This window comes from Talpa europaea (assembly GCF_964194135.1).
Source record: "Talpa europaea genome assembly, chromosome: 6".
NCBI lineage: Eukaryota > Metazoa > Chordata > Mammalia > Eulipotyphla > Talpidae > Talpa > Talpa europaea.
The window spans coordinates 51,511,725-52,665,157 of NC_140072.1; the positions used below are offsets into that span (position 1 = coordinate 51,511,725).

General features: G+C 35.6%; 2 protein-coding genes across 2 annotated transcripts; both read left to right on the forward strand.

The window, feature by feature from the left end:
• Nucleotides 1-72,547: 72,547 nt before the first annotated feature.
• Nucleotides 72,548-790,422, forward strand: LRRTM4 (leucine rich repeat transmembrane neuronal 4; the record flags this gene model as incomplete). Its single annotated transcript, XM_084234828.1, has 3 exons — nt 72,548-72,551; nt 74,391-75,937; nt 790,201-790,422. 3 exons carry the CDS (start codon nt 72,548-72,550, stop codon nt 790,420-790,422), a joined length of 1,773 nt encoding a protein of 590 aa, XP_084090954.1.
• Nucleotides 790,423-882,266: 91,844 nt separating this feature from the next.
• LOC311171923 (small ribosomal subunit protein eS8) lies at nt 882,267-882,955 on the forward strand. Its single transcript, XM_084234960.1, has one exon. The coding sequence runs from the start codon at nt 882,276-882,278 to the stop codon at nt 882,900-882,902; it is 627 nt and encodes a 208-aa protein (XP_084091086.1). The 5' UTR covers nt 882,267-882,275; the 3' UTR covers nt 882,903-882,955.
• Nucleotides 882,956-1,153,433: the final 270,478 nt, after the last annotated feature.

A 1,153,433-nucleotide genomic window follows, 5' to 3' on the forward strand; every position in this document is an offset into this window, starting at 1 on the left:
TGCTAAACCTTCTAAAATTCTTTCAAATTATTGAAAGATGGAATACTTCTTATCTACTTTTATGATGTAAGCATACGGATACCAAATCCAGGCAAGGACACTACAAAAAAGAAAATACATGCCAACATCTCTGATGAAAATAGATTCAAAATTCTTCAACAAAATATTAGCAAACTGAATTCAACAATACAACCAAGTGGGGTTTATTTCAGGGATGCAAGTATGAGTCAACATATACAAATCTATCATTGTGATTCATCAACTACAGAAAATGAAAAATAAGTAACGATGACCTCAGTAGATGCAGAAGTACTTGATAAAAGCATCCTTTTATGGCAAAAATTATCAATAAACTGGGAATAAAAGGAATATACCTAGAGACAATAAAGACATTTATGACAAAACCACAAGTAACAGCATACTCAATGTGAAAAAGACTTCCCTCTAAGATAAGGAACACATAGATGCCCACTCTCATTGCTGTTATTTATCATAGTATTGGAAGTCCTGACCCAAGCAGTAAGATAAGGAAAAGAAATAAAATGTATCCAGATTGGAGGGAAGAAATAGAATGTATTCTTTAATACAGAGTGGGGTAAAGATTCTTCTCCTCTGCCTTCCTTTGGATGACTTGCAATGCATGCAATGTATTGAATATTTTTTCTTATATGTCAAATAGTACCTTTAATATCCCTTACTAATTTCCTATAGCTAGATGGATGTTTTCTTTTTGTTGATGTTGTTGTGGGAACAACTAAGATATCTCTCGGCAATTTTGAAGTTTTTTTTTTTGTTGTTTTTTTTTTTAAGAGGCATGTATCCTATTCATTCATTTATTTGTTTGTCTGTTTGTACATGCACTGGGTACAGTCAGAAGCGCTGGAGGGTGAGAGAATTCACCAGAGCCAGAGCGGGGAGCAGAGCAGGCAGAAGGACCAAAGTACACTGCTGAGGGGAGCAGCGGGCGGCAGGAGAGGTCTGCGCGCCATGCGGGACCCTCCTCCGGTGGCCGGGGAGCAGCCGGGGATCGAACCGGCGCCGCAGAGGCCGCGGGCAGCCTCGCAACCCAGCGCTCAACCACTGCGCCACCGGGGAGGCCCGAAGTTTTTTATGTAATAAACTGTCTCTACAGATTTCTCTTTGTCTTATGTCAAACCATAAAAGAAACTCTACTTTCATGTTTTTTAATGACAATTAATGTGGAAAAAGCAGTCTTTTTACATAGTGATTATGCTTATATACTTAAAATATTTTAATTTCTTTAAAAATAAGAAAAAAGTGAACTTTTACATTGAACAAAATCTTTTAATATTATTATTTAGTTTGTTTTTAATATTAATATAATTTTTATACTAGTGAAGTCATTAGATGAGGTGATATGTATGCATTTTTATTAATTTCAATTTTTTATGGAGGAAAGGATGTTTTCAACTATATTTGATTTTTTTTGGTTTCAATTATAAAAGGGGTGGTTTTCTTGATTTCTTCTTCCAATTGATTGTGTATTGGAAGGCTACCGACTTTTGTGTGTTGCTTTTGTATCCTGCTACTTTACCAAACTGGTTGATTATTTTGAGTATTTTTTTCTGTGGAGTTTTTAGGGTTCTCTATTATATTATAATATCATCTGCAAATAGTGATAAATTTACTTCCTCTTTCTCTACATTTCATTGTATGGCTTTCTCTTGTCTTATTGCCCTGGGTAGGACCTCCAGTATTATATTAAAGAGCACTGGTGAGAGAGGACATCATTGTCTTGTTCCTGATCTTAAAGGAAAGGCCTTCAGCTTTTTGCATTGAGAATAATGTTGGCAGTGGGTTTGTCATATATGGCTTTTGTCATGTTAAGGTATGTTCCTTCTATCCCAAGAATTTCAAGGGCCTTCATCATAAATGGATGTTGGAGTTTGTTGAATGCTTTCTCAGCATCTGTTGATATGATCATATGGTTTTTACTTTTCTTTTTGTTGATGTGTTGGATTACACTGATCAATTTTCATATGTTGAACCATCCTTGTGCCCCTGGGATGAATCCCACTTGATCGTGGTGTACTATCCCTTTGATGCATTGTTGGATTCTGTTGGCAAGGATTTTGTTGAGGATTTTTGCATCAGTGTTCATTAGGGAGATTGGCCTGTAATTTTCTTTCTTTTTTTTTTTTTTTGTGCTGTCTTTGTTTGGTTTTGGTATTAGTGTAATGTTGGCTTCATAGAACATATTTGGTAGTATTCCTTCTTTTTCAATTTTTTGAAAGAGTTTGTGTAGGATAGACACTAATTCACTGCTGAACGTATGGTAGAATTCATTTGTGAAGCCTTATGGGCCTGGGCTTTTGTTTTTGGGGAGAGCTTTGATTACTGCCTCAATTTTGCTGCTTGTAATTGGTCTGTTTAGTTGTTCTATTTCTTCTTTGTCCAGCTTTGGATGATTATATCGTTCTAGGAATTTGTCCATCTCTTCTAGGTTGTTACATATAAGTTTATATGCAATTTGTTTGCGTATAAGTGTTCACTGATTATTCTTTTGATTTCTACTGAGTCTGTTGTGATTTCTCATCGTTCATTTGTAATCCTATTTTATGTGTTTTTTCTTCCATTTTTTCTTTGTTAGCCTGGCTAGAGGTTTGTCTATTTTGTTTATTTTTTCAAAGAACCAACTTTTGGTTTCATTTATCTTTTGGATTATTTTTTAATTTCCAATTCATTTATTTCTGCTTTGATTTTTATTATTTCCTTTCTTCTACTGGCTTTAGGGTACTTTTGTTGTTCTTTTCTAACTCTTTGAGATGTGAGATTAGGTTGTTTCTTTGAGTTCTTTCTTGTTTGTTGATGTGAGCCTGTATTGCTATATATTTTCCTCTTATTACTGCTTTTGCTGCATCCCATACATTCCGGAAAGTGGTGTCCTCCTTGTCATTCAACTGAAAGTTAAAGGATGTTTTCAATGATAAACAAACTATAAACAACTGTAAACAATACATCATTTCCTTAGGTAATTTTTCTGTTTACACTTTTAGTCTCAGATGTTGGTGGATAAAGTCTTTTACATAGTTTGGTAGAGAGCTGTTAAATGGACTAGGTGAAAAGCAGGTAGTAAAATTTTCAGTGAAATATAGCTAACAGTTAACACATCATCATTAGTGCAGTGAGATTTTAAACAGTGATCCTGTGAAAGATGTAGCTAGATGTCAAGTTTGGGAAACATTTCATATACTTCGTATATTGTAAGCATACATGTATGTATTCCTACATACAGTTTTTCCAAACAAATTTGATCATTTCTAATTTTTATAGGATTTGTTTGATGTGTTGTATTGTATATACTTAAGATATACAGTTACTTTGCTATATTTATGTTACTTTGCTATATTTATGTATTGTAATATGACTGCTGTTGTAGTATTATTTTTCCCAGTACATAATTATGGTAAAGTTTTATCCACATTCACTATATTGTTCATTAGATTTCTATAGTTTATTTACTACTCACTTCAAGTTTGTACTCTTAAATGTCATAAATTTTATCCTCCCACTCCCTATGCTCTGGTAACCAGCTTTAATATCTCATAGGGTACTGTTTGATATGTTACATAGTTTAGAACTGGACATAGGGACCTAGACCATCTAGTTGGGGGAAAAAGCCACCTCAGTCTCTCTTGGAAAATAAAGAATAAGCTTCCTCTCCTTTGTAGCCAAAGTACAAAAACACAATATAGCCCTCATGGTAAAGAAGCACTTCAGCTATGTATATACAGTTTACAATTTGATGGAGACAGGAGGGCATTAATATTTCCAATATTACTGAGCTTATATAAAGAAATGTTTTGATACTTGGTTTTCTTATTATTCAATTTGTTCCAATGAAATAATTTTAAATCATAATCTTATCAGAAATATTCAAGTGATAGCTATATGGATAGTGGCAAATAGAGAGTATTAATTATTAAGAACTACAATACTGGGTTTGAATCTGGTATCTACCAGCAATAAGCGATGTGACATTAGGAAAATTGCTTAAATCTGTGGGCCCCAGTTAACCTGATTTAAATAACCAGGAAATTATATAAATACATTTGTAAGTACTTATATTCCCACCAACAATAAATGAGTGTTTTTATTTTGTGTTGTCAGTATTCTGGATTTTGGCCCTTATAGTGCTGTTTTATGATTTCAAGTGGTTTTCTTGTTTTTGCTAGGAAGTAGGTTCAGTTTAAGTATCTGATTATGCATTTTTTATATCTCACTTGAACTTATATAACTGTGGAACAGAAACAACCTGGAAGATTTCCTTTTGGACATCCTAGAATTATGAAACATAGCTTCATATCTCTATTCTCTCATGTCCACTGTATTTGACACACACAAAAGGGTAGCTTCTGCTTAGTCATTCTATCCCTATGTCTTCTGGGAGGAAGAATGGCTTTATCTAGTTTATTATAATTATTTTAGTATGTAAATGTATGAAGAAACTGTGTATGGTAAGAAACTGCACATGTAAATGTGTGTGTGTGTATGCCTTTGTTGCATGTGCTATCTGCCCATACTACCTTAATTAACACTCCCTGGCTTAGTCTTTTAATGTATGGCTCTCTTTTAGTGCTTCATTTAATATTTTACCCCTGTCTGTATCTATTCCCGAATGTATTTTTCTTGGTGATTCCAATCTGCTAACTCATACAATATAGCCACTTATTTTTTATGTCATTTCTAAGAAATATTTCTTTTCAATTCAGCCACCCATTCTCAGATGACTTTGTACTTTTTCATCAATAAAAATGATGATTTCATTCACAATCATTTGTCTTCAATTCTTATCCTTCCATTTTAAATACTTTTCTGCCACAATTTCTTTACTTATTCATGTAGTAATGAATTATCATAATCTCCACACCCTTTAACCCATTCTTGATTAAAATTGTAGCTGAAATGTGGAGTTTTGTACTTCAGTGACACTTAATGAACTGTGATACAAAACAAGCTGTTTGTTTTTATTTGATTTCCACCTGTATCTGTCTTTTCCACTACTTTGTAAATTCCTGGACATTGGACATCTGGAACCTTATCATATTCTCTGTCATGTACTGTGCACAGTAGGTACTCTGTAAATGTCATTTATGTTGAAATTAAATACAAAGGGTCCTTAAAAACAAAATGCACTAGATTAAACATAATGCAATTTTTAAAATAATCTTTCTTCTTGAAGATGATTCATATATTAGACTGCCTACTCACCATCATCACTCAGAATTCTGAAATTCTAAAATTAGTTTTTCTGAAATTGAACTTGTATTTACTAAACCCTACCTCATTAATTTTATTCTTCCTCATTTTAGCCAATGACTACTTCATCCTTTCAATATCTTAGGTAAAAAGTAATGAATTTACTTTTAATTCCTGACTGCTAGATCCTACATCCAAATCACCAGGAACCCTATGCTTACTACCTTTCAAATACACTCCAAATCAGATTATTCCAAACCATTTATATTACTACCATCCTAGTCAAGGGATCCTCTCCTTTCCCCTGAATTATTGCAGGAACTTTATATTTAGTCTCCAGTTTTTAACCATCTTTCCTGTACAAAATATATTGCACAATCATTTAGCACAACCCATTTAAAACTTAAATTAAGATTTCTCATCATGACTAGGATTTGTAAAGTTGAGAAGAGTATTACTCTTACCTAATAATGATAAATAGTAACATGAATTACATCATGATAATTTTGTTGACCCCAACAGAGAATTGAGATCATCAAGCATCTAGTAGTCTGGTATTTTAGGACAAATGAGTACCTTTAAGGAGGCACAAGAAAAGATGACAGAGGGGACTTCCTGGTGGCACAAGGGGTTGATATGTAGCACTATGAAGCCATCCACAGCCACTGCAGCATGAGTTCGATCTCTGGCCAGGAAGATGACCCACATTGCGCAGCAGACCTTTCCTGACTCACCCACTACTCCCCTCAGCAGTGTATTTCAGCCAGTCCACCTGTTCTGTTCCATACTCTTTCTCTTGTGAATCCTCTCACCCCCCCACACCTCTGATCTGTACTGCAGTTCTTGTATGCATAAATAAATAAATCTTTAAAAAAATGAAAAGATGGGGCCTCCCCGGTGGCGCAGCAGTTGAGCGCTGGGTTGCGAAGCTGCCCACAGCCTCTACAGCACTGGTTCGATCCCCTGCCACCGGCGAGGGTCCCACATGGTGCGCGGACCTCTCCTGCCACCTGCTGCTTCCCTCAGCAGTGTATTTTGTCAGTCTGCCTGTTCTGTTCCCCGCTCTGGTGAATTCTCTCACCCTCCCGCGCTTCTGACTGTAGCAGTGCTAGTATAAATAAATAAATAAATCTTTTAAAAAATGAAAAGATGACAGAAGCAGACATAGAAAGAAAATGTTACTTTCAGAAAAGTGAGAAAGTAGAAATCTACAATAGTTTTAATGAATTACTGAATAACTTCTTCAAATGCAGACAAAAGAGGGATTTTCATTCCATCATAATCATTATTATTATTATTATTTTTTTTTTTTTTGGTGGGTAGAGATTGGGGAGAGAGTAGAGAAGGAATTTGTCAGTAGTGCAAAAAATCTGTAGAAAAAGCAAAAATCCCTGCCTTTTTTTTTTTTTTTCATTCATTTCTTTCAGACAGAGAAAATAGTTTAAGTTACAGAAGGAAGAACCACCAGCATGGCATCAGAATAGATAATTTGTTTCTGAGGAAAGGTTAGAAGTGAAAAAAAAAAAAAAGTTTTATCCCAACAAGAAAATCAGAAACCTGACATGGGCCTAATAACAGAATATTCTACTTCTGGCCAAGAGCATGAAACTCTCTTCCATACAAGGTCTTCCCACATACAAGGCAGAAGTTGTATGCTATTCAAAAGCAGCTTTTCTTGTTAGCTTTCTCTTGTCAAGAAATTGAGCTACTAAAAAAACAAATAAACAAACTTTTTAATATGCCTTTTGTCATGCCCATTCTGTTTCTACCCCCAGAAATAATTCCAGAGTATTTGCAATATAATTTTTCTTAATAGAGTTTAATAATTTTGGGCTATATTATTCCCCTTGGCCATTCTCTGCATTTTGCCACTAGTGCATGTTGAGTTCAAAATCACTTTTTAATTAAAAATATGAGGAGAGTAGACAGAAAAGTATTTTTCTAGTGGCTTCCTTCCTTCCTCTCTTTAAGAAAAGCTTCTTCAGGTGAAGTAGACTTATTGGGGAGTTTTTTTAAATATATATGAGTTTGGGGGCTATGTAAGATTCTCCGGAATCTTAGTTGTCAGAGATACCATTGTTCCTATCATTAAAATCCCCACCCTCTCTGTTAATATCCTATATTTTACATGTATTCATAAAAAAAATGTGTTCAGCTGTTTTTGTTTATCTCTAGTCATGTAAAAATCAGTTGCTGAGTCTATTACTTAATAGAGTTCTTTATACAATTTTAGATACTAAATCTTAGTGCATAAAATCCTGTGTCTTATTCCATATATTGAAAAAAGTTTCAAGTTAGTGCTGTCAATTCTCACTTTAATGTTGCTATGAACAACCTCTGGTAGTGTTAATAGGAAGGATAATGATAAGTTTCCTAACAAAAACCAAAATAGCAGTGATTGAACAAGATAGAATGTTAATGTTCTCTTACAGAATAGTCCAAATATAAGTAACCCAGGGCTACTATGAATGTTTCTCAGTGTAGCTCTGACACTTAAGACTCATAGTGTCCTTATGTGTCCTAAAATTGCTGCCTCCTCTCTTTTCACCAGGACTATTTTCTATCCAGTGGAAAGGTTGAAAGAAGTGAAGAATATTCCTTTTTGTTTTAATGCCATGATCCAGGAATTTCACAATTATTTTTGCTTATGTCTGATTAGCTGGAACTCAGTCACGTGGCTATACCTAGTTGCAAGTAAGCTGTGGTCTTTGACTGATGGCCATATACCAGAAAGATTTTACAATTATCAGCATGAAGCAATAAATGGATATTTATTAGGTAAATGGAGCAAAAAACACTATTTACTACAACTGACATAATTCATCCTCCTTAAATCAACCTGCTAAAGGAGAGGGTTTTTTTGTTTTGTTTTGTATTGTTTTTTCAAGGAGTATCTTTCGGATAGACTTTGAATGCTGGAAAGGATTTGAGCTCAGAGATAGGAAAGAGAACTTCATACTAAGGAATGAATGTAAGGAAAGGCATGGACATAAGGAATTATAGGGAAGCTGCAAATAGTTCATTTTAATATCTAGGATGCATGAAAAGGATGAAAAAGGGAGAGCTGGAGAATCTTATTGGGACCAGACAGGAGGAATCTAGTTCCACGCAAGACCTTTCATTCCATAGGCAACAAGGAGTAGACCAAAATAAAAAGGCACTCTGAAAGTTTTTCACACAAAGAATGATGTGGTCAGACGTGGCTTCAAGAAAAGATGCAGCTCCTATGGATAGAAGAGGAGGAAGAGTCTACAAAAAAGAAATGATAATAGCATAGTCAGGGAGTAATAAAAAAAACAAAACTTATTTTAAAATTATTTAAATATTATAAATAATTTGAGTAAATATAAAATCACATAAGACTATTTCATTTACAACTTAAACAACTACACTGTTTGACATCAGTAGTGATAGTGGCGTTGTAAAAGATTCATGAGACAATATTAATGAAATCTAATAGAGATTCAGTTAGGAGATGTTGACAGTTGATTGCATATAGTATTGAGGAAAAGAAAGAGAAGGGTCAAGAAAATCACAAAGTTTTTTGACTTTGTGTGATGTGAAGGAACGTGATCTCAAAATTACAAATAGAGGACAAATGAAGAGGACAATAATAGGTAGGAAGATTGTCAGTTCAGTTTTGATATATGGCGTGTGAAATGCCAGCTATCACCCTGATTTACTTATTCAACTCACTATCTGAACATTAAAGCTGGTGCTTGGGAGTCGACAGTATACACAGCAGCACATTGCTGATGGCAGAAATCCTGAGCCTGGACAAGAATGCCAAGATTACAAATAGAGGACAAAGGAAGAGGACAAGTATGGGTAGGAGGATTATCAGTTTAGTGCCTGGGCAAGAAACAAGTGCGAGTAAGGAAAAAAAAAATCAGTAGTAGATACATATTGTACATTTTTATTATGGGGAAGACTGAGAGGGACATAACCAGAGATTATGGCTAATAAGGAGGAGTAAGACTAGCACAAAGCAAGTTCAAGGGGAACTGATATAACTGCGCACACACACACACACACTGCACCTCCATCTTTCCTGACATTTCATTTTTATTTGGGTCAAAAATTATGAAATAGGGTCTCCCTGGTGGCACAGCAGTTGAGCGCTGACCTGCAAAGCTGCCCGGCACAGCCTCTGCAGCGCCGGTTAGATCCCTGGCCGCCGGTGAGGGTCCCACATGGTGCGCAGACCTCTCCTGCCGCCTGCTGCTCCCCTCAGCAGTGTACTTCGTCAGTCTGCCTGTTCTGCTTCCCTCTCTGGCTCTGGTGAATTCTCTCACTCTCCCGCGCTTCTGACTGTACCCAGTGCTTGTATAAATAAATAAATAAATCTTTAAAAATAATTATGAAATAACTATTTCATTATATCAAAGGATCCAAAGAAGTTAAGAACAAGAAAATATTCTCTTAGATTTTTGACTAAGAAATAACAATTGATGTACAATTGCAAGCAATATCAGGGAAAATAACAATCACCACCACAGCTTCAAACCTGATCCATATGATAGCAGTATGATCAATATAATAGCAGTATTTTGTGACCCTGGGGGAAAAAGATAGTAAAAACACTACACACACTAATATATATTTGGATTTTTAGCTTTCTGTGGAGTATAGGGTTCAAGACTGCAATTCATTTCAACTAAACCTTGAGGAATCATTAAATTATGGTGTAATTGATGTTCATAATATTAAAATAAGAATCTTTAAGAAACAATTAGTTCATATTAAAAAAAATAGTTTAAAAAATCAGTGACTGGGCCTCCCCTGGTGGCACAGTGGTTGAGTGCTGGGCTGCAAAGCTGTCCACAGCCTCTGCAGTGCTGGTTTGATCCCCGGCTGCCGATGAGGGTCCCACATGGCACAGCAGACCTCTCCTGCTGTGCCCGCTGCTCCCCTCAGCAGTGCATTTCATCAGTCTGCCTGTTCTATTCCCCTCTCTGGCTCTGGTGAATTCTCTCACCCTCCCCCACTTCTGACTGTACCCTGGTTCTTGTATAAATAAAATTAAAAAAAAACTGACATTAAAAAAAAAAATCAGTGATGTCCTGAGTTGGATCTTGTAATAGAAAAATGATACTATTGGAAAAAAAGTGGTGAAATGCAAATACTTTAGTTAATAGTGAGATGGCAATATTAATTCCTTAGTATACTATTATTCCATGTTATATTGAGCATTAGAGACAGGATGAAGGATAATGGAAACACGCTTTACTATTCTTGCAACTTTTTAAAAATGATTCCAAAATAATTTTTCAATGTACCTAAAATATTCAGTGGTACCTATAATGTAAAATGATTTTTGACCCAACAGTAAATGAATAAACTTCCTTACTGCTTATGTAGGTCAATTTAGTTAACGAAATTTTTATTTCCGAAAATTAACTGATTCCACAGGTGTTTTATATAAATGAGGGATTATTGTTGTGGAACTAAATAATAATAGTAAAAGATTCTTCAAGTTACCTACTTTCTGCAGTTGACATTTAGATCGTAGCCAAAACAGCATCAAGTGAGCCTGTTTACACAATGAAATTGACTGCAACTTTGTATTTGGTCTTTCTCCATAAAAAATAGTTCATATCTATGTTTTCCTTTGCTAAGAACTTAAGTGTAAAAAGAGACATGTGTCCATTGTTTATACACAAACAAAACATGTTCTCACTATAACAAGTACTTATTTACTTTTGCTGGGACATATTTCAGCTTAGTGGATGCTGTTTGCATGTATAATTCACGGTAACCGCAACATAGTCATCTCCGGGAAGTCCTGGATAAAGGGACATCCTGCAGCTAAGGCAGGATCACCTCTGGTCTCCTTGAAGCCAGTAAGGTAATATTAATCAAATCTTGGCCCTGAATACTTTCCATTATTCAGCCAATTCTTGTCAAAAGGAAGTAAAAGTTTCAAACTCCTAGTTTTTAATGCAGTGTATTAAAATTTTCCAGAAAATTTCAAGCACCCTTATACACTTTTGTTTAATGACTTGACTGCACACAATGATTCACAAATAAGAACTTTAGATTTGGAGTTCTTGTAGAGTTACCTTCACTGAATTGCATTTTGACCATATAATAAGTCTGCTTAGTGTATTATTGCATAGAAGCCAAAATATAAATGTAAAAATAAATTGATCTATTCCTATATTGACCCAATACCCCTCAACTTCATTTTCGTTGAATGTATTGTTGATTACTTGACTCTGTGGTTCCACAATACAGCCTGTATAATGGTATCCCTCCCAGGATCTATGACAGAGTTGGGGATTTCAGAAGCATGAATTTATGAAAATTGAGAGATTGCCAACAAATGACTCAACTCAGACAATGATCAGATACTGGGCCTTGCCTCTTTTTTCAAATGCAAGTTTAAGAGAATCTAATTTACCTAACTGGGATACAGTTTCACCCCTTTATTCCCAGGGTAGGTCTCAAGGAAGAAAAGGAAGGGCGGGAAAGAGTGGAGTAAACACACAGTTTCCTAAAGGGTGGGATGAGGAGCAGCAAACACAAGTGATATCTTCTTTTTTTTCCTAGGTTGATGCTGGTTATTCTCACTTTTCTATTCATTTGATTATTTTTATAGACCTCTATGAAGGGGGGAGTCACAAATTGTTCATGTCACCTTTTTGTCTCCTGGTCTTTTTCGCTAAGCATTTTATTTTCCTTGATCATTTGTTTCATTTTTGTTTTTCCTTTTTTGACTTAGGTATAAAACTGTTAAGCAAGCACTTACTAAATTTTATCTTCTAAAAAGCTTCACTTATAGCTAGTCATTTATTAAGCATTCCATATGTACTATTTGTTTAATTGATGTTTACATCTAAGTTATTCACTGCAATGGTTATATTAATTATTCAGATTGAAAGGATAAGAAGGAAGAAACTAACTTTTTAAATAACCTTCACAAATCTATAACCCTCCATATGTTAGCTTCTATCGATCAATCAAAGCTGTGAAAAGTTGGACAGTGAAAAGAGTTCTGAATCTTAACTCAATGAAATTCCATGGAAAATATTTCTTTGACTGACTATTGTTGCCATAGGTGAAAGTAAGGTTATATGGGTATATGTGATTACTTGTCAAGAGACCAGACGTCACAAACTGTCATGTGCAATATGAAGCATCAAGGAACTTGATGAAATACAGATTCTATTTTCTAAGGTCTGGGCTAGGATACAAGATTATGCATTTTAACAACCTGTTGAATGATGTGATGCTACTAGTCTACATTGAAGATGAAGGACATAAAAGTTTACTAATCTATTACATCATTTCTCACTGAGTTTTTTGAATTGCATAAATGAAGATAGGTAACACATATTGATTCTTCACTATGTGCCAGGCAATTTTCTAGATACAACAAGAATGACAGAAGTTTAAAAAATACAAAAATAAATACAGGATATCTTTTCCTGGGAATTTTTAACCTTACTCCCATTTTCCGTTTAGCAGCTAACATAGCCAGTTATTCCTCAGCAAATAAAAAAAAGCTTAAGTCATTCAGCAAACATGAAAGATTAGATTGAGTATAAATAATACTAAACAGTCCCAAGATCTTTCTTTCCCACCTAGGTCTATATGTTAGGCTTATAAAATGAATTCCAACCTTAGGTCCCCGAACTTTATGTTCAATGGCTGAATGAGTCATCACACTGAAACCAGTAACAGTTCAAGAACAGCCCCACTGCAGAGATAACTTGGTACATGCAAGTAATAGTCAGTCCTATCCACTATCCCTTTTTATCATTCTAACAAAAACAGTAAGACTCACACAACCATCATTCCAAATAGGAGAATGTCTGGAGAGAACAGCAAGAGGAAAGAACTCAAATCTATAAAAACATCTACATCAAAGTCATCATCAGGGACTATCAAGCCAGTCTTAAAGAGATAGTCTTTGGTTAGAGCTAATGTTTAAGCTGAAATAATACTAATTGAACTAGAATAAATGATAAATTGTTTATTACCAAATCTAAGTCCCAATACTATTGGGCATGAATGATAGAGAAGGGACAAAAATGTTACAGTTTTTTTTTTAGCACATCTGAATGTTATAATAAGAAATTAGTGACCACATTTTATGTGCTATGGAACTAGTTCTTTAAATTCTTCTGGTTTCCTTTTTGGTCAGCATCTGCCATAGAGGGCCTTGATACTATTACCATTCAGCTGGTACTGATGCTGTGGATTGGTGACCAAAAGAAAAACAAAAAACACCATAAACCAAATAAGATCTTAAGATATTACCTAAATCATTCCAGAAAAAAAAAATCTAATACAGAGACTAGATGATCACAATCATTGAGAGTAGTTTCTCTAAGGGGTGATAGCTGTAGTCTACCCTTATCTCCCCTTCCTGAACTGCTTTGAATCCTTGTACCTCACATGTGGAGCAACATAGCACAAACTAAACAATGCTTTTAAACAAGTAGCAGACTTATGGGGCAAATAGATTCTCAGGAAACACAGTACTATATCCAATTATAAAAGTTTATTATTAGAAGTAAAGGTAGCATTTTAACCTAAGTACCTGTCTTGGCTTACCTCACAATTCACTGCTGCAACAAAGATAGGGATGTTTTTGTCATAATTCCTCATAATTTAAAAGGTTCACCCTACATAGTCTGCACCAGATCTAAGTGAAAATGTTTTTCCAAAATGACTTCTAGTCTCCAAACACGCAGTTAGAACTTATAATAATAAGGATGTCAATTTTATACTGAAAATACAGTTAAAATTTTGTCTTTACTGGGTGCAACTTCATCTAGGGCTTAATTTCATCTCCCTCCCTCTTTTCTTTCTTCCTCCCTTTATTCCACTTTCTTCCTCTCTTCCCTGTTTCCCCCATTCTCCCATTTCCCTGAGTTATTCCTCTCTCTTCCCCTGTCCTGTGTAGAACTGTTTGAAAATTAACAATGATTTTAAGGACTGGGTATAAGTAAAATAAATCACTTGTTGGATCTAACACTTTAATTTTTTACAGGGTTCTATATACTAGTCAGTAAGGGAAAATGAAAAACAAGGACTCTCCTTTTCTCTTTCTTCTATACTTCTAAAGAGACTGCATTCTTACATTATTTATTTTGCTGGAAGGAACAGCTTGAAGAGTCACTTTGGCACAAACTGTTTTGAAAAGGTGGTCAAGGCTAAACATAGAATTCTTATGGGGTTCAAAAATCTTAAAGAAAATATATGTTCTGTTATTGATGCACAATGTATTTTTTTTATTTGAAGGAAAAAAAAAATATTTGGCCCTTAGAGCTTACAAGAAGTATTTTATTCACAATAATCAAATGACTGTTTCCTCTGAAGTTCAAATAATATAATTATCAATCGTAAAAACAGCAATTAAATACCCTGCATTTTATATCCTGTTAGACTTTCTAAATGCTTTCCCATATGTTTTGATAAAAATTTGTCCTCATAAATATCTCTTTGAAGGAGGGTGGGGAGTTATTAATTTTCTCTCTTATTCTCAGAGGCAGTCCCAAATCCTCCCTGAGTAGATTAAATATGCATAACTTCATTTTTCATTCCCTGACTGATTCCAGAGTCAATATCTTAATATTGCTAAGAGAAGTTGTCTTCCTTAAACTAAAGCCTTTGTGATACAGAGAGAATATTTATAAGGTAATAAGTGAAGCATAGTTATGAAGGAGAGCCCAGGTATTAGGAAGAAAACATATTTCACATTTATTAAATAATTTTAATTACTGGAGAGAAAACATTTCAACCAGGTACCCAGGATTTTTTTTCCCTATGAAATTGTCCTATATGCTTTTATTAAAGTGTATTTTCTTTGAAAATAAATTATTGCATGTTCTAAGATTTAACGCTTGTCCATGAGTTGAGTTTCTGAGTCTTTACAGATTCAGAAAACTTTGCCTCACAGTTTAGAAATCTGTAAAAGAACGTTAAAGCTAGTATCAGAGGTTAAGGTTTTGTATTGTGCAGTAAGGACCAGGCATCGGGAGAAAGTAGAAAGCTTCACAAATTCAAGCTCTGAGTGAGGAGAGTGGATATAGTTGACTGAAGTTCAGGTTAAAGGATGTTTAAAAAACACATGGCAAAATGAAGATGACAATTTTATAGTTATCAACAACTGTGACATTAGAGATCTCCATGTGCCTCTGTAAGATATTATCTAAGACTGTCGTAATTTTTGTTTTTATCAGTAGGAGATAGTCATTGTGTAGGAGTTTGCAGACATTTTTGTTCCATGTAAATGGACATAAATACATATTTCATATCTATGTGTATTTCACACCTAAACCTATGTTCTTTTTATCTTCTACATATCTGAGACAGAACTATACAACAGAAATATAATATAAATCACAGATGAAGGCATGAATGCAATTGAAATTTCCTAGTTAACCACATTAATTGTTTTTAAAAGCTGAAATATATTTTAGTAATATATTTAGTTGATGTAGTATATCCAAAATACTATTTCAGTGTAATATGTGATTATATATATTACATTATACATATAAGTATAAAAAATAAAGGCAATTTTACCTTAAGTTCTTAGCAATGGAGGATGGGGAAGAATGGGACCCTTTGTGACAGCATGTATTTCTATGTTCAAGAGAAAGGCCTGTGGGCTTCCCCTGGTAGCGCACGCAGGCTGATGAGGGTCCCACATGGTGTGGCAGACCTCTCCTGTTGCCCCTGCTGTCCCCTCAGTGGTGTATTTCATCAGTCTGCCTGTTCTGTTCCCCACTCTGTCTATGGTGAATCCTCTCACTCTCGCACGCATCTGGCCTGTACTCCTGTTCTTGTATAAATAAATAAATAAATCTTAAAAAAAAAAAGAAAAAGGCCTGTGACTTTTGAATCTAGGAAAGAAGACATGTTAATTCCACTAGTCACACATGTGTATTAGAATAATTTTGAAAAACAGTTTCCCTCATTTTTATTCCTCTGTAAATAAGAAGCACCTGAAACATCTATCAGAAAATAAAGATTAGTTTTAACAGCTATACAAAAAACAATTGCAATATTTAACATCTTGGATTACATCAGTTCTTTGATAGTTCTTGCTCCATTTTTGTATTATAAACAATGTTTGATAATCATCTTTGTACACATCTTTGCCTGAATGTACATGAAAGTACATTTAGAAATGCCAAATCATGTAAAAGGAGGGACAAATAGAAACATTAGTGTAGCTTGGACTAAGAAGATATTTGGATATTGTTCTTATACAGCTACCCTTCCCCTTCAGATGTGCACAGGAATCAGTGGAATATATAATCAGGAAACTTTGAATTTTAAGCCTAGTGAAGTTCTGTAGCAAGAAATCCTTAACTGTGTGGATGTATTTCTTTATATATGCTGGAGAAGAGAATAAAAAATGTCAGCCTTCTCCCTAAGGGTTAGACAGCCCTTGGCAGGGCAATATTCACAAACCCACCTTTTTTGTAGCCTGTGGATATATAAACATGTTTGTGTGTCCATGCATAGGTATGATAAACTACCCCCTTAACACACACGTACACACATACACAATCCCCAGTGCTCTGCCAAAGTATTGATCTTGACCTCTTGAGAAAACAAGTCTTTGATTTAGCAGAAGCAGTAGGAAAGATGAAAGTATCTGGATTAAAACATTTCCTTTTCAGAAATAGAAATTTGATGAAATTCATAATACATAATAGAAGCAAATTGTTAACAAAAAACTGATTTTTCACAAATTGCTTCACTTCCATAATAGAAAATGTGACTATAACAGTTACCACTCATATGGACAGAGACAAGTCAAAGTTTAAGTCATTTACCCTCTTTGGCAGTACTTGACCCAGATTTGTTTACCTTGTTCAAATATGAGAAAACATAGACATTGAAAAGTGCTATATTAAAGTAGATATGGGGTATGGGGAGAGTGGAAGAGAGAATCAATAAGAAAGAAATAGTTAAAAATTATTCATGGGTGAATTGGTGGAGGGAATTTTACAGGGAATACATCTGAAAGGAGGAAGCATAAAAGCATGCATTGTACAAAAATGAACAATGATGCAATATATATATATGCTATATATATTTTTACATGGATCCATGTGTGTGTGTGTGTATATATATATATATATATATATGAATCCGTGTGTGTGTATATGTATATATATATATATATATATATACAAAAAAATCATTTTAATTTCCAGAGGAAAACTGTTATAATTGATAGACTTTCTAGGTACAAAGTAAGATCAACTCCATAAAAGTAGTCAGAAAGGCAACAGGTGGAAAGGGTGAAATAAAAGGAAGAAAGATAAAAGGTTGTACCGAGATAAAAGGATGGGTTGCAAATGGAGAATGATGAGGTAGGTGAGGTTTTCTATACACCAAATATTCACAGTGGTTATCCCTGGTTTGTGCAGTTAGTTAATTTTTTATAAAGTTTAATTTTGCTTTTTACATATTTTCTAAGATCTCTGCAGTTTGTGTGCAATACCTTTATAAAATAGAACATAAATAGTATAAAATACATAGAAAAATTTAAATAATAATGGAGGGGATACAAAACAGTTGTGAAAACATAGATTATCAAACTCTAAATTTAGATGGTTTCACTTATTTTTTATGCAGACTTTAAAAAATAGATTATTTCCCAAATGTACAAAGCACAACTATACAAACTTTATATAGTATAACCTAAAGCTAATTTTGAACCAAAGTTGTGCTTGTACCAAAAGATAACTACAATGAAAAGGTATGAAAAACAATCCTCATTTAAGTCAATATGCAAAAAATAAGTACTAGAAAATAGAATTAAACATTTCAGAATATCATTTATGTAAGGCTAAGCAGACTCTAATACATGGAGGATGATTGTTTTCATATTTGAAACACTTGTCTGAATAAACAATTTTGCTTTATTAAAATATTTAAGCAGTTATGACTTTCTTTGCAGATATATATTCTTTGCAGATATAAATCTCACCTGAACATGCTTGTAGGTTGTTTGGCCTATTAATATTAATAATGATGCCATGTCTCCCTTATGGGATTGAAAACACTCTCTGGAAGATTATTAGAAATAATATAAGCATTCTTTGTTGTTTATGTAAATGTTTTGTTAAAGTATCATTGGATCACATCATTGTTAGTATTTTGGAAGCATGGGACCCCACCCCCACCCCTCAGGTGTAGTAACTGCAGTGCATCCACCAGGAAACCAGTACAGTCCATCACCATAGGGTATTGTCCTCCCTACCTACTTTGTTGTCACTCCTTCCCTTCTAGGTCCCTCATTTCTACATGAATTTTCAAGGATTAGTTTTTAAGTTTGACTTTAGCCCTCTGTTTGGTTTCTCTGTCTTCCACATAAAAGTGATACTATCTAGTATTTGTCTTTCTCCTTCCAGATTATTTCACTTAACATAATCCCTTCCAGCTTCTTCTGTGTTACTATAAATGACATGAGTTTATCTTTTTTTTTTAATAGAGGCATGTTTTATTTATTTATTTGTTTGTTTGTTTGTTTTTTGTTTATACACGCACTGGGTATAGTCAGAAGCGCGGGAGGGTGAGAGAATTCACCAGAGCCAGAGCGGGGAGCAGAACAGGCAGAAGGACCGAAGTACACTGCTGAGGGGAGCAGTGGGCGGCAGGAGAGGTCTGCGCGCCATGTGGGACCCTCCTCCGGTGGCCGGGGAGCAGCCGGGGATTGAACCGGTGCCGCAGAGGCTGCGGGCAGCTTCGCAACCCAGCGCTCTACCGCTGCGCCACCGGGGAGGCCCGACATGAGTTTATCTTTTCTGATTGCTGAGTAGTACTCCATTGTGTGTGTGTGTGTGCGTGTGTGCGTGTATCACATTTTGATCCACTCATCTTTTGGCACCTAGATTGTTTTAATAAATTGGCTATTGTAGTGCTGCAATAATTTGCGGGAGTGAGTTTACTTTCAAATCTGTGTTTTGGTATTATTTGGGTCAATACCTAGGAATGGAATTACTGGGTTGCATGGCAGATCCATTTTCATTCTTTTGAGAAAACTCCATACTGTTTTCAAGAGCAGCTAGCCCCATCTATATTCCCACCAGAGTGGAGGAGGGTTCCTTTTTCTCCACACCATCACTTGTTTCTGGTCTTTTTAACATGGGCCATTCTTACATGTGTGAAGTGGTCTCTCACTGTGGCTTTGATTTTAATTTCCCTGATGACATGTGATGATGGACAGTTTTTTTGCATGTGCTTGTATGTCTTAGAAGAAGTGTCTGTTTAACTCTTCTGCCCATTTTTTGATTGGGTTATTTGCTTTCTTTTTGTTGAGTTGTACAACTCTTTGTAGATCTTTGAGACTAGTTTCTTTCTTGTCAGATGTATGGTGTGCAGATACATTATTCTATTTAATAGGGTGACTTTCATTTTAGTTATAGTATCTTTTGCTGTAGTAAAAAGGAAATGCTTATGTTAGTTTCTCACAAAGTACCTTTATTTTTATTGAATCAAATATCTTTTTCACATTTTGTAGTTATATATATATTCTAGTATTTTACATATTAATATGTGAAATTGTGTTTATAGTTTTCTCCACAATAATAGCAACCACAATGATGATAATATAAAGTCATTATTTCTTAGTCCAAACTCTATATATAGTGCATTTTTAAAAATATATTGCTTATTTCTTTTAAAAATATTGTTGGGCTTATTGTAACAACTAGTGTCTTTGTTATACAATCTGTAGCCTTCCCTTTTGTGAATCTTTAGTCAGGTAATTTGTCTTTATATCTCTGCCTTTACCTACAGTGCTCTCTCTTCTGTGCATTTTTGTTTCCATGACTGCTCATCCATCCTTCTATTTTGCATCCAGGAGACTGCAGTTTCTTCCTTACTTGGAACTCAAATCGTTAGTCAGCTTCAGAAGGTAAAACATATGGAGACAGTCCAAGGATGCGTTTATCATTCTTTGTAACGGCTAAAGAATTTCTTTGTAGGCAAATCTTTACAATGCTCTTCTTTTAAGTATGTTCATGAATAGTTTTTAACAAAAACACATTGAAAATACCATAACTATGTAAAATGGGTACTTTCTTTGTATCTTTGTAGGCTGACTTTTATGCTTTTAATTCAGTTTTTACATGTACTACTTTTTATAGTGAAGATGCTTTCCAAATAAATTACATAATTACTACTTTAATGATAAAATCATATTAATACACTAACTATAAAATAGTTATAAAATATATGCCTTAGATAAAGAGAATACAGATTAATGCTAGAGAAATACCGTGACAGTAAGATAAAAAGGGAATGTGGAAAATTGCAAATGGTCTTTCTCTCTTCTTTTACCCATTCTTCCCTTTATAAAAAAATATGCCCACACTCACCTACAGTGTTTCTCTAGTTATAAATAATTTAATCCTCTGCTGCTGAAATGATTGAGCAAAAACTTGCTATGGCTAAACCTAGTTCAAGTGTTTGATTGTGAACCATGAACTAACGCTTAATGCCTCCAGGCAGCTACATTATAAATGGCCTAGTAACATATACTTCATATCTCATCCTTCCCAGCAGGCTGCTCTTTCTCACCCTTTTTCTCTATCTTCCAAGTTCTCTTCCAACTTTGCTCTCTGTTGATGGCCCTTGTTTTCTGTTTCACTTGAACCATAATTGAAAGTGAGGTAAGAAGCGTCCCAGAACAGCACTGGACTCAGTGACTTAACTTTGTTGTTACTACAGGCTGGTAAAGAAGAGGTTAAGTGGGCCTCCCCGGTGGCGCAGCGGTTGAGCGCTGGGTTGCAAAGCTGCCCGCAGCCTCCGCGGCACCGGTTCGATCCCTGGCTGCTTCCCGGCCACAGGAGGAGGGTCCCACATGGCGCGCAGACCTCTCCTGCCACCCGCTGCTCCCCTCAGCAGTGTGCTTCGGTCCTTCTGCCTGCTCTGCTCCCTACTCTGGCTCTGGTGAATTCTCTCACCCTCCCGCGTTTCTGACTGTACCCAGTGCATGTATAAACAAAAACAAACAAATAAAAATAAATAAAAAAACATGCCTCTATTTAAAAAAAAAAAAAGAAGAGGTTAAGCAAATCTTACTCTTGGGCCAGACTTGTGCTGCCATAAATTTCCTTATTCCATAGTTTTTTCCAACTAATTCTTTCCCAGTCTGTACATTTCTGAGCTATTTCATTGCATGGTTTATTTTATTTAAGGATGTCAGCTGGCATTTTAGGGGACTAACCTAGTTTACATCTCAGGACAGACTCAAGTGGAAGGTGTTACTCACACAGAGGTTCAGTTTCATGAGTGAAGGAGGGTAACTACTTCTACCATTGTGACCTCCAGTGGGTCCAAGGAGGATTAAGTAGTCACTACAGAAAGTAGCCAGTGCCTCTAAGGTGAGATGAAAGAAATGTTCGCATGGACTGTTACTTTAAGAAATTTGTCCTTGGGAATCTCATTTGGATCTGTATCTTCTCAGTGAGGTTTTGACAGCTTTTAATCAATGGCCTAGAACTGTAAAAGTTCCAGATGTGTCCGGCCTCCTAATATTTTGACACTTGAGCATGTGCCAAACCTATATCTGTCTTCCCAACCTATTCAGAGTCCATAAATCAAAATCCTAACTTTATACATGCTGATAGAGAAAATGTGTTCCCTGTTTTTATATATACAAATTACCTAGCAGGCTGAAGAACACAAGTCTCCTCCCGAGATAAGGAAATGGGCACGTTGTATAAGAAAATATATTTTATTATAACTAGCTGTACTTAAAAAAAATTTCAGCAATTCCTTAAGGTGGTAGCTCATCCTATTTTTGTTTTTATGTATCTTTCACAAAAGTGTAAAGACATTTAGCCTACCAGTGCCAATTGCTTCGCTTTAAATTAAACCAGCTACTAAACAGACTGCCATGTATTTCCAATATGATTAATATTGCTTTCATAAAATTGTATCAGTGTAATTCACCACATGGTGTATTTAAACTCTTGTGATCCAAATTGCATTTTTATATGAACACCCTGCTATGACATTATCAAGATGATGCAGACTTTGACAAAATAATAACTTAATTCTTTTTAGCTACAGTTTATGACAGAAAAGAAAGGAATAGAAGCATTGATCATGTTTTAATTGGTTGGCACATTTCCTTTGATCACCATTTCTCAAGGTGATGAAAATGCCCTTTCATTTTTGCTGACCTGTCAATATACTATTTGAATATTGTAAATTACTCAAAAGAATTTGACATCTAAGAAGATGATGAAAAATTATCTTTCATCTAGCTGTAATGTCCTTACAATTCTGAAGAATCTGGAGCATTTAAAAACTGTATTTAAATGCTTAAGCCTAGATTCTGCATCACAGCCCTCTCTGAGACAGGCATACTCCATTTTACTTTGAATAAGAGGGCCATGAAATTCTATAGATTTTTTTTCCATCTGTTTTTGTTTTTTTCTACCTTCTTCATGTCTCTCTTCTCGCCCATCCCCCTTCTCTCTCCTTCCATTCTTTTTTTTTTTTTCTTTCACTTATAACTAAAGTTTTAAATTGTATTGGTACCTTGTTTTTTATCCATATGTATTCCACCTGGAAGAACCCTATAAAATGTACCTATAGTGATTTAATGACTTAGAACTTCTCTTGATTGTTCATTCCATCATTCCTCTCTCAACCCTCTTACAAGGGCTGGTCCTTGAGAAGTGTTTGTTCATATTTATGGTTTACTGGCCTGTTCTGTCAAAATTTGGCTTTCCTTTTTAATCCTATTTTGTGGGCTGGTTTTGCTCCACCATGTGAAACCTGTCCTTCCCTAATACCACACTTGGATCTCCTTGTATATACCTTCAAAAAGAAGGGAGTGTGGGGAGAAGTAAAATGGAATCAAATGCCAGGAAGTAAAGTAATAGCTTCTTTCCGGATGGAGTGTCATAGAAGGGGAGATCGAGGCCAGATTGTAGAAGACCTTGATTGCCCAAGTATGTGTAGCCAAAGATTTCATTGAAACTTTATGATCTTTTGAAAATAAGAATTCATTTATTTAATAGTAACATTGCAAATCATCCTGTCAGGAATCACCACTGCAGGGTACCTGCCACTCAATCCCATAGTCCACCACCATAGTCCACGGTGTGAAGCTTTTGTGAGAAGGAGAGTAAATGTTGAAAGTGATATTCCCTAAAGGTCTATAAGAGGAATTAAGGAGAGAGAATGCTGAGAGAACAGCACTCTGGTCTGGGCAGTATGAAGTGTAAGTGTACTCAGAGCACAGTGGTATCAGGAGAATACAATTTCCCTTCCCTTATTGAGGAAACATGCTGAATACCCCAAGCCCAGCACATTTTTAAAAATGTGCTCTTGAGTTACAAGTTATATTGGGTTTCACTCTAGTTCATTTATTTCTCCTTATAGCTATGCATTTGTAAGACAGTGCTGATTTATTGAGGATTGTTCCCAAGGATTCAATTTACACATGGTGTGTCTACAGCATCTTGAATTTTCTAGCTTTTCAGTCTTATGAGAATTAATATGTTTTGAAAAACACAGTACATGCAAATATTTTGTCCCCCTTTGAAATTATTTTATGAAGCTGAAATAATTAGAAAATAATTTTTGTTGAAGACTTATACCTATGTTCCTTCCTTTGCTGTGAATTATATATCTGTCCTACCTTTAGGAAGTTGAAAAACTACAGATCAAAGGGAGCAATAAACTTGGTGGCAGAGTCTGCGTATGAGACATGATCAATTCTGTGTTCTGCATCTTTTCTCAAAGTGATAAAATAGGAAAAAATTGAACCTGAGAAAAGAGCATACATCTTAGTTTTTATATGGCCACTAATTTGTAGCCTGACCAATTAAATGATATTGAATGATAGTGCCTGACCATTTAAAACATATTTAGTTTGTCTACCTATTATCAGAGGATAGAAAATAACAAGGCAAAAACTAGCCATTTTCCTTGATGCATATAATTTAGAATTGCAGTAGCTTAATATGGAGGTGCTATCTGTTTTTACTACATATTAGCCCAAGTTGTAACTAATGGTTTGTTCTTTTGTAGAAATATTTTACAATGAAATTGTAATTTCCAAAAAGGTTTGGAATGAGAAAGAGCTCAGAAGCCATCCATACCAACATCTTATTTTCTAAAAGAAAATAATAAGAATGAATGTAGTAAAGTAATTTACACAGTGTCTATTGAGCTTATCAATAACTGAGCTAGGGTTAGAACTGAGATCTCAGAACTCAGTCTCCTTCAAGGTTTAGTCAAATTAATCCTCCTTTATTCCTAGATACATCCCCTATTTATTTTCTGCAAAAAAAATCAGACATGCCTTTTATTATTTCATCATATTACCAGCATATAAGTTTTGACAGCCCTGTGCACAAATACTATCTTGAAAGCAAAGCACAAGTCCTTTCTATTGGATTGCCAGCTTGTTTTCTTTAGACCTTTGCTACTACGTGTGTGTACGTTCAGTATCTAAAAGGACATGATTATATATTGTTTTTTCCTACACACAAACTCACCAAACATTTTATCCATTTTTCATAGCCCAAGTATGGGAAAATTAAAAAAAATAGATTTAATTTAAAACAAAGTAATGTTTAACAACATAACTATCTTTAAATGGAAATCATGTAAAGAGGTATTAGCTATTTTAAAATGTTAACGATGTGTGTTTTTCACTTAATATCATTCTTATTTTGACTGCTTACATTTTCAGTGCTCAGTAGTTATATGCTGTTAGAGACTATTGTATTGAACAGCAGAAGCCTAATAATTAGAATCATATTGTGTCTAAAATGTAGCTCTTCATTTTTCCCTGTAAATTTGATTCTGTAGGTCTCCCATGACTCCATAAGTATGATATCTCCATTTGGTTAAACCTCAACACTAAAATATACTTTCTTATCCCTTTCATTAATCTAGCCTCGAGTTCTGCTGATTCTGCCTTCAAGTTGAAAACCAGACTCATTGTATCTTTCTACATTTCCCCAGGCTCTATTTCTGACCAAGATTGCCACTCACCCAGCCTGTTAATTCTGTTACCTTGAGTCTTTTCCCATTACCTTACTATTATTTAAATGTACATCACACCATGTCATTTCTGTACTTTAAACTTGAAGTTAGCTCTCATTGCTCTTAAAATCCAATCTCCTTGTCAAGGTATACAAGGTCATATATAATGTTAATTTCTCTGTCTTTCAGTCCATGCCATAAATTAAATAAAAACCTAACAGGATTATTGTGAGGATACATTGATTGAGTGGATATTGATAAACATTTAAAATGTCCATAGTATGTATTAAGTTCTTATTCATCCACAAATGAGGGACTTGTCTTGCTTCTGAGTTTCTCTTGAGGGCAGACTACTATGTACATGCATTTCATTAAACCATCTGAGAGTCAAGTAAGGAAAACCAAAAAGGACATGGAATAATATTTACTGCTCTATATTTTCTGAGAGTGGGAACAATCATAGAAGATTCTGTCAATACATTTTATTGACATAGGCTAAAGAAATTTCTCAGTGCATAAAATTGGTTGATACAGAACTTGTGATTATGGACAGCACTGTTTTGATTCATTTTTTAAAAGGTTCTTTTAAATCTTGATGCTACTTCACTCCCAGAGGCAGTGACTATATTTAGGACCACACTGTATTTTATTCTTCTGAACTTTAGCATTTTTAAAGAGATGGAAGAACTGAGTGAAATTACTTGAAATTATGTTCCATATTATTGGATAACTTTACACAGTTTACAAATAATAATTTGGGGTGCTTATGAAACTAAATTATTTATGAAAATTTAAATCCATTCATATAAACATAGAATATGTATGATGAATTCTATGTTCACTTAACACAACTTTTGTAAAAAAATAGCTTGGCATATTCTATTAGTTTCAGTGTTTTAAACGTTTCTCATATTGGGCTGCCCCGGTGGTGCAGCGGTAGAGCACTGGGCTACGAAGCTGCCCGTTGCCTCTGCAGTGCCGGTTCGATTCCCGGCCACTGGGCAAGGGTCCCACATGGCGGGCAGACCTCTTCTGCAGCCCGCTGCTCCCCTCAGCATTGTATTTCGTAGGTCTGCCTGTTCTGCTCCCCGCTCTGGCTCTGGTGAATTCTCTCACCCTCCCACGCTTCTGAGTGTACCCAGTGCTTGTATAAATAAGTAAATCTTTTAAAAAAAAAAAAGTCGGGTCTCCCCTGGTGGTGCAGCGGTTGAGCGCTGGGCTGCGAGGCTGCCCGCAGCCTCTGCAGTGCCGGTTCGTTCCCCGGCCGCCGGCAAGTGTCCCACCAAAAAAAAAAAAAAATAAGTCTCTCATATTTAGGTAAATGACAGTCTGTTACCTCGTTACTTATCTATGTATGTAGCCTTGTCACCCGCCTGTAAACTTGTTAAATCAAAAGTTTTTTTGAGTCTCAATCACAAAGCTTGAGAAGTCCATTAATAGCAACACGTCTGTTCAGGATCCTTGTTGCACAAATGTAAGACATGAAAGGCAAATAATGCATGGCCTTTGATTAAGCTTTCTCTGAATTTGTGGAAGTTGTTGTACAAAGCCATTTACTGTGATTTAGTTTTACAAAGGCATCAAGATGTATTTCAAGTTTCAATACATATCAAGCCTTTGAAAATGAAAGTGTTTTTGAGATGTTATGCAGAATAAATTATGCTATGTTATAAACTACTCATCTATCTTGGAGAAAAATAAAATCATGATATAATTATCACTGAAATGCTTTAATTGTAATATTGTAAAATATAATTTCAGTAGAATTAGCCTTGCTTTGCAATGACCCTGTCTCATAATAGCATCACTAAGGGATTTCACTATAATATGCACATGCCCTAATTAATAGCCATGCAGTCTCAGGTGTTCTGAAAGGTCAGTTTGTCCTTCTTTTGACTTCAGAAGAGATTCTTCCTTTAACAGTTATTTACATTTTTTAGTTACTGCTCATAATTTTGGCCATAACAAAATATTTATCCTATGCAATTAAAAATGTGATGTCCAGAAAATTATGAAGGTAAATAGGTCACAAAATGATGAGTCAGTGTACATAGAAGAATAATGAAGTGCAAATTTACTAAATATATTGTTTGAAATTCAGCCATGTGATAAGTTACTATTACCTTAGCTGTATGCATCTTCCAATAATAATAAGAAGAAATAATAGGATTTTGTGTGCAATTTATCACCGGGCTCATGATTGGCATGGTTACCAAATGTTTTATTTATTTATTTTTACCAAATATTTTAAAGATAGAGCAAACCCTATGGTGATATTACGTTAGTTCAATGAAGTTAATAATTTTACAAGATGGATATTTGCTGAAATATGTTCTCATCATTAACCTAAATTTTGTCCAACATGTTTACCACATCTTTCACCATTTTTTTTTTTGTGTGTGTGTGTGTGTCTCTTGCAGTATAGATTTTGTCAGCATTTACAGAATAGGAAATGTGCCTTAGAAAAACAGCTTGAACATCACCTTGGTTTTACGAGTAGAAGCTTATAATCTGGTTTTTCTAATTCTAAATGTCCTTTTATTACACAGTATAATTCTGAACAATTATTCCACTTAAGATCTTTGGTAACAGGGTCCTCCCTGGTGGTCTACGGGTTAAATCTCAGGCTGTCACCTTTATGACCTGAGTTCATTCCCCAGCCCAGGAGCTAACCCACATATGGTGCAGTAGACCTCTCCTGTCTCACTGTTCTGCTCCCCACTGTTTCTGGTGAATCCTCTCACCCCCTGCACTTCTGGCCTGTACACCCTAGTTCTCTGCAAAAAAAAAAAAAGTCTTTGGCAACATTTTCTTATAGTGAGGTTTGCTATTTAGTTTTGAGTTTTTCTGTCTTCAGGTAATCTTTTAATAGTGCTAACAGTAATTCCCTTGCAATAGTTTAGTTTATTAACTCTTACTTTGTTTCTTTCTTGTGCTCCTACTAAACCTAGATACAAACATAAACTTTCAAATGGTATACAGATATGGTATGTATTTTTCTTCATCTATTCATTTTTAAATTGCTTAAATATAATATAATTCACATGTCATGCAATTCACCCATTTATTTTTGTCTCTACCCCATAAACTATTTATTCAGAATTATTTTTTATTTTCTATGATAAAAAAGCTGTGCAATAACCAGCAATCTTCAGTAGACAGTCTATCTTCTGTCAGTTCTTTTTTTTTTTTCTACTTAGGTTGACTCCATTTTCTGTTTTTTAAAATTATTTCCATGTTTTTAATATAATCTCTTTTTTAAATATTCAAGTAACATTGACTTACAACACTGTGTTTATTTCACAGGTGTTTGATCACAATATTCAGATGTATGTTACACCACTCCACGGACTTCCAGGCAACCATAGTCCCTTGGGCCTCTCCCCCTTTTGCTCCATCCTCTCTCTCTCCCTGTGGTAGCCTCAGTTTTATAGTCCTATTTCTAGGGTTTGTTTTTGGTTTAGTTTTGTCTGACCCCTTATTTTCTCTATATTCCAATATTAGTGAAACAACCCTAAATATGTCTTTTTCCTTCTGGCTTATTTCACTTAGCATAATCCCATGTTGACACAAAAGGCAAGAGTTCATTTTTTTTTAATAGTTGAGTAGTATTCCACTGTGTAAATATACCATATTTTCTCTATCTACTCATCTGTTCTTGGTCATTTAGGTTGTGAAAAATTGGTATTAATTCTTTAAATGTCTGATAAAATTTAAATTCTTTAAATGTCTTTATAAGTACTGTTTTGATGATTGGCTCAGTGTATCTACTTGCTATAGGTCTATTCAGTTTATGTTAGTTTCGTAGTTTATGTCTTTGTAGAAAATTTTTCATTGCATTGAAATTTTCTAATGTGTTCACTTCAGATTTTAGTAATTTCAGTCTTTTTTTCCATTGTCAATCTAGCTAAAGGTGGTCAACTTTGATTGTTCAAAGAATCAATAGGACAAGTGAAAAGGAGGGTAAAATTAGGAAAGGAGTAGAGGAACTAGAGAAAAGTAAAACAATAGAGAATATCAATGAAAACAAAAATTGATTCTTCATACTCTCAGTTCACACTATGTAATCTTTTAAATAGAGTCCATTAGTTTAGGTATGTAGTATCATCACTTTCCATTTCTCTTAATTTCTTGTATTCCTTTTGATTTCTTTATTAAACAGTAGATTATTCAGAAGCTTGTTGTCTGATATGCACACATTTGTGAATTTCTCACATTAATATAATTTCTGGTTTTATTTAAGTTGTTTCAGAATGCTTTGTAATATTTCTATGCTTTTAGGTTTATTTTTTTTTTTCCTTAGAGCTGAACTTAACAGTCCATTATAGAGAATGTTGTGTGTGCACTTGTGATGGATATATATTCATCTGGTTTTGGTGCAGTGTTCTATAGATAACAAGTCTAGCTGATTTATTGTATTGCTTGAGTTTTCTATTTACTTGGTGATTTGCAGCATTTTTCTATTTATTATCCATTGTTGAAAGTGGGAGTATTGAACTCTCTGCTTTAATAAGCTGAGTTTTCTATTCTGCCATTTTCTGTTTCATGAATTTTGGTGTTCTATTATTAGGGGCATATATCTGTCTATAATTGACATATTTTCCTGATGCATTGGCTCACCCAAAATTTCTTAACGTTATAAAATATATCTTTTCATCTACAGAAAGATAGTTTATCTCATTATCTGGTATGGTGTTAGTATAGTGACTCTAGATTTCTTGTGACTGCTATTTTCATGAAAACATCTTCTATTCTTTCTCTTAAATTTTATTGCATTTGTGTGTGTATATCTAAATTTAAAGACGTGTCATTCCCCCATCATTTTTCTTTTTTTTTGAGTTCTGGCTGACAGTCTCTGGCTTTTTGATTGCTTAATCCATTTACATTTAGTGTTACGATATTGTCTGACTTATGTCTGCAATTCTGCCTTTTGTTTCCTATATCTCACACCTTTTTTGTTCTTATTTTCTATGTTTATTGCTTTCTCCTGCATTAAGTGAAAATTTTACAATAGAGAATTTTAATTTCTTTAATGTTTTTCACTATGCATCATATTTATTTCTAAATGATTGCTTAAGAGTTTATCAATGTACATCATTCCTTATCAGCAACAGGCTTAGATTTATAGTAGGCTAATACTAATTCTAGTAAGACATGCAAATGTTACTCCTGTACAGTTCTATTCTATACAACCTCTTTTTGTTATTGTCACATGTATTATAAATGCTATAAGCCCCAAAATACCTTTTTATAACCAATGCATTATATAACCTTAGGTCTTTGTAGTAGCAGAGTGAAGAAAAGAGAGGAATTATGTATTTATACTTTTAGTTACATTTATTTCAGTTTTCCTTTTTGGTATTCTTTTGTTCTTAAGGAGTCAGGTAGTTATTTTCTTAGCTAGTTTTGCTCTCATCAGCCTCCTTTGTACTGTAACCAGTATATATATTATACATCTACATATATAAGTATAATAATTGTATTGTTTAATATGATTGTCTTTTAAATCAATTTAGAGAAGAAAGGTGGAAAGCATGCATTACACTATCCATTATCATTTTTAAAAGAGTTCCTTTTTTATTCATGTGAATTTAAATTACTGTCTGGGTCAATTGCTTTCAGCTTAAATGAGCTTCCTTTAATATTTTTTATAAAACAGTTCTAATGACAAATTCTGTTTCTGTTTTTCTGGAATTATTTTTTAACAATTTTTGAAGGATAGCACTGCTAAATATAGAATTCATATTAAAAGTTGTTGGTTTTTGGTTTTTGTTTTCTTTCCTTAGAGCAGTTGGAAAAGTTACTCTACTGCTTTCTAGCTTCTGTTTTTGTTAGGTCAGCCATTAACCTTATTGTGGTTTCCTGGTAAATGGTATGTCCTTTTTATTTCTCTGTTTTCAAGATTTTTTTCTTGGTTTTGGTTTTAATATTATCATTAATAATGTATCTACTTGTGGATCTTTTTCATCTATCCTATATAGAATTTGTTGAGCTTCCTGGAAGTGCAGATTTTTATTTTTCAATAAATTTTGCAAATTTTTAGTCATAATTTCTTTGAGTATTTTTTTCTGTTCCCTTTATATCTCCTGCTACTTCTGTTATGCATGCTTTATCTACATTTTTTTCTGATGCTCTGTTCAGTTTTTTAAAATTCTCTTTCTACTCTGAGTGTCGCGTAATCACTGTTAATTTTTCTCCAAGTTCATAATTATTTCTTCTGCCTGCTCAAGTATGACATTCAACCTCTGATATATATTCCATTTTAATTATTATACTTTTCAAATCCAAACTTAATTTTTTTCTTTTTGATTTCTTTTATGATTTCTTTTTTTTTTTTTTTAATAGAGGCATGCTTTATTTATTTGTTTGCTGGTTTGTTTGCTTGTTTTGTTTATACATGCACTGGGTACAGTCAGAAGCGCGGGAGGGTGAGAGAATTCACCAGAGCCAGAGCGGGGAGCAGAGCAGGCAGAAGGACCGAAGTACACTGCTGAGGGGAGCAGCGGGCGGCAGGAGAGGTCTGCGCGCCATGTGGGACCCTCCTCCGGTGGCCGGGGAGCAGCTGGGGATCGAACCGACGCCTCTGAGGCCGCGGGCAGCTTCGCAACCCAGCGCTCAACCACTGTGCCACCGGGGAGGCCCTATGATTTCTTTCTTTTTATTAATATTCTTTATTTGATGTAACATCACACCTTGCTTTTTTTAAGGGAAACTTCTTTTTTTTAATTTTTGCATATAAGAACTGGGTTCTAGGCAAAAGGTATGTGTGTGGAGAAGGAGGGGGGTCTGGTGATGAGAGGATTCATGACAGAGTGGGGAGCAGGACAGGCTGATTTACTGAAATGCATTGCTGAGGGTAGCAGTGGGCATGACAGGAAAGGTCTGCTGTGCCATATGTGGGTTAGCTCCTTGCCTGGGGATTGAACTCATGCTGCAGCACTGATAGTGCTGAGACTTTATCCCTAGGCTACCAGGTAGGCCTTTATTTCTTTAGCCATTTTTTTGTTTTAGGTCTGGCTTCTCTCATGGGAAATGTCTGTTGCCTGCTTATTTTTCCAGTGCATAGATTATTCTTTCTTACTCTTTTCCATGTTTGATAATTTTGACTTATTCTTATGTAAAATGAAACTTTAATATCTTAATTTGTAGCAACTATGCAGTATTCCTGTTTTCCTTCAAAGGCTTGCTATTTTATTTATTTGTGTTTATTTGTTTGGTAACCAACTGGACAATTTTAGTGATATCTCTTCCCCACTTCTCCCACTGTGCTAGACATCTGATGTTGCTCCTTGGGAAACAACCTGTACTTTGAATCCTGGAACGTTCCCATTGCTTTGGGCAATGTTCATGGACACAACTGATATTTAAGCTCTACTCATTGTGTTGATTAATCTATTAGTTTCAACAATGCTCTGGAGTAGACTCTGTCCATAGTTTAAACAAATAGAATCTGAGTTCCTTTAATGTGATAGTTCTGAGACTTGTGTCAGAGTTATTTTGACCACAAGTTGTTTTCACTTAACTCTTTCTTTTCCTGAGTCTTGATAGAAAACAAGCTCACCTACACTTTAGTCTATCTGTCCAATGAATCCATCCATCTTTTCTCAATTTTTCACCACATCCTTCCACTGCTTTTTTAAAAATTTATTTATTTTTAAAATATTTTATTTTATGTAATTCTTACATCTTTTTTCTTCTTTGCACAATTTTGCAATTACGCATTTTCATTTTGGTTATATTCCCCATACAAGTGCACTTCCCCCCTTATTTTGACTCTAGTCCTTCCTTTCCCCACTGCTCCCCCCTCCCCAAAGTATGTCTCTGGTTTATAGTTGCTTGTTGATTTTGATTTTTACTTTGTACTGATTAGTCTTTTTCCTGGTCTCTTATTTAGGTTTTCTAAATTCCTGCTATGAGTGAGATCATCTGGTATTTTTCTTAAACACATGCAGTTTGCAGCAACATGGATGGAGCTAGAAGGGATCATGCTCAGAGAAAGAAGTCAGAAAGAAAAAGAAAAATACCGGATGGTCTTCCTCTGCTTTTGAAAGTAACCTTAGGCTTGAATTTTCACACTCTATTGGAAGTGAAGGTAGATCCTTTGAGAAGAGATTAGGGATATATGTTCAATGGTCTTTTTCTCTCAGAAGGTAACATCTATCAGCAAAGACTGAAACTGGGTATGGAGCCAAATGTGTACATGTCTTTGAATGACATCTTTGCTTTAGACCCCAAAATTTTGATTGAATAGGGGAGTAGGCTCAGGTCTTATTTGCCTTTCCTATGATGGAATTACTAGCTTGAACAAGGGTGATTTGGATCCCATATTCTCAGCAAGTTACACACAGGTAGAATCTTTGTCTCATTTGTGGAGGGTTGGCAGAAGCAGAAGACACTGAATTTTAGTGTCTTCATTCACCTGGAACTTCATTTCACCAACTAATAGTTTGAGTGATGATGACAAATGATGACTTACTACATCTCCTGGCAAGATAGCCTCCATCCAGGATTCCTATGTCCTTGCTTGAGCCAGCCTAGTGGAAATCTATCATATTTGAATTGAAGAGAATAAGGGGAAACTACATATCAGTTTAAATGTCACATTGTCATGGTTCTTAATGAATCTAGTGGGTGTTCTTGGATAAATGTTGGCATCATTTCCAGATTTTAAATAATTGTGCTTAGTTTGTTGGGGATTAGATCCTAACTACCATGCAAGGTAGCAGTTCCTCTTCTGGATGTATTTCCAAAGGAAATGAAAAGAGGATATCAATGAGATATCTGTATCCTCATGTACATGAAACTTTATTTGTAGTTGCCAAGATATGGAAATAATCTAACTGTACATCTGTATTACAAAGGATAAAGAAGATATGGTTTATGTATCTCGAGGGTATTAGAAAATATGAGTTAAAGTTATAATTATAATAAGTATAAAGTAATAGCTCAGTACATTCCCAAAGGTTATGAAACCTTATCTTTGATTTCTGTAATATTCCCTGACAGCAGTCACTATTACTAAAAATTAGATTATCCTAACATAGATTATTTATATGAATTTATCTTTTAGTTAGTAGAGGTGGGGAATAGAAGGAAAATGTAATATTAATATGTTGCTGCATTTTCCAGATAATGACTGAATTTTGAAAAATAACTCATAGAAAATGGTACACAATAGAACAGTATCTGCACTCACTAGGATAGTATTTGCTGACAAAATAAAGAACTTCAACTTAATATGTAACTTTTCTATGAGCTGCTATGTTGTGATATAAACAGAGCTTTAATGTATGCTTTCCTTTTATAGCCTGTAAATTTGCCAAATACAATTCCATATATTCTCTTCTTAGTACCTAATAATCTGTCAGTTAAGAATATGTACATTTCATTCAGATCAACAGTTTCCGTGCAGTTTGCATATATTGTGGACAATTTTGTTTTCCTTGCAGAAGTACTCTTAAACACAATAGCACAGTTTGTAAAAGATATACTATGCCAGCATTTTGTAATAAGTTTAAAACTACATATAACAAGCAATGAATGACTCTTTCTAAGAAACATAATATAGATACATTATTGAAGTAATGAAATTAAAATTTCACAAAATTGCTATCTACACCTTGGAGAAAATACTCAAAGGAATCTTTTTCCTTCTTCTTGAATTTACTGATGACTGTGACAATGAATAGTTCCAACTACCTACCTTAATATTCTCAGAACTACTTGCTAACTAGCATTGTCTGTATTTGTGTTTTACCTTCAGATTCCTATCATAAGCATTCCTTCTTCAATTGACATGTGGTCTTCTTTTCATGTCCTAATGGATTTGAGATCCTTTTAACAAGCACCCACTTTTGTTATACTATGTGATTGTTTTTGCACAATTCACATATGCCTTTTGGAATATATAATTTATCACTATGATAAACTTTATTTTTTTCCTAATTCCAAACTAACCATCCAATTCCTCTATTCTGCTCATAAATTAAATGATCAGAATAAAAGTGTGGCCAGCCATAACTGTAGGAAACATTATTAGTAAAACAATGCTGGGAATCTTATGCTTCATGGGAGCATGTTTGAATGCATCTTATAGTCAGTGTAATTGAATTTTACTGCCTGCAGTTTACTGCCTATCTTTAAATTATGTAGGTCCATTACCCCCAAAAGTATTTCCAACTTTAGCTGTGGCATATTCTTATTAAAACTCATAATTGTATGCTCATTACACTATGTTTTTGAATGCTTATTATTGTAGTCAGTGTATATGTGTGTCTGCACATGTCACATCCTATTTGCTGTTGGCAGGACCACATTAGAACTTAAAGTTATAATTTTGCATTATATATTTCCGACAGTGGTCATTTTTAAATCTTGCATGTGAATGTCTTTAATTACATACTGATTCCTTCTTAAACAAATGTTCTGGGAAAAGTCTTGATTTTGGAATGGTGAAAATCTGTAGAGTAATTTCTCTCTCTGAAAAATTACTCAAATAATAAAACAAAATAAGAAACATACTGTAGGAAAATAAAGGAGGCTTTTAAAAATGTTTTGATTATTTATTTTAGTGAGGTAATGTTGGTTTACACACTTCTATGTGTTTTAGTGGTAAAGGTTCCTACATCTTCAGTGTATGTCACACCACACCCTGCCCCCACTAAAGCAACAAAAATCCTCTACCAAAGTCCATTGTCTCCTCACCCCATTACTCCCCATCTCCTCTGGTACCTCAGTTCTGCAGTCAGATTTCAAGGGTTTGTTTTTATTTACTTTTGTCCCTTTGTTTTTTTTTTTTTAAATCTTTTAATAAGGATGACTCTACAAGAAAAACATGCAAAACAATTATGCTAGAAATTCATGTTTGGAAAACAAGTTGACTTAAAAAAATGCCTAGAGTTACTTATTAAGAAAACGTTTCCATGAGTTTTCTAGCATCTCTATAGTACTTTTAGTTTCATTTAATGCCCTAGGCAGTATTTGAATTCATAAGTAATTGCTACAACAGGGTTCAAAAAAATCTCTGCAAGTATGTTACTCATTTGAAAACCTGAGTCAAATTAATATGGGAAGCTAAGAATTCTGGCCGTATGTCCAGTTTGACAAGAATTGCATCACACTCTCATATTTTTCTACCTGCTTGCCCTTGGATAAATCACATGAGTTTTCTGGACCTCAGTGTCCTAAAATGAAAGAAATACTAGAATTATTTTATCAGATGTCCCTGAAGCCTTGCCTGGATTTCCTACAGAGCATTTATCAGTTTTGTGGGTATGTCTCTACTCCTCATCCAAAACACATGCATGCTTGCTGAACATGATTGGAAACTTTAATAGCTCACATTTTATATTCTAAGGACTATCCTAGGGAAATTGAGTCTACCTAGTATTCAAATGCCTGGGCATTATACGTATCTTCCCCTTCTCTTCTATCTTAAAACCCCTTCCCTGAAGTTATAGGTAATTACTGTTACTGGAACAACAGCTCTGCTCCTTTGATCCAGAGTAGAAGAGGGTATTTGGAGCAATTTATACTCCTAGTTCCCCTTGAGATGAGCTTCAGTCAGACACCCCTAAACTCACCTTCATGCATAAGTGTAACACCTTTCTCTTCCCTATTCTGCTTTTCTCATGCCCTTACAAGATACTCAACTAATGTCTCAATAAATTACATACTTATAAATCTATTTAGCTTCTATTTCTGGGGTCCCCAACCTAAATTACCTATTTTCTTTATTATAAACATTGATTTGTTTAAAACCTCTAAAACCACACTTCAATTGACGTAAATACTTGATAATTTTTAACCATTATATTGATAATTGATACTGTTTTTTTTTTTTAAGATTTATTTATTTATTTATACAAGCACTAGGTACAGTCAGAAGGGCGAGAGGGTGAGAGAATTCACCAGAGCCAGAGTGAGATGCAGAACAGGCAGACTGACGAAGTACACTGCTGAGGGGAGCAGCAGGCTCGGCAGGAGAGGTCTGCGCGCCATGTGGGACCCTCACCAGCAGCTGGGGATTGAACCAGCACTGCTGAGGCTGCGGGCAGCTTCACAACCCAGCGCTCAACTACTGTGCCACAGGGGAGGCCTGATACTGTTGTTGTTGTTGTTGTTTTTCTACAACACCATATATGACTTAGGCTTAAATTGGGTCATACTTCATATATATGTTGATAAACCTCACCCACCAACAAGCCACCTAGAGTCCCCATCATGGTCCATTGGGCCACATCCCTCTTTTACTCTCCAACCTTCCCATTCACCTCTGGCAGCCTCAATCATATTTTGAGTTAGATTTCCTGGCTTTGCATGATCCGTTGTTTTGTTCTCTATATTCCACATATGCCATCCCAAGTTTGTCTTTCTCCTCGCTTGTTTTGCTCAGCATAGACCCCCCCCCAGCCCCCAGTTTCATCTGTGTTGACACAAATGGCAAGAGAGTTCATATTTTTGATAGCTGACTAGTATTCCATTGTGTGTGTATGTCACTCTTCTTAATCCACTGATGTCTTCTTGGGCATTTAGGTTGTTTCCATAGCTTGCATATTGTTAATGGTGCTACAGTGAATATTGGAGTCAAGTTAGTGTTTTTGCTTTCTTCCAGTAGATACCTAGGAGTAGAATTGCTGTAATGTATGATACAGCTATTTTTAATGTTTGAGACACCTCCATCCTGTTTTCGATAGGAGATGGAAAGTCTACATTCCCACCAACAGCATGTGAGAGTTCCTTTTTCTCTGTCCTCACCAAAACTGGTACTTTATGGTCTTTTTGATGTAAACCATTCTCACAGGTTTAAGGTGGTTTTTCATTGGGGTTTTGATTTGCATTGCTCAGATGATAAGTGATGATGAGCATTTTACCATGTGCCATTGGGCCAGCTGTATGTCTTCTATGAAGTAGTGGCTATTTAGCTCTTCTACCCATTTGTTCATTGCATTTTTGTTGTTGTTATTGAGTTGTATGAGTTCTTTGTAGACCTTGGATATTCGCCTTTGGTTAGATGTATGGTGTGCAAATATATTCTTTCATTCAGTTGAAGATCATGAAGATGATAATTATAGACAAAATTTTCAGTCAACTATTTGTCCATGAAGTATTAATCATCACTTTATGAAATGACCAATTACAAAATAGCTTGTTTAAAAGATAAATAGTATTTTTCGTTAAAGTTAGATTACACTGGTCCAAAGAATTCAACCCAAAGTCCAAAATCCTAGTAGTAGATCATTTTCTACACACATTGTTATGATCCCTATGACATAATTCCAAGACTGCATTAATGAGGCACTGTGTCTATTTTTCATATAATTTATAGCTATACTTTATATTCTACCACCATAAAATATATGGACAAAAAAATTAAATATATTTCTTCATATTCATACAATAGATAATGGGAAAAATAATTGGATTTAAAAGCGCTTGTGCTTGTTTATCCTTTTTTGTGTGTTTTTTTTTTACACAATAAACAATCAGAAAATGTAGAAATGACTTTTTAGAAAACTAATAAATGAAATAGGAAGATATGGAAGATAAATTTTCTTGGAACATTAGATTATTAAAAAGTTATCTATAGAAGTTTCAAATGTAATTGATGAAATGTTATTTATCAGAATATTGTCAGTAGTTTATCAGCATATATACATTTTGCACCAACATGTATTCACTGTATTCTATGATTTGTGGATTGCCTCATGAAAGTCTGCTTCAGCACTGCCAAACTTCAATGATAACTCATTTTATTTTGCATCATTTAATGATTAGTCCTACTCTCAGCATGAAAATAATTAAGTATTATCAGATGGCTATTATTCACATAATAAATAAGATTTTGTGCTATTATGCTTTAAAGGAAAAATTTAAAGAATTTGTTTATTTTGGATTTCATAAAAAGTGTAACTGATGAAACATGAATTTTTAACTGTGCATTGATAACTTCATTTCCTAAAAAATTCACTACATAAAAAAATTGGTAATAATTACATAATATTCTATTATTTAAGAAAAATGTATTTTTCGGGCCTCCCCTGATGGCGCAGGTGGTTGAGCACTGCGCTGTGAAGCTGTCTGCAGCCTCTGCAGTGCCAGTTTGATCCCGGCTGGCCGGTGAGGGTCCCACATGGCACGGCAGACCTCTCCTGTGTCACCCACTGCTCCCCTCAGCAGTGTGTTTCATTAGTCTGCCTGTTCTGTTCCCCGCTCTGTCTCTGGTGAATCCTCTCACAACTCCTGCGCATCTGGTCTGTACCCCAGATCTTGTATAAATAAATAAATCTTTAAATTTAAAAAAAAAAGACAAAAGTATTTTTCATAGTATTGTGGTAATTTTATATGCATTTACACACTTCTTAAAGTAATATCATAAAGTGCTGATTATTATGCCAGTACCTTTATATTTATTCATGATTATTTCCTTTGCATAAGTTCCTCTTTTAAGTTTGTAGTAATATGTACTTTACCCCACATGTTTTAGAGTATCCATTTCACTGCAAATTAATACTGATTTTTTTATTCATCAACAAATTCACCTTAAAAATTTTCTTCTTAACACTGAATTTCTTTATCATGTTCACATTTTATACGTACACCTATAGGAATTTTCAAATTTTTTTATTTTCTGGTAAAAGCTCTCAAATTGGTAACATGGTCCTACTTTATTATTAGTACTTTCAATTTTTATGTTATTTTTAGCCATTGTGAAAATATCATATGATATTAATATAATGTATCAAGGCATTATCATATTAAGCAGAATAATTTTATGACACCGTAATTCCTCTCTTTCACCTATTTAACACTTTCTCTACCCCAATTCCTGATTATCACTGATTGGTTTATCATTTCTATACTTTTGCCTTTTCCAAAATGTTGTATAAGTAGAACTTTAAATTACATAACCGTTTAAGACTGTTACCTGCTTTTTGTGGTTTCTTAATTTTTTCTATCATCTGCTGTGATGACCCTTGTAATGTTTCTTTTTCTTCAATTTTGCTAGTAAATTTGGGGGAAATGGACCCATTTAGTTTAGTTTACTTGATAATTAACTTTGGATTTTCCAAAAACTCATTTAAGTCTACAATATGTATAAATAAATTTTGACATAAATCAATTTTTAAAGTAAAACAAAACAGATTTTAAAACCACTCACAGTATAAAATTGTCTTTCTTTTTGAAGTTTTTTTAAAACACATTCAGCCTTTTAGCATTTTTCTTTCTGTTTTACTTCATATAAGTGGTATTTTAGACCATGTTTATATACTTTAAAAATATTTTTACAGGTAATAATATTAGCAATAATATTAACAGTAATGAAGAGCAAATTTCCAAGGAGTAGTATTTGTTCCCCATTCAATATAATGTTACTTATATTTAGGCCCAATTGCTGTGACTTCAGTTATCAAAAATTAGGGGTTCACTTTATCACCAGAAATAGGGGTGATAGGGTGATAGGGGTTCCCTTATCACCAGAAATGAGAATGGGATTATCATTCTCATTCAATCATTCGTTTTGGTCAGACATTCATTCTGTTGCCTTGAAAAAAATTCTAAAAGCTACCGAGCTATGAAGCATATTTTAACTTGTTTTTCAGCATGGGAACATACATTTTCTTGCTAATTTCTATGAAAATTTAGGAGACAGGGTTTCTTCAATCCATGGAATTACCTGTTTCCTGAAAACTCAGATATGTTTTAGTTTTCTTTCGATCATTTTGATGATCATCACTCTTTTAGTAATTTGAAGTGATTCTGAATCACTAGAGAATAGTTTATGATAACCAAATTATATTTTTTTAACATTTTAAAAGGACAGGTTTATTAGAAAAAGAAGAGAGACACCTGCATAGTTACAGGTGGGAAGGGAGGAGAGCTGCTGCCATGTAATTTAATTTTTGTTAAAATATTACTAGAAGCATTAAACAGAAAATTTAAATATCATTTATTTTCACTTCTTGCCAAACCACAAAAAGGAAAGTGGGATCTATCATAAAGCCTCCTATTTGCCTGACATTAATAGTATGATAATTTATAGCATTTTTAGAATTAGTGATACTATTTGTGTAACTTATAGAATCTTTTTTTTTTAAGATTTGTTTATTTATACAAGAACTGGGGTACAGGTCAGAGGTGCAGGAGGGTGAGAGAATTCGCCAGAGAGAGCGGGGAGCAGAATAGGCAAAAGGACTGAAGACACTGCTGAGGGGATCAGCAGGCGCGACAGGAGAGGTCTCTCTCACAACGTGGGACTCTCCCTGGCAGCTGGGAATCGAACCTGCGCTGCAGAGACTGCGGACAGCTTCACAGCACAGTGCTCAACCCGCTGCGCCACTGGGGAAGCCCAGAATCATTATTTTTGTTGTTGATTTTTAAATTAGTACAAGACCAAACCTAGTGCATTTATTATATTTGTTTATGATGGAAATAATGTAGTAAATTATGAAATTCAGAGGGACTTAGGTATAAGAATGTAAATATTAAAAGAACTCCTCTGAGGAAAAATAGGATATGACACAGTTATAATGTTTAATAAGTTGCGTGATCATTTTTAGCATTTCTACTTGAGGCTAAGAGACATTTGCATCACTAATATTTTACAAATATGTTTCTTTAAGGGATATTATTCCCTAGTCCCAAAACGGAAATGAGGAAAAAAATCACTAAGAAGCACTAATTGGACTCTTGAGTATAAAAATTCCATCTGTTTTTAAAGGACATTTGTGTGGTAGCAGCAGAATATTTCTACTATAAAAATATCTTAATTCTAAAGATGAAAGATATATAGAACAAGGTCTTGAATAGCCATTAATTAGTTACACAGAATTCTCTCTGAACTGACATCTCTAAAAAAGTCTACCTTTTAAAGAGTTGATGGTTAAGATGATGGTTCTGAAATGCACATTTTAAAATTCTAAAAAATAAAAAGTTTTAATAAATCATAATTTTATTCAGTATTTGATATATGACTACATTTGACCACAAACACACACACACATTTTATTTTTATAATGTTAATTTTTATAGCCTCTGTTATCTCCCCGTCTTCTGTAATAACTTCATTTCTCTGTGGTAACTTTTAGCCAAAATGCTATCAGAAAAAAGATTTTCATTACATACTTATCATGTATGCCTATATCAGAATAAACATTTACAGTACAATTTTAACATATGTATGTATTTGCTACTTCATATAATACTAAAAATAATTGCCCCCCCATCAACTTTCCTGTAGTAATCAAATTTTTCATAAATTCTAGCTCTGACTTTTCTTTGCAAAGTCTCTCTGTGATCCTTGACTTTATAATGAAAAACTTTGTATAGTTACAAGTTACAAATATCAAAAAAATTTAATAAGAAAAATGTCAACATAACTTTCATCATAACAAAGCTATAATCAGCAGGGCTATCAGAATTGTTTTCAAATATCCTGTTCATTCTACTTCATTTGTAAATGAAGTAGGATTGACAGACTATTCTAATTTCTCAGCCACCTCCACACCCCAATTTTTAAAACTTCACAATGATCAAAAGATTATATAGGTGAAAAGGGATAATTGTCTCAGTACATTGATCAATGCTGAGGGAATTTTAAAATATGACCCTTCACCTCTTTAACACATTTCTTTCACTTTGCCAATCTCATTGAGAGCAATATACAGATTAAATGCAAACCAATAAAGATTTCAATAGTGCCCTGTAAAATAATGAAACAGATATTACTGAAATTTATCTGGAACAACAAAAGACCCTGAATAACCAAAGTAATTCTGACCAAAAAAGGGGAAGAATGGCATCATCACAAGTCTAGATTTAAAACTATGCCAAAAGCTATAATAATTAAAACAATATGACACTGAAACACTGAACAATGGAATAGAATAGGCAGCTCAGAAATAAATCCAGATTTCTATGGGCAGCTAATAAACAAAGGAACCAAGAGTGTATAGTGGAACAAGGAAAGCCTCATCAATAAATAGTGCTGGGAAAAGAGGATAGCTACATGCAAAAGAATGAAATTATACCACCATACACAAAAATCAACTCAAAATGGATAAATGACTTATGGCTAAGACCTGAAACCATAACATTCATAGAAGAAAACATGGGTAAAACATTTTGCAATATAAATCTCAGTGATGTCTTTGAACATTTGTCCCTAACAGCCAGGAAAATAAAAGAGAATATAAACAATTGGGACTACATCAAACTGAAAATCTTCTACACAGTGAAATAAACCATAACTTAAAAAGACAGACTACTTAATGGGAGAAAATGTTTGCACACCACACATGTGACAGGGGGCTCATATCAAAGATCTACAAAAAATTCATATAACTTAACAAAAAGAAGATAAGCCAATCAAAAAATGAGCAGAGGGCCTCCCCTGGTGGTGCAGCGGTTGAGCGCTGGGTTGCGAGGCTGCCCACAGCCTCTGCAGCGCCAGTTCCATCCCTGGCCACTGGCGAGGGTCCCACAAAAAAAAAAAAAAAATGAGCAGAAGAGCTAAATAGACACTTCTCCAAGGAAGACAAACAGATGACCAATAGCACATGAAATAATGTTCATCTTCATTTATCATTAGGGAAATGAAAATCAAAGCCATAATAAGATACCATTTCATGCCTGTGAGAATGGCCTATATTATAGAGACCAGAAACAACATACACTGCCTGTGAAGTGGAGAAAAAGAAGCCTTTATCAATTGTTGGTGGGAAATCCTTATGGAAAACAGTATGGAGTTTCCTCAAAAGATTAGAAATAGACCTCTGGTATATAACCAGCAATCCCTGTCCTAGCTATCTACCCAAAGAACACAAAAACATTAATTAGAAGGAACTTTTGAACTCCATTGTTCATATCAGCATTGTTTACAATAGCCAAAAAAAAAAAAAAAGAAAAGAAAGAAAGAAAACAACCTAAATGCTCAAAAACAGATGAGTGGATCAAGAAGATATGGTATATATACACAATGGGATATTCCTCTGAGATCAGAAAAGACAAATTCATGCTGCTTGTGGTAACATGGATAGAGCTGAAGGGATTATTATAAGCCAGAATGAAAAAGACAAATATAGGATGGTGTCACTTGTAAGTGGAAAATATAGAAACTAAACAAAGAAACAACTAACCTTAAAAACTTACCTTGGAAAGTTGACTCTGGAACTGAGGATTCCAGAGTGGGAGAGAAGGGGTTGAGCAAAGGTGGGGAGGAAGCAGAGTGGACCAAAATGATGGACTATGGGTGCTTTGATCAAGGATGTCCTATGGTAGTAACACTAGAAGGGGTTCCTACACCTCCAAAATACAAACAAAATGTAAACCAACATTCACTCAATTACAAAAAGAAAAAAATGTTTGGGTTCTTGAGTACTTGGACCACCTTGAACTAAAGGATGCTATGTGAATCCCAAAAGTTGATAGTTTCTGCCTTGTTTGGTTGTGACACGTATGATTAGAACCCTGGGCCATTAAGTAAAATCAACTTGAGTCTACCATACTTCAAGCAATCTCAAGACATAGAAGCCACATAAAACTAATCAGCAGCCCTAATATTCCAGACATTGAAGCTCAGTTGCCACATAAAGGAGTGAATGAGCATCCAGGGATATCCCTTCCCATCATTTGAGTCTCCCCAGCAAAAGTTCCAACACCGGAGCAGAGAAAAGCCACCCTTGCTGTGCTTTGTCCAGATTTCTGTCCCTAGAAAATGAGCTTAACAAATTTGGTGTTTTAAGATGCTAAATTTTAATTAATTTGTTACACAGCAGCAGTAACTTTAGCAAATGCCATCTGCCTAAAGAATAGTTTGAGAATTTTTTTCTAAGATATACCACAGATTGAACGAAGAAAAGACAAATTAATCTGAGGATTTGCTTATAAATAAAAGGGTCCCATGAAGACTTATTCTGACACTGTGTACAAGCAGAAGTTATAAGTGAGGGAACAATATGATGAGATACTTGTGCTCAAGTTTGAGAGAAGCAAATTTTAATTTTACTATTCTTGAATGTACATTCGTTGTTGGCTCAGAGAATACTGTTCTCCCACTTATTTTATTTTGGTCTACATTCCCAGTAAGGTAACACACTCCTACTTCAAGTGTCTGGTAAGTTAAGGTATCCTTGTTTGAGAAGTAGACAATGTCCCGACTCACTGCACACTTCCAAACACCTAAGATGTAGAAACCCATACTGGGTACTGGTTAGGTGCCCTCATGCATCTTCCGAGGGTATAGGTTTTGCTGTCCTTTCTAAAAACTGCATCCCTGCGAAGAACATTGAGCAAGGACTGACATAGTTTATTGATATTTTTAAAATATAATCTTAGCTGTTCAGTGTAGGATAGCTCTAAGTAAAGCAATAGTGGGATTGCAGAGGTTTCTTGCAATAACTCAAGTGTGTGATGACATTGCTTTAGACTAGGGAGGTCACAGGGGATAGTCTCACTTCATCTTGAAGGAAAAGTAAATCATTGATGGATTGGGCTTGTGGTTGTGATAGTAGGGGGTTATTCTTTTAAATTTATTTTCATTTTATTATTTATGAAAGTGAGTGTCTATTCCTGTTTTTATCTTTACTTTTCCTATTGTTGAGATGTCTGCTTCTTTTCTTTTCTGATCTCTTTAACTTAATTATGACCTTAAGAAACTTCTCAAGGAAAGTGACTTTTTACTATATTTGCCAGTACTTTCCCAACTTCTCATTCCTCTTTTAATTTTGTTTATAGTGTTATTAGAACACCATTTCAGAGCTTAACATTTTTGTTTGCAAGTATTTGGGTTTACAAAAGGCACCACTCTAAGTAAGCTTTTTTTTTTAAAAGATTTGTTTACTTGTGCATATAAGAACTGGGGTACAGGCCAGAGGTGTGGGGGTGAGAGGATTCACCAGAGACAGAGTGGGGAGCAGAACTGGCAGACTGACTGAAATACACTGATGAGGGGAGCAGTGGGTGAGTCAGGAGAGGTCTGCTGCGCCATGTGATTTGCTCCCGGGCCGGCCGGGTATTGAACTCATGTTGCAGAGGCTGCAGAGAGCTGCGTAGGTTGTGCCTTAACCCCTTGTGCCACCAGGGAGGCCCCTAAATAAGCTTTTAAGTCTCTAACTTGAAGTGCCAGTGTAGACACACTGAACTAAGCATGGTGTCTATTCTCCCTAAATTTTAATATATTTTAAGGAAACAAATAGAAAATAGGGCCTCCCTGGTGATGCAGGGGCTTAAGCACCAAACTATGAAGCAATCCACAGCCTTTGCAGCCCAAGTTTGATCCCTGGCCGGCCAGGGAGATTTCCACATGTTGCAGCAGACCTCTCCTGACTTGCCTGCTGCTCCCCTCAGCAGTGTACTTCAGTCAATCTGCCTGTACTGTTCCCCACTCTGTCTCTGGTGAATCCTCTCACCTCTGCATCTGGCCTGTACCCCAGCTCTTGTATGAACAAATAAATAAATCTTCATATATTATATATATATATATATATGAAATCATAGGATTTACTCAAAGCAAATTAATTTCTGATTTTCCAAGAAATGTGTGTATCAACCAAAGATTGAATTGTTCAGAAGCCTATATTTTGTTTTGTCTTCCCCCCAAAACAAAAAACAAACATCCGTGGGCATCATTTATTGAGCTGTGTCAGATTCCTTCTTTATTCTGTGAATCTTTATTCTGTTTCTCTAAATGAATAAAGGAAAATACAGTAAATCTAAAATCATTTATAATTTAATGATATGGAGAAGGAACAACTCATATCTATCGTAGATGCTTGATCAAATCGAAATGTTGAACCAATGAAGACTTGCACCTGCCAGAGGACGAAAAGTGTTCTCCATAGTTTCTTGCACATACCTGTGTGATTTTATCTTCCTGGAGTGAATTCTGACTCTGACTAGCTCATGGCTCTCTCAGTGAATGTTTCCTGAGGGAGTAAATGAATATCATGCTAATAAATTTTTAAATGACAGTTATATAAATATTTCATTCTTTAGAATTATAGTAATTACTTGTAAATGTCATTTGGTTGTTCCAACTTGATAATTAAGAAATTGTAGGGGCCAAATATATTGGCATCTATTTCTGGGGGGATATATTTATGTCATGGCAGAGACTTCTGTAGTCTATCGTGAACCACATAGGCATTAGAGTTACATAACTTTTAAAACTATTATGCAGTGCGTTTTAAATAACATTCCCTTAAAGTATGGGGAAGAAGTTGGAGAAAGTACAGTCATGTTTGTGTTTAATTGGGAGATAATTGTATTACTACAGATCCAAATCTATATTTGTTTACAAAGGAAGAAAAGAAAGGAAAACTAAAAAGTTGGTGCATACTGGTTAGGGTTAAGGAATAGGGATCAAATTAAAAGGAGATTTACAAAAGGAAAAAGAATATCAGATGGTTTCACTTATAGGAGAAATATAGGGGAATCAAATAAGACATCAGTGTAAAACAAAATAACAGTACAAAGCACAACAAAACAAAAACAGACAATTATAAATCAGAGACATCCTGCAGGGGAGGAGGAGGGAGAGGGGTGAGAGGGAGGGAGGGAGGAGCACAGGGGACTGAGGTGATGGTGCAGGGTTGCATTGGTGAAGGAAACTCTACGGGGACTAAACCTGAAGGGGGGAAGCAAATGTTGTCTAAAAATGAACAATGATATAAACAATAATTTTAAAAATCAAAGTTTCTTTAAAAAAATAAAGTAGAAATTTGATAATGAATAAGCAAAAGGAATCGTAAGCTAAAAAAAAATATAAAAGGAGACTTAGTTTTTTCTTTTACTCTGTAATTGTTGTACTCATGCACTCCTTAATTATTTTTCCCATGTGTACTTCTTTTTCAGGAAAAAAGTTAGCATTCACATAAAAGTGGCATATTGAATTACATATTGTTTACCTCAAATGTCATGAATAATGGCAGTAGTCAGCCATTTTGTTTTAATTTCTTTTTAATGCATTATTATATTATGTAAGGTATAAATTTGAAAGAATTAAAGTGCTTTCTCCAAAAGTCCTACAACTCAGTACTCTTACCTCTTTGCATCTGAGTGTACTCAGTCCACTGTACTTTTCTCAGACTTTCCATTATGGTGCCGAATGTGGGCATATTTTCTCAAGGTAATGAATCATAACAGAGCACAGACTGGTCTCCAGGACAGGGGAACACTTTCAATATTCATTTACATACCCAGAACAACTATAGGAAATCAAGATCACCCTAATTATCTTGAATTCATGTAGATGAATGTTCCTGAAATTTAATAATTCAATAATGTAGAGGAAAGAGAACACAACAGAATTTCATATTTTTAAGTATGCTATCACAAAGAAGTAAAACGAATATAGGTTTTTCAGGCAGAGGGAGGACTAAAGTATCTTTCCAAAGTACAAGGAAACTAAAAAATGTAAATGCAGATTTTTACCATGTTGGATAATCTTCTCAATTTTATTTAAACTTTATTTATTTAAATAAAAAAATTAAACTTTATTTAAAAAAATTACAAGTAACAGAAGTTCATCCAGTACTCCAGAATAATTTGGTTTTTCCCGTTCCACTAAAAAATAGATCTAAGGAAATTATTACAAAATTTGGAAACCTTTTTTGAAAAGCCCACACGTCATACCAAAAGCAGGTGGCTCGCTGCATTTGGCCTTAGGACCAGAGTTTGCCAACTCCTAAGCATCTTTGGTTAAAGTAGGAACAGAAAGCCAGTTGTTACTCTTCAGATAGTTAGGAGGAGAGGACATTCTTTAAATAAGATGTTTATATGACAATGTAAACATAATAAATTAAGACAGGAAACAAAATAGACCTTATCCTACTTAAGTGACTATCTTTTCTCCCATTCACTTTAGGCATAGTTATTACCACGTAGTGTTCTTACACGCTTCATTTGACTTGTTGTTACTTGCCTAAATTAATGTTTTCCTTACTGCTGCAGTGTTCTTAAACCTACTTAAAGGCCATGTAATGTATGGTAAATTGACTGAAGCAACTTAATGTAAACATAGATACAACAATACTTAAGTGATTTTTTTCTATTTTAAAATAGGCAATGCTGCAATGAACATCTTCAACATTTTTTAGTATTCTGCTTTTGGATCAGTTTCATCAAGAAAAGGTACCACAAATTAAAGATGTACATATATATTTGATTATTGATAAATTTTGTAAAATTAATTTCTGAAATTGCTATGTCAAGGTATATATCCTAACAGAAATAATTATTCATTTATTTCTTTTTTTTAAAAAAGTTTATTTATTTATGTATACAAGAGCTGGGGCACAGGCCAGAGATGCAGGGGGTGAGAGGATTCACCAGAAACAGAATGGGGAATAGAACAGGCAGATTGACTGAAATACACTGCTGAGGGCACCAGCGGGCGAGACAGGAGAGGTCTGCTTCACCATGTGGGTTTCTTGCTGGCCGGCTGGGGATCGAACTCATGCTGCAGAGGCTGTGGACTGCTTCATTGTGAGGTGCTTAACCCCATGCGCCACCAGGGAGGCCCTCATTTATTTCTTATAATTGACATTTATTCTGTGTTAGCTTTTATTATTAATTTTTTGTTATATCATTGTAATCCCCATAGTTCTCCCACTACCATATCCCCCCCAACCATTAGCATATTCTCTTGTGTTCAACCCTTCCTTGTTTTGTGCCCCCAACACCCCCCCATTCAGTTCAATGGTATTTATTATTTTTGCTTCTAACTTTATATATTGGCTTAACATAACCCTTTCCAGCTGCACCCATGTTGCTGCAAATGGCATGAGTTTGTCTTTTTGATTGCTGAGTAATATTCCATTGTATAAATATACCACAACTTTTGGATCCATTTGTCTATTTTGGGACATTTGGTTGTTTCTGTATTTTGGCTATTATAACTAGTACTGCAATAAATATAGGGGTGCAGATTTCCTTTTGAATTAGCGTTTTTGTGTCCTTTGGGTAGATTCCTACAAATGGAATTATTGGATCATATGGTAGATCCATTTTTACTGTTCTGAGGAATCTCCACACACCTTTCCATAGTGGCTGGACCAGTTTACATTCTCACTAGCAGTGTAAGAAGGTTCCTTTATTTCCACATCCTCTGCAGCATTTGTTGTTTCCATTTTTTTTTTTTTTTTTAATGTGGGCCATTCTTACTGGAGTGCAGTGGTATTTCAATGTGGTTTTGTTTTTTTTTTTTTTTTTTTTAATAGAGGCATGCTTTATTTATTTGTTTGCTGGTTTGTTTGTTTGTTTTGTTTATACATGCACTGGGTACAGTCAGAAGCGCGGGAGGGTGAGAGAATTCACCAGAGCCAGAGCGGGGAGCAGAGCAGGCAGAAGGACCGAAGTACACTGCTGAGGGGAGCAGCGGGCGGCAGGAGAGGTCTGCACGCCATGTGGGACCCTCCTCTGGTGGCCGGGGAGCAGCCGGGGATCGAACCGGCGCCGCAGAGGCCGCGCGCAGTTTCGCAACCCAGCGCTCAACCGCTGCGCCACCGGGGAGGCCCTCAATGTGGTTTTGATTTCCATTTCCCTGATAACTACTGATATTGAATATTTTTTCATATGCCTGCTGACCCTTTGCATTTCTTTGGAGATGTGTCTTTTTAGTTTTGCCCATTTTTTGACTGGTTTGTTTGCTTTGTTTTTGTTGAATTGTGTAAGTTCTTTGTAGATCTTTCTTTTCAGTCTCTTATCTGTCTTATGGTGTGCAAGCATTTTCTCCCATTCAGTAAGCTTTCTCTTTGTTTTGGTTTTTGTCTCTTTTGCTGTAAGAAGCCTGTTAGTCTGATGTAGTCCCAGCTGTTTATCCTTGTTTTCCATGCTTCTGGAGAAGAATCCTCAAAGATGTTTCTGAGGTTTATGTCATGGGGTATTTTGCCAGTGTTTTCTTCTATATATTTTATGGTGTCACGTTTTGCATTTGGGTATTTCTTAAATGAACTGAAATGCACTACTGTCTCCTTTTGTTTTAATTTCCATTATTATTACAAAACTATTTTCTCATTTTTAGAATTCCTGATTACATTTATTGGATAATACTTACCTTTTATATCTATTACTCTATGTCTACTGAAATATGGTTATGTTTTTGTCAAATGTATAAGCTTTTTTCATAAACCTAGTATTAGCTGGCCTCAGAATTGCTTTAAGTGTTTTCTGGGTCTGATTTCTATTTTAATTATAGTCTTGGTATAATTTTAATTGTATGTAGTCAGTTGGGTCATAATGTATTTTTCCTTTTGCCTCCATATTTAATTTTATGTGTTCTAAAAATCTGATAAACTTTATTATTTGAAACTACTTTTCTCTACTTTGAATGCTTGCTTTTGCTTTTATGTAAACCTGAGATGTATAATATGAAATAATCATTTGTAATGTGAAATATGCATACACAAAATTTTAGAAATTAATCTAATAACTATATGTAATATCAGACTGGGGAACTGTTATAGCTAAGTAGAAAATTGCAAAATCGTCTCTTTAAAATATAACCTGTTACAGCTTATGATCACCCATTTCATCAGTGTTATGATTTAACAACATAACAAATGTTGTTTAATAGTCTTCATCATATTTATTTGAAAAGACCAACAAGAACCTTTGCTTAATTAAGATATTATGTCATATAAAATAGCATAAATGGAAAAATATGATAAAACAATAAATGTACCTGTAAAGGAAAAATTTATAAATATTTTATCAGTAAATATATTTTAGAATTAAGTACATTTCTAAATGTCTAGTATTTAGAAATAATGGAATGTTTCCTATTTCCTAAACCTTTTAAATAAACAAGAATAACATAAATAAAACTAACAAAATGCTAGAGAAAACTACATAGAAAATTTTTAGTAAAAAAAAACCAAAAATTGATTTCATCAAATTATTAAAAGAACAACACAATAGTCAAATATAATGTTCATTCCTGTAGCTTAATATTTTTACCTGTAAACATAATTCACCAGATCAATAGTTCATGTGCAAAATAAGTTTATTTGACTGTCTCTATTGAAGCAAACATAATTTCTTGGAAATGTCTTAGCAATCTATAAGTAGTATACTCACTAAACATTGTAAATTATAGTTATTTAATTCTTAATAATCAGTATCACAATCGGAGACAAGGCATTTTTTGAATGCTCATTCACAATTGTTTGTCTTTGTGCTATAATTTTTGCTTGTTAAAATGAAAAATTATGAGGCATGGATTAGAACTATTGAAAGGCAGAATCTTTCTTGGAAAGTTAAATATGTCATTCAGATATGTCATTCAAAAGACCTATAATTTCGCATTTCTTAATAAATTACATAGGCATCTATATCTCCATGTTTTCCTAGTATGATTTAAAGTTCCTACTAAAGATATTAATAGTAGTTATCTCTAGAGGAGAATATTATATGACACATATATATATATAATGTTATATCTATTGAGTATGTCTTACTTTAGAAAGTTAAATGCTTTGAAAAGAAGAGAAACAATGTTTTTATAGAATACAAAGAGCATGGATAATCAGTGGGAAGAAAGGTGTTTGATTATCATGTAGACAAAACTTGAATGAACAAAATGAACTTTTAAAACTAAGGTTCTATTTTATTTAGTGGGAAATTTACCTCAGCAGCTGTGTTTAATGTGGACAGATGTATCGTACAATGTTTAATTCCATGGTTTCATCTTCATTTGAAATTCTGGAATTGTATGGCAGCATTTGCTTTTCCTAATTTCTCTGAATTTTGGTACCTTCCAGGTCTTCTTTTTCCCTCTACCTTTTTCTCTCTGTTTTTTTCTTATTTTTCCTCATTCTTTTTTTCCCCCTCAAATCAAATTTTCATTCCCGATTATTATTTAAAATTTTCAGTAGTGGGCCCTATGTTCCTTTGATGTTCTGTCAATTAATAATTACATCTTTTTGGCTTCTTGCCACCATTGTAAATTGACCTACATTTTCTAAATCATGTGGATAGGCCTTGTCTTAATTTTTAACGTGGGTAGCAGAAATTAATCTCTATCTGAGACAAAGTATTTTGAGAGCCTGTGAAAAACAAAAGGGGCTCAGACGTGGTTATGATGGTGTAACATCTGTTTGTCTTATTTCATGGAACTACCACCATATAGAGACGAATTCACCTCAACAACTGAGAGTGACTTCTGTCTCTATCACTTGCCTGCGCTCTGAGTCCAGTTACCTACCCTCATAGTCCTTTTCATTCCAGTATCTGTAATAGTTTTTGATTCAGTTGGAATGTTGAAGACCTTAAGCCTGAGACCTTTGGGACAATCTGTCATAACAATCCCTGCTTATCCTACTCCAAGCACTCAACTTACGCTGTAATAATGCTTGTGTGACTTCAGCAACATGATCCAGGTTAGTCTTTGCCTCTCTTAGTATCTTTCCTTCTAGAGTTTTCTACCATTATGACATCAAGATATTGTTCCTCCTCTCCTCTATTATCAAACCCCTGTGGTTGAAAACTTGGACACAGGTCTTTCTAAAACAAAAATTAACTTTCAGAGGTAATGTTTAAATCCAGTATTGGTAGGAAAAAACAAAACCAAAACATTATTGTCTGTCTGTCTGTCTGTCTGTCTGTCTCTCTCTCTCTCTCTCTCTCTCTCTCTTCAGAGCTGTAACTACAGCCCTGCCTTTTCACAGCTAATGTAACCTCTACAGGAACTCCAGTTAGGTGAATGGATGATTCCCATTTTTCTAGAGATAACTAATCTTTAATTTTTACTTTTAAACAAAATGCTAGAACAAAGATTTCAAAACTTAAAAGTCCCTGAGAATAAAAGCTTTAGCAAGCAACATTTTCAGGTAGAACTCTGCCCACATAATATATTTATCATTTCCCCACCTACCACTTTCAACTTGAATATGTCTGTATAGGCAGCCTTAGGGTTACCTTCAAATAGTGAATGATTGGACCACAAGTCACTTGCCAGTGCCCCACAGACAGAAAACCCACTGGCAGTGCATGGGTATTTTGTCTGTGAAATCTCCTGAACTATTTGATGTGGTTGTGATATTCTATTGGTTTCAAGAGTAGCTACTTACAGAAATATAAGACATCACTGCAGGAGGAGAGTATGAAGCTTCTAAGAGGATCTGTGTGACATTCAGACATGTTTAGTAAATCTTCTCTTGATTTAAGCATTGACACATTTTGGCTTGCAGGAATGCCAAAAGTTTAATTGTCTACTCCGAAGTATAAATGAGCACATGTTAATGTAGTAATTGAATATTGCATATCTCATATGTTTCCTTAATAACTTTAAGAATAAGGACAAGTGACTTCTTAGTCTGCTGAATTGTTCTGAGGCTGACACAAATTATAGAGCTTAAATTTATTAAGAATTGCCAAGTTTGAATTATTTTTATGGCACTCTTGCCACAATTAACTAACTCTAGGCTGATCTTTAATATAAATGATAATATAAATGATAATTTCTGCTGTCTAAGGAAAGAGTTGGAGCTAGTGCTAGTAAATGCACATCTTCTTTAATACCATTTTAATTTAAAGATAATGTTAATTAAAAGTTGTATTAATAAAACTGTTTCTAATTTGTCATAATTGTTGTTTTATGAGTTTCAAAAAAAAAATCAGTGAACTGTTTTAACAACTAATTTATTGTCTACCTAGCTTTTAAACTCTATTCACATGTACTTTGTTTTGAGATAACCAAGTAATGTCTCATTTATTATGCATTTTCCATCAGTTATCCTTTAGTTTAAAATAACTGGCAAATGGAAAATGCCAACGTCAGTAAGATGACATAAGAAATATCTCATTTTGAAAATGTTACTCATTTTTAGAAACAAAATTATTCTATTCTTCCATTTTGAAAGCTGTAGCTCATTGACTTATTAGGGCCTAATATTTTAGACCAAAAGGAATTGTCAAGAATAGCAGTGCCTTCAAATATTGTATTTTCTTAATTTGGAAACTTAGATGATCATGGAAAGTAAATTAATTCTGGCTTGAAGCTGATTTTTAAAATACATACATGTATTCTCTAATAATGTTGATATAATGAAACATATTGACCTTAATTATTCAGTTCAATTTATTCTAAATGTTTTCCGTGCCTTAAGGCTTTCCTAGAAAAATTCCTGTGATTACATTCTACCCTTGATTTGTGTCCTTGAATTTCTTTACCCCTCCCTTATTTAGAAGTGGTTCTCAATGGGGAAAGAAGTGTATCTGGGTCTCAGGAAACAATGGGTAATACCTGGACACATTTTAGATTATTACAAGATGGATAGTTATTATTTGTAGCTAGTAGATAGAGATTAGGGTATGCTGCTGAATATTGTACAATGCACAGAATAACCCTCAGGAAAAAATATTTGGTCCAAAATGCTGATAGTGTTGACCTTGAGAAATTGTACTAAAATATTAGTCTCTACCTGCAAAACATGTCCTTAAATACTGAACAGAACTTTTCCTTTCACAGCACTTCCAGCAGCTTTGACATTGGTGAAAGCTATTTCAAGTAAAGGTGTTTAAGTCTAGCATTTAGTCAAGTCATTCATTAAGTTAACAAGTCAATCAACCACAAGTCACAAATCAATGATAAAATAAGCTTCATTAGCTCTACCATTTTCTCCCAGGAACAGTCTGCTAAATCATGCAAGTAGAGATAGTACCATGTATGTGTGGGTATTTTAAAAAAATGCCAATAATGTACAATTTTGTTAAATAATGAAAATTCTGAACACTGTTTCTTTATTATTCTCAAGAATTATATTACTCTGAAATTTATATATGGGTTTTACAGAATGGTTATGTCCATTAAAAAATAGTTAGAGCATTGAGATACCAAATATTGCTTAATTCAACATTCTTCTCATCATTGTAAGTTTTTGAAAATAATATTCAATGCATGATCTGAGTTGTCTAACTAACATCTACCATTCTATATTGTTATACCATACATCTGTCAATATATACTTCCATCATTATGTATCTGTATTGATACGAAAAGCCAGTATGACTCAAGAACTTCATAACTCAAACCAGAAGTTAATATGTGCCATTCTCACTGGTGTAAGATGGTATCTCATAGTTTTGATTTGCATTTCCCTGATTACAAGTGATGTTAACATTTTTTCGTATGCCTGTTGGCCATTTGCATTTCCTCTTTAGAGAAGTTTCTTTGTAGCGCTTCTGCCCATTTTTTGACTGGATTATTTACTTTGTTTTTGTTGCGTCTTATCAGCTCTTCATAGATTTTTGTGATCAGGCCTTTATCATTAGTGTTGTGTACAAAAATTTTCTCCCAGTTAGTGGGGTTTCTCTTTGTTTTGGTTGTTGTCTCTTTTGCTGTACAGGAGCTCTTTAATTTCATGTAGTCCCACCAGTTTATCTTTGCCTTCACTTATTAAAAAAACCAGCAACAACAAATGTTGGCAAAGATGTTTAAAAAAAGGAACTCTCCTACACTGCTGGTGAGAGTGCAAAATGGTCCAACCACTATGGAAAGCTGTGTGGAGTTTCCTCAGCCTATTAAAGAGAGCTTCCATAAGATCCAGCAATTCCACTCCTAGGTATTTACCCAAAGGACACAGAAACATTAATTAAAAAGGGCACCTACACCCGTATGTTTATAGCAACACTATTTACAATAGCTAAGCTATGGAAACAACCTAAATGTCCCAAAATTGATGACTGGATCAAGAAGATGTGGTATATATACACAATGGAATGTTACTCAGCAATCAAAAAAGATAAACTCATGCCATTTGCAGCAACATGGATGGAGCTGGAAGGGATCATGCTCAGCAAAATAAGCCCGAAAGAAAAAGAAAAATACTGGATGGTTTCACTCATAGCAGGAATTTAGAAAACCTAAATAAGGGACCAGGAAAAAGACTAATTATAATAAAGAAAAATCAAAATCAACAAGCAACTATAAACCAGAGACACACTATGGTTGGGGGGTAGGGGAGGAGAGAAGGGATTAGGGTCAAAATAAGTGGGGATGGGAATTGTATGGGGAGTATAACTGAAATGAAAATACATACATTGTACAAAAATGTAAAAATTATGTAAGAATTATATAAAATAAAATAAAATCCAAAATTTAAACTTAAAAAAAAATCCAAAACCAGAATTTAATAATGGTAGTTTAACAATTAAAGCTTAAATGTATCTTCTGTGTTATAACTAAAACCTAAAATAGTAGTATAGGTAAAAATTGAATTGTTTTGAGTCCTAAGACTAGAATTATAAGAATATTGCTTACATTTCTGTTGATATAGAAATGGCTTGCAACTTCACAAATTTGTTATTTGTGAAAGTTGTACAGGGCACAGCATTCAAATTCTATACTTGATGTAGAATGTCAAGCACCTTTGACAGATGTTGCATAAAAAGATAAACGGCATATTTAATATTTTAAATTCCTAAACCAGCTGCAAGCACTCCTTGGACAGATACTCAGACAAGAAGATCATCAGGCAGAGCTAGAATATTATTTTTAGCTATATAACATAAGGCTGCCTTAATTGGGAAAGCTGGGTTAGCTGTGTGTGATTGGTTGGTCTTTATATTCATTGTCTCAGATTCAAGTTACTTTGATACTGCCTTAGGTTTGGGTTTGCTTAATTAGGTTACCAAGTTAGTAAATCCTCCCCAGTCTAGTGACCTCATACTTTCATTATTTCAACACTGTAAGATTTGTTATTTTAAACATTTTTTATTGGATTAATACTTGCTTACATGGTTGTTCCCATAATAGAGATTTATTATCTACCCTTCAGTCATTGTTGCCATAGTGTGTCCACCACCAAAAAACCCATAGTCTACCACCATGACACCTTGTGCTTCCTCCCTTCTTTGTTCTCACCCTCCTCTTTTCCCTCCTCTTCCCTCTCCCCCTCTGGTGGTCCCCATTGTACAGTTAGGTTTCAAGAGTTAGTTTATTTTTATTTTTTTTAAGATTATTTATGCATACAAGAGCTGAGGTACAGGCCGGAGGTGTAGGGGTGAGAGGATTCACCAGAGACAGAGTGGGGAACAGAACAGACAGACTGACTGAAATACACTGCTGAGGGGAGCAGCAGGTGAGTCAGGAGAGATCTGCTGCACCATGTGGGTATCTCCCTGGCCAGGAATCAGACTCTTGCTGCAAAGGCTGTGGACAGCTTCATAGGTTGTGTCTCAACCCTTTGTGCCACCAGAAAGGCCCTATTTTTATTTTTTAAATTTTATTTATTTTAATTGAGGTAATATTTGGATACTTCCATCAGGTATCACCACCATAGTGCACCCACCACCAAATCATCCATATTCCAACACCATAGTCCATTGTGCTTCCTTCTCCCTTTGTTCTTATCCCTCATGAAGTCCTTCTCCCCCTGGTATTTCATTTCTGTAGTCTGCTATTGAGAGGTAGTTTTTAAGCTTGTCTTTATCTGACTTTTAGTTTAGTTACTTTTTATTAAGATCTATACCAGATGGTGCCAAGGGTTAGGTTTTTAGTATGCCTTTATCTGACCTTTTGTTTTGTATATTTAATATTTAAGTGATACCATCCAGGATTTGATAACATCCTTTCTCCTTCTGGCTGATTCTGGTTAGTATTATCCCTTCCAGCTCCATCCATGTTGCTATGAATGGCATGAGTTTATCTTTTTTGATACCTGAATGGTATTTCATTGTGTATCTATACCACATCTTCTTAATCCATTCATCTGTTTTTGGGTATTTAGACTGTTTCCATATCCTGGATATTGTAAACAGATGCAATAAACATGGGAGTACAAGTTTCCTTTTATAGTAGAGTTTTTGTGTTCTTTGAGTATATATCAAGGAGTGGAATTGCTGGGTCATCTGGAAGATCCATTTGTGACTACCCTTCCAGATCTCAAACTACAATAATAATGATGACAACAACTTTTTAATAAATTTAATAAATAATAATTAAAACAGCATGTTACTAGAATAAAAAGAGACACACAGACTAATGGGATAGAATAGGCATCCCAGAGAAAAATATAACTATATAGACAGTTAATCCACAACTATATAGACAGTTAATCTATGAAAAGGAGCCAAGAATATACACTGGAGAAGGAAAGTCTCTTCAACAAGTGGTGGGAAATCTGGACAGTCACATGCAAAAGAATGAAACTGGATCACTGTCTCAAACTATTCATAAAAATCACTTCAAAATGGGTAAAAGATTTGGACATAAGACTTGGAACCATAAAATACATAGAAGAAAACATAGGCAGGCTATGTCATGTCCCAAAAACAACTGGGACTATATCAAACTAAAAAGTTTTTGTGTAGAGAAAGAGACAGTGACCAAAATAAAGAGACACCCTACTGAATGGGCGAAAATATTTGCACGCCATATATCTGACAAGGAGTTAATATCAAAAATTTACAAAGAACTCATACACCTCCTCAAAAAGAAAACCGATAACTGAATTAAATGGGCTTAAGAAGTAGACAGGCACTTCTCCAATGATAACATATAAATGGCCAACAGACCCATGAAAAAGTGTTCATCATCACTTATCATCTGAGAACTGCAATTCAAAACCACAGTGAGATACCATCTCATACCTGTGAGAGTGGCCCATATCAAAAAGACTAGAAATAATAAATGCTGACTGAGCTGCGGAGAAAAGGGAACACTGCTTTGCTGTTGGTGGGAATATGGACCGGTCCAATCCCAAGAAATACTGTATATTTTTAAGTATCATTTTAATACATGTTTTAAAATGTGTACATTTTTCACTTTAGAAAGAAAACACCTTGAAATTTGGGTACATAGCTTATTTATTTTCACTCTCTTTTCTTATACATTGCTAAGAAAACAGTAGACACTCAGTAAATAATTCATCATAGAATAACATAATCTTGTCTTTCCTAATCAATCTTAGAATCAGTGAGCTGCGTTTGCAAAATATGTGCTGTAAAAAGAATTATAGAACTTGAGAATAAAAATAAGAATTTTCCCCAAGTATTCTAATTTTGCCATTAGTTCAGTTGTTTGATTTAAAGAAAAAGCATGATGGAAGGGCTGGTATCCACCAGCATTCCATCAGTGTGCCTGCCTTTATTTAGTTCTGTTTGTGTCTGAATCCTCCCCAGGACCTAGAAATGCAGTCAGTCTTTCTTGGAAGCATTTCAGCATTCTCCATTGTCCCCCTGTAGGAGATCTCAGCCCACACAAACTCCTTGTCAGAGAGGAGATGCCCAGAGGTTACAGCTCCCACACTTCTCTTGACTCAGAGTGAGTTTATTGCCTAATTTAGCACTGCAGATTAGTCATTGTCCATACAACTTTAGTTTAATGGTGTAAAAGTGAAACCTGGTTAGGACTGAATCTATCTCCAGCACTGATACAGACTTAAGAGTTCCTACTTGTGTGCCCATGCACTCTTAGGGGCAGCTTATCTAGGACTGGTTGTAGCATGTCAAAATAGAAGCCAAGAGTGTAGATTCTGAAGTCCATTTTGAAGCCTCGTTATAATACTGGCTTCACCATATATTAGCTGTATAATCTCCACAAATTTATTTAAAAATACACATCTCTCAAGTGAAAATTTTAAGCGTCTATAGCATGTGTTTCAACAAAACAACAAAAAAATAGGTTAGAGGAGTGATGGGCTAAAGTAAGGATTAAATAGATTTTAGTTGTTTATTTTTTATGATAATTCCTATGAATTCTGATGTGTGATTATATACATAGCCTGTTGTACTTTGGCTGTACCCTACTGTAGCATATCTGAATGGAGCAAACAAGGCATTCCCTGGGATTCTAGCTACTGTACTGGGATATAGAGCATATGTCTCCCCAGTCCATGTCCTCTGTTCCCAGTGATGAACTGAAAAACCAGTCTATTCATAATAGGCAGTCAGGTTTTGCTTCCCCTCTGATTGGGGAACGCCACATTCTGAAATAAAGCATCACCTATAAATTTGAAATGTAATTCATGACCCCTAGAAATATATTTTAGTTAGCTTATGAAAGTTTCCAGGTCAACATGCTTTGACCTATTAATTCATATTCATTTTTGCCATTGGTTTTATTAAATATATTGAATTTAATAAGACTATATACAGATGTGAAAATCCAGGGTCCTGAATTTTAAAAAAATTAGGCTAAAGGCATACTCAATTATGGTATCTGAATAGCCCTAGAACTGTAGAAGCCCATCAAACTGTGGCAGACCTTTTTCCTTTCAATTTTTGGTGACCTTGACGTTTCCTTGGGGTTTTCTATTACTGCATTGGCCAATTATAAATAAATTAGTGGTGGGAAATTTTTATTGAAAAATTTCAATTTTGACTATTTTTGTGGGCGGTAATTTATGGGAATAAAAATATGTAAAACAAGTGTCACTATGTTTGCCTATTTAGGGAGTGGTAGATATTTGTGTATGCTTGCAGATATCTATCTGTATATCTATATATCTAAGAAATCTGTTTCTAGTACAGAAACATTTTCTGATGGGGCATATTTTGTTGTAATAGCTAGATAGTTCTTATTTACATTCTAATCACCATTAAATCCATGGAGTGTAGGAATGTGATAAGCATTTAAATTCTTGTTGCCTTTGTTACTTATGTGGCTGCAGAATGGGATGAAATCTACTCTGTGCTGCAAAGGTATTTTGTTGGTTTGCTGTTGTCACTGCTAACTTTATGCTGTCTGCTTTAGAAAAGAGTGACAGGATCATTTGGGGACTTTGTAACATAAACGTGAATATCTCATTTCATGAATAAATGTTATACTAATGCTGAAGTTGCTACAACTGTTAAGTATAAAATCAACTTACAAGTTTTTTTGTTTTTCCCAATTATGCTTTACATAAGTACAAAATAAGGAGGATTTACAGATATGTTTAAGATTTTTTTTTTTCAGTTGAAAACTTTCTTTGTTTAGAAATAAAGGGCTAATTTGTTAAGTCATGAATTCACTTATAAAAGATTGTAATCTGGGTAGAAGAAGTTTAATGTCCTCTTACCTAATTCACTTAAAAGTTACTCTAAATTGTTTCTTTGTTATTTTATATAATACATGAAAGAAGGATGGAGAGATTTTTAGTAGCCAGTAGAATAATATATGATGGATCCAATTTTGTCAGGGTTTGTAAGGAAGCAGGAGTACAAAATATTCCCTTGAATTATTTGATATTTATAACTTTTTTTGGCTATAATGCAGTTGATATGCAATTACTCTAACACTGTTAACACTTAAAACCATCTAATGCTGTCATTTAGACAAGATGAGGAAAATATTTAGCAAAATTATCCTATTAGTAAGATCGTTTTGCTGCTTTGTATTTGAGCCTGGACTATAACACAGGCCCTTTAATGTTACTGCCAATGCAAGAAAACACGTGTGACTGAAAAACCTTGTGCAGGCCTGGGTAATGAACTAAGCAATGACAACCCATAAAACATGAATTATAAGACTTTTCTTGTTCAAGAAAAAGGTTGATAGTAAAAAACACACAATTATTGATATATACTCACAAGTTCACTTGGATATTATTTTATGGAGACATAAGTATTTAATTCTCAAAACCTTAGCAATTATCTGCTATTATCCTATTTCTGTTTTACATTATCAGGATCTTGAGTTCGGGCTGGGTAACTTACTTTTTACATATGCAGGTACACAAAGAAGGAGATTTTTTTGTTTTTGTTTTTTTTTTTTTGCTCATTGATTCAGGGTCTACCCAATAAATATTTAGTATATGGAGAAACAGCTTCTACTGCTACATTAGAGTAGAGACCTATTTTCTTTTTACTCAATATCCATGTTCCTTTAAATATAATGTTTTCATTTGGAAAAAGTATCAATGTGGCAGAAAGAGGAAGAACATTGATTGCTGGTATTATTTAGGGCTTCATGCATTAACTGATAAGTAATATATGGTTGGGCTATTTCTGTCAAAACTGCCCTCTATAGTACTTCAAAGAGGAATGAACAATTGGACACTATCATATGATAATGAATATTACTATCAGGTGAATAACTCTAAAATTTTTTGCTTATGGGATCTATTATAAACTACTCTTTGTAGACAGGGAAAACCCATCAACAATGGCAATATGATGATAACTACCAGCATGTAATTTCTATATCTATCAGGACAATCTGCATAAATAGTAAACACTAGATTTTTAAACAGATATATGAACAATTGTATTGACAGTTTTATAATAGGAAGAAGTATCTTTTAGGTGTGCAATATAATGCTTCTAATTTATCTCTACAATTTTTTTTTTTCATTTCCTTACTTGTAGAAGATAAGCCTGAGATGTTTAATAAGAAGTTTGTCAGCATGGTTCATATACAAAGGGAGGTAAGGGATTAAAATACTTAAATTTATCAGTCAGCCTTCTGTAATTGATATATGATTGGCTATGTTTATGTAACCAGGAAAGTGATTTTTTTTTTTAAAGTCACAGAGTATCTTATATCTTTCTATGTAGTCAGAACTTGTATTTATAATGGTATCTAAAATTAATATGTTGTAATTTATGATGAAATTAATACAATTCTGGTACCATCTTCCATCCTTATGATTTGCATGTATTGCAGAAAGAGAATAACCATAATTAGATTATCAAAAATTTATAAATGAACAAAATACATGTATATAATTAACAATATAATAGTTGACATGCTATAGTCAATATGTGGTTTAACTTTTATTTCTTTTCCTAATAGGAATATATTTTATATTTTTTTCTGATCTGATAGTCTGAATTTCCAATCACTTATTACCCCATCTATAAGTATTTTAAAAGGCACATAGAAACAGAGCCTCGATCTATTATTTTCAGTTTCTTTTAAAAGCTTTCACTAAACCACTGTTGTATATTATACATAATACTTTGTCAGTCCTTTTTGTATGATTTCTTACATCACCTCAAAGTTTATGAAAACAACAGATATTGAAGATAAAGAATTATAAATGATTAAGCCAAGTTATCTCTTGGTAATGGAATTTCCAATGGATATTGCCAGCTTTGACTATGTTAGACAAATTTATTCATATTAAATAAATAAATTGATGTCATTGCACATGAATTGAGTTCTGTTCAGAACTCTAACAATAAATATTTGTGAGGCTTCTGAAAGTTTTTGTTTATATTAACTTTAGTTTCTATATGTGTGTGTTTATACAAGTGCTATTTACATTTTGTGCACTGAAAAGTCAAATACATCAGAATATTATTAAACAAATTTAAAGAAAATATTATCAGTATTGCTTTATGAAAATTATTTTCAGTTTAGTACAATGTATACTTTTCTGTAGGTGAAATATACATATATAAAAACATACTTTAAAGCATCTAAATTATTTTCAATTATTCTGACTTTAGGTTTATAATTTTTTTAAACACTTGGTTTTTTTTTTTTTTTTTAAAGATTTATTTATTTTTATACAAGAACTGGGGTATAGGCAAGAGGCACAGGAGAGTGAGAGGATTCACCAGAGACAAAACAGGGAGCAGAATAAGCAGACAGACCAAAATACACTGCTGAGGGGAGCAGTGCACGCAACATGAGCGGTCTGCCGTGCCATGTGGGTTTCTCCCTGGCTGGCTGGGAATCAAACCCACGCTACAGAGGCTGCAGACAGCTTCACAGCGCTGCGCTCAACCTGCTGCGCCACCAGGGAGGCCCGAGGTTTATAATTTTAATTTGATTCTTGTTTATAAATTATCTTTGCTGCTGAAATTCCTCATCTTGTGATTTTCTTTTTACAAAATAACCACAATTATTTTGAAGTCCGTGTCTGGTAATTCTAATATTGACTCTTTTGTGAGTTATTTTATGTTGTTTGTTTTTGTTTTTTGTATTTTTTTCAAACAAGCTAAGCAGTTACCTTTCCCAAATTATTATCATTTTGTTTTCTCTATTGTATTCTCTTTCATCCTTCATTTTTGCTTAGTTCACTCCTATACATTTCTTTTGGTCTCCCAAACTTAGATAATTTATTCATTCCACACATGTGTAAGAACATTTTAGTTGCAAGACCAATTAACATTATTTTTAAAGATTTCTTTCCCTATTCAACAAAAAAAAGCTCCCATTGTTCTATTTCATAGTATCTCATTTTTATTAACATTTACTACAATATAAATTATGTATTCTTGTTTGTTTAATATTTTATTATTTGTTTTATTTATTTAATATTCAATTTTGCTGATTTCTAACCCACATTGAAATTATAGAATATCACATTGTCACTTTGTAATTATTCATTAGTATCCAATCACAGATTATTATTTAATTCAATAAGGTAGTTCACTAGTTAATAAAATGAGACAAAAAGTTTCCATTTTAAGTGTATAATTTAATACACCTTTTCTGTGACTATATTACTAATTTGAACATTATGTTAATTAATATACACATTGACATTAATGGTTTGAGTGTTGACATCAAGACTCCTAAATTCAGCTAAATGAGCTACTGCTATATCATGATGAATAAATTGAAAATGGAGAAAAGTTCATTTATTTTGAAAAAGATGATTCAAGATCCCTCTTCATGTTGAGTGAATTATAATTAAAATGTGTCTTAAGTAAATTATTTTTCAGCATGTGTGTGTGTGTATGTGTGTAGGAGAGAGCAGGCATAGCTTAATTTTGTTTTGTTTGTACCATTTAAGAGTAAAGTTAGGAGGTTTAGGAATATTTTATAATTTATAGTAGGAAGAATTTTACATATTGAGGACTTAGAAACATATATATGATGTCTTTTTTTTAAAAAAGGTTAACAAAAGGTTTCTTTACAAGGGAAGGGAAAGGAGGAAATGTACAACTCACGGAGAAAAGAGGGAGATAAATTCTTAAACTTGTGTCCTACCCCTTCTGCTGACCTGGAATCCCAAGTGACCCACTGAGACCAAATCTGCCTGGCCAAGAGCAGAGCCCAACCCCACTAACATGACTAGTTTTTATTTACAAACAGAGAAAATGGCTGCTTAACTCCACCCTTTAGGTCCTCACAACTTCCCTTTGGGGATCCTGGGATTTGTAGTTCCTGGTGTCTTGATGGAATGGGGGTGGCAGCCACAAAGCCTGTATGGAATTAGCTCAGAACATCCTTTCCCCCTAACAATTTCCCCCTTTCACTTTTTGCCACCATTTCCATGGTGTTGAAGATCAAATGTATGGATGCTGGGGTACAGTCTCAGATAAAAATTTTTCTCAGGGTTCCCACTGGAAAGCAAACCAGTCTCTCCAGGTATTGTCCATTGTGAAAAGCAAAAGTCCTCTATTCCTGGGAAATAGTTTATCAGTCCAAGCCAAAAAAAAAAAAAAAAAAAGAAAAAGAAAAAGAAAAAAAAACAAACAAAGCCATCTGGAGGCATTAGCCAAAACAAAACAGCAAAGATATCAAATCACAGGAAAAATATTAAAATTGATTCAACTTATACAAAAACAGGTTCTCTCAACCTTGACCCCAAATTGTTTCAACAGCGTAGCAAAAGTTTGCAAACCAAATCTACTTTTAAACCATATTACGTATTTTTGCATAAAATCACAGGGCAGAATAACTAAATAACAATTTTAGCTGGCCTTGCTGGAATACTCCATAAAGGATCAGCGCAAACTCTTGACATCCGGTCCATGTAGGCTTCAGGTACCATGAGGTCTTGATGTCAGGGTTTACTGAGAGTGAAAGAAGGTTTCCAAGACATTACATTTTATTGTTAATTTATCTTAACTTTTTTTTTGTTGTTATACTTTTGAAGAGATACACAAACTTTTTCCTTCTCCTTTGCACTCCATATATTATTTGGAAGTTTTTCCTAACACAATTTCAGGTGTAGAATACATGGCTTATATGTAAATCACCCAGTGAGTCTCAATCCTATGAATACAGAAAATTATTCAAGGGTGGGAAAAAAAGGACTCCACTAAAACCACTGCATACAATGAAACATCTATTGGTTGTTGAGTCTTAATATACACAGGGCTGAAGCTGTCTTGAAACCAGGATTAGAATGGGAATAAAACATTGAGAGTTAGGTTGAGAAACAGATTAAAAGAAACTGGATGCCAATGATAAATTTATTCTCTAGAGTAAGAAAGTTTCATTTTTACGGACCAAATGAATTTTCCATTTTCTTTTATTCAATTTCAGTTGAAATTTTTTTTTTTAAGATTTATTTATTTATACAAGCACTAGGGTATAGTCAGAAGCACGGGAGGGTGAGAGAATTCACCAGAGCCAGAGCAGAGAGCAGAACAGGCAGACTGAAGAAGTACACTGCTGAGGGGAGCAGTGGGTGAGGCAGGAGAGGTCTGCGTGCCATGTGGGTCCCTCCACCGGCGGCCGGGGATTTATCCCGTACTGCAGAGGCTGTGGGCAGCTTTGCAACCCAGCGCTCAACCACTGTGCCACTGGGGAGGCCCTCAGTTGAATTTTTTCCACTTGTAACTTTAAATATCTCAACTGACAAAGCATTTAATTTTTAATTTGAGAAAACAGATACTGTTTTAGAAAGAAAAAAGTGTTGATGATTTTAAGGTAACATTAAATGTGATAATAGTAATTGAATGATTACTTGACTCATTGGTATGGTTATCCAACTGATTGATTAATTTGACTGACTGATTCCTCCATTCATTTTTAACCATTTTATGAAGTATCTCAAATGTGGCAGTATTGTGCTAGGTGCAAAATGTTGGTGTACTGAAAAATTCTCACATTACTACCAAAATCATTATCACTTAAAAAAAAATAAAGTATGTTTTGAAGGTAAGCAGAAATATGCCTCTTTGGCTTAAGGATTTTTTTAAACTGGTTATTTTTAAGAAACAGCAGACATAGGAAATGTTCTGAAAACTGTAGAAGTTATTCTTTTATAAGATACATTTGCATTTTTAAGAGAAATCTCTATTTGTAAGTGTGCCTTGCTCTCTCTACCAGAAAGAGATGAATGTTCAGATTTTTAGAAACTTATCAGTGGAGAAGATAATGACTTAAATCTGAGTATCAATCATACCCCTCATTTATTGTGCTTTGCCTGATATAACTTCTCAAAACTGGCTCCCCAAGGCCCTTATATCTTCTTTTGTCTTTAACTGAAGATGGCATTTAAGGTGATTACTTAGGCAGTTTTTCCTGGTTAGCTTTGCTGGACATGTGGTATGAATCCAGGAGTCACACATACATGTTATTAAACTTCTGTTTGTTTTTTTTTTTAAGATTTATTTATTTATGCACACAAGAGCTGAGGTACAGTTCAGAGATGTGGGGAGTGAGAGGATTTACCAGAGACAGAGTGGGGAACAGAACAGGCAGATTGAAGTACACTGCTGCAGCAGGTGAGACAGGAGAGGTCTGCTGCGCCATGTGGGTTTCTCCCTGGCCAGCTGGGGATCAAATTCTTGCTGCAGAGGCTGAGGATTGCTTCATAGTGCAGTGCTTAACCCCTAGCGTCACCAGAGAGGCCCTAACTTCTGTTTTTTTTCTGTTAATCAATCTTTTTGTTATAGAGGGGTCTAAGCCAAGAACCTAGAAGAGTTGAAGGAAAATTATTTTTCCATCCTAATGTTTAAATGACCTGCATCTTGCAGGAATGTCTTATAAGCTACAAATAACAGGCAAGCATGGAAGGGGCCGAAAAGGAAATGAACCTCATGTTGCTCACATTCATGTTTTACTTCCCTTCCCCTCCCCCTCACTGTTTAGTCGAACTTGACAAGTGACTTTCCAAATATTTTTCCAGGTTGAATATTGTCTGGTATCTTTGTGTACAATGATAAGACAAAGGAGAGTAATATATGTTGGAATTTTGCTTGTCAATGTCATGAGTTTCAGTGTAGGCCCAGTTGCTGATGGGCCTTCAGCTACTAGGAAAAAAAGGGAAGTATAGTCAGCCTTTCTCATTCTACCTGATCTCTTCCCATACTAACTCACTGTGCTTTCTGACTTTGCCTGGAAACCTCTTGGGCCACTAGTCTAAAAATGTTTAAGGTCTCCAAGCCTAGCAGATTTCAAAGGTATTTGCCTTTTTCATGGACACATCAATACATCCTTAATAGCCCAACTAGGAATAATGGCTCAATTTCCTATGACAAGGATATCACATTTTTTCTTCATCTGTTTGGTGCCTACTAAATTTGATTGGTGTCTATTTATTTGTTTGCCTGTTTGGGTAGTGCACTTTCAGAGACCTTTTTTTGTTGGAATTCTCATGGAATTTAAAGTTTCTGCAAGCTGAATTACTCTCCCACATAGCCTTTCTCTCTACCATGGAAAACATTTGCACATACTTCTATCTAGACAAACTCAGAACGTGAACGTGTATCCCAGCACACCTTTAACTCTTCTTTGCTCTGCCAGTTCCATCTCTTATCTTCTGGATTTCTTAGTCATCAGTCAAATAATATCCCATGATGGTAGGCTCTTGCTGAAAAGACACATCAGACTCTTCAAGTACCTACAGAAATTCCTTTTACTACAATTAAGGTAAAGAGCTGATATACTCCTTCCTTTCCTGTTGGTGGAACTGTGTGTGTGTGCGTGCGTGTGTGTGTGTGTGTGGTATGAAAGTAATACCATTTAAGCCCTTTCCAAGGAAATCTTCCACACAACATCCTTTGCTGCTCTTAAGCTCTTGAATTCCATGTCTTCATAGTGGGTTCAAGATACAATTGACTTTTGACAACATTCTTTATAAATTCTGCATATGATCTGGTACTAGTTTGTAATATGTATCTATTAGATTTCAGCCCTTCAAACAAAATCTTTATTTTAACTGGTTACTACATAATAAATGTGAGCAACATCATAGAAAATTTCCAGTCCATATATAGTAAGTATGTATATGTATACAAATACACATATGCATATATACTTACATCCCAAGTGCCATATATTCATATTTGAAAAATCAGAAAATATGAACAAAAAAATCATAAATGATGAAATGAGATATAGCCAGAATCCATTTCCCAGGAAAATTGAGTGTGTATATTTTCTTTTTCTCTCCTATAAATATAAATGGGGGTAAAATATAAATAAAAATGTATGCAGAAGTAAACTCTTTCATCATCTTGTACTTGTGTTATTTGCCCCTACCCTCCTTATTTCCAAACTCAGTCAGTTTCATTTCTTTATATAGTATGGTCATCATGCCCTTTCAACAAATACAAACCATTTTAATTTTATTGGCAGAATGTATTCTGTTTTGTGAATTCAATATTTTTCGTTAACTACTCTATCATTGAATATTTGTGTGGGGTTTTTGTTCCTATATAAATTGCACTATTATGAGTGAATTATATATGTATCATTTATATTTATTGATTTCCTTAGAAAGGTATATCCCTTTCATTAACCAAATACTATTGCCTCTTTTGGTGTGCATTTGCATTTTAATAGGTTTTAAGCCTTAAGTCAAAGACATACATTTTTAAAATAGATATCTGTGTATCAGTTAATGGGAAAATGATATATTTGGGTAACATGTTATTCCTTTCTGTTTCTTGAAAAATCCTAGTAATTAGACAATTGTCTGTGACTGACTACTTGTAAATCCAAGTCAAATTGTGTGTTATTCACATGATAAATCCCCCTTATTAATATTTTGGCAGATAATCTAAAACCAAGGAATAGTTCCAATGATCCACAGCTATTTTAGATGCTTATATAAAATTCATTTAAACCTCTCACACCTGCTAAATTAGGTTAGCAATCTTATCCAGCAGTCTTTCTCTGTAGTGCATTGGTTCATTCTTCTGAATTATTGCAAACTTGTTATCCTCCAGAGAATTATAAAATAAATAAAAATGAGAAACAAAATGGAGGGAATGTATTATATTATTTCTTTCCAAGTTCAGTACAAGTTCAAGGAAAATATGTATGATTTTAAAAATATATATCTCAGGTATTTCATCCCTCATAATTCTGAGAATATCTTGTAAACTTTAGAGAAATGCAATAATGGCATAGAACTCACATGCTTTTTGTTGTTGTTGTTGCAAATGCACATTATAGTAAGTAAGTTGCATAAGTCACTTTATAAAGATGAATTTAAAGGAAAGTGATTGTACTAAAGATGTCAAGCTGGACGTCTACTCTAATCTGACACTTAGTTACCTTCATGCTTGCTATAACTGCTTTAATACTAAAAACACACTTTAAGAAAGAAGTAGCCTAGACTGACAATAAAATGCACAAAATTACAGAATGCCTTTTTATATCAAGGGTTGGAATTTTAATAATAAGACCTCAAATTTTTAAATGTATGTACATTTAAGTAAGATTTCTTTTCTAATGTGGTTTCCTTAAAAATATAAATAAATAAAACCAACAACAGTAAAAATAATACTCAAATTATTCTGTGCTGAAAAAGGTTAATGAATCCCCTGTGATACAGGAAACAAAAAATTCTGGGCAAGGCAACTTTTAAAAACTACTAATTGCATAATATTTAGAGAAAAAGTATTTTACTTACTATTTGATACCACCAAATGGAACTCCTTGTCATAAACCTTTCATTATTTATATTATTGGAGAGGGGAAAAAAAGCGATCCTGTGCCTTTAATTTCCCTTTCTGAGAGAGGGAAGGCTGCACACCACTGACAGGCTCACTTGTTCCCGTCTTTAATGTGCAATCTGTTTTCTCCAGCGGAGGGCACTCAGTGTATCACAAACTCAAGCATTAGCACCAACAAGCTCTGAGCATCATCAGTCTCTGGAAAGCCTTCTGAATTAGACAAGGGCTGCCTCTCAGCACAGCTACAAAACACTTTAAACCTGACCAGCTAAATGGATAAACCTAGCCTGCATAGCTTTTAAACTGGGGTCTCATACAGCACAGGAGGCCTACTTGCTTCAAGAACTGAAAATCCAGAGGATGAATTGCTTTATCTGGGAATGGCAAAAGCCAGCACAATAAGGAATGCCAGGTATTCCGAAGATTTTCTTTTTTTTTCCTCTCATTTTTACAGAGAAGTTGGTTACCTTCGAGATGGGCTGTAGCTCTTTTGCACAGATTGACAATTACTGCTGATGGGTCTCTGGTGAATTACACAATGGTCCTTAGAGCCTAGAGGCCCTCCCCCTCCCCCCAACCGTTTCCTCCTCCCTGCCCCCCATCCCACCCCATGCTGAATTTTTTTCATATGTGTGAATATATATATATTTTTTGCCTGTCCTCTCCGGGGAAGTTTGTGCGGGGCTCCTAGCTCACATGCGGGATCAGAATGGTGTGAATGACAGCCGCACTGTGTCATGAAGGTGGTGGTGGTTTCAGCAAGAGAGACCAAATAAGAAGAAAGCTGAGAGAGCGGGGAAACGTTTTTGGATGACAAAGGATGGGTAAGTGAACTTTTGTTGTTTCCTTCTTAGCAAAGCTGATCCTCTGGGCTTCCTATGCTCATCCGTGGCTAGCGCTGATAAAAGACGGGGAAACAGGCAAAAAGCAGCAGCCTCTGAGTTTGCCAGTTGACTCAATATAGTTGTTATTATATTTTTAGATCATTTTCCTTTTTGCAGTTTATTTATTTATTTTTTAATTCGCAAATGCATAGCGCAGACTTATACAGACTCCGGAGAAATACCTTTAAGACTGTCTCTACCGTATGCGTATCCACAGCTTGGGAATTGAACATGAAATAAATATTGTGTTTGCTTCTGTTTCTTGATAATATTAACCGTGCTTGTATTTCTGGTTGCCCGTCAGGAAGATTGTTAACACTTTACTGCATGTGTATAGGGGTGGGGTTGTTACTTTATCAGAGGTCGCACAAGGGCTTGTTTTATCTTTGAAGCTGTATCCTGAATACAGCTTCCAAATTTCCAGCAGTCATTTGCCAGTCTTATTTTTTCAAGTGTGACTGGTTCCCCACTCCCCCACCCCCCCAACCTTTCTCTTGTCTGGGAGAGCTGGAATGTATTTCAATGAGTCTGTAACTGGCAAGAGGACAGAGAGCAAGATTAGGTTTCAAATTAAAAAAGAAAAAAAAAACTTGTTAAGTAAAAGAAGAATTTTTTTGATTAGGAATTTGGCTGAGTTTGTCTTGGTTAAAAATATGAATATTTAAGAGAAAAAGAAACTTCTGCACATGGTAGTTTCTCTCCGGTCCACCCCCCCCCCCACCTCAGCTAAGAAATAATAAATCTGTTGACAGAGGAAAGAAGTCCCTTATCATGCCATGACTAGGAAATGCAGCATAAGTGGCAATAGGTAGCAACTTTGCACGTTTTCTGAAGTTAATAGAGGTAGGGGAGAAAAATAAGTCTGAGAAATTTGAGCAGGTCTGGAGGAGGGGGTGGGGAATAGTACTTTGCTCTTTCTCTCCTGGTTTCTCACCCAAATTCACAAAAGCAACTATGTTAAAATAAAAGCAAAACAAATAGTACACGCAATAACTTTGCATTTTATGTTAATATTTAATAAGAATCTGAGAATCTTAACTTTGGAATGATCTGTGATATCAGTAGTCAGGGCTCCTAGCCAGTGTATCGCTGCTTAGGGGAATGAGGCTTAGGGGGCAGTTCTTCTTGAATATTGAGAGCATGTATGCCTACTAACACACTGAAAGTCCTTTTTACTCTTACTAGTCCTCATACCATGCTTCACTGGTTGCTCATACTAGCCCAATGTCATTTTTTTCAGAGCTCATATATTGTTATTCCATTATGCAATAATGATACAATTTCTAGCAGTGCAAACTTGGGTTACCTTGACAGCTTACTGAAGCTCCTTTGCCAGATCACAGCCTTGCTCAGCTAGGAAAGGCATACAAGTACAGGGTTTACTAAGTCACATTTTTGCCATTGCCACAAGACTTAGTAGTCTTTCTTTGGGTTCTGGAGTTCAGCACAGTGACTAGCCAAATGTTACTGTTATTAAAATGTCGGCAGTAAGTGATAAGACAGACTGTGCTTTCCAGTGTTGATATACATATGAACTCCTGAAACTCAGGAAGGCTTTTCTTAGTTCTAATGCACTGTGAAAATTTGAACATCAAGGATGAAAGAGTGAACCTAAATAGTAAACATGCAACAGTGGAGAAAATAAGTAAATGTTAAGTACATTGTCTTAATCAAGTGACCCATTGCTTCACTAGATGAAGTGCCCCTGATATCGGTAGGCTGGTGGTGATTTGTATTAATAGCTTTACAATGTACATTTGTCTTTTTTTAATATTGTAGGTTTCCGTTTAATTACGCAGCTGAGAGGCATGCGTGTGGTGCTAGTGCTACTTCCTACATTGCTGCTTGTTATGCTTACGGGGGCTCAGAGAGCTTGCCCAAAGAACTGCAGATGTGATGGCAAAATTGTGTACTGTGAGTCTCATGCTTTCGCAGATATCCCCGAGAACATTTCTGGAGGGTCACAAGGCTTATCATTAAGGTTCAACAGCATTCAGAAACTCAAATCCAATCAGTTTGCCGGCCTTAACCAGCTTATATGGCTTTATCTTGACCATAATTACATTAGCTCAGTGGATGAAGATGCATTTCAAGGGATCCGTAGACTGAAAGAATTAATTCTAAGCTCCAACAAAATTACCTATCTGCACAATAAAACATTTCACCCAGTTCCCAATCTCCGCAACCTGGACCTCTCCTACAATAAGCTCCAGACATTGCAATCAGAACAATTTAAAGGCCTTCGAAAGCTCATCATCTTGCACTTGAGATCTAACTCCCTAAAGACTGTGCCAATAAGAGTGTTTCAAGACTGTCGAAATCTTGACTTTCTGGATTTGGGTTATAATCGTCTTCGAAGTTTGTCCCGAAATGCGTTTGCTGGCCTCCTGAAGTTAAAGGAGCTCCACTTGGAGCACAATCAGTTTTCCAAGATCAACTTCGCTCATTTTCCACGTCTCTTCAACCTCCGCTCAATTTACTTACAGTGGAACCGGATTCGCTCCATTAGTCAAGGTTTGACATGGACTTGGAGTTCCTTACACAACTTGGATTTATCAGGGAATGACATCCAAGGAATTGAGCCGGGCACATTTAAATGTCTGCCCAACTTACAAAAATTGAATTTGGATTCCAACAAGCTTACCAATATCTCACAAGAAACCGTCAATGCGTGGATATCATTAATATCCATCACCTTGTCTGGAAATATGTGGGAATGCAGTCGGAGCATCTGTCCTCTATTTTATTGGCTTAAGAATTTCAAAGGAAATAAGGAAAGCACCATGATATGTGCAGGACCTAAGCATATCCAGGGTGAAAAGGTTAGTGATGCAGTGGAAACATATAATATCTGCTCTGAAGTCCAGGTGGTCAATACAGAAAGATCACACCCAGTACCCCAAACTCCCCAGAAGCCTCTGATTATCCCTAAACCTACTATCTCCAAACCTGACCCCACCAAGCCTACCCTTGAAACACCAAGCCCTTCCCCAGGGTTTCAGATTCCTGGCACAGAGCAAGAATATGAGCATGTTTCATTTCACAAAATCATTGCAGGGAGTGTGGCTCTCTTTCTCTCGGTGGCCATGATCCTCTTGGTAATCTATGTATCTTGGAAACGCTATCCAGCCAGCATGAAACAACTTCAGCAGCACTCTCTTATGAAGAGACGGCGGAAAAAGGCCAGAGAGTCTGAAAGACAAATGAATTCCCCTTTACAGGAGTATTATGTGGACTACAAGCCTACAAACTCTGAGACCATGGATATATCCGTTAATGGATCTGGGCCCTGCACATATACCATCTCTGGCTCCAGGGAATGCGAGGTATGAACCATGATCCTCCTAAAAGCATTTCTACTGCGGGGAAGGAGAGGTAAATGTTTGAAGCTCTAGAGGTGTCTCTAATCACTAGAAAGATTAATGACCCTTTTGCTTTTGGGTTTTGCTCAGTGTGAAAGGTTACTTAATTAAATTACAACCACCAGGAAATTGACTGCTTTTTTTTTTTTTTTAAATGGTTGAAACTTGAAGGAAGTTCGTTCAAGGATGAGATTAAGTTGGAATAAAGCACTATGTTAAAACATCTGGTTTTTAACAGTTTGTATACAGGGGTTGGACTTACAAACACACACAAAACTTTTCATTCTGAAATTTATGTCTGGTACTTGGTGTTTGACTTTTGTAATGGAGTAAGGGGGGGGCAGCTTAATTTAAAAAAAAAAAACTAAGTGATTTTACCAAAATTCCAGGAGGGAATGAAGATTTAAACCAAAGAGCAATTTACCCAAGGGTTGATTTTGTTGTAAATTTTTAGTTTTAATTAAAGCATGCAACAGGGATCTCACAGGGATAACTGTTTCTGTGTTACTTACCATTTAGTTATTATACCAGCATAGAGAATGTCAGAGACCTACTGTGTAATTGTATTAGGCTTTTAAAGATTCCTTCCTTCCTCCCTCTCTCTCTCCCTCCCTCCCTCCCTCCCTCCCTCCCTCCCCCTCCCCCCCCCCTTTTTTTTTTTTAATTACTGGACATAGATTACTTTTCAAGGTTTTCTTAAGTGCTGGCTATTTGTATGTAATCAGAATAAAACTTAAATTCCATGTTTGGACTTTGTCCCTGGTAACTGAAATCAGGTGATGTTGTGGATGATTTAGCAATACCATGATGACAGGCATAACAGGGACTGTTTGTTGTTGTTGCTGTCATCCTCAAAAGAAATAATGTGTACTTTTGTTAAATTTATCCAAAACTAAGTGATGCAAATAATTATAAATAAGAGGTTTGAGTTATGGGTATTTTCCCTTTTTGTAACATTAACCTTAAATGAAGGTAACTTATATTTTCATTTTCATGAGAATAAGTTTGGATCCAGTTTCAATTATTTGATTTAAATAGTACTTATAGGAAAATGCTTATGAATAGAGTTCCAATTTGTCAACAAGTAATACTGGATGCAAATTACTCTTTTCTTGGTAAAGTTTATTAAAAAAAAACTGCAAAGGCCTTTTTCCTGGAATAAACTAATGAAGAGAGTTCTGGCACTATGTTATCATAGTAGCTGATTTTAGATGATTACTTTCAAAAGAAAGTTTTAATGCATATTTAATGACTTTTCCCTTTTTAATATTAGCTGTAACAGTTGGAAAATATAATTTGCTCTTAGATAATATATGCCCAAATCTTTCCATAGTCCTAAATGCAGACGCTAATGAAAATGTTTCAGATAAAGCACTGAATTTGAAATAATATCTAACTCAGTATAATTTGGAATATTGAGCTATTCTTCATGAAGTTCATTCTTTTTCCATTTTGTGTATGATTGAAAATAAGAGTAGTCCCAAATATTCCTAAAAGAAGCCTGTATAAGTAAATGACTTCAAAAATTAAAGAGAATAAAAGATTTTATATAAGTCTAACAAGGCTTGATGTTTTTATTGCAGGCCAACAACACAATATACATGAAGTAAAACTTCATGTAACACAATATACATATTAGTAAAACAAGCTCATTCTTATTTAGTCTAGATTCTTCTTATGTTTTGTGACCCTCTTAAAAAAAGCTAGTAATATTTTAAAAAAGGAAAATTCAGGTCATTCATTTATTTTCTGTTGACTTTATTGGTAGGATGGTGATTTTTATTTATGAGAACCACCAAGGAAAATTCTTAAATAACTAGAATTTGAGAAGTGGTTCTGAAACTTTTCTAGATATCTTAAATTCGAGAGATTATTCCTTCTAAGACCTTAAACCTTACTATGATAGAAACAAAGTAAAAGAAGTCGTGGAAACATTTTATTTCATAAAAAAAAAAAAATGAGTGCTTTGGTACTATATATGGTGTGGAGAATGGAGTTTATGGTTGTGAAATTGCAGTACAGTTTGGTATGATGTTGTGTTATGGCACTAAACATGAAGGATTAAATTAAGTATCGTAATGAAGTTGAGTTGACATATTAGCCTTCCTGAAGTAGATCAAACTCTCCATGCCCTAAAAAGTTGAAAATGATAGGCTCTACATTTAAGACCATTTACTCCCCTTGCATGCCTGAGAGATCCAATAAAGCCACAGTTAAATGAATATTAACTTGCTTTGAAACACAACCATACAGACATGAACATTGCAATCACCCCTTCTCCTTCTTAATAGGAGGTTCATTGTATTACAGTTGTAGGTAGATAAAATAAGTGAGAAAAGGTACATTCTTAGAAATTGTTATGTAAGCCATAATTTCCCCTTATTTCTTGTCACCCTAGAGTAAAATGTCTCCTGTTAGGGAATATTCTCTTAGAGAAACTTTCTCTACAAAATGAAGCTGAGACGGATGATTTTACCGAGTTTATGATTTTTTAGGACAGCAGAGGTGTACTGGATTTTAGTCTAGTTATTTTCATAAACCTCATATCAATAACTTAGAAAAATAGAGAATCATTAATATAGTTACAATATAGTTCTCCAAGGTAGATTGAATAAAGCCATAAATATTTAACTAGAAAACTTAGCACCAAATGCTAATTTTCTAAGGTAGTGCCTTGAAAAATATTGCATTAAATGGAAATTTCAAAATTTCATTTTGTCTATTTCAATTAGGAAGAAGATAAAAAAACATTAAGATTCCTGATTAGAATGATGTCTGAACCACCACACAGATAGGGCATGCTGTTTTCAAATTAGAAAACTTTGGTTCTATTTTTTACAAGTTTTAATTTTGGAAGTTCCATGTGCACATTCTATAAATTGAAGGAAAACATTATAACAATTTAGGCAGTTAACATCTCATATCTGAAAAAGAGGACTAGAGTAATTATGAATGATATGATATATGGCACAATTCTAATATATACATGCTTCTCAGTCATCATACTTTGAGTCAATACATGTGCTCAGTTGTACTGAACTATTTAATTTGTCCTCATTATGCTCAGAAAAGAGAACTTAAAGCCCAAAAGATGCAGATTTGCCTAAAACTTAATAGATGTCATTAAAATAGAAAATTGCAAAGATTTACTTTTGAAAATAGCTTATTAAACTTTGCATAGTTCTATCTCATTAAATATAGGAATTATGAAGTTAATTCATTTTGTATACCCCAATTTTACTTAAATATTACAGAAAACAAAATTTTGCATCAAGCAGTAGAGACCTTGATAAGATTAGTTATTTCTAATGTAGGATGAGAAAATATTTCTAATTTGTCGTTTGAATTAAAAGGAAATTGGCAAAACCTTAAAGAATGCAGGTGTCTCCAAAGAGATTCTACATCCAAAGTGTTTTAAAAGTTAGGTAATCAAAATATAAAGTGAAATGCTCCCTTCATGCTAACAGTGCTGCCACTAGGAAAATGAGAATATAGGTGACATTACAGGTATATATTTTCCAAATATTTGATATTTTGGTTAAGCTCTTTAAAAATATGTTGGTTGTTTGGGATATTATTTCTTTCACTGCTGTGCAGTGGGTAATATTGACCATTTCTAACAGTTTATATTTACATATTTATTAAATGTATTAAGCCATGTCCAAACTATTGATTTAAGGGAGATTAAGTTCTTTCTATGCTTTAGAAATTGACATTTTGAAGTATATTTATATGTTCAAAGAGAATTCAGTTGTTGGAGGCCCAGTATCTGTGAGGTTAATTTACACTTTAACAATATGAAGTTATAGAAAATAACCTGTATTTTGGAGGCTTACTACTGATGTGTCATGTTAAAATGTTATAATTTGAACTATACTTTGTATATGCACAGAAAGTATATTTGTGTGTGTATAGTGTGTGTCTGTATGTATGTGTTCATATTCACAAAGAGAAAATTAACATATACCCATTAAAATGTTTGTCCATGTTTGACTACTTGACATATTAGTGAAAGTATCATGGATAATAATTCCTAGAATTTGTTAGTCAAGAACATACTTTTTAAGATGATGTTCATTAATCTCTGAATTTACGAGTATTGTATATCTAGGTAGCCTAATATTTCTTAAAAAAATTTAAACTACATATTGTTAATTTTGTTATGGTTTTGGGCAAGTCACTTTCATTTCTCTGTGCTCCATCATTAAATGTGTCAACACCAAAATATATCCCAACTCAAAGCATCCCTCATAGTATTAACCTTTGTAAAATGTCTATGGTTATTCCCAGGACTAGAAGAGCGACGTGGGATATAGAGCAAAACCTGAGTTTAACTGTCAGTGAGAAAAGAGATAGCTTTTTGACTTAAAATTGGCATGTATGACTGAACAGCCACACAAATTCCTTATGGTTGAGGGGGAAAAGTCTAGAATGCATGCACACATGCATGCATGCACACACACAAATTTACATCCCTTAAATTTTGCCAGTAACTAGATATTTGGAAAATGTTTAAAATGTGATTGTTTTAAAAGATATATAGTTAATCAAAAATCTCTTGGGAAATGCAGTTTTCATAAGAATCTGCAAATGGTAGTGGTGAAGGATTATAATTGCCAAGGCTAATTTGGGAAAGATTTTAAACTAGTGATCCAAGGTTTAATTCCTATTTTTAGAACTAGTTTGTACTAGCTTTCCATGGGTAAAGTTTTAACAGTGGGTTGTCCTCTAGGATTTTAAGTTGAGAAGTCTATGTTTTCACAAATGTACAGTTTTTGACACTCTTAGTAGTTGTCACATGATTTCAGAATTTTTCTTTTTTGAGACTTTTCTATATTCCATAAAATCTTCAGCCTACTCCTGAAGAATGGCATTTGTTTTATGCTTTGGTAGTTGCTTGGTAATACTAGCATTGGGGACTTAGTGACTCACTATAATTCTCATCTGTAGAATTTGATGATTCACTAAATCAAACTGAGTTGCAACCAGTATATCACCAGATTCGGGGAGATATGAAAAACTAGCATGTCTTTTGATCAGTGAAATGTTGAGGTTGTTTAAAAAATGAAAATTGCTTTTTATACTATCAAAACTATCATTCATTGGGTCAGTTTAATAAAAGCTCATTGTTCTGAATAGGAAAGAAATTATGAAGGTGTTTTTCTCATGCGTTCCATAAACCATTAAAATTTTAACTGTAAATTAAGAAAGGTTGGAAAAAGCACATATTTCCTATGGTATCAAAATCATTGGCTTTTTAATAAACTGCTTTAATATGCTTGAAACTGCTCAATATGTACAAAGGCTATGATTTATACTCCTACAGAGTTTAAAAAATAATGCTTTCAGTGTCAAGGGAAATTAAGGTCTAAGCAAATGTAGCTATGAGGAAATTAGTCCTTTTAAAGTAAGTTGTTTGACTTTAAGTCAAATCTTATATATTCTATACTTGTAAGCATATGGTTTGTGAATAAAATGACAGCAAAGCTGATACATACTAATAAGGTTAAAGATGAGAATATAAAAAGTTCAGAAAACATCTTGTCCAAAAGTTATAAATAGGCTAACCAAAAAGAAAATATTGACCAAAAGCTAATTCCTGCCTATTAAATAAGTTCACAATTTAAATATTATATTAAGCATTATTGCTTGTAAATGGAAATGGAACATATTTATATTTTAATGTTATATAAATGTTTTTAAATATAAATATCAAAGTAACTTTGAAGCATAAATGCATTTAGACACATATATCCCACATAAATATTTCTAGAATATGAAATGTATCAATATACTACACACATAATAAATTAATATATATTATTCTTTCTAATAAATCCTAATTTTTATGTACTTGTCCAGTTCATATGAATGCCCTCAAAAATGAATACTTGGGGGAGACATTTAAAAAAATTTAAGACAGCAAAATAACTTTGTTTCCTCTGTCATTGCCTCAATTTGTCATGATTTTTTTTTAACTTTTAGGTACCCATTCCATTGTGTATTCTATTCTCTTACTTCCAATCCTTTGTGTATTTACTGAATTCTCAGACCTTAGAATTAGAGGTAAAAGTATACACATTAAACCTAACAAGTAGGTTACTTTTTTTAATGTAAATTTTTCAGTGGGAAAAAATTAGAGGTAGTAAACATTTTTATCACTTTGGTTTTAAAAGGGAAGTTGTAAGGTACAGGGTCATCAATATCAAAAGAAAATTTCCTAAGCAAATTTTAATTTACATTTTAATTTAATATTTCAACAGTTGGATTCTCCAGAGCTTACTGAACTTAAGAATTAAAATGTGCATTGATTTAACACTATATCTGAGTATTTGAAACAGACAAGCTAAGATCAATATGGAAAATTTAGCACTTTCTTTGGATTTCAGTAAACAAATGTACACTTCCAAGGAGGACTTCGTAGAGTTGTGAGTTTATTATACTTTGGAGTCATTTTAAGGGTAGGACAAAACTATATACAGCAAAACTATTTAACTAATTTTGGAATAGCAAATGATAATAACCAAAGAGGGAAAATGCTTGAAAATGTTTTATTTGGAAAAGTGAGTGCTACTTAATTCATATTTACTGTATATTTTCATTTTCAAGGTAATGATTGTTTTGCTTTTTTTAAAAAATTTAATGTTATTAGATAAATTGAATTAAACTGATTTTTATAAAATGAACTAGAAACAGTCTTTTGGGTATAAATTCACTGATTACTTTTTTTCAATATGTCGCTCCTCTCTCAAGTCCTGTATACTGGGATATTGGTTCTTTCACTTTCTTCAAGAGATCTAAGTATTTGTAGTGCTGGGAATTATGAAAAGTTCATTTCTTGTTCTTTTACATGACTTCTATTAAAATATTTATGTTCAAATTAAGCCCTAAAATACTGCTTGTTTATTTCAGCATAAATTTTATGTATTTCACTATTATAATAAGTATTTGATACTCACAATTTTAAATCCACACCAGTTATTGTGGGATGTTTCTAATAAGACAAACAAGAAAAAAATAGAAATAGAAACTAATTACATCTGAGACCTTTTCAGTATGGTTTCCATAGATGAAAAATTGTTATTTTCTTTTGTATTTATAGATCTATAAAAGAAGTAGCAGAGAGGTCAGCCCTGAAGTAGTTTAGGTTGATGGTCAAACCACAACTTGCACCAAAATTGCATTGGTCCAGTGCTTAGATTGAGGGGTGAAAAAGAGGTCTCAGAAACTTGGAATGGACTCACTTTACTTCTGTAATATTGGACAAGTAAATATATATATCTGACCTTTCTGTGATATAATTTTTCCGTCTATTGAACTAGGATAATAACTTTTCAACAAACTTGTTGAAATGATTAATGAGGTACTATTCTAAAAGTACACTCAACTCCTCCATTAAAAGCTTCAGTGTAAATACAAGTGTTGATTAGCCAAAAGCCCTACTGTCTACTGAAAAATGCAAAATCCAATGTGGCTGTATTATTTTCATTGTTATTATTAGTTATAATGATGGTTATAATACTCCCTGATGTAGAAACAAGTGTTGTGGTTATAATTTTACTAAAGTGAATAATAAACCTGACCTTTCAGTCCCTTGTCTGAGCTGTAATTTAGTTTGGTAGCAGACACAGTAATATTTAAATAATACCCTAGGATTTATAAAACACTTCCTTGACTGAACATTGTATTCACATTTTAAAGAAAGCAGCATTTACAATTTTTGTTAGTATTAATTCTTAAAGAAAAAATGAATTGTGAAAACAACTTTTAAATTTCCAGTTAATCAAAGGTTGCCCTTTAGTTAGTTTTCTTAACACATTGAAGCAGTTTTAAAACCTCTAAAATTTCAAACGAGATCTTTCAGAAAATATGTAGAGTGTTCCTTCTGAATAAGATGTTAATATGTGATTTCATGAAGACCTGATATATTTCTATTATATATATATACACACACACACACACACTCACATATGCTTTGATGTGTGTAACAAACACATATTCTAGTTGAACATGAGCTTTTATTTGGCATAAAAATATATAATCCCTGCTTTTGTCCCATACCTGAATATATTTTAAGGTGAAATGCATGGAATACCTCCTGTGATACTATTTAGTGCTGTGAAATAGAGGGCACCACTGGTACAGGTGTTTAACAAAAACAAGTACCTTATATACAAAAGAAAAACCTTATCCTAGAGAAGACAATAGTTTTCTTGGTGATTGAAAAGGCAGAGTTATTCCAAATTGGGGATTTTGCCAATTGTTGAATTTGTCTATTACAATCATGAATTTGGGAACTGAGGAAATAACCACCAAATGGGTTCAGGGACTCATTGGGCCACTGTGAGCTGGACCTGAGATAAACTCCCGTTGATCACCTGATCTCTGTATGCCCTTCCTCTGACCCAGGGACCACAGTGATGTTTTGGATCTCAGGAATTAGTGTCACTTCGGAGTCAATGTCCAATAATCCCCCAAAGTCTGATTTCTTCACTTTTCCCAGTGCACAATCACTTTGGTAAATAACTGGAAGAAAGACTAAAAGTTTACATCTACTGTCAGAAAGTTTTTCCTCAAGGAAATCTGACTTGCTTTTCATCCAAAGGGCTTTGAAACTTAAAACTGGCTCAAATATGGGAATTACCTGTAGGAACATGTTTCTCTGTTTTGGTGATTTGTTAGAGTTCTGTTAACTAGCTCTAGCTCTATTCCATGATGTAGATAAGAATTCAGATTTCTTTCTAGGGACAAAAGAGGAATAGACAACCGTCACAGGTCTCTTGAGTCCAACTGTTTACTGCTTTGACTCTACTGTCCCTTATGTAACTATGTCTCTCTTTTCTTTGACAATTAAGTGCTGACACCAGGGCCATGCACCTGGGATCTCATTACCCATTGCATTCAGGGTTGTCAGTTCAGTAGTAGAAGTGTCCATTGTAATTTTGACCAGCGTGAAGAGAGACCACAGAGCCATTAGCCCTGACCTTACTTGTCTTAATCTCTTTCCCCTGCCCAGTTGTCAGGTTATCATCAATTTTATCTTCTTGGCATATGGTCTAGGTATAAAATAATGTACATATAAAGATGTAACATTTTGTAAATAACAGTCCCTTTGACTTTATGTCAATTCATGTGCTTTTTTCCCTCAACCACAAGAGGATAAAAAGTGATTTTAAATCATTGTCCCAACTTTTTGCCACCATAATTTTAGTATAACAACTTCCTTGAGCATGTTGTTCAATTTTCCACTATAATATGAAGATAAGCAGTGATCATTGGCCTAGAAAGAAGATAGTATCCATTTCCTTTTACATTGCATTTATTACTGAGAAATTATCAAAATATGGTTTTTAATTACATAAGCAAATATTTTATTAACGTTGTTAGACTGCTGGTATTGATTTTAAACAATTGGAGAGAAAAATTGTTCTGAAATATTAGCCAGTAAATTTTGTATATTACTCTGACATAGTGTGCTAATTTCCATTTTTTTCTAATTATAATTAAATGCTTATTTAGTAGAAAATGTTGAAAATGAGATTATTTATAAAGTTAAAACAATTATCAGTAATTCCAATAAGTAGAGATAATACTTAAACATTTTGCTACCTTATGTTTTACACAAGTATGTGTATGTGGGCATTTATAAAATTAATTTGAAAACTGTACATGTATATTTATATACCATTTCTTTCAAGTTCACATTTTGTGATTAAAGAATCATTTTTTAAAACTTACTTAGAAATTACATCCTTAAAGGTGTATTTTACTTAAACCTCCTATTTTGTTGAACTTATGATGCTTCATTTCACTGTTATATTTCTTCAGTGACCCCTCACCCTTAGATTCTTAAAAGAGAAAATATATGACCCAAAGAATGAAAATGTTAAACTTACTAATTTGTAAACCAAATTACTGTCTCAGAAATTACCTATCTGTATTACAACATGCATTGTTACAAAGAGTACCACTGTCTGACATAAACACCAACATTATCTTTTTAAAAACAAATTAACATTTTTTATTGTTTAACATTTACATCTTTAGCTTTAGTGAAGTAGAATGTTAATTTGCATATTTGTGTTACTGAATTTTTAATTTTGCAATGTGATACATAAATAGTCCATGAAGTTAACAGTAATAATAGTTTTCATACCCTGCTTTTATTTTTAGGAAGGTCTTTTTTTTTTTTTTCATCCTTTGTATAAGTTAACATTCACTGTTTTGATCATTTTCTCCATAGTTTTATTTTTATGTATAATTTTTAATCTAGCTAGAATATTATTTAGTATAGATTTGAAGTATAGACTTGCTTAAGTGAGAAAAAACAAATTAAGTGATATTTCAAGTGTGTTGTACGTAATAATAAAGTAAAACTTTTATATACCATGACATTATAGTGCATTCTATAATTCTCATGGATACTCTGTTTTTGTATCAGAATCATATTTTTGCACTATTATAATTGTAAATATATTTTAAATGATGTAAAGTATCTTTACTCTCCCACTAAATTCTACATATATTTTTAAAGTTTTCCTTGTTTATTCTTGCTATTTTTACTTGAAATAAAATTTTGGCCCTCTCTTTCCCCCCACCCCATTCAAAAACACACATATTCACACACAGTATATTTACTAGGATTATATGAATCAATTCAGAAATAACTGAAAGCTCTACAGTTATCAAATAAAATTTTTTAAAAAGTTGTGATGAATGGGATAAAAATGGCATAGGACTCCATTTATATTATCTATTTTATCATTCCAGTAAAGAGTTGATTTGCTTTATTTTAAAATTCTAGTATATATGTAAGAATGTGTGTAGATACATATTCACACGCAATTTTTTAAATTGTGTTATTTTTATTGAGGTAACTGATATATAATGCTGTATATGATTTAAGGACACAAGTCCACACCTCTTCTGATGAACATATAATGATCAATATTTTAACCAAACCCATTAATTTTTGAATTTTTAAAAAAAATTTCTTATTCAAAAATAATCTTGTAAGGCATATAATGTGTTACCTTTCTAATGGTTACATTTCTTCTTATTTTTCCATATTGTACTAACTAAATCTGCCAGAAATAGCATTAAATAATTATGTAGATTTGGAGCAAGAGTTGTGTTATTTTCCCCTAATTTTAATGGGACTACCTCCTATATCTTCATCCAGTTTTTCATTCTGTTTATTCATTCACTTATCCAACATAAATGTGTTGGGTACCTACATTAGTAGGTGTTAACGCTGTAATCAGTGCTGTGTTTACAATAATGGATAAGTGCTTTGTTTTAGGTTAAAAATTACCACATTTATCTTCACTCTAGTATCTTATGAAGTACACATTTATTAGGATGGACTTTGCTTTAATAAATGATTTTTTGGCACTTGGTTTTTCTGTGAGGCATGCTTTTCATGCTATCTTTTAGATAATTGATTTTATGATTAATATCTTTATTTCCTAATATTAAATGTTATTTGCATTTTCTGGAATAAATTATAGATTTTTCTTTCGTAATACTCTTTCCCAGATCAGCTCTTCTTGAGTTTATTTTTATGTTGTTTGCAAATTTTAAATCTTCCAATTGGTGTGCTCAATATTACACTCTTTTGTCAGTTAAGTTTCTAGCTCTAAAATTATTAAAATAATTTGCAAATTATCTTTTTCCTTGAAGAATCTAGGATATCACCCGAAAAGCCATTTTAGGCCCCCTTTTTAGATATAACACTGTGAAAATACTGTATAATTTTTCTTTTTTTTTCACCCACAGCAAACCATTGATGTGCACATAACCTACCTGCCTCCTCTCCATGCCCTTCTCCTTCCTTGTAAATTTTAACCATATGCATTTGCCTCTTTTTGTTCTCGCATTAGAAAGTTGAATTATAGTTCCCTAGAAAAATACCATTTGATTGAAAATTTAGTATTTTAATGATTTATTTAATAATGACATTCTTAAGCATTTTTTAATGACATTCTTAAGCATGGACTTATATGGAAATGCTAAGTGAGGCAGGTTTCTTTGATCCATTTTCTTCAAATCCCAAATAAAATCACTTGCTTATTAAATGTAGTTTTTCCATTTAATAGTAAGTTCCTTAGAGTTGTAAAAATCCTTTAGTCTTTTATATCGTATTTTAGTTTTGTTCTTGTTCATAATTGCTAAAACTTTTCAGATTTCTTGTTTTTTAATAGAATAAAGATAATCAGCTTTTTTAATAGAATAATATAATTAGATAATTATATTAATGATATAATTATAAGGAATTATATCAACATTCAGCTTTCCAAGGAATAATATCCCTCTGCCAATATTCTCTGACAATCTCTATAAATTCATGTTACTATCTTTAGATTACCTTTCATTTTCTTACATAGATTATTTTTTTAATACATATCAAATGTCAGCAAAATATTTCTGTATAGGACCAGAGAGTAAATAATTTAGACTGTGGGCTATATGGTCTCTCACAGTGGTTACCTCTGCCATTGTGATGCATGCAAACAGCTGTAGAAAATATATAAAGGCCAGGCACATGTGTGTCCCAATAAGACCTTAAAACAGGCAGCAGGCTGGATGTGCCTTCTCTCCTATAGTTTGCTGGCTCTTAATCTAGATCATTTATATAGGCTTCAAAAAAAAACTTAAGTCTTATCCTTCGAAAATTAATAGCGTAGAATTTTCTCCTAACCTGGTATCTTCCTATACTACTGTTCTATCTTTATCTCTCCCTTTCACAGCAAATCTTCCCAAAAGATTCTACTCCGTCATTAATCACTCAATTCTTCAACCCACTGTGATCTGTCATCAGAATCTAACAAGCCACCAAAACAGCTCTTGCTAAGATTGCCACTGACTTCATTAGCACTACATTCAGTGATCTTTTAAAAAATTTTTGTTTCATTTGATAGCTTAGTAACATTCAACAGTTGGTCTTCATTTTTTTTAAAGATTTATTTATTGATACATACAAGAGCTGGAGTACAGGCCAGAGATGCAGGGGGTAAGAGGATTCACCAGAGACAGAGTAGGCAACAGAACAGGTAGATTGACTGAAGTACACTGCTGAGGGGAGCAGCGGGCAAGTCAGGAGAGGTCTGCTTCACCATGTGGGTTGCTCCCTGGCCAGCTGGGGATGGAAATCATGCTGCAGAGGCTGCAGATTGCTTCATAGTGCTGTGCATAACCCCTTGTGCCACCAGGGAGGCCCTGGTCTTCATTTTTAAAATGTTCTCCTCCTTGGAATTCTATACACTTGAATATTGCTTCTTCGTTCCCTACATCCCTTTTCCACATCTCTCGTAAAACTATTCCACACTTAAATATTGTGTTTGCCTTATGACTCCATACTTGCACTACTTGAACCTCTTTTATAGCAATGCATTCTCTCTTTGTCTTTCTGGATGATTGCGTTTATATATGCAACATGCATTATGATTTACTAACAGTAAATTATTTCTCTGGGTGGACCTCATTTCTGAACTCCTTACATGTATACTCATTTTCTATTTGATTTTGAATTCAAATATCTGAGAGATACCTTAAACTCATTTCTAAACCAAACTATGATCTTTCTTTCCATACCTATTTTTCTCTCAGTGGTTTTTATCTTATAAGAATGAAACAAAACATTCTGAAAGTCAGAGTTAGAGGATCATCCTTGACCCCATTCTCACCCTCATACTCCACAAGCAATCCATCAGGAAGTTGTTGATTTTATGTCTTAGAGCCTTACATATCTTTCAAATACAAATAATTTTCTCTGTTTTTCCCAGTGCCACTTGTCTGTCCTACTTATTCTTCTTAACTCAGCTCTTGCTTCACTGGATTTATTTCCTACATTGCACACAAGGTTCTTCTTTCAAAACAAAAGCTGATCCTGTCCCCCTCCTTCTTTGTTTATAGTGATTTAGTGGGACCTTGATGTTCTTGGAATGAAAACTAACCCTTAACATGACTTCTAAAGCCCAAAGTAATCTATTCTTTCTTTACATATGCTCCTCATATCACAATACCTTTGCTTTCATCTCTTCCAAGGAAACCTCCACAGTTTGTAACTTGGTCTCATTTTCGCTCTCTTATATGTGATGCCCTATCCTTTGTCACCATCACTATATAAACTTAGCCCTAGAGTGCCACTCACTCTTCTTAGTTAATTCCCATTTATTACTTCCTTAGGCAGTCATTGCTAAAATTCTTGTATTGTCAAATCAGTATTTTTTTCTTTTATGCATACATATAAGTATATATATAATGATTTGATTAATAGCTTCCAAATCTATTTGAATCTAAACTACCCAAAGGAAAATAATATATGACTTTTTTTCTCTGACTTTCTCTCTCCACTGTCTCATTCTATGTCTTTTGTGGAGTAGGACGTTCATAAATATTCTTTTTTTTTTTTTTTTTAAAGAGGCACGTATTTTATTCATTTATTTATTTGTTTGTTTGTTTTTGTTTATACATGCACTGGGTACAGTCAGAAGCGCGGGAGGGTGAGAGAATTCACCAGAGCCAGAGCAGGGAGCAGAGCAGGCAGAAGGACCGAGGTACACTGCTGAGGGGAGCAGCGGGCGGCAGGAGAGGTCTGCGTGCCATGTGGGACCCTCCTCCGGTGGCCGGGGAGCAGCCGGGGATGGGGATTGAACCGGCGCCGCAGAGGCCGCGGGCAGCCTCGCAACCCAGCGCTCAACCGCTGCGCCACCGGGGAGGCCCCATAAATATTCTTTAAAAGAAAAAAATACTGCATTACCAAATTCTACTGATCTTTATTTCCTGCCTTTTAAAAATCAGAAAACTCTCTTCTTTGAAAAGCTTCTTAATAATTTTTTGTCTCAAATATTAGTAGTTTATTTCATTATTCAAAGTTTAAAACTATAGATAAACTTCAGAGTATAGATTTTGGTCTAGCCCATTTTTCAACATTTTTCTCTTTTCATAAATATACCCTTTTATTAGACCAGTTTATGTTCAAGTTGACAGACTGTATTGACACAAAAACCCAAGAAAAATAACTTGCCATTTGTGTATGTTATACAAGTAAAAATAATAGAGGCAAATTATTTATATTTTGCCATTTTTACTTACTACACTATGAGCATATTTATACCACACTAAGCACTCATTTTATGACATTTAATTTAGTTAAATATGGAAATATTGTATATTATGTTTTACATACATTCCAGTTTTCTTCTGATGGTTGTTTCAACATTCTTATAATAAACTCAAGTTGATCCCCTTGTACTTATGTCTTTCCAAATGTACTCACTGATAAAAATTTATATTGACATTTTAATCCATCTTTTCCACTTCAATATTTAAAAGAAATTTTGGTAGTGATCTGTTATAATTTAGATCAAATGATTTTTGGTCATTTTTTATATTCACCCCTTTGATAACTATATATTTATAAAATTTCATACATTTTGACCTTTGTATATTTTGCTTCCTGTATTTTACATTTATTTTCTGTGCCAATACATAAGTTCTATGATTTATATTGGTTTAAATTTGTATATTAATCTATTAGCTTCTATAAACACAAATGTTTTTCTTAGAGGTTGTCATTCCTCTTAATTATTTTTTGTGAAATTTTGATTATATAATTAGAAAATTGACATATATGTAAATCATTCTATAGTTTATTTTGCTGTGTCTGCCTTCATTATTTGATAAATAATCACCAGAAATATTAAATACTTTTACTTTCCTTCACTAATTTCATGGCTTTACTTTTATGTATGCAAATCATTAAATCAACTGACTTTCTTTCAAAAATTTTACCTAGTCCCCCAAACTTATTTATTTACTCACAGCTATGAAGTATTATATTTCTTAACTTACAAAGCATTAACTCCTATAGATATGATATTTCATGTGTACATGTTTATGAGCTATGCATATGGATTATTAATCACATATATATGCAAATATATATATGAATACATATACTCAAACTTATTTTCCAAATGCTTTTGCCATACAGCTTAATTAATATGGTGGGGTAAATTATGTTTCATTATTCATATTTCTAAATTATTTTTGACTCATTTTATCCAGATTTTACATTTAACTACAAGTCATTATATATAATATATATTAATTATATGTATTATTCATAAATATATATAAAATAAATTTATATATATAATTAATATATTATATATGGTTATTTCTGTCTTGTTTTCTATTGCCTTCTATCCTGTCCAGAACCATATTCTAGAAATCCTTGTTAACTCTTTGTTCTGTATACTCCTGAATATTTTCTGTATATATATATATATATATATGAGTATGTTCTTTTCAAATGATATTATACCAGTTGTGCTGATACACATTTTGTTTGTATACTTTTGGATGATTTTTTTTTTTATGTAATAGATATTGGACATTTCACCATGACAGAAATAAAGATCTACCTCTTTGTTTTAAATTTATTAAAATGGTTCTTCAGTGGTAGACAAGTGAGATGTTTTTGGACATGGAGATGAACTTTAGAATTATCATGTCAGTACCCTAATAAAATTTATTTGATACATTTATTGGATTGTGTTATTTTTAAAGTATAATATGAAGCAAATAAATCTAAATCTTCCATACGGTGATAGGAAAAAACTCCAATTATGTTAAGTCCTATCTGTGGGTTAAGTTTGTGGTAAAATAATAAAATATCCAACACATATATATGTATTTATATATGTAATTATTATGGATGTAATGAATTTTCCTTTTTCATTTTTTTTCTATTTTTGCTATCTAACCATCTAATATTAATTTGTGTATGTGTGAGGATGTGGGTGTTGGATTTTTTTAATGTGCCTGTTGCAGCCAGGAACAATAATATTCCAGTTGTGTTTACATGTGGGGTTCTTTGGTTTAATAAATAAAATATACTTCATTTAGCCATTATCACTTAACCTTCCATTAATTCTAATTTGCATCCTCTATTTTATTTTATTGGTTAGACTTCTGAAATTATGTTGACCAATTAGGAAACTGGGGGTGCGAGTGGAGAGGCATTGAAGGTGCTTGATAACTTTTCCCTCTCTCACCTCCACAATAATTCTGAGGAGGACATGGGACTGTGTATACGTACAGTCTTCGTAGAAGCTATGAAATCACTCAAATTTTTAATATTTCTGGACAGATAAAATAAATGAGGTCCAAAGTTCTTTTTGGTTATCTAGTTATAATGACGGATGCTGGACTTTGCAGGGTTGAAAACATTATTTTTCTTCACAAGTTATCTACACGTTATACACTCCAGTTCACCACAGCTAGGATAAAGAACTAAAACCATGGCAGAACCTAAGAGCTGTGAAGTTTTGTTTTTTAATTCTTTACTCCCAGAATGTCTTTATGTCTGCATCCTAGAGACACAATTAACATCTGACATTGTTGAGCAGGCTCAGGTAAGTTTGTAGAGAACTAGAACCAGGAAAAATTCCCTCAGGGACTTATAAATGCTAAGAAAGCTCTGCATCTCTTTGACAAATTTCCATGCAAGTCATGCCATTCCTAATTTAGGAAATGATGTAGTACAGTTATTCAACCTCAGCACTGTTGGCATTTGGGGCCATATACTAGTCTACAAACTCTAGTGTTAGAAGAGATGGGAATCTGATCTAAACATTGTAGCAAGCATGACAGGCCACCCTCTGGTTGTTATAACCAACAATGGCTCCATATATAACTTCTTAGGGGATCAAAAGCAAAACCAGCCATGGCTGAGAGCCATTGATACAGTACATAGAATCTGGTCTTGGAGAAATAAGATAAATTTTTGTAGCCTAGGAAGACTCACTAGTGAATTTGAAGCTTTAAATTTCATGTCATATGTAGAGTACACAGGTTGGCAGGTATCTCTAAAATAAACTCAAGTTCACTTCAAAGTTGAGAGCAGTCTGTGGGCAGGTTTTTAACAAAGTAGCACCAGAATTTTGTTGCTGACATGAATAATATCCTTTGCTTTATCATGAGTTTCAGCCAAGGTTAAAGGACTAATTGTTTCTATAGATAAAACAGTAATAGTTCTGTTCCAGGAAAGAATCAGAAAAAGAAACACTTTTTTTTTTTTATCATCATAGTATTGTAGGCCTAGAGAATTTTGCATAAGAAAGGCAATGTTAGGAGAAATACATGCTAGAGAAAATACATCTCCCTACCAGTTTTCTAAGTACTTAGATTTGGCAAACACAAATTGTACCCATCATGCCTAAGAACACTTAATGCTTAGTGAAACATCAGTAAACTTAAGGCTGACTTTTGTTTACCTATTATATGTATAGAGAAGGGAGAAACCCCAATAGAAGTGTTCTACACCCACTTCAGTGTTGGAAGACCTGTACAGCAAGTATCTGGGGGGAAACTGAAAAGCAAATAAAAGATTTTGAACACACCAAGTGAAAATGTGCAGGAGGAAACTAGCCTCAGGAAAACTTGGAGACTGGCAGAGACATTTTTGTAATTTTCTTCAATCTCTAAGAAGATAGTTTTTCAGATGACTTGCTCTATTGGAGGAAGCAATTTTCACGGATGGTAGAATTTCCCCCTATTATATGGGAGAGATATGGTTAAACTCTTGATGAAAGATTTCATCCAATTGAGTTTGGGGCTTGCAAGTAATGAAATCTGAACAAATGCCATAGACTGACTGGTACCATGGAGAGGCTGAAATTAAATAGAAAATAGTGTTTTTTTTCTCTTCTCTCCTTAGAAATACTTTGGAGTCAAAAACATCTGGCCTCAAACAGTAGCCCTACTACCTTTAGCTCTGAAGTCATGGGCAGACTATGTAGCCTATGTCAACCTCTTATCTATAAAATAATGATATTATTTGTACCTTATAGGGTGATTGAAGATATCAAGTAGTAAAGAAAATATCTGGCGCACAACTAGTGGTCTTAACAAATGGTTGTTATGTAATGTTATGCTTGTTGTGTCCTACCTCTTTACATGGATATCACAGATTTTTGGTTATGTTTATGGCTGTTATCAGCAATTTAAGCATAGAGCAGGATATGTGATGTTATTTTGGAATATACCACTATTTAAAATAAATGATTGTAATTCATTATATGTATATAAAATTCCATATATAAATAAGCACACATATACATATATGTACAATTAATACATACATAGTGTAAATATAATGTATATGTGTGAATGTGTATGTCGATTCAGACTTTGTATTTGTCTTGACTTCTTGAAGCTGTAGAACAATGTTACATAAGTAGATATGGAAGAGTGGAAGACTCTCTTGATCAAAGTTCTGAAAAAAATTTTCACAACTGCAGCTGAGACTAAGGAAATTTGTAACACTAAATGTCTATATTAGGAAGAAGAAAGGACTCATCAAAGATATCAGTTTCTATCTCAATAAACTAGAAAAAAGAAAAGCAAATAAAATTCAAAGTAAGCACAAAGATAAAAGATAAAAGTTGAAATCAATCAAAAATCAAAAAAAAAACAAAACTAAAAGGTGATTCTTTGAGGAAAGCCATACAATTGATTAAAGTTTAGTCAGACTGATTTGCGGGGGAAAAAAAGATAAACACAAATACCAACATTAGGCATAAGAGAGTTGCGATCAATCCAAATTCTGAAGATATTAAAACATATTAATGGGATTTATAAACATATTTTCTCAAATTAATCTGACAACTTAGGCTTCATTTACAAATCTCTTGAAAACATGTCAGTGATTACTCAAAAAGAAATACATAACCTGAATATTTCTGTGTTTATATAATAAATTTAAAATGTACTTGAAAACCTTGCAATTGAACCTCCATGTGTGGATGACTTCTCTTGTAAAACTACAGTCAAATATACCCGCTAAGCGTATGTGTAAAAATTCTATACACATTTAGCAAATAATGTCCAATAGTATGTAGTCATGACTATGTGAGCTTTATCCCAGGAATACATGATTGGGATAAACACCTGAATGTCAATGAAATTTGATATAATTAATATATAGTTCTCTCAGTACAAGAAGATAAACATTTGATTAAATCTAACATACATTTTTAAATTAAACCTCAACAAATTAGACATAGAAGGGAATTTCCTCAAACTGAGAAATGATATCTTAGAAAAATGAATTACTAACATGTTATTATATAACATATTTGTGACAAATGAATGCTTTATGCTAAGATCAGGAACAAGATGAAGGTGTCTGTTCTCATCATATATTCAACATGGTGGAATGTTTCATCCACTGCAGTAAGGCTCAAATTAGTAATAAAAATCATCCAGATTAAAGAAAACAGAAAAGCGTTCTTATCTGAAGATAAGTCAGTTCTTATCTGACTCTCTATGTAGACAATCTGGTAGAATCTACTAAAGAAAAGTTCCCAGAATACATCTTTAACAAAATTACATGTAACTGTATTACTACACAAGAAATCAATTACATTTCTACAATAACAAAAATCATAGAAATTTAAATAATGCCATTTATTAACTACTCAGGGATAAAGATGACAGACATCCTTAAGGCCTATACTCTGAAAATTATGAAATATTCCTGAGAGAAATTAAAGGAACATCTTGTTAATGAATTGGAAAACTCTGTATTCCCCGTTTTCCCCTGGTTGATCTATGGATTCAAGAAAATCCCAACAGGTTGTGTATGTGTGTGTGTGTGTGTGTGTACGCACATTGAAAAATTTTGAAATACTAAACTTCATATTGAAATGCAAAAAAGCTAGGCTAAGCAAAACAAAATTGTAAAGGAAGAATATGCTGAAAGGCAAATTGTCTTATTTCAAAATTTACAAAGCTTTAGTATTCTATACAGCATGGAATTGATATGAAGCTAGGCAAATAGTTCAATGAAACAGAGCAGGAAGTCCAGAAATAACCCCATGCATATAGAGACAGCTGAACTATGAGAAGGGAATAAAGGCACTTTAGGGGAGAAAACATAGTCTTTTCAACCAGTGATGCTTGATATTCATATAAAAAATAAAATGATGAAATAATTCATACCTCATAACAATTTAATTCTCTGGATCGTAGACTGAAATGTGAAACTGCAAACTAAAAAGTCTAGAATAAACATAGGAGAAAAATCTTTGTGATTTCTTGGATATATTAATAAAAGCATGACCATGAAAGAGCAGCCATAAATTAAAATTAATCAAAATAAAAAAAAAAACACTTTTAGAAAGGCAGTGTTAAAAGAACAAACATGTAAGTCATAGACTGAAAGAAATAGCTAAAATGGAAATGTCAATTTTACCCAATATTGGCAAAGATGTGGAAGAACCAGAACTTTTCATACAATTCTGGTGGGAGAATGAAATGATAAAACCATTCTGGAAAATCACATGGCAGTTTTTTAAAAAATATTTAGCCATTGTAATTCTAGGTATTTAACCAAAATATATGAACACATATGCTCATACAAAGACTTCTACATGAATGAATACAGTGGCAATATTTGTAATATCCAACAGCTGGAGACAATGTAAATGCCCATCAGCAGATCAATGGATAAACAAAATGTGGCTCATCCATGCAGTGTGCACTGCTCAGAGATAAAAAGGGACACACTATTGGTACTATAAAGAGATGAATCTCATATTTATGTTCTGTGGAAGAGGCAAACAAATGAACATGTTCTATATTATTCCACGGTATGAAACTCTAGAAAATACAAATCCCAATCAGGATTATTTATAGGATAATATCAGTGACCAACTGATTTCCTGGAGGTAGAAGGGGTTGTTGTATGAAGATCAAAAGGGGCCACAAACTTCTGGATGTGAATCTGTTTACAGTTTTGGTTGTGTTGTTAGTTTCATCAGTGTATACACATACAAAAACTTATCAAGTTGTATATTTTAAATATAAATGCAGCATATTTTATGTCAATTTTGCCACCAGGAAACTAAAAAAAAAAAAAAAAAAAATTCAAGCACAGTGTTCAAGTCTGAAACAAGAAAAATTAAGAGGCAGAAGCCAGTCACAGATGTGTGGATTTTTATGTAACAATTTTTTTGAGTAGTAGAAACAATAAGGGGAAAGGTAATCTCACTTTTAATCCTCTGCTGATTTCTTTTCTGAGGGCCTCCCTGGTGATTTCAGCCAGTAGAGTGATCCATTTAGAATATCTAAATGTTGGAGTATGAGGGTTCTAGGGACAATAACTTTGGCTACTTCCATGAATCCTGATGAGTATGGTGCTTATTGCCAGATAGTTTCATTTTCTGTATTGTGTTCTATTTTAGCCTCATAATTATTAAGGAGAACACTGTGTTTTGTTGTGCTTTGTTTTTGTATAATTGATTTATAAGATTTTAAAAATAATTCTAGTTAGTATCTGATTCATTACATTAATTTAGTTTTACTTTGTGAGATAAATTGAGATTATTTTATGTTGTTTAATGCCCAAAAATGTTTATGGCAGACCTTAGGGATACAGATATATTATTTCTTTTCATGTATAACTTCAGTATATTAACCCTTTTACTGATGTTATTTGAGATGTATAATTTCTTGCACTAGTATTTTTTTATATTTATTTATTTATGCATACAAGAGCTGAGGTACAGGCCAGAGATGCAGGGGGTGAGAGGATTCACCAGAGACAAAGTGGGGAACAGAACAGGCAGACTGACTGAAATACACTGTTGAGGGGAGCAGCGGGCGAGACTGGGGAGGTGTACTTTGCTTTGTGGGTTGCTCCCTGGCCGGCTGGGAATGGAATTGGTGCTGCAGAAGCTGCGGATTGCTTCATAGTGTGGTGCTTATTAACCCCTTGCGCCACCAGGGAGGCCCTGCACTAGTATTTCTTTCTCACTACTGAGAGCTGCATATTAAATTCATAAAATTTCCTGCAACTTAATCCTTAATTTCATAATGGATCCTTATATATTGATCCTTTTATTTTTAGTATCAATAGATTCGTTTATATGCAGTGTCACATTATTCCACACAAAGTTGCAGGAAATTTGTGTCTCTTTATAATAGTCCTGATTAGGAGTATATATATAAATAACTTTTGTACAGGAAATTGTTTTTCAGCTAAGTTCTATAAACTTTTTTAAAGATTTATTTATTTATTTATACATACAAGAACCAGGGTGTAGGCTAGAGGTGTGGGGGTGAGAAGATTCACCAGAGACAGAGTGTGCAGCAGACCAGGCAGATCTACTGAAATACACTGCTAAAGGAAGCAGCAGGTGAGACAGGAGAGGTCTGCTGTGCCATGTGGGTTAGCTCCCTGGCCAGTGATCTAACTCAGGCTACAGTGGTGAAGGCATGATAGTGCTGAGACTTAGCCCTATGCCACCAGGGAGGACCCAAAGTTCTATAAACTTTAATATCAATTTTGTGATTTTCTCTGGTCTATTTCTGATAGACTTCTATTTCATATTATTGTTTTATTGCCTCAGAATTTAAAGTTCTTCTTTCCGCTAGGTGATGGAAAATTGTATTGTTTATTATTCTTGTATTTATTGAGGATTTGCCAATGTAAATCATTTGGAACTTTATAAACCATAGGAATCTGTTTTGGAGTTTTTCATGTCAGGGATACTGTTAATTTCCATCTGGTTATTTTTCTGCTTTACTTCATTTATCTGTTTTTTATGCTGTGTTTATCCGTATTTCACATTTCACTTTCCTCTTGTAATATCTCAATTTTTTTTTTTACTTCTGAATTTAGGTGATAATTTTTAATTTTTTCTTCTTTGTAGCTTTAATTTTCAATAAACTATTTTGTTCTTTCAGTCCTTAAATGTAGTTTTCTCTGAATTTTGGGATTTTAAAAAATTTCTCAGCTCCCCCCCTTCATTTCTTCACCTGGTGTTTTTATACAAAACTTTCCTTCTCATTTTGATATTCTGTCCTCTGGATAAATGTCTATTTCATTGTACCACATCCTATTGAAGAAAATGAATCATTTCATTAACAGTTTCTCTGCTCCTTTTTTTTTTTAAATAATAAATTTTATTTTTATATTCCCCATACAGTTGCAGCCCCCCCATTCTGACCCCAATCCCTCCCCTCCCGCCCCCGCCCCCCTAAAAGTGTCTCTGGTTCATAGTTTTTTGTTGATTTTGATTTTCACTTTCTTATAGTTATTCATTTTCCTGGTCCCTTATTTAAGTTTTCTAGATTCCTGCTATGAGTGAGACCATCCGGTATTTTTCTTTTTCTTTTTGGTCTCTGCTCCTTTTCAAAGTCTTACTAAGTCTTACTCTTTTTCTCTCCTTTCCTTTGTTCTGTAAGTTTTCCTCACCAGGTCCAAATTTTGTTCTTCCTGAAACAAAGCAAGATTATTTCAGATGCAGTGTGTTCGTAAAGGGGTACAGGGCTGATAATTGTGTTCAACAGTGAGAGTGTCAAATTACTTTCTCAGATCTGCAACAAGTGTGGAAGTCAATTTGAGATGCTTACAGGCTCAGTTCCAAATTCTTGCAGGTCTTTACCCAGTGGACCTCTACCTAATGAGGTATCATCTTTCCCAATATAGATTGCCTGGTTTTCGTATGCTTTGCAGCAAGATAGAATGAGCAAAGAGCAATTTTTATCACTGAGTGCTACCCAAGTTCATATAATGATAAAAATACCCTCTTCTAAGGATGTTTCTTCTGTGGACTGTTGTGGCCTAGACTGTACTTATGATCTTCTCATACTAGATATGCCCTTATATTAGAAGATTTTAAATCTCTGTAGTGATACTATATTTTTCCATGTTATTATTTTTGCATTTAGGTTTAATTTTATTACAGATTTATGAAAATTATAATTTACTCGTATATAGTGTATTGTTAGTATTCCCTGACATTTCTTTAATAATATGATTTTTCTTTTATTTTGCTTTATATCTTGTCAAATAGTTGCGGTCTTCCAGTAATTGTTTATAGACCAGCACAGGCATAAATGATGTACATTCTGGATATTTCTAAATATTGGTATGTCTCTGTGTTGCCTTTATGTGTGCATCCTAGCAGGGCTAAGTCTAAAGGTATTTTTGCATACAAATTGTCCCTTTCTGACATTTATTTATTTTAAGATTTATTTATTTATTTATTTATACAAGCACTGGGTATAGTCAGAAGTGCGGAAGGGTGAGAGAATTCACCAGAGCCAGAGCGGGGAGCAGAGCAGGCAGACTGATGAAGTCCACTGCTGAGGCGAGCAGCGGGCGGCAGGAGAGGTCTGCGTGCCATGTGGGACCCTTGCCCGGAGGCCAGTGATTGAACCGGCGCTGCAGAGACTGCAGGCAGCTTCACAGCCCAGCGCTCAACCACTGCGCCACTAGGGGAGGCTCAAGATTTATTTATTTGTACATACAAGTACTGGGGTGTAAGCCAGAGGTGTGGGGGAGGGCTATGAAAGAATTCACCAGAGGCAGAGTGGGGAGCAGAACAGGCGGATCTATTGAAAATACAATGCTGAGGGGAGCAACAGGAGAGACAGGAAAGGTCTGCTGCGCCATCTATTTCAGCTCCCTGGCTAGGGTTCGAACTCAGGCCTCAGTGGCTGGTGATAGCTTGATAGCACTGTGTCTTTAACCTCTGCACCACCAGGGAGGCCATTTCTGACATTTTATGTTTAGTGTATTTCCTGGATCTTTGAAAGCCATGGTGAAGAATAAGTGAAGAATTAAGTGGTTTCCTGACAACATACCAGGACTATTTTGTGAACCTACTCATATTTATTCCATATAGGACCATGTCAGTTGGGTTCTATTTGTCTTGCCCAATATCTGTTAAAAGATGATCTCTACCATTTTCAGCCTCATTTTTTTTTTTCATTTTTTATTGAAGTAGCATTGCATTTTGAGTGTATATGTTACAGGGGTGCATTAGTAAAAATTAACATCATGTATACTACACTAAGCTCACCACTAAATTTGAAGCTGATCCTTCACCACACAATTGACCTCTTTACCCAATTTACCCACCTGCTTCCTTTGCTACCTCCATTCTGATAACGGCTAGTTGGTTTTATAGTCAAACCATTTATTTTTGTTTTAATCAGTTTGTTTGATTTTCTCTATATACCACAAATAAGTGAAATGATTAGTGTTTCTCTGTCTTCAACTCACTTATTTCATGAAGTATAATACTCTCTAAGTCCATCCAAGTTGTTGCAAATGGTAGGTTTCCATCTTTTGAAAATAGCTGGTAGCATTCCATTGTATGTATATACAATAGGTTTTCTTTATCTACTCATTTGTGGGTGGACACTTAGTTTATTTCAGTTCTTGGCTATTGTAAATAATATTGCAATAAACATTGAAATACATATGTCCTTTTGAATTGGTGTTTTTGAATTATTCAGATACACGATCAGAAGTCAGATAACTAGATGTGCAACACAGAATTTCTGTTTTTAATTTTTTCAAATTTTTAATGATTTTCCAGTTTATCATTATCTTTCATTTGCATATGATTTAATGATGAGTAGGAAGAGTATATATCAGAGTCCCCTAGCTACTGTGCCATTATATATTAAAAAGTCATGCCTTTGAACTTTATATCTATATATATCACAGTCAACTGTTACTAGTTATCTGAAGTTGAGTAAGCCTGATTTACCCAATTTTAAACTAAGTTGTTTAAAGAGAAAACTGTTTATATATTCCTTTAATAATATGTTATTTATCTTTAGATAGCAATTGAATAATTTCAATCACATTATGCAAATTATGAATACACATAAAAATATAGTATGTTCTCTAGTGAGGGACTGGTTACTTCCATTGTACAAACTTATATCTCCTTTAATACTCTAAATCTTTAAATATCACATAAAATAATAAGGAAGACAAAGAATGCGAAGAGTACGTGGAGATTAAAATCTAAGGTTATAGATTTTGTCATCTTGATCCTATCAGTTACAATTCTTGCATGTTTTAAGAAGAAATTTAAACTTTTTAAACTATGATATTATTCAGCTATGCTTTAAGGCTAACTAATAATTAGATCTCTGGCAGTGAGGTCCACATTTTTTGTAGTAAAGGAAGCTCATAAAGATGTATGTGTTCTAAAGATGAACATGTTTCCTTTAGCAGGATTATTTTAAGTAGATTATCTTTGTGAACAAGCTACTTTTGGTTATTTGACTTGTTAATTTATCATTCACAAATCAGAGTCTGTGTTAGAAATGATTGTTTAAATATTTGGAATATCAGTCCCCAGTTTCTACATAATAGCAAAAGTAGAATTCTAAGACCAATAAATTTTAGGTGAATGACAGTTCTGAGTAAATGAAAACCTGAAGGACCACCTGTGGCTATAACTTATGTGCTATCTGCTACCAAAGGGTAATATTTGTCCAGGTTCAGACAGATTATAGTCTTCTTGACAAGAGGCAATTTGAAGAGATCAGAGGTAAACGTCATAGAGTAGTATTGAAAAATCAAGATATATAGAGACCATTTCACTATCATTGTATGTATTACTAACATAGATACCTGTTAGAATAATAGACTTTTGGTAAGTCCCAAAAGAAGTCCCAAATAGATAAAAATTGTTACAACTCCTTTGTCTTACCAAATAATTCACTGCCCTGTGTAAGATGAATTCTAACACTAGATACAGTCCTGGGAAAGACTATATATGAGTAGGTAATAGAAGATTTAAATCAACACATTAAATTCTGCAATTGATTAGATCATAGTGTTGAAAATTGATGCATATACATCTATTCTTGTATTATAGAGCAATTTATTATTTTGCTTGATCTGTAAATACCTCACTTAAAATTTGATGGATGTTTCAACATGCCACACTTTCCATTTATGTTTTGAATTTTCATTATTGGACTGGTATTTAAGTGAAAGTAAAACATGATCCTTCTGTGTGCTATAAATTATTTGAGCAACTAGATATATTTAGCTATTTAATTTTGCATTCTTTCTGCATGCTATGTTATCTCTGACAGTGTTCCTCTATTCAGATGGGAGAACATTCCTAATATAGATCAGTAATTTTTAGCTGTTTATCACAGGGTTGGAAATGGACATTATCATTTTCATGAAACACCAAATAGCGTATCTCTTTGTGTAAATATCCTTTCCTTTATTTCCATAAACTACATGTAGGCCACTTATCAATCATACCCCATGTGTAAAATTTTAAATAATTGATTTTAATTTGTTTAAGTACATTTCAGTAGAGTCCATCATCCATAATTATGCCATGTCTTTTCTTAAGGTGGTCGCAAAATGAGTACATTATAGTTTCTTACACAAAAATCTGTTTGACATAATGAGTGAGGGAAGGTTTTACTTGTTGCCAAGATAAAGACATGAAAATAAAAGGCAACATTTCCTCCATTTCTTTTTCTTTTCTTGAGGAGGGAGAGAATGTACAACATATTAAATATTTGTATTTGTTTCCAAGATCCTTTAATTAATATGTCATTAGCCTCCATGAGAATGGCTGCCTCCCTTGTTTGTTTCTGATAAAGCTACTTTACTGAGTTGGAAGGAAATGGATATTACCATCAATGTGAAGTAATAGCCAATTAAAATAGTCTTCATGATTTTGTGAATTGGAAAAATGTAATATCTATTAATCACTGAGTATTATTGTGTATCCCTACAATGTATATCAGTCTTTAAATGTATTCATTTTTTTTTTAATGCTGCCCCCTCCTTTGAGCAAGTTTGTGGGAGAAACTAACAATCTTCAGTTTTGTTGAGTCAATTCAAGGCTATCTTAAAGAACAAACCTTATGTTGCGCTCCTCATTTGAAAACCTCTTTGTTTTCCTTTCCCTTCCTGATAATAGCCAAACTCCTGACCTTTTCATAATCTATATACTCTGATTTCAAACCACCTCTCAGACTTAGACTCTGGTAGTCCTTGATACCCACATATTCATTTTTTAAATTTATTTAGCAGCAGGAGCCCATTGGTCCACAACTTTACAGGAACATTCCATCTTCCTTCATTTCCTGTTCATAGTTTCCTCTCTATGTAGATTCCATTTTATGCTATTTTTTCTATCTGGAAAATCACCCTCATTTATGATCCAGTTCAAATTTCATTTTCAATCTACAAGTGACTTAGTGGTGCCCTCTTAAGTATTCTTAAGGCTTGTTTGCTCTCTCTGCTCTCGAGTCATTTATATTACATGACCTACTTTTAAAAATCTTTGTTTACATACTATTCTCCAATTCAAGTCTGAGCTCCTTGGAGTGAAAACCTGTAGTGTATTTATCTTCTATATCTAGGAGTCTAGTAAATTGACATAGGGAAGGTTGTCAGAAATAAATTTTAAAAAAAGTAAACAATCTTGAAGAACATATTAAATATTGCAAATAACCTATTGAAAAGAAATCAGTTCTAGAACTTATTCTACTTGAGATCCTGATTTATTGTGTACTTTTATTTTCAGTCTGAGTTATCTTAGTCTTTCTGCAGATACCTGTCTATACCTAGATATTCCTTGCCATTCTGTATTGATAAACATATTGTTAACTTCTGCTTGTGTTTGGGTAAATTTGTCTTATAGTAATTAAACCCAATGATTATAAGATTGTTCTTTATTAATTGTAAACTAGGAGAAAGGTGAATTTATCAGTATAATGAATAAAGTGAAAATTTATTTTTTAGTTTTCAAGCATTTCTATTTAAATAAAAGTAAATCTTTTACTTAGTTATACTTACTAGTATTGAAATCATTTTAAGTATGTCTAAGATATACTTCTACTTATTATACTAATAATTAAGCAAATTTTGCTATAATTACTAATGTTCTTGCCTTGGGATATTGCCCTTCACCCTGAGAAATAGATTCTAAAATTATAAACTATTTATTTATAAAGGGAACATTCTCATAGTCTAGATATATCATGAATTCATGGATACCTCTTTGCATTTTCATGTCTGTCTTAAAGATAGAAACATTTCTTCAGATATAAACAACACACTTTGCAAAAATATATGAAAGAGTTAATGATCAAATACTATATAAGCCACCACAAAGGGGCAGAACGCCTCACTATGTTAGAAATAGAGTATATTGAAAACACAGGGGAGGGAAGAGCACAAGAGACTGCGGTGATGGTGCACAGGTGAATTGGTGGTGGGGATTTTACAGGCACTACACCTAAGAAGAGAAAGCACACATTGTACAGAAAGAAAGAATGATGTAATATATATATAAATAAAATAAAAAAAAACCAAAAAGTAAAATATTCACAATGGGGCTTCCCTGGTGGTGCAGGGGTTAATGTCTCAGCACTATCCAGCTATTGCCTGTCACTGTTGCTTGCATTTGATCCCTGACCTGGGAGCTCACCCACATGGCTCCTGTCATGCCTGCTGCTCCCCTCAGCTGTGTATTTCAATCTGTCTGCCTGTTCTGTCCCCCATTCTGTCTTTGGTGAATCCTCTTACATCCTGCACCTCTGGCCTGCACCCCAGTTCTTGTATGCATAAATAAATTAAAATAAATCTTTTGTAAAAAACAGAAATAGAGTATATTGAAAACATCAGAAGTATTGGCATTACATTATAAAAACAACTCAGGTTAGCTGCCCAGAAAGTCACCTGTGGCTCAACAATTATTTGGATATCAAGTAGCCAAAACCCATGAACTGATGTCTCAAACATTATCCACTGTCTAACTATAAGTGATACTATTTGTTTCTTTACCTGTAAGCATCTAGAAAATCTTCAGTTAGGTTCAAACTAACCAAATAAATGTAGTCTAACTGCACTTCACTGTGTTATGGTCTAAATATAACACAAAAACATATAGTTTTTATTAGACAAACCTTCTAAGACTGATTTTGCAATGATCTAAAAACAAGACACCTATTATGAATTATTGATATAAAACTTCTAGGTAGCTATTAGATAGATAGTATCTCTGACTTATAAACAATCAATAAATGTAATTTATTATTAAAGATACTTAATCTGCACCTGCAATTATATTTGGATAGCCAGCTTTTTTTTTTTAAGATTTATATTTTATTTACTTATGCATATAAGAGCTGGGGTGTAGGCCAGAGGTGCAGGGAATAAAATGATTCCCCAGAGACAGAATAGGGAGCAGAACAGGCAAATCTACTGAGGTACACTGCTGAGAAGAGCAGTAGGCAAGACAGGAGAGGTCTGCGTATCATATGGGTAAGCTCCCTGGCCAGGGATAGAACCCAGGCCACAGTGGCTGGCGATAGCTTGATAGTGCTGAGACTTTAACCTCTGTGTTAACAGAGAGACCCCAATATAGCCAGCTTTCTATAATAGCCAAAGTAGTGTTAGTAATATTGACTAGGTACATAAACTGTTTCTTTTCACACCAATCCCTCAAAATGTTTTTAGTCCACATTTACTCAGATTTCATTTCACACTCAAGGTCATTTTTGTTCTTTAACTTCTCCCCAAAGGGAAACTCTACTGCAAGTCCTGGGAAGAAGTCCTTTACTCAAAGTCCTTATGTCTAAAAATATACCAATCAGGGGCCTCCCTGGTGGCGCAGGCGGTTGAGCGCAGTGTTGTGAAGCTGTCCACAGCCTCTGCAGCACGAGTTCAATCCCCAGCCAGGGAGGTGACCCACATGGCATGACAGACCTCCTCTCTTGCCGCTGCTCCTCTCAGCAGTGTATTTCAGTCAGTCTGCCTGTTCTGTTGAGGGGAGCAGCGGGCGAGACAGGCGAGGTCTGCCTCATCGTGCAGGTTTCTCACCGGCTGGCCGGGATTGAACCCGTGCTGCAGAGGCTGCGGACAGCTTCACAGTGCGGCGCTTAAATGCCTGTGCCATCGGGGAGGCCCAAGTTTTATTTTCTAATACATTCAGCAGAATGCATAGTAAATCACATCAATGTGCTTTTAAAATATATTTCTTGGGTCTCCCCGGTGGCGCAGCGGTTGAGCGCTGGGTTGCGAAGCTGCCCGCGGCCTCTGCGGCGCCGGCCTGTTCGATCCCCGGCTGCTCCCGGCCACCGGAGGAGGGTCCCACATGGCGCGCAGACCTCTCCTGCCGCCCATTGCTCGCCTCAGCAGTGTACTTCGGTCCTTCTGCCTGCGCTGCTCCCCGCTCTGGCTCTGGTGAATTCTCTCACCCTCCCGCACTTCTGACTGTACCCAGTGCTTGTATAAATAAATAAATAAAAATAAAACTTTAAAAAAAAGTAAATAAAATATATTTCTTTTTTATTATTTTTAAAGATTTATTTATTTATTTATTTATTTATTTATTTATTTATGCAAGCACTGGGCACAGTCAGAAGCGCGGGAGGGTGAGAGAATTCACCAGAGCCAGAGCGGGGAGCAGAGCACCCAGAAGGACCGAAGCACACTGCTGAGGGGAGCAGCGGGCGGCAGGAGAGGTCTGTGCGCCATGCGGGACCCTCCTCCAGTGGTCCAGGAGTAGCCAGGGATCGAACTGGCGCGCAGAGGCTGCGGGGAGATTCACAACCCAGCGCTCAATCGCTGCGCCACAGGGGAGGCCCAGCTTTTAAAATATATTTCTATGGAAGTTTTTATGTTAAAATACATTGGTTTTTTTATGTAATTTATGCTTCATATTTTTTGTTCTTTGCTGTTTCATTTACTTGAAGTCTCAACAATCTCACATAGGGTATTCAATTTTCAAGCCAATGCCTTGTAGGAGATCAGATGAAAAATAAAGCTTTCCTTTATTCTCTCATAGTTGGAATGAAGATTGGCTAAATCATAATGGGAAAAATACACAAGCAACTTCAAATTAGTGAGAATCATCCATGGTCACTAATAACATGCTTCCTCCATCCTTTTTAGCAAAGTCACTAGTTCGAAGTCATCTACTGGCCTGAAACATTCAACATTTGATATGAAATTTTAGAATGTTTTTCATCTCTATGTAGCTGGTTAGACATTAAAGTTGTGCTGTAATTCTGAGTTGTAAAATTTGAAACAGAACTTTTAAGATAATCCAAGACTGCTGAGAGAACTGATACATTTCAGATTAGTTCTAGGTCCCAAAATAGCTAGTAGGAAAAATTAAAAAAAAAATCCACACTCTTACATTAACCTACAATCATGTGAATTCTGGAGTAATTATCCTTGTCCTTTGGCAAGGTATATATATATATATATATATATATATATTTATATATTTTCTTTTTTTGGTGAAGGGACTTCAGCAAGAACTGACAGGATATCTGAGATAAATACCACATAATTCCAGAAAAAATATCTCATGATCTGATAATAAGAAAAAAATGAACAAATAGGGAGGAACAATGGGTGGTTCCTAGTGCATGAGAAGACTGGGATGGTAGAATATCTGTCCTGGACTTTCCCCCCTAGTTTCTTCTAGACTCTGAAGGATAAGCAGGCTCTAGTATCTATAAAATAACTATTCTTGTGCTATTTTAATTTTATCAAGCTTCTATACTTGGGTAATTCTGTGATGTACAAAAAAGGAGTAAGGAACCAATGGATTTTCTTGCTAAAGTCATATATTGTTCATGATCACTCAAGTAAGTTCTGGAACCACATTGCTGCATTTAAACTTCACTCTATCTTACCCTATATCTGTCATCCTGTGCAGGTTAATTTACTTCTCTGCACCTCAATTTTCTTCTTAGTAAAATGGAGATGATAATTGACTCATGCCTCACATAGTTGTGAAGAGAATCAATGTGTTAACATACATATCGATTTAGAATAGGGCTATCCCTGGGAATTTGCTCAATAGTGTTAGTTAATATTTATGTTCCTCTTTTCTGAAAGATGCCACCAAGTAGGAAATGAGTGAGTAATGTAAGTGGAAGAGTTGAAATTCTCTAGAGGTAGTGGATACAGGTGTGCAGAGTGCTGTATTTACAGATAGGTCATATCCTGAAAAACCTTACATCAGTTCAAGGCAACATCAGAGATTTGTGTGTTGTGTTGGGTGATTCAGTGACCCTTGGTTGCATTAAGGTGGAGAATTCAATTGTGAAGAAAGGGAAAAAGAGAGTGGCCTGCCCCAAGAGCTATTGAAATTTGTCTCTCTGTGTGTCTGCCTGTCTCTCTGTCTCTGTCACTCTGTCTCTATCTGTGGTTCTCTCACACATACACAAACATGTGCACCCCGAAAACAGTCACATGCAAGAAGTTTTTAGTGTCAGAGGGTTGGAGAGGGATGCTGAATGACTCACATGGGTTATTCATTTTGTAAATTGTGAGCTTTTATGGCTGCACTTTCTTTTTACCCCCTGCTGCTGCCAGTGCTTAATTTGCTTGCTTTATTAATAGTGGCAGTATGGAGTAGGCAGAGAGAGATCTATCTAGGAATTGAAATGTTACATTAATTGATTTGCTTGAGCCTGTTTGCCTTCTCAATGGTGAATTGAACAAGTGTCCAATGAGCAAGCAGGGTGAGGTGGCTGCTCATTTTCCATGGGCTGCTGTGCTCTCTTTTCTTTGCATTTGCATTTGCTAACATATTAAAATAGAAGGAATACTCTATACTGTTGGGAAAATAGGACAAGAATTAGCACAAAGCATCTCTAAGGAAGAGTGAACACCTTCAGAATTATCTGAAAATAACCTGCTGCCAGGCAGTAGTACTGTAGATATCTTGTGAGAGCTCTGTCTTTGTTCTGTGCTTGGTTCCTTATGCTTGATAATTTCCTCTTTAAAGCAGATATTCACAAACATTAACCTCACTGATTAGGCAGGAATTGCTGAGGTTGATAATCAGAAGCAATGCAGTTTAAAGAAAGAACATCGGCTGAGGCAGACCCGGTCTCTCCCTGTCAGTACAGGTCAAGCACTGGGTTCTGGGAAGTTCACTTTCTTCATCTGCATAAAGGCTACATTTCCATGATATGCACAGTTCAGTGGCAGGCATAGTGAAATGACATCCTAGATGGGAAAACCTGCATCATACCTGAAATATATTTGTCCCTATATATTTGGATTTTTTTCCATTGTCTGTATTCATGAACACTGGGTGGTTTGCATCTGTATGATGAATGTATCTGAAGGGGTATGAGGAGGAGAGAGAGAGAGATAGATAGAGAGAGAGAGAGGAGAAAAAGAAGTGGGAATGAGATGGATGAAAGAATGGCAGTGCTCCCCCTCTAACTCTGAGACCCACTGTGGCTGAGGACAACTTATAGGGCAGTGATGCTCTGTAGACTTCCTACATGTCACATCATTTTCCCAATCAAAGTCACCTGCCTGCTAGTTATCTTTGTTTAGGAGTCTGTAGAGATTAGTGTCCTGCTAAGGTGCATACTTTCCAGTAAACTCTGAAGACTTGCTTTTTGAAACTGCTAGAGCTTTTTACAAAGTGCACTGCCTATTTGATCATTTTTTTTTGTCTGTTACATTGTGTTAACAGAAAAATATTCATTTCTGGATCTCACTTCCTATACATTTTTATGATGGGTGTTATCTCTAATGTATAGGAAGTGAGATCCAGAAATGCCCATTAAAAGATTCTCACATTTACTTTCATATAAGAATAATCAGACAGTGATATTAATGAAAAGGTCAACAACGAAACTAAGTTGCTTAAGAGACAGAAAATAACATATGAAAATAAATACTCAATTACATAAAATCCCTCACTGTAGAGGACTGATTGAGACTAGTCCCTTTCTTTCTTTGTAGAAAAGACAAAAATTGTAAACTCACGAGTGGCAATTTTAAGTGACATTTTCTTCACACTGGAGTCAGCTTACAGGCCTTTAGAAGTAGTGCCTCTGATATGACACGGACAAATAGAAGTTCATTTTTGTAACTAAATATCTTAGAAACCTGGGTTATTTTCCAGGAAGTTAAGTTTGTGTGTTTATGCTATTGTACCTGTAGAGACAAATACCTCTCAATGAAGGAACTTCTGTGGAAAGTGTGAAAGTTGTTTAGCAGTGAACTAAGTTCTTGCAGAAACAAAGTTTCTTTCTTTAAGGAATCTAGAATAATACATGAAATATGTAAAATACTAGATACTCATGTAGGACACTATATATTTATATACATAAAGTTTTCTAAATAACCTTTGAGGACTCTAATAATTTAAAAAGGAGACTAAGGAATAAGAATGCACATTTGTTAGGACATTCATTCTGAAAATGTTGAAGATGATCTGTGTCTAGAGTGATATTTGCATAGATGTAAAGATAAAAGATTACACTAAAATATTAGTTTTATTTTAAATTGCATATTGTAATTTTTTTATTTTTGCATAGAAGAACTGGGGTGTAGGCCAGAGGTGTGGGGGGTAAGAGGATTTACCAGAGAGAGTGGGTAGCACAACAGTTGGATCTCCTGAAATACACTGCTGAGGGGAATGGCGGGCGAGACAGGAGAAGTCTGTTGCACCATGTGGGTTAGATCTCTGGCCAGGATCGAACTCAGGCCTTAGGGTGATAGTGCTGAGACAGCCTCTAGGCCACCAGGGAGGCCCAATTGCATACTGTGGTAACAGTGAAAAACAGGTGATTTTCATGAGTGAAGTTTGAATTAGTGTTTCCACACTTCTATGAGTCCTGCTCAATTTTGATAATATGTGACATGGAAAATAAAATAGAGGAAAAGAAAAATACTTAGGAGGCAGCAAATAATAGGAGGGAGAGCAGTGGATTTCAAGATTGCCAAAACTGGAGTTTAATTAATTAATCTGGCAACTTAGAATCTTGAAGGAGATATTGAACATTTATGTTCCTGATTCCCTCAGTAATAAGATGGAATTAGTAAACCGGCCTAAATGGTTTTTGAAAGAGTAATAAAATGTTAATACTTTCAAGTACTATATCACATAGGTATGCTTCTCAAAATAAAAGCATTTTTTAAAAAAATATATAAAGGGAGCATGATTATTCCCATTTGTACTTATGGAGGCGTCGAAATCAAAGGTTAACTCTACAAAATATGGCCATTGCCTTGACAAGTCCCTTGTAGGACTTCTTGAAGTCAGTATGAGAATGAGCCTTCCCAGAGTTTCACCAGTTTTGCCATGGAAATGTCCATTATATCCCCAGGATGTTTTTTTTTTTTTTTTTAAGATTTATTTTTATTTATTTATGTAAGCACTGGGTACAGTCAGAAACGCTGGAGGGTAAGAGAATTCACCAGAGCCAGAGCAGGGAGCAGAGTGGGCAGAAGGACCGAAGTACATTGCTGAGGGGAGCAGCGGGTGGCAGCAGAGGTCTGCGTGCCATGTGGGACCCTCCTCTGGTGGCCGGGGAGCAGCCGGGGATCGAACCGGTGCTGCAGAGGCTGTGGGCAGCTTCGCAACCCAGTTCTCAACTACTGTGCCACCGGGGAGCCCTCCCCAGGATATTTTTGATGTATCTCAGTAAGTACTGTTCTGTTCTACGGTGGCTCTTTATTTTCTAAAACAAGTGGTTCCCTACTTCTTCAGTAGGTCTTCTCATTGAATTGCATCTTGATGCTAAAGGTCGCCATTGGGTGCTCTATACTAGCAGCCTCCTTTCCCTTCGCACTTTCTTACTCTTGTTCCCTCCACTCTTTCCAGCATGTTTTGGAGAAGGATATTAGAAAACCTAGTAGAGTACTCCTACAGAGGTTAACATTTATCATTCTTTCATCAATTTATCGGTAAAAACCAAGCATACACACAAACGCGTACACACACCTCTTCAGAATCAGTTATTCCACTTCCAACTGTATTTACTTTTACTTCCTTTTAAAGTGGCATTTTTGCAAAAGAACTTGATAACATACTCCTAAGCTGAAAAAAAAAAAAAGAATTATCCATAATCTTCATAATCTTTCCCTTAAAGAAGTCATCATTCACTTAATTTTCTGGTAAAATGTAAAAAGTAAATTTTTCACCTTATTCACTTAGACTTTGATTTGCAAAAAATGAGTATTACTGAAAACAATTACGACTTTAAAAAGGTGTAGCCTTTGTTTGTAGATATGTGGTTCTAAACAACCTGCCAATTACACTATCTCATTTCTGGTCATCTTATTTAATTTTTTTTACAAGTTTGGTATGTCAAAGACTGAGAGAGAGATATTAAAATTTTTGCCCCTGAAAAGTAGGAAAATAAACTTATAAGTAATAAATATGTGATTCTTACACATAATCATTGGTGTTTCTTCTCAGTGAGAAAACAGAATACTAACTCAATGAAACTGGGATAACTGCTTAATTATTTTAGAAAAATAAAGATAATTAATTTATATTATGTAACAATAGCAATGTTATCTGAATAAAGGATCTAGGTAAGTAAATGAAATCATCATAGGGCCAGAGAATATTTAGGTGGCTGTTGATGTAAGCCTGAATGGGATAGGGGAGGATAAGGAAGGAAATGCTTTTTTTTCATAGAGTCCACTGGTGAGTGCATGAAATTCATGAGTGTTCTTGTCACATTGTAAGCAAAGTTTTCTGGGTACTTTCCCCCACTAAAAAAAGTTTCTTTGAACTTTTTTTATCTTGAGGAAAGAGTCCATTACTTTTCTAATGCCTGTTAGGTCAATATTGATCAATAGAAAAACATAAAATTTTATTGCTTGTATGTTATACAATCATAACTTATAAGGAAAAAAAACATAGATACTACACATAGTATATATAATGATACTATGATAGAAAAACTGTTATTTTTATTGAGTATAGAAAGTAAACCCACACAAAAAAGTGAACCCACAAACCAATCAAACTTAAAATGTCCTATTCTTTCATTTTAAAAGATCAAATGATGTGAACAGGCAGTTAAGAAAGAAGACACATAAGTTGGCCAATGTATAAAAAATGTTCCAATTCACATAAATAAAAGGCATGAAAATTACACTAAAATGAATTATATTGTTTTCCTTGTCAGATTAGTAAATATTTTAAAGTTTATTGAACTCTAGTGTTGGTGGAGAATGGGTAAATCTTTCTAGAAGATAGTTTAGAAATAGGTTATCAAAAATCTTAAAATATACATATTATTTACTAAGAAGTATGTGTGTGTATTGAAAGGTTAGGCGTGGTAAAGAAAAGGAGAGCCAGGCTAAATTTCTCAAAGGGAGGGAAAGTTTATTGCGCCCCGGGCGGACCTCACAGACCCAAGGCGGGGGTCAGTGGAGTCGTGCACGTTGTTAGGGGGAAGCAGGGTTTTATAGGGTGAGTAGAGGTCGGGTGGGTAGTTGGGCTCATAAGGCAGGAAAAGTTTGTAGGGCAGGTAGAGGTTCTTTGTTTGAGAAGAGACTCTTGGGGGGAGGGGGGAAGCTCATTGTCTGAGTCCTCCAGGCAGGTATCCTCATTCCTGCCCCCCAGGTGGGCTTCCTGGTTGGCTTCTGCATTGAGGCCTCCTGCATGGACCTTTCATACCAGCCTTTTGTTGATAGGAAAAGGGGCGATGGTTCTTTCTTTGGCTACTTCCTGCTGAAAAGGGGCGAAGATCAAGGGGGTGGCTCAGGCCTGGTTATGAGGGTCTTCTGCAGGGATGCGAGAATATGGGTGGAGAAGGAGTTGGTTAAAGGTGGTAGGAGACATTTCCCGAATGCGAGCCTGTATGAATTTTAGGAGGCAAGGAGCGAAAAGAAAAAAAAATAAGGTTATCATTAGTATTGGCCCCAAGAGTGGGAGGAGCCATGACACTATAGGATTTTGAAACCATGTCAGCGGAGAGTTGGAGTCCCCAGTTTTACTAGTAATAACATTCTTCCCTGAGGAACAGGCAGGTACCCCCTTTATTAGCTGTTAACAAGTCCAGAGCCCGCCGGTTTTGGAGAGTGACCTGTGCCAGGGAGGTGAGCTGTCTTTGTAATGATGCTAAAGACACATAGGTTTTTTCTAAGGAGGTATCAATTTGTTTATAAAATTCCTGGGCAGAAATCAGGCTGTGTCCCAGGGCCCCACTTGCAGCTGCTATCGATGATGCCAGGCTGATTCCAACCATGATTGGAAGAAAGGCTGCCCGCTTAGTCCAATGTGGTGAGAATAACTAACCTAGCTCAGACCGTCTGTACAGAGCTAACTGTGGGACCGCGAGGACTTGGATACGTGGGCCTGGAGTAGCAGAATTAATACACTGAGAGAGAGAGCCATTGCACCAGAAAAAGTTTCCCTTTGCTGTTGTTCGGAGCACAGAAGTAACCGAAATGTTAGAAGTACAGGAATGAAAGCTGACAAGGGCATCAGTTTGATAGCAGGGGTAGTTGTGATTGGAGTCCCATAGGGGGACTGAGAGTTGGGGAGTCTGGCAAGCAGCATCTTGGTGGTAGTGGTATTGAGACTGATTGGAACTGCTGCCAGTAGAGGTCTCTGCAGGGAAGCGCAGAGGAAACAAGAGGAGGTGTTAGCCCCAAAAGAGTCATTTAGGAAGGTTATAGCGTTTTGGATTATATGAATTTAGGTTGAGGGTGTCTAGGTCTTTTCTGATGTTAGCTAATTTTATAGGATTTGTTCTGAATGGAGGATGTCCTGGGAGACTTGGACTTAGTGTCGGGACATATTCCCTTGAGATGGACAGTGTTGCCACTGGGTAGGAATGCCAGCCAGTGTACACTGCGGCTTGGACTCCCTGTACCCAACGTTGGTCCCAAGGATCTGAAATAGCATAGCTAACTTGACTCATATTGAAGCCCGTATTATGACGGACCAGAGAGAACATTTGGCCTTTGTCTGGAAGGTGCACTGTGCATGACTGGTAAGGGCACCCCCCATATTCTCTATGGGTATTTTTGCAGTGATCTAAGGTTTGATGGTAAAGAAACAAAACAAGGTGTTCATAGGGTTAATAATCGATGAAAGAGTTAGGGTGATAGTGATAAGTGCTGTGCATCTGGCCTGTGGGCACTCCACAGTACCCACCTAGTGGGTGGTCTCAGTGGATCCTGAGACAAAGGTCTCCATAACTTTGAATTTACATACACAGGACACTGAGCTAGGGGAGATTTTGACAAGAAATGCACATCCTAGTAGGACCCAGGTTATGACATACATACTGTGTGTCTTCAGGGGCACATTTGACCCGTGATAGATGGTGCCAGGAGGGGTGTCCCAGAAGTGTTACCGCTGTAGGTGTGGGGAGAATAACCGTGTGTGGGCCAGTCCACCGAGGCTGCAGTGGCTTTGGCTGAAGCGATTTGAGCAGGACTTGGTCTCCTGGATGCAGTGGTAGGGAAGGTTGGTTGAGGAGGTCGAGATCCGAGGCAGGACTGGGTAAGTACCGGTCTGCGTGTTCCCGGAGCATTTGGCTGAGTAGGGAGAGGTCAATCCTGTCCGGGAAGGTGTCCACGCAGTTGGTGAGCTGCAAAAGAAGGTAGGCGAACTCCCCTTTGAGGTGACACGTGAGCACAGGTTTGACGACGGGAACATATTTGTCAGACTTTTGCACTTAAGGAGGGGTGGAAGAAGAGCAGGCTCAGGAATTGGCGTTCATTAGGCTCCTAAATCGGAGTGATGGAGGGGACTGATAGAGAATAGGGGAAGGGTCTGCAGCAGTCAGTTGTGAGAGCAAAACCCTTGCATCTGTGGTAACGTAAGAATTGTCAGTTGGTGTCCTTTCAGTGGAGAATGGCAACTTCAGTTGGAAGCTGCAAGGCTATTAAAAGCTTAAGGATAAGTTAGCATTCATGATGGGGGCCCCCTTGGTGGAAAGGAATCCCCTTTCCTGCCAAATCACAGCATGACTGTGAGCAAAAAGGCAGGCATGTTTTGAATTTATATACATGTTGACTTTCTTATGTTTGCTGAGGGTAAGGTCCCTGGTTAAGTGCTATGAGTTTTGTTTTTTGGGAGGTGGTTTATTCCGGGCAGTTTTTCTGTGTCGATTACCTGATCAATGGTAACTTGGCCTAGGCAGCCCTCCGCTGACCTCACGCACCTTTTCAAGAGCTGCCAGTCTACAAACACAGGAGGCATCTGACAAAGGAGAGTCAGTCTGGAGGTTTGCATTTCTTCCAGGATTTTAGGACATGTATGAATGGCAGAAGGTGGCCAGAGACAGGCAGGAGAGTGGCTGGGTTGAGAGAATTAGACTGAGTGAGACTCACCAGGGGATTTTCAATAAAGAGCACATGGAAATCCTGTAAATGGGAAGGAGTGAGAGTGGAGAGCGAGCGGAGAGACAGGAGGGCCTGAAGGCGGTGAGGGGAATGTACTTGGGTGGGTCTTTTTAGAGTAAGTTTGAGGGATTTTCGGGTGAGTAGAGCTGTCGCCGCCAGGGCTCTAAGGCAGGGTTGCCAGCTCCTAAAGGTGGGATCCATCTGCTTGGAGAGATAAGGGATAGGACGCAGGGCTGGTCCGAGAGGCTGAGAAAGGCCGCCTGCCGCAGTGCCCCGACGTTCGTCTGTGAACAGGAGCAAAGGCTTTTCTGGATCAGGAAGGGTAAGGACAGGTGCCTGAAGAAGGATATGTGTGACCCTGCGGACTCTCCGGGGGATTGGAGAGGTCCTTCAGGGAGGCTTTTGCTGCATTGTGCAGTGGCGTGGCTGGGAAAGCAAAATTAAGGATCCAATGACGGAAAAGTCCAACCAAACCTAAGAAAGAAAGGATTTGTTTTGTCGATTCAGGGGAGGGAAGGTCCCGGATGGCCTGTTTGTGGTCCACTGTCAGCTGTTTGGAGGAAGGAGTTAGTTGAAGACCCAGATAGACAACTGTGGGAACTGAGAGTTGCGCTTTGGATGGGGAGACAGTATTCTTTGGAGCACAGGAAGCTGAGGAGTTGTGCAGTGTGTTGCTGAGACAGCGGCAGAGCAGGACGGCAGGGGAGGAGGTCAGCAACACACTGGAGGAGAATGCGGGGTGGAGTATGACATGTCGAGAGATCACTGGCTAATGCCTGACCAAACAGTTGAGAGCTGTCTCGGGAACCCTAAGGCAGGACTGTCCAGGCCAGTTGCTGGGAGGTGTGTGTCCGGGTTTTCCCAAGTAAAAGCGAATAGTAAGTAACATTGAGGATTTAGAGGGATGGTAAAAAAGGCATTTTTGAGGTTAAGCACAGAGAAGTGTGGGGTAGAAGACGGTATATGAGACAGAAGGGTGTAGGGGTTTGGCACTACAGGATGGATAGGCCTCACCACTTCGTTAATGAGGCGAAGGTCTTGAACTAAGGGATAAGAACCATCAGGCTTTTTAATGGAGAGAATGGGAGTATTACAGGGAGAGTGGATAGGAGTAAGGAGTCCCTTTCCCAGGAGTCGTTGGCTGATGGGTTTGAGACCCTGACGGTGAATGAGGGAAATTGGACACTGGGGGTGAGAGGGAAAAGAAGAGGGATCCTTAAGGCGAATGAGGACTGGGGTACGATGGGTGGCAACAATCAGGATAGAGATATTCCAGAACATGGGGTTGACAGTGGAAGGAGACAGCGGGGAGTCCTGAGAAGAATTAGGAGATGTTTGGAGTTGTGGGAGGATGAGAGCAGCGCTAGGGTGTTGGAACCATGAGAGAGTAGCCCTGAATTTGGTCAGAAGATCGTGACCCAGGAGTGGTGTGGGGCAAGAAGGCATGACTAGGAAAGAGCGGACCGGTAGTCCCTGAGCTGAGAAGGAAAGCCGTCAACTCCCGTAACCGAGGCCTGAGAAGGATAAACTTGACCAGAATAGGAGGGGAGGACAGAGAAGGTAGACCCCGTATCAACCAGAAAGGAGATGGACTTACCTGCTACCTTGACCGTTACCCTGGGCTCCTCAAAGGTTATCGGAGTTGATGAGTCTGGGCCTTTTCAGTCCTCAGCCGCCAAACCCAAGACCGCCGGTGACAAGAGTTGCAGGGACTGGAAGGACTGGCCCACCACAGCCAGGCGTGGAGCGACAGTCACTTTTCCAGTGACCCTGGATGTTGCAGATGAGGCACGGTCCTGGCGGAGGGCGGGGGTGGGGCATTGTCTGGACCAGTGGCCTTCTCGGCCACACTTGAAGCAGGCTTTGGCGGCCGTCGGTTGGTTGGGGCCCATGGGGCCCATTGTCGTCCTCTGTCGGGCAGCAGGCACTGCGGTCGTTGGAGGAGCAGGGCCTGGCGGTCTCAAGGCAGCTACTAGGACCTGAGCTTGAAGCTCAGCCTTCTGGCGACTGCGGAGTTCCCTCTCTGCCCTGTCCCGTTCCTCCCGGTTGTTAAATACTGTAAAGGCCATGTTCAGCAGATCCTGGATAGGGGTTTGAGGACTGTCTTCAGCCTTTGGAAGTCAGGAGGGTTTTTTGAGGAAGACAGGGTAATCTTTCTGAGCTTATGAAAGTTTATAGGTTTTGGCGCTGCCGGTTGGAGACCAGCTAGGGGACAGGTCAGAGGTCAGGATGGAAGAGAAGATAACATGTAATTATGACATGTAAGGTCATAGGCTTGGATAAGATAATGAAAATTTAGGTGTAGGTAGTGGGATAGTTTGTGAAAGAGCCAAGACTTTTAAGTTGGGAGAGATCAGACAGTGAAAGGAACATGGACTCTAACTCCTCCTTCAGTCCCCACCCACTTCCCTGAGGGGAGGGAGAAGAGGATAAGCAGGACAGAAGGTGTGGCAGCTGGGAGGTGAAAAGAAAGGGGGGGAGGGGCTGGATTGGGGAGCTGGAGGAGGTGAAGACTGAGAATTTAGAGGATTAGAGAATGCAGAAGAGGGGTCTGGAGAGGGTGAAGAGTGAGAGGAGTCTCGAGACTTAGAAAGTACAGCAGGTTTTCAGGAGGGAGGGAAGGGCCGCCGAGAAGTCAAAAGTGCCATGTTTGGGCCAGTGGGAGCCATTGTCCAATTGATACTGAGGCCATGCAGTGTTGCAGTGAAAGACCAGACGGTTAGGGCGTTAGACGAGACGCTTAGGGCGTTATGTGGCCTTAGTCCCAACGACCGAGGTTTGAGAGAAGGCATCCCAGTGGAGTGGCCAGAATTTGGCTTGGAATTTGCAGACCCCATGACTAAGTCGGCTCCTTTCCCAACTAACGGGGTCACAGAGTCAGGACGCAGCGTCCCACGAACCTGAACTGGCCGTCGGGGGCGCAGGCCCCGAATCGCGGCGTCCCCCGATTCGGATCTGGCCTTCGGAACGGAGGCAGACAAGCGAGGGGGACGTCTCCACCGCTCGGTTGCGCCTAGGATTCGGGCACCTAGTCTGGAAGGGCGTCCCCAGATCCAGGGTCTAGGTGTATGGGAGTTGGCTGACGTGGGCCCACGGTTTACGGAACAGCCAACCACGGTATGGTACGGGAGTCAGGAGAGGAGCCGAATAGCCAGAGGCGAGGGCCTCCCAGGAAGGAGGGTCAGGCAGTGACTTACCCCAAGGATTAAGGCCGGTGGTGGGTGTAAGGTGTCTGCAATGGAGAGGAGAGGTCCCAGGGACGAGAAGGCGGCCCCGGCGCCAGGGGACACGGCCTTCCCGGGTTTCGGCACCAAGATGAAAGGTTAGGCGTGGTAAAGAAAAGGAGAGCCAGGCTAAATTTCTCAAAGGGAGGGAAAGTTTATTGCGCCCCGGGCTGACCTCACAGACCCAAGGCGGGGGTCAGTGGAGTCGCGCACGTTGTTAGGGGGAAGCAGGGTTTTATAGGGTGAGGAGAGGTCGGGTGGGTAGTTGGGCTCATAAGGCAGGAAAAGTTTGTAGGGCAGGTAGAGGTTCTTTGTTTGAGAAGAGACTCTTGGGGGGAGGGGGGAGGCTCATTGTCTGAGTACTCCAGGCAGGTATCCTCATTCCTGCCCCCCAGGTGGGCTTCCTGGTTGGCTTCTGCATTGAGGCCTCCTGCATGGACCTTTCATGTATATATATGTAATTGACCAAAAATAAGCATTCTCTTATTTTCACCTTGTCTGTAGAAAAAACTCTATACATAGGAAAATATTCTATATGAGGTGACTATTCCATAAATAAAAAACTATGGACCCATTAAAAATTGACAAAGTTTGTGACAAGTAGCTAAAGCATTCTTCATTGTGATAACTTCTGTATCCTGTGATACACTCTGGGCTATAAAAATGATGCAGGCTGTCTATACAAATTTGACTTTTTTTTTCCTAAATGGAGAAATACCTTCCCCACATTAAACTAAATTGTTGCTTATGAATGAACTGAGTTGTAAAATCAACACCACCTGTGCTTCTTTGTAGGTGTGAATTGGAGTTATTTCCTCAGCTATGCACACTTGGTATATTAGGGAAAGGATGATTTTTCTTTTCTTTTTCTTTTATTTTTTACATTTAGGAAGAAAATTTTTTGTCATAAAAGCACATCTCTCTTGGTCACAAATTTTTCATGGTCTCTATGTCTCCTTTCCACACAATAAAGTGTTTTGTAGTATGCTGAACTCTCCTATTCCTGAACTTAAACTTGCTCCACAAAAGAGAATTTGGGCTTTTGGAAAGCAGCTGGAGAAGCAGTTTCATGTTATGCGATGTTGCTGCCTGGTATTCAACAACTATATAGTGAGAGCCTTAATAGCAAACATATTATGAAAGTATATGTTGATTATTTGAGATTCTATCAGATCGTGCCTTTATAATTTTATAATGCATGCAGTATGAAAAATTCAGTAGTTGTTAAAGACAGTATAATCTAATCAAAAACAATGCTGCTACCCTTGGGGGGGGGAAGTAACTTTAACTCTTAGTCACAATATAGTGCATTTCAATAGGTCAATATGGGACCATTATAAGGTTAAAAGGAGAAGAGTCCAGGAAATCTATGGGTTTAATTTTTTTTTTTCAGCAGTTTGGCACCAGATTTAACTTTTGAGTATTTTATTTCTTGATTTAATTTTGACTTTTTAAGTTTTAACCAAACCTAACTATCACATCGCTGCTATTCCAACCTTAGTCTTGACTTTGAAGAGCCACCTAGTAAGAGGTTTCTACTGAAATAGGCTTCTGTGACTATATAAATGAGTCATGTAAGAATTGACTATTTGGTTTGTCAGAAAGCCATAATTGTTAAGGCAATAAAGCAAGAGTTGGAATGTGACAACTTATAAAAATATATTCCTATGTAAATAGCAAAAATTCCTATGCAAATAGCTGCAGCCCCAGACAAATATCTCAAAATATACTCAATGCCTTTTTCTTCTTTGATAACTCCCTCCTTTGTTCTGTTTTATCCCTCTCTCACTCCTTATCTCCCTTCCTGTGTTAACCTATCCCTTCACTCCTGTTAATTTTAAAGTAATTTTCTTTAGATTTTTTTCTTTGAAAATTAAAACATAAACACACAGGCATTTAAAGTAGATCCCATGGTTGATATTTTTTTCCTGCATCATTGACCCATATATAACAAAAAATTATATTTGTCCTTCAATGTAATACCAATGAGAGATGATAATAAAAGAAGGACAAAGCAGACACATCCACCTGGCTTGCATTCTGTGGGAGGGAAGTAAGAAAGAACACTTTCTAAATTGCCAGAACTAATTGAGTAAATGGTTATTTGTAAGAATGACATACAAGCAGGCTTGGCTGGTGTTGTAGTGCTTAGAATTCCACCTGCCAAAGAAAGTGGAGAAAATGCACAATAGAAGGAAATCTCTTTTTCATTTCTTTATTAGTGTCACATACACTGGCGCCAATAAAGCTGTCAGGCAGATGTTTCGGCTTAAATACCCCTGGCAGTAACTTTATTGAAAATCAACACAAATCATGGTCAACTATCAGTTCTTACTCCCCAAAGAAACAATTAAGTCAAAGTGACAGCTCAGAAGGCCTCGTGAGGCGAAAAGTAAAGCTCAAGGTCTGTGGTGGAAGGTGTTCAGTGTCACAGTTGTCAAGCAGCAATCAGGTCAATGGTCCTTTCTTTATTTGATTTTACTTGTACATCAGTCCCACTCATTTCTAGAAAGAAAAAAAAAAAAAGGACTAATAGAGCTATCAGGTGAGCACTGTGCATAAAATCAATCCCATTAGCCTGAAGGGAAAGCAAAACTCTTGTGTCTGAGTGGTGTTAATTTGTGTTTATCTTTAGTTTTTACATTTGGTTGTTGTTACAATAAGCATATTTATCTTAAAACTACCTCTTTATGAATTCCTTAATGAATATTTTTTCAAATGCAGAGAATGGTTAATATTGCAAAAAGTTTGATCATTGGTTCAGTAATACTTCTGAGCATTTAGTCCTTTTCAAACTGCTTTTACATTCATTTCCCCCTTTCACTCCTTAACAATGCAGAAGAAAAGCTGCCAAGGAAGATATGCTTTTATTTTACAATGCCTGGACCTAAAAGAATTGGGTCCTTTGCCCTCTGGGGAAAGAATTCACCCAAGAATGCTATGCGTAGTTGAGCCAAGCAAGACTTTATTAGAGAGACTCATGCATGAGGGAGCCAGTGTGGGAAAGAAGAATACAGCTTGGCTCCCCAGAGGGAGTTATAAAGAGATATTTAAAAGGTAGGTCCTCCAGGCAGGGAGGGGGCAGCAGCATCTCAGCCTCATAGCTTCTCTGATTTGGGGTACTCCCAGCCCACATGGGTTACTTTCCAACTGCACATGTGGGCTCTCAGCTTACCCCTCCAGGAATCGTGAGATAATTGTTAGTCAGGATCTGATGCCTTTTATCTAGCGTGGCGCCTCGTGGTCAGTATAGAAGGCCAAACTGTTCGGGCAGAGCTGCCAGTCTGTGACTTAGTCCACCTGTTCAAACAGGACAGGGGGCAACTCATCCTCCTAGCTTATAATTTATTTTACCTAAGCTGTCTCAATATGTATATAACAATGAAAATTTGAGTTTTAAAGTTAGCCACTTGATGATAAGGATACATAGTATGTGTGTGTGTGTAATTGTAAAGTACAGAAAAATGTACTCCGATAGAGGAGTAGAGATGATATTTTCTGAGTCTGTATCCTCAATCTTTTCTTTAGACAGCTCTGTGGTTTAGGTCACTGCCTTTGTCTATTAAGTATTTTAATTTAGGAATAATAGCTAATTTTCATATCCCAGTTAGTTGAATAGCCAGTGGTATGAGCTTGACTATGATCAAAGGTGATAATTTAAGCTTAGAATTAGATATGGCTGAAGTGCAGTTGTTTAATTCATTCCTTCCTTCATTTTATCTACCACCAGAGAGTATCCACCAGCTTCACCTTGAGCACTTGGTTTCATTCTTAATGCTGACAATTACCATTGAGTAACCTTATGCAAGTGATTAAGCTCCTTGTTATAACCTTATTTATATGTAAAAATGGTTGCAATGTCCCATACAACATTCAGTTGTTGGGGGCACTTAAATGGTGTGCTTTTCTACTGAGCAGCTGCTGTCTGCCAGGCAGAGGTTTTAAGACTAAAGATATATTAGTGAGGAAAATAAACCAGGTCCTGCTTTTTCAGGATTCCCTACATTCTAAAGAAATATGACAATAAAATAAAAGAACAAATAAAAGTAGAATCTCATTGTTTGTAGTATTTATGTTTTTGTAAGGTCTCCAGGAACACTGAATTAGCACACACCAAACCGTTGCTCCTGGGGGAAGTACAGGGTAGGTTCCTCTAAGCCTCTGATCAGTCACCAGATTTTTTTCATCAACTGATCAATACATAGCCTTGTTTTATGTGTGCTTATGCTTAAAGATACATTATTTAATATATGTTGTTGATTAACTGACATTGAGCTCACAGCCAACAGCACTGTAACTCCTGCCTCCAACAAAGCTCATCCAACACGCATTTTCTCTGTAAGGCACATCACATCTTTCTTGTGTTTAGGAACACTCGACAGCATTTCAGCACTACTCTTGAGGCCATTTTAAACAAAAAAAATCACCAACAAAGAGCACAAAAATGCGAAAAACATGGCACAAAATAGACTGCAGAAATGACACTTGTTTGTAGTGGGAGAGCTGAAACATGAAGGCAAAGAGTTCAAGCTCAGATGAGAACCTTCCCTCTGGGTGACACATTTTTTGCAACTCTGTACATGCCTGTGAATGACCCTGAAAATGATGGAAGTATTGGTTTTGCTGTTATAATGTTTAATGTAGACACATTTGCAAATATAGAATTTTTAAAAAATGAGGAACGAGTATGTGTGTGTGTGTGTGAATGTGTCAAAAACATACCAACATGCCAGGTAGAAAAGGGTATAACATAGAAAAATAAATCTCGGTAAAGGGGCTAGGGAACACTGCTGCTGCTGCTGCTGCTGCTGGTGTGTGTGTTAATTAACTAAGGTAGTCAGTGGAGACCTCTATGACTCTATGACAATCTGGCATTTGAACAAAGATCTTAAGAAAGTTAGGGAAGATGTCATGTTGCTATCTATGAGAATTGTCTTTCAGGTAAAGACCCACAGTGCAAATGACTTAAGGTAGTATCACCATTGGATTTCTTGAAATTGGCATTCTTGTATCCACATCCATAAAATCTAAATAGAAAGGAAGAGTTGTGCATTTAAAAAAAAATAACTTCTATTTTAAAGACCCTGTAGTACAATTTTGTGTTCTATAATTATAAAGACAAAATCTAGCAAACATATCATAACTGATGAGTTGTTGATTCTGATTAGAATCCACCCCATAAAGCTGAAGTGAATATTTATGGACCACTGACAATCAAGTATTATGATTATGATTATGTTATAAACATTCTCACCTTACTTGATGCAACAGTTCTTGGATCTATTTGTTCAATTAATTCACCTTTCTACTCTTCATAGCTTCACTGGGTATCACATCAAGTGCCTTTCTTGTGGGTTAGTATTTCAGTTATTCTAAAAAGACATTTGTATGTCCTCCTTTGAAAAGAACTTCATGCTTTCAAACACTTACTTTTGTCATTTGGTCTCTGTTTTATCTAATTTTCAACATATTTGGCATCAACGTGGAGTGCCTTCCAAAATTTTTACGTCCATCCATCTGCTTGCCCATATGCCAAAAACCAGGATAAATGGCTCTTAATCCTTCCTTCTTAAGAGACTAGTTGAACTACTTGGAATGAAACATTCTACCTAGCTATATGATGTGTTGGTGAATGATACATACAACTTGCTTGCCAGAGTTATGCTTTTTAAAATGTGTTTGCCTACAGCCTAAACATATGGCCCTGCTTTTCTGAAGTAGTACTATGTTAGTCCTGGGAAACTGCCTAATAAATCAATACAATGTGATTCTGAGTGACTCACTTCTTACCCTATTTGACCCAACCATCCCTTTCAGTATAGGGCACCATCTACATTTCCTGGAATATCCAGGTTATTGTTATTAGCTGTACTTCCATAAATAAGAAACTTTTGTTTTACTCCATTTTGATATTAAACTAATCATCACTTAAAAATGGAAATAATTATATCTACTTTCAAGAATTTTGTAAAAATATCAGAGTATGAAGTACCAATGACAAAGGTTTCTTTGAATATGCATAAACTATAATGCTGAATATATTTATAGCAATTTATGCACTCATATGTATGTTTTAAATGTATACGATGTACATATATAAAAAAAATTAATCATCGCCAAAGTGAGATTGATATCTTTGGTTTGCTGCAATTTAACATCTCATTTTCTTAAAAACTCTTTTTATATATTCATCAAAATTAGGGCTTTTATTCTAGAATCAGATGGAAACGAAATAAAGTCTCTGGCTTTCTCATTTGCATAATTGCAAAATTTTGATTTATGTGTTAACCTGGCACTAATTCCCATCTATTTCTTGGCAGCGTCTTTACTGTTAGCAGCAAGCTTATTTTTTCAGTACATTAGCTCTCTATTACTAAATTTTAGTTTGAATCCTTTGTAGGATTTTTTTCTTGCCCTCTGACACATTCTCTCTTTCTCTATCAAATAGGCTTCTGTTTGAGTAGTTTATTAGTGGCCTTCTGTGAAATAAAGACGCTTCTGTCTGGGCTGTGGTTTCCCCACTGCCCTTGCTTTCAGAGGCAAACCCTGACTGCTTCTTTTGCCCAACATTCTGCATTTTTTAGAGATCAGTACGTAGAGATCACCACAGTCCAACTACTTTCTCCAAATATAAATGCTTACGTGGGAGTCGAACCTCTTTCCTGCTTATGTTTTCCCTCTCACTCCCATTCTCTTCTTCCTTTTAAGAAAGCAGTTGAAGTTGGACCTGAAAGGACAATTTCTGTTCTCTGTAACTGAGGCACCATCTGGATCAATCGGGTGTATTCCAGTTACTCTTAAGCGAAGATTTAGGTTCGTTTTCAATATCTGCATAAATATGGCATAACTTGGCAAAAATACTAGGTGATTCTCGGGCATTAAATCTCAAAGTGTGCCCACTTAGTAGATGTTTTCTATTATGTCCTCATTGACGGAGGTAGAGCTCTTGTGCTGCTCAGTTGAGAGAAGAAATGATGTGACCTGTGTGAGATTAACCTTGAGTTGTGGGAGTCTGAGCATATAAAGACCAATAGGAACACCAGTGGACAGCAGGAAGAATATCAAGAGAGTGTGTGATGATTTCCAGACTCTTCCAGTGAGAATTTAAGTTCCCAAGTCTGGGTAAAGATGACCCCAGAGCACTCTGCTGGTCACTCAGTCGGGTAGTCACCAGCTACATGGTTGTATCTTCCACTGTGTTGTATCTGCCTTGTGTTGTATCTGCCACTCCCATAGGTGCAAAGTTCAATGAGGAGTTGGTGCCCCAGAATATAAGAGGTTCTCAGTATTCGAAGAAGACATGAAGACTGTTCCAAAGATGTTTTAAGCATACTTCAGTTTTAAAGAACATTGTAACAAGTTGCCTGACCTATGAACTTCTTGTGGATAAAGTATGTGTATTATGTGCCCTTGCATTTTCAATAATGATTCTTAGTTCACAGGCTTCCCAAGAGCATCACATATTACTGTATTCATCACAAAAGAAAATACGTATACATGAGGGCATAGATGAAAGAAGAATGCAAAAGAAGTGCTACTAGCCAAACATGTAGCTAATTACTGTAGTTTTGATGAAAGCTTTTTCTTTGCTACTATCCAATTTGTTGACTTTCATTCTCTGGAGAAGAATCAGAGGAAAATAAAACAACAAATAGAGCAGAGACTGATAGTATATCTTATGATAGATATTTATAATACCAGAGATATTTTGGAAACAAAATGGAAAAGCTAGTGAAATAAAACACAATACAAAAATAGGTAGTTGAACAGAAACACAGATGGCATAACTTTTTCCTTTCTTGACTGACACAGAGAACCATTTAAGTGCCTCTGATTACAACTCAAAAGTAAAGAGTACTGGGGGAAAAGACAGATCAAATAACCTCTGACATTTATTCAAAATATTTTTTCAGAGTTGACACTCATTGATTTTATAGCACAAGAAATGTGTTTCTTTTCTAAAGGTCTTACTGTTTTCCCTACTGTCCAGACTGAAGAGCACTTTGTTACTTTTTTTTGTTTCTTAAAAATGTGTGATTTTTCAGAACAAAATGTCATTTTAAATGTGCTTAAAGCCATATATTTATTTGTATACTCTCCCCCTAATTAATAATCAAATTACTGTTTGTGGTCCTAATTTCTTCAAATTGTATCCTTTTAGAATGTGTGTCCTTCTAAAAGCTTTTTTTAAGCTTTCAAACGTTTCCCCTTTATCTTGGTGGTTAAGAATGCAAGATTCTACACATACAAACAGGCAGTCAGAAATGTGAAAATGAGTATGTGTGTATTTCTGGACCTTTTGAAACAGAATTTTATTCAAGCACTCAGAATCCTTTGGGGATAGAGAAAATGACTAGATGAAATTAGCATGGTCCGTGCTGGATAAGAAGCTAGAGCAGCAACAGCATGACTTTTGTCCTTCCTCAATGCCCACAGATATGGAGAGGCCTTGACTTACTGTCCATGAAGGGACTGGAGCCTACTGCTGTATTATTAGCATGGTTGTTCCACACTGAGGATGCTTGAGAAAAGAGAGAACCTTAGAACCACCAGCTCTGCTGAAAAACCCAATTAGAACTCTCAGAACTGATCCTGAGATTCATCTTTCAATCATCCAAACTTCCACTCCCTCCACCCCAAAGCACAGAACAACAAAAACAGCCTTCTTTCTTTCTTCTTTTTTCGTTTTCATCAAAGTAACATTGGTTTACATGGTATGATTTACAGGTATAGGAGCTCCCCCTTCACGTTTTGTTACCATTCCACACCCACCTCCAGAGTACCCCTAATCCTCCACCTTACTCCTTTATGCTCCCTCCCCATTTTGTCCTCTCCCCTCACCTCAGTTCTGCAGTCAAATTTCAGTAGTTTGTTATTGGTCTGACTTCATCTGATGCTTTGTTTTGTTGTTCCATATTCCACATCCAATATTTGATATTTAGTTTTCATAAAAATAATGAATTAACAAACAGTGAAGGTTGTTGTAGTTTCAAAGTTTTTATTATGGCACCAAATATCTTATTCAGAGACAGATTATTCTAGAAACAACGGCTGGGAAAGGAACTTGTGTTGATGTCTTCCAGATCTGATTTTGCTAATTTTTGGTAAAGAAAAGCAATGGTTAAGAAGCATGGTGCTGTTGATAACATGTTAATGATAATATAAAATGAAACGATGCTTTAAAACATGAAATAGTTGACAGATTGGATTGTTTAGTAAGTGACTAGCATCAGCAACTTGTACTTCCTTACATTAAGACATCTCTCCCAGACCATTAACCTCACCTTTGAGGTTATAAAACTCAAAATACTTACACTTAGCTGCCAGATATTCTCATTAGTTTTTTTTCCTTGCTCAGTGGTAACCAAGACCAATTTAATTCTGACTCCTCTGAAGTAATTAATTTGGAGTATTTTAAAAATCAGAATTCTACAGAAACAGGGTTCTTTTCACTTCCATCCAATTAAATTTACAAGCCTTTACTGTCCCCATATGCCCCTTTCTGATAAGCTTTGTTCAGAATTGAAGCTCTGTGGAGAGCTGATCTGAATTTAATTCTATTATTTCTAAGAAATGTATCCCATAGTTAAAGTCTTGTTGTTTTTCTCTAAAACAAAGATCTCCTCCTTACATAAAAAGAGTCATGGCTGCTTAGGGCCTCAGTTAGACAAGTCTTATGTTTTATGAATGGATTATAATCGCTAAACAAAATAGAGGCACAAAGGAAAAATAGTCTATATTACATTTGAGAAGCCTGCTGTTTTTATCATTACCTTAGGTGCCAGCTGCCTGTATATATTGTTCTATAATACCAGTCTAATCAGTGCATACACCAAGAACACAATATCTGTGAAAAACAGAGAAATTTTGCAAACAAAAACAAAAACACAAGAAAACACCAAAGAACAAAATCCAATAAATCCAAACAGAAATCATAACATTGGAATCATTGTATAGTGCAAGCAAATGTTTTCTGTGGCAACATGTAGGCAAAATGTTTGGCAGAAACAAATGTGTTTCACACTTAAGAGATAGTGTTGACTCTTTAAGGTTTAAGAAGATGGGAGATCTTGGAATCTCAGGTGCTTCTCTATATAATAAAATTATAGGGAATTTTTCATGTTCCCACTATGGTCACAAGTCAGAATAACAACTATTAGGGAAAGTCCTTATGAATTAAAGAGGAATATCTTCAGATATTTGCTTTTAAAATGCAAATGTTTTGAGAGAGGAAATACAACAAATTATTAGCAACTGTGATTTTATAAATAACCTTCTCACTCTCACAGGAAGCATATAGACCCATTGGGGAGATGCTAATGTGTTAATGAAGACCCTGTATATGCAATCAATTTTCATTTCATATTTCAAGATCCATTTTTTTTCAGCTTATTTTTGGACAGACTTTTAGCTTAGATAATTTGGTAACTTACCAAAGGAAGAAAAGATTTCTTTCATTTATTAATCAGATGTTTATTGAACACCTGCTATTTTGCCAGGCACTATTTTAATAGTGTTATATCTTACATGCATACTATTCATCTATCCCAATCCTTGTGAAGATTATATGTTAGTCATGGCAGAGAGACAATTAACAATATATATTATAGCGTGGTCTAGTGATAAATGCTCTGATGTAAAATCAAGACTTTGAACTTCCGACACTATGGCAATTACGTATTATTTTTCTTTCCCAACATACTTTCTCTCAAGGTAAAGGGTGATTAGAATCAATTACACTCTAAAATACTAATGGATTCATGTAACATCTCTCCTAGTATCATTTTTTAAACTTGGAAAGGATTTCCAAAAGCTGGTTTTATTCTCCCCAGACATTAATCTGCATAAGAAATACTTGATTAGCTTGTTAAGCATTGGATTAAGCTGAATTCTTATTGTCCAACTTAGAGGTTTTCAATTAATAAACCTTTGTAGACAATTATTTTATTAAGCATCTGAGCTTCTGATGCACATGATCCATTGACAACATTTTTGAAAAGTTACTATCTCAAGGATGGATAGTTTGCATGGTCATCCACAGTAACATCAAGTCCCACCAGTGAGGTTTCTGAAATGTAGAAATGCCCAAGATCAATTCATATCAGAGTTGTCTTGTTCAATGGATGTGATTCTTTTTTTTTCATTTTATTTTATGTAATTCTTACATCATTTTTCATTTTTGCACAATGTATGCATTTTCATTTTGGTTATAGTCCCCATACAATTCCCACCCCCCTTATTTTGACCCTAATCCCATCTCTCCTCCCCACCACCGCTCCCCAGTAGTGTGTCTCTGGTCTACTGTTGCTTGTTGATTTTGACTTTTTCTTTATTATAATTAGTCTTTTTCCTGGCCCCTTATTTAGGTTTTCTAAATTCCTGCTATGAGTGAGACCATCCGGTATTTTTCTTTTTCTTTCGGGCATATTTTGCTGAGCATGATCCCTTCCAGCTCCACAATGGATGTGATTCTTGATCCTTTGAAAAGCAGATAGTCCAAATTGAGATGGACTGAAAGTGCAAAGTACTATTGGATTTTACAGGCTAGTTCAAAAAAGTACCTGGATTTTATAGGCTAGTTAAAAAAAGGTGACATAGCGCATTAATAATTTTTATATTGGTTACATGAATGATAGTATGTTGCATGTGGTTAAATAACATATTTTATTAAACTAATGTCACCTTTTAAATGTTGCCTTAAAAATGTTCCATTTTTAGCCATGCCTACTACAAATTTCATTATTATATATGTGATTCACATAATTCACTAGATATTGCTGTCTCAGTCTAAATAGGAGGCCTTGTTATTTAAAAAATATTTGGGAAATGATTGCATTGCTTTCCTAGACTTGCTTCCCATCACCATGTTACTATGGCACATAAGGGTCTTGCCCCATGCACTAGCCACACTAGACCAAGATACTGTCTTTGCTTATTTTATTTACCAACCTGCATCCAGGTTCTTTGCCATATCTGTCCTTCCAAGCAATAATCCATCTCTCCTATTCTATGATCCTACTATTTCATCAAGTTCAATTCAGATTCCATGTTCTCTAGGGGCCTCCCTGGTGGCACAAGGGGTTAAGCTATCCACAGTCTCTGCAGCATGAGTTCGATCTTCAGCTGGCCAGGGAGCTACCCACATGGTGCAGCAGACCTCTCCTGTCGCTGCTCCCCTCAGCACTGTATTTCAGTAGATCCACCTGTTCTGCTCCCCACTCTGTCTCTGGTGAATCCTCTCACCCCCTGCACCTCTGACCTGTATCCCAGTTCTTGTATGCATAAATAAATCAATCTTTAAAAAAAATGCCATTTACCTGTAACATTTATTGTATAACTCTGTCCTGATCGTTCACTCAAAACTTGATTAAAATGGGATAAACAGCAATGTTTCTTATAATTATGGACTGTAGAGCAGCCAGAGATGTACTGTATAGAGGCAGTGTGCAATCCCTGCCTCACTAATAATCTAAGATACATCACTGGAAATGGTGCTCCAATGCAACTATGCTAAAATATGTACATTTACTTCATTACTTATTATTCCACTTGTAAAATGGAATTGAACTTGCAGGAACATAACCAGGGCTGTGAATGAGAAAAATACAGTCATAGAACTATAAAGATATATAATGACCTTTCATTTATATAAAATACAGTCACTGTTCTCTGGAGAGTTCTTTTGAAGGAAATCATACAAATGCACTTAGAAATCGTAGTATTTTCCAGTACTGTGTTATAATATAGGTATCTGTAAACTGTTGAGAATTTAGCAATTCAGAATTTGTGAAAATTTTATTGATTGATTAAGGAAAATGTTTGTATTCATGCCTACTCTTTGGGATTTGCAATGCAGATGTTACTCTTAAAAATATCATAACATGAAACAGGCTGTTGTTATTTATTTACTAAGATGATATAATCATACCATAATAATTCAATTTAGTATTAACAGTCAAAATAATTCTCTCTGTACCCCTAGTCATTTCTTCTCTGATGAACTTTACCTAGATCCTCTTTGGTTAATTCAAGTTGCCCTTGCTCTCTGACCTTAAGACACACACACACACACACACAAACAGACGCATACGTACACACACACACTCACACAACCTTCTAGAGGCTCTCCTAAAACAAGAAGGATTGCCCTATTCTCAAAACCTTACAAATTATATGTGCATTGATTTCTGCACAGGTAGGCAATTTATGATTTTATTTTTCCTTATGCTGATTGCTAATTAGGGCAGATGCAAGCCCTGCTTTGTTTCCATATGAAAGTGTTTGCTTGTGAGTATTTCATCATCTTTTGAATCCAGCAACAGCATGAATATCAAAGAGAGAGCTGTTGGTAGATTTTCCTGCCACCTGTTTTTATTTTTTTATTTTTTTCCTGGTGAGCCAGTCGTGCATTTCCATATGTTAGAGCATTTCCTTGTAAGGTTTCCTTATGTCAAGACAAAAGATTTATTAACTGATTGGTGGTGGTCAGGAGTGAGGGAAGGGCTGGGTCAGGAAGTGTCAGGGGGAGGCTGGACTCTAAATTATCCCTGTGGCTGTTCCCCACTGAGCTTGTTCAGATCTCTACCAGAAAAGAATGCTGCGCCACAATAATTCCTATGTGAAGGGAGACTTTCTGAATGCTTGGACTGATGGCTCTCCTTTTGCAGCATAATCATTCCTTTGAGAGAATTGGTTTTCTTTTGGTAATGACTTCTCTCTGTCAAATATTTTGCTATATACTTGGGATGCTCATATTATGGTTCTCTGTGGAGAAGACAACAAGCAAACAAATCTTTACAATAAATGCTTTGGTAGAAACATGCATGGGATATTGTGAGAACAGAGTAGGTGGGGCTTTTAATTTACACGTTTCAAATAAAGTGTCGGTGGAGCTGCTGGGTTAAGTGAGTAGATAACAAGGGGGGAAAGAGAAACTCCCGTTTTTTCAGAGAGCAGCAAATTCAAGATGCCATTTTATTTAAATGCTTAGGGTTTGTGACCTGACTGATGTTAATTAAAATGTACAGAAAGACAGAAGCAACCAGGAGGTTTTTGCTAAAAGCAAGCAGACAAATAAAACAAAAAATTAGAGAAAGGAAGTGCAATTCAGTCAGCCATTTGAGGCAATTGACTGAAAAATCATTCTATTGGTTGCTCAGTATAATTTGATACTCCCAGGGTGAGAGACAGAAATCAGCCACAGAGGAAAAGATGCTGAAGTGAAAAGGCTGAAAATGTTCCCAAAGCCTCAGAGTGTATTGGATTAACTGAAGAAGTTGTCTAGGTTCCCAGCCAAAGAGTAATATGCATGAAAAGTTTTTTGAAAATTTTGATATTTGGTATTTCAAGATAACCATAAATATCATCCTCATTAGTAAAATGGTTTTCTTATGGTTGCTTTACAGCTTTATACTATACTTATTTTTCATTGCATAGAGGTAATTAGAGGTAGGGGATGGGGTATTCTGACATTTTAGTCCATATGGCTTCTGAAGTTCTTAATCTCTGCCATGGCAGGACAGTATGTACATTCAGTTACAAATCTGGGAAGATATTTAATCAGCACTCAAATGAGCAGAGCCAAAGAAATCCAAATACCAGTGCTGCTGGCAAGTACTAAGTCTGAATAAATTTCTTTGCATATGAGGATATGTATAATAACCAGAAAATAAAATCCATGGTAACAGTAGATCTCTCTGGGTGATTTATAACATTTTTTATATATTTCCACATTTTATGATATAATTATATACTTTAAGTCAGATAAAGGACTTCAAAATCAGCTCATATGATTCTCATTTTTTTGTATATGTATGTATATACTCACATCTCTATATGTGGGTGTATGTATGTGAAAATACACTAATGTCTAAACAAAATTGAACTACACCAGTAGCTTCATTAAAAATGATTGACAATGGGTTGAGTTGTTTTCTCCCAATTCTCTATAATTTCAAATTCTTAAAATTTAGTCTATATCCCATTTCAGACATTAAATGGGGTAAAGCATTACTTTAAAATGTCACAGTTGGTAGAGTGTTAGAAAGGGGTTGGAATTCCTACTGTCAGGGCTGAGTACTGGGGTGCGACTGCTTTATTAGAAGTTATTATCCCAACTAAGATGAAGTCAAAGGAGCTTTGTTCCTAAAGCTTTTTATAGTTTCCTTTCTGGGTACTCTGTAACTTAAGTGCAGAGAGGCAGTTGCTCTAAAAACTGCAAAATGCATTCTCTAAACATCAAATCAAATACTTAAATTATTTTTTTTATCTTTTCAGCCAGCAAACATCTAAGACAGTGTTTGTATCATTTTACAAAGAAAGTTCTTTTCATGATCACCTGTGAATAATTATTTTGGTCAATGTACTATATAAATCATCAGTTTAAATTCTTTTTTAAAAATGGTTGTCAGGATTTAAACTAAAATGCTTTGAAGAAATAAACCACCTAGGAAAATTTTTCTTGCTTTATGTGGGACAAATGATTTTTTTTAGGGATTTTTTTATTTATGCATAGAAGAACTGGGGTATAGGCCAGAGGTGTGGGGGTGAGAGGATTCACTAGAGACAGAGTGGGGTACAGAACAGGCAGACTGACTGAAATACACTGCTGAGGGAGCAGTGGGCGAGTATGGAGAGGTCTGCTGCACCATGTTGGTCGCTTCCTGGCCGGCAAGGGATTGAACTTTGCTGCAGAGGCTATGGATAGCTTCATAGTGCTGTGCTTAACACCCTGTGCCAACAGGGAGGCCCCCCCAAATGAATATTTAAAAGAGATTTACGATCATCTTCAGACCAGTAGCACTAATGGCTGCTAATTTGCTAAAAACAGTAAACCCAAAATGATGGGCTTCTGATGAGATGTTGGGGTTCAGATGATCGGGATCCTTGAGTTACCTCTGAGAAAAGTTCAGTAGAGTTCCACTATCATTAGCATGCAGCAAGTTTGCCAAGTAAATGAATACTTTGGTTATATTCAAAAAGAGTAGATTTATTAGAAAAAAAGGAAAGGAGAAGGTCATAGCACAGGGCAGAAATAGCTGCCCCTTTGCCAGGGCAGAAATTGTTCTGACATAGCATTCTTCTTTTGTGGAGTTCATTCCTTTGTGGAATTCTCTGTTATTAAATTAATCACTTCTAGGTTGTGATTGCTTAACTTAAAAGACAGGTGATTCTCTGTAATGGTCTTCAATCCCTAGCTCCAACTCTGGTCCACATCTTGGAATGTTTTCTAAAACAGTCTGCCCTAAGGATTTCCTGTGCCAGAGAATTTTTTATTTCTGTAGCTGGTTTAACAGCTATGTTAATCATTTCTACCCCCACCTCCAGTTTCTTGCCTTGGAAAGCCTCCATCCCAATTTTTCTACTCTAAGCCCTCATCAGAAGTGCTTATGTAACATAACTAGTTATACTGCAAACCCAACTTTGTCTCAGTCTGTGGATTCCCTAGCCACCCCTTGTTCTCGGGATATTGTCTTGGCATCTAGAGTTCCTGCTGACCAAGCTAAAATATAGTCAAGCAGGTAGCCTCTCACCAGGACAAATGTCTTGATATGAGGGACATACTGGAAAACCAGTATTTGCTGAAAACAGCCGGCAGACATTATGGCCAGATAAGCATAACCAGCTAGACCACCTTGACAGAAAGTTAAGTGTAAACAGAGATTAGAGATAGGATGTTTTGATTAGCAGCAACAATGGTGCCCCACCCCGGGCACCATCCCCTATTCACTCTCCACTAGCTTGTGTCAGACATTTATACATCCCCAGTAGACTCCCCACCACATGCATTCCTCCATGTACTCGCCCAGCTTCCCTAAGCCTGATACCCAATAAATATGAGACTGGTCCTGGAAATAGATGCTGCATCTACAGAGGTGCAAGCCCCTCTAGGACTCTCTCTCTCCTTGTTCTTTGAGTTGTCTTTCCTCTGTCCCGTGCTGCTCCCAACGCTGCTGCCACCCCGCGAGGCAACATTAGTCCAGCCGTCGTACTGCTTCTACTGCACAGAATTAGATTTGGTGAATTATATACGTTTAAAAAGAAAGAGAAATTGAAATGTGTCTTTGATTATGGGCAGCAGTCTGCATTAGTTTGATTCATGGGAAAGTATTAGGACATCAGTATATAAACTCTATAGAATATATACTTTATTCAGCAGTATACAGACATTTTGGTGTTCAGCCAGTTCTCCATGTGTTTTCTTGTGTCCCTCTGTGTATCTGTGGAGAATGTAGGCATGAAATTATTTCAATTAATTCACTCAAGTGGAAAGAGAAATGCAGTTATTTGAGGATTATCATTTTTCATCATGATCATAGGATAGATTGGGACTTGATGAGACGGTCATTGTAAAAAGAAGAATTATGTGTCTAAGAATAATACATGGAAGAAGCTCATTGCTAAAGGTGAGATTAACTCATGAGCATTCCAGATTCCATCAGCATTAATGATTATTCAAGAGTCATATCACTCAGTGGTAAGGTTTCTTCTCCTTAAAAAAAAAAACAAAACAAAACTAAAACTGACAGATATACTAAGAGTATAAAGCATTTTAAGTATATCACGGAAAAAGAATCCATGTCTTATTTTTCTGAAATATATGTCAGTGGAACCTCAGCCAGGACTGCCATCAAATGTATTTAATGTGAGCTATTTATATAAATATTGTGGATGCCACTACATGATATTTTGTAGGGGACCATTATATTATAGCATTACTTTATAGCGGGGCACATCATCAAGGTCTGATGCTTAATTTAAAAGAACAGAATTGAATTTGAGTTCTGTTGAGAGAGGCATATAAAATGTTTCATGAATGTGTGTGAGTTAGTGGTGGGTACACTATGGACGGTAATACCTGATGGTGGTACCTCAATATTACCTCAGTATGTTTTTATCTATTTCTGTAAACATAGAAAAAAACCTAGCTTTAATATTCTGAGTTTGAAGTACAGCTGAAATTATCACCTTATTTGTGTCACCAAAAAGGATCAAAAATATGCTTCATGTTTGCCCCTTAAATGAACCATATATAACAAAGGTTAAGGCTGTCCCTCAACAAAGCAGATTGTGATACATTGCAAAAATTTTAAAATAGCAATTTTTATATAGTTTGCATTATAAACTTTTGCAAAATCCATATAGGTGATGCAACATCATGGAAAAGAAAGAGACAAGAGCACGGTGTCAATAGCCCACAGATACAGCACTGTTATTCTCACTGGTCAGTTCAATGCATATTTAAGATATACATCACACATATAAATTTCCTGCTTCATTTTCAGTTTCTCACTGAAATGAAAAAAAAAAAAAGCCTGCAAAGTAAAAATCCCTAGTAATATAGAAATCACTCAAATGTAGAAGACATTGAAGAATTTCTACAAAACAAAATATAACAATGAACATCATAATGGGACCATGGACCATCCAGTTGGTCTCTGCAAGGATCAAAAAAGCCCGCCTGGATATAAAAACGGTCAGAACTACACCATCGAATCCCACTGACACTTCTTTTGTTTGCGTGGGCAGAAGCTCTAGCCAAGGGCAGCCTTTAGGCAGTTAATGGGAAGAACAAATTGATCTTATTCTCCCAGATTTCTACCAAAAATGGGGGTCAGCTCCATGGGACACCTCCTCTGGGGCGCTGCCTCCTGGTTGCATTTGGCAAGTACAGCTTTTTAAGTAAAGCAGGGCAGTGCTATAGCTGGCACCAAATGAAGGGAGTAGTGCCAGCACTAAAGAGTGCCGCTGACCCTGCTAATGCCTGCTGCTCTGAAAAATACAAAAAGAAACGATTTGGCAGAAAGGTGAGGCACTATGTCTCTGCTCTTTCTGGCTATAGCTCCCTTGGTACTCCACGCTGGCAAGTGAGAACAGAAAAACCCTGAAACTTCCCTTTTATTCCTTTGTCTGGTCCAGACATATTTGAAGAGAGAGCAACATAATCTCTGAAATCCCATTTCAAATCTCAAATCTGGAAAATAATTATTGACTGTCTGCACTGTGTAGGGGTGGAAAATATAGCAGCCATATGCAGGGACTAATTTAAAAAAAAATAGTCTAAGGATTCAAACCAATGGGACAGATTTAGCATTTGTCTCACCTGGATTAGTTTAGCTTTCATTGAGTTAGGTTCCCTGCTTCTAGCCTGACTTCCTTCCTCCAAATCTATGTCTGCCCTGCAGCCAGAGTGCAGAATCTACAATAACACTGGCAGGAGTGCAGGGTGTTTTGGGAAGGCAAAGGTATATCAGGAAATGACCTTTGAGCTGAGGCATAATGATAAGAAGAAGGTGCAGGGTGATGATATTTGGGAAGGTTCTTCTAGCATAGGAAACAAAAAAGGCCAAAGCATGAATTCAGGGATGAAATGGACTTCATGGATTGGTAAAAACAGGTCAAGTGCCCTCAGTGCACTGATGAAGATGAGAAAGATGAAGGGTGATAGCTTAGAATTAGGAAATGGACAATAGGGAGCTCACACTAGGTCTTATAATACATGATCTGCCTTTAGAGATTTCTTTTAAGGGAAATGAAAAGTGGTTTAAGTGTTTTTAAGAAGTCTGTGTGTACTTTATATTTTGAAAGGCCATTTTGGCTTCTACTTGGAAAATGAACCAAGCCTGAAAAGTTGGTATGGAAGCTCTTGCTATAGCACAGTTGAGAAGTAAAGGTGATTGAATTAGACTTGTAGATAGAAGGACTGATTAGGTACTAAGATATAATAGAACAGAACGTGAAGAGTTTTTAGATTTGTGTGTTAAGAAGATGGGGGTGATGGAAGAAAGAAATTAAGATGAGTTTTAGCCCGACCAATTCTGACTTACAGAGGTATGAAACTCTCAGGAAGAAACAGATTTGTGATGAGAGAGAAGGAATTAAAGTGAACTTACATGGCTTTGTTAAATCTGAGGTAACATTAGGTAGCTGGATAATAAAATATCTAGTTCTGGGAATGATCAGAATTGGGATATAGTTTTTCAATTAATTAGCATTTATATAGTATTTAAAAGCTACTGGCTAGTAGGGAATCATCTAGGTAAGAGAAGCAAAGAAAGCATGCCAAAGTTCTCTGGGAAAAAAAAAAAATTAGTTTTATAGAAAATTAAGAGTCAGCAAACAAGAGTGGGCTGGGGGGTGATATGGGAATGAATGATGATGTTATAGAACATTAGAGGAGAAAGTATTTCAGGAGGAGAATTTAAATAACTGATAAAAATAGGAGTAGCAGAAAAAGATAAGGTGGATATATATATATATATGGCAGATGCATATATATATATTCATATATATATATATATATATGAATGACAGATGGAGGTGATTGACCTTGATAAGGACCCTTTCATGGGTGAAAGAGTATATATTCTACTATAAGAGGCCACAAAAAGGAGACTCTGGCAGCTGTAGGACATGGAGACAAAGGAGGTTTTTACTTGATATGAATTACATTAAAACATGTCTGTGGGTAGGTAGAAATTATTTAACATTAAGAGGAAAATTAAAAATGTTGAGAGAAAGGGGACAATTTCAGGAGTGAAGTGAATGAGTAAGAATGGATTGAAACTAGATTACAAAGGGACAGATTCACCTTACTTTTGAGCATGGACAGTTAACTTACTTTAGTTTGAGAATGTAGAACATTTGTGGAAAGTCATAAGTAGGCCTTTTCCTATTATATTCAGTAAGAGGAAATTAAGATGACTAACAATATTAAGGAACTGAGAGGTGCTCATTCAACAGATCAAGGATGAGAACACCGTGGTGAGCCAAGTCATAAATGAATGAGCATAGCTAAAGCTCTGATATGAGGATGGAGTGGAGTGGGGAGGAAGAAGGGAAGACTAAGGTTTGGGAAATTAAGGAGAAGAAGAGTATGGAAGTGAAATGGGGAGTGAGAGGTAGACATATGCACCTTCAAGCTGGGAGTGTGTGAGCTGTTGCAGGAATGCCTCTTTTTAGAAAAGTCTGCTGTGTGCAGTATAATTCTGGGCTAGTTAGAGGTCAAGTAGAATAACAGGTTAGCCTGAGAAAAGGGGGTGAATATTTAAGAACATTTGCTGATGATTGCCCTTGAGTTCTACCTCCTAATATTTTAAACCTGAAATAGACACTGAGATATTTATAAAAATTAATATAAAAATCACCAGTGAGAGGGCGTCCCTGGTGGCACAAGGGGTTAAGACACAGCCTATGAAGCTATCTGTGGCCGCTGAAGCACGTGTTGGATCCTTGGACAGAGAGCGACCCACATGGCGCAGCAGACCTCTCCTGACTTGCCCACTGCTCCCCTCAGCAGTGTATTTCTGTTATTCTGCCTGTTCTGCTCCCTACTCGGTCTCTGGTGAATCCTCTCACTCCCCACACCTCTGGCCTGTACCCCAGTTCTTGTATACATAAACAAATAAATCTTAAAAAAAATCACAAATGAGAAAAGTATAGCAGTGAGAAAAATATACATAATTACAAGCATTCAAATATTACTAATTCTATTTTGAAAATATTAGATGTACATAAAGTCTATGGTATCTAGGCTCAGGTATGCATAAAAAATTACATGAAAAGAAAAGAAATTCATGTAGCTTTCAGAATAAAGCAGAAAGAAGAAAACTTGTTATTCATTCAACAGATATTTTGGAGTATCTTCTATGTGTCTGAAACTAATCTAAGTGTTGGCAATACATTTTTGACCAAAACAAACATGCTTCCTGAACTTGATTCATTTAGTAGTCTAGCTCTCTTAACCTTCCTTAATTTCAAGAATTACAGGAGTTAAAAACACACACAAAACTTTCCTTCTCTCTGTGACACTAATTATCCAATGTCATAGAATAAATCATGACCAGTTACAGTTAACTATTTTCAATAAACACCAAGAGTTTCAATATTCATCAGCTGAATTTTATGTTGTTTAGTTGTCCCCAAGCCTTTTTCTTTTGTAATGGTACGATTTAATTGATCTTAGAGAAATCTTGAGAGGTATGTATTCTATGAGAACAAATGATTTCAGAAATGTGGTAAGTGCAAATCACTGAAAACAATTGCTATACAAAATTAGGTGTGAGTAAGACAACTATAAATAATTGGGGAAAAGTAAAAAAAAAAAGTTTGTACTTTCAGATTCTCTGGCGGGTGTATATAAATTTTGATCAATACACATAAATTCTTATGGAACAAGAACATGAATCTTCATTGGGAGACAAATGAAACCTTTATGGATTTTTAATTTAAAATTAAACAAAGGTTTGATCGTATCCTTTTATAAATTCCTGTCTTAATAGACTAGTTTTTAGAATAATTGACCATGAATCCCATTTTCCTATTATAATCATGCAAACGTGCAAACTGTAATAAGGCTTTTAATTGAAATTGTTAAGAATTATGAGAGGATATAAAGAAGAGGGTATCTATTATAGGGAGTATCTGAAAAACTTTGGTTGAAATTTGAAAGATAAGCAGATATTAACTTGATAGACCAGTGGAGAAATTCCCTGGAGGATAAAGTGTTGAAAAAATTTGGTGAGTTTGGCCAAAAGTAAGCGGACGGAAACAAGGGGAAAAACAAAATATAAGTAAAATTATAAAAGTGTAAATTAAAGACTATCAAAATAAATGTTAATTGATTAGAGAATATATATGAAGAGAATTCAACAGCATACCTTTTGTAATAGATATACCCCAAACCAAATAACACAAAAAAAATCAAAAATGAAAGAATAAGGAAATTTTACAATTTAAAGAAATGCAAAAGATAGCATTGCTATGTTAATACTAAGAAATCTCAAGATTTAAAGCAATTTTCATATAATATTGCTCATTCTTTTATAAGGTACAAATATGTAATCTGTAGTTAAAATAGAAAAAATGAATCTTTATAAGACAATAACTTAGAATGGACACTTATAGAGAACATAGAACTTTGAGAAAAATCTGATAAAATCAAAATTATGGTGGAATATATTAATATACTTACCTATTTTTGGCATATCAAAAATCAAAAAAAATTATGGATGCTCGATTTAGATAATATTAGCAATAACTTTGGATTAATAGTTCTAGTCAAACTCTCTATCCATTTATCAGAAAATGATTTCCAGAGACGCCTGCAGCATTTATTTGTCTAAAAGATCATATACAATGTCACATAGAAACCTCAGTAGATTTGGTTGCAGCAGTAAGAAGCAGTTAGTTTTGTGAAAAAGTACACTGAATAAAGACTATGAAGGTGAAGATATAAATTTTAGCTCTTCCAGTGACCCATGGTATACTGAATCTAAGTCATAAAATCTTGGCTGAAAAAGCCATCATTTTAGCTACTATTTACTTATCTTCTATATCACTTTGTATTCTTGAGTATGAGACTCTGGCAGGACCAACTACATAATTTCAGGGCTCAGTGCAAAATGAAAACACAGGGCCTGTTGTTAAAAAATGATTAAGAATTTCAGGACAGTGACAGCAGAACATTAAACAAGGTGGTGGACCCTCCTGAAAGTGGGGCCCGTGTCACTATCTGAGTTGCACTCACTGTCTGAGTTGCTCTCCCTTAATGGGCTAGTCCTCCATCTCCTAACATGATCCGTTAATTTTTCTCTATTTTTACTGCTGCAGTTTAGTTCATGCTGTCTTGCATTTCCTCTTACATATACAGAAACTATTTATTAGAAAGGTCATTAAAATGACCTTGAGACATTCTTTTCCAAAACTCTCCAAAGATTCTTATATCCTTAGGACAAAATGAAAAGTTCTTTCTGAGAATCAGACTTTTGCTTCCCTCAATGTCAGTTGTTTTCTTTACTCCCTATATCCAATCTATCAGCAACTCTTTTCAATTCGTCTACCCACCTATATCCTGAATATTTCAACTTCTCCACACTCTACTTCTGCAAATCCTACTCCATGCTAGATGGAACATTATAATCACTTTCCAAATGGTCCCCTTTATCTGTTTATATCTTTAGTAAGCCATTCGCTTCATAACTGTTAAAAGTAACTTTTTATAAGTGGGATGTTGAAAATCCTATTATTAAAACCTGATTGCTTTCCACTGCATGTTAAATGAAATTAAAACTACTTCCAACAGCCTACACAAGGATAGCTCACCTATTATTTTAAGATTTATTTATTTATTTATTTATTTATTTATTTATTTATGCATACAAAAATGGGGTATAGGCCAGAAGTGCTGGGGGTGAAAGGACTCACCAGAGATAGAGTGGGGAGCAGAACAGGCAGACTGATTGAAGTACACTGCTGAGGGGAGCAGCAGGTGAGACAGGAGAGGTCTGCTGTGCCATGTGGGTTACCTCCTTGGCTGTGGATCAAACTCATGCTGCAATAGTTGCAGATAGCTTCATAGTGCTGACACTTAACCCTTTGCACCACCAGGGAGGCCCCAGCTCACATATCTTGCCCTTGTGGAGATCTCCAACTCCCCATTAGCCTCTACCCTCATTCCTTGTCCTTCCTGTAGCCTATATATGGAAAGTTTAGCAGAAACACTGGGGGATTTTATCTTTATTTTATTTAAATTTTATTTTATATATTTTAACATCATTTTTCATTTTTGCACAATGTATATGCATTTTCATCTTGATTATAGTCCCCATACAATTCCCAACCCCTCCTTGTTTTGAGCCTACTCCTTTCTCCCCCATCCAGTAGTGTATCTCTGGTTTATAGTTGCTTGTTGATTTTTATTTTTACTTTATTATAATTAGTCTTTTTCCTGGTCTCTTATTTAGGTTTTCTAAATTCCTATGAGTGGCTTATTCTGGCTTATTTCTCTGAGCATGATGACTTCCAGCTCCATCCATGTTGCTGCAAATTGCATGAGTTTATCTTTTTTGATTGTTGCATAATATTCCACTGTGTATATATGCTGCATCTTCTTGATCCAGTCATCTATTTTGGGGCATTTGCGTTGTTTCCATAGCTTAGCTATTGTAAGTAGTACTGCTATAATCATAGGGGTGCAGATGCCCTTTTGAATTAATGTTTCTGTGTCCTTTGGGTAAATACCTAGGAGTGGAATTGCTGGATCATATGGAAGCTCCATCTTTAGCAGATTGAGGAATCTCCACACAGCTCTCCATAGTGGTTGGACCAGTTTGCACTCCCACCAGCAGTGCAGGAGAGTTCCTTTTTCTCCACATCCTCTTCAACATTTATTGTTGCTAGTTATTTTTTAATATGTGCCGTTCTCACTGGTGTAAGATGGTACCTCATTGTAGTTTTGATTTGCATTTCCCTGATTGCAAGTGATATTGAACATTTTTTCATATGCCTGTTGGCCATTTGCATTTTCTCTTTGGAGAAGTTTCTTTTTAGCTCTTCTGCACATTTTTTGACTGGGTTATTTACTTTGTTTTTGTTAAGTCTCATCTGCTCTTTGTAGATTTTTGTGATCAGTCGTTTATCATTAATGTTGTGTGCAAAAATATTCTCCCAATCGGTGGGGTGTCTCTGTTTAGGTTACTGTCTCCTTGGCTGTACAGAGAACCCCAAAAACTCTACAGAAAAACTAATCAAACTAATCAATCAGTTTAGTGAATTAGAGTACAAAATCAACTCACAAAAATCAGTAGCCTCCCTATACACAAACAATAAATCTGAAGAAGAAGAAATTAAGAAAACCATCCCTTTTATTATTGAAACAAAAAAAAAATCAAATACTTGGGAATAAACCTAATAAAAGAGGTAACGAACCTATACAAAGTAAACTATAAAACACTTTTTTTTAAAGATTTATTTATTTATTTATACAAGCACTGGGTACAGTCAGAAGCACAGGAGGGCGAGAGAATTCACCAGAGCCAGAGTGAGGAGCAGAACAGGCAGAAGGACCAAAGTACACTGTTGAGGGGAGCAGGCGTGGCAGGAGAGGTCTGCGCACCATGTGGGACCCTCACTGGTGGCCGGGGATCAAACCGGCGCTGCAGAGGCTGCAGGCAGCTTCAGAGCCCAGTGCTCAACTGCTGCGCCACCAGAGGAGGCCCTAAACTATAAAACACTGTTAAAAGAAAGAGAAGAAGACACAGAGAAATGGAAAGACACCCCTGCTCATGGATTGGAAGAGTTAACATTATCAAAATGGCCATCCTACCACAAGCAATTTACAAATTCAATGCTATTCCAATAAAAATTTCGAAGACATTCTTCAAAGACATAGAACAAATATTGATGAAATTCAAATGGCGTCACCAAAATCCCCGAATAGCCAAAGCGCTCCTGAAAAAAAAAAAAAAAAAAAAAGGATTTTATCTTTAAACAACACAAACTCTTCTGTGACTAAAGACCTTTGAACTTTTGCAGATCCCTTTGCCTGGTGGGTTTTTCACAATCATGGCCAGCTCTTTCTCACCATCCCTGTATCATTGCAATTATATGCCCAGACTTTCTACCTAAGTTGTCTCTTCCCTCTTTACCACAAGGGTATAGATTGTGTTCTGAGGAATCATCACCATCCAAAGTTGCATTAGTTTAATTAGTCAATTCTGTTTCCACCTGTTGTAAAGCAAGATCTATAAGAGGAGTTTTGTGATAGCACCTAGAATTTAAAAGTTTTACAAGAATGATTACTAGTAGAAGTAGTTCAAGCCTCATTCTCTATCTTCTCTAAGAAAATTAGAGTTAACAATGAAAGAATAAGCAAGCACCCAGAAGTGTTTCCCCTGCATGGAGAAGAGACAAAAGTAGACCACATCTGATTTTGTTTTCTGAGTCTTATCTCTAATCAAGTCCACTGAACTTCCATGTTTAATTTTCTGGTTCATCAGGAAGAATAGTATTGATGCTCAGATTGCCTCTAAAAATCAATCAACATATATTTATTGATTGCCTCTTATAGGCATTGAATAGGATTAGGTGATGTGGTGAATTAAAAAAATATAACATGCAATGTTTATAGTTAATATCACCTGTTAGAGGGGAATAGAGTCTATCTAACAATACAATACCTGGGATAAATTTAAAAAACTAAAACAGGTTTTAGCTTTTAGTTATAAAAACTAGTTTTTAGTCATAAAAACAGGTTTGGATTGGGGTGACTAGGAATGATTTCATCTTCAGATGAAGCTTTCAAAGTTGCTCTGGGAAGGACTGGAATTGGAGAATAAGACTTGCAAAATAGGATATAATCCTCTTCAAAGGGAATTTATGAGAGAGTTTGTGAACTAGTTTGGTTATTACAAAAATTTACATGTAAAAGCACAAGGGTCTATGGTGGTCAACTATGGGTTCTTTGTGGTGGACACTGTGATGACAACACAGTGAAGGGAGAGCCCTACCCTGTGTCCCTACAATGCAAACAACAATGTAAACCAATATTAACTCAATAAAAATATTTTAAAAAGAACATCAGAATTAAATAAATCTGTGGAAATAAATCAGTAAAATCAGATATTTTACACGAAGTGCATTTAAAAATTGAAATGTAAGTGACGAAGATTAATAAAGCCATTTGATAGGAGCGTGATGTTGGGGAAAGCAGTGCCGTGGTAGACTTTAACCTAGGGTAGTTTATAGAATAGATTGGATTAGCAGGAACTTGAATCTGGGAATAAAAGTTAGAATATTATAATTTTCTAGATATGAAGTGATAAATACTTCAACTAGAATGTCTACAGTGAAAATTGAAGTGGGAAGTTAGAAATAGCAAGCCTTTAGCATATGACCAGATGTAGATTCTTTTGGAAGGTGGGGAATCACATTCTTGAGTATCATTTCAACTCTCCACAATATGGAAATAAAAGGTTGTATTTGTAGATGGAGACTCTTATTAAAACTCGATTTCCACTTGTTTAGATAGATGTGTTTCTTTTTTATTGTAGCTTCTAAAAGTCCAATCCAGGCATACTGCTGATGATGGCACAGAATCAAAGATTGTATAAAATATTTTCCTTTATTATTTGTTTAAGGTACAATTGATATTTACATTCTAGACTGACACACTTCCCTTGGGAAGTATATTTCTTGGTTAATGACAATGGATGACAATCATTTTTGCTGTGTGCCCTATAACAATGTACTTGATGAGATGAGCGTGAGTGTGTGCATGTGTGTGCACTTGTGAGCTCACATGCATTTATGAATTAATATTACACAGCTCCCAAACTATTGAATGACATCTTTCTAAAGCCATTATGAAGCTATCAAGTAGTGTCATGTGTCATCAAAATATTGTATTAACATTTTTAATAGTTATTTTAATAGTTTAATGACTAAATTTTACCATGAATAATTTTTTTTAAATTGAGATAATGTTGGTTCACACTGTTGTTTGTATTTTGGGAGCCTAGGACTCCCCGACCCTCTTCAAGTGTTATTACCATAGTTACACCCACCACCACAGCAGCCATGGTCTGCCACCTTAGTTCACAATGTCCCTTCCCTACTTTTACCTCTCTCCTCCCTCCTCTCCCTCTCTGGATTCCTCAGTTCTACGATAAATTTTCCAGGGTTAGTTTCTAAGTTTGGCTTTATTTATTCCTGTGATCACTTTCTCTATATTCTATTTATAAATAGAATTTATAAATTATTATCTGACAATTATTTCTGAGATAATAACATCTTTATTTCAATAAATATTTTAGAGTCCACTGTCTACTAACCCGAGGAAGGTGCTGGAACTGTAACATTGAATGAGACAAACATAATTCCTGACCTCCTGGAGTTTGTACTCATTATTACTATAGACTTGGTACTGTTTGGATATTGACATATTGTATTAGTCAAAGTTTATTGTCAAAAGCTAGAGAAACTGGTTAATTTAAGTAGGAACAGAATTCATTAATAGTGGAGTTGGAAAACAATTTGAGGTGACATAGTTAATGAAAATGATACAGTGAAATGACACTGTAGCCACACAGGGCACCAGAAGCTGTCATTGGCAACCCTGACCCCATCACCCCATCAACACAGCAAGCTGGACATTGGACTACTTCTTCCAGGAACTAGATGTATCTGCTGCTGGTAGCTCACTTTTTTCACAATGTAATTGATGTAGTCCCTGCTGCTTTATATAACTGGTTTCTGACTCAAGACCTATGGAGGGCGAATGTAATTGGCAGAGTTGAGATCACATGATTGCACCCTAGTATTAAGAGAGGCTGGAAAATATAAGCCTGATATTTTAGTTTCTATAGGTGCAGGATTACTTTGCTTCATGAGGTGGCATATTCCTTAAATAGAGAAAGATAGTTCAAATCCTGAAAAGGCAAACAAACAAGAAAGAAAAAGGACCAATGTTCACTGCCTGCTCATTACCTAATTAAAGAGTTGTTACACCCCTAGTATTATTACAATTACTTAAACACAAGATAACTGACATGCAGAGATTGTAGTTAATATATTGATTTTAACATATTAAATGTCTGATCCTAAAACCTATGCCTGTGACCCTATATTGAAGACTATTTCTGGAATTTCATACTATAAAGATGATTGAGTGTGTAAGAAAAAAATAATTTTCTTAAATATTCATGATGATTATAATTCTCTGCTTTTAGTCCCTTATTAATCTAAGATTTATAATCAATGAGAGAGAAGGAATATGTAAACTTAAGCAATAATTTCTGTTTTTAGACTCAATTTGCTCTTCTTTTTGTTAGGACTTATGATATATATCACACATACAGAAGAAAGCATAAAATTATGCAAACATTCTAATGTCAGTTGCAAATACATTAAATCGACTTGAACCTACCACTTTCCATTATCACATGAGTTATATTGCCTATTGATATGGTCAAATTTGAAAAAAAATCTACTAAAAAACCCCACATCCTTCACTTTGTTAGATATACTATGAAATAATACACTACTTTGATGCTTTGCAAAGAGTATCCTCTTAAAAATATAAGATATTGTGCCTCCCCGATGGCGCAGCGGTTGAGCGCTGGGTTGTGAAGCTGCCCGCAGCCTTTGCAGTGCCGGTTCGATCCCCGGCTGCTCCCCAGCTGCTCCCCGGCTGCTCCCCGACTGCTCCCCGACTGCTCCCCGGCCACCGGAGGAGGGTCCAACATGGCACGCAGACCTCTCCTGCCGCCCACTGCTCCCCTCAACAGTGTACTTCGGTCCTTCTGCCTGTTCTGCTCCCCGCTCTGGCTCTTGTGAATTCTCTCACCCTCCTGCCCTTCTGACTGTACCCAGTGCTTGTATAAATAAATAAATAAATAAATAAATAAACAAACAAATAAATAAATAAATCTTTTATATATATATATATAAAAGATATTACAAGAAGTAATAACTATCCAACCTGGTGTTTCTGCTTCTAGAACTACTCCAAGAAACACTTACTCAAGCTCACACAAATATTTATAGTATTATTATTCATAATAACCCAAACTAGAAATAGCACAAATGTCTATTGATAGGGGGATGGAAAATAGACTTTTGCCCTATAAAATAGAAGGCTAAACAGCAGTAAAAACAAATTATAACTACATACATCAACATGAAAGAAACTGTGAAAGAAGTAAGTCTATATAAAGATATGTGTGCAGCATATATATATACACATATACAGTGTAATTCAGTTTATATAAAGTTTAAAACTGAGAAAAGCCTTGTAATCTGCTATTTTGTGATGTATCCATGGCGGTGGGATTATAAAATAAGACAAGATTTTAAAAAAGATTAGGTGCACTTCTACTTCCAGAACTAAAGAGAATAAATGATCATAGATTGGTACATGAGTGTCTCTGAATGCTCAGTATTTTAATGTTCAATATTTTAATCTTAGCAGTTTTTTAATCATAACTTCTATACAAAATGTACAGGTTTTACATACTGTTGATTGCACAATATAACCACATATAAGAAAAAAAAAACAGACAAATGTAACAGATGCCACCTTACTTAAAGCTAAAATCCACAATTGATTTGAGGTGACTGTTTCTGGTTTTGTGGAAAGTCTTCAGAGGACATGAATGCAAATGAGGCTAATTCTTTGCTGAGTAGTTAGGATGGAATTTGAACTCTGCACAACTCTCCACTTTCAACAGCCATTCTCTCTGCCAACTTTTTCCTGATGTGACAGGAAATGCAGTCTCCAAAGGGGTTTTATCTCAGTTTCTGTCTATCAAGCTACAAAAGCTTTTACTTTTTTTCATTGTGCTATATAGGAATCATTCAGCTATCTACAGAATTGCTCATTTCTGACCTTCCTTTCTTTTCTCTCTGCCAGAAGATCTTTTATATATGTCCTGTTCCCTGTTAGATTGTAAGTAGGACTACAGTGATTCAGGTAAAAGACATATTCAAGTATTTATTAGAAATGTTCATTAAAATAGTAATTATTACATTGATAATTAGGTGATTACATGCTTTTTTTTAAAAAAAGATTTATTTATTTATACAAGAACTGGGGTACAGTCCAGAGGCATGGGAGGGTGGCAGGAGTCACCAGAGACAGAGCGGGGAGCAGAGCAGGCAGACAGACGGAAAGCACTGCTGAGGGGAGCAGCAGGCGAGACAGGATAGGTCTGCCTCGCCATGTGGGTATCTCCCTGGCCAGCCGGGAATTTAGCCCGCACTGCAGAGGCTGTGGACAGCTTCATAGTGCTGCGCTCAACCTGCTGTGCCACTGGGGAGTCCCTGAGTACAAGCTTTTTAAGATAGAAGTATATAGCTTATTTTCATGCCAGAATTATATCTAGGAACAAAGTACAACATATTTTTTTGACAAGTTAGGATAATGTGATTTTAATTTGATCCCAAAAATATTTTGTAAGCTTGTCCATAACTAACAATCCTGCCACTATTCTTCATACTCATCATAGGTTTTGGATAAAATAATTCACCTGATTATTCGACTTAGCAAGACTTAAGTTTGATTTTTATAGTTAATTTAGTATTGATCCTGTGGATTACCAGTGAATTGAAAAAAAAAATACAACAACCAATCAAAGGAATTTGGACACAGGATAATTAATTCTATGTTGATGTTATTATGTTAACTAGGAATCCAAAAGTATGATATGGCTGACAAAAAAAAAAAAACACATTTAACTTTGAAATTCACAAAACTTCTCACTGTCCCATAGAATCAGCATTGTCCATGCCCACAGAGATAGTACTATTTCTGTGACATCACCACTACTCATATTGTTCATTCTAAACCAGTAACCCAATAGTGAATATGTATCAGCTTGAAATTTCTATATATATGTATATGAATATTTTCTGATTAAATTGTTTCGACTTATGCTAATTAGCTACTTTTTTAAAACAGTTTGCAGTCATTAAGGTCTAATTTTACTCCATTTGAATCAGAGGGTACATGCTCTCTTATATTAGTTGTTAAATTTAAATATTGGAGTTCTTCACTTCAATATCAGGGTGTCCAGTATCCTGCAGCATCTCTGTGGCTCCTTTTAGCTGGGTTGTATGTTCCTCCACAAGCCTGTAGTCATAACCTCCACCCCCAACCCAGTCACACACACAACTTCAATAGCCAATCATTCACCAACATTGTCAACTTTATCTTCTGAGTACCTTTCTAATCAATTTCTCCTCCCTATCCCACGACACTGTTCATGCCTTTGTCCTCATTTTCACTTCTCTGCTTTATAGCAATAGATTCCTATCAAACATTTTTGCCTATAGTGTTGCTTTGTTCCAATCAAATGTGATAGCATTCTCCCACACAATTTTTTTATATTCTCTTTACTGGGTTTAGGAAAAGTACTAGATCATAGCTCTTAGGGACACACTAAGAGACTGTAGACACTACCTGATTTTTGAACTTCTTCTGCTATCTCATCTTCCTACATGCGACTTCTTAAATGAGCTCTGTGAACTATCTGCTATTCCAGACCTTGACAGGATGTCTTGACTTGGGGTACTTGAATTTGCTGCTTATTTCCACCTTTGTTTCTGTCTTTTTTCTAGTTAATTCTTGCAGGAGTTAATATACTTAGTTCCTCTGCCTCTTACATGAAGCATAAAAGTTAGTTCTTTCTCCTTTCTGGTCCTTGAGTACTGTGTGCTTTTTTCCCTTCATTTGTAAGGATAATTGCTCTGTTTGTTTATTAATCTAAATACCTCAATATCTTCTGCATGTTTCTGAAATACTCAGTTGCAAAAACACTCCAGTTTCTTACCATCCTCTGGTCTTTGGTAAAATTACATACAACTGTCTGTAAAGTCATGTTCCCTCCACCAAATGTTCTGTGGGCCAAATGCCTCAAAAACACAGGATATTTGGCACCATACCAACCGAAATAATCGAAGTATCTGCAGGTGGAGCTATGAATTCTTTAGATTTTTAATAAATATCTTATAAAACTTTTATGCCCATTGAAATTGAAGAACCAATAATCAAAATGAATATTTGGTGAATGAATGTATCTATTGTAGCCTATTTACACATCCACTCCAATGAAATTAATTCTGTGTCATTTATGCATTTTCCACCTGCTTGGAACCACATAGTACTTTGAAAATAACATTTTCATCACTCTAAATATTAAATTTATAGGTCAATAGATTCAAGACCCAATGAAGTGGAGGGCATGAGCTCCACCTGGAGAGGAAGGCTATAATTGCAAAGGTAATGTTGATTGTTTCTTAAGAAACAGATTTCATGCAGAGCACTGAAAAATGAAATTTATCCAGTTAAAGGGCTTCTGGAGTTGGCTTTAAGTTATTAAATGTCAAGAAGTTATCATGTGTGATTAGCTTTTAAACTGTTTTGACTTTAAAATGGTTTAAAATCAAGGATCTCATGTAAACCATTTTGAATTAGCTGCTAATACTTCAGTTATACGAGTATGGTACATCTGTCAATTTCTTCTTTGTGCCATTATGTTAAATATATTTGCTCAGAATCCTTAAGAAAATTAGGACATAAAATGAAGCTATTTTGATTGTCAACTAAAAATAATTTACACATTCCAACTTTTTCCAGTTATTCCAGACTATAATCCCATCACCCCAAAAGTACATCAAATAACATAATATTGTGGTATGTTTTTTGTTAATAAAAATTCAAGTTATGTCATAATTATAAACAATGTAAAATTTACATAATATGGATTAAAACTTTTGCTAATCCTTACAGATTTTTTTCATAATGATACTGTGGTAGATTATGACCAAACATGTAGAAATAAATGATGTCCTACTTCATGCCTCCTTTCTATGGGATCTTAAAGTAGACATGCACGACATGGAAGTCAGTTCTTTCTCCTTTACAAGGCTTGACTATGAATCAGAGTTTTTGGAAAGCACTGAGTTGGAGCAGTCTGTTTAGACTTAGGGCTTATATAGATATCCATAGCACACCATTTATAATTTTAGAATAATTGTGGTTATTTGCATCTGTGGAGATTCAGAGATGGACATGCGATAAATTATGCTTTTAACAACATGGAACTGGAAAGGGAGGTGACTGTTTCTTTGGTGTATGGAATGGTTTTGTTGCTGAGGCTAATTCAAGTTATGTTCTATAGCTGCCCATTCACAACATCCGTCAAAGGAAAGAAAAATTAAAATTCCATGTTAGAGGATAGGAATGGGAGAAATAAAAATAGAAAGAGGGAAGACATGAGTTCTATATTTTAATGTACTCAGTAGTAATAAAAAAATCAGTGTCCAATATTATTAATGATCTGATTTATATCTCCTTATTTAAGCAGACTGTAAAAAGGTGGTAGGTGGATGTGTCAATAAAATGGAAAAGGCACATATAACTTCCTTTAACCCTGTATATCCCATGTCCTCTTCCTCATTTTATTTTTTAAAAAATGTTTATTTATTTTTATTTTTGCATAGAAGAACTGGGATGTAGGCCAGAGGGGTGTATGTGTGTGTGTGTGTGTGTGTGTGTGCGTGCGGTGGGGGTGTGGTAAGAGGATTCACCAGAGATAGAGTAGGGCCAGAACAAATAGATTTACTGAAATACACTGCTGAGTGGAACAGTGGGCAAGACAGAGAAGTCTGCTGTGCCATATGTGGGTTAGCTCCCTGGCCAGGGATCAAACTCAAGCTGTAGCAGTGATAGTACTGAGGCCTAAACCCTTGGCCATCAAGGAAGCCCTCTCTTCCTCATTTTAATTCTCAATTTTTCTTTACCATTTGGACTCAATATTAAAGGCTATAAACAAGAGGTAGCTTTTGAGAAATGAGCATCTCCTCTTCTACAGAGGAGAACAGAAACTGTAGAGGGAGTATAACGTATTGACTTGACTTTCTCCTATAGGGGACTGTTACATAAACATTTAACACATTTTGTTATAGTCATTTGAAACCTCTGAGAAAGAGAGAATTAAGCTCCCAACCCTTCAAGTCAAAATTCACCCTGATTATACAATTAGGATATTTCCCATATCAAATCATGCACAGCACAACCGTCCAATCTGACTCTCAAAAGATTATACATTACTCAAATAATAATGAAGTATGTATTACCGATGAGCACTGTGTATTTCTATAATATTCAATATCCAAAAGGGGATATTAAAATCCAGACACTCTCCTTTTTCATTTTTCTTATATAGTGTCCCCCACAATCAAAGTTCTCAATTGTGAGCATAATCAACTCAGCATTACGCCAAGTTTATATAACTCAGAGTGGCAACATAGGTAATGGTCAGAAGTGTGGTCTTTTGGGTAAATCATTTTTTTTGTTTGCTGTGGAAAAGGACTTAATAGAACTAAGGAGGAGAATGAAAATAAGAATCATGACCTCTTCCTCCAGTTTTTTTCCTCATTACAGCTCATTAGGTAATGGTAACTTCAAAATAGACACTGCAGGGACAACAGAGTTACTTGAAAATATACTTTTATTTCTTGACAATACAATTAGAATGCTCTGATAGAACATGTAAACTGTTTTGTCCTAGGAAGCTAGTGATTATTGTTGCAGGCTAAAGGATAATTTAATGATGAAGCTAAGGCAAATATTATGTGTCTTATGAGTGACAAGTTCATCACTGAAGTATAGGACTGATCTCTACCAGAATCCAGGTGTGCTCAGGCCATGTCACTCATTCTGAGGGTGTCTGTGGTTGAACCACCATGTGAGACAGAAGGTCAGAACATGCTGAGCTCTCTGCATCAGAGCAGCTGATTCTTATGCAAAATTTTACTGACAGTGACAAAAGAGCTAATGCCACCTTCTGTGTAATATGGCACATGTCCTACTTTCTAGCCCCTTGAGAGTAGATAGAAAATTAATTATAGAATGATCAAGGAAAAGGAACAATTTCATAATTTGTTTTCTTTCTTTTGCAACTTTTGCCTGTTTTCCTCTATGGTTCACTCATCTAATCAATTCTTTAAACAATGCCTCCTCTGTTTCTTATATAAAAAGGGGAATATTTAAAATAAAATTGTACTAATTCAATGCTAAAATTCCCTTATTTGACATTAGTTACCAAAATCTTTATGTAGAAATAACTAAATCCAACAACATGGTAGGAATAGTCTTCAATATCATTAAACTACAGTCAAGCCTGCTATAACATGACATATGTATTCCTAAAAACCATTGGGATATGCAAAATTGTGCCATAAAATCCATAGGGCCTGCAGGAAAATGGACTTAGGGATGCAACACTCTAAGGCTTCATCAGTGACCTGTTAAGGGTGAATAAATCTAAAGAGATATGAAACTTTATCCCTAAATCATATACAATGTTGTAGACCAATGTTACCTCAATAAAACAGTAAATTAATTTAAAAAAAAAGCAGTCACAGGAACCTAATAAAAAAGTATAGCACAGTTTTATATGTGTTGAATGGTTAAGAAATATAGAAATACCAGAATAAGTATGGAGCATAACCTTGAAAAATATCTGGTTTGCTTATGGAAATAGACTTTAGAATGATTGAAACATGAATTATTATACACTGGTAAGAGGAGGATTATTGGAATTGAACATGAGATGTGGATGGGTGTGGTTAATAGCATGCAGTAAATTGAGTTAGCTGAAAAATATTTAAACTTCCTACCTGACTCCATTTAGTAAGATTTTCTGTATTAACTTGCTATTCCTACACAAAAACTTAGAATTATATCTACACAAATATATGTATACTCTTACCGACATATTTGCTGATATCATACATAATATATATAGATCTAAACTATGCATATATATATATAAATATATGTGCACATATACCAATTACCTTGCAATAAATTTACATTTTCAAAAAAGTAGTAGTAGTAAAACTAATTATAGCAAAAATAAGTGATGCAGTATAGTATAGTGGAATTAATAAAGTATTACAAAATCCAATGCCATGTGAAAATTCTTCTATAAATATCCACATACACATGTTCTTGCCTATTGTATATATTGATATAATAAGATCCTCAGTCCTTATTATTTCTACCTCTGGTATCACATCTTAAAGTTATTTTGCATCAACAGATTATATATACACTCTTCGCCTTTATTTTGTGTCAGTTTTGATTCATATGTCTAGGAATTGTAAATTCTCAAATGGCAAAGACTTATTTGATTCATGGAGGAAGTTTATTTTTATTTATTTATTTTTCAAGATTTATTTTTTATTTATACAAGTGCTGGGGTACAGGCCAGATGCGCAGGAGGGTGAAAGGATTCACCAGAGACAGAGCGGGGAACAGAACAGGCAGACTGACGAAATACACTGCTGAGGGGAGCAGTGTGTGAGACAGGAGAGGTTTGCTGCGTCACGTGGGATTCTCGCCGGCCAGGATCAAACCCGCGCTGCAGAGGCTGCGGGAAGCTTCACAGTGCAGCGCTCAACCGCCTGCGCCACCGGGGAGGCCCCATGGAGGAAGTTTAAAACTCATTCCCAAATATGTATCCATAATTTTGGATACCTTTGTAAATTTCTAGAGTTTAAGTTATTATTTCCTTTACCTTTCTGTACTGCTATAAGTGAATGGTACCTTGGGCCTCCCCGGTGGCGCAGCGGTTGAGTGCTGTGATGGAGGATCCCGCCGTCCAGGGAGAACCCCACGTGGCGCAGCAGACCTCTCCAGCCTCGCCCGCTGCTCCCCTCAGCAGTGTCTTCAGTCTGTCTGACTGTTCTGCTCCCCACTCTGGCTCTGGTGAATTCTCTCACCCTCCCGCTCTTCTGACCTGTACCCCAGTTCTTGTATAAAATAGATAAATCTTAAAAAAAAAAAAAAAAAAAAAGAATGGTACCTTTCTCCCAATCTAGGTTACAGGGGTTACTAGATTACTTTTACAGAGAAAACTGCATTTATTGGGCAAAGTTAACGTAACAAGGGTATTGTGATTTTAAACTATCCATATTTGAAGTGCTGTCTTATGGCTAAAGTCTAAAATCTGACTTGTTTACATCAATAAAATGTAAAAGGAAAACAGGGTGACTGTTAAATCATAGTGAAACAAACAAATGACTGTATGAACTTATTTTGGAACTAAGTTACATTAGGCCCTCCCCAAAGGACTAATTATTGAAGATCCCTAATATTAATAAACGCAATTTTTTTTCATTTTCTTAATTTCAATAGGAGTTAAATTTTGCTGTTGAGGATGATTAGTTAATACTGTCTTTACTGCAAGACATAATGGAAGTTGCAACCATTGATAAGTTGATTCCTAAAGGGCAATTTGACATTGTCTGGAGAAAGAGGATGCACAAATGATACCTAGAAAGCTAGGGATGCTGAGAATCAGCCTACAGTACACACAACAACTCCTTTCAAAAAAAGAATTATATGCCCCAACCAAGATAGAATTTGAACCTTAGAGTTAACAGATATATTACACACACGCACACATAGGTAAAAGTTGTTATATATTTAGCTTAAATATATGTTGTTTCTGAATTTAAGAACTCCATTTATAGTATCCATTTTTATAAAAAATAGCTATATGGGTACCTCCCTGGTGGTGCAAGGGGTTAAGTAGTGCACTATGAAGCAATCCAAAGCCTCTGCATTAGGAGTTTGATCCCCGGCCCGCCAGGGAGCAACCCACATGGCGAAGCAGACCTTTCTTGTCTTGCCCACTGCTCCCCTCGAGTGTGTTTCAGTCAGTCTGCCTGTTCTGTTCCCACTCTGTCTCTGGTGAGTCCTCTCACCCCCTGGATCTCTGGCCTATGTCTCAGCTCTTGTATGCATAAATATATAAATCTTTAAAAAAATTAAAAAATTAAAAATAGCTCTATGTGAATCTATCCATCTGTATTTTCTTTCCTTTCCTTTTTTTTTTTTTTTAAGATTTATTTATTTATACAAGCACTGGGTACAGTCAGAAGCATGAGAGGGTGAGAGAATTCACCAGAGCCAGAGCGGGGAGCAGAACAGGCAGACCGACGAAACACACTGCTGACAGGAGCAGCGGGTGGCAGGAGAGGTCTGTTGCACCATGTGGGACCCTCGCCGGTGGCCGGGGATCGAACCGGCGCTGCAGAGGCTGCAGGCAGCTTTGCAGCCCAGTGCTCAACTGCTGCACCACTGGGGAGGCCCCATCTGTATTTTTAAAGTATGTAAAAACCCTAAAAAGATTCTTGAGCATCATATAGGTGGTATATCCTCTGTGGCACCATTTTTCCCCCTTGGACAACTACTAAGATGTCTAATTGATGAATTAGCATCATCTCTCTGACTCTTTTCAAATCCCTGTCACCCATTGCTACTAGAATCATCTTGTATAAGCTCAAATATGATTAGTTGTTTTTCACTCTTCTCCTTTTGAAGCCTTTCACAGAATTAAATGAAAAATAGCACAGAACACAAAACTGTGGATGGACCTGACTGTCACCTAACTTCCCAGCCCATTTTACACAATTTCTCATTTTCACTTTCCACTGGGACCACACTACCTTTCTTTGGAAGGTGCCTTTATTAGCTGCAGTCTCATGAGTCAGGACTTTTTTCTTCATATTGTTATTTCTGCTAAGAATAAGAATGATAATGAGAAGAATGAAGAGGAGAAGGAGAAAGAGGAGAAGAATTTAAGTAGCTAAGATGTATTCAGTGAACTCTTACTGTATTCCAGGAGTCAATGAAAGACTATCACTGTACAATATAACTTAATCCTCACTATGGCCTCACAACTTATCTGCAGTGATGACAGTGTTTACTGATCATCCTCAACAACAAAATATAAGCATCCATTGAAATTAAGAGAATGAAAAGATACTTAGGTTTATGAATATTAGAGATCTTCAATTAATATTAATTCATATTAATATGAATATCTAGAATGATCCCTTATACCCTCTCTGTCGTGTTAAAACTTTTTTTTTTTTAACATACAGTTTTTTTTTTTTTTTAAAGATTCATTTTTTAATTTATTTATACAAGCACTGGGCACAGTCAGAAGCGTGGGAGGGTGAGAGAATTCACCAGAGCCAGAGCGGAGAGCAGAGCAGGCAGAAGGACCGAAGTACACTGCTGAGGGGAGCAGCGGGCGGCAGGAGAGGTCTGCGCACCATGTGGGACACTCCTCTGGTGGCCGGGGAGCAGCCGGGGATCGAACCGGCGCTGCAGAGGCCGCGGGCAGCTTTGCAACCCAGCGCTCAACCACTGCGCCAGCGGGGAGGCCCTGTCGTGTTAAAACTTTTTGGTTCAATCAAACCTACAGCCAAGTGCCACTTCATGGATATCTTCCCTGACTTCCTTGACTTGGTCATACCTAACATACATCTCAGAATACAGTGTTCTCCACAAAGCACTGAATACTAAGTGTGATAACGTAACGGGGTGTCTTTGTTGCTCAGCATTTCCCATAGGGCCTAGACCATAGATAATAGTAACACATGTCTGATCTATGAATAATGTATGTTTGATACATGGGGTTTGAAGAACTTTAATACATGCTCAGATGTATTCATGACTTTGGACAGTGTTGGTAACAGAGAACTTGGCAGTCATTCAGCTTTGAGGGAAGTCACGTAAAAGGTACTAATGTCATCACCATGAAACTTTTTTTTTGGTAATAAATTTTTGTTCTGGAAGGAAAAACAGTTTTGAACTGTAATATATAAAATTTCTTCTTGCTTTTATCTGAATACATGAACTGCTTAGTTTTAGGAAATCTGAAATACCGTAAGTTAAGAGACACTTATTTCATATAGTTTTTAGAAATAAAATGAAAATATGGCATGGTTCTTCCTTGATAGTTACAATCTCATTTATTTTACTTATAAAAATAATGCTTTTAGGCTCTAGAAAATGATGTGCACAATGACAAGAGGGAAAATATGTGAATTAAATTGGTTGTGATATTTCTAAAACCTCTTCACATTTAGCACCCAACTCTTCTGTATCAGATGCCTTTCCATAGTACATTGTTCTCTAGGACATTGAGAGTGTTAGTAGTACAGAATTTCTGAAAATAACGCTCCTTTTTTGTCTTTTCTTATATTGTTTTGTTTAGTTTTTTTTTTTAAGCCGATAACTTCTGTTGTTTTCTTGATTTTTTTTTGTTGTTGTGAACAGAAAGAATGCTTCCAGACAATATAGCCATGACTCATATTCCTACCTCAAATGGTTCTAAAATGGCTTATTGACTAAAACAATGAGCAATCACAGTTGTCTAGCTAAATGACCAGAAATAACAAGTCTGTACTTATTCAAGCAAGGAAAACTATGTCCAACTTCTATTTAGTTGATTGTTATTCTAAGATGTGGAAAAGTATGCTTTGGAGGCTCATTGAAATATATTTTTTGCTCATCTACTGTCAACTGTATGCCTAGTACTGTGATAAATATAATTTTTTGAGCATCTTCTTATAGTCAGATGCTCTTAGACACTGGGTATGTTTGACTATACTTAGCTAAAAGAAACTATTTGTTGCGCATAGATTGGAATTTGGAAAATCATATGAAATATCAGATCACATCCATTAGATAGAAATTGTATTTGCATTGACTTTCTAAGAATTAATTCAGTATCAGTTGGTTAATTCTTGAACTCTGAGTTAGTATTGGTTTGCAAGCTTCAAGATAGGCGCTCCTGAGGTTTCATTCTTTTAGCATTACATTCTGAGGGATCAATGTCCAAAATAAAATTATGTTCATAGCAAATATTTAATGCCTTAGTAGACCCTAGAAGAGAAATTTATTCTTAATTTTTGTTGCCAGTAGGCTCTACACTCCCATGTGGTAATACTTTTCACACATAATTTTTAATACATTATCAGGCCTGTTTATAGAATATTCAATTTCAACCCTCTCTTCTTTGCAAGTGCCACATTACTTTAGCTATTGTAATACAGAGTGACTTTTTATTTGGTAGGGGAAATATTACTTTATATATGTACAATATCATTTTTAAGAACATAGTTTTTTGTATTTGCTAGCTTGGTTCATTTTGTACTAGATGTGACATTAAAAATAGTTTTCAAAATTTCCCTATTTTTACTACTTTATCTTTAAAGTGAAGCAGTGATATTACCTTCCACGTGTTTTTGTTCAGAGGATTAAATGAGACAATGTATGTAAAATAGCACAGCACTGTTTTTTAGGTAGCATATAGTATAGTAGTGTCACTATTGCTGTTATTTCTCTTGCTATTTTAAGAAAGTTGATATATTTCTTAGCATACCCTACTATTATCTTCCAAATGTAGTCCTATTTGCATTCTGATTGCTTTTGCATTGAATTTAGATATTTTTGGAAAATACTGATTCTTAGGATAATAAGTTTTTTCTTTCAGTATATTCTTTTTACTAGTTTCTTTTTCAAAGAAGTTTACATTTTTCCTTAGCTCTTAAATACAAATGTTCAGTTTTTCATGTTAGAAAACAGAAACATAAATAAGGCTGTAATTGTGCCTATCTTTGGCTTTATTTGGCTATATTTGATAGTATTCCATAACATGCAAATGTGGTAAAAAGAGGAGGAGGAAGAGAGGGTAAGGAAGGAGAAAGAGAGAAAGAAGAAAAATATGAGCGTAGCATTGCAAATCATTTGCTATAAGAGTTCTAGGTTTTAAGTGGTGAATTAGCTGTTTTTTTCAACACTCCTAATTTGGTTCTGATTTTATTGCCTTTTATAGGTACAGCATGATAGACTTAAAAGGTCAAGTAACTTCTTTAGCTTCCCATCACTTAAGCCTGAGTCTGATGGTTTTGAACTTAACACTATTCCATCTTATATATCACACTCTATAAACAACCTAGAAGTACAGTTTGAATTATTCTGCCTTCAGCAACTTTTGGTACTCTTCCTTAAGTAACTTCTGGTACTCTTCCTTAAGTTCAAATGGGGAGTATAAGTTGACTTCCTTTCTATTTTTTTTAAAGCAATTTCCACTTCTGTTGCATTCTTTCCACATAACAGGGTCTATGCAATTTATGATTTTCAGAAAGTTTTGAGATTGCATCCTTGGTATAAATGCGACCTATTTTTATAAAATGTTTCATGCTTCCTGGAATGAAGTGTTCTATTTAAAGGGTATGTATTTTGTATACTTATGACAATAACAACCTTGAGTTTTATAAAAGAGTTCTTTAATTTATATTTTTCTAATTATCATCATATAGAAAAAGTCATTTTTAGATACCAAAATATACTTTATTTCTCCCCTCCCCTCAAAATTAGTATTTTTTTAAATGCTGAGTTTAAATTCATTACTCCCCTATTAATGTCTAGATTATATAATTTTTGTCAAGATTATTTTTGACATTTTCATTGATGTAACAATATTGTCCACTCTACTGAAATACATCAATGTTGTTCAGTTAATAGTCTGGCAATATAGTTTATATATGTTGTAGATACACTTCCCAAATGACATTTTATAGGCTCTGAAATAAGAATATATTAATTATATTTTTTAAATCTAGCCCTCTTCAATTTTATTTGTTTATTTATTTTTAATATTTATTTATTTATACAAGCACTGGGGTACAGACCAGAGGCACGGGAGTGTGAGAGAATTCACCAGAGACAGAGCAGGGAGCAGAACAGTTAGAAGGACCAAAGTACACTGCTAAGGGGAGCAGCGGGCATGACAGGAGAGGTCTGCCACGCCATGTGGGAATTTCCCTGGCCGGCCAAGGAATTGAACCAGCGCTGCAGAGGCTGTGGACAGCTTCACAGCGCTGCACCACCAGGGAGGCCCTCTCTTCAATTTTAAGAATTTTAGTAAGAGATACCATTTGTGCAATACCTGTGAAATCACTTTGAGAAGTTTAAATCTTCATAAAAAATAATGATGTTGCTCTATGTATTAGAGCACCTATACTTACATTATACTTTTAATTATTTATAATTATTTAACAATCTCAAGTAATTTCTCCTCTGATCCTATTTACACAAAAAAGGGAAAATGGTATAGGTGTTTATTAAATATGTCCTTATATATTTCATAATTATATTGAGGAGAGAAAATACTAAAGAAGGAACTGAGATAATATTAAATGGTCCATAGAAATTTAAAAAAAATCTAAAACAGACATTCATTAAATATCTTGCCTTATGTTTTTCTATCAAAGATGATTCAATTAATTTCCAAAATGTACTTTTTATGTTCCTTTTAATCACTTTGATAACTTTACACAAGTGATGTTAATGTTTTACATTTATCTAGTGAGTTAAATGTCCCTACTACAAGTATACTTTTTCCAATTCAGTGAGTTTTCAATTTTTTATATGAAAGGTTATGCCCCAATTTCCTCAAAGCAACTTGGTTATTTTTCAATATATTTCTTTTCAAATATTGGGTGTAATAGCTCTAACACCATGACTTAAAAAGTCAGTGGGGTTGAGATAATACAATTACCTTGTTTTCTTGCATGAGTCAACAAATAGAGTTCATTAGAGGGTTGAATCTCTGTATAATATGAAACTGTTGTGAAAGGCAAAGCATATTTAAAATTTCTCATGCTTGCCTGCTCAGAAGGGCATATTTAATAAGCTCAACTTTTCCTATTTAAAAATACCTTTGATAGTTCCAATTTCTTTAACCATCCTAAATATCTTGCTTGATCAAAAATTCATAAAAAAATTCATATTTAGCCAACTGGAAATGTAGCAGGCCACTGTTATTGAAAGGTCATGTTAATTAAAATGGGTACTCTACACAAAATTATTATACCCTGGGTTCTTACTAATCAGATCACTGTCAAGACAGATAACCTTAATTTTCATTCTAATTCTATTAACAAGACATGAGTTATTAGTATAGATCAATTATTTATGTTAATATTTAGGTTGCTATACTTCACATGGTGTCTCAGCTGATTAAAAATACTTTATGTTGTAGTTGTACCAAGAACTGATTGCATGTTACATTGTTTTTGTAGTTAGCTCCTTTAAGTTTAGAGTCAACTGAATGATATATTGATAAATAAAATATCGCCCTCACAGATAATATTTATATATAGAAAATAGATGTTACTTATAGGATGAATGGAAGAAAAGTGAAGATTTGATAAGATTGAAGGCATAATGTTTTCACATTTTGTCCTCTTGTTTCTTTCTCTTTTGCTAGATTTCAATATATTAATATTGTGTACTGTGACTTACCAATTTAATTCATATGAAACATTCTATAATATTTTTGTCTCTTTATGTGCAATTATTTCTGGAGGTAACAATTTCAACAATTTATCAATCTCTCTTCTCTGAGTTTCTAATTTACTTCTTCCTAATGTTTATATATGACTTAATTTTAGTTTCACATTTTATGGCATTATATAATCATATAAAATGAACTGTATTAGTTATTTAATACCATATGTGATATTATATATATTGTTCATGGTGTTGGTTTTATACAGTTGTCTAATAACCTGGCATTGATCATCACGGACAGATAATTTTCCTATTTTTGAATTCTAGTTATTAGATTCTAATGATTCTGGCTTAATGACTAGAATCATCATCAGTGTCTAGAAGCCTCAGTATATGTGTGGTCAGTATTGTAACTCTCCCACTTGGCAACATACTTGACTTTATTGAATGATGTGTAGCCTATTAATGATTTTTTTTAGTTCATCCGCCAGACATTCTTATAGTAGTTCATAATATACACATCCTGTTTTTTTTTCTTTTATTATCACATTGAAGAACCTTTCAATAATTTACTATTGCCACTGATTCTTTTTAGTTTGTTGGTAAACAAAATTAGTCAATTATTGATAAACTCAAATAGTTCATTAGTTTCTTAACACAATAAGGTAGTAGTTTTCTTCCTTTATTTCCATAATTGCATGTTATTTTCTGATTCTCATCAAAGCCTGTGAAAGGTCTTGGTCACTAATGACTATTTTGGTATCTTTTGCAACTTCTTTCTTTCCCTTATCCCCATCCAGCTACAGCTTTCTGGCAAGTGGAAGACATTTTTTTTTTCTATCTAGATTCCAATATTGTCCACATATATCACTCTTCTTGTTCAACATCCTGAACTGTATATTACTCTCTGTAGTCGTGTGGGCATTTTGGGTTACTTTTGTATGTGATTTGCCTCTGGGAAGTTCAATATGGTGATCTCACTTTAGACATAATAGGCTATTATTTGTCATTTCAATGCTGCAAAAACATATTTGTGTACTAGGATATATAGATCCCGCTCCTTATAGAAGTGATGAAACCAAGTCAAGTATCCTCTGCTCTAGAACCTCAAAATCACTAGTAATTGTATTTTCCCCTTTCCCATGAAGCTTAGACAAGGGAGAAAATGCTAAGTAGAAGGTTTTTCTCAGTGAGTTTTGTTTTGATTTAATTATTTTGCTATTGTCTTTGATGCTCATCATGTCTCTTCTTGAAGGTAGGTATAGAGAGGTTTCTCCACTCAAACAGTTGCCTCACAATGGCTGGGAAATTTTCCTTTCAGTCCTATTCGTATTAGCATTTCCTGTTTTGAAAATCCTGAAGCCAATCAATTCTCCTTTTTGTTTTTATTGTTTGCTATGGCTTTCCTTAATTGATGGCAAAAGAGCTGAAGGTCTTATAGCAATGAAACATTAAATATGAATAAGTAAACTTATCAAAGTATTAGATATTAAGGAAATAATCTCATTTTACTACACACTCTGTAATGAGAATATAGGCATATTGTTTGATTTTTAGAATTTTTTAATTATTAGATTTGTTAACATTGGTCCATTTCCAATGGAAGGTAATCTTCTTCTTAACTCAGAAACTTGTTTGGATATCAGGATGGCATTGTTTATTCTGTTTGATCTTTTCCAGTTCTGATTTCTTCAAAATATAATGTTATAGCTTTCTAATTCAACATATTTCTTCATATTGTAGTCATAGCTTTCTCTTTAGCAATGCTCTACTATTCTCATTCTTAAAGAAATAAATGAGTTATTCTGTAAGGCAACAGTCTTCAATTAAATGGCTTTCCTGTGGCACAGAAAATAGACTCAGGGGTTTGAAGGACATGGACAGATTTAAGAAATTTAATTTCCAGATCTACCTGTTTTATTTCCCAAAATTCACCTACCTGAGAACTGTATACTGGCTGCTGATTTTCTTTTCCCACTTTTTTCACAATTGCCCATCACCCATTTGACAGAAGTACATCACAATTGTCACTCATAGCCATATTCCCATTGATGAGCTATAAAAAATTCTGGGAACCAAACAAAAAGACAATTGGAGAATATTTTGTTCCTGAAGGAGTGAAACAAAGGAGAAAAGCAAAGAAGGTATTCAAAGCAAAAGAGTATTCAAAATCTTATTTCATCATAGTTACATATACTTGCCCATATATAGAATATCTCAATACTTCATAACAACCTTTTCTTGGTATGTGATATATGACTAGATGTATGTTTATCTCTGAATATTGCTGTCTCTATCTCTATACCTATTGAAGAATTAGAGTTCATAGTGAGAAGGCTGTTACAAAGACATATGCCTTATGTTGATTTTCATTAAAAAATAATATTTTTCTGAGTCTAAGGTAGTCTAATTTGAATGAATGATTTGACAGTGATTGGCTTTTACCATTGTAGACATTTTCCCTAAAATCATTGAGATAAATGTTTACTTTGAAAGATTAATGAAATATATTTTAAGGATGTTATTTACCAAGATATGCATCTCTCACAATGATTAATATAAAGTAATAATAGATATCAGTCTAAAAGATATAAGAGATTAGCTAGTTTTCAGATGCTTACATGGGGCATGTAACTACAATTTTTGAAGGTCAATGCTTTAGAGAAGTGCAAAACACCACATCTAAAGCTGGAAATATGAAATGGACACAGTAGCTTTCTGTTAGCCATACTTTATTGAAAATGAATAACTGTAATCTGAGTCTACCTTATAACAAAAATGTAACAAAAACTTTCCTTTAAATTGATTTATTTTCATGGGAATTTTTAGAAATTTTACACTCAAATTGCAAAGTTTGTATGCACTTGAAATCAGTGAATTTTGGAGAATTGTTTACATGGGATAATATGTGGCTGAATGTTTATTAATAGAAATGAGTATTTTGATTATTAATTCAATCTCAAACTATTTATTATGGCTCCCAACATAATGTTTGTTTGAAATTGCTAGCATAAAAATAAATAAATTGAAAGGTAATAAATTGACGATATAAACTAGGGAAAAGAGAACATTAACCAATGTCTCAAAACATTGAACTGCTTTGCTAGATACAAATTAGTCAGTATACTTGTTTCCTAATAAAGTGTTTCCTTATCTGCATCAAATGCAAATTTAATGATTATTTAATAATGTTTCCTTCACAATTTTAAGGTACTTAAATTTTCCTACAAAGCCTCATTTGTCTTCATTGTCTCATTTTCTGGGGAAGACGGTATAGAAAAATCAAACAGAAACAAACAGATAAACCCACAAGGTTTCTGTACCCAGAGTTTAAGTATTTGATTTTCCATGACTTTTAATTAAAATAAAATATTCAATTGAGGTATTTGGTATAATAATGATAATTATTCATCCATGTTGGAGGAATTTATCCAGTGTCAGTGAGCATTTACTCTATGACATACACTCTGAAAATGAATGAGGTAGAGCCCATGTACAAAAAGGTTAATCTTGTGGTACAGTGCCTTTGGAGAACAGAGTGGTTTTACAGAATATTATAGAGGCCTTGAAGAGGAGCATCTAACAGCAGTCAGTTTCAAAGAAGGAGCCCACATATAATATTCAGTAAGACTGAGTTCTGCTGGGTAGAATGGTGGAAATATTGGGATAAAAACAGAAATTCACAATGCAAATGTTTACTCTACTAGAAAATTTGACTATCTGAAAATCTTCAAACAGTTGACTCAGGGTGCTCACAGAGTAAGGTGCATGAGTATGAGCCATAAGACTTGGACTGAACTAGGGAAGAGTTGAAAATAAAGAACCCAAGTTGTTCAGCAAAACAACTAAAATTTATTTCAAAAGTCTGGAAATCCATTGAAGTATTTCAAGTAAGGAAGTGATAATACAATACTTTTAGTTTATCAAAGTCAAAATAATAATTAGTATGGTGAGGGTTGCATTTACATAATGGAAAGGCCATTTGGTTGAGGTGAGAAATAGTAGCAACTGGAATTAAAGTGGTGACAATGTGAAGAGATTAAAAAGTCACAAATATGAAAACAAAATTGTGCATGGATGTCAGGCTAAATGAGAAGGAAGCTAAAACGACGACTAAGTCATTAGTAATTATGTGTAAGATTATGTAGCTCTTATTCCTAAAGTACAGCATATAAGAAAAATTATGTACTTTGGGAAACAAAACAGTATTCTCAGTTTTGGATGCATAGTTTATGATATTACTAAATAATACCCTCATAAACATAATCAATTGAAAATGTGGTTAGATTTCAGGAGAGTTTACAGTTCAAATAGTTCACCAGTGTAAACCAAATAGTTTACGTTTCAAATATATTTGTCATCATTTATTTCCATTGTAAGGGATATTCAAAAAAATGTAAAAAAATAATTTTTACTCATATGATATATAGAGCAATTTCCTGATCCAAATTTATTTGGGATTCAAAGAAATAATGTCTGTATTTCCTCTGGATTGTTTGCATTTCCAGGGTATATTTAAAGACTGTCATCAGTCTCAGTTTTCTCTTAACAATGACTACTGTCTGGAACCCATATTTTATGTCACTGAAATATAGAAATGCCTTTTCCTCTTGTAAACCCCCCACTAAACTTCTCACATCTCCTTTATTCAGACTGAGTTATTTGCTCTTCTCTGAGCCAGTAGCCAATAGATTGGGTACAGGATTGTCTTAAGCTAATGTTGTCTCTTTGGAGCTTCATATAGCACCAAATTCACCTGAAAACACTGAATGAAGAACAGAGAACATGGTGGTTCTCCCAAGGGAAAAAATTTAACAAAGAAGAATGTAATGTTGGCTAAGCAAAAAAATTGGGAGAAACAATAGAGAAATACCCATTAGATAAGGCAATTAAAATCATAGACTTGGAAGCATATTACCATGGGATGGTATACAAAGAGGAAAAGGTGTATTCTTGGAGTCCTCTAAGGAATTGCCAACATTTAAGGAGTCCATAGTGAGTGAAGTTTTGGCAAAGACTTTTTGAATGAGTGTATTGTAATTCTTAGATAATTTTCTTGAATCATAAATGATAGCTCATACTCTATTATTCCATATCTAGAATTGTTCTTTAAATGCACTATTTCACACTTGCCCACATTGGCACTCAATTGCCATTTGTCTTACCCCACACAGATTCATGAGTTCTCTCTGCTCTTTACTCCCACTGACTCAGCATTCCTTTGCTTAGAAGAGCTGGGATAATTTACTGTGTACTCCCACTTTTAGGTTATTTATAAAAATCTTTAAATAAAATTACTGTCAAACCTGGGGAATGACATTGTTAAACTTCCCTAACCGGTAGAGAATTAATTTATCTCTGTTCTTTTTCTCCTAATTGTGTCTACCCCTTTTCCACTATAATCAATATGTATTTGTTAAACTGCACACTATGTGCTTATAAGTACACTGGAGTCTTGGAGCATACTAATGATTTTGAAGACGTTAAAGGGATCCTACTTAATCACAAGGCAATCAAACTTTATTTGCTTTTTTTTAACAGTCTTAATGATGAAACTTTGCTTAAGAGCATACATTAGTTAGGTCTACCATTTACTATTCTGATTCTTCCATTAATGAAAGGCCTTAGCTATGTCTCCTATTGACAATGTACAGGATGACTTCAACTTTTCTTCTCAGTTTTAAACACTTATTCAGTCAATACTGAAATTATTTGGAACCCATTTCTGAAAAATAGGAATAGGAAATATTTTACTGTGAGTTAAGAAACATTTTCACTTACATTATATGAATGATTTCTAAATTATGTTTCCTGATGGCAATATTAATAAGTAAGGGTAAATGATGAAGAGGACACTTACCACAATTTATCAAATGGATATATTTTATTTCATTGGAAGTCTTATGGTTATGTCCTTTTGATTTTTTTTTTTTTTTTTTTGGTGAAGGAAACAAAGCCTTTCTTTGCTGATGGCATTGTTTTTGAACAAGTATTGTGGGCAGTTTTAATAGCCATAGCTGGTAAGTGTAAAGTTGGCAAATTTACGCTTGCCTTTACTACTTTTGAAAACATTTTATGGCATATAAAATAGTAGAACATTGCTTTATAGCCAACAGGCAAGGCATTTCATGTGCTCAGTTGTGCTTTGGTGTCAGGATCTAGGCAAAAATTACATATCCAAAAATTTTCAAGGTTCTCCCCACTGTCCTCTACCCCTGATAGAATGGCAGTCATATCATATAATTGAAGGTGAAAATGTATATTAAATCAACAGAACATCAACATAACTGTTTTACATTGGTGATTCATCTTCAAAACATAGCTTAATTATCTCATAATGCTCTAAGAATTTTAACTTCAAACGACCAATTAAGGAGAATTTTCTCTATATTGTATGGTGATAGTCAGATCATAGCTGCATGCATTTATTTATGTCTGCTAGAAAATGTGTATTCATTTTAGTGAGAATGTTCCCAAAGTCAAAATGTTTAACTTATTAAATGCATCAGTTTTTAAAAAAACAAAATTAAGGGATATATCACTTGAAAACATTTATTTGTTATTTTTCCAACAATGTCTTTTAGATACTAGCAAGGGCCCAAGCACTTTGATAGATGCTAGCATAAATAAAACCAGACATGATTCCTGTCCTTATGGGACTTAAAGAATAATGACGGCTAGGGTCTCATCTACATTCTTACAAGGAAATACAAATAGATGACTTTGAAAAGAGACAAGATACCTATGAAACAGCTCTGAATAATAAGTAGAAATTAGTAAAGCAAGATCTAGGAGGAAGCAAAGGCCCTGACCTTATGGAAACAGGTTAGTATCAGGTACTTGTTGAAGGCAACTGTGAATGTTTGCTAAGGATTACAGTGTTTTAGGAGAAATTGGAGAGCTATAAATGCTTTACTTGAAAATCATTACCGGATTAGTATGATGAAATAATTGTTCTGTCTGAATGTAGAGACCAAACTGTAGGGAAATTACGGTGTTTTGATGTGGGTAGCTGATGAGGGTCTCTATTGTAGATTAAAGACAGGAGATAATGATAACTTAGGTAAGAAAATGTTATAACTAATAGAGATGTTCAGAAGTCAGTTATCTTGAATAACACTTAACCCCAATATTGCAATTGAATAGAGCAAATAAGATAGATATCATGGTTTACTCTTAATTACCATCTTAACTAACTAGATGTAGAGAGGTTCCAGAAAATGATAAGATTTGAAAGGAGATATAGTCATGCATCACAATGCCTTTGAGATAGCCAAAAGAAATTGTTAAAGAAGCAGTGGATATAGGTTGTATCTATCTAAAATACAAATTTGTTGTGTTTCTGCTTATAGGTATCAATGTGTATATATATATATATATATATATATATATATATGATTACTGTGATAACCTAGAGAAATAGTATACATCAAAAAGTTGAACAAATTCAGACTGAGTCTGAAAAGAATGCCAATCAGTAGAGAAAGTTTCACAAAGTAGGAATAGAATGGGTAGCCCAAGATAAAAGGAGAGACACAGAAAAAGAAGGATCAGGAGGCCAAGGTCAACAAAAGTGAGTGCTGCTTGAAGGACAAGGAATATGATGGTAGGAAAACAAGCACTAAATTAAGAAAAATGGGTTTTATGGGTGACTATCACTAACAATTCTAAAGTAGAAAGATGGACTAAGCTAAAATGACTAAGCAAAGATTTATATAAAAGGTCAGAAAGTAGAGAGAGTGGACAGAGATAGGTCTTACCGTAAATTTGCCTATGAAACTGGAATATATCTAACATCCTTAGTTTTCAGAAACTTATTTTAGTTTCAGAAACTCTAGCATCTTTAGTTTTCAGAACAAATAAAAACAAAAAGAAAAACAAAAGAAATATAAATGAAAATATTTGAAGATTATTAAAGGCTAAATTTCTCATTCTGTGAGTGCAGTTTTATTTAGCACAGGTCTTTTTGTAATTCGCATAGGTTTTTAATAGACACTATGCTTAATCATCCTCAAGAATCTGCCACTGTGATTCAAAGATGTTTCATATTCCATTTAAAATATCAAGAATCTAAAATAAAAAAGAATATATTAGTTCTCCTCCTGGAGCTTTGAGACATTTTAATAAAAACAACTAACACTAATAATGGACTCATTAACACTTGCCTCTGACATCTATAGGCATGCTTGTGTTTATAACCATATATAGTATGACTTCACCAAAAGTGTGTGTGTGATTAAAGTTGAAATTTATTCCCATTTATAGAAAATACCCGAAGTATTTGTTTGTTCTGAAGCGTTTTTAGCTGAGCAGGCCTAAGATATTCAAATTAGGGGGATAACGGATAACTGTATAACAATTTATACAGTCTTCTATAAGTTGTTATTTGATGATTTCTGGAATTCTTTTTTCTAAAATATTTTTCCCAACAGAAACTTGCTAACAGAGACATCACACATTGTGAAATGTACACATTCCGTTGGTATATGGGTCTGGTTTTGGTTAAAATTAAAATATCCGCTAGGAGAATAATAAATTACCTCATGTCTATTATTAATATTTTAGTAATAAAGTGTTTATTGAATCCTATCCAAAGTGGTAGTGAGGGCCTCACTGGTGGCTCAGGGGTTAAAGACACTGCTAGCAAGCTGTCACCATCCATTGCAGCACAAGTTTGATCCCCGGCCAGGGAGAAACCCACATGGTGCAGCAGATCTCTCCTGCCATGCCCGCTGCTCCCCTCAGCAGTGTATTTCAGTAGATTTGCCTGTTCTGCTCCCCACTCTTTCTGGTGAATCCTCTCATCCCCCACACCTCCAGCCTATACCCTAGTTCTTGTGTGCATAAATAAATAAATCTTTAAAAAAATTAAAAAGAATAAAACAAAACAAAGTGGTAGTGAGTTGACATTGGCTCATATTAGACATCTCTTGGAGGATTTTTTAAGGACAAAGAGTAGAACAAAATACCTGGAGCTAAAGCACTATGTATTGAGTATGGGTAAGAAATGCATTTCAAAGATATTGAAACTTGAAACTAGAAAATTAAACACCTATTATCCTGCTCCACATAGTCAGGCATGAGTTTGCAACAATTTTCTCACTGATGAGAATTTGAAAGAAGTCTACCAGGAACAACTTGTCCTTCTCATGTAAAGAAGATCTAACCTTTATCATCCTTTCCCAGTCTGGCTCCTGGATGTGGTGCCACAGCAAAGGAAACTTCACCATGAAGTAGCCTTAAAGACAACAGGACAGAAACAAACAAACAAACAAAAAAATGCATTACCAACATCTTGGTGCCTCTGTACTAGCCTTGAACTTTTGTTTATGTGAGACAAACAAAATATTTCTTGCTTAATTTTTATAGAATGTTTAATTCTTTGGAGCCAAATGCTTTCTTAATCTCTGTAGAAAGTGATCTATCTTTATGTCTCAATAATCTTTAGAATGATGAGACCTTATATTCAGTTATTGAAATTCTGGGAACTATTCCAGAGAGTATTTATACCAGACCTATATGCCCTAAAATGAATGAGTTTGGATAAGAAATTATATTACTTGCAAAAGTGTTCATTTTAGCAGTATATATAATATGAACAAGTAGAAAAAAATTAAATGGTAAGTAGGGGTTGCAAAGTAAATTAAGTAACTAACAACAAACAATAAAATGACTCTCGAAAATGAATGATGTTAAAGGAAATCTTATTATAAATAAAAAGTTTAAAATTGATATTCAAAAATATATACAGTATGATTAAAAATCTATATTAAAGCAATATAATGTTCAGTTTTGTCACAAGTTGATATACATTGCATAATATTGCTGTTATTTTATCCTCTCTTTCCTTAATAATACTATAGTAATACATAAATAGAACAGATAATCTTTAAAACTTTCATGCAAAGTTTAAAATAACACAAAGGTAGAAAGAAGGGTATCATGAATTCATAGCTTTAAGTTGTTTCATCTATATTCTTAGACTTAGCCTCTTTTTCTATTCCAGATTATTTTGAAGCAATGCCAGCATCATATCATTTTTCTGTAACAATTTCAACCTGTAGCTTTAAAAGATAAGAATGCTTTTTTTAGTGAAACAAAACAAAGGCTTAGATAAAGCCAAACTAGGAACAAACCCTAGAAACCTGACTATAGAACTGAGGGAAGAGAATAAAGGGAATAGAGGGAAGAGAATAAAGTGGAGAGCAGGAACAAAGTGGGGAGGGGGCACAGGAGACTTTGCCCTATGGCATAGGATGGACTGTGGGATGCTTTGATAGTGGATGTGGTATAGTAACAATACCTGAAGGTCAAGATCTTATATCTCTAATACACAAGCAATTTGCAACCAATGTTCCCACAATTAAAAAAAAAATGCTTTAGAAAAATATGACCACTATATCATTGTCTCACCTAGGAAGATTTACATAACTTCTTAATATCATAGTCAAACATTTGCTTTCTTTTTAAATTTCTCTGACATATTGTTTTCTACTTATTTGTATTAATTCAAACCCAAATGCATTCCATCTATTGTAATTGGTTGATATGTCTCCTCTGTCTCTTATTGTTTCTGTGCAATTTACTTATCAGCAAAACTGATATCTGTCCTGTAGAATTTCATAAAGTATGGATTTAGCATAGCACATCTACAGACTAAATTTATTGACGATAATACTATGGTGATTTTTTTTTTTATAGAGGCATGTTTTGAATTATTTATTTATTTGTTTGTTTGTTTATACAAGCACTGGGTACAGTCAGAAGCACGGGAGGGTGAGAGAATTCACCAGAGCCAGAGCGGGGAGCAGAGCAGGCAGAAGGACCGAAGTACACTGCTGAGGGGAGCAGCGGGCGGCAGGAGAGGTCTGCGCGCCATGTGGGACCCTCCTCCGGTGGCCGGGGAGCAGCCGGGGATTGAACCGGCGCCGCAGAGGCCGCGGGCAGCTTCGCAACCCAGCGCTCAACCGCTGCGCCACCGGGGAGGCCCTGTGGTGATGTTTTTGATATTTCATGTTTATGGGGTGGTAGCAGCCATTGATGATCAACACCAAAATCCACATTTATAGAGATTGCAAAAAGGTAGTATTTTCCTTTAAATGCCCTTGCTTTGTTTATTAACCAGAAGAAATTTCATCTCTTCAGTGTCGGTTATCCTAACGTTTCTCAGTTTAGGTGCTATTGATCCTTTTACACTGGATTGCTTTTTGTTTTAAAAAGTGGTTCTGTGCACTGTAGGATGTTTACTGTATCGCTGGTCTCTTCCTATTTGATGTCAGTAACAGCCTCCTCCAGTTGTGAGAATCATATATGTCTCTGACGTTGCCAAGTGACTGCGGGGGATAAAATTGCCCACATTTTATTTATTTATTTTTAAGATTTATTTATATTTATTTATGCATACAAGAACTGGGGTGCATGCCAGAAGTGTGGGGGTAGTGGTTTGAGAGGATTCACCAGAGACAGAGTGGGGAGCAAAACAGGCGGACTGACTGAACTACACTGCTAAGGGGAGCAGTGGGTAAGACAGGAGAGGTCTGATGTGCCATGTGGGTCCGCTCCATGGCTGGGGATAAACTGCCACAGTGGCTGGTGATAGCTTGATAGCACAAGACTTAACCCCTGCATCACCAAGGACACCTTGCCCAAATTTTAATGAACAATTTGGAAGGATATGATCCCCGGTGTTTGGGGTAAATGTTGTATTCCAGGGAGTTAATTTCTTGTGGTTATTGGGTTTCTTTCTTTCACTTTTTAAATTATATATTAATATATACATAAGTATATATGTAAATTTTTTGTAAGTTTTGAATCATATTCAAACATTGTGAATCTTTACCAAATAACATTAGCACCTTCCCAATAAAAACAAAACCACAAAATCACCCCAGTTCACTGGGTTAGCCTAATGTTTATACATGAAAGTAGGATATATACTTCATTTCTTTCCTCTGTCAGATTTCAAAGTGATGCCTTAGTTCTCAAGCTTTCTGCAGAACAGATAGATGCATGTTTTTTTTTTTTTAAAGATTCTTAAGAACTGATGATTTTAAATGTAATTTGCATCTTTGAAATCAATGTAGTTACTACTCTTATTTTCTTATGGTTATCTGTTTGAGCTGCTTCAAGATGTTTCCTAAATTTGTATGATACACCTATTGACCTTGCTTGCTGCTATAATGGGTTCATCCAAGTTAATTTTGTAGATTTCCTGCCTTAATAATAAAATCCATATTTTATCCAGGAGCTTTAGTTCTTTTAGTAAGAACTAGAATTTAGGGTCTAGTGGTACTCATTAGTTTCCAATCAGTCCTTTTCAGTGACAAAAATAGAAAATTTGTACAAATACATACTCGTATTTATATGCCTGTGTATTTATTGAATTCATAATTCCATTCAAATTCAAACCACAAGATATTTAATTTTTTTTGAGTGATTTTTTTTTTGATGGACTGAGTCAATGCTTACATTTTTTTTTTCTTAAGTATGGAAACTGAAGTATAGGACCAATGAAAGTTTTCTTTTCTTTTTTTTAATTGAAGCAACATTGGTTTACATCACTGTATTTGATTTATAGTTATAGGATTACACTCTTCAGATGTACTTAACCTTTAACCCTAGACCTGTATCTCTTTTTCCCTTCTGTAAGTCCCAATACTAATGATGTCTACATAATCACTCATTTCTTTATACATTTAGTCGAAAGCCATAATATCCTTAATTTCTACCTCCTACTACTCATGTAGTGTGTGATCCTGTCCTTTTGAATGTGGGCTGAACCTGTGACTCACCTCTAATGAATAAAAGTGATGGAACATCACTTTCCAGATCAGATTACAGAGTGTGACTTCTCTCTTGTACGTTTCTCCAGCTCTCTTGCTAGTTTGCTCTGAAGAAATCTATATTCTCTGTCATGAACTGCTTTATGGTGAGGCTCATGTATCAAGAAACTGAGGAAGGCCTCTGCCAATACACAAAGAGAAACTGAGGCTTTCAGTCCAAAGACTAAGAAAAATTGAAGTCTTCCAAAATCTGTGAGGAAGCTAGGAAACATCGATTCATGGCTGATTCTTGAGTTGACCCTAATGACTGCAGTACAGGTCGACACCTTGATTAGAAGCTTTTTGGGAAACATGCAGTGCAGACATCAAGTTAGGTTGCAGCCAAATTCCTGGATCTCAGAAAATATATGGTAATAAATACTGTTTTAATCTAAATTTTAGGTGCAGCAATAGATAAGTAATACATTACCACAGCCTACACAAATGCACAGCACAGCCTCATAAGAAATTACAACCAACATTATGAATACATAAAATATATTTAAATAGTTAATTTTTGTCATTATTTTATCCTTAATATACAAATTACTAGAGATAGTTAAATTATTTGTTTAAAACTTATGGAAAATCATTCTCATCTGTATGATTATGCCACTAGTTCAATACCAAAATACCACTAGAGTCATTATTTTGTTTTGCTTTTCTTTGTTATAAATTTAGTTTTTATTTTTTTACAATTATGAAAGTGTTTACATAGTTAAATTCACAAGCAACAAATAGTCACAAAATTATATCTTTTAGTCCTGTTCTATCTTCTTGCTTATCAACACCCCAGGGGTAATGTTTTAAAATTGCCAATCTGTTAGGGATAAGGGTAATTCAGTATAATTTTCACTTGCATTCTCTTATTATGATTGAAGCTCAGCAGTTTTTCATCTATTAGTTTTTTTCCCATGAACTATCCAGTTTCCTGATTTCCTATTGGTTCCTTTCTTTTACTTTAAGGACCTCTTTATAGATTAGGTTTATTAACAATTTACAATGTATGGAGGACATGTTTTCCCAGTTATTTGTCTTTTTTACTTTTTCCCAATATAAAAAGATTTCTTTTTGTTCAAAATCTGAATTTTTACTAAAATCTGCTACTGTTAATATTTCTTCAGAGAAAATCATAATTATTTGTCAGTTTGAGCATTTTACTTCTAATCACCAAACCCCTTAAGCAAACAAGCATTTCCCCCTATCTGCATATGTCCCATTCATACTAGATCAATCTTAACCATTACTGGGCATATTATAAGATTCTGTGTCATTCAGCAGGCAGTAAGCAGTTAGGGGAGGTACTTGATTTTTGATAAGAGAAGGGGGTATAAATATTGTTTAGTTGCATAATCGAGAAATAATTCCTCTTTTTACTAGTGCTCATTTAGAGCAGCCAGAACAGCAAGATCAGCAACATTTGCCCATATGCTAGCAAACATGCATGGAGAGGAAATCCATCCCCTTATGTGGGAAGGACACCTGGGGTAGTTGGTGGCCAGCAGGTATGCTCCATTGGTTCCCAAACACAAGGATGCTTCAGTACCAAGAATTTATAAGGCTGCCATCCGTGGGACACTGCTCCAATCAGTGATTGCTGTTCATATTAGTTGTTAGCCTAGCTGGATATAGCAGAGTAGAGACAAATGTTCCCTTTGGTCTGCTTTGCTCTGAAAAAGCCAGAGCAAATTATAAAATTTCTATAATGTGACTACCTCTTTGACTTTATCTTCTCTAATTCTGCTCCAGGGATCAGAGTCTAGCTCAAGCTTTAAAAATGTGTTTTAGCATATTGTGTTCTTGTTTATTCTCTTGGAAACAGAGTTTAACAATTCACTAAATGTTCATTTAACAATCATTTGATTTCTTGTTGCTGTTTATACAATTTTGTATTTGGTGCTTGGAATTTGAGAAATAACAGAATTGAAAGAGACCTGCTGACCTTCATGAGTGTATTATAAAGTTAGAAATTTAGACATGGTTAAATAAACAGAGATGATTAAAGTAAGCCTGTGATTGCTTCTTGCTGACTTTGATATAGTCCTATAGAAATACAATATAGCAGTGGTCAGAATAAATTTTGTGTTTACCAGGATATTTATTGTAGATGTAGAAGCAATTTTAAAGGAAGTCAGGAATGTGAGTGGGTGGAAATCATTACCTAGGCTATGTCAAGACTAAGCAAATGCAATAAAAAATGAAAGTGCAAGGGTGATTAGAAAACTTTCAAGTAAGTCAAGTTCAGGTACAGCTTAGTTGGTTAAATTTACTTCAGTGTATACATTATTTAATTTTATAAGTACTGTTTCATTTAACTCTATTCAATACATTAACCTTATTTTATACATGCCAAACAATTTGGTTTCAATGATAATTATAAAATTTCTGTAATGTACTACCTATATTACAAGAAAATATATCCAAGTGTTTACTGATTTCCCCAATTATCCACAGACAAGTGTTACCATCAGAAATTGATAACTTTCCTCTGACCCTCAGAAAAATGTATACATTGTGAAATAGTTGTGACAATCAAGCTAATTAACATTCATCATGTCACAAAGTTACCACTTTTTGGCTTTGTTTCGTGATGAGAACTTTTGAGATCTACTCTCTTGGCAAATTATCCATCTTGATTTTAATTTTGATGTTTTGGTGTTTGATTTTCTAGCCAAGTAGCTCATGTATTGGGGGGTGAATTATTGGTGGTATGTATGTTTGAAAGGAAAAGCGTATAAAATGTGTGTGGAGGGAGGGCCAAGATTCTTTTATAGATTACATCACTCAATAAGCATACAATTCTCGACTTGAACACTAGTCTGCTGACTTCACTCTTGTTCCTCCTCTAATAATCTTCATCTTCCTGTGAAAGCATGATTGGATCAGAATAGTCCCTAATCACTATGAGAAACTATAGGAAAAAGTACACCCTTTCCTGACAGCAAATTGTGCTTAAGAACTTGTCCTTAAGGAGTTCATGGTCTCTAATTGGTTTTAATGCTGGCTATGGTTGGCAGAGAGATTGAGATAGAAACAATTAAAACACTCTGAGATAAACAGAAGTATGAACAAGGCTCCTTGGGACCTCAGAAGGAGGTCACTAACCAGACAGGAATTGGAGAACAAGCAATGCAAGGCTTCCTTGAGCAGGAACCATTGAAGCTGGAAGATAAGCTCTCCATGTAACATTTGACATTCCTCTTTTCATAGTATTTATTTGAATAAATTATAATTAACTCTCCCTTCTCTTACAGGCAAAGATCTGGCTTTATCTTTATTGTCTCAGCTGTTAAGTGCTTCACACTTAAGGAAACTTTTATACCTTTCTTTATATGGAAAAAATAAGAAAGGGGTAAGCAATAGAGAGAGGAATGAAGAAAGAAAAGAAAGAAATCTGACAAATCAAGTGGAATGAGGAGTATTTTTTATAGTAGGTAGCAATCTAGTATTCTTCCAACACCCAAGCACCTTTTCAGTCAGTAATATCACCAGCATTTCTTCATTTTTCTACTATAATGAAACCAATTTGTGATAAACTCTGCTTGGAAGAAGATGTCATTGACATTTGGTGAACAAGTTGCCTGCTGATTGAGGGTCAATGACCTCAGCTATCCACATAGTCAGGAATATCTTTGAAGGAATTAACATAACCCTGTCTGTAACTTGACAGCAATATTATTGATGTTGGGTAGTGTTCTATTTTTATGAAATATAGATCCATATATAAAGATATAATTTCACTCCAGGTGGTGACAATGGGCATTTTTCCTGGGTAGAGGACTAGATGACATTTGTGGACATTTGTGTTTTGTTTCTCGGCATCAGTTCTCCATCCTGATGGAAACAGCTTCCCAAATTTCCTATGAAGAATCATCCCTTTAAGTCTTAGGTGTGGGAAGAATTTTCTCCTGCACCAGCTGTACTGATCCATTGGACTACCCATTTTACATACCATGATAATTGTTTCAGAGTAGGGCAAGTAGCACATTCAAAGCAAAGTTGATTCAAGGAAGCATTTGCTGGGACTTCTGAGAGTAAAACCTTGCACTGGTCTTTGGAAAATGCAGTGTGAGTTTGGAGACTAAATTGCTGAAGTAGTGACTATCATGGGTGAGGCAGATTGATGATGAAACAGAGTAAAGAGACTTGAGATGTGGATTCCCATGACCTAGTTGGAGCCTTAACTGCAAATAAAATCAGACCTACCCAATATCTTTTCTGGTCTATGAGCCAATTTGTTTCTTTTTTGTTTAGTAGAGTGTGGGTCAGAATTTCTTGCGATTATACACAGAGGAATTCTGAATGATGCAGGATGTAAACTAAGAATTATAAGGCTTATTATTTGAGTCAATAGCCTTGCGACTAACCAACTGCACTTGGGAACAAGTCATCTCTATGGTTGAGAAAACTGACCACAAAAACAAACAAACAAACAAACAAACAAACAAACAAACAAACAAACAGGAAAAATCTCCCTGCCTACCTCAAAATAATGTTTTTAGTTTCAATAGAGAGTATGTGAAAATACTTTTCAAGTAGTATGTTAATAAGCAAACACAAGGGCATAGTATTACTACCTCACAGGATGAACATATATTTCCTTCTTTTTAATGAAACTGAGGTCTAAAAGCTGAAGAGTAGAAAGATAAATTAAGAAATTTCAAATTCTGGGCCTCCCTGGTGGTGCAAGGGGTTAGGATGCAACCTATGAAGCTATCCGCAGCCACTACAGCACAAGTTTGATCCCCGGCCAGGGAGCTACCCACATAGTGCAGCAGACCTCTCCTTTCTCCCCCGCTGCTCCCCTCAGCAGTGTATTTCAGAAGATCTGCCTGTTGTTTTCCCCACTCTGATTCTGATGAATGCTCTAACTACCCACACCTCTGGCCTATACCCCAGCTCTTCTATTCATAAATAAATAAATCTTTAAAAAAATTTCAATTTCTATGCAAACACATGTATTACTGGTAAATTGTAGAATGATTCTCAAAATTTTTTTTCATTAATCATGGCAGTTTCTGATTATTACACACTTCTCCCTTGATACTCTTGCAGCCAAAGTTAACCTTATGCACAGATATGACCTTGTAAGTTTAAACGTTGTCATGTCTTCAGTTACAGAAAGGCATGATTTGAAGCAGTCAAATTTCCTTTTTACAACCAGTAATTCACATTTAGGCATTTTGAAATACTCTTGGGGTTAGCACATCAAGAAGGCATTATCCCAAGATTAAACACTGATAGCTGCTTGCAAAATGCTTGCAAATACAGAATATTTGCTAGGTGGCTGAACAGATGCAATTGTAGTATGCTATAGAGATTTGGAGAAAATCTAGGCTTTGAACATATTAAGAGAGGGTACTTTTTTCCACTGTCTGCTAGTCTTTGTTTAGAGATAAATTAATTTCCTCCAAATGATATTCTGCTAGAAGCTTAGCTGGGTTGCAAACTAAAATACTGCTTCTTGATTCTTTGCCTATGCCTAGTGTCATCATCCATGCCAAAGGTCTGTTTCATTTCTTACCTGAGAAGACATTTATGTGGGGATTGCTTGGAGGTCCCTATAAATAATGCCATGGATAAAACAGAGCTTCAGCTTGTGGAATTCAGGAACAGGGGGGGCAGGTCTTAAGGAAACAATGTAACAACCCAGTCAATCCTATGGGAGGACAAGGATTCAGCGGGTGTCTGGGCTGATAGGAAGGAAGTTCACTCCTGAAATAAAGGGAGAGAAGCAAAGTCACAGCATGACTAAGAGAACATAAAAGCAAGATACAATTATCAGTAGTCCCTGTGTTCTTCAAGGAGAAAGATGAACTTTTTCATTCCTATTTTCAAAGTCAAACATACTGTTTTACATGGCAGTGAAATTTCTGTAAATTGGCTAAGTACATACACTGATGTGAAGATGGAATGAGTGATGTATTAGAAACCCCAGACCGGGGGTTGAATGCCTGGATGGAGTCTCCCAGGGACTTTCTGGAAAGTTATTGAAACCTCCCATCCTACCTCATCCCCATATTTTGCTGATGCTAATTGTGGTCTTAATCTTAACATTGTTTAGGAACTAAAAAGAAGACTAAGGCTGTGGAATAGAATTTGAACAGATTATTTTGTGAGGAATCAGGGGAAGGTAGGAAACAAAGAAGGGGTCAGAAGACAAGTCCTTGAGGAAATCTTCTCTTTGCAGGGTCCCTTCTAAAGTAATCTGCTCCTCTCTATTATGTTGATAACATCTCTATAATGCTTAGCAGAGTTTGTCTTTGACTTCTAATACTGATGGTTTGTATTTCCTGGCAGAATGCAATCTCCTTGAAAATAAGATCCATGTTTAGTTTCTGTTTCATTCACATTGTTTTGGCATTGTTTCCTCTACATAGCAAATTTCTGATGAATGTATATTTAGCAGAATTGAACGAATGTAGTCAACTTGCTAGCTTTCTAGGACAATCGTATATGTAGAAGGATCATCTGGAGAGATTAACATATGCAGATTTAGTCTATCCACCAGAGATTCTAATGCATTGAATGAATCGTGTGGTTTAGGACATGGCTTTAATAATTCTCCTCTCCCTCTGAATGATTCTGATATATATCCTTGGCCAAAAATCACAATTCATGAGTAGAACAAAAAGGGTTGTTGATTTCCAACACATGTATCCCTAGGATAAATTTCAATTTGACTAAATTTTCTTCAGCAGCCTCCTTCACAGTGAGTGTTCCTTTCCTCCTTATGGGCACCCCATTCTCGATGTACTTTCCCATAGGAACTATCTCACTTAATTAGCTGTCTGCCAGATTGGAAAGCAATCCCTGGTCAGGTGTTAGCTGATGGTTCCTATGGTGTTACATCCTGTAAAGCAATTTCAATTTAATAGGGAAATGTGAGGACCAAAATCTTTAGGGCTTAAGATATCTAATGGTGGTTTTGAGTGCCAGTATGGGAGCAATTTCAGGGTAGGGAGGTCTTTAAAGTAGACCTTAAAAGTCACAACAAAACTGGCTTCTTGCACATGTGGCTGTTCCTCTTTTCCCAAATATCAAACCCTTCTTATATTTGGGAAAAAAAAAATTATAGAGGGGCTTCCCCCGAGGCATAGCAGGTTGAGCACCATGCTGTGAAGCTGTCCGCAGCCTCTGCAGCGCTGGTTCGATTCCCGGCTAGCCAGGGAGATTCCCACATGGCGTGGTAGACCTCTGCTGTCTCGCCTGCTGCTCCCCTCAGCAGTGTCTTTGGTCCGTCTACCTGTTCTGCTCCCTGCTCTGTCTCTGGTGAATCCTGTCACCCTCTCGTGCCTCTGGCTGTACCCCAATTCTTGAACAAATAAATCTTTAAATAAAAAAAAGAAAAAAGAATGTGGTGATTATTCTTCTGTTGAACTATAAAGTCCTAATGTTAGTTTATGTTCAGGAGCCAAGTCAAGGTTTCTTCTTGGAGTGCCATTTTCTACTTTCCTCATGAAGTTAAGTGGGACAAGAAGGGCAGGATTGTCATCTGAGGAGGAGAGGTGCTTCTCTTTTTCTACTCTCTGTTTGATTGGCACTGTTTCTTAAACTTATTTTCAGTCAACTCAGTCTTAACTTAGTAGGGCAGATAAAATAAAGCTAACGATAGGACTGAAAATCAGCAGGTTTTTTTTTTTTAATAAGCACAAAAGCTAGGAAAATGTCATTTCTTATTAAAATAACTTCAGTTATTGTCCCATTTTTGTTTTTTAAGGTTCCTTAATGAAGTAAAACTCTTAATGAAACTCCTGCATACATAATACAAACTATACAATCTAAATAACAAATAAAAATATCTCTTATTGGTTAAATGATATTGTATATTAGACAGACATATGTGTATATATATATTATTCAGTGTATATACTAATACTGCAAGTTGAAAATATTATCTTTTTTTCTGTCATTGTTGATCTTGATGAAAATCCAAATATTCACTAAAAAAAAAACACATTTAAGGAAGGATGTTACTTGCATGAATAGAGGAAAACAGCTATATTTTCCAAATAGAAATTAGCTCAGTTATAATATCTTCTCAAAAGTTGCAAATTATTAATAGCAGTAGGCAGTAGAACATGCACATGTGATTTATTATGCATTTTCTTAATTGACTGTTCAATTGACTTTTTTCATGCCAACACATTTATTAAACAGAAACTATAATACCTGTATTAGACACTAGGGATTTATCAGGGACATAATTTCTTATTTTGAACTGAAACATTCTAATGGGAGACACAGAAAAATTTAAAAAATGCAGTTATAATACAGAGCAATAAGGACTACAATGGGGAATCAAAATTTGATAAAGGAGGTTCACCGACTCTGACAAGAAAATTGGAAATCTTCTGGAGAAATGTATTGCTTGCTAGTAATTTGGTTGAACATAGCTGCAATTACTTATTTTTATGAGAAAATACACAATGAGAATTATTAGTGAACAAACTTTCATCAAATTGAATATTGATTTTTATATTACCTTTCTAAGAATTTAAATTCTGAAGTTAACAGAACAAATTCCTAATTAGTAGCAGTGCACTTTAATGACATATTTCAAATTGGGATTTATGACCTGATGCAATTGTGCCTATAAAAAAATTATGTCTGGATAAGTATCTCAAAACTTAATAAATATTGTGCTATTAGCCAAGAACTAGTGAATTGGAGATAAGTTCCAGTAGCAGAGAGTAGAGCAGAAGCCTAATTCCCTAGGATTAGAAAGGATTGTGACAGTGTATCATGCACATGATAGAAACCATAATTCAAAAAAACAAAGATAGACAAAAATAATTTCCTTGAGGGGTGAGGTTAAAGCATAGGACTATAAGGAATGTGCATGGAAAACTGACTTTAAAAATAGAAAGTCTCCTGGGAAAATGTATTTCCCACCAAGGGTTGATAAACATTTTTGTTTATAAAGATAAACATTCTGTAAATGTGTGACTACAGGTTTTAATTTACAAATTGCCTTCTAAAATTTATCAAGAGTAAAAGGACAGATTATGAGATTTTTTTTTTAATTTCTTTTTTTTTTTAACCAAAGGAACAAATTGTTATATATTTGTGACTTTTTTGCCCTGTTGCCAGATAATTTGATGATCAGTAAGTCCTCAAAACCTGCACTCAGATCAAACAGAAATTATTCAAATACAATTTGGTAAATAACTTGCAAATAGGTGTTTAAAGACAATTTTGGAGGCATTAAAATATCCTCAAGAGTGGTAGGTAGAGTTGCTTGTAGTTCTTTAAATGCATGTATATGGTTTTCATCATGCTTTTTGTTGTCAAGTTTTACCAATGACTTTAATTTCCAGAACAAACAAAAATATAAACAATAAACTCAATTTAAAACATCTACTCAAAACTAGATTTGCTTTTGTACAAAACTAAAGCTTCACTTTTGAGATTGTTCGTATAGAATTAATGTATAATAATTAGCATCGGTTCTCAAGATTTTTTATACAGTAATTACATCTTATATATATAAAACAAATTTGGGGCACATTCTGAAAGTAATATAAAGCTAAACTTCAATGTTTGGTTTATATACTCCTCCTAACAAATATTATTCTCCTTGGCCATATCCCATATCTCAAATTATACCCACATGAGACATGGGAGATTGTCATCTATCTATCTATCTATCTATCCATCATTCTATGTCTATATCTATATAAATTCTTCTGTCTTGATGAATAACACAAAGCAAACAAGCAGAGACCAATTCTTTGTAAGATTTTCTTGGTAAGATTTACTTTTAATTACAAGTGAGCTCAATAATCCAGGTCTAAGGAATAAATTCTCCTCTACAATTAGAAATTATCTATTTAAAAGATTGGTTTTATTGACCAATGTTACAGTAGTTAACTTCGTAGGACATGCATCAGCAGCTTGCTGAAGGAGAATTTATTCCTGTCTGGGCAGTGGGTAGTATATTTTCCCAGTTATTTTCCATTAAAATGGAAAGACCTATTTTTTTGTGGTTATATTTTTTTAAGATACAAAATTACTGTATTCCAGTTTCTTTGTTATTTGTGGATTTGGAATAGGAAAGGATTTTTGGGGGGCTATGTTTCTTTTTATGAAATAAAAATAGTCTCATCATGTGAAGGAAGGAATTTGAACTAAATCCATGCACTGTGTAGTTTGATGCCCAGCAGTTTCCATAGTAACAACTGTATTGTTTTAATATGAAAGTTACTTTAGTAATAACATAAACTAATATTAGCAAAATAGTTGATATATATAAAGGTTCCTGTTGCAAACCCAATATATATTAATTATTTTTGTTTAGCGGTGATTAATAAATTGTCTCAATTTTAGTTTTTGTTGAAACTCTGGACAGAATTTCCCATTTATTATATCCCTTTATTTATTGATTACTAATTTGCTCAGTCCCCATTCCCCACTATTGAAGGAAAAATATATTATTTATATTAAATATCAGTTAATTGAAACACAGGTGATGCTGTATTGGTTTACCAATGTTTGCTGTTAATTTATATTTTTGTTTTTGTCCAGTTGCTACTGATTATCTACTGGAAGTTAGGGTTTGCTATAGGTAAAAAGGAAAAGAAGCTGGCCCTGCTCTTTAGAAACTCCTATCCAGTGTGAGAATCAGCCATATATACATGTAAAGATAGAAATAACACCTATGGAAACCAAAAAAGGAGACTTAACTGGAATGAGGGGAGTATAAGGAGACTATTTCTTTCTTCAGTTCTGTAAAACTAGACAAACCAAGGGACGCAGAGAAGATTCTGGGTAGACATGGTGTAGGGTAAGGAAAAATGTCAGGCTTTTCTGCCCTCCTGCCATCGGGATAGATGATGGATCCTTGCAGTCCTGAATGCATGCCTGATGGCGGGCACCTGGAATAGGGTGTGGACATAGGTAGATGGGATTCACCTGGGCTGAGACTGGGCTTTTAAGGGCTGCGTCATGGGGACGCCAGTAGAAGCCAAGAAGCCGAGAACGAACAGAAGCCGGGAGAGAAGTAGAGTACACCGGAGAGCCCAGATAGAGTGAAGACTTGCTGGGGGCTGGGAGGCCTGCCAGCCTCCTGGCCCCCCAGCACCCCTGCCTGCTGTGTACCAGGTAATCCGAATAAAAGACCTGCAAAAAACCACTGAGGACTCTGACTCCTCCTTTACCCGGTCTGCATGGGATCCTAGAAAACCTGCCCTGTGTCCAGTCCTGCTCCCTACACATGGGATGGCGGGACCTTGAAGCCCAGATTCTTGGTTCTCCTTCAAGGCTACCTACCAGTTATAGCTGCCAACACCTCCTTTGTTTCAGCAGCAGCACTGTTGCTAAATTAATTTCAAGTGATTAGAAGAGACTTCCTAGAAGGGCATTTCTTTGAATCATATACCTAACACAAAGAGGTGCAGTGGTTGTCCCTTATGCACAGCATCACTCTCTGTGGTTAGTTACCCTCAGACAACAGTGGTCCAAAAATCTTAAAGGGAAAATTACAGAAATAAACAATGCATAGACTTTGCACGGCATTCTTAGTTTCGTGATAATATTTTGTGCTCTCCTTCTGTGACCCCCATCCCAAGACATGAATCATTCATTTGTCCAAGTAGCCTGCTCTGCCTAGCTGTGCATGCAGCCAGGACCTCTGTAGCAGCCTCACACGACATAAGGTACCTGCACTACTTACCTCACTTCATCTCATCACTTAGGCATTCATTGCATCATTGTCACATCATCACAGGAAGAAGGGTGACTAGAGTACAATAAGATATTTTAAGAGAGAGATCAAGGACAATGTTATAATTGTCCTATTTTATTATTATCATTCTTATTCTCTTAATATGCCTAATTTATAAATTGAACTTATAACAGGTATGAATACATAGGGGAAAAAACATATTAACTATAGTGTTTGGTACTATCCATTGTTTTCCAGCCTCTACTTGGGGTCTTGGAATGTATTCCTTCTGAATAAGGGAGAATTGTATTAGCCATTCGAAGTTTGAAAGGAGAGTAAAGGAAGAGACATTGGTGAAAGAAGAGTGGCATAATGATTTAATGGCATAATATTCATTGCTGAATTGAAAGTGTGTGTCAAGGGCCTCCCCGGTTGAGTGCTGGGTTGTGAAGCTGCCCGCAGCCTCTGCAGCGCCAGTTTAATCCCTGGCTGCTCCCCGGCCACCAGAGGAGGGTTCCACATGGCGCGCAGACCTCTCCTGCCGCCCGCTGCTCCCCTCAGCAGTGTACTTCGGTCCTTCTGCCTGCTCTGCTCCCCACTCTGGCTCTGGTGAATTCTCTCACCCTCCTGCGCTTCTGACTGTACCCAGTGCTTGTATAAACAAACAAACAAATAAATAAATCTTTAAAAAAAAAAAAAAAAAGAAAGTGTGTGTCAAGTCAGAGATGCAGTTGTTCAGTAGGATAGAGACAAGGTCTAAGTGATAGGGTACTAAGAGGAGTCCCACTTCATGGGTATCACCTGTCTACCACATCCAGGTGCTTCCACCACCTCCACCACAGATTTGAATGGTGAAGAAGTAACGTACTGCTGGGATTTATATAATTCCCAAAAGGGCAGCTAAGTCAGAATTAGCATTTTGCTCATAAATCAAAGTAAATTGTATTAATTTGGTTGTAATTAGAGTGAGACTGATAAGTGGAAGCTTTCAACTCAAACATCTGTGGAAGCTGAGTTTTTATATTAGACTTTTAAAATTACATTATAAGAGTAATTTAAATCATGACTTACACCTGCTATTTAGTCACGCTGATTGCAGAGTGTTTAATAAGTTTATAAATTTACCTTAAAAAGTGACATCACATTTACCAATAATGTGAAAGTTCAATGATTTTAAAAGGAGGTGTGGGGGAGGGGGTCATGAAAAACATGGGAAACATTAAATCCAGTATAACCAGCAATTCCTGGTGCTCAACTAAAAGTGCTGTGTTTTACTTCTGTTTCATGTAGCTACCTATTTATAACCTCCCTGTGGCCATTTTTTTTTTTAAGATTTATTTATTTTATTTATACAAGCACTGGGTACAGTCAGAAGCGCGGGAGGGTGAGAGAATTCACCAGAGCCAGAGAGGGGAACAGAACAGGCAGACGGACAAAATACACTGCTGAGGGGAGCAGCGGGCGTGGCAGGAGAGGTCTGCACGCCATGTGGGACCCTCATCAGCAGCTGGGGATGGAACTGGCGCTGCAGAGGCTGCAGGCAGCTTCACAGCCCAGTGCTCAACTGCTGTGCCATCAGGGGAGGCCCTGTGGCCATTTTAATTAGCTTTCCACCACTCCTGTGAGATAGGCAGATATCATAATTTGTTGGATTAGGTGAATCTGGCTATTATTTAACTATATATAGAAATTTGGAGGTTTTGATATCATAAGACAACCCCAAATCTCTTCAGTCCATTTGATAATTCACTCAGCTGAGGCAATCAGAGGTCAAACTATTTTTTTTTTTTAAGATATATTTATTTGTTTATACAAGCACTGGGTACAGTCAGAAGCGCGGGAGGGTGAGAGAATTCACCAGAGCCAGAGCAGGGAGCAGAGCAGGCAGAAGGACCGAAGTACACTGCTGAGGGGAGCAGCGGGCGGCAGGAGAGGTCTGTGCGCCAAGTGGGACCCTCCTCCAGTGGCCGGGGAGCAGCCTGGGATCGAACCAGTGCCGCAGAGGCTGCGGGTAGCTTCACAACCCAGCGCTCAACCTCTGCGCCACCGGGGAGGCCCCAAGAGGTCTAACAATTATGGTGATATATCAATCTATGTTCACATAGCCAGATTTCTTGCCTATTTAAGTTTTCATAAAGACATTTTTTTTCTTGTCTTTAAAGATTTAAATGTGTCATTTTCTTAAATGCTATGTCCAATAAAGTTCTAATGTTAAAAAAATAAATAATTACAATATCACTATTGTAAATGCTGACACATCAAATTGAGTATAACTCTTTGCCTGTATTAAGAAGCAGACATCTGAAAAAAAGATGATGGGAAAATTAGAGATAGTGTCAACTGAAGTGTGCTTTCTCCCCAGCACACAATTACAACAATTCAAATTTGCTTTTCATTTCTATAAATTAGTTATGTGACCATATTATGAAGTAGACTGACTTGCTAAATCAGAAAAGAGAATACTATCATGCAGCATTCTCATAATAAGAGCTGATCCAAGGACTGCTCTCTGACATAAAACAATAAATTAGAATAGAAATGGTATTGTCTAATTTACCCAAGCACGATAACTAATGAGTCCAGCGGACTCAGTTTGAATGCTGAGATGCAGTCTTTAAAATTATAACAATAAATTTCATTGTATTATATTTATCTAAAGACAATTCATAAAGTGATAAAAAAGTATAAGTATTTTTCTTCCCCTTCATGAATAAAAAAGAGAATCCCTCAATGAAATTTCCTTTCCTAAAATGTGTTTTTCATATAAATGGAAAAAAGATACATTGTTCTATTAAAACAATAACAATTAGATATATTTGCTCATTTCTCTTTATTATTATTTTTTTATTGAGGTAACTCTAGTTTCCAACATTATATTTGACTTAAGAGTTACAGGATCTCCCACTTCAGGTGTTGTGACCACATCATACCTTGCAGCAAGTTGCCCATAGTCCACTGTGCCACTGCTCCGCACTTCTACCAGAAGGGAGGGAGAGAGCAATTAGGTATATTTAGTGTTGCCCATTGCCTGATATCACAGAGTTAGGATAGGATTAAGTTTCAAGATGATGAGGCTGGCAAAATATTACACATTAATCTCTGAGCAGAAAGAGAACAAAATTTGAAGGGAGGAATTATCTAAGACTCACCCAAATTATCTAGACCTGCTAATAAACATAGTAGAATTGTCTAGGAGTTACCAAGTCCTAACCACCACTACTGAGCAATTAAAAGTCATTCATCAAATACTTAAGTAGAGGAGGATAAAGAAGAAATGTTTAAAGGAAAGCACAAATGTTTAATGGTAAACTTATTTTTTATATTTTTATGTATTTTATAAATATACATTGTATATTCTTATATATTATATTTCATATTCTGTAAATTATATATGTGTCTGTATAAAGTCTTCCCAATTTCCATTATTATTCATATTGATTCATTTACTCATCCCTTTGTTATTTAAATATTAGCCACATATACTCTATCCTCACTGTACTGTAGTATTAGAAATCCAGCTGAGTCAACACTTACCTCCTTGTCTCAATAAATTTCCAATCACATGACAACCCGAAGCCATTAGGCAGTAGTGATTCCTAGAAGCAAACTAAGGGTACTGTATGTAAAGTGAAGAGAGTAAACCAATTACATTATGGGGCTTGCAACAGACCTTCTACAGCTTTGGAATTATGAGACCTTCAAATAGGGGTTATAGGGATGGGAAAAAAAAAAAGCAAAAGTGGTATGAACAATTTTAGCTAGAGGGAACCACAATACACACACACACACACACACACACATGCATGCAGAATCAGAGATGGTATAAGAACTGAAATTAATTTAGCAGGTTAGATCCCTGAAACCAAGATGGTGTTGGGAGCATTTCATTTTTGTTTTTGAGGTGGTGGCAGGGGAGTATTCATAGGGGAGTAGTATTGAAACGTCAGGATAGAAATCAAATTGATTCTTATTTATTAAGATTTATTTATTATTTATGCATATAAGAGCTGGGGCACAGGCCAGGGATGCAGGGGTGAGAAGATTCACCAGAGACAGAGAGGGGAACAGAACAGGCAGACGGACCAAAACACACTGCTGAGGGGAGCAGTGGGCGAGACAGAGAGGTCTGCCTCGCCATGTGGGTAGCTCCCTGGCCGGGGATAGACCTCATGCTGCAGAGGCTGTGGATTGTTTCATAGTGCAGTGCTTAACCCCTTGTGCCACCAGGGAGGCCCTCAAATTGATTCTTAAGACTTTTTCAGATCAGGGGCCTCCTGCATGGCGCAGTGGTTTAGCACTGGGCTGCAAAGCTGCCCGCAGCCTCTGCAGCGCCGGTTCAATCCCCGGCCGCCGGCGAGGGTCCCACATGGCACGTAGACCCCTCCTGCCATGCCCGCTGCTCCCCTCAGCAGTGTACTTCGTCAGTCTACCTGTTCTGTTCCCCGCTCTGGCTCTGGTAAATTCTCTCACCCTCCCATGCTTCTGACTGTACCCAGTGCTTGTATAAATAAATAAATAAATCTTTGTTAAAAAAAAAAAAACTTTTTCAGATCAGATTGTTGGAATTGTTGGAATCATAATGTGGGGATAAATTAAAGAGAATGGAACATAAAAATGCTCTTATAGGAATCTAAGAAATAATACTTCAGTTAAGATAGTGACTTATAGAAAGACAATATAATACAGGCCTCCCTGGTGGCCTAAGGGTTGAGTCATAGCACTGTTACCTCTATTGCCTGAGTTTGGTCCCCAGCCATGGAGGTGACCCACATGGCACAGCAGGCCTCTTCTGTCTCACCCGCTGCTCCCCTCAGCATTGTATTTCAGTCAGTGTGCCTGTTCTGTTCTCCACTCTGTCTATTGAATCTTCTCACACACACCCCCCAACACCTCTGGCCTATATATACCCCAGTTTTTCTATGCAAAACAAACAAACAAATAATATAATGTTTTTATGAGCAAAAGGTTTGAAGATGGTAGATATTCCATAAGTATGCCTAGGTATCTATGAAAGATGAAATAAACCTTTCAGACTGTATTCTAATGAATTAATAATTTACTGGATTTTCAGCAGAGACATGCATGATATGATATTCTTTTGAAGTCCCTCCCCGGTTTCTCTATATAAACATGAGACAAAATTTGGGAAAATGGAGCAGTAAGAAAAGCAGGGAGACTTACTATGAACCTTCTTCAATTATATAGGTGAATACTTGAGTTTGAACTCAAGCAATAATATAGAGGTGTTTGAAAAAAATTTTAGATATAAGTCACCGACATATGCTTATGGATGAACTGTGCAATGAAAAAGAATAAAGAAGAAAATGGTGGTACTAAGCATTTCAGCTTGGAAGCAGTAACTGATAGGGCCAATTTCTCAGCTGTAGACAATAGAGAAAATTGTAGGGTCAATTTCACTGTTTAGGCAATAGAACAAAAAGAAAAATTGTGAAGAGGGGTAATACTATAATAGGAAAAGAGGAAAATACAGCCTGATGCCAGCAAGTAAGGAAAGACTTTCAAGAATACGATCAGTTTGGTGAGTACAGGGAGGTAAGGTAAAGATGACAACAGAGAATTAGCCACATACATGGTATTAACAGTTTCTGTACAATTGTGATGCCAAATTGTGTAGGCAATTTAAGATACAATGGGAGAAAAGAAGTAGAGAGTGTTTATGGAATTTTATAGAAGAGTTTTGCTGACATAGGAACAGATAATGAAAAAGTAACTGCAAACGTGTAGAGACAAACAGAACCAACACCCCTCTTTGGTAATGATTGAAAATAGTGTAGCATGTATGTATATTTATATGAATTATTCAACAAAAAGAAAGACTTGAAGGGGGAGAGATTAAGAAAATCCCTGACTTCTAGGTCCTTGAGCTTGTTAATAGAGGTGACTTCTTTGTGATGGTTGGAGAGTTGTCATCATAGAAACAAGAGAGAAGAGAGAGTAACACATGCAGGTGCAGATACAGTAAATGTGGGGAGAGTATGTAGATGTAGTTTCTGATTGCTTCTGTTTTTTTTTTTTAATTGTCTGGTCTGGGAATGACAAGGAAAACCTACTACATACCTCCAAACCCTGTATGCATTGAAATAAGAGAAAATAAACAGGCAGCTGCTTGTTGAAAGGATGTCCGAGAATTCCATTTTATTCAAGGGAATCCTGGTTTCATGAAAGAGAGATTCAGAGAAGGGATTGAGGAAGTCTATTAACAAGGACATATTTTGAAATCTACAGGAAGGGCCTGGAAGAGGAACTCAAGTTAGACTGTACATAGCACATAATGGGTGTGTATTTAAGTTCAAAGTATTCCATTTTATTGGGATGGAATAGTGTCATAGGTAATGAAATGGGAATGTTAGGAAAAAGTGGTGATCTGACCAGGGGAAAGTAGATCTTTGTGTTTCTAAAGTTAGTCTTTAGGTCACACTGACTATGTCTGGGATGGGGATGAGGAGCAGTCTGAGCTTTATGGGTTTCTTCTTAAATTCTGGAAGGCAGTGCCTAGAAGTAGAGGGTGACTTGTGCATACACTCTGTGCTGGGTTGCATGACATTATATTATTTAGTCATTTTAATAGCACTTTATTATGGGGTCTGCGAGTCTGCCATTTCTTAAATTAGCATTAGAAAATTTGAAACACATATACTCAGATTTTCTGAGAAGCCTTTCAACAAGTTTCTGGCTTTATGATTAATATTTTAAGTCATATCTCAGTGGACACAATGTGAAGGAACCTAACATATTTAACTTATACATCTTTTCCAGTTGCAATTTTTGAGTTAGTGTAGTGTCATGTTTAAGGGCAAGGGCACTGGTTTTTATAATTTCAGCAATTTACTGTGTGACTTTGGGCATATCACTGAAATATCTTTTTTTTTTTTTTGAGTGGTTTTCTTTATATATCGAAAGGATGGAACCACCTAATTTATAAGATTATAACAAAAATATGATGGGAACTCATTAAATACTTATAGGTTATCATTAAGGCCCACAACCTTTTATTTATAATTCTGAAATCCAAACATTCTGAAAATTGAAAGTTGTTTTGTAATTCATTTGACATAAAAGCTTCACCCATACCTACATGGGAATCCTTTTAACCTCTATTTGTTCTATTTATTGTGATGCCATTAAATTTATCTGAAAAGAATTAATGCATTTGATTATAGGATGTAGCTCAGACCTCTCTGAGGTATAATATACAGTATACACTTAATTACTTTTCTAAAATCTGAAATATTCTGAAATCCAAAATCTTAATGGCTCCATAGGTTTCAGAGTTTTATAATCATCATCCATTATCCTTTATCAAGGTGTATTGTAAATTGATATGATTATGTGAAATGGTCAGTTCATTCACTAGTAAAAGAATTTTAGTCATAGTACAATTAGAAGAATATGATTCATATTGGTAGAAATATTTGGCAGAAATAGAAGAATTGGAAGCTCAAGGTAGGGCAAAATTAAGCCAAAGAGACTTCTCACCGGCTCCCTTGAAGACTGATAGGTAGCATGGCATACTGGAATTTTCTGCATTTCCAAGTCAGACCTTAGCCTTAGAAATATTCCTGCATCTCCACATGAACAGATGTATCATAGGGATCTGATTCACCTAAATGAAGCTCATGAGATAGGGATGTAAGCTAAAATACCAGACTGGTAATTTCTAATGAGAACCATCACCACTGCCAATGGAATCAGATATACTTGATTCAGATACGCCCCATAGACAAGGGATATAGAAAGTCAAATTACACTGAAGGTGTTGTTTTAAAATTTAATAATTGGAATACAAGGACATGTATAACTGTTTATGTGTCACAGAGTCAGGATAAAATAAAGGAAATAATAGTATGAGTTTAAATGTTTAGGGCATATGCATGAGATAAACTGGGCACAGCTTCATACATTCATCTTAATAGAAATAAAGGAAACAAATCAAATCCTTGGCCAGGGGACTTTATAGCTCTATACAGCTCTGAAATGAGCATTGTAGAGGTTCTTCTATGGGAGTCTCCTTTGTGTTTTATGTCCTGAAAACTACCACATCCCCTTAGAGAGATGCAGTACTTTTTGGAGATGATAAATAATTTGATCAGATTATAATCACATCCTGCCTGCCTGTGAGCCATCAAATCTCTTTAAAAATGCTGTTTCTTATCTTTTCCCTGATTCATTGTCTGCTGATGTCTGCATTTCATTAGCAGAAATCTGTCAAAGAGGTCTTCTCTCCTCCCTCCTGTTTCCAAAATACTGAATTAGCACATTGTATAAGGAAAGGGTTGAATATATAAGCAATGGCCATGATATGTAGAATCATAGGACCTGAGTTCTAGTCTTGATTTTGTTGCTTATCCTAATATGGGAGTTATTACTGCCCTGGTACTACACATTAACTATGCAAATGGATCTTTTTCATTATGATATTATGGCCTTGAATGCTTATTTTGATAATCAATGAAACACTGCACATCAAAAGAAACTGGAGAAATACAAAAGTCTGTTTAAATTGCATTTATTTAGTTCCCAGCATATATTATACACTCTTTACACTCAGTAAACATTTATTGAATGAATAAGCAAATCAATGAGTCAATCTCTCTGTCAATCATTATGTCTTGTTATTTTGGAAATCACAGGTCAGAGATTCTTGTTATGCATAAGTTACTCATAGGTAAAGTTGCGAATACCAATAAGAGAAGACTCTGGCAGTGTACTGTCTTCAATGTATAAATAGCCTTTCTTAAGAAACATATATTCAGACATTGATTTCAATTGACCTTGTTGCTCAACACTCTAGCAGCAACAATGCTACTTAATCACTGTTCTGTTCTATGTGTTGTTCAGGAAACAACTGGTGTGCAGATTGCTTGGTCTCACTAGTAGATAATTTACTGTCAACTATGTCCCTGAAACATAAACCTCTGACTCAGATTATGCTTAAACTCTCATTTCTCTGTGTACTTCGTTTTGTCTGTTGATGAAAAAAAAAATGTAATTCTTTGGATGTGGTTCCTCATTACCCAGGCCAAGACCAGACTTGTGTATTTGCCCCATGTGACTTACTTAGAAAAGCTTTCATATGATAAAGATCCTAGCATCCTAGCCAGGGCTGCCATTCAGTAGTTTCTCTTGATTTACATTCACATCATCTCTCTTTTTATCACTTCTTCCCATCCTTCCTCTGACCTAATCCCTCCCTCCCTCTGTATTCCCTCCTTTCTTATTTATTTTCTTTGTATTATTTATACCTAGTGAATGATGGTTGGTAGAACCTAGACAATTAGAAATTCAAACATGATGAGTGGGCAAAGTTGAGACATAGAGTGTGAATTTTTCAGAAATGTTGAGAGTCGTCTTCTAAATAAAGAATCTTGTCTTGGATGCTCTATTGAGTACTTCTTAAACTACCAATTGAAAATGAAAGTCAATGGCAACATCTGTGGTGACATGTGCCCTATGTGTAGCCTGAAGTGAAGAGCCAGGGATGGAAATGGATGTGTGTGCAATGAACCTCCTCATGTAGGACATTTTAAGAAATCACTGTCCCTGATGGCACAGGGGTTAAGTGTCAGCACTATGAAATATCTGCAGCTACTGAAGCATGAATTCGATCCCTAGCCAGCGAGGCGACCCACATGGCGCAGCAGAACTCTCCTGTCTCACCCATGCTCCCCTCAGCAGTGTATTTAAGTCAGTCTGCCTGTTTTGCTCCCCGCTGTGTCTCTGGTGAATCCTCTCACCCCACCCCCACCTCTGGCCTATACCCTAATTCTTGTATGCATAAATAAATAAATCTCTAAAAAAAAAGGGGTCAATGTATATACTTGCTGAAAATCTGTGCATATATTCAGCTGAGTGAATGTTGAATAAATGAAGCTCTGTGAAGTATTAGGTCTCTTTTTTACAGTATCTCTTACATATCAACACTGAGGGAATAAAGTATTAAAGGAAAGAGGAAAGTTCTATTTAAAAAAGACCAAATATAAAACTACCAATTAAAATCATATTTAAAAAAATCAGACAATACCTGTAAAGAGCTCAGTATTAATAGCTGCTCAATAAATGATAGTTTATTCCTGATTAATATTGACTTATAAAATATTTTCATTATTTTATTTCCTTACATAGTTAAATTTTGTTTAGAAAAGAATGACAGGGAATTTTCCCAAGTGTGTCTACATTAATAGTAAAGAAATAGACACATTCAGCATACCATGATAAAAACAATGATAAAGCCAATGATATTTAAAATTTGCATTATTTTATTTATTATTCAAAATAAACCTTTCTGGTAGATACTATAAACACGACCACTTTACAGAAGAGAAAGCTAAGATACTGTTTGAGTACTTCATTCCAGATCATACAAGTCAGTAAAAGAGTCAGGATTCAAATTCTGGTCAGTTGAATGAAACTCAGAAGAAAAATAAAACCACTAACTAGCCCAGAAACTTATGAATGTGAAACTCCAAAGTATTTTCTTGCTATTCAAAACATGTGCTATGGGCAAACTCTTATGAGGACATTCACAACTTTGAGAATACTTAATCAGTGATCAATTTTCTCTGCATTGTCCAATATTGCCCTGTCCTTGCCAGGGAACAGTTTTGTTTTAAGAAAAATAGGGAATTAAATTTTCTACATAGGAATGAATTAATATGATCACATTTTAACTTGATTAAGTGGCTGAAATGAATAGAATTTAGCTACCCCAAGAGATTGTATCCTCAGGGCAGATTTGAGGATGGCAAGTAGTTCTTAATGGAGGAGATTCCAAATTGCTTTTAATTTTCCCTTATATCTGTGTGCTAAAATTGGACTTCAGATGCCTTGGTTTCTGGAAGTGGGAGTAGTTGTTGGGGGTTGATAATCATTTGGTGCTTATCACATTTTTTAGAGGAATAGGAATTTTAAAAAATATTTCATAAAAATAAACAACAAATTCAGTTGCTCTTGAATGTTTCCAAATATTGACTTATCATACATATAGCTCAGAACTTCCTTTGCTGATAATAATTTTAATAATATTCAAAAGGAATCAAAAAATAAGACTTTGAATCAGAGTTGGTGGGGGGAGCTACAGAAAATACTGGTGAACCCTTGCCGTGGGTCACACAGTGAATGTTCTTGGGGAACCTATTGCTAAAACATGCACTGACAACCTGCTTCTGGGTTGGGTTTTGTAGGTATTAGAGCAGCTCCTACCCAGAGACCTATTCAAAGTCTCTTATTCCTCCCCTCTCTTTCTATGTGTCTATCTCTTTTGGGCGCGCTCTCTCTTTCTCTCTTGCTCAAATTCTTTAACATTCTCACTGGCAGGACCTATTTGTTTCATACTTTCCCTTTACTGAAGGAAGTTTTATTTTTTCTAAGATTTATTTTTATTTATTTATGCATACAAGAACTGAAGTGTAGGCCAGAAGTGTAGTGGGGGGAGGACACAGTGAGAGGATTCACCAGAGACAGAGCAGGGAGCAGAACAGGCAGATGATAGAAATACACTGCTGAGGGGAGTAACGGGCGAGACCGGTGAGGTCTGCTGCACCATGTGGGTGCTCCCTGGCCAAGGATGGAATTCATGCCTCAGTGGTGAAATTGTTAGGGGGAAAAGGATGTCCTAAAGCTAATTCCATACAGGCTTTGTGGACTCCACCCCCACTCCAGGCCAAAGCCGAAAGACACTGGGAACTCCAAATCCCATCACCACCAAAGGGAAGGTGGCTGAGACCTGAGGGTGGGGTTAAGCAGCCAGGTTGGTATAAAGCCAGACATGTGGGCTTTGGAGGGGATCCCCCATTTTGGCTCCCCGCCAGCTCACAGTGCCTGGCCAGCTTTGAGAGTCCCTTTGGATTTCCAGGTTGGCGGATTGGGTAGGACGCATTAAAGATTTATTTCCCTATTTTCTCCCTGAGTTGTACATTTCCTTAATTCCCTTTCCCTTGTAAATAAACCTTTTATTAACCTTTTGTGTGTGCCTATAGTGGAGTATTAATAAGTGCCTTTTAAGCGCATGGGTGAGGACCCACAGCCAGGGTGGCCAGGCAACCCGTTTTATATTGGGGTTGCCCTATAACAATAACTTGATAGTGCTGAGACTTAACCTCTATGCCAACAGGGAGGCCCCCACCAGAAGGAAGTTTTACATTTGTATCCATTGACATTTTTTGTTCTTTTTTTATTATGTTTAATTATTTTATATATTTTTTACAACATTCTTCATTTTTGTACAATGTATGCATTTTCATCTTGGTTATAGTCCCCGAAAATTCCCACCACCCATTCACACATGAACTATCACCATGGTCCCTTGTGCTCTTCCCACCCTTGTTTTTTTTTTTTTTTTTAATGTTCCTCAGCTGTTTTTATTTTTTATGAATTATTTTATTTTATATAATTCTTACATATATACAGACACATCACCCAAAGCAGTGAAGGCAAAGACAAACAGCTGGGACTACATTAAATTAAAGAGCTTCTGCACAGCAAAAGAGACAATAACAAAAACAAAGAGAAACCCCACCAACTGGGAGAACATTTTTGCACCCAACACTAATGATAAAGGACTGATCACAAAAATCTGCAAAGAGCTGATGAGACTCAACACAAACAAAGAAAATAATCCAGTCAAAAAATGGGCAGAAGAGCTAAAAAGAAACTTCTCCAAAGAGAAAATGCAAATGGCCAACAGGGATATGAAAAAATATTCAACATCACTTGTAATCAGGGAAATGCAAATCAAAACTACAATGAGATACCATCTTACACTAGTGAGAATGTTACATATTAAAAAAAACTAGCAACAACAAATGTTGGGGAGGATGTGGAGAAAAAGGAACTCTCCTGCATTGTTGGTGGGAGTGCAAACTGGTCCAACACTTTGAGAGCTGTATGGAGATTTCTTGACCTACTAAAGATAGAGCTTCCATATGATCCAGGAACTCCACTCTTAGGTATTTACCCAAAGGACACAGAGACATTAATTCCAAAGGGCACCTGCACCCCTATGTTTATAGCGGCACTATTTACAATAGCCTAGGCATGGAAACAACCCAAATAGATGACTGGATCAAGAAGATGTAGTATATATACACAATGGAATATTACTCAGCAATCAAAAAAGATAAACTCATGCAATTTGCAGCAACATGGATGGAGTTGGAAGGGATCATGCTCAGCGAAATAAGCAGAAAGAAAAAGAAAAATACTGGATGGCCTCACTCATAGCAGGAATTTAGAAAACCTAAATAAGGGACCAGGAAAAAGACTAATTGCAATAAAGTAAAAATCAAAATCAACAAGCAACTATATACCAGAGACACACTACAATGGGGCTGGGGCGGGGAGGAGAAGAGGGATTAGGGTCAGAAAAAGGGGGTGGGAATTATATGGGGAATATCACCAAAATAAAAATGCATACATTGTGCAAAAATGAAAAATGATGTAAGAATTATATAAAATATCCATGGACATTTTTGCCTGGGATGCCAATGTGACTTTCTCCATTGCAGTCAAAACAAACTGTGCTTTGACAATTTTGAACATTCAGGTATTAAAAAATGAAATTTTCATCAAGGTTGATCTCAACCTTCTAGTCCTGTTACCATAATTCCTATGAATTTGTAGAGTATAATCATGTGATAGCCATGTTTGATGACAATCCTGACCCAGGTATATTTTCAACAAAATTGTTAAGAAAAATCTTTTTCCTTTAGTTCAGTGTAGGAAGAAGCCAAATACACTTGTACTTTTGTGTGTCACTGTGTTTTGGAAAAATTCTTCCTTCTAGGCATATAGACCACATTTTCCAATAATTTTAATAAAAATCTAGCCTTTACAAACACATCTGTTTTAGTAGCATATTTTTACATTGTATACTATTATTTTATATCATGAATGTTGTCTTGATTTGCTTTGTTGTTGAAGGAAATACATATTTTTATTTGTTTTACCTGTCATTCAAGGTGGAAAATTGTCTTTATGATTTTTTTCACCCCAAAATACGTTAGTGACATATTTTAATTCTCTTTATTCTTAACATATCTGTTGCTAGAATTTATTTTTGGAGATTCAGATGTGGAAAGTGACTGTTATATGTTTATAGATTAGGATTAGCATGGGTGATCTTATTAGGGGTACTTTTCTGACTTTCTTCTCTGTGTTGTTAATCTGTTCTTCTAGGGACCAGATTATTTGCTTGGGATGCTTGATGAAGGAGGTGGACTGAGGGGCTAAAGGATGAATAAAATGTGAAAATGATAGCTGTAAGGTTGAGGAACAAGTGGCAATAGGGGAAATGCTGTACTCAGAGAAGGCATGGAAACACTACACCCTTCCCTACACTTACTCTTGAACCTACCAGGTCAGCCGATTTGGAAATTCTTTACCCAGAATGGCCAAAGGGGTTCCTAACTGAATAATTCCATTTGTTCCCTCTGCTTCTTACCTTTCTAAAGTAAGGCATGTTCATGGCTTTTTTCCCACTTAGCAGCAGCTTGCACTGCTTTTTCAGGAAATGAATGGCTGTCCTTCAATTAGGTTCCATTTCAATTGAATTAAGCAGAGATCCCTTGAAGCTCTCAAAATGTGGATGTCTTCCTTCCTTATTAACACTATGGACACAGATGCTCCCTATTTTTATAAACTTTTGTCCATTTTGAGCAACTTCTAATGTCAAAGGAAGCATAGTTTTAGTTACATAATCTGAACCTATCACTTTTCTCTGAGGACCCTCCAAAGAAGAAACTTCTGATCTCTGGCATTCTTAGTTTATCCAGTTTAGTTATAATATTAGGAGCTGCTATTGTTGTTTTCACTGAACAATGCAGATGGATTGTATAATCAGAAGACCAGCTAATAAATCTCAAGCATTTTCTATTTTCATCTCAAATTCCTTTTTAACCTCACAAGAGCAGTAGAAGATGGCACTTTACTGATAAAAAAAAAAAAAGTGTAAGGTTTGGGAAATAAAATATCCATAAAAAATAAAAGAAGGGTCTGGCGGGGAAAAAAACACTTTAATAGGGACTAGATTTACTGAACTTTAATAAAACCTTTCTAGAACAAGGGGTTCAAATAAATTCAAGTTACTTTTTCTTCTCTTTCATTTAACAAACATTTAACAAGTACTCACAGTATGCAAAGCTCTGTGTAGGCACTGTGGGAGACATAAAGATGAATTAAACACAGGTCCTACCTGTAAAAATCTTAGGGGAGAAGAGAAATATTCATAAATAGATAGACTACAAGCTCAAAAAGTGATGAATGCCACAAGGGAGCATAAACAAAGTCTATTGAGTTCAGCAGCTGGAGATTACTTTCCTGCAGAAGGAAAATGTGGAATACACAGGCAGAGATGCTGGTGTGTATCAGCACACAGAACACATATGTATCCATGCTATGGGGCTCTTTCATTTGTTAATCAGTTGTTAAAGTGGAGAAATCATTTTGGTAGTTTTAATAAATAAAGCAACAAAATTAAGCATGCATCTGGTGATAGACTCTAAGTGTTTCAAAACAATGTTTTAATAATGTTCAAAGAAATGTTTCAGCACAAATATTAGGAGGACTGGCAAATGTTAGGAGGAACATGGGATCATTTAAGAAAAAAACTATTCTAAAGAAAGCAGCCAGTGTAATATTTAGGTGTATATTAAGTGAATTCTAAAGCATCAAACATTTTTTGAGTACTTTAAATAATTTTAAATAAGTACTTGACCCAATAGACTTAAAGATAGAAGTTAAATTTTGAAAACAGCACTGGCTAGCTAATCTCATTTGCCTCTAAGCATAAAAGAGTGAATTTTTTTTAATTATACACAACTTAAGTTAGATTTTATGAATTTTCAGAGAGAACAATATGAAAATGAAGGCAGCATCAGAAAAACTTACTTAGAATTGTTAACTTAAAAAATTCTATGAGTTAACCAAAGAGGCTGAGAGAAGTTATAGATGATTTGGTCTCTGTGAGTGAGTTGGTAATATGGCACTGCCAACCATGGAAAATCTAGCACTGGCTACTTTTGGTTCTAAGCTATGTGATTACTGGCAAATGTTTAAGCTTTCTGAACCTTATTTAGAGAGTAGATATCTTAAAGCTAGGAAAACATTAATAGCTACCTCATTAACTATTTTAAAAATTAAAATGAGTTTCTACAAATAAAGTTTAGTGTTTTCTGATACTTTCAGTACTAACAACCCACAAAACAAAAACAAAATGGTGATAGCAAGGAAGGGGGTGGGGAAACTGAGGTGGGGGTGTTAATTTCATAATATCATGATAGTTCTTTATTCTCCTGAATAAAAATATGGATGGAAATCAGAAGTATTAGAATAAGGACACATTCCTTGAAGTTTCAATTTGAATCTATTTTGTTTTCACACAATTAGCTTTCCTCCCCAACCATCTTTTCTGGCCTAGACTTACTTTTTTCTGATAAAAATTATAATTTATATTAAATGAAGCATAAGCCTGTATCTGTTAGAAGATAGAGGGAATGTTGCAAAAATGCCTATAGTCAATATTTTGATGCAGTATGGTTGCCAGTTTAGATGTAGGACACCTGGTTAAATTTGAAATTCAGATAAGGAATACTTTTTGGCATAAAATTACATATATTCACATATGGGCCATGTTTATACTAATAAATTATTGTCTGTGAATCTAAAATTTGCTCTTAAGGGACATCCTGTATTTGTATTTGATAAATTTGGCAACTCCATATGTAAGAAGCCCACTAATCCTTGACTTATTTATCCAAAAAAAATCAATCAAGTAATTTTTTCCATTCATCTCAGTCCCTGATATCACCTCCTTCTTTTAGACCATTTTAATTCCGACCCTAATAATTTCAGCTTTCTAATTAACTCTGACCTTATTGTCTCCTTCTTCCAGACTATTCCTTACCTAGTAACAGAGTGAGTGTTCTAAAACACAAATCTGATCACAGCATCTTGCCTACTAAAAACATGTCAGTGCTTCCCCAAAACCCTCTGGATAATCTATAAACTCCTAAGTAAATAATGTAAGGGTAAGTCCTAGATGATCTAGGACCCACTTTCCTTTCCAGTTTATCTATTGTAAATTAAACCCCAGCTGTAGTGAGCCTCAGTCTGATGTAATTCCTCTGCCTGAAAAGATCTTCTAGAACATTCCCTATCCCTCCATTAGAGAGTTTTTGCTTCCAGTTTGAATTACATCTTTTCTTTTGTTATCCCATATGGTTCCAGTTTTAGCACTTTCTAACAATTATCAAATAATACTGTAATTGCCTTTTTCGGTGTTTTGTTCAGTAGACCTTCAGTAGAGGAAGGGACTGTATCTTTTTTAACTTTAATAGACACTATTTGACACATTTTTAGTGTGTTGAATAAAGAAAGATATCTTTAGTTTAATAATTTATCAGAGAAGGAAGATGAAATGGAAGTATATTGGAAAAGTTATAGCAACAAAACTAAAACAAAGTTTTTAACCAGATCTTGTATTTCGCTCGCCTTGGATAATTCATTGGTTGTATATTCTTGACATGCTGGGTAACAAATTCAAACAAATAATTGCTTGAATACCACATAGAATTATAAGTTATAATATTTTGTATGCATTGAAGACAGAGTGACTCGACTAACGTGAGCTTAGAATTTCCTTACTTGTAACCAATGTCTTTAAAAATGTTTGATTTAAAAGCAATTTTACATGTACACACACTATACTCATAAAGTATACAGAGCATCCTGTTGCACCCCTCAAGTCACTTAACTCCCTTCCTAAATATAATTGTCAGAGATCCCCTGTGCCCTTCCAGAGACATTTTATGCATATACAAGCAAATATATGCAAATAGAAGCACACACACTTCCATTGTTTCTATGGGTAATTAAATCTTCAACTAGTAAAGAATATAAAATTATAAAGCTTTCATCTGACCTATTCAAGCAAAGGATTTCATGAGAATAAATTTTTGTGTGCTTGGTCTCACTGTTTCGATCAGTAATTAAGTAATTAAATATTCATTAATAAAGAATTTGAAATGTCCTGATTGCAAATTTTAAGTGGGTCATGCTCCACAAAAATATGCTCCTTTTCACTATCTCAAGTTTTTAAAAATTTAAGCACTAGTCTCTCTGAAGATTATATATTTCCTTTATTTTTCAGTTTTTTTCCTTCTGTGTTGCATTTTTGAATTGCCTACCTCTAACAAACTTTGTACACATTCTTAATGCTCAGAAAGATTAAAATTAAAATATGATTTGTTTAGAGTAACTTGAATTGTATATATGTTAATAAAATGTAAATTATAAATCAAAATATTAACTTCTGAAAAAGAAGCATAATTTTCTATTATTCAAAATTATATTTTATGATTTGTTATGCTTTTTAATTGTAGTAGTGTACATCAAAATTTTAAGTGATATTTATATTGTGATCATTTCATCTGGCATTTTGAAAACTTTAGCCAACTATAGAGGATATTTTTATAGTAATGAAACATGAAGTTTTAGATTTCAAGAATATAAAGAACTTTCTTGTTGCCAATACTAAGAAAAGAGATCATGCTTTATGCCGTTCCATTTTAACCATATATACAGATTTACTGGTGTTAGAAATTATGGCATACTGTAAAATGCTTCTCGACTGCAGTGCACAACTTTATGAAAACTGCAGTAATATGTGTGCACGTCTGGAAGCAGAAAATGGAATAATAACAAAAAAATGAATATTCTGGGAAATGCTATTTCATTATGCAGGAAGCTCTTGCCTTCATGCTAACATAAAAATAAATGCATGTGTATTTTCTCCTACCTAATCCCATCCACTGCTTAGTTCTCTCCAATGTCCAAAATGTTGTCCTCCTTCCAATGTGCATACAACACATGCACTTTTACACCACTGAAATGTCAGCATCTGAACAGTGTCACGAAAGTTAAGGACTTAGGATTTAAAGTTAACCATTTGGCTTCTTAGGATTTAAAGTTAACCATTCAAGATTCTGAAAGACAAGCCCTTTGTTCTTCTGTACATGTCGTGATGTGTTTGTGATATACCAAGCCAGGGATTCAGAGCAAGGGGCCTCCTCCCCGAGCTTTAAGAGTAGCACAAGTGGAGTTACTGGATTGTCTGCGTTGCTCATAATGGTTTCCATAAAGGTGCCCCATTGGATTCACAAATCTAGCCAGGTGCCTGTCACATATTAGGAGAGGAGGGAAGGAAGGAGAGAAGGAAAAAGGGAGACACGGAGGAAGTCTCAAAAATTCTCCTTTGTGTTTTACTCAGGTGGAAGAAAGAAAAACTCCTGTTTGTATTTTTGTTCAGGTAGAGAAGAATTTTTCCACTTATGGGCTGATAGAATAAGTGAGGGTTTGTTAGCTTATTTAGCAGTACTATCTTAAATAAGAGTTTTAAGTTCCTTATGATGATAGTTTGGATATGAGGAAATAGTTTTCTAAAGATGATTAACAGGAAATAAACTTAAATTGCTAACTCATTTTGCTGACAGGAAAGCATTTAAGGATTCACGAATATCAAGACCTTTTTAAAGTCTTTGCCTTTTGGTTTTCTCTCTAAACAAAGTGATGATGAATAAATAATCACCTGTTTGAAATTATCCACCTACTGGCTTTTTTTTTTTTTTTAATCAGAGTTCGATGGGTGTGTCTTCTCACATGTTTTTTACTTTATCTTTGACATCAGCTCTCAGAATGGCTTTAGTACCTTTTCTGCAGGTAGTTTGTGATCTAATTCAGTTCCCCAGATTTTCCAAATTTCTTTTTTGTAATAAAACCAAGAAGTTTGCAACCCTGTTCCTTTTTACTCTGCCTTCTGCAGCTGTAATAAAATATAATAAACATATAATTAGATTTGAATAGCAAGGTGATTAACAGAAACACTAGTTTCTTTAAAGATTATTGTCAAAATTTTTATTTGGTATTTTTTCAGATTTAACAAACTTATTTTTTAATAAATTTAAAAATATGATATACAAATAGTTGGTTGACATTATGGGAAATCCTCCATTGTTCAGTATCTAACTCTAGAAAATCATCTGTGGAATTTCTCATTATGAGCTAATATCTAGCAAAATGGCTATGCTACGCTAATTGGCATTTGTATCACCCATTATTATTTACAGAGACCTTCCATTTATGTATGTAGAACTTTAAACAAAAAAAATATTTGTAGTGATATATGTATATGATAAGTACATAACAATGTGTTATTTTCATACTCATTTATATCTTTGTGTTTTTATTCATTTATGCATATAAATTTATTTTACTCTTTATCTTAGCCAAAAGGCTGATAAATGATATAAATTTATTTTAATTCATTGAATTAATTTAATGACATAATGATATAAAACATACCCACCAACATGTCTTCCTTGGAAAATACTGACAAAAAAATTTAAACAAAACATCTAAAGTAACTTTAAAGTTCAAATATAATTGACAACAAATTGATTCACTATTTCATAAATAGTACTCTTTCATGTTTATTGTAAATTATTTGATATACAAATTATTATAATAGAATAGAAAGCTTACACATTAGTCTAGACAAGAAACTATATAAATCTCAAAATTACAACTCAGACAATTCCATAGAAGAAAATTAATGACCCTACCAAAGTATAGAAAGAGACAATGAAAGGAAAAGAGAAACTGTCTCATATTTATTTTCCCCAAATCAGGGGTTGCAGACTCCTTTTGTATTGCTGTCACAGTTTTGAATGTCTGATGTAGAGAAATAATATGCTAGCCTTGTAGTTATGAGATCTGTGTGTCACCCACTGCCTGGTGTGACCTTCAACAAGTGACCGAATCTCTCTGGACTTGGACTAGATGATATTTATGGTCTGATCCAGCTTTAACATTCTGTATCTAATCTAATCTTTTCTGTGAAGATTCATTTCGTTTACTTCTCCACACACAGAGCCTGGAGGACTGTTCATTTTCAGAAAGCCTTACTTTTTTATTTTTGAAGACTGAAGTTACTAATCTGACTTTTCCATTCTTGAAGATGCTCATGTCCCTTAGTCTTCCATTACACTGTCAGGTAAATCAATTTACCACACAGCTACAGCAAAGGCTTCCATCTAGTCAGTAACAAAATGTCTGCATCAAAAGAGTGATTTGAGCAGAAACAGAACAAAGACTTGATCTTATCCTAGGTCCTGTGAAAATATGAAGTAGAAAAGCAATTTAAATATCTTGGATTATATTTTTGTTTCACTGTCAGTGAAGTGTTATATAATAAAAGATTGAGGACATTTTAATATTATGATCTTTATTCAAAAACATGACATAGTGAAATAATTTTATTAACTATTAGTCTTATGCTTTCCAACTCATTACCATACCCCTCGTTTTTACATAATTTTTCTCATTAGGTGGAATGATTTTCCTTTATAGAAGCTAGTCCTTGTCAAGAACTGTGAAGGACCTGAGATCCTACCCTGCCTGCAAGCTGACAAATTTGTCTATTACATTTTAAAGACGCTGGTTAAAGGCACAGGAGGACTCATGGCACAGCAGACAGCACAGGCTTCACATTCAGATGGTTCTTCTTGCACCCCACTCCTAAGGGCTTGACATGGAGATGTGTCACAGCTGAGTAATCTTGAGTTTAGTTTGTCTAAATATTTAAAAAAAAACTATGAGCAAATCTGCCCATTTTTGTCCAGAATGGAGAAATCTGGACAGCAAAGAAACCTACTCTTGGTTTAGAAGACATGCAGAACTATGTGATTTCCATGGAGAATTGTCCCAATGTTTCTCATAAACGAACATGAACCAAAAAACAAAAACTTAGAAAATTAACCTTCAGATATTAATCAATAAGCTCATAAAAATTTATGTCTTTTTCCTAAGGAAGAAGTATAAAGATGCCACAGTCAACCAAGTCCAGCCCTAATGTCAGTTATGTACCCATCATATTACAGGCATTTCACATATACTTTATTCTAATTTCTAAAGTATCTCCTTGAGGATTTAGTACTGTCCTCAGTCATGCAAGTAAGGCTGAGAAAAGGAATATTGCCTGTCTCTTTTTTCATACTACAGCAGCATGGAATTTAAATCCATTATAACACATCGAGAAATAATTTATGATACCTTAAAAAGGAATGAAAATAATAAACTAATTTTCATCACAAAATTTCCATTTTTTTATTAACTTAGTTGGTTCATGAATTTATGTAATCACCTGTTAAAAGATATCTGAGGTATCAATGTACTAATATAGGATCAAATAGATTTATATTGTAGATTTATGAAATTAGTCATGCTCACTCATGTTAGAAAGTTTATTGATCTAACATTTCCCACACCATATTTTCCTCTCTTTTTGTTCTTTCCATGTTTATTCAGTTAATTTAGAACAATTTAATGAGGAGCTAGGCTTAATAACATATCTTAAAATACATTCTTTTAGAAAGAATCTGTTTATCTTCTGCACTGAAACATCGAAATTTGTACCACGTATATATATAGAATATACCCAGTATATGCTAGATCTTTATTTGAAAAAAAAGAAGAAAGTATACTTATTAACTTAGCATGTCTGGTTTTATAAATGGAGTGAGAAAGTTTGAACTGCATACATTTTCAAAGCATGTTTTAAAGTAATCTTTGTGATCATATTAATAACATATATTAGGGCCTCCTTGGTGGCGCAATGGGTTGAGCGCGCACTTTGAAGCTATCTGCAGGCTCTGCAGCACGGGTTTGACTCCTGGTGGCCAGAGAGATACTCACATGGCATGGCAGACTGCTCCTGTCTTGCCCGCTGCTCCTCTTAGCAGTGTATTTCAGTCAGTCTGCCTGTTCTGTTCCCCACTTTGTCTCTGGTGAATCCTCTCACCCTCCCGCACCTCTGGCCTGTAATCCAGTTCTTGCATAAATAAATAAATCTTTTAAAAATAATATAAATCATACTTATTCAACCTGGAACTTTTTTTTAGAAAACTACTACTATTTTAAAACTCATGATTGCCACTGGACAACTACCCAAGTAGTCAGTGAGTAGGTTAATTTAGGAGCAAAGAATTGCATTACACAAACATTTCAAAGCCAACAATAGCTAAGAGGATTCAGTACATTTATTTCACAAATCTCTTTGGAACCAAAGTAAACACAATTTTATTCTCTTGTCCATTGTTAATGTTGTTGTTAGTTGACTTAATTTTGGCTAAACCTTAAGGATAAAAGATTGAAAATGTTCAGTTAGAATTATTAATGGAATTTATAAAATCAAATGGGTCATTACAGTGCTGCCTACTCTGATCCCTTTTGAAGAATGCTATTTTCTGTTATCTCTTGATGTATTTCCCAGGATCAAATTTTAGCCTACAGAGATCCTACTGTGATTGTTACCTCTGAAAATGAATTGCCCAAAAATGTTATTTTTTATCTTTCTAATAGTGTTTTCAGTCTTCACTTATGTATCTTTCCTATATTAGTTTCACTGGGTATGGCGTTTAGAGGATCAAAAATCCTGAATAACAGTCCAATTATTAGAGTTTAATAAATATGTACAGCTTGACTATTACAATTTTCATAGTTTTGCTGCATCATATTATTTTAACATTTGAAATGTGGTTTTAATAGAGATTAATTTTGCTTTATGGCAGAACAAAGCCCACTTATATTAACTTGAAATCTAAGCTCAATCCATCTTTATGTACTTCTCTTCACAAATCTGTTGTCTCATCAAAACTAGTTTATATGCTTTCCCAGAAATATTCTTTCAAATTCATCTTTTTTTTACCAACTACTTTTCCTTTTCACCAGTGGGAAATAAGGAGAGATATTGCTCAATTTAGGACCCATCCTTTCTTTCTTTTCTTTTTCTTGAGCTTACCAATCCTAGATGATCTTTGGGTTTCATGAACTTTTAATAGTAGCAAGAGAAGTGAGAAAGAGTGTAAGTAATTAACACTGGGAGCTTAATATATCTTAGATATTGTACAAAACACATTTTCTCACTAATTCTCATATTAACATTTTAAATTTCTTTTAAGGAAGATTAAGAAACTGAGTATTTGAACATTCAAATGACTTGAGTAAAAGCACATTGCTAATCAGTGTTAAAAGGACATATTCAGTTTTTCTCATTTAATACTTCACATTCCCAACTTCACCATACACACACATGCAGATTGTATTTCAGTGATATGTGTTTCTTAATCATTCTCATCTCCCTAATTCTATTACATGCTCTTTGAGGGAAATATTTGTTCTTTACTAGTACATTTATTTATACTACTAATAAAATAATAACATAACCTTATTTATCCTGGCATATTTCTGTCATTCATTTACATCCAGGTCTATGTTTTATTAAGCACAGAAGCTATACAACTTGATTTTGTGGTTCTGATATTTGAGCTTGCATTAGAATCCTCTGGAGGACTTATTAAGCAAAGACAGCAGACTCTACCTACAGAGTTTCTGATTCAGTAGATTTGGAGTAGATCTGATCATTTGTACTTCTGACACGTTTCCAGGAGATGCTCTTTGAGAACCACTTGTTAGTGAGTCTAGAATCAGAAGAGTTGAGCCTGCCTCTTATAACCTGTGAAATTGGAAAGATATCACTGGGCCACAGTTTCTTCATTTATCTCTAAAGGGGATATTAGATTTTTTGTGTGTATAAAGGGAGAAAGCATATTTCAATTGTTTAGAATTGTGCCTAGCACAAAAATTTTAAATGTTCAACAAATATCCTTATATTAAGCTTCAAATATCTATATTACCAACAATTTGGAGATGGAATTTTGTGTGGTAGTACAAAAAGCAACACATTGAGAATTAGGCTCTAAGATGTTATTCTAAGAATATCAGAGGAAAAAAAAAATAAAACATGATATATGAGAAAGATATGAGAAAGCCTTAGTAGAAGATCCAAAACATTGTACAAAGAACTCAGGGAGTGTTATAGGGAACAAGTGCTTGGGGGAAGAGGAAGAAAGAAGCTAATTTTAAAAAGAATAGAAAGTCAATAATTTTCAATAAATATGGATCCAATAAGAAATGTACAAGATTCAAGATAAATGTTTGTCAGTATAAAATTATCACTACTTTGTGGGTAGTTAACATGATCCATAGCTTTTTCAACCATTTTACTGTAGTTTAGGAAACATGACTTTGATATAACATGAATTTGGTATAATATTCAAAACAATCTGAGTTACAAAAATATATCTAATATTCCCTGTTTTTTTTTTTGTTGTTGTTGTTGTTGTTTTTGGGTGAACATGCTTACAGTAAAATCTGGAATTTCTTTAAATAGGAGGATATACTGTAGTCGAGTTCCATTCAAATGGGTTTTTAAACAGCAAGGTGAATATATAATGCAATAATATCTGAAGATATAAGGATATGTTTTTTGGCACAACTGGTATTCTATCCACTGGCTCATTTTCAGATTAGATCTCTTGTAGACTTTGATGTCAATTAAAAAAAAATTCATTGTGTTTTTAACAAGAACACTTTATTCTCATCTAAAATGATACAAGGAGAAAATATAGCTACGGCATGATTTCCAACATAAATAGTTGTAGATAGAAGGTTAGTCTGTGGTTACTGCTGTGCGAATATATTCCTGATTATTTTTGCATACCTCAAAGGCAGAAAATGTGGGAATGAAATGGATTAGTATTTCTGTGACTTATATAAAGCAGTACTAACCTCTGTTGGTTTTTCACTTTGTGTTCTGCAGATGCCTGTCCCAGAATCACATAAATATTTTTGAGAAATTTTGGTCTCTTGGCTATTGAATTAGTTGGTTTTTTTTTGTTGTTGTTGTTTTTCCAGATACACAGGCATATTCTCCAGAACCTATTGCTCTCTGATGTTGACAAGTACAGGCTTTATATGAGAAATTATTGTTAAAAATAAATTATATTTTCTTCCCTGTAGGTTAGGGAGTGTGCAAATAAATTAAGCAAGACAATCAGTGTTAAAATATCTCCTGAGAGAACAAAGCACATATTATACGTTTTAATTTTATTTTAGCTTCAAAGATGTTTCCATATTTTCTTGTATGCCACAGATTCCACACAGAAAGATCTTTAGAAAGTACACATAGGGCCTCCCTGGTGGCACAGGTGGTTGAGTGCTGCACTGTGAAGCTGTCCTCAGCCTCTGTAGCGTGGGTTCGATCCCGACTGGTCCGTGAGAATCCCACATGGCACAGCAGACCTCTCCTGTCTCGCCCACTGCTCCCCTCAGCAGTGTATTTCTCAGTCTGCCTGTTCTGTGCCCCACTCTGTCTCTGGTGAATCCTCTTACCCTCCCGCGCATCTGGCCTGTACCCCGGTTCTTGTATAAAATAAATAAATCTTTTAAAAAAATACACATATTTGATCTTGACTGTGACTTATAGGAAAACAGAAAATTTCTAGAAAAATGTTCTCCTCAGGCAAGTATCCTCATCCTGAAATATCTAAATAGATATTCCTCTAACATAACAAAAAAGACAGAAATATATACATATTATAGCCTGTTTATTCATGTTTCATTTGAGAAACTCAAATGCCTTATAAGAAAATATATATTATAAATTATATTGATTATTTCTTCTTTCAAGATTCCATCATCCTGTCATAAGAACATAAGTGTGGTCTCAAATATTCTTTTTCTGTGCAAAAATGTGTATGTATAAAAGTATATAGAAGTATGTTTACTGGATGTTATTTTTCAAAATAACACTAAATAATTTACTGAAAAGGTTATAACTTGTGCTTTCATCAGGACAGTGAAAGAATCAACTGTTTTCCCCAATTCTTGCACACATTAGCTAATGAGCTTTTTCATCTTTTCCTGTCATAAGGCTAGGTAGGCATTGGATATTTTTTATTATAATTAGTGTTTATTTAAATTATGGCTGAGGTTGCACATTTTATATGCTTATTGGCTATTTATATACTTATTGACCAATCTGCTATAGATTTCTTTAACTTACTCTTACTGATTTTTTAAAAATATCAATTCAGCCCATCGCTGTCATATGGTTGCCATTCTTTTCTGGTGTGTTTTTCAAATTTCAGCTTGCTTATTATATTATCTATACAAGAAAGTCAAAATTTTGAGTATCCAATTGATTGATACTTCCTTTTCTACTTCTGGTGTAAGTAAAATGCTTAGAAAATCTTCATATAATTCCCTGATGCTGATATCTGTAGCAAAAATCTCAATATCTATTGTGCATTCATAATTTAAACATTATTACTTATACTCTATTATAAACATCTAGTTTAAATCTACTTTTTATTTTAAAGATTTATTTTATTTATTTATGCATACAAGAGCTGGTATGTGTGAGGGGTTGGTGCGAGAGGATTCACCAGAGACAGAGTGGGGAACAGAATAGGCGGATCACTGAAGTACACTACTGATGGGAGTAAAGGGTTAGACAAGAGAGGTCTGCTGCACCATGTAAGTTAGCTCCCTGGTGCAGGGGATTGAACTCATGCTATAGTGGCTTGATAGCACTAAGACTTGATAGCACTAAGACTTTACCCCTGAGCCACCACAGAGTCCCCTGTATATATTTTTTTATGAACTAACATAGGTGACCTATCTCTTTCACATGAAGCTTCTTGAATACATTACTTAAAGTAGGCATATAAGGAAGTCATTATATAGACATGTCAGATCTCTTAAGCATGCTACTTCCAGCTTCAGTTTGCTCTTGTATTAAAAATTATATCAAATACATTTCTTATACTCCTCTTAAGAAAATTATCATTATGAAAAACTCTTAGAAATTGGATTCCTGGGTCAATTTGCATGACTGTATTTTCAACATTTTCCATGTTTTACCATATTTCCCTAAAGAGATGTTTTATTGACTATCATCTCCTGAGTGATGCATGAGTTTTCCCATGTAACTGAAGCCTTGCCAACATTTGACAGTCTTTTTAATTCAACCTATAACTAGAACAATATTTGAAAATTTTAATTATAAAAAATATTTTTGAGCCTTAGTATATTCTATTTTTTAAAATATATTTTTAAAGATTTATTTATTTATGTATATAAGAGCTGGGGTATAGGCCAGAGTAAGGGGGGTGAGAGGATTCACCAGAGACAGAGTGGAAAGCAGACAGGCGGATTGACTGAAATACACTGCTGAAGGGAGCAGCAAGCAAGACAGGAGAGGTCTGCTGTGCCATGTGTGTAGCTCTCCGGCTGGGATTGAACTCTTGCTGCAGTGACTGCGGGATAGCTGCATAGTGCTGACACTTAACCCCTTGTACCACCAGGGAGGCCTGCCTTAGTATATATTCTCATGGAATATTTGCCCTTGTTTGTCTGAGCATATTATCTAATCAGCCACAAGTTTAAGAGATAATTGCTAAAATTTATAACTCCGTAGCCTACTGACATAAAGAAAATTTTAACAAATGAAATGAGAGTCACATTTGCCCCTTTGTTGCTTGCTATCGGCATTTAAGCATACTGTTATGAAACTGTTGATTATCAACACTAAATGAAAAAGTTAAAGGCAACCAGAAATAAAAGATACATCAAATACAAATTAATAACAATGAGAGCACACTTTACAAATTAAGCATAAAATCAGAAAACAAAAACATCGTATTTTTAACATATTACGATATTAACTACTAGTCAGATTGACTAATGAGATTCACTACAATGAAGAAAAGATGGCAAAATTAAAGGTAAGGCAAGACAGAGTTTATTCATAAAGAACTACTCTAAAAGTATAACTGGAAGAAAAACCAATTAACCCAGTAGAAAACACAGGGAAATAACAATTATGAGCAAAGAAATTTATAGTAGTGTAAGGAAATCTATATATAATTAACTAAAAATATCAATATGAATAGCTGCAACTAGTGGAGGAAATTAAATTTTAGGTGAAGGTAAAAGAAAGGACAACAATAACATGCCATGTATGAAAAGAGTCACTGGAGTTAAGCTAATCAAAATGCTAGTTGTTGCTATAAAAGAGACTGGAATTGTATATATATTTTTTTAGCATTGCTATACCAAGTACTTATGTTAAAAATGTACACATAAACATTAAAATCATATAAATATAAGCTAATACTTCCAAGATGGTGAAAAGAAAAAGAGGAATAAAAGTTAATAAAGAAAATTTTGTCAAAGAATAAATATCCAGAAAACGGGGTTGGAGGGGAATAAATACTGACAATAAAAACACAAAATTGGGCCTCCCTGGTGGTGCAAGGGATTAAAAAAAAGCACGATGAAGCAATCTGCAGCTACTGCAGCACGAGTTCAATCCCAGGCCAAGGAGGTGACACACGTGGTGTAGCAGACCTCTTCTACCCCGTCTGCTTCTCCTCTCAGCAGTGTATTTCAGTCAGTCTGCCTGTTCTGCTACCTATTCTCTCTGGTGAATCCTCTCACCCCTGGACCTCTGGCCTATACCCCAGCTCTTGCATGCATGCATAAATAATTTTTTTTAAAAAATGTAGCAAAAATATTAGTAATAAAAATAGAGCAAATAAAATCTACTCTCAAAGAACTGAAACACATAGTCAATGTCTGTCTTTAAAGCAGACACATTTGAACAATGTAATATTAAAAGCAAAAGCAAGGAAAAATATATTAAGCAATATTTTACAAATGGAGAAACATTAGACAGAGTGAGAATAAATGCTTTACATAGTGATAAAGAACATCATTATGCATAATGACAAATGAAATTTTTTTCCAGAAGATATCTTTCTAAGTCTTTGAAATGCATAACTTCGAACTCTGTGTCATCTAATATGTTCCAAGCAAATTCTCGTTGTTTCACACACATTAAATTCTCTCAACAAGACATAAAGATCTATTGTATATGGAGGACATTGAGGCAGGGAGGAAGATTAAGTGCCTCAGGTGGTCTCACACACCTAGTCATGGTTGAAAGCAGGTATGTACTTTATAATCATGGCTGCAAATATGGCTGGACAGGTGCAGAACATGAGGAGTTACCATAATTATAACAAGACTGCACATTACATGTAAAAAAATATAGACTAAATCCAAGCACATATGGAACCAGGGTAAAAAGAAAATCTCAAAAAGACCCAAGAGTTGGGAATATATAGAATATGTTATCAATGCATTCAGTAAATTTTCCAGAAAAAGATTTGCTAGCTCCCCAAACATATATATGCATGTATGTATGTATGTATGTATATACAAACATTATTAAAAGAATAATATACACATACACTTTTAAAACGATTCTCTACTGAGATTGTATTGAATCTGTATAATGCTTTGAGTAGAATGACCGTTTTGACAATGTTGACTTTCCCATTCATGAGAAGAGAATATTTTTCCATTTGTTTGTGTCTTTTATTTCAACAATGTCTTCTAGTTTTCATTGCATAGATCTTTTACCTTTGTTACGTGTATCCTAGATATTTCTTTCTTTTTTTTTTGGTTTGATTATAAATGAGATCATTTTCTTACTTCCTTTTCTATCTCATTGTATATAGGAAGAGAACTGATTTATGTATATTGGTTTTATACCCTGTCACCTTGCTAAAATGATTGTTTCAATTAGTTCTTCCATGGAATCTTGAAGGTTCTCTATGTGTATTATGTCATCTGCAAATAATGATAACTTTACTTCTTTCTCAATTTACTTTTATACCTTTCTGATATCTAATTGATCTACCTAGAACTTCCAATACTATGTTGAATAGTAATGGTGTGAATGGGCAACATTGTTATTTACTAGATATTAGTGAAAAAGCTTTCTGTTTTGCAACATGTCTCCATGGTGATGTTAGATATGGGTTTGTTGTAAATGGTTTTTATTATATTAAGGTATGTTCTGTTTATACACAGTTTCTGGAGAGTTTTCAGCATGAATGGAGGTTGTACACTATCAAATGTTTTCTTAGCGTCTATTGATACATGTGTATGCTTTTCCAACTTTCTTTGGATTTTTCAAAAAACTGGAGCAAACACTATGGAAATTCATATTAATCACAAAAGGCCCTGGTTAGCAAAAGCAATCCTGAAAAAAAAAAAAAAAAGAGAATGGAAGTATTACACTTCCAGACCTCAAATTATATTATAAAACCATAATAATTAAAACATAAAAAAATTAAAAGCCTGGTACTAGAACAAAAGCAAACACACAGGCCAATGGAATAGAATTAGAAATAAACCCACACCTATGCAAACAGTTGATTAATGACAAAGAAGCCAGGGATATACACTAGAAAGACTAAGGTAATCTCTTCAATAAATTGTGTTAGGTACTGGACAGCTGCAAACAAAATAATGAAACTAGACCACTGCCTCACACTATACACAAAAATAAATTTAAAATTGTTAAAATACTTGGATGTAAAACCTGTAACCATAAAATACAGAAGAAGACATAGGCAAAACATTTCATGAAATAAACTTTAGAGATTCCTTTAAGGATTTGTCCCCAACAGCAAGGGAAAAAGAAGAGAACATAAACAACTGGGACTACATCCAACTAAAAAGCTTCTGCACAGCAAAAGAAACCATAACTAAACAGAAAAGTCACCTTACTGAGTGGGAGAAAATATTTTCACACTGTATATCTGACAAAGGACTAATATCAAAGATACAAAATAACTCATAAAACTCTACAAAAACAAAACAAATAGCCCAATCAAAAAATGTGCAGAAGAACTAAACAGGCACTTCTCCAAAGGAGATATTCAGACTGCGAACAGGCATATGAAAAAGTGTTCACCATCATTTATTATTAGAGATACGCAAATCAAGACTACAATGAGATACCTTCTCACACCAGTGAGAACGGCCCATATTGTAAGCACCAGAAACAGTAAGTGCTGGCAAGGATGTGGAGATAAAATAACTCTCCTACACTGCAAGTGAGAATGCAAATTGGTCCATCCCTTATGGAAAGCAATATGGAGGTGTTTCAAAACATTAAAAATTGAGGTACCATTCAACACAGTCATTCTACTCCTAGGCATCTACCCAAAAAAATCAGTAACACTAATTTGATAGGAAACTTGCACTTCCGTGTTTATTGCAGGGCCGTTTACTATAGCTAAATTATTGAGGCAACCAAAGTGCCACAAAAACAGGTGAATGGATCAAGAAGATGAGGTATATATACACAATGGAATATTACTCAGTGATTAAAAAAAGATAAATTCATGCCATTTGTGGCTACATGAATGGAGCTGGAAGGGAATAATGCTAAATGAAATCAGTCAGGAGGAGAAAGATAAATCCAGATGGTGTCACCAAATATGTGGAATAAGCTTGACACCCAACCCATGATAGCTGATTACAGCACTGAAGCACCAAGGAGGGAGGGGGAAAGGAATAGTAAAAAAGAGGGAAGGACATGCAATGAACCATGGGTGATTTGGTGCTATGGGTACATTCTGTGGTGGTAATACCTGATTGGGTTTCCAAATATTACATCAAATAAAATTAATTAATTAATTAAAAATTAAATGAGGCAGTATGAACCAAACAGAAAAAAATGGTTGTAGAAGGAAGTTACAATAGAAATTATATTCATTTAAGCAATGAATATGCCATATTTCTAAATATAAAATTAATTTAAAGCAGCATTTGAAACAAAACTTATAGCCTTAACTATATTGGAATTATCTTAGAATAAAAATGCAAAACCAATTAAATTTATTTACACAAGGAGACAAAGGGAGAAAGTGGAGAGGTCCCCCAAATCGTTAGAAAATTATAAAAGCAGCTCTAATAAAATGGAAAAAAATAATTTATTTTTTTTAAGATTTATCTTTGCATATAAGAACTGGAGTGTAAGCCAGAGGTATAGGGAGTGAGAGGATTCACCAGAGAGAGTGGGGAGCAGAACAGGCAGATCTACTGAAAAACACTGCTGAGGGGAGTAGCGGGCGAGTCGGGAGATGTCTGCTGCGCCATGTGGGTTGTTCCCTTTCAGGCCAGGGATTGAACTCATGCTGCAGTAGCTGGCAATAGCTTGATAGCATTGTCTTTAACTCATGCACCACCAGGGAGGACCTAAAAAATAATTTAAATTTAGAGAATAATATATCTCCCAGGAAATTGTCATTTGAAAAATAAAATAGACAAATTTATTGTAAGAACACAAAGGGAAGCAGAAAAGATTTAAAGTTAAAAAAATGACATTTAAATGGTGTTAATGATATAATTACAGATATAATTTTTACAATTATATATGGTATTGTGAATAATTATAAACTTGTAAATCTAAAAATTTAGACAAAGTGGATTTTTATTGAAGAACTTCTAACATCAAAATGTTTTCAGAAGATATAAAATTTTGATAGGAATGTAGACATTAAAGAGATTAAATAGTTTTTAAAAGGTTAGAGGGTTGAAGTAAAAGGTTTACTTTAAGAAAATAGGTACATAAATAGGAAACAAAATGGTAGCATGTTCTATCAAACAATGGGAAAAAAATATCCTTACCAGAGAGTTTATCTTAGCCAGTTAAGGAAGTCTCAGTATTAGAAAATATATCCATGTAATTTGTCACATGAACTGATTACAAAGATTACAAAATTATGTGATCTTCTCTAGAGATTTACAAAAACATTCAATACTGTTCAGTGAACTTGTAAGATAAATTATGTTGATAGCATGACAAATCATAGCATGCAGTATCAGCTGCATTAGCTAAGCAGGTTTGTTTTTTTTAACTTTATTTTTTTAAAGATTTATTTATGCATACAAGAACTGGGGTACAGGCCAGAGGTGTGGGAGGTGAGGGGATTCTCTAGGGACAGAGTGGGGAACAGAACAGGCAGCCTGACTGAAGTACACTGCTGAGGGGAGCAGTGGGCAAGACAGGAGAGGTCTGCTGCACCATGTGGGTTGCTCCCTGGCCGGCCCGGGGATTGAACTCATGCTGCAGTGGCGGTGGACAGCTTCACAGGTTGTGTCTTAACCCCTTGTGCCACTAGGGAGGCCCTGCTTTAACTTTATATTAAGGATTGGGAAGAAAAAGTGTAAAGGGAAGTTGGAAGAAGAGAAAGAGGAAGGAAGGGAAGAAGGGAGAGAGGAGAAAGCAAGTAAGGGAAAGAGAGGCAAGAAAGAAATGAGGGAATACAACAAAATGCAGGAGTTTAAAATATTTACTCCTTCATCCTTTACAAACTGTTTGTAGTACTAATGATATTAACAGTACTAACATATATAGAGAGCACTTTCTAAGTGCCAGGCAATTTTCTAAAATATTTACTTATTTCAGATTGTTGTTTCTCTTACAAATTCTATAAAACACTATAAATACTCTGAACTTACAGTATTTATAAATACTATAAAATACTAGCCACATTTTCCCATTTTACAGAGAAAGAAATCAAGGCTTAGAATCAAATAGTTACTTACCCAAATCACAGGATTCATAAAACAGTGCAGCCTAGATTCTGACTCAAGCTGGCTCCCTCTAGTGTTCAGACATTTGCAAGCATTGATTGGAAGCATTACACTCCTGCCAGGGCCGTAGTTACATCTGGGCCTGGAGGCTGGAGGCTTAGTTATAACTATAATGAGTTCTTCATTTTTTTTTTCTTTGTTTAGATTCTGTTCTTAATTTCGTTGTATCCTTTCTTCCAGAGAGATCTAAAGTCAATTGTAGGAAATATGAACAAATTCAGTTTCCTAGTAACATCAACATGTATTTTGAAAATACAATTAAATGATCCCTCTTGAATTTCAAAAGAGAGCAATTTGAAATTTGTGCAGTTTAACTTCTCATTGAGTGTTAAGGCTCAAAGAGAAAACTTGTTGGCAAAGGAAAATGTGAATGGATATATGTTTATAAAGTTTGTTAAAAAATCATTTTGGACTACAATTCAGAGAAAATTATGGAAAGAAGAAACTAGGAAACTTTGGAGATTAGAAGAAATGGAGGAACCTGAGAATATAGTAGGATCATAAAATAATCTATGGAAAACATTCTAGAAACTGAAAGTTCATAATAAAATAACTATAAAATTTTAATACAAAATTTCCTTTCACTAAAGGACACAGAAATTTTTCTCTCCAAAATAAATTTGCAACTCAAAATTTCTAACAACTAGAGCAAATAGTTCTTTAACCTCAAAATGTTTGCTTCTGCATTTATAAACCAGATATAATCTTTGAGATTAGATCTTTGGGTCTCCAGTCAAGAGTTTTGAACCAAAGTAAGAATGACATTAAAATTTCATTAATGAAAATAAACAGACATTAAGAGTAGTCATTATGTTAGGACCATCCTAGTCTAGAGGGTCCCAAAAGAAAGATCCTCCTAAAATCTCCAGATTTATTATGTAGTGAACTTCATTTTCATATTAGGGATGATGGCAAAACTCTGTAAAGATATTTTAATTGTATGTTTGTTTGCTTGAGAAAACCATTTCTGTCTAATATAGAAACCATAGAGAAATGGGTATTAGGTTTTAATACCTGGGTTATCCTTATTCAACATTTCTGTCAATTATGGGGAGAGGAAGTTTGCTGCAAGTCAGTCCTTCTGTCTTCAATATATTTTCATTTGCCTTGACATTCTTTTGTAGCTCCTCTTTCTCACACCTCATCGCAACTTGTTTATGTTAACTTCTTTCTGGCAGTGATTTTCTCCAGTTTCATATCTTCATGTAATTTTCTGAGTGTTGTAGGCTTCCTGATATTTTTACTCAGCAGTTGAAACTTGGGTAGGCAGAATGGGGACATGAACTTTCCTTCTAGCTTTGTCTCTTTCTAAGTGGAGCAGTATATGTCAACAGCTCTCCAGTCTCTCACTTCTAGCAAGTGTCTGTCTACTTTAACTCTGTAGTTGAGCAAGTTCATCTTGAATTTCCACTCTATAGTGTCATGGTAGGTACTGTCAACTAGTGAAAATATTTAAAAAATAAACAATGGGCTACATTGGCAGTGACCTGGGCTGGCACCTCTTCTCTTGGACTTTGCTGACTCTGTGTGTACAGGAAGTCCTCTGCTGGGGCAAATGCACTTCCACCCCCTTTCCACTGTACTTCCTGGCCGTTTACTTTGAGCTGTCTGCCTGACTATAACTTTAAAAATCCAGGGGTGGGCAAGAACAGGGATGGAATCCTAGTAAGGGCTATCGTTTAATAAATACTATGGTCCCAAAGCTCAGTTTCTTTTTTTTTAATATTTATTTATTCATGCATACAATAACTGGGTGTAGGATAGAGGTGTGGGGGGTTAGAGGAGTCACCAGAGACAGAGTGGGGGGCAGAACAGGTGGATCTACTGAAATATTCTGCTGAGGAGAGCAATGGGTGAGACAGGAGAGGTCTGCTGTGCCATGTGGATTAGCTCCCTGTCCAGGGATGAAACTCCTGCTACAGTGGCTGCAGATAGCTACATAGTGCTGAGACTTAATCCTTTGTGCCATCAGGGAGGCCCCCAAAGCTGTTTCTGATTTTGTGTGTTTACCATGTGTAAGCCCAGGTATAGGCTATCTCAAAACTACTATTTTTACTATCTGAATTTCTTCAAAATGTAGTTTTACAAAAGGGAGGAGACATGACATGGTGTACCATTTTCCCTAAAATATATTACCAACCTTCTAGAAGTATAGCTGTTCCAATTTATGTTTTGTAGTATCCTTGGGTTTCAGAATTCAGAAACAGAAAATGAAGACAAGTCCTTTTCTAACATTTTTCTGAAATATGTTTTATTTCAATATGTGAGTTCTGGTTGTATATAATGTAAACATTTCATATATTGTTTACTTCTTCCATTATTTCTTTATTATTCTCACAATGAAATAGCATCACCGATTCCCATTGTGTCAGTCCAAGTTTTAGAAATTTTAATTAACTTCATTTTTTTCTCACTGTTTTCCTTGTCTTTGGTTTTCATTTCTTTTTATCTTTTTTTGTAATTTGTTTGTTTTTAAGGACTGGGAGAAATGCATAAAGGTCTATAAGCAGATGCCATTTTAAGCCAAAAGTTTTCCCAATCTGGTTGATATTCCTTATGACCCTTTTTAGTAAGGTTTTTTTCCCCCCAGAAATCATTAAGTTTATTTCTGTGAGCAAGTAAATTGTGTTTGACCAGCTGTTCTATTGCACTCATTTCCAGAAAGAATTGAATTTGCTTCTGAACTCTGAACTCACAATGGCTAAACTTGGCAAAATGTGTTTTCTCATCCCTACCCCGAAAGACCAAGCACACACAGTTATTTAATATAATGTGATTTTGACTGTTGGCTTAAAATGAAATGGAAGCTTAGAGCAACTACAACAGTATATTTCCCATGAAGTGTCATTTGTGTGTCTTATGGAGTGAAGAAAGCACTATTTATGCTGAAATATTATTTGCAATTTATTTTCCTTTATTGAATCAATACTAATATATATGGAAACTTTTACCAGATCTCAATGCATAGTAACCTTTTAGCAGTTTATAATGAAATGACTGTATTTCATTTATGATTTATAATTAAGGTCTTTTAAAAATCACCAATATACCTGAAATGTGCAGTAAGGATCATTGCATCTGTTAAGATTTCAGTAGGATTGTTTAAATCTGGCACTATGCTCTGTATCTCTATAACTCCCTACCTAGTTAAATGTCTAGCTCATAGAGAACAGTTAGTGCAATTTTTTGGTAATTGTTATTTATAAAAATATAAATAGGTGAAAGATAACATGGTGAAGATTAATTCTCTATGAGATTTCCACATGTCTTGGGACAGGTTCTGTCCCAGATTATCTTTCCAAGGATATTGGTATAACTCAAAGCCTTAGACAAAATATATATATATATATATATATATATATATATATATATATATATATATATATAGTCTCCCTCCAGGACAGAGGGCAGATTTGTTCCTAACCAAAACAATAAAGGTAATGTCTTCCTCCCATACAATATTAGATGAGTTTGCAAAAACCTTTATAATATTTGTTTTTTTTTTCCCCTAAGGAGCCCATGGCTCCTTGATTTTAACATAGATCCACTGTGTGTACAGTCTCCCCCTTCTTTCTTTCCTTCCTTCCTTCCTTCCTTCCTTCCTTCCTTCCTTCCTTCCTTCCTTCCTTCCTTCCTTCCTTCCTCCCTCCCTTCCTCCCTCCCTTCCTCCCTCCCTCCCTTCCTCCCTCCCTTTTATACATGCACTGGGTACAGTCAGAAGCATGGAGGGTGAGAGGATTCACCAGAGCCAGAGCGGGGAACAGAACAGGCAGAAGGACCGAAGTACACTGCTGAGGGGAGCAGCGGGAGGCAGGAGAGGTCTGTTGCACCATGTGGAACCCTCGCCGGTGGCCGGGGATTGAACTGGCGCTGCAGAGGCTGCTGGCAGCTTCGCAGCCCAGTGCTCAACCACTGCGCCATCGGGGAGGCCCCTCACCCTTTCTTTAAACATCTCTTCTGTGGCACTTGCAGCCCTAAGGAACTATGCAAACACAATGCCCATGTTTCTTGCACCATCAGTCACACAAAGTCCTTAGTCACTTACCCATGAATTCTGTGTCTCATGCCATTATGTGCAAAACTGTGCAGACTAACTTGATAGACTTCAAGTGGATTTCAAGTAGAGTAGTGTAGCTGATCTTCAAGTAGAGTCAAAATCTCTCATTCCCTTGAATAATGTTCTTGATGCAGTCATTTAGTACACGCAGTTGCATAGCACATTATCAGTTTGTAAATAGCTACCAAGATCATGAAACCAAGATAAGGTCTTTAGAATTTGACAGATGAAGTTGAGAGGGTGGAGTTAGGAGAAAGGATGTCTGTGATAGTAAAAATTTTAACAGGAGATGAAAAATTGAGGGAAATAAAATCTGGTTGTCACAGTTTTATAGGTATTCAGATTATCTGTTGCAAAGCAGTAGGATGAAATGGAGTCTAGTGAAAGTTGGAGGAAAAGGGGCAGTGCTAGGGCCTCCCCAGTGGCGCAGCGGTTGAGCGCTGGGTTGCGAAGCTGCCCACAGCCTCTGCAGCACCAGTTAGATCCCCGGCTGCTCCCCCCTTACCGGAGGAGGGTCCCACTTGGCACGCAGACCTCTCCTGCCGCCCGCTGCTCCCCTCAGCAGTGTACGTGGGTCCTTCTGCCTGCTCTGCTCCTCACTCTGGCTCTGGTGAGTTCTCTCACCCTCCCGCGCTTCTGACTGTACCTAGTGCTTGTATAAATAAATAAATAAATAAATCTTAAGAAAAAGAAAAGGGGCAGTGCTGAAAGTGTCATCAAGAATGGGAAAAGTTGCTGAATAGACTGAAATTGGGTTGATAGGTGGTGCTGAGTGCCACACTGACTTCAGAATATATAAATCTGAAAAGTTTTAAATTCATGGTATTACATAGTGGTTCTAAAAAATCAAATGGGGTGGAAGACCAAATTTAGAAGTTTTACCTTTCCTGGTATGCATAAAGAATAATATCCATTACTGGGTATCTTGAGATGAAATTTAAAGATGCATGTCTGTCCCAGGTCTTAACTAATTGTACATCCACAGCTATTGGAGAGCATTGAGATGATGGATGAGTAGCATCCCATTAACCGGGTAGTTCACCATTTGGTTCTCTAGAAAAAGTTGAAACCAGCATACATATTCTAACCTCCTTTTACTATATGAAATAATCCTCCCCTATCTAGCTAATCATATTACAGATTAAATCACCTTGTCTTGAAATCATGTATTAATGAGGGGCCTTGGGCAGGAAACTAGAGCTAATTTGCATGGATGCTTTGGTTCTCTTTATTATTGAAGTCTAGCCAGACCATGTCACCAAGGAGCTGTGAGTGATGGGGAACTTCAATGAAGCACTTGGCAAATGCATGTCAGAGAAATTCTTAATAATAATAAATCCTCTGACAAGACAAGAGCACTTAAGTCTGATGGTGACAGTCTAGTTTACAGAAATAAAGCCAATGTTCTCTGCTCCATTTTCAGGGTCTGAATGCTTTTAATCATGCTGTTTGGCAGATAGCTACATCAATCCATCTCATCATATCTAAAGTCTGCCATCTTTGGCTAGTCATCCACAGACATATTTCTAAACTTCAAAAACAAATCAAATCTCTTTTTTCTTTTTCTTTTTTTTCCAGCAGCCATAGAAACATCCTCTCATTTCAATTTGAAAATGAATGATACCCCATGAGAAATAAAAGTGTTTTCTCTTTCCCCCAAATTAGAATCATAAAGGTTACTGTTAAATCATCCTTTGCAATGGTTGCGGTTTCAGGAAGTTGCATTTACAGGGGAAGTAGTTATTATAGTTAGACTAGGTAACTTGATAGTCTAGATAGCTCCAGTCTTACATCAAGATTTGTGCCAGTTTCTACTCCTCTCCTTCCCTTTTCAAACAAAACCCAACATCTTCTCTTGCTACTTTCTAGGCCTGCGTTTAGATTAGACTTACTAGAACAAGGATTGTATGTCAATGGAAAGGCTATGTGCATTGCCTATTCATTCATTACCACTGGGCCTAATTTCTGCTCAACTGTCTTTGTGGGTCCCTCAATTCCAATCTTTTCAACTGCTCCTGGTAATTTGCTTGAACTATCAGACAAATTAGGGGATGGTGCCAGTCACAATTTTGTTCGGGGATTCCCATATATTATGTGTACAGCCCTGCCTCAAAGTCCTTAATATCTGTTTATTTCCTACAGCTAGAACCACAATGGAATAAAACTATAACTAACCGAGAACCATGCCTTATTTCTTTTCTTTACCCTCAGTTGTGAGCATAGAGTTGCACCTTGCAAGTAGAAGTGTGCTTTAGACAGCTGCAAATACTTGTCATTGCCTGGGATACTTATCATTGCCCAATTAAAGTGAGGCCTGCACTGAAAGTCACTGAGTTTCTAAGGTGATGGGAATGTCCAGAAGTTGTATGGATGAGTGTAAAAGAGACAGGGAGAAAATATGTTGCAGCCTTTGTTTACAATTTTATATGAGATATGTCCTGTTCATATATCCTGAAGGCGAGTTATTCAATTACAAACAGATGAATAATTCAAGTAGTAGTTGAAAATGAGATATATACTCCCAAACAATCATTTTCTCATATATATGTATATATATATTCTATATATATACATATATATGTATATTCTCATGTTAGTAGCTAGAATTATAATCATGAATAAAAAAACCCAGGTTCTTGCTTTCATGTAGTTTATTGTTTAATAGGTGATGCACAAAAGATAATCAAAGAGTAACATCAACAGGGGCCTCCTTGGTGGCCTAGGGGTTAATTCTCAGCCCTGAGTTTGATCCCTGGTCAGGGAGCTAACACACATATAGCACAGTAGACCTCTCCTGCCTCCTCGCTTGCAGCTTCCCTTAGCACCATATTTCAGTAAATCGACCTGTTATGCTCCCCATCCTGTCTCTGGTGAATCCTCTTAACTCTTGCACCTCTGGCCTACACCCCAGTTCTTCTAAACACACACACACACACACACACACACAAGAGTAACACCAATAAGTTTGGATGCCATGGATACCTATGTGGAAGTTAGGATGGACAGTAACTTATTGGGAAGTGAAGATGTCCTCTCTTGGAAATATCTCTTTATCTGAGAGATGCAAAAGGATCATATTTTCATATAAGGGCAATGGGAAATTCTGCATTAATGAACAAGAGAAGGGGGAAGAAGGGCCCATAATTGTGTAACTGCATTTGTGAGTTTTGAGTGGTAATTTTTATTATATCAATAGTTTGGAAGATGGAAAGAAGATGGACTAATACACAATCTGAACCAGAAAGTATGATAACTTGATCTAGGGTAATGTTGGAGATATAAACTGGTGCATAAAAATGGTAATAGCGAGTACATATCTTGAGTATTGCAGATGACTGTAAGACATGCAACATTGATCACTTTTTGTGTTTCACTTATACAGTTGCATAAATGGTGTAGTTTGTAGAGATAAGGGACACTGGAAGTGGCTAGGATTATTGAGAGATAAGAGGAATTAAAGATTAATTTTTAATACCCAAGTGGAAATATCGGATAGAAAGTTAATATAATTGCTTTGAACTTTTAGGACTGGTTAGGCCTAACGGTGTAAAATTTGTCAGTCACCTGCTACTAGGGGTAAACAAAGCTTGGAGTAGAAATGAAGCAATCCTGGATAAGAATACCAAGCAAGAAAGGGAAGCATATAGGAGTTAAGTCCTGAAGAATTTCTATGGTTAATGATTGGGTGAAAGGTAATATGACTATAAGGGCAGAGGAATAACTAATGAAATAGAAGTTCAGTGATATGTCTTAGAAGCCAGACAAGAATGTTGCAAGGAAAGGGGAATGATAAACTCAGGAAACACACTAGTAATTTAAGTAAATTGAGTACTACGAAATGACCATTAGATCTGGGGATCTTGTTGAGAAATGTCATGAAGGAGGACTGACTGTGAGCTTGATTATATTGGGTAAATGTGTAAGGGGGAGGTAAAACAATGGAGTTACTAATTATGAATGATGCTTTTAACAAAGTTGACTGTGAGGAGAATATATATTAAGTTTTGTCTTAACTTTCAAAGAGATAATCAATCTGGCATGTTTTATTTCCCATGTAAATACTGGGCCAAATTACTCGTACATAAATAGGGATTTATTGTTTAGATTTTTAAAAATATCATATAGAGAAAATAAAGATGCAAATAAAAATACCCATAATTTCCACACTTTAACACATTTAACGGGTGTATGCTAATAGGTGATGTTTATATTGCTAGCATTAATAAAGCCACTCAAGGGCATCCCCGGTGGCGCAGCGGTTGAGTTCTGGGTTGCGAAGCTGCCCGCAGCCTCTGCAGCACCGGTTCGATCCCCGGCTGCTCCCCCATCACCGGAGGAGGGTCCCACATGGCGTGCAGACCTCTCCTGCCGCCCGCTGCTGCTGCTCCCCTCAGCAGTGTACTTCGTCACTCTGCCTGTTCTGCTCTCCACTTTGGCTCTGGTGAATTCTCTCACCCTCCTGCGCTTCTGACTGTATCCAGTGCTTGTATGTATAAACAAACAAATAAATAATTAAATCTTTAAAAATAAATAAATAAATACATAAAGTCACTCAAGCAAATTCTAATTCTTTACCTTCCCTGTACTTAGGCAGAATTTTTACAACTTCTTTCGGAGACATTTCAAAATTTAAATCACTTACCCTTATGAAAAATCTCTGCCAAGAGTAAAATCAGGAGAACTTTTCTGGCTGCTTGATTACTGAATGACTCCTTCGTTTATTCATAATTTTTCATGTAATTATAAAAAGCTAAATATTTCACAGAGCTGGAACATAGACTTATTTGGATGTAATTAAGCATTGTCTTCTGAAGATGGGCCTGAACTTTGTGGTATTTGGAAATAAATAAGTGACAACAAAGGTTTTCATTGACTCTAGCATATCTCTCAGAACATCAATATTCAATAAACATGTTCTTGGTGAATTTCATTCCAACTAAGCTGTTTTTTATTTGTAACAGTCAAGATATAGATCTGGATTCTATCTGTGAAAAGAGAAAATATTATTCTCTCTTTTATTTGTTTATTTTAATGATTATTAGTTCTTACATCTCATTAGTGTTCAACTTCTGCTCTGAAAGTAGAGGTAGAGGTTTGGGCCCTGAAAGAGTGGTAGAATCCATAAAAGTAAAAATCCTTCTCACTGAAGGATCAATAGTGGCTTAAAAGTTTGATTTAAATAAATGTTGTTTGTTTATCTGCTAAGAGGTAGGATTATGTGATTATTGGGGATTTGTTCTACTCTGGTGAATCTAAAAGCAGTGATTTTCCCACACCGGAATTACTACAAGAATGATAATAACAAAAATAATAGAGGTGATTCTGTTTATGATGGTGATTCTATGATCTCCAAGCTCATTTTATATGCCTGTTTTACTGTTAAAACAGTTATTTATTGGAATGGATTTAGTTAGACTGCTGTCTTCCTTCTAGGGGTATATGCTGCATTAGAGACTATTGACTCACTGAGAGTGAGGCAAACTGCCAGGAGATGGAGGGTATAGCAAAAGGAGGGAGTGAAAGGGCATGATGAAAATTACAGAGGGAACGAACAGGAACTCAGATGGCTGTGTACATTCAGAGAGAGTTGTCTCTGGGTTTACCTATGCGGTTGGACAGTTGTCCCTTTAAAATACATCCAGGTAGAAGTTTTGTCTATAGAATATTTAGTCCTTTGCAGGCAACTCCTCTTTTCTTGTTTGCACTTGAATCCACAATTTGCTGTACTTCCTAAGTTCTTTAAAATGGAATCAATTTTGTAGCTTCCTCAAAACACAGTCCCTAGATATAGTTGTTAGTTTGTGGACTGAGTTTTTAGGCAAATTTTAAACAAATATGTGCTGAGGACTAGCCAGTAAACATTCCTGTGCTCAGAAGCCACCTATCCTGCTCAGATGTGACAGGTGTGCTGATGCTGAATGCTAATGTTCATGCAAACACAGAGAGGTAAACAAGAACTTTTTCTTTTTCTTTTTGTCCATGGCATTATCTGCTTCTAAATGTATGGATTATGGAAGGTCCTTTACCAACTAAAATTTCCCTTTTGAGATTCAAATTTAGGTGTGTTTAGAGAGAACACATGTAGCTCATTTATCTTTAGTAATTTTGTAGCTATGGTAAATGACTCAATCATAGGTAGAATTATATATCACTTGTAATTGAAGCTTTCCATTATACCAAGAAGTGCTCTAGTTCAATTATTTTAAAGCGTTTCTTTTCATTTCTGAATTCAAGGAGTTATATAATATGTTTAGTTGAAATTCCAAAGCATTTCTCTTAATACTTTCTTGTAAAGGAGAATATAAATCTTGGCACACTGTGTTCTGTTTGAGTTGTGGTCTACATATAATAGGTCCAATTATTTATGGTAAATTCTTCCCCTTATGTTGAGGATTTGCTGATAACAAGGCAGTATTTTGAATAGCACATTTATTAGTCATTTATTATTTGTGTCATAATTCTGAGTCAGTATAGAATTTTGGATTGGAGGCAAAGCTCAGTAAACCATATCAGTATGATAAGACAGAACTCAGAAAATTGTACATGGCCCTAATTCCTTATAGGACATAAGGGAAATTACTACCACTACTCCTATTCAGTAGATGACAGTAATAATACCTGGCTTGCTGCTGTCATTAGACACAATCTGGAGTCTATGTCTGTTCAGGATGATATGCTATATTCTTAGGACATTTCTCTTCCCTATTTTTAAAATATAGTTTAGTTTGATTATTTTTCATCCTTACCTCCTACCTTCTTTTTCTTTTCAGTATTCAGCTCCATAGGTTAAAATACGTGGAAAACACATGACAACTACATAATATATAATTTTGGGACAAAGTATAATTTTTTATTATGAATAGTGTAACATTCACTGTGGATTTTAATTATATACATAGTGTAAATTTTATAGTGACAAAACAGCACTGTGGTTAGGAACATGGATTCTAGAAACTAGTTGCCTGGCTTCAAATTCCCTCTTTACTGCTTACTTCTTATTGATTTTGGACAACTTACTTAACCTGTGTTACCTCAGTTTTCTCACATGTGAAATGATGAGCAATAATAGCGCCCATATAGGTTCTTATGATGACCCTGGATAAAATACCTGAAACAATGAAATACATATAATAAAACATAAGTAATATTCTTCTAGATTTCAACCTCAGAGATATATTTGAGGACTCAACACCAATAGCAAGGGAAACAAGCAAAATAACAAATCGGATTACATCAAACTAAATATCTTCTGCACAGTGAAAGAAACTTGCATCAAAAAGACATTGTACTGGGCCTCCCCTGGTGGCACAGTGGTTGAGTGCTGGGCTGCAAAGCTTCCCACAGCCTCTGCAGCATTGGTTCAATCCCCGGCCTCCAGAGAGGGTCCCGCATGTGCAGACCTCTCCTGCCGCACCCGCTGCCCCCCTCAGCAGTGTAATTTGGTTCTTCTGCCTGCTCTGCTCCCTGCTCTGGCTCTGGTGAATTCTCTCACCCTCCCGCCCTTCTGTCTGTACCCAGTGCTTGTATAAATAAATAAACAAATCTTAAAAAAAACCCATGAATTATATGTTTATAAAAATATATAAATAACTTTATATATATGTATATTTAAAAATTTATTTATACAAGCACTGGGTACAGTCAGAAGCGTGGGAGGGGGAGAGAATTCACCAGAGCCAGAGTGGGGAACAGAACAGACAGACTGACAAAACACACCACTGAGGGGAGCAGCGTGCGCTGCAGGAGAGGTCTGTTCCTCCATGTGGGACCCTCGCTGGCGGCCGGGGATCGAACCTGCGCTGCAGAGGCTGCGGGCAGCTTCGCAACCCAGCACTCAACCGCTGCACCACCAGGGGAGGCCCATGACTTTATATATTTATTAAAAAACATGAGCTATATGCATTCCCCCTTCCCATTTATTGCAGTATTATTTACAATAGCCAAGTACTAGAAACACCAAAGCAAGATATGGTATATATATATATACATACAGTACAATGCTATTCAGCTATAAAAAGATGAAATCCTGTCTTATACAACAACATGTACAGACCTAAATGGAATTATAATTAGAGAAAAATGCCATACAGAAAATGTATGATTGTATGCTTTCACTCATATGTGTTACAGAAAGCTAATAAACAGATGAAACTAAATGAAAGAATAAAACCTTTTGGACTCTAAGACCAATTATCGGTTACCAGAAAAGAAGGAGGTTGGGATGTGGGTAAATTGGGAAAAGGGGGACAATGCTATAGTGAAGGATAGATATGGACTCTTAGTGGCAACCTTACCATAGTGTTGATTCTCAAGGATGAACACTTGCAACTTATATAGCATTATAAATGTCATTTATATAAACAATTGAATTGAATTAACAATGCCACTTTTTAAAATAAGAAATGTGCTTATATTGACTTGGGACTAGCTTGAGTTGTTTGCAGAATGCCTGTTCTAGTTCTGCTAACCATACTGTCTTGTTTTGTCACTAGTAATCTAGCTATCAGATACATATGATAGTTAAGACTATAGACTCTGGAGACAGACTGTTTGGAATAAATCTGGAAAATGCCACTTTGAACAATTAGCCTCAGTTTTCTTCTATAAACTGTCAATGACTATAGTGATTGAAATGGAGAAAGGAGGATGAATTAGAAACATTAAAGAGATAAAATAATTGATATTGGGATGCAATAATCTTAAAATGGTACTTAAACTTTTACTTTTGTCACAATCTTAATTTACAAAATTGCTGTCAGTATTGTCAGTATTGTCTTTGACGCATAGTTTAAGACATTGTTCAAATGTGTATTAGGCATAATTAGTTCACTCAAAAGATGAGTATTATGTCCTCTAGATTACACAGAACTATAGTTAGCAGAAGATGTATGTTTGCAAGAACATTTTCTTGTAAAAGGAGGTAAAATTGAGCATTCTAATTTGTTTAAGGAAGCAAGACAAAAAAAAAAAAGAATGACAATGGGGAGAATGAAATGATTAAAATAGCACAGTATCTCAGAAAGTAAATGGAAAGGAGAGCTGGAGAAATGGATACATTTAATTTTACAGAGGAAACTTCAATAAGACTGCATGGTAAGGATGACAGAATGCACAAAGTTTGTCAGTGGCAAAAGAAGGAAGTTTAGAAAGTTCTGTTTTTTTTTTTTTTTTCATTGAAAAAATCAATTGCTAAGAGGAAGAAAGGGAGGCATTTGGGATTTGAAGAAAGAAGTCAATATTTAGAAGAGTTCCTGTAAGAGTTAACAGAGTGCTAACTAGGAACATACATGGAGAATCTGGCATATTTTTAAATTTGGATGAAGTTGTGTATTTTTGGAGATGAACAAGATTGTAAGATTTTTGTCATGCATTCAGCCAGCTGTCTAGGGCCCAAGACAGAGAACCTAAGTATTTGGGTTCATCTCATCAGAGACAAAAGTTGGGTGCTTGAGCAATAGAACTAACTAAACTCAATGGTGAGATAATGAAAATGGTGGCATTGAAGGAGTCTAAAATATTGGGATGGAATAAAATATATATTCAGAAAAAGTAATTAATGGATTAGGGTGAGAGTAATTTAGGTAACAATTATAGGAACTAAAAAAGATAGGCAGTGGATCACAGTAACCTTCAAGCTACTGTCTATTAAAAGTTAACATTCCCAATTTATTCACTGAATTTCATCCAGTTATATTCAATTAAGAGTCCAGAACTCGGGCCTCCCCTGGTGGCGCAGTGGTTGAGCACTAGGCTGCGAAGCTGCCCGCAGCCTCTGCAGTGCCTGTTTGATCCCTGGCAGGCGGCAAGGGTCCCACATGGCGTGCAGACCTCTCCTGCTGTGCCCACTGCTCCCCTCAGCAGTGTATTTCGTTGGCCTCCCTGCTATGTTCCCCGCTCTGGCTCTGGTGAAATCTCTCACCCTCCTGTGCTTCTGATTGTACCCAGTGCTTGTAAAAATAAATAAATAAATGTTTAAAAAAAAAATGTCTAGAACTCAAAGTTTCAGTTCTGCTCTTCCACTCTGGCAAGAGGATGTTAGGGAAGTCTTACATCACTGTTCTAATTTATTTATCATAAATTTTAGCACTTTATTATTGGTAGGCATTCAATTCATATGAATTGAATAAATATTTAATTATTATAGTATATTTATGAAAGATTACATTTCCATTTCTCAGATGTGTAAAGATATTTTCTGTTTTTAAAAAGAAAACAGAATTCATAGAATAGAACAGAGCTTATAAAAACTTCCAATGTAAGTAATTGCTCCTTTAACTAACTTAAATTGACTATATTCCCGTTAGTTTACCCTCTTGAATAGAAATGCAAGAAAACATAAAGTAAGTATTACACACAATATTCTCTCTCTAAATTTGTACAACCATCACTTGAGGGAATTATGACTGTCCCCATTTTACAATTTAAAAAATGAGTGTTAATACAAATGCATATAGTGGCAGATCAAGTATTCTAACTTCAATCTATGAAATATGTGTGACTGAAAATTACAGCCTTCCCCACCACTACATTGCCCTTGGCTTGCAAAGGGTTTGAATAACCTTCTTAATGGTAAGACAATTTATAGCAGTATATTTCATTAGACCTAAGCATACAATGTTGTAAGAACCTTTACATTTTTCTCTAATTAGAAAAATTCTCAGAATAATGAGAGAATGGCCAAGGGCATGTAGGAAAAATGAAATTTTTTAAATAGCTACAATAATTAACATAATTTGGTATTGATGAAAGTGGGATGCAAAACTCAAAAAGAGACCCTAAATTTGCAAGAATTTTATATATTCATTTTATGTGAGAGAGATGATTGATTAGTTTTAAATCTTATTTAAATAATTTGGATTTTGGGGAAAAAAATGGGAAACTATTGCCTCACAACATGCAACAAAAATGAATTTCATTTTGATTAAAAGGTTAAAGTTGGAAACGAGAATATAAAATAATTAGAAACCAGGATACTTATCTGATTTTAGGTTGCAAAAGGTCTATGACCACGCACAATTACAAAATATTAAAGGAAAATTTGAGTCATTAATTATGTAAGATTAAAGTTTTAGTAATCAAAGGCATCATAAATTAAGGTAATTAAATAGTAAAATATTCTAATTAAATGAACAATAAATTAGGAATCAGTATAATTAAATATAAAATATTTTCACCGATCAATAAGAAAATGCTGAACCACCTAAGGAAGTAATAAAATATCAAGAGAGGTAATTCACATACACAAATACTAGTCAAAATATATATTAAATATTTGTATCCCAATGATATTACAAACATTTTAAAATTAAACTGGCAAAAATTGCTGTTATTATTTTTTTTCTTTTTTTTTTTTTTTTTATAGAGGCATGTTTTATTTATTTATTTGTTTGTTTGTTCGTTTGTTTCGTCTATACATGCACTGGGCACAGTCAGAAGCGCGGGAGGGTGAGAGAACTCACCAGAGCCAGAGCGGGGAGCAGAGCAGGCAGAAGGACCGAAGTACACTGCTGAGGGGAGCAGCGGGCGGCAGGAGAGGTCTGCACACCATGTGGGACCCTCCTCCGGTGGCCGGGGAGCAGCCGGGAATCGAACCGGCGCCGCAGAGGCTGCGGGCAGCTTCGCAACCCAGCGCCCAACCGCTGCGCCACCGGGGAGGCCCAAATTGCTGTTATTATTAATAAATATTATCAAAGTTGTAAGCTAATAGGTATGATATTGGAAAAATCTCTCAGGAATAAAATGTCAGTAGATATTGAAGATGATATACTTTAAAACAGTAACTCAACAAATACTATTTGTCTCACTGAAAAATATTGAAGGATGTGAAAAAATTATGTATAGAAATAACTATTAAAAAGTAATAACACCATATAATGTACATTTATCCTGACATAAAATCATGTTTTAAGTGGAAGTTTAAGGAAAGTATTTCAGTATATATTAATGGGGGAATTTCTAATTCCAAGTATTATATAAAGGTGATTATAATTTAGCCTAAAATAGTATATGTTTAAATATATCACTTTTTTATAGTAAAGCCTTTTTTTTAAGGTTTATTTATTTATGCATACAAGAGCTGGAGTACAGGCCAGAGGTGTGGGGGTGAGAGGACTCACCAGAGACAGAGTGGGGAACAGAACAGGCAGATTGACTGAAATACACTGCTGAGGGGAGAAGCGGGCGAGCCAGGAGAAGTCTGCTGTACCATGTGGGTAGCTCCCTGACTGGGATTGAGCTCATGCTGCAGTGGCTGTGGATAACTTCATAGGTTGTGTCTTAACCCCTTGTGCCACCAGGGAGGCCCCAGGAGGATCAGGACTATTGGGGATGATTTCCCCAAACAATGATTAAAATACCAATGTGGAATTGAGTATGTGGTCATGATCTTGATTTTCTATAGAATATCCCAGCTGTGCTAATTTATAATGTGGTATGGGAAATAAAGAAAGGTCAATATCTTTGCTCATTTTGCAACATTATCATGACACATTTTACAAAAGGTTATGCTTACGGCTTTCATTTTGTTTCTTCAAAGACTTCTGAAATTTATCTCCTCTAAAAAAATATTAAAATCAACATAAATATTTTGAGGGTAAGATAAAAAATATGGGAATGTAATGCCTACATATATAATAAAATACCTCAGACAAAGCATGATTTAATTGTACTACAGCTTATAACTATGAAACAAAAGATCATGAAATGGCATATGTAAATATTATAACCCACAAAGGATGCCACTGTAAATTTCTTCAAGGTGATAGAGGAAGATGTGGTAAATTACAATGTTTCATAATTATGACAGTCAAATGGCACATTACACATCCATAAAAAAAGTTTATTATTCATTGTCATTCAGATACTTAGAGAACAGCTCATACCCTTGTTTTGTATATAGGAAAAATGTATCAGAGATGAATGATAAATGCAAAAGCCTTTTATTAGCATTGGTGTTAATACTGAGATTTCAAGTTTTTGATTTTGTAATTATTTCAAGTAGACATCTACATTTAGCCTTGCCCATTAGCTCTTGTGGTGGTTATTCACACTGATGTGACTGCTGAAATGAGAGCACATAGCCAAGGTACAGTGAAATATGGACACGTGTTCTTTTTGATTTATTGATCATTTATTTTAATAGGCATTTCTCAAAAAAAAAATCTTGGTTTTCATTTCTAACCGACTTAACTTTTTGCCTTGTGTTTTTTTGGATAATCTAGTCTATAGAAATGCATTGCTTACATTATTTAAGATTTGGATGTCAGTGATCATTGACTTTCCTCCTCTTGAGTTTTCCATAGTTTTATGTTTACAGTCATTGTTTCCCTTTGAGTTATCCATGCCTTTTGTTGAAATTTCACTGCCAGCACACTAGTAATGAGTTTACAACTGTAGTTTTGGATATTTCAGTTATTCTCATGTCCTTGAGAATATCTTTCAAACCAAATATTTAATAGGCTAGCATTTATTAAATAAACATAAAATATTGTTATGGTCATGTAAATTCTCTGCATACAAACTTTGATGTTTCAATTACTCTATGATCCAAAAATTTATTCTGACAGTCGTAGCCCACCTATAATTAGCTTCCACTATAAACACTCTATCAAGGATTGATGTGAGTTCCATTGCATTGCTGCAGAAGCAGTTGAACAAGTTGTCATTCCTCTACAGGCATTACTTATGTAGGGCCGTGTCTTTGCTCTTTCTGACTATCCCCTTTAAAGGGATTGTGATTTATTTTTTAAATTTCTGAATTTTGGTTGAACATCTTATACTGAGAAAAGCAAACAGAATCCATATTTTCCCTGTTCTTATCTGAATATATCTGTTCTCCAATGCTGCCCTATTTGTGGCCATGCAAGGAATCAGGAAAACTGGTGATTAGTAAGAATGAATCATTTTAACATATCAGGAAAATTTTTCAGTGTTGATACCATACTCTGAGTGATAAGGATTCTCAGAGACCCTCCCAGGGATTCTGGAAACAGAAAGGAAAACATTCAACATTCACCTTCTGTTGCCCACTATAAATTATGATTTTCATTCTTAATTAATAAATTAATTTCATTCTTAATCTTAATTAATTAAGATTTTCATTCTTAATTTCAAAATCACTGTGTCAATTGTGGCTATTTTAATATGAATTGGAATTAGTTGGGAGATTTCTCAAAGATGCTTTACTTACCTATGAATAATATGGTATAATCAATATCACTTTCATTTTATCCTTTCGACTATCACATAGTAAACATTAGAAACAAATTATTAGACTTTTGGGTACTTACAATACAATATGCATCCATAAGATGATCATATTCTTCCTTGCATTCAATGCTACTGTAGTAAGGCATTCTACAGAATTATGAGAGCATGAAGCTATTAAAATTCTTTTCCCTCATTCTGCTTTTATCTCCAAATATACATAGAACTTATTTAAGTCTATTGAGGAAATTTTAGCTAGCAGCCCCTGACCAATGAGGATGACAAAGAAGTGGACATTGCATGTGCCACCCAACAATATGGGTCTTGATTTTTCTCTGAATGCTATCATTTTGCCTGTAGGGGAGAACACTATCATTTTGCCTGCAGGGAAAGAGAGGTAGAAGAGGTCGGAATATATTCAGTCTTGTTTCTGAGAGGATTTTAGCCAATGTGTGGAAGTGAGAGGGCAGGTGCCTTGCCTAGAACTAAGAGAAGCTCTGACATCTCTCAGAGATCATTTATGTCTTGGAGACTCCCTGGCTTCTGACTAAAGTTTGAGAGTCCACCTGAAATCGTACCATTGCCTGTCTGTTTTTTTTTTTTCCTTTTCTGACCCTGTTTTCCCCACTCATTGTCTAGTGTCTCTTTGTAGCAATTTCTTTAATAACATCCATTCCCATGACTCCTGGTTTTAAGTTTTGTTTTTGGAAAACTCAATGAATCATATAACTGATTAATGAGAGACAAGTTCAGAACATGCTAGTCCTCAAAGTATGATTCCCAAACCAACAACAGCAGCAGCACCTGGGAGGTATTAGAAATGCAAATTATGTAGCTTCATCCCAGATCCAGTGACTATAATTTCTAGGCAGCACATATGAGAAATTTGTATTTTAAGTTCTCCAGGTTGCTTTTGTGCATGCTAATGTTTAATAGTTACTTGGCTGGGAATGCATTTCCTAACTCCTACTACAGAGCTTTTTCTCTCCTATACCTTTTTCTTTTCTTCTGCCATGCTCTATTTTTCTTTGATTCCCCCCCCTTTCTTTTACCTCTGCATTTGTTTGACTAGCAAGATAAATAAATAAAGCTGGTATTTATTCGTCTTTTCTTCTGCCTGTGTTATACACTTTCCAATAGTCTCAAAGAGTTTTCTTTGCCCCCAAAACTGAAATGTGATCAGATTTTTCATCCCTGACTCCTAAACAAAGGAGCAGTTTAGATTTTGAATAGCCCTTGCAAACTATTAGTAGTTATTCCTTCCTGTACATTTTCCCTTAAGAATCAAGCAGCTTTTAATGAGATGTAGTAAGATAGGAAATCATCTTCTAAACTTATTTCAAGTAACACTTTTATGAAAAAATGTTGTTCTATCAAGGAATGAATGATTTAAGTTACCAGTGATTAACATTCAACTTTCATCTTTAATTATGTGGCCTACTTGCAGGACGGGCATAGTATCCTAGAACTTAGTGTGTGCTAGGTACTGAATTACGTGGCAGGGATATTGACATTTAATCCTTGCAGCAACTTTATGACCTATGAACTGTGATACACATTTTAAAAAGAGGATACTCAAGTAGGGAATGATTAATTTCCCATATTGTTTACTTTAATGCAAATATTAAAAGAACTCTGTACTTCTAGAAAGAAAATTTCAGACATGGCAAACTTGAATATTCTTTAAAAATTCAATTATAGGCTTAATGCATTTGTAATTAAAACTCCAAGGGGATTTTTTAAACTGAGAAAAGTGATGTTAAGCTACAATTGGCAGAATTAATAGGGAAGATTATCTTAGAATATTTAAAAACTATGAATGAAGAGCGACTTTCTCTGTCTGATACCCAATGTGCTCTTAGGTCTGTAATAAGTTTTAAAATATCAAATTGAACCAGAATAACAAAATATTGAATTAGTCAGTGGCATACATATCTAAAAATATATGTATATGCATATATATGTGCTCCCATATTTATTTTTACATATATGTGTTGCCTAAATATGTGAAAATATATGCATAAATACAGGTGCAGAAGTAAACACCAAATACACAAGTAATACATGATAAATTCACATTCCATATCCATAGGTGTACATTTTTCAATAAATTATATTGAACTATGTAGATAATAATTTGGTTTTAAAAATCAAGTTGTAGTCTTACAGAAAAATAAACTTCAAAGGATAAAAATAAATAATAAAATAACTAAATGAAAAAATATTTATACCCTTTCAGCTTGGTGTAATTATCTCTATATATCCAATCCAGAAAAGATATATGTATAAAACTGTAAAGGATGCACTTTACAGTTTTATATAAAATAAATAAAGCATTGACAGTATATGAGTATCTAATAATAGAGAATGGTCTTAGTATATTGTAATTTAACCATGCAACAGAAAACTATTATGTCTTCAGGCCTGGCACTGTAGAGTTTTTAGCCATATATCTAGGGAGCGACAAAAAATATTTTTTTCAGAGATAAAAGAAAATAATTTCCTCAAAAAAAGGTAAATCAGAATTTGACACCTATTTAGCTGCACCTATTAGATGAGGTGCTAAAATTATACCTTCATCTTTATATACTTCAGTTTTAATTTTTGTATTTTCTAATGTTACTACATCTAACCTATATATTATGATATAAGTAAAAGCATCATTGAGAGAAGACTTTGAATATCATTTTTAATATGGTTTAAGCTATTAGTAAAAAATTATAAAATTGATGTTTTATAATCATATAATTCATAAATGTATGCTTTAAATTCATAAAATAAAATTAGTCATGAATTTTAGTTATTTAAAATATTAATAAAGATGTATAAAATGAATTACATCTATTTATTTTGATTAATCTAATGTTACTAGTTATGCTCCTTACTAAAACTCTTGCAGTGAGACTTTTAGTTTTTATTTTCTTGTTTGTTTCTCTCTCAGTCAACTTTTACTGAAGAGGCATTTATAATAGCTTGCACTAAGGGACAACAAAAAACAACTGTTCATTCTTACACTCTTTAATACCCTGGAGTTTCCAAGCCAGGTTGCAATAAAATCTTAACTTGGTTTGGAAGATGGAATTGTTGTGAGGCTTAAGGGATCCCTGAATTGTCACATTTGGACCAATAAGTTATGTTAAAATATAGCTCTATAAAGCAGAGACAAACCTGGTCTCCCCGCAAAAGCAAACACCTAGAACAATGAAAACTTGGGATTACAAATCAGTTCCAAGCAATTTCCTGGGATAGTGAGTATTTTAAATAAGGTGGGTCATGCATAAAATTAATTGCAATTCCTAGGGTTCGCCAAATGATCCAAGGGTGCTGCATATCACTTAATAATTACCAGAGTAATCTGTCTTCAGTGTGTTAGGTCACTGAGGGAGAGCTTGAATTTACTCTTCCTTGCAATCAAATGTAGGAACTAACACATTTTCCTCTTGCCATCTGGTGTGTCGTACATCAAATCAGTAATATGACTTCACTCCTAAAATCTAATTATTATTCAAACGTTGGTAAGGAGAACTAAACAAATAGCTTTAAACTGTTATTCCATAAAATGGAAGGTCAGGCTCAGCATCAAGAGGAGAGTGAAGACCTTTTTATGAATGCTAAAAAGAGGAAAAGAAAAGTTTTCTGTACTAATAGAATCTTCCCTCATCACCAGTTGATGTTCCTGTGATTGACTACAATTATGACATGCTCATGCAGCTTTATCCTTCATTTCTCAATATAATCTATACTGTCACATATTTTAAACATGTAATGAAGGTGACTTCATTAATAAAATTTATAAAAAATAGTACAGAGGAAACTCAGATAAATACAGACCAGAAACACCATCAACTGTTTCTAAATGTTTTTTACAGTGATTATTAATTTGTTTTAGAAATATTTTATACATATACACACACTCATGAAAAATTCCTCTTGTCCTGTATACTTTGTTCATTTTTTCCCTTCCTGTTTTTTTTTTTTTTTTTTTTTTGGGGGATGATGAGATCTTTTTGTCCTTGTTTTGCTTGGTTCCTGCCTTCTCACTGCAGAACTTAATCACCAGATATTCTTAATAAAATATTTAATATGAATCCTCCTGTATTTTCTCTGTGTTCATATAATCATGTAAGTGTGTGTATGCACATACTCATATACATGAGTGCATATAGAGAGGGGCTGTCATTCTTTTCAGAAGTAGATTATTTTTTGCATCTTGCTTTTATCATTCCCACACACTCAGGGAAATATTTCCAAATCATTGGGTATTTCTATTTATTCTATGATATTCCATAGTACAGAAGTACCTTAGGCCATTATTCATCCTACTACTGATGAAGATTCAATTTATTTTCTCTTTAACTATTATACTATAATAACCACTGCAATAAATAGATTCTACTTCTATCATTAAATATAGTTATTTCTAAGAAATGAAACATTTGGATTGGGAATACATTGTCCAAGAATATATATATTTCTGAATTTTATGGATTTGATCACTTAATTTCACAATGTACTATAACAATTTATATTTTACCAGTAAAGGTTTTGTTTGATTGTTTGCCTGTCAACTTTTTTTCAATGATAGATTTAAAATGATATTTCAGTACAGCAAAATAGTTTTATATGCCTCATAGTCCTGAGTACTGGTGAGTCTGAACAACTTTTTATTTATTCTTGATATTTGAATTTACCCCTCTGTGATTACCAATTCATATACTTTCTTTTTTTTTTTCCTTCAAGTTGTTCCTCATGTTTTCATCCATTTATAAGAGCTGTGTTTAGCAGTTATTAAATCTCAGCTTCCTGGTGGAAATAAGTTTATCCAAATCTATTGTTTCCATTTAACTTGTCTAAGGTGTTTCTATAAGCTATTTTGTATTTATCCATTTCTTTCATAAATTTGAAATTCAAGTGTTGGTTGCAAAAATGTCCCTTAATGATAGATTATATATATTGTTTCAGACAAATCTTAAAGAAAAATTTGAAAACCATTGAAGTAATTTACTTCAAATTTATTCCCTTTTCTCAAGTTCTTCAAAATTCATTCTTTAACTCCTCAGTACTATCAAGTTCTTTCTGTGTTGGAAAAATTTATGAGGGAAAATGTGAAGCTGGAGGGGCGGAGCAACATGGTGGCGAGGAGACGCTGCGAGTAAGATCTCCCATTAAAAAAAGTTAATAGGGAGGAAAAGCAGCAGGTCCCAGTGAGAACTGGGACACGGAAGATAAACGGGTGACTTCAGCAAACTACCCGAAGAAGAAAGTTGCCATAAAAGAGGACCAGAAGGGAGGGAAGCACAGAACCCTGCTCCCCTCCCCCGCCCACAGAGGCGGCACTCTCCGACCAGCAGAGAGGAGGAAAACAACAAACTAAAACAACTAACAAGAACAAACGACGCAGCAAGCGGGACTGTGAGTGGAAAGGAACTATTGCAGCCACCACACCCCGTGAACAGGAGCTGTGGAGAAGCCTGCAGGATTCGCCGTGGCAGTAAGCGAACAGCTCCGGGTGCCATTAGAGAAGAACAAAGACCCCGGGAGATGCGCACACAGCCTGGGCTGCCGGTAAGCTTGCGCGGAAAAGCGGTGCACTTGAAAAGCAAATGCAGACCGGGATCGTGGCTGCCCAGGTCCCAGCGCCTGCGATCTAGGCTTGCAGGGAGACGCGCGGAGGCCCTCCCTGAGGTGAAAGTCCCTCACTGAGTGAGCAGGAACCAGGCGCCCAGGCACGGGAGCGGTGCAAAAGGCACCATACCCGCGCCACTGAACTGGGCTACAGCCCACATCCTGGAACTGAGGGCTTTGAACTGAGACCCGGGGCACGAAATTCGGGGCGTGGGTTCTCCACGACGGTGGGGCACAAGGCAGACACAGCACCCCAAAGCCGTTGAGGTTTACCCTACCATTCCCGCTCTGTTCCCTGTCCCACGGGGTGGGGGGAGGCGAAAAACAGCCCCCCAAGGACAATAGGAGAGATCTCTGGCGCCACCTAGCGACCAGAAAAAAAAGTCACTAACACCCCATAGAACAGGAAATTTTTTAAGACTGCTTGAAAGGGCAGAAGGCTTCTGGAGGACCCAGTGGCCAGCTAGGAAGTTAGCCCACACCAGGCCCCTTCCGATCAGCAGTCTGAGCCCACAGACGGAGCAGGCACCCACATCCGGGGCAGACCGGGTGCGCAGAAGAGTGTGCCTGAAACCGGAGGCGCAGGGAATGCATCCCGCTTCGCCATTTTAGAACAGGGACATTTCTTCAGTAAAGACTGCCTAAAACCAGCAGAAAGCTCCCCCAGAAGCCAGAGATGGCTCCTGGAGGAGCCAGAGGGGAGCGGAGAAGTTCACCCAAGATGCCAGCCAGTCCGAGCAACACAGTGTCCCAATGCATACGACAAATTAGAAAACAGACAGTAGGGAGTAGAAGAACCACACGCAACCTAACAACTCCTCAGGAAAGAAGCACACCACAAAAAGAAAACCACTCCCCAGATTGCAACGACAGCAACTTGGAAGAACTTCTGAGCCTTCCAGAAAGAGAATTTAAAATTGCCATGATTAAAAAAGTGATAGGAGTCATAAAGGAAAACAATGATCAGAAGAAGGAAATTGAGTCCCTAAAGAGGGAAAACAATGGTCAGAAGAATGAAATTGAGTCCCTAAAGAGGGAAGTAAAAGAAATGCAGGAGATCAAAGAATTAATGGAGGAACTAAAGAACTCTGGGAAAAGCAATGAAAGCAGAATAGATGAAATGGAAGAATGAATAAGTACTCTTGAAGACACAGAAATAAAAAGAACCAAAACAGAAAAGGAAAGAGAAGTTCAAAGGAAAAAGAACAAAGAAAGACTTCGGGAACTATCTGACTCCATGAGGAAAGGAAATATAAGAGTTATAGGAATACCAGAAGGAGAGGAGAGAGATGTAGGAACAGAGAAAATATTCCAGGAGATAATTGAAGAGAACTTCCCAAATGTGAAGAAGGAGCTGAAAATTGATATACAAGAAGCAAGAAGAACACCAAACTTCCACGACGAAAGGAAAAATACAGCAAGACACATAATAGTAAAGCTCCCAAGAATCCAGGACAAGGAAAAAATAATGAAGCTGGCAAGAGGGAAGAAACAGATAACATTCAAAGGAAAGCCAATCAGGCTGACATCAGACTTCTCCGAAGAAACACTACGGGCAAGGAGAGAGTGGAGGGACATAGTCAACAGACTTCAAGAAAACAGATGCCAACCAAGAATACTCTATCCCGCAAAGCTCTCCTTCCTCTTTGAAGAAAGAATATGGACCTTCCCAGACAAACAGAAACTCCGGAATTTCATTACAACTAAACCCCCACTCCAAAAAATACTACAAGGAGTCCTAAAGCCAGAACCTCAGAGGGACGAATAACAATGAAAGAAGGCCAAAAAAAAAAAAGTTATTAAAAGAATAAATAAATAAAATCAAAGGAAAGACAACACAATGGCAAATACAGATGCTAACATATCAATATTAACTCTAAATGTAAATGGACTAAACTCTTCAATAAAAAGACACAGAGTTGCAGCCTGGATTAAGAAACAAAACCCAACCTTTTGCTGTCTCCAGGAAACACATTTAGCTACAATAGATAAAAATAGGCTCAAAGTTAAAGGATGGAAAACAATCCTACAAGCAAATGGACCAGAAAAGAAAGCAGGAACAGCTATACTTATATCAGATAAAACAGATTTCAAACTCAAAAAGATAAAAAGAGACCCCAGTGGTCACTACATTATGATCAAGGGGACAATACTTCAAGAAGAAACAACACTCATTAACATATACTCACCAAACGAAGGAGCACCAAAATATATCAGACAACTGTTGTCCTCTCTGAAAACAGACATCAGAGAAAACACATACATAGTGGGAGACTTCAACACACCACTATCAACAATGGATAGATCAACAAGACAAAAAATAAGTAAAGAAACCAAAGCTCTAAATAAGGACCTAGAGCAATTGGGCTTAACAGACATCTATAGAACACTAAACCCCCAAAAAACGGAGTACACATTTTACTCAAGCGCACACGGATCATTCTCCATGATCGATCACATACTGGGGCACAAGACAAACATCAACAGATACACCAAGATTGAAATCATATCAACCATCTTTTCTGACCATGAAGGCATCAAACTAGAAATAAACCATAAAAAGAAGGCAAGGAATTTTCCTACCTCATGGAGATTAAAAACCACACTACTGGAAGACCACTGGACTAATGAGGAGATCAAAGAAGAAATTAAAAAATTCTTTGAATTGAACGAAAAGTAGGATACCAATATACTAAATATATGGGATGCAGCAAAAGCAGTAATAAGAGGAAAATATATAGCAATAGAAGCTCACATCAAGAAACAAGAAAGAACTCAAAGAAACAACCTAATCTCAAAGCTCAAAGATCTAGAAAAAGAACAACAAAAAAAACCCAAAACCAGTAGAAGAAAAGAAATAATAAAAACCAAAGCAGAAATAAATGAAATTGAAACTAAAAAAACAATCCAAAAGATCAATGAAACCAAGAGCTGGTTCTTTGAAAAAATAAATAAAATAGACAAACCCCTAGCCAGGCTCACAAGGAAAAAAGGGAGAAAGCACAAATACACAGGATCATAAATGAAAGAGGAGAAATCACAACGGACACAGCAGAAATCAAAAGAATAATCAGTAACTACTATGAACAGTTATATGGAAACAAGTTCAACAATCTAGAGGAGATGGACAAATTCCTACAACTCTACAATCACCCAAAGCTAGATAAAGAAGAAATAGAACACCTAAACAGACCAATTACAATTAGCGAAATTGACATGGTAATCAAAAACCTCCCCAAAAACAAAAGCCCAGGACCTGATGGATTTACAAATGAATTCTACCAAACATTCAGAGACGAATTAGTGCCTATCCTTCACAAACTCTTCCAAAAAATTGAGAAGGAAGGGACAATACCAAACACGTTCTATGAAGCCAATATTACACTAATACCAAAACCGAATAAGGACAACACAAAAAAGGAAAACTACAGGCCAATCTCCCTAATGAACACTGATGCAAAAATCCTCAATAAAATTTTAGCTATCAGAATCCAACAATGTATCCATAAGATAATTCACCACGACCAAGTTGGATTCATTCCAGGGACACAAGGATGGTTTAACATCCGAAAATCAATCAACGTTATCCAACACATCAATAAAAAGAAATATAAAAACCATATGATAATATCAATAGATGCTGAGAAAGCTTTCGACAAAGTGCAACACCCATTCATGATAAAAGCCCTTGAAATTCTTGGGATACAAGGAACATACCTCAACATCATAAAGGCCATCTATGACAAGCCAACAGCCAGAATCATTCTCAATGGTGAAAAGCTGAAAGCAATTCCATTAAGATCTGGAACAATACAAGGATGTCCACTCTCACCACTGCTTTTCAATATAATACTGGAAGTCCTAGCCAGAGCAATAAGACTAGAGAAAGACATCCAAGGAATCCAAATAGGAAAAGAAGAAGTCAAACTATCACTATTTGCAGATGATATGATAATATACATAGAGAACCCCAAAATCTCCACAGAAAAACTAATTCAACTCATCAATCAATTCAGTAAAGTGGCAGGATACAAAATCAACACGCAAAAGTCAGTAGCCTTCCTATACACAAACAATAAATCTGAAGAAGAAGAACTCAAAAAAACCATCCCTTTTATTATCGAAACAAAAAAAATCAAATATTTGGGAATAAATCTAACAAAAGAGGTAAAGGACCGATACAAAGAAAACTATAAAACACTGTTAAAAGAAATAGAAGAAGACACAAAGAATTGGAAAGACATCCCCTGTTCATGGATTGGAAGAATAAACATTATTAAAATGGCCATCCTACCAAAATACAGATTCAGTGCTATTCCAATCAAAATTTCAATGTCATTCTTCAAAGAAATAGAACAATTATTGATGAAATTCATAAGGAATCACCCAAAACCCCGAATAGCCAAAGCTCTACTGAAAAAAAAAGAAGGAAATGGAGGCATCACACTCCCAGACTTCAAACTATACTACAAAGCCATAATCATCAAAACTGCATGGTATTGGAACAAGAACAGACATACAGACCAATGGAATCGAATAGAAAATCCAGAAATAAACCGACAGATTTATGGTCAACTAATCTTTGACAAAGGAGCAAAGACTATGCATTGGAGCAAAGAAAGTTTGTTCAATAAATGGTGCTGGGAAAACTGGGTCGCTACATGCAAAAGAATGAAGCTTGACCACTACCTCACACTATACACAAAAATCAACTCAAAATGGAGTTAAGAACTAGACATAAGACCTGAAACCATAAAATACATAGAAGGAAATATAGGCGAAATACTACGGGATTTGCACATCAAAGACATCTTACAGACACATCACCCAAAGCAGTGATAGTGAAGGCAAAGATAAACAGCTGGGACTACATCAAATTAAAGAGCTTCTGCACAGCAAAAGAGACAATAACAAAAACAAAGAGAAACCCCACCAACTGGGAGAACATTTTTGCACCCAACACTAATGATAAAGGACTGATCACAAAAATCTGCAAAGAGCTGATGAGACTCAGCAACAACAAAGAAAATAATCCAGTCAAAAAATGGGCAGAAGAGCTAAAAAGAAACTTCTCTGAAGAGGAAATGCAAATGGCCAACAGACATATGAAAAAATGTTCAACATCACTTGTAATCAGGGAAATGCAAATCAAAACTACCATGAGATACCATCTCACACCAGTGAGAATGGCACATATTAAAAAAAACTAGCAACAACAAATGTTGGCGAGGGTATGGAGAAAAAGGAACTCTTCTGCACTGTTGGTGGGAGTGCAAACTGGTCCAACCACTATGGAGAGCTGTGTGGAGATTTCTGGACCTACTAAACATAGAGCTTCCATATGATCCAGCAATTCCACTCCTAGGTATTTACCCAAAGGACACAGAAACATCAATTCCAAAGAACACCTGCACCCCTATGTTTATAGCAGCACTATTTACAATAGCTAAGCTTTGGAAACAGCCCAAATGCCCAAAAATAGATGACTGGATCAAGAAGATGTGGTACATATACACCATGGAATATTACTCAGCATTCAAAAAAGATAAACACATGCAATTTGCAGCAACATGGATGGTGCTGGAAGGGATCATGCTCAGCGAAATAAGCCAAAAAGAAAAAGAAAAATACCGGATGGTCTCACTCATAGCAGGAATCTAGAAAACTTAAATAAGGGACCAGGAAAATCAATATAAGAATGTGAAAATCAAAATCAACAAAAAACTATGAACCAGAGACACTTTTTGGGGGGTGGTGGGCGGGAAGGGAGGGATTGGGGTCAGAATGGGTCATTTGCAATTGTATGGGGGAATATAAAAATAAAATTTATTATTTAAAAAAAATGTTGAAGCTGAAGCTAAGGTCCCTATCATTGAAGATTCTGGTGCTAGAACCAGGAAAAAAAATACAAATTCATTACTCTATATGATATGAAATATGATATACTCTTCTAGATAGCTTTTTTTAAGATTTATTTATTTATGCAAAAAACCGGGGTCAGGCCAGATACACATGAGTGCGAAAGAATTCACCAGACAGAGTGGGGAACAGAACAGGCAGACTGACGAAATACACTGCTAAGGGGAGCAGTGGGCGAGACGTGAGAGCTCTGCTGTGCCATGTGGGATTCTTGCCGGCTAGCAGGGATTGAACCCACACTGCACAGGCTGTGGACAGCTTCACAGTGCAGCACTCAACCGCCTGCGCCACCTGGGAGGCCCTAGATAGCTTTTTTGATGTCATAATTTATAACCCATTATTTACATACTGGTCTGAAATCATACAACTTTCAAAAAATATTCTCAAATATAATGGAATTTTACATTTGTTAATATCCTTTTTGACTCCCTTTTGTACAATTGCTATATAGATTTTATTGTAGTAAGTTTATAGTTTTTCTAATATCTGTTAAACTGTGTCTCCTATTTCCATTTTTCTTCAGCAAAAATGCATTTGGTTTTACGTACATTTATTTTTTCTTACAAACTTTCACATCATCTTATCTCTACTCCCAGCCCCCACCCAGCAACAAAACATCATCAACAACAAAATTATCACAAATGGTTGCTTTCATTATTATTTTAAAGTAAATATTGTGGGGAAAACCTTTAATTAAGAACATATAACTTTCCATTTGCTAAAATATATTTCCTACAAAAAGATTTTAAAGTTCACTATTTCTTTGGAACCATTCTTATAAAGGTCATTCATAAGCATTTTCTAAGTGTTTTTTTTTTTTTAATTGGGAATGGGATATGGGATATTGTTTCCATTGCTTTTTCTAGGTAGCTAGTGCTGCAATGGAGCAGGGCTAGAGCTTTAAATGTATTTACTTTGTATTCATCAGATGCATTTTGATGACTTTTCACTTGTCTCTAATATCATCAACATAAATAGAACTTTTTCATTACTTTTCAGATACTATTTCATTTTATCATTCATCCACTAGGTCCTCAAAAACAAGGCTGATTTAAAAAATGAGGATAGCCAGTATCTTTGTCTACTTTCATATATTACTGGAAATACTTTTGGTGATTTGACATTTATAATCATATTTGTTGTCAGGTTTAATAATCTTCTATTTTGTTTTCTTTAGTGTAATTTATTGTAATTGACTTCTGTACAAATGCCTTTTTACTTAATTTTCTCATTAATTAATGCATGTAAATTATGTTGATAGATTTTTTGGTTTAAAAAATCTTGTAATCTGCATTCTTGTAGTAAGTTCTATTTAGAAATAATCTTTTTTCATCTTCTATTTGAGATTGTTTCTGTACACATTTAGTAACTATGAACATATATATGCTTATTATTTTCCAAATAAAGTTTCAATGATTATATTTTATTATATAAGCAAAAGAAAAAACAAAATAAAATCTGAATCTTACTAACAAGTATAACAACTCTTAAGTTATTGTTGTTATAGCTTTTCAGCTGTATGTGCATGAAAATATAACTTTGCTTTGTATAATTTTAAGTTATATATCACTTGAGTAAAAGTTTGCATCTTTCCATGATATTATATATGCTTGAACAATTTTATTGTAAGGTTCTATTATGTTCCATTGTGATTTTATGAAATCATATTAAACTCTTCCTTTTAGTTGAAACTTTATTTGAATTTTTTATGACTATTACTGTTAAGTTTAATTGTCTTGTGACCAGTACTATTAAGTTTAATTATAAGGCCAAATAGTATGCTCATTTAAGAATTTAAATAGGTTGTGTGTATATGTTCAGTTCCCTAGTCATACATTGTGTGTATGCATGTGTATTTTCTGTCTTTTCTTAACTGTATGAATATTCAAAATTATTGTTCATAGTATAGTTCAGAAATTATTATTAAACATTTAATAATACACTTGACAAAACACTGTTTAGACATTGTTGACTATGCATATGTATAGATGTGTGTGTATGTTTATGTTTATGTAAAGAAAGAAGCCTAAATATGTAGATAAATGAATTATGATTACATATAGATATAACTATAGGTGCAGATATTATCTTATTGATCATTTTTTTCATTTTTTCGACCCATGCTACCCAAGGTGAGATCTGCAACTGATATGAGTTCACAAACAAAGCATAACTGGTGATTAAACATTTAGAAATTTTTTAGCAATTTTAGGGGGTAATTTTGTTTGCTGAATTAAAATATAAAAAGTGAATTTAAATATAAAAAAGACTTATTTTTTTAAATTTAATTTTGTCAATTATCTTTCCAGTTGTCATTTTCTTTTATTACTTGTGGTAACTTATGTTTACAGTTCTGTATAAGATGTAAATTCATTTCTTTTCAGATGCGTAGTACCACACCCACCGCTAAAACACTAAAAATATTACACCATTGTCCATCTGGTGTCCTCCCACCCAAGCTCCCCATTCTAACTTCCCCTCTAGAAGCCCCAATTCTACAATCAGATTTCTAGAATTTGTTTTGATTTAGGTTTTTTTCTTTTCCCTTCTTTTCTTCTCTATATCCCATGGAAAAGTGAAACCATCCAATATTTATTTGTCTTTCTGACGTATTTAATTTCATTTAGCATAAGTCCCTTAAATTTCATCCATGTTGTCACAAATGGAAAGAGTTAATCTTCTTTTATAGTTGAGTATATGCCATTGTGTGTGTGTGTGTATCTATCTATATATCTCCCATATCTTTCTGATCTATTTATCTGCCTTTAGGTATGTAGGTTGTCTCCACAGTAGGCTGTCATAAATAGTGAATGAACATAAGAGTGCATAGATCCCTTTGAGTAAATGTCTTTAATCTTCAGATACATACCTAGGAGTGGGATAGCCAGATCATATAGTGGATCTACTTTTGATATTTTGAGAAACCTCCATATTCTTTTCCATTGGATCAAGACCCATCTGTATTTTTACCAATAGTGTTTGGGAGTTAATTTTTCAAAAAACTCTCACCAACACATATTGTTTCTGATCTTTTTGATTTGGGTAATTCTCATGTGTGTGAGGTGGTATCTCTTGATGCATTTCCTTGATGATAACTGATGATGAGCTTTTTGTCATGTGCCTATAGGCTATGTCTTTGGTGAAATGCCTATTTAGATTTTATGCCCCTTTTTTTGGTTATTTTCTTTCTGTTGAGTTATTTGTAGATTTTTAGATTAGGCTTGTGCAATGTGGGATAATATGTAAATGTATTCTATTTTGTAGGGTATCTTTTGATTTTTTAATAATAGTTTCCTTCTCTTTTCCTTTGCTTATTTTTGCTTTTGTTTCCCTTGCAGTTGAAGACAAATCCCAAAATATATCTCTGAAGCCAGTGTCTCTAGTTTTTTGCCTTTTTCCCCACAGTGCATTTAATGGTCTTAAGTTTACATGCAGTACTTAATCCATTTTGAGTAAATTTTTGTGTGTAGTAAATTTTTGAGATAGTGTTCTACTTTCATTCTTCAACATGTGGGTGTTCAATTTTCCAACACCATTTGTTGAAGACACTTTCCTATATGTATTGTATATTCTTGGTTCCTTTGTTGTAGACTATTCATGTAAGTGTGACTTTATTTATGGAATCTAAACTCTATTCTATAGGTCTGCAGGTTTATTATTATTCCTATGCCATACTGTTTTTGTTACTGAAGCTTCATGCAATAGTTAAAAGTCTGAAAGGTGATACCTACATTTTCTTTTTTGTCAAGATTCATAGTAAAAGTTTGGGAAATAATCCTGCAAGAAAATTGTGCCCTAAAAATGTCAGAGACAGCCATACTACCAGCTAAAATAGAATTCCAGCTAAAATAGAATTCTAGCTAAAAAAGGGTTGGCATTATGTAATAATTAAGGAATCAATATATTAATAGGACATGACAGTCATCAATATATATGCACCAAATGAAGAGACATCAAAAATTATAGCAATTATTAACAAAACTAAAAACAGATATTGAAATATTGATAGCAACATAGTAGATTTGTGGACTTCAGCACCCTACTTACATCAATGGACAGATAAAACAGATTATTAACAAGTAAACTGCAGCCTTAAATGAGGAATCATACCAGATGATCTTCATAGACATTTATGGGAAACTACAACCCCCAAAATTGGAATGTACCTTCTTCTCATGTGCACATGCATGTTCTAAGGATAAACTACATGTTGGATTATGAAACACATGTACTTACTTTTTGAATATTGAAATCATATCGAGTATCTTCTCTGATCACAATGGTATCAAACTAGAAATCCAGCACACAAATAAAGCAGGATAAACTTCCAATATGTGCAAACTAAAGAAGATGCTGCTTGGCTATTGGGTTAATGAGAAAATCAACGGAGAAATTAAAATGTACCTGGAGATGAATGAGAAATAATATCTACCAGAACCTAGGGGACCCAGCAAAAGCAGTAATAAGAGGGTAGACTATAACAGTATGGGCCCAGATCTAGACAAAAGACTATACATAATGAACATAGATGTAAATATATCTATTTAATAAATATATATCTCTATATAATAAATATATGCTATATATATCTTTATGATCTATGCCTCTAATTTGTACTATTTGGGTAGTACATAATTAGGACATACATAATTTTTTCTTTTGTGGAAGAACTGGGGTGTAGGTCAGAGTTGTGGAGGGGTGAGAGGACTCAAAAGAGACAGAGTGGGGAGCAGAACAGGTGGCTTTACTGAAATACACCACTAAGGGGAGCAGCAGGTGAGACAGGAGAGGTCTGCTACACTACATGGGTTAGCTCCCTGGGTGGAACTGAACTCAGGCCATAGAGGTGATAGTGCTGAGAATTAACCCCTAGACCACCAGCAAGGTCCCCTAGACATTTTAAGTATTACTTAGAAAAAATTATCAAGCTGTCCTTATATTCTCTAAATAGTTTTAAAAATCTATAGTGGTGACCATGTCCTTTTAAGTAAATATACTTCTCAGCATCATTTCAGTGGCTGCTTATATCATTATTATTCTGTCAAACCTCTATTGCTGTTTGTGTTTTATTGAATTATTAAATACCATAAGTAACTATGCAGTTCAAAATCCTATAGATACACTTTAGTCTCATCCATAATTATTTCTTAATTTGACTTTGGAAAGTAGAGTCCTCAAAGATTTTGAAAATTTTTAAAGCTTCTTAATTAATCTAATGGAAATTGTACCAATTTAAATTCTTACTGACAGTGTATATGAATGTCATTTCTCACACCTCAGTTGCCCATGTCCACATGTGAATACATACACAGCTAAACACATGTACATCTGCACCTATCTACTTCTCTTTGTACTCTTATTGGGTATGTGTACATTGTTATGCTCCTTAAATTTGCATTTATCTGATAGCAAAATGAAACATTTTCATATTGTATTAGCAATGCATATTTAAGCATCTTGTGAATTGTCTCATTCTTATATATGTAATTTACCCATTTTTTGAGATCATTAATAGAAATCAATCTGCAAGACCTATATATACATAAGTTAGAGCTAATTAGAAACTTTTATAGCTCCTGTGCTTTCCATGACTTTCCTTTTTTAACATTTATTGTAAAATGCTTTAATTTTCTTTAAAATCTGTATTTTCTAACACAATTTCTGCCTTTGTATCACCTCAAAAATTATTTACCCAAAAACATTTTCTTATATTCTTCAAATTTGTTTTTATTTATTTTCAGTAAAATTGGCTTTTTTGTTTATCACTCTATGAATTTTAACCATGGTTAGATTCATGTACCTATAACTATGATTGAAATATCTCATCATTACTCCTATGTAGTCAAACTCTCCCCGATGCCTTACTGCTGACAACCACAGATCTGTTCTCTGTCCCTGTAGTTTTTCATTTCCAAAATGTCATATCAAGGAATCATACATTATGTAACCTTTTGAAAATTATTTTTTATTACTCAGCATAATACCTCTGAGATTCAGACAGTTGTTATGTGTACTTATAGTTTATTCCTTCTTATTTTCATTGTACAACTGTGCTACAGTTTATCCATTTAATCATTGAAGGGCATTTGGATTATTTTCATATTTTATGATTATAAATATAACTGCTATAAACATCAAGTACAAATTTTGTGTGAATGTAGACTTTCATTCCTCTAGGGTAAATATATAGGAATGTGATCACACATTCATTTGGTGAATGTATATTTAACTTTAAATGAAATTGATAAAATTTTTCTAGATTAACTCTATCATTTGGCATTCCACAAAGCAGTTTGAGCTTTCCAATTGCTGCCTATCATTGCCAGCAAATGGTATCGTCCATTTGTTGTTGTTTCATTATAGTAGGTGTATAGTCATATCTGATCACATTTTAGTAAGTATTAATCTTGGTGGTTGAACCTCTTTTGAAAATAGCATAAAAGAATGGTATTTCTGTAAATCAGAGATCAACTGATCTTCAAAAGTTAATGCACATCTTAATATACATAAATCCAATAAGCATATTGGGGTTTGGGAAGCCCTACTCTCCGTACTTGAAGACCAGCTCCAGGTCCCTGTTCAAATATCCTGTGGCTGTCAAGCTCCTTTGTCAGCAATTGCAGGCCAAAACTTAAACCACCCCATCAAGCCTAGCATCTGACTTTGGAACTGAGCCTCTGCTGCTACACAGCCCAAAGATTCCCCCAGTACTGAGCACAGCCCACCCTCCCCAGCCATAGACCAAAGATGAGGCAGCCCCAACCCCAATCCTCTCCTTTCCTGCCACATGAGATTCTTCTATTAAAAATACTCAAAGAAAAAAATAATTCAATAAAATGATTTACATTACTTTCTTGGAAGCATGTTAATGTTTTCCCCTTAGGATAATCTATATATTTATATATGTTTTGATGGGATCAAGATAATTTTCTAGAAGAAAACATGAGGTTCTCCATTTTCTATCAAATAAATAATGTATCTGTGTTTGATAGCACTCCTTTGATTTTGAAAAGTGAATGGAACCCAATGAGCTACCTAAAGAAAATTAGAAGATAAATTGACTTTTGTTACCTCCAAAGACAGGGGGGAATAATTGGCTGCAGAGATGACTGAATATAGGGCTTAAATATTGTCATCCCATCTATATCTCTCATATTTTCTTTCTTCTTTATGCCAACTTCAAATTCTTATACTATATAACTATTTCAGTCATATCCCATATAAGTGTATCTCAGTATCTTGACAAGGGAGCAAGAGTATTATTTTCTATCAAGTTTGGGATCACTGGGAAATGCATGAATAACCCAGTTTGGATCATGTCTCTATTCTCATGATTCTGCTTGTGGCTACTGGCATAGTGTCTTAGGTTTGGACTAGTGTGGGACACATATCACTACTGTGTCCATGTAGTACAGTTTGTTAACGTAAGCAGAGAGAATAAGATTCCTCATTGTAGAAAAACAAAAACAAAGAAATACCATTTAGCTATGACATTTCATTTATGAAATGATTTCTGTGGCAGATATGCCATTAGTCAACACCGCTTTCTTAGAGTAGCTTTCAACCTCCAAATTAAATAATTTTATTTCTGTTTTCCAATTAAGAATATGATACCTAGTGAGATTGAATAGTTTACTTAAGATCCAACAGTTTTCAAGCAGCAAAACAGACACCTCAATTCCGATCTGAATTTATTGCTGTTGCTCTTTCTACTACACTAGGGTCTTTTTGTTGGCACTATTGATGTTTTGGACTGGATTCTTTGTTGTGTGGACTACCTTGAAAATTATGTTCAGCTGCATCTTTGGCTTCTACATACTAGAAATTAGTAGCAATTTCTGATCTTCACATTTGAGATAACACTAAATATATCTAAATGTTGCCAAATATTATCTGAAGTAAAACAAATCAACTCAATTAAGATCCATTGCACTATTACTGATTCCTAACATGTGTTTTATGTATTTTATGTACATAAATCCTTCTTGATTCTCTGTGGAAATGAAGAATGCTTCATAAACATGCATTTTAAAAAGGTTTACACTGTATTACAACTTCATAATAAGTACATTGTGTGATATAAGAGTCCTGGAATAATCTTGTCTCATTTAATGTTGCTTTTTTATAAAGTTGATGAGGAAAAACAATTCTGGATGGATTTGAATATCTACATTAATCAGACATACTTTCCTTATATGCCTTTTTACTTACCTGCAGTTTCCATGAACTTATTGGCAGTGAGGTGTTACTGTATGTAAACACCTTGAGAAATCCTGTAGTAACTTAAGCTGTCCACATTTTATTTAACTTCAATATTATCTTATTTCTGTGATCCTAGGATAATTCTGTGATCCTAGAATAGTTTGTCTGTTTTGATCCCAATTCCTTTGCACATTTTAGAAAAAGATTTATCTATTTATGCATACAGGACCTGGGGTACAAGCCAGAGATGTGGGGGGCGGGGTAAGAGGATTCACCAGAGACACAGTGGGGAACAGAACACATGGATTGAAATACACTGCTGAGGGGAGCATCGGGTAAGTCAACAGAGGGCACCATGTGGTTATCACCCTGACTAGGGATCGAACTCATGCTGCAATGGCTGCAAATAGCTTCATAGGTTGCATCTTAACCCCTTGTGTCAGGGAGGCCCTGCACATATTTTTAAAGCCCTTTACAAAAGATTCTTTACAAGAATACAAAAATCAAAATTGATTTTTTTTTTACTTTATAAATATTTTCTTTGTATCCACAAATGCTCTTCTCCTATACTTAGCCTGGTAAACTCCTATTCATGCCTAAAAGGCCCATATGAAAGTGTCACAACTCAATACAAACTTCCCAAAAATACATTTTTTAAAATTTTAGTGGCATCTTAGCATTTAAACCAGATGTCAGACATCATTCATTTTTTTGTTCTTTCAACAGATATTATTGAGTACATTTTCATGTGCTTAAAGACTGTATCAAGTGGTGCTTGTCCTTATAGGGCATAGAAGCTAGAAAGGGAGAAAAACTGTAACATATAATCAATAAAAATGTGATAAGCAGTGTTCTAGAGGAAGTGTATATTCTTCTATATGAAGATAACAGCTGAAATAGTCTATGAAATGGAAAGGCATACAATAAGCAGCTAAACCTCAGCTGAGACCTCAAAGCTAAATAGGGTTTACCAGAAAAACAAGACCATAACAATAGAGTTAAACAAGAACATCCCCAGCAGAATCAAAGTATGAACAGAGACATAAAAGCAAAAAAGAACATGTTTGATTTACAGAAATGGAACAACAGAAAACCTCTAAGAACATCATAGATTTTCAACCTGAGAAAAATCTAGTACAAATGAGGATGTATTTTGCTCAGTTGGGTGTGTTCAGTTTAATATTAAGGATTATGTCCTAGTCTTCCTGTCTGCCCTTGTGTGTAACAGAATGCCTGACTCATTTTAATTATTCAGGATGTATCTTTGAGTAAATGGGCCCTTTTATTCTAGATAATCTGTGGGATAGTGAAAGGTATGCATTGTATGTCTCTGTGCCCATGGAGGATTTCATTTCACTGTCAGAACATCTGAAATTGGAATTGCAAAATGCTTTATATCAGGGTTTTACACTGCTTGAATGTTCTCTGACTCAGAGGTATTTTATGAGGTTGTGTGATATGCACTGTTAAATTTCCTTTCTATACTCTCACCAAGTAACTTTTTTTTAATCTTCTTTCACTTTGAAATGTAGATCATGCTCCCTGAGCAAGGTCCATATTTTTATTCTATTAAACACCTTGTAGTGTCAAACACCTGAAAAGAATATTGAAATCATGAGTTATGGAGCCCAAATTAAAATCATTTCTAATGCTCAACAAATGATAAATCTGAAGGCTATAAACATGGTGGCACTAAAAATTCTCTTATTTCTACATTAATTTGAATTCCTGGCTCATAATTCTATCCTTACAAATTTCTTCCTCAGGTATAACACTCCTCATTTTCTGCATGTGACAATGAAGTGTTTAAAAGGTTATCAATGTGGGTAGAGATTAATTGTGGTTAATTTAGCATCATTCAGCATTTAAGTATATATTTGATTGTCTGAGCGTGAATACCTAACCTTAGTAAGTACTTGCAGTGATCCAGGTAGTACATTAAACTCTTTAGAGGATGTATAACTTTGCCAGCAAACTCACATGATAGATCTTTTGTTATTCCAATTTTATAATTGAAGATAGCAACTTAAAGGGTGTTTCTTCTAACATCTATGAACTTGCATGTTGTGGACATATACCATTCTGACCCCAAATCCATGTTCTTAACTACTGCTCTATTCCTCTCTAGCAATGCATGGCAGGGGTATATTTCTAAAATATATATTTTAGTGAAGTCTACCAGATGCTTCCAGAGTTACTTAATAGGAATAAAGGTTACTCCATGAAATCTTTCCTCTTGAGGATTCACTGATAATGTATTATCAATTTCTTAAAAATCTCTCCGAATCTGAAATGTGGTATATCACATTTCTTACGGAAAAGGTTTTATATTGGTATTCCTTTAAGTCCCTGTAAATGGATTCAGAATATAGATTTATGGTTTCTACATGGTTTTCTACTTCTTTGGTCACAGTTATCAATTGTATCATTCAAGTTAGGAAAGCAAATTCATCAAAGAGAATAAAATCAAATGTGAGGGTTAAGAATCATAAGCTTCTCTTGACAATATTTCCTCTGCTGAACAGATGAGCCATTTTTTTCTCACTCTCTTATCATACTATTCCCAGTATCCGAGAGAGGAAGCCTGACTCTCTCCTCCTCCTTTCCACCCTGTCTCCATTCATCTGCCTTTGGCCCATCCTACACTGCAGGAGAGATGGTAACATAATGAAGTGGGATTTTTAAAGGTGCAAAGGTTTGGAATCAGGAATTAGCTGTATGGTCTTAACTACCACATTTACCCTCCAAAGGTCTCATTTTTAATTTAGACTACTCATACATGCATTGTCAATAGCTAAGATTGATCTAGCTATTTATTTGATAAATATTTATTGGACATCTGCTACATAGCCATGCTGCTCATAAGGAATTACTAGGGAAGACAGATACTAAACAAATAAATATATAGTAGAATATCAAGTAGTGATAAATGCTATTGATAAAATAAAGCAAAAAAAGAGGTAATGCAAAGTGATGGGGAGGCAGAAGAGGATACTTTAGATAGGGTTGACAGGGAAGATTTTTCCAAGAAGTTGGCATTTGAATGAGACATAAATGAAGTGATGATGGAGCAAGTCACAGTTTTCTGAATTGTGAAATGCTATGTTAATATTTGATGTTGTTAATTTAAGTCTCTTCAAATTTATTCAGAGTGTGGGTTTCAGAGGAAGGAAACAGGCTAATTTCCTGGAATAATGAGGTAGGTAAGGCAGAGAACAATGATAGGTTGAGCAATGCTTGTCAGAAACCTCTGGTTCACCCAGGCATGTGCCAAGAATTCTATGATGCCTTTGAATAGTCATGGGGTTTATAGGATGTCTATTTGGATATGTGAATGATTAGGTACTTCTAAGTTGAATGCACAATTAAATTTTGGCATGCCAAATTATTTCACAAAGTCATTTTAAGGGGTACCTTATTAGTTATATGTTAACTATTCCTTGAGTGGATACACCTTAAAGAAATATGAAATACATGTGTAAAATGCCCATGTAGTCACAGAAGTTTTCTATATCTTTCCCTTAAGAAAATGGGTTACATTAAAAACTTAGACCAGGTTGAAATAATATTAACTTCCATTATGACCACATTGATACATAGCATTCTTCATTGACCTAGATGTAAAAGGGAACTTTTCATAAAATGATTCCTTTAGTACAGTCAAGTGGCTTTAAAACTATTTAAAGCTTTATTTTTATTGGAATAGCATTGAATCTGTATATTGCTTTCAGTAGGATGGACATTTTAATAATGTTAATTCTTCTGATCCATGAGCAGGGGATGTCTTTCCATTTGTTTTGTGTCTTCTTCTATTTCTTTTAACAGTGTTTTATAATTTCTCTGTATAGGTCTTTCACCTCTTTTGTTAGGTTTATTCCCAAGTATTTTATTTTTTTTGTTTCAATTATAAAAGGGATGGTTTTCTTAATTTCTTCTCCTTTGGGTTGATTGTGTATAGGAAGGTCACTGATAGCAGGAATATAGGGGATCCAAATAAGACATCAGTGTAAAAAAATAATAACAGTACAAAACAAAACCAAGCAAAAAATGGACAATTATAAATCAGAGACATACTGCAGTATGCAGAGACATACTATAGGGACTACACCTGAGGGGGAGGGGAGCAAATATTGTTTAAAAATGAACAATGATGTAAAAAAAGAAAAAAAAAGAAAAAAGAAAAAATCTTAAAAAAATAAAGCTTTATTTTATTGTTACTTTTATTGAGTTAACATTGATTTGTAGCACTGTATATGATCTAGAGGTAAGCAGTCACACCCCTTCAGATGCGTGCTACCATACTATATCTACCACCAAGGAGCCCACTGTCATCCTCTATAGTGCATTGGGCACACACCACACCTTACTCTCTGCCCTTACCCTCTCTTCTGGTAATCCCAGTTCTATAGTCAGATTTCTAGGGTTTCTTATTGATTCGATTTCTTTTTTTTTGGTATCCTCTATATCCCACATAAAATGAAATCATCCAGTATTTGTCTTTTTCCTTCTGACATTTCACTTAGTATAATCTCCTCTAGTTCCATTCATGTTGCAAGTGGCAACAGTTCATCTTTTTTAGAGATGAGTGGTATTCCATTGTGTATATATGCCATTTATTTTTTTTAGATTTATTTTATTTATTTATGCATATAAGAACTGGGGTCTAGGTCTGAGGTGTAGGGGGTGAGAGGATTCACCAGAGACAGAATGGAGAGTAGGGAGAAGAACCGGCAGATCTACTGAAATACACTGCTGAGGGGAACAGCGAGCAAGACAGGAGAGGTCTGCTGTGCCATGTGGGTTAGCTCCCTGGCCAGGGATTGAACTCATGGTGCAGTGGCTAGTGTGGAATCTTTAACCCCTGTGCCATCAGGGAGGCCCTATGCCACTTCTTTTTTATCACTTGTTTATCCTTGGTCATTTAGGTTGTTTCCATAACTTGGTTATTGTATTTAATGCTTCAATAAATATAGGCGTGAATAAATCTCTTTGATTTATCATTTTGCATTCTTTGGATAGATTTCTAGGAGTGGAATTGCTGGGTCACATGGAGATATATTTTAGTATTTTGAGAAATCTCCGTACTATATTTCATAGGAACTAGACCAGTTTATATTCCTAGCAACAGCAGACAATTTTCATTTTTCTCCAAATCCAATCCAACACTTGTTATTTCTGGTATTTTTGATATTTTACATTTTAAAGCAAAAAGGAGTAGATGTACTAGTCTTGGCTAGGGATGCAAACAGGAATTGACCTAAGAGATATGTGGTTGCTATACTCTAGAAGAGTAAGTGGCCTTCAGTGACCTCCTGTACACTGATTGTTGAGAAAAAATATATATATATACTAATACTAATTTTAATACAATTGTATAAAAACATTCACCTCTATGGACCAACCTTATTCAGTCCCAGGAATGTATATCTGCATCTCTTGCTCCAAGTTCTCTAAACAAGAGCTGACAGTTTTAAATAGAGTGCTGAAAATGAACCTTTGTGAGCAGGCGTAATTAGAGCAAATGCTTGAAGAAGATGTGACTATGTGGAAAGGTGGAGTGTGAGCACCACAGAGAGAAAGAAAATCCAGTGCAAATGCTCTAAGTTAGGAGCAAGCCTGCAAGGAAGAAGTCAGACTAACTGAAGCAAATTGAGTCTGTTGGAGTCAAATTTTTGGTGCCTTATCCACTATAAGATGATGATTGGGTGTGTGAATGATTGGGCACTTATAAATTGATGCCACAGTTAAATTTTGACATGCCCAATTTCATGCAGTAGGATGTGATCTGGGAGTTTTGCACAGATATGTTAGACAAAATGACGTAGGAAAAATACATTCAAAGCCCCAATCCCATTTTGAGTCAATTGATAGATACTATGACAAATGAGAATATCATACAATATTCAAAGTAATACAAACTATGAACAAAGGGTAACATTTTACAGTATCTATAAGAACATAAAGCTAATAATATGGGAAAGTAAAATAAACTAAAGAAAAAATTACAATCACACTGTGAAAGGGGAAAGGAGAGTGTTAGAAGTAGAAACTATTATTTCCTAAATATCTATTATATTACTGGCTCTGTACAAGCATTTAAGATATAGTATTGATCAAAACACAAGAAAAATTATTTCTATTTAGAAGATGAGGAAACTATTCAATATACCTAAACAAATACACCTTATACTTAAAAACACACACAAAAATCATAGAAAATGTAGTATTTCCTGTTGGCATTATGAAACTAGAGGCGACACTATTATCCTATTCTTGTCTGTATGTGGTTCATCTGTGAATAGAATGCCATACTATAAGAAAGAAGAAAGAAACAAGAGAATAAAGATAAATATGCCAAAGAGGCATATAATTGTACTGTGTTCACCCAAAGGTTAAAGCTTCCAAAAATTAAAGTGCAAATTATAAAACTGTATAGTATAACTATGATATAATGCAGTACAATAACTAGTAATTATTACATTATGTTAATGAGTATAAGTCTATGTAAATGCAAAAGAAGGATAAATTTAGAGATATAGGAAGCATTTTAATATAATTACTAAGGTAAATATATTTGCAAGTTCACTCTGAGCTTTTTGTAGTTTTTCTCTAATTAACAAGATTTCTCTGAAGTCTATTCGAAGATTAAAGCTAGGTAGAATTTCACATGTTGACTGGTTAAGAAAGAAATCCTATGGCCAGTTCTTAGATCATCACTATATATGCATACACTTAATTGGTAGACAAACTTATAAAAAAATTTTACGTTCAGGAAAAATAGAGTTCATAACTATGGCAACTATTCTAAAATGTTTAGTCATAATCAGGACTGTAATTTAAAAATTATGCAGTTCTTATTTCCTCTCTTCCATTGACTCTCACCAGAAGTTCCAAGTATTCAACCCATTGCCCTTTGTTAAATGCTATATTTATTGTTTGGCTTATTCACAATTCCATTTTGCTTCCTATTTGAGGAAAGAGCACAAGTAGTCCAAAAAATGATTTGTTTGCATGTTTATTTTTCTTTGCTTTGTTTTATTTTTATCAGAGTACAATGTCTATGATAGACCTTGCATTTTGAGTAGGTTCATTCTTGGAATTTATCCAATTTACAATATAAAATGTTTTTTTCTTCTACAAAACTAGGAATTCAAGGCCTTTCTAGGAAACATGCTGACATATTTATTATTCATAATAGTATCTGTCCCTTTGCCTTGATATTAAATTGATCTTAATTAATAAAATTATACTTTATGTCCCTTTATATAAGTTTCTTAAAATATATGTATCTGGTATTTAGAGAAATTCCATAAATATAATTTTGATGTGATTTTATGCCTCCCTCTTAATTCTATCTATCTATCTATCTATCTATCTATCTATCTATCTATCTATCTATCTATGGATCTCTCCCAATTTAGTCCCATATGATTTGACAGGGCTTAACACAAAATGTATGAGTGTCATTATACTTAAAAAATTAAGATTTTGTTTATATTTATTTTCTTATAATGCTGTTCATTTTTATACAATATTTGATTACTCAGGTATAGTCCCCATAATTCTCTGACTACCATGGCACCCGTGAACCCTTACTATAGTCCTTTGTGCTTTTCCCTCCCCTATTTTGACCCCTCTCACACCCTCTCCCTTGCTGTATGCCTCTGATCTAAACATGGTCTTGGATGGCATTTTATCAGCTTATTATTATTTTTCCTGATCCTTTGCTTGGTGTCCCTATATCCCCCCCTATAAATGATACCACCCAATAATATCTTTTTCCTTTTGACTTATTTCACTTAGCATTGTGCATTCTAGCTCCATCCATGTTGCCACAAATGGCGTGAGTTTATCTTTTTTGACAATGAGTAGTATTCTGTTGTGTATATATACCATATCTTCTTGATCCATTCATCTATTTTAGGGCAGTTAGGCTGTTTCCATACCTAAGATCTTTTAAAGAGTGCTGAAATAAACATAGTTGTGCAGGTTTCCCTTTGAATTAGTGCATTCATGTCCTTTGGGCATATTCCCAGCAGTGGAATCTCTGGATCATATGGCATATCCATTCTATATCCATATCTTTCCATAGTGTTTGGACAGTTGGCATTCCCATCAACAGTGTAAGAGCTGGACAATGGGGTTTAATACCTAGGCTTTTCCCTACTTCAGTTTTGCCTATGATTACTTAGATTCTCAAACTTTTAATACAGTTGATAACGGTTAACCATGAAATACACTTTTGAAGTAATAGAGGATATATATCGCAACATGAAAATGAAGTAAATTTAAAAGGGGACAAGGGAGAAAGAAAATGAGAGAAAATAATGTAAAAAAAATTTGATCCCTGAGTTATAGTAATGAGTTTTGCATTATTAGTTTCTTCCACCAGTTGCATCTTTTGTCTTTCAATTTACATAAACCATTGTTTAAAAATGAATTACTGCTACTTTCCAAAGAGTCTTAAAGAACAAAAATATAGTGAAAAATCTTAAAATATTTTATAATGTTTTATTTCTATACAGTATCAGTTTGCTATTTTGACAACTTAATCATTTTCTTCTCCCATAACATAAAAAGCATTATGAAGTATTGGGCTTTGAAATTGACTCCATCATTGAAAAGAATGTAATAAATGTAACTTTCTATATTTTATATTTTCAAATAAGTAGTTTTAGTGATAGGAAGATTAGAAAAGATTTTTGTTGACAGCTTTGATGGGTTTAAAAGAAAAAAAGAGAAACCATCCATTAGTCAATTATCTAAAGATAGCTAACATTAAATTTTATATTTTATTAATGTACATATATAATACACATACATATAAAATGGAAGGCAGATTATAAACAAATTTTATTTTCATGTTTTTCACATGTCATAGGAACCTCAATACAAAATTACAATTCTTTATAAACATAGTTTTGGGTGGCATTTTATGAGCTTATTATTCTTCATTTAGTGTGGGATGAAACTCTTTGAAGGATCACTTCTCTTCCCTCTCAACAAAATATAAACAATTAGTAATATCTTAAATATCACTATTTTGATTGCATTCAGCACTAGTGAAGAAAGCATTATTAATTGGATACATGTCAGCGCTTTCTGTGGGTAGTTAAACACCATTTGAACCGTGTGGGCACATCATCATAAGCACCAGAGTTTAAGAAAGCAACCAATTAAATAATAAACAACTCCCATATTTGTACTGATTGCCTAGTCTGGACTGAGCAAGTGGTGTCCCCACCTACAGTCCTGTCTCTCTAGCTCAGCCCCCTCCTGCTGACATTTACCAAGTAGCATTTCTAAAATACAAATTTTAGTCGGTAACTATTACACAAGGGTTCAACCAAAAAAGTGTGATTTCGAGAAGAGGAGCAGGTTTGATATGAACCTTTCTTTCTCCTTTTTAGCCTCTCTACCATAGTCCAGTTTAGTCCAGGTTGGGCTCCATTTCTTTCAGTATTTCTGACAGTAACATCTCTACATAAATTCACAACTTCTATTCAATACATTATAATAATACATATAATAATATCTAACCATAACACCTTTACCCTGACAAATCCGGACATCTGAAAAAATCCTTCCTGTTCTTTAAGATCTCAAATAAATGCCCACTCCTTCTATGAAAATTTTCTCTCCACCTCTTGCACTTTACAGTCAAAGGTAAAGTCACTTCACTTTCCTTCCAGTTGCTTCTGTGCATCCTGTTGTGAGGGCAGCTATGGCCCATGCATCATACTGAATGCTCTACTTCATGACCTTACTAACCTGAACACCTTCAGGCCTGGCACATGGCATGAGCATCTTCAGAGCCTCAATGCAAATGCAGTGCAGGGAGACTTCTTTATTTATGTCTTTTAAATTGCTAGACAATCATTCTAGAATGTAAACTCCATTCCTTGCCTGGAAGAATTCACAGCCTAGCACGTAGTAGGCACTCACTTAAGTATTTATTGAATGAAACCTATGTTTGATTAGAAAGCCAGGAAGTGAAAAAGTAAAGGTATAAGTGTGTGTGAGCAATTTAGTTTTCTGGTAAGTTGGGCTGAATTTGGTAAAGTTATTCATAACCAAATGTATTATAACCAGTCAATGGAGGATCACCACAGCAGCCACTTTTGTGGTAAGTGGGTGCCTACACTAGAGTTAGTCTTATCTCTTTTGATGTTTACATTTGGCAACTATCTCACCTGGGGTTCAGGAACACCATTTGCTTAGTACTTAGTGGTTGACCTGACTATTCTCCAAATTACACAAGTGAGAAAACTCAATTCAGAAACAATGGAGTCACAAGGTCAGGATTCCTAGGTAGCTGTGGAGACATTTGGCCTTTGACTGTCTCACTTAGCAATCAAAGAGATCTCTGCTCCAAGGAAATCTATACTTTGAGCATGTGCAGTACCTTTTGAGATAGTAGGGCTGACATATAGAAGCCATTCATCACCTTATTTCAATTTATGTGCTTATGGTGCAGCATGAAATCCCTAAATGGGAATAAATCACCTGCAGAGTTCTGTGAAGAGTCCTGTGTAACTTCTCCCAATGACAGTACTTGTAAACCATAGATCAGAGCTCACTGAACTCTCCCTGAGGGCTTCCCATTTTGCTCATGAATGTATAATGTATTTGGGAACTTAGAGTTTTAGAAACTGTCATTGTAAAGCTCCAATTCTTATATCCTCCCACTGTGGCCTGAAAATGTTCTAGTAAAATTGTTGTAATTAATGGAAGCAAAAGTATGAGAAAATGAGGGAGAAGGACCAAAAGAAGTGAGGAAAAGAAGTAGGGGAGGAGGTAGGGAGGGGAGAAAGAAAGATGACACCTACCCCCATTCCTGACAGTTTCCCTTTTTGACTACAGGGTTGTAAAAATGTCAACCCAAACAGCAAGTTACGGCATTCTCCATGGAAAAATCAGCGAACTCTCAGCAACAATTACATCCAAAGCAGTCAAGGTTGCTATGACTGCATAGCAGGGTTTTGTGTGGCTGGAATTTTGCAGAGAGCTATTATTCAGTTATACCTAATAGCAAACAAACTTCACCTACACCTTTGAGCTCACTTGGACTTTAAATTTAACTTAATCTCAGGTTATATCAAGCAGGCTATGGAGTTAATGGATAAAACCTATTTGTTGAAATTATAACTTTTATTATCAAAAATAAAAGGTCATCAAAGATTTAGCACAGTATGTAATAGAAATGTAATGCCATGTCTCTCAACCTGTGCATTTTGAAAAAAGCAGATTCTGGGTATAAATCTGTGCAAGACACAAACATCAAGTGGCCTTTTTCCCTCCCCATATGTTCTTTTTACCTCTCTTCCCATTTTCTTTCCTGTGACTATCCTACCAAGTCCCCATTTTGAAGTATCTTCTTTCTCTTATCCTCACTTCCTTCCTTGCCATTCTTACTGATTTCTTATTATACTTCATTCGTTTTTCCTCCTTTTTTTAATTGAATTTAATTTGCACTTGTCCTTACCCTTTTCTTTATACACATCAGCTACTATGATCATTTTTATTGTTTAGATTTATTTATGTATACAAGCATTGTGGTATCGGCCAGAGGTGCAGGAGTGGGGAATGAGAGGATTCACCGGAGACAGAATGGGGAGCAGAACAGGCAGATCTACTGAAATTCACTGCTGAAGGGAGCAGGCAAGACAGGAGAGGTCTGCTGTGCCATGTGGGTCAGCTCCCTGGAGGGGGATCGAGCTCATGCTGCAGTGGCTGGAGATAGTTTGATAGTACTGAGACTTAACCCCCCATGCCACCAGGGAGGCTCCATTATGATTATTTTAAAAGGGAATAATCATGTGCCTATCACTAGTGACTACTTAAAAAAAAAAAAACTCCCTAAAGAAGATAGGCCTGCCTCTAATACACAAAGGAAAAATAGAAGGTAAAGATGAATTACATCAGAATAAAATACTGTAATTACATAGAAGAATAAGGGATAATTTAACTCCTTTATCCTGAAGTCTAATTTATAACCTATTGTTCTTCCTTTCTTTCTGATACCTATGGAGAATTTAAATTACCTTTTCAAACACATACCCTGACTAAGGAACAGTTTTACATAACATTCTTTACTATACATATCAAATATTTATTCATTGTTATTGATAGGTTACTAATCGTTCTGAAAGAAGAGCTTTACACCCACCTTTGTAGTGTGTGATAATGGCTAGCTGCAAGGGCTGAGAGTCTTGAAATGATATATAAACACAATTTATATCACATCCTTGGGTTACTACATCTTTTAAAAAAATCTTTTATGAATTCTAATACTTTGTATAGTGTGATTAGGCCCATAATTTCTTTGATTCATACAGCTTTACCCTTGGTTCTATAGTCTTGTCCTTGTGAAGGGGAAAATCCCCCACACTTATAGATTCTTTTTATGCTGGATGAGTAATTAAAACAGTGTCTTACTAGTTAGCAAAGGAAAAATCAATTTATTTAATAACATGCTTGAGGCAGCTATAATATTATGAAGAACCCCTCATTTGTAAGAACAAAAGGGGTATAACTTTGGTGTTGAGGAATCTGAGGAGCCTAGAATAGGGGAGAGGATGATTTCTTCCTTACACTTAATAGAAGGGTGCTTTGTTCAAGCACAAAAAACAACAACAACAACAACAACAAAAAAAAACATTCCTTCCTCCTCTGTGTTCTCTTTGGCTGGAGTAGTAATTGAAATAGCATTGGTCTGGTGAGTGAAGGAAAACAGATCCATTCCATAACATACATATGGAGAATTTACATGGTTGTAAGTTCTAAAGAATAATGGAGTAGACCAGGAATATCGACCTTGTATTTTGGGACCTGGGGCATCAAGGGCAGAGAGGGGGAGAAGCCTTGCAATAGACCAGAAGTGTGTGACATCATTCTTAACTTTGAAAGTGAAGATGAGATTCTTAGGTAGAAAGAGCAGGTATACTGATAAACTGAGACCTTCAAATTACATTCTTCAAGGCCATGAAAGGGGAAGGAGTGATTGCTTATTTTATTAGGAAAAGGACAGAAATTTAGGACATGATGATTTCTTCTAAGATATGAGAAGGGTGAAGGACTTAGGCAAGGACAGAATGTTCTCTCAGCCTCAAGTGATTTCATTGCTCTAGGCTCAAAATGCTCCCTGCCAGGCAATAGTCTTTCTTGAGGACACTGGTCCTAGGAATCTTGGGGTGGTATGATTAGGGCACCTTTAGTATATATAAAGAGTTTAATGCAAATAATTAGCTTGACTGCTATCCTTGCATCCAGGTGATAAGATGTCCTCTACATTTCATTTAGAAAAAAGTCTTTCCCATACTACTTTACTCTATCTACCTTAGAAGACAGAACCATGGATTAAAAAACAAAATGAACCCAGAAAATCTTCCTTTTGTCTAGGACATGTCTTGCAGCAGAGATAACTCAGGTCCAGGTTTTGGAAACTTTACATTCTGAAATTAAAGCAGGCAGGCGAGGGAAATGGAAATGCATAAGCAAAAATCAGTGAAAAACATATTGTCAAATGTTAGTCCCAAATTTACATAAAGTAAGTGTGACTTTTTTTTTTTGGTGACAAAATGGTAATAAAAGGAAACTACTCTAACAGGATATAATGCAATATATTTCATTCCATTGACTAGAAATAAGGTTAAAGTAAACAGAACCTATTCAAAATGGAGATGGGAGAGGAGTGATCTATTTTGATGATAAAAAGATAAACCTTCAGTGGTTTAAACATGACCCATAATATTTCTACTGCCAACATCAGCCCCAGATAAAGCTGATGCATTGCCTAGGGGAAAAAAGCTTTCACACAGTTCTTGCCAGGACATAATACAAATAGATGAAAGCTGCAAAAAGAGTTGGTATCACTTTAGAAAGGGTAACATCACCAAAACAAACCAAAAGGATAAATTTCCCAAACCTCCACTTGAAAGGGCCCTCACTCAGCGCAAAAGTGGAGAAAATTCCGTTAGCAACTGCCTCATTGGTAATTCCAAATCTTCGAGGAGAGACTTGACATTTCCCCTCTATTCTTCTCTCTCCCATATCTCCCATTCCCATGCTGTCTTTACTTTTTATGAAACACCTACACTATCTAATTTCTTTTCCTTTCCTTTCTGAAGCCCATAGCTAAGCAAGAACATGACATCTCTACTTGGTTGGCTTATGTAGTCCACAAACCCCAAATATCCCAAACTCTGAGCTCAATCTATAACCTCCATGACTAGCTCTTCCTCCGGTGTAGTAATAATTCCTTTGGGCATAAAAATAAGATATTTCCTGGAAATAGTTTGTCCTTTGCTACCTGCCCAGCTAATTTGTTTCAGGTAAGCAGAGATGGATAGAGGAAGTTAGATACATAAGGTATTTGGTGTCAAGAGGAACAGTCCTTTGAAGATTGTTAGTTACTGTTTTGGAATATGAGTATGAGAAATGAGCAGTGATATTTAACTTCCAAGTAGCTCCTGGAATTTTTCTGTAGAAGGGATTAGCTATGAACCTAGCAGCCAAACAGTAGCAGGTCCAGGGAATTGGGATGGGGCCCCCAAAGTATCTGTTCACCAACTTTATCTGATTCTTCACTAAATTTTATTAATTTGAATTCTTAAAGACTTATTGATTCATCTACTTTCTTCTCTCACCTCCATCATCCTTGTTCAGAGCAATATGTTTGTTCTTTAACACCACTAATAATCCTCCTAGTTGTTCTTTAGGGATTCACTTGTATACTTCTGCAATCCACATTCCACAAAACAGTCAATGGCTTTAAAAAAAAAATGAAATCACACCAATGCCTTACTTAAGACTGCTGGGGTGAATCCCCAAATCTTATAAAATAGCCTCCAAAATGCAGTATGATCTGTTTTGTTTTGAATCAACCTCTGTAACGACATATCTACTACATCAATCTATTTTAGCTATAAGGGTATATTAAGAGTTGCGTGAATGCAATAATTTGCTTCCTGTTTCAAGGCTGTTCCACAAACTGTTGTGTCTTTCCTAAATACTTTTCTCCCTATCTAGAAGCTAGGTCTAGGTAAAATCTCATCTCAGGAAACCCTCCTCTTACTTCCTGGACCGTATTTGTGCTTTCATTTTCCTGCTGTCACCCTACACTATCCTTTTTTAGCAATTTTGTCAAAAATATATTTGTCTGTGTGTGAGCTTCCCTATTTAAATGTCACTCTCGTACAGTCCACAAGACCTTTAAGCACCATGAAAGTAAAATGCTTACCTGCTTTATGTTTGCTACTCTGTTTCCCTTTGCCAAAACTCCTTAACACAAACTAAGCTCTTAATAAATATTTGTTGAGGGGAGAAAAAATCAATAAAGTCAAATGCATGTGGGATAAGAGGACAAATCCCAAAATACTGCAGCCATTCTTATTTGAGCTCCACGAAAACCCCATGTTTCCAGCTGAGACTTAATTTAGAGCTCCTTCTAGATAGTGATAATGGGTCTGAAAAATCTGTATCTTTTTGGATAGGAAAGCCCCCAGGGTGCACCTATCCTTTGGGTTCATTTTTTTGGCTAGACTAGTAACCAAAACAACATTGGGCAGGCTAGCAAATAAAAAAATAATTTAATAACATGCGTTGGGGAACTACAACCATTTTGTTGGTCCAGTTCTGATTTGGCCAGAGAGAAAAGGGTGTAAATCCTCAGTTAAGCAGCCTGGGATACCAAGGAGAGAGGAACGGAGACACTTCACATACACGGAGGATATGATATGACTTCATGTAATAAAACCTTGACAATAAATGTTTGTCCTGCCTAAGATAGGTTTTTGCTATAAAATTTATTTCTGGGGATACCCCTAAAAAAGGGAATCTAACAGATTCCCTTGATTACTTTAAATCATTTAAAGTAATGATAATGGTTTTTCCTAAGAAGGGTAGATCCTCATTTAACTTTATTTCCTCATTACATGGTGACACCTAGTAGGGCCACATCTATTTTGGGGGTTCCAATATATGAATTAACTAGCATTATTAATTATAATGAAGAGCTATTTTTAAGTGATTATTCTTATGTAGGTACTTTTCTAAGCACTTCACTTGTATTAATTCTTTTAATCCTTTTAAGTTTGGGGCTAATATTTTTCCAAATTTATATTTGAAGAAATTGAGACCTAATGAAATTAGGTAACTTGCTCACAGTCAATAAGGGTGAAGTAGTATTAAGACCCAGGATGTCTTTTCCTAATAGCCATGCTCACATCCAGGACAACCATAGCATAAGACTTAAGGTTTTGATAATTGAAAAGATGCCATTTGAATTGTAGTTCTGCTAATTTATTAGATGCGTGATATCAAGCAAGTCATGTAATCTCTCCAAATCTGTTTCTTTACCTATGAAATTGAGGTATAAAAGCATCTGCCTCCTAGGGCAGCATTTAATACAATGCCTTTCAATTAGGAAATACTCGTAATAACAGCTACTATTATTGCCATTGTGATTGTGTTTGTTTTCAAGTATCAGGAAACCTAAATTAAAGTGGCATAAGCAATAAAGAGAAATAGTTGGCTGATAAGAAAGAAAAGTCCAATGTAGGGTGGACTTCAGTTGAGAGTTAGCTCTGCAACTGTGTTCCTAGGACTCATGATTTTTCCAATATTTTTTTCTCCTGCAGTGCAGTTTTATACAAACATTAGATTATTTTATGATCACATGACAGTGGCAGACAATGAGCATTCTGGCCTCTTTCTGATTTAGAAGGAAAGTATTTCTCTTCCCACCATCAAAGACATTTTGGGAAAGGAATTTCTGGTATATACTCCATTCAGATAGAATGACTTTGGTCAGAATGCTCTTGTGAGACAGAGTTGTTGGACGGACAACTAAAAATGAATACTATTAGAATTTTTTTCAAAGATTTATTTATTTATACAAGAACCGGGGTACAGGCCAGATGCACGGGAGGGTAAGAGTATTTACCGGAGACAGAGTGGGAAACAGAACAGGCAGACTGACGAAATACATGGCTGAGGAGAGCAGCGGGAGAGACAGGAGAGGTCTGCTTCGCCATGTGGGATGCTCGCCGGCCAGCCGCAATTGAACCCGCGCTGCAGAGGCTGCGGATAGCTTCACAGCGCTGTGCTCAACTGCCTGCACCACCAGGGAGGCCCAGAATGTTTTTTTTTTATTAATATAGCAATGTACAGATATTGGGTATTGACATTTCTATTTTCTATAATTGGTTATGTATACAGAGAAAAGAGAGAGAGAGGGGAATACTGTGGAGTCCCAAACTTCCAGTTATTTTCTAGTACCTTCCCTGACATTTGCATATTAGATTCAAATGGACTTTTTAAAATGGTGTGTGAACTCTAAACATTTTACTTTTTAAAACTAATTTTGACATTTGTTGGATGATCTCTTACTGATATTGGGATAAACAGTTATTTTTATCTTAGAATTAGATTATGTGTTCCTGGCAGAAACTCTTTCTCTGTAAATTCAAATATTTGTAACATCACCTGTGGAGATTTTATCTGTTTTATCCCTGCTCTTTGAATTCAGGAATGCTCTAGTAGAGAAAGTATCTAGTGAATGAAGTGTTACATTTGGCCTGTCATTTAGTGGAAGCAGAATTATTGCTAGCTCAGTTGTGATATGGGATCATATCTTGAAACAGTCAGGATTTACTCTCAAACCAGTGTGTAGTAAATGTTCTTAATATCAGTTTATTTTACTTAAGGAGGTATACATGAATCACATGGAGACATGACAAAGAAGCAGTATAGTGAAGTTTAGGGGAAGTTATTTGTATGTAGGGGAAGTTGTATTCAACCTCAGCAACTCAATCCCTTCCACCTCCCAGAAAAATATTCTGGTATAACTGAGAACTTCCTAATTTTGAAAAACAATGTCTTTGTAGACAAAGGGCCTGAATTCAAATGCCAACCCCACCAACTCAATCCATGTTATTTGACTTTACCTTGATTGCCTTGAAAATCAATTTATCCAGCTGTGATGTTAGGAAATTAGTTTACCAAAACTTCCCTCCCATACCACAGAATTTTGTATCTTAAATTTCAATTTGAAATAGTCTACTTTAGTCACCTCAAGAGAATGTAGAAAATGACTCCTATTTAATTTGCAACAAAGCTATGTAGCAACACATTTTTTTGATCTGTGTTTACACTCCATTAGATCAAATTCTCACGGTAAAAGTCTTTCAAACATCCCAGAATTAACACCATGTTACACTTTTGAAATCTGAAAAAATTCTAATTTTATTCTTTGCATGATGATCTTCTTTTAAAAATAAAAGTATCACTCCTCCCTGCTAATGTTAAATTCACACTTCAGATTTTGGCATGGTTAAAAATATCTATCTAATGAATATAAAATATGAATGTTTTCCCCCAATTTGGTCTTATCTCACATCAACTCAAAGCAACAAATTAATTTTCCCCTTATTCATTCAGGCAACACTTATTTAGAACCTCCTGTGAGTTAGAATCAAACTACAGGTTGGACTAGTTAAAACACTCCACTTTAGATTTTGTAATGTCTCCTGTGGGGGAGGCCTCTAGCACTTAGTGAACGAACAATTGCCTTTTGGTTATATAAGAATGATTTAGGAGAGAAAATACTCTCATTTATATACCTAAGTTTTCCAATAAAAGGCCAGCCGAAAATTGATTTCCATTTCAAGCACACACACATAGACTAAAACATTTTACCAATAAAATCTACCTCCTGTCTCTGTAGGCTTGTAACTTCAATATGCAGAAGGGAATCTGTGCAGGCATGCAAGAGAGACATGCTTTTCTATTCTTTTATGAAAGAATTTGAAGACAAACAGATTGAAATGCATCAGTTTCTAGTAACCAGCAGATGGTGCTTTTAGTAATATTTTATAAGAGGTTACTTGAATATCTTTTCTGTAGAGTTTTTTTTTTTTGCTTTAATAAAACTAACCAGAAATGAGACAAGGTACCATTGTGCCATGACATGAAGCGACATCTGTATTTTTATTGTTATTAATGTGTATGTTAACTAAGCTGAACACAAAATTTTCCAGTATTTCTATTAGGTGTCTGTCAAATAGTGAGGGAGATAAAATATCAAAAAAGTAGAAGTTAGTGTAAGTATTATACCCTAATAATTTATTTAAATGCTGGCTGTTTATGTAATTTAAATAGCTTAACTTCCATCATAATTCCAATTATGGGTAAATTCACATGTATTGTTTAACCTCATGCTAATTTGGTAATATATTTTCTTTGGCCATATATTTTTAAATATTGAAAATTAAATGACTTGTATATATAAAAAATTACCACAAATATAGGGATCATGATCAATAACAACAACTATATAAGCATTTGTTCATAGCATATTTTATATATGATTTTTGGTTCTCATTTCCATTTCTCTTAACAACTTTATTGTATTTTCCTTTTTTTTTTTTTACAGTTTTATTTATTTATGAATACAAGAACTAGGGTACAGACCAGAGGTGTGGGGGTGGTGGTGAGAAGATTCACCAGAGACAGTGGGGAGCAAAACAGGCAGATTGAAATAATAGTGCTGAGGGGAACAATGGGTGAGTCAGGAGAGGTCTACTGCACCATGTGGGTAGCTCCCTGGCCTGAGATCGAACTCGCACTACAGAGGCTGCGGACAGCTTCATAGGTTGCGTCTTAACCCCTTGAGCCACCAAGGAGGTCCTGTATTTTACTTTTCTGGTTCACGAGCTGAAATCCTTTTTAGACACGATTTTAAATAAATAGGTAAATAACACTAGAGTATCATTTAATAGTACAATAGTGATTTCAAATATGTCATTCAAAGTCATCAGAGAAGAAAATTATACTAATTTGATTTCTTGTCAAAGAATTGTGCAGATTTCATTGGAAGTCATCACAATGTGAGTAGTAAAAAGACTTTTATAATAGTATGAAAGTTTCATTCTACTTCGATGAGCAATGTCTACTAGTTGAAAAATGGGAAACTGCAATTAGTTTTATTATTTGTTGTTCCTCTACCTTTTAGTTCCTAGTAAAAGTACCATTAAACCTGTATGTGGTGATAATTTTATCTTTCATTTTTAGTTGAACATGAATGGACTTAGCAAATCTGACTGACATTAATGAAGGAAAAGGGGCCTCCCCGGTGGCACAGCACATTGAGCACAGCACTGTAAAGCTGTCCTCAGCCTCTGCAGCGCGGGTTCAATTCCTGGCCAGTCACATGGCGCGGCAGACCTCTCCTGTCTCACCCGCTGCTCCCCTCAGCAGTATTTTTGGTTCGTCTGCCTGTCTGCTCCCCACTCTGTTTCTGGTGAATTCTCTCACCCTCCCGCGCCTCTGGCCTGTACCCCAGTTCTTGTATAGATAGATAAATCTTAAAAAATATAAGGGAGGGCAGAGATGCTAGGCTACAGTCTGGAGAAGCTCAGAAATTTATCTTAGAGTAGCACTGATAGAGGGTAAATGTGGAATCTGAAAATACTAGAAGACTTTCTGATAAAAGCATCAGCTTATAGGGAATTATATCATTACTTTTTCTTTTAGTGCCTCATTAAGGGGTACCTCTGGACCCCAAACTATTGAGGGGTGAATGTTCTGGAATGGATTCTGCCATCTGCACACACAAAGGGAAAGGAAGCACAATTTTAGTGTGAAAGGCTTTTCCCAATTAAACTCCCCAAATTACCCATCCCCTGATGGGTAAATGTCCAGCCAAACATGGTTAGCCCAAAGTAGAACCACTGAGACTTGAAAGCTTGCCACAAGTCTAGCGAGGATCCACAAGAAAGAGGTTAAGCAGATCTCTGAGATCTAGGACAGAAAGAGAGACTCAAAATTCAAAATGAAGGTACAAATCAAAATAACAGCTACCAGTAACTCTGCCACTGACCAGAAACACCCTTCCCACAATTGTCTCACTCATGTATCTCTTCCAAGTAACTCTTCCAAACCTTCACATGTCTCTCCTCCATGTTTCCTCCAAGTGTCCCTAGGTACAAGTCCAAGCCAGAGAAGCAAGGGAGGCAGGCCCACCTGCCTGCTGTTACATAGTTCCACAATTCCACCCGCCCACTCTGCTCCACGCCTGGCTCTCAGTAGTCCCACACTCAGGAAGTCTGGTTCACAGCATAGTGGGTCTTGTAATCCAAGGTGGCTGCATGTGAGTGGGGGTGATGAAAATGATGCCTCACTTTCATTCAGTTGTATCTGTAATGTTTCCTCCTCATGCTTTATTGGATATGAATGAAAAGGAATTTGCACTGTAATAGGACAATGCAAAAGAATAATCTGTGATGGTTTTCATAAAAGTCAGCAAAGTATATAAACATGGATTTTAAAACAGATTTAAAGGCATACATAAAAGCACCTTCCATGGGCAACAAATCTTGTGTTTAGTGTAACCAAAAATCTGTGTATTACAGTTACATCAAAATGTAAGTGTCCTTAGTTTTAAAGCCAATAAGCTGTTGTACTTATTGTGAATTGTGCTTTACTTGTACATCTTACACTCATATTTGAGGGCTTCTCACTACAAAATCTGACATGTTTAATCTTCTGTAATCTCAAATCCTTTTGGTTTTATTTCTACAAGATATAGGAGAAGAGGACATGAGGATAAATTGAAAGCATTCAAAACCTCGCATTGATTTCTAAACCACTGTTTCAGCCTCCCTAGCAGAAACTACCTCATCCTGGAAGAGCAGAACAAGAGATGGTTGGGTGGAATAAGGTAGAAGGAGGGTGGTTTTTGCTAAGTTATTTGACTATGATTGTAACGCAGTACTGGCCTTCAACAATGCAGCTACAAATTTGGGAGTGAACCAAACTCCACCTTTAAAAAGATTTCTTTTTCAGGGGCTGGTAGCAGGTCAGTCTCAAAAAATATATTTTTTAACTTGAAGAACGTAAGTTTTTTCTGACTAGCTCTTGGCTATGCCACTTTATTTTTTCATTTTTTTTAAAGATTTATTTATTTATGCATACAAGAGCTGGGGTACAGGTCAGAGGTATGGGGGTGATAGGATTCACCAGAGACAGAGTGGGGCACAGAACAAGCAGACTGAGTGAAATACACTGCTAAGGGGGGCAGCAGGCAAAGCAGGAAAGGTCTGCTGCACCATATGGGTTGCTCCCTGGCTGGCTGGGGATTGAACTCATACTCCAGAGGCTGCAGGATTGCTTCATAGTGAGGTGCTTAACCCCTTGCGCCACCAGGGAGGCCCCATTGGCTATAACACTTTATTATTTGTTTTAAAAGATTTTATTCATTTATACATATGAGAGCTGGGGTACAAGCCAGAGATGTGGGGTGGTGAGAGGATTCACCAGAGACAGGGTGGGGAACAGAACAGGCAGACCGACTGAAATACACTGCTGAGGGGAGCAGCGGGTGAGAACAGGAGAGGTCTGCCTCACCATGTGGCTTGCTCCCCGGCCAGCCGGGGATGGCACTCATGCTGCAGAGGCTGCAGATTGCTTTATAGTGCAGTACTTACCCCCTTGCCCCATCAGGGAGGCCCTGGCTATGCCACTTTATAAGAAATAATTTGTACACCATGTATCCACTTCTTGGATTGGTGTGGGGGGGAACTTATAGTACTAAGAGTAATAGTAAAACTTAAAATATTAAAACATTCCAATTTCTGCCAATAGCTGTTTTTTTAAGATTTATTCATTTATGTATATAAGAACTGGGGTACAGGTCAGAAGTGTGGAGAGTGAGAGGATTCACCGGAGACAGAGTGGGGAGCAGAATATGAGGAATGACCAAAATACACTGCTGAGGGGAGCAGCGGGCGAGGCAGGAGAGGTCTGCTGCGCCATGTAGGTATCTCCCTGGCCATCTATGGAACACGTGCTGCAATGGCTGTGGAGAACTTCATAGGTTGCGTCTTAATCCCTTGTGCCACCAGGGAGGCCCCCAACATTTGTTTTTTATATTTCGTTGGAGGTTTAGAGACAAATTTTTGAAAATACGTTATTTTAGTTACTACTCAATCAAATTAGACATGTCTGCAAATTAAATATTATATCTTCTTTAATATATGTAATTGTGAATATCATTCTGGAATTGTTATAAATAAATATAAAGTCACCAGTCACATTAATATTTTTATAGATTTAAATTCACATTGAGGGCCTCCTGAGTGGCACTGCAGGTTGAGTGCAGCGCTGTGGAGCTGTCTGCAGCCTCTGCAGTGCAGGTTCCATTCCCGGCCAGCCAGAGAGATGCCCACGTGGTGCGGCAGACATCTCCTGTCTCGCCTGTTGCTCCCCTCAGCAGTGTATTTCAGTCAGTCTGACAGTTCTGCTCCCCACTCTGTCTCTGGTGAATCCTCTCACCCTCCCGCACTTCTGGCCTCTACTCCAGTTCTTGTATAAAAATAAAAAAAAATAAATCTTTTAAAAAAATAACTTCACATTGAAATGCATATGTGCATATATGCATATACATATATATATATACACATACATATACGTCAATATAAGTTTCCTCCCCTGCTCCAAAGTCCCAAATATACATATAGAGATTTTTTTTTTCCTGAAGGTATGCCATTATGGTTGCTTTTTTATTTATTTGCATCACATGTTAGCCTCACTTTCCCCTTAATAGAAAAAGTATTGATATATGAAAAACAAGGAGTTAACTTCCAAAAACATGACTGATTTTTCTTAATGATAGTATTAGATTAGGCATAATCATAGACATAAATATAAATTATTAATTTTGAATAACATTTTGTGATAGTTACTTGCTATTAGAAAGCTCTGTCACTTTTCAAAGAAATAAACTGCTCTAAAAGCCAGGTTCTAAGGAGTCAGAATAACATGTCCCCTGTGATGAGAAGCTCTGACAACAGCTTAACCTCACATTGGTGCTGTTCTCACTAAAACCCTTAACTTCAAACTAGTTGTGAGAAAATATCAGATAAACCCAGACTGAGGCGCATTCTACAAAGTAATTGATCAAAATCAGCCAAATTGTTAAAAGTCATGATAAAAGAAGAAAATCTGAGGAATTATGACAAATTGAAGGAGCCTAAGGAGATATGACAGCTAAATGCAATTTAGGATGCTGGATTGGATTCTAGAACTGAAATTATATTAGTGCCAGTGAAAAGTGGCAAAATTCAAACAGCATCCATAAGTCAGCTTAAAATATTGTATGAATGTAATTTTCTAGGTTCTATCATTGTTCAACAACTTTATAAACATTTAATATTGGGGAATGATGGGTGAAAGTATAAGGGAACTCTACTTTTTTCCTGTATTCTTCTATAAGTAAAGTTACTTTAAAAAATGAGCAGATAGATATTTAAATAATCCACAACACTTCAGATTTTTACAGGTATCAATCAGATTTACCTTCACTTTCAAGTGTTCATTCTTAGAAATTTTATATTAGTCTAGCTGCAGTGAGAGTGCATTTGTGAAAAACAAAGTTATCATATTTAGGAAATTATTCATTCTAAAATTATAATTATCACAAGGATCAAAAAACAGTATACTTACCACATAAATGAATTGGCACTTCCTCTTCTTTTACCCAAATTCTATAAGCTATCCTATTTCAAGCCAAAGTGGTATTAAATTAGGGGATTATTAGTTTTAGGATCTATCCCTTGAAAAGCATAGCATTATTTTCCAGGTGTCATTTTAATTTTCAGCCAAAAAGTAATGTAATCTGGAGTAGTTTTATGGAAGTTTTGGTTTCTGAATTTGTTTCCCTGTGCTGTGTTTAAGTCCATAAATGTTTAGTTTCAGCTTCCGGTATGTTTCCAAATGAGCCAAAAGTAAAAATTTAATGGCATGACATTTAATGCTGGCTGATTTATCATGTAAAATGCTTTAAGTAAAGTTGAGTGTTAGAAATCTTAAAGGGGCCTCCCTGTGGTGCAAGGGTTTAAGCACGACACTATAAAGCTATCCTCAGCCTCTGCAGCATGAGTTCGATCCCCAGCCAGCCAGGGAGCTACCTGCATGGCACAGCAGACCTCTCATTTCTCGCCTGCTGCTCCTCTCAGCAGTGTATTTCAGTAGATCTGCCTGTTCTGTTCCCTACTCTGTCTCTGGTGAATCCTCTCACCACCCCCATACGTCTGGCCTGTACCCCAGTTCTTGTATGGGTAAATAAATAAATCTTTAAAAAAAAAAGAAATCTAAAGGAAAATGTTTATTTAGAGAGGAAAACAATAATAAAATTGTCCTGTATATTCTGAACAAATAAAATCTTCCATGTGAATCTATACTGACCTCTATACTTTAGTATAGTATACTATCTATAGATACTATACTATACTGAACTATACTATACTATATATAGTATACTATACCTATCTATACTATGGTGAGTCCACATTATTCTTTAATTGTTATATATTGACATGTAGTATTATATTACTTTTAGGTATACAAAATAATGATACAATAATTATATACTTTGTGAAATGATCATCACAAGTCTGGTTTACATCCATCATCATAGGTACGTAGTTACAATGTTTTCTTATGATGAGAACTTTGAAGATCTACTCTATTAACAACTTTCAAATATGCCAAACAATATTGTTGACTATAGTCACCAATTTGGCAGTCTGTTACTTTGACAGTTCTCGATGGGAGACGTTTTTATCCTATTATTAGAAAACTGGTACATATATTTATATATATATAATATAAAAGGCTATGAACTAAGATATTAACAGCCCTTACCTTTATTTGATAGTTTTGTTTCTTTTTCTGATAATTTTGTTTCTTAATCAGTTTTTGAACATGGAATTACATTTGACAATATTACATAATAAATATTTTAAAAAAGTTGTGATTGATGAACCTTTGTTCACTGAGCATTAAAGCACAGCAAAATATAAATCTAACAAAATCTACCCTGAATATGAGAAAGGTTATAATTATACAGAGCCTCTCTTACATCTCTTTTCAATATTTGAACACTGAAGAATACCAAGTTAGTAAAAACTCAGATGCTTTGAGTCTTCTGAATAAACTTAATCTAAAACATGTGAAAATGTTTTTCCTACAATCAGGAAATGAAGACTTCCACCCCAAATTCCTTCTTTCATCAAAAAAGACATTTTAAGTTATATTACCTACAATTTACAGATAGCAAAGCACTTTGGTTCAGAAATGAGGACAGCAATTCCCACTGCAATGTTTTTATTTTTCATTTTACCATAGACAAATAAAAATAAATAGATTGTTTGTTCAAAGGGGAGTATAATAATGCATCAAAATACTTTGATTTGGGATAGAGTATGATTTCCTAAGGAGTTGGGATGATACTAAATAGCATTTGGGGAATCCTTGAAGTTTATGATGTATTTTTATATTCAAAGAGGAGTGATTTGCATTATTACAGTTATATTTCAGGAGGGCACTGTGAACATTACATGGGATAAACCAAAATGGAAGAGGGATTGGGGCAAGGATATCACACAAATCAATATAGTAATGGATAATCAAGAGGATATTATATACTAGGTTTGCAAAGAAAATGAAAAAAAAATACATGGGACAGAAAATTATTAGGAAGGGTGCCTATGGAGATCAAAATGAAGAAAAAAGTTAGAGATATCCCTATTACAATTCCCAGAGGCTATTTTGTTTAATTAGGTGAGTTTTGATTTAAACAGTGTAAAAATCTTCCTTTTTGATATGGGTGAGATTTTCCTTATGATGAAAGAAAATAAAACAATCTAAAGAAATGGTGTCTACATTTTCATGAAGTTATTGACTCTCAGTATGCACCACTGTCTTTCTCTAGAGCTTTCTTCATTTGCAGAACTCTAATTACATAATAGGTATCAATATTAACATTTGACCTTAGTCATGTGGCTTCACCATCTTTTCAATATTCTCCCTTAACATTGTATAATTCTATAAGGGACATATTGAATCTCTATTTCGCACTAGTATATGTTTTATTTGTCCCTATATTCAGAATATGTTAGATGTATTACATGATAGATTTTGGTCATTAGGTAAAGATTTTAGAAAAGACAGGTTTAAGCCACATTGTGGAAGTGTGTGTGTACGTGTATGTGAGTATGTGTGTCTTTGTGTGTAAGAATCAAAAAGGCAGAGCTGAGATAATGAAAGTATAAATTGTATAAATAATAGATAAACAGATAATGATATTTATGTATTTCTATTAAAATATTTAAATTGAGAAATGTTTGTTATCAAACTTTAGATTTTTAAGTTTAGTTTCAGAGTGGATAAATGAAGCTGTGTCTTCTGATCTAACAGAAAATAGCTTTTACATAATTGTGTTGATAACTTGATGTAACTGCATGGACTTGAGAGCAGTATTTTTCACTCATTGACCAATCACAGACAAGAAGAGATTGAAGTATTAATACAATATGAATGGGCAGGTCAGTTATATACATCATTAGGAAAAGGTGGGTGACATCTGATAACACTATGATTGCATACTTTTGTAGAATGAAATGTTACACTGAGAAATAAATGAGAAATTCTTTTTAAAGACAGGGATATGTGGGATTTGAAATGAAATTAAAAGGAAGCATCTAATGGCTTAATATCATGGCTCTCGAAAGTGGGGATGTAGAGTATGTGTAGAGGTATGAATATTCACCAATACTCCAACTCTGAGGGTAACCAAAAGTCAAAATATATTGTGCTTGTTAGTCATTTGTGGAATAACAAAGAGACTAAAGCCAGAGTCCAAACAGCCTCTACAAGTATTGCCTCACCTCCATTTTGAAAGTAAAGACAAACCTTGTATTTCTACGGACAACTCAGTGTTTTGTTAGCCCATTTTCCAATTTTAATTTATCTTCATTTTCTGACAGAGACATAATTCCCAATGGTCTTGTGCCTTTTGCAACTTTTTTTTTTTTAAATCTATGTCTGACCTATCCTTGGACTTACACAAAAACTTGTTATCCTTTCCTAAGTAGTTCCTTATTAGAATTCACTCTGCCTGGTGACTTTACACCATTTTGTCCTTGCAAGTAAGCATCACATTTGCCACCATTTATTTAATTAACACATAATGCATGTGGTCTTTAATAAATGCTGTCTACTGTGATAAACACTTTAAAACAGCCTGATGAGGGACAGTTAGTAGCATAATCACCTGTACTTTACAATGAACAACATGAGAATTTGATACTTGTACAATTTACCATAGCCAGTAAGAGAATTCAATCCCAGTAAGTCTGAATCCATATCTTACCATTTTTTTAAGATTTACGTATTTATGCATATGAGTTGGGGTACAGGCCAGAAGTGTGGGGGTGAGAGGATTCACCAGAGACAGAGTGGGGAACAGAACAGGCAGATTGAAGTACACTGCTGAGGGAGCAACAGGCAAGTCAGGAGAGGTCTGCTGCACATCTGGGTTGCTCCCTGGCAGGCCAGGGGATTGAACTCGTGCTGCAGAGGCTGCGGGCAGCTTCACAGGTTGTGTCTCACCCCTTGCATCACCAGGGAGGCCTCCATGTATTACCACCTTCATCTGGATAATCTGATCCCTTTCACATCAAGATGTACCCCTTCAGTGACCTACATTCAGTAATTCCTTCTGAACCCTATATTTCACATAGATTATTCTCTGAAGCCAGCAGAAAATGGGAGTTTTAATGAATACAAAAATGATATACACAGGACATTTGTTAAAAAGGCCCAGGCATTTAAAGCTCATTATATGTTTGTCTTATAACCTAATTTGTTGACTCAGATCACTCTTTCACTCAATTTTTGCACAAAACAGAAATCTCAACACCTTCAAATAACTTGGGGGTAGTTATGCAGCAATATTTGTAAGCCTCTTCATGAAAATGAAAGCAAACCTTGCAGTCCAAGACTTAAGTTCATACTGAAAATGAAAACTGTGAATTATGAGAGAACTTTAAATTGTTCAAATATATTATCGCATTCTTACTCTAAAATCAAGAGTCTACTTTAGGTAAAATGACAGGTTAAGCACAAACCATGTTAATGTGTGTGTGTGTGTGTATATATATATATGTGTGTGTGTGTGTGTATGTATATATATATATGTGTGTATATATATGTATACATATATACACACACACTACATACACATACTACATATCACATACACACTACATATAATATATATGCCCTAATATATAATGATAACCATGATAATATACTGTATATATATTATATATAGCATCCATATGTGCATATGTGTATATATAGTGTAGTCATATACAGTGTATATTGTATACATATATACATAGAGTAGTTGCCATTATTTTTATTCTCAATACTTATTGTTTTTAAAAATGTAATTTATTGTGGAAGTCTGTTATAGGTATCATTGTATTAGTTGTTGTCTGATCCTCTTTCCTAAAGCAGCTGCTGGGCTCTTAGATCAAGAGAATCCTTTGCAGCCACAGCAGACAATAGTCTTGTGACAGATGTTCCATGTTCGTTTGAAGGAGCACAGATGAAAATAACAGTCTCTCCATGCTTGTGAGATCACAGTCAAAAGTGAGCAGTTGTCCCCCTTCCAGACAACTATCAAACGCATAGAACCTTGAAATAATTTGCAACCTGCCCTGTACTAGAATGAAACTCACACAGTCCTTGCAGCTAGCAAGTTCCACTTTATTGAGACAAAAGAAGATCCATTTTTTTTTCAAACTTAGCTCTTATTACCAGTGATAAAAACATCTTCAATGATCTCACTTATCTTTTATTTTAAAGTAGATTTCCTTGCTATCTAAGTAATACATTTTCTGTATGAATAATTCTGTCAGATTTCTAAGGTTTGTTATCAGTTTGGTTTTATCTAACCCTTTGTTTTGTTTCTCCATTAGAAAGATAATATTGATAAATTAGAAATCATTAGTGATGCTATCTAATACAGTTAGCAATTGTGGTATTTAACTTCCTATACATTCACGATTACACTCACACATACAAACACACACACAAACATTTTTGGGGGTACACAAAAATATGAGCTTAACCTATAGTTTTATAGCTTTCTCTTTCACTTAATGTTATCTCACCAAAATGTTTTCATGTCAATAAATATACCTTTTTTTCTTTTTTTTTTTTTTTTGTGGGACCCTCGCCGTTGGCCGGGGAACGAACCAGTACTGCAGAGGCTGCGGACAGACTTGCAGCCCAGCGCTCAACCGCTGTACCACCAGGGGAGGCCCAATAAATATACATTTTTACCAGTAGTAATAAAACTTTTTCTGTAAAGGGCAAGATGACAAATATTTTATACTTTGCTGGCCAAATGGTCTCTGTCATAACTATTCAGTTCTGCTGTTGTAGCTTAAAAGTAGCCATAGGCCATGCTTAGATAAATGGGTGCATCTGTGTTCCAATAAAACTTTTTTTCCTGTAGGCAGTAATTGTGCCAGAAATGACCCATGGGCCATGATTGCCCTTCGGGACCACCATTGTTATTTTAATATTGGCATAAGCTTCCATGATTGTTATTTTAATATTGGCATAAGCTTCCACTATAAGAATATGATATAGTTTATTTAAACCTTTTGTTACCATAGGCTATTCCATGTGCTTTCAACCTTTTATATTATACTGCCAGGGACTCTACTGCAGGCATTCCTCACAGTGCAGTGTCTAATATCCCTCTGGGCTAGCTGTCCTATCAATTAATAACCCTCTCAGGCTGACTAGGCATCCAGACCTTGTCTTTTGCAGCCAGATAGTCTCTGTGGACTTTATATATACTCTATTATGTTGTCTCAAGTGGATACCATTTTGTCAGGGAGGTTAATTACAAGACAGCTTTTGATGAGGGGGTGCTGTTTCATTATGGCCATACCTACATCTCAATTTGCAGATCTCATGCAGAATTTTCAGCATTTGGATGGTATTTTTGCATAGTTTGGAAGATCAATGATGCTTGTTTCTCATGTTTTCACATTGCCTAAGTCCTCAGGAAAGGACCCAGAGAAAGACCCTTTGCACTTGCTTTCATTTGATTTTGCAGGGCATGTTGCTAAACTAATGCTATTTAGAAGTGCATTACTTCAACACTTCTCCAGTTTGCATATCTGCCTTGGAAATAGTGAATAAAAAATCATCATAAGGTGATTTTTTTTTTAAATTGAGGTAACATTGGTTTACAACATAGAATATGAGTTAAGAAGTTTACACCTCCTCAACCACACTAACCATCAAAACAGCCATAGCCCTTTACGAAGATCATTGGGTATGCTCCTACTTTGTTCTCACCCACCTCCTCCCTCTTCCTCTAGAAGCTTCAGATATGCAGTCATATTTTTTGAGTTTGCTTTGGTTTAGTTTGTCAGTTTCATTGTGTTATTTCTGTATATTCCACATATGAGTGAGATCACCTTTTTTTTTTTTTTTGTCTTGCTCCTTCTGATTGTTTCATATTACCCTCTAGTTCCATTCATATTGTCACATATGGCAAGAGTTCATCTATTTTAATAGCTGAGTAGTATTACATTGTATATATAACTACATGTTCCCAATCCATTCCTCCATTGCTGGACCCTTAGGTTGTTTCTATAACTTAGCTTTATAAATAGTACTGCAATGAAAAGATACATTTTCCATTTCCCAAATTAGTATTTTTTTTTGTATTCTTTGTGTAATACCAAGAAATGCAATTGCCCTTCTATTTCTAACTTGTATTATTTTTTTCTGAAATTTGTTAATGAATAGAGGTGCTTGGGCTTTGTTTTCCTTCCTTTTATGTATATTTGTTGTGTTTATTTGTTTACTTTGCAACTTTTATTATATATGCCTGCTGATTCTGAATTTGAAATTAGATTCAGTGCAGCTACTATCTGTATGGAAACTTCGGGATTTTGAGTTCAGGATTAATGGAGTTTTCTTTAAATAATAGCTGGGCCTCCCCAGTGGCGCAGCAGTTGAGCGCTGGATTGCGAAGCTGCCCGCAGCCTCTGCAGTGCCAGTTTGATCCCCAGCTGCTCTCCGGCCCCGAGGAGGATCCCGCATGGCGCACAGACCTCTCCTGCCGCTCGCTGCTCCCCTCAGCAGTGTACTTCGGTCCTTCTGCCTGTTCTGCTCCCTGCTCTGGCTCTGGTGAATTCTCTCACCCTCCATGCTTCTGACTGTACCCAGTGCTTGCATAAATAAATAAATAAATAAATAAATAAATAAATAAATAAATAAATAAGTATTCTTAAAAATAAATAAATAATAGCTCATGCATTTTACAGAGATCTAGGATATGCTTAATCAACACCCGGAATGCCAGAATATAACATAATTTGTTAGAAACTGCTACAAAAGAATTTTATCTGAGAGTATCAGTGAGTCTGTTATCAAATCTTGTCAGTATATATGCACTACTATGGAGATGTCAAGAAGAGGGGATGATGGAAGGAATGTGGGAAAATGTTATGGTATTCATTTCTTCTCTGATGTAGTATGGCTAAAGAGATAATGTCTCAAGATGACAGAACAATAAAATTTTATGTTTGTTATTTAAAATGATAAAAATATATAAATACTTCTATAAAAATGTCACAAAAGAAAGGGCTTAGTCAGATAATATGAACTAAATTTCTTAAGTTGAATGAAGGTAGTAAGTTGATACTGTTTGAAGCTGAAAATCAGGAAGTTGATAGCATTATATCATTAGTCAGGAGTCCAAGCAGAGTGGAAATGGTTCCCTATGGATTGGAACTGAAAAAAAAAAAAAAGGTAAGTGTTAGTGTCTTTTAGTTTTCTCTAATTTGTTGTTTACCATTCAGAATTTTTTAACTTAAATTTATATTAAATTATGTTTTATTAATAATAAATGAAACCTCCCATTTTGCATCAAATATTTCATTATATTCAATCTATCTTTTTAAATTTTTCTGTATACAGAAGTAATATGCACAAATGTATAACTGTGTGCATATGTGTGTGTAACAGAAGTGACATGTGTGTGTAATGGAGTGACCTGTGTGTTTATCACAATGTATTATTAAATTTTAAAAATAAGCACAAATCATGGCATTATGCTATATACAGAAAAAAAATCTACCTCATATTTGTTAATGAATATATGAACTCACAAAATCTAGAATATTGGATAAGTTTCATAAGAGATAAATAGCTGAGAAGCAAAAAGTAGTAATTCATATTTCAGGGAAAGTCTCAGGTTGGTCTCTAGCCATTTATATTTTATTTCATTATCTGTATCCATTTATATTTTAATCTGTAAATCTGAGTGATTTCACCTCATCAATCACAGTTCACTACTTGGCATTTAATTTTTTTTTTCAATTTCATTCCTCTATAACCTGACTGAGAAAGAGCAATAACAACAAAACATATATTTGAAGTTTGGTGTTCCATGTATTGAAGCCTTCTTCAAATATTGTTGTTTTTCATATTCTCAACTCAGAAAGCTAATGGCATCACAGAAAATTGCATTAAATTTATCCTTAATTGGCCTCAGGTTAACTTCTTTGGGGAGGAAGGATAGAGAAAGATATTAAGAATTTAACAGTTGCAAAAGCTGAATAGTCATTTGAATACTAGTAGTGTCACATTTGCATACCATTTTGGGATATGTCTGCTCCCAACGCCTCAGGTGTGACTTAATGGAAACTATCAAGTTTAAGGTTTGGCACACAGGGCGAATCAGCAGTATCCCTGAGTCATGGCAAATTGCAGTAGAGATATTTGCATACCATCCTGCAACCTGTGATTGTTGAGTGGTTTGTCAAATGCTGCAGGATGCAAAAGGGCACAAAATTTGATATCTGTTGTTAGTTAATATATCACAAAAGCAATGCATATTAAAATTCTTAAAAATAAATTGACCTTTGATCTGGCAACTTCCTTAAAATAATTTATTTCATGCATATATTCAGATAATTACAGAATTGATGAAAATATTGAAAACTGAAACATACACACACACATACAATCTGGTATTGAATAAGAAATTATGCTGCATCCCTGCCATGGGTAATATGTGGTCCTTAAGAAGATGTAGACATGTGGTCATAACATGTGTTTAAGTTTAAAGGAAATATAGATTCCCAAGCACTGTGATCCATTTTTTACACACAAATATATGCACATATTATTATTTTGGCTTCTCTATACCTTCAAAATAATTTATATTGAATCAGAAGTAATGATTTTATAAATTTTAGAAGTTTAGAATGTACACAGGTTTATTATTTTATTATGAGAGCATAAAACAGATAATTCTGGTTTTACTATTTAAGCAAATCACTTTGTACAATTTTCAGAAGACAGAACATCCACTTCTTTTTACTTTAAATTTAAGGTATCATATGAAAAAGTCATCTTGCCAACTTTTAGTAGCATAACAAAGCAATGATTTTAAGAGCTCGGCAGTAACACATGGATATGCAATGAAAATTTTAAAACATGCATTGACTTTTAGGACTACTCCTGTTGAATATTAAACACCTGAAATTGCCAGTGCCTAAAGCAATTCATTCAGCATAATGTATATAAACTTTGGAACTATTTTAAGGCACTAGTTTTAATAAATGAAGAGAAAGGTTGAGGAGGTAATTTATTGCAAAATATTTTGCTTTGCAATCAATTATTGTAGCTATTAATAGAATTGAAACTTTGTCTCTAAGATGCATGAAGTTAGAAAAATGGTTCTAAGTAGGATTCACATTTAAACGTTTGGAGAATTTAAATGAAGTTCCAGAATGCTTTTTAACATGTTCTCAAGAATCTGAAAATGCTTTGCAATTCAATTTTTATATAGTATACAAGATTTGCACTTGTAACAAAGTCAGCACAGAAAACTAGAAAAGGATATATTGATGTTGAAATCACTAATTTTGAATTAAAAAAAACTATAAATAGCAACTTCACATGTATTTTATATGTGTCTTTTCAAACCAGTGGTCCAGTGTTCTCAGAGATTGATGTGCATTATAAACAGTGTCTCCTCTCTCTCTCTCTCTCTCTCTTTCACACACACACACACACACACACAAACACTAATGTCAAATGTGAAGAATTCATCTACAACAAATTAATAAATGAAAAGATTGGTTAGACTTTCCATAATTCTTAGTATATTAAAAAGGGACTTTGAAGCACACTGTTTTAACAAATTTAATATGCCATCTTAAGATTTGGAGACAGAAAGGCCTTTGTTTGGATTCTGATAACTATACATACTAATAGTAATTTGGATAAGGTAATCACTCAGAGCCTCAATTTAAAATATGACACAAAAATTCCTTTTTCCACAAGGATGAGGTAATATTGGGAAAGCACTGAGCATATTTCCTGATTACATACTCATTTCTCACTATATGATAGTTATTTTATTAAAGACACAATTATTAGTTCTTGTGTCATCGGTACATAGGGTCTTGTAGCCCTTGCAATAAACCAGAGGTAAGAGCTATCCCCTTCTGATTTTCTGACAGTAAATTCACACTAACACTCAAATAGTTTTTCAGAAACATGTTGTGACCATTTTTTCATTATTCACTCCCAAGTATTTAACTTAGTAAAGTAGTTCTATTAAAGTAGCCTAGGTGATGGACCACTTGTCACTGAATTCTATACTTCTTTCTGAATTTGACATTACTTCTCATGAGAGCACCTTTCATTCATTCAATAAATTTTTGTTTAGTGTTAACCAAACTGTGGCAATACATGTTGAAGTTAAAGGAGGGTGAACTTAAATATACTAACTTGTATCTGAAAAAATTTGAACCAATGATCAGACTAGTTAGGGTTTCTCCACTCCCATTAGGAATGCTTGTTCTAATTCACCATTTGTCCTATCAAAAAGTATATAGAAACCTTTTTCTTGTTGGAAATATAAATGACAACCATTCTCTATGCTAAAAAATGATCGCTTCTGTCAAAATATATTTTCAAATACATACTAATCAGCCTGTGGCAATGAAACTTTGTTTTGGAGAAGAACGGAAAACAAGGGGTTTTAAAACAGGTCATTGAAACTTTCAGTTTTAAATTTTAGAAATATTTCCTTCGTAACATTATGGAGGGGGCAGTGCACATAAAGCATTGCAATCATCTAGAAAAGCAAACCCTTAGGATCAGGGCAGTGGCTTAGCATCCATACACTAGGCCAGTACATCAGCTTACTTTGGTGAGTTTTCTTCTTATTTTACCCTCCCATTCTTCCCAGTTGCAGTAGCTTTCAATAAAAGATTAGATTATATAAGGACAGACTATATTACCCTAACATTACCTCCACAAAAAGTGGCCCTACCTCCTCTTTCTCCTAATATGTTTCTGGTAGTAATTCCCTCAAACTCATCACAGACACAGGAAGGTATGTTTCTGTGTGTGGATATTTCGCTCAAAACCACGGATATCTCATTAAGTGGGTTGGGGTAACTTATAGCAGCTTGACCATCTATTGTGACCACAGTTCGCTCTGCTATTGAAAGAGTTCCATGGGATATTAAAAACCAGAGTTAAGACTGAGGAAATATTTATTGAAAAAACAACTCCTCCCAATAAAGCAGGGACTCTACTAGACACTGTTATTTACTTGTTTTATTTGATCTTTATCACAACATCAATAGGCATATTCTGATTTCAAACCTCATGATTTTTTTCATTATATCACAGCCACCTTAGAGGAAAATATGAGTCCTATTATTAATGCTTTAGGTTGCCATTTGCAAAGAAACCATCATCTGAATTATCAGCTTTAGTGATTACAAAAAAATATATATCTAATGTAGTAAAAGTAAGTTTTAAAATAAAGAGTAGCTTATCTATTTTTTGAAATTAAAAAGATAGAAATGATATTATGAAAGCTACTTTGAATCAAGGCTGAATAGTATTATGACAATTCTTCATATTTTGTGTTAGATTTCTATGTCATTACTTTAAATTTAGATCTCATTTTTGATTATTTCTGAAGGAAATTTTACTGCCCTGATGTGAGTTTGCAGTGATGACTAGAAAAGTATGTCTTTATTTCTATCTATTCCTCTATTGCCTCTGATGCATGGAAAATGAGCCCATTTCTGCTTAGCTCTCTTTTTCTATCTAGATGACTTAGAAACTGAGAATCTATGTCTAAAATAGTTTTTAAATGACTTCACCTGTTCTCATTTCTGGTGAATCTTCCATAGCCTTCATTTTTTGAGATGTTGCTAGGCAATATCTTAACTTTTCTTTATTTCATGTGATTTCTTCGCTTCTCCATGATACAGATAAATTTTGAGTAGAGGTCATACACCAAATATGCCCTTTCTACCCTGTGTTTGAATCTCTCTCTTGCTGAAGAATAACCAAGTTTAATGTGTAGGGAATAGGATACTATTAATTTTCAGCTCTATTAGCAAAAATTGTGTCTAACAATTGAAACATAGGGAGAAATATAATTACATGAGTGAATTGCCAGCTGCCTTCTGCATTCCTCTTGTGTCTCATGGGGCAGAATAAAAGTGATTGCAATTATAGTTCAAATCTCAAAGGGATATTAATGTGATGGTTTTAGCAATAGCTTTTTTATTTTGTATATGGTAAAATCAAATGGTGTGCATACATAGTGTTAATAAAAAGAATGACTCTGGTAATTTGTGCAATATTACTTTTTGTTACTAGTAATTACCACTTAATGTAGTCTTTGTGACATAATGACATAAAAATATCTTCACAGGTAAACCTCATGAAATGTCATTTTTACTTATTGAATCTTTTCTGTTAATATTTTATGTTGGTAGTGACTACTTAAATTGATTTTAGCAATAATTTATTTCTTTACATTGTTGCTAAATTTTTTCACATAGTTACTTTATTATATAAGCACAAAATTAGAAATTTCAGCATTTCATAGTTATAAAATGTGCAAACACAAAGATTATCAATTTTTTATAAACTTATTTAAATGTTTTATTTTTTAAATTTTTTTTAAGATTTATTTATTTATTTATTTATTTATTTATGCAAGCACTGGGTACAGTCGGAAGCGTGGGAGGGTGAGAGAATTCACCAGAGCGAGAGCAGGGAGCAGAGCAGGCAGAAGGACCAAAGTACACTGCTGAGGGGAGCAGCGGGCGGCAGGAGAGGTCTGCGCTCCATGTGGGACCCTCCTCTGGTGGCCGGGGAGCAGCCGGGGATCGAACCGGCGCTGCAGAGGCTGCGGGCAGCTTCGCAACCCAGCGCTCAACTGCTGTGCCACCGGGGAGGCCCTTATTTAAATGTTTTAATAGTAGTAAATATAGTGTTGAACAGAAAAGCAATCTTAAAAAAATTCATGAAGTGTCTATTTCATGATTTTTTTATACTTTTTTATATAGAGCATATTGTAAATGTGTAAAGTGTGTTTTTCTGTGATAGATTTTTATGTGTACTATTAATCCTAGACAAACTAAGTCACCATGTAGTTCTAAAGAAGACATTGTATTGTTATATCTTGTTTAAAAAGAAAAAAGAAAAAAAGTCCATCTATCTAGATATCTAGCGTTGCTTAAAGTGGTTTTCTACTCACAATGCTAGATTTTTATTATGATTGACAACTTCCCTTTAAGTTAACATGCATCTCTATTTTTCAACTATGAAGGCAAAGAAAGCACAGGATACCAAACAACACAGGTTCATAACATAATCAAATCAGGAAAACTGGTAAGTACAAATATGCATATTACATATAAGCCTCAAATCTTTTTCTAAGAAGTCATAGTTAATCAAACAGTGTGCAACCATAGTGTATATATATGACTTGCATACAACAGCAGTGGCTTTCATTAATTGACAACTTCTTTTATGCTAGACACTGTAATTAATGATATATATATATATTATAGTTTATTCTTCACTACAACTCTGTGCTATTTATTATAATGGTCCTATTACAAATGAAGAATTGATCCAAATATTAAGCAAATTGGCACAAAATTGCCCACCTAATCTTTATTACATCTTCGTGACAGCTCTAAGTTGTAATGATAAATTGTCTTAACTTTTGTTTTGTACCCTGCTTTTGTATAAAAATACCTTAGAATCTGACCAGAGTTTAAATTATTTCTATTTTCACCTATATAATAGCAGTAAATATTAGTACATGTCTTCTAACTATGATAACAGCTCTGATTAAAGAAAATGACTTGTGACTAATCATGTCTGCAAATTAGATATAAAATAAACCCACATTTTCTAGCAGACACTTTTATGTACTCTATTAGACTGCAGGAGCTTCAAATAAACTTTTAAAATATCATCATTATCTCAGATCATGTCCTCACACTAGATGACAATGTGTTGTTATGTTTCCATATATGTGTCAACATGTTTTCTTTGAAAGGTTAAAAGTGTTTCTTTTCAGTAACTTATAATGGATAACTTCTCAAGATTTCATGCCCACCTCTTAGAATCTAAGAGTGTCTTAAGACAGAAATGTCATGGTTTTACTTAGACAGTCTTTTATTTTTCCTGCACTTGATTTTGCAAATAGATGGCTAAATGTGGCAAATATTCTGCTACCACACAAAAAGAAACCATCTCCTTTTCTTTGAGAATTGAGGCTGAATTTTGAAGTCTATTGTTTAGTTCAGGAATCATCTGTGAATAGTTTTAAAGTCAAAATATGTATCTTTTACCAGTCATATTGTGGTAATGAAGAAAAAGTAAATAAGATCAATTGTGATATATACACACACATATACATACACACATTTATAAAAATCTCAATATCATGACAAGTACTAAGAACCATTACACATTTCTCTTTCTTAACAAGATTGTTCTAATGGTTATGAACAACCAGTGCAGTGCCATATAAAAATTTTAATTGTTATCCAAAATTTGTGTTTTTAGTTTATGCTTTAGCCAGACGAGTAGCCTATATTTCATTAAAAGGAATGTATTTAATATATTATATGAACACATTTATGTAGTATTTATGAAAACAATTTAATATATCATCCTATATATATATATATCAGAAACCTTATTAGTTACTTCTCATAGATGTTAGTAAATAACATTTATGCACAGTACAAATAGAGTTAAAATTTTTAGTAAGGCAAGATCACAAGGTGCTAAAAAAACTGCTTTTTGTTAGAAAATGGATAAAAAATGGCATTGCTCCTATTCATTATTTTCCCTCTGTTATAATAGCAGCAGGACACTTTCTGATTAATATAATTTTAAATTTTGTGAGATTTAATTGTAGAGAGGATAGACTAATTGTATTCTAAGTTCATGATTTTGGCTTATCAATTTTCATAGTGGTTTTCAACTCTGACTTTGCATAAAAATCACTAACAGGATTTTCAGAAAATATCTGTTCTTAGATTCTATCAATGAAAATACTGACTTAAAAGTTCCATTAGTGATTCTCATGAAATATATTTTCTTAGTACTATTGTCTATTTTATTAGATTGTCTTCATTTGATAGATCACATAGAACACTAGGGAGTATTACTCCCCTGTCCCCACAAAGACTGATTAATCTACTTGTCTCTTGATCTTAGATTATTGGAAAGCAGAATTTGCTCTTTTTTATTGTTGTTACAAGTCACTTGCCCAACTATCTTGTTTAGCAAGGGTTCTGTATATAACCAGGAAATTAAACTATCAATATACCACTAGCTTTGGGAACTGATGCCATATGTGTGTGTGTGTGTATGTATATGGATGCAGCAGTAACTCATTTTCTTTTTAGATCAGTAAGCCTTTTTCTAAGTGATCTTATATCAATGCTAAAAAGTAGAAGTATAATCACAAGGTGTGCCAGTTGGATAATTTGGAGAGCCTAAAGTTGATTAGTTGAGAGCAGTGAGAACACTGAAGTGGAAGGTTTATCTCATTATATTATTTTAACTTACTTTAAAGTTGTATTCATTTGACTATTGAGGCAAAGGTAGGATAGCTAGATTACTACCCTTGTGGACATTGTCCAGAGGTTTCTGAAAAGAAGGTAGCCCTGTGTATAAATAGACCAAAGAATAAGTGAAGCTTGTTCTGTAGGGGAAAATACGGGATATAGGGAAATACAGGGGATAATGATTTCTAAGAAATAAACTACTTCTGTATCTAGAATACTGTAAGAAGATACTGTAAATATGTTCTTAAAATGTAAAAGAAATCACATTTGCTTTAAATTAAATATTTAAAATAGAATGATCATATATTTGATTCTAGAAATAGTTTATTAAATGTATGAGTTATAGTAATATAAGCACCATGGCTAGAAATGCTAGCATTTCTGTGAATGTACAAGGTTAGCTTTACCCTAGAAATAAGATGATTTTGATCACCTGGCGTCAGTTTATGTTTATAAATTTTAATAATTAAGTAGGTATACTTTATATTACAGCATTTAAACATTTACTTAAATGAAACACATGGGTTAAATATAAAAAATAATCATATATAGTGAGTGTTTGTTTTGATTTTCCCAGTTTTAAAATATAGACGGTGGTAAAATATAAATCCTGTGTACATTACCCATTGCAACTGAGCTCAATTCTTTTCCAGTGTCATTTCAAGTTCCCTGTTGCCATAGTTGCTGCTAAGGAAATGCATTTTTCTAAAAGATTTATAAATAATGATTGCAATGTTTTTAGCTCTTTGTAGTGAAATACAATATCCAATACCTCTGAGAAGAATATAAATCCAAGCACTGGGGAGCCATTCAGGTCACACTTGAGTCTTGTTACAAGTAGGGCAAGAAAAGTGTCTCACTGGTATCCATTAATGCGCACTCCCCTGCCCACTCAAAAGATAAATTCCATGTAGTTAGGTTCTGAACACATATATAAGACTGTCTTTAAGCTTTATATCTGCTTTTGTTACTCCAATATCTTGTCACCAAAAAAAAGTTGCATTTATTAACCCTTCTTTTCTAATATTGCTTACTGTCATCACTCTTCTAAAGGCAAAATTGTTTAGTTTATGTGAATGCACTTTGCCAATCTGCACGCACTCTTAATATCTCTGAAAGTTAGGCAAAACCTAAATTTTATTTTAAGAGGGCATAAATTATATCTATCTATAATTGATAAACTGATTTTAATTATGGCTCTTGTTATAAGTTGAAAATAAATATTCAAGGACCATTTCTTCCTTGATTTTCCTCTGAAAAATCAGTCACTATTTACTAATAGAATATTGATTGTTATTCCATATTTAGTGCATGCCACCTGAAGTACTAATGAAGGAAAAAAATTAAACAGAAAAAAAGAACAATGACAAAAACACTCTATTAATATCTGCCATCTGGGGCCTCTCTGGTGGCTTAAGGGGCTAAGTCTCAGCACTATCAAAGCCATGGCCTGAGTTAAATCGCTAGCCGGGAGCTAACCCACATACGGAGCAGCAGACCTCTCCTATCTCCTCCACTGCCCCCTTAACAGTGTATTTCAGTAAATCCTCCTGTCTGCTCTCCCCACTGTCCTGGACAATACTCTTACCCCCCACACTGCACCCCAGTTCTTCTATGCGTAAATAAATGATCTTTTAAAAAATCTGCCATCCAGAGATTGGGAAAATTTACCATTTCTGATAATACACATTTATGTACAAGTAAATGTGCAGATACATGAACATATCTTTCATGTATGTAGCATACACATGTATATTACTATGTTTAGATTATTACGCAGGAAAAAAAATCAGTGCATGGAAACAGCAGAGTTTTATTTTACTCTCATTCTTATGCTCATATTTATGCTCCATTTAATCATGCAGGGAACTTATCCTGATAGAAGTTCCACTCCTTTATGACATCACCACCTCGTCATGAGTTATCAGGATTTACCGTGGCACGGGAAGAGAGGGATAGTGGTATTAAGGGGTCCCATATAGGCAGTTAAATGCTTTGGCTCTAGCTCATTAGTCATAGTCACATAACCCTGACTAATTGCAACTGATGGAAAAGTGCATCCCTCCCATCTGTGCAAAAAGAGGATAAATGGCTGTGAATAAGCACTAGAAAGATCAATCACAAAGTTCTGCACAAGTATTCTTCCTTCTCTTAATATTTCTTACTATATGTATCTCTCAAAATTCCCCATAATATAGTTACATTACAATTTAGTTTATATTTTGGTCAATGGACATGGTTGATATTCACATTAATATTTTCATGTTAAGAGATACTTATTATTTAATAATTGCATGATTTTCTATTACATGGATTTCAGGAAAAAAATTGTCCATTTTATCCACTTACCCCATACCCAAATTTTATTTTAACTAGTTGAGTCATATATTGGTTCCCGTGCTTGGCATACTGTGTAAGGCAGTTTAAAATTCCTGTGAGGTACACATTTTCATTTGGTACACACTAACTTCTCATTAAATGTTAGTTTTTATTACTTTTGTTAATAATCATCACCTTTCTCATTTTGGACCCATTTTTACTATACCTTATGAAAATTCCTCAATTTCTTATGTTTTCTCCTGATGGTACATTTTGGGTCTATTCCCTCAAGGTGTCATATTTTCCTAGCGATTTCCAGAAGAATCTAAAAAGAATAGGAATCAAGCATATAAGATTAAAAAATGTTTTGATATAAAGCTAAAATTTTGCTTATTGATAATATATGGTATATTTTAAAAGCATTCTATTTCAAAAGTCATGTGATTTGGATTCAAGTTTTCAGTCCTGCTATTAACTAGTGATGTGTTTTAGAGAATTAAAATAATGGAAAGAATTTTCATTTCACCATTAAAAAAAGGATAACTTATTTTTGGAGGGCACCTGGCAATTTTCAGTATCACAAGTTTCACTACAGGTTTCTCCTTCTCCCTGTCAGCCCCCCAAAAGACCACACCAAAAGAGAGAGTACATTTGAAGCCAATAAGCTGGAGGATGCAGACCCAACAGGCCTAACAGAATCCTTACTAAAGAAGGAGGATTAGGCCAGGAAGAAAAATTTTACAATCAGCAAACAGCCAGTCCACTGACTACAGAGAGCTCTCATGGCCACCTGGGGTACACTGGTTGACAAGGGAGCAAAGTTTCAAAATAATATGAAAAGTTTTGTATATAAGTATTCAAGATTTCTCCAACACTAGCAGATAGAAAGTGCAATGAGATGGAGCTTTCAGAAACAGCAGCTCATACCCAGAGAATGGTGATGAGATGTTTCATATGGCTAAGTCAGTGGCAGAAACATAATTTTCTTTTCTTTTTTTCAAGGATTCAGGGAAGCGAATAAGTGGTCACCTCAAGAAAAGGGGCAGATGATCCATTCCATGATTAACTGGGGGAGGGATAGAGAGAAGGGACAAGGATTTGGTTTCATTGGCCTCTCCATTTAATGTGTTTGGTCAGTTCTAAAGGGAAAAAAAAAAATCCCCTCAAGAAAAGGGGCAGATGATCCATTCCATGATTAACTGGGGGAGGGATAGAGAGAAGGGACAAGGATTTGGTTTCATTGGCCTCTCCATTTAATGTGTTTGGTCAGTTCTAAAGGGAAAAAAAAAAATCCCATTGCTACTGTAAACCCAAAGACCTGAACAGCATATTTATTTATTTATTTGTTTGTTTGTTTATTAATTATTGCTAACTCCTCCTGGAATCACCATTCAGTTTGGTGGTTACTTTTAACACAGTACCAAAGACAGTGCCAAGGAGGGGAGGTTACTATGCGTGGGTGTGCGCTGACAATTGCAAGACCAGGGAGGCTCAGGGAACCAAAACACTGGAGGGTTATTTAACACAAGAGATTGGGAAAACAGGAGAGTTTCTAATGCCAGAAGTGACTGCCTGTCTTACTCGGGATGGTGTCCAGTTGTCCCAAATAAACAAAGACTGCTCCTGCAAGATGTTATCATCCCTTCCATGAGGACCTGGAGCCCACAGTGGGTCAGTAAGCCATGTGCCAAGATTCAACTCAAGGCAGCAACCAGAGATGTGGCGCAGCTGAGGTGGCACCACAGCAGCATGCAACACCAATTCACCTGGCGGGGATGACCAGGGCCAGCCTCCTGACTGGACAGTGCCAGAGGCAACAGCACCAGGAGGTGGTGCTGGAGAATCAGAAGCGTAGCCAGCTGTCAGAGAGCCAGACACAGGCCAACACTGCCCGGCTAAAGGTCAGCTGGGCCGAGCGTGCAAAGAACAACAGGAGTGTTACAGTTTCAAGGCGCCAGGCCCAGACCAATGGGCACAGGCTCATGGTGCTGATAGCAGGCAGGTCAGAGGCAGGGCCTAGACAGGGCCAAGGCAGAAACTTGGTTAGGCTGTATTTTCTAGCAGAGATCGCCTATGGTGACCTTGGAGGTCTAGAAGTCTCTGAAATTTTTCCCCCACAGGTCTGGACAAGACTTTCAGAAAGTCTGTCCTCGGTGAAGCTTTTTCAGGAGGCCCTGCCGGGTCTTCCCCAAGCAACTGAAGCACAAGGTTTAGATGAAAGTCTGAAAGCAGCGTGGCCCTCTGGAATGCTGGCTTATATTCCCTGCCTATCAAACCTGATTGGTCCAATCACCATCCTATTTAATCAGCTTGGTCCATTTTCTATTCCGGTCCCACATCAATAGGGAAACCACAGCTGGGCGCATCCGCACCTGGACATAGGGGAGGTCGGGGAAGGTTCATGGCGGTGCACTCAGGGAAGCCGCTGTTTGCAGAAAGCTTGTCCGGGAGATGCCCCTGGATAGGGCCTGGCCACAGGCAGCACATGCCCCAGCCCTTAAACCTGCTCACGCCCCCACATAGCAACAGCCCTTCAGCTCTTACTTCATTAGCAAGGGAAGTTCTAAGGCCTCCAGTGTATTTCTGGGGAGTATAGCAGTTACAAAATGCCTTAGTGAGGGGATACTGTTAAAGGAAATATCCTTACTATTCAAACAGTCAGTAGTAAGTGTAGTAACAGGAATTGGGATGGAGGAATTAGAATTCCCAAGGTTACTCACAGCAACCTTTATTTCTGGTCATTATCAAGCATAATGTTAGTAAACTTCAAACCTTATCTAACAGCACAGCAAAGAACATATTAGGGAGATCAATGATAACATAATGTTTTTCCTAGAAATGAAGAAATTTGGTAGTAATGAGGACAGACTACAAATTTAGTCTGAGTCCTGAGAGGTCAGTTGAAGTTTTTTAAATGTCTGCAGTCAAAGCATCTTTACGTGGAGTGAGGGCAGGCAGCAACAACACGGTATACTTTCCTGGTTTGTAGTGGAATGTCTGATATAGTCAGCTGTTTAGGTAAGCTCTCTGAGTAGAGCAGCAGTCTGGAGCATTGTACAATATATATGTTGGTCATTATGGTGATTTCTTTGGCCTTTTACTTAATTTCTCCATCCCTAGCTTGTATAGCTTTAGAAAAGGGGCAGTTTTAGTTCTCAATAATTTCAAGTTAGAATGGGGAAAAAAAACAAACAACTGGAAACTTTAACTTGAACAGTAATAACCAGATATTAGCGGAAACTAGAAGAATTCAGGATCCAGTCCATTTTCTATGTAGAATTAAAAACTCAAAGACAATTAACAATCCTAGAATTTAATATTCATAAAGGTATTCTATTAAAACATAATTTTTCTCTAAAATTACCCTCATTACTATTAAAGATAATCACAGTAAAATTAATTTGTTAAACTAAGTTTAGTCTCATTAAATTTGGCCTATTATTTACGTAAATGCAATAAGAATAGTTATTAAATAGGTTATTTAAGACTACTTTGCTGGAATTTTTATATGGAACCTCAGATTGTGTTTTTAAAACTCTCAAGCCATGCTAATGTCTCACCATCAGAATTCACTTATAATACCTATAAATTTGAGTTAAATCATCTCTTTTTAAGGTTCCTGAGTCTGCCAGGTTGTAAACTTTCTTATTTACCTAGTAAGGTTGCTGGGAACCCTGTAATAAGCAAGGTATCTCATCAGTTTTCTTAAGGCTTTATTGAGTCTATCCAGTCAGCCTTAGTTCTTTAAGTGTCTTGTCATTTCCAAATTTATGCACATCACTCTCAAATGTGGCTATGTAAATAATATTTACTAAGTGTTTTCATTATATATTTAGGAGGGATTAGATAGGGATAAAAAGTAATTGCTTCATTTTTGTTGTGAAAGTTACATTGTTAAATTGTGACTAATTTAAGAAATGGTTTTCTTAAAATTGGGAAAAAAACAAAATATAGACTATTTTGCAAAGCAATTTAAGAATATGTAATTATTTTCCTCAGTTTATTCAGTCCCATGTAATTTTTTCCCCATTACTTCTGGAATTTTTTACCTAGTTAAATGTTATGGTCTGAAAGTTATTGGAGATCTGTCTTTTTCATGATTTTCTTTAATGATGAAGGACCTTTTCAGATGATTCAAAATAAAACAGTAAATTCTGTAAACTAACAAAGAAACAACTTTAAAATGGTTAGGTTAAATATCTGATTGAGTTTTAACAGGGAAATTTGGTTATAAAATTGTAAGATGATGAATGACCAATAACATAATAGGACATTAGATTTCTAAAAACTTCTAATAATTCCTAGACAGTTTATATCATATACCTATGCAAATACAAGACAATGTGAAGAAGACTTAGCATCATTTCTTAGTTGACAAGGTTCCTCATGTAATTCAACACATCAAGCAGGCCTAATTATTATTTCTCCAGAAGAAAAGAAAACATTTGAATAAGATGTTGATTTATAGGCATACTTCTAGAAATACATCTTACAGTGATTAAGTCAAAAGAGTTCATTTAGACTTTCATTTGAAGCAGTTTTGTATAAGATATAAAAATAAATTTTAAAACACAAACATGATTATAAAGCGATATTTACTCATCACTAACCAAATGACAATTAAAGATTTTATTTTTTATTTTTATTTTAAGATTTATTCACTTATTTATACAAGCACTGGGTACAGTAAGAAGCACAGGAGGGTGAGAGAATTCACCAGAGCCAGAGTGGGGAACAGAACAGGCAGACGGACGAAATACACTGCTGACGGGAGCAGCGGGCGTGGCAGGAGAGGTCTGCGTGCCATGTGGGACCCTCGCCCGGTGGCCGGGGATCGAACTGGCGCTGCAGAGGCTGCAGGTAGCTTCGCAGCCCAGTGCTCAACCGCTGTGCCACCAGGGGAGGCCCAATTAAAAATTTTAAATACATGTTTTTGGAAGCTTATAATAAATGCTTAATCAACAACCTGATAAAGAACATGAAGTGTAAAATCTTCGCTTTTTTTTTTTTAAGGTATATTACATGTAAGGAAAAAATCTTTTTTTTTTTTTTAAAGATTTATATATTTATTTATACAAGCACTGGTTATAATCAGAAGCACAGGAGGGTGAGAGAATTCACCAGAGCCAAAACGGGGAGCAGAGCAGGCAGAAGGACAGAGGTACACAGCTGAGGGGAGCAGCGGGCGGCAGGAGAGGTCTGCGTGCCATGTGGGACCCTCCTCTGGTGGCTGGGGAGCAGCCGGGGATGGAACCGGCGCCCAGAGTCTGCGGGCAGCTTCGCAACCCAGTGCTCAACTACTGCGCCACCGGGGAGGCCCATCAGTCAATTTTCATCAGTTTAATCACCTGTCCCAAGATTTCCTACTCATAAACCTACAACTTTACATTTCTATTTTTAGGTTGTTCATTATTTTCTTCTTTTGATATAGGTAGTTTTACCTTAAGACACATTACTTTTTTATCCCTTAACAAAACTACATCTCCATATTCCATATCCCTATTTTTTAATTGAAATAACATTGCATTATCACTTTATGTAAGTTTCAGGTGTATGCTTTTTCTTTTGAAACACATTTTTTTCTTACAAAGTTATTTTCCTCATTATTTATAGTAGAGTTCATCACATACATTAATTAAAATTCTTCACCCTTGGAAGTCCCATATTACATGAATTTGAAGAACCATTTGGGTGTTTCTATATTCCTGAGTCGTAGGAATTCATCCAATTAAACAGAGCTCTTTCATAAATTAATTTTTGCAATAGTCGCTGGAGATAGAGAAAAACAAACAAGCAGCCTATATCGACAGACATAAACACAAATAGATATTGAGGCCCTATTTTTTCCATTTAAAAATGTTAGTCATGTATCAGATGAAATTCAAAATTCCATTTATTAATTAGTTAGTGGAAATAAATCTTTGGATTATGTTAATTTTGGCAGCAGAAAATGGAATTCTTGCTTATTCACAGTGGTCCTTGATAGTGATGACCAGGCTGGAAAAATGGACACAGTTCCAGGCATGAGATATCCAAATGGGCAGAGACAGAACTCTAGTATGAGTGTCTGTGTCTCTTTAGCCTTTGCCTTCCCTTCCCCTCTCCTCATCATAGTCCTCCCTCACCCTCCTTAGGCAGGTTTTTTACTACTGCCCCATTGAGGGGAAAGTTGAGGGTCTTATGATCTGTCTTGTAGGAAATTTTCATATATTCCAAATGAATCATTTTTGATTTTAGAAAATTATAGACTTCAGATGCTATAGGGATGCCAACTGACAAGTTTTGGCAGCCATATGTAAAAAATTCAGACCCCAATCTAAACCAATAAAACCTGTGTGCCCAATTAATTTCCCTCTCTCCTTCCTGCTCTAGAAAATTTTTAAGAAAAGTTTGAATATCAATGATTATTGCTTGATCTCAATTTCTATTTATTTAATTTTTATTTATGTATTTTTTAATCAAGGCAACATTGGCTTGCACTACATATTATTTAATGGTATAGGATTCCTCTCTTAAGATGTTGTTACCATGCCACAACCACCATCACCCGTAGTCCTCCACCATAGTCCATTTTATTTTATTTTAATTTATTTTATTTTATTTTACTTTTGTTCACTTAATTTCATGTGTTGCTTATCCAGGGTATGAGAAATAAAGGCATCTCAGTGGGGGTTCCAAGGTGAAGGGTCTGGCTCTTATCTAGTCCTGTGGCTGGCCTTATGTTTCAGTTAGTCCTCTTGGAAATTGTTGACCTGTGTGATATGATCTCCACATCATGCTTGGTTCAGGTACTTTCACTGTAAGGAAAGAAATGTCAACTCTGGATGCTTACATGATCCACCCTGTGATGCCCAACTGCCAGGCATCATAATTAATTGTGAGGACTTTAAGTGCCTGGGTAGTTCGTATGTTAAAAGTCAGAGATAGGGAACCCAGAAAGCTACATATTTAAATAGAATTATAGTAGTAAATTCTGCAATAATTATAAGGTCTATAATCTGATGTTCAGTATGTAATCATTGTTCCAAATTTTTAGGGTATAGCCATCAGAATAGGACAATTCAATTAAAGGTTGTGTTTATCTCAGGAGGCTGTGATAAAAGCAGGTTTCTTGTTAGAACTAGATAAGTATAAGCACTTTGGTATTTAATAAGAAGAATTTCTAGGGCCTCCCCGGGGGCGCAGCGGTTGAGCACTGGGTTGTGAAGCTGCCCGCAGCCTCTGCAGCGCGGGTTCAATCCCCGGCTGCACCCCGGCCACCGGAGGAGGGTCCCACATGGCACGCACACCTCTCCTGCCGCCCGCTGCTCCCCTCAGCAGTGTACTTCCTCACTCTGCCTGTTCTACTCTCCGCTCTGGCTCTGGTGAATTCTCTCACCCTCCCGCGCTTCTGACTGTACCCAGTGTTTGTATGAATAAATAAATAAATCTTTTAAGAAAATTAAAAAAAAAGAATTTCTATGTTAAAAAAAAGAGAAAACAAGTTAATGACTGAATCTATGTCAGGTAATGCACCCTGCATGGGAAGGGGTTATTTATTCAATTATAAATCTATTGGCATCATATTTGCTTTTGATACCTACCAGCTAGGCAAATTATATGGTAAAAATGATGCTTTTATAATGTCCTGTATCAATTATTCTTCTATTTTAATAGAAATTTTCTATTGTCTCCCTTTTAAGATGTACTGGGGCAATAAGTTCACCTTATGTGGTTTAGTGGTATTATTGGAATTATATTAAATGATGCTAAAAAGTACTTATATTTGTTTTAGATGGTTTATCTGTTTTAAGTATGGATGAATAGGTAGGAATTAGATTTATCCCTATTGTATTTTCTAAAGAAGGCCCAATTGTGAATGTAAAAGTAATACAGTTTTTGTTGTCATAAAATGTATAATTGCAACTGACATCCCTTTACTGTTGGTCTGCCTAAACTTCCAATATTTATAGGGACTACATTAGTGTAGGGACAGGAAGGACTACTGAGCAGGTTTTCTGATCTCATGCAGACTGGGTAAAGGAGGAGTCAGAGTCCTCAGTGGTTTTTTTGCAGGTTTTTTATTTAGATTCCCAGGTACACGGCAGGCAGGGGTGCCAGCCTCCCAGCAGGTCTTCACTCAGGGCTTTCTTGCCTTCTCTCAGCTTCTGCTTCTCTTGCTTCTCTCTTGGCTTCTCTTTCAGCTTCTCCTCGGCTTCTCCTGGCGTCCCCATGACGCCGCCCTTAAAAACGCAGTCTTAGCCCAGGTGAATCCCATCTACCTAAACCCACACCCTATTCCATGTGTCCACCATCAAGCATGCATTCAGGACCGCAAGGATCCATCATCTATCCTGATGGTGGGGGGGCAGAAAAGCCTGACATTTTTCCTTACCCTGCAATTAGGGTTAAGAAAAGAAACATTATGAGAAAGCTGATGGCCATACATAAATTAATGAAATTGTACCATTCTCTAACTCCATGCACAAAAAGTAATTAAAGGTGAATTAAAGATTTTGATATATGACCTGCAATAAAACAGTGACTGCAAACCAGTCACCTTTGAACAGCTCAGTGGCAGTCACCTTTGAACAGCTTAGTCAGTAATTCAGTGGGTAAATGCTTAAGTATGATCCAAGTAGCATGGACAGATGCCTTGAGTTAGGCCACTTCAAAGCCCCTGAGACACTCCTTCAAGGTGGAGTCCTGAGAACTTGCACTCTTAGCTGGTTGTTGCATACTGTTCAGATCTCAACACGCCAACTTCCATCTGGGTGGAGAGGTTTTTTTGTGACTCAAATCAATCATGTATAATCATACTTTTATTTATTAGGGGATATTCACCATACAATGATATAAGTATATGATTCCATTGACAATTAAAGGGGAGGAGCTTACAAACCACTAAGGTGAGGTTTAGGAGACCAGTGTGTAAGCCAGGCAGCATCCGCTCATAGGAAGAGTAGGACGGATCCTCCAGGCAGAGCTTCTGGAAGTCCTTGTCACTATCTGGAGAAGGATTTGGAGACCTACAAATCCTTCAAGATTGGAGAGCATAGAGTGGAGCTTAAAGTGTCTGGGATCAGCTCTTATATTTATACTGCTTTCAAAGGTGTATCATTATGACCACTTGTTAGACTTATTTGAGGCTTGTCTCCTCAGCAGAGCTAGGCTTTTATCTACCTTTGCTTCTCATACATCTGTTTATCAACATCCTCATAAACAAATGGTTGCTTTCATTTTAAACTCCTAAGTCACTCATTACTATTATACTCATTTCATGATCCATCAGGATCATTGTAATGTCAGTACATATAACATCCACCTGTGAAATAAAATCCCAAGTACTTTTCTTTATGGCATACTAAATACCATCTGCTGGGAACACAATATTGTGATTCTATTTTATTCAATTACTAAAGAATGTGGAGTTATCTATGTAGTGTGAGTATGGAACAAGGGTACAAAATCTAGCAGTAATGAGTTCCTCATAAAGTTTGTTTTAAACTGAAATAGATACCTGAGTTGGTCAATCAACAAGAACTAGAGCATCATAGACATTTAAGGGGATAGAAACAGCATAGAACACAAAAACAACTGTAACAGTATAGTTGAAGCATTTTTAAACTCCTGAAACTGTAGGAAAAGCAAGAAGAAAAGGAAGCTAGAATTATAGATAACACTATATATACTTAGATGCTAATCCTGGAGCTTGGACTTGGAAAACAATGGAACACCATTGGAGCTATCAAGCATGCAAGAAAAATTGTTAATTGCATGTTAACCTCTGGAAAAAATAGAATGATTGGAAAAGCTATTGACTAATAGTTACTGCTGCTCAATATTAGGGTTCACTTTTGCGTAGACTAGGATTTCTATCTGCTCTAGTGTGTCTAATGAATTACACAGCCTAAGATTCTTCTATCTGTGTTGCATATGTTTTCATTAATTTTCTCCTTGTCTTAGTTCACAAGATATCTGATGGCTGGCAAAGCATTAAAAAGTAAAGCAAGCAAAATCAACTGGCAAAGAGAGTGTAACACCCTTCTTAATATTATGATCAGACAATAATTCCTCCTGGATGTTTTCCATGATTTCTTCCAGAGGGATTAAGCAGTAAATTGACTGGGAGTAGCCAAGAGAAAGGATGAAGGAATACTATTTTGAGAAATACAGAAAACGGTGAAAGGGATTACTAGTGTATGGTTCTTCATGTTAAATAAAGATTCACCTCAGAGTTTATAAACATTAAGTTGTTTCTATTTCAAACAAAATTGAATAGACAACAATCTCATATATTCATTGAGTATGAAACTCAAACAACATGCCTACTTTAGAGACAGAAGTAGGTCTGTCTGTGGAAAAACCCCAGGGTTCAAGATTTCAGTATTAACCCATATTGTGCTCCCAGCAGTGTTCCTAAAAACACAAACATACCTTCTTTATCCCGCATGTGTTATAAGCAAGAGATAAACTAACAAGTTTCTTTGTCAACTGCAATATGAAACCTGTGCTTAATATAAATGTTAATCAGGGTTATGATAGTAGCTCTAGGGATTATGGTAATCATGTCACATATAATGTAAGCATGGATGTTTCAATTCAAGTGTAAATATATAGTTAATGAAGTCTGCAATCACTTAACAAACTGATTCCATACAGGTTAGAAATTTTGAAGTTATATTTCACATTTTTCTTTTGAAAATAAAAATACCTATTTTGTATTGGTACCAAATTTAAGACATATTTTATGCCAAGAAAAAATAAATAAATAACTGAATTAAGGAAGGCAGTTAAAACTATGCATAATGCTATCACTCTTGTAGACACCTTCCAAATCTTTGTGATACTGGGTAAGGTCCAATACATGCATATATTATTTTTTTAATCGAAGAATTCACCTATACATATGGAGATATAACTGTTTTTTTTAATTTGATATCATAAAAATAGTTGTATGTTGAAAAGCAACTATTCATTTACAAAATACTTTAAATAATGAACAATTTCCCATTATGCGGGTTAATAGTAAATTAATAGATCAATTGTCTCCCTTTTCTTTCTTTCCTAGTGTTCAATGACAATAAATAATGAATTAATAATACCTTGTAACTTTATTTTTCCTCCTTATCATCCCTTGTATTCCTTTGTCCCTTTCCTTCCCACCTCCAGGCATCCTCAGATCCCTGAGGATATATATTGATGTCCAATAGTTTTTTAAAGTGTTTTGTGTTATCAAATTGTTGGCTATTTTACTGTCTAGTAGGTTCTTTTAACTTTCTAATTTACTTTGCTGTACATAATGAAAATTCCCTCTATTTTGCTGTGAATGTCTGCATTTTATCCTTCAGTATAGCTGTATAATACTCCACGGTGTGTATATATGACATCTTCTTATCCAGTCATCTACTGATGGTCATTTTGGCTGCCTCTATGTCCTTACTATTGTAATAATGCTACTAGAATATCGTGAAACATATGTTTTTTTTTGTTGTTGTTGTTGATAGTTTCAATTCTTTGGCTATATGTCAAAGAATGTGTTTGCTGCATGCTACAATATTTCTATTTTTAGCTATTTAAAGTAAATCCAGATCACTATTCAAAATGGCTGCACCAGCTTACATTCCCAACAGTGTCATAGGATTCCTTTTTCTCAGAGTAATAAAGTCCTCTAGAATTATTGTGTTGCTACCAATATTTTTCTAAAGTTCTGTTATCGTTGTCTAATGTATCTTGGTTCTTATTCATCTCATGCCTATATATTTAGGAGTGTTATTTCTTCTTCTTGTTTTAGATCCATAATCATAACATAGTGTTCTCCATCTCTCATCTTTCTTAATCGGAAGCCTATTTTATCAGATATAAATGTATCTGTTCCTGATTTTTTTTTTTGCCATTTGTTTGTATAACTGTCTTCCATTTTTTAACTCTAATTCTTTACTTATTGATAAGGTGGGTTATTTGGAAACATCAGAAGACTGTACTTTATTTTGAAATCTATTCAACTACTTTGTATCTTTTGACTGGTGAGTTCAGACAATTTATGTTTAAGGGGATTACTGAGACATTAATGCTCATTGCCATTTTCTTTTGTTTTTCTTTTGATTTGTCTTTTTTTATTTTTTTGAGGACTTCCTATTTTTTTTAAGGTGCATCTCTGTTGTCTTATGTTTTACTTCTATTTCTTTTGTTTGAGGTTTCCACTGAGGTTAGTATATGATGGGCTATTTGTGTGACCTGTTGTCATTTGGTCTCCGATTAGTGCTGATGGACCACATTATAACTTTATTTTTATGGATTCACCTTCTTCATTGAACAGAAACATCACACAAAAGTACTCCTAGCATTAAGGGCTCTAAAAAATGAGAAATATGCTTCTCAAGATGAGTTTAAACTAATCACAGCATTTATTTCCTAAAAGTTATATAAATTGTGAAAATGATGAATATTATGTTCTCAAATGACATTGCTTTTATCTATATACCTTTTATTTTTCTTATTTGCGTTGAAAACATCTTTTTGTACATGCTTTTTAAGCCTATCTATGCTACTCACACTATTAAATTTCTGAATTTTAAAAAAAGTTTGTTTTTCATAGAATTTTGCTGTGACATTGTGTTTGTTGTTTCTTCAATTTAGATTTTTTTTATTAAATTACATTGTCTACGTCCTCGTTAGTGTTTTGGGTGTATTAGAGTTCCCCTCTTAGATGATGTTACTGTGGTGCATCCACCACTGAAATACCTGTAGCCCTTCACCATAGTCCACTGTGCTATCTCCCAATCCTATTCTCACTTCTGCCCCTCCCCTTCCTTTGTCCCTTGAGATGTCTCAGTTCTATGGTAAGCATTCAAGGCTTGGTTTTAAAGTTTATCTTTGTTTGACCTTTTCTTTGATTTCTCTATGTTTCACATATAAGTGACTCCAGCCAGTGTTTATCTTGCTCCTGCTGTCTTCTTTGTGCTTAATATAACCCCTTCAGCACCATGCATGTTGCCATAAATGGCATGAGTTTATCTTTTTTGATCATTGGGTAGCATTAAATCTTGTATACTTACCATATCTTCTTGATCCATTCATCTGTTTTAGGGCGTTAAGGGTGGTTCAATAGCTTGACTATTGTAAATAGTGCTGCAGTAAACATGGGAGTGCAAGTTTTCTTTTGAATTAGTGTTTATATTGCTGTTTATAAAATTTTTTATTCTACCCTTTTGTGGTTCTTATTTCTGCATCTATTTCAAACGGGAGAGGAGCAGCAGGCGACACAGGAGAGGTCTGCTGTGCCATGTGGGTTAGCTCTCTGGCCAGGGATTGAACTTATGCCATAGTGGCTAGCAATAGCTTTTTAGCACTGAGACTTTAATCCCTGTGCTAACAGGGAGGCCCAGGTAAAGCAGTTTTTAAAAATGATTTTAGAAAGGAAATCAGATTGAATGATTTTCTGAAATAATGTCATCAAATTACAATTATTTTTCTAAAACACAAATTTAATAATAGCGCTTCAGTGTTCAGTGTCCTTGTCAATAAATATAAATTATAAGTAAGAATGCATATCATTGATGAGCCTCCAAGATCTAGGCCTTGTCTACATTTTCATTTCTTTAATTTTAAGTGAATATTGTCTGTTCTTAACTCTGTATTTATCTTTCAAGGCATTGCTTTATCTAATTTTTGAAATTAGTCTATTCTATTCTGTGCTCTGCCACTGATTCTGACCATGCTCTGACCAATACCCTTCCAACAAATTTTCATGAAGTTTTATTTTCCTCTTTTTTAATCATAGCACCAATGTTGTTGTAACCTTATCTCTCTTTCTCTCTTTTTCTGAGATTTATTTATTTATTCGTACAAGACCCGGGGTACAGGCCAGATGTGTGGGAGGGTGAGAGGATTACCAGAGACAGAGTGAGGAACAGAACAGGCAGACTGACAGAAATACACTGCTGAGGGGGAGCAGCGGGCAAGACAGGAGAGATCTGCCTCACCATGTGGGTATCTCCCTGGCCGGCCAGGATCGAACCTGCACTGCAGAGGCTGCGGACAGCTTCACAGTGCTGCACTCAACAGCCTGCACCAACAGGGAGACCCAATATGATCTCTTTTGATTGTTTTTATTTCATCCTTAAAGAATTTCCAGTGCTCAGATATGAAAACATCACCCTTTTTGTACACTTGTGATTTGGATTATATATACATGAATATCTGTAATTTCAGGGTAAAGGATGACGGGCTATGGAGGGTCCCTGTTTAAAAAAGATATTCACTGTATTCTGTTACAATGTTATTCTTCTCCATAAACACTGTATTCTGTTACAATGTTATTCTTCTCCATAAATTGCATGATTCTCTATATTTGAAACAGTGTGTAAAAAAGACAAGTCAAAAAATGCACTGCAGTTGCCTTCCCAAATTTCCTTAATATCTTTTGTTTCCTTCTCATCTCCTGGGTAACCTACCCAGTGGTCCAGTGGGGTCTTGTTTTGAGATTGCAGCCTAGAACAGAACATTATCCATGATTATCTTTATCTACATCCCCTACCTGTGCAAAGGTAGGGAGTCAATATAGTATTGGCAGGGGGAAAACAAAAACAATGCAATTATTTTTTTTCTTTTATTTTTTTATTTAAATTTAATTTTATATTCCCCATACAATTACAATGCAATTATTTTGAATGTTTTCCTTTGGGTAGCCCATAAGCTTCAGTTAGTGTCTTCCCTCCACCCAACTCCACCCCGCCCCCCGCCACCCTACCATCAAACTCTAATATTTCTGAAATGTTTCTTTGGCTATAATTTTTACCATGTTTTGAATGAATTCTTTTATAAAATCTTGTGTAGGCTAATTCAGGGACTCTTATTGAGATACCAATTTTAAATAGAAGCTCTCTTCTTAGTTTCTACTCTTTGTCTTAAATATCACTGTGTGGTTTCTACAACGTGACTTTCTTTTTTGCTAGATTTTTTTCTACACTTTTTTGTGGGTGATGATTTATAGTGAAGGAAAAACTGCCAATTGAAAGGAAAAAAAGCATTTGCATTTTATAATGCTAAAATAGCAGATGCTTAAAGGCCAAAATGTTAGTTAACATTTTTTTATGTTTTTAAGCAATTAGGTTAGATTTATTATAGTGTTATAATTTTGAATAATGTTTGGAGTTAGATAAAAAAATGTATGATTAATAATTTAGTATTTTAGCATATACCTATTTTTAAAATTAAAATAAAAAATGACTTAGAATCATTAAGTTAATCTTTTACTATCTTGTGTTTTGTGTATTTCAACTTACACTTTCATTTTACTAAATAATTTATACTGAGATGCGTATAAATAAGTCTTAACCTCTTCAAAAATCTAGGCCTCAATGTACATACCCTAGTTGAATTTACAAGCCTGATGCAAGTTTTCAAATTAATCAATCCACAGTATACTTTTCAGCTCTGTAAATAGCATGCAATATACAAATTAATGACAAGATTATAATCTTTCTAAGGTTTATTAGATAATAATCTTCCCAAAAAACACATCAAATACAATTTAACATGTCATGAAATATGATGTTAGATATCAATGACTAAATATAAGATAAGAAAAAGTTATTTATATTTAAGGAAAATGTTTTGTATTATTTTGTATAACTTCTGGATTACTTCTTTTGGCTTAGATTTGCATTCATTTTATAGTGCTGTCACCCAATGACTTGTTTTTATCCTACATTGTGAAGATAATTATCTAATTGGCAATATTTTGAAGACATAGAATACCTAAAAGTTTGTGTTGTTGTCTTCTATTTTAAGCTATCAGGATCTATTTTTGGTGGATTAAATGACATTATTATATGATTTCTGTAATGCTTGTGTAGTCACTCATGCCACTGTGTATTTTGGCAAATAAGTTTTTAAGACTTTTATGTTAGGGCTCTCCCTGGTGGCCTAGAGGTGAAATCTCAGCGAAGACCCACCATGATGGCCTGAGTTCTATCCCTGGCCAAGGAGCGCACCCACATGGCACAGCAAACCTCTCCTGGTTTGGCTACTGCTCCCCCCAGCACTGAATTTCAGTAGATCTGCCTGTTTTGCTCCCCACTCTGCCTCTCACTTCCCATACCTCTGGCCTACCTACACCCAGTTCTTCTATATAAAAATAAATAAAAAAAAATAAAATCTTTGTAAATAAAGACTTTTATGTTAAGGGTAGAAGTAAATTTACATAGACTTAAGTGTTTCAAACAATTATTAATTTACTTCATTAATCTTTTGTTGCATTATTATAGCCCCCATAGTTCTTCTGCCACCATATCACCCATGAACTGTCACCATATTCTTGTGTTCATCCTGCCTGTATTCCCCACCCTCCTCCTCCTTTACTGTATGGCTCAGTTCTAAGGTCAGCTTACTAGTTTCGAGTCAAATAATTAACAATTATTTAAACTTAGCACTAAACCATTTCCTTTTACTGGAAATGAAAATACCCCCATGCTTTTTAAAGAGGATTTGTACTAGAATGCTAATAAATAGCTTTTGGATTTGTTTCTAAGCAAACAAAAGGGAATGAAAAACCCCAAGATCTTAATAGAATAAAGTTTTTCAGCCCAGTTTTGCAGCTATCAGAGGTTTACATCATTTGACCTTTATTTAAATAATCTGAGCCTCCAGGAATAGCTCTATAGTAGCTTTAAGTATTATTGCTCTTATCTTCATCATCTAAATGCAATCTTAAACTACTTAAGATTCACCTCTCACTGTTGGATACTTTTTTTAATACTTCTGTAATTGTAAAGAGGACTTTGATGAGTGTATTAAGGTTCCCCTAGCTTCTGAGTGAATTGCCTGTTTAGTAGTAGATAAGCAGACTTCAAGGACTGTTGAGATTATCAACATTCACTTTACTTTGATTTCTTCATTTTCTAATTTCTTTAAAACTCATCTCTCCTTCACTACTGTTAAATCATGCGAGGAAGCACCATGTTAAGGTGGATGGAAAACAGAACTTAGGAAATATAAAGTTCATTGCTAATTCCATCATTAAATTCTAATAAGATCTTGAGAAAAGATTACTTAATTACTGCACCAGAGACCAACTTATTTGGAATTTTGGGATTGTTTAAGAATGTACTTAATAGCTGTTATGTATTTAATTATCATTTCAGTGATTTGACACACTTATTATGTGTAAATATGTCATCCGTCCAAATGGAATTTTAAATGTAGATCTATTTCTTTTTATTCACTTTTATGTACTAGGGAAGACAATTGAAGAAGGAAAAACATTTTAAATTTAAAATTAAATGTAATTATCCAATAGTTTAGATAAACTTGCTTTGCTAGTATATGCTATTATCTGACTTTAACTGATATTAACAGAATATTTTTCCTGGGACAATGAGATACACAATGAGTGTATACTATGAAACTCATCAATAACAGAACATTGTATGCATCTTTGATATATCCACTATTATAAGTGAACATTATTTCCATGTGAACCACATTCCAAAGAATGATTTGGAACAATAAGTAACTGTAATTAATTCCTAGATGAGAAGTAAGCTTCATTTGTTGGACAAAGAAAGGAATATAGTAACACAATTTCAGAAAACAGCTAAGGAATCTCAAGGTAGTATTTTTAGATATGCGGGAAATAGCTCAGGGACAAGGTGTTTTATTAAAAATAATACAGTGTGTCTGAAATTTGTTGAATACATGTCACCTGCATTTTATTTTTAATTACTCTATGAGCTATGACAGAGACCAGAAAACTGACATAGCCTAATAGTTAAAGTGTCCAAGCTGTCTCTTTGTGAGCTCTTTCTATGCTTGGCAGTTTTGTGACTTTGCATGTCACGTTTATTTAAGTCATATCTCTGTCTCATACCCATGTGCATTTGCTTGTCCACTCTTAAAAGACCAAAGCTTTTTGGATAATATATGTCATTTATGTCATTCTTATTGTTTCCTATTAAAAAAATAGCAGTTGGGAATAGTTGTAATTTGACAGTCCTATTACCCAAAATGACAAATCAGATCTCTCTTCTCTTTTACAATGAAAATGAGGCCACATAAGAATTTGACATATGAAATCTCCTATTTCACTACTCATCTGTTATAAGTTGCTTAAGAAATGACTCGTTATTTCAGTCATGATAGCTCACCACTCTTCAATAAAAGTTTGGAAATAGCAAGGCAATAGTCATACAAATAGCAATAGATGGAAGCTCCAATCATGAAGCAAATATAGAATGTAAAATAGTCTAGCCATAATAGGAAAAAGTATGGTGATTCCTCAAAAAATTAAAAATCGAACTACTCTGTGGTCTAGCAATTTCATTTCTGGATATTTATCTCAAATAATTGAGAGCAACAGTATGAATAGATATTTGTACTCCCATGTTCATTGAAGCCTTGTTCTTAAGAGCCAACAGGTGAAAGCAAGACCACCAATGGATGGATGGAGAAAGAAAATGTGTCACATGTATTCAATAGAATGTCATGCAGTCATAAATAAAAGTAAGAAATCCTGCTATTTGTAACAGCATGAGTGAGCTTTGTTTAAAGATTTTTTTATTTATGCATACAAGAGCTGGGATGCAGGTGAGAGGTGTAGGAGACAGAAGGAGGAGCAGAACAGGTGGATCCACTGAAATACACTGCTGAGGAGAGCAGCTGGTGAGACAGGAGAGGTCTGCTGCACCATGTGGGTAGCTCCCTGGCCAGGGATTGAACTCATGTTGCAGTGGCTGGTGATAGCTTGATAGCACTGTGTCTTTAACCCCTGACCCACCAGGGAGGGCCTACATGAGTGAACTTTGAGGCCATCATGCTAAGTGAAATAGGCAGGAAGGAAAAAAAATCAAATACTGCATGATCTCACCTATATGGAGAACTTGAGTTCAGTTTGAGAGAGTAGAAGAATAAATTTAGGGCTCTAAGGTAAAGCATAGTGACTGTAATTAACAATGCCTTGCTGTATCACTGAAAGTTGCTAAGAGAGTACATTTTAATCTTACAATATCAATAATAAACAAACAATAAAATCATAATTATGTAAGGTGAAGGGTATGTTAACTAACCTTATTGGGTTAATCATTTTACAATACATAAGTGTATCAAATCATCACATTGTATACCTTAAACTTACAAAATGTTAAATGTTAATCATATATCAGAAGCTGAAAAATTAAACTAAAAATTTTAAAGTGGTATATACCTATAAATAGAATATTAGTCAGCATAAAGAGAGAATTCTGCCCTGTGCCACAATATGGATGAACTTTGAGGACATCATAATAAGTAAAATTAGTCAGTCACAGGAGGACAAATACTTCATGATTCTACTTTAATTAGGTATCTAAAATAGTCAAACTCATAGTAACAGAAAGTAGAATGTTGTTTGCCAGGGATTGGAGAGAGTCATTTGGAACTTACAATTTGATTAGTAAAGAACTTTAATCATGCAAGATGAAAAAATTATAGAAATCTGTGGCACACCATTATGTATATAGTTAACAATTACAGTATATAGTTAAAAAAAATTGTCAAGAGGCCAGATTTCCTGTTTCATTTTATGTGGGGTTTATTTTACAATAATAATAAGAAAGGAAGAAAGGGTTGATGTGCATTTCAGAATTTGGTACTAAATCTGATTCAGAGCTTTAGAATGTTAGGAAGATATAAGAGGGCTAGAAGAATAGGGGACCCTAGATAGAGAACAATGGCTGCTTGCTAACTTTCTCACTTAAAATTCTTCTTTTTAAAATAATTAAGCCATAAAAAGTAGAAATTTTAACTCTGGAAACACTGTTACGAGCTCCAGAAATCTTGGGTAATGTGAGTTTCTAGAGCTCTGAGGATGACCTTTGGCAGCCTATTGAGAGGTGTGTAGACTTTCAGAATAACATTTCACAAAAAGCATTAAGAATGGGTTTCTGAAATGTAACATCATAGAAAAGAGTGAGACATCAGGCATACATTAACCAAATGAGATTGACATTAATTCCAAACAAAATTCTTGAACTTATAAAGGAAATTGTTAGCAAGCACCTGAAAGAAGGAACACATACCACTCATCTTCAACGTGGGTTCATACAACTAAGTCATGTCATACTAATTCAATTTCATCTTTAATAGGGTTAGTATCTTAATATATCAGGGGATATTAGAGACACTGAAGACAGGATCTGGATTTTAGCCAGGCATTTGACAAATCTAATGTTTTCTTTGTTGACAAGATAATTGAAATAAGCTTGGGTTGAGTGTAATTTCTGCATGAAGAAAAATTATGATAATATGTAAATAATTTAAAATATTAAGCTAATGATAATTATTTATAATTCTTCATGTGCAGATCACTGCTATGTGCTTTACATGCATGCATTAACACTCTTAATCCTCATATGATCACACACTTCATGTAAGAAAATTGAGGCAGGAAGTTAATTACTTTGTGTAAGGTCGTGTGGATAGTCATTGGCAAACTGAATTCAGTTACAATTTGGTTTTAATATTTTTATTAAGGTAACATTAGTGTGCAACATTATATGTGATTCAGAAACGTAGGATCACCCCTCTGTTGATGTGTATTTCATTACAACCACCACCAAGGCATTCATAATCTTCCAACATAATTCAGTGTGCTTGTTCCCCACTTTGCACTCTCCCTTACCTTCCCTCTCTGATAGCCTCAAATCTTCAGTCAGATTTTTTGTTAAGATTTTTTAAATATTTATTTATGCACATAAGAACTGGGGTATAGGCCAGAGGTGCAGGTGGTGAGAGGATTCACCCTCGACAGGCAGATCTACTGAAATATACTCTGAGGGCAGCAGCAGGTGAGACAGGAGAGGTCTGCTGCACCATGTGGGTAGCTCCCTGGTCAGGGATTGATCTCATGCTGCAATGGCTGGCATTAGCTTGATAGTACTGTGTCCTTAACCCCTGCTCCATGAGGGAGGCCCAACATTCAGATTTTTAAGGTTTGTTAGTTCTGACCCTTTGTTTTGGTTCTCTATGTTTCATATCTGCGTGAAACTTTCTGGTACTTATCACTCTCCTTCTGACTTAGTTTACTTAGCAATATCCCATATAGTTCCATCTATATTGTTGCAAAAGCCAAGAGTTCATCTTGTTTTATAACTTTATAGTATATTACATGGTGTGTGTGCATATGTGTTCGCGTTTGTGTGTGTGTGTGGGGTATGTGTGTCTATCTGTCCTAGGCTACTTAGGTTGTTTACATAGCTTGTCTAATTGTGAATAGTATTGCCATGTCATAGGGTTGCGTATATCCCTTCAAATTAATGTTTTTGTATTCTTTGAGTAGGTACCTAAGAGTAGAATTTTTGGATCAGATGATAGAACTATTTTCATAATTTGAGAAGCCTCTGCACTGTTTTTCACAGGGGTTGGAGCAGTCTACATGCCTGACAGCAGGCTAAGAGGGTTCCTTTTACTCCACACCCTCATCAACACTTGTTTCTAGTCTTTTTGATGTGCGCCAATCTCACCTGTTTGAGATGGTATCTCATTGTGCTTTTGATTTGCATTTCTGTGGAAATAGGTGATGTGCCTGTTTGCCATATTAATGTTGTCTTTGGAGATGTTTATATTTAGCTCCTCTGCACATTTTATGATTGGTCACTGCTGAATGAGTTCTGCATATAACTTGTATATTAGTCCCTTGTCAAATATATGATGTGAAAATAATTTCTCCCATGTAGTAAGGTGTCCAGTTGTTAATGATATGTCCAGTTGTTAATGATAATAATGATAGTTTCTTTTATTGTGGAATTGGATTAATGAAGAAATTAAAGAAGAAATTACAAAATGCCCAGAGAAGAATGAAAATGAAGACACATCTATCAGTTACTTGCCACAGCAAAAGCAGTGCTAAGAGGAAAGTATACAATAACAGGGGCTCACATAAAAAAGTAAGACACTCAAATGAGTATCCTTATCTCTCACCTTAAGAAACAACAAAAAGAAGAACAAATAAAACCAAAAGCCAGAGGAAGGAGGGAAATAACAAAAAAATAGATCAAAAATAAATGAAACAGAAACCAAAAAAACATTTTTCAAAGCTGGTTCTTTCAAAAATTAACAAAATTGACAAACCTTTAACTAGACTCACTAAATAAAAAAAAATGGGAGAAAACTAATAAATCATAAATGAAAGAAAAACTTAAAAGAGATATTTCATAAATACAAAGGATCAAAAGCCTCATAAAAGATAACTACAAACATCTATATGATAGCCAACTGAATAACTTAAATGGGCTAATTATTAGAAATCTACAACCTTCTTAGACTAAATCATGAAGAAATAGAAAATTTGAACAGACTAATTAAAAATAAGAAAATTGAACCAGTAATAACAATTCTTCCAAAAATGAAAGCTTGGACCTAGGCAGTTTCACTGGTGAGTTCTACCAATCCTTCAAAAACAAACTAATACCGATCTTTCTCAAACTCTTCAGAAATTGAGAGAGAAAGATTCCAAATACATTCTATGAGGCTAACATCACCATGATGCTAAAAATAGAAAAAAAATGCTATAAAAGAAAATTACAGACTAATATTCCCAATGAATATAGATGCAAATATCTTCACTGTACAAGGCATTATTTTAATTTGCATGTGATCTAAAAATATAGCATTACTTTTTTTAGGGTTCATGCTAAAAGTAAAAATGTGTTTTTATGATTTGTCATCCTTGCATGACTGATCAAGAAAGTAAATGTTATAATGACATACATAGAACAGATTTAAAAAATCTTAACCAACCAAATTGAACACTACCAAAAGGATTATGCACCATGACCAAGTGGGATTTATTCTAGGGATGCAATGATAGTTCAATATACAAAAATTAATCCACATAATTGCCATATTAACAAAAGGAGAGATAAAAATCACATGAACAAATCAAGAGATGCAGACAAAGCATTTGACAAGATTCATATCTATTTATGATAAAAACCCTCAAAAACTTGGAATAGATGGAATATAACTAACAGAACAAAGACCACGCACATAAACTTATAGCTAACATCATACTCAATATAGAAAGACTAAAGGTGTTTTCCATTTTCATCACTAGTATTCAACATAGCATTGTAAGTTCTAGCTAGAGAAATTAAGCGAAGGAAATATATAAAGGAAATCCAAATTGGGAAAGAAAATTAAAACCATACAGTTATGATTTGAGTTCAGTAAGTCTAACTTCAAAATCATACCCTTGACCACTATGGATACTCCAGTTGACTGTTCTGTACCTTTAGATAATTTAATTATATTAATGACAATATAAAACACACATTCACCAATTTTGCTATAACCTATATCTGAAGTAATAGAAAATATTCTGGATGATATAATTAACATTAGAGTTTGCCTCCATGAATTAATTTCCTATGATGACTAAAAAAAAATCTATAAAATTAATGGTTTAAAGCAGTGCAATCATATTATCTTACAGCTCTATAGGCTTTTAAGTTCAACACAATTTAAAGTGAAATTGTCAGCAAGACTATATTCCTTCTGGAGACTCTAGGGTGAATCAGTTTTCTTGCATTTTCTAGCTTCTATAGATTGCCTGCATGCCTTGGTTTGTAGTGGTGCCATTATATCTCCAAACACAGGAAGGTTGCAATTCTCTGTACCTCTCTGCACCTCTCTGTTATAGTTATGTCTTCCTCTCACACTTCCTCTGTTTCTCTATCCCATATTTGTGATTGTTATATTAGATACACCTAAATGATCTAGAATAATCTCCCTTATTTAATGCCAGCTGACTCAAGTAACCTTAATTCCATCTTAAAACTTCATTGCCTTTGCCATGTAACCTAGTATTGTCATTAATCCTGAGAACTAAGATGTAAAGATCTTTGGGTGGATCATTATTCTGTCTGTCATATTTCTTGTTTTAATAGTATTTTTTTAAAGATTTATTTATTTTTATACAAGAGCTGGGGTATAGGCCAGAGGCGTGGGAGGGTGAGAGGATTCACCAGAGACAGAGCAGGGAGCAGAACAAGCAGAAGGACTGAAACACACTGCTGAGGGGAGCAGCAGGTGTGACAGGGCAGGTCCACCATGCCATGTGGGAATCTCCCTGGTTGTCCAGGAATTGAACCCACGCTGCAGAGGCTGCAGACAGCCTCACAATGCTGCGCTCAACCCTCTGAGCCACCAGGGAGGCCCTGCCATATTTCTTATAATTCATATTCTATGTTATAAGTATGAAATTACTAAGACGCATCCATTTATAAGCATTGTTAATTTTTCCTTGTGTAACCTCTCTCATGAGCTTGATAATGTAATTTTTGGCTTAATATTCCCTGCTTAAAACCTTGTATTCACTTTTTATTACCTTATTTTTAATATTCAGCTTCATAGCTTATAAAACCCATGATGGTTTCAAAGTTGAAAATTTTTGAATCCGTGTGATAGGTATATGGAAGATTTTTTTTTTTTAAAGATTTATTTATTTATTTATACAAGCACTGGGTACAGTCAGAGACGCGGGAGGGCGAGAGATTTCACCAGAGCCAGAGCAGGGAACAGAACAGGCAGACTGACGGAGTACACTGCTGAGGGGAGCAGTGGGCGGCAGGAGAGGTCTGTGCACCATGTGGGACCCTCGCCCGGTGGCCGGGAATTGAACCTGCGCTGAAGAGGCTGCGGGAAGCTTTGCAACCCAGCGCTCAACTGCTGTGCCACCAGGGAGGCCTGGTATATGGAGGATTTATATATTAGTGTAACTTTTATGTATTTAAAATTTTCAATAATAAAAATAGACTCGGATTTTATTAGATTCTATGATAGTGATATCATGAGAACAATCTAAAAGCTAGTGTAATAAATAATAAAATAATATAGTTGTAATATAAATATATGAGAAGTTCTACATTATTGTAATGGTTAAACGATTTATGACATTTTAAACTACAATTTAAAGAAATGTAGACAAACTGGAACATATTCATAGGTAAGTGGCAAAAATGATGAATGAGTAACATTTGACATAAATTCAGCTCAAAGAATAACTTAATTCGACCAAAAAATAAGCTGGTATAATATTATCATGTATTTAAAGAGTCATCATGGTGAAAAAAAAGGAAGTGGCTTATTTTCACTAACCCCTAAGAAGACCAATATTAGTAGGTCTTTGGAACATGTTTTTGGTGTCTATAGTGAGTTTTGCAAATAGAGCTGTCCTGAAAGAGAGAATTGAGCTGGATCCAAGTAACTATTGGGTTTCAAATATTGTAGTTCCTTCTAACCTAGACTTAGTTTTGGTAATGGATGCACACTTTGACCCTTTTTATAGAAATAATCCAGTAAAAGTACACATTATATTCTAATTAATTTGCTTTACAGAGTCATCGTTGTCTTATTTTCACACTGAAGTATTGAGACAAGTGAAATTGCATTGCTTGGAGGCAACTTACAAAGGAAACGTTATGCATGCTATTTGACAGAGGACAGTGAGAGCCATTGCTATAGGTATTGACATGAGTGTGGTCATAAGAGAAACAAACCAATACTTTCCATATTCTGTTGAACTAGAAAGTGAGAATTCATATAACACTTATGGTTTCCTATCTTGACTTCTAAAACTGGTGCAGTAAGTATTTACTGGAGTATTTCTATTCCCCATCATATCTGGGTCCTTCTGCCTCAGCTCTGTTGGGATAATTGCCTTCATAACTCCTTTTAGACACACCCTGAATTAATATTTTTGACTTTTTACTTTTCTTGCTAACTCCAAATACCTTTTTGCTGTTTTGGGAAAATCTTTCATTTAAGTGATGCTTGGTAGTCTACCACTTTGATTTTCCAGGCAATCTCTGTCTCATCTGTTGCTATGAAATGCTTGATGAATGAAAAATACACTTCAGGGGTGACAATCATAGGATAGTATTGCATACAAGGAAGATGATTTTGACTTCATATTTGTTGTTTAAATAATTTACATAGAAATTTAATTTTTCCCTAAATGTTTCACAAATGTAATCTCTTTTGCTCATTACAAAAAATATTGAAAAAGAAAAGTATAAGGCAGAAAATATGCTCCAACTGTCTTTGCCTAAGGTCACATTGCTGGTTAAAAGTTTTCAGAGCTTTGGATGTGCTACTACTTTCCCTAACTCATTCCAGTAGACAGGAGAGGAGCGGGGCTTTGAACCTTGGACTTCTAATTATAAGTTCAGTGCTCTTTTCACTGTGCCATGTGACCTTTTCAAGTAAAATGGCACATCTTTCCAACATGATAATTAGCTTTCAGTGTGACTTTGAGGCAGTGATTCTTCTAGGTGAGAGGGAGGGAAGAAGGGAGGAGGAGTGGGGGAGACAGGAGAGAGAGAGAGAGAGAGAGAGAGAGAGAGAGAGAGAGAGAGAGAGAGAGAGAGAATCCCAAGTGAAAGACTCCAGTTAACCCTAGCAAATGAATTTGATGATTTGATTTATTTTTCTTATGGAACTAATCAGAGTTGGAATTAATCTAAAATGAATAGCTACACTTTTCTCATCTTTAGTTTGCTATATAGAGCTCCTTTAAAAAGTACTCAGTGACATTTTAGAGTAAATATGACAAGCAAATGTAAATGTAATTACACAAGTCATATATGGTGTGAGTCATCTGTAAAGTTCACTACGAATGAGCTATACTGCACAGAATCCATTTGTCACTTAAGAAAATTAGATCATCTGCTTTTACATATGAAGGGAGAAATTTAACAGTGCTCCAAGCCAGAAAATGTCCAAATTGTCATTCTCCAGTGGTTTGGGTTCAAATAACCTAACAAGGTGATATTCTCAACCATTTCTTTTCTTTCCTGATAAAAACTGGTATAGAAAATGCATGGAAAATCAAAAAATTATGTGTAAGCCTTATTTTTTTTGTGTGTGTGTGAAATGGTATGTGTATAAAAAGCACATGGACATCTTTTCCTCTTAAACTTTTCATCATTTTATTTCTCTGTGCTATATATTTTCATAATATATGTTTTAATTTTATGAGAGATAACAGGCAATTAAAATAATGATTTTCTCTGTGATATAATTGGCCAGTTCTGATGAAGGTTAAACTTATACTAATCTACAACAAGTAATCTTTGTTTAATAGAGGTACTAAAAGTTGAATTTTTTTCAGTTGATTTTCTCAGAAAATAAACTTGTGTCATTGTCTTTTATCATCTATTATTCATTTGAATAATATTGTTTCCAAATAAGTAAGAGTATAGAATAATGGGGCATGATTTGTAGAGAATTATTACAAAACGTACATTTTGGATTGCTCCTTCTGCCTTGTTATGCTTTATAGGTGTAAATCACCGGCCTGGCTTATTAAGTCCTAAGGAATGAACATACCGGACACAGAACACTGATAGAGGGTGTGAGCCACAATATCAAGGACAAACTGAAATAAAGAAACTAAGATGCTTACTCACACCCTATTTTGGATTGTGAACTTGATCCTTCTATTAATTATTTTTGTTTGACATTGTTTAGTTCCATCCCACTCCATCCTTTATTGGTGGAAAACTCTTCTGTCTCCTCACAGCTGAGAGACAAGGATTCTTTCATTCCCATTATTTTTTTTTCTTTTAAAAGTTGTGATCATTTTTTTAAAGATTTATTTATTTTTGTACAAGAACTGGGGTACAGGCCAGATGTGCAGTAGGGTGAGAGGATTTACCTGAGACAGAGCGGGGAACAGAACAGGTAGACTGATGAAATACACTGCTGAGGGGAGCAGCGGGTGAGACCAGAGAGGTCTGCTTCACCATGTGGGATTCTCACAGACTGGCCGTGATCAAACCTGTGCTGCAGAGGCTGTGCACAGCTTCACAGTGCGACATTCAACTGCCTGCACCACCAGGGAGGCCCCATTTCCATTCTTTTATTCATTTTTATTTCTATTTTTTCCCTTCATAAATTACTCCTGTAACTAATTTTAGAGATAAACATGTCTCTAGGAAAAAAAAAACTATACATTTACATATTTTAAATCTTGCATGAGTTGTATGTCTATATACAGTTACTATGATGAGATTCCTTTCTTCATCTCTCTCTCCCTCCTTCTACCCCTCCCCCTTTCTATTGATAGTTTTGAGTATGTTATAAATTTTTAAAATGGAAGTTACCTTGAAATTCTTAAGAAGTCATCATGGGGATGTTTTGTCAGTTCCAAATTAAAAAAAAAAAATCAAAAAAATCCTGCATTTCATGTGTACAATTATAATGTAATGATAAGAGTAGAGGATAATAGAGAGCTTTTTAACTTAACATATTTAACTCTAAAAGCAATAATTGATAGATTTATTATTAGTTTTTTTTTTTACTTTATTTGGTTATTTTGCCTGTCTTCCTTGTAGTGAAGTCAGTTAATTCTTCTCTACTCAGTGGCTTATGTATTTCCCATTTAACTCCAGTTTTGAAAATCAGTTCTTTTCTGAAACCTTAATTAGAAGGGGATTTGTCAGGTTAAGTGTGGCAAACTTCCAAGAAATCTCATCCTAAAAGCTGGCCAAAACCAAAATTTTTCCCCAAGACAAAAATATCTAGGGGTCTAAGGAACTTTTTATTTATAAAAAAAAACTTGTTGCCTTACAACTTTTTATTTATAAGACAGTAATCCACATGAATCAAGTTGTATGCTCCTAATTTTCTTTTCTGGGACATTTTTGCACAATAATATAGCATACAGAATAATATCTAATTATCAGTTATAGTTTTAAATTATATTCAGAAACATTTACTGAGCTTGTATTGATCTCATAGGCTATATTTGATTTTATACAGAATTTAACAAATAATTTAGCACCAATTAAGACGATAGCACCAATTAAGAAGAGACTGATCCTTGTGGTGGGGGTGGGGTGGGCTGGGATTAAAGCATTCTAAAGTGGCATACTGTTTTACAGGATTTTATAATCTAGTTTAAAAGTTACAAAGAAATCCCATGCCACCAAATAACAGTGTGAATCATTGTAGGTGGGTACTATGTGAGTGGCACAAAGAAATGCTTAGGAAGTTTTAAGGGTAGTGATTATACCTTACCAGAACTATCTGTGCTTCTGCATGTATCAAGATGGGTTCAAATCATCCATAGCAAACATTTTCTCATTTCTTTCTCCTCCTTCTCTCTTTCTCGATCACGCTCACTCTTCTTTTCATAATTAAACCTTTACTCTAGGATAGTATATGGATTTTCTTTATTGTTAGGGTGCTATTGTTCTTGTACATTAATGCTCATCTTGTGTCCGTAGTGGCCGTTACATAGCTTGATACATTCAGTGAAATCCATGCTAAATTTAATAGAACCCATGCACAGTGAGGAACAACTAAACCTTCATTACATGTTTCCTCTATAGTCACATACTCTATCAAGCTGTCTGGGTTTTGGAATTTGGGGAAAGAAGGAAGGACCTAATGTTGATTATTTTTTGTTGGCCATCTCTTGTTCCATTTATATGCATTTTCACAACTAATTACCCAGGATTTAGTAGATGAGTGAATGAGTCATGATATCAGAGACCCAAAGTCTATTTTATGATAGTGATATAACTAATAAATCCCTAAAATCATGCACTTAATATAATAGCAATGGTTTTGACACATTGTAATTGGGTTTATTAATGTCATTTGGAAATTACTGATTGAATACCTAACTTTTAGTCCTTAGACATACTAGAAAATAAAGCCATAGAGTTAGAAAATATTTCCCAACACCAAATTAGAAATGCCCTTTATTAATTCTTAAAAAAAATTATCCACAAAATATATGGTTAGTTAGGTGAGTACATTTATCATCCAAACACCATGACCTTTAGTGCTCCTGTGGTTTCATCATGCTTCTCTGCAATTTGAGCTATTTTTCCAGGTACAGATACAGCAGGAAGCCAGGCCACATTTAAAAATCACTGAATGAGCATTAAAATCCTTTGGGTTCCAACTCATCTAGATACTCATTAACCTTTTTGTGATAGATTGTTTGGTCTCTTAATATATAGAACAGGCAACAGAAAAATCTCCTCTTGATTGTCAAAAAGCTTAACATGTGTGTGTGTTTTCATATATGAAAGAGAGAAAGAGAAAGCAAGAGAAAGAGAAAGCAAAAGACAACATAAGGTCTTTGGAAATATAAACTGTGGCATTGTTTCCCAAAAGTGAGCACAAATACTGTTAGAATAGTCAGTGCCCCAAATTAATGAATCACAAGCATTGTTAGCTTGTTTATTCTTAGAGAGACTCAAAATATATTTTGTGAGGATCATTTTTTGAGAATGTTCTCATTATTAAAACAAATAAGAAATAATCATCTTACAATGACTAGTAAGGGGAAAAAATTCTAGTTACAGAGCACAAGCATACATAAGTTGACATATGTTTTGTAAAATCAATACATGGTAAATACATAATCAGCAGTTTGAGAATGTCGTAAGTTGTGTCTATTCTCAGTGCCTTTCTTTTGAGTCAAAAGAAAAACAAAGTCACAGAAAAGTTTCAAAAATTCTGCTACATTTATATGTATATTTGTTGGTCTTGTTATTTATTACTAAAAAGAAAATATAAAACTTATATAGAACATTGTATTTTTATCACTGTCAAACATTTTAAAAACCTTAAATACAAATCCCTAAAATTTCTTAATTCAACATTTAACTTATAGGTTTCTTAAATAATGATACCCACCTAAAGTCTGCCCAAAATCCTGGGTTATTTATTTTTTGTGAAGGTACTGTTCATGTGAGATTAAACATTAATGTAATACTCTTTCAGGCCTCCCCTGTAATACTCTTTCGGACCTCCCCTGAGCGCTGGGCTGGGAAGCGGCCTGCAGCCTCTGCAGCGCTGGTTCGATCCCAGGCTACTGGCGAGGGTCCCACATGGTGTGCAGACCTCTCCTGCAGTGCCTGCTGCTCCCCTCAGCAGTATACTTCCGTCCTTCTGCCTGTTCTGCTCCCCGCTCTGGCTCTGGTGAATTCTTTCACCCGCCCGTGCTTCTGACTGTACCCAGTGCTAGTATAAATAAATAAATCTTTTAAAAAAAATGTAATACTCTTTCTTCCACTAAATCCATATCAAAATAAAAATATGGTTTGATGATTAAAATTTTTGTCAAAGTAATTATCAATTTAGGGTAATAGACTATAAAAGGTAGAGGTCTCTTTTTTCAGAGTGCCTGTTCTCTCCATAAGAGAGTCTAAACTGTTGAAAATAAAACAGATGCTCTGAAAATTATCAGGCTTGTATTTAATTTATGCAGTTTTCCCATTAATAGCATTATCTATTTAACACATCCATTACATATTCTCAGTGTTAATTTAGACAGAAAAAAATGTACCAACTTCAAAAGGAAATCTTCCATTAAATTAAGGATATTGACTTTAATGGATGTCCCAAATAGACATGGAAATTAACAGGATGAAAAAACAAGTTGATTAAAAGTGGTCCCATTATAATTTGTTATGCCACATAGAATGAAAATATTAAGAGGGAATTCACTAAAAAAAAAGTGCCATTGAAAGCTCTTTGTGCTGTAAAATACATGACTTTAATAACTGTCAAATCATAGAATCTTATGTAAAATATGACTTTTACAATTCTAAATAAATCTGTATCTGGGGAAAAAACCAAAACTTTCCTATTTATATTTAGAAAACTCACTTTGTTTCAATAGTCAAGTTATTGGAAATGATAATCAACACACTTATTTAATGGGAACTGTAATTCTTCTCAGACTTGGTAAATTGTTCCTGCCCCTTTTCTCTTTCTCCAACCCCCGCACACCATGCATTCTTAAATAGCTGTTGTTAGGTTCACTAGATTTCTTGAAATTCCATCTAATGATTAATTCTTTTAGAACTCAGAATCTTTCTGTTTCCCGAGATGCTCCAATTAAGGTATTCTTGAGTCTTCAACTAACAATCAGCTCAATAAAAGTCACAGGTGGCAAACATTATCCAATTTGGAGCAGCAAAGACAGGCAGGGAAAAGGGACATAATACAGTAGGCTAACTGAGTTAAGATGAGCAGGGGGTCAAAGACAAACTTCTTTCTTTACAATTTATTTATATCTACTTCAGTAATTTAGCTTTTTTAAAATATATACTGTTTCATCTATCGAAACTTTTATTGAACACTTATAATCTGATTGACCTTATGTAGGCGCTGGAAATACAAAGATAAATATGGCAAGGTCCCCATTCAATGTGATGTAGCAATGAAATATAAATATAAATTCTGTATTGCCATAAATTTTAAAGTATTCCTTCAAAATGTACTTATGGAGTATATTTGCTTTGCAGGACGCTGGCTATAAAGTTGTCAGATAACATTACTTACGCTATCTAGTGGATGAAGAAAGAAAATTAATTTTAAAATCCCACAAAATATATATGTCATGTGTTGATAAATGCATGAAGAAAATAAGGGTGCCACCAAGGGAAAGAAAACCTGCTTATTGAAAAAAAGGGGAATAATGTCTGGGAAAGTTTTTGAAGGAGAGTTAAAATCTGAGCCACCTTGCAGGAGGACTAAGAATTAAGTATACACAAAACTCATAAAGGAATTGGACATTCTGGTATGGCTTCGAGGTGTTAAACAACATGATATGCTCAAGGAAATTAATAATATTTTGTATGAATTACCTGTGCCTGTGGATTAAGTGTGCATAGGACTTCGTGATGGAGACATGTTTTTATGAAAGGTCAGAATGAATCTGTCAGTGGTGCACAGAATACTTTTATTCCTATACTAAGAGATTTGACCATTACCAACAGAAAAACAGAAAATTAATGAAGGTTGGACAAATACCATAATTAGATAGATATATAAAAACTTTGCCTGAGTAGTAAGCTGGAAAATGAATTAGAGTGGCAGCAAAAGCCAGGAAAATCTTTTAGGAAAGTATTTCATGGTCTAGACTTTTGATACTGTTGAAGCATGAATTAATAAAAGGAGAGTGAGGTGGTATCACATATAACAATGATCAAATAACAATGAGGAAGAATAACATGGTTTATAAAATGAAGATCATTGAGAGTCAGGCTCCTAAAAAGGAACAGACCTTTTGAGAAAAATGGTCTCTTATATTTTAATTCCACATATTCTATTGCCATATGTTTATTATTATAACAAATTCAAATATTCTTTTTAATATAAAAGGGTGTCTGGAGGAAAACCAAGAAGGAGTGGCCTTATTTTCACATCAGTCATCATGAAGAGACCTGGATTTAAGTAATCTTCTTTTAGTGGGCATAAAGAAAGGGCAAGAGCATGCAATTTTACAACCTTCTTTGGCAAACCAGAGCAAGACCTATTACCTTTTTTATTTTTTCTTCCAATTAAGTGATAACTTCAATTTTCTGGGCCACTTTTCTAAGCTGTCCCTTTCTTTCATAAAACCAGTGACCCAAATACATAACTTATTAAGAGAGATTTTTACTTTTGCCCAAGTCTCTGCAGAAGGATGCAAATGAACAAGTGCTGCTTTGTGGGTCAATCAAGACATTTGCAGCAGTTCAAATCCTCAGTCACCATCTTTTTACTGCAGTGTGCCTGTGGACAGATGACCTCAACTTCGGTGTCTCAGTAATCACAGGTAGGAAAGACACAGCTAAATCAGTGTTAAAAGCATGGTCCTTTCTGAAGCACCTATGTTGCTTAGTAACAAAGCAATATGATTCAGATTTAAGGAAGCAGGGCTCCAGGAATTTAGTTCAAGCTCTTTCCAATAAGTCACTGTTCCCAAAGATAAAACATTTTACTAGTCAGTCTCTTTCATTGTTCGATTTTTATTGAAAATTATAAAATGTTTATGTAAAATTTATGAAGACAAGCACAGAATGAACAAATTCCGTGTGCTCTGATGCTAAAAGAAATGAAGGCAGAAGAAAATTAACAAAGGTCCTTGTTTATAAGTAAACTCTGCATCATTATGCTCTGTATTATAAAATATTTCTTCTAGCATTACATTAATTAGTGATTATCAGCTATTGGTATATTTGAGTGTCACTTATGCTTGAAAATAGTACTGGCTTAGAATATTTAGCAAACAATCTATATCAGTAAGTTTCACATGATGACATATATTTTCTTAATAAATGTGGTCTTATCATCATTTTATCCCTATGTTCAGCATGGTCATAGTAACCTAGTAGTTATTGACACTCTTCTGTGTGCCAGCAGTTTGATAAATCATGAGTCAATCTAACCATATCCAAGGTCTCTTTTTCTGTAAATTCCAGTGAGGGAGGTAAACATTTAATCAACTAATTATAAATATATACTCACATGTTATAACAGTTGAATGAAAAATGCAGGAAGCTCTGAAAGTTTATACAAATAAAAGCTAACAAGACACAGGGAAATATAAAGAAACATCAGGCAAAATATTTCAGAAATAAAACTTGAATTTACATACAGAAAACAAATAGAAAGTAAGAAAAATGGAGGAAGGAAACAATTGCAAATGAAGTATGTGTGAAAAAGTTCAGTGGTTGTCAAGCTTTAGGGTACACAAGACTCATCTAGAGGGCATGCTAAAACACGTGTTCCTGAGCCCCATTCTAAAGCTTATGATGCAGCAGACCTAGAGCTGGGTCCAGGAATCTGCACAAATTGCATTTCTAATAAGTTTTTAGGTGACACTGTTGTTGGGATAACTACTTCAAGAACAGCTAAATTAGGGATTTTGAAGAACGGTCATTATAGTTAGTTCACTGAGATTATGGAAAAAATGATTGCAGACACAGAGATGTAAAGAAAATACAAATGAATCAAGCCCTTGTATATTTTTTCCATTGTTTTAAAAAGCAGTCTGAATGGCATTGGTGGATTTTAAACAAGGAACTGATGTTATCAAATCTGTCTTTATAAAGAGTGGGTATACAATATACAGAATGAATTGGAGGAGAAATAAGAATAATTGGGAGATTATTCCAGAAGTTGAGAGAACAATGACAGGAGTGGCAATGCAATGAATTACAGAGATACAAGGGACATCCAGGAAGGAAAAATCAATAGGACTTGGTAATACATTTGATATAGGAGAATTATAGAAGGAGGAATCAAATAGGACTCCAAGAATTCTACTTTCGGGTACCTGGATAGCAAGTTGTAGTATCATCCAGGGAAGAAAATTTCTGAAAAAAAGGCTAAATTAGAAGTGGGGATGATAAAAGAAGAGAGAATTATAATGTAGACTTATGATATTGACTTTTTTATTCTGTACCCTTTTTTCAAATGGGTATTTGGGTATATTTGGAACTGGAGCTCAGATGAAATGTGCCAAAAATACTAATTTGAGAGATGTTGGTCTATTGCTAGAACTTGAAGTTTTGTGTATGGACCGTATCACTGCACATTAAAATATAGAAAGAACATGTAAAACCCTAGAAGGGAGTTAAGGAAGCAAAAACTATACAGCAAAGACTATGGACTAATAAAGGAAATTGAAAGATAACAACCAGAGATGTTGGAGGAAACAGTAAATAAATTGCTGGTCAGATAACTAGTCATTTTTCATATGAACCATTATTTAACATTATATTCTCCGTTCTGGGGATGTTTAGGATCCTGTATTTAATGCCAGTGCTCTAATGTTTTATCAGTGTCTCTTGAAATTCTTTTCATCTTTTTTTTCAAGATTTATTTTTATGTGAGGGGGTAGAGGGAGGAGAGGATTCACCAGAGACATAGTGGGGACCAGAACAGGTGATCTACTGAATACACTGCTGAAGGGAGCAGTGGATAGACAGGGGAGATCTGCTGCACCAGGTGGGTTAGCTCCCTGGTGGGGGGATCAAACTCATGTTTCAGTGGCTGGTGATAACTTGATAGTGCTGAGACTTTAACCCCTGAGCCATCAGGGAGGCTCTTTTTTCATCTTTTTAATTTTTTTAATTCTCTTTTTGAAATTCTAATTGTCTAATAGAGAGCTCTTATAATTCATAGTTTAAACTAGGACATTTTTAGTTTCTCTTCCCTCACTCTCCCCTGCCTGAGGTCCCCTATGTGCAGATACTTTGGAGCTCTGTTGGCCTGCAGAATTGTCCTTCTACTTCCTGCAGTCAGAAAAACTGTGCTTTTCCATCTCAGTTTTAGTACCAGTCCCCCTCTGTGTACTGCAGCTCCTGCTGGACCCTCTCAGGTGGCCTGTGGGATAAATAGCCCCTTTTTTTTGCTCAGAATATCCTCTGTAGATTCTTGGAATGCCATTTCTCCCACTCTACCAAATCCTTTACAATTCTTAACTTTTTTTTTTGTTTTCTGTTAGTCAGTTGAAATATACTTTGGTCCTGACATCTACCTATATTTTTACATTGTAAATTTTCACATTAAATTTGAAATTTATTTTGAAATTCAACTAGGTAAGAAAATCTTCATTTTTCCCCTACTACAATAATCAGCAGTTGTAGTACAACATAATATACATATATATGCATATATATATATAATTACCTGCTATTTTCTCATCAATTAATGATTCTAACTTCACTATAGTTACTATAGTACTTTACAAAATGACATTTATGTGTTTCTTCAGGTTTCAAAAGCTTTTTATCAGTATTTTTCATGTATTAAATGAAATTGCATGCAGCACACTTCTCTGAATATGTTACTGATACACAGATATGATGACTGTTTCCTTCTCAAAAATGATAATTAAGTAGTTAAAATGGAGTTTTTTAAGTATGTGGAACAATTAGAGAGTAGAGGAAAGCTTTACATTTTATTATTACAATTTTTCTTTCTTATGTTAAGCAGAACTTCTGTGTCCTTTCCTTAGCTTATTATGATGACATGAATTTCCTTTTGATTTTAAAGCTTCCTCAACTTATAAAAGCCATTCACTGTGACTTCTCTTGGTGAATGGCTCATTATATTTTTCAAGACCCTGTTGTTTTACCATCTTTGAAAGCAAATAGATATGACACTTCTAAACACTTCACTAAAACAAATTAGATTTATTCTAAAGAGTTCAGTGAATAGGATTTTGAGTGAGATTCATAATGGGCTTTTTAATTAAATGAATATAGTCATTTCATAAGACATTTCTCATTAGTAGTATAGTATTGAGATGACCATTTCATTCTAATTGTTCTGTGTGTTTATAGAAGGGGCCTCATTTAAAGGTTGGTTTGTATAGATTTATATCTAATTATGTTTTGACACCTAGTACACATTTCAAAAGTAAATATTTCTGCTTTCCCAAAGAAAAATAGACTCAATAAAAACAAAACTTTTTTTTTCTAGTAAATCATTGTGCTTTTATTTCTACTAGGTGAGAAGGAAATTAGATTTTTTATATTATCTTTCATTAATTACTTGGGTTTTTGTTTGGTTTCTTTGTCTTCTTATGGGCTGAATATTTGTGTGTCCTAAAATTCATATGTTGAATTCCTCAAACCGCCATGTGGCTATTTTTGGAGATGGACCTCTAAGGAAATAATTAATGTTAAATGAGGTCTTCAGGTTGGGTATGGAATCAGAATTAGCTCTCTTAAGGGCAGACACCAGAGAGAGCTCATTTGCTCTCTCTCCATATACAGGCATGTAGATAAGAGGCTGTGAATTGGAAAAGGCTATAAAGAGTCCTCACTAGAAACCAACCACCCTGTGCCCTGGTCTCAGTCTTCTGGTCTGCGTAACTGTGAGAAAATAAATATCTGTTGTGTAAGCCACCCAATCAGTGGCATTTGCATGACAGACTGAGCAGATGAAAACACCTTTCTATGTGCAAATCTGAAATGCTAATATTATGAGCTGCTATGAGAGTATGTGTATATACGTTGGGTGAGATTCCATAGGAAAATGTTAAAGAAGGATGTGCTTAACATATTTCTACAAATTACAACCCTCTCTACCTGAATGTCTTTCTTTGCATAGAATCCATTAGGACAAGGGGCCAAGAAATATAGAAACTTTCTACAAATGGCAAAGAGATTTTAAGTATAATTTTCTATGTATAATACTATATACTCAGGTGACTTCCTTCTACAGGAACGGATGAGGGATGAGTTCCTTGACAGTGTGGGAAACCTAACAGACACTGCCTCAGCCGGATTATTATGGATAACATCAGCAGTGACAAGTCATTTTAATCTTCTGTACTCTTGACATGATGTGATATTCCTGCCAAGAGCTCATAATCATAGTATAACTAGAAAAAAAAATAGACAAACCCAAATTGAAAGACAAGCTACAAAATACCTGACCAGTAGTCCTCACAACTCTATAGGACCTCAAAACCATAAATACGTGGGAAATCTCACCACCTAGCAGAATCTAAAGATGCATGGAAGGGAAATGGTATGGTATTCTGGATGAGGTCCTCTAGTAGTAAAAAGGACAGTAGATTAAATCTAAAGAAATATGAGTAAGTATGAACTTTAATTAATAATAGTGTACCAATGATGGTTCATTAGGGGAGATAAGTGTTCCAGACTATTATGAGATGATCACAATGGGGAATCCTGGTAAAGGATTATATTGAAGTTCTCATTACAATATCACAACTTTTCAGTCAGTTTGAAAGTACTTGAAATAAAGTGTTTAATTTAAAACTGTATATGCAAGGGATATAAAAGATTTATTTGTTTTTACCCAAAGTCATCAAGATCCATAGACAAAAATACAAAAATGGAAAACTCTCTTCAAGATCTGTAGTCCTGATGTTGTTAAAGGTCCTGCAGAGACTCACTTATCTATCCATACCAGACCCAGGATCCTGTTTCTAGACACCAGTCATGTTATTTAGGAGAGGCAAAATTTAGCAATTAAAAAATAGTGATTTAAGGTAATCCAGCTTTATATCTTTGTCGTGTTTCATTTCCAGTTTGGGAAATAGGCTTGCTCAGGGCCCAAAGATAACTAGGTTCTTAAAATAGCACCAACTGCAACAAGATTTCCAGGTTTACCAGAACAAGGGAAGATATCCTGGATAATTACATATAGACTTTTTTGCTGCCTTGTTCTGGAAATGACATGTGTTGCTTCTCCTCACAGCACTCTGATCAAGAATTTATTTTCTACCATGACCAGCTGTAAGAGGGTTGGAAAATGTAGCAAACAAGTGGACAATTTGGTGAATAGTGAATTTAACACACATTCTTAACCACTCCTTGTTCTTTGCCACGCCTTTGTTTATGCTTTTCTACTTTTTTTAATTACTACTTTTAAATATTTGACAATTCTGCTTTTATGACCATTGGTTAATATTCTTTACTCACAGCACTCTTAATTTGTTCTCTAAAAGAACTGTGAACCCCAGTAGAGATTTCAATTTTCTACCATCAACTATGGACTAAATACAATTGCCTAAGACTTTCCAATGGGAAGAATATAATGAAATGTGGAATGAGTATAGTACGTGAATATAAGAGATAATTATTTTGAAATTATTGCCTAGTAATAGGGAAAAGTACAAGTGACTCCATGGTTCATCTCCTGAAATCATTACTCTAAGATTGTCTTCAGTTCCGGAATCATAAATTAGTATAAGGTCCCCAATTGCATTTTGATCAGGCTTGGTGAGGCTTTATTTTCATAAGGAAATTGTCCTCCTGCTTTCTAGATTGGATAATTATAATTCTAACACCCCACTCAGAAATGTAAATGCCCAATTGCCTATGAAAATGCTATGTTTTGACATGCATTTATTGCATCTGTGCTTATGAGTACAGTTGAATTAGCTTATGCATCTTGGTGCAAGCTCAGTTTATATTTACCTTTCTTAATAGCATCAAGAACTAAATGATGACAAATTAGAATTTCTTTCAAAATGCTGTGATAGTTAATGGCTATTAGGAAAACACATTGGGAAATTTGGTCAGAGACATTTTGATATTTAAATGCTGCTACTCATTTGTATAGTGTTGTGTTATGAATCACAATTATTGAAACTCACTTTTGAAGGGTATATTCTGGTCCTTGCTATACAGATTACATTGTACTCTATACTGAAAGCAACTATGCAATTTAATACACACACACAAACACACACACCAATTCTTGACAGTTCCAGTCTCTTTAATGACAGTTGAAGTAGAATGGGAAATGCAATTTGGCAGCCTCGACACTTGTGCTCTGTTTGTGTTTTCAGTTTCTTTAGCCTGTTCTACGAAATTTCAGATGAACATATTCTTTGCCTCTATGACCTGTGCTGTGACCCATACCATTATAAAGCTTAATATTGTTTAAATTCTAGAAAAAACCTCTCTGTCAAAAATCTGACAGAATTTTTACAATCTCTTCATACAGATTCCTGCCCCCTCACCCCGTAGTAAGCCTCTGGTCTATTACACTGATCTTTTAATTTAAATCCTAAACCTCCCAACAGTGTCTTTTTTTTTTCACTTCACTACTTTTCAAATAGAACACCCTCTCCTTTTCTTTCTGTATTTCTCCTTCCATTCACAATATTAACTTATAAATTATGACTCTATTTTGAACTAGCAAAGTTTAGGTGTGGACTGTGGTATTGACCCTCTTGTTCCTCAAACATGTAGATATTACACATAGAAGAAATAAAAATCAAGCTGATATATTGACTTGTAATATATTATCTCCTCTCAGTCTTGCAAGTGGATGATTGAACCATGCTTACAATCTTTATCCACTTTTCACTACTCCTAGGTCTTTACTTAGACTACTCTTATTCACTCTTCATATGTAACTTTTCTTCATATAGCTTTTCTTCAGATAGGATGCCCTCACTCCTTAATACTGGTTCTGGTTTCTTACTTGCTCACCCATATATACCCCATACTTCTGAATATAGAAGTACCTCGCTGTAACTTAACCACTCATTTTTCTTTCCTTTAAAAAAATAAGTGTGTTGTGATAATCTTCCTTGCTAATATGGCACATATTCCTTGTAACATAGGTAACTCTCAAAATATTGCTGTTAACTGAATTAAGCATTAAATAAGTATGATGATGACAACCAATAGCATTGAAAAGTTATGTCAAGAGGGCCTCCCCGGTGGCGCAGCGGTTGAGCGCTGGGTTGCGAAGCTGCCCGCGGCCTCTGCAGCGCCGGTTCGATCCCCGGCTGCTCCCCGGCCACCGGAGGAGGGTCCCACATGGCGCGCAGACCTCTCCTGCTGCCCGCTGCTCCCCTCAGCAGTGTACTTCGGTCCTTCTGCCTGCTCTGCTCCCTGCTGTGGCTCTGGTGAATTCTCTCACCCTCCCGCGCTTCTGACTGTACCCAGTGCATGTATAAACAAAACAAACAAACAAATAAATAAAACATGCCTCTATAAAAAAAAAATTAAAAAAAAAAAGAAAAGTTATGTCAAGAACTCAGCACATAATGTTCATAGTCTCAATGCACAAAACTTTGATAGGACAGTAATATCATTCTTTGCAAGTGTTTGAAAAGTTAAATAATTTGCTCAACATCACACAACCAGTTAATGAATGAACTGGGATTCACAGGTGAGCTGATATAATTCCTAAACCTATGTTCTTGACTCTTGGCATGTTTTGTTACTAATATTATTTTAGAGGACACTGATTTCTTTTTTAAACTTATGTTTGCTTTGAAACTCTAATTAGTGCCAGATATGTCCATGCTAATTTCTGGTCTACAATGTACAGATTTTATTATACTAATTTCATTATATATTTTGATGTCTTCTAGTATAAGTCATGTCCCCTACTCTTCCAGGCTGCATTCTCCAAATCTCTCACACATCTTTAGATGTTTTTAATTTCTGCCCAAAATCTTATTCATAAAAATATTACCCTTATTATTCTTCTAGATAAAGATTATGAGAATTTGGTGTCATTTTGATAAATGACCCACTGAGATTCTTTTTGAATTGTGAAACTTGTATGTTATAAAATGAGGATAATGGAGATAATATCACTCATTTGCCTTGTACTCAAGTGTTTGATAATTTTCCTGAACACAATACAATCATTTAATAGTAATGCCTGAAGTTTGCTAGCTTACTATCTCAATGTCTGTGTTTATTTTATTTAAATATTGTTGGTATTTGCCTTTGCTTATTTCTTACTTTGAAATAATTGCAGTCACAGGAAGCTGCAAGGATATCCAGAATGTTCATTTACCAGTTTCCCTCCTATGGTGCATCTCACCATATACACAGGAAACTTATCCTTAAGCCTTGCAAGCATTAATCTGTATGCATTTATTTCCCTTTCTTAGCATACCCTGTTGACTAGAACTTCCAACTATCTTGAATACAAGTGCTGAGACCACTTAGACTTGCCTTATGGTTAATCTCAACGGAAACCCATTCAGGCTTTCACTATTAAGTGTTAACTTTAACTGTAGATATTTTCTAGTTTTTTTTAAATTCAATTTGAGAAGCTCCTCTATTCCTACTTTTCAGACACTTTTTATCATGAATTGATATTGAAATTTGTAAATACTTTTTCTGCATCAGTTATTCAGATTATGTAGTTCTTTTCTCTTAGGCTTTTAATAGGAGGGCTAAATTACTTGATTTTTAAATATTGATTCAGCTTTCACCACTAGAATAAACCCCAGTTAGCCATGTTGTAAAAATCTTTTATATATTTCTGTTTTCCATTTGTTATACTTATGCTCATGATTTTCTTGTCTATATTTATGAAGGATATTGATTTTCAGTTCTCTCACTGGCTTCCTGCTTTACTTTCCTCTCTCCACCCTCCCATTCTTTCATCTTTGTCATGTTCCTATTTTTGTATTAGGGTAATATTAACCTCAAGAAATGAGTTAGGGAATCTTCACTTCTTTAGTATTGTTTTTGGATAAAGTGTTATCTAAAATTTTTAATTTTTCAAGTGTTTGATGTGATTTTCTAATGAAGCCAGTTGAGCCTGAAGATTCCTTTTACAGGATTTAAAAAAATAAATATATTTAATAATTATGGGGCTCTTTATGTTATCTATTTCATATTGGCTGAGTAATGCTAATTTCTGCTTTCAAGAATTGATCTGTTCTATGTTGTCAGATTAATTTTTGTGTTTATTTGTATAATTCCCTTGTTATCCTCTTGATGTCTGCAGATGCTATAGAGCTATCACTTATTTCATTCATAACATGGAAGTTTTTTCTTTATTTCTAGTCTGTTATGCCAGAAGTTTGTCAATTTCAGTAATCTTCTTAAAGAACCAGATTTTGTTCCATTGATTTTCTTTATTATTTCTGTTTTTTCATTTCCTTGATGTCTAGTTATTTTTTTTTTATTCTGCCTAAATACTTTGAGTTTATTTTTACTCTTCATTTTCTACTACCTTAATGTGGGAGCTTTAGATTGTTGATTTAAAAACTGTTAATATATGAATTTATTGACATAAATTATCCTTCAGCACAACTTTAGTTGCATCCTATATATATATTGATGAGTTGTAATTTCATTTTATTCTGTTTATTATTTTTCTGTTTCCATTAGGATTTCCTTTTTGACCCATGTATTACTTAAAAGTACAATATTTAGTTTTAAGTATTTTCATATTGTCTTGTTACAGATTTATTATTTATTTTCACCCTGATGCCATGTGGTCAAAAATATATCACTTATGATTTTAATACTCTTTATTATTTTAAGTTTTTTTCACTGTTCAGGAAATGGCATGTTTTGCTATAAGTTCTGTGTAATTAGCTATTATGAGTTGGTAATACCTATTAAATCTCAATAATTAATTATGAGTAGAGTTCTTTCATATTCTTGCTCATTTACTGCTCAACTGTCTATCATCACTTGAGCTATGAGTATGAAAAGTTTAACTACTTGTGATTTGGTCTACTTCTCCTTTTAATTTGTCCATTTTCCATCAATTATTTTGCAGCTCTGTTGTTTGTTGCATATACATTTAGTATTACTGTCTTATCAGTGGATTGACACTTTTATAATAGTGTAATGTCACACTGTATCCCTGGTAATTTTACTTGGTATGAAGTCTGCTTTGATCTATTAATATGGTCACACCTTACTTCTTTTAGCTATTTGTATAAACACTTTCAACCTAGTTTTATATCATTATATTTTAAGTATCTTGTTCATAGCATATAGTTGCATCATGTTTTTAATCAAGTATTTCAGTATATTTAGATCATTTGCATATAATGTAAGTGTTGATATGTAAAGATATGGCTTATTTTTCTCTATTCTTTCTTTTTCTCATTTCTCTGAATCTTTTTCTTTCTATGTTTAGGATTCAATTTTAATTTTCTATGATATCTTTGTATAGAATTTTAAAATATGTGCCCAAGTATACCATTTTTTAAACATACCTTATAATAGCCTACTGAGGTAAAGCCTACTTTTTACCAGTTTAAGTGGTATAGGAAATTCTTCTCCCTTTATATCGCTCTACCTTCTCTTAATTTTAATATAATTGTTTTAAATATTTCTTCTACATTCATTGAGATCTATGATTGAAAGTATCACTGTCTAAAAAAAAGTATTTTTGATCATTAGATATAATTCAGAAAATTCAGGGAAGGAAAGTCTTTTGTCTTTACCCATAGTTCAGCTTTCTGTTTTTTTTTCCCCTTCCTGATGTTTTAAAATTTGTTGTTTTGTCATTTCTTTCCTGTTTTAATAGTTTTCTTATATCATTCTTTTGGAATAAACTGTCTCACAATAATTCTCATTTGTTTTGTTTCTCTTTTATTTTTCATCATCTGAGAATCTCTTGATTTTTTTTCTATGATCCTGAAAGATACTTTTGTTGGATTTAATTTCAGGAATGACACTTCTTATATTTTAGTGCTTTAAAATATGCCATCTCCTTTTGATCTCTATGAATTCTGATAAGAAACTTACTGTCCTTAGAAAATTTTTTCCCTATTGGTAAGATATTGTTTCTCTCTGTCAGCTATCACAATATTCTTTTGTTTAGTTTTTGGAAGTTTATTAGTATATGTATAATATGAGTTTCTTCAAACAACGAATTTCTTCAGGGATCTTCTATTTGGAATTTGTTTGAATTCCTAAGTTTATGATTTTTGTCAATTGGTGAAATTTTCATAATATATTTATTTGAATACTGTTTTCAACTTTGTCTTTTCCACTACCTTCTGAAATTCTGATAATGAGTGTTAAATAATATGTAATAGCCTCACAGATGACTGAGACATTGTTCTTATATTATTTTTCTAGATAATTTTCTTTTTGCCTTAATTGAATTATTTCCATTATTCTCTTGTCATGGTTTCTATTTCTTCATTGATTTTTTTTTTTAAGATTTATTTAAAAGTATGGGGTGTAGGCCTTAGATGCAGGGGGTGGGTGAGACGATTCTCCAGAAACAGAGGGGGGAGGAGAACAGGCTGATTGACTGAAATACACTGCTGAGGGGAGCAGCGGGCAAGCCAGGAGAGGTCTTGTGCTATGTTATTAGCTCCCAGACTGGCAATCGAACTTGTGCTGCAGTGGCTGTGGATAGCTTCATAGTGCTGAACTTAACCTCTTGTGTCATCAGGGAAGCCCCTCTTCTCTGATATTTTCTTTTTAAAAAATTAAAAGAAATGGGCCTCCTCAGTGGCACAGCGGGTTGAGCGCAGTGCTGTGAAACTGTCAGCAGTGTCTGCAGTGCCTGTTCAATTCCTGGCCGGCCAGGGAGATTACCACATAGCAGTGGCAGACCTCTCCTGTCTTGCCCACTGCTCACCACAACAGTGTATTTCTGTCCTTCTGCCTGTTCTGCTCCCTGCTCTGTCTCTGGTGAATTCTTTCACCCTCCAGCGCCTCAGGCTTGTACCCCAGTGCTTGTATAAATAAATAAATCTTTAAAAAAATTATAAGAAATGTGTTCATAGCTACTCATAAAAGCATTTTTATGAAAGATTATTTAAAATTCTTGTCAGATATTTCTAACATCTGTATCATCTCTGTTGGCATCTGTTGATTATTTTTTCTCATTCAAGTTGAGATATGCCAAGTTCTTGTTCTGTCAAGAGATTTTTTTTTTTAATTAAATCCTGGGTGTTTTGGGTACTATGTATGAGATTCCAGATCTTATAAAAACCTTGGTTTCACTGGCCTTCTCCTACACTGCAGTAACAGATGAGGTGGGAGTGTTGCTTATTACCACCAGTGGAAGACCAGATTTCCTGCTCAACCTCCTTTTACCATGGGGCAGAGGAAAGACTTTTCATAAACTTGGGTGGTTTAAAATCCTGACTCTCAACTAGGCCCACTCTGACAACACATTAGTCAAGAGTGAGGAGGGTAACCGGTAACCTATTACCCTCCTCTGGGGGTGGGACTGCAGATACCCACATGATCTCCACTGTTGCAAAAGGGGAAAGATCACTCAGTCACCATTCCTCTGTGTGGATAGACGTTTTGGCTCACCATGCAGAACCTTTGATTCACCCCCATGAGAGGAGGGTTGGCAAGCTTTTTAGAGTCAGTACATGGTGGAAGTGTGGGTTCTAGTCTAGGCCTCTTTGGGTGGGGGTTGGGGTAGGGCCACGATTTTTTCTGGAGTGTTTGGGTGGAGTGAAGTAGCTATTAACTAAAAGTCTCCTATCTTGCTAGAGAGCCTCTTTTCTGGTTCTTTCCCTGGAAAGGAGCAGAGTTTTGTGTTCGTTGGGTGTTTATATGCTGCTGACTTTTGTAGCACCAAGTCATTAATATATGAAGAAAAATGAAAACCCATAGAATGTGTCATTCCCTGAATGCCAAGATCCCTTGCCTTCTTCTCATCCGTGTTTCTCTTTGTTACAAGAAAGAGTAGAGAATTACTTTTACTCCGTCTTTTAGGTCTTCGTTTGTTTATTTTTAACTTTATTACCAATGTCTTAGTTCATGAATTTCAAGTCATCTGGAGTACATCTTCCATAGGGTTTTATATTTTTAGATTATAATGCATTTTGCAATTCTTCTATTTATGATAATGCATTTTGGAGCTATTTTTATGTATTGTAGATTGAATGATTAAATCTATTTATGTGTGAGCAGAAGAAATGCTACCGCTAATATAGGTTTTTTTTTTTTGTAAAACTGGATATTTGTTTATTTCTCTGAAAATATGTAGACTATTTTGTTTGTTTTCTTTATATTTGACATTTAAGAATTCCTCCAGAGATAAATACAAAGTTGATGATCATATATATTTATGGTGCTTGGTAATTTAAGCCAACTTGGCAATTTAAGCGAACCTGGTTCCCAGACTGGAATGTTTCTCTCTCTTGAAAAATCTATTACTTGATAATTAATTTTCATCTTATTCTGGACTGCAATTTGTACTTTTATATTCCAAGTTATTTTGCTTGTGCCTTTCTTGCTCTTACAATGTATGCTCTCTCTTTCTTATTTTAACGTATTTTGTAAGATAGTTCTTAAAATTAACATCTAAATTACTTAGATTTCTATAAAATCCACCATTCTTTATACTGCTTCCATTATAGTTTTTACATCAGTTATCATGTTTTCATCTGAGGTGAAACATTTGTTTCTCTGAACAGCTGGTATAGCAATTCTTAGAGAAAAAAACTCTACTGGAAAAATATTTTTCTTGTGAATGAGAAGTTAAGGGAATGCTCGGGAAACAGACTGATTGCTGAATTTTAGTTTGTGAGAGGAGGAGGGAGAGAATCAGGGAGATTGTGAAAATCTCACACACTCATCATGACCCCCCCTGTTGGGACTTCAGTACATTTTCAGCATATGTGTTTTTGGTTACTCTGTTTCATTAATTTATGTTTCTTTGTTTGAAAATGGAAGGGCTAAGTGTCATCATAGCATCAATATATTAGGACCAATAAATAATGTAAGACACAGAGAAAACAAGAACAGATAGGTCCCTGGCATTAGCATAGATAATTGGGAAACCATTGGACTTTAGCCGCTATGAAATTAAGGGGCAGGGCAATCAGACACAGAAGTAATTCAAGGGAATTTTACAAAGATTTAGAATCCAGAGATGGAACAACAGAGACAGAAGACATGTGAAAACATAGAGGATGAAGACCATTTAAACTCATAGAGAAAGACCTCAGATGAGATAACCCTGTCAACACCTTTATCTTTGGCTTCTTATATGAGAGAAGAAATTTCTATTAAAGCCAGTCTCCCCAGACCAAGCCCCATAAAAGTCAGGAAGGTTTCTGGCTAAACTGCAGGCAACCTTTGTTTCCTGTTCTGAATTCTGCCCCTCCCTGTGGTCGGCTGCCTGCTTACAGTTTCAGTTATGGCGTTTTCCTTGCTACCCAGGGCATTTGTGTTTCTGTGAAATTTTAGAAGGTCCTTCTTGAGATCAGGTTTGTTTGGTTTGAATCAGTTACATTCAAATGATATAGGAAGCAAGATGTTTATATTTTGCTTTTACAGTTTAGAGACCTTCAAATTTGGAGATAAGGAGGAAGATAAATGACTGTAGAAACAGCAATAAACATAGCGTTATTCTTCTGTCTCCATTTTAGTTGTGCCCCTAGAAATTAGATAGGGCATGGCTCCCATTCCCTCAGAGGTTCATTTGCCTGTTAAAACAAACAAAAACCCAGATCTCTTGTTTTCTTTCTTTCTTATTTTAATATTTATCTATCCATGCATACAAGAACTGGGGTACAGGCCAGAGATGTGGGGGCTGATAGGATTCACCAGAGACAGGGGGGGATGGAACAGGCAGACCGGCTGAAACACACTGCTGAGGGGAGCAGCTGGCGAGTCAGGAGAGGTCTGCTGGGTCATGTGGGTATCTCCCCAGCTGGGGATCGAACACGCACTACAGAGGCTGCGGATAGTTTCACAGTGCTGTGCTCAACTCCCTGCACCACCAGGGAGGCCCATTCTTTCTTTGTCTGACAAGTCCAACTGCCCCAGGTATAACCACATAGCAATATGTGCTAATGCAGGAACCCTACTTTGTGTCATTTTCCAAAGCTGTCAATGCCAACAATCTTCATTCTCCCAACTACTCCAGCAGTTCTTTATTCTGACTCCAGACATTCAAAAGCAAGACTGCAGATCTACTGTACTCAGTTCCAAATAGAAGTCAATTGTGTCTTGAACTTGGTGGACAATGGGTTGGTTGGCTTTTCATCAGTCTTGCTCTTTGCTATATGACATGTTGCCTAAAGCACTCAGAGTTTTTTAAATGCTGTTATTTGTTGGAAGATGTGTGGAGACATTGATGCTTATAAATTTTGTCTTAACTTAACTCCGAGTTCCCCAATCTAGAGGCTGATAGAAAATTGAATCTGACAAATACTTATACTCTAATCACTGCATACCCAAGTATCATTACACTTAAAGAGATGAACTGCCCTGGAACTTTATTTAGTGCCATGACAGTGAAGTATTTGCAACAAGATACTCTCTAGGTGAAACCTAGAGCCCTGTGCAGTCATTAAAGATGTTAGTTGGGAAGATGACAGTGGTTGAGTAAAACGGCAGCAGAGCTAAGTATTTCTGAGTCAGATATTGTTCCCACTATTAGTTCATGGCATCACATGTTATATAACTTTTCCTTTGTCTCCATTTTCTAATCTATAAACTTTAAATTCTATCATGTTATTGCAAAATATTTTTGTAAAGATTAAATGCAAATGCAGTTCTCAGAACAGCTGAGCAAATATATATATATAGATATATAGATATAGATATGTATTTGAAATAATATCTCACACGCACACACACACACACATTTGAAAATGTGTTCCCAAAGTTATCTTCTACCTGTGTGTCCTTTCTTTAAATTTATATATATTTTACATCATTGTTCATTTTTGTACAATGTTTGCTTTCTTTTCTAAGGTGTAGTCCCCATAGAATTTCTACCATCAATTCACCCGTGTACCAACTCCATAGTCCCTTGTGTTCTTCTCCCCCTCATTTTGATGCCTCTTCCTCCCCCTCCCCTGCAGAATGTCTCTGATTTATAGTTGCCTGTTTATTTTTGTTTTGTTTTGTTGTTGTTATTTTTTCCCTGATCCCTTATTTCGTTCCCCTGTATGTTCTTAAGAACACAAATTAATCACCTCAATTTCAGTTCTTTCCATTTCGATGTTTCTTAATTTTCCATTTTTTTCCTCCTTCCCTAGAAATACTAGGAATCTGCTTTGCTAAGCTTAAAACTGCACAATGAGTAAACACTTTATTTTTCTGGTCATCCAAAATATGTGTCAAGAAAACTCCAAAGCCCAACTACTTTCTGGAGATGGGAGGAAAAGAGTATATACACAAAGACAGCATAAAAAATATTATCCTTCTGTACATGATCTGTGCTGTGGACATTTCAGTAGGAATGTTGGAGAAAAAGAAGAATTTAAATCCATGTCTTAAGGCTTTATCTTTCTGAAAAGCTTTCATTGTTGTGTTTTTAAATCTATTTTTTGCCAACTATAAAACTTATGATTTCTTCAGAAATTCAGAGAAATGATCTTTTATTTTGTAAAAGTATTGAGATAAGATTAAAATATATAGTATTGCAAAGTTGAAAAGGTGAGCAAATTCATGTCACTGTCACTTAAGTGGAAATATGCAGTTATACAAACTATTCGTATAAAAAACCCCAAAAATTCCATGCATCAAGATTTTTTATCTTGTTTTACCCATTACTGTTAAATGTATCTATAATTTCCAATTGCTTGTAATGTTCTATTAGTAGTACTTATACAAGTTACATAAGTTTGGTTTCCTAACTTAATTCATGATTTTCAGGCTCAACTGGTCCTTATTGATTTTTTTAAGAAGTATGCTTTTGGTAATATAGAAATAAAACATTTTTATTCCAGTTGTATAGAATTTTGTAATAATTATTCTTATTTGGTTCCAATATTTTATGTCTGGTTTTACTTTGCAACTATCTAAATAAATTTTGTATTCATATTTTAATTTGTAAATGAATGTGTGTAAATATCTACCTCCAATTATACATGTGCACACGGTTATTTCATATCCATGTTTTATTTTACAAATGACTGCATCCTTGGTTTTTTATTTATTTACAAAAGCCTTTAAGGAAGCTCATGTATGTATAAATTATTTTATAACTATATATTAGCATAATGGATAACATCAGCAATTTTCAAAAGTTATATTTGAATGTCTATTGTTTCTGGTGTTCTAGGATAATCAACTTTGAAGGAAAATATTTTTGGTTTTGCTTAAAATTTTCTTTTCAAGTTACTATTTTTTAAGATTTTTAACCATAATTTTAGGTTCAAAGTAAAATTAAGAGTATAATATAGAGATTTTTCATATAAATCCTGCCCCCAGACATGCACAACCTTTCCTACTGTCAACATTCAATACATTTGACACATTTATTTCTACTGATGAATCCACATTGTCCCAAAGCCATATTTAACATTAAGATTTAGTACTGATGTTTTATATATACACCAGTTAGGGAAATGTATAATGACCTGTATCTACTTTTATAGTATCATGCTTTTACTGTCTTCATAGTTTGTCTTTTGCAGAATGCCATATAGTTAGGGTCATACTGTATATAGCATTATCAGATTGGTTTTCTGAAGTTGTTTTTAAAGAACACCCTATTACAGATACAAACAATACCCAAGCTCCTTTTACTTTTCACAGGGGCACATTAAAGGAGAAGCTGTCTCATTTCACCTATTCATGGTCTCCAACCCCAATGTATTATCTGTACTGCTGGGAAATCTTGCAACCCCCTACCCACCAGCTTCATTCCCAGCACCCTTTAAACCTCCCACCTCTGTCTTTATATTTATTGAAGTAACAGTACATATAATAAACATATTATTGTTCAGGTGTGCGTCATTAAATATCAGCATCTGTATATACCATGTTAAGTGCACCACTAAGTTCAATTCTATCCTTCACCATACATTTTACCCCTTTTACCCTATTTTACCTACCTCTTCTCCCTTTCCATCTGGCAACCACTCTTTTGGTCTTATAGTAGTTTCATTTAGTTCATTTGTTTGTTGTGTTCCTTTATGCATCATATATGAGTTAAACGTAACAGTGTTTGTCTTTTTCCATCTGACTTATTTCAGTATGCATAAAACCTTTAGTTCCACCCATTTTGTTGCAAATGGCAAGATTTCATTTTTTTTATAGTTGTAGAGTATTCTGTTGAGTATATAAACTGCATCTTCTTTATCTGATCATCTGTTGAAGGGTACTTAGGTTGTTTCTAGCTCTTACTATTGTAGATAGTGCTGCGATAAGTGTGCATGCAATTCTTCAAAGTGTTTTTTTTTTTTTTTTGTATTCTTCTGGTAAATGCTGGTAAATGCCCAGATGTGGAATAACTGGATGGTATGACATTTCTATTTTCAGTTTTTTGAGGAATTTCTGTAGTGCTTTCCATATGGCTGTCCCAACTTATATTCCCAACAACAGTGTGTACAATTTTCCACACTTTCCATATTCTCTCTAGCACTACTTATTTCTCACCTATTGAAAAGCCATTCTTACAGGTATTCAGTGGTATTTGATTATGGTTTTGATTTACATTTTCCTAATAGTAAGGATAATCAACTTCTTTTCATATGCCTGTTGGCCATATGTTTCATGGCTTCTTGGGAGAAGTGTCTATTCAAATCCACTCTCCAGTTTTTAATCAGATTGGCTTTGTTTTTGAATTTTATGAGATCTGTACACATTTTGGATATTAACTATTTATTTATTTATTTATTTATTAAAGATTTATTTATTTATGCATACAAGAGCTGGGGGTACAGGCCAGAGGTGTAGGGGGGTGAGAAGATTCACCAGAGACAGAGTGGGAAGCAAAACAGGCACACTAACTGAAATACACCACTGAGGGGAGCAGCAGGTGAGTCAGGAGAGGTTTTCTGTGCCATGTAGGTTGCTCCCTGGCTAGCCGGGGATTGAACTCGAGCAGCAGAGGCTGCGGATTGCTTCATAATACTGACCTTAACCCCTTGCGCCATCGGGGAGGCTCTCTTTTTCAAAAAAGATTTATTTATGCATACAAGAACTGGGGTACAGGCCAGAGGTGTGGGGGTTAGAGGATTCACCAGAGGCAGAGTGGGGAACAGAACAGGCAGACTGACTGAAATACAAGGCTGAGGGTAGCAGCAGGCAAGTCAGGAGTGGTCTGCTGAGCCATGTGGGTTGCTCCCTGGAAGGCTGGGGATCGAACACTTGCTCCAGAGGCTGCAGATAGCTTCACAGTGCTGTGTTCAACCCCTTGTGCCACCAGGGAGGCTCTGGATATTAACTCCTGTCAGAAATATGATTTACAAACATACTTCCACATTCAGTAGGATGTCTTTTCAACCTTACTGTTTTCTTTACTGTGCAAAAGCTTTTTATTTAGATATAGTCCCTTTATTTATTTTTGCTTTTGTTTCCTTTGCCAGAACAATTGAGTCCCCAAAGACATGTTTAAAGCTGTTGTCAAGGAAACATTGCCTTATGTTTTGTCCTATGTGTTTTATGGTTTCAGGTCTTATATACAAGTCTTTAATCTATTTCGAATTAATTTTGGTGTATGGAGTTAGATCATGGTCTAGTTTTATTTTTTACATGTGGCTATCAGTTTTCCCAACAGCATTTATTAAGGAGACTTTCCATGCTTCATTGTATGCTCTTGGCTCCTTTGTTGAAAATTAGTTGTCTATATGCATTCTATCCAATTTCTTAACAATCACAAATGTTGGCAAAGTAACAAGAACACTAGGAGATGTGGTGAGCAACTAATTATGATAAATCAGAGCCCACTTAGACTAATTAGGTGTTTTGTAACTTTCAGGCACAGTATCTTTAAAATAATAATGGATTGTGCAAAGTAGTTCTGTTTGAATGCTATCTATGTAGAACAAATAGACCTATTATTTCTAAAATACCCATCTTAAAGACATCGTTCTTAGAAACTAGAAAACAGAGGGAAGGTTTTTTCGATCTCTATATAAAAAGTACAAGGAAATTCTTCAAAAAGTCACATACTGAAATGATTTTATATTCATTTGATTCACACATAAATTTTAAGTGATAGGATTTGCAGGCACACAGTTTTACACCTTGCATATTTCTCTTTCATATTTCTTGTGAAGTCATAGTTTTTATATCATAATTATTATAAATATTTAATTAATTTAAATGAGTTATTAATTTAATATGTATTTTCTAGTTGTCACTATTACACTATCAAAAACAATATGAAAAACTTCTGAACTTTTTTGAAAAAATGTTATGAACACACAAATCAATATAATTAAAATAATCTCATCCTATTAGAAGTTGTTTAGAAAATGAAAAAAAATTCCATGGATTTCAATGGTAAATGTGATTTAAAAATACATAAAAATCGTGATTTATGAATATAAACACACATCCACATTTTGCAAATAGTTTTATAAAAACTGACATGCTTGCCTCTGAAAATAGTCCTATAAATTGATCTGTAGTTGCAATATTTTTAATGAAAAAAATAAATGAAAAGGAATAGAAACAATAATGATGAAATTGATATGCCCTTATATATGTAAAGAGCTTTTATATACATTATCACATTTGATCATCTTATCCTTACTTTGTGGTAGACAGGGATTTTCATCTTCACTTTCAATATAGGAAAATTGAAAAGAATAATGTCTAATAAATTGTATACAAAAAACCTCTCCATGATTATGAAAGTATTCTATAACTGCTGTTTAATTCAGAAGACACTAGACTGATACTGAACACTTAAAATATGGTTAATGTTACTGAGGAATTTAATATTAATTTTAATTTAAATATTAATAGTAACTGAAATAATTTTGGGTAGCAAAAGTACATTATGTTTTTAATTTATGTATGGAATCACTTATTTACCTGTATAGTGTAAGTTTGAAAAATAGGACCAGATTTGGACCTATAACTTCTGAGTTCTTCTATCATTCTGGCAATACTATGGGGCCAATGAAGTGTCTTGTCTAATTCCCGATTTATGGGGAAGCAGAAATTAGAAAGTACATTTGGATGGAGATGTTCTCTAATTGCAAAGCAATTAGATTTAGAATATAAACTATTACTTCCAAATGTTTATATCTAGAATCACACATGTTTCAAACTAAAATAAATTCTTCATACTCAACACTACAGTCGATTGGTCAAGCCAGGATTTGTAAAAAACACAGAGCATAAATAATTCAGCAAAGGATTTACATAGAGGTTAGTGTCATTTAAGATTAATGGAATTGGCTGATCACGTTACATATTTGATGAATGTATATTCCTGGCAATTGGCAAATAACGAATTTTCTACTGTGAAATTCCAGGGATTGAGAAGAAAGTTCAAATGTTCACAGCCCTGGTGTTCACTTAGAAATGGAAACGGATATCTCTACTAATAAATAAGAAAACTGTTTCAATTCTATTTATTCTCAACCCCCCCAAATCTACTTACTATATGTAAATGTAAAAAAGAATCTCTGTTTTCATGAGGTAAATTGTAAGCTAGTTTGCTGTGAACAATAAATAGGCTAAACTGGTCCATGGTAAAATTAGAAGGTATCACAAAAAGGTATTTAAATTAAACGTGGTGTCTTTTTCCCCTCTCCCCAATAAAATTCTGAAGAAATAAATTCTAACTTTAAGACCATACTGAGTTCCATCTTTAGAGAATTATGCTTAACATGATCTCTTTTATAATCCTTTAGCACTTTTTTCTTTCTTTTTTAATTTTTTTTTTTAAGATTCATTTATTTTTATAAAAGAGCTGGGCTATAGGCCAGAGGTGAGGGAGGGTGAGAGGATTCACCAGAGACAGAGCAGGGAGCAGAACAGGCAGATGACAGAAATACACTGCTGAGGGGAGCAGTGGGCATGACAGGAGAGGTCTCCTGCACCTTGTGGGATTCTCACCGGCTGGCTGGGATAGAACCCGCACTGTAGAGGCTGTGGATAGCTTCATAGTTCTGCGCTCAACCCGCTGCGCCACCAGGGAGGCCCTAGCACTTTTTTCTTGTCTTGCTCAATTGCAAATGTCATATTGTAATTACCTATTTTGATATAACAAAATATCCCAAAGTTTAGTGATTTGAAAAACCGTAATCACACTTTTCAAGTGGGTCAGGAATGTTTAAGAGTTCAATCAAGGTATTATCTAAAGCACGAATCATATGAAGAATCTAATGAAAATATATCCACTTCTCAAATTACTCCTGTAGACTTTGGAAATATTGGTTTTAGTTTTGGGCTGAGAGTCTTAATTCTTTACTGGGCACTAGCCAGAGTTTCCTTCAGTTCTTTGCCTGTAGGCTTCTTCACAAAACAGTTAAAAACACTGTAGCTGCTTCATCAGAATGAATAAGTAGTGAAAAAACGGGGCTAGGAAGAGAAGGGGAGGGGAGGGAAGGTTGGAAAGGAGAGAGAGAGAGATAGAGAGAGAGAGACAGGAGACAGAGAGAGAGTCACAGTATTTTGCGACTGATCTAAAAAATGTTATCCTATCATTTTTCGCCATATTCTATAAACTATGAATTTCTTTTCTTTTCTTTTAAAAATTGATTTATTTATGCATACAAGAACTGGGGTATGGGCCAGAGGTGTGGGAGGGTGAGAGGATTCACCAGAGACAGAGTGGGGAACAGAACAGGCAGACTGACTGAAATACACTGCTGAGGGGAGGAGCGGGTGAGTCAGGAGAGGTCTACTGTGCCCTGTGGGTAGCTCCCTGCCCAGGGATCTAACTCGTGGTACAGTGGCTGCGGACAGCTTCATAGTTTGTGTCTTAACCCCTTGTGCTGCTAGGAAAGCCCCTAGACTGTGAATTTCTGAGTCTAGCCATCCCTCAAGAAGAGAGGATGGCGTGAAACATGAAAAAACAAGAAAATCTAAATGGAGGTCATAATTGTTGTAAATTCAGAAACTATCTGCCAGAGCCTCTCTTCTTTAGTTATCTATCAATTTCCACATGTATTTGTTTCCATTCTATAGGGAAAATAGATTTTAAAATATTTAATACTACAAATAACACCAAAAAGTGATATAAATACTTTGTTTTAGAGGATATGATGTCAGTTTGTCATTTGTTTAAAATTTAAAATATTGCATCTGTAGTAAAATATGCACAATACAAATTTACTCTCTAACCATTTTTAAATGAACAGCTTAGTAGTATTCATTACATTCACATGGTTGTGTAATCTCCAAAACTCTTTTCAACTGGCAAAAAATTAAACTCTAAATTATAAAGCACTGAAATCTAAAACCCACTAAACAACAAATCCTACCTCCCTCGATGATAGAATCTGGCAACCTCAATTATACTTTCTGCCTTATGAATTTTACTACATTAGAATTTTTCACATAGGTGGAAAAATACAGCCTATGTCTCTTTGTGACTAGCTTATTTCATTTAGTAAAATGTCATCAATATTCATCCATTTTTAGCATGTATCAGAATTTCCTTCCTTGTTTTTAGACAGAATATTATTGGACAATATACCTCACTTTTTAAAATGTTTTTATCCATTGATACAGCCTTGGGTTGCTTCTGACCTCTGACTATTGTGAATAATGTACTGTGAATATTGCTATACAAATACATTTTTAAGTCCCTATTCACATTTGTTTTTGATAGAAGCCATCTTAATAATTGTGAGATTACTGTGGTTTTGATCTTCATTTTCCTAGTGACTAATGATATTAAGCATCTTTTCATGTGCTTATTAGCCATTTGTCTATCTTCTTTGGAGAAATATCTATTCAGGTAAGTCTTTACCTATTTTTTGATCAGGTTGTTTGTTTTTCTGTTGTTGAGTTATATAAGTTCTTTGTATATTCCTATCAAAGATATGATTTATCAATATGCTATCCCAATCCACAGGTTGACTTTTCACACTGTTGATTGTATCCTTTAATACGAAGAGATATTTAATCTTTACATAGTCCAGTTTATCTGTGTTTGCTTTGAATGCCTATGTTTCTGGCATCATACCCCAAAATTAATTATTCCTTAACATTGATAGTATAACAATAACATCTAAGTTATCTAAAAATTCAATGTCTATCAAAATCTCAATGAGTTTTTCATAGATATAAAACAATTCTTCTAGAAACTATGAAATCTCAAGCAAACCTAAAAAAACAAAAGTCTTGAAAATAAGCAAAAATTTGGAAGACAGACACTTCCAGATTTCCAGATTTATTATAAAGTAACAGAAATCCAAACAATGTGATACTGGCATAGAAATATATGTACAAACCAAGGGACAAGAATAGAATCCAAAAATAATTTTTTGCATATATGGTTGATTGGGAGTCAATGCTGGAAGTCCTGTTCTAAATCTGAAATCCCATGAACCAGGAGTACTTAGGACTAAGGTCATGAGATGAATGTCTATTTCAACCACAGCGAATGAATTCATCTTTCCTATGCCTTTTTAGTTTGGTCTTCAACAGATTGGATAATTCCCACTTGCATTGGTGAGGACATAAGACAATCTTTACGAGTATACTGATTCAAATACTAATATCCACCGGAGAAACCCTCACAGAGACAGCCAGAAATAAGAAATATGATTTACCACTAGTCCTTCCATCTGTGTCTTGTAGTCAAGCATATTGCAAGATGAAATGGCATTTTCCAGGATACGTACCTTATACCTAACCTCCACACATACAACAATGATCATGTGGAAAATAACATGAATTCTGCTGCTATTCAGTGAGTTGTTTTTTCATAAAATGTCTTTTTTTTAAAGATTTTATTAATTTTACTTTTGTGTAGAAGAACTGGGGTGTAGGCTAGAGGTGTGGGGGTTGGGGTGTGCATGAAAGAATTCACCAGAAACGGAGTGGGGAGCAAAATAGGCAGATCTACTAAAATACACTATTAAGGGGAGCAGTGGGTGAGACAGGAGAGGTCTGCTGTACCATATGAGGGTTAGCTCCTTGGCTGGGGATCAAAATCAAGGTGTCGCAGTGGCAGCTGAGACTGCCAGGGAGGCACCAGTTTCATAAATGTCAATTTGATCAAATAAGTTAACTCATGAGGTTGAAGAACATTTTTAATAAGATTGTTTTCCTGTTGCTGAGTTCAGGTATGCTCTATTTGAACAGATTTTTCTATCTACTTAAATTACTGAGCAAGAAGTATTGACGTATCCAACCAATTTGTGATTCAGAGGCAATTTATTGATTTTTAAAATCTGTTTTCAGCTTCTTTCAGTCTTTGCTCCATGAATTCTGAAGTCCTATTAGTAGACACAAAAAATTTAGTATTATGAAATATTTTGATTGGATTGACCTCTTTATTATTTTGGAATTGTCTTAATTATCCCTTATGATTTTCCTACACTAACATACCTATTCAAGCTTCTTTTAGATATATTTGAACAGTATACTTCCCCCCCGCCACCCTTTTACTTTGAATCCATCTGTAACTTAATATTTAAAATGGCTTTTAGGTAGGCAGCATATACTTGGCTTTTTCTTATTTTCTTTATTTTTCATTCAATCTGACAATATCTGTCTTAATTGTTGTTTTTAGGACACTTACATTAAATACTATTGGTTTGGCTCATTTAAAATCCCGCAGATTGCCAGTAATTTTATATTTGTTCCATCTTCTCTTTGTTCTAATTCCCCTCTTTTTTACTGCCTGCTTTTACAATGAATGGGTACATTTTTAATTATTTCATCTAAGTGCAATATTATCTTTTTATTTCTTTCTTTATCACAACCTTTGTTCAGTAGTATTGTGCAATGTAATGAAGTGTATACATAGGTAACAACAACAGTGTACTTGGGCCTCCCTGTTGGCGCAAAGGCTTAAGACATAACCTCTAATGCTATTTGCAGCCACTGCAGCACGAGTTCAATCCCCAGCCAGGGAGCTACCCACATGGCGCAGCAGGCCTCTCCTGACTCGCCTGCTGCTCCCCACAGCAGTGTATTACAGTCAGTCCTCCTGTTCTGCTCCCCACTCTGTCTCTGGTGAATCCTCTTATCCCCCGCACCTCTGGTCTGTAGCCCAGTTCTTGTATGCATAAATAAGTAAATAAATATTTAAAAAAAAACAACAGTGTACTTATATGTACTCCCTCTCTTTGGTGTTGGTGGTGTTTTTGTTTATAATTATATTTAATTACTAAAAATACATAGAAAATATTTCCTCTGTCTTTATTGAGCCCATTTGTGGAGATCAGTTTCAAATTTCTCTCTCATATTTAATATGTGTTTTCTCTGAAGAATTTTCTTTAACATTCTTCATAGTTCATTTTCATAGTTCAGCAACGCTCATCTCATTCCATTTTGTACCCCATCCTCCACTTCCCTAGATGACAATAATGTGTTAGATACTAGTAAAGATGGTCAGATCTAAGTCATTTGGGCAATTATATCTACCACCACACTCATCAGCAGAGTAGATTTGACTACTCTGTCTGCCTGAGTGTTTATTCCTGTTCATATTTTACCATTCACTATTATCACTGCCTAAACTTATATTTTAGATAAAAGAATTATACCTGGAAGATAAAGAGGATCATTCTCTTGTTAATGCACAACTAATAACATTGGCTTGCTAGAATTTCTTTGAAAACTCTGAACAAAGGATTAATCTGAAGAAAAACACAAAGCATATGAAAAGCAAATTTTTGAATTAAGTATTTAAAATGCCAGCTTACTAAACATAAAAAGAAATCAGAAAATAGGTTTCCATTCTAGAACAGGCTAAATTATTAGTTTTCAGTATAAAAAAAATCAAAGCACCTAACTTTAGAAACATTTGTTTGCATAATGTTCTATACTTTTATAAATATGATTTATTTGAGTACTCATGGATTTATTTCAATGCTTATTTGATTTAATGACTTTCTCTCTTTATTTTTCATACTATACTGTAAGCTCCATAAGGGTACCTATCTGGGTTCCTGCAGCATTGTGAGTTCTCAATTATTCACAAAATGAATGAAAAAATACTGAGTTCCTTCCTTTCTTCACAAGTTAATAAACTTTCATAAATGGCCAGATAATAATATTTTTAGCCTGTGGGCACCATAAGTACTTTTATGCATGTTACTCTTTTTTATGAATTAAAATGTTAAATACAAAAATGTAAAAATTCCAAGCTTGAGATCTGTAGGAAAAGAGGATGTAGATGAGATTTATGTCATGGGCTGTTGTTAACACCACTGCTCTATATGTGCAATGAATCTAGATCCCTTCTAGTTTTCTAAGTTTCACTCCAGTAGTATGCAAGAGGTGGCTTTCGTCAGTTGAATAGATGAAATTGACAAACATGGCATATAACATCATGGTGCCTGTGAGTGTGTGTGTTTGTGTGTGTGTGTGTGTGTGTGTGTTAAAACCAAGGATTGCATTTAGGGTAATCAGATTGAATTCAGGTATCCTTGCTAAATTTGAAGTTCATTTAAAAAAAAATCTGATAACTCTACCTGCATTAATTGGAAATCTTGTGAAGAACAGTGAAAAACTAGTAAGCATGATGGTTATATCCAAAGTAAGAACTACACAATAGAAACTTCTGTCTATTTTTTTTATATTAGCTTGTGCCATTTTTTCTTATTGAATTTGTAGCTATTTCTTTTTTGTAAAAAAGTATTAGAGATCTCCCTGGTGGTGCAAAGGGTTAAACATAGCACTGTGGGTAGGTCTGTGGCCTCTGCAGCTATAGTACGATCCCTGGCTGGCCAAGGAGCTACCCATGTGGTGCACCAGACCTCTCCTGTCTTGCCCGCTGCTCCCCTCAGCAGTGTATTTCAGTCAATCTGCGTGTTCCCCACTCTGTCTCTGGTGAACCCCCTCAACCCCCACACCTCTGGTTTGTATCCCAGTTCTTGTATACATAAATAAATAAATCTTTAAAAAGTAAAAGTATTAAAGATAAACCCTGTCATTCTATGGTTATATAAATTATGCTGTTTCTTTAGCTTATATCTAGTTTATATCATCCTCACTGTCCTATGCTGATTATGAACTTTTTATTGAATATGTGTCAGGTAATAGATTACATATTTTACAAACATTTTCCTCACCTAATATGCACAAAACCCCCATTATATAGATGAGGAAACTAAATATGAAATCTTAGGAAAAAATATCAACAAAAGAGTAAGGAAAAAATTTAATCTCTTTGGAAAATTCCAGACAATCTTTATACTTTTCATTTCTGATCATTCTTACCAATTTATACAGTTTTTAAAGAGAATGACAGTATCTTATTTATAGATATAATCCCTATAGTATTTAGCATAACCTCTTTTGTGGGTTTAAAAGTAACTTTGCCAAATAATTGATTAGTATTGAATAATAAATAATTATAGATTAGTAATTAGTGATATGATTTCCTGGTGTACATTTTGAATAAATGCAAATGGTATGGCTCTTTTATATTAAATCTTCTGTTTTGATACTAAATTTACAGAAAGAAAACTCCAAAGGAAATAACTTTTATGAGCCACCAAACAGTGACATAAGCACTGAAAAATTAGAGGAATATCAAGAATAATATAGTCCTGCTTTCCTTTAATGTATATTTTTCTGGGAAAGACAAATAGAAAGAAAAAGTATTTCGAGAGGTGGTCAATACAGTGAAGAAATATAAAGCAAGAGGAGTGAATAAAATGTTATCATGGAGGATATCACATTGTATATGGGAATTTTTTAAAAAAGGCAACACTCATAATGTGAGATGCATGCAGAGATTTGAATAAAATAAGAAAGCAGTCATTTAGCTACTAAAAAAAAAATAGCAGTTCAGACAGAGGGATTTCTAGTGCAAAAGCCCTAGGCAGATGAGCATTTAAGGTATTCAAGGGAGCATCAAGAGACTAATGATACCTGGGCAGCGTTGTGATGCACGTACCATTAGCTTCTGATTTATCCCCATGCTTTCACTCTTGCCCTTCTAGTAGGAATTGATGTTGCGTTGCACTATAAAGGTTGCAGTGTATATGGACAGACGTAGGTTCTGGGTATATTTCAAAAGAATTGTCAGCATAATTACCTGATGGCCTGAATATGAAATAAGAGAAAGAGAAGAACTAAAAAAATCTGTCAAATGAATTAGTCTAATTATCTAGAAAATGTGGTTACCATTCATTAATAGGAAGACTAGGGAATGGGAAGTTTAGACAGATTTGGGCTTACCAAACTTGAAGTACTTAGCAGTAATCTAGGTAAACATTTCCTTACAGACTAAAGAGGGTTGGAATTCATTTACTTAGGAGTCTTTTACAAAGTTGGGAAATCAGTTGGGTAAAGTAATAGATATTTAGAGAAGAGGTGAGGCTAGAAATATAAAGTTGTTGCTCATTGATTGCAGGTGATGTTTAAAGTCATGAAATAGCATGAGGCCATCTGCAGAATGAGTATAGAGCATTATGGTTCAGGATCAAACACTATCACATCTGTTTGATCCTGCTCCATATAACTAACAACTTATGATTTTGAGTATAATCCAGTAAAAGAGAATAAGAGAGAGTCACTAGTAAGACAGAAAACAAAAACAAAACAAAATGAAATGAAAAAAAAATAAGAGTGTGGTATTCTAGAATCTAAGAAAGGACTTCACAGGACAATGGACACATGACCAGCACTGTTAGTTCTGCTGCTAGGATGAGCAATGTAAGGATAAATGAAAGTTTACTTCATTTGGAAGCAAAGAGAGAGGTCTAGTATTTTTTGGATAATTGGGTATTTTCATTTAAAGGGGGAGGGGTCAAATAGTCAAAGCACATTCATAATCCTCCTGGTTCATTGGAAGAAAACTCAGAAAAACAGTGGAACTAGGAGATATGTGAATCCCTTGGTGCACATTCATTCTAAGGTAATCCCTGTGTAGCTAGTAGAAAAGGACAGCAGATTCCAATGGAGGGAGACTATTCTCACCTTTGGAAATTTTATGCTACTTTAAGGAAGCACTAGCTCTTCTCCTGATATGAACAAGTACAGTTGGCAAGCAAGATTCCCTACATGAGGATGCATGACTAGAAAAGCATCAGTCCTTCCTCTGGAATCATCAGGTGAGCTGAATCATAGCTTTGAGAATGTTTAGGATTGAATGGCTTCTTCACTGAATGCTATTCAGTTTCCATGGAGTCTTAGAGAACCTACCACTTTTCTGCATCACCAGTGTGAATGAGGCAATCTGGGATAGATTAACATGGGATAAAAAGAAATGAGAATGAGTTCAAGAGAGAAGTGGAGGACAAGAAGTAGAGTTAAAATGTATACTTAACAATGTAAATATGAACGCACTGTATGGAAAAAATGAAGTTTGGTAGAAAAAAATCATGGATTGGGGCATCATTATTGTTAATAAAATCAAGTTCTACAGTGTTATGGAATGTCAGCAAAATATTTACTCTAATTGTCTTCCTCAGATTTCCTCAGTCCAGGCTTGAATTGTGTTCTAAGGATTTATAATTGTGTGCTATTTCAAAGCCAAGTTAATATTAGGTTTAATAACTACAATATCTCTATGACCCCTGTATTTTATTTTGCTTAAAAAATTCTAAATTACTATTTTAATAGTAAAAATATGAAAGAAAATAGTTCTATAATATCTTTATATATAGGAAAATGATGATGTAGGCACCTTCATAAAGCAAGGACTGCAAAGTATAAGCATATTTTGAAGCAGTAAATTATTTTCCTTTAAGCAATTGTTATTATAATTAATAATTATGTTTTCAAAGGCAAAATAGTTCATGAAGTAAACTTTGAATATTAGTTGCCAAACCACACTTTACGATCTTTATTTAAAGCACTGAAAAACAAAAAGGAAATAGATTTGAAAGGAACAAACAGGTGTAAGCCCTTCTACATTTTGGAGATTCAAGTAACTAGTCTGAGGTGTACTTATAATAAAATTGACCTAGCTGTGTCCTTGTACAGCCCTCTGTCTTTGTGATGTTGAAAAGAAATGAAAATCTTTGATGAATTTTGAATTTAAGAGTCATAATTGCTTTCACCTATTTATTTTTGCTCATGGTTTCCTCATGTTTTTTCTCCTGTTCAATGACTCCTTGGCCTCTTAGAGCCATTTTTATAGAGATTACATGGAATAATGTATTAAATTATGTTTTTAAACTTTCAAATTATGCTCATTAGTGCTAAATTTATTTCACTCAGCAAAACCCATTGGCAGTTATATTAAAATAAAATAAACATTGAGCGTGAGCTATAGCAATTTAGAAATTCATAAAAGTGCAATTTTCTTTCTTTTTGTTTCTCAAAGGCTGTACATTAAATTTTTAAACCAGATTGCTGCTAACACTCATAAAGCTGGAGTTGGGAAAAGTGATGTAGGTATTACTCTAGGAAGGCAGGTATTAGCAACAGCTAGCACTGAGAACTAGAAAACCAGGTACTGGTACTATTTTCCATATCTAACCATCCTTTAGATATTCCTGGGAATAAATGTCTGGAGAGCACATTCTGTTAACTGCCCATCCGGTAGCATACAGAGCAACATAGAGAAAAATATAGCCCAGAAAACAGAGAAAGGGTATTGGATGTTGAGTGGGAGAATTTAGTCCTTGCTAGAGATATAGTACATGTACTCTGCCTAAAATTCTTTATCTTCCTAAAGCCATTCAAGTATCCTCCTTTGTGTTGGTGCAAACAATTCTATTTTCAGAATAATATTCTATCCAACTATGTTCCTATTCCTGGATTCAAAGTATGTCAGAAGACATGTTTATAGAAAGCATGTTTGTCATAAGAATGAAAATCTGCACCTAAAAAAAAAAAAAGAAAAAACTGTTTCACTTCTTAAGGTCAATAAATGAATTTTATTTAATTTTTGAGGAAAAAAATCATTATTTGATAAACTTTTTTTAAAAAAAAACTATTAAACGCATGGAATTTTTATGCACTTGTAAGATGTAGATCATTTTTCTGCAATAAACATAATTGTAGAAAATATTAGATGATAGAAAACAAACACAGTAGTAGAACTGGGTGCTTATTCATTTTAATTGGGGTTATGGAGAACAGATATTGAGCTATTATTGCTATAATTTGAATGAGTTTGTCTGATAATTCCTAATTTAAAGTTTTACTTTTTGATCTCAAATTCTACCTGACCTTATTTTACCTATTTTTAGAGAGAGAGTGGAAGGAAAGAATTCTGTGACAGAAGTTAAAGGCATTGTCTTGTTCAAAACATTGGGATAGAAAAAATGCAATTGTTTGTTAAATTTTGTTCCTTTCGATTTTGAGAAATGTGTGAATTATCTGGAATACAAAGATATGTTATTTTTTCTTAATTCTTCATTTTATGTATTTTAATCAAATTTTATTGATTTGCCCATTGTTTTCAATACTATATAACTTGCAGTCAATATTGTATATACATGATTCTTTTGCCCTCCACCAAAGCTCCAGTGCCACAACATTCACATAACACCTCCCCCTCCATCCCCTCCTCGTTATTCCCTTCTCTGTGCCCCCACCATAATTTTTACAAAGTCTAGAAGTAATTTTTTTGGTGTCTTGTGTGTTTTCTTTAGTTACTGATATTCTGCAAATGAGTGAAACCATCTAGCAATTTCCTTTCATGTTTGGGCTAATTCTACGTAGTATAATCACCTCAAGATCTATCTATCTATCTATCTATCTATCTATCTATCTATCTATCTACCTACCTATCTACCTACCTACCTATCTACCTACCTACCCAAAGCATTATTTCATAAATAAGTGATATTTCATTGAGTATTTTATCACAATTTATCTATCTGTGGACAAATAGGTTGTGATAGTCTTGTGACTAATGCACAAATAGTCTTGTGACTAATGCTGTTATGATATAGGAGTATATAAATCTTCATTAGTGTTTTCATAATTTTCAAATAAATACCTAGAAGTGGTATTTCTGTATCATATTGTATTTCCATCTTTAGCTTCTTAAGGAATGTCCATACCATTTTCCATATGGTTGCACTTATTCACATTCCCACCAACAATGAATGAATGTTCCTTTTTCTCCATTCCCTTGCCAGGGTTCTTGTTTCCAGTCTGTTTGCTGTAGGCCATTCTCACATGAGTGAGAAAATCTTATGCCTGTGAGTGAATAGTTTTTGATTTGCATTTCCCTTATAATGATTTGTATTGCACATTCTTTCATGTGCCTGTGGATAATCTGTGTGTCTTCACTGGAGAAGTGGCTAAGTCTTCTGCCCATTTTTTTATTGGCTTGTTTTTCTGTTGTTGAGTTTGAAGAAAAATAGAAGTATCCTATGCCCTTACTTCAAACTACATTACAAAGTTATAGTAATCAAAACAGTATGGTATTAGAACAAAAACAGAAACACAGACCAATAGAGTAGTATAGAGAGCCCAGAAAGAAACCCACACAAATATGGACAGTTACTCTATGACAAAGGAGTCAAGGACAGTTCATATATTACAATGAAGAAAGGAAAGTCTCTTCCACGAATTGTGTTGGGACGCTTGGACAGCCATATTGAAAAAACAAAACAAAACAAAACAAAAACAGAAAAAACCTAGATTCACAAACAAAAATTAATTCAAGATGGTTTAAAAAATGGGGATGAACCTGAAATCATAAAATACATGGAAGAAAACAGATATTACACTCCAGAACATAAACATCAGAAAGTATTTGGGTACTGTACAAAACCTCAGTGGTAAGGGAAGGAAAAGTAAAATTGGCAAATAGGATTATCTCAAACTGTAATGGCTTTGCATAGTGAAAGAAACCATCCTCAAAACAAAAAGGCAATCTACAGAATGGGATAAGATATTCTCATGCCACATATACAGCAAGATGTTAATTTCAAAAATATATAAATAAGTAAGTTTTTATTAGAAAATAAATATATTTTAAATCATAAATATAAAATTTCCATCTGCACATTTTATTAAATTTAAAAATATTAAATAAAATATGTATACATTTTATATTATTTATTTTTACTGTGATTGCAGTAAGAATGTATTACATACCAGACATAAAAGCTATGAAATTTTATATAACTATATATCTATAGATAAATTGAAATATCTCTTTTTTTTTCTCTGTAGTATATATTTGAATGTGTTAATTTATACCAAATGCGAAGACAGAATGATTAGGCAACTCAAAACAGTTTTCATGTAAATTTAAATTTTTCCTCTAAATAAATTTAAGCTATTCAAAGGCATAGCTGTGTTATTTATTTCATCTCTTTTCACTATATTATATATAGATCCAGGCAACATTAATTTACATACATACAGTGTATAATTACAATGTGTACATGCATTATTAATTAATCACCTCGATGAACATTAAAGGAGAATTGTGAGACTGAGACTGCTCCACAGACAGTAAGCTCCCTACTATTTAGCCAGTAATTTCTCAATAAATATTTGTCCAGGGACAGAAAGAAGGAAAAATGAGTTAGTACACTTATATACTTAGAGAAATGTGAGGCACACCATAGGTAATTGAGGAACATTTGTTCTTGTTATTGTCATTGAAGTGACTTCTCTAAAGTCACACAGCTGCTGAATGGCAATGGTGTGGCTCAATTCTTTACATTCTTCTCTGCCAAACTTCACTTTCTGTTATGTCCAAGCCTGAGGGAAGTAATTACATAATGTTAATGATCTTTCCAATAATTTTATTAGAGCTGTTATAGAGATGAAAAATACTCTCTTCACAGAAATTATCAGTACCATCAACAAGGACATGAAGTCTTTGTTTGCCATTTGTACCCACTTCATAAGTCACCATCATATTTTTCCTGTGGTAGGAGTGTTCAAAGAATTCAGTTTCTAAGGTAAGGGACTTGAGACCTTCTCATATCACTCATTCTAGTGACTCAATAAGCTATGCTTTTGATCAGTAATTCCAGATGGTGAGAGTAAAAGCCCATTGTGTATAAAAATATGTAAAGTAGATAGAGGATTTTATGTTATAAAGCCAGGTTTTCTATGGCTCAATTACTCTTATTATAGAATCTGATCTTCCAAGCCCATACCCATCAAGAAAAATAACAGCTGAAGTTCTTTCCATCCAAAGAATTTAATGAAATGTCAGACTAAAAGTTACAGGATTTTTCTTGCATCTTTTGTGACATTTCAATTAGGAGGGATCAATTTTTACCATGCCTAATTGTTTACCAAGAAAGAATTCTAAGGAAAGAATTTGATTTTAACATTACTCTTATGTATTTGTACATACTGTTATTTTTCAGTTTTCTGACATTGTCTAACACTTACCATAAAGCATTATGTTCTTTTTTGTTTACATTTTCAACTTTACTACTTCATTTTGAGTCACATTGAGGAAGGGGTTCAGTTTTTGCATATTTAATTCTAAATATCAATCATGCTTTGCCTAGAATCTAGAACTACATATTAAATGAAGGCATCACAGATTTTCCACAGATAGTACTGAAAAATCCACTTTATCCCAGCTTGCTAAAATTTTGTTTATGTCAAATGAATGGGTAACATTAAATGGGTAGGTGGTCACAGGTAGGAGAAATGCTTGTTAATGCCATTAAAGAAGGACCACAGACCCAGTGGTTTCAGATATTTGAGCAAAATCCTGCAAGTCTTCTTTCATCCAGGAAACTGCGTGTCCTTCATTAAATATTGGACAGATTTTAAAATCATTTCCAATATCACAGTGTCAAACAAACAAACATCAAGCAAAAACTAAATAAAGCAGACTGACATAAAACAGAGATAAAGATGTTAAGAGAGAGTTTCTGGGATAAGAGATAATCATTTTCCTCCATTCCTTTTTTCCTTCCTTATAGAAAGCTCACATTGAAGATAGAAGATATGAGTACATATTCAAAATAACTTAGCCCTGAGCAATGGTTTTGAGGAAAAATGGAACTCAATTTTATTTAGTTAATATGTTTTATTGCTCTAGTATGTGTTGGGTATTATGCAGTGGGTATACTAGGTAACAGAGGGGACACATTCTCTAATGTAATGATATTTCCACTGTATTGATATGGGAATCTGGGCAAATATGTTCCATGACATCATTAGAAATCAAGAGGAAAGCAGGTTACTGTATTAAAATGGGGTTGATGAAGACTGTAATTTTTAGTTACTGCAGATAGAAAGCCTTATCTTTTATCTGTAATTGGTATTAAAGAACTAGAAAGGAAACTGCCCATATCCATGAGACATGCAATATTAGAGCAGAGCAATAAATGGAGCAGAACCAACATGACCCAAAAAAGATAGTTATGTTTGCTTGATACTTGTAATTTAAATGAAGAGTACTTTGAACTCAATTCTTGGAACACAATTTATATTATTTGCGCATCATCTTCAAAGGCTTCTTAAATACATGTAGTTTATTTTGTAATGTATGCCAAGTCATTATCAACTAATGTAAGTCGAGTGATAATACATAAACCAGATAGGTATTGTTAAATATAAATATTTCTAATAGGTTGACATTAACATTCTGATGCACAGAGTACACAGGAAAGGTAAATAAGACTTGCAACTAAAGGAAAAAATAGTGGGCAATAATGGTTATGCATCAAAATCACCTGAAGCATTAGAACAAAAAGAACACTCAATGCCTGAACTATCTCTAGGAATGCTGATTTATTGATCTCGATGTGCCCTCCCAATTTTTCAAGTTTCTCTAAGTGTCCCTGATGTATATGTAACTGTGAAAATCTCTGAAACAGAACTGTCATGACAAAACTTAGTTCTGTGCTTATGTCACATCTTCCACTTTCAAATAAAAAATACAAATATGAGGCACTCACTTTTACCTGCTCAGGTTAGCCAGTGATCTTTAGGGAGACATTTTAAGTAAATGCTACTTACAAGTGCATCATATATTTCCTAAAATAAGATCATTGCTATTTATTCTCAGGAACACTTTGTTAGCCTTGCCTTGAGTTCCTTTCTGCACAAAAATTTTATAAAACTGCATTTGTTTAAAAATATGTGGTGGGGTCTCACTGGTGGTGCAGTGGTTGAGAACTGGGCTGCGAAGCTGCCCAGCACAGCCTCTGCAGCGCCGGTTCGATCCCCAACCACTGGCGAGGGTCCCACGTGGCACGCAGACCTCTCCTGCTGCACCCGCTGCTCCCCTCAACAGTGTACTTCATCAGTCTGCCTGCTCTTCTCCCCACTCTGGCTCTGGTGAATTTTCTCACCCTCCCGCACTTCTGATTGTACCCAGTGCTTGTATATGAAAATAAATAAATAAATCTTAAAAAAATATGCATGAGCACAAAATTTAAAAAAAAAATAAAAAAGAATAAAAATCTGTCGGGTCCCTTTGCATCCAAGTCCATCTTGATTTTCCATTTCCTATTCTGGCAATAATAATCTCAAACACGTTTCACTTCACTGTCCAGAATGATTTCCATTATCTTTTTGAAATCCCAGAGTGCTTTATAAATTCTGTTTTTTTGTTTATCCAAATCTTAGCTGCATTGCTGTGGGAGGGCTTTTTTTTATTTTATTTCATTTTTTGAAAAGATTTATTTATTTATACAAGCAGTGGGTACAGTCAGAAGTGTGGGAGGGTGAGAGAATTCACCAGAGCCAGAGCGGGGAGCAGAACAGGCAGACTAATGAAGTACACTGCTAAGGGGAGCAGTGGGTGTGGCAGGAGAGGTCTGCATGCCATGTGGGACCCTTGCCCGTGGCCGGGGATCGAATCAGCACTGCAGGCAGCTTCACACCCCAGTGCTCAACCGCTGCGCCACTGGGGAGGCCCAGGGAGGGCTTTTTAAAGCATTACCTTCCTCATCATTTCTGTAAGGAGTAAACCAGCTCCCACAGTTACATGCAGCAGGGCAATGAATAAAATCAGGTATCAACTGATACACTTGGGAAGATGATCTTATAGTTCACCAAGACTTATCTGATTTTCCATTAACAATAATAATTCTAGAAAATAATATAGAGACATCATTTCAAACATCTGACTCATTAGGACTGCCTGAGCACTTAAAATCTATGAGGTTTACTAAAACTGACATTGTTAGTAGTGACAATAAATATCAGTCATTCTGAAGAAACTAGAATGACAACAGTTCAAAGAAAGTTAAAAGAAAGGAAAGTGTGATATTTAGCCACTTCTGTAGCAGTTCTTTACTATGCTGATAAAAATTTGCCTCAGCCGCTTCAAATGAAAATGATAGGAGATAAGTGTCAGAGCATCACCCCAAAAGTAGGACTTCAATTCATTTTTGTTCTAAGTTTGATAGAATAAGCCAATTTGCGTTTAATGAGGAGATACCAAGAATAGTTAAAGAAAAAAAATAGATCATAATTCTATTCTGTTGAAGATACAGTGTTTGACTACCTCCTAATTAGCCTTTGACATGTTCTTAAAGACAAGTGAGACATCTGGGTACAGAAATGTCCAATTGTACCACATCACTTTGAAGTGTATTTTGGGCCATGCTATTTTTCTCATTAATGAAGCATCTAAATCACCTTTCTACTTGTGAAGGCCACGTGTGTTAATAGTGACTGCTTTTCACCTCACCTCATTTCATTTAAAACCTATTTCCAATTACTTGATCTTATTTTCCTCCTTCCTAGCTTATTTTTTTACTCTTAAAATGCGTCTTGTGTTACATAACAAATACCACAGCATCAGTTTAATCCAAGGAAGGACTATTTTCTGATAGGTATATAAATATTTTTGCAGATAACAGTATTAACAGATGGCTGGAGATGATTGCCCATATCGGCAAGTTAGCAAAGGTTAAAAAAATAAGTTTCATATAAAATGAGTTATTTTGTCACTTACCTATTTTTCATATCACACTGAAGAGGAGTTTTAATAATAAAGACATTGCTGAAGCATGAATGACTATGAATAAAATAAGTCAATCTTCTCATAGCTATTTTTCTATTAAAAGTGTTAAAATAATTTATAATTTTCGAGTCAATTTAAGGAAGTCTTGGTTAAGTTCTTCTGTTGTACAGAATAATTGTTAATGCATTGAAGGCAGAAACTAATAAAGAAACAATAGCTTCATTTGTGAACCTACTCTGCATCTGACAAGGAGCTGGGCAATACAGACAGATTATCATTTAATAATATTAATGAGTAAGATAACACAAAACATCATCCTTACTGTAAAAAATAGATACTCTAAATGACAACCAAAGACAGTTAATACATAATTGTCATACTTATGATACAAACATTGGGTATTTTTAGTTTCCAAACTACAACTCTATCCCATGCATCCGTTCCAAGTCTCTGTTGCATATTACTGGCACAATAAACTTATATTGTGATATTGCCTTCCATCAGATTATGGACTCTTAAGTACAGACAAAAAATAATGAAATCTTTATTGCTAGAATAAATTTATGTCTTCACTCACATTTACTCAAAGTTTAAACTTACTGGGAAACTTGGGTCATCCCACAGGGATTTTGTGTGTGTTTGTGTGGGAGGGGGGTTAAGGGTACTTAACATGAGATCTTTCCTGTTTTATTAAGTGTCTAATGCAGTGTTAACTACAGTCATGATGTTTCAACTAGTCCCTCCCTTTCAGTTTCCTCTGGGACTCAGATTTAGCCACTTATTGATGGAACAGAATGGCTGATTGACATTTTGGTTCCACATTCATTCCATATCCCTTCCTTATCTTTCCTACTAATAGGGTACATGAAGTAAAGCACTCTTCTTTCTGCTCCAGCTCCATCAAAAATAGGATTATATCTCCCCAACAACCCTCAAGTATCAGTAGCATTCTGAAATGAACTAGTTGGCAGATAAGAAGAAATGCTCAAATCACTTGGATTCTGGAGTCCCAATGTTGGGTGTGTTGATAAGCATCAGCACCTACTAGGACAGGGCAGATTGCAAATAAGTCATTCTTGTCTTTAGTGGTTGCACAAGAATGTTTGGTCTGGTTTTACATTCCTGTAGAGTATAATGATAACCGCTAACATTAAAAATATTTTAGCATCAGGCGAGCCTCATGACCTATATATACATCTAAACATTTTTTAATGACCACACTATGAGGTGGTGCTATTATCACCATGTCCATTTTACAGATAAGGAAGTTGGGGCCAAGGGAGGTTAAAGGACTTGACCAGGTGACACAGTGAGTTGAGAAGCTAGTTCAAATTCAAACACTGTCCATTTAGTTCCAGAGTTCCTACTTTTGACTGTAACTCTGCCCTACTCAGCTCCTGGATGTCAAACAGGCAGTGTTTCTCAGTGCTTGACAAGAAAGCCTATCCCTGCTTGACAAGCAAAAGCTGAGGGTGACAGTATTTAAAGCAAAGTGAAAATTATATTTAAGAATGTCATTCTTGGCAGAATGACCTACCAATGTCTTTTGTTTCTCTATCATTTGTACGTGTTAACTGGTGTTGGTGAGATTTGCTATCTACTAATTCAGAACAATTAACTCAACTTTGATTAGTAGATCACTTCACCACCTTGAAACAAAATTTTGATGGATAATTCTTCAAGTAGCATATATTCTGTATTTTTAATGAAGTACTGTGAAGTTCATTATGTGATTAGTGGGTTCAAAGAAATAAGATTGCTTGTGTGGAAAATAAAGCTTGTTCCTAAAATGTTTCATTTTCTATTCTCAAAGACTAAAGTGTCCAAAATAAATGCATCATTTTTAACCAAGTAAATGCTTGTATAAATTATTGTACTAGATATATGTTTTACCTGAGACACACACACACACACACACACACACACACACCTGCATACATTAAATTAACTACCTTAGAGTTTTATATCAGAGGCAGCATGGTCTCAACTGTGGAGCACATATTTCAAATCAGTTACAGATTGAAGTTGTTAAACTGTTGTTATAAATTGCCAGCAATTGTATGTAAGGAGTTTTGTTAAATATTTTTTTTAAGATTGATTTATTTATACAAGAACCGGGGTACAAGCCAGATGTGTGGGAGAGTGAGAGGATTCACCAGAGACAGAGTGGGGAACAGAACAGGCAGACTGACGAAATACACAGATGAGGGGAGCAGTGGGCGAGACAGGAGCGGTCTGCCACGCCATGTGGGATTCTCGCCGGCCGGCCGGGATCAAACTGGTGCTACAGAGGCCACGGACAGCTTCATAGTGCGGCGCTCAAATGCCTGCGCCACCAGGGAGGCCCAGTTTAGTTAAATGTCTGTACCTCCATTTTTCTCATCTGTTAAATCGGATAGATGAGTTTTTCAAATGAGTTAATTATTGATATTACATAAGGATAATAGAAACTATTGAGTATTAGTTATGCAGATTGCAAAGTGGACTGACATTTTCACAGAAATTCTTCTGTATAGTTATACTATTATTTACATTTTGTTACGTAGTCAACCTAAAATAACTTTTTCCCTAAACATAGTTATAATTTTATATTTCAGTAATATTCTGTGGGTTTTTGGTACACTTATATCACCTCCCATATATCGCATACATTTTAACATTTATGTTTGATAAGGAAAGAAGATATATTTCCATTGGTATTAACAGTCATTTAATCATTGTTTCTATCAGGAGTTTATTATTAAGTGGAAAGAAAATTTCCATGAAGAATTAAAGAATAGATAGCATGCAATAAAATTTTACTTGCATAGGAAAAATTAGGGAATAAAACTGCATATAAGAATTAAATTTTATTCACATTACATTTAATCTAAGATAAAGATTGGCGAACATTTGAATTATCTAGAGACTATTGCAAGGGAATTTAACAACCTCAGTAGTTTTAAAGTGTCAGGAGACATGACTGTCTGAACAGTCTTTCTGATGGCCCATTGGTATTAAGTTGACCATGATAAGTCAAAGTGAATTCACTTCCTGATACACTTTGCTGAAAAGACTACTGTTAGAGTTAGTGTAATCATAGTAATAATAACGAGGACCATTTGTGTATATTATTGAATAATGGTAATAAGAGGTTGTTTATTCCTAAACACTTTGTCTTCAGAATCAGGTTGTGAGTAGATTGAAGGCTGATTCAGTCACTTGCTCATTGGCTAGCAAATCCGTTTTCTTTTATATCCCTTTGCCCAGTGCTTTCCTATTACTTTCAACTAATGTAGGTGGGAGACTCAGGAGAATGAGAGAAACCTGAGTATTTTCTTTTTCTGCCCAGCTTTGCTACTGATTTGAGCAGTGTCTGCTTCCTTGTTTATGTTTTCAGTACCTAGTGGGGGTGTGTAGTGCCAGGAATGGGCACAGGGCAGATTCTCTATGACCCGAGCAGGTGGGGTGTAAGGGCAGGACTGGGACACAGTGCAGGTTTTCTGATCCCATGCAGACTGGGTAAAGGAGGAGTCAGAGTCCTCAGGGGGTTTTTGCAGGTCTTTTATTGGGGTTCACCAGGCTTATGGCAGGCAGGGGTGCTGGGGGGCCGGGAGGCTAGCAGGCCTCCCAGCCCCCAGCAAATCCTCACTCTATCTGGGCTCTCTGGCGTTCTCTGCTTCTGCTGCTTCTTCTCTGCTTCTCTCTCGGCTTCTCTTTCGGCTTCTGCTGCTGCTGGTGTCCCCGTGACACCGCCCTTAAAAGCAGTCTTAGTCCAGGTGAATCCCATTTGCCTATGCCCACACCCTATTCCAAGTGCCCGCCATCAGGCATGCATTCAGGACCGCAAGGATCCATCATCTATCCTGATGGCAGGAGGGCAGAAAAGCCTGACATTTTTCCTTACCCTACATGGGGCAAAGGAGGAGTCCTGGAGCCCTCAGTGGCTTTTTCAGGCTTTTATCAGGATTTTCCCAGGTACACAATAAGCAGGGATGCCGGTGGGGCTGGGAGGCTGGAAGGCCAGCAGGCCTCCCAGCCCCCAAGTCTTCACTCTTTCTGGGCTCTCTGGCGTTCTCTTGTGGCCTTGTTCTCTCTGCCCCTTTCGCTCTCTTTTTGCACTGCTCTCTTTGGCTCCTTCGCTCTAATGGTGTCCCCACGACACTGCCCTTATAAGCCCAGTCTCAGCCCAAGTATACCCACCTACATATGCCCACAACCTACTTTAGGTGCCCGCCATCAGGCATGCATTCAGGACTACAGATCCATCATCAATCCTAATGGCAGAAGGAAAGAAAAGCCTGATACTTTTCCTTACCCTACAAGGTGCCTGCCTCCTGTATCTTTCCAGCACTTGTTTGGTGGCCCTAGAATTCTGTTTCTTGTACTAAGATCCTTTATTTACCTTTTGAGCTCTAGAATGGACACTTGAAAAAAAATTATTTATTTATACAAGCACTGGTTACAGTCAGAAGTGCGGGAGGGTGAGTGAATTCACCAGAGCCAGAGCTGGGAACAGAACAGGCAGACCAACGAGGTACACTGCTGAGGGGAGCAGCGGGCGGCAGGAGAGGTCTGCGTGCCATGTGGGACCCTCGCCGGCAGCAGGGGATCGAACCAGCACTGCAGAGGCTGCAGTCAGCTTCGCAACGCAGGGCTCAACCTCTGCGCCATGGGGGAGGCCATAGAATAGACACTTTCTATTCTCATTTATTTTGGCGTTTACACACTTCTTATGTCCAACTTTTTCAACAAATCTGCATCTAGTTCCCCTTCCCCTTAGTATAATATTCTATGGGGTTACCTGGGCTCTCTTTTCCTGAATGGACAGTGAGTATGGGAGGGACCTTTTTCTGTTAGAATCATGAGTGTAGGGTGACTACACTTTCACCTCAGTGCACTCCCACAAAATGTGGCCTACCACACTGTATCCCCATTGTTCAGCTGTTTCTAGTACTTTATGTAGATGCAGTACAGTTGGTTCTCTCCAGGCTCCAAATACATCTGTGTTACAACTTCAGATTTGGTGGATAGGATTAACTTGCCTGATAGAAGAAATACTTCTTCAATATAGGAGACGATTAGCTGAATGTCCTCAGATTGAATTTCTAAACAAGCTTTCGGTTTCCTTGTAACTTCTAAGATGTCATCTGAACATACAGGAGTAGGATTAGGGAACAGCAGGCTTGGGGTCAAATCGAATTTGATTTGAGATTTCATCATTAACAAGCTGTGTGACCTAAGGTTCTAGGGAAAGAGACAGATGAAAATTGGGGGGAAAAGGAACTCAACTGAAGGCATATTAAACTATGCATGAATATCAGGCAAAGACAAAAAAAAAACAATGTATGCTTTGTCAAGATGTGAATTTGTACAAAAATTTACCCTTCATTTCCTAAATAACTTTTTATTTTATTTTTTATTTTTACTAAGAATTTTATCTTAAAGGATTCTATCTTTGTAGATGTTGGTTAGCTAATGGAAAACTTCATCAGAGGAGAAGAAAGGAAATACAGGGAAAGACAGACTTCACAAAACACAGTCTTACAGAAAAGGCAAGACGGGGTTTTATTAGCACAAGATAAGAAATAGCTGATATTACTAATAGTGGTTTAAAAAAAAAGAAAGCATGAGCCTCAGGTGATAAGGGACAAACTAAAACTATTTTGCTCTTGATGTCTCTTTCAAATAATTACTTTGAATGCTAGAAATCATCAGCAACAAAATAATTCTATAAATAAGACACTTCTTGATATATTTGTAGTGGATTCATATAGTGTCTACTCATATGGTATTCTGGACTGAGGACAGAAAGTTTGAAACCAGGAGTCAAAGAGTTCTTTGAGGAAGGAAGAATTGTGGAAAGCGAAGTAGATTTAATAGGGTTTTATTTTTGTGATCCTGCTGAGTTACTATTGTCTAAAATACACAAAAGCTGTTTTCACCTTGTTCACAGTTTCTCCTAATGGCTTTTTTCAGTTAAAAGTATTTTCAATGTGTGATTATTGAGGTCAGAGCATTGTTTCAATGTAATTATTTTTGTTGCCTTTTATTCCTCTTAGAAAATGGCATATGAAGATTACAGTTCACTAGAAACCTTGCACGTTTTTTTCTAAGTAAATTGGATGCAGTAAGTGGTCAGATTGACAGCGTTTGAGTGTTCCAACAAATTAACTTTATTAGAATTGTACCATTGTGATAATACCTAACTCTAAATCATCCCGTGTGATACAAAGGACATTGACCCCATGCTTGAATGAGGAATAGCTGTTGTATTTGTGTTTTTGCTATTTGATATTAAATTAGCTCTTTTAGTTCTTATATACAAAAGTTCCTCAAATATTGTATTCTCCTCTGAGTGCCAAGTGGTACTAACACTGTGGTCGATACAGCTGCACATTAACATCACCTGGAGAATTTTCCTAAAATACTAATGCCCAGTCCCAACTGCCAGGGAATTGATTTAATGCTTATGTGTGATGATGAGGCAACATTGTTTTATTGTGCATCTTGGTTGGGAATTTGGTAGAGGAAAAAAGGGGAAAAAATGTACCACAATATTTCTCTGTTACAAAGAATGTATAACCTTGATAAATCATATAACCATTCAAAGTTTTAAGATCTTTAGGAAACTGGAATAGAATGTGTCCTAAGAGGACAAAGAGTGGTGATCAAGCACACTGGGAATCCTAGACGTAGGAGAGGTAGAGGAGGCTGAGTGATGGAAGCATTGTGTTTTTGGTTTTGTTTGTTTTAACAATCTAATCTTTTTAAATTGAGTAACATTTATTTACAATGCCGTGTATGTTTTAGGGGTATAGGTTCATACCTCTTTAAGTATGTTACCACAGCACATGGACTAATAAAGTACCAATAATTCTCCATCACAGTCCTTTGGACCCTTTCCATCTTTTGCTCCCACCCAACTTCCCTCTGATAACCTCAGTTCTGTAGTCCCATTCCAAGTGTTTGTTTTGTTTGGTTTTGTCTGTTCCTTTTCTTTGTTTATTTACATTCCACATATGAGTGAAATCATCCAGTACTTTTCTTTTTCCTTCTGACTTATTTTGCTTAACATACCCTCTCCAGTTTCATCCACGTTATCACAAATGACAAGATTTCATCCTCCGAATGACTGAATAGTTCATTGTGTGTGTGTGTGTGTGTGTGTGTGTCTTTCTCCATCAGTGGGCACTTAAGTTGTTTGCACATCTTAGACACTGTAATTAGCGCTGCAATAAACGTAGGAGTGGATATATCCAATTAAATTAGTGTTTTTATGTTCTTCAGATAGTCAATTAGGAGGATCCCATGTCATCTATTTTTATCATTTTGGAGGGGAAAAATATTTTCATTTGTGTGATACAAATAGCCATCAGCGTTAATTCATTCCAAAATATATTTGCTTTAATATATGAGGTAAGTATAACTACTTTTCATCAAAACTGCCAGTCCCCCTGACATTGGCATTTCTGACAAATTTTTATTTTGTTTATGATGTCATTTCCAATGTAACTTCTGATCTCTTACTTTGGTCATGCAAACAGTCACCTTTCTTCCCAAACTTCCCTCTAACTTAAGTCTCTTTCCTTCCTCAGATAATTTAATCTCACACATTCAGAGTTGATATAGGGCATACCAGATTCTTCTCAAACAATTGACTGATTAACTTTTCCTTCTGACTCAGTGAGTGGTGGTAGTTTTCCTCCTATAATCTTCATATTTGCTCGGGTTTCCCAACCCTGCCTATATTTTCATATATAGAAGAATTATTCATTATAATTATTATGTTTGTCCTACAAATTCTTGTTGAAATTTCTGCTCATGAGAAGAATCTCAAAGGAAAAATATTTTTGAGAGTAACTGTTTATGATGAGAAGCTGAGGAGAATTGTCTGAGAAGAAATGTCTTTGTAGAGAATTGCCCTTGAAGAAAATGTGAGGAGAAATAACTGGGGGAAAAAAAAAAAAAAAAAAAAACTATGAGGAAAAGTGGCTATAGAGAGAAATATCTGAGGGAAATGCAAAGAAGCATCTGATGAGTTTAAATTTACTACTTGTGTTGTAGGGAAAAGAGTGGTGGTTTAAAGTCCCTTATAGTACCTTACCAACCCTTTATTATCACCCCTTTTTTAATCACCCCTTATAAAAAGTGAACATATCTTATTCACCTCTCACTAACCTGTACCTAACAGAGATTGGAGTATACAATAAACTTCCATCTAGAGAGAAACAAGTAGAACATGATTTATTTTAAAATAACTGATGGAACACATATCTCACACTTTATATATGAGTCAAAAATATTAATCATCATTTAGCTAGATGATGGCTAAAATCTCCATATTACCCAGAATTTTAATGATTGTTATTGGTACTTCAAATATAGTAGTATAGTTAGACATCAAAGAGACCTACTTGTGAAAGTTTATATGAATTTTTAACAAAGAGCTAAATGCTCTGAACTCAATTGTGCAGTGGATAATAAGTCACTTCCAGCTTGAAAGTCAGCATGAATTATAACCTCACCATATCAATAAGCTACAAGGAGAATAAAAATTACCATCTAAGGATATCCTAAAAGTTTTCTGGTAAGAAAACAAAATGAAATCAGGGAAAATAATTGTTTTTAAGATCCTTCAATCTTAATTTCAATTGGTTGCAAATAAATTTACAAAATGGAAAGGCACAGGGCCTCCCCGGTGGCGCAGCGGTTGAGCGCTGGGTTATGAAGCTGCCCGCAGCCTTTGCAGCACTGGTTCAATCCCTGGCTGCTCCCCGGCCACCGGAGGAGGGTCCCACATGGCGCGCAGACCTCTCCTGCCGCCCTCTGCTCCCCTCAGCAGTGTACTTCGGTCCTTCTGCCTGCTCTGCTCCCCGCTCTGGCTCTGGTGAATTCTCTCACCATCCTGTGCTTCTGACTGTACCCAGTGCTTGTATAAATAAATAAAAATAAATCTTTAAAATAAAATAAAATAAAATAAAAAATGGAAAGGCACACTTTGTAGGAAATGATTCAGACTTTGAGAGGACCTCATGGGAAATTGTCCATGAATAACTTTGCTGTCTCTGTGTGGTAACTTCAGTGGTGGTGCTACATAAACTGGAGACATAGAAAGATATTTTTCTATAGGCTGATAATTTCTGGTTCCAATTTAAATTAGTTGTCTTTGATGTGAAATGTGACCCACAATGCCTTAATTAAGGCTGTTTTTTTTTTATTGATCTGTCAACAAAATCATTTGGGTGGATGTGGGAGAATAGATAATTGGACTGTAATGTTCAGTCACAAGGGTTTTTAAATTGTTGTGTGACATCAAAAGAGTCAAAATCTCTAGCAACAGCATTACTGTGTGTGAAGTTTATATATAATGTGTTTTTTAAGCATTTATAACAGAATGGGTACATTCTCGTTATAATTGTCAAAAGAACTTTTATAACCTAAATGATGCTGAAAAAACACAGATTTCCATTGAAATCAAAATAACATCCAAATTGCTATGGTGCACAGATACTAAAGAATCTAGACTCTCCATATTCTCTCTCCACTGTTTCTTTTTCTCTTTATGCTCTAGCCTTCTTTTGTCTCCTGGTCCTTTGTCATATAACACACACTCCTCTTTAAGGGCCTTTACTCACATTTCTTTTTCCTTGAATGATGTTCACCAGATCTGTTCAGTGCTAGTAATTTCTCATTTTTCATCTCTGAAATAAAAAGTAATTTCCTCAGAGATGCCATCATGACTATCTAAAATAACCCCATTCATTACCCCAGTCCTCTGCATCATATTAGCTATTTTTTTCCCCATGGTTATCTTTCAATATGTGGTATTACATAATTTTCATAGTTTCTTGATTCTTTGCTTTCTTTATTTCTTGAGTATAATTTTCCATGAAAATAAGGAATCATATTTATCATGTTTACTTTTTAATTCCTTAAATATGGGATAGAACTACTCAAATAATTGTCATGTGAACAGAGTGTTGTAATACAGGTAAATATTGCCTTATTCCAGAATGGGAAAACACTTTCTAGTGGATAAATAATCACCTTTTGGATTTTCAAACATGAAGAGTTATAAATCTTTCAAATTAATTTTGGACTTTTATAATACCAACAGCTTTATATCATCACTTCATAATAATTTGGCATTAAACCGTAGTTGGAAATTATCGTAACAATTTTAGATGATACTGGTCTTATCTATGGCTTTACTTATGGCACTCTTACCTGAGTTGGGTTGAGTGAGTAACTATTAGTTACTAATAGTAAACTATTAGATTAGTTTAGAGATTCTTCATTTGTTAAATAAGCATTTATTGAGCACTTCTTATCTGCTTGGTAACTGTGCTTGGTGGAGATTATAAATGAGAATGGAATTATAAATGATTATAATTCCAACTTTCATGGAATTTGTAGTTGACTGAGAGGGATACCAGACAATTGAGTAGTTTCTCACAATGAATGACAAAAAAGTACTATGATACAGCACTGAAAAAAAGTCATAAGTACATAAAGCTGAAACACCTGCCTCAATATGCCAGAGAAAGTTTTCCAGAAAAGATGACAAATGTGAAGCTAGAGGGGTATGAAGGAGTTAGTTGGGAGAAGCTGATCTAGGATAACTGCCAGAATAGAAACCAATTCCAACATGCTTCATTTTTTATCGAGCACTTTCTTCCAAATGCAGTATACCTGATTGCCACCATTCCAATTAACCATCTTTTCCATCATCACATCATGATCATCAATATTCATTCAGTGAAGATTTACTTCTAGACTCATTATATGGTTTGTTCAAGTAATCTTCATAACAATCTTAGCAATAGGTACCAATTTTTATTATGTTCCCATTATTTTCTCACAGCTCATCTAGTTAGTACCAATGTAATTTTGTTCTCTGCTACTTCCTGTGATGCAGGAAGATACCCACTTTGGTTTACAAAACAATGGTGAAATGTCAGTGTAGTCAAAGCACAATCTAGTTTGCATTGTTTAATTCCTTATGAATTGCAGATGATTTCAGAGAACGGCACCAGATATACCATGTAGCTTCAGTTCAGGTCTAAGTTCTATAGGGACATTTTTTGTGATTTATAAAGAAGGAAATTGTCTTCTACTTCAGGTTGATAGACCAAAGATAAGTGCTGCCTTGAATTGAAGTTTTTCAAGATATCTTGGTGAAACATCATGTTTCTTTACTTTAACACTTTAATGGCCTGGAGAGGAGTTACCTGTGAACTAGCTGTACCAAAGTGTGCATCTCCTCTGAAGAATATCCACTGCATCTGAATCAAACTTCTGTTTTTGACCTCCCTCCTATATCGCCACAGCATAAAATGCTTTGTAATCAGAATAAAGTCATCAGCTGTGTTTGATAAATCAGTACTATGGAGTTTCATTCCAGAAACATATAACTACTGTTTTTATCTGATTTGAGTTCAGACTTGATTCTTTGCATCCATTCTCATATCCATAGCAGTGGTTCCTGAAGCCCTACCTGAAAACAGGGCTCCACTATCAGATTCCAGCACTGTTTTGATCTAAGGTAGTGGGGAGTGATAAACCCTGTCTAATGGGACTCACTTTCAAGTTCTATCTGCTGCCTTTGCAGTGTGAACCAGTTCTTGAAATCCTAATCATTCACTGTTTACTATTTTTTGTGCACCTTGTGGAACCCAAGTTTTAAAACATTATTTGAGGGGGGGTTGGTCATTGTTGCTGTTGAGATACCCGTCTACTTCTCTTCTGATTATGCAAAGCTGAATTTATCTTGCCAACCACTCTCTAGGGACCTCAAAGGCAATTGATCACTAAAAGGTCTCATTTCCAATTTTTTGATTTCTCAAATACTAAGTAATTTTTGAATATTTTGTTATATTAAGTTAGGTATTGCCCATTTTTTTTTCCTACTCACCTATGAGAATCTATTGCTACTTGGATCTCTTCATTGTCTGTTGCAAAATTCACAATCTCAGAGACTTGTAGAGACCAAGTAGATGACCTAATAGTCTAAAGCCAGCCAGGTGAGGGTAATAATGACCTGGGAGTATTTCCAAGGAGCTACAGTTATTCCATTTGTGTTCACTTTTACCATGTTTGAACATGATCAATGATGTTCATATTTCTGCTTTTAATTAGAAGATAAGAATTTATATATTTATGTGAAATCCCTGATGAATTAGAAACATATACAGACAATTTAAAAACAACATTGAGAGGGCCTCCCCGGTGGCGCAGCGGTTGAGCGCTGGGTTACGAAGCTGCCTGCGGCCTCTGCGGCACCGGTTCGATCCCCGGCTGCTCCCCGGCCACCGGAGGAGGATCCCACATGGTGCGCAGACCTCTCCTGCCACCCGCTGCTCCCCTCAGCAGTGTACTTCAGTCCCTCTGCCTGCTCTGCTCCCCACTCTGGCTCTGGTGAATTCTCTCACCCTCCCGCGCTTCTGACTGTACCCAGTGCATGTATAAACAAAACAAACAAATATAATAAATAAATAAAAACATGCCTCTATAAAAAAAAAAGAAAGAAAATTCTAAAAAAAAAAAAAAACAACATTGAGAAAAGAAAACACAAAATGAAACAACTGTACTATCTCTCTGAAATATCCCTAAGATTTTTAGCTCACACCAATTCTGACACAATTCCAGTTCTATTCATTTTGAGTACCATTGTGAACTGTAGGTTTCTGACTTCCCTTACCTCCAAAGTCCTCTGTGGTTTAGAGAAAATAATTATCTAAATTCTGATATAAAATGCTAACCTGTATGGTTGACAACTTCCAGAGAAGTCATTGAAAGTTGTAGACATTTATCGATATTTACTTTTAAAGTATGCTATACAGTTGTAGTAATAATTGTGCTACCATTACTAATAATAGTAACTGGTAGTAATGTCATTTATGAGGAATAGTCAGACTTAGGCATGTCAAGGCTAAAATCTCCCAATTGACATGTCTGGGTTTCTTTCTATTTTCAGCTAATGTGATTAAGTTTTTCTCTTCACTTTCCATGTAACGAAAGTGGATTCATCAGCAGAAGCGTTGATTTTAAGACATACCTGAGGGAAAATGAAACTTCCAGGAATCCCAGAGAGATTTCAAGTGTTTATACAAGTCACTCTTTCCACTATCTGGGACCACTTCTATTTCTAGCACCCTTTTACTGCTACTGACAACATTCCAAGTTGAACTGAATAATTTACCCTCTCACCTGACAGCAGCTGTCATTATAAAAATTGCCAAGCCAATTCAGAGAGCATCTGAACAATGGGGGGACTTAAACTTTTAACAACCTTCAAGAAAATCTAGATTCCTCACCATCTCTTGTCAGCTTGTACATGAGCTCATCTTTTAGTTGCATAAAGTTGGCAGATTAGAAGATTATATATGACAGATCTGAAATAGCATCCCTGACATCCTCCCCTCGTAGTACCTCTAAAAAGAAGCATAAATGAGAAATCATATTTAAAAATTTGGTAAGTACTTTACAAAATAAAGGAGGTTAGATTTATGGCTAACTATTTGTAAGCTATTCCATTTACCTATAATAAAATCCTAGCAAGCTGCGATTTTGAATATTACAAGGAGATTTATCAGAAATGCTATGGAATATTGTTTCTTCTTGGAATATATTAGATTTTTGCTCTTATGCACATTTCATTTATTACAGCAGGAAGATTGGCAGGGCACTGACAATTTCTTTTGAGTATAGTCCCATCTGCTTGAAAAACAGCCTACTCTCTCTCTGAATTTTGTTTCTGGAGTTGAATTATACTATACTGTGTATACCAGTAATCTATAAGAAACACTTGTTAATCATATTTTTCTAGAAAATTTTGGTCAAACTATTTTTTAAAGTTTTGATCATTTGTTATAAAAATTCAATTAAATACATATACACTTCCATAGTCCAGAGATGAGCATTACATAATCAATATTAGCATAGGGGCTTAACCTACAATAATTACAGGCAAAAGCAAGGAAATATAATAGTTTGATTTTCTTGGGAGTTTCTTTAATAGATGACTTCCATTTTGGTTGCTTGAATTCTTAAACTATACTTTCCCAAGCCCTCTTACTGCCTGTGTAACCTCTAAGATTATAGGTTATCAGTTACTGCACTGGCACCCTACTTGAAGGATCTTTAATTTCTCTCTTTCCCTTTGCTATTTGTTGTGCATTCTTTGAATGTTTTCTTTTTCTTCTTCTGATATCCATTGACTCTAAGCCAAGGCAATCTAAAGGGATAACCCTCTTCAAATTAGTGTCTTACTAAAAAAAGTATTGTATATTTACACTATGATGTGCTTATTTAAACTTGTCTTGACTCACCTAGATGGGACTTTGCCACAGGTATTTGATTGTTTGCACACAGATGATTTGGGGTAGTGGGTGGGAGTGGGGAGGCGGATGTGGCAAGTAGAGCTGATCATCCTAAACACATATTTTGTAAGTAGTAAGTCATAAATAATAGGATTCTACCCAGCTCTCTTTACCAGTAATGAGGTAAAGGAGAACAGTCATCATATTAAATTATGTCAGTTTTTCTGGGAACAGGTGACAGAACAAATCATTTCAAACTCCCTCATTGTACATTCTAAAAATCCACTGAGGACTATAACTGCTGACCTTTGTAGCAGTGAGTTGTAGCTTGGGGAAAAAAATATGAGTGAAGATTATATTTCACTGAACATTTTTACCCTGGCTAAAGTGATTCTTACCAACCTCCAACCTATAAAATATTCTTCTTGGATACATCCATGGATACATCCATTAAAGAGAGTTTCCTGTTATAGATATTCATGTTGTCATAAACCTTTTAGAAAATGTATTTCTTTGTCCAGAACTTAATTGACTAAGAATTTTTCATTGAAAAAAAAAATATATATTTTTGGGGGCCTCCCCGGTGGCGCAGCGGTAGAGCGCTGGGTTGCGAAGCTGCCCGCAGCCTCTGCAGCGCCGGTTCGATCCCCGGCTGCTCCCCGGCCACCGGAGGAGGGTCCCACATGGCGCGCAGACCTCTCCTGCCGCCCGCTGCTCCCCTCAGCAGTGTGCTTCGGTCCTTCTGCCTGATCTGCTCCCCGCTCTGGCTCTGGTGAATTCTCTCACCCTCCCGCGCTTCTGACTGTACCCAGTGCATGTATAAACAAAACAAGCAAACAAATAAATAAATAAAAAAAAAACATGCCTCTATAAAAAAAAAAAAGAAAACAAAAGGGGCATCAAAAATATATATATTTTTGGGGGGCTGTATATGTATGTACATACCCCACAACAGCTATTATATGTTTACATATATAGATAAATTTATATACATATAGCTTTAATTATTATACATATCAGAATGTGAGAAATTAAAATTTGTATACATATCAGAATGTGAGAAATTAAAATTTTGATCAGAAGGATACAATGTAAGTGAACTGAAATTTTAAGTTCTTGGGAAATTTAAAATAAACTCACTGTTTTTTATTTCTTGTTACTGATCTCTAAAATCAATACTTCCTGAAGGATGTTTCAGGGCCTTTAATTACATGAGATGTCTTGAGAGATATAGGGATTCCATAGCCAAGTAAGCTGGGAAAGCTGTTATCCTTCTAAAAGAAGTATTGTGATTCTGTCATCATTGCAGAGGTTATAAGAAATTTGCTTAACTGTGCTTAATGTAATATACCCCATGCCTGTTTGACTAGGAAATTAAGATATTCTGATTCTTGCAGACATTGAAATACTCAAAAATAGTAGTGTTGAACTTTTCAGGAAAATGTGTGATGTATTCATGAGTGGTTACTTCAAATGCCTTTGATTCCTAACTTTTTCTTGGTTATAAAATGTGACATGTTCTTATCCTGACATGGCATTTTTGAAAGTGATTTATGTTTACTATTAATTAATTATAATGAGTAACCTTCCTTACTAAACAGCTATAATTGTTCCTTGTCTTTGAAGTACAGCAACATGACAGTATGGTATGTTACAAATAAGATTTGTGTCACTTGTCAAGTATATCTGAATAGAGATTGTGAAGATTCTTGTATCTAAAGGTTTGTAATTTATGTTTTCACTCATATGTGGTACACAGAGAAGAAAACAGGTGAACTAAAAAAGCAAAAGCACAATTGTAGAATGTAAGACCAATGATTGGTTACATTGTAAACATATAAAAATAACCCTGAATGGGATTGATTTATATTAAATAAGATTACAAAGAATATGCAGCAATATTAAAACTCTCTACCTTATGTTAACTGCATTTTTTTTTTTAAATTGAGGAGGCTATGGATGATTTCTTTCCTTTTTTTTTTTAACTATTTTTTTATTTATTTATACAAGCACTGGGTACAGTCAGAAGCACGGGAGGGTGAGAGAATTCACCAGAGCCAGAGCGGGGAGCAGAAAAGCCAGACTGAAGAAATACACTGCTGAGGGGAGCAGCTGGCGGCAGGAGAGGTCTGCGTGCCATGTGGGACCCTCGCCTGGTGGCTGGGGATCAAACCGGCACTGCAGATGTTGTGGGCAGCTTCGCAAACCAGCGCTCTACGGCTACACCACCAGGGAGGCCCTAACTGCATTTTTTAAATGCTGCATATAGTGTTCTCAAAATTACATATAAAGACTTAAAGTTGACTTGCTGAAGCGGTAATATACTAAGATAGTTTAAGATATTGGGCTGTATAATTAAAATCTTATCTAAAAATATAAAAAATAAAGTTATTTACCTAACTTTACTCATAGACTCATGAAATGGAATGTGGAATCTGGAGATCATTTGGACTCAATCTTTTTTTATTATTATTATTAATAAAAGAGAATAAACAAAAAATGTGAAGGTTACTATTCCAAAGTTAGAAACTTTAGTGAAGGTAGACTCCATCATTAAGTGGGTATTGTAGGGCCTCCCCTGGTGGCACAGCGGTTGAGTGCTGGGCTGTGAAGCTGAGCGCAGCCTCTGCAGCACCAGTTCGATCCCAGGCTGCCTGCAAGGGTCCCCACATTGCATGCAGACCTCTCCTGCCACCCGGTGCTTCCCTCAGCAGTGTACTTCGGTCCTTCTGCCTGTTCTGCTCCCAGCTCTGGCTCTGGTGAATTCTCTCACCATCCCGTGCTTCTGACTGTACCCAGTGCTTGTATAAATAAATAAATATTTTTTTTAAAAAAGTGGGCATTGTAGCTTAGTGGGTGAGATCACAGGCTCTGGAGCCATACTGTCTGAAGTCAAATCCTTGCTGTGACACTAATTAACCATACCATGAATTAACACTAATTCAAGCTTACATTAATTGCTTAATCTCTGTGTTTTCAATCCCCACATGTGTAAAAGACCATAATAACACTACCTAACTTCAAGGGAGATTGTCCGGGGTCAAGTAAGCTAAAATAGGTAAAACTTTATTATCTGGTCCATAACAAGTTCTGGATAAGTATTTATTGTCACCGTTGTTAAGACTCAAGTCTCTAAGGTCTAGTTAAGTGTCTTCAGAGGACAATTTATTTAATGTTCCTGTTGGGTACATTTAATAACATTAAATTATTTATTATCCAAAAAGTACTATCAGAGGAACATAGGAAGCTTTGTGATTGAGAGTCCAAGATGCCAACGCAGAGCTATAGACACCAGAGACACAGGAATTCATAAGTTGGAGTGCACAACTACTGCAGAGATACAAGGGCTAAAAAGCAGATGGAGGGGGAGGAGGCCTCCCTGGTGGTACAGGGGTTAAAGGCAGCACTATCAAGCTATCACCAGCCTCTGCAGCACCAAGTTAGATCCCTGGCCAGCCAGGGAGCTAACCCACATGGTGCAGCAGACCTCTCCTGTCTTGCCAACTGCTCCCCTCAGCAGTGTATCTCAGTAGATCCACCTATTCTCCCCACTCTGTCTCTGGTGAATACTCTCACACACACCCCCCCCCCAGCACAGCACCTCTGGCTTACACTCAAGTTCTTATTTTTTTTTAGAGGCATGTTTTATTTAATTATTTTATTTGTTTGTTTGTTTTGTTTATACATGCACTGGGTACAGTCAGAAGTGTGGGAGGGTGAGAGAATCCACCAGAGCCAGAGCGGGGAGCAGAGCAGGCAGGACCGAAGTACACTGCTGAGGGGAGCAGCGGGCGGCAGGAGAGGTTTGCACGCCTAAATAAATCTTTTTTAAAAAGGCATATGGGTAACTGATTATGTAGTATTTAGTTTGGGGAGGATGATGATCATAAATAAGAGAGAAAAACCTACATAGGAAACACAATGAGCACTAAGAAGACAGTAAGCAGAATGTTTAGCAATTGGGTCTATTATTGAGTAGTCAAAGAGAATTAGATTGGTTCTAAAAGAAAGGCTCAACCAAGAGAGTGAATTTAATCTGGAGTGTAAGAGTCATGATCGTCCAGTAACTTGGAAAATGCTAATGACTGAAGGCAAATAAATAAATTCACTATTTATTTTAGCTTACTTGACCCCGGACAATCTCCCTTGAAGTTAGGTAGTGTTATTATGGTCTTTTACACATGTGGGGATTGAAAACACAGAGATTAAGCAATTAATGTAAGCTTGAATTAGTGTTAATTCATGGTATGGTTAATTTTATATGATTCTTAAATATGTGTGGTATATACGTTTTTTGCCAGATATATCTAGCAGCATGTTTTTAAAAATGCTTTCTTGATTTTTACCTCCTGTGCTTCTAAATAATACACTTTTGATTTAGCTGGGTTGGATTATAACTAATCTTAATGTTAACAGTATTTCTTATAGTTATGAAAGAACTAGAATCACTCAACCAGCTTGACCATGCTGGATATCAAACTAATGAAGGTAGATATATTTATGATTTCTGAGCCAATGGCATTGCCTACTGTTAACTTTTAGAGCTACTCCCTGATAATCTAAGTCTTTTCTTTCTGATCACAAGGAAATCTATAGCTTGTAGCCCCTTTGTGGTGGGATGGGATACTCTTCTGGCCTTGTGTGTGTGACTAGCTGACCAAAGTATCAGATTCTGGACCCTCCAGAGGCCCCTTCTCACTGAGGCAGTATATTAGAGACCCTTGGTATGAAGCCTCAGTTTCCTAACTCTTAGAGAATATGCAATGAACAGAGAAATTCCCAATGTACAAGTCACATGAAGAAGAAATAAAAGTTCTGTTGTGGTTGTGGTTTTGAGTTTTACTGTGCAGCAACTCGATATACCGTAACCTGACACTCATATCTATCAACATAAAATCATGTTTACGTGCATGTATATACTTTTTTTTCTTAAGAGTGAAAAAATGTAAATGAAAATAGAATTAAATACTTCCCTGGGTTTATATCATGTGTGCAAGGTAAAAGAACAGGAGCCTTTTCTAAAGCTTTGGAAGGCATGGAATTTTCAATAAGTGAAAGAAAATTAATTAACCTAGTGTCACTTCCTATCATAAAGATATATTATTTAAATTGAAGGGGAGAATGAGGAGGGCACAAGAGATAATATACAGATGGAATAACTGGAGTTCAGCTGAAATGAGTTAATTTCCCAAAGTCTCATAGAAAGAATAGTTGCAGAATAATAAAATATGCCTCATTGGGGCCCCTATCCAATGTGCTTTCTCTCAACTCATTTACATTTTCTTTGTGTGATTAACTATGTAAAGACTTCTAGAGCAGTATTTCAGATATATAATAAATTGACCTCAATTATTTCAAATAATAATGTATTAAAGTTTTACTAATGTGTTTGAATGAAATTTATAAGATGGGTAATTTCCCTTTGTCTAATAATCACTAAAATCAGCAATCTGAAATAATGATGCTGTTCCTCATTTCAAATAATACTGATATGTGGAAATAGTAATGACAATTTTAGTATTGCATTTTACTCCATATATGTGTAGATAATAAAGGGTAAACATTTTGTCAGTTTCACCTTCCCATTTACTTGTATGACCTCAGTGTTCTCAAAACTAATTTCCTTTGAACACATCTATTTTAGTATCTTAATTTATTTCAATTACTTAATGGGAAAACAATACAGGGATTTCCACTAAGGTCAGGAACATGGCAAGAATGATAACTATCTCTACCACTATTCAACATTATACTAGATATACAAATTTACGATACCTTAATTTAACGTAGACCCTTTGATATTAAAAGAGCATAAATTACCAAATATGCAAATCAATTTAATAACTGGAACTCATGAAGTCAAAGAAGAGACCAAGAAAAGATAAAAAAAAAATTGGTATACGTGCCTAACTAGAATAAGGAAACCTGTGGTGCTGAAGTTATTTCTCAAATAATTCTAAAATTTGAACCAATTCTTTTTAAAATGGTTTATTTTTATTAAGAATGTATATATAGTCTTGCTTTATATATATATATATATATATATATATACACACACCTTTAAATTCAATTTCATTGATTTTAGGTTCAACTTAGTTAAAGGTGTTAAATATCAATCTGCCTTGTATCTCCTCCTCTGTCTTATTTTGATGAGCTCTGTATGTTTAGGCTTCTCATGTGGCCCTTTAACTACCTGAGATTTCCACTTAATTCTTACCACTTTTATCCTTTTCTTAAAAATATGAATTTCATTGCTACTAATATTTTGGAGATGACAATAGCTAAACAAATATATCATTATCCTGAAATATTTAAAAATGTTATGTATCATCATTTCCAAGGAAATATATTTGGATTCTAATTGGTGTATGTGAAAGTCATAATGAGAAAGACTGATCTCCTTTTCTGCAAGGTTAGTGACTTGTCTATACTTACAGGAGCTTTAAACTGATTTACTTCTTTTTTTCCCCTGTGATTTTTTTCAAGGGTTTTTAATTTGCATACTGTATGGAGAATATATTTTTCATTTTTGCTTTTGCCTAGTGCAGTAATAAGTCTTAAAAGATTTATAATGTGTTAAGGATAGGAATTTAAAAAAAATAAAGAAAAACAAAGAAACATCTAAGGGACAGACAACACAAATATCTGAGTATGACTTTTATGGCAGGCTGTAAAAAGTGATTCTTGTAGAAATTATTTACTGAAAGAATAATCTTAAGAAAAAAACCTGAGAAAGTTCAGGAGAAATCAGAGAAAGACAAAAGTATGTCTTCAGTAAATGGGATCTGGATGAGCCAACTAAGTTTTTATTATAATGAATAATGGGAAACAAAACCTATACGGAGGAGTCAGAATTGGGCAGAATTAGTATTAAGATCTAGCCCTAGTTCTCAGTTTACTCAGCACAAAAATCCTTGTGTTCTATGTTCATGGTAAAAAAGAAAGTCCGGTTAAAGAGAATCTAAGGTTAACAAGCAATTTTGGTAGAAAGAATATGGAATTTTCCCATATATGGAATTTGGAATATGGAATTTTCAGTAGCTTGCCTAAAGTCACACCATTTTATGACTAAACAGAATTTTAAACTATGCCTGATTAATTTCAATTTCTGTGTTCATAATAATGGCATTATGTTACCAGTCATCTGCCTTATTTAACTCTCAGGATGAATTTTAAGACGGCTATGTAAGTCCATGTCTGAAGGCTTGGTAGAGCTCACTAGTAAAATCATCAATATACAAACTATACAATATATATACAATGATATAAAAGAGAAAGAATCAAGAAAATAATCCCATTTATAATAGCAAAAAATATTAAATACCTAGGAATAAATTTAACAAAGGAAGTGGAACATCTGTTTGATGAAAACTGTAAGATGTTATTTAAAAAAAAATAGGAGGGGCGGAGCAACATGGCGGCGAGGAGACGCTGTGAGTAAGATCTCCCATTAAAAAAAAGTTAATAGGGAGGAAAAGCGGCAGGTCCCAGTGAGAACTGGGACACGGAAGATAAACGGGTGACTCCAGCAAACTGCCCGAAGAAGAAAGTTGCCATAAAAGAGGACCAGAAGGGAGGAAAGCACTGAACCCTGCTCCCCTCCCCTACCCACAGAGTCGGCACTCTCCGACCAGCAGAGAGGAGGGAAAAAAAAAAAAAAAAACTAAAACGACCAACAAGAACAAACTACACAGCAAGTGGGACTGTGAGTGGAAAGGAACTATTTCAGCCACCACACCCCGTGAACGGGAGCTGTGGAGAATCCTGCAGGATTCGCCGCAGCGGTGAGCGAACGGCTTCGGGCGCCATTAAAGAGAGACCCCGCCCCCCAGGAGGAGGCAAGGACCAGCACACAGCCCCGGGCCACCCTGTAAGCTTGCGTGGAAAAGCGGCGTGCCCTGGAAAAGCAAACGCGGATCGGGATCTGGATTGCGCGGAAAAGCGGCGCGGATCGGAATCGGGATCGCGCGGAAAAGCAGTGCGGTTGAAAAACAAACGCGGATCCAGATCGCAGCTGCCCAGGTCCCCGCGCAGAGGCCCTCACTAAGTGAGCAGGAACCAGGCGCCCAGGCACGGGAGCGGGATTCAAAAGGCGCCATTCCCACGCCACTGAACTGGGCTACAGCCCACGTCCTGGAACTGAGGGATTTGGAACTGAGACCCGGGGCACGAAATTAGGGGCGTGGGTTCCCCACGACACTGGGGCACAAGGCAGACACAGCACCCCAAAGCCGTTGAGGTTTACCCTACCATTCCTGCTCTGTTCCCTGTCCCACGGGGTGGAAAATCAGCTCCACAAGGGCCCTAGGAGAGATCTCTGGCGCCACCTAGCGACTTGAAACCAGCAGAGGCTCTTGGAGGAGACAGTGGCCAGCTGGGGAGTTAGCCCATGCCGGGCCCCTTCCGACCAGTAGTCTGAGCCCACAGGGGGAGTGAGCACCCACAGCCGGGGCAGACCAGGCGCGCAGAAGAGTGTGCCTGAGACCGGACACACAGGGAGTGTTTCCCACATCACCATTTTAGAACAGGGACATTTCTTCAGTAAAGACTACCTGCAGAAGGCTTCCTCAGGAGCCAGAGGTGAGCGGGGGAAGTTCGCCCACGCCAGACGCCCTCTGGCCTGCAGTCCAAGCCCAGAGGGGGAGCAGGAACCCACCGCTGGGGCAGACCAGGTGCACAGGGGAGTGTGTCCCCACATCGGCATTTTAGAACAGGGACCTTTCTCCAGTAAAGACTGCTTGAAACTGACATATGGCTCCAGGAGGAACCAGAGGGGAGCAGAGAAGCTCACCCAAGATGCCGGCCAGTCCCAACAACACAGTGTCCCAACGCATATGGCAAATTAGAAAACAGACAGTAGGGAGTAGAAGAACCACACGCAACCTAGCAACTCCCCAGGGAAAATGCACACCACAAAAAGAAAACCAGCCACCAGATTGCAACGACAGTAACTTGGAAGAACGTCTGAGCCTTCCAGAAAGAGAATTTAAAATTGCCGTGATTAAAAAACTGACAGAAGTCATAAAGGAAAACAATGATAAGGGAAAAATAATCAACGATCAGAAGAATGAAATTGAGTCCCTAAAGAGGGAAAACAATGGTCAGAAGAATGAAATTGAGTCCCTAAAGAGGGAAGTAAAGGAAATGCAGGAGATCAAAGAATTAATGGAAGAACTAAAGAATTCTGGGAAAAGCAATGAAAGCAGAATAGATGAAATGGAAGAATGAATAAGTACTCTTGAAGACACAGAAATAAAAAGAACCAAAACAGAAAAGGAAAGAGAAGTTCGAAGGAAAAAGACGAAGAAAGACTTTGGGAACTATCTGACTCCATGAGGAAAGGAAATATAAGAGTTATAGGAATACCAGAAGGAGAGGAGAGAGATGTAGGAACAGAGAAAATATTCCAGGAGATAATTGAAGAGAACTTCCCATCGTGAAGAAGGAGCTGAAAATTGATATACAAGAAGCAAGAAGAACACCAAACTTCCACGACGAAAGGAAAAATACAGCAAGACACATAATAGTAAAGCTCCCAAGAATCCAGGACAAGGAAAAAATAATGAAGCTGGCAAGAGGGAAGAAACAGATAACATTCAAAGGAAAGCCAATCAGGCTGACATCAGACTTCTCCGAAGAAACACTACGGCAAGGAGAGAATGGAGGGACATAGTCAACAGACTTCAAGAAAACAGATGCCAACCAAGAATACTCTATCCCGCAAAGCTCTTCTTCCTCTTTGAAGAAAGAATATGGACCTTCCCAGACAAACAGAAACTCCGGAATTTCATTACAACTAAACCCCCACTCCAAAAAATACTACAAGGAGTCCTAAAGCCAGAACCTCAGAGGGACGAATAACAATGAAAGAAGGCCAAAAAAAAAAAAAGTTATTAAAAGAATAAATAAATAAAATGAAAGGAAAGACAACACAATGGCAAATACAGATGCTAACATATCAATATTAACTCTAAATGTAAATGGACTAAACTCTTCAATAAAAAGACACAGAGTTGCAGCCTGGATTAAGAAACAAAACCCAACCTTTTGCTGTCTCCAGGAAACACATTTAGCTACAAAAGATAAAAATAGACTCAAAGTTAAAGGATGGAAAACAATCCTACAAGCAAATTGACCAGAAAAGAAAGCAGGAACAGCTATACTTATATCAGATAAAACAGATTTCAAACTCAAAAAGATAAAAAGAGACCCCAATGGTCACTACATTATGATCAAGGGGACAATACTTCAAGAAGAAATAACACTCATTTAACATATACTCACCAAACGAAGGAGCACCAAAATATATCAGACAACTGTTGTCCTCTCTGAAAACAGACATCAGAGAAAACACATACGTAGTGGGAGACTTCAACACACCACTATCAACAATGGATAGATCAACAAGACAAAAAATAAGTAAAGAAACCAAAGCTCTAAATAAGGACCTAGAGCAATTGGGCTTAACAGACATCTATAGAACACTAAACCCCAAAAAAACGGAGTACACATTTTTCTCAAGCGCACACGGATCATTCTCCATGATCGATCATATACTGGGGCACAAGACAAACATCAACAGATACACCAAGATTGAAATCATATCAACCATCTTTTCTGACCATGAAGGCATCAAACTAGAAATAAACCATAAAAAGAAGGCAAGGAATTTTCCTATCTCATGGAGATTAAAAACCACACTACTGGAAGACCACTGGACTAATGAGGAGATCAAAGAAGAAATTAAAAAATTCTTTGAATTGAACGACAAGGAGGATACCAATATCCTAAATATATGGGATGCAGCAAAAGCAGTAATAAGAGGAAAATATATAGCAATAGAAGCTCACATCAAGAAACAAGAAAGAACGCAAAGAAACAACCTAATCTCGAAGCTCAAATATCTAGAAAAAGAACAACAAAAAAACCCCAAAACCAGTAGAAGAAAAGAAATAATAAAAACCAAAGCAGAAATAAATGAAATTGAAACTAAAAAAACAATCCAAAAGATCAATGAAACCAAGAGCTGGTTCTTTGAAAAAATAAATAAAATAGACAAACCCCTAGCCAGGCTCACAAAGGAAAAAAGGGAGAAAGCACAAATAAACAGGATCATCAATGAAAGAGGAGAAATCACAACGGACACAGCAGAAATCAACAGAATAATCAGTATCTACTATGAACAGTTATATGGAAACAAGTTTAACAATCTAGAGGAGATGGACAAATTCCTACAACTCTACAATCACCCAAAGCTAGATAAAGAAGAAATAGAACACCTAAACAGAACTGTTACAAGCAGTGAAATTGAAATGGTAATCAAAAACCTCCCCAAAAACAAAAGCCCAGGACCTGATGGATTTCCAAAGGAATTCTACCAAACATTCAGAGACGAATTAGTGCCTATCCTTCACAAACTCTTCCAAAAAATTGAGAAGGAAGGGACAATACCAAACACGTTCTATGAAGCCAACATTACACTAATACCAAAACCGAAAAAGGACAACACAAAAAGGGAAAACTACAGGCCAATCTCCCTAATGAACACTGATGCAAAAATCCTCAATAAAATTTTAGCTATCAGAATCCAACAATGTATCCATAAGATAATTCACCACGACCAAGTAGGATTCATTCCAGGGACACAAGGATGGTTTAACATCCGAAAATCAATCAACGTTATCCAACACATCAACAAAAAGAAATATAAAAACCATATGATAATATCAATAGATGCTGAGAAAGCTTTCGACAAAGTGCAACACCCATTCATGATAAAAGCCCTTGAAATTCTTGGGATACAAGGAACATACCTCAACATCATAAAGGCCATCTATGACAAGCCAACAGCCAGTATCATTCTCAATGGTGAAAAGCTGAAAGCATTTCCATTAAGATCTGGAACAAGACAAGGATGTCCACTCTCACCACTGCTTTTCAATATAATACTGGAAGTCCTAGCCAGAGCTATAAGACAAGAGAAAGACATCCAAGGAATCCAAATAGGAAAAGAAGAAGTCAAACTATCACTATTTGCAGATGATATGATAATATACATAGAGAACCCCAAAAACTCCACAGAAAAACTAATTCAACTCATCAATCAGTTCAGTAAAGTGGCAGGATACAAAATCAACACGCAAAAGTCAGTAGCCTTCCTATACACAAACAATAAGTCTGAAGAAGAAGAAATCAAAAAAATCATCCCTTTTTTATTGAAAAAAAATCAAATATTTGGGAATAAATCTAACAAAAGAGGTAAAGGACCTATACAAAGAAAACTATAAAACACTGTTAAAAGAAATAGAAGAAGACACAAAGAAATGGAAAGACATCCCCTGCTCATGGATTGGAAGAATAAACATTATTAAAATGACCATCCTACCAAAAGCAATATACAGATTCAATGCTATTCCAATCAAAATTTCAATGTCATTCTTCAAAGAAATAGAACAATTATTGATGAAATTCATATGGAGTCACAAAAAACCCCGAATAGCCAAAGCTCTCCTGAAAAAAAAAAGAAGGGAATGGAGGCATCACACTCCCAGACTTCAAACTATACTACAAACCCATAATCATCAAAACTGCATGGTATTGGAACAAGAACAGACATACAGACCAATGGAATCGAATAGAAAATCCAGAAATAAACCCACAGATTTATGGTCAACTAATCTTTGACAAAGGAGCAAAGACTATGCATTGGATCAGAGAAAGTTTGTTCAATAAATAGTGCTGGGAAAACTGGGTCGCTACATGCAAAAGAATGAAGCTGGACCACTACCTCACACCATACACAAAAATCAACTCAAAATGGATTAAAGAACTAGACATAAGACCTGAAACCATAAAATATATAGAAGGAAATATAGGCGAAACACTACGTGATTTGCACATCAAAGACTTCTTTACAGACACATCACCCAAAGCAGTGATAGTGAAGGCAAAGATAAACAGCTGGGACTACATCAAGTTAAAGAGCTTCTGCACAGCAAAAGAGACAATAACAAAAACAAAGAGAAACCCCACCAACTGGGAGAACATTTTTCACCCAACACTAATGATAAAGGACTGATCACAAAAATCTGCAAAGAGCTGATGAGACTCAGCAACAACAAAGAAAATAATCCAGTCAAAAAATGGGCAGAGGAGCTAAAAAGAAACTTCTCTGAAGAGGAAATGCAAATGGCCAACAGGCATATGAAAAAATGTTCAACATCACTTGTCATCAGGGAAATGCAAATCAAAACTACCATGAGATACCATCTTACACCAGTGAGAATGGCACATATTAAAAAAACTAGCAACAACAAATGTTGGCGAGGGTGTGGAGAAAAAGGAACTCTTCTGCACTGTTGGTGGGAGTGCAAACTGGTCCAACCACTATGGAGAGCTGTGTGGAGATTTCTGGACCTACTAAACATAGAGCTTCCATATGATCCAGCAATTCCACTCCTAGGTATTTATTCAAAGGACACAGAAACATCAATTCCAAAGAACACCTGCACCCCTATGTTTATAGCAGCACTGTTTACAATAGCTAAGCTTTGGAAACAACCCAAATGCCCAAAAATAGATGACTGGATCAAGAAGATGTGGTACATTTATACCATGGAATATTACTCAGCATTCAAAAAAGATAAACACATGCAATTTGCAGCAACATGGATGGCGCTGGAAGGGATCATGCTCAGCGAAATAAGCCAAAAAGAAAAAGAAAAATACCGGATGGTCTCACTCATAGCAGGAATCTAGAAAACTTAAATAAGGGACCAGGAAAATGAATAACTATAAGAAAGTGAAAATCAAAATCAACAAAAAACTATGAACCAGAGATACTTTTAGGGGGGCGGCGGCGGGAGGGGAGGGATGGGGGTCAGAATGGGGGGGCTGCAATTGTATGGGGAATATAAAAATAAAATTTATTATTTAAAAAAAATTCCATATGAGAAAGACCTAGGTTTCAGAGGTGTAATTTCCAAAGTCACTTAGACCCACAAGGCTGTGACTGGGTGGGGGCAGGATGAGAAGTTCCCTGCCCCACTCATACCCCCCAAAGCCATCTAATACCTTTTGATTCCTGTTCTTTTGCATGTGACTGTTTTCCTCTTTCCACAAACTTTAAGGATCATTTCTTTATCCACAGAGATAGAAAAAGTTATAATAATAAGCCTAAGTGTCGGTCTTTTTTCATGTTTTAGACTGGATATTCTGTGGACCCTTTCCATTTGGAAATCAGTGCTTTTCATGTTTCCTTTCTGGGAAATGTTCTTATGTTTCCCATTTAATTTTTTTAAAAAGATTTATTTATTTATACAAGAGCTGGGGTACAAGCCAGAGCGCGGGAGAGTGAGAGGATTCACCAGAGACAGATTAGGGAGCAGGACAGAAGGACCGAAATACACTGCTGAGGGGAGCAGCGGGCAAGACAGGAGAGGTCTGCTGTGCCATGTGGGAATCTCCCTGGCTGGTCAGGAATCGAACCAGCACTGCAGAGGCTGCAGACAGCTTCAACCCACAGTGCTCAACCCCCTGCACCACTGGGGAGGCCCTCCCATTTAATTTACTCACCTTTGTTTTCTCAGTTCTATCTTCTGGAACTTCTGTTAATTAGGTGTCAGACCGCCTACGTTGAGCTTTTATTTCTGATTATTTTCCAAACTTTTTTCAATTTATATTTGTATTCTCTCATTCTACTTTGTGGGAGATTTCTTCACCTCTACCTTACACTTCTTCTTTTGCAATTTTTTATAAGTCTGCCATCTTATTTTTAATTTTCAGAAATTCTTCCCTATCCTCTGGGTATCCCTGCTACACCACTCTAACTCTTCATGAATTCAAGATCTTCATAGAACTACCTAAGGATATTCGTTTTCATGATGATAGAGGTTTGTTTTTTCTTCTCTGTCTGAATGTTTTCTCTGCCTCTTGCATAGCTGCTGTTTGCTGTGTTCCTTCCACCTGTTTCTGTGCCTTCTTCTTCATCTCTCATGTCAGAGCCTTATTTCAAATATCTGGTGATCCTAGCCCACCTGTTCATGTTTTACAAGGAGCCTCAGAAAAGTCAACTGGAAGCTGCAAGGTTTGGGGAAAAAATAAAAATAGAAGACACAAAGAAATGGAAAGATTTTGCTTGCTTATGAATTGGAAAAATTAGCATTTTTAAAATGCTAATAGCCATCCTATTCAAAGCAGTGTTCAGATTCACTATCACTACCAAAGTTTCACTGACATTCTTCAATCAAATATAGCAAACATTTGTGTAATTTATATGAAGTTGCAAAAGACCTCAATTAACAAAAATAATTTTGAGTAAAAAGAACACCAGAGGCATCACACTCCTATACTTTACACTGCAAACTAGAGTAACTCAAACAGTATGTTACTGGCAAAAAAATGGACAAACAGAACAATGGAACAGAATTATGAACCAAGAAATATTCGGACACTTATGTGAACAGTTAATTTTTGACAAAAGAGACAAGAGTATTCAATAGAGAAAGGGAAGTTTCCAACAAATGGTGCTGGGAGATCTGGACAGTAACCTGCAAAAGAATGAAGCTAGCAGTCTAGCTCACAGGATACACAAAAATTAACTCAATCAAAATGGATTAAAAATTTGGACATAAAACATAGAAGAAAAAGGCAAAATGCTCCACTACATTGGCTTTAGGGATATCCTAGGGCACTTAACTCTAACAGCAACGAAAACAATAGCAAAAATAAACAAATGGGATGACATCAAACTAAAAAGCTTTGCATCGCAAAAAAAAAAGCTATCAGTAAAATGAAAAGACACTAAGAGAAGACATTTGCATCTGTCAAGAGGCTAACATCCAATATCTACAAAGAAATCATACAGCAGCACAAAAAGAAAAAAAAAATAAACCAGTCGATATATGGGCAGGGGATTTAAAAAGACACTTATCCAAATAAGATATTGAGATGGTCAACAGGCACATGAAAAAATGTTCATCATCACATATCACCAGGGAAATCCAACTCGGAACCACAAAATACTACCTAATACCCATGAGAATTGATCCATATCAAAAAAGCTAAAAATAAGTGCTGGCTAAGATATAGAGAAAAAGAACCCCTCTTACACTATTGGTGGAATGAATGCTCTTATTGTCCCCAAAGAAACGGTATGGAGGAGTCTCAAAATATTAAAAGTGTATCGATCATATGATCTAATAATTCCATTCCTAGATATCTGCTCAAAGAATGCAAAAACCCTAGTAAAAAGGATATATGCATTCCTATGTTGACTGAGGCTCTATTTGTAATAACAAACTACAGAAACAACCTATGTGCCCAAGGACAGACAAGTGGAGTTAGTAGATGTGGGGTATATTCACAATAGAACACCACTCATCTATTAAAAAAAAAAAAAGGTGTAATTTTGCTGTTTGTGACAACATAGATAGAACTAAAGGAGATTAAGTGGAGTAAGTCAAAGAAACATCAATACCAGATAATTTTAGTCATTTGTGGAATATTAAAAATAAAACACAGGATCACAGGAAATAAAATTAAACCAAGACAAACCATAGAAATCCAACTGTAGAATTGAGGCTATCTGAGGGATGTGGTTGGGTGACAAATTGGGGAAGGGACCCAAGGACTGTGGTGGAGGATTATGGGTGCTTTGGTGTTGGCATGGTATGGTAACATCCATCTGAAGAGGTTAGAACTTATATTCCTTAGTCTTATATGCTGTTGTAAGCAGTAAAAAATAATACAATTAGGAAAAATTAAAAATAATCTCAATTTGCCACGAACTAGTGTAGTCCACTTTTTGAAAGATAAACTATGTACCAGAGGACGGCACCAGGCTTGAAATAAACAGAAAACTCAGGGTATTATTATTTCTGTCTGGTACAATTAAAGTTGTAATTTCTGTTGTATGTGAGGACCATAATAATTCTGTAAGATTTCTAACAAAACTCTACTGTGTTCCTATGCTATTTCTTAGGATTCTTAGATGTTAACTTCTTATACTTGATATTTCAGTTTCTTAAAAAATTAAACATTTAATTTCATTATAACCTTATATAATACTTTTACTTACTTCTGATCAACACTTTTTTTGTTGGTGACTTTTTCTTTTGTTTCCCTAAAGACTAAAGAAATTAGTAACTTTAAATAATTAATTTTCTATGTCTATGGCCAAGACAATTTGCACTGTTGACTATGCTGAGAAATGCGTCTTAGATGAAGGTGATTATGCTTATAACAAATAAGTTTTGTCTTAGTAGTAAAATAAGTTGGCTCTACTCTCATTTTATCCCCTTCAGCTGAAGCCCGAATCATCTTTAAGGACAGTTTTATGGTCTAATTTTTTTTAATAGAGTAAAACCTGACATAAATCAATGGAAAATCGAACATTAAACCCCTAAACCTTAAATGACTTACTTTCATCTTAACCACACAGTCTTCTTGAAATACTGATGAATGACAAGTAATTACTTACTCAATGGAATGCTCGTCAATCAACTGAACAAACAATTACTAAATCTCATCTCATATTATTCAGCAAAACCCCAAGCAACCCACAGGGGGAAAAGTTAAATATTTCAAAGATCACTGACTCAGGACATCTGTAGGTACATTCATTCTAGCTTTGTTCAATGACTTTTTTGACTTAACATTAGTTACATTGGCAAATTTCCTAAAATAGACTGAATCATCCTAACTGCTACCCCTATATTTTAGAAATTTTGCTTACTGAAAAGTTAATTCTTTTTTCTAAGATGGAAAGAATCCTAGATTTGACTTTCAAATCCTAAGCTCTGCTATTGTCTGGGCCATCTACCTATAAGATTGCCTGGCACTTCTGTTCCATAGTTGTACATATCCTATCTTCATCACAGAATTATAAAGATATTTTAATTATGCAAAATGAATATTAGAAATTCCAATTATAAGCTAAATATAGTTACTGTTAAAATAGATATAAACTGCATATACTACATAAACTACACACACCTATAGATTGATATAGATATAGAACCTGTGTGCATTTATAAGAATTTGAGAGGATGGGGAAATTTGAGACTACTCATGTGAATGAAAATTGGCCACACAATCTTTGAGAGCACTTTTACTATATGAATCACATTTTAAAATTGTACTCATTGGCCCAAAGATTCTCCTCAAGAATTTAGTTTTAAAGAAATAATTAATACTTTGCTGAAACATTTAGATAAAACCATATCAACCCCGTTTTTTTTTTTCGGAATAAGTAAGCCTTAGGGAAAATTGATGTTGATTATTAAGGAATTTATTAATTATACCATTTTATAGCTACATGATTGAGTGCTGTGCATTTATTCAGTGAATTTAAAATTGTGAAAAAAAGTTTTTAAATTTTATGCATAGAATAATTTCAACTATATTCATATTATCTCTGAACAGAATAACTCCAGATAATTTCTGTATTGCCCTACATACTATTTGTTTTAAAATGTTTAGTATGTTAAGAAAATATCTATTCACCATAATATAAAATTAATATACAACATTTAATAATAGTAGCAGACATTTATTGAGTGCTTTCTATGTGCCAGGCACTCTTCCAAGTGCTTTACATTCATTATCTTATTTAGTATGACTAAGTTGGTTGTAGATAATGTTAAGCATACAAAAGAAACTTTCTCCTTTGTACCTCTCACTATATAAGTCTCCCAAAAGAAATTTGCTAATTACAACTGACTAAATTTCCTCATGACTTTGGAGATATTTAGCTGGAAGAGAATAAAAAAGAAGGTGATGAGGAAAGGACTTTGAGAATAACAGGAGCATCTGGGGAGTCAGCTGCCTTCTTGTGAGAGATAAGGCACGTTCATGAGATTTGCAGTTAAATTTTACATGGAACGAATCTAGACCTTAAGAAGTAATCCCTGGGTCCTGTACCTTCTTATTCTTATTTGATAATGTGGACTCAATTACGAAAATGCTTTCAACACTAGAAATTATATGAAAGCAAATTGAGTTGGCAGGTTTATCTTCAAAACCCAGTTCATGGTAATGGGTAGATTTTAGGAGAAGAATATTTTTGCTCTGCCTTCTGAGAGATGTTAAGATATTGGGCAAAATGTTGAAAATACATGGAAGGTCAATGACCCTTAGGGACAGAACATGTTAGAAAGATGAGATAGTAACTTTTGAAGCATTTCCATGAATTTCTTCTTCATGTTTTGGATAAAGAGAGCTTTCACTTTCTACATATGGTTCTAAGAGACAATTTCAAGAGACATGAATTAAGTAATTGTCATCTCTTTGTGCATCATGAATCTAATGCAGATGACTATTACTTAGGTTGACTGGAGTAGTCAAATGCCTGAAATATCATAAAATCAATAGAAGAAGTGAGTTTCTTAATCGCTTTAACTCATTGCATAGGTTATAAAGGAGCCTTTTTTTTTTTTAAATCTTACTAGCCCTGACAATCTATCTGTTAATGATATCAATTATTTGTTCCCCACACAATCATCCACTTGCTACCTATTGATTTAGTCATTTACATATTTTTTCAGAGAAATTATCAGGAAAATAGAAAAAGATTAAAACCAGATTTTTGCTGAGAAAAGAGAGCTCACCCTGATTTGCTTAGGTCTCACCTCATTTTAGTACCGAAAGTTAAGTATTGTGGGAGTCCCCACAATCTCAGGCAGAGTGAAGCATTTGGTCACACAAATAGTGTGATTTGTATAACTACCTTAACACTGGTAGAGAATTATACCCACAGTAATTGGTGATAAATATGAAGAGTCATTGACAAACTGGTAGAAACATTAACCTGATGACTGACTTAAAACATCAGAGATAATTTTATATCAAAGTGAAAGTCTCTCTTCTCACTACAGCAGAAAACTCAGTGGAAGAACTTTGAGTTAGATTTTTAGCTTAAAATAACACAGACATGCAGACCACTCAATCTGCCTATGACCCAATACTCCCAACCTTCAAGAATTAGGTGGAAACCTTCCTATTATTACAATGAGATTCCTCAGCAGAAACTGAGTATATGTCAGGGTAATTGTGTAGTAGATATAAGAACTAAGAGTCAGATAATATTCTATGATTCCATAAGGAGATCAAAAAGAGGAAAATAATTTGGAAGCATTTTCACTTGTTTCTTAGTGTCACATTTTACACAATTTTTACTCATTCAGTGATACTAATTTGTATTCTTTATAATCTGGCAAAAGAAAATAAAGTCATGACTACAAATTCAATTTCAGTTCCTTTAAGTTCAGTTGAGACTGCTGTTGACTATTTATTTCTGGACTTATTTATGCCTATTTCCATAACACTTTTCATTCCAGCTAATTAGTATCCTTTTTGCCGTACCATCCTTCATTGAACACCCTGCCCATCATTCCCAAATGATCCTTGCTTTACAGAGAGTTTTATTATTACATCAAACAAGAAGTCCCGTATCTAAAAGTACTTAACTCTTTATCTTCTCAAATTTTCTTTCCATTTAAGAAGAGAAAATGATTGCCTTCGTTGATGCTGTTATCTCCTCTTATCTCCTCCCTCCAGTACTAAAAAAAAAAAATGATCAAAATTTGTATTAATTTTCTTCCATTTGAAGGATCTCAGCCTCTAGAACATTTCTCTTTATCATCAGTGTGTCCAATCCTTTGTTATCTAGAATAAAAAGGATTCTACCTGATCATGTTGCTCTGTCTACCTATGATATTGTTTTCTGCTCAATTCATCACAAAGTGCATTGAATGAATAGTCTGTTATAGAAAAATGCAAAGTCAGAAAAGATGAGACTATTGTATATTCTGGTTCTGTTTTTCCTTTCAAATTACAATCTTTGTACTTATAGTTATGTTAGTGACATGTGAGAGTTGTGTTAGTGTTAGTGATAGTTATAACATTCTTTCATTCTTTATATCCAAATAAGTGAACAAATGAAGATATTCTCTTTTCTTTTTTAGATAGTTGGAGATATGCCTTTTGTGACATATTGTGATGAAGGGGAGGATGAAGGGGAAGGAGGTCAAAGAAGTTGAAATAATAGAAAACATGAGCATTAACTGAAGGAAGGGTTTTAGATGACACCCCCATTTTCTATAGAATATTGCTTATATTGCTTAAAAACAAACACTATGACAGCATAGTTTTTCTTCAAGAATATTTTCATGGTTTTTCAAACCCTTAAATGTTGCACACATACAAAAAAAAAAAAGAATGATTTTTAGAATACGTTTCTGACCACACATTGACTATGCCCATACCTAACTCCTTTTAATTCTAGACAACTGTCTAACCCTCTTTTATTGTTATTTAGCTCTATGTGACTTAAGTGGTTAAACATTACTTAAATGTTCAAATGTATCTTAAACTTGTACAATGCTTTTGCCAAGTTATTTCACAGAAGTCAACATTTGTTAAATTATTGATCTCAGCTAAATTCCTAATGCCAACATGAAATTGAATAAATGCACAATTGATTTTATTTCTTTTTTTATCTTATTTCTCAATTTTTTTCTTTAAGTGGAAAATATCTTATAGCATAACTTTAATTCCACAATAGTTTAATGTCAAAGCTAGATTGGTAATACTTCCATTCCATTCTACAAATGAAAAAAAAAAAAAACTCAAATGTTGAAGAGGGAGAAGGAGAAAAAAATAACCATGTTATAACATTCTTTCATGGCAAAATGTCTATATTTAAGAAGATAAATAGTAATTCAAAATATGTTACAATGCTTATAAAAATGGAAACAGTGTATAGTGAAGTTTTGGGGATGGTATCTGATATTTTTTGCTTTATCTTTGATTATTTTACTTGAAAAAAATCCTAATTTCTATCACAGTTACTGTACCAAATGTTGCTGCCACTTACTGGTATCCAGTTCACTTAAGAATACAGGAAGATCTGTTTTATAATAGTGTAGATAGTAAGATCATGCCTCTCTTAAAATTAGGCATGGCTATGGGACTTGATTTTGTTCCAGGGAATAAAGATAGAAGTGACTTGTTGAATTGATCATTTATGAGTAAGTGGTACTCAGTTTTCCATTTTTGCTTCTATTTGTGATCTTGGCTATCAACATTGTAGATGAGATAGCCCCTATTAGCCTGAGTTTCGAATTGAAGAAGGCATGAAACAGACATTGATATAACTGGAAATATTCCATGACTTAGAATAAATCTTATTTTAAGCTACTGATATTTGGGGTTAATTTTTTACTGAACCGAAATCCTATCTATCATCACTGATGCATCACAGGATAATCGCTACTGAGCTTGTGTAGGAATAAATATCACACAGATCTTTACTGCACAGAAATCACTTCGGAGAATGTCTATTTGTACACTTTGAGAGAGGGAGTAAGTACGTTTTTTGTTGTGAGATGGGTAGTTACTTCACTTTAGGTGAAACAATGCTGTTGTTTGCATATTGTAGTTTAGACATTTAAATAAAAATAGAAGCATGTCTGTGAATGCTGAGTAAACAAAGGAGCAAGAGAGCTGAATAATCTATTGTAAACATTGCATCAATGCTTCCCCAACATGCAATATTTTCTGGAAACCTCGGACTTCATTTTCCAGGATTTCCTTTATATTTATGTGTCTAAATGAGAGTTTGTAAGTGAACAGTATCCTTGTAAAATTTGAAGCTTTGATGATGGACATGGTGTGATAACACATTCAAAGAGGTGTTAACCTAAATCCCTAAAATATGCACAAAGTTGTAAAAAAGGTTACCCCAATAAAAATAATTTTAAAAATAATAAAATTTAGACAAAACAAGAGAAGGGAAAGCAGTTATTTTCCAGTAACAGTTATAGCAGATACTTTGGAAGGCATCATATTTTTCAAAATTCCCAGTTGATGGTGGTAGCAGAGGAATTGTATGAGAACCACTGTGTCTACTGCATGAGCATCTACTAATCACCCATTTGTAGTGGTGAGTTCCTCTACATTTATACTCCAGCCTTTAAAAAACATGAGCAAACCTACAATTTGTTATATTAAATTATTTCTGTTTGGAATATCCATAACCGTCTTTGTTTTCCTTACTTAATCTAATTATATAAAGAGCAGTGGATTTTATGCTTTTGTCTGTCTTTTTAAAAATGTTAAGAACTATTTTAAAAATACAGAGAAGTGAAAATTTTGCTAATTCCCTTTATATGTATCTAACAAACATTAGCATTTCTATATATTTCTCTATATAAAATTAAATAAAAACATAGTGCATAGTAATAGTTACATTGAACAATGCTGGAGGTGATTTATCACTCTAGAAATTCCCATTACAAAATGTCTAAATATAATATATAAAGTTACATATATAATATATAAGTATGTGAAATAGTTTTATATATTATATATATCATATATTATATGCACATTTGAACTTTAAGAACATAAAAGTGATTGCTCAAATTCCTAAGTATGATTCTAAAGAGGTAAGGTGGTTCGCTAAATCTAGTTGCTTCCCATGTGAAAGAGGCCTTGACTTGACAAGATTAAAAAAAATAATCTTCCGACTTCCTCATTACTCTGGGACTTCAAATGATGGCATCATCAGTGGATAAAATGCGTGTGTGTATGTGTCTGTGTGTGTATTCTAAATATGTGTGATAGAAAAAACAAAAAAAGTTTCCATGATCATTTATGAATACAGATAAATAAGATATTATTTTGGAAACTGAATTCACTATACCTTCTTCACTCATGAAAACTCATGCCAAGACTTAGGTTTCAAAGAGGTTTTTATACCAGGTGGCTACAAGAAATAACTTCAAACCGTCTTTAGAAGAATACTCTTATTTTAGCTTTCTGTCACTGAAAAATAATTTACCAACAACCTTAGTGACTTAAAACAACTCAGATTTATTATCTGAGATTTCTCTAGGAAAGAAGTCTGATAGAGGTCTCGCTGCTCTAAAATCGCAGTGTCAGCAATGCTATGTTATTTTCCAGAGATTTTTATGGGGAACCTATTTCCAGCACATTAAAGTTATTGACAAAATCCAATTCCTGTGGATTTGGATTTGAGTCTAGACCTGTGTCTGCATTGTCTTGCTCACTATAAGATGAAGCTTGTTCCCAGCTTTTACAGGCTGTCACAGTCCTAGGTTTATAGCCCTCTTTCTTCTATCTTGGAAGTTAACAATGGCAGATGGCTTGTTCATTTTCATCTTTCTGATCCATTGTTTTTATTACAGGTAGAAGCTACCCTGTTACAATTTGTCTTTTAATCTTTTAAGGACTCGTGTAATTAGATTGGACTCACTCTGAAAACCTGGACAATCTCTAGTTTCTTGGTCTTTAATCTTTTTTTTAAGATTTATTTTTATTTATTTATGCATACAGGAACTGGGCTATACACCAGAGGTGCAGGGGGTGAGAGGATTCGCCGGAGACAGAGTGGGGAGCAGAACAGGCAGATCTACTGAAATACACTGCTGAGGGGAGCAGCAGGGACAAAGCAGGAAAGGTCTGCTGTACCATGTGGGTTAGCCCCTTGGGGAGATCAAATTCATACCACAGTGGCTGGAGATAGCTTTAACCCCTTTGCCACCAGACAGGCCCCTCGATCCTTAATCTTAACCACATCTGGGATGTGATTTTTGTCATGTGAGATACAATATTCTGTTTAGGTGTTAGGGATTAGGGGGTGAGAATATGAACATTTTTGAGGGACCAGACTAACTGTAGCAACACTGCAGACTAAACAAAACTCAAAAAAATTTCTATAGATGAATGAAAGAAATCTTATTCCACAAGAAAATATATGAGTTGCAAATTAATATTTCAGAAGAAAAATAGTAAAATGTTATTTAATGTAAATATTAAAAATAATAAAGTCTAATTTAAAAATATAAAAATAATAAAGTCTAATTTAGTAACTAAAGTAAAGCTATATTATGGCAAAAGAGAAATAAGATAGACATATCAAGAATGATTGCAGAATCAAAGCATTTTGAGATATCTGTATTTGCAGAAAACAGGTGATCATTTTCAATATTTAAATTTTAAAGTTAAATTTTCATGTCAAATATTTTGTTGAACCTCTTATAAGTATATGGCATGTGCAATTTTCCTTTTAATAATGAGGAAAAATGAGAATGAAGCACTTCTTCAAGAGGTTAAGAGGAAAGAATGAAAAGTAGAAAAAATAGAAAGCACAAAGTAAGATGTATGAGTATGAATATATCCAAGATGGTAATATTGTAATATAATTAGACTAAATGTCTTGAAAGCAAAATTATAAGACTATATGAAAAACATAGTCCAACTATATTTGATTAGCCATCGATACCTAAAATATAAGGAATCCGAAAGTTGCAGAAATGAAGCTATGCTGCCAAATATAGACCAAAGACAATTGCTGTCATTACTTGGCACAGTAACATAAAGCATTTAAAACCTAAGTAGAGCTAGAGTTGTTCAAAATATAATGATAAAATGTTGGACCAAAAAGATAAAATAATTTCAAACTACTATGTACCCTAATAACAGTTTTAAAATGCATAACATTAGATTTGATAACTCTACGAGGAGAAAGTGAAAAATCCACTGTCCCAGTGGGAGAGTAAAACATCAATCTCTTAATAATGGACAGAGGCAGTACATAAAACTTCAATTAATATGACAGGAATTTTGCATCATAGGCTTATCTCTAGTCAGGTATAGAATGCTACTGCATTCTGTGATTACAAATATATCGAGTTGAATATCAGTATCAAAAATATGACTATATTCATACATTTGGTCAAAGGTATCTTTTAAAAATGCATCAAATGCAGCATGCAATAGAAACATTAATTTTAATATGTGCCATTCTCACTGGTGTAAGATGGTTTCTCATTGTAGTTTTGATTTGCATTTCCTTGATTATAAGTGAAGCTGAACATTTTTTCATCTGCCTTTTGGCCATTCCCATTTCCTCTTTGGAGAAGTTCCTTTTTAGCTCTTCTGCCCATTTTTTTGACTGGATTATTTACTTTGTTTTTGTTAAGACTCATCAGGTCTTTGTAGATTTTTGTGATCAGTCCTTTATCATTAGTGTTGTGTGCAAAAATTTTCTCCCAGTCAGTGGGGTTTCTCTTTGTTTTTGTTATTGTCTCTTTTACTGTACAGAAGCTCTTTAATTTGATGTAGTTCCAGCTGTTTATCTTTGCCTTTGCTATCACTGCTTTATGTAATGAGTCTTTAAAGATGTTACAGAGGTGTATGTCACTAAAACTAGCAACAACAAATGTTGGCAAGGATGCGGAGAAAAAGGAACTCTCCTGCACTGCTGGTGGGAGTGCAACTGGTCCAACCACTATGGAAAGCTGTGTGGAGATTCCTCAACCTGCTAAAGATGGAGCTTCCATGTGATCCAGCAATTTCACTCCTAGGCATTTACCCAAAGGACACAGAAACATTAACTCAAAAGGGCACTTGCACTCCTATGTTTATAACAGCACTATTTACAATAGATAAGCTATGGAACCAACCCAAATGCCCAAAAATAGATGACTGGATCAAGAAGATGTGGTGCATATACACAATGGAATATTACTCAGCATTCAAAAAAAGACAAACTCATGCCATTTGCAGCAACATGGGTGGAGCTCAAAGGGATCATGCTCAGCGAAATAAGCCAGAAAGAAAAAGAAAAGTACTGTATGGTCTCACTCATAGCAGGGATTTAAAAAACCTAAATAAGGGACCAGGAAAAAGACTAATTAAAGTAAAAATCAAAATCAGCAAGCAACTATAAACCAGAGACACACTACAGGGTTGGGGGGATAGGATGGATTAGGGTCAAAAAATAAGGGGGGTGGGAATTGTATGGGGACTATAACCAAGATAAAAATGCATACATTATGCAAAAATGAAAAATGATGTAAAATTATACAAAGTAAAAATTAAAAAAAGAAACATTATTTTTTTTTTAAATCTGGGACAAAACTAAACTGTTATGATTTTTGTGACATCAAATTTGGATGTTTTCTTTTAGATCTAAAACTTTATCTTATTGTTCTTCTGGTGATACCTGTACCTATGAGTTTATAATATTCTTACCCTTCACACAATTCTTGGCTTCTTATTGACAGACCCTACCTGTCATCATTAGCTTTTTCCTTTTCTTTCTCCTTTCCACTAATATGTATGTGGACCATACTAGTTCAATTTGTAATGCAGCAGTAAATAATTCATTATTTAGATATTCTTTCAGATATATATTTTGGCTCATAAATTATCATTTTAAAGTGTTTAATTTTTTACTGAACCTAATAAAACTTAACAGAAGTTATTGTGAAATATTTGAGAAATGCAAAATATATAAAGAACAGTATGCTCACGAAACAAAAGCATTAGGGAACTTGCTGGTCCCATTGTGTCTCTCAAATTCCTTCTTCAGTCTCACCTTGAATTTCATGCTGCAATTCATTTGTTTACACTGATACTACCATGTATTTCTAAATAATATATGGCATTTTAGGATGTTTTGATCTTATATTATTGATTCCATTGTAGATATATTCTCTGTATAATTTCTTCAATTTTTAACTCAAAGTGTCTATTAATATATAAAACTTGGATTGATTGACATTTACTTCTATTCAAATTTCCACTGCTTGAATAAATTATAATTTATTTAACTATTCTCCTGTGGGTGGGTATTAATTTCAAACACTTCATTTTATTTTATTTCTGGAAATTCTTTGTCAAATCTATCTGTTGCTTTTTTTGGTAGTGCCATCTTTCAGTTATCATCTATATTCCCTCAGTGATTGAAATGTTCTTATAATATTTTGTTCACTATGTCCTACTTGTGTTTTGTGTTTCCTCTTTGTTAAAGCTGCTTCCTCACAGACCTCAGTTTTACACACACACACACACACACACACACACACGCCCCACTTGGAAGTGCTTGTGTACTAGAATGAGAGCCTGGATGCTATCCCTTTAAAAAGTTAAGCTTCCTCTGGTTAATGAAAACACTTATTTTTCTGGCCTTCCTTTCAAAGCTGTATCCATTCATCAAAATTGTATGTATTACACTAGAGGCTCAACTCTAGCTCCATCATATGGCAGATCTGAGACACCTTCCCTGTGGAAGAGATCAACCACAGCCTTATGGCCTGCTGGCAAACACATCTCAGTTTCAGATCTTTGTGCTCTTTCTTCCTTCCTAGCATATTTCACTTCGCCCTCCTACCACATATGTATTAAGAGATATATTTAATACTGTTTTAAATTTTTATGTGTTTATAACCAGATTTAGAATTACCTTTATCATGTGTCTAAAAACTTTTGGAGTATTTAGTTATTTGCTTCTATTATGTTGATTTCTCAAACTATAAAAATACAACCAGATTAGGAAATATGTGTTTTATCTTTTAGTCATCACAGTATAATTAACTATAATTTAAAATTGATTTTTCTTGAAAATCCAATGATTATTAGTATTTTACTCCACATTTCACTTATATACAACTTAGCAAAGAGGAAAGTTCTTTTCTTTTATAAAATTTAACAGTAATGTGTGAATATTATAGAAAAGCTAGAATAATTTATATGCAAATATTTTATTTCTCTTCCCATTTACACTTACATAGGATTTTACTTTAAAACTATCCTGCTAACATATTTTTATTAAAGTAGTACTACATTATAACAATATGAATGTTTCAGGCATGCATCATCGAAAATCAGCACATGTATATGCTGCAATAATTCTTCATCAAAAGTCTAATTCTGTTCTTCACGATACAGTTGTCCCCTTTTTACCTGATTTACCTACCTTTCTTCTTCTTTCCCTTCTGGTGATCACTAATTGGTCTTACAATCTAAAACTTTTGTTTTTATTTAATTCATCCATCTGTTTATTATTGCTGTGTACCATATTAGTGATTTCACTCATGGGGAGTAACTTGATATTTTTAAAGTCAGCAAGTATTTAAGAATTACCTCCCATGTCAGTTAACTTGAAAACATCATTGCTAATGGTTGCCTAGGAATGTCATCACATAGATTTATACTAACATTGAGTTAATACTATAAAACCCATTACAAATTGTTTCTCATTTATTTCTCACAGCAACCCTCTCATGAAGATGCCGTTATTATTCTCATTTTAAAGGCACCGAAACCAAAATTTATAGGAGTGAGGGAAATTTCATAGAAAATAATTTCTACAAAGTTCTTGAGTCCTGGAATAAAACTGACTTGCTGGCTCTAAAACCCATGTCCCTAACTGTTATTACCCTGTATTCTGTATTAGGAGCCCCATCAACATCCTTGTAACTAATTTTCTATTCTTTAATATTTAAAGAATAGATTTTCATCTTGTATTTCATTCTTTCCTTTACATGTTCAATATACTTAAGTATAAATGTAAACTACCTTTGTTAATGTACCTATTATCTTAATACTGAATTAAAAGACTTAAAATTATTTTTAATGCATTTTGGGCAAATTACCATCCATAAGGATTTTACTAAAATATACAAACATACTTTAGGGACCTCCCTGTGGCACAGGGGTTAAAGTCTCAGTGTCATCAAGCTATTGCCAAACAGTGGCATGAGTTCCATCCCCAGCTAGGGAGCTGACCCACAGGTGTAGCTGACCTCTCCCATCTCACCAACTGCTCCCCTTAAGAGTGTATTTCAGGGCCTCCCCGGTGGTGCAGCGGTTGAGCGCTGGGTTGCGAAGCTGCCCACAGCCTCTGCAGCACCGGTTTGATCCCTGGCTGCTCCAGAGGAGGACCCCACATGGCGCGCAGACCCCTCCTGCCGCCCGCTGCTCCCCTCAGCAGTGTACTTCGGTCCTTCTGCCTGCTCTGCTCCCCACTTTGGCTCTGGTGAATTCTCTCACCCTCCCGCTTCTGACTGTACCCAGTGCTTGTATAAGTAAATAAATCTTTAAAAAAAAAAAAAAAGAGTGTATTTCAGTCAATCTGCCTGTTCTGCTCCCCACTCTGGTGAATTCTCTCACCTCCCTCCACCTTGCCCCCCACCAGAGCATCTCTGGCCTCCACCCCCCAGTTCTTCTATGCATAAATAAATAAAAATAAATCTTTAAAAATAAAATATATGCACATGGCTCAATAGCTTTAAAATTTTTTCCTGTTTTTCTATGTCTATGCCAATACTAGTTATGAGCAGTAATTTATTTATTTATTTATTTACTTACTTACTTATTTATTTATTTTTACCAAATGCCAATTACATAATTACAATGTCAAAATCAATAAATTATAAAATGCATGTTTATTTAAAATTATTTGGTTATTATTGAGGTTGACCATGACTTCAGTTGTTTACTTGCAGTTTGCAAACCTATTTATTAATGGGTCAAGTGTACAGAAGGTGTTTTAGAGAAAGAAGGAACACAAATAGTTTGCCTCTCGCAAGTACTGTAAAGTCAAAATCTGTAGTTGTTTGACATGGGAACTTAAAAGAGAAGCTTAAAAGGTTTGCCAATGTCACAACCTTCATAGAATTAACAGGATTGGAACCCAAGTTGTCACAAATGCAATTTAGAACAGTTTTTAACTATCTTACAACTCTTCTGCATTTGGTTGATTGATATTGATCAGATTTTCAGTAATTGTAAAATTTGTAATTATGAACAATAATTTATTCTAACCTCCTGTGAAACAATTCTGAAAGTTCTAAGATGTAGCTAAAATATAGTGTTCAACAACATATTTGGAGTGATGAAATAAATTAGAAGTCAACTATGGACTACTATAAGCTTTCAATAATTAAATGTTCCATTGTCATTAGGGGGAAAAAAGTTGCTCTTTAAATCAAGAGGATAATTATTTTGCCCGACAAGACTTCACTGTGCTTGATTGAGATTTTGGGATGCACATATATGAATTGACAGTTTGCATTTACTATGTTTTCCCATAGGTGAAATCTAAAAGAGTTCATCATTTTTAATATTAATGAGAACAGAGTCTATTAACTCTAAAAATGCCCTCTTTGCTCGGAGAAATGTCCTACCTGAAAACCTGATATTAAACTGTCTCATCATGACAAGTGAAAATTCAGATTTCAAATAAGTCATGTTTCTCTTTAAGACATGAAGTAAATGAATTCTGCATCTTTTTTATGTTAAAAACTGTATTTGTCTAAGCTTTTAAAGAAAGAAACCGATTCACTTTACTTTTTCATTAAATTTATGTTAGTACTTCTTAGATTTTTAAACTTGAGCACTATGCAAAATAGTAAGAAAACTTACTTCATTGAAGACTACAGATTTACAAAAACAAGGGAACCATTCTTTTACGTGTGTGCTCTCTGATGGAGTCAAGTGGCAGTCCCACAAGGTGTGCAGGAGAATATCAGTTTCACTTCTTTATAAGGCCCAATTAGACAACCATTATGAATTCCTCTAAGAATTCCAAGAAGGAGTTGATGAACTAGGTGGCATGGAGCCAGAGCATAAGTTAAGGAACCTAAGCAGAAAAACACTAGTTACTTCTCATTTCAAATTTCTTCTTTGCATTTCCCAAATGTCAATTATTAAATTTTTCCTCTCTCCTGTATAATGTTTCTCCTATTAAGTTTCCCCATTAGCTATAATTCCATAAAAAGTACTACTACAATTAATGTCTTTGTGCTTTAAAAAAAATAAGATGCATATGTACTAACAAACTAGGCATGAGAAAGTAATTAGTGTGAAAAAAAGCTTTTATAAAAATTATTTCAACTGGATTATAGGCAATAAAGAAAATAAAACCTTTCTGTTCCTGACTTTACACACAAAAACTAAATGAAATCCACGCTACTTTTCTTAATATTATCTTTTAAAAAGCATATAAATATATCACCTTGTTGAATAAATGGATGTGAATTTTAAAACAATGATGGAGAAGTACTGCAAGAAAGCAGAAAACCAGCTAGTTCAATAAAAAAGACAACTTTAAATGAGTGGGGACTTCTTGATCATTCTTATAAATTCAGTCAGTCAGTCCATCCATTTGTCTATTTGTGATTAAGCTCCCACTATGTGACAGTCTTACTCAATTGCAAATGCAGTATTTAGAAGATTTTCAAATCTTCATTTTGTTATGAGACAATTCTTATTTTTAAAAAGGAAAGAAAAGCAAAAAAGAAAAAAATATAAAAGTGGAGTGATATGCAAGTTTTTATGGTGACATTATGATAGGCTGGGCCTTTTGTATTTTTAATGGTAGACATAAATGACAAGAGAGAATTCTATATTACCTAACCTACTAAAATATTAGGGGAATTTTCACTCAAATTTCACCCCAACTTACCTACCAACTGAGCTCACCTCCATTATTTAAAGTTCAACTTCTGCGTCAAAGTAGTTGCTCATTTTCTAGCTACTAAATAGGTAATATCTAAGAAGCAGGTATGGAAAGTATTAATGTGCAAAATGATCAGGAATTAATACAAGTTTTCAGCCTTGCTTTGAAGAAAAAATACCCCCAAATGACAATGGTTTGTCTTCATCAATCAAGAATTCAACCAGGTAGTCAAAAGTTTCTGGTGTGGGACTCTGGTGGGTACTCAGTGCTCACAGTGAGGCCTATGGCCCCTCGTGGACATGCATCCCTACCAAGTCACCTTCAGAGCTCCTCACAGGATCTTCCTTTACTCAGAAAATGTTCCCTGAGTATTTCAGAATCTCTGAGCAAAGCCTGAAATGTCAGACACCGAATCTCCTTAATGAAAACTCAATAAGGTTTTTATGCCCCCTGACAAAGTGGTTTCCACATTTTTCACAGATCAGATACATTTAACAAGTATTTATTCAGGATCTAAGATAGGACACTCACGGTGATGAACTCCTTCATTACATGAACAGACCCTGTGAACCTCGGGCTCTCCATTACTAGACCAAGGAATCTGTAAATGAATGAGAGTGCCAGCTGCATCTGTCCCACGGACATGCAGTGGGGGACAACAATGTGAGCCACACACAGAATTTAAAATTTTCTAGTAGTCACACTGAAAACATTTAAAAAAATTGAATATTAAAAATATATTTTACCTAACCCAATAAATCTAAAATAATTGTATTTTGGCAGGTACGTGGTAAGAAGGATTATTGAGAAAACTTACTCTTTTATATGAAGTTTTTGAGCTGCTTTGTGTGCATTTTCACTTATTGCACATCTCAGTTAATTCTGACCATATATTTGAGTGATAAGCACCATGTGTGTTTAGGGGCTACAGTACTTACTGATATAAATCTAGATTCTAGTCTCAGTAAAACGTGGTGTGAACATTTGCAAACAGTTTTGGATAAAATTTCAAGCGGGCCTTTGACTTCACATTAAGATTCCTGTTTAGATTGTTCAGTGATCTTTAAAAGAAAGTTAATATGTTATTTCTTATATTTTTATTTATTATAAAATGATCTTTTTAAAATATATTTTCCTCTGAAATGGAAGCAATATCTTCAAGGAGGCATAGAGTAAAATTCTTCGCAAGCATAGTGTGAAGTTTTCTCATAAAAACTAAAGGCAGGAAGTGTCAGGCACCCCTGCATAATAAGACTGCTTGCCAGCTTTGCTTCCTACCTTGAATTTTTCACTGGATTATGAATACAAAATTCTTCATTGGAGTTAACCAACAGCTTGTGAATTGCTGTACTATCTACCCAAATGAAACTTTCCTGAACCATTGATTGCAGGTGTTTTCGATTCACTGGTTTTTAATTCTAAATCAGTCCTTCCCGGGGCCTCCCTGGTGGCACAAGGGGTTAAGTCTCAGCACTATCAAGCTATCTGCAGCCACTGCAGCAGGAGTTAGATCGCCTGACCAGGGAGCTAATCCACATGGTGCAGCAGACCTCTCCTGTCTCACCCACTGCTCCCCCCAGCAGTATATTTCAGTAGATCCGTCTGTTCTCCTCCCGACTCTGTCTCTGGTGAATCCTCTCACCCCTTACACCTCTGGCCTGCACCCCAGTTCTTATAAGCATAAATCCATAAAAATAAATCTTTTTTTAAAAAAATCAGTCCTTCCCCCTTTTTCTGTCATGTTTCTGTGTTTCTATGTCAGCCTGATTCCTGTTATATTGGGTGTACCAAGTTGAGATTTGACATCATTTTCATCATTCAGATACAACAGAATTATTTACAAAGTAAATTGAGTAATGAGGGGGAGGGGAATGTTTGGGTAATACCAACTAATTGTATATCTAGTTCTTAGGAAAATGATGACGTATGGGAGGTTAATTTTTTTGTGCTCTTAATATGTCAGTTTAAATAAAAGCCCCCATCAGCTTAGTTTTCACACTTTTTATATTTATCTCCCTATTCATTTTTAGCCATCATTTCAAGGTATGCCAAGTAATTATCATTTTGCCAGACTTCCAAGCCTTTCTCAGAATCCATTTGTCAGGATGAAATCAATAACAACCCAAGGAATAGCAAATTACATGTAAAAATGTGTTACAAATTAGAGAGGAAGGTGAGCATTGTAAAACAACTGGTTGTATGCAAGAGATGGAGCTCTAGAATTGGGAGCCAAACATGTCAGTCATTTTGTACAAAATGATTAATAAAAATCACTTCTGTTGAGTGCAGAGGACTCAGATTATATAAATTAGAGGGAAATCTTCCATCACAAAAATATTTAACCAATTTTACAAAACTAAAAAGCTGCATGAAATAAGCTCTACTTGAATGCATATTTAGAAGTTGTCAACGTTTTACAAAATAATAAAGGTCCAGAATCTATTCTGGCCAGAAATAGATGAGTCTTTCTATTTTATTTGCATATTGGCACAATCTAGTTAAAGCTTCCTTATAAATCATCCCAATTCACATCAATGCTTATTTTTAAAATTTTTTTAGATACTTTTTTCACTTTTTTTTTAGTTAAGTCTAAGAGTGCGTTTTAACTGAAGCTATCATGCTTGCAAATAATATTTCTTCCAAGTAATATTTGCAAGCAGAACAACAAAATCACTAGGTGGAATTTGGGGGAAAAAAAAAAGTTGGTGTTAGGTGGGAAAGTTTTGACACCAGAGAAAAAGTCTTGTGTGAATGAAAATGCAAATCCAAATTAAGAGTCCTGATAGCATGACAGAAAGGTGATGGCAAAATGGACATGAAAACCTTCTAATCACATGAAAACCAGTTCCTCAGAGCCACGAAGAAACACTGTGCCATTAATTCTGCTCTGCTCTCTTGCACACTAACAGTTCCCGTCCTAATTAAATGTGCTCCGGGAACATATGTTTTATTGTCTGAGCTATGCCATTAGGTTTGATATACTTGTAACTCTTCACATTTGGGGTTGGGAAATCCCTCTTGGGGCTTTTATCTATATCAGAATCTTTCCTGAGCAGAGGGTAGTTAAGTATCATATTATATTGACAGTAAATAAGCAGTTGTTAAATATAAGAATCAGCAATGTTGAATCCATTCTGCTGAACTTTGTAGGCTTATAGATTTAGTGCAAAAGAAATATATGTGTGGATGAAATTAGCTTAAGTCTATTTTTGTAGTTTTCTTTTTTGTTCTCTGGAAAAGGTATAGATTTTGTAAAATTGAAGATTCTATTATTATGAAATCAGATATTGTCAGTTGAATGACTACGGCTTTATTTGTCAAATTAATTTGAATTGGTTCATCAGATAACTTGGTTTCCTAAATTATTTTCTCTGTATTGAAAAAAAAGAAATTGTTGGATTAATTTTTGATAAGAAAAGTGGAGAATGAGGGAAAAAGGAAAGATTTGTCAAATAAGTTACTTAACTGGGTAAAGGAAACTAAGTTTGATTTAGATGCTTGGAGATTTTTGTTGTTTCCAATGGTATAAAATAGAATGTGTCCATTAATGTGCAATAATAAAATATCAGTGAAATGCATACTTATTTTCTGGCATGTCTGGATTCTATCTAATAGAAGTTCCTAGCCTTCAAAAGAACTAAAAGAGATGGGGCAATAATGTAAAAAGGAAGTTTCTATTTTAGTTACCGCTAACCTAAAACTTTAGATGCTTCCTTCCATTCCTTGCTTATTTTCAAAGATCCTCAGTTGAAACATTGCTTTCCATTTCATGGGTTTCCTTCAATCAATGTTTCAGTTTAATTCGATTTTCCAGTCCTGAAGGTTAAAGCAGAATGAACCTAGCCTCTATGTTCTGTTGCCCACATAGCCAAAAGTAAGCAACATAATTGATCTTAAAAAAGTTACAAGCTTGAGTTGAAATGAAATATGTTGAAAATATAAAGTATTAGAAAAGAGGAACGTTTTTATAAATGTCCTTATTAAAATTAGATATGAGACCCTTCACTATTGTAATCCTGTTCTCAGTTTAGATTCACAATTGCTACAGAACAATGTGGAGAACAGGAATTTTATATCTGTGGGGGCAAAAGTGTTCAGTGATAATAGAATTTGGAGGTTAATTATAAAGGAAGGGTTTAAGAGGGAAAAAAGAATAAATATAAATGAAACTAAAGGTTAAATATGAACTCTCAACATAGAAGGTCTGAATATAATTTTAAAAGGCCACAATTTCAATATTGCTGCATAACTTCAAGCAGATGGATGACTGTAGACTAAAGGTGACACACTGAATGGTCTACAGTAGTGATGGGATTTAGAAAACTTGCTTTTAATTTTTCCAGCAAGAGGCTAATCTCTGAAACATGATACTAAGAATTCATAAAGAATGCTCTCAGGCTATTACTTTTATTATCCAAGAATACATGGACATTTTATGAGGAAAACTGATGAATAAGGTTTCAATTCCTTGAGATATTTTTATTGTCATATCGTTTGTTACCTTTGTCATGAAATTAACCCATAGGCACAGTTTCAAAATTACAAAATGTAGATGAAGAAAAACGAAGAGATGGCAAGGTTATATTTTTATGTTTAAGGACTTTTTTCTATTTCCTTTGAAGTATAAAGTGGAAAAGCATTATTCTATACTTTTTTTAATGGAATTCAGTCTTTTTCTTTTCTTTTTTTTTTTTTAAAGATTTATTTATTTATTTGTACAAGCATTGGGTACAGTCAGAAGCGTGGGAGGGTGAGAGAATTCACCAGAGCCAGAGTGGGGAGTGAAGGACCAGGCAGAAGGACCGAAGTACACTGCTGAGGGGAGCAGCAGGCGGCAGGAGAGGTCTGTGCGCCATGTGAGACCCTCCTCCGGTGGCCGGGGAGCAGCTGGGGATCGAACGGGCCCTGCAAATGCTGTGGGCAGCTTCGCAACCCAGCGCTCAACCACTGCACCACCGGGGAGGCCCTGTTCTATACTTTTTAATTTACCATTACCATGAAAGTTCCATAAGGTTCCAAGTGTTCATTGTTGATAGCAAGTGATGCGTTGATGCTTTCCTTTACTCTTTGTTTATGAAGTTTCTATTGCATGAGTATCTTATCTTTCCTAGATTTTTACTCTGTGCCTATTATCTTAATTTCTTTCTATTTATTTTACTATTTTTATGCTGAAATGAGTATGTTTGGATTTTCAAGTTCATAGCTTAGTTTTTAATATGTATATTTTCTTTGCTGAATATTATTTTTTTGTTTTAAAAACTTTCTCACTTTTGTATTAAAGATACATTTCCAGTCTCTTTTCCAAGTTCATAAATGCAATGTCCCTTCAAATCTCTAGAGAAAGAATTTTCTAGTGTTCTTTCCAGTAACTATGTTAAATCACAATATATTTGTTCTTGTCCATAGAGTTCTTTCTTTCTTCCTTAGATTTCCTGAATCTCTTTATGTGACTTGTGCTATATTTTTCTATGATAATTTGTAGGCTATCAAACTGCTTGGGAACTCAGAGGAATTCTATCATATTTGTGTCATATAGAAGGAATTCTATCATATTTTAGTGTCACATCAAAAGAGAAAGAAAAGTTTAGCTCTTCTTTTTTTTTTTTTTTTTTACACTGAAGTCCTTTTGCTTATATTAGGAAAGTTTAGTAGAAATCCAGACAGAGGCATGTTCTGAAGATAACCTTATCTTTGGGCCAGTGAGTTTTTCTTTCGTGTTATTTACAGCTGGTTTTGCATTCCCTTCTCTAACCACCATAACTATTGTCATCATAAAATGGTGTGTTTTTTTTTTTGTTTTCAGTTAACAAAGTTTTCTTGTCATGCCCCTGAGGAAGTGTTGTAAAGTGCTGCCCAGGTTCCCCTACAAAGAAGGACCTCTAACCCAATTATTGGGAGTGCAATCAGCAGGCAGTATTCAGTTATAGTCATCCTCAGAAATTGCCTTAATTATAGAAAGTCACTTTGTCCAAGACCACAGTCCTTTCCAGGAAGATCCATATTCAATAACTGAATGATGTAGGGTCAGAAAGGTCTCATCATCTTGACTCACTCTGGGACACTCAGAAGGTGTGTCCTTGCTCCAGGGCTTCTGCTAGGTTGATTGAATCTAAAACAGAACTTTCATCATAGTTCAAATTCTTTCTCTGCTTCAATTATTGCCCTTCCACTCCCTTCTCTAGGTGTTTTCACCAAATGCTTTCCCTAAGAGTATTTTTTTTAAAGATTTATTCATTTAGGCATACAAGAACTGGGGTATAGGCCAGAGGTGCAGGAGTTGAGAGGATTCACCAGACACAGAGTGGGGAACAGAACAGGCAGACTGCCTGAAATACACTGCTGAGGGGAGCAGCAGGTGAGTCAGGAGAGGTCTGCTGTGCCATGTGGGTAGCTCCCTGGCCGGCCAGGGGATTAAACTCATGCTGCAGAAGCTGGGGATAGCTTCATAGTGATGTGCTTAACCCCTTGCTCCACCAGGGAGGCCCTCTTAACAGTATTTTAAATATTAAAGACTGTCACTGAATCTGAATCAGAAGAACATACCTTGGGACTGAAAGTTACGTGGCATGACCTCTGGGTATTTTAGTTGTGAGTTTGCAGAAGACACTCACAGGATCCTATCTAGCACCAGCTTTTTGTCCTTAAGTCTCCCTTTCAACTCTACCCCTTGCCTCTAAGCTAGCAATTGGCACTAAAAAATCCTCTAGTTGTTTTTTTCCTTTATTTTCTCTCTGGGCTCTTAGTTTGCATATTCTGAACAAAGAACTGATTGGCCCTTTCCTCAATCCAGTCTCTCTTTAGCTCTTAGAGAAATTCTGAAAAGCTTCTGGCTTGTGGATGATACAATTGTCCTTAATTCTCCTACTTTCATTGTTTTCTTTCTCTGCCTTTGTATGTCATTGACTATTTTCACTGATAATTTAGAGGGATGAGAAAATCTATAAACATGAGTTCAGATCACCATTTGAAGCAGATGTCTCAGATATATATATTGTTTTTATTGAGGTAACATTGGTTTGCAGCATTGTATATGATTTAGAGGTATAGGGTCACACCCTTCAGGTGTGTGTGTTACCGCACCACAGCCACTACCATGGCACTGAATATCCTCCACCACAGTCCATTGTTCCCCTCTCCACTTTGCTCTCTCCATTCTCCCTTCCTCTCTAGTAGCATCAATTTTGCAGTATGATTTCTAGTGTTTGTTATTGGTTTGGTCCTATCTGACCCATTGTTTTGTTTGTCTGTATCCCACAAATTAGTGGCACCATCCATTATTTGTCTTTCTCCTTCTAACTTATTTAGCTTAACATAATCTGGTTCCATCCATGTTGCAAATGGAAAGAGTTTCTCTTTTTTTTATTATAACTGAGTAGTAATCCATTGTGTATATGTACTGAATACTTCATAGCTTTATGTCAGCTCAATTGTTTATATTTTTTTTTTGTTTTTCTTGCTGTTGGAAAAAATCCATGAAGACATCACTGAAGCCTATGTCATGGAGTATTTTGCCTGTGTTTTCTACTTCTATGCATTTTGTGGTTTCAGGTATTATTTCCAAGTATTTTGTCTATTTTGTGTTAATTTCTGTGTATGGGATGAGATAGTGGTCTTGTTAATTCTTTTGCATGTGGCCATCCAGTTTTCTCAGCACCATGTATTGAAGATACTTTCTGTTCTCCCGTGTATATTCTTGGCTCCTTTGTCATAGATGAAGTGCTCTGACATATTCTTGGTATCATAATTAATATATCTTTCATCATTAGAGAAAAAAAGTAAAATAGAACACTGAAATTAAAACAAAAATGACAAATATCACTGTTTTTTCCTACATGTACAAATGAATCTTGAAGGTCAAATTAAGATATAATTATTATCTTAAAATATCTTTATTATAGATTTAGCATCACCGTATTAAAATATCTTGATTAGATCATTACAATCTACAGGTTTAAATAAGAGAAAAACTGCCAATTTTTTTTAAGTCGTTTGCTCAATTATAATTAAGAGCATGTGTTTAAATGTCATCTGCCCTGGATTTTAATCCTGGATCTTCAGATGCTTGCCTTACTATTGTGTTATTGCTGGTGTTATTTTGTTGGCATGTAGGAACAGAGAACCTAGATATAATGAAAATGTCATTACATGTTGCAACATAGTTTACTGATCTGAAAATTAGATTCATACTATGGCTTTGTTACAAAAGGAGTGGGATCCTACAGGGATTTTATTTATTTATTTATTTATTTTTATTATAAATTTTATTTTTATATTCCCCATACAATTGCGACCCCCTTATTTTGACCCCAATTCCTCCCCCCCGCCCCCCACCCCCCATAGAGTGTCTCTGGTTCATAGTTGTTTGTTGATTTTGATTTTTACTTTCTTATAGTTATTCTTTTTCCTGGTCCCTTATTTAAGTTTTCTAGATTCCTGCTATGAGTGAGACCATGCAGTATTTTTCTTTTTCTTTCTGGCTTATTTCGCTGACTGTCTCAGTTTTCTCATCTATAAATACAAAGCAAGTGAAAAAGTGGTATATTACAATGTTCAGATATTGTGTTTTATGAGAATCAGACTAGAAGCTATATATAAAACAGTCTTTAAAATATTTTGGTGCTATTAACATCCAAAATATCATCACCGTTATTCTCTTTTCAATATAGACTTCTAAATATATGTTTTCACTAGAGGATTTGGTGTCAAGAACTGTTTTATTATACTAAAACTGATTTACCTGACATGTGTTGGGAACAAACATCTTGATTGTGATAGCGAATAACCTCTGAATTAAAAAGTAATCATTAATTCACTCGGGGCATCAAATTAAAAATTGACATCACTTAATATACTTATCAATGGGACTATCTTTTTTATTTAATTAATGAAGTTTTTAGAGAGACAGTGCATGTGTGTGTGTGTGTACTTATGTGTAGAGATGGTAACAAGCAGCAAAGTGGAGAATGACTTATTAGGTTTTCAATCTACTCTAGTCCTTGAACTAAACATCCCAGGAAACCATGGAAACAAGAATAAGAACTCAGTCACAGGCTACAACAGAGAGAGGATTTTCAGTCAGCTAAAAAATCTTCTCAAGAATTTGTGGTGAACAAAATGTAAAACAACTTGATGTTGTAAATGTCTTTGTACATTTTCATTGGTCTTCTAAGTTATCAGATTACTGAGAAAGACTTCTAGATACCCTTTTTTAAAATTATCGGACCCGTGGTTAAATTATAAAATCTTCACTCTTTAGTGTGATGTATACTTATTATTTGTGCTATGCCTGTAATTCAGTTTATTTGTAATTTCAGATTTTTTAGTCTATTTTAGCACTGACTCGAGCACAGGTCTAAACATGAATTCTGGACATGAATGTTATACGTCAAGAACAGAATTGTGATTAAGATAAGAGGTTTTGGAGTTCAAATTCTGGGTTGGTGTCCTCTCCCATTATTTATTTGCAGTGTAATTTCTCTGGGTTTCTCTTTTCTCGGTTGGTGATTAGTGGTACTTATATCATTAGGGCTGTTGTGCTATAATATAATATAAACCATTAAGTGGTTATATAACATTTAAAAATAAAAGCATTTATAACAATAATAGCAACACTAGTGGCCACTAACAAATGTATAAGTTTGGCAACTCCCTTCAAAAGTAAAATTTTATTTATTTAACTTGTTTTACAACTTTAATTCTTCTTTTATTCCATTGTTTTATATATTTTCCCATAGTTCTCTTATTTGTGGTGGTTGCTTTCAAAGGAATAACTTCTAACATACGTATATTTATAAAGACTTCTAAGATAATACTGCAAAAAATCAAAAAATATTCATAATTGTCGATGTTCCCATAATCAGTTGTTTACTTAGATTTTTTAGAATCTATAGTCACTTTCTCCTTCATGGCTGATTTGTGAGAGGATTGTGGGATGAAATGATATAAAGTTAGAACATATTATTATAATAAGGAAATATAGCATTTTCTAGTTCCATTCCCCCATAAAACAAGTTATAAATGTTTATATATGTATGTGTGTATGTGTGTGTGTGTGTATATATATATATATATATATAGAGAGAGAGAGAGAGAGAGAGAGAGAAAGAGAGAGAGAGAGAGATATGTCTAGCAAATAGATATGTCTAACCAATTGCGGAAGTTTTATAATCCCAGAGGACCCAAAATAGCTGTGTAAAGAGTTTGTTCTCACTAAAGTGGAGAACTCTTCATTGATAATTTTAGTTGGTTTTACTTCTAATGGGTATATTATTTATTTTATAGACATAGTAAATAAAAATGTTAATTATATCTATTTAATTCACTTTGTGATTTACTAATTACATGATTAAATAAATGTTGTCGAGTTTTAGTCTCCCAAAAAAACCTTACCTCAACTGACACATTATCAGGACTCTGTTACACTAAGTTTTCAGTGCTCTTTTTTTTGGGGGGGTGGTCTTTAGAAATGATATATTCAAGGGGTAACACTTAAGAATGTAAGAATTAAATATGTCAGAAGAAAAAAGCATTTGGAAGTGAAAGGAAATAATTGCTATGTTTGTAAGTTATAAGAAATATATTTAGTCAGGAAAACTGAAACAATAAGTCAAATATTTGATGTCTATTAAGAGAACAAAATTCATAAATAATACAAATGTATTTAATGTATTTTTATAAAACCATCCCCTGAGCATTGAACTTATTGTAATTATCATAAAGCCAGTGAAACTGTTTTCATAATGGGAAATATGTGTATGAAAATATCAGAGAGGAAGTCATCAATCTCAAAACACTCACCTCAAACTGGGCAGTGCATCCTTGTCAGAAGGCCTCCCTACTAGGGAGGCCTGCATGTCTTTATAAAAAACAAACCATGACACTATGAGATATAAATTTCAAATAAGTTTTACTTGGTCAGTTTTAAAATGCTGGTATCTTATTTTAGAGCAAAAATGTATTAATTTTTATTTCTAGTCTCTGTTGATTCTAGACATTTATGGATTTTTACCCAAAAGATTATATAAATAAAGATTTTGAGTATATACAATATATAATGATATATATGGAGGATATATAGATAGATGTGCATATATTTAATATTTATATTTAATGGATATTTTAGCACTTTTTAATCTTTGCTATTTGCAAAGATTCACTTTTTATGTCTTCTTATTGTTTCAAATAATGAGTAGTTTATTCCTCGAATATACTCATGGAAGACAAAACAAAACAAAGTGTAACCATGGGCTTTTATCCCAATTGACCTTGGTAACCCATACCTCAAGAGTCGAGGTGACATTTAATGACATCTTGGTAATATAATGAGGAGGTAATTAACATTGTGTTAGTTTTTTCATGGTTGTCAAAGGACCAGATTGCATGCACATCCATGCAGAGAAATAGTTCCTGTCACCCAACATCCAAATATTAATTAGTATGTCTCTACATGGCAGACTGAAGTCTATGACATTAAAAACAAAAAATCCTTGGGTCATTAGCCTACTAGATGATATAGTTTGAATGGCATCTTCCCCAATGATTTCTTAGAAAAAATGAATTCACCTTGATACATAAATGACCCTTAAAGTAACTTGTTTCAATTTTCTTAATTTTTTTGGACAAATTTTTGTCTTGTATTCTTTTGGCAAGTATAAACCACAAACTGTGAATATACCTAGCAGATTCAGGCATAGCACCAAAGTCATTAATTTTTTTTTCAGGAGAAAAAGGGAGAAAGAAAATAGGGTAACTGAGAAAAATAGTGAAGAAAGAGATGCATATGCTGTGTGATGTCACCCTAAGTGTCATCAATATTTATCTCAGTTACTGCTGAGCTGGCCTGTCTCTGTCTTAGATATTTGCAAAGCTGCCAATACTAGTTTAGCTTCACTTCTAAACAAATAAAGTCTAAAAAAGACATAATTTATACTCAAAATGCTTATTATGGCCATTTGCTATGCACAGTAGCTTGAAGTAGATTCCCTGTGAAGCTGCTAGATTTGCTCGAGGTAAGTAGGTGTCAAGCAGTAGTGGCTTAATGTCTATACTCAGCTGCAGTTTACCCCTACTGTTCCTCCTTCTCTGCTTCCTCTCCACTTTCTTAGCCTTCTCTTTCTTCCACTTTCCTGCCACTTCTTCTTTTCTTAAAATTCTGCTTCTTAGTCTTTCAGGAATGTTTCCTCCTAGGTCCTAAATATTTAAGAATAAGTTATATTCATGGAAAATTCATTGAGAAAGGGGTAGAGACTTTTATTTCCATTGTTGAAAACTGTTTTCTGAATTCCTCCCTGGTGTCCTCATCATTGATATTTGCTCCATGGTGAACAGTCTAAATTAGGCAGATCTTTGACAAAATAAAGTAATGGGGAAATTTCTCTTGGATCTTTCTTACCTTACCAGATAGCACACAATATGTGATGAGCAACAATTTAGGTTGGTTAAGATCCCAATCTCGGTTATTTATATTATTGAGCAAAATACAAGCTCACTCCCTCCTGTATTTTTGAGTATTTAACATACTGGTGCTGAGAGAGTTGGGAATTCAAAAATAACTGACCATCCATTTCCATCCCTGCTTTGACATTAATAAGGGGCATGTCTTGTTTAGTTTACCTTCTCTGCATTTCAATCTCAATGTTGGTAAAATGGGATTACCATTAGTACTTACCCTATAGGTTGTTGTGATGATTAAATTCCTATGAAGTATTTAGACACAGTTTATATATGTATAATGATTAAATAATTATATATTATGTTGAGGTGTCTGGCACCCAAAATAATTACTGTTACAATTACTTTTGAAATCCCTCAACTTTCCATATTTAACAAATAATGATCGGAAAGAAAACAAATCCCTCAGTCAGTCACAGTCCTAAATAATCCAAATAATGACTTGGAAGATTAATAATTTTTTAACAGACTTGAGGAAGGATATTGACCTCTTGAAAACCTGAACAGTTGAATAATATCCACTTGTTAATAAAGTTGGATTTACACCAGATGAATAATAAATTCAATTATACCTAAGTTTTTGTGAAATTCAATAAATTTTTCCTTCTGACTCATATCCCTAGTAATAAATCTATTACAAAGCATTGATACACATTAGAAACAGTATGAAAAATAGCTCATGTTCTTGGCCCTAAGTCACATTTTTGACTTCTCTGTTCTTTTTTGGTAGTCTTTGGGCAATAAACATGGATTAATTCTAGTATGCGACAAACTGAAAAGTACATTGACCAATATTTTTAGGCATAGGGCATAGAATATAAGTTATAGAAAAAGAAAAATGCTTATTTTTATTGGTAGTTTTAATTCTCTCTCTCTCTCTCTCTCTCTCTCTCTCTCTCTCTCTCACACACACACACACACACACACACATACACACACATACACCCAAAATATTAAGAAGCATAAATCCTCCTTTCTTAAAATGCAGTTATTTTATCTGCTCCCAAAGTTTTGCCTTTCGTGGTAGATCGTCAGATTAAAGAATAATGAAATAGACAAATATAGGGAAATCAAAGAGTATTTTAAGGAAAATTCAATTTTCCTTAAAGCCTATGATTCTGAAATGTAAGGTAACGAAGACAAGTGGATAGTTTCCAAAACAAGCCCAATATGAAGACTTCTGGATCAAATCATCTGAGCCTTGTTTCTTAGTCTTTTTCACTTTCATTTGTTAGAGGCAAATGTCTTAATTAAACTATAAAATATGTATTTTCTCACATATGTATCATGTGACACAAAGTTGCAGGTGAGGATAAAATGAGGCACATTATAGAGAGTTGGGTATCTGCCTTTTCTGAAGACCAAATGATTATAAGATTCAAAAAACAGGGCCTCCCTGGTGATGCCAGGGTTAAAGACACAGTGCAATAAAGCTATTGGCAGCCATTGCAGCACAAGTTCAATCCCCAGCCAGGATGCTGACCCACACGGTGCAGCAGACCTCTCCTGGCTCACCCACTGCTCCCCTCAGCAGTGTATTTCAGTAGATCTGCCTGTTCTGCTCCCCACTCAGGTGAATCCTCTCACCTCCCACACCTCCAGCCTACACCCCAGTTCTTGTATGCATAAATAAATAAATATTTAAAAAAATAAAAAATCTTATAGAAAGGGTGTACAGCAAGATCGAACCTAATAAAATAAGAACCTCCAAAATGTGATATTAAAATCTTCTTGGAGAAAGACTATAATGTGATAGGTATGTCTCTGTGAGTACAGATATTGCAGTTGTAATTATTAATAGTTCAGGAAGTTGGAAATCATGAATGACCATTCTGGTGTGCTAAACAACTGCTTTCCTTTAGCAATGCCTTATCCCAAAAGGGAAACTACTGTGTCTGGCGTACTAGCAGAGAGTGACAATTCCAAGGAAGGCCTGAGAGTAATGGAGATCACAGCATGCAGGCAGTTGCTTTCTTGACACATATGAGGTTCCATAGTGCTGCAAGTTATGTTTATATAGAAGTTCCCTGGCAGTTTTGGTAACTATAAGAGGTTCTTTATGCTCACTTAAGCCTTCCCTATACTTGATGTCACATTTGGCAAAACTTGAGTCTGAACACAAAGGAATATTTCAACACAGCAGTGACGCATATCAGTGAACGAATAGTCCAAGTTAGATCACACTAGGTTTGGGGACAGATAACTTTTATCTAACACTAAAAATTAGAGAAAACCAGCTTGAAACAAGAAGAAAATTTATTGTAAGTAAGCAACAGAGGACTTGCGTCCATTCATTCAGAGGGTCCCAATGATTGGTTTCTTCTTCCTCAGAGGAGTTGTCCTGTCATTTAAAGCACCCATCTCTGCATTACAAGCATTTGTTTGTGCAGAGGCTGTGGAAGTGTCCTTCCCTCACCCTTGTTCCTTAGAGTGTTTGGTAACAGCATTCAGTCAAAGTCTTGTTTACTTATTATATGAGACCACTGGAGAATCAAGAGCTCAGTCAGTCCTATGGACTGTGAAAGGGAGTGAACTTCTCTTTTTTTCACTACTTGCTTTATCCCATAGATTAAATCATTGCAACAGGCCATGGTTGTAGAGTTGGATGGTTAAAAACATGACTGGGGAATCAGAAGCCCAAGAAAACAAAGATGATTCAAGTACAGAAATATGTTTTCTTTATTGGAAACACCTATTTGACAAAGTAGAAAATCAAACCTGGCATGAATAAAAATGTTTAAAAAAACTTAGATTGCAGTATAAGAATTTTCATGTAATTCTTCTTTCTCATAATGCACAGTGATTCATTCTTTTGCTTAGGAAAGTACACAGTTGAAAAGGTTGAAAGTACATAGTTAAAAGTACACAGTTGAAAAGGTATTACCAGAGATACTTCTTGAAGTGATTAATCTACTGAGGTAGACTTCCTTATTGTGTTAATGTAACTGTCACAAATACACAGGCTCAAGTGCAACCTTCGGAAGAGATTCAACCTTAAATCTGTAGACATATTTCTTAACATAGGCTTGTATCTTATAGAATTTCATATTTTGTGTTCTTTCATGACTGCTTTATACCTCTAAATCCAGATGCCGAACTTCAGGCGACCAAAACATCTAAACCTTAACAATTGCTTAAATATGACATGTATTATTATACATGATTTTTAGGCTTTTCCCCTAAAATAATGAATTTGTATTAGCCTAATATTTTGTATATTAAATCAAACATTTATATCTCATATATCTCATATAATATTTCATATGTTTACATCTCATTTATATTTCATGTAATTTCTGAGCTGTAGGAATATGGGGATGTTTTGCCCTGTGATTCTGGTCAGGCTATCTCCTGCGGTTGTAGTCAAATGCTCCACTAGGGCTACTGATTATATTTAAGAACTTAATATATTGGAGCATTGGCTCCAAGATCAGTCACTGGTTTTTGCAAGAGACTACCATTCTTGCCACATGGGTCTTTTTATAGTGCTGCCTGTAACATTACTTCTTCCAGAAGAAGTAATGAGAGAAAAAGAACAAAAGAGTGGGAGGTCCTATCAAGATGGAAACCAAGGGCATTTATAACTTAATCTCATGGCAAGATACCTTAATATTTGCAATATCCCTTTGGTCACATTGACCATTTCTGGTATAATGTGGACAGAAAATAAATATACAGTGACAATTGAAAGGCGAGGATCATTGAGGTCATCTTGGAGGTTAGCTACAATATTATTAGTTTATTGAATCATATGATTTAAGAGAGTAATTTTTATTAGTTTGCTCATTGAATATTTGCTGAGTGGATACCTTGAGCCATCAGGAATTTATAAGACAGTTATGTAATAGAAACTTTAAAAGGAAGTGAGAAAAACTTGAAACGAGTTGGGTTCAGGATTCTATGTGAGCTCTAGTGCTTAGGTCAACAGGGAAGATAGACATCAGTATAAGTGGCATCTAAAGGGAGGCACTGAGACATCAAATAAAAATTTCAGGAATGAAAGAAATCATTACATGTTATTTAAGTTATTTCAATCATATTTAGAGTATAAAAATTAAGTGTGGGAAGTAGAAAAAGCATATAAATGAACAACCTTCAAAAAACCAGTGGCAGAATCAAAAATAATCCCAGGATCCCTCATTAGTCCTTGTTCTTGAATATTATAATTCTCAGCTGCCCTCAGAGAAATAGAAAAAAAAAAGGTGGGTAAATATCCTTGAACTCAAAGGAATGCAGTTCTTTCTTGGAAAAATCCAGCTATGCAAATGGCTTATAAGGATTGAAAAACTAATTTCACTTTTATCATTCTGATAGCCTTCATCTACTTCGTTCTTACATTTTTAGGTGTTACTACTAAATCTACCCTCAGAGGAGTCCATTAACAGCTGCAAACCTTTCTAGGAATGACCTACAAGACCCCTATGCCATTTCACATTTCTTTCTACATCCCACATTTTACTTGTAGGATGAGAGAAATCCATATAAAGTGAGTTTATAGAATTGATTTCCCATGAAGAGAATCTATCTTTCTTACTTAAACAGTCTCTCTTGTAATGGAATCATCATTTTACTTACCTTTGGGATCCTGGATGCTGACCCTTCTTCTTTCATTGAACAGGGAGAGATTCACCACATTCGAGGCAGGGAGGAGATCAAATAAATGATACAGAAACCTAGAACAAATAATCTGCTTATCTCCATCTCACAAACCTTTTCTCTGCTTCTTTTCATTGTATACTCAATAGTCCAAATATGTAATTCCTGTATTTATTCCCTCATTAACTTGTCATAGTTAATGATGCTAGGATACTATCTTTTCTCTCTCCATTTTTTAGTTTCCCTCTAAGAATGCTACTTCTTATTATATTCCTTTATTAGATTATATCACTTTGAAATAAACAGCAATCAAAACAAGATAGCTTTAAACATAAAAGCATAATGTTTTCAATATTGTGCGCAATGATTTTTCAAAGCATATAAATTAGGAATAATGATCTCTTAAATATTTTAGTATAGAGATTTAAAGTGTCCATTTGTTTATATCCTTTTTGAAATCTCACTCACATACATACATACACACACACGCACACACACAGAATATGTAAGAATGTATAAAGGCAACAAATACCATTAAATTTCAAAGAAAGAATATTCAGAAAATCATCCGATGTATGGTAAGCTCATTAGTCCAGGATAGTCCTGGCTTTCTTCTATTTCCTTGATGTACTTAGCAATAATTATAACATTAATGATAAAGGGTATTTTGACTTTAGTATGACCGTTAGGATGGAAAAGAGTAGAAGAGTAATAGCAAAGTCCAGTCTATCAAATATATTGCAGTCTTCACATGCTCTTATGAGAGTGGAGAGAAAGCTGACCCTGGTGGCCACTATGTTCACATGCTTCTCTGTTGCTGTTGGAAGTCTTTCTAGAGTATCTTTTTGTCCTCATATCAAATGTCATGAAAAACATTGAGTGCAGAATCTTTAAATATAATCTTAAAATTAAGGATGACTACTTCCAATGTAGGGTTTCTTTTGTGGATGCTAAAACATATAATACACTAAGTCAGAGCTCCAGCAGATTTTGTGCACATGTGGCTAAAAATTTTAGAATAAAATCCTATTAAAATCTATTCATGATGGGCCTCCCTGGTGGCACAAACGGTTAAGCACCGCACTATGAAGCAACCCACAGCCTCTGTAGCAGGAGTTCGATACCCAGCTGGCCAGGGAGAAACCCAGATGGTGAGGCAGACCTCTCCTGCCTTGCCTGCTGCTTCCCTCAGCTGTGCGTTTCGGTCAGTCTGCTTGTTCTGTTCCCCACTCTGTCTCTGGTGGATCTCTCACTCCCCGCATCTCTGGCCTCTACCCCAGCTCTCGTATGCATAAATAAATAAATCTAAAAAAAAAATCTATTTATGATGACATTGACATTCATTCAATTTCCTAAATTCCAATCAGAGTCCCATTTCAGTTCAAATAGCCATTTGTTTTTATGGATTTAGAAGAACTCTGATGAGGAAAACAAAAAGTAAACAACTGGCATGCTCTAGCTACTTATTCAAAGTATGGCCTGCTCAACCAGCCCAGAAAGCTAGAAAACCTACACATTTCTGTTTGCTGCTTCCTGTGTCTCCGTAGACACATACGCAAGACATGCTAAACAACAGAAATGTTTTTGAAAATTCAGCAAAATGATATTATTGACCTGAAGAAGATGGATGACATGAACCATATCATAGCAAAATACAATGTAGTCAGCAGAATATTTGCTTCCATGTCCCATTGTTTGGAAAACATGCTACATAAATCTGTGCTGATGGCTAGAGGAGTACAAAACTGGATGAAAGTATTAGCATTCCCTTCAGGGAACTGGAAACAGGAGAGTGACTTCCCTGTTGCCAACATAATCAGAGATTGACAAGGAGCTACAGAGTAGCATTGATCATCTGGTGAGGTCTGGGGCTTAGAAAAAAGAACACATTCCTTTGTTCTAGCATCAAAATAGGCTCATTGACACTCACTTTTTATTTTAATGTTCTGAACTAGTGCTACTCTAAGCCAGATTTTGTGACCAATGTTGTCTTAAAGTAAGGGTATTTGAAGCATCAATTGTACTATATCTTTTTTTTTTTTTTATAGAGGCATCTTTCTTTCTTTCTTTCTTTCTTTCTTTCTTTCTTTCTTTCTTTCTTTCTTTCTTTCTTTCTTTCTTTCTTTCTTTCTTTCTTTCTTTCTTTCTTTCTTTCTTTCTTTCTTTCTTTCTTTCTTTCTCTCTCTCTCTCTCTCTCTCTCTCTCTCTCTCTCTCTCTCTCTCTCTCTCTCTCTCTCTTTTTCTCTCTTTCTTTCTTTCATACATGCACTGGGTACAGTCAGAAGTGCGGGAGGGTGAGAGAATTCACCAGAGCCAGAGCGGGGAGCAGAACAGGTCGAGGCCGCGGGCAGCTTCGCAACCCAGCGCTCAACCGCTGCGCCACCGGGGAGGCCCATGTACTATATCTTTAATGTCACAACATAGCCATGTCATTCTGATTCTACCTTGACATTGTCCTAAAAATCTTTAACTTTTTTCCTGTGCTCTTGTTGATCTGTACAAGACCCAGACAACTTCCATACTCTACCACTCTTTGTCCCGTTCTACAGCCTAGTCTGATGTTTTGGTTCTCTTTGATTTTCTGTCCAGTTGCTCCAGATAGAAGACTCTGCTTTAATTTCTCTTTCCTATTTTGGTTATGATTAAAACTCTGTTCCTGAGCTCTAAACTCCTGTAACTTCATTTTCCTTGATGTAACACATCCCTGAGACTATGTAGACAACTTAGTATAAACTACTTTACCTGTCGATAACTAGTCCTTATTCTGGCCTCCAATGCCCCCTCTATTAATTAGTCAATGGTGGAAACTTCCTTCTCACCAATTAGTAGATCTTACTTATCTCCACTGCTTGCAAAGCCACCTAAAAAAGAGGTATTTTTTCATTGCCTCGCAATAGTCCAGGAAAATGCATTTATACTACTATTACTTACTATCATTTAGGAAATTGAGGGCAAAGGTGAATTCTCAAGTTATATTTTAATTAGAATACTATTATGTATGCCATGAAAATCACTTGTGGTGCTATCCAATATGCATTAGTATGCCACGTATTAACATCTGACATGAAAACAAGATTTAAAGGCCCTTCATTTCACGTTAACCAGGAAATGTTCCCATTATTACCTTAAAAGGCAAAGAAATGAAATACAATAAAATTAGGAATTTCTTAAATTAAAAAACATCTAATCAAATTTAAGTTCTCATATTTTTTTTTCATTTCTCTCTCTATTGAATGTGATATCTAAGGTAAAGGATACGATATTGATTCATGACCTTATTTCATTATGAATACTTTCCATACATGTGTTTCTTAATATCACTATTCTTTGCAAAGATGCAGTCTCATACAAAATGCAGAGAAATTAATAGACATAGGAGAAATACTGGGCAATGCCATTTAGGTTTGTACATGGTTCAGTTGGATTGCCTTCTCTTTTTATTTACTGGAGGCTATAAGTCTGGAAAAAACATTATTTAATTAAATGGAGTTCAACAGGAAACTTAATTTACTTTAGTTTGAGAAATTGAGAAGTATGCCAAAACAGCAAAGAACAAGACTGAATTATGAATTACATTGCTACCTCCATGCTCCCCTTCTGCCCTCCCTCCTCCTGCTCCTCCTTGTCCTCCACTTCTTGTTCTTCCCCTTTCTCTTCCCTTTGTGCCCTCCTCTCTCCACATGTGATTGAGCTTGTATATAAGTCTATTTTCTTATGTTGTTTATGTCCTCAACTGATCTATGTGCTTCCATAACTAATTCCCATGGTGCAGATTAATTTGGATATTCAATGACAGAAAACAAAGCATTTTCACATATTTGATTTGATTCCAAGTAATCGTGTTTGTGATTCTCTCTATATATAGCCATGCCACTCATTTTTATTATAGGTTCTCATCATTTTCTGACCCTTAGAGTAGACAGATATAAAAGTTGGCATGTTCTAAGCACATAAAAGCCTTGAGGAAATCTAAGGGACTACTGGGTCACTCGGAGTGAGAAAATCACATGAAAATATATTTTCAAAGTTTATTATTCTAGCTCATTACAGATTGCTGGATTTTATGAATTTTGCTTCTCTTTGATCTTATTGTCCATTATTACTTGCGAGATGTTTTTTACTTGGATGATTTTCTGTAATTTATTCAGCTAAGTGAGTGAACAGTCTCCTATGGGAAAAAGTCCATTTAGGAGGTGAATGGCAGAAATTTAGAATAGAATAATAACATCAAATTGCCCCATATAAGACTTACCGAGCTACAAATATGCAAATTGTAAGAATGGTGAATGCATGTCAAAAACATCCTTTATTAAAATCTGTTCTTTCTTTTTTTCTCTCTCTCCTCCACCACCCCTCTCAACTATAAAGTACAGTCTATATCATGAAAGCTCCCTGTGAAATAAGATATTTAAACAGGAAACTAAGAACACAAGTATATAATTAGAACTAATTACACTGATTTTTATACATTGAAAATATTTTTAATGTACTTGACATTGAAACAAGATTCATAATTTGATTCATGTATACTATCTATGTAGAGTTCCCACTGAACTCATTTTGTTCAGAGAATGTTTGTGCAGATGTCTTTTATGAAGCAGTTCTTGAAAATATCTAACTTTAGAACTTATTACAAGCACAAATATTGTTTATTAAATAATATGTGCGATATCTAAGTATGCAAAGCTATAAAATTTGAACATGTAAAATTACTCAATAATCTTCAGTCTTCTGTGGTATTCCAAAATATGAATTTAAATCATATTTATGCTAAGTTCTTAAATATGAAGTCTCCCCATTATAATGGAGCTCGCCATAGGGTGGTCTAGATCATCGCTACCATCTCATTTTTCCCCAAAACACAGTAACTTTAAATATCATTTCACTTATAGAAAATTGTAGAAATGTAGTACACTAATATCTACTAAGGGAAAATGGACTAATGTCAACCTTCAAATTAAAAGAGAAATGTATAGAGTCATTATTAATCCTTAGTTATTAATACTTCTGCAATTTTGGTGGAAATTTATAATAGAACCTCCTATCATCTTGTGAGATATTACAATTCTTTTTTTTCCCTAAGGCATAAAAATCTTCTTTATTTTTAAATAATTCTTATCCACTTTGTAAATTCAAACTTTGACAATTTTTCCAAAGCAATCAGCTTGGTTTTAAAATTGTAGATATGTGTTTTCTTAAATGAGAAGCATCAATTTAAGTGTACATTTTCTTAACACTTTGCTTTTGCCTTAAGTTGAGAAGACATAAAACCATTTATCCTCTGTCTGGGAGAGATAATTTATTTTGCTGTGTTCTTATCTAAGTGCAGTTCAGTTTCATTTAAGATGTTTATGTTGATATTAGCATGAGGAACTGATGATAAAATCATTGCATGTAGTTTTTCCTTAAAATTTAGAATGATACAATATAGATGTCAAAAACATTAAGTGAAATGAATTCCTAATTTGTCTTTTCACATTCTTTTCCCTACCATTTCCAAAAATTTTAATCTTTCACCTAGGCATGACGATTTGACACTAAAACTGTCTCTTGTCTTGTTTATCTCTCGTCATTGTCTTCCAAACAGAGCACCCCCCCCACACATTCAACCCCAACACAGACACATGCATATCTTGTGTTTCTTTTTTCGAAATTTGCTTCAAAATCATTCCGAACACTTGCAGTTCTGCACTGAAGAGCTGTAGACTGCTGTTAGAACGCCAAATTAAATTATATGTTCTCAGATTGTCAGAGAACAAGAAGTGCTAATAGAAAAAAGTTCTTTACCATTGATACAAATACCAGGCATCAGTGCAATGAATGCAATGTTTTGCTCTATCAGTGGTGCCAAAGACATTTTTTGAATGTGCATATTTTGTTTTCCTACCAAGATAAATATTGTCCTTTATACAAAATATATATTTTGTGCATATATATTTCCTGGCACTGTCAGACATTTCTCAGTGGACTTGAATCTAAGAAAGTGAGCATACAAAATAGAAATGCTTCAATATAGTTTTAAAAATGAAGCATCAGAAGTATGTAATTACCTTATTGACCTAGAAAATTAGTGAAGTGTTTGAAAACTATATGCATCTCAAGTTCTGAATCCTTTAAGATGACCCATTTTCATATTTTCTTTTATATTATTGAACTAATATTGGGGATGAGCTCTGCTTTAAGTAGTTTTGACAACTTTATTTCTAAAATGTATTTCTTCACTCTTTATAAAGCATATTTTCTGCAATTCTCAACACCACCATTCACCACAATTTCTGTTCAACTACTAGGCTGAATTTCTATGTCTATTGCATGTCTTCTGCTAGCCTACACTCCACAAGATAATTTCTTAAATCCCCTACAAAGTCATTTTAGAGACTTGTAGAATCATGTGGATGATACATTTGCTGTTGAATTTCTATTTTTTTTTTGAAGATTTATTTATTTATGCATACAAGGGCTGGGGTACAAGCCAGAGGTGTATGGGTGGGGTGGTGAGAGGATTCACCCAAGACAGAGTGCGGGAACATAACAGGCAGATTGACTAATTTACACTGCTGAGGGGACCAGCAGCTGAGTCAGGAGAGGTCTTCTGCGCAGTGTGGATTGCCCTCTGGCCGGCTGGGGTATCAAACTTGTGCTGCAGAGGGCTGCAGACTGCTTCATACGTTGTGTTTTAGCCCCTTGTGCCACCAGGGAGGCCCTGCTGTTGAATTTCTTTCCTTTTTTTTTTTTTAAAGATTTATTTATTTATTTATACAAGCACTGGGTACAGTCAGAAGCGCAGGAGGGTGAGAGAATTCACCAGAGCAGGGAGCAGAGCAGGCAGAAGGACCGAAGTACACTGCTGAGGGGAGCAGCGGCAGCAGGAGAGGTCTGAGCGCCATGTGGGACCCTCGCCTGGCAGCCGGGGATGGAACAGGTGCTGCAGAGGCTGCGAGCAGCTTCGCAGCCCAGTGCTCAAATGCTGTGCCACCAGGGAGGCCCCCTGCTGTTGAATTTCTATAAGCACCTCCCCCATACATGCACATACACATTCTAGTCCTCTTGCAAGTATCCAGGGCCAAAGGGATATGACCACAAGTGATATGAAACTGATCTGTTTAAAACCATTTTTAACCTTCTAGTACTTCTCATTCATTTTGGTAATTACTGTAGAGGCCATTATGGAGTTAGAAATATCTTGAGTCACCATTTGCAAGGTGTTCCAGAGATATGCCCAATCAGTTGCAGAATTACCATGAATGAAAAACAGGAATTATTTGTTAAGGCTTTGAGGTTTGAGAATGTATGCTTAAAAGTACTTACCCTTCAGACACAATAGCTTCAAGACCAATTACTATAGAATAGATTCATATTTCACTTACAGCATTGAGCTAAAGAGTAGAAGAGAGGCATAGAGCAGAGGAGTACATTATCAGAGCAGTAATGTTTAAAATTCTGGAGATGTGAGTCAAATTTCATTTGGAAATAAACTACAAAAACAGGCTTACATAATAGCCAACCTCTTTTTTAAGCTTCTCTAAGCGATTTTGTCTTCCCTTGAATTTTTTTTAAGAAATGAACTCCAGAGGACAGGGACTGTTTTTTGTTGCTCTAGCTCCAGTATCTGCCTCAATACTTGGAGTTGAGTAAGTAAAGGGAACATAAGTTGATGAATGAATGGTTTTGCTTATGAGCAAAGTACCTAAGAAAATGGTTGGGTTAAGTTTGGGTGTTGCTATTAAATCAAAATATTTTTTGATTTAAAAAGAAATTAAATATTCAAAATTCAGCTGAATAGAAAGCATTAAGGTTTGCTTGCATTAATTGAAAATTTCCTAGGTGCCAAGCTCTGTGCCAAATGTGCTTTACCTAGAATAATCATATGTGCAGCTTGTCAGGAAATCTTATTTTATGTGTGCTGTCCCAGCATTATTATTAATACTTTCCTATACAAAATGACCTCATTAAAACAAAAACGTGTATGGTTCACTTAGCCTTATGAAATTTTCTCATTTGTTCGACAAAGAATCTCTATCCATTGTTATTCTCACTTGAGAGTTGAGAAAAATGAGGCTTCAAAATCTGAGTAAACCTATCCTGGCTCTGATGTGATTAATGAATGACAAGTTAGATAGTATGGCTCTATAATACACATTCTCAACCACTGAGCCTTACCGCCTTCCACTTTCCAGGAACACATCTACTGCATTCAGGGATGAACATTGACCTTGATTGATTCAGTTTTATTAGATTCCAAAATTATACTTTATCAAAAGCTGAAGAGTCTCAGAAATAAATGTGTGCAATGATGCATCAGCAATGCTGCATGCTCTATCCATCACCAAAAGATTTTGATAGTTAATAATGAGCAAGCTGGACTGAAAGAAACTATGTCTTCCTGCCAACCCATAAACCACAGCAAATAATAAAAGCAGAGTTAGTCACTTATCAGCTGCTAATGTCACTAACAAGTATGTAATTTTCCTTCATGAGGATAGTAGATGCTCATTGCTATTTGAAGCTGTAGATTTTTTTCTAGATCTTACATCAACATTAGTCTTCAGGGCCTCCCTGGTGGTGCAGCGGTTTGAGAGCCATGCTGTGAAGCTGTCCGCATCCTTTGCAGTGCGTGTCGATTCCACACCGGCCAGGGAGAAACCCACATGGCGCAGCAGACCTCTCTTGCTTCACCTGCTGTTCCCCTCAGCAGTGTCTTCGGTCTGTCTGCCTGTTCTGCTCTGTCTCTGGTGAATTCTCTCACCCTCCCGTGCCTCTGACCTGTACCCCAGTTCTTGTATAAATAAATAAATTTTTGAAAAAAAAATAGTCTGCAGTGTTCCTAAGCCATGCTATAATTTAATTATGTTTGGAGGTAAGGCTATTATTTTATTTTTAAAAGGATATTTTATGTCATTTTTTTCCCTAACTGAGATAACATGGAAAGGGGCTCACTCCTAATGGGAGTGTCGATAAAATTAAACACTTTTATTATCAGTGACAGAATTTAATTAAAATTTTGACCTTATATAAATAAATGAGATTAGTGTAATGATGAAGAGGAATATTTTCTTAAAATAAAAGATCTATTTTTTGTTATTGATTTCTAAATTCAGTGAACATGGACAATGGTAATTTGGTGGTGAAATCAACTCTAGATTTTGACACTATCATATTCTCTGCGTACAATGTAGAAGTTTTCACCTTCTCCACAATACTGGAGTTTTACAGCTGGAGAATAAGTGTTACAGTTTTGCAATCACAACTTTTCATATAGCACACTGACAGTTTGACCCAATTAACTCTTAATTTCCTAATATAGAAATAATCTGCAACACCTGAAGCAGGTTCCATAAATGGCTTTAGAGTGTTTGAATAAGACACTAATGAAATCTTTAAAATACATAACAAATATATATGTGTTCTTATTTGGGTGTATATCATTTTGCATCTTTCCCATATAACTAAAACTTTATTTCTTATTAATTATACTTTTTTGGTTGAAGCAACATTACTTTTTTAAATAATTGGATGAGCTGATTTTGTTTTTTTACATCAATTTAATTGTATAAATAAGTTTGATTTGGCAATGTGATTTATATATTTGATCATTGCTGATATAAAGTAAACAGTTACTCCCTTATGTCTGTCATTCCTATATGGAGCAACTGACTTATGATAAAAAATAATGGGGGGAGGAATGTTATGACATTTGATGGAAAAAATGACATGAGAATTTGTAACTGGGTATTAAGTATAGTTTAACATTTATCTTCAATTATTATGAAGAAAAATGAATGGCATATTGTTAAAACATAAGATAATATTTAAAAAGATTTTACAAGTTTTATAATAAAAAATACATCTTTTGTTCATGGTCGATTCACTCTAAAAATTAAATTTTCCAATATTTTATCTTAGTTTTGATTCCTTATAATTATACAGATATAAAACATATGTCCATATAAAGACTTGCACATATGTTTTCATAACAGAAAAATATGATGAACCGATGAATGGATGACTTGACCAAGCTACTCAGTTTTTAGTAGGAATGGATTATGTATGGATATTTGCGATAACATAGATGCACCATAAAATAATACACTCTGAAAAAAAACATAAATAGAAGACTACATAGTGTTGATTACATTTATATGATGTCTCTAGAAAATGTAAATCTGTGGAGAAAGTGATTGCCTGTGTGTGTCTGTGTGTGTATGTATTAACAGTGTATGTGAGAAAAGGATCTTATTGAGGTGATAAAAATATGTTAAAAGTCATTTATCGTGATGGTTGCATAACTTGCTATATTTACTAAAATATTGCTGAGTTTTACACTTTTTACTTGAAATAGGTGAATTACATAATATATAAAATTCTATATAATTTTATAATAAATGTTTTTTTAAAAAAAGGAAAGGGAGGTTTAATATACAGAACTGCAGAAAGGCACTCCATATTTTGGATAAAATGAAAAAGAAGGAACAGCTTCACTATATAAAAAATGAAGTATTAAATACTGTTACTGAATCATTAAATTCTCCTGGAATGCCAAAAAATGTTAGGATGTTATGCTCTATCACATATAGGTGAAAGAAAATAAAACATAGTTGACTCTTTTCCTCATGCTTAAAAAGTGAGTGGCAATAACTCTGATTTTAAAATGTTAATTTACTAAAACTGAACTTTATGATTAGCCCTCCCTGAACTGTAATATTTACATTATTGCAATAATTGTATATTCAATAAATGTTTAGTTTCTTTTACATTTCCCTACTTGGGCTATTTTAATATGAAATTGGAGTTGATTCTTACATTACTGTTACTGGAGATAGTAGAGGATCACGTTAGCATTCTATATTGACCATGTTACAATAGAATTAAAAAAATTAAGTGATATCTTCCAATCTTGCCGCGGACCAGCGCAGCGGTAGACTTGCAGGACTGTCTCAGGATTGAGAAACTGTGAGGATGCTCAAGGAATCGGCGCATAAATGACAGACAGACACACAAATGACAAACAGACACACTTCAAGAGTGAAGATCTGAATGTAATTTGCTCAAAATCATCATACACTTTTATACCTTTTTTTAACAATAGATGATTTCATACAATTTAATTCTTTCTCAGCATAAAATACTTTGTAAGGCATAAGACATCTACTTCATTATTCATGTGCATGTGATCGCTGATCCATGACATGGCACAGTAAACGATCTCCAAGTACTGAATCTACACAATCATTTTTGCTTATACAGAACAGCACTCTTTAAGCTAGCTTTTCTTGATTCGTATCCCAAAACCACAATGATCAAAAACATTGATATTTACCTACTGGCACCTTCTACTTTTAGTGATCACGAGCAATATATTCTCTACGTAAGCATTTTGATTTTTATGGTGTTGTCTCATGTGAGAAGTATTATGATTATTATAAAACTACTATTGCCACACACTATTTTCTTTATCATGCATTTCCTGAAACTGATTGTACACATATAAAGAAAAAGCAAAGTAAGTGAAAAAGTAGTATGATTATAGACAGGTTGCTAGGTTGCTACTTATTCTGAAACAATGGCTATCTGATTAATGGTAAAACTGCTTTGTAGGTAATTCCATCAGGCTTGTTTGCAGGTGACGTTCTTAGCAGCCTTGTTTCCATCAAAGGAGGGGTTATTTACTGTGGGCTTGTTGCCTAAATTAGGCTTATAGGCATGTAGACCTTGTTTGATCTGAACGCCAAAGTTTATCATGATGAAGCCCCTCGGGGACTGTGCCTGTCTTAGGTCGTCAGGAGTCACAGACATGAGGCTGGCCAGTGCCTTCTTTAGTCTGCCCCCGATCTTACCCGTCATTGACTGTCCAGTCCAGCGCACAGGGGAAGGGGGTCTTACTCACTCTGATGTGTCTGAGTGAAAGCCTCCCTCTTTCCAGTAAGTTCACTGGTGTTCAGCGGCAGAGGCTGCCGCACAATCTGAATAATATTGTTGCTGAATCTCATTGTGTTATACTTCAGGAACTGTGTGTTGCTTTTTTTTTTTTTTTTTTTTTTTTTTGGCTAGGTGCTTTAGTAGGATTGTTGAGATAATCTCAGAGTCCTTGAATTCATGCCCACTTTGTCTCCACTCGGTAGACTTTAGTCTACCATTTACATACCATTCCTATATGAATTCTTATTTGTTTAAACCATCAGTGATTCCTGAGCCTTGAACTTAAAAATCAATAAGATATTTTGTGTAAAATTGAAAAACTATTGCATATTTATTCATTGCCAAAGTCAATTTTCATTTTAATTCATTGCCAGAGTCATTTTCATTTTCATAATAGTTTCTTTTGCTGTGTAGAAGCTTTTAGTTTGATGTAGTCCCCCTTATTAATTTTGATTTTTTGTTTTCTTCCTGTTAGAGTTGTGTTCCCAATGATATCTGTGAAGCCAATATTGTGAAGTGGTTTGCCTATGCTCTCTTCTAGATATTTTATAGCCTCAGATCTACATCCAAGTCCTTAATCCATTTTCAGTTGATTTTTGTATATTGACTGATATCATGGCCTATTGACATTCTTTTGCATGTGGTTCTGTTCTCCCAGCACCATTTGTTGGTGTTTGATAGACACTTTCCTTTCTCCATTGTACACTCTTGTTATAGATTAACTTTCCATGTAAATGTTAGTTTCTGTAGGCCAATGAAAAAGAATCACGATTCCAGAGATAAAACCTTAGATATTCAAGTGGAATTGTCTTATAAGCAGTTGGATGTTTGAGTCTGAAATTTCATGGATAGTTAAGGATAGACATCCATCTGATTATCCTCCCTCCTCTTCTTTCAATCCTTTGTGGCTGAAATCTAGAATTTCTTTAATTAACTTATAATTGAGCTTTCTGCAATTTGTGATCTGCTGTTTAGTGCCTCTACTATATTTTTAAATAGGCCAGCATTTCCCTTTGAGTGAATTTTTCCTCACTCAGTTTTCTTAACTGCCTATTCTATTGTAATACATATATAATGCCTTCTGGAATTACTGTGAGAGTACCAATTAAAAACACCATATAATTTTATCTTTTACTACAAATCTGTTTCTAAGGGGATATCAGTACAGAGTTCAAAGATTAACCCCCTTTTTCAAATGCTAACTATGTGTATATGCCTGGTAAACAAATGTGTTCTTATTCTTACAGATGGAAGGCTATTTTTTACACTATTGGGAATTCTCTTGGAAAGGAATTGAGTTGTCTAAATCTCTCATGACAAGAGAGATAGAGAAAGTTTAGATTTGATTTGTCAATTTAAATCTTCAATTGTCTTTGCATTCCCTTATCTGTGGTATCTCTCGAGGCCTAATGCTTCTTTTATTTCCTGTGGTAACCCAATTTTTTCAGTGATCTCCGTCTTCTACAAATATCATTACTTCCCTGATTAGCAGAAACTTGCAGTAGTGGCTTCTACCTTTGGTGTTCATTTGCCCTGCTGTCCCTTGACCTCAAACTTGGAGTAAATGAAATGATTCAATGTTTTAGCTGTGTGAATATTTGGAATTAATGTCAAGGTTAAAGTTTGTTCAGTACAAATGGCATATTTATCCTTGGATCTGTTGTCTAAGATACTGACTAGCTTTTACTATAAAGGACTAATTAGTGAAATTTTAGGCTTTTGGTGCTATGCGGTCTCTGTAATAATTTTTTACCTCTGCTTTTAAAGCACTAAAGCAGCCATAGACTATAATACGAAAGTGAATACATAATACAGAAGGTGTTCATTTGTTGTATTGGATATATTCCAATACAACTTTATTTACAAAAGCAGGAAGTAATCTGATTTGTCAAATCGACCAGAGTTTGTTCACCTGTATTATTACATATCACAGACATTCTACAGGAAAGCATTTCTTTGCCTTCAGATTTCCTGAGTCAGACTGCAAACTCTGGATTTCATGTTTTTTTGTTTTTCCTTCAATCTCTTTCCTGAACACAGAATCTTAGAGAAATTTCTTGATGTAGAGCTAACATTTTTACCACCTACTCTATGTTATTATTGCGTTCTTTTGATCACTTGAAAATTGATTTGATAGGGGCTACCCTAGTGGCTGCAAGGGGTTAAGTCTAAGCTCTATCAAGTTCTCACCAACTACTGCAGCACAAGTTCAATCCCCGGCCAGGGAGCTAACCCACACGGCACAGCAGACCTCCCCTGTCTTGCCCGCTACACTCCTTAGTGGTATATTTCCGTTATTCCGCCTGTTCTGCTCCCCACTCTGTCTTTGTTGAATTCTCTCACCTCCTCTTGCTCCTCTGGCCTGTACCCCAGTTCTTGTATGCATAACTAAATAAAATAAATCTTTAAAAAAATAAAATTGATTTGATAAATCAAAAATGGGCTAAATAAAAAGAAAAGATAAATATAGATGATGAATAGAAGAAAAAAAAATGAATTAAGCTCCGCAGGTTAGAACATACTTCATTTGGGTCTAGTCAGCAAAACATGTTTTTTTTATATATTTTTTTACATCTTTGTTCATTTTTAAACAATATTTGCTTCCCCCACCCCCTCAGGTATAGTCCCCATAGAGTTTCCTTCACTGATGCACCTGTGCACCAACACCTCAGTCCCCTAGGCTCCTCCCTCCCTCCCTCTGATCCCTCTCCTGCCTGCTCCCCTGCAGGATGTCTCTGATTTATAATTGTCTGTTTTTGCTTTGTTGTGTTTTGTACTGTTGTTATTTTTTTACACTGATGTCTTATTTGGTTCCCCTATATTCCTGCTATAAGTGAAACCAAAAACATATTAAATGGGACTGGGCTCACAGGGAGTGCGTCCTACATCACCATTTTAGAACAGGGACATTTCTTCAGTAAAGACTGCTTGAAACTGGCAGAAGGCTCCCGGAGGATCCAGAGGTGAGCTGGGAAGTTTGCCCATGCCAGGCCCCTTCTGGCCTGCAGTCCGAGCCCAGAGGGGGAGCAGGAACCCTCCACCAGGGCAGACTGGGCACACAGGGAGTGCGTCCTGCATCACCATTTTAGAACAGGGACATTTCTTCAGTAAAGACTGCTTGAAACTGGCAGAAGGCTCCCCAAGGAGCCAGAGGTGAGCTGGGAAGTTTGCCCACGCCAAGTCCCTTCTGGCCTGCAGTCCGAGCCCAGAGGGGGAGCGGGAACCCACCGCCTGGGCTGACTGGGCGTGCAGGGAGTGCGTCCCACATCACCATTTTAGAACAGGGGCCTTTCTTCAGTAAAGCCTGCTTGAAACCAGAAGATGGCTCCTGGAAGAGCCAGAGGTGAGCTGGGAAGTTCGCCCAAGATGCCGGCCAGTACCAGGAACACAGTGTCCCAATGCATACGGCAAATTAGAAAACAGACAGTAGGGAGTAGAAAAACGACATGCAACCCAGCAACTCCTCAGGAAAAAAGCACACCACAAGAAGAAAACCACCCCCCAGATTGCAATGACAGTAACTTGGAAGAACTTCTGAGCCTTCCAGAAAGAGAATTTAAAATTGCCGTGATTAAAAAAAACTGACAGAAGTCATAAAGGAAAACAATGATAAGGGAAAAATAATCAACTATCAGAAGAATGAAATTAAGTTCCTAAATAGGGAAGTAAAAGAAATGCAGAAGAACAAAGAATTAATGGAGGCGCTAAAGAACTCTGGCAAAAGCAATGAAAGCAGAATAGATGAAATGGAAGAACGAATAAGTACTCTTGAAGACACAGAAATAAAAAGAACCAAAACAGAAAAAAGAAAGAGAAGTATGAAGGAAAAAGACCGAAGAAAGATTTTGAGAACTATCTGACTCCATGAGGAAAGGAAATATAAGAGTTATAGGAATCCCAGAAGGAGAGGAGAGAGATGTAGGAACAGAGAAAATATTCAAGGAGATAATTGAAGAGAACTTCCCAAACGTGAAGAAGGAGCTGAAAATTGATATACAAGAAGCAAGAAGAACACCAAGCTTCCATGACGAAAGGAAAAATACAGCAAGACACTTAATAGTAAAGCTCCCAGGAATCCAGGACAAGGAAAACATAATGAATCTGACATGAGGGAAGAAACAGGTAATATTCAAAGGAAAACCAATCAGACTGACATCAGACCCCTCCGAAAAAAACACTACGGGCAAGGAGAGAGTGGAGGGACATAGTCAACAGACTACAAGAAAACAGATGCCAACCAAGAATACTCTATCCCGCAAAACTCTCCTTCCTCTATGAAGAAAGAATAAAGACCTTCCCAGACAAACAGAAACTCTGGAATTTCATTACGACTAAACCCCCACTCCAAAAAATACTACAAGGAGTCCTAAAGCCAGAACCTCAGAGGGATGAATAACAATGAAAGAAGGCCAAAAAAAAGTTATTAAAAGAATAAAGAAATAGAATCAAAGGAAAGACAAAAACAATGGCAAATACAGATGTTAACATATCAATATTAACTCTAAATGTAAATGGACTAAACTCTTCAATAAAAAGACACAGAGTCGTAGGCTGGATTAAGAAAGAAAATCCAACCTTTTGCTGTCTCCAGGACACATATTTAGCTATAAAAGATAAAAATATACTCAAAGTTAAAGGATGGAAAACAATTTTACAAGCAAATGGACCAAAAAAGAAAGCAGAAACAGCTATACTTACATCAGATAAAACAGATTTCAAACTCAAAAATATAAAAAGAGACCCCAACAGTCACTACATTATGATCAAGGGGACAATACTTCAAGAAGAAATAACACTCATTAACATATATTCACCAAACGAAGGAGCACCAAAATATATCAGACAACTATTGTCATCTCTGAAAACAGACATCAGAGAAAACACATATGTAGTGGGAGACTTCAACACACCACTATCAGCAATGGATAGATCAATGAGACAAAAAATAAGTAAAGACACTAAAGTTCTAAATAAGGATCTAGAGTGCTTGGGCTTAACAGACATCTATAGAACACTAAACCCCCCAAAAATCTGAGTACACATTTTTCTCAAGCACACACGGATCATTCTCCAGGATCGAACACATACTGGGGCACAAGACAAACATCAACAGATACACCAAGTTTGAAATCATACCAACCATCTTTTCTGAACATGAAGGCATCAAACTAGAAATAAACCATAAAAAGAAGGCAAGGAACTCTCCTACCTCATGGAGATTGAAAACCACACTTCTGGAAGACCACTGGACTAACGAGGAAATCCAAAAAGAAATTAAAAAATTCTTTGAACTGAATGACAAGGAGGACTCCAATTTCCTAAATGTATGAGATGCAGCAAAAGCTGTAATAAGAGGAAAATATATAGCAATAGAGGCTCACATCAAGAAACAAGAAAGAACTCAAAGAAACAACCTAATCTTGAAGCTCAAAGAACTAGAAAAAGAACAACAAAAAAACCCAAACCAGTACAAGAAAAGAAATAATAAAAACCAAAGCAGAAATAAATGAAATTGAAACTAAAAAAACAATCCAAAAGATCAATGAAACCAAGAGCTGGTTCTTCAAAAAAATAAATAAAATAGACAAACCCCTAGCCAGGCTCACAAAGGAAAAAAAGGGAGAAAGCACAAATAAACAGGACCATAAATGAAAGAGGAGAAATCACAACAGACACAGCAGAAATCAAAAGAATAATCAGTAACTACTATGAACAGTTATATGGAGACAAGTTCAACAATCTAGAGGAGATGGACAAATTCCTACCACTCTACAATCACCCAAAGCTAGATAAAGAAGAAATAGAACACCTAAACAGACCAATTACAATTAACGAAATTGAAATGGTAATCAAAAACCTCCCCAAAAACAAAAGCCCAGGACCTGATGGATTTACAAATGAATTCTACCAAACATTCAGAGACGAATTAGTGCCTATCCTTCACAAACTCTTCCAAAAAATTGAGAAGGAAGGGATAATACCAAACACGTTCTATGAAGCCAACATTACACTAATACCAAAACCGAACAAGGACAACACAAAAAAAGAAAACTACAGGCCAATCTCGCTAATGAACACTGATGCAAAAATCCTCAATAAAATTTTAGCTATCAGAATCCAACAATGTACCCATAAGATAATTCACCATGACCAAGTAGGATTCATTCCAGGGACACAAGGATGGTTCAATATCCGAAACTCAATCAACGTTATCCAACACATCAACAAAAAGAAATATAAAAACCATATGATAATATCAATAAATGCTCAGAGAGCTTTCAACAAAGTGCAACACCCATTCATGATAAAAAAAAAAAACCCTTGAAATTCTTGGGATTCAAGGAACATACCTCAACATCATAAAGGCCATCTATGACAAGCCAACAGCCAGTATCATTCTCAATGGTGAAAAGCTGAAAGCATTTCCATTAAGATCTGGAACAAGACAAGGATGTCCACTCTCACCACTGCTTTTCAATATAACACCGGAAGTCCTAGCCAGAGCAATAAGACAAGAGAAAGACATACAAGGAATCCAAATAGGAAAAGAAGAATTCAAACTATCACTATTTGCAGATGATATGATAATATACAGAGAACCCCAAAAACTCCACAGAAAAACTAATTCAACTCATCAATCAGTTCAGTAAAGTGGCAGGATACAAAATCAACACGCAAAATTCAGTAGCCTTCCTATAAACAAACAATAAACATGAAGAAGAAGAAATTAAAAAAAAACACATCCCTTTTATTATCGAAACAAAAAAAATCAAATATTTGGGAATAAATCTAACAAAAGAGGTAAAGGACCTATACAAAAAAAACTATAAAACACTATTAAAAGAAATAGCAGAAGACATAAAGAAATGGAAAGACATCCCCTGCTCATATATTGGAAGAATAAACATTATTAAAATGGCTATCCTCCAACAGGCATATGAAAAAATGTTCAACATCACTTGTAATCAGGGAAATGCAAATCAAAACTACCATGAGATACCATCTTACACCAGTGAGAATGGCACATATTAAAAAACTAGCAACAACAAATGTTGGTGAGGGTGTGGAGAAAAAGGAACTCTCCTGCACTGTTGGTGGGAGTGCAAACTGGTCCAACCACTATGGAGAGCTGTGTGGAGATTTCTGGACCTACTAAACATAGAGCTTCCATATGATCCAGCAATTCCACTCCTAGGTATTTACCCAAAGGACACAGAAACATCAATTCCAAAGAGCACCTGCACCCCTATGTTTATAGCAGCACAATTTACAATAGCTAAGCTTTGGAAACAGCCCAAATGCCCAAAAATAGATGACTGGATCAAGAAGATGTGGTACATTAACACCATGGAATATTACTCAGCATTCAAAAAAGATAAACACATGCAATTTGCAGCAACATGGATGGAGCTGGAAGGGATCATGCTCAGCAAAATAAGCCAGAAAGAAAAAGAAAAATACCAGATGGTCTCACTCATAGCAGGAATCTAGAAAACTTAAATAAGGGACCAGGAAAAAGAATAATTATAAGAAAGTAAAAATCAATATCAACAAACAACTATGAACCAGAGACACTCTAAGGGGGGTGGGGGCGGGGAGGGGAGTGATTGGGGTCAAAATAAGGGGGTCACAATTGTATGGGGAATATAAAAATAAAAATACATATATATATATATTATAAAAAATATATTAAATGTAGCAAACTAAGGGGGCATGTTTATGCTGATAATTTTTTGAGAGTAGAAAGATGCTGCAGGCCAGAGTGAATTCTCATATGCTGCTGGCACAATATAGAAAGTCAATAGACTGCAAGAAGAAGGTTCTTTTGCTTTTGCCAAAATCTCTATTTGGTCTCTGCCATTAGCATTATCTAACAGAATGTCACCTGACTAGGGAATGTGGAAAATGTAGCTAGAAAAGTCACCTAAAAAAGGGAGTCTAAAATTAAGATGGACTTTGGACTATAAGACAATAGTAAATAAATGTCACAAACTAGACTTAGATATCTATTTTATGAATTTATTATGATAACTATGGGATCCGGTGTGGCATTAGGGGCAGATTATGTTAAGATATACTGTTCATCGGAATAAATACAAGGATGTAGAAACTTTTCTGTTACATTAGTAAGTTTTGGGATAAATCTATGTCATGTAAGGAGGACTTCTCACATGGAGAATGTCATGAAGTTATATTTACAGACTTAATATGCCCATTACAAACAAACTCTCCTGCACACCTTTAAGCCACAAGCATGGTTTGATGACAAATTCCAGATGAATAGATAAATACATAGATAGGTAATTATAAAGCCATGCCCATTATTCATTGAATAAATAAACAAGAATATCTCAGTATCATCAAAGATAGCCAGTCCTTTTTATCCATTTCCTAATTACTTCAAATGTTTTTTCCCTGGCATTTTATATATTTTATATCAACACAAGCATGATCACCCATTGCTTTTGAATATTACGTCTGTACAGTATTTTTAAGAAACTCTGCCTTTTATTTGTCATGACATTTATTGGTGAAGAAGTGAGGCTGTGTGCTGTGTAGAATGCCCCACATTCTGAATTTGATTGATTGCTTGCTTTTAGTGAGGTATAACTTGATATTCTCTCTGTGCTACTTTCTATTAGCTAGAGTTAGACCTAAAGGTGTGATTCAACTCAGCAACAATGCTTTTCTAGCAATAACACAGCGTGGGTGTACCATCTAGTACATTATAAATGAAAAGTTGCAATATTAGTGATTGAAAATTAAGAATGCCCAGGGTGATTTTGCTTTGGGAGAGCATATCAAGGTATTAAGAGTGTCACCTGATGAAAAGCTTAATGGTATGAAATAAATTCTTAACCCAAGTTAGCATAAATTCTTGAAAAATGATGGATACTCCCTCTTCTGTCATAGTCAACATTATTAATGCAAATGTGTCAAAAGAGTGGGATGAGGCTGACAAGGAGGTTAATGTGTAAATGATGCAGAAATGACAAAAATTCATTGCGTGTTAATCAAAGTACCAAAAGGACAATGGAGGATGAGAAACAGTCAATGAGCAGTTTAGGAAAAGAGTAATTTATGGAAAAGGACAATTCAAATATTCATAAAACAATTATGTTACTTATAAAATACCCATGTTATGGTTTCTAGGATGTTATATATCTGTACATTGGCAACCTATGTTTTCAAACAAGTATGTGGCAGTGAATAATATATTATTTTACAATTATGTTGAGATGGATATTACATTTAAATGAATTTAAGTCTATTTAAGCACCTTGAATATTAGTTGTGAGAAGCCATAGCTTTTAGTTAATGACAATAATAATAATCCAAATTAATATATCTCCAGTTTCTTGACCTAAGCAGACATATCTGCATGTTTACTTAATATCCTATATAAATTTTTTCTGACACACAAAAAAGGATCATGAACAATATTCATATGCCCATGTTATACATTTATACATAATCAGATAAGGCATTATAAGTTTTGGTGTCTCCCAGTGACCCCTCCAATTACATTCCAATGTCTTCTACCTGAAAGTAACTATATATACATATCTTTGGACAATATTGATACACTTTTAATATGTGTATAAATAAAATCATAATACATGCACTATTCTCCAATGTTTTTGGCATAATAACATATTTGTGAAATTCATTCATTTTGACAGGCATAAACCTAATTCATTCATTTTCATTGCTATGCAATAACCAATCATGTAAACATAACTATTCTCCTAGAGGGACAATATGTATTGTATACCTTGCATATATTATATATACATTGTATTTTATATACATTTATATACAATATATTGTGTATATTATATGTATATTGTGTATATTGTATATAATGTATATAACATTCTTCTGTGGAAAAGAATGCTATCATTATGAACATTCATGTGTATTTTTTTGCAAAAGTTTCCCAAAATTATAGAAGGAGCTTATATATTTACTAGATAATTCCATATTTTCCCTACAATAATCTTAATTCTAATTACCAAAAGAATGTATAAAAATACCATTATGCCATCTATTCACCATCATTTTACATTGTTAAACTTTTATATTATTGTAACCTAATCTATGTGAAATAGTATCTCATTATTTTTATGTTAATTTTGTTATTATTTGAGTTTGATAATTTCTCCTTTTTTATTGGCTTTTTCAGTTTATTGTTTGTGAATTACCTCTGTATATATTTTGTTCATTTTTATATTTACTTGCATTTAGTTTACTGATTTTCAAGTAATCTTTGCATATTCTAGAAACTAAACTTTTGTGGGTTAATACATCATAAAGACTGTATTTCCTAGCCAATGAATTGTGTTTTCATTTTTTTTTCAGAGTCATTGCATCACAGCAGTTTGTAACTTAAACATGATCAATTATATCAATCATCTTATTTGTGATTTGTATTTTTTGTATCTTGTTTAAGTGATGTTTCCTTACCAAGACATCTTAAAAACACATTTTATAAAGCATACATATTATACTTACTACTATCATTTTAACATTTCATTTTTTACATCTAGATATTAAACTGTAACTATATAGTTATAGGAAAGGAGGTACATATCTACTTTTCTTTTTACCATGGAGGTAGTCTTTTTTCTGGCAATTTTCTTGAGTAGTCTGTTGGCCAGGTGATTCTCCATGTTATCTGCATTACATATGTTAAGTTCCCAAACATATATATTGTTGTTATTTTCTGAATTCATAGTCTCCTTTGGTCTAATTCTATGCCACATGTATGGTTGCCATTCATTGCCATATTGACATTTGATAGGGAATGTTCTCTCAAGTTGTTTTTCTTCAAATTTAACTTGATTCATTGTGGCAATTTTTTTCACATACATTTTAAAATCAAGTTCTAAGTCTAGAACCAAGTATTCTTTCAGGGTTTTTTTTTTTTTTTTTTTTTTTTTTAGTGAGAGGGTAATCTTTCTTTTTTATATAAAAGTTTATCATGTCTGAATCTTCAAATTTATTGTTACAGCAAGTTCACAATATTCCCCAGTAAAGTTTTAATTTTTTATTATGTCTGCAATTTTGTCACTTTTTTACTCTACATTTTTCTTTCTCCTTTTCAATCATGAATACTCTCTACAGAATGTGAAGATTTAATATTTTAATCTTTTCAAAAAATAACGTTGATCCTCTGTGCTATGTCATTGTTTCATGTTTCATTTATTTCTTTTTCTATCTTTACTATTTTCTTTTTGAAAATAATTTTCAAACTCAATTTTCAAACTTAATCTGTTTTCTCCCAAATGAATAAGATCACTTAGAACTTTCAGTGCAGTATAACATTAGATTTATTTGAAGCTATATACTTATATTATTATTTTGGTATTATTTTCTAATTACAAATATGATTTCTCATTTAATTTATGAGTAATGTAGAAACAATTTTATTTTGCTGATAGTTTTAATTATCTTTATTTTTATCGTGCCATGGTTTGTGAATACTTTCTAGATGACGTAAAATTTGGAAGTTTATTGAGCATTCCTTTATGGTTTTTCATAAGCTTAATTCCAAATGAAGAGGAATGTGTATTTTTGAATTAATGGATAAAAAGTTATATAAATAACTACAGATAAGCTGTGATAACTTGCTTATTACAAAAATTATTATCGAAATTACTATTCCCAACATCAAAATTCCCTTATAATGGTGGATTGGACAGTAACTTATTCAGACAATTTTGCTCTGTAAATGGTCTGCCATGAGAACTTTATCATCTTCCACATGAGTTGTTCCTTTTATCATTATATAAAAGTTATTTTCATGTGTTAACTTAAAGCATTTTCCTTGATGTTACTATAGCCCTGCCAGCTTGTTATTGATTAGTATCCACCAGACATATTTTCTCCTCTGTTTTCAAGTGTTTTGTAATTTTACACTATTTTGTGTTCTTTATAAATGCTATCACTGTGTATATGTAAATATCTTAGCATATGAACTTTGTATTTTGAATTAAGTCTGAAAAATCACAATTTTATTTGAAGATTTTAGTCTAATTACCTTGTATAAATAACTGATATATTTGTGATTACTTCTGTCACTTAATATTGGATTCTTAGTAACTGATTTTTGTAGCTTTAGTTTTATATTTTTAAATTCTTCTTTCTTTTGCTTGAAAAATAATTTATAAAGTTTTTTTTTCCCTTAGGAATAGAACCTGTATAGCCTTTATTTAGTTTGTAGTTATTCTTAACATGCTAACATTCATAGTTGATTTGACAATATCTATACTTATTATCTCTACCCTACTTTAAAAGCAATTCAGAAAATGTACAATATTTTAGCTTTTAACAGTCTTGGCTATTTTATATGATGCAATTAGTCTACATTTAGCTTTCACTTTGTCTTTGATGCCCTACTTTTATTATGACATTTTTATTATTATTTTATAACTCTATTTTTTCTTATTATATGTCAATCAATTTCTTTGCTCACTGTTTTTTTTTTTTTGAGGCATTATTAGTTTACAACACTGTATATGATTTAGAAGTAGATGAGCAAATCTTTTCAGATGTATGTTACCACACTACACCAACCACCAGGTGTTCACAATTCTTTTCTTACAATATATTTGCAATATATTTTCTTATACATTTTTTTCTTATTTCTAGAGAACATTCTTGCAGAGCACCTTTACTGAAAATCTCTAAGTAATAAACTTTCTTTTCTTGAATATTTCATTTTTTCCTTAGAGCTATGTTATACATGAACATACTTAAATATTTTGAAAGCATTATTTCTGAACTTCCCATTCTATTATCATTATTGAACAATTTTTTGATACTCCAATTTTATTTATTTTTTGATTCTCTAATTTTATATCATCCCTCAACTCTAACAGTTTTACTCATTATCTGTATGCCATTAGCTGTCTTCCATTCTCTGTATTATAACCACCTGAGACCTCAATTAGATGAATGCTGGACTTTCCTTCTTCTCTAAAATAGGCCATCTTTCTGGATATTAATAAGCAAGAAGCTTTTTGTAGAAAGCTGAATTTTATGTGTGCTATGCTGAACTATATAGTGCAAACGCTTTAAGGATAGTTTGTGCTGTTTTTCTATTTGAAGTCAAGTTAGCATGACCACCGAGTTAGCATGACCACCATCAAGTTGAGAAATTTTCTGAGAGCACTGTTTCTAGCTTCTCTTACCCACAAATAATTTAACTCACTGAACTAAGAAATGATACTAACTTCATGCCTATACCCAGTGACTCTTGTCTCCCCTCAGGGCTTCCAGTGACTTCTGAGGCATGTGACACTGTAGGATCTATTTGATATCCACATATGTGAAACCTCAAAGTCTTTGGAGTTAACTCCCTAGGTGATAAACTTTGACAAATAGGAGAAATCCAGTAGTCAAGATCAATTCTCTTCTCTTTCTTCTCCTGGTTCAGGCAAGACCAATCATTTAATTTGTCAGGAAGTTGTTGCTACTCCAGTAATACATGGTGGTATTTATTATTCTGTTTTCATGTTTGTCTTTTCTCTTTCATTCACTTTCACATCCATGGAACAGCACTCCCCAATGAAGTGTTAGCATATGATATTTTGCCTCAGGATAAAGGAAACTTGGGAAAAGACATATATTTACATATTGATATTTTCATATTTCTATTGCTTTGTTTTCTATACACATATCTGTCAGTTCATTAATATTTTCTGCTTGGTTATTTAATTTAGCACATCTTTAAGATTTTTTAATTAAATGATTGTATTTCCTTTTTAGATTTTTACATATTGTCTAGTGTCCTTTGATAATACTATGAGTCTTTCTATTGTTTTCAATTATATCTTTAATCACACTCATTTTATATCGTTTATTATTGCAATTATTGTTTACCCTCTAGTATTTTAGTTCTGTTTGTTATTTTTCCCAGCAGTTCTTACTGCCATTTGTGTCTTCATGCATTTGATCATTTTAAATCATGAGCTCAGTTTTTCCAAGATTTAATTTTTTTAATTTATTTATTTATTTATGCATACAAGAACTGGGGTACAGGCCAGAGGTGCGGGGGTGAGCAGATTCACCAGAGGAAGAGTGGGGAGCAGAACAGGCAGATCTACTGAAATATACTGCTGAGGGGAGCAGTGGGCAAGACAGGTGAGGTCTGTTGTGCCATGTGGGTACCTCCCTCGCTGGGGATCAAACTTGTGCTGAGGTGGCTGCAGATAGTTCATAGGTTGCGTCTTAATCCCTTGCACCACCAGGGAGGCCCGCCAAGATTTAGTTTTTGAGACATCTGTGAAGATTGGTTGAGGTTCTATACATCAGAAGCGTATCTGGGCTTAATTTTAATCAGAAGGTCTAATTTACTATAAGCCTGGAAAAAAGTGTAAGTGAATTTATTGACTGGCATTTTTTTTCCTGGACCATTCAGAAATTGCAAAAATCAGATCTCTAGGCACAACAGACCTCTCCTGTCTTGCCCGCTGCTCCCCTTAGCAGTGTATTTTCAGTCAATCTTCCTGTTCTCCCCACTCTGTCTGATCAATCCTCTCACACTCTGCACCTCTGTCTGACACCCCTGCTCCTCTATGATAAAATAAAAATTAAAAAAAATCATATTCTGAAATGTTGTGAGCAAGTAACTGAATTTATGGTAGAGTTTTTTTTGTTTTTTTTTCCTATGTAATCCTAGACCAAGATAGGCAATCTGGCTTGTAGTTTTGCCTTTGCAAGCAGTAACATTTGTTTTAGTCCTTTAATTCACTTAGAATGTAAGCCTTAAGAGTTCAACTTGATTGCATGTGCTTGAATGTGTGTGTGTGTGTGTGTCTACCTCTTTAATGCTATATAGCTCAAGGCCTTGATTGCTGTTATAGAGTCATTATTAAAACCCAAAGGTACCAGCAAACAAGCCTCTTAATAAGATCAACAACTAGCACTGGTTGCTTTAGTTTTGGTATTAACAGTTTTATTTCCAATTCCTTCTTTGGACTTATGGTATAATTTATATTACTATACTGTGAGCTCAGTTAACAATGTTTAAAAGGTTCTATCTTTATATTTAAGCCAAAATGTCTGAGGATGCTTTGTCAGTTGTTTTTTCAGGTTATTTAGATAATATTGCTGCTAGAAGCAGAAATATCTTCTCTGACATTGAATTGTGGTGTTTATTCATTGTGCCAGCACTCAACGGTCTTAAACCAAGCTCTTTATTTCTGTGTCTCTCTCCCTTTTTTTTTTTTTAATTTTCATGTATGGCCTCTAATCTTAATATATTAAAAAAATGTAAAAGTGCTTTGAAAATCATACGAAATCAGTATTTAAGAGAACTATATGTTGGTGGAAAACATAATCTTTGGAGACAAGCAGCCTGAACTTGACTTTGGGCTCTGTCTATTCCACAGTGTTGGACTTTGAAACAGCCACCATTCTTCTTGACTCACATTTCATATTCACAAAATGGGCATACAAATGATGGTGTTTACTCCTTTGAATAATTGTGTTGCTTAAATGCATGAGTACAAGATAAGTATGTGGAACAGTATCTGGCACGTAAAATGGTCCATGAATATTTTCTGTTATTATTGATTTTCACTACCTTCAATATAATTCTGAACTACATAATCAATACAATCAAGACAATGTTTCACAAGATATTTTTTTAACCTGATTTTAACCCAACTGCTTTCTACCTATTTATTTATTATTATTATTATTATTATTATTATTATTATTATTTTTGTGGGGCCCTCGCCATTGACCAGGGAACATATCGGCGCTGCAGAGACTGCGTGCAACCTCGCAGCCCAGCGCTCAACTACTGTGCCACCAGGGGAGGCACTGCTTTGTACCAATTGAAAAAAAAAAAAAATTGAATTCCTTTTGCTACTCTTTATCCACTTATATTTTGTGAGGATGGGATTATTTATGCAGACTGGAAATAAATCTGGAAAACTGAGAACACTTAGAAATAATTTTAACTTAACATATTTTACATTGGCTAATTAGTTTTCAGTGAGTAACCACATGTAAGCAAGGAGAAAATCATTATATTGTACACAAAATGCTTAGAATAGGTGAAGAATATATGATATCAATTTGAAGTATAAAATAATTTGATTGTTCTCTTTGGTTGAGTACATTTTTTTCTGTGTAAAATAAAATTACAGGAATTGTGTTAGGCAGAAAATTGTGTTTCATAGAGTATTTGTTGAAAATGAATGGATGGCACATTGGCAATTAGTTGTTCCCTAGAATACAAAGCCAGACTATACATGATTCTGCATTTTAGGGAGGATAGAAAATTGTATAAATCTGTAATGATTTTTAGTTTAAGTTAATAATCTTGTACTCATGGAATCAGTGTCAGATAAAAACACCTCCAAAAATTTACAAACATTTCCCTTAAGAAAGAAAAAAAAGTATGTCAGCAAGAGAATTTGAGTTGTTTTTCTTTCATCTCTTCCGCATATGGTTCTTAAGCTTTTCTTAATATTTCACATTCATGGTAAAGAAAAGATCACAAATACAAAGCTGATTATGAAAATTACTACTGAAATAATGCTTAGTGATTTATTGACTACCTATATATAGTATACACATGCATCACACATACTTTTTTACCAGCAATAAAGTTTTTGAAATTATTCAAATTAAAGCTGAGTTGATTTTAGTAGATTGACTTCAAAATCAAACCAACTGTACAATTGGTAAAACAGCCAAAAGCTAAAAAAAAAATTGTGATTCACCATAAATAACATCATGAATTTGGAAATGGTGAATATAATAGAATTAGGTGTAGCTATGAGAGAGTTAAATCAAAAATTAAACAGGATTAGGGCCTCCCCGGTGGCACAGTGATTAAGCGCTGGGTTGCGAAGCTGCCCTCGGCCTCTACAGTGCCGGTTCGATCCCAGGCTGCTCCCCGGCCACTGCAGGAGAGTCCTGCATGTCGCGGACCTCTCCTGCCGCCCGCTGCTCCCCTCAGCAGTGTGCTTCTGTCCTTCTGCCTGCTCTGCTCCCCGCTCTGGCTCTGGTGAATTCTCTCACCCTCCCGCACTTCTGACTGTACCCAGTGCTTGTATAAGCAAAACAAACAAATAAATAAAACATGCCTCTATTTAAAAAAAAAAAAATTAAAAAAAAATAAACAGGATTAAATAATAGGAGCCTGTATTTCTCAGGCTGCTATGGAAATTCTGTTCAAAATGTCCTCAGGACCTGGGCTCATTTGACTTGACATCCTTTAATTTTAGGATATGCTCTTCATCATCAAGGTTCAATATGGTTGTTAGTAGTCCAGTGATTACATACTATAAGAAAGGCATTGGAGATTATAAGAGGAGACAGAGGAGCAACATGGCGGCGAGGAGACGCTGCGAGTAAGATCTCCCATTAAAAAAAGTTAATAGGGAGGAAAAGCGGCAGGTCCCAGTGAGAACTGGGACACGGAAGATAAACGGACGACTCCAGCAAACTGCCCAAAGAAGAAAGTTGCCATAAAAGAGGACGAGAAGGGAGGGAAGCGCAGAACCCTGCTCCCCTCCCCCGCCCACAGAGGCAGCACTCTCCTACCAGCAGAGAGGAGGAAAACAACAAACCAAAACGGCCAACAAGAAAAACGGACGCAGCAAGTGGGACTGTGAGTGGAAAGGAACTATTTCAGCCACCACACCCCGTGAACGGGAGCTGAGGCGAACCCTGCAGGATCCGCCACGGAGGTGAGCTCCAGGCGCCATTAAAGAGAGCCCCACCCCCCAGGAGGAGACCAGCACCAGCACACAGCCCCGGCCGCCCGGTAAGCTTGCGCGAAAGCGGTGCTCGGATTGCAGCTGCCCAGGTCCCCGCGCCTGCGACCTAGGCTTGCAGGGAGACGGCGGAGGCCCTCCCTGAGTGAGCAGGAACAAGGTGCCCAGGCAGGGGAGCGGGATTCAAAAGGCGCCATTCCCGCGCCACTGATCTGGGCTACAGACCGCGTCCTGGAACTGAGGGCTTTGGAACTGAGACCCGGGCAGAGGCCCTCCCTGAGTGAGCAGGAACAAGGCGCCCAGGCAGGGGAGCGGGATTCAAAAGGCGCCATTCCCGCGCCACTGATCTGGGCTACAGCCCGCGTCCTGGAACTGAGGGCTTTGGAACTGAGACCCGGGGCACGAAATTAGGGGCGTGGGTTCCCCACGACGGTGGGGCACAAGGCAGACACAGCACCCCAAAGCCGTTGAGGTGTACCCTACCATCCCCGCTCTGCTCCCTGTCCCACGGGGTGGAAAATCAGCTCCCCAAGGGCTCTAGGAGAGATCTCTGGCGCCACCTAGCGACTTGACCCCAGCACAGGCTACTGAAGGAGCTAGTGGCCAGCTGGGGAGTTAGCCCACACCAGGCCCCTTCCGAACAAGTAGTCTGAGCCCACGGGGAGAGCGAGCACCCACAGCCGGGGCAGAACAGGCGCGCAGAAGAGTGTGCCTGAGACCAGAAGCGCAGGGAGTGTGTCCCACATCACCATTTTAGAACAGGGACATTTCTTCAGTAAAGACTACCTGCAGAAGGCTTCCTCAGGAGCCAGAGGTGAGCGGGGGAAGTTCGCCCACGCCAGACCCCCTCTGGCCTGCAGTCCAAGCCCAGAGGGGAGCAGGAACCCACCGCCGGGGCAGACCAGGCGCACAGGGGAGTGTGTCCCCACATCGGCATTTTAGAACAGGGACCTTTCTCCAGTAAAGGCTGCTTGAAACTGACAGATGACTCCTGGAAGAACCAGAGGGGAACAGAGAAGCCCACCCAAGATGCCGGCCAGTCCCAACAACACAGTGTCCCAACGCATACGGCAAATTAGAAAACAGACAGTAGGGAGGAGAAGAACCACACGCAACCTAGCAACTCTCCAGAGAAAAAGCACACCACAAAAAGAAAGCCAGCCCCCAGATTGCAACGACAATAACTTGGAAGAATTTCTGAGCCTTCCAGAAAGAGAATTTAAAATTGCCGTGATTAAAAAACTGACAGAAGTCATAAAGGAAAACAATGATAAGGGAAAAATAATCAACGATCAGAAGAATGCAATTGAGTCCCTAGAGAGGGAAAACAATGGTCAGAAGAAAGAAATTGAGTCCCTAAAGAGGGAAGTAAAAGAAATGCAGGAGATCAAAGAATTAATGGAAGAACTAAAGAATTCTGGGAAAAGCAATGAAAGCAGAATAGATGAAATGGAAGAACGAATAAGTAATCTTGAAGACACAGAAATAAAAAGAACCAAAACAGAAAAGGAAAGAGAAGTTCGAAGGAAAAAGAACGAAGAAAGACTTCGGGAACTATCTGACTCCATGAGGAAAGGAAATATAAGAGTTATAGGAATACCAGAAGGAGAGGAGAGAGATGTAGGAACAGAGAAAATATTCAAAGAGATAATTGAAGAGAACTTCCCAAATGTGAAGAAGGAGCTGAAAATTGATATACAAGAAGCAAGAAGAACACCAAACTTCCACGACGAAAGAAAAAATACAGCAAGACACATAATAGTAAAGCTCCCAAGAATCCAGGACAAGGAAAAAATAATGAAGCTGGCAAGAGGGAAGAAACAGATAACATTCAAAGGAAAACCAATCAGGCTGACATCAGACTTCTCCGAAGAAACACTACGGGCAAGGAGAGAGTGGAGGGACATAGTCAACAGACTCCAAGAAAACAGATGCCAACCAAGAATACTCTATCCCGCAAAGCTCTCCTTCCTCTTTGAAGAAAGAATATGGACCTTCCCAGACAAACAGAAACTCCGGAATTTCATTGCAACTAAACCCCCACTCCAAAAAATACTACAAGGAGTCCTAAAGCCAGAACCTCAGAGCGACGAATAACAATGAAAGAAGGCCAAAAAAAAAAAAAAAGTTATTAAAAGAATAAATAAATAAAATCAAAGGAAAGACAAACACAATGGCAAATACAGATGTTAACATATCAATATTAACTCTAAATGTAAATGGACTAAACTCTTCAATAAAAAGACACAGAGTTGCAGCCTGGATTAAGAAACAAAACCCAACCTTTTGCTGTCTCCAGGAAACACATTTAGCTACAAAAGATAAAAATAGGCTCAAAGTTAAAGGATGGAAAACAATCCTACAAGCAAATGGACCAAAAAAGAAAGCAGGAACAGCTATACTTATATCAGATAAAACAGATTTCAAACTCAAAAAGATAAAAAGAGACCCCAATGGTCACTACATTATGATCAAGGGGACAATACTTCAAGAAGAAATAACACTCATTAACATATACTCACCAAACGAAGGAGCACCAAAATATATCAGACAACTGTTGTCCTCTCTGAAAACAGACATCAGAGAAAACACATACATAGTGGGAGACTTCAACACACCACTATCAACAATGGATAGATCAACAAGACAAAAAATAAGTAAAGAAACCAAAGCTCTAAATAAAGACCTAGAGCAATTGGGCTTAACAGACATCTATAGAACACTAAACCCCAAAAAAACGGAGTACACATTTTTCTCAAGCGCACACGGATCATTCTCCAGGATCGATCACATACTGGGGCACAAGACAAACATCAACAGATACACCAAGATTGAAATCATATCAACCATCTTTTCTGACCATGAAGGCATCAAACTAGAAATAAACCATAAAAAGAAGGCAAGGAACTTTCCTACCTCATGGAGATTAAAAACCACACTACTGGAAGACCATTGGACTAATGAGGAGATCAAAGAAGAAATTAAAAAATTTTTTGAATTGAACGACAAGGAGGACACCAATATCCTAAATGTATGGGATGCAGCAAAAGCAGTAATAAGAGGAAAATATATAGCAATAGAAGCTCACATGAAGAAACAAGAAAGAACGCAAAGAAACAACCTAATCTCGAAGCTCAAAGATCTAGAAAAAGAACAACAAAAAAACCCCAAAACCAGTAGAAGAAAAGAAATAATAAAAACCAAAGCAGAAATAAATGAAATTGAAACTAAAAAAACAATCCAAAAGATCAATGAAACCAAGAGCTGGTTCTTTGAAAAAATAAATAAAATAGACAAACCCCTAGCCAGGCTCACAAAGGAAAAAAGGGAGAAAGCACAAATAAACAGGATCATCAATGAAAGAGGAGAAATCACAACGGACACAGCAGAAATCAAAAGAATAATCAGTAACTACTATGAACAGTTATATAGAAACAAGTTTAACAATCTAGAGGAGATGGACAAATTCCTACAACTCTACAATCACCCAAAGCTAGATAAAGAAGAAATAGAACACCTAAACAGACCAATTACAATTAGCGAAATTGAAATGGTAATCAAAAACCTCCCCAAAAACAAAAGCCCAGGACCTGATGAATTTCCAAAGGAATTCTACCAAACATTCAGAGACGAATTAGTGCCTATCCTTCACAAACTCTTCCAAAAAATTGAGAAGGAAGGGACAATACCAAACACGTTTTATGAAGCCAACATTACACTAATACCAAAACCAAACAAGGACAACACAAAAAAGGAAAACTACAGGCCAATCTCCCTAATGAACACTGATGCAAAAATCCTCAATAAAATTTTAGCTATCAGAATCCAACAATGTATCCATAAGATAATTCACCACGACCAAGTTGGATTCATTCCAGGGGCACAAGGATGGTTTAACATCCGAAAATCAATCAACGTTATCCAACACATCAACAAAAAGAAATATAAAAACCATATGATAATATCAATAGATGCTGAGAAAGCTTTCGACAAAGTGCAACACCCATTCATGATAAAAGCCCTTGAAATTCTTGGGATACAAGGAACATACCTCAACATCATAAAGGCCATCTATGACAAGCCAACAGCCAGTATCATTCTCAATGGTGAAAAGCTGAAAGCAATTCCATTAAGATCTGGAACAAGACAAGGATGTCCACTCTCACCATTGCTTTTCAATATAATACTGGAAGTCCTAGCCAGGGCAATAAGACAAGAGAAAGACATCCAAGGAATCCAAATAGGAAAAGAAGAAGTCAAACTATCACTATTTGCAGACGATATGATATTATACATAGAGAACCCCAAAAACTCCACAGAAAAGCTAATTCAACTCATCAATCAGTTCAGTAAAGTGGCAGGATACAAAATCAACACGCAAAAGTCAGTAGCCTTCCTATACACAAACAATAAATCTGAAGAAGAAGAAATCAAAAAGACCATCCCTTTTGTTATTGAAACAAAAAAAATCAAATATTTGGGAATAAATCTAACAAAAGAGGTAAAGGACCTATACAAAGAAAACTATAAAACACTGTTAAAAGAAATAGAAGAAGACACAAAGAAATGGAGAGACATCCCCTGCTCATGGATTGGAAGAATAAACATTATTAAAATGGCCATCCTTCCAAAAGCAATATACAGATTCAATGCTATTCCAATCAAAATTTCAATGTCATTCTTCAAAGAAATAGAACAATTATTGATGAAATTCATATGGAATCACCAAAAACCCCGAATAGCCAAAGCTCTCCTGAAAAAAAAAGAAGGGAATGGAGGCATCAGACTCCCAGACTTCAAACTATACTACAAAGCCATAATCATCAAAACTGCATGGTATTGGAACAAGAACAGACATACAGACCAATGGAATCGAATAGAAAATCCAGAAATAAACCCACAGATTTATGGTCAACTAATCTTTGACAAAGGAGCAAAGAATATGCATTGGAGCAAAGAAAGTTTGTTCAATAAATGGTGCTGGGAAAACTGGGTCGCTACATGCAAAAGAATGAAGCTTGACCACCACCTCACACCATACACAAAAATCAACTCAAAATGGATTAAAGAACTAGACATAAGACCTGAAACCATAAAATATATAGAAGGAAATATAGGCGAAACACTACGTGATTTGCACATCAAAGACATCTTTACAGACACATCACCCAAAGCAGTGATAGTGAAGGCAAAGATAAACAGCTGGGACTACATCAAATTAAAGAGCTTTTGCACAGCAAAAGAGACAATAACAAAAACAAAGAGAAACCCCACCAACTGGGAGAACATTTTTGCACCCAACACTAATGATAAAGGACTGATCACAAAAATCTGCAAAGAGCTGATGAGACTCAACAACAACAAAGAAAATAATCCAGTCAAAAAATGGGCAGAAGAGCTCAAAAGAAACTTCTCTGAAGAGGAAATGCAAATGGCCAACAGGCATATGAAAAAATGTTCAACATCACTTGTAATCAGGGAAATGCAAATCAAAACTACCATGAGATACCATCTTACACCAGTGAGAATGGCACATATTAAAAAAACTAGCAACAACAAATGTTGGCGAGGGTGTGGAGAAAAAGGAACTCTTCTGCACTGTTGGTGGGAGTGCAAACTGGTCCAACCACTGTGGAAAGCTGTGTGGAGATTTCTGGACCTACTAAACATAGAGCTTCCATATGATCCAGCAATTCCACTCCTAGGTATTTACCCAAAGGACACAGAAACATCAATTCCAAAGAACACCTGCACCCCTATGTTTATAGCAGCACTGTTTACAATAGCTAAGCTTTGGAAACAACCCAAATGCCCAAAAATAGATGACTGGATCAAGAAGATGTGGTACATATATACCATGGAATATTACTCAGCATTCAAAAAAGATAAACACATGCAATTTGCTGCAACATGGATGGCGCTGGAAGGGATCATGCTCAGCGAAATAAGCCAAAAAGAAAAAGAAAAATACCGGATGGTCTCACTCATAGCAGGAATCTAGAAAACTTAAATAAGGGACCAGGAAAATGAATAACTATAAGAAAGTGAAAATCAAAATCAACAAAAAACTATGAACCAGAGACACTTTTAGGGGGGCGGGGGCGGGAGGGGAGGGATTGGGGTCAGAATGGGGGGCTGCAATTGTATGGGGAATATAACAATAAAATTTATAAAAAAAAAATAATAAGAGGAGACAGAGATTTAAATAAAGAAAAAAAAAAAAAGAAAGGCATTGGAATGAAAGCTTACTGAAGATGGAGAAGAAATAAAACCTATTTTCTTTTAAATAATGTCCCCTGGAACTTCTACCATGTGCTCTTTTGTTTATATTTTGTTGAGAAGTTACATTCCTTATTAAAAAGAAATCCTGTGTATAGTTAAAAATTGGGATGTTATATTAATGTGAGTGAAGAAAGAGAGACTAAACCTTTGGTTTAAAATCAACACTCCTTACCAGAGTAAGTAAAAGGAGTATTAATTTAGTTATTGTTCTTTACTCAATAGTCATTAAGAAATAAAAAGAGAATAGAAATATATAGATGCTAATCTAATATTTTTCAATTCTACCTTCCCATGTTACATAGCTAATTTCTTCTTATTTTTGACTGTCTTACTCACTTTCACTGTTTAAATAAGTGATGGATGAAATGAGTGGTAGAGTTTCTACTGCTAAAGTTTTTTGACTCTATTCCCTGACACATTAGGTATTGGAACCAATATGAGCAAGTTTTCAGAGTCTCTTAGGATTTGGAATCTCAAGGAAGACACACTTTTCCATATACCATAACATGGAATGCACGCCATGGCTCTGCCTGATGAGCAGTTATATGGAAATTAGAGACCTGAAACATAAATATCCTAACTATATTTTGTGTCCTTTTGCTGAACCATGAAATTCTCAGCATGCTGACTTAACTTTTATGAGAAATTAAAAGTTTAGAAGTTTCCAATGAGCTCATAGAGAAAATAATGAAAAATATGGATATAATTACCAAAAAATATATACAAATATAGCATTTTTATATCAATGGAATGGGTATACTGACATAATTTTACACTTATAAGTGAATAAACAATAACTCTCAAATTATCAGTACATTGCTGAGTTATTTTTTGCTTTTTAAATATGTGTATTTGGAGTTATTCCAAATATAAGATCTATAAGTTGGTCTCCTGAAACAATAAAATATCAAAGTTAATACAAGTTGTGACATACAGCTTGCACTATATAATATTATTTGCAACAGTGAATTTCTGTTCCTTCTTTAAGAGCATACATGCAACATATTATAAGAAATGATGAGGTTCTTATAAGAAAATGACAAGCATGTTCAGAATAAAAAGATTGTATTTTCTCTGATATTAATAGCAGAACCAAAGAGTTAAGTACAATTTTATATTTCTATACTTTATATTGACTTTTTAAAAAAATAGAGAACACAAATATGTGCCTGTATATAAGTTCATACCTGGTTTATCTTTACTAGTCCTCTAAGCCAACAGACATTTTCTGCACTGAAAATTAATAAGCAAAGCTATGTTTCAGTAAAACTGTATTTACGAAAACAGGTGTTGAGTTCTACTAGACTTTCTAGTTTGCCAGTACCCTAAAACCATCATGGCATTTGAGATCCCAGTCCTTCACTTTAACTCTGTATACAAAAAAACCCTGAAATATTTGACATTTGCATAGTTAAAATCCGTTAATGACAGAAAAGACTGTTTCCGTATATCATGTGTTTCTTGCTATTTATAATATATTTAAAAACATTTGCAACAAGTACTGGAAAAGATGTAGAGAAAAGGGAACACTTGTACGCTATGGATAAGAATGAAAATTGATGTGGCCATTATGAAAAACAATATGGAGTTTCCTGAAAAAAAAAAAATACAAATACCATTTGATTCAGGTATCTTTCTTCAGGGTGTGGATTGAAAGCTTTTAAAATCTGGCTCTCAAAGAGATTATCTTCACTTCTATATTCACTGCAGCATTAATGGCAATAACCAAGATATGGAAACAACCTAACTCCATTAATGGACAATTGGATTAGGAAGTGTGCTATATCCATATATTAGAATTTATTCAAATTTTAAAAAGAAAGAAATCCTTTTATTTATGACATCACAGATGGACATTGTACTGTGTGAAATAAGTCATACACAGAAAGAATAATGCTGTATGATCTCATTTATATGTGGAAACAAAAAAAAAAAACAAATCAAATACATAGCGGCAGGCTATGTGGTTACAGGGGCTTGGGTAGGGGGATGGGTAATGACAGAAGGTACTGGTCAAAATACAATGTTTCAGTTAAACAAAATACATTCTAAATATCTGTAGGACATAGGACCTATGATTAATAACACCATATAGTTTAATTAAAGATTTGCTAAGAGTGTAAATCTTAAATTAAGTATTCTTGCTATAAAAGAAAATGAAAGAGGGAGGAGAGGAAACTTTTGGAGGTAATAAGTTTATGGCATGGTTTTACAGGTATATACTTATCTCTAAACATATCAAGTTATATAAATTTAATATAATTTTTGTATGTAAATCATACATAAAGCAGTAAAAAATATTTCTCTAATTAGAGGCAATTTTAGCACCACAACTTGTGCACGTTTTCCACAACCTTGCTTGTTATATAAGGTCTGCTACTACACTGTAATGTATATCAGATAACTCGATTTTTACTAAAGTCCCCAAAGATAACTCTGTCTAAATTGATGACAATTGTTCTATTACATATCATGACAGCTCATTCAAACAAAAGACTTTCTGACTCACTTAAGTTAATAAAATATTGATTAGAAAAAACATAGTTTATAATAAATGCAGAACAGGGTCAGCTCAGGCAACATTGTGATGTTATGTTGTCCTGCTTTGTTACTAATTCATGTGTCATTTGCTAATTGGAACACCACACTGACTAGAGTGACTATAGGTCTATAAATATAGCTATAACTATATTCTTCAGTAAGAAAAATCTCTTTTTATAAATGTCTAAATAATGGTATTATTGGTTCTTTTAGTGTGTGCATAATTTATAGTGAGTGTTCTTTTTTTGAACATTTTTATTTTTTTTAATTTTTTTAAAGTTAACAAAGGTTTATTTAAGAATTTATCTCCCTCTTTTCTCTCTGAGTTGTACATTTCCTCATTCCCCTTTCCCTTGTAAAAGAAAAATCTCTTGACCTTGTTCTTGTTGTTTTAGAAGAAACTGGGTAGAAAAGTAAAAACAAACAAACAAACAAACAAACAAACATAAATACCACCAAAATAAGGTAACACTCTGAGCCAATTCACCATTGACAGTCCCTATTGGATTAGTTGCAGATTATATATATATATATTTAGTAGACAGCATTCTTGATGAAATCTCAGATGGCCCATTGGCGCCTATAACAAAAAATACCTCAATGTTGTTTATTATTTTATAGCAAAGGTAAAAACATAAAATCACACAGAAAACCTTGCTTTCAGAGATTCAAAAGAGTTGCTCAATGACTTCAGAAAAGAAGTGAAATCTGGAGTTCACAGACAGGTAATATTGGCCAAAGGTTTAGGAAAGCCACTTGATGAAAACCTTAAGGAAGCCCATCATTTTATTTCTTTTTGTCTCTCTGTCTTCACTTAAAAATGCAGTGGTCCCTTTGTTACAGGAGACTGTGAAGATTAATTATTTGACATATACTGAATACTATGAATGTGTTCCAGATAACTTTCTCATTAATCAAACTGCAAGCTAATTCAATCTTGGTCAGTGTGTTGTTTTTCAGAGTCTACTGAGTACATTTTACACATATAAAGACAGACCAAGAAACTAACTTTTTATTCCCCCAAAATACACTCTGAATTTTTATTAGGCTGATTATTCCCAGCCCTGATAATCTCACAGGAACCATGTTTAAGATACTAGTGGTCCTCTGTACCTTGTGCACTGCGGTGGCTTCTGTAAGTTCTAAGAACATGGGTGGGCTGTCATTGGAGACTAGAGAAGAAAGCATCCTCTATACTCACAGCCAGTGGTTTTTCCACTCCCGTCCACAGGCAGTTCTGGAGAGTTAGAAATGTCTAATATCTGTGCTTAATGTCATATAAAAATTTCCCAGAGTTTCTGACCTAATTCCAAACAGTTCCTGGAAGAACTGGAAAATATCTGACATGACTCATTGGTGTTATCTCTCAGGATGTAGTACAATTTACCATTTTCCTAGACTGGCAATAAGCTAAGACTGGCCAACTTTCCTCATCTCACATTTTTACTTGATTATAAGTCATTCAAGAAGTGAATGAATCTGTCATCAGTGAAATCTGTGTCAGAATTAATTGGTGTTTCTAGTGATAAGGTGACCTGTTACACGTTTGAAAAGTACATAGTTATCCTCTTTCCTATTTCTATATAAGTTGTCATTATATAGAAATACATACTCTATATAAAATAGTAATGCACAGGAAAATGTGCTGTGCTTTTCAGACCATCAGTGAAGAATCTGTTGGAGAAGAGAATTTATTAGAGTAGTCACAGTGCCAGTCTTACTCTACTCCCCACTTCGGTGATAAATCAACCTCATTATTGTTAGTGTAAATAGGAAGAGAGGAAAAAATATTTCTTGATATAAGGGTAAACTGATGTAAATGTTGGTCCTTACAAACCTGACATAGAGTTAATAATAAGAAAGCACAGTCTGTTTTCTCAGACTGCTTTTGCAAATAAAATGGTCATTCATGCATAATTGGAACAGTGAAAGAGTTATCTCAGAATCTTGAAACTAGCAAATATGGATGACATAAACATTATGTTCATTTGCATGACTTTTATCCCATCATTTCTAGTAATATAACATTTTAGGGTCATTTAGACACACATTTATTGATATAACCCATGCTTCATTTCAATATAGCAAAAAGAATTAATATTATTCCCCCAAGAAACACAAGAAGATATTCATGTTCATTTGTTATAAATAAGCAAAAACATTACAGTGTATCCTTCTCATTATCTTGACAGTTGTTACTATAGTATCTATTTTTTATGCACTGCTTGTTTTATTCTCCAGCTATACTTCAAGCACTAGAAGAGTGACGGGGGCTGAAACTGTTATCCCATTTTTCAACTTGTGAATTAAATTACATTCCATTAGGGATTCATTTGGTGAAATATTCCTTAAAGTATTTAAAATATGCAAATACATCGCAGCCTGCACATAATATGTATTGCTACAAATTAGAGTAGTTAACTTCTCTAGTTAAACCCAAGCACTGAAGGAATGTTTCTATCTTCCAAGGACAGTGCAAGTTCTGCTAAGTATGGTAACTCAGTGACAAGCCATTTGTGTCAGATGTGCTTCTAATTAGTGTTTTCCCTAACTGCAGCAAATTTCTTTTCCAAGAATGGCTCTAAGAGAATGGAAATGCCATTTTGTTTTATGTAAATGTCAGAAGCCTCACTGGTCAATATAGTGATAGCATTCTGCATCAGACTTTACAATGATCCTGTAAGATACCAATAAGTATCCTATGATGCTGTAAGGGGCCAGGACTGGCCACAGTGCAGGTTTTCTGATCCCATGCAGACCGGGTAAAGGAGGAGTCAGAGTCCTCAGTAGTTTTGCAGGTTTTTTATTTGGGGTTCACCAGGCATATGGCAGGCAGGGGTGCTGGCTGGGGGGCTGGGAGGCTGGCAGACCTCCCAGCCCCCAGCAAGTCTTCACTCTATCTGGGCTCTCTGGCGTTCTCTGCTTCTGCTTCGGCTTCTCCTTCAGATTCTGCTTCTGCTGCTGCTGCTGCTGCTGTTGCTGGCGTCCCCCCGTGACGCCGCCCTTAAAAAGCACAGTCTTAGCTCAGCTGAATCCCATCTACCTATGCCCACACCCTATTCCAGGTGCCCGCCATCAGGCATGCATTCAGGACAAGGATCCATATCATCTATCCTGATGGCGGAAGGGCAGAAAAGCCTGACATTTTCTTTACCCTACAGATGCCTATAAGAAATTCTTCATTCCACTCTATATTTTTAAGTTAAAAATTGCTTAAAATTTGATTATTACTATATTTGAATCCTATTTACATACATGAGAGAGCAATAAGCAACATATTGTACTACAAGTTATAAAGAGATCTTGTGTCGTATTTAATGTTATTGTCACCATAGCCACATCCTTAATTTCTATGAAGCATGCCACAAATTTTTGTGAACTAAAGACAATAAAAGCCTTTAATTCTGCCTAAAGAAATTTAGAATAATTTAACTGCTGATTTCCTTACCGAGACAAATAAACTAACAGAGTATCCAGTTAATTTGTGACTAAGTCTAACTTTTATAAATAGAAGTAAGAGTAATAAATCATCTTTTCTTAAAACGTTATTCCTTCAGAACTCAATCTCTGGATGAGTTTTGCAAGAATACACTCTCCACACTTTTGTGAGTTTTCTGTCTCAGCTTTAGGTTTACCCTTTATTAGCAGGAGCACCTGCCTTCTATCTACAAAGCAGCAGTGATACAGGTGTGCACTGTTAAATTAGTCCTTGAACCACCACAGGTTCTTGTCTCATGAAACCATAGAAAAGAATTTGCAGACATTTTAGATAAGCAGAGAGAAACAAACTTTGTTTAAGAAAGTAAAGTTTATTTAAAGGAAGAAAGCAAGGACTCCCAAGTATGCTGTACTTGGGAGGGCCAAAGAAACCATTGTGTCCCTGTATCTAGGGGTATTTAAACCTTTTTTTCTCTATTCTAAAATCTCACCATCGTACTTTGTGATTGGCTCTTTCTCTTAGTGGCTATACTCCTCTGGGCAGATGTGCCTATTTTCTCAGCTCTGACCTGAAGAGTTACTCTTTTTTACCGCCTTTGTTGTATATAGAGTAAGGAAAAAAATATCAGGCTTTTCTGCCCTCCCACCATTAGGATGGATGATGCAACCCTGTGGTCCCAAACGCATGCCTGATGGCGGGCACCTGGAGTAGGGTGTGGGCATATGTAGATGGGATTCACCTGGGCTAAGACTGGGCCTTTAAGGGCGGCGTCATGGGGACGCCAGGAGAAGCAGGAGAGCAGAGAAGCAGAGAGAACGTGAGAGAACTCCGGAGAGCCCAGAGAGTGAAGACTTGCTGGGTGCTGGGAAGCCTGGTAGCCTGCAACCCCCCAACCCCCGCCTCCCGGCACCCCTACCTGCCATGTACCCGGTTGTAGCGGCAGGAAGACCACAGTGCAGGTTTTCTGATATCCAGCAGACTGACTGGGCAAAGGAGGAGTCAGAATCCTCAGTGGCTTTGCAGGTTTTTTTGGGATTACCAGGTACACAGCAGGTAGGGGTGCTGTGGGGCCTGTAGGCTGGCAGGCCTCCCAGCTCCCAGCAGGTCTTCACTCTGGGCTCCCTGGCCTTCTCTCAGCTTCTGCTTCTCTTGCTTCTCTCCGCTTCTCTTTTAGCTTCTCTTTCGGCTTCTGCTGGAGCCCCGTGACGCCGCCCTGAAAAGCCAAGTCTTAGCCCAGGTGAATCCCATCTACCTATGCCCACACCCTACTCCAGGTGCCCGCTATCAGGCATGCATTCAGGACCTCAAAGATCCATCATCTATCCTGATGGCGGGAGGGCAGAAAAGCCTGACATTTTTCCTTACCCTACACCGGTAAATCCCAATAAAAGCCTGCAAAAGCCACTGAGGGTTCCAGGACTCTCTCCTCCTTTACCTGGTCTGCTGGATCAGAAAACCTGCTCCGTGTCCATTCCTGCCCTCTATACCTGTCCAAGGTCCCTTAAAATTTACTACCCTTATCTGAGAAGCCTTTTAACTCTCCCAAAGTCCCTGCCTGCACTGTCCCTGAAGCTACCTAATTAACCCTAACTTGCCCTGGGACTCAGCAGCATGGATAATTATAGAATACAATAAAGTATATCTTTCATTTTGATAAAAGAATGCTGATTTGTTTTCCATGACCCAGAAATATTTTCCAGTATTAAATTGACACTAACAGTTTGGCTATATTGTCACCCACAATTTTGCTGAAAATGTTACTAAAACATAGAAAATAGGGAAATCTCATTAGGATCTGAAACATAGAAAATAGGGAAATCTCATTAGGATCTGAAAAAAGTCAAACTTAAGTCAAACTTCTGCCAGTGTGTCTGGTTTTCTGTAACTTGATGGAATTATTTTATTAACTCAAATACTGGTACATCTTTGCAATTCCAATTAGGACTCATAGCTACATCTATTCTCAGATTTTCCACCTCATAGTTAAGAAAGTCCGAATTTGTAGCAATTGACCTGCTGCCTTTCTAATATTTGCAGCTAATTTCTAAGACAGCCTTCTTTCCTTCTGTTCCAAATCAGGACCATTCTTTCCACTTCCAATTGATAATGGAGTCACAGTTGTATAATCCAACTAGCTAGTCAGCTAGATGATAGAAAGATAGATAACAATAGCATAGGACAAATTCAGGAAAATGCAATCTTGAAAATTCACTCACCAGAAATAGAGTACTTAGGCTTAATCACAGAAATAAAGAATCCAAGAATGATGGCTATTTAGCTGTGAGTTTCTATAATTCCAAGCAGTAGGGGAAAAAGAACATGCTGTTTTATTGCTGTTAATTCCCAAATGATAAAGTCTATTTCAACAGTGGGAAGTGTTCAAAGGACCATGGACAAAAAATGCACTTTCCAACTGCAAATTTAAAAATGCTGATCAATGCGGCCCATGAACACAGGTTGTATAAACAAACACAATAGACACACCCACAGTATTAGCCAAAGTTGGTTAGAAATGTATTATCTATGTTTGAGGAGAATACAAAGTCTGAGATGGTAAGACAAAAGAATAGAATTAAAGGAGAAATAAAGATGAGTTTGGTGACAATAAAAATATCCATTAAAGCATTTAAAAATACATTGAAGATAATGAGACATAAAATAGACACTACTATTGAATCACTGATTGGAAGAGGAAAATTGTAAAATTTCAGAATGTGCAAAGAGAATACAAATGTATAGAATGACAAGAAGTTCATAAGAAAAAATAATGTAGAGCTAATTTAGAATGTATTTCTCCTAAAAACAATATATTGCATTTCTTGATTATTGTACAATATATTGTATATTGTATTTCTCCTAAAAATATATATTCATATATATCAAATATAATGTCTTTAACTGAAAATGCACAAATGAAAACAGATTAGCACATTCCTATTAAAAAAAAAAAACTTTACAAATGTCACATATTAAGCCCTGACTGCTTTTCAGGTTATATAAAAAGAAAAAAAAAATGTGTAACTACCCAGACAGGAAAAGACCAATTATATGTGAAGAGAAAAGAAAATATGTTTTTTTCTGTAACACAAAACTAGAAATACTTTATATTCTACAATATACATTTACTCCTTTACATGCTTATTTGAAGATCAGTGAGAAAAGAAAATCAAAATCCCAAAACTACAGTGGGTTATTTTGGTATAAAAAGGACAGATACTAATATATGAGGGTTCGTTTTAAGGAAAAAATAAAAACTGTCAATGATTTGTGAAGTATAATATTAGAAACATGTTCCTAGGAGAAACTATAACAAGGAAATGAAATTATAATGACAAGGAAATACCATTAAAGTAAGTATGTTATAAGACTTTGACATACTAGAGTTTCTTTTTCTGTGTATAATATAAAATAATATAAAGCTATATATCTGGAACTATATGCACCAGAGTTTTACGCTAAATGATAAGAATTAGATAGTTTTCATTTTCTGTTTGATCTTGTTAAATTTTATTATAATAAGCTATGTCATATTCAATAATGAAATTAGAAGATAATATTAATAAAATTTTCATTGCATAAGGAAGCATATGGTATCATAATATATAAACTATAATATATTGGTAGAAAACCGTTGAGATACCCACCAAAATTTCAACAAAGTTTCCCTCTATGTCAGTGTTTTGTAAATCATAATGGCTACATGGATGACTTGATCTGTATAAAAACAGAACTGGATGTTGAACTGGATGTAAACTGATATTCTGCATTTCTAATAATCTTCCAAGTGATGTTGATGCTGCTTATTGGCATACCATATTTCAGGAAGCAAGGATCCATATGGTCTGCTAATGGATAATATTGTTTCTTAATATTTATCTGCATTATCAAATTTTCAGCAATAATTTTTTATTTTATATGTTGTTATATATATATATTGTGAAATTACTGTATTTTTTAATGAGGAACTTTTTTTTAAAGATTTATTCATTCATTCATTCATTTATCTATCTATCTATCTATTTACTTATTTATTTATTTACTTACTCATTCATTCATTCATTCATTCATTCGTTCATTCATTCATTCATTCATTCATTTATTTATTTATTCAAGCACTGGGTACAGTCAGAAGCGCGGGAGGGTGAGAGAATTCACCAGGGCCAGAGCAGGGAGCAGAGCAGGCAGAAGGACCAAAGTACACTGCTGAGGGGAGCAGCGGGCAGCAGGAGAGGTCTGCGCGCCCTGTGGGACCCTCCTTCGGTGGCCGGGGAGCAGCCGGGAATAGAACCAGTGCTGCAGAGCGGGCAGCTTCGTAACCCAGCGCTCAACCGCTGCGCCACCGGGGAGACCCAAATTACTGTATATTTTTAAAAATGGTTATACAATGAAATTTAAGCCAGAACATTTGTCCTAAAAAGCCATTACTTCCAAAGTCTTCTATTGTGATCTGACAGCAAAAAGTGATTGGATATATAAGAAAGTCATATTAACTTTGGAAATTGTGAAAAGGGTTGGCAAAGTTGTCTTTGGTGAGACATTGAGATTTTTGAATCTTAAAATCATACCTCAAATTTTTGGAATTATCTCTTTTTAAATCAAACATTTATGTTTAGTTCATCTTTCCCTCCCCCCAAGGAAATAATGTCCAAATTAGGATGAAAAACTTGTTGAATAATTAGTTTGTAACTATGGCAACATGAGTCCTTTGGGTATTCAGTTCAAGGTCACCCATTTAGAAGAGATAAGTTTAAAATTTTAAATATACTCAGCATTATAATTAGTTGATTTAATTTTCACCTGTTACTATGTTGTTGACAGGCACCATTATTTCCAAATCTGATCCTTTTAAATTTATGGAATAGGGTAAATCAAAGATTTGGATCTGTCATAACATTTTTACTAGTCTGAGTTCATCCAAAAGATGAATAGCTATATATTTGTAACAACTCTGCACATATGATAGATAGATAGACAGATAGATAGATAGATAGATAGATAGATAGATAGATAGATAGATAGATAAAGGGAGGTGAAGGAATTTAAAGAGGGAAGGAAAACACATATACTTAGTGATATAAAGTAAAATGAGAAAGTCCTAGTGAGTCAAAATTTCAAATGCCTCTCAGTTCTCATGCTCTTTATATCAACTAGCCTAATTCTGCCTAGACTATAGGTAATTGATACATACACAAAGTTTGGGCCCTAATCTCCTTAATGTGCCTTTATAAATGTAAGAGTTTAGATCCTGTTTCAATATTTTTATTCATCAATAATGACTATGAATACTGTCTTTGAATTTTATTATTTGTTATAGTCTGAAGCATACTTTTTCATGAATGGGAACACGTTATGTGGGAAATGGTTAGTAAATGCAATGTATCCATACATTTATGTTAATTAAAATTTATATTAAAATTTATATTAATTTTACCCATTCAGAATTTCTATATAGTTAGAATTTGAGAATTCTAACAAATTCCTTTTCAAAGCTATAGGAATAATTTTCTGCTTCTCTTTTCTTGCCACTACAAGTCATAGTTGTAACTTACTGCATATATATCATTTTCCTTGTCAGAGGAAAATCAAGAAAATATTCTAGTATAATAAACTCTGTTATACTTAAAACATTTTGGGTTATAACAGTTAAATCAATATATGAACTAATAGAGAGCTATCTGTATCACCTTAAATTTTTAATTTTCATTGAAAGATATTTATATAAGTTAGAAATTTAACAAACATTTGATCATCTTTAGAAGCCATTGCAATGTATAAATATATCAATAAGAGTTTAAGTTGGGGAAATTTTTGTTTTTTAAACATTCTAATCCACAAAAAAAGTCTAAGCTCAAATTATGCAATTATTATGTAGCTTTTAAAGTCCACTGTGGAATTTTATGTCATGATTATCATCTATGAAGATTTTTATGGTTTCTTTTGGTCTGAAAGATATATAGGCCTCAAAATTTTTTTGTGAAATATTATTTATTCTCCTGTAGTTGTACATGTGAATAACCCCCAAAATATATGTGATCTCTAGAGTGAAAAAGAGAATAAATTATCAGGCATACACAGAAATTAATGTGGCGGTGTAATATTGGGGTGATGCTGAAGCAGGGGGTAGGGGGGCTGAGATTAAGGAATTCACCAGAGACAGTAGAGAACAGGAAAGGCAGATTTATTGACACACCCTACAAGAGAGCAGGGGCCTAGACTGGACATGTCTGCTTGGGAAGGACTTGGGACTCCCTTTTATAACCTGTTTTAGTGTATTTTTTTTCATGGCTAGGGGAGTCAGTCTCTGCTGGGACATCAGGTCTCGGTGGGCCTTCTGCACAGGAGGGGTCCTGCCTGGTTCTATTTGTCCTGTTTTTGCCATCCTGGGAATTCTCCATAGCCCACTTCTGGTGGACCCAAGCCAGGTCCCATGGGAACTCTATCATTTTTCCTTTCTTACCTATTTTGTGTTTCTCATCATTGTTCAGCTGAGCAAAGTGCAGAGGCTTAAGTTTTAACTCTATTAAATGATACCCTGGCAATTAATCCCATCTCTAGTTAGAATTAAAGCTGCAAGATTGTAAAGGAATGTAATCACTGTATTTTAAATCTGTTCTTTCAAAAATGTATTTTTTAATGCACAAAATGTAGTCTTCAGTGAGATAGAGAAATCATGTGGTGAACAAGGATAGGAAGTGACCAGAAAAGGTATTGAGTGTGGTAGATATATTCATTATATTTAATGTTTTGTTAGATTCATGGGTATATACACTAGTCAAAACTTGTCAGATTATTTATGTTGCATGTTATACAGTTTATTAAATCAATTATACCACAAGAAGTCTTAAAAATATTCATAAAAATGTACTTTTTACTATTTGTTTTAAAAACAAATTATATAATTTTGTCAAAAATTTAGTGAAAAAGGAAAACAAGTAAATAAAAACTTCTTGTCAACTTTCTAGTAATAAATTTAGCATTATTATTTTAGTTTGCTTTTCTGTGTAATAGAAAGATTAAATACATTTAACATGTATTTAGTTATGTACATTTTATCTTTAGACTATTCTATATCAAGTGGCATCAGTGAAAATAGCACAATAATATCCGGAAGTTTGTCCCTCCATAAAATCAACTCCCAAACTGGCAGAAATTGTTTCAAGTATTGTTTTCAAGACTCTTGAAATTAACCAAAAGCTTTATAGAACTCCATGGAATGTTTATTCAAAAAAAAAAGACTGAGAAATAACAGTCACTTTTTGGCATATTAGCTTGTTTTATCCAATCCCCCATTTTTACCTTGGCTGTAGTTTTGATAAAAATAAAACAGCATGCATTCAAGAGACTGGAGGGAGCAGAAAAGAGCAGGAGCTCTTTCAAAGCTTTCATTCCCAAAGAATTGTCATTATCTGATCTGTATGGTGGTTACCTTGAAGTCTCTTTTCAAAAAGATAATCTTTATTTTACTTCATTTTGACTTGCCAAGGTTAAAAGCTGCTTTCAAAGGGTGTGTCCAAAACGATTTATAATTGTTTTAAACTTTGCAACTGACTGTGGCACTGCTAGATAAATAAAAAAAAGGGGTAAAGAACAGGTTAGCCAAAATGTTTAAAAATAAAAGTCAAGGAATGCGATGCAATTACTACACACACTCCTAGAAACCACCCATAGGTATACAGTTATGAACATGTTTATGAAAAATTGAAGGTCCTAAATTCTCACTGCTGTTTGACAAGTTTTTGCACAACTAGCTTGTGAAACCTGAGTCAGTGTTGTGAATTAGGTGGTTGAGCACTGAAAACAAGTCCCAACAGTCATTCAGAGACCATTCAAAGACCAAGAAATTGATTTATTACAGGCATTTTGGAAAATCTCTATCCATTTATCCTCAACCAATACAATAAGGAGAAATAATAGTAACATGAAACAAAAAATAGACTTTGCAGAATTAGTGCAGAAAAAAGTCTCTAAACAAAGTATAGCTATTACAAGCAGCAATGACAATAAATGCTGACATGTCAAATGGTATAGTTATAAACATGTTCCTCTAGACCCAGAGCTCTCAAAATATTAGCCGAAGACTTAATTATCCCCCTTTCAACAATGTAGAGAATATCTAAATAGAAGACCAAAAAAAAAAATTAGAAAACTGGGGGCCTCCCCCAAGTTGGCTCAGCAGTTAAAGTCTCAGCCTACCAAGCTATCACCAGCCACTGCAGCATGAATGAATTCAATTCCTGGCCAGGGAGCTAACTCACATGGCACAGCAGACCATTCCTGTCTCACCTGCTGCTCCCCTTAGCATGTGTCTCAGTAGACCCACCTGTTCTGCTCCCGCCCTGTCTCTGATGAGTCCTCTATGCCCACCCCCCACACATATGGCCTGCACCCCATTTCTTGTTTGCATAAATAGATAAAAAAGTCTTTTTTAAAAATAAGAAAACTTCGCTATTTCTATAAACCAGCTAAATATATAGAACACTCCATTCAACAGTAGCAGAATTCTTCTTGAGTGAACATGGAATTGACTGTGTAGCATAAGCCAAAAGCCTCTTTCAACAATGTAAGGGATTGAAATCATAAAATGTATATTCTGATCACAAGAGATAGTAGAAATCAAGATATTTAGGAAATTCACAAATATGTGAAAAATTAAATACAAGCTACTAATTAACAAATGATCAAAGAATTATTCACAGGATAATTAGAAAAACATCTTTGAAGTAAATGAAAAATTAAAAAAAAATAATGGAATGCAGCAAAGGCATATTCAAAAGAAATGGATAGTTCAAATAGCCACTTAAAAAAAGGTAGAGCTCAAGTCAATATCCGAATCTTTCACCTTACAAATTTGAAAAAGAGTAGCCAACAAATGTACTTCTGATGATAGTATGTTTGTATTTCTTGCTGTATATCTCTTTCCATTAATTTTGACTGCACTCACTAAGGGATTTTTTACTCTAGAGTGAGGCTATCTTTGGACTCATAGATAATATTTTATTATATATTGCAGTACTACTCCCAAAATTTGTTTTCATTTTGCTTGAAATTCCTATTTCATGTATATGTGACTTTGAAAATCAACTATCCTAATTATTTTCTTTATGACTTCCTCACAGTATTTATTTTCATTTTCTTTCCCTGAGTTTTGAAGAAAACTTTGTTCTTTTCTTCCAATTTGTTGGCTTTTTTTCCTATAGTATTTCTTCTGATCTTTAATATATGCTTTTAAACATAGTTATATCAAGACTTGATCCTAGTTCATTTTACCCCACTTCCCCATTAACTATACCAGACCCTTCTTTTTTTTTAAATATTTATTTATTTATACAAGAACCAGGGTACAGACAAGATGCGTGGGAGGGTGAGAGGATTCACCAGAGACAGAGTGGGGAACAGAACAGGCAGACTGATGAAATACACTGCTGAGGGGAGCAGTGGGCAAAAAAGGAGAGGTCTGCTTTGCCATGTGGGACCCTCGCTGGCTGGCCGGGATAGAACCAGTGCTGCAGAAGCTGCAGACAGCTTCACAGCGCAGCGCTCAACCACCTGCGCCACCAGGGGAGGCCCCCAGACCCTTCTTTTTTTATTGGTCCTAATGATCCTAGTAAAAAGTACTTTGGCTTATCTTAGCACTGACTTTTATGATCTAGGGTACTTTTTTTTTCTAATTTGCAATGAACAGTTAAAACTTTAGATCTTTTCACTATCCTGTCTCACCTTCATTTTGTCTTTTAGAATTTGCTCTGGTTTTCAGGACTTTTTAATAAGTTTTGTGAGTGAATCGTATGTTCTCTATTGTTTTCTTCAGTCATTTCAATGGTAACAAAGAAAGGGTCGTGAATTTAAATGTTTCATAATAGACATTCTCTGTTTGTTTTGCAGCATTGTGTTGCATTCCAAAAATAAGACGTATTTCCATTTCTACTAAATTCTGTTTAATTTATAATGGGGTATCCAAATGCTGCCCCCCACATATCCTACTTTAAAATATTTGGAATTTGGTGTTCTCCCAAAATGGAAGGCTCCTCAATTTGTAATGGTCTCATAGGTTTGTGATCAGATACAATATGGGCTGAATTCAGCCTCACCTGCTCTGTCACCTGGACACTTGTGTTGCCTAGAGTACACACATGACCAGTCCTCATTAAGTAAACCGCCAGTAATTCTTTAGGACTCAACCTAAATCTCAAACTGTAGCATTATCCTCTTTAATTTCTTTTTTTATACCTGTCTTTAGTAGTCTTGAAGTCGTTTTTGGAGAGAGGGTGGGGTCCTTGGGTTAACACTGGGGCAAGTTTCACGAGAGCTCCCCTTTCAGTGGCACCAGTGTGTTTCCCAGGTTAATTTCTTTCCTAGACAGAGACATTTGTTGTATCAAAAAGGGCAAGTTTACTGTGAAAAGGGAGGGAAGGAAAAGGACGCTTGCATAGACACAAGAGGACTGAGAGAACTGTCTCCAAAATGGACAGGTTTCCTAAAAGAGAAGCCTGCATAGTCACAGGCTGGCAGCCATGGGAGGAGAGCTGCCTCTGCTGAGAGAGGTCAGTGAAGAGAAGCACAGGCATAGTCACAGGTCACAGGCAGGCAGGAGGGCTGCCTCCTTGCAAAGGATGAGTTGACGACTCTAAAAAAGGAAAAAAATTGGTGAAAAGAAGTGCCTGCATAGTTAAAGGTGAGCAGAGAGCTGCTGCCCCTTGCTAGTGCAGGAATTGCACTGATATGGTCTTCTTTTCCTTGGGAGGGACTCATTCCTATGTGGAGTGGTTTGTTGTTGTTGTTGTTGTCGTTTTTTTTTTTTTTTTTGAATAACTATGTAGAATTTGAAAAGGACCAAAGATTCAGTGGCCTCAACCTTCATATCTTTACCTCCAGGTCTGTGCCTCATGACACTCTACAGCAGTCTGATACTTGATTGGGTCTGCGGTCTTGGCACCGAAGTGTTTTTACTTTCTATAGCTGGTTTAATGACCATGTTAATCACTTCTGTCCCCCGCTTCAGCTCCAGCCATTGCATGAGCCAGATTTCTGGTCTTGTGGTGCCTCCTTTCCAACTTCTCTACTCTTATCTTCATTCAATCTCACATTAGTTGAATAATTTAATCTATCTGCCTGTCTATCTCTCCATCAATCATCTCTTTATCTTAATATCTGTTATCTTTATATCTATCACATTTGTGTAGTAATGTACATATAAAACTCTATAACAAAAACAATCGTTCATCTTTTTCATGTTGTCATTTAATCACAGTGGATTTTACAATGACAAGAAACTGTGTGTTCACTATTATTAAACTCCGAAAATCCTGTCATTTTTGCCTTAGTGGTTGTTTTACCACACCTTGAACTTTAAAACGAATCAAGTTAGAGAAAGTGAACTTCACAGCATGAATCTATGATGGCAATATGTTACTGTGCCTTTCACTATGGCAAGTTGTTAGTATTGTGGAATGCAAGAGGGAAAGCTACAATACAGCATTTCTCTTTCATTTTCAAATCTGAAACTTCTTGTATACCACCTTGTCTTCACTTTGTAGAAATTATCACACTCTATGGAAAGGATCTATTAGATCCCATGTCACATAAAAAAAAAATATTTAGCCCTAATTGTGTCCCTGGAGCTGTAGTGTCTCACACATACGATTACATTTCTATAAAGTACACAAGACTGGCATCATTTGTATACTTACAAATATAAAAATGGAGGCTCAGTTTATATCAACTATGTGAATAGTTGATAGCTAAATTGGTAATAAAGTCCTCCCATCAAAGGGTAGGAGAATCAAATGATAAGATTAGCAGAGGTTCTTGGTTTTGGTCCAGAAATTTCCTGATTTAGCCAAATGTTTTGTTCCTCTGCTGCATTCCCCTTCTTGACATTGAGTATTTTTTTCCTGAATCGCAGTCACAGGTTTTTCACAGCATTATTTACAGCTTCATTTCATAGATCCAGAATGTTATTTTTACAGATTCTTTGCTACAAAGTGTGATTTAGTAGTTTACAGTACTGCTTATTCACTCTTTCAAGGAACACCTGTTTAGTGTCCTGTATAGGAAAGTTGTGATGCTGAAGGTAAGAATTATAAAGGTCAACAAAGAGCAAAGTAGGCATTAATTTTACATTGTATATTAATTTTTTCCCACAATCTCCATTACTGTAATGTGAATTCTCTACAGGCAAGAAACATATTTTTCATTGTTGTAACTTTTGGGCCCATCATTGGGAAGCAATCAGTGGATGGCAAAAAATTATGGCTCGTGAATTTGGAAGATCTGTGCTGAAAAGCAAATTTATCACCTAGTTAGCAAAAGACAAAAGAAATATTCCTTTTATGTCAAATGGGAGTAGTAATACTTGCAAGGATTTTGATGAGAGTTAGATGAAATAATGCTAACAAATTGCCCACTGTAACACTTGACACTTGATAAGTTTTCAAAAATAGTTATATTATTAACTATTGCTATAGGTGTTAAAATCAAAAATATTGAATAAACCATCATAAAATGCATTAGGTGCCATAATCAACATTAAATGTAAAGTTCTACAGATCATAGACTATCTAGGGACTTGCTCTTGTAATCAAGCTTCAGAATTATGGTGACAGCTTAGTTCCTCCAACAGTGTGTTCAATCTGCAAATCAGAAAAGGCAGGGGAAGGAAATACCAAAAAGCACTCTCCAGATAGAAGATGTAAAAGGCTTCTCTAAGACAATAAGCTTTCCCTAAGGTGCTGGATAATTTCATGGGCATATATTCCTTATAGATATGAAGAAAAGTCATCGAACAATCTAAGATGCCATTCGTCTTGAGGGAGAAAAGTGCTGAACGATAACTTCTGGTCTGAGTGACCAAGCATAACCTCACTTCAAGATAAGATGGGGCTCTCTAAGGTATGCACATACTCCACTGTCCTGAACAATGTAGCTGATACCTTCTCTTAAAATTATATTTGGCAGGTGCCTTTCGAAGGATTGATCCCTGCATCTTCTGTCACAATTTGTCTGAAACTCTCAGTGAGGGAGGAATTGTCAACTTTGAAATCTACTTTTAAATTAAGCTATGAAGATACTCATTTTTAGCTTTCTTTGTGCTTATTTCTACTATATGTGCTGTAATAAATGGGGGCAATTATGGTTGCCCACTGAAGGCTTATTTTAATAATATATAATCATACTGTTGCAACACATTATTTTGCAGCTATCACTTTCTTCAGATTATGCAATATTATCTAAGGTGGGAGTAACTATTGGATAAAATTAGAGTTCTCCAAACCTTAAAGAAAGAAACTAAGATGGAATCATTTTTGAGATGAAAATGTTAAATTTCCTCCCAATATAGTCCATTTAAATTATATTTTCATATTTTATGAGTAAACTAATCCATGTTCAGAACAATTTATAATATTGCATAAAAATCATACTGTAAGTATGCACACACACACAAAAGACTTAATGTTTCCTCCCACTCATAGTTTTACTTTTGAATCTGTTTTTTCAAATAGGCTTTGTTTTATCAGTAATCTTTATTTTTGGTGACATGTATTAGACTTCTAGTAACCGTAGAATGGAGTTGATTACAATGGGGAGAACACAAAGAGGAAAGATTAAACAAGATATTGCAAATTCATGATTTTAGGTTTATTATAATATGCATTTGACATTATGGACAGTATTTGAAAGGGCATGTTTCCAAACTCTTCTCAATTTAAGGTTGACCAGAAATAATGGACAATTTTAATGTTATTGAGATTTGGGATATTATAAAATGTGTTGTTTGGTTGTGAATTTGAATGATGTTTGCCCTATATGTTCACTAGTGTATTTTAAAGACTTCTTGGAAATGAGTGTGCAATTTGGAAAAAATATACCCAGAACTTCTGTTGACAGGACAATTATCACCCAAAAGAGAAGGCTTTATTTTCCTGTTTTATAAGTTTTCTTCCCAGGACAGTAATTGTGCATAGAATTTAGTATAAATATAGAGGCCCATATATAATGGCACCATCGTTAGCAAATACACAAGACTAAGGAGGCAGTATTACATCTTTCTAAGTAGAACGAACTTAGCAGATATAAAGCAAGTCTTTGGAGCTCTTACTGTGATTTAAAATGTGAAAACAAAGATGACCATAAGGTTATACTACTATAAAAAATGGATAAGGGATTCTAAACACAGAAGAAAAATTATCAAGCGATAGTCTTCATGTTAAAATTTGCACTGACAGCAATTAAGGCCCACTTTTCCCTTCCTGCATCAGTGCTATAAAACGTATCCCATGCGAACCTCACAGAATGCTGAAGAGTGATTAAACTTTGGAGATCCATAAACCACTTGCCCCAACAGCACTTTATTACTTTATTGGAGGCAAGGATAAGATATCAAAAAAAAAAAGTCTAAAACTATGTTATATAGTGGGGAGGCGAGGAGAGAGGGAGAGAGAAGAGATGGAGATAAGAGAGAGAGAATGAAAGAAGGACAGGGAGGAAAGTGCAAGGGAGGAAAGGAGACAGAAGCAAGGGAGGGGAAGATGAGAGGCACAGAAAAGGGAATGCCTGAGTTACAATCTAAGTTCTGTCTCTATCCTGCATTTTAAAGTATTAGAATAATCATTATGCATATTAAGTCGGCAGAAGTACCAGGTCCTTTTCCAGACAGGGCTTGTCAGGTTGGATAACTTGCGATAGCTATCAGATCAGATTACTCATCCACTTAAACATGGATTTAAATTACTATTAGCTTTGAATTGATTGCAAGAAGTTGCAGGTACTATTACGTAGAATGTTAGCATTTTAAATGGAGGCATTTTTATCTGGTTACCTCCTTACCATATGTTTTTTGACTAATCTTGTTTAAAGGCTAAAATAAATGGCAAGCATTCATGTTCTCATTTTGTTTAGCCTAATGCTAGCAGAACATGTCACATTGGAGTTATGTTCATCTGTGTAAATATGTAGAAAGTTAGGCAGGAAAAGAAAAAGTGAGTCCTATCTAAATGTTAATTCAAACCTGAATTGACCAATGAGACAAGTGTGTTGAATCCCTTTTCACCTCTCAGTTCCCTCGAACATCTCTCCAAGGCATATCCCAGAACACTATTTTCATTGTACTATGCTTTATAAGGTCACTTGTGCTTTTTACATTCTCAAGGAGCCTGCATAACATATTTTGTTTAATTGGCTCATTAACAGCTATCAACTATTAAGTACTGTGTAGATGACTTTGAAAGTCAACTCGGGTTAAATTTATTCATCAGGCAATGATAATAATACATAGTGACTTGTTTGGATACATAAAAAGAGAGAGAAAGATAGTTTAATTAACTCATGATTGTTCATGCTAATAAATCATGCATAGAATTTAATGTTTAAGTGTTGTGTAGTAGATCATTCAAAATGGTGGATAATGGAATCATATTTGGGAGTTGGTTGTATATAAGAATATGATATATTAGACTAATCTGAGAATTATCAGTGGCTCAAGCACAGCAATTTTAATCAAGCCCATATGGTCGCTGTGCTGGATGAAGCCTCTACCTTGAAGGGTTAGAATGTTTGTCATAAACCCTCAGGCTTTCACAGGACACCAGCCTACAGCAGAAAGGATCATATTTTGAAAGCTTATGCGAGAAGCAATAAATGTGTTGACTCAGAATCTCTACAGCTTTATTATTTTGATTTTGAAGTCCAGTTTTGTCAGATTCTGGTGAACTAGAGTAAATTAAGAAGCCATTGAGGGTGGCCTTAAAACCCTGAACTTTGCATTTGAATTCTGACATTAGCAATATGAACTTACTTTTAAAATTTGCCAAATATAATCATTATAATTAAAATTGTTACTATTTAGATATTGCATTATATAATTTGCTTCTCACTGTGACATTGTGATATATATGGGAGAATTAAAATGCACCCTTTTATAGATTTAAGAAAGCAAATGTTAAAAGAAATCGAATGACTTGTAAGATGTAAATTAAAATGGTGCCAAACTAGGACTTTTAATTTTTAATGACCTGTTTCTTATAATTTTCTATAAACAATCATGTGCCACTTAATAATATAACTCATACCTCTATGTCTATTTCATACTTATATTGAAAAACAAGGAGAATAATATAAATTGTGTTGATAAATAATCAAATATTGGTGTGTCAGGCATTGTGCTAAAATCTTTATATGAATTCTCCTATTTAGACCTCAAAATGCCTGTGAAAGGAAATACTATATATTCCCAGAGCTTGGGACATAAAGGAACTAAATTTCATCTTAGACAAATTGTGGTCAATGAAAATAAGAGCTGTTAGATGGTAGAATATTTTTAATTGTTTTACCATAAATTCAAAATAATTGTTAAATTATCTACTACAAAACTATGTTTTTATGTTTGGTTTTCTCAAAAAGCTCAATTTTTTTTATGCAAGTAAGGAAATATACAACTAAATTTCCTAAAGTTAATATTTTAAAATATCTATAAATACATTTACCTAAATCCCTTTTCCTAAAGATCCTAATCTATTTTCTACAAGGACATTTAATTTGAACTCTTCCCATTTACTGTTTAATAATTTCAATAGCATCTTTATATCACCAAATAGTATTTGTTACCACAGAAACTTTGAAAGTTCCCTATACCTCTCCCCAACCAACAAAAAAACAAACAAAACACACTGGTGTGGGGGGCAGTGGGCATCGGTAATTTTCCCACCAAAAACTATGATAAACATTTTGGTGTGTGGATGTATAGTTTTTCTTTTCTAAGTATACATGTTGTGAGAAAGTTAAAGTATAGGGAGACTGAATAACAGACTCAAGGTCATAGAGCCAAACCATGATGCAATCCAGACAGACTAACAAATAGTTCCCTACTATCCAACATCATTTTATAATCTCTTGATTGTTATTTTACCTGCCTTCAAAGACAAAACAAATAAACAAGCAAGTGATCTTTGTTTTGACTATTGCTCCTTGCACTGCCTGTTTGGCAACCAGTTGGAGATAAGAAGTCCAGGGTTCTTGGGAGAATTGGAGGTATGACTTGGAATGTAGTAGATGGCATTAGGCAGAAAAAAGATATATTCAATATAAAAATAATTTTAATGTACGGGCATAAGTTTTTTGCTTTACCCTTTACTCCTGGCAAAAAGGTATTGTCTTTTATAATTTCTTACCATATTATCATTGTATGCGGGTTAATCACTTGGCATAGAACATTTTCATAAAAGAAGAGTATTGTTTAGGTTTAAGAAGTCCCACATAACTGATTGGAGAAGGAAACAAAATTATTGAGTCTCTTGACTGTGACTTTATTCTAAACAAATTATGCTGGTCAGGCATATGGAATGTTTTCCAAATGATGATTGAGGAGAAACTGGCACCTTACTTGCAGAGTTTGTGTTGATGCTAGGCCAAAACACAAGCCTTTATGTTTAGTTTCTTGCTATTTCATTTTAATATCTATAAGTGCTAAAGCTACCCAACTGGGAAAAAAAAAAAAAAAAAAGAGACAGACTTGGGAACATTTAGTGAACTCAATTGAAGGAATTATCTACTGTGACAAGATAATGGTTTATTACTGAAAGACAAAGGGCCTTCCAAATCCCAAGACATTTGTCAGGAAATAAAAAATTGAGACAAACAATATATTTATTTTGAAGTACATTGTTTTAGGATGATAGTCTAGTTCCCTTGATTCAAGTATGCTAAATAACCATGTACAAAAGAATAAATTTAGCTACAGATTCAGAAACCATTGCCAAGTTTAGCAGATAAAAAAAAAACTGTCTGACAAAGTTTATTGGGGAAAAAAAAGACTTTGTTTCTAACATGACAATTTTTGACTGGTCTAAGTAATGAAAAAAATCATGAAAGTTGCTTAGAAAATGATCTTTTACTCAGAATTCTCAGAATGAGAATCAGAAAATTTCTCATCCCTAAATATATTTATAGGTGTTCAAGAGGTGGGGGTGGGGGTGGGGGGGGGATGAAGTAGTGAAAACCAGGACATACAGTCTAAAGATTCAAGGTAATTGTTTGCTATTATCTATGTTGTAGAATCTTGTTTAAAATAATTATCTAAAGAAGATTTTTTGGGTCATAGGTCTAACGTGAAAAACAAAATAACCTAACCTTTGTTAGATATTTCATATTATCTTCATTAATGGCTAATATATTTAATTATTTTAAATTTCTTATATTAATATATGTTTTGATAAAGAAAACTTTGCTAATTAGAAATTAGGGATGGTTATGGAGTAGTCTTGAGAACAAGAGAATATGGAAGGAAAGATAAAAGTAGGGAAAAGAAAATACTGAGTGAGTGGGAAAAAAAGCAGGAAAGAAATAATGAAAAATGAATGAAAGAAGAAAAAGGATGAGAGAATTATCATTACCTAGGGTACCAGCGCTTCATGTCCTACTCACTATGTAGTGAACCTGCCTGTTGGGTAAGGAAAAATGTCAGGCTTTTCTGCCCTCCCGCCATCAGGATAGATGATGGATCCTTGCGGTCCTGAATGCATGCCTGATGGTGGGCACCTGGAGTAGGGTGTGGGCATAGGTAGATGCGATTCACCTGGGTTGAGACTGGGTTTTTAAGGGTGGTGTCATGGGGACGCCAGTAGAAGCCGAAAGAGAAGCCGAGAAAGAAGCAGCAGAAGCCGAGAGAGAGAGAGAACACCAGAGAGCCCAGATAGGGTGATGACTTGCTAGCGGCTGGGAGGCCTCCCAGCTCCTCAGCGTCCCTGCCTGCCGTGTACCTGGTAATCTAAATAAAAAACCTGCAAAAGCCACTGAGGACTCTGACTCCTCCTTTACCCGGTCTGCTGGATCATAGAAAACCTGCATTGTGTCTTGTTCCTGCCTCTACACTGCCATTCCTCATCTTCCCTGGAGAAAAGCTGACACCACATGCCTGGTCTTAGAGGACACTAGCTATAGCTGACATTAATAAGCCTCACTCCAGCTCTGCCACTTTACAATTTATTCCCCTTCAGCCAGAAATACATGTTACATGATCAAAATTAGACAATTAAAAAGAATGCCCAGTAAATAATGCCCTCTTGTCTGTGAGCTGCAATCTGCCCCCAAATATGAATGACTCACTGTAGGGTAAGGAAAAATGTCAGGCTTTTCTGCCCTCCTGCCATCAGGATAGATGATGGATCCTTGCGGTCCTGAATGCATGCCTGATGGCGGGCACCTGGAGTAGGGTGTGGGCATAGGTAGATGGGATTCACCTGGGCTGAGACTGGGCTTTTAAGGGCAGCATCACGGGGACGCCAGCAGAAGCCGAAAGAGAAGCCAAGAGAGAAGCAAAGAAGCAGAAGCAGAGATCACCAGAGAGCCCAGATAAAGTGAGGATTTGCTGGGGGCTGGGAGGACTGCCAGCCTCCGGGCCCCCCAGCACCCTTGCCTGCTGTATACCAGGTAAATCCCAATAAAAGACCTGCAAAAAACCACTGAGGACTCTGACTCCTCCTTTACCTGGTCTGCTGGATCATAGAAAACCTGCACTGTGGCCAGTCCTGCCCTTTACACTCACCCAGACTATCTTTCCTTTAGGTTTTTTGTTGGTGAGTTTGGTTTAGAAAACTAACTGAAGGAAACAGGGATGGGAAAATAAAAATGTTACTGTGAAATGTTGCCATACGGTAGATGTTGACACTAGAGGCCCATGAAAAATCCAAACTATTGACCAAAAATTTATTGAGTAGCAGAAAACTGCAAGAGTCAGTTGGTAGCAGTCGATGGAAAATCCTACACAACAAATGGGACTGTCACATTTATATGCTTATGTAGTGTGTGGGAACCTTCTCAGCTCCAGATTTCATGAATCCCTGGGCTAGTATGAATCCTATTCTTAGATTTTCATGAAATTCACCTCCTCATTCCATATCTGCCCATGATATAGATTCAATTTATGGACATATGTATTCATGCATATATGTATGAATGCATGTATGTGTGTATTTTACTAGCTCATACTTCCTGACCCTGGGTGAACACTAGAGACATGTGGGGAGCCTTTAAAAATTACCCAAAGGCCCTGATTAAATGGTTCTGGAGTAGGGGAGGGCACTGGTATTTATTTGATAGTTCCCCAGGTGACTCTACATACAGCCGGAGTGGGAACCATTGGGCTACCTTGGTTGGTTCTCAATTCCTTAAAATCAAACAGCCAAACTAAAATCATGTTATTAATAGTAAAGAAAGGTAAAATTAAATACTGCTGCACTATGATTTAACAACTAAATTGTATGTTACTACACTGTGAACTAGTTATTCCTCTAATTGAAGGTCTTCTTGTGGCTAATGATAATCCAATTAATTTGTTTAGCTTATTCCAGGTTTCAGAGCATTTCACACACATCCCAATTGCCTTCAATGATAAGTATATATTATACTGTTATCCTACTCATTCCCCCAAATGTGTACATATACAAATGATTCATAATAACATTACAATTTTTTGTGTTTTATATGATTAACTTTCTATAGTAGCTTTATATCATATAATGAAGTTAATTAGATATGTTATTTTAAATTTATAATATTTTTATTGGAAGCATAAATGTATAGTAATCTCTCCTAATTATTATAGCCTTTTGATCAGGGGTCAACAAAGTTTTTCTGTAAAAATGCCATATGGTAGATATTTAAGACTTGGAAGATGATGTAGTCTCAGTTGTAGTTGCTCTGTCATTGTAGTCTGAAAGCAGCCATATACAACAGGTCAATGAAAGGACATAACTATGGTACAGTCAACTTGATTTATTAAATAAAAGATGTAGTAAACCAGATTGGGCACTATAGTCACCAAACCCTCTGTTGTACAAACCATAGTTTTCCTGAATAAGCAGTTCTTATGCTGCAATCGCTTTCTGTCAAAAGTTTTGTGATATTTAGTATGTAAATGGAAGTTAGATAGCAAACAGAATTTTCCACTAAAATAGGCAACCATTTTTGAGGATGAAGAGAATCTTATTTTTCCTTATATCAGTAGCATTCAAAATCCTGGCCAACAACCCTCCCTGGTGATGCAAGGGGTTAAGTCCCAGCACTGTGAAGCTATCCACAGCTTCTGCAGCATGAGTTAGATCCCAGGACAGCCAGGGAGCTATCCACATGGTGCAGCAGACCTCTACAGGGCCCCTCAGCAGTGTATTTCAGTCATTCTGCCTGTTCTGTTCCCCACTCTATCTCTGCTGAATCCTCTCACCCCCTGTACCTCTGGCCTGTACTCTAGTTCTTTATTTATGCATAAATAAATAAATCTTAAAAAAAATCTTGGCCAAGAATTTGCCCAAATATATTGTTTCATCTGGCAGTAATTTAAAAGCTTAAGTATTTCTTTAGTGAATGGCTTTATTTTTTTTTTTAATTTTTAAAATTCAGGTAATATTGATTTACAACCCTGTAGATGACTCAGAAATATGAGGTTCCACCTCTTCAGGTTCATGTCACCACACTACACCCACCACTAGCCACCATAGCCCTCTACCATTAGTCCATTGTGACCTCATCCCCTGAATCACGTTTTAAAAAATCTTTTTCTGTATTCTTACATTTTGTGTAATTGTCAGTGTTCATTATTTTACATTTTTTAGCCATTCTTCAGTCTTTTTATACTCCCACTGAGTTTGAGTCCTTAAGTCATTTTTTCTGTTTTCTGGTATAGCCAATCTGCTCTCTATTGCTGTGTTTGTATTTTAAATTTATTTCCGTCTTGTTCTTGGAGTAGTTCTTGTTGTCAGATTATGATCATTTCATTGCTGCAAGTTCTTGATGTATATTGGTGCTACACTTTTGAATCTAGTGGAAAATATAGATTTAACACATTTTTTCAACAAAAACTCATTTTTTTAAGAAAGTGGATTTCACAGGAGGATATATTCTCAAAAGTTTTGACTAGTTTTCCTCCGTTTAGACTGCCTTATCTTTTCCTAAACTATATGATTCCATTCAAGTTGGTTTTACAAATAGCAAGACGTGTTCCCAGAAAAAAAGAGCAGGGCTGATTCCCATCAACAGTTGGTTTGTGTGTTTTTTCTTGAGTGTTGCGGGCCCAGTCACAGAGAAAAGTGGCAATTTAGATGTAGTTGTCCTTTTATTTTGCTTCTTCAAATATCTAACAGCCCCAGGAGATAGTGGAGGGAAGCAGAGCAGGGAGATCACTTCTGCTTTGGAAAGTTCCTCTGTGTTTGTTGTGAAAAGTCAGCTAGCAGAGTCAGTATCCTCCCTCTCTGCCCACACAGGGCCTTCATTGGGAGCCAGTTAGCATTGGACCTCTGCTCTTGGCCCAGCCACACCATGAGATCATGAATTTATGTTGCTGTTCAATCCCTGCTCCATGGGAAGCAGACTATCTGGTTACAAATAAATTGTTTGGGGAAAAAGGTTGCAAGTGAGTAAGTCAAAAACAAACTTGTTGAAATGATAAATTGGTCAAAAATGAATTTTTCCAGTCACTGATTTTGCAATTTTTTCAATCACTGATGCCTGCTTTACTTTTAAAAACAGCAATTACTCAAAGTAAAGAATAGCAGCCTGATTGTTTTCTACTTTTAAAAACAGTGATAGGCCAGTAATAACCTCTCTACTTTTGCAATAATATGTAAAATTATTGAGAACGAAAAATTGAGAAATATCTAGTTTGGGAATTTTCCCTAAGTAGTATTTACTTTATTTAGCCATATTTACTCCTTTTATCCTACATAGTTTTATTTTTCCTAGTTTTGTTGAGAAATAGTAGACGTACATTACTAAGTTTAAGGCTACAGGATGTTGTTTTTTTTTAAGGATTTATTTATTTATGCACACAAGTGCTGGGGTACAGGCCAGAGATGGGAGGACGAGAGGATTCACCACAGACAGAGTGAGGAATAGAACAGGCTGACTGACTGAAATACACTGCTGAGGGTAGCAGCAGGTGAGACAGGTCAGGTCTGGTGGAACTTGTGCTGCAAAAGCTGTGGATTACTTCATAGTGCAGTGCTTAACCCTTTGTGCCACCAGGGAGATCCAGGATGTTGGTTTGATTTGCATGTATTGTGAAATGATTATCACAGTAGGTTTAGCTTAGATCGTTTTTAGTTCTTTTATTCTTAAATTGTTTTGACAAAGTCTTTCTTATAATGAACCAACATGTCAAATGAAGCAAATAAATACATACATCTTTTTGTGAGAAATATTTGTTTAGTATCACCCTCAATGATTATCCTCTCAGGTTACTATAAAGCCCCTGGTTTGCCTAATTATCATCAAACCAAAAGCAGATGCCTCTAGAAACATGTCTTTAAGTCAGTGATTGAACATATTTATAGTCTATTCATTTGTAATTTTGAACAGTATGCAATATTTTTCAATCAATTATTTTAAAGAGTTCACTTGGAACCATTCTTTGTCACTTCTGGCCATGTTTCTGTAGGATGGGAACTTGGAGAATCAATGTAGCCTGCTTCCCCCAAGACTCACCTTTCTCCTGACCTGCTTGCTGATTGGCACTTAAGAACAAAACCTGATATAGGCAAACCCTACCCTCATTCAACAGACACCATAACTGAGGGCTTTAAAATTTCATAACTAGGCAATGTCATTGTAGGGGGCAGGAAGACACAGTGCAGGTTTTTTTTTTTTGGTGAGACCCTCGCCGGTGGTCAGGGAATGAGCCTGTGCTGCAGAGGCCGTGGGCAGCCTCATAGCCCAGTGCTCAACCGCTGCGCCACTAGGGGAGGCCCCACAGTGCAGGTTTTCTAATCTAACAGAACGGGTCAAAAAGGAGTCCTAGAGAGTCCTTGGTGGCTTTTGCAGGCTTTTATTGGGATTTACCGGGTACATGGCAGGTAGGAGTACCGGGGGGGCCGGAGGCTTGCAGGCCTCTCAGGCCCCAGCAAGCCTTCACTTTCTGAGCTCTCCGGTGTTCTCTCCTGTTCTCTCTGCTCTCGTTTCTCCTTCTCTCTAGGCTTCTGCTGGCATCCTTGCAAGGCTGCCCCTAACAGCCCAGTCTCAACCCAGGTGAATCCCATCCACATACGCCCACACCCTACTCCAGGTGCCCGCCATCAGGCGTGCATTCAGGACCACAAGGTTCCGTCATCTATCCTGATGGCGGGAGGGCGGAAAAGCCTGATATTTTTACCTTACCCTACAGTCATATTCCATTTCATGTATGCTGACTCAGAGTCTGAATACTGAATGTAGCATACAAAAACCTGCCACTGAAGAATTATTTTCAAAAGTCACTAAGTACTATTTGAACTCAAAACTATTTAAATTTGAACTGTCTTATCACTTATATAAGCACAACTTAGTTTGAAGGTAATCTAGTCAATTTATCAGATTTGGGCTGCTGTTTTAATGCCATGCCTATATTTAACAAACAAACAGAAAAAAATATATATATATATGTGTGTGTATTTTAGCTCAAAATTTCCATTTAGTTCTCTTTTATGTTTTTTGTTTTCCAGTTTTATATTGTAAGCTAATTGTATACCCAATGTTCTTGCTATGTTTGGCAGAGAGACTCATTAATTCCATTACCTCTAGCAGGATAAAAGGGGAATTTTGAAATGGCTAGCAGCTACAGATCAATACCCTAACTCAATAGAGATAATTATTGAAATCACTAGGAGACTAGCAAGCTGTCAGCTGTAAGCAATCATTTTAGGCCTGGGATAAATCTGCAGAAAACACAAAGAAAACTTTAAGTGTATTAATTTAAAATTGAGGGTCATATGCCTATGTATGTCTGTTATCTATTTCCATAGACCTGTTATCATTGGTTCCTGTTCACACAAATTGATTTTTAAGTATTTCTGCCCAAAAAGCTTCTTATAGAACCTGATTTCTCTGTCTTTTTTTCCTTCGTTCCCATCCCTGTTATGCTGTCTTGAATGATTAATATTTTTAATTTAATTTATATTTTTAAGTATGAAAACATGTAAATATTTTAAATTTATTATTTAAATATAAGCATTTGTAGTGATTGGTCATAGAAATTAGGAGAAAGTCTTCTTTATCTGCAAATAAAAGTACATAGCATTGTGGTCATAGCATTCCTACAGTAGCTAAATTCTGTCATGGTGATAAATTTGCATTTTGTCTTCGAGTGTGGTTCTTTTGAACCCATGAGGTTGTGGTTATTATCAAGAACATGCGCCTTTATTTCTCTGAAATTTCACAGAGCTTTCTGTTTCTTCTAAATGATGTTAGTAAAACATCCCTTTATCTTCATTTGACTTTTCTTTTTTCTTTTTTCTTTTTTCTTTTTTTTACTTTGTATCCTGGGATTCCCAGCTCCTTTTCAAAAAATACTGAATGGGACCTGAAACCTTATTATATTGGTGAATTCAAATGGAAAGCTATTCTATTGTATATGCCCTGAAGAAAATCAATGAGGCTAAGCTTTACATCAAGCACATTTTTCACTTTTGTTTTGAATCTCTGTGTCAGCATCCCTGGTATTATAAGAAAATAATTGAGATAGAAAATTAATAGTACCTTTCATGAGGATATTTACACAGAGGCATATGTGTGTGCACCACCCCCCCACACACACACACTTTTCTATTATAGAAAAATAAGTGCAATGCTTATAAAAATGTCAGAACACAATCTATTGTGTGAATTCTGGTCATAGTAGCATTATTAAACAAGGGAGTACATGGTTTCTTCCAAACAGTTCTATGAACAACATGAGTTAAAAAACAGAAAAATAATTGTAACTTATTAGATGAGTAATATAGCCATAAATGATTATTTTCAAAAGCATGAGACTCTGTGAAAAGGTAGGTGTAAACTTATTTCCTTTTGTTGTCCTTTTCTCAGGTTGTGAATGCTTTGTTTCACTTTTATTGTCAAAAGTTTTATATATATATATATATATATATATATATATATATATACGCCCACATAAATCATTACAGGTTCTTGAGGAAAAATGAAAACAAAAGCACTTAAGATTGAAAAAAACTATTACATTTCCTAAAAACAGTAACAATGTAGGGAAATGGATGGTTGGTTTCCATAGATGCATCCATCGTCTTGAAAATCGTTCACTGCTTTTAGTTTCCTATCTTGACAAGGTGAGTTAAAGAGTGAAAAAAAAAAAAGAAGTAAAGTCTTTTTCCAGGTGCTCAGATTGCAAATATGATAATCAATTTAGTCTTTATGTAAATAGTTGATGCTAACAGATGACAACCTTACACAAAAACTGTTTTTATAGATGTCTAGGGACCTTTAAAAGTTTGGGATATTATCTATCCCAGAGAAAAAGTATGGAAAGTAGTTCTAAGCCATGACATTACATGTATTAATTTTAAGAGTAGGCTTGCACACATGGCTAGTGATCCACTGGGGGAATTCATTTAGTTTGGTTTCAACAGCTTAGTCCTAGGCATTAAGATGATAGATTTATCCTGATCCTAAAAGCTTTCTTTTGAAAGTCAAAATAAAAGCACAGAGAAAAGCACTTAATTCATTTGACAAAGAAAACTTTGATGAGTACAGGGAACTAATGGAAAGAGTTCCCTGATTTTCGTTTAACCTTTCTCTAAATGCATCCTTGTCTGCTTATGTTTTTTTCATAACAGTGATTTTTTTTTTTTATGTTTGTGAATATGTCCAGTTCAGGGTTTCTCAAATCCCACACAACTTAATTTTTGAGCTGCACAATTCTTTGTTATAGGGGACCATCCTGTGCACTGAAAGGTGTTTGACAATACCTTGCATGATAATAACACATTGATGATAATAACACTTCCATCACGTGACAGTCAGAAACAAATAGGGGCAAATCACCCAGGGTTGAGAACCATTCCTATGACATTTAATGTTGTCAGTTGTCTATTGGAGTGGTATGGTTAATTTGGAGACATGCAGGTAAAATTAATTGCCCACTTAGTTGAGTCATTGAGAATATAAGATACTGTTATGATGATTATTTAGAAAATGGGTTATTTTGTTATCAAAATAACTGTAATAAGGATAATCATAGAAAATAATGAATGCTTGGTCAGCCAGAAATAATTTTAAGTAGCTAACATATATTAACATTTTAAATGTTCACTTAAAGTTATAAATATTTTCTCCATTTTAAAAAAGTGAAAACTGAGACTTGGACAGATTAAGTAATGCCAGGGTCACATAGCTAGCAAAGCAAAAAAGTGAGAGATATACTTTGCAATATTCAAGGTAGAAGTTGAGAACAGAGGCTTACTTTATCTCTAATAGTGGCAAGTATTTAGTGTCGATAACTTGTATGGATATCTGAATACATAAACCCTTATAGGTGTAGGTTCTTGGTCTTCGTATGATGCTTTATGTTTATTGCTATATCCCATACATAAATTTTTGCCACCAGTTTCTTAAACTTACTTGACTTTCATAGATTCAAGTTTGAGATAGTAAACACATATGATAATTACAGGGATATAAAATTGATGGATTCAGACTCAGTTAAAACAAGGAAATATATACATTAATAGAATCTGGCATAAAGAGTTCAGTGGAGAAAACCAGCAGTGAGGGGGCCACAGGCCTGTCCTCTGAGGAGCACTGCCTCACCAAAGGGCTGTAGCTTTTAAGTTCCATCTGATTGTTGCATGCAGGAATGTAGGTTCCTGGAACCCAGAAATGCTGATTTAATAAGAAAAGCAGATAATTTCTGATTTAGTGTTTATAATGAATTTAAATCAAAGGAAAAAGAAAGGAAAGATGTGCTCCAACAAAACACAGCTGCACAAGTATAGTCCATTGGGTGCCGTTTTTGACATCTGTTCCATGGTATGTCTTTAAGTTAGAGCAAATTGTGGTATCCATTCTTTTTCACCAAAAAAGAGGTGTATTATTCTTAACACCTTTACAATTACTGAACTTTTTCTCTTAAGTGTTTTCTCTATCATTTCTAGAAGAAACACAAGCTTATCATGCACATTATAAAATGTTCATTAACATTTTCAATATTAATTTTGCCATCTTACATAATATTTTGCCTATTTATAGAAAGAAATAAAAGACTTAAAAAATTCTATGTAACTATACTGAATTTGTCAGTTTTCTTGTCAGAGAGATATTTGGATAGCTATTTGTCCAAACAATGTCTGCATTTCTTTTTTTCCTTTCATTTTTTCAAGGCAAGCAAGGAATATTATCATCATATCATCAATATTTACAAAGCAGTTCCCTGGAAAAGGCTTCAAACGCAAATATATAAAGAACAGGGGTATTTTGTTTCCTCCAAATCAATGAACATAGTTTGTAGGAATCTTTTGAAGCATAAGTTTAATCAAATATATGTATCATGTAATGTATATCTATACATATATATACACATACACACACACAAAAGCAAAAACTCTCCAGTTGAATTTTCAGTTGTTAGAGTGCTCTATAAAGAAGCTTTAACACAACTTAAAATTGATTTGTGATGTACTTAAAAAAGCATAATTCATGTACTTATAAAACATAATTCATGTAGAAACATGTTCACAACAAAGACATGCCTGGTATCACCTCTCCTGACTCACTTGATCATAAAAACAAATTTTCATGTCAATAATTTGGAAGATCTATTTCAATGTTATTTCCATACACACATAAGAGAAAATTAAACACACACATATATACACACTTTATCTACTTTAAATGATGATTATTTTGTACATAAGTATAAGTAAATGCTGCTATTATCCCGTTAACGCAGCACCTCCCATTGTTTACACCTGACTTGTGCTGCTTTTTCCCCTGTTAACGCAGCACCTTCCATTGTCTACACCTGACTTATTTTCAGTTAATTTTATGAGATATTAAAATTAAAATGCAGAGAGATACATAATACGACAATGTATAGAAGTGCTTCATATGAAAATGTAATTATGATTGGGTATAAAAAAATTACCTTACTGAAAAACACACATATGTGCCACCTTGGACAAAAAGTTAATTGTTACTTGCTGAGAGGAATATTGCTGAGAGGAATAACACGAGTTAACTTGTTTCTGTTATTACAATCTTCAGGTTTCTGTGACTATACAGAAATAACTTGAAAACAATCTAATTATTTAGTTGTTGTCAATTGAGGATATTTTGCACCCTCCCACATCCCCACCACAGAAGCAATGGTTACTGTCAAGAGATATTTTTTGATTGTTACAACTTCGGGTGGAAGTACTACTTACATCTACTTGGAAGAGAAAGGACATGCTGCTAAAGACATCCTATAATTCATAGTATAGCCCAGACCCCCACCTCAACAAAGAATTAGCAAGCATAAATTGCCAATAGTGTTAAGGTTGAGAAACCCAAAGAGGTTATCATCTGAGTATGTCTGTTCTAGCTCCATTGAATAGGAGAAAATATTTGCAACATATCTGACAAAAGACTAATAGCTAAGATCTACAAAAAACTCATACAACTCAACAAAAAAGAAAACAAATAACCCAATCAAAAATGGGTGGAAGAAGTAAATAGATACTTCTCCAAAGAAGACACACAGCTGACCAACAGATACATGAAATAAATGTTCATCATCACTTAAAACTTAAATTCAAATCAAGATCACAATGAGGTACTGCCTCACAACAGTGAGAATGGCCCATATGGAAAAGAAACAACAAATGCTGGTGAGGATGTGGAGAAAAGGGAGCCTTCCTATGCTGTTGGTAGGAATGTAGATTGGCCCTTGTGGTGGTACAAGGGGTTAAGCACCACACTATGAAGCAATCTGCAGCCTCCGCAGCATGAGTTTGATCCCTGGCGGGCCAGGGAGCAAACCACATGGCACAGCAGCCCTCTCCTGTCTTGCTCACTGCTCCCCTCAGCAGTGTATTTCAGTCAGTCTGCCTGTTCTGTTCCCCACTCCCCACTCTGTCTCTGGTGGATCCTGTCACCCTCCTGCACCTCTGGCCTGTACCCCAGTTCTTGTATGCATAAATAAATTTTTTAAAAAATAAAAAGTTTAAAACTGGATCTGCCAGGTAGCCCAATAATTCTACTCTTAGGCATCTACCCAAAAATATTCAAAAATACTAATTTGAAAAGAGACTTGCATCCCCATGTTCATTACAGTGTAATTGTATGAGGAATATAAAAATAAAATTTATTTAATAAATAAATAAAAATAAAATTAAAAAATAAAATAAAACAAAATACCCAAATTATAGAAACATCCTAAGTGTCCCAAAAGAGATGGGTGGATAAGACATAGTGCATATACACAAAAGGAATACTACTCAGCGATCAAAAAGATAAACTCACACTATTGGTGGTAACATGAATGGAGCTGGAAAGGATAATGCTAAGTGAAAGAAGTCAAAAGTAGAAAAATAAATACTGGATGGTGTTAATAATATGTACTCTATAGAAAAACCACACTAAGGTTAAGATAAATATAAGTTAAAAGCTAACCCTTGAAAGTTGACTATAGAACTGATCATCCAAAGATGGGTGGAATAGGGGGAGGAGTAAGAACAAAGAGGGGAGGAAGCACAGTGGGCTTTTGTGCTACATGATGTGGGAGGGATTCTAATGTTATCTTAATTGAAAAAATTGATATATATAATGAAAAAATACTATGTGTGGCCTATAGGTAGTTATGTGTTGATATGTGCCATGTCCCCATCTAATTTAGAAAATTAATCCCTAGAATGTGACCTTATTTAGAAACAGGGTAATTGCAGATGTAATTAGTTACGGGGAAGTGACACGTGAGTAGGGCTAGTCACTAATCCATCAGGCCTTTGTCTTAAAAACAAAGGAGACTTGGATATGGGCACACACATTGGAGAATATCATGTAAAGATAGTGGCAGGGATTAGGGTGATGTTTCTATCACCCAAAGAATGCCAAATTGCCAGCAAACCACAGAAACCAAGGGACATTTCATCAGAGTCTACCTGACAGCCTTTGGAAGGAACTGATCCTGCTGACAAGCTGATCTCAGACTTTTAGTTTCCATGACTCTTGGACAATATCTGTTGATGAAGACACTCAGTCTGTAGCTGTTTTGTTACCATTGGGAACTGTGTCACCAGAGTGTGCACAGAACACCAGAATAAAGCCAGCAATAAAATATACTAGGAAGTTAAAGTACACTGCACAAGAAGACAGAGGGTAGCCTCTGAAAAGCTAGGGAGAGGTTCAGAGCATAAAGAATAGGGTCTTTATGAGTTTTTCCCTTCTGGGTGGGGAGGGTCCTTAATTATGTGTACCTTGTTCCTATCATCCTTCTCAAGTCTCTGAATTTGAACTTTCCTCCCTTTCTCTTATTAAGTCAGAAGAAACTGTAGTGAAAAGACTCTCCCAGGTCTCCAAAACCTACCAGGTTTTATCTAGTCTTTAAAACAAGGCTTAGCCCTGCTGGGATGTAAGGCAGAAATGCATCTGTGCTCCTCTGGGGCTGGGAGAGGGGGTGTGTGAGAGCCCTTTTCTGTCCCTAATATTATGGCTGTGCAGGCAAACTAATGCACTGTGCTATTAACTTCTCTCTTGTAGCTCAGTGTACTTAAAGATTTTGCTCAGGAATAGCTGTGAGAAGATAGTAATAACAACAATAATCTGTGCCTACAATGACTGACTGCAGCTCAGTTCATTTAGTAAAGCAGTCACCTAATAAATCAATGTTATGTATGAAACCAAAACAGAGACAAGAAATAACTTTGCTAAAGATGCCTAAGACACCTTAGGGGTGCTAAGAACAAGGATTTCTTCTTGTAAAGATTTCTCCCAGGCTGAGATGTAACATATTTCTGAATCACTAAACACATTTTAACTCCCAAATTGTAACAAAATATGACTTGATTCTCAAACATTTATTCTGGATATCCTTATGCAGAAAAAGTTTGCAAACAAAATAATCACCTGCAGGATGGACTTTAAGGCCTTTCCTCTGCCTACAAAACTCTCATTTTTTTTATGAATGCATTTCTAAATATCACACTTCTGTGTCCCTTTCATTAATCCAACTGGACTTGCCTCATTTGGTTTAATAATAACTCCTGTGTATGTAATTCAGGTTCTTAAAAGTCATCCTGCCTTTCCTAGATGAATAAATTTGTGTGTGCATGTGTGTGTGTATACACAAATATACATGTGTGTAACACTATACTATGAAGCAAATGCTTTTCCTTTAGTGCTTCATTTTTCTTCTTTTTTTTTTAAATTACTCCTTCCGCCATTTTTCAGTGTGAGAGGCATCTGTTTCCTAGGAGGAAAATGGATAATTGTTTACTGCAGCCTCAAGAGTGCAGGTGTCCATCACATCCATGTCTCCCTGCTGAGCAGTATCTACCTCTAGCCAGTCGGCTGAAGCTTCTTCTAGGGACTTCATCATTGAAATTTTCTGACAGGGCTCTGTAGTAATTAAATATCAGATTATTTTTGAGTGTCTATTTGGTGGAGTGATAGAATACTTAGGATGGCACTAAGTTTTCATTTAACAAAGATTTGTAAAATCCTTTCATCTTGGACTTTGGTTGCCCCAGTAGGTTAACAATTGTCTCCAGAGATAAAGTTCATAGGCCATTGTAAAGACAAGTAATGTGATATGTTGGAAAAGCATATATTTTGGATTGAGATAACCATTTTTCTCGACTTTTATAGCTGACTGTAATGCAATAAACAGCACAAAGGGCATTTATGAAGTGTTTCTTTCTAAATAGTTGAACCACGACCAGATGAAAACTTTAAATATAGCTAGATTTATAGGTAATATGAGAGACTAGAGGAACAATTTAAAATATACTAAAAGGAATCAAACATATAAATCCAGGTTGCAAGACATCTTATTGATAATTAATCTGGCTTCTCTAATAAGTCAGTGACATGAAAGAAAAAGGGAGGGGACCATTCTGTATTAAATATACTTAAGAGACATAACAACTAAATTAATGTGTGGGTTAGATCTTGAAACAAAATTAAAAATAACTCGGAAGTTGTCAGGGAAATTTGATTATGTAGTGGATCTTTGATGATGCAAAAATTTGTTGCCAGTTTGATTTTAGTATAAAAATGGACTTATGCAAAACATCCATATTTTTGAAAAAGATTATTACAAATGTAATCTGTGGGTGAAATAAAATGATGCCTAGAATTAACTTTATAATGCTTAGTAACAAGAGAAATAAAAAATAACATTAAGTTATTAGTGAAACAAATGGGGCAAACATTTAGATAGTTGTTAAAACTGAGTGATATGTATATGGGAGTTCATTTTTGAGATTTTCTTCACTTTTTGGTAAGCTCTGAGTATTTTTGTTACAAAGATACGTAAACTTTGGAGTCCCACGCCTCTGGGTTCAAGTTTTGCCTTTCCCTCTTGATTTACTGATGCGCTAACATTAACTTTCCTAACCTCATTCCATATTCTATTCAGAAATACCATGTTGACTTTTCATGTAAAAATCATTTATGTTAATATATTTAAAAGGTGGGAAATAACATATTCAATTCTTGGTCATTATATTCACATTATTTCTGCAACTGAAATATTCTTGTAGGTATACACCTCATCTATATCAGACAGTTCCTAGGGTATGTGTGTAAAATGCCAAAAAATTATGAACTGTTAATCATGCAAGGGTCATCAGATAAATCAATTTTCACTCCCAAATCCTTCTCTCTCTTTCTGTCACTCACACATACACCCTTAATTAATATCTGCATTTATTTTTAAAAATGCATTTCATAAGAAACATTTTTAATGTCAACTTTAAGACTAAAAAATTTCTTTCCTTTTTTTTTTCTTTTTCAAAAGAAAGAAGGATCAAGGCTAGCATTTTTGAGCTTTCCATGCAAAGGGATATTTGGATGACTTCATGTAATTGGCACAGTTTTGAGTAAATATTCTAAGCACCATATAATTCAAATAATCTTTAATTGAACTATTTTAAGTAAATTATGTTTAATTCCATTAACATCGTATTGCCTTTACAAATTTTATACCCTTTTTATTCAAACAGGTTAAGGTACTCAAGTGTAAAGGACAATATGTCCTTTAGAATGTATTCCCATATATGAGGACTGAGCAAGTATATTTTAATTTCTGTAGTAGTCATTAAAATACCTACAGGAAGTTCCCTAGAAAGTTTAATGCATTTTTGATTTCTGTTTTCATTTTTTTTTTATTATCTGGTAAGAAGATGTAGGAAAAAAACAAACATAAATGAAGGAGGAAATGAGGAAATTCTCCCAATGGAGCACTGTAAATCCTAGAATAAGTGGGCAACTATTGCCTTAGCTGGGATGCTCACTAATAGCCTGCCCAGGATGTGGGCTGAAAATTGTTTGTGCCTGTTTGTGGGCTGAAGAATTGACTATATTGCCACTTTAATTGCAAATAAATTATAATTGATTTCTTTTTTTACCTGACATACAGAGCTTAACATCCATTAGTTATTATTCCAGTAGAAATCCTTCATCACTTTAAGATGAAGAATGTTTGCAAGAGGAATTCTGCCAGATTATAGGATCATTAGACTGATCCTGATTCATCATCCTTCATAAAGTTTGGCTGTAATCTGCACATTTATATGATAATATTCTAGTTATGATTAAATGTTCCCATATTATACCTTTCGAGTAAGACAGCACTAGCTTAACTCTTTCTCTCTCTTCTCTCACACAATGTCACTGTTGATTATAGTTTGAATTTGATTTCAGCAGACTACATAAATTGAACATAGTGGCATTCATTTAGGCATCTTAAAAACCCTGTGCAAGCATTACAGAAAAACCCTTCAGGGAATTAGTAATTTCTCAGAAGTACTTGTTGCACTATTGTAGGTTGTGCTAAAATTGGATGATAATGCTTGTGGACAAGCCAGGATGCCTGAATCTCCATTTACTATGTCCTATAGGCAGCAATGTAACAGTGAGAAAATTTAAGCAGAAGAAGGTCAGCTGTCAGATAGAACATCAACCCCAAATCTGAATGCCTAAATTAGGTGTAGCTCTGACCTGCAACCAAATTAGATGAAGCAGCATCTTTTCCTTTCAGAATCACATTCACTTCACACCAGTATCACCACTATTAATGGTGAGTACAAGAGTCAAAGCAATGAGGAATGGGAAAGCAAGACTTAACTTCCTAAACTGAAGGACAGAGGTGGCCTAAAGCCATACATAAGCTTTCTTAAGCTTCAATATATCTGAAAAGAAACACAGCATCTTTTTTCTTTTTTTAAGATTTATTTATTTATACAAGCACTGGGTACAGTTAGAAGAGCAGGAGTGTGAGAGAATTCACGAGAGCCAGAGTGGGGAACAGAACAGGCAGACTGACGAAACACACTGCTGAGGGGAGCAGCGGGCATGGCAGGAGAGGTCTGTTGCGGCCTGTGGGACCCTCGCCAGTGGCCAGGAATCAAACCTGCACTGCAGAGTCTGCGGGCAGCTTCACAGCCCAGCGCTCAACCGCAGCGCCACCATGGAGGCCCAGAAACAGAGCATCTTAATAAAAGAGAGGCAGAGCCCAAAGAAGACCCCCCCACCACATGCCACCCACAATGTAAAATATAGTTTTAATTCCTTTGCTTGGCACGGAGAAAGCCCTATCCTCCGTCACTATGGCCCATTCTAAGACTGCTCAGTGAGAAGGAGATAGATAAGCTGAAGGAAGGAGAGGAAGGGAAAAGAAGGCGTCTAATGTCTCTGATGCTACAAGTGTTAATATTACCCCTTTACTCTCCCATCATTGGAAATGCTCTAGATGAATAGGTTTATAAACAATCCACTAGTCCTACTAAATTATATCATTTTACATAAATTAATTATATACATGATCATAAGTTTCCATAAAATCATATTTTATTTAAAATACTATATAATAAAAAGCCTTGTATTTTATTCCTACATAATAAAAAGACTCCATTTTTTATTCTAGACCCTATTATACATATAAATTATTGTCTTGCAATAATTCCAATTTAGGTGAGTACCTATAATAATAGATATTAAATAACTACTCTGTTTCATATATCAAATTTTATAATATTGAGAGATATTCTTATTCATAACTGTTTTATCAGGTTTGGAATCTCTAGACTACTAACATCTGTAAAGCCAGAAAGGACTTAGGACTCAAGTCAAGTGCACATGACCACTATATGAATTTATTGAGAGGAATCCATATTGAAATAATATAAGCATGCAATTCAATTGACAGCAAAGCAAAAAGGAAAAGGGAAGATCCCTGTGGCAAAGTTCAGGAAACTGGCATGCAGAGTGGATTGAGGCCAGCTCCAGAGTTCCTGGTATTTGTCCACTTGCAGGGAGGGGAGCACTATTTCTTTAGAGAAAACTTTAGGACTACGGAGTCCATAAGTCTATCAAATTGCCTCTTACTCAATGCTTACCTTGTGCCACTTTCCAGAGGCATGTTATCAGGACGACCTGATAATTTTGATTTAGGAAGGGTTTCTCTGCAGAGCAAGGATGTAATCTGTCTCGAACATGTCTATCAGTGCCTTCATGAACAAGGGGTTGCTTTTTAATTGATAACTTAAGTGGCTTTATCTCAATTGCTCCTACTTTTCCATAAATCATGGCCAATACAGATTATATCTCTCAGTCAGGATCATTATAATATCTGTGTATCGTGTAGATATGTCTCCATCTTTATCTCTCTATATAAAACAATAACCTTTTAAAAATTTAGCTTTTATATAACTTGCTGTATAACTTTTTTATTTTTATATAACTTGATATTTTATATAACTTGATTTTATACAACTTGATATAATCTGTATATTTACAGATTTGCAGAAAAGTACATTAAACAAATAATGCCATATATGCTTCACCCTTACTCACCAAAGTTAACATTTTGTCATATTAACTGACATTTTCCTTCTTTCTCCCTGTTTTTTTCTAAACTATTTGGGAGTAACTTATCTACTGCTTTCTTCCAAATATGTCAGTACCTATTTCACACAAAGCAAAAACCTCTTGTATAGCCAACATACGATGTCACCTATCCTACCTTGTTTATGATTCTGTATTTCAATAATTACCATCAAGTAATTTCTGTATGTCAAATTTCCAGAGTATTTCCATCTACTAAAAAACCCACTTAATAGTGCTTCTAAGGATGGCTCCAAATCTGGAGCTTGATGACCTTTTTTTTCTTTACTGTTTGTTGAACATATTGAGACTTAGTAAAAATTTATCAATTTGACAATCTCTTTCAACTTCATATTATGTAACCTTATTTAAGCTTTATTTAAAGTTTTAGTAGATTGAACAAGACCTTTTTTACTTTTAGTTATTACATATATAGGTAGTATTTATCAAAATCATTGAAAGTATTTAGCAAATGAGGAAGTTTATATATATAATGATTTTCTAGAACATTAGAAAAATTCAAGATGTCTTAAGAGGGCAATTATAATTTTAACTAGTATTATACTAAATTGGGAAAATAAAGCAGGAAAAAAAATCTCTGTATTTTACAAGTTTTTATGAATTTTGGCCACAATGAAATCTATGATGGCGTCAGTCAGAACATTCTGTTTTTATATATTCTGCTGCTCTATTCCTCAGCCCAGTAATGCCAACTTAATCGTCAAGGTTATGAGTTAGCCAATGAAACACAATAGCTATCCACATATTCATGCTTAAAAACTGAGTTTATTTTAATTTCAAATTACAAGGAGCTAGGAAATTAATTATTTAAAAAATTCATTAATATTATCTGATGAGAACATTACAATATTTAATTTTGTCACTTAATGTAAAATTCTATTAAAATAATTTGAAGGTAGTCTTCCTTTTTTGGAATTCAATATTGTTCTAATGATTTTTTCAATAGTTTGACTTTATATAAAAACAAATATCGAAATGATCAAACAAAGTTTGCTGGGAATGAATAACATGAAAAAGAGAAAGAACATTCTAATCTAAGTATTAATCTGTGTGTAAGTAAATACAAGATATAATTAAATTAATAATATTTGATATGGTATAAAAAAATCAGACTTCTTTTTATCATCTTAAAATAGTGTAAGTTCCAAAAAATGACATTTTTTTGTCTGAGATGTTTGTTTTACAGACATCTATATGTTTTATTCTTAAAATTGTCTCTTGACTGCTATTTCTAAATCCTTTCAACTTCAATGAAAATATTAGTGATGACAGAATATAAATATATACATCATTGACATGGAAGGAACTGACACTCATAATGAAAAAAAATAGTTGATTATAGCAAATATACTTGCACCCAAGTTCATATTTATACTGTGACTTTGCATCATAAAATGGTAATATTTAGAAATTGATTAAAAAATGGTTTGAACTAATCTCACTATATGACCCCTGGCCATTATCTGTACTTTCAGATGCTGTCTTGTGATATTCTTGTTAAATTATATGTCATATGTTTATTTTCTTAAATATTTAAAACAAATACTTCCTTGTTTTGAGTAAAAAAAAATGATTTTTTTTCATTAATTCCATTTGTTGTTGTACTGCAAATACATAGTCTAATTCAAATTATTGGTGAACTGAATGGGGTTTTAGAAATCTACTGACCTCTACTAGATCTCTATTATTATAAATGCTATTTGTTAATTTTCAAGATTTTGAAAATACTCACTATATAATAGAAGCAATGCCATATGTAATATAGTCCCTCACAGTTATTTTTTTTTACCTGATATGGGACTCAAATATACAAGGAAATAAAATAAAATATGAAATGATTATAGCTATGAACACAAGGGTAAGGGGAAGAGAAAAATCTCCCACAAACTCTCCTATTAACATTGTGTTGCATCGTAACTTGAGTCAACAAGCAAACCCTTACGTGCATTTCTAGAATGATTTCATGAGGTCTGGCTTTGCAAATATGAAAGGATACTAAGACTGGGGGCAGAAAATTGCTTTGTTAGCATCTCAGTTTTATCAGTAGCTATCAACTTCATATAGGTGCTATTGTAGGTAATGACAGAAATGAAATTAAAGGATGTCCAAATTTTGCAACACACTATATTTGGTTTGTGAAATAGATAATGTGGAAACATAACTTTATAAAGTTTGAACAGTACCTTATAATTTTTCTATAATAAATGTGTTGCCATCATAATATAAATGGCAATTTATGAAAACCAAACCAAACCAAAACATAACAGATGCTATTTTAGGATTGTAGTTAACATGCCTAAGGTCAAGTGAATTCTAATAGCAAAGCTGTGCCTGACTGTGCATGGCAAATAACACTTTATTAGGCAAATTTCAAATGATGAATTTTTAATGCAATATAGTGATTAAACCATGGTCTTCATTTGCCTCTTTTAAAAGGATTTGTAAAGAATAATTGAAAACCATAGTAACAATATTGAATTAGTCCTTGCAATTTTTCTGCTCAAAATTCCATTGAGATTTTCCTTTGAAACATCATGTATATTCATCAATACAATTCTGGAAGAAATTGTAAGTGGTCTATAAAAGAAATGGGTGGGTACTTCATTGGGGAGAAAACCTGCTTACCACAATTATATGAATATTTTAAAGACCTCTAGGCTCAGTGAGACTTTAGCAAAGAATATGAGCCTGTGGATTCAGAGTTTCACTGCCACTGACATCCTCCAGGCATAATTCATTCCTAAAGTCCTTGAAAGAGTAGACTAGATTAGTGTGTACTTCCCACCAAGTGCATTAATGTGAACCCAACTTAAACTGTGAAATTACAATTAAGAGAGAAGAATGATTTAATTGTGTGCAGAAATTAACTCTAGTTGCAGATGTTTCATACTGATAACAAACAAATAAATAAAATGTGTCCATTGTGAACTATGCAGTTTCCAATATGCACATGTATTGTATGCATAAAATGTGATTATAGTAATCCCTCCCTTGGTTTGAGTCCTTCCATTTTTTAATGGAAATTCACATTTCCTGTTTGCATAAGACACAACATTTTAAATGAATGTGAACTTTTTCTTGGGTAGTTTGAGGAATAAAGGAAACAGCTATGAAAGAGGTTGTTGACAAGGTAATATTTGCAAGCACTGCTTCAAGCATTGAGAGACAAGTTGTTGGAAAGGAAGGTTAAATAATAGTAAAAGAGGGGGATTTTTAAAAAAGAATTATTTATTTATGCATAGAAGAAATGGGGTGTAAGTCAGAGGTGCAGGGGGTGAGAGGATTCACCAGAGACAGAGTGGGGAGCAGAACAGGCAGATGTACTGAAATACACTGCTGAAGGGAGCAGCAGGAGAATCAGAGGAGGTCTGCTGTGCCATGTGGGTAGCTTCCTGGCTGGCCTGGGATCATATTCATGCTGCAGTGGATGGTGATAGCTTGTTACCTCTGTCTTTAACCCCTGTACCACCAAGGAGGCCCAAGGAGGGGGATATTATGGTCTATAGAGAATCAGTGACTGAGTTCTTTATATATTCAAGATATAAAAAAAAAAAAATAACAGGAGAGCATATTGATTGATGACAAATATGGAGCTTATTTCTAATATAATTTGTGTAAGTTATTTTAATACTATTTGAATTGGATGATGACTTCCAATCATCCTATAATGGCTTCTCATCCTATAATGAAGAAACTATAAGTAAATGTATATTCCTGATCTCTTTGGTGATTACAGTTTAACAGGGGAAATTCATCCCATTGCTTCAGTGGCCTAATTTGAATACAAGGAAAATGGTGAAATTCAGTGTCATATTTCTATCCCATTGAGGGGCCACCTATGGAAATGTAAAACAATTAAAGGAGAATTCTAGAATTCTAAGTATGTGAGTAATTACCACTTTTTCAGGTTTGCAGTTGGCTCAGATCACTTCTAGACATGTTTTTAGATCATTCCCCAAAACGTTAGGTTAGCAAAAAAAATTCTATACCTTGGATAGACCAAAGATTTATTTAAGAAATCTCTAGTTGAGATGGGAGGGACATGGATAAAACACTTGTCACCATTTGTCTGCTTTAGTCTTTAGTATTGTGTTAATTGGAAAACATTCCTTTCTTCTATAGATTCATCAACATCTAGGCTTATTAGCCAAAAGTCAAACTGATCAGGTCAAGTATATCCACTATTTAAAAGGTCTCTATCTGAGCACTTGAGGATTTAGGAAAAAATAACATCAATGTTCCATGATATCCATATTAAGAGATAAATTCATGTGAAAAATGAAACATTTAGAGAATGACAAAAGGTAAATGGATGGTAATAACTGTGGTAACTGAAGTATTGGCAGAGTTCTAACTTAGCTGCAGTAGTCAGCATTGATAATTGAGAATGAGATTTCTTAACAGAGTCCTCAAGTAGAACTTTTAAGAAACAGATTTTTGTTTGTTGGAAAAATTGATATACTTCCAGGAGTTAAAAATCTGTCTGATCAATGGAATGAATGCAAGGATAACAGCAGTTTAGTGCATGAAATTATGAAATCTCTATATACCTTCTTCTGATGTTTCAGTATTATGGTCTTCATTATTTCTTTAAGCAGGTGATCCACTTTTGCTCGTCTATATGAATAAGCTATCAGTTGTATCTTTTAGCTTTTATGTGTCAATATCTACATTGCTTTGGGAATAATATGTCTTAATTAATTAAAGGTCCATGCTAATTTTTTGAGAATAAGACACTTTAACACTCTAGGGAGGTATAGTGAAAGTCTCAAAACCATTACACTGTTCCTCAGAGTTTAATCAGATCAAACCGCAAAGGGAAAGATTTCTGAAAAAGTCCCTGATTAATAGTTAGCAGCTGACATTGTTGATTAAATCCATTTAATGGCTAACTGTAGTCCAAATTCTTGTAAAGTATTAAATGTCTATGTCATCGTATTGTTAAGGTGTATTGCTGCAAGTTGTATTTTGTTGTAAAAAGAACTCTAGATGTTGAATCAGAAAATCTACTTTTATTTGGTACTTACAATAAAAAGTTGTCCTTCTTATCAGAAAAAAAGAATATAACCAGGACATTCAATTCAAAAGGGTGTGTTGAGGATTAGTTTATATATATGAGGCAATTTGAATAGTATAAAATTAAAAATATGTTATTTAAAAAATCATATTTCCAATATCTCAATCATTCTTTATCCCAAATCTGTTTTCCAAAAATATTAGGTCACCGTATCTGAAGACTACAGTGACCTTTCCTACTGATAAAATAGATTTAAAGTAATCCCTCATTCACCTCAGAGTATTTGCGCTTTCCAAGGTCATCAATAATCTCCATGTGGCTAAGTCCAATTGACATTTTTCTGCCCTGATTTTATCCTAATTCTCAGTTGTCTTCCAGGGAACTGACATCGCCCTCCTTGAAACATCTTTTTCTTGTTGAATCCCAGGATACCACAATCTTCTGCATTTCCTCTATGTCCTGGAAACCAATTCCCAGTTTCTTTTGCTGTTGCTTTTGCTCTTAATCATTCTCTAATTTTATGGGAGGTGAGAGGAATTCTCAATGGTTTTGTTCTGCTTTTCTCTTTCTTATCTATAACTTCTTATTCAATTTAGTTTTGAAATTTCAGAAAATGTATTATCAGTTATTCCTTGATTATATGCTTAAGCACTTTATAGCTAGAAACCTTTTATTAATTTTTTAATCAAATATGTATTTATTGAAAGTTTACTATGGTTCAAGCATAAGACAGGTTATCAGGAGATAAAATAATGAGTAAAACACACTAGATTTTGGCCTGAAAGTGACATGCAATGTAGATTTATTCAAAGAATGTCTTCTTCATGACATAGTGAATCTCTATTGACTAGGACAGTGTAGATATAAGCCAGAGAAATATTTATCATCTAGTTGGATATTGAATAAGGTAGCTAATAAGTCTAATATCTTATGAAAAACCTTCAAAAACATTTTTTTAAGATTTATTTGTTTGTTTATTTATTTATTTATTTATTTGTTTGTTTGTTTATTTATTTATTTATTTATACAAGCACTGGATACACTCAGAAGCACAGGAGGGTGAGAGAATTCACCAGAGCCAGAGGTGGGAGCAGAACAGGCAGAAGGACCGAAGTACACTGCTGATGGGGAGCAGCAGGTGGCAGGCGAGGTCTATGCACCATGTGGGACCCTCGCAGGTGACTGGGGATAGAACAGATGCTGCAGAGGCTGCGGATAGCTTCGTGGCCCAGAGCTCAACCGCTGCGCCACCAGGGGAGGCCCCCTTTTTTTTTGAAGATTTATTTGTGCAAGAATCGGTGTACATGCCATATGCACGGGAGGGTGAGAGGATTCATCAGAACCAGAGCGGGGAGCAGAACAGACAGACTGATGAAATACACTGCTGAAGGGAGCAGCGGGAACGACAGGAGAGGTCTGTCGCGCCATGTAGGACCCTCGAGAGCCGCTGGGGATTGAACTGGCGCTGCAGAGGCTGCAGGCAGCTTCACAGTGAGGCGCTCAAGCACCTGCACCACCAGGGGAGGCCCTTCAAAAACATTTTGTTTGCTATAATCACACCTTTTCATTAGCTGCCATTGATTGTTTTCTTATTGTCATTATTTGTGGGCATTCCTGAAATGTGATTATAATTTATATAGACTGTATTCAGAAACTCATTACATATACATATAAAATTGTGTATATGTACACCCAGTGCAATAAGGCACAAGAGTAAATTAAAAAGTTAGAACATTTTTCTAAAAGCTTTATAATATGTAATCTAAATATTTCTTCAATATGTTCATAATTATTTTTCTTTCTTAAACATGTAGATTTTGCATTTATATTTAGCAGTATATATATAGATATATACTTATATATATATCTAATTACCTACTTAGATAATCTGCTTTTGTTATCTAAAAATGAATCAAGAACATTTACTCGGGTCAGCAGAATGTTTTATTAAAATGATTTTTTAATTTATATCTTGTATTTAATCCTGAGAATATACCATTTATGTGTCCTTTCCTAATATACTCAACTCTCAATTAAAAGAGGTGCTGCAGATACATTTTTAAGTGATAAATAACCTCAAAATTAATTTGGGAAGTGCTCTTGAACATATGTTTGTATATGAAAAATACTGACATCCCTCCATTTTAAAACACTGGTAAAAGGAGTAGAATCCCTACTTCCTTCTCTGCTATTCCTTAATGGGAAGAGACACTTACAAACACAAGCATTCAAATGTGTGTGTGTGTATGTGGACATCTTTGTAGAAGTTCTTGAAATTTTTATAGCTCCTTAGTTCTTCTACTCTCCAGTGCTTAATAGTTATCTCATCGCTTATGAAAGTTAAATGGTTAATATAGTTGGCATATATCATGTTTTCTTTTTAGCAAATCAGAGCACCTGGGTACTCTTAAGTGCGCAAACATAATTATCCAGAAACCCTAGGGTAATTTTAAAATTTGACAGAATCAAATACCAAGCAAACAATTCAAAATGAAAGTTTCAGTTAACAGAACAATAAAATATATTATTTCTCTTCATGATAACTTATAGAATATGACACAAAAACTTGGGGTGATCAGTCATTTTCCTAAGCAGAATGTAGAATGTGTTGGCTTTAAAAATAGGACAGATTGGTTAAAATCAGACCAAATTGAAGATGCTAAAGCACTTCAAAGAAAGAACAAAATGAAGATGTAACAAATAAGAAGATATTTAGTAGTCATCGAATGCCATGTATAACAATCCAGAAGGGTCACCTCTCAAAGACTTGCATTGTCTTAAATTGACGATCAGTGCTCATGAAATCATACTACTAATTTAGTAACAGACCTTACTTATAACTGTGGAAGAAAAAAGTTCATACTATGCTAAATCACTAATAGTAATAGGTTCTGGGACTAGGCCATTTTACTTTTGACTAGTTCTGGTTTAAGAAGCAGAATGGCATAGCAATTTGGAAATATAATTTCTTAAGCCAGACAACCTGGGTTTACATCTCATTTCTACAGTTTACCCCAAGTAACCATGAGCAAACCACCTGACATCAATGGTATTAGGAAGTCTACAGCAAACCACCTGACATCAATGGTATTAGCAAGTCTATCTCTAAAGCATTTGTAACATTGTAACAGCTACAGGAAAGGTTAAATATTATTAATATTCCCATGTTTTAGAATTATTTAGCTGAACTTTTCTCTATATACCCTCTTTAAAAATTAATAGACAACATTGATTTAACTGACAATTGATGACATCCTATTTGTTTGTTTATGACTTTTAAGAGTTAAGACTCATAAAATGCAAAGTCAATAATCCTCAACATCCCTGCCATGAAACTTTCCCCCTGAGTGCAAGAAATAAATGAAGAGAGCAAATAAAAACCAACAATCATGAATCATTATGGTTTTGATAAAATCCATCAACTAATTCTGACTCCACCTAAATCCATCATTATCCTAGTTTGACCTCCTTGATGAAGAGACATCACTTGTTTAGCTTAAACATTACTATAACAGAAAAACAGACATTCCTTTTGTAGTTTTCCATTCAATCTTCAATTTTACCAATTAAAACATATATGATTTTTATAAAATTATCTAATTGACTAAAACACATAGTTCTATTTCAAAGATGCTAAAAACCTGGAAAGAAAAGTATCTTAGAATTAATGAAATTATGTGCATGCTTTTTAATACCTTCCATTTCTCCTTAATAAGATTGTGCTTGATTATATAATTATTTTGTTAATAACGTATATCCCCCATGAGATGTAAGCAGCATGAAAGAAGAACCTCTGCCTTACTCATTCATCATTTATTGACAGGATAAATATTCATGGAGCACCTGCCATATGCAAAATTATCTGCTACCAAAAAGAGAAGCAAAAAGACTCTTTCTCCCACAGAGACCTCAAACGTATCACAGCATCTATCACCATTTTGACACCTAGTAGGTATCTAGTATGTGTGTATTTTAAAATAAATGAATACATTTCCACATATAAGAATAGTCTTCAAACACATATTTGAATATGGCAAACAAATGTCCTATTAGACTTTTTCCTAACCAGATAGTCAACAAGTGAATATCCATCAAGAGCCAAGTAGTATATGATTTAGATTTGGTGGAGATGTGAGAGGGATATGGTGCCTGTAATAACTACTGAACTCTACCATTGTAGGATAATCACAGTCATGGACAATTTATTAACAAAGAAGAGTTACTATATTCCAAGTGAACTTTATTTACAAAAATAGGTAGTAAATTGAATTGGATCCACATGTATTTGCCAACCTCTGTTCTAGACCATTGCACATTCCAGCTGCTTACACAAAAGTGAAAATATATATTTAGCTTAAAAGCACCAATCTACTCCTGTTAAGAGGAGTGAAATACACTCCTCTTTGCTGATGTATAGTCCATTACTGTGATTGTACTACAATGGTAGAGTTCCCTAGTTGTGCCATTTTGAACTTTAATGTTCATAAATTGATTTTCATTTTCCTGTTTATGGAAGAACACTTTAGTATGATGATATTTTTAAATGCTAATTTTCCTAGATATCCAATTAGTTTATCTTTTATCATCTGAAAATCTAGTAAGATTTACTTTCATAATTTCCTTAAAATCTTTAATAAAGAGACATCTGAAATCACCCTCTAAGTGGTACAATATTATTAATCAACTCCGTTCACATATAATTATTGAATCAGTTGTGACTCCACAATATCCTACTGCCAGATATACACCTATTTCTAAAAAAATAGACATGCCAGATATTGTGATACTTAGATAAAATCAAGATGCAATGAATGTGACATTTTTGATCCAGTAATCTCATTGGAAAAGCAAATTATTTAGATTAACATATCTTCTTAATCACATGTGTACCCAATTACACTGCTTTGTTAAAATGAAAGATGCCGGTTTGTAATTTGAGTGAACTTTTGCTGGGATAAATATTCTGTTTGATTCTAGATTTCATATTTTTCATTATTTAAAAAGTATTTCCTTACCACCAGTTTTCTGAAGTTTAACCTACTTTTAAAATCTTTGAAAAGGAATGTGAAAGGGATCATTAAATTCCTTTAAAATTATGAAAGATTGAATAGGTATCCCTAAGTAACTTATGAATGAATTTTGCATTCCCTTTTAGTTTGCTGCCTTTGTTGTTTTAAAATTACAAGCAGTTTGCCATTCTGGAAAATACATAGACAAAATGGGAGTTGATTTTTTTATACCAGTCTCTGCCTTCTGTTAATGTCAATTCATATTCACCAGGACGCATCTCCCATTCCTTTTCTGTCTTACTCCTAGATAAAAGTCCCTCTCCTTTGCTTTAATTTATAAACCTTAATTTATATATGTTATGTTTTTCACTTCCACTATGAAATACCAAAGAAATAGAAGTTTTTTTTTCCCCATAGTTACTCTGCAAGATAGTGCAAACATTCATATTCTCCCTTTCTGACTCATACTTCAATGTGATTTTTGCTTCCTACATCCTTTAATTTTAAAGTTAACATATATTTAAATTACTTAGGCAAATATTTTTAATGTATCGATTTATTTCTATGAATGTATAACATACTAATTATGCTAAATTTTCATATTTTGGTACAAAAAAGCATCACCATCATATCCATCCACACTCACTGAAATCCTGCCCTAGTCTCCCCATCCTACAGGTGAGTTATCTCTCAAGAAAAGACCTGCCAAGATGGGAATGAGAGAAAAAAACATTGAAGCAGAAATCAATAAAGTTGAACACATAAAAGCAATGGAAAATTGAATGAAGCAAGGAGTTGTTTCTTTGAAAGGAACTCTAGACACAGAATTCTTAGATGGCACACAAAAAATTGATCCATAAAAAGAAGAAAAAAAGATAAATTGCACTTATTAAAATTAAAAACCTTGACCTTTGAAGGCCTCATTAAGGGAATAAAAGGATAAGCTACAGAGTAGGAGAAAATGTTCTTAAACCATATATCTGACAAAGGACAAGTATCCAGAATTTAGAAAGGACTCTCAAAAGCCAGCAACCCAATAGCTAAAAACTGAAATCAACTCAGATGGTTTTTATTTGGTGAATTCTTAAACCCTAATACATCTATAGCAAGCAACAACTCAGATGACTGGAGAATTATGTTGAATGAAAAAAAAAGTCTATTTGAAATGTTACTAATCAAATAATTATGTATTTTTAAAATCATTGAGATGATAAAATTATAGAAATAGGGGCAGATTATTGTCAGATGTTACAGAGAACCTGGGAGTGTGCAATAAGTGGCTGCGATTTTAAAAATGTAACAAAAAGGATCTTTGGAGAGATGAAATATTCTGAATTTTTATCTCAGATATCTGTAGTCTGATCACAATATTGCAATATAGTTTTACAAGATGTTACCATTGGGGAAACTGGGTAAATAGTACATGGGATATATCTACATGTGGGTCTGTAATTAACTTAAAATTATAAAAAAGCTCACTTTTAAAAAGAGGGATAAATTGCTAGTTATTCACGGGACTAAGATTCCATGGCAAATTTTTGAGATCACAGGACACTAATTCATTTCCTTGAAAAGTAATAAATAATAATAAAAGTCACCATTTTCTGTCTTCCTATAAGAATGACCATACCTAGTACAGAAATAGTAGATGAATGAACATTTCTCATAGAATAATTCCAAACAATAAATGAAGAAGAAAGCTACAATTAGAATATCACTATCATGCAACCCTCAAAAAATTAGTGATTCTCGACAGTGACTATAATGGTTATTGAACATCCTCAAACAAGCAGGCATAATATGCTTCCTGAAGAAAGGAAACATGGACTGCAGCCTTGACAAAGTGATTAAAACTGAGTCTAATCAAGCCTCTATATTCAACTCCTCATTTTTGGAAATACAAAAGACAAAGGATTGTTGAACTGCTCTATCATAAGAAAAGTGGCAAAATCCAGATTGTGGGAGACTCAAATGTTCCAGAATGTTCTATACATAAAACGTAAAAGAAAAGTGAAAGCCCACAGTGAACTTAGTGTAGTCTGTACACATGTTGATTTTCGACACACACTGGAAACATACAATATCATAATGCATTGTTACTTCTATAATAATATTGAAAATAAATATTAAGTGAGAACTTGCACATTGAAAGGGAACTGAGAAGACATACCAGGAATGATTCAATGTCTAAGAACATACGCCTTAATATTAAAACTAGAAAACCTCTCAAGAAAGCAATTACTCTGAGTGTTCAGAGAGTATTTCATTTTGTAGGGAGGAGGGTGATGTGATTGGGGATAATGTACAAAACAAAACTTCTAGAGGCTGACAAAGTTCTGTTTCTTGGCTGGGTTATGATTATAATAAGGATGTTCATTTTATAAACTTTCATTAAGTTCTGCATGTATTCTGTTTTATTTTTTATTTTTATTTTTTACATTTTTTTAAAGATTTTATTTATTTGTTTATACAAGAACTGGATACAGGCCAGATGTGTGGGAGGGTGAGAGGATTCACCAGAGACAGAGCGGGGAACAGAACAGGCAAACTGATGAAATACACTGCTGAGGGGAGCAGCCGGTGCAACAGGAGAGGTCTGCAGCGCCATGTGGGACCCTCTTGCTGGCCGGCCGGGATGGAACCAGCACTGTAGAGGCTGCGGACAGCTTTGCAATGAGGCGCTTAACCGCCTGTGCCACCAGGGGAGGCCCTGTTTTATTTTTTAGCTAAATGTTTAAGAAAGTATGTTATAGCGAAAATTTTTCCAAATTTTAAATAGTTTGAAATCCACATTTAAAAAAAATTTAGTATATACATTACATATAATATTTAGATAATATACACTGTTTAGATAGCAATTTGCCACAATAGGACATTTGCATTCTTTCTAGTTCTTAATTATCACAGTGAAGGTACAATAAATGTATTTTCATAAAAAAAAAATCTTTCTGTATTGATTGTGTAATAATTTCAGTCTCAGGCAAGCTGATCTTTTTCTAACTGCCACCAAAATGAGGAAAACATTATAACTATGATGACATCAACATTTGCAGTGTCTTTATTTCATATTTAAGTAATACATCTACTTCCTTCTAAATTGGTTATTTTTTTGGCATTAATCCACTTAATGGGCCATTATTGCATTTTGAGAGACAAACAAGAAACCTGTTATATAGTACACAACTCAAGAACCCTATTAATATTAGAAATGCACTGAAGAGCAAATGAAAAGGATGAGTCCTAATGTTGACTTTTTCATTGCCTAGATAATTATCCTCCTTCCCTTCTACCTCTTCAAATATGGAAAATTATAATCTATTTTCATATCCATAAGGACAAGATTTCTGCGTGGATTTGTTGGTAGAATATGTTTCTTCAATTATATTGACATTCAGTACACAGGGAAATGGTGATTTAATTTGTCAATATTATTTACAGCTCCATGGACAATATTGTATACAATATTAATATATTAAGAATAAAGAAAACTAATTATGCATTTATTGCTTACATAATTATGAGCTAATTATACTCCTAATAGAAAATGTCTTTCACTATTGTTAGACTTCAATAAAGATATTTTAATAATCTTTATTTGACATTTATTGTGTAATAAATGTCTTCATAAATATAAATTCAAAGCTTTCTTGAGAGAGCTCATTTAAAATAATGAATGTATGTGACAGTGATCTTGTTTAGAATATATGTGTTTTAAATACTGAATAGATTTCAACCTCTGTTGATTCATTGGAATTATGGTTCTTTCATTGTAGCTGAAATTAAATCCCATCTTCCCAAGAGACATTATTTAAGTTGCAGTTTTTCAGTTACTTTTCTACTTAAAAACACTAGGTAATCATTGTGATTGTCTCATTTTTTTTTCCTTTTTGTCTATGTCTGTCATCTTGGGAGTTTGGTAAGTGAAGACTGTGTTATGGGTGTGTCACTCTTAGTACAATTAGTGGAAACATGTTCTATGGTATAACAAGTAGTTGGAATGCAATAAAAAAGAAACCCTATATATTATAAATTCCCAGAAAATCAATGTGATAATACTGATATCAAAATAAATGAACATTTCCAGACATATCATTATTAAAATACAACTAACTACAAGTAAATACTATGTATCAATTAGATAATTTAAAAATAATTGGAATAACACATTTGAATACATATGACTATAAAACATGTAGTAATGATCTATTTCCCCCAAACTGAAGTCCTCTTAAAAAAAAAAATGGGGGAAAATGGGATCAAATACACCTTGGTCAGATTTTCTTTCATTAGTTCTATCATTTATTCATTGAACTTCTACTTGTACCAGTCTCTACTGTTGCATGTGGCAATGCGAACAAAACTGAGTACATCTTTTCATGGACCTTAATGCTAGTGGGAGGAGAAAGAAATGATATGTCCTAACCAATTGCCAAGTGCTCTGATGGAAAATAAAATTAACAGAAGAATTGCATAGGACTGCGGGGGTAATTTTTTATATGGGATAATTAGTCCAACTTCTTTGGTATGGTGAAATTTGAGCAGGGATTTGACATAAATGAGGCATTAGCTATATGGCGACTTGAGGAAAAACTTCAGATAGAGAAATGGTAACTAAACCCCTGCTGTATTTGAGGGTTAGTAGGACATGAAAATTGAACTTCTTTCATTAAGATGTGAAATTGCTAGAAACTTTGCAGAGAAAATATAATATCAATTTGACTTGTTTGTTTTTTTTTTTAGAAATACGCATTTTTAATGTTAGCAAACTACAAGCTTATGCCTGTTATTTTAAAAATTATGTTTACTGAGATAACATTGGTTTACAACACTATATGTATTTCAGGGGTATAGGTTCACAGCTCTGTAACTACATGTTAGTACACCACACCCACCACCAAAGCCCCAGTAACCCTCCACCATAATTCAGTGGACTGTCTCCTGCTTATGCTCTCATCCCTGGTCATCTCAGTACTGAAGTCAGATTTCCATGTTTTCTTTCTTTATATTCCACATATGAGTGAATACATTTGACATTTGTCTTTCTCCTTCTGACTTATTTATTTAGCATAATCTCCTACAGTTCAATCCACATTGTTGCAAATGACAAGATTTCAATTTTTTAGTAGCTAAGTAGTATTACATTGTGTAAATATACCACATCTTCTTTGCCCACTCACCTAACATTGGGCACTAAGATTGTTTCTGTTGCTTGGCTATTGAGAATAGTACTGTCATGAATATTGGAGTGTATAGATTCCTTCAAATAAATATCTTATTATTTTTTATTATTTTTTAATTTTTTTCGGTGGGACCCTCGCCTGTGGCCGGGAATTGAACTGGCACTGCAGAGGCTGCGGGCAGCCTCGCAACCCAGCGCTCAACCGCTGCGCCACCAGGGGAGGCCCAATATCTTATATTCTTCAGGTAGATACTAGGAAAAGGATTCCTGCATCATATGTTTAATGCTATTAATATTTTGAGAAATCTCTGTATTGTTTTCCATATAGACTGAATTAGTCCACATTCTTACCAAGGGTGTATGAGTTTTCCTTTCTCCACATACTCACCAATATTGGCTGTTTTCTGGTCTTTTTAATATGGACCATCCTCACAGGTGTTGAGAGAAGTGTTATTTAAGAAGTTTCGCATCTGTGTTCATCAGATATATTGATTTTCAATTTTCTTTTTTTTGTGATAACCAACATCTTTTATATCAGGTTAATATTGACCTCAGAAAATGTATTTGAAAGCATTCCCTCTTCTAAATTTTTTTTGCAAGTGTTTGAGAAACATATGTATTATGTTTGTGTTTGAAAGTTTGGTAGAACTCACTTATGAAACCATCTGGTCCTGGACTTTTAATTACTGTTTCTGTTTTAATTTGCTTGTAATTTGTCTTTTCAAGTTTTCTATTTCTTCCTGATTCCATTTTGGGAGGTTGTATGAATCTAAGAATTTTCCCCTTTCTTTCATGGTATCCAATTTTTTGGCATAAAGATGTTCATAGTGGTCTCTTATGATCCTCCATATTTCTGAGATGTCTTGTAAATCTGCCTCTCACTTCTGGTTCTAAATATTATTGTGTTCTTCCCCTTTTCTGTGAGCTTATATAGATATTTGTCTATCTTTTCAAAGAAACAGCTCATTATTTCATTAACTTTTGTTCTTTAGATTTTGTTTTCATTTTTCTCTGCTCAATTTTCAATATTCCATTTTATTGGCTTCTGGTTTCATTTATTTTTTTTTCTAGTTTCTTAAGGTTTTAGGTTAGATTGTTTGTGATCTCTCTTGTTTTTTGTTTTGTTTTGTTTTGTTTTGTTTTGTTTGTTTTTTGATGTGGGCCTGAATTGCTATAGCTTTCTTCATACTGCTTTTGCTGCATTCCAGAGGTTCAAATACATCCTGTCTTCGTTTTATTTTATCTCTAGTGGTATTTAATTTAAAAATTTTTTTTAAAGATTTATTTATTTTATACAAGAGCTGGGGTACAGGCCAGAGGTGCAGGAGTTTGAGAGGATTCCACAGAGACAGAGCGGGAGCAGAACAAGTGGATTGACTGATATCCACTGCTGAGGGCAGCAGCAAGCCCAACAGGAGAGTCTGCCGCACCATGTGGGAATCTCTCTGGCTGGCCGGGAATCGAATATGCACTGCAGAGGCTGCGGAGCTGCACAGCGCTGCACTCAACCCGCTGCGCCTCTGGGGAGGCCTGGTTTTTATTTCTCCTTTGATTTCCTCATTAATCCAATATTCAGTAGTATGTTGTTTAATCTCCATGCATTTTAGTTTTATTTTTTCCACTTTCTTTTCATTGTAGGCTTGATAAGATTTCAGGTTTTTTTTTAAAGATTTATTTTTCATTTATACAATTGCTGGGGTACAGGTCAGAAGTGCAGGAGGGTGAGAGGATTCACCAGAGACAGAGTAGGGAGCAGAACAGGCAGACTAATGAAGTACACTGCTGAGGGGAGCAGCGGGCACGGCAGGAGAGGTCTGCCCGTGCCTTGTGGGAATCTCCCTGGCCAGCCGGAAATCGAACCTGTGCTGCAGAGGCTGTGGACACCTTCATAGCACTGCGCTCAACCTGCTGTGCCACAAGGGAGGCCCAGATTTCAGTTTTTAAGAATTTATTAACACGTCTGTGGTCTGTCCTTTACAAGGTTGTATATGCACTTGCCAAGCACTCAGCTTTTCTGGTGCAGAGTGGCCTATCAATGTCTACTAAGACAGTCTGGTGCAATCTGTTTAAACCTGGTGTTTCCTTGATTTAAGTCTGGTTATTTATCCATTATTATAAGTAGGGTGTTGAAGTTACTACTATTGTGTTGTTGTTGATGTCTGTTTTTAGGTTTGTTAAAGTTGCTTTAATGTTTTGATACTCCTCTTTTGGTGCCCATATATTAATTGGTGGTATGTCTTCATGTACTGCTTTTTTTTTTTTAAAGATTTATTTATTTATTTATACAAGCACTGGGTACAGTCAGAAGCGCGGGAGGGTGAGAGAATTCACCAGAGACAGAGCGGGGAGCAGAACATGCAGAAGGACCAAAGTACACTGCTGAGGGGAGCAGCGGGCGGCAGGAGAGGTCTGCGCGCCATGCGGGACCCTCCTCCGGTGGCTGGGGAGCAGCCAGGGATCAAACCAGTGCTGCAGAGGCTGCAGGCAGCTTCGCAACCCAGGGCTCAACCGCTGTGCCACCTGGGAGGCCCTTCATGTATTGCTTCTTAATCATTTTCTATAATGTGTCTCATGTTACAATTTTTAGCTAGAAGTCTATTTTGTCTGATTTAAGAGTACCTGTCCCTGCACAGTTCATGGTACCATTTTCTTGCAGCTTCATTTCCCATCCTTTTATTTTGAACCTATGTTTGTCATTGCAACTCAGATGGGTCCTTGGAGACAATTAAAAAATGGGTTGTTTTTCTGATCCAAGTAGACAAAACATGCATTTTGATTGGTGAGATCAGGCCATTCACATGTAGGAACACTATTGATATTTAGGTATTTATTGCCATTTGTTACTCGTTCTGGGAGTAATTGCAGTTTTTCTCCATTCTGCTCTTTTTCATTTGTTCTTTTTCTTGAATTTTGTGCTGCTTTGTGTGTAGTGTTTGGATTCTATGTTTATCTGTTTTGTTCCTTCTACGAATTTTTGTTCAGAGGTTACCATGTGGCTTATATGTTGGATTTTATTACAACATAGCTTAAATTGAAAGCAAGCAAAGTCTTGAGATCCTTACTTTTTCAGTGTCCTCTTATATGTTTTGTTTTCAGAGTTGTGTGTTTCTAAGTGATGTTTCTTTTTGCTTTATAGACTTACTTTAGACTTACTTTAATATTCTTGCAAGGTCAGTTTAGAGGATATAATTTTATGAACATTAAAATTTTTCATATTAAATCCTTTAATTATTGCACAACTCACTCCTTGATATTTCATACTACAATATTTTAAGTCTTGAGCTGTTCATTCTGCTTAATGTATTTTTCCCCCTCTGAGTCTTCACATTTTCTTGGTTACCACTGAAATCTGTCCTATATTATGGATTTTGCTTCATTACCCTTAGTCTTTTCTTTTCTGATTTCTCAAGATGGAGGATAATTCCTTTTATTTAGAAACGAATCTTCTGTTCAAGAATCCTTTATGTTCTTATGAATTTGACTATTGCTTATTTACACTGTATTCTCTTTTTCTGAAATTGTAAACAACATTTGATTTATAGTTTCTGCTTTTGTAATCCAATAATCTCTTTTAGAATGTTCACCTCAGATTTTCAGTTTTGAATCCTGTGTTTATCAAATTAGCACACTAAAACCCAGATTCTAATTTCTGTATGGATGACTCTGATTTTATTGCTTATAAATATTTTATTATTCTGTGGTTTCATACTTATCTTTTAATCTTTACTTATATGACCATCCACTTTTTATTGGATTTAGTTTTCAGTTTACTTTCTTTTAATCAATATGGTACGCATTTTGTTCCATCTTTGATATTTTCCCCTTGTTTTTAGAAATTTATATCTTACTCATTCTCACTGATTACAAAGAGGATGACTTGAGAACAGTTCCTGGTATCTTCTTTCAAGATACAAGGTTCCTTGTATCTTATCAATCTCATCTCATAGAATCTAACATCCAATCAAAGCTTTTGAAGATTCAGTCTTGTGGATGATTCCTTTTCATCTTATATTCCTTTGGATTTATTCCAGAAGTGTGTTAATGAAGTGGGTGAAGGTGAGAAAGTTGATCTCAATCAGCATTTTTCCTGGAAATCCTCTGATTAATGTTTTTAAGTGGTTTCTGACACTTGATTTCCATTCATGCATTTGGCTTCTGACAGTCTACTTCTATATCACTGAATGCTCGCCAGCCTTCTTAATCTATACCTTTCATTTCTCAGTGAGTCATATGTTACCTCCTGATATCACTTCCTTCTCCAAATCTTACTTTGGACTTTTGGCTTTAAATCCTTTTCTTGCCCTAGATGAAGTCTGAAGTATTTGCGCTCCCACTCATTTTATTCATGCTGAGCCTGGTAAAAGTAGCACTATAAATAATTGCTTATTTATCTCAAGTTGAATAAAACTTTATCAAAGCTGCTATGAGTGTGAAGTGAAATATCATGAGCCCATTTATATGTATTTTTACAACTGATGCAATAGTTTTTAAAATTTGGAGACAATTAGTAAAACAGAGGATCATCTACAAGAGCAGTTAAAATGATTTATCATTAATTCCACTGAAATTTTTATTCTTCTTTTGAGCAATGTTGTTCATTCTTAGATAGGATTTTAGTGCATATGTCCTTTGGATATTGCCAGAAAAATATAATAAATACATAAATTAAGCTAACATTAATGCAATGCAATGTAATTCAAATTTCTTGATATATGTATCATTTTCCTTATATGTTATTTGAAAAGACAAGCAATAAATAAAAGATTAAACAAGATGAAGTGATCTTTTAGACAATTCATTTCTAACTATAATCATTTAGAAGACTCTTAGTCATTCAGAAAGCACATTATGCACTCCAGTGCTGATATTCCAATGGTGGGATTTGTATTATCGTGTCATTTGTTAAAATATCAAACTGCCTTGATGCTGATTGGTAAATAACTTGAACCATGAGTTTCCTAAGTGGCTATCCACACATTTTGCTCCAGCCACCTGGCTATTGAGATTAGGAGCACCTAAGTGATCCTTTAATCATTGGGGCAGGCATGAATGACAAATTAATTTTGACCTGCTGTGACTATTGAGTCTATTACATAAACTATTTTTCAAAGCATAGTATTTCCTTTTTGACATTCAGCTCATCTTTTCCAATATTATAACCTTAAAAAAATACTCAGATTAAAGTATGCATTTCCACATTAAAAATTAGGCTTTGTGCTTACAAAGTACTTCCTTTAATATGAGAGGGCATGGGAATACAAAGAAGTCACTTTACATTGTCTATGTCAGAAAAAGGATTTTATATCCACTGATGGAAACAGTTCCTAAATAATGCAAGAAAGAAGTGACATGGCAGATAACCCAAAGGGGTTATCACAATTTAAATGGTCCTGGTTATATGGGCAGTATCAGAAAAGACCAAGATGGTAAATGTGGCAGCACAAATTTTGTTCTAGAATTCTAATTACTGGGACAGAGCCTTTTCTTATTTATCTTTCATTAAATTATACTACATATTTTTCTTCAAAATAACAATTCCTGATACATTTTGTTAAATATTCACAGTTGCAGCTAATACTTATCTGCATTGTATTTATAGATACTGGATTTTTCTTTTGAATACTTATTTATTTCTATAATCCAACATTGTATTGCCAATTTCCTCAAAAATGTAATTTTAGTCTAAACAAAAAATAATATAATACTCATTAATGTGTGCATGTACTATATGAACAAAACAGCAAATGCAAGTTTTTTTTTCATATAGAATTTTAATTTTTATATGACAATAGACTGCTTTTCAGTTTTTGTGGAAGAATATAAATATATATGACATATCAATTAAAACAAACTTTAGTTGCAATATAATTTAAAATATATATATTTTGCAAATGTACATGTTGGACATCTATTCCCCTAATCATTATACTGGTTAAAAAACAGACATTTCGAATCTTACATACATGTCATTGATTTTTACCTCTACATTCCAAGTAGTACACTATTTCAAAATTTTCTGAGCCTCATTTCCCTTATCTGTAAAATCAGGAAAATATAATAACTACCCCCTAGGGTATTAGTGAGGAGTGGATGGGATGATGCATATAAATTACTTCAAACAGCCCCTGGAACATACATGTTAGCTATTATTATTCTTGTTGTAATAAATCAAAAGATTCTTTCTCTCATAGTGCTAATTGATAAAGAGCATCCCACAGAGTAAGCTCTAGTGTCTTTTAATTCTTAGTAAAATTGCTTACCCAAGGCAAAGAAAATAAAATTTTGTTTTAGTCAATGTTTATAATGCGCGGCTTAATTTTAAGAGCTTTGCATTTGTTGTTTCCACATATGTATGCTATATTTTGTTAAATCGAGTTAAGTGGGAGGCATGTGTAGTCATAGCTTGTTAGTTAGCCAGATAATGTATCAATATTTGTGAGAAAAAAATGGTAATTGACTTCAGTCTCTGAAATACTGATCTAACTCTGATTTGCTGAGTATATGTAGACAGTATATGTTGTTGCTGAAATAACATCTAAAATGAGAAATAAAGGAAAACTCATGTACATTGGGCATGTAGTGGAATTGGTCAGGGTTTCACCATATCATGTTACTCTCTAGACCAACCCTGTTCAGTGATTCTGTGATTATGGTGCCTACATTTTGCCATAATCCTCTCCACCTTCACTCTTTCCCTTTTGTCTCTCCCAGTTAGAATACAATAGAGAGGAGATTACAGATTTTGGTCTTTCTGGAACCCAATACTGCTCAACATTTGAAAGGTATGTCTGTTGAAATATTGATGCAATTTATTTGCATTGTGGTTGTTCAAAAAATAAAGGAAAATGGGGCAGGAGAAAATGGAGGGAGAAAGAGAGGAACAGGAAGAAACAGCATATAGGAGGAAAAGAGGGGTGAGAAGAAGGAAGGAGACAGGGAACTTTGTCACTTATAAGAACTGTATTGGGCCTCCCCTGGTACCGCAGCGGTTGAGCAGTGCCAGTTCCATCTCCGGCCGCCTGCGAGGGCCCCACATGGCGCGCAGACCTCTCCTGCAGCCTGCTACTCCCCTCAGCAGTGTATTTCGTCACTCTGCCTGTTCTGCTCCCCGCTCTGGCTCTGGTGAATTCTCTCACCCTCCTGTGCTTCTGACTGTACCCAGTGCTTGTATAAATAAAATAAATAAATCTTAAAAAAAAAAAAGAACTGTATTGTATGAAAAAAGGTGGTTAATGCTCATCCAGCTGAGAGTGAGGACTAGGTTTTTCTTATACCTGCTCCAAGATTTTTCCTGAAACTAGTGACATTCAAACAGTAAAAAAAATGGATATTGTGATAAACAGCAGAAGAGGAGAACTGCATCCTGTAGTATAAATATACCTACTTCAAGAGATCATTTGAAATAATAACAGATATCATGAATTTGAAAGAACTCAGTGTTTTTCTAAGAAAGTAATAGTGATCTATTAAGAAGTGATGGGTTAAGCCAGGAAAATGAAGCATATCTCCTTGTTATTTGAGATTTTAAAAATTTTATAATGTGACATAAATTTTTACTATGTTTGAAAGGACTGATTTCCTTACAGCAATTCAAAATGTGAAAATATATGTGAAATATATATGACTTGAGTTGTTGAAAACCTTGTAATTTCATGTATATGAAGAGAGTCCCATTCTGTTTGAAACAGACATATATTTCAAATTGATAACTATTGGAGAATTTTTTTTTTATATTTTCTATGCATAATCACTTAAAGAAAAAAAATGTATGTTCTTTCAAACAAAACCTAATCTTAACTGACTTTCCAAACATTATTAGGGAATAATGTGCTAGTCTTTCAAGAATGGTATTCCTACTATCTACCTTTACAAACATCTTAAATCTTGTTACTTTTCAGATATTTGCATAGATTTACTTATTTAAACCTCAAATGATAAAAATGTTAAATGAGTGTTTTATTACCTACCAGATAAGAAAAATCTAAAAAAACGGAAAAGGTTACACAGCTTATTTGCTGTTATCCCACTAATTAGTAACAATTAAATTTGTTTACCCCCTTTTCTTTCCTTCTGAATGTTTTCTTTTTCTTTTTTCTTTTATGGACTTGGATTATCTTATTTTTTTTATTCTGGACTTTGCAATCAATGACATCCATTTGTGGGATAGGTCACTAGTGTTAAAATTTATTAGTAATTGCACTTGTTATCTAGACTGCATAAATACTGTCAAAATTTAGAAGATTATCCCTGCCAAATTATATTTATCATAATTTTGTGGGGTAGTAACAAAGTTTCTTTTGCTGATTTTACCTGGTGAGATTACCAGTGGATTCAGCTGGCAAGTTGGGTTAAAGGCTGGTTTATTTGGGGTAACTGGGATGATCTCTCTCCATGTGATCTTTTACACATAGAGTGAGAAGTGTGATATTTTCTTCACAAGAAGATAGCTGGCAAGCCCAGGTCCAATTTGTAATCATTTATCATGTTTTTACTGTATTATGTGTATTGATGTCCCTTTGGCCACAATATGTCAGATGGGCAAACCCAGAGACAATGTAAAAAGGCATTACATTAATGCATGTATGCCAGATGGAGTGATTCATTGGGGGCTACTAATGTAACACTTTATCCATTTCTGCTCTCATAACCAATGATTAATGTCCACTCCTGTAAAATATATGCATACCCTCCCCAAACTCTGTATCTTACCTAATTAAAGCATTTGGTTTGAAGTCTATGATTTCTTATTTGTATAAGTTTTAGATAAATTTGATGCTTATTTTGTCCTTTAGTGTGTTCCTGTTATTCTAGGGATCCCTAAAATTAAAAAGATGTTATACATCCTCATATTGCCAACATACAATGATGAGACAAGTACATGGTAACAGTAATAGACATTCCTGCTTAAAAAGTCAAGATAAGGGACCCAGCCATTTATCCACAACAAATTTGAAAATACCAAAGCCTATATTCTCAAGATTCCTTAATTTAAAGATAAGAGATGTCTCTTGATTAGATTTTGCTTCTGTTCCTTAGGTGTGATTTTCAAATCCTTTGTTTTGGGTGACTTTGAGCTCTACCCCATGAGATATACTTTCTTTTCTATTAAAAACAAGTAGCATTTGAAACTGTGTATTTTTTTTAATTTTATATTTTATTTATATATTTTTACATCATTGTTCATTTTTATTTTTTTGTTTAAATTTTATTTTTATATTCCCCATACAATTACAACCCCCTTATTTTGACCCCAATCCCTCCTTTCCCCGCCCTCCTCCCCCCACAGAGTGTCTCTGGTTCATAGTTTTTTGTTGATTTTGATATTTTCTTTCTTATGGTTATTCTTTTTCCTGGTCCCTTATTTAAGTTTTCTAGATTCCTGCTATGAGTGAAACCATCCGGTATTTTTCTTTTTCTTTCTGGCTTATTTTGCTGAGCATGATCCCTTCCAGCTCCATCCATGTTGCTGCAAATTGCATGTGTTTATCTTTTTTGAATGCTGAGTAATATTCCATGGTGTATAAGTACCACATCTTCTTGATCCAGTCATCTATTTTTGGGCATTTGGGTTGTTTCCAAAGCTTAGCTATTGTAAACAGTGCTGCTATAAACATAGGGGTGCAGGTGCTCTTTGGAATTGATGTTTCTGTGTCCTTTGGGTAAATACCTAGGAGTGGAATTGCTGGATCATATGAAAGCTCTATGTTTAGTAGGTCAAGAAATCTCCACCCAGCTCTCCATAGTGTTTGGACCAGTTTGCACTCCCACCAACAGTGCAGGAGAGTTCTTTTTTCTCCACAACCTCGCAAATATTTGTTGTTGCTAGTTTTTTAATATGTGCCATTCTCACTGGTGTAAGATGGTATCTCATTGTAGTTTTGATTTGCATTTCCCTGATTGCAAGTGATGGGGAACATTTTTTCATATGCCTGTTGGCCATTTGCATTTCCTCTTCAGAGAAGTTTTTTTTCAGCTCTTATGCCCATTTTTTGACTGGATTATTTTCTTTGTTGTTGTTGAGTCTCATCAGCTCTTTGTAGATTTTTGTGATCAGTCCTTTATCACTAGTGTTGTGTGCAAAAATGTTCACCCAGTCAGTGGGGTTTCTCTTTGTTTTCGTTATTGTCTCTTTTGCTGTGCAGAAGCTCTTTAATTTGATGTAGTCCCAGCTGTTGATCTTTGCCTTCACTATCACTGCTTTGGGTGATGTGTCTGTAAAGATGTCTTTGATGTTCATATCACGTACTGTTTCGCCTATATTTCCTTCTATGTATTTTATGGTTTCAGGTCTTATGTCTAGTTCTTTAATCCATTTTGAGTCGATTTTTATGTATGGTGTGAGGTAGCAGTCAAGCTTCATTCTTTTGCATGTAGCGACCCAATTTTCCCAGCACCATTTATTGAACAAACTTTCTCTGATCCAATGCATAGTCTTTGCTCCTTTGTCAAAGATTAGTTGACCATAAATCTGTAGGTTTATTTCTGGATTTTCTATTTGATTCCATTGGTCTGTATGTCTGTTCTTGTTCCAAAACCATGCATTTTTGATGATTATGGCTTTGTAGTATAGTTTGAAGTCTGAGAGCGTGATGCCTCCATTCCCTTCTTTTTTTTTTCAGGAGAGCTTTGGCTATTCGGGGTTTTTTGTGATTCCATATGAATTTCATCAATACTTGTTCTATTTCTTTGAAGAATGACATTGAAATTTTGATTGGAATAGCATTGAATGTGTAAATTGCTTTTGGTAGGATGGCCATTTTAATATGTTTATTCTTCCAATCCATTATCAGGGGATGTCTTTCCATTTCTTTGTGTCTTCTTCTATTTCTTTTAATAGTGTTTTATAGTTTTTTTTGTATAGGTCCTTTACCTCTTTTTTTAGATTTATTCCCAAGTATTTGATTTTTTTTTTGTTTTGATAATAAAAGATTTTTTTTATTTCTTCTCCTGCAGATTTATTGTTTGTGTATAGGAAGGCTACTGACTTTTGTGTGTTGATTTTGTATCCTGCCACTTTATTGAACTGATTGATGAGTTGAATTAGTTTTTCTGTGGAGTTTTCGGGGTTCTCTATGTATATTATCGTATCATCTGCAAATAGTGATAGTTTGACTTCTTCTTTTCCTGTTTGGATTCCTTGTATGTCTTTCTCTTGTCTCATTGCTCTGGCTAGGACTTCCAGTATTATATTGAAAAGCAGTGGTGAGAGTGGACATCCTTGTCTTATTCCAGATCTTAATGGAAATGCTTTCAGCTTTTCACCATTGAGAATGATACTGGCTGTTGGCTTGTCATATATGGCCTTTATGATGTTGAGGCATGTTCCTTGTATCCCAAGAATTTCAAGGGCTTTTATCATGAATGGGTGTTGCACTTTGTCGAAAGCTTTCTTGGCATCTATTGATATTATCATATGGTTTTTATATTTCTTTTTGTTGATGTGTTGGATAACGATTGATTTTCAGATGTTGAACCATCCTTATGTCCCTGGAATGAATCCTACTTGGTCGTGGTGAATTATCTTATGGATACATTGTTGGATTCTGATAGCTAAAATTTTATTGAGGATTTTTGCATCAGTGTTCAATTAGCAAGATTGGCTTGTAGTTTTCTTTTTTTGTGTTGTCCTTGTTCAGTTTTGGTATTAGTATAATGTTGGCTTCATGGAATGTGAAACTCTGTATGTTTTTAAGCTCCTTTATAGTCACAGAAAACTGGAGATACATATATCTTTTCATTTTGGATCACTTTTGCTTCTTTTTAGTTCAATCAAATATTATTCCTTTAAAATGTTTGCATTTCATATCCATATAACTGATTTTTACACTATTGCTCAAAAGCTGCATTTACAATTACTTCTGAAACAGACCTCTCTCTTTTGGGGTTAGGGTGTTAGAATGACAAAGTTGTTAATATTCTTAGAAACTGTTTTGTATAACTCATGGATTCTACTTGGTACTACTTCCACAAATGTCTCCATAAAGACTTAAGACTCAGACTGAAGAAAATGCAGTTTTATTTTCAAACCAAAAGAGTCCTGTGCCCTCTATATTTCCTATTAATACTACTTGTAAATTGAAGTTTCAACCTTGGTTCAGCTTTCTCTTCCTGTGCCTTAATGCATTCAGCTAAAGAGAGAAAGAAAAAATAAGTAAATGTGCAATATGTATCCTGGAAATCTCAGCTTCACAAGTTCATGAAGCATATTTTATGTTTTCCAAATAAACACAGGATATGAATGTCAATTGTTTCTTTAGTAAAAACAAAGGTCACCATTTTTTTCAGCCTCTATTGATAATTTCTTCATTTATTTTCATGGTTTCACTAACACTTCATCTGTGATTCTCCAAATCTTCACTGAAACCTCCTTGCCACTTGCCTAGTCTGCCCCTCTCTACCTAGGACCAAAGCCAGTACTCATTCTTTTAAAATTTCTATTATATTTATGCCCAGCTTCTGAAAACTTTCTGTCCAATTTATCTATTGCTGCATAATGAGTACCATTAATGTAATAAGCTATAATTGTAACCAAATTTGCTTATCTTAAAATTGATTAGTGTGTATTAGAAATAAGAAGTAGGCTTTATCTGTAACTGATTTCATTTTTATCACACAACAGTGATGAACATGTTACCTCTTTTAAACAATTACCGTGTGCCAGACTTTGTGCTAAAGATTTAAATTCGGTTATCCACTGTATCTTTTTTTTTTTAAATGAGATTCATAGTATCATTTAACTGGTATGGTGAGGTTTTGGTTTGTAACCATCTGACAGTCAAATGGAAAGTAATAAATTTAGGATTCAATCCTTATTATCTTGACTGTAAATAGTGCTCTTAAACACTAAATAATATTGTCTAATATGTTGTATATCTGAAATTAAGGTTTTGGGGGACTTAATAATTACAAGGGATATTAGGGTTAGTAAACTATGTCTTCTTTATTTGTGAAACAAGGACAAGCTTAATATCCAGTAGTGTGTTCTTGAATAAATTCCATTTTTTAAAACTCAATGATATCACTTTGTTATTGGAGCTGTGCTCTGATTCTCTATAACAAGTCTAAAAATTGAGTTTCCATATTTCATTCAAAAGTTTTTTTCACATTGCACTGTGAAATGAACAGCAGATTGGGGTCCTCCAATGTGTGAGATTCAAGATTGGAACTGCAAATTCACTGCATTTCTATGACAAAGTATTTTTCTTTTTCCTTTGAAAGGTGTGTGTGTGTGTGTGTGCCTCAGAGGTGGTATATGAAGGTGGGCTAAATGAAAAAGATCAGAATTAAAAATATTTAAAGAAATTATGCTTCACCACATTCAACAAATCAATCTTAAAATTAGACTACAATATTGCTACCCCTTAAAAGCTTCATGAAAGGAAAATAATTGTAATTCTCATACCAATTGTTTATATGCAAATTATACTTTTCACAGTGCATCAGAAGACAAACCTTTTAAAGGGCTTTAAACCATGTCCTTACAATTGCATCTTACTATTTAAAGTTTCCTGAGATAAATGTTCAACCTAATTTCTTCTGAACTATTAACAATAAAAAATTTAACTCCAGGAAAAAAAAAATGTTCCTATTTCTTATCATAATCAAAATGTAATGGTTCTAGAAATTGACCTGGATGATGATGTTATGATAAGGAGTGAAAGGGTTGCTTTCTGCCTTCTGCTCAGAGAAATGCTGTAAGATCTGAGTCAATAATCATCATGAGTTAATCCATACACAGCAGTCTAGCACAAAGGGTTATCCAGACACAGATATGATATGGCAGCTACAAGGTTTGTTCTGAGAAAGGATGTAAATGAGAAAATTTTAGCCATCAACAAATAAACGAACCCTTAGGATATCAAAGAGAGCAGCTTTACATCCCTCCTGTTATCTTTTTATCTGCTCACAGTCAGAAAAAAAGCAAAAACAAAAAAAACAAGACACAAAGGCAATTGAGAGCTCAGAACTCTATGGCTAAGTGAAATGCATTTGTGAACAAAGAAAACAAAAGCATTTTTCTTTAGGGGAGCTATTTTTCATCACATAATAGAAATTAAATATTTGAAATGGTAATAGATTTCAAAAACATCAAAATGCAAAATTTTCTTTCAATTGTGTCTTATACAAAGCAATTTGTATATCATAACTATAAATAAGTCAAGTCCATATTGATTTAAACATACATGTAGACAAACCAGATATTTAGATTTGTATTAATTACATAAAACTTATTTATATATCAACATTTAATAAGGATTATTTACATCTGATCTCAATTGAGCTAGCACTTCCTCTTTTAAATACATTTCCCAATATGTACTCCTGATTGTTATGCAAACTTGTTAAATATGAATAGGATTCTCATGTCCTACAAGCTCATAAAAAGCTACATTAATCAAATAATGAGATTAGAAGATTTTCACATAGTCATTCTTACAGTTATCTTTTATACCCGCCATTTATTTTTCTTTTTTGATCTCTTATTCTGGATTGTGAGGGATATAGTAAGAAGAGAGAACTTATTTAGTTATTGTATTATTTTTAAGTAGTCCACCACCATGTCATAGATTTGGTCAAGCTATCTTTACTGACAGGAAATCTCTTCCTTATAGATAATACAAAAGCACATCATAGTTGTGGACATTTTCGCTTATTTTTAGCAAATGATTTCTCTACCTGTACTTACCATATCCTAGGAGATAGAGCTAATGGAGGGGATGTGTTAGGAGGAAAATATTCTTTCATCTCGCTCTCAAAGTGAATGCATATAAATGGAAGGGGTTTAGGTGAGGCTAATAAATATACATGTTATTTCTTCTACAAAAAGAGTTTCCAGAACATAATTCTTTTAATAGATAATTCAGAAATGTAACTACTAAAATAGGACTTAATAGATATATTGTTAAAGTAGCAGCATGACAGAGCAAAAAGAAAGCAAGCTTTAGTTGAAATCCCATTTCTACCTTGGATATGAATTTTGCAGGCTCAGTGTACTCATCTATAGTGATACCTGACCTGGAGAATTCTTTTTGGGATCTCATTATAAAGCATTCACTTAAAGCATACCCAACAAAGTACAAAATGCCTATGGCCAAGTATTGCTTCCTTTCCCTCTGCCCTTTAAAATGAGTAACACTGAATATATTTTTTCTCAGTATAATTCAGAAGTAAGCATGACATATCCGTGGTTTGCTACTGTGAAATACAGAAAACAAGATATGACCCTAACTACAAGCAAAAAAGAATATTGCTACACATTTCTCTGCTGGCTTTGTCTCCCTTATTAAAAAAAAAAAAAAAAAAAAAAAGTCAATACAGTATCATTTCAAATCTCCAATTGGCCTTGCTTCCTAATCAGTTTCTGCAGCCAGAGGCAGCAAATGTTGAACAAGGCAATAGGTGAGAATGCGAAGTTTCCAGAAATAGAAAGTGTAATTCTAGTATGTAATTCACTAGAGGAAACACTTCAAGGCCTCCATTTATCATGTGTGAGTAGGCGCCTCTGTGGGGGTAAGTTTATTTGCATTTTAAGGGGCAAAATGTTCTGCCTTTCATCAGTATAGGAACCTAGCATGAGAGGACAGAGGCAATCCATGTGGTCCAGTGGCAAATAGATGTGGAAACCTTTCCAGCTGACTTAGCACATCAACATGACCACAGTGCTTTGCAGGCTTTCCTGAGCCAAGATGAAAATTCCATCATTCTAGATCTGAAGATTTTGTTTATAGTTTCCAATAAATGTTTCCTTTGCCCCTTCTTCCTCACTCTTCCCTCATCACCCACAAAATAAGGCTGTGTTAGTAAGTTAGTAACCACTTTGAAATTTTTGTTTCTTTCACATTTCACTTCTAGAACTTAGACATTTCTGAGAGATTTCAAATTTCTAGAATTTTGTGGTTGTGATTTTCCCTACACAGTTCATATTTTCACTAAGTTGATGAGCTTTTCATTGTCTTTTATTTCCTATGTCAAAATATATTCTGCAGGAATATTGTTCCTAAAATGCAAAAATCCCCTCCCTGTGTCAATCAGGTTTCCAACCAGAAAACTAGATATAGTAGGAAATATATAACAGGAGGTATTGGAAGGCCTTGACTTGCATGCTTGTGGGCACTGGCTAAGCAAGTCTGAAATCTGTAGGGCAGCCTGTCAGGAACACTGCACACGGGAAAAGCAGCTGCCCACGGGCAGAAGCCTCACCAACTTTTGAAAACCTTTCAACTGATTAACTAAGGCCCACCTGATATGAAGGATATTCTTCCCAACTGTCTACTGATTATGGACTTTAATTAGATCAAAATGCCTTCAAAGCAGTTAGTGTGTAGTGAATGACTAGACAGATCAAAGATGAAGAAAATCTCTAAATAATGACATTCATGAGATTAAAAGTCAATTATAGGACAGCTATCTTATCAGAAATCATATAATCATTATTGTATAGTTATTAAAAGTAGTGATTACCAAAAGTTTTCTCAGATGTTATAAATACTTTTGCAATGTTGTTTAAAAAAAGGGGTAGTCTATTATATACAGTATTTATTGACTTCATAAAAGTTCTTAGGTGAAAGGGGGATATGAAATGACTTAAGTTATAGGATGGGATTGTCTTGCTTGTGTTCTATAAATTTGAAATGCTTAGGGGCAGGTATTTTTATAAAAAATAATATGTCATTTACAAAATTTGAAATGCTTAGGGGCAGGTATTTTTATAAAAAATAATATGTCATTTACAAATAGAATCTATATTCATATTGCCTTGTATTCTAAACATGTTTGTGCTCACACTTGGCCAATTGTTTGACCACATGTGTTTGCTCAGTTGCTTGATTCTCTTTGTTTCTTCAACTTGGTTTTCTGAATCTCATTTGGGCTCACACATCTCTCACTATCCATTTTCTCCATCAAGCTCTACTAAACTATAACCTGTTGGGGGAACAAATCAACAACAACAATAAAAATTGTGATCATACTCACTATGCAAACTAAATTATATTCATCCTACTCCATCACACTCACAACAGAGGGTCAGGAATGCACTCATTTTGCTTCACATATGGAAGAAAGAAAAAAAAAGTTTATTGTCCATAGTTGATGTAATCTTACCATCGAAATTCCTTCAAAATGGGTATTATGATCCTCATTCTCATAGTACCATGGAACCTGTAAGAAACAGAAGTACTGAGAAATTAAGTGGCCTACTGCATTGAAAGCAACATACCCTCCAGTTTTTTAAAAAATAACTCTTTATAGTTAACATGATATCATTGGGGTGAATATATTACTGTTTCAAAAGTTAACTTTCTTACCTGTGTTGCTTCATCCAATACACAGGGTTTCCTGCCCCTTCTTCTGTCACTGTTGGCTTTGAGTGTTCATGTTGATTTCTGCCCCTGTTGTTGCTGCTGATGAGAAGATGGAGGCTATTGTAGCTTGTATTCTGTTCTCTCAGCTCAGAAACTCAAAGCAGTTGTTTTGAAGATCTAGTCTATGTCATTATTGCTATTGATATTTTTACTTAAATTTTCAAAAAGTGCTTCAAATCGTCTTGGATTTGACCATGACTTCCATTTGACATCCAGTTTTCCAGCAATATTCATTATAAGATCACTTTTCCCACATAATGAACATGTCACAGGCAACCTTCCTGTGCAGAAGAAAGATTTCTTCTGTACTGCCTGAGAACCAGCAGCGAATGGCAGCCACTTTTCTTAGGTTCTGCCTTTATCAAAACATGTCACAAGACCATGTCAGCTCTATGCATCCAATTCATAGGAAAAGAAAAAAAAAAAAACAAGCTATAATCAAGTCATACACATTTTCCTGCTCTTTACTTCTATTTCAAGTGCTCTGAATAGTTCCAGTTCTTCTCCTTGATATTCAGCCCAGTTGGATAAATGATGTCCTTTGTATAATCATGTCTCTCAATAGGGAAGTAGAAGAAAAAAGTAGGTAGAAAGAAGGAAAAATGAGAAAGATAAAAAGTGGGGAGAAGGTTATCCACCCTTAATCATTCATCTTATAGTCTATTTAAGTTGGCTGAAATTTATATTTCAATCACTTAAAATGGCATGCACCCATTATATGAATGTTATTAATAGTATTGCAGATAGTAATTACAAATAGGCATTATATATATGGAGTTAAAATTAACAAAGAAAGCAATATTTGCTTGATTGAACAAATTTACTTGATTTTCTCATTTTACATTGTAGTTACATTATAGTTGATCTCTGGAAAAGAATCCCAGTTTTGGTAAAATTTTGCATACTCAGATGATTTAAAGTTACTCAATTAGTGTTGGTGGGCCTGAATTCCTTATTTGAAAATTCAATCTGATAATTTAAAAAGCCATTTCTATTTCTAGAAGCCTATGATATTTTTACTAAAAAAAAAATTAGTTTGGAACTTTGACTTCAAGAGCAATTAGCACTCATCAATCCTGCCTGGGCTCTGTAGGTGATTCTTTATGCTCTTCAGGATCTGCAGTTAAATGATTTTGTGTCAGTGTATAGTTTTGATTAACAAAAGAAAAATACAAAGTAGAAGAAGCAGCAGAGAAAGGGAGAAGTGTAACAACACAAACTCTACAGGCACTAATTTCTTAGTGTAAAAGCCATTTCTGCCCTACAGGAGGTTTCATTAGAACATCTGTTTCAAACCCCTGTTAGTAATATTATTGAGATTATATTTCCAAAGAATAATTTCAATTTTGATAGGACTTGGAACCACTGAGTAAGCTTCTCTACCTGCCTGTGGTGTATTTAAACTGTACCAATTTAGTTAAACAGGGCCTACATTTCACAGAATTCATTCCCTGCATAGCTTGAGGTTTGCAATGGCCACAAAAGACATTTATCATGAGAGTTAGAAAGCAGAAGTAAGGTAATAGCTCTATTTTTATGGTTTAATGTTTGATGCAGGGCTTCAAACACAGTGGCAGCTAGCACATGTCACTTATCTGTTAGCTCTCCATGTCGGCGCATCTGAACCAGTAGTTCCTCACTCCCACCAGTTCTGTTCCTCCAGCAACTCTAGTTTTGAGTAAGTAGATCATGGTGAGCCTGCACTGCAAGTCACTGATGACATTTAGGCTGGAGGGAGTAAGAAACACGTGTGTTGCACTTTGTCTCCAATTGTGCCACTTTTCACTCTTGTCCCCCCACACACACACACACATTTCTTCTCCAGTTGAGCTAACCTTTAGAGACATTAGGCTGAATGTTAAACATAAAGGCTAAATCTTGCATAAACTCCTCTGTCAGTTCCCATAATTATGAAAGATCTAAACCCAATAATAAATCCTTTATTTTAGAGCTAGTCTATTCCTCATGATAGTCATTAACACTTAAATGTCACCTGTCTGAATTAAGATTTGGTGAGTATAAAAATACACACCAACTTTGCAGACTTAGCGTAAAACAAGAATGTAAATAATTTTATTGACAGTATGTTATATATGTTGAATAATGTTTTTTAAAACATTATGTTAGATTAGATATACTATAATTCCATCGTTACTACATTACTTAATTTGGACTGCTATAACAGAACACAAAAGACTGGATAGCTTAAACAACATTCATTTCTCTATAATTCTGGAGTCTAAGAAGCCCAATATCAATGTGCTGGCAAATTTGGTTTCTGGTGAGAGCCTACTTTCTGATTTGCAGAGGAACCATCTTCTTACTGTGGCCTCATTAGAGCTGTAAACTTTAGTTTTTTCCTCTTCTTATAAGGAAGGACTTTAATCTCATCAGCCTCTACCCTAATGATCTTATCTAAACTTAAGAACCTCCCAAACTGCCCCATCAGCAAATACCATCCAGAGGAGGTTTGGACTACAACATAAAAATTTGATAGTGGTGAGGGGAAACAATCATTCATTTTATAACATAGCGCTTTTATATGTAGTCACTGGAAAACTTGAAATTGCATATATATCTCACATCGTGTTCCTGTTAAGTAGTGATACTCTAGATTTCTCATGGCACTTCTGATGCTCTGATAAAAAAAATGACTGATTCATTCATTTTAATATTCTTTATCCCCTAGGAGGATGAGAAATACTATAAAAAGTGTCCCAAATGATATATGCTGTCCAGCCAATCAGTTCTTTTTGAATGTTGCTGTTACATGGTATAATGAAGTAACATTGTCTTCCACAGCCCCAAGACAAAATCAGTCTCAATTGAGAAAATTACCTGTGGATAAGACTTTAGTAGACTGACCTCACTCTGAAAGGCAGATTTGTTGATTTATTCGTTCTTTTGATTTATTCATTCATTCATTTTATTCTTTAAATTCCACCTAATTGTCAGTTATGTAGATCCTAAGGTGTGGGAGTAGAGCATCTAGCATGTTATAAAAGGATCCTGCCCTGAGGGAACTTGGAGGGGAAGCAGATGAAAAACTAATAAAAAGTATCATTAGAGAGTATGAAATATGCCCTGAGCAAAATAAAATAATAAAATGGTAGTGACCAGAAGTGGTTTTCTTTAGATGGTTTGGACATCAGTCATTTCTTTCTTAAATAATGAAGAGATGGATGCTTAAATTGTGTTAAAGGGATAAATTTATTAATAAAAGAAGATACAAAATAGAAAATAAAATTGAATTTTATTTGCAGCAACAAGAGGGGAAATCATTAACACAACTAAGAATATGGAAGTAAAGTTAATTGCAATTGCTGCCCAATATTTGATTATTGGGATGTTAAACTGCTGTGTTCAAGTTGTGTTTTTAACATAAAACACAAGGAGTATCACCTTCTTAGGTCTAGTTTGACTTGTAGACAAAGTAGAGGATCAGTTGTGGTTTTATCAGTGCGCACAAAGGAGTCGTGCCTCTCGGCACTTTACAATGTGTTTATTAATATTTAATGTGTTTGTGGGATGTTTTGAAGGAAGTAGTTTATACAATTAGAACATTTAAAGGGATGAGTCATACATGGTACATGAATCATGTTTGTTATCACTTTAAATCCCAAATCACTAGCAGTTTTCCTAAATGCATATATAAGTTCTAGTGAAAATGGGTGAGGACACAGATCTCTCATGATAAAGAAAATGCTGCCATAGAACACACTACAGAAAAAATAATACATTTTTCTAAAAGACTTCCAAGTTGAACACATACAGTGATTGCAAGGAGAGAAATCACTGGATCTGACATCATTCCTTTGGGCGGGCCCATGAGTTGTCAGCTTTCCATTTGTGCCGAAAACATTCAGTGGTTCAGTGCCAAAGCTGTTTTGACAAACTTTTTCATTGGTGCCAATTCTCATGATGGTGTGCTCTCAGCATTTGCCTTTGAATTTCAAATGGTTGTAAAATTCCAGGGGTTCACACTCAGTGAATGAAATGAGACAAGAAGATGTCAGCAAAACTGTTTAGCTGCATTTCATCATTCTTTTTTTTTTTTTTTTCTTTTTGGCTTCCACACGGCTTAAGACCTAGCATACTGTATAACACAGTAAAGTGTTAGACAGAAAGTGCTAACCCAGTCAGAAACAGTGAATCCTACAAGGAGAAAGCAATAAGCTACCAGAAAGGCATTGCCTATGCCTTGCCATGCCTTCAGGCCTAGAAAACAATTATAAAAATGGTACATTTGGAAATCACTGTGTCGCAGGCAGAAGCAATAAATTGACTGAGTTAATGTGCATGATTTGACTACTGATATAAACATGTACTCTATGGCAAACACACCTCAACAAGAAAGACAAGAGTTTAGTCTGGCACCCAGATGTTATTCAAATATACAGCTGTTAGGCACTGCACTGCTAACATTTTGTGAATATTACTTGTTTTAGGGTGACAACAGCAGCAACTTTATTCAAAAAGCCCAACCAATATCACACCCACGGTGAAGTCAGACTCCCCAAAATTATATTAACATTTTAGTAAAACTACATTATTTTTGAACATGATAAAAAATCTGGTTCATATATTCTCTAATATCTCTGTGATTCTGCTGTTAGGAAGACTGAGTTTAAGAAAAAGATAATGTAGATTAGATTAGATTAGAAAGTAAACAAAGATTAGTGCTTTTACATAACAGTTTTTACTTAGAGTGCTGGGATAAACATAATTGTGTGCACCACCAATTCAAGTAGCTTTTCCTTTAGTCTTATTGATTTAAATGAAAGAATAGCATTCAGGATGACATTGATTTGCATTAACACCATACCACATTTGAGGTTTTCAATTATTTTCTTTTATCATTGTCTCCTCAATCAATGCATCTGGCCAAACATAATAGGTAGTTGGCTAAACAACAGGATTCCACAATAGTTCACATTGGTGTGGTTTATGTTTTCCTTCCATATTTCAATTGGGTGCTGTGGAGATTAATACCTTAGATAATATATCTGGGACACAGTTAAAATGTGCATTTTCAGTGAATGACTCAATTCATTGAAGGAACAATGAAACTATATGAAAGCTGTCTTGGATGTAGGACAAAATCGCTTAACCTCTGCCTTGTCTTTTGTAAGATGGTGTAGGTTATGGAGTTGCACTCAGCAGCTGATTCCAGGAGAATAATTAGGAAAAAAGCCAATTTTCTATTCATGGAACTCTCTCTGTAACAGAATAAAAAATGTGCAAACTTTCTTTTTCAATGACCCTTGCAAGTATGCAGTAAATACCTTACTCTTCTTTTACCTTAGAAGAGACTTAGATGGTGATATTTAGTTGTAAAAATATTCACTAGCATGCCAGCCAAATGTTCAACTTGTGAATGCATTCGTGTTGCCCTTTTATTCGATGGGGAAAGGATGATTGAGATCAATGCTTTCTTGAACCTTGGAATCAAATTTTCCTTGGCCTTCCTCTGGATGGAAATGTCTATTTCTATTTATAGGCATTCATTGCTTTCCAAATACATTCTTTCACATGGGGATGATATTTGATCATATTGCCAATATATTTCGGCAGATTTTACATGCGTGACTGCTATCTTCATATTGATCTTTTGAAATTGCTGTAATATTTCGCACTGTGTCTAAAGGCACTCAATGTTTTCTTAATATGATACACAAGGGAACTGGATGCTCATCTCCTGTTTTCATTCACATCTCTGTAAATTCCTACTCTAACTTCTCTTAGAAAACAAAATTGCAAATATCCGTAAGTTACCTCTTGTGTGTTCAAAAAAATCAACATTTTACTTTACTTCTTTTAAGAAAAACTCTAATTCTCTTGAGATTGTACTTTTTTCTCAAGGTCTCCCTTGAGAGTAAAGTTGTGTCTTTTAGATTAATTCAAATTCTTCCTAGTCATAGGTCATTCCAAGGTAAAATGTTTAAATAATACTGAGATTTTCTTCTTCCTATGAAGCTTACCCTTGAATCGAAACACAAGAGCAAGTTTGTATGGAGACACATTTTGGTCTGGCGCTTGTCCTTTGGAGACACTTATTTTTTTAAGATTTATTTTATTTATACAAGAGCTGGGGTTCAGGCCAGAGTCACAGGAGGGTGAGAGGATTCACCAGAGCCAGAATGGGGAACAGAACAGGCAGGAGGACTGAACGCACTGTTGAGCAGAGCAGCGGGAGAGACAGGAGAGGTCTGCCTCGCCATGTGGGATTCTCCCTGGCCGGTCAAGAATCAAATTGGCACTGTAGAGGCTGTGGACAGCTTCACAGCGCTGCGTTCAACCCGCTGCACCACCGGGGAGGCTGATGCTTGTATTTTAGATCTCTACTGGTTTTAGGGTCCAGATGTCCTCTGCCTCCTCTTTGTGTCAAGGTCAGGTGTCTATTGAGATTGGCTGATCCTGCCTGTTTCTTCGCTGGACTATGGCTACATGCTAGAGAGTCCTATCAAGAGGTTCATCTGTGCAGCTGCTGTGTTCTGCTCTTACCTCTTTTCTAATTCACCATTTCTTTTCATATATCCTTTGTTCTCTCCTTCCCCAAGTATGAAACATCCACTCATTTTTTTCCCTATCATGTTGCACGCACCAAGGTATCTGCAGACTCTGAGGGAGTGCTGTCAAGTCTGGAACTGACACACCTTCCATCACTTTCCTTCTCTAGACCTGACAATGCCACGTTCAATATAGGAGTTTGCTAAGAAGAGTAGCTCTTGATCCTAAGGTTAAGGGATTTTTCATTTCGTCTCTCTACCCACTCTCCCATAACATAAACTTTTCTGAAGGCTTTTAATTTTGGAATGGACAGCTCTTAGGTGATAATCCTCTGCCATTTTTTAACACTGCTCAGTGGTGATCTCTTATATATCTGATCTAAGTGAAAATTAACTTCAGGAATTTAGAAAAAAAAATTCATTAGGCTCTAGAGTTAAAGTTATAATTATTGGAATTTCCAAAATGTTGGGTTCAAGTTTCAGAAAGGATCAGTAACCTTTTTATTCTAGGCTATATGTTTGCACCTGAAGGAGGGGATTCCCTCTGTTTAAGTGCTAGCAATTCTCAGAAGAGCATGATAGAAAAGGAATGGGCATATATGAGAAAAATGTTTAAATATGTGTCTTTTAGTTTTGCTGTATTTATTCATTTGAGAACTTGGACTCTAGAGACAGACTACTTGGATTTGCGGGTAAAGCCTTGTCCTTTTATTGCCTACCTGTGTGGTAAAGAGGAATGCTCATCTTCTGTGGGCTTCCCTTGCTCTGCATGGAATATAAAGATAATACTAGTGTCCATGTAATCACACAAGGATGTTAGTAAATGAACTAATGTTTCTAAAGTTCTTAGAATAATTCTTGGCATAGTATAAGTTCTGTATAAGTAGTTAATGATAATGATAATATCCATTATAATAATAATAAAAAATGAAGATAAGATGGATCTGCAGCTGTCATAAAATGGGAAGTTTATTAAAAAATCATTGAGAATTCTTCTAATGACATAAGAAAACATTGAATCAGATCATAAAAGGCTGAAGTCACAGTCTAGGGAACTCTGAGAGAAGAGAAATTGGATATATTATTTATGCAAAAGTAAAGATTAGATATAAAACAATAAATTTAAAAAATAACAATTCCATTGAGAACCCATATATGTGGAAACTGTTTAATTTTTATTATTTTTTAAAGATTTATTTATTTATTTATACAAGCACTGTGTACAGTCAGAAGCGCGGGAGGGTGAGAGAATTAACCAGAGCAAGAGCAGGGAGCAGAACAGACAGACTGATGAAATACACTGCTGCGGGGAGCAGCAGGCGACAGGAGAGGTCTGTGCGCCATGTGGGACCCTCATCCAGTGGCCAGGGATCGAACCGGCACCGCAGAGGCTGCAGGCAGCTTCGCAATCCAGTGCTCAACTTCTGTGCCACGGGGGAGGCCCTGTAGAAACTGTTTCAGATTCTGGGGTTATCACTGACAACAAAATATGTTTTTGTCTTTATGCAGTATAATTTCTTAGAGTGAGATAGTCATTAAGCAGATAAAAATCAAATAAATTAAAATATACATATATACTCAAAAATAAACTAAACATGTAGCGTAAATTAATGTGATGATGAGTGATGGAAATGAGAGGTAGAATTTAAAACCAGTGTCACAGGGAACTTCTGTGAGGAGGGGCTTCTTCAGCAAGACCTGAATCAAGGGAATCAAGTCTGGGGAGGATGTGAGAGTTCACATCAAGGGCACAGAAAAAATGGATCATTGTTTCCATAATGGGCACTGTAGTATCAAGTCTTGGAGGGATACCAGTCTGTTGTATATTTTTTAAAAGAATAATCTGGTTGCTATGAAACAGATTGCAGGAATGCCACATAGGAGGCAATAGTTATAGGTAAATGATGGTTTCAGCTAGACAAAGTCAGCAGTGGTGGTTTGGTGGAAAAGACGTAAGTACTAAGAAATTTGAAAGATGGGCCTCCCCGGTGGCACAGCGGGTTGAGCGCAGTGGGTTGAGTGCAGCACTGTGAAGCTGTCCACAGCCTCTGCAGCGCTAATTTAATTCCCTGCCACCCAGGGAGCAAGCCGCATGGTGCGGCAGACCTCTCCTTACTCGTCCACTGCTCCCCTCAGAAGTGTTTACGGTTCCTTTGCCTGTTCTGCTCCCAGCTCTGTCTCTGGCAAATTCTCTCACCCTCCTACGCCTCTGGCCTGTACCCCAGCTCTTGTATAAATAAATAAATCTTAAAAAAAAAAAAAAAAGGAAATGTGAAAAATGGCTTTGACATTTGATGGGGAACTTCATGCAGGAAAAAAAAAAATTAGTCTCTTCAGTCAGGATTGGATAGCTACCACTCATCTCACTCATTAACACATCATTTGTACAATTTTGGCTTTGTGAATGGATAAAACCCTAACTTCAGCTCTTTCCCAGAGTTGCTTTTGGATTTCCCAACAAATAGACTTTAAAAGGCTATTTGAAAAGTAGACTAACATATACATTTGAAAAGAGGTGAAATATACATTTGCAAATTAGGAAACTAAAAATATCACCTCAGAAGCACATGATGTATTACACTGAAGACCTACAAAGGCATGGTGATTTGATTCTAGAGAAGTGAAATATTAATCATGTATTTTGTACATTGTGTAGAAGAAAATCAACCAAGCAACATTAGCAGACAACTTTTTGAAAAACCCATACATGAGAAAGTTCCAGAAGAATGTTCTAACCCAGGGCAAGAGAGCAGAGTGTTTTAAGGTAGATTTGCATTCAAAGGAAGTTGCATTTTAGTTAATTTCAGAAAAAGCTGGGCAAAGGTGGTTCTTGGAAAGGAAGGAATTATTCATGCAGATTATCAACTATTGTCTATATATTGTTTAAGTTTTGTCAAGAGCAGCTGAGGTCATGGGAAGCGGTGTAAGAGAAACAGTTGCCAGGACAAAGGCTCATGAAGCAATGTAGAAAATTCTTAATTCTTTGACATCTTTCACATTGAGTTTGGATTTTTAAATCAGGAGATCAGGTGTCTATTAATATGAACAGACTATTTTTGTATTTAGTGGAGATGGAGAGAAGTGGATATGATAGCAAAGGAAAGAGAAGGCTCAAGATGATACTTTGATTTTGGCTATTCTTTGATTCTATTCTTACGACTTGTGTCCAAGGAATTGTTGAGAAAGTATTTCATACAGAGGAAGAGAATGCTTGATCCACAGTGATACTCTCCACCATTAAATCCCTATCACATATACACACTAGGGTTAGGGATGCTGTGTCATATTCTGACAAGGTTGTCTGACTGAGGCAGCAGAATAGATCACATTCCTGAGCATAGAAACCCAGGCTCTCCATCGACTATATTAATTATTCCAGATCTTTGCCAATTGTTTGAGGAAAAGTATGAGAATTAGCAGGAAACTATGAACTCACAAGGTTAACCTAAGGCAGAATGGTAAAGAACTCTCTTCTCCATATGCCTCACTCTTTATTGTGATTTTTTAAAAGATTTATTTATTTATACAAGAACTGGGGTACTGGCCAGAGGCGTGGGAGAGTGACATGATTCACCAGAGACAGAGCGGGGAGCAGAACAGGCAGACGGACCAAAAATAATGCTGAGGGGAGCAGCAGGTGAGACAGGAGAGGTCTGCTGTGCCATGTGGGTATCTCCCTGGCCTGCTGGGGATCAAACCTGCGCTGCAGAGACTGTGAACAGCTTCACAGCGCTGTGCCACTGGGGAGGTCCTCTTTATTGTGAATTTTAAGGAGGTGCCTATTAAGATGATACCTGTTAGCACTTTGATAGGGCTGAGCCTACAGTTTCAGAGGGCAAGTTGGGGTAACATTTATTATTAGTTAGTTTAATGTACGGTGCATACATTCTTTTTGCCATACCTTCAACTTACTAAGATTATTTTGCCATTGTGGTTTAATTTTTGCTTTTGTTATTTAAAGGTCTCAAACTGTTCTGTGTGGTATAAGGCATTAGGTGACATCTGTTAGAACAAAGTGTTAAAGGAGAATGGAGACTTCTCAAGGGAATAAGAATCAGAATCATGTAAAACGTCCCTCCATTGCGACCACAAAGAAGCATGGATTGATTTAGGAATGAAAAATGGATGTTTCCTAGGACAGAGAGCAGAGCCCAAATAATGACTGTGGAGAAACCCAAAAAGAACATGAAGGAATGGTCTCTGAAATCTTAGCTATTTTATTACTCTTAAGATCTAGGGCCTCCCCTGGTGGTGTGGCGGTTGAGCACTGGGTTGCGAGGCTGCCCCCAGCCTCTGCAGCGCTGGTTTGTTCCCCAGCCGCCAGCGAGGGTCCCACACACACACAAAAAAAATGATCTACATGTTTTCAGGACAGGCAAGATATGCATCTCTCTTGCTCTGTGTCCCATGTACTGCACAATGATGGGCTCATCCCATGATGCCCCCACCTCTTCTCACTGAGGACATACGCTTGTACAAATGGGCAATGTTGCACCTTTGCAGCCAGCTTTCCCTAAGGACTCTTGACAATATTAGATTGCAGGTTGCTCCAGTGGTCCTTCCACCCTCACATGTTGTAGATATGCCCACCATGTCAGAGAGCAAAACCATGTTCGACGCTTCTATTAGCAAGTCTGTAAATTAAACCTGTCATATTCTCTCCCAAGTCATCACTTATTATAGGCCTTGGAATTTGAAATGTCAGCATGTTTTATGGAAAAGACCGTACAATTACTAACACTTTATTTCTCCTAGAAATCTTTTAAATCTCAGAAGAAGATGGACTGTGTGCTCAGTCCTGAAGAGGAAATTGCTCCTTAATGAGGGCAAAGGATCCTTCGATGCATCCACTGTCCCCCAGGCTCATTCACAGTTTGATTCAGGGTCATGCTTTTCCACCTATGGATGCACTTTCTCAGACTCTCTCCATCTCAGCCACTGTCTGAAGCTTTTGTCAATTCATCAAGTTAAATGAGGCTCAGAAACCAAAAAGAAATCACGTAGGTTATATTTTTCAGTCTACCTTCAGTAATGTGTAAAGAAGAACGATCTATTGTACAGTTTCTTGGCCGAAAGAAGCTATTATCATTGTCCATTTAGTTCTTTCCATAGTAGATAGAACTGTCATAGTGCCCTTGTACACTTTTAAGCTGTAACAACTTAGTCTTAAGGTACAATAGAAACCATCTGAAAATGGCATTTGGGAACAGTTTTTATAAAAGTTTGGAATCTATATTATATAATTGTTCACAGCACTTTTTTATTTAATATACAGAGACAAGTGAAAATGGATACAGTTGTGGAAACTCTAATTGGTGTGCTGTGGAAGACAAAAAGGATTAGCTGGTGAAGAATATTCCATGCACCAGACATGCAGGATGTTTGGACTATGTTAACAGCTTAAGTAATTCAGGTTTTAAAGTCTGAAAGTTGAGCAAAGTTAAACTTCAAATGCCCGCTGTTTCTCTCCTAACTCAAAACAAGGAAGTTCTGTTTTAACCACCCCTCCCCTCGGCTAAATATATGTTGATTTTAAAAACTTGAGAGAAACTCTTTATGTACCTCACATTATTATTTGCAGACTCTTCACCAGTCCTTTTTCATTTCCTTTTGTGTTTTCTTTCTTGGATTTAAGCATTTTTTTATAGTCTTATGATTGGCCTCCAGAGAGCTGTAAGTTACAGGCATCATTACTGTGTACCGGTTGCTCAAGTACATCTTGAGATTCTATCAAGATATTTTCTGAAACTGTTCACTTGAGAATTGTATCTACTCCCAGGATAGGAAACAGTAAGAAACACATGTTAGGGCAAGTAGTTACAGTTCTTACACTGTTGAGTAATATTCTTTATGATTGTGATTTAATTACATTGATTTATTGATTTTTGCTGCAGTTCAGTTTGAGAGTGTATGGGATGAGTCATAACCACAAAGGGACTATAAGTCAGGTCCAACTAAAAGAAACTTTAACTTATGTCTGATAGTAGAAAAAAGGGGGGGGGGGAAATGAGGCAAAAACTGAGTAAAGGATAACTAGGGATAATAGAAATGACTCCTTTATTACACGGGTTCTTCCCCAAAGGGCTAGCCTATTTTACAGGGGATGTCAGACTTCAGTGTGGACAAAATCACTTGGATTGTATGTTACTGATGCAGATTCCAGATACTCAGCCTAGAGATTCTGACTTTATGGTTGGTTGTTGTCATGTGTAAGGGGCCGAGGGAGATGTCATGGATCTGTTTACTGAACACTCATATTGATTCTGGTATGGATAGTGGAGGAACCACATATTAATACTAACCATGTTCATGGGCTCCCTGGGAAGATACTAGGCCAGGTGTGTGTATGCAGGTCCCTCTGTTGTCTAATGGGAACAGTAACATAACCTCTAAATCTGTGGAGGAAATAGGAAAGATTAAGCAGAATAATCTGCATATAATATCAGGTACAGCATATGGTTTGTAATAGATAATCCATAAAGCATTAGCTCCATTTTCTCTTGTTCTGTTGACAACCACAAATCCTGACATGTGACTTCATGGTTTGTTTTTTTTTTTTCCTTTGTAAAACAGGAATTATAGAAACTAGTAGAGTGAGTCAGGAGTAACAGTGTGTTCTCAACAGGGGTTTTGCTGTATCTTATGAGAACACTTCAATGTGGTCCTCTCCGTTTAGGATCCCAGATATTTATTTTATCGGAGTTTATGGGTGATAAGGCCTGACCCAGAAGACTGAGTCATGCTCCATAAACTATTCAGAAAACTAATGTTAACACAAGATTGCTAAATCACTAGACTTACAGTAAGAAGTAAAACATTTACATCGACAGGTATGCTGGCAAATTTACAGTCAATAGCTATGTCAGTATATTCAAACTGCATGAAAAAAAAAAAAAACAGAACTTAGTCCTGACTTCTCTTAATAATTTGCTTCTAGAAATCACTGTCAGAGAGATCATAAATATTTGAAGTTCATTTGATTGAGTGCTGTAAGTTGATGGTTGTTTGGGGAGTATGGAATCAGAATGAGAGAAATTAGGTTAATTAAAATTTTACTGGCTTTGGAATAAGACATTCTGAGAAATGCATCTCAGAGAAGTCTGGTTTTGCATAAATACTCAAAATAACCTGACAATACTCTGGCCTGCGGCTTTGGCTTCTTCTCCCTTGACCAGAACCTACATTTTCTTCTTGAACTGTGCATAACATGCTTAATTTGTGCTCTTGATTGCTTTCTGGATGTATTAGAACATTGACAAATGCCTGCAAAGCATCTGCTAGAGTGGATTTCTAAGATTGTATTAGATATGAATCTTAGGGAAAAAACTCAGTTATGGAGAAAACAATTTTATTTTCTGTAACTACATTTAATTTTATTTTTACATTTCATCTGAGCAGATAATCAGGAAATTTTTTTATATCATTAGCATTACTGTGTTTTTTCTCCTAAAGAATATTGCCAGAGTTTTATTCTCTCCAAGTCTTTAATCATCTGTACTTAGGAGGTTTTTCACATTTTTTAGGCAAGAGATAATTTGTTTTAGTTAGATATTAGTATAGATTTCTAGTCATCTTTGTTTTTTCCTGTTAATTTTTAGTGATACATGTTATTTAACAAAAGTTTACCTTTTACAATCATTAAGAGTTGTTTCTTCCTTCACTTCTTCAAAGAAGTAATTCGACTTCATTTCTTTCCTCTAAACTATTATTTTTGCTAAGCTGCAAAAAGAAGAGTTTACAGACTTCTAAGCAAAAATGACATACATTGGCATAACTTTTTATTTTTTTTTTATTTATTTATTTATTTTTAAAATAGAGGCATGTTTTATTTATTTATTTATTTGTTTGTTTGTTCGTTTGTTTTGTTTATACATGCACTGGGTACAGTCAGAAGCGCGGGAGGGTGAGAGAATTCACCAGAGCCAGAGCAGGGAGCAGAGCAGGCAGAAGGACCGAAGTACACTGCTGAGGGGAGCAGCGGGCGGCAGGAGAGGTCTGCGCGCCATGTGGGACCCTCCTCTGGTGGCCGGGAGCAGCCGGGAATCGAACAGGCGCTGCAGAGGCGGCGGGCAGCTTCGCAACCCAGCGCTCAACCACTGCGCCACCAGGGAGGCCCAGCATAACTTTTTATTAGTAAAAAATGGGAATCTTGTGACAAGTGATACTTATTTTTGTTAATTTATTTCAGCTTTATTGAGGTATAGTTATATAAATACATGTGTAAAACATTTGAAATATATATAACCTTTGGCCTATACCCTAGTTCTTCTATGCAAAAATAAATAAAATCTTTAAAAAAAGTATCTGTCATGGTGATATGATATGTGTATACTCATAAAAGAATGCCCCCTTCTAGTTAATGAAAACAGCCCCTCACATATTTATCTTTCCTTTTTTGTGTGTATGAGAACTCTATATCCTACTCCTAGCAAATTTCAATTATATATTATAGTGTTACCAATATAGTCACCAGGTTTTACATTAGATCCTCAGATCTTACTCATTTCATAACTACTTGGTCCCATCCCGTAGTCCCAGGGCAATCACTTTTCTACTCTTGAGTCTATGTGTTTGATTCTCCACCCCTCCTCTCTACCCTCTTTCTGTTGTAAGTTAATGGTTGCTTGCTTTTCTCCCTCCCTCCCATCTGCCCTATATATAATTGAGATCATGCAATATTTGTCTTTGGTATTTTCCTACTTAGTTTAATGTGCTCAAGCTTCATCTATGTTGTCATAAATGGCAGGATTTCTTTCTTTCTCATGATTGAACAATATTTCATTCATTCATATGTTTAAGTTGTTTCCGTGTCTTGGATATTTGTAAATAATGGTGCAATCAATATGGGGTACAGATATCTCTTTGACATACTGGGTTGATTTCCTTTGGATATATACCCAGAGTGGAAATGCTGGATCATGTGGTAGCTCTATTTCTTAATTTATTTGAGCACATTTCATAATGTTCTCAATAGTGATCACATCAATTTAAGAGCACAAGGAATTCCTTTTTTTACACATCCTCGCCAGTATTTACTCTTGTTTTGTTGATGATAGCCATTCTCAAAGATGTGAAGTAATATCTTATTGTGGTTTTTATTTGTATTTATTTCCCTGATATATTTTTGTGATTGCTCAACACAAGTTTTGGCAATGTTTAGTTTATTTAATTTCTTAACCTTTCTAGAAAATGTTCATCCAAGCCAACAAATAGTGATCTCAATTACCAATTTATTCATGGGTTGTTTATATAGGAAGTAGTATATATTTCATGTACTGAGGAAAATCTCAGTTTCTAGATCCACTTCTGTCAGGAGCAATGAGGAATAAATAGGGCTTATAATACACAGTGGACCAGAGACATTGCGATAACCTTTGTGTAGCAGTAATATTCACATGGAATCACTTTCACAAGTCCTCACTAAATTGTGAATCCCCTTGCCCAAGAGTATCACCTCTCCTACCTCACATCTCCCTGTGACTATTGATGATCAACTGAATATAAACAGAAGTTGGCAGCATGTTGGTAGCCTTACAATTCCTCATTCAGCTCAATTTTTTATGAGAACACTTGTATATATTTATACAAAGCAATCTATAAAATATTGTGTTAATGGGGCTCTTCTTAGAAATGAAGATAAAGCAATCATAATCTTGTAACCTAGTGTGACCACATTGTAAAAAATGAGTATTTGTGGTTTCTAATTGCCTTCCTGCCAGCTAATAGTGTTTTTCACTCATGTGGAGCTAAGGAACCCCTGGATCTGCCAAGAAATACCCCATCTTCTTCCTAGGTAGGCTGTAATGTAGTTCTCCAAGTACTTTCACTCTGAGTTTTTAAAAAATATCTACAGAAATTTCTGTAGTACAACTCATTACCAGTCTCTATGTTTAGTACAACCCAAGCTTCAGAAGTTCATATCAAGCACTTGCCCCCACTTTTTTCATTAGTGCTCAGAATTCTCTAACAATAGCCCTCAAAATTCCCTATGTAGCAGATCTCATTGTTGGATATATTCTGCAGCTCTGTGATCTTTAGTGGGTTGCTGCACCTCCCCCTGCAGTGACCTTTAGGGCTAACCGTCCCTAGGTCCGGCTGGGCAACCAGCGCGCAGGGGGAGAACAGCAAAACCCTACCTGCTGCACCTCCCCCCGCAGTGATCTTTAGGAATGGCTTTCGCCATGGTCCCTAGATCTGGCTGGGCAACCAGCGCGTGGCGGGGGGAACAGCCTGAAGCAGAGGAAGTTCAGCGGAAGTTCCCTGAAAAGGCAGAAGCTTATCAAAAGATAACGACCGACCACCAAGAACCACTACAAGAATGCCTAAAATCTTATCCCATCTTTCTAGAACTACAAACTTTAATCCCTTATCTGTCTTTCTAAACTTCCTTCTTTCTTCTATAATGGTCATTGTTTGTTATGTAGATCACCTCCCTGATGGTGATAGACTGAGCCCATGAGCAAGCTGATTTCATTGATATTCATTCCTGTGCTTTTGGAAAACATATATATACTGGTCACAAACTTAAAGAAAATTACACTCAGATTTTCACTCTTGAAGTGTGTCTGTTTGTCATTTCTTTCGCCGACGCCCTGACCATCCTGCACGCTTCTCTCAACCCTGAGGTGGCCTCATCGTCTACTGCTGTGCTGGTCCGCGGCAGTGGGTAAAGGATATAGTCTAGTTCTTCTGGAAAATATGCCAAATCTTCAAAAATCCTTCTTCAAAACACCTTTCACTTTTCATATTGATAGGACAGGTGGAGGTTGGGAAGAAGGACAAAGCAGGGTCTCAATTCTTGAAGGCTGATACTGTCCCTCCACTGTGATGAGTATCTTAAGGGTACTTAACACTTCACACTTTTTTACTCAGTAAAGAGCATGGGCCAAAATTCCTGTGCACATAAGACACTTTCTGGGTCTTATTAAGTACTCTCTCTCTCTCTCTCTCTCTCTCTCTCTATATATATATATATATATATATATATATATATATAGTGCTATATATATATTAAGTAATATATATATTCAGTAAATTAATAATCTCAGTGTTTTTGTGCATGATTAACTTTATACTATTCTATCAAAATTTCTAAGGTTATTTAAAATACCTGTCTATCTCCTGTCTTTCACATTTTATTTGTGGCATCTCCATCCCCAACCCCATCCCCATTCTATATTATTATTAAAATTTGACCATCTTCTAAAAAATAAGTGTTATTTTTAAAATATTTTAAGGCATTTTGCATATACCATTACTGTCCTTTCTGGGTTCACATTTTGCTGTATGTATTAGTAGTTAATTTTGTGATTATTTGAAATTTGACATTCTGTTTTAAAGCACTCTTGGAAATGGGAGTTTAGTTAAATGTAAAATTCAGATGGGCTGTGGTTTCCTTTTAGGCCTTTGAAAATAATACTCCATGATTGTTTGCATTTTCTTTTTACTATTGAAAAAAATTATATTAGTAATTTTGATTCTTATGTAGACATTCTCCTAGGTAGTATGACCCCCACCCTAGCTACCTTTTTATTAATTTTACTTTGTCCAATACTTTGATATGCCCTTTCATCTTGAATAGCATTTGTGTATATGTGTGTGTACATTTATTTTTAATTCCCATAATCACCCATCTGTTCTTGGATGTTTCCACCCTTCAAACTGGCATATTATATAATATTTAGAATCAGTTCTTAACATTGGAATTCCAGGGCTCTCATCTTTTGTAGATGTCAATTTTTCTAACTTCTGAATCTAGAGGAATTAGCCCTGGTACTATTTTGCATGGATATCTCTGCTTCCCTAGCTTTCCTAGTCAGCAGTCCCAACAGTGGGATGATAGCTTTTTACAACTATTTTTATGAGTGTTTTTAGATTTCAGATAACCAAGATTTCAGTATGGCTCTTGCTGCCATATGTGGGATAGTTTGTTACCTCTTATTCTAATGGTGCCGATCTCCCAACTATGTTCACCAGCTTTAGATTTAAGAACGTCATAGAACTTTGACATAGGCTTCATTAATTGTTGTAAGTTTTATTTCTGGTTTTGTTTCATTAGGAAATCTGTATGTTGCAAAATATTATTTAACTGTAATTTCTATGTGTTTAGAATAAAGGTGTAAAGCATTCCAGATGAATTCAGAACATTCTTGACCAGAATTGCTAAGGATAAATATTCTGCATTCACAGCCTCTTTTGAACATAAATTCAATGGCAAAAAAATAAAAGTAAATTCAATACATTCCTTTTATATGAACTACCTTTAAAATATATGTAAACTTAACTCACAAGAAACAGTAAAACAAGGAATTATCTAGGTAACTTTTTTTCATAATTATTCCTGATCATTCTTTTTGTATCTTTTATGCATTCCTGAACTTTACTTCTATAACCAAAGTCCAAAATTGAAAAGTTCAGTTTCTCAAGCCATATTTCTCCTTAGAATCGTGCTTATAACAAGGCAGACTTGTCAGTTATCAGATTCTACTCTGAGCTCTACCCTTGGAACTTTCCTCTTGATTTAGATCAAAATGTCAAGTAGGGGTTTGAGCAAAAATTTCATTTTCCTACTTAGGCAAGGTAATCATTTAACTTGGATGGAATGGATGAAATGGCATAAAATAGTGTTTCCTAACTTTTTCTGAAAAGAAATTTTTGTGCTTTGCTGTTGCTAAAACTGGGAAATCAATTTCACATTTTCGTCAACTAAAAGCTGATAATACAGTATTACACAATATTTTAAGACTATTTTCCTTTATTCTGTTTTCTGTGTTAATATATTAATGAATTCTATTTTCAGATTTACTGTTAAAATTTTCTTAAATAATTATTATTTTGATATTTCTCAGGAGAGTAATATTTTACAGTTTTTTTTTTAATTTAACCTATGTCAAGAACAGTACAGCAATTGAGATTTTACTTTACTTACAAACTAATCTCAGCCTGCCATAATTTCAAGAATGTTGGCAAAAGTGAGGAGACTTCTATGTCAGAGACAAAGGATTTTATGGCCACATTAGCCAGAACATCACTTTGGATTGCATCAATTCTCTGTGTCACTTAAAAGCTGCCAGGGAAATGCAAAGGGTCTCTCATGGATTTTACCCATGAAACTGGTTATGATACAGAATAAAAGCATTGCGTTTGGGGAATTCACTTTTTTATAGAAAACAGAAACATCCCTACTCTATGCCTGAGAGGGAGAAAATTTGGATTATCTTAAATAAGATGATTTATATTTACATATAAATATAATCACTTAAAATAAACATATTTTATATAATGAGGAATATATATTTTAAAATAAAATGTAAAGATAATATAAACTCATATTTTCTCTCTATGCTTTAAAATTCGTCTGATGTTACTAAAAGAATAGGTAAACATGCAATGTCCATTATGAAGTTTCTTTCAACTTTTATTTGACAAAAAGTGAATATAAGCCCCATTACTCAATATCTTAGTTTTCCCTTTGTCAATGGTGAAGTTATGCACCTGCCATACATTTTATAAGTCCACTCTGACTACAACCAAATGTTACACAACCCCTGGATATAAAAAAATAGCCATCACTTTTTTAAAAAGATTTATTTATTTATTTATTTATTTATTTATTTATTTATTTATTTATTTATTTATACAAGCACTGGGTACAGTCAGAAATGCGGGAGGGTGAGAAATTCACCAGAGCCAGAGCAGAACAGAGAGCAGAACAGACAGAAGGATCGAAGCACACCGCAGAGGGGAGCAGCGGGAGCGGTAGGAGAGGTCTGCGCGCCATGCGGGACCCTCGCCCAGCGGCCAGGGATTAAACTGGCACTGCAGAGGCTGCAGGCAGCTTCGCAGCCCAGCGCTCAACCGCTGCGCCACTGGGGAGGCCCTAGCCATCACTTTTTCATAGCAGGAAAATATTATAACTAATAATGAATGTCATGTTTATTTTTTAAAGTTTTATTTATACATGCAAGAGCTGGAGGGTGAAGGCCAGAGATGCAGGGGGTGACAGGTTTCACCAGAGACAAAGTGAGGAGCAGAACAGTCAGATCTACTGAAATACACTGCTGATGGGAGTAGCAGGCAAGACAAGAGAGGTCTGCTGCTCCATGTGGGTCACCTCCCCCGCCAGGGATCAAACTCATGCTGCAGTGGCTGCAGACAGCTTCATACTGCTGCATCTTAACCGCTTGTGCCACCAGGGAGTTCCATGAATGTTATGTTTAAATAGATTTTTTATGTAAAATTTACCAAAAAGTGATGGCCATAAGTAAAAATGAATTCATTGTAACTAACCAATATCACTTTTCCAATTAATATAAATCTGATCTTTATCTACTGTATTGCACAGAACGAGTAAAAGAATAATTTATTGGTGCTGGTTTCTTTTCACTATTGGTTATTAAATTTTAGATAAATACAGCATGAAAGTAGTTCACACTATCTAGTTTTTTGAAAGTTTATTTTGGTTGCATATGCTAGAAAGCAAAATCAATTCAACTAAAACAAAAAAAAAGTAATCTGTTGACTCATATAACTGCAAAGTCCAAGTAGTAAAATTTGCTGCAGGCATGGCTAGATCCAGGAGAGCAAATAGTATCATTAGAGTTCTATCTTTTCTCCTCCATCTCTTGACCTAGTTTTTTTCTCTGTTAACCTCAAACTTACTCTGTCAGAATAGCAGTGGCAGGTCATTCTGGCTTCCGTTGTCTTCAACTCCTGAGATTTTAGTAGGAAGATCTTTCATACTACGACATATCAAAATTCTAACTAGATTAATCAATCATTTCTCTGGATGGTGAAGCAGATGATAAAATTCAAAGTTACAATGTGACTAGACATTCAAGGACTCTGCCCTTACTAGACCCAGTCAAGTAAATGAGTATACACTGAGAGCTAGGAGCTTCAGAGGGTGAATTTTTGTTTTCAGCTTTTTATAACTAGAGAAGTATGCAAGTGGGGTGAAGTGGGGCAAATTTGTTCTTCCTGAGCATCATTAATGATTCATATTATCTTTTAGTATTCTCTTTCATCATTAAAAATGTTGAGTATATGGTACATTAATAAAGCTACCACAATATATTAAGATAGGTCATTAAAAGAAGCAGTGTTTAGCTAAAAAAAAAAATGCAGTAGATTTCATCTTCTTTTATAATCCTTTCACATGTTACTTAGAAGCCTCTAACTTCTTGGACTCCTTAATAAAAACTTCAAATCAGGCCTCCCCAGTGGCGCAGCGGTTGAGCGCTGGGTTGCGAAGCTTCCCGCAGCCTCTGCAGCTCCGGTTTGATCCCAGGCCACCGGGCGAGGGTCCCACATGGTGCGCAGACCTCTCCTGCCACCTGCTGCTCCCCTCAGCAGTGTACTCCATCAGTCTGCCTGTTCTGCTCCCTGCTCTGGCTCTGGTGAATTCTCTCACCCTCCTGTGCTTCTGACTGTACCCAGCACTTGTATAAATAAGTAAATAAATCTTAAAAAAAAATAAAAACTTCAAATCATGCGGCAAGACTTTTGACATAACAGAATTTCCACTAATGTCCTTTCAGCAGCTGGCAACTTTTGTCTCAGGAGGGAATCTCTCACCCTGCTTTGGGTTATTAAACCTAATTAAAGTGATGACCCTTGTTTTCCTTACTGCCACTCAAGGTCTGTGGAAGAACATCCTATTCCTTCTTATTTCTCTGTTCCTTTTCCGTGCTTTGGCAGAAGAAAGGAAGGAAATGGAATCCCACTAAGGCTCTATGCAAAGGCAAATTATCTTTAGGGATCATTCTTTCTAACAGAAATAAGGCAATTTTCCAGTTTAATCTTAAGATATCATTATTCCCCACGCCCCAATTAATTCACTTATTTGAATATATACAACTGTCACATGTTTCTGATATAAACATCACCAAATTTTCTTTTATATTGATTTTTTTATCAAATATTTTTAAATACAAGATTTTAAACAGTTTATTGAGTGAGTACATTCTTTTAAAGGTAAAGAATTCTCTTTTGGAGAAAAAAGATAAGAGAAACTTCTTGGAATTATGAGACTTTGACAGTCCCAGACACACAAAGAAAATTCATTTGCAATTGAAAATATTTTACTTTGAATACATACAGTGTATAGTGCTGAAATTGTGTCTCCTCTTACTTCAAAATCCAGAAAGAAATCCTTATTTTTATAAATATAAATTTTATTTTGCCACAGCTGCCCTTCACTAACTTCTTAAGCAAATATAAATAGGGTATGTGCATTTCTTGCTTTACTCTTGCTAACTTGAGAAAGCAATAATATAGCCACGAGTGCTTTGGGCAGCAAGTGACAGAAAATTCAATGAACACAAGCTTGAACAAGTCATAGCTTAGCCTCCTGTATAAAGTATCCCATCAGCAAATGGTTGCTAATTCACTGACTCCATGAGGTCCATAATGTCTCAGTTTCTGCTGATTTTTTGATCAACCAACCTTCACATATTGGTCCTAGGTCTTGACTTGGCAAGAAACCGTCTCCAACTCCACTGTCAGATACTGGTATAGGGCAGAAAGTAGGTACTAAAGGCCTGATAATTTAGTGTGTCCCAACTTGGGGAATTCCTCTTAAGTCTCCTCGGCCAAAATGATGTCAGGTGGGTGCCAAACATGTATGTCATCTCAGTAAAAAGGGCTTGTGGTTGTAGAATGACTAAAAGTATTTTAAATTGTCTGCTACAAGTCTCTATTGCTTATTTGCTTTATATTGAAATGCTCCTAAATCTTAGAAACAACTTTCAGTCATGTACACTAATATTGAGAGTATTTTATACTCAAAGAGCAGCTGTTATGGGCCTCCCTGGTGGCGCAGAGGGTTGAGCGCCATGCTGTGAAACTGTCTGCAGCCTGTGCAGTGCCGGTTCGATCCCTGTTGCCTGGCAAGAATCCTACATGGTGTGGCAGACCTCTCCTGTCATGCCCGCTGTTCCCCTCAGCAGTGTATTTCTGTCACCTACCTGTTCTGCTCCCTGCTCTGTCTCTGGTGAATCCTCTCACCCTCCTACGCCTCTGGTCTGTATCCTAGCTCTTGTATAAAAGTAAAAAAATCTTTTAAAAAAAAAAAAAAAGAACAGCTGTATTAAGTTGATAACGTATCTTCAATCTGAGGAAATATGTGTATGTGAATCACAGTATGTTAATTCTTTGATGATTCTTTTATGTTTATGTATTTTTCTAAAATGAAATTACTAACATTTTAACAAGATACATTTCATTAAAACTATAAATAATTCTAATTGTTTAGGTAACCATGTGGTGAATCTTAATTCAAAAAATGATCACAAACAGCAGGTGCCAGATAATCGCACTGGGAATTGTCCTGCTCGTTTTTTAAATGGTGTTTGTTCAATTTTTTAAATACTCCCCATCTTAAAAAGTGTACAAAGAAATCAGTGCATGCCATCTGAGAGCATAAATTCCTTGTGACTCCAATATCACTGATTTGATTATATCTTGTCTATAAACTAGGCCATTTGTGAAAGCAGATGAATTTAAAAATGTTTCATGGCCTGATCTTTTTTTTTAATCTCACTGAAATAATTTGCAGAATTTGATGATTGAAAATGATCTCCAAATCATTTCCTTTCAATCTTGTATATGATTTTAAAGAACAAAATATAAATACAAGAGCCAAACAAGAAATGCCATTATTTAATGTCTGACTTAGAGCCTAGGAGAAAGGGTTGGGAACTTAATGTGAATTTAAGTCCTTCTGCACCATCATAACTATATCCTTATCTTACATATTTATTAAAACATATTAACTGTATAACTTCTATACTGGCAGAAATGAGTAGACCTTACTTTAATTTTGTATTGGTGTTAAATAGCCTATTTGTGTGTATATATAATTCTACTTTAGTGTCAAGAACAGAATATTTGTAGTCAGAGGACCTAAGTCAGCCTTTTTTTTTTGTTTTGATGTGTGACCTTGAGTAAATAATTTAACTGCCAGAACTTCAATTTACTTATCTGTATTTTTGGCATAAGAAAAACTGTTTAAGAAATATTTTTCTGCTTGTGGCAAAGAGTGATAGCTATAGGAACAAGATTAAGAAAATAATAAAACCTATAATTTTCCACCTCTTTACAATCAATTTGCAAGTGTATCCTATTTTTTGCAAGTCTATTTACACAATAGATTTCACTTCTTTATACTGATGTTTGATTTACACCTAACTTACTTTCATCTCAGACTTTCATATTTTCCTTGTACAACTCTGCATTTAACACAGGCCCTTGCCTGTCTCTCTGAATCTTTTCTTGATCCCCACATGCCATGGCATCAGGGGTAGGTCAGTTCCCATCACTCAGCCTGGTTTCCCCCAGTTGGTGACAGATTCCTCCAGCACCTCATTCTCACATTTATGGGCATGTTTGGAAAATTGTAAAGAATTATGCATATTTACCTTTTCTGTCATTCTTAAATGAAGGTAATGAGATTCAAATTCTTTTCTCCTTTCCATTTAATCCAATACCAAAGAAAGAGCTTGATTGCTAGAAATAAAATCTTTGCATGATTAAAAAATATATTCAATTTTGCATCATTTGGAGTTTTGGTATTTCTTTTTTAAAAAAAGAAATATTTATTTATGCATACAAGAGCTGGGGTACAGGCCAGAGATGAGGAGGGTGAGAGGATTCACCAGAGACAGAGTGGAGGGCAGAACAGGCAGACTGACCGAAGTACACTGCTGAGGTGAGCAGCAGGCGAGACAGGAGAGGTCTGCTACGCCATGTGGGTTTCTCCCTGGCCAGCTTGGGATCAAACTCATCCTGCAGAGGCTATGGATTGCTTCAGAGTGTGGTGCTTAACTCCTTGCGACACCAGGGAGGCCTAGTTTTGATATTTCTTAAAAACTTTCTGGGAATCCACATTATATAGATGATTTTCCTGCTCAGTAGGCTTATTTATATTTTTTGTATGCAAATACAACAAAGTTTGAGTGAATCAGTGGAAGTTAATAGCCAACTTTCTTTTCCAGGGCAAGTAACTAGAAAAGTAGAGAAAAATATGGCAAATGGCAAATGGTAGATCACAACAATACTCATAAAGAAGGATCTAGGACTGGTGATGTAAGATGACAGTGACTCACTGAACAAAATCCCTTTGTTAGTAAATATGCTTCTTACTTTTATAGAACTCTTTGATCAGAAAGTAGAAAGTATCCTATAAGCAATTGTAATTTTCAGTTTCCCCAATATTGATAAAAGAAACTAAGACTCCTCAAATTACTCAATTTTTAAAATTTCCCTTTGCCTAATAATGATAACAAAATACACACTAAATGTCCCATTATTGTACTTAGACACCTGGAGTCTTTCCAGATATTTTCTTATTTATATATATTTTGTTGAGGTACCATTGACCTAAACATGATATGTGATTTCAAGATATACATGAGTTAAAAAAAAAAGCTTGAAGTATATTTCCAAATGGTGTCAATATTGCATTTCTATATTTTTAAATATTTTTGGATTTACAAAACCCAGATGGCACTGCCTTAACAGAATATATGCAATCAAAGTAGATGCCCTGAGGTCAATGGAAATTTCTATTGATGTTGTCTAGTTGCTATTCCCAGCTGTGAATTTTTGAGAAAGAGATAGTTGAGATAACATTTTCTTTCTATGTTTTACACCGACTAAGTTTCTCTTTTAGGGCAGAGACTATGGTTTTCGTAACAGTCATCTCTATATTCCCTGCATATATCCAATATTATTGCCCAAAAGAAGGTCAATGAATGTTGAATAGAGAATGAATGAACACTATCACTTCTTAAATGTAACGAGATAAATAATAATTATATTTACTCATGGAATATGAATATTTTTATAGCATTTACCATGGTGGCAAGCACTTGTAATTGAGCGAAACAGAATCTGATAACTACATTAATCATCTTATTATAAGTTTGCCCCAAAGAAATTGAAGGCTATAGTTAAAGAACAAGCCTACTATGTTAATTTAATGGATAAGAACATTTAAATATCAGTGTGCAGCCATCAGAGACTTAATGAAATCTAGATTTGACTTTATGAAAATGTGAAACTTGTAAGACTTAAAATGTAACACAAAATTATAAAGTTATAGGTCTTCCTTCCCCTTAATCCTTTAACAGTTTATCCAGTCAATATTTCTGGCAATTGTTAATCTGTAGGTTTGAAGGTTTGAATACTTGGAATCTTTTCACACAACTCACCAATGTTTTTGCTTCAAGAGGCTTTTAATAAAAAAAAAAAAAAAGATTTTATTTGTTTATTTTTACATAGAATAACAGGGTTGCAGGCCACCGTTGTGCGGTGTGAGGATTCACCAGAGACAGTGGGGAGCAGAACAGGAGGATCTACAGAAATACACTACTGAGGGGAGCAGCAGATGAGATAGGAGGGGTCTGTTATGCCACATGGGTTAGCTCCCTGGCCTGGGATGGAACTTGAGCTGTCTGGGTGGTAGTGCTGAGACTTAACCCCTAGGCCATCAGGAGGCCCTGCTTCAGGAGGCTTTATTCCAGAATTTGAATCTCTAGGGTAAAAGCCTCCACCACAGTCTTATTAATTACTGGCTTAAAAAGGGCTGCCTGTTTGGGGCCTCCCTGGTGGCGCAAGGGGCTAAGACTCAACCTGTGAAGCTATTTGCAGCCACTGCAGCATGAGTTCGAACCCCGGCCAGGGAGCAACCCACATGGCGCAGCGGACCTCTCATGACTCGCCTGCTGCTCCCCTTAGCAGTGTATTTCATTCAATATTCCTGTTCTATTCCCTACTCTGTCTCTGGTGAATCCTCTCACCCCCCACACCTCTGGCCTAAACCCCAGTTCTTGTATGCATAAATATTTTTTTTTCATTAGCTTGCTGACATACCAAGCTAGATTCAACTGTTTTAATAATATGGTGCTAAGAACATTGACTTCTAGTAGAGTTGATTTTTTCCATATCTTTCTTCTATTTTCTTTAATCTTTCTGCAAGGGACATATAGAGTAGTAAAGATTTCATTTATTTTTCCTGCTACTTTTAATTTTCTTTGAAAAATTAAATTTCTTTTCAAAAATTAACATATTGGAAAGTTTTATACAATCTAGATTTATTATTCAGAGCCATCTGGCAAATATATGAGGCTAAAACCAAGCTTGCTTAAATACACATATAATGTGGTATCTTAGTCTGTTCAGGCTGCTGCAACAAAATACCATAGGCTGGATAGAAGCTGGAATTCAAGATTGGGTGCCAGCAAGGTCAGGGGAACAAGGGAAAAAGGACCTCTTCTCAACTACAGAGTTCTCACTTTACTCCCACCTGGCAGAAGAGGCTAGGGAGTTCTGGGACATCTCTTTCAAAAAAAAAAAAAAATCCCATCCATTATGGCTGCACTTCATGACCTAATTGCCTTGCGACCTCCTAAAATGGTAACATCTGGCATTAAGATTACAGCAAGTGAATTTGAGTCTTGAGGGCACCAAACATTCAGGCCATAGCACATGTAAGTTTTCAGACATTCCCATGGAATCTGAGGTTAGGGTTGTCCAGCCTTCAAAAGCAGCTCCAGTCAAAGACTCAGCAGTTACCAGGATATTTTTTTCATTTCTCATTGTTGCTTCTTTCTTGGAATTTGTGATGTTCTTTTGCTATATTGAAGTCTGACTTTCTCTGCTTCTCAATCTATACTGCAGCACATATTACCTATAATATGTGACTTTACATGTTATAGAGTTAGGTGAAAAATAATCTCATGCTTCATCACCTAAATTCCAGATAAGGAAATGATTGGCCGAACTGGGATCAAGGTCCCCCAACCACCATGGACCTATTACCTGGTCTAGGATTACTAAGTATAAACATTTGGATACTTGTGGGGTGAGTAGAATGAGAGGAGTTTTACTCAGAAGAATTCAGAGGGAAAGAAAGTTGTTATAACAAATGGAATAATGAGCAAGTGGTCAGATAGGAATCTAGATTCTGAATCAGTGAAACCACTATTTTCATATATTGCTATGTTGGTGGGAGCTTAAATATCTCCAGAGTCACATCTTCAGGAACTTTTAACCTTTTTCCAAGTCTAAAATACATTTTGAACATACAAATACAGTTTCATTTTAGTGCCTTAAAGTGTGGCTTAGTTAATAGAGCAATTGGTGGGGTGGGAAATGGAAGATTTTAGATACATCTAATTAACTGTGAGGAGTGGTAAAATAATATTCTTTATACCAGCTTTGTCCAGAGGTATTTTCTCAAGAGTGCATTCTATTAATTTATATGATCTTTATAACTATTATGATCACTTGATCTTAGTCAACAGGCCAAGAAGTGATTTATAACTATTATTATTCCCATCTTATGGAAGATGATACTGAGGTCAGAGAATTTTAACTTTTTAAGGATCACATGTTTAGTAAATAGTAGAACTTTGATTTAAATCCAGGGTGCTTGTTTCTATAAGCTATTCCTTTAACCCTTGTGCTAGTCATAAACTTGCTAGAAATAAAATGCTGGTAGGGATATATTCTAGATATTTGTTACATAGTTCCCTAAGGTTGAATGAGAACTGGTTCATGTTCTCTGTAGTTCACTCTGGTTCACCACAGTTCACACTGTAGTATCTCTTCCTATTTTATCTTTGCTTACATTTTTCTGCTTACTTATATTTTCTTCTCTTTTATATGTTAGGTTTATATTTGGCCTATCATGAAATGAGCAATACTTTATAGCTTTTCTTGAGGATTCTTTTGAGCATCAGTTTCCAAACCTAATTTATCCTTTCTATCAATAGTCTCTGGTTGCAAGTGGTGAGCTTTCAAATATGAGTGTCTCTGCTCATAATTTGAGGTTAGGTAATAAGTCAAGCATTGCTGAGGACCTTTGGGATGGCCACTCCCGGTGTCCTGTGTATCATCTAGTCAACTGAGGATAGTATCATATGGTATGAAATATTATCACATTGATTCAAATGCATAGTAGGGACAATAAGACATGTTTCAGTGTCGCATGAGATCATCATCATTAGTTTTATACACCTACAGTACTTTTAATAAAAGGAATAAGGGGCCTCCCTGGTGGCTTAGTTTCAGCACTATCTCCCAGCCAGGGAGCTACCCACATATGGCACAGCAGGCCTCTCCTGTCTCTCCTGCTGCTCCTCTTAGCAGTGTATTTCAGTAAATCTGCCTTTCTGCTCCCCACTCTCTCTCTATTGAATCCTCTCACATCCTTACACCTCTGACCTACACCCCAGTTCTTCAAAAACAAAGAGGAGAAAATTCTCCTGAGTAGAACTAAAATTCTCCTGTTAGACCTAAAAGGGACATAAACATCATTTACTATACTATTATTCCTTTACAAGGAATCAGAAACTAAGATGGGTATATGTTCAGTTTAGGTAAAATTACTACCCCTTTTATTCAAAGAGCTTGAAGTCAGTTGGGGAAGATATAATTTATACTCTTGTTTTCTTTATATTACTAGAACTTCCATTCTCTCAATTAAAAATTTGTCCTGCTTCTTATATATGGCCCCTATACAATGATCTACTTCCTCTTCATTTATTCCTTTATGAATAAAATTGGTAAGAGACAATTAATACATCCAGATGATTGCCAACACAGATCTATTTGCAATTTAGTCAACACATTCAGTGCCTTCTCCTCATCCATAAACCTGATTGTGATCAGGCTATTCTTCAATTTTTTTGTGTATGTGCTTCTTCTGCACGTCTGAGGAGCAGTGCAGCATCTTCTACACAGAGAAGATAGAGGACATCGGAAGGGGTTTTCTCCTCCTCCTTTTCTTCTCTCCACTTATATGATCAATGTCCCTGTTGATCTTTCCCTTCTTCCTTTCTCTCTCAATGGAGGCAGTATCTTGCTATCTGTCCATGACAAATATTCCTACCTATTATTTAGGCGCTATTTCTTCATTCTTCTTAAAGCAACTATTTCAGCAGTGATCTCCTCTCTGGAATTGTCATCTTCTCTCTCTATTGGCTTGCTCTCTCCAGAGTATACATATGCCTAACTCTTTATCTCCTTAAAAAGAAAATATTAAAAGCCAAACTGGTCTTCCTTTATTCACAATTCAATATATTTTCCTTGCTTCACAAGACTTCTCTGGCTACAAATGTCCAGTGACTTCCACTGGGTAAAAGACAAATGTAGACTACCTTGCTACCTGCTCAAAAAAGAGTTACTCATTGAGTTTCTGCTTGTACTATTGTGCTGCCCTAGCAGCACTACAGAAAATAGAACAGATAAGGGAAGGACACAATGTATTTCATGACATGGACCCTACCTGTTTTCCAAACTCTTTTCTGTCTATCTCTAACTCTCTATGTCACTATCTCTATCATTTATCTATATCCACCTAACACATCAGTCTAGCATCTATTCCTTATACATAATTGAAACTTGTGCTTCAAACACAACCAAGCAGCATCTCACACTCAGTTGTACTTGTCATTTCTTTATTTGTCCATCTCCCTCCAGCATATGAACACCTTGGCCTCAGGTCATGAGGCTACCTTCTTTCTGTGCTCAGTCCCTAACATTTAAATTATTCCTGGAGAGTGAGACTTGTCTTTTTTAGACTACAGCAAACTTCTGTTAGAGGTGAAGTTAAATGAATAGTAGGAGCAATAACTCCACTTGATCTTGTTTGTACTTGCTCATGCAACTTCTCAATTGCCTCAATGTACACTTCAAGCTTATCTGGGAGGCCCCAAGGATATCTGATATGGAGTCAGATGTATGTCTCATAATACTGGAAGTTGCCAGTACTTGGATGAGCATCAGCTAAGTAGTAGGTAGGAGCCAGGTATCCTCACTGACCATTAAGCATCTTGGTGTCTGTGATTTTTTTTCTGATCATCCAGTATCACCATGAAAGCCCACATGATACAGCAGACTTAACACTGTATTGTGTGTGGAAGAGAGAACAAAACCTGTCTCCCTCATTTTCTGTCATGTTCTTATTGTATGGAGGTATATGAATTTTCAGTTCTCTTTCAATGCCAAATAGCAGGCTAGATGAAAGTAGCACATGCAACCTCCCTTTGATTTCTGTCTCCTTAGACCTGAGACCAAATTCTTGCTACAGGATAAGGGAGAAACTACATTGTTCCGCCTCTCACTCTCTCCGGTCTCAGTCTCTAGGTGACAGCATCCAAAAATCACTGCTTTCACCTCTGCCAAAATAAGTAAATTTTTGTGCAAACCAATTACTTGAGAATCTGTTTACTGTTCCATCAGGCATACCCAGGCAAGTTTAAGCTTCAATTTCTTTTGGAAGTAGTATCTGTTGTAGATCTACCCTCTGTAAATATGTGTTGATTGAATAAATGACAGAGTTAATGAAGGAATGATTAAATGCACTGTGGTGTCCTACCAGTTTTATTTTCACTCTGCATCTGTCTATCTTATCCATTGCTTAGAATGCAAATGTCTTAAGCTAGAGGCTATATGAGTGAGTGAGCATTTCAATTGCAGAAAATAAATGTGAAAGCAGAACATTGAAAAATATATATTTTCATGTTATGTAAGAAAAAATGACTACAGCCATTACCATTTATCATCTCCAACATAACTAAGCAATAAAATCTCCTAATGTAAACCAAGCATGTGCCTCAACTCCATTTTCCCATATCTAAATCTCAAACGACTAAATGATTTTGAAGAAAATACCTCGGCAAAGCATTACTTTTCTATTGTGGAAAAGAAAGGAACTTGTCTTCAGACTCAATCGTGATGAGCCACCCTGGAGGAGGATGAAATCTGTCTGTAGGCCAAGGGAGAGAAGAGTTTGGGAAGGCTCATAAAAGAAAGAAAACTATGAGAGGGCTAATGGTCGCCATCAAAATATAATTTGTGTGAGGAGAGCCAGATAACATATTAACCTTCCCCATAGACTCGTAAGCTATGGTTTGACCATATGGAAGCTCACATTCACACTGAGTGAATGTAAATAAAGGTTTTCAACTTCAGTGCTATCAAAGCCATTTATGTTTCTGGCTCAGCAAGCCTTTCAATTCTTTCCTAGACGTAGTTAGCATAAAAGGGCATCCCACTGCTTTCGCTATATTTGGATGAAAAAAAAAGTTTATATCCTAATCCTTATTTGTTTTCTCCTAATAGGTTTTTCAAAAAGAAAACACATTTCCCCTGCTTTAGATTACTCTTTTATGACTGGAATATAATAAAGAACCACCAATTGACAACCATTACACTAAGAAGACGGAAATGTCACATTTTCTTGGTCTCAACACTATCAATATTCCAAAAGAAATAAACCTTTACAGTGAGTTATATCTATGAGGACCTAGGAATCCAATAACAGTTTGTGATGGTTATTACATTTATGCCTTGGGCATGGAAAGGCCGCCTCAGATATTTGGAAATCAACAGGCTGCTGGTTCAAGTGTGAATGACTGCAGTGGGTTAATGCTCTACCTGCCTTCTGAAATTTTAGTTCCATATTGAGAATAGGCCAATACTTGCAGTTTTTCAGAGTTAGCTTGCAATAAAATGTCTTCATGCTGTGTGAATTCTATGCAGGAAATTGTGATTTCCACCAGGCGGGTAAGTTTATGGGTGTTTGTATTTAAGTTGATCAAAAATTAAAGATCACATATTTTTTCCCAAGAGAGGACCTTAGCAAAGTATTTCAAATATGAAAAAAAAAAAAAACAAAACACAATTGGGGGAAGAGCTGAGCATATGAAATCAGTGTAATATCCAAATGTTTTGCTAAAAACAAAAACAAAACAATGATATTGGCTGATGTCATTAAGAATGCCAAGGCATGTGGAAACAAGAATTCCATTTTGGGGCCTCCCCAGTGGCGCAGCAGTTGAGCGCTGGGTTGTGAAGCTGCCTGCAGCCTCTGCAGCGCCAGTTTGATCCCCGGACACCGGGCAAGGGTCCCACATAGCGCGACAGACCTTTCCTGCCACCCGCTGCTCCCCTCAGCAGTGTATCATCAGTCTGCCTGTTCTGTTTCCCACTCTGGCTCTGGTGAATTCTCTCACCCTCCCGCGCTTCTGACTGTACCCAGTGCTTGTATAAATAAATAAATAAATCTTTTAAAAAAAAAAGAATTCCATTTTCGACTTATTAATATTGATAGAGGATTACTCCAAGGGTAAGGGCCAAGTTACTAGCTCAATGGAAAGGGAGAGGTTCTGACTGGAAGTAAGAACTTTCCACACATGCACATATGTTCACACATGTATACACACACAAGCACACATAACACAGTAAGCATGTTGATGCCTTTTAATGCCACAGAAATGGCACTGGCATTTTGAAATTTTCTAAAGTTCTCAAGATAAATGTTAGTAGCTCAAGAACTTTTTGTTGTAAATTTCAGAAATCACAATCTCAAAATATGGTTCAAAAACTTTTAGGTCATTGACAATGCTTGGTATGTCAATATGTATAATAAAAATTGCATATATTAGAACAGCACTATTAATAATCATATGATTCAGTATTAGACACTGCATTTTTCAGAACAGATAGCAAAATCTTTTTCTTAGAAACTTGAAATTATCTACTTATGTGCTGTGTTCTTAACAAGACTGCTTTTTGTACAAAAAGCAAAGGAGAGTATATTTTTCTCCATCTTGAAAATGTGAAAATGACAAGCAATAGCATTTTTTCTGAATGTATGTTTCATTGATCCTTTATTTTAGAAAGCCTGAGAAATAACTTTCCATCACATTTATCCCATGACATATAATTTCAACTGTAAGAATTAGTAACAGAATGAATGACAAATGATGGGGAAGGATTGACAGATGTGGGTAATTGTATGTGCTACCCTGGCTGTTCTGTTCTGTCCAGACTTCTATATTTCATTTTGTCATCTTTTATGCATTTAGCTTACTCATCCATCTTGTCGAAAGATGGAAAATTGCAAAAATGGGTTATTCGGTTGTATTAGGACTGATAGAATAGAAATGAGCATTACCGTCAAAAGTATATATTAGAGCTCATCAGAAGGGATATGGTCTGCAGTACCCCTTGTCTCACAGGAAAGACAGTCTTTTCTTGGGCAGAGATTTCTAAATACCAATGAAGAGTTCTTTCCATCTGAAAACCTTCAACAATGGGAAAAGCAAACAGCATATCTACATAAGAGTATGAATGTCAAATTGTATTCGTATTTTCTGTGCCATGTACTACAGAGATAAATTTCTAATACTTCTTCCATTGATGAATATTGAAAGAAAATCTCAGCAATTAATGTAATTGGAAGCATGGCCAACTACTACTGTGCTATTATATAAACATAATAAAATAGTAAAAATTGTCTATAGGGTAATATGGGACACTTTGTAATTACTGGTTCGAGATCTTTAGTCTATGATTTTAAATCATAGATATCACAATCTAATTCAATGACAGTGATATCCCAACCCCTTCTTTGCCAGTTTTGTGTCTCCTTTTAACTGCCATCAAATATCCTACTTTTTAATACAATAAAAATAGTCTATAACTCAATCAATTATGTTTCCCATCCACCTTGGGGTGGATTAGCCAAAACCTAATTTTATAGCTTTGCTGTCATAGAAAACAATTCCATTTTGATCTACTTAAAATAGCATAGATTTGTTGAACATTTCTTGAAAAACATCTTTAAACAATATTCTAGCCTGCATATTAAAGGGCATGCAGGAAAAGAAAACAGAATTAACCCTAATAAACCTTTTTATGATATCCCATGATTTCATATTACAAATATTTTTCATGAGAGGTGAAATGATAAATCAGACACAAAGCATGCCCTCAGGGATTCTAAATGCCATGAAGTCAGGGACATCAACATTCTTATCTATGGATGTGCCAAGACTACCATATGGCACTCTGAGGGAGGTTTTAATAGGTGTTCACTGAATGAATGGATTGCTCTTGATATATACAAGACTGAGACCGACAGGTGACTTCAGAGTACTAACAATTAAGAGTGAGCATATATTTAGGAAGGAGAGGAGATTTTTCATTCTGCTGAGGAATCCACAGTGGGTATTAGCCCCACTGATGTACCGCATTACTTCTCTCACCTCTTCATCCTCCTCAGCCCTTGCTCATCTAATTGGATAATGAGTAGATTTGACAGGATTTCTAAGGGAAATGCTCCTGGGCCCCTCTATTTTACTAAGACAAACTCTTCTAGGGAAACATTCATTGAGAATTGTTGAATTTTTTTTAATTATTATTTTTATTTATACAAGAACCGGGGTATAGGCCAAATGCGTGGGAGGGTGAGAGGATTCCCCAGAGACAGAGCAGGGGAACAGAACAGGCAGACTGAAGAAATACACTGCTGAGGGCAGCAGCGGGGGAGACTGGAGAGGTCTGCTCGCTATGTGGGTTGCTCTGAGGCCAGCAGGGATCGAACCCGCACTGCAGAGGCTATAGACAGCTTCACAGCACTGCATTCAACTGCCTGCACCACCAGGGAGGCCCTGAATTTTTTTTTAAAGATTTATTTATTCATGCATACAAGAATAGGGGTACAGGCCAAAGGTGCAAGGGGTGAGAGGATTCACCAGAGACAGAGGGGAACAGAACAAGAAGATCTACTGAAATACACTGCAGAAGGGAGCAGCGGGCAAGTCAGAAGAGGTCTGCTGCACCATGGGGGTTGCTCCCTGGCCGGGGATCGAAACTTACCACAGCTACTGCAGCATGAGTTCAATCCCCGGCCAGGGAAAATGGTTGAATTTTTATTAGATTTACGGAACTCTGGGAAAGTGTTAGAATGACAACCAGGTTCTGTGCTACATTTTAAATGGAAACCTTAAAGAGAGAAAGATGGTGGCCCCCACAGTAAAGATGCCCATTCCCCTGCAGGTCAATTAAATAACATGACCCATAAGATAAAATATGGCATTTGCCCCATGATCATCAGTCCTCATTTTATAGAAAAGTAAATGATTATTTAAAAGTTTCCATTTCAACTTGAATCAAATTTATTTATTTATTTATTTATTTATTTATTTATTTATTTATTTATTGGTCTCTGTTTTATTCACCTATTTCTGTAGGGTGTTTTATTTTCTATTCTTATATGTCAATGGAACCTTAAAAAAATCCACAAATGAATGGTTGAATGTGTTTTTAAATACAATGAATCCAGTTAACTCTGGCCATAAGTTCTCAATTAGAAGCTAACTCCTTATCTCCTTATGCCCTCTTTACTATCCAAGTTTACACCAGTATTTCTCAAACAATGGGGTGCACTGATAACTATTTCTTCCTTGAGGTCATAATACTACCCAAATTGGAACTACTTCTCTTTGACAGATAGTAGTAATACCTATCTGGCTCCTCCCAGTTCCCCCTGATGGTGTTATTGGCCTTCCCATGGAATCTCAGTTGATACTTCTTATGGGATTTAGCACCTGTTAATTTGCTTGCCTTTTACCAATTGACTCACCAGACTTGAGGGATCAATGATCACCAAACTACATTGTGCATTAAAAAATCACCTGGGGACTTTATCCGGGGTGCCTATTCTTAGCCTCTAACTCAACTGACTTGGGTAGATTGGGCCAAAAAATGTGCATTTTAAACAAACTCAGAGACTGATGTAGATACAGATGAATGTGACAACAGACTTGGAGAACACCTGTTTTACCTGCCTGGAAGACTGCTCTTCATGGGCCGTTATTTTCCAGTGTCAGTCCTGCCACACTCAACATCACTCTTGTCCTTATCGCAGGATCTTAGACTGTGTGGACCATAAGAATTACTTACCTGGCCTCACATGCCTCTCTGTATTGTCATCATGTTTTTTTTTTTTTTTCTGTAAGCCCTAGAGGTACTTTGAGTAGAGGTGTTGATTCTGAAGAGCAAATAAATCACTGATCCTGAGACTTAAGTGGGTCTCATTTACATCTCGATTGGAACTCTATACTGTACTTATCTCAAAGTCATTCCCTGAAACTGTGAAATTAATTGTAACTCAACTTTGCAACCTCTAACCATGACATTTTGGCATAATAAGCAAAATATATCATTAAACACCTTCCAATGAAATCAGCATATTCTGTTGTAAAATAGCAATCTAATTACATTGCTGCAGCTCTCGGCTGTGAGGTTTGGCTTTATATAACTTTTGGCAGAACATATGTGAAGATGGTGTGAAATTGCTTTAGGGTATTTTCCCTTTGTGAGAAATTACAGGTTTCATAATGCAAACCAATTATTTTTCAGGAGTTACTAAGCTAAGGATAATAGTTACTCTCTAATATTTATAATATTCATATAATATACTATGGATATTGCTGTATTTATCTAACTTCTCATGTATCAATAGAGTAAGGACCCACGCCAATGTGCTTGTCATTTTAATAAAAAGGAAATCAACAATGGGTATTTGAGAATTTGCAGTAGAATGAAAATGTTTTTCTCATTATCTCTAATACTATTAGTTGTCATGAGTACCAGCAGAGAAAAAGACTTTCAGAGCTGGACAATGTGAAATATATCACTTTTGTCTTTGACCTAATAGCATGATGAGTGCATACATGAACATGTCAGGGGTTTTAAATACTGTTACTTTGCCATGTATATTTTTTTACAATTATCAAGTTATGGATCCAAATGGCCCTACCATTTTAGATGTTATGAAAGAAAGGCTGTGTTTTTTCAGGGTGTAAGGTAAATGGAAGTTATCAAGAAGTATTCAGGTTTTTATACCTGAAGTTATCAGGTACAAGATCACAGACCTGTCTTATACGTGTGCCTGTGGCGGCACCTGGAGTGTGGTGTGGGTGTGTGTAAGTGGGCACTCATAAGCTGAGACTGAGCATGTAAGGGCAGCAGCAGCAGAGGAGGAGGCAGCAGAGTGCAGTAGAGACCAGTGAAGAGACCACAAGAGAATGCCAGAGAGCCCAGTAAGAAATGATGGGGGGCTAGGAAACCTGCCAGCCTCCTGGCTCCCAGGCCCTCCTACCTGCCCTGCACCTGGTTGCCTCACTACAAATGGTATAGAAAGATCATTAAAAATCCTGAAAAAGAGCCTCCCCTGGTGGCACAGTGGTTAAGCTCTGGGCTGCAAAGCTGCCCACAGCCTCTGCAGCGCTGGTTCAATCCCCGGCCACCACCAGCGAGGCTCCCCCAAGGTGCACAGACCTCTCCTGCCACACCTGCTGCTCCCCTCAGCAGTGTATTTCGTCAGTCTGCCTGTTCTGTTTTCCCCACTCTGGCTCTGGTGAATTCTCTCACCCTCCCACACTTCTGACTGTACCCTATGCTTGTATAAACAAATAAACAAACAAATAAATAAATATTCTGAAAAAGCCACTGAGGGCTCCAGGACTCTCCTTTACCCATCCACCCAGATCCATAAGGAACTTGCTCCATTCCTTCTTGCCCCTACACAGGGGATTAAATTTTTAGGCTTTCTTTGAAACTCCTTTGTTGGATGACCATGAACACATCATTTAACTCTAGGGGGTTTATTTCCTCTTCCTAAAATGAATGAGTGATTGCTAAAACTGTTTCTGATTCCAAATTACCAGAAATCCCAGCAGAATAGAGGTATTTTTAAGAAGACACAGATTAGGAAACATAGATTTGAGAATTTGAGTCAATCAAAAATTGCCGCTAATCCTCAATTTCTTACTTTAGTAAAGTAGAGATAGTTGTTCCAACTCTTGTGGCTGTTGTGAAGTTTAACTAAACAGTATAGCTAAAAACAAGTGCCAAATAGTCCATAATATAGTTTGAAAGTGCAAGAAGTGTCCAAACACTACCAATATTTTCGTAATTTCCTATCATTACTATTACTTATATTATTTTTACTTTTTTTGTCGTTATGGCATTTTTTTACTATTAGAAAATAGTGTTATTGTTGGAATAACAAAACTCAGTTTAGTATGTATCAGATTTTCGTTATCTAAGCATCTAGCTGAATGGCTTCAAATATCTGTAAAACTGCACTTGTAACTTTTCTAGAACTGTGTGTATCCTAGAAGAATTCCTGGGCATCTGCTTCTGGGTTGAGGCAAATATTAAAGCTGGAGTTCACTTTGCATTTTTGTATCACTATATTGCCATCAGCTGGAAACAGAAAGGGCAGAAAACAAAATAATAAGATCTGTAAAAAAGTTAGTTCCTCAAGATAGAGTAAGTTTTAATTTGCAGGATCACAGGATTGCCAAGAAAGAAGCAGGGCCTGGTACTCCTCCTGCACCTGGATTCATCCTCACAAGAGACTAATTAGATGTTTAGTGGTCGGCCAACACGAATGAGGTTATCTTTAAAGGAGACCATAAGTGTTCCTTCAACATGTTTTTAAGTTCTAAAATATCAGATTCCTTCAACTTTAAAAAGTGAAATAGATAATAGCAAATCCTTGGATATACTATGTAGTTGTGGAAAAGCCCTCTGGGAGGGCAGTGAGGGCAGCTGTCTCTTTATTTTGCAATTAGCAAAGGCTAAATGACTGCAAAGTAATTGACAACTCTCTAGTCACTGAGGACAGGAGTTAGGTTTTGATTTAATATATTGACAACAAAGCTCTGGGATTGTGAGATCTTTAAAAAGAAGCCACAAATCAATGAGTAGGGAGATCTGCTGTAAGTGCTTTGCTGAGTATAAGACTTTGAACCCTGAAAGACTGGACAAAGAGAGTTCGATTAACCAAGTGAGGATTCTTACCAGGTAGGGTGGATTTACCAGGCATTATTATCTTTTTCTGCACCTTTTTTTTTCTCCACCACATATACGTATCCCTCTCTTCCTCTGCCCAACCCAAGAGAGAAAAGATAACCAAAGGCAAAATGAACTAAGGATTAAATGAAAGCTACTAAGGAAAACTAGGCTGGCTCTAACAAAGTAATTTCATCTGAAAGCTTTTATCTATGTAACTATTTGGATTTAAATATATCAAATGAGAAGATATATGATGATAGATATATGTATATACATATATGTATATGTTGGCAGGGAGGTAGATATGGAAGTAGAGAGATCATGCAAAAAGAAATGATGATTATTTTGATTTTATGTACTTTCATATTTATATTTTGCTTCCTGTATGTATCAGTAGATTTTAGCTTCATTGACAGATTAGACTTTCCTTTAAGAAGGGATTGTTTTAATTTACACTTATTTGATTACAGTTAGTGAATTTAAGTAGTTTTGATATGTACCTTGTGAGATACATTTTTTTCTCATGCAAAGTTTGCATAAATGAATGCATAAATATCTGCCAAATGCTAATGACATATAAATGAGTGGTGTAACTGATGTTTGAATTTCTGCATTTTGGTTATTTACATTTGTAATTTTTTAATCATCCTTTATTACCTTTTTAATAAAATAAATAGATGACAATGATATTCCAACCCACAGCCAACATTCATCTGTCTTCAGGGTTGTTAAAAAATTATAGTACATCAGGAACTGAGTTAGTTGCAGAACCTAGAGATACAAATAAGAAATAGTCTCTGTTCACATAAATCCAGCATTTGAGGAAGAATGTAATGAATGTTATAATATCAGAATGTACAAAATGTAATTAGGACAATCAATGGGGACAATCTGCTTCTCAAAGTAAATGCAATGTAATGTGAGCCTTGAAGAATTAATAGGAATTTGACAAATATATCTATCTGAGGAAGAATATATATATATATATATATATATATGTGTGTGTGTGTGTGTGTGTGTGTTATATATATATAACTGATAAGAAAAAGTAGCTAAAGAAAGGAATAGTCATGGATAGATGCACACATATAAATAACTGTGGCCATTTGATGAATTGTGAATTTATTATATGGTATAATATAGCCTAAATGATAAGTTATTTCAGAAGATATAAAACTGAGGTACGTAGCAGGTCAAAAATGACCCATGTCCATATTCCAACAATATTGAGGAATTAAAATTTGCACAAAAGGCATTGAGGAGTCTTTGAATGGTCTTGGGTTGGAAGCGATATGATCAAAATTATCCATAAAAAGATCAAAACAAGTGAGTTATGTAGAGTGAATTGGTAGACAGAACTCTGTGATGTTATGAAAATCTGAATTGATAGAGACTATGCAATGAAAAAGGACTATCAGAGACACATGTAGGAAATAAAAATCTGGAAAATTCTCTGACCAATGGAATTTGGAGCATGATAGGGAGTGAGGTGTTTGAAATATATCCTTTATGATTAATTTGTTTGAATTGATGAATGATTGTGCCACTCCTAAGAATGATAAAATGTAAGGAGAGGCACTCATTCTGAGAAGAGAGATATAGTCTATAGAGTAAAATAATTGGAGAGGTTTAGAAGACAGTAAAACATGTGGGCTAGCAGATTCACAAATAATATGTGCTGGAAATAGAGTCTTCAGTGCCAGCTAATTCATTTACAAATTCATTTATTTGATAATTAATTAGGTGGGTTGAAGCTAAAGTAAAAAATATGGATCTTATTATGCAAGGAAATATATGAGAGCAAAAATTGTGAAGGCAGCGGAGGTGTTTTGAAGGAATATTTAAGGACCCAGATGAAAAAAAATGAAGCCAGTGAGGGCAACCTGAGAAATAGAGATAAAATAAAAACAAACATAACATTAAAGATCTTCCAAAGGCTTAATCAACAGTGTCAAACACTATAAAATTTTGAGTAAGAATTTAACAAATTACACTGAAATTGGTAATTTATAATTTAAAGTATGAGGCCACTATTTTTTGTAAAATAAGTTTGAAGGAACAAGATTCTGTAATACCTGGCCTTTGAATTATGACCTGTTATGGAACACCTTGCCAATCTTAATATAGTTTTCAGCTTTCCTCAAACTTTTGTCTTGTGCATAGCCATGACAACTTGGAATAGACTGTTGCCCATGGGTAGCTGCAATGAAGCCTCTTTGCAGTTTGATTTTGAAGTTGGTCTGTGGGTATATGACTCCAACTCTTTCTTAGCACACCATGTGATGGACCTGTACAAGAGCAATTATAGATAGTCTGTTTCTACTTTATTGATGTACATTTAGGGATGATAAATAGTACTTTTATTTTCATAGGATATTATTGCCCCAAATAAGTAAGAATACTTGGCATAATTATAACATCTTGTCAAATATTTTTGCTTCTACAAATTTGTTTTTGAGCACTATGTATTTCACAGTTATACAACAGTAATTATTTGAAATGCTGAATAAAAAATTTAAGCAGAGGTGTCAACCATTACTCAAATGTGAATTCAAATACAAGTGAGCCAAGTCAATTTTGAATAATGGCTTTTGATTTGTAAACTATGATAATTCTAAGAGTTAAGTATGCAAATATGCATTTATTTCTAGTCCTAAAGCACAAAAAACAGTTTCACTACATATCCCCAAGGTAAATGCTTAGAAATGAAAGATATTTCCATTCAGGCCATATATCCATTGATATGGGCCTATGATTTTTCTTATTTATCCTGTTGATGTGGTGGATTATGTTAATTGATTTTGAATGTTCAACCAGCCTTGTATAGTTGAAATTAATTCCACATGGACATGGGATAAAATTCTTTAAATACTCTGTTGAACTTTATTTGCTCAAATATATTGTTCAACAATATTTTGTGAGGATTTTTACATCTATATTCATGGGAGATACTGGTCTGTATTTTCCTTTTTCCTTTTTGTGATACCTTAATTTGATTTAAGTGTTAAGGATAAAACTTTACCACAGAAAACACATAAATAAGTATTTCCTCTGATTTTATGTTCTGGAATAGACTGTGGGGAATAAGCACCATTGCCTTCTTCAATGTTTGGTAGTATTCACCAATAAAACCTTCTAGGTCTAAAAGGTTATTATTTAATCTTTTTTTAATGGATATGGTCTTATTCAGATTACCTATTGCTCTCTGAATTTTGGTATTTCATCTCTCTGAAAGAATTGATTCATTTCATTTATAAAGTTAAATGTAGGTATAGAGTTGTTCATAGAATTTCTTTAATATCCTTTGTCCATGAGATAATGAGGACTGCTTTTTCATTTTTTGGCACCGGTAATTTGTATCTTCTCTTTTTTTCTTGGTTAGCCAGGCTATAGTTTTATCAATTCAATGGATATCCTCAAAGACCTAGATTTTATTGTTGTTGATTTTCTATTACTTTTCAGTATTCAATTTAATGAATTTCTCTTCTATTTTTTATTATTTATTTCTTCTTCTTGATTTAAATTTAAATTGCTCTTTTTTCTGGTTTCCTAAGGCAGACACTTAGATTGTCAGTTTTGTCTCCTTCTTTCCTAACATATGCATTACTGAGACCATTTAGCAGCATAATTTTATTTGTTTTCAGGATCTCAAACAATTAAATATTGACAGGTTGCACAGATACCTATAACATTATTGAGTTTGACTTAGGCACCAGAGAAAATAATATAAAGTTTGAATGATCTTGCTGGCATAATGATATACAAGAATCAAGGGAAATTTGGAATGCTCTGACTTTGGATATTATATTAATAGATGGTATAACAGAGTTATAATTCATCATAAAATTATTTCAGCTAAATATCATGTATGGTCAAAGAAACAGACACTAGACTGTAACTAATAAATCCTGATTTTCTGACTAGTTGGATTGTTATTACTTAAAATGTTACTATCACTTTTCCACCTCCAAATAATATGAATTGCTGTTCTGGGCAAAGCTATATGCTGTTTATGTTGTTTAACTTATAGGGATTTATTTTATAATTCCACATCAATTTCAGATCCACATCCATGAAATTTTATCACTATCCATTGACTAAAATTATTTTTCTCATAAAAATGCTATAGCATTTATATTTGTAATACAATTTTTGTAATATTACAAAATATAATTTTAAGAAAAATATAATTTGTACTATAACATGTAATAAAATAGATTGATTATTCAAATAAATTGTGGCATCCTTTCAGAAATTTTAAATACTAATAGAACAATGACTTAAAAAATCGAGTATTTTATTTTATTTTTTTATTTATTTAAATTTTATTTTTATATTCCCCATACAATTACAACCCCCTTATTTTGACCCCAATCCCTCCTTTCCCTGCCCCTCCACCCCCCATAGAGTGTCTCTGATTCATAGTTGTTTGTTGATTTTGATATTTTCTTTCTTATAGTTATTCTTTTTCCTGGTCCCTTATATAAGTTTTCTAGATTCCTGCTATGAGTGAGACCATCCGGTATTAAAAAATCGAGTATTTTAGTAGTGTGCTCTGACTGAAAGTGCTTTATTAAATATTCATTTTCTATTAACCTGTCACAAACTTCTGATTTTTAAATTGTAAATAATTTACACTGTTTACATTCTTCTCTATCAGATGAACTTTACCAAAATTCATGAACATTTCCTTGTAATATGTCTGAAATACAGAAAAGCTCTATCATTCAAGAGACAAAAATCCTGAACTTTCCCATTTCCTCACAAAAAACATGAGACTCACTAAAAATAAATGTTTTTATTTTATAACTTAATAATAAAATGTGACTTCTAATTTAATAGGAAAATGAATTGCATTGTTAATTTGAATTCCTTGGATTAATTTTGAATCAAACATTTTTCAAAGTTTTCCTGGACATTTGTGTTTATTTTATGTATCATTTGACCCCATTTTTCTAAAGAGTAATGTATTATAAACACTGTATCAAAAAGTTTTTCAGAGTTTTCCTTCATTTTCTCTGGTATTGGTTGGTATACATACTTTTTACTCTCTTGCAAAAGTTATATATTCTGTTTTTGTCATGGTGTTTGTATTGGCCATGACTTTCAAAGCAACAATTTCTAACAGTAAAGATCACTAGAGCTAAGAAGAAAGTATCTAGGGGTTTACCGCTTAACAATTCTCCTCAGTCTGTGTGCATCTGTGTCTGTGTCTGTGTATGTGTACAGTGCTTTTTAAAATTGTATTTTTTTGAGGCAACACTAGCTAACAACACTGTATAATTTAGGGACATGTATTTAAACCTTTTAGGTTGTATTGATTTTGGGTTTTAGAATCACGGTGGCATTTAAAAATGTATCTGAAAGTTTGATATGTTTTTTAATGTTTTCAAAATATTCAAAGAACTGTACAATTAGCTGTGCCTTGATGAATTAAATAAGCTAACCTACAAAGACTTCTAAGATTTCTCCTGTTATAATTGTCTTTTTATTATCTTTCTCCCTATCCTAGCATAATATTTTATTTCATATTATACTAGAAAATCATTTCACCAAAACTTTATATTAATGAGTTTATTCATAGATTGATTTCATTTACTTTGATTAAAAAAGTTAATACATGCATGGGTTAAAAAATATGAAAAGTGAAAATCATTTCAGCTTGCATGTTTAACATTTCATATCCTGTTTCTCTCCCTAGAGGGACAAATATGCTTTTGTTGGTATTAGCATAATTCTTAATGCTTTAGTTTAATTCTCCCTCTCTTTTTCTTTCTTTCATTAATCTAGACATTATGTATATCACCAGTAGAAACTGAGAGAGAGGGTAAAGAAGGAGGGAGATAAGCAGCACATTTGTAAGTTAGGTTATTTTTCAACAAATATAAAGTCAATTTATTAGGAATAACTTCATAAATTAAAAAAGAATATTTTTAGTATCCAAAGTTAAAAAATGTCAAGATTTTATAGTAGTAATTCCAATTTGGATTTAAAAAACTGGAGCACTTCCTGGAGTACCAAACTATTTAAAGCAAATCTTTGTTTCTCAACCACCTTGCTGAAGATATGTAGCAGTAAAATGATAATTAAAGACAATTATTTTAATACATATACAGAATATGTTATACTGTATTTTCCTGGGCATTGTTTCTTTTATTTCAGTAGAATATAACTTTAGTTGAATAACTCACCTGTTAAATGACACTAAAATTTGCTACTTTATTATCAATTTTGGAAGTGATTCTTTCCATGGGAATAGAATGTCAATTTCATATGATTCAACATTTCCTACTATGGTTCATTGTTTCTAGCTATTATGGAATGCAGAATACTGTTGTTGTTAATTAAAATTCTATACCACAAAATATTAATATGCATTTTGATCTACATTCCTTTATTTAGTTGTGGTTTTAAACTCATGTTGGCATAATGTATTTACTTTTCTGCAATTGGAAGCTGTTAATTCACACATAAAGATTTCCAAACCAAAACAATTTCCTTATTGAGATGTGATAGAGTATTGAAGAGCCAGTCTTAAGAGTGATTACTTTGCCAAGATTTAAAAAAAAAATAATTGCAATTGACACAAACAACTCTGCAAATTCGGGTATTCTCACAGATTTTAGAATAATGATAGATATTGAAAATATTTCCTTCGGTAAGACTCTAAAATGCTATTTAAAGAGAGAAGAGAGCAGATAAAGCCATGCCAATAACAAGTCCTAATGGATCTCTGGCTGTAGAATTGAGGCTACCTAAAGAAAAGGCGGGGAGGGGGAAGGGAGAGTAGAGTGTGGAGGGGACAAAATGGACTGTGGTGGACACTGTGGGGTTCTTGGAGGTGGATGTGGTGTGGTTACATACAACTAATGAGTGTAATCCTGTATCTCTAAATCATATACAATATTATAAACCATTCACCTCAATAAATAAAGGAACATCTATAGGATATCACAAAAGCGCTGGTAAAGGAGAGCTTTATTTATATGATCTTAATCTTTCAAATAAGAATACAAAATTACTGAAACAACCATATTAAGCTTTAATCATCTCTGAATTGCCCCTAAAGTCTTATAAAACACATATGGATATATATGAAATAGTTTGAAAATGTTATATGTTGTTATCAGTTCACCAGAGAGATGCATCAACAAAGAACATAATTACACAGGTATGTATACTTAGATTCTGAAAGGTAACTTAATATAGCTATTTCCTGAAAAATATTTCTCACAATGGCAGAGATTTAAAAGTCTGGGATGACAATAATAGGGTTTTCTTGATGTAAAACATCTTGGCAAACAAACATATTTGTAAATTTTCACTCTAATATTACAGCCAAGCCTTATAATGGCTCTTGGTAAATTCAAGACTCAGAAGCTCATGTGCACAGATCTTTCATATTTGGGTAGTATCTCCTCGCACTGCTCAGAGATTTCCATTTATATAAAATAATACTTATTTACATGTGCTGCCTGGAAGGATTCACCAAGGTCTATAATGCTAGATTATCAGAAAAGTCATTATATTATACCATTCAATAAGGGAAATATTTTAACCTGCAGTTGTAATATATAGCATGAACATCCATAATTATTTTGTATCTGCACTATGGAGGCCCATAAGAAAACTGAAAAAAATAAGATTGTGCATTATCTCTAATCTCTTATAACTATTGATTACAGAATCACATTAGAAAAATAAATCACCTTTTGTTATTACTTTTATTTCCCCAGATAATCCTGGAAAAGTATATCATCCACAGGCATTACTGTAAAAATGGTTAATGTTTATTGAATGCTTACAACCTGTCAGATGTTCTACTAAATACATTAAATTTTTCAATGTAAGCATTGTAAGAATCTTCTAAGTTCAGATACTATGTTTATAAAGATTTTATTGTAAAAGAAAAAAATGCTTCCATAGGATCATACAAACAGGAAATGCTATTAGATATAAAACTTAAATCATGTGATTCTAGACTCCTCTTAATCTGTATACCACCTTGACCCTCAAAAAACTATTGTTATAATGCTGAACTACTGTGATCCTTAAAAGGATAGCTAATATACTTGTGTGTATGCAGGCTAATGTCAGTTTCAGTTGCTGTAATTTATTGTTTAGTTTTTGGGACTATACAAATCATCAGTAAAAAGATCAAGTTCATATTGCTGAGCCAAACTATCATAATGTTCCTTCAGATAAATTATACTTTTAAAATTTCAATATTTTGAAAACGTGAAATTTTAAAAGTGTAATGTTTACTTTTGTAAAGCTCTAAAGTAGAAAATTATGAAAGATAAAAATAAAGACCTCCTATATTTCTCTCTGGCATATCTTCGATATAAACCTATTTATTGGATATTATTTTACTGTATTTATTGTATATCATTTTACTACATATATACATATGTAATAAATATACTGTATAGAGACACATATATAAATAAAACATAGAATTTACAGTCTTTCATTTCTTAAAAACATTTTTTAAAAATTTAGGCCTCCCTGGTGGCTCAGGGGTTAAGTCTTAGCGCTATCAAGCTATCATCAGCCAGTGCAGAATGAGTTCAATCCCCAGCCAGGGAGGTGACCCACATGGCACAGCAGACCTCTCCTGTCTCATCCACTGCTCCCCTCAGCATTGTATTTAAGTCATTCTGCTGTTCTCTTCCCCACTCTGTCTCTGGTGGATCCTCTCATGTCCCACACGTCTGGCCTACAGCCGGTTCTTGTATGCATAAATAAATAAAATACTTAAAATAAATCTAAAAAATTGATGACCAGACTTTAAGTACATATTAATATTTTACCAAGCCAATGTTTTAGTACATTTTTCATAATATAGTCTATAAAATCATTTTTTTTCATTATGATAGGTGTATTAATTCCTCTTTAAATATTTTAGAATTTGATTAGTTTTCTATTGTGAGGGTGGGGAGGAAGAGGCTGGGGTGGCAGACCTAGTAAAATAATATGATTTTTGTAATCTTGCTTCTTGTAGTCTGGGTATGTCACTGTATCAGTTTCCAATAGTTTTCTGTTTGACCGTGTTTTCATTTCTTTGTTTTTTTTTTTTTTTTAAGATTTATTTATTATTTATACAAGCACTGGGTACAGTCAGAAGCGCGGGAGGGTGAGAGAATTCACCAGAGCCAGAGCAGGGAGCAGAACAGGCAGAAGGACCGAAGTACACTGCTGAGGGGAGCAGCGGGCAGCAGGAGAGGTCTGCGCGCCATGTGGGATCCTCACCCAGCAACCTGGGATCGAACCAGGCTGCAGAGGCTGCGGGCAGCTTCGCAGCCCAGTGCGCAACTGCTGCGCCACTGGTGAGGCCCAACCATGTTTTCATTTCTAATGTGTGTCCTCCCCGGTGGCGCAGCGGTTGAGCGCTGGGTTGCGAAGCTGCCTCTGCCTCTGCGGCGCCTGTTCGATACCCGGCTGCTCCCCGGCCACCAGAGGAGGGTCCCACATGGTGCGCAGACCTCTCCTGCCGCCCGCTGCTCCCCTCAGCAGTGTACTTTGGTCCTTCTGCCTGCTCTGCTCCCCGCTCTGGCTCTGGTGAATTCTCTCACCCTCCCGCACTTCTGACTGTACCCAGTGCATGTATGAAACAAAAAAAACAAAGAAACAAACAAATAAATAAATAAATAAAAACACGCCTCTATTTAAAATAATAATAATAATAATATTCTAATGTGTAACAAACCAGTGACTATTAAGTTGGTAATGATGGAAGTGATCTGCCTCAAGTTCAAGCAATAATGAAATGCAGTGGCTGAAAGTAATTTTTGAACAAAAAGTAAGAGTTGACTTTCTTAAAATCATGGTGAGCTTGCACTTGAAATAATTTAAGTGATACAATACTCCCCCCTGCCGAAAAGCTTTATGTATTCCTGATACTACCTCTCCTCTATTCCTTCCCTATTCAAGTTAAAGGATATATGTAGATTTATTCTTTCTAACTTTGCTATATGCATCTCTAATCAAAGCGCACTTATTTTTAAGAAGTGAATAATTTTTATATCTTATTATTTCATCTTTTTCCTTTCCAGAAATGTTTTGATACTTGTGATATTAGGTATTAAATATTAAATGACCACCCTACCTCCAGTACTGATAAGGGTTTCTTTTCCTGTAATCGTGATGCATTTTTTCATTTCACTTTTTTTATAGGAAGGGGTTCCTTAGTCTCTCAACCCTGACATTTATGTTTAATTCCATATTTTGATCAACACATCATACACTTTTAAAATTTAAGACCCCTCATAGTATTCTGAAGACTATTTTAATACAAATATTTGGAATGAATATTAGGGGAGATTAGAAATTTAAAATTTTATCAACAAAGCACCAGAAATCATAATTAGTGGTTGGGACACTCTAGTCTTACAGGCCTGATTATACTCATGGTGTTGGATATAGTCAAAAAACAGTCCAATAATCCAGAGAAATGGCACTTGTTCAGGAAATACTATCAGTATAAACACTACTCAAGTTCCCCTTTTAGTTCCTAGAACAGATCCTATTGGGCTTTTCACCTTCTGTGTATTTTCCAAGCAAAAACCTAAAAAACTAGCCCCTACATACTCGCTGGGGCTGTAAGTACATGAAGGGATTTCAAACTCAAAAGGGCTGAGGAATATTGCATGTTATACCTTTCCACCTGCTCATGCAATTCTTTCATTTGGTTCCTATTAACCTGTTAAAAAAACTACTGTTTCTTGGAATACCATTTCACAATTTCTGCTCAGCAACTGGTAGGCATGTGTTCAGCACTGGATCAGGCTGCTGACAGGTTCACCAGAATCTAACATACTCCTTTCAGTTAAAGAGAGGAGACAGGAAGAGATAGAGTGCATCTCCCAGATCACTTGCCATCTTTTATTTTCTAAGATGGCAGTCTGTGGGAGACTGACTTCTCTTACTATATTGTGGCTAACTCTTTATTAATACTTAGAAATGGACACAAGATAATCCTTAAGATCTTGGAATCTTTGTATGGTCTCAAAGTATATGACCATTTCTGACAGAGTTTTTAAGTTTTCTGTCAGTTTTGGTGACGAGGGGGCAGTGCCCAAGGTGTAATCTGTGGACAATTCATAGGTAAATTGCCTGGATGACTTGATGAGGCTTCAGATTCCTTTATGTATTAAACTGCATTAGCATACCAAGAGTGGGAGCATGTGATACAATTTTAGCATCATCTCAGGTAATTCTTACACTTGTTAAAGTTTCAGAATCAGTGACTTCAATTACCAAATAGTAATTATTTTATAACAAAAATAAATGCCTTGAGATTCTCTACTCAAGGGGAATCTTCTGACACAGCCATCCCCTTCTGTTTCACTGATATGAATGATCTGATTTGGAAGCTTAAATTGAAAAACTAGCAGGTACAGAAAATTGATAGGGAAGAGATTCCGAAACCCTTTAGACTTAGGTTTTAAGCTCTGCATCTGGAAGTGGAAAAGCAGAATGGGACTGTAACAGCTGTTTGGGTGGTAAGATTTCCTCGTATCCCATTAACTGATCAAGAAAATAACACCAGGTCATTGAAATTTCCACTTAGTTCTCAGAAAACTATGTCCTGCAGGCCAAATTCAACCCACAGTCTGTTTTTTGTAAATGATTTTTTACTGGAACATTTCCATGCCCTTTCATTTACTTATTGTTTATGGCTGCCTCTGCTACCATGGCAGAGTTAAGTAGTTTGCACAGAGACCATCTGGCCAGCAAAACCTAAAATATTTACTATCTGTATCTACCTTCACAGAAAAGTTTTGCCAATCCGTAGGTTATGGTAATTTTGTTCTAGATGTGATATCAGTTTAGAGGGATAGTTTTCTCTCATAATCACTGGCATATGGAAGTTATCCAAAGTCTTTTCACTTGCTTCAAATAAAACAAAGAACATGGGTGAGAGTCAGGGTTTCCAGAAGGTGAGCATGGGGTCCAAAGTGAGACTTCAGGGTTTCATTGTAAACCAAAAGTATTTTACTTGGAAATAAATACTAAGTTGTTGTTGTTGTTTTTCCCACTCCCAGAATATCTGAAACTTAATCAGCTGTGAAATTGGCTGAAGATTGAGTTTAAAAGGGTTCTAGTTGGAACAATCAATTATTATTTCCCTATAGGTTTCTCTTCTCTGGGTAGAAGTGAGTATGTTAAGGGTTTGCCCTTTCAGATGAGTGTGAGATTCAGTCCTCACCTTTGAGGTGGATGTACATGAACATACAATGTCAGAGAGCCACAGAGTCAGTCTTTAAACTTTTATCAGTCAAGAGATTCTGTCAAAATGTTTCCTGATTTGCATTCTTAATCCCTGGGAAGAGATTGTCACAAGAAATTTGGCATTATGATTATGCCAACCCATTTTTTGCAAGTGGTTAGTTTCTCTATACATATTTGATGTCATATTATGGGAAAGGGTGAACAAATGTTTCATCCCATGGAATTTTGCAGTTATTAGCTTTCTCTTTGCTACTTGTAAAAAATATCAAGTGTTTAAGCTGATCTTATTATCTCAAATACACCCAAGGTTTACAGCTGCAATGAGTATTTCTCGAGAGCAAACTATTCTATTGGGCAGAGTTAGGAAAGTCACATCAAAAACTTCTGTGTTTTGACAAGTGGTCATTCCAAAACCAAATGGCAGTGTGCCATTGTGAGAAAGCATGGATTATTACTACACTCATATTCAAACATTTTGCTTTGCATCCTATTCATAGAGAGTGGGTTGAATTTATTTAATTTTGATTTTTTTAAGAATTATTCCTTTATCATAAAATTTTTATTTATTGTATTTATTTATTTTACTTGGAAGACTGGGGTATAGGCCGAAGTGCAGGATAGAAGTGAGAGGATTCACCAGAGACAGAGTGGAGAGCAGAACAGGCAGATTTACTAAGGGGAGCAGTAGCGAAACAGAAGTCTGCTGCGCCTTGTGGGTTATCTCCCTACTGAGATTTAACCCCTAGGCCACCAGGGAGACCCCAGAATTTATAGTAATTTTTTTCCTAAGAGTTCACTTTCCAATAGTGGATCCTAAAATATTATTAAGTCTATTTAAAACTATCAGGAAAGGCCAGTATAATACGATAATCCAAGTTTGAGATTACAGGGTGAATTATGGTGTTGAAAGTAATGATTCCTCTTGAAATTGTTAGATTTAAAATTTGGATGGATTATGGGAGTGGGTGTTTTGGTGGTCAGTGGGGTGTAGTAATAACACCTGAGGGAGAGCCTATACCTCCAAAATATAAAAGATGTTGTAATATTACCTGAAAAAGTTAAAATATATTCTTACTTTAGAATGTAAAACAATGTTTCTCACCTTGAAATTCCTAAGTGATTTTTCTCCACTCTGAATAAGAAAGACTCCAGAAAATATTATTTGAAATAGAAAGATGTTTTCCAGAGTCCTATTTTCCTATAATTAGTAAAATAAATATTTTCTCATTATAAAGGGTAGAGTTGGAAAGTATTTGTCTTTGCAGATAAAATCAGAAATCTTAAAATAGTGAGTGTGAAGGAGAGTACCCTTAAGACTAGAAAAAGACTCAAATCAGTGTCACCCTTCTAAATGCAATACTTCTTACACATTTACTATCCTAACTTGTCTGCACAATGATCAGCAGAATCACAGAACAGACTCATCTAGTCTGTTCATTCCTCCATTTTTTTTATTATTTGATGCTTGTAGGATGAACTTTATAATATGGAACACATAAAAATAATTCATTTATGTGTATTTCACCTAGTAATATTTTTTCAGCTGTTCAATAGTATTCAAAAAATAGATGATCTCTCATTTGACTTTTGTATAAATTTTCTAGAGCTAAAATTGTCATTAAATCGCATATGACATTTGTTATTTTATTTCTTTCTTAATATAGAAAAATGCTAATATGCAGATCTACTCTGAAATCACATTGATGTATTCCTCCTCCAAAGTGTTGAAATAAAATAGAACAGGGTACACATGAAGCATCTGTCTGGTCTATTTGGAGACACATTGTCAGAAAACAATGAGGTTTTCCTGACATCTGGGAAACTCAAGTTCATTTAACTTCATTAATGATGCACATTTAGATGCTGGGCAAAACAGCCCCTGAATAACTCAATTATATTATGTATTAATGGTGAGAACAAAACTCTTTCCAGGAAGGCAAAATAATATGACACTAAGTATGCTAACCCTAGTAATTGCTTTAGTCTGAATAACTTCCATTCAAATAGACTGATGTACTTCCAGATTGCATTTCATTAATTTCTAATCAATAAACCATTAACAATGCAGAGGACATTATTATTAAATAATCCAAATCTTTTATTTTCTGGAGACTTTTATCGCTTGTCCTTGTGATAAGCTTTATAATTATCTAGAAATAGAAGAGCTACATTATGTTCTGAATATATCAGTGAGGACACAAATATATGACTCAACCAGTTAGGGAGTATTTGTCATCTTTCATTCAAATATAAACATAAACTGTAGAAGCAATAAATTAATGTTCTATGGCTTTCAGTGGTGTGGAAAAATCACACTGTTTTATCACCAAAGCTTTATTTTATGGAGACTGCAGCATTGGCACATTTAAAATTCTCAGCTAGTCTTATACTTGCTTCAATACAAGGACAACTACGACTCATTTTCAGGCATCAGTTATGGTCAAAATTAGAAATATTGAAGTAGAGAGAGTTTAATTAACATTTTGAAAGCAAAGAATAGTGTTCAGATATTTGTTTGAAGTAGCTGCACACTTAAAGTTACTTTTCCATATATGATTTTTCCCATAATGTGTTATCGACACTTCTATTTATTTAGCCAACACATATTTATTGTAATAAGCAAAAAAAAGTAACAAAATGAAATTCCTCACCTCATGTGGCTAACAATCTAAATATGGCAGAGTCCTATCTTGAAAGCACATTCAACTGCTCTCAAGAATTTTTAGTTTTTTAGAATAATTTGGTCTGATTTCAATATTTCCTATTTTCACATTAAAATACTTTTACAGGGGCACAAACTTAATTATAATTAAGATACAGTATCTTAAAAATTATTTGTAAAATCTATTATCTAAAGGTTTGGACAATAATCTGTTCTGAGCAAACAGATTTTACATCAAGAAAATGAGTCTCTATTGCATTGATCCATCAAAGGGTTCAGAATTTTTTCCTAACCTTTTCAGTTCATATACAGCATTCATGTTCGTGGGTTTGAAGGTTAATAGAATTTTCTTAAATAACTCCCTTTACTTTGCGAGATGGAGTTTGGAAGCTATAAGCAGGGATATTTTCTGCCAAATGCTTGGTTAAATCAAACTGCTTAAATGTGAGGTTATATTGTATTTATGACCAATTCCACTCCAATACCTGAAGTACCTGGTGGATATGCCTTCAGGTATAGATGAACTAAAATGTAGATATACCACAGTCACCTTTCTGGTCACCTTTTTATGATATGCTTCTAGAGTACACCTCAAAGCCAGTGGTTGCTCTTACTCTTCCTTGGCAAATCTGTTTAAGGGTTACTGAACAGTATGTCTCAGAAACCTGAATGGGAGGAGTACTACTTCTCCCATGGATTTTCATTATTACTAGTCTTTTTCTCATTTAGGAATTTGTCTCTCTTTGCTTGCATAATGGTCTCTACTCTCATTCATTCTTGTCATGCTTATAGTACCAAGGTTGACTTTTTGATATCCACTGATTTTACATTATTGTTTTCTTGTATCATCTCTTTTTTTTTCTACTATGTACTTCTTTTCTCTTACCTCTAAACGTTGGTTGTCGCAAGACTTAGTCGCAGTTTTGACTAAATGCAATGCTGCTTAACCATTTTCTGTTGAAACCATTCATTTTCTACATTTTTCTAATATTACCATCCCAAGTATTTTATATCAAAATAAACGAGGTGTTTATATCACAAGGCAATTTCAACCATTTCAGTATGTTCAGTGATGATGATTCTGTTAGATATGAGCAAATTATCACTATAGGAAACTGATGTGTCTTACAGATAAGTCAGCTGAAACACAAGGAGGCCGCAGATCTGTAGATAAAGGAAGAGCCTGAGATGGTCACAGCATCACCAATTCTCAGCTAATATTTTGGCCATGTTTTCTAAGATACCCTCAATAGCTGAAATTTGTCTCATCCATCAAATATGACTGAAAATGTCATTTCTTCTGTGTTCTGTGAACTATTCAAGCAGAAAAATTGTGCTCTCCTTGGGGTACTTTGTTCCAGCTCCTAGTGGAGCTGGTTTTACATGCTATTATATTTAGTTATATATGGCTCTACATCTGCTGTTTGGGAATTCCAAGATCATGAGCAGCCTGGCTTGTTTATACTTGTATTCAAGTATTAACATAGAGTCAGGAACTTAATAACTATTAATTTAGTTGCACTTATTTTAAAAATTGCACCCGGATTCAGTGTTGCCTCTAATAGCTGAGTAAGCTTAAGAGGCATGGAAATGAGTGTTAATGTATTTTTATTTGAAGATGTACTGTTTATTTTTCCTCAAAAGCACTCTATTTCTCTTAATGGTATGAAATGGTTGGATTTTGGTATAAATATGGAATATTCACCAGAGAGAATTAAAACCATCAATCACTTAAAACAAACATGGCTTTTGTAGAGACATAATCACTGTAGGCTTCAAATCCCACATAGGCAGCTTAACTTAAAATATGTAAAATATTTTAAATCAAATCTATAAAATATCATGTATTCTTTACCATAAAATATAAAAAAATAGTTATGATTAATGGTATTATTATGAGTCCCAAATCTCATCACTAAGTATTGCTGAATTTACTTGCAGTTCAATGTTTAAATATAGTAAGATTAAAACTACTCAATGAGTCCTTATAACTTGTGGCAAATCATTATTACTTCCTCCAATTGCTATTGTAATGTTATTAATCATAATGAATTTCTTTGAAATTCAGTGGAGCAGCAATATATTATTCCATATGCAATTCCACTATAAATTAGCTCTTGTGACTTAACTGCCTAAAAACTATTATTAAGTTACTATATAACACCTGCGGAATCATAATCAGAACAAGGAATTGATTCCAAATGAAATTACCTTGGTCGGTTCTACTGGAAATGGAAATCAGATAAATTAAAAAAGATGAGACATTCTAAAATAAAGCATTTCTAAATAGTGTAAGATTATTAAATTTCCTTTGCAAATAGTTTCAATAGACTTCAATGAGAAAAGATTAAAATGCAAAGACATTTGTCACCTGACAAAACCCAAGAGAGTTCAGTCATGTGGGTTACATACATCTCTGGTCTAATTAAATGGTGAAAAGGATTTATGGATACAATAGGGCCAGAGCCCCAAGGTATATTTGTCATCACTTCTATCTATAAAGTTTCCTTCTCACTATCACAGCAAGTAATAAGAGGGTTGAAAGAAACAAAAGACAGTCATTGCTCTTTTTTCACTGGAAGGATTTTCCACTTTCTGAGGTGAGTTACTTGCTGTTGGAGTATAGATTTCAGATCTCACAGTATTTGGGGATCTCTGTTCTAAGCCAAAGCTTCTTTCCTCTTCTGTTGCGACTAGAATAGATGCAGGATATGAGGAGAGAAAATGGCAAATGCCAACTCATACTATAGATTGAAAAAGATGTTCCATTTAGGATGTAAGGGAAGAACACTGGGATGATTGTGTAGCGCATATATATACATATACATATTTATATATATGATGTTTATAAATATATTTTAACATGAATACATTATGCATTTTTTTCTTTTTCATTTGAGGAGTCACCTTGATATGACTTTCTTTAGGTTGGTTTTGTTAGAAATCTAGTGTGAATATGCCTAATTTCTTAATCTTAAGAATAAAACACACATTTTTCAAAGTCAAATATAAATGATATTGTGACAAGTGAATGTATTATAGTTACCATATTTCTACTGCTTTCTGATAGGCAGCTGTCTTGTAAAATAATTTGTCAAAATTAGAGTGCTATTTATATGTGTGCCTATGTATCTACATACTTGCATGCACAGGTGTGTGATGATCTCTTTCAATTTGCCTATATGTCTGTGTAGGGAAATTTCATTTCTCATTATTTTTGTAATTTGATTACATATATATTGCAGGCACTAAGTGAGGCTTGAATATTTTTATATCATATTGATAAAGTAGAACTTTACCCCCAAGATAGGCATTAGTCCCACATTATCATATTTGCTTTATAATAACAGTTCTTAGAAGAATCTGGATTGAAGTCTGATTGTGTTCACAGTTTTGGATTTGTTATTCTGGGCAAGTTAGCTATCCTTTGTAATCCAGTTTTTAATTTTCTTATTTCTAAATGTGAAGGCTGTTAATGGCTTTTTTTTTTAAGATTTATTTATTTATTTATACAAGCACTGGGTATAGTCAGAAGCACGGGAGGGTGAGAGAATTCACCAGGGCCAGAGTGGGAAACAGAACAGGCAGACTGACGATACACTGCTGAGGGGGGCAGCGGGCGGCAGGAGAGGTCCATCGCGCCATGTGGGACACTTGCCTGGCGACCCGGGATCGAACTGGCGCTGCAGAGGCTGCGGGCAGCTTCGCAAGCCAGCATTCAACCGCTGCGCCACTGGGGAGGCCCTGTTAATGGCTATTGTGAGACGTATGTATGAGAACCAAGAAATATCTCATAGTAGCCATGGATCACTGAATACATTCTGCTGCTACTTATTATCAACTTATCACTCATTTCCTTCTGATTGACTTTCAGTTGACAAGAACATTTAGATTTTACGAATTTCATTTATTTTTCTATCTCAAAGCCCAGTGTTTGTTCGAAATTTCCAAATGAGATACTGAGACCTTAAAATTCCTCTTTCCTTCATCCCCAAACTAGTTTTTCCATCACAACTATGAATTAAGTTTTATTTATCATTCTAACCATTTTATGTGTCTTGATATACTAGTCTATAATTGTTCTGTTCTTTCAAGTTTTCATGGTTATATGTAAACTTTTTCTCTTTGCCACCTGTATAGGACAGGTGTCCCTTATTTGGCAGAAAAGACCTATTTTTAATAATGGGTAATGATGCTTCAAGTGATAATTTTAATAAAAGTAAGAAATAGTTATTTTTTAATGCTGAGAATATTTTTGGAAGGGTCCATAGAAAACTGATAATAGGAGTTGCATATGCAAGGGGACCAGTGGAGGGCAAAAGAGGTGAGGAGGAAGAACTGTATTACACTATATCTTCCTTAACACCTTCTCAATTTTGTGGATGTGTTAAAAAAAAATTTTAAAAAGGCAAACTGTCTTTACAAAACAAGGAATAGTCACATTTAGTTCAGACTGGGGAGAATTCAGCAAATCATCATACTCATAAGAGAGTATAGCACGTTTTCAAAAATGCCAAGATACCATCCTTTTTCTATAGCTGAGTAGTAATCCATTGTGTATATATACCACATCTTAGCAACTCATCTATCATTGGACACTTAGGTCATTTCTATAACGTGAATCATATACAGTGTTATAAACCAGAGTTACCTCAATAAAAACATGACACACACATACCAGAAAAATAAACTTTGTATGTTATATAATTTTAAAGATTATAAACCAAATTCTTACTGTAAATTTGAGTGAGCAAAGCATTTAACATTTCTTGCATGCATACCACGCTGCTAAAACTGGTTAGACATTATGTATCTTGTATAATTTCCTTTAGTGAAGACAGCAATGCAGAAATTAAAATCTCAATTGTATACATGAGAAAATTAAGGCTCAAAAATAATTACTTGCTAAATTCATCCAATATTAGGAATTGACAAAGGTACCCCATGTGTATATCCTGTAGCATATGTTTTTATTTTTTATATATTTTTTAAATGTTTATTTATTTTTGAATACAAGAACTGGGGTACAGCCCAGAGGTGTAGATGGTGAGAGAATTCACCGGAGACAGAGTGGAAAACAGAACAGGCAGAATGACTGAAATACACTGCTGAGGGGAGCAGCAGGCAAGTCAGTCGAGGTCTGCTGTGCCATGTGGGTAGCTCCCTGACCGGCTGGGGGATCGAACTCATGCTGCAGTGACTGTGAATTGCTTCATAGGTTGCGTCTTAACCCCTTGAACCACCAGGGAGGCCCCCGTAGCATATGTTTTTAATACTTCCCAAAGTTTTTTTCAAATACGAAAGGCTTGCCTTTGATTTTATGTCCAATATATTGACTCATTTCCAAATGCATAGGAACAGTGAATGTCTTCTGTCCAAGAAGCCAGAATAGTCTTGTATTTCTCATATATCTGCTTGATTGGAATTTTTCTTTATAGTATGGCTTAGTCAGTTCAGGATGCTTTAACAAAAATCTCATCGAGTAGGTAGCTTATAAACAACAGACTTTTATTTCTCACAGTACTGGAAGTTGAGAAATCCAAGACCAAGGTGATGACAAATCTGGTGTCTGATGAATATCCACTTTCTAGTTCATTGTCCATCCTCTTTTCACTACATTCTCACATGCAGAAAAGGGTAAAGTAGATGTTTGGACTTAAGGGCATTAATCCCATTTAAGAGAGATCTACCCTTATGACCTAATTACTTACTGAAGTTTTCACCTCCAATTAGCATAAAAAAGAAAAAAATACTTTGGGGATTAGATTTCACCATATGAATTTGGGGTGACCCAAAAATCTTCACTCTATAGCAAGTTATAAAGAAAATATGAATTCTTTTAAAAAGTGTGTTAACTTATAAACACACGTTTATAGCAATATCATTTTGGATTATCAGGAGTGTGATTTCTTTGAACTATTTACTCCCCAGAAGATTTTCTGCCATCTTTTAGGGAAGTATTTAAGTCTATAGGAAATTCGTTATCTAAAGTATTCATTATCCATGGAGATAGCAAGATATGGTCAACCTACATTTTATAAGTTGGTAAATATGCTATATTTTAATAACTGCTGTGAAATTTGAAGAAAAAAAATTTAACATCAATTTTATCAGGAATACTTTTTTCTATTTCAAAGAGAAACTGAGTGGACAGCAAGCATAAGAAGGAATGTATGGATTTTTTTTTTTTTAACCACAACTTGTCAACTCTGGATACAATTATTGTTGCATACTTGAATAAGTACAAAGTAAAAAACCAGTTTTGCTGTTGTGATTTTAAAAATACATTATTCTGTAATGCTTTCTTGAAAAAAAAAATATGCACACTACTTCATCACTCAAAATCTGACTGCTCAGCATATTACAATTTTAACCCTGAATTGTTTTCCACTTATACTAATCAATACTTGATTTTTCCTATTCTCTTTGTTCTGGTGGTGCATTATAAGACTCTAAAAAGAGGCTTGCATTATGAATATGTAGGTTTTTTCAGTACCTCCTAGATTTTTAGGTTATAAAGACTTTGTAATCAAAATGCTCCTTCATATTCAATATAAAGCTATTCATTATACTGTATTACACCATGACTCCTCTTTCTGCCACCAACTGCACTGCACATTCTCCACGGAAGTTTACTCTCCATTTTTTCCAACATTGCCTGTGCCTTATAGGGCCATTTTCAATCTGCTAAAATAAAACATGATACATTTTATGATGGTGGCATTTTCACAACAATTGTTTCTACACTGAAAAAGTTGTTACTCTGAGACCAATAAATATACATTAAAGTGAATCTTGCTCTCCACAGGAAAATATAAAAAGTGTCATTTAGGTAGACTAGTTGCTCTGTCTTGTGAACAATTCCCTTGGAGTTGAAGTTCTTATTCTATCTTCTTTTTACAAAGATAAAAGGAAAATTACCGAGTGATTACATTGGATAAGATTTTCCTTAATTGTATTTTGTTTGCAATAATGTATACATATAATATTAGCTTGCTATTTATTCTACCCATGTCCTTAAACAAAACAAACCTGTTCTAATCCTAAATTAAGGTTTTCAAATCCCCAAATTTGGGTCCTGACTCCAAGGGTAATTTTTACATTCTATAAATTGTTGGCCTGTTCTAACAATTCTGGTTTCCTGCAAGCTTCCCAGGTAAGCTCTGTAGAAACCCCATAGTTTTTCATCTCTTTTCTTATATCTGAGCTCTAGAACACTCATAAATGTCCCCCAGTAATACAGACTTACACCTTTACAAATAACACGTTTTTGAATATATCTTCATTCACTGTGAAGATCTCTATTTGCTTTGGTAAATATCCTGCCATTCTACTAAAATAACCTCTGGGAACACCTGGACAGTTACTTGTTAGTCTACTCACTGAATACCCTATAATCATAATAATATTTTCAGCAATTAATATGGCTATGCTTTCAGGACAAAATTGAAGACAATTGTATCAAGCTCCTTTTATCTTCATTTGCCTCCCACTAATTCTGTGAGTGAACCTACCCATCCTTGCTCCATGATAAGTTGTTTTCTCTCATTCTCATAAACAATGTATTAGCTTCTACTCCTTCATTCATCAAATATTTATTGGGTGATTACTACTTCTTCAGCACTGGGGAAATTGCTGAGACACAGCTGGGAACAATCAGTTATATCCCATTAGAGAGCTTTCAGCAGTTTTGAACAAATAAACAAGTAGATAGAACATTAAAAACAACAGTGTTACAACTGTGACAAAGGAATTATAGTATTGTAGAACCATTAAGAAAAAATTTCACTCATATTTGAGTGTCAGGGAAGGCTGCTTGGAGGAGGTGGAATGAAACTGAGTCAGGAGTAGAAGATAGAGGAATTGGGGACATAAGCAAAGTCTGTCAACAGCAAGTTTGAACAGGTAAGAACGTGCACGGAATGGTATGGTTAATGTGATTAGAATGTACTGGGAAAATTAGACCTGAAAGGCAAACAAGGAACAACCATATAGGACCTCTAAGGCAATATTAACATTTGAGACCAATAAATATACATTAAAGTGAATATGACCACATATTCTTTTGATCGATAGTATTAACTTTGATTTACATAAACTTTGAATTGTTGGGCAAGGCTGAAATCAGAGAAGTTTTAGAAATAATCCAGACAAGACTGGTTGGTGGCATTATGTTAATGACCCTGAGTATGGAAGATATGGATAGACTTGTAAGATATATAAATATATATATATATTTGATAAACTATCAGACTTTTGATATGTGGAATTGCATGTGAAGGAAGAATACAAGCAGACACTCAAGATACATATACATTTGGCAATGAGTGGATTATAGTGTCATTATTTGAATACACAATAGAAAATGAATAGATTTGAGATAAAAGTAATAAATTCATGCTGGCACACTTTGAGGATTAGATTCCTGCAAGATAAAAAATTAAAGCCATTCAGACAGTCATGTGTTATAGAAGTCTAGAGTTCACAAGAGAGATACAGCTGGGCCGCCTTGATGGTGCAAGGGGTTAGGCCAAGGGTGCGGGGTGCAGGGGGTGATGAGAGGAGTCACCAGACAGAGTAGGGAGTAGAACAGGCCTACAACCCCCTTTTGTATGCATAAATAATTAAAAATAAATCTTTTAAAAAAGAGTGGTACAGCTGAATCCAATTGTTATTGATGAAGAAATAAACTGTAACAAGAAAGTAGAGACCGGGGCCTCCCCCGTGGCGCAGCGGTTGAGCGCTGGGTTGCGAAGCTACCCGCGGCCTCTGAGGCGCTGGTTCCATCCCCGGCTGCTCCCCGGCCACCAGAGGAGGGTCCCACATGGTGCGCAGACCTCTCCTGCCTTCCGCTGCTCCCCTCAGCAGTGTACTTCGGTCCTTCTGCCTGTTCTGCTCCCCGCTCTGGCTCTGGTGAATTCTCTCACCCTCCCGCGCTTCTGACTGTACCCAGTGCATGTATAAATGAAACAAATAAATAAATAAATAACATGCCTCTATTAAAAAAAAAAAAAGAAAGTAGAGACCGTAAATATAAACACTTATTTATGGCATTATTATTGTTTTTGGTGAATCTTTTGATAAAGTGATACTCAAATCAGTCGACATAGTAATCATCAAGGGAGCTTTTAAAAATATTGATATTCTGACCTCATCACAGAAAAATTAAATAAGAATATGGATATTTGAGAATTTCAGGATGCAGGAATTGGTGGCTAACAAATTTCCAGGAATTCTAATGTGATGATAAAGCTATAAACTACTGAATATAATGTTGATTCACCAATTACCATTTCATAATTCTCAACATTTTATTGCCTACTTTCTTCTGAAAAGAAAGGGAAAGGACCAGTAAACATCTATTTTATGGCCAAATAATATGTAATTTGAAACTACTTATTACAACATATGATCTTAATTATTGGCAATACTATCTACCTACCTTTACAAAATATATTATTTTATGGATACATTCATCTTGGAACTAGAATTCATTAGACAGAAATTAATATATATTTAGTACATCGTATTCTCTATCCTCTAATTAAGAATTTTATCTGAATTTATTCATATAGTAAAAAACATTAAAAGCCTGTATATGCTTGGAAGTGATGAAATAAAAATCTCTGAACCCTGGAGTTTACTTATTTGCTCAAGGTTCCATTGTAAATATCCTAACAGGTAGACTCAATGTTCATAAAAGTTGTAATAGAACCTCATAGTCATTTAATTTTTGTAATATAAATTTATTCATTTCCTTTATCAGGCTGAAGTGATCCATTTGAAAATGTTTTATTGCAAAGAAAAGTTAACATAGTGGTTTACTGACTGTTACTTGAATGCATTTAAAATATGTTTAATATAAGCAGTTTTTGTTTTGCCTGGAAATTAATGGAATGTGATTCAATGTATATAAAACATTACAATTTGCATGTATCTTGCTAGTGAATGTGTCCCGTGATACAGCTGTTTCTTCCCTTTTTTATTTCTGAAATAATATGTTCTATATATTTTATCTTACCTTCTCCTTTATCATTCTCACTCTCTCCCATTCCTTTCTTAAATTCCATTGAAAGACAAACCAAATAACCATTACAAAATCAAGAGAATGAAAATAAACATTTGAGCTGCTGAAAGTAGTGATGGGAATCACACTCAATTCTGTGGAAAACAAAAGTAGTTTGAAATCAGTCGGTTCAGAAATCCCATGTGAAGTTTGATTTCCTATCCTTGCAGGAGAAGAAAGAAAGAATAAAGGATTCTAACTGACAAAACTAGGGTATTAGTTCTGAGTTCTGGGTTTTAGAAGGTTATCCATGTAAACAAGTGTAATGAGGGTTAGTAGAAACCCAATCTGCATTCCTGAGTTCCACTTCAGGAACTCTCTGCCTCAGGTCTAGATAACAAGTATAATCTGGGATCTGAACATAAAAAAAAAAAAAAAAATTGAAGAATCAACCCCATTCTGGTTTAGAAATAATAAATCATTTTCAGTAGTGTTTTCACATTAATTATCAATGCTGTCCATCATGTACATCTCAACAAATTCCCCCAAGATATTTTTCTTCTAAATTTGTTGAGAAATGTGGAGATTATGGATGATCTTGGTCATTCAGAGGCCACTTAATTTATTAGATTTTATGGAAAAGATACCACTTAAAAGTCAGACCATATGAAACTGTCTGAAATTCCTGTAATAATATTGGATAAATTTGTTCCCTTAATTTGAGGTTGGAAGAGGATTTATTATTTAGTTTAATCAAGAAAGCGGGGATGAGATCTTTCAGAATAGTGGTGAAATATTAGCTCAGCCTTTGATGACCATGACTGGGTCAGTAGATAACCCCCAAAAATGTGTATTCTTTTCCATAGTAGAAATGTGTCACTGGAAAGGAGTCGTCTAACGAGGAACAACATCCCGGGCTTCCCTTTTATTCCGGAGGAACCAGGATATGTTCCACAATTAGAATGTGAGCAGAAGATATGAATGGAGTTTTCCTATTTTTTTTATAATAAATTTTATTTTTATATTCCCCATACAATTGCAACCCCCTTATTTTGACCCCAATCCCTCCCTTCCCGCCCTCTACCCCCCATAGAGTGTCTCTGGTTCATAGTTGTTTGTTGATTTTGATTTTCACTTTCTTATAGTTATTCATTTTCCTGGCCCCTTATTTAAGTTTTCTAGATTCCTGCTATGAGTGAGACCATCCGGTATTTTTCTTTTTCTTTCTCGCTTATTTCGCTGAGCATGATCCCTTCCAGCTCCATCCATGTTGCTGCAAATTGCATGTGTTTATCTTTATTGAATGCTGAGTAATATTCCATGGTATATATGTACCACATCTTCTTGATCCAGTCATCTATTTTTGGGCATTTGGGTTGTTTCCAAAGCTTAGCTATTGTAAATAGTGCTGCTATAAACATAGGGATGCAGGTGCTCTTTGGAATTGATGTTTCTGTGTCATTTGGGTAAATACCTAGTAGTGGAATTGCTGGATCATATGGAAACTCTATGTTTAGTAGGTCAAGAAATCTCCACACAGCTCTCCATAGTGGTTGGACCAGTTTGCACTCCCACCAACAGTGCAGAAGAGTTCCTTTTTCTCCACAACCTCCCCAACATTTGTTGTTGCTAGTTTTTTTAATATGTGCCATTCTTACTGGTGTAAGATGGTATCTCATGGTAGTTTTGATTTGCATTTCCCTGATTGCAAGTGATGGGGAACATTTTTTCATATGCCTGTTGGCCATTTGCATTTCCTCTTCAGAGAAGTTTCTTTTTAGCTCTTCTGCCCATTTTTTGACTGGATTATTTTCTTTGTTTTTGTTGAGTCTCATCAGTTCTTTGTAGATTTTTGTGATCAGTCCTTTATCATTAGTGTTGTGTGCAAAAATGTTCTCCCAGTTGATGGGGTTTCTCTTTGTTTTTGTTATTGTCTCTTTTGTTGTGCAGAAGCTCTTTAATTTGCTGTAGTCCCAGCTGTTTATCTTTGCCTTCACTATCACTGCTTTGGGTGATGTGTCTGTAAAGATGTCTTTGATGTGCATATCACGTAGTGTTTCGCCTATATTTCCTTCTATGTATTTTATGGTTTCAGGTCTTATGTCTAGTTCTTTAATCCATTTTGAGTTGATTTTTGTGTATGGTGTGAGGTAGTGGTCAAGCTTCATTCTTTTGCATGTAGTGACCCAGTTTTCCCAGCACCATTTATTGAACAAACTTTCTTTGCTCCAATGCATACTCTTTGCTCCTTTGTCAAAGATTAGTTGACCATGAATCTGTGGATTTATTTCTGGATTTCTATTTGATTCCATTGGTCTGTATGACTGTTCTTGTTCCAATACCATGCAGTTTTAATGATTATGGCTTTGTAGTATAGTTTGAAGTCTGGGAGTGTGATGCCTCCATTCCCTTCTTTTTTTTTCCAGGAGAGCATGTTTTATTTATTTATTTATTTTATTTGTTTGTTTGTTTTTTTGTTTATACAAGCACTGGGTACAGTCAGAAGCGCGGGAGGGTGAGAGAATTCACCAAGCCAGAGCGGGGAGCAGAGCAGGCAGAAGGACCGAAGTACACTGCTGAGGGGAGCAGCGGGCAGCAGGAGAGGTCTGCGCGCCATGTGGAACACTCCTCTGGTGGCCAGGGAGCAGCCGGGGATAGAACTGGCACCGCAGAGGCCGCGGGCAGCTTCGCAACCCAGCGCTCAATCGCTGCGCCACGGGGGAAGCCCGAGTTTTCCTATTTTTAAGGTTCAGGTCTGTCTTCATGATTCCTTCCCTCATTTGATGTTAAGCACAGTGGATTCCCAGGCCTTAGGGGAAAACTGGAGCTACATGGTAATGCAATCTGAGTTCATGAAACTACACAGTATAAAGTCTCCAGGAAAACCTAAACAGAAATGTTAGATCACGCCTTCCTTGTCAGTTAACCATGTCTGATGTTTGTGTTTGTTGCTTTATTTTAAAGATTTATTTTTATTTTATTTATTTATGCATACAAGAATGGGAATCTAGGCCAGAGTTATGGGTGGTGAGAGGATTCACCAGAGACAGAGTGGGGAGAAGAACAGGCAGATCTACTGAAATACACTGTTAAGGGGAGCAGCAGGAGAGATAGGAGAGGTCTGTTGCGCCACATGGGTTAGAAACCTGGCTGGGGATCGAACTCATGTCACAGTGGCTGGCAATAGCTTGATAACGCTGAGATTTTAACCCCTGCCCTGTGTTTGTTTTTGTTGTTGATTTTTCTGAATATCCTTTTGATTAGGCCACCAAATAGCATCCTCATTCACAGATTGAAATAAGTAAAGGGGTATCTGTTATTTTGCTATTTTATAACCCATAGGTCTTGTGGAACGGTTGTAAGAGAAGTCCACGTGCCCATCATCCCTGAAATCAGTTCTAATTTAAACTGCTGTAACACATACCCCTTCAAGGATCTTTAGATGCAGATCACCAAGGAAGGAGCGTTTTATTCCTGTTTCCATGTAGGCCTAAATCTCAGACCCTGGCAAACCAAGTTGCACCTCACAGATATGTGGAAAACCTCCCTTGTGTTGAGATGCAGTCTACACTCCAGGTCTATTGTATTCAGTAGATAGTTCTCTTTTCCTCTACATTTTATTTGTAAAACTTACTATTTGGACAAAAAATAAAAGAAAAAACTAAGGGTAAAAGGAGAGGAAAATCAGGGGCCTCCCTGGTGGCACAAGGGTTAAGATGCAACCTATGAAGCTATTCGCAGTCGCTGGAGCACAAGTTCCATCCCCAGCTAGGGAGCTACCCACAAGGCACAGCAGACCTTTCCTGACTCACCCACTGTTCCCCTCAGCAGTGTATTTTAGTTGATCTGCCCGTTGTGTTCCCCACTCTGATTCTAGTGAAACCTCTCACCACCACCGCCCAACCTCTGGCCTGTACCCCAGTCTTGTATGCATAAATAAATTAATCTTAAAAAAAAAGAGAGGAAAATCAATATTTTCTCTATAAGTTCTAAATATACTTCTTTAGTACAGAGTCAGTCTATATGTCATATTTCTTTTATTTATTTATTTTTGAATATCTTTGTTTATTTTTTCACTATGTCATATTTCTTAAGAAAGAGGCATATCTCAGAAGCAGACAGTGCCAGGCCCTTTAATTATTCCATATGGGGCCTCCCCGGTGGTGCAGCGGTTGAATGCTGGGCTGCAAAGTTGCCCACAGCCTCTGCAGCGCAGGTTTAATCCCCAGCCACCTGCGAGGGTCCCACATGGCACACCTCTCCTGTCATGCCCACTGCTCCCCTCAGCAGTGTATTTTGTCAGTTGGCCTGTTCTGCTCCCTAATCTGGCTCTGGTGGATTCTCTCACCCTCCCACACTTCTGAATGTACCCAGTGTTTGTATAAATAAATAAATAAATCTTTAAAAAAATAATAATAATTATCCCATATGCCAACTAGAAGAGAGAAAATGACCATGAAAGGAAAAACTTAAATATGATAGATCTGTACTAGATATTGAAATTAAAAGCTTTCCAATAAGAATTGAAATATAATCAACATCCTTGATAAATATCCAAAGGTATCAATATTTTACCTTTAACGTGGAGGGAAATCAAGGAATGAAATGTCCAGCACTAAAGACCCTTAAGCTCTTCATAAAAATCAACAGATATCAGAAAAAATAATTACCGTGGTGTAACAGTGATGCAGATCAGTATTATACATACATTGTGCCCTCTTTTTATGCACTACACACTGTGCTTAAAGTTAACAGTAAACTATTTCCAGTAAATCACATGTGTAAAATGAGGACAGATGTGTTCTATGCCTATTGCCAAATTAGATGAGTTCATGCATGTTTTAAAATCATTTATTTATGCATTTTTAAATATCATTTCTTAATTGAGTTAATGTTGGTTTACATGGTTGTTTGTATTTTAGAAGTATAGGATCCCTCCAAATCAGGTATTATTGCTGAGCACAACCAACACCAAAAAACCTATAGTCCTTGGTATACTCCCTCCCCCTTTGTTCTTGTTCTTTTCCCTCTGGTTGCTGCTTTTCTATAATCAGCTTTCAAGGGTTAGTTTTTGAGTTTGACTTTATCTGATTCTTTGTTTGATTTCTCCATATTCCACAAACAAGCGACACTATCCAATATTTGTCTTTCTCCTTGTGACATATTTTTATGAGTATAACCCCTTCCAGTTCCATCTACTTCAAATGGTGTGGATTTAGCTTTTTATGATTGCTGAATAGTACTTCATAACACTTCTTGATCCACTCATCTGTTTTTAGGCAAATTTTGGCAGTTGTAAATAGTGCAATAAACATAGGAGTGCAAACCTCCCTTCAAATTAGTGTTTTTGTATTCTTTTGGTACATACCTAATAGAGGAAGGGCTGGGTATCATGGCAGATCTATTTGTAACTTTTTGAGAAACATCCATACTGTTTTCCATAGTGGTTGGGCCAGTCTACATTCCTACCAACAGTATAAGAGGGTTCTGTTTTCTCCATATCATTCCTAGCACTGTTTTATACTCTATTGTCGAAAGGTTTTCTCATACTTTATTTTCTCTGGGTCCTTGCTTAAATTAGTAGGATGCCAAAGGTTTTACACAAAATTTGTAAGAATATTAAATTTTTATAAGTACTTATTTATCTGTGTGTGAATACATTTGCATGGCACACTTACATGAATAAGTAAGATTTAAACACATTTGTTTTCATAATTGATTTTATAGAAATCTAAACAAAATATATGAAATACAAATTATGATTGAATAATGATTTAATCTGAAATCAGTATCAGCATCAAGTGAAATAAATTTATACATAGATTGACTTCTAGAGAATCCAACAAGGCATGTAATTCATATCTTGAAATGTTGCATAGTTCATTATTTGTAGATAAATAAACTGAGAACATGAAGTTAAGTGTATTTACAATGTCATAAATACATAAAAAGGTAATAACATTCTCAGTCAGACGTTCCTTTGATCATACATGAATGCAAAATAGCCACGTCATGTAAGTCAACTGTTAATAATAATTGTTTGAGTAGTATATTGCAGTTAATTTCATAATTCCAAGAGTATAGTTATAAGCATATTTGGTTTGTGAAAGTAAATATGGTGCTTCTTCTGTAATATATTTAATTAAGCATATTTGATTTGTGATTTTTTTTAAATGTTTTTTTTTTTTTTTAATAGAGGCATGTTTTATTTATTTATTTATTTGTTTGTTTGTTTTGTTTATACATGCACTGGGTACAGTCAGAAGCGCGGGAGGGTGAGAGAATTTACCAGAGCCAGAGCAGGGAGCAGAGCAGGCAGAAGGACCGAAGTACACTGCTGAGGGGAGCAGCGGGCGGCAGGAGAGGTCTGCGCACCATGTGGGACCCTCCTCGGGTGGCCGGGGAGCAGCCGAGGATCGAACCGGCGCCGCAGAGGCTGCAGGCAGCTTCGCAACCCAGCACTCAACCGCTGCGCCACCGGGGAGGCCCCTGATTTGTGATTTTTTAAAAAAGTGTTTTATATGAAAAGTCTAGGAAATTCTTTGACCTCAGACTTATATGTCAGTTCTATATACTGACAAAGGCAGCTACTGTATGGAAATTCCTGAAAATCCTGGAACAGACCAGATTTCAGACTTTATCAGAAAGAAATTTGTGATAATCTCAGATTGTTAATAATATACTTATAATCCAAGGGGTAAGAGATTTCCAAGAAATCCAAGAGTTTTCTTCATTGTTCCTCTTTAGTCGCTTATTAATTATAGTTGATTTAGTTTAATACAAGCCATTCTATTTCCCTCACTCTTGTCAACATGTCCAGAACTTGTCCAATATGTCCAATACTTCTTTTTATGCCACTGTCAATTTCATTTTATTTCTTACTATCACTCTCTTAGTCTCAAATTGTCTCAAAACCTTGACTCTTCAAAACTACATAATCCATTTCATCCAGACTCTAGAATGTTTAGTCTAAGCATATATCTAGTGCAAAGAGATTTTGCTCTTCTTAACAAATTTCATATGACTTATTGTCATGCATTTCTTTGTGCAAAGAATCCATTTCTACAAGGAGTGAGCATGGAAAAGGGACAACAGCAATTAAGGAATACAGAAGTGTTAGTCATTCATTCCCTATTTAAAGGATGTATCAGTTTATTCCAAGTTTTAGATATAATTTCTTTGATGGCAACTGTTCTATTAGCAAAATATAAGTCTACTCATAGTGTCTGTGGCATAAATAATTTTGGCATAAATGCAATTACAAAGGTGTGCTTAAACTCCATTTAAAACCAACAGAGCTGGGCCTCCCCAGTGGTGCAGCGGTTGAGCGTTGGGTTGCGAAGCTGCCCGCGGCATCTGTGGCGCCGGTTCGATTCCCGGCTGCTCCCCGGCCACCGGAGGAGGGTCCCACTTGGCGCGCAGACCTCTCCTGCCGCCCGCTGCTCCCCTCAGCAGTGTACTTCGGTCCTTCTGCCTGTTCTGCTCCCCGCTCTGACTCTGGTGAATTCTCTCACCCTCCCGCCCTTCTGACTGTACCCAGTGCTTGTATAAACAAAACAAACAAACAAACAAACAAAAAAAAAACATGCCTCTATATAAAAAAAAAAAAAAACAAAAAACTAAAACCAACAGAGCTTCTAAACTTACATAGACACAGAAGATTCTACAGAGAAAACTACAAAGTATAATAAACTATTGAATGTTAAATCCACTTTGCTCTATCTCCTTCACCAGGTATTTCATTGCTGGTATTCTTTGTTATATAGGCTGTATTCATAATATTTTAAGACTATTTTAAAATTATATATACAGACTTTAAAAATAAAAAGGTGAAAAGACTTTTTATAATATCTATAGATAAAATGGTAATCATTTAAAACATTTTTTTCAGAAATAATATGAAGAGACTAACATCTTTCAAAACCACAAAAAGCAGTTATGAAGACTTTCTTAATAATGAAATTATGTGACCCATAGTCAATAAAATTTCTCTAAAGGAATCAGTATCATTAAGATTAAATTTTTACAGTAATTTTTATTCTTTTGTCTTTGAAATTATGAATTATCATAGTAGTTTCATTACACCTTCTGAAAGTTGACCAGGATAATACTCTGCCAAAAGCTTAAATTACCAAACAGTTAGGGCCAAATTAAATATTTCTGATTAGTCTAAAGCAACAAGTCTAATTTCTGTATTTTCTCTGTACCAGTAAGATGGACTTTCAACTGTGGAATATTAGAGGAACAAAATTAAAACTGTTGAAACAAACTGATGACATGCAGCAGCAGTCAACAAAAATATTCTTTACTAGAAATTATAATTATTATTATTTTAAAGATTTATTTTATTTATTTATGCATGCAATAACTGGGTTGTAGGCTAGGGATGCAGGAGGTGAGAGTATTCACCAGAGACAAAGTGGGGAGCAAAACAGGCAGATCTACTGAAATACACTGCTGAGGGAGCAGCAGGAGAGTCAGGAGAGGTCTGCTGTGCCATGTGAGTTAGCTCCCTGGCCAGGCATTGAACTCGCGCTGCAGTAGCTGCCAATAGCTTCATTGTGCTGTGACTTAACCCCTGCATGACCAGGGGCCCACAAAATTATTTTATATAATAATATAAGTTGGGAGAAAATGGTCATCTTTGAATATATTTTAAATAATGGGAAGTAAAAGTATTCTGGAGACTAATAATAAAGTATAAAATCAATTAAAAACTCTTCAAATGTTAAGGAAAGCATGTTTTCCTTACTCCTTTATGCTTACAATTGAGATTTTGATTCAATGATTTTTTACACAAGTGGTATTAGAGTTTATATGTCTGTAAAAATAGGCAGTGATTTGATAAAATCACATAGATCAATCTATTACCTTTACTGATGTCTAAATTAAAATAAAAGATTTATTTGATGCCTAAGCAATACAAGTTTATAAAAAAGAGAGTTCCATCCAAAGATTGGGAATGAATGGCCATCACACTGATTCTGGTACCACTTATTCTATCATATAAAAATAGAGAAATGTTACCAAAATACTTTGCTGGATCTTCCACTAGAAACTCCATTCCTCCTCACATCCTGTCTTGTAGATCGATGACTGAGGTTTTGATTTACCCAGTTGATCATTTTCGTGGTATGGCTATTATTGATATTATTGCCACTGATTTGAAGATGTTCTTTCTCAGTATAGCAACAGCCTTAGCTTCTGTAGATTGAAAATACATATTATGTAGTTAGAACAGTGATTCTTGCTTTTGTACTGAATATGTACAGACTTTTTATGCCTGATGTTATTCTCCAAACAATACAGTATAACAACTATGTACATAGCATTTATATTGTCTTTTGTGTTGTAAATACTCTGGAGGTGATTTAAAGTATATGGGAGGATTTCTTAGGATATATGCAAATACTATATACTATTTTATATCCAGGACATGACTTGAGCATATACCAGTATCCAGAAAGGTCCTGAAGACTATCCCCCTTGAATAACTGAGGGGTGATCACAATTGAGTAAGGCAGATTTTTAACAATATATTTTAATTTTCAAGCTTTGATATTCAAGTGGAGAAGGGAAGGTAAATGTGCATTTGGAGTGAAGAGTTAAATTTTTCTTCAACTTTCTCAGAAATGTCATGGTAGACTCTAAAACTAGTATTTCTAGGTGCGCTAATAAATACCCAGCAATGGTAATTCATTGATTCTGACACTAGTGCTATGCTCAGAAATTTCTTCCTCTTTATTTATTTAAATCATCAGTCTCTGATCCAGTCAACACCTTGTAACTGAAGAGAGTTTTATCTGGCAGCTTTCAATCAATTTAATAGACACTGCTAGGAAAACCCACAGATCAAACCCTGTGTATTATTATTTAAAAGCATAGTATCCTAGAAGGGGTGTAATTATTAATACCAGAAACTAATTTTAGTAAAATATTTTAAAATATTAATAAGCACTCCCTTCCTTTTACATACCTCAATTCTATTTATCTTCCTTTAATTATTCCAGGTAGTTAAATATGCAAAATCTGTTTCTTACTGTAGTAGTAGAAAAATGATCATTCTCTTAAAGTGCATAGCTATTTGTGTGACAGTGTGAGGATTATAAAGAATGTCTATTTTGGGGCACAGATAAATAGTTTAATATGTAGTAATAGGAAGGTTATATAGTAGCAGAATGGGAAAACATGTAACTATTTTTTAAGGAAGCATATCTATCTCATTGATTACTCACTGATTAATCTGATAGGAAAATGAACTTAGGTTTCAAAACATAATATTTAGATACATTTATTGTCATTTATCACAAGATGATTTATTATTACATTCGATGTTATTTATCTTATTGGCCAAAATTTATAATCCTAAATTAAGATTTGAGAAGATGAAATTTATGCAGATATTTTAGTTTGTTTTTCTATATTGACTTCAGCTGAGTGTATAAATGTCCATTATTTGAAAATAATTTACTATACATTTTCCTTTCGTTATGTCTGTGTGTGTTTACATGCAGGTATTTATATAGAAAGAACACCTATGTGTGTGTATAGTGCATGTATGAATTTCTTTCTCAAATGACAAATACCCCAGGGGATTAATATAGCTAGTCACTGACACATTGGTATGAATTAGCTTGCTTTCTTCACTGACACCACTCTCAGAAATACCTTATACCACTCCACTTTGATAGGGGAGGTGATGATGCACCTATAGTGTAGAGTCAGAAGGCGGCAACTATTAGACTGAAAACAAGTGTCTTTTCTATTTCACTATTTGTTAATTGCAAGTTCTGGTTACATCTATCTGAAGTAGATTTTAGAGAGTTATCAAAAAGTGATGTTCTTTTCAGAACTCCTGAACTTTGATAATAAACCAGAAAATGTCTTTCTGTTTATAAAAGAAACAACTGAAGTCCAGATTACAGGCAGAATACAAAAGAAGACATGTCTCTTCTCACTTGCAAATTAATTCTACTCACATTTATTTACCACAATTTAGTATAGTAACAAAATTTAGTTGTGAAGAATACAGGGGATATACTCATTATAGGGTGACTCTGTGCCCAGGTACAAGTAGAAGTTTCTGTGACTAAGGAAAAGAAAGTCATAGGTGTCATAGTGAAGGGCAATGCCTATCTCTCCACAGTTGGTGTTCTGACCCCTCAAAAGATGGTAGGAAGCCTTCTTACACATGAACATATTTGCCCCTCCCTAAAGAAAACAAACTCAAAGTTATAATTCATGTTTTTTTACTCCAAATATGGCCACTCTGGAAGTGACCACAGAAGTGATCTGGATGTGATGCCCCATGGCTCAAGATACCTGTTTTTGCCTCAGACAGTATACAGTATGAAAGGGGAACAAAGTAAACATAATAAAATTTATTTTGAACAAAGGGAAAATGGTAATAAAATAGTAATCACTGTGATTATTGTGGTCCATCCTCAGGTTAAAGTGACTGGAACCAAATATCTTGTTGAGACATACTTCTGAATCTTCTTTTTAGTTTCCTACTCCCTATCCATATCTGCCTTTCTTTCAGCCTAACAGAAAGTCTCTTGATATTTCAATTATTTATTGGAATTTGAGCATACTAATTAATCATAACTCCTTCACTTGAATCAGTTGAAAATTAAAATAAGAATAAGATATGCATTAAAATATGACCTTTATGACTGGCAAATATAGACTAAAGAAAAGGATATAGGATCAAGATCCACATGGGGTTTTTATTCTTTGTTCCTTTATTTTTTTTAGATATTTATTTATTTATGCATACAAGAGCTGGGGTATAGGCCAGAGGTTTGGGGAGGTGAGAGGATTCACCAGAGACAGTGGGAAACAGAACAGGCAGATTGACTGAAATATACTGCTGGGGGGAGCAGCAAGCGAGTCAGGAGAGGTCTGCTGTACCATGTGGGTATCTCCCCAGCCAGGGATCAAACTTGTGCTGCAGTGGCTGTGGATAGCTTCATAGGCTTCATCCTAACACCTTGCGCCACCAGGGAGGCCCCATATTCTTTGTTCCCCTAAATCATTATTTTTTTTAAGATTTATTTATTTATTTATTCATTCATTCATTCATTCATTCATTTGTTCATTCATTTATTTGTTTGTTTGTTTATACAAGCACTGGGTACAGTCAGAAGCACAGGAGAGTGAGAGAATTCATCAGAGCCAGAGTGGGGAACAGAACAGGCAGACTGACGAAACACACTGCTGAGGGGAGCAGCAGGCGAGGCAGGAGAGGTCTGTTGCGTCATGTGGGACCCTCGCTGGTGGCCAAGGTTGGAACCGGCACTGCAGAGGCTGCAGGCAGCTTCCCAGCCTAGCGCTCAACCGCTGCATCACCAGGGGAGGCCCCCCTAAATCATTATGACCCATCGGTGGAGATAGTTGCATCTTTAGAGAAATGTAAACCTAGCCTGCCAACTGGACTTTGTCCATCCATTTCTGAATCAGGGAACAATCGTCCTGATCAATAGAAAGACAGTTGAGAGGCACTAGGTGATAGGGATAGGAAAGACAGAAAGAAAGAATGAGAGAGAGAAAGAGAGGGAGGTCAAGAGAAGATATTATGGGGAGAGTTTTCGCCTAATCTAGTTTTCTTCAATTTATTACAGTAGATTATTTTAACATAATCTTGATAGCTATGAATTTATTGCTATCATTTTTTATGTATACTTTTCTCCTTAAAATGTACAGAATATAGATAATTACTTGTGTTTAATAGCTTCCTATTTAGACGGTGGAGATTGGCATTACCACAATAACATGGATTTTCACCTTTAAAAAGTTCAATATTTTTTTTCACTTAATAATTATTTTCCCCCCAAAGGACCTTTTTATTCTTGCAATTCTCTCTCATCTCCCTCATTGATTTTGTTCTGTAATACTATAGGTTTTTGCTTACATGAATAAGACACTATCATAAAACAAATTTGTACAGATTCTTCAAGCAAAAATCTAATATCTCAAATATCATACAGGGTCTGTGAGCCTTAGGCAATGCAGACTAGGGGAGAAAGAGTAGGATACTAGAAATGATTTCACTGCTATTAAAAATTATAAGAAAAATAAGTTATTAAATAGTTTTACATAGCACTGTACAACTTATCAAATATTTTGATGTTTTCTTATTTATTCATCACAGCACTTTTTTGTTAACCAGCTTGTATAGCATTGCACATTATTTTATAGACCTGCAGATGAGGCACAGAGAGGACACATGATTTCATGCACTGAGGAAACCAATCCAGACTTCAAAATCTGGCTCTTTGCTTCCACATCCTTTACTCTTTTCTCTACAGCATGCTGAAGTCACTAGTGGAAAAGCACTCCATATGTCACACAACATGCCTTAAGATTATCCAACTATTTTGAAGAAAATCTCCCAGAGAAATCAATGACCAAGAGAGAATTGCAGATAGCAGATGGTGTCATCAACACACTTCTGGTGTGGCATCTGTGGGTACTTCTGTGCCTCTAGATTGGATTGTACTTACATCAAAAAAGCCAGTATGTGCAAAATGAAAAAAAATAATAATAGAATAAGAACAAAATTTTCAGCACGGACACACTTACTAATTATGGAACTGCTGATGGATATTAACCACACTGTGGTGTGTGTGTGTATTTGTGTGTGTGTCTGGTGTATATGTGTTTGTGTCCATGCTTCAGCATCAGCAGAGGTTTACCTAATGCTCAGCAAATGCTATAAAGCTTAGAAGCCCAGAGGCCAAAGGGCCCTCAAGAGACTCACCTAGAAATCACAGTAATGGAGTTGCAGTGGTAACCCCCTACCTAATTACAGATGGTGCTCAAGGCAAAATCCCATTAAGACAAGTTTTATGAGTTTGTTGCGGATTGGCTGTTAGAAATTACACCATTAGTACACAGAGCCTGAAGTCGAAACATTGCTGATCTCTGGTCTCTCTGCAGAGAGATAATAAATAGAAAGAAAGAAGAAAAAAAAGAAAAAGAAAAAGAAACACCCCACAGTAGTTCTCCTACTTAACCTGGGTTACATTCTAAGAAAATGTACTTTACATTAAATACAAATGATTAAAAACAATTCTACTTGCAATCAACATATTTTTAGAGCTCTGCTACAAATATCATTCACCACATTTTTTTTTTCCATTCTTAAAAAAAAGCTTCTCTGGTGGCACAAGGGGTTAAGCACCACACTGTGAAGCAATCTGCAGCCTCTGCAACATGAGTTCTATACCCGGCCGGCCAGAGAGAAACCCACATGGTGAAGCAGACCTCTCCTGTATTGCCCGCTGCTCCCCTCAGCAGTGTATTTCAGTCTGCCTGTTCTGTTCCCGCTCTGTCTCTGGTGAATCCTCTCACCCTCCTGCATCTCTTGTATGCATAAATAAATAATTCTTAAAAAAAAAAAAACAAGCTTAAAAGGCAGGATATGTGAGATCCCTTTGATTTTCACTTTGAATCAGTGTGTTAGTCAAATCACTGATGTTTGAGTACATGGCTAGACTCTGAGGCCTGCTCAACACTAGATCTTTGAAGGATTTACATGAAGAGAATGTCTGCCCAATGTTAACTTTATTATTCAGTAAGAAATAGTCTGTCTTCATCCTGAATGGCCAGTACCCTAGTGAATTATGCTGGACCATATGGGTAACCTAATACCTTACATGGCTGTTTAACTTAGAAGGTCGAGACTGGAAGCATGACTACTCTCCCACTTTTCCATAAGTCCGTGTTAGGACATTTTTGGACTGCCTCACCTTAATGGCAAAGGAAGTCTCAAAGGAAAAACCACAGTAAAAAGCCAAGAACTAGAGCAGAGCAGGCCTAAAATTCTGTTTGTACATCTTCCTCCTACACCTGACTCTTGTGAATCAACACATATTTTCTGTGAAGGTCCAGACAGTAAATACAATCCAGCTTTGCTGTAATATCTGTATTGCCATGACTCAGCTTTGCTATCGCAGCATGGAAACACTCAGAGACAATGAGACAGAGACATCATCAGATTGATTGAAGAACAGGCTGGATGTGGCTTGAGGGCCATAGTGTGCTGACCATCTAACATACTATTACTATGTGAGCTTCCCCTCTTAGCATGAGGAGTTTTCATACCGTCTCTTTATGAAGGAATTGCAAGAAAAGCAAGGGATACTATTGACAAGAGCATTCCAAAGAAAAACAAAACATTAACAACACAGCCTCTTTCTTCTTTTCATTAATATCTCTGACCCTTCACTCCATGGCCTAATTTGTTTAATTTCCTAGAGACATTCCGAGCTACTCCTAAGAAGTATATCTTAGATGCCTCATTTTAGGTTAAAATATGCAGCAGCAGTATCATAAGGAGGTTTTTCCTTGATGGCAACCTAAATTTATAATTTGATAACAATTCACCTTTGCAATGAAAATCCTCACAAAACCAAAATCAACTCACTCTAAAACTCTAAAAGTAACAGCACACTATATAAAATAAAGCTGTGAGTGCAGTAACATAGAATCAATCATAGGGATATATTTGGTATGATTTTATCTTAAAGATGACAATGCCCATTTTTGCTTTTTTGATGGTCCTTGTTTTATTTTTTCAGGCTTTTAGTCAAGAAGTGAAAGAAAATTGTCAGGAGTTAATTCTGAAACTTGACAAGCATTTTTATTCCTTAAAGTGATTCAAAGACACTCAGTTCACTTGAAAAAAATTTTACCCTAGGCTGTAGTTTTAGTTCCTGTTATTCTAAAAAGAAGGTAAGTTGCCTTCCTTGAATGACTATCTCACCAGCACCAGCAGCTTCATTCTGTGCCTGAAAATTATTTAAGACCTGGCTGCCTTTAAAATGCATGAACCCACATTTGCCCTCAATGTTCCAGTCTTTGATCTTTCACCACTGATTGTTCTGTAGCATCAAAAATCCTCAAAGCTTCTTCGAAACAGTGGTCAGGCCCACAGGCATACGACAGAATTTGATCTTGAAATGACAAAATTGAACGTCTTTACATTGCAGCCTCTAGTCCTGCACTTGTTTAAACATATTCATAACACTTTGGAATGGCTTTTGCTGTTATTCGGTAAATTATACAAGATACCACTTTTAATGTTTTAAATGAGAGAACTGACAGTCAAAATAGAGAATTCCAATTAACACTGAATTTTTATTTTATCAATATTTTAAAGGATTTTAAGCATCAGATATGAGGTGTGATTCTAAAGTGTGACTTCTGTCACAAACCCAAATTTCCACATCCACATGGCTCCTATCCTTCTATTCGATTCAACAAACATTTATTATGTGACTCTTATATGTCTGATATAAAACCATATAAAACTTGGAAAGGCACATTTTGTGCCTTCCAGGAGCAGGAAATATAGAAAAGCAATTAGGGTATGTTTTACAAAATTAGTCAGTTTATGTGAATCATTTCAGTGCAATTGGTTTTTAGGAGCAAGACCACAAAACTAAAAAATCATGTGAGAAAATAAATCTCATTACTGATATTAGAGGAGAGTTATCCCTTTAACACCGTAACTACACTTTCTCCTGTCCCAAATGTTGAAAATCATACATAGAAATATATATGATTTTGAAATGGAAAAAATCTTGACAAGGTGACTAAAACATTACATTGAATTTGTAAACTAAGAATGTATAAAACACAAAGTAGGAAGCTAAATGATATGTTCATTTGCTAACAGCTAAATGATATGTTCATTCTCTAACAGCGTGTTAATTAGGAGTCCATTGGTTGAAATGATGGAAACCCAAGTAAATTAACGGAGGAGAAAAAAGAAATGTATTGGCTCTTGAAAATACCTGTCCATTGGAAAACCAAACAATGGGAAATGTAGCTCAGAGACCGCCACTGTGCCATCAAGTCTTCCATTTCATTGTTTGATTCTGTTTCCCTCTGGCATTTCTTTCATTATAGTTTGTGTCTTGTATGTAAAACTTACTACTATCAAGAACAGTTTTACATCTTTGATTTTTACTATTGGAAAGAATTTTTGTAGATTTCACAATCATCTCAAGTTCTAAAATCCTGGCAAAGAAATTAGATTTCTTCAATTTGGGACAGGGTCACATCTCTAAGCAAATCAACTTTGTACATAGACATGGTAGTGCCTCTATGTCATGTAGGTATAACCAAGGGAGCGTTCCAAGAAGAAGTTGTAAGATAACTACTGATAAAGATATCAGTGGAGATCCATCACAAACCTGAAAGGTAAGTATTGCAAATGGCTAATAACCATAAATGCAAATATCATAAATAAAATCACCATAAATAATTATTTACAATTTGAATTTGAATTTGCAATTTGAATAAATTAAGAAATAAGCAGATGGAATATAGTATATCTCCATGTACAGTCCTGGGACATTTTCATATGCCTTTGTTTTGATCTTGGTGATACTGGGGAAATTTTCCTACTTACACGAACTTTTCTGATGTAAGGTTTGAGGAATTATAGGATATGGGACAGCGTATAGATAAAATGGAGCAATAATCTCTTTTTTTCTTGTTGAAGACACAATTATAATTGCAGTTAATTTATAAAAGGTCAGCTCTAATTCAGTTCCCCTATACATCATCAGTCTACTCTTTAGTAATAAACAATGATGAGCTTTCATTCAGAGGATAAAACCAGAGAATGCATGTGTTATGTATAAACTTTATTGGATCAAATATAGAATGAATTAGTACTATTTTTTAAACATTTATTTATTTATGCATACAAGAACTAGGTGTAGGCCAGAGGTACAGGAAGCAGGGGGTCAGTGAGAGGATTCACCAGAGACAGAACAGACCAGGCAGATCGACTGAAATACACTGCTGAAGGGAGCAGTGGGCGAGACAGGAGAAGTCTACTGAGCCATATGGATCACTTCACTGGCTGGCACGGGATGGAATTCATGTTGCAGTGGCTGGCAATAGCTTGATAGTGCTGTCTTGAACCCCTGCACCACCAGGGAGGACCACTATTGTTGATTGGCAAACACAGTCTATTTAAAGAGCTTTCTTTTGTAAAACTATTTATTGTAGTTTATTTATATTCTAATAATGAATGTTTCTAAGATCTTTGTTAATCTGTCATAAAAGTACTCTTAATTACAAGCCATATTTCACTAAATCCTCTAAATATTCACTGAATGGAGAACATTACTAATCCAAAGAAGGAAACAATTAGGTTATTCCTCAATTTGTAAAATATAGAACTTAGAATAGATTCACTTAGAACAATAATTTCTAAAAAATTCTCATACTAATTTCTTGATTTTAAGGATAAAGATTGGCAAGAATGACTTTAATAACTTGGTTTAATCTCTAAAGACTTCACAATTTATTGCTTTAAAAAGATAATTTGAGGGTAAATATGACAACTGTGTTGAATACTATCTGAAAAGAGTTTACTCTTTATTAAGTGCTTGCATTATGAATAATTATAAAAGGATTTCTCCCCAAATATACTGTGAGTACAGCTAGTTCTAATATAACATATATGTATTCCTGTAAATCGCTGTGCTATGTAAAACTGCTCAGAGAAACTACAAATACTCTGGGTTTGCATTACAATACTCAAGAACACATTCATGACACTTTTATGAAAAACAGGAACCTATTCAAAACAGCACCACACTTTCACACATAGTTATGTTTAAGAAATACACTAATATTATCCCCCCAATTAGCCCTTTATCTTGAAATGGCCTTTGATTATGAATTTGGGCATCAGAATTTATATTACTATTGCTTGCATAACAAATCACCATAAACTTGGTAGTTTGGAATAGAACCCATCTCTTATTTTGCAGTTCTATAAGACAAAAATCCAGCACAGCTTAGCTGGATCCTCTGCTCAAGGCCTCACAGATAAAATCAAGATGTCCGCCAAGTCTGATATCTCTTTTAAATCTCTAGTCCTCTTCCCAGCTTTTCCATTGTGCTAGAAGAATAGATTTGGGGTGGTAGGACTGACATCTCAGCTCCTATTGGTCACCCTTTCCCTAAGCAGATTTCATCATGGTTGGTTGTTTCTTCAGACTCAATAAGAAAATATCTCTGACTTCCTTCAATCTCTGTTTAAGGGCTCTTACAGTTAGGAAAGACTTTACCAGAATAATCTACATTAAATCAGTTAAAGTTCAAGTTGATTAAGGAACTTTATTGCACCCATAAATTTCCTTTATTTTTACTATATAATGTATCACAATCATAGCAGAGATAACCCATTTCTACTGCCAGGTTTAATTGTTCAGAAGCAAGGTACAAATCTTTCCTATCCAAAAGCAAGGGTTAACAGTAGGTCAAAACCTATTGGAGATCATCTTTAAATGCTCAGTATAGAACAATTGCACCTTGTGAGTTATGAAATGGTGGAAAGAAGGCTATATTAAATTGGATGGAAGGTTTTAAGATAAGATGTGTATCAATGGGATACATAAATAGATGTGAATTAATTGTGTGAGCTATTAGTGAGGGGGTTGGTTGATGTTTGAGGGGTGTGTTCGTGCCTATTTTATGAATTCCTACTTGCTGCTCAGTTCTTCTAGACGTATACAACTATTGTTTCTCTCAGGTGAAATCATGCATAAGCAAGTGAGAAATCTGTATTATGTTCAAATTGTTCCTTAATTTATCAATCATGTTGGGACTAATGTGCATTTTTAAAACAGGATTGTAGTAGAATGAGCTATATACATCTTTATCTTTCTATCACCCATAATTTTTAAAAGAATGTTGGTATATTGTGGAAGGTCTTGTAATACCTTCTTAAACTGAATACAATTAGACTATGGAATTTGGGAAAGATATGTGAGTGGACATTAGTTCAAACCATCAAGTTGTTATAAAGTTGTTTTCATGACTCCAGTGAGCTAAAGAGGAAAAAAAAAGTGTGTTGAATTGATGATTTAGCTACATTATCATGTGTAGAACAAATGAAGGGAGTTCAGAGAAATATATTGTAAAGGCAGCATAGTGCAGTTTGGATACCTGAGTTCTAGTTTAAAGATTAACATTATGATCTCTGTTATATGTATTTTTTCTTGGCTATAAAATTGAATATGTGTTTGGGGTAAATGAATTTCTGAAAGCAAATGAGTTTCTCTAACAGATTTTTCATAAAGACATAAACAGGTTTGTCTTTGTATATCATGTACTATTTGAGAAATGCTGCCTACATAATCAAGTCTCTACTATGGTTAAAAATTTCCAACACATCTGTCCAATAGGCTTTTCCCACCAAAAGATGATCAGGAACCGAAATAAACATGTTAAGTGTCAAAACAGGCTGCATGGAATATATTTTACACTTGTGCAACAGCAACATTAAGGATGTATATCATCCGATGTGATTATTTCAGAAATCTGAAAAGGATGAAAAGTCATTCCCATTTGATGCTAATGATGTGACCATATACTTAATTCAAGTTAACTCCTGCATCACCACTGAAATAAGTAAAGATCAGAGAATTTTTATTAACTTTTGTGAAGTACAGTAAAGAAATAGCATCAAAACAACTCTGAGAATTTAAGCAACATACTAATGCAGTGATTTTGATTAAAGGAAGTGTCAAATGAACTATAATAAATGCAAAGGAGAAGCTTTCCTAGAATATATGGGGTATGTGTGGGAGAGAGAACAAAAAGTTTATGCTAAATAAAATATATGTGGGACATGAAATTCAGTAGCTAAAAAATAAATATGAGAAAATATGAAAATAAGATCATGTTTATTAATAATTATAATAAAGAGAAATTCTCTTAAATTTGTTAATGAAAATCAGAATCTGAAACTTGTTCAAAACAAATCACTACTGAATAATCATTGAGAGAAATATTGCTTAAAGAAGATGCTACTAAAAGAAAATGATAGAGATGAAAAACGGGCAGTAGGCAAATAAAAACAGAAAAAGATGTCAGTGATAGTATTAGGAAATGTTAGACAAAGCACAATTCTGGTGGAAAACACTTATGATTAATTTAACAAATATTTTCATAGTGCCTACTCCAGACAGGAGAAGTGCTGAGGGCTTCATATATCAGATCCAGACAAAAAAAATTGTGGTTCTCATAAAATACATAGAAGGAAATATAGACAAAACTACATGATATGCACATCAAAGACATCTTTACAGACACATCACCCAAAGCAGTGATAGTGAAGGCAAAGATAAACAGCTGGGACTACATCAAATTCAAGAGCTTCTGCACAGCAAAAGAGACAATAACAAAAATAAAGAGAAACCCCACCGACTGGGAGAACATTTTTGCACACAACACTAATGATAAAGGACTGATCACAAAAATCTACAAAGAACTGATGAGACTCAACAAAAACAAAGAAAATAATCCAGTCAAAAATGGGCAGAAGAGCTGAAAAAAAATTTCTCTGAAGAGGAAATGCAAATGGCCAACAGGTATATGAAAAAATGTTCAACATCACTTGTCATCAGGGAAATGCAAATCAAAACTACCATGAGATACCATCTTACACCAGTGAGAATGGCACATATTAAAAAAACTAGCAACAACAAATGTTGGCGAGGGTGTGGAGAAAAAGGAACTCTCCTGCACTGCTGGTGGGAGTGCAAACTGGTCCAACCACTATGGAAAGCTGTGTGGAGATTCCTCAACCTACTAAAGATAGAGCTTCCATATGATCCAGCAATTCCACTCCTAGGCATTTACCCAAAGGACACAGAAACATCAATTCCAAAGAGCACCTGCATCCCTATGTTTACAGCAGCACTATTTACAATAGCTAAGATTTGGAAACAACCCAAATGCCCCAAAATAGATGACTGGATCAAGAAGATGTGGTACATATACACCATGGAATATTACTCAGCATTCAAAAAAGATAAACACATGCGATTTGCAGCAACATGGATGGAGCTGGAAGGGATCATGCTCAGCGAAATAAGCCAGAAAGAAAAAGAAAAATACCGGATGGTCTCACTCATAGCAGGAATCTAGAAAACTTAAATAAGGAACGAGGAAAAAGAATAACTGTAAGAAAGAAAATATCAAAATCAACAAACAACTATGAACCAGAGACACTCTATGGGGGTATGGGTCAGGGAAAGGAGGATTTGGGGTCAAAATAAGGGGGTTGTAATTGTAAGGGGAATATAAAAATAAAATTTAAATAAAAAAAAAACTTAAAAAAAATTTGTGGTTCTAACTTGCCCTCTGTCATGTCCTACCCAGCATTCTCGTGACCAGATGTTATTTATCCTTTCCTAAATAATACTAAGCTTCAAATGTTTCTCCCCACACTGGCTATAAGTTATACCATAAGAACTTTCTGGCTTTCCAAAAGAAGAAACTATAATTAGGAATACACATGCTCTCTGATAATACCTTGAACTAAATATTACAAGTTTTAACAGTCACTGAAGAGGTGAATTTGAGGTTAGCTAGCTTATGCAACAAACTGACAATATAATACTCTAGCTAGTCATGTCTACAGTTACAAAACTCCTGGATTTTAAAACATTTTAAATAAGCTTAGGAAGAACACAAATCAACTTAAATAATATGAGATGGACCTCCCCTGGTGGTGCAGGCGGTTGAGCACGCACTGTGAAGCTGTCAGCAGCCTCTGCAGCGCCAGTTCAATCCCGGCCAGCTGGCGAGGGTCCCACATGGCACAGCAGACCTCTCCTGTCATGCCCGCTGCTCCCCTCAGCAGTGTATTTCATCAGTCTGCCAGTTCTATTCCCCTCTCTGTCTCTGGTGAATCCTCTCACCCTCCTGTGCATCTGGCCTGTACCCCGGTTCTTGTATAAATAAATAGATAAATCTTAAAAAAAATCAATCAATCAATCAATAATATGAGACAGTCAATGAACTGAATGCTAACTAGAGTTTGTATTATAGCATGACTTTTCTTGAAGTTCGATGATGGCTTTGTGTTCTATTTTCAAATCGTTTTTATCTTTAGACATTCTAGATGCAGTCACAATGAAGTTTGGGGAGCATGTGGAAGAAACAAGACTTGCCTGTGTTTATAATTGAGTAAAACCTCTGAGGGATTCAATAATTTTTTAAATTTTCCAGGAAAAAATGAAAGTGAGCTTGTAACAACAAACATACCGGCACCCAGGTCTTAGTTTCTAATGTCATTGTGGAAAGTAAGGAGGTTAGAAACAAACAAAAAAAAAAAAACAAACAAAAAAAAAAAGTGGGCATCTCCAAGGGCCAACATGAAAGAAACACAGTTGCCAAAGCTGGAATAATTTGAGTAAAAAATAAAAAAGTGCTACAGCCTATAGTATAAAATCAATGAGTCCATACTAATCTGAAGTTTAGATGGATACATAAACAGTAGAGACAGAATTCTCTACCAATTTTTTTTTAAAGATTTATTTATTTATTTATTTATTTATTTATTTATTTATACAAGAACCAGGGTACAGGCCAGATGCACAGGAGGGTGAGAGGATTCACCAGAGACAGAGAGGGGAATAGAACTGGCAGACTGATGAAATACACTGCTGAGGGGAGCAGCGGGCATGACAGGAGAGGTCTGCTGTGCCATGTGGGACCCTCGCCGGCTGGCCAGGATTGAACCGACACTGCAGAGGCTGTGGACAGATTCACAGTGCAGTGCTCAACTGCCTGTGCCACCAGGGGAGGCCCTCTCTACCAATTTTTGCCTACTCCAAAAAATAGAGCTTAACTCCTCAACCCTTGAGTGAATGATGTGCTTAATGACTTTGCTTCCAAAGAAAAGAACACAAAAAAGGAGAAAATCACCACAGTAGAGCAATCCTAATAGTACTACTCTGCTAGGTGATCAAGAGTGACATCACTGATGATAAGGTCATAAAAAAACACATCACAGGGCTTCCCCGGTGGTGCAGCAGGTTGAGTGCAGCATTGTGAAGCTTCCCTCAGCCTCTGCAAGCACAGGTTTGATTCCCAGCCAGCCAGGGAGATACCCACATGGTGCAGCAGACCTTTCCTGTCTCACCCACTGCTCCCCTCAGCAGTGCTTTCAGTCCGTCTGCCTGTTCTGCTCCCTACTCTGTCTCTGGTGAATTCTCTCACCCTTCTGCTCCTCTAGCCTGTACCCCAGTTCTTGTATAAATAAATAAGTCTTTAAAAAAAAAGATGAAAAAAAAAACACATCACAAACATTCAAATTGAACAACATTCTACAAAATACCTGACCCATTCTCAAAACTGTCAAGTCATCATAAATATGCAAGTCTGAGAATTTTTTTTTTAATAGAGGCATGTTTTATTTATTTATTTATTTATTTGTTTGTTTTGTTTATACAAGCACTGGGTACAGTCAGAAGCGCGGGAGGGTGAGAGAATTCACCAGAGCCAGAGCGGGGAGCAGAGCAGGCAGAAGGACCGAAGTACACTGCTGAGGGGAGCAGCGGGCAGCAGGAGAGGTCTGCGCGCCATGTGGGACCCTCCTCGGGTGGCCGGGGAGCAGCAGGGGATCGAACCGGCGCCGCAGAGGCCGCGGGCAGCTTTGCAACCCAGCGCTCAACCGCTGCGCCACCAGGGAGGCCCTGAGAAATTTTTATAGCCAGAAGAAGCCAAGGAAACATAATGACCAAATTTTATTTAATGTTTTGAATGAGATCCTAGAATAGTTAAAAATGACTTTAGGTGAAAATTGGTGGATGATGAATAAAATATAGAGTGTAGTTAGTAATAATTGGCCAAGGGTGACTTAGTTTTGATAAACGTACTAAACTAATGTGATATGGTAAAAGTTGGGGAAATAGGAAGTTGAGCATATTGGAAATGTACTATTTAAGCAACTTTTATATAACCCTGTTTATAGTCTTGAGAAAAAGTTGATTTGTAATCATTCCACATTTTTCTCCTTTTACTAATACCATTATAGTGTAAAAGAACTTGTTTAAACAAAGTCAGAGAGATACACTATGACATGTTTCAAATATATAAATTATTCAAAATGTGATAAAGAGAGAATCTAGAATAATGGGGGCGGGGTGGGCAAATGAAGGCAAAGACCATTTAGTGAGAATCTACCATAGGCTGTGCTTGATGCTTCATTTTACTGACTGTATTTTATTTGTTGATTTTGCTTTATTTTACATTTAGACACACAAGAAAATGCCTCTAAACAAGCCAGCTCCAAATAGTTACCAGTCGAGCTCCCAAATTACAAATAAATCAAATTGACAACTTTTGAATGTCATTAGGGCCAACATATCACCTCGTGTGACAGGTATGAAAATGAAATCTTCTCCAGGTTCTAAAATAAATTACTAAAACCTCAATGTCATTCTCTCATACAAGTGGAAACCATTCAGAATTCTATAAGAAATTAAACCTTTATTTTGAAGTCAAACATTCAAGCCTGGAGATTATCAAAAGGGTATTTAAACCTATGCTAAATGACTCTAAGTATTTGGAAGGAACTTCCAAAAAGTTAGGATTTAAGGCAGCTTTTCTGAAACTAGCAGAGGGCTTTGTCCTTTTTTGAGAAAAATATATTTATTTATATAGAACAGAAAGAGTAAAAGTGGGGAAAATGTGGAATGATTACAAATCAACTTTTTCTCAAGACTATATTGTCATAAATGTATTGCAAAGTGCTTTTTAATTTCTGTAGCATCCACAATTGTTCTTTTGAAAAAGTTATGGAGAGAAATCTCATTTGGAATTGTGTTTAATTGAATTCAAATTTAGCATTCAATGTATCTGTTTAGAGTTCAGTATACCAAATACTGGGCTAGATTAATGGAAATAAAAAGCATTTCAAGAAAATATATACCTGTAGAGAGCATGAGATAACATGCTCTCTTGGAGATAATATAACTATTACATCTACTTAAACTGGACAGATGGCCAGAGAAGACAGGACAAGAAGACAGACTTTCTGTCATATTGACATTCATCCTAAGATCCAATTCTGTCAGTATATATAATTTTTAACCTTCAAACTTCACTCGTACGCCTGATGTGCATTGGGGTGGGAATTAGTTAAGATCCGTTTAGCTAAAACAAAGAGAATAACCAAATAACATAACTTTCAAACAGAGTTTAATAATATGTTTCATTTAACAAGTCACTCACAGGAAGGTGATTCAGAGGTGGTAAATCAAAAGTTCAAAGACTTCAAGACTATTTATCAGCTCCTACAATTCTTGGAACTTCACTCTTAGTCATAGTATGCAGACTACAGCTTTAAAAATCATATCCTAACACAGTCATGCTGAAGGAAAGTAAGAATAATTAACGCTGAAGGCCGGCTCGCTCAAACCAGGAGCATTCCCAAGAAAGGTGTGCTTTCCTTACCTTGGCTGACTCCTGGGAGAGTACAACTTTGAAAAACATTTGAATTTAAGAATATTCCCTCTGAAAGGTAGTTTCATGAATGAACAAAAAGATTTACTTTGTGAAATATTGTTGATGAACTAAAAAATAGAGGTTTCATATTTTACCATGAAGTTATATCAAAATCTTCATTTAAAAATATTGAAAAGACAGCATACAATAGAAACTAGAAACTATCTACTATCTCTCAGTTGGGGATATAGATAACTAATAAAACATGTTTCAACAGTTTCAACTGTGCAATAGAGAGTAAAAACTATGATTAAGTCTGTCTTACTCTGAGAATGAAGATTCATATAAATGATTAAATGCTATTAAGATAATAATATGTATATAAGATATATATAAGATCAAAGAAAAAAACCACATCATTTTTCTGATATATGCAGTAATTACATTTTATTTATTTCAACATTAATCTTTCATGAAAGCCTTTAAATGACTTGAGTAAAAGAACACTTTTTAAATATTAGAAATGTATTTATAACCGGTATTCAAACATAAAGGCAAAAGTCTAGAACAAAAGAGAAATGAGTCTGTCTGCCATAACTGCAGGTTCTATTACTACATATATATAATTGAAATAGGAACTATGGATATAAAAAGGTAGATGACAAAATTAATATTTATTTGCAGATGTTAAAATTGCTTATTTGAAAAACAACTCTTCAACAGCCTATCTATTGTTTAGTCCATACACTAGAGAATGCTTGAGAATAGTCGAAAAACACATATAGTGTCTAATGAAAAATAAAAATATACTCCTATGATAGGGAAAAAAAAGTCTTCTGGAAACAAAAAAGAATTTGAGAGCAAGTAACATTTCACACAACAGTTGTTTTCCTATACCAGAGAGTTTCTGTGAATTGAGCAACCCTCCAGCATTTTTATTTTAAAGGCCTCTTCAAAACCACAGAGCTATTATTTAGAGTGGAGAGCAAAGAATTTGACACAAGCTCTAACCTTGGGTGCTCACATGCCCTTTATCTGGGGGTTGTTCCCATGAAAATGTGAATATGGAGGAACAGAAAAGTTATGCTTAATAACAGCACTTTAATAATGAAGTGTCTTCAAAGCACCTTTCAAAAGGTGTGTGACTCATGTTATTTTTTACCATAACACTTCATAGTAAGTAGCTTTATATATTATACTATTTTATATATGTGACATTTGATGTTGCCCTGAGTCACAAAGCTTGCTAATGGTGTACAGAATTCGAGTATGATTTTTCTCCCTTCCTTCCTTCCTTCCTTACTCCTTCCCTCCGTACCTCCCTACCTCCCTTCCTGTGGTAACACTGATTTACACAATGAATATGATTTTTGTTAACTTTCAGCCCAGTATTCTTTCCACTGAGCCAAATGTCTGTTTGAGACATTTATGTAGAATCCTTCTTCCCAGGCATACAAAAATGATTCCTTTCAAGGCACTTTGAATCTTTTAAATTCTCACAAAGATTTACATTAATATTGCTAAGAGACACATAATGTTCAGTCAATCATTTATCAAATTTGAGTGGAAGGAACATAGATTATTTTCTGTTGTGAAAATATTATTGTAATGACACAACCGTAAAACATAAACTGACATTAAGTGTATGCCTAAGTCTCATCTGATTGGGAGAGTTCCATGTCCACAGTCTGTGATTATCTTCATTGAACAACAGTCTCTGAATCAAGTCTGGATGATCAGCAAGGTTGTGTGTTTTATCTTTTTAAAAATCTACTGCTCCTCAAGGAGTCAGGTCCTATTATTCTTAGGTAATAATATAATAGACTTCCTGACTTCTTTTCCAAACTAGTCTACACAAAAGAATACTAATACAGAAAACATTTGGCAAACAAGACACTGATGATATCATTTGTGTAACTTTTAAGTAAATAAGTATTTCAACACTGATATTCCCTGTAGTGAATTAAAATTAAAATGATCAGGGTCAGAAGAGACTTAGAAGCACTGGAATGATTTTTCATTGCCTGCTTCAATCCTATGTACAACATTCCAAACGAGTGCCTACCTAGCCCCGCCATGAAAACCTCCAGCAACAACTACCTGTTGGACTTCACTAGGTATAGGACTTCATTTTTGTATAACTTTTATTGCTGGCAACTCTTACTTTACTACTTAACTGAAGGGAAAAAAAAAAAAAAACCTTCCTTATAAATTCAACCCAGAGGCTTAAGACTTAACGCCATGCAATAGAATGTTAAATCTTTGAAGATACTTTTTTACATATTTTTCAAATCTCCAACTTTATTTTATTGTTATTACTTGAGTTAGATCGGTTAAAGGTAATTCACTATTATCTTAGCATTCTTTTTATCTTATAAGAGTTATTTTTCATAAATTCTTAAGTGCATGTTTCATTAAACTTGTATAAAGAGATATTAAATGTAATGTACCAATTAGTTTCATCATGAAATGTTTCCAGTAGATGCATTATTATCATTAATACTTTGTACCTTAAGTATATATTTTTATTATCATTCCATAAAATTGTAAATAATTTATTTACTGCTTCCATTATGGCAACATCATCAATATGCTTTTGAGAAAGGACAGTATTTTATTTTCATATGATAATCCATACTAGCATACTACTTGACATCATTCTAAGCAGTTGACAGTGTATAATCTTGAGCACAGTCCTGTGTCCATCTCAATTTTATTTGTTTCTATTTAATGAATTATCTGGAGCATATTAAACTGTGAACCTTAAGTTTTTGCATATGTAAGATGAGGATTATTTAAAAAAAACTTTGTATAATTATGAAGCTAAGAATGATTGGCATTTTGTTGGTGTAAGATATAAATTAATTTCTTCTTTTGCTTTGGTCTCCTTTAATAAATGCAGCATGCCAGATTATACCAAATCAACCCATCTCACCACTGTTCTGTTTTTCCTTTTCTAATATTATTTTTTTAAACCATTCATTCCATCTTTCTTACAAACAATTTTTTTTTCCTTCCCCTTTTGCGTTTCCCCCAGATGGTGTCTCTGAGACTATTTTGTTCTCAATAAGTTAATAAAATTCCTCTAAGCAAATAGCTGATAGAGCTCTATTGCAAGCTAGGAAGTTCTACCTCGCATACTCCAATCACACAAAAGATAAGCCAGGAGGTTGAATCACATACTGCTCTGTCCCAAGGATAATTGTAGTAGTGTGAGATGAGCACTGAATTTGGGGTGCTGTATCTGAATGAGGATTCTACCATGCTGTGCAAGCCTAAGAAGTACCTATACTGCTTTGGATTCCAGTTCTTTAAAAGTAGTTGGGAATAAGATCTATCACCTAGTATTTTTACAAAGATAAGATATTGAATATGAGAACTCCTGACTTTCATCATATTCATTAAAATATTTCTGCACTTGAAGAATGGGCCACTGTCTTGATGCTGAGACATTTGAGAGATTTCCTTTAAAACTTAAAGCATTTGAGTCATTAGAACAAACTAGAATAATCTATTCACTAAGGACTTTCATTTTAATCAAAAAAGAAATAGCATAATTAAGAAAAGCAGCATATCATTTTTCTTGGAAGCAACCTTTCTATGATAAGTTTATTAGTAATTGGATCTATAAATATTTGAAACCCAGGAAAAGTACCAAATATATCATTTATGTTTAATGGTAATGATTTAAGAATGTTTCTTCTTTTGATTTATTTCAGTTACAAGAATACTGTGTTATTGATTACTAGCCAAAAATCTTAATTTCTGTAGGCAACAATGTCATAAACAAACACTATCAAACTTAGATAAAATAAGCTTTTGTAGTTTTAATGAAATGTGGCTGGAGAGATAAATGAAACAGTTCAGCATATATTAATGAGTTGAGAGGCTGAGGAATTTGATTGACAGTTTAAAATTGCATTAACTTTGGCCCACCCAATTTATTAGTTTATTATAGAAAAATAATTCAAAGTCCCTGAATATAGAGCTAATTAAGAGACACCAAGAAATGGTAAGAACACAAATGAACATAACATGTTCAAACACTCCTTTCAAATGCAGTAGGGAAACTGCCAGTTTGGCTCTAGTTGATGTATAATTTCATAGAATATTTTAAAAGCAGGTCAGGTTGATTCTAGATAAATGTACAATGAAAGATATTAAGATAGTGTGTAAGCAATACGGACTGCAAGCCTACATAAATTTTAAAACGAAGTTTATTAACTGACCCAAATGTCATTCAAAAGTTATCTCATAGTGTTTTTCCTGGGGTCCCCATTATAAACCCTAGTCATATAAGCTGCTATGTTCATGATTATAATTGTCCATATCCACCCCCAAGTTCCAAACTTCCCAGACTCTCTCTAGTAATTAAAATCTCATGTTTTGCCTTTTTTTTCCTCTCCAAGAGTCTCTGCAGTGTATTTCTGTCAATCCACCTGTTCTGTCCCCGACTCTGTCTCTGGTGAATCCTCTCACCCCCCTATGCCTCAGGCCTGTACCCCAACTCTTGTATGCATAAATAAAAATAAATATTTAAAAAAAATTTAGAAAAATAATTTGTTGCCAAAGCAGTGATATGAATAATTGTCAACAATACATGATAATATTTTAAATCTGATTGGTTAAAGATAAGTTAATTATTTTTTTTAAACATGGTTATTTAATTTTAACATAGTTTTGCTAAAACGAAGGAAACAAATGATTGCTGTCCTGATTATAGTGTAGGTGTAAGGATATGGACTACCTGGGCATAGCCATAGCTGTCAGGGTGCTTAGGAGATTGTGTATTTTTAAAAATACTTTAAAAAAGACAGAGATTGGTCATTAACTAAATATATTTATATTACAAAGAGCACAATTAAGTGGGTTCCCATCACACTACTTTCTCTTAGATAGAATTCACAATTTCACAGCTTTTCCAAGTAACTTGGCCAAAGGCTTTGGAAGTCCAAAAATTCCTTGCATTGTAGAATATACTCTGTGTGTGTGTGTGTGTGTGTGTGTGTGTATGCGAGCGCGCGCTCACACACGTGCGCACATTCACATTCATGTATGCATGTTGGGTATAAAAATGGAATACAGACATTTTGGGAAATTTTTCTATAACTGTTCTTGGTCATAGAAGGAGTAATGGTCCTCCAAAGAGGAGACTGCCTGATCTTGTGAATATGTGAATATTAAGGCAATAGGGAATTAAGGTTGCATATGGAATTCAGATTGCAAATCACCCGATCTTAAAATGGCAAGATTATTCTGTATTGTCTGGATGGATAGGCCCAATGTAATAAAATGATTCTTTAAACGTGAAAGAGGGAAGAGCAAAAAAGAGAAACCGTGGAAGAATAATCAGAGTATTAATGTAACTGACTTTAAAGGGGCTGACTAGGAAGGGGCTCATGAGCCAAGGAATGCAAAGAAGGTAGTCAACCTCTAAAAACTGGAAAAGGTAGGAAAATGAAATGTAGTCCAGAGACTCCAGAAAAAAACTCAGACCTGCTATATCTTGATTTTAGCTCATTAAGACCCGTGTCAGACTTTTGACATAGAGAACAAGTAGATGATGGAATTGTGTTGTTTGTTTTGTCTTACACTGCTAAATTTGTGGTGGTTTCTTCATGCAACAATAAAAAAAAAAAAAAGCACTCTTTAACACCACAGAGGCTACTCCTGTATGTATGGCTATCACTCCCATTAGCCAAATTACAGCCAGAAAAATTTGTGCTCAGGGGGTGAGTGAATTTTGGTGACTGCAGAATCCTCTTTCAGCAGGGAAGAGAGATACTGAAAGAGTATTCAAATAGATTCCAAAGATGTATTTTCTGTTTCCAGATATCTTCTATCTGAACACATTTCTACAGCTAGTGACTTGGCATTCTGGGTTTCAATATCTTCTCTGTATCAATTAATGTGGAACTATTATTTTTTTTCACTATTAGCAGTATTTTAAGATCCTAAAGGGTTGTCTCTGAGAGTTTCATAGGCAGCAAAAGGGGAGCACAGAATACAGTTTTAGGGTTTGTACTGCATTGTTTTTATTTAACATGTTCTGAGCACCTGTGATATTAAATGATTTTTATAGAGAAGATTAATTCCTATATGATATTCTATAAAATGGATATGTCAAAAAATTTAATCATTACCTTGATTTTGTAAAAACCAAGGTGTTACAACATTTATTATTTAAAATTGTGCTGAAATGAACATCCTTGTACATTAATCTTTGATGGCATTCCTTGTTTCAAATTGGATTATTTGTAGAAGTGCAATAATTCATTCAGTTATTCAAGAAGTATTTATGGAACATTGCAATGTGCCAGGAAATATTCCATGATTTGACTCATAGGAAAGAACAAAACAAAACTGTTTCCCTATGATACACATTATAACAAATAAATATAAAATGTTAGAATTGACTATTGCATTGAAATAATTTAAAAAGATAAGGTGAGAGTGACAATGACTGAATTTAGTAACATGAAGTTTTGAGACATTTGATATATATTTCTAGCTACCCAATATTTAAGGAAATATATAATCTTCATCTATAAAAATCTGTTAATACCACACTATATTTCTGCTGGCATATATTAAGTTTTTTAACTACATTCAAGATTTATTGAGTGTGGATCATACAAAGGATATTGTACACTCTGGGGGTTCTGAACAAAGAAATATTCTAGTGGTCATAGATCTTACTATATAGTGAACTACCTTTTGTCATATTTTGCCTAATATTTCACCCCCGTTTGCCTTTGCCTCTTGATATATTCAGAATTGCCTTTGCTCCTAAATCTATCAATATTTGTCTTAACTTCATCTATAGTTTTAATAAATTCTTATTGTCTCTCTGTTTTTTTTTTTTCCTTCCACCTATACCAAATTCCTTGTTCCTTCAACATACTAAAAAAGAACTCATCTCAGGTACTCTGCATTGACTATTACCTTCATGTGGAACTTCTTTCTCTGGGAATCTTCAAGAGTTATCGCCTCCTTCAAGTTTTTGTTCAAATATCACCTTCATAAATGTACCATGCCTAGTTTTTTACAATTCTCAAAACATCTACCCACTACATTTTTTACCCTTCCTCTCCATAGTAGTTATCATCTACTATTATAAATACAGTATATATGTGATATATGTGTGTGTGTGTGCATGCACACATGTGTTTGTCTTTTTCACCTCTACTAGAATATATGTTTTATGAAGGCAGGCATTTGTGCAGTTTAGTTTGCCTCTGTACTCCCAGTATCTTTCTTTATACCAATTTGTTAATAAAGTATTGAAGTTATTTCATATCTTGAAGTTTGTAAACATTTAACCTATATTTCATTTTAATTATTAGATCTCTCTATTAATCAATTGCTCATTTTGGTATAATAAGTTAGATAAGAGTCTCATATTTTTTGAACTGTGTAGTAAATCAATTTTTCAACACTATTTTCTTACAAGCATTTCACTACTAATTTGTGATTACAGCTTAATCAAATAGTATATTGTTATATAAAAAAGCCTTGTTTCTGGGACACATCATTCTTTTGAAATCTTTATTTAAAGATTTATTTATTTATGCATACAAGAACTGGGGTACAGGCCGGAGATGTGGGGGGTAAGAAGATTCATCAGAGATAGAGTGGGAAACAGAACAGAACACTGCTGTGGGGAGCAGCGGGCAAGATAGGAGAGGTCTGTTGCGCCATGTGGGTAGCTCCTTGGCTGGCTGGAAATCAAACTTGTGCGACAGAGGCTGTGGATAGGTTCACAACACTGTGCTTAACCCCTTGCACCACCAGGGAGGCTATTTAAATTAATAAAGAAGTAGAATGAATAGTAGAAATCAATGCCAATCTCTCTTAACGTACAATGTGGTTACATCCTGATAAATACCTTAGTAGGTTGAAAATACAATAAATCAAAAAAGCTAGAAACACAATACCTTATAAACTAGCAGTTATTAAATTTCGTGACCATGTGACTGACTATAGTTGCAGCCTGCTGGGCTGCCCAGCACCTCAAGCACTATCATACTGCATAGTGCTAGCATGGGATAAGATCAAAATTCAGAGTAAAATTTCTAGGGAATGCATATTGCTTTCCACCCATAATAAAATAAAACAATCATAAGTCAAAATCTCAAAAGTCATGACTGCCTATAATTGGTCTATGATATAAGTAAAAATTACTAATAAAATTATATATATCTGATACCTATTATAACACATATGAGTTCTTTTTAGGCCTGGTATAAACCTTCCATAAAATTCCATATCTTCAGAGTTTTTACTGAGGAAACTGTACATTAATATGAAAAAAGTATTAATACAGATTTAAACAGGGATCATGAATAAAATTATTTTGTAGCATCACTCATTACTGTGCTGACTTTTGTAAACATTTGAAATTATCCTTTTCTATAAATGAAATTTTGACTTGCAGCATGCAGGGGTAAGCTGTTTCAGTAGATGCTTGTCATATTATGTGATAGATAGCCATGTGATGTAATGATTGCCCCATTTGTTAGTAAATATTTCTTTAAAGTTCATTTTTATTGTATTTTTCATTACAGGTAACACTGGTTTATAACACTCAGAAGTATAGGTTCACCTCTTTAGATGTATGTTATTACACCATACTCATTACCAACGCACCCATAGATAACAAGACAAGAGAGTTATTATGCTGAAGCATTCTTGTGTTCTTAAAAGCAAATACATAGTCACTGTATAATGAGTTTGCATTTCATTTTTATACAGAGTTAAGGAATAGAAACAACTAAGAATATTACAAGATGTGTGTGTTAGGAGACAGCCTTCAAAATAAATAAGGAAATTTTTAATAAGGAAAGAAAGATCATATGAATTGGTCCCATTTCTTTTGGCTAACTTTTCTCACAGAAGAGAGAGTTTAATCATTCACTTGGCTCCTTTTCATTCCATTTCTACAGAGATGCTTTAAAAGGGGATTTGGATAAAGCAGCAAATCTGGGCCATCTTATTAGGAGTTGAAATGCACAATTGCAAAAATGAAGAACTTAAGATTTTTTTACTATATAAAGTCTTCCCTATTTAAATTTTCTTCCCCTTTGATGGCTTAATTCTACTGATATGAAAATGTGATCTTGTTCTTTCTCCTTCTATGGAATGAATTGCATGCTATGATTAATTGGTCAGGCAGGATTAGAGATGGAACTCAAGTGCAAGAGCCAATAAGCAAGTGACTAGCCTGGATGAATGCACTGGGAATGAAAATATGGTCAAGCCCACATCACTAACAAAAATGACCTAAGGAGTCATAACTTAGCCAGTGATGAAAAAAGATCTGTCTGAAGTATATTATTTCCCAGGTGTGTTAATTGGAGCTGCAAATTGATATCAATACAACAACAACTATCCTTATCTTTAACAGACTGAGATCGAATAACCAGAGACTCCATCTTATTCTGTCTCTCTTTTCATCACATTGCCTATTTACCAGATATTAATCCTATACAATTTAATTATAATGCTATATACTCTGTAGAGAAGACTATAATATGAAATATTCATGAGAAAATTTTAAAGATTCAAATTGCTCATTTTTGTGTCATTTATGCCTGGTAGAACTTAGTGATGAAATTATTATTTTATAAGCTCTTACTTTTATTTTAGATATGGTAAAGAAATTTTAGATGTCACAGGTGTTGTATGACTGTAATTCTTTCCTCCATCTATTTATTATTGAAAATTTAGAGAGCTAAAATTTCTCTAAATGCAGCAGAGAAGGTGATTATATTATGTGGAGCACTACAGTGCCCTGGATAAACAATTCAAATTTAACTCGAATCTTGCTTCCTCATCTCAAGCTCAAAGAAGGTAGACTGTTCTCAGACTCATTGGAGTAGTGATAGAATTTCTTTCTGAAATTTAAATATGTCCATGTTAGTGAATTGCACTGGACACCCTCATCAGAAAGTTCTCTTTTCCAAATTCACAATAATTAAAACTCCAGATTTCTTCTCATTTCCCTATTTCACAAAATATAACCTGTGTTTTTAGTAATTTCAATTAGTTGGGTAGAAATAAGTTTACATAGTTATTTAATTCTAACCTTTATAGATACCTAGTATTGCCAAAAAATAAGCTTCTGGTGCAAGGAACATGTCATGTAAGCCATGTACAATCATCACCGTCCCTAAGAGAGTGCTATCAGAATGAATCCAACATCCACTTGGTAACTTGAAAGAAAAGCATTTGAAAATCAGACTGACTCTTAGAGATGTGATGAGATGACACTTTCATTAACTAAGTGAAAATATAAAGATCATAGCTGTAAATAAAGTGATTCCTTTCTGGAAAGGCTCTCTAAGACTCTCTAACTAATATGAACTTGCACATTTTGAACCACATAAACATTTCCCAGTTATGGCATATTTGATTTTTTTGACTCCTTGCCATCTCATGAAATGTTCCATCTGAGATCAGCCACTTGTATTGTTCAAGCTTGATGATTTTTTTCACGGAACATCATTTTTATAGCATTATAGAATATAATTTGTAATACTTCAGCTGGAGTCAGATGGAAATTAAAATATGTCCATGTCTAATAAAAATTATCATTTTTTTTAACCCATGGCAATGCACTTTTAAGCTCTTTAATTTTTATTGACCCTGATTGCATAGGTTATGGTATTTATATCTAAATTATTGTCCAAGGGATTTTTTGGGGCCATATAGTGAGATAAACATAATCAAGAGTCTAAAACTGTGAGAGCTGCTCACAACTTATATAGAAGCTCTATCTAAGTTGGACTAAGTATTTTAGATACTTACATCTCCCTTTTTTTGAAAATTTCCCTTACAGAATATTTTGTGTGGTTCATCGATGTGATAGATAATGATCTTAAACATCTTAGGGACAAGGCAAAGTGTTTTTCCAAGGACACAGACTTGGCACTAATTCACCCCTGTATTCACACTCACGGTAGCACACAAACCTGCTGAGTGCTTTTATTCACCCTGTAAACCTAACAGATGTGATCCCAGTGAGGTTCCACCATATTCCACAGCTGAGTGGAGCCCATATGTTATTGAAAAGTGAAAAAGAAAAGAAAAAGATTAATTCAGTTGTCAATGGAAGTAATTGGGGTTATGTAGCCATCCTTCCCTGTCTGTGTGGAAGTTAGCCATTTTCTTAATTATTTATAAAAACCAGAATTGGACTCAATATCACCAATATGTTTTTTGCAGTGTGTTTACCCCTGTGGCTCTTCACATTCCATTCAGTTGGAGTGATGAAGGCACAGATTGTTGCCTTAATTGTACAACCTGAAGAGTTTGTTGGATTTATGGACAGACCCTGGTTCAAGGTAAAAGTAAAGAAATATTCAAATCTCGAATAGTCTGTTTGCCAGAAATCATGACTGGAAAGGAACAGCAGTTCTAAGGGAATATTTTCAAATCTGTGTCCATTGGCTCTTAGAATGAGCTATTTTAACTTGTTATGTCACCCAAGTCTGCTTTGTTTTGAGAAAATATATCAAAATGGGTTAATACTTTTGACCTTCATTTGTAATTTGGAAAGGTTACAGAAATACTGCAAAAGGTATTGTTTTTATTAAGATCTCTCCTTCTCTTTGGTGGATAAATGCTACCAAAATTTGGGAATAGATTCTCTAGTAAAAAAATTTATAGTTAATCTATTTTATAAAGGTTATTTGAACATGGGGTATTTTTATCCATAGTAGATCAGTCTACCATCTTCCACAAACTTTATAAAAATTGAGTTAGAAATGAACACAGTATGCGATAAAAAAAAGATTAAGTTACAAATAGAAATGCAAATGAAGTTCCAAAATCTTGTAATAGAAAACTATCTACCTGGGATTGTTCATAAATTGGGTCTTATTTTTTAAATATTTGCATTCCTTGCGAAAGTATTTTTTCTTGTTTCACTTCCAAATTAATTGTCATTCTCTAATATTTGGTAAGTGAATTTCTAACAAGTTAAATCTGAAAGATTTTAATTTACTGTTAAGAGTTAATATTACAGGGCTTCTTGGTGGCCTAGGGCTTAAGTCTCAGTGCTATCATGTTATCACTGTTATGTGGCCTACATTCAATCCCTGGCCAGGGAGCTAACCCACATATGACTCAGCAGACCTTTTCTGTCTCACCTGCTGCTCCCCTTAGCAGTGTATTTCAGTAAATCTGCCTGTTCTGCTCCCCACTCTGTCTCTGGTGAATCCTCTCACTCCCTGCATTTTTGTCATACACCCCAGTTCTTCTATGCAAGAATAAATTTAAAAATAATAAAATAGTGTTAATATTATAAATGCACTAATCAATTTGTTATCCTATTATTTTTTTACTCTAGTATAGTTATGTGTATTATGTACATATATTGAGAATGAACAATGTATATGTGTGTATCTCAACCTACATATGGATATAAACCTATGTATATACAGACACACATATGTAAACATAGATCCATCCACAGTATATGTGATAAGAAACATCAAAGGCCTGGGTCCTCCAGGAGTGTTTTAGTTTCTCTGAAGTTCAAATTAAGTAAAAGTTATCTAATTATGATTTTCAACATCTTTTCACACTTTGGGGAAAAGTTTGAATACATGAGTAGGGAAGATTCTTAATAATCCCCCAAACATGCCACTGAAGTACCATTTTGATGTTTCTTATCACATTTCCTTCTAAGTCAATATTCCCACAGACATTTTTGAGGAGCACTAGTCCTTTAAGATGCTCCTTGGAAAAACTGACTTGGGGAATAAATTTATTTGGGAAATGCAACATACTTCATTTCCCTTTAGAGGGCCATAATGAATATTTAAAATGCTGTGACTTTTTGAGTTTAAAATATGCAAAATCACCCAGCTTTTCCTAAATGTATTTTACTTTTCATCTCTACTTTTCCCACTGACTTTTTTTTTTTTTTTTTTACTTAAAACTAACGTTCTGTGGTTTCTTAGAAAATGTTTTGGGAATTCCTAATATACATCACTGTTTTTTAGCTTTGCCAAAAAAATCACAATTTAAACTTACATCAGAATTCAAAAGGCCATGAATGGTAAATATTATGCCTCATGGGCCAATTAACTCTCCCTAACTTCCTAAAATCTACACTAGAAGCAATAAAAACACGGTATGAGCATTATAACATTTACATCATGTACCTGGCAGCAACTTTAGTAGCAGAATGAAACAGCTAGGGCTTTTGGCGTGAATTATCTATGCTACCATCAGTTACTAGTAAACTAGGAACTATTGTTAAAGGTCTGAAAATGGAAGAGAAAGTAGTCAGAATATATTTGGCAAATTATAAAACCGACTCATAATTTTATATCAGGAAGGACAAATGAGACTGAGAAAGGTTACAGGTGAATAGTTTCCAGGATGAATGGATTGGTTAGCCAGCAGAGAAGGGGTGGGGTGGGTGGCTAGAAGACGAACTTTATTGTCTGATGGGACCACAATCTTTGTTCTCATTCTCTATTGAGGGTGTTAAGACATACATCAGAAGCTGCAAATATTCTGGTTGAAGCCAGCTTCTCTGTTGGTCTGGACCTCAAGGACAATGCTGTAGCCAGGAGAAGTCCTGATAGTCCTACCATCAGGGGTACAAGGTGGCAAAGTGACTCAACAACTCTGCTTCTATTTCTTCATGTAGACAATGGGGCCACTTCTTGAGCTCTTATTACCTTAGATGAGGTAATACACAGAAAACACAGAAAACAGTGTTAGGCACATATTAAACTTTCAAAAATAAAAGCAATTATTAGTGTTGTTTTTATTATTATCATGTAAGGATGTAAAGATATTTAAGTTCTTTTCTAAATAGCCGAGTAGCCAAATATCTTGCAAAAATGTTCCTATTCTGTTGGACATAGCTTCTTACTATTGGAAATTGACCACTGAGAGGTATCAGTTGCAATTTAGCTGTCCTAGAAAATTTTTAAAGAATTTCCATTTTAGGTCCTCCCCTGGTGGCGCAGGTGGTTGAGCGTAGCGCTGTGAAGCTGTCTGCAGCCTCTGCAGCATTGGTTCGATCCCAGGCCAGCCAGCGAGGGTCCCACATGGCGCAACAGACCTCTCCTGCCATGCCTGCTGCTCCCCTCAGCAGTGTATTTCATCAGTCTGCCTGATCTGTTCCCTGCTCTGTCTCTGGAAGATCCTCTCACCCTTCCTCGCATCTGGCCTGTTCCTCAGTTCTTGTATAAATGAATAAATAAATCTTAAAAAAAAAGAATTTCTATTTTAAAGGACTATTACTAAATTCTCTATATAATAACAGACTGAACTTACATTTCTTTTAATTTTTGTAGACATTTTAATAATATCTAAGGGAAATTTCAATAATGCAATAATATGACTTTTTCTTTCCTATACTGCATACCGCATAGAGGCTATTCTTTATGTATTTTTTTTCTCTTATTTTAGTTCTTTATGTGTTAAGTTGATGAGTTCTCATCTGTGATATATGTTGCAAATATTTTATTTTTGAGTTTCTATTGTCTTTTTTCCTTTAGTGTATTTTTTAATAATTTTTAAATCAGATTAATTCTTTCCTTTGTTCATCTGCTTCTGAGTCATAATTAGACTCCTTACTATTCATTTGTAAATTAATTCATCTGTTTCCTTCTAGAACTTCTGTGGCTTCATTTGTTATATTTAAAGTTCTCATTCATTTCTTGCTTATTATGATGAAGTATGAATCCAACTTCATCTTTATCCACATATCTTTCTAATTGCCTAGTACTTTTTTATGTAAAAAGTTCATATTTTCCCCAGTGACTGTGTATGCCACCTTTATCAGATTTGCCATTTATATTAAATTTCCATTTGTATTTGTATTTGTTTTTTCTCATGTCAATCTAAATTTTTATTGAGGCAACATTTGCTTGCAGTGCTGTTTATGATTTAGTGGTATAGGATCATGCTCTTCAGGTATATGTTAGCATAACACACCCATATATATTTAAAACTTACTAAGAATTTTATTTTTGTGTTGCTATTGCAATTTGAGTTTACTCTTACAATCTTTTAGCCAGATCCTATTCATATATTAATTATATTGAATTTGAACTGTTCATTTCATATTCTGCCACCTTAATGAGATGTTATTGTCAATTTTTTTCACAAATTCTCTAGAGCAAGGATCAACAAACTTTTTCATGAAAAGCCAGATATTATTTTAAGACTATTTGGCAATATATTTCCTGTCCCAACTACTCAATTATATTGTAGTGTTAAGACAGCCTTAAGTAATACATATGTGAATAAATATATTGTGTTCCAATAAAATTATACCTTCCAAACCAGATGGCCAGTACACAAACCTTAGTTTGCTAACCCCTACTCTAAGGTTGCCAATAATTGTATGAGGCCATAGAGGAAATGATGATCTTATTTTTTTTTTATCATTTAGTGTAATTCTAATCCTTCTGATTTTACTTTGTTGTGTTTCAAACACAACAAATATGCTTTATCATTTGTCTAAATATGCTTATTAATACTTTCAATGCAATATTAAATATTACTGAGATACTAGATATCTTATTATTTTGTATATCCTTACTGAGAATACATCTAGTGCTCCCAATAAGTAAAATGCTGCCTTATGATGAAGTGTTAAACTTTTTAATATGTAAAGCAAGTATTCACTAATTCCTACTTTAGAAGTGCTTTTGTTATAGAGCAGTACTGAATTTTATAAAAGACCTTTCAACATCTATAAAGGTAATCATGATTTTTCTAATTAAATTATTAATGTAGTTAATTATATAAAATAATTTACAAATGCTAGACTCATCTGACTTTCACAGGAAATATCCTACTTGCTCATGATGCATTATTTTTTATGTGTTTTATGCCTTTTTTGCAATACTTTTGAGGAATTTTTCATCAATATTTAAGAGTGAAGTTGATTGGTAATTCTGGGTAAATATGCATGTTTGTGTATGTTTAAATATTAATGTTAACTTTGTTTCATATAGAGATCTAGATGCTATTGTGTGTGTGTGTATGCACACATATATAAAGTGTGTGTGTGTATACATATAATATATATATAATGTGTGTATACATATATATCTGTATAAAGATAATGTTGGTTTACATCATTCTTTATATTTTAGAAGTGTAGCTTGCCCCTGTTCAGGTGTTGTATTTTTTTTTTAAACTCTGAGAAAATGTACAATGGCATTGTGATTATGCTTTTTTTGAAAATTTGATAGTTCCCTTGTAAAGCTCTCTGAGACTAGAAATTACATGAACATGAATTAGTTCTATGAAAATTTTCTCTATGCCAAATGCTGAAATACTTGATTTTTTTCTTGAGGTAATTTCATAAGGATGTTGACTACTTATTTGTTAACTTTGAAATTCCTTATAATTTTCTCAACCTATAATAACAGGTGATTCTTTTTAGTCAGGAGTGAATGGTTGACATACTGCCTTTATTTTTAGAGCCTCTACATTATTATGTTTAAATGCTTGTGTTATGTTTTGCTTTATTCAGCAAACTTCCTGGCAGAGGTGGTTTGTTGGGCAGATTTGTCTTCTATTTTATGATTCTTTTTGTACTTGTAGAATCTTTAATTTCCTTCTTTTTTGTTTAACAAGAAACCTTCAAATGATACCTCCCTCGTTCACTTCACCCTTTCCCTTCCCTTAAAACTACTACTTTCATTCTCTTCAAATTGTCAGGCTTCTGGTAACCCTCTCAATAATCGTTTGTCTGAGTCTTCCCCACCAAGACATCTGGTTCTCTCTTTCTGGGAGTAAATCAGTTTCAGGACAGGGAGAGAGGGGCACCTGAGAACCCCCAGACCTGCCTGCTCTAAATAGGTTCTGCCGTCTGCCACATCAAGACAAAACATGTAAGACCTTTAATGGAAAGGAACTTCAATACAATTTGGATGCAATACAGAAAAGACAAAGAATATAGATTCCAAATCAAGCACCCAAAGTTACTCATCACCTCATGGGTAAAAGTCCAGCCAAACAGACAGGATTGGCCCAAAGCAAGTCCTGAAAGCCTGCCACAAATCTAAATCACCTTCTGACAGATACCCATAGAAAAGGGTCAGAAACAGTCAGACAAGTCTGGGAGGAAAAGAGCAAAATCAAAATCCAGATCAAAGCTACCATTGTTACCTCCCCACTGTCTCTCACCCACATTGGTTTCAACCAGTCCAGGACCAAGAAGCAAGTGCAGTTTCTTCACATATTTCTCTGCTCCATATGCCTCCTTCAGGTCTCTTTCTGTCTCTCTATTCTGCTTCCTTCCTTCTTCAGTTTGTTCTCCAGTTTCTTCTCTTCCCTGATATGCTCCACTCTTCCTTGGGTGGGGCAGTGAACCTGGAACTTCCCCTTTCCTGGAGACCACCCTGTTACAAAGTCACCTGTGAACTGTCACTCCTGGGCGCTTTCAGCCTTCTTTTCCAAGCAATCTGCCTGACCTTCCTTTCTGGTATATAAGTCAGAGTTGGCTCTGCTTAAGGTATTTACTACCATAATTTATATAAATGCAATGTTTTGCTTTATCTTCCTGCCAGTTACATTTTGAGGTATGGCTTATGGTTAATTGGATTTGCTATTTTTGTTGATAAGTATGTCTTTTGAAAGTTGTGAATGTCCTGTAGAAACATGGATGTTCTCTATTATTATCTACACAGAGAGGATGAAATCCAAATCCAGGAGTCTAAGGCTCTAAGTTGCTCTGGGTAACCTGCATGCTACAATTATTTCTTTACATTGATCCAGGATAGGACATTCACCTGAATATAAGGTTACATCTTTTTTCTCTTGACAGAATGATAGCACTTTTTGAATATCTTTGCAGTCATCCATTTAAGAATAGGTTACTGAACAGAATGCCCTGAGGTGAACAGTTGTTCAATACCTGGGGCCATAGTTTGCAAATTCCTGATTGTTCTATTTTGCAATCATCTCAATCTCTTCCCATTTTTTTCTGTCTTACCACTCCTCCCAACCCAACCCTTTTGGTATCTTTTCCTCCTCTACTGGAAAGAAGAAAAACACTTAAGGGAGAAAAAGCAAGAATAGCTTTTTTTTTTTTTTTCCCCTGCTTTACTTCTAACCATCCACTGAGAATGTGGTGAGGGCCACTGCTTGGGTTAAAGTACAATCTTTTTGCCTGCCTGCCACCTTGCTAATTGGATCATCAGTTAACTTGACCTTCTATTTGCTTCAGCCAGTACCCTTGACTCTTTGGAGTCAAATTATTTTTATGTAGCTATTGTCAGTTTTCTGGCCTATCTTCATCACCTTCATTTCTTAAATTCACAAAAATCAAATGGTAAACACTAATAATAGTTCAGAATCATGAAACTATTGAAGGAACTCATAGTTGGTTTTTCACTTTAATCACATTGAAAATGAAAGGCCTATTCCAAGCAAGGTCTTTTCTCATTTCTATAAGGCATTCTACTTATTTTCTACTAGACTATACATGCAAAAAGAAATATTGTTAAAGTCTATATAAAAATATTTATTCTTCACAATCAATATCTGGATTCTCAATCTAAACAGCCTGTAGCTAAGAGGTTTGTGATGAGGCATTTTCAAGCCTTAAATCAACACATTAGTTTATCTACAGTTGTGTCAAATGGTGATTAAAATAACATTACCTATTTTACATAATTGTAAAGTTAATGTAACTAAAGCAATATCCAAATGTTTTTGCCACTCCTCTATGAAAAAATAGATATATAAGTATTTCAAACCCAATTTTTGATAAAAAAGATCTTTGCATGTATGATATAAATACTCTAGTTCAAGGTTAAAATGGAAATATGGGAGACTTAAGTACATAGTTATCCTTAAGAAAAAAAATATTGTTGAAATAGAACCTTCCTGACATGTCTTAATTAAGGAATTGAGTCTCACATTGTTTCTCTTATATAAGACAAAGCAGTATGTTTCAAATAAGGAAACACAAAATAAATACTATATTAGAAAAATGCAAATGGTAAGAAAACCTGTAGTCCAAACTAAAATTTAGAAAATATTTATTGGATAATTAAAACAAGCTAAAATTTGAATAGAATATGAAACTGAGTTGATAATTCTGATTGATAAGGACAATAACATTGTTGTCCTTATCTGATTAAATGCCTGACTGAAAAGGCATTCACCATCTCAACTAACTTGAATTTGTTTCTTAATTGACTTTCTTAAAGTGGAGATAATTTTTAGCCATATATATATATATATTTTTTTTTTTTTACTGAAAGATGTGAATGCACATTAATGAGGCTTGCCATCATGAAAGAATTATTGTCAAAAATATTCTTCTTTAACATAATTTGAATTATTAGTATACCACTATGCAAATAATCATACAAATAAAATAAAGCAGTGGGTGATAATGAACTTCAGGGCTATTTCTTGCATTTCATTTCATTATTCCAAAAATATACTTGCAAGCTAAAATAATTCTTCTTTAAAATTATATTCTTGGGATTATATATTCTTGGGGCTTCTCTGGTGGTGCAGGGATTTTAGTCAGCGCCATCAAGCTATCGGTAGCTACTGTAGCATGAGTTAAATCCCCAGCCAGGGAGTTAATTAACCCACATATGGCGCAGCAGACCTCTCCTATCTGGCCTGCTGCTCCCCTTAGCAGTGTACTTCAGTAGATCTGCCTGTTCTGCTCTCTACTCTGTCTCTGGTGAATCCTCTCATCACCCATACCTCTGGTCTACACCCCAGTTCTTGTATGCATAAATAAAAATAAATCTTTTAAAAAATTATATATTCTTATATATACTTTATATTTAGTCCTAATATTGATACCGGAATTGTCAGGCCTAGTCTCCCAGCCAGGAACGGATCCCAGGCTGCAGGGCAGCCCTGAGCCCCAGCCGCTAGACCCCCACGGGTTGGTGTCTCACGAAGCCGCAGCAGGAACTTCGCAGACGCTCAGGCAAGCAAGCGAGAAGAGGCAGTTTGTTTAGAGAAAGAAAAGTTTATTGAGGAGAAAAAGAACAGAAATAAAGTGGGACTCCCAGGCCAGGGAACCAGGCCTGGGAGGGGCAAGGAAGCCAAAATGGAGTCGTGTCTCAGGGAATATATACTTTCTTTCCCTGATTATTCTAAAGCTCCACCAGTCTCTTTGTGATTGGTCAGTTCTCGGCTGTCTCACTTAATTTGCTACTGAGTGGGGGATCTTCACATTCCTTATCTAACAGGTCTGTCTTTCCCCATTTGTTACATCTTTATCTTTATGGCCTAGTCTTCCGGGAGAGCATCTCCACACTTTATCTTTATCACCTGGAAAAAAACAGGACCATCCTGGATATTGTCCCTGGTCCTGGAATGTTTGTTTTTCCCAGTGGAATTGGTTACTTTCCCTTGGTTGTCCTTATCTCTGAAGCCTCCCTAAATTCTTCAGAGGTCCCCTCCTGCACTATCCCTAAAACTGCCTAATAACCCTAGCTTGCTCTGTGTCTCAATATCGGTATATATTATATATGTATAACACATTTATAATACACAATTTATAACATGGGCATTAGGGCTATAATACATCTATATAAGGATTTATGTGTGTACTCACATGTAAATATAATAGTATATAGTATATGGGTAAAAAAGCAACAAGTTCAGTTCCATGATTGTGTCATTCCATGAATTTATAAGAATATTAGACTGTCCACTTGACAATTTAGGCATTGTATTTTTTCTTTTATGGTCTTGACAATTTGACAGCCAAAAGTAATATGTTGCTATTTTAAGTCACATTCTGTTGGCTACTAAGTGATTTAAATATTTTATTTTATGTTCCCTATTTCCTCAAATAGTGTATATATTTAATAGTGTATATATTTCTTAACTTTATCTCACATTGTATTTCATTTTAACTAATGTCGGTTTGGAGGAGAGGTGTTGCACTCAGAGAGCAGGATCCTTGGGTTACCTCTGAGAAGTTTCATCAGAGCACAGCACCCATGCATTGAGTTTCCCCAAGAGAAGGAGACATTTAGTTACATTTGAAAGGGCAGGTTTATTATAAATGAGGATGAGAAGCAAAGGATGATTGTGCAAACACCAGCGGGCAGAAAGAGCTGCCCCTCAAAGGGACAGGTTTGTTAAAAGAGATACTTGCATAGTCACTGGTGGGCAAGGGAGCTGCTGCCCCTTGCCAGTGCACAAATTGTAATTATAGTCTGCTCTTGGGTAGGGGTTCATTCCTTTGTGGGATTGTTAATTGCTGTTCAACTATTTTTAGGGTTGGCACCCAATGGTGTGTGTGTGTGTATATATATATATATATATATATATATATATATATATACACACACATACATACATACACACACACATATATATTTGTGTATATATATGTGTGTATATATATTTGTGTATATATATATTTGTGTGTATATATATTTGTGTGTATATACATTTATATATATATGTATTTGGTTTGACTAGGTCAATTTGGAAGGACTGGTGGTTCTTTTACAATAGCCCTTTATCTCCATATCCCCACCTGGTCTGCACCTCAGTCTCTCACCTCCAGATACTTTACTTTTCTATAGTTTGATTGACAACTACATCAATCATTTTTACCCCTAGCTCCTGTTCTGGCCTTGTGTGATTTTGATCCCTCCTGATCTGATTTTTGAAAGGTTCGGCGTGGGAAAGAAAAGGAGAGCCAGGCTCAATTTCTCAAAGGGAAGGAAAGTTTATTGCGCCCCGGGCCGACCTCATACACCCAAGGTGGGGGTCAGTGAAGCCGCACACATTGTCAGGGGGAAGCAGGGTTTTCTAGGGTGAGCAGAGGTCAGGTGGGAAACTGGGCTCCTACTGCGGGGGAAAAAGTTTGTTGGGCGGGTGAGTTTCCTGGGGCAGGTAGAGGTTCTTTGTCTGAGAAGAGACTCGTAGGGAGAGGGGGGGGCATTGTCTGAGTCCTCCAGGCAGATATCCACATTCCTGCCCCCCAAGTGGGCTTCTGGGTAGGCTTTTGCATTCTGGCCTGCTGCATGGACCTTTCAATTTTGTGATGCCTCCTTCCTAGATTTTCTACTCTTAGCCTCCACCACTAACTTGTATACACGGAAATATTATACATGTATATATAAACATTATATATACATATATAATTTTATACAATTTTATATCTACTTCTTGGCCTAACAAAAGCATTTATTTGCGTATTATAATACACCATAACTTCAATGGGAACACAATAATCTTTTATATAATTATAGTTTGCTTAGGTTTTTGTCTATTTATGGTAGTTAGTCCTTTTTCAATTTTCAGCATTACACATAATGCAATTTTAATGTATTAAAGCCATCTTTTTAGTAGTTATGTAACAATGTGATATCCATAGAAAAATGTGGTTACAGGTTCTGTGCCCCCCACAACCCCCAAGGAACCGTGGACAGTTATAACCTGAGTTTTGAAAGCTGACTTTGAATTTCGTGCTCACTTTCAATTAGCTCCATTACCTGTGCAATTTAATTTATTTCTTTAAGTCTCCTTCTTCTTCCTTATAAATATAGTTTTGGAAATATCTGTTTCATAAGGTTGTTGTGATAATTCACTAATAAACTAACAGGGAGTCTATTTTAGTGGTGTTCTGTTAATGGAAAATTAATTTGATTATCACTCCAGTCATGGGTTTGTTTCCAAGGTTCCAGTGCTCAAGGAACTGGTCATTTTGAACCCACTTGCCTTCCTATAGCCTGAATAGTTTTCTTTTAATACTTTTTGGGTTATTTTCTGGTTTGTTTTCTTTTTTGGTTCCCAATCTGCAGTGAAGCTAGGTAGGCAGGTAGTCACTGGGTTTGCTTCACTAATTCTCCATGTCTTTTAATTTTTCCCTTGACTTTTTCATCCTGAACTTTTGCTCTGTGGTATTGATGCTTGGCTTCAACTATTAAATCTCAACTGGTTTTATATTTTTGAAATAATATAGACATAAATAAATTCTAATTTAATAGAGAGCACAAAACACAGAGTAAGACATTTTACATTTTACTTTGTTTTAAAATTTAAATAATCAAAGCTGGGCCTCCCTGGTGGTGCAAGGGGTTAAGCACCGCAATAAGAGGCAAGCCGCAGCCTCTGCATCAAGAGTTTGATCCCCAGCCAGCCAGGGAGCAACCCACATGGCACAGCAGACCTCTCCTGTCTCACCCTCTGCTCCCCTCAGCAGTGTATTTCAGTCAGTTTGCCTGTTCTGTTCCCCACTCTGTCTTTGGTGAAGCCTCTCATCCTCTGCATCTCTGGGCTGTACCCCAGCTCTTGCATGCATAAATAAATAAATTTAAAAAATAATCAAAGCTATTATTTTACACTACACCATGAGTACATTAAGTAACATACAATTATGAAATATTGATCCTTTAGCTGATTAACCATTTTTCTTAAAGGTAAAATAGTCACTGAATCCTGAAAAAAATAAGAAATTTAAGAAGCAAAATAATTTATAAGTAGACTAATTATTTTAAAAAATGTATAAGCTCTTCCTTTGTAATTCATCCTAAACTGCATAAAATTTATGGAGTTGTTCACTAATAAAAAATCATGTTTTAACTAAGTTTTCCTCAGAAACTTCACTTAAAATTGAAGGAAATATATTGAATTATAAAATAACCTGATTAAAAAGCGGGACAGAAACTGTCCAAAATAAAATGAAATGTATTTGTAACTATTAAAAATATATTAAAATGTTCATTATAAGGACCTTCTGTATTTATTAAAACTTTAATAAATTTTGAATGAATGATCCCTAAGTTCATGAACTCATTTCAGTTTTAAGTATACTTTACACAATACAAACAATGACATACTGATATTTTAAATATTGGAAATAGTAGAGGTTGAAAACCTTTATTTTAACCAATATATCAGTGTGAACTTCATTGAATTATCATCTCCATTCTACTGCCTGGCTTACCAATAATATGCTTTATAGTTTCACAAGTTCCAGAATAATGTTTATATTTAAAAACCAAAAAAAAGAAGTTAACCAGAGTTAAGTTCAAAGTAGATAGATAAAAATATTATTTATTTTCTGTACAGGCACAATAGATATTCAATATATTAAAATATGGATAAGATATGTAAAAAAATTCATAACATAATGGCTGCCTCTTATGAAGGAATAAGGATCAGAGGAAGAGAGAAAGAAAAGCATAATGATATTCAAATTTGTATGTAAGAACTTTTTAACAAAAAGTATCTGAGACATATATGTTAAACCATACACATTGCATGTTAATTTTATCATGTATCTAGTTATTCATAAGATTATCCTTTGTATATTTCTACATTTTAATCTATGGAGAGCAAAAATTAAAATGTTCTTATAGTGTAATGTCTGATAAAGATAGTTCAGTAGAATTATTCATTCCAATATATTTCCCAGGCCTTAAACTAGTAATTATATAACAATATTCTAATCTCATTGGAAGGTTTTTTTTTTTTTTTTTATAAATTTTATTGTTATATTCCCCATACAATTGCAGCCCCCCATTCTGACCCCAATCCCTCCCCTCCCGCCCCCGCCCCCCTAAAAGTGTCTCTGGTTCATAGTTTTTTGTTGATTTTGATTTTCACTTTCTTATAGTTATTCATTTTCCTGGTCCCTTATTTAAGTTTTCTAGATTCCTGCTATGAGTGAGACCATCCGGTATTTTTCTTTTTCTTTTTGGCTTATTTCGCTGAGCATGATCCCTTCCAGCGCCATCCATGTTGCAGCAAATTGGAAGGTTTTAAGCAGCTTTGTGCTCTAGATCTCAGCTTACATCTGGTACTTCATTAGTTTTAATAAGTGGCTTTTGAGTGGAGATATTGTAAATGACCATTTAAACGTGAGTTATAATATGTCTATATTAAAAGGTTTAAAAGAAATCAATCCAAATTTTAGTCATTTCTTTAAAAAAAAAAAAACAAGCTTCCTTTTCCCTCTAAAATCTTTAGGCTACTATGTTCTTTACTGTGTGTATAATTCTTACCTCAAGGGAAAGCTACCAATTAGACTTGATTAGAGAGTAGATTCCTTGGGGACAGCTGGAGAAAAGCTCATTAAATTTAATTATTGTAAAGATAGCAACAAGTTGAAAGACATTTTTTTTTCTCCCCTGTAATAGGTATGCCAAGTTAGTAAATGCTCTCACTGAGGATGTTTTCCCATGTCAGAATCCCTCATATGAAGCACAAGTTTTTAACCACATGATATGATAAAATTCAGCTGAAGTAAATATTTGCCTGTTTCAATTGTGTATAGTCCTACATCACACTACTTCAAAATGGTTTTGATGCCTTTGGAAGAATAGTTGAGGTATAAACTGACCAGTAAGATCTGGCAGATCCTTGGGGGGGGGGGGAATATACACACACACACACACACACACACGTGTATATATATATATATATATATATATATATATATATATATATATATATATATATTAAGAACACATCAAGTTTTTATATCGTGCATGATTTCTTTATAGCAACGGATAATTCTAAAAAATATAGTAAGCATGGGCATCCTTGGTGGCGTAGCAGTTGAGCGCTGGGTTACAAAGCTGCCCGCAGCCTCTGCAGCACTGGTTCAATCCCCGGCCGCCGGCGAGGGTCCCACATGGTGCGCGGACCTTTCCTGCCACCCACTGCTCCCCTCAGCATTGTATTCCGTCAGTCTGTTCTGCTCCCTGCTCTGGCTCTGGTGAATTCTCTCACCCTCCCACTCTTCTGACTGTACCCAGTGCTTATATAAAATATATATATATATATATATATATATATATAGTAAGCAAGCAAAGATCAGAGTCCATTTTTTCCCCAACAACTGCTAGTTCTCAAAATTCAACTTACTTATCCCCTTATAGCACCACCATCAACAATGTAAAATTAATGGAAATGCATCTTAATTATTTACTTGATTCATTCATTCACTCATAACTCACTCATTTTTCAACAAAGTTTTCCAACAGATGTGGTCTAGATGTGAAACTACATCAGTGATCTCTTAGCAGTATAGAGGATTAAGAATAAACTACTGTGTACTGTGTAGTCTAAAAGCAATATGAGAAACTTATGTAAATCATGGAGAAGTAATAAAGAAGAAAAAATCAATGAGAAAAATTAAAGAAATAGTGCTGTTTTGTTTTTTTTTTAAGGTCCTTGAGGAAGTAGAATAGGGTAAGTATTTGCAGATGACTTTAGCAGGCACATATTTTCCCATCTCTAAAGTTTTACCATTGGAATAGCTATCTGTTTCATTCACATGCCCTTCAGATGTGGACCATTTTTTTGAAAAAACAACCTTAAAAATGTTCACTTCAGTGAACATGCGGCTATTTTTACCTGTTTGGATGGTGCCTAATTTGTAAAAATTTCCAGTTTCTACCATTGTGCCACAAAATGCAAGGAAGTAGAAACAACTACACAAATCAAACCAGTCCAGTAGAAAAATGAGCAACTATTCAAAATCTTATTCTCAATTTTAATCATCATAAAATATACTTAAAATTTAATTTATATATTAAATTAAGCCAGCCATTCATTCACTCATTCGTCTTTTTTTTTTTGCTATTTTACCAAATGACTAGCTCTGTGTTTATTTTAGGAGTACAATGATGTGGAAGTACAATGTGATGCCTTCACCCTCATGAGGAATATAATCCAGTCATAGATTAAACAAAGAATCATGGAACTTAATTGTTATATTATGTATATGTGATTGAGAGAGAAATGCAAGGTGCTAGGAGAACACATCAAAAAATTTGAGGAAGCTAAGCTCTAGTCCAAGTTAACTGACTCAAATGCCATCTAGATTAAAACAAAAAGGATGAGCAAGATTTAGACAAAGAGAATGCCATCCAATAGAGGAAAAATTACATGCCAATGTTCCAAGGAAATAAAAAACATTTTCTGTACAGTATAATCTGAATTTTCTAAAAAGTCCTCCAAAATACCACGAATGAATCTCTGTGTGTGGTAAATTTTCATTATCATTTTTCCTAGGATTTAAGCTTTCTGTTAAATCTTGTTTACAATAAACATGGTGTGCTATTAAATTAGAAAAAAATAGATTAACCTTTTACATTTTCAAGAGATTTAAATGATAAGAGGAGACTGACCTTCAAAAGAAATAATCAATACTTAAATATATTCTACACCTTGTTCATGAATTCTCCTGTGTTTAAATACATCAGCATCAGGATCAGGATCTCTATCAAACTGTTTCACATGCTTCACCTATTAAAATTTGTGACTTTAAGAAACATTCATGATTAACAGTAAGGTCATATGGTAAAGTGTTAGCCATGAGCAAATGTTTCTCTTACACATACTAGGGTCACAAGGTTATCACATAATTTAAAAATGAGAAAAGCATAAGTCTAATTACCTATCTGAATACAACAAGAATAATCAATAATTGCTTATAGAATTTGGCTTTCCCCCGCTCCCAGAACTGGTTTTATCACTAGATCTATATCTATCCATCTATCCATCTACACACGTATATGTATATATGTATATATGGACATGTATATATGTGTGTACAAATATATATATAAATTACACAAACAGAAAGTTCTTAGGGAGGGCAAATGAAGCCAAAACCAGATATGGGCCCTGGATGTCACACGCCCTAGAGATGTCACCTGAATACTTTAAAGGGATATACAGATAGGTCAAGAATGATATTGAGACAACTGTTTCATTATAACCAAACACTTAGTGAAAAGTGATTGTAATTTTCTTCCTTACAAATTCCATTTCCATTATTGCTCTTATTGGTGCATGGTTGTACAATTGTTTTATTATAATTTAATAGAGGATTCATAATTCTGACTTCATCTGAAGATCAAGAAAAATTAATGTTCCTATTAGACAATTACATTCCCTTGTTTATTGTTTATAGTCTGAGCTTTATTTCCTTTAAACAGTATACCTTGCTATTTTATTCAGAAGCAAATTGTTCTAATTATCTTTTGTTATATAACAAATTACCTCAACTTGCAGGTTAAAACAATACATATTTACTGCTTCACAGTTTCTGTGAACCCTGAGTCCAGGCATGACTTCGTTAAATCCTTTGCTTCAGGGCTTGTGATAAGGCTCGAATTCAGATGGTGGCCTGCGTTGTGGTCTCATTTGAGGATCTGATTGGGGAAGAATCTTCTTGCAAGTTTGCATACATAGTTGATTGTAGAATTAAATTCATTGTGGGTGAATTGCCTGAAAGGCTGAATTCCTTGCTGACTGCCAGCAGTAACCCTCACTTCTTATCATCCGGGCCTCTCCACAGGTACCTGTTTTCATCAAAGCCAGGAGATGTGATAGTCTGTTAGTAAAGCAAAAGTTACAGTGATGTATAATGTAATCACAAAAGTGACAGCTATCCACTGCTATATTCTATTAGTTAGAAACATGTCAGAGTTCTTGCCACTCAATGGGAGAGGGCATGCATGTCAGGTGGCAGAGATCATTGGTGTCATCTCACAATCTGACCACCCCACAAATTTGCATATTTATATGCATAAATGGGATACTTATGTTATGGCAGACATATAAGAAATTTAAGTCAACACATGTGATTACTTAAAATAGCCTATCAAGAAGATATGTAAGACTATTTCGATTGCTATACTAGATTCTGTTTGAAAGCACACAATATTTTAAACTCCAGTGCTCTACTAACAGCTATACAATGCTGGTCAAATCCTCAGTTTCACATACTCCAGTTCCATAGTCTGTAATATGGAGAGGTTGAACTAGAAATCATTTTACTGTTAATATTTTATTATTGTACACCACAAGATAAAAGTTCAAGCTTTAAAGTGAGTTTACCCAAAGGGCATTTTTATATTTAAGGGGAATTTCATTTTTTTCCTGCCTTGACAACTCTACATTATATGAAATTTTGGACACTGTTTGTTCTTTCCATAGTACAGAACATGCCATCTTAAAATTTGGGTGACCATGCTAATGCTTTTGATTTTTTTTCAAAGATCTTATAATCTATATTAATCATGTTGAAGCCTTATTTTGTAGTTTGTAAGGTGTAAAATTCTGAGAGTGTAATCAAGAACAGTGTCCCTGTATTCATTCAGAGGAACAAAGTTTAGTAATAAGGAAGGATAATTATATTGTATAATGATGGTGATTAACTGGGTTAAAGCCTTTCTATGTGTGGTCTCCTGACCTCTTACCATTTATCTGCTTTCTAGTGACCCTGGTATATGGTGGTTACATTTATATGATAAACAGAGTCTTGCAGCAAGCATGTGATTTTCATGATGTTACAGACAAGTTGACTTACTCTGTTCCAAATAATTTTTCTTCGTTTTTACCATTGAAGAAAATCACATAGGCAGAGGTGAGGTTTAACTTTTATAAATTTGACAAGTGACAAATAGAAAAAAAAAAAACACAAAAAACTATATAGGGATAGGAATGGAACAGTCCTGTTACTACATTAACAGTAGGATCAGAAATACTGAAAAAAATGAGTTAATTCACCTGTAATATATATATTCATTTGCTATACAACTTTGCTCAAGAGATTTCTTTTTTCTTTTTCATAAGAAAAGATTTGATCCCCAAAACTTCATTTTTTTTTTCTTTTTGGGGAAGCCCTGAGGATGGGTTGGGGGAGAGTGTTAAGATTATGCTCATGCAATCATTATTCAATAATACAGGACTTGGTAAGAGATGCCAAGGAGAGTTATGTTATCTCTTACTGAGTCATAGCACACAACCCTTTCAAAAGACCTTGTCAAACTACTCATCAACTCCACAGATCCAAATGCCAACTATATATTCTTCCTGGAGAAGGCAGTAAAAGGCATTGGTATGCAAACTTGCTGAGCAAGCAGGAAACCCTGCATGACTCTAATAGGATGAAAGATCATATGTCTTCCTGGTGAGAAATAAAAGAAGGATCCTGGCTACTAGTGAGCATTAGAGATCCCAGGATACTTCTCACAGGATGGGACTGTTAATCTATGTGATCTGGCAATATTCCAATTTGGCTGATTGTTTTCTGCCTCCCTAAATCTCTTTTTCCTTTCCATTTATATTGAAAATGTCTCACTTTGTATCCTAAATGGATCACACTATCACTTGCTTAAAAGGGCATATAGTGAGAAAGCAAATGTAAATTTTTTTGTAAAATGTCAAATAAGGTTCAAGTTCATAATACCATTATCATTATCACTAGGATTACTAATTTATATTTAGTTATCTCCTAAAGAACTTCATTGTCCTTGAGTATCATTTTAGTTTGTGGCTTTCTTTCAAGTTCTTTTATAATTTTCTAATATATGCTCTCAATTCTACTTCCTAGGTTAAATAAATTCATTTTGCCTCTGGTTATATTGTATTTCTATTTTAATAGCATAAGTTTACTGATACCACACATAATTACAACCATGTTTTTAGGTATATATTTGCAGTTAGCAAACATTTTTTAAAGTTCCCCCAAATGATCTGACCTTTTTTAAAAAATCAATCATCTATCCTTTCCCACCTCCCATTCATTTTTCAAATCAGTCTCAGAATAAGCCAGACAGAACCCCATGAGATTTCTTAGCTTTGCCAGTCTGCATGTATAAGTTTAAATTAAACCTAATATAATAAATATATGAAAATGTTGATCATCTGAAAGTAGTCTTTTCAATCTGCTACCTGAAACTGTCTTTTTTACCTTAAGGTTCTTTAGCCCTTAAAATGCATTACCCCACATGAATCAAATAAAACTTAATATTAAACATATTATAGAGTTAAGGTACATAAGGATTAGGTAAACATTCTATTCTTTCCTGAAAGTAGTTTTAATAGGGTGACCAGGTAAAGTATATTGAGAAATAAGTACTTGAATTAGAGGAAAATGATGATTTAATAGGGTAGAATAGCAGAAAAATCCCCCAGAATGATCAGATATCTAGTTCATTTTCTTTCACATGACTCTGACTCAGTTTAAGTTTTTATGATTCTCTTTATTTAAGTGACCAAATTACATCCTACATATCACCTTTTGCAAATCTACTGGATATATTTTACTATGTTCTTAGCAAAATCTCCAAATAGAACTAGATTATATAAAAATAGCTTGAACTTCCTTAAGTTTAGTGAAGGCTACAATAGAATTTTTTATTCTACCGAGCCTTTCTCTAACATAATCCTAAAATAGTCCCATGAAATTGTTGATAGATCCGTGGGAGTTTAATGCATTTATTTGAGGGGAAAAATTAACCATGTACAGTGTACAAAGAACATTCTGATTGAAAGGTGCTATAAAATGAGAGATATTTTTTCTTATTCTGTTCACACTTGAAAAAAAAATTGTTTAAAACTGACCATGGCATGTGGCTATAGATAGAAGATACTGAAATTTTAATAAATGTGATTCAGACTGGTGTAGGAGTATAAACTGGGTCTGAAATCTGATATCTTCATGAGCTATTAATTTAATTTACCACACAAAAAAATAGAGTCAAAAAATCTAGTCTGTTTTCAGGTTTTTGGATGAGAATTTACCTCTATAATAGTGAATTCAGTAAGATTGGATTATGTTGACTGAATTCAGTTGAAAAAAGTCTTAATTTCATCAGATGACTTTATATATTTCCCCAGTTCGGCCCATCGTACTCATATTAGTCAGGATCCTAATATCCTGTGTAGGACAGAATATCTGAATCAACAGGAAATCTCTCTTCAGCCCAATTAATTCAGAAGGGTTTCTTTGGTCAACTTGGCAGTAAGAATCAATAAGTTCTCATGAGGTTGATATCTCTAGAAAATCCCAAAGGCTATTTAAACCAATAAAATCTCAATCCTATGTATCCTGAGACTTAGGTGGAATTTCTATTCCAAATTGGAAAGAGAAGGAATCTATCAGTATTTGTGAACTTGGAGGAAGGGGATATTTCTTATAGAAAATACATCCTCTTCCAGGCAACATATGCTTCATAGTGCTAAAAACTGTAAATTAACAAGTGAAACCCATTTCATAATGTTAAGCCTGTGCTTACATATTAAAATGGCATCATCAAATAGGGAAACCTATGAACAGTGATGGAAATATGTTGTTTGTGGTTTATGGATCACTGTAGCATCACTTATACATTAAGCTAAATGGCAAATATCTCTTCAAGTGAAAAATCCCTGAAGGGTTTATTATAGCAGCTAGTTTCTAAATTCATAAAAGAAAACAAGCAAAAAATTAAAACAAACACACTTAGCATCCACATCAAATGCACCCAGAGGAAATCAACAGCAAAGGTGTTCCCCGGCTTTTGGCCACATATCAGGTAGTCTGTCTTTAAATCTTTTTGCTTGGACTTACTTGTGTCCAATTTGGTATGCAAACATGAGCTAAAGTCTTTCACATGTGCATTCACTAGCAGAATTTGTTATAAAGCCTCCAAGAAACTATCCAATAAGCATCACACAGCATCCTATTGTCTCTTGTTCAGTTTAGTCCATCATTCTCACTTGCTTGTTGACTGGTACAATGCAAGGAGACAAGAATTACCTAAAGTGATGTGACACAACATGACACATCAATCAAGGATTGTCGGAAAAAGGATACAGTTCAGAGTTTTAAAAGTTTTGCCTTTTGGAAGTGAAAGGCTTTAAATTTGTCTTAGAGAAAAAAAAAAATGAAGGACCAATCCAAAACTGAAATAGGAAAAAATACAGTATCGATCCAAGTGCTGCTTGCTGAGTCATAAGGAAATTGAAATTGCTTGAAGGAAAGAAAGGTAACCAGCAGAGCTGATGAAAACCCTGAGGAAAGTGTTCAAAATGAGATCACTGCATCATAATCATTTCATGTTGGTGAACTCGTCAAGACTTCAGAGAGAAGGATGGTGGGAACTGAGATTGTTTCTCAATGAAAGTGCATATGCTATGTTTAAATTAATTTCTGAAATGTTCAGTGGCACTCAAAGGTATTTTAATTCCTTAACTCAAGATAGATCTTTCAGGGAGGTAGGTAACTGGGGTTCTTCTTTGCCCAGAGTATTATCCAGCTGTGGAAAGGTAGGTACCAAGTCACTCTTTGTATCCATTCACAGATGCTCCTTTCACTCTGTCGGTTCAGTGAATCTCATGTGGAGGTTTTATCAATCACTCTAATGGTAACCTTGACTTCTTCAAAGTAATTTAAAGGATTTCAACATTGAAATTCTGATGTACAAAACATTTAAACATTTTCATAATAAGAGTAGTATTCTGGACTCTCTTCATAATCTTCAGAGATTGAGGAATCATTTGTCTTAATTTCTTACTTGTTCCCCAGAAATAAGCAATGTGGCAGCCTTAATAATCTTACTGTTAAGTATTAAACACGGTTCCCAGTTGATAATATTACTTTCCCCGTTCCCAGTTGATCATTCTGCCTCTTGGTCTGAATTCTACCTCTTTGCTTATGTATTATAGTCTAAGTCAGTATGTTCTGAACATGCATATTTCTGCCTGATTAATTCCTTTGAAATAGTGAAAAATTTTAGAGAAACTCTAGATTCTAAATATCATTTAAATCTTGACCTTGAGCAATCATAGAAGGAACTCAAAATTCTGATTCTAGAGGTTCAGTGAGAAGTTAGGCAAAAAACTAGGAACATAGACAATTTTAATTAGGAATAAGAATTTGATAAAAGGATAATATCTTCTCTATTAATGGGATGAGAATGGAAAAAACTGGGTAGGATATGTAAAATTTTGCTTTGGAAAACATTTCCTTGAATTTTATAAACTGTATTCAAAATAATCCTCGAGCTAATTGGGCCACCAATATCCCCAGGAATCCAACATATTGTTGGCATCAATGCAGTATTGGCCTTTGATTCTTTTTCATTTCCTGAGAATTCCAAAGTGGTTCATGAAAAGGGGATCCTAGTTTGTGGGTAATCAGTCAATAAATATATATATAGATTGATTCCATGAAGGTGATTTCTGTGATTATCAAAATAGATATGACCCCTGTCCCTGGAATCTTGCCACTCAAAGAGAAAGAAAGGAATTGAACACACAAGGCTAAATAACTTCTTTTAAATGCAAGTCTGCCAAATTCTACATAATTACTTGGGTTATGGGATAATATATGGCGCAAACTAATATAGCAAGGAATGAGGGAGTTTGTTTTCAGGGTTCCAATAACAGTTTTCTCATATAAAAATATGAAGAACTTAAGTAGATAAGAATCAAAATTTAGGTGGAATTCTAAGCACCAAATGATACTGAAATAATTTGAAAATCCCCAACAAATGGTTGCTAAATCTCTAGTCAAACCATTCTGAAGGTGAGGCAATTTTTACTCCCTGGATATTTCATTCTGTCTTTGACAAACTTCGTTATGCTGTGAGAGAAATTGTTCTACTACATAATCTGCCTCTTGGTCTGAATTCTACCTCTTTAAAAACAAATGGAATGAATCCATTTAAAGTCTGTGCCACATCACTATTAAAATATTGGAAGGAGACTGTGATAGTTCCCATTTTATTCTCGTAGCAAGATTCTTGATAGAATAGTCCCTGTTTACTTAGGAGCCCTGGTTATACCTGTAAGTGGAATATAATTTGTTTGGTTACCCATACTAAAATGTGGCCTAGGTGTTGTTAGTCACGTGGATTTGTATCTCTCTTTTTAATCTATTTTTTTAAGATTTTATTTATTTATACAAGAGCTGGGGTACAAGCCAGAGGCATGGGAGGGTGAGAGGATTCGCCAGTGACAGAGTCAGGAACAGAACAGACAGAACTGACTGAAATACACTGCTGAGGGGAGCAGTGGGCGCAACAGGAGAGGTTTCTGCCGTGCCATGTGGGTTTCTCCCTGGCCGGCCGGGAATTGAACCTGCGCTGCAGAGGCTGCAGACAGCTTCACAGTACTGTACTCAATCCACTGTGCTACCGGGGAGCCCCTATCTCTCTCTTTTTTAATGAAAGAACAATATATAACATTTATCATGTATTCTAACTAAAGTCATCGTATTAAGTGCAGCCTGATATTCCAATTAGGTGAAAATTTTTGGATCTCATTCAATCATTCAGGTCCCTGAGTGTTAATGACATAAAATATGATTACCTTACCTTCCATATTATCAGAAGAACTGATAAAAATCAAGTTGGAGCTACCTATAGAAGGAAAATAACTTTCTCTTCCTCTTTCTTTATTAATCTTCAGAGGTCGTTTTAGTTATTTGTGAAAGGATAACGTCTATTGAACATTATGTCTGTAGACTTAACTTTAGGAAAAGAAAGGGGAGAATCAAAGATAAAAAGTATAAAACTATTTTACAAGTTATAGTGAAAAAATGTTAAATTTAGCATTAGATAGTTCTGGATTTGTGTTCCATTATCTGCTACATTAGTAGTAGGAGCTTGAGGACATCACTAATCTATGCATCTTGATTTTCTGACATTGAAACAAACATACACATACACTCAATTATATTTATTTATATTTTAATTATGTCATACCAAGGCACTGTCAGGATTAAATTATTATATGCCAGTACCTGACTATTGACAACTAGATGTTTTCTCTTCCTAGAAGTTTAAAATAGCCCAGGAGAAATGAACAAGTCCACAAATAATAGAAGGGTTTGAATGAAAACGGTGAGTGGGATATGTTTAAATCACCAGTCAAATGCTTCCAATTTTGAACACTTGTATGATAGTATGTGATTTTAAATTCTTTGCTGGCAAAGGTAGGTAATTGGGAGGGGGGCAGAAAAACAGTCTGGAAGTAGGATCTGTTTTGGATTTCACAAATGAACATGCAGATGGTGCTATCCTTAACAAAGAGATTTATTCTAACATAAGAATTCATCTCAGCAACTAGGTGTCTTCATGTATTAAAATTATATCTCTCTCTTTTAGCTCTAATTGTCCTTCAAGTCACAACATATATGTGAGTAAGATCCTCCTTTTCATTTCTTCGATTGTTCTAACATGAGTAAGGAATCCAGCTTAACAGAGAAAATTGCATTTATAGAGCATTTTCTGATACTATTATTGCTGCGTTTATATATCTTAGATATGTTATGTATTATATGTTTATATAGGTTATGTATATATTATATATTATATATCTATGTAATGGACATATGTGATATTGTATTTTCCCTCCCTTTCTCCGAAATCCAAGCTTTCCTTCCTTTTGGTCAGGAAGGTCATGCTGCTACTGTCTATTGTTATTGTGTTTGGTCCAAAGCAATGACCTTCAGGATGATCTTTCCAGAACAATAGCATTTCTCAGTATTTGTTTCTCACCTGAAAGTGGCAGCTGGCTTTATCACCCTTTCCATGCACTTCCCTGAATAAAAAACAAAGTTCACAGCAATTTTAGGTAGAAGTAACAAATAACAAGTGATTGCTAGATCCCGAAGAAATCATTTTCTGAGCACTGCTGTGAATTGCCATTTAATCCAAGCTTCCTCACCTCCCAAGGACACATTCTTATAGGCGATGACTGTGTTTCAGGAGGACAAACACCCATTAACACAAGCCTTATCAACCACATAAGTAAATGATATTAAACATGCAGGGATTAAGAGGTAACATCCCACTTAAAAAAAAAAGCCTTAATTAAATTGAAATAATTGGATAAGCACTTATAATTTACAGCAATGTGAATGTAAAAAGCCATGCTTTTTAAAAAATTGCCTAAATGAAGAAATAGCTGTACTTTGGCTCAATATGAATATACTTGTATTAAGCATAAAAACAGCCTAAGAATCTCACAAAGACTATACCAGATTAAAAAAAAAATGACTCTTTTGACACACATTTCTTCAGCTGCTTTGGGTTCTGGATCAATCATAGAAAGACCACAGGATTAGTTTATGTACCTCAATGTGTCTATATTAGTTCAGATAAATGTTAAGTCATGAGAAATTCAAAGCCAGCATAAAAGTTCTTTCAGTTTCCATCCCATGTTCTAATTTGAAGTTGTAAATATTGAATGCCTTTATTATTATTGATCATTGTATTATATTATGATTCCTAAAAACGAAGAAAAAATCAAAAGTGAGGAACTACTCTTCTCAAATAAGCAAGAGAATACTCTATCACTCTGGAAGATTTCAATGCCTATCTCAAGATTAAGGATCAGCAAAAATTAACACAAATTTTCCAGGAAAGAAAAGAAATTGTGGCTATTAAAAAGATTGTGCTGATATTTAAGCTAAGAAAGCAAATTATTGTACACTACAGACCATTAGGAAGTAATTGATAATGTGAATGAACTAAATCACTTGGATAGAGAAGTAGAATATGACTCCATGACTTTTGGAGTTAAGGGACATGTAGTACACATATGGGGAAGGGGAGTATATTAAATATGTTGAGAAAGATTTCTGGTGACTAAAATATAAAGAATCCTGAGACTGTGATAACACCATTCTTTTTTATTAGATTGCTTTGGCTATTTAGGGTTTTTTTCCAGGGTGGGGGGCGGGGGGCGGCAGGGGGGCATGTGAATTTCTTTAATGCTCAGTGTTTGAAGTATAACATAGTAACCCTGATAGGGATTGCACCGAATCTATTAATATTTCTTTGGGTACAATGGCTATGTTAATTAACAATGTTAATTCTTCCAATCCATGAGCAGGAACTGTCTTCACATTTATTTGTGTTTTATATTTCTTTTAATATTGTCTTATAGTTTTCATTGTACAGGTTCTTTACCTCCTTTACCTCCTTTACCTCCTCTAAAGTTAGTCCTTGGTACGCAATTCTTTTTTGGTGGGATTGTTACAAATGGGATTGTTTCCTTGATTTCTTTCTCTTCTAAGTCATTGCTTGCATATAGGAGTACAAACTGATTTTTGTAAATTGATTTTGTAAACTGCTACTTTATTATATTGATTATTTCAGTTTGTTTTTAGTGGTGTTTTAGAGATTTGTATGTATAGTATGGTATCTGCAAGTAGTGATAATTACTTCTTCCCTAATTTGGATTCCTTTTGTATCTTTCTCTTGCCTAACTGTTCTAGATAGGACTTAACAATACTATGTCAATTATAAGTGGTGAAAGTGGACATCTTTATCTTGCACAAGAACTTAAAGGAAAAGCTTTCAATCTTTCATTGGGTATGATGTTAGCTGTGGATTTGTGCTAATAGTCTTTATTATGTTGAGGTGTGTTCCTACTATTCCCAGCGTTTTAAGGTTTTTATAATTAATGGATGTTGAATCTTACCAAATGCTCTCTCTGAATTGACATTATAATTTATCATATTGATATGATATTATTTTTATCTTTCCTTTTGCTGATATCATAAATAACATTGATTGATTTTCCGATGTTGAACCATCCTGTGGCCCTGGGATAAATCCTGTTTTGTTATGATAGATGATACTTTTAATTCATTGTTGAATTTGGTTTACTAAGATTTTGTTGAGAATTTCTGCATCTATATTTATCAGGGATATTGATCAGTAATTTTCTCTGCTTTTGCAATGTTCTTGTCACTTTTGCTATCACAACAGTGTTGGTCTCATAAAATGTATTTGGAAACATCCTCTCTGTATCAATATTGGGGAGCAGTTTGAGTTGGATAGGTATTAGTTTGTCTTTCAAGGTTTGGTAGAACTCACTGGTGAAACTATTTGGTCCTGGACTTTTAAATTTGGGGAGACTTTTGATAACTGTTTCAATTTCTTTCCTTGCTTATAATTGGTCTGTTCAGGTTTTCTTTTTCTTCTTGATTAAGTCCCAAAAGGTATTCTACCTTTCAAAATTTGTCCAATTCTTCTAGGTTATTCAATTTATTGGCATAGTAGTCTCTACTACCTTCTTTATTTCTGAGATCTTTGTTGTCATTTTTCTTTCATTTCTGATTCTATTTATTGGCATTTTCTCCCTCTTTTCTTTGTGAACATAGCTTGAGGTTTTGCTATTATATTTTTTTCAAAAGAAAAGTTTTTGATTTCATAGATATTTCAGATTGTCTTTTTTGTTTCTATATTATATACATGTGCTCTAATTTTTATTTTCTTCCTTCTACACTCCAAGACTTCAAACTATACCAAAAAGTTATAGTACTCAAAACAACATGTACTGGAATAAAAGAAAGACAAACAGACTAACAGTGGCATAGAATTGAGTTCCCAGATATAAACCCACACTTATATTTGAACAGTTAAACTATGACAAAGAAGTAAGAATATTCATTGGAGAAATGATAGTCTCTTCAACAAATGGCATTGGTAATACTGAACCCTCAATGCAAAAGAATGTAACTAGATCATCATCTCACTCCTTATACAAAAATTAAATCAGAATTGATTAACAATTTGGATACAAGACCTAAAACCATATAATACCTTGAAGAAAACAAGACAAAATACTCCAAAACATTGACTTCAGTGATGTCTTTGTGGATTTGTCTCCACAGCAAGATAAACAAAAGAGAATATATAAAAAAGAATTTACATCAAACAAAAAGCTTCTTCACAGAAAATATATATATATAATTAATTAAAACCAAAAAAACCCTACTGAAGGAGAGAAAATATTTAATGTCATTCATATGAATAGAGGCTAATATCCTAGCTCTATAAAAAAACTCATATAACTAATCACAACAAAGCAAATAACCCAATCTGGAAATGGAAAAAATAATTAAATATGCACTTTGTTAAAGAAGACATGCAAATTACCAATAGCACATGGAAAAAAATTCATGATCACTTATTATCAAAGAATTGCAAATCAAAACCACAATGATGTACAATTACTCACCTGTGAGAATGGCCCACATTAAAAAGTCCAGAAAGAACAAATGTTGGTAAGGATGTGGAAAAAAAGGAACATTCATAAACTTTTGATGAGAGTGCAAACTATTAAAGACCTTGTAAAAAACAGTGTGGAGGTTTCTCAAAATATTTAAAATAGGTCTACCATATGATCTAGCAATTTTAATCTTAACTATATTTACCTGAAGAATTTGCAAAAAACACTAATTTGAAGGCACATATGCACTCCTATGTTCATTGCAGTACTATTCACAATAACCTAGTTGTGAAAACAACCTAAGTGCCCAATGACAGATGAGTGGATTACGATATGTTACACATAAACAATGGAATACTACTCAGCTATAAAAATTTATGTGGGGCCTCCCCTGGAGGCGCAGCGGTTGAGCGCTGGGCTGCGAGGCTGCCCCGCAACCTCTGCAGCACCTTTCGCTCCCCAGCTGCCGGCGAAGGTCCCACACACACACACACACACACACACACACACACACACACAAATATTATGTGGGCCTTCTTTGGGGGCGCAGGTGTTTGAACGCAGTGCTGTGAGGCTGTCTGCAGCCTCTGCAGTGCCGGTTCGATCCGAGCCAGCCGGTGAGGGTCCCACATGGCATGGTAGACCTCTCCTGTCTCGCCCTCTGCTCCTCTCAGCAGTGTATTTCGTTGGTCTGCGTGTTCTGTTCCCCACTGTCTCTAGGGAATCCTCTCACCCTCTCGCCCATCTGGTCTGTGCCCTGGTACTTGTATGGATAAATAGATGAATCTTTAAAAAATAAAATAAAAATAAAAAAATTATGAACTCATGCAATATACTCAGGCAGTGTTGTGCTAGATATTCACTGATTGGTAGTTTTAATGTGGCCATTGTGGGAATAGTTACACCATTACAATTGGCAAACAATACATACCAGCACTTTTTTACTTAATTTTTGTTCTCAGAAAGTGAATTTTCAGCCTACCTCTGGGACCAGGTCTTTAATCTATTTTCCATGCTCACTGATGTAGATTTTGGTTATTGTATTTGTTACTTCATTATTGATAGATGATTGCCATTCCAGTCATATCATGACTCAATTTAAAGATTTTGTTTGTGTTGAGGAAAAGTGAAAACGAACACTGAGTATGCGTATTTCTTCTAGTAGACACCCTAAGTCTTCCAGAAGCTTTCTAAAAGATTAATATTCACCTCTTTTTGCCCTATATTTGTCACAAGACCATCTGTTAATTAAACAGGAGACTGAGAAAGTAAATGTCAACAAAGGGGATATTTGACCACAATTACCTTAGACTAATTATACCCATCTTCTGGGAATATAATTGTATCCCTGAACAGAATCAAGAGTTAGCTGCTAAGAATGAAATAAAGTATGAAAACTATACAATTGCTAACTCAGAGTGGTTTCTACTAAAGGCAGACCATGTTTAAAGATTTTCTTAAGTATTGGACTCCTTAAGAGACATATGGAATTTCAAACAGAGGCAAGTGTATATAAATTTTTGACAATATCCACAATTGGGAGTCAATAGCAACTGAATTTGTTGGTATTGAAAAAATATATTCCCTTAGATACCACATCTGTTAAGTTAGTATCATGGAGAATTAGCTGTACTACTACAGTTATATCTATTCTAGCAGAAAACTAACACAATTCTGTATTTTATTATTTTCTTTGCCTCTGGAAAATTACTTAGCCTGGGATTTATCTAAATACATTTTTATGTATTATATTACTGATATTCAATATATAAAAGTAATTCAAGTACTACTTTTGAGGAATTTTTTCTTTCAGATTAGCAAAAATTTTTTTCTGCACACAGGCATTTACCATTTAGCCTATTTTAAATTACTGTAGAGAGGCCACTTTTAAGTACATGTTATGGGTAACATTTCTTAGACAAATCACCCACAACTGAATAGTATTCCCATTCAAAGATAGCTTTAACATCCAAAGGGTGAGGACCAGTGTTTGCTTGTCTTAGAAAAAAACAGCAAGAAAGCAATTGAGGTCTATTTAGATGGTGACAGGTGCTCTCAACAATTTGGATGCTGAAATAAAGGCAGGCTTGGATAAAAAAAAAAAAAAATCCAGGGGGACTGAGAGCCTATCTCAATTCAATCAGTTCTGTTGATTATATTTCTTGAACATCTCTTGAATCAATTTTTTACCTCTCCTTCTCTACCACAGCTATATTAGTAACAATGGCCCCTCCCCAATGCCTCCTCCACACTGTACTCAGCCTTATCTTTGCAACACCAAATCTTATCACATCAAAGCCCTGCTAAACACAAAACAAAACTGAAAAATCTTTAGTGTCTCCCATGATAAAACCTAGAATTTTCAGCACAGCACAAAGCTTTCAACAGAGAGGCACCAAGTTATGCATTGGTGTCATCTCTCACTATTTAATGAGTCTGGTACAGAGAAGCCATCCTTAATGATAATAATAGATACCAGTGCTTACTTTTGCATATATTATTTTTTCCAATATCAAAATCTTTGTCTGTCTAAAAATAAAACTTCAGTTTTTCAGTAATTTCCAGCCTCCTCTTGATACATTACCAAACCTACCATCCCCTACACAAAACTATTTTATACATCTGTTTTTTCTACATCTATTTTTATAATAATAATAATATTTAAGGTAATTTTAGTCATCAATTGGATTATATAGTTTTTAAACTTACTGGTTTGGTTGTCCATATCTCCTACCTCACTCTTTTAGTTCCAAAGAGCTAAGGGTACCTTATCATATTTGTATATTTCAGGGTAAAGAAAGTTGAAATTCTTATTGAGTGAATGGATTTGTCAATGACTCTATAAATCTACTCTGTGGCCAGAAATATATATATATATATATATATATATATATATTTTTTTTTTTTTGCTTAGAAAGAAGCTTATAAGCAAACACTAATTTAACAAGTAATAGCAGCACAAGAGTGCATCCTAAAATAACATAGATAAAATTTGTTAGAAATACTCAGAAAATAGGATAGATGAAATCAGATGTAATTATTATTAAGAGTTTGTGATGAGGATTAAGATATCATTTGGATTTTGACATAGGATTCAACTTTGCATAATCTAGGTGGGAAGGACAGCAAACAATGACAGAAAGCAGATATGACTTTAACTATAATTATGTTAGAAACCTAGTTTGAATAGTGCCAGCAGTTTTTGCTGGACAGTTGTAAGAGGAATGATTGAGTAGATAGGTATTGTGAAAAACTAAGTTTAGAGTTAAAATGTTGGGAGGGTGGTCCATGTCAGCTTACTCATGTGTGACCTACAGTAAGTTTGTTGTGTTGACAACATTCAGTTACACAGATGAAATTGTTAGTGTGATATACAGTGGATAGTAAGTGTTAAAATTAACAGTTAAATATTATTAGAATTAGAGGGCTTGTTTCCTTGAGCTTTAATGCACATGTAATATGATTCAATCTTCAGTTATATCTTCAGTTATATTAGAACTCCACAATCTTAAGAGTAATGATTTTCTTTTGGCTTTCATATTAGAGATTGTTTTCTATGTCATTATCAAGCAGGATTTGCAGGATCAGAAACTTATGTTTCATTTACCCCACTCCAGGAAATAGCATCACTTTGGGGAAAGACTCTTAGGGAAACATGGAGTGTCAAGCAATTAAATAAAGTGTGACTGTTTCCTTGGAAGGAACACTTTTAGACTTTGAGGGAACCTGAAGGTCATGTACTACAACTATGTCAAATTGTTGATAAGAAACTGTGGAGATGACTTCAGGAGCAACATGGCGGCGAGGAGACGCTGCGAGTAAGATCTCCCATTAAAAAAAAGTTAATAGGGAGGAAAAGCGGCAGGTCCCAGTGAGAACTGGGACACGGAAGATAAACGGACGACTCCAGCAAACTGCATACCAAACACGTTCTATGAAGCCAACATTACACTAATACCAAAACCGAACAAGGACAACACAAAAAAGGAAAACTACAGGCCAATCTCCCTAATGAACACTGATGCAAAAATCCTCAATAAAATTTTAGCTATCAGAATCCAACAATGTATCCATAAGATAATTCACCACGACCAAGTTGGATTCATTCCAGGGGCACAAGGATGGTTTAACATCCGAAAATCAATCAACGTTATCCAACACATCAACAAAAAGAAATATAAAAACCATATGATAATATCAATAGATGCTGAGAAAGCTTTCGACAAAGTGCAACACCCATTCATGATAAAAGCCCTTGAAATTCTTGGGATACAAGGAACATACCTCAACATCATAAAGGCCATCTATGACAAGCCAACAGCCAGTATCATTCTCAATGGTGAAAAGCTGAAAGCAATTCCATTAAGATCTGGAACAAGACAAGGATGTCCACTCTCACCATTGCTTTTCAATATAATACTGGAAGTCCTAGCCAGGGCAATAAGACAAGAGAAAGACATCCAAGGAATCCAAATAGGAAAAGAAGAAGTCAAACTATCACTATTTGCAGACGATATGATATTATACATAGAGAACCCCAAAAACTCCACAGAAAAGCTAATTCAACTCATCAATCAGTTCAGTAAAGTGGCAGGATACAAAGTCAACACGCAAAAGTCAGTAGACTTCCTATACACAAACAATAAATCTGAAGAAGAAGAAATCAAAAAGACCATCCCTTTTGTTATTGAAACAAAAAAAATCAAATATTTGGGAATAAATCTAACAAAAGAGGTAAAGGACCTATACAAAGAAAACTATAAAACACTGTTAAAAGAAATAGAAGAAGATACAAAGAAATGGAGAGACATCCCCTGCTCATGGATTGGAAGAATAAACATTATTAAAATGGCCATCCTTCCAAAAGCAATATACAGATTCAATGCTATTCCAATCAAAATTTCAATGTCATTCTTCAAAGAAATAGAACAATTATTGATGAAATTCATATGGAATCACAAAAAACCCCGAATAGCCAAAGCTCTCCTGAAAAAAAAAGAAGGGAATGGAGGCATCAGACTCCCAGACTTCAAACTATACTACAAAGCCATAATCATCAAAACTGCATGGTATTGGAACAAGAACAGACATACAGACCAATGGAATCGAATAGAAAATCCAGAAATAAACCCACAGATTTATGGTCAACTAATCTTTGACAAAGGAGCAAAGAATATGCATTGGAGCAAAGAAAGTTTGTTCAATAAATGGTGCTGGGAAAACTGGGTTGCTACATGCAAAAGAATGAAGCTTGACCACCACCTCACACCATACACAAAAATCAACTCAAAATGGATTAAAGAACTAGACATAAGACCTGAAACCATAAAATATATAGAAGGAAATATAGGCGAAACACTACGTGATTTGCACATCAAAGACATCTTTACAGACACATCACCCAAAGCAGTGATAGTGAAGGCAAAGATAAACAGCTGGGACTATATCAAATTAAAGAGCTTTTGCACAGCAAAAGAGACAATAACAAAAACAAAGAGAAACCCCACCAACTGGGAGAACATTTTTGCACCCAACACTAATGATAAAGGACTGATCACAAAAATCTGCAAAGAGCTGATGAGACTCAACAACAACAAAGAAAATAATCCAGTCAAAAAATGGGCAGAAGAGCTTAAAAGAAACTTCTCTGAAGAGGAAATGCAAATGGCCAACAGGCATATGAAAAAATGTTCAACATCACTTGTCATCAGGGAAATGCAAATCAAAACTACCATGAGATACCATCTTACACCAGTGAGAATGGCACATATTAAAAAAACTAGCAACAACAAATGTTGGCGAGGGTGTGGAGAAAAAGGAACTCTCCTGCACTGTTGGTGGGAGTGCAAACTGGTCCAACCACTGTGGAAAGCTGTGTGGAGATTTCTGGACCTACTAAACATAGAGCTTCCATATGACCCAGCAATTCCACTCCTAGGTATTTACCCAAAGGACACAGAAACATCAATTCCAAAGAACACCTGCACCCCTATGTTTATAGCAGCACTGTTTACAATAGCTAAGCTTTGGAAACAACCCAAATGCCCAAAAATAGATGACTGGATCAAGAAGATGTGGTACATATATACCATGGAATATTACTCAGCATTCAAAAAAGATAAACACATGCAATTTGCTGCAACATGGATGGCGCTGGAAGGGATCATGCTCAGCGAAATAAGCCAAAAAGAAAAAGAAAAATACCGGATGGTCTCACTCATAGCAGGAATCTAGAAAACTTAAATAAGGGACCAGGAAAATGAATAACTATAAGAAAGTGAAAATCAAAATCAACAAAAAACTATGAACCAGAGACACTTTTAGGGGGGCGGGGGCGGGAGGGGAGGGATTGGGGTCAGAATGGGGGGCTGCAATTGTATGGGGAATATAACAATAAAATTTATAAAAAAAAAAAAAAAAAGAAACTGTGGAGATAAAGCACCTACATAAAACTGCAGTTAGACTAGTAAGATGGCTTCTAGAAGATGACTCCGCAGTTTCCATGAGCTCTAAACCTGTCTGTCCTTCTTTTTAGGGCTAGGTGGACATCTGTCAGCAGCATTAAGAGCAGACCCTGAGTCTTCATCAATCTTTAGATCTTTTAGATAACTCACTTGTGCTCAATGCAAACCCATTTTTAAGGCATGAAGAGATGCCCAGACAAAAACCCAAATTACATTTGCTGCAAAACCCCTGCTATTTCAGTACATTAGCTACAGATTCAATAAAGGTAAAGTGGTTGTTAAGCTTTTCAGCTTGAATGGCATCATTTTTTTTATTGCACTTGGAAGAAAAATGTGGTGGCACCTACCCAAAATCATAAAACCAGAGCATCTAACAAAAGATACTGTGAGCCTTGAGCTCCATTATAATTTCAGATTTGGTGTGCTTCCCACTCTGTAAATCACCTGAAATTTACAGCTGCACCTGCAAACCCAAGCATGAGGCTGAACTCTTAGATAAATAGAATTGCTCACAGTGTTCCCTGAATGTGCACTGTTAGCAAAACTGGGCCCTTAGCCCAAATGGGTTCCAAATTTACCCAAACTAGCTGTTTCTACTTAGTCAAAATCAATTGGTGCTCTGGGGATTGAACATATTTAGAAATAGTGTTAATATTTTAGATGTCCTAAAGTAGTCTACAATAAGACATGTGATTGTAAATTGATGTGCAATGTGTCTTAGAGATTGTATTTGAGCCCTTTACATAACATTCTCTGATTTTTTTCATTTTCCCTTTCATTATGAAGGATGGACAAACTTAATTTTTTCAATTAGTCAAACATTAACAGAATGTTTATGGAGAAAATTCTATATATAATATTGCAATGGGCAATGTAAAGTATGTGTGTGCACACACACACATCTGATGACAGGTTGACATGGTCCCTGCCCTTCAGGTGAGCAGAAGTGTGGGAAAAATAAGTGACACCTGGTAAGTAACTACTGTGTACAGAATACTTAGCATGTGTGGTTCTTGCTTAAACATGACATTTAATCATTGTAGTAATTTTGGATCCTCATTATTTACATACTTAGCTACCAGATGGCAGAATCGAGGGTTAAACCTATTCATTTGTTTGCTTAACATCATTGAATTATTAATGCAATCAACAGTTTTCTTCCTCCTAATCTATGCTCTTTCCATAGGTAATTCTTGAAAGACAGGTAATATATTAATGACTGAAAAGGAGGAAAAACACCTGGCTTACACATGAAGATAACAGAAAAGGGTTTAGTAGCAAACAAAATCAGTGGTTTGGCTAGAATAGTGTGTTAAACTTGAAGACATGTGAGACAGAATGTTTGGAAATTGAAATTAGATTGAGAACAATCTAAAGTGATCGTTCAAAATTCAAGGACTAATAATTATCCTTCAGTACCAAGTGATTGCTACTGTGGGCATTTGGACATGTTTCTCTCCATCATCATTCACTCCTGTGCCCCTCGAGTCAACTCCTTTCACAACCCTCTACCAGTTAACTGTCAGTCACTTTCCTTTTCATGTGACTAAGAAGGGAAAATAGTTATAAATCAGTTCTTCATAAAAGAAACATATCAGCATTTACTTTGTGTTCTCTTTTTGAAAATTGTTTTGAACATTATTTTAAATGCCATGAAAAAGCTAAATTGATAATGGAGACTCAAATAAATAAGAGGATTATAATCTAGTTATAAGCATTTGTTAATAAGATAATTTGCCTTTATATACAAATTAGCAAAGTATTTTTTGTTTGTTTTTAAGAACTGGGTTACAGGTCAGAGGTGTTGGGGGGTGAGAGGATTCATCAGAGACAGAGTGGGGAGAAGAACAGGCAGACTGACTGAAATACACTGCTGAGGGGAGCAGCGAATAAGACAGGAAAGGTCTGCTGTGCCTTGTGGTAGCTCCCTGGCCAGCTGGGGATCGAACTCAGGATGCAGAGGTTCCAGATAGCTTGGTAGTACTTGAGCCACCAGGGAGGCCCAACAAATGATTTATTTTTAAAAGTCACCTTCAATAGAAGTGTAACTAACAACATATTCATTTTATGAAGGCTTTCCCAAGTCATTATTTTTAGAAGTGTAAGGCTTTATTTTGGATATATTGTTCTATGATAAAGTTGTATGTATACACATATAAACGTGTGTTCAAATATATATATGTCTAATATATGTGTGTTTTTATAAATATAAAAACATATACTTCCCCCTGTTGTTTACAATAGAGCTGAGAAATATTCCAGCTTCACATTTTCAGCCTTCTTGTATATTCAGATTACAGTAAGCAGCGACATTTTTATTTTTCCAAGAAAAAAAAAAAAGCGGAAGAGGATCACATTGATAAGGCATAATTTGAGCACAAATGCAAGAAGCTTCTTAGAAGAGAAATGGCCCCAACATGAGCGCCTTCCTTCATTTGACCTACTCTGTATACTTTACACTACCATCCCAACACCATCCTCAAAGCACAGACACTGCAAACCTTTGTTATGACTCTGTACTTATTTACATTAAAAAAAAAACTTATTTACATTGTGTATCAAAGGACACTTTATTTTTAATTTTTTTAAAGATTTATTTATTTATACAAGCACTGGGTTCAGTCAGAAGCACAGGAGAGTGAGAGAATTCACCAGAGCCAGAGAGGGGAGCAGAACAGGCAGACTGATGAAGTGCACTGCTGAGGGGAGCAGTGGATGCAGCAGGAGAGGTCTGTACCGCCATGTGGGACTCCCGCCTGGAAGCCAGGGATCCAACCAGTGCTGCAGAGGCTGCGGGCAGCTTTGCAGCCCAGTGCTCAACCACTGCGCCACTGGGGAGGCCCTCAAAGGACACTTTAATAAGTACCTAGGGAAAAAACAGCATGGGCTGCTGTAACAGAGAGTAAAGACCAGGTTTGTGAGATTTATTATCAGATTCCTTAAAATGTTTGACATGAAGCATAGCCATCAATGAGTGCAGTAATAGATATGGAAATTCCCTATCGCTCTTAATTTTCTAGAGGAAAAAAATACATTTATACTTGGAAAGCCACTTATTCCACAAACATTTGTTGATATGGCAAAGGTGTTCTTCCATTTCTCTGTAATTGCTTATTAACATTCATATGTTAAAACACAGTTTAGAAATCCTCAGGATAAAGTTTATAGATAATTCATGTGTTATAAGTAGAGTAAAATGTTAATGAATATCAATTTTATAATAACAGTGAACTGGAGATCTAGCTAAGAAAATTCATATCTAAAATTAAATCAAGAGCTGATTAGACTCAACAAAAACAAAAGAAAATAATCCAGTCAAAAAATGGGCAGAAGAGCGAAAAAGAAACTTCTCCAAAGAGGAAATGCAAATGGCGAACAGGCATATGAAAAAATGTTCAACATCACTTGTAATCAGGGAAATGCAAATCAAAACTACCATGAGATACCATCTTACACCAGTGAGAATGGCACATATTAAAAAAACTAGCAACAACAAATGTTGGTGAGGATGTGGAGAAAAAGGAACTCTCCTGCACTGCTAGTGGGAGTGCAAACTGGTCCAACCACTATGGAAAGCTATGTGGAGATTCCTCAACCTACTAAAGATAGAGCTTCCATATGATCCAGCAATTCCACTCCTCGGCATTTACCCAAAGGACACAGAAACATTAATTCCAAAGGGCACCTGCACCCCTATGTTTATAGTGGCACTATTTACAATAGCTAAGCTTTGGAAACAACCCAAATGCCCAAAAATAGATGACTGGATCAAGAAGATGTGGTACATATACACAATGGAATATTACTCAGTAATCAAAAAATATAAACTCATGCAATTTGCAGCAACATGGATGGAGCTGGAAGGAATCATGCTCAGCGAAATAAGCCAGAAAGAAAAAGAAAAATACCGGATGGTCTCACTCATAGCAGGAATCTAGAAAACCCAAATAAGGGACCAGGAAAAAGAATAACTATAAAAAATAAAAAATCAAAATCAACAAATAACTATAAACCAGAGAAACACTATGGGGAGGGCCAGGAAAGGAGGGATTGGGGCCAAAATAAGGGGGGTGCAATAGTATGGGGAATATAAAAATAAAAATAAATAAAATAAAATAAAATTGAATCAAGATGAAATTTAAAATCTAAACATAAAATAAACCAATGGAGAATCTAAAAATTAATTGTGAGAATAGTCCCTAACATGATACCCAGGATAATATTCTCATTTTTAAATTCACTGATGTCTTATTGCTTCATACCCAGTATTATTTCTTCAGGCTAGTTGAGGAGTAAAAATGCAACTATTTTACTAGGTGATATTTGTAATATGGTCAAAATATTTATCACAATAAATATGTAACAACCCAACTGTTTTTTTTATTTTATCATAAATGTCAAATATATTATACTAAGAACCACCACAGGTTATTATAAATGACATTTTAAAATAGGCAATTGGCTTATAAAGGTCTGAGTTTGGGGGAATATATAATTCTGTGGTCTTTAGCCAATGTGGAAGGAAGGAAGGAAGGAAGGAAGGAAGGAAGGAAGGAAGGAAGGAAGGAAGGAAGGAAGGAAGGAAGGAAGGAAGGAAGGAAGGAAGGAAGGAAGGAAGGAAGGAAGGAAGGAAGGATCAAAAGGATAAAGCTTTGGAAAAAATATGAACTTTGGAAATCTGTCAAATGTATCTTTTTTAAGATTCATTAAGATTAAGTCCTTTATTCTTGTTACCTTTACACTGATCACCAGATACCCTATATCTATTAGTGTGATCTTTGCATTTCTCCAAAATTACATAAAATAGCCTCCATAGTTTCTTATTTCTTTTCCCTTTTCAATTTCATCATCTATAGTGGCATATATTTACAATAATCTCTAACCAAATCCCTGAATGTTATATATTAGTTCATATCTAGAATTTTGCAAAGAAGATCCCTTTATATGCTTTATCATCATCCACTGGGTTCACTTTGATCCCAGCCCCCCACCCCCACCATAAGCTCACAAGCTCAATTATATTCTACTACATAAAATATTTCCAACTGAATCAAGTAGTGTCTGATCCAAGACTGCCAATATAGCACAGAGCTACATATCCTTATTATACTGAGAAGGCACTGTTTATTATTACTGGTTTTCATGTCTTTCTCTCTTTGAGCTGTTTGAGTTTGATGGACCAACTCATTAATTGTTGGATTCCCATGGCCTGGTTTTGAGTGCTTCACAGGAGCATCAAAAAAAAAGTGTGGGGAGGGGGAAGATGGGGGAAAATGTTTATTGAATGGATGGGAAGCAAAAATAGGTGAATATCTTTACAAGGATTTTAATGGAAGATTTATGCTGACATGAAAATTTACGATAATTTAAAAAAATGAAGTCAAACTTTTCTGTAAAATTCCTTTAAAAATCTAAAGGATTTCTATCCTGAAACTTGACAAAAGATTAATAATGCATAATTGATATTTTAACAAAGTGGCTAATAAAAGCAAATGAAAATTAGGCAAATATAGAATATTTACAAATAAGTAACAATATCAAAACACTTGTGGCCATTTAGTCTCCCTTGTAATAAAGGAAATGGTATTTTTCTATCATTTTTTTTTCAGATAGAATTTTTCTTTTGTAAAAATAACTTAGAAGCTAAGTAAAATTAAGATAAGTGTTTAACCCACAATATCCTGCTGACCAGATATATTTCATAAACACTGAAACTTATTCTGATAAATAATGGAATAATTTTTTTCTTAAAAATTTGGGCTGAAAGTATAGAGAAGAGATGATCTAAAACAGGAAAGTTTCTGAATATGTGAAAATTATAAAATCTAATCAGTATCCATTTTGGAATTTTAAGAACTTTTCAAAACCTTCCTAATATTTTGTGGCCATGGTTACAAAGAGTATCTTTTGGAGATTTTATTATATGGAAAGACTGTTGCATTCAGTAAAAATTTCAGCACAGCCTGTTTGTATTTAAAAGGGAGTGCTAGTATGTCAGGAGAGAAGAGACAGAGATATGGGTGACCGAAATATACTATTTTTACAAAATTTAGTCTTTCCCTGAAACATCTGACATGAAAATATCCACTTCATATCTTTTGAAAGACTTCGCCTAAATGTACCTACATGGTTTTCATATTTGGTTAATATGGAGAGCATTGATTTGACAATTACTTCCCACAGGTCTTTCAAAATGTATTTTAAATTTCACCTTCTTTATAAAATGTTGCCTAAACCCCTCAGTTGTAAGAACTTTTATTTTTTCAGATTGTGTTGGCCTGAAAAAGGCTTCATTTTGCCTTCTTCCTATTTATGTATGTATTTATTTATCTTTTATTTAGGTAACATTGATTTACAACATTGTATATGATTTAGAGCCATGGGATCACACCTTTATAAAATGTTGCCTAAACCCCTCAGTTGTAAGAACTTTTATTTTTTCAGATTGTGTTGGCCTGAAAAAGGCTACATTTTGCCTTCTTCCTATTTATGTATGTATTTATTTATCTTTTATTTAGGTAACATTGATTTACAACATTGTATATGATTTAGAGCCATGGGATCACACCTAAAGGTGTGGTTACCATACCACACCCTCCAGCAAGTTACCCATATTTGCCACCATAGTCCCCTGGACCTCATTCTCACATTGCTCATCCCATTTCAATCTGGTAGCCTCAGTTCCTACAGTCAGTTTTCTAGGATTTGTTATTGGTTTGGCACTATCTTACCCTTTGGTAAAAAAATCATCTCAATTCTAATTTCTTTCTATTTGTATTACCATTTGAAACTTTCTAAGTTTCATGTACAGTTAATTAAGCACATTTTTATCTTTTTCCTTGTAGATGATGGATTACATTCAAGTTCTATATAGACCCAGTTTTTATTTCCAAAACACAAAGATGTTGGTAGGACACAGTTGGGGGAAATGTAACTATTTATTGACATCAGTATCTAGTGTTATAGAGAGGCAAGCAATTGAATATTCTAATTATCCAGGAATATTTGTAATTAAGAGTCTATCTCTTATTTTTTGTGAATTATGTTGGAGTAGGGGAGAGAGAGAGAGAGAATCAATCTGATAAAATCTGAACATCTGCAATGATCCAGAAAACAGTACATTTGTTTTGAGCATATTGTTGCTCTAGTTGAGGTTTTTGTGTTTTTAGTTGTTGTTGTTGTTTTGTATATGTGTGTGTGTTTTGTGGTATTTGGTCCAGGACAACAAGAAGGGATCACGGGTCCTTGTGCATCTGTTTTAAGGAGGTCCTCATAAAGTGTAGGGTCAGCCCTTGAGAGTATGTGCCTGTTTCTTTACAGTTTGCTCCCTCAGGACCTCACTCATAGCACCCCTGTCTCTGCATTTGCCCATTTTGGAATTACCTCCTGCTTAACTAAATTTCTTCCAGACTTGCAGTACCTCTCATGATACATAGCTTCTGAAGTGCCTCCTCTCAATAGAGTTTGAAACCCAAACATGCTTAGGAATCTCTCCTACTTTTGAATCAAAGCTCCAGTTGTTTCTATACCATTCAGGGATGAACACTATCATGTAGACACTTTTATAAATAGTCATTTCATTTTTGAGATAAAAAAGAATGGAAAATATTTGATGTTTGCTCCCCAGGTACCACTTCCATTTTATAGAAAAATGCCTGAATACTAAAGAATGTATTTTTAGTATCTTGAATTCTCCCCTCCACCTTGGTGTATCTATTTGTGTGACCCCATCCTACTGTCCCAATATAGCCTCCAGTTGAGGTCGGCCTCCTAGGAGGATTCATCCTTCAGAAGTCGATGGGGAGCTGCCACTCATGTTGCACTAAGATCTAGATCCTGCCTGGTTTCTAGTTTGTCCCATAAAATTCACTTCCAAATATATAGTTATTTTTCAGTTGTTATATGCACTGGTTATGTTACCTTAGTAGTATTTTAGTTGTTTTATAGTCAGGTTTTTCTGTATTCCAACTTTTTTATATATAAATCATAAAACATTAATTTTCTAACCAAAGTAGACTGAAATAGAGAAAAGGAAGCTGTGGATTTGGGCGTGAGTTACATGTCTGGAGGTGGTTAACATTCCTCCAAGTTCACATAGCATTTTCTGGGTTCCCAAAATCACTGTCTTCTGGAGACAGGAGAAGAGGAATAGTTTTATAACTACAATCAAAAAAAAAAAAATGTGGAAGATAGCTTCTGAGAGAATAACTTTGATCAAATGATTATTTTTCAATTTCCTTCAGAATATGCTCGTATATAATCATGAACACAAAAAATAATAATAATAAATAATAATAATAATAACTTAATCATTACACCTTTACAAAAATTAATTTAAAATGACAAATGGCAGATAATCTACCTTGTCCTTACCATACAATCTTACATGGGAATTAATTTTCAATAGCCAAACAATGCTTTGTTACTGTCCTATTGATGATATTCAAAAGAATACTGTGATCAGAACCCCAAAAGCAAAATTAATGGAGAGTTCTTCTGTAGTAGAATAATATTTGAACAAGTAGGTTTCCATATCATTATATCCTAAGGGGCTAGCTCCGAATCTGTTATATAGTCTACACTTAGTAATTCTTATTGAGTAAACGAAGGAGAATCCAGAATTTCAGAATCATTCAATAAAGCAAGACTGCCCTAATGTGACATTGACAGGGAGGCTATGCCTCATAAGCAAGGAACAAATGCCTCATTAATGCAGGTTTACAAGATGTAGAATTAAAAAAAAAAAATATTTAGAACCTACCTAGATTATTAAAAACTGTTTATGGGCCTCCCCGGTGGCGCAGCGGTTGAGCGCTGGGTTGCGAAGCTGCTCGCGTCCTCTGCGGCGCTGGTTCGATCCCCGGCTGCTCCCCAGCCACCAGAGGAGGGTCCCGCATGGCGCGCAGACCTCTCCTGCCGCCCGCTGCTCCCTCAGCAGTGTACTTCGGTCCTTCTGCCTGCTCTGCTCCCCGCTCTGGCTCTGGTGAATTCTCTCACCCTCCTGCGCTTCTGACTGTACCCAGTGCATGTATAAACAAAACAAACAAACAAACAAATAAATAAATAAAACATGCCTCTATTAAAAAAAAAAACTATAAAAAAATAAAAAATAAAAACTGTTTATAAGCACAGATAAATTATTGTTTAATAAAGAAAACAGCTGTATGTGAAAATATGTTTTCAAATAAGGTCTTCTATTCCACTATGTAGGAAATGTTGTGTTAAAAGAATATATTGTCATGACAACTTTTCACATAACTATCTCTAGCAAAGAGGCCTGATTAATTTGAAATGACAGGATCAAAATGACTTGGCAGGATGACTTGATATGTAGTTGAGACTTAATAGATTAGCAAGTATAATCAATAATTTAATTATGAGAAAAATGGATATTATTTGTAAATAGTCAAGTTATTGTATGGTAACAATAGTCTCCTGACTTCTTGTTAATCTAAGATTACTATTTGGGTATTTAGGGGGCAATAAGAATGATTGTTATAAAAAGGTTAATTGAGCATTTTTCCTTCCTTCTGTGCATCTTGGCTTTTGACACCTGACTAAAACCGTTAATGCCATCTTGTTTTTGTGCTTTGAGAACTTCACTCTCAGAAATTGTTGTCATTCGAGGATAAAATGTCTGTATCTCTCTACCTCATTGACTCCCCATCTGTTGTCAACAGTCATTTGAGAGCATATCTTATTTTGCTCATTCTGTCTCTTAATTTCTTTTCTCTATTTAACAGTTACATAATTAACACTATATTGTGTTAAATATCCTTGGGAAAAATGCTAAAAAAAATTTCAGTGCAGAATATTTACAGTACAGAGGACTGAAGGTGTTCTGGTTCCTATCCTGGAACCCACATTCCCTGAGAAATGAGCTTATGCATTTCATTGCTAGCATTGTTGTTAGTAAATATAAAATAATTATGTAAACTGAAACAAATTAGATAGGTAGGATTATTTCTGGAGCAAAAAAAAAAATAGGTCTCCTGAAACAGTTGATGATTAAATTATTTATATTGTTTACTTCTTCCCAAATTAACTTCAAAATTGATGCTTAGTTTATCTAGCCCTTTATTATTTTTTTCAAAATCTTAGGATTTTATTTTTAATAATATTTAATATTTTATTAATTTAATATTTAATATTTAGTTAAGGCAGCATGGTTTACAACACTGTGTATGATTCTGAAATGTAAGAGCCCATCTCTCTTTTTTTTTTTTGGCACAAGAACTGTGGTGTAGGCCAGAGATTTGGGGGTAAGAGGATTCACCAGAATAGAGTGGGGAGAAGAACATGTGGGTTTATTGCAATACACTGATGAGGGCAGCAGTGGGAAAGACAGGAGAGGTCTGCTGTGCCTTATGTGGGTTAGTTCCCTGGCTGGGGATCTAACTCAGGCCTTAGTGGTAATAGTGCTGAGGCTTAACCCATAGGGGACTAGCTAGGTCCAAGATCCCATCTCTTCTGAAGTATGTTACAACACCATACCCACCTACCACCAAGCCACATAAAGTATTCCTAAATATGTAAAAATGTATTTTGAAGTAGCCAATGATAATAGAGGACTCTCTAGCCCTTTAAGTCCATCTGTGCACTCTTACTAACACCTTCCAGTTCATTGTCAAATTCAAGAATATCATTTTATTCAAATAGCATCAGTTACTTTAAAATGCACTTTCATGTATTTCTGGATGTTATTCCAGGTGTGATTCAGAGCAGAATCTAACTGTAACATTTCAGAACTCAGTACGTGTTAAGAACAATTTCAAATAGAGAGTGGCATTTTGGCTTCTCTCAGGGATGGAAGGGAGGTTGAGAGAGGGAATGGGAAATGGATTCAAAGCTAATTTACAAGACACTTGAGGTAACATAATTAGAATTAGTTCTCACAAGCTGAAATTCTTTTACACTGTCATGAAAAATAGTAGGCTAGGGCCTGAAATTTTTGCATTATTTGTTTCTACTGAATAAATCATCCTTCTTGATTTAGGGGTATACATTAAACTTAATGCAGAAATCCTTCTTATATAAACTAATTATAACCTAAGAAGTAGAAAACAATCACTCTGAAAGTAGGAAAACTTTTACTTTGTACAAAGTAAATAAGCTAAAAACATGCTTTGGGATAGTTCGATCAAAATAATTTCTTACAGTGACATAAATTGAATGATAATTAAGTTTAGACATCTCATACATTAGTTAGTTGACTTTATGATACTTTTGAGACACTAAATTTAAATAGTACTAAAATGGTTTGAACCACCCCAAATTGTTGCTTCTGCCTCCATTCTTATAAATGCTTAGGTTCTGGAAGTGACAGAATGACACCATCTCAGCATTTCACCTGTTTCACACAGCATAGTGAAAATATTCTGATTTCATGATATTTGTATATTATTTTTATTAACTGTAGTGATAGAACTTGCATAAAAATGTTCTCAGAAAAGAGAAAATAATTTATTGTGGATCAACTTTAACAATTAATTGCTAAACATAAACACTAGCCCTAGCTCCCATTTTCTCTCTGTCTCCTTAGACTTTAGAAATAAATTCCATACAGAGTTAGTGAGATTTTTAATTCTAAACATGTAAGTATGAATTTCAACTGTGCTACTGCTACCAATGTGACATTAGAGAAAGTACTTAACATCTCTGACCTTTATTTCTCCATATATTAGCTTAAATGACAGTAGATCTTAGCAGATAAGAATGTTATCGGAATTTAAAAAGCATGTATTTGTCAAGTTTTTAGCACAGGTTCTTGTGCATATTTATTGTACTTTAGCTATTTTTTAAAAAAGATTTATTTTTATTTATTTATGCATATAAGAACTGGGGTATAGGCCAGAGGTACAGAGGTAGGGGTGAGAGGATTCATTTGAGACAGTGGGGAACAGAACAGGAGAATCTGCTGAAATACCCTGCTGAGGGGAGCAGCAGGTGAGACAGGAAAGGTCTGCTGCACCATGTGGGTAGCTCCCTGACTAGGGATCAAACTCCTGCCACAGTGGCTGGTGATAGCTTGATAGCTCAAAGACTTCAACACCTGTGTCACCAGGGAGGCCCCCTGTATATTAACTGTTAATTATCAATATTATTATCATCATTGTCTTTACAATAAAGATGGAAAAAAGAGACAAGAAGAAAGAAAGATGTTAGAAAGATGGATGGAACAAAATGAAAAAAGAAAACAGGAAGGTGCAGAGAATGTCTCTAAGTTGGTGCTCACATATGATGGTCATATGCATGATAAAGGTATTGATCAAAGAAGAAGGAAGATTATATTTATTTTTAAAGCGTTATTTAGTTATGCATACAAGAGCTGGGGTACAGGCCAGAGATGAGGGGGGCTGAGAGGATTCACCAGAGACAGAGTGGGGAATAGAACAGGCAGACTGACTGAGACACACTGCTGAGGGGAGCAGCAGGTGAGACAAGAGAGGTCTGCTGCACCATGTGGGTTGCTCCCTGGATGACCAGGGATTGAACTCGTACTGCAGAGGCTGCAGATTGCTTCATAGTGTGGTGCTTAACCCCTTGTGCCACCAGGGAGGCCCAGATTATATATATTGAGTAATTATAATATACTAAGTGTCTTGGAAACATACTTAACTCATTCAAAACTGACATCGTAGGTATTGCTATGTCTTTGAGTTTAGGATAAAATTGATGCTCTGAAAAGATTGTGATTATACCAAAGTCACATATTCAATGTATTACTGAGGGGGATCAACTATTTTTCAAATATTTGACACCATTTTGTGGGGTTTTAAAAAAATTTACTATGTCATTCATTATTTCTCAAGACTAGGAAAAAAAACATCCAAACATGCCACCTAACCACTTTATTCTTCTAATTATCTTTCTATTTCCTATTCAAAACTCCTAGAAAACTTCATTAGAACAGAGGATCATTATGACATTCTGATACTTTTGATTTAACCTTTAGCTTCTTCACAACTTTATGTCATCTAGACTTTCCTCCAGTACCAAGAATGGAAAATAAAGATCCTCTGAGATTTAAAAGGTTCTATGGTACTCCAGAAATTTAAAAAAAAAAAAAATGGACTCTAATACTAACTAAATTTTGGTGCTGTAGATTTTAAGTCATAAATTCATCCACTTAGAATATTCTCACCTATTTTCTCTCCCATAATCGTTATTCATTTCCCGATGTCTCCTACTGAAACTTATTTTTAAAATTAAGACTGAAGTTATAGTTATAAAAAGAAAATTGATCTCCCGGGGAAACTCTCCTCAATGATCTTGTCATAGATAGTTGGATTTCTAAGCAAGTACATACTAAATAAATGTGAAAATTGTCAAGTGACAGAGAAGTTTGCTATTACTTCTCTTGTTTTTTTCCCAGAAAAATATTTCCATAATTTAAGGTCAATCCTGATGTTTTCATGTAATATTAGAGCATTTCTTGCCTCAAGTGATTGAAACTTTACAAAATTTCTGTAAGTCAAAACAGAAAAATAGGGCCTCCCCAGTGGCACAGCGGTTGAGTGCTGGGTTGTGAAGCTGCCCGAGGCCTCTGCAGCGCCAGTTCTATCCCCAGCTGCTCCCTGGCCACCGGAGGAGGGTCCCACATGGCGCGCAAACCTCTCCTGCCGCCCGCTGCTCCCCTCAGCAGTGTACTTCGGTCCTTCTGCCTGCTCTGCTCCCCGCTCTGGCTCTGGTGAATTCTCTCACCCTCCTGCGCTTCTGACTGCACCCAGTGCTTGTATAAATAAAATAAATAAATCTTAAAAAAAAAAAAGAAAAAGAAAAAGAAATCGCAGTTTTCATTCAGAAAGTTCTCTTCCTTTTTATGTGTTCAAAGAGGATTTAGAGATCCTCACAATTTATGTCATATTCTGTATGTATAACTCTCACTATTTACTATTGACATTATGAAAGGTAATCTAAAGGTAATCTAAAGGTAATCTAAAGTGGCATCTTTTTTAAAGAGAAGTTTTCACTTTATAAATCTGTGCAAATGTTAGGGGATATTTAGTCGCCCACTTTTGTTTTCATTAAATGTTTTTCTTCTCAAGGCTATTTTTTTCACCACTTTATAGAGGTATAATTGATGTGCATGCATTTAACATGTGCGAGTTGATCAGTTTTCTCATTATAAAGAATGAAATCAGTCTATAAAGTTAGATGACTTTCCCAATATACATAAAGTTCTGGGTTCGAAGATGTATTACCATGGACAAAGGATAAATGAGAAAGTAAAGAACTATTCCTTTAGGTAAATTAGAAGTGAGACTGAGGATCCTGATGCTGTTAGCTCCCCAAGCCATCTTTGATATAACTTTGAAATAGCTTTGTCATTAAACTGAAGTGTCTTCTTCCTAATATTAACTTTTCCAAATAGGAAGGGAACACTGGGTCTTTATTGTCTTGCACCAAAAGTTCTTATTGTTTATGACCTACTGGCATGGTGGCCTTGATCTTTGAAATCACTCATTTTACATTTATTCAAGTCCTGCTGTGTATCATTGTGTTCAGTTTCTTCTAATTTTATTTAATGAATTTTATGAATGAATCATCTTTCCAATGACATCTGTGCATTTTACACATATAACATCTTTACAAGTAGAATAGAATCTAGTAAATAATTTGATAATTCCACAAATCTTAGCTCAGAGTTGAAAAGAGTCTTAAGTACACCTGTAAACCTTAATTCACTATTTCTAGGAACATATGCCAAGAGACGATTAACCAAATTTCATGCACAAAGATTCTCATTGGAATTGTTTAGTCACAGACATTTGGAAATTGCCTTTAAGTTCCAAACTAAGAGCCTGTTTGACAAATCATAGTTATCTATTCAATAGAATATCACAATCCTTTAAAATTACTTATGTAAAGGATATATGATTACATGGGAAAAAAGAGAAAAAAGAAATACAGACAAATGTAAAAATTCTTTCTTTTTAATAAGACATTTACTCAAGATACAGCAATATCAAAATATTATCTTTATTTTCTCTAAAAAGGAAAATATTTTAATATCTTATAATTTAAAATTGTCTCTATTTTCAAAATGTTTTCGATAAGCATGTAAAACATTTTGTAATCACAAGCTTTACTTTAGTAATCATTACAATGAAGTAAAGATTAACTCATTTAAAACCTTTACTTACATGGTTTAACTGAGAAAATCAAAATCAGCTTTATTCTATTAGCTTTTATTATAACTAGAATATCATATTTTTGACAGTTACATTGTACCTGAGTTTTTTATTTATTTATTTTTTTAAGGATATGTTTTTTGTATGTTTGTTTGTTTTATTTTTACTTATACAAGCACTGGGTAAGTCAGAAGCATGGGAGGTTGAGAGAATTTACTAGAGACAGAGCGGGGAACAGAACAGGCAGACTGACGAAATACATTGCTGAGAGGAGCAGTGGGTGTGGCAGGAGAGGTCTGTCACTCCATGTGGGACCCTCGCCTGTGGCTGTGGATTGACCCGGCGCTGCAGAGGCTGCGGGCAGCTTCGCAGCCCAGCGCTCAACCGCTGCGCCACCCGGGAAACCCAGGTTTTTGTTTTTTTTGTTTTTGTTTTAATGTATTTTATCTGGCATTGATATGAAATATGTTGAGTACAGGAAATTTATGGATTCAACTATTCTGAGCCACTTAGAACATGCAAACAAAGTTGAAAAAAAACTGTTAGAGGTTAGAGTTTGCTGCAATCAAAGTTTGCTACATGAGATGGGTAAGTCACAGAGGATTCTCTTAAAAAAGAAAAAAAGAAGCTTTAAAATAAAACTTACCCTTTATGATCACTCCCTTGCAGAGTTCATTTACTTTTATGGTTTCTACCATTATTTCTATGTCAAACAACTCCCAATTCTGTATTCCCAGCCACTATCATTCACCCAAGTTCCAGATTTATATTTCATATATAGTTCCACTTAGATATCTAACTGTCACTGTAAACTCAAAATAACCCGCCATAATTCTTCCCACCCAATAAACATGTTCTGTTTTTAAAATTTTCAATTGTTAATAATATCAAAATGTATCTAGTGTAACATCCTCCCCAATCTCTCAGCATTGACAAGTCACTAGTGAGGGAATTCCTCCCCATCCTTCAGAGGCTGAGTTAGATCATCAGCATGTTCTGTTGACTTTATTTTGCCAATCCTGCATTGCTTTCTATTGCAATTGAGGCAGAGCCATGGCATAGTGGAATAGCTTGATTGCAACCACTTGCACTCTAATCTAGTCTCTGTCACATCCTTTCTGGAGTCCCGCAGTTGTCTTTGTCTTGAATATCTTTACGAACACTAGGAATGTTGCAGCTGACTTATCATCACTCTTATCCTCTCAGCCATGACCTGTAGTTGACTCAAATGGAAACACTTGGGAATTTTTAAAATGTTGTTATTTAAATTCAGTCTGAATGTATTGAGATTAACTCATTCCAGTACATCTTTGTTAGTATAAACTGGATACATGTTGAAAAAATTCAAGCTTTAATAGAAAAGGTAAAAATATTCATTCACCCTTCAACAAATATTTTGCCAGGAGCTAAGATTCTTAAGTCTTCTCTGACCTATAAAGTATGCTAAGATGCACTAAAACAATGTGTTTTAAAATGGACTGCAGGAAGTTTAGGATATAGATTGGGAAACTGTGTGTGTATGTGCAGGGGTGTGTGTGTGGGGGGGGGGTGAATCAACCAGATTACATGAGTAAATCAACTACTTCACACTCAGTATATTCTATTTTTTTTAAGAATGCAAAGAAACTGAAGGCCCACTTCCAAAAGGCAGCACCTACATTTATATTGCCTACCGGTGCTTGGATAGATGCAACAACGGAGACCATGAAGGATTAATTTTTTTGGAAGGATGACAAAGAGGTTAGGGACAACAGTAGGATCTAGTGAGAGGGGCTGAACTAAGGTTTTAGCAGTCTAATATCTTTTCTTCTAGGCATCAATATTTTCAATGACATATAAGCATAGATGTTAAAGCAGAATTTCAGTTTGGATTGTAGGTTTGAGATAAAAAAATTTTGCAAGTCATTATGCAAATATTGAGATATTGAATATCAGATGTTGAGGGGTCGCCTTTTTATTATTACTGAATTGTGTGTGGCTTAATGTACTATAGAAGAATTAAAAAGATGTGAATCAACAAGAAACCTGTTGTAACCAGGAAACATATTAAGGAGGGCTATTAATATGGGTTCTGAGGGATGGTAAAAGTATTCCTAGGTATATGTAGAGCAGAGAGACAGAAATGCAGGGACCATGGACAGAGGTTATTTTTAAAGAACACACGCACACTGATGTACAGACAAAAATAATAAGTTATCAAATAGCATTCATGTTGCAACCTACCCCTAATTTTAAAAACATATTTACTGTACATATATGTTTGTGTCTATGTGTTTATTACAGTGTTTATTATGTAGTTTCTATGTGTATATAGAGTCACACAAAATTTATTATATCTTTAACCATAACTAAGTGTTTTGCAATTACAAAGTAGAATTAAGGAGAAAGAATATTCACCAATATCACCACCTTTAAACATACAGGAGGTAGGATGTTGCTAACTTTATAAAAGCAAAGGAAACTTCTTAAAAGTAAGTAATTATCTAGTATTTCAAATATAAATTATAGCCACATAAAACTATTTTTTAAATGACCATAAATTAAAAAACTGATATTGTTGATATATTTATAGTTTATTTATAAGATAAGATATAAGCAATAGCAGTTATATTTGTGATCTAAGAATCAAACAAAATATAACATTGGGTACATTTCACTAATGTATCCCATGTTCTAAATAGAAGCTGTTTAATATAAAAATTTTTCTTTACCTAAATAAGCACATCTCTCTATTTCTTGTTTTTCAATGTTAGTTCATAACAATATTGTTTTGAGACATTTTCATAATGCCAAGATTAGTTTTAAATTTTGAGACAATCATTCTAAGGTTACTTACTATGAGTACAGCATTTTAAAACAAGTTTCAGAATCCAAAATATATGAAATATATTCTTCATTCCATTTCAGTGTTATGTATCCTGGGCACTTGAATGCAAACACATATGTACAGTCTCTCTCTTTGTTTCTGTCTCATTCACACACACGCACACACACACACACACACACACACTCTTTCTAAAGCACACACAGCAACATACAGATACCTTAAAACATGGAAACATAGACAACCAAAAAGGCAAGGGGGACTGAAATGTCTTTCAAGTCGTATTCCTTCTTCATTTCTTCTCAGGAATAACAATAATAAGTTAGAAAGTAGAAATGAAAGGTTAGAAAGTGTTCTGTTGATGCCAACAATGGTAATAAAAAGGTATAAATGTTTTTTTTAAAAAATAGAAAGCATGTAGATATTAAGGATATAAGTAGAGTAGACATAGCTGACTTAATGAAGATGACAGTTTTCTAGAAAGGTGAATATCAAATTACTGTTACTTTAAATATGAAAATTATGAGATTTGTTTTTGCTCTGAGAAGTTTTTATTATTCATTGGTCAAGTTTTAGAGTCCTGTGATATATGTTTTGGATAGTCTCAGATTAATTGGATGGACAGCTAGTCTTTGGTCATCTGACAAGGATGCTATGAATTCCTGCTAAAGAATGTGCATTAAACTGACCATTCATGTTTCTTTGTTTTCTATGATTTTGTTATTCTAAAAATAAATTTAGTCAAATGTACAAATAAAAGTTATGAAGTCTACAGTCTTGATGAATTCAAATGTAAGACAGAGGTCAAATATTCTAGTGAAGGCAAAAGCAGGAAGCTGCTAAAACACCAGGCTACATTGCTTTTTTACCTTTTGAGGGCATATTAATAAAATCAATGAACCAGAGAAAACTAGATTATATGAAATATGTTTGTTTTCTACTTACATGATATAACAAAAATTAATTGTTTCATGCACAACCATAAAAAAAGTTCATGCACAACCATAAAAAACAATTTAAGTATTATTACAGGACATTGGAAGACATCCTGTCCAATCAAAAAGAAATTACATGACAGTCTATCATCAGGGACCTGCTTGTGGTATATATTCTGTGAGTTCTGGGGTCATTGCTAAACAGTTCCCCTATGAAATGAAATAATCAATAAACCTAGTAATGTTATAGGACAGGGAGAGGGGCAGCCCAAACCCCGCAAACCCGCCTATTCTAAATGGGTTCTGCCATCCGCCGCATCAACACAAAACATATGAGACTTTAATGGGAAGGAACTTTAATAAAACTAGGAAACAATACAGGTAAGGCAAAGAGTCTAGTTTCTAAGTGAAGCACCCAAAGTTACCCGTCCCCTCGTGGGTAAAACTCCATCCATATGGGATCGGCCCAGAGCAAGGCCCCAAAGTCTGCCACAAGTCTAAAACATCTTTCAGTGGGGACCCACAGAAAAGAGTCAGAAACAACCAGACAAGCCCGGAAGGAAAAGAGCAAAATCAACATCAAAATAAAAACTGCCACGGTCACCTCTCCACGGGTCTCACCCACATCTGTGTCACCCAGTCCACGACCAAAAGACAAGCGCAGTTTCTTCACGTGTCTCTAGGCTCCATGCGCCTCCTCCAGGTCTCCTGGCTCCATCCTGCTTCCTTCCTCAGTCTCTTCTGCAGCTTCTCCTCTTCCTGCTGAGCTCCACCCTCCCTTGGGTGGGGCAGGGAACCTCCCCCTTTCCTGGGGACCACCCTGTTACAGTAATAGTAGGATTAAACTGAATAGTTCGGGCAAAAATAACTCCAATGCTTGTAGGATTGGAAAAAGAGTACAAATAGATGCCTCTCTTCTTTTTTTACTTTTAGCTCTTCCTGCACTCATAGACCTTCATAAACATGTGTATGGACATATGGACAACTTCAACCACAATTAAAGTTTGTCGGTCCGTCCCGCAGGCCAACAGGGTTCAGGAACACGGCAGAGGGGCTGGGGATGAAAGATGCGTACACTCACTTGGCTGGAAGCAGGAACTCTCATTATTACCAAGGGGCAGGGATATATATAGGAAAGTCTGCACATGCGCTTTACATGGCCTGCACATGCGCTTTACATGTCCTGCACATGCGCTTTATGTGGATCTTATAACATCGGTTATTATTGCATCAGCTTTTGCCGAATCATGCTTGAGCGGAAGCAACCACTACCCCAGGTCCCTCTGCTGGTGAGCCATGTACTAACAAAAGTTCTATATTATTACTATTATAACTATCTATTACCCAGCCAACAGTTGCTCCTAGGCTGCACCTTACATTTGTGCACCCAGTCTCCAGTGGGAGTGGTCTTTGGAGTTATTTAGGCAGGCATTTACGGTTGGGATCCTTGGACTCAAAGGATATCACAGACTTTGAGTGGACCCATTCCCTTGGTTTCATGGGAGGATCACATCTGGAATAAAGACAGAGCTAGGCTCTTCAAAGCAGAAGGTATAGGGCAGAATATGGTTAAGTATATGTTGTGGAAAGAAATTACAAAGTAGAATCCCAGGGATTAAAGAGAAATTTACAGAAAATTGGAGGTTATAAGCCAGAAGGAAGAAGGGGTGGGAATAAGGAGAACTACAAAGGTCAGTAGGGGTAATTGATTGGTTTATGAGCTAGAGCAAGGGGTATTAAATTTGTTACACAGCTATGAAACATAAGAGAACTGGGAACTGGAAGATGAATTTGCTTTCAGCTGCTATAAGGAGGCAGTAGGGCATTGTACTCATATGATCTTAAATTAGTTAAAATGTTTTTTTGCTAGTAGAAAAACAAAGGTCTGTTTTTGAAAAGGAAAAGGAAAAGTCAGTCGTACCTAGCATTCATGTCTCCCACAACTGAAGAGCTGTAGTAAGAAGCTGTTAACACCCTAATAAATCTGTATATTCTTGCCTTTCTCAAAGGACAGCATTACAGTTAACACTTGAGAAGAAATTTTTTCAGATTCTTCATAAGTGTCATTATTTCTTTTTCTGCATACTTCAAAGCATTCAAAGTCAAGAGAACTAGCACCCATGTCTCTTTGAAATGTGCATTACAATTATATCACATCTGCTTATATTATTGCTCTAGTTTTAGACACTACACATATAGAATGTGGGCCCAAATAAGATGCAATTAGGGAACAATTGAAATGGAGAAGGTCTTTGCCTCTTTAAATTTTAAGAGCTTTCTTACTTTAGTGCAATTTTGGAGAGAACAGTAACTCTTTAGAGAACTTGATAGTGCACTAAATGACATATTCAGGCAACCACTTACTATCTGATCATTCGAGGTTAAAGAGAAACTCATAGGAAATAATTTTTTTCCAAAAATCTGTAATAATAAGAAATTAGTCTTCTTTCCATTAAACCCCAAACCAGTGGTAAATATTTAAGCCTACACAAAACTTTTCTAATGTAGGCAACAATTATTTTATTCTCTCACTATTTCCCAAGAGTAAAAGCAAATGACATTTTCCTGTGTATTCTGAAAATAACATTTCATTTGCTCTATTGTGTTCCAAAACTAAACCGTTGTTATATTTAGAATCAGTAGCTGTGGAGATGGAAATTCTGATTCCAGAGAAAAAGCAACAATAACAGTAATGTTATAACTATCTAGTTCCATCAGAGAATTTTAATATCAGACATGAGGTGAGAGAAAAAAATGATCATAGGCACCAGGTGTGACAATAAATATTGGTGTTGCTTCAAACGAAGTGGTGTATCTGTAATTCTATCAGTACTCAATATATTGATCTTGAATATATAACCTAAGAAATAAAATAAGTTGGCTGATTTCATCTAACATATGCATAAATCTGAAAGTTAGTCAATACAAATCATGCATTTGCAGAATCAAATGAGTGAAATATGTGTCAAACTATTGAGACAGTCATCACACTATATGGCTACTAGTATTGCTATTTCTACAGATTAATTTTAAGTGGCAAACAGAGGCAATGGTGTAACAGTACATGTTTTGTTTTAATAGAGACTGATATTCAATAACTCTTAGACCAGGTGAATTTTAAGGGCAGATTCCTGGAATTTGACACTTGCCTTTTAAGAGTCAAAAAGTTTCTCTTCAAGCAATGGGGAATGATTAGGTCCTGAGACACTAATAGTTTCTATCTAGAACACCTGCAGAGTTGAAACACAACATCAAATTTCTGGTTTATTATATTACTATGGACAAATAACCGATAGACTCTTTTATGACCTAACATTGGTGGGACAAGCACATTCTCTCTTTTGCTGTCCAACACTATGGGAAGCCAAATCATAATCAGAAATCATTGAGTTACCACAAGAACTAATGGTCTCAGACGAAAAAATCACTTAGAAGTCCATCACTTCAAAACCATCTCCTCATGAGATGGATGCACACAGGAGTCTGAGAGTGATTCATAAACATGGAAACCAAACAATGGCCTGGTTGAATCCAAGCTTAATGTGTCTGCCTGAGAAAGCCAGAAGCCACTCAGGATTGTGATGAGTTTCCCTCCAAGATTGGAAATATATATTCCCTTGGCTACAGAACTTTGCAGTTATGTGTATTCTACAGATGAACTTTCCGTGGAAGACAGAGATATTTTGAGATGATAGATAATGTACACTCATCACTGTGCAGTATTTGCATCTGTGCTATGAACAACTTCTCTTGTGACTTCCCTTTTTTTATTTTTAAAATTTATTTATTGATTGATTTATACAAGCAGTGGGTACAGTCAGAAGCACGGGAGGGTAAGAGAATTCACCAGAGCCAGAACAGGGAACAGAACAGTCAGACTGACGAAGTACAATGCTAAGGGGAGCAGCGGGCGGCAGGAGAGGTCTGCGCACCATGTGGGACCCTCGCCCACAGCCGGGGATGGAACCAGCGCTGCAGATGCTGTGAGCAGCTTTGCAGCCCAGCACTCAACCACTGAGCCACCGGGGAGGCCCAACTTCCCATTTTCTTCTGCTTTCATAGTAGCCAAGCCTTTCTAAACAACACATGATTTTTAAGTAATTTAACACAGTTAATTTAAAGTGTTACTAAATCCTCTGGCTTTATAGTTATTCTTTCCTAAAGGTGAATTTCAGCATCCTTCAAATGTATTATATATTAAATATATGTATAATTATTCAATTATATATCACATAAAAATAAATATGTTTACTTCTAAGTAGCAATTTATGCTTCAAAAATAATTTGTTTTCCTACTTTTCAAATTATTTTTCTTTATTTATATATATATATTTTTTTTTATTGAGGTAAAGTTGGTGTACAATACCAAACATGATTCTGACATATGTTTCACACCTCTTCAGATATGTTACCCCTCATCACTCAGATCTCTGGTGAAATATTCTGTCTCTGAACTTTTCTTAACCATCTAAAACTTCCTGAACATTTAAGTAGTCTCTACGCATTCCCCACATTTTCCTTTATTTTCTTTACTATGTAAAATTACCTTTCTAAATGTAGCTAATGGATTATTTTTAAAGTTTAGCCTTTATCTACCTTACTAGAACTTAAACTACTAAAGCTGGGACATGCCTCTCTAAATCATATCCCTATATCCCCAGCACCTGGAGAAGCTGTCTAGAACAAAGTGCTTATTAAATGTATGTGAATAAACAATACAAATGGAGGAATTGAGGGCTTTTTACATATGATTTTATGTTTACTAGACGCAGTCTATGAAATCAGCCCCGACTTCTTTGTTCTCATCATTTCCCTAAGTTCCCCTGTAGAACACTCCAACACCCTCATCTCTATCCTAGGTGGTATCACAATTCCAATTCCAAGCATTTTCCCTACCGATAGAAACTTTCTGCAGTCAGTCACTTACATCTGCCCCAAAATGCCATGATAAAAAGGGTAATTTGGGCCAGAGAATTCAATTGAAGGGCCTAAGTGTTGAAGCAAAATGGACAGTTAGGACACTATTGCAACAGTTGAGGCTAGCATCTCCTTTGGTACTTTTTGAATCATTAATAATTGGTCATTTATTCAGCAAATATTGACAAACTGCCTAATAAATACAGATAAAAATGAATAACTAGTATCCCATTAGTTCTAATTTACCCTAGGGCAAGGATTATGTCTTATTTTTGTCTGTTTACTTTTATATTTGTGTTACAAACATAAGCACTACTCAAAATGAAGCATCCAGATAATTAATCTAATGTTCTGCTTGTATTGGTATCACTCAGAATAAGAATTTTTCAAATGGTTTTTAATTTTTGATTGAACATGAAAACCCCCAAGGAGAACCTGAAAACATATTTATATGTAATTTATGAGTATTAATCATGTGAAAAAAACTTTTTCTGGAGAAAAAAATGCCTTTTTTTTTTTTAAGATTTATTCATCCATGCATACAAGAACTGGGGTACAGGCCAGAGTTATGGGGGGGTGAGAGGATTCACCAGAGACAGAGTGGGTAACAGAACAGGCACACTGACTGAAATACACTGCTGAGGGGAGCAGCGGGTGAGACAGGAGAGGTCTGCTGTGCCATGTGGGTTGCTCCCTGGCCGGGGATCAAACTTGTGCTGCAGTGGCTGCGGATAGCTTCACAGTGATATGTCTTAACATCCATCGCCACCAGGGAGGCCCCACTTTTTTTTTTTAAAGAGACAATTATGACAAAAATACATGTGTACAAGAAATACATTCTCAAATGTTATTTACTTATTACCTTGTGAGGAAACCAAGCAGTTATTAAAACTGGTCAATAAAGACTACAAAGCACAGGCACATTTATAAATCAGGAATATTTAAAGATTGTGGAAATGGAGACAAAACTAGAGGGTGTGTTTGGAAAGTTTAAAGGAACCTCTACCAGACAGGACAGAATTTACTTGCATTAGAGATAAGAATTATTGCATTACTATACATTGCCTCCTACTGACAGAGTTATAAAACAGCTCAAGGACAAGGAGGAAAAATGAAATCAGATAACCCGGAGGGATATCCTACAGATAATGAAGTTTTCCATTGATTCTTCACAGCCATTGAACTCAGGCTTTTATGTGGAAGTAATTGAGTAAAAAGAAATGGCTTATGAGATATTAACTAAAGCAATAAGAAATGTACCATGTGTTTCTTTATAATTAGGAAATAACACATATGTTTATATGCTTTTATTTCTTACAGGACTGTATTATATAAATTTAATATGTTTCTGGACCTATATTCTAAATGTTCTCTTTTTTGTATTCTAAATGTTCTTCAATATTCTTTTGGCTCTTTAATTTTGTGTATTTTTAATATCTACAAGTTTTAATTTTATATAATTAAATCAATTGATATCCCTCATTATACTTTTATTATACTTATGTTTCTGAAGTACTAGACTTTCATTACACATGAACAGAAGAATATGTACATTTTCTTTTAGTTTGTCATTTTTTTTTATTTTACTACATACACTGCTTTAGTTTACCTGATACTTACTTTGATAAGGAATTACATATTTTCTAGTTAACTAGTTATATATTCTACAACATATTAATTAGCTTATATTTACCACATTAATATAAATGCAACATAGTTTGCATACTCCCAGAAATAGCTCTCTGTTTTTGTGCATTTGTGTATCTGTCTATTTGTGTGTATATTAAGTGTAAATAATGAGAATCAAACTTGTCATATATTTTTATGATGTCTATTTGATTATGTATTCATAGTTGTTTATTTTCTATACAAATTCATTTTTAGGAATTATTTAAAATGACACTAGGATGGAAGGTAAACATTTATTCTTTCTTTTATTTTTTGCAATAGTGAGAAAGTATCATTGTGTTTTATACAAAATATAAGTTGAATTTTAACACATGCTCAACTGATTTTAGTATGTCTTATGACTATGTTTAGGCTTTTGCATAAGTTCTATTATAAAATTTTACTCTGACCCTTTGTATTAGGATTTATTACTGAAAATAGAATATAATTATTTGGGAATATATGTATGCTTTGCTATATTAGATATTTTTGCAGAACAAATTATTCCAAGATTTAGTGACTTAAAACAATAATCATTTATTATTTCACAGATTTTCTGGGTCAGAAATTCAGGACCAACTAATCTGGGGAGTTCTGGCTCAAGATTTCTTCAGGTTGCAATCAGATTGTCATCAGGCAGTTATCTGAAGGCTTGATAGGTGCTGAAGGACCTGTTTTCAAGATGGCTCATTCACATGACAATTGAGAGGAGACCTGAATTCTTTGCTGTGTGAGCCACTCCATAAACTACTCGAGTATACTAGCTTATGGCAAGGCAGTCAATTTCTCCTGGAGCTAGAGACCCAAGAGAATGTGAATAATAAGGAACTAACCATGTCTTTTAAGACCCATTGTCATTCTTGCCTTATTCTATTAGAAGTGAATTATTAAAATCAGTCAACTCATAGAAACAGAAATTAGGCTTTGTCAACTAAAGACAGGTATATCAGATAATTTATGAATATATTTTAAAGATACCACATTTATTGCATATGAAAATCTTCTATTTTAATTGAAGTTTTTAGTCAATTTAAAGATATTTTATTTGGTCTTTTTAATCTTAATCCTTTCTCTTTTTTTCTTTTATCTGGATGTATTTTTCCTAGTCTTTTGCTATAAAGACAAAGTATGCTTCTTTAATTTCCTGTTGGGGTATTTATGGTGCAACACAATATTTTTAATTCTATTATAGTAAGGCTTACTTTTCACCTGATGGTTTATTTTGTAATTATTACATTCAGATTGATAACATTTTTTCATTCTGTTCAAAGTAAATTAATGAAATTAATCATTTGTATTTTGCCCCATTTTTATTTTTCTCATTTTCCAATTATTGCTGATTTTGCCTATAGCAATTTAACATAGCTTATTATTTTTTTAATTTTATTTTCCTTTTCCAAATTTAAATGATAGGATACAGGTATAAGGAGTAGCTAGATAATAGAATAGATATTATAGGACCAAGCTGTGGTTTAGAAGAGGGGGAGGCAGAATAAAGTTATGAAAAATAAATGTTAGTTGAACATAAATGTCTTAGCTCTATGTTTGTTTGTTTGTTTTTACTTTTAATTATGTTTATTGAGATAACATTGTTTTACAATGCTGATACATTTTAGGGGTGTATGTTATATGAATGGTGTAACTTGGAAACCACGCTGGGCACCAAACTGTTATAGGGCAGTCTCCATACAAAACGGGGTGTTTGACTGTGGGTTCTCACCCGCGCGCTTAAAAGGACTCATTAATGTTTTACTGTAGGCACATGTGAAAGGTTGATAAAAGGTTTATTTATAAGGGAAGGGAAATGAGGAAATGTACAGCTCAGGGAGAAAAGTGGGAGACAAAGTTTTAAATGCGTCCTACCCGATCCGCCGATCTGGAATTCCAAATGGCACTCTGAGAGCTGGCTGTAAGCCAGGAGCTATGAAGCCAGGAGGCGATCAATAGCAAACCAGCTTAAGGCCCACGTGTTTGGTTTTTATATCCAACCTGGCTGCTTAACTCCACCCTCAGGTCTCAGCCACCTTCCCTTTGGTGGTGACGGGATTTGTCTTTCCCAATGTCTTGATGGCTTTAGTCTGGAGCGGGGGTGTAGTCCACAAAGCCCGTATGGGATTTCCCCCTAACAATATCACACCATGTCCACCATCAAGCCACAATAATCCTCCACTGTAGTTTATCAGACCCCTACCCTCTTTGCTCCTACACTACCATCCTGCCTTCTGGTAACCTCAGTTCTGCAGTTAGATTTCAAGGGTTTGTTTCACTTTGTTTCCATGCATTCCTTTGCTTTTGTTCCGGACTTATTGTGCTTTCTTTCATTGCATTTATTAGTTGAAATCTCACAACCAGTAAGGATAACTGGAGCTCCAGAGCCCATGCAGAATGGTGATCCAAAGACCCAGTTTACAAAGTTAGAGTCAGGTATACAGTGAGTCTGTAGGTTGCTTTACTAGTTTGTCAAGACATAAGCCTCCCTTAGCCACTCAAGTTGAGGGAGAAATGGATAATCACCATCTGGTCAAAACAAGCCTCCCAGAAGCCCCAAACTGCAACTAACCCTGCATTTCTGTTGGCAGTGTCTTACCCCTGGATCTCATGCATCAACAAAGTGTCCAGGAGACTGCATGTGCCATAGACAAGTGCCATAGGAAATTGCAGAATACATAATAGTTAGGTCATCCTGGTATCTATCAAATTCAGATGGGGGAGGGGCTGGTGCTTCTGGAGACTGCAAAGCTAGATACCAGCAGCCCCGAGGGCAGTAGGCTCCCCACCCACTCAGCAGCAATTATTATTTTGGAGAGGTACAATGTTTTGTTTTGGAGAGATATATTTTATTTTGAACTATTATTTTGGAGAGGTACAATGTTTTGAGCCAAGAGGTAACCCTGGTAGTCCAAGAAAGAAGGAAAAATACCTTCCTTAGTGTCCTGGTCTTTCCTGGCAGGGCCATTTCTCAGGCTCCCCTACACTTTCACTCTTTCAGGTGGTTTCTGTCTTACCTCCTTATATACTGCTTGTTCTCAGTTCTTTTCCAAGTGCAGTTGCTCCCTTAATGATACTTGTTCTCTGGGTTAGTGGAGGAAGAAATGACTCAGGGCATGTTCCAGTCTACCATTTTCAGCCTATTCACGGCTATTTTTCAGTGCCATTTTTCAGTATACTATCTTTCTAACACTTTAGAGAGGTTTGTGGATATTGTTTTTCATTGTTTTGTGGATAACTGAAAGAATCTCATTATTTTCACTAATGGACTCTTGGCTGGATAAAGAGTCAGTGATATTGAACATTTTATTTCTGATCACCATAGACCAATTGACAGGTGTGTGTTGATTAAAACTTTGCTTTATGAAATTTACAAGATGTAGGAGTTCATCCTCTATCCCATAATAGCTGTTATTCATTTCTCTTTTCAGAGGGACTTGTTCACATATTCAGCAAAATCTTGACCAGTTTTCCCTTATTCTTGATTTTCTACATTTGGCTAAGTCAGCTATTTTATGTTTTATGCCCTCAGGTGACAGTTGTTTCTTTACATGTTGGCTGTAACTTATTTGGAATATAAGGAGCTGTTTAGCTCTGAAGTTTCAAAATTTCCCTCATCTAAGTAAAATTTGTTTAGCTCTTGTTTTCTATTATTTCTTTTATTATGATTCATTACAAAATTACTGATTTTTTATATTTTATATGTATTTTATATCATTTTTTATTTTTGCATAGTGTATGCATTTTCATCTTGGTTATAGTCCCCATACAATTCCCAACCCCCTTGTTTTGATCCTACTCCCTCCTCCCCCTCCCCTGTAGTGTGTCTCTGGTTTATAGTTGCTTGTTGATTTTGATTTTTACTTTATTATAATTAGTCTTTTTCCTGACCCTCATTTAGGTTTTCTAAATTCCTGCTATGAGTGAGACCATCCGGTATTTTTCTTTTTCTTTCTGGCTTATTTCACTGAACATGATCCCTTCCAGCTCCGTCCATGTTGCTGCAAATTGCATGAGTCTATCTTTTTTGGTTGCTGAGTAATATTCTATCCATTTTAATACCTTTTTTCTCTTTTTAGTAGCGAATAAATTCCTACTTAGATTTTTTTACCATGTTAACTTCTATTTTCATTATCCAATTGTCATTTTTAATACTACTATAACTTTTTTTTTAATATTTATTTATTTATTTATTTGTACAAGCACTTCTGTACAGTCAGAAGTGCGGGAGGGTGGGAGAATTCACGAGAGCCAGAGCGGGGAGCAGAACAGGCAGAGTGACAAAGTACACTGCCGAGGGAAGCAGCGGGCGTGGCAGGAGAGGTCCATGCGCCGTGTGGGACCCTCGCCGGCGGCCGGGGATCGAATTGGTGCTGCAGAGGTTGTGGGCAGCTTTGCAGCCCAGCGCTCAACTGCTGCGCCACCAGGGAGGCCCTACTATAACTTTTTAGTTTACTTTCATGTCTTTATTATAATATCTAATTCTATTTCTACAACTTTCCTAGTTAACTTGTTTTCCATATAATTTCCAAAGTCTTGGAAATTTTTGTGTTCAGCCAAAATTTTATAAAGACCACATATTGTTACAACTGGTTTTGAGAACACAAAGCAATGCTATTTAATATATGAATATTAATATAGCTAGAACATTCACTTGCTGATCTTTGCTGGAATTTGGAAAATTATATTTTCTTTCTACCAAAATTTTTCTAAATATTTTCATGGGTAACTTTTTTTTTCCTCAGTTCATTGTAAGGGTTTGTTCAGTTCTGCCATTTTTCCCAAAAGCAATAATGGACTAATTTGCTTGGAATTCCCTCTAAAAGAGTTGCATTCTGTTTCAATATACCCAGGGCAGCATATAATGAGGAGAGAATTCACTGATATATATATATATATGTGTGTGTGTGTGTGTGTGTGTGTTTGTATAAATATATATATATATTATATATATATATATATATATATATATATATATATATACACATTTTTGGCTCCATATTTGGTAAAACTTTTTTACTTATACTCCACTCTAATAAGAACAGTGCTATTTGAAGGAAAAATTCTACCTCTTCATTACCCCTAGTAGGATGTGCATTTACTGGATGGACCCACACATTATCTCCTAGCATTCCTCTTTTCAAAGCAGTTAATACCAACTGGTCAGAGAAATCAAAGGAAATGATCCATGCCAGACACTGCAAAGTGATGTCAATATCCACTTTATTGAAAGTTTCACTTGATTTCTGATGGCCGTTGAAATGGATTTGGTCTCTTGGGTTGCTTTCAACCCAGTTCTGTAAATTTTATTTCTAGAAAAAAATCTTTAAATTTTCTGATGTGTCAAAAACAATGAAAAATTTTACTTTACAAAATATGATAACTATATTAGAAATCATGGAAGAATGCAGATAGACATGTATCTTAAATCCTAAATAAAACTCAGGAATGCACTCAATATTTCTTCTATTTTAATTTAGGTCTACTTGGAGTAGAGTTGAATTATTTTCTCACATTTTATGATTTTTCTCAAGTTGTAGAACATCAGTTTGGGATACCTTTAAACAAAACATAATCATCCCTTCTTAAATGTGTGCTTCAATAAAAGTTTTGCCTTGTTTTGCTATACAATTATATACCACATTATATTTGTCTTAGCCTGGCTACCGACTGTTCAGAATATCGCTCTCATTTCTTTTTTTTTTTTTTTTTTATTTTTTTTTTTTATTTTTTTTTTTATAAATTTTATTGTTATATTCCCCATACAATTCAGCCCCCCATTCTGACCCCAATCCCTCCCCTCCCGTCCCCGCCCCCCTAAAAGTGTCTCTGGTTCATAGTTTTTTGTTGATTTTGATTTTCACTTTCTTATAGTTATTCATTTTCCTGGTCCCTTATTTAACTTTTCTAGATTCCTGCTATGAGTGAGACCATCCGGTATTTTTCTTTTTCTTTTTGGCTTATTTCGCTGAGCATGATCCCTTCCAGCGCCATCCATGTTGCAGCAAATTGCATGTGTTTATCTTTTTTGAATGCTGAGTAATATTCCATGGTATATATGTACCACATCTTCTTGATCCAGTCATCTATTTTTGGGCATTTGGGTTGTTTCCAAAGCTTAGCTATTGTAAACAGTGCTGCTATAAACATAGGGGTGCAGGTGTTGTTTGGAATTGATGTTTCTGTGTCCTTTGGGTAAATACCTAGGAGTGGAATTGCTGGGTCATATGGAAGCTCTATGTTTAGTAGGTCCAGAAATCTCCACACAGCTTTCCACAGTGGTTGGACCAGTTTGCACTCCGACCAACAGTGCAGAAGAGTTCCTTTTTCTCCACACCCTCGCCAACATTTGTTGTTGCTAGTTTTTTTAATATGTGCCATTCTCACTGGTGTAAGATGGTATCTCATGGTAGTTTTGATTTGCATTTCCCTGATGACAAGTGATGTTGAACATTTTTTCATATGCCTGTTGGCCATTTGCATTTCCTCTTCAGAGAAGTTTCTTTTAAGCTCTTCTGCCCATTTTTTGACTGGATTATTTTCTTTGTTGTTGTTGAGTCTCATCAGCTCTTTGCAGATTTTTGTGATCAGTCCTTTATCATTAGTGTTGGGTGCAAAAATGTTCTCCCAGTTGGTGGGGTTTCTCTTTGTTTTTGTTATTGTCTCTTTTGCTGTGCAAAAGCTCTTTAATTTGATATAGTCCCAGCTGTTTATCTTTGCCTTCACTATCACTGCTTTGGGTGATGTGTCTGTAAAGATGTCTTTGATGTGCAAATCACGTAGTGTTTCGCCTATATTTCCTTCTATATATTTTATGGTTTCAGGTCTTATGTCTAGTTCTTTAATCCATTTTGAGTTGATTTTTGTGTATGGTGTGAGGTGGTGGTCAAGCTTCATTCTTTTGCATGTAGCGACCCAGTTTTCCCAGCACCATTTATTGAACAAACTTTCTTTGCTCCAATGCATATTCTTTGCTCCTTTGTCAAAGATTAGTTGACCATAAATCTGTGGGTTTATTTCTGGATTTTCTATTCGATTCCATTGGTCTGTATGTCTGTTCTTGTTCCAATACCATGCAGTTTTGATGATTATGGCTTTGTAGTATAGTTTGAAGTCTGGGAGTCTGATGCCTCCATTCCCTTCTTTTTTTTTCAGGAGAGCTTTGGCTATTCGGGGTTTTTTGTGATTCCATATGAATTTCATCAATAATTGTTCTATTTCTTTGAAGAATGACATTGAAATTTTGATTGGAATAGCATTGAATCTGTATATTGCTTTTGGAAGGATGGCCATTTTAATAATGTTTATTCTTCCAATCCATGAGCAGGGGATGTCTCTCCATTTCTTTGTATCTTCTTCTATTTCTTTTAACAGTGTTTTATAGTTTTCTTTGTATAGGTCCTTTACCTCTTTTGTTAGATTTATTCCCAAATATTTGATTTTTTTTGTTTCAATAACAAAAGGGATGGTCTTTTTGATTTCTTCTTCTTCAGATTTATTGTTTGTGTATAGGAAGGCTACTGACTTTTGCGTGTTGATTTTGTATCCTGCCACTTTACTGAACTGATTGATGAGTTGAATTAGCTTTTCTGTGGAGTTTTTGGGGTTCTCTATGTATAATATCATATCGTCTGCAAATAGTGATAGTTTGACTTCTTCTTTTCCTATTTGGATTCCTTGGATGTCTTTCTCTTGTCTTATTGCCCTGGCTAGGACTTCCAGTATTATATTGAAAAGCAATGGTGAGAGTGGACATCCTTGTCTTGTTCCAGATCTTAATGGAATTGCTTTCAGCTTTTCACCATTGAGAATGATACTGGCTGTTGGCTTGTCATAGATGGCCTTTATGATGTTGAGGTATGTTCCTTGTATCCCAAGAATTTCAAGGGCTTTTATCATGAATGGGTGTTGCACTTTGTCGAAAGCTTTCTCAGCATCTATTGATATTATCATATGGTTTTTATATTTCTTTTTGTTGATGTGTTGGATAACGTTGATTGATTTTCGGATGTTAAACCATCCTTGTGCCCCTGGAATGAATCCAACTTGGTCGTGGTGAATTATCTTATGGATACATTGTTGGATTCTGATAGCTAAAATTTTATTGAGGATTTTTGCATCAGTGTTCATTAGGGAGATTGGCCTGTAGTTTTCCTTTTTTGTGTTGTCCTTGTTCGGTTTTGGTATTAGTGTAATGTTGGCTTCATAGAACGTGTTTGGTATTGTCCCTTCCTTCTCAATTTTTTGGAAGAGTTTGTGAAGGATAGGCACTAATTCGTCTCTGAATGTTTGGTAGAATTCATTTGTAAATCCATCAGGTCCTGGGCTTTTGTTTTTGGGGAGGTTTTTGATTACCATTTCAATTTCGCTGCTTGTAATTGGTCTGTTTAGGTGTTCTATTTCTTCTTTATCTAGCTTTGGGTGATTGTAGAGTTGTAGGAATTTGTCCATCTCCTCTAGATTGTTAAACTTGTTTCCATATAACTGTTCATAGTAGTTACTGATTATTCTTTTGATTTCTGCTGTGTCCGTTGTGATTTCTCCTCTTTCATTGATGATCCTGTTTATTTGTGCTTTCTCCCTTTTTTCCTTTGTGAGCCTGGCTAGGGGTTTGTCTATTTTATTGATTTTTTCAAAGAACCAGCTCTTGGTTTCATTGATCTTTTGGATTGTTTTTTTAGTTTCAATTTCATTTATTTCTGCTTTGGTTTTTATTATTTCTTTTCTTCTACTGGTTTTGGGGTTTTTTTGTTGTTCTTTTTCTAGATCTTTGAGCTTCGAGATTAGGTTGTTTCTTTGCGTTCTTTCTTGTTTCTTGATGTGAGCTTCTATTGCTATATATTTTCCTCTTATTACTGCTTTTGCTGCATCCCATACATTTAGGATATTGGTGTCCTCCTTGTCGTTCAATTCAAAAAATTTTTTAATTTCTTCTTTGATCTCCTCATTAGTCCAATGGTCTTCCAGTAGTGTGGTTTTTAATCTCCATGAGGTAGGAAAGTTCCTTGCCTTCTTTTTATGGTTTATTTCTAGTTTGATGCCTTCATGGTCAGAAAAGATGGTTGATATGATTTCAATCTTGGTGTATCTGTTGATGTTTGTCTTGTGCCCCAGTATGTGATCGATCCTGGAGAATGATCCGTGTGCGCTTGAGAAAAATGTGTACTCCGTTTTTTTGGGGTTTAGTGTTCTATAGATGTCTGTTAAGCCCAATTGCTCTAGGTCTTTATTTAGAGCTTTGGTTTCTTTACTTATTTTTTGTCTTGTTGATCTATCCATTGTTGATAGTGGTGTGTTGAAGTCTCCCACTACGTATGTGTTTTCTCTGATGTCTGTTTTCAGAGAGGACAACAGTTGTCTGATATATTTTGGTGCTCCTTCGTTTGGTGAGTATATGTTAATGAGTGTTATTTCTTCTTGAAGTATTGTCCCCTTGATCATAATGTAGTGACCATTGGGGTCTCTTTTTATCTTTTTGAGTTTGAAATCTGTTTTATCTGATATAAGTATAGCTGTTCCTGCTTTCTTTTTTGGTCCATTTGCTTGTAGGATTGTTTTCCATCCTTTAACTTTGAGCCTATTTTTATCTTTTGTAGCTAAATGTGTTTCCTGGAGACAGCAAAAGGTTGGGTTTTGTTTCTTAATCCAGGCTGCAACTCTGTGTCTTTTTATTGAAGAGTTTAGTCCATTTACATTTAGAGTTAATATTGATATGTTAACATCTGTATTTGCCATTGTGTTTGTCTTTCCTTTGATTTTATTTATTTATTCTTTTAATAACTTTTTTTTTTTTTTTGGCCTTCTTTCATTGTTATTCGTCGCTCTGAGGTTCTGGCTTTAGGACTCCTTGTAGTATTTTTTGGAGTGGGGGTTTAGTTGCAATGAAATTCCGGAGTTTCTGTTTGTCTGGGAAGGTCCATATTCTTTCTTCAAAGAGGAAGGAGAGCTTTGCGGGATAGAGTATTCTTGGTTGGCATCTGTTTTCTTGGAGTCTGTTGACTATGTCCCTCCACTCTCTCCTTGCCCGTAGTGTTTCTTCGAAGAAGTCTGATGTCAGCCTGATTGGTTTTCCTTTGAATGTTATCTGTTTCTTCCCTCTTGCCAGCTTCATTATTTTTTCCTTGTCCTGGATTCTTGGGAGCTTTACTATTATGTGTCTTGCTGTATTTTTCCTTTCGTCGTGGAAGTTTGGTGTTCTTCTTGCTTCTTGTATATCAATTTTCAGCTCCTTCTTCACATTTGGGAAGTTCTCTTCAATTATCTCTTTGAATATTTTCTCTGTTCCTACATCTCTCTCCTCTCCTTCTGGTATTCCTATAACTCTTATATTTCCTTTCCTCATGGAGTCAGATAGTTCCCGAAGTCTTTCTTCGTTCTTTTTCCTTCGTACTTCTCTTTCCTTTTCTGTTTTGGTTCTTTTTATTTCTGTGTCTTCAAGATTACTTATTCGTTCTTCCATTTCATCTATTCTGCTTTCATTGCTTTTCCCAGAATTCTTTAGTTCTTCCATTAATTCTTTGATCTCCTGCATTTCTTTTACTTCCCTCTTTAGGGACTCAATTTCTTTCTTCTGACCATTGTTTTCCCTCTCTAGGGACTCAATTGCATTCTTCTGATTGTTGATTATTTTTCCCTTATCATTGTTTTCCTTTATGACTTCTGTCAGTTTTTTAATCACGGCAATTTTAAATTCTCTTTCTGGAAGGCTCAGAAATTCTTCCAAGTTATTGTCGTTGCAATCTGGGGGCTGGCTTTCTTTTTGTGGTGTGCTTTTTCTCTGGAGAGTTGCTAGGTTGCGTGTGGTTCTTCTCCTCCCTACTGTCTGTTTTCTAATTTGCCGTATGCGTTGGGACACTGTGTTGTTGGGACTGGCCGGCATCTTGGGTGGGCTTCTCTGTTCCCCTCTGGTTCTTCCAGGAGTCATCTGTCAGTTTCAAGCAGCCTTTACTGGAGAAAGGTCCCTGTTCTAAAATGCCGATGTGGGGACACACTCCCCTGTGCGCCTGGTCTGCCCCGGCGGTGGGTTCCTGCTCCCCTCTGGGCTTGGACTGCAGGCCAGAGGGGGTCTGGCGTGGGCGAACTTCCCCCGCTCACCTCTGGCTCCTGAGGAAGCCTTCTGCAGGTAGTCTTTACTGAAGAAATGTCCCTGTTCTAAAATGGTGATGTGGGACACACTCCCTGCGCTTCTGGTCTCAGGCACACTCTTCTGCGCGCCTGGTCTGCCCCGGCTGTGGGTGCTCGCTCTCCCTGTGGGCTCAGACTACTTGTTCAGAAGGGGCCCGGTGTGGGCTAACTCCCCAGCTGGCCACTAGCTCCTTCAGTAGCCTGTGCTGGGGTCAAGTCGCTAGGTGGCACCAGAGATCTCTCCTAGAGCCCTTGGGGAGCTGATTTTCCACCCCGTGGGACAGGGAGCAGAGCGGGGATGGTAGGGTACACCTCAACGGCTTTGGGGTGCTGTGTCTGCCTTGTGCCCCACCGTCGTGGGGAACCCACGCCCCTAATTTCGTGCCCCGGGTCTCAGTTCCAAAGCCCTCAGTTCCAAAGCCCTCAGTTCCAGGACGCGGGCTGTAGCCCAGATCAGTGGCGCGGGAATGGCGCCTTTTGAATCCCGCTCCCCTGCCTGGGCACCTTGTTCCTGCTCACTCAGGGAGGGCCTCCGCCCGGGTCTCAGTTCCAAAGCCCTCAGTTCCAGGACGCGGGCTGTAGCCCAGATCAGTGGCGCGGGAATGGCGCCTTTTGAATCCCGCTCCCCTGCCTGGGCGCCTTGTTCCTGCTCACTCAGGGAGGGCCTCCGCCCGGGTCTCAGTTCCAAAGCCCTCAGTTCCAGGATGTGGGCTGTAGCCCAGATCAGTGGCGCGGGAATGGCGCCTTTTGAATCCCGCTCCCCTGCCTGGGCACCTTGTTCCTGCTCACTCAGGGAGGGCCTCCGCCATCTCCCCGCAAGCCTAGGTCGCAGGCGCGGGGACCTGGGCAGCTGCAATCCGAGCGCCGCTTTCGCGCAAGCTTACCGGGCGGCCGGGGCTGTGTGCTGGTGCTGGTCTCCTCCTTGTGGGCGGGGCTCTCTTTAATGGCGCGTGGAGCTCACCTCCGCGGTGGATCCTGCAGGGTTCGCCTCAGCTCCCGTTCACGGGGTGTGGTGGCTGAAATAGTTCCTTTCCACTCACAGTCCCGCTTGCTGCATCCGTTTTTCTTGTTGGGCGTTTTGGTTTGTTGTTTCCCTTGTCTCTGCCGGTGGGAGAGTGCCGCCTCTGTGGGCGGGGGAGGGGAGCAGGGTTCTGCGCTTCCCTCCCTTCTAGTCCTCTTTTATGGCAACTTTCTTCTTCGGGCAGTTTGCTGGAGTCGTCCGTTTATCTTCCGTGTCCCAGTTCTCACTGGGACCTGCCGCTTTTCCTCCCTATTAACTTTTTTTAATGGGAGATCTTACTCGCAGCGTCTCCTCGCCGCCATGTTGCTCCGCCCCCCTCTCGCTCTCATTTCTTACTCTCATTTATTTTTATTTTTATAGTGTCAGTGGGATATAGTGCCCCACTCAGTATGCTGTCATAAGCCATGGTTTAACATTAAAACATATATCTAATCACTTTATTTTTAGTTTGAAAAATGTATGTTGAAACATTAAGTGATGTCCTGCCAGTTTGCCCTAAATTTCACTGACTCCAGAGAACGGAAGTGCTGGAGAATTCATATGCTGCAACTGTTTCCAAATCTTTTTTTTTGTTTCAATGATCTTTTTATTTTGTTAGTATAACAGCAGTATATTTTTATAATAGTATTAAATTAAATTACTATTAATATTAGTAACTTGATACTTAAGCTTACTTTTCCTATTTTTTAATAGTTTCAGTCTCTTTAATTTTTATGCTAATTTATAATACATGTAATTATCTTTAGACAAAAAAAGTAAAAATAATCATTGATACTTGACTACTGGTATTTATCTAATTTCTTCAAGATTAACATACCTAAAATGGAGTCTGTTATTTCTGTGACAAATTTCTCCTATTGATTTACCTCCTAGGGATCAAGATTTAAAAAAGGCCATGATTTATCCTAGATATTCTTGTTTTGCACAGAAAAACCTCATGAAGGCCTGAAGCAATTCATAACTCTGTTCTTTTCCAATCCCTTTGACATTGCAATAACCCAGACCCTAATTTAGCCCTCAATCTTGTATTGTCTAAAATTGATGCAGTGGGAAGTTAAAGAACCTAGATAAGAACAGAGTGTTAAATGAGAATAAATTTAGTTCAAAGATGGAGACCTATAGGAATGTCACATTAAGAGGCCAGATAAGAAAGTGAACTGGGGAGAGAAGAACGCAAGGGACTATGGTGATGGTGCACAGGTGAATTGGTGGTGAGAATTTTATGGGGACTACACCTGAGAAGAGAAAGTATGCATTGTACAAAAATGAACAATGATGTAATATGTGTATATATATATATATAATATTAAAATGAAAAAAAGAAAGTGAATTATTCAACAGAGATTTAGAGAGAGGCCTAGAAAGATGACAGATTAAAATGCATCAATTTGATTTAGTAACACTAAAATTACTTTCATTGTTTTAGTCAGAGCAAAATTCTCTGCTAAATAGAATGAACATTGAAGAACTAAAGTGTATTTACCTTTTTTTTCAGAAATTTTACTAAAGTGTCAGGTAGGTACCTGGAAGGGCTTGAGGGATCCGAAAATTTTCTCGTAGTTGTCATTGTTGCTAAAATGGGCACTATTAGGACAGCACATTCTAGCTGAGAATTTTGAGAGACTGTTTTGGTTCAGACATCATGTTCTATAATGTGATGAGTCATAGCTGTAAGGAAAGCTTAATTTTCATGTATTTGATCACTTTGGCTAAGTTTTTTAAAGTAAAAAATTGATATTATGGAAGACTGTGTTAGTAAGTAAATTCTGTCATATTATTCACCCACTAAAGGAACACAACCCATCAATAAAACACTGCATTTTTTTTTAAAAGATTTATTTATTTATACAAGCACTGGGTACAGTCAGAAGCTCAGGAGGGTGAGAGAATTCACCAGAGCCAGAGCGGGGAGCAGAACAGGCAGACTTGACGAAATACACTGCTGAGGGGAGCAGCGGGCGGCAGGAGAGGTCTGCGTGCCATGTGGGACCCTCGTTGGTGGCCGGGGATCGAACAGGCACTGCAGAGGCCGCGGGCAGCTTCACAGACCAGCACTCAATTGCTGTGCCACCAGGGGAGGCCCAAAACACTACATTTTTAAAACAAGTTTAAAAAAAAAAAATTCAGTTAAAAATGTTGATTTTCTCTTTGTCTTATTATTTTTTTTTGAATAAAAGTTTTCTTTGACTAGAAGAATATATATTACAAAGAAATAATGCACGATAGGCTTTTTTCCGTTCCTGACCAAGGCTATGAAACCACAACTTCCTTGCTTCTGTTGCCATCTGTACCCTAATTAACTTTTTAAAGAACTTGCTCTGTATGTTCTTTCATTCAGAGTTTAGGAGAGCATGAAATCCCTTAGTGTTATGTCCAACATGATTATATTTTATGAATGATGATATGCTTTATGCTAAATACCACAACTCGTCTTCCCTGGAGAGGAAAGGTGATCTTTCACATGAAAGGCATAAACCTGACATATCTGAAGCAAGATGATGTTCCTCTGCTGCCCAGACACATTAATACAAATGTGATCATTAAAAATATCTCCTGTTCAAAGATCATTTAAGCATATTTTAAACACTTTTCATTTTCAAATGATACTAAAGGAGGTTTTCTAAGATAGTTGCTGAGGATTTGAATAGATATGTTATAGGCATAGCCTTACTCTATGGCAGCAATTCTAACTGCTCCCCAGAATTATTTCTGGAATAACAGACAATGATCATAACAACTTCCTAGCTGTGTCAATGTGATAAGTTACTTAATCTTTGGGCGGCCATTATTTGTCATATGAAAGTAACTACTATTGCAATGAGGATTAAACAACCAGTATTGCTGCTTGTTCCATTCCCAGCATCGTGATTTGATAAATGTTAGTCACATCTTCCATCTCTCACATCCCAGCCCCAATGCCAAACTACACAACCTCAGTCCTAATGTATTATTTTTCCATAATAATTATGTGAATGCTAGCACACCATGAAAACTCTACTTAGCAACTATCTACACCAAAGTTCTAATCTGATCCCATATCAGCTATGAAAGATCCTTTTCCACTGCACATCAGAATGAATTGTTAAGCTGTTGAGACTGACTGCTCATTGATGCTGCAAACAGCTGTCTCCACTTTTGCATATATTGGTGCTTTCAGGCTGTTCCCACCTTTTGGAATTCTCTTCCTTTCACATTCCTCTTGGTTTGTTTCTAAGCATTCTTCAGAGAGTAAGGCTCATATTATTCTTCAGATTTTCTCTGACCCCTGCAAATTCATCTATTGTTGATATCAGTTTCAGTTTTTTTTTAATTAATTAATTTATTTATACAAGCACTGGGTATAGTCAGAAGCGCAGGAGGGTGAGAGAATTCACCAGAGTCAGAGCGGGGAGCAGAGCAGGCAGAGTGACGAAGTACACTGCTGAGGGGAGCAGCGGGCATGGCAGGAGAGGTCTGCGTGCCATGTGGGACCCTCGCCCGGCGGCCGGGGATCGAACCAGCGGTGCAGAGGCTGCGGGCAGCTTCACAGCCCAGCGCTCAACTGCTGCGCCACCGGGGAGGCCCAGTTTCAGGGTTTGATAGAATGATCTGACTTGACCTGACCACACAGGTCAATTTACGTATCTCTGGGCATGCTTCTGTGAATTGCAATTTACAGTGGGTGCACTTCCCCCAGACACGACAAGTACTTTATGCTTCTTACTTGGTTTTTATAAGAAAGAACATTGATGTCCTCAAGCATCAGCCGATTGTATCTCCAGTAAAAGGAGATACAATTGGCTTGATTGTACGTATTGAGGTACGTATTGAGAACAGAGAGGAAAAAGAGAGAAAGAAGATGGATTAAGGGGTCTTTCTGACCAGTGTCACTAGCTAACTCAGTGGGGATGAGCTCGTTTAAGAACTATGGAGTTGGGGACCTCCCATGGTGGCGCAGCGGTTGAGCGCTGGGCTGCGAAGCTGCCCGCAGCCTCTGCAGCGCCGGTTCGATCCCAGGTCGCTGGCGAGGGTCCCGCATTGCGCGTAGACCTCTCCTGCCACGCCTGCTCCCTTGAGCAGTGTATTTGGTCAGTATGCCTGTTCTGTTCCCTGCTCTGGCTCTGGTGAATTCTCTCACCCTCCCGCGCTTCTGACTGTACCCAGTGCTTGTATAAATAAATAAATCAATCTTTAAAAAAAAAAAAAAGAATTATGGAGTTGGGCACGAACTGATTATTAAGGAAGAATACAATGGTGCCTCATCATTAAATTTATACTGAAGGCTTTTTAAAAATAAAGATTCCTGGGACCTCCCCGGGGGCACAGCAGGTTGAGCGCCGCGCTGTGAAGCTGTCCACAGCCTCTGCAGCACGGGTTCGATTTCCAGCAGGCCAGGGAGAAACCCACATGGCCCTGCAGACCTCTCCTGCCTTGTCCACTGCTCCCCTCAGCAGTGTCCTTGGTCCATCTGCCTGTTCTGCAACCTGATCTGTCTCTGGTGAATTCTCTCACCTCCCACACCTCTGACTGTACCCCAGTTCTTGTATAAATAAATAAATCTTTACCAAAAAAAATACAGATTCCTGGTTTCCATGCCAACAGATTAGGAATCATCATAAAATGCAATACTCGGATACTCTTATTGAGCAGCCAACTTGAGAATTTTGTGTTCTGGATAGAGTTTAGTCATTACATTGGATATCTTTGTGGGGTCCATTGTCAAAGCAGCCAATAGGTACTTGGTGATAGTAGTTCTGGACTTTGTCTGCATCTGGTAGATATACTACTAACCTATGACAGAATAGCTCTGATCACCCAATCTCTGTATCCAAACCCTTTGCAATACAAACAGTCTTTTCTGTATCAGATTCTGTCTGATGCCAGCAAGGTCATCTTTTCCAGGTAGACAGTGGAAAGCAGGGAGGAAATTGCAGATATGTGACCTTGCTCTTCTCCATGAAGATTCCATTATTCTGCAAGGATTAATCAGAAGCAGGACAAATAATTCAAACCCTTATCTGAAAATTTACAATAATAGTGACTACAGTAATAAATGAGAGATAAAAAAAAACTTGAAAAGTAAATTATTAACCAAAGGAGAGGGGAATGTCAATAGAAGAAATGTAATAATTTTCAGAAGCGCTCCGAACAGAAATTCATTGCACTGTGGTGGAAGACTCTGTGTAACATGGAGGTGGGTGTGGTGTGGTACACACATCTGTAGAGGTGTGATCCTCTGCCTCTGAGTTATATAGAGTATTGTAAACTAATGTGACCTCAATAAAAAAAAAATGCAAAAATAAAGAAATGCATTCCTCTGCAATAATATTCTGTTGTATCCCTTTCCGTAGTGTTCCATTTATCTCTGATACATATTATTTTATATGTACACTTGAAAATAAGTTTTCCCAGCCATCTCTAATTTAACCGAATCTCAGCTTGCATTTCCAAGGTCCTCAAAAGATTTTGTGGTCCACAAACTAATCCTCATACAATTTCATTAATATAATATTTCTCCCTCTTCCTCTTCTGTTACTAATAATAACTTTAGATAGTACTGTTGTCAGGCCCTATTTTGTCATTAAAAATATTAAACCATTTAAATGGATAGGTATTCATTAATTTAATCATACATTTCAGTTGGCATCAGCAATGTGGACCTATGAAGACCAGAACAGTTGGGAAGCAGAGGGAGGGCAGCCTACCCCAACCAGAATCTCTTCTCTGACAGGTCCACGCCTCCTCTGTAAATCAATAATATAGTGACCTGTTTATCCAAGCTCTTTGAGTTAATTTCCTGTCATTTGTAAGCAAGACATAATTACCTAATCCGTAAAATTAGTCCAATTTTGTTTTCAACCGGACTTATCAGCTAAAATCTTTTTTTTAAAGATTTATTTATTTATACAAGAACTGGGGTACAGGCCAGAAGTGTGGGAGGGTAAGAGAATTCACCAGAGACAGAACAGGGAGCAGAACAGGCAGACAACAGAAAACACTGCTGAGGGAAGCAGTAGGCAAGACAGGAGAGGTCTGCCCTGCCATGTGGGTATTCCCTGCTGGCCAGGAATCCAACCTTTGCTGCAGAGGCTGCAGACAGCTTCACAGCACTGTGCTCAACCCACTGCGTCACCAGGGAGCCCCTAAAATCTTTTTGTATGATGTCTTGACTCAACAAAATATTTTTATTTCACTTTATCATTTTATTTATATAATTTAATTTATTTTTAATGAGTTAACATTGATTTACAATACTGTATATATTTTAGGAGGGTAAGTACGCATCTTCAAATGTGTGTTTTCACACAGTATGTTTCAAAAACACAAGCAGAAAGTAGAACAGGAACCACTTAATGAAGTTCTTGTCCACTCATATCCTCTTCTCCTATTCTTATATTCCAATTCCTCCCGCACCAGGGGCCTACTATCATTAATTTATTATAGAAATGCTTGTACTCTTATTTTTTTATTTTTCTTATACAGATGGGAACATCGAACATATAACTTTACACCTTGTTTTAATTTTTTCACATAACATATCTTGAATATTTCTCTATATTAGCTTATAGAAAGTCTCCTAATTTTATTTATTTTTTTTTGTTTTTTTTTATAAATTTTATTGTTATATTCCCCATACAATTGCAGCCCCCCCATTCTGACCCCAATCCCTCCCCTCCCGCCCCCGCCCCCCTAAAAGTGTCTCTGGTTCATAGTTTTTTGTTGATTTTGATTTTCACTTTCTTATAGTTATTCATTTTCCTGGTCCCTTATTTAACTTTTCTAGATTCCTGCTATGAGTGAGACCATCCGGTATTTTTCTTTTTCTTTTTGGCTTATTTCGCTGAGCATGATCCCTTCCAGCGCCATCCATGTTGCTGCAAATTGCATGTGTTTATCTTTTTTGAATGCTGAGTAATATTCCATGGTATATATGTACCACATCTTCTTGATCCAGTCATCTATTTTTGGGCATTTGGGTTGTTTCCAAAGCTTAGCTATTGTAAACAGTGCTGCTATAAACATAGGGGTGCAGGTGTTGTTTGGAATTGATGTTTCTGTGTCCTTTGGGTAAATACCTAGGAGTGGAATTGCTGGATCATATGGAAGCTCTATGTTTAGTAGGTCCAGAAATCTCCACACAGCTTTCCACAGTGGTTGGACCAGTTTGCACTCCCACCAACAGTGCAGAAGAGTTCCTTTTTCTCCACACCCTCGCCAACATTTGTTGTTACTAGTTTTTTTAATATGTGCCATTCTCACTGGTGTAAGATGGTATCTCATGGTAGTTTTGATTTGCATTTCCCTGATGACAAGTGATGTTGAACATTTTTTCATATGCCTGTTGGCCATTTGTATTTCCTCTTCAGAGAAGTTTCTTTTTAGCTCTTCTGCCCATTTTTTGACTGGATTATTTTCTTTGTTGTTGTTGAGTCTCATCAGCTTTTTGCAGATTTTTGTGATCAGTCCTTTATCATTTGTGTTGGGTGCAAAATTGTTCTCCCAGTTGGTGGGGTTTCTCTTTGTTTTTGTTATTGTCTCTTTTGCTGTGCAAAAGCTCTTTAATTTGATGTAGTCCCAGCTGTTTATCTTTGCCTTCACTATCACTGCTTTGGGTGATGTGTCTGTAAAGATGTCTTTGATGTGCAAATCACGTAGTGTTTCGCCTATATTTCCTTCTATATATTTTATGGTTTCAGGTCTTATGTCTAGTTCTTTAATCCATTTTGAGTTGATTTTTGTGTATGGTGTGAGGTAGTGGTCAAGCTTCATTCTTTTGCATGTAGCGACCCAGTTTTCCCAGCACCATTTATTGAACAAACTTTCTTTGCTCCAATGCATATTCTTTGCTCCTTTGTCAAAGATTAGTTGACCATAAATCTGTGGGTTTATTTCTGGATTTTCTATTCGATTCCATTGGTCTGTATGTCTGTTCTTGTTCCAATACCATGCAGTTTTGATGATTATGGCTTTGTAGTATAGTTTGAAGTCTGGGAGTCTAATGCCTCCATTCCCTTCTTTTTTTTTCAGGAGAGCTTTGGCTATTCGGGGTTTTTTGTGATTCCATATGAATTTCATCAATAATTGTTCTATTTCTTTGAAGAATGACATTGAAATTTTGATTGGAATAGCATTGAATCTGTATATTGCTTTTGGAAGGATGGCCATTTTAATAATGTTTATTCTTCCAATCCATGAGCAGGGGATGTCTCTCCATTTCTTTGTGTCTTCTTCTATTTCTTTTAACAGTGTTTTATAGTTTTCTTTGTATAGGTCCTTTGCCTCTTTTGTTAGATTTATTCCCAAATATTTGATTTTTTTTTGTTTCAATAACAAAAGGGATGGTTTTTTTGATTTCTTCTTCTTCAGATTTATTGTTTGTGTATAGGAAGGCTACTGACTTTTGCGTGTTGATTTTGTATCCTGCCACTTTACTGAACTGATTGATGAGTTGAATTAGCTTTTCTGTGGAGTTTTTGGGGTTCTCTATGTATAATATCATATCGTCTGCAAATAGTGATAGTTTGACTTCTTCTTTTCCTATTTGGATTCCTTGGATGTCTTTCTCTTGTCTTATTGCCCTGGCTAGGACTTCCAGTATTATATTGAAAAGCAGTGGTGAGAGTGGACATCCTTGTCTTGTTCCAGATCTTAATGGAATTGGAAAGCCTCCTAATTTTAAAATTTCTAAATTTTAACCCAAACAGAAACAAAAAAAGTCCTAAGTTTAAAGCAATAATCAGTATATACAAAATTTGAGCATAACTTTCATGTTTTTTGTTTTTCCCAAACTATTATTTTTTTAAAAAATTTCAATTGAGTTAACATTGATTTACAAAACTATGTATGATTCAGAGGTATATGTTCACACCACTCCAGATGTATGTTTATACACCATACCCACCCCTAAAGTATCCATAATTCTCTACCATTGTCCATTGCACCCCTTTTCCTTGGTTCCCCATCCTGTACCTCCCCCCTTGATAGTTTCAATTCTGCAGTTAGATTTCTAGGGTTTGTTTTGTTTTAGATTTGTCAGTTCCTTTGTTTTGTTTCTCAATATTCCACACATGAATGAAATCATCCCATATTTGTCTTTCTCCTTCTTGTTTATTTTGCTTAACATAATCCCTTCCAGTTCCATCCATTCTATCATAAATGACAAGATTTTATCTTATTTATAGTTGAGTAGTAATCCGTTGTTTATATATGCCACATCTTCTTAATCTGCTCATCTATCACTGGGCCAATAGTTATTTTCATTACTTGGCTATTTAAATTTTAAAATAATATAGAACAAAAGTCACAAGCACAATACTATCAGGTTCTGTGCTGAGTTTAAGGAGTACAATAATGATTATGTATGTGTGTGGGGAAATGTGAAGTGGTAGTTAGGAGATTAATACCATGGAACTAGAACAATATCTATTTTAAGTTTTCTAGGTTTCATTTGTGGGATAAAGAGAAAGACTTTTAAAACTTCATATCTCACACCTTCTAACCAATACCTAAAATTATAAAGTAAATTAATGGTTTACAAGAAATGAATCATTGCAAGTAATATAATCAATGATATATTTGAGCCTTTGAAAAAAACACAAACATTATTGGTAAAATTGAGACCCTAAAGAGGTATATATATATATTTATATATATATAAAACACTGCTTTAATCACACTAAGTGATAATTTTGTATATATCTGCCTCACCTTCTAGGTTGTGGTTGCTTCCAGAATGCCCATGTTTAGCATAGAATTCCCACTCTATAAACGTCTGCCAGATGGAATTGCCACTAGTAACAAGTCAAAGATTAGGTGATTTACTGTGTGCTCTATAATTTTATTTATCAGATGTTTTTCCCTATGACAGGTGGGGTCAAATTGGCAGCCAGAAATCACTGTGTGCCCTGGAGTGAGGAGATTTCTGCTGAAAAGGGAGGAAAAAAAGAAAGAAACAGGAATGAAAGAAAAAAGGAGGCAGTGCTTTCAAAGACTCACTTGACCCACTTTATAATTCTATTTGCTACTTACCCATACCATGAAAACCACCTGATGATGTCAAGGCCAGAGGTGCCCTACTTCTGACGCAAAGACAGTGTACATTATTGAGATTGCTTATTCATTGTTTTTAAATTTACATAGTTAATATGTTACTTTTTTCAACCTAAGAGCTATAGATAGGTACTAACATTTATTAATATTATGACTGTTGGCAAATTATTTGCTTGTAGTTCACGTTCTCATTTTGTTGTTGAGAAACATATATGAAATAATTAGTTGCTGGGTGGAGGTGTTAGTTCTTTGATTATCATTTGCAGATCATTTAATATCAGCAGGAGTGTTAATATAAAGAGTGAATGGGATTTGAGACACATCCTCTTCAACAGACTCTGCTTAACCTTTGACAAAAGGACTGATAAAAGTTACATTTCTTTGGATCATGAAGTCTTTTGAAGTATTTCTATGACTATTAAATTATCACAAAGTAGATACTCATGTCAAAATGACACAAAAAGCCACGGAAAGATTTCCAATGACCAAAACTCAAACAATTTCAACAATTTAAACAAAATACAGATTGTAACCCAGAGTTTAAAATAAATATCTGTAAGTCATAGTTATACTAATCCCACTTTAGGGCATACCACAAAATATCTGACCAATACTGTGCAAAATTGTTAAGGTCATCAAAAATAAGGAAAGTCTTTGACACTGCAAAGACTTAGCCTCCTGAAACATGAATACTAAATGTAATTCAGGATCCTGGCACAGAGAAGGAGCACTAGGGAGGGAATGGGCTTTACATAATAGCAGTGTGCCAATGCAGTTCATTAATGTGGCAATGTAATACCAATGCTTCACTAATATAAAATAGTGAAGAATAGAGGGCTTCCCTGGCAGCACAAGGGGTTAAGCACAACACAATGAAGCTGTCCGCAGCCTCTGCAGCACAAGTTTGATCCCCAGCCAGCCAGGGAGCTACCCACATGGTGCAGCAGACCTCTCCTGTCTCTCTCGCTGCTCCCCTCAGCAGTGTATTTTAGTCAGTTTGCCTGTTGTGCTCCCCACTCTGTCTCTGGTGAATCCTCTCACCTGCCTGTACCTCTGGCCTGTACCCCAGTTCTTGTATGCATAAATAAATAAATCTTTAAAAAAAGAAAGAATAGAGGGATCTGAGTGTGTAGTATATGGAAGCCCTCTGTGCCAACTTGTAATAATAAACATAAACATCTTTCAAAATTCTTACTTTCAATCTAAAACTATTCTGGAAAAAGTTTATTAGGAAAAAGCACTCCCACCACCCTCCACATCTACTCCCTCCCACCCTTGTAGAGGCAATGAAACCTAAAGCTCATCTATCAGCTCTGATCTGAAATTCAAAAGGGAAAAATGCATTAAAAGTTAACTCAGATTATTTAATCATTTTTTTGTTACCTGGGAATATTTATTTTGCTGCTCACATAAATTAGTAGTTTACATCTAAAATGCATGAATTCATTTTTAAATAGAAAAAATGAGGAATTATAAAGAATACAGAAGTAATAAATATTTTCATACCCTGTATCATGGAGTTTTCCTATCTTGAGATTTTCCTCAGTTCTGGGAACTTCATAATTCTCTGACAGGAAAGTCAAGCAAACCCGGGTTTGATGAGAGACATTTGATGAAATATCTGATGAGAGATGGTCCTTGTCTGACAGAAGCAAGATTATACCACTCATGATGATTTAAGTAAAGAAAAATAGTTCCTATAAACAATTCTCCAGAGGGGTGATTTCCTATGCACACCTTTCCAGATGAAATATGTGTACATATCCCACCTACAGTACATCTGAGGAATATTTTAGCAAAAAATTACGCAAGCTTTCTCTAAATACAACCTTGGAAAATTCCTATCTTCATGCTGAAATTCAGTGAAGTCACCAGTCCAGGTTAACTATCTCATCTTCAGCCTAGGCACAAAAAGGTTATCTTACTACAAAACAGCTTCTTGAGGCGACCCATTATGACCAAAAGCCAATAATTATCCTGAATTAAGTGTCTCTTAGTGATACAGACTCATCAAACTCGTGCTGAGCCTATTAAATCTCTTTTCAACCCTAACAAGTATTCTCAGTCAGTTTAAACCACTGTTTAGCAAGCTGCCACTCTTAGTGCTTCCCAATTGTCTCTTAAGACTGCAGAATTTACTGCCAGGCCAGGAATGTGTTAACGACTATCCTTTCACAGAGAGCATTTCATTGGTTAGCAGCCAGGAAAACACTCAATGAAGTTTTCATTCTGTTGGTCCTTCTATAGTACTAAGCATATACATAATATAATTAAATGTCAAAGAAGTTTATGTGGTGTTTAAGTGAGTAGATGGATCCTAGATCTGAAAATTGGATTAGATATACGAGCTGGGAGGAAGCTTACATTGTTTCATTCCTCCTTCTAGACTTCAAAGACTTTCACTAGCTGTGTTTATTATTCAGTTACACTATAAATTTTTTCTTAGTGTTTTATGAAGTTCAAATAACTCCATTTATCAAAAGGAGTATAAGTTATTTTAATGTTTTATTGCTACAGGAAAAGGAAAGCTCGGTGTTTGAAATATAATTCTTATGCTACATATTTAGTATAATGGGAGTAAGGAAAATGGGGGATTAACATAAGAAAAGTAAATGTATAAACATCATATAATAAAAATCAATGAATGAGACCAAGGAAGAAAGACATGCAGTTTCATGTCCTTCCCAGTTTGCATCCCTCAGCTTCTATCTTCCAAATCAAATGAAGACCTACTTTCAACCACTGAGAATTTAGATTCTAATTCTCTGCCTCCTTGGTGTTCAGAACTGGCAAAATAAAAATGTGAAAGCTTTGTTCAATATTTATGTGGAAGAGCAAGCATGGCGCCCTTCTAAGTGTGAGAGGCACACGTCAGGCACCCATGAAGTCTGTCCTGTGGTGTCAACAGCTTTCTTATGTTGATCTTGCGTGTATATAAACATATTCATCTTCCAGAGACATTGCAAAAACAAAGGCGGACAACCCTAATTAAAATGACAGCCAAAGAAGAACAGGTTTTCCCTTCAGATGGAGGCCAGGTAAACTCACAGTATAGGGGAAAGTTAATAGGATGGCCTCTCCCACCACCTCTCAGGCAGAAGCCCTCCATCCAGGAGTCAGCATGTACTTGTTGCCTTGAACCTAAGAACTCAGAACCACATCTTTTGTCCTCTCCTGGCTTTCACTCTTCAAATGGCTATTCATCTGTCATCAGTCCTTGAAGCCTCTGTAGCACTTTGTGGCAATTACAAAGGAATAAAATACTTAGGCTAATGGACTATAGACTACTAATGTTTATTTTCCCTTGGTTAAAATGAATTCATGAGTATTCAAGAAAATTTACAAAGTGTCACGAACTCTGAATTTAAGAATGTTCATGGTGGTCTGCCTGGTGGCGCAAGGGGTTGAGATGCAAACTATGAAGCTATCCGCAGCCACTGCAGCACGAGTTCAAACCCCAGCCTGGGAGCTACCCATATGGTGCAGCAGCAGACCTCTCCTGACTCGCCCGCTGCTCCCCTCAACAGTGCTTTCGGTTCATCTGCCTGTTCTGCTTCCCACTCTGTCTCTGGTGAATCTTCTCACCCCTCACACCTCTGGCCTATACCCCAGTTCTTGTATACATAAAAAAAAAAAAAAAAAGAATGTTCATGGTAGCCTTTCGAAGCAAAGCCTTAAAATTGAAAAGCCTCTAACTGTAGACTTTCAAGGTCTGTGACTGGCACATCAAAGTAAGGATGGGGCTAAGGTGGGGAATGGAGTGATTGAGAGACTTTGTCCAAATAGGAAAGACTTTCTGTTTCCATGTTTGTTTCAAGAGTGTCACTTCCAAACATCTCCTGATTTGTTTTCAGTGGGTTTTTGACCAATGATTACAGTATTATGTAAAATAATTGAAAGTTGTGTAAACGGTTAGATGGAGTTTGCAGTATTGAACAATAGTTCAAGCTAAGCATCCTGAATTTCATTTCCTTGTGAAAAGCCCTAGTCTGCATGCTTTTGTGATTTGGTTTAGCTATTGATCTCAAAGCACCATTTTCATTAAGAGGCCAATAATCCTACTGAAGCAGGAACAATCCTGTTTCAGTTTTAGGGGGAAGCATTTTTAGTGGGGGAAAAAATGAAAAATCCAGTAAGCAGTTAAGATTCAGTAAGCTAAGAATCTCTTTTATATTTGGAATACAATTTCTATGGATTTTAAATCTTAAAAAAATAATGCATTAAAGAAATGTTTTTAAATCACTAACCTGTATTGATAGGTCATTACGAAGCAGGTTGTTTACATAAAGTATGTCAAAGCATTTTTATTAGTAAACCTAAAATGTGAAAACAAATACCTTACCTCATAGTAAACAGAAGATTTAAGATTAAAAAATGCAAAAAAAAAAAGTCAGGGTTAAGATTATGGAAAATAGGTATTCTCAGTCCCTTTTATGGGAGCATAACACCTGTTATTAGAGATTATTTTGCAGAATATTAATATCTCCTAAATGTTATAATTAACTTTTTAGAATTTGCTCTTATGTTATAATCAAGGATGACCATTGTTACATTTCAGAGAAAATAAAAACTGTATAGTTAAAGGAAAATGGTTAAATCAATTAAAGAGTGACTATTATGTGTCGCTCACTTTAAAGATTCTGGGAATGTAGTGATCAGCAAACTGACAGTGTCCCTATCTGCATTCAGCTTTCATTCTCATTGGGAAGACAGAAAATTAGTAAAGTGAATACATTAATATATAATTTAATGTCAACTGGTGATAAATGTTATGAAGAAATACAAAGCAAAATATAAAATAACAACTCACAAGTGATGATTAGTTTTATATGTTGGTCACAGCGGAGTCTCTGAAATGATGACATTTAGATAGAAAATGCAGGAAGTGAAAGAAGGAGCCATGGCGGTGTCTGGGGAACGATCTTACAGCCAGAACAAACAAAAAGTGCAAAGATCCTCAGAAACAAGCTTGGGGTGTCCAAGGATCATTAAGGAAGCAACAGTGGCTGCAGCCAAGTGGGGGAGAGAAGAAGACTAAAGAAGAGGTGAAAGACAATGTTGTAAACCAATATTACCTCAATATAAAGTAAAATAAAATAAGAGACCGGGATGGGGAGGAAGGACAGGTCAGAGTGATAGTTATAGGCCAGTGGCTTTGGTTCTTGTAGGCCAGGACATATATTTTGGTTTTTATTTTCAGTATGATGGGAGGGCAATGGCGAGTTCTAGCAGAGGAGTACAAGGTATGACTCAGAGTTAATCAGTGGTAGGGGCAGGAAAGTGAAAGGGACGCTTCAGCTATAGACTAAAAAGGAAATAATTACTGACAAGCAAGAGGTTAGCAGAGGAAGGGTGAGAAGTCCCTATAGCTTATGGATTTTTTTAAGTAAAATAACTAGGATTTTCTGATGATTGAATGTGTTTGAAAGAGAAGATATGGATGAATCTATAGTTTAGGCCTCAATAAATGAAGTATAAAATTGGCATATCTGATAGGCAATACCAGGGAGAGGTAGGTGGTGGTGTGGTAGCAGCAATTCATTGCAAATATGAAATTTCATACTTTAGAAAAATGAAATCCACTAAATAAAAGTGGATACTATGAAAGCTATATTGTGGCTTAGAAATAGCACAAAATAATATGTATGATAGAATTATATTTCTGTGTGTGTAAAGAAAAATAACTAGTGATAAAGAGATGTTAACATTATCACTGGCTGCTCTGATTATCGCTGACTCTGATGTTCTTCATCATTTCATTCTCTATTTTCCAATTTTTTTTACTATAAACATGTGTATTGAATCAGGGGGAAAATCATTTGAAATAGCTTTGAAGATCATGGAGAAAGATAATTGGGGTAAAGTATGGTTGAGAAAGCCCAGCTGTTTGAAAATCACTTGAAGCATCTGAGAAACACAAAACACAGCTGGCATGGAGGACAGAGTTATATAATTTGAATTCTTTACCGTCTCTGCTAAAATCGGTACGATATGGAGGAAAACATCCTTTTAAGATAAAAAGATTGCCATCTATTTTCTGAATTGGGGGAAAAAAAAATCCAGCAGGAAACTCTCAGCAATCCAGGGTTCTAACTAAATGTGTTACAGGAAAGTGCAGTGGCCAGGCGACTTAGCACATTACTGGGGTAAATGCGGGCTTAGATATGGGCTTGGATGCGGGCTTAGATATGGCCTTCAGAATACTAGCTTTAACTTTTCAAGATGATAAAAATGTGTGCTGAAATAATGTCAACATTAATTTTACAAGTTAAGAATAATAAAGTATATGCATGTATCAAGAGGAAAAGGCAATGACTACGCCCCCAAATTGTGATAGTAGTCAATTCGGGGTGATAGGATGGCAAGTTATCATTTGGGATGAGTTTTTGTTATCATTTTTATAGAAAATAATGTGCATGTTACATAAAAAATATTTTTATTGTGAAAAAGCAATAAATGAGTTTATAGATTATATAGAAATATGGAAAAATAGAAAATATAATAAGTAAATATGAAAATAAAAATAAATGGAAAACCATGAATATGACATACAGAAGAAATCGCCATATTCAAGATTTTATTTTATAGTTTTGCATACATATAGGCCTATATGAGAGTCATAAAACATATTTTAGAACATATTTACTGACTATTGTCTATATGTTAATTCTAAAGTTTCAGTATTTTCACTGTGTTAAACATTTCATCTAACTTGTTCTTACAGTTGAAAATTTGTTGATCATTACAAAATTTCAGTGTGCATTGTCAGAGCCAAGCAGTGCTGATTATTTCCTCTGGGTCAATTCCTTGAAGTAGAGCTGCTAAATGACTAAACAGAAAAGGCTTTAGTTCCATGACAGAAAGGTCTGTGCAATTTTACACATTCTCAAAGTGTACAAGCCATCTCTATACCTTCACCTAGAGTGCATGTGTTAAATGTTTTTAAAATTTCTTCATTGATAATTTTTGAAGTCATATCTTAAAATTAATTTTTCTATGTTTACCAGTCATTTTTGGCTTTAAATATTTTCATTTTCTTTCTCACTTCTTTCTTTAAAGTCTCTTTGGAAAATTCTTCTTTACTCCAAGTTTATAAAAATATTCAAATACGTTATCTTTTAAAATGGTTTTATTTCTCACATAGGCATGTAGAAAAAGATTGTTCAAATGAGACATTTTTCTTTTAAAGTTTAAGGTAATTTCTGCTCTTCTTTTTTCAAATGCTCAACCGGCAGTTGAGCAGTGCCTTTTCCACTCATTTGAAATACCAACCTTATTGGATATTAGAGATTTATTTATCCATAAGCTCATTTCTAGACTTTGTATTCTGCTTTCAATAACCTTTTATCCTATATCAGCATCTCAGCTTTGTTTACTGTAGCTATAGTAGGCTAAATAATGACACACAATAATAGTAGAATCCAATACTTGGAGCCTGCAAAGTATTATCTCACATGGATAAACAACCTTTACATATGCAAAGTTAAATTCTTGAGATAGAGAGATTAGCCTGGATTATCTGGGTGGCCTTAAATGCCACACAGACACACACAAAGAAGATATCCAGGTGAAGCCAAAACACAGAGTGTAAAGCAACCAACCCATTCTGAGCAGGTTTATGAACGGTTCTAGCAGCCACATGCTCTTCGCCGTGGTTTGTAGTCGCTCCAGCACTCCTCCATACACTCCACTCCTCCACCCTTAACACCGCACTACCACCACACCGCACTCTGCTGCACCACCCTTATATTATCAGTCTTTTAGCGCAGGTGTACCCACTTCAGGTGCCCGCCATCAGGCATGCACCCAGGATCACAGGGCTCTCTCATCTATCCTGATGGCGGAAGGGCAGAAAAGCCTGATACCTTTTACCTTACCCTACAGTCCACCCCCTCAGGGTTTTCTGCCATATAGTCTACGTATGTACAATTTTTTTAAGCAAACATAAACAGTGCAGCCCTGGACCACAAAAGCAAATACATCACAAAATGACTAAACTTAATTTTCCTAGGGGCGGAAGGACAGAGAAGTTACCGGTACCAGCAATGGGAGATCCCTCCCATCGGGCAATATACATGCCAATTTGGCATCCGAAGACAATATTGTTGCTGGCATCAGTGGCCTTCCAGGGCGTGAATACCACACTCGCTTTGCCAGTGAAGAGGCATCAGTGGGTTCTACATGCAGCAGGAGTGGAGAGCTCATAATGGGCCACAGAGTTATTACAAATGTCCCCTTGAGGATTGCCCGCTGATCTGTCACTCCAGGGTGGGTAACACGCACCCGTGGCGGCCACTGTGCACTCACCCATGGTTTTATCTATAAATTGGCCTCCAGGCCACGACCCCAAGGGGCTATCAGAGCCACCCACCGCATGTGGGGAGCCTTCACTGTCCAGGGCCATTCCCAGTCCACAGTCTGCCCTGGGTCCACTCCAGTTGGGGCTGGCAATAGGATGTTGCCCTGCTGTCCAAGTCCCGGTTTTAATAAGATGTCTGACGTCTTTATTTGTAATTGGATGGGAGCAGCGGCACGATGTAGCAATGCCTCCACTGGAGCCAGGCCGCCTCTCCTGCTCCTCTCATTCAATGTCTGCAACACCTCCCAGAGACGTCGGCTCCACCCGGCCAGCGTCTGAGTGGGGGCAGTGGCTCTTAGTCCTTGCTTCAGTAGGCCATTATACCTCTCTATAATCCCTGCAGCTTTGGGATTATAGGGAGTGTGAAACTTCCATTCAACACCCATGTTCTTGGCCCACTGCTGCACCCGGGCTCCTGTAAAATGAGTCCCTTGATCGCTCTCCACTACCAGCGGACGTCCATATGCAGCACATAGGCATGCCAGTGCTGCCAAAACTGCCTTTTGGTCCGCATGTGGAGCAGGGTAAGCTGCCAATAACCCGGTAGCAGTGTCCACACAGGTGACAGCATATTGTTGTCCATCGGAGCGAGGTAGTGGTCCAATGATGTCAATCTGCCAGCGTGTCAGGGGTACCTGCCCCCGCAACACCTGGCCTGTAGATGCAAAAGGTCTCCGGGGGTAAGTCCTAGAACATACTACACATGTTTCACATGCAGTCTGGATTTCTTTTAAAGTTACAGGTAGACCCCAGGCACGTACAGTGGCCCACATTGTCTTCTGCCCTGCGTGGAGCAAGCGTCTGTGTAGCCACTGCGCAACATCCCGCCCTGGAGCAGTTTCAAGCCATCGAACCCGGGCTAGGGTATCTGCCTCATCGTTGCCTGGTGAGGCTAATGGGGCATGTCCTGTGACATGATAAACAGTCACCTGCTTCTGATGCCCCAGATCCCATAGATCTTTCCATAGGGCCTGGCCCCACAATGGCCGATGCATAACTGTCCAGTCATTTAAATTCCATGTGGAAATCCACAGTGTCAGACCCCTGTACACAGCCCAACTGTCAGTACAGATTACTAGAGGGGAAGGCTCATGGGCCACCACCATCCATACTGCTCGCAGTTCAGCCCATTGGCTGCTCTGTCCCGTCCCGGTTTCGAACCAGATAGTGTCTGTTTCTGGGTGTACAGCCACCGCTGTCCAAGAGGCTGGCTGGCCCCGGCTGGAGCCATCTGTATACCAGGCCTCTGCTGGAATCGGTGCTCGACCCTCCTTGTAGGGACTAGCTTCAGGTTCGGCTTCTATACAGGCTTCTGAATTTGGTTCCATACTAGTATATGTCACAGGACCAAGAACCTCCTGCAACTCCACCGTTAAGGGGCTAGTTGACAGGGTGCAGCGCTGTTCTAAGTATGCCCCCCACTTCACCAAAGTGGGCGTTTGAGCAGTGCCACTATGGTGCTTTGTTGTCCAGTCCCGTACCCATCCAGCTATTGGGTAAGTGGTTCTCACTGAGACAGGGGCTGTGGCAGTTATATTTTCTGTGGCTAGTAAGGCTGCATATACCGCAGCTAACTGTTTCTCAATTAAAGAATACCTAACCTCAGCCCCCTTCCAGAGTTGGGACCAGAACCCAATAGGCTGTCGTAGCCTCTCTGATTTCTGCCAGAGTCCCCACCCGAACCCTTCCTGATTAACATGTACATCGAGCTCACAGGGTCGGGCTGGGTCAAAAACCTGCAAGGCCTGAGCAGTCTTTATAGTTCGTTTGGCCGTGGCAAATGCTGTGTCTGCCTCAGCTGACCAATCCCACCTGGCTCCCTTACATATTAACATATACAAGGGTCGTAAGAGCTGGGCCATGTGAGGTATAAATGCCCTCCAGTAACCCAGCAGACCCAGAAAGGCTTGCAGCTGCTTCACTGTGGTTGGAGTGGGGTAAGCTTGAACTTTATCTATCACAGCTTCAGGGATAACCTTTGTCTTACCCGACCAAACAACTCCCAGGAACTTAACTGACAGTCCAGGCCCCTGCAGTTTGCTTTCGTTGATTGCCCAGCCGCATGTTTTCAGGTGTGTTAATAAGAGAGGTACTGCCTTTTCCAGATCTGTAAGAGAGTCACTTGTCAATAAAATATCATCAATATAATGGTATAAACGCACTGAAGATGGCCTTTCCCACCGGGCCAAATCTGCTGCCACCAGCCCGTGACACAGAGTCGGGCTGTGCAGGTAACCCTGTGGCAGCACAGTGAATGTCCACTGCCAGCCTTCCCAGGTGAAGGCGAATTGGTCTTGACTTCCTGGGGCTATATCTATGGAAAAAAAAGCATTTGCCAGATCGGCTACAAAATGGTACATTCCCAGCTCGTGGCTCAGACAATCCATCAAATCTGCCACTGAAGGCACTGCAGCATGCAAGGGGGGAACTACCTTATTCAATTCACGATAATCTACTGTCATGCGCCAAGAGCCATCGGGCTTCTTCACCGGCCACACTGGCGAATTGTAGGGGCTGCGGGCAGTACGCACAATGCCCACTTTCTCCAGCTCTGATATTGTGCCTGTAATTTCTTTGTAGCCTCCGGGCAACTGATATTGCTTGGTATTAGTCACTCGCCTAGGGACTGGCAGTTGTAGGGGCGGATGCTTAGCGTGTCCTCTCACCACTGCCTTTACCACTCGCACTCTAAGGCGAAACTCTCCGACTGTGGTTTCTAGCCATAAGCCACGTAGTACATCCACCCCCAGGATGTACTCCGGGATGGGCGATACATACACTTTATACTCTTTAGGGGGTAATCACCCAATCCCCAGAGATAGTTTTACTGCTGTCATCTTGACACTCTGGCCTCCATAGCCATCAATATAACAAGTAGACCCATGAAATCTTTCCGGATTTCCATAGAGCAGAGTACATTCTGCTCCTGTGTCTACTAGCGCTAAAACCCTTTGTACGTTAGTCGGGGGCCAGTGGATGGCAAGCTCCACATGTGGCCTCCGGTCCCCACCCGTCTCCTGTGGACAGGTTCCTTGGCCCTCACCCTATTCAAAGGATATCAGGCCATCACCCGAGGACGGGGCTGGCAGCAAGTGGTCTTCCAGCCGCAGGGCGCGCGCCTGAGGCCTGGGGCTTCCAGGCTCATCTTGAGCAGCAGTCCTTCACATGGGTGTGAACCTCTGGTCTTCTCGCAGCTGCTGCCATAATTCCAACAAATATGCATTGGGCTGTGCGTCTATTTTAGTGCCATCTACCCCTGCTCTTATTAAATCCATCCACATTTGTTTACGGGTGACTTTTATAGGTTCTGTGATGCCATGAGGCCTCCTTGCCCTCCTTGGCATTCCTTTTGACCTTTCTGAAACTACCCGTATTCCTTTCTGAGAGCGCCGGCTCTCAACTTCTCCCAAGCTGGCTATCATGGTGGTGACGTCATGTATCTGACGTCCCACATAGGGTGCTAGTACTGCCATGAGGGATCCAAATGTAGAGGAGGGGACATCCTTTAATACCAAGTCTGTCATTCCTGCTGTGAAATGCTCGTCATCAGGACCACGCGTATTCACATTAAACATGGCCTGCCGCATCCCCAATTCCCGAAGTACCTGCACCAGCTCGGCGTACGTCTGCCATCCGCTTACTGTCTCCGGCACGTCTCCCGCATCAGCCCATACTGTCCGTATGGCAGCCATTATCCACTCCAGGAAGGGTGTGGTCGCCCTGGCCATACTGCCGGCTGTTCTGCAGCCTCTGTTGCAGGGATGGGTGTGAAGTCACGGAGGCCAGTCTCTCCATCTCTTGAGCCGTGCAAATAATCCCATCCACCCCCAGGTCCCATAAACGTAGCAGCCAGGCTGCCAAGGGTTCCCCTGGTTTCTGGCGGAACTGTTTGCCCAAGTCCACCAGTTCCGCCTGGGTGTAAGGTCGGTAGGTAGTAAATTCCGTCATCTGTGGTGGTCCCGCAGCCAGACCCCCTGGGGCCATGGGTCGCTGCCGCTTCATTTTCCGAGTCACCACCGGGCGGGCCCAGAGCATGGGCCCAGCCTCCTCTCCTCCTCTCCAGAGGAGTCCGGCATCTCCGGGGTGGCGGGTTGGTTTACCACGGCCGGTTGGGGCTCAGGCAAAGGTTCAGCCTCCCTCTCCTCCTCTCCTGAGCAGGGGTCTGGCATCTCTGGAGTCGTAGGCTGTTTTGCCACCACCGGCTGTGATTCGCGCAAAGGGCCAGCCTCCCTCTCCTTCCTTCCTGAGACAGAGTCTGGCATCTCTGGAGGGGTGGGTCGGTTTCTCCGAACTTCTTCCTCCAGATTCCTCAAATGTTGTTGCTGTATCCGCATCTCTTCTCGTATCTCTTCTCGCATCTCATCCAGTACTTGCTGGATCCTAGATTGCTCTTTCCGCCTGGACTCTCGCAGAGCCGTGAGAAACACCCATCCCACGGCTCCTGCCGCCTCGCGGGCACTGCATCCACTCAGGGTTTCTTCTATTTCATACAGGGCCTGTTCCAACTGCCCCGGGGATCCATCTACCTCTGGCCATTCCTGGGGAGGTGCCCACTGGGCAAGGAGGTCGGCCACCGGGTACCATCTGCTCGTGGCCGGCCATCCAGGGATTCCTCTCCAGATTTCAAAGGGTTTCGTCTGCGTAGAGCTGTCCTGCCTCGAACCGTCCTGCCGTCTACGCCAGTTGTAAAGCAACCAACCCATTCTGAGCAGGTTTATGAACGGTTCTAGCAGCCACATGCTCTTCGCCGTGGTTTGTAGTCGCTCCAACACTCCTCCATACACTCCACTCCTCCACCCTTAACACCGCACTACCACCACACTGCACTCTGCTGCACCACCCTTATATTATCAGTCTTTTAGTGCAGGTGTACCCACTTCAGGTGCCCGCCATCAGGCATGCACCCAGGCTCACAGGGCTCTCTCATCTATCCTGATGGCGGAAGGGCAGAAAAGCCTGATACCTTTTACCTTACCCTACACAGAGCTTTATGTTTGGGGTGATATGGCCATAAATCAAGAAATGCTGGCAGTCACCAAAAACTGGAAGTAAAGAACATTCTCTCTTTGAATGTCCAGAAAAGCCAAGTCCTAAACACACCTGTTTATAACCCAGTGTAGGAACAGGATGAGCACAGAGAAGGTTTTCTATGATCCGGCAGACAGGGTAAAGGAAAGTCCTGGAGTCCTCGGTGGCGTTTTCAGGCTTTTATTGAGCTTTTACATGTAATGCAGCAACAAGGTACATGGCAGGCAGGGGTACAGGGGGTGGGAACAGTAGGCCGGCAGGCCGCCAGGGCCCTGGCAAGTCTTCACTCTGGGCTTCTCTGGGGGGCGTTGTTTCTTCTCTTTTCTCTCTTCTGCCTCTCCTCTGCCTCTGCTTCTCTTGGTGAACATCTCAGTACTGCTGCCATGCCCAGAGAAGTAAACAGCATAACTGATAACAATGTAACAAAATTCAGGTGCCCCATCAGGCAGGGGAATCCTAATGGCAGGAGGGCAGAAAAGCCTGAAAATCATTTATCCTACACCCAATGATACTGATTTTTAATTTCTGTCCTCTAGAACAGTGAGAAAATATCTCTCTGCTATGTGTGCTAATGTTTTACACTAGGACAGGAAACAAACATGAAGAATTATTACATCATTTATTTTCTCATAATTCAAGACTCATTTTGGACTTATTTTGCTAGACTTTCAGAGCCATTCTTATTCATTCCATAAATATTTATTTAGAGTTTACTCTATAGCATTGACTTACGTATTTTTCTAAAACTATATTAGAACTACATTTTCTAGAGGACATTTCTACATGGACTGTTGTAGGGTAAGGTAAAAAATGTCAGGCTTTTCTGCCCTCCCATTAGGATAGATGACGGAACCCTGCGGTCCTGCATGCATGCCTGATGGCGGGCACCTGGAGTAGGGTGTGGGCATGTGAAGATGGGATTCACCTGGGCTTATAAGGGCGGTCTCAGCAGAAGCTGAGAGAGAAGCAGACAAGCAAAAGCAGAACCATGAGAGACAGATCAGCAGAGACCACCAGAGAATGCCGGAGAGCCCAGAGTGAAGACTTGCTGGGGCCTAGGAGGTCTGCCAGCCTCCCGGCCCCCCAGTATCCCTGCCTGCTGTGTACCTGGTAAATCCCAATAAAAACCTACAAAGCCACTGAGGTCTCCAGGACTCTCTCCTCCTTTACCCCATCTGCTCAGGTCATAGAAAACCTACTCCAGTGGCCCATTCCTGCCTTTACTACTGTATTAGCAGTCTATTCATTAACAGGGGTCATGGAAATATTGAAATAATATTTAAATTAAGGGATTTCCATATTATATGATCAATTGAAATTAGATTTTTCCTTCTCTTACATTTCTGGATGAAATTTCATATTGCATTTATTCTAATATTTTCAAATAGTTTTATTGATATTATACATAGAAACAAACCAAAGTGTTGCTTTTGATTTAGGCAGGTTTCTTCTCAACTTAAGAACTAGCAAAAAGAAAGAATACAATAGCAACAAAAAAAGCTAGTATCAATTTGAGAATTTTTGAAAACATTTTTTTTATTTCCCTGCAATTAATTTATTTGGAAGCAAAAAAATGATGCTATGGAAATGCAATTCAATATTGTAAATAGTGACTACGAGAACGAGCACGAAAGCAAGGACAGATATACAGCAGAGAACTGGAAATAGATTGATCATCAACATAACTGGATTAGGAACCATGATATAGAAACAGGAGCAGAATTTAAAAGATAATACTGTAGTAGAGGGTTATGGGTGCTTTGGTGGTGGATCTGGTGTAGTAACATATATCTGAAGGGCTGTGAGCTTACGCTTCTAAGTCATAGAGTCTTGTAAACTAATGTTCCTTCAACATAAAAAAATAAAATAAAATAAAATAGAAAGTATTTCCAAACTGGAAAATACCTACATATTAACACTGAAAATGTTTATTATGCTTTTTATAAAGTTGATAGATAGCCTTTCTTTTATGAATAGTGGAATTAATTCTTGAATTGCAAATAGAGTGAAAAATAGAGAGGAACAAGGGAAAGGTAAATTTACTTGCAATGGAATCAAAATTATATACACTTTAATTTCTCTGCCACAACCAGTAAGATGCAAGATAATGAAACGGCTTTTCAAGGAAAGTGGTTTACCCAAATTAACTGTTTCCCTATCTAAAAGTGACGAACAGTGTTCCAAAATATGCAGGGACTCAGAGTGTATGTAAATAAACCTATTGAACATTTACTTTAAGTGATAAAATGATTTAGTAAAATCCCAAATTTAAGACATAGATTATGCAAATCAAATTTACTGAAAATACATAAAACTCCCCTCTACCAATGAAAACCAAAAGCATATATCTAATTGGGTGGTCATTTTATAATTTGTCTTAATAGGACTCTTTGCTATCAGTGGAACTTAATCAAAGTAATCTCTATCCATCAAGACAGAAGAACAATAAACCTTTAAAGGAAGGGGTGGACTTTAATTCATTTCTGCCCATGAGACATTTAATCTTTTTCGAAATGTTATATAGCTTTTTTGTGAGCTTTTAAGAACACTCTTTGTCAGGATAAAAAAAGTCATGGTAAGAACGTTTCCTGTGATAATAGTTGCCTAGTCACTTGTTAGCATAAATGACAGGTCATCCAAATACCTAGGAAATTGTCAAAGTTCTATTCCTTGGTGATGTGATTTTCTATTTGCCTCCATTATCTACTGGCAGCTTAAACAACTGTTCTAACTCACCACACTATAAGTAGTTTGGAAAGTGATTATCTGGCCAAAGTATTTTCATAGCATTAAAATACAGTGCTTATAGTAGAACACAGAGCCATGTATAGATAGATGTATCTGGTGAGAATGATCAAATATTTTAAGAAGACATCAAGGAGGACATTGACCAGTCAGAATAGATTCCTTATAAATGAGAACACATCCTAACTGATACCTGTGTCATATTTATTGTGTCACAACTTATTTAGCTAGTCATATATTAAATAATAGTTTCTAGTTTGTCAAATTTATGAATAATTTTGAAAAGTTATATGATTGTGTTTGTGTGAATGCCCTCATGTTCATTTCCTGAGGTAAAATTCCAAGCAGTAAACTTACTAAATGTATATATACAAACATTTTGATACATATTCCAAATGATTAGATGTAATGAATCACAATTCTCACAATAGTATGGGTCTGCATATCATCAACAGAAGCAAGGTATTATCACCCTGTATTGGGCTGCCCTAGACCACCTCCAGAATCACTGGGAGGCCTTGTAGCATGTAGTTGTCCTTCCAACTATAATTTATTACAGCAAAGGAAACAAAAAAAGGGGAAAGATACCTGGAGCGAAGTCCAAGCAAACCAAGAGCAAACTTGTAAGAAGCTTCTCTCAGTGCAATGATACAGAACATGCTTAATTCTCAAGCAGTGAGTGGTGACAACACATGTGAAATGTGCAGACTAATGCGGGCTGGTCATGTAGGCACCGTCTACTCAGCACACTCCAGACTTCTAGAGGTTCAGCATAAAGCACAGTGTTTCTATCTAATCACTCCATTGGTGGGAAAGGCCAAGGAAAGATGAACAAACATGAACCAAGGAGAGAGTGATTTCGCTGAAACATAGGATAAAGGATATAAGTGATTCACCTCATTTCAGACCACTCTGAGCTCTACTTGCCTAAAGACTTGATTGTGAATACTAGCTCACACTTCCATGTTTTATGCGAAATTCAGGAAGCTACTTTGTACTGCTAACACCTGTTTCTTTCCTTGTAAAGTAAATTTTCTCAGAGTAGCAAAGAATCAGTGAACACTAACACCTTCCCTCAAGATGGAGTAACAGATGTAGGATTTTCCTTCTCACCCATAACAAGCAAAAACCCAAATACATGAAACAAAGATTTTTGAGACAATAGATATCAAGCAATGCAGAACAATGATCTCTGGGAGATAGGAAACAAATCAGGTTAATCTGATTGCTCAATTTATTGCCTTGAATGAGTTTCCAGACCACAGTGCAAGGAGAGGGAAGACCTCATTTGCCTCCCTGGGTTGAGAAGATAGAGCTAAAACTCCTTAGCAATTGGCATTTACCCAAAAAACAAAAACAAAAAAAAGTACCAGTGAGTTGCACAAAGAGAAAATTCTGGAGATCTAAAAGGGTCTTTATCAAGAATTTAGCAGAAGACTGGTCATTAGCAGCAACATTACTATTTAAACAGCAAGTTCTCTTACCTTAATACTGTGTTTTTTGATATCTACTAGAAGGCGTAGCAGAGGTGGATTCAATTGATTGAATCTCTTTCTTTCTCTCTCTCTCTTTCTCTTTCACACACACACACACAAATACACACACACACATCTTTCCTAGTGTATTATAAGCTCTTTAAGGATATATATTATATCACATATATAATTATATATATATATAGTATGCCCCATAGTTCCTAGCAGTAATTTGCTCAGAGTATGTGTCACATTGATATTTCCTAAAATTGAGCATTAGCATTTCATAGCCACTCGACCTAATTTCTATATATTCCTGATCTCTGGAGGTTAGTATTTAATTGAATGTGTAAAGTGAAGTCTGTTATTTCCTTCTTATACAGTGAGAGGCTGTTGCTATTATAGTTATTTTTCTCTAAGTTGATTTAATATATAATTTTTTGTTGTGGAAGCATAATAATGCTGCAGGTAGAGTATTATACCAAGTGCCATGCATTTGATCTTCCTTACTCTGCAAGCTCTCTTTTTTAACTAGGAAAGATCTATTTCTCTAATATGGTTATTTATGTTTTAAATATCTGTTTGTTTCCAGGTTTGTGTGCTTAGATAAACAAGAGCTGACTTTCTTTCTGAACTAGAACAATGTAATAGAGAAAACTGGAATGTAATGAAATTTATGACCCAGATCTGATACAGAAATATGAGCGGGTGATAGGCTAAGCTAGTTAAAGATTTTTTTGTTTGGCTTTTTTATTTTGCTTTTCCCCAAGAATTCTCTGGGGTTTGAAAATCTATTTCATATAGGAAACTAGCTTATTACAATGTTTTGACTTGATTTCCTATGGCAAATATTCTTGGCAAAATAAACAAGTATAGCATTGAAATTTGTACTACCTATCTGCTATGTATCTATGAGATGTGTAGCTCTCCTAGCTGATTCTATTACCAATTTGCATTATGACATTTCTCCACATGAGAACATAATAGACACTGAAATTTTGCCTTTAGAGGGTCTTCACAGCTTAAGGAAGTTTGTATAAAATTCAGAAGCATCCGCTGTGCTACTCTCTTGTCTTACTGTGTTTTCCTGTATATTTGGGAGAATTGGATTTGTTTCTCTTCAAATATTTGTGCTAAAGTAAAGGTCCCACATTCTTGAGCCCTTTATCTTCCCTGTGGTATCTTCATGTCCAAATGTTATTCTCCTATTCCCACTTGCTGTTTTTTTATCTATAATTTCTGATAAATCATTTAATAGCTATGCGATTTACATTTTAATTTTATCAAATACTTTCTGTGGTTTCAAAACTTCTAATAAACAGGGGTAGATAAGCAAGGAATGTAGATTATTCCAAGGGGATGATGCATCCTAACACTGGCTCCAGGATTACTGAAACCATTCCATAGTGGTTGGAAATATGTGCTGTGAAGTCTAAATGTCTTTTAGTTGTGTTGGAGTTCTAGCAATATATATGCCTGGATCATTACAGCTCTAATGGAAGATAGGTCTATCTTTCTCTTATTTCAATTTTGACTTGAGATAAACAGCCCTGAATTACATCAGGGAACTTAGAAGATGTAAGGGAATATTGATTCTCCATGCTCTGAGGTCATCATAGTAGCAGCCAATAAGTTTTGTACCCAATAAATTATCTGTCATTGTAACATTAGATTGGTTTACCAAGTAGCTAGGAAAATACTATTGCAGTGTGTTTTTCCATATTTTCAGTGAAAATGCTATTTCCTGCTATTGTTGAATCTCAATATTCATTGATTAACACAACCATCTCTGGGATCCAGTCATACAGCATCATTGTCCCAATCAGGTTTTCACATCAAGAGGAAAACTGAATCTGACATTAGACTGAATCTATGGCAAATACTATAGAATTGTATCTGTGAAGAGGTTTATACCATCAAGCAAATACTGACACTTGCCCAGATTTCCCTGGGGAGAGAGAGATGCCAATTAATCAATAGTTCAATATAATGCCCCCCAAATTCAAAAGAACTAATCCTATTCATGAGAAGTGGTAGTGGGAATTTTTTTATTGATAATTAATGCTTATAAATTGATACTGGCAAAATAAGTTTTGTCACACTCTGTGTTAGAACTTTACATGTATTTTCTTATTTAAACTCCATAATACAACTACATGAAATTGTTTCCATTTTCAAGAGGAACAAATGGTGGCTGGTTCAAGATCATATAGCAACTAAACTGCATATCTGAGGTTTGAACTCAGAAGTGCAAGATCAGAAAATTGTCTCTTACTCAAGATCCTCCTGTTGAATGCATGATTCTTTCTTTTCTCAAAGCCGAAATAAATAGAACCTCATAAATAAAGGCAATCCAGGAAGCTTTTGCATCCTTGTATCCCTGTAAAGTAGGGTGAAAGCAAGGTCAACTATAGCCTTATTACTAGTTTGATTCATTTTTCCCAGTTTTATTAAACTATAATCAACATATACCATCATATCCATTGAAGGTATACAACATTATTTGATAAATGTATTCATTGTGAAATGATTATCACAATAAAGTTAGTTAATATCCATCACCTCATATAGTTGCAAGTTTTTCATGTGACAGTGCTTTTAAGATATACTCTCTTAGCAACTTTCAAATACCCAATACATATAATCACTATGCTATACATTATATTCCCATAACATATTTATCTTATAAATGGAAGTTGTGAATTTTGACTACATTCACCCAATTCCTCTACCCTACACCCTTGCCTCTGGCAACCAGCAATCTGATCTCTGTTTCTAAGAGCTTGATTTTTTTCAGATTCTACATGTAAATGAGATTATACAATATATTTTTGCCTGACTTAGCATCAAAAATGTGATTGTTTCATTTTTTTTATTTATATAGTTTTGTTTGTTTTTTTTTATAGAGGCATGTTTCTATTTATTTATTTATTTGTTTGTTTGTTTTATTTATACAAACACTGGGTACAGTCAGAAGCACGGTTGGGTGAGAGACTTCACCAGAGCCAGAGCGGGGAGCAGAGCAGGCAGAAGGACCGAAGTACACTGCTGAGGGGAGCAGCGGGCAGCAGGAGAGGTCTGCGCGCCATGTGGGACCCACCTCTGGTGGCCGGGGAGCAGTCGGGGATCAAACCAGCGCCTCAGAGGCCGTGGGCAGCTTCACAACCCAGCACTCAACCACTGTGCCACCGGGGAGGCCCCATTTTTTTGATTTATAAACAATACTTCAATTAGCAGAATAATGATGATTTTCTAAATACTACCCCTAAGAAAAAGCAACAAAATAAAAATTAAGCAAGTGGGTCTACAACAAATTAAAAGCTTCTACAAAGCAAATAAAAAAATTTAAGGCAACGCATGAAATAGAAAATATTTGTAAATCACACATCTAATAAGGGACTAATATTTGAAGTATATAAGGAACTTCTATAACTTCATAGCAAAATAAATAATTAATTTAATTCAAAATGAGCATAAAACATGAACAAATATTTTTCCACGGAAAATATTTGTATCAACAAAAGGTATATGAAAGGAGCTCAACATCTCAAATCACAGAGAAATTCAAATAAAAACCACAGTGAAATATCACTTCATACCTATTTATCATCAAAAATACAAAAGATAATAGATAATATTGGGGATGTGGTGAAAAGGGAAGCCTTGTGCAGTGTTGGTAAAGATGTAAATTGGAGTAGCCACTATGGAAAACATATGGAGATTCCTTAAAAACTAAAAAAACAGAACTGTCATGTGATCCATCAATTTCATTTCTGAATATGTCTCTGAAGGAAATGAAAAAAGCCGTTTGGTTGGACTTTAACCCTAACCACTGAGCAAAATGCTAATGAAGTATGTCCAACCATGTGGGATTGCCTTCATTAAGTCTGGAATATGTGCTTTGTTACTTCTAAGAGTAAACCACAGTCTCTGATGCAAGGAGACATCTCATGGAGGAGTGAGAAGATGAAGGATGCCTAGGAGAATAAACCATCAAGAGTGAGCATTTTTGCAACTCCCATTCAGAGCTCTCCTAGGTTACCTACTGGTTGTGTCATTTGAGCAAGTAGCCCTTGGTGGCTGTGTTGGAGAACCAAACCACCAGTAAGTGAAAAAAATGGAATTGCTGGAGATTAAAAAAAAAAAAAAAAAAAGACAACTTGGTTTTGCCCTAAAATGAAAGAACCCCAATTATATACCAAACAAGAAATATGTAAAAATGAATAAGAATGAAAAGAGACAATACCCTTTGCTCCAGGACTTTCATCTATTTGAAACTTTTAGCTGTAAGTCTGAGAACCTAGAGTTTGGCTAGACTAGAATAACTCTCATCCATCAAGAAAAGGAATCTTCTCATTATTGTGACTCATGCTCCTAAGTGAGTGGGAAACTGGGGCCATGAAGGACATTTCATAAATGCCTCATAAAATTTCATGTTCTCACTAAACTAAATTGAAAAACAGACAAAAATCTTATAAATTTTCACTGGAATTTGAAAACAAAATAACATTTTCTGGAATTTCCTTGCTTAGCAATCAATTAACAAGATAGATGCCCTCCCCAGGGAGGCCTAGTATATCACTCAAGCTACTCACAAGTTACTCTTTAAAAATGAGTGTTCTTGGGAAAGGGAGAAAGCACTAGAATGGAGGTAGGTGATCAGGGTAAGAGGCTGCTGAGTAACAAGAAGAGATAAAGAAAATGAAAGTGGGGTTTCTGAAGGCAAACCTGACCTATTTGATCACCTTTTCCATTGTCACCCCTGCTGTTTGTATATTTTTCATCATAACATATCTCTGCTGGCACATACAGTGCTTGATGTGACTTTAAGAAGAGTGAGAATCCCTTCCAAATGATTGCCACCCAACACCAGGTGCTTCCCTTGAGGAAAGGAGTGTGCAAGGAACATGGGCAGGAATTGTGTTCTCTCATTCATTTGGCTAGGCAACTTTTGAGGGATATAACCTAACAAAATTTGTGTAGTGGTTCTGCAACTTACTGATAAATTAGTCAACACCCTGGGCATGCAGCATATAACAACCATGGTCCAAGAACAAAGTGGAATTTTGAGTCCTATGCAATGAAGATAAGCAAAGATTTATGTTTATATCACACCTTTGAAATTAGTATGGTTATGCGGTATTGTTTAGAATTCTTGGATTTCTGTGTGTTTTCTGTAAACCAGATCAAAACCCTATGTTTTTTCTTAAAAGTTGAAATACATTTCTTTCAGAGAGCAAAAATTAAAATAAATATGACAGTGCTGGTATAAATTATCATAACATGTGATTCTTTTTACCACCACATTTCATAGTGAAGTGGAGTAGACAGGAAGAATGGGCTAGTGTCCTTCCTTGGTCTAATTGGCAACTCCACCAGCTCCCTCCAACCATTTTTTCTTTCATTTAAAGCATTTGGGGGAAAATCTCCATCACCTGATTCTAATCTCTAGTGCCAGCCTCAGTGGTCCCCTAAAATCCATGAACTCTCACATCTCATGAGGTTTAATTTTTTACTGAGAAACAACTTATAGTAGAAAAAGCCCAGAATGGAAACAGAAAAGCAGAGTACCACCTATCGGTTGTTTGACTTGGCATATGAAAATATATTTTTCTAAGACTCAGCTTTCACATCTGTAAAATGTGAAAAATAAAACCTTTCAATAGCAGCTAGTTAATTAAATGAAAATGCTGCATATAAAAATACTTTTAAGACTATTACCTCTATAGACAAAAAAATATTTATCATTATTTGTGAACTTTATCAGTTCACAAATCTGACTATAAAAACCTACCTATGTCTACACAGGTTAAGTAGAGAATATCACACTTTGTATCTTTGCTGACTTCCTTCTATTAGTAAATGTGACCTTGTGTTCAAGCTCATTTTAGTTCTGATTGAGTTAAAGAGAACTTATTCACTCATTGTCTTTGTCCTCATTCTATGTTTAATATTACAATGTCTGGTTATAGTTATTCATCAGGGATAGCTAGGGACATAATGTGATTAACTAATTCCTTATCTAATCTAAGTCTTAAATGTTTCTACACCACCACAACCCATATATCTCTTGACCCTAAGCAGAGTCAATTACTGTACTACTTACATTTTCTATAGGACATTATATTTTCCTCAATTACATTCATTTTAAACATTGTGCTGGAACTATTTATTTGCTGAATTCTCCACTATACTTTGACCATCTTCAGTTTTAACCATGACTTCAAATCAAGAATGCTGGTTCCTAACAATTGCGACAACTCAGCATTTATTCATTTCTCCTGATACCAAACAAAATTCTAATTGACTTTACAAGTATTTTCTCTGTTAAGAATATTTTTAAGTGGCAAAATCATTGAACTTCCATAGACATAAATGAGCATGTGTTAAAATTTTTACTTAACTCATAAGGAAGATACCAAATAGGTGTTGTAACTCATTTAAAGTCAAAGAAGCACAAACTTATATAAAGGACTGATGAATGTGCAAACAGACAGAAACTGACTTTTTCCCATAGAGAGTAAGAGAATCAGTGAAACCTCCACTTGAGAGAATATATTTGCTGTCTGTAGATAATAATTATGGTTGTAAAAAACTTCCATGGCATCAGAGTCAGACAACCTGGAATATTTACATTAGAAAATACATAGTTTTCCACTGAAGCAGTTTTCCTTATAATTGTTTAATCCTCACTAAGTAGGTAGTATTTGTTAAATTTAACCAAAGAACTAAATTATCCATTAACTCCATAGATGATTCCTATTATTTCATTTTCTCCATTTTATTCCCCATTCTGTTTTCAGCTCAACACCTAATCATTGACTATTTGATACTGACCTCAATAAACAATGGGCTTCCTACCTGTTAATCTTGAACTCTGGAAATGGATGAAATGATGGAACATGTTGTGTCAGCTTATGCAAATCAGACTGAGTATATCAATATAGAAGGAAATTAAAGAGACAGATATCACTATGGGCTAAAGTTGCCAACAATGACAAGCTACTTATTACTGGTACTAATTCAATTCTCTTTATGCCTTCTGTAGATTCTTTATGACTGGAGTGATCTTTTCCCACCCAACCATCATGTTCTCCAAATAATACTTATTTTATAAAATTCATCTCTGTTCTTTTGGAGATATCTCTTGCTGTCTTGACAGATCACTACTACCTTGATAGCATTTATTCTATCCTTCTCTTTCCCTTGCCACATATTATTTTTCTCAAGCTGTGTATAACAGATGGGAATTTTCCCCAGGGCACTCCTATGTACTTCCCTTGTCTTCAGGTTACCGGAAATCTTTTGGCCATGAAAGGAAATAGAAAATAGGTGGCAGCTAAATTTGATCCCCAACAGGTTTCATTGTGTTTAGCCAATCAGGGTGTCAGGAACTTGCTGACTGGAATCACTTTGACATTGATGCTATCAGCATGAAGAAAAGAAACAGCAAGGGAAGCAATATGAAAATCCTCTTTCCTCTGCATTCTTTAAGCAAACTATTTTTAGTTTGTCAACCAAGAAAATGATGTATTCCTCTGCAGAAATCTTATAGCCTGTTGACATGAGATAAAGAAATTGAAAGGGGGCCACTTAGCCAGAATCAGAGAGGTGAGAGAAATAGTCTTTTTTCATCTGCATCTCCCCCAGATATTTTAAAAACCAAAGTACCTCTCTGCCCTTAACTCTCTTTTTATTCTTCCTCTTTGGGTTAAATTGGAAAAAAGGTAAGAGAAAATTGAGTCAACAATTTCTTTAAGAATTAAATGAGAGCCTCCCCTGGTGGCACAGCGGGTGAGCGCTGGGCTGCAAAACTGCCCGCAGACTCTGCAGCACCAGTTCAATCCCCGACCACTGGCAAGGGTCCCACATGGCACACAGACCACTCCTGACGCGCCTGCTGCTCCCTTCAGCAGTGTAATTCATCAGTCTGCCTGTTCTGTTCCCCATTCTGGCTCTGGTGAATTCACTCACCCTCCTGCGCTTTTGACTGTACCCAGTGCTTGTATAAATAAATAAATAAATTTAAAAGAAAGAAACAGAAGTTTCTCTTTAAAAAAAAAAGAATAAAATGAGCTATATGATGAATATTCAAAGTTTCCATTAAATTTAATAGAACTACTTTTATTTTAGATTAGCACAAAGAAATCCATAATATAATTGAAAATATTATACACATACTGCTAAACATGGGTTAGAAATGTTTGGTGAGTCAATTTACCTATCATTTGTGTTTTTTTGACCCTTTTCCATATGTTATAAATACTCTCAATCGATACCATCTCTGCCATTTTCAAATTTATAATCCAAAGAAAATGGAAACATTCTTGGAAAAGACTGTTTTAAGTGTTGCTTATTTTTAATGGTTCATGCTTCATTTGAAAAGATAAGCTAGAAACTTTATTGCTCTAGGAATAGAAATGGAATTTTACTTCTTTTCTAATCAATTATGGCAGGTTTCCCAGAAAAAGTTGAATTTGAGGTGAGGGTTGAAGATATACCTCGCCAAGATATTCATATCACCTTTTTTTTTTGACTCACAAACTATTAAAAAGTAGGAGCAGGTAGGTATAATTCAGCTAAAGTGCATATTGTTCAGAAATCAGTCAAGTGCACTGTCATTGATTAACTTTTGTTGCAGATATTTCTACTTATGGCTCATTTTGTTTCTAGTTGACCCATAGGCAAAGCTTTTTCTTCCTCAGGTGATCTCTAGATTCTGTTCAATCTTTGTCTTTTAATACCCTCATTATAAATAAACTCAAGAACCTGATGGATTCACAAAATTCTCACAGTTTGAATTTGTTAAGCTTCTTGTACTTCAAAATCAATTTTTCCCCCATAGGTATTTGTTCCATCTCAATTATGTGAAGTGAGAAGAGTAAAATATCATTCTTACTGTAGTATATTAATATATACCATCTCCTAATTCACATATGACCTTTTATAAAGAATGCTATTATTTATATATGTTCAAATGTTATTACTGATAGAAAATATAAGCACTAAGATACTTTATTTTTTAAGATTTAATTATTTGTGCATATAAGAACTGGGATGTAAGCCAGAGGTGCGGAGGATATGAGAGGGTTCACCAGAGACAGAGTGGGGAGCAAAACAGGCAGATCTACTGAAACCCACTGCTGAGGGGAGCAGTAGTGAGACAGGAGAGGTCTGCTGCGGCCATGTGGATTTGCTCCCTGACAAGAGATCTAACTCCTGCTGCAATGGCCAGTGATAGTTGATAGTGCTGTCTTTAAAACCTGTACCACCAGGGAGGCCCCTAAGAAGACACTTTAAATTATATAGAAGATTCCTTTTGTATTACCATACAAAAGATGATTAATGATGATTAGCTTCTACAATCTGATGCAAACTATGGATTCCCAAATAAAATTCACTCTCATGTAATTTACCTTTATTGGAAGTTCTCCTGAATCCTGCTAATAAATAGACTAGTCATATTATAAAGCACTTCCTAACATATTGGTGCTCTATTTTGCTTAATCCTCTAATTATTAACTTTATCAGTCCACATGTTCCATATACTTCACTTCAAAAGGAAAATGTAGTCTCACATTTGAGAAAAAATTTCTCTCGTTACATATACTGTGATCAATTATGAAAGAAGTCCTCATTCCTAAAATTCATGCAACTATTTGAAATCATAGATATCATATAAACACAACATTAAAATTTTAGATTAGTGTTCATATTTCCTTTTTTCAAGAATATATGTAGTGAGATATCTTTGGAAGACTGAAACCTAAATAGTTTATTTCCTACTGCTGAATAAATTGAATGTTGACATAATTATAACAATTACAACTAGAGAATGTGGCCTACAAGAATGAGGATAGGATAAAATAAAATGGATGTCTTACATTGTTACATACATCCTAGAGTGTTATCTGCTCCCTAGTTATTGTGAACCTCTATTTGAATGAATTACATTTGTGCAAAATAATTGATTTCACAATTAATGCATTTCACTACATGCTGTGCTAAGCTATCAGTTTTCTTTAAGGTGTATTTACTAAACTGTTTTAGTATTTTATCTTTGTGAAAATAAGTGAATAAAAGATCACACAAAAACAAATTCATTCTTGCCCAAATTGCTGGCCAACACAGTTACTGGTATTTTTAAAAAGCTGTTTAGATGTGGAATAATGCTATTAATAAGCACATAGGAAGCTATTCATGCATGAAATGAATAGAATGTTACGTTAATCATTTCAAAATCAGTGGTGCCCAATATACAACCATATGTATGAGAGATTTTTCATTACATTAAATGTTTTTCATAATAACTTTCAGTAATCTACCGGACTATAATGTGTGAATTAGAGGAGTATGAACAATGAATTTAACTGAAGAAATGGGATCCTTGTTCAAAACCATTAGTCTAGTGTTACCTATGTGTTTTTTTATGATGCATCTATATAACTAAGACTGAACTTTAAGCAAGATAAATATGAATAGATCATGGGATATTTTAGCTCAAAATAAAAGTTTATTTAGAATTTAACTTCCAAAGCTTGTTATTTATATTTCCTCACTTTCAAAATAAAATAAAGAAAATGCAAGTAGTGATACTGTTTATAATTCAAACCTTTAACTCTGTTATGTAGCATTTTTCCTAACCAGGAACCTAGATATTAATAGGAACTGTTGTTACAAGCCTGTGCACATTCTTCTACCATTGCATTCTGAAATGCTTATTATTGAACACTGCAGTTAAAATACACACACATACACACACAAACACACACATGTACCATCACCTTAGATTACTTTAAAAAACACTATTGAGGTTTTTTTTTTTTTAAAAAAGATTTATTTTTATTTATGCATGCAAGAACTGGGATTTAGGCCAGAGGTGCAGGGGGTGAGAGGATTCAACAGAGATAGAATGGGGAGCAGAAAAGGTGGATCTACTGAAATACACTGCTGAGGGGAGCAGCGGGCGATACTGGAGAGGTCTGCTGCACCATGTGGGTCAGCTCCCAGGCCAGGGATCGAACTCATGCCACACTGGTTGGTGATACCTTGATAATGCTGAGACTTTAACCCCTACACCACCAAGCAGGCCCCTATTGTGTTTTCTTGCCACATGCCTTTGTATCTGTTTTTCCTCTTCTCTGATGTGTGTCAGAGAGAGCTCTTCTTTGTACTAGTTTGCACTTACCTCTGTATTTGTCATGAGGTACATTTAAGACCAGCTTAAGCTGACCTATTTTTCAGTTCACCCGGCAATGATTTGAAGGGCAGTGTACAAAACCTACTTGATGCTTCCGGGAAGTGTACTAGCCAAAGCTGTTTGAAGTGACAGTTCTGGGCTTCAAATCTCCAAGACAGTCATTTAAGAATAATGTGGAAGCACAGTGGTTAAACAGAGTCCACTCTGAGCTATGGCTGCCATCCCTCCTCATCTCCTCATCTCCATTCTTCATTCTCACAAATAAGATCATTTTAATGGGATTTTACCTGAATCTCAACTAAATCAGATTGAGTTGTTCTGAGTCAGTCATTGTTTTCTTTCCTCTGTCTGACTTCTGCTGCATTAAATTGTACATACACACCCTCTAAGGTCATGGAAAATGGATAATATTTTATAATGTTTCCAAATAGCTGGTATAGCAATTCCAATACCTGCACATACAGACACATCCCCCCATCATTTTTGTCCTTTGATCATTTTTCCTTTGAGTTGAAATTAAGATGAGATGCGAGCTAGTAATCTGTGATAACATCATTGTGTTTTCAACAAATCTTTGTCATTTGTTTCTGCTGTTATAGGTAGTGATTTTATTTAGTTTTCAGATTAAATTTGATTTCAAGATGACCTGAGAGGAGGGGAAATGTTAAGGGACTAGGAAAAAGATTGTTAACCACAAATCTAACTATAAAGGCTTACATTTGACAGTTAATCACTTTCCCCCCTATGAATCTTTTCTAACTATAGTGTAAACAAGAGAACTTGCCAACCATTCTATATTTTGAGTATTACAGAAATAAGACTAACATGGACTTTTGGAAAATGTAGAACAGTGTGAGTACTTAGTTAACCTAGAAAAGCTCTCCAAGGAACCAAGAAACAATTAGAAATTTAAATGCATGGAAATGGAGACATATTTTATGTTATGTCAAATGTTTCAATTGTACAACCGGGGGGTAAAAGACCTTCTGTGACTTTGTTGGTGGATTTTTAAATGCTTAATATAAGAATCTCATTGTATTTTACAGATAGTTATTCATCTTTTAAATATGGAATTAGGATGACCTCTAAACCAAAAAATAAATAGGTCTTTTTAATCTCCAAACAAAAACATTACTAAACAGAGAACATTTTAGATATTGTTTCCCAGAGATGCCTGGAGGCTATATAGACAAAAATCCCTACAATCTGGAAACTTTATATAATATATGTATGTATGTATATATGTGTATGTATATATTACCCCTGTGTTACCTCCCTAGTGACAATTTAGTAAAGTGACAACCACCACAAGATTGAGACAGATAACAGAATGTTCAGAACAGGGAATGGGCTTCCTAAAGGAACTGTATTTTAAATCTTTTCAAGGACAAGGATTGTGGAGTTAGAGAAAATATAACTATAGTCCATTCTACATGTAATATATTACTAACCCTTTAAAATAGGACATTGTTTATGAAAATGTCCATTCTCCCTCTAAGCCCCTTTTTGGAACTTTAATTTCTTACTTGATAGTAAATTACCCTTCTGCCTGATTTAGCTGCATCTGATGATTCTTTGGCTCCCACTCTAAGCATCACATTGTGCATCAGAATCAGCTTCTGGCCTTCTTCAAAAACAGTCTCCTGGTCACCAAACTCAGAGGTTTATTTCAACAGGTTCGGGGGATGGTAGGATGATTTATGGTAGTTTTCATTTTTGAATTTTTTTTTGTTTTTTAGATTTGCAGATTTTAACTTTTTGAAAAACCTCTATACTGTTTTCCATGGCCACTAACAATGTACAAGAGTTCCTTTTCCTCCACATTCTTACTAACATTTATTGTTTCTGGTCTTTTTTTATATGGACCATCTCAGAGGTGTGTGATGAGCATTTTTTTCATGTGCCTATTAACTATCAGTATGTCTTCTTTAGTTTTTCTGCCTATTTTTGATTGCATTTTTGTTGTTGATGTCATTGAGCTGTATAAGTTCTTTGTAGATATTGGATATTAGTCCCTTATCATATGTGTGATGTACAAATATTTTCTCCCATTCAGTGGGATGACTTTTACTTTAATAAAGGGTTCTTTCACTGTGGAGAAGCTTTTAATTTTTGATGTAATCCTTTTGTTTATTTATGCTTTTGTTTCCCTTGCTGATGGAGTCTAATCCCAAAGACACATCGAATGCCAATGCCATTGTTTTGCCTTTGTTTTCTTCTATGTATTTTATGGTTTATGCCATTACATTCTATCTTTAATTATTTTGAGTTAAATTTCTTATATTGTGTGGGATAGTGGTCCAGTTTCATTTTTTTGCATGTGCTGTCCACTTTTCCCAGCATCATTTGTTAAAGAGGCTTTCTTTTTTTCAATATATACTCCTGTGCTAGATTATCTGTTCATATAAATGTAGGTTTATTTCTGGGGGAATGTGTCTTTTTTTATTCCAGCACCATACAGTTTTGATTGACATAACTTTATAACATCATTTGAAATCTGGGTGTGTGAAAGAGGAAGCTCTTTTTCATCGAGATTACTTTGGCTCTTTAGGGTCTTTTGTGGATCTACATGAATTTCAGTATTTTTTGATCTATATGTATCTTTGAAGTATGCCATTGAAATCTTGATCAGCGTTGCTTTGAATTTGTATATTGCTTTGGATAAGATGCCCATGCTGAGAACATTAAAATTCATAAGCAGGAAATATTTCCATTTCTTTGTGTTTCTTTTAAAAACATCCATAGTTGTCGTTGTACAGGTTCTAAATCCCTCTGTTAAGTTTACTTCTAGATGTTTAATTATTTTTGAGGCAACCATGAATGGGATTGTGATCTTGATTTCTTTCTCTTCTAGTTCATTGTTTGCATATAGAAACATGACTGGTTTTTATAAATTGATTTTGTAACCTACCACTTTACTATAATGATTTATTTTTTCTAGTAGCTATTTAGTGAACTCTTTAGGGTTCTCCATGTATATTATCATGTCATCTGCTAATAGTAATAAATGTGTATTCTTTTTATAGCTTTATCTTTACTAATTGCCCTAACTAGGACTTCCAATTCTATGTTGAATAGTAATGGTAAAAAAGTAGACATTCTTGTCTTGTACTGATCTTAGAGGTACAAGTACTAAGATACTTTAGTCTTCAGTTTTCACCTTTGAGAAGATGTTGTTTTGCATTTATCAGAACTTGTTTTATTTCTAAGGCTTATTTGAACTATGAGAAAAGTTGTCCCTGATTGCTTCAAAACATAAAATTCTTAAAGAAAATTACTTGTTAACACATATGCTTATGTTAAGCTGACATCATTACTATATTTATCAATTGCTTTTGAGGTGATTCATGTGAAAGAAGAAGGGAGAGAGCACCACAGTTTGTTTCCAAGCAGATGCCTGGAAATGGGTGAGGAAAGGAACCCAGATCAATTTTAATCATTTATATTATTAATTTAATTGTTTGCATTTCTAACGAATTAACAGATGCTATTATGGAAGACTACTTCTCTGGGTTCTAATGTATTTTTGTTCTAGCATGTTGGAACTATAGGGTCACTCCAGTATAAATACCATTGACATTCTGCATAGTTATTATGAAGCAGCTGATCTATTTCACAGGTGTTTCACAAACTTTAATATGCATATGAATCATCTAGAGACCTTGTTAAAATGCTAGTCTGAATTCAATAATCTAGCAAGACCTGAGATTTTGCATTTCTGAAAAGTTTTAGGCGATGTGGACTTTCAGTCTTCACTCTTTCCATGTGCAAGTTTAGGTCAGGTATTTTGTGCTTTGCTCTCAATTAGTCATACAAAGGATTCATACCAGGGGCAAAATGCTAAAGGACATTGGGCATACTATCTTAACAATCATTGTTAGTGTTTCTCAGCTGCAGATTAGGTTCCTTTGAGGAACATCACAAATCCCAAATTCAACAATTAATTTCATAGTTTCAGTTACATTATCACTGTGACCTACTCCCAATGGAAATGACCTTTTTTTTTGTATTCACAAAACAATACAGAATAGGCAAAGCAGACTTACACAGCTTCCAAATTAATTCCTTTGTAATACTTATTAGGACATTGGTCTAGTCCTACATCTATTTGATTGGGAATAAGAAGAACAAAGATAATCATTTGCAATCTCTCGTGTTTTTCAGGATAGGAATTTTTAAAGACGCTATGGTATGAAAACTAGGTAGCAGAATGATCCTCCCAGTCCTATGGCAATATAATACCCTTTGCCTGCATCATTTTATGGCTGTGAAATGAAATACATAGTTTATAGCCCCACTGTTCCTGAAACTAGTTGGTGATTATGAACAGGCCCTCAAAGACACATGAGTCATTTCTTAAATTGTGCCACAAGATACTTCATTTGATATTCTTGTTCAAACCTCTTTATAACACTAATTAGAGTGATGTACACATTAAAAGATATTTCTGTATGTCAGTTTCATGAGGATTTCAATATAGTGTGTCCCCAGCACATTCTATTCCCTTCCAAGAATGAACAAGACAATTAATCTCTCTCAGGCTTTCAGTTATCCTCAACAGTTTCAGGCCAGAGCAATCGCATTCTGATTTCAGTAAAATTTCTGAAGTGTCAAGAAAATGCCTTTGTTCCTGCCTCATGAGAGAGATATACAGAGAAAATTGCCATGAGAAATAGAGTTTTTGTTTCCCTTATTTTTTGAGGATGATTTTTGTCTAAAAGAGGACAAAGTAGAAGAACATTTTGAATTACAAACATATAATTCCAGTCTTAACATTTTCTGTATGCAAGTTCAGGACAATTATGTTGTGCTTTGCTCTCAGTTAGTCATACAAATGGGAAATATTTTCCCCTAGAAAAAGATAACTTTTATATCTTTAGAGAGAGTATTTAAGCCTCTTTAAAGAAACTTTCAATTCCTAGGTAGTTCTTCTGTGTGCTATAAATTCTCAGCTGACCTAATGAAAAGGTAATATTTCCTCTAAGACAAAATCTTATTTCACTCATCCACCAATGGATCCATTCATCATAATGTCAGGGAGACTCATGTTTTGATGTTAAGTACATTTTTATTGTGAAAAATGGATGGAATAAGTTACCATCCTTAGAACTGTTGCAAGGAAAGCAACAACTCTTCTTTTCCCTTTAGTGTTATAATTCCTTGGAGAATGAATCAATTGCCCACTTTTGAAAAGTATTTTCAGAGAAACTATGACTTTCATATTTTTCAAACCAAAGTCCTTACATTAAAAAAAAAAAAGAAAAACTTTGTCAAATGGACTATAGGGAAGGACTGTAGGTGCCTTGTGGTGACCTACAGTAACATACACCTGAGGAGGTGTGATCCTACACCTCTGAATTATTACATGACACTTGAAAATCTTTGTGATTCACATTTGAATAACTCACAGAGTCAGCTATGGTTTCTGTGTCACAGATACCATAAAGTGGTTTCCTTCTGAAAGCAGAGTGCCTGTATGAGGTAGCAGTTAAGCACACAGGCCCAAGAGCCATTTAAAGTGTGTGATCATGCACAAGTCATTATATCCAGTGCCTCAGTTTTACCTTCTTTTAAATGAGAATCATATTAGCACCCAAACTCTTGTGAACAATAAGTCAATTCACATCAAGTATTTCATTTTTTTCCAAAGATTTATTTATCCCTGAATACAAGAATTGGGGTACAGGCCAGGCCAGAGGTACGGGGGATGAAAGGATTCACCAGAGACAAAGTGGGAAACAGAACAGGCAGATTGACCGAAGTACTCTGCTGAGGGGAGCAGTGGGAGAGTCAGGAGAGGTCTGCTGCATCATGTGGGTAGCTCCCTGGCCTGCCAGGGATCAAACTTGTGCTGCAGAGGCTGGTGATAGCTTGATAGCTCTGTGTCTTTAACCCCTGCACCACCAGGGGAGTGTGTCATGTAACCTGCTAACTCCTCAACTTTGCTTCATTCTGAAAATGGACCCAATGGAGGTCTCTGTAATTCTGAGTGGCTACAAGCATGTGAACATGGTGGCCCATGGTGGAGCATGATTGTGAGAAGCAAGTACATAAGCCCTGTGACCTTTTGGGTGGGTGGCATCTGGAGTTGACAGTGAGGGGTGGAGGGTAGGGAGGTAGATCCTTCATCTGTTCTTTGTAATCTTCTGCATACGGATTATTCCCTCTTACACTGTGCTACCATAGATGGCTAACTCCATCAATTATCTATCAATTCATTGTTTCCAGTGGCAGCCCTCTACATGTATATGACTATCAGGTTGCAAAGATGAATTTAATGATCCTTCCCTAAGCTTCTGCTAGTCATTATCCCTTGCTTGCTAACACTTTTGGGTTTTAATTCTTTTTCTTTTATTTTAAATTTATCGCTTGATGGAAATAATTGGAAGGTTTGAATATTTTTCAACAGTGGGAGTCTTTATTAGCTTTTAAGTAGATAAAAATATCCTTTCTTCCCCATAGTGCAAAGTGGAATGGGCTATTACTACCATCCTAGTAAATTAAATTACTTAAAAAAAAATAAAAGGAATAGATTGTGAAAATGTTTAGCCAAAGGAGTGCTCCAGCTGACTGAACATTTATGTGCATTTTACCATCAAGGCAAGGTAAATTTACCTACAAGTAGCTATTTAAAAAACATGTGTATAATGATAGTTGTTAAACTTATCGAACTGAATTATACCTAACTTTATATAAAAGGGTAGAGTATATACATAACCAAATTGATAACTAAAAGGATAACAGAATAATCACTGTCAAGAATATGAATAGGGCAAGGTGAGGGAGCTCGAATTGGTGAGAGAGAATAATTGGTAGTAATGAATTGAACTTAAGAAAAATTTAATTGGAAAGTAAAAAAAAAAAAAAAAACACACAGATGTATACCAACCGCACTTCTGATTGGGAAGTAATCCGTTTTGTTTTAAGCCAGGTGGTTTCCAGGCAGGTGTGGGAAATTAGGTAAATCATACTGTGTGCCCCCTGCTGGGCCTACATCTTTAAAGGAAAGCAATCTAAATTTAACAAGAAGCAATGTTCTCAGCCTTGGTTGCACATTTGAATCCCCTGGGGTTACTTTTGAAAATAGTGTGATCTGGGCCATACCCCCAGAAATTCTGATTTAATTGATCTGGGATGGGGAACAGACATAGTATTTTCAAAATACCATAGATGTGTCAGAGTTGTAGACAGGTCTGAGAACCACATCCACTCTGAGGGCAGTTTGTGTGGTGGATGAAATCCCATATGACAAATGAAAAGAAAGGCGAGGCGCTCTTCTCTTGGCTTCTATTAAAGGTGGCATGGGTTGATTGTTTTATTTTTCAGCAGCAACTGAGAAAGCAGTTGTAGTAATGTCCTGCCCCTGCATATCCCAGAGCTCTCCTGGAGCTACTGCTCATCATAGCGTAAGGATGATTTATTTGCTAGAGAACAAGGCAGAATTAGGTGTGGATAACAGCTGAAGAGATCGAATGTGGAAGCCTTTATGTACAAGGTCAAGTGATGGGTGAGTTAGATAGACTGTTAAGATTTTTAAGAGTAGCGTTATGATATACACCAGCTGGGCAGTAGGTTTCCAATGGCTCATAGGAAGTCATGTGCCAAAGCAATCATAGCAGATGTGCTGACCAGACACTGCATCCTGAAGCTGCTCATCGCCCCAGGCTTTCTCTTGGTACCTTCCAATGCAACCATTCCTGGGGTGAGGAGTCATCTGATAATCACCTTTCTCCCTCTTCCTTCCTTGTCATTTCTCATAAGCCTCTAGTGTCTCATTTTTCTCAGCAGAATGCCATTTATGCAAATATTTGTAGATAGAAGTTTTTTGTGTGCCATCCTGGATCCCAAGTTCAAGTTCAAATCTCAGATTAGACAGGAGACACTCTCAAAAGAGGATATCACAGGTTTTGAGGCAAACCATTGCTGATTAAATCCAATTGCTGATTAAAATCCAATTATCTAACTTTCATAAATCCATACATTCTTTTAGCACATATTCATTGAAAAAAATTTTAGCCAGACAATAGCAAACCAGTCAGAAAAGTTCTGACAGCATGCAGCTTAACTGGGAGAAAATGGACAGTAAAGGGACAAATGAATACATAATCACAGGTATTTAACATTTTGATAAATACAGTGAAGAACATAAATAAGGAATTGAAAGAGGGAATGGCTTCAACATATGAATAAGGGTGGGTGGCATTTTAGACATGGTGATTAGGGAAGGCCCTCTTGAAACTTGACATTTAAACTGTGACTCAAAAGATTAACATAATCCCACTGCAAAGTATTGATGGAATAATATCCCAGGCAAAGGAATGAGTAATACAAAGACCCAGATATGGGAAAAGGCTTGGTGAGATTGAGGAAAAAAAAAAAAAGACTTTTTAACTTCTACACAAAACAAAACCTATTTGTGATTAGATGACCCATGAATCTAGCCTCTTTTACAAAATCACCAAAGTTCTCTTCCAGGCTTTGCGTTTTAAACCATCATAAACCCAGGGGCAGTTTCACTGGTTTAAGAGTGTTGCTTAAGATCTTCACTCAAAGGTCATTGGGTGTTTATTCTGCAAGAGCAGTTTTGATCTAAGTGACCTGAATGGTGACTTCAGAACTCCCACCTGGAGATTCAAGTCTGACTTCTAAGTACTAAGGTTGGTGAGTCCAGCTCTTTGTGTGGGATCCACTGAGAGCTTTATTCTAGAGTAGAAGACCTGAATCTTCACAAAAAAAGGTGCAATGCCCACCACCTGGAAGTGCTTTCTCTCTGCTCCATTGATTTGAATTATGCTGTCTCAAACACAAGAGGCTGGAGTCAGGTTTGTCTCATTCTGTCAGTACTGAATAAGCTTCTTGAGTAACAAAAGTTTATTTCATTTTTCTTCATATAGCCAGCACCTACCACAATGCCCAGCTCACAATAAATTGAGTACCAGCTGAGTAATTGATTTATTTTGAATGGTTGAAAAAAAAATCAAAAGAATATATCTACTTACTGACACCTGAAAATGATATGACACTCAAATTTCAGTGTTCATGAAAAAATTGTTTATTTTATACCCTTGCTAATAATTTTATTAGTGAACTTATTTATTTTTTTAACTGAGGTAATTTTGGGGGTACCTCTATCAGGTATTAACACCATAGTGTACCCACCACCAACTCACCCATATTCCATCACCATAGACTATTGTGCTTCCTTCTCTCTCTTTTTTTTTCCCACCCCCAGCCCCTCCCTCTCTTGGTGATTCAGTTCTGTAGTCAGTTATCAAGGGTTAGTTTTTCAGCTTGTCTTTCTCCATTAATTTATTTACTATATATTCCACATAATATTGACACCATCTTTCTCCTTCTGATTTACTTGACTTTGCATTATTTTAAGCTCCATCCATGTTGCTGCAAATGACATGAATGTATCTTTTTGATCACTGAGTAGTATTCCATTGTGTACATATACCATAACTTCTTGATCCACTCATCTGTTCTGAGACAGTTAGTTGTTTTCATACTTTAGCTATGGCAAATAGTGCCACAATAAACATGAGAGTGCAAGTTTCCTTGTGAATTACTGTTTTTGAATTTTTTGGATGGATGCCTATGAGTGGAATTACTGGGTTGAACAGAAATCAGTTTTTCATGTTTTGAGAACTCTCCAGACTGCTTTCCATAAGGTTTGGACCAGTTTGCCTTTCCACTAGCAGTGCAGTAGGGTTCCCTTTTCTCCACATCCTCTCTGGCACTTTTTTATTTCCTGTCTCTTCAAGATGGGCCATTCTAGCAGGCATGAGATGGTATCATTGTGGTCTTGATTTGCATTTCTCTAATAATAAGTGATTATGAACATTTTTCATATGCCTCCTATAGGGTAAGGAAAAAATGTCAGGCTTTTCTGCCCTGCCATCAGGATAGATGATGGATCCTTGCGGTCCTGAATGCATGCCTGATGGCGGGCACCTGGAATAGGGTGTGGGCCTAGGTAGATGGGATTCACCTGGGCTGAGACTGTGCTTTATAAGGGTGGCGTCACGGGGATGCCAGCAGCAGCAGAAGCCGAAAGAGAAGCCGAGAGAGAAGCAGAAGCTGAGAGAAGGCCGGAGAGCCCAGACAGAGTGAAGACTTGCTGGGGGCTGGGAGGACTGACTGCCAGCCTCCCAATCCCAATAAATTCCAATAAAAAGACCCGCAAAAAGCCATTAAGGACTCTGATTCCTCCTTTACCCAGTCTGCATGGGATCAGAAAACCTGTTCAGTGGCCATTCCTGCCCTCTACACCTCTTCATTTGAATATCTTCTTTTGAGAGGTGTCTGCTAATTCTTTCGCCCATTTTTTGATTGGGTTATTCCTCTAGTTTTTATAGAGTTTTATGAGTGCTTTGTATATCTTTGAAATCAATCCTTTGTCAGATGTGTGGTACAGACATATTTTGACAGTGTAGAATTTCTCCCCTCAGGTGTGGTTACTGTGACTCTTCCATCACCACGACAGTCATAATCCACCTGCCCTGGTCATAATGTTCTCTCCTACCCCTGTTCTCACATTTTCTTTTTTCCCCCTCCCCTCCCTGATACCTCAGATCTGTGGTCAGCTTTCAGGGGTTGGTTTTAAAGTTAGTCTTTGTTTTTTATAGAAGCAGAGCCACACTTGTTTACATTTTGTCTAAGCCAACTTTCATGCTATAATGGCAGAGCTGTGATAGAGCTCAGGAGTTGTAATAGAGACTGTATGGTTCACAAGTCTAAAAGGTTTACTACTGGTCCTTCACACAAAAATTTGCCCATCTCTGTGATAAGTATTTGCCATGTGAAGGAGTGACTACATAAATAAATGAACTATGATAGCAAATTCCCTTTCATATAATTACTCCTTAATAGTATGCACCTGATGGCAGAGATCCATGCATTAAATTAGGCCTTAACACGTTATTAAAAATATGATAGGTAGTATTTATGCAACATTCTACCATGCTGTTCTACAATATATTCAATCAGCATAAAAACTTTAATTGCATTTTCTATATGGACTTCTCTTTTTTGTGTAGTTAAATATATGTCTTTGTTTCTTTTTATTATGATCAGCCAGTCCCCAAGAAGTTCTGTTAGAATCAGTTTACTGAGAGAGTGGGGAGAAGAATAGGCAGATCTGCTGAAATACATTGCTGAGGGAAGCAGCAGAGGTCTGTTGCACCTTGTGAGTTTTTCCCTGGCTGGCTGGATCAAATTTGTGCTGCAGTGGCTGGTGATAGCTTGATAGCTCTATGTCTTTAACCCCCGCACCACCAGGGAGGCCCCATTTCACATTATTTTATTTTATTTTTTTTATTTATTTATTTTATTTATACAAGCACTGGGTACAGTCAGAAGCGCAGGAGGGTGAGAGAATTCACCAGAGCCAGAGCGGGGAGCAGAGCAGGTAGAAGGACCGAAGTACACTGCTGAGGGGAGCAGCGGGCGGCAGGAGAGGTCTGTGCGCCAAGTGGGCCCCTCCTCCGGTGGCCAGGGAGCAGCCATGGATCGAACTGGCACTGCAGAGGCTGCGGGCAGCTTTGCAACCCAGCGCTCAACCGCTGAGCCACCAGGGAGGCCCCATTTCACATTATTTTTATATCAAAAACATATCTAGCTTTTACTGAATATCCACTGCACTATTGAATTAAATATTTGGGAAGGACCATAAAGTGAGTATATCTCTTCAAAAGCCAAACATATCAGTCACATTTGGATAATTCAAGTTGTGTGTTCTTGTATAAAACAAGGACACTATTAACTATTTAATGCAAAACTCTATAGAATACCACACAAATTCACATGGAAACCTGAAATAAGCTACCCTAAACATTGTGGAGAAACTGAACATGAAAGGGAAGTGTTTCTAATGCCTGTTGCTTATACTTTGGCATTACTGGTGCTTTTATTTCCTTTTTCCAGGTTCCTGAGAATGGATGACAAAATACATCTTAAATTGAATCTGTTAGATGTACTAATACATTTTGGTTTTGTTTATTTTCTACAGTTTTGATTTTAAGTTGGCAGGGGATTTGGGATCAAGTAATGAGCACCATAATTTTTTTTTTTAGGAAAAACACATTTTCTCTTTATCATTGTATGCTATTGAAACTTTCACAATTTCCCTTTTCCATAGAGGAGAAAGATGTAGGTTTTGAAATTTCATCCTACCTATTTTTTAAGTGTTTTGGAGGCAAATTTATGCAGATTTCACTTAAATAGAATGTTTGCTTGCAATGCACTGTTGGGGAGACCTTACTCTTTCTAATTCTGGGGGCAGTTCTAGAGAAGGAAAGCCTTTAGAAGTTAATACTATCTAATTAATCCAGCTCATTAGCTCAAAACCTCACTGAACACTGAGAGTCCTACTAATGTAATAAGCTTCCAAGTTAATAGAGTCAAAGCTAACTTCAAAGAATGTCTAGTACCTCATTTATTAACTTAATCAACTCTCTGGACACCTCATAGACAACATATCCTGATAGGAGAGCAATAAAGATGTAAGTGGATGTTCTGTTCTGTTATCCCACAGTTGACTAAAATGTGAAAATGTGGACAAACATGAGTGCACAAATAGTCCACATTTCCACCTTTAAATAAGAACAGACAAGAAAAACCAGAGCTACTGGGCATGTTCTGTCAGAAATGGAGTTTCAAATGATCCTAATAGTCCAGTTACTCTAAAGTCAACATTTGGTAAGCCAGTTGACAGTAGTGTAGCTGCTGGTAAAGAGATGTGAACAACAAAAAATTAAACAACAGAGAAGTTTTCTTTTATTTTTGTCACTTGAAGAACTCACCATTTACTTAAATAGAACACTAGTTTTCTGGCTCAGTCAAAGCAGGCTTCATTTAGCATTCCACAATGTGATTCCTGGGAATGAAGCTTATTCTCCTCCAACACCTCCACCCTCTCCCTAATTTTACTCAGGCCCAGGGAATTTCTCAAAGCTGGTCTTTTCTTCCTCCCACACTGGTCTTGGACACTCTCAGCAGGTGTTTCATAGTTTAGCAAAAGAACTATTCCTTGCCTAAGCCAGAGTTTCCTCCTACTGCATAGAATTATATGCTAAATATTTATTTTAATCCATTGTCCATCTTGCAGGACTTTCTAAGAGTTTTTGATATGATGATGGCAAAACAAAACAAAACAAAACAAAAAACCACCTCTATTTAAAAACAATCACTTTGTTTCATTGAATAGCAAATTGGAACATTAGCAGGCAAGGCTTAGGTTTCCATTTTGGTACAGAAGAATAGCTATTAACTTTTAAGCTCACAGTACTTTATCAAAATTGTGTTTTAAAATAGGTTTTAAAACATGAAAATAATTCCATGTAATATTAAATATTTTACTTGTTAATAAGAACTAATACTGAATTAACTGGCGTTTCCTAATTAAGAAATTAGTTTACAAAAGAAAATAAGAATATTCCTTTGTAAAATGGGATCAAATAACAATTTGATAAATTGATTTAGATTCATTACTTCCCTTGTGTCTCCTTTTTATATTTACAAATTCCTTCAAAAAATCAAAACCCAAGAAAGCAAATTTTATATAAAGGCCATTGTTAATTTAAGTCTCCCCATTGAGAAGTGGATTACAGGATTGTAAATTTTAATGCTCAGTCCAGCACCCAACATGCTTTTTGGTATGAGGTGACGTGCCATAAAATTATTCAATAAAAATAATAACAATATTTTAGAATGGGTGTATATTATCTTGTGCCTATACGGAATAGCAGGGTCTTTTGTTTCTATGGAGTTTTGTGGTTTTCTTTTGCTTTTTTGGTCACCAGAACAACCATTGATTATCTGACCATGATCTTATCCTTCCAAAACTTTATCCCTATGATCTGAGTTGATTGACCCAAAGTTGTCTCAATTTATCATGTATAACAGTGTCTGAATCCAATTAGTATAGAAAATATTGTTCAGTATATGAATTATGAACTATATGATATGAACTAGATGAGTGAACTGTGATGTAATAATTAAGGTCTTTCCTATGCTTTTGAAAGTGGCAACCATATAAGACTGTCTTTTTGGGGTACTAAAAGCTTCTATGTTGGTTTAACTGTATAATGAACCTCACCAAAACTTGTGGGCGTAAGACAGCAACCGCGCCCTTGAATCTGTTTTTGGTTAGCAATAGGATTGGGCTTAGTTGAGCAATTCGGATCCTCTGGGGCCAGTTGGGGTTTTGTTCCTGAGTTCATGTGCTCCTGATGAACTCCCATAACACAGAGTGGGGTTCACTGATCTAAGCTGCCATGGTCACTCCACAAGAACTTCATCCTCCAGTGATCCTGTCTGGGCTTCTTCACATGGTGGTGGCTCACCTGAACAGGATCTTAAGAACCTTGGAACCCTAACAATGTCACTGATGTCATGTTCAGTTGGCCAAAAAAAGTCACAAGACCAGCTAGTATTTAAGGCAAGGAGAAATATTTCTTGATAAATGGTGCTAGAAACAACTGATAATTTGCAGAATCTATCATTAGAACATGTAAAACTTGGGAGCTGTTACAGGCATGAGGCACCTCCAATTAGGTGGAGGGCATATTTAGAAATCTATCAGGATAACTTACAGAAATTTTCAGGCATGATTGACTGAGAGGACCTTGAAGACTTTTGGGTTCCTGGTTTCTGTTGTTCCTGAGAATGTCTGGTACCCTTGAACTTTCCTCAGTTGAGTTATTAAATCCTTTCTTGTGGCTATGAGTCAATTAAGCTTCCCTTTTACCTGATAAATTAAACAAAGTTTTTTCAGGTTAGTCAAAATTCCAGGGGGAAAAAAAAACAACTCTGCACAAACTTATTTACATTTTCTTATTCCCTGTCCATTCTTGTCACTTACTGATATAGTGAGTAGAGAAAAGGATAAGTTATATATTTATTTAGCTATCCCTCTTCATTTTTTAATCAATTTTATTTCCAGTAAACCAAGTGTCCAGCTTTATTAAGCAATTCAACTGTATTAAATTCCACTTTCAGATTTGTATGATGGGATTTTTAAATAGTGTGAGTAGTCAGGTACTATCTTTTAATTCTGAAAATTAAAGACCAAATGTCATTTAGGAAATTGAAAATCAACTTTTTATGACTTCAATTGAAAGAACACATACTGAAATGTGAACAATGTTCATGAAAAGTTAATATATAAGACTAATGATAGTCCATGGTAATTTTAGAATTATCAAGCTATTAAAGTATTTATAACTAATGCTAATACCGTTGAGAAAAGAGGTAACAATATTGGAATTTCATACTCATAATAATATTGAACCTCAAAAGTCATCAGGAGCACATATATTGAGTCCATTTCACATTACTGTCACATTTACTATTCAGATAATTCATTTCTCATTTTAAATATAATTATTGTGCATATAAACTTAGTAGATCAGAATCAATTTGGAAACTTCTGAAACTCCACATACCCCTCTACCATTCTGCCCTTCCTCCCAAGAATTACAAACATTGTTTTTCCATGACTTTCCTCTTTGAATCACAAACATAGTGAGCCACTGTAATTGAGAGGACAGTGTCCTTTTATACTTCCTCTAGCATGTTGGAAGAAAAACATATCCTGGGCAAAGGATAAATGATGTTTTTGGTAAAACCAGAACATGCACTAAGGTTTCTAAGTTTCTGAGTGCAAAATGTTGGACAAAAAGCCGTGGTTAATGAGCCACCTTATGACCCTTCATGTCCTTGCTTCTCTCTGAATGGAAACTAGAAGACAAAAGACAGAGCATGTTTCCAGGAAAGACACTGTCAGCACTGAGTAAAATTAGAGTGGGAAAATGTCTTTTCTGTACATGCCTTCTTTCTTGAGAACCAGGGAGCATTTCCAAGGTTATCTGAAATTTATGGAGATAAATGAGGTATCATTATTATCGCCATTTTCTGGGGATTGACAGGAATCTCTGGAGGATTAAAGTGACTTATAATTAGCGATAATAATGGTTCCTCCCCTTTGTAGCCTACTTCAGGTTTAGTTATGAAAAGTGCCTTGATAGAATATGCCTCCATAAAAGTTTAAATTCAATTTGAGTTAAAGTTTTCATATTCTTGAGAAAAACAAATGGCAGAATTTCAGTATAGCATAATATATTTCCACAAGGAGAGTCCTTCATTCCACACATCACACTCATTATCTGTAAATAAAGTGCAGCTTCCAATGCAGTCAACCAGCAGTCAAGCATGTGAACAAGGCCATCTTTAAGTAGTGTGGTTGTGCTGTGCTGCAGACTGAAGTCCATCAGAGAGCACATAGAACACAGGGACCATTTTGAAAAGCTCTAAGAACACATTTACAAAAATACCAAATCCACATTAAGGGGAACTTAAGGATACTTTGTTTTGACTGCTGAAAGGAAACAATGATACACACAGGGACCCAGGTGGTTAATGTACTGTACATTATTACTGTAAAGTACAGGACCTGTCTCTTAGCTCCTCAGAAAACACCAAGTCAGTTGATTACATAGTGCCCTACAGAATAGACTTTAAAAGTAAATGAGCAAACATCTCAGATACCCTTTCAGAGCTTGCCAATTCACTTGGTTTTTGAATTCTTGCTATTGGGCTGTTGTGCAGGGAGAAACTTTACAATGATTTTTACTCTGCTAGAGGTTCTAAGCTTGTCTGGAGAAAATGGCAGAAGCCATTTATTGAAGTAAAAAATAAACTGGCCCTACTGTAATAGCAAAACACATGTTCTGAATTTAGACATGATGCAATATATAAACCTACAATTCTATTGTTAGTGCAGGTTCCTTAACATTTGAATCAACTTAATTTGAAGACCAGTGCCATGGTGTCATGAAATGGTTCTTTCTTGTGAAAAAAATTCAACTTTAAGGACTTTATTTTATATTGAAAATTCAGCATCATTCATATAGGAGCTATTGGTTTTCTTCTGTAGGTTAACCTGGTTTTCATTTGGAACATACGTGTTCGTAGATTCAAGTATCTACTTGTTGCAATGAGTGGAGAAGATGAACAATGGTATTACCAGAAATTGGACAAAACTACACCCCATGCTTAATGTTTATTATTATTTTAGATTTGACAGTTTGGATGGAATGAGAAATTCTTTTAAATGAACATATGCAAAAAATGTTCTATACCCAGGGAATGTTGTCACTATGAAATAATTTTATTAATTTTTTTATGTTTTCAAGTTCTACTATTATTAACAACAAAAAAAGTTAACTGGGAACTATGTTACTCTTAGAAAGATCTCTTCATAAATTTTTTCCTGCCGAAATGTCAGAACAAAACAGTTTCTTTCCTATGCTATTTCAGAGTTTCAGTGACCCATGATACCAATCACAGATATCTCTACCTATCTGACATGCTGCAGAATCCTCTGAGGTTTCCTAAAATAGAACTTGCTGACAAACATTTCATGTCTAGACCTGTACTAAATTACAGGGAGAGGCTTATGTGAGTAACAAAACAAAACAACAACAAAAAAGGACAATAGATTTGGGATAGATCTTACTTTATATTTAATTCTACTAATTCACTAATGCTATCTATCATTTATTCTTGTTCTCACTGAAAGCTTAGAAACTAATGTCTTAAACTTAAAACATTCCTGTATTAATCACAACTTTGACAAAATATGTATATTTTGGTTTATTTTTATTTAAATTTTTAAAGATTTATATTATTTATTTATGCGTACAAGAGCTGGGGTGTAGACCAGATGTTCAGGGGAGTGAGAGGATTTACCAGAGACAGAGTGGGTTGGTGGATTGACGAAATACTCTGCTGAGGGGGCATTGGGTGAGACAGGAGAGATCTGCTGTGCCATATGGGTTAGATCCCTGACCGGGGATCAAACTCATGCTGCAGTAGCTGCAAATAGCTTCAAAATTCTGAGATTTTACCCTGTGTGCCACCAGAGAGGTCCTGTTTTTTTTTTTTTTATTTTTAGAACAAAATTACACATTCAAGGTTATAGCAACATTTTGTTTGATGAGACATTATCTCTCCCTGACCATTTATTAGAAGACTTGTTGAAAGTGTTCGATTTCCATTAGAGATCAATATACCACATCCCAAAACAGCAACGTATATTGAGTTAATTTTCTCATTTATTGAGAAAATAGTGAATTATATGAGTTAAGATAAAAGAGAATAGTAAAAAAGCAGGATGGGACATTATCCACGATCCCATTAAAACTATAATATAATAATGTGCTTTGTATGAATATTTTTAAAACTATCTTTTACTGTGATTGCCAGTTTAAAAAATTGCATTGTGACTCAGTAGACATACACACCTATACATGCACATAAATCTGAAACAAAACATTTATGAAACAAATTAGCTCTAATCATATGATACAGTCTGATATTTTCTATTCTCATTAATTCAGTATTAAAATAGTTTATCTGGATTCACTAAATTTATATTAGTGAGTACTACTATGGCCACAGAAAACATGCTTTAATCTATGACTAAAGAAATCTGAGTTGACTTTTATCTAAATAAAGAGGTTTTAAAAACATACTTGCCTTACAGATGCTGTATTTATGTCAAAATTTGATTTTACACATTACTGAGGAAACCAGGAAGAATGCACAAGAACTGATTTGAAGAGCATTTGAAGAATTTATATAGTAATAGGAGAAATGAATTGTGAAAAGAAGGTTGTTAACTTTGAAGACTGCTGAACTTCTTACATAAGACTATTTGGGGGTTAATTTCTCTATCAAATTATAATATTTTATTAACTTATCAATTTCATCATATTAATCTACAGAGACATAGTCCAGACAGAATACAGATACCTATTAGTTAATTCAACCAAGATTTTACATAAGAAGTGCTAGTTAAGAGTAGAATTATTAGTTAGTTCATACAAAGGTTAAAAAGTTAATGTCATAGTATGATGTAGACAGCAACTTCAGGAAAGAACTATTACCCCTATCGCTTATAGGATTAAGAGAACCAAAGAAAGATGATAGAATCATTAAAAGTAAATAAAAATTTCAATGTCATTCTTCAAGGAAATAGAAAAATATTGATGAAATTCATATGGAATCACAAAAAACCCCGAATAGCCAAAACCCTCCTGAAAAAAAAAGAAAAGAAGAGAATGGAGGCATAACAGTCCCAGACTTCAAACTAAAGCTATAATAATCAAAACTGCATGGTATTGGAACAAGAACAGACACACAGACCAATGGAACTGAATAGAAAACCCAGAAATAAACCCACAGATTTATGGTCAACTAATCTTTGACAAAGGAGCAAAGAATATGCATTTCTTGGAGCAAAGAAAGTTTGTTCAATAAATGGTGCTGGGAAAACTGGGTCGCTACATGCAAGAATGAAACTTGACTACTACCTCACACCATGCACAAAAACCAACTCAAAATGGATTAATGAACTAGACATAAGACCTGAAACCATAAAATATATAGAAAGAAATATAGGCGAAACACTATATGACATGCACCTCAAAGTCATCTTTACAGACACATCACCCAAAGCAGTGATAGTGAAGGCAAAGATAAACAGTTGGGACTACATCAAATTAAAGAACTTCTGTTTAGCAAAAGAGACAGTAACCAAAACAAAGAGAAACCGCACTGACTGGGAGAAAATTTTTGCACACAACACTAATGATAAAGGACTGATCACAAAAATCTACAAAGAGCTGAAACTCAACAAAAACAAAGTAAATAATCCAGTCAAAAAATGGTCAGAAGAGCTAAAAAGAAACTTCTCCAAAGAGGAAATGCAAATGGCCAACAGGCATATGAAAAAATGTTCAACATCACTTGTAATCAGGGAAATGCAAATCAAAACTACAATGAGATACCATCTTACACCAGTGAGAATGGCACATATTAAAAAACCTAGCAACAACAAATGTTGGAGAGGATGTGGAGAAAAAGGAACTCTCCTGCACTGTTGGTGGGAGTGCAAACTGGTCCAACCTCTATGGAAAGCTGTGTGGAGATTCCTCAACCTACTAAAGATAGAGCTTCCATATGATCCAGCAATTCCACTCCTAGGCATTTAACCAAATGACACAGAAACATTAATTCAAAAGGGCACCTGCACCCCTATAATTATAGCAGCACTATTTATAATAGCTAAGCTACGGAAATGACCCAAATGCCCAAAAATAGATGACTGGATCAAGAAGATGTTATATATACACAATGGAATATTACTCAGCAATCAAAAAAAGGTAAACTCATGCAATTTGCAGTGACATGGATGGAGCTGGAAGGGATCATGCTCAGTGAAATAAGTCAGAAAGAAAAAGAAAAATACCGGATGGTCTCACTCATAACAGGAATCTAGAAAACCTAAATAAGGGACCAGGAAAAAGAATAATAATAATAAAGAAAAAATCAAAATCAACAAGCAACTGAAAACCAAAGACACACTATGCGGGGGGTGGGGAGAGGAGGGATTGGGGTTAAAATAAGGGGGGTGCAATTGTATGGGGAATATAAAAAAATCTTAAAAAAAAAAGTAAACCTTTATAGGAGGAGCTTATAATGATATACCTCAGACTCCCTGGTTCTGGTATCTTTGAGGGATTTATTATGAGATCAAATGTTGGCTTGCAGCTAATGTTGGAAAAACCATAACTGGAACCAACCACTCTTGTGGGAAGGGACACCTATAACCAAAATGGAAAGTGTCATTGGGGCAACTTCTGGAGTGAGAAGAAACAAGGAACCATCTACTATGGGAACAATCTCCTCTGACCTTGCTGATTTGTCCCAGTGGTCCCCATTTGCAAAGTGTAACATGGAGCACAGGACAAACAAATGCAAAGTCCTTCCCTGCATCACAAAGCCAACTACAAAGGTGTGGCTGAATCTGAGAAACAGTAGTTTAAACTGCTACAACTTCTCACCTCTCACCAGGACAGGACAGTAGAATGTTTGCAATTTTATCATCAGTGAACTGTTTATCAGAACTGTCAGATTGGATCCAGGTGCTTATGAGAAATACTGTAGCATAACAAGAATTAAGAAATTGTCATTTTCCTTTTTCTAAGTTTGAGACTCATTTTTCTTTGTCAGAAATTTGTGGTTTAATAAAAAGCTGTACACAGAATCAAAACCAGTATAATTTAAATATGTTCGTTTTTTCTTATTACAGGAATTTCTGTAGATCATTATACAAGTCTATTATTCTAGCATTACATATATGCTAGACTTTTTAGCTTGAAATCAGTAATATATTATGAAGAGAAAGTTGTGCCCACTTTCATTATTCTAAAGTTCACTTGTTCAAAAGTTACAGGGAGTAAGGAATAACCTATTGGAATTTGTGATTATTTTTTCAATTTTTATTTTTATTTTAAGCTTTTTAAATTTTTAAATAAAAGTTTTGTATACTCATAGTAAAGAATTCAATATACATAAAGCTATTTTTAAAAGTAAAAACTATTTTATGACAATATCACCTTGATCTCTATATGCATACATATGTGTACACACATGTGGTTGTTACACTTGTATTTATACAGAATGGACCATATTCTTTTCACTTTATTTATCTGTCCATATTAAAACAGATTGATATTACCAATCTTTGTATTATCTGCATTAAAATGTATGAGTGTGCATAATTTATTTTGAAATTCCCAGCTGATGAGAATTCAGGTTTTTTCTTTCTGTTATGATGATAGATGATTGATAGGCAGAGAGGGCAAGCGTTGAAATATGTATGATTTTACATACAAAGTGTGTGTGTGTGTGCATGTGTGTGTGTAATGTATATGTACAAAACAGTATCAAGTTAAATAATAGCATTTGTTATTTTTAATGTTTATGAATAGTTGCATCAGCAGTTGATTTCTTAAAACAACCTAAATGAGAATAACGTTCAGTTCCTATGATTGTTCTGTTACCTTGGTTTTATAATGTCTTTCTCTTTCTCACATTCAGATCTCACACCACGTGAAGCCCTTGCCATATTACAGCTATGACCAGCCAGTGATGGGCTACTGCCAGGCTCACCAGCCACTCCATGTCAACAAGGGCTACGAAGCAGTGTCTCTGGAGCAGGAAGAAACTCCCAACCTGGAGCTGGGGCATGACCACAGCTTCATCGCCACCATCGCCAGGTCGGCAGCACCAGCCATTTACCTTGAGAGAATAACAAACTAACCTGCCAAGCCAAGTCCTCATGGGGGAACTCCATAGGGGAGGGGGGAGGGCGGGCCTTCATCTTAAAGGAGAATGCGTGTCCGAAAGAGCGCAATCGAGCCGACTCATCTTCCTGTTAAAACATTTATGACATTGAGGAAAGGAAAAGCAAAACTGCTTAACGAGGACAGTGGATGCACCTGCAGCATTACCAGGAGAACTACAGAACTTTCTTTGCTTTAAGACATCAAACAAAAAAATAAACCCTAAAACTCTCCTGGATGTATATAGTAAAAGTGTCAAGTTCTTATAAAAAAAGAATAGATTTCGCCCTAGCTAAATATAGGTTTGTTTGTATATTTGCTTTTTCTACAATGCATGGTTCCTGGGCTGGAGAACCACGGCGGGGGGGGGGGGGGGGGGGGGGAGGGAAGGTCACGGGTGGGTGGGAAGTTGGGGAAACAATGGTTTTCCTTGTTAGACGTGTGTAACTCTCACAGACTTTATTTCAATTGCTTCCCTTCATTTTTCCTTTAAAAATACTGTTCTTGTTTGGTTTATTTTTATTTTTTCCTGGTTGAGTAATTATGTTTTCATATCTAAACATGGGCATTAATGTTTATGTTGTACCAAAAGAAAATCGGCTTTATCACAGACCACAAAGAAACAAAGTTGACAACAAAGTTTGACAAAATTACTTACTGTAAATTACAATAAAATCTGGGACAAGGATCCTTTAAGACGTGTGGTATATACAATATATACAATATGAGAAATTTCGTTTTGTTTTCCTAATGGCAGTCTTTCACTGTGATCTTTCAATGTGAATGAAATCTGAAGAGTGTCCTATGAAGACCTCCAGTTGAAAAGACCAGCAGAAATACTGTCAAGTGCACCAGGTGTATGTTAAGAATGGCCATGTGATCGTTGAATGAAACTGCCAAGCCAATAAATTTCTAAACATAAGATAGTATGTTACATTGCTTTTTAAATTAATCATCAATCAGCTTTTGTGTAGTTTTTATCAATAAAAGAGAAAATATTGGAAAAATAAATATATTATTTTGTGGTTGGTACACCACAGTCCATGTAATGTTGAATGCTTTATCTCTATATTGTGATATTCTTCTAGCCTACATCAGGGCAATTCAGTAAGAATCCATTGGCATCTCCCAAGTGCCTTCTGTGTGTTCTACCCTCAGTTAGGAGGCCCTACAAATGGAGAAAACAAGTACAAGGTAGGACTTATGCATTAAATTGATTCACAAATATTTTCACCCAACTTAAAGTTATATAACAATGGAAGAATAGAATAAGTATTTATAGAAGGGTTAGAGGTGTACAGTCTTTTAGGAGTGAAAGAACTGTGTGGAAATTAGTTATTATGTGAAAGAAGCAATCTGATCACCCATCTTTTGGCAAAGGAGATACCTATGTACACATCAATTGAACTGTTTTCACTCGACTCCCTTGGTGTTATGGTGCAACATCTCAGCATTTCTGATTCACTATGTATATTATCTTCAATCTAGTCACTGGTCTGTTTGCCTATTTCTATTTTAAAAACAAAATGAAATTATAAAATTTATGACATCCTTTATTATGTCAGGTTTTGCATTCTGGAAAGTGCCAATATATTGTGACACTGGTGAGTTTTCTGAAAAAATTAAGTTTATAGCTTCTGTTCACTTTAATTCAATATTCTATTAAAATAATAAGAGTCTTGTGAATACTTTCTAATCAAAGTAAACTATCATACAGTACTGTGAATGTTCGTTATTCCCTCAGTCATTGTTTTACTACCATTTTAAATTAAACTTGAAGTTAAATTCTATCTTAGCTGATAATAATATTATGTCATATTAAAGAAAATTGAAAGTTTTTTTTGCATTAGAATGCAGAGCTACTGTTATATTCTGTAGCTTCCTGTTAACATTTATAATCTGGATTATGTTCTCTTTCCTAATCATTCAAGTAGAATGAATTGACAGTGAGTTTAAAAGTTAAACATAATTCTTTGGCATTTGGATTTTTCTTTTAAGAATTATTTAATGGAGCTGTAGCAGAACATTTTGGCATGTCTTCCCAAATTAAAAATTTTCTTAACCTTTCCCACCCCCTCCACCTATAAGACAATATCAATATCACCCTGCATATCCTGCCTATCACCCTGACCCTGCTCAAAGTGGTTTAATGATTTATTACTGATCATACTTAGTGATCAAATTTGACTTAAGTCTATGGCTTATTCTGTATATTGTTTTTCTTATAGGCAAAAACTTCTGAAATCGATATTCTTCATTTTACTTAAAACTACTATATTTTCCCAGGATTTATCTCAATTCTAACATGAAATAAGTTAACTACTAAGAGTGGTAACATAATAAAAATGCTATGCCCTCTATACATAAATTTTTTCAAAGAATTTAAAAAAATAATATCATTTACATATGCAGACAAGTGGACTCTGAGCTTTGGAAATCTATTGACAGTTAAACAAACCAAAAAAAAAAAAAAAAAAAGGCAAACAAAACCCCCCAAACCAACTTTAGATGAGTTGACTTGGAAAAGTCTTTGATTGGAAAATTAGGGATTGTTATTTGTAAAGTATCAAGTTAGATTTCTAGAGAAAATAGCATCTAAAAACAATAGTGATAGTTCAACATAGGACTTAACCAAATATTGCATTATTGATCTTCTAAACCCAAAGTCAATCATACCTATGCTGAATGTCTGGTTTAACAAAGGAGAATGTGAGCTTTCTGTTAGTCACATATCAGGCTAATTATTGTCTGGGAGCCCTATTGACATGGAGTGAGCTTGTCTATAAGTAAAGGTCATTCTCATCACCAGTTTTGCTTTATTCAAGCATTTTGTTATGCAAACTGATTACCCCAATCTCCCTTCTTTCTCAACATGAAGGTGTTTGTAATTTTGAATTGTGACCTTCTTGAAAGCTACTATCCCATGAGTCTGATGGCCTACATGGTTCCTCCTAGTGTTCAGGAGAAGAAATAAATCACACCTGTAAGGCATGTTGAACTTATGTTTATTGTGGGTCTAATATAAATATTTTTTCCTGCCTTCTAAAATTCAGAAATTATTTTTAATGTCTTTATTTTTATGTTGAAATATTAAAGAGCCCTCTCAAACAATGTAGTACTTTACTTCAAAATGATCTTAATTAGCAATTTTAATTTATACTATAGTTTTTGTTAAACCGAAAGATAAGTAGTTTGAGGAGTATTGGAGTATTTATTGAGCAAGAACAGTAAAACCACACCTAAAAGGAATTGTGAGTATGACACAGATTGAAACGGTTATTCAAACATTCTAATGAACATTTTTAATAGATTTTCATAGTAATGCTGAGTTTGCTTTTACTTATTATATCATGCAATAAGGTAATATCTAAAGGCTGAAGCCTGATTGATGTATGTATAAATGTAATTGTGGTTTAAATTTTCTACCTACTATGGCACCACTCACAATATTTCACATATAACCTTCTGAAACTGAGATATAAATAATAAGTCATCACTTATATATGTCAAAGCCCAAGTACTTTTTAAAATCCAAAGTAGACAAAATTTAATATTGCATACAATTCACTCAATATGAAGCAGTCGACGAGAAGGACTGTAGGAGGATGCACCTGTCATCTGTCACTGGTCTTCATGTCACACTTTTATCAATAGTTTGAGAGCAAATATGGCAGACTTCTACTATAAATAAATCCATATCATGAATCTGAGAGAAAAGAGCTAAACTTTTGGATTTTATAAGCAAACAATACATGTGAATTCAATTTGAGAATTTGGGTTAACATCACTCAATACTATAACAAAACCATGAAAAGAAAAAAAACTCATAGAAATGTCCAAAATAAGAAATGGTCAAATCTAAGCTTTACTGGTCAAATCACACCTGGAATTTAATATTGGTGTCATACTTTCAAAGGGACATCTATAAGCATAGTAGTTGGGATATTGTAAGTTATGCAATTAATAGCTTATGTTCCTGTTTAATATAGAATTGAAAGGAGAGTCATTTACTGGGTGAAGTGATTAAAGCATTACAGATAACTAGGACATGTAAAGAAGCAAAAAGGAGTAAATTCACTATACTCTACAGACTCAGGACAGCCATGCAGTGTATTTGATTATTTAACTGAGAAATCCAAGGCTCTTGTGGCAATAACTTGCCTAGGTACTTGACAAGCTCCCCTTCTGAGTTTCAGAATTACCATGGCCTCTCATGAAGCATATTGACATAACAGATTTTATATAAGCTCTAATTGCTTTTAATTCAGAAAATCATAACCAGTCCAAGTTCAGAAATGGAGGTTATCTATAATTTAAGCTAAGTTTTCATTCTTTTCAAGAGCACACCATAGTGACATGGTCTCTGAAATTATTAATTACTATAACAAAATTCTGTAACTGTTCCTGTTTTGTTCCCTAAAGTTCTGAGTTTCTCCTACTTAGATCCATCTCCAGGATTTTGGTTTCTTTAAGGTTGTCTTCCTCTTTCCCATATTACCAGGCACCTAATTTCTGTCTATGAATCAGTTATTTGTTGCCAAATCATCTCTGTTGATCTCAAAATGACCTCTATTACTCAAACACCCGCCTTGTACTTCTAAGTCAGACTTTCTTTCTCTGGCAGCACCTCTTGGGCAAGTACTTCATTCTCTGGATAGGTTACAAGCTGTTCACCTGCTAGCTAGCCACTCAAATTCTTGTCCATTCTATGAGGTTGAGATTTGAGTGTCCGTTATGATTCTAGTATGCAAGATCAGTGGTCTCTAGGTTCTCAATTTTAGCATATATGATATTTACCTGAAGGGCTTTTAATAACAGATATGTGGCCCTGCCCCCAAGAAATCTGATGCAGCTGATTTGAATTAGGCTCTGAGAATGTTTATCTAATTAGTCCACAGATGATGCCAATGCTGTTAGTATGTATAACTTATTTTGAGAACTATTGCCATAAAGCACAGATATTTATATGCAGATTGATGATTTTTCATGGCAACTCAAAGTTTGTAACTGATATTTACTTAGTATTTAATGCTAAATGAATCTTTAACACAAGAATTGATTAAAAATAAACAGAAACATTATGCAACAATGAAATATGAGAGGCTGGTGCCTTGATGTAAAGAGTTACAAAGTGCCATGTGACCCCTAGAGAAGGTACTTTCTGTGAAAGCAAAGAAACAAAAAATAAACATCAGCAATAACTACAAGAAGAAAAGAGATTTCTATTTTCAAATTAAATTCAGAAAATGTTACATATGGCACGCTCTTTTTGGAAATTCACAAGACACTTTTAACATTTAAAGGATATGTGAAATATTACTTAACTCTACTTAACTTTGTTTAACCTGAGTTTTCTAAAAGTGTGTGCAATAACACAATACCTTTCCTTAATTTAATACCTAACAAAATCCCACAGAACTGATGTTCTATAGAATTCACCTGGGAAATACTGATTTAAAGAATGCTATTCCTTTGGCCATCAAGATAAAGAGACCATGTAGCTCTGCAAAAGGCTATTTCCATATTTATAAATGACATAATGTACTCTTCTTAGGTGCACGCAAGTTTTTTTAAACTCAATAATTCAATATATTTTAATCTCTCTAAAAATGAAACAAATGTCAAATCCATCTGGATTAAATAAGAGTAAATAATTAAAATGATAAGAATGTGGTATCATGAATGGAAAATTGAATCTCCATGTATGACATGCCTCTTCCCTTGGAGAAGATTAGAATCATTCTTTCTACTGTGTAAGCATTAAAAAAAAAAATCACTAAATCACCAAAGAGCTCACAGAAATGCAGGCTCTCTTTATTATCTTAGTTGACAAGTTCCTGATCAGTCACAGGTCTCAGGCATCGCCATTTATTTATCTGTGTTTTCTAGAACAGAGATTCCTCTCAGACAGGAAATAAATCCTGGTGGGGAGGAAAGAGGACCAAACATGAACTTTGGCTCATCCGAAGTCATTGCCCTAAGCTCCAGGCTATTGATTAGAATGTTAGAATGGATTTTAGACTTTCTGCACTCATTACTGGTTGTTTTTCAAAATGACATAATAAAAATGTACGCAAATGAGGTCAGACATGAGCTCAGATTTTGTGTGAGTTAAGAAAGCTACCCTACTGGACATGCTGGAAAAACTACATGAATACTATTCTTTGATATCACAAATATTCATATTATCTAAATTCTTGAGCTTGATTATGACTTTTAGGGAGATGTTCATTTGATTTTCAGATAATGGAGGAAATATGATGAAAGACGACTGAAGTGGGACTTAATCAGGCAATGTATTAGTTGTTTCAGTCTGCCAAAAACAAAATATCATAGATCGACTGGTTTAAACAACAGAAATTTATTTTCTCACAGTTTTGTAAGCTAGTGTAAGGGGGCAGGACTGGACACTGTGCAGGTTTTCTGATCCCATGCAGACCGGGTAAAGGAGGAGTCAGAGTCCTTAGTGGATTTTTTGCAGGTCTTTTATTGGGGTTCAGCGGGTACGTGGCAGGCAGGGGTACTGGGGGCTGGGAGGCTGGCAGTCCTCCCAGCCCCCAGCAAACCTTCACACTATCTGGGCTCTCTGGCCTTCTCTGCTTCTGCTTGGGGCTTCTTCTCTTTCAGCTTCTTTCTCAGCTTCTGCTGGCATCCCTGTGACGCCGCCCTTAAAAAGCAGTTTTAGCTCAGCTGAATCCCATCTACCTATGTCCACACCCTACTCCAGGTGCCCGCCATCAGGCATGCATTCAGGACTGCAGGGATCCATCATCTATCCTGATGGTGGGAGGGCAGAAAGCCTGACATTTTCTTTACCCTACAGCTAGTAAGGCCAAGATCAAAGTTAGGTCAGGGTTTGCTGTCTTCCTGGCTTGTAAATGGTCACTTTCTCACTGTGTACTCACACAGTAGGAGAGAGACAGAATGAGCTCCTTCATTTCGTCTTTTACAGATGTAAGGGAAGGAACGGGCACAGTGCAGGTTTTCTGATCCCATGCAGACCGGGTAAAGGAGGAGTCAGAGTCCTCAGTAGTTTTGCAGGTTTTTTATTTGGGGTTCACCAGGCATATGGCAGGCAGGGGTGCTGGCTGGGGGGCTGGGAGGCTGGCAGGCCTCCCAGCCCCCAGCAAGTCTTCACTCTATCTGGGTTCTCTAGCGTTCGTTCTGCTGCTTCTTGGCTTCTGCTTCGGCTTCTACTGCTGCTGCTACTGCTGCTGCTACTGCTACTGCTGCTGCTGCTGCTGCTGCTACTGCTGCTGCTGCTGCTGCTACTACTGCTGCTGCTGGCGTCCCCGTGACGCCACCCTTAAAAGCACAGTCTTAGCTCAGCTGAATCCCATCTACCTGTGCCCACACCCTATTACAGGTGCCCGCCATCAGGCATGCATTCAGGACAAGGATCCATCATCTATCCTGATGGCGGAAGGGCAGAAAAGCCTGATATTTTCTTTACCCTACAGTGATCCAACTGATTTTATGGAGAAAAAATACATACAAAGGGCCTCCCCGGTGGCGTAGCCTTTGAGCGCTGGGTGGCGAAGCTGCACGCAGCCTCTGTAGCGCCGGTTCGATCCCCGGCTGCTCCCCGGCCACCGGAGGAGGGTCCCACATGGCGCGCAGACCCCTCCTGCTGCCCGCTGCTACCCTCAGCAGTGTACTTCGGTCCTTCTGCCTGCTCTGCTCCCCGCTCTGGCTCTGGTGAATTCTCTCACCCTCCCGCGCTTCTGACTGTACCCAGTGCTTGTATAAATAAATAAATAAATCTAAAAAAAATACATACAAAAAAGAGCCAGTTTATTCTAGCAGAATGCTTGAGGGAAAAACAGGCATTTTGTGGTTCTGAATTCTAAATGTATTTCTAAGAAGAAACTACATGGTTTACCTTTCTATTTTAGTCATATAGAGTATTAAAATATTTCTTAAGATCATCAAGGGAGTTAATTCATTTTTATGCATCATTTCTTTTCTTTTCTTTTCTTTTCTTTTTTTTTTTTTTTTTTTTGGTGGGACCCTCGCTGGCGGCCGGGGAATGAATCGGCGCTGCAGAGGCTGCAGGCAGCCTCACAGCCCAGCGCTCAACCGCTGCGCCACCAGGGGAGGTCCTCATTTCATATTTTTAAGGAGATTTATTATTTAGGGAAAAAATAAACATTTCCAAACATGTTTTTGCATTATTCCTATTGTGTTTTGTACAGAAGGGTTCCAGTCAAGTACAAGGGTTCCCAGTCAAGGGAAGGCTGTATATTTTATCCACCCTTTCAGATATTTTCAGTGGTCATTAATATGTTAAAAGTTTTGATTATTCTTATAGAAAAGAAGCTGTTTTAAATCAGCATTTCCTAATGATATTGAATTATAGAATGTCCTTCATTGAAACGACAGAGAATGAGAAATTGTAGATTTAGTTTCCTAAAGAGTACATTTCAAAACAAATTGTATGTTTAATGAAAGGCTATCTAGTGAGTTACTCACTGATGTAAGGGAAATAGGAACTTGTGTGTGGAGTTCTAGTAACTTCAAACAGCAGTCTGGAAAATATTCCTTTGTAAGAAGTATTTAAGTTTTCATCAAAAGTAAATTTTATAGCTTTTGCTCAGGGTATATCATGCAAACAATGGATAGAGTGTATTTGTTTTTAATATTCTTATTATGGTTTGAATAAAAATAGTATAATATATCTACTTATACTTTTTTTTTAAAGATTTATTTATACAAGCCCTGGGTACAGTCAGAAGCACGGGAGGGTGAGAGACTTCACCAGGGCCAGAGCAGGGAGCAGCCGGGGATCGAACCAGTGCTGCGGAGGACTAGCGGGCAGCTTCGCAACCCAGAGCTCAACCACTGCGCCACCAGGGAGGCCCCGTCTACTTATCGAGGTTTGAACTCATAACCCCAGAGTAGATACTACAATGTAAGCTTGCTTTACTTCAATATGGGGAAAATAAATAAAAATATTTAAGAATGAAAAAGAAAATAATATTCACCTAAAGTATGATGAATAGAATAAGTGTGAAATAGTAACAGATTTTTGAAATAAATAGGATAAATCTAGAATAAATAAGTTCAATAAGGACAAATATACCTGACTTATTGGCAAACTATTATGTGAAATCCTTTCTTCTATATACACACCAATTCTATGAAATATCTTGACTAAAAAGATTATCCAGAAGGGCATCAGGGTAACAAGAATTATAGATTTTTTATAGAAGGCAAGGGAAAAGAGAATTTTCCAACTTAGGCAAACCACAGAAGAGCCTGTCTTAGCAAGTAGTGAAAACAAGAATAATGTACAAAATGGTTTGTCTTTGTTAGAATTTGGAATCAGATGACATCTTGGTTTCTTCTAACTGTAAGCCCTTATGATTCTGGACACTTTCCCATTATAGGTGAAATCATATACAGTCCCAGAGCCCCAAACGGTGTGCTGACTTTCAGCACTCAAGATGAAAAACACATATTGGAGTTCATTTTCTCCATTTCAGTTTCTACTAGTTTTTGATTTGGTGTGCAGTTCTAGTAGGAAGGATAGATACCATAAATACATAATATTTGTCAAACTTTCCAATCTTTAAGTTAAACATTGACTGACTGGAGAACTTCCACAGTACTTATTTCAAATTACCTATGAAACTGTCAAGTGTTTTTAAACTTGTCAAGAAACTGGAGTCTGACATGTAGTAGTTATCCAATAAACACTTGCTAGAAAATGAATGAATAAAACAAATCTATGGTATGATTTTATGTTTGAAATTTATGGAGATACTATTTCTGAATATAGATCTTTATCATTTTCTAGCTGTTGAATACATTCTAATAATTATTTCATGTATTTTTTTTTTATTCTAAAGACAATCAAGGATTTTGACTGACAAAAGCAGAATGACTTTTTTTTTAAAGATTATTTATGCATACAAGAACTGGGGTAAAGGGCAGAGGTGTGAGAGGTGAGAGGATTCACCAGAGACAGAGTGGGGAGCAGAACAGGTGGATTGACTGAAATACACTGCTTAGGGGAGCTGCAGGCGAGTCAGGAGAGGTCTGCTACACCATGTGGGTCACCTCCCTGGCTGGGGATCAAACTTGCGCTGCAGTGGCTGTGGATAGCCTCACAGTGCTGTGTCTTAACTGCTTGAGCCACCAGGGAGACCCGCAGAATGACTTTTTAAGTAGCCTAATGATACTTATTTTTTAACATTAAACATCTGTGTGTGTAACAAATTCTAAAACTAGTTACTAAGGTAATAGACAATAGGAATCAGGTCATGAAATCATATTTTTCCAATTTCTTATTAGTATTCATAATTTTGTACACAAACACACACATATTTTAAAATGTTGAGACAGAGCAGGATTAGATGTGTTTATATAATGAGACTAAAATAAACTAGAACAGGTTCAGCAAAACTCATAAAATCTAACTCCATCTTGATATCTCACTCTTGAAAGTCTGGAAGTCCCTCCTCTCTCAATATCTTTGATGGCTAGATTTTGACCACAATCTGGGTATAATTGTGTTCTTGGTGTAAAACTGAGCAGATGTGACCTGTTATTTGTGACCTGAGATAGATAAGAACGAAGGGATTTTCCTCCCTCTCCACAGCTGATGGAAAGAACCTGACTTCCTAAGCACATCCCACAATGCCAGTTTTTGAAATCTTATGTGAATCCACTGAGCATTCGTAGACAAAGTTATTACTGTTGCCAACCTTTGTCTACTATGACTAATAGCAAAACCAAACTATACATAAACAGTCATTAGTTTATCAATTAAATACGAAGAGCTCTCTACAATATTGACATCTTTATTCAGTGACTTTAGTGTCAAGTGAGATAAATCCTAAATATTCATTTTCACTGATGAAGGATGTTTTAATGTTCTTTTTAATAATAATCCTTTTTTGATTTTCTACCCTCAACATCTCTTCATTGCTCTCATCCATCCCAAGGCACACATATTTTTCCCAATATCCCAGCTCTTTTCAAACTCTTTTTTTTTAAAAGCTGCCTTTTATGTTACCTTTTCAAAGACTACCCTGGCTTTTAGAATCTGCCTTCTTATTGTGAGCACAGTAAAAAGGACAGGACACAGGAATCCTTGACATGGTATTAGAAATTGTCCCCAGAGCAATCACACAACTTGTTTCATAATGTCTCCTCAAAAGTAAGCTAAATTACTTTGCCTGGAGTATGTCTTTAATTTGTATATGTCTATTCTCAAGATCTTATTACTTATTTCAAAGAGCTAGGTAAATTGCCTGCATGCACGCTAATGAACTAGCTATTTGAAATCATTACTTCTGTACAATCAGTGCCTGGATCCCCCAGGATTTGAAGCACTCTTACTGGCTAAAAGTGGCGTTATCCTATTCTCTGTGTAGAAATCTGGGTATTATTGACTAGCAGCTGCACGGTTGAAGTCATTTTCCTTTACAAGTATATTTTCTTTGTGAAATATATTGTTAGACTTTTATAACTCTTAAATTTCAATCTCTTTTTTTAAAGGGAAGAGTATAAATACATTAAAAAACATTGAAACATCAACCCAAATATTAATGTAATTCCTCAAGGCTTGGACAAGCAAATAATGAAATATAATGGTCTGTTAAGATACATATAGCGCTGTTAAATCATGTTAACTTTGGTTGTAAATAGTTACGTTTGAGGCTAGACATATGGATGGTTTGTAAATTGTGGTATGTGTTGATGAGAGATACATTTGGATATTGCAAATATGGAAATAGTTTTTAAAGATATGACTTCTCCACTTCTTTAGATTGAATCACAAATCAGTGATAGTCTTTCTGTTATACTTTATTTAAATTGAAAATCTGGGTGCTAAAATAGATTCACATGAATGCTTTTCTCTTTTTCTAAGATCCTGTAACATTTGTACTGTTCATTTGGTACTTAATCAGATACCAGTGCATAGGTCTCTTTTATTATTGTAGTAGAGTTTTATTAACTCTATATTGCTATTTAGTATTATTTATAATTATGCCCTATCTAAAGTTTAGAGTTAACTCTTAGAAAATCAGCTCTCTATATGACATGGAGCATATGACGCAGTGAAATGTCCCTAAAAATTATATCATGAAATATATTGCTAGTAACCCTCCCAATTATACATAGTTCTATAAATCTGTACCAATGCTTACACTGTGAAAGGATGGAGCATCCAGAATGCAAATATCCACATGCTCAAGTCCATATTGATTACAGTTAAATTGTGGTGCTAAGGAATATTATCTAAAAGCTTAGAATTTATTGGAACAAAGCAGGCCATGATGCAGCATTTAAAACTATTCCTAGTTTTAAAGAATCAAATAATAATTAAGTATTTAAAGATCAATTCATTGAATGGATTTTAAAACATTCCAGAATGAAATCAGAACTATTCCAGGAGGATCTAGCCATGGTGGGGAATAAGTTGTCTCATCCTACATTGTTTGGTTCACAGAGTCTAAAAACATGGGATTCAATAATCTGCAATGATCTATCACCTAGCTGAAGTCAGCTAATGTCAGCTAGCTAATGAAATTATAAATGTCTTAATGAAAGAAAGATGATTTTCCATGGTACAAAGGATAAAATTGTGCTTTCTGTGCTACAAAGCTCATGGGAATTGATGGACTGCTTAGTATTGAGGAAGGGTAGCTTTACAATTTTTATATTTGAGACTGAAATAAATGTTATTGATTGTCTTCAATGTAACAGGGAAGTCTTTGAAAATCTGTTTTTGCTTACTAAGATTTTTCTTGCTTTCTCTGCTGAAATTAGTAAAATTTATCTTTCACCAGATTCTTAACAGATTTTAACTGTGACTAGGCTATATTAAAACTATCTATGATCCTTGCCCCCCAGTTCAAAAACCATGCCATAGAATAACTGCCCATGAAAGTTCCTACTTTAAAGAGTCCAAAAATTTTGAAACTTTTAATTAAAGGGAAAAACAGGATCACTTCTTTAGTCAGAACTTAAGGAAACATCATCAGCTGAGAAAGCACAGAGCAGCGAAAACTGGCTCTGCAGGTGTGGTGATGAAGAATGGACAGAGAGGTACACACTTCAGTGGAATGAATGGGTGACTCTGAAGTTGGCTGAGCCCTGTAAGCAGCTGATGCCCGCTGAACAGCTTGGAATTAAATTTTCCATCAATAATCATTCCTGGTGGGGCACACACCAACCTCCAAAAATGATGACTTACAGATCGCCATTCTGATCAAGATCATTGCTACCACCAACGTGCACTTGTTCATATTCCAACAATTTCAAACAAACAAGAGGTCTGCCAACACATGGGGCATTCACAAAAAGAACCATATTTCAGCCCCAGCTAATTCTTGAGAAGTAGTCACCAGGTCACAGATTGGTGGCTGCTGGTAGGGAAAAGGCACACTACTCTCCTCATTTCCCCTCCACAAGTTCCGCCTGAGACTAGGAATGAGAAAGTTGTAGAAGAGAAAGGGACACATTTTTAATTATTTGTACAAATGAATTTTTTAAGGAACTGGACTTTCTGTTAATAACTTTAAGTGTAATAATGAGATTAAACCAGAGTATGATTAAAAGGGTCATTGTTCAAGAGGAAACATACTGTAAGTTGTTAGCAGCTTAGAATATTAAAATAAGTTTGTGTTTAAACCACAATAGTGAAACAGATATTACTGTCTGGACTTGGACTGATCAATTTCTTTAAATGATATTTTTGGGCCTCCCTGGTGGTGCAAGGGTTTAAGCACAGCACTATGAAGCTATCTGCAGCCTCTGCAGCACCAGTTTGATCCCCAGCAAGCCAGGGAGCTACCCGCATGGCACAGCAGACCTCTCCTGCCTCTCCTGCTCCTCCCCTCTGCAGTGGATTTCAGTCAGTCTGCCTGTTCTGTTCCCTACTCTGTCTCTGGTGAATCCTCTCACTGCCCCTTCCCCCACCATCTCTGGTACCCTAGTTCTTGTATTCATAAATAAATAAATCTTTAAAAAGATTATATTTTCATTGTAGTAGAGAACCTCCCTACTTGGATCATTGTAACTTTATTGTATGATAAAATATGTGCTTTCTCACCATCACTAATATTCTTCTGATGTGTCTTCAGACCAGAGGTCCTTAAGGTATGGTTCCCATGTCAGAAACATCTACATTATCTGGGTTGGAAATACAGATCCCCAGTTCCTAAATCTGTGGTCAGAAATTCTGGGGGTGGGGTATAGAAATTTGTGTGTAAATATGTTCTCAGGGTGATTCTGATATGAGAATCACTGTTCTGCTGTCTTCTGCTTGTTTTGACTATTTTTGGCATGGTTATCTATTTACCTTTATGTTAACAATAAAAACATTTTGTTTTAGGAAAGTCTAGGTTACATGCCTCAAATCTCAGTGCCTTAAAATATAGCACAGGTTTAGTTCTTGTTCATGCTACATGAACCTTGAGGGTAGAAGGGAACTCTGCTATTGCCAGAGACCAAGAATGATTGAGCATTTGCCATCTCTTGCATTGTCGGTGGTCTTGTCAGGCTAAAAATCACAAACTTCAATAACTCTCTAGAATGGAGGGAGATCAAGAGAGTCATCAATGTGAAGCAGCAGCTCCACAAGTGGATAGAGCACTCAGAGAAAATAGTGTGCTGACTTTCTACATGGAGTACAACTCAAAGTAACCTTCTGTTCAACATGGATGACTGTCTACAGAAACCCAATGTAGAATAATGCTTCCAAGTTTTGTTTATCACAGATTAATCACTGTGGCATCATGGATCTTAAAAAGATGTGCTATGGCAGATTTACTGCTTTGGGCCTAGAAATTCACACTTAACCATATTTCCAATTTCGCAGCATGCACATTTATAGAAACGTTACTACAGAAGAATTAGTTACTAGTAGGCATCAAACATCCCTGTCAATATAGACAAAATATCCAAGACCTGATCATCCATTAAATCTTTAGCAGCCTCAGATTCATTTGACAACAGCTTCTAATATGACATAAAGCTCTCTGACCCAGGATATATGAATGTGGTGAAGATTATATACAATTTAAATCTTATCTGATACTTCCCTCTAGTGATTAAGTAGTCAAAAATACACATCACACACACATACATTCAGAAATACTGCAAGTATTCAATTGTCATTTTCTAGTTTAAGTTCATCAAATGTGAACAATTCCATTGTCACAATTTGAGTCTTTTATATGGAAAAAAAATCCTAATTTAAAATGTCATATCAGAGTTTGGGTTGAAATAGGAAGAACAATGAGGTCAAAGCATACGTTTATGAAAAGATACCTACTTTATGGAGAGATGCTTAAAATGTTGTGAAAGCAAATTAGAAGGCAGGTGTGGAAGGATTTATAAACACATCCTTGATTGTATCTTGGACCTGAATCATGAATTGTTCATACCTCATTTCTGCAAGTTTGGAATTCAATTGAAAATTTCATGATACCTGTCTCAATATTATCTAAGATTTGGAAGTAAGGCAGAAAAGGTGGGTGAAACAATCTCTTGATATTATATGGAAGAAAAGACCACCCAAGAGTTGACAGGAGGAATGTACATAGTTCATCTCATTGTTCATTATTAACTAAAGTTCCTAGATGTATTGGACTTGTAGGTTTTGTCTGATTAAAGGGCAAGTACTTTGTGTCAGTTGCAACAGGTGATCCCAAAAGTTTATGGCATTGATACCATTATTTCAGGTTTACAGGTCCAGTCTCCCAGACAGGAATGGATCCCAGGCTGCAGGGGCAGCGCTGAGCCCCAGCCCCTAGACCACCATGGGTTGGTGTCTTATAAAGCCACAGCAGGAGCTATGCTGACAGTCAAGCAAGTGAAAAAAGGCAGATTTGTATAAAGGAAGAAAAATTTTATTGAGGAGAAAAGAAAAGAGATAAAGTGGAACTCTCAGGCTGGTGTAACCAGGCCAGGGAGGGCCAAGGAAGCAGAAGTGGAATCATGCCTCGGGGAATATATACTTTCTTTCCCTGATTATTCTAAAGCCCCATCAGTCTCTGTGATGGGTTAGTTCTCAGTCATCTCACTCACTCTGTCTTACTGTCTCTGTGCCCAGAACCAAGTCTCTGTGTCCCAGCCCTTACCTTAGCATACTTTTCTTTATCATCCTTGTTCTGGAATGTCCTGTTGCCCCTAGTCCTGGAGTGTTTGATTAGTTCCCTTTGAAATTTGTAGCCCTTATCTATGGAGCCCTCCTTATTCCTTCAAGGCTTTTCTATGCGATTCTGACTGTAAGGGCTCTTGCCTTGCCCTAGGCCTCAGCATGAGGATAACAAAAGGTTTTCTGTATAACTCAGCAATCTTATCCTAATGATGGGGTTTCTGGAGTCAGTGGATTTGGAGTGTGGGGTCCTTGGGTTCACTCTAGGAAAGGTTTCACCAGAGCTCCCGTTTCAGCGACACACGGTGTTTCCCAGGCAAGTTTCTCCAAAAGACAGACACGGTAGTTATATTTAAAGGGCAGGTTTATTAGAGAAAGGACAGAAGAATAAAGGACACTTGCATAGACACAAGTGGGCAGGAAGAGCTGCCCCAAAAGGGACAGGTTTGCTGAGAGAGGCCTGCATAGTTGCAGGCGGGTGGCCTAGAGGAGAGCTGTCTGAGGAGGGAGGTCAGTGAAGAGAAACCCTGCCATCATACAGGTCACAGGCAGGCAGGAAGGCTGCTGCCCTGAAGAGGGAGAGAGTTGGTGAAAAGAAGCACCTGCATAGTCAGAGGTGGGAAGACAGACCATTATGTTTTATCATCTTCAGGGAAGGGCTCATCTTTGTGGGTCAATGGTTTGTGTCCCTGACACACCCTATAGAGTCTGATAGTTTCTGGATATTGGCCTCCTGATCTGCACATTGATGCCTAAGGGTCTTGGTTTCTATAGGTGGGTTAATGAATTATGCTAATCCCTTCTACCCCTACCTCCTTGTGTGAGTTAGGTTCTTGACCTTATATGTCCTTCACAGTTTTTCTGTTCTTATCCTCCATCACTAACACTTTTTTGTGTCCAATTGTCCTTTAAATAACCTCCTCCTGGGCCTCCCCAGTGGTGCAGCAGTTGAGCACTGGGTTGCCCGCAGCCTCTCCAGCGCTGGTTCTATCCCCGGCTGCCAGGCGAGGGTCCCACATGGCGCGCAGACCTCTCCTGCCGCCCGCTGCTCCCCTCAGCAGTGTACTTCGGTCCTTCTGCCTGCTCTGCTCCCCACTCTGGCTCTGGTGAATTCTCTCACCCTCCCGTGCTTCTGACTGTACCCAGTACTTGTATAAATAAATAAATAAATAAATAAATAAATAAATAAATAAATAAATAAATCTTTAAAAGAAAAAAAGAAAAAAAAAGATAATTAATTTAAAAAAAAATAATAACCTCCTCCTTAAAAACTTTTGAACTGACCATAACATCTTACTGACTGTAAAACACTTTCTTGTATTCACTTGCTATTTCCTTTAGAGTAATGATTTATCATTTTGAAAAATACAGCAATATATTTGAATGCAAAACAAATGAAATTCTCAGTGTTTGCAAGTGGTACTGTTTTTGGAAACCTCATAAAAAGGAGGCTCTAAAATAGAGTTGTGGGGCCTCCCTGGTGACCTAGGGGTTAAGTCTCAGTAATAACACTGCTATGGCTTGAGTTTGATCCCCATAGAGGGAGCTAACCCACATATGGCACAGCAGATCTCTCCTTCTTCCTGCTGCACCCCTTAGCAGTATACTTCCATAAATCCATCTGTTCTGCTCCCCTCTCTGTCTCTAGTAATTCCTCTCACCTCTCCTAGCCCCAGCCTCTGGCCTACAATCCAGTTCTACACAAAAATAAATTAATTAATTAAAAAAATAAATAAAATCATGTTGTATACTCATCACATTCCCAAGGAAAAAAAGTCCATCTAGTAGGCAAGAGATATAACTATGGGGGTAAAGGCAGTTGAACACAACTTTGGATGAAGGATAGATACTCAAAACAGTTTCTTGTCTTCTAGAAAACTATGGCTATATTTTTCTCTAAGACTAGAAAAATAAACTTAAATCTAAGAGAGTGGATCTTAGTTCAGAAGGAAATAAGAAAAATATAGAGTCTGGGGATAAAAGGATGAAAATATGAGTTGAATATGACAATCAATTTTCTAATCAAATTGCATTATTTCTATATCACTGCCTCACTCTGAGGCTCTGGAAGAGAGTCATCACAGTTCATTTGAAACCTCTTTATACCATCTTCTCCCCTGCCCCAGGCTTAATTGATAAAATGAAATACTACAAAGCAAGACACAGGAGTGCTCTTCTGCAGAGATTGATACAGATGTCTGGAAACCAGTTTGTTAAAAATCAAATTACAGGTGCTGAAGTCTTCAGAACCATTATGACAGGGTGGTTAAATATGAAAAGTCTGTAGCCATACCACCCGTGTTCAGATCTGCCGGTGTTTGTCTTCTTAATAGACCTCTCTGGGCTTAAAACACAAGACATTTAAATGTGCTCTGCCTTTCCAAGTCATCATGGGGTTATTGTTTAAGACACTTTGAACAGTACCTGATACTATAGCTGATAGCTGTACATTGTTAATGTTATTATTATCTTCCATGAAGTTGTATGGTAAAAATATTGGCTCTGGTGAGCCAAGCCAAAAATGATAGATATGGAGTGGGGTGACAGTATAGGGGATGACAGGATGATCTACTATGGGTCTTGCTTTGAAATTTATTTTTCTCTCTCCCTAATTTTTTCTTGTTAAAATTTCCAAACACATAAAGCCATGGTTCTCATCTTGCAATGATTTTGTACCCTCCTGCCCCACCAAGGACATTTGATGATGTCTTTGAACCTTTTGGATTGGTGTATGTGGAGAGTTATTACTGGCATTTAATGGATAGATGTTAGTAAACATTCTGTAGTGTACAAGACAGTCGTCCACAATGAAGAATTATACAGCCCAAAATGTCAGTAGTGTTACTGTTGACAAAATTTGATATATAGTGTTTCGATGTGATCAAACACCTAAGGATTACTGAATTGGCTACAAAGTATGATTAAAACTGAAATAGATACTAGAAATCTCTGCTGTTGGACAGAGATTGAATCACTGGTAATTCACCCACGGTGACTACAAAGGTCTCGAGACTTCTATTGCAAACAAATGGAAGGAAACCGTGAACTCCCAGAGATAACTGAATTAGTTCTTAAGGGTCTGTCATCAGATCTGGCAAAAAATGTACCTCATAGATTGTTGTTTTTAAAACTACAGTTCCTGACCCTTTGCCCTATGACATACTAATAAAACAACTTGTCACATTAAAAAAATGAAATAGTGGCCTCCCCTGCTGGCACAGTGGTTGAGTGCTGGGCTGCGAAACTGCCCGCAGCCTATGCAGCATCGGTTCAATCCCCGGCCTCTGGCGAGGGTCCCACATGGCACACAGACCTCTCTTGCCATGCCCTCTGCTCCCCTCAGCAGTGTATTTCATCAATCTGCTTGTTCTGTTCCCCACTCTGGTTCTGATGAATTCTCTCACCCTCCCACGCTTCTGACTGTACCCAGTGCTTGTATAAATAAATAAATAAATCTTAAAAAAAAAAGAAATAGATGAGAAATGAGAGTAGAAAATCTCAAAAGTGATGTCATTACTATGGGAATTGTTTTATGATATTTTTAAAATATGTCTGTATAATTGATCACAATGAAAAATGTACTTCTCAGTATGGATCACAACTAACAGTGTTCAAAAAACAAGTGTTTAAGATTTGTTAGCTTGTTCAGCATTTCCAGTTTATGAATCAATATTTATATTCAGCCAAACATCTATTCTTCACAGCGTGAAAGTACAAGCAAAATTTGGAATTATCTGCAAGTTGTGTGAGAATAAATATTTCTACTTAGAAAAAGCAGAATGACTTTCTTTACAAAAATGTAGGACATCCAACCAAATAATAATCACATATATTTCTGATGATGTATATATATATTTCTGATGAGATATTTATACACATATATAAATTTCATGATATATATGTGTATGCTGATAACAATATTAGCTTATTTTTATTTTCCTGCACTGATAAAAAGTTCTATAGTGAACAAATGTTACTTTTTACATCAGAAAATATAAACTTACAAATAAATGGGGAATCTTTCTATAATTTAAGAAGCTTTTTCTGATGGAAGACTGATGTAGAACATAGAGTTTAGTGGGTTCAAGGGTAAATGATAAGCTGTGAATGCTAAGGAAGTAAGCTGTTTGAAAATGAAGAAGAGAGCATATGGAGGGGACACTAGAGAAAAACTGTTATGAAGTTTACTGAGAGAACATTAGACTATAACATTATATAATATCCCATTCATTCAACTTTAAACATTGTACCACAGATAGCTCTCCAACTAGAATTTTCTCCTCGTATACATATCCACATCCATATCTCAGAGATTTTGAAACCATGAAAATCTGGGGGAATGTCAGAGATGGTGGGTTCTCAACCATGCTCTTACAATTGCAGGACATGACTCAACCAGAGAGAGTAGCAACAATAACAAGATTTATTTACAGAGAGAAAACTGGGAGCGATAAGAGAGTTCCTAAGGAGGTAGTGTCCATGTTGCAGGGCCCAAACCAAAAGCTGCTCATGAAATATGGTACTTACTGTTCCTCTGATGAAAGCCTGGAGCCAGAGGCACACCAACCTGAAGAGGAGAAACCAGGACTCCAAGTTCTGGGGCAGCAGTAGGTGATCACAGGTGGCGCTGCTAATGCAGCTTCAGAGGCTGTGATAATCTGCAGCCCTGCGATGCTGATCAGAGATGGAGCTACCAGTGGTCGGCAGCAACCAGGATCAGAAGCGACAAGTCTGAGATCAGAAGGCGAGAACTGAAGGTCGTCCACAGTGAGTGCCCAAAAGAGCCTGCTGCCCCAACTTTTAAAGTTTCCCGGGTCCCTCCGCTTCTCCCCTTGTTCCCAATAGGCCCCAATCAGGAAGGGGGTTAAGCACCATCTTCAATAAGCACCTAGCAGAGCCTTACTGGGGTGGAGGGAGGTAACAGAGTTAAGGACAGTGTCACTTAGCTAGGCCCTGGCCAGGAACAGTGGAATCAGAAGTGGTCAAGCATCAGGGTCAAGCACCCAAATCAAGTTCCTGACAGCAGCACCCTCTAACAAGGAGCCACAGCACGTCTCCTGTGCTGCTTGCTTCACTTATAATTTCTCCTCAATCATTTAACTTCAGATATTTCTTTCAGACATTTTCCTCAGTAAAACTCCTGAGACAATTCTCTCTCTCTCTCTCTCTCTCTCTCTCTCTCTCTCTCTCTCTCTGTGTGTGTGTATATATAAAATCATATATAAGATACATACATAATCATACATAAGATTTCTCTAGTAGACATTTCTATGCTGACCCTTTTCTACTGAACCCTTTTCACCTATGACAATTTTCTCCTTAGACACTATTCTCAAAACTTTTCTCCTTTTGTACTTTTCTCATCAGAATATCTCTCCTCAGAGAATTTTCTACTCAGATATATTTCTCCTGAGAATATCATTCTTCAGACACTGTTCCTCTCAGAATTTCTCACTTTCTTTTATCAGACAGATCCTTTTCTCCATAGAACTTTTCAGAGATTTTTCTCTTCAGACAAACATTTTTCTCCTCAGAACTTCTCTCAACAAACACTTTTTCCTCAGTCAAATGCTTTTCTTCTCAGAACATCCCTCCTCAGACATTTCTCTCTTAGACACTTTTTTCCACAGAAATTTTTTCCTGAGACACTTCTCCCCTCAGAACTTCTCTTTTCACAAATTTCTCTTTTCAGAATATCTCTTTTGGGTACATTTTTCCTCAGATAGACACAGTTCTCCTCAGACAGACACTTTCATGATCAGAAATTCTCTTTTGAGACACTTCTCAGACAGATACTGTCTTTCCTTAGAACTTCTCTCCTCAGACACTTTTCTCTTCAGACACATCTTCTCAGAACTTCTCTCCTTAGGTACTATTCATCTCAGAATTTCATTTTTCAGGCATTTCTCTTCAGATTTCTTCTTAGAACATTTTTCTTATATTTTTCTCCTCATATAGACATATTTCTCCTCAGAATATCACTCTTAAGATACTGCTCTCCTCTGAACTTCTCTCCTTGTCACTTCTCACCTGTGACAAACACTTTTCTCCTCAAAATATATCCTCAGACACTTTTATTCCAAGATATAGTTTACTCACCAGAACTTCATTCTTCAGACTGAAACTTTTCTCCTCAGTAACATTTTACCTCAAAGATTTTCCTCAGTCATTTTTCACCTAAGACACTTTTTTCCGTCAGAACTTCCCTTTACATACACTTTTCTCATTAGAACTTCTTTTTGGATACTTTTCCTTCTCACTGACACTTTTCTCTTTTGTCTTTTCCTCCCAAACACCTTTCTTTATGGATATTCTATTTATAGGCACTTTTCTTCTCTAGACTTTTCTCTCCATAGTACGTGTCTCCTCAAGATGTTCTCCTCGGTTACTTTCTTCTCAAATACTATTTCTTCAGGGTACTTTTCTCCTTATAGATACTTTTCTTTTAAAGACACTTTTCTCTTCTTAAATACATTTTTCATCAGACCCTTTTCTTCTCAGATGTTCATCCTCTGACATTTCACTTCAGATAATTTTCCTCGTAGAAATACCTCCTCAAAGACATTTCTTTTTATAGAAAAATTTCATCTCATGAATTTTTTTCCTCCAGTTTTCTCTTCAGAGTTTTCTCCTGAGATATTCCTTCTCATAGACTTCTTTGTTAGATATTTTTCTTCAAAGACTTTACTACTCATAAATATATCCACATATATATCTCAGATATTTCTCCTTCACACATTTCTCTTGATTTTTTGTCCAATATGCCACCATGATTTCCTTTTAAACATTTCTCCTTAGTAATTTTCCTCATAAACTTTAAATTTTTGGCTTATGTATTTTATTATTTTTTAATTTTTTTAAAGATTTATTTATTTAGGCATATAACAGCTGGGGTATAGGCCAGAGATGCAGGGGTAGGGAGGGTGAGAGGATCCACCAGAGACAGAGTGGGGAACAGAACAGGCAGACTGACTGAAATACACTGCTGAGGGGAGCAGTGGACGAGACAGGAGAGGTCTGCTGCACCATGTGGGTTGCTCCCTGGCTGGCCAGGGATCGAACTCATGCTGCAGAGGATGCGGATTGCTTCATACTGCGGTGCTTAATCCCTTGTGCCACCAGGAAGGTAATTTAATCAACTCTGTACATTTAGGAACTAAATGTTTAAAACATTCATATATGAAGAAGAAAACTCTAAAAGAAGTTTTAGAAGTGACTTTTGAAAGAAGAATGTTTCTTGATAAAACACATAGATCTCTAAACTCATTTTAAAATTTGATGTTCATTTTACTTTATAAATTATTCTATGCTGTCAAAATTAGCTATCTCACCTTTAATAATCACATCATCTAAATACTTAGCATCATAAATACATATGTAATTGTCAAAATAAAGCAAACAAAGCCTCATAAAGATATTGTTATTCTTCCCAGTTCCTGAAAATTACAATAGATTGTTTTGGAGCTTAGCAGCTTAAATGAATTTCCAGGATTTCAAATATTTATGGTAAATGGCAGATCATAAGTATGTAGAATGTATAAATCACAAATTATTTATAGGCCATTATATGAGATAAATTGTTTGCAAATATTTATAAACTATTTACAAAGCATACTAGCCTTTTGAAATGATTTATCATGTAACAGAATATATAAAATTATGATGGGTAACACATAAATCCCTTGTAAAGTATTCATATTGTATCAATTGTACTATTATTAATTAGTTCACTCATGTTTACACATTATTTACTCATTATTTGAAGTGATTGGTTAGTGATTTACAAGCTAGCTGTCAATCTGGCATGTGAGTTGTATGACTTGACACAAATATATCTTGAGAATTTTGGGGGTCTAATTTGTAAATTTTTCATTTTCCTGTTGAAAACTAAGTGAAACTATTCTAAACTTGAACTTTATAAAGATAATTAATATGGAAAGTTAGTTAGATGTTGACAATTTTGTCAGCAGATCAAGATTAAAATGTTATAAGATTTCCAGTAAAGGTAGTGAGTAGTCCAAATTACAGTGGCTTACATCACACATATATTTCTATTTCAAGCTGCAGGTTCATTTAGCTTTGCTAGGGTTCTACTCCTTTTGGGAGATAATTCTTCATAATTCGCTCACATTTATGAGTCTTACGAGCAGAGATAACTGCTAGACTTTCTCTGGACTACTTTTCCAGAGAAGTTTCTAAAGTAAAATAACTTTGGAAGAAAGACATAGTGTCTCCCTCTGATACAAAGGGAGGGCTTAGTTTACTGTCTAATAATGAAGTTAATTTCTCCATCTAGAGCAAGGGTTATGCAGTCTCTCTTCAAGGCCTTGTAAAGATTTTAGTTCCCTAACTCAAGATTTCTATACATATGTTCTTCAACCTGACTTCTTCATGTTACTCCTATAGGATTTGAGGGGCAAGGTAAACAGACATGGAACATAATATTCATGCTGCTTGCCAGTGGGGCAAGTAATATTTTTTTCCTCTGAACCAAAAGTCTCATGTCTTTCATCTAAAGCAGTCTAAAGCTAACAATTACTAGCTTGCAAGTAGGATCAAATCTTAAATCCTTCACAACATCCATAATTTCATGGTATTTTTACTCTGAGAAGCAGAAGCAGATGTTGATCTAATATAATCCTTCTTCCCTTTCTAGAGTCATTGTAGTCATCGTGGATAATTTGGACCTGTTGTGTAATCTTAATATATAGATTAATGAATAGAAGTCAGGATGTATGTGTGAACTTGGGTGAAAAAAATACAAAAAAAAATATGGTTACAGAATCGTTACAGATGTTAGCCAAACATATTTGCGGTGATCATTTTGATATGCATACAGATGTTGAATCAGTATGTTGCATACTTGAAACTAATATAATGCTAGATATCAATTGTAACTCAATTAAAGCAGTTTTTAAAAGTACATCTTTATGTTTAATGACAGCATTCCTTTTAAATATGAAAGGAAGTATTAAACCACAGTAAATTAACAATATCTGTGATTATTTTTTCCTAATTGATACTATATATATTTTATATCATCATAGAGTGATAATCATAGTTATAAACATAGTTTATATTATCATAGAGTGATAATCATAGGATTTTATTATTTTGAAATCACAATTGTTAGATCTTTTTGTTCAATGTAATAAAAATGAACATAAATTAACATATTTTTATTTTTTCATAATTGTGTTTCAATACAATTGCTTTATTTTATAATATTATCCTATTATTTTAAGAACTTATTACTCCGAGAAGTCCATACACTTCCCACTGCCAGAGCTTCAGACTTCCAAAGTAAAAAACATGTCAGAAAAAAATTATGAATTCTTAGGCAAAGAGGAATTGGTAGCAAATACACATGATTTGGATTTAAAGGGATTCTTTTATGTATCTCACAGTAATTTTTGTGTATAATCAAGTTAAGTTCCCTGCACTGGAGTAGGAATGACTTCCAGGAATACTCTGACAACCACTCATTTCATTCATCCCCAGCTGAACGTGTAGGGCCAACAGTTAAAGTGAAAAGTGTACATGTCTTATAGCATATAAACTTAGAAGGTGTAGCTAGTGCAAAAGAAATAAATTTTGAAATATATGGACCCAGATGCTAAACCATGCATAATTCTCCTAATGATCAGGTTTGTATAACTATATGCCCAAGATTCAGTCTCATGGAAACTGAAACAGAAGTTTCCTACTCTCTGGATATACTTTTAAATGTAGTATCTATAAATTATAGAATGTTTTATTAATTTATTTTGCATGGAATTTAACCAAAATAATATTGATCATTATTTTATGTATGAAACACCATTCTGTAGCAGTAAATCAAGTAGTGAATGTGTCTGAGTGTGGAGATGTGTGTATGTGTATGCAAATGGTGTTAGATTACATCTCTTATGCATCTGACCTGATGAATGCTGGGTCTCCAGTTATGTAGCAAAAAAAGTCTGAAGAAACCAGTGCTGCTATGATAAATCTCTACACATATTCATCAATAAGTCAGAACAGTCAATGTGTGTAATATAAGTATAATTTGATTGCACAGTTTTGTAGCTCTATATAATAGAGTGCCAATTTTAAAAGACATTTGGATTATTCCTATGCATGTGCTAGTTTAAAATGAATTTTAATTTATTATCCTCTAATTTATGAATCATACTGAAATTCATAGACCACAAAGACAGAAGAATCTTTAGCGGAGCTAGATGTGTGAACTAAAAGAAAGAAGACTGTCAGTAATTATGACATAGAAACTGATGGAATATTCTGTAGCCACTGAAGAGAGTGGCATAGTTGTATATGAGGTGTATGAGCAGATAGGAGTATGTATGGTCATATAGCTAAGTAAAATATTTTTCAGACAAGGGCCTCCCCGGTGGTGTGGTGGTTGAGCGCTGGGTTGCGAAGCTGCCTGCAGCCTCTGCAGTGCCAGTTCGATCCCCGGCCACCGGGTGAGGGTTCCCACATGGCGCACAGACCTCTCCTGCCATCCACTGTTCCCCTCAGCAGTGTACTTCGTCAGTCTGTCTGTTCTGCTCCCTGCTCTGGCTCTGGTGAATTCTCTCACCCTCCCGTGCTTCTGACTGTACAAAGTGCTTGTATAAATAAATAAATGAATCTTAAAAAAAAAAAAAATTCAGACAGGGCCTCCCCTGGTGGCATAGTGGTTGAGCACTGGGCTATGAAGCTCCCCGCAGCCTCTGCAGCGCCAGTTCAATCCCTGGCCACCAGGCGAGGGTCCCACATGGCGCGCAGACCTCTCCTGCCTCTTCTGCTGTTCCCCTCAGCAATGTATTTCGTTGGTCTGCCTGTTCTGTTCCCCGCTCTGGCTCTGGTGAATTCTCTCACCCTCTCGCTCTTCTGACTGTACCCAGTGCTTGTATAAATAAATAAATAAGTAAACAAACAAATAAATAAATAAATCTTTTAAAAAAATGAGTACTATGGTTTAAAAAAAAAATCAGACAAAAACTGTGAAAAATATGGTGTGATCTGTTTGACCAAAATCACAAGCACAAATATATGTAAATGTGTGAACCACCTTAGATTTGATACATGAATATGAGGTAATAGTGTCACCTCTGAGAGCAGTGCTGGATGACAGATTTATTGATCACCTATGGCATTATAAATATTTTGAATTTTGCAACATTCCAAATAGGTTAATTATTTAATAAATAAATTTATAAGTAAATTTGTATTAAAACATATTTCTGAAAAAGGTTGAAAACAAAAAATGCATTTAGATGGCAGTTATGAGATAATCCTTGAAAAAATAATCATAGAGAGATTAGTAAACCATATCAGAAAAACCATATTAGCAAATCAATATTAATGGGTAAGTTAGTAGTCCAGGTGAAGAAAATTAGATAAAGAGCATATTATTTTGATTAAAATTTCACTGTAGAGTGAAGATTTTTTGTCATAAGCAATTATACAATTAGAGACATAGCATTCTAATATAAGAAGATACTATCTAAAACCCAATTTTAGTAAAAATCTTTGATTTAGCCCTGTTAAACTTGAAAAATTAAAAAGAGAAAAAGTAAATACAAAATATCAGAAATGGAATCATATCTTTAATAATAATGTTGCTCAAATGTGGGATCCTGGAGAGAATCTATGCTGTTTTTAAATGTCCTTGAATGTTTGTTAAAGTGGTAACAATGAATATCTAATAGAGATCACATTTTCTGACTTCCAGTAGATGATTTCAGAAAGTAATAATGAAATAAACCAAAATAATCAAAGTACTTGGAAACCCAAAACATTATACCTAATAACTTTTGGATCAAAGTGAATTCAAAACTGTAATTACATACTTAAAAGAAAAAATGAAGATGACTGTATATCAAAGCATATGAGATGCAACTAAAGGGATAAGCAGATGAAAAATAGTAGCAACAAATTCCCTCATTTTGAAAAAGGAAGGAATAAGTAATGAAGCCCACATTAAACTAAATAAATGAAAAGAAAGAACAAGGTAAATATATCTAAACACCAAACTAATATATAGGGGAAATGATATAAAAATAGGGGGAAGAATTAAAAGCAAAATGAATAAAAGGGAAAATTTTAGTAATGATGAAGAAATGCTGTCACTGGTTATCAGAATAGATCAATATAGTAGACAATCTTTTGACAAGGGTAGTAAGAAAACACTTAGATACTGTATGAATAATTAGAAATGTTATATACCCACAGAGAACTGCAACTTGAGATGACATGTGAAAATGGGATTTTTTTTTTTAAGATGGGAAAAGCTTGAAAATTCATTTGAGGGGAAGAGGCAGTAGATAGAAATTTATTAACAAATACAGAAGGGGAAATCAATAATAGGGCAGATCTCCCAAGAAAGCAGGAGCACACATTAAGAAATTACCTATAAAATGGAGGGACAATTACTTTGTAATAACAGAAGGAAAAAGTAGATGAGTGCAGATTCAGGTCAATTGGTAGACAACATGGAAGGAAGTTAACAGTGTTAAAAATAGGAGAACTTTTCTTTTCTCTGTGGGATAGATAGCTCATCTGCAGAGATGAGAGCAAGTGGCAGGACCTAAGGTTTGAGAATGGAGGTGTAGTTTATGAATAACTGTTGAGAAGAGTTTGGATGTGGGCTCCTAAGGGAAACATCATCTAAGTACTGGGCAGTGATTGAAGCAGGAGACATAGCCTTGTGTTGTGTAAGAGTCAGATACCGGGCCGTTGCCTTTGTCAGGATTTTCCTGATTTAGCCCCCTGAGACAGGAATCTGGAAGGCAGGAGGCAAGTGGATCTTGCTGAGTCCCTCTGATACCTGCTGCCCGTGGAAGGCTGTCCAATTCCCGTTAGGGAAAAAGAGAAACACTTGCTTTCATTAGACTTGATTTGGTGCAAAGCGATTAGTGGATCTTTTAATGAAAGTAACTAGCAAGATACTATTTGGGTGATGAGGTAAGAAAATGCAACTTAAAAAATACTTACGATATTATTTAACACAAAAAAGTCTTGTTTGAACACTGGTTCACACATTTTTCAGGACAAAATATTTGCATAAAATGAAAAGTTTTAGAAGTTAGTAGCTGAGAGGACATAATACTGTATTGGTATCAATTTCCCTAAACAGCCTCCCTGGTAGTGCAGAGGTTAAAGTCAGCGCCATCAAGCTATCACCAGTCACTGTGGCATGAGTTCAATCCCTGGCCAGGGAGCTGACCCATGTGACATATATGATAAACATAATTCCAGTCATGTCAATTTCCTGTATTTTTTATAATTTCACAGTTGTGTACAATGTAAATATTGGGGAAACAAGGTGAAGTTCACATAAGGACTCTGAATTATTTTTGCAACTTCCCATAGCTCCATAATTATCTCAAAATAAAAATTTTAAAGAGCAAATTACATAGACAAAATTGTGAGGAAAGGGTCAGGAAATGAAAATTTCCAATGATCATGTTTAATCAGTAGTCAAGTCTAATTAAAACATGAAAGGTAATGGTGTATCTTGTTATTTCTTAATTTAGCACATTGTCAAGGAAAAAATACCTTTTAGCATGAGTAAGAAGGAGTTTTTTACACTTGTCTACCTAAAAGTTTAAATTCTGAAAAATTAAACATCGGATTAAAATATCTAAAATTGCTTATCCTTTGTCCCAGCAATACCTTGTAATTTAGAATAAAGAAGTAACAAAGGAGGTCTCCGTACATGTAATCTTAACCTTATATGTTAAAATGTTATTCATACATACTAAAAAATTTTAAAAACTCATGTAAAAATATAGATAATTGGTAAAATGAATAGCAAACTTTACTAAAATTATAATATATAACAATAGTATACATACATGTTTATAAATCTAAAATACATATATCAAAAGTAATTTTGTGATAGAACTATTAGTAATTTATATTTTATTCATTATGTCAATTCTTATCTTGTTTCTAGACTTCCTTACATGACATGTATTATTTTCATAAACAGAAAATCATTTAGTTTGAAATGGATTAAAAGTCAAAGAGTATATTCACATCAAGTGATTACTCCCAGCTCCTACTTTCAAAATGTGTTCATGGTTCTCTGTTCCAGAGGCTAAAATAATTTCACTTTATGTGCATCAAATTATATATTTTTATATAATTAACATATGTTAATAGCAATTTTTACAATGATCAAGGCATGTGACATTGAACATTGTTATTTATTTTCATTTTAATATGTGTTTCAAAGATTCATTAGCTTTTTCCTTACGTAGTTTAGCTGAACTGTTTTGTCTTTCTAGAAAGTAAGCAAACCTTTCCTTCTGTCTCCTTGTCTGAAACAACATCGTCAATCTAGTTAATGGTGAATAAGAATATTAGAGACATGTGTGACAATTGATGTGGAAAAATTAGGTTCCTGCTGGCAATTACCCATCAAGAGTAGGTTGACTGATTGTCTGAGTTAAAACACATGCTAACTGTCAACCATCATAATAGGGCAAATATCCCAGAACCTTGGTGCAGTGTCAGGTAGAAATGCAGTTTTCACTGCTGGGAACCTGCCCTCGAATCCACACATTCATAATCTCCTATCAAGCTAGGTCTACACTTTTAGAGACGTCCATCATTCCAGCAGTCAAATATATGTCCTGTCAGATGCATTCAATGGTTCTCATGATAAGTTGGACGAGAAGTGACATGTTACACATGATTGAGTAGAAGGGCATATCATATACAATTCCTGCTGTCATACTTTATCATTCTATTTCTTTATCTAGGTGAGGGACTTAACCTTGACATTTCCTAAGTTCAAATATTATGACCAATTAATAGATAAGACAAATGTAAAAATATTTTAATATGTTACATAAAAAACAAGTGTTAACGGTAAAGCAAGTAAGCCAAATAATCAATAAAATTAGTTTGATTTTGAAAACAAATGTTACAAGATTCAATAAGGAATCAAGTTATAAAGTACAACGACATTCAACTTTAAATTTCACCTAGCTTATCAAAGGCATCATAAGGATTGAGTACTGGGCTGATGTGTTTATAGATATTATCTCCTTTACTATATGTTTCACATTACACAAATGAAATATCTATAAATCATCATAATAGTCATTGAAATCTGAATTTCACCTAAATTATGGGTTAGAGAAAACAATTTAACTCCTCTGTGGCAACAGAATCAATCTAAAATAAACCAAGCATTGGCCATGAGGAGCATCTGGATAGACTTTCTCTTCACCACAGACTTTTCCTGAAGTTTCTGTAAATAGAATTCTGTTGGTGTGGTCTAACTTATGTCTCCAGCTGAAACATCTTTTCTCCTCTAGCTCAGGGCCATGAGAAAGGAGAATATAAACTCTAGGCCTCTCTCTGCAGCGTCTCTGAAATTGTTTTATAATATTTTATTTTAAAAAAAGAGAAAATAACTTCTCCCCTCTAGATTCCATTAGGTTATTTTCCTGGGTGCTTTTATTTGCAATATTCTATATTTGAGGTCACATCTGTGACTTAAGTGTGTATGTTTGTGACCCATCTAACACACTGGCCTCAGAAACTTCTAACCTCTCTTCACTATAACACATCTGTAGCAACAACATACATTTTGTCATCATTCAGTCTTCTCTCCTTTTTACAAGTATTTTAACATATAATTTTGGCTATTACTATCTCTCTTACCAGATTTCTAAACCCCTTCTTCTCACCAGTCCTTTGCTTTGAAACTCACTGAGAACATCATTCTTTGTTGGTCCTTTCCTTTTATTTCATTGTTTTTATAAACTTGGATCATTCCATTTCACATTCAAATTCTCCCCATTTCTTCTTACTACCTTTGCCATTTTGTTTACCTTCAACTGAGTCATTCTTTTTCTTTAAAAAAAAATTTTGATAGAGAAATTAATGTAGAGGGAGAAAACATGCCTAAATGTAAAAAAGACAATTGTCTTTGATGACATTGGTCTCAGCATGTGGTTCTTAGTCTCACTAACTGGTTTTATAACAGGGAGTCCCTACTTCAGTGTTCAAAATCTGATTTCAAATGCATTTATGGTTCACTGTATACTTACTCTTACCAGATCAAATGTTACCTCTATGTACTGCCTAAATTGCCTGATATCCTAAAAAATGTCATAAAGTAAAACTTGTAATACTAGAAATGAATTGCTGAAGCAGATGCCTTTGTTTCTATCCAGTAAATATTCTATCCAAGGAATATTTCTTATTCCTTGTTGACTAAATATTTTTGGTGTTATAGTGCTGTCTACTCCTGCTCCCAACTCTACTGTAGTCATGTTCTACCCATTGTTTTCTGGAATTTGCTATTCTTACTGGTATGTGTATAGGTAAGGGAATATAAGATTACAGCCTTCCTTATATGCAGATATAAAATTCTGAGCCCTTCATCACAAAACATGTAGGCAAAAGAATTTTAAATATATTTTTTATTTGTTTTTATTTTGTGAAAATATTTTTTTAATCAATTTAATATTGGTTTTCACCATTGTTTGCATTATGGAATTGTAGGATCCAATTTCAGGCATTTTTGAGTTTTTGTTTGTTTGGATGACTGAAACCCTGTCTTTGAGACTGACAGCAAAAGTAGAGAAGATGACAAATGTTTCTACATTGTTTTATGAAAAGTTTCAATATATGTCATTCTGGCAAATACAGTCCCAATACAAATTCATCAGTTTCACAGTTGTTTTCTTCTCAAGAATCGAAAGTGGGATGCCTGCTAGTCTTAGTTCTGTTGTTATAGCCCCTTCTCCCATCTCCATGGGTAATGGAAGAAGTTAGGGTGCAGGCAGTAGGAATTGAGGTTAGATACCATGAACTAGGAAGGCTAATTCTAAGTCTTGCCTTTTATAGCAAAAGACAATTTTATTTATGTATTTACTGATTGATTGATTGATTGGTTATTTTTAACTGGGATTGATTGATTTGATTGGGATATCCCCATCAAGTGTTAACTACCATAGTGTATCCTCCACCAACTGGCCCATACTCCACCACCACAGACCATGATTACTTCCTCCCTCTTCTTTGCCATCCCTCTCTGCCACCCCACACCCCTTGGTGTCTCAGTTCTGTAGTCAGCTATCAAAGGTTAGTTTTTAACTTGTCTTTCTCTGACTACTAATTTAGTTCTTTATATTCCATATATTAGTGGCACCACCCGGTATTTGTTACAAAAGACACTTTTATTCCAACTTTCTAAACAATTATTAGAACAGCCAAACATGACAAACATTTGCTCATCTGAATAATATTTTAATGATTCGATTAATTAACTTATTTATTCAAATGCTGAATCCCTTATAGACAGTTTATTTTCATTGTGATCCTTTGATTTATTTAACCTTAAAAATTCTTGTTAATCTCTTTTCAAACAGTTTTTAAACACAGAAAAGTAAATTCTTTCCAGTACAAAAAGATTTACAATTTAAAACACAGAGATTATATCTGTTTTTCTGTTTCACCAATTGAGATATTACTATAATAATTTTTCATACCAGACTAGTTAATAAGCAGCCTCCATGTTTATTGTTAATCATAAAATGCTTAATAGAGTCATTCAGACAAAACAGCATTTAATTAATATAATGTTTCTCTTAAATTTGGCATTTCCTTATCTTTACCAAGAAATGCAAAATTAAGGAAAAGAGGGATAACGTTTTATAGGATAAGCATTTTGGCCTAAATCTAGCAAATTACTCTTTTTTAAGACTTTTCTAATAAATGAACCATGACCTCATGAAGGATAACAGGAATAAAATTACTGGAAATCTTGTTAGAAATAAGTGTAATTGACTTTCTTTTATTTTTTAATATAATTTTTTTAATAATATGTGCACTCCTTTACTGTTACTCATTTATTCCAACAGAATTTCTCATCAACTGTTCTAGAATTTTTTCATAGAACCAGGCCACAAAGTTCTAACAAATTCAAAGGAATTTTTTGAGAATTGGAAGCAGTTTTAACTCATTTTATTTTATTTTTCAAAAAGATTTATTTATTTTTATACAAGAACCGGGGTACAGGCCAGATGTGCAGGAGGGTGAGAGGATTCACGGGAGACAAAGTGGGGAGCAGAACAGGCAGACTGACAAAATACGCTGCTGAGGGGAGCAGTAGGCGAGACAGGAGAGGTCTGCAGTGCCATGTGGGATTCTCACCACTGGCTGGGATTGAACCCACGCTGCAGAGGCTGTGGACAGTTTCACAGTGTGGCGTTCAACTGCCTGCGCCACCAGGGAGGTTCCAGTTTTAAATCATTTTATAGTTAGATTTTTTTTCCCTTTCGCTTTCAGAGTAAAGATGAATTACCAGAAGAGGTAGTAGAGCCATCAGCAAATCACTACAAGACATTAGGTTGGCATTGAGGTCTATTTCTGTTTAAAAGGTAGGATTGGCTCCTAATAACATTAATATTTACTCCCTAAAAGACATTTTCTATTTAATCCTTCTTAAGTTTTATTTTTAAGTTTACCTCTCCTAAACTACAGATATGAGCTTTGTTTTTGACCTAGTATGAGTTTTCGTTTAGCATATACGAATTACAGCCCAATAACTAGAGTGAAAAATGCCATCCCCTTAAGATAGAACAAAGCCAAGATGTCCTTTTTTGTATTCATATTCAACCTGATACTGAAAGTCCTACAGAGCACTGTAAGAACAGGAGAGACATTGAAAGGTATACATATTGGGAAGGAAGAACTATAACTGTCTTTATCTATAAATGATATGATTGCTATGTAGAAAAGCTCAAGGAATTGACAAAGAAACTTCTAGAATTAATAAGTGAGTACACTGCAGGATATAAAGTTAATGTACCAATAGTCATTCACTTAATATGTTATCAATGAATAATTAAAATCTGATGTTAATAAAAATACATTAGCATACCCCCCCACTACAAATGATATAAATATGTATATTTAGCAATGTGTACAGCATATACATGCGGGAAATGTAAAGTACTAGTCAAAGAAATCAAAGGAAATTTTGATTTCATCAAAATTAAAAACTTTTGATCTGTTAAAAACATTAACAGAATTAAAAGAAAAGCCACATAATAAGATACAATATTTGCAAAACAGATATCTGATAAACAACTTGGATTCAAAATATCCAAAGAATTCTTGAAATTCAATCATAAGTAAACCAATAATCCAACAAAAGAAATGGGCAAAAGATCTCCACAGATGTCTCATCAAAGAACAAATACAGATGGCAGATAAGCATATGAAAAAGCACTTGATATAAAATGTATCAGTTAATTGAAAATTAAAATAATAATGAGATATCATTGCACACTTATAAGATGAATAACATCCAAAAAACTGCCAATACCAATTTGTCAAGGATAAAGACAGACTCTTATTAACTGTTGGTGGGTATACAAAATGGTGTGGGCACTTTGGAAGATAGACAATTTCTTTCAAAATTAACATAGTCTTACACAATCTAGCAGACAAGCTTTGAGGTACTTACCCTACTAATTTGAAAACTTAAATCTTCATAAAGGCTTTACATGAATGTTTGTAGCAATTTTACTCATAATCAATCACCAAAAAAACCCCAAATCAGTCAAGATGTCCTTTAGCAGGTGAATGAGTAAACAAACGGTGGCACATCCATACAATTAAATATTATTCATCAATTTAAAAAGTGAGTGATCCAGCTATGAAAAAATCATGGTGAATCTGAAATGCATTTTGCAAAGTGAAATATTTCATTCAGAGAGATTACATACATATTCTGAAGTGACCACATAACATTCATTCATACATGGTGCATGAATTCTGTAAAAGAAAACAATATTGTGTTAGTAAGTTATGTGTTTGCAAGTGGGTGAATGCTTGAATATAGGGAGCATAGAGGAACTTTTAGGTCAGTGAAACTATTGTATGCAATTCTGTAGTGGTTGACAAAGGACACTACACATTTTTCAAAATCCATTGAACTTTACAGCATAAAGAATGAATCTTAGATTGCCAAGACATACCAGAATATAATGAAGAATGTACAATTTTAATGCATTACAAACATACCAAACAAACAAACTCTCAGAAGGGGATGGAGATGGGAGAATAGATGCTAACTTAAGTAATCTTAGAAATGAATGCAGTCAATAAGACTAAAGGCAAAAAAAAATGGACATAAGCACTGTACTCAGTTGGTAAAGTTGTTTCCCACAGGGTATTATGAGTTAATGCTACTTCTGTTCCTCATGTGTTCTGAATTAAGCAATTAAGCACATTAGTAGTGACTGTAATAACCAATTTTCTCACTGTTGAAGTAACAGTTTACAGATAGAGACATACATATGAACTCACGCTTATCTTAATACAGATAGATATTTATACATAGAAATATTGATAGTTGCATATACATGAGTGAGTATATGTGCATATGTGTCAAGAACCTTAGAAAGTGACTATTTTGCAGATTCCTTGTAGAAATTTGTAGAAAGCAAATCAATACAGTAGCAGTGGCATAGACCAGATATGAGAGCTGGATGTAGTCTTGTTTTTTTTTTTTTAATTAATAAATTTTATTTTTATATTCCCCATACAATTGCAATCCCCCCATTCTGAACCCAATCCCTCCCCTCCCGCCCCCCACCCCCCAAAAAGTATCTCTGGTTCATAGTTTTTGTTGATTTTGATTTTCACTTTCTTATAGTTATTCATTTTCCTGGTCCCTTATTTAAGTTTTCTAGATCCCTGCTATGAGTGAGACCATCTGGTATTTTTCTTTTTCTTTCTGGCTTATTTCACTGAGCATGATCCCTTCCAGCGTCATCCATGTTGCTGCAAATTGCATGTGTTTATCTTTTTTGAATGCTGAGTAATATTCCATGGTATATATGTACCACATCTTCTTGATCCAGTCATCTATTTTTGGGCATTTGGGCTGTTTCCAAAGCTTAGCTATTGTAAACAGTGCTGCTATAAACATAGGGGTGCAGGTGTTCTTTGGAATTGATGTTTCTGTGTCCTTTGGGTAAATACCTAGGAGTGGAATTGCTGGATCCTGTGGAAGCTCTATGTTTAGTAGGTCCAGAAATCTCCACACAGCTCTCCATAGTGGTTGGACCAGCTTGCACTCCCACCAACAGTGCAGAAGAGTTCCTTTTTCTCCAAAACCTCGCCAACATTTGTTGTTGCTAGTTTTTTTAATATGTGCCATTCTCACTGGTGTAAGATGGTATCTCATATGTAGTCTTGTTATTTAAACTACCGATAGAGAAATATCTTGCATGCTGATTCAAGGAACAGAGAAAATAGTGCATTTCAAATATCTCTGAAAGTGCTTTTCTCCAAATGTAATTTTGTTCATACAAATACTATTCTTTGGGCCAAATTTTAATTTCAGGTTGGCTATTTCCTCCTTCTATCTACTTCTGGGAAGAATTAGTGAAGAAAGGAGGGATAAAGTTTTTATTTGTTGTGTATGTTGTGTGTGTATGTGTGTGTGTGCATGTGTATTTATTGTCACTAGTTAAATGTGTCTCTTTCAAAGCTTAAAGTCAGAGAAGTAAAATTAAAATCAGCACTCAAACTCAAAACAGGCAGAACTGAAAATGGGGAACAAACAGTAAATTCAGAAGATTGGTAAGAAAAGAAATGAGGAGAGAAAGAAAGGATATGAAGGGAAAATTGAGGAGTGAAAAGTGGGGTGAGTAGGAAAAGTAGGGGCAGAGAATGCCCCTACTTTGAATTGAAAATAAAAATTAAACTGAATTAAAAATATTGAATTAAAAATGTGTATGGAGCACATGGTTAAAATCACAGAGGGTAGAATATGTCAGCAAAAGGAAATGGAGACAACATGTTGCATCTGCCCAACTTAAAAATTTGAGATGAGACAGTGGGGAAGCACTAAAGAAAAACTACATAAAAGGGAGGGATCTTCAAGACTTTCTGGCACAAGAAAATCCCAAAGACAGATGTGGTCAGTAATTTAAGATCGCATTTCAGTGTAAGATAATGAGTATGTCTTCCCCAAGGTGGCTTGTAATATTCATCATCAAACTGGTTCCAAAGATTGTTGGGTGTTTTGTTGACAACACCACACCGACAAACGGGAGTCATGGAGCAAGCTGTAGGACGCAGGATGTTGCTAAGAGTGAGATCCTGGTCTTTTTATTAATAGAATAATTATAAAGCATCAGTTATGAGGGGAAGGAAGACAAAAAGAAAAGGGAGGGGGTGAAGCTAGAAAATGTCTCTGTCATCTACTGTATCAGGGGTTGTGAGTCTGCCCTCCAAGCACTTTTCATCTGCTTGATGACTCAGTATTATAATTGATCAAGTTCTAGATCCCCAGCCATGGTTTCAATCTTATTAATAAGGCTTTCCACTGAGCAGTTTCTCTTTCGGGTCCCTTGTCATACATCTGTCCTCAGCCCCCTGGGCTTTCCTGGTCCTACCTCATGATGCATAGGCTTCCCAGAGTGATCAAGCTTTAAGCTCTCCATTGATTTGAAAGCATCTTTTAAGGCTTGGCTCCTATGACTCACTGACCAGGCAGTTCTGACATTGTCCAGGAATGCAGAACTACAGGGAACAAAAAATTGTGGCCGAACAGGCTGCTTAGGAATAGCAGACCCACAGTTGGGTACTGAAATGGATTTGCTAAAGCAGTGCATTCATATATTGCTATAATAAACAACCACAAAGAACTTAAAATCAGAAACTAGAAGAGATATTTTAAACTTCAATGATTTATGCCAAACGTCTTAGAACATACTCAAAGATGGGACATTCAGATTATACTTAATGATCCTTAAGGATTTTATTTTCACCTCTCAGTTTTATTTTTTATTTTTGTGACTGTTGAAAGATTGCTTCTTGTTATTTTAAATATAACTTTGTAGGGCCAAATAAGTAATTAAATGGACTTTAAACAGCTAAATAAAAATACTGTGATATTCATTTTGTCTGACTTTGCTCAAGCAGTCATCCCAAAAGAAACTGAAAAAAAAAGTAATAATAATAAGGCTGGCAGTGTGAATCCATGCTGCCTAACTGCTGTATTAAAATAATGCTGAAAACAGTATTATTTTAATTAAAAGGTAAGTACTGGCCTATAATACACTCCACTCTCCACTATAACGGTGTTAGCAAATAATGTTTAACTGTCGTTGTCTCAGCCCATTAGCTTCTCCATCTGGTTATTATAGTGGCTCAGTAAATTAGTCAATGTTCTTATAACCTCCAGGAAACCCAGAACAGGTCATGTCTTTTGCTAGATTGACTGGAAATTGCTATCATTAGGTGGCATGTCTGTATTCTTTCCAAGAGTTAATGGGCACAACTGTAGAATGTGTCTGGGACTGTGGCATGGTTGTTGTTCTATCTCTGTGTAAACCCCAGAGCAATGTGAAGATATATGACCTACACTTTTGCAGGTTTATTGTTAAAGCTACTCCATTAGCCTCAACATTTCTAACTTTATCTTAACATGAAATTTCACATGTCCGTTAATATTAAACCTTGACTACCTTGGTTCTGGGATGTTGCATGTCATGTAAATGCCTAGCAGAGAGCTTTTGAAAGGGTCTGAATTAGTTGGTGCGTCATGTGATTATGGAAAATATCATTCGGGACTAGATTTGTAATTGTCTTTAAATTACTCTGTAACTTTTCATCTTCCTATATGAGCATCTACTATGTTAAACTTTTACCAATAACTGCAATAACTGTGACTTCTTATAATAATTATATATTACTCAGGTATAAAAATAAAAAAATCTTGCCATTTGCAACAAATGGAGCTAAAAGGGATTATGCTAAGTGAAATAAGTGAAATTAAGGAAGACAAACACATGCTGTTTTACCCTTAAGTGGAATATAAAGAAACAAAACAAAGGAACAGATAAAACTAAAGTAAAACAAACTCTCAAAATCTAAATAAATAATTGAGGTTACCAGAAGGACTAGTGGGGATGAGGGCCAAGGGTCAAGGAGGCCTGACGGAGTATGATGGATAATGCATGCTTAGATGTCAGGTGTCACATGTTAACATATGTCTTAAGAGATATGAACCTATACCCCTAAATTATACAGTGTTATAAACCAATGTTATGACAAAATGAAAATAGAATATAATTAAAAGACAGAGACTTGTCAAATGGCTAAGGAGTGGCTAAGGTATTTGAAATTATTTAATGTGGGGAAACAAATGTGCCTTGGGAAGAATGAACTGGCAATCTGGAAGGAATAAAGTTGATTGTTTTTACTTTGAAATTCAGGAGTAGTGTGTTATATTTGTTACATAGAGCAGTGTGAAAATGGAACTATGTAAGGGAAAAATGTAATTCACCTTGAAAATAAATTCCAAAAGCCTGTATGTGATATGCTTACTTGAGTATCAATCATATTTTATTTTTTAAAGATTTATTTATTTATTTATTTATTTATTTATTTATTTATTTATGCATACAAGAGCTGAAGTGCAGGCCAGAGGTGCAAGGGGTGAGAGGATTCACCAAAGACAGAATGGGGAGCAGAACGGGTGGATCTACTGAAATACACTGCTGAGGAGAGCAGTGGGTGAGACAGGAAAGGTCTGCTGAGCCATGTGGGTAGCTCCCTGGCCGGGGAGTGAACTCTGCTGCAGTGGTTGCCTATAGCTTCCTAGTGCTGAAACTTAACCCCTTATGCCACCAGGGAGGCCCTCAATCACATTTTAGATAATATTATGCTTTTTGTCTCTCAAAATTGGGGCTTACAGAGCAAGGCACCCAGACTAGTAGAGAATGTACTGTTTATATTCTCTACTAATATATCATTTTCTTCCATAATATTTGTCATTATCTTTATGATGAAAGCTTATCATTTAACAAAACAGCAATGTTAGCATGGGCATTTTTATTTGGGTGAATATATAAAAAAAATCTCTTGTTTAAGTTTGAAATGTTAAACATCTCCCCATTAATTATATTTCTTCCTTTGCAACAGAACTTGCACCTACTTTAACTGTATTCTCCGATAGGGATGATTTCATATAATTGAATGGATACAGATGCATATTCTTATTGATGTGAATATATTCATGCAAATGTCTGAGGGACCTACCCATTGATCTTTTCTAATATGGACAGAAAGAGAAGAAAACAGGACATGATAGAACAAACTAACCTGTTTAAAAGCTGCTTGGTTTCACATCCTGAATCACTGAAAAATGGAATAGTTTGCTTTGTTTTATCAAATTGTGTCAAGTAGTTTTACTTCTCAAAGGCTGCTACCTCTGGTGTGTAGGAGACAGTAGCAGCAGGCTAATGCACCAAAACAGCATGCAATAAGCGCAGGTCAGCCAAACCTGATAACAATGCCAGCAGGGAAAAAAATCACCTCAACTCAAGGAGAATTCATTTGGCAGTAGCTATAACTGTGCTTTCAGTAGTAATTTCTGAATCTGCTGCATTGGAACATTTCCTTTGAGCTTTATTTTTTGTCCTGTTTTGTTTTTATCTCAATACTGATAGGATCTGTTTTGCTTCTTGCACATCATTTCATTTCGTTTACCTGCAACTGTGGTGCAGAACACCCAGGGAAGGTCAGGTGGAATAGAAGACTCCAGTGAGGAGCTGAATATCTTGGGAACACACACTTCCATAATCTGCTGTGCTTTGAAGATGAGTATTGGGTGAAAGCACGGTGAATAAGGACACGCTGGGATGAGTTCTCTATCTGTTCTTTAGACTTTATACATAGATTTCTTATGTTCTCCAGTCTTTCCTGCTCTAAAGATTTATAAATTCAGTTTAACACCCCACATTGAGCAATGGAAAAGTGGCATTGAACAGGACCTCTCCTGGTCTAAGGTTAAAATTTGAGGAGTGTTTATAATGTCTCATTTGTGGTTAGAAATACACATTTATGTATGGACAGCGTGCATTTTTATACTAGCAATGTCATTGTAAGTTGATTAATGTTAATTTTGCTTTACATAACAAATGTAATAATAGTAGCAGTGATAATGATAGCTACCAATACTGCATATTTCATCTGTGACAAAGGTCATACTTAGACCTTTATATTCATTTTTCATTTAACCCACAAAACAGCGATAAGAGATTTTCCATATAAATTAATGTAATTGCCTCTTTGCCTTACATTTCAGCTTACCAAAGGTAAGCTGCAATTATGTCCTCAACCAATTATGGCGTTGCATGGCTCTGCAGACTAAGAATACATGCAGTGTACTGGGAACTAGGGGTCCACGCCTTCCCTGAACAACTGAACATCTCAATCTGCAGACAAAGTATTTCCCTTGGGGAATATCAAATATGTTTATGAAAGGATCTTGCTATTTTGATAATACTGAGATTTTTTTTTAATCTGGGAAGGTCTTTATCAGAATTCAGACTGCTATCACAACTAACTATTTCTTGCAGTCACAATCTCATATGAAGTGGGAAAACTTAGAAGGTAGAATCTGGTTTGACTGGAAAGATTTAATTTCAAGATTTGAGGTGGACTTAAATAGGGTCTCAAATTGCAAGAAAGCTGAACCCAGGTAGTCCTGTATGGAGAGGAAGCTTTGATGGAGCTAGGACTTTATTTCCAGGAGCAGAGAAGCATTCTCTGAAGCACTTCAGTAGAAAGTGTTGAGTCAGTAATGTGCAAGGACATGCTGAGGGATTAGTCATGGAGCAGGTTTGCAAGGCAAGACTCTGCTGCTCAGTGAGCAGCCCTCTTGCTAGTTATTAGCAGTAACAGACAAGCATGATTGATAACATGACAAAAGCAGGAAGAACAGGGTCCAGGGGAGACAGAGGGTAATCAATTTTTGTGGGGAATTGGAAGGGATATGTTGGCCACATATACAGGAAGGAGTTCCTGTGCAGGTACTTGATGCAATTTCTGAGCTACTCCCAGACCACCTTAGACCATGGCCACAATCAGTCATTGGCTACCTAGATGTCCCAGCCTGCCTTGTGATGTGGGCCATTGTCTTAGGGCAATCATGCAGGAGTGCTTCTTCCAAACCCTATGCTTGGGTCCATATAGTGGCCATACATGCATAGCTTTATAAAGAGTCCACATGGGGTGCATAGAAAAGCCACTAGAAATATCTGACTTTGGAGATCCAAGCACCAGAAGGGGAATATATTTAGAATTCAAAATTCTCATTCCCTCTTGAGGTGAGTGACTACTGTGTTTAAACAGGGAAAAAAATCAGAATTTTGCTAAGGTAGCAAAGTGAGATTGGACCGTTATATTTGGAATAGCAAATTACCAATACCATGGAGAGGCATGACTTTGTAATAGTTACAGTTTCAGGAAGAACCATCATAAATAACCCTAGAATAGGAAAGCCTTCAAGAATTTTCCAAGCAAGAATCTTAGTACAAGGAAGTTACTCATTCAAATTATGGGCACCTCTGACAATTAAGACACCTTTATGTAGAGTTGATGTCTATCCAACACTGAAATGCTGAAAACACAGAAGTCAAAGGGGAAATAAGTCTTTTAAATAAGAGAAATGAACAGAATAATTAATGAGATGTCCTCAAGAGAGTTGTCAGGGAAGTAGTATGAGGTTTGATATTATTTTAGAACACCTACGTGCATGGTTTGTGACATGTACTCGTTGATTTGCTGGGGCTTCAGCAATGTGGGAGACAGGACTAAGTTAGAATGATCATTTATTACTGAAGGAGCAACAATTCCATTAGAGGCAGCCCAAGCAAGACTGAGGATTGGTCCCCTGCATGGTAATTGACAATGTCAGAAAAAATGAGGGCTGAAGACTAATTTGGGCATACATTGCAACTTTACCTGTGGAAATAAAAAATGTTCTTGATACAGACCAATTTGGAGCATTTTCTAGTGCCTGTAGTTTGATTTTTGAGCTATCTTGTCATCTGGTTCAAATTGACTGATGAACTTAGTTAATTTAGCCAAGTATCTTCTGAAATAGTGAAAAAGAGATGTGATTTCTTGTCTTTAAATATAATGTTGGGGATTGTATTTTAAGTTACATTAGCTGAAGGCAGTATAGCACGGTGTTTATGAGTCCATTCTCAATCATTTAAATATTCAGCTTGAATCCCAACTCTAGGGAAACCAAGTGACTTAAAATATCTCTGCCTCAGTTTTCTCACCTATGAAGTGAGAATAACAATTATATTATCATATAAGGCTTTTGTGAAGGTTAATAGAGATAATACACTTTGAAATGTTAACTTAATCACATAAGAGGATCCCAAAACTTATGTATACAACAAACAACTCTGGAACTTTCTTTTTAAAACTTGCAGATTTATCCAATAATTTTTCACAATGCATTTTTAAGGTCACACTGATTCAGGATCTTGTTTTTTGCTAGTGAGCATAGTTAGAAATGGATTTCACTAATTCTTAATGTTTAGTGGTAAGTAGCAAATGACTTGAGAATCCCTGTCATCTAAGGTTGCCAGATTTATCAAAACAAACAAACAAAAACAAACAAAAAATTGGATATCCAGTTAAATTTAAATTTCAGATAAACAAATATAAATAAGTACTATGCAATATTTAAGAAAAAAAATGAGACTACTAGAACACTATTCATTATTTAGGTAAAAATCAAATTTACCTGGGAGTTGCGTATTTTATTGGACAAATACATTTTCAGTGGAAAGAGTAGAAAAGAGATTTGAGGAAGAGGATATGATATGTCCAGTTGAATAAATGAGTAGCCACTAGCATTAGAGTAAAAGTAGGTACTGATTTTTCCTACTTAATACCTATGAGTCAAAAGCAGTTTAATTAAAGTTTGACTAAAACCCAGCATCCTCCTTGACTCTGACCCTGAACACAGCTACCCAGCTGCAGTTACAGAGGTTTGCGTACAGCAATCTCAGCCAAGGCCAGGTTGCCCTGCCCAGGAAAATGGCCATACAAGCAAAAGGTTTTGTTGGTTGGTTGCTTTACTTTGTCATCTTACCTAACATATTTCTGCCTAACTTTCACATGAATCATGCTTGGCATGAACATTGCATCTTTAGCTCTTTTCACTCTTTCAGTTTGAGAACGTCACCCACTCTTTATAAAGAAAGATCATTTTCTGAAATTTTTGAGGGTGATTTTCTGACTTCTCCTATTGGGAAGGTTATGTGTTCCTTCTCTGTGCTACAGCAAACTCCCTCTTCTGTCCCTTAGCACTGTAACCCCGTGCCTGCCATAGGTGTAATAACAAAACTAACAGCTTGAGAACTAAAGAAAAGCACTATCAGGAAGATTTTACAGATGTTGCCTCATTTGATCTTAAAAAATCTAACATATGAGAAGACTGAGGCTTAGAAATATTGAATATCCTCCCTCATGGGCCACTGAGTGTCAGAGTCTGCATGTGATCCAGTTTTGTCTGAATATGGAAGTCATGATGGGCACTGACTGCTCAAGCATGTATTGCTTTTCAATGATAACAAGAAGAGACTATTTTATTAAGCTGCTGTTCTTAACCTCTAAGGATATTCCACACATATTTAATGGATGTCATTTGCATACTGAGCAGAATTTTAGACTCCATGTAAACAAGACGTATAAGACTTGGAGGTGTGTACCCTTCATGCTTTGCATATGGCTGGCATATATTAGCTGCACACGAAATATTGGTTTAATTCATAAGTAAATGCATTTCAATAATTTAAGATTTAATATATTTGATATTATTAAAATAGTGCATTAGGTTTATAAAATGCATGCAGATAATCATTTAATTATTGCAGATATTACTAGAGTGGATTTAACAGAGATATTTACTAAATGAAATGAGGTTTTCTTTTTCAGTACTATCTGATCTTATCCTATTTTCAGAAGCTGGGTAATAAACTTTCAGAAGTAAAGATAGTATTAGGACAAAAGGACAGGTATGAAAACTGTGCTATTAACAATGCTATTGAGTGGGAAGAAGCAGGCAAATCTGAAATAAAAAATAAAAAAACAAAACCGAAAACAAACAATACCTCTGCAGCAATGAGGCTATAGAGAAAGGCACCTGGAAAAAGAGAAAGAAGCCAGTGGGAAAAGCAGGATGGGACGCACTCTTCTAATAAGTTACATCTGTGCCCACAGAGGAACGGTAGTTTACTGTGAGATGGGAAGGGGGCTGTGAAGTTTCCTCTTTGTAAATCTGAAGGACAATAGAATGTGTACAGTTTCTATTTTGTAGCCGAATTATAAAGAGATGAAGGAGAAAACACTTATTGGAACATCTGTTGTGCAAACCAGTTCAAGAAAAATAAGCAGGCAGCAGAATGAGCACATCTGCCTGACTGGGCACGTGCAGGGAGGTTGTAGGCAGAGGCAGCAAAGACAAGGCATACTAAGGAAGAGTGTGAAGGACACGTGCGACCTTCAGATTTCCGCAGAACTGTGGAGGGAGGAATTGAAAGAGGGGTTAATCCCCCAGAGGGTGCTTTAAGCGAGGGAGACATTCCCTCATTCTGGCTACCAAGTGGAAAGGTGTCTGTGTAGAAATCCAATCACAGTAGTTGAAACATGAAGTAGGCTACAGGCAGTTGATTAGCACTGCGTGTGGAGAGCTTCATAGCCAACAGGGGGGCTGGTCAATTCTGAGAAATTCTTTTGCCTAAGAGAGGAGCCTGTCTGGACAACCAGGGGACCCTTGTCAAGGAGCAAGATTACTGACAAAAACGTCTCTGGGCTTCTCCAGAAAGATGTTATCTGTGGCCTAAGGCCCAATCTTTTCTTCCTAGGTGTAAAGGCAGGAAGACCACAGTGCAGGTTTTCTGATCCCATGCAGACCAGGTGAAGAAGGAGTCAGAGTCCTCAGTGGTTTTTGCAGGCTTTTTATTTTTATTGGGATTTACCCGGTACACAGCAGGCAGGGGTGCTGGGGGGCCGGGAGGCTGGCAGGCCTCCCAGCCCCCAGCAAGTCTTCACTCTATCTGGGCTCTCCGGTGATCTCTGCTTCTGCTTCTTGGCTTCTCTCTCGGCTTCTCTTTCGGCTTCTACTGGCGTCCCTGTGACGCCACCCTTAAAAAGCACAGTCTTAGCCCAGGTGAATCCCATCTACCTATGCCCACACCCTACTCCAGGTGCCCGCCACCAGGCATGCACTCAGGATCGCAAGGATGCATCATCTATCCTGATGGTGGGAGGGCAGAAAAGCCTGACATTTTTCCTTACCCTACATTTTTCCTTTACTTAGGAAAACTGTAACATCCCATAAACTGCAAATTAAAAGGTTCTCTCAGGAAATAATCTAAACTCCTTTTATTTATTTTTTTAAACTGTTTTTCTTTTTGAAGTTTTTTTTTTTTTTTAAGATTTATTTATTTATTTATACAAGCATTGTGTACAGTCAGAAGCATGAGAGGGTGAGAAAATTCACCAGATCCAGAGCAGGGAGAACAGGCAGACTGACTAAGTACACTGCTGAGGGGAGCAGGGGGCACGGCAGGAGAGGTCTGCACGCCATGTGGGACCCTCGCCTGCGGCCGGGGATCCAACTGTCACTGCAGAGGCTGCGGGCAGCTTCGCAGCCCAGCACTCAACCACTGCAACACCAGGGAGGCCCTCAACTCCTTTTATACTAAGATCTAAATGATAGTCAAAAGATTTGTCGGTTTTTTCCTTGACAGTTGTTTGTGGGACTCCATGCTTGTCAGCACCCTAATCCCTGGAATTTGTGAATCCTGTGTACCTTACATGACAAAAGGGACTTTGGAGACATGTTTAAATTAAGGACCTTGAGATTGGGAGATTATCCTGGATTTTGTAGGGAGGACCAATCTAATCACAAGGACCCTTAAAATTGAATAATCTTTTCTAGTTGTGTTCAGAGAGAGATGTAGTGCTAAAAGCAGGGTTGGAGACATGCTAAATTGCTGGTCTCAAACCTGGAGGAAGAGGTCAAGCGCCAGGGAATACAGGCAGCCTCTACACACCAGAAAAGGCAAAGAAACAGATTCTTGCCTAGAGTCGCCAGAAAGGAAATCACCTGGATTTTAACCCAGTAAGACTCAAGTTATACCTCTGATCTATGGAATCCTCATATTAAATTTGTGTTGTGTAAGTCATTATGTCTGAGATAACTTCTTATAGCAGTAGTAGACAACTAATACAATGTTCTAATCATTTACTTAGGCAAAATATTTCAGGTTCATGATGAAGCTATTTAAGTGTCCTTATCAGTACCTTATAAATGCATCTATTCTTGGCACATTGAATTTTTACCCTTATATTCAGTAAAATTCCACAGGATGGTTATAAAATAGCTTAATAATTACTCAATGAAAAAGATGGCATATCTAACCAACTAGTGAAATCTTATAAATTTCCTTCTAACTTTTCACATGGCAAAATAAATTTTCCTACAGAATATTAAATGTAGATCTAAACTATTTCTTGTGGATTTATGGAAAGATTTTATTCTATTAATTTTTACATAAATTTTGATAAAACAGAGGGTAAAATCCCTGCCTTCATGTTAGAATTAGCTTTATCTACATGCCAAATACTAAAAATTTGTGCCAAATTCTCACTCTAAAAATTAAAAATAAAATTAATCCTATTTTTTCGATCTATTTCTAAATTTCTATCTAATATGTTTTAATGCTATAATTTCTCAACAGACACCTTTTTTCACAGTCCATCTCTAGACTTCCCACCATGCAAAATGAGGGTATGTTTTCCAGCTACCTCCTTTTTTGTCCCTCCTTTCTGGTTTGCTCATGGTATATGAGTATGTTGTTTTTTTTTTAACATTTATTTATTATTCATACAAGAAATGGGGTACAGGCCAGAGGTGTGGTGGGGGGTGAGAGGATTCACAGGAGACAGAGTGGGGAGCAGAAAAGGCAGATCGACTGAAATACACTGCTGAGGGGAGCAGTAGGCGAATCAGGAGAGGTCTGCCACGCCATGTGGGTAGCTCCCTGGTCAGGGATTGAACTCGTGCTGCAGTGGCTGTGGACAGCTTCATAGGTTACGTCTTAAACCCATGCACCAGCAGGGAGGCCAAGTATGGTTGTTTTTTGTTAGACATCTCAGATTATATTAAAAAGAAATCCTCACTATATGACATTATTTTATATAAAGGAACTGAGGAAGGTTATAAAAATCAAAGAAGGCTGTACAAAAATACAAAACTTTTGGAGGTGATAGATATATGTGTAGCATATATTCAGTGATGACTCTATGTACGTATACTTACTACAAACTCAAGTTGCATATTAAGTATGGACAATTTCTTGTATGTCAGTCATACCTCAATAAATGATTTAAAAAAGAAAATTTCAAAAATTATAAAAAATATATGCAAGTAAAATCCAAGTAATGGGTACAATATTCAAATAAATAGAATTTAAATTTAAAATCAGTATTTGAAACAAAAATACTGAGATTTACAATCTGCATGTCACAGTTGGAACTGTCATTAAGTTTATTTTTTAAAAAACCTGAAACATAAAAACAAAACTTTCAAGAATCACATGTAAAAATGGACAGAAGGGAGAAGACCTAAAATAAATATGTTCTCTAGATCGTTGATAAAATACAAAGCTTGAAAAAGACATGTCTAAAAACTGAATGTTATTCTCTATTCCCAGAATATCCATTTACTAAAATAAAGAGAGAAATAAATATTCCATTCTAACGCCTGACAAACGTAATCCATTCAGGTTAAATTTACAATAAAAATGTTTTGTCACCTATAAGCAGGAAACCTCAAATGCTAACCACTGTACCAAAAAAATAAATAAATAAAAAATTAAAAGAGTAAAGAAATATCCAGTTATCTTGAATAACAAGAGTCAATATCATAAAGTGTATTACTTCAACTTAATTTATAAATTTAATGCAATTGCACTTAAAATGCCCAAATGATTTGTTCTAAGACTTGACAAAGTAATTCCTGAGTTCATCTTGTGGCATAATGTAGTAAACTTTGAAAACAAGTAACTCAGGTTGCTTTATACTGCTGGCTATTCTGATGCATTTTGCAGCAACAACAGTTTAAACTCAGGAATTCTGGTGCCAGGGAGGCAAGCAATGAAGCTGAGTACCATCTTTTTTTTTTTTTTTTTTTTAAGATTTATTTATTTATACAAGCCGGGGAGAGTGAGAGAATTCACCAGAGCCAAAGCAGGGAGCAGAACAGGCAGAAGGACCAATGTACATTGCTGAGGGGAGCAGCGGGCATGGCAGGAGAGGTCTGCGTGCCATGTGGCTCCGTCACCCAGCGGCTGGAGATCCAACTGGTGCTGCAAGCTGAGTACCATCTTAAAACATCGAAAGAGGATTACATTCAAGTTAGGCTTTAAATAATTATTCAAAAATTGGTGCTCAAATTTGTAGCTGCTTACATTGGAAAAAAATTAAATATGATCTTTACCTTACTGCATATGCCAATGTAACTTCAAATAGTTAATATAGATAATAAAATCATGAAAGGACTAGGATATAATATAGGACATGATTTTGTTTATAACCTTCATAGGGAAAGCCATTTTTAGGTTAATATCCAAGAGAAACCATAAGGAAAAGGTAATTTTTTTTAATGTACTCTTAATGTCTAAAATCATCATAAGAAATATTGAGTCACAAAATGGTAAGCTGAGAATAACATTCAATGGGAGGAGATGGGGGAAAAGAATCCATCACAGAACATGAGCAAAGGTCTCTGTGGTAAATATGAAACATTGCTCACTTAAATCCCTCCAAGCCCCGCAGTCTTTAAGCTTGACAGGGATTGTAAAGTCAGAGATCTCCTTTCTCAGACTCCTTTAGTGCATGTGGGCTAAGGCTCCATGAAGAAGATGAAATAGTACAAAAATGTAAGAGACCAGCGAGGCAGAGACCATGATTATGCAGCTCTTTTTTTTTTTAAGATTTATTTATTGATGCATACCAGAACTGGGGTGTAAGCCAGAGGTGTAGGGGGTGAGAGGATTCACCAGAGACAGAGTGGGGAGCAGTACAGGTGGATTGACTGAAATACACTGCTGAGGGGAGCAGTGGGTGAGACAGGAGATGTCTGCTGTGCCATGGGTCACCCCCCTGACAGGGGATTGAACTCATGCTGCAGTAGCTGTGGATTTCTTTATAGTGCTGATGCTTAACCCTTCACACCACCAGGGAGGCCCCATGCTTATGCAGCTCTTGCTGTTTCTGCAGGTAAGTTCAGTTGTGGAGGTGAATGGTTTTATGGCTGCAATGGGAGTGATTATTGTAGTGGACACTCCATAGCTTTACAGGCATTAATATGCAGCATTCATGCTGTCTGCTATTGGAATTTGAGCAGCACCAGAGAAGCAGCCTTGCTGACTCCCAAGCATTTGACTTTGTCCACCAGCCTCCATGGTGGGCCAGTTTTACGGTACTGTTCTCACATTCAGTTGTGTTCAGTCATGGTCCCTGAAATAGAGACCATAGGGGGACTTCTGTATATGATTTATTGACACAATACTCTCAGGAAAAGGGGAGTTAGGGAAACAGGTTGCTGTGTGGAAAGACAGATGGAGCCTGGGCCTGTGAGGAGCTTTAGCTTTGGGGGAAACTGTGGGCCATCAATTGTCCTATCTTGAAGCAAGGGATCTGCCCTCTTGTCCTCATGTCACTTGTTGGCTGCTACCTTCTTCTGGGGATGAGGGTGCCTTTCTTTTAGGCAAAGAAAATTCTGGGGAGAAGTGGGCAGCTTGAGCCTATTCACACAGCAACTGGAGCAGAGTGACTCGATAGGTGAATCTGGTGGGTGATCAGCATTTGTGCCTGTTCAGCCTCCAGTCTGTTTTTCCAAGTCTTCTGATAATTCGTTATAAGCTCACAATGCCCTGTATTATATTCTGACTGCTGGTAAAAGCTGTAATGGTTTCTATTTTGTACAACTAAATCCTCACTAAGAAAGTCATGAACAAGGATTAATGAAATAAATAGAAATTCAAAGCAACGTTATTTGCATTTGTTTGGCCTCAGTGGTAACCAAATAGTATAAATTAGAGGAAAATTGATGAATGATATTTCCCCCATGTGTTTAAGAAAGATTAGAAAAGATAAAGTTCAGGTTTGACAAGATGTAGAGAACTGAGCATTCTAATAAGTGATAGTGGTGGCTTAAGTTGCCATCGACTTTCTAGAAGAAAACTGGGTAATATATATCAAAATCTTTTAAAATGTGCAGCTATATCCTTTTTGATGCAACAATTCTACTTCTGAGAATGTTAAGGGGGCAATTTCAATTATTCAGAAAATTTATTTTAAAATTCTATATACCAGAAAATTTATGACAACAGAAAATAATGCCAAAACATTAGAAATAACCCAAGTAAAATATCAAATACTGTCTGGAAAGTAGTAGGAATATACATTGTGTGTGTTTGTGTGTGCGTGTGTTTGTGGGTATGGAATTTCTCTTTTTTTCCCAAATTATGTTTATTTAAGTGAAGTAAGTTTACATCATTGTATGTCTGCCAGGGTTTATAGGTTTAAATCTCCACAAATGTAGACTTTCACACCCTGCCCAACACCAGTGCCCAAATAATTCTCCACCATGTTCCATTGGGCCCCTCACCCCCCTTATATTTTTATCTGTATCTATATACCTATATGTTATATTACTTCATTATATATAAACATAAGCAATGTAGAGCCATTAAAATTATATAACTCTAATAACACTGAGTGTTGTCAAATAATGTCCATGGAAAAGCAGACTGTGAAAGAATAAGTAAAAAAATGATCTTATTTTTGCAAATAGAGTTTTGTGTTTATAGATAAATTCCAGGAAGAGTAACAGAAACATTTGTAGTCTTCACTTCTATGTAGTAGAATTATGGATGATTTAATTTACTTTTCTATTCTGTTTTATCTTTGTTCTACCATATTACTTTGTTCTACCACATTTTACCATATTAATATGTTCTGATATTACCTGTATAATTAAAAAAATGTCTTGAGCCTCCCCAGTGGTACAGCGGGTTGAGCGCTGCACTGTGAAGCTGTCTGCAGCCTCTGCAGTGCAGGTTTGATCCCGGCTAGCCGGCGAGAATCCCACATGGTGCAGCAGACCTCTCCTGTCTCACCCGCTGCTAGCCTCAGCAGTGTATTTCGTCAGTCTGCCTGTTCTGTTCCCTACTCTGTCACTGGTGAATCCTCTCACCCTCCCTTGCCTCTGGCCTGTACCCCAGCTCTTGTATAAAAATAAATAAATCTTTAAAAAAAATGTCTTATATTCAAAAACTGAAGGGCACCTTCTTGTTAGAATAGTCCTGGTAGTTACAGGAATCAGGTGCTGTGTTTCTAAATCAACCGAAATTTGATGTGGACTTTGAAATCTTTTTTTTTCTACTTTCTTGGTTTTCTAAATCTTACACAAAAGTCAGAAGGAAGAAATGACTTGTCAATATTCTTTTTCATGCTTCTGCAGATAGACTGTTCACACCTAAAGCTGCAGTGTTTTTCTACCTAGAGGACCCAAAGAAACACTGTCAGGAAAACAGTGTCCTGAAAGGGTGCGATGATTCAGGGAATGGAAATCTTTGTCTTCTATCAATAGACTGGCACTTCAGAGAGTCAGGTAGCCTTCAGGTTGTGATAGAAACTTGAGCCATGAATTTACTCTCTGTGTTATTTGTACTTGCTCTTTTATTTTTTTTTTTTTGAAGTTTTTTTTTTATATATACAAGAACTGGGGTACAGGTCAGAGGTGTGGGAGGGTGAGAGAATTCACCAAAGAGAGTGGGGAGTAGAACAGGCAGATGGACCAAAGACACTGCCTATGGGAGCAGCCAGTGAGGCAGGAGAGGCCTGCCACACCATGTGGGTTTCTCCCTGGGGACTGAACTCATGCTGCAGAAGCTGCAGACAGCTTCACAGTGCAGCGCTATACCCGCTGCACCACCAGGGAGGCCTACTTGCTCTTTTTTAAATGAATGAAACAAAAGCAAGTAATAACCAGACCTGCCCCTAGTTCCACTTCATATTGTAGTTTTAACCTTGTTCATTGCCTCAGATATCTCCTGTGGTTGATTCAAAGCAGGAACAAACTGTGGATTCATACTACATAAATTTATCGGCTCCAAACTTATGTAGCTATTCTGAAACATTCTGCAGGGTTGTCTTTTGTTATGACCTGCTGTAAAACCTGATGGTGTGTGTACTGTAAACATAGAAAGGTCTAGCTAACAAATGGGTCTCTAGTCATTTTTTAAAACCCATTCCTACTTTAAGATATTTTACTTGTGTGTTGGAGAGTGCACTTTATTTAGAAGTTCCTTTATTATTATTTTTAGGATTTTAAAATTATTTTCTTCTCAAATGTCATAGAATGTCTTACCGCCCATCTGCTCAAGAGGCATAATTATGAAACTGACAGTCTTTTTTGACACCTCCTTGAAGTGGGAGGAATGAACACATTTTCATTCAGTTTGGGAACTCAAATTTTTGGCTTTCCTTTTTTCCCTGTAGAAATGAGCCTTTTGAACAGGGTCCACATTACATAAGTATTTGCAAGATGTGTAAGAAAACAAGGACTCTTTTAAGGACTGTATCCCTTTGACATGTTCAACTACAGAAGTTAACAAGCGAGAATTGGAAAGTTATCATTTCAACCAGCAACTGGCTCATTATAGTCAAACATTTAAGCAACTTCTACAGAATTGCCTACATGTGATCCGTTCAGAACAATGTAGTCAATATATATGACTCTGCAATGTTTTATCAGACTATCAAAGTAATTAATAATATTTATGGATAACATTCTAAGACTGAGCATTGTGAGAAATTTTATTTGCTTAAAAATATTGAACCGATCTACTTTTAGCACTAATTAATAGAACTAATATATTTTTTTAAGAATAAAATATTCTCTGCAGTGTGCATTATGCTTTAAGGATCCTTATTTATTTTAAAAAAATCTTTATTAAGGCATTGAGATATGTCAACCACTTAAAAGATCACTTGGGACAGTCTGATGTATGCTAATGATAAGCTAATTCCATCAGTATGACCTTTGGTTACCTCTCTAACAAGGTGATAATTCTAAGAGTGGCTTTTTAGCATCAGTAAATCAGAATTGTTAAGACTGAACATGATTTCAGAAACAGCTATCTTTGTAAGACTGGAAGGATTTTAATTCTGGTAGCAAAAGGTTTATTTAACAAATGGTATATCTGTGTAAAAGGAGTATTTTGAGTGCACAAAAATTTAAATAATAAAAAGACAAAGAGACAGAGATATGAGCATGAGGAATTATTTTGGAACTTAAAATAATATAGTGATTCAAGAGTATGGTTTATTCTAAAATTCTAGATGTCATCTTAAATCAATCAAAACCTTTTCTTGGTGCCTGTAGTGTGATATGCAGCAGGGAATGGAGTGTAAGTCCTGAGGCACTAGCTTAAGCCATAGGCCCAATTTATAATTTACTTGGAAAACAAATATGTGAAAAATGTAAGAATTACATAAAAGCTAGAGATTATAACCAATTGAAAGGGGAAGGCATAGCCAATTATTTGTCTTATCAGTAAAGGCTAAAAACTGTTTTGATGGCATATTAGATGGAGTTTGTGGAGAAAACCTAAGATTACATGTGTTCCTATAAGTTTCCTTTAGTCTTCCCACTTGAAGGTTTCTGATATAAGGTCTTGTATAAATATCTCCTGCTATAGTCAGAAACATTCAGAGGACTTTACAATGTAGGGGCATGAAATGACAATAACTAGAGTGACAAGATGCTAACAAACACAAAACAACAATTTATTTAGTATCTACTATATGCCCGTTATCACTGATAAATGAATGTCCCCGTTCAGTTGTCTCACTGCATTATAGAGTACACATTACTGTGCCCATTATTCAGATGAGAAAACCAAGCACAGTGAGAGGACATGAGTCACAGAGAGCTAAGCAGAGTAGAACCTGTTTAAACCCACTACATGATTCCCTTAATGAAGTAAGGCTGTGACAAAGGCATAAAAAGAGATGGAATCTGGGCTTCCCGTGGTGGCGCAGCTGGTTGGCGCAGTTGGTTGAGCAGCCTCTGCAGCACTGGTTTGATCCCTGGCCGCCGGGTGAGGGTCCCACATGGCATGCAGACCTCTCCTGCCGCCCGCTACTCCCCTCAGCAGTGTACTTCGGTCCTTCTGCCTGTTCTGCTCCCCTCTCTGGCTCTGGTGAATTCTCTCACCCTCCCATGCTTCTGACCGTACCTAGTGCTTGTATAATAAATAAATAAATCTTTAAAAAAAAAAAAAGATGTGGAATCTGTTTCTATGTAAGAATAACATATGGCTGCAAATAGAGAAATGATAATACTAGTATCATTGTCAGTTGTTTTTGTTTTTAACAAGATTTTGATTTAGATAGGAGGGAGAAGAGTGGCTTCCACTGAAGCATTCAAACAGATGTATAGATTGGGCAGTTAAAAATGCAGGTGTGTGTATATGGAATATGTGTTGCATGTTCTTAATGTAGTCTTTGATACTGACGGGGATCTAAAAATAGTTTTAGATTGATCTGTTCTGATGCCAAGAGTTTTAGAAATAAGCTATCTTCTTGCACTACTGTCATTTTTTATTCCAAAATGATTCTTCATATTCTTAGTTCTGTGTGTTCAGGAAGGAGAAAGAAAATGTGTGGAGTTGCTTAAATTGTTTCCTAAATGTAGTTGATATAAGGACATGGTAATTTCATTGTAGCACAATATGGAGGTATGCATTAGAATTCAATACAGATGAAAGCTAGTTCTTTAAGATGTGAATGTATTTAATTGCGGGAATTAGGGTTTCACACAAATCACTAGAAGGGCTGACACTAGAAGGGTTTGGGCTGAGATTCCAAAAGGAGCCCAGGGTAGAAAATCCATACAAAAGGCCAACCAAAAGAAGTGCCAAATTCTGCCACAATCCAAAATCCTGAAAAATGGGATAGCTGCTGACTCAAATGCTCGGACCTGATCTACCATGGGAGATACAAGCAGGACTATTGGCCCCACAGCACTGTTATGGCTGCTTGATATGCAACAGTGAAAGGGATGTTTCAAGGGCTGTTGCCTTTCTCCCTACTTAAGGTAATTACAGATTCAACACTCAGGCAAGTCATCTAAACAATGGGTCCTAAATTGCACCTGGAACTCCAGGTGCAAGGGAGTCTGGGAAATGTAATATTTTGTTGTCCAGTCTTTTCAGTAAAGGAAAATACCCTTACAGGCGTTTGGAACAGATGGTGAGCAAGGCAATATAGCATATACACCATAACAGACAAGCAAAATACACCTCGAATTTCTCTAATGTGTGTTCCTGAAGTAGAAGGAAAAAACTGGTGTGTGCAACTGGCAACCATTTTCGGTTATATAACATTGAGGACAGTAAGGATTATTGAACTCTGAGCAAGGCTGGAATCCATTAGCATGATGAGAAAGACAAAAGAATTGGGGAATTTGTTTAAACCTGTAGTGTAAACTTAGAGAATTTCTCTCTATCCTTTCCAAGATTGCCTTACTGAGTTGATAAAATGCCAGAAATAAGACTGCCTGGCACCAAGGCAAGGGCTGCTCTCGGCCACACTTTTTCTCTTTTGTATTAGTAAAGAAAGTGAGGAACTCCATCGCAGAGACTGAGTAAATTGATGCTAGAATCACAATGATGAAGTTTATTTCAACGGATCTTTCTAAATCCAATTGTGCTGTATGTTCTCAATGCACTTGGAAAATGATCATTCCATATGATAAATTCATACTGCAAACCCTTATAATGTGCCAAATGAGCTTTTATGTGACACAGTAACTTTTAAAGCTTGCCAAAACTTTGAAATGTTGGGAAAGGTGTTGCTAGCTTTCAACATGTGCTAATTGGGTTTGCCTACCCAGATGGCAGAGAAGGGGAAAAAAAGGTTCCAGTTTCTAAACTGTTCTAATCAAGAAAAAGAATAGGGATAACCCATTCAAAAACAGATCATTTAACCTCCTTATTTACATTGGTGGATATAATAGGGTATTTTAATTTTATTTATCGTGTTTGGAGGAATTTGTGTGTGCAATTACTATTTAGGGGAAAAAATAGAATCACAACAGCATAAAATAAATAATCAAGCTCTTAAAAGATTCTGAACACAGTTTTCAGAATCTCAAACTTAAAGTGAACCATCCAAATTTTATGATTATATAAATGAAGCTGCTTAAACAGAGTTATTTCTGTGTGAGAAAATTGGTAGGAATTTCTTGTTTCCCTATATGATTTCTGTGTACTAAATTTTATACCAATAATCATATCTTCCCTTTTTTGTTGAGGGGGGTGGGCTGGAATTGATATGGTACTTGAAATCTACCAAACTGAGATACAGATATTTGGCATATTTAAGCAACTAAGAATCAGCTTAGCTGAAGAGAATAGTCTTTTTCTGTTTTAGAGGTTTATATTTATATTTATGTTCTAATGGACCCAATATTATATATTCCACTTTGTGTGCACAATTTAGATATTGTTAGATATTTAGAAATAATTTAAATCAACCAGATTTTTAATGATTTTCTGACAAATCAGTCACCACACATTAAGCTACTTCAATTTCATTGGTTCCTTTTCTGGTATTATCTGATAGTTGATTCAGTTAGAATGCTAGTAATCTCACCAGAAAGTAACAACTAGGGTATTTAACATTCTTGAAAATGTAGCAAATGGCTGATTTGAAAAACAAATCACTTTATTGAAGTCAATGTAATCTGTGATAAAAGTTTAACTGTGAGAATTATGTGAAATTGTCATCTTGAGATATCAGCAGGCCATTGGAAACTCTTTATATGTCAAAAAATTAAATATTTAAAATTTTTAACTTCTAATAAAATTACACGAGGACACAACTTCCCCCATCCTTCCTTTGAAACATGTTGAAATAACTAGCAAGACAATATTCTCTACATGTGTAAGGTTTAATAACATACATAGAATGTGTTCAATATTGCCTATCATATAATAACCATTCAGTAATACTTATTTTAAAGGATTATTTTATACCCTGATTGATTATAAAAATCACCTTACTGTGTTCTAGAAAGTCCTATACAATCCAGCCCCTGCTATCCCCTGGCACTCAACCCATTGGGGTATAAACTGTTTATTCCTGCTTGGAGATCTCTGTATGACTGGTTCTTACTCAGCATTCAAAAGCAAATGTCTGAGAACAGTCTTCCCTAAGCATTGCTTCTAAATAGGCCTCACAATTCAACTCTTCTTTGTTTTCATCCTAGTGTTTGTCACAGTGTTGTGAGTCAAATCATGCCCTCCTAAAAGATTTATTCAAGTTTTAAGACCCAGTATCTGTGAATGAAAACTAGTTTGGGAATAAAGTTTTTATGATATAATCAAGTCAACACGAAACCTTGCTGATTTAGTGTGAACAGACTAATTCTAGTGAAAAATGTCTTCATAAGAGAAAAGAGAGGCTATTTGCACACAAAGACACAGAAGATACTCACAAAGAGAAGAAGATGGAGGGACAGAATGGAATAAAGAGGCTGCAAGTTAAGGAATGTCTGAGGCCACAGGGAGTTGGGAGAGGCTAGGAAGGCCTTCCCCCTGGTCTTAAAGAGAGCCTGGCCCTGCTGATTTCAAACTTGCTTTCAGAACTGTGACAGAATATATTTCTGTTGTTGAGACATCCCATTTGTGGTGACTTGTTAAAGTAGCACTGAGAAACGAATACACATAATATGAAATTAACTTGTTTATATTTGATGTTCTGCTTATTGTCTGTCTCCCTTCAGGAGCTCGTGCACAGCAGTTTATCTTCAGCGCTGTATTTCCAGTAACTGGAATGATGCTACCTCCACACAGTAGATTGATAAATGAATGAATACACTGAATATAATCAAAAAGTAAAATATAAAATTCGTAAAATGACCAACTCTACTGAAAACTTTCCCACTTAATAGTCAAAGACCATCAGTTACATAAAAATGAGATAATATTTTTGATCTATTAAATTGTTGAGTGTTTAAAAGTCTTGATTATAGCTGCTTTTTACAATGATAGAGTCATAAACAATTATATCTCGTCCCTGGTGAATATTAAATTGGCATAACTCTTTAGTAAACAGAATTTAATAATACATATTCTTTGATTCTTTCCATTGATTTATGTTAGAGAAACCATCACAGAGGTTGATATACTTTTTAAATAAATATTGCCTCTTGGGATTTTATATAATAGTTTAAAAATTTGAAACAAAATAAATGATAATAGCATACTGAATAAATGCCGGAGCACCATGAGTTTTCTATCTGTAAATATAACTTTACACAAAATATTTTAATAACATAGATATCAGTCTGGTTTATTATCAAGTGGAAAGATATTAGGCTATAAACCAGTAACCTTGGATATGGCTGGATATGTTAATAGTAGTTATCTCTGAGTTGTGGGATTAGAGGAATTTTTATTTTCTTCATTATTTTTTTAGACCTTCCTATGTCTTCCACAATTAAGTCATTGCATGTGTGGTTAGAATGAGAAGAATTGAAGGAGTACGTTTTTTATGGCTCAACTATGTCATGTTCCTGAGTAATGATATTGTGTCTTTTACAAATAAATATGCTTGACTCTTACTTTCAAAAACACATTTAAGTCTAAAGATTTTCTATAGTTAATGATGTAGTACAAAATATTATTAGCCATTTGACAAGGCAGAGTTCATTTACATTTCTCTTAGAAGGCCTAATACTGCATTACCTTAAGCTGGTTTGATAAGGCGTGAAGTGGGAAACAAGCCAGTTATAAGCACAGCAGTGGGAAGCTCAATTTTCTCTTCAATATAATGGTTATGGTGGCTTGAATGAAAGTTGACCAGTCATTCTAAAATTATTTTCCTTGGAAGAAAAAAATGCACTAACTAATAAATTTATTAATATTTTTTCCTGTGGCCATTTTTCATTTTCAATTAAGGAAAAGGAGAAAGTATCATTGTTGAAAGTACCATGTTGAAATCTGATATTGTTCACCCCATATAGAGGTATTTGTGGGGATGAAAATGAAAAATGTGGGGCCTCCCCAGTTTCAGCTCTATTAAGCTATTGCCAGTCACTGCAGCATGAGTTCAAGCCCGGCCAGAAAGCTAACCCACATAGTGCAGCAGACCTTTCCTGTCTCGCCCGCTGCTCTCCTCAGCAGTGTATTTCAGTAGATCCACCTGTTCTGCTCCCCACTCTGTCTCTGATGAATCCTCTCACCCCCACCCTGCACCTCTGGCCTTCACCCCAGATCTTGTATGCATAAATAAATAAAATAAATCTTAAAAAAAAAAAAGAAAAAGAATGAGCAATGTATTTGCAAAACATGTGCTCTAAAATGCCTTGGGAAATAGTACCTTTGTGATTCACCCCCTGTTATAAAAAGGAACCACAGGTTAGAGAGTCTTATGGGAGGATGACTTGCAGGGAGACCAGCCGGCATGCCAATCTAGCTCTGCATTCCTGGATTATTTATTTAACTTCTAAGGATTCTGTCATCATTCTTAAAATAGCATAATAATATTGTAATTTCTTTAGTGTCTGATTAGAGCTTAGAAAACTGTAATGACTATCTTTTCTTAGGAGGAAAGGGAACATATTTCTATTTAATTTTACAGAAGCTTTTTCACTGTTCCTGTTTATAGAAGTATATCCATCGTGCTCAGAGTGGTCCTCTTAATTCTGACCAATTTACCTGGTGATCCTTCCTATAGCACTGCCAAAGTTGGGATAGAACCTGACTTATCTATTAATACATCTGCCTCCAAGGGGTGAGCCTGTATCTTGTTAACCTACTTCTACTATAATTATCAAACAAGAAATGCAGGCCTCCTAATTCATAATATACAAAGTCAAAGAGGGACCAGACACCAGAGTTTTTTCCCTTGATCTCTGAACTAGTAGTGTCAGTCTCACTGATTCTACCAAGCCAGATCTTTTCTCCCTATATTTTTTTCTGTGTCCTGGGCTTGAACCATTGACTGTGTGAAATAGATCAATGATTCTCAAGTTTGTTTGATTGAAACATTAGCATTTAGTGAGTTGTGTGACGTGGTCCTGCAATAACACAAAATTGAAAAACAAAACGTGGATTAGTTATAAGTTACTGATATTTTCAGGTGCTATATTCATATACAACATTTGCACTAAATTGCATGTATTTAGCAGAGTAGTATGGCATGTGGATTTTCAAATTAAACCACGGTTCACTTGAAAATTTTGAGATCACTCAACTTCATTGAATGCTTTTTTTTTTTAAGTCTTCATGTGTCTTTTTTTTTTTTAAAGATTTATTTATTTATGCATACAAGAGCTGGGGTACAGACCTGAAGTGCAGAGGGTGAGAGAATTTCACTAGAGACAGAGCGGGGAACAGATCAGGCAGACTGAATGAAGTACACTGCTAAGGGGAGCAGCAGGTGAACCAGAAGAGGTCTGCTGCACCGTGTGGGTATCTCCCCGGCTGGCCAGGGGTAGAACTCACGCTGCAGAGGCTGCGGACAACTTCATAGGCTGTGTCTTAAACCCTTGTGCCACCAGGGAGGCCCGTAAGTTTTATTTTTTCACACACTTTCCTTGGCCATTTTTCTTTGGCAAGACAAAAATTAATTATACCTGACAAGGATCCCCTTATCATAGTTCAAGAATGAGATGTAGGGATTTTTTTTAACTCTGTAAGGACACTCCACACACCACACTACATTTAAGTACCGGGCATATGTTTGCTATTTAATTAGTATTTATTGATTGAATAAATGAACAAATGAAGTATAGAGAGTATGTAACAATCATGCCTTAACTCTTTATCAGATATAGTAAGAAAAGATAGAATGATTATGGAAGAACCACCATAATTTCACTAGTTCAGGATGGCGTCATGACTATTAAAAAGAAGTACAGAAATCAGCTCCAGGGTCCTTTTCAGACTTTGGAGAAGGGGCTCTAGTGAGGTAAAAGCTAGTTAGAATTACAACTATAGTATATCCATCAATACAGTGTTCTAGTCCCAAAGGGCACTCAGAAAATGTTCTTACTGTTCTAATCTTTACTTTCTATCTCTTAGGCATACCAAAACGAACAACAAAGACACAAATCTCACACATATAGTCTTCACTTCCCAGTAAGTGTGGTAATTTTACTTTTCACCTAGATATCCTCCCCACAAATAATTATACACATTAGAGTTAATCTGGTTAATCTGCATAAATATCAAGGGTTACTCAAGTTTGAATACCCTTCAGTTTAGGGACAGTGTACATCTAAGGATGATATTAAACAAATTTAAATAGCTACCCTAAATTAATTGTTATAGTGAGACCAAAATTTCCATAAAATATACAGGAATGGCCTAGAATAAATTTGTGTTTGTTTTTTTGAGTAATAACCACTTTTAAAAAAACTAAAGAATACTTGACTTTCTCTTGTTGTTTTAATATTTTATAAAAATCAAATAAAAGGTAGAAATTCTGTGATCTTTAATTTGAGAAACTCTCTTATATGAATCAGTACTTATTGAGGTAATCCTGAGCAGGGTGACCCCAGTAGTGATGGAAACATTAGGAAAATGTGATGTGACATTGCCAATTTCAGTCAACTGAGAACAGTTATAAAACAGTGTTTAAATATATGCACTGTGCATATTACTGTTTTAGGAAAATACAGTGATACATCATCTCAGTGAAGGATATATTGCTACTTCCTGTCTTATATGTTGAACTTTAATTACCTTTCAAAGGCCAGGACTTCTTGCCTTCAGATATTTGCAGTCACTTAAGTCACTGAATTAGTTAGTCTCTGGGCAGAATAAAAAGATGAAGGAATTAAATTGCACTTTGAAGCATGAGCCATTTTGTTCTCTCTATCCTCACTGTAAACAGAAACATGTCTTGGCTCTTTTACAAATTAGAGTGAAATTTTGAAATAATCTCAATTCATTGTATTAGATGGACAAGTGGGAGGTGCTAAAGAATGCTCATTATGCACATGTACAAAACACATTACATGACTGCAATAATCTTTCATGTAGAAAATATTTCATTTACATTCAATGTACATGGAGACACTTAAGAATATGGAAAAGTGAAGTGTGAGTATGAAGGCTATTAAAAGATCAGTTCGATATCTTCTTGCTGAAAACTCACTACTGTATTGGCCTTGACATGACCTATAGAATTTTATGTTGGCAGGAAACCAACTTTGAAATTTGTTCTGTAGCAAATCATTGTGGCGATATACTTCCAGGAATTAAATCCTTTACATCTCACGGCAGTGTTGCCAGAGAGCATGTAGGGTCTCTTCTGATAGGAGTCATGTAGGAAACTTTGGCCAGAAATTCAAAGCCATATGTTAGTCCTGTCAAAAATGATATGGATCTGCTTACAAAAACCTTGCTTAGTGGCTTTGCCAGGAACCCTGTGGCAGTGTCCTGCCGGAAAGCCATTGCATGCGTTATCACTGCCAGAAATTGCTGCTGTCCTGGGATAATCTAACAACACTAAAACCTCAACCTCTAGGTTTCTACTGCCAGACTTTAACTATTAACTGAGCCTGTGAGTGTATGACGGGGAAATAAGGCCTATTTGCCCTCTCTAGGGTGAGGGTGGACAATCATGTTGGCTTCGAATATTTGGAGTTAATTAGCTCTTTGGAAAAGACCACTGGCTGGTCTTTTACAAATATTAGTTATTTGTTTCCCAATGTACATGAACTACAGCTGAAATTTTCCCAAGAGTGGACTTGAATGATAGTATTTTATATTGAGGGGCAATAGTCATTTAAAGTGAAATTAAGATATTTTGTTTACTGAACAGTAGTTAGTACATTATAAAGTACACTATCAACTTAGTGTTTGTTATACATAACCTAGAGTAACAGTAATTTTCCCAGTTTTGATATTGGCGGCATAAAACCAGCACATGACAAATATTTCCCATCTTCAGCAGGGTAGTGAGTAATACACATCAGTATTTTAATTTGAGAACATAACAAAGTGGAAAACATTCCAAGTAAGTCCATGTGTATATTTGGAATATTTAGCATTTGAAAGTTTTAAAAAGATATTTCAATGTTTAATTAATGATCATGTTTACCAAAGTTATGTAAAACTGTGCTACACAAAGCATGGGACATGGGCTGTTGCCAGTTTTTTAACTGTTTGTAATAGGTCCACAAACAGATAAGCCCCCAAATCAAGGGAAGTGCATAGAAAATATTTAGGGGGGCCTCCCTGGTGGCACCAGGGGTTAAACATCAGCTCTATGAAGCAATATGCACCTACTGCAGCACAAGTTCAATCCCCGGCCAGGGAGCTGACCCACATGGCACAGCAGACCTCTCCTGACTCGCCCTGCTGCTCCCCTCAGTAGTGTGTTTCACCAGTCTGCCTGTTCTGCTCCCCACTCTGTCTCTGGTGAATTTTCTCACTCCCCACCCACACCTCTGGCCTTCATCCCAATGCTTGTATACATAAGGAAATAAATCTTCTTAAAAAAAGAGAAAATATATAACAATCTGATATTGTTGGAATTTTTTAAATTATATTTTATAAAATATCAATTTGACATAGATTGGAAATTGAAAATAACCTCAACCCCACAGATAGTTTGAGGAACTATTTGCTCTACAGATCGCAAAGCTGTCACTATTTCATCTTCTCATGATTAAACATTACTAATCAATTACACATTTGATTTAACCATTCCCTTTCCACCATTTATCTAGGTCCTATTTGTAATTTTCCTATGATTAACTCTATTCTTAAATCTTTGTATATTAATGTCTGGGTGCCTCAAAATTTCTCTAGAGAAATAGCTATGCATTACCTAGTGTTGCATGGTTTAAACGCCTGGTCACATGGCTTAATGAGAATCAGTTCTGATCATTTCTATATTATGCATCATCTGTACCACTCAAAATCTAAAGAAATCTTGGTTAAATTATGCTGCTGGCCCACTCACAATGTAAATATTCTCCATTTTATTTTCAAAATTAGGTGTCCTTAAATATCTAGTTCACCTCTATCTTTTACCCAAGAGCTACTTTTAGAGAACCTGGCATAGAAAATTGGTATCACATTCTGGTTTTTGGACATCAATTAGCTAAGATAGGTCTGGTCAAAAAAGACCTCGGTGGCAAGTCAGATGTCCCATCACCTCACTGGAGGCAAGGTAGTTGTTCAGGTCAGGTTGGAAACACAAGGGTTTCTTTCTTTTTCTACCAAAAACTCGCACTAGTGGTACCTAGTGGAATCATTGGGAATCGTTGCTGCCTTTATCCCATGTCTCTCAGCTTTACCGAGGGCTATTCAGGTGGTGATATTCTCTTAGGACAAAGAACTCTGCAGAGGGAGATCTGGGGGGTTCTGGCCGGACAGAGCTGAGAGTGACCTCAGGTCTCTGGGCATCACAAAAACATTACACCCTTGTGTTGTTTCAGACTAGATATACCAGGCCCCTAGTACTTAATCTCTGTTTAAATAAGGAACTTCAAGACTAGACAGCATGACTTTTGAATTTATTGCATGGAGTTACATCAATCTATGTTAAAAGAAGACCCTAGCATTCATATTACACAAGCTGAGGTTTTTAAACTCCTGACAAGTGATAGAAGGGTAATTCTATGCATTGCAATGAAATCCTCACTTAAACTTCAGCAAGTACAGAGCGCTTAAAACCCATGATCTTTCAGCTGGTCCTCCTTAGCCAGTCTAATCTCTATGAGGAACAGATATATGTTCTTGTGCTGGTGACCACATAGCTGCATTACATCTCCACATTCCGGATGCTCAGTTATAGTGTCATTGCAGGCAAAATTCTTAACTGTTTTCACTAGTTTCTTTTTATCATAAGCATCAGCAAGTGATCCCTTGGATCTTCCTGCCATTTCTCTGTTGCCTCTTAAATGGATATAATCTTCAATGTAGCAGGAAGTAGATCATCACCTTACACATCAGCAAAGGGGTAAGAAGAGGGGAGCTTCTGGGAAGCAGATATACAACACAATTCCATTTCCTAGGTGGAAACAGCCTGCTGGTGGCAGTGGCTGGAGAAGGCAGGGAGGGCAGATACAACATCTGAAAGCAAGAATTCTCCAGGGAGAGGCTGCTGAGGCCCAGCAATGGCCAGGTGACTAGAGCCTCTCAGTTATGTATTAAGTTAAATATCTGTAGTTATTGTATGTGCATTTTTTTTTTAGCTTTTTGAAAACTTTTTATTTAATTTTATTTTTATATATTTTTTAAAGATTTATTTATTTATATATACAAGAGCTGGGGTACAGGCCAGAGATGGGGAGGGGGATGAGAGGATTCACCAGAGACAGAGTGGGCAACAGGCAGAATGAGTGAAATACACTGCTGAGGGGAGCAGCGGGCAAGACAGGAGAGGTCTGCTGTGCCATGTGGGCTGCTCTCTGGCTGTTAGGGGATTGAACTCGTGCTGCAGTCTTCAGATTGCTTCATAGTGTGGTGCTTTAACCCCTTGTGCCACCAGGGAGGCCCTTTATATGTTTCAATGATACGACATTGGTTTAGAACACTGCATATGAACTCTCCAGTGCTTCAGGGGAAGCGCTAGAGAGAAACACTAGGAGGAGGCAACTGTTCTTTCTGCCTCTCCACACTGGCCACAAGCAACTATGCTCACTGGGGAAACTGCAGTTTTTGGACAGCACAAACTGGGAGTCCAACAGGCAGTCACACAGGGTAGAGAACTGGGTGACACTCCGCCTCCTCTGCTAGTTCAGAAACCCCTTCCTCAGTAGGCTGAGCTATGCCTGGGAGGCCTGCACTTTGAGCTGTAGCAGGAAGCACTAGAGATGATGGTGGGCCTTGGCAGGCACCTCTGCTGATTCCCCAAGTCACGCACAGAGGACCCAGGATTCTCCTAGTCCACAGACTGTGTGCACTGGGGAAATTTTCAGTTTCTGGCAGTCATCACTGGAAGCTGGCCTGAAGGTCATGCAGGAGGGATGGGGGAGGACCTCCTCTAGCCTCTTCAGCTAATCCAGGAACCCCTTTTTCAGCAGGCTGCTGGAGAGATGCCTAAGGGTCTTGCACTTTTATGTAAGGAAAGCACTGAGGGTGCAAAAGGATCCCTCCCAACTCCTCAGACCAGGCACAGACAACCATGGGAGTCCAGAATTATAGGGGAATAGGTGACTTGTTCTTCCCTCTACTAAAACTAGTCACAGGCCACTAAGGGTACTTTTCACTGAGCAGTCTATGCCTACCCCAAGATGAGTGCACTTTCTGCCTGGCCTGGCTGCGGGAAAGCCGGGGGACCCAGCAGAGGAAGGACAGTATCTCTTCCAGTGCACTGCCACATTTCTGACTTACTGTGTCCCAGTCTGTCCTATGCCTTTAAATAACCTCTGCCAGTTCCCTCTGTAGAGACACCAGTTCTCCCTTCCCCAACCCCATTCTCAATGTTCCTGCTACCTCTAGACACAGATCCACCCTGTTCCTGAAGGAAGAGATAAATCAAGGATCCTGTCCATTTGTCATCTTCCCAAAAGTCTGCAGGAATTTTAAAATTAAATGAGCAGTAAGATGTCAGTGATGTATTAGTTAAATATTTAAATGGGTAGATTTTTAATATTTTTATAAACTTTTAAGAAGAAGTTTGTACGGTATAACCCGGACTCCTTTTTTTCTTTTATCTTTCTCCAATACAAACATCTCTCCCTTAAAAGTTGATATCTACCTCCTTTTCTGCTCTTTTCTGCTAACTTTAGATGTGTGGTTTCACATTTGATCTATTGTTCTTTTATCCCTAGAGCCATTTTATCTCTCCACAAGGAGCCAGAGAAAAAATTTTTGTTTTTCCTTTGAACATTGGATTTAAAAATTAGATAAACCATTATTAGCACAACCTCACAGCATGGGATGGGATGGAGTGTTGCCAGCTTTCATAGAGGAGTACAAATTAGTTCAAGGCCTTAGGAACAGGTCTCTAAAATACATATAAAAAAATAAATACACATTATTAAGGTTTAAATTTCACTATTTTAATAGAAACCCCATCTACTACTGACATTTAGTAGTGTGGCCTCATGTACTGCTGTCACATGAAATAACTTAGATACCATTCCTTAGGATGGCTTCATGTTTATTTTTAGTACATGGTGTATGTAATGGCAGTTAGCCTTTTTCAAATGTCATGTAAAATTCTAGTAATTCCCAAACTTATATAGTTGGAAACAAATGATTCAGTTTTGCTTAGTGTTTCTGCTTTTTTGAAAAATCACATTTTAAATTGATTTTGCTTTATTCAAGAACTGTCCATATTTGTACAGAAATCATGACCACATTAAAATCTCAACCTAGTCGAGTTTAGATTTAACCATAAGTATATAAACACATAAATATTTTGGATAATGCTAAGTGTCTCTGAAAAAAAAGAAAACAAATTAAAAAAGGCAATGTGGTTAGAGAGTGATGGGTGGGATGTTATCATTACTTTAGCTAGAATTGTCCTAAGGTCTCTGTGAGAAGGTGACATTTAAGGTAAATGTTCTAAAGAAAACTTGTGCCAAGAATGTTCCAGAGACAGGACAGAATAAATGCAAAATACTTAAGGCAGCTCTGAGCTTGATCTTCTCCAGGGACTGGAAAAGAAACCTGTCTTTCTAGAGGATTTTAAACTGGGAGAAATTGGCAGGAACTCAGAGAGCCTATCGGCTTAAACATTGGGTTCCTTCACAAATGTCATGCCTTATCATTCAAAGCATCCAGTTGTCTACCTAGGAGAAGATTCTCAGTAAATGTGACTTCAAATAAATACAGTCTCCTAAAGGAGAATACATCTTTAATTATAGCTATTATTTTAAATTAAGAACATACAAAGTCTAAAACTGAAAGTCAATTATGAGTATTATTTTCTTCTGTGTAGCAAAACATATGGCTCAGAGACTGACTTTTTTCCTCTTTTCTTTTCTCACAAATTCTAGAAAAGGAAATATAATTAACTCTCAATAAGAGTTTTCCATTTGGCTGGAAGAAAACACTGACAAACAAAATTAAATTTCCCTTAAAAATTAATTGTTTCATAAAGAAAACCCCAAACATTATGGAGTGTTCCTATTTCCAAGAATAATGAGTCACATTTTTATTCTGTTAAAAGCTATTGAACAAATGTAGTGCTTTGAAATTTTAAGAACATCATTTGCATTCAATTTATGATTTTCTTTTTTTTTTTTTTTTACCCTCCTCCCATTATGGATGGGGTAATTTTTTTCTTAACTTCTCGTATTGTTAAGTCTTTTCATGTGTTGGATGATTTATCTCTTTCTGTTTATCCTTACTCAGGGACTGTTTTATCACAACTTCCATCACTACCCTCAGCACCTCTATTACTACTACTTTCTTTTATGATGGACTAGTATTCAGTTATTATACCTAACCTGTGCCTGTTGATATATACCACTGGAATGTTATTATATTGTTCAATGAAACACAGTTGGCTTTGAGCTCCTAACCTGGTGCCAGATGCCCCAGTCACTTTTCTGAATCTCCTCAATACCTGCCAGCCTACAGGTGGATACCAGGTTCCCAAGTCCCTGTTGTAGCATGGAAGCCTTAATCTGCCCTGACTGATCAGTGACTATAATAAACTGGTTGCAAAATATTTTAAATATTACCCCTGTTCTGTGAATCAAATATTCCCAATGGCAGACAACAAAATCAGATTTCCAGATGCAACAGTATACATGTGGCATCTTGTATCAGATTCATCCCATCAGTGCAGCAGGTTGGGACATTCAGGTTCAATGACAGCTGTAGAGGATCAATCTCCAAGAGTATAGCTGCCCTTGATTCCAACTATTTCCCAGTATCTCAAGGCTGCCTGGCGAGACTGTCTGTGACTTAATATCCTTTCAATAAATTCCAGATTTTTCTATTGCTTGTGATTTATAACTCTTAGTGATATTTTGAATTTTCCTTATGTAATTGATCATGTCATAGCAGATGTGGCAAGATAATGTCATATTAGACACATAGATTCTGATTTTTCTTCATGAATTGGGAGTTCCCATTATTTTTTCACTTTAAATTTTTACTTGGAAATCCAAATGCATTGTTAATGAATCTGAGAGCTATATAACAGCTACCTATTAAAATTGAAAAGTCAATTCTGATAAAATGAAACCAGTTCAAACTGTTGCTTTATTCTGTTTTCCCAGTGACCTTAAATGCTAGAGGGTCCTTTCTCCTTAATTCAAATATCCTAGTTTGCTATCAAATACTATTTTGGTGAAAATTATTTTTATTCCTACATAGTTGAGGCTTCCAGTTTAAAGGAAACTAATTTTTAGTGTATGTAGTAAAAGTTTCCAATTAATGAGATTTAAAAATCTGAGCTTTCACCTCTTTTTCTTAACTGGATCTCACAATGAGTTTTAAAGGTTAACTCATCACTGCTTCAGGGATCCTTGTTTCAGGCCTATTGTCATCTCATTATTGAAGTAGATTTTATTATATCCAGACTCATTATGAGTTCCAAAATACTGTGCTATCTTCAATTCTTTCTCTAAAATCTGTGGTGCTATAATTGTTCATTAAATAGCCACCTCTGAAAGACTTGTACTTTATAGAACAGTCTATTAGTCTGCCTGTTTGGAGCTCTAAAAAATGTATGTTAGTTTTTATTGACCTTGTTTTTCCTCTTGTATATTTTCAATGATTTGTACCCACAATGATGGCATGGTCATCCAATTTTTTATGTTATTATTTTTACATCAGGAATCTCTTTACTAGAAAATGTTTGCTATTCATCACAACATTCTTTTCATTATTTAAAAAAAATGCTTCATTTTTATTAGTATCCTAAGAAAATTATTTTCAATGACTTCCCCGAAGAAAAGATGACCAGCTAGTTTTTGCTTTGTTTTTGTTTGTTTGTTAATTAAAGATCTTATTTATTTATTTATTATTACTTAGAAGAACTGGAGTGCAGGTCAAAGGTGCAGGGTTGGGGGAGCAGTAAAAGGATTCATCAGAGAAAGAGTGGGGAACAAAACAGTTGAATCTACTGAAATACACTGCTGAGGAGAGCAGCTGGCAAGACAGCAGAGGTCTCTTGTGCCATATGTGGGTTAGCTTCCTGGCCGGGGATCAAACTCAGGCCAGAGCAGTGATAGTGCAGAGACTTAATCCTTAGGCTACCAGGGAGGCCCTGATGTGCGTTGATAATTTTACACGGGATCTACCTGGTTTTTTGACTGGTATCAAAAGGGAGTCAGTTCTGTACATTCCATAATTTCAAAAAAAAAAAAAACCTTATTACATTTAAAATACTTTAGTTGTTATTAAATAGACTTCATTTTAAAAAATACACTTTTATTTAAAAGAACTTTAATTTCAGAAGTGTGTATATAAGCTAATACAAGAGCAAAAATCATCCACAGTTCCCTGAGTAAGAACAATAGATATATTGGTGTTTAATAATACATATTCTTTTATTACCAATAGATACAGTCATTCAGTTGTCAAGTGTTCTTTGAGTGGATACTAATGTCAGGTTCAAGTCCTGACAATACAGAACATTCCAGCATTTTTTATGTCATAAAAGTGTTGAAATATGTTTTTAATATGGAAGTAAAATACAAACAACATAAAATCAGCTATTTGAGGGTGGTCATTTCACATTGCTGTGCAACCACCACCTCCATCTAGCTCCAAAATGTTCAATTGATAAGAAAAATTTATCAATTAAATAGTACTTCCAAATCCTCCACCATTTTGCACCTGAAAAACAAATCATTTTTCTGTCTCTGAATACTTCTAATTTTTCATAAGAAGAATCATATATGATGTGTCCCATTTCTTTTCCTTTCAGTTTGCATATGCTTTTGAGATACAACTATGTAATAACATCACTAATTTCTTTTGTGGCTGAAAATATCCATTTTATGGAACCACATTTTATTTAATCAAAAGTTGAACATTTCAGTTGCTCACACCTTTTAGCTATTATAAATAATACTAGGAATATTCATGAGCAAATAATTGTTTGAATACGTGTTTTAAAATGTTAGTAGTATAATCTGGGAGTAGAATGCTGGGTAATATAGCAACTTTAAATTTTGAGGAACTAGCAAACTGTTTTGTTAGTGGCTGAGCTATTTTATATATATACCAGCAATATACAAAGGTATGCAAAGGTTTTATTTATTTGATCTTACAAATTTCACTTTATTCATTTTTAAGAATTTTCTTAAGATATCATTGTTGGGTTTCCCTGCTGGTGCAAGGGGTTAAGCACAGTACTGTGAAGCTATCCACAGCCTCTGCAGCATGAGTTCCATCCCCCACTGGCCAGGGAGCTACCCATGGCACAGCAGACCTCTCCTGTATTTCCTGCTGCTCCCCTCCACAGTGTATTTCAGTCAGTCTGCCTGTTCTGCTCCCCACTCTGTCTTTGGTGAATCCTCTCACCCCCCCACACCTCTGGCCTGTACCCCAGCTCTTGTATGCATAAATAAATAAATCTTAAAAAAAAACAAGATAACATTGCTTTATAACATGGTATATGATTTAGAGGTATAGATTTATACCTCTTCAGATGCATGCTCCCCATCACGAGTTGCCCAAAGTCTTCCACCCCAATCTGTTGAGTAACTGCTCCTCTTTGCTCTCCATCTTTCCCTTAACCCTCTCCTATTCTCAATTTACAGTCAGATTCCTATGTTTTTGGTTTGGTTTTGCCTGACCCTTTGTTTTGTTTCTCTTTATTCCACCTGTGAATGAAATCACCCAGTATTTGTCTTTCTTCTTCTGGCTTATTTTGCTTAGCATAATCTTCTCCAGTTCCATTCATGTTGAAGCAAATGTCCAAAGCTCATCTTTTGTATAGCTGAGTAGTGGTCCCTTGTGTAAGTAAACCACATCTTCTTAATACATTCATCTGCCTTTAGGGACTAAGGTTGTTTCCATAAAGTGGCTATTTTCAATAATGCTGCAATGAATGTAAGAGTCCATACACCCCTTCGAATAAGTGTTTTTCTATTCTTTGGGTATCTATTTACTCATGAGCCATAAGTATTTTCAATTAAAAATATTATTGTTATCCTAGTGGTTGTGAAGTGGTATCTTCTTTATGAAATATCTATTTAAAATACTTATCCACTTTTTAACTGAATTGTTTGTCTCCTTTGTTGTTGAGTTATAAGAGCTCTTTATATATTCCAGATATAAGAACCACCAAATATCTTCTCCCATTCTGTATGTTGTACCATTCCTTTCTTGTGCATGTGTTTTGATGCACAGAGAGGATTTAATTTTGATAAAGTTCAGTTTATCTCTTTTCTTTTGTTGCTCAGGTTTTTAATGCCATACAAAAGAATCCATTTTTATTTATTTATTTTTTAAATAGGCATGTGTTATTTATTTATTTGTTTGTTTGTTTATACATGAACTGGGTACAGTCAGAAGCGCGGGAGGGTGAGAGAATTCACCAGAGCCAGAGCAGGGAGCAGAGCAGGCAGAAGGACTGAAGTACACTGCTGAGGGGAGCAGCGGGCGGAGGGAGAGGTCTGCGTGCCATGTGGGACCCTCCTCCGGTGCCAGGGGAGCAGCTGGGGATCAGCCGGGGATCCAAACGGCGCCCCAGAGGCCGCGGGCAGCCTTGCAACCCAGCACTCAACTGCTGCGCCACTGGGGAGGCCCAAGAACCCATTTTTAAATCCAATTTTGTAAAGATTTTCCCCTAATTCTCTCTTTTTTTTTTTTAGTTTTGAGCTTTACATACAGGCATTTGATCCACTTGAATATTTTTTTATATGGTATATGATGTAAAATTGGAATCCAACCTTATTCTTGGCTTTTGGAAAATCTTAGAATCTTCTTGTTTTGTGAAGATAATTTTTCCAGGAATAAATATCTTGTTTGAGAGTTTTTCCTTACAGCAATTTAAAAAAAATCATACCACTTTCTTCTGACCTCTGTGGTTTATGATGATAAATTGACTATTAATTATATTGAGGACCTCCTGTATATGACAAGTCTTTTCTCTCTTGCTGCTTTCAAGAGTCTTGGTTTTTAATTTTTAGCAGTTTTTAATGTGTAACAGTGTGTATTTTTTGAGTTGATCCTTCTTGGAGTTTTGTTGACTGCTTTGATGTGTAAACATATGTCTTTTATCAAATTTGGGAGTTTCTCACCATTTGTTCTAATATTTTTATGCCTGTTTCTTCCCCTGTCTTTTTTCTTTCTATTTCAATTATGTATCCCATTTTAATTGTCCATATGTGTGTAACTAAATATAAAATTCCCTGCTTATTAATGACCTATAGTACTAAACTGGGTACATATCCTATAGACCCACTTCTACCTGGTTTTATAACCTATAATGGAAAAAATTGAACAAGAATATATTGATTTCCCTGAATCCACAATAAATACTTTCCAGTGATTCCATTCTTACCAGGGATTTTAATTCAGTCAGAAGCCAGGATAGGAGTTCAGAAGGAAACTGTCTTTCTGGATTTCCTAAATGTGAGACATTAGAGAAAAATCTCTGAGAATTAAATTGTGCACGTAAATAATGTGTGGGATAAATTATATAGAATATCTCTGTAATATATTTCTTAAGTTGGGGAAGCAAAAGAATAGGAAATTTCTCTCAAAATAAAATTCTCAGCTGCCTATCTTGTATAAAACACTATTCTGGGATAAAATTTATCCAGAATTCATTTCAAGAGACATATGTTTGTAACCTGTATCTCCTCTTTATAATGTCTCATGTATGATTTCCTGCATAAAGTAAGCCTACAACAGTTGGGTTGTATATTTTAAGACCTGGATAAAGGATGAGTTCCACAAACAAAATCAATACAAACTGATTTCAGTGACTTCTGCAAGGTCTTTATTAAATCTTAAATTAGCCCATACACAAGCTATTGGATGATGACTATACATAGTCCAATGAAAATGTTGATGAAATTTTATGGGAAGAACAATTCATAAAGACTGGAAATGAGATAATCTAAGTTCTAATGCTGAATCCATCCTACTTAACCTTTTTGGATTTTAGTTATCTTCTTAGTAAAATGAAGTCATTTGACTGCATTTCTCATATGCTGGTCTGTATAGTAAATTCCATGTAGGGTTCTGGACACATAAAAATCCAATTTTTGTTTTAAGTTCTAAATTAATGTTATTTTTGAATTGGAAAAGACTTAATGAGTCATCTTATCTAATGTCTTAACTTAATAAAATAAATGAGGTCTTGCCTTGGCCCAAGGGAATGCAAATTTGATAGCAGCAGAAGTTGCATAACTCACAGTCCTGGGCTAGAAAATGCTTTCTTCCACCACCACTACACCTCCATCCTTATTAGTTTATTTCCAATAAAGCTAGAACATTGTACTTTCTCCTTCTTGTTCCGGGATGCCAGATCAAGGTTCTTTCATGAAATATAATGTCTTTCTGGAAAAAGAATGAGCACAAAGAAGACTTGTGAATCAGCAACAGACACTGGCAGTAGCAACTCTGCTGGCAACTGAGGGGAAGGAGGGGGCTGAGGAGCTTGTCAGTGTTCACAGCTCTAGTGAATGGTACTGAACATATGCAAGCCTTACACTGTTCCTTATCACTTAGAGGAGAGCTGGTGGATTCATGTAAACTCAAGCTGTCACTTTCAGGTACAGGGGGAGGATATTTATATAACAAAGAAAAGTGCTGGATGCATTTCTCAAGGTTTGGAGTATGAAGTAGGGATCACTCCAAATATATCCCTTTGGGCTAAACTTCTGGAAATTTGCAGTAGATGTTTTAAGGCCAAGCTTGTCTGTGGTTTTAGTTCTTAGAGATCTTATCTGTATCCCTTTAATACGGTAATGTAGGAGGATACAGAGAGAGAGAGAAAGCTATTAAACACAAAGTTTTTCTTGAATTTGATTTGGTGTTTTAAAATCTACAAGACCTGCTTTGAAAGACAGTCCTATTACTGACAACAAATCAGGTCTTATCTACGCACTTCTGTTAGTAATGATTTGTCAGACAAGTAGCTCAGAATTCTTTTGAAGTGAGCAATCCAGAGCCAAATCTCTCCTTTTTATCAGCATTCTTTTATTGGAAATCTAAAGATTCATATATCTTGGAGACCATCAGATGTGGTATATCCCTGAAAATATGTAATGATCAATTTTTGGCTTTGATTTTAAAGAGGAAATATTTCTAGCAGTACCCAGTAAGGATTGCAAAGATTTCTTATGATATAGAAAATTTAATATTTTTAGAAATAGTTAAGTAATTTCACAGGAAAAAATTATATCATTAATTCAATGCCATTTGCTGAGACTCATCTTTGTGCCAAACATTCTGCCAACTTCATGTTTTTTTATGCAAAATGTTCTAGACTAAAAGAGGCAAAAATAAGTAATAAAAAATAGCTGACAATTATTGAGAGGTTACTTTGGACCAGACATCTTTCTGTTCATTTATATAGTTTGCATGGATCAACTTATTTGTTTATCTCAATAAACATAGTGTCTACTATGTTTATGACACTATGATGAACACTGTGGTGAACCCCCCATTTTACTCATGAGGAAACTTAAGTATAAATAATGTAATTTAAGTACTTTTCTCAAGATTATTCAATAAATAGATGGCAGATCAGGATTTAAATCAACAACCACAGTAAAAAAAAAAAACAAACTTGTAATATATGCCATGATTTATTTCAATAGCAATATCAGTTTTTTCCTAGAATACTGGATTATATTTAGCCATCAGACCCAGAAGGGGAGGGAGTGACTGAGCCTCAGCAGACTAAATATGCCTGCTCACTATCAACAGGGTTGCCTACTAGTCCTTGGAATTTTTCCATGGTGAAAGGCAAGGCTCACCCAATTATTTATTTGACCCTCACTGCTTAGCCCCTTTCTCATCTTGGATAAAATATTTCCCTTAACTAACCAAATAAATAACCATTTTAAAATGTATCTTTCTACATGACTCTTTTGGTGCACAGAAATAAGACTCAGAGAAATTTAAACTCTAGAGTTTTTAAGCCTGTAAGTAGATGCAAAACATAAGGTTGAAAATTTTTCTTAAATACTAAAATATCAGTATTATTAAATGTAAAGTCTATCATTCATGTATTCATTATTAAAGGCAGAATGAATTACTTCTGAGGACCAATTCTAGAACTTAAATCCTAATGATGTAAGGAATTCAATTTGAATTGTTAAAAATATTTCAATAGAAAAAAAATTAAAAATACATGAAACTTATGAAAATGTAAACAAAGAGCATAATTAACACATCTTTTAATATGTCATTCAAAATAATTAAAAACCCTAGGAGGAATTGTAATGAGGTTCTTCACAGTGTGAGTTCTGCCATAGAGATGGTGTTGTTTTAAATTCAGGTTTTCCTTTCTGTTTAACCAAAGGTAAACTACTTCTTGTTACCAGAGTTCACTTTCTATTTACAGGAAAATGGGGCTAGTTCAGTGTGTTTCTCTTATTATTGCTGAAAAGATTTAACTAAACTATTGTGGGTTAATCACTGAGTCTAGTACCTGGTAGTGAACAAGAGAAAAATAAAGAGAATGACAGGTGAAATCACTATAATGAATGAGCATGGGCATATTGTAGCCAAGGGTGGTGAAACTCCACAAGATATTTCTAGAATCACACTTGCCTGTTTTTTTTTTTCTGGGTGTTTTCTATCCTAATTGGATCTTAGCCCTATGACTCTCCTCAGAAAATGCCAATATATGATCCAAAAAATCTGCCAATTTCTGACTTCCTGTGGTTTTTCATATAGGGCATGATATCAAATAATGCAAGTGACACATTTTAAACTTCAGTTTTGTAATGGTTCTACCTGAAATGAATAGTTGATTCTTTTTAAATGACACCTGTATAATGTTTTACATTGTCAAGATATTTTTACGATTTTATTCAATAACATATTTGCTCCTTGTTATCCCGGCATCCTATAAGGAATGCCCATTTTATCCACATTTTAAATATGACATTTTAGAAAAATGCAGTCAAACTGAACACAGGATCATATGATTTTAAATCCTTTACTTTATAAACTTCAATTGTAAACATTTTTTTAAAAAATCAATATATTTTCAAATAGATGGTTATGTAATTTAAAAAAATACTCAGAGAATACTGGCAAAGCCCACGGTCTTTGTGTTCATCCCAGAATGAATTTGCAACCTCGACTGTATTCAACATGGTCCTATTGGATTTGCCTAATATGTAAACTTGACTCATTTATTTAGTTTGGGTTTTATCCTCCTCCCCTTCATAAGTAGCCCGTAGAGGGCAATTTGGGTGTAGCAGTGGTTTTGTCCTGCCAACAAAGTGGAGAAATACTGAGATATCATGCACAATCAATCATGCAAATATAACATATGTCCATATGTCCAGGGACTAGAAGAAGTCACACCACACCTTGAGCATGCTGCACATTCTCACTAAATATTTATTCTTGATTGATGAATTGCTTAAACTATGACCAGGTCACTGAGAAATCAGGCAGGGAGCCAGCTAGAATTTTAATGAGGTTGGCTTTTTGCCCACTCCTCTCATAGGCATGCCCTTCTTTCCTCGCTAACATTTAAGGTTGAGAAACACAAACTGTCATGTCATTTTCCTTTTGGCTTTTTTTTTTTTTACTTAAACTAAATTTGTAAATTCTGTTATATTGACTCTCAGCAAATACTTTTTAAACTACAGCACACATAAGTGTCACCTTGAGGAATTTGTTTAAAATACAAATTTCCTATTAGATCTCACCTTAGAGAGCTGGGTGGTACAAGGAAATGTATACGTTAGCACAAATGCATACCAGGGTCAAACAATAAAAGTTATAGATAAATATGTTTACTTTGAGAAAGAGACAGAGTATCGTAATTAACAACACATTGTTTCTAATGTCTGTTCTAATAAAGTATACTATCATTTAAAACAGCAATTTTAACACAAATTTTATCATTATGCCAAATAGATCTTTGATGATTACTAACGCCACCCAACACTATCAGTTGATTTCATTCACCAACCCTCTCTGATAGTTTGACCTCCAAAATTATTTGTTGGGGTCATGCAAAGATAATAATCAGCCTTGATCATAATTAACATAGAATGCTATTCATCCCTTTATCAGAAAGGGATGAATAGCATTGTTTTCTCACTTTTAAAATATAGTTAAATGTAGCTTTCCCATAAATCTCAAATACAGTCAGTAAAAAATTAAGTATAGGGTTTGGGAGAAGTAGGAAAAAATTATAATTTTTAATAAATATATCAAAAGTTGGTTTTAAATAAAAGCTAATGAGAATTTAATGATCTGGTGATAATATTGATGCATTAGTTAGCTATCAAATTTGAATATAGCAATCATTAGAGTCTCAGTATTATCACCAGATCAAATTTGAATTTGGCTATCAAATTTGAGTATAACAAAGCATCTTCAACCCAGATTTTGTTTTACCTGTGTAAATGTTAGTAATAAATGATTAGATTGTTTTGTTTTCAGTACAATTTTTCTTGCACTCTTGATTTATTTTAAATCAAGGGTTAATATGCATGTCAGTACTCTGCTTATAGTCCTTTAATAGATATATCTCTCTACCATGTCGAAATTAGCTGTATCATGTTTCTGTTGACACAGAAATATATTTAGCTCTCACCTATAAAACACTCTTAATTTTTTATTATGGTGACCTACAGGGTAGTCTATTACACACTTGTCCAGAAACTACTCATCACCCCTGCAGGCTAAATGCTATTTCTGCCTCACAATTCGATTCCCTGGTGGTAGCTGATTGGTTACAGTGTAGATTCCAGACCAATGATGGGCTAACAGGTTTTCCATTCACTAAATTGGAATTGAGACCAAATAATTTTATTCTGTCTTGGCTGCCCTTTAAGTAGAAAAGGTGCATAGTTCCACTTGTGAATTGAAGAGCAGAGGAAATTCTGCAGAGAGAAAAGAATAAAGCTGATGTCATGTTTAAATTTGTATTTTCACTTGGTCCTCTCCTCTGAACTCCAGGTTTACATAGACAACCATCAACTTAACATCCTGATTTAAATGTGTAAAATTATTTTTACTGTATTATGCCTGAACTAAAATTCTAATCCTATTTCCAAAATTTCTCTACCAGAATTAGTCCCCATTTCACTCAATACAACTACATATTTTGAGCATCTAACATACAAAAAGCTGTTAACTTTTACTACTCTTATATCATATCTTAGGCTAATCAGCAAATTCTATTGACGTTCAAAATACATTCACAGCCAGATCACTTCTTAAAGTCTTCACTGCTTTCTTCCCTTATCTGAACACCCATCATCTCTCATGTGTATTATCTCAATGATTGCCTAATAGGTTCTCTTACTTCCATCCTTCACCTTTTACAGTCTATTCTCATAAAAGTAGCCAGAATGATCCTTTAAAAATGTAAAATCCTGTAACTCCTTTGATCAATGCTCTGTGATGCTTCACAGTTTGTTCATATTAAATGCCCAAGACATGTTAACTGCCTACAAAACCTCTTTAGAACATGAAACCTAAAATTTCTAACTAATACCCCAACATACTCTAATGCCCTAACCTCAGCTTGCAACTTTTGGTTTTCACAGGTTTTTACTATTTATAGTGATTTTAGGCAAATCTTCAAACTCATCTAAATCTTAGTTTATCTTTAAAATGGGATTAACATTGGTTCTATTTTCAGAGCAACCAATGGAAGTAACAAAATTGGGGTTATATGCAGGAGAGCTACATGTATATAATTGTCATTGGAAAGTAGCACAGATCTTTTGCTTTGGTATTCAAATAAGAGAAGAAGAATACAGCATCTTACCAAACAGTGCTTAGAAAAAAAAATGTTCATACAGCTTTTATATTTAAAAAAATCTTAAATTTTGTTAAAACTATTTGAAATATAAGTAAATTTGAAGGGAAATCCAAAAGATGGTTAAAGTAGAGGTTGGATTATAACCATATTAAATGTAGAAAATAATGTGTACACCTGAGTAACAATATTTTGCTTTCATGTGAAAAAATTATTGAATAAAAATACATTGTAGTGTCTCCCAGTCAGTGTATTGTTTCCAGAGATAGGATAAAGGTGACATAATTAGAAAGGAATTGTTGTTTTTTTCTGTTCAGAATATAAATTGGTGTTCAAATCTGATAGATGGTGTAAGTTTTCCTTAGGTGTTTGAATTTGGGGCACTAATAAGCTACACCTCTATGTCCACTTCTGAGCTTTGATTTAATAAAACTATTCAATTTTATCAGTTCACTGGTAATGCAAACAGCATAGAATAATACAATTGGAGGGAAGATGACTGACGTACATAGGAGAAAGGTGATATAAAAGTGTCTAAAGTTCTATTTGCCTAATAAGACCACTAGGAGAAAGAACACTAGTGCACCATTTTATAAAACAAAGAGGCACTGATATCAAAATTTTTATTGACTATTTTCCTATATCTTACCATTTTATAACTTCATGTCTCTGTAACTAAAGATCATCATTTTGCATCGAGGCTGTGTGCCTCCTTGCAGGGCTCCAACATCACTGCAAGGGAGCAGAAGTCTTTTGTATCAGTATAGAAACGCACCTCATCTCCTTCAGTAACTCAGAGAATTCTTCCTTTCCTATTGGTTCAATACATATAAATCAACAATTTATGAAGTGTGGAAAAAGAGTTTTCAAGGGAAACTTCAAGGGAAAAGTTGCGGGTAAGTTCTCAATGCAAAAGAGGCACATCCCTATTAGATTCGTGGCATTCAATGATACCTGTCTTCCTTCCTTCAAAGAAACAGGCTAAGTCAGCAGTGCTGCAACTGATCTTTTTTTTTTTTTTAAGATTTACTTTATTTATGCACACAAGCACTGGGGCACAGATCAGAGGTGTAGGGGTGAGAGGACTCACCAGAGACAGAGTAGGGAACAGAACAGGTAGACTGACCGAAACACACTGCAGAGGGGAACAGCAGGTAAGATAGGAGAGGTCTGCTGCACCATGTGGGTAGCTCCCTGGCTGGCCAGGATCAAACTCGGTGCTTCAGTGACTGCAGATAGCTTCATCGGTTGCATCTGAACCCCTTGTGCCACCAGGGAGGTCCTGCAACTGATCATTAAAACACAATCAAACAAGGGCCTGAAGGACAATCTATCCTGTGGCCCCAGGGGGTCAGAGATGCCAGGGGGAGGGACTTCTGCTGTGATACAAGGGAGGGGCTCTCTCAGTTACTAAGGGGCATTCTTATTCTTAATCCCTACAAGTCTCAATTTCCTCATTTCAATGCAGGGTATTAATTTTTTCAGCCTCCATTTGCCACTTTCAATGTCAACATAGATTATTAAGAAGAAATGTCGCCCCCCCCCCTGGTGGCGCAGCGGTTGAGCGCAGGGTTGCGAAGCTGCCCACAGCCTCTGCAGCGCCGGTTTGATCCCAGGCCGCCGGGTGTGGGTCCCACATGGTACGCAGACCTCTCCTGCTGCTCCCCTCAGCGATGTACTTCGGTCCTTCTGACTGTTCTGCTCCCTGCTCTGGCTCTGGTGAATTCTCTCACCCTCCCACGCTTCTGACTGTACCCAGTGCTTAAATAAATAAATAAACAAACAAACAAATAAATAAATAAATAAATCTTAACTAAAACATGTTTTATATATATATATATTTTTTTTTTTCCCTAGTTCAATTCCAGAGTTGTATACTTGCCATTGGCTTCCCTTATTCTACATTGACATTTGTTAATTACCTGGACAGCATCAAACCCTGAGAACTCCTTTTCTTAATACTCCAAAAGACACAAAAGTCGTAATTCTTCACATCAGAACCACCCTTGGATGTTTAAGATGTCTGAAATGTTCCATACTCCTTTTCAACTTAACTTTCCATTGTTGCTCTTCATTATCATCTTTGGTTTTTCCTAGAGTTAGCCTTATTCTCTTGTGGTGTAAGACAGGATTAGGATTCTGGTATTACTAAACCTTGTTGGGCACTAATCCATTGCGAACCTATGGGATGTGTTCTCATCACTTGCAGAATTTTTGAAAAGGCAAAGAGAAGAAAGAAAATGACATAATCTGAATATGCATTTATTAATTCCTAGATGGATATGCTGTTGCAGTTGGTCTGGAAGGGATTTAAGTACCCCTAGTTCTAGCAGAAGATTGCCAGTATTTTTCATGAGCTGTTAAGATTGAAGAATTTTAAAACAAGTTTGACTTCTCAATTTCAAAAGGGATTATGAGACTGAACTAATCAGAGTCTTATAGAGGTAGGACTATAGAATTTATTTCTCAGACAAATATGTCTTTGTTTTCCATAAATTATTTGTCTTAGTTACTTGATTTGAATAATTAGTAAGACTTTATCTTCTTTATAATGTAACCCATAAATTATTTCATTCTAAGGGATCAGTAAGCATTGAAACCATATACTACTACCTAATGTTCATCCAGACCAACTGGTTATAACATTTAACGAAGACTTATAATCATCAAATCTGGCGATAGCCTGAACAGTAGCAATTATTTATGTAATCAACCAAATATGTACAGCCAAAATCTTCAGTTCAATAAAATCATAACATGGACTCCAGTGCTCAACTGACAGTCTCGCCCATAATTCTCTCCTTTTTTTTTTTTTTAGTGTTTAAGAGCTTGAACTGCTAACAAATGTCTGTTAAGCATTACTTCAACCTGTTTGAAAACATGTTACACCATTTATGCTTATGGGCCTGTGTTCACACCAGATGACAAGAATCTGTTTGCAACCTGTTATGCTAGTTTTGAGCCTTTGGGGAGATAATGGTAATAAAAGTGAATACAGGCTTGCCTCCAGAGTCTGTGTCATTCTTCCTTTATTCTTGGGTTTGAGTGTACTGGCTACCATCACATACCAAGTGAACTTTTTTCTCTTCTTTTGTAAGCAAGATTATTATTTCAACCCACATGGACTGTGCAATCCTTCCCAGCAGTAAAAAAGCACAAATCATCTGGAAAAAAAAAAACAAACAAACAAAACTCTTTCCATGTAGTATTTGCCATATTTCCAAGTAGGCACACCACATTATGTTATGGGTGAGTGTGCTTAAATATCTCAGTGAGTAAATCTGTTTGGCATTGCCTTTTGTTCTGTACCCTGGCAGAGGCATTATGCCTCAACATATACATCATTCTATGGTTTTCCCTAAGGCCTGGCCCAGTGGGGCTACGTTGTCCTATCGAGTCCCTATTCTGTATCACTAATTTTCTCAAGGTATTCTGGGGAGTTTTCCTACTTAATCTTGTGTGAAAGAGTTGAGGACATCTAGAAAAAATTGCTGACTAGACATCAGTATTTGCTCTTCCATACATCCCTCTCCCTTTCCATTGTAAAAATGAAATTTATGGACATATATGTGTCTGTGTGTGTACATATACAGGTATAAAGACATAGATGTAGATATACAGATTATATAATCTGTATTGTTAGGGTGGGTTTCTATAGCAATGAAAACTAAAAATGATCATTAAAAAGGACAAAACGGAATAGCTTTGATGATATCTTATGCGGAGATAATGAGAAAATATGAAGGTTGACTTACAGTTTCTTAAACAAGAAAGTAGTACAATTATAGAAAATAATTAGAGGAAATCCTTGCAGACTACTACCCATATGTTATAATTTGGAGTGTTCCCAAGGGGACCTGAAGGAAGTACCCAATTTACCATCAAATTTAGATTAAATTTTGTTCATAAATAGATGAACTAAAATGCTAAACCACATGCAAAATAATACCAAAAAACAAAATGGTTCAAGTGGGATGGTTGTCCTTGATGGGGTTTTTCATTGAAATCACAGGGTAGGGCCTCCCCAGTGGCGCAGCGGTTGAGCGCTGGGATGCGAAGCTGCCCGCAGCCTCTGCAGGGCCGGTTCGATCCCTGGCTGCTCCCCGGCCACCAGAGGAGGGTCCCACATGGCGCACAGACCTCTCCTGCCACCCGCTGCTCCCCTCAGCAGTGTGCTTCGGTCCTTCTGCCTGCTCTGCTCCCCACTCTGGCTCTGGTGAATTCTCTCACCCTCCTGCGCTTCTGACTGTACCCAGTGCTTGTATAAACAAACAAACAAAAAATAAATAAAAAAATAAATTAAAAAAAAAAAAGAAATCACAGGGTAAACTGTTGCTTCAAAGCTAGAGACAAACAGGCAGATACAGAGAATCATAACTAACAAAAGTAGGTACTTCCACTGGAACTAATAACAGGGTAGTAAAACCAAATGGTACTTGGAAAATTGGTGCAGACTACATGTGGGCAAGTCTAAGAGTTTAAAACTGTTGAGGGGTGTCTAGTTTGGGGTGAATCCCTACACCTTTATGAGTTTTATCTCCAGCAGTCCTACCAGGTTCTTGCATTGACCATAATAGAAAAATTAATTCCTCTTTGGCATGGGAAAGGAAATGTTACTAATTTTAGATACTCCTAGAGAATTCTGTTACTTTTTTTTTTTTTTAACAAGTCCTGCCCCCAAGAGAAACTATTTCACGAGTATGTAAATGACTGGGTGTTTTACACAAGCCTTACCAACCTCGAAGTAGGGAAATATCTACCTGCAATCTCCTCTAGCTTTGTTTATGGGGTGAGAGAAAAACACCTATCTCAGCTTACTAGTTTTCCACATGGGGGAAAGCAAATACCCAACTCCAGCCTCACTCTTGCCTTCCTGCCACAAAGAAGGAGGCAGGGGACAGACAAGCATTTGTGAAGACCATAGCCTAAGAGCACAGATTCACCGAAAGGATGAAATTAACCATAAAGCTACATAATGCTTTTCTTCCCTCCCCCTTACCTCTTATTAATAACAGTGGAATAAATGACAGAAGATTTAAGATTATTTAAGGGCCTCCCCGGTGGCGCAAGGGGTTAAGCACCACACTATGAAGCAATCTTCAGCCTCTGCAGCACGAGTTCTATCCCTGGCCAGGGAGCAACCCTCATGGCACAGCAGACCTCTCCTGACTTGCCCGCTACTCCCTTCAGCAGTGTATTTCAGTCAGTCTGCCTGTTCTGTTCCCCACTCTGTCTCTGGTGAATCCTCTCACCTCCCACATCTCTGGACTGTACCTCAGCTCTTGTATGCATAAATAAATACAACTTTTAAAAAATGATGTTATTTAAGAACAAGTCTCTAGGGAACCCCAAAGACAACAAGGAAGACAAAAACAAGGTCACTGGAGGAAATTTTAGCCTCTGATACCTATAGCCACAGCAACTGTAAAAACACAGTCCAACCCCTACTCAGATAAAGTTAACACTTCACACTAAAGACTTATTTTCCTTGGATCATTTTACCCTATGTATCATGCCCCCAGCTTTCACTAAAATATTACAAAGCACACAGTTTGAAGAGACAGGTAAAACATCAGAACCTGACACAAATATGATAAAGTTGTTGAAATTATGAGACCAGAAACTTGTAACTATGCTAAGCTCTTTAATGAAAAAAAGTGGACAACAGCATGCAAGAACACATGTGTAATGTAAACAGACAGATGGAAACTCTTGGAAAGAATAAAAAGGAAATACTAAAAATCAAAACACTGTAAAAGAAACAAAGAATGCCTTTGATGAAATTATTAATAGACCAAACACAGCTCAAAATAAATATCAGTGAGTTTGGAGTTACGTTGATAGAAATTTCAAAGACCAATAAACAAAGATAAAAATTAGTAGAAGAAAATCTGAGAATATCTAAGAACTATGGGAAAACTACAAAACACAAAATATTTGCATAATGGGAATGCCATAAGGATAATAAAGGAGCAGAAATAATATTTGCACCAAATATAACTGAAGATTCCCCAAAACTAATGATAGAAACCACACCATAATATCAAGAAGCTAAGAAAACACTAAATAGGATAATGCTTAAAAAAAAAAAAAACTTGCAGGTGTAGGCATATCAAAATGCTGAATATAAAAGACAAGAGAAATTTTGAATGAAACCCATGACAAAAGAATTACTTACCAAAAAAGCATAGATAAGGAGTATATTAGGCTTCTCTTCAAAATCTATGCAAGCAAGAAGAAAGCAGACTGAAATATTTAAAGTATTGATATTAAAAAGAAACCCAACAACCTAAGAATTTGCATTCAGCAAAATTATCATTAAAGAGGAGAAGAGTAAAAACTTTCCCAGAGGTGCAAAAATTAAGGGAATTTGTCATCATGAGAACTGCTTTGCAAGAAATGTAAAAATAACATCTTTAAAAACAGGAAAAATTGATATAGGTCAGAAACTCAGATCTACATAAAGAGATGAACTTAGAAAAGGAATAAGTGAAAATTCAATAGAATTTTTTTTTCTAATTGAATCTATCAATCATCTTTTGGTTTAGTAGATATAAAGAGAGTTCTATTATCATCTGAAGAAGTCCAGGAGACTGTACTTATGACACCAATCTATACATATATATGTACACACACACACATATGTGCAAACATATATATGTATACACACATGTTCACATAACTCATATGCATGTATCAGGAAGGACTTTAGAGGATGGAGGGACTGCTTTAAAATAATAGGATTTAGTAGGGGCTTCACTAAGTGAAGAGAGGCAATTCTATGTGAAGAGTTTAAATTCAATTTTTGAAATCACTAATGGTCAAAGAAAACACCTCTGTAACCAGATTATTTCTGGTTACAACAGCTAGAGACAAATAACTTAAGACAACAACAAAAGAAATTAAATAGTACATGAGAGAAAGCAAAGAGAAAAGTGCACATATTTTTTAAAACTAAAGGTTGTGTGTAAAAGAGAGAGAAACTCATAAAAACAAATACAAGTGTCTTTACCTACATTATTTTTTTAATTTTATTTTTATATTCCCTGTACAATTGCAACCCCCTTATTTTGACCCCAATCCCTCCTTTCCCCGCCCCCCATCCCCCATAGAGTGTCTCTGATTCATAGTTAGTAAAACTCTTTTAAAGACACATGTTCATAGGAAGCAATAATGAGAGTTCAATTCTCTTACAACATAGAATATCTAGCACAGTGCATTGAACTGACATGACAATGACATAACAAAGCCTTGAGAGGTTCCAGAAGACCACTTGACAGCACCCATTCACAGAAATAACTCAACTTGCTTCCTTTGAATGAACTTGCTGTTTCCTTTGGTCTTCATGGCTCTTACTAATTTCTAACCCTTGCAAGAAACCTTCACTTGTTATAATAATTCTCTCTCTAATCTCCTATATTTCCAAAGTTTTTGCTTACCAACATCTCTCGCACCTAATTTAGTACTTAGCTTCCACTACTAATTTTCAACACAGTATTCATGTCTCTTTAAATTTAGGCTCACTGAAGACAAGGGCTGACTTAACCTTTCTCTTGATATCACCAGTTTTGAGCAATAGTTTAATAATTCCAAATTAATCAATTTGTTGATTGATTATTATGCTTACATGGGACGAAGTTTCCATTTGGATGTGAATGGAAAGGTGAGTATATAAAAACACCCTTTTCTGCATTGTCTGCTTTAATAACACTTTGGAAGGCAATATACATTGAACTTGAATGCCATTGTGACCTTTTGATAGGATAATGGTTTTGTGTCCCATAAAATATAGCAATGTAAAAATCCAAAATATTCATGGCTTATGTACGAGTCAAAATGTGAGTTGAATTTTGAAAATCTTTAGTAAATCTAAAATGTACTTTTGGTATATTGCTGGAATAATGGTATGTGCTAGTAAAATCAAACCATTTGTATGTTACTGATGTTTCAAAAGTTATCAAATAGTTATTTTTAAATTAATGCAACTATCCAACATTGAATGTGTCATGGAAATCTTTTAAACTGGCAAATTTCTCCCACATCTTACCAAGCACAGCTTGATAAATGGAGAGAGCCTGGGAAGTTGGCTAATAAAATCCCTGTACTTTAAAATGAGTAGCTGACAAGAGAGCCAAGTAGCAAAGGCAATAACTATGTGAAATATTTTTTCTGGCTCTGCTTTAGATGCTGTAGTTCACTATTAAAGTAAAAATCTCTTTCTGGAGACTAGTTCAAGAAAAAGAGAAACCTGTGCTATAGGGAATATTTAGTATTAGGACAAATGGTTTGCCTTTTGCTGGCAATTTATATCTACAGGTCTTCTAAAAGAAAGAAAACAGTTCAAACCATGCTGTTCTAAAAGCTAGACTCATGTGTTCAGTGGTATTTCAACTTTCCCCAAGGTCACTGAAGATATTCCAGGATGTGAAGGTCAACTTGATGGTTTAGAAAGGAAGTGATATGTGGATAGTGATAGATGACAGGTTAAGAGATTTCTCTGCATGTAAAAGTTCATTCTCCATATATATTTTGCATCTAGTGATAATTTTCATGAACTGAAAACAAAAAATAATTGCATATGGTAATATGACTATATGGTAAAAAAACTACCAGAATGCAGTAAAAGTATTTTCTAAGATATACTTAGATTTAAAGTGTTCTTAATTACATGAGACATATATTTTTATTTTATTTTATTAAAGATTTATTTATTTATGCATAGAAGAGCTGGAGTGTAGGCCAGAGATGTGGGAGTTGGGTAAGAGGATCTACTAGAAACAGAGAGGGGAGCAGAACAGGCAGATTGACTGAAATACAATGCTGAGGGAACAGCAGGTGAGACAGGAAAGGTCTGCTGCACCATGTGGGTATCTCCCTGGCCGGGGATGAAACTCATGCTATAGTGGCTGCAGATAGCTTCATAGTGCTGTGTCTTAACCCCTTGCACCACCAGGGAGGCCCCCACCTATATAATTCTAAATGAAATGAATGTATATATTGATGAATTCAGCAAAAATACTAAAAATTAATAAACTAAAAAATAAAAAGTTAATTTGTATATGTTGTTTTTCTCCCATAGATTTTTATAACATAACTAGGCAGTTTCAAAAAAAAAAACAAATGTTGAAGAAAAGTTTTGGTTATAGTGAGTTAATATTGGCAGATCAACTATAAGCTATCTATTCTTTTACAGTAGCAAATTATATCTGCCACTAATAAAATAATCTATTTAGAATTTCTTTGCAGTACTCTCTTGTCTCCAACATTATTGTAATTTGCAACATAGACAGAAGGCTGAGAGTGAAGAATGAGGAAAGGTTATTAGCAGTCAGTATTAATCAGTAGCAAGAAGATGATGAGCTCGGTTTGTAATGCTAGAAGTAGCGGTTAAATTGTCCCCAAATTTTGAATATCCAGAAGTTAATGGGAAATACCATGAATTTGGTATTGAAGAAAGCTGAGAATAAGAAACAGGAAGGATAAGAACCTGGAGAATCTGCCAAATTGGCCATAGATGAGAAATTAAAAGTGAGGCTAATCTTAATGATGTGGCTATAGCACTGCTCACTCCAAATAGATTGATATACCCATAATCTATCTTTTCACAAATACTCATCCGGCTTATTCTTCTATCTTAAAAAGCTTCCATCAGGAAATGGAGACCTGCAATTTGTGGGCTCATAGTTGGTGTGTAATGTTTATTTAATGAACATAGACATACATATTTTTGTGGATATGCTGTGGATATACTGTGTCCATATTTTAACAAACCAAAGGAGTTCTTGAGAGCAATGAATGAATCTGACATTCATGCTAGGAAACCTAAATCTCCATCTGCTTAGAGAGTTTATTTTTAAGATCTCCTGAATGTGTTTTTATGGTAGCCACTTGAATAAAGATTAACTTAGACTCTTTCCGGCCAGCGCCGAGCGATGGGCATCTCTCGGGACAACTGGCACAAACGCCGCAAGACCGGGGGCAAGAGAAAGCCCTACCACAAGAAGCGAAAGTATGAGTTGGGACGCCCAGCTGCCAACACTAAGATTGGCGTTCGGCGCATACACACAGTTCGAGTTCGGGGAGGCAACAAGAAGTACCGAGCCTTGAGGCTGGATGTGGGGAACTTCTCTTGGGGCTCTGAGTGTTGTACTCGCAAAACAAGGATTATTGATGTTGTCTACAATGCGTCCAACAACGAGCTGGTCCGCACCAAGACCCTGGTAAAGAACTGCATCGTGCTTATTGACAGCACACCATACCGGCAGTGGTATGAGTCCCACTATGCACTGCTCCTGGGTCGCAAGAAGGGAGCCAAGCTGGCTCCTGAAGAGGAAGAGATCCTGAACAAAAAGCGATCCAAGAAAATTCAGAAGAAATATGATGAAAGGAAAAAGAATGCCAAAATCAGCAGTCTTTTGGAGGAACAGTTCCAGCAGGGCAAGCTTCTTGCGTGCATCGCTTCAAGACCAGGCCAGTGTGGCCGAGCAGATGGCTATGTGCTGGAGGGCAAGGAGCTAGAGTTCTATCTGAGGAAAATCAAAGCCCGGAAAGGCAAATAAGTCCTCCTCCCTCCTCTCTTAGCTCCTGTAATAAAGGTCTTTGTTGTTCTTTGTTCTTTGTCAAAAAAAAAAAAAAAAAAAAAAAAAAAGATTAACTTAGAAACTGAGGTGGTACTAAGCTGGAATGGAAAATATCAGTGGACCCAGCTGTGTAAAGGTAGAAGGAGGAGATGCCAATAGTTTTTCCTCTGCTGTCAACCTCAATAAATGACAGAGGTCACAGAAGTTTGTTATTTTCCAGGGTATTTTAGCTGGATGACCTCATTAGTCAAGGCAAATATGAGGACAACCAGGTTAATAAAAGGTCAGCAATAGGATGGAGTTCTTAGAAAAGAAATTGAGAATAAAAAAATGTAGTAGTTATTCTTATTACTATGATCTTGGTTAAAATACTGAGCTGGGGCCTTCCTGGTGGCACAAAGTGTTAAGCACTGCACTATGAAGCAATCCACAGCCTCTGCAGAAAGAGTTCGATCCCCAGCCTGGCAGGGAGCAACCCACCTGGCAAAGTATACCTCTCCTGTCTCACCCGCTGCTCCCCTCAGCTGTGTATTTCAGTCAGTCTGCCTGTTCTGTTCCCCGCTCTGTCTCTGGTGAATCCTCTCACCCCCCTGCATCTCTGGCCTATACCCCAGCTCTTGTATGCATAAATAAATAAATCTTAATTAAAAAATAAAAATAAACATTGAGCTGGTGGTGAAAAATTAAGCAGGGCTGGAGCCTCCCTGGTGCCTCAAGTGGTTAAGACACAGCACAATGAAGCTATCCTCAGCCACTGCAGCACGAGTTCAATCGCCGACCAGGAAGTTACCCACATGGCGCAGCAGACCTCTCCTGATTTGCCCACTGCTCCCCTTAGCAGTGTATTTCAGTCAATCCGCCTGTTCTGTTCCCCACTCTGTCTCATTCCCACACCTCTGGCCTGTACCCCAGTTCTTGTATGCATAAATAAAAATAAATCTTTCAAAAAAATTAAGCAGGACTTACACAAACATATATTTTGTTCTGAAGGATCATACAAAGAGTAAGAAATATGAGGCTTGATTCAGAAAAATAGAAGGGATTGTCCATAACAAAAATACTAAAGGTAACATTTTAAGTGCTGAAGAGTTGATAAGTGGGAAGAGATTTCATAGTGAAAAGAAAAGAATGTAGACATAAGAAAGGATCATTCATAAAATGGGGAAATCCAATGTAGGTGAGAAAGCACGGAGTGGGCCTCCCCTGGTGGTGCAGTGGTTGAGCGCTGGGCTGCGAAGCTTCCCCCAGCCACTGGCGAGGGTCCCATATGGCACAACAGACCTCTCCTGCCCCACCCGCTGCTCCCCTAAGCAGTGTATTTCATCGGTCTGCCTGTTCTGTCCCCCACTCTGGATCTGGTGAATTCTCTCACCCTCCTGCACCTCTGACTGTACCCAGTTCTTGTATAAATAAATAAATCTAAAAAAAAAAAAAAAAGAAAGCATGGGGTGATGTTTTTGGAAGGAAAATGTAATGGGAAATGTTGAGGATGGGAGGAGCTATGGAACACTGCATGTCACGCTGTCATATAGAACTAATTTTACAAGTAAGGGCTCTGGGTAGGACTGTTTTCATAGGTAAATTAGATTCACATTGGAAACAAGGTAGGACTACATATGGAGTTGAATTAGGCAGTAATCACAGAAATGCAGATAGAAAATGATCAGCATTTGAGCTAATATCTTAATCGGTAGGATTCATCTTAGTGTCCCATACATTAAGTAAATAGAAAATAAATGATGAGGATTTAAATAATGGCAATGAATATAGCACTAAAGAGGAAGAAATGCAATTGAGTAGACAAGGTATCCTACTGAGGAAAGAACCTAATACTCTTCCATTTCTACAAGTTGACTAACTGTTGATGCAAATAAACTAGTTCTGGAGTTACAAAAGGAAAAAAATGTTTGAATTTGGTTTTGTTCATATATGAGCTTAATTGTGAAAAATAGGTCTTATTTGGAAGTGTATATCTGAGGTAAAATAACATATAGCTGATTATGCTTTAAGCGAGCATTTCCTATGATATCCTAAAATGGTTTAAAAGAAATTTATGATTTTTTCTCTTTTCTAATTCAATGTCTAATTGGAAATTTCATTATGTATTTTTTTAATAATATCACTTATTGAGGTTCTAATCTTATTGGGTGTTGAGAGAAGAATCAGGACAAAAAAGAAAGTTTTATTAATCAGGTTTCATATCAGAGCAGGAGTGAAAGACTAATGGTACAAGAGTATCTTCTATTTCTACAAATCTTTGATATTACCAGGAATAATGGTAATTGTGAAATCTCCAAGGAAGATACGAGATTCTGAGAATCAAACATATCCCAGTCAATTTGCATTATTCCCATAAGGAGACCTCTACAAGTCTTTAAAAGGGTGTGGTACTGAGGAGAATGGTTGGAACTTGCAACTGCCTTTAGGGGCCTCCCAGGTAGGAGGTCTTCCACATCTGCTTATAAGCAATGCCCTGTTATGCTTTACATCTCTACCACCTCCTAAATAAAGCCTTCCCAAGTGCCAGCAAAGTTGGATGCTTTCTATCTCATTACAGCGTTCCTGATTTACTCTTGTTAGTAATATTCTCAGTGGGTTGCTATTGTTTGAGTGTATGTCTGGCTTCTGTCCTCTGGGTCATGAATCTTTTTGGGGTGTCCCCTTGCCTTCAAAATTTTGAGTTAGGGCCTCCCTGATTGCACAGGGGTTCAGCACAGCACTGTGACGCTATTCGCAACCTCTGCTACAAGAGTTCGATCCCTGGCTGGCCAGGGAGCTACCCACATGGCAGCAGACCTCTCTTGTCTTGCCCACTGCTCCCCTCAGCAGTGTACTTGAGTCAGTCTGCCTGTTCTGTTGCCCACTCTGTCTCTGGTGAATCCTCTCACCCCCTGCATCTCTGGCCTATTCCATAGCTCTTGTATGCATAAATAAATATTAAAAAACAAAAAAAAAAAATTTTGAGTTACCAGCAGAATTCTTAGCAAATATATTATTCTTAATATTGTATCCAATCATTGAATGAGGGGTAACCCTGAATCAAATGAACAGCCAGCCCCCCCTCTAATGTTGAGGAGAACATAGTGCTCGTGGGGCCAGCTAGCCTGGATTCCTGACTGATTTTTCCAAAAGAATCAACTCCACCCTCTGAGCCTCAGTTTTCTTGTCTATCAAAAGTGAAAAAAACATATTTTTATCAAAAAAATTGTTTGATGAAAATATGCATTCAGAACACTTGACAGATATAAGTAATGCATTCAAAATATAACTCCCTTTCATTTTCCTATTCTTTCTCTTGCAAATTCTCAAACTCGTAATTCTAAACATAATCTCATACTCTTAAAAATATGTATGTTTCTAGGTGCAGTGATAGTATGGTTCCTGGGAATTTGTTTTCACCTTGTAATGTATTTCTATTTGTCTATATTGACATATACAAATTCTCTAGCCAAAATAAAGTAATAATAAAAATCAGTTGTAATGACCTCTAAAATGATGCTTTCCCTTGATGGCTCTTGTGAGAACAATCTTAACTTTATAGATGAATGGATAAATTATGGGAAATAAAATATGACAGAGGAAACTGCTTTAAAAGCAATATTCATGGATTGACTATAGAGTCAATATATATGTATGGGGTGCCCTAAAATGTTTCAAGGTCTGTGTATGAAAAATCATAAGAAAAGTCAAAATCAGAGTGCCATTATGTTGTTATCAAGTGTCTTTTGGAAAACCATGTTATCATTTTAATCAGTATAATTCTTGTTTGCCTTCATTTCTTAAGCAATAACTAATCATAATATTACATATTAAAAGAGTGACAAGGACATGCAGCTTCAGATTATCTCCTTGTGCCTCACTGCAGCTACTGTAAGTTAATTGCTTGGTTCTTATATCAGCCTCCACTTCCTGAGTGTGAATTCTCAGATTTGTTGAAAAGATTCAGTTTTGCATGTATTGAATAGGTACTATAATATTCTTTAAAGGTTTTGTTACAATAAATGAGATAAAGCATGGGAAGGGTACCTAACATAAATAGCACTATTAATAATTAACAGCTACTTGTAATATTTTTAAATTAGTGTATATGCATGCATACATGTGTGTATTTTCTTGATATAACATAGGTAAATATCTATAAGATATGCAGGTATATTTCATTGTGTTCTCTTTGGAGCATCATGCACAATGAAGTGACTTTAGGTGTGTGTAGGTGATTTACCTACTATGTCTGAATTTCAAATCCTTTCTTCTAAACTTGATCCTAGGAAGCTCATAGAGATCTGCAAACTACAACTCCAGATCCTTTTATCACTGATGACTTCTTAACTCTTTTGGAGGAATAAGCTCTATTAGGGGAAGATAGAAAGACAGGATGAGGGGGAAAACAGACATACCATTCTGTTCACAGTTCATGCCAATATCATTTCAGCTTCAGATATAGTTACAGTTTATCCCCCTTTGCTTTTTGGTGCTTCCAGCCCCAGAGGTCCCAGCCCCAGCTGGCCACATTCCCTCAGTCATTCTTCTACCAAACATGCAATGATCCTGCTGCAGAGGCCTCAGAAGCAGAGGTCCTGACCTCTCCTGTGATCCCCCAGGTTAAAATAACACTACTCTTTCTCTGAGATCCTTCAACTGCCTCAGATATTATTACTTGAATTAACAGTCATGTGAATGACATCTGCTTCTTGCAATAACTAATTGTGGTTCCCTTTGATTCCTTTAAACTTTTAACCTCTATGTACAATTTTCTGTATGAGAAAAAAAGGAATCACCAAAAATGACCAAAAGTTATTGGATATAAATCTAATCTGTAGTGAAAGAAAATCCTGGAGCTGGGGAGAGGGAAAAAATTCACTAGAAAAGACACAAGAAATCTTATAGGATGAGGGACATTTGAATTCCTCTGTTGTCAAAACCTATTAAACAGTTTGTTCAAAATGGGGAACAGTTTGTTCAAAATGAATTATACCTGGGAAAAACAAATGCAAATATTAAGTAGACATTCCACATGTATCAGGAAGGTAAAGCAATTTTGGAAGGGATAACAGAACCATAATAACTTGCTGGCAGAATAGTAAATTCATATAACAATATTGGCAATGTCTAGTTATATTGGACCTGCACATATTATCAAACTCAAAGTGACAACTATAGAGAAATTTTAATTTTATGTGCACAGGGGGAGCAATATATTGATGTTTATTGTCCATGTCTGTTTATAAAAGAATGGTAAACATTTTGTGGTGGTAAATATAGCTTCAATATTTAAAAAGAATAAATCATATCCTTAAATATTAAAAAATATATTGCTGTGAGAAAAACTTTACATAAGAAAAAATATATTTACTAAATTATAAAAAATATGTGTTGTTGATAATATGCACATTTTCATAGGAAGATTTTGATAGTATATATGAGAAATGCTCATACCACTTTTAGTATGATAATAATAACTTGAAAATGGGGCAGGTGCCAATATAAAGTATACATCAGGATTGTATTTTTAGTTTTATTTATAATATCATTCCATTGTTTTAATAGAAAAGAGATCAGATTAATATCTGCTAAATTTTTATATTCGTATCATTTTGGCAGTGGGTATGATAGTGTCATGTATTATCTATATATTTTGACTATTATGTAGTAACAATATTATACTAAAAATCATAACAAATAACCTGAAAATAGTGACATTATTGACAACCTTGTAGTATTTGAGTTGATTGCTGATGTGTAAAAACCACAATGTAGCCCTACATAATGTTTCAGTATTGCTGTTTAATTTCTTAATTTTATTTTTCAAGTCTACTTTTATTAAATTATATATATTTTTATTGATGAAAACTTGGTTTACAATACTGTGGATCATTTAAGAGTTCATTCCTCTTCACATATATGTTACCATACCATGCCTACCACCAAAGCACCCACAATCCTTCACCATAGTCCACAGGGCCTTCTTTCCTTTTGCTTTCCCATGTCCACCCTAACCCTAGATAGCTTCATTCTGCAGTCAGATTTCTAGGGTTTGTTTTGGTTTAGTTTCACTTGTTCCTTTGTTTTGTTTCCTCTGTTCCTAGTAGGAGAGAGGTAATTGTATTTCTAGTAATTGTATTTCTCCTGAACTATGTTACATAGTATCATCCCTTTGAGTTCCATCCATTTTGTCACAGATAACACTTCACATTTTTAATAGCTGAGTAGTATTCCATTGCATATATATACTACCTCTTCTTTATATATCCATCTGTCATTCAGTACTTACATAAGGTAACCATTGTAAATAGTGCTACAATGAACAAGGGAGTGCCTATATCCCTGAAACTTCTAGTGTTTTCACATTTCTCCAGTAGGAGTGGAATTGCTCGATCATATGGAGCTTTTGAGAAAGCTCCATGCTGTTTTCCATAGGTTCTGCACCAGTCTACATTCCTATCAGCAATGTATGGCGGTCCTTTCCTCCACATCTTCACCAATATTTTTTCTGGTCTTTTTGATATGGGCCAGGCTCAATGGTGTGAGTGGTATTTCATTGTGATTTTGACTTGCATTTACCTGGTGATAAGAGATGATGAACATTTTTTCATGTGTCTATAGCTACATGTCTTCCCTGAAGAAGTATCTATTTAGATTTTTGATTGGAATGATTTTCTTTTTGCTGAATTGCTATTGATCTTGGATATCAGCCCTTTGTTGGACATAGATGTGTAAATATTTTCTTCTATTTGGTAGGGTGACTTTTCATTTTAATGATAGTTTATTTTGATGCACAAATTTTTTTTTTTTTTTTGTGTCATTCCACTGGTTTATTTTGCTTTTGCTAGTCCAGTCCCCAAGACATCACTGAAGCCAGTGTCACTGAGGTTTTTGCTCAAGTTGCCTTCTATTTATTTGATGGTTTCAAGACTTCTAAGTCTACAATCCACTTTGAGTTAACTTTTCCGTACAGTGTGAGAAGTGGTCTAGTTTTATTCTTTTGCATGTAACTGATCATTTTCCTCAAAACTGAGACTTTCCTTCATTGTATTTTCCTAGTCCTTAGTCATATAGATTAATGCACCATGTAAATGTGGATTTATTTCTGGTTTCTCATTTCTGTCCCTTTGGTCTGAATGTCTATATCTATTCCAATGAGATATATATATATATATATATATATATATATATATATAATAGCTTTGTAGTGCAGCTTGAAGTATGGGAGTGACACCTCAGTTCTTTTTTTGGTTGGGATTGCATTGGTCATTTAGTGTCTATTGGGTTTCCATATAAGTTTTAATAATATTTACTCTATATCCTTGGAGAATGCCTCTAAAACTTTGATGGGGAATGCAATGAATATGTATATTAATTTGGCTAAGATGGTCATTGTGACAATGTTAATTCTTCTGATGGATAAGCAAGGAATAGCTTTCCATTTATTTGTGTTTTTATTTCTTTTAATAAGTCATCTCAGACATCAAGCTTTATCTATACACTCCAAGCCACAGAAATCACTTATTATCACTTACTGGAACCATAAGGTGTAAGAATATATTATAGTGGCTTAACATAGATCAGCTAATTTCATTTTCATTGATCATTTAAAAAAAAATTCTGCTGGTTTTAATTTTGTGAAAAATGATGTCTTAAAAAATCCACTTCTAGTAAAGTAAATCTTTAAAAAATATCTATTAACAATTTGTATATCTTCTTTGTGAGTCAATATTACAACCTTGTCTTACTTTTCTATTGGAATGTTCATTTTTTACCTGTATTCTTTTTACATAGCAGAATGTCAATTCACTATCATTCATAAATAATGTTAATCATATTTCCTAATTTTTTCTCTCTTAAATCACTCATATTTAAACACATGTACTATTGAAATAAAAGTCACAGATTATTTAAATTTGAGAATAGTAATAATATAACACAAATATATTTTATATCCTTTTTATAAAAGAATAGTCCATAGATTTTCCAGAAATGGGTCTTTTGCTGAATATTATATTTATAACAGTGTTAATATCCTCTGGGTTGCTTCCATGCTGGGGTCTGGACCATGATCACAGTTGAAATCATTTATACTTTTACTGTATCTGGAACTTATACAAGTACAGTTCAGACATCAAGCTTTATCTACACACCCTGAGCCATAGAAACCACTTATTAACGCTTACTGGAACCATCAGGTATATGTTAAAGTATCTAAACTTAGCTCAGCTAATTTAAGCTCCATTAAGATATAGCTTGCATGTGAAGTCTTTCTCTTTAGCTATAGTTATCAATGTCAAAAGATTATTCAGAGATAGGGCACGGACTTTTTCTCTGTCACAGATGGTGGGGACAGTGAAATGCTTCTGATGCGTCGAACTTTTTGACTCTATGTTCAAAAAAGGCTGTTTCTCAAAGGGACCTTGCTCTCGCAGGAAGGGTAACTGCTAAAAGCTTCAAGGTAGACAATACCTTTCTTTGACATTCTACCTGAATTACTGCCCCAAAGTGGGGCAGGTCATTTACTTGTATATGTGAACACTTAAGGCTAGGAAATAAAAACAGTGCTCATATTTCAGAGATACTTATTAATCATTATGAATTTTGTTTTCTCTAAATTTCTGAAGACAGTACATTCTAGTGCATAAAAAAGTAAACTTACGGCACAAGAGAACACTCAGAAGAGATTTAATCTTCATGTCAAAAGTTAATTATTAAGGATCAAAAACTAAATGATCAGTCATATTTGGAAAAACAATCCAGTTCTGGGTGCAAAAAAATAATCAGTGGACTCTCAGGCATTCCCTTGAGATTTCTTTGAATATTTTATTCTTTTTTTTTAAATTCTATGTTAGTTTTAAAGAGAGGAAAGACTAGTCATTTTTCTGCACCATTTTAATCTAAGAATAACTCTGTATTAATTCTCTGCCTAGCAAATGTTACAGATGAGTTTTGTATTGTACCTTATAAAGTATTTTGTAAAATGTAATTTTAATATTTATTCAGCTATGTGATTTTAGTGCTTATTATGTACAAAGCGCTCACTTAAATACTATATTAGTAAGTTATAGTAAAAATAGATGCATATGATAAATACATATGTATGTAGTTGAGAATTGCTTTCTTTTGACTTGCAATTCCATTCTTCATCCTAGTAAGTGTCTATATCAGTAAGTAGGTCTGTTTCAGGTTAACTCCCAACTAAAAACTCAAATAAACATATAAAAAGTTACCTGTAATTCCTCCATTCACCAGAAGTTTTGGTAAACCACCACACCATCACTACAACTTTGCTTTTTAACTTTTCATGATTTAAAAAAAAATTATTGAAGTACATTATATTGGTTTACATTATATTGGTTTCAAATGCACAGCATTATAACTTGACATTTATACATAATACATCCTGATTGCCACCAGAAGACTAGCTTCAATCCTTCACCATAACTTTACCCCTTTTACTCAATTTACCCAATCTCCCTACTCTTTCCTTGCTGGCAACCATCAGTTTGTTCTTATTTTTAAGAGTTACATTTTTGTTACTCATATGTTTTATTTATTTTTCACATACAAATGAAATCATTCATATTTGTCTTCCTTTTTTTTTACTCTATTTTATTTTTTTTTAAGATTTATTATTATTTATACAAGAGCTGGGGTACAGGCCAGAGTCTCTGGAGGGTGAGAGGATTCACCAGAGACAGAGTGGAGAGAAGAACAAGCAGACAGACCAAAAGCACTGCCGAGAGGAGCAGCGGGCGAGACAGGAGCGGTCTACCTCGCCATGTGGGATTCTCGCTGGCCGGCCGGAATCGAACTGGCGCTGCAGAGGCTGCGAACAGCTTCACAGTGCTGTGCTCAACCCACTGCACCACCGGGGAGGCCCTACATATTTGTCTTTCTTAGTCTAATTTATTTCACTTAGCATGATACTCTCAAGGACCACTCATGCTGTCTCAAGATTGTTTTCATTTTTTATAGCTGAGTAATATCCCATTGTGTACACATACTACATCTTCTTTATCCTTTTATTCATCATTGGGCATTTGGGTTGTTTGTACATCTTGGCTATTACAAAATAATGTTGTAGTGAACACAGCAGTGCATATATTTTTTCAAATTAGTGCTATCAAAATTTTCAGATAAATACCCAGAAGTGAAATAGCTGGATTATATGGTATTTCTACTCTTAATTTTTTTAGAAATATTTATAGTACCTTCTATAGTACTGAATCAGTTTATATTCTCAACAATAATATATCAAATTTCCCTTTTCTCTATATCCACAAAAATATGAGTTGTTCTTTGGCTTTTTGATAGTCTTTTTATGGATATGAGGTGATATCTCACCATGGTTTTGATTTGTATTTTTCTAATAATAAGAGATGATGGACATCTTTTCATGTGCTTATTTATCATCTGTATGTTTTCTCTGGGGCACATCAATTCAGATCCTCTGTCTGTTTTTGTTTTTTTTTTAATTGAGTTGTTTTTTAGTTGTTGAGAAGAGTTCTTTATTTATTTTGGATATTAACTCCCTGTCAAATATGTAATTTGTGAATGTCTCCCTCCCATTCAATAAGTTGCTTTTTCATTTTGATGATGGTTTCCTTCACTGTGCAGAAGCTTTTTAATTTGATGTAGTCCCATTTATTTATTTTGCTGTTGTTTCTCTTTACCATTGGAATCAATTTCACAAAAACATTATCAAGGCCAGTGTCAAAAATATTACAGCCTATGTTTTTTCTATACATTTTATGATTTCAGGTCTTACATTCAAGTCTTTAATTCATTTTGAATTAATTTTTGTGTTTGCAAATAATGATTTAAACTAATGTTACCTCAATAATAAAAAATAAATGTGTGTGTGGTGTAAGATAATAGTCTAGTTTTATCCCTTTGCTCATACTTGTCCAGTTTTCTTAGCATGATTTGTTAAAGAGAATTTCTTTTCTCTATTGTACATTTTGACTCCTTTTTGCATAATTAGTTGTCTGCATGTATAACTTTATTTCTGGGAGCTCAGTGTTGTTTCATTTATTTATTTGTCTGTTTTTATTTCAATATCATGCTGTGTTATTACAGTTTTCTAATAAAGTTTGCCGTTCAGAAGCATCATACTTCCATTTAATTCTTTTTTTTTTTTTTTAGGATTGTTGGTTATTCTCTATCTTTTGTAGATCTGGATAAATTTTAGATTTTTTAAAATTTCTGTGAATAGTGCTAGTGGGATTGCGGGGGTGGGAAGGGTGGCAGTTTTAGATACTTTCATTATTTGGGAGGTTTTAGGAAGGGTACATAATTTTTTTAATGGAGCTTAATTTTTACTAATGATAATTGGAAGTAGTAGAAATGTCTAGTTATAAGAAACAGATTAAGTGCATTATAGGGTTTTAGTAAAGCAAACCATGATGCAACTTTAAATCTCAGATTGCAGTCAGATGCTTACTGCTGTGAAAATATCATCAAACATAGTAAGTGGAGAAATCAGATTACAAAATAGTTACTGTGTGATTTCAGTTCAGTGATGGTACATGAGGCAGATATTTAAGTATCTAGTACACATTTCAAACTTAATGTAGCTGAGGCAGTAGAAAGCATTCTGCTTTCTTTAAGCATTGGGCCCCTGAATTTTAGCTGGCCATAGGTAAAAAGTGCTTGATCCAGTCTCCTTGTAATTACTTGTGTCCTTGTGAATAACTTCTTTAGTCATAGTGCAGGTATGCCTGTGGAAATGATGTATGAGAATTTCAAGTCATTGCTTAGCAGGAAGGGGTATGCTTCTCATTCTTCCTTTGTTTTGTTCCATATTTGAATGTGATATTAAAACATCTCCAACAGGATGAATGCTGGTTCCCCAATGGTGGGACTTGCAGATAAGCCCCCAAATTCTCATGTTTGGAATTTTACAATAGAAACTGTGCTAATTATCAATTTATTGCTTCTTAACTTCAAATCTACCTTTTTGTGATAAAACATTTGGACTCTGTGATACTTTTATTCTTTTTAAATCAGCACAATGTTAATTTAGTTTAGACTGTAGAAGGACATTTGAAGAAGATACATGAAGTTCCTTATTTGCTTCTCTAACCAAACTCTTGCAATGTATTGTTTTTAGCAGTGCTCAGTGGTAAACAGCTTTGCAAATCCACCTCTGAGTATGATTTCCAGCAGATCAGTTATATCTGCATTCTCACCATTGGGGTGGGCTCCCTAACTTGAAGGGGATGATAAAATCTGAGAGTAGAAGAAGCCCCTTGGGAGCACTTAGCTAATAATGACAGACAGAGAATATCTGCTTAAAAAAAAAAAAAAGGCAGCAGGGCATACCAGTAATCAGAAAGCCTTGACCTGCAGAGATATTTGGCAGCAGTTATTTGATAATGAAGTCTCTAACAATGAAATAGTTGGGTATCCTACTGGGGATTGCTTGATCAACATGACTCTTAAGTTTGGTAGCCAAAAATCTAACTTGAATAATCACAGTGAAGAGTCCCAGTCTCTCAACTAGATTCTTACCAACTCATAGACCCTTTATTAAAGGCTGGGCCCCTTTGAGCAAGGAAACTGCACCGTTGCCAAAAGTACCTACCATTAAAAATTTTCCTCCAAGCTTTATCCAAAAAATATTTAGTTACTAGAATGACTGTACAAGACGGAATAGGAAAACCTATATTTTTCAGGAATCACTGGCTTTGAATTGATGTGCATACCCATAGACACCAAATGCCACTGTGTCACATGGGCTTGGACAATGAAGATATTTATGTCCCATGTAAATGCTCATCAAAGAGCATCTACTGCATGGATGACTCTTACTAGTCAGTTGGACAAAATGGCATATATTCTGCATATCAATCAATTTCTTCCTCTAGCCACCCCACAATTCATGCAATGATCTCATGAAAAGAGTGACCATATCGGGCTTCCCCGGTGGCGCAATGGTTGAGCGCTGGGTTGCGAAGCTGCCCGCGCCCTCTGCCGCGCCGGTTCGATCCTCGGCTGCTCCCCGGCCACCGGAGGAGGGTCCCGCATGGCGCGCAGACCTCTCCTGCCGCCCGCTGCTCCCCTCAGTAGTGTACTTCGGTCCTTCTGCCTGCTCTGCTCCCCGCTCTGGCTCTGGTGAATTCTCTCACCCTCCCTTAGCTTCTGACTGTACCCAGTGCATGTATAAACAAACAAACAAACAAACAAATAAATAAAACATGCCTCTATTAAAAAAAAAAAGAATAATAAAAAAAAAGAGTGACCATATTGAAAAGGTTAGAATATGCATTCCCCAAAAACATGGTCTTCTCATAACAAAGGATGACCTGACCAATACTACTATTAAATGTCATGCTGTCAAGGACAGAAATCAGGTGTTCATGGTACAGTATCATTTCTTGGGAAAAACTAACTGGCTATCTGGTAGTTAGTTGACTATAATGGAATAGAGATTAACCATCACTGGAATAGATGTGCATTCTGAAAATGGATTTGCCTTCATTGCCTCTAATACTTCGGCCAAGACCACCATCTGTGAATTTACAGAACATTCTCCATCACATTACTTCTAACCAACGAACTTATTTTATAACAAAGGAAGGGAAGCAGTGGGCTCATATGCATAAAAACAATGGATTATCACATTTCCCATTACCAGGAAGGAGCTAGATTAAAGAAAGGTGAAGTGGCTCAGCAAAGACTTAATGATTGCTCCAGGGCCTCACTGGTAGCCTAGGGGTTAAGTCTCAGTGCTATCACCAGAATGGCCTGAGTTCGATCCCCAGCCAGGGAGCTAACCCACATGGCACAGGAGACCTCTCCTTTCTCTCCTGCTGCTCCCCTCAGCAGTGTATTTCAGTAGATTTGCCTGTTCTGCTCCCCACTCTGTCTCTCATAAATCCTCTCACTTCTCACAACTCTGGCATACACCCTAGTTCTTCTAAATAACAACAACAATAAAAAGATTGCTCCAGCTGGGAGATGACACCATGAAAAGACGGGCTTACATAATGGTATATTTGTGTTTTGAGCCAATTATATGATACTTACCTTTTCATAGCTCGAATCCAGGAATCAATGGGCCATAGAACCGAAGTGACGCCTTTCACTAATATACTCAGTAACCTACTCAAGAAATTTACTTCCCGTCCTGCGAACCATGAGCTTTGCTCTGTTGGACTTCTTAGTCCCCAAGGACAGAAATCCTTTGTACTACTTTCAAAAGAAGGTTTTGTAATATCGAGAATACAGGAAACTTTTATTATCTCCATTATTATTACTGTGACCCAAACCAATAGTTTCTTTCTTTCTTTTTTTTTTTTATAGAGGCATGCTTTATTTATTTATTTGTTTGTTTGTTTGTTTGTTTGTTTGTTTTGTTTATACAAGCACTGGGTACAGTCAGAAGCGCGGGAGGGTGAGAGAATTCACCAGAGCCAGAGCGGGGAGCAGAGCAGACAGAAGGACCAAAGTACACTGCTGAGGGGAGCAGCGGGCGACAGGAGAGGTCTGTGTGCCATGTGGGACCCTCCTCCGGTGGCTGGGGAGCAGCCAGGGATCGAACCGGCGCCACAGAGGCCACGGGCAGCTTCACAACCCAGCGCTCAACCGCTGCGCCACCGGGGAGGCCCCTCAATAGTTTCTTAATCTCAATAATCTTTCTTCTATGTTAGTCACACAACAAACAATGATTTTTAAGAGTGAAAATTAGACCATGTCTTTTCTTTACTAAATACCTGCCACAGACATTCCCTCTCATTCAGAGTCTCATTAAAGTCCCTCTCATGCAAATCTTTGGCATGTTTAACCAGACACTGCTTGTTTCCACCAACCACCTCCTCTCTATGTGCTAGCCACACTCACCCTGCTTGTTCTTCTACTAGACACTTTTCCTTCTCAGGATATGCATGCTTACTTACCCTCTGTCCAGTTAACTCTTTTACAATATGCTCATGTTACTAGCTCTTGCCTCATATATGTCTACTCAGAATATGACCTATTTTAGTGAACCTTCCATGACTAACCTATAGAAAAAATGGCACCTCTTACCATTATTCTCAAATACCCTTTATGAGTTATTTTGTCTGTATCTTAAGTATATTCATACATGTGTTACTTAAACAAAGAGGAAATGTCCATGAAAGCAGAGGTACTGTTTTATAAACAACTGAATCCCCAATACCTAGAATAAGGTTTTTCAACCTAAGCAGGACTGATACATGGGGAAGGATAGCACTTAGCTAGGAAGGTCTTCTGCGCATGGTAGGATGTTCAGCAATGTCGCTGGCTTCTACTCATTAGATGCCAGTAGCACATCTACTCCAAATTATGGCAACCAAAAATATTTCCAGATATTGTCAAATATCTTCTGTGGTACAGAATTTCCCCTAGTTGAGAGTGGCAGATCTAGATGATTATACTGCACACATTAAATCATAATAATTAATGAATGTCTTAAATATCTGCATATATACACCTAAAAAGATTAGGATGGTATGCACTGAAATGCTAATAGTATCAAGTTTACTTGTGCAGGTGTAGTTTTTGTATTTTTGAACATTTATTTCAGGAATTTATTACTATTACAAAACAAAACCTTGCCAGTTAAGTCTTCAAATAATCTTTTTGAGTTCCATTTACCAGTTCCTACAGTTTATGATTAACTTCTTTCCATTATTAAGGATACTTTAGCCAAAAAGTTTGTCTACAAAGTAATATAGATAATTTGACCTCCTTCTTTTGTGCACCAGAAACTCTTCTAATCACATATGCTAGCTTTCCCACAGTTCATTTTATTCTTATTCCCCAGGAGAAGGTCACAAAGAACTCCATTTATCTGCAAAGTGCATGGCTATTGTTTTTACTGTTTATAGTTATTAAAAGCCAAAGGTAATGTGAAAAATAATTTGATAAGCCAAGCCAGCCATTAATATTCACATAATTAGAGTCCTTTGGCTTCTTAAGGATAAATCATCTCAATCAAGCGAAATGTAGAACACAGCCGTGAGATGATTAATCTAAAAGTGATCAGGTGTTGAAATAGATAATGAATGAAACTGGAAGTTATATCAATTAGTATTCACCTTCTTTTAAAGTATGACTTGAGCATTGTTATATTGCTTTAATCCTTAGAAATATGTGTTAAAATGAATTTTTATGTTACAATATCAAAGAAACTATTTAATATTTACAGTGTTTGTTTCACATTTAAACTTTCTTCTAAGCATATTTTTCTTGTATGTCCTTTCCTCAAGCTAAGAATATTTCTTTCCTTCTAAATATACAGAACAATCAGTGCTATCATTCTCTGGTCACACCCACAATGATCACATTTTGCTGAATGTCCTCCCACATCATAACCTATCACTTTTTATATGCATTCTGCAGCAGGTATCCACCGCCATAATGACTTCAATAACCTACTACTGGTTCTTCCCAATTTCATAGTCTTCTTTCCTCTATTTACACTCTATTGTTGCTATATCTCCCTACAGCAGGTTGCCCTGTCCCACTTTTGAAAACATCAGCAACGGTTGTCAGTTAGGCATTAAGAAGAGTTTTTGACTCATTAGTCCAACACCCCATTTCTTGTATAAATAAAAATAAATCTTTAAAAAAAACCCAAAAAGTCCAAACCATCTATGTAAATGTATTGTATAGTAAGCAGTGAATAAAAATATATCCCTCTAAAAGTAGAAATTCTGTCTTCTGCACTGAAAGGGCAACTTGGCAACACAGGCTTGATAAAAAAGAGACTCCTTTGTCAGCATCTAAACCTTTTATTGATAGGAATTGAGCATGTTAGGCAAAGGAAAAAATTGACACATTGGGTTCCTACTAAGGCCAAAAGTTATGCCAATAACAGAAAAACTGCATTTCTTCTATAAAGCATCCAACAATCACAACTATTGTTAAAAAAAAAAAAAAAAACTCACAGACCCTAAAAATCTTATGCTGTGAATCAAAGACAGGCAACTCTTCACTAAACTGCATGTTCCCTAACTAATAAATAGAATTATTGTTGGCAAGGGGCTGCCCAGTCAAGAATTATGTTGCCTACATTTGCTGTATCTATGTGGGGTTGTGTGACTGGTATTTTTCAGTGGAATGTTAAAAAAAATGTAATGTAGCTCTATTCTGGATCTATGCATTTAAAAATGGTATGTTCATTTTTTACCCTTTCATCTTTCAAAGACTCTTAGGTGGCCCAACCAAAAATGAATGTATCCCAAGTTCTTAAATTATCATGTTCATTCCAGACTCTTATAGTCACTCTTGTGACTATAAAATAGTCACTTATCTAGGCCCTAAACAGATATTCACATAATTTGTGTTAAGATATGGAAATTTACAACCCTTTATTTACCTTATCATCTAGTTGTTGCTACCACCCCTAGTTATTTCTAGGTGGCTAGGAAACTTCAGACATCGCTAAGTAAAACTATAATAATTCTACATGTAGTAGAAATCTTATAGTGACTTCTTGGTATTTCTGCTTCATTTTCTGGGGAGTAATCCTCAGCATATTTTGGGGAAAAAATAGACAAATATAAGAAATGCAATGCTTGAAGTATGTTAAGCAATGTAAATCTGTACTAAATATTCTCAGGGAGATGTAAAGAGGATGTTTTAATTTATATCGGATGCTTTGCCATATATTTAAAGTACTTGACAATTGCCTATAAATGCCATTACCATTACCATATTTACTTCTCTATGGCAGTGATCTTATCTCTGTTCTCTTACTGATCTATTTTGCTACCTGTCTTTCCTCAACCATGAGATCCTTTGCATTTCTATAGCCAGAATTTCTCAATCTCAATGCTATTGACAGTTAAAATGGAAAACTTTTTGCTGTAGAGAACTGTTTTGTAGACTGTAAGTGATTTAGCTGCATCTTTCATCTCTATCCACTGACTGCAGGTAGCTCCCCCTGGCTGCTGCAACCAAAATGTTTCTAGATATTAGTACAGTTTCCCAGAGGTACAAAATAGCACCTCTTTATATATGCAGTGTACTTCAAATCTTTTACCTTCTCACTTCTCCCTCTCACCATTTTCTAATTCATATTTGCAGTCATCAACAAAGGATCTTAATTCTTCAGATCATGTGTGTGATCTGGACATATAAAAACCAAAATCTCACACTACTTAGTAGATGAGTGAGTTTAGTCTTCATAATCACAAATGCAAACACAATACATAAACGATATAAAATGAAAACAATAAAATAGAGGAAATACAGAAAACAAATAATGTTAGAAAAATGATTCCGTTAGAAGATTCACTTAAAGGAATAAATAAAAATTTACAAGTCTCTCTAACAGAAGATAGAACCATGACCTAGAACCAGAACCTAAGAAAGAACAGTGGATTACTTGGAAGTTACAGACAGAAATTAAAAATACCATGGAGAAATTGGGCAACAATTTGGAAATATAGGTATTATATGATCAGCACACTTTTTCCCTCAAATTAAAAATAATTCAATAAGGATAATAAAATTATTTTCTTAATATGAGAAACTTGGACTAATATAAGAAATGTAATACTCATGTAATAAAAATCCCAGAATATAACAGAGCAAATAAAAGAGAAATGTAATTTAAGAAATGACAAACAAAATTTTATTCTCCTGAAAGAGGTTATTATATAAAATATTCTATTATTATATTATTTTTAAGAGCTGAAGTAACATATGACTTTGTGAAAGTTTGAAATCTTAGGTTTTGCTTTTCAGTGGTGTTCCTTACCCTTCCTTTTGTCGTGAATGTTCACCTTGCAGGAAAAGGATCCTACAATAGAAATCTTTCTTTGAGTACACTAAATATCTCCTGCCAATTCTTTCTTTCCTAAAAGGTTTTAATGAAAAGTCAGTGGAAAATTTAATTGGTGTTCCCTCATAGGTTGCTTTTTCTTCTATTTTTTTATCATTTGATCCTTATAATTGAGTTTCAACATTATTATAATGTGTCTTAGAGTGTGTCTATCTGGTATTTGTTGGTCTGTTTGTTTGTTTGTAGCTTTTTGGGTGTCTTGGATCTGAATATCTGATTCATTTCCCAGGTGGAGATGGTTCTCAATAATTATTTCTTTAAGTAATTTTCTATGCATTTCTCTTTTCTTTTGAAATTCCTGTGATATGGTTATTATTTTTCTTTAGGTTATCCCAGAGAGTTCTTACACTACTTTCATTTCTTTAAATCTATTGTTTCTTTGTTCTAATTGTGTATTCTCAGGCATATGCTTTCAAGCTCATTAATTTTCTCCATTACTTGTGTTTGTGTTGAGGCCCTCAGAAATATTTTTAAATTTGATTATTATATATTTTCAATCCATTATTTCTAATTGCAATGGTCTCATTTTCTTTGTCTTCATTTTGTTCCTGTTTTACATCATTTGTTTTGTTTTCTTTTTAATTCAGCAAACGTTATTACAACTGTTTCCTCAAATGCCTCTTCTAACATGTTTTATAGTTGTGCTGGATTGAGACTTCTCTTGGTTTTGTTTTGCTTTGTTTCCTCTAGCATTTCTCATATGTATTTCTGTCACTTCTTTTTTTAGCTTTTAAGGGTTGCAATGGGGATAAACTTTCAGGTTGCTGTCTTTGCACCTGCTTGGGCAGCCAGAGAACTGGTACAGACAGGTGCCCCAGTCAGGACAACCAACGAAGTTTTCTGCCATTAATGAAAAATGAATTTGCAGCAGGGGGAGGCTGGGGAGAGTGCCATCGAGAGCAGCTCTGCTTTCACTCTCCTACAGTACTCCAATAGCAAAGCCTCTGTCTGGATGTCAACTGTGTTCATGCAGTGTCAACTGTGTTCATGCAGTGCTGGGTCACCAAACCTGCTATGTGGATATTTGCACCTGAGTCAACAATGTAGGTGACTCTATACTTAACTGCTTTTCCCGCTGGTGAGTTCTGCTGCCTCAGGATTGCTGCAAAGACAGTTCAATTAACATTTTTCCTACCTTTTTCCATTGGACCATTGCTCCTGATGTATGTTGTACTCATCCATTTACCTTTCAGGGATTGTTGGCTTTGCTCTGCTGCAATTTAGTTGTGATTGTGTTGGGGAGACGAGTCTGGCGGCTTCACTCTCCTGCCATCTTGACGGACCTCAAATATTTGACATTTTAATGTGATAGTATTAGCCACAGGCAGGATAAGTGAACTTCACAATTAAGTTAATAAATGTTGCCACATAGCAATGAGCATGTCTCTGGAGTTTATTTATGTGGGTTTGGGTCCAAGGCAGCTCCTTTGCTTACTAGCTGAAAGCAATTTTGTCCATTCATTCTTTCTATCAGGTATCTCCTTCGAAAAATTGGAGTGTTAATAGGAACAATAATACTATCAACCTAGGAGAGTTACATAGTACTGCCTGCTTCTGGAGCATCAGCTACAAGCTTGAGGGATTCTTGACAGCAGAGGAGAAAGCAGATCACAAAGCCCATGTGTGGGGAGCAGGAACAAGTCTTTATTATGAGTTGGAAGGACATATGCCAGTAGCAACAGCATCAGTCATCCTGGGCTCTGTGGCAGCAGTGGACCTGTGCCCCATGAGAGTCCAGGAGAGGTCAGCAGGTGCCCCCTCCCCTCCCGGAGCCCTATTAACTTTTATACAATTTATAGACAAAGCCAGCACATGACCAAGTTTAGGCCTACTGTCCTAAAAATGAGAACATACTTTGAGAAATCAAGGTTACATTATTATTTACTTTTTTCCTCACATGCAGATTACATTATATTTAGGAAACTAAATATATGTCAGAAGTTCATTAAAGGTTTAATTTATCAAGATACATGTCTTTCTGGGCCTAACAAAATATTGTTGAAATACATTCATTTTTTTTTTGATACTTATAAAAATTAACTGACAATCCATTATTATAATGAGATCTTTTTAAGTCACCTCCCTTTGAAACAGAGAGAAAATTCATTTTAAAAGAAATTATAGGAGGGCTTTTAATAAAACAAGTTAATCACTTCATGGTCATAGATAAATATAATTGTGTAAGCAAAAATCTATGAATTTTTATTTGAAAAATCTGGATCAGTCAATAAATCAGATCATATATTGGACATTAAAGAAACTCAACAAAGCAGAAAATATATAGGCCATATTTCCAAATATTATGAGGAAAATTAGAAATTTGCAGTAGAAGGTCATACCTTCCTCTCCATGATTTATGTGTATGAAATCAAGAGACATGCAACTAAATTTCTCTTGGGTTAAAGGAGAAATGAAATGAAAATTAGAAAGAAATTTAAAATGAGTGATAATCAGATCATGATATGGTTGCACTGGCAGAGTACAAAATGGCTCTCAGTTGAAATATATGACCTTAAATATAAGAATAGAAAACAAGAAAGATTTCAATAAAAAAAGTTAGAATAAGCAAAATAAGTTAAAACATATAAAGAAAATAATAATTATAAAAATTGTAAGCAATATAACAGGATAAAAATTCAGACTTAGTTAACATAAACAAACTCATTTTATAAGCTCAATAAAAAAGAAAAACCTTGGGCCTCCCCGGTGGCGCAGTAGTTGAGCGCTGGGTTGTGAAGCTGCCTGCAGCCTCTGCAGCACCAGTTCAATCCCCGGCCGCCGGATGAGGGTCCCATATGGCGCGCAGACCTCTCCTGCCGCCTGCTGCTCCCCTCAGCAGTGTACTTCGTCAGTCTGCCTGTTCTGCTACTCGCTCTGGCCCTAGTGAATTCTCTCACCCTCCCGTGCTTCTGACTGTATCCAGTGCATGTATAAATAAAAATAAATATTAAAAAAAAAAGAAAAGAAAAACCTTCAGGGAATCTAATCAAGAAAATAGCTGAAGACTAAAATAAAGAACAACAAAATTGGAAATTAAAAAAAAAAGCATAAATGTGAATACAGAAGCTATATAAATATAGCTATAAAAAAGAACAGAATCCTGTAGGCAAATTTATGTTCCTTAATTTCAATAAAATTAATATTTTGGAGGGCGTCCCTGGTGGTACAAAGGGTGAAGACACAACATGTGAAGCTGTTCACAGCCACTACATCACGAGTTTGTGTCCTGGCCAGGGAGCTATCCACATGGCGCAGCAGACCTCTCTTGTCTCGCCTGCTGCTCCCCTTAGCAATATGTTTCAGTCAATCCGCCTGTTCTGTTCCCCATTCTGTCTCTGGTGAATCCTCTCACCACCTGCACCTTTGGCCTGTACCCCAGTTCTTATATACATAAATAAATCTTTTAACAAATTAATACTTGGGAAATATCATACATTTGCAAGTATATATTAAAATGCAAGGATAATTAAAATATCTAAGTAAACTAATAGCCATAGAAGGGAAAATCGAGAAATGCAAGGCCTCCCCTGGTGGCTCAGCAGTTAAGCACTGGGCTGAGAAGCTGCCCGCAGCCTCTGCAGCACCAGTTCAATCCCCGGCCTCCAGAGAGGGTCCCACATGGCACAACAGACCTCTCCTGCCATGCCCACTGCTCCCCTCAGCAATGTGTTTCATCACTCTGCCTGTTCTGTTCCCCACTCTGGCTCTGGTGAATTCTCTCACCCTCCCACGCCTCTGACTGTACCCAGTGCTTGTATAAATAAATAAATAAATCTTCAAAAAAAAAAAAAAAAAAAGGAAAGAAATACACTTACCTCTAAAATGAATGCCAGTTCTTGACAGTTTGCAGATGAGTTTAACACAAATTTCAAAGAAGAGATAGTGTCAATATTAGAAACAAAGTTAAGGAATTTTAAAAAAATTGAAAATTAAAAATGAAAACAAACCTGAAACATGTCTGAACATGTAATGCACAAAAAGGAAAATTGTAGATTAATCTAAATTATGAACATATATTCTAAACTTTTAAATATGATATTTATAAATAGTACCAGGTAGGATTTTTCTCAAGAATGAAATAATTGCTTATTATGAGTTACTACATTCACAATTAAATTATTTTAAAAGGTGATTATTTTAATAGGTGACAGATGTTTTTTTAATCTTTTTTATCATTTTTCATTTTATCATTTTTTTATTATTTTAAAAATACCTGTTTCTGACTTAAAAGAATATACAATTCAAAAGGATCGAAGGACAATTTCTAAATCTAAAACACGGAACAACCAATGTATACTATTTTTGTTAAGATCAGGGATAAGGTAATAAAGCCCAAGTTTTGTCACTTTCCTCCAGAGTCTCTCAGGTAATAAAATAATATATAGAAAGAAATGTTTAAAATATCTAAATACTAGAGAGAAAAACACAAAAAAGTAAAATTAAATCAGTAGTCAAATACTGTGATGCTTCCTTTCTTTTAGGCATAAATGTCATCGAGTTGGTTTATGAGTTGGTGATCCTCAATATCAACTGCCTAATAACTCTGATGCAGAAGCTGGATTAAGGAGAAACAGTAGAGAATGAGAGCGCAAGAGAGAGGCAAATAGGAGAGGCATCTCTACAAGAGAAAACACAGGAATCCTGAAGTGGGAGGTAAAAGGGAAGAAGTGCAAAGGAAGGGACAGTTAGGAAAAGAGAAACAGAAGTCAGGCTAGTGTGGAGAAAAGAAAATTGCCATTCATTTGGCAAAATTTAAAAAATTAATTAAATTTGTTTCTTACATAGTTGTAGTCCTGTAGTTGTTCTGCCACCATGTCACCTTGAACCATCACCATATTCCTGTATGTTCAACACTCTCCTGTCTTTCCCTCTTTCTCCCCTCTTTTGCTTTATGCTTCAGTTCTATGGTCAACTTGCCAGCTTTGCCTTTTTCTTGACCTATTGTTTGGTTTCTCTATATTCTACATATAAGTGAAACCATTGGTGTTTATCTTTTTCCTTCTGACTTATTTTGGCTAGCACAATTCCTTCCTGCTCCATCCATGTTGCTGCATGAGTTTCTTTTTGTTGATTGCTGAGTAATATTCCATTGTATAAATATGCCACAACTTTTTGAACCATTGATCTATTTGAGGGCATTTGGGTTGTTTTCATATCTTGGCTATTGTAAATAGTACTGCAATAAACATAGGAGTGCAGGTTTCCTTTGGAAGTAGTTTTTTGTGTTCTTTGGATAGATTCCTAAAAGTGGAATCTCTGGATAATATGGCAGACTCATTTTTAGTGTTCTGAGGAACCTCCGCACAACTTTTAATAGTGGCTGGACCAGTTTATATTCCCACCAGAAGTGTAAGAAGGTTCTTTTATCTCCACATCCTCTTCAGCATTTCTTGTTTCCATCTTTTTCAGTGTGGTCCATTCTGACTTGAGTGAGGTGGTATCTCATTTTGCTTTTGATTAGCATATTTTGACATACTTTTTATTTTATTTTTATATGCTTTTTTTTTTAGATTTATTTATTTATTTATTTATACAAGCACTGGGTAGTCAGAAGCGCGGGAGGGTGAGAGAATTCACCAGAGCCAGAGCAGGGAGCAGAACAGGCAGATTGATGAAATACACTGCTAAGGGGAGAAGCGGGCAGCAGGAGAGATCTGTGCACCATGTGGGACCCTCCTCCAGTGGCTGGGGAGCAGCCGGGAATTGAACCAGTGCTGAGGAGGCGGCGGGCACCTTCGCAACCCAGCGCTCAATCGCTGTGCCACCGGGGAGGCCCATTGACATACTTTTTAATTAAATGGATTAACCAAAACTATTTCCTCTCTGGAAAGTTGTGGGGGAAACATTGGCGTTGACCTATCCTCTCCATCCCTGCTTCCTCATGGCTAATAATGCTTGAAATGATTTGTTCTTTGTCTTAAATATTCTACCTCTTTTTCTTATATTTAACAGAGGTATAACTGGCAGCCATACCAACCTTTCTGGTTTTCCTCCCTTAAGTAGGTACCTATTACTGGCATTTGCTCTCTTCTGTTGATGTGACTTATTGCTAGTGTACTTTGTGTTGTGTCTGCGTATTCCTGCATTTGGGGCATCCCAGGTTCTGTGATTTTCTTTATGCTATTTACCTGACTTTCATTCTTGGCTGAATGGTTTTGAAAAAGTCAAGGAGCTTTTCTTAACCCTAGTTTCCTCATCCATAAAATTAGAATTATAATAAAGCTTGTTTTACAGTTTTGTTTTAGCAGTCATTAAGATAATGCTTTGCAAAATGCTAAACAAATATTAGTTATTTTTAGAATGTCAGAGTAACTTAGTGTACTCTGTTCTGCTACCAGGCACAGTCACTGAGCTATTATCAATAAATTACCAAAAAAAAAAAAAATCAACATTGCTCTGAAGTTTCACCTGAATAGCTTCCAAATTATAAAACACTCTGAATGTTAAAAAAAAAAAAAAGAGAGCGAGAGAGAGAGAGAGAGAGGGGGGGGGGGGAGAGAGAGAGGGGAAACACTTAATGAAACCACAGAATAGCTCAACTTCAGATATAAATCTAAGCCTCATATAAAAAAAAAATCTGTTACCTCAGTTTCAGGTCTCCAGTCTTCATTAATATAGACCATAAATATGGTATATTACCAAGTATTATCAATACATGCCAGAGTTACAATTTCTGCCTTTTTAAATAAAATAAGAAGTAACAGCATGGCTTCATTTAAGCTGCTGATGAATCTAACCTTGAATATACTACAGAAGTTAGGAGGTTGATAAATCAAGAATACAGAACAAAGCTGTGAAAGACCTTGGAGACCTGGAGGTTAGTCGGGTCCCTGTGTGGGAAGAGAATGGGGACCCAAGGTAAAGAACGTTTGAAAGCCAATTGAAAGACTAGGCTGTGGGCCTCCCTGGTGGTTCAAGGAGTTAAGATGCAACCTATGAACCTGTCTGCAGCCACTGTAGCATGAGTTTGATCCCGGCCAGCAGGGAACAACCCACATGGCTCAGCAGACCTCTCCTGACTCGCCCACTGCTCCCCTCAGCAGTGTACTTTGGTCAACCTGCCTGTTCTGTTCCCCACTCTGTCTCTGGTGAATCCTCTCACCCCCCCACACCTCTGGCCTGTACCCCAGCTCTTGTATGCATAAATCAATCTTAAAAAAAAAGACTAGGCTGCATGTGTTTGTCTCTTTTCTCTGTGCAGGCTGGGTGATCCTTGTGTTTCTGTGATTTCTGCATTTCTGTGATCTCAGTGGTAGTAAAACATCAACATCATCTCAATGCTAGGAGGGGGTAGCATAAAGTAATGAAATCCAACTGGTAGGAGAACAAGGCTGATTGCTCTGAATGGCCCTTCTTTCCCCATAGTCCACACTCAGAAGACAAATAATGTCAAGAAAAAGAAGGGATACTTGGAAAACAGGAGTACAGATACCACAGTCCTCTGATGGACAAGGTCACTTGACTGAAATGAAGTGGAAACCAGTGGAAACACCAGTAGTTCTTGGTCCTCAAATCTTAACCTAAAGACTCTTTTAAACTCACCTGGACAGGCATATTATAGGAATGTGACTTTCATCCCATTTCCAGGTTTACAACAAAGCAAAGATAGCTGATACCCAAGAGAATAAGAAGTCAAAGGGAAAAATGTACAGACATTTGTGAGTACAAGATCTAAGAAAGAAAATACGAGAATGAACAACATGTAAGGAAAAAAATAACTGACCACAAAAATTTTGAACTTAATCCAAGCACAGAATGTATATTCATACAAATAAGGGAGAGAATGGTAAGAGATACTTAAGCTATACGAAGAACCAAATAAAGATAGTGTGAATGATATAAAATTTGAAATAAATTAAAATTAGGATGAAGAAAAAATTAGTAATGAGGATGACATCAAATGAAATTTTACAAACAACATACAAAATGATTGAAAGGATGACAAAATAAGGGCTAAATCTAGTGATAGGAAGTACAAATGTGTCACTGCCCAGCACATACATACCAGAAAGAGAAAATCATTATTAGGAATGAAAGAAGGAATATTTTAGTCAAAAAGGAAAAGTCTTCCATTTAAAAGGTGAAAAATTTATATAAAATATTAAAGAGAAAAGGCCTACACTTATATATATTATTATATTTGTGATCATCCAATACAGACAACATTCTAAAAATTTCCAGAGAGAAAGATGCAGTTAGCCTACAAAAGTGTAAGTATCAGATTAAAATCATATTTCTCAACAGCTAGACATCATGCCAGAAGGTAATGGAATAATATTTATGTTTTGATGGAAGAGAAATTTAAACATATCTTTTTATCCAGTAAACTTATAATTTACATGTGAGGGAAAAATATTATTCTCAGGCATCTGAGACTTCACAAAATTTACTATGCAAAGTTTTCTTTGAAAACACTCTTGGAGGAAATACTCAAACAGAATTATAAATAGATTCAGGAATATACAAGGAGATAACAAGGGACAACATTGGAAATAACACTAAAAAATAAAGTCAGCAATGTTTTACAGTGATCTAAATAAAATAATATGTCCAAAAATTAAGAACAGAGAATATAGTCTTGGTGGAGTTTAGTTTAGCAGATAGAGCACAAAAATATGCTTTTTATATATGTACATATATACACATATATACACACATATTTGCTCACATATGCATTGTAGGGTAAGGAAAAAATGTCAGGCTTTTCTGCCCTCCCGCCATCAGGATAGATGATGGATCCTTGCGGTCCTGAATGCATGCCTGATGGCGGGCACCTGGAGCAGGGTGTGGGCAGATGTAGATGGGATTCACCTGGGCTAAGACTGGGCTTTTAAAGGCGGCATCATGAGGACGCCAGTAGAAACCAAAAGAGAAGCTGAGAAAGAAGCAGAGAAGCTGAGAGAGAGAGAGAACACGAGAGAAGGCCGGAGAGCCCAGATAGAGTGAAGACTTGCTGGGGGCTGGGAGGACTGCCAGCCTTCTGGGCCCCCAGCACCATTGCCTGCCATATGCCTGGTAATCTAAATAAAAAGCCTGCAAAACCCACCGAGGACTCTCTAGGACTCCTTCTTTACCCAGTCGGCTGGATCAGAAAACCTGCACTGTCTCCATCCCTGCCCCTACATGCATATATACATACATACATATGTGCATGTATATAGCTATGTGTATGAATCATCGAGAGTGAAAGTCAAAGGAACATACTTTCATAACAGAGGAAAAAGAAAATTTGACTTGTTAATACAGCTAGGAACGAAGAACATAAAACAGTCTGAAATAAACATATGTGTGTTTATGTGTGGATATATATATACACATACATAAACTGATACACAAAATCAGAAGGTCTAGTGTAACAATAATTATAAGTGTAAAAGAGTTAGTCTATGAGGTAAAAAGATAAAATACTCTGTATAAACCATATACAACATGGGTGGAGCTGGAAGGGATTATGCTAAGAGAAATAAGTCAGAAGGAGAAAAATAAATATGGGATGGCTTCACTTACATGCGGAATATAGAGAAACTGAATAAATGGTTAGGAAAAGACAAAACTTGCAAGCTGTCCATAAATTAGTGTAATGGCAGGAAGCGACAGGGCAGGATCTCTATGACTCAGCAGACTGGTGAAAGAGAAGAGTCCTAGAGCCCTCAGTGGCTTTTTTCAGGGTTTTATTGGGATTACCAGGTACCCGGCAGGCAGGGGTGCAGAGGAATGGGGAGGCTGGCTGGTCCACCGACCCCCAACAAGTCTTCACTCTTTCTGGGCTCTCTGGCGGTCTCTCGTGGGCTCTGCTACTCTGCCAGTCTTCTCTTTTGCTTGCTCTGCTCTTCCTTTCGCTCTTTCATTCTCGTCTATTCTGCTGGCGTCCCTGTGACACCACCCTTATAAGTCCAGTCTCTCAGCCCAGATGTATCCACTTACATTTGCCCACACCCTGCTCCAGGTGCCCACCATCAGGCATGCATTCAGGACCGCAGATCCATCATCAATCCTAATGGCGGGAGGGCAGAAAAGCCTGATACTTTTTTACCTTATCCTACAATTATTTTAAATTTGCTCTGTGGAAGATCAGAGAATAAATAACCATGTATTTTGATAATTCCATAGTATGTTCATGTTCCTACATCATTTCTATTGGCCATAGACTAGATCCAAATTGAGTATAAAATAGCAGTGTTTTAAATGAGACAATTAGGTTGATATTTTGAAATTATTAATCATTTCTCTAAGTAAGGAAATGGTCAGAACCCAGAAGATTCAATCAGCTAAAAGAAGAAAAGGAATTATTTAAAAAAAAAACAAAACTCATCTACCCAGCACCTGGGGTCAGGCCCCATTTTGCATGTGTTGACTCATTTAACCTTCTCAACAACCCTATTAGGGAAGCACCAAATAGTTGCCTTATTTTACAGATGAGAAAACTGATGACAAGAATGACTAAAAATTTGCTCACATCACACTTCTCTGGAGTGGCAAGGCCAGTATTTTTTTTTCACAGTTTTGTTATATATGTATTATATTTTGCATAATGATACAGATCATGATGTATCAAATGAAGGGATATATAGAGTGAGGTCTGAGAGGGAACCCAGAGCTTCTGTGATTCCTCCTTGTGGAATATTGGCATGTCATTCTACTGGCACGTTAGTGTGTTCAGCAATCACAAAGTTTCACAAAGCCTTAGATACTCCTGAGTAAGCCATTGACCATGTGATTGACCTCTGTCTTCAACCCCCCTCCCCTTCATGGATGTTGGGCTGGCTCTGACACTCTTGGTCTTTCTGGAAACCATTCCTGTATTCAAGCTGCCTGGTGGCTCACCATGAGTCACCCCATTAACATAAGAAATATACCCCTATCACAAGGAAGTTCCAAAGGTTTGTGAAACTCTGTGCCAAGAGCTGGTGTCAAAAAGCAGACATATTCTTCATTGTGCCACCATTCAGTAGTAGTGAATACCATGATTTAAATGCTTATATTATCCACTGTTGTTATCCAAATAGTCGGTTGCAAACCATGATACTATTTGTTAGATATTAAAATATTGTCAAAATCCATCAATTCATTCAAAAATTAACACTGAGAATTAAAATATAGTAAGTGTAGGGCCTCCCCAGTGGCGTAGCGGTTGAGAGCTGGGTTGCGAAGCTGCCCACAGCCTCTGAAGCGCTGGTTCGATCCCCAGCTGCCGGGTGAGGGTCCCACTTGGCGTGCAGAACTCTCCTGCTGCCCGCTGCTCCCCTCAGCAGTGTATTTCGTCAGTCTGTCTGTTCTGCTCCCTGCTCTGGCTTTGGTGAATTCTCTCACACTCCTGCACCTCTGACTGTACCCAGTGCTTGTATAAATAAATAAATAAATCTTAAAAAAAAATACATATATATATAGTAAGTGTAGTAATACCTCTCCATTTTATTATATTGATAATATTTATCCTTTAAAGAGAGAAAGTGGGGCCTCCCCAGTGGCGCAGCAGTTGAGCGCTGGGTTGCGAAGCTGCCCGCAGCCTCTGGAGCACCAGTTCGATCCCTGGCCACCAGGCGAGAGTTCCACATGGCGCGCAGACCTCTCCTGCCGCCCGCTGCTCCACTCAGCAGTGTATTTCGTCAGTCTGTCTGTTCTGCTCCCTGCTCTGGCTCTGGTGAATCCTCTCACCCTCCCGCACTTCTGACTGTACCCTGTGCTTGTATAAATAAATAAATAAATAAATCCAAAAAAATTTTAAAAAAATAATAGATTCCTATGATTAAAAAAAAAAAAGAGAGAGAAAATGAACCATATCATGGTTAGATGAATCCTTAAAAAAGGCCAGTATTTGAACTTACTCATTCCTCATTCTCTAGCTAGTTAGGGAGATTGATCAACTGAAAGGTGGCATTTACCCTCTAAATTCTATCTCATCTTCTATGTAAACTAGTTTGATTACATACCAGAGGGTCTAAAAAGTACTCTTCCCACTTGATTTAGAGAGGAGTCAAACAGAAAGACAGATTCCTTTCTCCATCAGCCTCCACCCTGGCTCCAGTGTGACTTTCCAAAGGCAGGGAGGCTCCAACTACAATAGAAGGTTGTTTCAAATGGGTCCTACTGCAATCTCCAGGAGATAATGGGATTAAAGATAAATCAAAAAGAGAAACCCAAGGACACAGGCTGCTTACTACATGTCTGTGTATAAAGCCTTCATTCTTTTCACTGAAAACATTACACTCCACTTTTCTTTATAGTCTGGGGCTCCCTTTTATCTTTATATCTTTGAGATGGCCTGTTCTTTTAAGATATCTAGGATGTAGGCACCAATTTCTCCTCTTGTCAGCATGAAATCTGGTATGTAATCAAGAGTATTAAAATATAAAAGTTCCATTATTATGTGCCATCTGAATGAGAAAACAATGGCTAGTAAAGCTTAAAAAAAAGGGGGGGGGAATAAAATGCCCAACCTTCTGGCCTTCATCAATGTGTACATGTTGTCTATATTCATTACACTGAGAATTTGTTAAAAATTCATATCCATATTGATATAAATGTGTTCTCTTGATTTGCCTGCTCAGTTATTATGGACTGAGATTTCCAGTAAATGTGAAATTTACTCACTTCTGCTTTGGATTATTTTGAACAGGAAGTAAACAGCCCTATACACAAAGAATCATTCTGAGAAGAAACACAAAAAAATTAGTGGCAATAATTCTCCAACCGTTTTTCAAGAAAATTCTGCATGGTCATCCTCTGTTATTTCAGGATCTGCTCCTCTTGAGTTTCTAAATGGAAGAAATTCATCCTTTGAATTTCTGAGAAAAATAAAGTTTGAATGTCAGAATCAAGATCAGTGATTAGGAAGAGGGGAGGGTAAGGGAAGAGTCCTTAATCCTCTACAACAATCCCTATTAAATCAAAAGGTAACTGAGAATTCGAAAAGGATTGTACTGTTTGGGGAGGTTTTAAGTTGTCAAGATGATATAAAATAGAAAAAGTGTGCCAATGTTCTCCAGTCCTCTTGCTTGTCAACAGCCTGTATCGCAAGTGAATTGGCAGAGGTGACATTTGCAGAAAGATAGTGTGAGAGAGTCTCCCAGCGCTCGCCCAGAGAAACATGCGGTGACTCAGAGAGCCACACCAGGCAAAGAATAAAGACAGCAGAGGGCCTAGGAGTGAGAGAATAAAGAAGGAAGTGGTTCATCATCAATGGTCATAATCCCACATTTTATCCCCAAAAATATTTTTTCTTTCCAGATTCTTACAAAATCACTATTCATTTTATATCAATTAATTAACATTAAGTTTACTGAGGTATTTTTACACTAAAAAAAGGGCAAGCTAGAGGCCCAACAAAGAAGCAAACTTAGATTTCATAAGGAGGCAGCTTCCAATGAATTTTCCTTTCTACTTCTGTGACCTCTCTTTCTTTCATTGTCTGCTGGGTGTAGTAACATGTGCCTTAGCAGGCTGCTCCCAGCTCCTTTTCCCTTTGCTCAGTCACAAACCACATTTTTAAAACTTTATTACTTGCCTATATAATGATATGTTTATGCAAATTGGGGGTATTTGTTTATGCAAATTTTACATTATCATTATTTGGAATTTGTCAAATCTCATAAAGTTAAAAAGTTTTTATTTTAAAATAAAGGTTTTTTCATAAACCAATTGTCTAGAAATAGCTACTTTGTAACACCAGATATGTTTCCTCAAGGTTACACACACACACACACACACACACTCCTATAAATTAAATTGGTGTAATTTGCTCTATGTCAAATGTAGTGCTCCATATTCTTTACGTCATGTAATACTAAAAATATTTTCTAAAACAAATGTTTCTTTAAAACACCATTTATGGGGGCCTCCCCGGTGGCGCAGCAGTTGAGCGCTGGGTTGCGAAGCTGCCTGCAGCCTCCGCGGCGCCGGTTCGATCCCCGCCTGCTCCCCGGCCACTGGAGGAGGGTCCCACATGGCGTGCAGACCTCTCCTGCTGCGCCCGCTGCTCCCCTCAGCAGTGTACTTCGGTCCTTCTGCCTGCTCTGCTCCCCGCTCTGGCTCTGGTGAATTCTCTCACCCTCCCGCGCTTCTGACTGTACCCAGTGCATGTATAAGCAAAACAAACAAACAAATAAATAAATAAATAAATAAACATGCCTCTATAAAAAAAAAAAAAAAAAAACACCATTTATGGGGCCTCCATGGTGGTGCAAGGGGTTAAGACCCAGCACTATGAAGCTATCCACAGTCACTGTATCATGAGTTAAATCCCCAGTCAGGGAGTTAACCCACATAGCCCAGCAGACCTCTCCTGTCTTGCCCTCTGCTCCCCTCAGTAATGTATTTCAGTCAGTCTGCCTGTTCTGCTCCCCACTCTGTCTCTGGTGAATCCTCTCACTCCCTGCACCTCTGGCCTGTACCCCAGTTCTTGCATGAATAAATAAATAAATCTTAAAAATAAAAAAATAATTATAGCTGCTACTTAATATATCACCATGCAGATGTAGCTATTGTCCCAATACTAATGTGTTCATTTTTGCCTGAGTTATTTATGACTACTTTGTAACAGAATTGCAAGGTTCTTTTCTCTAGTATATACTTTTCTAACATGGGTAGTTGTTTTCCACTTTTGCATTCACAGGTGTAATTGAGGAATAGAGCTCCAGGCAAAAAATCCTATGTGTGATTTTTTAGGCCTGACTATAGGTAATTATAAAGTTTTGCCTGGCAGGTCTCATGGAAGTAAGCCTGCCTTCCCCACAGAAGATGTGGTACATAGTTAGTGCATAAAAGTTAGTGCATATGGAGAGAGTTGCAATGAAGGACTCATGCCACCACCACCCCCAAACATGCCCCATCCAGTCTGTCATTTTCAAATACAGATCTGCTTTCCTAGTTCAGTTCACAGAGGTCTCTTCATCAGAGGACCTTGGATGAGGCATTTTTCTCCACTGTGATGCGGTCATTTTCTACTCCTACACTTCCCCTGTCTCTCCTCCCCACCCCTGGCCTCCTAGGTCCATGAAAGGACAGAAGTCTTTTGTTGAATACATATGGACAGTGGGACAATTTCCTGCACTGCACAGCCTGTCATATGACCAATGCTGTTCCATGAAGAAGTCATACCCTAAATAAGCTGGTGCTTGATTTTGTCTCATTATTACACTATCACAGTAAGTGAAGAAGTTTGATGGTGAGTTTGGCTCATTGTCCTAACTGACCACCTCGGGAGCAGGCAGTTCAATACTAATAAGTGTTTTCTCCACCTTTCAGATTTGTAGTTAAGCACCATCTCTCATTTTTTTTTTTAATTTCTAAAGGAGAGGAAAACCAAAAAATTAAAATTCAAATAAAAAAATTAAAAATGAGAAAGGATGGAATCATGAGACTAATATTTATGGGGCAACATCTCCTTTTGAAATGTTGGCCTGAAAAATGAAAGTTGATTATTTTTACCAGAATAAAATACATTTATTTGGGAATAGCAAAGGAACTGCAATTTGAAACAAACTATAGCAAATGCTATAAGTGAGTCCAGCAAATAGAGGAGAGGAACATTTTTTTATGAAGGAAAGAGAGGAAATGGAGAGGGATTGTCGTGGATAAAAGTTCACAAGTAGAAAGTGAGGATTCAGGACGGTGATATTCTCTCAGGAACTGAGTTGCTATGAAAGGCAGAAATCCAGTATCAATTTTTCTTCTTGTTAGGGCCTGTAATTAAGAACCTGTCTTTGAGAAATGTTATTCATGGCCCTTCCTGTTAGTGTCTTTCATGGACATCCAGAGGGCATATGAGAACATTCTCTCATAGTCTGAGCACTCCATTTACGTAAGGTTGCCCTCATTCATCTACACAGAACATTTCTACTTACTTTTATTCTTTTAATGATATCACATTCGATTGATATGTATTGTATAATCTTACAATTGTGAGGTAGGTATTATTTACCCATTTTACAGCTAGGAAAACTTAGATGCCAAAACAAAGTAACAACTATTTAAAATGGATAACTTTCTTTCTGCAGCAATAACTGAGTAAATTTCCTCTTGGCAGGCAGTGAAATATTTTAGAATAGAATCTATATTTCTTATTATATTTAAAGACAGTATGTACAAACAGAGGCTGGAGAGTAACATATTATCTCCTTTGGGTTTATGGCACAAAGTAAAACATCACTTTCCTTGATGTTTCCTCAGAAATGTGTTTTTGCTCATGGGGAGAGGCGATTTCCAGGGAAAGTAAAAGTAAAATTCTGACTTTCATTTGTATACTACGTTTACTCCTCTGGTTGGAGGTGATTGTCAGGAGAACTTCATTCCTCACAGGAAACAAAGCATATTTAATTTCTGTCAAGTTGAACTCAAAAAGTCGGACACATTGAAAAAAATTACCGCAGAACATTGTAAAAAATGCACCTGCTTCCTGGTTTCTCGCTCTTTTTTTAAATACTTATTTTTATTTTTGCATACAAGAACTGGGTGAAGGAGGTGAGAGCATTCACCAGAGACAGAATGGGGAGCAGAACAGGTGGCTCTACTGATACACAATGCTGAGGGGAGCAGCGGGCAAGACAGGAGAGGTCTGCTGCACCATGTGGGTCAGCTCCCTGGCTAGGGATTGAATTCATGCTGCAGTGGCTGTTCATAGAGCTGAGATTTACCCCCTGTTTACCAGGAGGCCCTGCTCCTGGTCTCTTATGCTTTTACCATTGACAATTACTCATTCTGAAGAAAATGATATGGCAAAAATAAGATGCAACTTCATTACACAAGAGAAAAAGGTGCAAAAAAAAAATACAGTTCCTCCCTTTAGAAGACACTCTTAAGCGGCAAAACAAAAATTTGGAACACTGGTTTTGGAGAGGCCCATGCAATAAAATATAAAATGAACGCAATCATTATGAGTAGGCATGTTTACTAGTCTGTACCTCTAACAAATGTTCATCTACAAACTGCATCTTTATGCTTTTTCTTCTGTGATAGAGATTGATATTTCATTGACTCTTGGAAAAATTATATAGAAAATTATATCTATAACTGTAGTTGGTGGTGCATAAATGAACCCCATTCCCATACCTGAATAATTAAGTTCTTCCCTTGTCAGTGATGACTTAAACATGCCTCATTTAAGTATGAGTTAGATACTTCAGAATCTTGCTAGACTAATTTATCTGTTCTTCAAATATGTTTGAGAGCTAATATTAGCTATGTATTAATGGAACTTCTAGCATTTCTGACAATGAATAAGAAAACAAACAAAACAAACAAACTCAGGCCTCTAGGAACTGCACCAATGGTATAAAATGAAGCCAGAGAACAGAGAGGTATGAAATATGAGAGCCACAGTGATTTTATAAAGTGCTGTGGGAATATAGGGGAAGGAGACTGAAACGTTATGAGCAAAGCCCTGTTTTTCTACCTGACAGAGTAGGCTCTTTTGGGTCAAAATGCAGCAATGTCAGGTGGCTCCCTGGTGGTGCAAGGGGTTAAGACACAACCTATGAAGCTGTCCGCAGCCACTGCAGCATGAGTTTGATCCCGGCTGGCCAGGGAGCTACCCACATGGCGTAGCAGACCTCTCCTGTCTCACCTGCTGCTTCCCTCAGCAGTACTTCAGTCAGTCTGCCTATTCTGTTCCCTGCTCTGTCTCTAGTGAATCCTCTCACCCACCCCCTCACACCTCTGGCTTGCACCCCAGTTCTTGTACGCATAAATAAATCTTTTTAAAAATGCAGCAATGTCAGAAATGTGTGGATAAGTTAAGTGGTATGAAATAAGAAAAGCTGTCTTTAATATTTCCTCAACATGTAAACACTTACAGGGCATTCATCATAGTCTATATTTGATAGCTAAAGATAAAATGTTAGTCTACGTTTGCAGCAAGTAATACCAAACACCTTGTAACCGTAATATCAAAGCTAATTTTGTGGTGTTGGCGACTACACTGTGTTGGTTAATATACATGCATTTGACAAGGCATGAGTGCATTTTGCTTTTCACACACTTTGTATTTCAGAGGGAAAACTATTGCTCTGTCAAAATGATACATGTTGATATTTGTAAATGATTACTGCTGAATGTGATCTTGATAACAGAATGGTTACTAGGAGAGTTTAATTTACAAATGCTCACATGTTAGTTAGTTGGATCTAGTTATTTTTAAATGTCAGACAATTTCTGGGAAGTGTAAGTGGCAACTGAACAATAGAGATGGCACTTATTATTACTTCTTATAACACACATAAAATCCCAAAGTAAAAAAGTCTCATAACTGGATGTCTTTTCTCAGCCACAAATAGTGGTGTCATCTCTCTGGGCTTTACCTATGCTAACTTACATTGTTAGTTTCTGACATATTTTTATGGAAAAAATGGCAAGGATTCAGCTCACAGAATTCCTGATGACTCTTAAGCCACCTTTGTCAGAAGGAGATATGCTTTCCAGTATCACTGTTCTATGATAAGTCTAAATCTCCCACACTCTAAATTCAGTGGAGAAGTGCCCTTCGAAGCCATGTGACTGACAAAAAGTCATCAAATTAAAAATATTTAGTTTTAAAAACTTTAAAAAATTTTATAATTTAAACTTTAAAATATTTTATATTTTTTCTGATATGGATCAATATATTAACTACATTAAAATATATATCTTTTCTTTATGAATGCACGAAATGTTAAGCACTTCATGAATAGTAATTGCCATTGTTCAACTAGGTAAAAAAAATAATTTTTCACCAAAGAAAGCTTCAGAAGGCAACTTTCCAGCCACCTGTGACTATGCAGGTGCCTCTCTTTCTTTTTCCTTTTCCTAATAAGCCTGTCCTTTTAAAATGTAAAAAAAGAGTTTCAGAAAAGGACATTTCTTGGGCTAAGAGTATAAATGCAGAAATCCAAAAAATTTTACAGACATGAAAAATACTAAAATTTTCTAAGAATACTATTAGTAATAATAGTCTTTAGATGCTGACCCCTTGATAATTTAAGTACATAAAATGCATTGTGACTTATTTGATTTATTTGAGATATCTCATTTAAAATATGTTTAACTCAGAAATATTGTATAAAAGATATGACATTGTTTAAATTTAAGTTAATACCTAAAAATGTCCTTGAATATGTGTATGTGTATGTGCATATGATGGTGTTTTATCTTCCTTTTTCTAAGGATTTTGTTTCTCCTTTGTCTCTACTCTAGGCTTATGCATCTTTAACTAACATAGTCTTAGATTATGTCATAAATTATTCTGGGACATCTTATTTGGCCTTTAAAAAATAAACTGTGATTATTATGATTCTAATTTCTACTACTTATTTGCTTTGTGTGGTTATTGGAAAGACGAACAACACTTGGTAAAATTATAATCATTAAAAGTCTGTGTGCTCTTAGAAGATAAAAGCAATAGAAAAATATGTTACTAGTTTCTCTTATTATTGATGTTACTAAAATGGGAATTGAGAGACATAATAATTATCAAAATAGGTGCCACTTGTGGTGGATGAAATTCTTCTTGCAAAAATATTGCTCTAGAATAAAATTATTCTAAACTATGCAAAAATATGTCATCTGTAGACTCTCCTATATTTCATTATTTTATTACTTTTATTCATTTCTAAAATGGAGATCAGCTTTGTGTTTTATTTTTATGACGCTTTAGTTTATCAAGCACAATGTAAATTCCAAATGTTTACTAATCATATTAATATGGACCTTGCAAAGATGAAAATAGTTTAGATTATATATTCCTGTAAAGCCATCAGTCATTTTTATGCTACAGTGAAATAATCTTCCTGGTTTGTTGCCTGGGATGTGAACTCTCTTTTAAATCATCTCAATTTAGATTTCATTCCCCCTCCCTTTGGAATGCATTTATATGAATAACAAATAAATAGTAATGATTTGTGGTTTTGTTGTGCATACAAATCTTTCCAGTGACACAGAAGAAAGAATTCTAAGGATTCATCACAATGTATTCCTAGAAATGCAAATGTCCACAAGCAGTCTTATTAATCTATAGCATTGATTCACAGAGAAATCACTGGAAGAGTAAAGGTTAGCTAAATAACAACAAGGAAAGAAAACTGATCTGTAATGGACCAAATCACTTTGTGTTACTGGTAGGAAGGAAAAGGAAAAAGTTCTTATTGAACGTTTTTTTTCTGTGACAGATTCACTAACATCAAATTATAAAGATTGCAATGGAGGAAAGGAAAATAAATAACCTAAATAACAAAGTCCTATAACTGTGGAAGTTAAACTTAAAGAACCTTCAAAGTATAAAAAAAATAATAAACATAACATCATAGGGTTGGAGAAAGGGCAGTAAAAGTATAACACACTGATTTTCTGTTCTTCTTTGATAGAAGTTAATATTGAAAATAGTGAGGTGAGAACACAGAAAATGTTGGAATTATTTCATTAAAAGACAAACTTCAATGATTCAGTCTTTGGGGTTTTCAGGACTCTCCTGTCCCTATTGTTTTCAGAGGCCTTATTTTTAAGGAATTATTATCTCACTAAGAATTAGTGGTGTTAAGTTATACAATATTTTCCCTTTAATTTCAGGTTCATTTTCTCTTCATATACTCATGTAAAGGTTAACACATTGAACTAAAAAATCATAAAATTCTAAAAAAAAGATTTATCAATGCACCCATGTGTGTATTATCCTAGTATCTATTGATAGAAATATCTGCAATAGTATTGAACAAATGTCAATAATTTCTATTTATGATTCATAGCCCCCTTCACATTTTTTACTAATTTTATTCCTATCAAAAGTAAAGTCATTTTCCTATTATCTTGTATTTTTATTATTTGCCACCTTTAAATATTATTGAATACCATACTAAAAATCACTAGTTACAAAAAGATGTGATTAAATTGAATGTTATTTACTTAAATCTCATTGGGCTCAAAATCTGAATTTTTAAAGCAAATTCAATTCCTTGTTTATCACTAAGGAATTCAGAAAAATAAAATATAAAATTGCAGTCACTCAAATAAAAAAGGAATATATATAAAGTAATAAACTAATGAAAATTGATATAGGAAACAAATCTGAGAAGTAAATAATATATTTGTAAGATCTAGAAAAAATTAACAGTATAAATATTGCCATTTGTCTCTCAAAATATGCATACAAGTAGCATTTTTTTTTGAAGTGTCCCTTTTTTGATGTCAGAAAATAATCTAAGCTATTTTCACAGTGACAATGAAAAGATAATATTCAGGAAACATGAATATTTTCATTTATCTTACCTCTTTAACAACCAAGATTTCGTTGCCTTTTATAGAGTTTGATATATGTTATTTTTCCCATGTTTAATATCATTGGTCACAAAATGTAACATGTAATAATAAAACCACTTTTGTGTGTGTTTTCAATGTGCCCGGCTACTTTTGCTAGATTTAATGAGACTACCTCTGAGCATTCTTCAGAAGCTGCTTCCAACACCTTGATAGAAGAAAGGATCTCTATGAATAGTCAGCTGAATGCATAAAAGGGCTTTGAACTCTTAGAGCAGGATTTTTTGTTGTTGAGCTCTCTTTCTGCTGCTTCAACTTGATGCCATTCTGTGCACTTTTCAGACTATTAGAAATTTTCAATATAGTGTGTTAAAAAGTGAATTTCAGAGGCTTTAATGGAGATCACAGGAGATGATCCATGGAAATGTAGTTTAAGTATCAAAAGACTCTAAGACAAGCCTTAAAAACCACTGATAACTGGATAAGAAATGTCCCAGCCCTTACACCCATCTAGGAAAGAAGGGTAGGAAAATATATGTGACTAAATAGATAACAGATTTTCCTTAAAAAGATTAGAGTAAAAAATATATTAGTAGAAATCCGAAAACATAAACAGGGTGTGAGACAGAAGTTTTAGAAATATAGTAAATAAAATTATATATTCAACAAATATTATACTTTCAGCATATATATTTGTAGGGTAAATGCTTTTCAGGCTATTCTGCCCTCCCACCATTAGGATTGCCCTGCCTGATGAGGCACCTGTAGTTGTTACATTGTTGCAACCTGTCTTGCTTACTTCTGTGGGCCATGGGAGGAGTATAGAGATAGTCACCAAGAGAAGCAGAAGCAGGAGAAGAGGCAGGAGAGAGAAGGGGAGAAAAAATCCAGAGAAGCCCACAGGGAAGACTTGCTGGGGGCTTGGAGGCCTGGTGGGCCCCTGGCCACCCTGCCTGCCGTGTACCTGGTTGCCACACTACATGTAAAGCCCACTAAAAGCCTGAGAAACCCACTGAAGGCTCCAGGACTCTCCTTTACTGGGTCTGCTCGGATCATAGAAAACCTGCTCTGTGACCATCCTGCCCCTACAATATTATTTCATTAAATTTACTACTTATAAACACTGGTGAAAATTTAACTGAGAGACTGACAGGATGAAACTGATACTGTAATTTCAGGTTTTCAGGTCCAGTCTCCCAGCCAGGAATGGATCCCAGGCTGCCTGGGGCAGCGCTGAGCTCCAGCCACTACACTCACCATGGGTTGGTATCTCAGGAAGCCGCAGCACACACTTCACTGACACTCAGGCAAGCAAGGGAAAAGAGGAAAATGTGTTTAGAAAAACAGGTATAAAGAAAAGCTTATTAAGGAGAAAAGGAACAGAAATCAAGTGGGACTCCCAGGCTGGTGGAACCAGGCGAGGGAGGGGCAAGGGAGTCAAGTGGAGCCCTGCCTCAAGGAATATACACCTTCTTTCCCTAATTATTATAAAGACCCAACAGTCTCTTTGTCATTGGTTAGTTCTCTGGTCTCACTCACTCTGTCTTAATGTCTCTGTGCCCAGAATTACATTTTGCATCTCAGCCTTAGGTCCTTCTTCCTATCATCATTGTCTGGAAATGTCCTGTTGCCACTAGTCGAGGGTGTTTGGTTAATCCCTTTGGCATTTGTTGCCCTTATCTCTGGAGCCTTCCTTGTTTCCAAGGCTTTTTCCTATTCTATTCTGACCCTAGAAGCTATCCACTTGCCCTATGCTTCAAAATCTCCAGGGCAAATTAATAAGGGGTTGTTTAGAAACAATTTGGAAATAAGATCCTGCATGCGTGTTACCAGAGAGGGCAAGAATGATGGCAAAAATTTTGGGTTCCTCTCTGTTCGTCCTCATAATTTTGTCTCCACACGTTTACTCTTTCTAAGTCTGATTTCTTGTTTTTTAATATTCAAATATTTTATGATTATCTTAGAAAATATTTTTCTTCTTCCAAGAATGTTTCACCTTAGAACTTTTGGCTTTCACATGGCTGAAAGACTTTTGGCTTTTAGACATACAAGAAATATGTGATATCCAGAAAGTGGTGCATGAAAAGATTGGTGTACCTTGTAGACCAAGTGGTTAAAAATGTTGAAATCTAATGAACAATAGGACCAGAGTACCACGAGGAGGGCCATAAATATCAGGGCCCTATTCTAAGCAATAGTGTCCTTTGTTCTACTCAGTTTTTATGAATGAGCAAAATTTAAAACTACTGCAATAATTAAACATCTTCTCTGCCTCTCCTTAGAATAGTGGGTGTCCTTTTTCTTAGCTGTCAGATAAAAAAACATGGAGTGTGGGGCATCAGAGTGATTACATTTTATATCCAAGTTTTTAGACATTTGTGCATAATGATGTTTCATTATATATTAACATATTCTTTAATCATTTGGCTTACTTTGATGAAGAATATAAGGTCTTCACAGATAAAGATAATGCATTATACATCCTGTTTCCATCACAATGCCTACAAAACAATATGGTGGCTTCTCAAATCTACTTCTTAAGTTATTGGCTAAATTGAAGGATCTATATTGCTGACTGAAAATACAGTCTCATTCACAGTTAGAAAAGAGTTTAGCAGATAATGAAAGTGAGCATTTAAACCCAGGAACCAGGGGCCTCCCCGGTGGGGCAGAGGTTAAAGACACAGTGCTATCTCCAGGCACTGCAGCATGTTTGCCAGGGAGCAACCCACATGGCGCAGCAGGCCTCTCCAACCTCGCCAGCTGCTCCATTCAGCAGTGTATTTCAGTCAATTTGCCTGTTCTGCTCCCCACTCTGTCTCTGGTGAATCTTCTCATCCTCCCACCCCCCACCGCCTATGTACCTCTAGCTTAAACCCCAGTTCTTGTATGCATAAATAAATAAATCTTTTTTAAAAATAAATAAACAAACCCAGGAAGCACTCAGCACTTTGTAAGAGCTGTTCCAATAAATTCAAGTTTCATTTTAGTTAATATAGGTAGGAACATGAATCATCGACATTAAAATTGTAGTTATTCCAGGCAGCTCTCCTGCCCACCTGTGTCTATGCAGGTATCTCTTTTCACAAACCTGTCCCTATCTGGATAGCTCTTTCTGCCCACTTGTGTATGTGCAAGTCTCCTTTACTTTCCTCCTTTTTACAAATAACAAACTTGCCCTTTTGGACATAACTAAACTTTTCTGCCCTGTGCGGAAACTTGCCAAATGCTGCTGAAAGGGGAGCTGTGATGGAACTTTTCTCAGAGCCCCTCCTCATGACTGACTGTTAACTGACTCCACCTGCATTCCCGGGACTTTGGAAAATTGATTGAGTCACATCCCTAATAAAATTCTGTGAGTCCCTCTGGGAGAAAAAAAAAAAGTTGAGGGTATCCCTGACAGGGGTATCTTCTAGTTCTAAGTAGCCCTAACCTAAAAATATGCTGATGCTACCTATGTACAGAAAAATACAATGCAAGATTGAATGTCTTACTTTCCAAAGAATGCATTGTAGAAGACAAAGGCTGGATGGTCTCATTTATGTGGAATATAGCAAAATAGAACAAAGGGTCAGTGAAAACCAAACCAGTAATAAACTCTTAATATCTGACTACAATACTGGGGCAATCAGTACAGGAGGGTGACAGGGTGGGAGGGCAAGGCCCAGTGGAACATAGTGGGGGATTTTGGGGGGCACTGGTATTAGGCAGGGTGTGAAAGTCTACATTTGTGGAGGTTTGAATCTATAACTCCTAGAGTCAATACAAAGATGTAAACCTGCTTTACCTCAGTGAATATAATTTGGGAGTAGGGGGAATGCATTGTTGAAATGCAAAAGTTGGATATCCTTGTTAAATATTCTTTATCTGTCACCTTGATCATCAGTGGTAATGAAAAGACTGTCTTTACCCTCAGATATTACATTTTACTCAGCTATTTCAGACTTCAAGTCTATGCAAATGGTTTTGCTCTCCTGTTTGCTAGAGCAGGGAGGAATTATTTTCCAGAACATTTTGCATTATGTTCACACAACATAGTGAGAATATTCAAAAAGCAAAACTTTCAATAAGTGAGTTTTACCTTCATTTTTTATTTTAAAAGTTTCACTATCACAATATTAAAAAAAAGAAAGAGAAGCAATGTACATTGGAACCAGAAAGTAAGTAAATTTAAATTATTTAAAAATTGGCACTGAATTCACATATTTTGTTCCTAGTGGCCAGCAGCCTCTGATATGAATAATGAAGACATTCATTTATTAATTGAATCTGATATATATTATTTTTAAATTTCAAAATTTAGAACATCTGGAAATTAATTTTGAAAAGTTTTTAACAAAAATAAACAACACAATTACATATGTATGTATATACACACACACACACATATATACACACATAGGACACACATATACTTTCCCTTCCCCAATAGGAATCACAAAGTACTGATTCACTTTAGTTAAATTTCAATGGTAAAAAGTAAAAAGAAGATAGAATTTATCATCAAAAATCAATTGGCAACAGCTAGATGAACACAAGCTACCTCGTTCTGGGGAGTAATAAACAAGGCTGTATAAAGAATGAATCATGTCAGATTAATCTAATTTCCTTATATGTCAGAGTGACTTAGAAGATCAAAGAGAAGCAATAGATTAAATATATCTTGATGTTAACAAGATTTTCAATGCTGTTCCATTTAACACCATCAATCATTAGCAAACAAGGAAAAATGTAACTGAGTTTGCACTTATTAGATGGGTTGGCAGATATTTGGAGCATCTTTGACATAATGTTGGAGATGAGGGTACACCAATCTCTATACCATTCCATAGTGGTCTAACTTGGGCCAACAATTATTTATGTCAATCAGTGGTTTTACAATAAATCATATTTTTCATATGTTGATAGAAGACACCAGAACATTTTAACTTTAAATTTGCTTTAATTTCTGCAGCTAAAAACATGAAAATATGGGTAGGGCCTACTCAAACTGTTGTTAAAATAATTAAATTAAATATATATACACTTCTATGTTCATTTCAGCACTATTCATCAGTAATGGAAACAACCTAAGTGACCAATGACAGATGAATTGACAAAGATAGGGTATATATACACAATGGAATACTACTCAGCTATGAAAAAGATGATAAAATCTTTATTTGCAACACAGTTGGAATTGGAAGGGATTATGCTAAATGAAATAAGGCAGAAGGAAAAAGACAAATACTGAATAATTTCACTCATACATAAAACATAGAGAAACACTAAAGACAGACAAAATTAAACCAAATAAACCCTTGAATCCTGACTATAGAATTGAGTCAACCAGAGGAGGTGGGTGTGGGATGGAAATTAAGGTGGAGGGAGCCCAATAGACTATATTGGAGAATTATGGGTGCTTTGGTGGTGGGTATAGAGTAGTGACATACATCTGAAGAGATGTGAACCTATACTTCTAAATAAAATACAATGCTGTAAGCCAATGTTACTTCAATAAAAATAATATAATCAAAAATAAATATCCTATATATAAATTGTTCATCACAGTGCTTTTCAAATAGTAACACTTCAATAAATAGTGTTTTTCACAGTTAATATTGTTTCCATCAGTATATAACTTGGAGATTTTGAAACATGCAATTTGTTTCTAGCTATTGTGTGGAATGTTCTTTACAATTCATTCACTGGCCACCTGATGTGAAATGGCTTGATTTTATTTGATTTGGCACACTCAAAGAGTGGAAAAACCTCAGTGCGAATATATTACACATAGTAACTCAGATAAATATTGTAAATTTAAAATAAAGTATCCTTGTACACCTAAGCATAATTAAAATGTATAAAAATCAATAAAAATTACTGAGTGACTAAGAAAATTATAACTATTCTATTTCAATTTTGAAAGAGTTTAACAGATATAACTCTCCTTCCTTCTATCAGAATTTTCCCCAAGGTTTCCAGAAATACACAGAATCTGTCAATGTCTTTAATTTTCCTAAGGTAACCTAATTACTTACTTCAACTAAAAATTCTAGCAATTAAATTAAATCTGTACATAATTTGTCAGAAATTACCCACTCAAATATTTCTTTTTTTAATATTTTATTTTATAAAATTCTTACATCATTTTTCATCTTTGTACAATGTATGCATTTTCATTTTGGTTATATTCCCCATACAATTGCACCTCCTCCCTTATTTTGACTCTAGTTCTTCCTCTTCCTGCCCCTTCCTCCTCCCCCTCTAGTTTATAGTTACTTGTTGATTATGATTATTACTTTGTATTGATTAGTCTTTTTCCTGGTCTCTTATTTAGGTTTTCTAAATTCCTGCTATGCGTGAGACCATTTGGTATTTTTCTTTTTCTTTCTTACTTATTTCACTGAGCATGATCCCTTCTAGCTCCATCCATGTTGCTGCAAACTGCATGTGTTTATCTTTTTTGAATGCTGAGTAATATTCCATGGTATATATGTACCACATCTTCTTGATCCAGTCATCTATTTTTGGGCATTCCCACTCAAATATTTCTTTTGTTCAAGCTTAACTTCAACTCTTATATCTCTTTGAGGATCCCTGCAACAAAAATGTAATTATTTATTAAGGTAGATTTATGTACTGTGGACTTATTTTTTTAATTAAGATTCTTTAAAAATATTTATTTATTTATTTATTTATACAAACACTGGGTACAGTCAGAAGTGCGGGAGGGTGAGAGAATCACCAGAGCCAGAGCCGGAAGCAGAACAGGCAGAAGGACCAAAGTACACTGCTGAGGGGAGCAGTGGGCACAGCAGGAGAGGTCTGAGGTCTGTGTGCCATGTGGGACCCTCGCCGGCGGCCGGGGATTGAACCAGCGCTGCAGAGGCTGCGGGCAGCTTCGAAGCCCAGCACTCAACCACTGTGGCACCGGGGAGGCCCTGGACTTATTTTTATAGTTAAAATTGTAGGAAGATACAGTGTTAATGTCGTTTTGCCGGGAACATTGGAGGACGAGCGACCAGCTTTTGGCCCCCGGCTCCGGGAGCCTGCCCAGCGCCCGGACCGGGAGCCAAAAGATAGGGCTGGTTTCGTAAACTGTTCGCGATGTCCGGGACCACCAAGAAATAGGTTGGTTATGCAATTCCGGGGCATCGTGCACAGGAACGTGACCAGCCCACCATGAATCCCGGGGTTTGGATACTGGCCATATCCGACGTTGGGAGATAAAAACACAGTGGTCGCCTAGCTGCTGCTGCTCGCAGCTGCTGGACTTGGATACGTCTCCCGTCTCCCGTGCTGTTCCCCGGAGTGCTGCCTCTTTGCCTCCGTGATGCTAATTTCTGAGGAAACTGTACAGTATGTATGCATGATTATCAGTTTGGTCGGGTTTGGGGCACTGTTTATAATTTTGCTTGTGTATCGCCTATGTTGCGCACAATAAATCCTTTTTCCTTTTTAATACGGTGTGGTCACTGAATCCCACGGAATCGAGCCTCCCTCAAACACCTGTGCACAGGGCTAGCAATTACATTTTATTGCTAGTTACAAAAATGTGTATTTTATTTGCTTTTTTATAATTCTCATCAAACTAACTATAAACTTAAATGTGTTCATAGACTGAGTAAAAGAATATACGAAATTACTTTCTTTTTTCTATAAATACGTATTATTTCACTATTAAAGAAAAAGGAAAAAAAAATCTGTAAAAGTGAGAAGGCTCTACTAAAACCATAGTTTACTATCATTGTTCAATACAATAGTGCTGTGTAACAAATACCCCCAAATTCAGTGTTTTACAGAAATAAACATTTTCTTACTATGGGTTTGCGTGCTAACTGAAATGCTGCTCATCTGGTCTGGGTTCAGTTGAGCAGCTGTATGGCATTGCTTTAAGCTATGGGTAGGCTGGGTTTGACTGTGCGCTGTGCCTTAGGTCCATGCCTCTCTAATCCTTCTTGGGTCCGTGGTTTTTGTAGTTCAGTGACTACAAAAACTATCAAGTGTAAAAGGCAAGTCAAATGAGTAATCATAATTGAACCTCTGTTAGACTACATGCATTAACATCCCATTGATCAAATCAAGTCACATAACCAAGCCCAAAGTAAAAATGTGTGACATTTTGCCATGATTATAATAGCAAGAATATAGATGCCTAATTTTCAAGCAGGAGAATAAAGAATTAGCACTGATAATTCAGTTTCCCACATAAGTTTTGATGAGGCAAAAATCACTAAAGGCAATAATGAAAAGTATACAAGAAGGATATTGACAGTTATTCTATCTTTCTGTGCTCCTTTCTTCTCTAGATGTCAATCCTAGGTTTCTGGAATACTTTCTCACCAGCAACACCTTGTCATCCATGCCTGCTCCTCCTACATGAGAACTCTAATTGTAAACCTTTTACTATATAGTTCACCACACTCTCACATGTTTATGTCCCATTTCTTTACAGTTACATTAGCCATGGAAATTAATTCTCACTGAGTTGTTAATGGCCAGCTAAAACTTTTAATACTTTGCATTGTGATGTTTACATTTTAACCTACATAGCTGAAATCTTAGCTATTGTCCAAAGCATCAATTAGTATGAATTATTTCATGATTATCGTAGATCTAAGGAAATGTGATACTTGAAAATATCCATATTCCAGTTGTTAATGCAAAAACTGAAAGGAACTAAAAACAATTTTGGACTATTTACATATCTTTGAAATGTAATTAGTGTAGTAGTATTTCCCCAGTCGCCATCCACCGTGGATAAATTTGATAGACTTCATTAACATGCACAATGAGTTATGTATTTTCTCACAGTTCCTTGTTAACTACCTATATCTGCATCTCATTCTCTCCTATTATTATGAATTTGTTGTAGAAACTCAGTGACAGTTACCCTCAAGGACTTTGTTAGCTCACACATAATCATGGTGCAAAACTGTGTTCACTAAAACATGGGTTTAAGTGTTAGGTAGGCTCAGACTTTTTTCTTGAAGCTAATGAAGGTAAAAAGTATAAAAAGTATATAAGTGTTGAATTTTAGCATTGTATGAATATGAAGGATATAAAATTATTGACTTCTAACTCCAGAAAGGAGCTTAGAAATAAGTTGCTCAAAATTTCTAATTTTTTAGATGAACAAAAATAAGTAAAATTACTTGAATGGCAAAGCTAGGGTTGACTCCAAATCTTGTCCTCTCTCCATTATACTGTGCTTATTATTCATGGTCATGGTGAATAACCAGTAAAACTTACCCTTTTATAGATAATTGATATTTTTAAATTCTTATAATTATTTTGAAAAGAGAGTTTCCTGAAATAGCCTTGAGATTTCACTGGTTTAAAGGAATAAAATGAACATGGAGCAGTAAGTGTTTTGTCAGAGAGTTTAGATATTGCACTGACTATGGATCTAGTAAGAATATACATATCAAGCAAACTCCTATTATGAATGATCACCCTAGGTAATTTTCAGACAGATATCCATACCTAAATCCCCAGGGTAGCATTGAATATATATTAACCCACCTTGAAATTCTCACAGGGCTGTTGTCAGGAATAGCTAATGATTATGGAGCATTTTAGAAAAAAATATGCCATCTAAATATTTTATAACCAATCTTGTATTCCCAATAGATCTGTAATATTTAGACCTAATAAGCATAATACTTCAACCAGTTACAACATGGTGCTTTTGGGCTTGGATTCAGTACCTTTTCTAGTCTATAAGCAAAGACAAGTATTGGGGTATATTGATGTTATTCCTTTTTTCCTTGTCAAAATTCTAAGAGAAGTTGATCTTTAGGTTGAATAGTTGTTATTTAGTTTGAATAATAAATACCCATTACTACAGTGTGAAAATGGGCAGCATGAATATCCACAAAAATGTCTATTTATTTCACTACCCACGGAGTCATTTATAGCAATGGGAAATAAAAAGCTAAGCTTTATATTCTAAGTAGCATTCAGCCAACAAAGGTTTATTGGAATGAAATATTTCACAAAAAATAAAAATCTGGTAGGAGAAATGAACTATAAATGACTGGTGTCATTCTCAAACCACTATCCATAGTGGCCTGACTCTGTTAGTTTGCAAGGCCAAAAGAAGCAGCTTAGAATTATATATATTTTTGTCCACCTTTAACCCCTTTTAGTGGGAGCTGTGCCATGTCTGCCGGCTGAAACATTAGCCAAATGAACCCGCTGGCAGTTTGTCTATTTCTTCTCATTACACTAATATGGAAAATTAACTAGGAAGCATGCTTTCTCTCCCGTTAGGCCGCTAGCACATTTATAAGGGCATCATCGAGAATGTTCCTTTCATTCCATCCTCAGATTCTCTCCAGGCACTTGCTGCTCTCTACCCACTTGTAATTTCTCTTCATTATACTGCAATATGAGGCTATGGAGAGTCTTTTGTTGCAAGTGGCTATAGACATGGCTGTCATTTTGTCCATTATTAGGTCATTGGTGTGAGTGTGGAGAACAAAGGCAATAGACATAATAGTAGTTGGTATTAGATATTAAAGTCACTAAATTATCCCAAAGGATCCACAGAGAGAGGAGATCATTGCCCTTGTTTTCACAGATATATGAACAGATACTGAATGACTTTTGCAAGGTCAAGAACACCAGCGTATGTAGAGAGAAGATTAAAACAACTAAAGTCCTTACAGCAGCATATTTTGTGAGGTTGGAAGTTGCAAGTCTTGTTCTTTTCCTTTTCACCTCTACAGATTCCTCCCTACCCCCACCCCAGGTAGACTGTGGGCTGATTTTTCTTCTTCTTCAACATCAAGTTACATTTTTACTATTGCCTGCTTTATTTCCTCTTTATGTGCAGATGCGCTTCAAAAAACAACAACCAGAAAACATGCTTTCTTTTAGACAGTAACCAAAACAAAGAGACACCCCACCGACTGTGAGAAAATTTTTTGCACACAACACTAATGATAAATGACTGATCGCAAAAACCTACAAAGAGCTGAAGAGACTCAACGAAAACAAAGTAAATAATCCAGTCAAAAAATGGGCAGAAGAGCTAAAAAGGAACTTCTCCAAAGAGGAAATGCAAATGGCCAACAGGTGTATGAAAAAATGTTCAGCATCACTTGTAATCAGGGAAATGCAAAACAAAACTACAATGAGATACCATCTCACACCAGTGAGAATGGCACATATTAAAAAAAAACTAGCAACAACAAATGTTGGCGAGGATGTATGTAGAGAAAAAGGAACACTCCTGCACTGCCTGGGGGAGTGCAAACTGGTCCAACCACTATGGAAAGCTGTGTGGAGATTCCTCAACCTGCTAAAGATGGAGCTGCCATATGATCCAGCAATTCCACTCCTAGGTATTTACCCAAAGGACACAAAATCATTAATTCAAAAGGGCACCTGCATCCTTATATTTATAGCAGCACTATTTACAATAGCTAAGCTATGGAAACAACCCAAATGCCCAAAAATAGATGACTGGATCAAGGAGATGTGGTACATATATACAACAGAATATTACTCAGTAATCAAAAGAGATAAATTCATGCAATTTGCAGCAACATGAATAGAGCTGGACGGGATCATGCTCAGCAAAATAAGCCAGAAAGAAAAAGAAAAATACCAGATGGTCTCACTCATAGCAGGAATTTAGAAAACCTAAACAAGGGACCAGGAAAAAGACTAATTATAATAAAGTGAAAATCAAAATCAAGGAGCAACTATAAACCAGAGACACACTATGTGGGGAGAGGAGAGGAGGGATTAGGGTCAAATAAGGGGGGTAGGAATTGTATGGGGAATATAATCAAAATGAAAATGCATACATTGTGCAGAAAATGAAAAATATATAAAATTAAATTAAATTAAAAAAAATGCTTTCTTTTGAGCAACACTTTTTGAGAAAGTGGGTTTTAGAAAAGTCTCCCACCATTGTTTTTAAAGCCTATTAGGGGGAAAAATTAATCTAAGTTGTGGATACACACACACACACATTTTCTTACTGTGGTGTATTTATATTCAAACTTTGGAAAAAGTGAATTGCATGAGTTTGGACCACGTCCAAATTGTGAGTGATAGGAAAGATGGAAAAGACTTCCAGACTCTACACACCATCCTTGCTCGTGTCTTTCATGATATTTCTGATTTGACAGTGTGATCTTAATTTGTACCCACTTTAAGACCACATAAAACCGATATATAAAGATTACATTACAACCTAGTTGATACATCTAAAAGGAAAAATATGGTTTCTATTCACAAATTTGTGTTCAACCATCCATGCCAGGGTGAGAAAAAACAAAATACTCAGACAGGGTGAGCGGTGGAACTAGTGATGACAGTAATGGATCTTCATTACAATCAGCAGACTTGCCTTTGCCAGTCGGGCTGCTGTGCCTGCTCCTGAGGGCTGGCTTTTTCTGCCTGGAATACTCTACATGTATTTGTTCTTGGCTTTCTCACTCATCTCCTTCAAGCCTCTTCTAAGCCCTCATCCTCTTAATGCGGCCTGCCTGACCGCTGTGGTTCCACACTAGCCTGAATCTGCCCTCACAACCCCCCTCACTGTTCTTCCACTTCATCATATTTGTTGGCCTTTATCACATTCAACATAATATATTATTTATTTTTTTATCTATCAATTTTTTAAATTCTCATCATCTTACATCTAGAATTTGGTTCTATGAGGACAGAGTTACTCATTTTGTTCTCAAATATACACAAAATGCAGGGCACATGCCTAATGCTGAATAGATGTTTGTGAATGAAATAATGATTTGGAGCCTGGTTCTGTCCCTATTTTTGACTCTGTGAATATCTGGTTCTAAATCTCCTCAGATGTATAGTGCATTGAACTACTTCGTAAGATTGATAATAGGATTAAATAAAACGATCTGTGAAACTTGGCAATTAGTTTTCATTTTTTGTTTATTTATAATGGATTATCTATTTTTATGCCTCAGACATAAGGGGGGCAGTGGAAATTCTCCCTTCCACTCCCATTCATTTACTGCTCAGTCTCTGGAGACAAAGGTTCATGTTTTGCTTATTACTTCTAGAACTGATGCATTTTAATATATGAGACATTAGCCTATATAGTACTTTACACAATTCATAAAAATGGTAGCACTTTATAAACTCAGGTCTGAACTAGCTTTTGTTTTTGTCTTATGAGTTACTTCATTTATTATGAAATATTTAGTACATAAAAAGAAAAATAATATGACATATGTAAACTACAAAGATTAATACAATGAACATCTGAGACCTGCCACACAGCTAAAGAAATTGAATATTATTCATAAAATAAAAATCCTCTGAGTGTCTCATGATATATCTCCCCTCTCCTACAGAAGGGGAACCAAAGACTTTCCTGAATTTTGTTGTAATTTCCCACTTTTTGGAGATATATATATATATATCTCACCCTTAAAATCACTTTGATGGTTTTCAACTTTATATGCGATTATAACACACATTCTTCTTTGACTTCCTTTTTGTTAACACATCATCATATTTCTGAAGTTCATTAAAGTTACAAGTGTGGGGGCCTCCCTGGTGGCGCAAGGGGTTAAGAGGCAGCACTATGAAGTTACCCGCAGCCACTGCAGCATGAGTTCGATCCCTGGCCAGGGAGCTGAACAACATGGCCTAGCAGACCTCTCCTGACTTCTGCTCCCCTCAGCAGTGTATTTCAGTAGATCTGCCTGTTCTGTTCCCCACTCTGTCTCTGGTGAATCCTCTCACTCCCCACACCTCTGGCCTGTATCCCAGTTCTTGTATGCATAAAATAAATAAATCTTTAAAACAAAATAAAGTTATAAGTGTGGATTATTTCATTCATTGCTCTGATGCCTAGTATTTCAGTGAGAAGTATAATCTGTTTATTCTCCTGGATGATGGATATTTGCATTGCTTTCAGTTAATCAAGCACTGCTACGATTTTCATTCATGTGTCTGTTGGGTAAGGCACATGTAATAGACTCCCATAGAATGGGAGGTGCTGGATTTGAGAATAGAAACAAGTTTGACTTCAGTAGATAAAACTTGTTTTTCAAAGATGTTATAAAACCTTCCATGTCTTTCAACAGTAGATAGGAATTCTCATCACTAGTCTATGCCCTCTCCAAAACTTGATGAACCGTTAAGTTTTGCCGGTCTGGTTTCCATTAAATGGGATTTCAGTGTGGTGTACTGTGGATTTCCTAAAGACAAGTGTTTCATATATTTTCATCTTTATTTGCCATTTCAATGTCCTCTTCTGTAAAAAGTCTATTGATGTCTTTGTCATTTTCTAATAAACTTTGAAAATATTTTTAAAATACTGTTTAAACGTATAAATATGTACATATAAGAATGTGCATATATATTTCTTTATATACCTTTGTAGTAGGTATTAAGTCTTTTTTCAGTTATATGGATTTCATATATCTTATCCCAGCTGTAGCTTATATTTTAACATTTTCATGTATCTGTTGACATTTAGAAAAACTTTGTTTTTGAAATTAGCCCATTTTCTTTTAGGGTTTTGCTTTTTATGTCTTATTTAAAATTTTATAGGAACATTTGCTGATTTAAAAAAATGGCTTGGTTCTACCTGGAAATATTTTATGTGAGGTAACATTCTAATTTTTTCCAGTGACATTTATCACTCCCTCTATTACAGAGCATGTTTTTAAATATGCATAGGTAACTTACTGGACTCTTGACTCTGTTTCTCTAGTTTATAGGTTTCCATATTTCCTCCATAAAAATCCATATAAGTTTTATTTATTATATCAATTGAGGAGTAGCTTGTCCAGTTCCATGGATTATTTTTTGTTTTAATTTTTACAGGAATTGCATTGATTCGATATATCAACTTGGAGGGAAATTAATACAACTATAGTATAGGTGAAATTTCCTTGTTCTTTATTATGACTTTAAAATTTTTTTTTAAAAATCATGATATTAATTACTACATCTGCAACATAATGCTTAGTAAGAACAATGATTATAACATTTTTGTCTCTTTATTGATTTGAAAGAGAATGCTTCTGTTTTTATAAAATATGTGTTTGCTATAGATTTGATTCATTTTTTTCCAGAAAATGGAAGTTCTGTTATATTTTTAGTTGCTTATATTTTTATCAAGAATCAGTGCTTTGTTTTATCAGAGCATTTTTTTTCTACGTCACTGAGATGATCAATTTGATTTTTCTTCTTTGATATTCACATTTTCCCTTGCATTCACTCATTGTAGTCATGATGTAGTGTCAATCCATTGGTATATATTTGACAATATTCTGGTTTAAAAATCGGAGATATTTGCAAGTTACTTTAATTAAGTTAAATCAAAATGCATTTTTACAGATCAACCATGTAATATTATTGATTATGGTTTTGAGAAAAAACTGCCAATATTTTCTTAAATTCTTGTTAATTTTGTACACATATTTACATAAATATGCACATATGATTGTATAGAAACCTGGATCATGATATTATAATCAGGTACTGTACATAAGAAACTTATTATTGTTAAGTTGTATTAATTTGAACAATTATTATTTGATTATATTGTAAGAATTTTCAGTGATTTTTTTTTAAAAATTCCTATTTTTTTATTCATAGTTCTATATACCTGGATTTAATTAAATTATCAACTAATATTTTGGGGGAATTTACTCAACCCCTTGATATAAAATGACTTCTTATGTTAAATGGAATTAGTTAAATGGAATTACCTTTATGATAAGGGTATTTAGAATATAAAAATGGTGTATTTGTGTTTAGTAAATGGCAGCAACTACCCCACCCCTTAACTTCATCTGAGGATAAATAACTGACATAAATAATTTTAAAATCTTGGCAGCAAATATGAATTGCTTATGTGAATACTCAATTAATACAGACCAGTCCTACCGAGACATGTCTCAATTTAAAGTAGATTGACTTAAATTAGTGTGAAATTAAAGAGCTTCTAAATTAGAAATTTAAAAAGCAAACCCTTCACTCATCTCTTATATCAGAATTAATCCTTTTGAAAGTTCACTCAGGTCAAGTTTAATCAGTTGCCATCTGGGATGTTTATAACAGAAAGCAATCTTGTGATTTTAATGTTAATGGAGTTGGACCAATACGTATCCCATCTCCACTGTTAGTATTCCAGTGGTGACTTCCTCCTCTGTGCTCCCCTGGTGAAGTGTGTGTAACTCCAGTGATGGCACTCAGGCTATATTGTGATTATTTGATTACTTCCTTCTTTCCCTTTCTTAAACAAGAACTTCTTTGGTAGGAACTATGTAATATTAGTCTTTATTTCTTTGGTCTCAAATCATGCTGAATAGCTCATACTACTGATAACAATAATAATAATAAATGACTAGGACTTTCATAGCATTTCCTCTGTATTAAACACTCTGTCAGAAATTTTCATTGAAAATTTCATTGAAAGATCACACTAACACTATGAGGTGTCCTACTTCACAGAAGAATGAGAAGTGATTAAGTGCTCAGTGCTCTTATTATATATTGTGCCTTCCATAGACACTAATAAAGCTTCCAGCTTCTTAGAGGAGAGTGATAATAGCTATCTATATGGCTCTCTTTGCCTTAATGTTTAATAATTGTCTATTGAAAATAATTGTAGCAAAACTTTATTTTCAACATGTGGTATGCCCCCAAACATGGCTCTTGTGTTTGTCTTTTAAAATGACCTTTCTCTTTATATGCAAAGGAAATCTATGGGTTCTTAAAGACTTAATGGAAGTCCTAGATAGTTTCTCCAAAATTTCTTTCTGTTATTTACGTGGATTATTGTGGTTCTCTGGCACCCTGACTCCCAAAACTACTACCTACCACAATATCACAATTACCTTTTTTCATACTAACTCTCAAACTACCTCCTATCACAATATCACAATTACCTTTTTTTCATACTAATCAGTGTCATTCAGTTGTGTCAGATTCTATTTAATCATTGGCTTCTTGGAAATTCTATTAAGGGACACTCCTACCATTATACTCTATCACAGTCCTCCAGATTCTTCTCAGAAGAGACTCATATCCAGGATTACACCACATGCAAGGAGGTGAAGATAATACTTGTGAAAATACTCAGCACCAGGGCTCCACCCTTCACTACCTACTGATGGGAGATTTGGTAGCAGCAACTGCCAGGGCAGTTCCACCCAGGCCCTGGAGTCTGTATCTTGTTTTCTCTACATGCACAAGGACTTAGAAAATCTTTGACTTCTTGCTGTGCATTCCTAAATAATTAACTCTTTGACTTTACCTCATTATACCGCCACTGTAGCCATTCTTACCTCTAAAGAAATTTTCTTTATAGCTCTGAAGACTGCCCAATTGTCTGCTTAAAATTTTTCTGCAAAACTGAATATGCAAATATACACTGACCAGACCAGAACTCTGACCCACAGCTTCCGGAGTTATCAACCCAGAATATTCAAAACTTGGTCAATGATAACTGTCATTTTCCTCATATTTTTCCATGATTCTCAATGGACCAAACAAAGAAAGACAGGTTCTCCAAATTAATTATATAAAAGAAAACTTCTGGTTAGCCTGCCTCCAACTTCCCTTCAATCAGAAAATACTTGATGACATCTTCCCTTTTTTAATCATAAATCTTCCGTACTTTCCAACACACCTTTAAGTTTCTGCCAAATGCAAGTGGTGGTGTCTCACATCCTTGTTATAGCAAGCTCAGGATAAAAAACCTGCTTGTCTCTTTTAAAAGGATTTCATTTATTTCCACATTTGTGTACACAATCACTGTGTTTCATGTTTATAGACAAATTGGCATGTTATCATGGCTGTTTCTAGCCTAGAGAAAGTCATGGAAAATTCAAATTCTCATTACATGAAGACTTGCTTGTGGTCCTGAGATAGCTAATTGTCCTAGAGTCCATCAGCATTATTCATAGACTTTTGAAATGCCATGGTTGAAATAGCATTATTCCCCTAAATTTTGCCTCCCCATCCAAAGGCAAGAATTAAATAACAACATAGGAGGAAATCAATTCTTTTCCTCAAGTAGTGAATATCTTGTAGTGTTCTAACCTAATCCTTTCTGGTCTAACAAATTCTTCTGACTCTGGCATATTTCAACTCTACCGCCCCTTATTCCTGACTTTAGATCTTTAGGAAATCTTTATAGTGAAGTGAGAGGTAGTGTAGTAAGGAAAATTTCAGTGTTTAAAGCACAGACTGTGTAAACGTGCCACCCAAGTAGAAAACCCACCTTCGGTATTTTCTAGCTATTTGATATTAATTCAATGTACCCTCATCTTCAGAAATGGTGACTATAATCTCATTTGAACCATAGGGTTGTTGTGGGAATTAAATTAGTAATTTCACGTAATGTTTGGAGAAAACTACTTATCATAATTAATTGTTCAGTTAGTGCTTATGATGATAATGATAATGTTATTTTTCTTAACCAGAGTCAATTAAACCATATGGAATGGAAGTTAGCAAACACCAAGTTGTCCTGTAGGTACTATTTTGATGTAGCTGGTATTCAAACTAAAATTGCCTGGCCACTATAATTGAAAACATTTGAGACAAAAATAGAAGTATATTAACTTTGCCTGTTTGATCTACTCTTTATTATATATTACCCCCAGTATTTGTGCCATATGAGTATTATTGTCCTGTAAAATATTTAGGAAAGATGTCAGTAGCCTACTGTATATATTAGTAAGAAAAAAAAAAAAGCCTGTGGTTTATATAACATCATCATTGCTGAGTGTATTGTTCTGTTATGCAGAATTTTTTAAGAATCATCAGAATTTCTGATGGTGAATACAAACCTTCTGATTTTGGTATATTTGAGATTGATGCCGGCAGACAGATCTAACTGACTTTTTTTCCCATGGCAGATGAAGGACCAATAAGATCGTTTGATCTAAAAACACAGTATTTATCTTTCTGTTTGCTTTAGCAGAAACATTTGCATTTAATTGACCTAATTGTTTTTAAACAATGTGAAATAATGAGGAGACAGAGAAAGAACAGCCTTTTCAGTGCCATGTAGAATAGAGACTGCACCTGTCATCCCAACCTGCCTAATTTCTTCTTGGGTCATGTTTTGACAGGGGTTATAATTTTAAGACTTGTATTAAATTAACTTTAACGTGTATTGAAATTGCATTTGGGGAAATTCTACAGAATACTGAATTTTAAAAGCTATAATATTTTCAGGGATGATTAACAGGTCAATTTGCCTATTTTTGCATGATTCCTTATCTTTGTACTGTTCTTTTTCTCAATCATGGTTTATGTGAACCACAACTACAAAATTAGTCCTTCCTTTAGGTTTTAAAACAAAATCTCTTTGGGTGAATCTTTTGTCTGCCTGCATTTCTTCTTTGCTCCATCTATTCTCTTGATCAGATTCACTCACTGTCATGGTTAAAAACTCACAGAGGTGAAATGACATAACTGTGTGTGTGTGTGCGCGCGCATGTGCGTGTGTGCGTGTGTGTTTCTTTAATCTTGGCCTTACGACCTGAATATCCAACTAACTGATGGATTTGTTGGATATGTCTAGGTAAGTGTCCATGGTAGACAATAAACTCAGTATGTCTAAAATTGAGTGTATCTTTTCATCCCAATCTGTAACTACTCCTGTCATCATAAACCCTATTAATGTTCTTCCAAGCAACGATTAAACCAAAAACTTATGATTCACTCTAAATCCCCATGTATTTGCCCAGTATCAAAATTTCAGGTCCATGTGACTCCTATACCTCAAAACCTTTGTCCATTGCTCTCTTGAAAAAGTGTTGAAAGTGTGGAAAAAGTGCTCTTGGTCTAGTCCTACTTATTCCTACATGTAATACCAATTAAGGCAAAATTATTCATGACACTTGTTAAAAAACAGTGCAAGACTGACCTCATTGAAGTGTGTGTGCCGGGGGGAGGGTTAATGGAGTTTCGCATTGGGGAAAGAGATTGGGCTTGACTCCAATTACAAGAAAAAAGTGGGAATTTATAGCCCAGGAGCACAGTATGTGGGAGGGGGGAGTGTGGTGAATAGATGGAAAATTACTAAGAGGAAACACTGGAGATGGTTAGAGTCATTCTGGCTAAACTGACCTAATACCATTCTTACTGAAGAGAGGTCAAGGTGACAAACCGTCACGCTCAGCATGATATAGAGCAAGAAGCTTGATCAGTGTGATCAGATATAAAGGGTAAGAGATACAGACTAAACCAACCAAGCAGAAATCATGCTAAAATTAAACAAAGCTAAGGCCTAATTGGGAAGAGGATTCAGAGGAGATTGACTAAAGTTTGGTCAAGGATAATATCTTTGTTCTATTCTACTGAATGTATGTGCATAAAATGCCACAATACTTGTAACCCCACTCTGTATGTGTTAAAAATGCCACATTACATGTGATTCTTATATTTTGTCTGTCTTCTTATTGTACCTGTAGACACAGCTGAAGTATTCTCTTTTCAAAGACCTCTCTCCCCAAAATGGACATAATGTTTTTTAATGGAATAACCACAACATTATAGAGAATTATATTAAATCATAAGTTAATAATTTTATAGTGATAACAATGTTTTATTAAATAAAATGATAAAGTAGTAAGATGTTTTAATAAAATAAATTAATAGTAATCGTATAATAATTATGCAAAAACAGAACTATTCAACTGTAACTGTAACAGGGTGGTCCCCAGGAAAGGGGGAGGTTCCAGGTTCCCTGCCCCACCCAAGGAAGGGTGGAGCTGAGCAGGAAGAGGAGAAGCTGAAGAAGAGACTGAAGAAGGAAGCAGGATGGAGCCAGGAGACCTGGAGGAGGCGCATGGAGCCTAGAGACATGTAAAGAAACTGTGCTTGTCTTTTGGTCGTGGACTGGGTGACACAGATGTGGGTGAGACCCGTGGAGAGGTGACCATGGCAGCTTTTATCTTGATGTTGATTTTGCTCTTTTCCTTCCGGGCTTGTCTGGTTGTTTCTGACTCTTTTCTGTGGGTCCCCACTGGAAGATGCTTTAGACTTGTGGCAGGCTTTGGGGCCTTGCTCTGGGCCGATCCCATATGGATGGAGTTTTACCCACGAGGGGACGGGTAACTTTGGGTGCTTCATTTAAAAACTAGACTCTTTGCCTTACCTGTATTGTTTCCTAGTTTTATTAAAGTTCCTTCCCATTAAAGTCTCCTATGTTTTGTGTTGATGCGGCGGATGGCAGAACCCACTTAGAATAGACAGGTTTGCGGGGTTTGGGCTGCCCCTCTTCCTGTCCTATAACATAACCACCATAATGACTCCAGCTATCACCATTTGTTGAATAAATGCCATATTTTAAATGTTTTGCAAGCATTCTCTTATTTAATATTTAATACAGCTTTGTAAATGAGGTTATTTCCCCCATCTTAAAATACAGGAAATGGAGGTAAAATAAGGAATAGTAACTTTTCCTCAATAAGAGACTGGCAAACTACATCCTATAGGTCTAACATATTTCACAACTGATTTTTATATGGTCATAAAATTTAAAGGATTGTAAACACAAACTATACATACACACATACATATATACACATACCTGCACACGCATGTATATGCATTTCTGAGGGCATATGGATCTACAAAACTTAAAATATTTATTATTTGGCTCTTCATTGTAAAATTTTGCTAACCCTACTTTAGACCACAAAGCTTGTAAGAAATTGCACTGGACTCTGAAAGCAGGTCTTCAGGTAGAAGTCCACAAATTGGAGGCCAGTGACCATTACCCAAAACTTTCTTATCTTTACTATTATTGCATTAGCACCTGTGCATAATCCACATTATCACTATCTATGGAGTAAGTTCTTAATGTTCAGAAGCCAAGAATATTTGCAACTAACATTTTGTCTCACAACTCTGGTTGAACGTTCAGTGATTTAATATTGCAATATCTTTTTTGCTAGTCTTGTGACCTTTCATTCTACTTCTGAAATCTAGATTATCATTATTCCCTGTGACTAGTATACCATGTTTTGACAGCAACATGTCTTCTACAAAGTCTGAGCAATTTGCAATTCTTTTAATTTCAATATTGAAAGGAAAGACTCCTTATTATCCCTCTACTCTCAATACTTCATTTTTGATATCAGCGCTATGGAGGATTTTTCCTCATACCAATTCTCTGATTCCAGCTGTATATCCTACAATGTAACTCAATTATGATTGAGTTATTATCTCATGTATCTCTAATTATGATTATAGAGAGCATCAGATCCCACAGGTCAAGAGCTCAGTCCTCCAAGGCTGTCCCATTTCAGATACCGATCACAAGTTTAGATTGTCGCTGGGCTTCAAACTGATTGGCTATAAGTCAGGATTCCCACACTCAACTCCTTAGGTTTTATCTTTCTCTAGACTAGTTCACAAAATTTAGTACCAGCTCATACTAGATTACTGATTTATTATAAATAATAACATAGGGACATGCAGGTGAAATCATGCATTTAAGGAGGCACAGAGCCTCCAAGCCCTTTCTGGGCATGCCATCCTTTTAGCACTTCCACATGTTGATTAATCAGGAATCTCTCTGAACATTGTGCATTTGGGATTTTAATGGAACTTTATTATTTGTCATGATAAGTCATTGGCCATTGTGAATAACTCAACCTCCAGTCCCTGAAAGTTGGGTTTGAAAGTTGAAACCTTAATCACAAGGTTGGTCCCCTTACCAAACACCCCCCCCCAATTTTATGGTTAATATAGGAACTTTCCAGAATCATCCTGTTAACATAAATTTAAGGGTGGTTGAATAAGACTAGTTAAGAACAGTCTAAGATATGTTCTCGCCACTTAGGAAATTCCACTGGTTTTAGGAATTTTGTGCCATGAAAGAGACAAATATTACATATATTTCTTATAAATCACAATATCTCATGCACAATTAGACATTATTTTGATGGAGAAGAGTCTTCCTTACATTTTGAAATAAATTTACTACTCATCTAGTTGCCTATATAAAAGGCTGTCTCTGTGATTTTACATTTCTGCTGGGATTCGTTTTACTTGATTGTTTAATGTAAATGTAATTAGGGTTCCTCGAATTTGTCCCACTGCACATTGATATCTACCTCTCTCCATGCCTGATTGCCTATTAGTCTTATGTATAAATACCTTCTATGTGAAATATGTTGCCATTTGTAATGAGTTACCAGCTACATGGGAGACCTAGTGCTACTTACATGGGAAGACAATCGTTTGCATTCTAGAACATGAATGTCCATTTGTCTTGAGACTAGCCCTTTTTCACCTTCTTTATTGTGAGTATTTAAAGTAATTAAATCCTGTGAAGTTATTATTCTAAGCTAATGAGTTGCATATAGTATTCCTTATGGGCTTGCAAAGGAGCACAAGGTAACAGGATATGCTAACACCAGTCATTAAGGAATGATGCCCACTGAGAACCTTAGATCTTATCTGTATAAAGCAGAGTGCTCCCATCTACTAGGTCTTGCTATCATTAAACACTTGCTCCTGTCATTAAACTATGACGTCCTACTGAGTTTGCCACAAAGTTATTATCTCAGACTCTTCTTATCTGTTCGGAATTCTCCATTGAAAAAGAATTGTGATAACAGAAGTGAGGTGGAGGTAAAGCATAGAACATTGAAGAGCGTTACCTCATATCATTTCCTTCCAAAATAATTGATTGCAGTGGTTGTCTGCTTCCTGCTGTGTAACCCCTTTAGCCTGAGAATCCTGCCTCTAGGCAGTTTGTCACCTTATTCTCCCAGTTATTCCTGTTAGTGAGAATTTCTTTCAGTAGATAACTACATTTCTGTCCCTCTGTTTGCCAAGTTTTAGATTGGTGGTAAAAACATAGGTTGCGCCTAAGTCGAGGCTCAACACCTGCTTTGCCTGCACCTTGTTCCTCAGCAGGGGATCATCTTTAGCCATGAGTCACTTGTGAGGTCACCAGAGGGGAGCAAATAACGCTGAATTCCCTTTATGTTTAGAAAAGGAAAAGAAAGGGGGCCTCCGCGGTGGCGCAGCAGTTGAGCTCTGGGTTGCGAAGCTGCCCGCAGCCTCTGCTGCACCGGTTCGATCCCCGGCCACCGGGCGAGGGTCCCACAGGGCGCGCGCAGACCCCTCCTGCCGCCCGCTGCTCCCCTCAACAGTGTCCTCTGTCTGTCTGCCTGTTCTGTTCCCCCCTCCCCCCGACTCTGGTGAATTCTCTCACCCTCCCGCGCTTCTGACTGTACCCAGTGCTTGTATAAATAAATAAATAAATATTTAAAAAAAAAGAAAAAAGAAAAGAAAAACAGAAAAGGGGTGAGAAAAGGGGCCAGGGCAGGTTGAGGTCAGTGCACTGCAGGAGTGGGGGTGGTGGCTGGGTGGGGTGTGGTGCAGTTTAAGAGGTGTAGGCACAGATACAGACAGTGAGGCCATGACAGAGGCATCCCCCAAATATTTTACTGTATTTTATTTTTCAACTGCAATTGATCATGGGTAACCGCAGCTGCAAAAGGTGAAACAAATCATGGGGGACAGGGAAATTAACTCTTAATTTCCAAATTTATGACTTTTGTGAATATCTAGTCCCTTGTCCACCTTTCAGTCTTAAGTACAATCCAGAGTAATCAGAAAAAAAGAATTAGGTCAAGGGCCAATACCCTCAATGCACTGGTGCCCTGCCTGCCCTGGCTGGCTTCCTCCCATAGTGATAACCCAGGAAAGAGCTACACCCTCAGCCTCCATGCTGGCCCATGAAAATCTGCTGTTCCACCAGCAATTTGTGGTTTCCCACAAAGTGTCCCAAGCCCCAGAAATGAAATCCTATCTTTTCAATTATTCGTTAACAATTTTCTTTTTGTAAGTTCAGTAGGTCCAAAGTTTAAGAAGAAAGTACCAGAGTCCACTTCCAATCCACAAGGGCTTGACTCTCTGATCTCGGAAACCTGTTGTTCAGATTTCCTGTTGCTGGTGAAAGATACTTATTGATGGAGTTTTAATCTTTTGCCTTATGATTTGACTCTACAACTCTCAATGTCTTTTTAGATAAGCGGAAATACTCTAAGATGTTAGTTCATTTTTTATGGTAGGTCCAATACAAAATAATAGCAGACTTAACAGCACCCTGCCTCTTTTCTCCTATTGGTGGTATCTTAATATCAGGCCATTAGGTTAGACATATATTATAGAAATATAATGCCAACTTCACACACGATTTAAAATTCTCTTGTAGTCATACTATTTAATATAATATTTAATGCAACTCAATATATCAAATATGTTTCATAAAAAAGTGTTAAGAAGATATCTGTATTCTATTATTGATACTTTTGCACTGAATCTTTGGAATCTAGTGTGCATTTTATACTTAAATATCTTATCAATTTGGAATAGCTACACTAAAATAACTTAGTGGCTATTGGTTAACTGTATTGCACAGCATTGTGCTGGATGTCTCTATTAGTAATAAAAAATGGCAAAGCTTAAAGCAACAAGAGGAAAGAAAATCCATCACAGAGCTCAGAGCACAGGTGGACTGAAGCACCCTCTTGGGGCATTCCTATGGTGAAGAAGTGCCCAAGCAGATGGGAGCCCTTCATCCATCTTTACCATATCACGTTTGTAGGTGAACAATGAGAAGGAAATCACAAGAAAAAACCCTTTTGTTAAAAAATGATTCTATCCCAGTCTTGAAACCCTTTTGCTAAAAACTGATTCTATCCCAGTCTTGTGAGCTTCTAGAAGAGAGGACTCCCCCTAGAAGCAAAAGTTAGTGCAGCAGAAAGTGTGCATGTAGAGTTAACTTATCCTGGTTGAATTTGTTGGCAGTGTTTTAACTGTGGACTCAGAATAAGTTTCCTTAGCCTTAGATACCTTGTGTATCAAACTGAGCTCATAATATATAAATGATGAGTGAAAGGGATACAGAGACTAGTAAAGAGCAAGTGCTCACTAGATGGTATGTAAATATGAGTCAATAACCTTTGTTTTTATTTTAAATGTAGTAAACAATGACAGTAGTGATGTATTTATTGGAGTCATAAGATTATGAATTGTATACTGTAACCTTGGGTGGCACTTCATACTTTACCCTTATTTCAAAGATAAGAAAATTGTGTAAATATGGGCCACTAATCCACTGAATTATTGTATTTCCTCTTCAGTAATTCCATAGGCATCCTCTGGGTTTTTCAGAGAATGAATGATTTTTGAATATTTCTTAAACAGTTAATTATTTAATTTCCAAATCAGTTGAAAGAGATTTGTTTAATAACAGCATTATTGCAATGTTTTTATATAATCATGTTTTATTAAATCCACTATATGTGTCTTATATACTATAGAGAAATCTAAAAAAAAAAAAAAAAAAACAAAGAAGCCGTTAGAGAACTAAGATAGTGGAATGTTCTTTTAGAACAATAAAGGAAAATCAGTGGCATACTGGAGATGGACAATATGGCTTCTAGATTCCTACACCAGAGAAGACACCCATACCTTCTCTTCTCGTGATTTTTTTTTGGGGGGTGGGGGAAGCTATGCGTAATGTTTTCTGCCAAACTTACCAGAAAAAAAAAAAAATCACAACCTGACCAATGTAGTAAAGGAGGGTCAGTGTTTCTCTATAGGGGAGACTTGGGGCTGACTCAAGTAGACCTAAAAGAAAACTTCCAGATGCTTCCAAATATCCATGCTGGATTGCTTATTTTCAAGTCAGTATCACTTTCTTCCTGCTTACATTCTCTTCTTCATTGCATGGGAGGGTCTCCCCTGGTGGTGCAGGCAGTTGAGGGCTGCGCTGTGAAGCTGTCCACAGCTTCTGCAACGCTGGTTCGATCCTGGCCGGCTGGTGAGGGTCCCACATGACGCAGCTGACCTCTCCTGTCTTGTCTGCTGCTCCCCTCAGCAGTGCATTTCGTCAGTCTGCCTGTTCTGTTCCCCGTTCTGTCTCTGGTGAATCCTCTCACTTTCCCATGCATCTGGCCTGTACCCCAGTTGTTGTATAAAATAAATAAATAAATATTTAAAAATAAAATAAAATAAATTGCATGGGAGAAGTCTAGCACTACATTTTCCAGAAGTCCATTAACCTTATGATTCCAAACTAGAACAACCCTTGTAAGGAGAGAATTCCCAAGGGATTTGAAAGGCAAAAGAGAAGCATAAGCTATTATTCTCCATAAGCAGGTGTGGTAGGGGAAGGCAGAAGAGATCATTGGTGTCTATATTGTCCTTCTGGCAGTGCAGTAGTCAGGACGCATCTCCAAGCTTCAACATGATACCTTATTTGAACTTTTGTATAAAGAAATGGAGTAAACTTTTACATCTATTTTTGTCACCACCCTCAAACTTCAGAAATGACCTGATATGCAAAGAAATTATAAGCCTCGGTGAAGATATATCACCCAAGTCAATCCAAGAAATGTCCTGAAGTTTTGTAAATAAAATTTATCCAGTGAAGGTATGATGCTGGCAAGATGCCAGCAGTCCCATTAATCAATAAAATCTATACCTAGTAAAGGATTTTTCAGAACATGTACCATGTATTTTTCTCATCTAACACAGCTCCAAAAAAAAAATGTTCTCTTTCTGAAGTATGGAAATTGGAAGTATTAGTTTTTATGGTTGTGAAGGTAATACTCACCTCTCCCTATATCCAAATTTGGGATCTAACTAGGTAGAGTTGGGGTTTTATCATCAATCCACTGGGATGAAATGTGTAATAAGAAGCTAGAACTTGGTCCTGCACCTACTGTCTATGGCAGAGATGGCATAAGAGACAGGTAAATGTACTTAGAGAAACTTCATGTAGTACAGCAACTTGATCTAGTGCAGTCATTCGACTTAACAGTCAGAGATAAATAAATAACCTAATTTGAAGTGGTGGTCATGGTCCAAGTTGACACAGTGAAAGGGAATCCAGAACTAGATGTCTATACTTAAAGGCAGTCTCCAGCAGAACTATAGTCAAAAGGCTGGAGTTTAACCTAAGGAAACATTATTTAAAATGGGTCAAAACAGGGTGGCCTCTCTGGTGGTTTAAGGGATCAAAATCAGGCTTTCCTGGTGGGCCTTTGCAGTGGTAGCACTGAGACTTAACCTCTAAGCCACCAGGGAGGCCCCCAAGGCACATTTTAGAAGTACAAAAGCATGATCCCTTCTGGAACTTTTGAGAAAACATCAGGGAACTTCTCAGAACTGTGTTCCCAAGAAGAGACTGGGAAAAGTATTGTCTACCTTGACTTCATCTCCTTTTGTTTTAGGATTACTTCCCTTATTACAGTGATCAATGTCAAGATCGCCACCTTCCAATTTTGTATGTTTGCTTGACAGTAACTGCCAGTCAGTTTTTTTTACACTGGAGAAACCCAGAGCAGAAAATGAATCCAGACGATGTCAGTGGAAGTGATCAAAGAGTTGAAGCCCATGTGGAAGCATTTACTCAGCTGTAGCAAGACAGACTGACTAAATATGAACCTGGCATGAGAAGAGTCCTTTACCTACATGATTACGAAATTTGTCTTAAATTAAGATACAAAATTCTACAGTGTTGACTTAGGGCCGACATAGAGATAAAGATCTTCTCCGAGGAGAGAGGAAGGAGGCAGCCCTCATTAAATTATATTTTAGGACCTATTGAGATATCTGAAGTCACACAACTGCCCTCATTTTACAGAGTGCTCCTTTATTCATCACTGCTCCATTTCCCTAGCTGGTCATATCACTTTTCCCAATGGCATCAGGGAATGCTTCAGCTTGAGAACCATTGGTTTGGTGTATAAACTACTTTATTTTCTTACTTTTTAAAAAAATATTTATTTATGTATGCATGCAAGAGTTGGGGTACAGGCCATAGATTCAGTGGGTGAGAGGATGCACCAGAGACAGAGTGGGGAACAGAACAGGCAGACTGACTGAAATACACTGCTGAGGGGTGCAGCAGGCAAGATAGGAGAGGTCTGCTTTGCCATGTGGGTTGCTCCCTGGCTGGCCAGGGATCAAACTTGTACTGCAGAGGCTGCGGATTGCTTCATAGTGGGATGCTTAACCCCTTGCACTACCAGGGAGGCCCACACAAACTACTTTAGAGCTGCAAGAAATACTCATATCCATGTAATCTGTCCCACTTATGCAGTAGGTTACTAGAAGCAAACAAAAAGGTAAACAAATTAGTTCAAGGGGTCTCATTCCTTTGGTACCAGATTAGTGTTTAGGGAATCATGATGACAATTTCTTTAAGGATTGAGGAATCTTGGAATGTCTTTTAATATCACATCTCTCACTGATTTAAAAAAAATTGTTGGAAAATCACGTAGTACTTTACAGTTGTGTAGTGGATGCAGACTTTTGGCATCATCATATCTGAACTTAAATCTCTGCTCTAACATTCCTGAGTTATGTAACCTCCTGAGAGTTAGTGTTTAAGCTCTTTGATTCTTATTTTACTTTGCTATATATATAGGGATAATTAGGCTATCATTTCCACTCATTTTGCAAAGTCAAATCCTATAATGCATGTAAAAGTGTTTTATAGGGGCCTCCCTGGTGGCACAAGTGGTTAAGTCTCAGCGCTATGAAGCTATCCGCAACCACTGCAGCATGAGTTTGAGCCCCAGCCAGGGAGATAATCTACATGGCGCAGCAGACCTCTCCTGTCTTGCCTGCTGCTCCCCTTAGCAGGAATTTCAGTAAATACACATGTTCTGTGCCACTCTGTCTCTAGTGAATCCTCTCACCTCCCGCAACTCTGGTCTACACCCCAGCTCTTGTATGCATAAATAAATAAAATAAATCTTTAAAAAACAGTGTTTTGTAAACTTGTCATGGAAATGATGTTGAGGGTAATTTTTGTGTGTTATCGTGTGATGGTGTGAATAGTGACTCATGTTTGTCATGAATAAATTGAGGATGCATGTTGTATGATTATGTCTCATTTTAAGTTTCATTTTATAATATATATTTAACATAAAATATGATTTGGGAAGCAGAACACAATGGAAGAGAAAGGCAGCAAGACAGTTGTCTGAGCAGCATTCCTATAAGACATCTTGAAATGTGTCCAAAGAACTAAATCATCATTGGAAATATGAAAAGTAGGAAAAAACGAAACAGTCACCTTTGGGGCTGACAGTGGGCATGTTTGGAAGGGAAACTGATGAGCGTGGAGGTGGGGAAGACCTCAACAATATAAACATATCCTTTTGTACACTTCATTTTAACTCTTCTTTTTGGAGTATCATTAGGGCTTTGCAGAGATTTAAATTGCTCGCTCACATTTTCAATAATAATATGTTGCTAAAACTGTCAGAACATGGTTGTGAATCTGTTCCCAAACTAACCCTTTGTTCTTTGGCACTGCCGCCACCCCCCCTCCAAATCTTGCAGTGATTTTTGCTTCTGACATCATCAGGGTGTTTCAAGTTCATTTTGATGTTCTCGTGTAGAAAGCGGTGGAGTTAGATGTGCTCTGTGGAGAGAAGAGGATCAGACACTAGCCAGGACACCAGAAAGCCACTGGAGCTCCTGGTGGTCACACGGCATGTGCCATACTGTTACTGCTGGGCTGATTGGTGATAGAAAAGGATATTTCATTTTAGGAGTGTACTGTTACTTTCTATATTCTTAAAGTTTTGATCTTTCTAACTTAAATAACCAAGTTACTGTAGTCCACTGTTCTTATAATAGGAGATTCTTATAATAGGTGACCAAGATGTCCTACAACTCTGACAAATAAGGCCAGAAGAAAATATTAATTTTTGCCAATCAAGCACATAAAATCAGTCCTTGGTAATGGTTTATTCATTGATCTTCACAACTATAACTTGCACCTTTTGTGATCTAACTAAGGTTTCTTTTCAATTATAGTGACAATTATTCCACTGCACTAACATAATTATGTGAGATGGTAGTATAAAGGTTGGGAAAGAATGCAATTTTTGACTTAGGTAACTTGAAGATATATACAACTTAAAACCAGTGAAGACAGGAAATGAGATGTAAATGAGTGAGCTAATTGCCAACATCCTAATTAAAAATCAAATTTGTTTGCAATTTTAATATATTTCTTTCACTTCAAATATGAAATAAGACCCAAAAGGGAGAGCAGCTGAAGGTAACAGCACCCACATATATTCAGAAAATTCCTTTTTTGAACCATTAAGAACAAATGCAAAAGAAATTTCAGAGTTGATGAGAATTGTTTAAAAGCTATTTAATTTGGAAGCAACTCCTTACAGATATTTTCCTTAATTTCTCTTTGCTCATCTTTTATTACTAGGAAGATTTGCATGAAAATAGAATCTTTGCTGCTTGAGGCTTTTGTTTTATTCTAATGACCTGATAAAAATAAAAGCTATAATAGGCACAACATTATCTGATTCACCACATAAAGCAATGCTATTTAAAAATAAGACAAGAGGAGACAAAATTATCTTTTTTCACTTGAAGCAAGGCACCTTATTTTACCTTGCCTGGAACCTAATCTGATAAATTCCTTTTGTGCTCGATATATTGTTTTGTTTGTTCTGGATAATGCTGCATCTGTTTCCCCAGCAGTGGGATACCTACAGCTGATTATTTCAATTAAATTATTGACATTCAGGTTGTGCACTGAGAAGGAAAGATAAGATCAACAGAAATAATGATAAATAAATAAAAGTATGATTCATTTTAGTTTAGAAAATACAAATACAATATACAAATAAAATTACTCATATTGCTCTTATATTACATTGTCTTTTGATAAGGTAAAGCTTTGAAATACAAATGTTCCGTGTGCATTTTTTTTATCTTAACATATTTTTGTTGCTATTATTTCATTTTTTTCTGAATTTGATTTGGGCCTATGGTAGGTGTAGGAATGAATTCAAATATTTTGTGTCCTGAACTCATTCAATTTTTATTTATATGGGCGTACGGAAGGTTCCTATAAGCCAAAAAAAAAAGAAGGACAAATAAAAATAATGCATACAGACTAGATGCCTAAGTGGTTATTTATTTGGGAGAGGAAAATATAGATAAAAATGTGACAAATATCACCAAACTCAGCAGAAAAAAACAGTTCCCTTTCTATGTTTTCCCTACATTTTTTGACTGTATATCTATGATCACCTACTTGTTCACATTGACAATAATTTTATAGTTTTATGAATCAAAAAAGATAAATTAGTCTGTCCTGTAATATGATTGATCAAAATCATTTAAATGCAGTCTTTTCTATAAATGAGCAAACACTCAAAAATATAAAGAACTAAGATTTTCAGACTATTTAGTTTTATAAAACCTCTGACACTGCAGCACTGGACAGTAGTCCCAAAGTATCTCTGTAAGCTGAGCAGAAAAATATCCCTATGCCAGACCTCTATTGTGTGTGTATGTGTATCTACCTACACACTTGACTTACTCTTGACTCAGTCCATGCTGATTTTAACAAGATGATGTCCTGGGAGAATAAATATGATCAGTTCCAAGAAGGGGAAAACCCTAGTAGCAACAGCACATACTAAAAGTATATTTTATGGAGGGGGGCGGAGCAACATGGCGGCGAGGAGACGCAGCGAGTAAGATCTCCCATTAAAAAAAGTTAATAGGGAGGAAAAGCGGCAGGTCCCAGTGAGAACTGGGACACGGAAGATAAACGGACGACTCCAGCAAACTGCCCGAAGAAGAAAGTTGCCATAAAAGAGGACGAGAAGGGAGGGAAGTGCAGAACCCTGCTCCCCTCCCCCGCCCACAGAGGCGGCACTCTCCGACCGGCAGAGACAAGGGAAACAACAAACCAAAACGCCCAACAAGAAAAACGGATGCAGCAAGCGGGACTGTGAGTGGAAAGGAACTATTTCTGCCACCACACCCCGTGAACGGGAGCTGAGGCGAACCCTGCAGGATCCACCGCGGAGGTGAGCTCCACGCGCCATTAAAGAGCGCCCCGCCCCCCAGGAGGAGACCAGCACCAGCACACAGCCCCGGCCGCCCGGTAAGCTTGCGCGAAAGCGGGGCTCGGATTGCAGCTGCCCAGGTCCCCTAGCCTGCGACCTAGGCTTGCGGGGAGACGGCGGAGGCCCTCCCCGAGTGAGCAGGAACAAGGCGCCCAGGCAGGGGAGCGGGATTCAAAAGCGCCATTCCCGCGCCACTGATCTGGGCTACAGCCCGCGTCCTGGAACTGAGGGCTTTGGAACTGAGACCCGGGCGGAGGCCCTCCCTGAGTGAGCAGGAACAAGGCGCCCAGGCAGGGGAGCGGGATTCAAAAGGCGCCATTCCCGCGCCACTGATCTAGGCTACAGCCCGCGTCCTGGAACTGAGGGCTTTGGAACTGAGACCCGGGCGGAGGCCCTCCCTGAGTGAGCAGGAACAAGGCGCCCAGGCAGGGGAGCGGGATTCAAAAGGCGCCATTCCCGCGCCACTGATCTAGGCTACAGCCCGCGTCCTGGAACTGAGGGCTTTGGAACTGAGACCCGGGCGGAGGCCCTCCCTGAGTGAGCAGGAACAAGGCGCCCAGGCAGGGGAGCGGGATTCAAAAGGCGTCATTCCCGCGCCACTGATCTGGGCTACAGCCCGCGTCCTGGAACTGAGGGCTTTGGAACTGAGACCCGGGGCACGAAATTAGGGGCGTGGGTTCCCCACGACGGTGGGGCACAAGGCAGACACAGCACCCCAAAGCCGTTGAGGTGTACCCTACCATCCCCGCTCTGCTCCCTGTCCCACGGGGTGGAAAATCAGCTCCCCAAGGGCTCTAGGAGAGATCTCTGGTGCCACCTAGCGACTTGACCCCAGCACAGGCTACTGAAGGAGCTAGTGGCCAGCTGGGGAGTTAGCCCACACCGGGCCCCTTCTGAACAAGTAGTCTGAGCCCACAGGGAGAGCGAGCACCCACAGCCGGGGCAGACCAGGCGCGCAGAAGAGTGTGCCTGAGACCAGAAGCGCAGGGAGTGTGTCCCACATCACCATTTTAGAACAGGGACATTTCTTCAGTAAAGACTACCTGCAGAAGGCTTCCTCAGGACCCAGAGGTGAGCGGGGGAAGTTCGCCCACGCCAGACCCCCTCTGGCCTGCAGTCCAAGCCCAGAGGGGAGCAGGAACCCACCGCCGGGGCAGACCAGGCGCACAGGGGAGTGTGTCCCCACATCGGCATTTTAGAACAGGGACCTTTCTCCAGTAAAGGCTGCTTGAAACTGACAGATGACTCCTGGAAGAACCAGAGGGGAACAGAGAAGCCCACCCAAGATGCCGGCAAGTCCCAACAACACAGTGTCCCAACGCATACGGCAAATTAGAAAACAGACAGTAGGGAGGAGAAGAACCACACGCAACCTAGCAACTCTCCAGAGAAAAAGCACACCACAAAAAGAAAGCCAGCCCCCAGATTGCAACGACAATAACTTGGAAGAATTTCTGAGCCTTCCAGAAAGAGAATTTAAAATTGCCGTGATTAAAAAACTGACAGAAGTCATAAAGGAAAACAATGATAAGGGAAAAATAATCAACGATCAGAAGAATGCAATTGAGTCCCTAGAGAGGGAAAACAATGGTCAGAAGAAAGAAATTGAGTCCCTAAAGAGGGAAGTAAAAGAAATGCAGGAGATCAAAGAATTAATGGAAGAACTAAAGAATTCTGGGAAAAGCAATGAAAGCAGAATAGATGAAATGGAAGAACGAATAAGTAATCTTGAAGACACAGAAATAAAAAGAACCAAAACAGAAAAGGAAAGAGAAGTACGAAGGAAAAAGAACGAAGAAAGACTTCGGGAACTATCTGACTCCATGAGGAAAGGAAATATAAGAGTTATAGGAATACCAGAAGGAGAGGAGAGAGATGTAGGAACAGAGAAAATATTCAAAGAGATAATTGAAGAGAACTTCCCAAATGTGAAGAAGGAGCTGAAAATTGATATACAAGAAGCAAGAAGAACACCAAACTTCCACGACGAAAGGAAAAATACAGCAAGACACATAATAGTAAAGCTCCCAAGAATCCAGGACAAGGAAAAAATAATGAAGCTGGCAAGAGGGAAGAAACAGATAACATTCAAAGGAAAACCAATCAGGCTGACATCAGACTTCTCCGAAGAAACACTACGGGCAAGGAGAGAGTGGAGGGACATAGTCAACAGACTCCAAGAAAACAGATGCCAACCAAGAATACTCTATCCCGCAAAGCTCTCCTTCCTCTTTGAAGAAAGAATATGGACCTTCCCAGACAAACAGAAACTCCGGAATTTCATTGCAACTAAACCCCCACTCCAAAAAATACTACAAGGAGTCCTAAAGCCAGAACCTCAGAGCGACGAATAACAATGAAAGAAGGCCAAAAAAAAAAAAATTATTAAAAGAATAAATAAATAAAATCAAAGGAAAGACAAACACAATGGCAAATACAGATGTTAACATATCAATATTAACTCTAAATGTAAATGGACTAAACTCTTCAATAAAAAGACACAGAGTTGCAGCCTGGATTAAGAAACAAAACCCAACCTTTTGCTGTCTCCAGGAAACACATTTAGCTACAAAAGATAAAAATAGGCTCAAAGTTAAAGGATGGAAAACAATCCTACAAGCAAATGGACCAAAAAAGAAAGCAGGAACAGCTATACTTATATCAGATAAAACAGATTTCAAACTCAAAAAGATAAAAAGAGACCCCAATGGTCACTACATTATGATCAAGGGGACAATACTTCAAGAAGAAATAACACTCATTAACATATACTCACCAAACGAAGGAACACCAAAATATATCAGACAACTGTTGTCCTCTCTGAAAACAGACATCAGAGAAAACACATACGTAGTGGGAGACTTCAACACACCACTATCAACAATGGATAGATCAACAAGACAAAAAATAAGTAAAGAAACCAAAGCTCTAAATAAAGACCTAGAGCAATTGGGCTTAACAGACATCTATAGAACACTAAACCCCAAAAAAACGGAGTACACATTTTTCTCAAGCGCACACGGATCATTCTCCAGGATCGATCACATACTGGGGCACAAGACAAACATCAACAGATACACCAAGATTGAAATCATATCAACCATCTTTTCTGACCATGAAGGCATCAAACTAGAAATAAACCATAAAAAGAAGGCAAGGAACTTTCCTACCTCATGGAGATTAAAAACCACACTACTGGAAGACCATTGGACTAATGAGGAGATCAAAGAAGAAATTAAAAAATTTTTTGAATTGAACGACAAGGAGGACACCAATATCCTAAATGTATGGGATGCAGCAAAAGCAGTAATAAGAGGAAAATATATAGCAATAGAAGCTCACATCAAGAAACAAGAAAGAACGCAAAGAAACAACCTAATCTCGAAGCTCAAAGATCTAGAAAAAGAACAACAAAAAAACCCCAAAACCAGTAGAAGAAAAGAAATAATAAAAACCAAAGCAGAAATAAATGAAATTGAAACTAAAAAAACAATCCAAAAGATCAATGAAACCAAGAGCTGGTTCTTTGAAAAAATCAATAAAATAGACAAACCCCTAGCCAGGCTCACAAAGGAAAAAAGGGAGAAAGCACAAATAAACAGGATCATCAATGAAAGAGGAGAAATCACAACGGACACAGCAGAAATCAAAAGAATAATCAGTAACTACTATGAACAGTTATATGGAAACAAGTTTAACAATCTAGAGGAGATGGACAAATTCCTACAACTCTACAATCACCCAAAGCTAGATAAAGAAGAAATAGAACACCTAAACAGACCAATTACAATTAGCGAAATTGAAATGGTAATCAAAAACCTCCCCAAAAACAAAAGCCCAGGACCTGATGGATTTACAAATGAATTCTACCAAACATTCAGAGACGAATTAGTGCCTATCCTTCACAAACTCTTCCAAAAAATTGAGAAGGAAGGGACAATACCAAACACGTTCTATGAAGCCAACATTACACTAATACCAAAACCGAACAAGGACAACACAAAAAAGGAAAACTACAGGCCAATCTCCCTAATGAACACTGATGCAAAAATCCTCAATAATATTTTAGCTATCAGAATCCAACAATGTATCCATAAGATAATTCACCACGACCAAGTTGGATTCATTCCAGGGGCACAAGGATGGTTTAACATCCGAAAATCAATCAACGTTATCCAACACATCAACAAAAAGAAATATAAAAACCATATGATAATATCAATAGATGCTGAGAAAGCTTTCGACAAAGTGCAACACCCATTCATGATAAAAGCCCTTGAAATTCTTGGGATACAAGGAACATACCTCAACATCATAAAGGCCATCTATGACAAGCCAACAGCCAGTATCATTCTCAATGGTGAAAAGCTGAAAGCAATTCCATTAAGATCTGGAACAAGACAAGGATGTCCACTCTCACCATTGCTTTTCAATATAATACTGGAAGTCCTAGCCAGGGCAATAAGACAAGAGAAAGACATCCAAGGAATCCAAATAGGAAAAGAAGAAGTCAAACTATCACTATTTGCAGACGATATGATATTATACATAGAGAAACCCAAAAGCTCCACAGAAAAGCTAATTCAACTCATCAATCAGTTCAGTAAAGTGGCAGGATACAAAATCAACACGCAAAAGTCAGTAGCCTTCCTATACACAAACAATAAATCTGAAGAAGAAGAAATCAAAAAGACCATCCCTTTTGTTATTGAAACAAAAAAAATCAAATATTTGGGAATAAATCTAACAAAAGAGGTAAAGGACCTATACAAAGAAAACTATAAAACACTGTTAAAAGAAATAGAAGAAGACACAAAGAAATGGAGAGACATCCCCTGCTCATGGATTGGAAGAATAAACATTATTAAAATGGCCATCCTTCCAAAAGCAATATACAGATTCAATGCTATTCCAATCAAAATTTCAATGTCATTCTTCAAAGAAATAGAACAATTATTGATGAAATTCATATGGAATCACAAAAAACCCCGAATAGCCAAAGCTCTCCTGAAAAAAAAAGAAGGGAATGGAGGCATCAGACTCCCAGACTTCAAACTATACTACAAAGCCATAATCATCAAAACCGCATGGTATTGGAACAAGAATAGACATACAGACCAATGGAATCGAATAGAAAATCCAGAAATAAACCCACAGGTTTATGGTCAACTAATCTTTGACAAAGGAGCAAAGACTATGCATTGGAGCAAAGAAAGTTTGTTCAATAAATGGTGCTGGGAAAACTGGGTCGCTACATGCAAAAGAATGAAGCTTGACCACCACCTCACACCATACACAAAAATCAACTCAAAATGGATTAAAGAACTAGACATAAGACCTGAAACCATAAAATATATAGAAGGAAATATAGGCGAAACACTACGTGATTTGCACATCAAAGACATCTTTACAGACACATCACCCAAAGCAGTGATAGTGAAGGCAAAGATAAACAGCTGGGACTATATCAAATTAAAGAGCTTTTGCACAGCAAAAGAGACAATAACAAAAACAAAGAGAAACCCCACCAACTGGGAGAACATTTTTGCACCCAACACTAATGATAAAGGACTGATCACAAAAATCTGCAAAGAGCTGATGAGTCTCAACAACAACAAAGAAAATAATCCAGTCAAAAAATGGGCAGAAGAGCTTAAAAGAAACTTCTCTGAAGAGGAAATGCAAATGGCCAACAGGCATATGAAAAAATGTTCAACATCACTTGTCATCAGGGAAATGCAAATCAAAACTACCATGAGATACCATCTTACACCAGTGAGAATGGCACATATTAAAAAAACTAGCAACAACAAATGTTGGCGAGGGTGTGGAGAAAAAGGAACTCTTCTGCACTGCTGGTGGGAGTGCAAACTGGTCCAACCACTGTGGAAAGCTGTGTGGAGATTTCTGGACCTACTAAACATAGAGCTTCCATATGACCCAGCAATTCCACTCCTAGGTATTTACCCAAAGGACACAGAAACATCAATTCCAAAGAACACCTGCATCCCTATGTTTATAGCAGCACTGTTTACAATAGCTAAGCTTTGGAAACAACCCAAATGCCCAAAAATAGATGACTGGATCAAGAAGATGTGGTACATATATACCATGGAATATTACTCAGCATTCAAAAAAGATAAACACATGCAATTTGCTGCAACATGGATGGCGCTGGAAGGGATCATGCTCAGCGAAATAAGCCAAAAAGAAAAAGAAAAATACCGGATGGTCTCACTCATAGCAGGAATCTAGAAAACTTAAATAAGGGACCAGGAAAATGAATAACTATAAGAAAGTGAAAATCAAAATCAACAAAAAACTATGAACCAGAGACACTTTTAGGGGGGCGGGGGCGGGAGGGGAGGGATTGGGGTCAGAATGGGGGGCTGCAATTGTATGGGGAATATAACAATAAAATTTATTAAAAAAAAAAAAAATAAAAGTATATTTTATGTTCCATATTTTTTCTTGGTTCCAGATAAGTGCTAGGCAATAATTAGATGGGTCAACTTTACCTACGTAGACAGAATTTCAATTAACAAATATAGTAGGAACCTGAAATTACAGTGGTAATTATGTACACAGACATGCTTCCAGTTATAGATAGAAATTGGAGGTCCTTATATTGAACAAATAAGAAAAAAATGCAATTGAAAGCAATCTAGTTACACTGTTTTTTGCAGTATCAATATATCTTGTTTTAGAATTAGTTAAAAGTATAAAAACAATAGGGTTGCCATAGAGACGTCTTTGGAATAAGAAAAAGGGAAAATATTGTAAAAAAAAAAAAAAAGCCAGGGCATCCCCTGGTGGCGCAGGCGGTTGAGTGCCACACTGTGGAGCTGTTTGCACCCTCTGCAACACAGGTTTGATCCCCGCCGGCCCGTGAGGGTTCTACATGGCACAGCAGCCTCTCCTGTCACGCCCGCTACTCCCCTCAGCAGTGTATTTCACCAGTCTGCCTGTTCTGTTCCCTGCTCTGTCTCTGGTGAGTCCTCTCACCCTCCCGCACATCTGGCCTGTGCCCCAATTCTTGTAAAAATAAATCTTTAAAAAAAGAAAAAGCCAAAGAAATAATCTATATTATAGAAGAAAATATCAAGAAATTGTATGAAATTCTAAATAAAAAAATATGGCTTCAATAAAATAGGAGGGATACAGGAACCTACACATTTGGGGGTATACTGAAAGAAAAAATTTGAAACTGGCAAAAATCAGGAAAGAATGTAGGGGGTCAAGAGCATCTAGGGTGGGTGAATAACCCCCTTAGATATCATTGCCATCATGGTTGACAAGGTGGAATTCCATCCTTAGCAGTATTTCCAGTTAACTATGTGGCAGGAAAAGTGACAGCATCCATGGTGGGAAATGCAGATCTGCCTTCATAGAAGCTATACAAAGTGGGGATTATCCAGAATCAGAAATTGTAAGGTAGACATGGGAATCCCTCAAAATGAAAAATGTCCATTAGAGTCACTTTACTGGATAAGGAACATCAGCCAATAAGCTACCCTAGAATGAGCACCAGGGGTAGAGATGGAGTTATCAGTGCTCTTGGGGTTTGGATCAGTCAGTGATCTTGAGTCAACTTTCTAAACTATTTTGAAATCATTTTTCTCTTGCAAAACACAGTAATAGAAAATCTAGTTTATCTTCATTTCAAAGTCAAAGATTTTTTCACAATAGTCCTTATTGAGCTTGATTTTACTATTAAATGCAGATTGTTGAACTGTATTTGATTGAAAATTATTGAATTTTCACCTGGGTGATCTAAAGTCAAGCAGTGTGTCTTCTACAAAATGTCCCCCAAATTCTGTTTAATCCTATGGCTGTAGTTTGCCTCATGTTCTTCCAATACCAGGTTAGAGTTACCTGGAAGAAACAACTTTTACATTGTATAGGTTAGAGCCAGCAGGTTCTGGGAATGGACTGACTGGATTCAAAAACTTCGTTATTTGTTAATAACTTTGGAAAACCTTTCTCTAACTTCGTTACATAATTGGTGCATTAAAGATAATGATGGTGCCCATCTGAAGAGTTGATGTGAGATATTATTGAGTTGAGCCACATGAAGACCTTCAAATTTAGTTCAGCACAGTGTAAACTCAATCGTAACCATGTTTGCTATAAAGTCTGTGTCACAGCTTGTGCTACTCCAGTTTGACTATTTACTTCATTATGTTTTATTGTGATTTAATTACAATTAGTAAAGCCTATCAAAGTTTCATCTCCCTGGAGATATGCAATTCAGCTGTGGGATTCAATTCACTTTTGGGGACCCTTAGTTAATTTATCTTTGCAAAACAAAGTCTTTTCTGCTGCATTGACACTGCCGATGATTTCCTCCTGCTTTTGATACTGTTTTATTTTCCAAATTTATTTGACTTACTCAAATTTCCCTTTACCCTTCCTCTGTTATTAACACCCACAAGAAATATATATATGAAATGTATAGACATAATGTATACTGAGGAGAAGTTATTTAAAATTTTTAAATATCAAAGAAATGCATGTCTAAACTTCATATATCATATTTAACAGAGGAAGGAGAACATTATATAGGCCATCACATGTTAGTGGATTTCCTGGTACTGACGGCAAGAGTATGCATAACCTACTGTGACTGTTCAAGGTTTCCAATCATCAGCTTGCAAAAGATTAACCAAATTGTAAAAAAGGACCTTGAGCAAAGGAAAACTCAGTCAACAAGATATGCTGCTTAAAAGATATACGACTTTTGTCAACAGATACCAAACCAATCTGACTCGAAGAATCCTGGGCACATCCTGTCTTTGAGAAGAATACATATTGGGTGTGCAACTATAAGAACACTACCCATCTTAGGTTTTCCGAAATAACACTAATAATTTGATTTTTTGTAAAATTTGATTTGCACCTATGAGTAGAAAAGTCTTGGGATGAACCATTGATCATAAAAACTCTTCAATAATCTCACCTTCCAAGATGTAATAAAACTAAACTATTATAAACAATTTAAGTATCTTGCAGCCTTTTTCAATAAGACAAACTAGTGCAAATGAATTCATTCAAATCCTTTTGAAATATTTTATTTTTTAACTTGCTAATTAAACCCTTAGAACTTAAAAAGAATCCAGAGAATGTAACACATGTTATTTATGTCACTCAGTTAAATAATATTCTGTGCAATTTTGCCTTTGTTTCTTTTACTGAATTGATGAGATGGAAAGAAATTACTTTACCCAAAATGAATGTGTAAAATATAGGATTAAGTCCTTCGTTTAGGGTTTGAACTTACTGTTGGGATGGAAGGATTTGAAATCCAATGCCTTATTAATGTGGTAAAACACTCGGGTTCTTGGGAAAAATTATTTTAAAAAACTTCTTAATACCAAAATAATTCAATGTCTGCCTTTTGAGTGGCTCTAACACTCTTTGGTTCAGGCAGGAACCCCCTTCCTACTTGGTTGAAATCCAAGCTTGTCTCTTCAGTACTGTTAAAAGCATAGACTCATTTGTGAAGCATAGGAATTATAAAAGAGAACTGAAATTCTGATTTACAAGTGTATACGTGCACACACATACACACACACACACCCCAAATCCATGTTCACTGCACTTCTCATTATCCACTTCACCAGGCTAGAACTATTTGGTAATTACACTCCCCCTACAACTCCTTCGATAACACTAACTGACAAATAGAAGTGGCTGTTACAATAGAACTCCTCTATGAACAGTTCAATAAAGAAAATGATACTGGTATAATAAAAAGAGGGAGGAAAACTGCCTTCAAAGCACATATAACCACTCCCTCTTTGGAGATGGCTTAAAAATATATTGACTATAAAACGTGGCATGCTCTGTTTGCAACTGATAAAGGGATTGATGGGACAGTTCAAAGAAAGTAAAATATTTCAAAAAAAGGCCAATGTATTGGAAGCAATGACAATCAGGACTGGTTTAAAATAGCATGTGATTAGCAACCCTTAATGAAATTTTTAATTAAAACAGTTTCCTAACTCAGAAATGCAGGAATTTTTGTTCTACTTTGTTTGCTGGTTTATTTAAAAGTTAACCTAATTTCAAGCATACATTCATGAGGGTTGGCAGAAACTTCATTTTAGTCCTTTTCATTCTTGACTCCCCCTTTTCCCAATATTATGCCAAATTCCCAAGGGGTTTTATATGTCAGTTTTCATTTTGACATCTGTTGATATAAATAATGACTCCCATTCCCCTTCCCCTGATATTTTATTTGGATCCACACAGGTCAATCACCAAATTTCTGTTACACACATAAAATCCATTCTGTTGCTCATAAACCATGTAATATGTCTTTTTTAATCTTTTTATTGAGGTTAACATTAGTTTATAATGTATCAGTTTACAGGTGTACAGTTCTCATCTCAGCCACCGTGTACACATCACCCCAAATCCACCACTAAATGTCTAGTTATTCTCCACCACAAACCAATAGGCCCCCTCTACCTTCTCCAGCACCACCGCTTTCCCTTCCGGAATCACCATTTTGTAGCCAGAATCTAAGGGTTTCATTTTGTTTTTCTAAACCACACAATGTTAAAGAATCTCTCTTAAAACAGTCTCGTCGATAAATAGTTGATGTAATTGTTTATTTTCTGGGGAATTTATTCTACACAGGAATAAATTGTCCCACAACCCTCCCCCAAATCATATGTAGAAATCTGAATCCCCAATGTTGTTCCGTATGGAGATGGGAGCTTTGGTAGGAAATTGGGTTTAGATGAAGTTATAAGGGGAGGGTAGGCGCCTCATGGTAAAAGCAGTCATCTGGTAAGAAGAGATACCAGAGAGCTTACTCTTTCTTTTTACCACCAAGCAAGAACATTGTGAGAAGATAGCTATTTGCATGCCAGAAAGAAAGCTCTTACCAGATACCATGTTGGTACCGTGATCTTGTACTTCCAGTGTCCAAACTTGGAGAAAATAAATGTCTGCTGTGTAAGTCACTCAGACTGTGGTATTTAGTTAGGCAGCCTGAGCAACGACGTATCTTGTAAGCCCAAGAGAGAACCCAAAATTTCAGGCCTCCCTAGTGGTGCAAGGGATTAATCTCAGCATTATGAAGCTGTTGGCAGCCACTGCAGCATGAGTTCGATCCCAGGCCAGGGAGCTAACCCACATGGCACAGCAGGCCTCTCCTGTCTCGCCCGCTGCTCCCCTCAGCAGTGTATTTCAATCTGCCTGTTCTGCTCCCCACTCTGTCTCTGGTGAATCCTCTCAATCCCCACCCCCCGCACCTCTGGTTACACCCCACCTGTTGTAAGCATAAATAAATAAGCTTTTTTAAAAGAAAAATTCCCTTTGGCAATTCCCACAGAGCTTGGCCAAGGAGGCAGCATTTAGGGACCACTTTGAAGGACCCACACCTCTGATGGTGCCTTCCTCCAATCTTAAAAATTGTTTTCTATTTTGAGGGTAGTCAAAGATGTCAGAGGCATTTTTGCTCTCCCTCTTCCCAAATGTAGGCTATCATAAGTTCAACTCTACTCTATGTTTATACCTCTAAAACTCCAAAAGTTTTAAAAGACTCCTTTTTTCCCTGCTTTCTATAGTCATATTCCTTCCTGAGATATAATCCTTATCCTGTGTGACAGGATGGAAGTGATGGAAATAGCTATAACAGAGAGTTGGCAAAGACATGTATCTAAAAGATAAATATTTATGTATGTGTATATGTGTGACTAAATACACAGTAACCTATAAATTTGTATTATTATCTTTATTTTATTGATAAGGAATGTGATACTGATTGAGACAGAATCTGAATAAATTGAAATATGATTGAAGATGAATTGCTAGGTTTCAAAAATCACTCACATCTATCTACTGTGTTCCCAAATTTTAACTACATATTTCCGTAGGCATTTTGATAGAAGGGTGTGTGTGTAAGATAATCATCTGTATTAACCTGTATGTTAGAAAATGTTTTTATTAATGTTTTCATGCAATGAATTTAAAATATTATATATGATATCTATCATCTACATAGGCTTGATTTGGAGTCTAATGGAGTCTGATAAAACTCCAAATGATTCTGCAATTTAACTCTAAGAGAAATAGCAACAACTTTTCTGATAGGACCCCATGAATCTTTCCTGCTGCATTGGATGGTAAGAAATATAGCTGCACATATTGAAAATCTGAGTTTTAAAGACTTTCAGGATTGTCCCTGGAAATTACTGGTTAGTTTTTTAATATATCCTCATTCAATTAAATTAGCCTTCTTATTGCAATGAAAAAAATCATTTGTTCCATCTTTCAAATAACAAAACACAATTATCAACCACTTACACATGCTGTCTCTAGATCACAGCCATGGACACAGCCACATCATCTGAATAGTAATTCTTTAATCATAGATCATTTAAGTTGAAAATAAACATTTTTTCCTAAAGGTTGATTAAAAAATATTTATAACCCCTTCAATATAACTTCTTTTTAACAAGACAGATTACATACGCTTACATATTTTTTTCTTCTTATAACAAACACTTAAAGTTAACTAATTAATTAGTGCTTTTTAAAGAATGATAATCTAATAGATGTTGTGTTTAAATTTTATTAAAACAATTTAAATCTTAGCCTGAAGTTAACCATTCCCACTAGGAATATCTCATCCTCAAAGTGGCCAGTTAGACGTGGTCTATCATTCTTGGTTATATGACAGTGTAATCCCCACAGAAAGGGGAGGATCCAGGTTGCCTGCCACATTTAAGGAAGGTTGGAGCTGAGCTCTAAAGGGAAGCTAAAAAGGACTTGGGAGAGAAGGAGGAAGTGCACTGGGAGGAGGCACGTGGAACACAGACATGTGAAGTGGCCCCGGCATCCTGGCCTTGTTCTTATACAAGGGACCTGGGGGATATGGAAGGAGACACTTGGAAGAGACGTGGGTGAGAGGAATCTGTGAGGAGCCTGAAAATGGCAGCCTTTATCTTGACTTGTGTTTTTATTTTGCTCTGTTCCTTACAGACTTGCCTGGCCCCTTTTGCCCCTTTCCTATGGCTCCCAACCAGAATGTGCCTTAAAGTGGTGGCAAGTTTTCAAGCCTCAGTGGCTCTGCTTTGAGCCAATCCTTTTTGGCTGGGCATTTACCCATGAGGAGATGAGTAACTTTGGGTGTTTAATTGGAAACTATTATAATTTCTTCACTTCTCTCTACTGCACACTAATTCTATTAAAGCTCTTTTCTACTGACAGTCATACACACTAATAGCATGTTTTGTCTATGTGGCAGGTGGCAGAACCCATTTAGAGTAGGAAGGCTTGGAGACCTCAGGGTGCCCCTCATCTGCCTACTAACAATCCTATTACTAAGTAATAGGATATTTTAATTAAGCAATATAACTTTAAAATAAAAAGTAGAAATATGACTCTTTTCTATTTAAAATACTCCCTGGATTCTGTGCTTATTTGCTAATAATTATCCTTATACCAAAAATGTGACCTGGCATACGTAATTACTAAGGAAAACCAGAAAGTTAAATTATCACACTTATCTTTACTCAGCACACAGTCCTCAGCAAAGGAAGATGGTATCATCAAGCACAGAAAAATAACCATACAGAGAATATGATAGCAAAATTGACTTAAGGTATCCTAGACATTTCATATATGAATTTCCTTTAGACATCTAGGTCATTAAGCCCTCCTCAAGTACATAGCTTAGGATTGCATGATGGTAGTAACATCAAAGTGAAAAGTGGAATCACCTAAAGACTGTAATAACTAATTTTGAAGACAAAGAGTGTAGAAAAAAGTGATGGTTCAAAGATGGGGAAAATGAATGTAAGCAAGATCTATGAAAAAAGGTAAATATTACTCTCAAGAGGCAGACCATAATTTTGGAAACAAATTTGTCAATTCTATTTGCTTTACACAGAAGTTAAAAATAAGCCCTAAAAGGATCAAAAATATCCTGATGATAAAATCGGTACCTTGGGTCCACTCTAAGACTTTGGTACCTATCTTATACTGATTGATAAATATTTAAATTTTCATCCCCATTATCACAATAAGTGAAATGTATTAAATTTCCTAAAACAAAAAAATAAACACAAACCAATAAAAATCTAAACAGGCAATAATTCAGTTTTCCAGTTATATACAAGGGAGAAAACAATATGATAAAAGAAAAGAATTTCACAAATCAGTGACTCTTTCATAAAGAAGTACAAAAGATACATTGTTACATTTTTACATTTTATATATATATATGTTTCATTGAAGTCCCATTATTTTATAACCTTGTTAATTTTTTCACAATATAGGATTTCTCCTCTCGGGGGCTGTCACCATAGTTCCACCACCAAAGCACCCACAGGCCTCCACCACTGTCCTCCCAAAATGTTTTCTCCCCTTCCCTTCTCCCTTTCCTCTCCTTCCCCTCCTGAATACTTCAGTTCTATGATTAGCTTTCCAGGGTCCATTTTAAAGCTTGAAAAAGACAAAATTTTAATGGCAATGCTCAATGATTGAAGTCAAATGGCAATGCTCAATGATCAATATTTGATTAATAGTTGTTCCAAAAGGATAGAACAAAAAATAAGGGCAGAAATTATCAAAAAATAAACTCAAAAATGTGTACATGTGTTTCTACTTTGAAGGGTTCACCTGTGACCCTATGCATTTAATGAAAATGACCCTACCTAAAAAACAGAGTAGTGAAATTTTCAAAACACCAAAAATAGAATTAACTAAAAGTTCCTAAAGTGGGGCAGTACAATAGCAGCAATACAATAGCAAGAAGTCAATGGAATAAAATAAACCCTTCAGAATTTAGAAGGAAAGTGATTTCCAATCTGGATGTCTGTACAAACTACACTGAAAATTATGTTTAAACATAGAATCACAACATTATCAGATATGCAGGATCTCAAAATATTTACTCTAAATCACCCTATCTCTGGAAACTACTGAAATAAGAGAATAAATTAGAAAACAAAAACATGGCATCCACTAAAGAAGAAATGCACAAAGAAAAAAAGGAAGAAAATTCTGAGAATATCTCTAAGAGAAAGAATTAGTGCCATAGACTGGGCAACAGATTTAGAAATTACCCAGTTAAGGTTTGGCAAAAAAATGTGGCCAAAATGCAAACTCTGGGGGACAAAAAACACAAGACTGTTTTCATTTCCCAAAACCAGCTACAAATTAGGGGAGCCGAGAGCTAACTTTTGACCATCTGGTTATAAATTTGGGAGTTTCCATGGTCCTTCTTAAGTTTTATAATTTGAGCATCTATTTGGGCTCACAAAGGGGAAAAAAGGAGAAAAGTCAAATAAATAGAAAAAGAAGTTACAGTAAACATTTCTGAAATTCAAAGGACCATAAGAGAGAACTATGAGTACTAGAAGAGATGGAAAATCTTATAAATATAAGGACATTCATTGTACATCTTGGATCAGCCCCCAGTTTCAGATCTTAGATCCAAGTATTTTCTCCATTTTGAGTTAATGTTTGTTTATGGTGTGAGACAGTAGTCTAGTTTCATTCTTTTTGATGTGACTGGCCAATTATTCAGCATCATTTATTGTAGAGATTTTCCTTTCTCCAAGGGGCTGATATCCAAGATCTACTGAGAATTAATAAAATTAATCAACTACTACAAACAATCCAATCAAACAATGGTCAGAAGAGCTACATAGGCATTTAAAGACAATATACAGATGATCAACGAGCACATGTAAAAAAAATACATATTAAGCACTTTTATTTCATTGTAACACTATTTACAATAGCCAAGCTATGGAAACAAAGTGCCCAAAGACAGATGATAGAATTAGAAAGAAGCTAGCTAGCTAGCTAGCTAGCTAGATTGATAGATGTATAAAGGAATACTACCTAGCTATAAAAAATAACAAACACTCAACATTTGCAACAACAGAGGTGGAACCAGAGGGAACTACACTAAGCAAGTCTGAAGAAGAAATATAAATATTGGATAGTGTCATTTATATGCAGATTATAGGAAAAACAAAACAAAATTTCAAATAAAACAAAAACAAACCCTAGAAATCTGACAGTAGAATTGAGGCTACTGAAGGGAGAGGAAGAGAAGAAAAAGAAATATGGGGAAGCAGCACAAGGGATTATCATGGCAGAGGACGGGTACCTTAGTAGTTGGTATCCTGTGATAACATGCACTTGAAAGGTATGATCTTACAACTAAATCATATACAGTGTTATAAAGCAATGTTGCCTCAATAAAAAAATAAATTAATAAAGTAAATGCAACTGTGCCAAAAAATGAGAAAATTTTATACACACCCCAGGACATTATTCAGTCATAAAAAAGAATCAAATCTTGCCATTTATGGGGCTTCCCTGGTGGCGCAAGGGCTCAAGTCTCAGCACTATGAAGCCATTGGCAGCCACTGCAACACAAGTTCAATCCCTGGCCAGGGACCTAACCTGCATGGTACAACAGGCCTCTCCTATTTTGCCCGCTGCTCCCCTCAGCAATATATTTCAGTAGATCCACCTGTTCTGCTCTCCATTCTCTCTGGTGAATCCCCCCTCACCCCCCACACCTCTGGCATGCACCCCAGCTCTTCTATGCATAAATAAATCTTTTTTAAAAAAATCTTGCCATTTGTGATAATCATGAGGAAAAAGGAAATTTTTGTACTATCTACTTCCATATTTGACACCCAAAACTAACCTAAAAAATAACTATTAACTTAGAAAAGTGTATCAGAATAGCAAATTATTACTTTGGTGTCAAAAAAGAAGCAAACTTATAATTACTAAATATTTTATTAGAATGTAATGTTTATTCATTAAATGGCAAACTCATAAACCTTACTTTTATTAAAAATGCATGATTATATAAGCATTCAATTTTTAAAAATGTATACATAATAAAAAATAATAAATGATTTATGTTAACATAGATAAAAGCAAAATTTAGCAAGCTAAAAATGAAAAAAAATTAATTAATAAAAGCCAACTACTTTGTCTTTGAAAAATTGATTAAAAAATAGAACCACTAGACTGTCTAATCAAGTATAAAGGATGAAAATGATAACACGTAGTAGAAATGATAAAATGTGATTAAACCACAGATACAGAGATTAGAGAATTATAAGAGGTATGTTATTATGTACAACATGTAAAAATTTAAAATCAGTCATTTTAGATGCTTGCCAAAATTAAAGTCAAAATCTCTTAAACGAAGAGTAATCTGTTATTATTTTAGAATAAAGTGATGAAGTAAAGTTTCAAGGTGTCAAGAAGCATAGAACATATTCATAATTTATTTTCTATCTTCTGTATTCCTTATCAAAAACAATTGGTCCAATTATTCTTGCTGTATAACAAATTATGCCAGAATGTAGTCCTTTGAAACAACCATTTTATTTTAATTACAATATTGAAGTTACATTAAAATTTGAAGAGGGTTTGGTTGGGCAGTCCTGTTTTGTGTGATTACTGTCAGATGCTCACTGACACTATAAATTCTGGAAGTTCCATGAGATGGGCACCAAAGATAATGCCCTCATGTGGCTGGCAGACTGATAGCTCAATTGTCAATTTCATCATAGTATCAAACATGGAGGCCAAGGCTAGTTATTTCCAAGGCAGTTTGATTATGCCGGAGCCAGCATTCCCAGGGAACCAAACGGAAGCTCCTCGACATTTTCTGAACCAACTTTTGAAGTAATGCACTATCATTCTGCTGAATGTTATTCTTTATGAGACAGTCATTAGGGCCTGGCCACATTGGAGGCGATGGGGCACAGACACCTGAATATTGACCAGTATGCAGATGCTTACTCAGAAGTTTGAACCTCAGCTTTTAAGACTAATTCTTTTTTTTTCTTTTTAATTCTGAGCAGATGAAAATTTATAACATATATTTCTTTTGAGGTAATAGAATTTGGACCCTCAGAATTTTACCTGGAAGAAGATCTTTCTCAAAATTGGGAAGGCGTTTTGGACCATTTATATGCTCTCCTGTGGAATAAAACAGACCATGTTGACATCAGTCACACTGCCATTACTTCTTTTCAGGTAGATTTGATGGGCAGGTCATCAAATTTCATGGTAATAACAGCAGAAAACTGGCACAATTTTTGTATAAAAGAAATCTATAGAAATTCTGCTTGCATCATGAATTCTGTTTTTTGCAATAATGTGGAATGAATCTTTATGAAAAATATGCACAGATGACTTAGTGAGATTCATTTGAAAAGCAAGTTAACATTGCAACATTGCAATATGTCAAATATATATTATATATATATATGTATATATAGCTTTTGCTCAAGAAAAACAAAAGAAATGAGATATTGCATGTTTTAAAGAACTTTGGGACATATACAACCCAAAAACTTTGAACAAAGATCAGATTATGGGTCCTCCCTGGTGATGCCAGGGGTTAAGTCTCAGCACTATGAAGCTATCTGCTGCCACTTCAGCATGAGTTCAAGCCCCAGTCAGGGAGCTAACCCACATGGCACAACAGACCTCTCCTGCCTTACCTGCTGCTCCCCTCAGCAGTGTATTTCAGTCAATCAGCCTGTTCTGTTCTCCACTCTGTCTCTGGTGAAGCCCCTCAACCCCCATAACTCTGGCCTGTACCCCAGTTTTTCTACACACACAAAAAATAATTACAAATATAGTTTAAAATGCTTAAATAAAACCACATAAAGGTATGGTAGAATCTGAAACCCCATGGCCTATGTTTGATTCCCAGCTCCAAGACTTACTCTTTGTGTGAACATGAGCAATTAAAACACCTCAGCTCTCTGTACTTCAGTTTGTTCATCTGTAAATGGGAGTAATTAGAGTACTTATCTCACATATTAACTGATAAATACACATAAAATACTTTTCATATTTTGCCATTCAGTCATATAAGAAAGCATCATGAATAATGTTTCTCACTAAAATATCTTTCTAACATCAGTTGAATAACTAACTTTCCCCATTTTTGAATGTATAATAATTAATTTAACCTATTCTTTAATATAATATATTTACCTATAATTTTTAAATCCTCAAAGACAGGGGAACAATGTCTTCATCTTGCACATCAGCGATTACTACTCCTTTATATATTTCAAAAAAATGAATTACTTAGTGAAAGGGAATGTAAGCTTTTAATAGATATTCTTCAATTGCTAATTTGTATGTTTTAGATTAATGTATCTCAGGTTCCTATCCAACAAATTGATGTTTTCCTTATATGCTTTGTTTCAAATATCTGCTGATTTAATATAAGAAGATATATTATTATAACATCAATTTTCATTTTTATTTTTTTTATTTATTTAAAAGATTTATTTATTTATACAAGCACTGGGTACAGTCAGAAGTGCGGGAGGGTGAGAGAATTTACCAGAGCCAGAGCAGGGAACAGAACAGGCAGATGGACTGAAATACACTGCTAAGGGGAGCAGCGGGCGAGGCAGGAGAGGTCTGCGCACCATGTGGGACCCTCGCCCGGCGGAGGCCAGGGATTGAACCAGTGCTGCAGAGGCTGCAGGCAGCTTTGCAACCCAGCGCTCAACCGCTGCGCCACCAGGGAAGGCCCTCTCAATTTTCATTTTTAGTAGGAAGATTGAATAATTTTAATTGGCCTTAAATATTTTATCTTTTGTCATATATTTAGACATGTGCAGTTTCATTTTTCTAATGAAACATGTTTGAATTTTTCTTTTATGTATGTGAGGGCTCAACAAACATTAATAAAAGACAGTCTTCAATTCAATGTCATGTATATTCCAAATAATATTTTTCCCTATTTTTTTTAACATTTTAGTGTTTAAGATTTATCTTTAATATGGATATTTTTGATACTGCTTTTTATATCAGTTTGAATTTAAGCTCATGTTTGGAAAGAACACTAAATTAGATTATATACAAAAATGAGCTGCATTTTAAAATAAACTTTGTTTTTATATCAGTATATTTCATTTTTTAATCTAATTTTGGTATATAGTATAAGGTAAGGTCTGCATTTTGTTATTTTGACAATGACAATAACATTTGTTTTTCATACTGATTTGAAGTACTGTCTTTATTAAGTGCTTATTTATCTATTTGGGTCTGTTCTGCATTCATCACTGGTCTATTACTCAACGGTTTGTTCTGAAAATCAATAGCATGCATTATATTACCTAATAGGATAAAAGCCTCATTTTTGCCTTCTTCATAATGTCCCAGACTGATTTTTATTTTACATAATGATCATTAGCATCATTTTCTTTGATAGAATTTTTATAGAAATTGTGCTAGAATTTTAAATTTGCAAAGCATTAAGTGAAATTTTCACTGTATTATATTTTCTGCTAATAAACATAATCTCTCTTCTTTATTCTAGTCCTTGTTTATGTCACTCAGAGAAATATGTAGGTGCTTAGTCATTTGTTATTTCATGTTCCTAGATGATTTGTAGTTTTGTTCATTTTATGAGCAAGATCGTTGTCTTGTACCTTATTTTTCTCTTGCCTCTTAGTAAATAGTAATTGAAATATCTATATTTTCCTTGAGATTAGTAACCTTCTTAGATTGCCTATTTAAGTACAAAAGAATTTTCCACTTAATCTTATAAGAGAAACAGTATGTCACCAGGGTTCAATCAGAAACATTAGGAATATACACATATAGGGATTTGACATTGTACAATTGTGGGAACTGGTTAAACAGACTCTGTAAGGCTGTTGTCTTTGGGTCTGATGCTGAAATTTGAAGACCACAGGAGTGGGAAATGGATATAAAAGTGACGAATAACAAAAACAAGCAGAATACCACAAATGAATTAGGACCTGTGAAACAATAGTATGTTTTATATTATCTAATAGGATAATCCTTGTCAGTTTTTATTATCCCTGACCCTGACTTTTTGGCTGTGTTGCAGGAGCCAGGACTCCACATCATCACTTCTGGTCCAGGGATCAGGCAAAATATAAGGTGTTCAGGGAAAGGTAGACCAGTTGTAGTCCCCCCAAGGTTGGAATGTTTGTGTCTCTCCAAAATTTCTATGTTGAAATCCTAATGCCCAACTATGAGGTGTGTATTTGGAAGATGATTAAGTCAGGACAGCAGCATCCTCATGAAAGGGATTAATGCTTTATGAAAGAGACCACAGAGGACTCCCTTGTTTCTTCTACTTTGTGAAGCTACAAGAAGTCCAAGACTGGAAAGGGACATCATCCCAATAATGACAGCACTGCATCTCCACTTCCAACCTCCAGACTGTCTCTGGTGTTTTATTATAGCAATCCAAACAGATTAAGGTCCAACAAGGTGAGTTAGCAAACAGCAACATTTGTGAGCTACAAAATGACTGTTGTTTTATTTCTGCCCTCTAAGTGTATCATAAAAATCTCTCTTGTTGGTTTCTCAGACTAGAAACGTACAGGTGACTGTATTTCGGAAAAAATGAATCAACGTAGTTGAGGTAACACATTAAAATGTCATGATAAACAGTCATGGTAATTTTATACAATGTCAATTTACTGTCTTTATTTCTGTTATTTATATTTCCTTTCTTTTTTTACCTATTTCTTTGTCTAGAAAGTACTGATTATAATGAATATTTTCTCCCTTAAGTTGAATGTCTACATTTCTTCTGATACTAGTGGCTATTAGTTTCATATATGTTTAAACTATAATATTCTCTATATTTTCCTCTCCTATCAAAAAGGATATAAAATTAAAAATTTTCCACCACTTATGAATATTTTTTTCTTAATATCTTTATGTGATAGCTTGTATTGATTTATAACATTGATGAAATTTCATATATTTAACAATCCTTTCATTCCATAATAACTAAGTATTTTTACATTGCTGTTTATTCTTTTTCACTATTATTTCTCATATAGTGAGAATAAAATATATACATTTTTGTCTTCTTTTTCAGAGTTTGGAGTAGTTATTCTAGATTTATCAAATGAATTGGGAAGCTTAGTATTGAAAAGTTTAAAAGCACAAGATCTTACTTTATAATTAACATTTACTAAATCTGTTATAAAAATGAGTGCAATTTTTAGTTGTAGTTTTCCTTAAACCTCGTTCTTATTTATTTTTGACATAGAGATCTCCAGTAGTTTTAAAAATATCTTTAAAAATTACAAATACATCCTTTGGATATTTCACATTCTCAAGATTTTCCAACCTTTTGTGAAACAGAGTATTCACATATTTATTAGAACTAAATGAATTTGTAAAAGATCATAAAGGACACCATAGTGCTTCCTGGAGAGACAAGTAAATTTTCCCACATTTTTCACATGAAATTATCAACAATTAAACGATGAAATATTTTTTTGCCAAAGGTTATAGAGATAATATGAACAGATTGAGAATTATAACCTCACTGTCCTGTTTCCTTGAGCAATCCCTTTTCTACCGGACCATGGGGAAAATCCTGACTAGAAGGTTTGGCAGACAGTTCATCACTGAAACTAGGAGCTTGGCCTCTGGGACCAGACAGCCTGGTCTGAACACTCACTAGGAAGGTAATACTGGGTAACATATCTCATCTGTCTGTACCCCACTTTCCTCAAATAAGTCACACTTCTTTGGAACTGTGAGAATTAAATGAAATTTTTACACATAACTTACTTAGAAAAGCACCTGATATACCACAAGTACTAAATACATCTCAGTTATTATTAGATTGGTTGAAAGCAAAGAAAACTGGATTGACTCTTCATTCCTTTAAAATTTTTCTCTAAAAAAGTTAATGAAGTTTCTATCTGTTATGCGACTTTTCTAGGTCAGTCTTTTTCTAGTTTAGAATGGCTTTGGAGGTCATAAGATCATTGATTATCTCAATCAAAAATTAAGACCTTATTGCCAATCTAAAGCTCACTAGCTCTCAAATGACACCAGACATAGGAAAATGGGCAATAGGATAGCCTTTAAATAGTTGTTCATAAATTAATCCCCCCTAGAAGATCTTGGAGAAATTATAAAATGGCTATTAAACTAGATAATGGTCCATGCAGTTTCCACATTACATTAAAAAGAATTCCAATGAATTTTAATTGTGGATATTTTCTAAAGACTAAAGGATTTTATACACAGTTAAGAAAATATGACATGTTCTATTTTTGATTGTTCATGACTTTCTTATGTCAATATTCTTAATAGCACTGCTCTTCTTATCTAATTTTAAATTAATCATTGATTTCTATAGAAAACTTAGAAATTTGAGAAAAGTATATAGGAAAAGATAAAATCATTCACAATCCTACATTCAATGATAAATATTTTTAAGCTATTTTTGTGGGTTTGTGTGTACACATATATAAACACATACAGGTATAAGCACATACACACATACATATGCATAATATACAGGAACAAGTTACATATATCATTGATAATTTTTGTTTCAGATTATGTTCTAGGCCCAGAGGATACATACTTCAACAAGCAAACAGACACATAGCCTCTGTATCATGGATATTTTATCTTAGTATTCACAGAAATATAGCCACATTATTTAAACAAATTGGCATCATAATCTTAGGACTTTCTTTTTCACTCATGTGTGAATGTCTAACTCAGTTTTTATAGTGATACTTTAACTACCACCCAATTTTAAACTGAGTTTCTTACAACTGTAAAACCATGCATATCTTTTTGGAGTAATCCATGCATATGAACACAATTAGCATTTTATAGCTACAACTATTTAACTAAAAACATGTTTCTGTCCAGTAAATCTAAGAATGTTTGCTTTATCTAAGTCGCAAAGAAAAAATGGACACTATTCTACTGAAAACATGTTATATAGTTTAAAGTTGAAATATATTGGACTATTTTCAGTTATTGTAAAACTAAATGCATTTATAGATTATTTAATAACTGAGATATTTGCAAATATGTGCAGAGTTCTGCAATTTTCTATATTTCTAATGGGGTTTTGCAGAGCAAAGTTACTTAAGTTGGCACAAAGTCCAGATGCTTAATTACAAAGTTTTAAATCCCAAATCAATATATTGTGAGCCCTTTGTTCCTTAAAATACCATTTATCTAAATCCAATATTAGATGAGAAAGAACATTTTAATGTATATTCCCTTCCAATATCTCTGTAGAATAACCAATTTCAGTGACATGATTATATACTGTATTGGAGAGTTATGTGCTCTGAACTGAAAGGCAAGGGGGAGCTGGTGTTATCAGTGTCCTCTTCTGGCTGCCTGTCAAAATCTTGAGAATTCACCTTTATTCTATTTTGTATTTGAAAAAATTTGCAGACAAAAAACAAAAACAAAAAAAAATACCCTCTCTTGCTCCCTCTGCCTCCTATCCCTTAAACAATGGTTTCAAGTCCAAGTGATTCTCCTGTGTTATTGTCTCTTGAGTTTACCTTTTCTGAAATTATCACCACAAATGAACACTATCAGTCTATCCCAAGATTTCCAAATGGTTCCCAGTTCTTCCCTTTTCATTTTTTTAATATTTTTTAAAGATTTATTTATTTATTTATATAAGCACTGGGTACAGTCAGAAGCATGGGAGGGTGAGAGAATTCACCAGAGACAGTGCGGGGAACAGAACAGGCAGACTGACGAAGTACATTGCTGAGGGGAGCAGTGGGCATGGCAGTAGAGATCTGCATGCCCTGTGGGACCCTCACCTGGTGGCCGGGGATCGAACCGGTGCTGCAGAAGCTGTGGGCAGCTTCACAACTCAGTGCTCAAATGCTGCGCCACTGGGGAGACCCCTCTCCCCTTTTCAATCCAACTTTTATTGAATCTCCTAAAAGAGAACTTTCAGCATATGTGTAAAGCGAATATCCATTTTGGCTTTTCTTCAGTAACTTAAACTCTAGGCTTTAATATTTCTTCTTTCTTATGAATATGAAAGGAATAATTAATGTTTATTCTCAACTGGCATCAGAAAGAAAACCCGGAGTTTTGTTGGTTGGTTTGAGGAAATAAAGTCGCAGGCTTCTATATGGCTGAACATTAAGCCACTGATTTTCTACCCAAAGCTTAGATTCATCTGAGCTGTCTCAAGGCTGATAAAGCTGAGAACTGGGGTAAGAAGAAATCTGGAACATGAATGAATTATGTTGCACCCAGTTTCCAGAGGGTCATGAACAAATGCCATGAGAGATTTACCTGACAGGATCAAGGCAGGGTTGCCTGGCTCTTGTCAGGAGGGTCAGTAGCAAACTTTCCCCAAAGGATCTGACTTTTCTCTAACTACACCACAGTGTGTACCAGAGGCTATGGGTCTAAGAAACAGGAGAATGGAGACATTAACTTAAAGTATATTATGAACACAGTCCAAGTATTTAATGATTTCCAATGAGAATTTAAAATCTTTTAGAAGTTGAAATTTAGGATCAAAGGACTTAGTAACATTCTATGAAAGCTGAGTACCTTAAAAGTCACTTCATTTAGACATCACACTTAAAGGAAAGATGTTATGACACAAAATATGATTTGCAGTTTTGATAAAAGAAAATGTTTTCCTGTGTTTATTATTTTTTTTAATAAAACAGTTCAAAGACTTTTAGTATTTAGGGCATAGTACTAGAATTAAAAACATTAAAAGTAAGAGATAAAAATGGGTTTGAAGCTCAAATTAAAATAGAGAAACAAGCACGACAGAATTATTAGCAAATGTAATATGTTATATTTTACCTCTGGAAGCTTTCTTCTCTGTGATCCAACCTGCACATTCAGCATTATTTTCACTATTCTTTGGCTGCTTACACATAATAGCTGTCCAACAATAAAAATGTTGAATAAATAAAATACAAGCTCATTAATCTGGTCACTGTTCTTTCTGCACAAACCATGACCTTTCCCACTTGCATGCCTTTGTGTAGGTCATACTGTCCATTATTTTAAAGGCCTAAATTACATTCCATCCGTTTTATCAGTCTTTAGTGACCACTCTGTCTCTCAGATCACCTAACCATTCTTGAACTATTGTGCCTTACATCACTCATTTATATTACTCTAACTCAATTGTCTGCTAACCCAATAGCCCTTAGCCTCTTCTCCCCATTGTAACACAAGTAGTTTAATTTACAAAATTCAAGTCTGGGCCTACTTCTTTAACCTTGTCCAGCCTGATTTTCCTACCTGGAAGGTAAGGGGAATGATAAAGACTTCATAGAAAATAATTAAAATACTATATTTAAATTGATTAGAACAGGGTTGAGTACAAAGCAGGAGTTCAGTCAATTTTAGCTATTACATGTCTGCCACATACATGCAAACACACACTCACAAACTCACACACACGACATGAAGCATCTTTCTTTTTTCTGTTAGCTTCCATCTTCTGTTCTGGCTGCCACTGTGAAGTTGCATGAGGTTACCCCTTGAATGATCTTTATTGGAAGAGTGACATTCACTTCAAAGTGGCTATCTACAGAGGCCTCCGTGGGTTCTGGTCAGTGGGTTGCCAGGACAGAGCTGGGTTTTGTGCAGCTGGAGAACGCCCTCCTCCCCTGCTCAGTTCTTTTGTCACTTCCCTTCTGAAGCTTCACTGACAGGCCAGAGCGCCACCGCAGTTCAAGGCACATGGGACTTAGCTTCTCACCCCATCATCTGTCTCGTTTCTCCTCTTCCTTTTTCTGAGTTCCGCATAACATTTCTATCTCCTTCCAAACTTAGAAAACTAAACCTCTATGTATGCTGTTAAAAAATTACTTAAATATATTTAAAGATCTGATCACTTTATTAAGTGAAGCATGAATCAGGCAACAACTCATCCACCAAGTACAATAGAAAGGTACTGTAAGAGGTAGCACAAAATAACAGGTTTTATAGCCAGAAAGAGGATGTGACAAGCTTTTATTTGCAAAAGAAGAGTGTTTCAAGCAAGGCTATCTTTCCATAGGGGAAGGCAGAGGGTTTTTATCATGCAGATTACCAGCTTTTTCTTTTTTTTTTTTTTTCCCCAGTGGCATGTTTTATTTATTTATTTATTTATTTGTGTGTTTGTTTTGTTTATACATGCACTGGGCACAGTCAGAAGTGCGGGAGGGTGAGAGAATTCACCAGAGCCAGAGCAGGGAGCAGAGCAGGCAGAAGGACCAAAGTACACTGCTGAGGGGAGCAGCGGGCAGCAGGAGAGGTCTGCGCACCATGTGGGACCCTCCTCAGGTGGCCAGGGAGCAGCCGGGGATCGAACCAGCGCCGCAGAGGCCACGGCAGCTTCGCAACCCAGCGCTCAACCTCTGTGCCACCGGGGAGGCCCTTACCAGCTATTTTTGACCTACATAGGTAAAGATTATATTCCTGGGAAGAGGTGAAACTACAGTTAATTTAGATATTAAATCTTGGTTGGAGATGTAGGCTTTGCATGATTTTGGCCCATTGCCTCTTGTTTAATGGTACTTATGAATCCATTGTAAACAAGTATTGATGTAGATGTATGTATATGTGTTCTGTGCAGAAGGAATAGGGTATGTTATATAAATAAGCAGCTTACAAACTATAGTCATTCAACCAAAAGAGCTGATTTCTTATCCCCTCTTTTAAGTTATGACTTTATACATATACCTTCTGTTAATTTATAACAGTATATGTTCTCTTTATACCCTCATTTATGTATATCCCAGAGTTCAAAGAGCAAAAGTTCAATACAAAAAATACTTTCATAAGTAATTTGTAATGGGTTCTTCCTATTTCTGCACACTCGGTATTCCTTTTTTGTACCAGAATATCTTTACAAGAATGTTTACATAGCAAATAACCTTGAAAGATAGAGATAGTATCTCCCTCCAGGTAGAAAGCAGATTTGTTTATTTATCAGGATAGTAAAGATGATGTCTCCCTTCAGGGCAGTGTTCTGGCAGGTCTTCTTGCAGCCCATTAATAAAGATTAGGGTTGCCTAAATTGAAATTCCCCATTTTGATACAACCCAGTGATTAATTTTACTCAGGCAACTCTACCTTGCCACAGAGCTGGGAAAGCGGACACAAACTTGAAGCTCCTGCTGCTTGTTTGTGCCATGAGTAGTCAATTTCTTCATCTTCGACCTCGGAGTCCTGAAACTTCTATCAGCATCCCAGAAATTACAACAGACTAATGTTTAGTTTGCAAATAAGGTAAAAGCTCTGACCCTTTGTAGTTTTGGAAAAAGACTCAAAAATGCTTACCCATGTTATACACAGAATAAAAAACATTAGTTTTAAAAAATATTGAGTGCTTAAATTGGCATTGTAATGTCTATTGTTTTACTTTGCACATAAAGGTATGCAAGTTTCCTTGTTTTTGCAAGCCAGGAGTTTAGTATCTGCTGGGCAGATACATTTAGCTATAGTATTTGACTTCATTCTAAAGCACATTTTGTACTCAAGTTCTATCTGTTGACAATTTAGGAAAATGAGATTATATGTAATTACCTCTCTAGCTCAGCCTTCCTTCTCCCACTTATGAGTAAATATAGTATATTTTCAACAACTATTGCAAAATTTAATTATGTGATGAGGTACAAAGGGACTTACTTATTAGAAATTATCATGCTAATAAAAGGTGAATCATGTGTGATACGCATGCTTGGGCAAATGAAAAGTGGTGGCCTGTGGATTATTCCCAAAGAAGTGAAAGCCCCCATGAATATTTCAAAAACACCAGTTTTATCCTATCATGTTGCACAAGCAATGTCCACTCTTTGATAGATGGGTGAGGCAATGGCAAGAAATCTGCACTCTCTAAAGGGGATAATTTTCTTTTTAAACTTTAACAAGAAAGCAAACCTTCAATTAATTGAACCATTCACTAGAACCGAGATGTGTGTATTCTTAAAACAGGAGCATTTGTCATGATGTGGTCCCAAACCAATATTAAGCTTGTATTTCCTTTCAAAGGGATTTTTGGAATGCAAAATGCCACTAACTAAAAAAATTATATAATCTGTATGTATTGGTGGCTGATTTTGTGTGTTTGTCTTCCCCACTGACCTACTGTTGTTTACATTATTAGAAATTTTTTCCAGTGAATATTAATTACATGCAAAAATATCATTGCCTATACATATTATCTATAGATACATATAACGATGATATGATGGCATTTTTACATTGCCAACAATATACGATCTCGTATGACTATGCTTTGTATAATTTCTTCCACAGAAAAATATAAATCTACTGATCAATAAGCATTAGTCCTTGCATTCTGAGCATAACTGACCTAATGAGGTGTGTACTTTCTGATTCATCCCTGACACTTTGCTTCTGTGACTTATGACATTGGTCTTTGTGAATCACCTCCACTTGAGCTATCTTGATAGCATGACCATGGTGGTCTATTAGGCTGAATTTAAAGTACATGCTGTTTCTAAAAAGGACAAAACCAGACCACATTGTTTCTTTTTTTGGACATTTTTGGGCTTTAAAAAAGAAAATACTCCTCTTCTTAGCATGATCCAAAGAGGACAGGACACAAGTGTTTCTCCGAGAAATGTTGTTTTGTTAGTTTCATGTGTGTGGCTTGTGTTTATGGTCTCAATAGTCAACCTTCCCTTTGGATAGATACCTGCTTCCCTACCTAGAGTGAAGGTGCAATCAGATGTGATCTCTCTTCATCATCTCAGCCAAATATGCACTGGGCTGCCACCAGCTGAGAGTCAAAGCAAATCTTTGCCCAAAGGTACCTGCTATTAAGATGCTAATTGGGATTTTTTTCAGGTCTTTATGCTTCAAATCAAAGAGTTAAATTTAAGTTAAAAGAGAAATTGCAAGCAGTACATCACAGAAAATCTCTGGAAGTGAAATCCAATGATGGAGATATAAGAATACAATGAAGTAAATAATATTTAAAAGTTTTAAAGGGCCTCCCCTGGTGGCGCAGCATTTGAGCACTGGGTTGAGAAGCTGCCCACAGCCTCTGCAGCGGGTTTCAATCCCCGGGCACTGGCGAGGGTCCCACATGGCACGCAGACCTCTCCTGCTGCGCCTGCTGCTCCCCTCAGCAGTGTATTTCATCAGTCTACCTATTCTGTTCCCCGCTCTGGCTCTGGTGAATTCTCTCACCCTCTCACTTCTGACTGTACCCAGTGCTTGTATAAATAAATAAATAAATCTAAAAAAAAAAAAGTTTTAAAATCTTGATAGTGAGGGGGAAACTGGTGACTCAAATCATCTTCTTTCCAATCTTCCATCTCAGAAGTCACTGTGAACATTGAAGAGTTGCTCTTCTGTGGAATACCTGGTGAATGTCTAGCTCTTCCATCCCAGTCTGGAGTCAAGGGATTTCTGGGCCCTTAGGTTATAAAGGGACACAGAGTAGAAGTAAATAAAAATCTCTTGTCCCAAATTCCATAATTGCTCTATAAACTTTATCCTCATTGTTCAGATGCCTGAGTTAATTCTGCTTCCTCTTGCCCAAACCTGTTTTGTCATCTTTCTAGTTCTACCCTTAGTGCCCAGCTCTGCACTCCAGTGAGAATGAGTGCTGCTTTTGCAATACTGACCACTGCCTTGACCCTGACCTGCCACCACAGGACACTGGAAGCTGACAGGACCCAGTCGGTCAGCCTGAACCCATGCAATGTGTATAGCTTAACTGTTTTAGCATTTTTGCTCTCTTCTGAGTAAACATATAGGCCTTGCCCATGGATTCCTGCTTTTGTCTGCCTGACACATGGCCTCTGCCTCCCACCTCATGACCAATTTCTATAGACTCCTTGTTTAGTAATTGAAGGCTGCCACTACAGTTCTAGTATTCAATAAACAGAAAGCATACTCCCACCATTGTATAAATGTGATTATTAAAACTCACTGAGTAATCACATCTGGCCAGAGATATGTTTCATGTTATGCCACGGAATTTTTTGTTTAGTTACCATAGCAATTATTTCAGAAATGTTCACAAAAAAACACACACACACACACACACACACACCACAAACAAACAAACACAATGATTTGATGAATATTTCATTACATATTTGACTCCTAGTTTATCTTTTAAGAAATTTTCTTTTCAAATCAAGTTAATTTTACCTTTTATGCTGGTACCTGATGCTTATTTCTTAGTAAGTCGATTGGGTATGTAATTACTATATGTAAGGGATGGATAATCCATTAATTCAACAACAGTATTCAAAATGAAACCAATGTGCCTGGTACTATGCTAGGAACTAGGAAAGTATATGCATGATTTTTGCTATCTCAGAGCTTATATTGTAATAAATTGCTGTATTTAACAAGAAAATTGTTCTCTTCTAGAGATTAATGTATTCATCATTTGTTTTCATATCTTCCTCCTCTTTTACTACCTTAAACACCATGCTTACATGAAGTAGACTCATTATATATTTTTATTTATCCTTAGTTTGAGGACAGGAAACAGACTGATTTTACACTTAAAAACCATAAAAATAACAAGAAAGGCCTAACTCTTGTGTTCTAATAACAGGGTTATCGCCTCAACCACACAGTAAACAAAGTAATAATTTACTGAGAAAATAGTAAATGTTTCCAAGATTAAATAAAAGAAAAATACTTAAGGGCCTCCCTGGTGGTGCAGGGGGTTGAGCGCAGTGCTGTGGAGCTGTCTGCCACCTTGCAGCTCAAATTCGCTCCTTGGCCGGGCGCTGCCCACGTGGAGCAGCAGACCTCCCCACTGGCTCGTCCGCTGTTCCCCTCAGCAGTGTACTTTGGTCTGTCTGTCTGTTCTGTTCCCCATTCTGTCTCTAACAGATCCTCTCACCTCCTGCACCTCCGGACTATACCCCGGTTCTTGTAATCATAAATAAATAAATCTTTAAAAAAAAAAAAGATACTTAATTCACTCTCAAGAAGCTAATCAATATTGTTGGAGCAAAGTTAAGACTCATAATTATTAAATCTATAGAAATGTTAAAAAGGGTCCTAATAAGGATAGTATCAATTTGGTCAAGAAAAATCAAATAATGCAAAATGAGGTAACTTGTAGTTGAAATTTGTAAGAGGCACAATTGGGACTTTATGCACATCTTTGAAAGGGTGGACAAATAATAAACTAGTCACAATAATGGGTCAATACTATGGTATCTGATAACTGACCTGAAATTCTAGTTTGGGACTCTAGGGTTTAGTGAATGAAAGGATTTGCTCAGGGATTCTGTAGTATCTTCCACTTCACTAAGAAGAGGTTTTGCTAAATCTCTTTTGATATTCAACTGGTATCCAACAAAGGAAAATAAGTTAAAGGAGAAATAGTTGAGGAGGAGACTAAATGGAGAAGTTGAATTACAGACTTAGTTATTCTGATAAAGAGTCTAATCATTGCAACCTAAAAGGAGGTGACAATGGAAGAGGGGTGGACTCAAGCAATATATGGGCAAACAATCCACAGGATTAAGTAATTGACTATATCAAGGTCATGCAGATGAAGTTCTTTCTTTTCTCTTCTCTTAAAAATGCTCCCCCCTCCCATGGCAAAATTACCGTAGCCTTCTTTGATAATTATGATAATTATAAAATCTGGGGAATACTATGTGAAACCAAAGCCTTTTTCATCTAGCTTCTCCATCTTTGAGAATTCCACCACCTCTAGAGGTAATAGAAAAATTTGGAAGGTATTTTTATCTTCTTATTACTTGAAATAGAATCAAATTATCTTACTCTTTTGCATTTAAGATTGTGGATAAACAAGGAAACCACTCACATATTTGTGATTAAGTAAATGACTTAAATAAGGTGTGAGAACCAATATGTCATAACCTTATGGTGAGAATATTAAGCTACATATTTGGAATATAAACACATTAGTCTTACATTCTAAGGTAAGTATCATGCATATCTTTTACAAATCAATTCATGGAAGAATGGGGGTAATTTATCCCATTAAATTAAAAATTTTCTTAGAATCCAGCAGTCCTAATACTATTTTGTGCTTTTTGAGTTGAGTGAGCAACAGAGTTGCAGTAGTTAATTCCTATATTTAGTAGGGAATTGTCACCATTGGGATTGTCTATGCTCTCATTACACTGTCCATATGGAAGATAATGCTTCAATAATAGGCAGAGCTTTGCTTCTCCAGTTATGCTGATCAACAGCATGTTTCCTGGAGAACAGCACCTGTCAATTGACACTATAGTTTCCAAGTGGACATATAATCAAGGGGATCCCATTACCTTTCCATACTCCAACAATAGGTATTCCGTTACTTTACAAAATATTTGCCCAGAAATATCCAAAGGACAAAGTGGTATATTGCTCACATTAAGAAAAAATCCTAAAAGAAAATGAAAAATGAAAGAGTAATTAAATGATACTTTCCATTTGCATTTCCAAAAACCCATTAAACACCAGAAAACTATCCATGAAAATCTGTTCAATCAAATGTTACTTGACTTAAGTGTCACTAAGCTCACTATAGGTGACACATTATATGTGTCAGTTTTAATCTCATTTCTAGTTTTATCATGTAAACCAAAATGTTTATGAAAGTGGCTATAAATGGAGGAGAAAGAAGACTCATTTTTGGAGGGTTCACGTGAGGATCTCACATGTTTTATGTAGACCCGTAGATTACAATGCCTGCGCAAACATTCTGTTGCCTTTTCCTAGATCTTCAGAGAATGTTACAACTCAGAAAGCTTTTATAAAATTATCTGTCATGGTAAAGGGGAACGAAATTCATTTTAAGGGTGGATGTTAAGTTTCAGCTTATTTTTTTTTTGTCCTGTTTTCCTGCATCAAACATTTTACTCTTTTCAATCTGAAATCCTTACTATTACAGATAAATTACAATGGAAACCTCTTTATTTATTTATTTATTTTTTGGGGGTGGGACCCTCGCCGGTGGCCAGGGATCAAACCGGCGTTGCAGAGGCTGCACACTCAACCGCTGCGCCACCAGGGGAGGCCCACTTCTTTATGTTCTTGCCAGATATGTGTATATTATAGATAGCCAACAACAACCCCAAAATGAAAACATGCTTCCATCTTTTCTTGAGGCTTGCTATTTATAAATGTGTTATTAGTCATTCAAACACTTGTATGTTACTTGTCTATTTTCCTAAGTGAACTGTAAAATCTTTGCAGGCAAGGAGTGTATTTTATTCTTGTCTATATCCCTAATATGTAGAACAATGCCTGGCAAATGAATAATAGGTGCTCAATACACATAAAACAAATGGATAAATCTGTCTTCATTTCTTACAGAAAACAGCAGGGCCTCACTAGCTACAATATCGCATGGCTGTGAAGCTCTCTAAAAATGGCATATTGGATTTTCCCTTCAACCCTCCAGATATAGCAATTAGCAAGTGATAAAAATGAACCTAATCTTAGCAGTTATTTGATGATGACCTTGTTTGTTCTGATGTACACTCTCAGTTCATATTTTAATGCTGCAGCTTACAGCTGCATCTTTGTAACATGCAAGGCATAATTTGGAATTCAAAACTGTTTATCAACTTTATAAAGAAATGTACTGCAATGAATATGAAGTATGGGAGTGTGTAATCTATAGACAGTGAGAACATCTTCATTTAAAAATAATTGGAATAATGAAATAGTCCTCAAAGATTCAATAAATATCAGGGGGTTTTAGTTGATGTGACAAATAAGCCAGTTTAAGATCACAAAAGTCAGTAGAAATGATAAAGACCTCTGAGGATTTTAATCTTGTTTGTCAAAAAAAGTATCACAGCTGTTACTCTAAATCTAGAGAAGATAATGTGGCTGTAGTAAATAGAAAATGGATTAAATATGAAAGTGTTGTTCTCTGAGATACCATAACATGCTACGCCTTAACTTTTTGACTTTTGCGAGGTCACACACACAGTGACTTGATGAGATTTAATACAAATAATGTTTCAAATGAGCACATTTCTCCATCTCATACTCACTAATCACTTGAGCACAGAGCCCTTAAGAACAATTCAATCCAAACAATGCTCTACTATACATTATTTCCAGATACCCTATAGGTCTGTTACAACGTCTACTCATGTTCTTGCCATGGTTTCCACATCATTGAAGAGGTAATATTCTTTGTGACTTTTGAAAATGCAACCACCTGTGTTACCTGGTTCATAGGCTGTTTCTTTGGTTTGCTACTTTCTTTCTGTGGGGGATTATATGTTTTCCAAGAATGATCTGAAGTTCTTAGAGGTGTCTAATTCAATGTTGAAAAGGATGGAAGGCAATTACCACAAACTTCCCAGGGTATAATCCTTGTGTACATATCTTATTAAATAGTTCTTTATCATGAAAAAAGCTATCAAAATGCTTCCAATTTTCTCCTGAAACCTTCTCAAAAGTTCAGAAAGCAGGGGATACATTTTATTTCATCACAAATTTTCTAAGTATTTTATACCCATCACTTTTTTTATTTAAGCTTTAGCAATGCTGAGGTGTATAGTGTGTGTGTGTGTGTGTGTGTTCTGTTTGTCTGTACTTCTATCTTCCTGTATGTTAAGAGTGATTCATTTTCTTCTAAGATAATTATAGTTCTGCAATAAATTCTTTAAGAAGGTAATATACTTTAATTATCATAAGAATGTCAAATAGCTAATTAAAAGTTTTCCATCCTGGGGGCCTTCCTGGTAGCATAAGTGGTTAAATGCCAGCACTATGAAGCTATCCGCAGCCACTGCAGCACGAGTTCAATCCCTAGTCAGGTAGGTGACCCACACGTCGAAGACCTCTCCTGACTCATCTGCTGCTCCCCTCAGCAGTGTATTTCAATCTGTCTGTTCTGTTCCCCAACTCTGTCTGTGGTGAATCTTCTCACCCCTGTCCCCACACCTCTAGCCTGTACCCCAGTTCTTGTATTCATAAATAAATCTTTTTAAAAAATGCTTTGCATCCTGCTGCTGAAATAAAAGAAATATTAAGTGAAAGGATGTCAAAGTCACAAGGAAGATTGCCAGTATCATCCAGACCTGAAGTTGTTCCAAATTTATCATAAACTACATGAAAAAGTACAATGGGAATTCTCTAACAAACACTGTAATATGCAAAAGAAGAGAGCAATGTTATTGCAAATCCTTGCATTTTTGTATTCATGTCGTTATTATTATCTAATTAAACAATTATAATTATTTTATTATAATTATAATTATTATAAAAATATAATTAATTATAAAAATGTATTTCATGGGTCTCCCCGGTGACGCAGCGGTTGAGCGCTGGGTTGCGAAGCTGCCTGCAGCCTCTGCAGCGCCGGTTAGATGATGCCCGGCCGCCGGCGAGGGTCCCACATGGCACGCAGACCTCTTCTGCCGCCCGCTGCACCCGTCAGCAGTGTAATTCGTCAGTCTGCCTGTTCTGTTCTCCACTCTGTCCCCGGTGAATTCTCTCCCCTTCCCGGGCTTCTGACTGTACCCAGTGCTTGTATAAATAAATAAATAAATCTTTAAAAAAATGTATTTCATAAATATTCCATGTTTCAAAAAGATGACTTTTATAATAAAGACAGAATGAATGGAATTTTTTGTGATTGTATATCAACCTTGACTTAAGGCACTAGAAAGTCTGATTTGAGTGAGTAACAAACAATAACGATACAAGGAGATGGATGGAAGCATCCTGAAGCTCAGAGAAACCTGGACGGCAATTGAGATGCAAGGACAGATAAACTTTTCTTACCCTTTCTTGTCCTAACGATGTTTGTGTGGAGAAATAGATAATTAACATCTGGACTACATTATAATTAGACCCATATGTTATTTCTAGTCTTTTGCAAACTTTTCCAAGGTTTCATTGTTTTTCTAAACAGTATGCATTTTATTATAGTGCTACTTTACTTTTATCATTTTCTGATTTTTATAAAACCTTTAAATGAATGAGTCATTTTAGGTATTATTAAACTGAGGCAACTGGAATCAAACCAACATATACAGTCCAAGTCTGATTCTACATTTTGAGCATTGCTGTTGTGGCAGAAAGCACCAGCTGTTCCCTAATAACTATCCCTCTTCTTTTGGAAAAGGCATCCCCAGTTTTAGCTCAGTACATGACCTCCCAGACATAGACAATATTTTTCACCCTCAATTGTAGCTAGGTACAGTGTTGTGACTAAGTTTGGGTCAAAAGATCGAAATGATTTGTACAACTTCTAGGTCACATTCTTAAAAATAGAAGCAGCAGCTTCCCTTTCAGTTTCACTTTCTTTCCCCTTGTGCACTAGGCAGTCAGATTCTTCCACTTGGAGAACACCTTCAGAGACAGGAGAACAAGAAGAGAAAAGCAATCTATGTGTCTAGATGTCCTAATTGAGAGGAATACAGCCTGAAAAATCGGACTTTGATTTTACCTTTTTATTAAAAGTATGTCAAGCCTAAACACATGTTTTATCTCATTTAAGCTACTAGCACCAAAGTAACCTATCAAATCATACCAAATAGAAGGACTCTACTTTTAAATAGCAGGGGAAAGCTCTATGATCTCTGTTAAAACAGTCAAATCAATATCTTATACTAACTTGTGGGACTCAAGTACAAAAACCAAAACCACATCAAAGGTAAAAAGATAGTCTTTACGAAGTAAATTTTACTGTCTCGTGGACAGTTGCTTTATGACATCTACACACACAAACAGTGCATGTTTTATGATGGGAAGAGATGCATAAATTCATGTCAAGCTTTTCGTGAAGGATTATTGATTACAGCTGGCAGTCTCTTCTTAGGAAACACAAAAAAGGCTGTGGAGATAGGACCATTTTAAAATAAAATTTAGAGTAATAAAAACTATGATCTTTAATGCTAATATCCTATGAAGGCTGATGTCTTAGGTTAAAAAAATCTTAATATAATGAAGAAAATGGCACAATTAGAATGATTTTTAGAAAAATTATCATTGAAACATAGTCTCAATATAGTCAGGAAAATATTTTCTTCAGAGAAGCATAAATTGGAGGCTGTTCTGCTTTCTTAGGGTAAAATAATATTGTTTAGACGCAAAATCAGAGTTCATAGATCTGTTTTGAATCTTCCAAACTTCTTCATAGGCTGGATGGCATGGATTTTTGATGCAGCAGCAATAAATTTTCTATTAGTAAAATCTGCAAAGGAGCAACATCCTTACCTTAATTAGACAAAATGCATTAATCCTGTCATTGACTATACAAATATATAGTCAATCACAGCATAGAAGTTGAAGATAGTTTGTCTCATTCTGTTACATAATTAAGAAGTTTTCTTTGGCATATATAAAACTGAGGACCATTAGTGAATTAGCTAAGAGTTTTAAGCTTATTTGATATGTGCAAATTAGATGAAAATGCCCTGTTATATTGAATGGGATTTAATATAAAGTTAGAGCATTTGAGGATCATGAAGAGATCGTTATTAAAATCAATTCTGGCATTTTCCTTATCATAGACATATATTTTGGCTCTGGGAATGCTGTTACCATCATTTTATGTGGAATAATTTTCAGATGTTCTCAGTACCAAAATAACCTATCAAATCATACCAAATAGAGGTACTCTATTTTTGAATAGTGGGGGAAACCCTCTACATGGGGAAGAAGCAAATATCTGTGAACAAATGACATCAACTTATGGTTATCCACTTCTGGACTTCATATTAAAATTGAAGAACAAACCTCTTGCTGGTTTAAGGTACTAGAATGGGCTTATCTTGCTTAGAGCTGAAGATGTAGGTCTTTTTAATCTTAGGGAAATTATATTCTAATATTTTTTCATTGTTTTCTCCTTTTACAGATAGACATTCACTAAAACTTTAAACTAGATTTTAAAAATCTGTTATATATTAGGAATTTTTCTATAATGGGAGTGTGAACAAGTCTCAGCATTATACAGTTTACTTTCTAATAGAAGTGACTGACCATAAGTGAGTACAAATGACCATTTAAATGTAATTTAAATAATGTTAAGGACTGTAAAAATAGTACACAGGGAAAAGAGGCCAAGAATAATAGGTGATGGTAGATAAGACCGTTTTATTCATTTAGAAGGACATGTTTGAAGAGGGACATGTGAGTCTAGTGGCCAATAGAGGTAAATAAACCTGAAAACAGAATGAAGCATGATGAATTCCAAGTGTGCTGGCCTTGAAGAATGAGTAAGCTTGTTAAGTCTGAAGAATAACAAAAATCACTGTTAGATATTAGTAAGACAGATCATGGCAAGCAATGGGAATGAAAAATGTGCTCTTAGGCTATGCTTTACATCCTATTGGATGGGTAGAAAAATAAAGAAGGGATAAAAGTGAGTTCCAAAGAAGGTCAATTTTGAGCAAGTAGTCAGAAAAGTGTTCATGGAGATGACACCAGGGCAGAGACCTCAATGAGGTAAAAATACAAACCACCAGAATACCTGGGAGGAGTAAAATCCCAGGAAGAAGAAACAACAAAGGCAAATAGCCTGAGGCAAAAGATTTCTTGATGAATTAAAGGAATCACAAGGCGTTCTGTACCATTGGGTGGAAATAGTAGATGGAGAAGCGGTCACAGAGGCATTATGGAGCCAGATGGAAGGAATTAAGCTTTTACAGAGATGGAAATCTACTGGGTAGTATTAAAAACATAAAAACTTAAGTTTTAAAGAGAACCATTCTGGATGCTGTTTGAGAATAGGCAGCAACAGGAAATTGGTTAGAAAACTATTGCCAATAAAGTATGACATAATATACCGTGGATCAATTTACTAAGTCTATCATCTTTACATTTAAAAACTTTTTTATTATTACTCTGTCTTATGGAATATCTTTACTTTGACTTCAAATGAATCAATTCAATATATTTTGAAATACCCAACATGCCAGATATTATTTCTATTAAAAATAAAACTCAAATTTCTATAAAATGTATTTCTTAAATTCTTCTTTCTTTGTTTTTTTTTTTTTTTTTTTGTACTCATTGCTCTGAAAGTAGAAATGATTTGACTAGAAACAACTTGGTAGAAATAAATATAGTCAACAATATCACTTAGTTTTTTTTAAAGATTTATTTATTTATGCATACAAGAGCTGGGGTACAGGCTACAGGTGTGGGGGGTGAGAGGATTCACCAGAGACAGAGTGGGGAACAGAACAGGCAGATTGACCAAAGTACACTACTGAGGGGAGCAGCAGGTGAGTCAGGAGAGGTCTGCTGTGCCATGTGGGTTGCACCCTGGCTGGCTGGGAATCGAACTCGTGCTGCAGTGGCTGTAGGCAGCTTCATAGGTTGTGTCTTAACCCTTGTGCCACCAGGGAGGCCCCAATATCACTTAGTTAATTGATGATTGGTAATTGGGTAAGATACAGAATAAATTTACCTGTCTTTTGAATGTTTTAAAAGATCTCTGTTTATTTTCTAGCATACTCAGTTTTCAATACTATTTTGCAGGTGCTTTTTCACAGACAAATTTTCCCAAGTAATCAGAGTTGAAAGCATGCTATTAATAAAAAACCTTTGAAGAAAAATAATATTGCTATTTTATAACAAAAGCAACAAATATTTGAAAACTTTCCTAATTATTAGGGTTTTCTAAAAACCACTTTCTGTAAGTGACAAGAGAATCTTGTAGACAACAATTTTTATTTTGCATTTTACTAGCATCACTTTTATTGCAATATAGAGGGACTTTTGCTGTGCTGTTTTCAGTCTAAGGGGTATAAGTTTGTGGTGTATTGGGTTAGGCATTGTGGAATTACATCACTGAGTTGCAGGTAGATAAACACAAAGAGTTAAATCCCATCTTTTTTTGGTTCTCTCTTAGATTCAATAGCAAATGTCATATAGAAGAAAACAAAGTGAAAAAAAGATCCCTGGGGGAGTCAAAAGATAATACACAGCCAACAAGGTGAGTTTGCTCTCTACTGAAGCCATGGCCACAATAAGTTCCACTGCTCTTAACAAGGTGTGGATGAAAGTCTGCTTAACACTTCACCACAAAGCTGTTATTTTTCCCCCTTAGCAGGCTCATTTCTTTGAGGCACACAGAAAATTGACTTTTTACTTTCAAGTTTCAAGTTTTTTTACTTCAAGCTTGCCCTAGACTACTTGTGTACAATAGGGATATAGAAGTTTATAAGTGTGATGATAAATAATGTATAAAAACTTTTGAAGCAATCTAAGGAAGAAAATAGGAATATAGGAATTTGTTTAATCCACAATTTTTAATTATGATGAATTCAAATATTTATTGGCGAAGAATCATAATATTTCTGGGAAAATTCTTAATATCTGTAATATTCATTAAATGTCCTCATTGATTTGTATAATGATGTGGCAGAAGTTAAGGTGGGTATTTCTCAATTTTATATAATTTTATAAAATGAAACTGTCTTTGAAATTTGTCAATTCTTATGCCCTCTCAAAAAATATGCCATTGGGCACTACTATACCTGTCTTTGCCACATTATACTATCAAAGAAATAACCTATAATTTGATGGTCCTGTTTGGAATATTGCAAATACTTAATAGCAAATATATTTTAAGGCATGGCAGACCTCTCCTGGCTTGCCCGCTGCTCCCCTCAGCAGTGTTTTTGGTCAATCTGCCTGTTCTGCTCCCCATCTGTCTCTGGTGAATCCTCTGACCCACCTGCACCTCTGGCCTGTACCCCAGCTCTTGTATGCATAAACAAATAAATCTTAAAAAAAATTTTAAGTAATAAGTAGTTAATAGTTTCGAAGAGAAAACATCAAAAAATGAAAATGTCTCGTACTTTCCTTGTTTTTCATGATGTTCATTATTTTGAAAAGTATGTTAGTATTTTGTTGAATGCACATGAATATTAGGAAATTTGAATATTAGAAAAAAACTTAACACAGAATTTAACTCAATTCTGACATTACCTACCTAGAGATACTGTCAGATCCACAGTTTCAGGACTCAGTTCCTTAAGACTGCTCCTCACGATACTTCGGATGCCAATCACAAATAATAGGTCACCAAGTTAACCAAAATTTCTTTTCAGTCTGGCAACAGAGCAGAGGTTCCTATGACCCCTTCTTTGGTATGATTAATTTACCAGATCAGATAACAGAAATAGGGAAACAATTTATATTTATCAGTTTTAAAAAGCATATTATAAAGGACACAGATGAACACCCAGTTGAAGAGATACATAGGATGAGATTTGGGAAGGTCTTGAATACAGGAGCTTCTAATCCTATTTAGTTGACTTATGTTGCCAGTGTGGATATGTTCACCCATTTGGATGCTCTCCAAACCCCATACTCTTGGGAAGTTTAATCACAAAGCAAGTATCTATCATTAACTTCATTTTCACCCTATCTCCCTTCTCCAGAGAAGAGGGATTGGGTTGAAAATTTCTAGCTATTAACCAGTTTGGTTTGTGGTAACTAATCCTCAACCAGGAGTCATGCAAGAGGCCAACTAGAGTCACCTCACCCTATTAGAAAGAAAAAAGAACAATTCTATTACCCAGGAAATTACAAGGTTTTTTTTTTTTTTTCCCAAGAAATCATATGTTAGGAATCCAAATCAATGTGGAAATATTAGAACAAAGATACTGTAAGTGTTTTTATCACTTAGGAAATGTAAAGGGTTTTTTCTTTTTGTAAAGATTTATTTATTTATTTATACAAGAACCGGGGTACAGGCCAGATGCACGGGAGGGTGAGGATTCACCAGAGACAGAGCGGGGAACAGAACAGGCAGACTGACGAAATACACTGCTGAGGGGAGCAGCAGGCGCAACGACCGGCCGGGATGGAACCGGCGCTGCAGAGGCTGCAGACAGCTTCATAGCGCTGTGCTCAACCACCTGCGCCACCAGGGGAAGCCCGGAAATTTTAACGGTTTTAAGGAGCTCTGTGCCAGCAATAGGAGAAAGAGATTAGTGTTTTTGTTTGTTTGTTTGTTTGTTTGTTTGTTTAATTATTTCATAGTCCCTCAATTTGAGTTTGTCTGAGTTTTTTGATCATGATGAGTTTGGGGTTTTAAGCTTCTAGGAAGAATACAATAGACAAAAAGTGGCTTTTCTCATCACTTATATAGGGAATACATTAAATTTACATGACTTACCCTGATTGAGCAGTTGGTTAAGGAAGGGATTTACAGTTTTCTCCACTACACATTACTGCTTTGTTTTTTTCTAGTTCTATAGTCTGTTTTCTGGAAGTAGGTCATTAAATGTAATTCACACTACTTAAGGAAGTTATTGGTGGTGGTTGTGGTGGTATCCACATATGTTTTTTGGAGTCTATAAGGAAGATTTGTATCTTCTCCCATAGAGTAAGCAGTTTTAACTGAAAACTTAATTTGTTTCTTGCTATACATGAAAATAGGATCAGTTTTCAGTCATCCCCCCTGCAGTTTATAAAGTTATCCTTGGCACAGTATTCCTGAGGCTGTCTTGAGTCAGGTCTAGGAAATCTTCCTTCCCAACCCTTGGTACTTCTTTGGTTTTATACCTTTTGTTAAGTTATTTGGCATTTTCCAGAGATGGGGTCTGATTAAATTAGATTTAGGTTTGACTAATTGAGACCTGATTTCCCCTCTTTCTGAACTTAGTACTTTTGTGTATATTATATAACTACTCATTTAACTAACATTGCTTTCAAGGAATTAGGATTGTTACCTTTTTGTTAAGTAATTAGTAGGAAATGGCATATAGTTAGTGAGGAAGATGATTAAATAGCAAATTAATAAAAGTAAAATGGAAATAAAATTCACAGAACTTATCCTTTGGGCCATGAGCTAAAAAGAATAGTAACATGCACAGTATTTTGCATGTTGTAAATTGTCAATAAATGTTTAAATGTTGAGTGATAAACAGATTATTTGAGAAACATAAGCACAAGCAAACAAAAGATTTTAATAACAAAAGACAACAACATTAAAATTTTCCTGCAATGATAATGCATAATTAATAAGTAGATAGCCAACTACAAGAACATTCATATTTGTATTTAAAACAAGCATAATTGAACATAATTTACCAGCTAAATTGCTACATGTATAATTTGCCAATGTCCTTGAATTGCTTCATCATTCTGAGTTAGACTTATTTCCACAAAATATCTTGATATGAGAATAGACCACCAGTGCCAGAAATGGGGCAACTATGAATTCACAGCAAAATTGAAACTATCTCCAGGGAGATGAGAACAAGTTCAGAGTCAGGAAGGTGGGATGAAGGAAAAATCAATCAAGGCACTGTTGCTAAGAATACGTACAAGGAAGAATGACAAACCTAGATTTAATCCACACTAATGTGCAACAGCGAGACAAGAGAATCAGATCTGATATGAAAAGATAGGATATCAAAACAGAGGTAAAATGTTAAAGGATATCTACCTGTCAATAGGGGACTGATAAAACAGGAAGGAGAAAAAATTCTAAAACTTGAGATCATTCTCCCAATCTAATGACTGGTTTTCAAATACATTTCAACAAAGCCTGAAAATATGACTGAAGAATGGAGGTTTCTAGAGAGGGTAGGTGAATATGGGAACAACAGGGAGACGGGCCCAATGGTATTTGGTAAATGTATATGGGTGCTCTGGTAGTGGGTGTGGTATGGTACATACATCTGAGGAGGTGAGAACCTATTCTCCTGATTACAGTGCTGTAAAAAAATGTTACCTCAATAAAAAGAAATTTTATACACACACACACACACACACACACATATATGGCAGAACTTGAAAGGGAAAGATGATTAAATCTGAAGAGTTCTTAGAGTGGAGGATCTCAGGGGGTTCTGCTGCCTGTGTACTCTTGGATGCGACCCACAGTTACCAGACATGCCAGCAACCCTGAGGCACAAAGAACATGAGAGGTGAGAGTAAGCAAGTATGTACCTCCATGTTGTTGTATTAGCTTGTTTAAAGTTTAATTTGAAGAAGTTCATCACCATGAGCAACTTGGCGAGGCACAGACTGACAAAACAGTAGTAATCACCTTTCTGTATTTCCATTAATTTAAACATACATAAAGATTTCATTATTCATTTTTTAATTTATTCATGCTTATGTCTGTTCAACAAATATCTGTGAACATATTATGTAAATCAATTTATGCTATCTGTACAATTCTGTTAATAGAATACTTTAGCATACTGTATTCTGCTTTTTGTGGTTCAATAGTTATTCACATTTTGGCAAAATGCCCAAGCCAGGTGTATGTCTATGTAGATTAACTCTATTATGGACATAAGCCCAGGGCCAGCCTGAGGCAAAATAATCACAACAACAACAACAAAAAAAAAGAAATTGTGAGGGAAATTTTAGCAAGTTTTTTTAAAATAAACTGGAAGTGAGTTGAATGGCTATTGTATGTGCATATATCCTTGAAGTACAAATTCTAGTGGTGTCTGAAACAGCCCATATTGGCACAGACAGTTTGTTGACAGAATCAACCCATTCTTATGACCAACAAAGAAGGCTAAAGCCAAATCTTTATTGGACAAGGTACTCTGTTAGATGGTTCAATACCACATCTTTAATTTTCACAGCCACCTTATGATACAGAGTTTTATCATTAGCTAATCTATCAGTACCAGATTTAACCATCTGTTAGAAAACCTATGTGAGTGACAAATATGCTTAATTTTGTGGTGATATTTCCTGATATGAGAATGCTCTGAGGTCAGTATTCATAATAAAATGATTTCTTCAGTTGATGACCCTCTATTGACACATAATATGTGCCATCTTTCTCTCCTTTATATGTGAGCACATATCAAGGAGTAACAATTCCAGGTCAAAGGAAACAAAACAGAAACATTATTTCTGTTTAAAAATGACTTTGGAAAAAATAATAGGATATTTTTCATTTATGTGTAGAAACATTAAGGTAAGAAGATGGTATTTATGTAATTTCTTATATATCTTATACCATTTTATCTTGAAGAATATAGAGTCTAGTGGTCTATAGATTGTTAAATTTCAAGAAAGCTTTATCATTGTTAGGGTCAGGCTCTATTATTATTTCCATTTTCCAGATGAGGAAACAGAAGTTGAGGAAAGCATGTTGGTCACAAGCGTAACAAATAGATGTGACTGTAATTAATGTTCTTTTTGCATTGCTGTTATGACCTTTTTTAGGTGAGTTGCAGATAGTCTAGAAACAATCTTTCTTCCTAAGGGCTTCTTCTATAATGTCTTTTTCTTTAACCAGAGAAGAGATTTACTTTACTTTGTGACAAAATTGTCAGAAGGAGCAGAAAGACAATCCCAATGTGGAAATGGATTAATGGAGACCTAAAGGAAAATTCAGAATGAAAAGAAATGCCATAGAAACTTTAAACATATAAGCACTTCTTTGTCTTGAGGACATTAAAGGTCTCATCTATAAATGCCATGTACAATAAATTGAACCACACTCAGATCATTCACCTTGGGAGAATGAGTCAAGCAATGTACGAACTTCAAGCTGTCACTTTCAGAAATTGTGAGATCAACCTAAGACTTCACCTCTAGCTATCCCAATTGAGAAGTTAAAAAATTAAATGTAATAGCCGGATATTGCTTTTAGTGGACTTGATGTCTTTATTTCAATCAGTTCTGGTAGGAGAATATACCAAAAAAAAAAAAAAGGGGCTTTTTTTAAATTCATTTGAATTAGATCTCAAATGCAGTGCTTAACAGGTTACAACTCCACTACAAGAATAAATGCAAACAGTAAGGAATCTGGCCTGTATTCTATAAGTTAAAGTTTTAAGGTTGGTGTAAGGCTATCGTTAGAATTTAACAGTGGTCAGCTCTCTCAAGGATAGACCTCATTACATGCCTATCTGTTTCTGGGTCATCCAACACGTGCATTTGCATTATTAACTTTTGTGCTGTAATGATATATGCCTCTATTAGCTTTTTGATAATAAGAACTAGATCTTGTTCACTTTTAGATAAGCATGTAACCAGGGTACATTCTACATTGTGAAGTTTGAAATGTTAGATTGAGTAATTGGAGTAATTGGGCCTTTATTTTTGAAAATTACCATGTCTTAGAACCTGATGAAGTGGGAAGAAAGTGGAAGAACATTTGGAATTACTATTTGAGGAGGAAAGAGGTAAGATGGGCCTGATTTAAGCAAGTGGCAGGAAATTTATTAAGAAGTCACTGTATTTGACAATTTTGGTAAGAAGAATAAAAATTGTTTGGTAACTAGTAAAAAAAGACAAGAGAGAGAAATTGAGGTTTATGCCTGTGTTTCTTTCCAGTTAACTATGTGAGTGGGGATGTAATTAATCAGAATCAGGGGTGCAAAGGAAGAAGCAAATTTGAAGAACAGATATAATGACTTTCAAAAGTTAATGGCTTTATGTATTATTTCTAGAACTATGCTAGTATTCATGGCCGCAGTAATGTTTTTTTTTTTTTTTTTTGCTCCACCACACACTGCAGCATATCACCACAAGACTTAAGCGGTTTTTCCATTTACTTCCTATTCTTACCTCTTTTCAAAGCCATTGTTTCATAATTAACTAGGTGGTAAGTTATTCTTTTAGGATGAGTTATTTGTCTTGCCAAATATATTTTCGTAGATCAAGTCCTTCTGAGTTATTTATAAAAATGCTTAGCTTTGTTGCCATGACTGAAAATAACTTTTGTTCTGAACTGTCTTAGCAGTTTCAGAAAATGTATAACCAATTATCTTTGGGGGGGTCTTGATTTAGTGACTGAGGTGCTGTATATAGTTATCACTGTTTTCTCAGTGTCCTATTTCTAATGTGTTATAAACAAAGGGAAAAGATATGGGAAGGAGACACTTTTGTGTCTAAATCCCAGTCTTGCCACATTCATTTAATCTCCATGAGCTTCAGTTTCTCCCTCTATAATAACACTTTCCTCATCATGTTCCTGCAAAGAAATGAAATAATGTTAGAGGAAGTTTCAAGTACAAATGTCTAATTATGTGCTTACATGTCAGTTCAATGGCTATTTATGCTTGCATTCAAATAATTTTTATATAAGTGAGATATAAAATTCATGATCAACTGTAAAGAGCAAAAGAAAGCAGCTAAAATGAAGAGGTGAAAATCTTATGACTTTTTTTTAACATGAAGGTAACCCTAAGCTTGTAAATTATTGAATATATTTTACAAAATATCAGAATTCAAGATGTTTCTAAAAGTTCAAACAGTGATGTCAAACTCATAAGACATTTAATAGAGCAAAGAGTAGAGTTGGCAAGTTTTGTAAGAGACCTCTGGATTTTTAGTTAACTAAAAAATAATTTGAATGCTCCCCCCAGAAAATTCAGTCGTAACTGCATTAGTAGAGGTTGAGAGTGTGAAAAAAAAAAGAGGTGACAACTCACCCTTGTATTTGCCACTCACCAGATGTCATTTATGCAAATAAAAAGGGAGGATCAGCACAAATGGTGGTATGGTAATAAAATATCATATGAAAGCTATTCAAGGAATTACAGAATTTAAAGCCAAATATTATCTTCTATAAAATGTGAGAGGAAGACAAGACCTACTCTACTCTCTGGTTCCAGTTACCTACTGCAACATAACAAGTCACCCTGAAAGTTAGTTATGTAAAATAACAAACATGTTATTATGCTCATGGATTCTGTGAGTCAGGACTCAGAAAAAAAAACATCAGGAATGGCCCTTCTCTTCCTTATATTGTCTTCTGGAATGATATTTCAGTCAATTTGTACAACTCTAGAAAATGCCAAAAACTAGAGTGGTTTATCCACAATAAAAACCTAGTTTTCATAGTTCTGGACATCGGGGTGCCAGCATGGTTAGGTTCTGGTGAGAGGCCCCTTTCATGCTACAGACAGCTGATTTCTTGCTATGTGCTCATATGGTGGAAGACAGCAACCAGCTTTCTGGCCTCTCCCTAAAAGGGCACTATTTGTGAGGTTCTACCATCATGATTTAATTACTTCCCAAAGAGCCCCCCCCTTTCAAGTGCTATCATATTGGAGTTATATTTCAATATATGAACTTTAGGTGTGTGCAAAAATTCAATCTGTAACAGATGACCAGATTAGCTCAGGGTGCCTCAAATGAGTGGATGAATGAACACTAGTGGGCTAGAGTATTAAATTCTGAGCAAGTTTATTTACTAATAAGTCTGGTGCCTGACCTGGAATGGCAGAAAGACAGACTCAGCTGTACTTTCAACCATGCCAGTTGTGTGGCTTCTCCAGCACAGTGCCCTCAGTGCAGCCAAACTTCTAATATGGCAGTTCTGGACTCCAAGAGTGAGTGCTCCACTGAACAGAAAAAAAGCTGTATGCCTTTTATGACCTCCTCTGGAAGTCACAGAGTATTACTTCGACATGATCTAGTGTTTGAAGCTGTCAGATAGACTACCCAAATCCAAGGGATAGAAATTTAGTTTTCATCATGTTTTAAAATCATCACATGCCCTTTCAGACTCCAAACACTATCATTTCCTATGTTATATTTAATCAAAGTGAGGCAGATGTTGGATAAAAACAAAAAATGAGCTTACTTTATGGGATATCCATTTAAAAGTGGGGTGGTATGCTTTATGAGAAAATTGTTCAGAATGTCAAAGATCTCATTATTTTGTGAATCTCAAGAGAGTGAAAAAGCTTGGAATTTGAATTACTAACACTACTTGGTGGCAATATTTTAGCTAGAAAAATTATGAGATTATCATTAAAGTAATTTTCAAAGCATGAATGAGAGACCAAGTGAAAATGGATCAGTCTACACACATGGGTCATCATCAGATAGAGGTGTGGGAAATGACAAAACAAGGTCCAGAAAATATCCAAGAGGGGTTTCATGGCCAGAAACCACATATAATTATGTATGAAAATTTCTCAGCAATCACCATTTATGATATCAAATGATGACTCAGTTCATTAATAAAGAAGAGCAAATTGAAATTAGGAGATCATCCTGCTCTCTCCCAAGGAAGGGAGGTGATGCAGGTTGGTTTACTGATAAAAGGTAGTAGGAACATACTTTATTTGCAACTGTGAATTAATGGATCCACTCAATTGGAATAACATCATATAGAAAAGAGAAAAAAGACAGTGCTAAGGGTTAAAATAAAGGAGTGCTAAGGAGTTAAAATAAAAAAATCTGTTCTAAATGAGTTGTCAATTCAAAGAAGGCCTGAGCCAGAGCTGATATTTAAGATCAGGGATCAGAAAATCTATAACCAATGAAATGAAACTACTGGGAGAAGAAGGAATAGACTTTGAGTAAACAAACATCCAAAGAATGACTTTTAGATAGATATGCTGTGCATGTATTCAGGACTGATCCATGAATTTACTCAACAGAGAGAACCATGGAAATAGACGCTAACAGGAACAAGGTAAGGATAACTCAAATTTTTCATCTACCTTTTATCCACCTTTATCCATCTTTTATGGACCTGTTAGATATGGCTAAATATACCTCCTAGTCATGTGTGGAAGAAGTGTAGGTAGGAGCAAGACAACACTGTCACCAAATCCGCATGGTATTCTAACTAAATGTGTCAAAAATTGATCAAAGGCAATTATGAGTAAGATAATACCACACTAAATCATTATGAGAAAAGCAGCTGCTAATATTTCAATCTGACTTTGTATGTAGATCTGGAACAGGGCAGTTAGAAGAAGTCAGATTGTCTGTGGGCATCAGGGACATGTGGGGCTGAGGTGGAGCAGGTAAAGACTTAGAGAAGTGACGAGATATTTAACACTAATGAACATTTTTTTTTCCTGCCTCATAATGTATTAGGGATTTTTGTTAGAATGTTTACATTTTCAAAGTAGATAGAAAATGTGTATTACAAAAGCCCTAAATACATATTAGTCAGAAAAAAATCTAATGGTGTTTCCTGTTCACTTCCTGAGCACTTCTTTTATTTTTCAGTTATTTGTCCTTTCTTACATGGACTACTTGCATTTGGCTTTTACATGCTGGTTGCTATATTTAGATGTTTTAATTGACTCTTCTCACGAGGCAAGGTGTGTGACTCAATCATTACTCCCCATTAGCACATTGTTCATTGTAATTTGCTCTTCAGGGTTTAGTGACTTCGCTTGGTTGGTTAAGTTTGCCTAACAGACAAGTCTGCACTTCCCAAATATGAACAGCGGAAGAAGAAAAGCAAATTAACAGTGTCTGTTTATAAGAGTCTAGAGATTAATGAACAAATAAAATCTAAATGTAATTCAAGTAATACTAGTAATTTGCATTTAAGTCCAATAAAATTGACAGTATTTTTACTGTGGCTTTGTAAAATATTTTTTCACCCTTGGCTCTGAGGTTTTTTTTTTCAAATTAGCTTTTGTATTACTCATGAAAATACCTTCATTTAAAAAGACTTAATTTTCCAAAAAAAGGTTAATCAATGTATTACTTTAGGCTAATTAATTTAATTTAAATTGGTTTTCATTTTATCCTTTACCACTAGATTTTTTGAATGAGAAGCAAATTTATGGATATTGATACTTCAAAAAAAAACTTTCTTAATTACAACAGACAGGCTAATAAAGTTTAAATTACTTTAAAAATGTTTTCCAGTTCACATAAATACAAATTAATTGAAAACATCTTGGAAGATGGAGACAAACATACAAAAGATAATCACCTGTAATTGTTTTTTATATGTTATAAATTGTCTATACTTTCCTTCAGATTATACATATATGAGACAAACATACATATATTACATACATAAAATATTTATATAATAATATGTATTTTTAAAATAATTTTAAGTGATAGACTGTGAATACATGTATAAATAACTCTATAATTGAACTCTTAGAATTTTCAGTTTGTATAAATTACATCTCTATCCATACTTCAGCTACATTTCCAAAAGTAAACCTGTGATGAAAATATATTGATATTTTCAATACTCTCCTATATTGTTCTATTAAAATTATCAAATGAAGGTGAAAATGGAGAAAAACCTATATTATCATTGAAATCTGATGATAGGTTCCATCTTTATTCCAGAAAAAATAAGTCATTCTATAAAATATTTTAAACAAGACCAAGAGATAGAATTAACCATGAACAAAAATCTATAGCAAGAGATACAAAAAAATGTTCAACCAGTGACTTACAGTCCAGTGGTCAGACACAGTTCTATTACTATGGAAGAATGGAGAGTAGATCTTAGCAATCAATCAACAGTGCTGCCACACTATATAATTATCATTCACTGCAGAAAAAGTCATTTTTATGACTACATTTTTGTTCCCTATAATTTGACCCCCCCTTCCTCTATATCAAATCAAGTGTCTCTAAAAGGTAATTTTTTAGAAGACGTTATAACTGTTGTAGGGCAAAAAAAAAAAATGTACAGAGCACAAGGAATGTGGATTAATCTGCCGACTTGATTATATTGGACATGAAGGTAAAATGTTAAGTTCAAGGTTCCAAAGTTTGAGCTCTAGTCAGAGAGAATCTAGGACTTCTCTTTTAGCGGGAAAGAATACCTTATGGCCATACAAATATTTTAATTTTATGTAATTAAATAATATACTAAAATAAATAGTAAAGTATCTTTTTCTCAATTGCCCCTTTTTTTATTCAACTTGATATTGTTGTGTGAAATCTCTGTGATTTTTTTTAATAAAAATACTAGTTTTAAAGGTTTGTCACCTGAATTATCTTACACATTCAAATGCATCTTTGTTTTTTATTTCTTCATCTTGTTTTATCTTCTTCATACTACATACTTTTCTCAAGTATCTAATTTTTCATATTTTTCTTATTGTAGTTGGAGATAATTGTATTTAAGAATGAGAGGACAGAAAAAAATGAAAAAGGCGGTACTTTAGAGAGACATGATGCCTGAAGTTCTTCACTTTAGGCTGAACTGTGACCAGATCATCATGCTTGTGTTCCTGAAGATCAGTAGGAGTGGTGGTTTTACTCTTGGGTGCCAAAACAAGCCCTAGACCATTTACTTGATTTTTAGAGCAGAAAATTCTGAGTTTTGCTTTGGAAAAAAATGCCAGGTTATGTGCCATTGAGTATGGAGTGGGAGAAAAGTGGGGGATAGCTTATACTATATGTAGACCTTTCATTACCTGCCTGGTGAGTCCTAGATTTTATTCCAAATCTCTTTTCTACCCACCCTTCCAGTTATGGGCTTCTTATTCTAAGCTCTTCAATCTCTCTTTTAGGACAGCTCAGTCTCAGTATTTGACATGCCTCATATGTTTACAAGGTGTTTCAATCTGTTTTCCTTCTTTCACTGTTGTATTTAATATTGTCAATTGTTAATTTAGCCTTTGTATTTCTTTATCCCTATTTTAAGGGACTTTGGGAAGGTAAAGTGATTAATTCATGAATTTTCTGTCATCTTTGAAGCAACAGCATATTTCCATGCAAATAGAGTAATATAGTATATATTGTGTTGAAGTTTTCCTTTTCAGTTAAATACATATCAGAAATATGTCTCTGTTGATTATTCTTCTATAGCAATATTTTAGTTACATGAAATGACATTTCACGTATTCACACTAATTAATATAATTATTTGTAATGAATTATTTTCTCATCACCCCATTTTAAATAGTGATGGAGACATTTCCTTGTAGCTAAATCTTTGTCCCTGATAATAATTAAACTGTTAGGATTAATGGCTTAAAAAGTTAAACTACTGAATTTCTAGATATGCAGACTCAAAAATTGATGTGCTACTAAGTAGCATATAAAAACCTGTAACAATTTATATTTCTATCACAAGTAGAAAAGAATGCCCATTGTCTTTGAATACAGACTAATAGACAATAATTAGGTTATCGTTGTTTGTTATTTATTTGATGAGTATACAGATTGATGACTTTTTTAAATGTTTGTTAATCATTTATCACTTTTGTTGGTAAACTCAAATCATTGGCCCACATTCTCTGCCCATATTTCCGGTGGATTTTTGGTCATATTTCTAATGACCATAGGCATCTTTAATTTTTTGCTAATATTTTCCCAAATTTATTTTTGATACTTTTACTGATTTTGATTTAATGATCTAAAAGTTATGTTCTAGAGGAAAATTATATAAAATTATTCCTGTATTTTGTCTCCATTAGTATATTGCTTCAAAGTTTGTCTATTCCTTACTTATGTAATCATTTTTATTTTCTTACAGTATTTTTATTTAGCAATATCCAAATATCTAAACAATATATAATCTAAGTTGGTATAATTTTATATATTAGATTATATAATATATAATTTAAGCATATACCCAAGTAAGGTTATATGCTAATTCCCTCCAACATTTAGTCTAATGATCCCCATATTATTTGTTTAATAATTTGTTGCCTAGAATGAGACAAAATTTGGACATGCTCAACTTCATTTATTTTTTTTTTTACAGATATGGAAGTAAAATGTGCTTGGTATAAGTTACCATATGCCTATTTGGTGATTGTATTCTTTTCTCAGATATACAACAGGTGAATATTCACACTACCATTCAAATTCAGGATCTAAAAGGCTTCATTTAGGCATCTTTCATTCTAACTCCCTGATCTTCTGATACTATGAACATGTACATATTAAGAAAACTGAAACAGGGCCTTCCTGGTGGTGCAGGAGATTAAGCACCACACTATGAAGCTGTCCGCAGCATCTGCAACACGAGTTTGATCCCCGGTCAGCCAGGGAGCAACCCACATGGCGAAGCAGACCTCTCCTGTCTCGCCTCTGCAGTGTATTTCAGTCAGTCTGCCTGTTCTGCTCCCCGCTCTGTCTCTGGTGAATCCTCTCACCCTCCTCTTCCTTCCCCCCACCTGCATCTCTGGTATGTACCCCAGTTCTTGTATGCATAAATAAATCTTTAAAAAAAAAAGACAACTAAAACATCTAGGATATCTTTCATCTTCAAGATTCTTTCAGAAGTTTCAATGAAAAATACTGTTTCCTTCACAAAATGGTACCAATATACTGGATATTGGTCACTGTCAGTTTTCAAGTTCATTTTCCTCTATGTCTGTGAGTCAGGGGAAAGAATGTGAGGGAATTATAGTGGAAATTGCTACATTCTTTTTTCTCAATCTTCTATTTCTTAAAATCGTTGGAAATAGGATATGATGGAGCCCAATTATGTCATTTATTACTTTTCATCCAGCTCTATCTTCTGATTCATGTCACTTTCACCCATATAGATTATTGAGTAGTCAATTAGACTTAGTTTATTAGACCTAATTATACTCTTAGTAGTTTTCTTCACTTCTTTTTCCCTCCATGACCACATTGGGTATTATAGCAAGAATTTGAGAGAAATCACATTAAAGTGCTTTTAGTGTATATGATTTTGAGGCTTGCTACATAATTTTATAGTGTTTCATCAGTTTTACATATATGATATTATATCTATAGATGATGTCAATGCTTATAAATCCAATTTCAGAGAAGAAAATTATCTGTGTTAACAAACTAATATAGAAGAGTGAACAATAATTATTATAGGTTTTTTCTTAATTTCCAAGGATTTGGATTCAGACAGACTTGGTTTAAATTCACTTTGAGAAAGCCTTTTAATCCTTTTTGATATCAGCTTCCTCATCTGTGAAGTTTAAGTAAGATCCAAGTTAGATGCGGAGTAAATGTCCAACAAGCAGGAGTTACCACTTTGGTTTATTACTAACTTTCCTTCAAATGCCCCTTTATTTACAATTCTGCTGGACCAGAAGCAGAGGCATCAAATGGGAGTTTGTTAAGAATGTAACCTGGACCTCTTATATCAGAAATTGTGGAGGTGGAGCCCCTGGAGTCCATCATTTAATAAACTTTCCATTTAATTCTGATGCATATTCAAGTGTGCCATCCACTGATTTACATCATATCATATAATTGTCAGCATGAAATTTCAGTGTATTAAAATTTATTGAAACACATATATTTAAACACATATATAACAGTCATTTTTAATTTCCTTATGAACTACAGGGCTAAATACATATATTAGCAACTTTTAACTGGATAAATTAATGATTGACAAGCATGATTTTAAGCACTGATATGCTAATTGTCAACACTGGAATCATAGACTGAGCAACACTTCCTTGTTTAATAATATAAATAAATTCAACTCTGTTACATTTTTCCCCGTTTTTATTTCAAATATAGGCCAATGGTGTGGGTTTTTTTTCCCATATCACTCTTACTTCAGTCTTTTTCTTTTGAAAGAGATACATTTTTCATTAAATTGTTTTGACCATGAGTCAGAAAATATCTACTGGCCTATATCACAAGTAGTTATCAGCACATGGAGAGACTTGAAATGGCTCTGACCTCTAAGACTTTGCTTAGGAAACTGCCTTCCCAGAAATTTAATGTGTGAATTCTATGGTTTCAATTTTCCTACATTATAGATATCAGCTCAAGCTGGCAACTACAGTCTTTGAGGTTAGCAGACAGTATTAATAGACACAGCGTTAATATAGCAGCGTGTTAATGTGAAGTTTGAACCCACTGGTTTGACAAAAAAAAAAGGAAAAATGCATGCAAAACTTTCTGTAACTCCTCACAGTGTGAACTTTTACTCAGGTTTTCGAAACTGACTTCCTCCTCTACCCCACTCCTGTTCCCACTGGGTTTATCTTTTCATGTTTTAAAACTTGCAGGAATCTATTGTTATACCTTTATAAAAATTTCTCTTACTTTTTCAAGTAGTGGTGCCTTTTGAAGTATCTTCAGATACACAGTTCCCTTTGGGGGGCCATTAAGTTAAAAAATTTACTTTCCTTTCCCTAAGGTAATACAGAGGTTTACCATTCACTTTTTAAATTCCTTAATTTGGTTTCCAAGAAGCACCCACTTTATGTGTATTGTCAAATGCCTCACAAGAATCTACTAATTCTGAATATTCATAAAGGATTTAAGTTTTAAAAGCTTTCTTTCAGTGACTTTCTCAAAATGTATCTTTCCCTTTGGAGTGCAGGGGTAGCAACTGTCAGTAGAATGTGCTTGAGTTCTTATGACTATAGATTAGTTTTAAACATCCAAACCATCTCCACTTAGTTTTTTAAAAATACTTTTTATTAAGGTAACATAGGTTTAGAACACTGTATATGAGTCAGAAATATAGGGCTCCACCTCTTCAGGTGTGTATTGCCATATGTAGGGTAAGTGAAAACTATCGGGATTTTCCACCCTCCTGCCATTAGCATTAATGATAAACCCCGGCGGTCCTACATGCTTGCCTGATGGTGGGCACCTGGAGTAGGGTGTGGGCATGCATAGGAGGGGACACCTGGGATGAGACTGGGCTTATAAGGGTGGCATCAGGGGGATGCCAGTAGAGTAGCAGAAAGAAGAACAAGAGCAGAACCAGCAAAGCAGCAAAGGAGAAGCAGAGAACAGAGCCTGTGAGAGAATGCTAGAGAGCCCAGAAAGAGTGAAGACTCGCTGGGGGATGGGAGGCCTGCCAGCCTCTTGGCCCCAGACCTCTCCTTTACCCGTAGGCCTAGATCATAGAAAAACTGCCCTGTGCCTTTCTGCCACTACACCATACCACCAAGACACTCACAGTCCTCCATTTAGCTCTTAAAGGTACTTGATAATATGAAAGGTAAAACAACCATAAATTATGCATATATATCAAGAACAATTAATTTGACCTTTTTAAATTATATGCCCCTTACATAATTCAGATAATCACTTTAAAGTCAAGGGAGAGAATGCAAAAAGAATGAGTTTGAGAGCTGAGAGGAACGACTGCTTTACCATATACTAACTCTGCTTCCTCCAGAATGTCACCTGATTTCTATCAACTTAGTGCCTAAGCACAGAATATAGAAATAGCATCTATTTAATATAGTTAATTTAAAATTAAGATTAAATAATATATACAAAACTTCTAGTGCCGTGTTTAGTGCATAAGTTGATCACAAATCTATTTATGTTGCCTTTTCCAGAACACAAAAGTTCTCAATCATGGATGCATATTAAAATGGCCTTGGGCCTCCCCTGGTGGCACAGCGGTTGAGCGCTGGGCTGTGAAGCTGCCCACAGCCTCTGCAGTGCCAGTTCGATCCCCGGCCATTGGCGAGGTCCCACATGGCACACAGTCCTCTCCTGCTGCCCGCTGCTCCCCTCAGTAGTGTACTTCAGTCCTTCTGCCTGCTCTGCTCCCCGCTCTGGCTCTGGTGAATTCTCTCACCCTCCCGCGCTTCTGACTGTACCCAGTGCTTGTATAAATAAATAATCTTTTTAAAATAAATAAATAAATAAATAAAATGATCTAATGAATTTTTATAACTGCTGGGCCCCTCAGCCTTACTGCCAAAGTTTCTGATTAAATTGTTCTAGGCTAGGTACAAGGCATCCAAAGTTTGCAAAGCTTTCCAGGTGATTCCAATGAGCAGCCAGGGGTCACAATCACTGCACAAAAAGCATCAGTTGTGCCACTTTCATGGGCTTCAGAAATACCTTTGGAGATTTTTCAAGTTTTATATACTGGGCCTTTAACCTTGGAAGATGCTGATGCAATAGAATGGAGAAACTGCCCTGTCCCAAACCCCAAAGAGGAATTTTATCAGCAGTGCCAAAAACACAAGCCAGTCCCACCCCAACTCATCCACACCAATGTCCGGGTCCCTCCAAGTCCCTCCCCACCTCATGTATTCAACAACTACAAAACAGATTTGAGTACCTACAGTAGCCAGCAAAGGCCCAAGTAGGTAAGTAAATTACCTTTCTTTAGGAGTTTCAGGAAAATATTTCAGTGTCATTGACTATTTTTTAGAATATTTAAAATCTTAAAAGTTGACCATGTCACCTTAACGTGGCCTCATTTTCCTAATGGCTGGGAAAATGACTAAGTGACTCATGGATTTTCCCATGTGACTCATGGATTTTCTCATTTCATGACAACAATTCTGTGAAGAAGATGCGGCAAAAAATTTCATTCTTACTTAAAAGATCAAAATACTTAGGTTGAGATGCTAGGAAAGATGGCAGCAGAGCACAGATGCTGGGCTTAACTCTTCTGTACTCTCACAGCTAGGTTGCAACAGAACAAAATAAGTAACTCCCGAAGGATAAACAAACAATTACAGCACACACTAGGAGTAACCTCCAGAGGATGAGGAGGACTACAGCAAGCAGTGGAATGGGCCGAGCAGATAGTCAACCCAGATGGGTGAAATTAGCCCCAGCAGCCCAGTGGGCCCCACAAGCAGTGGAGTGGAGCTGGCAAGATCCTCACACAGTAATCCTCAGCAGACCTCAGGAGCCCTGGAAACAGGATCTGAAAGCAGACCTATCACACCAGGCTCCTTAGACCTTGGCAAGCTCCAGGGAGGGAAGCGGAAGCAGGCCAGCCACAGGTGGCCCCCACAGACATCAGTGAGCCCCAGGGAGGGTCCTAGAAGTAACCCAAACCCAGTAAATCCTGGCAAGCAATAGAGCAGGCCCTGCCAAGAAGAGTGAATGTTAGAGGCTCCAGCAGAGGCAACTCAGAGCCTAGTCCCCATGGACTAACCAATGGGAAGAATAAGCTAGAAGGACAGTGCTCCAACAATCTCTCAGATAAGAGTCGGACTGATTATCCCTCAGTCAGTAGACACCAGCGCTGATTTCAACAGAGTTGACCCTGAGGAGATTCAGGAAACGTTGAACAGGAGGTGGATGAAGAGAAGAATCTGGAGATTGTGGTTTAGACGAGGGGACACCGATAGCAAAGTGGTCAGCTCAGCCAGAGTTCCCTTAGGGAAAGAAGAGTGGAGGTTGGGTGGAGATGTATTCCTTTGAAAATCCTGTGCAGGAGCTGGGTTCTCCACACACAGTGGGTGTCCAGTAAAGATAACAGCAGAACAGGCATTCTGATTTGCACTTCCCCTTCCCAGCCCTGGCACTAGTACTCAGTGTACTGAGTACAGGGACTGCTGTTCCTCTCGTCCCAAACCCCAGAGAGGAATTTTATCAGCAGTGCCAAAAACACAAACCAGTCCCACCCCAACTCATCCACACCAATGTCTGGGTCCCTCCAAGTCCCTCCCCACCTCATGTACTCAACAACTACAAAACAGATCTGAGTACCTACAGTAGCCAGCAAAGGCCCAAGTAAGTAAATGCTAAAATATTAAAAAACAATAATAAAATAGGGAGACCTCAAGTACCAAATGGCAAACCAAAAAAAAATCACACATGGAAATACAGGTTTTCAACAGAGTGTGACATCACAATATGAGAACAATTTTCCAAAACTCAAGCACAAAAAGATGGAAGATTACAGCTCCCTATCAAATAAAGAGCTCACAACTACCATAATAAAGAAACTCAAAGAGATAGATGAAAACTCAGAAAGGCAAATCAGGGCCTCCATGGTGGTGCAAGGGGTTAAGCACAGCACTGTGAAGCTATCCACAGCCTCTGCAGCACAAGTTCGATCCCCAGCTGGCTAGGGAGCTATCCACATGGAGCAACAGACCTCTCCTGTCTTGCTGCTCCCCTCAGCAGTGTATTTCAGTCAGTCTGCCTGTTCTGTTCCCCACTCTGTCTCTGGTGAATCCTGTCACACCCCACCCTGCACCTCTGGCCTATACCCCAGTTCTTGTATGCATAAATAAATAAATCTTTTTTATTTATTTTTTTTAAAGAGCGGGAGATATTTTATTTTATTTATTTATGAAGATTTATTTATTTATACAAGCACTGGGGTACAGGCCAGAGGCGCGGGAGGGTGAGAGAATTCACCAGAGACAGAGCGGGGAACAGAACAGGCAGAGTGACGGAATACACTGCTGAGGGGAGCAGCGGGCGAGACAGGAGAGGTCTGCCTGGCCATGTGGGGATCTCCCTGGCTGGCCGGGAATTGAACCGGCACTGCAGAAGCTGCGGACAGCTTCACAGTGCTGCGCTCAACCCGCCATGCCACCGGGGAGGCCCCAATAAATCTTTTTTAAAAAGGCAAATCAAAGTAATACAAGAGAACTCAGAAACAAGCCAAAGAAATAGAACTCAAAAAAACAATTCAAAAAGTTACAATGAGATTCAGAGAAACAAAGAATGAGCTCAGAAATTAAATCAATGAACAGAAGGTAGAGATTGATGCTTTGAAGAAGAAAATAACAGAAATTCAGGAGGTAAAGAGTTCAATAAGTGACATAAGGAACTTTAGAGAAAGCTGTAGAAATACATGAGTATCATTCAGTCACTAGTGTTGAGACAATGTGAAACACTGGTGAGTCACACTATTCAGAAGAACAGGAATGTTAGGAACTAAGAACAGAAAAGAAATACATTTCTGCAACCAAAATCAAACTGTTGATGAAGACTGGGGTTTCCCTACATATTCTAAACTGTCATTTATTATATTTATAAATATAATCATATTATAGCTATCAATATTTCATATTTACATAAACCTTTATATTTCACAAATGGTACTTGTATACATTAACTCAATTCTGCTATTCTTAACTTTATTCTTTATAAAATTCACAATAATACATTTCCTTTGAGGATTGTTTTTTGCCAATATATGTCAATATTCAGAATTCAGTGAAGTGGTCAAAGATTTAAGGTTTGGTTGGACAAAGTCCACTGGCGATCAAAGGAATTATAGGTATGGTTGTTTGGCAGGGAAATTATGTTCAACTGGACTTTCCTTTGCTCTACTTAATAGCTGATTTTATCATAACTACCTAAGTATATGTACCACATCTAGAAAACACACAAGCTGTCCTGTAGTGATTATTAATTTAGCCTGCAATTTTTGACACTATCAACAACACAGTGGTAAACTCCAGAGATCAGAAACTTTTGATTTAATGTGATGACAAGCTTTTATGAAAAGCTGAAAATATGCTGTGAAATTTCTATTTTTTTTTTTTTTATTGATTGGAAGGGAATAACTCTTACTAGTAACCCTTGCAGAGAAGAAGAGGAGGCTTTGAAAGAGTGAGTCAGGAACACTTTTGTTAATCTCTGAAAAGTAGTCATTTCAGGTGGATCATCCAACACGCCCTGCCTTCTTAGTCATGATAGAAAAGTGCTGTTTTGATAGAACTGTGACTAAAATTGTGATATTATCTTAATTTTTAAAACTCTCAGGAAACATGTATAAAAGTTATTTTACAACTCATTAATTGATATTATTTTAGGAAAATAAAAAAGATATTTGTTGAATCTCAAAATCCATTGCTTTCAAAATTATGTTTCTATATATGGGGTTTGCCTGCATAAAACTTCAAAAATACATTGTTATAGGGGCCTCCCTGGTGGCCTAGGGGTTAAGTCTCCATGCTATCACCATGGTGGCCTGAGTTCGATTCCTGGCCAGGGAGCTAACCCACATATGACACAGCAGACCGCTCCTGTCTCACCCACTGTTCCCCTTAGCAATGTATTTCAGTAGATCCACTGTTCTGCTCCCCACTCTATCTCTAGTGAACCCCCTCACCTTCTGCAATTCTGGTGTATACCCAAGTTCTTCTACACAAAAATAAATATTTTTTTTTTAAAAAGGCATTGTTATAGACTAAAGAGAAGTGTGCAGAAAATAGTATTAAACAGAAAATTATTTCTACACTAATATACTATGTTTTCTTAAGATGAAGGAAGGCTAGCTTTTCTTCAACATGGCACTTTGAAATATTCAAAGCATTTTAGACTAATGCCATACTTAATGAAAATACAATCTATTTTCTTTCTGGTCACATTAAGCCTTAAATAATCTTTTGTTGTATGTATAAACCTCTTTCGTGAAACAGACTGAAAACTATACTTTTTCAGTATTCCTCAGGGAGTATTTCCTATTTTAGCCCAGTCAGAATTTTCCATTTTACCCCTTTGCTTGCCTTTATCTAAGTTTCTGCTTAGACTGAAATAGTATGAAGTTAAAATTAGCCCTCAACTGAGGGGAGAAGGGAGATTTTAAAAATGATTTTTACGACATTTCTCTAAATTCACAAGTTCAATACATTTTTGGCAGATTTTTAATTTTATTTTGTTTAGGAAAAAATATACGACTATTATTTTACCTAATTTCTCTTTTACAGATGCTGTGTTATTTGACATGAAGACAACTTCTACCTAGCTTGACTTCCATAGACACACTAGACCTGTTTATCTCATTTTGATGTTTTTACTATACAACTATATTGTCAGCATCATGAGTCAATTTTTTAAAGTTTCTGTCTTACAGAAGAAAGAATTCTAATAATTGTTTGCTTTCCCTATTGCATCTGGTAATGAAATAACTGCTGCCTGACTGTGGAATATATATTCAAGAGAAAAAATGTTGATGAAACTATAAAATTGTTCATGTTAAAAGACATTAAATGCCATTATACCAACCCCTTTATTTCAAAATTGGATCAATTGGGGTGACGTAACTTGTTCAACTATAGGAAGCGAGGTCATGCCTCAAAGGTGGCGTAAACTAAGGATATTATTCTCTTCTGATGAATCAATTCATCAGAAGAGAATATTATCAGATAATTTCTCCAGCAATTATCATCTCTCCCTTTACATATGTATAAAGCCCTTGAACAGTGAAGGTAAATAAGGTTACTGTTTTAATCATGTGAGATGAAACATTGTGTGACAAGTATATACAATACTCTGTGTATTTCTGTGGAAGTATAAGAAACAAAACACTAAGAAAAAAGTAGGAAAAGACAGCTTCTAACTGATGGGTCAAGAAAAAAACATCAAGGAAGAGGATGCTAGATCTGCATTTTTTTTAAATAAAGACTTATTTATTTATTTATACAAGCACTGGGTACAGTCAGAAGCATGTGAGGGTGAGAGAATTCATCAAAGCCAGAGCGGAGAGCAGAACAGGCAGACTGACGAAGTACACTGCTGAGGGGAGCAGAGGCAGCAGGAGAGGTCTGCGCGCCATGTGGGACCCTCCTTCGGTGGCGGGGGGGTTGACCCAGTGCTGCAGAGGCTGCGCGACAGCTTCGCAGCCCAGCACTCAACCGATGTGCCAATGGGGAGGCCCTAGATCTGCATTTTGAGAGAAGAGATTCCCAGTGTAAATAAAAAAAACATATGCAAAACTATGACTCTTTAGGCAAGTAAGCAGCAAAATTCTGACTAGAATGTAAAGTGTTATAACCACACGGAGAGCAACAAGAGTTTAGGATTGATTAAAACAAGTTGATATGCTAGATGCTACATATCATGCAAAGGGCTTTGAACACTGACCTTTATATTATATACAATGTGGAGTACAGATGATCAGATTGAAACTTTTAATCAAAAGTTTAAATTCTTTTAATTCCACCTTAAATTCTCAGATACCTTCATGACTATTTGAAGATGCCTACAAATATTTATGTCTAGTCAGTCTTTTTTCTGAATTTATGATCATTTCTATGGTGATGTGCTCAGGTTAAATATTAATAATATTGCATGTGTTACTTTTGTCTCCCCAACTTTATTTTCATGGTCCTTCCTTCAACATGTTAATGAAAATAATAGTCACCTGGGAAAACAACTGGTTTCTTCCATCTCTCTCCCCTTAGCCAAAGGTATTTGCAATGCAATAAAAGCAACTAAATTCTTCTGAAATGTTTGCTTTTGATCAATCTAAAAATGTGAGGCTGGTTCTCTTCACGTATGTACATTTCTAAATAAGTACTCTGTTAAGCTGTCTTTTAGAAAACATACATGTTATGTTTTGTATAGTAAGACTAATACAATTATTTTTCAGTGAGAATTTAAAAATTTTTGTTTAGTTTTATTGAGAAACAATTGATATATATCACGATATTAATATAAGGCATATGGTATAATTGTTGGATTTACATATATCATGAAATGACTATTACAGTAAGCCTCAACATTTACCATTTTATATATCGAAGAAGAAAAGAAAGATGAAAGAAAAAAATAAAATAAAATCCTCATTGTAAAGAACTCTTTGGATTTGCTCTCAACAACTTTCCTGTGATGTTGTTTTGTCTAAATTCCTAGGGTAATGAGAACTCTTCAGTGCAATGATCAAAAATTAGAAAAGATTTATGCATGCTCCTAATCTCTGAGATCCCAAGCAATTTTATTTGTTAAATGAGTTAGAAACCTGTTTCACTTGCTTGTTCAATTTTGTGGACACATGGCCCAATTTCCACAGTGTGAGGACAATGTCAACAGATGCATGTGAAATCAATCCAATGTCCTTACAAATATTCTTTGGAGAAAGTAAGTCTTGTAAAGGAGCAATCTCCATAAAGTATACACTTTCTTATAAGCACAGAGAGAATTCTGGTGTCATTGTGCACAGGTCCAGGAGAGCTGCCATTGCTCAACATATGAAGGTAACAGAGTGGGAGAAGATAAAAGGAACTTTAAATAAAGGGGTTGAGTGGGTTCGGCAAATGCCACTTTGATTAGAATGGAGTTTACCTGCACTGAACTTCAGCTGCAGTAACAATAGTTATTTAGATTTTCCCCAATCTAGTAGATAATAATGAATAAATTACTTCAATTTTTTGGAGAATGAATTTTGGAGATGAATTTTCATATTTAAAATATTCAACACATTTCATTGCATATGTTCAAGAAAGCTTGATTCCCCTTTCCCTTCTATATATTTTTTTGGAAGTTCCTCAAACAATACGTTAAGTATAATTCAGTTGCAGAAATTGAAAATATCTTGAACTATATTAGTAGACACATAGGGAATATTTTTAAAGACTTATTTTTATTTATTTATGCATACAAGACCTGGGGTATAAGCCAGAGGTGCAGGGGGTGAGAGGATTCACCAGAGACAGAGTGGGGAGCAGAACAGGTGGATAAACTGAAATACACTGCTGAGGAGAGCAGCGGGCAAGACAGGAGAGGTCTGCTGTGCCATGTGGGTCAGCTCCCTGGCCGGGGATCAAACTCATGCTACAGTGGCTGCCCATAACTTGATAGTGTTGAGACTTAACCCCTTGTACCACCAGGGAGGCCATAAGGAATAATTTAAAGGAACTTTAATGACACTTATCCATGCTGTAGTAATATAAAGGTGATACAAATAAAGAATTGTTATTTTAAACTGCTATTTTCTGAATATTTTGTAAATGATAGCTTTGTATGTGCATGTAGTTTTATTTAGGAAAAAAAGAATGGCAATAATTATTTTTCTTTTTTCTGTAATAAAATATATTGGCCTACACTGATGTTTTTGCAGACAAAATAAGCCTATTGATCTCCCTGTGATATGAATTTAAAATAGTGAAATTCCAAATGGTATAAAAATCAATTATTTTATAAATGAACATCATTTAAAAACACATCAAATTCACTGAGTTAGGTCAAAGTTTTAGAAAATAAAAAATGTGAGACAAATAATAGAAAGTAATGCATTTTGTTTACTAAAAAAGTACACACTAGGCAGGCAATGTCAGAGTAATATACATATGATATATACATGTACACACATATGATGTAAAGCATTTCATTTGCAAATGGTAACCATCTGTTTCCACAAGTTCCCAAACCCATAACAATGTGTATACTTAAAAAACTTCAATTTCTGCCAACATTAGATACTATAACAAAGAACAGTAAGCAAAACAAAAACCCTGAAGTACAAATACTTGTAAGAAGTCAGGATACTGTGCAAGAGATTAAAAATATTCAAGAAACAAATTTCATACAGTTATTTATCAAGAGCAGTCTGTATAACAGATTTACGATTTATTCTGAGACAAAGATACATCCTGAATATATATATATATATATATATATACACACACTACCTGTGTAATGTTAAATAAATATATTAGCACAAATTATAAGACATCTTTCAAATAATATTTCTATCTGAACGTAAAGCATCCCCCACCATTTTGCTCCTATGCTTATTGATTTCCTGTTATTTCCCATGAATGTGCTGGAAGTGACAGAGATGGGCTGTGATACACTCATCTATGTGCTGTAGCTGTGCCTTCTGCCAAGTGGAAAAGCAATCTACTTATGTTATGATACAGACCAGATTTTCTCTTTGAAGTCAATTCAGAATTCCCCTTACTATTTTCTAGATGTGAAGAGAGGATATTTAGGAACAAATATCCCCAAAGAAAATAAAAATAAACCACACTTTCAGGCCAAATGGATTCCTTCATGACTCATGACACAGGAATACATTTTGTTGGCGCTAATGGAGATACATTAACAATGACACTTTATACTATTTCCAATAGACTATTTACAAATAGATTTTGTATAATTTATGTAAATTGCTATATATTCAGATGAACCATTAAATTGCTTCATTTCAAATCATCTATGCGACTGAAGTAATGAAGTTGTAGAACACAGTCAAATAATAAAAGGCCACGGAGACAGCTGTCAGTAGCCTTCCACTCTAATTCATTTCCTACTTACCAGCATTCTTACTGGTATTTAGGTGACTGGAAACAATGGAAGAGTAATCTTGCATAAGCTCTGGATTCAAAAAATCAGTGTGGAGAAGTGATAGCTAATTTTGAATAAAATCTCTCTGAAAGTATGACATGTAGTAATTTCATTTTCTAATTCATTCCTTTCTTCTTTTTTCCTTTTCCATTCTGAACAAATCTAACTTCTTTCTGATTTCTATAATCTCTTAAGAATCTGCCACTTTTCTGTCTTAAAGCCTAGTGATATTACTGATCCTCTTTCTTCTTCATGGCTCATAACAAAGATATCATTAAATTTGTCTTTTTCATTCTCCCACATTTTTTCTCTCTACCCCTCGTAACCAACAAATTTCAAATTCAAACTCTCATTGGTATCTTTCTAGACTATCAGAACATTGCCAATGACTTCCCTATCACCTCTTTCATTGCAACCCTGGAACCTCAAGCATTATTTTGATTGTGACCATCCTCTGCTAAAAACCTTTTTGCTTTTAGATCAGGTGGATAAGTTCCTGATCATTTCATACTCAAGATGAATAAATTTCAGGTCTTATATCTCACTATTTCTTAAACCTTATCCCATCCCTGAAGCTATCATATCTTTGTTCTTGCCATAATTTCTATAAATAATATTCTCTATTTTTGAAAACCTGCTTATATAACCCAGTTTCTAGACAATCCTTCAATTTAACTCTAAGAATTTTATTAAACTCCACCATTTATCATAGCTGCTTTGTATTCCATTCAATTATCTAAATTGTCTTTTATTACTCTGAGGACAGAACCAAAGTGTGAATTTTTGCCAGTTTGTATTTTTATAGCCATTATATAGTAGACTTTCATATAAATAAATAAATGTCCGTATGTGTATATATATATACATACATGCACACACGGTCCCTAATCACTACTTGCACTTCCTATCCAGGCTTATGAGAACCTTGGACTTAGGGTAAAAATCCTATAATGTTCATCTTGTTAGAATATGAGATCCCTCATTAACTCAGAGTATTAAATGAAACAGTTGAGTTAGTAACCAATTCAACAAAAAAACAGTTGAATATATGTACGATTAGGGACTTTTATCATTTTGTTCTTAGATTAATTATATGGTTCATTTATACTGGAATGTGTGCTTAATTTCAAAACTAGTTTTTTCCTCAGATTTTGATTCTTGCCATCTAATATGCTTTCCCTTTAAAAATAAAAACTCTATATTACATGTCTGAATTGTATCAAAATAAGAAGAAATAATAGAAATAATAGCATGAAGAATTTTCCCCCCAAAAGGGAAGTTTTGAAAACAAAAATGACCTGTATAGTATGTCAATGACTTCGCTGAATGAAAACAGGCTGAGAGCATTTTTCAGTACCACAGTGCAAATTTACCAGTTAACAGATTCTATCCAAAGTACTGAGGTCACTAAAAAGATAAATGAACACTTTTTCTGTAATCTATATATTGTTATAAGAAGACAACTACCCTATGATTAAAAGAGCTTTAAAAAATAAACAAACAGGGAATACACAATGATGCAAAAGATATAAATAAAAATAAATTAATAATAAATACATTAATGATGTCACTTGATCTGTTCCTTTCATCTCCATTTCAATTTTTCACTATGGAAATGGGGTAAGGGAATGTCTATAACTACATCAGAAATGAGGAAAGCCTGGTATCACCAAGTTGAGGATTTTCTGTAAAAAACTATGAGACCTGGGCCTCCCCAGTGACGCAGTGGTTGAGCGCTGGGTTGCGAAGATGCCCGCAACCTCTGCAGCGCCAGTTCGATTCCTGGCCGCGGGGCGAGGGTCCCACATGGCGCGCAGACCTCTCCTGCCACCCGCTGTTCCCTTCAGCAGTGTATTTTGTCAGTCTGCCTGCTCTGCTCTCCCCTCTGGCTCTGGTGAATTCTTTCACCCTCCCGCGCGCTTCTGACTGTACCCAGTGCTTGTATAAATAAATAAATAAATAAATGAATGAATGAATGAATAGATGAATAAATAAATAAATAAATAAATAAATAAGTAAATCTTAGAAAAAAAGAAAAGAAAAAACTATGAGACCTGATTGAGAGAAATAAAGGCTATCAGAATAAAGAAATTAAAGAATTTTTAGAAAACTAGTGGGCAGGCTCCCCAGCAGTTCTCTGGAGAAAGGCAGAAGAGGAGGCAACGAGGTGATTAGGCATGCCATAAGACCAGAGTCTCGATCATATATACAACATGGAGCAATAAAAGCAACCAAAGAGACATACTCATGCTCCTTCCTGCATGTCTCATGTTGTGGAACATGATGTGACCGTACCAGACCTCCCTGCTTGAGTTCCAACCTGACAAGGTTTAAAGACAAAAAGCTTCCATAACCTGAACTGAGTGTTCTCTACCAGACAGTGCTGCTATCATCCTTCATTGCTCTCCAGGGAAGGCACAGTATTCCTTGAATCCTATCTACCTTTATCACTTTTCTTCTTTGCTTTAATAGAAGACAGACTTAAGAAACATCTTAAAAAATACTTACGAGGTAGTTTGCCTCAGTTTTTGCTTACCTAAACATCACAATTTTTTGGCCATGTATGGAATAGTATGTAGAAAAAACCTTCTCTGAACACTTGAGTGTTTGATTCTAATTCTTGTAGCATACATTGTGCTGATGGTAAGAAAATAATTCCTGTCTAATTTTAGTCTTCTGTGGAAACTATTTTCCCTACTTCTTGCAATATTTTTTCTCCCTTTTAGGTTTTTTTTTTCTCTCTTTGTTTTCTTTATCTCTAGTGCTCACAAAAAGTCCAGCTGTTTGTCTTTTTCTGTGTTAGGCTAAACACTCTTTGATCTTTAAGACTATGTCCTCTAGCTCTAGAAAATTTCCTTTATTTTCAATTTTATGATTTCCCTCCCTACTAATTTACTCCTTTGGATTTGCCCTCAGTCTTTCATTTCCTTCCCTTTATTGTATTTTATTCAGTTTTTACTGTTCTATACCAAAAATTCACTTTTTATTATAGATTATCTGAATTTAGACAAATGCATATAGTCAGGGAGCTACCACAACAACATAGAGAAGAGTCTCTTCATTCTCCCACATCTTCTCATTCTGTTTCTACATTATCAATCCCTCTACTCCCTCATTATCTTACTATCTATCAACCACTGGTCCCTTATTGATATATGTAGTTGTGGATTTCTGGAATATTATGTAAATGAAATCATAGACTTTTATTTCTGACTCTTTCACTCAATATAAAGCATGAATACCTACCGATGGATATGTCAGTATGTTCCTTATTGCTGAGTCATATTCTATTATATGGTTATACTATGATTAGTTCATCCATTCCTAAATTGAATACTATTTGGAAATTTATATGCTTTTTGACATTATGAATGAAGCTATTTAATGACAATTTAATATTTTAACTATAGTAACAAATGCATAAAGGTTTTATATAACTAGAACATCTCATTTTCTATGTAAATATCTAGATGAGAAGTGACTGAATCATAGGGTGAGGGTATATTTAACTTCATGAAAAAATAATGGCAAATAGTTTATCAAAAGTGGCTGTACCATTTGCATCCCCCCCTCACAATATGCCTTATATTCTTATCAGCACTTGATATTGTCAGTTTTTTTTTATTTTAGCCACTCTAATAGGTATGTAGTGATATCTCATTACAATTTTTTATTTGTATTCTATTAACTAATTTTTGAACTATTTCATGTGTTAATTTCCTATTGTAATATCATGTTTGGTGAATTGACTTTTCTATTTTATTAAATTTATTCATTTATTTTTAGTTCAGGTAATATTTGTTTACCCCCATCCGGTATTACCGGTCCATTTTTATAATTGGTTGATTTTTGTAATTGATTTTGATGCAGTTTGCATATTTGTTTTTCCTTTTCTTAACAGTTCTTTTTTTTTAAAGATTTATTTATCTATCTATCTATCTATCTATCTATCTATCTATCTATCTATCTATCTATCTATTTATTTATTTATACAAGCACTGGGTACTGTCAGAAGTGCAGGAGGGTGAGAGGATTCACCAGAGCCAGAGGGGGGAGCAGAACAGGCAGACTGATGAAGTACACTGCTGAGGGGAGCAGCGCGCACAGCAGGAGCGGTCTGCGCACCATGTGGGAGCCCCGCTGGCAGCCAGGGATCGAACCGGCGCTACAGAGGCTGCAGGTAGCTTCGCAGCCCAGTGCTCAACCACTGAGCCACTGGGGAGGCCCTTAACAGCTTTTTTTTAAGAGTTTTCTTGATTTTGAAACTAAATAATTTTTCAAAATTTTATTTTACGTTCCATAGTCAAGGGTTTTTTTTTTATATGTACCAGTTTTGCTATCATCTCTATGAAATCTTTGCCTAACCCAGTATTATAGATAAACTATGTATTAATACAATAGTTTTATAATTTTGTGTTTTACATTTAGGCTTATGACCCAATTTAAGTCAGTTTTTCTTTAATGTTTGAAGTATGGTTCAAGATTCAACATTTTGCTAATGAATGTCAATTGTTCCAGCAGTATTTGTTCAAAAACTATTCTTTTTCTTAGCAATACTTTCAATGCCTGGCTGATGCAGGATATGTGGGCCTAACTGTGCTTGTCCATTTATCTGAATTTATTCTTTCAGCAATCCAACTGTCCTAATGACTACAGTTTAATAATAAGTCTTAAATGTATATACAGTTAATCTTCTGATCTTATTTAAAATTATTTTGGTTATTTTAGCTCTTTATCTTTTCATATAAACTAAAACCTGCTTGATACTAACAAAATATTTTTTTAAATTTTATTTTATATTCCCCATACAATTGCAACCCCCTTATTTTGACCCCAATCCCTCCTTTCCCCACCCCACCCCCATAGTGTGTCTCTGGTTCATAGTTGTTTGTTGATTTTGATTTTCTCTTTCTTATAGCTATTCTTTTTCCTGGTCCCTTATTTAGGTTTTCTAGATCCCTGCTATGAGTGAGACCATCCAGCATTTTTCTTTTTCTTTCTGGCTTATTTCGTTGAGCATGATCCCTTCCAGTTCCATCCATGTTGCTGCAAATTGCATGTGTTTATCTTTTTTGAATGCTGAGTAATATTCTATGGTGTATATGTACCACATCTTCTTGATCAGTCATCTATTTTTGGGCATTTGGGTTGTTTCCAAAGCTTAGCTATTGTAAATAGTGCTGCTATAAACATAGGGGTGCAGGTGCTCTTTGGAATTGGTGTTTCTCTGTCCTTTGGGTAAATACCTAGGAGTGGAATTGCTGGATCATATGGAACTAACAAAATATTTTTGAGGAATTTGACTGGAAGTTTTGCTGAATGTATATATTAATGAGGGTAGGATTAATAATTTAACATTATTTTCTTTCAATTCATGAAGACAGTGTTCTCTTCATTTATGAAAATCTTATTTTGTTTTTCACAATATTTCATTTGTAATTTTGAGCATACAGATATAGTTCATGTTTTGATAGATCACATACTATTCTATTAATACAATTTTTCCACTTCACTTTCCAAATAATCACTGCTTTTGCATAGTCACTTGATTTTTGGTAGACCTTAGATATTATGACACAGCTAAATACACTTTTTGGTTCTAGGAGCTTTTTAATAGATATCTCCAGATTTTCTATGTAAACAATCATATTGTATGTGAACAGAGGGAATTTTATCCACTCCTTTACAATCAGTATCCACTTAACTTCTTTTTCTTGCCTTCTTGCACAAGTTAAGAGTTCCATTAAGGTATTGAATAGAAGAATAAAAGGAGAAATCATTTCTCTTTTCCATTCATAATGTAAAACTATTTGGTCTTTTGACATTAAGTATAATGGTAGCTGTAGGTTTTCCATACATGTCCTTTATAAGGTTGACAAAGTATCCTCCTATCACTAGTTTATTGGAAATTTTTATCATGCAGAAATACTGAATTTTGTTGAAGACTCTGCAACTATTCAGATGATCATATAGTTCTCCGTTTTTTGTTCTGTTGATGTGATGAATTACATTGACTGATTTTTTTTTTAATGTTATACCTGCATTGAATTTTGGGACAAATCCCACTTTGCAGTGATGTATTGTCCTTTTGTTATATGTGTATTGTATTTGTTAATATTTTGTTGAGGGTTTTTTTAATTTAGATTTAAAAAAAGCTCTCACTATAATTTGGGTTTCTAGTAGTATATTTGTTTGGTTTTGGTATTGCAGTAATTATTTTGACTTTCTACTTTCTGGAAAAAAAACACCTGAATTGTAATTATTTCTTACTTAAATACTTGATTAATTTAACAATGAAGCTATCTATAGCTGGGATGTTATTTTTATGGGGAGGGGTTTTAAACAAAAATTCAATTTAGATAAATACATACATACTTAGATATGGATATATTGGTAGGTTAGACTGGGAAGATTAGACAGAAGATAAAGATATATTTATTCTCCTTTATTTTTAAGAATATATTGTTTTTATAAAGAAAAGGATATTTTTAATTTTAGGGGGTTTAATTAATTTATTCATTTCAATTGTTCACTTGGAACAACAAAGGATTGAGTATGAGAAAAGTCAAGAAATTCTTGAAAAAAAATGAGAAAACTTAAGAACTATACAACAATAATAATTAAAACAATATAGGGATTCTACAAGAATCAAAAGATCAATTAGATACAAGAAAGAAGAAACAAATATGTGAGAGCATGGACATTTATTTAGTGTTGTGGATAACTTTTGTAATATTGAAGAAATCTGGTTGTTCAGTTATATGGAATGGGAAGAGAGAAAAATTAACTGGTGAATAAAACACATCACAGAAAAGAATTCTCAGGTGGATTAAAAATGCAAATATAAGACATTGACACCATACCATCAATAATATTCATTTCCACAAAGTATTTAAATGCCTATTTCTTAATCCAACTATTTTATTTATTTTTTTTTTTTTTTATTTTCTAGAGGCATGTCTTATTTATTTATTTATTATTTGTTTGTTTGTTTGGTTTATACATGCACTGGGTACAGTCAGAAGCGCGGGAGGGTGAGAGAATTCACCAGAGCCAGAGTGGGGAGCAGAGCAGGCAGAAGGACCGAAGTACACTGCTGAGGGGAGCAGCGGGCGGCAGGAGAGGTCTGCTCGCCATGCGGGACCCTCCTCCGGTGGCCGGGGAGCAGCCAGGGATCGAACCGGCTGCAGAGGCTGCAGGCAGCTTCGCAACCCAGCGCTCAACCGCTGCGCCACCGGGGAGGCCCAATCCAACTATTTTAAACATGATTTTTTATGCACTATGTATAAAAAGATTGCAACATTACACTTCCCCCCATTTCTTTTTCTGTTCTCTCTCTGCCTCCCCCTCTCATTCTCTCTCAGAATCTATTTTCAAAAATCATACTCTCAAATAGGTCTGCTTTTTTCCACTTTCATATCAGGTTTTATATTTGCTTTTGTGTGTGCAACTATGAATTTTTTCATGTTTTCCTTGATTTTAAAATTGAAAACCACTATGTGACATTTGCAATCTTATAATGAAAATATTTCCATAAAACCAGGAAGTGTGAGTGAATTCACAGATAAGATGTTATCATCATAAGTCACCAACTTTCTGGCACCGAAAGGGACTATTCCAAACATCAAGATCAAAATGATCCATCAAATTTTTAGAAACAAGACACAGAAACAAACATAACAGAAAGCTCACAGAAACAAGAAGGCTTGTTTCTGTGAGTTTTCTGTTATTTGTTTCTTTGCCAGAGAAGTATATTTTTCCTTTCTCATCAACACGTTTAATTATGCTATTTGCTAAACAACTTAATATGTGCAGACATCTTCACAAGCTGCCTACCTAGAGCTGTGACTCTTGCATTTCTTTCCATTGTTACCCTGGATTAGCTCTACTTGTTCTTAGACGTCCTGACCTCTTTTGCTATCAGTCAAAATCATATAGTTACTTCTATTTTCATTTTTTCGGTAAGACCACAGGGAGATAAAATTTCTATAATTCTGAGTGTCTGAAATGTATTTATTTTGTACCTGCAATTTGAGTAGATATAGGATTTCAGATGCAACAATTTCAAAAATTGCAGGCTTTCCCCTTTTGAATTTGTAATTCTCAGTATTCCTATCCATAATCAATCTGACTTTATTTTTTTTTTTGTAGATAATTTATTTTTTTCCTCTTTGGAATTATTTTTGCTCTTTGTATTTGGCATTATTTTCTTAATTTTTTTTTTCATGATATGTCTGGATATGTGATTCCAAATTTATTTATTTATTTATTTGTAAAGATTTATTTATTTGTTTGTTTATTTATACAAGCACTGGGTAAAGTCAGAAGCGGGGGAGGGTGAGAGAATTCACCAGAGCCAGAGCGAGGAGCAGAACAGGCAGGCTGACAAAGTACACTGCTGAGGGGAGCAGCGGGTAGCAGGAGAGGTCTGCGCGCCATGTTGGACCTTCACCCAGTGACTGGGAATTGAACTGGCACTGCAGAGGCTGCGGGCAGCTTCGCAACCCAGCATTCAACCACTGAGCCACCGAGAGGAGGTCCCCTAATTTATTATTATTGTTGTTGAGGTCTTTCCTCAGTTTGAGGACATTTTGTATTATTTTTTTAATTATTTTCCATATTTCATATAATTTTTTCTAGTTTATTTTTGAAAAATATTGATATGTGGCTAATTCTTTGTGTCTTACCTTTATTTCTTCTTGTAAATTCTATCACAGATTTCTTACTTTTTAAAAATTGTGGCTATATACTATATATCATAAAGTTAATCATTCTAACCATTTCTAAGTATATATTTTTAAGTTCTGTGATGTTAAATACATTCACATTGTTGTGCAACCATCACTACTATCCATCTCCAGAACTTTTTGATCTTCCCCTATTGAAACCCCATACCTACAAAATAACTCCCTGTTGCCCCTTTCCCACAATCCTGTAGCTCCACCATTCTATTTCTATAAATCTGACTATTCCAGGTGCCTCATATAAGTGGAATCATATAATATTTGTCCTTTATGATGACTTCTTTCACCTAAAACACTGCCTTCAACTATACACCCTGTCATAACATATGTCAGAGTTTCCTTCAAGACTGAATCTGAATGTGTCCAATATACCACATCATGTTTTTCCATTCACACATTGATGGATACTTGGAATGCTTCCATCGCTAGCTATTTTGTGAATAATGCAGCAGTGAACATGGGTGTACAAATATCTGTTCCAGTTCCCAATTTCAATTCTTTTGGGGACATACCCGGAAGCAGAATTGATGAATCCTTATTACAGGTTCTAAAAGACTTCTTCAATAATTATTCAGAGTTCAACTGATATTTTTTCAGCAACTACATCTTTAATCTCCATGACTTTTTAAAATGTTTGATTACTATAAAAATCTGTCATTTATGTATTAAAGTCTTAAATTACTCTGAACATGTTAATTTTAGGGTTTTTCAACAATTTATATGTTCTGATTTATAAAGTCCTCCAGGGTAACATATTGTTTTACTTTTTATTCTCTTGTCTTGCTTTTGTATTTCTAGTTTTTATTAAAATCTACAGATTCTTGATCAAACATTCCTATTAATGAATGAGATACGAGATTACTAATTAAATGCCTAGCATGAATTCCCTCTGTCTTCAGCAGTCTCTTAAGTAAGAGAAATAATCTTAAGTGCTGTATATCTAAGGAGTATATGGGAAGGAAGAAGAAACAGGGAAAATGGTGAGTCACCAGATAAGCTTTATGTTAAGTTCCATGAGCCTGGATCAAAAGAGATTCCTCTCTCACTAAATGACTCCCACAAAAGAATGGAAGGTCTTTATACAATTGATTTATGTCTAAACAAATTTGTGTGGGTGTAGGAAAGGGAAATCAGCTACATTGATTGGCAAACTTAATGTTACGGTAGTAAGTTTGTGAGTGGGAACACACAGGCAGATTCCACACCAGATGTCAAAATAAGTAAAATTCTGCTCCAGAATGACTTCAAATTTTATCAAATCTTTTTTTCTGAAATTTTTTTTTTCTCTTTTAACATCTAAGTGCGGTAAGTGATATTAACTGGCTTACCACTGTGAAACTAGTTTTAGTTTCCTAGGGTAAAATAAACTTGTTATTACTGGCTTAATACTAATATTTAATTTATAATGTGTATATTTCTTTTCAACTGTAAATTGTGGAAAGTGGGAAAACATCAAGGCAAAGAATACTACTATTACTTTTGTACCTGATTTTTTCCATTATTTTAAAATATATATAACAAAAATTTGCCAAGTTAACAATTCTGAAGAGTTCAATTCAGTGCTACTGATGATCATTACAACGCTGTATGACTACCACTATTGTTTCCAAACCTCTTCTTCACCTCAGACAGAAACTCTGTCACCATTAAGCCAATACCTGCTTAATAATAAGAATCTGTATTTAGAAAATTCCTCAAACAGAAAATTCAATGCCTATATGGCTTCACTGAATTCCTACTTTAAGATGGATATAACACCAAATTAATCCCTGCTATACCTCCCAGTAAATAGAAAAATAGTAAATTATTGTTTTTTTTTTAATGAATTCACTATGATATTGACACCAAACCTGACACTAGTATAACAAAAAAGGAAAACTATGTACTAATTTCTCTGCTAGGCATAGGTACAAAAATTCAATACAAATCAAATCTAATAGTAAACAAAGAATTATCTCTGATATCAGTGTTTATTTAACAAATAATAGCAATCAAAATACTTTTCCACTTTTACAGAATAAAGGAGAGCAACATAAAAATTATCTAGGTAAAAAATATGATAAAAGTAAACATAAATTTTACAAAATTGATAAAAATAATTCATCCATTATGAAACTCTTAACAACGGATAGAAAAGAAAGTTCTTGATATAATGAAAATTATCTACCAGTAAAATAAGCAATATTAAATATTCCATAGGAAGTCAACAAAGAGAGAAGGAGCCCTATTGTCAATACTTTTATTCAATATTACACTGGAATTTTCAACTTATGTGAAAAGGCAAGAAAATAAATTAAAAATATAAGAATAGGAAAAGAAGAAATAAAACTCTCATTTGAAGATAATCATGTACATACATATACAAAATAAAGAAAAATGTAGAGGAAAGTATTAGACTAAATTTTGCAATATACTGTAATCAAATAATAATGTGATAGTTAAATCTTAATACCATTTAGAGTAGCATCATAAATTCAAATATCCATAGCTAAATCTAACAAATGTTGAAAATTTCTACACAGAAAATTATAAAACATTACTGAAATAAATTAAAGAATACCTAAAGAAATACAAGGATACAGAAATTAATGAATTAGAAAGTTTAATATTGTAAAAATCTATTATCTCCAAATTGCTTGTTACTTGATGTAATCGTAATCAAAGTTCCAGGAAGATTGTGTTGTTCCTATCTGATTGATTGTTCCTTACTATTGTATAAAACAATAAATTAATATAATATTTAGATGTAAAATTACAAGATTTTTACAAAATTTTGATTAAAAATGCATGGAGGAAACATTTGTGAAAATATAAGAGTGAGGGGGCGGAGCAACATGGCGGCGAGGAGACGCTGCGAGTAAGATCTCCCATTAAAAAAAGTTAATAGGGAGGAAAAGCGGCAGGTCCCAGTGAGAAGTGGGACACGGAAGATAAACGGGTGACTCCAGCAAACTACCCGAAGAAGAAAGTGGCCATAAAAGAGGACTAGAAGGGAGGGAAGCGCAGAACCCTGCTCCCCTCCCCCGCCCACAGAGGCGGCGCTCTCCGACCCGCAGAGAGGAGGAAAACAACAGACCAAAACGGCCAACAAGAACAAACGATGCAGCAAGCGGGACTGTGAGTGTGCAGCCACCACACCCCGTGAACTGGAGCTGAGGCGAACCCTGCAGGATTCGCCGCGGCGGTGAGCGAACGGCTCCGGGCGCCATTAGAGAAGAACAAAGACCCCGGGAGACGCGCACACAGCCCGGGCTGCCGGTAAGCTTGCGCGGAAAAGCAGCGCGATGGGCGCGCTTGAAAAGCAAGTGCAGACCGGGATCGCGGCTGCCCAGGTCCCCACGCCTGCGACCTAGGCTTGCGGGGAGACGCACGGAGGTCCTCACTGAGGTGAAAGTCCCTCCCTGAGTAAGCAGGAACCAGGCGCCCAGGCACGGGAGCGGTGCAAAAGGCGCCATTCCCGCGCCACTGAACTGGGCTACAGCCCGCGTCCGTCCTGGAACTGAGGGCTTTGAACCAAGACCCAGGGCACGAAAATTCGGGGCGTGGGTTCTCCACGATGGCAGACACAGCACCCCAAAGCTGTTGAGGTGTACCCTACCATTCCCGCTCTGTTCCCTGTCCCACGGGGTGGGGGGAGGCGAAAAACAGCCCCCCAAAGACAATGGGAGAGATCTCTGGCGCCACCTAGCGACCCGGAAAAAAAAGTCACTAACACCCCATAGAACAGGAAATTTCTTAAGACTGCTTGAAAAGGGCAGAAGGCTTCTGGAGGACCCAGTGGCCAGCCGGGAAGTTAGCCCACGCCAGGCCCCTTCCGACCAGCAGCCTGAGCCCACAGAGGGAGCAGGCACCCAAGTCCGGGGCAGACCGGGTGCGCAGAAGAGTGTGCCTGAAATCGGAGGCACAGGGACTGCATCCCGCTTCGCCATTTTAGAACAGGGACATTTCTTCAGTAAAAACTGCCTAAAACCAGCAGAAAGCTCCCCCAGAAGACTGAGATGGCTCCTGGAAGAGCCAGAGGGGAGCGGAGAAGTTCACCCAAGATCCCAGTCAGTCCGAGCAACACAGTGTCCCAACGCATACAACAAATTAGAAAACAGACAGTAGGGAGTAGAAGAACCACACGCAACCTAACAACTCCTCAGGAAAGAAGCACACCACAAAAAGAAAAACCACTCCCCAGATTGCAATGACAGCAACTTGGAAGAACTTCTGAGCCTTCCAGAAAGAGAATTTAAAATTGCCATGATTAAAAAAGTGATAGATCAGAAGAAGGAAATTGAGTCCCTAAAGAGGGAAGTAAAAGAAATGCAGGAGATCAAAGAATTAATGGAGGAACTAAAGAACTCTGGGAAAAGCAATGAAAGCAGAATAGGTGAAATGGAAGAGCGAATAAGTACTCTTGAAGACACAGAAATAAAAAGAACGAAAACAGAAAAGGAAAGAGAAGTATGAAGGAAAAAGAATGAAGAAAGACTTCGGGAACTATCTGACTCCATGAGGAAAGGAAATATAAGAGTTATAGGAATTCCAGAAGGAGAGGAGAGACATGTAGGAACAGAGAAAATATTCATGGATATAAATGAAGAGAACTTCGCAAATGCGAAGAAGGAGCTGAAAACTGATATACAAGAACCAAGAAGAACACCAAACTTACACGACAAAAGGAAAAACACAGCAAGACACATAATAGTAAAGCTCCCAAGAATCCAGGACAAGGAAAAAATAATGAAGCTGACAAGAGGGAAGAAAAAGATAACATTCAAAGGAAAACCAATCAGGCTGACATCAGACTTCTCTGAAGAAACACTACGGGCAAGGAGAGAGTGGAGGGACATAGTCAACAGACTCCAAGAAAACAGATGCCAACCAAGAATACTCTATCCCACAAAGCTCTCTTTCCTCCATGAAGAAAGAATATGGACCTTCCCAGACAAAGAGAAACTCCGGAATTTCATTACGACTAAACCCCCACTCCAAAAAATACTACAAGGAGTCCTAAAGCCAGAACCTCAGAGGGACGAATAACAACGAAAGAAGACCAAAAAAAAAAAAAGTTATTAAAAGAATAAATAAATAAAATCAAAGGAAAGACAAACATAATGGCAAATACAGATGCTAACATATCAATATTAACTCTAAATGTAAATGGACTAAACTCTTCAATAAAAAGACACAGAGTTGCAGCCTGGATTAAGAAACAAAACCCAACCTTTTGCTGTCTCCAGGAAACACATTTAGCTACAAAAGATAAAAATAGGCTCAAAGTCAAAGGATGGAAAACAATCCTACAAGCAAATGGACCAAAAAAGAAAGCAGGAACAGCTATACTTATATCAGATAAAACAGACTTCAAACTCAAAAAAATAAAAAGAGACCCCAATGGTCACTACATTATGATTAAGGGGACAATACTTCAAGAAGAAATAACACTCATTAACATATACTCACCAAACGAAAGAGCACCAAAATATATCAGACAACTGTTGTCCTCTCTGAAAACAGACATCAGAGAAAACACATACGTAGTGGGAGACTTCAACACACCACTATCAACAAGGATAGATCAACAAGACAAAAAATAAGTAAAGAAACTAAAGCTCTAAATAAGGACCTAGAGCATTTGGGCTTAACAGATATCTATAGAACACTAAACCCAAAAAAAACGGAGTACACATTTTTCTCAAGCACACACGGATCATTCTCCAGGATCAATCACATACTGGGGCACAAGACAAACATCAACAGATACACCAAGATTGAAATCATACCAACCATCTTTTCTGACCACGAAGGCATCAAACTAGAAATAAATCATAAAAAGAAGGCAAGGAACTATCCTCCCTCATGGAGATTAAAAGCCACACTACTGGAAGACCACTGGACTAACGAGGAGATCAAAGAAGAAATTAAAAAATTCTTTGAATTGAATGACAAGGAGGACACCAATATCCTAAATGTATGGGATGCAGCACAAGCAGTAATAAGAGGAAAATATATAGCAATAGAAGCTCACATCAAAAAACAAGAAAGAACTCAAAGAAACAACCTAATCTCGAAGCTCAAAGATCTAGAAAAAGAACAACAAAAAAAACCCCAAAACCAGTAGAAGAAAAGAAATAATAAAAACCAAAGCAGAAATAAATGAAATTGAAACTAAAAAAACAATCCAAAAGATCAATGAAACAAGAGCTGGTTCTTTGAAAAAATAAATAAAATAGACAAACCCCTAGCCAGGCTCACAAAGGAAAAAAGGGAGAAAGCACAAATACACAGGATCATAAATGAAAGAGGAGAAATCACAACGGACACAGCAGAAATCAAAAGAATAATCAGTAACTACTATGAACAGTTATATGGAAACAAGTTCAACAATCTAGAGGAGATGGACAAATTCTTACAACTCTACAATCACCCAAAGCTAGATAAAGAAGAAATAGAACACCTAAACAGACCAATTACAAGCAGCGAAATTGAAATGGTAATCAAAAACCTCCCCAAAAACAAAAGCCCAGGACCTGATGGATTTACAAATGAATTCTACCAAACATTCAGAGATGAATTAGTGCCTATCCTTCACAAAATCTTCCAAAAAATTGAGAAGGAAGAGACAATACCAAACACGTTCTATGAAGCCAATATTACACTAATACCAAAACCGAATAAGGACAACACAAAAAAGGAAAACTATAGGCCAATCTCCCTAATGAACACTGATGCAAAAATCCTCAATAAAATTTTAGCTATCAGAATCCAACAATGTATCCATAAGATAATTCACCACGACCAAGTTGGATTCATTCCAGGGGCACAAGGATGGTTTAACATCTGAAAATCAATCAACGTTATCCAACACATCAACAAAAAGAAATATAAAAACCATATGATAATATCAATAGATGCTGAGAAAGCTTTCGACAAAGTGCAACACCCATTCATGATAAAAGCCCTTGAAATTCTTGGGATACAAGGAACATACCTCAACATCATAAAGGCCATCTATGACAAGCCAACAGCCAGTATCATTCTCAATGGTGAAAAGCTGAAAGCAATTCCATTAAGATCTGGAACAAGACAAGGATGTCCACTCTCACCATTGCTTTTCAATATAATACTGGAAGTCCTAGCCAGGGCAATAAGACAAGAGAAAGACATCCAAGGAATCCAAATAGGAAAAGAAGAAGTCAAACTATCACTATTTGCAGACGATATGATATTATACATAGAGAACCCCAAAATCTCCACAGAAAAACTAATTCAACTCATCAATCAATTCAGTAAAGTGGCAGGATACAAAATCAACACACAAAAGTCAGTAGCCTTCCTATACACAAACAATAAATCTGAAGAAGAAGAAATCAAAAAAACCATCCCTTTTATTATCGAAACAAAAAAAATCAAATATTTGGGAATAAATCTAACAAAAGAGGTAAAGGACCTATACAAACAAAACTATAAAACACTGTTAAAAGAAATAGAAGAAGACACAAAGAAATGGAAAGACATCCCCGCTCATGGATTGGAAGAATAAACATTATTAAAATGGCCATCCTACCAAAAGCAATATACAGATTCAATGCTATTCCAATCAAAATCTCAATGGCATTCTTCAAAGAAATAGAACAATTATTGATGAAATTCATATGGAATCACCAAAATCCCCGAATAGCCAAAGCTCTACTGAAAAAAAAAGAAGGAAATGGAGGCATCACACTCCCAGACTTCAAACTATACTACAAAGCCATAATCATCAAAACTGCATGGTATTGGAACAAGAACAGACATACAGACCAATGGAATCGAATAGAAAATCCAGAAATAAACCCACAGATTTATGGTCAACTAATCTTTGACAAAGGAGCAAAGACTATGCATTGGAGCAAAGAAAGTTTGTTCAATAAATGGTGCTGGGAAAACTGGGTCGCTACATGCAAAAGAATGAAGCTTGACCACTACCTCACACCATACACAAAAATCAACTCAAAATGGATTAAAGAACTAGGCATAAGACCTGAAACCATAAAATTCATAGAAGGAAATATAGGCGAAACACTACGGGATTTGCACATCAAAGACATCTTTACAGACACATCACCCAAAGCAGTGATAGTGAAGACAAAGATAAACAGCTGGGACTACATCAAATTAAAGAGCTTCTGCACAGCAAAAGAGACAATAACAAAAACAAAGAGAAACCCCACCAACTGGGAGAACATTTTTGCACACAACACTAATGATAAAGGACTGATCACAAAAATCTGCAAAGAGCTGATGAGACTCAGCAACAACAAAGAAAATAATCCAGTCAAAAAATGGGCAGAAGAGCTAAAAAGAAACTTCTCTGAAGAGGAAATGCAAATGGCCAACAGGCATATGAAAAAATGTTCAACATCACTTGTAATCAGGGAAATGCAAATCAAAATTACCATGAGATACCATCTCACACCAGTGAGAATGGCACATATTAAAAAAACTAGCAACAACAAATGTTGGCGAGGGTGTGGAGAAAAAGGAACTCTTCTGCACTGTTGGTGGGAGTGCAAACTGGTCCAACCACTATGGAGAGCTGTGTGGAGATTTCTGGACCTACTAAACATAGAGCTTCCATATGATCCAGCAATTCCACTCCTAGGTATTTACCCAAAGGACACAGAAACATCAAATCCAAAGAGCACCTGCACCCCTATGTTTATAGCAGCACTGTTTACAATAGCTAAGCTTTGGAAACAACCCAAATGCCCAAAAATAGATGACTGGATCAAGAAGATGTGGTACATATATACCATGGAATATTACTCAGCATTCAAAAAAGATAAACACATGCAATTTGCAGCAACATGGATGGCGCTGGAAGGGATCATGCTCAGCGAAATAAGCCAAAAAGAAAAAGAAAAATACCGGATGGTCTCACTCATAGCAGGAATCTAGAAAACTTAAATAAGGGACCAGGAAAATGAATATAAGAAAGTGAAAATCAAAATCAACAAAAAATTATGAACCAGAGACACTTTTTGGGGGGTGGGGGGCGGGAGGGGAAGGATTGGGGTTAGAATGGGGCGTTTGCAATTGTATGGGGGAATATAAAAATAAAATTTATTATTTAAAAAAAAAAGAAGAAAATATAAGAGTGAAAACTTACAAATCTGTGAAAATAAAAGCCAAAGAAATATGGACAAATATTTGAACAGGAATCTCACATAAGAATATATCCAAATGGACAATAGCCAAATGAAAGGGATCAATTTCACAAATTATCAAAGAAATGTAAATTAAAACTATACTAACATACTACTAGAAAACTAAACTGAGAGCATTTTACGATGGCTAAAATGACAATAATATAAACTAATGTTAATATGGATTAATCAGAATCTCAAATCTTCCTGAACTGAACATAATTGATAAAAGTACTATAGAAAAAAAAAACAGTTTTGTAATTTATTTGACATCATAACCCAGCAATCCTAGCCCAATGACCAAATGATATGCATATTAAATTTATTATTAATGACAGCATTGCTTATAATAGATGATTACTAAAAATAATTAAAATCTATTAGTAGAAACAATTGAAATGCCCATCAATAATATAGATAAGTATATATCTATATATACAATAAATAGAATATTATATAGCAATGAAGATCATTCAAGATAGTATTATCTAGATAAACCCATCTGTCTACATCTCCAATTCATGACTGAAGATTCAGAAGGAAATGTGTAATATTCAGGAGGATATTTTTTAAATCTATAATTTTAATGTATTATACATTAGAGTAAGACTATAGGATTACAACTTCTACATTTAATATCCTGCTATCATCTCATACTACTCTCCTATTAGCACTGCTTTTATGAATGTGTTTTAATTTTTCCTTATTTTCCTTCATTTCAAAAGATGAAAGGTAAATATATACACAATACAGGCATATAAATATGTATAATTATTTACCTCCATCTATCTTAAAACCAGTATTTTCTTCTAATTCTCCATATCATGTATATTGAGAATGCATTGATTTGAAATGCTTTCTTTTACTTAAAGAATGTGGTTTTGACCACCTAAGCTATATTTATATCTGTGTCTAAATTAGCAACATTGCCTTTTTTTCCCTCTTATGAAAATATGGTAGGTTCCTTTCTGTTCTGAACTTTCATGCTTAAGCAGGTGCTGCCATCTACCTGGAATGCTCTCCACTCCCTTGCTTCCCAGTCAAAGACTTTTCATCTTGTAGATTTCAATTTATATGTCATATCTTTCTGTAATAGGCTCTCCTTTTGTCCTTAATGACAATTTTCCTTAGTGACAATTTTCATATTAACATGTACCCTCTTAAAGACTCTAAATTGAGAACTAAACTCTGTTAATAATCATCACAAATGCAGGAGTAAGCAAAATGCCTTGCTCCCGGTAGATACTCAAATATTTATTGAATAAATGAATGTTAAGGAAGGTCATCAATTAGGACAGCGTTTAGATATAAGTAATAAAAACTGATGAACTGTGGCTTAAACAAATAGGAGTTAACTGTTCTAGCATAAACAGTCAGGGGGTAGGCACTGCTGGTGATGGTTCAGTGCCTCAGCAAAGCTTTCACAATTTTGATTCTCACTTTCTTCCCTTTTTACCATCATAAGCTTTGTGGATTTATTCCTCGTGTATGCCCCTTCACGTGAGGTTGCAAGGTTGCTGCCACAGAAATAGACATCATGCTATTTCCAAACCTGTATGAGGGTATATGTAACCAGCAAGAAAAATATTTTTCAAAAACTCCGAGAAAAAGTCATTGTTCCGAATTGGGTCATTTCATCACCCTTGACTACGAAAGAGGAAAAAAAAAATCAATCTATCATCCTTTCATATTATATAATGAAAAATGGATGAAAGAGTTTAAGGATTGGAGATATCCTTTGAGTTAAACAACAAACCTTGACTTATACAAAGTTCAAATGTAGATTTCTACATATTAATTAGACATAAAATGGAATTTAGTAAGAACTAGTTGGTGAATTGATGGATTTTCAGCTCTTCTGCTAATAAATACTCAAAACAGCATCAAGTCTGCCGATTTTCTCCCCAACACAAGATCATCCCTAGGCAATAATCCAACCTTTCATGTTCAGTCACACGATTATGTCTGAAATGATAAATCATGCAGAAGAGATAACAAGCTTTCTATGAAAATAAGGTAAAAAACAAAAGAAATAAAGCAGAGTATAGCAAATATATCACATGATTTCTGCCTGGCTTTCATTAAACTAGATAATTCCTTTTTGCTCTGGCACATATATCATTCATTTTCCTTCAGGACAGACAAATTGAGCTACCGGACATAGATAACGGCTATAATTTAAAATCATCTCACAGTTCACAACCTTAAAGGGTAATGTTATGACAGAATCCAATTAATCACTCATGTTTTAAAAAAGTAATAAAACAATTCGCTCTTACTTTTGTGTATTGCTGGACACGTACTAATCTTTTATTCTGATCATCTACAGATACCAAAATATAGTCTTACATGGAGTTATGTCTATCATTGTGGAATTCAAGGTTAGACAAATAATTAAATAATTTGAGATATTTCTGCATATTATGCCAGAGAATTCAATATAATTTTTTGACATTGGGAGACCTACTTCACTTAGAGTCATCGTAACTAATGCATTAGTTTAATAATTCAGAATTACACTATTGTATGACTCATTAATTTTAGCCTTGTCACCATCCTTTTTCCATTAAAATGGAGTATCAGAGAAGTATCAAAGTTTTGTAGAGAATAAATTCATTGACTATATAGTGCTAGCTTTCCAGTGAGTGACCTCACCTAATTGAAGGTAACGCTTATCTTTCAAAACAGGAAGTGGAGAAAAGGTGAAGAGAATGTATTTTTTCATTTTTTCTCATTTATTACATGATACTTATTGAATATACTATATGGTCAATAAACAAACAAACAAACAAAAAAAAAAACAGAACCCACCGGTGACAGGCAATCACAGACCATACTTTACCAAAATCATAATGCAGTGAATTCTTTCAGAACTATTTTCTGGTTCTGACTGCCTAACTGTTTGTGCATGTGTGTACATGAATATATGCATGCCAGAACATGCTCATCTATCTTTGTAAACTACTTTTTCTCTCTATATTAATAAATATTGTGTATTTCTAAAATTTTTAATGGATTATTGTACAGTTGTTATATATTTCTTTTATGTTTATTAATTCCTAGGATACATTTTCAAAATCAGACTTTCCACTATTTTGAATAATATTACCCAATTGCAGAGCAGAAAGATTTTACCACAATAGCCTTTCACTTAGTGGCCAATTTTGTACATTTTGGCTTATTACTTTATTTTCCCAAATATCATAGAAATAACAGCCCATAAATAATACTATAATTTGGATTTAATGGAATTTAAGTAGGGCAACCTTAACCTTTACCTGTTAACCTTTACCTGAGGTTAACAACTTCAAGAGATAAGAGAGATAAGAGAACCTGAATATATACCTCTATCTACTTCAAGATCCACATTTAATGTAGTGAACACCTGATACATATTTAGTGGATAAATGATTAATTTGTGATGAATAAATGATGAATGAATTTGCTCTTTTGCTAATTTATATACTAGGTCCACTTTTTTCTACTGGCATATTTATTATTTTATTTTATTTTTGAAAGTAGATATATTTTGCAACATATCCCCTTTTCGCATATGTTGTAAATATTTTTCACATACTACCTGAGTCCCTTTGTTTACTAAATTTAATTCAAACTAGCATAAAATTTTCCAAATGCAAAAATAACAGAACCACAAAAATAAGGCCTTCCTGGTGGTGCAAGGGGTTAAGCACCACACTTTGAAGCAATCCACAGCCTCTGCAATACGAATTTGATCCCCGGCTGGTCAGGGAGCAACACACATGGCACAGCAGACCTCTCCTGACTCACCTACTGCTCCCCTCAGCAGTGCATTTCAGTCAGTCTGCCTGTTCTGTTCCCCACTCTGTCTCTGGTGAGTCCTCTCACCCCCTGCATCTCTGGCCTGTACCCCAGCTCTTATATGCATAAATAAATAAATCTTTAAAAATACCTACAAAAATAAAAAATGAGTAAATATTTGTAAAATTTTAGTTTAGTAATGGACTGATCAAAGGTAAAAAACAATAAAAGCATATATTAATTGATGTGACTATATACAAACAATGACTAAAAGTCCACCAAAATATGAGTTAAGATACAATGATAAACACAAAATATATTTTGAATACCTATGAAGAAGATAGTGATAAGTATTAAATATGCCTGTATTTCTTCATTTGAAAAAGAAAAACACCCATTTCCTTAAAAACCCAAAGCATAGAGACTTCACAAAAGACATAATTGCCAATGAATTGTTAGCATTACTGATAATTGAATAACTATGAGTGCAAATAAAATGAGTGCAAACAAGCCCACCCCAACAATCTTTCTCATTGCCAAAACAAAAAGAAACACAATATTCAAAATTACTAGGGTGTGAAGAAATGAAATAAACACTCATTCTTTTTTGATGGGAGTGAAAGTCAGTCTGACCAAATGTGATGACAGCCTCAAATATGGATCATGAAGGTGTCAGTAGTTGTAGATGGAGAGTCGCGTTATTTGCTTCCACAACCCCACACAATAAAAGAAAGATGCAACTGTTTTTCATAAAAGGTGAGGTGAAGCTAAGGGGAACACATGATCCATCTAATTCACAGGTGAGAACATGTTAGGAAACATTCAAATTCTTCCTGCCTGTATGAATAGGAGATATTGTTAGGGGGAAAAGGATGTCCATCGGGGTTGCTCTATAACAATATAACTCCTTTTGTCCACTAAGGGTATGCTCATTAATTATTGAATCAGGCATATTGTTTCTGAGGACAAAGAATAATTCTCTGAAAATGCACAATGAGGCCACAAAGTCCACATTTTTCCTAATTATGCAGTGGTTTGCAGGATCACCACTCTCTGAGTAAGAAGCAGGGTTCCTCTTAATAACTACTCCCTTATCTACCCCAGTCTGTACAAGCTTTGCAATTATACTTTCAAGGGCTAACAACACTTTAAATACACCATAATCTTTCTCGACAACAGCGGATCTCAAACTTGGCAGCACATTAGAATCACTTGGGCAGTTTTTCAAAACTAGAATGTGACCTCATCTCTGCAGACAATTATTTCATAATATCTGAAGGCTGCAGGGGGCAAGCACCCAAGTTTTGAGGAATTTTTTTTGCTTGTTTATTTTAATTACATTTATTGCAATAATGTTGATTTACAACCTGTAAATGTTTAAGGGTTATAGGTAAAACCCTTACAAATATATATTATCATACCACACCCAACACCAAAGCCCCCAATAATCCTCCACCATAATGGAATGGACCACCTCATTCTTTAATGTAAGGTAAATGTAAAGAAAATTGCTCTATAAGCTATAATGTTCTTCAAGATTAACTATCAATTGCCAATTTTCTTTTCATCATCTGTTAACAATTATAATATATACTTATCAAAATTTTAATGGGACTAAAGTTTCCTCTCCCTTTTCCCAATTCTCTTTATTTCAACCAATTTCTTTCTTTAACAGGATTTTGTTGATGACATCTAGCCAAAGTCTGCCTATATCTGAACAATGTTGATTTTACAGATTCACTGGAATAGGAAAGAAAATGTTACATGGTGAAACAGGGGAAACTCAATGAGAAGGTGTTAGAGAGAATGTACTGTAGAATATGCTCTTGTATCTAGATTTTAAAGAATGTTTAAGGAAACATGGCTTTGCTCTAGACCAAATGCTATCTGCAAGCCAGGGTAGATTCTATGATTGGGTAACTAAGTGAATCTTTTTTTTTTAATATATATATCCCCAAGGACAGGTTTATTAAAAAAAAAAAAAAAAAGGAAAGGATGCTTGCACAAAAACAACCGGGCAGGATGTAAAAAACATATAAAATAATAATAAAAAAAAAAGCTGTCTCTGAAAGGGACAGATTTGTGAAAGAGACACCTGCATAGACACAGGCAGGCAGACTTAGAATGAGAGCTGCTGAATGAATCTTTAAAAAAAAAAATGTTATTGGGCCTCCCTGGCGGTGCAAGGGGTTGAGCACAGCTCTGTGAAGCTATCCACAGCCTCTGTAGCATGAGTTCACTCCCTGGCCAAGGAGCTACCCACGTGGATAATATTTTTAATTTTCTAGAGGGGATTTGCCTTATTTTGCTTTTATTTAAGGCAAGTGTGGTGTGGTAACAACACCCGAAGGGGGAGATCCTATACTGCTAAATTATATCAGAGTTGTAAACCAATGTTACCTCAAAAAAAAATTTTAAGAAAGTGTATAAAGCTAGTAATCTGAACAAAGACTAAAAGAATAAGTTCTGTAAAAAAAAATTCCTTTCTTATTATCACCCAACCTAGAGATAAATGGTTTTTACATCACTGACAACAAGATTAATATAGAGCTGGCACTATGGTTGACTGGTTACCTGGTGTGCATAAATATTTTTACACCCTCAGTGAGAAAAAGTCACTGAAAATTTAAGAACTTTCTATTCCTTTTGCAAACTCACACTTTCCTATTAACATACCAGTATAGACCATTTATATTTTTCATTTGGTAACCATTTCCCCTTTCCTCTTCTCCTTCATGTTTTAAAGTGTCCTTGAATATAAACAAAACCATACAATTGTTCTCCTGGTAGTAGCATTCAAGACTGTACAAATGAATATTGATAAATGAGTATTTTTTAGTCAGGACAAAAGTATAGATAGTGAAGAAAGGCAACAAAACTAAAAATCAAAATTAAAAAAAAAGTTTCTTGGGCCTCCCCGGTGGCGCAGCAGTTGAGCGCTGGGTTGCGAAGCTGCCCGCGGCCTCTGCGGCGCCGGTTCGATCCCCGGCTGCTTCCGGGCCACCGGAGGAGGGTCCCACATGGCGCGCAGACCTCTCCTGCCGCCCGCTGCTCCCCTCAGCAGTGTACTTTGGTCCTTCTGCCTGCTCTGCTCCCCGCTCTGGCTCTGGTGAATTCTCTCACCCTCCCGCGCGCTTCTGACTGTACCCAGTGCATGTATAAACAAACAAAGAAAGAAAGAAAGAAAGAAAACATGCCTCTATAAAAAAAAAAAAATTAAAAAAAAAAGTTTCTTGTCAAATAGTCAAATATCTCCTCTCAATCTTCTTCAAACTATACTCTCTAGCTCTCCCTCCCTTTTCCTCTCCCTTCCCCCTTTTAGTATATGATGCCATTTCTGTGTTTTGACAAGAAAAAACACACACTTACACTACTTACAATTCTACTTGATGTTTTCTCAGTAGACAATAAATCCTGGGCACAGAAAACTTGACCTGATTCACATCTAACATTTATTTTATGTTTATGTCTAACATCTATCTTCTCTACACATCCAAATATTTCAAACACATTTTTCCCCCTAAGTACTGATATTCATCATGCATAATCAAATATAAGAATCTCCCTCTTTGGGCCTCCCCTGGTGGTGCAGAGGTTGAGGGCTGAACTGCGAAGCTGCCCGCAGCCTCTGCAGCGCTGGTTCGATCCCCGGCCGCCGGGTGAGGGTCCCACGTGGCATGACAGACCTCTCCTGCCGCCTGCTGCTCCCCTCAGCAGTGTGTTTCGCCAGTCTGCCTGTTCTGCTCTCCGCTCTTGCTCTGGTGAATTCTCTCACCCTCCTGCACTTCTGACTAAATTTGAATTCTCTCACCCTCCCACACTTCTGACTAAATTTGACAAACAAACAAACAAACAAATAAATAAATAAATAATTTTTTTTAAGAAAAAAAAGAATCTCTGTCTTATCTCTCTCTTTCTATACATACACACATATATCTCATATATACACACACATATACACATCATGAGAAAGAAGAAAAGCTAATCACCCATAATCCATATTATTCTTATTTTAACTGAAATGTCTGAATGAGGAGATACCTATAACAGATAGAGCAGTTAAATCCATTCATACTTAAGTTATAGCTTTGTAGGTGATGATTAAAATCCCAGTCTCTGCCAGTGTTTAAGTCCAGTTTCCACCATTAACAAACTCTGTTCCCTAATCTGTAAAATATCAATGAAAATATTACCTAATTCATAGATTTGTAGTATGGATTAAATGAATTTATACATATAAAAACAATTTGAATTTGTACCCAATATATCTTAGCACATTATCACCAACTGTTTATCTATCATTGTATCAGGACTCTGTGGGAGGAAGCTTCATATATTTGTTTGTCAAATTTTATATATATTATATATATATATATTTAATTCTGGGATCTGGATCCATTTGACATGAGACATTAATTTGAATTTGCCTTATGATGGCAGTTAACTACCAAATACTTAGCTCTCAGGGGAGGAGTAGGGAGAGGGATCAGAGGGAGAGAGGGAGGAGCACAGGGGACTGAGGTGATGGTGCACAGGTGCACTGGTGAAGGAAACTCTATGGGGACTACACCTGAGTGGGGTGAGAGGAAGCAAATAATGTTTAAAACTGAACAATGATGTAAAAAAATTAAAAATTAAAAATAAAAAAAATTCAGATTCAAATAAGGACAGAAAGATTTTGTTTCTGTCTTGTAACGTAATCACATTTTAGATAAATAGGTCAATACCCCATTTCTACTGATGTAGATTACAGTGTATACATTAAGTGTAGATACTAATGATGATATTGGACAGTAGAAAATGTACTGAGCCCAGGCCAATGGCCTTCATCTTGAAGAGAAGTTCTGGAAACATCTCACATAACATGAGTCAAAGCATGACTGCATAATTTATTTAGGCAATGTGAACTGATAGCACCCCATTTATCCCAGTGTTCCCCCAAGGGTATTTTTTTTAGACAAAAGAAAGAGAGGTCACATGATGTTCATAATCTCAGCACTAGAAAAAGAAAGAACCAGAAAAAAAGAATGCAGTGTGGAACTTGAGCTGGAAAAAGAATGCGAATTGTTACTTCTTAATCAAGGTCATAGAGTGAGAAAATCTACTATAGTGAAACTCTGAGTCCTCTTAGGAAATGCTACAGAATAGACATACCTAAGAATGAAATGGGATGAGTCACATTTCAAAAAAAAAAAAAAAAAGCAAGGTAAGCAATTAGCTATTTACAAGAAAGATTTATTCATAACAACCCCACACAGTAACTAACACTTATGACCATCAACTGATGAAAAGATAAACAAATTGTCATATAGATGCACAGTAATAATCACCAGGAATAAAAAGTAATGAACTACTGATACACAAAACATTCAAAGGTATCTCTCTCAAGGCCAACAAAACTCTGGCATCTCCAGATTTTACAACATCAGACTTCTACACAGTCCCAGGCTTTATTTTCCCTTGAAATGTAAGCACATATCTCTAGAGTTAAGGAAATCTCTCTGGTGCTCTCTATCTATATACTTGAAAATTAATTCCTGAAGACTTGCTTTTAGACCAGGATAACTTTTTTCAGTAAAATTTATTCTGAAAGGCCCAATTCTGCATAAACACATATATATGTACTTTATATCCCCACTAAACTATAGAGCATTATTCTTCAGAACAGAGACACAAAAATCTTAAGGAAAATATTTGAAATTCAAATCTAGGAATATAGAAAGAGAATAATAAAACGAGATTTATCTGAGTAATGGAAAGCTGGTTGAATATATGAAAATTAATCAATGCAATCTATCGTGCTAACTTTTAAAAATGAAAAAAAAGACAGTATCTTATCAATTGAACAAAAAAACCAATATTTAACAAAATTCAAGATCCAATCATGATTAAAACTCTGAGAAAATTAGGAATAGATAGTAATGTTCTCAACCTGATAAGAATATCTTTAAAAATTTTAACAAGAATCACATTTAATTGTAAGACTGAATGCTTTCCTCACAATCTGAGAACAAAGCAACGACTGTCACTCTCACTTCTGCCATTCAACATTATTTTGTAAACCAACTCAATCGACAATTTAAAAGTAAAACATGAAAGGCATACAGAATGAAGAGATGAAACTGTCCCTAAAATAGACAACATGATGAAGAGCACAGAAAATCATAGAAACTCTGTTTTTAAACCATTAATTAATTAATTAATAAATTTTACAAGGTCACAGAATTTAAAAATTCTCAAAATTTTATATGCTAGAAGTGAACAATTGGAAAATGAATTTTAAAATTAAGCAATATTATTTAAAATAGGTCTTCCTTCAAATGTAGGTACAAGCCACAGGTACAAGGATAGAAGGACCTCCAAAATGTTTGGGTTGAGTAATACTGAATAGAATAGAAGAAATGTAAAGTTTTGTGCTGTGCAGGTTTCATCTGAGTTCTGAGAGCAAAGTAAAAATGATGGATATTTGGATCTCTTTAGTTTAACTGTAGAAGCCCCTTTGAAGAATCTGACAGTTTTACATTTGGCAAGTGGTTTCTACACAACTGATCTTTAACCTCTTCCTCTAAGGTTTAACATACATGTGATAGCACCTCTTATTTCAATATTCTTTCACTGAGCTGTAGTCAACATAGTTAGCAAATGCTTCGCCTTGCATTTTAAACATAAAGTAATTCATTTTTAATTGACTGAGGAACCTCCAGACAGCTTTCCACAGCAGTTGGACCAGTTTGCACTCCCACCAGCAATGTAAGAGAGTTCCTTTTTCTCTGCATCCTCACCAACATTTGTTGTTCCTTGTTTTTTTTTTTATATGTGCCATTCTTACTGGTGTAAGGTGGTGTCTCAGTGTGGTTTTGATTTGCATTTCCCTAATTATAAGGGACGCTGAGCATTTTTTCATATGCCTGTTGGACACAAAAAGTGATTCAAAAGAGCACCTGTACACCTATATTTATTGCAGCACTATTTACAATAGGTAAAACCTATAAACAACCCAAATGCCCCAAAATAGATGACTGGATCAAGAAGATGTGGTGTATATACATAATGGAATATTATTCAGCAATCAAAAAAGATAAACTCATGCCATGAGCAGCAATGTGGTTGGAACTAGAAGGAATTATGCTCAGTGAAATAAACCAGAAGGAAAAAGGAAAATATTGGATGGTTTCACTTATAGCAGGAATATAGGGGAGCCAAATAAGACATCAGTGTAAAAAAAAAATAATAACAGTACAAAACACAACAAAGCAAAAACAGACAACTATAAACCAGACACATACTGCAGGGGAGGAGGGAGAGGGGTGAGAGGGAGGAAGGGAGGAGCACAGGGGACTGTGGTGATGGTGCACTGGTGACTTGGGAGAAAATTCTATGGGAATTCAATCTGAAAGGGGTGGGGGGGAGCAAGTATTGTCTAAAAAAATGTAAAAAATGATAAATGTTAAAATAAAAAATAATAAAAAACAAAAAATAAATACAATAAAATATATTACAGATAAAAAATAAACACAAAGCAATTCATATTAAAGTAATAAAACAAGGGGGCGGAGCAACATGGCGGCGAGGAGACGCTGCGAGTAAGATCTCCCATTAAAAAAAGTTAATAGGGAGGAAAAGCGGCAGGTCCCAGTGAGAACTGGGACACGGAAGATAAACGGACGACTCCAGCAAACTGCCCGAAGAAGAAAGTTGCCATAAAAGAGGACGAGAAGGGAGGGAAGCGCAGAACCCTGCTCCCCTCCCCCGCCCACAGAGGCGGCACTCTCCGACCGGCAGAGAGGAGGAAAACAACAAACCAAAACGCCCAACAAGAAAAACGGACGCAGCAAGTGGGACTGTGAGTGGAAAGGAACTATTTCAGCCACCACACCCCGTGAACGGGAGCTGAGGCGAACCCTGCAGGATCCGCCGCGGAGGTGAGCTCCAGGCGCCATTAAAGAGCCCCGCCCCCCAGGAGGAGACCTGCACCAGCACACAGCCCCGGCCGCCCGGTAAGCTTGCGCGAAAGCGGCGCTCGGATTGCAGCTGCCCAGGGCCCTGCGCCTGCGACCTAGGCTTGCGGGGAGACGGCGGAGGCCCTCCCTGAGTGAGCAGGAACAAGGCGCCCAGGCAGGGGAGCGGGATTCAAAAGGCGCCATTCCCGCGCCACTGATCTGGGCTACAGCCTGCGTCCTGGAACTGAGGTCTTTGGAACTGAGACCCTGGGCACGAAATTAGGGGGAGACGGCGGAGGCCCTCCCTGAGTGAGCAGGAACAAGGCGCCCAGGCAGGGGAGCGGGATTCAAAAGGCGCCATTCCCGCGCCACTGATCTGGGCTACAGCCCGCGTCCTGGAACTGAGGGCTTTGGAACTGAGACCCGGGGCACGAAATTAGGGGCGTGGGTTCCCCACGACGGTGGGGCACAAGGCAGACACAGCACCCCAAAGCCGTTGAGGTGTACCCTACCATCCCCGCTCTGCTCCCTGTCCCACGGGGTGGAAAATCAGCTCCCCAAGGGCTCTAGGAGAGATCTCTGGTGCCACCTAGCGACTTGACCCCAGCACAGGCTACTGAAGGAGCTAGTGGCCAGCTGGGGAGTTAGCCCACACCGGGCCCCTTCTGAACAAGTAGTCTGAGCCCACAGGGAGAGCGAGCACCCACAGCCGGGGCAGACCAGGCGCGCAGAAGAGTGTGCCTGAGACCAGAAGCGCAGGGAGTGTGTCCCACATCACCATTTTAGAACAGGGACATTTCTTCAGTAAAGACTACCTGCAGAAGGCTTCCTCAGGAGCCAGAGGTGAGCGGGGGAAGTTCGCCCACGCCAGACCCCCTCTGGCCTGCAGTCCAAGCCCAGAGGGGAGCAGGAACCCACCGCCGGGGCAGACCAGGCGCACAGGGGAGTGTGTCCCCACATCGGCATTTTAGAACAGGGACCTTTCTCCAGTAAAGGCTGCTTGAAACTGACAGATGACTCCTGGAAGAACCAGAGGGGAACAGAGAAGCCCACCCAAGATGCCGGCAAGCCCCAACAACACAGTGTCCCAACGCATACGGCAAATTAGAAAACAGACAGTAGGGAGGAGAAGAACCACACGCAACCTAGCAACTCTCCAGAGAAAAAGCACACCACAAAAAGAAATCCAGCCCCCAGATTGCAACGACAATAACTTGGAAGAATTTCTGAGCCTTCCAGAAAGAGAATTTAAAATTGCCGTGATTAAAAAACTGACAGAAGTCATAAAGGAAAACAATGATAAGGGAAAAATAATCAACGATCAGAAGAATGCAATTGAGTCCCTAGAGAGGGAAAACAATGGTCAGAAGAAAGAAATTGAGTCCCTAAAGAGGGAAGTAAAAGAAATGCAGGAGATCAAAGAATTAATGGAAGAACTAAAGAATTCTGGGAAAAGCAATGAAAGCAGAATAGATGAAATGGAAGAACGAATAAGTAATCTTGAAGACACAGAAATAAAAAGAACCAAAACAGAGAAGGAAAGAGAAGTACGAAGGAAAAAGAACGAAGAAAGACTTCGGGAACTATCTGACTCCATGAGGAAAGGAAATATAAGAGTTATAGGAATACCAGAAGGAGAGGAGAGAGATGTAGGAACAGAGAAAATATTCAAAGAGATAATTGAAGAGAACTTCCCAAATGTGAAGAAGGAGCTGAAAATTGATATACAAGAAGCAAGAAGAACACCAAACTTCCACGACGAAAGGAAAAATACAGCAAGACACATAATAGTAAAGCTCCCAAGAATCCAGGACAAGGAAAAAATAATGAAGCTGGCAAGAGGGAAGAAACAGATAACATTCAAAGGAAAACCAATCAGGCTGACATCAGACTTCTCCGAAGAAACACTACGGGCAAGGAGAGAGTGGAGGGACATAGTCAACAGACTCCAAGAAAACAGATGCCAACCAAGAATACTCTATCCCGCAAAGCTCTCCTTCCTCTTTGAAGAAAGAATATGGACCTTCCCAGACAAACAGAAACTCCGGAATTTCATTGCAACTAAACCCCCACTCCAAAAAATACTACAAGGAGTCCTAAAGCCAGAACCTCAGAGCGATGAATAACAATGAAAGAAGGCCAAAAAAAAAAAAAGTTATTAAAAGAATAAATAAATAAAATCAAAGGAAAGACAAACACAATGGCAAATACAGATGTTAACATATCAATATTAACTCTAAATGTAAATGGACTAAACTCTTCAATAAAAAGACACAGAGTTGCAGCCTGGATTAAGAAACAAAACCCAACCTTTTGCTGTCTCCAGGAAACACATTTAGCTACAAAAGATAAAAATAGGCTCAAAGTTAAAGGATGGAAAACAATCCTACAAGCAAATGGACCAAAAAAGAAAGCAGGAACAGCTATACTTATATCAGATAAAACAGATTTCAAACTCAAAAAGATAAAAAGAGACCCCAATGGTCACTACATTATGATCAAGGGGACAATACTTCAAGAAGAAATAACACTCATTAACATATACTCACCAAACGAAGGAGCACCAAAATATATCAGACAACTGTTGTCCTCTCTGAAAACAGACATCAGAGAAAACACATACGTAGTGGGAGACTTCAACACACCACTATCAACAATGGATAGATCAACAAGACAAAAAATAAGTAAAGAAACCAAAGCTCTAAATAAAGACCTAGAGCAATTGGGCTTAACAGACATCTATAGAACACTAAACCCCAAAAAAACGGAGTACACATTTTTCTCAAGCGCACACGGATCATTCTCCAGGATCGATCACATACTGGGGCACAAGACAAACATCAACAGATACACCAAGATTGAAATCATATCAACCATCTTTTCTGACCATGAAGGCATCAAACTAGAAATAAACCATAAAAAGAAGGCAAGGAACATTCCTACCTCATGGAGATTAAAAACCACACTACTGGAAGACCATTGGACTAATGAGGAGATCAAAGAAGAAATTAAAAAATTTTTTGAATTGAACGACAAGGAGGACACCAATATCCTAAATGTATGGGATGCAGCAAAAGCAGTAATAAGAGGAAAATATATAGCAATAGAAGCTCACATCAAGAAACAAGAAAGAACGCAAAGAAACAACCTAATCTCGAAGCTCAAAGATCTAGAAAAAGAACAACAAGAAAACCCCAAAACCAGTAGAAGAAAAGAAATAATAAAAACCAAAGCAGAAATAAATGAAATTGAAACTAAAAAAACAATCCAAAAGATCAATGAAACCAAGAGCTGGTTCTTTGAAAAAATCAATAAAATAGACAAACCCCTAGCCAGGCTCACAAAGGAAAAAAGGGAGAAAGCACAAATAAACAGGATCATCAATGAAAGAGGAGAAATCACAACGGACACAGCAGAAATCAAAAGAATAATCAGTAACTACTATGAACAGTTATATGGAAACAAGTTTAACAATCTAGAGGAGATGGACAAATTCCTACAACTCTACAATCACCCAAAGCTAGATAAAGAAGAAATAGAACACCTAAACAGACCAATTACAATTAGCGAAATTGAAATGGTAATCAAAAACCTCCCCAAAAACAAAAGCCCAGGACCTGATGGATTTACAAATGAATTCTACCAAACATTCAGAGACGAATTAGTGCCTATCCTTCACAAACTCTTCCAAAAAATTGAGAAGGAAGGGACAATACCAAACACGTTCTATGAAGCCAACATTACACTAATACCAAAACCGAACAAGGACAACACAAAAAAGGAAAACTACAGGCCAATCTCCCTAATGAACACTGATGCAAAAATCCTCAATAAAATTTTAGCTATCAGAATCCAACAATGTATCCATAAGATAATTCACCACGACCAAGTTGGATTCATTCCAGGGGCACAAGGATGGTTTAACATCCGAAAATCAATCAACGTTATCCAACACATCAACAAAAAGAAATATAAAAACCATATGATAATATCAATAGATGCTGAGAAAGCTTTCGACAAAGTGCAACACCCATTCATGATAAAAGCCCTTGAAGTTCTTGGGATACAAGGACCATACCTCAACATCATAAAGGCCATCTATGACAAGCCAACAGCCAGTATCATTCTCAATGGTGAAAAGCTGAAAGCAATTCCATTAAGATCTGGAACAAGACAAGGATGTCCACTCTCACCATTGCTTTTCAATATAATACTGGAAGTCCTAGCCAGGGCAATAAGACAAGAGAAAGACATCCAAGGAATCCAAATAGGAAAAGAAGAAGTCAAACTATCACTATTTGCAGACGATATGATATTATACATAGAGAACCCCAAAAACTCCACAGAAAAGCTAATTCAACTCATCAATCAGTTCAGTAAAGTGGCAGGATACAAAATCAACACGCAAAAGTCAGTAGCCTTCCTATACACAAACAATAAATCTGAAGAAGAAGAAATCAAAAAGGCCATCCCTTTTGTTATTGAAACAAAAAAAATCAAATATTTGGGAATAAATCTAACAAAAGAGGTAAAGGACCTATACAAAGAAAACTATAAAACACTGTTAAAAGAAATAGAAGAAGACACAAAGAAATGGAGAGACATCCCCTGCTCATGGATTGGAAGAATAAACATTATTAAAATGGCCATCCTTCCAAAAGCAATATACAGATTCAATGCTATTCCAATCAAAATTTCAATGTCATTCTTCAAAGAAATAGAACAATTATTGATGAAATTCATATGGAATCACAAAAAACCCCGAATAGCCAAAGCTCTCCTGAAAAAAAAAGAAGGGAATGGAGGCATCAGACTCCCAGACTTCAAACTATACTACAAAGCCATAATCATCAAAACTGCATGGTATTGGAACAAGAACAGACATACAGACCAATGGAATCGAATAGAAAATCCAGAAATAAACCCACAGATTTATGGTCAACTAATCTTTGACAAAGGAGCAAAGACTATGCATTGGAGCAAAGAAAGTTTGTTCAATAAATGGTGCTGGGAAAACTGGGTCGCTACATGCAAAAGAATGAAGCTTGACCACCACCTCACACCATACACAAAAATCAACTCAAAATGGATTAAAGAACTAGACATAAGACCTGAAACCATAAAATATATAGAAGGAAATATAGGCGAAACACTACGTGATTTGCATATCAAAGACATCTTTACAGACACATCACCCAAAGCAGTGATAGTGAAGGCAAAGATAAACAGCTGGGACTATATCAAATTAAAGAGCTTTTGCACAGCAAAAGAGACAATAACAAAAACAAAGAGAAACCCCACCAACTGGGAGAACATTTTTGCACCCAACACTAATGATAAAGGACTGATCACAAAAATCTGCAAAGAGCTGATGAGACTCAACAACAACAAAGAAAATAATCCAGTCAAAAAATGGGCAGAAGAGCTTAAAAGAAACTTCTCTGAAGAGGAAATGCAAATGGCCAACAGGCATATGAAAAAATGTTCAACATCACTTGTCATCAGGGAAATGCAAATCAAAACTACCATGAGATACCATCTTACACCAGTGAGAATGGCACATATTAAAAAAACTAGCAACAACAAATGTTGGCGAGGGTGTGGAGAAAAAGGAACTCTTCTGCACTGTTGGTGGGAGTGCAAACTGGTCCAACCACTGTGGAAAGCTGTGTGGAGATTTCTGGACCTACTAAACATAGAGCTTCCATATGACCCAGCAATTCCACTCCTAGGTATTTACCCAAAGGACACAGAAACATCAATTCCAAAGAACACCTGCACCCCTATGTTTATAGCAGCACTGTTTACAATAGCTAAGCTTTGGAAACAACCCAAATGCCCAAAAATAGATGACTGGATCAAGAAGATGTGGTACATATATACCATGGAATATTACTCAGCATTCAAAAAAGATAAACACATGCAATTTGCTGCAACATGGATGGCGCTGGAAGGGATCATGCTCAGCGAAATAAGCCAAAAAGAAAAAGAAAAATACCGGATGGTCTCACTCATAGCAGGAATCTAAAAAACTTAAATAATGGACCAGGAAAATGAATAACTATAAGAAAGTGAAAATCAAAATCAACAAAAAACTATGAACCAGAGACACTTTTAGGGGGGGGGCGGGAGGGGAGGGATTGGGGTCAGAATGGGGGGCTGCAATTGTATGGGGAATATAACAATAAAATTTATAAAAAAAAAAAAAAAAAAAAAAAAAATAAAGTAATAAAACAAAAACAAGGTCGCTTCTGCTGTTTTCATGTTTAGCTTCATGTTTCTAAGTAAAGGCTATTATTGTATCTGCAGAAGTCTTTTTGGCATAATTCCTTCTAATAAAGTCAGTAGCTTCCTAATTCATTCAATAAGTATTTATTAGACAGTTATTTTGTGGCAGTGTCTGTTTTTTGTTTCTGTAAACAGATGAGACTGTTTCCTCTTAGAGCTTATATGCTGGTTGCCTCCCACCTCTCAGCGTTTTCGGAGTGTTTATGTACTAATGCTCTGTTTAGGATCCATTTTCCCTTCTCTACATCTACTATTTCTGTAGATAACGCTATTCATTTGTATAATTTAAATTTATCAAAATGAAACTTAAAGATTGAGGATTCAGGAGATATTCAGGAGAAACACATAGTATACAAGTTAAGATTCAGGAGAAACATAGTATACAAGTTAACAATTAAGATAACTGCAGATTTGTACAAGGGGCTTATAGTGAAAAAAACGATATTTTAGAATAAATTGTGTGGGGGGATGGGGGGTAAGAGGATATCCATTTTAAGAAAGAGCATTCAGAAATGTCCTCTCCATCAAGAGTATGACTTTATCTCCACAACCTCGCCAACATTTGCTGTTGCTAGTTTTTTTAATATGTGCCATTCTCACTGGTGTAAGATGGTATCTCATGGTAGTTTTGAGTTGCATTTCCCTGATTATAAGAGATGTTGAACATTTTTTCATATGCCTGTTGGCCATTTGCATTTCCTCTTCAGAGAAGTTTCTTTTTAGCTCTTCTGCCCATTTTTTGACTGGATTATTTTCTTTGTTGTTGCTGAGTCTCATCAGCTCTTTGCAGATTTTTGTGATCAGTCCTTTATCATTAGTGTTGTGTGCAAAAATGTTCTCCCAGTTGGTGGGGTTTCTCTTTGTTTTTGTTATTGTCTCTTTTGCTGTGCAGAAGCTCTTTAATTTGATGTAGTCCCAGCTGTTGATCTTTGCCTTCACTATCACTGCTTTGGGTGATGTGTCTGTAAAGATGTCTTTGATATGCAAATACCGGATGGTCTCACTCATAGCAGGAATCTAGAAAACTTAAATAAGGGATCAGGAAAATGAATAACTATAAGAAAGTGAAAATCAAAATCAACAAAAAACTATGAACCAGAGACACTTTTTAGGGGGTGGGGGTGGGAGGGGAAGGATTGGGGTCAGAATGCGGGGGTTGCAATTGTATGGGGGAATATAAAAATAAAATTTATTATTTAAAAAAAAAACACAGAAATAAGCGATGACATCACGAACATGGTGGCAAAGGGATGCTAGGGTTAAATTTACCCGTAAAAATAACTTATAAGGGAGAAATTGCAGTAAGATCCTAGCAGAACCCAGGCATTTTAGACAAAGGTAGTGACCCACGATAAGCAGGGGGAAGGTGAGAGAGATGGGGGAGGAAGGAAAGGGAGATATCAACTTGGAAAAACAAAAAAAAAAGAAAAAAAAAAGAAAATAGCAAATGAGTTTGAAATTAAGCAGAGCTATTAAAATTAGCAGTGAATGTATAGGAAGTTTAAGAACATTTGCAGTATACATTAAAATTTATATGGTGATGTCCAGCAATTACAAAAGCTGTGAATTACAAGAAAACTTAGTTGGGAGGGACAACTGGAGATAGAAAAGACAAACAAAAAATGGAGAATAGAAATGGATGAAGGGAAAAAGGCAGTATGGGAAAGAAGAAAGTAGTAATAAATGGAGGAGATAAATTTAATTTGGTTATATGTCTTAATTAAACTATGAATTTGTTTTAACATTTGACATCATGAGGCTTCACTAAATAGTCATTTTTAAATATTTTGTTGGTAGAACATAGGAATATATGTACTTGACATAAATCATATAAAGACTAAGTAAAAGTTTTGTATTAATATTAATAAAGGGCTTCCAAAAAGTTAAAAAAAAAAAAGAGTATGACTTTATAACTGAGACCTGTAGTATGAGAAATCAGTCATGGAAGCAGAAGACAAGCACCCTAAGTAGAGGAAGCAGCATGTTCCAAAGTCCCACACAATAAAGAACTGAACTCTGCAAAGATCATGAAGAGGAGGCCTGTGCGGATGGAGCTTGATGAGAACAGAGAATAGACGCAGTAGGACAGATAGATTTTTCCTTTTAAACCAGGATAATGAGTCTGAATTTTATCTCTAGTGCAATGAAAGCTGCTGAAGGGTTTTAAATAGGACTGTGCAGTAACAATTAGCATTATGTAAAAGCATTTTGACAGAATTGTGAAGAGTGTGTTGTAGAGGGGCCCTGATGGAAGCAGTAAGAACAGGTAGAGGCTAATGAAGCACAAAAGAAATCTTACAGGAACTTGGGTTGCAGAACATGGAAAGGCATGGACCAATGGAAGGTATATTTTAGAGATAGGGCTTCTGATTTATTGAATTAAGAACACAAGAACTGGGCCTCCCCTGGTGGCGCAGCGGTTGAGCGCTGCACTGCGAAGCTGCCCGCAGCCTCTGCAGCACCGGTTCGATCCCCGGCTGCTCCCCGGCCACCGGAGGAGGGTCCTACATGGCGCGCAGACCTCTCCTGCCGCCCGCTGCTCCCCTCAGCAGTGTACTTCGGTCCTTCTGCCTGCTCTGCTCCCCGCTCTGGCTCTGGTGAATTCTCTCACCCTCCAGCGCTTCCGACTGTACCCAGTGCTTGTATAAATAAATAAATAAATCTTTAAAAAAAATCTTTAAGAACACAAGAACTAAGAGCTGGAAGAAATCAAAGGTAATTTTTTTGTCTTCTCATTATAATGAAAGGCATTGTTACTAAAAGGACAAGAGCACAGCAAGTTTTTTAAAATTCATAAGAATTCAAAAATTACAACATCGATGTAGATTTATAGATGAATATTTTAATGGAGCACTTGTATATATAATTAACTTATATTAAAACAAATCCAGGTGAAGCTATAAAATGATGAATATTTAGCATACAATCTTTAAGTTTCATTTTGATAAATTTAAATTATACAAATGAATAGAGTTATCTATAGAAATAGTAGATGTAGAGAAGGGAAAATGGATCCTAAACAGAGCATTAGTACATAAACACTCCGAAAACGCTGAGAGGTGGGAGGCAACCAGCAAAGTGATATATATTGTAGAAATCTGAAGGAAAGAGATTTGGGTATATGTGTGCTGGATCAACAATGTTTCTATTTATCACCTATGACTTATAGCCTACACAGGGGAAATGGAGTTTTATCTCTCCTTCTGTTAAATTCATTCAATGGTCTCAATTGCCCCAACATACAATCCAAGTTTTGGGCTTCTATGTTAATTGCATGCTAGTGGGATTCCCTTCAAGTTGAAGCTAACTTCGTGGACTTCTTTTACACCATTTAATGTTACCTCCCTTGTTTTTTTTTTTTCCTTATGTTTGTCCTCTACTTGAAATTTTACCTCTACAATTTGCAAAGTTTGGTTATATTCCAATCATTCATCAATAAATATTGGTTGATAAAGTGGAATGATTGACATAAAAAATGAGACTGAATGTGATTTTTAAAAAGAATTGGTATAACCAGTGAGCTTGTACCTGATTCTCCTCTGCCTGTCAGAAAGACACCACTACTCTAGATAGTTACTGTGGCTAACAGCACATAAAAATCAGCACCCCAAATTCACTGCTGCTCACCAATATACAAGGGCATTACTGGTTAATCAATTCTACTATTCTCTCCAGCATAAGGCTAACCTTGATTACTTTTCAAAACACCGTATAGATAGGTCCCTTTCTCTTGCACCTAGATCTTCAGCATTATGCATAATGTCTGTGTCACATCCAAATGTTGTCCTGACCCACTCTTTAAGATCATATCCTTTCACTTTCCCTAAATTGTACCCTGTGCTCACATTAGATTCAATGATTTGTAAGGTCCCTTCGAGCTCTGACACACTGTGTGTAATTAGAGCGCTGCACTATGATATGTCAGAGAAGGTTAGAGTAATAGAAGAAAGTTTCCTAGAGGAAATGTGAAGATTGAGTAATGGGAAGAATTTAAATTGGCAGAAAAGATTTTCCCAAGTTGGAGGAACTGTGTGACTCAAAGCAGAGAGGTGGATAGAAAAGATGTGTGCACAGTAACTGATGACAGATAAACTTGACTGTGCAGATTGCTGGATAATGAAAAATAAGTCTGAGTCAAAAGCAAATATTAACAAATAGGAAATAAACTAGCACCCTAAGGTGACTGAAATGAAATCTGAGTTTAGTAATGGCAAAGATATTCTGCCCTAGACTTTAAAAAAGTGTTTGAAAGCCAAATGAAAGTTCAAATGGAGGAATTTAGGATGGATTCATAACTCTACTATAAACTCATTTTATGGCAGTGAAGAATCATTTTGGTAGGTTTCAATACACCTATCCATGCAGCATGGATAAAATAATCTCTATGATCTCATTTAGGGCAGTGAAGAATCATTTTGGTAGGCTTCAATACACCTATCTATGCAGCATGTATAAAATAATCTCTGTGATCTCATTTAGGGTTTGACCCTTATCTACAGGGAGGACCTTACCTGGCTTGTGTTAGTCCAGACAAAAGTAGAAATGTGGCACTATCATTCAATTGTTATGGTATTAAGCTAAATTTATTTGAAAACAAGAGTTAGAGGACAGTTAAAATATTTATTTAGACCAGTTTATAGACCAGAAGGAAGAGAAGGGAGAGAAAAATGAATAAGGAAGTAAATATTCTCTTCCAATCTATTTTCTCAAACAGCACAAAGAGAATTGGTATTTTTATATTCCTTAGCTGTTTTGTAGAATTCATTATTGAAGATATCTGGGTCTGTGGAAAGACTTTTAACTATGAATTAATTTTTTAATTGATAGAGGGTTATTCAGCTTTTCTATTTCTTCTTGAGTTTTTTTTTTAATTTTTATTTTTTAAAAAGATTTGCTTCCTCCCACCCTTGAGTTGTTTTGTTAACATATTTCTTTCAATAAATCAGATCATTCCACTGAATTTATATCCATATTTTTCATAGTATTTCCTTATTATCCCTTAATATTTAAAAATTCCTTGGTTTTGCCCTCACCCTACAATTGCAATATTACTCCATGAATTTGGTAAAGACCAGTAGAAAAGTTTTGTAAAGTAGGTGAAGGTTTTTGTGGCTGAGGTTTCCTCGGGTCTTATAAACCATCATACCAGCCGACAGGACTCTACCTAAAGTATATTAAATTTGGTAGATTTCTCTGTACCTCCATGTATGGTAGATTTTTCTGCCTCCTCCTGATTTTTCAGGGATGAAAGAAGCTATGAGCCTCGTTTCTCCTATTAAATGCTTATAATTTTCTGCATTTTAGGTTTTTATGAGTTCTCAGCTGTCTAATGGGTTTTAAATAATACATTATTTTAAGTCTATCTGTTTTGTTACTTCTGTTCCTAGAAGTTATTTTTAAATAGAGTCTATGTGATTGGGTTGGAACAGCTATCCCTGGAAAACCATGTAAGGAAAATCAGGCAGGACCCTTCCCAAAATATTTAGTTCTGTGTCTAATTGTCCAAACGCAATCTTCATTCGTTGCTGTACATTAGGCAAATTGTAACACAATCTCTACATTTTCATTACCATTAGACTCATGATCCTTATTATCCTTATATTTATTTCACATGAAATAACACCTGAAATTCAATGGCTTTTTTTTTTCATTCACATGAATTTCAATGGCTTTTGGCAGTTATCAGCCATTCCATACTTATAAATAAAGAATTCTTCAATGTTTCTTTGTCTCTGTGATTAGTTCCCGCCTAGAAATTTCTAAGCAGATTACAGTTTATCTTGATTTTCAGGCTTAAATTGATTTTCTTTAGTTTTGGTTTCATAAAACTAAAGCATGTCATGTAGTTCGACAAAGTTGTTGCTCATTTAACTTGTTAGTATGTGAAATTTTATATACTGTACCCTGTATGAAATGTATTTCTATTTCTAGCCAGGGTAGCAATTCGGTAAATTTGCTGCCTTAACTAAAATCACGTGACTGGTTTTGAATATACCAATAACTATTTAACAGAAAACCCTTATTTCTAACTCCTTTATTTCTTCTTCTCAACATGTTATTGAGGTTAAATATTGTTAGTCAGTACAGCAAGTTTGATCAATGTGGACTCTAGTCGATGTGCTCTAAAATTACTTAACTATTCATTGCATATGGGGGGGGGGGAAGTTGCCTTCCTCAGAAACACACCTACCTCTCCACAAGTACTTGTAGCTCTAGATGAGAGCCCCTATAGTAGCTTTATTTTACCCATTGATGGATATGGGGACACACTTGAATTTCTAATCCCCTATTACATTTAATTGAGCTGACACCTTAAAACCATTATCCATTTACTAGAAATGGAAGATACCTCATTCCTTAGGGTTACTTTGTATGTGTTTCCTTTACCTTTTGAAGAAATAGATTGCTTTAAAAGGAGATAATAAAGAGGGGTGGGAATTATAATGGGACTATAACCAAGATTAAAATGCATATATTGTGCAAAAATGAAAAATTATGTAAAAAATATATAAAATAAAATAAAAATATATACTTCTCTCCTTCAAAAAAAGTAAATAAAAGGAGATAGCTGTAAGGATAGGCTTCGCCATGCTTCAATAATCAACATTATATATATGTGTGTGTATTAACATTATATATATAACATTATATATAAATATATATATATAAACACATATATTAACAGGACTGTATTTATTGTTCCCTCTCAGGGAATCAAATTAATGAATCTACCATGACCTCTGAAACAGGGAGAAGTAGGAAGTGGGCCTGGTGAATTATATCGAACTCTTAAAAGAATAATTTCTGATCTCTAGTCATATTTCATTGGCAAAATTAAGTCATATGGACTTTAAAAAAATACCTTTAGAAGGATGAGAAAAGTGTGACCCTATTATATACTTAGAAGAAAAGGAAACACAACACTTTTTATCAATCTTTTTTATTAACACAAGTCACAAAATTCAGAGAAAAAAAGAAATATTTATTTATCTCAATCTCCTAGACTCAGTTAACATCCCAATTAGAAAAAATTCTAATTTCACATTGATCTATAAACTAAGTATACTAATCACACATTTAATGCTATCTATTATTTAAATTCTTCCTGAATAGCATCCTTAACTCTCTGATACTTATTTCCTTACTTACAAACATAATTGTTGCAGTAGTGAAAATGTATTTATTGTTTTCTGCTTACGTCTTTGCCTCAAATATTTAACTATTTAACCAAATCATAAATTTCTTTGAGGCTTATTTTTATTTTTATTTTTTTTTAAATCTTTTTTTTTTTTTTAAAGATTTATTTATTTATTTATACAAGCACTGGGTACAGTCAGAAGCGCGGGAGGGTGAGAGAATTCACCAGAGCCAGAGCAGGGAGCAGAGCAGGCAGAAGAACCGAAGTACACTGCTGAGGGGAGCAGCGGGCGGCAGGAGAGGTCTGCGCGCCATGTGGGACCCTCCTCTGGTGGCCGGGGAGCAGCCAGGGATCGAACCGGCACCGCAGAGGCTTCGGGCAGCTTCGCAACCCAGCGCTCAACTGCTGCGCCACCGGGGAGGCCCTGAGGCTTATTTTTAATGCTTACAATTTTCTTGACATAATAACTATCTTCAATGAAATTGGTGTACTTAGCAAAAATCATTGTATCACTGTAGGGTAAAGAAAATGTCAGGCTTTTCTGCCCTCCCGCCATCAGGATAGATGATGGATCCTTGTGGTCCTGAACGCCTGCCTGATGGCGGGCACCTGGAGTAGGGTGTGGGCATAGGTAGATGGGATTCACCTGGGCTAAGACTGTGCTTTTAAGGGTGGCATCAAGGAGACGCCAGCAGAAGCCAAAAGAGGAGCTGAGAGAGAAGCAAGAGAAGCAGAAGCCGAGAGAAGGCCAGAGAGCCCAGATAGAGTGAGGATTTGCTGGGGGCTGGGAGGCCTGCCAGCCTCCTGGCCCCCCAGCACCCTTACCTGCTGTGTACCGGGTAAATCCCAATAAAAAGACCTACAAAAAGCCACTAAGGACTCTGATTCCTCCTTTACCTGGTCTGCTGGATCATAGGAAACCTGCACTGTGTCTATTCCTGCCCCTACAATCACCTTTCCTACTGATCTAACACTGTTTACTTCATCTAGTCTTGATCTCCCTGGGTAAAAGTATTGAAAATTATATCTTCTCTCTAAATTTACCAAAGGGCCTGGATAATTTCAATAGAAAAGAAATTCATTTGTCTGGGCAGAATTTTAATAGTATATCAAAGTTTACTTAAAAGCATTTAGGCTAGCATATTCTCTCTAATGAAAGAGGTTTAGTTTAGTAGATAGACACTCCATCTACTACTAAGGGTAACTACCAATAAATGAATAATTTCACAGTTAGTGATCTAATTATTGGCAAAGACCAAATTATGTCCATGACAAAATTAGCAAAGTCTGTTTGTTCATGCACTTGTGGAAGGAACTCCATCTGCCATCACTTTCATTTTAGCCTGGGCTCAAAGGTGTCAGAAAGGAGAATATATTAATAGAGTGAAAAGGTAACATACTTAGATAGGCTCTGATTGGCAAATAGTCTATTAAGATGTGATTTTTTTAAGTAGAAAAAACATTATAATTGGTCTTCAGGCACATTTGGCAATCCTTTTTTGGTTGTAAGGATCAGTGAAGTAGTTTGTGATATCTCAAAAGAGAAAGAATTACTCAACATTAGCAGAAAAGGGTTTTCTAAGGGTTGGTCATTCCGTAGAACAAGTAGGGTAAAAGGGAGTTTTTTTTATAGTCAAATGATCATAATGGTCCTTAATAGGGGCAGTAGCTGCCATCACAGGCTGTTTCTCATTAAATTTGCAGTGAACACTATGAAAAGGAAGTATAGAGTAGTCAGGAGTCATATAATAGATTTTGTGTCCTAACCTATGGGTTCAAAAAAAGAGAGTTCCCTTGAGTAAGTCAGACATCATAAAAATCAGGGTCCCTGTATATCTTTTCATTTAGGCTTTACAGGGACATAATATTAAATAAAGGCATTAAGACATAATTTTTACATTTATATGTTAAAAATACAAAATATTCTTATGGAAAAAGTTAATGTGTCATTTTCTTCTAGACTTTTTACCACAGATTGTCAACATTAATATCACACCTTGGGATAGATAATTCTTTATTGTGTAGTCTATCTTATGGTTTAAGATATTAAACAGCAGCATTTGCCTCTAACCACCAGATAGGTAACTCCACTTCCAATTGTAACCACTAAAAATAATCCCCAGCCGAGAACCACTACCTTAAACTAAGTTAACTGTGGCTAGGAAGAAAAACAGCCTCATTACGAGAATTAGGACACTCAGAGCAACTATATTTTTCAACATTTGACATTATTGGCTGCTTTATAGTATGTAGTGAAATATGTATACTTTTTCTCTTTATTTCCTTTCTTTAATTTCTTTTTTTCTAAATTCTTTTATTTTTTATTTAAATTTTATTTTTATATTCCCCATACAATTGCAACCCCCTTATTTTGACCCCAATTTCTCCATTCCCTGCCCCCCACCCCCCATAGAGTGTCTCTGGTTCATAGTTGTTTGTTGATTTTGATATTTTATTTCTTATAGGTATTCTTTTTCCTGGTCCCTTATTTAAGTTTTCTACATTCCTGCTATGAGTGAGACCATCCAGTATTTTTCTTTCTTTCTGGCTTATTTCACTGAGCACAATCCCTTCCAGCACCATCCATGTTGCTGCAAATTGCATGTGTTTATCTTTTTTGAATGCTGAGTAATATTCCATGGTGTATATGTACCACATCTTCTTGATCCAGTCATCTATTTTTGGGCATTTGGGTTGTTTCCCAAGCTTAGCTATTGTAAATAGTGCTGCTATAAACATAGGGGTGCAGGTGTTCTTTGGAATTGATGTTTCTGTGTCCTTTGGGAAAATACCTAGGAGTGGAATTGCTGGATCATATGGAAGCTCTATGTTTAGTAGGTCAAGACATCTCCACACAGCTTTCTATAGTGGTTGGACTAGTTTGCACTCTCACCAACAGTGCAGGAGAGTTCCTTTTTCTCCACAACCTCGCCAACATTTGTTGTTGCTAGTTTTTTTAATATGTGCCATTCTTACTGGTGTAACATGGTATCTCATGGTAGTTTTGATTTGCATTTCCCTGATTACAAGTGATGTTAAACATTTTTACATATGCCTGGTGGCCATTTGCATTTCCTCTTCAGAGAAGTTTCTTTTTAGCTCTTCTGCCCATTTTTTGACTGGATTATTTTCTTTGTTTTTGTTGAGTCTCATCAGCTCTTTGTAGATTTTTGTGATCAGTCCTTTATCATTAGTGTTGGGTGCAAAAATGTTCTCCCAGTTGATGGGGTTTCTCTTTGTTTTTGTTATTGTCTCTTTTGTTGTGCAGAAGCTCTTTAATTTGATGTAGTCCCAGCTGTTTATCTTTGCCTTCACTATCACTGCTTTGGGTGATATGTCTGTAAAGATCTTTGATGTGCATATCATGTAGTTTTTCGCCTATATTTCCTTCTATGTATTTTACGGTTTCAGGTCTTATGTCTAGTTCTTTAATCCATTTTGAGTTGGTTTTTGTGCATGGTGTTAGGTAGTAGTCAAGCTTCATTCTTTTGCATGTAGTGACCCAGTTTTCCCAGCACCATTTATTAAACAAACTTTCTTTGCTCCAATGCATAGTCTTTGCTCCTTTGTCAAAGATTAGTTGACCATAAATCTGTGGGTTTATTTCTGGATTTTCTATTTGATTCCATTGGTCTGTATGTCTGTTCTTGTTCCAATACCATGCAGTTTTGATGATTATGGCTTTGTAGTAAAGTTTGAAGTCTGGGAGTGTGATGCCTCCACTCCCTTCTTTTTTTTTCAGGAGAGCTTTGGCTATTCAGGGTTTTTGATGATTCCCTATGAATTTCATCAATAATTGTTCTATTTCTTTGAAGAATGACATTGAAATTTTGATTGGAATAGCACTGAATCTGTATATTGCTTTTGGTAGGATGGCCATTTTAATAATGTTTATTCTTCCAATCCATGACCAGGGGATGTCTTTCCATTTCTTTGTGTCTTCTATTTCTTTTAACAGTGTTTTATAATTTTCTTTGTATAAGTCCTTTACCTCTTTTGTTAGATTTATTCCAAAGTATTTGATTTTTTTTTGTTTCGATAATAAAAGGGATGGGTTTTTTGATTTCTTCTTCTTCAGATTTACTGTTTGTTTATAGGAAGGCTACTGACTTTTGCATGTTGATTTTGTAACCTGACACTCTACTGAACTGATTGATAAGTTGAATTAGTTTTTCTGTGGAGTTTTTGGAGTTCTCTATGTATATTATCATATCATCTGCAAATAGTGATAGTTGACTTCTTCTTTTCCTGTTTGGATTGCTTGTATGTCTTTCTCTTGTCTTATTTATCTGGCTAGGACTTCCAGTATTATATTGAAATACAATGGTGAGAGTGGACATCTTTGTCTTGTTCCAGATCTTAATGGAAATGCTTTCAGCTTTTCACCATTGAGAATGATACTGGCTGTTGGCTTGTCATATATGGCCTTTATGATGTTGAGGTATGTTCCTTGTATCCCAAGAATTTCAAGGGCTTTTATCATGAATGGGTGTTACACTTTGTCAAAAGCTTTCTCGGCATCTATTGATATTATCATATGGTTTTTATATTTCTTTTTTTTGATGTGTTGGATAACGTTGATTGATTTTCGGATGTTGAACCATACTTGTGTCCCTGGAATGAATCCTACTTGGTCGTGGTGAATTATCTTATGGATTCATTGTTGGATTCTGATAGCTAAAAATTTATTGAAGATTTTTGCATCAGTGTTCATTAGCGAGATTGGCCTGTAGTTTTCTTTTTTTGTGTTATCCTTGTTCAGTTTTGGTCGTAGTGTAATGTTGGCTTCATAGAACGTGTTTGGTATTATCCCTTCCTTCTCAATTTTTTGGAAGAGTTTGTGAAGGATAGGCATTAATTCGTTTTTGAACATTTGATAGAAATCATTTGTAATTCCATCAGGTCTTAGGCTTTTGTTTTTGGGAAGGTTTTTTATTACCATTTCAATTTCACTGCTTGTAATTGGTCTGTTTAGGTGTTCTATTTCTTCTTTATCTAGCTTTGGGTGATTGTAGAGTTGTAGGAATTTGTCCATCTCCTCTAGATTATTGAACGTGTTACCATATAACTGTTCATAGTAGTTTCTGATTATTCTTTTGATTTCTGCTGTGTCCGTTGTGATTTCTCCTCTTTCATTTGTGATCCTATTTATTTGTGCTTTCTCCCTTTTTTCCTTTGTGAGCCTGGCTAGGGGGTTGTCTATTTTATTTATTTTTTCGAAGAACCAGCTCTTGGTTTCATTGATCTTTTGATTGTTTTTTTAGTTTCTATTTCATTTATTTCTGCTTTGGTTTTTATTGAAATATCTATAATTTTTCAATAAATATTGTTTTTAATGTTCATTTATGAGTTTACAGCAATTAATTTAACATGTCATCATTTTGCCTTATAAATAGGGACTCAGATAAAAATGGATGCTGTTAAGCAAATAATTCTATAATCTTCCCCTTTCTCATACATGATAGTGCTGTATATCTTGGTCCTCATTGTGCTTGAGTAGGGTCAGGTAACTTGCTCTAGCCATAGAATAATGAGCAGTGACACTGGCAATTCTGGCATGAAGCAATTAAGTATCAATTGATAGTAGCTAATTGAGCACTCTTTTCCTCTGTGTTGGGATTTTAATACTCACCTTTATAATTTTATCATGAAAGTACACTAAAATATTCTAGATTAAAGGTAAATTATTGTTTTTCAATTAAAAAGCAAATAACTACATAGCTTCCCATATATCAGTCCTTACCCTTGAAGCAACGTGAAAGTCAGATGAAATTTACTATGCATACAAAGTCTGAATGAAGGATTTTCTTTGCTTATGTACAGGAAAAGGCAGTTGCTTCTCTCTCCTTCGAAAGGAAAGGAGAAAAACTTCTATTTTCTGAAAAATAAAATAACGGATCCTGAGTTCGCAATCTAACCTTTTGGAATATGAATGCATCTTCCCAAGGGTCAGTTAACCTCCTTGTTTACCCACTATCATCATATCTTTGGTTTTATGACCTTGTAGGGTAAGTGATTTTCAGGCTTTTCTGCCCTCCCGCCATTAGGATTAATGATGGATCCTTGCGGTCCTGAATGCATGCCTGATGGCGGACACCTGGAGTAGGGTGTGGGCATGTTTAAGTAGGTACACCTGGGTTAAGAGACTGGGCTTATAATGGCAGCATCATGGGAACGCAAGTAGAGTAGAGCAGAGAGCAGAAAAGAATGAAAGAGCGAAAGGAACAAAGAAGGAGAGAACAACGGAAAGCCCAGAAAGTGTGAAGACTTGCTAGGACCTGGGAGGCCTGCCAGCCTCCTGGCACCCCTTGCCAGCCATGTACCTGGTAAATGCCAATAGAAGCCTGCAAAAGCGACTGAGGGCTCCAGGACTCTTCTTTGCTCTGTCTGCTTAGGTCATAAAGATCCTGCCCTGTGTCCTCCTGCCGTTACGGACCTAGAAAATAACTTCACAGTCCTGAGCTTCATTTTCCCTTGAAATCTAAACATAGACCTCAAGAATTATGTAAATCTCTTAAGTCATCTCACTATCTACGTATTTGTAGGTTAATTAAACCAAGGAACCAAGGTGAGTGAGCAAGTTACACTCCCCAAGTACAAAAGCCAAGGATCATCATAAAATTTAGACAGACAACATTTCAATGAACAATATATTTGAAATACTTAATGCATTATATTAATGCAATTAAAAATCAGGAAGAACAAGCTATCTAAATTCCAAATAAAAATAAAAATAATTTATTTTTGTTTTCATTTTTCCAGAAAGTTTGTAATACCACTCAGCTTTTACCAATTATTGAATATCATGGTAATCTTACATTTTTTCTTTAATTTGAAATATGACTGTTAAATAATGACTTTTCTATTAGAATACAAGAATTCTGTGTCATAGGGCTAAAAAATTATGTTAATTTGTATGTGTATTTCCTAATAGTTCTTTTTTTAATTGTGGCAATATTGGGTTTTCAACATCATTTATGATTCAGGGGAGTAGGATCACCCCCCCTTAGGTGTTGTTACCACACATACTTAGCACCAAGACACCCATAGTCCTCTACCATAGTCCATCATGCTCTCTCTCAACTTTGTTCTCCCTCCACTTTCCCCACTGGCAGCTTCAGTTCTATAGTCATATGTCTAGAATTTATTATTGGTTTGGTTTTATCTGACTCTTCATTATCTCCAAATTCCAGATATAAGTAACCCCATCTTGCATTTGTCTTTCTCCTTCTGATTCATTTGGCTTAGCATAATCACTTCTAATTCCATCCAAGTTTTCACAAATGGCAAAACTTTATCTTTTTTTTATACCTGAGTAGTATTCCATTGTGCATACAACCCACCTCTTCCTAGTCCACTCATCTGTCTTTGGGCATTTGGAGTTTTGGGGGTTATTTTGTTTTGTTTTTTGACTAATTTTAATATGACTTCACATAGTACTGTTCGTTGATTTTCAAATTGTTTTAAATCTTTGATATTTTGTTCATTATGAACCTCTTAGAATTAGTTTTAAAATTTTAAAAGCAATGCCTCTTAATGCTATTTATTTTAATTCCTTAACATTTTGACATTCTCCTAAGTTCTAAGCTCAAAGCAAATGGCTCAACCATGCTACCCAAGCATATAAATCAAGGTGAAAAATAAAATAAATTGAAAAAAATTCTGAGAAAAAATATACAAATCAAAGAGATCTTCCTGAGAAATAAAGACTATAGAAAGGTGGCGTGCAGGACCATTTAGAAGTAGAATTAAGATTGGGTCATTATATTGGCATGTACATCTATCTGACTTCATTAACCCTACTTGTAGACATTTGAGTCATCTACTCAGAACTTGCAGCTTATGTATGAGAATTTTTAACAGTGCCTCCTTTCCCTGGGAAAAGGCTCACTTAATTTGATTTGGAAATAGGATCTTTACAAAGATTATTAAAATTAGGGCCTCCCCGGTGGCACAGCGGTTGAGCGCTGGGTTGCAAAGCTGCCCGCAGCCTCTGCAGCGTCGGTTCGATCCCCGGCTGCTCCCCGGCCACTGGAGGAGGGTCCCGCATGGCCCGCAGACCTCTCCTGCCACCCCCTGCTCCCTCAGCAGTGTACTTCGGTCCTTCTGCCTGCTCTGCTCCCCGCTCTGGCTCTGGTGAATTCTCTCATCCTCCCGCGCTTCTGACTGCACCCAGTGCTTGTATAAATGAATGAATGAATGAATGAATGAATGAATAAATAAATAAATAAATAAATAAATCTTTTAAAAATTACTAAAATTAAAATAAGGTCATATGGGTAGATTCTAATTCACTGTCACTTGTCCATAAGAAGATATTTGGATACAAACATAGACAGAAGGAAAAGACTGTGAAGACACTGAGAAGACAGCCAGCCATAAGCCAAAGAGAGGAAAAATGGACCTTCAGAAAAAATAAATCCTAAGGATATTTTGCACCTAGCCTCCAAAACTGTGAGAAAAGAAATTTCTGTTGTTTATGTAGTCTGTGGTATTCTGCTATGGCAACCCAAACAAACTAATACAGTGGTATAAACTTCAGTTTTAAAATACCTAAGAAAGTGCTTTAAATATTAAAAGTACTCAATGGATATGTGTTGCTCTATTGAGATTTTACTTATTTAGATAAGCTGAGGTAGGCAGATGACTAATCAATTTAAATATTAAGAAGGTTTTTGTCAATGTAATTTTCTTATCTCAAGCTAAGAACTAGTTCTGTAAAATGAGAACTCAATAACAGACCATTTGAAGGAGATCACGTCCTACCAGAATAAGCAAAGCCACACAAATTTAAGAACAAGAACATCTGTAGGCACAGATTCACAACACTGAGATGGGCCATGGGGATGGGAAAGGGTCATAATTTCTTTTCTGGCATTTAAACTCTTTAAGGTAAACATCTATGTGCACATTACAATACATAGGTTTTTCTTTTTTGCAAAGTTTCAACATATTATAGCATTTCTTTAGCATTTTTTAAATAGTTTAAGATCAACTGTATTTGTGATTTGAAATTTAACTATCTTCCATAAAACTAAATGTTTCTTCTAGTAACACTTTGGTATGGTTGTTTATTCCTTAAAAATATGACTAGGGGATACAAGGACATGGGATTGTAGATTTAAGAATAAATTTTTGAATAAGTGGGCTTGTTCCAAAGACTAACTTAAGCTCAAAGGGAATGTTGCCTACAAATTATGAAGATTAGATATGGTTCCTTGCTCTAACATGATGGCCAGAAGCAAACTTTAAAAACTCTGTATCTTTTTAATTTTACTCCCAGTGATAATTAACTATTATGCAAAGAGACAATAAAAATGAAGGCAAGGAACCTCTGTAAAATACAGAAATTTGAGCATAATCATTCCTATCATTCTCATAGAAAAGAAACAGAAGCAAAGAGAAAAAAAAATGCCTAACAAATGAACAAATAGGATATAGTGCCATTGATGTCAAAGAATTATTATTGGATATAGCACATATAAAAGCATATATGAAGTCATTCTCAAAAGAGAAGAAAACTTAGCTAATGAAGGAGGACTTCACAATCTGGAAGTCCAAGGAATGTAAGAAGAAAATAATCAAGAAATAAATGAAAAGCATACAACATGGAATTTTTTACTTGCCTAGGATCAAGTGAAAATGAAACCAGTTGCCCCAAAATGGCCATAGGCAAGTGAGGTCACAACAATAGGATAGCAGGTACACAACAGTGCTCCTTCCTGCTGTAGAAAGGTTCTCAGAGACAATGCACAGAGGTAGATACCTTTGTGGGAAACAGAGGCAAAAGCGATAACTTTTCAAACAAAAATATGGTTGGGGGAAATAGAAATGAAGTTCATAGACTATTTTGTAATACTAACATTGAAAAATATGACTAAGAAAACGTGGACAAATATGTAACAAACTATATAAGAGAAATTGGTTACTATGTACTTACCAAGAATGTAAAGAAACAATTCAATAGTTTAAAAATATTACAGGGCCTCCCTGGTGGTGTAAGGGGTTAAGCACAGCACTATGAAGCTATCCACAGCCTCTGCAGCATGAGTTCGATCCCTGGCTGGCCAGGTTCCTATCCACATGGCGTAGCAGACCTCCCGTGTCTCGCCCGCTGCTCCCCTCAGCAATTTATTTCAGTTAGTCTGCCTGTTCTGTTCCCCACTCTGTCTCTGGTGAATCCTCGCACCCTCCCGCACCTCTGGCCTGTACCCCAGTACTTGTATGCATAAATAAATAAATCTTTTAAAAAATATTACAGTTAAAATTCATGAAATCATAATTAGAACATAGTAAGCAGTTAAATAATCTTACTAAAAAAATGTCCAGGATAGATGAAACAATTTTTTTTAAAAATCATGAAGCCAATCATTGTGAACTGAAGAATGATCTAAAATGAGCAAGAGAAAAATATGAACTAGACAAAAAGGAAAGTCATTTAACCTTTTAGCAAATTTGATTTTAAAAAATGTGACAAAGAATCATCTACAGACCCCAAAGTAAGAGTCTGAACTAGTTAAAATTGCCCATCCTTAGGTAAATCATTATTTTATCTATTGATTCCTGGTTGTCCTTAATTTTGATGATCCACCAAATGTGAAGGATACTTTGTCAGAGAAGATACTTCTGTGGGAAACAGAGCTGCCCCTTCTAAACTTGCCTGTTTAGAAGGGGCATCTAATTTTAGTTTGCTGCCAAAAGACACAGAATAAATCACTCAATAAGCCCCATCATGACCCAACAACTACTTCTCTAAATATCTTATTCCCATTAATCTCTTTCCTTTTCTCACTGAGAATATCAACTCCTAAATATAGGTAATACTATGAACAATTCAATATAGGGAGGAAAGCCATATGCAGGTGAACAGCTGATGATAAGTAATTCCAAGAACATAGGGAACCACACCAGAACCCTTCAATTAGAGCAGGAACCTCTGGCTTCATCCCAAGTTTGAACTTGGCAGAAATATGACAGAGGCAGTACTAATCTTAGAGTCTGGCCATTTTTTACCTTCCTTGAAGAGAACACTTTAATGATATCTGTTCCTGATCTTTGAACGCCAAAGGGAAGTTTGCCTACTGAAAAAGAAAAACTGCTTTAATCCCATGGGGGAGGCTTTTCCATGTACCCCCATAGTTATCGTCCTTATAATAAAGGAGGGAAGGAAATTTCTTGCAGAAATAAGATGTCCTGGAAATTTGTTTTATAGTATGCACAACTAGCAATTTAGAAGAATTTTGATGACTAGATGGTTCTGCAGCTGAGTTCACTGAATGGCATATCAGAAAATAAAAACATACACATACTTCCACTGTTGATGGGTTGCAGCAGTGCCTGAGATTTGGGACTATATACTTTTGATTTCATGAACTCCTCTAATGACATTGCATAAATGGCCCCATGTTTGTGGGTTCTAGTCAAACCAATCTTGAAGAAAGGATGTCTGTCCAGGCACATTAATGATTAGATTAGATACTAGTCAATTATATTATCACATGTGTTCTCTGTAACTCTAAGGACAAAGAGTTTGCAATTGCAAATATTTTCCTAAGATATTTGTTATTTGGATTAACAGTTCTCTGAAATTCCCAAGAAACATACATAATCTACTCTTTCTTTCTCTTGTTTTGCATCTCAAGTGCTAGCTGATTTTTAATTTGAATTTCACTGTTGAAGAACAATGAAACATAAAAATCAGAAGTTTGGGGCCTCCCCCGGTGGCACAGGTGATTGAGCGCCGCACTGTAAAGCTGTCCACAGCCTCTGCAGTGCCAGTTTGATACCCGCCGGCCGCCCTGTGAGGGTCCCACATGGCGCAGTGGACCTCTCCTGTTGTGCCTGCTCCTCCCCTCAGCAGTGTATTTAGTCAGTCTGCCTGTTCTATTCCCCACTCTGTCTCTGGTGAATTCTCTCACCCTCCCACACATCTGGCTTGTGCCCCGGTTCTTGTATAAATAAATCAATATATCTTAAAAATAAAAAAATAATAAAATAAAAATCAGAAGTTTGTTCATATTCCAAGCAGTAATAGTAGATAACATATGAGTAAGAGATAGAGATAGATAATATCACATCTAAAAATGATTATTTCAAGATTAAGAAAACTCAGAGACTATGTGGGACAAAGGCGAAGAAACCATTTATTCAGTACAACTATTGGGTTAAAACTGTAGAAATTAAGTTCTCTACTGTGCTTATATGAACATTAGGGCATTAATAAGGAAAGAGTCAAATGCTTAACAATAAATAAAAATGGCAATAACAGAGATGTGGCTAGAAATTTTGAACACTCACATTCCTCCAAGAGCAGGTCTAAAATACATTCCCCAAATTTCTGAGTTCCCAAATTAACCCAAGTGGAGAGATTACATAGAATGGCTTTGTGTAGATGTTCTAGTCCACTAACCTTCGGATAGTTGAATGAAGATGCATCCAGACCCCACCAGCTTCCAGATGCTAGACCACTTCCAGCCTTTGAAGTCTGCCCTGCTGAGACTTCAGAGATCATAATACAGAAATATGGTGACAGTTATCTGCCTTTTACAAACTTCTAACACATGGGTTGTTTTATGCTACAAAGTTTTGCAGTAGTTTGAAGCAGCAAAAATTACTGAAATACACTTACAAAAATTTTTCTATGACATCCTCTTGCAATCAAATTGAACTTTCTTGCCATAAGTAAATAATAACCCACATGAAATATTTGGTTTGCTGGTATGTTATGAAAACTCTGAGTCTAGATTCTATGCTGGATTGACTACATAAACTGGAATAAGTCATAGTCAAGGCTAGGTGGCACTAAAAGGTTAACAGAGAAAATAATTTGTATATGCTAGAAGGCATGCTTTTAATGAAGTCTACACTTAAACATGATATTGTGTCTAAAGTCTTATTCTTTTACACTGTTGACATCTAGTTGACTTTTTTCCCTTCTTAAGAGATATTCTGGAATCCCCAAAAAAATTCTTTTTCTTTTTTCCTTTCTTCATCAGCAATGATTTTCCAATTTGAGCTGAAGAGAAGACAGGTGGGTTTAAGATAATGACTTTTATTATGATTAGCTGAAGCAGGGGGTGACTCTGGCTGTAACTTATTGCTTCACATAAGGCCCATGGCGCTTGATACAATTATTAACCTAACTAGCACATTTTTCTCCTTTCCAGTACATAGAGTCCACCAAAAGTCAAGCAATCTCACCTACTGTGGGAACACTATATCAATAAGTCCATGCCCACTTTACTACTGCCACCATCTACAGATGATCCCCTACTTATGATTATTTTTTACTTTACAACAGTGTGCAAGCCATTAGCATATGGTAAAACCATGGAAGAATACTGTCTCCCGATGCTGGGAAGTAACAGCAAGCTGCAGCTCCCATCATCATTTTCATCTTAAGATATTTCCAACTTTTAATAATCAGTCAATGAAAATATATAAATGGTAGACATTTCTGATCCCTTGGAATCTACCAAGACATCAGATGGGTCTGTAACTTTAATGATGAAATTCTGAGAGGACCAAGTAAGCACATGTTGTAAGTTCCTGGAAGGGATCATGCTCAGTGAAATAAGCCAGAAAGAAAAAGAAAAATACCGGATGGTCTCACTCATAGCAGGAATCTAGAAAACTTAAATAAGGGACCAGGAAAATAAATAACTATAAGAAAGTAAAAATCAAAATCAACAAAAAACTATGAACCAGAGACACTTTTTAGGGGGTGGGGGGGGCGGGAGGGGAAGGATTGGGGTCAGAATGGGGGGGGGGGGTTGCAATTGTATGGGGAATATAAAAATAAAATTTATTATTTTTTAAAAAAAGACTTTTCAAAAGTACAGAGGTGATCATCTACAGAAGATGTATCTCAGAAAAATACAGAACACTGTCACTATAATGAAGTTCCTGAGAATATATTAATCTAAAATGGTTTAAGATATGCACTTCAAAGTAAAGAGAATCTATATGTTCTTTGACTAAAAATGAGAGATAGTATTTGGTTTGTTTAGTTGGATTTTGTAGGTAATTTGAGTACCATTCTCCTATTAATCAGATGAACTTTTTTTTCAAATAGCGATAATCTGTGTAATGTAGATAACTGCTAAGGTAATTCCTAATGATCCCTGCTTCCTGGAATTTAAGTTCTTTTTAATCCCACCCTTTGAGCACACGCTAAATCTAGCAATTTGCTTCTAACACACAGAGTTTGGCAAAATTCTATGTTTAAATATGAAAAAAGAAGATTCTGGCTTTCTTCTTCCTTTTTTCACTGCTCATTAAAATGAAGTCACTCTCAATGTTGGTAATTGCAGTTTGAAGAGATCAGTGGGCCACAGAACTAAGGAAACTCTGGCCAACATTTAGAGAGGAAAAAAGACTCCAATTCCAATATCCTTCAAGAAACTGAATCTTACAAACACCCATAGGAATGAGCTTGGAAGTTCTTTCTTCCCTCATTCAAGTCTTCATATGAGGCTATAACCTTGAGCGACATCTTGGTTTGCCTAGTGAAAGACATTGAAACAGAAGACTCACTAAACTGTTTCTAGATTCCTGATCTACTGAAACAGCTAAGTATCTGTGTTTTAATCTACTATATCTTAGGATAATATTTTAAATGTAGAAAATGTTGATTAAGAGACCAACAATGATGGACTAGTGACCTGGAGCTTTTGTCCCAAACATCTTATTACCATTTGATATTAAATATACCTGCAGCAGACTCGGGCACTTGGGCCACCTGATGAAAACATACAGCAGATTAGTGGGACATTGCACCCTGGGGTCAACATTCACTTACAAAGAACTGAAATTTTCTAAAGAAAAAAGTCCTGCTCATAAATGAGTATATGACTATTGAACTTGAATGGTAGCATGAGTCATTTTTTTCTGAACTTTCTAGCTAAATACCTCCAATAATATCCCATCAAAAATTAGCTCCAAACAGACCTGGATGGTGCAAATTGTTATACAAACAAATCCAGCCACCTCTCATTCATTATATTATGACTTCATGATGAGTATGAAAATTTAAGCATGATTTAAAGATGGCATCACACAGAATGGTAACATCAGTCATATGTGTTTTGAATCCATATTAAAATCCTTCTCATAGATTATCAGATAATGGAGAAAAAAATCTTCCATTTGTAGATCTTCAAAAACTACACCTCATGTCAAAATATATGTTGATTCCTAGAGACCAATAGTCTAGTCAGATATTTAATAAAGGACATTGCATAGCAATATTAGAAGATTTTGTGACAAGAAATTTTGGTGAAAGAACATGTGGCTGAAGATCTAAGAATGGCTTTAAAGACGTATGACAAAGTTTCTGGTTTGAGACAGATTAGATTTTTAAAAAAGATTTATTTATTATGCATATAAGAACTGGGGTAGAGGCCAGAGGTGTGGGGGGTAAGAGGATTCACCAGACTCAGAGTGGGGAACAGAACAGGCAGACTGACTGAAATACACTGCTGAGGGGAGCAGCAGGTGAGACAGGAGAGGTCTGCTGCACCATGTGGGTCACCTCCCTGGCCGGGTATCGAACTCGTGTTGCAGTGGCTGGCAATAGCATGATAGTGCTGTCTTTAACCTCTGAGCCACCAGTGAGACCCCTGAGGCAGATTGGATTTTAATTAAAACTTGTGTTTCACTGCAGATGTCTTGAAAAATACTGACTTAGAGTCTGAAAATATCTTTCACTAAAAGACAGCCATTGCAAAATAGCATTCCCAAATTCAAAAGGATAAGATGAGCTCCTGTGGATGTCCATTATCCTTTTTCCCATTCAGGCCAATGTTTATACAATAAGTGCAAGAAACAAAGTGGGTAAAGGGGAATGGGATAAATCCCTCAGTTTAACCATATGAAATTTCTTCTTACCAGGCTTGACTTGGTTATTCCACATACCGAGGCCAGCTCTGAATCAATAATATGACACTACGCATTAGGAACCTGACTGGCTGTCTAGTAGTATGTTGATTACAGGTGACCTTTTCTATCAAGAAGGGAGCAAAGATTTGTCCTCACCAAATAGACACCTAATCTAGATCTGAAGTTACTTTCCCTGCCACTGTCAATATCATTCATCCATGAAATTACTCAATGCTTTATACTCTGCATCCAACCAAGAAACCAATTCAACAAAAAAATAAGTAAACAAGAGGCTGTTGTTTGCAAGATTCACTGGTCTTATTTTCTATCCATCAGCTGGAAGCTACTGGTTCTCTAAAAGATAGAAAAACTTATTGGAATCTGGGGGACAATATATTTCAATGATAGGATATTGTTCCTCTCATAGAGATAGTCTATTTCTATCTCACAGAGATAAACCCAATGTCACAAAGGAGTGGGAGCTAAGGGGATAAAAGTATCTATCAGGTTTATAGCTAATAGCCTAATTTGAAAATTTTTAACATCTTGGGGTTATAGAGGCTGTATTATGCAACATAATGGTCACTCAATAATATTTTTTCTAAACAAGAGCTAAAAGTGCGATTTAGTGTTATAGAATACATAATTATGAAAAAAGTGTATTTGTTGGGGATATTGATCATGGCCAGCCAGAACAAATATGGGTATTACACAATAATGTCCAGAGAAAGAATGGTTCTTGTTGACTGGCCCCTATTTTGTCATCTCAATAGTCAAGATTTCATTTTCTTCATATTGAAAACTCCTCCTGCTCCTCCACGCAAGGTAAGTTGCCAAATGAATTCATGTGGAAGATAGGGTAATAGAGTACTAGGTTAAGACCATATTTCAAATTTAAGGACACTGGACTCTCCCTGTAATTTTGCAGCTGCCATAAAAACAAATTACATATTTTAACATGTATATATCTTTTCTACCACATATAGGGTATATTTGCAAAGAGAAAAAATTATTACTCTCATAGAATCAGAAAACTAACATACGATCAAGACTGATGTAGAGAGAAGAATAAACATAACCGAAATACTTTGGAGTCAGAGATTAGAGTACAAATTAGAACGCTTCTGATTTACGCTAACATCAAACTAAAGTAAAACAGGTTTTGAGTAAGTTATATCCCCGAGAGTTTGAAGTAAAGCAGTCTTTGTGTCATTTTTTTCTAGTTCTCTCAACATCAGCTTTCTATGCAGAGAAAGAGCCTCAGCAGACCAGACCTCATATGCAAGCACAAAATAAAAGATATAATATTTGCTCCCTATATCTAAAAGTCAATTTTTTCCTAAAGAATCTGTACAATTTTTTTCTCATAGCTCAGTAGCCAGAATTAAGTGTTAGGCCTCATCCTAAGCAACCTCTGACAAATATGATACTGCACTAGTTCAGTGGAGCTGGGGATATGGTCATCCTTAAAGCATATGTATGTACAGAAAGATAAAATAGATGAATTAAAACTGGAGTGAGGTTTAAAAGGAAGATATTTACTCGAGAGCTCTGAATATTACATACTATAACAGAGACAACATAACAAAATTTGAATGCAGGAATTGGGAGTAAAGATTGCTTGCCTCCTATTAGAAAGGATATGTGAGTGCATGTAAGATTATACATGGTGATAGATGGAACACACTAGAATCATGTTAGTTGGGGAGTCTTTAAGTATAAGGAGGAATTGTTTATCTGGGCTCACAAAAGGGTGTCTACCTCCATGGTTATGCCCATTCCATATGATCCTGTAATAGCAAAATCATTTAATGGTAGAATCTTATCCCACAAGGTTGTTTAAACTCCTTTTCTCTAAAATTTGAAGTCTCAAATGGAGTAAACCAAAGACTGAAGTTGCCTGAGGCTGTCTCCTATTTGCAGTGACTTAGAGAAAAAGGATTCATAACCTCTATTTAGCCAAAATCTCACAGTTGGCCTTACCCATGCCCCTGAAGATTTGCTTGGCTGTCTAGTCTGTCAATGCTGTGGTTAATGCTAATACTCATCCAGCAAATCCTGTTTTTTTTACTAATTTTTTTCTGTTGTCTGCAACTTGATAATGTTAACACAAGTATGCTGTCAGATTGGAAACCTGTTTGATATAGTTCAAACTAAAATTTGATAGTAAAGCTAATTCTACAAAATGTATATTTATATAAGGGCACTCAGCTTCTTAGAAATAAACTTTAATTAGAACCCACATTTCCCCTTACTATGCCCAAAGATTTAGAGACAGATATAAAATGCCCAAGTACTTGACAATGCAGTCAATCCCCTAGTTTAGAAGTTTTCTTTTGAAAGTTGCTACCAGTGTTTCGTAGTCATCCTGGGAGATCACCAACCCCGCTGAAAGTGCTATGACCCACTTCTTGATATTTTCTAGGATTTAGTAACCTTTTCTTCCTCTACTAGACATATTTTATTTGGAGACCTCCACCTTTCCACATTGTAAGCTTTCCTATTTTAACTTGAAGACATTTGAAGAATTAAAAGAGTTCTGAATCATAAACCATACGGGTGCCCCCCCCCCAATACAGCCCTAAAATGCTGTTCCAATAACTATGTATTTTTCTCAGATGTAATGATGAGGGGAGAAGTGTGAACATCCCCTTAAAGGTGAGTAAAATAAAATAGAGCAAATGACAACAAACCATTGGGATAAAAAAATTTTAATTTGTTAGGTAAAATAATTAGATCAACATTTCCTAAAGTATGGGTTCAGCCCGAATTTATTTAGGTTCTGACAATGAGTTGACCTTCAATCAATTTCCTTTAAATAACATCCTCTGATCTTTGTCAGGTCTCATTCAATTCTGTTCACCTTGGATTTGAAGTATGTCAGAGTTCTAGGAAATGTAGTAAAGATGTTTATACCTATTATTTTTCTAGATTGTAGGATACAAAGAAAAGTGGTGCTTTGATCTATAAATCCTTCCTTTTCAGGAAAAATGAGCACAGACCAACTAAATCTTTGAGGGACCACAAACCCATGTTTAGATTCTAAGATTGCAGAAACAGGATAAGCGTGTCTGCCTTGTATCCTTTAGGAAAGAACCAATTGTAATTTCTGAAAAAAATAAGCCTTAAGAATTTGGTAGAAAAAAAGTGGTGTTTTAGCAACAAGGTTGGATACAAACTGAATGTGTAACCGTGCTTGGGCTGCTATATAGAACAACCTGCTTTCTAGGTTCTAGTCAAGGACAATGATGGAAACTCCGAGTCTTTTAGTCCTGAGTATAGCCTCTGGATCATTTTTTCAGTGAAGGGAATTTATAGCATTGGACTCAATAACTCGGACAAACCACAACAAAGGTAATTTCTTAAATTACTTTGATTTATACCAGTTAATTAGGAACATGGTTCCTTTAACCAAGCCCTGTTTTAAATTCTAGCTCTAGTGACGAGTTTTTTGTCAGGTTTTCCATGTTACTGTCTCACTTCCTTGAATTATCTTTGCACCACCTCATAGACTAGGGGTTGATAAACTACTGGAGGGGTTTAATTTGATAGTGTGAATGGTACTAGAACTTTGGTTGTGGTAATGCATATAAACTTGTTGAGGTATGAAATTGTACTGGAATTTATATAGTATTATAAACCAATGGCAAATAAATAAAATTTTATTTTGACCAGAGAAAGCTGTATGTAATACTGGTTATTTGTTTAATAGACTACACTTTAATTTGGATTTGTCTGATGTTTTTCTCATTGTTAAATAGGGATTAAGAGTTTTGAGGAAAAAGACCCCAAATGACATACTGGTGATACTTAAAATCAACTTACCACTGTTGGTGTTGACCTTGACATCACTGACTGTGATAGTGTTTTTCAGGTTTCTCCATGATCAAATCACTATCCCCTATCTCTCATACTGCATTCTCAGGAGAAAGTCTCTATGCACTCTTGTTTGTATTTTTCATCAGTCTCTCTATCGTCAAGTACTATCTTTATTTTTGGTACCTACGTATGATTCCTCAGCTAGGTTTTGCTGATGCCTGCATGGATTCACGCTTATTTTCTGCCATCAGACACCATATACAACAAGCACTACCATCTCAAAGACTTTCCTCTAACCCCTAATTATTTTTATTCAGATGCCTGTTCTTTACTGGTGGGTGCATCTATTTTCCATATGGTTTTTCTCTGCCTTGAATTGTGCTCTTACCAATCAAGGTCACACATTAAAAAATAGACAGTATTTGGCATTAGTCAAGACATAGAGATTGAAAGACATAAAAAACTAAATATTGTCGCTAACATTTAACAACATGAAGAAATCTGACAATGATTCCAAATATGGTGAGTTAGCGATGACAGAAGGATATTAAGGTGACTTTATATAGCAGGCACTTGGAAGCATGTGAGCAAAGGCTGTTTAGAGAATTCTAGAATTAGAATTTTGGTTTTATAGAATTCTTGAAGATAGATAGGCTCTTGGATGAGATAATGGATATTAATAGCATATAATTATATATGAAAAATAGCACATTGATGTAATTATTTATTTTCAGAAAAGACCAAAATTAAAGTTATAGTATATTGGTACAAGAGATGTCACAAGGACTTATAAAGCAGAGCTTTGGGGAATAGCTCAGAAAACCATAGGCTTTAACAAATTCAAAATTACAGGAGGTTTGTATAAAAAATTTAAAATGAGGGTGAGGTGGAAAATCTATTCAAATAAGAAAACTACTACTCCTGGCCAAATTATTATGTACAATAAGCTTTGCAGAAATCCTGTTGAGGGTCAAGTGAATACTTTTAAGCATTGGACATCATTGCAATGCAGGGAAGCATTTAAGCTGCTACTTAGCTGAAGGTTGAAACTAAAATGTACAGCCTGCCCTTGGATCTATTCACAGAAGTGCAATGTTTATTAGCTTGTGAGAGACAGCCATTAAGGTGTTACTGCCTTAATTTGTATCAGGATGCATAAGAAATAATTTAATTAGGTATTAAACAGTTTTTCCATTTAAAAAAAATAAATTAAATTTTATCTCAGACCAATTTGAGATACACTAACAATTTTGGGGGGATAACTCAAGTCAATTAACTCAATCTGCTAGCATACAAATCATCTAAGTTTTGTCTACCACATATTTTCTTTTTCCTTAGAGGGTGTCTGTTAGTTTTGAGTGAATTTCTATTAAGAAAAACAACAAATTACATTGATAAACACTGCAGTTAACTGTGCCCCATTTCTGTGGTAAGGACTCCAGCTGTGTGTTTTCTCATCTAAGAAGAGGTTTAGGAGGGGAAGTTAACCTTGTTCTCCCTGCTCTTTGTAAAGTGAAGCTCTCCCCTTTGAAATAGGTGATAATTAGAACAAGGAGTGAGGCATTTAACCAAAACATTTGACTACATAATTAGATAGCTTTAGTTTTATTCAGATCACACAAAGAAGCTGCAGGCTTCTTTGCTGCAGGCTTCCTGAAGGCAATGGGCAAACTCCCCAAACCACCTTTGGAGGCATTTCTCTGCAGAAGTCTTGTCTGAGATGGGCCTCCAAAGTGGGTTCCATTGATGCCGGCCACACTGGTGGTCCGACAGTTCTTGTGAAGGCAGGATTTGGCTCCCTGTATTGTCAGATCTTGTTTTCATATTCTTGCTTTGTCTCTGAATACATCCAGATTTTTTTTTTTCCTTTATGAAATACACTGTTCCCAATGGGAGTTCTGAGTGAAAAGCTAAGGCTACAATTTGCTTTAGTGGTATACAGACAAAGTGGAAAGCATTAAGTATATCTCTAGAATCATGTCTGAATTCCACTGACTCAAATATTAGGAAAAATGATTGGTATGTGTTACTTTCTCATTTGATTAAATTTTATTCAAAAGGTCACAATGACACATATATTTCAGTATTTTCTATTGGCCCATTATTTACACCTTTGTTTGCTATCATCATCATCATCTTTTAGTTTTCACTGGTCTTTTAATTCTGTACCTCCTCTGCCTTTAGCTACTGAATTATTAGCAATGTCATAACTTGGACTTTTAGGTCATGACGTTAGGTGTCTCAATTATCTGTGTCATCAATTGTTTATTGATTCTGAGAGAAAGTATTGAACTACTGGTCAACCTTATAGACAGCATGATTGAAGATGATTTGTATCTGATCTTTCTTCAGATTTATAAAAATTTTACTAAGGTGAAGTAAAGGTAACAACTCTCAGGTCAAATCATCCATCCATCATATTTTTATGGACATGGGATACACAGACAGATCGAATCTTAAAAGATCAGCAATGTTTTCATTTGTATATGTCTTATTCCATCATTCTCTCCTGTTTCCCCACATTTCTTCCTCACCGATAGATGAATTATTCCATGATATATTTTTACCCAGAATAGTACTGCAATAGATGCATTCCTCATATTTTTACTAGAAGAAATTACTGAGAGATTTGTCAGTTCCTTCAAGGTCTACCTTACTATAGAAAGACAACTTGCCTGATGGTAGTCCACATTCAGTGATGATTGAGGACAGCTATAAAGGCTGGCTATTTGGTCCAATGTGAGATAATACTGATAAATCATTTTTGCTCAGGCACTCCGTGTGGAGTAAGCTAACATATTGTTTGCCCTGTATCAGAATTCAATCTTTTATTCTGCCTAATCCTTCTTCCTTCTTTAACCCATCACTAAACTCCATAACCATCTATTGATAGAACCTACTTTCAGAAGAATCTACAAGAGTCTTGCTTGTATCCCACCTTATTTGAATTGTAATTTGGGTGATAAGACTTAAAAAATATAATTCAGTACCAGCTACTTGTTGTTCTATATATGGATCATTTAGTTCCAACTTAAGAAATGACAATTTTTAAGAAATGACAATCCAGGCATTCCCTGGATTTATGGCACTTAAAGGATAACAAAAAAGACAAAAGATGTGGAATGTTGTATGGTGACCAAAGAAATAAGTAATAATACTTACACTACAAAAAGAAAGTCAAAACTAGAATTCATAAACATAACGTAGCAAATATTTGGCATAAAGAAAAAAGTCCTCAGTACTTTAGAGTATGGAGAAGGTAGGTGTGATGATCAAATGCCTCTCTGTATAGACAGATTTAACAGGCTTAACTAAAAATAATGTAGCATTACCAACTTATAGAAGACACCAACTTTCTTATGCTAGAGATGATCTTATAAAGATCTGAGGAAGGGGCCGTGTATCAAATTCTAGGATCACCTGAAACCAACATTCAAAGTATTCATTGGATTGAAATAACCCAAGAAAGCTCTCTAGAATAAAGATAAAATGAAGAATCTTTCTAGGTATAGAAAGATTGAATTTCCTTCTGATGAGAAGACTAAAGTGAAATTTACTACTAGGTTCAGATAATAAAGTGATATGTGGCCTGATATATCTGACCATTCCAGAAATAGTCTTCTCTGATGCTTAGTTGACCCACAAACATAAGGTAGTTATCTCATTACAGGAAGTAGAATAAAGATAGTCAAGATTTTGAAGTTTCACTAGAAAACAATTTTGTAAAAAAAAAATTTTTTTTGTAATGCATTTAATTCATATCAATGGGGAACATTTTGCAGAGATGCAAATTACAGAGATACACGCATTATAATAATGAGTCATCTAATCTGAAGCTGCTAATGATAGTTTATATGAAAGTACTTTGGAAATTTAAAGAGACACAAAATGTTACTTATCACTGACATAGTGCCTAGAATAGCAGGCATTCAATAAATATGTTAATTGCATGGTGATTAAAACTACTGGAAGCATTATTATTTTTATTAGTAGTAATATGAAAAGATCTCTTTGTCTTTGGTATATACAGCTTTTACATGCAATTAAATATCAATAAATATACCTTACACATGCATGCATTGATTTTTGAGCCAACATTCCATAGATTATGTAGTCATAATCTTACTTTTAGATAATACTAAAAAAGCAATGGTGTTTTTTGATCTTCATCGTAAGAAATTTAACCAAGAGTTCGGGTTTTATTTTATTATCTAATATTTTATGTAAGACTATGGCTTATCATCTGATCTTCCAGTTGCTAAAACATATAGGATCTATCACTTATGAATTCAAGATGGCACACTCCACCTTCTCTTCAGAGAAGATGATCTCAGGTCTGCTATCAGACTTATATCCGAAGTACACAGGAAAGGAAGAATATTCCTATAAATTTGACAGATCCATAAGTGAAATTTAGCTCCTTAGAGAAAAATATGCATGGATTCTACTATTTTATTTTCATGGCTAAATGTAATGGTCTTTCAAAACAAGAATAATATTTAAAAAGCAATTATAGAAATTATCCTATTACATCTTATATTTTTCACTTAAATACTTTGGGCTTTGGATCTGTTAAAAATCTGATCAGAACTATAAATTTGCTCTCTAAAACCTACAGAAAATGTATGTGTAAATGTAAATGTAAAAGCAAAATCTTGCATAAATTAAAAGAATGTATATTTCTATGTAGATTCCAAATTACTCTCTAATGAGTTTAGTTATTACTATATAACTAGGACTGTTTTGTAACTCGATGATTTTTTAAAATTTTTTAAAGATTTATTTTATTTATACAAAAGCTGGGGTATAGGCCAGAGGCACAGGAGGGTGAGAGAATTCACTAGTGACAGATCCAGGAGCAGAAAAGACAGATGGACTGAAAACCCTGCTGAGGGGAGCAGCGGGCGAGACAGGAAAGGTCTGCCATGCCATGTGGGTAGCTCCCTGATCAGCCAGGAATCCAACCCACACTGCAGAGGCTGCAGACAGCTGCGTTCAACCTGCTCCACCACCAGGAAGGCCTGATGAAGTGATTTTAATTTTATCATAGGAAAATTATGAAAAAGGAGTAGTGAAATAGCATTTGTCCTATTATATATTAAAATGTTTCAGGAAATTAGAACAGGAAATTAGTCACATAATGCTTTTGCAGAATAATAAATAATTATACAGAATAAAAAGTCCATAAATAGATCTAAATATGAACATTTTTATTGGTAAAATAACATTTCAAGTGTTGAATGATGTGAAAAATATAAATTTTGATCCTTATATTATATATTATCCCCAGATGATTTTCATGTAAGTAAAGGTTCAAATAAAATAATTAAAAACCAAAACATTGGAAAGTAATTAATTTTTGTGTTCTTCTTTTGGGTTGGTAAGGTCTTTATAACAAAGACCTCTTTTGTTATAAATGGTTAATAGCATTAATATATAAATAATTATTTAAAATCAATTTAAAAACAAAATGACCCTGATAAAACAAATAATTTAGTTATGAGAGATAATTTAGATTATCAAAAACAGAAATAGTGTTCCAAATGTTGCAAATATTTATTCTCAATTGCACTGATTGAATTTTACATTTTAAAAGTAAGATGAGGGGCCTCGCTGGTGATGCAAAGGGTTAAGATGCAGCACTATGAAGCTATCTGCAGCCTCTGCAGCAGGAGTTCGATCCCTGGCCAGGGAGGTGACTCACATAGCACAGCAGACCTCTCCTGACTTGCCCACTGCTTCCTGAACAGTGTATTTCAGTAGATCTGCCTGTTCTGCTCCCCACTCTGTCTCTGGTGAATCCTCTCACCTCCCACATTCTGGCCTGTACCCCAGTTCTTGTATATATAAATAAATATATCTTTAAAAAATAAGTACATAAAAGTAAGATGAATTTTCTATTTTTATGACTATAAAATAATAGAAGAATGCTAAAATACAGCATCATGGAAATTATGGTGTACTAAGCACTGTGCAACACTCTGAAGACAATAATTTCCTCAGATATTGAGTTATATTTAAATCTACATCAATATCTGTGTACGAAAATGCCCTTAGTTAGCTTGTAGGATAATGTTCTATTAGTAAAATCTCAGTGACTTTTACTCAAGTTCAAAATTTGGAACTTAATTTCACTTTTAATTGCTTCTGTAATAAATATTTTAGTTATTGTGTAACAAAAATAAAAGGTGCACCCTCTCACCAAAATTTCAAATTGAAGTCAAGTTTAAATATGCCCTTACATTTTGAGTTTATGAATTAAACCCCAAACCAATGATCAAAATCCTCTGAACTTGTTTCCAAGCTTTGAAATCACAACACTGTCAGTAAAGCTTCCTCAAATCACAGTGATAGCTGGTCAGGTTATACTTCAGAACTGTGCCATGATTCCCAGTGAAGAGAGCAATGAGAGATGGTAAGGGGTTTTGTTTGCAAACACCTGGACCAAAAACACAGCCTTGCTTCTAAGAATCTGGAATGAAACTAAACACCCTGCTGAGCACTAAATAATAAATTCATTAGCTCTTTTAGCATGAAAGCAAATGAACCACTGTCTGACTAAAGACTTAACTAGTTGGACAAGACCAAATGGTTTGGGGAACTATGAAGAAAGATAATACAGTTAATAAACCAGCAGGGAGAGATTATATAGCTGTATAGAACATTCAGAGCAGGTAAGGCCTCCTGTGGGTGGATCTGCTCATTCATAGATCTACTAAAAACAAAGAAATTGTAGTATTCTCCTTTAGGATACATGATGGAAGGGTACTGAAATTATTTTATATTTGTTCATTTTATATGCATGAATACCAAACACTGATCCAGTCACTATAAAACATCAAAAACATTAAAAATTACTTCTGGAAACCAAAAGTACTATTCAGTGTTATTGTATTGAATTTTATTCCTGATGGTTATAGTAAAGCTTCCTTTCCCTGACAGGTTCAATTCACACATAGGATTCATTTTATGATGCTCTGAAACAAGACGGTGCATTAAATTCAGTCTCAAGTCAAATGGTGAAGAGGAGGGAGAGGGATAAGAGGGAGGGAGGGAGGAGCTCAGGGGACTGAGGTGATGGTGCACCGGTGCATTGGTGAAGGAAACTCTATGGGGACTAAACCTGAAGGGGTGGGGGAATGCAAATACTGTTTAAAAATGAATGATGTAAAAAATAAAAAATATATAAAATAAATTGCTTAAAAAAAAAAAAGAAAGTCACATTTTATTCAAAAAGCCCTGTGACTGTTGCCAAGTTTGCCTCCATTATCTTATGATAAGAATTCCTGACATTTGTCTCTGTTTCCAGGTTATGGCTTTGAGTCTCCCACCCTTGATTTCTCAAGCAAACAAAGTCCATCTTCCTGAACAACTTGCTGAACTAATGCTAATTCTGCCTTGGAAGGATTGATGCAGTCTAGTTCAACAAACTCCTCTATAAAAAGTAACTCTAGTCGGAAAACATAATAAGCCCGATTTTTTTAAGTCATCAAGTGAACACATTCCAAAAATTGAGTAGATTCAATCAATTATGTCACTTAGGCTGACAAAAATTGCAGAATCAACTGATTCAGTCACTCACATATTAATAACATCAGACTGAACTGTCATTCCTTGCTTATGACTTTTCCATTGACAAGCCACTTAATTGTTATGTATTGCAACTGAAAAATACGCCACATTGAAAAAAGTATTTTTCTGAACTGAACCAGCACCCAAGGGAGAACAGAATTTCTGAAATCTGATACACTCACTTAGAGCATTTATTCTTACTTCTTACTTTCATGTATTCATTTCCCATACACCTTTTTTTAAAGTTTACCAATTAAAATCTATTTGCCTGATAGTTTTCTTTATTAAATTGTCTTCATTTTATTGAGGTATAATTGGCATAAAACATTATTATATTAGTTTAAGTTTACAACATAATGATTCAATATTTGTGTATATTGTTTAATGACCACCATATGTCTAGTTAACCTCCTAAACCATGCCTAGTTACAAAACTCTTTTCTACTGTGGTGAGAATTTTTAAGATGTTTGTTCTTAGCAACTTCTAAATATACAATACATATTATTAACTATAACTGCCATGCTATACATTACAGTCCCATGACTTATTATTTCATAGCTGAATGTTTTTTTTAATTTTCTCTTAAAAATGATTTTAATAGGAAAGTGTGTGTGTATTGTAGCAAATGTGTATTATCAAATAAATATATATCAAGGTCTCAAGTAATGTTCTAAATTTAAAATTATTATACTATAAAGTATATAGGTAGATTATTGGCTATGAGGGTGTAGGGTAAAATAGTTTTCAGGTTTTTCTGCCCTCCTACCATTAGGATAGTGCTGCCTGATGGGGCACCTGCAGTTGTTACATTGTTGCAACCTGTCTTATTTACTTCTGTGGGCCATGGGAGGAGTATTGAGATAGTCACCAAGAGAAGCAGTGGCAGGAAAGAGGCAGTAGAGAGAGAAGCCAGAGAATCCTAGAGTGAAGACTTGCTGGGGGCTAGGAGGCCTACAGGCCTCTGGCCCCCTGGCATCCCTGCCTGCGGTGTACCTGTTTGCCACACCACGTGTAAGGCTCAATAAAAGCCACCAAGGGCTCCAGGACTCTTCCTTTACCCCTCTGCTCAGATCATAGAAAACCTGCTCTGTGCCCTTCCTGCCCCTTCAGAGGGCCAACACTTTCTATTCGGATTTTCTAGCAGAAGCTAAGATAACCACTTTCTCTTCACATTTCTTATTCCTGCTTACAGAAAACAAGTTACATGGTAAAGGAATGATATCTTTAACTTATATTTCTCAGTTTGCTGAAGCCAACATTAAAAATGTATGTATTTGCACTTCAATCTCTTTTCTTTTCATTTAGGTTCTATGTCAATGTGTCTTTTCTGACAACCAAAATTTTCCTCAAATGTGAGTGTGAGGTTCGAAGTTCTAGACTGAGAATAAAGAGGGGTGGGGTGAAGAAAGTCAGCAAGCATACCTAAGACATGTCTGCCAACCTAGATTAAATCAATCATAAAGCCAACCACTTACTTTTCCATTAGTTTAACTTTATCTCTCTGCAAATTGTTTCCAAACTTGGGCAGAAAACAGGGGCAATATCTAATGACTGCCTATAACAACAGTGTCAGTATACTATTCTTTTGATTAGTCATTTCTTTAGCAATTGATGTTAAAAAGCAAATGATTTTTGATTATTTGTAGCCCAGCTCTATATAACTTTGGAACCCCCTGAAAAAAAATTCATCCAGATGGGATGCAAATATTATCTACAAATAGGCTTTTACATAACCACTTTATTTATTCAGGGGGACAAACCTAGTTATGCAGTTTTCCTTATCCCACTTATTATTAATTATTTTAGATTAATGACTTCCCTATCATTATTAATTCTCAGCATATTGTGCAATTGTTTAAATTTTCCAGGAATTCAAGGAACAACAAAATAGCTTGGACTTGTATTTTGTTTGCATTTTAGACTTTTTAACAGATAATGTTAACAGGCAGCTGTTTAATAAGCCCAAGTATATTGCAATCTTTTTATTTGATTTTTTTCTTCGGTTTGGACAGTCACCTGTTTTTGCCCATGTTGTAAATATATAAAATAAAGTATACAAAAACACCCAGCATTTTTACTCAATATCAATTTCAATGAGTGACCCTATACAAAACTCTAAGATTGCTTAGCACAGAAAAGATAGAGCATTTCATAATGGCTGAAGTGAGTTTTCACTCTAGAATGATTGTCTTGCTATTTAGAGTGCATTCTAAGATAAGCATTTTTCCCTGTCATTATGTTTCTGTTTGCCACTTCTTATTTTAAGTTAGAACCAGATCTTTCATGAATATGAAACTGGTTCAAGTATAAAACTATTGAGCTCAAGAAGTTCTGTCAATTACCTTCCTCAAACTTATTTTACTGACAAAAAAAACCAATTTATATCAAAAGAAATATCTATTCTCTCTCAAAAATAAACTATACAAGGTTGCCCTGATGAATAAAGATAAAAGAAGGCAGACAAAATTTAGAAGTGTTAGCAGCAGTATAACATACTTAGCAAATAGGAAAGAGTGTTAAACAGCTTTTTGAGGGAAGACAGGTAATAGAATAAATCTTTTGTTTTATAAAATTGCTTATTTTAAAGAATTCTCATACAATACATAAGGCATATTGTTAAATTAGATGAAAAATTTTCCTAGTATTTTCTGTGATGGATAGTTAAAAATTCTGTCACAACTAGAAGGATATATAAATAAATAGTCACAAGAGATAGATAAATGAGCAGGAATTTATGTTGTATATCACTCTCTACATGCTGTTTTTAAAAAGTGTTACTTATTAAAATTTTAATTAAATTTAACAAAAGAAAAAACTGCAGTAAATCTGAGGTAAACTGAATTATTTGATGATTAATTTTTAAAATATGTCTATCTCAAGGCATAGTATTTCTATAAAACTTAAGGGAAGATAAATTTTAAAACATTAAGAAGATAAAGTCTTATTATTCATAATCACATGTTTGACATTTACACAGTAAATTTCCCACAGAAACCTTCCTTGATTATCTAGCCAATTTGACTTTCTCACCCCTTGTTTATTGTTCTTTATCTCATTATTTCAATTTGTTTGGAGACATTCATTACAATGGAAGTACAAATTGAAACGAGATATAACCCAAACCTAGGAGAATGTCTTTTACCAAAGGACAAGAAACAATAAGTGTTGGAGGAGATGTGGAGAGAAGGGGACCCTTGTACATTTTTTGGGAAATATAAATTGGTATTGCCACTGTGGAAGGTAATATGGAGATGACTTAAAAGAAAAAAACAGAAATTTCATATGAACCAGTTAACTACTTTTGGGTATTTACCAGAATAGTAATTATAGAACAATCAATCAAAGATCTATATCCATCCACCCCTAAGTTCACTACAACATTATATACAATATTCAAGAGTTGGCAACAATTTAAGTACCACCCATATATGATTAGATAAAGAAGATGTTGTATATTTACACTATGGGAGACAGAAGGGGACAAGAGATAAAAGGAGACCCTGTCTTTGGATTACAGATGGTTACACAACTTTCTGTGTTCTCCCATGATCAGAGAGAGAGAATGTACTGTGGTCTTTTCTTACAAGGACACTAATACCATCATGTTCATGACTTTTGATAATTCTAACTAATATGTAAAGATCCCATCCTCAATACCATCACATTGGGGGTTAGGGTAGGGATTAACATATAAGTTTGGGAGAGGGAGGACACAAAAATTCAGTTCATAATAGAAGAAAATGTAAACATTCAGGACCTACCCAATGTGGAAATATGATAAAACGCCATACTTAAATAGGGTCTATGAAGCACTAACCAGAATGTAAATAAGAAGAAAACTAATGTAAATCAGAAGAAATGTAAATCAGAAGAAAACTAAACTGAGTTTACATCACAGTGGCCCTGAGAAACACGAATCTTAAATTTGGAATAAAATGGACATAGAATGGTTGGCCCTACATGCCTACAGAGCAAATATAAATCCTCTCCAGAAATGTATGCCATTATTCTTGCTCAAATTATTTTACAAATTATAAAAAAGATATATAAGAATGTAACATATCGTATATAAATACATCAGAAAAAATAAACTTCAAATATCAGAATTATCTAAAATTAACAACTAAAATTAAGAAGGGGTAATTGGGTATTACTTATGATAAAAGAATTTTTGAAATAAGAAAATATTATACAGTTGAAAATATTATCCAGTAGAACATGGCTACAAAAATATTGTATATTAAAAATACAAAGAAAACATAGAAATAACAGAGATGTGTTTAGCATGTTCTTATATTAGAAGTAATCAAAGAGCAGTGATAGAAAGACAAAGAGGCAATATTTGAAGGCATAATGGGTATAAATTATCCAAAATTGTTAAAACCATAGATTCAAGCTTCTCAACAACCTATAAGCAAAAAAGAAAAGAATCCACATGTAGAGTCATCACATAAACACTGTAGAAAACCAAAGTAAAAATCTTGAAAGTAGTTACATATTTAAGGCAGCTTCCTTTCAAAAACTACATTTAAACTACCCTTTGATTTATCCAGAGCCATTCAAAGTTTATCTTGACTGTGGTGATAGAAGTACATCAAAATTGATTAAATGAAAATGAGAAATATGTGTAACTTATATTTGTCTTATACCTCTTTACATGAAAAAAAAAGTCAAAGAATGCCCTTCTTACCTCATTTATATTGCAAATGCTACCATCTCTATGAAGCCTCATCTCTAAAAGGTCCTGAATGTCTTTTTTTCACACTCTCCTCTCCAACTGCATGTTGCATTCACCTGCATTGTATAAATAATCACATAATAATATAGTTTTAGAGGTAAAATTGCTTAAAGTGACATCGAAAATTCTTGCATGGAAATTGTCAAATTAAAATTATCACCTATTCCCGAGTCAACCACTAGGTGGTGAAATACTTGAGGAATATCATCTCTGATTAGTCTTATGTTAGTCACATAATAGGTATGCAATCAACAATTTCAGGATGCTTGTACAATAAGTAATGCATATGATTTGCTCTGCTGTTTGGAGGTTTTCTGATGTTTCTAGGCTCTTGAATTTGTCCTCTACTTCTGAGATTGCTTTATAATTGAGGTGCTGGTTTTGAAAATTTTTATGACCTATAAAATTTACAATTCCCTGGGAACATGCAAAAGAAATGATATGGGGGAATTACCTCATCCAGTACCTTTAGAAGTTTACATGATAGTTGTATTCTATGACACCCATCTTCCATGTAAATAAAATGATGCTTCTGTTTGTTTACAAAAATCATCTTACTTCTGCTGTGCTCAATTGCAGTTATTTCTGATTCTACCTTATGAACTACAGTATTTACACACATAATCTCTATTCAAAAGAATATAGCACACTTTTTAAGCCATTATCTATGACTGGAGGTGTGTTTGTTATTACTTTCTGTGCCTCTATTGTCTTCTCAACTAAGAATCCATAACACGAAATACTGTGAAGCTTTTGTCAAAAATGTCATAAAGGAATATGTTACTGTAAGAGATGTGAAAATTCCATTTGGGCTTATTTACCAATTGAGAAAGATATTCAAGGCAGGGGCAATATTATCAGCAAAGACTACACTGTAAATAGTAATAGGGATTTTTTATTAGTTCTTTCTTCAAGAAGAGAAATCTAATAGAAAACATTTTTGCAAGATAAGTGCATAAATAACCAGTTTTGTGCTGGGTTTCTCCTGCTATTACAATGTTGCCCATTAGGTGTATTTATGGAGTGCTTAGTGACAAGAAAATTGTTTGATGGACATATCCCACATAATGAGATTTTTCTGAAATTGTAGTTTTACTTTAAGTAAAAGTCTGGAAATGTCCACAACAATATTTCTAGATGAAAGGAGTAGATGTAAGGGAATTAATGGAGACTCATTTAACCTTTAGCATCCCAAAATGTTACAACATTTTTGAAAGATAAAAGAAAAAATCAGTACCAAGTGAATAAGCATTTTTGTACTTAGAAAAAATATATATGCAGACTAGAAAAATACCTATAAAGATTATTGACAAAGTTTTCCAAAGGTTATTATGCTATACTAAGTCAATTAAAATTTCTTGTTTCATGGTAAATTTCAGAGAAGACTTAAATACAAATATCTATATATCTCCTAAATCTTAACTGAAATCACCAGAAGATCTAGGAAAATCTGCATCACACATTCAATCAACTCCAAACTAAATCTGCTTCTTTGTTTCAAATGAAATGGATATTTTTAAGGTCACAAAGGACATGATTTTCTTGATTCTAGACTAAAGAACCACTTTCATTTCTAACTATTCTACAGCTTTAGATATAATTGACTCCTCCCTCTTTACTCAGATGTTCCATTACGTTCTCTCCTTTTCAGTTTTCTTTGAAACTAATCCTTTTCTTTAAAACTTCAATGTTGGAGTCTCAATGCATTCAGTTCCTGATGCAGACTGACTGTTCTCTCCCCCAAATTCATCTGTTGAAACCAAATTTCCTATGTGATGGTAGCTGGAGAAGGAGCCTATGGGAGGTGATGAGATAATAATGGTGGAACCCTCATTTTGGGAATTACAATCTTTATAAGGAGATATTATTGAACACTCTCATTTCTTCAACACAGTGGAAAAACAACCTTCTATGAACTAGAAAGCAAACTTTTTTTTTAAAGATTTATTTATTTATTCATACAACAGCTGGGGTATAGGCCAGAGATGTGGGGGGTGAGAGGACTCACCAGAGACAGAGTGGGGAACAGAACAGGTAGACTGACTGAAATACACTGCTGAGGGGAGCAGCGGGCAAGACAGGAGAGGTTTACCTTGCCATGTGGGTTTCTCCCTGGCTGGCAGGAGACTGAACTTGTGCTTCAGAGGCTGCAGATTGCTTCATAGTATGGATTGCTTCATAACCCCCTGCACCACCAGGGAGGCCCAAAAAGCAGACTCTTACCAGACAGAAAATCTGCAGTGTCCTATTCTTGAACCTCTCAAACTTCAAAACTGTGAGAAATAAGTTTCCAAGCTACCCAGTATGCAACTCAAAATGATTAAAAACTGTTCCGCACCCATTCATTTCCCTCTTACATACATATGTGAGCTGATTCTTCCAATTCCTTGACTTTACATAAAATTTATTTGTTGGTGAATTTTTAAATGCTTATCTTCAAACCCGTTCTCTTCCTAAGACACAGACTTGTATTTCTAAGCTCTTTTACTAGGATACTATATTAGCTGACTTAGGTTAGGCTCTATTATAGTAACAAACAATCCACAAATCTCAGCACATTACCACAAAGATTTATTTATACTTTCATTAAATATTGCCTCTTTGACAGATGAAAAGTTCTGATCTATGTGTCTTTTTGATGTTTGAATGAAGACAGAAGGTACAATCTCTACCTATTGACATGTTGATTTATAAGACAGAAAAGAATGATGGGAAAAACCACACAATAATTCTTAGTCTTTTGTTAAGAGTGACATCTGTACTTCTATTCACCTTTCATTACCAAAAGAAAATCATATAACAAAGCCTGATATCAATAGAGCAGAACATAGGCTTCCAATGAAAAGAAACAGCAAATAATTGAGAATAATTAATACAATCTGGCACAAATGTCTTTTAAGAATATCAAAGTGAATGTGCCTAAAATTTCAATATTTATTCCTCTTTCTTCAGAAGACCTGGTCTCCCATCCTTTTTCTCTTACCAAGTGATATTTCCATCTATCTACTTGATCCAATAAGAAACAGTAGTTCCTTCTTTTCCCTCTGTTCATTATCCAATCTAACATCAAATCTCATCAATTCTACAGGCATGTCAAAATCCACTTCTTCCCTTCACAACTCTTATCATAGAAGCCTAAAATACCATCTGTCCTTAACCAGACTAAGACCATTCACCAAATAATGGCAAGCATGATCTTTTTGAAATAAAAAATTGATAATATGACATTAATATTTAAAATCCTTTGGTGACATCCTATCATGCATTAAAAACATCCAACTCCTCATAGTTGACTCCAGAGTACATTGTGACCTGACTCATTAACCTTGCCAACCTCCAGTGGAGCTATTCTCCTGTTTGCTAGTTATCCCCACTCATACCAACTGTGGATACTACAAAACACCAAACTCTCCCATTTCTGGCAGTATGAAAATAGTGGACACCTGCTCTTATAATCTAAACCATTCTCCTACTCCACAGATGAAATGGCACCTCTTAAATGAGACTTTTTCTGTGTTACCCCAATAGAGAAACCAAAGCCCTTGTATTTGTATCAATAGATCTGCTATCATCGCAAAATATTATATTACTCATAATCGTTCATTCTTTTCCAGTTTACATGAGTTAACTAATTCATCACTTGTCTCTAATACTACTTTGTTCTCCAAAAATAGCCATATAAAGTATACTCCATAAATTTTGTTAAATGACACAATTTTCTAAAATTCTTTCAGGAATTTCTGATACAATCAAAGTGAAGGAATAATCAAAGGCTAACTTAAAACTCTCACTATGAGGAAAAAGAGTTTTCTTAGAAAGTGAAGAAGTCTGACAGAAACCCATTTATATACTGAGTTACAGATCAGAGGTAAGAGTTAGAAATAAAAGAGGAAAAACTACTTGTTTCATCTTCACATAACAGTCATTTAGAAAGTAATGTAAGCCAGGAATCTGGAGAGAAAGTAAAGCCACTGAGAGTACTCTGTGTCTTATAATTTTAATTTAAAAATCATAACAAGGCATTAGTTAACATTGTAGGAGAACTTACTGTTCTAAGCGCTTAACTATAATAACTCACTTGATCCTAAAAACTATATATTACTCATATTTTAGATTAAAAATAAGTAATAGAAAAGATAAGTAATGACTTCAAGATTGCACATATTTAGTGGTAGTGCTGTGATTTCAAATAATATCTACGTACACCTGCATCTTAACCATATTCTCTTCTCTATCATCCATGTTCCTTCAATACTGCCTATCTTATGCTCTCAAGTTGTGTCTTTAGTAACCTGGAAAAAACAGATGTTGGACGAGAGTGAGGAGAGATTTCTCTTCTGCATCACCACCACCAACTTGTGAGCATCTTAAGCCACTGAGACTGTGGTTGTCCACAAGACACAGATCTATGTCAATTCTGTTGGACAGTAGGCTAGTTGCTGCTGATGGGAGGTGCTCATTTACTATCAGATGGGCAGGTGACTAACATTGTTTCACCTCCTTAATGATAATAGATTTCTCTTTCATATAAAGATTGAAAGATGTGCAGCAGGTGCAGGCTTGAGTCCTTGGGTAAAATACCATCTAATAATGTATTTGTGTGTGCATATACACATGTGCTCATATAGACTTGCAAGAGTGGTACATAAAGATAGGGGAGAGAGAGAGACTATTAGAGAAAGCAAAGACAGAGACTAATTTTCCCTTTACTGTTCAATCCATTTTGCACAGAAGACATAGCAGTTTTAATATTTGGAGCATATTTGCTCAAAAGAGGTCCTGGAAAAATAATAGTACAGCTTTGAATCATTCTTTTCATTTCCATTTCCTTTCAATATTAAAAATACAAGATTTTATTTGGAAAGGCTGCCTTTATGTACCACAGTAAGGTTCATAACCAGCCTTACATGTTTATGCAAATATTTTTCAGAATTTGGTATCCAGATTATTCACTTCCATGAAATGAGTTAGAAAGTCCCCCCCTCTTTTACAATTCTGTGACCATATATAAAGCATGGAAAATGTATTTTCTAAAAGTTTGAAAGAAGGAAGACTTTAAGATTGTCTCGATCCAATTTCTGTTACTGAAATTATTTTTTTAATAAATTCTTGCCATTATTTTGCTTTTGTGTTTTTACTTATTTTGATGATTTATATTTCCCTTGAACATTAGCTTTGCATCTAGATTTTAATAGTTATGAGCAAAGCACTGATGCCCTTGTTCTCTTGTGCATTTAATACCTGATCTATAATTATCCAACAAAGATGTATGGAAGTCAGTTATGTGCCATGACCGACTTGAGGTCTAGATCTACAATAATAATTGAAAGACAAAAATCCTTACACTCACAAAACACAAACTTCAGTGTGATGTAGTGCCTCTTTTCTAATATTTATGATTTAGTAATTTTTAAGAAAATGTGTCAATTTTCATGAATATATTGATGTTATGATCCTTTGAATGCATATTATTTTTAGACTCTCCATGTTCCCTATATGTAAAAGCAAATATTAACACATTTGCTTGCATTCTGGGACTGTTTCATTGTTCTTTGTTTCGTGAGCTGAGATGAAAATCCAGTCCTTCCTTCTGTTCTTCTTTCTTTCTTTACTTCCTGCCTTACTTCTTTCCTTCTCTTTATTCATCCTTTTTATGTATGTGTATATATGCATAAATATATGTATATATATGTGTGTGTATATACATATACATGGCCATTGATATGCTTTAAAGGGCAAATATAGCTACATTGTTAACATTTTGACTATAGCTGTATGTTTTACACAGTTTGTAAATCACAATGTATTGTCTTCATTTAACCAAAAATTTTTCTTTTTTTTCTTATTTTTGTGGTGGAAGTATTAATAAATAAGTGATTGAATTTTTAAGTTATTGATAGTGGTGTCAGCTTTATATTTTATTTGCATTTTTTACAAGATGCAGTCTGTACTATTTTTTATTTTTAGAACTTGCTACTAAAAGTATAGTATTTATGATAACTAGACTAGATAGCTAGATAACTAGATTGTAAAAACACTATTTTATAGATCAACAGTATTAATTGTTGCTATTTTAAATAGATACTTATTTAATTTTTGTCATTTGGATAATTTTAACATTAAGAACTTTCTGCAAAATTTATAAATTTTGTTTCTACCTACCCGTTTTCTTTCCATTTTATATGTATTTTGTTTTAGAAAAAGCAACACACATGTAAAATAGGTTAGATCTCATTAATTCTGTTTCTGCCATTATTCTGAATAAATTGTTGTTCATCTTTGGCATAACTGCTGTAAATCTTTTTAAAACGTATAAAACATTTCAGAAAAAGCTAAATTTCTCTTTAGCCACCCACCTTTACTTCCACCCTCTCACCACCTGCACAGTGGGCTCCTTCTTTTGCTGCCCTGCTCTACCCACAGCCATCATTTTGATATGTATTCTGCAAGAGGTTTTTTTTTTTATTATACTTTGGCATATATATGTGGAATTATTATACACATATATCTTCCTATAAACACAGATGGACGGATGAATGTTTTAAATATTGCATTAAAAATATTCTCTGTATCATTCACCTTACATCATTTGCCCAATTTTATATTTCTGAGCTCTACTTATACTTTAAAATATAGATGTCTTAGTCATCATTTAAACTTTCTATGATGTTCCAACTTAGGGCACTTTCCCACTGTTTAGTTCAATTACCGTGTATTACTTCTTCTTCAAACACCTAACACTTTTTCTCTTGTTTATTGAAAATTGAAAAAGGAAAACAGAAAAATAAAATACCTTCCATAAGATTCCACCACAACTTCCTACCTATGGTACCTGTGATTCTGCGCTCAGTCTTCCTCCATGTGCTGTCCACAATTTTATTGAAGACCATTATCTCCACATATAATTGTATTCCCTTTTGCCCTGTCAGGAACATTTATCTGTTATTTCCCTCCTTTTCTCTTGCACCATTGCTTCCCATCCCCTGCCACCCTTCATGGATCATCTACATAAGCCCTCTTTTAAACCCACTTAACCTTCCTGCCACCACTTATCCCTCAAATTCCATTATTGGCATGATTCTTAAAAATAGCTATGGACATTTTTACATATAATCCAAGACATTCTTTGTGTAGCATATCAATAGCTAGAAGCCCCTGAATTCACTCTTGTCTTTCCTGTAATTTATCTTGCATATATTTTCCTAAGAATTCCTGGCACACTAACAGCATAATTCTTTACCTACTACTCAGGATGTAAGTTTTTGCATTTTTCTTTTCCTTTGGGTCATTTTCAGTGCTCAACCTATAATTAACAGGAAGTTAAGTGTTATTTTTAAAAATGCAAGGTATATAAATTGAAGCTTAAACAAGCTAATAACTTTGAAGAATTGATATGGAAATGTTTTGCACTGTGTGATGTTAATGCTTAGGATTTACTGGCAAAATCCAAAGTATCAGTAGCAATTAATATAATGTGTTCGATGAAAGAGATATTTGGTTAAGGGAAATGGATATTATTTACCATGACTGCCCACTCATTGTAAGTCTGAAGGAAACAAATGTTTTATCCAGTGTCCTTTTATCTCAGCTATTTGCTACAATGTCCAGATCGCTAGAATAATCTGTCCAAGGCATAGTTTTTAGTAAGCACTGTGTTAACCAGAAAGAGTACTTCTAGTTAGACAAAAATTACTTATGAAAGCAAATTAGGGCCTCCCTGGTGGCACAGTGGTTGAGCGCTGGGTTGCAAAGCTGCCTGAGGCCTCTGAGGTACCGGTTCGCTTCCCGGCTGCTCCCCGGCCACCAGAGGAGGGTCCCACATGGCGCGTGGACCTCTCCTGCCGCCCGCTGCTCCCCTCAGCAGTGTACTTTGGTCCTTCTGCCTGCTCTGCAACCCGCTCTGGCTCTGGTGAATTACCTCACTCTCCTGCGCTTCTGACTATATCCAATGCTTGTATGAATAAATAAATAAATAAATAAATAAATAAATAAATAAATAAATCTTAAAAAAAAAAAAGAAAGTAAATTAGATTCACAGAACTTTAAATAGTATGACAATTCTTTATGTTCTTCTCCTTTTCCTGTCAGGCCTTCTAAATAACCAGTTTATACAAGAGTCCTAGGACTCAGGGTAATTGTTTCAGAAGACCCAGAATGTTAATTTAAGAAAAAAAAAACTATTGGTGGAAATAAAGGAAGATGAAACAAACCTAGCAGTTAAATAAGAAACAATCAAAAATAAAAAGATTTCACTCAGAGCAGAACTGTTCATCAGCCTAACAGATCCTTACCCCTACTTCTGCTAACACTATTCCGTATTTGCTTACTTTTGCAAGTACCACCACACTGTCCTTTCATTTTAATCTTCATTGGATTACTTCTAAATTTTGCCAGAAACTGTAAAGACTACATTTGCAAACATGAAACTTGTTCTTATTCTAGTTTTCTCTCTTTCAATTCTTTCTTTCAATACTTCACTGATTCATCCAACTCCATTTAACAGTGTTTGCCGGATGGTGGTTGTATACCAAGCAATGGGATCTGGAATGCACATAAACTTTCTCCTTACACAATTATGTTCTAGAAAAATAATTAAAAATTTCATGAATATTATTAAAGTTCATATAACATGGAAGCATATGTTAGAGAGGCTGAGAAACATTTAAGCCAAAATGTGAAGAATATATAGAAATTAGTCAAGCAAAGAAGGGTTGCGACATCTACAACAGAAATTGACGAGGGCCTCCCCCGTGGGGCAGCGGTTGAGTGCTGGGTTGCAAGGCTGCCCACAGCCTCTGCAGTGCTGGTTCGATCCCCAACCACCGGGCGAGGGTCCCACAGACCTCTCCTGCCACCTGCTGCTCCCCTCAGCAGTGTACTTCGTCAGTCTGCCTGTCCTGCTCTCCTCTCTGGCTCTGGTGAATTCTCTCACCCTGTCATGCTTCTGACTGTTCCCAGTGCTTGTATAAATAAATAAATCTTTAAAAAAAAATGACAAGGAGTGTAACAAATACAGGAAAGAGATATTTTATATAAATCTAAAGCAAGAGAGTTAAGGAAATATTTAAAGTTGTCGTTTCAACAATATGTGAAGAGGTGAATAACATCCTACTGATTGATACCATTATAGGGCAACCCCAATGTGAAATGGGTTGGCCTGACTGTGGGTCCTCACCCACACACTTAAAAGAGACTTAGAATGACACTCAACTGCAGGTACACACAAAAAGGTTAAGAGAGGGTTTATTTACAAAAAGGGAGAAATGAAGAAAGGAATAGCTCAGGCAGTAGGGAAAGAGAGAGAAATTGGTGAATGTGTCCAACCAGTTCTACTGAGCTGGAACCCCAATAGCACACTGAAAGCTGGTTAATATCTAAGGGGCTCCCAAGGCCCACATGTCTGGTTATATACCAAACCTGGCTGCTTAACTCCACCTTCAGTTCCCAGCAATCCTCCCTTCAGTGATGATGACATTATGGAATTCGTAGTCCTTGGTGTAGTAAAGATTCTGGTTATAAAATCAATATACAAATATTGGTTGCATTTCTATACATAAACAATGAACATCAAAAAGAGAAATTAAGAAACAATCCCATTTATAATCACAACAAAAAGGATGAAATACCCAGGAACAAATTTAATCAAGGAGGTACCTGTGCAATGAAAACTCTAAGATGCTACTGAAAGTTTTGGAAAAGAATTATTTTAAAATGTAAAGATGGCTTGATGTTCAAGGATTGGAAGAATTAAATTGTTAAAATGGCCGTTTTGCTAAGACAATATACAGAATGAATTCAATCCCTATCAAAATCCCAAGAGTATTCTTCAAAGAAATAGGAAAAAAAAACATAACATTTATTTGGAACTGCAAAGGATTTTGAATAGTCAAAATAACCCTGAGAAAATAGAGCAAAAATGGAGGTATCACACGTCCTGACCTCATACTCTACTACAAAGTTATAGTAATCAAAAAAGAATGGCACTAAAACAAGCAACAACAATAAAACCATACAAATCAATGAAACAAAATCAAGAACCCAGAAATAAATTCAAACATATATGAGAAATTAACAAGGGAGCCAAAACATACAATAGAATAAGGAAAATCTCTTCAATAAATGTGTTGGGAAAAATGGATAGCCACATGTGAAAGAATGAAACTAGGCCACTATCTCACATCACATAAAAAATTAACTCAAAATTGGGCCTCCACTGGTGGCACAGGTGGTTGAGCGCCACCCTGCAAAGTTGTCCACAGTCTCCGCAGCCCAGGTTCAATCCTGGCTGGCCGGCTAGAGTCCCACTTGGTGCTGCAGAACTCTCCTGTCACGCCCACTGCTCCCCTCAGCAGTGTATTTCCTCAGTCTGCCTGTTCTGTTTTCCGCTCTGTCTCTGGTGAATCCTCTCACCCTCCCGTGCTTCTGGCCTGTACCCCGGTTCTTGTATAAATAAATAAATAAATCTTAAAATAAATAAATAAATAAATATCAACTCAAAATGGATTAGAGACTTGAATTTAAGGCCTGAAAATATATTATATATAAAAGAAAATGTAAGCAATAAACTCCTTGACATTGGCCTTATATGATCTTTGGGAAGCTGACTACAATGGCAAGGGTAACAAAATCAAAAATTAACAAATAGGACTAAGACAAACTAAAAATCTTCTATACAACAAAAGAAACTATCATCAAAACAAAAAAGGCATCCTACTGATGGGAGGAGATATTTGCAAGCCACATATCTGGTTATATTAACACCCAGAATGTATAAATAATTCATAAACTCAACAACAAAAAAGCAAACAACACAATTAAAATGGGCAGATAATATGGACAGAAAATTTACTAAAGAGGACATACAGATAGCTAACAGACACAAGGAAAGGTGTTCATCATGGATCATCAGGTAAATGCATTTGAAAACACAATGTGATATCATATCATACTAGTTAGAAATGACAAGGAATAATAGGTGTTAGCAAAGATGCAGACAAAAGGGGACTATCATCCACTATAAGTGGGAATGTAAACTGGAGCAGTCACGAAAGAAAACAATGTAGAGAATCCTCAAAAAATCAAGAATGAAATTACTGTATTAACCAGCTATTCCACTTTATATTCTAAAGACTATGAAAACATTAATTCAATGAAATACATGATCCCTCACATTCCACCTCATGAGAAATATGCACCCTCATGTTTCCAACACAATTGTCAAAGTTGGAAACAACCTAAGTGTCAGTGAACAGACGAATGGATACAGAAGATGTGGTCTTACACAAAATGGAATACTACTCAGTTAAAAAAAAAAATGACATTCTGCCATTTGCAATATGAATGAACCTGGAGGACTTAATGTGAAGTGAAATGTCAGACAAAAAATAAATAAATACTGCATGATTTCACTCATATGTGGAAGATAAAAAAAAACAAAGCAATCAAAGCAACTAATCAATCAAAAAAAAAATGCTTAGATTTAGACAACAAAATGATGGTTACCGGGGGGAAGGGGATTGGAGGTAGAAAAAGCAGTGTCGTCAATTATATAATGGTGGATAGAATCCAGATTTTTGTAATGACATGATGGTGGATAGCTGAAACGCACATAATGTTATCAACCAAAGTTAATTCAATTAAAAAAATAATTAAAACTCATGTCATTTAATCCTATTTGAGGTAAGGTAAAAGACAGATGCAGGGAGTGGGGAAGGTGGGGAGACAAAGAAGAAAAGGAGGGGAGAGGAGAGAAGGGAAGGAGTAAAGGGAGAAAAGAGAAAAGGGAAAAGACCTAGATATAAATATTTAAGGACAGGGAGAGTAGGATGAAGAGCTGTTAAAGAAGACTAAGGCAAACTCAGTTATGTTGGAGGAAAATAGAATGTGCTGACAAGACCTCCAGAGAAAAGGGTGTCTTTTGAAGGAGATTCCTAACTGTGCAGAATGTTCAAAAACAATAAAGATTGAAAGATGTCCGTTTATTCTAACAACCTGGAGGCTGATGGTGCTTTGCTGGAGTGCTTTTAATAAGCTCAAATATGATAAAGACTAATACATGTGTTGATACATTCACTTTCAGCCTTGCAGGCAGGGCCATGGAGATAAGGGGAAGTGGAAAATGTAAAACATTGAGGGGCAGCAAATGGCTCAAGGAATTTGACTTAAGGGTTTACTTCTCACAATAAAACAATAGAAATTGGAATTATTATCACCATTTTAGGAATAGAAAAACTGAGATTTATAGAGGTGAAGTAACTTCTCCAAAAACAGATAATATATAACTGAGCTAGGATTCAAAATCTTTAGAGTTACAGAAACACATTATGCCACATATTCATGCAGCCCTTCAGCTTAATGTGTAATAAAGATGGAAACATTTTATCTTATATAAATGACACTTCGTTTAAAAAAATTTTTACTTTAACCATAAGATCTAGAAGCAAACATGCAAAAATATGTGTCACTACTAAGTGTTAAAGAAAAGTGAAAGGAAAAATTAAGATTTTTTTTTTAACTTACTACTTTGACAAAGAGTTTTAAAAGAATGTGCACTTGCACCTAGGCAAAGTCCCAGCATTATTCAAAGATGCTATGCAGGGGTCCTCTTCTCTGAGGTCTATGTCCCTGTGCTAGCTAATCACTCTGTGTGCTGATTGGTACTTGCTTATCTTTCTAAATTGACAGTGAATAAATAATAGGAACACTGAAAAAATGGAAAGACTGGGCTAAGGAGGGTGTTATGATGTTCACAACTCAAAATGGGCTTCTGGGAATGCAACTGCAATGATCTCATGAGACTGTAAGCTCCTTAAGGGCAGTTTTCATGTGTTAATTATCTCTTTCCCCCAATGTATTTTACAGTTTCTGAAACATAATATGTTCTTATGAAATATTTATTGCAGTTTATTGAATTGCAATGAATCAAGTGAATTAAAATAAGAATGTGAATTCCAGTTCTAAGATACGATTAATTATAAAGTTATTTAAATACAGGTGATATCATTATGATTATATGTGATTTACTTCTGAATTACTCTACTTCTGAAAAATGTATTTCTTTTACTAAAAAATTTATGTGTAATGTATGTCTGTGAGAGACTTTATGATTGTGTGTGTGTATACATATTTATTTATTATTAGTCCAGTAAGTTGAAAGGCAATCAATATTCCCCAGTCTTCTATAAATCACAGTGATTAACTATTAATATCTATTCACATAAAATTTTACTTGCTATTTTCCATTAAAGTTGGTTCATTATAAATTGAGAAGTCAAAAAGTACTCTGCAGCTTTAAATTGAATGTCTGCTAAGCTGCTGCAACAAAGGGTCACAAAAATTCAATGGTTCAAAACAAAATAGAAACCTGTTTCTCTCCCAGGTAAGAGTAGGCCTCTATGAAGGGCAGGTGTTTCTTCTCTATGAAGTCATCCAGAGACTCAGGGTTCTTTTACCCTGGTGCTCTGTTTCCCCCAAAGAAAGCAGTTCTCAAACTGCACGTGCACCAGAATTTACTAGAGGACTTGTTAGAACAGATTGCCTAACCCACCCCTAGAGTGCCTGATTTAGTAGGTCTAGGATGACACTTGGGAATTTGCATTTCTAACTAGTTCCCACATGTTAGAGAGAATAGGCTGATGCTGCTATTCCGGGGATCATATTTTATAAGCCACTGTGCCAGAGTGTTGACCTATTCTGACTTCCAAGCTACTGATCAGTATGGTTCATTGTGGCAGTTCATAGAAAAGGACAAAAAGAAAGAGAAAAGCAACTTCTCAGTTGTTTTAATGCAAAGAAATGAAATACATACAACATTGTGTGTGTGTGCTTATAAGTTTTGACTCACATCTCTTATGAACATAATCATATAACCATATTCAATTGCAGAGATAGGGTAAATGTACTTTCTAACTGGAAAGACAGGTGTCTAACTAAAACTCAATAGGTTATTTTAACAAAAGGAAAAAGGGAAATATCAGTACTAAGGGTATTGTAGTAGGTTCTGTCACAACATACATTACATGTGGAAAAATTAAGATTAAGGAGAATAGGACATCATACCAATAAGATTCAAGGTTTTCACTTATTATATTTGAAGACCTATGTTAAACATTTTGCATGAGGTATATACTTTAATTCACCAAGTATTCCTTGAAATAGGTCAAATAAACTCTCCATCCTGCCAACTCACAGGGATGGACACTAATTTATAATTGTAAGTATATTAGTTATCTAATTTTGAAATTAGTTTGATAATATCAAAATGTACATAAAATGAACTTCTCAATCTCTAAAGTACAATATTTAAAATTATCCCAGTTATATTTCAAATCTTTTAGAATATAATCTACCTGTTATTCATTTACCAATCTATTATGTAAAGTATCACCACATTTAAAAATTATAAATATTAACTTGCACATACTTAACATATATTACATGACAGGCACTTTTCTATGCTTTTTTTTTTTTTTTAAAAAAAGTATAACCCTGTATTATCCTTTGACCCCTGAAGCCACACTGTGAGGTATACATACTATAATTATTTTCATTTGCTAATGAGAAAACTCACAAACCTGCTCCAGGTCACAGAGGTAGTAAATGTTGAACTGGAATATGAACCCCAGAGTCTACACTCTTAGTCACTTTGAATCTATGATGCCTTTCAAGATAAATTATATTATATGGAAAAATAATAAATACAAAATTTACTATAATGAAATAGTGAAGAAAGGTTACAAGACATTTCCCTCAAAAAAAAGTATAAAACACATTTTTCACTTTGGTAAGAACGTCATGAAATGGATATTTTGAGAAACAGTACTAGGGAGTCACAATAAGCTCAATGGAAGAAAAATGGATCTCCAAATGGGTAGACAGTATCCATCTAGTCTATTTCCATTATGAAAATAACTGAGCTTTTATTGTACATTAGCATAAGTCCACTAAAATCATTCTCATTATCACCATTGAAATTTTAATGGAAGGACACATGGAGCACACATGCTGCCTAAATTTTCTACTTCAATTTCTTGCCTCCCATTCTCTCTTGAACTCAGTCCAGTCAAGTTTTCACCTCACTGCATTGAAACTGCTCTTGTCAAGGTTACTCATGAATCCTTTGGGCAAGCCCCATGTTATTGAAGCCAGCCATCAGCATTTGACATGGATTATCACTCCCTCCATTTTGAAATAATTTCTCGGTTGCCTGGTTTGCCACTTTCTCAGCTGTCCTCCTGCCTCACTGACTCTAATTCCACATGTCGTTTACTGGCCCTTCTTCCTCGACCCTTACTTCTTTCTATTGACTCAACCCTTGACCTCTATTCCTTATGGGCACAATGCAAGACTAACACATATTCCACTGCCATTTTATTGTTTAGTCTAATCCCTGAAAATTCAAGTTAATTGAAAGCAGAAGCTGTATTTTTTCATATAAAGATCCCTAGTATCTACTGCAGTGCTTCACACATAACAGACACACAACATATATTTGTGGAATAAATTTAACATGATTACAATGAAAATAGATTTGAAGTGAAGGATAAGCAATGGTAAAAACATAGCTACATTAATGATCTACAAAATTCCATCTTATAAGGTTAATATTTGAATAATAGGATATTCAGTAATGCAATAGAAACGATATCTTTATTTATTTCCAATATCTATTGTATTACTGCTCAAACAATGAAATATTATGTTTCCACCACAATATTCAACACTTCTCATGTAATGTATTCAAGTGGTAACTCAGGTTGTGAGCTATTGGGTATAAACAAGTCACATGTCACAACTCAACGTCCTCACCTATGAATTTATACCAGTTAATATATATATATATATATATATAATACACACACGCACAGACACACACACACATACATACATACTATTGTTTTCCAAGAGCTTATAGAAATTTCTGTGACTCTATAAAAAAATTCAGGAGAGGAATGCTTTGAGTTTAGTAGCTTTTGTGGTTAAGAATAATGTTACCCTTCTGATTTGACTCATTTTCCATAAAACAAGTATCTCATATTACATATTTGAACATTCAGTGAAACAATACTTGTAAAGCATCAAACTTGCTGACTAGTGCATTGTAACTGCTAATTTTTTATAATATTGCTAAGAATTTGCTGTTTGTAGACAATGAAAAATGGGAAAGATTAAAGTTTGTATGTTCTTCAATCCCTTACCATCCTGACTGAAATCTACCTTAGCAGAGTGTTTTAAGCAAGACAAAATTGAAAGGTGAAGTAGGAGCAAATCTCTACAAATCACAGCAGCTTCTTTATGATGATCTTTCTAAGTTATAAAATAATTTTTCAAAATACACAAGTGTCAGCCTTTTCCATACATCCCAGTTGATTTTGATTCAGCTTTGATTCTCTTTATTCCAAATACTGACAATAAAACATATCTTGTTTAGAGTCCCGATGAAGTGATAATAGGTGAGGTATTTTGAAAAAGCCTCAGGGTGTTTCTGGTTATACAATCTCAAACCTGGGTCTTACCCCTATGACTAGCTTTCACTTTTAATCTTTATCAGAAAGACTGCTTTGACAACCATTCTATTTATTGCTAATGGTTTTACAGATATTTTATTTTAATAATTCCTTACTAGAATTCAATGTACATAGCAAGGGACAAAACTTAATTCTTCTAGGAGGTTAATGTGAATTACTTATAACCTCACCAATGATAAAATCAGGTGAAGATTTAATAAGTAATATCATCTAAATGACAATTGATTAAAACAATTTCTCTTTTTTTGCTGAATTAACTATATTTGCCTTAATTGACAAAATGGCACACTTGTTTTAGTTTGTTTTATACTATTGATTAGTCACAGAAAATATTAAGGGAGTAAGATAAAAAAAAGTTTGAGTGAAGAAGTGGTTGGTTTAGAGAGTTGAGAAAAGTAGTTTGCTGTTTCATGGTCAAGAACAACTTTTACAAATGTGGACAGTAATGTTAAACTGTTACAGTGCATGTTAATCTTTTATCTTTTCCTCAGGCCATCTGATATTCAACTGAACTCAAATTTAGCTCTTTAAATGTCAAAGCATTTATTTGAGTCATTTGAAATGGGAATTTTCAAAAGAGCACAATCTTATTAAACCGATTATATATAAACATGTTACACTTCATAACTGATGACTAAGGGATTGGTTACTGGGATAATTAATATTGAAATTAGGTTTACAGCAGCCGGCCTCACTAAAGGTTCAAAGGTTCAATGTGGAAGTACCAGTTGTCTTGTTATTTTAATACTTAGTCCTCTCATTATCAATGACACACCTTGGCACAATATCAGCGCCCCAAACAGTAATATTCCTCTGACTTTCCCAGCATTCAGATTGGAATAAAGGCAGTACTTCACTTACTGGAGGAATTTTCCTATTCAAAAGTCTTGTTTGTTTCTTTATAGATTTGTTGTGTTCAATCATTAAGGCTACATGTAGACGGAGCTGCAGGTAAAGGACGGGATATCTCCATTTCCACTCTATTACTGGCATATGTTGATTACACAGGAGCTTCTTCGTTATGAAAATGATGCTATTTATTTGAGGGCTATTTCCATTGATTTTTATCGGCACTACAGTAGTGTCCTTGATGCCCAGTAGCATAAAAATATGTATAATCCTGATATGTATATATAGCTAGCTGCTAATTCATATATACAAAATATCTGCAATTACTTTGTTTTTCCCTGTGGATTGAAGATGCTACCAATTAAATGACTCTTCCAAGTTTCCCAAAAGGAGGAGAGAAAAAAACAACTTTGCTATATGTTGTTAAATGCCAGTAGGAGCTATGTTAAAACAATGTATTTTTTAAAAATAAACTCTGCAGTTAATGATGTCTTGTATTAAATAAGGATTCCCTCTAAGGTAAAAGGGTTTCCCAAAATACACATATGGATTAGTAATCAACTTGAAACAATGAGCCAACTTAATTCCAATTATATGAAGAGAACTTGTCCAACACTTTCTTCCAGTTTTCCAAATTCTTCATTTTATAACTTTCTTCTTATAGTTACTTTAAATCAGATTCTCACTAAAAATGAAATAACTTGAATCTAAAACCAATTAATCAGAGTCTCCCCTGGTGGCGCACATGGTTGAACGCAGCGCCGCGAAGTTGTCCGCAGCCTCTACAGTGCTGGTTCCATCCCGGGCCGGCCTCAGAGCAACCCACCTGGCGAGCCGACTTCTCCTGTGTTGCCCACTGCTCCCCTCAGCAGTGTATTTCAGTTAGTCTGGCTGTTCTGTTCCCCACTCTGTCTCTGGTGAATCCTCTCACCCTCCCGCACATCTGGCCTGTGCTCCAGTTCTTGTATAAATAACTAAATAAATCTTTAAAAAAATAAATAAAACCAATTAATCTATTGCTTTAACTTTTCTTTCTTTTTTTTTTTTTTTTTACATGAAGATGTATCTAAGTGTCACATATTTTCACTTTGGTAACTTGAGAAAATTTTCAGACTCTCATGACATTGTTTTGATAATAAAAATGGTAGGCTGTAGTATGAAAAATAATCAAATATTATATGTATCTATTTCTAAGTTCTCAGAGAGGGATGCAAATTGCTAAATGCACAGTGAAACTTTTGAAGGTTTATACTGCATTTTCCAAAGTTTCCTTAGTCACAGATCTTATATGAAAGACTGTATCAGATATTTAGGGTGAACTGGGTAGAATTCTAGCTTCATCTTTTACCTTTTATGCCTGCCTATCCTGTTTGAGTTATTGTGGTTATTTAAAATTTAAATATTTTCCCAATGCTTCTTAACATTGTTTGTGCAAACTGAATAAGTTAGACCACATTGGTGAGCTTATTTTCCACATGTACTTACTATCTTTCCCTATCTGTGTTCAAATGTTAATATTTGAACTCCAATTTAAAGTTCTAGTTGGTACCAAGATGACTATCTCAGAATGCATCCTTTGCCTCTTTAGATCCGATAGCTGCCCTCGATTGGATAAGCTTTTCTCCCTTTTCCAGCACATGAAGAAGTAGAGAAGGTGAGTACCAAGCAGGACAACTGCTGCAGAAGCCATGAAATGAGAGTATCCGAAGTCACCTTTCCATTTGTTTTATTCAAATGGCTCCTCACAGTCATAAGCAAGATTCACTGCTAGCTCCGGTGCTCCAGTGATCTGTCCCATGCCTTCCTAGAGGGATCAAATATATATATATATATATATATATATATATATATATATATATATTTAATTTTATTTTATATAATTCTTACATCATTTTCATCATTGCACAATGTATGCCTTTTCATTATGGTTATATTCCCCATACAATTGCACGCCCCCTTATTTTGACTCTAGCCTTCTTCTCCCCTCCCCTCCTTCCCTCCCTACCCTCCCCCAGCGCCCCCGGTAGTGTGTCTCTGGTTTATAGTTGCTTGTTGATTTTGATTTTTACTTTGTATTGATTAGTCTTTCCCCTGGTCTCTTATTTAAGTTTTCTAAATTCCTGCTATGAGTGATACCATCCGATATTTTTCTTTTTCCTTCTGACTTATTTCTTATCTCTGACTCTTCAATAAAAATTTTTTTCCTATATTATTTAATTTCTAAGAAAAATTTGTTAATCAATTTCTTGATTTCAAGGTAAAATTTAGCATAGTATCAGCTTAGCAGAAAACACACAAAGGATAAGAACCTCCAGTTTTTCAAAGATAACTTTTAAAACACTGTGGGATTATATGTAATAGAAAAATACATCCAGACAAAAATTAAAACTGGCCCTTTTATTTTTGGAAAGTATTTTAAAAATTCAAAAAAAAACAAAGATTGATCAACCTAACAGTCACCCATATTTTACCACCCAAAATTAACAGGTTAGGTTTTTATCAAATTTAGTAAATTCCTTTTTGTGTGTGTTTCTAATTAAATATGCATACATACATACATACATACATACATATATTATACTGGGTTGCTTATTTATTTACCTGTTTACTTATTCATTTATTAATAAAATATGACATTTACAGGCAAAGTTAATGTTTGCCTCAACCTACTATAAAAATATTATGTTAGGTTTTTTCTCTTTATAGATGATCACAGGTGTTAATTATGGTCACTAAAAATAAAAATACATGGTGAAAGAAGAAATGAAATATTAAATAAGACTACTTAATGATTTATGAGCTATTAAGCACATCTTTCCTTGTGTCTTCTATTCGTCAAATATTATATATGTGTATGTATATGTGTGTGTGTAAATACACATATGTATATAGTTTCTCCTCTTTCCCACATTGATCCTGACCAAAGACCATTCAGTCCTTATTTCACAGATGTAGAAGAAGAGAAACTTGTTAATGAATGCACCAAGGACTCAGCCAGTAGAGACATGATTTGAACTTGAATCTGTGTTTCTAAGTCATATTGTTCGATCCATCACCTAATGTGAGTAAAATTTGACACTCTAGCTATTTTTCACAATTCTGTACCAGATTGTAATCATTATAAAAAGCAGTTTTTAGGCATTTCTTATTTTAAGAGGAAGTGAAATTTGATTTATTTCAGTTAATGACCTAAAAAAATCAATTTGTGACAGTTGGTGTATTTTTAACATTTGGATCATAGTTTAAAATTTGACTAATACACAAGCTAAGATGGGATTTGGATGATATGGTGAAGTATCAATGTGAAAAGGGATTTTGTTGCAAATCTAAATGATAGCTTTAGCCAAATTCATTTTCATAAATATTAAAACTAACATTTACTGGCACAGGTTACTTCTCCCATAGGGCATATTGAACTTAAAATATTAATTTTGGCAAGGGATTAGCTCATAATTGGCGCAATTGCCATTTGGCATTTTAAAGCAATTTGAAATATTGACGTTGGTTTCTTTTTTTTTTTTTCCCTAAAAGACAATGAATGTTTTTAACATTGGCATAGTAACCATTGTTTCAAAAAATATTTCAGGCTAATTTGACTCAGAATGCAATGGAGACTTAAGTTGTAGCCTATTTAGCTGGCAAAATTTCCCATTAACTTGTATTTCCCAAACTTAATCAGTCAGTATTATTTTTCTGTGTAACCAGTTTATATCCAATGGGATTTATTCCCATCAATTATACATGTAAAACTATGTAAACAACTAGCTGCAGAGAATTATTTCTATTCTTCATTTGCCAAAAAATTTAATAACATAAATGTAGGCAGGATCAATAACCAACCTGATACAAGTAATCTACCTTAAACACTTTTTATGCCCATTTATATGTATCTATGCTAACCTAATTTAACTAATCTTCTGGATGCCTTACTAATTTGCTTTAAATGGTACAATTATCTAAGGATAATGTATGTAAAGAAACATTTTTTTTCTTCAAAATCATTTCTTTATTCTATTTCCTTAAAACTCTGAAACTAAAAATATTGCCACCACTTTTGTATTACTATTATTTTTGTTATTATAATAAGTGACATAAATATATGTTTAAATATTCCAGGCTTCTGGCTCATCTAGATATTTAAATTCCATTAAATAGTTCAAGACCCCTCCATTTATAGCTGAAAGCTTTACAGCCTTCCCAGGGTATTTGAAATGGCTCCTAGGATAAGGGTTATAAGGGGTTACATAATTCTGGTCATTTATCCGCTAGATTTGGTTTCCTCTGATAACCTTGTCACCCGAGTCTATTCCACTACACTCTTTGCAGAGGCACTGTATTTCTCTTAATTTTTTAAGCAAAGTGTCAATAATGCAATATTGCAGTATTTAGTAGCCCTTCTCTTAAGAATTGGGGATAAACTAGAGATCTACTTTGCTGTCCAGAAAACAGAAAGTGCTTCCTACAACAGAATATTAGATAACCTAGTTTTTTAAGGTACTTGTATACCCCTCCACAAGGAATTTCTCACTGTTCATCTTTCTTCTTTTGATCAAGCCTGAGCCATGTGTCTCCTGACGTTGGTCCACCTTTCTGCCCACCCTCCACTATGCTTCCTCACATTGTCTCTCCTTCAAGTTAGTCTTATTTCTCATGTTGGGCATGATATTACTCATTTTTTAAAAAATGTCTCTTGTAGTTAGGTAAATTTCCTATATACTTTCATAATTAAAAACTTCAGTTCAGGGCCTCCCCGGTTGCACAGAGGCTGAGTGCTGCACTACGAAGCTGCCCGCAGCCTCTGCAGCACCGGTTCCATGTCTGGCCACTAGCGAGGGTCCCACATGGCGCAACAGACCTCTCCTGCCGCCCTCGGCTCCCCTCAGCAGTGTACTTCGTCTGTCTGCCTGTTTTGTTTCCCACTCTGGCTCTGGCGAATTCTCTCACCCTCCCACGCTTCTGACTGTACCCAGTGCTTGCATAAATAAATAAATAAATCTTAAAAAGAAAAGGTCAGTTAAAAGGTCTACTTAGATGCGTAATCTAAAGCAAAATCAAAGTGAATTATTTTCATTTTCTCTTTGCAGTGATTTAGTAACATATTTTATTTGAGTCTACTTAAGATTTTTTGGTAAGAAATTCTTCTTAAGACTTATTAAAAATGATAATGTATAAGTTAGATAAATGGTAGAAACACACAATATTGTCTGCTACATTACACATCAAAGTTCTGATGAACATCTGGATCTCAGAGAAAACATAAACACTTTGCTTCAGAGTAGTAAATTATGTTTTACATTGGACTAGCCAAAAGATTAATAGTTTTTTAATGTTCTAGAAATTATATTATTTATTAAATTATATGAGTGCAATGCCCTTTCCCTAGTGAATATTGTTTAAAAATGTTAACCAAATTTACTGCATTTTGCTTTTTTTCAACACCAATAGCACACTCAATGCTGCATCTAGCATATGTAAAGTATAGTTCTTTGCCCCAGAACTTTCACTGTATAAATAGCTAAAAGAAAAATGCACTGCAATTACTCTGAATTTGCTTCTAATTGTTCTAATTAGCTCAGTTCTCTAGAAATATTCATTCCTCAGCTTTGATTTTGTTGCCTTATTGTTTAGAAAAAGAGCATCCTTTATTTTTTTCCCCTTCACCATAAATATATGATTGTTTGGGGAGGGGAAAATTTCTTCAGTACTGTATATTAAGCAATGCATTTCCCATAAAGATTACTTTTAAAGCCATCAAAGATGTGACACTTATGGAATCAAAATATGAAAGAAGAATTGTATATGCAGAGTAATGGCAGTACTCATTGCTTTCCATAAAGCACTTCCCATGATAAATTGATTAAAAAGGCCAGGAGCAGAGTTAAACAGATTTCCATGGATCTCATCCAGATAGTACTTTTACCAATCTGTCTTATGCCATTCAATAAAAACTGTAAATAAATTACTGACCCTTTCTAGAGTTGATACTAGTGAAAGTTCACTTTTTTTAGCTTATAAAATAAAAAAAAAATTGGTTTCACCACCATCATTATCATCAGCATCATTTAATGTATTCTACTAAATTATAGACACAGCGTAATGCTGTGCACTTTACAAACAGTATCTGGAATACTCAAACCAATGTTGAAAGTAATATCTTCATTTAACAGGTAAGAAAATTGAAATACAACATATTAAATTATGTTTCAACTCCATAGAGTCACATCTTTTGCCTTCAAGACTAGTAATTTTTCCTACACTGAGCTATATACATTAAATATCACTCTCATAAACCACATAAGATGAAATTCTGCTATTGCAAAATGATTAGATAGAACTGAGATGATCAAGTCTTCAACATGCCCTTACTATGTGCTTCATATATAAAAAGATCAACAGAACATCACATTTTTCCATAAGCATTTTTTATGTATGGGACCCATTTTACTTTTCTATACACCCTTCCCTTTCACACTGCCTTCCAATAATGGTTATATTCTTGAAAGACATTAAACAAAATATATATAGGACTATGACTCTGGAGATAAAAGACAATGACAATAAGTCAGTCCAGCTTTCTGTTTGGGTAACTTTATTACCACCAACCTAAGCAGAGCCAGCATTGCACAAACTTGATGAGCTAGAGAAAGGAGTTTCAAGATGTTGGAAGGGCTGGGATTTGCAAGGAAGGATACTGGAAAGTATGAGCTGCATGCAAGAATAGTGGTGGCAGAAGTATGTGTCACTATTCACTGCAGATACTTAGTTAGAGCTGAGATGGGTATTCAGGTGGGGGAACTATACAAGGCAGAGCAGAGATTGTGGCTAAGAAGCTGAGAGCTGAAGGTAGTGCCAAAAGTTCTGTAGTACAGGGGAATAAATAAAACAAGAAAACTAAATGATCACTTCAGTAAATGAGAAAAGCTCTCAGCAAACCAGGAATAGGAACTTTTTCTCAACATTATAAGGAAAAATCAAGGAAAAACCTCCTGGAAATAATATAATTAATAATGACAAAACAGTTTTCTACTAATCTTAGGAACAATATAAGATATGTTTACCCTCACTTATTTCAAGCATTGTATTGAAGGTTTCAACCTACATAATGAGAGGACAAAATAATTAAAGGTATAAGGTTTGAGAAAGAAGAAACCTGTCATTTTCACATAAAACAATATCAATTATTTACATAGAAATCCTACAAAAGCTCTAAAAACTACCATGTGAATTTAGCAATAATACAAAAAAAACCCCATATGAATCAGTTATGTTTCCATGTACTAGAAACAAACAATTGGAAAATAAATTTTACCAAAAAATTTCCTTATATTAACAACAAAAACATAGGCGAGAGAAAAAAAAATAGAAAATAATCTATATAAAAAATTATAAAATATGGCTAAAGAATTTAAAGAACTAGGGCCTCCCCTGGTGGCGCAGCGGTTGAGCGCTGGGCTGCAAAGCTTCCTGTGGCCTCTGCAGTGCCCGTTCCATCACCGGCCACTGGCAAGGGTCCCACATGGTGCGACAGACCTCTCCTGTCATGCCCACTGCTTCCCCTCGGCAGTGTATTTTGTCAGTTTTCCTGTTTTGTTCCCCACTCTGGCTCCGGTGAATTCTCTCACCCACCCCGCTTCTGACTGTACCCAGTGCTTGTATAAATAAATAAATAAATCTTAAAAAAAAAAGAAATTAAAGATCTAAATCTATATCATGCATTGTAAAACTCAGTATTATAAAAATATCCATCTTTACTAATCTATAATCTACTGAATTTTCATGAAGAAAAAGATTTTAAAATTTCTGTAGGAACTCAAGAGTATAGAATAACCAAATGACTGTTAAAAAGACAAATATGGTGGAATAAGACAATCTGAAGTCAAGATTTACTGCAGAGATACAGTATTCAGGACAGTGTGATTCAAAAATAAAGACAGAAAAATATGTTGTACGAACAGAACAGATGTCCTACAAATAGACATTGTTCAACTGATTTTTAATAAAGATACCAAGTAAACTCAATAGCGCAAGCAAAGTCTTCTTAATAAATGGTAGTGAGACAACTGGTATATATATAAGGAATAAATAAAGTAAGACTCACCATACACAGAAAATAATTTGAGCTGAATTGTGTACATAAACTGAAAAGCCAGACCATAAATATTTTACAAGAAAACATGGTAAAATAGCTTCCTGATCTTAAAGCAGAGTCTTCCTAAAGGGAATATGAATCATACTAACCATAAAAAAATTAGACTATACAAAATTTTAAAACTCTGTTTGCCAAATGATATTGTAAAGAATATCAATACAGACAATGATGTCACCATCATGGCAGAGAAATGTATGACCATCATTTCTCCCCCTCAAATTACAACTAATAGAACAGCTATAACTCAACCAGAGTTCCTCTGCTCATCACACCATAATGCCAAGAGATCCATGCATTTGTATGTCTACAGGTGGGCGCACTGGGACTCATGCATGTGATGGAGTCAAGGTAATAGAAGTGAGAAGGGTGCCAGGTCAACCCACAAATCAGGCAGTGGAAAGGCAGAAAAACAGTGTGGGCCTTCTTTTCCTAAGTCCCTGTGAACCTCGCAGTATAGGGAGAAAGTCTCACCTCCTGATGAGGGGGGCTCTCCTCTCGTCTCTTTCTTCATTAAGAAATCTGTGCTTCATGAAATTGGCTACCCACCACACAAAATATTTTCCTTACCTATCTAGTAGGAGTTTGGGGATGAATAAAAACTAGAGTATAAATACAAGCACTTGACACATTAAAATTTTAAAACACACTATTTGAATAAAATGGGCAATTCATAGGTGAAAATCACTTATGACTGAATTCTGTATTTCTAGACTTAGGAACTAACCTACTACTACTTTTATGATAAGAAAATTGGTAAAATAAAAAATAGTGTAGTAGAAAGTTCCTTTCCATCCCTATAGGTTTCTCCTGTGATGATTTTTTTTTTTTTTGAGAGTCAATATATTTATTCAAGGTTGAAATCTTTGAGCCACAAACACTGAAACTATGGCCAATTTGCCTACATCACCATTATCATAGTAATAAGAGTTGACATTTATTGAGCTTGCAATATGCTAAATACTGTGCTAAAGTACTGTTTATCTCATTTAATATTTTGTAACATTAGTATAAGGTAGATATTATTCTTGTTTTATAGAAAAGTAAATCATAGTGAGGTTAACTTCTAGAAGTCACACAGTGAAGATGAAGGATATGGTACATCAGATTCTCTGCTCACAACTACATAACAATTATATGACTTTAGAGATTGCATTTTTTTGTTCTATTCATTTACTTTTAAAATAGTTTTGAGATATTACTCATACTGCAATATTCACCAGTTCTAGGTATACAGTTCAATGATTCTTAGTGAATTTTACAGAAGTGTACAATCATCCTGTGATGATTTTTGAAACTGAAGAGATTTTCAATTCACCACCATAAGATGCCTAAAATAGGATGATATGTTATCCATTGCCCTGGTTGTATCCATTGCCTGGGTTTGCACATCATGATCCTACATTTTTCTAACAAGAACACTTCAAACTCCATTTTCATTATAACACCCACTTCATAATTTTTGTTTTAACTTATATTATGGAAAAAGCATAATATACAAAACCTATTTCAATCTTACTTTAGTTTATACTTCAAAGCACCCAAAGAATCATATATATATATATGATATATATAAAACATATATATAACATATATAAAAAATATATATATATATATATATATAAAACATAGAATGCTGGCACAGTTTTTCTCCTCATAATCCCGGTTACTTCTTAATAAAATTGCTGAAGTGGGATATATTCAGACTTCAGAGAGCAGAAAATAAAAAGCATCTCCTTAGGTCCTTGTGGGGTCTCCATTGCAATCAGAATGATCATTTAATTAGATGGTTCTTCCTTTCAACTTAAGCCCATTATACCTACCTTTGTGCCATATTGCTATATACAATAGGAATCTGCTTTTTCTAAATGAATTAGATTATTCATTGAGATATGAGATAAAATGACTCATTATTAATCAATAAGTGAAAAGTTCATAACAGTAAAAGACAGACTTAACTAAAATATTAAACATCCAGAATATCCCATAAAATAACACTATGCAATAATCAAATATTATCATGCCTATTTGGTGAAGTCAGGAAGTCATCTGAAAAAACTACACCCTCTTCCCCTGTGTCTGTCTCTGTAAATTTAATCTAGTTTACAGCCATTCTTTCTCTTCTATACACAAGAGTATAGGGAAGACCTCAAATTACAACTTGTCCTTTCCTTTTTGGGACTCCTGAGAAATGATCTTTTGCTATTTTCTAACATAAATACTAAAAAGTAGCAAAGAAAACACAAATAAAAATTGTCACCAAATACAAAATTTAGACTAGGCTAATCTTTTTCTCGATCCCTTCTTTTGTTGTAGAGCAAGAAACAATCTCTTGGGAAGAGATTTGGTGGTTTGAGTGATATCCTGTCAGTTGGACAAAGCTGTACAATCCCCAAATAAAGGAAACATTGCAACAAAGTAAATCAGAGAAATATATCCTAGGCCTGCTTCTGAGGAGTCCCTGGTCCCTTCGTAATCTCAGGACCTACTGTTGTGACAGCATGGTCTGCCACCTGAAAAAGAGATTGAAGATACTTCAGGCACTAATTTAGAAGACTGCATGCGAATACTTTTAAAACTCTGCTGTCTTCAATTAAGTACCAGTTTCTGTTTTTCAGGAAAGACCCGAGCATTGGAAATACTCAATTTCTCCTTCTCCCTCAATCCAGAAATCTGATAAATCACCAAAATCTTTAGCTTTGCATTATAAGCACATTTCACATTATTTCACTTGTCTCATGTGCCTCTATATCTTTGTTTTGGTTCCGATCATTATACTAAGTGTTGAGATAAGAGATCCCATGTCTAACCTCAACATCTTCTGAACCTCTGTCCATACAATCACAGCAATAAATGTCAGTCTTTCAAAACCACAGACACTTGAAAACAACCAAAGTCTCCACATTTTTCTCAGAACAAAGTGCATGTGTCTTATCATGCTATTATCACAAATTCAGAGACCAACACTGCTTCAAGGGCAGAGATGGGATCCTGGGAACACAGAGACTTTCACTATAGTCCCTGCCCTGTCACTCACTTGGGGAAGACACCCTCGCCAAGGCAGCATAGGCAGTCTCTATCCCATAGTATACAAAGTTTATAAAGGTTTAATCAAACACTATACTTAAGATATTTTTCCTAGTAGCCAAAAATGAGGTAAGCTTTCAAGAAACATTTGCTCCTATTACTACTGACATTAGGTTTTGAGGTTAACACTGGTTTATAACATTGTGCATGATTCAATGATATAGGTTCACACTTCAGATGCATTTTATCACACCACCCCTACCACTAAGCACCCATTATTAACACTACTTTGATTAAAAAAAAAAAAATAGTATCTCATGGTAGTTTTGATTTGCATTTCCCTGATTACAAGTGATGTTGAATATTTTTTTATGCTTTCAAAGCATTTTATTTATTTATTTTTTTAATTAATAAATTTTATTTTTATATTCCCCATACAATTGCAATCCCCCCATTCTGAACCCAATTCCTCCCCTCCCGCCATTTGCAGCAACATGAATGGAACTAGAGGAGATCATGCTCAGGGAAATAAGCCAGAAAGAAAAAGAAAAATACTGGATGGTCTCACTCATAGCAAGAATTTAGAAAACCTAAATAAGGGACTAGGAAAAAGACTAATTATAATAAAGTAAAAATCAAAATCAACAAGCAACTATAAATCAGAGACACACTATAGTGGGGGAGGATGGGGAGAGGAAGGATGAAGGTCAAAAAAAGTGGGGCTGCAATTGTATGGGGAATATAACCAAAATGAAAATGCATACATTGTGAAAAAATGAAAAAAATGTGTAAGAATTATATAAAATAAAATATTTTAAAAAAAAAAAGAAAACAACCAAAAAAAAAAAATAGGTTTTTCCCTACTCCCATTATTGTTTTATGTTTACTCTTCTTACAAGAGATTTGCAAATTAGTTCTTTTTTTTAAAGATTTATTTATTTATGCATACAAAAACTGGGGTACAGGCCAGAGATGCAGGGGGGTGAGAGGATTCACCAGAGACAGAGTGGGGAACAGAACAGGCAGACTGACTGAAATACACTGCTGAGGGGAGCAGAAGGCGAGACAGCAGAGGTCTGCTGCACCATGTGGGTTGCTACCTGGCCGGGGATCAAACTCATGCAGTGGCTGCTGGATAGCTTGATAGTGCTGACTTTAACACCTGCGCCACCAGGGAGGCCTGCAGGTCACTTTTATGTGGTGCACAGGAAAGTAGAATTCTCTGACCAGTCTCTGACAGACATCTAAGACCACAGGAAAATTGCATGTGGTGTTGAATAAGGCCTTGAGCACACATCATGCACAAAATGTTCCCTACAGTCTGTAGTAAATCCATCTGAGCTTGTAGAAGGAAGACCACCAGAGGAGACTTTGTTGGATCTGGGACAAAGACAGCCTCACTGTGATTTTTGACTTCTGGACAGCTGGCAAGACCCCAGGGGGAGGACAGCTGACCACAGCATTGAGGAAGACAGGTGCTCCGGAGCCTACACAGCATTTAGCTCACTGATCAATAGTTACTGGTAGAAATATAGATGAAGTAAATTATTTGTAGTTGGTAATGGATAAATGGACCACAGAACTGGACCAGAGTCCTGTGACGGTCTATTTCATAGTGATCCTTGCTCTTAGTTTTTGAGCTAGATATTTCACTTTAATATCCATCTCTCTCACCCCAGCTTAATACCTTTTCTGGATATTAGAGCAGTGAGGTAAAAACTGCCACCCTAGACCAGGTGTTCCCATATTCTTAAATCACACTTACTTGGGACGAGATGAGTTACCAAAAAAAGATTGCTATTTTAATGATGCTCATCACAGTCATGACTGGCTCAGGGCTTTCAAATCTCCTCCCTCAACTGCAGCAAATTTAGAAAGCCTGCATTTTTTTAAAGCATTCTAAAAGATTCAACAGTTTTCTCCATGTAATCAGAGACACTAATTATCAAGCCTATTTCAGATAAAGTAGTAGTTAATGCCAATTTATCAAGATGGGAAATGAATCTGATTTTATTTCTATTACGACTGCCCAGAGGCAGGTGGCTTAAGGCAAGTATATTTAGTTTAATGAGACTCTAGGGGATAAACAGTCTAAGTTTGAGCTCCTTCATTATGCATCAGCAAATACAGTGACCTGCCTACTGCAAGAATTCAATTTATATTTACAGAAAACATGGCCAGAGCTAGTTCACTGATAGACGTCTAAGATATTAGAACTCCCTGCTCCAGATGAAATTTGTGGATTCCCACTCCAATACTTGTATCTCAAGCTTAATTTGGAAGTAATTTCCAGGCTACCTGCTCCTTCCATCACCTTTTTAAATCTGTTTCACAAAGCTATTATTTTCTAATTTTCAGGCAAAGGGAGGAGTCTAGAGTGACTCAATTTCCAGTGGTTTTATACTTTATTCATTAACACATTTTCATCACAAAGTTGTCAAGGATTTACTATTGTGAAGATTCATGGTTATTCAATCCAAGATGCCAAGTTTCCTAGGAAACACAAATGAATACAGACATTAACCCATAATTCCAGTGCCCAATTCCAGTTCTGAGAAGTAATCATTGGCAACATTGTGGTGGGTTGGGCATCTATTGTTCATGAGACTTATACCAGTAGACTGAGGTTACTCAAGATAGAAAAGACCAGAATGAATCAAGGCACATGATATGTTTGGGGGCACACATTTTTAAAAAGAAATATAACATGCTAGTCTTTGTGGTCCAAGCCCTGCATGCCTGATACCTCCCTTTCCACTCCCCATCCCAATTGCTGAGATATTACAATGGTTCTTCTGAACACAAATGGGAAAAACTGCAATAAAATATGCAATCAAATTATTATTCATAAATAAATGTTATACAGCTCAAAGGTAGGGGAGAAGAAATAGAAAGAGAAAAAGAGGAAGAGGGGATGAATTTGAGAATTCTAATTTTATTCTCAAACACATGGATTTATTTCATTTCCTAACTCCCTTTAAGGTAAGTACAGTCATGTAATTTGCTTCGATTAATGAATGATGGATGGGTATGTTTCTGTTTACCTGGGGGAAATTTTAAAAACCATTGTGTATTTGCCATGCTCTCTTTTCCCTCTTTCATGGCAACTGGAAACACTCCTCCTGGTGGCTGTCCAGAAGGCTGAGAGCAGGACTAAAGAGGCTGTAGAAGGAGCTCCTGGATGTGTCCACCTGTGGTAGATATGTGGTACAAGCAAGAAAATTAACCATTTCTAGATTACACCCCTGAAGTTATTTGTCACTACAATATAATAACCTAGTTTATATTTACAAAATGCTAACAATAATGGGGTAAAGCTAAGGCATTTGTATTAGGGCTGGTGGGGCAGGTAGGTAGAAAGTGAGGAAACATATTGAAGGTGAAAAAAGGTAGTCCACATTATGCAGAGATTGCAACTTGAGCCACCTGTAGCTCTTAGAAGGCAGAGCATATTCCTCACAAACTCATAGTTCTAGAAATAAATGATGGTAAATAAAATGACAGTAGCACATGGGCAGGTTGCTATAGGCTCTATTCGTAAAGGTGACATTAGCAAAAAACAATTTCAGAAAATAATCCATATGTTTGTAAGCAGAGAGTTAGTAAGAACAAAGACTTCACAAAGTCAGAGTTTTGCAGACTTCCAAGAGGAGTTTCTTCTCAACCCAAAATCGTTTGGGATTGTGGGGGCAGAGTTGAGAATGTCCTAAGGGAAATTTGTGTAAACACAGGATCAAGTTAAGGGTTTTGCTTCATTCAAAACTCTCAAAACATTAAAGATCTAAGTATGTGCACCAGTATGTTCTTTAATCTGACAAAGTAGTCAAACTAGAAGAAATGAAGAATAACTTTCTCTCTAGCTCAATAAATTTGAGGTATTCACAATGAAGTCACAAAAGACACAGAGGGTTAAAAGGGAGAATGCAGAGATGCATTACAAATTTATGACTGCACATCTAAAAAGGAACTGTGGATATCTGTGGTGTCTCGGAATCAAAAGAAACTACCTCTAGGCGTGAGATGCCAATATAGTATGAATGTTTGGGTGTGATGGTATGTTTGAATGTTTCCAGTGTGATGATGTTTGCAGATAAAGCCCTTGGGGAATAATTAGGTTTAGATGAAGTCTTGAGAATGAATTCCCCATGATGAGATGAATATTCTTATAAGAAGAGACAAGAGAGGTTGCTCTGTCTCTTTGACATGTAAGGATACAGCTGTTAGTACCTAGGGAGAGGCTTCTCACCAGACACCAAATCTTCTGAAATCTTGATCTTGTATTCCTTACCTCTAGAACTGTGAAAAATAAATGTTGCTTAAGCAACCTGTCTACTGTTTTCTTCTTATAGCAGCCCAAGCTACAACAGGCACAGACTAGTCCAAATTACACACAGGCCATTAACTTTAAGCTCAATAATGATAAGTGATAGAATTTTTGAGATCTCGCCCATTGAAAAGGGGGTTGAGATATAGCTGAGCAGAAAACCCTGCTGAACTGAAATGCATATATAGTAACAAAATGAAATAAACCCTGGGGGTTTTAAAACTCCAAGTTGTTGGGTTTTGTCTTAACCACAGAATAACACAACTTATCCTAACTGATATAAAAATAGACAAAATTTTCTTAAAGTTGGAATATGAAAAATACGCTCTCACCTCATATGCATTCTGTGCTTCTTTTAAGAAGATGTATTATTCATATAACAAAATAATACAAGGTTTAAAATTATTACATTTTAACAGTACTAAACATAAAATAACTTAAGATTAACATGATTATTTTAAGTTAACAGAAATAAAATTTTAGTAAATTGTACCAGGATAATAGGTGACTATCTAGAAGCAAAAAGGAGGAGGTGGGGGAGCAAGAGAAAAAGGAGAAGGGGTAGAAAATGAAAGGATAGAAGAAGGAAGGGAGGGAGGGAGGGAGGGAGGGAGGGAGGGAGGAAAATTCATGCATTACCTTCCACCTATACCAAAAAAAACAAACAAACAAACAAAAACTCAAACGCCTTAAGTCTTAACATCAACCAAAAATAAATTCACCTTTATTTCTGTTAATTATTGGAATTTGGGTGATGCTAGCATAAACCAAAATATAGCTCTCACTATTATCAGAGTACTGTACTAAGTGCTTGACAGATATTAACTCATTAATTCCGACCATAACCCTATGAGATGAATTGTTACTTGTTCAAGGTCACACAGCTAAAAATTGAAAGATGCAAACTGGCTCAAGTATTTGTGATCTTACCGACCACAATATCTGTACTGACTGCCAAGGTCATTTGAGTTAAAGGTCCATGAGGATAATATTTATTGGAAAAGTGTCCTATGTTTAAAATTGTTTGAGAGTATTTTTATAATAGTTTGTTTTTATTGACTATTTTCATAAGCAAAACAGAAAATTTAATAGGCTGATAGTAGTGAAGAGAAGCATATGAATTTAATACAACTGAGAAAAATGGAAGTCATTAGGTGTAGCAAATTGTTAACTCTGAATCCTCAATTGGAGGTAAATTGGACCATTGAATTCAAGCCAACCGTCTGTGTGTTCGATGATGAACAAAAACAACAGCATGTAAGAACATCTTGGAAATGCAAGAAATATTTTATTGTTGGTTGGATCTCAAAAGAGAAATGTTAAAATTTCTGGAAAGACGACAGAGGGCATCTGAATTGGCATAACTCTTTTCCTGAAACATACTCAAATTAACAAAAGGTATCTAAGAAAAGGTAAGATGAAATTGTGATAAAACTAAGGAATGACTACAACCTCTATTACCATCTGGAAGAAACTGTATGAAGGGGAATCGTTTGTCACTGTCAGGTAAAACTGAGTGAAGCTTCAGACCTGACAAATGTCGAGTCAATGTCCAAAGGTGTAATTGACCAGCTCCCTGTTGTAGCCTTTATGTCTGTGAACACCAATGCACAGAGATTTTTCTAGTTCTATCTGGTTAAAAAAGTGCTGCTGGTACAGGGAGTATCTGGTGCTGTTTGGAAACATCTTTCTGCAACAGGGTGGTCCCCAGGAAAGGGGGAGGTTCCCTGCCCCACCCATGGGAGGGTGGAGCTGAGCAGGAAGAGGAGAAGCTGCAGAAGAGACTGAGGAAGGAAGCAGGATGGAGCCAGAAGGAGACCTGGAGGAGGCACATGGAGCCTAGAGACACGTGAAGAAACTGCACTTGTCTTTTGGTCATAGACTGGGTGACACAGATGTGGGTGAGACCCATAGGGAGGTGACAATGGCAGCTTTTATCTTGATGTTGATTTTGCTCTTTTCCTTCCGGGCTTGTCCGGTTGTTTGTGACCCTTTTCTGTGGGTCCCCACTGGAAGATGCTTTAGACTTGTGGCAGGCCTTGGGGCCTTGCTCTGGGCCAATCCCATTTGGATGGACTTTTACCCATGAGGGGATGGGTAACTTTGGGTGCTTAATTTAGAAACTAGATTCTTTGCCTTACCTGTATTGTTTCCTAGTTTTATTAAAGTTCCTTTTCATTAAAGTCTCCTATGTTTTGTATTGATGCGGCGGATGGCAGAACCCATTTAGAATAGGCAGGTTTGCGGGGTTTGGGCTGCCCCTCTCCCTGTCCTATAACATTTCCAGTTGGTGCCCACTCTGTGTAGCAATCCTTGCCCTGAGTCCCTCTGCATAGTCTCGCTTCCATGCATCCTTCATCCTTTCCAGGTGTGTGTAGCTTGCTGCTATGCTAGAAGAGATACCTGTCACAGTGCAGAAATATCTCCAGAAATATTTACCACCATCAGAGACATCACTTCCATGTCACCATCTGTCAACTTGTCTACCAGTGCACCTTGAAAACTTTGTTTATATATTATGCAGAAGCTCTTTTACCCAATTTCTGGACACCTACCATTGCACCCTGAAAACTGTTCATATATTATGCAGAAGCTCATTTACACAATCTCTAGGGGCCAAACTCCATTCTTGGACAGGTAAATTAATAACAATAATAATAGTAATAACAACAGTGCTAATAAAGGTAATACTTGCCCTGGAATCCACAAATTAGTGATAGATGCAGCTGGGACTCAGATCTGCTGGATCACGAGTCCACTATGCTATTGTCCCTTATGGTTAACAGGCTCCATTTGCACCATGTCAGGCAGAAATTTTTATTTGGATAGCAGTTTCTTCAAATTCCAGAAACCATTCAAATGGTTCCCTATTTTCAATGTTTTCTACATCCGAATTTGGACAGGGAGAGGTGTGGGGTAGGGAAGATTCTGGTGCTCAGCTGCTCTCCTGTTTACTGGAAGATTTCATTGTGTGCTGTTGATTCTGATGCCAAATACACACTTTTCTCAATACAAATAAATCAAGAGCAACACTATTGTAAATGTTCAATCATTCAAATTCTGTTCTTCTCACCTGCCAATCTTCTACTTATAATGTTTCAAAAATTCGCCACTTTTGTGAGGGCAAATACTCTCTAGAGGGCAAATAAAGCAGAAAAATGACTAAATACTTCAAGATTAAACACTGGGTTCAGAGTTGCAGGTACTTTTTTTTTAGATTTTTTTTATTTTAACAATTATCATTTTTAAATTTCCCCATCCCCTCAGATTGAGTCCCTCTAGAATTTCCTTCCCCAAGGCACCCATGCACCATCACCACAGTCCCCTGTGCTCCTCCCTCCATCCCTCTCAACCCTCTCCCTCCTCCTCCCTGCAGTATGTCTCTGGTTTATAATTGTCTGTTTTTGCTTTGTTGTGTTTTGTACTGTTATTATTATTTTTTTACACTGATGTCTTATTTGGTTCCCCTATATTCCTGTTATAAGTGAAACCATCCAATATTTTTCTTTTTCCTTCTGGCTTATTTCACTGAGCATAATTCCTTCTAGCTCCATCCACGTTGCAGGTACTTATTATTCCAAGTTCATGTTCATTATAGAAACAAGGGTTGAAAAAAAAAAATGTCAAAGATCTGCAAAATATTCAAGGCTATATTATAATGTATGGATGTAAATATAATGTATGAATATTCTACAATATCTAAGGTTTTTGGATCTCTCTGTATGTGGGACCATGTGAGACAGCACAGACAGCTCTCACTTGGTTTTCCATGATGACTTTTTTCTTCATTTTGCCTATGCCCTGTGAATGAACAAATTTTGATTTGTAATGTTGACATAATCACAAAAAGGAAATTTATATTATGATGTTTCTTTTAAAATCGCCATTTAAAATGTATACTGTGCTTTCTAATTTCGTCTTTGCTAAGTTTCTATTTTTTATTTTAACATTTATACCCAGCTGACTTTACCCCCACTCCCTTCACTAATAATTAGTCACCTTTTGGCATAAGCCTGTTCAAGCACAAATATCTCTTAAAAGCACATCTATCTATGATTTTTTTTTTTAGTAAACTCATTGCCAAACCATTTTTCTGGGTGTGTGCCCCAATGAACTGATAACTTGATAACAAACAGATGGGCTCAGCTCTGGTTAACATCTATGTAGGAAAGGGACTGGTTATTTCAGAGTTCATTGGTGAAATCTCTAACGGCAGTCAATAAATGATTTATTCTAGTGGTGACATTTAGAGTCAGGAATATCTATTCCAAAATGTGTCCTTGGCATACGAAAATTGCAGAAAATTAGTAAAATGTAGGAGTTCTCTGTTTTGCTCAGCGATTAATATTTTGTGGGAAATTGGCATAGACCTTCATATTTTTCAGCCTTTTTCAAATAATAATGTTTTGAGGGTTTTTTAAAACCCTCAGGAGATAAAGTAACATATAAATTGAAGTTGCTAAGGGACCATTTTTCTAATTTACATGCAGCCAAAAGCTGCAGATCTATGTGGTACTGTCTGCTGTGTTTAGTTTCATAGTGAGAGAATTTCCATGGCAGGATTTGCCACCGAAGTTGAAAGGTTAATGGTATCGACTGAATGAGATGAGAGGAATTTCATCTGACTGCATGATAATAAAAATGAGTTACTATTTCACCTAACACTTTGATTGTTAGCAGCAAGGAACTTTTTTCTATAGAAAGTATTTTAAAAGAATAAAGAAAGAAACTTGGTTACAAGTTCTAGATATTTTACTCCTTGAAAGATTGTAATTGTGTATGTTTAACTTTATTCAAAAATGAAATGCCAATAAAACAAAGTTTATTATGAATAAATTCTACCACAATATAAAAGTCATACTATGTAGCTATATTCAAAATTTACAATAATTATTTACAATTGCTTCCAAAGAGGTCATCTTACTAATTTACTGAGGGGACTGGTAAGACCTTGACGTATTTAAGAAGTTTTAAAATGTTTTTACAGAAAGCAAAGGTAGGATTAAGAAATAAAATTCAATGTTTATATTTTTACCCACTAGTTAGAGTTCTCTGAACCCTTTCACACCAAATCTATTTGCATGAAATAAATATTCATAAGAAGTCTCTCCCCTGGGTAGACTTCTCTCTTAAGGGTGGTACATAAATTACTCCAGAAGGAATTGAAACAGGATGTGAAAATATAAAACAGATGCCTAACCAAGCGGAACAAAGCTCTGAAAAGACAGAATGACTGACAGACCTACAGAGTGCTCCTGTAATCACATCCACTGAAAGGCACAATCAGAATGAACCTGGTAAGCATGGCATGGACACATAGCAAGCCCTTTGGTCCTCATCTGCTGTCTTTTGCTTTTTCCACTTTATTCTTCCTTGTTCTTTTAAGATTTATTTTACTTATTTATTCGTTCAAGAGCTGGGGTGTAGGCCAGAAGTGAGGGGGTGAAAGGATTCACCAGAGACTGAGTGGGGAGCAGAACAGGCAGATCCACTGAAATACACTGCTGAGGGGAGCAGTGGGTGAGGCAAGAAAGGTTTGCTGCACCATGTGCGTTAGCTCCCTGGCCAGGGATCAAACTCGTACTGCAGTAGCTGCTGATAGCTTGGTAGTGCTGAAACTTAACCCCCTTTCTCTTCTTTCTGACTTTGTCTTTATTTTTGTGCTCTAAATTTCCTTGTGTTTAAACACATACACACAAAAGACAAAAAAGAAAAGAAAAGAAAAGACCTCTGTAATGACAAATATACCTCCATTGTTACTATTAGGGACTAAACCCAATTACTAATATTCAATAGTTTGATGGCTATTTTTTCCTTACAAATGTTAAAATGGTAAAACAAACAAACAAAAAAGTTGTTCTCCTGAGAGAAAAAATAATGCAGGTCATAAACGTGTTGTACATAAAGAAGAAAAGAGCATTAGAAAAAGGAACAAGTGAGGTAAAAAAATAATTTCTAATTTTTCTTATTCTTAATTGATCTACAAATGTCAGTTTGTTCAAAATAATAATAATAGCAACAACATATTCTGTGATTCTAGTTTATGAATAAGCGAAATCAATGAGAGTAACAGGAGGGATGAATGGGGAATGCACTGCAGCAAGGTACCTCACTACCCATGAAAGAGTACAGTGTTATTTGAAAGTAGACTTGATTAGTCATAAGTAGAAATTTTGTTTAAATTTTAAAAAGAATTATAATTGATATAAAAGGAGAAAAATCAGAATTGTATAAAAACCTCAATTGAAACCAGAGAAGAAATAAAAAGGAAAGACAAAGCATTAAATAATGGGTGAATACAACATCCAGAAAAATATTACAAAAAAATATATTCTGGGTCCAACAATTGCGTAAAATCAGAGAGACTATCTGACAGGCTGCCATGTAGTAAGAGACTTACCGTTTTGTATAGACCCTCCCAGACCCCACTCCAATTCTTTGTAGGCATCAGAGCAGCTTCCCCACAGCTCTGAGTGTGGGTCACAGATGGCCACGTGGACAGGATATGGAGGAAACTTTGGCAATTGTTTGATAGGCCCATTCAACCTTCTTTATTGCATACTCACATGTTACATCTCCTTTTTCTACTTAGGAATAAAATATATGTTCTTTACTTATCAAATAAGTAGCCAATTTTCAAATTTTCTCATTTTTTAGAAGTGTATTCCTTTTATTTGAAAATTTTGATAAAAAAATTCAACATGAGTCTTGTGCATACTACTGCTGCTGTCTCTCAAGTTTCTTTTTAATGTATAAACTTCTCTTCCCTTCTGTCCCCTTGCAATTTATTTGCTAAGAAAACCAGATTCATATGTTTGGATTTTGTTACTCACATCTTCGTGTTATTTTTAAACATCTTCCTCTGTCTCCTTTGTTTTCTATAAGCTGGCAGTTAGATCAAGAAACTGGATCATATACAGGTTTCATTTTTAGTCAGAACCCTTCATAGACTCCCATCAGAAATATAACTTATATTGCATCACCTATGCAAAGCAACAAATCTACCTCCTTAGTTCCTCTTTTTCAAACTAGGCACTGAAGCATCTTTGTTCCTTTATCTTACCTTGAATTTGTACTATCCTTTAAAGTTAAGACTTCTTGGGCCTCCCCGGTGGCGCAGCAGTTGAGCGCTGGCTGCGAAGCTGCCCGCAGCCTGCCCGCAGCCTCTGCAACGCGGGTTCATTCCCTGGCCACCGGGTGAGAGTTCCATATGACGCATAGACCTCTCCTGCCGCCCGCTGCTCCCCTCAGCAGTGTATTTTGTCAGTCTATCTGTTCTGCTCCCCGCTCTGGCTCTGGTGAATTCTCTCACCCTCCCGTGCTTCTGACTGTACCCAGTGCTTGTATAAATAATAAATAAATCTTTATAAAAAAAGAAAGAAATATTATCTCCCAATCAGTGGGGTGTCTTTTAAAAAATAAAAATAAATAAATAAAGTTAAGGGCCTCCCTGGTGGCGCAGCGGTTGAGCACTGGGCTGGCAGCCTCTGCAGCACTGGTTCCATCCCCCGCCACCGGAGAGGGTCCCACGTGGCGTGCAGACCTCTCCTGCCGCCAGCTGCTCCCCTCAGCAGTGTACCTTGGTCCTTCTGCCTGCTCTGCTCCCCGCTCTGGCTCTGGTGAATTCTCTCACCCTCCCGTGCTTCTGACTGTACCCGGTGCTTGTATAAATAAATAAATCTTAAATTTTTTTTTTTCAATTTAAAAAATAAAAAAATAAATAAAAATAAAATAAAACAAAGTTAAGACTTCTTTCCTAAACCTGAGCCATCTATGCAAAGCTAAGAGTGCCTGTTCCCAGAAATGTCCACTTTCATTGCCTGTTTAGATGATAACATATCATTGCTCAAGTCGATGCACTCAAGAATGAAGGAGCATGTCCTCTCTGATATTAAGTGCCTGGAGTCGAGAAAGGATTAGAGGTTCTATAACAGTGAGAACTAGCCCTTAAATGAGGATGATAAGGAAATCTGTGATCATTTGGGTTCATCTCTAATATCACTTCACCAGATGCATCATATAGCACCAGGCTGAGGCAGTGGTCATCCTGAAAATCTAATGGGGCTATAGTGAAAAAACCAGACAACGTTCAATCTCAGCTCTTCTACTTTCTTTCTCTGTAACCTTGGAAAAGTCACTTAACCTCGTCAAGTCTTTCTTACCTCATCTGTATAATGGGGGTAACACTGCTTTCTCAGAAAGGTTTTAATTATGTCCTATACTCATTAAAGCATAAAGTGCACTTAAGATCACAGAGCAAAATGCAAGTATAAGATGGTTATTTGGTATACCTGTAGTTATATCAGATACATCAATGATAAGTTAGCACAAATGGAATCCAGATTACATGAAAAGTAAGGAAAGAAAATGAATAGACTCTCTTCAATTATGTGCCAAGAACTGCATACAAAGGAAGAAAGAGATATTTCATACGAAGTGCACATTGGGGTTTTTCACTAATTATCTTAACTAAAATCAAATTTAACTAACTCTAAACTGTTTTACAACACACTTAAATACATTTTATCTTATTTAAGATTCAGAAAAATCCTATAAGGTTATTTATTATTCCCATTATGATGAAAAGGAAACAAATTCAGAGACATCATGAAACTTGCCTGATGTCAATTTATACTTCTATTTTAGGAAAGACTGTTGACTATCACAACTTCTTTGTAATAACTACAAGAACAATTTAACTGGCAGGCCAGGATTATAAGAATAAATGATAAAAATTGTGCTGATTGTTAAAGAAAACATTTGAATAATCTGTTCTCCAAAAATCACCAATTACCATATATTGGAAAAAGAAATGGTGAGATTAGGTGACATGGGAATAGTATTCAGTACCTGGCTACCTACTGACAAGGTTAATAGAAAAGTAATTGCTAGATGTAAGCACTATGGGCAATCATCTATATGCAATTCAAATCAACACTGAGTTATTAAACCTCTCTGAACTTCTTTAATACTTGCTGTCCATGCTGCTTATTTGGTGCTTACCTTAAACTGCATTGCATTGTTAATTAATTTCAAATATACATCTGTCATCTCTCTAATAATGAGGCCTTCCAACGCAGCCAAGCCTGTGTCCTTGGCTCTTCTCAGGAAAGACAGGTTTAAGCCTTCTCCTTCCCCATGGACAATGGCCACAGAAACTCTAAAATCAATAGCTGAAAAGGGTCCTGAATCTAGTCTTCCTCTGGACCCTTCCCCTTCCTTCAACTGTGTAGCAGAAGGAGAAGGCAAGTTACCTTAGTGAGGAAGTTAAATACCAGACACAGTCTACTTACCAAGATTCTAATAGACACTGAATCTCAGAATAGAAGAGCCTGAGAAAGAACCTGACAGCTGTGGAGAGAACATTGTAAGATCCCTTTAGAATTTCTCTCCCACCCACCCACCCACCCACCACCCCACCCCACCCCCCACCTCATTCCCTCCTAATCTTTCTGATAAGTATGATCTTCTCCCTAGCAAGCTTCCTGAGGAGTAAGTCCTGAGCTCTTAAGGAAACAACAGTGGTTATACGAAGTCCACCTGTAGAGTCATGCAGGTCATCTGAACTACCTCTGCTACACCTAATACAGAACACAGGTTGTTTACCACCTTGCCTCCTGAGCATAAAAGCTGCTACAAAGTGTGTTGTGTTGCTGTGTCTTTACAACAGTTTTTCAATGTTCCAAGACCAAAAGAAAATCAAACTTGTACCAATCCTGACAAAAGCAAACCTGATCTGAGTATGCACCAAATATGTGAGAATAGTTGGCCTTACTGGAAAAACTTCTTTATCTCAGTCTAGTTTATTAGTCTTCAGAGCTCCCTGAGCCTGACAAATGATTGGGAATTAAATCTCACTTTAATATGTGCAGTTCACAATGGACACAAAGTAGATAGTGATGCCTCAAGATATTGCCATCAGGCAAAGTTCAATGAGATTCATAAAAACAAACATCTTTAGAAAGAAATCAATCGAAGTGAAGAATTTAAAAATGAAGAAGTCATGCCTTAAAATTGGTAACATTCAGTAATAAATCTACCAAAATTGCAGATGTCTATCTAATTATCTCTTTTAATAAAGCTATGAAAGTAAATCAAAAGAAAAAAAACCTATACATTATGCTCCCTCTCAGCAGAGAGCAATTTTTAAAATCATTGTATGTCAAGTTGAAGGCTGGGCTTCAAATTCTGAGATAATGATTGTGCAGGAGGACCATGGATGATTCTTGGAAACAACATTCATGAAAGGGAAATGAAAGGGAATCTAGAAGAAGGCCATGACTGACCTGTATTCTGAAGCTGGGATGACCACCCAGAGTTGTTGCTAGTTGGGAAACCAGTCTGGCCCAACGGGGGCTAAGCATAGAGGGCTCTTGCTGTCACACTCCCAGAAGCTGGGGTATTAAGTTTTGGCATACTAAAGGGGATTGGACAGCTCATCACTGCATCCCCAAAGGCACTTACTTCAACTAATAAATTTTACCATTTCAGTGTCTATTTACTAAAAGCACAAAGATTATAAAAATTCACTCAGTAAAATCATAGAAAACCTAAAAGACATTATAATCATGCTAAGAATTTTTAAAAATGACAAACCCTCTGAAAACCCATTATTGAACTGAGTATAATTCAGTGGTACATTCCATTGAGACTACAAAGAATGAGCAATTAAATCATAAACCAATTTCATCTAGTAACACAGTCACCAAAAATGTAAATAATCATGAACAAATATACCCAGCCTTTTGCTATAATAACATCATGTCCAAATAGGATTACTGAAGAAATCAGAATATAATGGGATAGCGAATGTGATATTCTTATTGATGCTCCTAAGAGGACACTCAAATTTTTTAATGACTCATTCCTAGTTTAAAAAATAAGTTTGTATTTAATAAACTATGATCCAAAGAACTCTTTTTTTTTTTTTGACATGCTAAAGCGTATTAAACTCAAAAGAGCAATTGGCATCATACCTTAAAAATGTAAACTGTTTTGGGCCTCGCTGATGGCCTTGGGGTTAAGTCTCAGCGCTATCACTGCCAAGGCCCACCACCAAGGAATGAGTTCAATCCCCAGATAGGGAGTTGACCCACATGTCACATCAGACCTCTCCTGTCTCACCCACTGCTCCTCTCAGCAGTGTATTTCAGTGGCTCTCCCTGTTCTGCTCCCTACTCTGTCTCTGGTGAATCCTCTGGCCTACACACCAGTTCTTCTACACAAAAATAATTATATAAAACTTAAATATATTTTAAATATGTGTGTTTCTTAGAAAATATAACTGTATTTAAAAAATAAAATCTTTAGAAAAAAATAAAGATATAATCCATTCTAGAATATTACTAATTAAAGTGAGAAATAATATAGATGCTTGTTTTCACTGTTGTTAGTCAACATTATTCCCTGAATACTGTGTAATGCAAGAGCTTTTGTCAACTGGCTCCCACCTCAGGCTTCTAGACCAATTTTTAACCTTGCAAAATCAACAGAAGAGAGAGTTCTATTCCTAAAGCTCTGTTGTGATACCATAACAAATAACAGTCATACTGATAGTCTTACTCTAAATTGAGTCTCAGCACTGTGGCCTGGCATTTTGTCTTTCTTTTATTTCAAGACACAGATGTAATTCTGAACTACAGTCACAGAAATTTGATTTCTGGCTTTATTACTGACACATTCCCTTCATATTTTCAGGACATAAAATCAGCATTGCTGCAGTCACACTTTCACCTACTGTGGCAGAGATGGTAGGTGGGTTCCTGAACCCAATCAAGTAGCTTTACCACTGTTTCACACTGTTTTGTTAACTGAGGCCAAATGCTGACTTACCAGTTTGGATTCCTAAATATCCATTGGCCCTGCATTTTCTTTCCTCATGTCTGACATCCCTGCTGAGGTTGCCCGCGTCTTCATATTAGAATTCTACTTGCTATCTGTTTGTCTGTATCTTTATTTTCTAAACTCACTTTCTTTCTAAAGCAATTTAACTCATTCTTTTGGAAGAGATTTGTCGAGTTGGCAGGAGCTACTTTATTTAGCCTGGTCTTACACAGTATTACTGGATAGATGAAAATGAAATCCACTAGAGTGTTTAGCCTAAGACAGCCAACAACTCACCTATCTTGTCCACTGGCACATTCCTAGTACCAAATACAGTAGCAAACAGAAGATGCTTCAAAACTATTAATCAAATATATAATAGTCAAACCTTAATTTAAAAATCAGTTTGTGCTATGTGTTCTTCAGGTAAATACCCAGAAGTGGACTCGTGGGATAATTTTCCAGTAAATAGAAATTGGAATTTCTATTTTTAATTCTTTGAGGAATGGTAATACTGCTATCCATAATGGTTCTGCCAATTTACATCCCACAAGCCATGTACAAAGGTGGCCTCCTCCTCCTCATACTTAGTTTACTTACTTAACATACTTAGTTAGTTTCTTGTCTTTTGAATAATAGCCATTCCAACAGGTGTGAGGTTATATCTCATTGTTATTCTGATTCATTTCCTTAATAATAAGAGAAGATTAACAACTTTTCATGTTGGCCAACAATACGTCTTTTTTAGAGAAGTGTCTATATAGATACATTAAATCTAAGAGATATGTGCATCCACATGTTCAACATGGCTTTATTTACAATAGCAAAAGCCAAGGGTTGGGGACCACCTAAGTGCCCATCAATAAATGATTGGATAAGAAATTGTTACACACACACACACACACACACGCACATGTACATGCACACACACACACAGGAATACTACTGAGCTCTAAAAATGATGAAATCCTGCCATTTGCAACAACATGGATAGACCTGGAGGGCATAATGCCTAGTGAATTAAGTCAGATGGAGAAAGACACTAAATGATTTAACTCATATGTGGTACATGAAGATACAAAACAGCAAATTAATTAAATAAGACAAAAATAAACCTTTAGATTATTAGACCAAATTAGTGGTCACCAGAGGGAAGGGGATGGGAAATTCAGGTAAAAGAAGTCAGTTGTTTGAAATTAAACTGTTAGTGATGAATATAATGTACTATTATATTGATTTCTAAACATGTATACCTGAAACCAATGCTACTTCAATTAAAAAAAAAAACTTCAACATCAAAAAATGAACAAATAAAATCAGTTCGTGGTTATGTTTTAAAATTACTAATAGGAATATTGTTATCTTTAGAAATATTAGGTGAAAATGATGAAGGGAAAGCAAGAAGAATTACTGTTGGGAGATGCTACAAAGAGTTCTGTGAACGCATATGGGTTCTGATATCATGAGGTTTCTGGCAGGTATAATAGTGTTTATAGGACATTACAGATATGAAAGAAAGGAATTTGGTATATGTTGTAATTAAAAATGTGTTAGTATTTAGGATTAAAGAAATATCCCTACTTATCCACTGATCATCTCACCAAATTGTTAAAAAGTGTTTCAAGAGTCTTATAGTTGGTTCCTAACACATCATTAAAAATCTAATGTGTGATATTGAAACCAGAGATACCCCCTTGCCTTATGGACAGTGCAAGTGGCAGTGGGTTGTGGACATTTTACTGCCCAGTACCAGTGACCCACTGGGGCTTAGGCTGCTGGCAAAGGGCAGTGATGGAAGACAGTAGTGTTTCCCCTACCAGGCCCTCCCAGGGCATGTAGTCCCTGGGGCCCTAGAGTGCCAGCTCCAACACTATGGTTCCCTCCAGCTGCAGGCAGAAGAAAGGCCCATAGATTTGGTGGATCATATAATGGACCCATCAGTGTGAGCTATGAGCTGATTGGTAAATGGTCTAATCAGCCATAGGATTGAAACTGGTGCAATTGGACTGATGGTGGTGGTGGTGGTGGTGGCAGGGGTTGCGGGGGGAGGGGGGACCCTGAAAGAGGAGATAAGGCATGGGAGAAGCCAGCTTGGGAGAGACTAGACTGTCTAAAATTTGCTTGGACAGGACTCACTTGGACCCTCTGGACTTGCTCTGACTTGCTCACTTGAACACATTAGACTCACTTGCTTGCACTAGACATTTGCTCAACCGAAATAGATGCTCTCAGAAGCATACAGCAGCCGACCTCCAGTGGAAGAAGAGAAGCTGAAATGCTTCACAGAGAAGCCAAAGAGCTTGGCAGAGGCCAGGGACTGGAGGCACCGTCCTCAGGCCTGCTTCTGACATCAACTGAAAGCTGTTTATTGTTGGTGTGGGTCAAGAACTTACACAGACCTAGAATGCTAGTGACTGGGAGTGACCATCACTACTGGCCAGTGCTGTCCAGCACTGTTGATGAGTGACAGACACTCTATGTCCAGTCACATCTGAGAGCTATTGACCATCGGTGGCATTGCCTCCTGGTGTGGCTGCCTCCATTGCTATCTTGTGCTGTCCATTCCAACCTTCAGACTGTAGCTTTGCTGCTGCAGTGTCATCTCAGTGGCCCCACCTGTGTGCACCTCCAGCTTCACTGAGTTAGACCCTACTGCTTTGCTGGTGTGCCATGAGCTCCAAGCTCTCAGTGGCAGGACAATGCCATCTTGGATGAGTGGCCTTTTGTTTAGGACTTTTGGACACTGTAGACAATATCTGGTATGAGAGCCAGCCAGTTATGGCCTTGAGTATTCCTTGTTTCCCCTGTTTGTTGAGTAATTCCCTTTGATGTTCCCGGAACCTGAGTGCCCTTGCAATGTGTGTGCTGGTGAAGAACCCAGAGTGACCTGTGCTCCACTGACACTGTCCTGCAGAGAGGACACAGTAGCCTTAAAGCCCAGTTTCAATATTACTATGCCCCCTTCCTACTGGAAATGTCTCTCATTTGTAAAATAATGGAACTAACTTCCATGAGATTAGAATCTCTGAATGCTCTGATGTTTAGCTATTCTATAACCCTGTAAGGACTGGAGGCTGTATTTTCAAAAACAAAGGCAGTGCTCCTCAGGCACAAACAATAGCCTGGAATTTCTTTCCTGGTTGATGGAACATTGAAATATATGGGGTGATTGTGAGCACTATCAATGAGACATTCTGGATCAATCTGACCTATGGCATCATCTGCCAGCCAGAGAAGTTATCGAAGGCCTCTGCTGGGCAAATAATGCTTAGACACAGCTAAATTTGACCTCGAAGTACTTCAAATATGTCTAGGAAGTAGAATCAGGTGACATCTCAGTCACTTAGATATTTATTTTATTAGCCAGATTAAACAGAACTCAGGGGCCTTCTGGAAATAAAGACATACATCTCCTATCTGAGAATGGAGGTTCAGGGTTAAAAGATGGGAACAAGAGAATGTGATAGAGGCCAAAATGTAAGGAGGGACAATAGGGCCCTGGAGAATATCTGCAACAAAGATGGAAGGAATCTAGAATTAAAAAAAAAAAAGACTTTTAATTAGGAACAAGTGTTGCATGGACATGGCATCCTGAGTAAGGTATTTGCTGTGATCTTGGGAACACATCCCAAACCTCACAGATCCCAAATCTCACAGATGGTGTATTTATCTCCAGGGGGAAAAAAACTGCATTTGTGATAGAGTTCTAAATTCTGAAATATTATATTTCAAGTTATCTGGCCCTGGAGTCTACCTTGTACCCACAATTAAGTAAAGATATTTAAAAGGGTAATTATCTTTCTAGTTTTTTTAAAGTAACTGTTTGGTTTCAAAGCCATAGTGTCTGTACACCAGGCTGCTGCTTAAACAGCAGTCACTTAAAGAAGTTTGTTAAAAATACATTTCTCTGGTTTCTTAGTCCCACAAATACTGATTCAATAGCAACAAGAGACCAGGAGTCTACAATTAAAATACATACACACACACACACACACACACACACACACACACACACACACACACACACACACACGGTGACTGAATGTCAAATGTTACAAAGAGCACATTTTGAGAAGCAGGAATCTGAAACCTTCCCCTTCACATTATAGGCCGTGAACCTGCAGCATCAGCAACACCTGGGAACTTAGAAAGCCAGCCTCTCAAGCCCCAACCTACAACAGCTGAATTCCCTGAATCTGCATTTAACACAATCTGGAGATGATACATATGCAAATTAAAGTTTGAGAAGCATGCTAAAATTTCAGTGGTTGTGGTTAATTTCAGGAAATACTAACTCAGGTCTCCTGAACAAATAGGTCTTCTGAACATTTACTACTGGTAAAAGTAGCAGATGTCTCTAGCAACTTGCATAGAAAGTGAGGCTACATAGGTGGCTGCTAGCCAGGACCCATCTACCCATTTTTTATAGGAAAGAAAAATAGAACTGATTTGTGTGCATATTTAAGGTGTCTTTGGAGATTCTAACAAATACTCAAAGATAGGTTACTCTTCAAGATATAGGAATCTGTCTTCCTAAAGAGCTTAGAATGAAAAAGATGCAGGGCCTCCCCTGGTGGCGCAGGCGGTTGAGCGCAATGCTGTGAAGCTGTCTGCAGCCTCTGCAGTGCCGGTTCGATCCCCACTGGCTGGTGAGGGTCCCACGTGGCGTGGCAGACCTCTCCTATCATGCCCGCTGCTCCCCTCAGCAGTGTATTTCATCAGTCTGCCTGTTCTGTTCCCCCCTGCTCTGTCTCTGGTGAATCCTCTCACCCTCCCGCGGATATGGCCTGTACCCTGGTTCTTGAATAAATAGATAAATCTTAAAAAAAAAAAAAAAAGACGGAAAATGATGCAAATTTAAATGGTGGTGCGTGTTCACAGGCTGCTGAAAATTGGGCATATAAATTATGGTATATAAAGGTTAAAACTGAGTATTAGGAGTTTGGAACTTCATATGTAATGTCATTTACCTCTATTATTTGACATGAAAATGACTAGATGATTTATAAGGTTTCTTTAAGCTCTAAAACAAAATCCTATAGATGAATTTTTCTGAATACTATGGATGATTGCCCTATGCATGCATCACTTCAGCTGAAAAGATCTACCGTGCTCACTGATGTGGGCCCTTGTTACCACCAAATCATGACCAGCTGTCCTCCATTTACTTATTTAAACACTGTCACTTGTTCATTGCTGCTGAGGTTATTTACAGAGTCTGTCACTTTTTGTGACTTTTCATTATCTGCCTAATTCTTTTTTACAAAAAAAAAAAAAAAATGCTGCCGAGAGTTGTGGCACGCCAGATGCATCCATCTATTTCTCATGTTAGTCCAGGATGCAGGGCAGCATTTCACACTATTTCATGCATCTACGCAACAAGCTTCCCCTTTCTCCTTTAGTTATTTTACTCTCTCCATTTCCCCTCTCCATCTGGTTATTTCACTTCATTTATATCCCTCCTCCACTATTATTTATTTATTCAAGCATCACTTATGTATTTACGTAATCCACACAAATCAATTCCATAGGAATCAGGTAAACGTTATCATTTCCTATGCAAAGTGCCTGACTAGAATAGCATCAGGCAAATATAGGAATTTCGTAAGTGTTGGGTATTCATTAGGTATTTTTGATAGATGGCTATGTAGATGGTGTGTTGCCATGGAAAATGTAGACTATAAAATATAATGCTGAGTTCTTGTAATTTGTCTCCAGAGTCGGACACATAATTTGCAGGGCTCAGTGCAAGTTGAAAATGTGGAACAGACCAAGCAAATGCAAGGAGATGACCCAGTAGATGTACCCTCACCTACATGCTTATGACTGCAGGATATGACCTAATAGCAGACACAGTGAAACAGCAATAACAGGGATCATTTACATAGAAAGTGAAAAAGAAAGAGAGAGAGAAAGACTTTTCACAGACTAGCAAGTGACCAGATGCCATCTGCCCTACCCCAAATAGAATCCACTACACAGAGACCAAAGTCCAAACCAAAGCCGTATGTGGCAAGCTGGTGGCTTCTCCACAGACACCCTATCTGACCAGCAGCCTAACTGCCTGAAACCCACAATCTTAACTGTCCAAAAGCCAGGTTGCTCTATTACTAAAAGCGCCACAGTTTAACTGTCCCAAAGCCTCAGCTCCACCCCTATTTCCCATCAGCCCCTGATGGAATGGCATGGGTAAAGATCCACCATCTCCCATCAAGTTGACATCAGGGAATAGAATCTAGAACGCTCCATCATCTGCCCTTGAGTTGGCTATGAGCACTACCCATTGACTTGGAGGTTGCTCCTCACTATTGCTCTTACTAGTTCCCCACTTTCAATTTGTGTCACCATTTCTACGGTGTTGGAAGTCAGCTATCTGGATACTGGAGTGTGTTCTCTGGTTTTGCAATGTATTTCCTTTGTATTCAAAGGAAACAGCAATAAGTCATGAGACATTATCCATGCAGAACCAGTGTGACAAACTCCTCTATTTCTAGAAAATAGTCAATATTTCAAGCCAGAAAAGAAAAAAGACTCAAAAATGTTTGAGAGGATGCTATTAAAATCATTTTCTCTCTGGCTTCATCCCAATCCTATCAAATAGTACAGAAAAACGCATTTGTAAACTAAAGCCACAGAATAACCACGTAGAATCTCTGATGACTTTGTTGGAACTTTCCATAAGGAATCTTAGATTGAGCTTTCAACATTTGGCATGCCCTCTCCTCAGAAGCAATGCCATGGGATGATTTTACCAGATTTCACCTGCAATATTTGTACTTTAGGGTAGATTTCTTCTCTTTGAGGTTACTAATATTTCCCCCTCTGGGATCTCCAGGTCTGACAAATGGAGGTAAGCTGCCCTACTCTCCTGGGAGATGTCTTGAAGTCTTCTGGGAGATCTCTGGAAGTCTACAGGCAAGGTGGCACACTCTTCTGGACTCTACTCAGTCTCAACTCCCAGAAGGTCTAAGCCATGATATTCCCATATAAGCATGAGGGATGTAACCATCAATTTTCAATTCTCTCTATATAAGGAGAAACAAAATTCCTTATTGAAATTATGCAAAGATAAACACATTATCATTAGTAATAGGATTGCTTTTTATAGTTTTTTTATATATATTATGATGGTATCTAAGATAAAGAAAATGCAAGCACAATTTAGTTCTTCTCACAAAATGCAATTTAACATTGTTGCAGATCAAGTTCAGTAATTTTTCCCTTTGAATAGAAACAAACAAAAATTCAGTAACATTTCAAATAAAAACATATTAAGTTCATCCATTTCTATGTACTTAATTTTCAATCTTGAGTTCTGTCAATTAGCATGGGTCTTGAAATATTGTTGAGGTCTCTCTCCTGCTAATTTCTCCAGAAATAATTTCTACAAATGTGAAAACTCTGAAATAACAAAATTAAATATCCAATAACATAGTTGACAAGGAATTTGTTCAGCATTAACTTGCAATGTTCAAAAATAACCAGAATTGAGAAGCAACAGATTTTAGACACTTAAGGAATTTCACATAATTTTTAGAACAATAATATTAATATTATTTATATATGTGCTATGCAAACAACAATGCTTCGATTAAGTTGCAATATACCAAATAAATATCAAATAGGTCAAATTTATCTAATGTCTTTCCCATAAGGAAAAGGGAGAAATTTTATGGAGAACCTCAGGAGCTCTACTGAGAAAATGTCTTCTGATCAATCAAGCAAAAGATGACTGACCATTTTTTGGGCAATTAACCTGTTCAGGTGTTGGGTGAGTGAGCTGCTGGGCTTCTGGAAGATAAACCACTTTTGAGGAAGGGTGTCTGTGGAGAAGATGCCAGTTTGCCACATACACAGAGGTAGAATGTCATGTGAGGATGGAAGCAGAGATTGTGTCTACAAACAGGGACTGCCAATGATGGCCAGTAAGACACCAGAAGCCAGGGGAGAAGCATGGAACAGATTCTTCCTCACAGCCCTCAGGAGGAAGCAACCTTGACTACACCTTGATGTCAGAATCAAGTGTCCAGACTTGTGAGACAATACATTTCTGTTGTCTCAGCCACCCATCTTGTGGTACTGTGCTGCGGCAGCTACATAAAAGTAACAGTACAGCTGACTCTTCCCTGCAAGAAGATGAGAGCGAGTCTCTAGCAGTCTCAGTATCTTTGCTCATTCTCAAAATTCAAAGAAACATCCACTTCCACAAGTTTCTAACATATGTGAGCAAGTTCTGTTTTCAGGAGGCTGACAAAGGGAAGTTCTAATCCTTTTCACTCCTGAAAATGGAGGGCAAGGTCCTCTCTTCTCTTCCCAAGACAGCTCTCTCCAGACAATAATTAGAAGGGTACTGGGATGCTTCCAAAAAGAAACTAATAGCTACTGTATGAGGGTGTTATTATAGAATCTCCAAGTTGGCCAAGACATTGGAGGCCTCTTAAATCTCCAATGGTGTCTTGCAATTTTTGCCATGATCTTTTCTCATATTAAAAATATTTATTAGCTCCTATACATGAGCAGCCTGTGATTCAGAGTGTGTGCATGTATGTGTGTAGATATACACACATACACATACATATATACATAAACACATACATATATATACACACATATATATGTACATATGTATAATGAAAATGTATTAAGAACTAAATAACACTTTTATGAATTAGTCCATACTTAATAACCAAAATTGAGTAAATTGCAAACTATTTTACCTATCTTTGTGAGAGTTTATTTATTGCATCAAGAGACCAGTTTATTTTATGTATTGTTTTGCAGATCTGTTGCAATAACTTGCAGTAACCTAGAGTAGAAATTATTTCTGGAGAAATTAGCAGGAGAGAGACCTCAACAATATTTCATTGTAGATCCCCAGGCATCTACAATGCACAGGCTTGGAACTATTGTTTTTTCATGTAACTGATTTATTGAAAAGACTCACTTCCATGAGCGTATAAACATGAAATGGTTTTCTTTTTCACCATTTCTTACTTTCAACCATTTTTTGCTGAGCCATCTTTTCCACCTGTAATAGTTTGGAAACCCTTAGAATTTCATAGTCTAAACTTATAAGTTTCATTTAATTTACAACTTCAGTCACAAATTAATTTCAGTCTCATCTCTTCCCCTTTTCACTGCAAGGTTAATAGAATGTATCTTTGAGAAGCTACATGACTAGTTCCTCTATTGCTTTTAGACTGGGAAGAGAGAGAGGAAAAAGGACAAACATTTCTTTTTCTCAGCTGCCCTTTTTCTTTTCATGTGTCTCATCAGCTCTTACTGGGCATCAGTGCTGGCTACATGCAACAATTCAATTGCTGTCCCATTTTGAGAGAGAGAGACAGAGAGAGAGTTTCAGGACCTCCTTACTGCATAATTCCCGGACCTGGGATAGACTACTGCAGCCTCACTTTCACTCCCTCCTCTCAGCTTACACAACTGATGATCTCCTCTTGGTCTCCTGTTACTGATGTTCCCTTGAAGATGATAGCCTCCTTGAGTGAGGCTCAGTAAGAATGTTCGATCATACAAAGCTACTGGTCACTAATTAGCATCAGTATCCTCGCATGTCAAGTGAGGGAGTGTTTATCTCCACTCAGGTCAGTATGTTGGCTATTTAAGAATGCACTGTAATGGGGCCTCCCTGGTGGCGCAAGTGGAGACAAGACACAACCTATGAAGCTATCTGCAGCCACTGCAGCATGAGTTCAACCCCCGGCCAGCCAGGGAGCTACCCACATGGTGCAGCAGGCCTCTCCTGACTCGCCCACTGCTGCTCCCCTCAGCCGTGTATTTCTGTCAATCTGTCTGCTCTGTTCCCCACTCTGTCTCTGGTGAATCCTCTCACCCCTTCCCCCCACACCTCTGACCTGTACCCCAGCTCTTGTATGCATAAATAAATAAATCTTTAAAAAAAAGAATGTACAGTAACTATATCTTGATAAGGATGTAAGTTATACAGGTTTATGCATCTGCCAAAGCATATCAAACTCTTTTAATTAATATCTGAGTATTTCACTCTATGTAAGTTAAATCTCAGTTAAAAAATTCTGAGAATGGAAAATGAATGATGAATAATGTTGAAGAATGAAAAGTCCACTTCTTTTTGAAAGTACTCTGAGTTTCTTTGGCTGAAGTTCCCAGATTGTTTGGTTTAGTTTTTGTTGAAAGTGCTTGCTACCTTTTAGAGAAGAGAAAAAAATTCTTATTTTACAAATTTCTTTGACTCTTCCTTCTCTCTTGATTCACCCCTTCTTAACACTGACTGGGAAAGGTGAGGAGGGTTTGTTACTGAAAGCTGTGATAAAAGGGACAGATCTGCTGCCTCATCGTAAGCTCATGGGGAAGTATCTGACCCAAGTACCATCAAAGATGACTTACTCATAGTGTTTTGGCTTTACCTGGGTCTTAGTAATGAACAGGCAGGCAATAGAGGATTGTATACCCTTTAAAAAATGTAAAAATATATGAAGAGCAAGGCTCTGGGGAGAATGATGCCATGGTCATGGTATGATTTTGCCATTCATTTATTTTACAAATAAATATTAAGCATCTTCTATGTACCATGATTTTGCTAGGAACCAATGATTTGGTGAAGAAAAATCAGGTCCAACACCTAAATTTGTACAGATTGTGGTATGTAAAACTTGTTGATGTAAACAAAATTGTTC

Bases quoted from the DNA above. Each gene is read 5' to 3' on its own strand.
- LOC311171923 (XM_084234960.1), top strand. From the start codon at position 882,276: ATGGGCATCTCTCGGGACAACTGGCACAAACGCCGCAAGACCGGGGGC.